At 41.1% G+C, this 1028868-nt stretch overlaps 5 protein-coding genes and 1 non-coding gene across 12 annotated transcripts; 1 reads left to right on the forward strand and 5 right to left on the reverse strand.

Annotated features, from left to right (window-relative positions):
* Nucleotides 1-261: 261 nt before the first annotated feature.
* On the reverse strand, nt 262-102293 carry PTN (pleiotrophin). 2 transcript variants are annotated; one of them, XM_047827250.1, is made up of 5 exons: nt 102169-102293; nt 26267-26382; nt 25208-25381; nt 22546-22707; nt 262-1162 (listed from the first exon to the last, which is right to left on the reverse strand). In XM_047827250.1, the coding sequence occupies exons 2-5, from the start codon at nt 26379-26381 to the stop codon at nt 1110-1112; spliced, it is 504 nt and encodes a 167-aa protein (XP_047683206.1). In that variant the 5' UTR covers nt 26382; nt 102169-102293; the 3' UTR covers nt 262-1109. The 2 variants fall into 2 exon arrangements, with proteins under 2 accessions (XP_047683206.1, XP_047683197.1); XM_047827241.1 differs by having other exon boundaries at nt 293-1165.
* Nucleotides 102294-127048: 24755 nt separating this feature from the next.
* Nucleotides 127049-582556, reverse strand: DGKI (diacylglycerol kinase iota). 3 transcript variants are annotated; one of them, XM_047850207.1, is made up of 35 exons: nt 582129-582556; nt 422356-422464; nt 408880-408975; nt 386046-386120; nt 384374-384430; nt 376472-376537; nt 358479-358550; nt 355184-355300; nt 346106-346180; nt 345475-345573; nt 334957-335039; nt 332701-332761; nt 322250-322363; nt 320716-320853; nt 316641-316719; nt 307848-307903; nt 306856-306918; nt 302049-302122; nt 300286-300397; nt 289070-289269; nt 256235-256346; nt 246273-246285; nt 235212-235244; nt 234284-234363; nt 232011-232055; nt 215989-216058; nt 213875-213885; nt 212827-212954; nt 210652-210774; nt 184310-184335; nt 156484-156521; nt 152910-153030; nt 142693-142729; nt 140626-140725; nt 127049-136772 (listed from the first exon to the last, which is right to left on the reverse strand). In XM_047850207.1, the coding sequence occupies exons 1-35, from the start codon at nt 582554-582556 to the stop codon at nt 136656-136658; spliced, it is 3228 nt and encodes a 1075-aa protein (XP_047706163.1). In that variant the 3' UTR covers nt 127049-136655. The 3 variants fall into 3 exon arrangements, with proteins under 3 accessions (XP_047706163.1, XP_047706162.1, XP_047706164.1); XM_047850206.1 differs by lacking the exons at nt 235212-235244; nt 246273-246285 and adding an exon at nt 283773-283835 and having other exon boundaries at nt 213875-213915; nt 256246-256346; XM_047850208.1 differs by lacking the exons at nt 235212-235244; nt 246273-246285; nt 422356-422464; nt 582129-582556 and having other exon boundaries at nt 213875-213915; nt 256246-256346; nt 408880-408955.
* Nucleotides 582557-611551: 28995 nt separating this feature from the next.
* On the reverse strand, nt 611552-732105 carry CREB3L2 (cAMP responsive element binding protein 3 like 2). 3 transcript variants are annotated; one of them, XM_047826271.1, is made up of 12 exons: nt 731601-732105; nt 659787-660003; nt 644733-644908; nt 643172-643259; nt 638340-638524; nt 635959-636105; nt 634742-634800; nt 633339-633407; nt 621011-621110; nt 620609-620735; nt 618741-618957; nt 611552-617130 (listed from the first exon to the last, which is right to left on the reverse strand). In XM_047826271.1, exons 1-12 carry the CDS (start codon nt 731700-731702, stop codon nt 617055-617057), a joined length of 1563 nt encoding a protein of 520 aa, XP_047682227.1. In that variant the 5' UTR covers nt 731703-732105; the 3' UTR covers nt 611552-617054. The 3 variants fall into 3 exon arrangements, with proteins under 3 accessions (XP_047682227.1, XP_047682234.1, XP_047682243.1); XM_047826278.1 differs by having other exon boundaries at nt 618722-618957; XM_047826287.1 differs by lacking the exon at nt 731601-732105 and adding an exon at nt 719329-719646.
* Nucleotides 732106-733842: 1737 nt separating this feature from the next.
* Nucleotides 733843-829185, forward strand: AKR1D1 (aldo-keto reductase family 1 member D1). Of its 2 annotated transcripts, XM_047826198.1 has the most exons (10): nt 733843-733888; nt 734240-734516; nt 797382-797549; nt 800771-800887; nt 806572-806649; nt 811420-811542; nt 816027-816136; nt 817340-817505; nt 826124-826206; nt 828274-829185. In XM_047826198.1, the coding sequence occupies exons 2-10, from the start codon at nt 734454-734456 to the stop codon at nt 828314-828316; spliced, it is 951 nt and encodes a 316-aa protein (XP_047682154.1). In that variant the 5' UTR covers nt 733843-733888; nt 734240-734453; the 3' UTR covers nt 828317-829185. The 2 variants fall into 2 exon arrangements, with proteins under 2 accessions (XP_047682154.1, XP_047682164.1); XM_047826208.1 differs by lacking the exons at nt 733843-733888; nt 734240-734516 and adding an exon at nt 786363-786528.
* LOC125148280 (probable protein BRICK1) lies at nt 788216-788983 on the reverse strand. Its single transcript, XM_047826219.1, has one exon. The coding sequence runs from the start codon at nt 788829-788831 to the stop codon at nt 788604-788606; it is 228 nt and encodes a 75-aa protein (XP_047682175.1). The 5' UTR covers nt 788832-788983; the 3' UTR covers nt 788216-788603.
* On the reverse strand, nt 810313-810385 carry TRNAM-CAU (transfer RNA methionine (anticodon CAU)). The gene has a single exon. It is a non-coding gene; the product is annotated as a tRNA-Met (tRNA).
* Nucleotides 829186-1028868: the final 199683 nt, after the last annotated feature.

A 1028868-nucleotide genomic window follows, 5' to 3' on the forward strand; every position in this document is an offset into this window, starting at 1 on the left:
CTTAAAGATTGTACTCGGAACCCAGCAGATAAGGGAGTTGTACAAGTAATCCTTGGTGGATATCTTGGTACATACAGCAGATAATAGAGTAGGAATTCTTCGTGTATAGACTCTACTATTTTGCATATGTTACTCTGTTCCTGATTTGGATTGTGTAGCCCATGCATATTGTACGTAAGAGAAGGGTTTTTCTGTTCCATCAAACTCTAGATTATTTTGGGACTTTTATTCAATTCCGCAGTACCAAAAACTGATAAACGCTACAGATCTACATCTATACTACATATACAAAAATCCTCTATAAAATCGTGCCCAAGAGGAATTTAATTAGTTTGTATGATAAATTCTCACTGCTAACAGGTTGACTGGGGGAGTGTGGGGGACAAAGCAAGAGGGTTACAATATCAAATGATTGCACACAAAAGCACTTTTTCCAGAATCACCTTGATTTATTTTCCTAGTCTTTTTTTTCCTCAGAAGGAAAAATAATTTCATTAAGAAAACAAATGTTCCTGCCAAAGCGAATTTCTTTTCATGCATTTCTTTAAAAAAAAAAAAAAAAGTCAACATTAAAGTAGGGCATGCTCTGCCCCCTCCCTCCATTTTGTGGACTAAAGTTTGTTTTAAAAAATCCATTGGCAGAAGATATTTTCCTCAGATAGGATGATTATATTTTGTTGCTGCTTTGTTTAGTATATATTTTTCTCAAATGGGAAAAAAAGTCTAGGTGAAAAATTTATCTAACGAGAAAAGTAGTTTACATGGTCATAACACGTAAATTGCTGCCGAAAGAAAAAAAGGTAAAAAAAAAAAATTTTAAATGTAAAATATCACATAACTTCAAAAAACTTACCTCAGTTTTCTACCATTTATCATGTACTACAAGTCAACTTTCTAAATAGGATTACAGTCCTCTATTATAAGCCCCTAGTGGTACTATGGTATACATTTTACAAAATGCTACTACAAAATTTTTCTTTTCTTTTTGTTTCTGCCTATTGTGTACTTAGCTATAGATAATTTTTGAATACAAAGCCTACATGGGTATAAATGCAATAGGTAACTGCTCCTTTTTGCTGATGTCCTTTTCATGGTCCAAGAAGACGGCATTAGTCCAGCATCTTCTCCTGTTTCTTGCCTTCCTTTTTCTTCTTCTTAGATTCTGCTGTGATTAAAAACAGAGAAAAAAGCATCACGTTAGCAAACAAGGGGGGCACCAAACCCCCATGTAGTTGCAAATGCGCATAAAACTTTGGACTTCCCCCCAAATTTACCTGTTGACTGGAAGCCTTACCAATAACAAACAATTTTCGCATATTGTATACGTTATATGCTATATTCTATATGCTTACATCAAAGCAAGCTACAGAAAAAATGTTATTGATAGAATACACTTACAGTATTCTTTAAAAAATCACCTCTAAATGGACCCTTATTGGTCATGAGTCAACTGTAATTGTCCAGAAATGAAAGGATTGGATGGATAGAGAAGGTACGGTGTGTGAGAGTGCCTAGGAGAACAGGCAAGAGTAATACAGCCTGCCTTCATGTAAACACCTGCAAATACCTGTCATCTTATTAGTTGCCCCCACTTGATACACCAAATACTATCTTAGGGTCCTACTTAGAAAACAGAAACACAGCAGACCTCCCTGGAAGAATGTACCAGGACACTGCTCAGTGGAGAGCTACAAAAGCTCTGCTCGGCCCCTCATTCTCCACATGCCCTTTCCATGGGGCTGTTGATAAGCATTTGGCCTGATAGCTTCCTCTCCTGATTTGGCCTTTGCTTATATATTTGGCAGCTACTCATACATGAAGAACTACACGGAGCTTTGACTCTACAGAGTATCCTAGTTGTGGATGAAGCAAATGGAATGTACGAACCTGGGCCAAACCACGGAAGTAAAACCATGAGGATTGAAATAAAAATACTCCATCCTTTTCCAATCATCTTGCTGTCTCCCTCTTCCTAGGCCTAGGAGGATTCAGTGTAGAATAGGACATGACAGCTTTGGCTCCACAAATGAGAATGATCAGATCACTAGGCTAGCAAGTGAAAGGCTATTGCTAAATGTTTTTAAGATCCTCTCCCTGTTTGGTCCACAGTAGTGGTAGAAACACAGGGGTTAGGTACAGGCTCTGGAATCACACTGCTGGAGTCTAAGTCTTTGGTCCATCACTAAGTGACTCTGAGACTCCCTGAAAGTTAATTCACACGTGTGTGTCTCAGATTCCTCACTTGCGAATGGGCATATGAATTGTACCACTTGACAGGGTCAATATCCAAATTAAATGAGTTAACTAAAATCCCCTGAGAACAGAAGATGGCATAATAGCCTGTGCCCAAATAAGGTTGGTCTATTACCACACTAATGAAACCTGCTAAAAACAAGAGGTAATTTCTCCATATAATTAATCATCCCCAAGACCCATTGGCCGAGGTCATCGAATGTGCTAAACAACAGAGGAATACTGGGACACGCACGATGGCCAACAGGGACTATTCACTGGATCACAAGGCCTGTGTATGAGAGGGGCCTAAGGCTTATAATGAGAGGGGACATAATACCAATCACATATTGTAAAACTTGGAACTTGAACCTTTTCTATTTTTATCCTCACCACTTCTTCTAAGTTCTCAAGTCCATCATATACTAGGTGAGGTAGGGTAAGGTACAAGGTAATTGTCCTAAGCTCCCTTTACTCAAGCTGTAAGGGGTGCCATACACAATTATGTCAGGAGTTGCTAAAATCCCGCTAAATTGCTGCTCACAAATATTCATTTGTCCATGCCTACCCTCAGCTTTCCACCTAAACCGCAGAGACTTTGAACTTTCACTCTGTTTTTGCTTGTCATTATAAATGTCTTCTCCTTTTGACCCATGAAAGGTAAGATGACCAGAACCTCCACGTTCAAGGATATCTATAAAGTCCAAGAAGGTTTTCTGTTTAATGTCCAAACAGATCTCGTCTCAATGTCTAATAATTCCCAGTCTTTGGTCGACATTTTAAACAACAGCTGTCTGTTAGAAAGGTATCCTCAGAGAACAATCTAGGGTGTCAGCTGGGATCCAGGTTTAGTTTCCATTTTCTCAATTTCTCCAAATTCCTTACTGGTGAAGGCCGGCATTTTATATTCATTAACTGACAACTTGCTAAACACAAAGAAATCGACCACTTGCCCATGTAATCTGCACAATGCCAACCAAAGCCACGTTTTTGACGTCATTGGCAAGTCACCATGGCACCACTTTGACACACTGCACACCTTAAGTTCAAGTCCAAGTAGAAAAGGGAGGAGACCGCAGTAAAAAATAAGGGCAAGAAAGACAAATTTCTATCTGCAGAGGGTCAGCTTGGTTTCTCACCTAAAAACGTACTCAAATTTTTGAGAATAAAGAAGAAAGTTGGGTTGGTGATATTGCTTCCGAACAAATGCAGTTCTGGGGTGACTTTTGTGTACATTTTAATGACAGACTAAATGAATGTTGTTACCACTCATCTCTGTGACCTCAAAAGCTTAGGAACAACCTCTCAGGCTTTACCCACTGTACATGAGGGTTTTTCTACAGGATCATGGAATCTACAATCTGGAAGGTACCTGGTCCAACTTTCCTATGTAGTTGATGAAGAAACAAAGGAGTATCAGTCATTCGTCCAGGTCCACAGTGATCCAGCTATAGATCAGATGAGGGGTCCTTCTCCAACTCCTGGACCTCCTCACACAACAGAGCACTGCCTCCAATGATCATCACATGTGTAGCAAATGGAATTGGTTTTATTTTTGTTTGTCTCTGGACCATCATTTGGTCACCTCCCTTGAACAGAGTCTCTACACTTGTGTTTATTTCACTTCCTGGAGCACACCATTCTTTTTCTCCCCTAGTCTTTGGCCTTCAGAGAAACGTTTTCTCTTGATTTCCTCTCTCAGAGCACTCATCACTGATCCTGTAATTGCCCCTAAGCACAAGCTGTGCAAGGGCAGAATCCCAACTCACAGTTACTTCCCTAGCCCCTCGCACAGTGCCTGGCGCATGCAACTCTTCAGTGAAGGGCATAAATCTCTAACCTGGCAACAACACGTGCCTCACTGGCTCACCATGCCCTCATCTTCGTGGTGGCGCTTCCTTGAGTTTTCCTTGCTTATTTTCACCTCAGCCTTTACACATTGCCTTCTCTCTTCCTATTTTTCCTGTCACCTCAACTCGGCTTAACCAACATCTACTCGTTCTCACTTCAAGGAAGCCTTCCCAGAACTCCCAAACTAAGCAGGTTCCATCTACCTGTGGGTTGGATACTTCCATGTGCCTCTCACTGCTATTCCAAAATGAGAATTGAACTATTAATTTTGTATCTAATTATTCGATATGCCTTTCCCCCTTCCCGTGAGGGAGGAGACCAAAGCTGTCTCTTCCATCTGTGTCTTCAGTGCTGAGCATATAATAAGTGCTCCTGAAATACGTGCTGCATCAAAGTGAAGAAATGACCACTTGGATGGGAAACAAAGAGTCAATTAATTAGCCTATACGAAAGGACTGTTTCCCAAGGGAAGGAAGGAGTGTGGATTCAATCAAAATCTTGCCACATTTCAGAACTTCTTTAAAGATATTTTGTGAAGAATAAAATTACAAACATGTATATGTGAAAGTTACCCCAATTTCTCCACCCTTTTTCTTGTCTTTAAAATACAAGACTGATTTAACTCTGCGAGTAAAAGTTAAGTCCCGTTTTAGTAGCCTATCAAGGTGACGGGGAGAGAAATCTGCTGAGAATGAGGGTCGTGAATAGGCCTGGGGCAGGGCTACAGCAGGGTAAAGCGCGCGCTTTGTAACCGAGTCACGTAGCAGCTACTCTCAAAGGTTTGAAGAGCCAATGCGATCAGTGCCCTGATGTCAAACAGTAGGGAACCTTAGTTCACAGTGAAAAGAGCCAGGTCAAGGGAAGGAAGTACATACAGGCCACACATCAAATAAGACCCCAGGCTACATGTCACTCCACCCCACCTGAACTGAGGCTGTGAAGCTGAAGTGGATACAAACAGGAAAGGAGCCATTGTGGAAATGCGAACACAAAGGGCACCTGCCTGAAAAAGTGACTTGTTTTGTTCCCTTGGATGATCCCTACCGGGACACCATTACATTGAAAACCCACAGTGATGCTCTTGGTGTGTTTTAACTTTCTTTCTTGCTCTGGCCAGTTTTTGAGGTGATGGAGGATATTACTCATCGTTCTCTCCTGGTAGGTGTATATTGTGTATAATTTGAAAAGAAACAGGCTATTTTAAGATATATTTAACAGTGTTCAGAAAGTCTGAAGACTTTCTTAAGAAATATCTAGGGGCGCCTGGGTGGCGCAGTCGGTTGGGCACCAACTTCAGCTCAGGTCACGATCTCGCGGTCCGTGAGTTCGAGCCCCGCGTCGGGCTCTGGGCTGATGGCTCAGAGCCTGGAGCCTGCTTCCGATTCTGTGTCTCCCTCTCTCTCTGCCCCTCCCCCGTTCATGCTCTGTCTCTCTCTGTCTCAAAAATAAATAAACGTTTAAAAAAAAAAAAGAAATACTCTAGAAAAGATTCAGGCTCCTCTTATTGCTATGAATCTCAGCACCTGGAGTGCCATCTTGACGGTATTCTATCTAGAAACCTCAAGATCTAGTCGAAAAGATTCTCACAACGCATAGCAAGTACTGACAGCAGAGAAAAGAGGCAGTAGGAACACACAACAATTAATGAGTCATGGTACAATAAATTCTGAACATACACATTTAAAAAATTCTGACAGAAAACAAAATCCTCAAGTAAGGGACACCTGCGTGGCTCCGTCAGTTGAGCATCTGACTCTTGATTTCAGCTCCGGTCATGATCCCAGGGTTTTGGGATTGAGCCCCACACTGGGCTCTGTGCTGTTATGGAGCCTACTTAAGACTCTCACCTTCCCTCACTCTCCCTTTGTCCCTCTCACTCCCTCATGCTCTCTACACACACACCACAAAACAAAACAAAAACAAATCCTCAAGTAATAAGTGGCATCATGGCCATTTGTTTAGTAGGGCAATGAAGAAACAATGAAGTACCATTAAAATCATACTAAGAACCAAGTCCTCAGAGAATTGAGGATACCCTCTTCAGAGGGCCATCATGAATATCATGTGAGATTACAATCGCTAAGATCCTACTTGACCATCACTGTTCAAAAAACATTCATCTGTTACCCTAGCAAATATACACCCTATATACCCTATATCCAGTATATCCCTGACACCATTCTAGATCCTGAGATATAATGGCAAACAAGACAAAATTCTGCTCTCATAGTTTCTCATAGATTTCAAGATTGCTTTATGTGAGTGTCTTTCAAAATTGTAAAGTACTCTATAGGTATACATTTATTTTAAAAGTCATGAGTATGTGGGAGCTATTTTTATGGCTTCAGTGCCTACTTCTCTTCCTCCTAGTTTATTATGACATTGTAGATGCATATGATGTAAAAGAGTATCCAGAGGGAGAATTAATTACCAGGGGAAAAAATAATGTCTATAGAACACCTAGCCTGAAGATCAAAGAGTTTTTTCTTAAAAACTTTTACTTTTTTTTTTTTTTTTTTTAATTTTAGAGAGGGAGCATGTGAGTTCCCACATGCTGGGACCCACAACCCTGGAGTCATAACCTGAGGAAAAATCAAGAATGGCACACTCAAATGACTGAGCCACCCAGTCACCCCACTGTTAAATAGAAAGTAAAGAAACATATATATGTTAACAGAAATTACCCATAGTTTCACGATACAGAAATAGCACTTTTCACAGTGGGTTCTATTTATGTTTTCTTTCAATGAACATATGTATACTTTTAGTAGGAATATATTGACAGTTGATAAAGTACTTTATACTAAGCCTCCTGCTGTTAATTCCCATACCATTGCATGTACTTTGAAACATGACGATGTAGTATTCCTTTATGACATTCCATCCCGTATGTTTCGTGACCTTCCCTTTTTTGTTGGTCAGTTGGCTTGTACTCACTTTTGGTTACAATAATGACGCGGCGCATGTTTTTGGTAGACAAATCATTATATTACAAAGTTTTGCCTTAGTGAAGATTTTTAAAGAGGATCTAATGGACCAAAGGGCAGGGCACTTGTAAAGCTCCAGATATGTACTGACAGATCTCTTTCCTGAAAGGCAGTACTCACTTACATTCTCGTCAGTGACTTATGTTGGACCCCGTCACAGCAAATTTGTTCTCAAAAAGCAAATAATCAAACAGCATGCATCATCTCTTTTCTGCCTATCACAGGCCCTTCTAGGAACAGGATTGCCATGAAGCTAGTATGAGTAAACACTCCCTCCCTTTTTCAATAGTCAGGAAATCTGAGAGGAAAAGCGTTGGGGAGTAGGTCTTAAAAGAAAGAAATCCATGTAAAGGTTTTCAGCGAACTTGAGGGGAGAAGTGATTCAAAGAGGCAGAAGGGTTGAGAATTCTGGAATAAGCTTATCTCATTTTCTTATCAAAATGCTTTGCTCTGATTCCCTTTCTTCAGAGGGTCTGCTGAGCATACAGAACAGATAAAAAGGAATGGAGAGATGAAATGGTTGAGCAGAGCCCGGATTTTAACTACAGTGAGTTAAACTCTGTTTGCTACTGACTTAAATAAAGTAGCTTTGGGCCATTAAGCCAATAGGAGGAATTGTCGGTTGGAATAGAAAAAAAGAGATTTTCACCTTCTAACAGGTAGAATTCATATAGGAGGGAGCTATGGGCAGTCAGAAATGGACACCGCAGGTGCAGAGAGCAGGAGGCCGGCTGGAGGCATGTGAGACAGACCGCAGAAGCTAACCTTTGGAGACTCGCTCAATACATCATGGGAACTGAGGGAGGGGAAAGGATCCTATCACTGTCAAACCGTACAGGCACAATGTAAATAGGTCCACAGGGCTGGATATCACCACCATCCTCTCAATGTCTCATAAACCTATTTAAAGGAACTCGCCTGTGCTTCAAGGATTAGCTGCCCAGTTACCTGAAATCTGTAATCCCTCACATCAACTAGCTGTTGCTCAGAACCAATAATAAGGCTTGTTGAATCGTGACTGTACAACTCGGTGATCCGCCTAGAATCCAGGTCCTACTTGGCTAGGCCTCCTTCATTAAATTCCCCACATTTCAGTTTAAATTGGGGCAGCACAGATTATGTTGACAATATAGGAAAAAAATTTCTATTTAAAAATCAGATCTGTTTAGTCCAAAGTCTGTGCAATAATTTTGTTGTTTCTTCTTTGATTTTTTTTTTTTAATACCACTTTATTTCCTCTTTTGTCGACTCAGGGCACTTACTTCTAGGACCGTGAATGGAATACACACATACAAACAACTGCTCATTGATGCTCCCACATGCTGATCCCTGCTCTTTACCTCACTGTCCACATTCCTTTTCACTCGTCAATTGTTTCATAACAGTACCCTCCCACTCCGTCTCAACCATCTGTCCTCCTACCCATGTGCTTTCTGCCATCAAGCAGATGTGACACTATGTGATCTATAAAAGACAGTATGGCTTCCGTCTACATACCAACCAAACATGTCTGGCCCCTGCGAGGAATCTCTGTCTTGCCCCCGCTTACTGTGAGAGGAGACTCTGCAGTGAACTGCATCTCCTCACAATAGAAAGTTCAACTATGAAAACACCGGTGAGTCATGCAGATTTAATTGAATGCTTAATGGAGGAGATGAGGAAATGATTCCATCAACCATACAGAAGAAGCTTAATAAAAGGCACTAAATGGGTCGATTACTTTCCAAAGCAACTCACCCAGTATGGGTAGAATAAACCCTCTCCTTTCACCCCAAGACTCCTCTCTACAGCCTTTGCAGCCACTTTTCCCTTCTGTCTGTCCATTCTGCTTTCTTTAAATAAGGAAGCAACTGAGATACCCATTGGCTTCCCCAACCCAAGATTGAGGATGCACTTTCTTTATTTGGTAGAGTCATGAGCATGTCAAGGTCACTCTCTGATCTGACCATACTATATGTACGTGATACCAGGTAGAGAATCCTCAACTGCAACCCCTATTTTTAGTTCAACACGTCTACATCACCCTCACGTATTAGCTACATCTACTCGTTTGTGTGCAAGTGTCACAACCGCTAAACACGGGTGGGGATTTTCCCCCTGAGTCACAGGAGAGAAGAGTAGTGAGAGAGGGGATCAGAGCTGCTTCATCTGTAAGGCCTTTAATCCAGGATGTTCTCACTCGTGTATAGTTACAGAAAGAAAACAAAAGCTGTGGGTACGTGTGTGAATTCGGTATTGAGCCGCTAAATTTTGTCCTTTTCACCTTTGGCGAAAAATGTTTTTAAGTGCGGAATAAAACTGAAGCGAGGCAAATATAACTAATGCAAGGGAGACTGCAAAGAAAATATGATTTTGTATAGGTAGCTTTGAGAATGTGTGTTTGTACATGCAAGAGCATATATTTCTTTTTTAAATTTTGTTTTAATGTTTATTTTTGAGACAGAGAGCATGAACGGGGGAGGGTCAGAGAGAGAGGGAGACACAGAATCGGAAGCAGGCTCCAGGCTCTGAGCTGTCAGCACAGAGTCCGACGCGGGGCTCGAACTCACAAACCGCGAGATCGTGACCTGAGCCGAAGTCGGACGCTTAACCGACTGAGCCACCCAGGCACCCCAAGAGCATGCATTTCTGAGGCCTACGTCAGAGACCGGAAAGAAGAACATTTATTCTTGAGATGATATGTAAGTGTTCAAAAGCTTGTTTCTGCGGTAATGAGGGCACAGATAGAAAATGTATCATATGATCAAGTCTTATCAATTGTATTGGTAGCCTAGGCCAGAAATGAAGTATATTATTATAACCAATGATAAGTAGTTCCGACTTAGCACACCATGATTTGCTGATGTTTAACATTACATTACCAGCACTACTGGAAGATCAGATTTTGGTTTCTGTCAAAGGGGGAAAGTTTCAAGTCTGAAACATTTAAAATTTCAGTAGGGAAGGCTCCATCGATCATTTCTTATTTGCTTCCCCATAGATTTTTCTTCTAGGCTCCAACAGCTTCTACATGTCAGGTGTTAAGAATCAGTTGTTAGGGGCCAAATCACGTCCCCCTCAAAATTTCATATTGAATGCCTGACCTTCACACCTCAGAATGTGAACATATTTGGAGAGACAGTCCTTACGGAGGTAATCAGGTTAAAATGAGGGTGGGCCCTAACCGGATATAACTGGTATCCTCGGAAGAAGAGGGAATTTGAACAGACACACGTAGAGAAAAGACTAGGGGAAGACAGGGACAAGACGACCATCTATGAGTTGAAAAAAGAGGCCTGAACAGATCCTTCCCACATGACCTTTGGAAAGAAATCAACCCCACAGAAACCTTGATCTCAGACTTCTGGCTTACAGAACCGTGCAAAGATAAATTTCTGTTGTTGAAGTCACACAGGCTGAGGTACTTTGTTACACGAGTGCCAGGTAACGCATACATCGGTGAATTGGATATCTCGTTTTCATTTTTGTATAGCTGTCAGAACACCCTCCTTAGTCACAGAGGTCAAAACGCATGTGAGTTTTTTTGTGTCCTAAACGAGTCCTCCAGAATTTTTTTTTAATTGTCTTTTTCAACGTTTATTTATTTTTGGGACAGAGAGAGACAGAGCATGAACGGGGGAGGGGCAGAGAGAGAGAGGGAGACACAGAATCGGAAACAGGCTCCAGGCTCTGAGCCATCAGCCCAGAGCCCGACGCGGGGCTCGAATTCACGGGCCGCGAGATCGTGACCTGGCTGAAGTCGGACGCTTAACCGACTGCGCCACCCAGGCGCCCCCAGAATTTTAAATATGTATCATTTAAGTATGTGACTTTGGTAGTATGAAATACAGGATTTTATGCCCATTATTAGTTTTGCACATGCTCCCTGCAGTTACCAGTTCGCCCATCTCCATACGTGTCTTCCAGATTTCTTTGCTGCCTGATTCCTCTCGCCCCCATGTACCCAGTGCTCTGACTCTAGCAGCAGCGAAGGTCAGACCTGAAGAGGTGCCCCCAAACTTCTTTTTAGAAAGAAGCCTGCACAGCAGCTTAACTTAATGCTTTTGTGTGTCTGGGTAAAGATCTGAAAATAGGCGTTTCTATTAATGATAATAATAATCGAAAGCCTTGCACGAGCCAATGAATATGGGAACCTACAGTCAACCGCTCCGGGTCTCGTCCCCCGTGTGCCTGAGAAGTGGGACACTGGGAACATTTTTACCTGCTTTTTGCTCTTTGCATTTCTGATGAGCTCTTGTACAAATACTGTTTACCCCTCTGGGAAAAGCCTTTCCTTTTGCCTTTTCCCTGCCTCCTGTGCTGAGCAACAGCCAGACCGCTTTGATTTCCCTGAGGGTTCCCAGAGGCCTTGCATCCGTGCAAAGCCGGCTGGAGTCACTGAGTGTGGGAAGTGGCCTCACTGATGACCGGACAGCAGTGCCTCAGATCCTTGTGCTGAGACACCAGCGTCACTATGACTCACAGGGACAAGGAGGCAATCCCGAATCCAGCTCGGGGTCCGGCCTGGGAGGCCGCTGGCTAACGGGCTCCACTGGACTGCTAGCTCTAACTCTAGAGGAAGGGAGCCCCTTTGGAGGACCCCCAGCCTGTGAAATGGAGCACGAAGCCCGTTCTTTGCCTAAGCGCACTCACTACACAGAGACAGGCTTGAGCCAAAAACTACCTGACACGACTCAATCACAAATGACCCCAAACATGCTTCTGGTAATGTTGTAGGGTTCCCGTAGAAACACACTCCAAAATTACTAGTTTCGTTGGGAATATCCCAAGAGATGCCAGAGGGAGCACTCGGATGGGAAGCTCTACTGTGACAGAACACGGCCAAAGGACTGAGTTCAAGTTCAAACCTGACCCCTCACGGGCTGGGGGACCTGCTGCAAATTGCCACCTTAGCGCCCCGTTTGTAAAATGCAAGAACTCTCTGGGGCTGCTGCGGGGATTAAGTGAGACACGGCACACCAAGAGCTTAGCGCAAAGCCCGTCGCCTTATAAATACTTAAGTTGCTCAAAAACGCTGATGACGAGAGCCACAAATTAAAACACAAAGCAGAAATTCTCAGTCCAGAAGTTAGAAGGGAGAAATGTAAAAAAAAAGTTTCAGGGGCGTAAAAAAAAAAAAAAAAAAAAGAAGGTCCCTCAACCCAGTAACTAATTTGTGTGAACACTGTTCCATTATTCACCGTTCCTTAATACTAATTATTATATAGCTGTTTTGTGTGTGCACAACTAATGAGGCTCTGTGCGTGGAGTTTACCAAGGGAGATGAAACCAGACCCACAGTGTGAAATACACCCTGCAAATATTTATAGTTCCTAGTTCTCCCACCTGTCCCAGCAATAAAGACGAAAATTCCTTCCATGAGGAAGGAATTCCATCTACATGACTCCTCTTCCAGGTGCGTGAACTGTGCCTCGACAGTGATTTCTCTACACTTGAAGGGAGTGAATAAATGATGTGAGCCAGACCAGGACAATGCAGCATTGATTCATTCCTTCAAATCAGCACTATTCACTGAATTCCTCTCATGGACTAAGAACTATGAGATGTGGCACCTTAAAAGGTGAACGAGATGTGGCTGCTGCCCTCAAGAGGCTCAGCGTCGAGAGAGGCAAAGACTCACTCACTACAGAGGAACGGTGTCTTACCCGAGGAGCCAGTCCTGCAGGTAGGCAACAACATAATGCTTGGGAAGGGAAGTCTAGCAAATGTTCACACTGATCTCTCTTCTAGTCCTTGAATAAAACAAGCTCTTTTTGGCCCCAGGGACTTTGCACTTGCCCTTGTTTTATCTAGAAACTAGCATGGCTAGCTCCTGCTCTATATTCAAGACCAAGTTCAAAAACTTACCTCTCCAAGAACCTTTCCCTGGTTTCTCTACCTCACTTAGTCCCCCGCCAGGCGCCAGCTGCTCTGACACTTGGTTCTTTAGTTTTTAAGACCGTTTACTCCAATATGTAGTCATTATTTTAGTTCTGAATTGTTTTTGTCACTATTGCCTACCCTCCACCACCACTGGAACCTAATAATAGGAGAGGAGGAAACTTGATTAATATCGCCAGCACCTGACATATGGCCTGCTCCATTGCAGGCTCTTCATAGCTCTTATAAATAAATGAATAAGAGGAAATAATGCCAGAGGACCGTATGCTTCTCTCTTTCACAACATCTGTCACTCTCGGCAGTACCTTAGGATTTATCCTTCTGCTTTTCCCACCACACTATGGGTCCACATAGGTCACTAGCTTATCCCTGGTGCTAACTCGAGCGCATAGTACCCACTCAATAAATACTTGCCAAATGAACACGCCAGATTTTACAGAATGAAATGTATGAAGTACAGAAGGAGAGGAGGTTTCAGGTTTCTCAAACCACAGGTGCAGAGAGGTGGATATGTAAGAATGCATGGGCCACTCAGCCGTCCATCTCCAGGGTGTGGAGTGACTTGGGTGCATATTATGGGCAATGTCTGGAGCAGGGATCAGGCAAGAGGGAAGCCAGATGATGCCTGCGCAAGATGTCCTGCAAAAGACCCAGGATCTGAGTCTGTTGCTGATGGAAAGCTATGATAAAAGAGGGATTTTAGGACTGGGTCTGAAATTCATTCCTTCTTAGATAAGGAACCGAGGTACCTGTATGGAGGAGATACAGGCAAAGGGGTTGTTGTGCATAATGCTGGAGGTCTAGAGGCAGGACTGCCTTGTTTTTAAGCCTGGCCCCTCCGCTTATTGGCTGTACAACCTCATGCTAAGCATCTAACGTCTCTGTGCTCAGTTTCCTCATATGTAATATTAGGAATGACGATAGTAACTATTTCACAGAGTTTCTGTGATTATTCAATGATACAAGGTATATGCAATGTACTAACATGTATTCAAAACATATCAGTCTCCCCAAAAATATTAATTATAATTACTACTGCTGTTATCACCATAGTTCTTTTGCCCAGAAAGGTAGTGAGGGAAACACCCACCTCAAGAATTTCATTTGGAAGGAAGGAAACAGTCTTAAAATCACTGCACATTTATTCAGCATTTTTATATCTTCCTGTCATTAATTGAGGTATTCATTGTAGACTCTCATTTACAGAAGACAAAACTGTTCTTCTAATAAGAAAGGGGCAAAATTAGACTTTCTACCTTCAATGACAGTATCATGAATGGGAAATACAGATGTTGACAGACTCTTCCACAGCAGAATAAAGAAGAAATCAAACCTTAAGACCTAACCACATCAGAGTGTTTCCCTCTGATCCAGAAGAACAAAATCCCTGCAAAGTTCCCCAGGCTTCTCTTTCTGGAAAAATGCAAGGGCAGCAACCACGAGCCCTGTCAGGGTCTCAGGAAGAAGGGAGCGGGTCCCAGACTCCCTTTCACCTCTCTTAACATAGCACAGAGTCTCTCAGCCGAGCTAAACTCATCCACAGAGTGTGGGCATGTTCATTGCTAAGGGATGTCGGAGCCCAGGATCCAGAAAGAATTGTTGGGAGTTTCAGTAACAGAAAAATCTATTTAGCATTGGGGGAGCTGAGAACGCTGGGAATATCCCTTTACTGAGCCCCTTTCAATCGTCTGCCAAGTGCTATGCCCTGCACACAGCTGAGTCTTGCGCTTAAACAGTTGCCGTTCTTTTGATCTTTAAAGACAAATTGTCAGACCTCAGAGAGAGCCAGGCAACTGTCCAAAAAAAGAGAAGCGAGATGGCAAAACTTTTAGAAATAGCTAGGAAGGAAAAAAAAGGAACTGGGGTTCTCATGAGCAGGGGAATTTAAGGAGGATCTGGTAACAGCAGAGCATGAACTGGTGGACAGGACAGCAGGAGGACTGACATTGTTCCCTGACCAACCTGTAGCACAGACACCCGCTCATGTGCTCCCACCTCTGCCTGTCCCACAGTACCCTTCTGCCAGGCAAACTTGGAGGCTGACACAAATGTCATCTGGCCTGTCAATATAAAAAAAAAAAAGGGTTCACAATACCCCCATTTTTTTTTGAGAGACAGAGAATCCCAAGCAGGGCTTGGATCCCAACATTGGGCTCAATCCCACGAACCATGAAATCATGACCCAAATCGACAGACGCTTAGCTGAGTCACCCAGGTACCCCACAATATCCTTTATTCACGTGTCTTGTTTAAATAGTAACAGCTAATAATTTCCATTCCAACAGGTCAAGATCCTAGAATGTTCTAAGATAATCACTAGGCCACATCAGCTGCAGCAGTCCCTAGGAAAATCTCAGCTTGTATGAAAGCCTTCTGCACAAGCCCCTACTCAGCCTCAGCTTAGACTCTGCATTCCAGTGATAACCACCAGAAGCCTACTCCACTGGGCGGCACCTGCTCACACAGACAGGTCTGCCCATAGGGCCACAGCTCTCTCACAGGTGGCCGTCTTCTAATTCTACAGTAAGCCCGTTCTCCAAGGGGACTGCTGAGAAACACTGTGGTTTAGAGACAGGTTATTTGCCCTCTGAAGGCTTCTCTGCTCTGATCAGGTAAGCAGCACTGTCAGCACAGACTGGCCATGGTTCCTACTTTTTTATTACTTGTCCACAGCTCAGTCATCCCCGCAGATTTTGTTCAAACTGAAAAGAGTGTAATGACTCGACAAAAAACACCTCCTGGTGGTTCCAACAAGGAGAGACCCAACTCTCTTTACAGTGGGATAACTGTACCAATAGAGGATACTCTTAGCAACTTCTCCAAGAAATGTCATCAATACGAGTAAGGGTTAGGTTCAGTTTGGTCGCGTACTTCAACACATCCCAACGTTCCCGCACACTCCCTGGCCGACTGCTCACTCAATACCAACTCGAGAACCCCTTCAGCTGCTCTTCTCACACTTATAGGCAGAGTTTTGAAAGTTAAAGACCTATTTCCCAGAGTCCCTTGCAGGAGGATTTTATACGTGGCCCAGTTTCCATCAAGCAGGCACGTTTTGAGTCTTAGAGGTAGCGGTCAGCAACCAGAAAAAAAAGGGGCCAAATTTGGGGAGATTGGGTACTTGGGCAAGAAAGGAGCAGACGTAACTAGTTTTGAGGGCACAGGTATGGTGGTGTTTCCAGTGTTCAGTTCTTAGCACGTGTGCTGAACTGTGGGTAATTTTAGCAGCAGGGCTTCTGCGACATCAGTCACGTTTGGCATGATTAGACATTTCTCTTAGTTCTGTTGCCTTCTGCTGTAATATTATTGGATCCAACTCAAATCTTCTGGCCCTTCTGGAAATTCTAGTGAGCTATATAATACCCTTGAATAACCCCCTTCCTGCTTAACTAGCTACAGTAGAGATCTTGCTGCGGCTAAAAACCCTCACAGATACAGGGTTTCTTGAATTAGTAATTGTAATTAATACTCTCAACCTCTCTTCCTAAGAAATTAAAATCTCAAGTGCCCAACACAATTGCTCGCCAATTTATCCCTGGCCGATTCTGACAGCAATTCAGAAGATTCCAGTTATAATCTTTCACTCAGTGACCTCCCCAGAGCAGTCCTGTCCCCATCCCCAAGAAAGCCATATTCTAGTCATGCACTTTTCAATTCTTACGTCTACATAAGAATATCGATATTCTCTCTCCTTCTGGGTATAAAATACAGAAGTGGAGGACTAAAACCTCTCCTCGGATTAAGTGGGGTTCCAACACAAGAGAATCTTTTGATAAGAGTTTCTAACTTCTTATCTAGTATCACTGAAATTGTCCCAAGGCCAGAGTGTGGAGTTTGTATGATACCGACATAGCAAAAGGAAGAACCACTTCTATCCAATAGACTGGAGTGTGGTGAATTCTAAGGCAATTTTTAACCAAACCAAGTGGGATATTTAGTAATTTCCTAGAGTTCAAGGTACCACTTCTCGATGCTAAGGGCCCTCTCTCCCCAGCAAGTCTTGTAAATTTTTGGCCTTATTAGGAATCAAGTCACAACAATACCCTCCAGTTTCCTCAGTTTAATGCCTGGTAATCACAGCCTTACCAATACCTTTATGTTCCATTCTGAAATTTAAAGAACATGTTTTCCACACTGAAAGTCACACAGTTTGCATATCAAGCCACTACCATTTTCCAAAACAGAAGAGGACAGAAATCAAACCAACAAGTTTTATGAAACAAACAGATTTTTTTTAAAAAGCAGACAGGGGCTCCTGGGTGGCTTAGTCAGTTAAGCATCTGACTTTGGCTCAGGTCATGATCTCATGGTTCGTGGGTTCAAGCCCTAGCATCGGGCTCTGTGCCGACAGTTCAGAGCCTGGAGCCCCTCCTCTGCTCGTACTCTGTCTCTGTCCCTCAAAAAATAAATAAATGTTTAAAAAACAATGGGGAAAAAAAAGCAGACAAAAGACCAGAACCCGATGATGTGTTTGATGAGAAAGACAGTGGTGGGAAAAAAGTACTTTCTGGCTATGAGTTCAGTGACTGGGCTACAAAGGAGGAAAATGGAGTCAGAAAAGAAGGAAACATGGAGCTGATTCTATTCCTAAACAACAGAGTGGATTTAGAAGAATCACTGATGTTTTCTGTCCTCACTTATTCTATCAGGGTTACATCAGATAACAGACAAGGTAATGATCCTAGACAGTGGGATTTATCTAACATGACCAAAGTTTTAATGAATGTATAATACCCAGGGGAAGCATGGTGAAGTTGAAAAGGCACTGGGTCTTTGGGGTCAGTCTGACTTTAAATTTGAATCACCACTTAGAAGCTGTGAAACGTGAGGCAAGTGGCTTAACCTCTCTGGGCATGTGCATTCTCAGATCTAAAGTAGGATAAATACAATGCACTGCACAGAACGGCTTTGAAGCTGAATGAGAAGTGCCTATCACAGTGCCTGACTCAAAACGAGTGGGTTCGCTATCTCCCTCTTTCCTGTTCATGTCCTGAGCTAAAATAGCAGGAAGCCCTGATGGGTTATTCTTTCCTCAAGAAAGGAAGGACATAATTTATAATTGTATAACTTTTTAAAATTTTTTTTAAATTTTTTTCAACGTTTTTTATTTATTTTTGGGACAGAGAGAGACAGAGCATGAATGGGGGAGAGGCAGAGAGACAGGGAGACACAGAATCAGAAACAGGCTCCAGGCTCCGAGCCATCAGCCCAGAGCCTGACGCGGGGCTCGAACTCACGGACCGCGAGATCGTGACCTGGCTGAAGTCGGACGCTTAACCGACTGCGCCACCCAGGCGCCCCTATAATTGTATAACTTAATGAAAATATTACGTAAATAACTTCTTTACTGCAGCTTCCACATTTGTAAGTTTAATGTGTGAAACCTTTTTTTTGCTTCTAACATTTATCTGTTATACACATATTTAATCAGCACCTACTATGTCCTACTCCTTGTTCTAGGCAAAAGGGATACAGTAGAGAACAAAACCGGTCAGGTCCCTGTCCTCCTGAAAGTTATACTCTGGTAGATGTGTACCAGAACAGTTATAGAAATAATGTTCTAGAGAGCCCAGTCATTTCTCTGACATCAGCCGTAACAACATTTTTCTAGATATGTCTCCGGAGGCAAGGGACACAAAAGCAAAAATACACTACTGGGACGACATCAAAATGAAAAGCTTTTGCACAGTAAAGGAAACAGTCAACAAGACTAAAAGACAACCCACTGAATGGCAGAAGATATTTGTCAATGACATATCCAATAAAGGGTTAGTATCCAAAAAGGAACTTACACACCTCAACACCCAACAAACAAATAATCCAATTAAAAATGGACAGAACCCATGAACAGACATGTCTCCAAAGAAGACAAAGAAGACATGGTTGGCCTCTCCAAAGAGGCCAACAGACACATGAAAAATGCTCAACACCACTCATCTTCGGGGAAGTGGAAATCAAAACCACAATGAGTCCTCATCACTTCACACCTGTCAGAATGGCTAAAATCAAAAACACAAGAAATAACAAGTGTTGGCGAGGACTTGAAGAAGGAACCCTTTTGCACTCTTGGTGGGAATGCAAACTGGTGCAGCCACTGTGGAAAACAATATGGAGATTCCTCAAAAACTTACAAATACAATTACCCTTTGATCCAGTAATTACACTACTAGGTATTTACCCAGAGTACAAAAACACTGGTTTAAAGGGAAATACGCACCCCTACGTGTATATAGTAGCATTATCTACAATAGCCAAGATATGGAAGCAAACCAATGTCCATCAATTGATGAGTAGATAAAAAAAAAGAAGTGGTGAATATATACAGCAGATTATTTTTCAGCCATAAAAAAAGAATGGAATCTTGCTATTTGCAAGATGGAGCCAGAGAGCATTATGCTAAGCAAAAGAAGTCAGAGAAAAGACAAATGCCATATGATTTCACTTATATGTGGACTTTAAGAAAGAAAACAAGCAAAGAAACAAAAGAGACAAACCAAAAACCACTCTGAAATGTAGGCAACAAACTGGTGGTTACCAGAGAGGAAGGTGGAGGTGGGGGTGGGGGTGGGGTTGGGGGGGGTGTGGGGAAGGTGACACAGGCGATGGGGATTAAGGAGTGCGATTACATTAGCATTGGGTAATGTATGGAAGTGTTGAATCACTATACGGTACACCCGAAACTAACAGAACATGGTATATTAACTGAACTGGAATTAAAATTATAGGAAGAAGAAATCATGCTCTAGAACGTGTATTCTTCCATTTGCGAGTCACCTTTGCACATCAGTGTTGGGCTGTACATAGTACTGTGAAATATATAACTCACTCAGGCTAATCCCATTTTCAACTAATCATATACCTTAATTTTTGATATGTCAACAAATTAAATGTTTACCAACTTGAAATATTTTTACCGCCAGTTTTCAAAGTGAAAGCCTGAGCCAAACTTTTAACCTTCATTGCATATCACTGGATGAGAAAATGTAAAAATGTAAAAGGTCAACTATCCACCAGCCAAAAGAAGTCCTCACCTAGTGAATTACCAAATACCCTGAAGGGTCTTTCTGAATCACGTCCCCGCTTTGTCCAATTTATTCCAAACTTTTCAACATTTTCCATATCTACCCAGCACCCCCCACCACCACCACCTACCACCTAATCCTTCTCTCATTTTTTCTTCCCGTATTTATTAAACTGAAGTTTCTCTCACCCAGAGGAAAAAACAAGAACAGATTGTGTACATGCCTATGTGTGGTCTCTATGAACTTCATATTAGCGCAGTATTTCTAGATTGCGGCTGATAATGAAATCTTTTTAGGAACATCTTAATTTTCAAAGGTAGTGATGCTGATCTGGTTGGTCTGGGTTATGCCTGGGCACTGGGATTTTTATAAGTTCTCTGAGAAAATTCTAATGCTCAGGCCAGATGGAGAACCACTGTGGTATAGCATGGAGACTTCTTTAATTCCTTTTCCTTCCCACTCTCTATTTATGCTGAGTATTTGGGTTCTCTGGCTTTTTTTTTTTTAATGCTTACTTATTTTTGAGAGAGAGAGAGGGAGACAGAACAAACAGGGGAGGGCAGAAAGAGAGAGAGGGAGACAGAGAATCTGAAGCAGGCTCCAGACTCTGAGCCATCAGCACAGAGCCTGACATGGGGCTCCAACTCATGAACTGTGAGATCATGACCTGAGCAGAAGTTGGACACTTAAGCGCCTGAGCCACCTAGGCGCCCCTCTCGGACTGGCTTACAAATAAATTAATTTGAAAACTGTATCTCTGAGTTCTCCTGGTTTTGGAAATGTCTCACTGGATACATATGGCCACCAATTTTCATCAGATCTGTGTAGTTGTCTCCAGACAAGTAACACTTACAAAGCTGACACCCACACTCGGACACTGACTCCAGCCCCACATCATGCCTTTCACCGCGACCAACAGATTCCCATGACCTGGAAAGGGGGCATCCTGAATCCTAGATTCCAGCCACCCCACAGTTGTGGGTAACCATGTCCATGGACAACTCCATCAGAGACCAAAGGCCTATAACATGAGTCCTTTCTGCCTATTCGCAGCTAGCTAGTCAATCCTGACTTCCGGAGGCATTTTTTTCTTCTATTTTCATTTATGAGGGTTTCGTGTTCATTTTTCTGAGTGTCTCCTTGCATTTAATCTGACCAGTGTGTATCTGCAGGTCCATTTAGAGCTCAAATGTGGGCAGAGGCCAAGGAGACAGTTGAGAGTTCCCTGAGACATGCTGTGTTTATTTGTGAAGGCTGCCATGCCTCGTACCACTGAGTGGGTGGCTTCGACAAGAGAAATTTATTTTCTCAGAGTTCTACAGGCCAGAGGTCGGAGATCGACTGTCAGCAGTGTTCATTTATTCCGAGACGTGTCTCTTTGGCTCGTAGATGGCCATCTCTTCCCTGTGTCTTTGTATGGTTTTCCCTCTGTATGTGTCTGTGTCCTAATCTCCTTTCTCTGTATGCCATACTGGACTGGGACCCACTCATACATCTCCATTTAACTTTACCTCTTTAAAGGCCTGGTCTCCTAACACGGTCACATTCTGGGGTACTGAGGGTTAGAACGTGAACATTTTTTTTTTTTTTTTTAATTTTTTTTTCAACGTTTTTTATTTATTTTTGGGACAGAGAGAGACAGAGCATGAACGGGGGAGGGGCAGAGAGAGAGGGAGACACAGAATCGGAAACAGGCTCCAGGCTCCGAGCCATCAGCCCAGAGCCTGACGCGGGGCTCGAACTCACGGACCGCGAGATCGTGACCTGGCTGAAGTCGGACGCTTAACCGACTGCGCCACCCCGGCGCCCCAGAACGTGAACATTTGAATTGATGGGGGAGGGGCATAGCTCAGCCCATAGTGAAATGAGAGTTTAACACCTCCTTGTCCCCCCTCAGCTGGGATTCTATTTCTACGAAACCACGCCTGGGATATTTGTTTTGGTTTACTTTCCCCGGCATGGGAGCAGAGTGTAACTTTCTGGGAGCGAACAGGAAGACGGTTCTACATAATTTAAAAATTCCATGATAAATGTAAGGTGGTAAACATCCAACTAAAAAAAAAAAATAAAGGCTCTGAACGAAGGATAAGAAATATAGGACCTATCAACTTATGCAGCGGAGAAAGGAAAAATGTAAAATAAAGTAGCTGACTTCATGAAAACTCTGTATGTTGCATAATCTAGGAGAGATCTGATTTTAAATTTTCTGCTTCATGATCTTCATAAATGTGTTCATACTTGTCAGGAGGCAGCCCCAGTTTAGGGCTTGGAATATATAGTCACCATATGACAACTGTCTTAATTGGCCCATTCTGCTAAGTTGTTGATTTGTGCTGGGAGCCTGTTCCCATCCCAGCCCCCACTCCCCTTCTGTGCAAAGGACTCCAATTTGAACTCAGCTGCCTGCCGAAAAGCACTGGCGTGACACTCCATATACAGCGTGTTTTCAATCTATGAAGGTAATTCGCCTAAGATCCCCCTTCCGAAAATCGGAGTTTCCACATCTGAGAATCCTGCCGGAGTCCATCAGTGTGTGCGCCTATGACAAGTAGGGCATGATGACAGGGACCTACCTTGAGGTTTGGGCTTAGTCAGCTTGCCACAGGGCTTGGAGATAGTGACTGTCTTCTGGCAGTCGGCATTGTGGAGGGCTCGCTTCAGACTTCCGGTCCTGGTCTTCAAGGCAGTATTCAGGTCACATTCTCCCCAGGCCTGGAACTGGTATTTGCACTCCGCTAAAGGCAGGGTAGGACCAAACAGAAATCTTTGAGCTCCTCTAGGAGTGCCAGAGAAGTAGGCACACTTTTGTTTTTCACTTTCTGCAGTGAGAGGATTGTAGATTCACATGCAGTTGCAAGAAGTAATATAGAAAGATCCCTAGATCCTTCAGCCAATTTCCCTCAATTGTGATGAGCTTACATAACCAGAGCCCGCTGGCGCAACCAGGAAACGAACAGGGATACATTCCACAAAAGTTATTCAGGCCCTGCCAATTTCACGCGCACTTATTTGTGTATATGCATGTGTGCACACATTTAGTTCCCTGCGACTTGGCCACATGTGCAGATATGAGTGAATATCAATACCATTAACATACAAAAGAGCTCCAACACAGGAGTCCTTCGGGTGAATCCTTTCCTAGCCTTAGACTAGGCATCTTCCTCCCTTCTCGATCTCCTTAACCCCTGGCAATCACTCATCCATTCTCCATGGCTATCATTTTGTCATGTTAAGAACGTTACGTAGGGGCGCCTGGGTGGCTCAGTTGGTTGAGCGTCCGACTTGATATTGGCTCAGGTCATGTTCCCAGGGTTGTAGGATCGAGCCTCCTGTCAGACTCTGCACTGAGCATGGAGCCCGCTTAAAATTTCCTCTCTCCCCCTCCTCCCCTCTGCCCTGCCTCTCACTCTAAACAAACAAACAAACAAACACGTTATGTAAATAGAATCATACAGTAGGTAACCTTTTGAGATCGGCTTTTTTCACGCAGCATAATTTCCTGGGTGTCCATCCAAGTTGTGTGTTTCAACAGTGAGTTTCTCTTTATTGCCGGGTAGTATCCCATGGTGGGATGGGAATGTATTATGGTTTCAGCACTCACCCGTTGAAGGAAACCTGGGTTGTTTCCAGGTTTTAGCTGTCATAAATAAAGCTGCTCTTTACTATCCGTGTACAGAGTTTTATAGCAATGGAAGTTTTCATTCTTCTAGGGTAAATGGCCAAAAGTGAAGCCTGCATTGTATGGTAAACAGATGTTTGGTCTTATAACAAGACTACCATCCTTTTTTTTTTTTAATGTGGCTATACCGTTTTACATTTCCATCGGCAAAGTATGAGTGATCTAGTTTCCCAACATCGTCTCTAGCCTTTGGTGTTATTTGTAATTTTAGTTATTCTGATGGATGCGTAGTATACAGTGACATCTCACTGGTTTTCACTTCCTTTTCCCTAACAGGGAAAAGAAGTTCAACACTTTTTTCAGTTGTTTATTTGCCACTTGTATTTTGCCTATGGCAAAATGTTTGCCCCTATCTTTTACCCACCTTCTAATTGGATTCTTAGTTTTGAGAGTTCTTTATAAAGTCTAGGTATACGTTCTTTAAGACATACTTTTAAAAATTTTCCGTAGGGTCTTTAGAGGACCCATGTATATGTAAGACCAAATGTATCTGAATTTCACAGTGGCCTTATAGAAGTTACCACCATTCATAAAAAGTACCCCAAAGGTTATAGAGAAAGAAAAAAAATACAGTGAATATACCCATTGTCCTTCTTCACTGACTTACAGGTCAGAATACATTTTCGCAAAGAGTAAGAACATTTGGGGCATTGTGAACTACCATGGCCAAGAGAGACAGAAAGTCTGGAATGTGGAAGAAACAGGTAATCTGGATGTTCAATAGTGGGTTTAAAAGTTGGAAGTGTTGAGGTGCCTGGGTGGCTCAGTCAGTTGAGCGTCCGACTCTTGATTTTGGCTCAGGTCACGATCTCAGGGTCATGGGATTGAGCCCTGCTTTAGCACCATGCTGAGCTTGGGGCCTGCTTAAGTGTCTCTCTCTCTCTCTGTCCTCTCTCCTCTCTCCCTCCTGCCCCTCTCCCCTGTTCATGATCTCTAAAACAAACAAACAAAAAAAGGTTGGAAGTATTGAAGGACTCCTTCCCAAATAGGCAGATGAGGCCAGCAGGAGCATGGCAATAGTCAATGAGAGAAAAGTCTGTGAAAAGTGACTATAAACAGTCTTGCTGGAATTGAGAAGTCAGTCTATTAATCACTGTGGATGGTGGGGAAAGATGGAAATGGAGAGGAGGCCTGAAAGTCACAGAAAGCGGTCTGGAGAAGGAGGAGAATAAACAAGAGAAGCAGGAAGGAAGGAAAAAGGAATGAGAAATCAAAGAAGAAGCAGAAAGAAGAGAGATTGATGCACCCTTAGGAGGGGTCAAGCGTATATATTTTACGTCCTGACTGGTACAGCAGTGGTTCTTGATCTGGGACTGTTTTGACCCCAAGGGTCATCTGGCAATACCTGAGACATTTTTAGTTGTCACAGGTGATGGAGGTGGGGAGTGCTACTCAAAATAAATAAATAAATAGATAGATAGATAGATAGATAGATAGATAAATAAATAGCAGTCAACCTCAAAAAAAAAAAACCCAAAAAATATCTGAGGGAAAAAATGCAAGCATTATCGCAGAGCACACGATTTAATCAACAGGACAACAGGAGTGGGACTTACCTCCAAATTGCTTTTTCCAGTTGCAGGGGATCTTACATCTCTGGGTCTTCATGGTTTGCTTACACTCAGCTCCAGTCCGGGTGCCCTCTCGGGTGCCCAGCCCACAGTCCCCGCTGGTGGGCACGCACACACTCCACTGCCATTCTCCACAGTCAGATTTCTTCACTTTTTTTTCTGGAAGGAAGGAAGGAAGGAAGGAAGGAAGGAAGGAAGGAAGAACAGTCAACACCTGGAAAACCCTGATTCCTCTAACAAAGCTCATTCCAGGGCGTGAGGTTGTGAGGTCTGTGCTTTCTACCTCCTTCTTCGCTGTCCAGTAAATACTGGCAACTTGATACATCTTAGCCAGATGATTGGCTCAATGAATGATCCAGAGAAGGGACAAGGAAAACTGAAGGAGACAGAACGTTAACTGAACTCTTACCATGTGCTAGGGACTGTACAAGTGATTTGATGACAGCTCCTTTTAGAAGCAAACACTTCTGTAAAGAATGGTCAAAAACAGCGAAACGAAAAAATCAGGAAACATTCTGTTAGAAGTAATGGCTGTCAGATTAGCCATTTGTAAGGCTAGTCAATGACTTGTAAGGCAAGTCAATGTTCCTTTCTCTGTCGTAGAGATGGAATAATGTAAGATGAATGAGGTGGATCACAGACCTAAACAGACTCCCAGCCCTACAGCCTGCTATTTTTGACACTGGAAGTGACATAGAAAAGGTGCTATACTGCTCTGAGCTTCAGTTTCCCCCTTTATTAAGATAACATACAACAAAAATTCCTTGCAGGACTCTCTTTGAGGGAGAGAGGCAACATAAATAAAACACCTACTTGCTGGTCAGTGTTCCGTACAGAGTAGCTACTAATATGATCATTATGTTAATAATCATCATCTATATTTTAGGACTGGTGGAGGGGAGATCGATGGGGGTGGGGGTGTCCCTTAGGTTCTTCTAAATACTTGGGAAGAAGGAAGGGAGGGAGGGAGGACAAAAGCCAGGAAGTTGGATCAGATGGATGTTAATCCATAAACAGTCTTGCCTTCGTAACCCTACTGCTTACCTGGTTTCTCTTTCTTCCCCGCTTCAGCCGTGTCCACGGCTGCCAAAATGAAAATGAATGCCAGGAAGGCAGCTGCAAATTTTCGACGCTGCTGCAGGTACTGTTGGGACTGCATTCTAGGAATAAACACAGACACAGAAGAAGGTGGTGTCAACCTAAGGCAGAGAGAAAGGCTTGTGGAACTCCTTACTGCAGGGCTCCATTTTCCATTTCTAGGATGTTAGATTTTAGGGAGATTTGTATCATTGCTCTTGGGCAAAATTCTATCTTTTCCCTCCGTCAGTCAACGAAGTGTTCTTCTGCAATTAGTCAGGTATCCACTGACAAAAATAACAACACTTCTCCACGTAAGAACTTCACACCCAATCATTTGCTAAGCACGACTCGAGAATTACGGAAGCCAAAGAATTTTCATGGCATGTTTTTGACTAGACTCCAGCAGTTAATCTCGCTGATGGTGACATATGGTAATGCCAATAACTATAGTCTTCTTCATAACTACGCAGGATTCCTAGAAACAACCACGGTGTTGTAGTCCACATGGGTAATTTGAATGGACACAATTAACGGATTATCTATGCCAGTATATGGTTTGCCTTTATCTTTAGATGGGTATGTGTCATAATGAGCAATATCTTATTTTTTAGTTTCCCATGATTATTTCATCATCGCTGTTCCATTATTCATTGGTCTACCAAAGAGTGCAGCACAAGACAGAGGTAGAGCCAGCATACTTTGATTCATTTCAAACACACTTACAAGCTCACATAAAATCGAAAAGTCATCTAAATTCTAGGATTTAATGAAGAGATTACACTGGTTGTAATTTGAAATTCTCCACATTTGGTATGAATCAAAAATCTCAGAATAACATTAGAAAGGCTCCCCTGGAACTTGAAGTCACTTGTGACAGCCAATTGTCAACATGGTCACCCATGGTTATTAGCTCTGAGCATTTTGTTTTTCTAGAAGAGTGATTTTTACATTTCTTTGAGTGTGAACAATAAAACCTACACACACACACACACACACATACACACACAGGATTGAGATCATTCTGTTCTGCAATTTCTCATTCAAAATCATCTGTGAGATGATATCCTTGTCAGTGAATCTGTCTCCCTTTCTGTGATATTGGAATGCTACTCTTTATTAGTATTTCTTTTTCAATCGATGACTTGGGACTCTATCATATGAATGAAGCGTATTTCATTTACCAATTAAAATGAACAGTTTGATCATTTGGTCCTTTCACTGACTCTTAACTCCTAATTAGCTACTCCCCATCCTCATCACTTACTAAAATCTAATCCTAGATGCTTTGTTCATCCTCCTAACGCTAAATTTTTATAACTGTACCTCACTGCTGGTCACTCAGAAACGTTCCTATTGATTCTGAGACTTTTCCTGTGCCTTCCGTTGGGCACAAATGATTTGAAGAGCCAGTCTAGACTTACTGGCTGGCAAGGCTTCCTGGAGTTGACCGCCCTGTGCATCCATGCTGCTATACATTATCATATATTTGAATATCACGTAAAGTTGTTAGGTGCAAAGTGAATCAAAGTGGAGGTCTTCTGTTGTTTTCTCCAAAGGCTGTGCAAGAACCTGCTCACAGTGACTTCGCCACTTTGGACGCAGAGAGATTTCACTGGAGTTTTCTTAGAGGGTAAATTAACTTTTACCTTCAGAACTTTTGATGTATTTCTTTCCAAGTTAGAATTTGCCTTTATGTTCAACGATGATCTACAGATACCTGAAGCATTTAGACTGTGAATTAGAGTCATGCGAAAATTCAGAAATTCCCACTGAGAAAGCACAGTTCACGAGTGAGCTTTCTGGCCACACAATGGGCTGATCATTGTATAGCCTTGTCATACATACAGCGGGAGGAGAGGACAGGAGCCTTAGGAACCCCCTGAAGAACCATGGCCAGCTGGCAGAAATAGAAAGGATGCTTCCTTCCATGACTAACACAGGCAGACAGTTATTAATAGAAAGGTGCTGATACTGGCTAATTGTAACCTTGGCATTCCTAGTTTTACATTGCTAAGTTCTTACTTTTATATTTATTTTCAAAAAGCTTTCTCTTCAGCAGGTTAAATCACTTAATTTCAAGGGCAAAAGTCCCACACAGACCAGAATTTCCTAACTGTAAGATTGTTTTGAGTCACCAGGGGTCTTAGTTGGCTCACCCGTTGTATGGGCTGAGAGGAAGGAAGGAGAGTTAGGAACCGGATGAGAGCTGGAGACTTAAAATGGAAATGTACCTTCTCTGCTTCTGATATTAATGCAGGACAATTCAGAATCTTAAGAAACGGGTAAATGGCGAATCTCAGCTTTCTTAGGTGCACGAAGGAAAAATGCACACAAGTCCATGTGTACAGAAAATGACCTGTGTACAGGAAATGTGATCAGCACTAGGTTTGAGTTGGAAAATATCTTTCTTCTTCTCACTTCCCCTCCTCCTCCTGTTTTGCTTACTATGCTGCCTGAGCCTATATTTTGATAGCTTAGATTTTTCTGGCCGGAGAAAATGAGTAAAGATTAAGAGAGTAAGGGGGTTTAGAAAAGGATTAAAGCGATCCCCAAATTCAAGTGTTCCCAAACAATACCCAATTAGCATGCTGCCGCCTGCTGCTGTAGTCAGTACTTGAGTAATTAGTACATGTATGGCTAACAGTTCCCCTGCTTGTGGTATTTGCACAGCTGATGGTTTATTTGTCCTTAGCATCAAGTAAAGGCAAAAGTTCTCCCTGTATATGTTTAACCCCATCCGCTCTTCAGCAGGGCGCTAGCTGGGCAGAGGCAAGGGCATTGATCACAGCTTTTTTTTTTTTTTTTTTTTCTCTGAGGGAAATAAAACAATGGAAGGTGGCAGCCTGCTAAATCAGCCGTTCTTTTGAATCTTTTCCTTGTTTTCACCTCCTCTTACTGCCATCTTTCGTTGGACTTACCCGGACAGATTTAATTTCATAGGGTTTAACGTTAAAGTGAAAGACTGCCATAGAGGGATGGTGAGGTCTGGAAATTATTGTTGAGTTAATCTCAATCACTAATACATCTAAAGCTCAGAGATGAAAGGAAATGAAAGTTAAAGAAACCAACTCAAAGGAAAGGTGTTAGTTTATTAAATCCTCAGCTCTTCCCTAGAGAAAGAGCTCATGAGAATGAAAAAGAGGGCTCCTCCTCTGTTAGCATTTTAATAGGATCTAGAATTTTAAAAGGCTATCGACGTCTGGTGTAAACACAAGACAAGAATGCTGGAATCTGCCCCTTAGTGACCTGGTTGGAAGGACCAACGTGGGACCTGGAGACAGAAGCTCTGGCTCACACTTCAGCTCCACCACCTAATTTTGGGAATATTCCCGGGCAAATCCCAACCATTGGAACAACATAGCAACTACTTGAGAGGCTTGCCATGAAAACGCAAGATGTAGACATAGAGCTAACCCTACAACATTAAGAAATGGCTTATTAGTTGCTCAGTAAAGTTAATTCACCCCTACACTCTTATTACTTACTACAAGGAAATACTTCTAACTTTTTCAACTGAGGGATATGGACATATAGCATTATATTAGTTTTAGATGTACAACATACTGATTCCCTATTTGTATACATTGCAAAACCGTATTTCTTTTTATTGAGAAATAACAGGTATCACACTTTAAACTATCTAATATTATTCAAAAGCAAAAGACCAAAAAAAAAAAAAAAGAAAGAAACAAAAAAAAGAGACCGATACGATTTGATTAATGTCAACTACAGACTTGTTCAGCATTATCAGGGCACAAATGCATTCTGCCTTTTGACTTCTTAGGTTAAAATACATTCAAAGACATTTATGCCCCGTAAAATTTTTTTTTTTGAAGTTTGTGGAAGTCCAGAGGTTCCATGTTGAGAATTAAGGAACATGTCAATGAAATTTAATGTGTATGAAATGGGGGGGGGGGGGGTGGGAATCTCACTTTGTAACTGTACTTTATATGCCCTTTGTGCAGAGGAATCATTCCAACCCCCTCTTTTTTTTCAAACACCTAGGCCACGGCCCCAACCCACAGGAGCCACACAGTAAACAGTTTGCTGGTGAAAAATATCACCAAAACATGGCATCCAACAGAGGAATTAATATTCATGCTAAACAGATTTCTCAGTCCTCTGTCTAAGCCAGGGGATCTGAGATTTACTGAAGAAATCGGGCTGGAGACAACAGCCAGAATCTAGAGCAGCGTCATACATACGAGAGTAATCAGTGGATGATTTGTAATGCTTCTGCAGCATATATTACGTATCACTAGACCTTTCTAGACATTTTGTGATCTATTTGCCTAAGCTCCTGTGACATGGTAATTTTTTGACCTTTTTATTGTAAAATAAAGCAGAAGATACAGACAACTACACAAAGTATACAACTTAGTGAATAAGATAAATTAATTTTCCACTCACACCCAAAGGCTTTCTACCATATCCCCATCCCCACGACGGCTCCATACCAACGCTTACAGTAATTCCGTCTTTGCACTTCTTGAGGGTTTTATTCAAGCGAGCTTCCTTAGACACGTCTACTTTTAAAAACTGATGTCTTTTAAATTGTTTTCATTATATAGGATTCTCCTCCAGCCCCTTTTTCCTTTTCTTGCTTTTCACTTTTTACAAGAACCAGGCACTTCAACTTTGTCCATAGGTTGTAGTTTGGGTATCTATCAAGCTGGCCGATCTGTCTTGATGTGAGGATTCAGATGGATTCTAAAAGTATACCTCCTTCCTCTCCCCATTAGCACAGTATTTCATTAAACATTTTGGGACACCTACCTTACTCCAGCCATTGTGCTATATTCTCAGTATATAACAATGACCAGCGAGAAGCTTTCGCTCGTTCTCACGAAGCCTGCACTCCAAGAAAGTTTACACTGTCAAATAGCCAATTATAGTTTAATACGTTCTGACAAGAACTACAAAATGTTGAGCGAGGTGCCTGGGTGGCTCACTTAAGCACCTGGCTCTTGATTTTGGCTCAGGTCATCATCTCATCGTCTGTGAGATCAAGCCCCACGTCAGGCTCTGCAGCACCAAGCCTCCTGGGATTCTCTCTCCCTCTCTCTCTGCCATGTGTACGCTCTTTCTCTTTCTCAAAATAAATAAATAAACATTAAAAAAAAAAGAACTACAATACATCACGAAGTATAAGGGAAAGACAACTATTTTGCATTTCTCTTTCTTGGGTATAAACCAAGACAGGGATTCAGTTAAGGCCAAAGACTTAATTTCCCATAAGTTCCCTAAAATCAAACAAAACCACTTACAGTCAGGAATTCTGCTAAGGAGCATTAACTATTAATCGTGGTCCCGATGATCTGAATATAAAATTCAATGTCTATCTTATTTATCAGAAGGGATTTTAATTTAGTTTCAGGGAGATTGGTTAGTTCATATTAGTCAGGAAGATATTCACTTAGATAACAAACACTCATTGTACTATGTGCAAGGACCTGTTTTAAGTACTTTATAAATATTGACTAATGTTAATATTAATATTTGAAATGTCACAAATGGTGTATTAATGTACTCAATTATTCACAAACTGTGTATATAAGAGTTGCATCCTTTGTAGCAGAAAGTGTTCCCTGTGGGGCAGGGCGGGGGGTGGGGGGGTGGGGACAAGGAATCAACATGAACTAGAGTGCTGACCGTGTGGTGCTTACATTTAGTGGGCAGAGTCATAGAATAACAAATAAACAGCTAAGTAAATAAATTCATAAATGAGATAATTTCTGACACAGTCAATTTTATGAACAAAGTGAAAAGGTGATGGGACCAAGAGTAAGTTGAAGAGGCAGGGTGGTTACAGATGGCTTCTTCCGTATGACTGAAAAAGAACCAGAGGAATATTGTATCTCTTATTGATAAATATTTTGCCTCATGGCCCCCTCCATAGCACTTTGACTATCCCTTCTTGTCTTCTGACGTGGAATTGTCTTCTTTTCACCTCCAAGCTTTTATAATTCTTCTGGAATTCAATAATTAGCCATCCACTCCTCCCAGTCGACCTCGTTCTCTCCACTCTGCTACAATCTCTGGATCCGCTTAAGGTCTGACCAACAACCAACAATTTCTCCCTCCTATTGACTTGCTAGTCATCCGCCCAGTCAAACCTGAAATCTTAGCATCTTATAATCTGTATTAATATCTAGTCTCAATTAAAAAATAAAACCAAATCATAGGGGTTTTTTTTAATTTTTAAAAATTTATTTATTTATTCTTGAGAGAGACAGGGCATCAGCAGGGGAGAGGGAGAGAAAGAGAGACAGAATGTGAAGCATGCTCCAGGCTCTGAGCTGTCATCACAGAGCCCCACACGGGGCTTGAACTCACGAACCACGAGACCCTGACCTGAGCTGATGTCGGATGCTTAACCGACTGAGCCAACCAGGTGCCCCCCAAATCATAGCTTTAAGGAATATTGACCTTTCCCAAGAAAAATAATGACCACTGATTATTTAATTTAAATATGATATCCCATAGTGTTCTTTGCTCATGTCTTCTGAGTTGGTAATATAGTAGGAAACCCATTTTGACTCAAACCATGTAGCCCTTTCACCTCTGACTCCTATTAATGTTTACAAGGATGTGTAGCCTTCTTGAAAATGGCTTTCTAGGGGTGCCTGGGTGGCTCAATTGGTTAAGCGTCCGACTTCGGCTCAGGTCATGATCTCATGGTCCGTGAGCTTGAGCCCCGCGTCGGGCTCTGTGCTGACAGCTCAGAGCCTGCTTCGGATTCTGTGTCTTCCTCTCTCTCTGACCCTCCCCCACTCATGCTCTGTCTCTCTCTGTCTCAAAAATAAATAAACATTAAAAAAAAAAAAAAAGAAAATGGCTTTCTACTCAAATTCAAATCTACATACACAGAAACATTCAGGAATGAGAACGGAAAAAAGAAATCAACTGAAGCAAGTATTCAATGGAAATCAGTTTGGATACCCTTTATAATATGATAGTGATGTGAAGGTGTGTTCAATTATCTTGTGGAGCCACATGAGTTCAAAAGGGACTTGGGTTGGTTGTGTTATTCCTTTACTGCTTTCATTTGTTACAATCAAAAGTAGCTGGGAGATCGACTTTTAGAATTTTAAAATGCTCTAGTTTCCTCTTAATTTTTTTTGTATCTGTTCCAACTTGACACAAAGGAACAAGTAAGAGTTTTACAGTAGGTCAGAACTGAGGCTGAATCCCAACTTGGGCTAGGTAATGAAGCAATACATTTAATTTCTCTGGAACTTATTTTCTTTAGCTGCAGACATGGATATAAAATCTGTCCCACCATGTTTGAGATTAGTGATTATGCGTGAAAACTGCCACGTGTCTTTAGCCAGGAACAAGTACTTATAACTCTCTGAACACAGGAACATTGTGTTCCAATCAACTGATCTTTTGCTCATGCTATCCCATTGCAAATGGAAGTTCTTCCCCAAATCTCTCTACCTGGCAAACTCTTATCACCTCCCGAGGTTTAGCATAAGGGATTTCACCTTCAATGAAGACTTCGTTGAGGCAACATCATCTTCTTTATCGTTGGAGTTTCCTGTGCTACGTCCATTCCGTAGACTCTACTCATTTGCACCCCCTGAATATAGCGGCATATTACCGACTCTATAAACTGTAGCATATAAAACTGAAAAAATTACATGTGCCCACTACACCATTATATTTAGTAACCAATCATTTTTAAGGCCTTTGATTTCTCTTCTTTTGTTATCATTACTAGCCACTGACTCTCTCTTATAGTTATTTCTTTCTTAAAAAAGCAAAACAAAGTAAAAACATACATTATAATTGTAACGCACAGAGCCAAGTAGAGAATAAAAAACTGTCCTGAAAGGCAGACACTAAGAAGTCAACAGGGGTTCCTAAGGTTCCTCACTAGCTAGTTGACTGGCTCCCAAACACCAGCCAGGAAGTAAATTCTCATCTTCAGAAAGCTGCCAACAATACAAGCCATGAGCCTTGTGAGGTCCTATTAGAAACCACAATGAGATACCACCTCACACCTGCCAGAATGGCTAAAATTAACAACTTGGGAAACAACAGATATTGGCAAGGATGAGGAGAGAAGGGAACCCTTTTGTACTGTTGGTGGGAATGCAAACTGGTGCAGCCACTGTGGAAAACAGTATGGAGGTTCCTCAAAAAAAGTACAAATAGAACCACCCTATGACCCAGCAACTGAACTACTAGGTATTTACCCAAAGGATATAAAATGCTGACTTGAAGGGTCACATGCACCCCAGTGTCTATAGCAGTGCCTATCAACAATAGCCAAATTATGGAAAGAACCCAAATGTCCGCCGACTGATGAATGGATAAAGAAGATGTGTTGTGTATGTGTGTGTGTGTATATATATATATATATATATATATATATATATATATATGTGTGTGTGTGTGTGTGTGTGTGTGTGTATACATATACAATGGAGTACTACTGGGTGATGAAAAAAGAATGAAATCTTGCCTTTTGCAACATCATGGATGGAACTAGAGGGTATTATGCTAACTGAAATAAGTCAGTCAGAGAAAGATACATGATTTCACTCATATGTGGAATTGGAGAAACACAACAGATGAACTTAGGGGAAGGGAAGGAAAAATAAGGTAAAAACAGAGAGGGAGACAAACCATAAGAAACTCTTAAATACAGAAAACTGAGGGTTGATGGGGGTGGGGAAAGTGGGTGATGGGCATTAAGGAGGGCCCTTGTTGGGATTGAGCCCTGGGTGTTATATGTAAGTGATGAATCACTAAATTCTACGCCTGAAACGAACACTACACTGTATGCTAACTTGAATTTAATTTTTGAAAAAATCATATTGAAGACTGGAAGTGGGAAAGCAGACAGAAATGGAAAATCATCCCCGGGGGGACGTGCTGAGCACTGGGTGTTATCTAGATGCAAGGGTAACTAAAATACATTTTAATTCAGGCATTTTTTTTAAAGAGCTAAAGACCCTTGATTTTGGAGTTCATTATTTTTAATTTAAGTCAGCTTGCTCCGCCTTGCTTACGAAATGCTGAGTATTTAGAGAGGTAGTTTCCTTCTAAGGTTACAAACGGTCAGTTCGACAAATCTGTCACAGTAATTTTATCTTGCCACATTACGCATGTACTTAATCATGGTCATTTTTTCTACCTCCTACATTTGCGAGCTATTTGTTTCTATGGGGAATTTAGTAGTTTCAATTTTATTTTTCCTTACTTATAGGTTCCTTTTCCTTATTTTCACTAACTCTTCCAAAACCATCCTATTGATTTATCCTCGAATGGTTTGATCACGGCCTCAGATTCCTAAAGTCTCACATAAATAGGCATTATGCTTATAATGAAATCTGTTACCAAATCAGCCCTTCATTTTGGCCTTGTTAAGCTGCCTTATTTAAACACTAAGCCTTGAAAAGATTGTGTCCCAAGCACATGCAGGCATAACCTCAGGTATACTCTGTTCACAGCACAGAAATAAATTCAACAGCATCCCACCTTTGATTTTAACTAAGTGCCTATCAGGTTGATAAAGTAGGGCATTCATTTAATTTTGTATAACTCAATGTGTCAAATATAGGGAAACGTCAGGCCCAAATATTTTTATGGCGTGGTGGCACCTACTGGAGACGTGTGATATTTAAGGACATTTTCCTTAGACATCTATTCACCAATTTGTAGAGCACCTGCTAAGGGCCAGGTCTCTGCTGGGGATGGGAAAATGGAAAACGAACATGATACAGGCCTCCCTCTCAAAGAGCTCTAATGGGAGAAAAGAGAGATAAATGAGTGCAAAGATTCTCTGTGGTAAATATTATGGAAAAATTACACACACAGTGTTACCTGAGTGCACATGCCCAAGTGGTAATTTTGCTCGGCAAGTCAGAATGAGTTAGAAGAGTTGGGGCATTTTTGTCTGTTTCTTGAAAAAAAAAAGAAAGTTGAAGCCTCTTAAGAAAGGAGGGAAAGAAGGGAACTTCAGGCAGAAGAAACCACACAAGCAAAATGTGTGAAGATGTGTGTAATACATTCAGCGGCAAAAAGTAATTAGAATGTCGAGTATAGGGTAGAAAGCAACAAAGATGGGCCTCAAAAGGAGGGTGAGAAAATGAGTACATCTTGGGAGCCGGGAGAGAGGAAGACAGAGTCATTCATTCTGGAGAAGAGAAGCAAGGGACGATCAGGGAGAAAAGGAAAGGTTGCTTGTTGTACAAACGTGGCTAAAACTGTAGGTTACCACCAGGGGTCAGACACTGCTCTCAACCGTTCATCCAGATACTCCTGACGTGATTCCTCTTGGCTGTGTTTGTTGCTGTTGTATCAGTTTATAGAAATTTTTAGGGACTTTAGTTCACTGTGGGGTGTTTATTACAAAGGTACTAAGAGTTAAGAACTAAGACTCAAAGACTTCATACACACACACACACACACACACACACACACAGCCCTCTGGTTTTCATCAGAAAAACAAAGTTGGGCTACAGCAGTGATTTTTAGAGCGCTGGTGTTTCCACAGGGAGCCATCAAGGGCTGCTGCAGGGCATGAAGGGGGTCCTGGGCAGGTCTGTCGAAAGCCTCCCGTGTCCCTCACCTTTATCTCTGCTTTGGTTAGAGCAGCTCTGCTTTACCTACTTTCCTTACTGGTTTCTGTGTAAGTTTCATTAGTCAAAAATGAAAAATAATTTAATAGTCACTGGTCTGGCCAATCTCAAGTCTGTACTGGATGGGACATGACAATAATACAAAACTATTTGTTTAAAAAGTGGAACCAGGGGCGCCTGGGGGCTCAGTCGGTTAAGCGTCCGACTTCAGCTCAGGTCACGATCTCGCGGTCCGTGAGTTCCAGCCCTGCGTCGGGCTCTGGGCTGATGGCTCAGAGCCTGGAGCCTGCTTCCGATTCTGTGTCTCCCTCTCTCTCTGCCCCTCCCCCGTTCATGCTCTGTCTCTCTCTGTCTCAAAAATAAAATAAATGTTAAAAAAATTTTTTTTAAAATAAATAAAAATAAATAAATAAAAAGTGGAACTGGACAGATGTCTCAAGGTTGATGGTGTAAATATGAAATATTTGACACGTGGATTTGATTTACTAGTATCTAAAAATATTTTTATGTTTATATTCATTAGGAACATTCAGTCAGTCAAGCATCTGACTCTTGATTTCCTCTCAGGTCGTGATCTCACGACTCATGGGATCGAGCTCTGTGTTGGGCTCTGTACTGACAGTGCTGGGCCTACTTGGGATTCTCTCCCTCCTCTCTCTCTGCCCCTCCCCCTGCTTGCATTCTCCCTCTCTCCCTCTCTCACAACATAAACATTAAAAAAAAATTTTTTTTACAGTTTATTTATTTTTGAGAGGGAGACAGAGCACAGGTGGATGAAGTACAGAGAGAGAGGGAGACCCAGAATCCAAAGCAGGCTCCAGGCTCTGAGCTGTCAGCGCAGAGCCCGACACAGGGCTCAAACTCACAAACCGTGAGATCGTGACCCGAGCCGAAGTCAGATGCTTAACCAACTGAGCCACCCGGAGCCCCATAAACATTTTTAAAAACATGAAATATATTTTTATTATCCAAAATACCTTGCTTATGGTATTAATGGGAATTTACATAATTCCTATATGTAAAAATAGGAATTTTACAACTGTATATTTCAACTATTCCAAACTTTATAAGAAGGTGCCATGATTTTATCCTCTTATCAAAAGTCGAACACATATAGTCTAATAAGTATGATCATAATTACGATGCTAATACAACAGAAAATCACGAGGCATTAAAAAATTTTGTTTTACTACTATGGAAAGAGAAGAGGCTTTGGGCAGCAAGATTTCCTCCACATTGACTCCATCACTTATTATATCTGTGATCTGGACAAAGTAATCCGTCTTTTATTCCCAATGGAAACTTTCATCCTCCCTTTATGGAAACTTATTCCACAGGCTTACAATCTGTTTGGAGATTACAATGAGATAACAGATAAAATATGCCTGGCATCTCAGGTGCTCCATCCCCGGCAGCTCCTGCGGTTCTTGGAGGAAGATAAGGGGGTGGGACAGAGTGTATCTTTGTGAAAGGATATCAAGGACAGGGTGGCAATACGCCCTTTTAAGATGGTTTGGATTTCGATAAGCAAATCTGGAATGCAAAGCATGCCAATGGGAGAAATGGAATTAACCCAAGTCTTAGGTGAGCCATCAAGAGACTTAACTGCAAGTAAACTGTAGTTTGGTAGTAAGAAGAAAGTGTAGAGTAGACGAGCTGCAGTCATAGCGGGCGGAGCTTTGAAACATGATTAGTAGATATTTAGTGACCACTTACTATATGCAAGATGATAGGCTAGGTTATCAGGGAGACGCACATGTGAATTATACTGATCCCAGGAACCCTGTAAGATCACTAACTCATTAGCGACACCAAGGCAACAAAATACACACCATGTTTTGTGTGAGCTATAAAAATGCTGTCACTGAAAGCAAATGTGTTTATGATAAAAGAGGAGTGCCTAATGTTCTCTCCAAAATCTCTTCTGAATAGTTGTAGGGACATTTCTCAATTTGGGGCAGTAAAAATCAAAAGAAAGTCATCTGTATTGACACACTGAGTTCGTTTCTCAAAGCAAGACTCAACAGTATTAACAAGTCATCAATAAATGACCCATGGCGACTATGAACACAAACCCATACTCATTCAGCCTAGCTCAGCAAGCGCCACAGGTCCTCTACCTTAGTCTGAGCAGTGGCTTCATGGGCCCACACAAATGCAGAAATTTATTTCAACTTTCATGTTACTTTATAAATAAAGGAGTATAAAGCCTCTTTAGGTGAAACAAAAAAGCAATATCCGCAAAGCCAAGACCAGTTAATTCCAACCTTTCACAACTCTCCCAGCGAGTAAGAAAAATAAAGAATATTCATTAACTCATGTGGCAGTGTAACCATCGTGTCAAAACCAGACCAGAAAAATGAGAAAGTAAAAGAGAAGGCCCTTCTGATGAACAGAGATGACAAATCCCCTAAATAAAATGCCACCAAAAATCAATCAGGAATTACCATGCTGGGTTTGTTCCCCAAAATGTAAGGCGGGCTTAACAGTCAAAAATCAAGCATCAACCACATGACAAGAAGAAGAAAACAAACAAACAAGTATTAACCTCAGCTTCAAATAAAAAAGTATTTCCCTCAAGATCCCTACCACCTTTTCACACTCTTCTAAACAGGTCAGTACAGCTTTATTAACTACTGAGTTCAGATGGGATCTCTAATAACTGGTGGCTTTATGCGTTCAAATGAAGAGACTCGATTAAAAATGTAATTAACACAACAGCAGGCAGATTTTCACATTCACTAATATACTGCTAAGCAAATGAAGGTTATCGCATATCACTATGTATTTCTGGGAGGTAAACGATAAATATTGTATGGCTGTGTGATGAAGAGAATTCTCAGGGCAGCATTTAGCACCAACTCAAAGAAGCTCGTCTACATTTGCTACATAAGTCAAACACCTAATGAAAGTGCCCACCTGGGAAGTGAGACTTTTGAAGAGCGACCTCAATTTGTTGATCAGTCTGTCACAGACTATCAGAAAAGGAACCAATTATTGGTTTTGATTGCAAAGAAGTGACAGAAAATCTTTACCCAGTAAATCTTCATTGTATCTCAGAGGCTATTCCAGGTTTCTCAACTCAAGAGCCTAGGATTACCAAAGAACCTACAAGCAATAAGATTCTATTCACAGTTCAATGGAATTACTGCAAAAAGCTACTGAACTAATACGTTGAGTTCATTAATGTTGCAGGATACCAGATCAATATACAAATATTAATGATATAACTTTGCAAAATATGTGTCTATCAAAGGATTTTTATCTAGAATACATAAAGAATATTTACAACTCAGTAAGAAAATGCAATAAAAATGTGGGCAAAAGAACCGAACACTTTTCAAAGAAGATCTATAAATGGCAAATAAGCACATGAAAGATGTTTAACATTATCAGGAAACCCTCAATCCTACATACTCACTCAAGTCACTTAAAGACTGACCATAGCAAGTGTTGGCAAAATGCTGTGTAATTTAACTCTTATAGTCTTCTGATGATAACCACTTTGGAAATCATTTTGGCAGTTTCTTAAGAATTTAAACATACACCTGTCATACAAACCAACTACTCTACTAATTAGGCATTTTCCCAAGAGAAATTAAAACTTAGGGCTACACAAAGACTTGTCCACAAATATTCATAGAAACTTACGTTATTTATAATAGCCCAAACAGGAAACAACCCAAATGTCCACCAATGATTGGTATACCCATAGGTTATCCTAGTAAGCATAAATACACAAACAAACAAATAATTGACATATGCAACATGTATGAATTTCAAAATAATTGTGCTGAGTAAAGTAAGTTACTCAAAAAAGTAATTATGTACTGTACAATTCTCCTTTATAGAATTCTAGAAAGTACAATTCAAAAAACAGATTACTTAGATATAGAATTTGGGGACATTGGGAGGATCATGATAGGAAGATTATAAAGAGGCACCAGGAATTTTGGGGAAGTGATGGACATATTATCTTGATTGTGGTGACAGTTTCATAAGTATACACATATCAAAAATCGTCAAATGAAGGGATTAAATTTGTGCAGTTTGTGATATGTCAGTTAAATTCAATAAAGCTTTAAAATAGTACATATCAAAGAATTATGAAGCAGGGCATAATCAAGAGAAACTGCAGTCAACAGAAATAGATTCCAAGATGACACAAATGTTGGGATTAACTGAAAAGAACACTGCAGATTTGATAAATATTGTCTATTCCATGAGAAGATGGAAACACCATAATAAATGAAAAATCTTAGGAGAAAGATGAAAACTGTAAAAAAAAAAAGGATCGAATAGACATTACAGAACTAAAAAAAAATACTTATGGAATGTTTACTGGATGAGTTAATAAAAGATCAGATGTAGCACAAGAGAGATTCACTTAACTTGAAAATAGACCAAAATAAATCATCTGAACTAAAAACTAGAGGAGTAAATTAAAAAACAATGAATACTGCTTCAGTGTCCTGCGAGGCAGTATTAAACAGTCTACACATGGCAGTTAAGGAGTCCCAGAAGTAGAGAAGAGAAATAATGTGGCACCAAAAGTATTTGAAGAAATGATAATTGAAAACTTCTATAGTTTGATTAAAACATCAACCCACAGAACCAAGAAGTTTAGCAAACCCCAAGCCTCATAAAAATAAGATATGCTTGGGGTGCCTGGCTGGCTCAATCGGTTAAGCGTCGGACTTTGGCTCAGGTCATGATCTCGCAGGGGATTTGAGCCACGCATCGGGCTCTGTGCTGACAGCTCAGAGCCTGGAACCTGCTTCAGATTCTTTGTTTCCCTCCCTCTCTGCCCTTCCCCTGCTCATGCTCTGTCTCTGTCTCTCAGCAATAAATAAATGTTAAAAAAATTTTAAAAATAAATAAAATATGCCTCACGTTGGTGCTTCATAGTCAAACCATTGAAAAGAAAATATAAAGAAACAAAACAAAAAAACCTTACAAGCAACTGGGGAGAGAAGTACATTACCTAGACTAGAACAAGGATGGCTTCCCTTGATTTAAAGAAAGGAAGCAAAAGACAGTGGAACAACATCTGACAGAGAAAAAAAATTGCAAACTATAATTCATATATTTGAAAACAGAGGGCAAATAAATACATTCTCAGGAAAAAAGCTGAAAGAATTAGATGCGGGCCAATTTTCTTTATAATGAACTCTAAACGTAGTTGTTCAAATTGAAGGGAACGGTCTATGGCTGTGTATGCATTATTGATGTTCAAATATATGTTACAGATAATTATACCCATATATATTATATACATATAACATTATAAATATTATGTATTGTAAATACATTGTTGTAGGCTTTATAGCACACGTAGAAGTAAAATGTATAACTACAATTAAATAAAAATAAAAGAAAATGCAATTATACGGTTTTAAGGACTTTCACATTTTACATAAAGTGATATAATGTTCATTTATTTATTTAATTTTTAACATTTACTTATTGTTGAGAGACAGAGACAGAGCATGAGTGGGGGAAGGGCAGAGAGAGAGAGAGAGAGAGAGAGAGAGAGACAGAATCCGAAGCAGGCTCCAGGCTCTAAGCTGTCAGCCCAGAGTCTGACCCGGGGCTCAAACTCACGCACTGTCAGATCAGCTGAAGTCAGACACCTAACTGACTGAGCCACCCAGGTGCCCCAATGTTCACTTTAAATACAAAGTTATATGTGAAAGATTACATATTGTGATCAACCCAACCCCATCAGGAAGGGAGAAACAAAGGAGCAAAGAACAGATGGAATAAAAAGGAATAGCAAGACAGTATATTTAAACCCACACAATGAATACTTGCATTAAACACAAAGACACTAAATATATGAACCAAAACCCACAGATAGTTAGACTAGATAAGCAAGCAATACCGAACGGTATGCTGTCCACAGGAGACACATTTTAAATATATATATTTTTAAAAAGGTTGAAAGTAAAAAGATGGGGAAAGATATTCCAACAAATCAGTGATCATAAAAAGGCTGGTGTGTCTATAGTCGTATTAGTCAATACAGACTTTGAGACAGGGACAAGTAACAAAATAAGAGAGATATTTTATAATTATATATATATATATATATATATATATATATATATATATGAAATTTTGTTAGGTATAAGCCCATTTGGTATTATGTCGCGATAATACCAAATGGGCTTATACCTAAAAAAAAATTTCAAAAAACATGAATTGCTCACTGACAAAACTAAAGAAAGAAATAGACCAAGCCAGAATCAGAATCTGAGGTTTTAAAAATCTCTGATTAATTGAAATAAATAGGAAAAACCCCAGTATAAATGAACTTTACTGGATACCAAAACCTGACAAGGACATTCAAGTATACACCAATGTTCCTAATGAATATAAACATAAAAAATATTCTTTAAATACTAGTAAATCAGATCTATACATCAGATATTTATAAGCTGACAAATCCTCATTTATTTATTTATATATAAATCCTTATTTATTTTTTTTAATTTTCTTTTTATTTTTTAAAATTTACATCCAAATTAGCATATACTGAAACAATGATTTCAGGAGTAGATTCCTTAAAGCCCCTTACCCATTTAGCCCATCCCCCTTCCCACAACCCCTCCAGCAACCCTCAAAAGGCAGTTTTAACAACAGAATGCTAATGTATTTCACTGCATTAACAGGGTACCAGAATGATAAAGAAAAATGACAGGATCATTTCGACAGATGCCATGAAAGAACTGAATCAAATCCAACACTGTTTATGTGTAGAAAATTATGATGCACTAAAATCCAAAAACTGCTGTAATCATTTTTTTTTTATGGGCATAAAACAATTACCTAAGTATGTCCAGCGATTTTAAGAAATGCTTCCAGGGGCAACTCATTTTGAGTTTAGTCCCAAATATCAGAGGAGGGGAGAGAAGGAAGAACATTCAGGCACAGGCCTGTCGATTCGAGTAAGTGTGATGTATTTCAGGAATCAACAATTAGTGAAAGACTGCTGGAGTCTTGGTGAGAAAAGATGTGCAAGAGAAGCTGAGGGAAGCAAAGTTTCTTGCTTGTAGGTGAGGGTCCCATGAGGACTGCAGTGACGTTTTACTTTAGGAGGAGACACCAAGCTGTCAAGAATGTGGAGCACAAGGGACCACGATCAGCTGTGAATTTCTGAGGACACCCTGAAAGCAAGCGGTCAGCAGAGTGAATGGAGGACAGGGAGCCAGAGTCAGGGAGGCTGAGAGCGGGCCACCTGACCTATTCCAGGTGACAAGGACCGAAAACTGCGACATGGAAAAAGGCGTGGAAGTGGAGATAAGAAAAAAAACAAAGTTATTTACGAGAGAAAATTCATTGGATTTATCAAATTAATTCAATCTACTTTGAACAGAGAAATCTTGGATATATCTCCCGAATTCTGATCTTCAATCCGGAGACAGGTGCCGACGTAGAGAACAGGGGCTCAGAAACCACTTCGTAAGCAATACATACTGTGACCTGTTCTGAGGACAGTCTTCTAAGCATCCGGCATGCATTCAGTGCGATGTAATTCTCAGCAGATATGATGGCTTTCAGATTACTTTTCAGATCAGTAACTGAACCTTAGAGACGTTAAGTGACTAAGGCTGAGAAAAGGTAGTAAAGATATGTTTGGACATGTTGAGTTTGAGGTGTCAGCGGGACAGCTGAGTTGACATCAGTTGTAGTTATGGATCTGGAAGAGAGCTCTGGTCTGGTGACCAAACGTCAAGCAGCGTCAACATAGGCTATGTGAATGAGTGGGAAGCCCTGAGACTGTCCAAAGAGACCAGACAATAAGAAGACCCAGAGAAAGAACTGAAGAGGTAGGCGAAACGGGAGAATTCTAGGTTTTATTTAAGTGAATTAGGGGTGATGGCAGAGGGGTAAGGGCGAAATGAGTACACAAAGGGAGTCGAATAATGGCAACTGAGCAAAGGGAAAGTTCTAAGAAGTAAAAAATGATGAATGGGGACAAAGTCTACAGATAGGTGCCCACAGGAATTAGCGATAAGAAGTCACTAGTCATCTTACAGAGATACGTTTCAGTGTAACTGTGACTTTATAAAAGTTAAGATAACATTAACATTAGTTTAGAGACTGTTTCTGGCCAGTTGAATGTCCTGTGTGACTTTGCCAAGTTATTATGTTAGAAGAGCCTAATAAATATTCAATGGGACCTAATGAAAGGCTTTGAGAACTGGTACAAATGGAAAAGACTGTCCACGAGTCAAGGGACCAAAATGCCCCATTAGCAAAAGGGGTCGGTGTGACCCAAAAGGATGGCAAAAACAATGACTCTTGATAGAAACAGAATCCAGTGGGACTCTTTCAGGTAATTTTGCTTAGAGACAGGATGCTTTGACTCATGAAAGAAGGAAAGAAACAAGAGACCATCTCATTGCTTTTGCTTGTGATTGAAGGAGGCTTCGGTCTGGAGACTTTGTGTTTTGATAAAGCTCTAAAGATGACATCCGTACCTGTCTCCTGAAACCCTTATCGCACAAAGTGCTACCCTAGGGCCAGGCAGCCTCTGCCTCACCTGGGAGCATGTTAGAAATTCAGATTCTCAAGCCCCATCCCACAACTTCTAAACTAGAATCCACATTTTTTAAATCTTTTTTTTTTTTTAACGTTCATTTTTGAGAGAGAGAGAGAGAGAGAGAAAGAGAGAGTGCACGCACAAGTGGGGGAAGAGCAAAGAGAAAGGGGGACACAGAATCCGAAGAAGACTCCGGACTCTGTGCTGAGAGCCCAACACAGGGCTCAAACCCACAAACCGTGAGATGACGACCTGAACCGAAGTCGGACCTGGCTTCACTGAACCCCCAGGCGCCCCTAGAATCCACATTTTAACAAGTTGAGATCCTCAGGTGAAATCCTACCTACATGGAAGTTTAAGACACACTTATTCCTAAACCCTAATTTATAAATAACAAAATTGAATGTTTACTAATTACTTGATTATTTATAGTCCAGGTTCTTCCAATAAGTTTAAGGTAGGTTTTAAAGAGGTATACATTCCAGAAAGATTAAAAAGTAAGGAAAAAGGCAAAGAGAAAAATCAATGTAGGGAAAGATAACAACCACCATGGAGTAAAGGCTTTGCCCGGTACTAAGAGCTTTATCTAACTTTTATCCTCACAACTTTAGAAGGCAGTCAGTATTATTCCAGTTATACAGGTGAGACAAAAAGTGAGAAAGTTCAGATAACTTGCCCTAAGTCCCTAGATCCCAAAGTCTGAAAAGCAGGGTTGGACCTAGACCAGCTAAAACCAAATAAGACGTGCTCTTAACCACCAAGTTGAGAGTAAAGTTAAAATACAAAACACCTGTTACATATTCTTTATTCCATGTGCTAACGATTTACTCTTTCAGCCCTACACTTTCTAGAAGCTGATGTGAAGAGACTATAAGAACAACATGCATAGAGTCTGTATTTCATTCTCCATCAAAATGTAATTTGTGTGGCAGGAGAGTACACTATTTTTTTTTTAGAGGGGCGACACATCTTTATAAAAATGTGAATTATGCAAAACCTCAACAAGCCAAAATGTATACTCATTTAAGGTCCTATTTCTTAGCTAATATGTATATAAAATATATCCAGAGGAATTTTCAAGATTATAGGAAAATCGTGTACAACGTTTAAATGAATGACTGATAATTCATTATTCTGAACTAGAAAATGAGTGCGTGACAAGTGGTGGAAGAGAAGCAGAAGACAGGGTCAGGAACTAATCCCTCTCATTCAAGGCCATCTTATCCACTAGCCAGAGTCTAGCCCCCTAGGCTTTTTGGAGGTCCTCAAATACGTTTGAGATTTGAAAACAATGTCTCTAAAACAAGAAAAAAGCAAAAACTGATGTTAGTGTTTAATAATGGCTACAATAAAGCATTATGTCAACTTCATAAAGTATAATGTTTAGCAATGAAAAAATCCACTACACTTGGAAACCATCTTCAGATTAAATCTTCTCACTATAGGAATCCTTGGGTATATGTAGTCTGGAAATGAATTACTTTCAGGAAAATAATTTTCTAAATCAAAATTACAAAACATGTTGCCCCTCTCCCCAAAATGTGTGTGTATATGGAAATAAATATACACGTATATTTATTACATATTATGCTTTATCTCCTGTGAATATACATATATCCTGTGAAGGTATTAGAAGTCCCTCCCCTTCATAAAGGTATCAAAATAAATGAGGCTGCCTGATTTCCAGATCTCCTTCTCTCTCCTCTGTCTGTAGTTTAGGGCCTGTACTAAGCTGGGACGGAACGAGAAATATCAAAGAATGTGAAAGCTACCCGTCCTTCCCTCCCACCCCATGAGTGAAGTCCAATCACTTCCTACACAGTTCCCACACTACTAGGAAGTGTCCAAATGGGTACTAAGACACTGCAAGGTAAAGATGGGATGTGTATTTTCTCGGTTTAGCTTGCAAAAGCTGGGTTATTAATGTCTGCTTCCATACCATGAACAAAGCCCTAGGATAATCGAACAATTGCCCAGGAAGCCATTTGGATTGAAGTTAGCCTCTCCTTCAAGAACGGAAGAGCTAAAACTTGCCAGCTTTGATTTGCACGCCTTTCAGCTACTAGTTCCAGCCAATTCAGTTCATACAACTCCAGCTTTCATTTGGGGCTGAGCTCATTGACTAAAAAAATAAAGAAGAACGGAAAAAAAAAAACTACACACAAGAAAAGAAATCAAGGAAAAGCTTAATTGATTATGCAGAGAGTTACTTTGGGAAAGGGGAAAATCTTGTTAGAAGGCTGGCAAACTCACTTCATTAAGGACCTACTGACATCTTCTAAAACCAGAACATTACATCAGGTTAGTTTAAAACATCAAATGACCTTGTAGTTTTTGTAGGGATACCCCAGCCCCATTCATTCTCTCTGGTTCATTGTGTTCATCATACTTTTATCAACGGTAAAAAGTTTGCTACTAAATAATAAGCTGAAAGGAATGTGACTTACTAGAAATTAGCAACACTAGGGGTGCCTGGGTGGCTCAGTTGGTTAAGGGTCCAACTCTTGATTTCAGCTCAGGTCATGATCTCATGGTTCGTGAATTCAGGCTCCACAATGGGCTCTATGCTGACAGTGCAGAGCCTGCTTGGGATTCTGTCTCCTTCTCTCTTTCTGCCTTTCCCCTGCTCATGTTCTCTCATTCTCTCAAAAATAAACACTTAAAAACCCCCAGAAGTTAGAAACACAAAAATCAGAGATTGTGATTCTGCTCGCTCACTTTGTCCTCTAAAAGCCCACTTTCTTTTTTCCACTTGCGTGGTCACTCGACAGCCTTTCAACCACCCTTCTCTCTCACACACACAGTCCCACTCATTTTCCTTGCACCTGATGATTCTCTGTGCACAATGTTGAAATGAATGAGAACAGCAGCATCACATCTCATAGGGGTGTGTGAGAATCCATCGCTTCCTTCCCCTTCGGAGATCCTCTGAAGCGTGCCTGCATGGCTTCCAAACCAAAAAAGGAGGTTGCTTAATTTTATCCTTCCTTTCTTTGGGAGCATCAAATGCCCCACTCATTGAAAGCCCCCTGCTTCCTAGAAATAATTAGCCTAAGGGATAAGACTACCATTGCAATTTATAAAAAAAAAAAAAAAAAAAAAAAAAAAAAAAAAAGAGTAACTAAGAGATCAGAATGGTTCAGTCATGCCAAATAAATCTTATTTAGTTGTGTGAGAAAGTGGCTAATGATAGTGATCTCATAGCCACAGAGTATCTTGGTTTCAGGCAATATTTGACACATATTCTGAGAATACACCTTTAAGTAAGATAATGAAGTTCGAATTGGACAGTACTGTTATAAGATGGATACACTGTTAGGTAACTACCACTCAGGAGAAGTCAACTTGGAGAGGTGCCTACAGTAAGAAATTCACCGAAGCTTGTTCTGTAAAACATTGTATGAATAAGTGAAATAAAAACATCAAAGGGATTCTAGTTAAATGTACAGCCTGCTTCAAATTTGAGCAAATGCGAAATTATGTTGATGACAGAAATCAAGATTATATTCTCAATGGGCCACACTATTGACTCGAAATAAGTTAATTAAACTGTAACAGTGAAAACTGTGACGTACTGCATTGGAATGTATTTAAATCAATAACTTAAGCAATCACAGATAACTTGCTTCACAGTGGTTCACAGGATACCATGAAGGTTTTTACTGAACCACTTTTAATTAAATTGAAAGTAACATATTTAAGTGGTAAATACGGGTGTAAAAATGAAGCTAGCCAGCAAATCAGTACATTCCATTTCTGACAAGCTCCAATTGTTAAAAAGTTTTCCTTATACAGAGCTGGGATCTATTCACTGTCAATTTCATTGCATTTTTCTCGGAGAGGAAGGAGGCTGAATTCCTGGTAACTCAAATACAGACAACAGTATACAACATAAACTCTGATTGTAATGTCTAAATGTGACCATGCCAGCAGGGGATGGCACTCCCATGGATTAGAGATTGTTACCTTGCCGTTGCAAATTTTAACTAGATCTTAAGTAGTTGCTAACTTGGATCACATTGATTTCCTTAAAAACCCTACAATAATATCTTATTTTACTGGCATATAAATCCAGCCGCTTCATTTTTCTAAAATATTACATCCTGTATGTCTTTCTACTCCCATGTTTATTAAAGTACCTAAGTACTTGGTAAATATGTACCTAATGAATGAATGAATAAAATTTAAAAGACTGACCAGCCAAACCTAATGAAACAATAGAAGGTAGTGGATTCCTGTAGGGTATTAATCACTATCTTTTGAATTCTACATGAAATTCTGCAGCCTGGGCTAATGGTTTTCAGGCCTACAGTAAATTAGAAGGAAGAAAAAGAAAGGATATCATCAAGTATATTGGTATCCGCAAAAAAATAAAGGAAAATATGCAACATTTATTTTTTTAAAATTCTTAGGCACCTATGAGTCATTTAAGGTAGAGTCAAATAACCCCCAACAACTCTGTTTTCCCTGATTAGAGCCCCCACAGACATCACAGTACTGCATCTATAAGACAGTTGAGATCATCAAGGTACACTTATGTTTATAAGGCATGAGGCGATCAGCAATATAGGAAAGTATGCACAAAACAGCTTTACAAGACTACACACACAAGGTCGATTGAAGAAACCAGTACGTAAAGGCATAAACCCTCGGCTCGCTAACAATTCTCCCCAGACTCCACCATTTTGGGGTCGCTTGCTTTGTCTGAGATCTCGACAGCTTCGGTTTCATTACACTTCTCAAAAACCTCCCTAGCAACTTCTGGTATTATCTTCCAGCAATTCTTATTTGCACCTCAATTATCATAACAGCTCAGGGTGGTAGAATGAGCACATTACATGCAATTTCTAGACATGCAAGCCAAAGTAACACAAAAGAAAGTAAATCAGGAGAAAATGAGGGCGGTCTACTCCTCAAAGGTAAAGGTTTTAGACTGAATGGATTAATGATGTGGATGTGTACTAAATACCAGGCACCAGGCTGGGTGGTGCAACTGTAGAGATAAGACAACTCTGTTGGGAAAACAAACACATGAATACTTGGAGGGGTAGCTCAGAATGAGTCAAAAAATCAGACGGTCTGAGAGGTTTAAAATACCATATATGGTAATTTTTTTTCTTTAGAGCACTTTTCCTTTTAAAGCTCTCATCAGACTAACCATTAACTACTTTTCAACCCCAAAATGATGTGATTCTATCTTGTTCCATTCCCCAAAATCACTGTGAAATAAACGATGGCAGGCATTGTTAATCTGCAGTTAATAGACTATGAAATTGAAGATTTTATAGATTGCCTAACGTACCTCAAACCACACAGCTAGTTAGTGGTGAAACCAGGTAAGAACTTAACTTGATTTGAATCCTAATTAATTATTCTATTTGTTATGTAATAAGTGTCATTCATGTTTTATGATAGGAAATCATTAGCTGTCCCATTTCATAGATTGAAATCTCACTCTGGCGTTAGGTTTACAATAAAGCATATTGAATAAACAAGCCTTGTTCCCCAAATGGTGGATTATTTGCTGTTTCGCTAGTAAAGTTTCTCTTCCTCCTCTCTTGGCATTACACATGCACAAGTTGTGAACGAATTCACTGTAATCACTGCTTATGGTGCTTCTTTTAAATCACTAAGGCTTCCAGAGTGCTTATAAAAAGTAGCTTATGAATTACCAGGTCCCTTCACTATGTGTACGTAAAGCTTGTCAGCTATTTTGGGAATGCCATAGAGTTCTTTTCTACTTGGGGTCCCTTAGGATGTGATCTAAGTACAAATAAAATGTGTAATTTTTTTTTTTCAGAGAATTTTAGAAAGAGCAGTGACCTTAAATTGATCCTTCAGCTACTAATCCATCAAGGACAATTTATTTAGTGCTGAAATATACAAGACCCTGTGGACATAAAAATAAATATGTGAACGTTAGCCATAAAAAACTTAAACTAAGACTTGAAGGTTTTCATGAAAATTTAAGCATAGCTCCTTTGCTCAATATGACAAGACGTCCCGTAGAATTAAAAGCTTATACTGCATGTGTTTCTTGAAACACGGGGCAGCCAGGGAGATCTATTGGAGGACTTCTTTTCTTTAATACAAATTTTCCAAATTATAAAAACGGGATATTATCATTATTATCAACAGTGGACTCCCCTCTCCCCGGAAGACCAAACAGAGCTGTTGACTAAGCAAAGCTAACTTCACTAAACCGACAAGGGTAAGGAAGAACATATCCTTAACTGTGCCTCAGTGTCTCAGGAAGAGCAGGTCCAGGAGGATATTCGTGGGGCTTTAGGGTCTGGTCTCAAGTGGCTGAAGCTGAATTTTTCAAGGCAGGGAATTGGCCAGGATTGGGGGAGTCTCGGTAAGTGAACAGTTGTTTAATAAGCAAACTGCTTACCCAGGAAAGCAATCTTTTGGTCTAATAGGAGAGCAGTTTGCTCAGATGAGTAAACTGTGTATTTGGATATAGTAGCTTTCAGGAATTTGACAAGGCAACAAGGTTATCACTTGGCTTTACAGCCCTGCGAGTATTCCCTAGGATGACAGGACCTCTACATGGCTTCATTCTATCTTTTTCCCCACTTCCCATCTTTACTGATATGTAAAATATGACCTGTCATTATTGTTTGTACTTTAAAGGCTATTCAACCACATTCCAGGGGCCTCTGATGAAAAGAGCACATGCGTTTATTGTCAAATATATTTTATGTTATTGAAAGCCAATTTTTTTTCCAGTTTTTAATTTAGTGTTGTGTTTACACATTTCTTTGCAAAGAGGTGGAAAGAAACATTTATTTGGGAAAAATAAGATCTTCACATGCACTTTGCAAAGTTTGGGCCTAGTGTTCCTCAAGAAAGCTAAAAATATAAATAATGTATTCATTAAAAATGGCATTATTATGGGATATCACTTTCAGTGAAAGCACTAAAAAGGCAGAATCAGCCCTTCTGCTGATGGTGGATTTAATTTAAAAAGTCCAAGAGAAGAAAATAACCTAAATCTGCATTTTCTTTGTTTTCCTCCCCACTAAAGCAACACTGAGATTATTATTCATTTTGCACTTAAATGCAGGTGCTGTGCTAAAGCCTTTTACACATGCATTCTTATTTCAGATGCAATGCCCTTGCAAAACAGGTAGCATTCACCATCTTATAGGTAGAAAGACAACAGAATCAAAAAGGTTACACATGTTACCTAACACATACAGTTTGTGGGAGAAATAGGATTTGAACTTTGTACATGGTTTTTTTTATGTTTATTTTTGAGAGCGAGCGAGCTAGAGAATGAGCAGGGGAGGGGCAGAGAGAGAGGGAGACAGAACCCCAAGCAGGCTCTGCACTGACAGTGGCTCGAACTCACGAACTGTGAGATCATGACCTGAGCCGAAACCAAGAGGCAGACAGTTAACCGACTGAGCCACCCAGGCGCCCCTGTACATCTGATATCTAAGCGTGTTCTCTTGGGCCTGTTAAGAGGAGGTTAGCATGCCTGTCACCATGACGTTAGAACCTCAGTAATGAACTGTCATCTCCCAGCTTTCTAGAACTTAGACCCACTAATGCCTTTTGCACTGGAGGGTCTCTGTGTTCAGAGAACAAGAGCAGTCCTTTGAATCACTGGAAGAGAAGAACCTTGGATTTGGGGAATGTGCTAGGTAGAATACGAAGATGTCCCCCAGCCCCTGCGATACACAAACCTTCTTCTGATTATTCAAGCAAATAATGTAAGTGGTATTGTAAAGGGATCTCACAGATGCAATTAGGTCCCAAATCAATTGACCTTTAATGTAAGGAGACTACTTGGGTGGGTCTTACCTAATCACACGAGGCCACTAAATTAGGGCCATGCAGTCAGAGACACAGGAAGTTTCACAAAGATTTGACACAAGGGACATTCTCCTGCTGGCTTTGAGGGTCATGTGGCCAGAAAGTAGATGGCTTCTAGGAGCTGACAGCGGCCCCCTGTGGAGGGCCACCAAGAGAAAGGGGGGGCACCGGGGCTCAGTCCTGTAACTGCAAGGAACTGAAGGTAGCTAACGATCTGATTACTTTGGAAGCAGGTTCTTTGCCAAGATCTCCCCAAATAAACCCAGCCCAGCCAACACCTTGATTTCAGCCTCAAGACCCTGACCAGAGAACTCGATCACATCATGCTTGCAGACCATGAGCTAATAAATGGGTGTTGTTTAAAACCACCAAGTTTATAGTAATTTGTCACATGGCAATGGAAAACAGAAACAGAGGACTAAACACTTGTATAAAAAGCTAGAGTGTTGACCTGTGATTAGAACTTGAATGAGCACTTTGGATTAGTTTGAAAATAAGCCTTGCCTGACCTATAAGTGGTGTAATCAATTTTGTACAAACACAATTACAAGAAAACAGCACTGGTGTATAAATAAATTGTAGGTCCATCAAATTCCTCGCATCTAACCGTGTGAACTTATAAATGATAATAAGAGTAGTGATATATTAATAATATGGAAATAATGCTTTGGACTATTCAGTTTGCTTCCACATTCATATATCGTTTGAGGCTTATTATAACTCACTAGAGCAGACAAATAATAATAATTATTATTCCTCCTTATAGCACAAGAAATGAGTATGTAGAAAAGGCAAGTGACTGACTTAAGATCAACCACAGGAATTTGGGGGTGCAATGCTGTGGCCAATAGGTGACAATCGAGGTCTTCTGGTTTCTCTCAAAACCACGTTTTATTCTCAGGACTGACTGAAATATTTTGGCAAAACAAATATTTGGGAGTTACGTTCCTCTATTTCAAGAACTAGGAGAAAACCTGGATAATTTTATATTCGGAATAAGTGCTTTTCTTCCCACATCAAATTTCCTACCCTTCACACGATGCAGGCTATTAAAGAACATTTTTTAAACATTTATTTTTATGTTAGAAAACACTTTGGCTTAAAAAATTTTTTGGACTGTTTTAAAAAAAACACACACACACATTCAAACTGATTTTGTAAAAGTTTGAACTAACCTTCAAAGTGACTAAAAGCAGTACGACAATGGAGCTTTCAGTAGCCAATATGGGATTCATTAGATGTGTCTATAAAATGAACTCCATGTTTCCATTAAAATGAGATCTCTAATTATCCACACAAAAAATGGCATATATTCACAGGAGAAGTTGCTGATTCCTTTTCTACACTATAATCCTATTTTGTAAAAAAACAAAACAAAACAAAACAAAAAAACCAAACACAGGCACATACCCACACACTGATACATACACATACCAAATTTTTGACAGAGGTCATCTCTGGAATGGGGGCATTTTAACTCGTTTCTAAATTTTCTACATTTCTTTATCAGTACTGCATTTTATGGTGTGTTTTTATCATCTAAAAAAAAAAACCTGACTTCCTTTTCATTTTACAACAACGTTTGATTGAAACTCTCTTGTCTAGTTGTATCAAAGTAACAGGGTTATCGTAAACTATCCGAAAATCTATATGAAGGCCAAGAATTAAATAGAGTTTGGCTTACATCTCCAACAGCTCACTTGGTTCCCATGAGGGTAACTGGGCGTGTCCCCTATGCCCCAAGCTCAGCATCTACAGCTGTGTGTGTGGCCACCAGCGTTGACTGAGTAGCAAGAACCGGTCAACACGGCCAAGGGCACCAGGGATCTGGCCAGGAGCCCTGAGCGAGATGATGAGCCCACGGGAACTCATCCTCCAGACTCCATTTCTTCAAGTCTCCAACTGAGCTACGTTGAGGGGACTTTTCTTCCTTCGCTCTCTCCTTCATGGGCTGTGACATGCCAGGCTCCTTAAATGGGGCTTCGATGAGAGTTGCCGAAACCTATAAATTTGTAGCCAAAGGCAGTGGGATAAAAATGACACCAAGTTCTTTCGACACACTTAAAAAAGGAGGTGTAACTTGGCCAGGGTTTCAACCGCCCACTCGCACTGGGACCGTGTCCTCTGGCACCCTCCTCTAATGACCTGACATCATTCACCTCCTGGGTCCCTTGGTGTCAGAAGAACAAAACTACAATTCGACCAAAGCATGAAGATCTGGAGTCTTCAGCCGGCTCCAAAGCGATGAAAATTTACGTGAACCTAATAGGTTTCCATCTACTGCTGCCCCTGGAAAATATGCCACTTAGGGCCGAGGGGGTGAGTTTTGGCATCTAGGTATAGGGTCGTCTTCAAAACGGGAAAAAGAAATCATCAAAATGTGCACTAATACTTTTAAAAGTGGAAAAGGATGAAACCCGAATCCTTTGTCCTCACACGCTACCCAAATTATTTTAATTTTTAATTCTTGCTAATACCTCATTCACCTCTGCGTTTACTTTCACACACCTGCCAATCTCGGGATACTCCCAGTTGTGCTCCGTTCTCAATAGCTAGCAAGCTGTATGACTCTCTCCACGCTTCTCTGTAATATCTGAACTTCTCTTGGTAATGACTGCAGAATTCCCACCAAGTAGATGTGCCACAGTTTGCGATGCTGATCGTTTTTCCCTGGGTTGCCAAATACAAAGATTCTCACCTGGACATCAGGGAGCGAAGCCCGTTCACGCAGCCCTCTCGTCTCAGACCAGCTCTTGCTCACGTCACTCTCAGGGTCACTTTGCTTTCCTGAGCTATTCCCAGTGAACCTAAGCTGGGGCTGTGTGATGGAGCTGGTGACAGTTTAGGCCTAAAACTGCTTAACAGCAAAGTCAGGAGATAAGAGAGAGCAAAACCAGAAGCCATAAAGAGATGGCGTGGAACCCTCCTTCGTGACGCACGGGACCAGAAGTAAGTCATTGATACTGGTCTGTGCTGATAGGGGGCTGGCATTCTCCCACCTCCCAAGCAGTACAACTATTTACTGGGGTGAAAGCACAATGCCAGCCCTCCTAAATACATTTACAAGCCATTCATCATGCAGTTGATAAAGGTTTGGGGCTAGCGTGTCTGACATGCTCGTAATTAAGGGTGCAATTCATCATTCAGGGTGCCAACCGAAGATGGAAGTAATTTCTCTCGGGAAGTGAAGCTCTGAATGATTCTACTTCACCCAGCACTGTGAACATGGCCAAATGATGTTCTGACCTTACTTTCTGAACTGAATGGTTTGATATGGAAACAGACATCACGTTAAGAAAGGGTAGAACAAGGAGTCTTGAGTGTTTTTTCTTTTTTATTAGGTGTGATACTGGTATTGCGCTTACGATCTTTAAAAAAGCGTTTATTTTGGCAATTTCAGATGAAATCATAACATGTTTAGGATTTGCTTTACTTTTTTCAAGCTGATTTATTTTGAGGGAGAGAGAGAGAGAGCACCAGCAGGGGAGGGGCAGAGAGAGAAAAGAGAGGATCCCAAGCTGACTCTGCACTGTCAACATGGAGCCCGATGTGGGGCTCGATCTCACCGACTGCGAGATCGTGACCTGAGCCGAAATCAAGAGTCTGTCACCTAAACGACTGAGGTACACAGACGCCCCTCGGATTTGCTTTAAAATACTTAAGGAAAAGAAAATGTTGGCACACCACCCAAGCAAAAATGTTGACAGTGCATTTCATGTATATCTTGCATATACATCTTGCCTATCTTGCATTTCTTATACTGGGTAGGTATTTTGCTACCCACTCTCGCCCTGGGTTGGGCACCCTTGTGCAGAGCACAATTTTGCATCGTGTCACCTGATGTGGAATAGTCCTGGTCCTGAACACTTGGGGGGTTTTGCCCTTCTTTGTTTTAACTTAGTCTCTGGCTGCTTTGCTTGGCAGCCGAGTGTCTAGTCACAAGCCAAATGAGGATCACTTGCTCCCCACCGGGACATCTCACGCCCCACCGAGAGAGGCTGGCCTGTTCACAAGTTTCTCTGCCATCCACCCTGGCCAGCAGAAAACAGACCAAGTTGGGGTTACTGAAAAGCCTGTTACCTATCGGGTCTTAGCGTAGCCTCTCAATGCTTCTAGTTACGTGCCCCGGTGGTATTGTACATGCGTACATTTTAGAGGAGAGGGGGCAAATTAAAACGTGTGTCATCTTCATGAGCCAAATTATTTGGTTAGTGAAGGTAATAGTAGTTGCTTTGGTTAAGTGAGTGTGGGAGTCTGGTGTGTCTGCTGTTTCCTCTTTTATGAAGGGACTCAGTTTTAAGTTGAAATTCATGCTTCCAGAGAGCCGGCAAAGACAGAGCAGAACTTGCCCCGGGTCCTACACCTGGTAACAGAGTCAGTATTACATCCCAACAACATATACCTACGCGATTGAGCCCCAGAGCCACTAGCCACATGCGGCTGCTGAGCACACAAAGTGTGGGTAGTGTGAATTCAGACTTGGTGCTGTCAGTGTGAAATGACCACGAGAATTTGAAGACTTGGCCTGAAGGAAAAACACAGTGTTCTCATTCATTTCCGCAATGGTTCTTTCACGTAAGGGTCAGGTACTGTAAAAGTCCATTGAATACAGAGCAAGAAATAAGACCAGCCCAGTCGTGGCCTTTATGATGCTCCAAGGCTGATAGAGGACATTGAAGAATTTCTTCCCTTACGGGTTGGCCACTCTCATGAATACTATTGTCTACACTTCTGATGTTCTCAAAGCCAACACCACCGTAGTCCTGCTGCTATGGCACAAGCAGACATGTGTCCCAGGAGTGCATTACCACCAGGCACCCAGGAAAGGTGCCATTTCTCACTGTTCAAAGAAAGAGCCACTCAACCCACGTGAACACTTCAAATGCAACTAGTCTGCGGTTCGATATGCACACACTGGATTTCAAAGACAGTATGAAAAAATGAACATGAAGTATTTCCTTCCTATTTCATATTGATGACGGGATTAAATGACTATTTTGTATATAGTGGAATAAATAAAAGGGATTATGAAAATGAACCTTACCTGTTTTTCACTTTTTAAAATGTGGTTACAAGAAAGATTGAGATAACGTATGTGGCTTACGTAATATTTGGTTTTGTTTGTAGAGAGAGAGCGCTTGAGTATGGGGAGGAGCAGAGGGGCAGAGAGAATCCTAAGCAGGCTCCACACTCAGAGTGGAGCCAGATGCAGGGCACGATCTCACAACGCTGGGATCATGACCCGAGCTGAAATCAAGAGCCAGACACTCAACCCAATGAGCCATCCAGGCGACCCTTATGTAATCTTTGTATTGGCAAGCACTTCTCTATATTGATTTTTTTTTCCACTCCACCAGTGGAAATAACCATCCCAACTGGAGCTTTTGCCCCCCAGAGTAGCTGGGAAACCACTGATAGAGAAACTTATCCCTAACTAGGGTGCTCTAAGCTACCTCAGTTCTCCCTTTTCTGTTTGAGAGTCCCTTGTACCTGGAGTGATTAATGAAGGCAGCATGAGGCAACCAAGATATGATAAATAATCAGTTTATTAGAAAACTGATTCCTCTGGTCTCAGAGCTCTTCCTTACTGTAAAACCAAGAGCAAATCAAGAGATCTTCAAGAATTTCCAGCTCTTTAGGTATAAATATGTTAAAAATCTGTCCTACTTCAGATAGAATCATAGTCAGGGAGATAAATGCATGGAAGCCACCCAATAAACTATAAACCATAATGCCATTATCGTCATTTATAATAATCATAACAAATACTTCCGTAAGCAATCAAGAAAAATTCTTGAGATATAGAAGATTAAAATACTTTACTTTGGGGGAAATTTTCAAAAACAACAAAAATTCAAATACAAGTATTAAAATACTAATACTTCGGTAGTAAGGTTAAATGAGAGAACAGGTGAGTTAAAGAGGTGCGGACTTTGAGTGGAAACACGTCCAAGAGGTGGGGATGATTTGGTTTCAGAGCTCACATCTGTATCCACTGCCCAATTCTAAGCGATTGCTTTGATATTACTTGCATTTCAAATGACAATTCTAATATACTACTGATTAAAACAAAACGAATTCACCATAGTTATACTGTGGTCAACTGCACGAGTATTTGTGCAGTAACAAAGGTGGGCAGTTGGCCTCTGGTTTCACACTGTGTAAGATGAAGCCTGTTGAAACAGAGGCCACTCTGTACAACCTCTGGCTTAGCAATGCCAGGCACCACAACACTTAGTCCATAATTGCACATGAGTGAAACACAGATGTGATGATTTTTCCCGGCATCTGAGCTGTTCCCAACATTCCTGGTCTCCATCAAACCCTCAAAATCAAGGCAGATCCAACCCCTTCAGAAATCCTACTTTGGCTGGGCTTGTTGCAGTCTGGGAAGCTTTAAAAAAAAAAAAAAAAACAAACCCTGAGCTGTTTTATGCCTACCTGCCTGCACAATAGATTCAAAAAGTATTCCAAACCAGATCCAATTTAATTCAGTAACACATTTTCCAGTGTGTATGACAATGAGGCTGATATCATGGGGGAAATGTATGGAACTGAAAGAAACTGACTTTTCCTAAAGAAGCTTCCAAAAGGCATGAACAGATAATGTCGAATACTATTTTTGTAAATATGCCATGTTATAAAACAGCACGTAACCATTTTCTCCAAAGAATCTGGACCACCACCTTCCTCTGGGATGGCCAGCAGGGGGGCATGGATAAGCTTGGGTTTAGTGTGCTTTTGTGGCATGAGAGGGCTTGGGACACCACACACGTGGAGGTGGAAAGGCCACAGAGAGTTTAAGACTTGGTGAGCAAACCTGTCAGAAGGAATGAAGATTTCAGGTCATCGCATAGAGAGGTGAGTTTAATGAATTCATTATTCAAAATGATGCGAGGAGAGTTAAGCAAAACCAAGGGAGATGCTGAAACAGACCGGGATGACCAACAACAAGAAAGGTTTACCACCATCGGGTCTAGACGGAAAGCAGAAGGGATAATTGTCAGAGCCTCAAACGAGCTGCAGGAGGGGACATGCCAAAGTCGATCTGCCTCTGGAAACTCACAAATGAGCAGAGAAGGAGGCAAAGAAAGAAACAGCCTAGACTCATTCTTTCCCCTTTTTATGAGCCCTTGACAGGGCCTCTGTTGGCCAAAGCCAACCAAAGCCAGATGGCAAAGGAATCTGGTTTTCCATGAAGGTCAGCCTCCTATATTTAGAGGAGAATGGAAAAGATTGGAGAGAGGACCTGGAGGGGCAGAGGGAACATGTCCCAGAGAGCTAAATGATGAGTTAGATCAAGAGGACATCATGGGGCTAGAAGCTTCCCTGTGGCGGGCAGGAATGAGAGAAATGTCTGTTTCCTGTCTACCCAATCCCGTCACAAGCTGGCTCCGAATCGGCCTCCTATTGTCCCCAAGAGGTAGCTCATGCTGCAGACAGCAAAGAAACGGTACAGGTAGCTATTCTATGGGCGTTCAAAATGAAATACCCCCATCAAGGATTAAGGAGCCAGGATGAACAAGAAATAAGTCCATGTGCAACTTTAGGAATACAATAAGAATTCATAGATATGAAAACATTATTGCTTCCAATCTTGGGCTTTCTATAATCCTGAGATTTGGGTTAATCCCCATTTTGATTAAATTTTGATTGAACTAATCCTAAACTCTGTATTCATTAGCTGAGTAAATATGCTTTGGATTGTCTTTTTCCTCACATGGCCAGATATTGATCTGCACTGTCGAAAAGCTTATTGAGTATGAGTAGATATTAAACAGAGAAAAGTATCCTAGTCATTTAACCTAGGAGATTCTTTGAGGAGAATTTTTTTTTTCAAATTTTCTGATCCTTCCACGGGTTTTAACCGAACAATGTTGGTAATTAAAGAGTTACAGACCTCTTATTATCATTCATGCTAATAAATAATACATGGCCACTGGGTGGCTGGTCAGTGAGACCCTATGAGACCCAGTAAAAATTGTGTGCATACTCTTGGTGGCTCAGCACACACAGTGTATTAAGAACAGATTGTTTTAATAGAAACCCTGCTTTATTCCCAGCCCTGGTGCCCATAATTATTGTCAAGCAGGACTATTTCCTGCCTTCCTGCCCAAAAGAGCAGGAAGCATCCAACTCTTTCAACCCACTTTGCTCATGGCATCACCTCTCCACAGGGGTTAGGGTTCACTGCCAAGAATTTCAAAAAAAAAGCTAACTCAGTTTTGGTTGCTTATCCAGAACTTAGCCTGTGAGCAAAGAAATGAAGCAAGATCTGTAATATATCCAGGGGTTTAGAGAAATGACACGGCTCCAGGCCTGGTTAATCACACCGAGTGAGTGCCAAGACAGCAGCCCTGCTTTTTTCCAGATTCACCGTGGGAATCAGTTCCAGGTGACGCTTAGCGATCCTCTGACTAATCAGAAACAACTGGGGAACTCGAGAGAGTTCTTACTGAGAAGGAAGGGCAGCCCGTCCGTTGCCCCTTGGGATTTAACAAAAGAGTTGCACTGAGCCTTCCTACCTGCTTCCTCTATGGGTCCATGCTACTCACCAGGGGGCATGCACAGCCAGAATACTACGAGTATTCAGTGCGTCTAGCCCTACGTCCAACCTCTGGTAGCTTCTGAGGTCACGTTACTCGGGCATCCCGGTGCGTGGATGGGACTGCTTCCAGCTCTAGTAGTTAACTTTAACTGTTATTTGTTGTTGTTGTTGTTTCTTTTTGGTTCTGGGCTCAGTACTAAATGCTCTGTGTGCTTTTATCTCATTAGTCCTTACTACAACCCATTGGCCATCACCGTTAACCCTATTTTACCAGCGAGAAAGCGGAGTTTATTTGGCAAGTCATCTGGAAGACTTCTTAAGGAACAGAGCTAGGGCTCCAACGAGGAAGTGCTGTACCATCCAGGGCCAACTGCACCCTCCCAGTCACCTGAGGGCCCTCAGAGGGACACATAACAGCAGGGTGCAGCACAAAGTAAGCATTCTTGAGGAGACCACCAAATATGGAGGTTAACCTTTAACCTTAGACAACCAGCCCTGATTCCTCATCCCTGTTCCTACCCTTGGGAAGGGTCAGACGTCAAGAAACATTACTCTTCTGTTTTTAATTTCTCTGCCTCAGAATCAGCCCTAAATAACCAAACCTCTGACTCTTTTGCCAGAGACCCTGTCCTGGCCCCAGAACCATAGTGGCCTCCAAATGAAAGGTACTCCTTATTTAAAAGGCCAGGAAAGCCTCACATTCTACCAAAATCCTCAAAGTCCCACAAGATCCTAAGTCTTGGATCTTAGGTGGAGGCAGTGTGGGGACCAAAGATCTCCAGTGAGGTGACTGCCCCCCTCCAAGGTAACAGTGTCACTTCTTCTCTAAAACTTGAATCCTCTTGCTACATGGATGGATGGATGGATGGATGGACAGAACAAATGAACATTGATATTACATAAAAGCTCACTGTTTAAATGCTTTTGTATCTTCTACCCCATTTGACTCAGAATTTTGTGATCATGAGAACGGCCTTAGGGCCAAAGACACAGGTAATTGATCCTGGCAGTCTAATTTGAGAAGCACGAAAATGCATGAGCTATTTCAAATGAACTCAACAATGCGTCTCTTCACACATTCATTCGTTGCTAAGTGCTTCACAGATGTCAGCCACTGTGCTGGAGGACAGAGGCACAGAGCAGATCCTAGCATGGTACCTGTGCTCATGGAGATTACAATCTGATTGAGGAAACAAAGAAGCCAACAGAAAGAAAGAGGATATTGGGGCATTATGGCAACCGAAAAGAACAAGGACCGAACTCTTCCTTGGGGGTCAAGGGTGAGTTAGGGCAAGTGTCTCCGAGAGAGTAAAGCCTGGTTTGCCCTGGAAGGAATGAGCAGGCATCAGCACTAGCTAATCCAATGGCAGAGGCAATGAGACCTGACCAACCTACTCGGCACAGTGGGTCTCCTAATAAGGAAGGACCAGGGGAGGTTGGAGAAGAGTATCTCAGTGAGAGCCTGATAGCATGCATTCTCTGTGTCTCAGGTTACCTCCACAGGGCTTTGATTTCCCCCTGAATTCGTCCCCCTTCAACTGCAAGAGGTAACTAAATTGCTAAGCACTACTTGGCCCCGCTGATGGTTCCACTTTCAAAATCCTACTCCGAATACAGTACAAAGTTTGTGTCGTATTCCTTCCACACTATTACGGATCAGCCTTTTTATAATTTAATCCTTCCACCTGCACATTTAACTGACTTCTTACTTGTTCCCCGTTTTTAATGCTGCGCAAACAAGCTCTTCAAGGAGGATTGGACAATGACAAAGGAGTCAGGCCCACATTCTACCCAAATTATTATGGGTATGGTACCGTATTTGCCAGAAACGTGGCTCCTGCAATCAACAGCCTTACACAACTCAAATTTCCTAGACAATAGCCTGAAGATGTACAAGGTGAGCCTTAGAGAGAAATGAACCAAGACAATGTGGGGAGTGGAGCTGAGGTGTGACACTGAAGCATGCCTGTCACTGAAGACTGACACGGGCAAGAGAGCAGGAAGGGGAGAGCCCTCAGTTAGGGTGAGGAGCCACGGGTGGTCTAAAGGCGCTGAAGATGGGGTGATGGGGCAGGGTGTCCACAGGACCCGCACTGTGAATGCCAGCAGGACAGACCCTGCAAGAGAAAGAGAGCGGTGAGTTTCCATAGTGCTGGGGGTAAACCAGCCTGAATAAAAGCTGGATTGGATGTTTAAAAAGGGAGAGGAATAGTGAGCATATTGATAAATAAGTAATGAGTGGAAGGGCCCACAGTTTCTCTGTAGGACGCCAAGAGCAGCTGAGAATTACATACAGAGTCACCAGAATTGTACAGCAAGCCCACCTAGGGGAGAGTGCCACGTGTCACAGAAGTTTAAATTTTTGGATTCCCATGGAAAAGTGCTGATGAGCTCCCTGGCGGATGCAAAATGGGGAGACCTCCAGGAACTCAGAGTAAGACAAATATGCAAACCATCTGTTCTCTGAACTCATCGGAAGTATGTTTGCCCTTGTTTTGTTTCTGTTTTTATTTTTGTTTTTTTGAGACATACAGAGTATGAGCCCGGGAGAAGCAGAGAGAGAGAGAGGGAGACACAAAATCCAGGCTCTGAGCTGTCAGCACAGAGCCCAATGTGGGGCTTAAACTCACCAACAGCAAGATCATGACCTGAGCTGAAGTCGGACGCTCAACTGACCAAGCCACTCAGGTGCCCCGTCCTTGTTTTGTTCTTTAAATTAATGTCCTAATTTAAAAAACTTACATGGCATTTGAAGACCAAGATCCAACAAAGTAGAAGCAACCCCTAAATACTTTACTCTGGATTGTCAAAAATCCAGAGTAAACATCACAATGTTATTAGTAAATAATAATTAATAATGTCCCTTAAGAGTTCTAGTATTTTTTTTATTTTTGCTATTGCTTATCTTTTTTTTAAGTGGAAGATCCTAAAGGCATTCTCTTTAGAAATAAGTATTATAAATTTTTGCCGTGTAAAATACAAATTATTCAGAGATTTAAGTCAATATAAAACAGAAATAAAGCCCAATAAGTTCCTGCATTTATCAATTTATGGTTTGCAAAGAATGCTGTGCATTTTTTATTTGATCTCAACCATTTTGTGAAGCCAGCAGGGCGATTTACAGTATCCCCATCTTCCAGAGGTGAGACCTAATCCTCAAAGAAGCTAAGTATCATGAGGAAGTTGGCAGAGCTAGCTAGAAACACGGCAGAGGCAGCAAACTCCTTCTGCTGGTTCTTAGTTACCCACACGGGTTGAAGGCCGGCCATGTTGCAATGCAGTTTGGGGTAACAGGAAAATCTGGGTTGCTTGTAAAATGAAAACAAACAGTTCTGGCAAACAGGTGAAATTCAGTGGAAAAAAAAAAACTCAGAAGACTAGACTAGATAAAGCAAATTAGAATGAAAAGCAGAAATGGATACAGAGGAGTTCAATCTACCACCGGCCAATGGCGGACACAGCCTGGGGCTACTGGACCATGGCACCCGCTCCCTCTAAGCACTTCCGGGTTCGTTCTGCAGATGGAAATATGATAAGGAATTTCAAGAGGGCTCCAACACTGCTGTTGCTCTTACTGAAATGGAATTGTGCCAAGAGGAATGCAACAGCGGAATTCAGCTTATACTTATTTGGGGCTTATAACATTTTAAGGTGTTGCCATTTGAATGATCTCCTTTTAATGTCTTGGTAGGGAGCTCGAATATATAGCATCGTAATTTCTCAGAAAGTGTATCAGATCAGCTCTGCTCTCCCCTCTGTCAATGTAAACTGTATACAATTAAGTTCCTTCATGAAACAATAGCTATTACTTATATGGCCTCAAAGAACAAGCACCTGGTGTTCATGTTTATTCATTGTATAGTATTTATTGTAATCATATCAATAAGGCACTGTTTCTATGGGCCAGCTGCATGAGACATGGAAATGGCTTTGTTTTATAAGATTCTCTTTGTATTTGTTGTTGTTGTTGTTGTAATGGAATTTGTCATATATGGCTCCGGATTCTACCAAGGGCTTCAGACTTGGGGAGTTTATTTGCAAGACTCATTCGCTCTTCACTTTCCCTGTGCTCCGAGAGCAGTTTACAAAACAAGTCACATGTTGGAATCACAAGTTACAGAGCCCAGGAAGAAGTTTTCCATTTCCCCCAAGGGATTCTGATGACTGGTCACATTTTAAAATGACTGCTCTATGGAGCAGCCTTTTATTTGGGTGTAGATTTCAGTTGAATCACGGTATTTTGAAGATTCCATCTGATTATCATTGTATCATCACAATGAAAACCTTTCCCCAGACAAAACTAAAGCCTCATCGCATGGAAATTTCCCTCAGTAGGACTCTCAACTTGTGCTAGGACCATCTGCTACAGACCAAGTCATGTCCTACCTTATAAAAAGTGTTTACGACGTCTGAAAAATTCTTAAACCCTCTTTATCATTTATTCTTTCCACACACAATTATCGAATGCTGCGGAGGTCTGTGCTATGAGCTTTAAGACAAGCAGAAGGGAGACCAAGCCCTTAAAAAGTCAGTGGGAAAATCACGACTTGATTTTGAGGTTAATCCAATTCCCATCAAAATTAAATGCGGAGTGTTACACAGCACCCGTGAGTGAAAAACCAAGCAAATCTCATTCACTCCACGACTTCTATAAAACGTCTTGGAGTTTAGCCACGAGACATCACTAAGGCACTAAAATGGGTCCACCTAAGCGTGCGCATATACCCAACAGGGCGGACACAAACGGCCTGTTGAGTGGTCTTGCAATGTGTCTAAAAAGTGACAATTTAATATGTAGCATAAAGCCCCGCCTCCCCAAAAGCTTTGACATAGCACGTGAGTTTGCTACCTAATCAAATAGTGTTGAATAAAGTTGCCTATAAGGTAGGAAGACTGTCATCTTCTGTATAGAGACTGCACAAAATATGCCAGGTCCGACCCTTGAGAAGATATGCAGAGTGGCACAAAGCATAAGGCCTCTTGTGGGGAATCACCAAACACTGTCTTCAAAAACACTACAAATAATGTTAACTGACCCCAGGGTCTGCATTCCTCCCCTTCTCTCTGATCTTTCCTTTTTTTTCTCCTCCCTCCCTTTGCTTTGAGCCTTCTGACAGCCAAGGGCTTGCTGTTAGTTTGGGTTACAATATGTTATCCCCAGTGGCAATCAGAAGCTTTAATTCAAAAGGTGACCACTCTTGACCTCTGACCCTGGTGCCTCCCACCCTGCTGCTCCCCTCCGTTTTCTGTCTCCATGGAACTGAACGGCCAAGTGGAAAAATGGGAGCAGGCAAAGTCTATAGCTATTCACAGACTACCCCATTCCCCTGCGCCCCCCCCCCGAAAAAAAAAATAAGAAAGAGAGAGAGAGAGAGAGAGAGAGAGAGAGAGAGATGAATGAAACTCATTCATCAATAAGCAGGAGATGAAGAAGAAAGCCTTACTGGCTGAAAAGCGAGCTAAGAAAACAGAGGGCAAAAAAGGAGGAGTGCCAGGAAAGAGAGACGAGTAAGGAACCAGCGTGCACTGCAAGCTATGAGCTCTCAAAATTAAAAACCCTGCGGATGAATAGCAGCATTGCGCACTTCCCCAAACCGGGTTAGCTGTGAGGGGCCCACTGTTCCCCAATGAGTGTCTGTCCCTTGCATCGCACCTTCTTACAACCAAAGACGCACCCCAGGGAGCGCCAAAAGGAGAAAGTACTGAGTCTCTGGGACGGTCCCACGGTGGCACCATCTGGGAGCTGGGCGATGCAGAAGTAGAACACCTACCCAGAAAGTGGGGAACCGAGGACCGCCCCCCCCGCCACACACACACACAATCCCACGCTTATTCAGAAGAAAAGTTTTTACATGGCAGAAAGCAAGTTACAGCCGATGTATTCTTTTGCTTACACACGTGGTCAACCTTTATTTCAGCCATCCTCCCTGAGCAGTTCTAAGCGCCAAGGTCAAACCACAACATAAGAGACAGACCAAAGCCAGACTGGCCAATGGCCTCACCACCATCAACCAACTTGATAACAGCACAGACATTGGCAAACAAAGAGCATTCCGTCTCAACATAAGAATGTTAGGGGGGCAGGGGGATCGGTATTAAATTCGGGTCATTCTCAAGATAATCTCGGGAGAGTGTGATAATTCCATATTTCTTCTCCACCCAGAAGATGTGTAAACATTTCCTAATGTATTAATCATCTAGGTGACAAGCTGTTTTGTTTTTCTCATGTGAGTGCTACTTCTGAGATTAATAACCCCCCAAACTTCCATTTTATGTGCCTCACATGCAGTATTGGGGCAAGAAGATTTTTCCATTATCCCTCAGTTCATTCCGCCTCCACCCAAGGGACATTAGTCATACCATCATCGCTCGATAGGAACGGTGTTTGCAGGAACTAGTCTCCAACTTCCTCACTGACATATTCCAGCTACTTTCAAATAGAATTCTAAAACTATTTTGCCAGAAAATTTGGCCGTGGTCCTAAATAACTGTTTGCGCTCCCCCCGCCGCCTTTATTTTTATCGCTAGTGACACTTTTCTGTCTACGTTTTCCAGCACCGTCAGATTTTTAAGCATGAGAATATGCATGAAGGAGGTGATGTATGGCAATGGGGAAACAAGAAGGATGAGGCTGGAAGTAAAAGTGGCACATTCACATGAGCTCGAATCAAGTGAAAGCTCCTGTCTTTCAAGTCCACAAACTCAGCACTGTCAAGGGCAAGGACCCTGAGCATCTCCAGAAGTCACAAACTGGGACTGGGAAGAATCCCTCGTTGAAGAAATGACCAGAGACTCTTTGCACTGTCACCGGATGAAGGAGGAGAGAGATTAACCTGCCGCAAATACCGTGGCGGCTACCCCTCCCTGGGCTGTTCCCTTACCTCCTCCCCTTACAATTCTGCAGATTCTCATGAAAAGCACTGAAACGGGGACTAGAATGCAGAGACAAAGTGGATTCAATTCCTTCTGGGCCTCTGCCAGATTCTCATTAGGTCCTGGACATGTGAGCCAATGCTGATTTCCATGGCTGATCTACCCTAAATCTGCCCTTCCTGAAACACTAGCCTTTGTCCTTCCAGTCGCCGTCTCTAAATGGGGATTTGGGTGAGAGCAATACCAAAGGGACCGTCATTATACACCCATTATTATGAAATTGATGGGCTCTAAGTCTTTCTGGCTGAAAGCTCTGACAGGGTGAGATCACATCAGATTGTAGAGTCATGGCTTTCCCTGGTACATCGGGTTACAAATGAGAGCTAGAATTGGGAGGGAGGGTGAGTAGGAGGATAAAGGAAGAGTGTTTTTCCTCAAATTCACCTCGCTTCATGCTGGAGTGAGAGGCCATCCATACTCACGAAAGGCTAATTATATAAATCAGATGCCCTGGCTGAGTTTCCAACCCCCAGGGAGAAGGGAGAACCAGGAATAAATGAGGTCTTCTGCAAAATGAAAGAAACCCTTTGAAAAAATGCCAAAACCAATGGTTATACAGCTTAACTCACAAATTTTTTTAATAGAAAAAGAAAAATCTGGACCAAGAAAAACAAAAATAGCTGAGTTTTCATCTTCCAGCAGATTTGGAAATGTACCCTGCATTTATTTACCTCCTCGCTAGTATTTACCGGTCTTTACTTTGGCATCACTAACTATGACGACTCCTGAGATGGTTCGGATATCTAAATACATCCTCAAAACGAAATCTGGCTTGTTTTAGGAAGGTCACGCTTACGTTAGGATGCCATGATAATAAGCCATTGGTCAGGGAGGAAGGCTAACTATGGCGGGGAAGACACAAGTCCCGGGAAAGAGGGATGTCAACCTTTCATTCTGGCTCTGCAGCTCACTGGCACGCAATCTTGGGCATCACCTCACTTGCCAAGGCCTCAGATTCCACATGCAAAAATAATGGGATTGACGTACATTAGCAATGAGCACCACTTGATCTGTTATGCTCGATTTCCATACAGGCCACAAGGTTGTCAGCGCTCGGATGAACAAATGAAATTCAGTCCAGATATCAAGGGTGTCCATGTCACTTACTTTGAAGATCAGATTTTAAACTGGGGCTTTGGTGGGCTTTGATGTTGACATTTTACCTTCTCTGTGGATAGTCTTGGCCCCCATGCAAGTGCGTTCCTATTCCGTTCCCAACTCACCGACAAAGCGTCCCACTGCATCCACTGAGGTACAGTATCTGAAAGCTACTTAATTACTGACAATTTTAAGTTCCTTTTTAGGGCAGGCCAGGAAAGCTGCCTGGATTCCCAAACCTGGCACCTGGAAGTCACTCAATCACCTACGTTTATGTATGGAAAAGCCACTTAAATGTTTTTAAGAAAACCTCTAATTGGATGGAGGGGTGACTTATTCAAACTGGCTTTTCTTTTCAACAATCCATTCTTCCTAATCTTTATTTCTGACCAACTAATTAAAATTAGTTGCCTGATTAAGAATTCAGACTAAACATATAAGCACAAGCTGTCAAAATCACAGTGATGACGAGATGGAACAGATTATTGAGACCATCTGGTCTACCCCATTTGTTTTTCAGAGATACAAGACTAAGAGAGAGGAGATAAATTTCTTGCTCAAAATCATACAATCATATATATGGCTTGTGGGGGGGCTGAAATCACAACCCTTATTTCAAGGTACCGAAGCCAACTGTTTTTTCTATCGTGTCATATCCTGATTCTATTGTAGGTTTCTCTTATTTGAATATATGTTTTATATATGGTGTATATATACTTAATGTACGTGTGTGTGTGTATATGTATTTAATATGTATTTAAAATATATATTTCATGTGGGTCATCCAGTTTGGTGTTTTCTGTAACATGGTTTCGAATTCTGTGATTACCATTCGCAGTGTGCTTTAACATACACCATCCCACCTGGTAACATCAACATCACTGCCCAACAGAAAGGGCTGCTGAGTGACTGGCCCATGAAGGACAGAGGCAGGGCCGGAATAGACCTGCAACACTGCTCACCCTTCGAAAACACCCCGCACAGCCTTGTACCCCTCCTTATTCCATGGGAACAAGCGGATGCTGCAAGGTTTGCTGTGTTCTTTGGAAGTGAGAAATAGCTTCCTTTGTTCATGGAATCTCTATGTTTTCTGCCCTCTTTCCCTCAAGTTTGAAGATCCCTACTGAGAGACACGCCTACGTCTTAGCAACCCTGCCCCCACACACTGGCTTTTCTTCGAGCCCGTAAAATCTTCATCTAATCCAAGGGGAAGGAGACCTACCTCTCACTGAACCAGGTTACTGCTATGACATTTCTGCCCTGAGCCCCCCATGGCTTCGAAAGCCTCAAGTTGATTGCTACTCAAAAGTCAAAAATTTTGCTCTTATGATCTGCTATAACCGCTTCCTCTTGAGGGTTGCATTGTGGTTTTGTGTAGCTGCTCAAGAGAGGGGAGAAAAGAAAATTGGATTTACAAGTAGAAAAAAAAATCAGTACAGAACTAATTCTTCTATTTCACATTACTTTATAGAAATACAGACATACTTATGTACACTCACATATCCTACCAGTGGTGATTAGATTCTCAAATGAGCTGACCAAAGCCTACTGAAATCTCTAGAGAGATTAGCCATCTGCCTCATTTCTTTTAGCGTAGGTGATGCAAAGCCTCGCCTGAGTTCTTGTGCTCAGAGCCTGGTAAGGCAGCATTTGTTAACGATATCACTTGACAAGGACTCCATTGGGGTAACTGGGTCATGATCACAGTTGATGTCCTAAGATAGGTGAGGACTCAAATCTTTGCAGTCAACAGAAGGGCCAAGGATAAGATACTCGGGACCTAAATTTCATCTCTCCATCTCTCTCTGGCACATTGGCTTCCCACAAGTTTCCTGGGACTCAGACAATATTCTGGGGGCCATAACAATTAGGGGAAAGCAAGAAGGGATTGAATCAGTTGGAAATCCCTGCGTTTACTGGATTACCCTTCATTGTCTGACATTGGTATTTTGCCACCTAATAGGATCTGCTGGAAATTAAGTTACTTCTAGACTTGAGAGGTTGATTCACTCTATCCATGCGAATGGTCATACGAATCTGGGAATGAAAGAGAAAGTAGATGATGGGATACAAAATAGACACTGAAATGCATGCTAAAGTGAAGAATGAGTTGGATACAATTTCTCTTGGGGGAAATGGACAGTTGGGAGGCCTGAGAAAACCAGTTTGTATCACGGATTGGTCAGGTCATACAAAAGCAGACAGACCTGGTTTTAAGACAAGGGTAGCAATTCTGAAGCTCTGAGAAATCTGTAAAACTTACCAGACATTGCCAACAAGGGAGAAGTGTTAGGTCTTCCAATCTGAAGGGTGGTTTATTGATTAAGGTCTCTTTTTGGTGCCAGCAGTTTTCAAAGCCAATTTTTCTTTTTTTTTTAACGTTTATTTATTTTTGAGACAGAGAGAGACAGAGCATGAACAGGGGAGGGGCAGAGAGAAAGGGAGACACAGAGTTTGAAACAGGCTCCAGGCTCTGAGCAGTCAGCACAGAGCCCGATGCGGGGCTCAAACTCGCGGACCCCAAGATCATGACCTGAGCCAAAGTCGGACGCTTAAACTGACTGAGCCACCCAGGCGCCCCGCCAATTTTTCAATTACACTGTTGTGATCATTCTCCAGTGAAAATGAATATAGATGAAGGAATACAGCAATGAAGAAGCCAAATGAACCCGCCCCTTTCTCGCTGGGGAGTCTCTGCCGTGGACACTTCTTAGGAGAGTCTTACCTGAAGATACTTTACTTGCTTTGCTACCAATGACAGGGAGCAGGGTAAATGAGATAAGAAAGGAGGCAGCAGGATGCCTACTAACATGAGAAATGGAAGATGCTGGAAGACGAATGTTGCCTGGTTTGACATTACGTTTGGTTTGTGCTGTGCATTGGTTTCCTCTACCTGATGCTCAGCTGTCATCTCGGCTCCTTCGGGGCCACACTCTATATCAGCTTTCAAATGCAGTTCCAATACCTACCTTTTGAAGGATTTTTTCAATTTAATTTGCTTTAAAAAACAAAACAAACAAAAAAAAAAAACACTCCACCTAATGCAAAATAGAAGCTATTAAAATGAGAGAGATTTTCAACATCTGGTCTCTCTGGGGGTGGTGGGGTGGGGGGAAGTGTACCCCCCCAAAAAAAGTAGGGTTAGGAAAGGGCTAGAAAACTCTACTTATTTTTTTTATAAAATATTTAAATATTGAACTTTAAACAGACTCATACTACAAAACAAAGGCACTGAAGTCCCAAAACAATAAAACTCTCAAAGAAGACAGGCCATAAGCAATTTGACATTGGTCTTAGCAATATTTTTTTGAACTAGTCTTCTGAGACAATGGCAAAAAAAAGTTAAAATGAACAATTGGGATTACATCAAACTAAAAAAGCTTTTGCACAGTGAAGGAAAACATCAATAAAACGAAAAGACAACCTACTGTATATGAGAAGATATTTACAAATAATAGATACAATAAGGGGTTAATAGCCAAAAAAAAAAAATATATCAAGTAGTTACATAACTTAATATAAAAAAGAAAAAAAAAACCACAACCTGATTAATAAATGGGCAGAGAGCTTGAAAAGACATTTTTCAAAAGAAGACATCCAGAACAAGCACATGAAAAGATGCTCAACATCACTCATCATCAAGGAGTTGCAAATCAAAACCACAATGAGATTTCACCTCACCTCCGTCGGCAGGTCTATTATCAGAAAGGTAAGAAATAACAAGTGTTGGCGAAGATACGGCGATAAGGGAACTCTCGTGCACTGTTGGCGGGAATGTGAATCAGTGCAGCCACTGTGGAAAACGGTATGGAGGTTTCTCAAACAACCTCTATCCTCTTGGGGTATAACTCTCCTCAGCACTGGAAGTTCATCTTGCCCAGTGTTACTGGCCTGGGCTATGGGTCGGTTTGTTATTCAGTCTCTTTAATCAGCTGCTGGGGAATGAGCAGGAGCTGGGAAATCCACACTACGAAGGCAGAAGAATGTATCTAGTTTAGAGTCATCGAAGGTTACCTTCCAGCTGTACAACATAGCCAAAATTTTCAGAAGGCTATATAATACCCTGAAAGATAGAAACCCAAGGCGTGCTTCCCAGAAGAGTGTCCATTAACTAAAGCAAAGTTCAGTAGTATCATGGCCCACAATTCTTTTCTACATTTATTGACTTTCTCGGTTCCACATCCATAGACAAGAGTTACCACTGAGGTACCCACTGTTAATGAAAGATAGACATGTATAAAGTTATTTATAGCACAAAGCCAAGTGAGCATAGACTCTACTTCAGGAAACTTAATAGGCTGAGACATCAAGGGCAACTATATATACAAATGGACAATATACTTTATGCCTATTTTTATCTCCTACGCCCATCCTTCTTTGCACTGCTTTGTGATGCTCTGATTCCTTACTTTTTTGTTTTCAATTACCTAGTTACTCACTTTAGGCATAGTGAGCTAATATTTCTATTCATTCTGTTAAAAAAAATGGTATGGTTTATCTCTTGGCTGATCCTAATTGATACAGAAATTGATAGCATGCACGAGATCAGGAATCAGACCCTCATAGATGGCACGTAGGACTGGTTTGGTTGTGCCCTGGGGTTTGAAGACAGTGATGGGCTCCCGGCCAATGGAAAAATAGCACGCTAATAATTACGCAATACAGTGTCCTCACAGCTAATCAAATGAACACCTGTGGCTGACTGTGACCAAGTGCCTACTGGAGACAGTGTCTTGAGACCCCCGATGGCTGCAGTCCTTGACCATTATGTCTCTGATGACAACCTATGAGGACTCCAGTGTGGGCTGGATTCTTCTGACTTTTCTGGAGAGACTACAGAAAGAAGGGATGAGCGCAAGTCTAAATTCTTATCACAAAGCACAGTGACAGTGCTACAAGAGGCTGTGATCTCTTGGAAACTCTGGGCTGCTGTCCCTGAAAATCAAGCACAACATCTAAGCGTGTGTGTGTGCGCGCGCACGCGGGCGCAGAATGGCAATTTATGTTTAAGTTACAACTTTACCAATTCTCTCGTGTTCAAGTCAGGACCTTGTCTGGGGAGTAGCATTTCCCAAAATTTGGAAACGTGACATTTACCTGGGCTCTGCTAAAACTCAGGCTCCCGAACCTCCAAGCTCCTCTTGAGGTTCCCTTGAGCACCCCTCACTGACAGCCAAGTGGCACGACAGAAATGTGGTCTGCAGTGTCCTAGGACACAGGATAGAAGGGTAGGTGCGGAGCTGGGAGACAAGAGTGTTGTATCCAGAACCCGTGTGCAGCTCCACTGTCCAGAGGATGGGAGGGAGCCTCATGCACCACAAAGACCCACGATCTTAAGTGAGCCCATGGTGCACTTCTGTGATCTGAACTAAGCCTCGGTCTCCATTCCTGCATTTGCATACTGGAAAGAAAATACCAGACTAGACGGTAGTTTCACTTTGGTTGCAAGCCACAAAATCATATAGAAAACTCCAGCCTATAAAACACATCAAAACCAGCTGCTCTGGTACCTTGTACCAAAACATGGCAACCTCCCCTTGCTGACTGCGGCTACGCTGAGGCACGTCTCCAGAACCCTGAGGTTCTCCTGAAGCCGATCAACTTCTGAATAAAATCATCTCTTCCCACCCTTCTTGCCCTACAGGTAACTGATTTTGGAGATTTTTCTCTTCATGTCTAAAGTATCTGTTCTTAAAGTGAGGCCCTCGGACCAGCAACATCACAGCACCAGGAGGCTGAGTCAACATGAAAATTCTCACAGCTCTGAACTCAAACCCCCTCGGCGCGATGCTCAGCCTCCCCGCTCCCTTGTTCCGTCCCCTTAGAACAAGGTACTGCCCTCTGCTTTCTGTGCCTGGAATCCCCATCTTGAAAGGCCTGCTCCATAGCAAGGGAACACAAATCGCCTAAGAAAATCCCTCGGGAGCACAAACAGGGAGCGTTGCTGAGAAACTCAGAGTGAGGCATTTTCCACAACTCCGTGCATCTAGTAACACGGTGCATGCAAGAAAACGTCATACAGGCAGGCCACGGCCACCTCACGTTAATGACAGGGCCTCGTGTCTTTCAAACAGGAGGGGGCTCATTTCAAACATGACCCTTGGCAGGTGCCGGAGGAACGAGAGAGCCCCAGGGAGAGCGGAAAGCACTTTCTTTGCTGTAGCAACTGGCCGGCAATTCAGCAGGAACAGTAAGCAGGAGCCTGAAGGCCTCCCGGGGAGCACTGGGTGGACAGCGGGTTCCCAAAGCATCACCTTTCCTAGTTTGTAGGAACTAGGAACCAGCTGCCAGATTTGGTAAACATCATAAATCTCTAAGAACAGGGCTGCACTCACGAGGTGACCCAGGTGTTTGATCGTCCAGGCCGCCGAAATATGCAAGGCCGGCGCGGCCTGTGCCAAATGGGTCACAGCCGCCCCCGTGTGCTGGAGTTTCCCAGGCCCCTGTGTGCAACTGCTCACAATTAACTGCTTTGTCTGTCACCAAGCCCGCCTCCCTGTTGGACATGGGGTTCCTCTCAGGTTGGTGATCGGTGTCTTTCTTTCTCTCTCTCTCTCCCCTTTTCTTCTTTCTTATGTCCCCACATGCATAGCAACCTTAATCAGCAATCACATCAGCCACCTAGAGCTTTGTTGACGCCGTGTAAGGGAATCCATCACTTGGGATGTCAGGCTGGATGAAAGAGCCCCCGGCGGAGTGTGAGGCAAGCAGAGAGCCGGGAAGGCAGACTCGGGCTCCGGCCCCCTCCTCTTGGCCCTCGTCTCTGGACCTGAACAACTTTTGTCCTTCCATTCTCTGGTATCCTCGGTGCAGGGGTCGGAATGGGATGTTTAGGTTTCTCCCCAGGTGGTTATCAAGGGTGAAATTTAAAAACCCAGGATTATAAACATCCAGGCGCCCCTGAAATCACAATTTCTTCTTCATTCTCCCTAAATGAGCGGTGGGTGCGAGGGTGTGGGTAAAGGGTATAAGAGGAATCCCAGAGGTGCCCAACATGGCAACCCCCCTACCCCAAAACTCCTGGCCACAGACACACCGAAGTCCCAACTTTGGGAAATCCTCTAGACTCCAGAACTCACCGACTTCCTTTTCATGCGACCCGGAAACTTCACGAGGTTCCAGTCCCACACCAGCGAATGCCATGATAGGTGATCATGTTTCCTTTCTTTCGGTCTCTGGCTCCACAGAGCCTTCCTGGTGGATTACCTTAATTAAATACGGTGAAATGATTGCACGTAGAGCACTCAGTGTGTGCGTAGTGATGCCCTGTAGGGTAAGTGCTCTAGTGAGATTTTTTCAATCGGCATATCGTTGGCAGTCTTTGCAGGAAGAAGATGTGTCAAATGAGAAAGTGAGCGACAAAGCACATGCAAAGAAGGGTTGACATGGTTAAGTACAGCTGGAGCTTGAGGAATGGATGGTCGGGTTGGCTGGAGGGCTTAAAGAGGATGCTCTGGATAATGCGGACTTGACCCTTTGTTCACAAGAAGTAATCTAGTGGCAGAGAGCCCACTGGAGATGAAGGTCTGCCATGGGCCAAGAATTGCACCATCTCATTGGTCCCATGCTGGCCATGATCGTAGTAACTTCAGGAACTTCAGACACTTCAAAGAATAGGGAAGCCGGGTAGCCTTCTACAGATTCTTCTCTGTAGCCTTTTATCATATATGACTCCACATTAAATATTAATTTTTATATACTTCGGGCTCATCATATATAATTTTAAGACAACAAATGATAGGCTCTATGCTCCATTTAACTTTGCGTTCCTTTCCAGAGACCCAACACGTAGATGTGTGTGCTCTGAATGAATAAGTCAATGGACAAATGGCCACAGGCTTTTCTGGATGGTATGCTGCTCCCCGTCTACCTTTCAGGGGGTTTGCTTCACTCAACGGGGAGGCTGGAAACATAGCGCCGGTTTTGGAATCAGACAACCCGAGTTCAAATCTCGCCTTTGCTGAATACGGGCTGATGACTGAGAAATCGACTTGCCCTGAGACCTCATTTTCCTTATTGATGAAATGGGATAACAACCCCGCATAAGGTACATGAAAAAAGAAGCATGGCACTCGATGCATAGCATCAACCTGCCTCCACCAGCACCCAAGTCTCCTTGCTTGTTCTCTGGCACATTTGTGACCACTGCCATTTGTCTCTCTCTTTTCACATTACTCAACGGAGATCTTTCCGATTCCTCTATTTCTCTACCTCAGCCCTCCCCCCAACCCTCGGCCACTAGTATCTAAGCCACGTACTGTAGGGATATTGGGAGACTGCTGACAACTTGAGTTCTGGAGCAAGGTGCACACACACTTTCCATCACCTCACCTACTAACCCAAGGACCGTGTGCATTTCACTTAGGAGCTCTCAGCCTCAACTTTCTCATCTTTGAAGTGGGATTAATTAGTTCCCACCTTAGAGAACTATTGCGAGGATTAAGGGACGTCATATACATAAAGGATTTATCAGAGTGCCCGGCTCGAAAAATGCTAGCTATTACGATGGGGCTCCTGGGGAGCTCAGTCAGTTGAGCACCTGACTCTGGATTTCTGCTCAGGTCATGATCTCACAGTTCTTGGGATCCAGTGCTGCTTTGGGCTCCGTGCTGACAGCAGGGAGCCTGCATGGGATTCTCTCTCCCTCCCTCTCTCTGCCCCTCTCCCTGCACACTCACTCTCTCTCAAAATAAATATTTTTTAAAGAGAAAAGAAAAACGTTAGATGTTACAAAGGTTAGTTTCCACCACCCCCCCCCCCATTCCATTTCCCTGTAAGCTTAAGCCTCAAAAGAGGGCGTGACTTGAATACCCACAACCTGAGAGCTCTTTCTTGAATCATTTCTTAAACTTGACACTACGGCAAGGCACTCCAAGGGACTGAAAGCAAACATCTCTTTGTCATTTCACCGAGACAGCAACAGCCCTCCTCACACAGCTCACAGTTCTTTTTTTTTTTTTTTTTGGCTGTTCAGCTTCCTCCGTAGTCACTGAAATGGAAAACTCAGGATTTCTCCCCTGTAGGGCTTTGTTGCCATTTTATCAGAATCTGACTGAGATCTCAGACTGTCTCTTGGCATCCACAAAGGGCATTAACCTGCACAGGTGAGGAGAAGGACAAGCCTCCCAGACTCCAGGGCCCAGAGGCTGGGCGCAAGGCCTGTGCTATCTCGCTGAAGAGGGCAGGGCACGGTGCCACTCTCCAGCCTCGCCAGATTCGCCGGGACTCATCGACATTGTGTTTTTCTACAGGTAGGGGAGGACTTCTGCGACCTCAAGAGGTCAAAGGGACTGCCGAGATGGTCTGGGCCATTTTTTTCAGTCTCTATTCAATACTACTGGCTTCCTTGACAGGCCCCCTGGATACACAACATTCCACCAATTAAAAATCCACATGTTGGGGCGCCTGCGTGGCTTAGTCGGTTAAACATCCAACTCTTGGTCAGCTCAGGTCATGATCCCACAGTTTGTGGGTTTGAGCCCCGCCTCAGGCTCTGCGCTGTCAGTATAGAGCCTGCTTGGGACCCCATCTCCCTCTCTCTCCCTGCCCCTCCCCTACTCGCTCTCTCTCAAAATAAATAAGTAAACTCAAAAAAAATCCACAAGTCCGTGTGCCCACAATACTATAAGAGGCAGAAAACAAATCCCTCCCTCTTTCCAGCTCTGAAATTCCCTTGCACGCTACATACATATATGTGTTCAATATGCACTTGCCTACTTGGAAGACGCCAACCTATAGATTCATATTTAAATGACAATGTTTGAGCACCCTCTACTTTATTATTGTTGTTGCTGTTGTTATTCCATGCCATGGAGAAATAAGAGTCTTATTTTTTCTTTTTCTACTCGTCATTCGCTGCCACTGACCCATGCCCCATGGCCCCCTTCCTCACACTCACTCACTTGCCCGAAAGAAAATTACGAGCCACACATTGGTGTGTACAATCTTTCTTGAACGCTCTTCTGTCCCATGAAAACTGTGGACTGTATTTCCTAACTAACCCACCCACTGTAGTCGATTATCAACCGGATCACTTCGGACAGTCTAGGGAATTTCATATTGCTGTTTTCTTCACCGAGTTTAATACCTGTCTCTGCCTTAATAAATACGTATTTATTGACGATTATGAACACACTTATTCCATCCCAAACTTAAAGCTCTAGTAGAGACAGAAAGGGGGGGGGGGAACACCCCTGGAAAATGTTTAAATGGCATAAAGAGCTAATGCACAAATGAGGAGTCCAATAGGACGCTGGACACCAAATAGAGAAGAGTAAACAAACGTTTCTAACACTGTGGATCGTTTTCAAGTTTGCATTATACACTTTGTCTTCTTGATTTTCTGACGTGAGCTTGTCAAGTGAATTTTATTCCTAACAGCAAGAGCCTTCCACAAAATAGCACCCTGGCTTCTCCGTTCCCGCAGCCTATTGCCAACCTGGCCCCTGGGAGACCTCGTTATTCCTCTTTAGAGGTCCTGATGTGGCCATCGGTCCTGCAGAGCAAGCTGGGATTGGGAGACCCCTCTGTGCTTTCCCTTATGGCTTGATGTTTCACAGGCTCAAAGCAAGCTTTGCAGTGCGCGGTAGGTGCTGTGGCTCCATAATGAGTCTTTGGCAATGCACTTTGTGTCCACAGGTGTCCCGTTCAGAGCATCCAAGTGACGGACAGTTCAAGTGACAATCCCACAGCTGGCCGGCGTCCCTTGCCGTCGCCGACCTTGTGTCCGTGCCGTGGCTGGCGCTGAATTATAGGACACGTGCACAGCTCACCCTGCCGAGAAGTGCCCTGCCCACGCTGTCTCCCCATCCAGCTCCAGGGTTCATACCACTTACCCAATCGGCTTCAGGGCAGGCTTTATACCTGCTCACAGCTTGGCTAAGGATCAAAGCCATGTTTGTTTTGTAAAAAGAAAATCCTGTAATCCAAATATGCTTTGAATTTCGGTTTGGTTTCAGAAGTTTTTAACCAAATATTTTTATATAGCTTTTTTATATCGATTTCTCTTGCTTTCTCTCTATAATATGTAAAATACATATATATTCTCAATATATTTTCTCTATATATATATATTCTCTCTATATATATATATATGTATATATATTCTCTCTCTATATATATATATATACATTTATATGGCAATAGTAGCAATATTTCTCCCATCATCAATGTTTTCTCACTGATGCCAAGCTCCTAGATGATAGGTGATAAAAGATATTAAAGATGTGAATTGATAATTTCTCTATCATAATATTATCTTTGCCAGATATTGACTAAAGCTTCAGTGGCTCTTTTTTTTTTATGGACATCAGAATATGATTTCCTCTTCTCGTCCAGACATTATTTATTATTCACTTCTTAGCTGAAGTATGGCCATAGCCTTTGGAATCCAAACATACGATCCTAGATTTAAATGTAGGTAATCAGAAAACTAAAATATTGCTTAACACTTAAGTTATGGAAGAAAAATTATCATACTTTGGAGTTAAGGTTCTATTTACAGATTATTTGTTTTTTTTAATGTTTATTTTTGAAAGAGAGAGAGAAAGAGACAGCGAGAGAGCATGAGCAGGGAAGGGGAGGACAGAGAGAGAGGGAGACACAGGATCCGAAGCAGGCACCAGGCTCTGAGCTGTGAGCACAGAGATCACTGAGGGGCTCAACCCCACCAACTATGAGATCATGACCTGAAGTGGAACGCTTAACCAACTGAGCCACCCAGGTGCCTAATTATCCATTTTTGAAAAATGTCATGTGGGTTGATGCTGGGAGACAAGGAGGCTATAAGGCTACCCCCTTCACTGTCCTTGCATAACACGAGTGACAGATGCAAGGTGACAAATCTGGATGAACGATCAAAGAAGTGATGTGACTGGTCACCAATTATAAAGCAAATATGTTCCTTATGCAGTCATTTGTGGACTGAGTAGCTAGAATGAAATGTGTACCACATACAGTTACTGATGGTTAATATACTAAAATTTAAACCATGTTATTGGGGGATTAGTGTTAACTCACTAACCTGCGGCCCCCAAAATTCATGAGTATTGGAACCATGCAAAGTAAACAGTGCCTATCATGGAAAATCCCATTCCTCTGCCAAGTATTCCTATGACCTCTACATACCTGTATGTATGGGAGAAGCTACTTTAGAAACATGGAAAATCGGGTTTTTACTCTCAGAAGTCATGGATTATAAAAGAGAGATTATACTTTTTCTTAATGTCTTTTCCTGAGAAACAGACAGGAGCTCATTTTCCGTCACAGCCTAGGTCTAGGAAAACCTAATGTTGTGATTATAAAGTTACAGATTTGCATTTTCTGGCCAGGATCAGAAATGCTTCAGCTGGTGGTTCTCAAACTTGAATCATCGATTATAAGCACCTGGAGGGCTTATGAAAACACAGCATGCTGCCCCCGCCCTCAGAGTTTCTGAGTTGGTAGGATTGAGTTGGTACCTGAGAATGCGCCTTTTTAGCAAGCTCCCAGGTGAACCTTTTGCTGAAGAACCCCAATTTTTTAAATAAATCTTTCATTTTTTAAGTTTATTTACTTTTGAGAGAGAGAGAGAGCACGCATACATGTGAGTGTGGGGGAGGAGCAGAGAGAGAGAGAGAGAGAGAGAGAGAGAGAGAGAGAGAGAGAATCCCAAGCAGGCTCTGTGCTGTTAGAGTGGAGCCTTATGTGCGGGGCTCAAGCTCATGAACCATGAGAGCATCACCTGAGCTGAAATCAAGAGTCAGACACTTCACCGACTGAGCCCCCCCAGGCGCCCCTGAGGAACCCCAATTTAAAGAACCACTGACTTAAACACAATCAGAAGGCTCTTCCATGGGGAGCGAGAAAAGGCTCAGGAACCAAAATCTGGCAAGAGCACAGACACTGAGCCCACGTGCTTCCGGGTATCTTTGAGTTGAGCTCCCTTATTCTACAATTAAGGATATGGAAGCCTGCAAAATTCAAGTCGTTTAATTCAAACACACAGTTAGCCAGTCTTAGAGTCTGGTCCAGAACCTAGAATCTATTTTCAATAATTTCTGGAAGAGAGCCAGCATCCTAATAGACTCTGTTCTCAAAAGACATATGGTGAAAAGTATCGCACACGCACGTGCGTTCACACACACACACTTTCTCCAACTTTGCTGATTACGAATTGGCCTGGTTAAAAATTCCCATTCCGAAAAAAAAAAAAAAATTCCCATTCCGAAGCCCTCACCTAAAGGTTCTGACCTCAGAGGTGGAGGATGAGGCTCTATTAGATTGCAACCCCACTCTATTAGATTCGAGTGCAGGTGAACCATCTTTAAAAAGCATTGGATGAGGGGCGCCTGGGTGGCTCAGTCAGTTAAGCGTCCGACTTCAGCTCAGGTCATGATCTCACGGACCGTGAGTTTGAGCCCCGCGTCGGGCTCTGTGCTGACAGCTCAGAGCCTGGAGCCTGCTTCCGGTTCTGTGTCTCCCTCTCTCTCTGCCCCTCCCCCGTTCATGCTCTGTCTCTCTCTGTCTCAAAAATAAATAAACGTTAAAAAAAAAAATTTAAAAAAAAAGCATTGGATGAGCGAGTGTTTTAAGCCACAGAATCTACATACCGCAAAGAAAAGAATACCAAACTTCTTTGAATTACTTTACAAACTACTTCCACGCATATGAAAACTCCCCCAACTCTCCTATGCGGTGGGTGCGGTAACTAACTCCAATTCTTCCTTCGTGGACAAACTTTGGACAAGTCTCCCTTTGCCTCATCTGTGTAAGGGGTAAACATATTCAGCCTGATCTCATACACCTGTTTTGAGGACAAAATGCAACCGGACCTATGAAAGCAATTTGCAAAGGGTAAAATATAACCTAGATGTTAGTTGTTGGCTCCATGATACAGAAGCCTAAGAATGTGATTTTTTTAAGATCAAGTGGGAAAGCTGCAGATCAAAGATTCCTAATTGTATTATAACCGACGCAACCTGACAGAGCTTACCGGTCAGAGGAACCAGAGGAGGCAAAACCTCCATGAAATCACAAGATTTCCCCTCATAAACCCCAGATTACTTGGACCAGAATCTGCAGACTAACCTCTAATCTGGAACACTTTTAAATATAATATATGCCAGGCTAAAAGGCCTTCTTAGAAAATATCTTCTCTAATCTCTATCCCCAGGACATTTCCTGCCTCTTCTGACTCAAATTGGATTGGAACCCAGACAATTGGGACTTCCTGAGCTTTATTTTCCTTTAGCAAAGCTGAAAAAATAGTTTTTAAAGCAGGGGGCAAAAAAAAAAAAAAAAGATCCATTTACCTCCACTCTGCTGAAGAAGATCCCTGGGGTTGGATAAAGAAAATACCAGAAAGGAACGGAGAGTCTCCATATCCCAGCAGGGTGTGTGGAGGAAGAGGTGCCGACTGTGGACAGCAGAGAAGCCATCGCCGTCGTGCATAACATCCTCCCCAGACAGGAGCCCTTTCAACACAGAACCCTTCTCCCTCTGAGGGCCCAGCTCCTGTTTTTCTCCACATATTCTCATCCAAATTCGTGGAGCCCTAACAATCTGGCTTTCATTGTCACTCTGGTGTTGCGTTTCATGAGTAACTACCTTTTTCCACTGGCTGCACGGTAATGACTCTACCCAAGACGGGCACACGATCATTCATATGAGCAAAGGAAAACGAGCAGTTTCAGGGAAGGAGCAGGCATCTCGGTGTGAGTGATTGGTGTGCACCTCAAAGGCAGTCACTCGAATTACAGAAGGCTCTCGGAGGCCAACTGATCTCTTTTAGAAGAGCAGCTTCAAACCTTTCCGTGTGAAGTGCCTAGAGCTGAGTGCAGAGCTTTCTAGAAAAATGACACACCCACGGAAAATTCAAAACAAAAAGCCAAGTAATGAAAAATACTCTCCAGAAAATAAAATTGCTGACGTGGTCTTACCTCATTGTAGGGTATGTTGCAAGATCTCCTGGGATAGAAGGTTACAAGAAGGAGCCTGGTTACCACCGACCCCATGTGACACACCTGGGGCTCATGCTCATCAAACGGCCTCCCTAGACGCTGGGCACGTGCCCGCAAAAGTTCAGAGAGACCTGGGACACGTGGGTGCAGCTCAAGCTTGGTTCTGAGGGTAATCCCGTCTTGCCACAATTTCTGCAGGCTCAGGACATCCGCCTCTTCCCCTAAATCAGCTCTTTCCCTAGATCTCTTTGTTCTGTCCGTGGCACCAGAGTTCTCCCAAACTGGTCAGCTCAACATCCCATTTTCCAATCACCCTTCAAGTGCCCACCTTCTTCCTAACATCTAGACTTCATATGGCCTTTCTTTTCCTTCATAGTGTCTCCAGAAAGGATCCCTCTTAGGTACCTAGTTATACCAAGGCATCAAAAATGAATTCATTCATTCATTCATTCATTCATTCATTCATTCATTCATTCATTCATTCTGTACTGTGCCCAAGCATTGAGGAATGAGATCCACAGTTCAGTAGGGAAGAGACAGGTCACTTAAAGTAACAGTTAAAGATAAGGAAGCCAGGATTCACACCATTGCCTCTACCTAAAATGCCCTTTCTCCCTCATCTTCTTTAGGCTTTAAACACAAGTCAGGAGAAACCAGAAACCAGAGGCTCCCGGAAGCCTGCTTTGAATCCACCCCCAGCTGAATTAGGCGTCTCTCCTCTGGACTTTCAGAAGCGCATACCCAGATCACTGGGCCGACACTGCCCTGACTTACAAGCCTATCCCCCAACCAGAGTGTGGGATGCGAAGCCAGAGAATGGGTCGTATTCATCTCTGTATTCCTAGTACTTACCATAGAGTTCAGCACATCGTGTTCTTTGCATAATTATGAATGAATAAATGAATGAATGAATGAATGAATGAATGAAAACTCTAAGAGAAATCACAAAAGGTGTGGAACAGAAAAAGAAGTATTCATTTCAACGGGGGGAAATAAAGACAATTTTCACAGAGGAGATGGTATTTAAACAAAATGCTCAAGCGTGAATGGGATTGCCAGAATTTGAAAAGATCAAGGGCTTGAGGGGTAGAACACAGAGGACTGCTCTTTAAAACCTGATTTTCTCCACCCCTCGTCTAGGACTTCTGCAAAAATCATCTTTCTTATACTCTACCACTTTTTTCCCCTTCCTTGCCTGGGGAGAACCTTCAGTGATTCCCTACTAACTAACCCAGTAGATTTCAAGCAGGTGGGCCTTCATTCAGCCATCTTGGTATGGTCACCAACACTTCTTTCTGTTCTTACTTTCTGTCCTTACTGCACAAATCAGACCCACGTGCAGTCTGTTCCCCCATATCCTGATTTTGGCATCCCCTTGGCTGTCCCCTTTCTCCACCCCTCACCTAGAGTGCTTCCCCCTGCCCTTTGCCACCTACAAAAGCACCCTGGCTTTGCAAACCCTACTGCCTCAAGCAGCCTCCCTTTGCCTCTCCACCTCAGAACGCCTTCTTCCTCTGGATGACTTGATTGAACCGCTCTTTTCCCAATTCATCGTACGCTATACTGTACGGCTTTCTAATTACAAGTCTGCTTTGTCCCTCTTACGAGGACCCAAAAGAGGTACCTACGAGCTAACATAATGGATGGTGTCCTTCTGAAACACGCACAGGGTCTCAGACGAATATCCTAATGGCTAAAAATTCTCACTGAATTAATCCTCCTCTAAGGATAGAGAGGGGTCTATCATTCGGGCAGATATCTTCTGATTCAGCTACCAGCGAATAGGGCGCTTAGGCTAAAAGGTTTAATTTAATGAGAAGAAATAAAATTCTGTTATCAGTTTGCCTCTGGTACACAAATCCCTACCTCTGCCTATGCTATGAAATAAAACACTTCCCACTTCTTCCAGTGAGAAAATTAGGGTCACAGTTACTGTTTACCTCTTCCGTGCGGCCAAGGTACCAACTTCCTTTTTTCCCTTACTGTGGGACTAGCCCTTTAAGAAGGTGTATCCTTTCCACCCCCCTTTTGCTTTTACCCCGGGACTGGTGACTATGGGGATCCCTCATGCTCTTCAGTCTTCCGGGCTTTGCCGCTCGTCAAACCACATCAATACCAGTCTCCAACCTTAATGGTTAGCGACGTCCAGAGGAATAGGGCTCAACGCCCCGCGTAGACGAGGGACTTCATCACACACAACGGGCTGCGGGGCAGGGAGAATCCACCCGCCAGCTTTCCCAGACTCTGTCCACCTGTGCCCCACTGCCGGACGTCCAAGTTTGATAGTGAACGCTTTCCAATGGGAAACTGTCGCGGGATTTTTTTTTTTTTCCCATCCTCTGGTCCCTATTGTATGTTCAGCTGCACTGGAGCTAGCTGCTAATCCAAGCCAGAGGATCTCGAACACAAACAAACCCGGCATTGTGGCCTCCCCCGGGGCCGGAACGCGGCAGTCGAACAAACAATTTAGTCAGGTGACAGCACGCCGCAGGGACAGACGGAGCATCCCCCAGACACCCTCCTGCCCGCGATCACCCTCTCCCCTTCCGCAGCGCGGGCCAGGGAAGCCACCAAACCAGGCAAAGTGATGCTGGAGAAAACAATGGAGAATGAACCAAAACGCTCTCGTGTGCAAAGAGGTCTAGCCTAATGACAGAATTCTTTGTCCAAGAGAGGGTATGCTCCCGGTTGTAGTGAGGTTGAAATAAATTACACAGGACAGGGGCCCATTTCTGGGCCCCGGCTAGGGGAAAGAGGGAGTATCGCACCAAAACCTCTTCAGATACTCACTGGCCCCTGGTCACAGAACAGACGGAAAGAGGTAGAACGTCACGGTGTTGAAGAGCTTTGTAGTTAGAAACATTTGGACTCCGATATCAGTCCTCCCTTTCGCCAGCTTGTGACCTTTAGCAAGTTACTTAACGACTGTGAGACTCCGGTTCCTCGTTTTGAAACTAAGAAGGAAAATGGTCTTTCTCCCGCAGGGTTGCCGGGAGCCTTGTATCTGGAACCGAATGTAGAGTTCTAGCACCGTGTCCATCACGTAGAAAGCACCCAACAAACGTTAGATATCATTATTCCAGTCGGTGGATCGTGCTCAGAAAGGAAGCACGGGAGGAAATAAGGCACAAAGAGCAAACAAGGTCTGCAGCTTCTAGAAGTAGCTGGTGACAAGGGACAAAGTCTGGCCCTGGAAGTTCCTAGAAATAGCACCTCAGAGGTGCTGGCAGGTCCTGAACTTGACTGATTGCCATGCGCCCCCAGAGCACATCAAGGGAAGCTAGGAATGCCAATGGCCAGCATGAAGCCCGGATACAAGATGTCTTCATATAATAGCAGAAGGCAGGCCGCTGGGTGCCTGAACACTGATAACGGAAATAACCCTGAATATGAAGGATAGAGCAGAAAAGAAAAGCTGGAGATGCTGAACCAAACAATCGCTCATGTCACAATTTTGGGGCAGGGCAGCCAAGTAATATTAAATCTTGCCAGGGTTGGTGGAGGGAGGGTAGCAGGGATGGGGAGAGCAGAAACTAGGTAAACTGTTATCTTAATTCTAGGCAACAAGTGTGAATTGAGTACCTGCTCTGTGCCAGTTGCTATTTTGGCACTGATAAAGAGAAAGAACTAGATACTGCTAGGTAGCAGTAGAGTCCAGAACAAGGAGATTCAGTGACCTAACACATGACCACAGACGCTCAGACTATAACGAGTTCCTTTCAACACAAGGGACCAATGATCCAAAATGATTGAACAACTGAAGCATCTTCACACGCGGACCTACAAAGAGAAATGGCATCAGCTGGATGCTCTCTTGCGGAACAAATCGGAAGATCTGCAGACGTGCCTCAGCAAACGCCAGTCAACATCTGTAGGTCTTATTCTTTCTAGTATGTTCCTCAGATATCCCTCAATTCACATGGCGCTCCTCACTGGGCATTTGGTCATCCTTATGTTAGAAAGAGTCAAACTTACTGGATAAGCCAGTGTCTCACAGTTTCTCCATTTCCACTTGCCGGTAGAGTGTTGTTAGAGGTTGCTTAAAGCCTTCCTGGTTAGTCTGCAACTCGCTGCCACATTGGTCACCTCTTCCCGTTCAGGGCTTCCTGGCCTCTCTGCAAGCCTAAAGGACACCCCAAGCTCACTGCAGCACTAGGAGTCATAATAGACAGAAATATTGAACACTCTCGAGGAACAGTGTGACTTTGCTTACACCACACCAAGAACAGAGGCAGGCGATCCCCTATCACGCTAGATGATGAGCAATGAAATTCATTCTCTTTTGAGAAAAACAGCCTCTAATACTTAGGCTGATCTTCCTCGCCAAAGATACACTGAAATTGCCCTAAGAAGAGCAGTCCCACCTTTGCCCTACTCTGTACTTGTTTTCAAATGCTGTTCACATCCTAATGGACGATAGTAAACCTGGCTACACCTTGATATGGCCTTGGTAATCAGGTAAGGACGGTGTCAATGTAGATGGGAAGAAGCCAGGGGGATGATAATCTGTCCTTCAAAATAAAATTGGACTTTTTTTTTCAACGTTTATTTATTTTTGGGAGACAGAACATGAACGGCGGAGGGGCAGAGAGAGAGGGAGACACAGAATCGGAAGCAGGCTCCAGGCTCCGAGCCATCAGCCCAGAGCCTGACGCGGGGCTCGAACTCACGGACCGCGAGATCGTGACCTGGCTGAAGTCGGACGCCAAAACCGACTGCGCCACCCAGGCGCCCCAAAATTGGACTTTTTAATAGGAAGGGCCAAGCCTGAATTTTTTTCTGATTCAAACAAGATACTTAACATCACACATTCTAGCTGGTGAATGGAAGGCAAGGGAGAAAACTAACCCAGGCAGCTCACTGGCATGTGTACAGCTAAGCCCTGGGCCCGGATCCTGCTGTGCTCCAGCCCCTGGAAGCGAGCTTCTCTGTCTCCTCCTTGATCCCCTTTCGTGATCCCCCCTGAGCGGGGAGGAGAAACGGATGGAAACGTGGGTTAGAGATGTGCAACTTCAGGCAGGCGTTTGGTTCCAGCGACCAAATGGTCTACTTCGCGGTCCTGCACCCAGGATTGTTCAGGTTCTATCTGCGGTAAGAACTCTTCACTGGAAGAGCTGCTACTGTTTTTTTCTTCGAAAGCTTCTCAGAGGAGAACGAGGAGGGGGCAGGGTTGCTCCACAGTCAGAGCTGGACTGACTTCATGGCATTATTATACCAAGAGGCACCTAGAACCCAGGGGACTGGAAAAGCAAACAAATCCAGCCCAGAGAAACCCAACAAACTCCACCAGAGCCAGATGGGACCCTCCCATCTGTGGTTCCTCCACAGTGGAGGAAACTTCAAACGTATCTACAAGAATTTTCTGGGAAGCCTGAAGTTCCTCTCCACAAGTGCAGGACTTCCGACCATCAGGTTTTGGACATTTTCCCTAAAGTTTCTGATCCAGTCCACTACCATTTCTTTTGTCTGTTGGTTCTGCTGCCTTTGAAGTTAACCGCTCTCATGTTAACCTCTTGCAAGAGAACATCCCCGGGGTGAGACGTTAGAAACCCAGAGTTAGACTGCTTTTAGGAAATGTGGATCTATTTTGAGAGAAATTGGTCAGAAATCCACCTCTGCCCACTTACTCCTGCCGAATTGCTTTTGATCTCTTCCTCCAAACCAAATTCATTTATGACAGCCTTGAAGTACATCTTCAAATCCCCAGATATCATATATCAGAGGGCAAGCTCTGTGATCCGGAGCTGTCAGAACTAAAGCCGCTATTTAAAAAAGGCTAAAAAATCATTTCAGACTCAAGTTGCTGGGGAGCCCAATACCAGCAAAGACAATCAAAGCACTTAACTACCGCGCGTCCTCTACAATCAGGAATGCGGTTGTCACACCCAAATTTGATCAGACTCGCTTGAAACTAGAGTCAATTTGTACATCAGTCATTCCCAATGACAACAGGGCAAATAAACAACTCCCCGTTGGGTGCCAGTGCATCAAAGAGCCATAGGCATCAAAAGGTTTACGCCTGCCATGTTGCCCACCTGCGGTGCCTTAGGCCCAGCCTCAGCCCCAGAACAGCCCAGAAGGTCCCCCAGCTTCCTGGGAGCTGCTCAAGGGGTTAGAGTGGACCCGGGTGGGATCAGGCAGCTGTGGTGTCCCTGCGGAGACTTTTGCCCCCGCCCCCTTCCCCAGGATATGGATCTGGAAGGGTCCTCAAGGATAAGACTGGAAGATACTGTTTACTCAGCTTGACCTTTCATTGGCACGCAGTAAGTTCCACAGGATTACTTGTTCCAGGCTAAACGGCACATCCTTTGCTGGAACAAAGATTTTTTTGTTTGCTTCAAGGGATTATGTTTGTTTGTTTTCAATTTTCTACTTCCAACTTTTTTATGAGAGTCTGTAATAGTAATTTACTCAGCTTTTATTATTTTGTTTACATTTCTTTAAATTTAAATTCTAGTTGGTACTAAGCTTTTTTTTTTTTCAGGATTCAAATTTATCCAGGTCAAGACAAATAAATTGAATTTCCATCTTAATGGGCCCATTTAGTAAAAACAAATGCACAGTAATGCGCGGAAAGCTATCCAAGATGCAGCTCAAGGGGCACCTGGGTGGCTCAGTTGGTTGAGCAGCTCTGACTTCCGCTCAGGGCATGATCTCATGGTTCGTGGGTTTGAGCCCCACTGTGGGCTCCGTGCTGACAGCTTGGGAGCCTGAAGCCTGCCTCAGATTCTGTGTTTCCCTCTCTCTTCTCTGCCCCTCCATGCTTGTGTTCTCTCTCAAAAATAAATAAATATTAAAAAAAAATTTAACAAAAAATACGTAACGTGCGTTATGTTGATTTAAAAGCAGGATATACAATTATTCATACAGCTAATTTTAAAGTTACTTCAGTAAAACTGTACATGTATATCAGACTGTTAACAGCATCTATTTTGAGCAAGACTGAGTTAATAATTTTTAAAAATGTGATTGTCTTACACCATGAACACATATTTTTCTAGAATGAGAAAAAATGATGTTTTTTCAGGTAAATATTTCTGTTTTTCTAATAACAAATATAATACTGAAAAACGCTTTTCACTTTTTTCCACAGAATTAATCAACCTTTTCACACATTTGACATGTATTGAGCTGTATTTGAGATTCTGAATATTGCCAAAGGCACCGAATTTAATAGTTGATGTATCTTGTAAATAAGAGGATGGGAAGAAGGCCTTTTGTTTTCAAGTTAAAGGACCTATAACCCTGTTAGCATTGTCTAATAAACTGCCTGCTTTCCCTCCTAGAGCAGCTTCAGGCTTCCTCGGTTACACCCCTTGGACCATAGCTAAAGAAATGTATTGCACACCCAAGGCAACTTTTCTTTTTTTTTGTAGAACGTATTTTTTGAAGGACAGAATGGGTCCTCGCAGACTATTCTCCAAAGCGGCTGGGTATTTCTTTTAAGCCAAAGATCCTACTCTGGCTTACCAGGGACACCCCATAGGACCAGCTGGCAGATGCCCACTGGAGCCCCTCCGATGTTCTGACAATCAGAAACGAAGACCCCTATGTATCAAAACCTGGGGGGTGATTTTCTGCTACTGGGAGCGATCGTCTCAGGGCGAGGTTTACAAAATGTTGTATTATCAGCAAATAAGGGAGGCCAGTACAAAAACACCTTTTCAAAATTTTGTATGGCCTCCCTCCGTATGTTTTTAGCTTGAGTAAAGAGTTTCTGTTGCCTAAGAATGTTAACCGACATATGAACATCCTCAGTGATTAAACCTGGGCTCTGAGGCAAAAGTCTCTGGCTCCTTCTCTGGGCAGCCCAGGTTCTTCTTGGAAGTCACACACACGGCTGGCACCTGCTCAACTTCCATTCCAGCAGGGAAGGGATGGTCAAAGACAATGATACATGTTCGAAACCTAAGGCAGAGAATATTCTAGCACAAAGAAAACAAATTACATTATATCCTTTTCATATTAAGAATGAAGTTTCCTGGGGCGCCTGGGTGGCACAGTCAGTTAAGCGTCCGACTTCAGCCAGGTCACGATCTCGCGGTCCGGGAGTTCGAGCCCCGCATCAGGCTCTGGGCTGCTGGCTCAGAGCCTGGAGCCTGTTTCCCATTCTGTGTCTCCCTCTCTCTCTGCCCCTCCCCCGTTCATGCTCTGTCTCTCTCTGTCCCAAAAATAAATAAAAATGTTGAAAAAAAATTAAAAAAAAAAAAAAAGAATGAAGTTTCCTAAACACTTCTCACTAGCTTTTTCAGGCAAATTAAGAAGGCAACAGTTGGATCAGTTCTCCCTTCTCCAGGGAAAGCACTGGGAATGAGGCCCTAGTATGCACCTGGCAGGGGGCCTCTGAATCCAACAGGCCTTTCCCTCGAGTAATTCAGATGGCGATTGCAAGTTTCTTTCATAAACAACCACACGGTACATATTTGGACATGAAGCATGGGCACGAGCGAAAGGTGTGCACGTAGCAAGAAGGGTTATGGCCAATGACCCTCAACGTTTGTATTAAGCTCTGGATGTCACGATTGGGGAGTTCTGATCCCTCCCAAGTTTGTTGAACTTGACTCTGATGGCTGGCCACTCCAAGTGAGGTCCCCAGCCCAGCGGCACCTCTATGGCTGGGGAGCTCCTGAGAAGGGCGGGCTCTAAGAGTCTCCGAGAAGCCCACCACATCCGAATCTGCATTTGTGCAAGATCTCCAGGTGACTGAAATGCACGTTCAAGCATGAGAAGCACCTGGTACCATGTAAACACGGTGTTGCTAGTCAACTGCAAAGACGGAAGTTTAGGGAAAATAACTGAAAAAGCCAGTATGTCTCCTTTACAACGTTTAGGAACAACTAGAACATTTAGCATAAGAATGCAAAACCATTTTAGGTTAGACTTTCTTAGGATTGTCTTCTTGTCTTTTTTTTTTTTTCTTTTAATAGGACTCCGATTCTCTTTTTTCACACCCTTCGCACATCTCTCCTCCCACTCACTTCATCGGGTCACACTTACCTTCAGGCACTTTAAGCAGTGTCTAGGTGTCCTCAGCAAACGACAATGACAAGCAGCAGAATTGGCGACAGAGAAGTACAGAACTGGCTCCACTGATCTTATCACTAATAGCTCACATTTAGCGTCACGGTTTACAGTGTATAAACGTTGGAACGTCACAATTTACCTGTGTCCCCAACCTGTGAGGTCGGCAAAGCAGGTAATGTCGTCACCGTCATCACTGCGATCTGACAGCTAAAAGAAATCCTGAGGTTCTAGGAGATTCGGTGACATATGCACCATCCTATACCCAACAACAAGCAAAACTGCAGTGAAACGATGTGGGCTTCTGCATCTTAACCTTGACTCCTTCCTCTGAGCTGATGTCTCCTTGGTGGCAGGAGGATTCAAAAAGGACGTGCTGATGGGCATCACCACCAGCGTCAGCAATGGGGTGGCCACACCTGGACTGGGGGCTGTATGCACAGTGTTCTCCTAGACACTACAAGAAAGGTCAAGGTCAACAGTCTGATCTGGAGACCCCAGGCCTTAAGCATGGCCACATGGTCTGCGTGTTGCTTCTCAGAGGAAAGAGGTTTGGTAGCTGCATTTACAGAGAATGATCAGGGAGCGTGGACAGGAGAAACATTTCAAGAAGGAGAGGGTCTCACCCAGGTCCCTGTCTGTATGTTTGAGAACCCTGCTGGGCACGAGAAACAAAAGCAGTGGGGGAGGGCAGGGTCATTGGTACTCCACCACCATAATGAACCCCTTCACCATCCTCATCAAACTCTCCCTAGCCGTCAGACTCTGGGTTCACTCCGTCACACTCATTTTCTAGTTTAATACTCATATCAGTCTTACAAGGTAAGCATTAGTGCTCACGTTAAAAGAAGAGATAAGGCAATTGAAGAAAATCCATCGTATTTGCTGATGATCACATAGCTAGTAATAAGTGTCACTGTGGTTTCTACCTTCATTTTCTAGACCCTAGAGCTCAAATACCGGAGTGCTAGGGCTCACGTTTCTAATGCATCACCTGCATCCAGACAACCTGTCACATGCTCAGGTTCCTGGATTCTACCTCTCAGGTCAGAATCCATGGGGACGGGCCGCAGGCATCTGGTTGCTAAGACATGACTCTAGTTATTCTGATCAACATTAAAGACAGGGAACCACTACCCTAGGTTACTGGGCCCCTTACTGTACCTACATGGGAGTTTGGGTTTGATATCAGAGGGACCTGGGACATAAAACTGATCAGCCAAAGGAAGAAATGGCATTATATTCTAGAGAAGAAAAAAAAAATGCCCAAACTGGGAATTTTAAGACTTTGGTTTTTAATACTTGTATGGCATTTAATGGGGGTCACCTGGACCTCTCAAAGCTTAACTATATCAATTAAAAAAAAACTGCTCAGCCTAAGTAGAATTGTTACAAACATATGCAAAAATAAAAGTATAAAGTTCTGAATAGCAAATGTTTTAAGGCCACGTCAAAGTTCTGATGAAAATAATACTTCAAGTGATCAGTCTTGTAGCTTTGAATTCTATGGTTAAAGAAGAGGTAAGCCGGACATCTCTGTTACAGGGGTAGCTCTGAGTCAGACACCATGCGAGGTTTGGGCATAAAGTGGACGAGGAGAAGTAGGATTAGGAAGACACTCCAGAGAACTAGAAGGCTTATTTGACTTTTAGAATGAAGGAGGTAAAGAAATGAGAGATGGAGAGGCTTCTTGTAGCAGTTTGGGGCTGAGAATGCAGGCGCTCGGCTTTAAATAGGAAATTGCTACCAGGTGATGATTAGAGGGATCGCACATAGAGGACAGATCGTCGAGGTGACCGGAGCAGGAGAGGCACAGAGAATGGTATTCAGAGTCATTTGTTCATTGCCTCACTCCTTTGCCAGACGGTATTGGTCATTTTCAATGGTCCTGTGCTAGATACTGTAGGGTTCTGGAGATGAATGAGAGTCCCAGCCTTCAAGGGTGCATGGTGTGGGTGGGGTGGCGCTGGTGGTAACGGTGAGTAATTATGATAGAGAAAGGAAGAGCTCTTTCAGGGCCAACCCTGCTGCGAAAGGCAAGTCATGGAAGGGGTGATGAAGAGGTGGAAGATAGAGCAGGGGAAAAGCAGAGCTCCACCTAGAGGGCAGATTTGCCTTCGAAACCTTCCCTGGGCGCCTCTGAAGTCCAAACTCAAAATTCCACAGCCCGAGTTAGAGGATTTGCTCTCTTTTCCTCCATGTGTATATTTCCACTGAAGGACCGTCATCTCATGTCTGGTATAAGTTTTCCTAAGGAGAATATCTAGGGTGATGTGTCAAATCTTTAATAGTATTTTTATTCTAAATAACTCAGACTGAATTCTAAGATGTCACTTTCAGTCACTTCCTTTCTTCTCTACTTATTATGTGGCAAATGTGAAATGAAAACACAAAGGAATCGGGAGTTCAATTTCTCTTCCAGGATAAATGACATTAAAGTAACCAAAAGACGACGATGCTTTCGAAATAAATATTATCACCTTCTCCATTTAGCCTTTTGTGAGTTACACTTCCCTCTTAAGAAAATGGGTTTTGTTTTTGTTTTTTAAATCACTTTGTTGCTGGAACTGTCTAGGACAAAAATTTTGTATGTCCATTATCTTACTCTAACTTGCATTGTAGTAATTTGTGGTACATATCTTACTCTAACTTGTGTACTAATTCTAAGGATATTAACACATACACTGAGTAGCCCATAAGCTGTTCGAAGCTTACATAACTATATAACCCTGACATATAATAGGACTGTCAATATCTATGGAAGTCTGTTAGTGTTAAGAATAAAATAACAGTAAGTCCTTTACTTCAATCTCTTTCCCCAAGTAGGGTTGTGTTCAAAGCATCCCCTACAGTGTTCATTTAAAAAAATTTTTTTTTAAACGTGACACCAAAACTCAATAGAGAATGGACAGATTTGAGACTTTTCTCATGAAAACTGGAAGAGAAACCCAAAGGGTCATGATCAATACTGAAGCATTTGGAGGAAGGGGGGGGTGGGTTGGGAGGAACCTGAATATTTCCAAAAGAATGTCCACATTTGGAAGCTGAGGGGCAAAGAAGTAAACACCACAAAACCAAACCTGAGAGGAGTGGCCAAGGAAGTTGGGGAAAAAATTAAGGTAATATGCCAAGGAGGTTCTGTAAAAGAGAATCATAAGGAGGCAGTGCGGGTAAGCAATGTTGCTGCAACGCTAAGGAAAAGCAAGAAATGTAAAAAGCCATTTGTTGGATGAAATGACCTGTGACTTGTAAAGTGTTTTTCTCAGAGATGTGGAGTTGGGGGGTGGTGGGCGGGTGGGGGGGGTGGGGCATAATGGATTTTCACTGTTTGACATCTCTTTTAAGCGAATTTGTAATACAGGATTTCATCAATTACCATGATTTCCATACACAAAGTGTTTGGAATTGTAAAACTGTAAGCCCTAAAGAAGAGCAACTCTGGAGGGACGTCTGGGTGACTCAGCCAGTAGAGCCTCTGGCTTCAGCTCAGGTCACGATCTCAGGTTCGGTTTGTGCGTTCCTGCCCCACATCGGGGTTACCACGGTCAGTCTGCTAATGCAAAACCTGCTTCAGATCCTCTGTCTCCCTCTCTTTCTGCCCCTCCCTGCTCATGCTCTCCCTCTCAAAAAATAAACGTAAAAAAATAAAGAAAAAAAAAAAGAACCTCTGCGTGGTGTTTATTTTACGTTGTCTAGCACGGTATTAGGCATCCACCCTGTATATAAAAACGTTGTTTATTACGGTTAAATTGACTCGCCAGAGGAGCGAGTCAACACTGCATGGTTGAGGCAGGACCCGGGCGGAGGGAGGCGAGGAATCGAGGAATCCTCGCTCCGCAGAAGTGGAGAAGCCGAGAGGAGAATGAAGCCAACACCTCTGCTAGTGAGCAGTGACGAAAGCACACGCGGATCCCAGCCAGGGTCTTAGTCAAAACGGAAAGCGCCCAGAAGTGCCCAGAGAGCACACTGGCCCCGAGAACAATGTTGAGGGAACCAGATCAGAAAACCGTAAACATTTCCTCCAGCGACGCCCAGCTTTTCCATGCATCCCTAGATACGGGCCACCCTTCCGGATCCACAGGTACATGAATGGGTATATGCCACCGCAGACACGGCCGAGGAACTGAGCAAGACATCGTGGGGCTTGTTGCATGGGAAGGAGGACAACAGGATCAATGAAAAGGAGAAAAGGAGAAGTGAGAGCCAGAGGGGGGCGGGAAGGGGAAGGGCTAAAGTTGGAAGCCGTGGAAGCAACAGGTTAGGAATACAGCATTCTGTTTGTCTCCTAAGTAACATTTCGGTTTGTGGTAAACACAGTTCTTAGAATTGAGAGCACAGTGTCAGTTACTAGGACTCACTTTTTTTAAGATTAATATACAATTTTTTTTTTTTTTTTTTTTTTTTTTTTTTTTTTTTTTTACTAAGTATGAAGTTTAGGAATCTAAGAATTCTGCTTTCAGGAAACACATTAGGAGGCTTTTTTTTTTTTTTTTAAAGATGTCACTTTACCTAAACCCACCGTGAAGAAATGGCTAATAAATCCCAGTAGAAGAAATTACATTTTATTTCTCAAAATATCTCAGGCATGAACTCTTCCCTGTATTCCTTGCCTACCCTTAAGAATGGGACTCGTGGGGGGCGCCTGGGGGGCACAGTCGGTTAAGCGTCTGACTTCAGCCAGGTCACGATCTCGCGGTCCGTGAGTTCGAGCCCCGCGTCAGGCTCTGGGCTGATGGCTCGGAGCCTGGAGCCTGTTTCCCATTCTGTGTCTCCCTCTCTCTGCCCCTCCCCCGTTCATGCTCTGTCTCTCTCTGTCCCCAAAAAAATAAACGTTGAAAAAAAAAAAAAAAGAATGGGACTCATGAGGGTGCCTGCGTGGCTCAGTAGGTTAAGCGTCTGACCACTTCAGCTCAGGTCTCATGTTGATGAGTTCAAGCCCCACATTGGACTCTGCTGTTAGCGTGGAGCCCACTTCGGATCCTCTGTCTCCCTCTCTCTGCCCTCCCTCACTCATGCTCTCTCTCTCTCAAAAAAAAAAAAAAAAAGAAAGAAAGAATGGGATCTGTGGTAAATGTGAGCTTCATAATCAAATCCACATGTTACCATAAATATATATAATGCCCTCTGATAATGTTACATTATAGCTACTCTTTTAAACCACAGGAATTTTAACTTTTTTTTTAACCAAATACTAAAACTGAAACAAAAGGCTTGTTATATTTGACATTCTAGAAAGATCGTACGACACTGCAAAAACTATGCCACATACAAGAATGGCATGAGGTGCATGGAAAAATGGCTCGAAGGATGGAAACTTGAATTGGCCATAAACATCAAGAATGAAAAACAACTTTCCAAAGTAAGGCTGTGGTCCAAATTCTGCTCAGGCTAGTTGACTCTGGAGAGAAAAAAGCCGGCAAAGCTCCCAAAGAGACGATCCATATCTGCATATTATTTTACCCCAGGGCAATGGCATGGCCTTGTGCCAAGAGAAGACAAAAATTCTTCTGATGATTATTAGAAGTGTAGTCAAAGGAGAAAATATTCCTTAACTTTTTAGAGAAGCCTCGTTCAGCCTTCCAGCAATGGAACAGCATCATTGGAGAGCCTGGACTCTGCCGAGGCTCCAGAAAAAGCTATGAGCTGTGCTCAGGTGTAGACCAAGCTTGCTCTCTGGGCCCCTTGGGTGCTCTCAATTTGGACATTACCTTCAGGAGAGAAGTCAAGGACATCTCCCCTTACCCCTAGGCCACCGTATTAAAAGCATGAGCGTTTGGAGAACCTGAATTCTGACTTCTGGACCTCAATCAGCCGTTAGTTTACCACACATGCCATGGTGAGCAGGTCAACTAAACTCAGTCTCCTGAGAAAATTTTCAACAGAAAAAAAAAAAAAACCACACGTCAAACAGAACTGGGATCAGAATCCATGTGAGAAGTCACTTAAATGAGAAAGCAAGAGTATCTTCAAAGGAAAAGAAAAACATTTAAACTTAAACTATTCCATTTCTAAGACTGATCTTCGTGATGAGAGCGATCACACTATTTGGGGACCTTATTTCTCTCAGGTTATTTCCAATGATCAAGTTTCATGAAAATTCAAACAAGGCCATTGGCTTTACTAGAGTGAGAAAAAAATGCATTTTAAAAAAAGAAAAGTATGGGGGCACCTGTGGGGGGCGGTTCATTCGGCTGCCCTAGTGCCTCAGACTTCAGCTCAGGTCATGATCTCACGGTTCCTGAGTTCGAGCCCCACAGGGGGCTCACTGCTGTCAGCCTGTCTGCACAGAGCCCACTTCCGATCCTCTGTGACCTCTCTGCCTCTCCCCCACTTGCGTGCTCCAAAAAAAAAAAAAAAAAAAAAAAAGTATCCTGCTGTATGTAAAGACCAAATAAGGTATGTGGAAGTTGTCAATAAATTTGTAAATTTATTACTCCAAATATCATGGAAAGAGGTCTAGGGACCCACAGAACCATGTATTATTATGTGATATAGATGTTATACTCTACATACCATTAAATCATGCTCATTCGCTATAATACCTCATTTAAATGTCAGGTAATACGAGTTATACGGTAACGGGATGTTGACTGGTCATTAACACAGCTCTGGCTTCCTAAATGCAAGGCGCTTGTCTCCACAAGTGACCAGCTGAAACAGAGCACCTTATGGCCCCCTACGGCTTCAGGGGAGGGTGTTCCTCATAGATTTCACTGATGACACGAAAACTGTCCTAAAGGCCGTGCGGAAACAGTAGGGGAAGAAAGCTGGCCTTCCGAAGATGTAAGGTACAGTTAGAGAACTCACAGCGCGGAAGTTGCTTATAGCACAGAATCACGGTGGCTATTAAAATATTTAGTAAGATGTTAAAATAAAAGGGTGGTTTTTAAGATAAAATAAGAAAAAAAATCTCATCCTCTAGTTTCATCCAGAGAGTACGAGCATTGCCGTTCTAAGGTAGCTTATATCACAAAAAGGGGGAAAAAGCGACATCCCCTCTTATTTCCTTTGAACTTCACGGGACTGCAAGTGTTTTTTAAGGCTTTGGGCTTTAAAGTGTATAATTTACTTACAAACATACACAAGGGCGATGGAAAATTCGTGCTTTATTTTCTGTGTTGGGAGACCCTTCTTTTGTTTTCCCTACCCATACCTCGTAATATCTCCACCTATCAATTAGGCTAAGCGGGCTCTGCCGTTGAATCAACTTCACGCTGGCCTGGGATCAAGACGGTGCTTCATGATGTTATTACTTGGAAAGCTTTTCTCCACAGTTGCCGAATCTCCTCCCAGGCCAGTCACGCCAGCACACGCACACCACCTTTCTCAAGCTGCTAAAGCAAAATGCCTACCAGGATGAAGGATGCTAAAAGGGAAACTTTGATAACCAGCCCACTGTCCATTCGCCTGTCTCCCGCCACCTCTCCCCACCCCCTGCCACCGCTATGCTTCCAGCCTATCCCCAAACTTACAAAGCAGCTGTTAGCAGAGAAAGGAGTTAACAGCAAAATGTGTATAGAGGTGTGTGTGTGTGTGTGTGTGTGTGTGTTTCGTTGAGGAGAAAGGTGTGTGTGTGTGTGTGTGTGTGTTCAAGAGAGCAAGTTTTACGTTTTGTATGGTAAGTGGGGAGGGAAGGAGAGGAATCCATTTCTTGCTTTCAAAACGTTAATTAGAAAACATCAACTCGAAAAGTAAGGATCCGGGAAATTTCGTAAAATAAAATACACCCTAGCTTTACAGGAGTGAACCACCAAGTTCAAGTGCCTGTGAACAAGGCAGTTATTATTAAAGTCAGCATTCAACTGAGAGCCGGGTCTAAGGTGTGCCTTTTAAACTTTGGACTTGACCATTTCTAGGGCCGGTCCTGGGCGGGCGGTCAGGACAAGGAGCGTCGCTGCTCGGGGACAGATTCTAAAGGTCCCCCGGGCTGGGAGCAGCAGCCCCGCCCGTACCCACAAGAGCCAGCGGAGAACCCGCAGCTGGCAAGCCCAGGTGCCAGCGGAGAAAGGCCGCCACGGACACACCTCCCAAGGCAGGTTTCAGGAACGCGAAGCCCCGGCACGGTCCCCAGCTGGAAGCGGGCACACTGTCCGGACGCACGCACCCCACGGCCAAAGCCGCTCTCCGCCCACTCACCCACGGCCCCCGGACTCCCAGACCCGGCTCCCCCCGGATGCGCCCCAGCTGGCGTCCTCCGGAGCAAATCCGTTTTGGAGGCAGCCCCCCCCTCCCCCAGCCAAGACGCCGGGCAGCCTCTCCCCGCTCCCCGCGCCGGCGGCGGCCGGCGCCCGCGCAAGCGGGCGATGGTCAAGGCGCGCGGCCCGGGGCTGCCGCGGAGAACCGCGCGGCTCCCCACTTACTTGGAGTTGCGAACGCCGCACGCGCCCGGGCTGCCTTTGTTGAACGGGGCGAGGCTGTGCGCTCGGTCCGGGTGCCGGTGGCCGCTGCCCGCGCGCGGCTGCTGCGTGCGCCCTCCCTCCCGGAAGGTGACGCCCCCGGGGGTCCCGCTTCCCTGTCCCCGCTTCGGCGGGTCCTCCGCTCTGCGGCTCCCTCGGCGGGGTTTGGGACCGGCGGGCGGGGAAGCCGGTCCTGCCTCTGCCTGCGCTGCGCCCTGCCGGGGAGGGAACGGAAGGCAAATGGAGAAGGGGAGGGATGAGCGGAGCGGGCAGGGCGAGGACGCAGGCTGGGCGAGGGAGGGAGCGCGCCTTTCCCTCGCAAGCTGATTGGGAAGCTCATTAAAGGCAGGAGTCTCCGGGGCCGCGCTCTCCCCGGCACGGGTTGGAGCCGGGAGATGAAACGGTGTTTTGTTTTTTAGCAGGTGTTTTGTTTTTGTTTTAGCACGACCTCTCTTTTCCAAACTTTATGCCTGACCTGTGTTTTCGGTGGGTGCACACCCCGTAGCAAGGGTCGCTTCGATGGACAGCTGATAGCATATGAGGATACCATTTTGGCCCCAGGCTTTTTGTTTGTTTTGCTTTTTAATGATATTCGGGATGAAAAAGCCCAATCTTCAAAAGGACACTCTCATTCCTCCCCACGCTCAAAACCCCTCCCCTGCACCCAGCTCCGGTTTCTTCAGCTGTCAGTCCTGTCCCACCTGCGCGTCACAAATGTGAGCAGTCCTTTCTTGCGCTTGTCACAAAGAGTGACAGATGTCTGAAGGTTCCCAATTAAATTTCACTTTCCTTTAGGGGGCTTTTCCTTTTTGGGCTTCCTTGGTGCCTTTAGTGACCTATTTAGTGACATGTCTTTGACACCCAAGAGTTTTGGGGGCTTAAGGTAGCTCAAACTCTGGGCTTTGTAAAACTCAGAGGCTGCGCTGGGTGGCTTTCTAGATTTCCATAAAGTTTCATTGAGAAACGGTGCTAAGGTAATACAGCTGGGGTTGTTTGAATAACACATAGATGGAAATTTTTGGTACAGATGTGACAAAAGTATTGCATTACTAATTCCGAAGTGTAAAACAAATTTCCCCCAACATTTCAAGAAGGAACTTTTGAGATTTTCTGGTACTCATCGGTTCTTGCCTCCTGTTACTTCCTTGAAGCTCATCGTTTGATGGCATCCTCCCCGAATGGTGGCAAAATATACTTCCATCTTCCCCAGTTCCCAGGTTGCATCCCTTCAATCTGATAAATATCTACTAAGCGACTCGTATAACTCTTAATGCGGACATTTGCTTAGAACCATACCAAACCCCTAAATTAGAAGCATTGTTTTGTGGCAAGTAGTTCTTAGAAACTTTGGGCTCTTACGTTGACTGCTACCTGGACAGACGTCCCATGAAGGCGCCGGCTAGGGACAAAGAGGTATCTCTACAAGTAGACCTTTTAATCAGTTTTTTTTTTTTTTTCAAAAGGGGAGGCATCAGAGATTCACATGTAAGCCTCCTGTTTATCCCTGTAACCAAACTCTTCATACACAGGCCATGCACCATCCTAAAGCAAAATAAATTAATAAGGAGCTGTCTTCCCTCCACACACAGATTTCATGTTGCCCCTCTGCCTTTGAGGATTCCCTTTTCCCAGTGATGTAGCAGTGTTGGTTTTAGTGTGGTTTCACCTGCGTGAACCGCGAAGGAATGCCCATTGTTATTTATTAGGTTTATTTTTGCCAAGGCTCTTTTCTGAAAGAGACTTCTCCACATTCGCTGTCACTCCGGCAGGTAGAGTTTCTGGGCCTTTAAACAAGGGGTCATCCCTCTTCCATTTCTTCCTAAACTTCATCTAAACATTTGCAAATGTAACACGTTGCTGCCAGTTACGACAGTGCTTCTCTGCAGGCTTGATACAGTGAACATGACATGCCCATGATTTGGATACAATTACATGAATTGAATCCAAAATGCAACGCTTTATTCAGCTAGGAATATATGAAGATTATTTACATCAGTGGTTCTCAACCAGGAACAGTGTTGCCCTCCAGGTGACATCTGACAATGTCTGGAGACATTTTTGGTTGTCACAGCTTGGGAGAGGGGGTTGCAACAGGTGTCTAGGAGGCAGAGGCCATTACCTTGTGGTGCACAGAACAGCCCCCACGGCAGAGAATTATTTGTCCCACGATGTTAATAACGCCGAGATTAAGAAACCCTAACTAAATTACTAACCATCATATTTTGTTTCATATAATGGAATATTATATGAAGTTCAAGTTCAAGGAGAAGATATTTTCCAAACTTTATGCCTGACCTGTGTTTTAGGTCGGTGCACACCCCATAGCAAGGACCACTTCAATGGACAGCTGATAGCATATGAGGATACCATTTTGGTAACCAAAGTTCAAGGATAAGATATTTTCAAGTGCTCTCTCAAGTGGTCACTCCACATCCAACCTACAGCATCAATTGGGTCTGCTGATTCAAGATTTCAAGTCATTCTATTCATTTCGTCAACATTCTTTGAAGACTCAAGGGTTGTTTTGGGGTTTTTTTCAGTTTTTTTAAAAATGTTTATTTATTTTTGAGAGAGAGACAGAGTACGAGCCGGGGAGGGGCAGAGAGAGAGAGGGAGACACAGAATCTGAAGCAGGCTCCAGGCTCTGAGCTGTCAGCACAGAGCCCGATGCCGGGCTCACACTCACAAACTGTGAGACCATGACCTGAGCTGAAGTTGGATGCTCAACCGACTGAGCCACCCGGGTGCCCCTTGAAGACTCAAGTTTTTGAGTGAACAGAGCTATGAACAAGAACAGATAAACATTCCTACTATGCTTTAGTTTACATTTTTGTTTACATAAACACACTTGGTTAATTAATTACATTTTAAAAAGATGTGAGAAGTGCCGTGGAAAAAAAAATAAGACAATGAAGGAAGATAAAATTGCCAATTTGGAAGAGGAAAGGCTCCCTGGGGTGAAATCTGAGCAAAGACTTAAAAGAACTCAGGGAGTTGGCCAAATAAATATTTGGGATGAGAATCACCAGGCAAAGGCCCTGGGGTCTTTGCCTTTGCCCCGTGCATTAGAGGACCAGGAAGGAGGCCACTGTGGAAGGAACCTGGTGGGTGGAGATAGGCATCCAGGCCAGGCAAGTAATGGGTCAGATCATGCACGACTTGGTCTAACGTAAGAAATTCTACTTTTGCTCTCAGCGAGGTGGGAAGCCATTGAGAGTGACAAAATCTGATTGATTTATGATGGTCTGTGGTGAAAAGACCACAGGTGGGTAAGGAAGAAAGCAGAAACCCCAGAGAGGAGGCTACTGCGGTAATCCACTGTCCGAACTTCTCCATGTCTCTTGTGGGGAATGGCTAATCGCTGACACCCTTTCACACTTCCTCTGCCCCCAGAAGCTCCCCAGTGCGTCTTGGTAAGGCCCGCCCCTCCCTGCTCACTGCTGGTGCCCAGCCCTTCCAGGTGTAGTTACTGAGCCCCTGCACGAATGCTACACGATTAGCCAATGCAAGACCATCGAAAGCCATAGAAATTATAACATATCCTAAGGGTGTTTTGGAAAACGAGGCCACTGATTTTGCGGTGACGAATACAAGAAGTGTGATCAGCACGGAGTGAAAAAAATGTGAAGGGACCTGATGAAAACTTTGTCAGAGTGTCTCTTGGATTTTGCCAGCCTGGCAGGACGTTTAGGCTCTTGATCACCATTCCGGGTGCTGCAAGATCCCTACAAGGCAAAAGCAGAATCCAGCAGGCTCACGCAGCGCGACAGAGGCCCATTAACACACTTCTCTTCCCGTCTCTGAACTATTCCAAAGGTAATTTGTAAAACAACTTTATTTTTTCTTAATCACCGTGACTAGATTCCAGCTTCTCTATTTGATCATTTTTGTAAGGATTATGCTATTTTGTTTTTCAGAAAACTCAGCTAAGAATGGCTTAAATATTTTGGGACTTTGCCTCAAACGAGACAGGTTGGTAAAATCAGGGTTTCAAAGCCTTCAAGGACCAGGTGTTTCCATGTTTTGACTCCGCAGTGGGTTCAATTCGGTTCAATTCGTGAACCAAGGCTTTTCAATAGGGTTTCAAGGAGCTTCAGGCGTATCTGGCTTAAAGCAAAGAAGGCCCAGACCCCAGGGGACCCCAGTCACGTGGCCACACAGCTCACGCCAGCAAAAAGGAGGGGTAGAACAGATTTGGGAAGCAACCCACCATGCCTGTAAATTTTATGAATTCACCCTTGATCAATCAGGCTGTTCTGAATCTAAGTGTTGTGAATGTAAGCCCCTCAATCTCGCCCTTCTCATCAAGAGCTGCTAAAATATCAAGGTTCTAAAGTGACAAAGCTCAGGAGCTGGCCTTGGGCCTCATTCACACTCCCCCAGAAAATCAAGCCTGAAACACCCAAAAGAGTTTGAGCACCCATTACAAGAAAATAAAATCTACCCACCTATCTCCCTCAGGGACATAAATGCAGAAGCCCTTAACCCATATCATCAAATCAATGCCTGTAATGTGTAAAAAAAAATAGAAGACTGTAGGTCAGATTGGATGTTTGTACCTGGAACACAAGTTTGGTTTTTCACGTGAAAATCAAACGACATAATTCACTATATTAACAGAATAATTAGAGGAGCAAAAGGAACACATTTACCTAGATAGGGAAAAGCACTAGAAAGAACTCAACACCCATTCGTGATAAAAATTCTCAGCAACTTAAGAATATAACTGAACATCTTTGTTCTGGTAAGGCACGTCTGCCGAAAACCCCTAGCTAATGTGACACTTTCTCGCGAAAGTGAATGCTTTCCATCAAAGACTCAGAACAAGGCAAAAATTACCATTCCTACCACTTTTATGTGATGTTGTGCTGGAGATATTAGCCAGTAAAATGAGGCCAGAAAAAAAGAAGTAAAAATAATGGAAGGAGGTGTATATATATATATATATATCACATATGTATGATATATATAGAGAGAGACAATTCTCAGTAATTCATAGAAAAGCATCTAGAACTATTAAGTGCCCTTACCTAGATACAAGTTCAAATTATAAAGGTTAATTTTATTTCTATATTCTAGCAATTAATCAGTGGAAAAAATAAATATTAACACATGTATCTCAAAAGCATAAACTACTAGTGAGATAAATTTCACAAAACATGTCCAAGGCTTAGACACTGGAAAACACCAAACATTTCTGATGGAAATTATAGGACACAGAAATAAATGGGAGAGATTCATTGTGTTCATCAATCTGAAACTTAAAAACTGTTAGGATGTAAATTCTCTCCATCTTTATCTACAGATTCGGTGTAAGCCAAACCGAATCCCAACAGATTTTCCAGTTGATGTTGACAGACTGGTAACAACATCTCGATGGCCGTGCCAAGGATCTCAAGTAGGCAAACCATTTAAAAAAAATTTTTTTTTCTTAAGTTTATTTATTTTTGAGACAGAGAGAGACAGAGCATGAACGGGGGAGGGGCAGAGAGAGAGGGAGACACAGAATCGGAAACAGGCTCCAGGCTCTGAGCTGTCAGCCCAGAGCCCCACGCGGGGCTCGAACTCACGGACCGCGAAATCGTGACCTGAACTGAAGTCGGACGCTTAACCGACTGAGCCACCCAGGCGCCCCGGCAAACCATTTTTTAAATAAAGAACAAAGATGGAGGACTCACACTGCTTGATATCGAGTCCCAGAAAAAGGCTAAAATAATCAAGATTATTGTGCAATCCTGGCGTAAAGACAGACTTCTAGATCAATGGAGAACAAAACCGTCAACTTACAAATAGACTCGAACATATTTCACGGGGAAAGGATCATCATTCCAACAAACGGTCCCAAAAGAACTGAATATTCATGTGGAAAAAATAAATGTCTACACTCTAGAGAAAAAAAAAAAACTCAAGATGGATTGTGGACCCAAAGGAAAAGCAAATGCTGTACAATTTTTGGAGAAAATAATAGGAGAACATCTTTGTTAACTTGGGTAGGAAAAGGTTTCTTAGAAAAAATATAAAAAGCACAAAGTGTTATTAAAATGCCGACGACTTTCATAAAAATTAAAAGTCTATTCTTTGAAAGTTACCACTGCGAATAATACTAAGGCAATCCTGAGAATGCAGATATTCTCAAACACATATCTGACAAAGATTGTGATCCAGGATATTAAAGATTTCATGTAACTAAATAATCAGAAGTCAGTGCAATTTTTAAAAATGGTCAAGGGGCACTTGGGTGACTCAGCCAGTTAAGCCTTTGACTTCAGCTCAGATTATGATCTCATGGCTCATGAGTTCAAGCCCTGCATGGGGCTCTGTGCTGACAGCTCAGAGCCTGGAGCCTGCTTCGGATTCTGTGTCTCCCTCTCTCTCTGCCCCTCCCCTGGTCGCACTCTATCTCTCTCTCCCTCAAAGATAAACATTTAAAAAATAAAAATAAATAAATAAAAAATGGTCAAATGATCTCCACAGACACTTCACAAAAAAACAAAAAAATACATAAGTCCCAATCAGCATCTGAAAAAATTCTTCACATCATTTTCCTTGTCAAGGAAATGCAAACTAAAACCCAGTGAGATACCACCGCATACCTACTGAAAGAGCTAAAATTAAAAAGACTGACAATCCTGGTGAGCCTGGGTGGCTCAGTCGGTTAAGTGTCTGACTCTTGATTTCGGCTCAGGTCATGATCTCACCATTCACGAGTTTGAGCCCTGTGTCAGACTCCACACTGGGCATGGAACCTGCTTGAGACTCTCTCTCTCTCTCTCTCTCTCTCTCTCTCTCTCTGTCCTTCCCTCACTCATGCTCTTTCTCTCTCTCTCTCCTTAATAATAATAATAATAATAATAGACTGACAATCCCAAGTATCGGTGGGAGTATAATATAAAACAGTACAACCACTTTGGAAAATAGTTTAGCAGCTGCTCATAACTCAACCTACATCTACCATCTATCCAGGCTTCTCCCTGTTGGGGTATGTACTCAAGTTGAATGCAGATACGTGTCCCACACACTTTTGTGCACCTAAATGTCCACATAGCGTCCTTATCTAGAATAGCCCCAAACTGGAAATCCGTCAACTGATGAATGTGTTGAGAAACTCTGAGAGATCCCATTCACTGAGACATTATTCAGAAATAAAAGAATAAATGTCGAAACCTGCAACAACATAGACTAACTGCAAAGACATTACACTGAGCCAAACAAACAGACACTTGTGAGCACATGCTGGGTGATTCCATTATATGACATTATAGAAAAAGAATCTACATTGACAAAAAAGTTGAGGTTGGAGAGCTGGGTAGAACCACGAGATATTCTACTGACATGGTGATTACACAGAAATATACATTTGTTAAGAATCATCGAACTGTATGCCTTACATGGGTATTTTTTATTGTATATGACTAAAATCATTGGATGTACCTCAATAGAGTTTATTTATAAAAGAAAATAAAGAGATAGCGTGGCATAGTGTTTAACCGCATTGGCTCCAGTCCGATTGCCTGTTTTCAAAGCTTAGCTCTTTCACTTACTGGCTGCGTGACCTTTGGTGAGTTACTTGACCGCTCTGGGCCTCGGTTTACCATTTGTGAAGTGAGGATAATAACAGTGCCCGCCTTACAAGTTTGCTAAGAAACTTTAAGATTTTAACATGTTCAGAACATTACTCGCTAATTAATAAACACCATACAATCATTTGTTACATTAACATTTGTTACATTTGTTACTTTAAAATCACCACACTAAATTCTGGGCCAGACAGTGCATTAAATTAGGAGTCGACGCATATAAAAACAAGCTGTATCTTAAGACTTTCAAAAGTAAACTCCTTTATTTTTTTTTTAATTTTTTATTATTTTTAAAAGTTTTTATTTGCTTAATTTTGAGAGAAAGAGAGAGGGAGGGAGGGAGGGGCAGACAGAGAAGGAGAGAATCCCAAGCAGGCTCCACATAGTGCAGAGCCTGATGCGGGGCTTGATCCCAGGAACCGTGGGATCATGACCAGAGCCAAAATCAAGAGTCGGACGCTTAACCACCTGAGCCACCCAGACGCCCCATTAGCTCCTTTATTTTAAGAAAACCATCTTTCTTTGCCTATTTCCTACGGTAGATGGCTAACTGTTGTTGTTAATAGACATTCAGTGGATAGTTAACAGGAAGGATGTCTGCGGTGTGTGGATGGCCAACCAGCCCACCCCCGGAGATCCCCCTTCAGGGAGGCATTGGCGGCATTGGTGGTGTGGGGTATAAAAAGGCAGTGCCGCACTGAAGGCGTGCCTCCTGTCGCCAAAGAGATGAAGCGTACAGCATGACTGATAAAAACATCAGAGTTTACAGTAAAAGGTGGTTTTCTATGCTCAGAGGGAAAAGGATCCACATCAAAGGTTACGAAAGAACACTTCATAGAAATGGAAGGATTTATACTGGGTTTTGAAGGATGGTTTTGAAAGAGAGTGATGGGTAGCGTCAGAGATGGCAGTGATTCCAGCGGGCGGAGCCCACAAAGTCCAGCAAGAACACGGGGGATAGTTCATGGACACCTTTGGCTGAAGCAAAGGTAGGGGAGCCACCCGAAGCTGGAGTGAGGCTCACGTGTGGCAGATCTGGAATGAGTGTTTGTTGTAGACACAACAGAGACACAGGGGCTTCTAAAACAGACGGACACGGTGACACGGTAATCCTTAGGAAGGCTGATGTATAAAGCATGGAGGCCGCCTAAATGAAGGAAAAATCTACTAAGAACACGTCATCTCGTCAATCTCTCATCCAAGAACCGAGACTTACGGAATCGTGTAAAATTTATCTGAAGGGCATCATCTAAAATTTGGCCTTTGATAATGCACTTCCTTTCTTCTGGTCTCCAATGAATTCTTTCTAGTGTAGCCAGGGAGCTGTGCTCAGTGACCCCTGCATAAAACGTTCCACTTCGTGCCTCATTGGTTCTTGCTATTTTCTGCACCGATAACGTCTTCCCGGCTCTGCATTTACCTATACCCTACCCTTCTGTCACGTTCCTCCTACGCCACGAAGCCTTTCCAGAATTACACAGCCACACTGAGCTGCCCCATCACCACCTCTCTCAGGGGTCATAGTCCCTTTATCAAAATAACAATAACAACAACAACAGCAAAACCAGCTAGTTGTCATTGGTAAGGAATGCGGACGCAAGAGTATGGGGTTGAAAAGTACAGAGTGAGACTCCCTTCATCTGCTGCTGGTTAGTTTCTGACTTTGGATAAATCACTAATGGCTTTTGACCTTGATTTTCTTTAAAATACAATAGGACCAGGAATCTTTAAGATTCCTGCTACTGTGAGTATGGGGTTAGACATTTTATTGTAATTTTAGGAATTTGAAAGCCCTAACTCACTGGAACAAGATCCATCTTTCTTGCATTTAAAAAAAAAAAGTTTATTTATTTTTGAGAGAGAGAAAGGGGAAGGGGGGAGAGGCAGAGAGAGAGAGAGGGAGGCAGAGACTCTGAAGCAGGTTTCAGGCTCTGAGCTGTCTGCACAGACCTGAGGCTCGAACTCACGAACCCGTGAGATGCTTAACTGACTGAGCCATGCATCCTTTCTCCCCCCCCAACTTTCTTTTCATTTCAGCCCTTAAGTATTGCCATCTTCAAGTGCCATGCAACCCTACCCCGCTTCGAATAATGTAAGTTTTATGAAACCTTCCACATATATTTTCTCATTTGATACACATCAGGAACCCTGTAAGAGTGAATGTCATTATTACTACTTTATAGCTGGGAGGGGGGCAGAAGTTTAATAGGCTAATAAGGAGAGAGGAGGGTGACAGCTTTTCACAGAGGCATTTATATGCCCTCTCTCCCCACCCTTCACTCACTCCCTCTGCCACTCAGCCAGTTCCAGAAAATATACATATTTTATATCTGAGATTAATTTCTCACTAATGACAGTTCTGTAATATAATGAAAAGGAGCTTAGCCTATGCACATGTACTCAGTTTAGATCTTCCTGAAGACTTTGATACTTCCTTTCTTATATCAAAAGGTTTTTTTAGGGGGATCAGGCAAAGAGATGTGAGCCTGAGTCATTTTGTTATGATATGTTGGGACTCTGTGGGTTTATTTTAAGATCAGTTGCTGTTTAGCAATTCATAGTCCTAGTTTTATTTTGGAAATGACTTTCAGTTTCCATTGCATATGAATATTTAAGACAAGATTATTATTATTTGAGACCAAAGTTTATTCTTTGGAATTCAGCAGAACATTTTCTGAGAGATTCAAGTATAACGTGGCTCCAGGACCTATTGGTACGGATGGATTCTGCAAAGCATACACTACTGCCTGCACACAGATACATGATCATGCACGCACATGCAAAGAAGGAATCGAAGGAAATCTATACACGCATGTGGGCGTGAACGCAAATATCTAGAAATTGAACGAAACGTGCCCGCAAATTATGTTTACCAAAATTGCTCCTTGAGATGAAATTTCAGAAGTCATTGATTCATTGGAGAGGGAGAAAGCCCAAGAAGCCTTAAGATACTCAATACCTTGTTTGTCCAAGGTTAGCCTGCAGTGTCTTATATCTATAAAGCAATTTTCCTTTCAAGGACATACCAGACCATCCATTTCCTGCTAAATGTGCATAACGAAACAGATGCAGATGTTGCATTGCCGGGTTGGAAATGGAAATTTTCTTCTTACTCCTAGGGGTACCAGAGCTCAGAGTCCACAGCGATTTCTGCTTCTGCCCTCTCCCCCCGCACCCCCGCACGGGCTTGGGTTGTGCATGAAAAGGGAGATTCTGTGACTAATATCAATGAGACAAAGAAATGAAAGCTCTCTAATCCCTGGGCTGGGCGCCAGCCGTCCCACTGTACGGGGCCATTGGCCAGAAATCCCACTGTATGCTGGGCCCCAAGCCAACCAGGATTGGATACAATGAATTTCACAGCCACCTTTTCAGAGCTGACAGCAAATGCCGGGGCACCAACAGCCTTTGATAAGAGCTCCAACTTTCTCTCTAACATTTCTACCCAATAATAATAAAGCTTTTTATTTAGAAAGCGGTGCTCTCTTGAAGATTGCTTAGTGCTTTTGGAGACACCAATGCATTCATCTCAATGCTTATAGTGAGAAGGCGTGGTGTTGGTGGCCAAGACTGGGAAATCAACATTCTCTTCCTGTTTTGAGAGAGAGAGAGAGAGAGAGGAGAAAGGGAGAGAGAGAGAGAGAGAGAGGGAGAGAGAGAGGGAGACATTACTGTATGCAACAGTTCATTCTACTATTGAAATTTCTAGACAAAGCCTCACATGAATATTCTTCCCTAAATTAAACGTGTTGCTGTGTGATTCTTAATGAGTTGTTTACTTAGAATACCTCGTCTCCTCTTAAGATGGGGGGCTTTTGAAAGGCCGAACACATACACAAACCAGTTAATACTGGCACCCTTCATTGAACTTTCTCGCTGTTTGAGATTTAAATATTGATTTCTTTCTCTTTCTCTCCCTGTCTCTTCACCATGGCAGCAGCTGTCAGGAAGTTGGGAACTTCAGGCCAAGAAGGCACCCAGGAGAATATGAGCGCCATTAAAATATTTTTTACCTCTTACTTTATTGTTGTTTCGAAAGCTCTTGAGGAGCTAGCTGGATACCGGGTAACCGAGAAGGCTGTGTCTCCACTGGGGAAACACTGGATTTGATTTCCATTAGGGATTCTGAATTATTTAGTGGGACTCGAGTGCCCCAATCAGCTCCTTTCTGAGTAGTTGGCTCTCAGCATCCATTCACATCCAGCGTGTTCTGAGGCCTTCTCTTGAAACCACAGTGTTCATGGTGTGTAACTTCTTCACTTTCAGTTTCAGAGGTTTGGAAACAACTTACTTTCTAAGAAGTAGGCTCAGTATACGTGAAGAGAGGCCTAGAACATTGCAAATGAAAATAATTGGGAACGACCTCATTTAATCCCAACTTGTTCTCATTTCCGAATCGCGCCATAACGTACTCCAGCATGAAGTCTGCACTCTTTCACACTGTAGATGAATAGTGATTGCTGTAAGAAGTTAATTTCCTAGCACTCCTGTGACCTTGCTGACTAATCGGGTTGTATTTGGATCGGGTCAGTTGGGACTGACACTGGTAGAAATTTCAGTGGAAATCCAGACGAGGAAATAAAAGGTAAAGGGAGAAGCCAATGCATAGATACATACAGACGTGGATCTCCCTTTCAGTTTCTGTACATATGTTGAAGAGTAATCAGAACTGAGCCAATACATCTGACCACTTGTTATAAATTTGCCATTTTTCCCCTCACGTCGCATGCTTCGAAAGAGGGTGTAGCAAACACGTCTGAGAAGATGAGTGTGGGTCAGGTCCATGGATAACCTTGCCACCATCCCTATGGAAGTTAGGCTTCATTTTACTGTCACAGGCATTCCTGGATAGGTGGTCAGCCAGGAGGCACCGCATATTGGATTTCCGTTTTGAAGGCCTCGCACTGGCTGCATTGAGCAGATGGAAGAGAAGGAGTCAACGTAACAGCAGGAATGCTGGTGGGGACGATCCAGCCGGGAAATCATGGCGGTTGCAAAAGAAAAAAGGAAAGATCAAAAATAACCCGTAGGTTCCGAGCTTTGTGGGTGGTGATGCCAAACCTTGAGGCAGGGAACAGGACTGGACAACTAGAAATGAGTCCAGCCTTAGAAATGCTGAGTCTGGAGGCTTATGTGAGGTTTAAGCACAGAATGTGTTATTTAAGCAAGATTTAAAAGAAGTATATACCACGGCACAAGTTGGCAATTTTCAATTCACTTCGCGTGTATTTTCAAAGCATGATCTAAGACTCTGGGCCACTCGCTTTCATTAGTCCCTCTAGAATGCCTAAGTCAATTTGTGCAAGAAGCTCTCAACCTCGTAATAAAAATCTTCCCAAACTAGAGTCTGCCCTTTAAACAGGGTGTTCAGCTGATCTTCTCGGGGCTTCCATGTCCAAAGTGAAAAGAAGAAATTTTGCTAATGACTAATTCTTTCATTTCTCCCCCAGTTGGAAGTAACCATATTTTGGAGCTTCCCTATATCAGAGTGATTGGGAAAAGAGAAGTTGTGTCCTTGTTTAGATAAAAATCCGGTTATCTGCTACTCAAGGGACAGAGTTGGTAGCTCAACTAAGCCTTGTTTTCCACCTCAGTCCCCCTCCCCCAGTACCCTTCTCTTATCCATTTAAACAATTATCCTAATGAATATTTAGTACATTTGTCAGCAGGTTTTGGCTATTGCTTAAGGCCTATAATTTCAATGTCTTACATCCTACTTGCTTTTTATTTTGTTTTGTGTATGTTTGTGAGTCTTCTTTCTTGTTGTATCATTGTTTTGTTCGGCTCTCTGTGTGTATGAGTGAGAGAATCAGAGCCACCCTAACTTCTGTTCCATTCCCTTACCCCAGGTAGTTGACATGGCTTTGGCATTGCTTTCACGTGTGTGGGGCTGGGTATTTGTCTCCAATAACTTTTACATCGCCATCGTGCACCCTGCTCTCCAAACTTCCCTTACATGACACTAATTTTGGTCCCATCCTAGTCAAGGAGAGGGTGGTAAGAACAGTGCAATGGTTGATTTGTGCATAATATCTAAAGGATTGGAATAAGTGACTATTCAGAAAAAACTGGGTGGGGGGCACCTGGGTGGTTCAGTCAAGCATCTGACTCTTGATTTCGGCTCAGGTCATGATCTCATGGTTAGAGCCCTACAATGGGCTCTGCACTGGCAGTGTGGAGCCCGCTTTGGATTCTCTCTCTCTTTCTCTCTCTCTCTGTCCCTCCCTTGATCTCTCTCTCTCTCTCTTTCTCTCTCTCAAAATAAAAAAACACATTTTTTAAAAAGATAAAGATAAAAAAAGAAAAACTTGGCACCAATAGGAATTTTCTCGAAAAGAAAAAATGAGTATATTTGAGAAGTAAATACAGAACAAAGGTTTCCTAAAAAACTGGAAAAGTGCAAAGTGATATCAAGAAGATGACTATACAGTTGAACATTTATTTGGCAAATTAAGGAGTATGTGATGACAGGCCATAATTATCTTCATCTTCCAGGCACTGGGGTAAGCAATTCATAAAGATCACATGTAATTCTCACAAGAACCCCATGAGGTAAATGACTCATTACCCCTATTTTTCAGATGAAATCACACAGCTTGAGGTGGTCAAGTCGAGGTTTGAGCCAGATCGGACCTAGAATGTACTCTGACCTTTTTTGGTCATCATCTTCCCAGACTTTTCATTATATTTTTGCCACATTATATAACATTTTGATATGTGGGAAGTGAATCATTTTGATTATTTACCTTTTGAAACTAAATCGTTAGAGGAAAAACTATGATGGAATTCAGACGAGAAGAAACAGTTCTATCCTAAATTGTGTCCTCCATTTTTAGGAATAGTTAGGAATGCTTTTAGCTTCAAACAACAGAAAACCTGGTTAGCAATATCTCACATAACAAGACTTCCAGAAGTCTGTGGTCGCTGCTGGCATTGGTTCAGCGTCTCCAAGATTTCAGAGCCCATTTGGTGTCTATGTCACGCTGCTGTCCTGCACCTTGCGTCTCACAAGATGGCGACGTCTCAGGAGTGATGCTCAGCGGAGGGTTTCTCCTTGAGTATCTCCTTCCCATGGGGAAAGTATAAATCCTTCCAAAGGCCCCCGAAGACTCCTCCTTGCTATTATGCTATTAGCCATGATAGGGTCAGATGTGACCTTTCCTGGAAGAAAGATTGAGTAAGTTGGAGTTAAGACTTTTTTCAGCTTCCATAATGGGGGGCAGGCAGAGGAGATGGGGGTCGTAGAAGGGCATGGGGTAGCAAACAGACATCTGCTGCAACTATCACATGGCACAGGCAGACGCTCCTCCCTCGGTATGAAGAATAAACTATAGTCATGTGATCTCTCCTCCAAAGACCAAACATGGTTAGTCACCTGCACCTACCTGGGTTTTTGGTGTTTTTTGTTTTTTTGTTTTTTAAAGCTGGATTTCAGCTCCTTTATGTGTACCAGGTTTTAGCAACACTTTAATTTCCTGTTTCAATTACCACAGGGTTAATAAAAGCTGTTGCATGGAAAAATAGTTATTTTGGGCCACCTGGGTGGCTCGGTTGGTTAAATGTCCGACTTTGGCTCAGGTCATGATCTCCCAGTTCTTGAGTTGGAGCTCCGCATTGGGCTCTGTGCTGACAGCTCAGAGCCTGGAGCCAACTTCAGATTCTGTGTGTGTGTGTGTGTGTGTGTCTCTCTCTCTCTCTCTCTGCCCCTCCCCCGCTCACACTCTGTCTCTGTCTGTCTCTCTTTCTCTCTCAAAAACAAGTAAACATTAAAAAAAATTAAAACAAAGAAAAATAGTTATTTTAGTCTTCATTTCCATCAAGTTACTTACTTCTGCCTGTGGTAACAGTCTGTAAGCAGTTCTGTTCTTTTCCTTAAACGTTTCATTTTCTATTTCAGTCTCTTTGGAATTTTTTGTTGATCTCACCATATAAACTCAGAACTCCTTAGCAAGATCTGCTGATAACTAGTTCATGTTTCAAGCACTTTTTCTGTCACAGTGTTTAGAATAAGAAACCAGTTACAGCATAAGATAGACTTTCAGTAAGTGATACCAGTGCCTCATTCAGCCAAATATTTTATCTCTAACAGTGGCACAAAAGGGTGTGTGGGGGAAAATGTTATTAAAGGAAGAATTTATCCTAAAGAAGATTCTTTTTCCTGACCATCCAATCATATATATCGATGCGTTTTCTAGACCCCGATTGTTCCAACTCATAGTTCTTTTCCGCTTTGGGGAGGGTGGAGACTTAAGGGAACAACATGTGACACTGTGGGCTGTGTCCTTCTAGAAGCCTTAATAGGAAGCCCACTTGTCCTTCCATATGAACCACGCTTTCGATATCAGATTTATCATTCATAAAAGCATATTTGGGGCTCCAATTTGCTTTGTCCTGTTTTATTTGTATTTGTTTTTAATGTCTCCGTTGGCTTGGAGCTTGAAGAGTAAGGTGGTATATTATTTACCGACTCCTTGAATGCCGTTGATAAAAAACTTGTGATCGTGATTCCTTTTCTTCCACAAAATACGTATCTGACTTTATACGAGCTACTTAAATACTAAGGCTTGGTTTTTCTCATCTATAAAATGGGATTACTGGGAGGTATTTGCTCCAGAAGGCTGTAACAAGGATTAATAATGAGAAAAAAATGTAATGTGTGCCCAGAGCAGATCATGGAATGTAAAAGACATTCAATAGTCATCTCTTTCTGTCCTTTGCATCAGAAGCTGAATCATGCATATAATACAGTCAATAAATGCAGGGGTGGGGATTCATTATTTCAGGATAATCAGAACCTAGAAAATATATTTTCAGATAGGGGGGTCAACGTTTCATTATAAATGGGGATTTTTTATGTTGAAGAATAGAATGAAACTATTTATATTATTGAACAAATTTAGATTGTAAGTATTAACCCAATGAATAAGTCAAACGTACATTTTGTTTCGGTTTTTCTAATAAATTGTATGGCAATATGTCTTCTTTCAGATTTTAAATCCGAAGCATGATTATATTTACAAGGTAATATGTAAAGCTCTCATCAATTCTCCAAGATTCCCTCTGATTCTTTGCTTTTCAGTTATTCTCATTGCCACAAAAAACACTGTCATTGTTCTCTGTCTTTTAAAAGGTGATTTATCTCTATAATTTATTTTCTCATAGTATGTTGTATTGTAAGCTATTAGAGTATTCAAAAAATCTGTGAGAGACTGCCCAATAAGATCTTGGTTGAACAGTTGAGGATAGATGCTAGCATCTAGAATGCAAGACTCTTTAATTAGAGACTAATTTTGCTAATGGTGTGTCCAAAACCTAATGATTCGACATCACCGCAACTTTTGATCTACCAGACATTTGCAACCATCGAAATCTGAAAGATGAAGACTTGAGTAACTAGGATATTACTGGTCAACTACCTTAAGTTAATTGTAAACTTGATAAAAATACGTCATAGCTTTTTTTAAACTTCAGAGATCTATATTAAGACCCTACAATATGGAATAGCTTTCAGCACCTTATCTAACCTCAAATTTTGTGATTCCTTGACCCCATAGCTAGAGGCTCATCAGACTGGCAAACCTCATACCTGGGATTTGGAAACTCACAAATGATTGGTGTGCCTCATCTTCCCCAAGAACCTAACGTATGTCTTCATTGGAAGCCCAAAACTCCTCCAAGTCATTGAGTGAGTGGGTTTTTTTTTTTTTATAACCAAAGAAGAGAGGAAGGTAGGAAGGGAGAGAGAGAAAGAGAGGAGTGAGGGGGGAGGAAGGAAGGAAGGAAGGAAGGAAAGAAGGAAGGAAGAAAAAAGGAAGGAAGGAAAGAAGGAAGGAAAGGAAGAAAGAAAGAAGGAAGAAAAAAGGAAGGAAGGAGGGAAGGAAAGAAGGAAGAAAAAAGGAAGGAAGGAAGGAAGGGAAGAAAGAAGGAAGAAAAAAGGAAGGAAGGAAGGAAGGAAGGGAGGAGGAAAGGAAGAAAAAAAAGAAAGTAAACAAATGAATTCAAGTTCCCTGAAAGCATGGGACTGCAGCTCCTTAAATGTTCAGCAAGACTTAAAGCAGATTTCTCAAATCAGTGGTCAATGATAGAGACCTGGAAGCTATTTTCAAATTGATAAGTTTCTCATTCCTTCACCTCACCTTTCCTCTAAAAGACCTAATTATCAGCATATACTATGTTCCCTGATATGGATATAGCCATGGATCTCACAGCTTTAGATCAACATTAGAAAAATTACAATAAAGCAAACAAATTAATTCACATTAATTTAGCATTTACTATGTTCCGGTCAGTGGTCCGTGTCCCTGAGAGTGTTGGAAACCACTGGAGTCAACAAAATACAGATACTGGGAGAATCATGAGGCTTGAATTCTATTCCTAGCTTCCCTTTCGTGGACTCCAATATATATTTTTTGAATTTTCAAAGAAGAGATTTTGAAAATACAAGTAGATACTTTGGGAGAGCTCTCCAACTCCATGTTTCTGATTCTATAGCGTTGTATGGGCAGCTTCGATGCACAAATTCAGTTACCGGTTGGACTAAAAAAAAAAAAATCACGTAACTGTCCCCTCTCCTGGCTTCACTAACAGAAGGGAATGGACCACAAATGGTCAAGCCAATCCAGCTATGTCTTTTCAGATACTGGGACGCTGATTCACTTATCCATTGATTTCTTACAAACCACCCAAAACTTAGTGGCTTTAAAAATAAGCCATCATTAACTTGCTCGTGTTTCTGCAGCTTGGACTGGACTTGTCAGGGCAGTTCTGCTCTGCCCCACACTGGGACTAGAACATCCTAGATACCCTCTTCCATCACACATTGGATGGGTACCTGCATGGGGGTGGCTGAAACAGATAGGGGCTGGCTCGACAGCTTTCACTCTCTGCATGCCTCCCCATGTGGCTAACTTGGGATTTGTCACAACGGTGCTGGGTCCCAAGAAGGAGCACCAGGGGGACCAGCCCCACTGTGCAAGTGCCCGTCAAACCGCCACTTGCTTTACACCAGCAAAAAGGGACACTAGCAAAAGGGACAAACGCAAAGTCAGTGTGGAAGCAGACTATACCGGACATTGACATCAGGAGGCAGGGTTCATTGGAGTCACAAAATAACAATCGACCAGACATACCAGTATGGGATCTCTGGTTTAATTTATCCTCGTGAGGACACTAGAAAAGCTTCTGATCCAGGCACCCACAGCCTATGTTTTGTTCCTTGAAAATAAAAATGACAACAGAACCAAGAAATTTCTGAAAGATCCAGTTTTCTTGAGTGGAGCTAATGACTAGCACATTATTCCAGCACAAACCCCATGCACGATATTTGGTATTTGTTGCTCATCCAACCTTTACTCCCTACTTCTTTTCAGACAAGATAAAGAGAATGAAAAATATGAGTTGGGTTTGGGTTAGAGCAAGAAAATTCCATTCCATCGGTATCGCCCTTCTCTTGACAACCTCAATGGCCATTTCACATTTGGTAATTAAGCCTGTACTTTTCACCAGAGGCTACTGCTAACGGAGTTGAGGATGTCACTCCTGATGGCCTCTGGCAGAGGAACGAGGGTGTCGTTGGCAGGCAGACCAGCTGTCATCTCTTCCTGAAAAGAGCCAGCCGCTCACTGAGCCAGTGAAAACTGCGGCCATTGATTTTTCTATACAGATGATTAAAAACAGCTTGGATGCCTGTATTTCATACCCATCATCAGTGACAATGAAAGGCCCTAATTCATGGGACTATATCATGGTCTTCAGGGCAAACCGTAGGTTTGGGCTGAAGACGCATTTTCCTTTCTGTAGAGTACAAAACAAAAACAAAAACAAATCCCCAGAACCCTGAAATCAGAGGAGCCAGACCCAATGTAATCCCAAAGCTGAGGGTAAAAGTTACGGATAGAGGACGTTTAAAGAGAGGCTTCAGGCAGTGGGAGACACAGAAACCACAACTGAATGGTGCGGATCATCGGGAGAACATACAGAATATCTCTACAGCTTATACATTGACAGAGGTTTTCACGTTATGAAAGAATCTTCACAAGTTTGGCCCTATGCCATCTGAGTTTGGAAATGTGGTGATTTTCAGAAGAACGAAGACAGTTTAAAAACAGGCAAATTAGGGGCGCCTGGGTGGCGCAGTCGGTTGAGCGTCCGACTTCAGCCAGGTCACGATCTCGCGGTCCGGGAGTTCGAGCCCCACGTCAGGCTCTGGGCTGATGGCTCAGAGCCTGGAACCTGTTTCTGATTCTGTGTCTCCCTCTCTCTCTGCCCCTCCCCCGTTCATGCTCTGTCTCTCTCTGTCCCAAAAATAAATAAACGTTGAAAAAAAAAAATTAAAAAAAAAAAACAGGCAAATTAAAACAAGAAAACTATCCCTGGACTTAAATAAACTGATAATGCGGGTTATGTGCGCAGGCCCTATGCTAGAAAGGACAGCCCAGCGGTGCCTTCTTAAACCGGCAACGCCCCCAGACTGGCATCATGTGAAGCTAGACTTCGGACAAGCTGACGGATTTTTTTTTTCCATTCTCAGTTCAAGCTTTTGGGTCTATTTATTCCATATATTCTCTCCATTCAAGTTTTCACAAATGGGCCCTACTTAACACTGTCAAAGCGTGTTTTTTAAGGCATTTTTACAAGCCGGAGGGAGAAAAAGGATTGAGGCAGACTCTAGGTCGGGAACTTTAATGTCACCGCGAAGACAGTTAAGTAAACTAAATCATCTGAGGTGAGGACGTACAGGCCCCTTTCTCTCTGCCTGCCCCCTACCCCACAGTGCAGGGAACGTGTGGGAAATGGGATGAGCATGCCGTCAGTGAAATCCTCCCCAGCACAGTTTCATAGATACAACTCTTTGAGCACCGACTATGTGCTAGGCATTGTTCTAAGTGTTTTTCCAGCCAACCTCTCGTTTCCTGTCCACAAAAACTCCATTCGGTTGGTGGGATTGTTTTCTCCATTTCTGATGAGGACGCTGAGGCTGAGAGTGTTCTGTGACCAAGTTCACCCCGCCTGTAATCAGCAACATAGGTGCCAAACCCTGGGCGGTCCACACGGAGTCAGACAATGCCAAGCAGAAAAAGAAACCCCATGACCTAATGAGATTGGTCCGTGAAAGAGAAACATCCTTCCTCGTTATCATTACCATAGCTGCCGTGTAGTTGTAATAATACCTGAGAGTTATTAAGCATCCGTGCTCCATGTAAGTTCTGGTCCTTTCCATCTGTGTCAAACTGAGCTAATTATCTTTACACCTCTGAAGGGAGAGCCTGTAGAGTCGGGCAGCTATCAACCTGTGACTCACTGTACCGATTTCTGAAAATAAGCACACACACAAATTCTCAAGGGCTGGAGCCATAGACATCTTATTACAAAAGGCATTTGTTTTAGATTTTAAAAATGCCAACCAATCATGAATGCTATGGCAAATAGAGTTCAAACAGTATGTTTTGGGGGTAGCTTTAATGAAGTTTTCCAAAGGGAGGACCTTGAATAGAGATCATTTTGAAGCTTTTAAATCTTTACAATGACCTGCTATTAAAAGAACCCTTCAGGGACACCTGGATGGCTCAGTTGGTTAAGTGTCTGACTCTCGGTTTTGGTTCAGGTCATGATCTCATGGTCATGAGATCGAGCCCCACATCAGGCTCTGCACTGACGACACGGAGCCTGCTTTGGGATTCTCTCTCACTCCCTCTCTCTCTGACTCTCCTCTGCTCATGATCTCTTTCAAAATAAATAGATTTTAAAAATTAAAAAAAAAAAAAAATATATATATATATATATATATCCCCTTCAGAGAATCCTACCATTTGAGAGAAGAAAGGGGCCCTCCAGAGACCATCAGCTGTACAGTCTTGTTTTGCAGATGAGGAAAGCTGGGCCTAAGGACAGTAAGAAGCATAGCTTTTCAGGAGCAGATCTGGGGCTGGACTCCAGTGTATTCTCTCCTGCTACAAACATCTCTTTTTTTCACCCCAGTAGCTCCTTCAGGTGGCATCTACAGCATTTGAACATGTTACTGCGATACAAGTTGCACAAAAGGAGCACCAGAGCTTTGGTGAGGTCTCCCCGTCCAGTAAGCTGTGTGATCCTGAGGAATATTTTCAATCTCTTTGACCCTTGGCTTTCTTCTGTGCAAAATAAAGTTATTCAACATGGTTTCTAGTATCATTTTGCTCCCATAACATGTGACTCGATGATTTTAATGTATTGGCGAATTCGTTTCTACTTCTCACAAAGCACATGGGCCTTCTTTTTCCTCAGATTCTCCGGATTTCTAATGACAAATGATGTTGGAATCAGAATCCCAAAGACAAACTCTAAGTAAAGGACAAAACAGCCATTTTCAGGCACACAAGAATTCCAAGAATTTATTTCCCTCGTGCTTAGTTTTCAGAAGTAATTTGTGACCATGCTCCAGAAAATCAAGAAACTAAGAAATATGTGAGTCAAAAGTGATAAGACAAATGCAGCCGTCCAAAGAAGAAAAGCCTAAGGTGATAATGGTACAGACTGCCTGGGAAAAATATTCATCAAAATTAGAACAGGAAGCCAGTGGACTCTGAGAATGCCTTTAGGAGGAAGAATGAAATGGATTCCAGAATGACAAGGGAGCTCGATGATACTAGAGACATACTGAAAAAAATGTGTGTTGTATCTTTCAACAAAAACAAAGACGACCAACACCAAGAGAAAGAAAAACAGCATGAAAAGGTCCAAATACGAAAGAGACCTATCTAAAAAAAAATGGTAAGAAAAGTATTTTGATCTGAATAGAAACATTGTCTTTCATTGTCATTGGAGTCCTTGCCTTGAAAACTTTCAGAAGAAACTTGTAATTGCAGCTTACTATTTGCCTCTGAGGTATGCATTAACATGCTATGCTAATGCATCTCCATGTGCTTAACTTTCAAATCTTAGAATTAAAAAATCAGCAACACAAAGAACTTGTAACATTGGTACAAAATAGAATGTAAAATGTACATCCGTATACTACTACATCAAAATAAAAACTCTGTCACAGTGAAGGAAACAATCAATGAAAATAAAAGACAACCTACTGAACGGTACAAGACACTTGCAAGTAACATATCCAATTAAGGGTTAGTATCCAAAATATATACTAATACAACTCAACACTCAAAAAACCAAATAACCCAATTAAAAATGGGCAGAAGATCTGTGCTGACAGCTCAGAGCCTGGAGCCTGCTTCACATTCTGTGTCTTCTTCTCTCTCTGCCCCTCCCCTGCTTTCTCTCTCTCTCAAAAATAAACATTAAAAAAATGGGCAGAAGACATGAACAGGCATTTCTCCAAAAGAAGATGTATTGATGACCGATAGATACATGAAAAGATTTTCAGTATCACTCACCATCAGGGAAATGCAAATCAAAACTACAATGAGATATGATCACACACCTGTCAGAATGGCTAAAATCAAAAACACAACAAGCCAACAAGTGTTGGTGAGAATGTGGAGAAAAAGGAACCTTCATACACTGTTGGTGGGAATGCAAAGTGGTGCAGCCACTGTGGAAAACAGTATGGAGGTTCCTCAAAAAATTAAAAACAGAACTACCCTATAATCCAGTAATTGCACTTCTGGATATTTATCAAAAGAATACAAAAACACTAATTTGAAAGCATATGTGCACCCCTATGTTTATTGCAGCATTATTTACAATAGACAAGTTACGGAAGCAACCCAAGTGTCCATCAATAGATGAATGGATAAAGAAGAGATAGTGTGTGTGTGTGTGTGTGTGTGTGTGTGTGTGTATTACTCAGCCATAATAAAATGAATGAAATCTTGCCATTTGCAATAAGACGGAATGAGCTAGAGAGTACAACGCTAAGTGAAATAAGTCAAAGACAACTACCATATGATTGCACTTATATGTGGAATTTAAGAAACAAAACAAAGGACAAAAAGAGAGAGGTAAAACAAGAAACAGACTCTTAAGTATAGAGAACAAACTGGTGGTTACCAGAGGGGAGGGGGGACGAAATGAATGACACAGGGCATGGGGATTACGAGTACACTTACCATGATGAGCACCAAGTAATGTGCAGAAGTGTTGAATCACTATATTGTATACCTGAAACTAATATAACACTGTATGTTAACTCGACTGGCATTAAAATGCAAAACTTTAAAAAATCAAATAAAATGTACATCTGTGACATGGAATATAGTTAACAGATGTTGAGAAGTGGGAGAGGGGAGAAGGGATGGGGACGTGTTAAGATTGCCACTGTGCCCAGAGGGGGGAGGAAAAGGGACCAGCGTGGGAAAACAGATCTGTGATGTTTTGTTAAGAAACAAAAGCTGTGGCAGAGTAGACGGTAAGGGCGCGGTGTGGCCAGTGGCAAAGGATGTTATTCCCAGCCGCGTGCGAGCGCTGGTCGTTGTTCCTTCTAAGCACTTTGCACGGCTCTCCAAAGTCTGCGTAGCTTCCTCATGTGGATCCATTGGCAAGGAAGTGTTTTACTGAATACCGAGGTACAGGTCTCTGCAGATCTGTGGGGTTCTCTCTCTGTGCAGTTTCCCGACACTCTTCTCTGTAAGTTCTAGTTGCCTTGGTCTGCCCAAGTCAGGAAATCTGCCAGGCTCTGCCTGAATTACCCTTCCCTGAGCCACTGCCTGGAAACTCCGAAGGCCGTAAACTGGGGTAATCATGCAACTAACTTCCGTCTCTTAGGGATCACGGTCTTTTTTTGCCTGACACCAGGTGTGTTAACAATCACTGTTTTTTATAGGGATGTTCTTTATTCAGGTGGGAGGGTAAATCTGGCCTCCATTAGTCTATCTTGAAAGCAGAAAAATTTTTTTTTAATTTCTGCCTTATCAGGGATCCCTTTTAGTTCCAGCCTAATAGCCAATCTTTGCTTACCTCCTGATATCAAAAATTTAACTTAACCACCATTAAGGACAGTACTCACACCAATTACATCCAACAGCCAGTAACAGAAGAAAAGAAACGAGTTATGTTTCTTAATTTTTATTCTGTACATTTCCACACAATTCACAATACAGAAAAAGTGTCCAAAAAGTAACTGTAACTAGTCAATTTCTTTTTCAGAGATTAGTTCAGTCTCCCAAATTAATTCCGTTGAAAATCTCTGTAGAGCAACACAGTGATCAAGATACTTTATATAAATAGGAAATGCAAGAAAATTAGGGAAAAATACTTTATGACTTTGTTACAAAAAACTCCATTCTTCCCTTCCCCAGCCCACCCTTCCCACCCACCCTCCCTCCCTCCATTTCATATGATCTGGATCCCACTTCACCTGGAAATAAAACTTCATCAACCTACTGCCACAGCTGCTACTTTTTTGGGGGGGATTCCACCTGCCAGCTGGCAGCTTTGCAAAAGCATGGCTCTGGGATGTGATTTCAGAAATCATGAAAGAGCCCTTTATAATGTGACTGCAACTCTTCATACAGATGTAGCCTTTGAGAGTGAATTACCCACAGCCAAGGGTACTCTGGATGCCCAAGAATCTTTTCCCACTCAGAAATCAAATGAAATGAAATATATTCATTCTTAGGGAATGGACATTGTCCTCTATTCCTGAACTCTCTACAGGAATGGTTTTCCCCACTTTCAATCAGCTACGATCCATATAATACTCAGATTCGCGGTTGCCGCGTAACCATTTGTAATAAATAAATAAATAAGAACCCAGCCTAGCTAACCTTTACTGAAACTAACTGGACTATAAATTTCAAAGATGTGCTTCGCAAAATATTCTATTGTGCTAGAATATTTTGTCTGTCAAAGTTCTGAAACTCATTTCCCAGGATGGCAAGAAACCCACACTTCCCAGCCCACAATCAGAATGTGAGCAAACATCGATCTGAATTCTAATTGTGATGAAAATTATGCATGTGGTCAGAACCTCAGTCCAACCAAGAAGGGATGGAGGTCAGTGAATGAAAAATTTTAGTGCTAATAAGACCCAAAAGGTTAGGAACCATTTGGTTTCATTATACAAGGTACAGTAAATATCAAAGCCAGATAGTATCTTAAAAATGACCAATCTCACCAACATATCTCAGAGTTACCCATAAATTTAAAACAAAATATAGAGTAAACCAATTTACAGCTGTCACTGGTTTACTTTTATAAGTAAAGACAATTTGTAAACATCTCCTATCTCTATAATTTTAAGGTTACATGTAAACCCCAAGATAAAAAAAAGTTTGTCTTTAAATTTTTAAGGGTTGAATATATTTAGATTTATGAAAAAACCCTAAATTGTCCTTATTTCTCGCAAATTTTACCATAGACAATCACAAACCTATGGACAGATCTAACCTCCTATGAGCACTTAGAGAAACTCCTTCCAAAAACAACCTAATCCTTAGGAAAGCTCTATTAGAAAGCTCTTTCTAGAACTGTCTCTTCCCCTAAATTCCACACATAATTCTTCTAAGCTGCATAGATTGAAAATTTCATGATATTCCTCGAAGCCACTTTGAACAAGTTCAATTTTTTTCTACATCTTCTGGATTTGCTTTTCATGAGGATCAAAGTTTACTGAGAGTATATATTATTTATTTGTGGGTTGCCATGGCAATTTGTGTGAAGACTAGAGCCTTATTATTGTACTGCTCTTGAGAATCTTTTTCCTTTCCCATTAACTCTCTGCTCTTCCTTTCCCTTCCCAAGCCAGGAGCAAAGACAAGGTGGGGAAGAAGGGGAAGCCGGGACGGGGTGGGGGTGGGGGGCATTTTCTCAGCAAAACTCCAGATAATGGTCTATTTTTAAAGATTATCTCAAGAGTGACTCCCATCCAGCCAACCTGAAATCCAAGAATTCAGGTCTTCTTATTATGGAAGGGGGGATGGGCTATTAAACCTATAGTCCACAAACATTGTAGCAACATTAGTCTAGCAATACAAGGTTAAGTCCTACTTAATGACCATAAGTCATTTAAAAAATGCCTCTATGGCTCTTCACCAGAAAACAGAGATCTGTCATTTGTCCAGGCCCCAGCCACAGCCATACACCCCAAATGACAAATGGGTAGAAAGAAAATGAACACTAGATCCTTTTTTCCTCTTTAATTCCTGAACCTGAGCCTGCTCTGCCTTAGTAGAAACACCTACTCTACTTGGGAGATTTGGGAATTGGCTAGCAATGGACAGTGTGTGTGTGTGTGTGTGTGTGTGTGCGCGCGTGTATGTGTGTACATAAGCAAAGCAAATTGTTTTAGGGTCATGAAATACCTGCTTCTCAATGACCTGGGACATATTTGCAATGACTGACACTGTTAAAAAAAAGCTGTACCTGCCATCTACATGGCAGGAACCGAGAGGCGGTGGGGACTCTAACAGTGCTGCTTGAGTCCAAAATCAAAGAAATCTAAAACTAGAAAATATCACATAAGTCTTTTAGTCTAAGCTCCTCACAATAAAGGAATTGCTTTTTCATGATCACTGATTTGGCTGTTCAATTTTCGCTTAAATAGTGGAAGAAACCCTAGCTGCAGTAAAGTCACTTTGTTTTTTTAGAAAGCCCAGTCCATTTTTCTGGATAGATGTGTAGGAAAAAAGAAATCCTATAAACAATAAAGCTACCTCCTTTTCATGTCTGTTCTGAACTCTTCTGTCCTTGCTTTAATTCACAAATTATTTGCCCTACAGAACTTGAATTACATAGTCCTACTTCACCTGTCTCCTCCAAACATTCCTGTTCCTAATCTTAGTTTGTTCTCTTTCCAGATCAAATAGCTGCCTTCTACGTATACACAGATCTGCCTGTAGAGGTGCTCTGTAAAAGAAGAGATCCAGAATTGGAGAATCTCTCAGGCCTGCTTATTCGTTCTGCTTCAAGTGCAGAACTTCCCACAGGTGTATCAGACCTCTGTGCATGTGACTGTGTGGCAGATATGGCTTCCATACCCATGAGAGCAATGGAGTCTTGAATGGCAAGCCCACTTTCAACACTTTTTGGTACAGCATTCTAAAATATCATCCCAATAGCGACTTCCAAGGAGAGAAAACAGTACTAACATTTTTTAAATGTTGAGAACCATAGACAAGCCAGAAGTCACCCTCAGTATGAGTTTTTTTCATGAAGTCCACCATGGCACCAAACATTTGACCCTTTTTTTTCCCTTGGACATTTACCCAACCTGAGAAGCCTCTGAGAGCAAAAACTCTGACTTTTTAACTTCCTATTCCTCAGTTCTACCCAACTCTTGCTGTGGGATGCCAAGTCAATATCTTTTCAAGGAGGCACCTTCTAAATTGTGGAAATCGGAACGACGTAAAACAGCACTGGAGGCAATGGCAGGACACTGTTTACTTAGCGAACATCTACCGTGAGGGTGTTAGTCTGTCATGTCTAGAGATCTTTGTTTAAAAATTACTGAAATTATAATAAACAGTATAACTGACAGTAAATGGTATAGATTTGAGTTGTATAAACTATTTTCTATTAAAAGACACATGTGTTTCACCAAAGGACTGAGAAATGAGACAGTTTCAGTTGTTCCCACCATTAAGGGACTCCTTTCAGATGCCATTTGGCTCTAAACAGTAAACCTTGGGAAAACATTCAGAATCATCACTTGTTTCCATGGGTGGACCCTCCCTTGCAGCTCTCACGCCTACAGCGAAAACAAGTGGGAGTTTCCATGATTGCCTTGTGTGGATTCCCAATATCTTTTAGGCAAAATTTTCTTTTGCGGTTATAGATTACATTTAGCTGTAAGAATACCAAATCACGCCACTTTTTTGTTTTTCTGTTTTTTACACTGGACAGACAGTAAAACAGATTTCTAAGATGACTTAAGGATGCCTAAGAACATGTATCAAAATCCATGACGCTTCCAGAAGTATTCTGGAGTTAGACATCGTAATATGTTTTCTTTTCACTAGCTCTTAAATTCATGCTTAGTTGGTTTAAAATTTTTTAATGATAACTAAAAGTCATTCTCTCCAAGACCTTCCCTCTCAAAATGGTGTTTTAAAGATTAAAATCAAGACTTTCATAAATTTTAAGACTGAAATCCTGCCATCCACATTAAAAATAAAACTTTTAACAACTCACAGAATCTGATTCCAGCCCCTTCGATAAACGTTCCTAATCACAGCATCATCCCTCCAGGTGGTCAAGTAGTGTTCAAACAGTCCCAGGGTCCAGAAGTGTGTAATTCCACCAGGGTGTCCACTCCACTGTTTGACGGTTTTTACTTGATTTTTGTATTTAGGTCGAAACCCACTGCCAATTTTGCCTATTGCTTCTAGTTTCATTCTTGAGAAATAGCATGAGTTTTAGCTGTCATTTCGGTAGTGTTTCTGTCTCATCTGAAAGTCTTGGTCGCAAATACATTTTTAAGAACACTACCAAGACTCGAAGGAAAAGGAAATGCAAAATATCATCCCCTTCATATTCTCATTTCGTATTTCATAAAACTAAAATCTTGCGGGCTGAAGAGTGACAGGCACAATAAAGGCCTGATGGACACCCCATTGCGTGCTTTCCTGGCACCCTGTGCTTCTTCCATGCCCAACTGATCACATGGGAATCCGTCTTTTCTCCTAGGCCGCCAGCTCCATGGACTCAAGAGGTTGGGCTCTCTCATTGATTCTTAGATCCTTAGCAAGCTGCTTGCATCAGAGTAAGGGATAAATATATTTTTGAAATAAATGATTAAATACCCAAAGGTATGATTGGCTCATGAACTTATGGTTGCCCGCAGGATGCCTGAAGACATATAAAGACTCTGGAATCTGTCTACCATGAGGATATTATTCAATATTCAAATCTCTGCTTTAAAAGACAATGCCTCCACAGCCTAAGAATCATTTTTTTCTGCTTTCTTTTTGAGACCAGGTCACTGCTATGTGTCCTGGGAGAGTGGGTTGTCCAAGGGCACTACTCCTTGCTTAGTTCCTGTATTTAGGTTTCTCACTAAACTGTGGGGAGACGGCCTAAAAATCCACAGGTGGCCAGTAGGGGTTAACACGTATATAATCCAGTCATCTAGGTAACTTCGGGGAGCACATGGTTTACATCACCAGATGTGGAAGAAGCTGCCATGACTGAGGACGCCAAGACAGACGTGTGCTAAACCTCTGTGGCAGATGACTTTTCAGAATAAGGCTTGTTGTAACTCTGTAAGGTAATCAAGGTCAGTGGACATCTATTTGTCCTTCAGGCAAAATGGATACTTGTCCCAGAGGGTCATTTCATTTTGATCCATTTTGAGCCTAATGCCTGGGGAAAATCTGGGCAGCTGTATGACAAAATTACGAAGGTAGTGGCGGAAAGTCCAGGAGGACTACTGCCATGGTCAGAAAAATTGGAGGGACCAGAGGTGGATGATGACCTGGTCGCAGAAAGGGTTGGGGCCAAAGTCAATCTGAGAGGCTCGGCAGAGAAAAAACTACACCAGTCAGCTGAATATGGAATTCAGAGAATGAGAAAGTAGAGAGATTAAGAGAAGGTTCTAGGGAGACCTGGACAGAGACTATTTTACACAAATAAGTGCTAAAGGTTAGTTAGAAAAGTCTTCTCATTTAATAGATGTTCTACTTTTTTTCTTAGCTAAAATGAAGATAATCCATTTAAGTAGAGCAGTTAGTTTTATTTGATGGCTATGAGGAGTCTTTTCAACAATGATCTATTTTATTTTTAAACAGCATAATTGAGTAAAAGATCACACTGTTTTCAGTGATTTCATTAGCTACTCCTACTGGAAGGAAGCCAAGCTCTTCAGACCCCAGCCCATATCCAAGTTACTACACCTTCCTGTCAGTAGCTGGCCCTAATTAAATATCATCAGGAAGTGTATGGAGTGTTATTAGCCCTGCAAACTCAGCCTTGGTAAGGGGAGTGAGCAGGACAGAGAAAGAAACTCTCCATGTGAGATCCAAAAATAGCGCAGACAAGGCTCTGGGCTCACGTAGGTTGCATGCTTCACATAAGGTAACATAAACCATTATAAGACCTCTTGGTCATGGATTTTATGACACACAGCAAATGCCATGTGTAGCTGGAGTGCTGCAGTAAAAGAACTAAGCTTAGCAACGGTAAAAACAACAAAGAATAAATGAGAATTTTCTGTTAGCCTGTCTTTGCCTGTTGGTGTTAACTATACACAGAGATGATTAACATGCTTCTAAAATGTTCTATTATAAGCCTATGCAATAGCGTGTGTATAGTACAGATATACACACACATATACAAATAAATATATTTCTATACGTGGGGGGGGGGGGCTTGCGTACACAGTATTTCTGACAACATACAAGCGACAATGTTTATTGGTGTTAACGCCACTTATCTCTGGGGAGGGGGCTGAGGACACTACACCAGCACAGAGGAACACCTTGACCTTGCCCGTGATTCTCATCTGTGCTATTCGAACTTCTGATAAAAAGCATGTTTGACTTCTACAAATTAGATCTAAATAAAATTAAACAATTTAAATAAAAGAGACCCATAAAAACTTAAAATTGCTGCCCCACATATTTTAAAACATGGAGATTATGAGAAGTCTGGTAAATACATTTCAGAAACACTTTAGGCAAAGAAATGGTTATGAGGTCCAAACAAAAGCTACCTGCTGAGTATCTCTCAATGCAAAAAGATCTGCCTAAGCGCTAGGGCCAGCTCCCATGATGGCCTAGGGAGCCACGGGGTGGGCGAGGTTTCCCATCAGCTGTCGCTAACTTCATGGCTGTGCACTTGCCAGCTAAGATCTCTTTTTCAGAAATTGCATTGGTTTTAAGTTAAAGCCTCCACAAGAGGTAACCAGAACTCTCCAAGTGAAATTCGCAGCCATGGTGTTTATTTCCTTCTTGGCTTCTGTTTTTTATCAAGTCCTTGAATGTGATAAAGCACAGCTTAGCTGGGTTCTATTTCATTAAATGTGTACGACTGGAATCTACAGCCTCAAAAATGACTACCTTCAGGGTTCTATGATGTTGTCTTGTAATAACTCGCCATTTCTCATACCCCTTCCTGTCAGCCTAACCTAAAAATGGAATCCCAGAGCAGAAAGCACCACCACGTGAGGGGCTCTTCTGAGCCAAACACAGAGGAATGAATGCCAGCTAAGGCAGCCTCTCTCCAGTACTGTCTCAGGAGGTTTTGTAGAAATTGCTATTTCTATAAGTATATAGTTTTATGTATTTTAAATTAAATGCATGTGGGTTTAAAGACCAGGGCCAGACCGTTTGCTTCTATACTTTCTGATGGCCCATTAAAGGTGAGAAGATATACTTAGGCTGAGCTGGAAACTGCTGGAACATATGGCCTTTCTAAAGCCCAGGACTGTCACACGCAGAGATCAATTTTTAAAAATGCTACAGGAGGTAGGTTTAATATCAAATCCATTGAATATATAACTGTTCTGCTCATTTTTGATGTTCTTTTCTTGGAAAACCCAAGTCCTGAGGGCATTTGCTTTTTCAAAGAGTTATTTGCCTTGGTTGTATGCTTCCCATCAACAACATAGAGCTTTTTTTTTTGGCTTGGAATTATTTTCAAATGTACCAGAACTCCTACAGTAATCATTAGCTAATCTACTTTCATACCAGGAATATACTTGTGACTTCAGTTGGACCTATTTGAATTGGCCCATAGCCATCTATACCCTCAATTTTCTCTGGCCTGCTTTGAAGCATCACAAAGAAATGTGAGATGGTAGTTGGTGAAAATAGTCCTTCATCCCAGAAATGGCAGCTGGGTAACCGATGGTGTGGTCGACTGTTTGGCTAAATCTAGGGAATGGAAGGCACCATTCAAGGCCAGACTCCAGTCGGTTTTAGAGATTATATTTCTGTCATCACAACATCTCTTTGATGGTGCCACCAACTGAAAAACTCCCAGATGAAGCCCAGTGATGAAAATCTCCTGGAGCATATTTTTTCCAGCTTCTGGAAACAACCTACTGCAGTCCTCCTTCCCTTCACCATAAAACCCAACAGATAATTCCATTACTAAGACTGTTAGATGACAACAGATTACTCATGACCAACCTCTTCTCCCACAGCTGGAAACAACACCAACGATTTGACTTTGGAACGACGTTCCCATCCACTGAGAAGCTACTCCTACTTAATCCAGTATTCATAGCTGTCCTTTCAAAATGTTATGTGACCAGACGAAATTCAGATAAGCAATGCGTCACCACTGGACCTTTTCAGTAAAGGTAGAAAAACCATCATTTATACGTTCACATGCAGAAACACCAGAGAAGCACTTTGCTTGTGTCTAAGAGCAAAATGGAAGAAAGCTCAGAAGACATCGGTTTTAGTCTGAAACAACCCTTAATCACCCGCTTTCATTTCTCACTTACACCCAAGTCGAATAGATAGCTTCACTGAAAGTTAGACTTTTCTCTTGCTATCGTAGTTATCACAGAATCCCCAGTAGAGGGACCTGTGTGGACCAACGGATCTGTGGCAGGATGAGAAGTTGCAATTCCAATTTTAGAGACATATTTCTGGCTAGGCTCCCACAGCAGTTTGTACTAAGAATTTTCCAGCAAGGAAAACAGAGAAGAGAATATATTAGACTACCCCGTACAGGAGAAATGGGGCTGTAGTGCTATCAAGCATAACCTGGGACTGGACAAGTAAAAGGTGAGGCATCCATCAGAAAGATCCAGCCATCCTGGAAATCTGGCAGTGGAACTCATAAAACAAGGCTTTATCCTTGGGACAAGGCTTACTTGGGGGTAATGAAAACCAAAACCTTAGAAGAAAAAGCTAAAATGGCCCCCCCTTCCACCACTGCACCTAAGAGTCTATACTTATTAGCCTCTGTGCAATATTCCAGTGACCGTTTTCTTGCTTAAGTGAGTTATTTTGACTCAACATGTTGCTACTTTTGCATTGGCTGTTTCATTTCAAGTCAATTAGCCTGCTTTCTCTTATCACTCAAGAAAGTCTACACGTAAACGCTGTCACAGTGCTCCGTTTCCTGTTATCGCAGCTCTTGCACATGGTTTTCTGCTCGGGCAACTTCAACTGCACTTAAAAATCCAGTGGTTCTGCAAACCAGCCATGGGCCTTCGTTTAATCCTTCGCTCGTCTCTATTGCGGCAAAAGGCAAAGATGGCTACACGTAGGCAGTACGGAGCTGTGCAAACAGCCCAAGCTGAACCAGTCCTCGGGGCTATCAGCAACAGCCCCACAACCCCGGGCCGGCCCCTGGGTTCCCTCCCATGCCACCTCACCATACCTCAGAGATAAGAGCACACAAGTTGACATTATCCATGTGGCACGTCCCAGCTCCTAGTTAATGATAAGGGGTTGGGTGGGTGGTTGGGTGGGAGGGAGGGAACATGCAAAAAGTCACTAATAGTCTTGGTGTATTTCATCTGGGAAATGGAAGCAGCTTTACAGTTGTGTTTCTGCAGGACATCCAGAGGGTTTTCAAAGACCTTCAGATGGTCTTGTGGTCTTCAAAGACTGAATGTAAAGAGAACAGATCATATTTTTCGAATGGTGAGCAGTTACAGTAGAATTGTGTGGTACAGGGGAGTCATGAATGCACAGGGGGAGGCGGGAGCAGTGCCATGTATACGAACATCCTTTGAATCTTGAAAATAAATTATACAGGTGAACACAGAAGTTCATGCTACTTGCTGGAAGCAATAAGGATCAAATTTCGTGGAACTTGTATTCCACAAATCTCCAGGTATCCTGCCTCTTCCTCGGTGGGCTATCATGTTCTGTTGGACGTCTTGGTAGCCCTTAACAACTGGTGACATGGTATCAGATTGATTCTTGCAGGAGAGAGACAGATTTATGGATTCCATCAGCTTCTTCCAGGGGAGCTGCCCGATCGCCGGGAGGGCATAGGTGATATGCTCGCTCAAGTTCTCTTTGTGATCTACCAGGGTCAAACAGCAGTTTCCAGGTCCTCGTGGCCAATGATCTTATAGTTCTGGCGGCTTTCTAGGTAAGCAGCCAAATCTGGGTCTCCAGCTTGCTGTGCTCTCTCTTGAGGTGTCTTACCCTACAGGTAACAGTGGGAAGGAAGGAGACACAAATACTTGGGATGAGATTTTTTTTTAAATGCAGAAACAGAGGTATTCAAAGATAATGCACTAAAGGACTTTTCCATGCTTATGGTTTTAGTTCACAAGACACTTTCAAATCTATTATCACATTAAAACGTGAGATAGGTAAGTTTAAGAGAAAGAGACTATCACTCAACAGCTGGGTCTTATATCTGAGGAAAGAGAGGTTCAGGGTAACTGGGTCCACAGCAGGAAACAGTGTGGCACAGTGAGCTTTGGAACCCAGATGCTTCAGCAATAGAAATCACTGAACAGAAAAGCAGGAGAGCAGGCATTCAGATTTCTGATTTGGGATTCTTTCTATTATACTAAACTCTGGGAAGCAGCAAGTAGAAAATGATAGCATGGGATGGGCATAAATGATCTAGGGATGCTTCTTTGCTGGTTTTAAAGCCTTCAGTTAAGTTCCCCCTAATTCAAAACGATCTCATCTCTCCAAAAAGTGAGTTAATTTCTGACTATAAAAGTGACGGGTGTGGATTAAAAATAAACTTGGAAAAGTACAAAAGCATAAAGAAGAAAATAAAACTCACCAATAATTTCTATACTACATTAAGATAACCACCTTCTGCAGAGTGACTGTTGTGTCTTTTCCTGGAGCTCTACACATAATTATTTGTATAAAAAGAAAACCACACTCTGTTTATATATTATTCTATCACATGCTTTTTCCCCTAATATATCAAATCTTTTCCATCATTCAGTGATCTTCTACACCATCTTAACGACTGTATCATTTCTTGCAGCCTACTATAATGCCGTGTGTATATTTATACACACACATGATATTTGGGGGATCAGGTCGATGAATAGAATTCAGCAGAAGGCAGGAAGGTCTCCATTCTTTTGAATGTTTATAGATATTACTTAACACTCCTTGAAACTTCTAATTTTTGTTCAATGATGTGGTTTTATCTATTTAAAAAGTGATACTAAGTTCTAGGGAAAAGACAGAGGCATGATCATTGTACTAAAGAAACAGCCCCACATGTATAAATGCACACGAGTATTACAAAAATTACTGAAGGCTTCTCAGCCTCCATCTGAATCACTGCAATGGAGAGTGTCAAATTTAATTAAACCTGCTTCTGGCAGCCTACAAGGGTATGTGGGCAGAGGATAAAAGGAAAGTAGCAGTGGCTCTGGATTCTTTCTAAAATTTCACTTATTTAGCTGGGATTTAATACTTAACCACCAGCTTGAAGTTCCTATAATAATTGTTCCCAACTTGCTTACAGTATTAGTAGACTCTATGGTCTTTACCTCAATATTAATGAGGTATATAGAATTACTAGTTTCTAAATATTCAGAGAGGAGGACTGGGGTGACCCTTGAGTTGATTTTAAAGGAAATGTCCTGTATCAAGAGAAATTCTCAAGATATGCTTCTCTCCAAATTAAAAAAAAAAAAAATTCTAGAATATCCAGTCGTAATTATCATGCTCTGCTTTCACTTAGCATAAAATTACAAAATGGAAAAATGAACAGATCCCCAAAAGGATGACTCAGACTCATACTGCTTCATATGGTAAGGCCTCTAGAACATAATGTTGGGTGAAAATTTGCATTCTACAATAACACGAATAGTATGACTTCACCTACTTAAACAAACGAGAGGGGAAAACAGGCATACCTGCATGTGAAGTGGGATCATTAAAATTTTAATAGTATATAGGTCTACAGTGTGGGACTTCTAGTGATTTTTATCTTTTTATATATTTTTTGCATGGCTAGAGTTTTCCATATAAGAATGTACTCTACTCATCACCATAAAAATAATGAAGCTGTGTTTTGAAAAAAAGGGGCCAGGTCTCCTGCCCAGTCTTTTGTCTACTTCATGTTGTCCTCCCTTTCTTTTTCTATTCGGAGTTGAGTGTAAGCCAGTCTGTTGTGTGGTAAACAGGCAATTTCCACGCTGTACAGTGAGTGGTCCCAACAAGGCCAACCCTACCTGAAATCATGGCCTCCATTGATCCTGCCTACCTGGTGTGTGTTTTTCAATCAGATTATGTAACAAAGACACTTTCAGTGCAAATATCAGCTGGGAAGAATATCACGCTGAGCAAACCATTTGAAATCCCACACCCACTCAGCTAACCAGTCAGGTAACAGACCCGCTAGAAACCAAGATGCAGCTTAACATGTGTAACAGCCTAAGGGAGGAATGGAGGTGGCTGGGGACCTCAGGCAGAGAGCAAGGATCTGGTGGGCTGCTGGGGGAGTGGACCGTCACGCCACACCACTGGCTCAGAACTGGCTCGGGGCAGAAAAAGAGGTCCACACAGGAGAAAAAGTTATTTCATAGTGTTCACTGCAGTTTGGGGAAACCCCAAGAGGCAAACTGCATATAATCAGTGGCTAGTCACTTAAATAAGTCTAACGGGGCTCAAGTCATGTAAGTCATATGTCTGTGTTCCTTGGCTATACTCACCGGCCCCAAACGTAGGCTATTTATTCAATGCCTGCATAATGAAATCCTCATCTGTATGTTAAAATTCTTCTCTGCAACCCTCTACAGTTAAATGGTTTGTCCTTTCTGAGGGTTTCTCTGTGGTGTTTTCTCAGACCTCATCAGGCTCCTCTGTGACACTGATCTTCTGCATTCGGTATCTCCCCGTCTCCTGGGCTGCAGTCCCAGGTCAATGCTACTGAGCTACGCCTCTTCTCTCACTCTAGCTTTCAGCCTTTTTTTTGGTGCTTTCTGTAAATGACCAACTCACGGTGCAGCCTGAAGTCAGTTCTCCCCAGCTGAGTGTCTCCTCCTTACCTCTACCTGTTGATGTTTTTCTGATCAAGGTTGGCAGATATATCCTGCTATCAATTTCTAGCCTCATTGCCCTCTCATTAAGACATTAACACACTTTGAATCCAGATTTATAGGACTTTTGCTGCAGGGAAACTAACCACATTTCAAGCCACCACGCCATAGCTATCACCGTAAGGCAACAAAACATACAAACCATAGGGAAAAAAACCAATTTTGTTACTAGGTTGCCACTCTTCATCCTGTTGGATCCAGTTTGCCGGGGGGGGGGGGGGGGGGGGGAGTGGGGGTGGCGGTGGTATTCTGTCACCAAGTGAGAATGACTGATCTGCTGAAACCACACTGGGCTGGGCGTCAAAAGAGCTGAAACTGGATTTGGGCTCAGCTACTGGTCTAAGGGCATAGAACTCTCTTTTGGTTTCAGTTCTCGCATCAATGAGAGTAATTAGTAATTCCCACCCTAACTTCAGGGGTTAACTTTTAGGGGAAAATATAAGAAAACAAATAGGAAGAAACTTTTAAAAATAAAAATCCAACATACACGTATCAGGTTTAAGATTATAACCCTTTCAAAGTCAGGGCTGACCACTGTGGCCGCTAATCGCTTGGGCACCCATGTATGGGGCCACATAAATCACAGATTTTAAGCTACACTAGATAAAGTAGCTGAAGGGGAAGGGGCTCTCAGTAGCAGGCCAATGTCTTTTACCCCTTCTCGTAGGGTTTGAACCTCACCTCTCCGCAACTTGGCTGCTGGCATTCAGCAGGACAACCCCCAAAGTCCCAAGGCCAGCCCATTCAGGGGTTTATAAAGTCCCATAGGCAAGCACACACCCTTCCCTTTGTGCTTATACGTTTAAACTACAGTTACTCTAAATGAAGCACTTTATTTTTTCCTCCTTTTTCCAAAGCCCCAGGCACTTCCATAAGCACAGAAAGGATGCCTTTGCTATGAGCACAAGTGAAGGCAATGGTGCCGGTGGTCTTGCCCAGTGGGAGGATGTTTGCACTCACTCATCAAGTTACCTTGGAGTCCGTCTTTCTCAGAGATGCTCCCGCATCCACCAGAAGCTGGCACACAGCCCGGTTCCGCTGGCAGGCAGCCTTGTGCAGTGCGGTCTCACCCCTAAATCAAAGATGAAATGGGAAACCACCCATAAAAGGGTTGGGGGCAGGGGTGGGAGTGGGGGTGGAGGCGGCAGGGAGGGGGTGAGGGTGGCCTCCTATCCCTGCTGCTGAAGTTCTGTGCTCCTCGGCCTCCTTCGCTATCTGCAGCTGAGCCCGAGGCTGCTGGGCACATTTGGGGGGGCGGGGGGGGGGGATGGACGTCGGGGTATCTAAAAACGTCTTCAGTTAGTCATCAACTAACCGTAATCTCTGACTCCAATCTCTTTTCTAAAGAGTGTTAACTAGGCTGAGTGATTTTGTTTTCAACCGCTAATGCTTGATTTAGGAAATACTCAACAGCACTATTAAACAGACTGATAAGTACGGATGTGTCTGAGCACTGTGGGATAGTTTTCTCTGTGGACACATCTGGGCAGAACACAGGGGCACTGGATATGGTACACACGGAACAGTGATGGAAAACCACAGGCCCTTCAGGTAGATCACACAGTGCTTGGCAGACCGCCCTGGGGCCCTCAGTGGAGTATCTCTTGGGGACTCAACTTTGAAGGACCAGGTCGACACAAGCTGCCCTACCTACTGATTTCATGTGACTGGCAGGTGGGAGGGTGTGGGCAGCCACAGAGTATATCCGGGAGAGGTGGGGACACGAGCTTTCCCCTGCTGGCAGCAGTCCTGAGGCCAGCCACTCGGTCTAGGAAGAGGGTAAGGCCAAGTAACTATTTCTACCCCCTCTCATGGGCAGTACAGGGAAGAAGATATTTCAATTGAGTCCAAAATGGAAACGATGTTCTATGCCAAAGCTTATCACGAAAAATCAAATGCAGGGCTTAGACAAGACAAATGGGTGACGATCTTGTCAATAGGACGTGGTATGTGGACAAACTCTTTGCAACAACGGACAGTTTCTTCCATGTTTAGTAACTCATAACTATGTAACTATCCCCTTCCTACTCATTTGCTCTATTCATTCCTACTGTTCCTACTCCAGACCTACTTCGCTACTCCCCATCTACCTTTCACTCTTTTGAAATTTCTGTCAAGTTTTACAGTGCTTCCATATGGCTTTCAGAGTTAGACATTTACCCTTTCTTTGTTCCTATTTGGGGAGCAGTAGCTATTTTTGTTGCCTGAAGAACAACAACAAAAAAAGCTGAGGACAAACATCATCAGTTTGGGGACCACCCCAAAGTGGATGATTTTCTCAACCAGGTTGCCCATCTGAACCACAGAACATAACAATGATTGGAATTCCCATATTCTTAATTCTCCAGTGGTTGCATGTAACTTCTTCCATTCTAGACTCAGTGTAGAGGTTTCATTACAAACAAAGGATGCCATAGGGTATTAGGACTTCATTTTCTCACAAATCCCAGTTGAGAAAGAGTAAATAAAAAAAAAGGTAAGTGTATTTATTTAGATTTCTCAGGAGTCCAAGATGTACCAGTGCAGAACTTCCTTGCCTGTAGGAAGCTCTAAATGACGAATAGCAATGACTATGCACGTAATCATTAGGATTCTTGTCATCAATTTTTACTGTGTAATTATTGGTTTAGGAGATTAGCCCTGCACAGTTATATGTACTATTGAAAGTGAACTCTTAGGGCGCCTGGGTGGCTCAGTCGGTTAAGCGTCTGACCTTGGTTCAGGTCATGATCTCACAGTTCGTGAGTTCAAGCCCTGGGTTGGGCTCTGTGCTGAGAGCTTGGAGCCTGGAGCCTGCTTCGGAGTTTGTGTCTCCCTCTCTCTCTGCCCCTCCCCCACTCATGGTCTCCCTCTCTCTCTCTCTCTCTCTCTCTCTCTCAAAAATAAGTAAACATTAAAAAAAAAGAAACTGAACTCTTTATCACTGACATTTCAATGATCTATTGTATGCCCTATAGACTACATTCTTCTCCTAGATAGGTTCTAAAGAACATATCTAAAGAAAATAATCTAGACTATGTAATGGAAGGCAATACTCACGTTTCGCTGTCTGCCATATCCAATAACTCAGAAGGTCCTAAATAAGAGGAAAGTAAGACGTCCATCAAAAAAAAGTTGAAAAAATAACCATTAACAACACAAAAAAATCTGTAATCACAGAGTTATAATGCCTTGGCAAGCTGAATAAGGAAGAGCCATTTGGTGATAGGGATAATAAGACCGCCTCCCTTGCCCCCACCCCCAGAAAAGAAAGGACTTCTCTATTCCCCCTCACCAACCTCCCAACCCCCACCAGCCAACATGTGTGAAATGGGAGCTGCATAGGACTGATACAGTCTCTGCCTGTAAAGCAGCTTTCAGTCAACTTGAAGGAATAAAATTAATTGGAATAGAATAAGTGAGAAATAACTAAGTGGCTACCTTGGGAGAAAGGGGACAGTTCAGTGGGCTTGAAGGGTTGTTTATCATTCTCCAGTGGCAGGTTGTTTGAGATGGGGTTTTATACAGACTTTTAAAACTATAAAATACCATAGATATCATCCAGTCTAACATCTATATTTTAGAAACAGAGTAACATTATAGTTTTCAAAAAATTTTCCTTCCAAGACCTGGAAGAAATGTTATACATGAACACCCAATGATTATAGATACTTCGTTAGGAATTGAGATGTTTGGTGAGTTTCTGCACTGCTGATGTTTTATTTGTTCACCAACTAATTCATTCAATCTGCAAACAATTCTTGGAATGACCACCTTTCCACTCTCTGCACCACTGCTTTCCTCCCCAACCCTCCCTGCTTTCCTCCCCAACCCTCCCTAACTCTAATTGGCCTGCAGGTATCAGCTGAGACACATTTTGCATCAAACCCTGCATGAGCCCACTCCAAATACTGCATTAAGTGGCCTGCCTATGTATGTGCACTCCCACTTTGGACACCAAGCCTATGTTCTGTAATTGGGAGGGTAAGATAATTTGTCATCTAAATTGAGACTATACCACACAGGTGGGGCTATACAATTACCTTATTGATCAAGACATTTAAACCATATCAAAACCACCTGCTGATGTGTCCCTCCACTAGTCTCTGGTAAATCCCCTGACGTAGTGGCCTATGCCTCATCCACCACTATATCCTTCCTTGGTGCCTGGCATTGAACCTAGTACCAAGGAGATGCTTAAATGTTGGGGTGAATTAATGAATAAGTGTGCTTAGACACGCCAAGCACAGTTCTAGGTATTGAGCATTTTAGTCTTCAGAAATACTATCCTGTTCATCTGCTGTCTTTACTGTCAGATATCATTATTATTGAAAACGTGCTTAGGCGATTACTTATTACATAAAAAAGAAGAAAGGGATGAGGTTAGGACTCCCCATCCATGAAAGTCACTGGCCAAGAAGATGGCTGAGATGTTATGGGACCTTCACAATCCTCCTGGTCATCCGAGAGCTACCTCATCACCTTTACCTCCTCTTTCACAGAAACTGGCCATCAAGGCCAGGTGAATCTTCTCTTGCACCATCTGCCCTATTTCTGTCTCCTCTTTGTCCTATTTGACAAACAGGCTTCCTAATAGGTCTCTGTCTGGAGCATAAGAAAAGTGAAAACATTAAGAAAAGTGAAAAGCCTCCTATCATTCAGATTTCCAGATTTCCAATTCAGCATATTGACTGCTTACTCCCAAGTATTTAAACATGAAAGTTCACCGTCTTTCATCTGGAACTGCCCTTATTCAATTTGTTCCCAGGTTCCGTTTTTCACATTAGCTAATCTGGTAACTGCACCATTACCCACCCATTTCTCAGGCCCTCCCGGTTCCCAGAGCTTGTTCCCTCCACTCTCCCGATCTGAAACAGCCTTCCCTTTTCTAGACACATACCTAAGTCTTACCCATTCTGTAAAGCCCAATCTGTGACAAGGTCTTCTGAAAAGACCAGTCTGCACAGAAGGGATCTATCCCTTTCTCTGAAAGCCTGTAGCACTTACTTGGTTCTACCCTTTTGCCATGTATTTGATTTTCAGTCATATGCCTTGTCTCCCTAAACAAATTCTTCTAAATCTCTGCAGTGTAAGAATATTTATTATTTCCCTCTAGCATTATCATATCCCTCTAGCAACTATCCTACATTAAGGATTTAACAAAGACTTGACTCATTTATTTTTGTCCCTCAACAAACTAGGAACATTTTTCTAAGGAAAAATGAACAATAATTCTCATGACAAACAAATAATTCCCACAACAAACACCAGAAGAAGTGCAGAGCAGTATAGCGCCGTGATGGGTCCTAGAGCTGAACCTCCTTGCTCCAAAATTCTGGCTCTACCTACCACTTACTGGACCTCACGCAAGTTCATTTAATCTCTCAGTCATGGCACACTACATGCCTGAAGGTTAGATATTAAGTGTTCTATTCTCTGGCATAATCCAGGAGGTTACACTAAATCAAAATGTGGACCATCAGTAAAGGAAGGAAGTGTACCGGACTCTGCATTTCCTTCCATTTATTTCTGAAGCCACTTGTTGATTCAAATTTGATGTCCTGAGAACCAATATTCCAGACCTCCTCAGTTGCGGGCAGGGCATTCTCTGCAAGGCTAGGAACAAGAAGGCTTACAGGGCCCAATGCCCTCTTCAGCAAACCCTTGGAGCAATTCATGTGGAAAGGAATTCCATGAATACGAGCAACCCAGCCTCACTGGCAGCTCTGTTCCCACCATTACTGCTGAGTGCATGCGGATTTAGGCACCAGAGGCCCCGCCTCCTTTCCCCCTCCATTCTGTGCTCAGGGCTGCACCCATGGGGGGTCCACGGACTCCAGGATCCCTGCCGCCATGTGAGAGTTTGTGGAACCAACTCAATCTGCGCTAAAATGGCAATTGTTTGACACTCTGAAAGGGGGAACAAGGAAGAGAAAGGACCTTGTTCCTCAAGTTTCTGACAAGAATCACCACAAATGCAGCCAATGCAGAACAATCCCAGAGCTGATTATCCAATTTATGAGTCAGGCAAGCCTGTAGCTGCTTATCACTCCCCCCTTCTCTCCTTTTGACCTGCTGCAGCAGACAGGGGTGAGAGGAAGAGGTGCTGATCTTAAAACAGGATACTTTTGCTTAATTAAAATCTGATGAAACTCCAATTACAGGTTTCTGGAATGAAATGGGCTCTGGAATGATGGACTTAATTAACCCAAACCTTCCTCCTCTTTCCACCAGTACAGATAATCACAAAAAGAGCAGAACATTTTGCATGCTGGCAGGTGAATCCCCAATGCAGAGGGAAGGGTGGCAGTGAACTGATGACAGACAGGCGTAGGGAGCTATTTTTAGCAGTACAGGTACCTTTTCTAGCAATGTCTTAACCCGCTTTAAAATAACCGTGTTGGCATAATGCTAGCAAGAAGGGGGGGGGGGGCGGAGGAGGAGCTGAGAAGAGGACTGAGTGCCAGGTACAGCCCAAGAAGAGGCTGGAGTTTCCCTCCCTATGCTGCTTCTAGTGGCCTGCTGGGAGCTGTAGTATTTCAGGCTGTTTACTAGTGCCCTGTGCAGGTTAGCAGCATCAGTATGAGGTCTGCAGAGAGGGGGCATGGCCAGAGAAACAAAAATCATCTGCACAGACTGCAAAAATGCTCTTTAAAGGAAACACTATTTTAGAAATAGCACCAGGATGCCTGGGTGGCTCAGTTGGTTGTGTGTCCAACTTCGGCTCGGGTCATGAACTCATGGTTCATGAGTTCGAGCCCCGTGTTGGGCTCTCTGCTGTCAGCACCGAGCCCACCTGGGATCCCTCTTGTCCCCCTCTCTCTCTGCTCTCCCCCAGTTAGTGCTCTCTCCCGCTCTCTCAGAAATAAAACTAAATATAAAATAATAAATAAATAAATAATAAAAAATAGCATCTATGATTTTTTGGGAAAGTTCATTTGAGTGTCACTAATAAGGGAGAGAACAAGAGAAAGAAAAGAGGATGGAATTCTTTCAGTTTAGATCAATGGTGAATATTTGGACCTAGAACTTATTTTATATTTTAGATCTACACTGTGAACATCACACCATGTCCCTTCGGGAATCTGAAGGAGTACCATTACGTTGTTAGCAGTGAACTCAGTTATTCCCTGAATATAAAACCAAGTCTTGGTTCACTGCTGCCTCCTAGGGTTTGCTACAATGTCCACACTCAACCCCACATTTGACTTGTACCAGAAAACAACTGTTAAAATCTGACTCAAGGGGCATGTGTGCCAATTTCTCCATGAAGTTTTCAGAGGCAGACAATCGCTGTCCCTTCAGAGCCCTGCATTAGCTGTCATTGGAACTCTGCAGGTAATGCTTCCATCAAACTACCCTGCGAGGTGGTTGTGTTTCATTTCCCTCACCGGGGTTTAGAAATATGGAGGGCAGAGAGACCAGATGTTACACGTGAGTCTTGGCAGGTAACCTGACCTCACTCTGCTTCGGTTTTCACCACCCGTCAGGTGGAGAGAAGAGAACTCCCTACATAGGGTTGTTTTAAGAATTAAGTATGTGAATACATACGAAGCATTTAGAGCAATCAAAGTTAGCAGTGACTATTACTCTAACATTTTTTTCTCAAAAGTTCATGGGACAGAATTCATTTTTTAATTGAATGAATGAATGAAAGCCATTTAAAAATCAATGTGGATCCCAGCCAGTATCGTATTTTTTTTCTCAGAGAAAGACCCATAAACGTAACATGGATTCAAAAGACTGTGCTATACGGGAAATGGTCTGAAAAATCAGGGGGGAACAGACGTATTGAGAAGATCTACGCATCAGTATTCCAGCGAAGCCGGGGAATGCGAAAGGAAGCAAAATTTCACAAATCTCCCAACGTGAGAAAGTGAACAGTGAGGTTAAGTAGTCAAGCCTTCTAAACGGCAAGTCTGCTGCCCCGGCTCATTCCATTGGCTCTTCCGTTGGATACCCCCCCCCCCCCCCGCCCCGCGCTCTTGCTGCTACAACCCTATCATCAATATTGTGCTTGTATTATATATGATGTGTCCTTTGTCGCACGCATCCTTTAATTTGCTTCCCACACCAAGGCATCCAAACCCCCCTTGCTATCCCTTCCACCTCTCCGTGGCCTCTCTGTCCGGGACCTCATTTCCCATTAGTCTCCCCCACGCTGCCAGCAGACCATTCCAAATCCTCCTCTGCCCCAGGACAAAAGCTGCACAGATGTGGGGAGAGCTGGCACTGGGAACTCGAACCGCACCGTCATCCTGTCCCAGCGGGACGGTGGTCCTTTCTCTCGGGGACCAGAGGCAGAAAAAGGGGGGGGGGGGTAAAAAGAAAAGAAAAGAAAAGAAAGACTGAAGACAGAAAAGGAGAGAAGACAAAATAAGCCATTGAAATCAAAAAGGAAATGCATGAGTGAGATTTCTATCAGGACGCGCAGTAGGGGGGCAGAGGGGTGGGAGTGGGGGGGATAAAAACAAAGGGGCGAGATGTGCGGGGTGGTAAAAGCCTAAAACAACACAAAAGTCCCTCCGAGGGGTTCAAGGAGGGAGGAAGGAGTGGGGAGAAAATATGGTTGAAAAGAGCTGAAAAGCGGGAGCCACTGGGGGCCCGGGAATGGAGCCCCTCGCGTCCTTCCCTCTCCACCCTGGCCCTGTGGGATTGCTCTCTGTCTTCCTCTTCCATTCTCTCTGCAACCCTCCAAATGCCCAAATTCCAGTTTTTCAGAAAGGAAAACAGCAGGTTGTGTATTTGAGAGAAAAGGTCCCAAAGAAGAAGGAGGACAGAAAACAATTCGAGCCTCCTGTGGCTTTTCAGAACTCACCACACATCTCCTGCCCCTAGCCCCACAGCCCGGTTTCCAGAGAACACTTAGGACAGAAATGTGTTGTTTACTGTGGTGTCTGGGGGAACAGCTAATCTCTCACGACTCCTGCTCAGGACCCCACTGCTCACCACAAATAACCAGCGAAGAGGTGGGCAAAGCAGAGGAGAGAGGGGCTCCCACCTGAGCGAGGATGCAGGACAGAAAACCAGCCACTTGCAAAGTGCCTACCGATTTCTCCAGAGCCCTGTCATTAGCACATCTTTACAGTCAGGTCTTCGAACAGGTTTTAGGATTTATGGCATATGAAGTCACAGGAAAGACTTAAACCAAATTAAAAAAAAAAACAAACAAAAACCTAAAACTTCAAAAGATCTGCAGCATTCAAGAGATGAGGAGGAATGTCCCTCTCCAACTCTGGTGCAGTGTAAAATTTCCACTTTTTTCCCCACTTACATGAATTCATACTGATCAGACCTGTCTACCACAAAACTGATGCTAGCTTATGAACATAATGCCACAGTCTGATACACATCCTGAACCCCAGCCTCACTACATTCTCTTAGAAAAGGCTATTTTCCTTGTCAGACCAAGGGGATTCTAGAGCCATCATCATGTTAAATTAGGAGAGACTATTTCACTGAACAGAGATCACATTAAGGTAATGGGTACAGAGAAGAGAAAGGGTCATGTTTCCCCTGTGCTTGTCCTTGACTTCAAGAACACTGTAATTTACAGAGGTTTCTATAACTTAAAAGAGATGCGTTTTTCAAAATGCACAGGCTAATGAAATTATATCAGCACCTAAAGATACGAAAACAAACAGCAACAATAAAGACAGTTGAGCTGAAGCGCTTAGCTCGTAAGAACCTGCTGGATTAGACTGGCTATGCCAAAAGACTTCGCATGTGTATTCCTGAATAAAGAAAAATAATGAGATCAGGGTTAGGGAGATGGAATTGATGAGGCCTATCAGGTTGGCTAGTACTAATTTCAATAAAAATCAACTGCAATTTAGTTCCTATTATTTGGCTATGGTACTAAAAGGTTAAAAATCACCATCCTTCAAAATTGCAGTGATTCTGGGACTAGAGAGCATAATGAGATTTTATTTCCCAACAGAAAGATGGATTGTGCTTCGTATCTCCAGTCTCACTCTCAGGTATGTACCGGCCAATGAGAGATCCTGGTGAGGCGGGGAGGGTATCAGATGCCTCCCGTGACCTTGGGAATGGCTTGCCCATGAGGCAAGTAGAGATGTTTGGAATCTCAAGGGTTTTTTTCCCTCATTATCATAGTTATTAAACATATTATTAAAATCGAACCAAAAAAAATCCTGGAAAAATAAACACCCCCTCCCCCCAAATTATGTTAATTTTGCTTTGTGTCCTTCCATTTTGACAGAGAGAGCTGTACTGTGTGACTCACGCTTTGCAAGAGGTGCTGGGGGTGGAAGAGACACAAGCTGAGTACTGGGGTGTCAGGCTTTGGTTACAGCACGAAGAGACTAACGAAAGTACCCGCTTGATTTCACACCGGGCAAAGTAGGCGTGCACCAGTCCACAGATGGGGTTAGAAACAGAAAGCCCTTAGAGGCCCTCTTATTTAAGCAGTGGGAAAAGTAGTGCGGGAGTGAAAATCCATGGGTCTAGACCAATATCATCTCATGCCCCTGGGGACATGCAAAGGAGGAGAGGGGTTTTTTGTTTTTGGTATAAGTATGTGCCAAATATTACATGGGTCATGCTTATGCTAAAAAGAGGGGAAACTGTTGTTAAAGAACTTGCAAATTCAAAGAATTATTGTTGCTAGTCAACCTTAGGACTGAGAACCAAAGGAACATATAAAAGCAGAGGCCCGGGGGATTCCGGGTGACACAGTAGTTCAGGACACTGAGAAGGTAGGCTCACCATTTTCAACTGAAGAAGATAGAGTTAGGGAGGTGGTAGGTTAAATCTGGCCACAAATTATTTGCAGCTCCTCTCACAGAGCAGTGGGGGCCATTTCCCCCCTCCATGAGTCAGGGCAGCCCTGTGACCGTTTTAGCGAACAGAATACTACAGAGATGATGCAGAACTTTCCAGCCTGCCCACAGGACGTCTGGACGCTTCCATCTTCCTGGAGCCCTAGGACTGTCCTGCCATGAAGAAGCCTGGGATAAAAGGATAGGTATAGAGAAAGGCTCCAGGTGTCCCGGGCATCCCAGCCATCTCAGCTGAGAGCCCCAAACATGTTGGGGAGTCCCTCTTCAATACAGACTCAGTCACAAGTGTGGTTCCCTGCAGCCTCTTGAGTGAGACCAAGTGAGATACCAACAGGTAACTGATAGAGGTTTCCAGAACCCTGGCGGGGGGGGAGGGGGACGTGGAGATGGAATTCTAGCTCTTCAGGAGAGGTAGAGGAAGACAGAGAGACAGAGACCCTAAATTATGTTAGCATTCAAACAGATGGCCAGTCTCACACCTAACTCCAGAGAGGAGATGTGGGTATTGAACAGCTTAAGATATGTGAGCAAGCATTCAATCCCATTGGGTAAAGGACAAACGAGTAAAAAAGGATTGCGAATGGTCAAGAAGACAGCAACCAGGAGCACCTTCACTTGAGCTAAAGACAAACTGACAGTCTGTATATCTAAAGCACATCTGCATTTTGTGCAATAGAAACCCTGAGCTCTTTTCTATTAAGACAAAAATAATCACAGAAGCTCTGTGCTTCATTGCCTGTGGGGCCGGGTTCTAACATTTGCTTTTGCCTCTCACTAGCTTTGGGAGAAGTCACTACGGGGAAGAGAAAACACCTATGATTTTGAATGTGTGTGCGTGTGTGTGTGTGTGTGTGTGTGTGTGTGTGTGTGCGTGTGAAGGAGGCAAGCAGAGATCATGCCGCCATTGCTTTGTAAGTCTTGCCCAAAGAGAAACGCTTTCATTGCAGGCCGTAGAATGGGCAGGGGGACAGGAGATGAAAAGACGCACACCGCAGACACAGTACTGAGAACACAGCCAACCACCTAGGCTTTCCAAAGTACACTGGCTTGGGACTGTCAGGCCCAGCGTGCAGCTGGCAAGAAATGCTCTAATAACCACCATCCGACTTCAAACACCTTTTCTTTTTCCTAAGCCATTCTTTCCACCATCACTCGGGCCAAGGTTTCAAGGAAACTCTTCATGGTGAGGAGGAACTAAGGACAAAACAAGGTGTGTCAAATGTAACTGGCAATCGATGTGTCACATCCCGACATAGGATATGTTTAGTAGAAGCATCTGAAATATGAGAAGTGTGTGACAAATGGCAGCTGTGTTATCTACCTGTGGCTTTACAATAGGACTTAAACCATCTATATAGAACTGTTTTCAATTTCATTCTGCATATGATTATATTTTTTCGCCGGAAATTGCCTGGAACTAGTGACTGGATTGTGCACGAGCGTGCGTGTGCGTGTGTGTGTGTGTCCACTGGTCTATAACAGGTAGTTCCTGTTAGGCACTCCACAAACATCTGTGGAATGACTGAAAGGAGTAAGACGTGTGTTGAACTGAATAAAAGAGGAGCAAAAAGTAATGTGCAAATGTGCATGTCTACTAATATGCTTACTATTTATGGCCTGAATTTGGATGCCACAGGGTCACTGCCGGGGCTCACAGAAAATCTTCCAAGGTCTCTGTGTACCTATACCTAGCAGAGCTAGAGGCTACTCCACTCCTGCTTCCTCAAAAACACCCAAGCCAGGCAGATTTTTTTCCCCTTTACTCCTGCTCTTTATTCCTAGAGACACTATCACTTCTCGGCCTTTTGGCTAAGATCAAGTGTAGTATTCCTAGAGACACTATAAACATGGGAAGCTGAAAGTAATGGTCAAGATTTGGTGTCCATTCATGTGTTTATGCCTTTAAAGGGCCATTAGGGGAAGATGCTAACGTACATGCTACATGTCGAAATCACCTAACCACAGAAGACACACGAGTACCAGATGTTTTCAAAGAGAATGAAATGTGGCTTAATTTGATAGATGAATGAGATTCAAACCGGAAAAGAGAGCAAGAGAGAGAGAGAGAGAGAGAGAGAGAGAGAGAAGCCAGGAAGCTGGGGGGAAGAAAAACACATGCTTATCATGCTATCACCACAAATTTGGTACCTCATCCCAACCAGTCAACTTAACGCTCTTCACAAGACAATACAGCATATTACATCAGGTGGCATTTGATTTTGTCTTTTATTTTTTACTTAGCTCAAAAATATCCTGCAAAGACCTTGATATGAAAATTATTTCTATGAAATGTTTGATTATGGTGACCGACATGTGTCAGTGGTCTGCAATTCTGTCTGCCTCCAATAAGCAGGGGGAGTGAGCTAAAATTTGGAGAGCATCTCTACCATTCTGAACATAGCCTGGAAGAAAGTCAATTTAGAAAATTCAATTATTGCATGGAGAACTGATCCTTGGTTCACTGTGCCTACTCACCGTGGTCAAGGATATATTTCACAATCTCCCCGTTGCCGGTTTTAGCTGCATGGTGAAGGAGTGAACAGTGGTCTGGTCCCTGAATTAGCAGACTCCCTCCGTTTTTATAGCTTTCTATTAGCTGCAAAAGAGACATAGGAAAAGAAGCTCAGGCAGGGTCCGGAACAAGGAAAACAGTTAACCGGTGATAAAAAGAAGAGTGATGGAGCAAACCACAAACGTTTCTAGCCGCAGAGGACACAGAAAAGTCAAAGGGAGGAAGTAACATTCCCGGTCTGTGTTATCACTCAAATAGATGGCCAGCATCTCACCTGACTCGGGAGAGGGTCTGTGGGCACTGAACAGCCCAAGGAAACTGAAACATGCTGAGTTACTTATTTCTTTTCTGCTTTATGTCTTTTTCTTTTCTGGGCACTGGTCTCTGTCCCAAGGGAGTGAAGGGCAGCGAAGAGAATAAACGTTTTCCTCTGTTGGCTGAGCTCTCTCCTGAGTGAAAGGATAATTAAGGCTGCAGACAGGAATAGCTTGGTGTCCCATAGCTAAGTGCCTTTCCTCGCCCCCAGTTTTTCTTCAACCTCTAATGAACCCAGCTACCAAATCCAGAAGCTCCTTCCCATTTTCCTGCAGGAGGTCACAGCACACGTGCACATAGCAGACACGGGCACACATCTGCACGGCCTCACTTCTTCACCCTGATCTGCCGTCCAGCCTCTCGCCTTCTGTTAACCACCCAACCCATACCCAAGAAGGCTAGAGATGACCCCCAGGGTGAGAACCAAAAGGATTCAGGGAATGTAGTAGTAGACACCTAAAACACCTGTGAGAACAGACTAGAAAAAACCCCACAGATTTTGTAGCCTGAGAATAATGTGGTGAAGTGAGGATATGGTCTAATTTCATGAAATACTGAACATTATAGAAAGTGTAAGTGGGTTTCTGTTCTCCAAACTGCAGTAGAGCAGGACACAGAGTCTTCCTGCAGCTTATAAAGGGTAGTTTTAGGGAAAATAAGAATAAAATAATCCAGAAGGTACCAAGCAAAAGGAATGTAACTATCACCGAGAAAGAATTAGATGGCACATTATATATATATATATATATATATATATATATATATATACACACACACACATATATAAAATCAAACATCTCATGAGGTCAAAGAGTCAACTCATAATTCATGATTTCGGTCAAATCCAACCATGGAACTGCCATGTGCCAGATTCCAGGGAAACAAGTATAAACAGGACTCCATCACTGGCCTCAAGACCTCGCAGTCCATGGGGGAGACCGATGTGCAAAGACAGACACAGGAATGGAGAACAACATGAGGAGGTTATTAACGGGTAAAGAAGAGTCACAGAAGACTTTCCAGAAAATAGATCAAAAAGGAATAGTTGAATGGATGTAAAGAACATACGGGGACTTTTATCTCTAAAGTACAAGGCTACAGGACAGCAAGAGGTAGCTAATGGTTTTCCACAAAGAATCTAAACATGTCCAGTACTGCTCGACGATAGTCTTACAATGATACTCCCTTTCTTTGTAGGCAGAGGCACAAAGGATTCGGGCTCAAGAGAGAAGCACAGGCCCACCCACCCATCAGCTGCCTTGATTGTGCCTTTCTGTAGTGTTTTTGACACTGTGGCCCTTCAGTTAGTCCATGGGTATCTTATGCCGCTGAGTTACACAGCAACCACTCCCAACAGCCTTCACGCCGACTCCTGGGTTCTTCTGTTCTCTGCTATTTGGTGTGCACGTTCTCTCTTACATACACACAGTTTAATAGTTAATGTGTACTGTGCTTTCTGCATGGAATAGAGACATAGAAGAAGATGGGGAAGAAGAAAGAAAAGGGGAAGAAAAATACTTGGGAGGGAAAGAATGTAAAAGAATGAGAAAGAAACACCCTAAGTCATTATATTTCATCTCCCAATAAATAAGGTTAAGTAACTTCTCAGGCACTTAGGAAATGATTATAACAGAGAAGGTAATAAGACAATCCACTGAATACAGTAATTTCCCATATTTCAAATAGTTCTCTATTAAGTATGAAAAAAATGTGGCTATATACCCAGGGACCTGGAAAATATGTTGCCTAGGCTAAAAGCAGAGGAAAAATCAAAAAGGATTTCAAATATAGTAGTTTTGCAAATAATTTGTGGCTTAGAAGCTCTTTAAGAGCAGGAATCACATCTTACTGCCCAAAGCATCTCACATAAGGCTTTGCAGGGAGTATAGGATAATATTGGTTTAATCCACTGCAGGGCAACAGCATCAAACTCCTAGGTTCACCACTTGGAGAGCACTTTTCTCTTGTGGGTGACAATGGCTGGTAACATTATGACCCAGACGGTGGCACAGGCACCACTTCCAGGATTATGTGCCTAAGACGGCAGTTTATCAGGATGCTTGGGACCTCCTGACTGTTTGTTTCCTATTAGTAACCTCTTCATACTGTCGCACAAGGGGTTCTCAGTTTATTCAATAGATGCACTTCAGAAGAAGTTGCACGCAAGGTCAGTGCTTCTCAGCTTTCTTTTAAGGCTCTTGGTTTCTCAATCTGCAATGGCACCCTTCTCCACAGGCTGGCGGGTAGAGCCTCTGTCTCCCGCAGGTGCCAATATTATAGAGCAGATCAAGCCAGTGTGGGTTACAGAGGGATATGCAGGTCGTCCTAAGTCCCAATGCCTGAAAATGACATGAAACTAAATATAACTTTTAGAATACTTATAGACTGTACACACTTTATAACAATATTTGCATCTCCACTATGTTTATTAAAAAGACACAGACTAACACTACTAGCTGGCATTTCAGAGTCGCTTCTATGTAATAAAAACAGTCTTAAGAGCTTTACGTGTATCGTTACGTTCAATTCTCATGACAAAGGATAGAGGCAGCATTATTCAGATGAAGAAACTGAGGCACAGAGAGAATTAAATACAGTCACACATACAATGAATGGCAGAGCCAAGATCTGAACGCGGGCAGTCTGACTCCCGAATCTGTATTCACTCCAGAGGCAGCAGTGACTACTTCCTTCCCTCTGAACTAAGAAAATATACGCAGAAATGAAAATGTTCAAAGGAGATCAGACTAAGCATCTTCTTTTGGTTAATTGCGATCCCTGAAGGACAAAACTCTAATAATGTTAGAAGCTGGAGGCTCTGGGCCGGAGAGTGTATTTCTGGGTATTATCCATATAATGCATTCATTTCAAGACCTGTCTAAAAAGAAACCTTAACACTCCAAATATCAGCTCCTAGATAGCGGAAATTTGGGGCACTGTGAGCATTGCATCCTGGGCACATGCAGTCCATGTTATGAGTGGAGGCAACCAGCGCAGTACCCCTGCACACATCCTTTGCTGTTAGGAAATGTGGAGATGCTATGAAGACTCCTCTGGCCCTCTCTGTCCAGTTCCCCAAAGAACATCCTTCCCCTTTCGAGTTGGCTAGCACCACAGAGGGATGGATGATAGATGACATACGAGAGATCATGAAAATGTGGTGAGAAATGAGGTTAAAGTTGTTAAAGAATCACCAAAAATTTTGGTAGGAAAAATGCTTACCTTCATAAGATCACCAGCTATTACTGCCTGCAAAATTGCTGTGAAAGACAAAAGAGAGATGTCCCATTAGTAGAAGACCCTCTCATCAAAATACCACAAAGGGCTGGATCTATATTTTGCCAAAATAGTCTACATTTGGGGTAGGAATAAGGGAAAGAGAAGCATACCAAGAATCTTGCATCAGGCTAAAGTCTTCTCTTCACCCCTTCCCTGTCCGGACACCCATTCTGTCCAACATTCTAGAGTCTACCTCAACACCCCCTCATGAAATTTGGAGTCCCAGAGATTAGGTTCAGATCTTAGCTCTTTCACAAGCTGTGGAACAATGGGTAGATCATGGAACCCCTCTGAATCCAGTTTCCACATAAACATCAAGTTTAAATCTTACAGAATTACTGAAATGATTAAACCATATGAATGTTCTCAACTCATCTGAGGCAGGCTAGGTGCCTAACCATGATTTTTTTGCTCCCTTCTTTCCAGTTCCTTCTACTGTATCCTCTTGGAGTTCCAAAAATTACTAGTAATTTTGTTATGTAATGAGAAACAACTATCCACTTCTATGGAAATAAAGAAGACTAAAGGTAGTAGAGAGGGGACATGTATACTTGAATTCTGTTCCGAGGAAAATGATCATGTGGTCAGCATCTCATCCACTGGCAACTCAAATGGAAAGAACTCTGAGAGTCATAGGAAACCTAAACTAATTGTAAAAATATGTAGCTTTAGGGGCAAAACTAGAAGTGCATGTACATACAGGTTATGTGGAAGACAAAAGGGGAATGAGAAGAGAAAACTGATTAACAAGGGCAAGAAGATGTGAGCATCTAATGACAGCAATGATTCCCCAAGGGAACATTTGTCTTAGGTTGGAAATGGTCCCTTTAGAAAAATAAATACCTAGATTCTAAAACTACTCAAAAAAAAAAAGATTATTTTAAGGCATGAATGGCATAGAATTTTAGAAGAGAGTAACTTAAATTTTAAATTTCTCAGAGTGGCATTTTATTCTCATTTACTCTCACACAGAGTTAGCCAAAAATGCTGTGTTGTGCATCCAAATGCACAGAGCCCTGGAGCAGCACTGACAAGGCCCTCCAGGTTTTCATACTGAGTACTTACCAGTCCCGAGTGATTGGATGCACCACAGGCAGGTTAAACCCATTCACTGGCCCAGGGCTGAAGGCCCTGCCCTTGACCACAGCAGAAACCACGAAAACCCATGGAAATAAGGAGGGCCACTTGAGCACTCGAGGAGGACACAGACAGAAAGACAGACATAAAAAGGAGGAGAATGGGAAAGAGGAAAGAATGTTTCCCTTTCCATAATGAGCTGCAAGCATCTCCCAAGGGTTCCTAGCACAATGCTCTGTACGGTATTGATGTGCAACGATTAGTTGCAGAACTGACTGAAGGCAGAGAGAGAAAAGGAGCCAGATGGGAGAGAGATAGAAACAGAAAGGAAATTAATGTCAGAAGAATCCAAAGAAAACACATGCCTCACTCTTCTTGCTATAGATGAGGACACTGGAGTTCAGAGTAAAGTGACTGTCTCGGGGCACAGAGCCAGTAGTGGCCCAATCGCGGCCATAATGCAGGTCAGTGTCCAGTCCAGTCCTCTGTCCAGTGCCCTCTGGGAGCTCCCCAGGCAGAGCTCCCCCAGGCTCTGTGACGCCTGGAGAAAAGGAAAGAAAGTAGCCTTTATAGGTTATCAAGCCTTTATAGTGTTGCAAAAGGGCACTGGATTAGAGTCTAATTCTAAACTTAACTTAGGAGACTTGTAAGCTTAACAAGTCAATGATTGTGAACCAATTTTCTTTTTTGTAAAATGAAAGTAATAGCTGCTCATCTGTCTATAGTAAGGATAAAACAAACAAACAAACAAAAAACAAAAGCTTTATAAGTAGATATGTCAACAGAAGGGGTCATTTTCAGTACTTTTGCGACTGTACTTAAGTATCTGAAGACATATGGATAGACACTGCAGAAGGAGCCTAGAAAGGAAGGGCAAAATTGGTATGGGAAGTCGAGGAGACATATCTTGTGAACGCAGCACCTATGACAGGAGAGGCATGGATGAAGGAGTCAGTGGGTGCTGCTTAACCCTACGATGTAAACCCTGTATCAGAGGACAGGGAGGGAGAAGCAGGAGAAAATATTAGCCAATCACAAGTCTGCAAGAACAAATCAGTTCAGATCTTTACACTATAGGATGTTCTCCTGACTGAAGTAGAATCTCCATATTAGGATAGGAATAAGGTTAGGGCAATTGCCTGAGTCGGGGGGCAGTTCATGCAGGGCTTAAAATAACACAGAGCTTCAAAAACAGTTATAGAGCCTATTCTTTTCAAGATTTTATTAAAACATTTCCCAGAAATCCAAAGAAAAAGAAAAGAGAAATAGAGAAAAGAAGAAAAATGAATTCATTAATTTAAAGCACTTGTGTAATAACATTTGGGGCATACAAGCAATAAATCAAGACAATAAAGAAATTCCCCAGGACAAAGTCTATTTAAGGAGAACCAGGAAGGGAAGAAAGGAAAAGGGAAGAAAGGGACGATGGAAAGAAAGAAAAGAGAGAAAAATATTAGAAGCTGGGGGAAAACTTACTGGCTAGCTGTAGAGTTCAAAGATTTCTTGGAGGAGGTGAAGTTTAAGCCAACTCTTCATGGTAAGCAGAATTAATGAGCAAAGAGGATTTGGAAGATCCTGAACAAAGACATGGAAGTTAAGTTGTGATGTCTAAGGGAAGCTGCAAAACGCTGTATATTATCCTCCCTGAGGTGAGGAGTGGTCTCAGATAAGATGCTTCAGAGACCAAAGGATCCCCCCCACCATCACCACAGTGAGCACCTCTTCTGTCAAGATAAGGCACTTGGGGTTTATCCTGCAGGTGATGAGAAACTATTGCAAGGTTCAAAGTAAGCCAGGAAAGCATATAAATGTCAACCATGCCAGTTTGATCGTACCCTTCCCCTCCTGGAAAGAGAGTTATGACCTGCTCTCTGCTCATTTTCTACAGATTGCCCACATTATAGCCTCTTTAAATGCCTACCCCAGACTCATTCAGAAGCACTGCTATGTTTGTTGGTTTCAGCAGCTTCCTGGCTTAAAGTCCCCATGAACAGGTAGAGGATCATGTAAGAGAATCATAACCACAAATAATTTCCAATTGTACTGGAGATGGAAAGCATGGATATTCATTTTTAAGTCAAGCAATACACGCAAGGGTAGCTATTATGCAAACATTATTAGGCTCAAGGCTCACTTCTCTCTCCTGATTAATGTCCTTCCCCATGACCACTACTGTTTAAGATTTCTTCTGCATACAGAGAGCTTGCATCTATTAGTATCCAACTCCAGACTGTACCTTCTGAAAGATCAAGCTTAAAAAAACAAATAATGAGTTGTTATGATTATAGTATTGTTCTTTATTATTTCTCAGTCCCTAAGCTCGCCTTCCTGCCTTTTCCAAAACTCTCCCCAACTGGGGAAATCATGCTCCCAAATGCAAAGAAGGGAAGTCAAATTGCTAGGGGGAGGTAAAGGTTATTGAATGGATGGATAGTAAGTTTTCTGGACAATTAAATCACATAAACTTACACAGACAGGAGCGTAAGGGAGTAGAGAACTGAGAAGTTTGTCGTTTTTAGAGCTTAGAAACTGAATCATTAATTTATGTGAAGTGGTTGCTTTTTCCTTCAGTGCTACCCCTTCCAGTAAACTGCTATCCAATAAACATCATAAGACAGAAAACTGGAACTGACAAGTCAGAATTGCAAGGAAGGAATCCCTGTCTTCCTTCTCAGTCTTGGGTCTCAATTCCCAAGGGTCTGGATATCCTCAGAAATCTGCACATGGAAGGAACAATGCTATCCAGTGGAATCAGGACAGGGAGAAAACAATCCCTGGGGTCACTGGCTGGCCACCTTCCCTGCAGAGCCACACCCTGTTTGAGGTTCTGGGGATACCACTGCACGAGGCAAACTCCACCCCTTGCCAGAAACTGATGTTTTGGCAAGAAGTCCAAATTAGGAAGGCATATACGGGAACTGATTCAGGATGCCTGAATTTAAGCCCTGTGAGCACAATTAACTAGCTGTAAACTTGGGCAAGTTACAGTTTACCAAACTTCAGTTTTCTCATTAGAAAAATGAAATAAAATCAGTTCTTTTTGAGACTCTGCAAATAAGCTCAAGGAACAGAGGATCTGACTGTTATGATCTTCTTTGTAGAACACCATGGAACACTGAATGTTTTTGACCTCATTATACAGAAAAAGAACCGTTTCTCACCTATGAAAGGAGAAGGTAAGATTACAGAAGGCCAATCACAGCTGTAGAGTTTGGCATATGACTACTTCCAAAGGGATAGTTTAAGGTTGTGGTTTTTGCTATGCCAACGAAAATATTTAATAAAAAGCATGCAGGACTTGGCAAAGCCTTGTGCATGTAGTTCTCAATAAATCAAATAACTACATCATATAGTTTCAACTCTGAACACTTATGTCTATTTAAAAACTTTAATCTTTCATGTTATTTCTCAGTTCTTAAATTAATATTCTATTACAAGACAGTTTGTCACCTACTAATGATAGCAGTCACTTAAATCTGTTTTTAAAAAACTGTTGAAGAAAAAAATTAAAAGTACAAACAGCAGATGTTGAACAAAGAGTAGCTTGTCCTTGGGTTGGGAGAGAAACCAGTTGATGCACTGAAAGTATAAACATATATAAGGCTTTGCCAACTTCTGCACACTTTTTACTCCTCAATATTTCATCTGCAATGCAAGTAGCATATCCTAGAACTATTCCTTCAGAAATGGACATAGTCTACATTCCAGGGCTATTTCTGACCCCACCCTAACCCTCTCATTTCACAGATGAGAAAACTGGGGCTTGAGAGGTAACCACACTTTTCCAAGGTCAGACAGATAGCTAGCAATCCAGCTGACAAAGGGACTCTTATTTTTTTTCTTTGTTTCTTTTATATTTTCTTTAACATTATTGTGTATGATCCATGTTAGAATTCCTTCCACCATGCTGTTACCCCTTTAACCTGGAGCAAGGTGGGAAAAAATAGAAACAACCTCCAATAAAAGTTTCATGAATGCGTCACATGGAAAATGAAGTCAATTTATGGCTTTAAGGCCCACCTCTTCTTATGCCGAGGGAGACCCTGAGCGCACCATGGCAGATGTTGCGTTCACCATTCTGTTATTCGGAAGACGATGGGCATCTTCCTACTTCTCCTTTATTCAAAGTGACCTACTGCTTAGCTACCAGAGAGGTTGCACTGTCAGCTGCCCAAGAGTCTATTTCTTTGAGATATATATTTCTGCAGAGCTTTCCCCGTATTTTCCTTATTAGAAGCATTCTGTCCAATTTTTCTACTTTGTAAGCAGTCAGTCATGGTACATGAGTAACAAACTGTGAAGGCTTAGCTCCCCAAAATGGAACTCAGCATAATCATCAAATACAGCAAAGGTAGCTAACACTTATTTAATGGTATGGATAACTACTGGGAATTATAGTAATTTGGCATAAGTGAGAAGCAGCTCATGAGAATGACTCTAATTAGTATTATTTTACATAGTCATACCGAACAAGATGAAGTGAGAGAAAGGAGGAATTAGATGTTGCAAAAGACCTCTGCATTTTAATATAAGCCTAGAGGCGGTTTTGACAATTGATAATCAGCTATGTGCCAAGTCATTTGTTAATAGCTAAAATACAGAGGGTTTTTAATATCCTGGAACAAATCCAAGATTATTCTTAGAATGATACACAAATCTGGGATCAGGTGTTACTGTACATCAAACCATCCCAAAACATAGTGGCTTCAAACAGAACAATTATTTGTTTTGTTCAAAAATCTGCAATTGGGATCGGGGTCAGCCGAAAGTTTGTCTCCTCTCCACCTGACATCAGGTGGGGCAGCTCCATGGAAACCTCAAAGATCTACTTTCAAGACGACTACATAGTACTGATAACTGGGTGCTGGTTTCAGCTGGGAGTTTTAGTTCCTTGTGCATGACATTCTGTGAGCCGTTTGAACTTCCTTCTGAAATGGTGACTGGGTTTCAAAAGCAACCACCCCAAGAAAGCCTAGTGGAAGTCACCTTGTCTTGGAAATCACATGGAGTCACTTCTGCTCCTACAGTCCTAAGTTGGTCCATATTCAAGAAAACACAGACCCCACATCTCAATGAAAAGAATGTCAAAGTCATATTGCAAGAAGAATGTGTGGGATGGGAGATCATGCTGTGGCTGTTTTTGGAAAATCCAGTCTGTCCCATCATACACTTGCACTGTGACATACTTTGAGTAAGAGGGTTGATGTTGACTTTTAGTCAGCATTGGGAAATGGCCATGAACAACAGTTTTCTTACCGGAGTCACCCATGGGAATGTATTTTGCATACAGTGTCATTCAAAAATACAAAAGGTTGACAACTGCTTATCTGAAGGGTCAGCTTTTAGGAGTGGGAGGAAGAAAGGCAAGTAGAAGATGATGCAGACAACAGATGTTTGTTGAGTTGAATTAAGAATTCCATCTAAAGTAGACTTTACCCCGAACTTCTCTTTACTAATCAGATGTAAGAAAAAACACTGTGCCTCCTCCTCTTTCTCCTCCAGCCAAGCAAGCAATCACTCACCAAACTCTAGTCCCATGTCCTTCACACCCGATCTACTATCTTCTCCCCCACTGCCGAGAAATGGAGTGGAGGGATCAGAGCACACACACTTCAGATATCTCCTCATCATTGGGATTCATCCATCAGCAGCATCTGAAGACCAATAAATGCTACAGTGGTCTAACATTCAACCACCACCTGTGCCAACGGCGCTCAGAGGGTGTAACCATAGATGGGAGACATAAATAGGTTTTGTTTCTCTCTAATGACAGAGTTAATCCTCAGATTGAATTAGTCCCTGCTAATCGAATGCATGAATGCATAGGGGTTCTTTCCATCTGCTGCAGCAATCTTTTTGAAGATACCATTGGCATGGAAGGAGTTTCCTGTTTGGAGAAAAAACAAACAGCCCCCTATCCAGTGTTCCCTCCTGGCAGAAAACTTCCACCTTGCTGCCAGAGGACCAGGACGTGCTCCCTTTAGAAGCAGTTCGTTCCATTTCTCTTATTTCTCCCCTGGAATTAGCTACAAACAGTGTGGGGACCAGATGTCTCTCCCAAACACCCCATTTGTTTACCTGTGGTTGCGAAATTGTTCTCTGGTTGTCTCACGTGTGAAAGCCCCATCTCTGCACTTAAGCCACGAGCACAGGGACTGCATTTTAACTTTGCTCCTTTTTATTTTATCTATATTCTGTCTTTCAATAAAAACTATAGCACGAGAAATACATGAAGGCTTAATAAATACTCGGTTGATACTTGTGGTCTAGTGATTGAGCTATCATTCAATCTTCAAACTCTGAATCAAGGAAGACATTGTAAGGAGTGGAGGAAAACCCACTTTATTGGCTCCTGCTACACCTGGCAGTTGGTTTTGGAGTTGAAAATATTTTCATGTCTTTTTAGGCACCTAATCTAATCTAATCTCTTTAGGTATCTAGTGTTTATTAGATGCAGCGAAACAGCATTGTAAGTATCTCAATAAATCATAAATATTCATCTTATGGGTCAAATTAGAGCCCTATACCAAGCAATAATTATTTCCTAGAACATCAGTGGTAAACCTTAGATCAATGTTAAGAGAAATTTCATGGGTGATTTAGCTTTGAGTCCTGGGTTAGAGAAGACAAGTTCATAGGTCTTCCTCAGTCTTCCACAACATCGTAGGTTATGTGCCAACAGTCCCAGGGGAGATGAGAGAGGTTCCTGAAAATATCTTTCGAGAATCTATGCAACTCAAATTTAATGTTTTTTCTAGTGATAATATATTAATATTACCATCTTTGGATGTAGTGGCCAACACTTTAAAAAACAGGGTACCAGCGTGCCTGGGTGGCTCAGTTGCTTAAGCACCCAACTCCTGATTTTGGCTCAGGTCCTGATCTCTCTCAGCCATGAGATGGGGCCTCACGTCAGTCTCTGGGTTGGCAGCACAGGACCTGCTTGGGATTCTCTCTCTCCCTCTCTCTGCTCCTTCCTACTCGTGCTCTCTTTCTCTCTCAAAAATAAATAAGCATTTAGAAAAATATATAGTACCACCTTCTAAAGTCATACCTAACTGCCCTTAAATCTAGAAAAATAGAAATTCCTTTTTAGTATTAATATTACAGAATCCCATCAACCATTTTTGTTCAATAAATATTAAGCTTCCACCAACAGGGAAGGTTTTTCATACATACACAAAGGGTTTTAATCTGGTTACACCTTAGTAAATTCATGAACCTCAAATAATCATAGCATACAATAACACTGTTTCTCCTCCTTAACATTTGAATAAAGTAACAGATATTAAAGTTCTCAGTACATTCGGACTGTTTCAGTATTCTCCAGAAGTATTCCATCTCTAGAATGCCCAGAGAATTTGACTTAGAATGATGAACTTTATTTTTGCTTTTCCAGCATCTGGATGGTAAAGCTATCTTCCTAAGAGACTATGAGAAATGGAAGAACTAATAAATAAGGGCCTTGTTCGCCTCACAGGTGAGTGGAAGGTGCTAAGTAGAAGCAGCATGGCCACTGGACTTGGCTCATAATGACTTTCCCCGAGGACCTCAGAGACAGCCTCAGAACCTTGGCTTCATCCCGCCTCTCAGCGTGGGGCCCCCTTCCTCCTGTGATAGGTCTCCTTGAACTCATCTGATGTACTCTAGCCGTGTCCTTCAGGATCTCTAAAAGGAACTCAGGTTGAAAAGTGGCCTTCATATTTCATTCAGTGATAGCTACAAGCAGATGCGATGTGGCCTGGAAGCAATGGATGGTTACTGGTTTTACCCAAACATCAAGACTGCGTCTGGGAAATGGTGTTTAAGGCCAGGATCCAAGTACAAATGAGTGTGCTCGGGAGCTCATAAAGATGATGGGTTTATGGGTCATCCGGTCATCGGGATGCTCAGTAAGTGCCTTATCAGTGCCTGCCAGGTCACTGGCCACTCTGTATGATGAAGGCCTGTTGAACTAAGAACGGGTGTAGCCAAAACCCTCCTCACCGAAACACAAGTAACCAGGGAGGCGTTAACACAACAAAGGTCACTTTCAGGGACATAGAGCAACAAATGCACACAAAGCAAATGTGTACATTTTTTTTTAAAAGATAGTTTCTAGAGCCTGCTCTCACTTGTAACTGTAAATGCAGACAATCTGTACTTGTAACTAGGTTATAATAAAAGGCTAATTTTGAACCTTCCCCATATTGGCATAGGACAGATACTAATTGAAAACATAGAAAAATTAAGCATTTCATTTCAGAGAAGTGAAACATGAGTTTTAACTTTCACTTCGACATTGTGTTAAGTTGACTAAGGCGGAATCACAGCTTAAAAGCAAGAATTCTAAAGAAAAAGGTTAGTGTCGAAGCTTGCCTGGAAGATACAAAATAGAATAGGTTTCAGTATATGAGCAAATCTTCAAGGATATCCACTCAAGAGCAGATTTTACTGTCCAGTTGCTGTGAAGAGAAATCAAAACAAAACCTTCATTCTTCTTAGGAACTCGCATATTCTTAAGGAATTAAAGAGTATCTATAAAGTAACACATGTGTACTTACATATCCACATGTAGCCCCTGACTGCTAGGGAAAGAGAGTGGTGCATGGAACCATTTCCTAGGGAGGTTGTAAGAAATTGTCCAAAAAGGGAAGATCTGCATTGGCAGAAAATATGGGTGGGGAGTTTTCTGTGGAAAAGACCAGCTGGTGTAGAGGCATGGGGGGACAAGGAGTAGGGGGCTTCACTTGATAAAGTGGGATGTCTGAAACGGGGGTAGGGGGAAAGGAGTCGGGAAGGGAGTGAAAAGGGCATCCCAGGAGAACAGCTTCCAAGATTCAGAGAGTAATGTGAGTCCAAAAACTTTTTTTTTAATGTCACCGAAAATCACTCACCAACTCCATTTTCAGAATACAACATGGGCCAAGACTATCACTCTCTCCCTCAAATATAAAAGGAGCTTAACTAGAAAGATCGCTGGGAAATCAGATGCCCAAGGAACATCTCTGGGTGAGCCAGGATTTCTGGGAATGAGAAGGAGCCCACAGAGTTAGCTGGGGAAGACATGGGGCCCAGTGAGGCACATGGTCAGAGGAACGGAACAAACAGCTACACAAAGAGTATGGTTTCAATGACTTTTTTGTGGTCTTATAAAACACCACCTCTAACTTTTTGGCAACGGCTGAAAAATTGCCTTTACTCGGTAGGGTGCAAGAGGGGATGGAAATGTCATGAGACTGAGCAAAACTGAGTGGATTTTGGCTGATTACAAATCCCCTTTTCAATAAGCACCGGGGGCGTTGCTTTGTCAGGAGAAAAGCTGGAAGCTGCATAATTAAATAGTAATGTATTTTGTTACCTTGCTAAAGAAAGCTACCAGTGTGAAAGCTGCCTGCGGCATTTATGCACTCATAAAGTTGATTTCCTTTCTTTTCAGAAGGCGACTACCTGGTGAGGTGTGGAAATAAAGTGCCTTGTGTCATCACGAGCAGGAATGTTAACAGACTGGCACCCATCTGCAGGAATCCATATGCACGCCCCGTGGAAAGCAGGACATCGGTGTCTCCTAAAGACCCTTCCCAAACCGAAGGTGACATTTTGGGTTTTTTCTCGCGTGATCTCATTGCCCAGTATTCTCGTCTGCCTCAGAGGCCTGAGTCCAGAGAACAGAAGAAGCCTCAGATATCAGCCACCTCAGCCTGCTCTCTGAAGAGACCGAGCCCGAAGGAAATGATCTGCCCAAGCTCCCCACCCAGTAGAGAGTGCAGCCAGGGCCAGGCCTGGTCTCCCCACTCTGAGAAAAGGCTCCTGTCCTTGCCCGATGCTACCACCCACGCTCAAGTGGAGGAGGGATACACTCTTTGCCCATCGGGTTGTAACTTGAAGGACATGTTTAGTGCCAGCAAATCTAGAAAATGACAGGCTTGGATAGTATCTCAAGTCCATGCCACAAGTAGGACATTGCAGGTCTACTTATAGAAAGAGCCGTTCCCATTTTGGTTGTTTGATCACTTCTCTTGCCCTCCCTTGCACGTCTACTCTCCTGCTCTGTCCCTTTCTTGCAAGCAAACTCTGTGCTAGGCATCGAGCTAATATTATCTAATTTAATCCTCAATATACATGTACTAGATAGGTCCTGTCACTGTCAGCACCCCGTTTAAAGATGAAAAACCGAGGTTTAGTGAGGTTAAGTCATTCGCTGGAGGCCACAGGGCTAATACAAAGCAACGCCAGGATGGAAACCTAGCATGGGAAACACTGATATGTAGGACGAGGCACTACACTGCCTCCCTTAGTCATCAGGTGGTAAAACAAGGTCCTCTCTTCCCATCTTCTCCCTGGTCAGCCAGGAATGCAGTTTTAGTGTCTCCAGGCCCTATGCTTCTCTGGCTCTGATGAGGGATGCTACAGAAAGGAAGGTTGCAGCGGTAGGGGAAGGGAGTGGGTAGTAATGAACCACGGAGAGGCCCCATGCGGAGTCATGTTGATGGAAGGACAGCCGCACGGGGATAAGAAAGTCGTACCCTGACATGCAGGGCACCCAAAGTGGACCCAGAAAATGAGGACTGATTCAGAAGTCTGGCAAAATAAGGCAGCATTTAGTTGACTTCATGATCTTGAAAACAAGCCGGACTGATGGCTATGTCCACAACTCTATGCAGGACAGCACAGGCCTAAGGAGCCAGAGTAGACAGCCTGGGCAAACAGAAATTCACGCAGAAAAAAAATGCTTCCAACTGGAACATTCCAGTATGGAACATACCGTAAAATATCCAGGGCTAATCTTCCAGGGACCAACTGAAAAAGTGACAGTGTGTTCTAGTATTTTGCAACCGGTAATCATGGTAAGAGATGCTTAGGCCCAGACCGTCATTAAGGGAAACGAGTCACCAGCACCCATGTCATTATTTGCAGGAGGAAGTCATCAAAAGGAAAAATAAGCTTTAGGTGGAGCTTACTGGGGGACAGGCGTTCATTGGGTATTGGGGTTTGTAGTCAAGTAGACGACAGACAAATGGAGTAACAATGATCTTCAAATAAGGACTATGGTAGCTATCAGTGTACCTGCCTGGCCCCTTGGAGACATGGGTGTTAACATAGCTCAGATCCTACCATTTCATACAGTAAAAAGCATAAATCAACCCAGTAAACTTTAAAAAAGTTAGCACAATTTGATTTTTCATTTCTGCTCTTACAGGTGATGACATAGAGGCCAAATCGGGCACTTTCCATTCCCTTTCACACACTTACCTGTAGGATAAGTGACAGATCTGCAGGAACGGAATCTGTGATGGCTTCATCTGCTGCCAGAGGAGCTGTGACACATGGTGACCTCTTCTGAACCGTCCACTTACCAGCCAACCAGGTTAGCCTTCTCCCTTCCTAACTCTCTCGTTACTTTCTTATTTATTTATTTTGAGAGAGAAAGAGAGAGTGGGTGAGGGGCAGAGAGAGAGAGAGAGACAGAGAGAGAACCCCAAGCAGGCTCTTCCTCTCTGCTGTCAGCACAGAGCCCAATGCGGGGCTTGAACTCACCAACCGTGAGATCATGACCTGAGCCGAAATGAAGAGTCAGGCGTTTAAACGACCCAGACACACAGGCGCCCCTCCTGTTACTTTCTTATTTGGCAATGTTTTAAATGCTTAACATATTCTCTGAGGCCAGAGAACGTCGAGCCAAGTTGTAAGTGAATCTCAGTAAAGAGCACCCTTCCCTCTCAACATACACTCAGCTATAACAGGGCTTCAAAAGATAATTAGATAATGATCCCCAACAAAGCATTCCAAAGAAACCAGAAGGATCAAAGGATGATATGGTTACAATCAATAGTGAGATTTAACAAAGGGGGTGGAGAGAAAAGAGCAGGGTCAGGACACATAGAAAGCGATATAACCTGATTTTGGAAAGCCCAGGGGTTTTTGTTTTGTTTTGTTTGCTTGTTCTGTTTTATTTTGTTTTTTAATCAGCAGCGATGGTCTGTCTTCCTACGAAATGTGAAAGAAGGCTAGCCAAAGAAAAGCATGCTGTCATTTTTATTCCTTTCCTTTCACACAGTCCTTAGGGAGCACCCAGTGAGACCACCATAAAAGGCCATTTTTTCAGCACATTACCAACTGAATTTCTTTGGAAAAGGTCCAGGACTAACCTATCTTCCAGGACTAACAGGAACAATGTTAATGAGGCTACAACGGAATTCAAAGATGTGTATTGAAAGTTTCTGTTTGCCAACACCATATACTGCAGCAAATGTAACAGTGAGACTTGTATAGAGAAAATCAATTCTGTGCCAGGGAACAGCATCGAACGGGGCAACATCTCTATTCACTGGGTTCATAGTCAAATAAGAAGGGCAACACCACCCATGGGGAAAAAATTTGGAATACGCTCAAAAAAACAGTAAGTGAATAGGGAAGGAGAAATTGGAGGCATTTGAGTTGTCAGGAAAATTCATCATTGTTTGTCCTTAGAATCTATGCAGGTGGTTCCAACACGCAAGAATTAATGAGGACCAAGGAGGGACTTGAATGAAAGACAGCGAAGGTGGTCTGCCAGAGAGGTGGTAGGAGGTGATACAGACCATATGGCTGGGTGAATACAAAGGAGATGAACCTGGAGAGGGGCCCACAAGCTGGGGAGTAGAAATAATTCACTAAAGCAACATGAGCTAAACCAGGCTAAGAAAGGGCCTCAAAAGTGAGCACTGAAATGTTTGAATCTAATTAAAAAGCCAATGGGGGATTCCATAGCCAGAAACAGAATATGGGGCAAAAAAGAACACTCTAGCAACTTTGCATTAGCTAGTCCAAAGTCATGCAAAGTGGCATACTGTGATGGCCAACGTTGAAAACCCTTCCCAGTGAGGCAATTAAAGATCTGTGAGGTTTCCATCTGTATGATCAGCCGAGTTTACTCACCACATTTTACTAATTAACAGCTTATAGAAAATTAAAGGAAAAACATCTAACTTTCTTAATCTACTCTACCATTCTGGTCGTCTTATTGTCTACCTGTTGTGGTATTTACTTAAGGAAATAGCTACCTATCGAGAATTCTACCTTTTTTACAAATGGAGGCTACTGACAGGATATTAGATCCCTGTTTCCTTGATGATGAAATATGAGGATAGGAGAAGCGGGATCAACAACACATCTTTGAATTGTTCTGTGTCAAGGGTACTGGTCACTGATACGAAAAAATATACATACCTCATTTTGAATGATGAACTACTGCCCAATAATTAGGAGACCTCCATTCAACCAAAAGAGTCAAGAATTCCTACTACATGAGTTCAACCTTTAGCAATGCTATGGAGGGACAGTATGGAGGAGTGGCTAAGAATGGGGTCTAGATTACCTGAGTGTAAATCCAAATTCTAACCCTTCCTAGCTGTGCATGGGACCTTGGACAAGTCAGCTAAAAGGTTTGTGCCTTAGTTTCCTCACCTGTAAAATGGGAGGGCTAGTAGTATTGCTAGGATTGTTTTGTAGATTCAACATATGTAAAACATCTGTAGTGGTCGGTTCGGTATGTAACAATGTGCTGTGACCGTGAAGAAACTACTTAACTTCAACAGAACACACCATAGGACAATGCCTGGCACCGATTAAGTTTTAATCAACACTGACCTTTTTAAGGTTTTAAGTACATTTAAGAATATATTATTCCAAATAATTCCAAGGAGTAGTTGAAATTATTTTGCTAAAATACAAGGACCCAAACCATTAATCCCTCCATCCTCAGTTTCTCAAACTCAACTATTCCCAAATTTTTCAATTTCAGGAGATAGCAGAAATGTAAAAACACATAGAACCTTCCAGAAGTTTAACTTTTATTTGAATAAAGATGAATAAAGGGTTCTCTTTTTGATAGTAAGAAGAATCATAGACACTAACTTTCCCTAACAAGTTAGGCTAAAATAATGGATTTTTAAAAATCTGTAAATATGGGAAGATGATGGTAATAGTCACAGCCCACTTTTTGAATACTTCTTTCTTGTTGTTTTGGGTTTTTGCCCCCACCCCCCAAGTTTTTATTTAAATTGCAGTTAATTAACATACAGTGTCATATTAGTTTTAGGTGTGGAATTTAGTGATTCATCACTTACATTCAAAGCCCAGCGCTCACCTCAAGTGCCCTCCATTATACATATTTGAACCTCCACAGAGAAAAAGAAAGTGGGTGAAAGAACCAAAACACATGGTCCATACTTAAAACAAGGTAACAAGGTATCCTTATAAACTTCGAGATTACAAACAGCTGGGGAGAAGCCATTGCCAGAGAAGGCCCTGCCTTCTACCACTGTCTGCACTGGGAGAGTGTAGGGAAGCAGTGGACGGCTGGTGTACCCAATGGCAAGAACGCCACCAAGAGCCAACAGGCGGTCCCTGAAAAGCAGAGGGTGACAGCAGGAGAACAGCCTTACGAGATTTTCCCATTCCCTTGGCAAATTAGTGCGAGAGCCCCCCAGTAAAAACTGAAATACCTAGAAGGTTGTAGCTCCTGTTAACTCTTAATGCTAACCACCCAGGACACCCCTTCAAGACAGGACCCAGTCTGAGGATGACTTTTTGAGTAGAACACACACTGAGCTGAGTAGGGCTAACAGGAAGAGGTCTGGATAAAAATAAGGACACTGATCAAAACCAGAAAGTCTGAGAAAGCAAGCTACCACATTTTCGGCAGTGCACAAAACCAACAAAGAGCCCGCTGAAATGAGAATAGCTAACTGAACTTATTTTTCTCTCCAAAATTCAGAAAAAGTGCATTTCATATAAAAATAGCAAAGAAAAAGGTAAAATCTCATATGAAGTTATTTTAGGGAAAAAAAGAACAAAGAACAGAATAACATTCCTGTAGGCAATGAAAGTGTACCACAAAAACCTCCCACAAAAAAAGAGTAGCATACTGTCTCAAATAAGCTTAAAGGCATTAGTAAAGTGACACACAATATTAAGAATGGCATGAGTCAGAACTACAATAATTCAGAAATGAGATGATAACAAAGAACTAGAAATAAAAGAAAATCATTTTCCAATCAAGGCAAACTAAAAGAAACACAAGAACAAATAAATTCAACCAATAAAGCTTTAAGAAAAGTAGAAGATACAAATAAAAAAAAAAGCCATAAGAAATAAGGAAAGGGGTAAAAAGAAAGTGAGAAAAATGGCCAATGTTAAAGACAGGTGAAGATCAAACATGTAAAATGAGTTCCTGAAGAAGAAAACCAAAGCAAGAGAATAGAACAAATATAAACACTTAATTCAAGAACACTGTTCTGGGGATGCCTGGGTGGCTCGGTCAGTCAAGTATCTGGATTGTGGTTTTGGCTCAGGTCATGATCTCACAGTTCATGAGTTCAAGTCCCCCACTGGACTCCATGTTGGCAGTGCAGAGCCTGTCTGGGATTCCATCTCTCTCTCTCTCTCTGCCCCTCCTGACTTGTGCTCACTTGCTCTCTCTCGAAGTAAATAAACTTAAAAAAATAAAATGTTAAAAAAAAGAATACTGTTCTGAAATTTAAAAAATGAATCATGTATCTGAGAACATTAATGTCTCAAAGTGATCTACACCAAGGTGTAATTTCATAAAGGTACAGGACATTAAAGAAAAATATTGACAGTATTAGACAATATTAGACAATAAGAAGAATATCATCATTAGACTTTAACAGCAATGCTTTATGCCAGGAGAAAATGGAAAAATTAAAATATCAAGGAAAGAACATGTCACACAATGAGCTTGTATGAAGCACAACTAATTTTTAAGGATAAAAGACCCAGACAAGCTATTACATGAAACAACTCTAAAAAATACTGTTTTCAGGAGATTTTTCCTAAGGGATCTAGCAGAAAATATGGTTCAGACAATTAACATAACTAGAGAGACTTCAACGTAATGATTCATGCTGGGCATTAATTACTTTCGCAACTAAGTAAAAAATGAATATTAAAGGAGGATATTAAGAGTATGCAGTGGCTGTATGATCTTAATACCATTGTATCATATCAATAAAAATGCAAGGAAATATGTTTTAATTCTTTTCAGTAATCCTAATTGTGTGGGAGTAAAATAAAAGATTAACCATCGAGGTGCTTGGGTGGCTCAGTGGGTTAAGCATCCGACTTCTGCTCAGGTCATGGTCTCACGGTTTGTGGATTCAAGCCCCGCGTCGGCTCTGTGCTGACCACTCAGAGCCTGCAGCCTGCTTTGGATTCTGTGTCTCCCTCTCTCTCTGCCCCTCCCCAGCTTGCGTACTGTGTCTCTCTCAAAAATAAATAAAAATTAAAAAAAAAATTTTAGGATTTTTGGAAATGGATGATTTTTTACAGTGATAAGGAATCAATTCATTCTCTTGATAACCACATAAATAAAAGGACAGACAAACATTCTGTTTTCCTATATGGCACTGTTTCACTGAATAATCAAATACTAGAGGGGATGACATGGCTCTTTATAAAATGATGGAATTGGAAAAACTCCAGTGCTAGAATTAGAACGGCACTATCTTATAACCTTAATTACTAAATCTAGGTATTGGATACCAACAAAACAGTGAAATACAGACATCATTTGCCCCTGAAAAAAAGAATACATGAAAACCAATAGACTCGCCAAAGAGATCACAAATCTTGGAGTTTCATCAAGCCTCCTTACAGTAGTGAGCCCTCAGCAAAATTCAGCCTGTGTGCAAGTCTGTAGTTCAAATGGCCTGTGCATTTCACAAATGAATTCTAAGTAAAAGAAAGGGATAGATGGAGAATGTGTACTTAAAAGAAACATAAAAGACATACTATATATTTTTAAATGGGGCAAGATTAAACTATAGTATCTACAGTGTGCCAGATAAAACAGAGTGATTGATAAGATTTTATAGATATGCAAAAAATACTATAGAAGTCAAGACAGTAGTTATTTTTAGAGGCCTGGAGAGATGCAACGAGGATGGAGACATCTGGAAGGAATGCCATTTTCTGGCCTGTGTGATGCGTATGAGGTTGTTACCATGATAATAATGTGCTAAGCTATACATTGTGTTTTATTTTACAACAAAAATAAAGTACCTTTAAAAACTCATCATACACACACATTCCCTACTAAGAAAGACAGTTAGGAATCTATAAAATCCATTAAACAAAATGAATTCACTGAACCTAGCTGGTGAACAGGTGCCCAAACTACCTGACTTTCTAAAGGTTTCTGCCAAACCCTGAGGATTTTGAGCCACTCTTTGAAGGCTGTGTGAGGCATGGGAGACACAAGATAAAGGCTGGAACCCACCCAAATAGATGCCCCCCCATGTAAATTTGTGCCCCTGAAGAGCTAAATCAGGATAGAATGAATAATAAATAAAGTCTATAAAGGATTTAACAAGAAAACTTGATGCTCTGTGGGCTTAAAAACAAAAACAAAAAAAAACTCTTAAGTGAATTTATTGCCATCAACTGAATACTATGTACTCTGAATTAATGTCTCTGTGTTCCCCACGTATCTTAAAGAAGAAACACAAGCGTGCATGCACACACACATGCACACACACACACACACACACCAGGGGAGAATTTAATTTAAATCAACCAAGTTTTGTAGTTTTCTTTGGTGACTGGTAAGCCTCTCTGCAGGACTTAAAGAATTCTCATGCAAAAAGGTCCAAGGAAATGAGTGGCTTAAAGAATAATCGAAAACACATAAATATAAATTAGTAAAAAATAAGAAAATGACTTTGAAGAAATTATCCAGGATGCACTCCACAAAAACGAGAGGAAGTAACATATAGAAGAGAGTGGGACACATACTGGATGGCGTGAAAAGGTCTACAATACATCCAAACAGATTCCAGAAGGAGATATAAAGAGAAAAAAAAGCATTCAGGTAACGTCTATACTTAAATTTTCTATGTTAGAAAAAAGTAGAATAAATAATAAAAATGAGTCAAATGATCAGAATAAAGGAAATTCTAAAGATAAGCAACCATTGAAACAGAAAACAAATACATAATACAGAGGACCAATGAACTTAAAAAAGTTTCTTGAAAAAAAAAGAGAGAGTTCCAAGGCTTTGTGGGGCATGGGGGGAGAGACACAAAAGAGAGAAGGTGGCACAAACAATATTAAAAATATAAAAAATTTAAAATATTGAAAAAAGGACAGAGGAAACCTCAGATCTCACAGAAAGTACACAGAAAACAAGATATAAAAATTCATGCCCAAAAATGAAAAACATTAATAGATGAATTCCTAAAACACACACACACACACACACACACACACACACACACACACCCAGCTACCAATACTGATTCAAGGAGAAATAGAGAATCTGACTAGCCCTATAAACAAATAATAATAATCTGTGATTAAAATGTTTCCCACCAGGGAAATGCCAACCCCAGAGAGTTTTACTGATGGGATCTTCTAAGATATTCCAGAGATTGGTAAGTCAAATGTTATACTAAGTCTTCCAGAGATTAGAAAACAAGGCAACACTTTATAATTCCCTTTATCACTAGGACTATCACACATGCTCTGTACAGCAGGAAGGAATATGAGAGACCAATCATACAGATAGACATGGATGCAAAAATGCTGAACAGAATATGAGCAAACTGAACCTCAGAATATGTAAAGAAGATAAATATAACTAACCTGAGTTCATCTCATGCAAAACATTGGTTTCTTCTAGGACATGAAGTCCACCATAACACCAAAGAAGAAAAATGATTATCTCAAAAGATGAGGAAAAAAGGATTCAGTAAAATTCTAATACCTGTTGAATTAAACACATTTGGATGAAAGGGAAAATCCTTAAGAGGCTGTCAGCAAACAACCAACACCACCGGTGCTGTTCCTGGCAGGAAAGTTCACACTGGTGACTTGTGGATGGTATCCACTCTGAGATCAGGACAAATCAACAATGCTATCTCTACTTTTGTTCAGTAGTGTAGCGAAGGTTCTAATCAGCACAGAAAGGACCAGCTAAGCATCCGATTTCAGCTCAGGTCGTGATCTCGCGGTCCGTGAGTTCGAGCCCTGCGTCAGGCTCTGTGCTCACTGCTCAGAGCCGGAGGCTGCTTCTGTTTTTGTGTCTCCCTCTCTCTCTGCCCCTCCCCCATTCATGCTCTGTCTCTCCCTGTCTTTCAAAAATGAATAAATGTTAAAAATTTTTTTTTAAAAACACAAAGCATAATCACTGAAAGGATGAAACAAAATTCTCATTACTCCAGATGCCCCTGCAGAATTCCTTCCTCACAAAAGACCCTTCAAGTAAAGTTTGTGAATATAAAACCTTAGCAGGAATCTTGATTCAAGATCAATCAATCTATCTACCTACCTACCTACCTACCTACTTATTTTTAGAAAGAGAGAAGAGAGAGCACACTCAAGCTGGGGAGAGAGGCAGGGGAGGGGGAAGGGGAGAGAGAGAGAGAGAGAGGAAGAAGAAGAGAGGAAGAAGGAGAGAGAGAGGAAGAAGGAGAGAGAGGGAGAGGAAGAAGGAGAGAGAGAATATTAAGCAGACTCCACACTCAGTGTGGGCTCAATCCCATGACCCTGAGATCATGACCTGAGCTGAAATCAAGAGCCAGCTGCTCAACCAACTTAGCCACCCAGGTGTCCCTTGATTCAATATTTTGAAGCAAGAATCTTGAAACAAGACTCTAAGCCAACTTTATTTTACTATGCCAACAATGATCGCTAGAAAATACAATTTTTAAAACATAAAATATAATCTTTTTAAATGTAAAGTACCTAGGAATACATTGAACAACAGATGGCCAAACTCTTCATGAAGAAAATTATGAAATTCTACTGAGAGTCCTTTCAAAAGGACAACTAGTCTTAAAAAAATCCCAATTAAATGTAAAGAGATATGGTTTGAAATGGAAAGGATTGTTGTCATAATACCAATTCCCTTTATATACTGATTTATAGATTCATTTAATTTCCATGAAAATTGCAACACAAAACTTGATAAGGTGATTCTAAAACTTATAGGAAGGAGCAAAGGTCCAAGTACAATTTAGACATTGAAGAAGAACAAATTTTAGAGTATGTGTTCTCCCAGATAGCAAGATTTATACCACAATTAGAGCAATTAGAACAATGTGCATTATACAGGAATAGATATATGGATCAATAAAACAGAACAGAGAATTTAGAAATCTACATACATGGGCACTTTGCAAGTCAGTGACGGAAATAAATGAAAATGACTGGCTATATATACTAAAAAATCAAAATGAAACTGGACATTTACCTCCCATCAAACCACAAAATCATTTCTAAGATAACAGAGACAAATGAAGGTTAACACTTATACAAATGGCAGAAGAGATAATGGAAGAAGGATTGTGCTATGAAAGGAGTTCTTAAAAAACATACCAAAGGTATAAACCAGAGAGAAAATATTAACGATTGATTACATTAAATTAAAGAATATATAAGTCCTCAAAAGAGTTTAGAAAGATAAATCACAAACTGGAATAAATTTGCGACATGCAGAGTCGATAAAAAACCTTTACCTAGAAGTCACAAGGATGTTTATTAACCATTAAGAAAAAGCCCAGTGGGGGGGAAATGGACAAAAGAAATAAAGTGACATTTCACAGAAAAGTAAATACAAACAGCTTATAAATATATGAAAATGCTTAATATGATGTGTAATAATTTAACATAAATTCAAACCCCAAGAACCCTTTGATACTCCAACCAAATTGGCAAAATATTTTTCATTAGTTACTATCAAGTGTTGGCAAGGATGTGAATGAATGAGAACTCTTCTTGACTGTAGCTGGGAGACTAAATTAGAATAATTACTTTGGAAAACAACTTGTCATTATGTGATACCTTAAGTAGGCATATAACCTACCACCTAACTATACTATCCCCAGGTTTAAACCCTAGAAAAATTCTTGCACATGGACACAAGGGGCGTTATGAAAAAGAATGTTCGTAATGAGACTGCTTGCAATAGCAAAAAACAAAAACAAAACTAAAACCCCCCGAGTCTACGTAAACATTCATCAGAATTTGGATATACAAATTGTTATATATTCATACAACAGAATGCTATACAACATGAAAAATTAGTAAAGTGAAAATGGCACTCAATAAGGATGCATTGCAAAAACATTCTGAACAAAAGAAGCAAATCACAGAAGAGTTTACAACAGGATTCAATTTATAACACTTCAAAATAAGTTATCTATCTACACAGACACACATATATCTGGAATACATACACACACACACTCATATGGGGAATATGTGTACATGTAGTAAAGTGATCAGAAGAAACAAGGAAAGTCTTCACAAAAAAGCAGAATAAAGTTATCTGCAGGAAAGGGAAGAGAATGCAAACAGAAAGACAAACAGGAAGGTTCTAAATTGCTACAAATATTTTATTTCTTAGGCTGGGGGCTGGGCAGGCAGTAGCTCCTTTTGGTTATCATTTAAACTGAGCTGATGAATTTTGTTCATTTTTATGAATATTATCTATGTCAGTAAAACTGTACATACACATATGTTTATATTAGGGAAAAAAATGAATCTATGATATTTGAGCCAAGAGACAGCTATTGATATATGAAAGAGCGTTAGGCCACCCCACAATGTGTCTTTTTGCACAACCTGCTGCAAAGAAATACTGCCTCCGAGCCTGATAGAGGATGCATCCTTGGGCACTTACCCTAGTCATTGTGGTTCTTAGAATTCTATTTCCAAATATCCGCCACTCCCTCATCCTTGTCCACTGTGTTACTGCCGCAACAAAAAAAGCTACCATATTCTGTAAGAACCATTGCTGCCAACAGGTCTAGGAGGTAAGACAGTAAGGAGATGCCTGCTTCAGACATTCCAGGGGAATCTAACAGATTGCTGGCACTTCCTCGCTAAATAATCAGTTACACTCACGGTCTGTGGTTCGAGCCCTGCATTGGGCTCCTCAGCTGGCAACGTGGAGCCTGCGTGGGATTCTCTCTCTCTCTCTGCCCTTCCCCCACTCATGCTGTCTCTCTCTCTCTCAAAATAAATACATAAACTTAAAACTTTTAAATAAAAAAGAGTCAGTTACTGTCCTGTATTTTTGTTGTTGTTGTTGTTTGTTTATTTTTGAGAGAGAGACACAGACAGACAGAGAGACGGAGACACAGAATCCGAAGCAGGCTCCAGGCTCCGAGCTGTCAGCCCAGAGCCCGACTCGGGCTTGAACCCACGGACTGTGAGATCATGACCTGAGCCAAAGTCGGACACTCAATCGACTGAGCCACCCAAGCGCCCCCACTGTTCTGTATTTTTAGGTGAACAGACATCAGTTGGAAGATGAGTCTGCCAGTGCACTGGCATAGGCAGTGTCAGGAGAGAGGCATCCTAAGAGGCCCATAAAATAAGCAGGCTAAGAGGACAGAACAGAATCTGAGAGCTCAGGCAAAGCCGCCTGGGCACAGCAGTTGGCTCCTGGAGCAATTTAAACGATGAGGTGAGAGGCACTAAATGCAAAGGGAACTCCGAGGACAGGGCGATCAATCCCTGCCAAGCTTATCTCCCGACAAGGGGGAGGACTCCAGCTTGCAGCTGTAACATTAAAATGTAATGTTTCCACTGGGATTTAGCATGGCAGGTTTCCCTGAAGCTTCGGTTTCACTCAGTTAACTAATTATGAGAGAATGTGACATTGGTATTTACTTTTTCTACAGGGACAAATCATTCCCAGCAGGAGAGACAGGTTGTTATTTTTGTTCTGTTTTGTTTTGTCATTAAAAAGAGATTATTTACACAGTAGTAAATAAACTCTTGTTAAAGGGAGTTTTTCCTTTCCTTCTATAATTCTATCAATTCACCTTAACGCTGACAATCATTTCTTTTGTTTTCCAGAGACGGGGGGGGGGACATAAATAAGCAAGGGCTGGGTGTTAGAACTGGGTTTGAAAATTAACTCTACCACTCACTAGCTGTGTGATCTTAAGCAAGTTAGTTAGGCACTGTGAGTCTGTTTCCTCCACTAAAAAATTGAGAATAACACATCTACTGTGGGATGAAATGAACTCTCATATAGTTGAAGCACTTTAGTACGGTGCCTCTGTACAAAAAGTGCTCAATAAATTTTAGCCTTTATTCTTAATGACTCTGATTCCATATTATATAAATAGAAACAGGTTACATTTTATTTATGCCGTATATGGTCTGCTTTCTATGCGACCCCACATCTAATCATGAACTGTATCTTTACTTTGCCACCACAAGCTACATTGTGTGTAAACCACTTCACTCTTCCTCATCCCGATATAAAAAGGTTTCCAATGTAAATTCAGTATCTAATGATAATGTTGAAGGAAACAGATTTCTGCCCCTCTTCCACCCCCAGGACATCTTTTAACTTCTCTATTTTTTAAGTTTATTTATTTTTGAGAGACAGAGAATTTATTTTTGAGAGAGAGAGAGAGAATTTATTTTTGAGAGAGAGAGAGAGAGAGAGAGAGAGAGAGAGAGATTGAATGGGAGGGACAGAGAGAGAGGGAGAAAGAGAGAATCCCTGATGCAGGGCTCCACTCACAAACTGCGAGATCATGACCCGAGCTGAAACTAAGAGTTGGATGCTTAACGGACTGAGCCACCCAAGCACCTCTCTTTTTACCTTATCAAAGTATGCAGTACTGAGTAAATATCACTAATCAACTCACACCTCCGCACTGACTGCCTGGACAATAATAGCATTGTGTTTGGGGTACTTTTAACAAACTGGAAAGTGATTTCACAGATGATCTCCCACTTGAACTCATAATTCCATGACATAGGCAGGGTAGACCTGAATAGCTCCACCTCACAGACAAGGAAGTAAAAGCTAATAGAGGATAAATGAAGAGCCATGATATTCAAGCTTATTTGCTATGAAAGGTAATCTGTTGGAATTGAGAACGCCGGGGATATTAGACTTCGGAAAATTAGATTTTCTCAAGAACAAAGTCTGTTTTGAAGATATCCAGAGTAACTGATTACTAAAGAGAAAAGAAAGGTCATTGGTAGTAAGCTAACAAAACAGTCAAGAGGCATGGGGTTTTATATGCCAATTTCACTCTCCATTTGCTCAATAAGCCTCAATTTTTCTATCACTAAGTTTGAGAAAGTAAAAATGTCACTTCTTACCATTTTTAAAAGCACACATATTGCAATGTCATCATCGTGTCCAAATGTAAACTGGATGACAGAATATTCAGGAGGTTTAATGTGAACCGCAGAAAAAATGAACACTTAAAAATGCATAAACATGAGAAAACATATTTTAAGTGCTAACAGAAAATCCTGGTGATAAAGAAAAGGACAAGAATATGTTTCCAAGGTTACATGAGCTAGAAGATGATGGAAAATTAATAAGATTACAAAAATCAGCCCTGTAATTTCAAATTACATATTCGCAGAGATTTTTGGAAGTTACAGACTCAAACTAAGAGGCATGGTTTTATAGTAAGTTTTTTGAAGCCATGAGAATAAAAACCCCTCAAATTTGGTTAATATTTCTTTAACTAGTTCTACTAGTACTAGTTAAGTACTTAATACTAGTTAAGAACCATATATGGGGTCTTAAAATGATCAATTCTGAAGTACTATTTATACTGAGCAAGTCTTTCTGGTGGTAATCATTTTTCAAGGACTTCCAAGGTCACCACCAATGCTCACTGATGGCTCATAACTCCTTAATTCCTAGCAAACTACAGAATTGCAATTCAGAAGTCTCTCCACATACCCCTTTTTATGGAATAGGGGATAAGATAAGTTCTAATAGACTGGAAGGTCAAAACAAGCAACGGCCATTTAGAGGGACCCTAGTTCAAAATAAAAACCAGAACTCAAGCTTTGAGTCATTGGAACTTGGAGGCCCAAGGACCTGGAACCATGCAATAAAAAACCTGGTCGTACCAACACCAATGAGCAAAACAGCACACCATAATAGGTCATTATTTGGTGATTGGTTTCCTAATTCTTACTTAACAGGTCTAAACATTATTTGTGCTGTGATCTTCAGAGAATGTGATACATCTTCATTTCAGTACTATGAGAGATCTTATGATATGACAGAATAGGCCTGCCTAAAACTCCCTCTCTTTGTCCTAAGTCATTCATTTAATGAACATCTGTTGAATGTTGGCTATTTGTTGGGATCTATATCAAAGAACTCACAGTCTAGCAGGGGAGACAGGTAAATCAAGCATCAAATCTATGTGTCAGATTCTAGAAGAAATATATTTCTTGCAAATGAGAAGTCAGTCAGAAAGCTCTCGGGGAAAATGAGATGATTAACAAGGTCTCAAATGGTAAGTATAAACTGTGTAACTTGCAAAAAAGTGGAGTAGCTTCCTGTCACAAACAACAGCACCGATAAAAGCAGGGAAACATGAAAACATGGTGAGGTCTAGAAATTACATATGATACTACATGGCGAGAGGATACAGCATGAGTAGCAGAAAGGGGAACACAGGCCAAAAGAAGCAATAAGCAGTAGAGGTAGACAAAGATTTCATCATTTACTATTTCTATTCCATGTGAAGATACAATATTGGAAAGCTGAATACAATGATTTGTCTACTGGTAAGATTTCCTCCCATAAGCAATGGGAGTAGATTTTTGCTGTAGAACGGTCAAGTGTGGTGCTAAGTCTACAGTGAATTGGAGGATGGAAACTGGGACATGGATACCAGTTAATAAGACAATTTTAAAAGTCCAAGTAAGACATGGAGAGGCCCCAAGCTATAGCCATGGGATGGAAAAGAGAATAGAGATAAAAGAATATAAAAACCGGAGTTAATAGCATTTGGTGACCAAACAGAACGAGGGGATGAGGGGGGAAGTTTACAGCGCCTTCATGTGCTTTACTTAGCTGGCTGAGGGGGTAATGGTGCCCTTGGCCAACCTGGGGATGGCAGGAGGAGGAATGCCGGTAGTTCCAGGGTCCTGGTGTATTTCTCTTTTATAAGATTAGTCACATCTCACTTTATATTGCGAGAGGTATGTGTCATTCCTCCACCCCTTTGCCACAAGACTCATAAAGTTCCTTGAGGGGGACAATTCTGTCACATACCACATTGTCCCTGCATATAGCCCCCAACAGCATATTTGTATAACATGATTATATAGCAGAACGGACCCATGGTACACACTCAGTGAACATTTTTGTATGACTGAAGGAAAAAATGAACAACTCTCAAAGTTAAATGTGACAAAACTATACATTTTATCCTTTGAATGGAATAATTGTGTCATAAATGCAAATAACTCACCTTGGCTGGGTAATAATTCAGACCATTACCAATTAGGTTCATTTCAGACTGAGCAAATTCCAACATCCAATCCTGAAGGGACTTTTGGGAATATCTACTACAAACCCTCATTTTAAAAGATATAAATCTGTGATTCAGAGATGTTACACAGCTAGCCCCAAGTCACAAAAAGGATCCAGTGATGGGACAGAAATCAGGCAGATAAATTAAGCTTTGTAATATTCGTCCACCAAAATGGTTATATACAGATTTGAAGACACTATGAGATATCACACTTAGCTAGGATGCATTGAGTTTTTAAAGTGCTTGACATTTCACACACAAAAAATACATGAGGCCAACGTCTTAGAAACATTTTCTCAGATAATTCTTGCCTCTGACAATGAAATGCAAGAACGGCGCTCAACTTTTAATCCTGAATTAGTATAAGTAAAACAGATTCTTACCATGATCTTCTGAAGAGACTGGTGACCTAAAACGAGATAATAAGCATGATAAGTGTTTTGTAAATGACACTCTATAAATGCAATACCGATCAAGAATAAACTCCTAGAAATAATGCCCCCCCCAATTCAGTTAAACAGAAAGTCAATACAGTAGACAGTATAATTAATTTGTTGGTCAAATAGTTTATTCTAATCAATAACTCTCAAAGCTTACCCGGATTGGTTGGGTGATTGGAGTTCATATAATTTCAGTCTACTGCATGGTGTTATAGGACTGCAACACACTTAGTGAAGTCTGCATTTATCACAGACAAACAGAAAAGTCAGAGAAATGTGGTAATGGATGGAATCCTGTGATGTCACCAAATGCCCAAGGCCAGGCTTCCAAAGAAAATGCCAGGGATGGAAATAAGCACCAGATGGAGTGTGAGTAAAAAGAAATCTACTTGGGACGGTAAAAAATGAGACATAAGTGAAGTAAATGGTATGTACCCTTCTCATTATTGGTTTTTGTTTCCATTCTTTGTGGAATTGAATGTTTCAGTGAGCACGCCATAGGCCCTCTGCATGCCAGACTCGTAGTTCTAAACCCGGAAGAACCAGTTTGAGGCAAGAGGGAAACCACTGGGGTCCCATAGAGCTTTTATAAATCAATGACTTTTATGACTTTTCCACACCATTTGAGGAAGGCACCCATGAAGCATCTTATCGAGCCCTTCACAATAAAGATCCTTCTTTCTTCCGCAGCTCACTACTCACTGAGTTGCTCTGAACGGTACAGACACAACCCTGAAGATGAATTCCCCTCGGGCTTAAAAGACAGTCTTGACTCCACCAGCTAGTCCTTTTCATAGGATAAAGTGAGACACACAATTCTGTTTTCACGGAATTTTGAAAGGAAATGCCGGGAAGCGCCCTCTCTTCTAAATGACCAGCCTGCTGGAATCTGTAGCACGGAGGGGACCAAAGGCTAGCACGAGAGTTTGGTAATCTACCCAGTAATATAACTAGTATTTATAAGACATGATGACAAATGTTGGGACAAGAATGATTTGGCGGGTGCACAGAGGTGGAAGGAAGGTTTTAGCTACTTCGGGATGCTTGATAATGCTGTACTTTATCTACTGATTGTTAATATTCCTGTTCATTATGTGAGTGATCAGTAAAGTATAAAGACACAGCAGTCATGGTGAGAAAGCCTTCGATTTCTGTTAGGGGCAACATGGTAAATCATTTCAACCGTACCTGTCTTGTCAAGTAAACTTCTGCATGTAAAAACAATAGAGGGTCCCCAGATTTGGTAAGGGGAAAACCTGACATCGGGGTCATGGACACAGGGAGCACTGAAAGGGAACCTGCTACAGGCTACCTCCCCACCCCCGCCAGCCCCCGCAGAGTTCGCTGCCTGAGAAATGCCACTGGCCTCCCCAGGGGAAGACGATCTATGCTCTCCTTGGAAGTGCCCTATTTTATACCATCCACACACTAGTCTTCCCCACTGAGTTGCGAGCAAAAAGAAAAATAGGACCATGTCTTACTTAGTATAGAATAGGCCCCTGACTGAAATGTGTTGAATTGAATTAATGTCAGCCCCACCACACTGGTGTTTAGACTCAGACACATTCTGGAGCTCCTCAAAAAATCATCATGTCCCCTGCAAACTGTCTGCCAGACGGGTTTGCCAGCTCCTAGGCCAGCCATGAGGGAAGGGCCTATGGAGGAGACAAGCTCCAAGCTCTGGAATGGGGATAATGTGAGCACTCGAAGAGCCAAAAGACACCCAATGCACCCAGCAAAAGAGACCCACAATCTGCCTTAACGATTAGGAAAAACACAGCGGGGAGAGAGTGCTGAATAGAGCTGAATAGAGCTGAATGGGATTGGAAGTTGAGTCTACCGAGAAGCATGTATTTGAAATAAGATAATTTCTTACGATTTCTAGGGCATCAAAAAGAGCCAGCAACAAGGTAACATCTTCAGCCCCGGTGTTTTGTGACGGGAATTAAGCAAAAACACATCTTGGATTGTTTGCAATTAATTTCTCACAGCGCTATAGGAACAAAGAAAAATCCATGCCAACAGATGACTAAATGCCTCAGGTGGAAGGCTTGCAAAGCAGAGCTTTCAATGCCTTTCTGTGAAGGCAAAGCACTAATAGTAAATCTGAAAAATTCCAGATGGCTTCGTTCAAGTCCCAAGGGGATGCATTCTGCGGTACGTCCAGGCAGTGGGGAAGAACTATCAATTTCAGAGTGTTTTCTAAGGATTAGTCATGTTGAGTTTTCTGTGCTGAATGTCTCCCACATGCCTGGATTTGTGGAATTTTAAGACATATGGAGTATTTCAATCCTCACTCAGTATTTCACCTTTCACTCTTAACGAGTCACTAAATTATACTACTGAGACATGCACATCATCCATTATTGCTGGAAATGGGCATAAAAAGTTTTACAGAACTTAGCTCAGGAGAGAGGGAAATTCATGAAATCAGCAATATAAGTAGTTATTTTTAAAACAGAGAGGTTGAGCCCCAGGAACAGATAATCTTCCTCAACCTGACAACTGAGGAATGCGGGAAAGCTCACTGCGTTCCCTCCCGCTGCACCTGCAAGACTTGTGGCTCGGTTGCAGACTGTTCGTTTCTCCTCCAGATACACTTTATCCTGGAGATAGCATCTGCTCATATAATGCAAAGTAGGACTAGCATTCAAATAACTCCAGGATTTCGGGTCTTCCTCACCTCTTTCCTCAGTACTAGTCTTTTATTACGGTCCACAGAGTATCTGCACTTGATTTTGCTTAGTTTTATTTGTTTTGTGAGGTTCTTTTTACATTAAAAAAAAAATTAATGCTTTATTTGTTTTTGAGAGAGAGAGAGAGAGAAGCAGAGTACTAGTGGGGGTAGGACAGAGAGAGAGGGAGACACAGATTTCGAAGTAGGCTCCAGGTTCTGAGCTGTCAGCACAGAGCCTGACACAGGGCTCAAACTCGTGAACCGTGAGATCATGACCTGAGCCGGAGTCGGACGCTTAACAGACTGAGCCACCCAGGCACCCCCCCCTTTTTTTAAACATTAATATTTCATTCAAATTCAGCAAAGTAAAATAATAAAAAACAAGAACTCAAGTCCTGGACTTTAAAATCTCCCTCCTATTTTCAATCTTTCTACTTATAATAACCCAAACCTAAATGGTAATTATTATTTGAGCCCCTATTAGGTACCAGGCCCTGTGCCTTGTGACAGGGATATAAAGATGAACAAGATACCAATTTCAAGGAATTCAACCTAGTGAAGGAGAAAAATATGTAAACACCTGACTACAGTGAAAACAGTACAATCATCAAAACATGTACAAAGTAAAGAGGGAGCATGGGAGAGAGACCCATTCTGTCCCAAAATAGTAAGGTCTTTCAACAAGCAAGGACCATGTAAGCCAGGCTTGGAAGGACAAGCAGAAGCTTGTTAGGTAAGTAAGAAAGGAGAAGAAGCCTAGGGAGAAACACCAGGCACATGAGAAGGAATTCAGACAGGAAATTTCATAATATGCTATCAGACAGGCAAGTAACTCCGTGTTGCTAAAATGTAAAGGAGTAATTGGCTGGGACTAGAGACAGAAAAGGCAGGGGCTGTTACATACAGGGCCTGACGGCCCATTTCAAAGTGTTGGTAATTTAACCTTCTAAGCTAAATGAAGGTTCTGAAGCAGGAAGTCACACATTCCCATTTGTGCTTCTGACCAGGCAGGGTGCACAGGGTAGAACAAAAACGTAAGAATAAAGGCAGAAGACGTTAAAAACTATTATTGCAAACCTTCTGTTCTTCTTTTTGAAATTCATGAAAAATAACAGGGAGAAGGAGAAACAACAGGAAACATTATCTTTGACTAAACTAGAAGATGCCTATAAACCAAAATCATCTATAAAGAAGAGCTACCAAGTACAGTAAAAATTGGACCAAGTTTCAGGGAGACAGGGAAAGAGTATTTTGATCTCAGATCACTTAAATGATATAAGTTATACAATGTACCACAAAAGCTGGCAGAAAGCCCTCCGCTCTGAGCCAGGTGTCTTGCTAGCTAAAAGTAGAATGGAACTCCATAGGGTATTGTTGCTAAAAAAAAAAAAAAAAAAAGAAAAGAAAAGAAAAAAAAGAAGAAGAAGTTGAAAACAGACCCAGAGTCAAGTTTCCAGAAACACACTGACCCACTATCCCTAATTATCTGTTCCAAACTAGTGGTTCCAAAAAGAACTCCTCCAGTACAAATATGAGTAATAAGTAAAAAGGAACCAGCATGATATCCACAAGAAAATACTCCAAGAAGAAATTAGAACAAGGATCTGCTGACAAACAGAACTGAAGGTGGGAGTGCACTAAAAAGATAATGGTGGGGGCACGTGACAGCTGTTAACAGATTTCTATGAAATTCAGAAATGGAAAAAGGGAAGGAGGGAGCAGGGGAAGGAAGGAATAAAGGATGGAATAGGGCCTCCACAAACAGAAACATAGGAAACACAATAATTATGAAACAGTCCTAGTACCACAGCAGAAGAAAAGAGCAAAAGTTGGTCCAGAGCTTTTGAAAACTCTTGAGGAAAAGCTTGAGGGTTCTTTCCACTGTGTCACCACTGCACTGGGAGAGGAATATTAAAAGGAGGTTGAAAGGTGACTAATAACTAAAATACATATTAAGATATAATCTATTCACTTATTCACCCATTCAAGTATCTGCTTTGTGGAAGTGTCTTGCTGTTTTTCACTTTATTTTTCTGTAAATTTTTTCTGGCTTTTTAAAGTTTTTATTTTAATCCCAGTTAGTTAACATATAGTGTTATATTAGTTTCAGGCATACTATATAGTGATTCAACACTTCCATACAATACACCATGCGCATCATAACAAGTGCCCTCCTTAATACCAATCACCTATTTAACCCCCCCACCCACCTCCACGCTGGTAACCATCAATCTGTTCTCTATAGTTAGGAGTCTGTTTCTTGATTTGTCACTTTCCCTCTTTCTCTCTTTTATTTTCTCTTTGCTTATCTTGTGTCTTAACTTCCACATGAGTGAAATCATGTGATATTTGTCTTTCTCTGACTAGCTTATTTTGCTTAGCTGTATTCTCTCTAGCTCCATCCATGTCATTGCAAATGGCAAGATTTCATCCTTTTTTATGATTGAACAATATTCCATTGTATATATACATTACATCTTTATCCACTGATGATGAATTGATGGACACTTGGGCTGCTTCCTAAGTTTGGCTATTATAAATAATGCTGCAGGAAACACAGAGGTGCATATATCCTTTTGAATGAGTGTTTTTGTATTCTTTGGGTAAATATCTGGTAGTGTGATTGCTGAACTGTAGGATAGTTCTATTTTTAACTTTTTGAGGAAACTTCTGTACTGTTTTCCACAGTGGCTGCACCAGTTTGCATTCCTAACAAAAATGCACGAGTGGTCCTTTTTCTCTATGTCCTCACCAACAATTGTTGTTTCTTGTGTTGTTGATTTTAGCCATTCTGACAGGTATGAGGTGATATCTCATCATAGTTATGATTTGCATCATAACTGATGGTAAGTGATGATAAACATCTTTTCATATGTCTGTTGGCCCTTTGTAGGTCTTCACTGGAGAAGTGTCTGCTTTTTATTTTTTGGGTGTTGAGTTGTGTAAGTTCTTTATGTATTTTGTATAACTAACCCTTTATTGGAATGTCATTTGCAAATATCTTCTTCCATTCAGTAGTTTGCTTTTTAGTTTTGTTGAGTGATTCCTTCTCTGTGCAGAAGATTTTCATTTTGATGTAGTCCCAATAGTTTATTTTTGCTTTTGTTTCCCTTGCTCAGGAGAACCATCTAGAAAAATGTTGCTACAGACAATGTCAGAGAAGTAACTGCCTTTGCTCTTTTCTAGGATTTTTATGGTATCAGGTCTCACATTTAGGGCCTTAATTCATTTTGAACTTATTTTTGCATACGGTGTAAGAAAGTGGTCCAGTTTCTTTCTTTTGCATGTTACTGTCCAGTTTTGTGAACATCATTTGTTGAAGAGATTGCCTTTATCTCGCTGAATATTATTTCCCACTTTCTTGAAGATTATTTGACAATATAGTTGTGGGTTTATTTCTAGATTTTCTATTCTGTTTCACTGATCTATGTGTCTATTTTTTGTTTCGCTGCCATACTCTGTTTTGATTACTACAGCTTTGTAATATATCGAAGTATGGAATTGTGATGCCTCCAGCTTTGCCTTTCTTGGTCAAGACTGCTTTGGCCATTCAATGTCTTTTGTGGTTCCATACAAATTTTTGAATTCTTTGTTCTAACTCTGTGAAAAATGCTATTGGTATTTTGATAGGGATTGCATTAAATTTGTAGATTGCTTTGAATAGTATAGACATTTTAACAATATTTATTCTTCCAATCCATGACCATGGAATGTCTTTCCATTTCTTTGCATCATCTTCAGTTTCTTTCATCAGTGTTTTATGGTTTTCGGACTATAGGTCTTTGACCTCTTTGGTTAGGTTTATTCCTAGGTATCTTATTATTTTTGGTGCAACTGTAAATGGGATTGTTTTCATAATTTCTCTTTCTGATGCCTCATTATTGGTGCATAAAAATGCAATAGAATTCTATATGTTGATTTTTGTGTCCTGCAACTTTAATTTGCTTATTGGTTCTAGCAACTTTTTGGTGGAGTCTTTCAAATTTTTTATATATAGCATAATGTCATCTGCAAATAGTGAAAGTTTACTTCTTCCTTGCCAATTTGGATGCCTTTTATTTCTTTTTGCTGTCTGATTGCTAGGACGTCCAGTACTATGTTGAATAAAAGTGGTGAGAATGGATAAATTTGTTTTCTTCCTGACCTTAGGGGAAAAGCTCTTCATTTTTCCCTATGAAGGATGATGCAAGCTGTGGGTTTTTCATACATAGCCTTTGTAATGTTGAGGTATGTTGCCTCTAAACCTACTTTGTTGAGGTCTTCTATCATGAATGGATGTTGTACTTTGTCAAATGTTTTTTTCTGCATCTACTGAAAAGATCACCTGGTTTTTATCCTTTCTCTGATTGATGTGATGTTGGTTGATTTGTGAATGTTGGTTGATTTGTGAATACTGAACCATCCTGTCAACCTAGGAATAAATCCCACTTGATCATGGTAGATGATTTTTTTTAATATATTGTTGGTTTGTATTTGCTAGTATTTTGTTGAGGAGTGTTGCGTTTACATTCATCAGGGATACTGGCCTGTAGTTCTCCTTTTTAGTGTGTCTTTATTTACTTTAAGTATCAGGGTAATGTTGGCCTCATAGAATAACTTTGGAAGTTTTCCTTCCTCTTCTATTTTTTGGAATAGTTTTAGAAGAATGGGTATTAACTCATCTTTAAGTGTTTGGCAGAATTAGCCTATGAAGCCATAGGGCTCTGGACTTGTGTTTGTTGGGAGCTTTTTGATTACTAATTCAATTTCTTTGCTGGCTACTGATCTGGTCAAATTTTCTATTTCTTCCTGCTTCCATTTTGGTAGCTGATATGTTTGTAGTAATTTATCCATTCCTTCTAACTTGTCCAATTTGTTGGCATGTAGTTTTTCATAATATTCTCTTGAAGTGGTTAGTATTTTTGTGGTGTAGGTTGTTTTTTCTCCTCTCTCATTTGTGATTTTATTTATTTGACTCCTTTGTTTTTTTTTTCCTGGTTAAGTCTGCCTAGAGATATATCAATTTTAGTGATTTTTTTTCAAGGAACCAGCTCCTGGTTTTATTAATCTGTTCTATTATTTTGTAGTTTCTATATCATTTAATTCTGCTCTAGTCTTTATTATGTCCTTCCTCCTGCCAGTATTAGGTTTTGTTTATTGTTGTTGTTCTAGCTCCTTTAGGTATAAGGTTGGGTTATTTTGAGATTTTTCTTGCTTCTTGTATTGCTATAAACTTCCCTCTGATGACTGCTTTTCTTGCATCAGAAAGGTTTCGGACCCTAATGTTTTTGTTTTCACTTGTTTCTATGTATTTTTTAATTTCTCCTTTTCTCCTTTCCTGGTTGACCTATTCATTGTTTAGTGGCATGTTATCTGATCCATGTATTTGTGGTCTTTCCAGATTTTTTTTCTTGCAGTTGACTTCTAGTTTCATAGTGTTGTGGTCAGAAAAGATGCATGGTATGACTTTGATCTTCTTGAATTTGTTGAGGCTTATTTTATGGGCTAATATGTGATCCATTCTGAATAATGTCCCATGTACACTTGAAAAGAATGTGCATTCTGTTTTAGGATGGAAAGTTCAGAATAGATCTGTTAAATCCATCTGGGACAGTATGTCCTTCAAAGCCACTGTCTCCTGGGGCACCTGGGTGGCTCAGTTGGTTAAGTGCCTAACTCATGAATTTGGCTTAGGTCATTATCTAATGGTTCATGAGCTCCAGCCCAACATCAGCCTCTGCACTGACAGTGAGGAGCCCGCTTGGGATTCTCTCTCTCTTTCTCCCTCTTTCTCTCTCTCTCTGAAAATGAATAAACAAATAAACTTTTTAAAAAAGTTTCCTTGTTTCCTTGTTTATTTTCTGCTTAAATAATCTGTCCATTGATGTAAGTGGGGTATTAAAGTCTCATACTATTACTGTATTATTATCAATTAGTTCATTTGTGTTTATTAGCTGTTTTATGTATTTGGGTGCATCATTGTTGGGTGCACAAATATTTACACTTGTTATATCTTCTTGTTGATTGTTCTCTCTTATTATTATACAGTGTCCTTTTGTCTCTTGTTGTAGTCATCGTTTTTTTTTTTTAACGTTTTTATTTATTTTTGAGACAGAGAGAGACAGAGCATGAAGGGGGGAGGGGCAGAGAGGGAAGGAGACACAGAATCGGAAGCAGGCTCCAGGCCCTGAGCCATCAGCCCAGAGCCCGATGCGGGGCTCGAACTCATGGACCGTGAGATCGTGACCTGAGCTGAAGTTGGACGCTTAACCAACTGCGCCACCCAGGCGCCCCCTAGTCATTGTTTTAAAGTCTATTTTGTCCAATGTAAGTATTGCTACTCCAGCTTTCTTTTGACCTCCATTAGCATGACAGATTTTCTCCATCTCCTCACTTTCAATCTGCAGGTGTCTTTAGGTTTAAAATGAGTGTCTTGTAAGCAGCATATAGATGGGTCTTGTTTTTTTAATCCATTCTGACACCCTATGTCTTTTGATTGGAACATTTAGTTCATTTACATTCAAAGTAATTATTGACTGCTATGTATTTATTGTCATTTTACTATTTGTTTTGTGGTTGTTTCTGAAGATTTTCTCTTATCCTTTCTTGTCTTTCATGTTTTGCTGACTTTCTTTAGTGATATGCTTAGAATTCTTTCTCTTTATTCTTTGCATATTTATTAGTATGTGGTTACCATTAGGTTGGTACATAATCTCCTCTGCATATGGCTGTTTATATTAAGTTGATGGTAGTGTAAGTTTGAACCCATTCTTTACTCTTCTCCTCCCCATGTTTCAGGTATATGTTGTTATATTTTACATCTTTTATTTTGTGAGTTCCTTGACTGATTTTTTACATAAATATTCATTTTTAGTCCTTCAGTTTCCTAACTTTATCCTGTCACTTTTGGTCTCTCCTTTCCACTCCAAGAATCCCCTTTAATATTTCTTGCAGGGCTGGTTCAGCAGTCATGCACTCCTTTCATTTTTGTTTATCTAGGAAACGCTTTATTTCTCCATCTATTCTGAATGATATAGCCTTGCTGGATACAGTATTCTTGGTTGCAGATTTTTCCCATCCAGCACTTTGACTATATCGTGCCACTCCCTTCTGACTTGGAAAGTTTCTGCTGAAAAATCCCCTGCTAGCCTTATGGGTTTTGCCTTGTAAGTTACTGTCTTCTTTTGTTTTGCTGCTTCAAAAATTTTTTCTTATCACTGTATTTTGCCAATTACAACTTGTCTTGGTGTCTATCTGCTTTTGTTGATTCTGATGCAAGTTCTCTGTGCCTCCTGGATCTGGATATCTGTTTCCTTCCCCAGATTAATGAAAGTTTTCAGCTTTTATTTCTTCAAATATATTTTATACCCCCCCCCTTCTCTCTTGCTCTTCTGGGACTCCTATAATGTGAATGTCATTATGTTTGATGAGAGTCATTGAGTTCCCTAAGACTATTCTTGTTTTGTGTAATTCTTTGCTCTCTCTTTGTTCAACTTGATTGCTTTCCATTAATTTGTCTTCTAGGTCATTAATTCATTCCTCTGCTTCTTCCAGTCTGCTGTTTATTCCATCAAGCATGTTTCTCATTTCATTTATTGAACCTTTATCTCTGCTATGTTACTCTTTATCTCTGTGTTAAGGGTCTCACTCATATCTTCCACTCTTTTCTCAAATCCAGTGAGTATCCTTATGATCAATGCTTTAAATACTCCATCAGGTATGTCACTTATATCTATTTCACCTAGATGCCTGGCTGTGGCTTTGTCCTGTTCTTTCATTTGGGATAAATTTATCTGTCTTCTTATTTGTCTAAGTCTCTGTGCTTGTTTCTCTGTATTAGGAAAGTCAACTATATATCCTGTTCTTGAGGGTAATGGCCTTATAGAGAAGAGGTCCTGTAGTGCCCTGCCATGTAGGGTTCCCTGTGTCCCAGGGCCTGGAGCTTCTAGGAGTATCTCTAATGTGTGCTGTATGTGCTCTGCTGTTTTGTCTTGGTCCTTCATCCTTCAGGCCAGTCATCTGCAGAGGCTCTCTTTGTCTGTTGTGAGCAGTGTTTGGTCCCTGGCCTGAATGTGATGTGTTTTAACTAGGTTTGCTCTGATCTGTTTATGAAATGAGAATTGTCACCACTGCTGCCCAAACTGAGGCTCTATAAAACTCCCATGCTGGGAGAGAGTGTGAGTAGGGGCTTGGGCACTTGGCGGAGGGGTCCCCTTTGGGCTGGCACTGAGGTAAGTGTGACTGGGAGGTGTGGTTCCACCAGCAGGTGGGGCTTGATGTAAGCAAGTTAAGTAGTGAGTGTCAGTCCTGTGCTGGTTCCCGCAGGTGGCCCTGCACTTATGCTGAGGGGAGAGGGAGGGAAATGGGACTGGGCAGTTCTTTTGTTCCCAGAGGTATCTCTCCATGAATGCTGTCCCTCTGGGACATGCTCCAAGATGAGCGAATAACCTCCCCATTGTGTGTCCCAGGTGGTCTTCTGATTGCTGTTTCCACACTATATGTCTGTGGGCTGTTTGCTTTGCCTTTTCTCCAAGAGCAGTGCAATGCTCTCTAGGCTCTATCCCAGCCAAGCCTGCTGACCTTTAAAACTGCAGGCTTTAAGACCAGCATGCTGGTTGCAAGAACTCATAAAATTTGGTTCCCCTTGCTTCTCAAGCCAATTGCTATGGGAATTTGTTTTCCCCATGCACTCCCCCTGTATGTTAATCTGTCTCTTGCCCTTCTGCGTGACTATGGCTCCCTCCTTTCCACAGCAGCCACATGTTTATTTCCCAAACCATGTCTCTGCACTTCCTACCTTCTTTGACGTGGCCTCTTCTCTACCTTTAGTTTTGGAGTTTGTTCTGCCATTCTTGAGGTTAATTTCTGGGGTATTTAGGATGACTGATATCTACCTACTTGTAATCAGGGGACAAGGCAAGCCTAGGGTCCTCCTACTCCATGGCTAACTTCCAAGAATTACATCTACTTTCACTATGAATTTCAATTTGCAGATTTGCTGATAAAAGTTCTCTTCCCAATGTTAACCCTGCTAAGCAGAATATTCATACTTTTCTCTCCTTTTAAATGAAGGCAATACTTCTCAAACTAGGATATACATGGGAACTTGAAAATAAGGGAAGTCCCAGGCAAAACAACACACTACTTTTAGATGGGGGATTATGTAATTTACCTGGTAAAAATTAAAATATTATTTTCTACTGAAACCAGCACTGACATATTATGGATCCTAGAGCAAAGGTCACTTGACTTTGTAAAATAAAACAATAAACTTAAAAAACAAAATCTGTGTTTGTGGCAGTCAGCCTCAGGCACTGTCCCCAAGGCCTCAATGGAGTGAGTTTGTTCTCCTTCAGAATAGGAGTGTTTCCAAGTCTGAAAACCCGAAACTATACACAGCTATAACATTTTGGAATAAATAATTTTATCAGGATAATGTATGTACATATAAAGAACCTGAAGGAATGAAACATCAGGCACACATTGGCTAGTTGCTATTGTACTGAAGAGCACAGCTTGTAGATCCTATTGTCAGCCACCAAGACACTAGGAATCTCAAGAAAATCAAAGATAGTTATTTAGATTTCCTTCCATCAGCAAGTTTCCTTTTACGACCTCTAATCTTTCAAGTAGATCAATTACAAGGCTTAACGACACTGAAAAATGTGCAGTCTTCAACCAGCAATGTAACACATAAGAACCAAAGAGTAATATATTTATCAAGGCAAAAGTCTTTAAGAAGTACTACACTTCTCTTGTGATGTTTCATTGTTTTTAATCATAAATCTGGAACTGAGATGATGAATATCACGACCATTTCAGCCTGTGGGATATGGTATGATGCTTTGCAAGACATCTTAGAAGAACGCATTTTCGGGGCGCCTGGGTGGCACAGTCGGTTAAGCGTCCGACTTCAGCCAGGTCACAATCTCGCGGGCCGTGAGTTCGAGCCCCGCGTCAGGCTCTGGGCTGATGGCTCAGAGCCTGGAGCCTGTTTCCGATTCTGTGTCTCCCTCTCTCTCTGCCCCTCCCCCGTTCATGCTCTGTCTCTCTCTGTCCTAAAAATAAATAAACGTTGAAGAACGCATTTTCTTGGCAACCTTCATGAAATGCTCTAAACCTGCAAGCTCATCCTAATACTATATCTTTTTATTTGAATAATACTATCCTGACTCTATTTTTAAAGCCTCTATGCAGTATTTTGTTTTCTTTTCATCTCATGGCTTTAATTCAATAGCATCCATGGCTTTCCTACTTGGCCCTTCTTAGAATGTCTGTATCATTTCCTTCCTAGGAGGAGGGTAGGAGATCCATAGATTGTCCAGTTTAGATAAAATTTTTCTTAAAGACAGATTAAATGAATACTGGGGACCCATCTGCATGGGTCCATTACTTTTTGGAGAGAATCACTCATAAATAAATGTCAATTTCCCTTCCCAGTATCCCCAATCTATACACCCTCTACTTAGCATTTCTAAACCATCACCTGATAGAGGCTAGGTCAAGGAAAGAGGTTACCACATAGAGATGAAGTTGGAATAAACATACAGGACAGGTATAAGAACTTAGTCTGAATAGACACTAAAGCAGAGATCCATATTCTGAAAATACTGAGCAATAGAATATTTCTATAATTGTGGATGGGGTAGGGAAAATCTGAAATACTCATGCCAACTCATAGACCTGGACAGAAGATCCAGGGCCCCTTTATTTCCTGCTTGCTAACACGGAATGATAATAGAAAGCAAACGAGGTGGTAAGGTGAGCCAGAAGCTATGCGACCTCTACAGTCCACTTGGTGTACTTCAGGAAGGCAGCCCATGTCCACATATTGAAAGCAACTCTCTCTACGAGTATTTTATCAATGTTCCTTTTTCTGTCTGCCTTCTCTCTTTACCCTCCAGCTTTAGACAGGAGGACCACAGCAAAAATACCACTTTCAATAAGCAAAGGTGACCATCCATCCTACTCAGGAAGAGGAAGAGAAAATAGAGGACTCTGGTTTGTAGCTATTTATGTCAATTCTGAATGTTCTTCCCCTCTCCCTTTCATCATTCTACTTTTATTTCTCTTTCCTCCTCACGACAGCGCTGATCCTTCCCAGGGCTTATCTCATCCACCTTTCTCACATTTTGGTAGAATCCCATCTTTCTTTGACACAGCCTCTCATCATGTGCTAATTAATGCTGTTGTTCCTAGTACAGAGCATCAGCAACATTCAGGCTTGGGCAAAGTTCCCTGGGCTGGGTGCTGTTCCCTGACTAAACTATCACTGCTATATGTCGGTTAACAAACTCCCAAGAAGTAGCCCAAATGGAAGCTGGTTTCCCAGCTGGACATCCCTTCCAGACACATTTCAAGAGTCTACACCACTGCTGCAGAAACTCTGTTTTATTTTTCCTTTGTTTTACCTTAAAGTCATGAGGATACACAAATTCAATTTATTTCCTGAAACTGTTGGTAGACAAAGAATTTTCATTTAAGTAAACAAAGGGATGATTTAATGTGATTTGAAAGCATGGCTATAGATTATCATCTCTGGCAACGGCTTTTTTCCCTTGAGCTTCCCTCAAGGATATGCACTGCCTAGAGGACTATTATGTCTAGCCTAGGACATCATTTTGAGATTTTGAGGGAGAAATAGTGAGATCACAGATCTAGGTGACCACTCCATGGCCATTATTCTAGCACCAAAGCATCCCTAACTAGGTAAAACAGAACTGAAATCCCTTGGCACTGAGAATTTCCATCAACCATACAATCCTCTCTCTGTTTGCTTTTCTTTCCTCTAATTATGAATATTGCTATGAAGACAATGAACAAAGCACATACAGTAAAAAAGAGCTACAGAGAACGAGAGCCAGAGAGATGAAAGTTACAGCAACCATACAAAGTGGCATTGAGATGAGAAAGACAAATACATTCTCTATTCAAGTGGTCACAAACCCATTCAGGGAATGCCAAATAGCCTCAAAGGTAACATTCACCACAGAGCGAAGGGCTGAGGAAAGAGCAAACTCCAAGGAAGTAGAGAGAGATGGATAATTGTGTGGAGGTAAAGAAATAAGACCCAGAACTTAAATAATAAAGGCTGTTTGGTAAATTCTCCATTTGATGTAAATTTCCTTAATTCCCTTCAGGCTCCTTATTTCTTATTCTTTGAGACTCTCCTGCTCAACTATATACCTGATGATCCCCACATGAGCAATTCTTAAAATCTCTTCTGATTTTTTTTAAGCTCCTGTATTTAGTTGGCTTTTTTTTTTTTTTTTAATACCACTGTTTCACCACTGGCTTGTACAATTCGATTTCTCTTATCCACCCTCCACAATCAGTTTGCTGAGCAGGAAGCCCCTAAGTACCCTTTGAGCTTGAAATTGTACTGCCACCTCATGTTCATCCCTAAGAACTGCAACAAAATGATGGGAAAGGTGTTTTTGAAATCCACTGGTAAAGATGAGGGTGAATGGGCAAAAGTGGGCAGTGGACAAAGGGAAGAAACAGATGAAAGAGGTAGTGTTGACAAAACCAATACTGACCAAGTTCATTCAACATGAAAACTTAACTACCGCACTTTTACCTAAACTATGAACATGCCTAGGAAGCATGTCAGTGTTTTGAAAACATGAAACTAATTGTGTAATAGACATAGTGCAGCCGTGCAGTTACAAAAGAGGTGATACTTCACGTTAGAAAATAGTTTTTGCAATATAGTTGCCTGCTTAATTCCTAAAAAAGGTGGAGGGGGGGAATAAAGGAATAGAAAAGGCGTGTTACTCTGAACTCAAACCAAGGGAGATACACCTGCAGAGAGCCAATAGGGAGTATCAGCAGGGAGAGACCATTAGCATGCCGCTGGCTCTTAAAGCTTAGTGACTTGGGAAATGCTGACCAACAGGTCCTGTTGAGGCATGATCAACCAGGAGTTTTGTGAATGTGGACTTTTTTTTTTTTTTAAGCATAAATTGAAATGAAGTTCTGGGCTCAGAAGGCAAATCACGTGAGTGCTACATTTAGTGGTAACGCAAGAAACTTACAGAAAAGGCCATCACACATATTACAATACTTAGGATACGCAATATCTACCTTGTGGGGCCATGGTAATTAAGCAAAGGCTTACCCACAACTAATTTTACTTTCATTAAATAAGGACTTCTGGGGGTGTCTGGGTGGTTCAGTTGGTTAAGCATCTAACTCCTGATTTTGGCTCAGGTCATGATCCCACAGTTTGTGAGTTCGAGCCCCATGGTGTTCTCTGCACTGACAGTGCAGAGCCTGCTTGGGATGCTCTCTCTCTCTCTCTCTCTCTCTCTCTCTCTCTCTCAAATCACTAAACTTTAAAAAAATATAAGAACTTCTGAATCCAGCTTTAGAAAATGGAAGAGGAAAAAAAAGAGGTGAGGTTTGGACAGTGCTTTGGCACTTCTCCTGAAGATAACTACAATACATTCCAGAAATTTTCCTATCAACATCTCCCATTTCACCCCCTTCTCAGAAAAGGGGATTCATGTTCAAGACACTGGCATGGGAGACAGAATCTGAAAAGTGTCTGTCTCCTCCCCACGCTTCTGTGTCCAAGGGCAGGACAGTTTCTGAGTAATATATTAGAAACAACACAAAATCATAAATGACCTCTATGAGAAAATGATAAATTAACACAAATATATTACAGTAATAATGAGAACAAGAAGTGAAAGTGGGCTCCCCAGACTCTATCTTGGAAAATAAATAATTCCATGTGTGAATATCAACCACTGCTATAAACTTAACTCCATTTCAGGAAGTGGAGATACAGAACTTACAACATTTTATCCCACTTTTAAGGAGACTCCAAGGGGTTTATGGAGTAAGACTAACATCAAAGAGAGAATTGGAGAAAATTGTGAGGCAATTTTTGTTGTTAGTGTTCTTATGCTTGATGATTAGCACAAGAGCCGGAGAAGTTAGGAAAAGGGAAAATGTGGTCGCCGTCTCCCTGGATTCCAAGCAAGCAGTTTCTCTACCTTGGAGAGATTTTTCTTGTGCTGGTCTCCTCAGGATGGTGGGTTCAGGGGTCCCCAGAGGTTCCCGAGAGAAGTTCCACCCCCTACACCTACCCTCGCATTTCTAAAGGCAATAAAGAAGTCCCTTCCCACCCTGACCCCATGACTGACCCCACCCTGAACCTGACCCTGACCCCACCCTGACCCCACGCCTGCACATACCGAGCAATTACTAGTATCAATATCCCCCCAGCATGAGATTCATGGGCAAATATTTTTGGAAGGATTTCAAATTTATCACCCATACTTTAAACCAGTTTAATCAAATTACTCATCTAAGGCAGAGGCACTGAGAAAAGAAGCGTTTGGGTGGCAGTTTGAGAAAGGTGCAAAAGGATGAACAGGCTATTTTGGAAGTCAGTTGAAACCTTAAAACAGACTCTTGAACACCGAATGCCCGGGACTTAGAGAAGCAGGACCGATGGGAGGAGTAGCGGAAAGGCAGGACTGGAGACTCAGGCAGACGGCCCTGCTCTCCGCAGCACCCCTTCACCTGTGTTCCCTGAGGGCTTCCCCCTCTGTGCGCAGGTGAGGAGGAGGGAATGAGGCGGCAGGGCCTGAGCTAATTCCTCCAGGACCTTCCGAGGATTGGGTGGGGAGGAGGGCCACCTTTGAAGGGTGAGTCCCAGGACCCATGGTCAGGAAAAAGGACTTAGATGCAGAAATATTTCATGTCACAGGGAGGTGTACCAACACCATATTCAGGAAAAACTATGGCCTCTTCTCTCTACTCTGACTGTTCAAATTAGAAACATTCAGCCCAGATCCTGTGAGTCACCCTTACTTATTAAACGAGAATCTGTGGGAAAGAGAAGCTGCGTCCCGTCTTCCCTCCTCTTGCCAAAGCCTGCTACAGACGCCCGAGGACCTAGCTCATGTCCCAAGGAACAAGAGCCCCACAGAGTGGGACCCTCTCGGGAGGACATGACAGAAGACCCAGCTCTGGACTTTGCACTCTTTCAGGAAGGAAGGAAAGATCATTGATCTCTCAGTCCCCAGACACTGCACAATTGCATAACAGTCCAAACATTTTCCCAGCAGGCTCTGGGAGATGATTCTTATCGCTCTTGACGAAACTTTAATCCTGATGCTTAGAAAAACTGGGCCTTCAAGGACAGATGTGCCATCATTTTGTAGGACTAACATCTAACAGCCCCTACACCCTTTTTGCTTTTTGTTTTTATAGCTTGGATCCATTCAACATACCCTAAAACCCTGTACCAAACTGATGAGATTTCAATGGCAAGCCCTAAAAGAAGATCCAGGGACCGGTTCAGACAAGAGAGGACCAACTGTGCAAAAGTGCAAGGCACAGCGAGCCAGCCACCTGCACGTGCTACTCCCAGGGTACACAAGACAGGAACACGAAGCGATCTCCGGTGCACTCAAGGCTCTACTTGTGGCATAGCCCCCGAAAACAAGAAAAATTCCCACTCCTCTAGTGGCTTAACAACCCCTGCCCTCACTTCTGAGCACAGAGGGAGATAGGGTTATTTTCCCAGTTTCAGAATGGCACCTAAGCACTTTGGTCATGAGAGACTCCGTTCCCCTGGCCTAGCTTTCCTTAATGCCCTAAAGCAGAGTGTGTTGTTAGAACGAAAGAGAAAAATCTCCTTTGTTTCATTTTTCAAGAAGACTCTGATAATTTCCTGAGAGGCCCTTTCTACTGTTCCCCGCTTGTTAAAGGAACTCAAGAAAATTGCTTTTCTTCTGCACATATTGCCTCCCTATTCCTGCATGCTCTGGCTTTGTCTTGTCTCTTTGGGTTGGAAATCCTTGGGAAATCCCAGAATTCTCTTCCATTCATGACATTTCAACAGTTGATGGTTTCCCACTTGCCAACTTTCTTCCCCTCCATCCAAAGAATATCCGAAACCTCTTCAAGCACTCAACTTTTCTGGTATAACCCCAAAGATCCAGAGATCAGACATGGGGGACATGCTGGCCTCCCAATGCACAGAGTTCTAGATAGGATCCCTCCTCTCCATCCCCTGCCCCCCATCTCACCTTTGTGCTCATCCACAGTGCCTACAATTCTCTATGTTCACCATCATTGCCTTTCTCACTTGTAGAAAAGTAACCTCTGAGTCAGCGATTCAATACGTCTTTATTATTTTAACGTCGATCCCTTGGGTCAAACATTTGTGTTAAAGCTTGAAATATATAAACCGATTCCACCGCCTACCAAAAATGTTTGACCTTTAATGTATCATTTTCTTACAACTGTTATGTGATTAAAACCGGGTCTGCTGCAGTATTATAAATAGATATCTCTACTTAGGTTTGATAGAGCGCCTTCTCTCTAACGTCCCACATTCATCCATTCATTCCACAAGCCTGCCTCACTGGATGCCTGCTGTCTCCGGCATGGTGCAAAGTGCTGTAGACACAGAGCGAGCAGTACAGTTTGTTCATCCAAGGAACTCACATGCTTTACAAAAGGATCTGATCAACTTCCCCTCATGCACCATGTCCCTCAAGCGTGAGGAGGTAAAGCCACCACTTCTTTAACAAATGACAAGAGAGAGCCACTTCAAGGAGCATTTCTCCATGCTGCTATCACTGGTCGAACTTCAACTCAAAATGGAAGGGTAGAGTTTCTTGGCACCATTTTAAATAGAGTGGTGTTTAATATTAGAGCTTGTTTACCTCAGCAAGTTTTTTTTTTTTCTGTAGAAAAACAACATCGTAATGTCGGTTAAAATAAAGTCTTGACGTAGAAAGGATTCTATTCTGGTTCTGCCACTAAGTGAACTTGAAAATGGAACTCCCTGTCTGACAAAAGATTTAGGGACTCCATATGCATAACTGTTTCAGGAGTAATTCTAGAAAGAACAGAGCAAAACTTCTCATTAAATGTTTTGCACACACTGAGGAACAGAGTACTATGTACGTGGCTAGACTGGGAGGTTAACAACTGGAGGTAAGGCAGGGAGAAAAAGAAGAAAGGAAGATACACGTCAGATAAACCGTAGTTTTTCCAGCTTCAGTGATTAGGCAGGGAGAACAAGATTCAGACCAGCCAAAGGTAAGTGGGATGGGAATCAACAATCTTAGTGAAACAGATGCAAGGGACTGTGCCTCCATCCAGACAGCATTGATTTCATCCTAAGATAGATTCCAGCCAAACCCACATCCCACTAAGAAGATTAATTTTCTCCACCTTATCTGATCGTGATGCTGAAAGAATATTTCCACAACCCAATCACTGCCCAATGGTCTGTCCTCCTGTTGAGAACTTGGAGCTGTGACAATAAGCACAATTATCCTTTTTATTAGAGTCAGGCCATCACCTATTGTTCCCCAGGAAACTGGGTAAAGGAAATAGTTGAGGACCAGAGGGGAATGAAGCTCTTACTCCTATGTTCAGCCAAGAACTTCTGAGTTTCTGGAAGGGGGAGGTTTCAGGGTTATCTTCTTGATATGGTGGTTCAGAATTTCAGACTACATGAAAAAGCCAATTTTTAAAGTATTAATAGGTGTTTTAGATATCCCCAAATAACTTGCCAGTTGTACAAAATTCTTTAAGCACACATTGGGTAGAGTGATGCTAAACTCTCACCGAGTACATTCAGTTATTTGAGGAGCACCTCGGGTTATATAATGATGAAAAGCAGATACTTATCTGCTCATGTACAAAGGTTGAAGAAAATAAGCATGGGGCACTCTAAAAAAAGCGTCTGGCCTTTGAGACTACCATTTTAATTATTTAAATATTCATTCTTTTCCTATAGAAATAAAAAGATGAAATCTGGAGGAAGCGGCAAATTCTATTCCTCTTGTTTCCAGAACACTTCATGCCTATCTCCATACAGCACTTAGCAGAGGGAACCATAATAATCGGTTTGTGTAATACTTCCCCTTTGAATATAAGCTCTTCAAGGCAATAATAATTGTGAATTTAGTTCTACATCTTCAGTGCCTACGTGTGTATGAGTGTGTGTATATATACATATACTGTATATACAGTTTCTATCTACAAGGTGCTCAATATTTATTTGCTCAATAAATGAATGACTAACTAAATGGCCCTGCCTGTTTCTTAGAATCCCAAGTAATCAGACCAGATACATCACAGTTCAATGTTTGATAACATTATCTCTTGTTAGAGACAGAAATATACTGCCCATCATAAAAATCCAGTCGCCCAGCTTAACTGATCAGGTGACAGATACCTGCCTAGACACAGATGACCGGATTGAATGTCTGCCTTGAGATGGTTCACTACACTGTTTCCCCCTTGTCTTAGCCCTGTGGCAAGATATTCTATTTTTGCCTTTATCTTAGTTCTTTCAGATTTAGGATTTGGAGATACTAAGAAAAAGTGCATTTCTTGCAGTCAGTTTGAGGGGTTTCACATAAACCAAAGTAAATAAATGAACTAAAAAAAAGAATATTCTTTTTTTTAGTTCATTTATTTATTTTGAGAGAGAGTGTGTGTGCAAGTGGGCGAGGGGTAGAGAGAGAAAGGGAGAGAACCCAATGTGGGGTTGACCCCACCAATCGTGAGTTCATGACCTGAGCCAAAATCGAGGGTGCTCAACCGACTAAGCCACCCAGTGCCCCGAGAAGAGATTATTCTTATTCAGAAATTAAATTCCTCCCAAGTCCTTTACCTGTTTTACCTTAACCTGTCTGACTCAGGTTAAGTCTGTCCTTCTCAAAAAATAACTTGTTGAGAATATACTAGAGTTTTCATTCAGTGCTTTTTTTTTTTTTCTTTTTTCTTTTCTTTTTTTTTTTTTTTTCTTTTTGAAGTATCATAGATCCTGGAGTCGGGAAAAGTCTTCCTTAGGACTGAGATTTTGTTTGCTAAAATTTCAGTTAAATTCTTTCCTTACAAATCTGCCAAAATGAAAAATAGCCTTGTCACTAGTTGTGGTGGTATAATTAATGATAAGAGCAAAAGTATTTCCAGGATCATGTTATTTTAAGTAGAGCTTTCTTAGACACTGAAAACATTTTTTGAACTTAAAGACAAATTCATTGCAGTTCAAGAAATAATAATGTGGTCAACCACCTCTCACTAATTTATCTCAAAATTGGTTCTTAAAGATTGTTTTTGACTATGTTCATAGGTTTTGAAGACCCTATATGTGTTGTACATACTTGTTTGTAATTATAGTCTCTCCTAAGGGACCTGTGTATAAGTGGACAACACACACACACACACACACACACACACACACACACACACACACACCTTCTTTAAAAATGTATAAGGTGTTTCTTAATGGAATTATAATATAAATGTAACCAGTTCCAGTAATAATAAAAATCTAGTTCATTCTATTTGTCCATTCCATCTCACTCTCCCTGAAGTAGGAGGGAGGTTGATGGATCTTAGAAACCAAAGTTAAAACTACGAGACAACTCTAAGGAGATCCCGGGGGGTGGGTCATTTGGAGGGTGGAGGGGAGAGGGTCACCTTGAGCAGGTGCAGACTGGGTGTCCCTGAGGAAGAATGAGCTGAGAAAACATATAGTTACATTCCTTCCAGTTTCCCATATTTATTATTTTTAAAGTCAGTCTTCTCAGAATTTTGTCTCTTCTCTACCTTTTTAAAGAATCGATATTATAACATTTTAGTCTTGGTTAATCATTTCTTTGTTTCATTCTCCTTGTCATTCATTTTTGTCTTTATTATTATTCTTCCCCCTTGTTTCTTTGTTTTCTATTCTGGGATTCAGTTTATCAAACTGAATGCTTTATTTGTATGAATCATTTTTTCCTTCGATAAGTGAATTTAGAGTCATAAATCACTCTGTGACTAAGGCTTTAGTTGTTTCTGCAAACTCTTGATAGTATTTTCAGTTCTAAGCATTTAAAATTTCCCTTTTGATTTATTTATATAGTGGGTTTTTTAATATTGTGAACACGATGTTAAATTTGGACTTTTCCTAGCTCCGAGCTGACTGGGGCTTCAAAACTGAAAGCAACAGATGTCAGTTGTACCCAAAATATTACAATAATTCCTCAGGACTTTTTTTACATACTTATTTTTAATATTCCTCATGGAAACATCAAGCCAAGCTGAAACTGCATATACACATACACCCTGCCACACAGGACACATGCTGCAGGATATTCACTGCATTGTTTAAATAATAAAATATTAGAAATCACTACCAAAATGGAGAAATAAGTTATGGGATATTCATGATGCAGTATTCTATATTAAATAAAGTTAATCAAAAACCACATGTATCAATATGAACAAAGTTTAAAAATAGGACATTGAATGAAATGGCAAGTGTGAAAAGTGTATGCATTGTAAAATACAGGTAATGAAAAGTGAAAAGATAATACAAACAAAGAAGTCCATAAAACAATATATTCCTTGATGCTACTGTATATTGTTTGTGGGCTGAAAGACCTAATGAAAATAATAACATACAACAACATAACATTTCAGGCTCTTTGGCACATGAGTACCTTTCATATAATTTTTATACTTATTTAGATTGAGGCAAATGTAATATATATTTAATTATTTTTTAAATGTAAGTCTGTCATTTTTTAAAATTGCAATCTTTTTTAAAAGCAATAAAACAGGGGCACCTGGGTGGCTCAGTCGGTTAAGCATCTGACCTTGGCTCAGGTCAGGATCTCACCGCTCACAAATTCGAGCCCCATGTTGAGCTGACAGCTCAGAGTCTGAAACCTGCATCCAATTCTGTGTTTCTGTCTCTCTCTGCCCCTCCCCTGCTTGTGCTCTGTTTCTCTCTCTCTCAAAAAGAAATTAATAAACATTTAAAAAAAATTTTTAAAGAATCTCCTTATATTAAATAAATAAATAAATAAATAAATAAATAAATGCAATAAAATTGCTTTAAAATTCATTCTCAACCATATTTACTTCTGGGTTAATTTGAGCTAAATACATATAATAATATAAATATATATATAATAATACATATAAAGTGAAAACTCTAAAAAGGGAGACTATTTGCCTATGTATATTTGCATATGTAGAGACCAAAATAAACTTTTCTTGGGCCACGGGGCTCTGGGCGCAATGCCTCTGCACCAGCCCTTGGGGAAGATAGTATAGTATGGTCAGAAAAAGCATGAAGTCAGAAGTCTAGCCAACCTGACTTAAACCACAATTTCCATTCAATTTCCACACTCAAAGGCCTGAGCCACCCAGGTGCCCCACCAAGATGAATCTTTTAATCTCCTTAAGCCTCAGTTTACTTATCTGTTAAGCAATGGCAAGATGTAAAAGGCATTAGAAGAACTAAAGACAGGGGTCCCCAGGTGACTCGGACCTTGAGCATCTGACTCCTGATTTGGGCTCAGGTCATGATCTCAGGGTTCGTGAGCTAGAACCCCGCATTGGGCTCTACACTGACAACATAGAGCCTGCTTGGGATTCTCTCTCTACCTCTGTCTGTCCCTCCCCAACACTCTCTCTCTCTGTCTTTCAAAATAAATAACTAAACTTTTAAAAAAAAGAATTGAAGATAATTTAGCTGTGGCACAAAGCAAGAGGAAGACATTCTATCAATACCAACTGTTACTAACATGGTATATAATATCTATGTATTATATAATTGAATTATTCTGTAACTGCAATTATACTTCTTTGCATCAGAGATGATCTATGAAGGAAATAAAGAGATGTTCTTCCTAAGGAATTAATGGACATAAGAATAACAAAAAATTTAAAGAATGAATAGGCAAAATCGGGTCAGGTACAGGATTTACCTTTTTTTAGTGATTTAAAACAACCATTTTTGTTATGCTCCTATATTCTCTGAGTCAGAGATGCACAGGGAACCCAGGAGTGATAACTTGTGTCTGCTCCATGTCTGGAGGTTCAGTTAGACAGACTCAAAGGCTAGGGGTGAGTGTTTGAATATGGCTTTGCTTTCCGGGTGATTCGGCAGAAAAAAAAAATTTACAGTTAGCTGCTCTCGTGCACTGGAGAGCTCAGGCCACATAAACGACCAGAACAAATGGCAGCAGCCAAGTGAAGATCAATAAAAAAATTAAGAGAAATCTCTGAAAGGATACTATAACCCGAATAACGAATAAGAGTTGACTTTTGTACAGGGCTTTAAGAACTTGGCTATTATATAAAGTGGTACGTTTATTTTTGATTTGGGAAGAACATTTACTACCTTAGGAACAATCACTTCACATATCGAGATACATAGTTTAATATATTCCATACAGAAAAATCAGGGTATAGGAAACCAGAGTGAGAGTGAGTATATACTCTACTTTTTTGGAAACAGCCTGTATATAAGAACAACTACGATATTCATCTGGTTTGTCGAGGCATAGTTTCTATTTCTGTGGTTAAATAACCTCTAATTTTCAAATAAATCTGCCTGCAGCTACATGGCCACGTTTTTCGCCATCAATGGATAGCTGACTCATTGTGGTTCGCAAGCCTCAATTCCATATAAAAAAGAAATGGAAAAATATGATGAGTTGTAAGCAATTAAAATGCGATCAAAACCTAACTATATGGTTTGATTAAAAAGGAAAATCAGTAATGATTCATGTTTTCCTTTCTGCTCTTCACACAACAAAAGAGGTAGTACAGAGAAGCAATGAAAACGGAGTCGCCTTTTTCCCCTGGGATGTCTGAGTAGAACCTTCACCAGTGAAGTAATTAGTTCCAGATTTCTCACTTTTTTCCCCCTGTGTCATACCAAAATGGTTGCGGTCTTCCCTCAGAAACAATCCCTCTTCACTGAACCCTAGGCTTCTAAGAATCTTACTCTCTTTACTTGGTAAAAATGTTTGTAAGACTACATGGTAACACGGCCATTCTCCCTATTCAATTAGGATCTTGGATAGGATTGGAAACCGGCCTAATCATGAATTGCAGCAAATTCGCATAACCCGTGAGGTGGGATGACTGTCCTGAGGCGTGAAAGACTGTGTCCATTAATCTCTTCCTGCAAGGAGGTAAGACAGGGAGAAAAGGCTCCCCAGACATAAATGTGCCAACACTGTCGCAAAACTCCAACAGTCACCCTCCTTTCTGGCCGTGATGAGACCCCAGAAGAAAGCACACCTACCACTCTCATCTATGAACAAATGCTGCATCGTTTGCCCAGAGACTCTGAAACCACAACCTTGAGCAGCTCCACGCTGGCCAACACAACCACCTGGCTATGCTACACAGAGCACACCTCCAGAGGCTCAGGACTGGAGACAAACGAATGGCGTCATCACAGCAAGTGGAACCGTTTACACAAATGAAGAACGTATACACCACTTCCAATCTGCTCATGATCTCTCTCATGCATGTCTTCGTGATGTGCAAACACAGGAACACCTAGTACACCCCGGACTGCAGTAAAGCAAACACTGGTGAGGTTCAGAGTACTTATAGACACACGTGCCAGGTCTCAGTGTGGCTCAGGAGCTACAGAAACGGGAAGCGAAGCTCCATCGGGAGCTTGGGGGTGGGACAAGTCAGCAAAGTGACTAAAGGTGGGAGCACAGGTTGGCACAGGGGACAGGAGAAGCACCAAGGAAAAGAGAACCATTGCCACTGTTGAGACAGCCAGTAATCCCTCCCAGCCATCACAGGGGCGCGCAGGGAAAGAAAGGAGAGCCCTTACTGTAGCACGCGGGAGTGGCTGAGGTCCCTCAAATCTGAGTCTTCATAATGCGGAGTTATCATTCCCAGCCCGCTGTCGCTCAGCATGCGTTTCCGAAGGGCAGGGTTCCACCAGTCTGCCACTCTGGGGGGAAGAAGGGCACCAGGCATTTAGGCACTCAAACTCAAACTCAGCCACAGGATTCGCTCTGCTCTTCCTCAAGAGGATTCTCCTCTCAACAGGAGATGGGAGAGGCCTCTTGATTGGGTATTTACTAGTTACTTCTTCACATCTATTATTTCATTTTCTCAACCGTCTTAAACTATTCTGTATGTTTCTGCCCTCTTTACAAACGAGAAAATTGCATTTCAAGAATAAGGAATTTTAAATGTGACGTCAAGGAAGAAAAAATAGAGCCTGATGTAGAAATGCAAATTAGGAAAGAACAAAGCCCACCCTGTTTCATTGGTTTCCTGTCCTAGTTCATTTCCGGAGGGGCAACACTGATTCAACTTCTGGTGGATTTTCAGGCTCCTTTGTTTTTGGAGGTAAGGCTAACAGAGAGGCCCAGCCGAGGACTAAGCCCTTTCTTTCGGCCGTTATCTGACATTGAGAGAATGACTGAGAAGGCCAAGACCGGGGTGGGCATGGCAGAATTGGTTCCCTCTACCAGACTGAAGACTGTGGCCTAGATCACGACGGGTGGATGAGAGGACACGTAGACTGTAGTGCCCACTGCTACTGCACAAGGACCCAGCATCTCCTCACTCGCTTTCCCCACAGCTGACAGGCTGGATTTACAGTACAGGCACTGTGGAGATGGGCGTCTCTAGCCCCTTGGGGGACACCCAGGGACGTGTATCTGATACCACTGGCTCTGGCTTCCTAACACGGCTGTACACCTGCCCTCTCCTGCCACTTCTGTCTTCTCTTGACTTGATACATCCCACTGGTATCAGCTGCCCCTGGCAGAGTGGACGATACTCAGAAATAACAGCAACGGTCAAATGAATTAGTGCAGGGGAGTAACTTGCCTGCTTATTAAGCATCTTGTGTGTGTGTGTGTGCGCGCGTGTGTGTGTGTGTGTGTACACAACATGCAAATGCTATTTGAGTGCATGTGTGTGTGCTTTCCAGGGAAATTCTTATTTTAACTATTTGGCCTCCATGTACCAGCACGTTGTTGAAGTTCATTCTTTGCAAGGGCAGAGATTTTTCAAATTTTTACTTCTGCTCTGTTGTTTCCTATGTGCTTACACTAGTACTGGCACATAAAGAGCTCTATAAATAAATATTTTGGAATTGCTGAAGTACGCTAGAAATATTAACAATATCTTGGTGGTTCCATGTATGCACGTTAGCAATAAAACCTGTGACCGAATCTCAATTTTGCCATTTATTTTCTGTGCAATACTGGCAAAGTTACAAAAACCCTCTAAGCCTCAATTTTGTTATCTAAGGGTTTAGGATAATAATAGTACCAGATCTTCAGGGCACTGTGGCATGATGGTGATGATGACGATTATTTCAATATCATATTTAATGAGCGTCTACCAAGTTTCAAGAACCATCCTCAATACTTCACATGTATCAACTTATTTAATTTTCAAACAATTCTATGAGCAGGTTTTATTTCCATTTTACAGATCAGGAAATAAGCACAGAGTCCTTCTGATGATTAGGTCACTATAAAGTGGTGGTAGGGATTTAAGAAAGGCATTGAGGACAGCATGTGGCTCATAGTAAGTGCCTCATGTATCATAGCTATTGTTATACAATCGATAGGCCTCAGGCTGCCTGGATATAGCCCAAAAAAGGGGGGAGGAGGAAGAGGCGGAGGAGCAAAATAACCGTCAAACCACCTGCGCCCGTTTTCATTTGGATCATACAAGCATTATAGATGTACGCACACAAATGCAAATACTAGTATTTCATAGTTTGGTAAAAAGTGTGCGTGTGGTGAATAAAGAAGGCTCAAACGTGGTGCAAATTGTGGTGGGCAAGGGTAGTTCTACACAGCTATGCATAATACAGACCAGCCATGGAACACTCTAATGAAACCCAACAAGAAAACCTCTATTTTAAAATAGTTTGAGGTCATTAGACATGTCAAGTGCAAAGCCAAGTCAGACACGGATGCCACCCTGTGGCCAGCCTCCCCTCACCACCACATCGCCAAAGAAGCAGCACACTCACCCTGAGGCTTGCTCCACCACCAGGTCAGGCATTCCGGGAGGTGTCCCTGCCTGCTGTGACAATACCATATCGGGGTCCAGAATAAAAATCTCATCTTGGGAAATCTCCATCACAAAGTGCAAATGTTCCTTAGGCAAGAAAAAAGAAGTCTGTCAGATGATGGACAGGACACTCAAACCTGACATCTGAAAAGTAACAGAACAAAGCATTCTTGGTCTTGAGGATATAATGGAAGTCTATGACATATCAAACGACCACACTGTGTTTTCAGAGGTCCAATCAGCGGACATCCGTCCCTGAAGCAACACTGTAGCAAGAGGCTGGTGAGGGGAAGAGCTGAATCCCTCTTGGTTTGGGGTTCCTACTTGACCAGGATCCTGTCAGGTACCACCAAGGATGGTCTTGCCTCTTCTTCCCAAATATCATCAAAGAAGCAACACCCCACATGCAGCTTGGTCCAGCATGAGTTGTGCAATAAGCTGAACCTGGATCCCCAGGACCTGGCCAGAGCCAAGTGGCATGATTAACAACTGATTGTATCACTGGATTCCATACCGTATTTTCTTCTTCTTCTTCTATTTTTTCAGGAGAATTTGGACAGTGGGAACACTTATTATCATTGGGCACAAGCATTTTTTTGTCTCATTATGGAACTCTGGGAATTGATGAGCTCCAAGTAGGTAGCATGAACATACACTTGAGGTGTCAAGCTTGCTAACTAAAATAAATTTAAAATGCCATAAAATTGGGCTAGGAAGTAGTAAAAGTAGCTGTGTGAGAGAAAATTTGGAGTGCAGGCTGGTGATAGTATCTACAAGCCTAGTTATTTACTGTACTCATTCGCAAGGTCAAGCAACATCATCTTGAGTCCACAAATCACAAAAAGTGTGAAGACAAATAAAAGGCTCATAGCTCAGTCCATGAGTACCATTCCAGGATTTGTAAATGTTTTAGTGTTTACATTATAAAAAATTCTAAGATTAGCCACCAATAAAGTATATTTATGTGGGAGTTTTTCGCTTTCACAGATAGGCTCAAGAAAGCTTACCTGAGATCTGTCTATTCGGTAAAAGCGATCAGCAGAAGTTGCTAGAAAAAAAAAAAACGTACACAGCATTCAGAGTCCTGTGACCTGGCATCAGATGTACAACCTTCTCTGCCATTACGCCACTCAAAAGCTTTATATTCCAACCATGCCGGACCACCAGCCAGTTCCTAAATCTATTTAGAAAAACAGGATTTCCATGTCTCTGCTACTGCTATGCCCTTCCCCCGTTCCGTATCCTCCCCTCTTCCCCCACCGCTAATCTTACTTGTCTCTTAAGGACCAACTTCTGTGCTGCCTCCTCTGTGAAACATTCCTCAATCCCATCCTCCCTACCCCAGACAGAATTCTTTGTTCCTGCCTTTATGCATATTTACATTGTGTTTATACTTCTTACAGAAACTATCTATCTTCACAAATAACTATGAGATATCTGCCTCTTTAAAGGTCTGTGTTTCATTGACTTTTTTATGTCTCCAGACATTAGCACAAGACCTTAAACAGAGCTGAGAGTTGGTACGTATTTATTAAGTAAATGAAGTTAGGGGGGAAAAATGTTCAGTAGCCAGACTTTCCAAGGAAGCGGTTCTCATTTTGAAAAAAATCTTGAAGGTGCTGAGCCAGGGACCACATCTGGTATTAAAGGATTCATTTCACTTCAAGACCGAGTCCCCTAAGCCATGTCTAAAGAAAGCCAAAACAGTAAAAATAATTATTTAACCACTTCTAAAAGAGACTGGGCTGCATCTGTGGTTTGAGGGAAAAACTTGCAAACTTCGGGTTTCTAGAAACTATTCTGATTATTCTTAATACTCCGAAGAATTATGTTCCTCCTCACCGAAATCTATCTAACAGATTCTATATATTATAAATAGATTTTCTACAAAGTACATAGTACTCAAGGGAATAACTCAAAATGCAAATAACCATTCAAAAATCATAAATATTTAATGAGTAGCTTCCCTCCAAAGGAAATGAGCTAAGAAACAAGATAATCATGGTTGCTGCCCCTTAAAAGCAACAGGGGAGTAAAATCTATCTGAGAAAGACTTGCTTTACTTTGTTCTTTGTAACCATGAATGCGATCACTTTTTAAAGGATTTTTATCTATGGAATTTAACTAATATCTGGGTTAACACTACCACCCACACTTGTAATTTCATCTAAGAATGTATACGGAATAGACTGGATATAGAACAATTCACAGACATTTTCAAAATTTTCTCAAATATAAGTTGTTTGTAGATTCAGGAAAAACAAATGATTGTGCTTCTCATCACAAGGGAATAAAGGAGCTGGAGGAGAAGTAGTAGAAATTATCTTCAGAGGCAGCTGACAAGCTATTAATGAAAACCTATGTCATGCTTCACACGGGTTATATCACTCACACACCCTGTCACACTCCTGTCCACATTTATATCCTCTCTGATGCATATACAGATCAACTAAAGAAATGTCTACAGTGAAAAACACATGTCCACACAGACAAGAGAGATACTGGGTAGTAGATACGCTGTAAGCAGGAAGTGTACGGTTATACGGGTAACTGGATAGAAAAGCAGGGTTAAGCAGCATCTAGGGAGTAAGTGATGCTTGCGATGTAAAGTGGACCCATTAACTGATTGGAAAATAACGAAAATATTATGCATTCAATAGGTCATGCTCAGAGGCACAGATCTGAATGCAACAGAGAGTTTCTACATTTTTGTAAAAATGTATACATCTTACTGAAATGATGGCTAATGAAAATATATGGAAGTTCCACCATAAGCAAACAACAGAGGAATTAGTACCTATGTACTAGATCCATCTACTGGTCTGAATTTAAGATAAGCATTCAACATGTTTTTGGAAAAAGGCGGGGGAGGGGGGCGCACTGAGAGGGAAATTTGGTGCTGTGAAGTTCAGCCCAAGCTCACCAATTTTCTTTGAGAAAAATGACTTCAGGAAAGTGTGTGGCAACACATCGTTTGGGATGCAAATGCCAACCCTGTAGGGCCACGTGAAGGGTTTCTGAATAATCCCTTGGAAAACTAGGGCCCATCCACTCCATCTATCAACGCATTGTCCTGCTGCTTCCACCATCCCACCACTCCATGAAATATAGAAACACTCACCATCTAGAAAGCACCACCGCGGGGAAAGTCTCTGGGCTGAGAGCGCCCTGGGAAAGGAGGTTTCGTGGTCCTGGAAAGAGACACATATATCCTCCTGACTCCATATGAATAACCTGAGGGATTTAACCACTGTATCATATCAACTACTTGTAGGAGTGAGCATCCTGTCCTAAACCAAATACTGGTGAGAGACCAAATCATATTTTTACTAGAAAGAGAGGCTCTGCTTTGAAATAAATTACTTCAATAGAACCTTTAAAACAACTCTCACATTAAACATCCAGGAAGGGGCACCTGGGTGGCTCAGTCGGTTAAGCATCCGACTTCAGCTCAGGTCATGATCTCACGGTTCGTGGGTTCGAGCCCCGCGTCAGGCTCTGTGCTAGCAGCTCGGAGCCTGGAGCCTGCTTTGGATTCTGTGTGTGTCTCTCTCTCTGCCTCTCCCCCACTCGTGTTCTGTCTCTGTCTCTCAAAAATAAACATCAAAACCATTTTAAAAACCATGCAAGAAGTTTTCAACTGTTCTGTTAAGCATCCGTAAGTGATATAACTGGGGACATTTACCTCCTTTAGGGAATTTCCTTCCCTTTGTGAAACTGAGGAACTAGCGGCAGCTGGCTGCCATTTACACTTGGGTTACGCGTGTAACAAAATGGGAAAGAATTGAGCCTCATCTCCTGGTGAGAATGGACTTATAGCATCTAAGAAACACAAGAGGCCATCCATATGCAGTATTGAATCTCCTTGTAACTAGAGTAGCATCTATAACACAGGACAATTTGTCTGCATGAAAGCAGAGAAAATCAATGCATATGTTGAGGCCATTATTACCTCAGCCTTATCCCACTGAACCTGCAGAGTAGTGGACAAGGAGGAAAAAAGTTTTACCAGGCTGGCTGATGACAATATCATCTGTCCAACACTGACTTAGCCAACGACATACTCATCCACCTTGGCATTCTCTAGCTTTCTCGCTTTCTCAGATGCCTGGTCCTCCCTCCCTCTCACGTGTGATCTCAAGGCCATCTGAGAACCATATTCTTCCCTCTAGGCTTAGACAAAAAGATTTTTTTCCTGTTCGAAGCTAACCACTTCATCTACTCTCCAGATTACCTTCTTCTTTCCTTTCGAACTTAGTTCTGTATTCTTAATGAAACCCTCTCCGCTACCTAGAAATTCACTAACTTTTCTGCTTTCAATGGTTCCCCCCAAAACAAATTCCCTTAAATGATCCTGTTATAGCTTTTGAAAATTAATCTTTCCTTCCTTGCCCTGCCAAACTCCTGACTCATGCTTTTAGTAACTCCTGCCTCCAGCTACCTCTTAACCATTTTGGCCCAATCTCTAGAAGGCTAGCTTCTGATGAGACATTCTTTGAAAGCTGCCCTTCCAAGAGATCACCAGGGCTAGCATCCTGCCTGATTTAATACTACTGTCAGTTCCCAAGCTTCTGAATATCTCTGAAGCTTTTATTTCTTACAAGGAATTAAGGCCACATCACAGAGGAACAGACTAGGGAACTGGCAGATTGAAAGCAGAAGGGATTATCTCTTTATGATTCCAAACTTTCAAACACTAAAAATCTCCCCTAAGAGAAACTCTTGTCAATGATAATTTAAAAATAAAAAGCACATTCTAGTTTACAATACATGATTTGGAGCATTCTATCCCTGGCTCATCATGAAATTGAAATCACTGACAGAAATAGGACAAATGAGGAGGGAGGCTAGATCTCTGTGGAGAAGGCATTGGGAGTTTGACCCACATTAGGATTTGAGATGTTCCAATATAGGGAGCATCCCTGGGGTGCAGATGATCTGGGTGTGGATGATCTGGTGTGCACTGAGCAGGGCAGGAGAAGGAAATGGGGATAATGTAAGAGGGACAATAAGAGAACCAATCGGAGGTTGCATTGATTTCCTTGGGGTTTTGACCAACAGTCCCTGAGGCCTCACTTGATCCTCAGGCAAAGCCTGTGCTTGGATCAGCGGTTCTCCAAGTGTGAACTGTGGAACAGCAGCAGCCACTGGAAACCTGTTAGAAATACAAATTCCCTGGCACCACCTAGAGTTACAGAAACTCTGGGAGTGGAAGCCAGCAATCTTTCAGGTGAAACTGATACACACTAAAGGTTTAAAAGCACAGGATTAACCAGAGGGATCCATTTTATTATTAGAAACCTTGGGTATATGGAATTTTTAATATGAATGGATTCTGCAAATTAAATTAATAACTTGATAAAGAAAACACTGGTCTCAGGTGTAATACCAAAATTTATATGTATGTATATAGAATTGATACAGCTATGGATACAGCTATAAATATATATGGATATGGATATATATACGGAGCTGTGGATACAGAGATATTGATCTCTTTTCTGAACTGGCTTTGCTGATTGCCCCAAATGAAATCTTGACACGTGCTCAGTACCTATTTGTGCGACAATTGTGTGTATCATTTTGAGAATTACATTTTGACACATGTGATATATTGCTTGACAGAAACTTAAAGTTCTTAATATATTTTTATAGAACATGTAAGGTTACCAACATGTCAGTTTGGTGTGACATGTAATGAGCCAAGAAATTTAAATGTGGCTTGAAATATTTAGTGACAACTATGAAAGCTACTAGGCAAAGATATTAAACAGAAGCATGGCTGTTTTCGCTAGAGATAAACATGGCTTAGACACCAAGGACAGTTTCTGAAACTGGATGTCAAATGTGCTTGCTATAGGGAGAGCAACACACACACACACACACACACACACACACACACACACATAATCCCATTTCCCTCGGGAAAAATGTACTCTGAAAGAACACAGAAATGCTGGATTTATCATGTTAAAAACCCAAAGATGGATAGTGTTATTGCTGGAGTATTCCAATTGGAGAATATTGTATATTATTTAGTCTAGGTTAATAAAATGCAGACTGATATATTGCCTCAGCCACGTGACCAGCTTCCCACATGCAGGTGAAGCAATATGGGTATAGCTGTGCACCTTTTTAGGTAGGAATGTCTGTGTGTTGGGAGTTTTATACAGGTGCTTGACTATTTATTTTATGTATTTTCTGTTCATTTCTTTTCTCTATGCCTTGATTCACAAGCATTTGCTACAACTCAAATCCCTTAAGGAAGTGTCATTTAAAGAGAATGTTACCAGTTTGCCCTGTGAAAACACATTGGCTGCCAGAGGACAGAGATCTTTCAAATATTTTAAATAGGTTCAAGTGGCTCTTCAAGTAAATTCAACAATCCTTAACTCCCTGAAATTTTATGCTAAATTCAGTGTGTCTGTGTGTATGTGCATTTTTCACTGCTTTCTACAGATTATCAAAGTGACCTGGAATCCCAAAATCTCACGGAAAAAAATGTCATTGAACAATAATGGGATACTTTCCTGGTCACCTGCATATTAAACAGCAGCCTTTCTTAGAAGGTGGTTAGAGGAGTGCAGGAAAGCCCTGACTTCTCTGACATAGCTCCCCTGAACTAGGTTTGCATCCTCTCCCTCCTTTTATAAAGCTCTTTCAACCTTGTTCGAAAAAAAAAAATCGTGAGCTCTTAAAGAGACGATTATTAATATAATGAGGTCCTATGTTAAAAGGCATTTGAATTCCAAAGTAAAAATGCAATTACTATCTACCTCATTCTGGGAAGGATTTATCATGCAATGCAATTAAACTCTTATTTCAAAATTTAACATGTCAAAAAGATACATAAAAGCCATCAAGTCTCAACAAAAATTTCCCCCTGGATCTAATGTAGTCCACATGTATAGATACATACAGATGAAAGGTCTCACTTGCATCACAACCCTAAAAGTTGGAAATTACTTGAAATCAGTGTTAAAATGATGTTTCGATGTGGCAGATTGAACAAAATTAAAGCACACCCACCAAATATACCAATAATCTATAAAATAAGGAACAAAGAAATCCAGCCACTCAGCATAACTGAGCACTAGGACATCTAAAAGACCGGAGGGAAAACAGCAGGTAAAGAGCAGGCTAGGGACAGGAAATCTGGTGGTGGCTGAGGTTGTTGTATTCCACTCAAGTTGAAAAACTGAGCAAAAAGCTACTTTTAGTGAGAAGTCTGCTTTGGGAAACTGATCTTGTGTGTACGTATGTGTTCTGATACGAGTTTGTTTATTTGTGGACACTGAAATTTAATTTATGTTCATTTGTATGAATCATAAAATATTCTTTCGGGTTTTTCCAGGCATTTAAATGTCTAAAAGCCATTCTTAATTCACAGGCTACAAAAGAAAAACAGGCAGCAGCCTGGATTTGGTACTTGAGGGGTAGTTTTTCAGACCTGGGGTTTCCATCATTACAAGACTGTTTGTTGTGTGATTACATTACATTTAGATTCAATGGAAATTGTCTTCCCCAACAGGTCCATTTTTATCTGACCTTGTGAATTATGTCAATTATGTCAAAATTTTGTAAGTGGAACTCAGGAGGGAGAGGTACCTTGAGTAAGGAAACTCCTTATATTGAATCTCATCCTAGAGATTCTTAAGATTCTTAGATCTCTAGACTACTCTAGAGATTGAGTAGTCTCAATCCCTAGACTACTAGGGATTTTTCACTAGCCACCCTTGAGTAATAAAATCCTAAAGACAGCAGTAAAGATAATCACACTATAAATTCTTAATATCGAAAAGTTAAGTCAACAGGCATAGTGGTGGGGTGGAAAACTCATTTTTGTAGGATGACATCATCAGACTAAGAAATGAGACAACGAAAGTGTTTCTGCCCTTGAGGTGTTTAGGAAAGGTAGATGTAAGATTGAGAAGCAATTAATAGTATAATCAATGGCCCAGGATCCAGCCTCAAATAGCAAGCCCAGAGGCAGTGGAATTCTGGTGGCCAAGAGCACCAGTCTGTGCACATGACAATCCCGGACTTTACTGCCTACTAACTATGAGATTTCCTATCTATTTATTCTGTACCTTGGATACCTCACTTGTAAAATGGCTACCCGAGTATATACTGTAAAGAGTTCTTCTAAGAAACAGATGAAAGGATATGTAAAATGCTTAACCCACTGGCCGGCACATGTTGATAGGCTGATATTATTATGCTACAGAAGTAATATTGGGGCAGCTGGGACTTTTTTTTTTTTTTAACCTAAACACCATTCTGACCTTTAATCACCTTTGGGACTCATGGAACACAAACCACATCTCAGACCAGATCATTCAGATGACGCTACACCAGCACAAAATTGTTTTATCCATAAATGTATTTGTGCTCGGAATGTGGACTTTCAAGAACAGAAATCGAACAGATTTGTATGAGAAGACACGCAAAAAAGAATGACATCAAACGGGGGCTGAAATCATGCTATTTTGGTTTGCTGCTTGCAGGGCTTTTATTCATCAGCGACCCAGCACCTCTTTTCACAGTATTAGAAGCTATAAATTGTCTTAAATACACAGTATCGTCTTTAACCCTGAATGCCTTCTGTCACCAACAGCAATATTTTTCAGAACACTTCTCTTTACCGCCCTTTCCCCATTCAATAGTAACTGTGTCTGATATTCACTTAGTTTCACCAAAATTGTTATCTTTTCATTCACTGATTTGGACTGTCAGGGGTCACGCGGCTCTATATTACTCTTATCCCTTTGATCACTCTTATCCCTATTTGATTTTTTCAGTTTTTATTTATTAAAGCTAATGAAGTGCAAGGTATGTGATGTGAGGGCCACAAAGATGAACAAAGCATGGATTGTGTCTCCCGAGGGTGTCCACTGCCCTGAGAAGCAGCCTGGATGCCCCAAGTCACCTTCTCATTTCAATTTTTGGAGTAGCTGTATGTCTGCATTGGCAGATTCCAACACCTTTTTTTTCAAGACACGGCTATTTTAATTGTGATTTTATTTCCTAGATACTGTCAAAAGCCACTGATTTTGGGAAGCGGATTTTGAGTTGGCTGCCCAAAGAACTGGAGCCTGGTAATAAAGATCGCAGGGGATATTAACAGGGAAAGCAAATGGAAGACTCAGCTCACATTTGAGAAGGCCCTTTCCTTTCGGGTCTGAAATGTGGGGCTAACAGTCTCTGGCCCTAGGTAACCATACGCTGATATACAGCTAAGACGTGCTGAGAGGCACAGTCCCGAATCATACGGGCCACTCACACGGGGCCATGATGTCAAACAGAGCAGAATGGTGTTGGCTCTTGCTGTCCTTCAATCCTTCCTGCTACTTGAAGCCCTCCACCTCCTGCCCCTGCCCTGACTCATCGCCCATCGTCTGCCACTAAAGGGTATGAAACAATAATCTCAACCGTCAACTACTCAGTGAGTAACCATTTGGTGACTGGTAAACCTTCCTTCCTTTCCTCCTTTTTACAATATGTTCTTTTTTCACTTCGGAGAGTTTTACATCAACATAACTCTACTTCTGTATTCCTTGGTGGCTCTGTACTGAATAAAACCTAGACCACCAGTCTTTTAATGTTGTTGTATCTACTTAATAGTCTATATTTGGCAACATTTCCCCTTAGAAGTATATATGTATGGGAGAGATTATATCAAATTCACAGAACCATCCTCTTGGTGTTAGGGTTACCTGGCCACTTCCACAGAGTTCATTTAGGAATATTAGGCTACTGTCTCATTCGGTAGGTTGATTTTAAGCCATGTTCTTGGGGCACGTCCCGTGTGTCATTAAGAAGGTTGTATGATCTAGCCCCTGTCCACTTCTCCTAGCATCTAGCCCCACTACTCTTTTTTTTTTAATTTTTTTTAATGTTTATTTATGTTTGAGAGAGAGAGACAGAACGTGAGCGGGGGAGGGCAGAGAGAGAGGGAGACACAGAATCCGAAGCAGGCTCCAGGCTCTGGGCTGTCAGCACAGAGCCCGACACGGGGCTCAAGCTCATGAACCGTGAGATCATGATCTGAGACGAAGTCAGAGGCTTACCCAACTTAGCCACCCAGACGCCCCTATCCCCACTACTCTTCCTGAACTTCCTCTCCATTACCTAAAAGTGAGCTGTAAATGAGCGGTAGCTCTGAGAATTTAAGTAAACTCTCAGAATTACCCAGCTATTTAGTGGTGCAATTCAAACACAGGCCTCTTGTACTTCAAAGCTCATGGTCTTATATACTTAGTTTTATGGCTTTTAGAGGAATTACTGGGGGTTTTGAGGGGTGGGTGGAATTTATGCAGGTCAAGTTTGAGAGAAGTTGTTTTTTGACTCGGCTCAAGCAAAAACATGAAGAAATTTGAAATGATCAAATGGTTCCTTTGACTATGGCACTGAAGGATTTTTCATAGTTTCAGCCTTCATTAACTGTCAAACTAATCTGTATTTCTTATCAGAGTTCACTGCCTGGTAACTCAGAATTTTTCCTCTCTCAAATTCTCTGGTCACATTGCTTGGGCACTTTCCATCCCCACGTTTCCATGTGCTTAAGAATCCCACCTAAATATGGCAATCAATGAGTACAGTGAACCACAATCCAGAGAGGAGAAACTGAAACAAAATTCATGTAAGTAACATTATGATTACATAGTGTAAGAGAAGTTTGCTGTAAGAGTTACCTGGTTGCAATTCTCAACTCCATAGGAATGCCCAATATTAACAGGTTGTTTAGCATGTGACATGATTATCACTTCTGTTACAACTTTATTTTCAAATCTGCACAACTATGCTTACGGCAATTTTGTTTAGAAAAACAATGGCAAAAACTGTATATAACCTAAATTTCTATCCAGAGAGACAGTGTTAATACATACCATGGAATAGAGTAGTAGTTTTAAAAACTGAGTTAGAGCTTCATTTATTAGCAAAGCATAATCTCCACGGTATATTACTGTTAAAAATAAGTACAAAGAAGGCAAGTCCATTTTTATCAAAAAGAGAAAAACCAAATATGTATCCAGGTATGCCTGTGTTTGTATAAACTTGCAGAAAGGTACCAAAAGGTGCACACTAGAAAGGTGTGGTCCTAAGCTCTACTTTGAGTGGAGATTTAAAAACCAAAGAGAAGTCTAGAATTATACATAATCGGAAAATTAAGATAAGCCAAGATCATAAAATCTGTCAGACTTCACTACTCAAGTAGCTAATGGAAGTCAAAGAGGAATACCTTGAGGACATTAGTATCAAAGACCAATGCCTATGTGGATGGATTAAAATTGGAGCAGGAATAAAGAGATGATTATTGACAAATAATTCACAGTAACTTAAAGCCAGGGTCCATAAACTTCTTCCTACGCTGACATTCTTCACTACTGACGGACCACATTCGTGACTAGGTGACCACGATTCAGATAATTCCTACATCTTGTCTATCTACATCCCTTTCTCTCCTACTCAAAAAAAAAAAAAAAAAGAAAGAAAGAAAGAAAGAAAGAAAGAAAGAAAGAAAGAAAGAAGGAGAGAGAATCAAAATACAAGTGATAGTATGGAGGTAATATTGAATTTGAAATAATTTTGTTTGAAATTAACTGGTATCGCTAACACGTTGCGGGGGGTGTACCTCATATCACGTCAACAGCTCACCATATCCTCACACTGGGCCTGGCACACAGGTAGAGCAGGTGGCCCTGGCATTAGGGAATCCTGAATTTAGGGGCGGCAGGAGGGTGGCCAACGGTGCAGTGCAGACTATAAGTCAGACTGGAGCTGAAAAGGGGAAGTGAGAAAAACAAAACAGCCCCTCACAGGAGGGCGAATATTGGCCCCGAGGGCAGACCTGGGCTTCATGGACCCTCTAGGGTGAACACGGCAACATCCACGTCACTAAACAAGAGTGGCCGGGAAGATGTTGGCTTTGTGAATGCTGCGCATGAAAATAAATGTAAAGAGACTCAATTTCTGATAGAAGCAAGAACGAGCTTAAAAACATGCACCTTTCGAAAGCAATCTGGCTGTAGACAGTTAAGAAATGCAATTGTGTGAATGTAGCAACACTGCACGGGAGATTCACATGATGAACCTGACAATGCCACCGATGCTTCTGGTGCTAATTCAGGGCTTCTAGTCTCTTCGGTCCTCTCAAACGACATCATCAAATCTTCGATTCATCAAAGAGATAAGATACTTGCTCATTTTATGTTCTGGTATTTTCTTCATATAAATGGTGTGACGTAGAGGAATATGACTGTCCTTGTCTTGTAACGCAGGCTGCATCGTGTAGCCCTGGACATCCCACGCTCCTCTCTACTTTAAGTGTAATAATCTCCTAAAATTGCATGCTCCTTCAATGAATAATATTAACAGATTCATTTCAAAACAATCCCTGATAATATGAATTTTTTAAATGTATGCTAATGGCAAACCAGTTTCTCATGCTAAAAATACAGCCATGTGCACAAAAGCAAACCTGTTATTTCTCATACATATATATTTTTGAAAGTCAACTGGCATCAATTACATGTAATTGATAAGGAAATTATCTGAACCACTATTTGGCACGCATATGGCAAACTTGCCCTTAATTTATATTCAATTACTCATAGCTGATGCACGCATAATTTAATGAAGGCACAGCAGCCCCGTTACACACTCCAGTAGTTAATTCAATTAAGCAGTATTCACCTAGCATCTAACTATACTTTCCCTGTGAAGGAATGTTTTTTTCCTTTCATACAACTTAGGGAAGATGGAAGAGGCAAAGAGGCAAACCAGAAGTCCCTTTGGGCTGGGAATCCTTGCTTTATTCAATAATGTCCAGTCAATAACCACTTTACTTTTACATTGATCATCTTCTGGCCCAACCCATCTATTCATTTTTTTTTTCTCCATTCATCACCAAGTTGTATAAACATGTCTCTTCATCCTTGGTGAACAGATCCATGAGGGATGGTTACAAACACATGTTTAAACATCTCCATCCAACTATAATCCCAATTAATAGACTTGCTACTATTATTTTTATCTTTCAAAACTCTTTGTCTTCAGGGCGCCTGGGTGGTTCAGTCGGTTATACACCTGACTCTTGATTTAAGTGCAGGTCATGATCTCATGGTTCACGGGTTAGAGCCCCGCTTTGGGCTCTGTGCTGACAGCGCAGAGCATTCTCTCTATTCCTGTCTCTCCACCTCTCCCCTACTCATGCTCTCTCTCTCTCAAAATAAATTTTTTAAAAATTAAAAAATAAGCGACCCTTCCTCCTCAAACCTACTTTACTATAGCTCCTACAGCAGCAGAAATAGAAATGGGATGCCCATTTCCAAAAGTAGCTTTGAAAAATGAAGAAATAATGATGGTAGTAGAAGATGAAAATGAGAGATATTCAAACATTTTTATGAGCCCTTCCGTGTAAGAAAGTCCTCTATCCACAACAACTACTGTGTGCATGTGTCATTAGCAGTATTGCCTTCACTTGCAACAGACCTGGCCCCAGGCAAGTCTTATTTTAATTCTTCATTTGATCCATCGCTGACAGCTTTGATCTAGCTTGAAGGAACAATACTAAGTTCCTAGCTAGCCTCTGTCCTTCTCTAAGACAAGATAAATTAATTCCCAGGATGACTCCTTTAAACTTGTTTTAACCCATCCATTGAAAGACTTCTAAAATCCAGAAAACAAATTAAGGAGAAAGAGGCTTCAGAGAAAGGAGAGAGATGAATAAGGATAGTCAATATGAAGAGAGGAGAAACAGATCAAGTATTTGTGGGCGAAGGCTGTCTGTCTAGGATAGCCTCTGATGGCATATATAGATCTATCTCCCAGAAGATCACGTAGTTATGTAAAGTGGGGGAAAAGGATCAGAGGATGAACAAATTGACACAGACTCAGATGTGACCAAGAGTTTTTTCTTATGGAAGTGACAGACATTTCTAAAGGATGAAAGAACTTTCTAAAAATGTTCCATCTATTTTGAAATATTCCAGCCATTCTGGTGTTAGTTTTAAGGAAATTAATTCTTTTTAAAAATATTTTAGATCCTTTTTTAAAATGTTTATTTCTTCTTGAGACAGAGAGGCGGGGGGGGGGGGGGGAAGAGAGAGATTGAGAGAGAGAGCGAGCAGGGGAGGGGCAGAGAGAGAGGAGTCACAGAATCTGAAGCAGGCTCCAGTCTTGGAGCCATTAGCACGGAGCCCCATTCGGGGCTCAAACTCCAGAATTATGAGATCATGACCTGAGCTGAAGTTGGACATTTAACCCACTGAACCACCCAGGTGCCCCTAAGCAAATTAATTCTTAAGAAGAATCACCTGGACGGATTCCTTTTTTGCAGCTGCTTTTGAATCCTATTGTTTTTTTTTTGTTGTTTTTTTTGTTTTTTTTTTTACAGCTCAAATTGTTAGCTCATAATATTTTGGAAGGCACGCTCCTGTGCGGCAACTACATCAGTACCTCATGGAGCACTACCCAGGGGAAATGGGAAACTAAGTGTCTATAAAAAACCCTAACTCTTCCTGGTTCTATTACCTATGGTTCTCTGTTTATTCTTCTCTGCCATATCCACAGATGCCTCTATTTTCCTGCACTATTTTTTCTCTTCCTGCTCCTTTTTCTTTTCCTCTTCTCATCTAGAACTTACATCTGCCCGTGGTCCCCAGTCATGTCCTGAGAGCCATTAGAATGACTCAGAGCTTCTCGAGGCCCTCACTGTTGACAGTAGGGGGACAGATAATTCCTTGTTGTGTGAACGGGTGTCCTGTGCCTTGTAACGTGTTTAGCAGCATCCCTGGCCTTTACTCAACAGACTCCAGCAGCACCACCTCTCCTAAATGTGACACACAAAAATGTCCAAATGTCCCATAGAAAGGAGCAAAATCTCCCCCTTGTTGAGAATCGCTGGAACAGTTGCGTCCACTTCTGCTCCTTAGCTTAATGACTTGGGGTTAAAATGGGATATGTGAGGACCAGGGCGGCAGCAGAGAAGGAATTATCTCATAGTCAGGTGGCCTCAAGAGGCATTTCTATCAACTAGGTAGGCAGAGTTCAATTTCTCTCTGACTTCTCCTTTATCTGTGAAGCTCAGGAATATCCTGAATCTGCCAGCACCGTGCATTTTGCTTGTCTAACTTATGAGTTACAGGTTACAAGAGATGCCATTAAGATGGAGGGGCTTTGTATTCGGGCCTCAGAGACAGTGCAGGCAGGGATTTTCAGCAGGCTATAAATATCCAGCACATTCTTGGATAACCCATAATGCCTTGTTAGGTTAATACAAGGTGTCATTTTTGAGCCTTCGTGCTTTGTTGGCAATTCGCTCTGAATTTAGTAAAAGAAGAAACCAAAGCAATGACATGCTTAAATGGCTAGGAACTGCCACATGCCTCGCTAATAAGGTGACTTGGGCACTCATACGCCTTTCCAAATGCTGTGCTTTCTCTTGAGTTTTTCCTAGCCTTAGAAAACAGCTAAAATGCCAACTGCCCATTAGTGAGCTGATAGGAATTTCTGAAGTTGTTTTTTTTATTTAACTTACTTGTATTTATTCATTCCATCACAGTTAATTCTCCAAGTTTATTTAGTGCCATCTCATCCACAAAAAAGTCCATTTCAAAGCATTTAAGACATTCTGACAGGTCTCTCTCTCTTACATCACCCCCCACACCCCTATACCAAGACAGACTACAGAGTCTGACATGATCAGTTTCTGCATTAGGAAACAAAGATTTAGGGGCGCTCGGGCAGCTTAGTTGGTTAGGCATCCAACCCTTGGTTTCGGCTCAGGTCATGATCTCACGGTTTCATGAGTTCAAGCCCTGCGTTGGGCTCTGGGCTGGCAGCAGCACGGAGCCTGCTTGGGATTCTGTGTCTCCCTCACTCTCTGCCCCTCTCCCGCTCACAGTGTCCCTGTCTCTTTCAAAATAAACTTAAAAAAAAATCTTAAAAAATATCACCTGCCAGTTTAATCATTTCCTGCCAGTTGGTTTGGTCACTTTCTTCTTAACACTAATAGCACCTCAGGGTGCCTGGGTGGCTCAGTTGGTTAAGCATCATAGCGTGCCTTGATTTTGGCTCTGGTTATGATCTCATGGTCATGGGATTGAGCCCTACAAAAAGCTCTGAGCTGATAGCATGGATCCTGCTTGGGATTCTTGCTCTCTGCCCTTCCCCCACTTGCACCCTCGCTCTCCCGCAAAATAAATAAACATTAAAAAAAAAAAAGCTAACAGCACCTCTATCCCATGGTTTTTGTACACATCCTCAGAGTATTTTAGAATCCAGTCTCCTTCATCCCAGCCTCTCAGCAGCAATGACACAATTCACCGTTTCCTCCTTCTCTAAGACACATTTCACTCGTGGCTTTCATGATACCACCTTCGACCCATTAGTACATGGTGTTATGACTTCAAGCCCTCCTCTTTAAACTCTCCCTGGGTGATGTCCTCCAGCTTCATCATTTAAATACCATCCGTTTCCTAACGATGTGCAAATTTCTATCTCCAGGCCTGAATTTTTCGAGCTTTAAAATGTGTACATCTAATTTCCTACACACCCAAACCTCTTGGATCTAATAGGCATAACAAAATCAGTGTGGCTAAAACAGAACTCTCTAGGGGCGCCTGGGTGGCGCAGTCGGTTAAGCGTCCGACTTCAGCCAGGTCACGATCTCGCGGTCCGTGAGTTCGAGCCCCGCGTCAGGCTCTGGGCTGATGGCTCAGAGCCTGGAGCCTGTTTCCGATTCTGTGTCTCCCTCTCTCTCTGCCCCTCCCCCGTTCATGCTCTGTCTCTCTCTGTCCCAAAAATAAATAAACGTTAAAAAAAAATTAAAAATAAAACAGAACTCTCTATTCACCACCCCTCTCACTCACTCCTCCTCCTCCTGACTGCCCAAGATCCCAAGCAAACAAGTACATTCATCTTCCCCCAACTCCTTCCCTTAACCAGCTCTCCTTTGTTCCACTCAGGAAATTTCCTCACCACCCTCTCCCTACTCTCTGGCCATGTTAATTCAAACAGTCTCTCTCACTTAAGCTGCCTGTTCAGTGAGCATATCTTGGGCTTAGACCCTAGATCTTTTTTCCACTCCTCCCTTAATACCCAAAGGCCCCTGATTTTTATAATTCCGCAAGGAGGGGTGGGGGCACGTAACACTCCAGACACTGAAGTTTGGCCACTGCATTGGCTAGCCTGTATGGTCAGTGCATAAAATCTTCTGAAGTGACATTGATAATACAACAGTTTTGACACCCAAGTTTGACTTGACTGCAAGCAAACAAAAATACAGCAAACTTCTGATATAGTCAATAAATACCACTAATTCTTCTGCATGTTTTTGTTACCAAATAATAAATGAAACAACCACCTCCTGATCTCTGCGCAAACATACAAACGTGGTGTAGAGAAAACACAGTACAAAATATCTACCTGTCACAACTCTCACAGCAAAATAACTATATCAAATAAGCCAGAATAATAAATAGTATTGGTCTCATAAAACTAGTTAGAATAAATATCTGAAATGTCTAAATAAAAACGCAAAGATGCAAAACATCCATGAGAAAAGAGTACAAACTCTTTAAAAACACAAACAGACTCGCAAAATCTTGGGTAATAGGTCAATTTTTAAAGAGCAGAGATCAGTCCTAGCCTCTAAAAGTACTGAACTTTTAAAAATAAAATGAAACTGAAATAGTGGCTTTAGGTAAATATGCAAGTAGCTACCAGGAGGAATGTTGTGCTCTATCTAAAAATAAAGTGGAAATTTGCCCTTTCGTGGTTGATAAAAAGCAGTCTCAGAACTAGAGTTGGTTTTTTTTTTTCCTCAACGTAAACACACCCTAAGTGAATTCCTATCCCTTTTATTGCAGCCAGATGGAAGAAAGGACTCTTGAATAGTGGGGTACTTTGTTTGAAACTTAAACCCACAAACAAACAAGAACACCAAGACTATTTCTGTCATTAAGCATCAGGATAATTAGGCTGCCTGGAACGAGGGCATGATTCACTGGCAGGAGGAGAAGCTACCAACATGTTACAAGGTATAAAGTTTTTAAACATTGTTGTTTACCCAAAAAGATATTCAGGTGCAAATTTCAGGTGCAGCATAAAAGAAACCAAAAACAAATGTGAGGTGCTAAACCAGGATTCACAGATTTAGACATCTTTAAACACCTGTCCCCCCACATGGAGTTATAAAAAGGTCTAGGACAGGGCATTTGGAGGGAGTCTTGGCATGCTCTGACTCCCACACACCCTCCCGCAGGGAAGGGGACTGACCTCTCAGAGAAAAGGACTTTACCGGGACTGCTCAGAGCTTTGAGTTTGCCCCCCGTAGTCTGGGGTATACTGCGCAATGGGATCTGAACCGTGCCTGAGAAATCTAATTTCTAAGAGGATGGCTGGAGAGGCCTGTACAGCAGAGTAGGGGCAGGGAAGTGGGGAGGTAACAGCCCTCCCAGAGACTGTTGGGGCAAAGGATATCTGAGTGTTCTCCTGTGGACTTGATGTGGATCACGAGAGACAGGCAGGCTGGGTTTCTTAGATCCTGTCCAAAAGACCAGGATGCACCAGTCAGACTGCATTTTAGAACATCTGCTTGATGGTTGTGGGAAACAGAGAACTCACTTTCCTGGTTGTGAAGAAGACACATGCAGCCCTGGTTGCTAATGGCAGCCATCTTGGACACGGAAACATCTAGTTCAGAGGTGAAATTGACAGAAAGAAGAGAACAGAGCAGAAAGACCAGCAGAAAAATGGAGCATGAAGCATGGCCAAACCGTACGTTAAATCCACCCTTGATCTGAACTTTTTTGCTGATGTGAACTAATAGACACTTTCCCCGTCAAACTAGTGTGAACTGAGTTTCTAATATTTGTCATTAAAAGCACTTCATTTTATAATCTTTTCTAAATGATATGGGAGAAAGTTCACAATCCAAATTTGTGCTATACTAGGATTGTCCAAAACCAGGAAAATGTAAAAGAATCAGAATGTCCACTTCACTTGATTCTTAGAGTAAACTCTATCCCTAGGGAAGATGTGGCCTCTAATCCAAATGAAGCATTGATTGAAAGATGGACCTTCTTTTTTGGGGGATAAGGGGATAAAAAAAAAGAAGGGGGTTCAATTATGTGTTACCTGGTAATGAACTCTCTGGGAGCCAGAAGAAACTGACTGCAGGTCCTAATGGGAAAATGGGAAAAAAAAAAAATCCATACCTTAAAATGAGTTTTAACAAGTTGTCTCTACCACTCTATCAACTGAACGCCCAATTTAATATTATTAAACTCAGCTAGAAAATATCTAACTCTTCCAAATTCATCAAGGTTAAACAAAGAAGATAATGCCCAAATAACAAAAGCATACCAAGCTGGACTGAGAGAAGAAAGGCCATTTAGCTACTGAAATCTGTAAATTTTAAATGGTTTAGATGTGATAGAATGGTTTAGATGTTTAGTGATAGAATGCCAAGGATCGAGAAGACCAAAAGTAAAAAACAGCCCATTTTAATAAAAAAGAGGTCATATTTAACTTGCACCTGAACTTTTGGCTTATGAAGAAAGTCTCTAAAATCCCTCTAAGTACTTAGGAAGAATTTATTCATCTTAGACCTAATACAAACTGTCACAGTAATTGTGTTTATACTGAGAAGTACTAGGCAAACATGGGTTTTCATAGTCGGCGAAGAGAAAATCGTTGGCCACCTTTGCATTATCACGAAGTGCAAATTAATAGGGTTGAAACTAATGAGGTTTTGCTGGCAGATTCTGAGAGCCTGAATCCCTTTATAAAGTTTTATAACTAAGTTGTCACCGTGGTCATGTCCTGAAGGTTTCCTTGTTAATGAGTGTAGTGATTCTATTTACAGATGTCAGCAATCCTAGGTTCCTTTGTCTCCATACCTGCTTCCCACGGGGCTTTACCAACTTACTCTCTGTGCCCAACTTAGTTTTAAAATTTCTCTTTGAGTTCATTCATTATTTTTTTTAATCCTACTTTTAGTTGAATATTAGTATTATAAGCATGCTAATAAGTTAGTTTTCAACAAAGTCAATCCATCAGTCATGTAGTTTGCTACTGTGAAATCTCAAATTACCTATGAGTTAAAAAAAAAAAGGTTTGGTATCATTTATGATTTGCTTTTTTATTGCAGGTTTTTTGAGTGAGGTTGCACAATAGCATAAAACCATTATTTTGAAAAATGAGACATTTTGTGTCCCAGGAATATTTATTTGGGCCTGAGTCACACTCTACAAAGTCCACAAATTTTAACATGTTAAAGTTATCCTTGGTAAAAACAGCCGAATGAAACCACAAGGGTAAAATTTGTTGACTTTTCTTCTCTCACCCATATCAGTATTCAAAATCTGGTATCTACATCAAAATATATTGTGTTCACAATTCCATTTCTGTCCTTAAAAATGGTGAAGAAAAAAAGTCATAATTTTTCACCTTACTTTATGCCTTCTGCCTGTATTTATTTCTATCAGGAGAAATAGAATCTAATGTTCAAAGCTAAGTGGCTACAATTTGAAGGGATTTTAAGTTCTATATATCTTCTTTATTTGTGATATTTACTTATGTAGAATGTGTTGTCTAGAAGGGAGTTGTTCATCTTGTGGTATCTATCATAATTACCCAGTAGCTTTAAAAATAGCAATGTCTAGACCACATCCAGAAAATAAATGTTTTAATGTGCATCTTTCATCAAAAAAAAAAAAAAACCAAAAAACAATGAAAGAAGTGATTGTTTATGCTTTCGCCATTTGTAGAATAAAGACAGGGAATACTCCCCGTCAAAGTATTGCAAGAACAATCAGTGGCCACTGCAGGGATGGCTTTGGGTCCCTGGCTTTGCTGGTGCGATTCAAATTCATGAGAATGCGATTTATGAGGTCTCCTCCATTGTCTTCCTCTATGGTAAGCCAGATTGAGGGAAAGAATCGAGAATTCCTCTGTGTTCTGACACAAATTTCTCTGAGGTATAGAAGGTTTTTCTTTCCTGTAGAAGTTATATTTTTAAAAAATGTAGCGATCTCTGACAGAAGCCTGTGCTAGATACAAAACATTAAACCACCTAACTCTCTGTTTTCCTTCATTATTCATCAGGGCCCTTTGAAATTCAATATAGCTCAAAAAATACAGATACACAGTGTGGCAAGAAGACAAGAAGTTCCAAGCTATAGTTATGGATCACACTAGAGCAACCTTCTTTCCCATTTCAACCACGGGAGGAGGGAAAATAGCAGTGGGGGCTGGGGAGAGAGACGATCTGGTCGATGCTTAAAAGACAAGGACACCACGTTTCCATTTCCTTCTCAAATGCATCATTTCAGAAGCAAATATATATGGTTGGTAATTGCTTACAGAAATGGAAAACTGAGAGTAAACAATTGGCTAAAGAAACTCACCTCCTGTAGGCGATCTATGTACATACGGCAAGTCTCCAAGTCACAGTCTCCACGCACAACTAGAATACCCAGAGGGATAGCTAAGGGTGAAGGAAAGAGAAAAGTCTAAAATAACATATTTGATTTTTCTAGATTGGCAAAATGTGTTTCTTATGGTTAAAAAAGTATCTCAGAAATGTAAGTAGTGTTTTGGACATTTCATTATCCAAAATTCTCCTTAAACCTTCCTTGTGACCCAGTCTCTTTATTTCTGCAGTCGTCCTTCCCTTCCTTGCATGATCTGTGCTGTCCCTGGCCACCTGGCCAGCCTTCCTTTTGTCTTGGTGGCCCAGGTATGGAGGGTAATGTCATGGAAACGGTGGACTGGCAGGACCAGGAGGGGGCTCACAGCCAGCTAATCATCAATGCCTGCATTTTCAATAGTCAATGTACCACCAGAGAGTAATTTAAAAATCATGATTCTGGACACTTACCCCCTTTCCCTCCTGAATGCATGGGGCTTAGTCTTTCTGTCAGTTTGCAATGGTTCCCTATTCAAGAGACTCCCTCCCGGAGGTGCTGCCACCTGCTGGCCACCACCAGAACTAAATAGGCATAAAATGTTTAAAAAACAAAAACAAAAAAGCTCCTAGAAGGTTTACAGCTTAAAAATCCAACTGATCTTAAAGACGGCCAGTGTAAACATGATAGCAACAGGGCTTCAGGAAACAGGAAAAGCTCTTATGTGCCTTAAACACCCTATATATTTAGGAGGTGGTAAATGTTATACAAGGACTTTGATGGATAGAACTTTCCTCCTCAGATATAACCGTAAGATTCCTGCAGTACTGAAAAACAGCCTCCTTCCCCAAACTTAAAAAAATGTATTGCTTATTTCTAATTTTAAAAGTATGGTGACACTATTAAATCTATAACATAACAAAAAAACACCCTTCAAAATTTTGAATTAACCAACTAGAGACTGGCAAGCACATGATATGCCAGTGGTATTCACTGAAGATTTTCTAAACTCTTTCACTCACTGACTTTTTAAAGCCTCATCATCAATAAAGGTCTGAAAGCGCAAAACAGGAGAGCATTAAAAATTAACAATAGAGAAATAAAATACATTTAAAATGTATGGAAAAATCTTGAGGAACTCGCAAAGCAGTAGAGAAGACATGCAGATACACAAAAAATGATAACTGTAATAGGGTATATAAAAGTATGAGCTTAGTCATTTGAAAACTACAGGACAGAGGGACTAATTCTTGCCTAAGGGCAGTTTTAGGCTCTCCATAAGATATGAAGCCCCGCTGGCTCTTTTAGTTAGAGAAGCGAGGGTAGTCTAGAGATAAAGAAATCACTTGTTTCTCGGTATTACCTCCTAGACTGGCAACCTGGAGGAACAGGGTGTGGTATGAACCTCTCTAGTGGAAACCACGTCCTGCATACGTAAGTCTTGAAAGCATCCATCATCTTGTAGAATTATGTAGGCATATGACTCAGTATGAACTCTCTCATCAGGAATGCTCATTTGCCTTCACAACCATAATGTCTGGTAGAGCCACGTTAGACATTCAGAAAAAGTTTATGAAAAGAGGGAGAAGGGCTTAGAGCGTGTTCGAGCGTGAAAGAGAAAGTATGTCTTTCAGGGCTAAGTCAGCTTTCCAAGGGAGGCAAAGAAACAAAGGTTTGGAGCAGGAGAGGGAGCATGTACTGGACCCGGGGCTTGCCTTTACCTGTTCTTTCAGAAGCTAAGCAAGACAGTCAGTAGGCAAAAGCGTGAGGAGCCCTGTAAAGTGTCCCATGTTTGGAGGAAATAATAATCTGGAGAAATACCTTGTCTCTTTTCTTTGAATATAAACAGAAACATCAGAAAAGTCATTAGTATGGTTATCATGCATCTTTAAATGAAATGGAAGGGAAATTCAGTGAGGAGATTCCTAAAAGTACTGATTAAAGTAATCATCCTCAGCTAACCTACATAGGTTACCTACTGAAGTAAGGAGAGAATAAAGATTTCTATCACTTGAGGAGTGAGGAAGAAAATCTAGAATTTTTGCCTAGAAGTCAGTCAAATGTTGTGAAAATGAAATATAGCCATAACTAACATGATATTATAGCCCATGTTAGAATCTTGTTCAGTGATGTTTACTCTCTGTTTTTAATTTTTTTAATGTTGATCCATTTTTGAGAGGAGAGAGACAGAGTGAGAGCGGGGGAGGTGCAGAGAGAGAGGCAGACACAGAACTCAAAGCGGGCTCCAGGCTCTGAGCTGTCAGCACATAGCCCAACACAGGGCTTGAACTCACCGACTCACGGACTGTGAGATCATGACCGGAGCCAAAGTCGGCTGCCCAACTGACTGAGCCACCCAGGCTCGATGTTTTCTCTTAATTTCAAACGTGCCAACGTAGAGAAATAAAATCTGATCAATATCATCTATTTACTTGAATTAAGAGACACGTTTTATAGAAATGCAGGAATCCTGTTAACATCTCTGATTTCCTTCTATTATCAATGCTTGGAGTTAAACCGGTCACAAATTCAATGCACTTCGAGCAGATATTTCAAACTACAATTAGACAGTAGATATTCCAGACCTAGAATGAAGAAGGCAGAGCTGGGAAAAATTTTTCAAAGATCTGTCATTTGTTTCTACTATAAGTATAAAATCAGCTACTTTGCATTATTCCTCTAGAAGTCAAGTAAGAGAAAGAGTGCTTTTGATTGATGTTAGCTATTAATTGGGCTTAAAAATAAAGGGCATTCTCTGCCACAATTTCATACCATGATTACTGACAATTTGCTGTCAAATTTATCCTATGAAAGGAGCAGTGTGCAGTAGAAAGGGGGTATAGTCATTCCCTCTTGAATTCAAATCTCAGCACCGCTTTAATCTTACGGAATTACTCACATTAGCTCTTTGGTCCTGCAAGTTACTCAATTCCTCCAATCCTTAAAGTGAAGACTATGGTATTTAGGATGGGTTTCTTCTAGGATTTTATGAAGATTAAATGCAACGCTGTATTTAAAAATGAATAACCAAAACATCAATGTTCTTTCTCCTATACTCCCTTTACTATCTTTAGGACAACTTTAGCTAGAAAATAAATACATATAATCATATATCTTTCAGTTTATCAGGATTAGCTGGTAGTTGCATAAGATATATTCCTGTTTTCTTAAAACTAACTTCGACTCTTTCCGTAATGGGAAAAATAACTGTAGTATAAAAATATTGTAATCTGACAGTTCCATCTGGGGCTGGACATGATGGCGGAAGAAATTTAGAGAAAATTATCACCTTCATTTTACAATACTGACAACTAACTACCACTTCAGGGAAGTCTCCTTCATATTAATTGAGAGCAAGGAAGGTGGTTGTCACTTGAGCATTAGAGTCATTATCCCCAATCCTGATGATTCATCTTATTTTGGCCTTAAAGATTTTATTCGACTCCAATAAGCAACAACCAATACTCAGCCTACGTAATGGAACTTGTATTGCAGGGATCAAATGGAATTTATAGGTTTTAAGCAATAAAAACCAAGCTGGTTTTTCAATTCTGACGACAGATTTAATACTTCCTTTTCTCTTGTCCGAAATGCTACTAAATTACAGTAAATGGGTTTTTTAAAGACATAAACCAAGAAAAAAAGAGGAGACACAGTGAGAAGATAGTAACAGATAAAGCAGATGGAAAATTGGTAAATGACCCACAGCCCCTATAGAGTCCAGTCCTAAACCATGGATGGGAATGATGAGAACCAACATGATTTTTACAGTAAAACCCCCAGGAATCTTGCAAACTGTCAGCATCACATGCCTCAAGAACTGAGGGTGGAGGGGGCAGCTAAAATAGATCACTAGATTCCACCAGCCACTCTTAGCAGGTACAATTACTTTATAGACAATGGGGACTTACTGACTATCTGCAGAATACAGATCCCCAGATTTCTTCCCTCACTAGGCTCTCCAAAGCTAGTAGCCAGAACACTGCCTTTTTGGAAAGAGATCTGAAGCCTCCTCTTGGGGAATCCTCAAAGAGTTAAAATAAAATATTGCATCTATGAAATATAAACAGATTGTATTAAAAGAAGATAAAGAATAGGAGGGAGCGCCTGAGAGGCTCCATCGTTTAAGCGTCCGACTTCGGCTCAGGTCATGATCTCACGCTTTGTGAGTTTGAGCCCCGTGTCAGGCTCTGTGCTGACAGCTCGGAGCCTCGAGCTGCTTCGGATTCTGTGTCTTCCTCTCTCCCTGTGCCTCTCCCCCACTCATGCTTTGTCTCTCCCTCAAAAATAAACATTTTTTAAAAACTATTTAAAAATAAGTAATAGGAGGAAGAAAAAAGAGAAGGAACACCATTCAGAAAACAAAAAAAAAATTCTTGAAAATAAAAAATTGATAGAATAAATACAGTTTAATAGAAATAATAGAAGACAAAGTTGAGGAAATTGCCATAAAAGTAGAGCAAAAATACAAGGAGGCATAAAATACAAGAGAAATGCTAAGAAAAATAAGACTCAGCCAAGTGGCTGAACATTCAAATAATAGGAATTTCAAAAACCAGAGAAAAGAGAAAGGAATAATTACCAGAAATAAACCAAATAAAAATTTTTCTTAGACTGAAGAACATTAGCTTCAAACTAAAGTGGCCCGACAGGTGCCCAGCACGATGATAATAAAACAAGAGAAAGACATTGTATTTTAAAATTTAACAATATTGGGGACAAAGAAGTATCTATGACTTTCCAGAGAGGAATAACTAGATGGTATATAAAGGATCAGGGATTAGATGGTCTTAAACTATACAGGCCACTGCATGGTTGGGCAGGCAATGAAACAATGCCTTCAGCGTTCTAGACTTTTACACATGATCCATGCTATCAAACAACTGCAAGGATGAATGAAAGACACATTCTCTTTCAAGGAGCTATTGCAATACTTCCTCTAACAAAAGTTTGAGTTTGCAAAAGATTGAGGAATTCATGTAACATAACACATGGGGAACACAACACAGAAGAGGGAACCAAAGTAAACCTCCTAGGTGGGGCTAGACAAGCCCAGAGTGACAAATCCGTCGGGCCGCCAAACAATATATACTGGAGCACTGTGACTCGCAAGACTGCTATATGGACAGCTATCATCATTGAAATTTTCAGGGGCGCCTGGGTGGCTCAGTCGGTTACGCGTCTGACTTCAGCTCAGGTCATGATCTCGCACTCCATGGGTTCGAGCCCTGCGTTGGGCTCTGTGCTGACGGCTCAGAGCCTGGAGCCTGCTTCGCATTCTGTGTCTCCTTCTCTCTCTCTCTGCCCCTCCCCTGCTCATGCTCTGTCTCAGTCTCTCAAAAATAAATAAACTTAAAAAAAAAATTCATCATCCTTGGAGTTAGTTTTCAATGCAAGGGTAGAGCCCAGGCGAGTCTGAACCAATTTCTTTTATATATATATGTATGTAAACATACATATACACACGTACACACACACACACACACACACACACACACACACAAATACACACACAACAACAACACCGTATCACCCAAGATATACTCTACCTTAACCTGCTTTTGAGAGCAAGAGTTAAGTTATGGTGGAGCAGAAGAATTCAAAGTTCATTCCCTCTAACCATATTTCTGCTTGATATCTAGAATGCACCCTAACACCCTCACCAATGTTTCTCAGAATTCAATCATTACCTTGTCCCCTAAATCCTCTTACAATGGGCTCATGTGCACTCTCACTCTCAGAGAAGCTGAAGACACACAGTGATGCAGAGACTCCTTCCATCTCTCCTAAGAGTCTTCATCTAAAAGTGAAATCATCATCTTTTCCGTACATGGTGAAGTTTAAGTTGGTCAGCCAGTCTATCTCTATCTCTATTTATTACGGTGTAATTCCTGTTAGAACAGAATTGCGGCTGAATGGGGCTGTTAACCTATTCAAAACACAAACAAAACTATCTCCAATGGGATCATTAAAAGAAGGTATGAGACCTTAGAGAAAAGCTTCTCAGAAAACGGACGGATTTGCAAAGATTGAGTTATAAGTCCTAAATATATACATAAAAATATCAGAATTGCAGAGTCTTGAGGTTAAATAAAAAGACAGTCATGTCCTGAAAAGAATAAATCAGTGTCAAAAATTCATAAAATAGGGAAGCATTATGAATAATATGGGAAATCATCAAAAACATAGATAATATTAAAATGCATTTATTTTATGTTAATGCTATTCAGAAATACCCTTTTTAAAACCTGACATTTCCTTAAGCATCAATTTTAGATTTATTGACATAATCTATACAGTTTATGTCCAAAGCTCACTCTCTTTCTATCAACTTATACACAGCTTTAGAAACCAATAGTCTGAAAAAGAATCTGTTCCCTAGAAAATAACACCAGAGAAAAGCTAGGCAAGATTGGGTTTGGCAAAGACGGTTTAGATACAACACCAAAAGCGTGATCCACGAAAGAGAAAAGTGGTATGTTGGAATTCATTTAATTAAAACATCTACTCTGTCAAAGATATTTTTAATAAAATGAAAAGACCAAACAGATTGGGGTGGGGGGAAACCTTTGCAAAACACATATCTGATAAAAGACTGGTATTCAAAATATGCAAAGAATTCTTAAAGCAGTAACAGTCAATTAAAAACTAAGGTAAGATCTGAACAGACATCTTACCAAAGAAGACAAATAAATGGCAAGTAAGCACATGAAAAAGGTGCTCAACATCATATGCCATTAGGGAACTGCAAATTAAAACAATGGGATACTGTTATAGATCTATTAGAATAGCTAAAATTGAAAACAAAAAAAAATCCGACACCACCAAATGCTAGGGAGAATGTGGAGCGACAGGAACTTTCATTCATCACAGATGGGAATGCAACATGGTGCACCCACTTTGGAAGATAGCCTGGCAGTTTCTTACAAAACTAAACAAATCCTTACCAGCTGAAAATTATGTCCCCACAAAAATTTGCACATGAATGTTTACAGCAGCTTTATTCATAATTGCCAAAACTTGTAAGCAACAAACATGCCCTTCAGTTGGTGAATGAATGAACAAACTCATTAGCATACAATGGGATGTCATTCAGCAACAAAGAGAAATGAGTTTTCAAGCCACAAAAGACAATGGAGGAAGCTTAAAGGCAGATCGCTAAGTAAAAGAAGTTCGTCTGAAAAGGTCACACCCTTCATGATTCCAAATATATGGTATTCTGGACAAGGTAAAACTATGGAGAGTTAAAAAAAAATAGTGGTTGCTAAGGGTTACAGATAAGGCATGGTTAATAGGTACAGCCCAGGGGTTACTTAGTGTAGTGAAACTACTCTGAATGATACTGTCCTGGTGAATATGCGTCACACATCTGTGAAAACCCATAAAACTATAGTATAGAGCACAAGCACGAATCCTAATGCGGAGTATGGACTTTAGTTAGTACTAATGCGTTAACACTGGCTCATCGATTCTAACAAGAAATGCACCATACTAAAGCAAGATGTTAATAATAGGAGAGACTGGGGGGCAGGGGTGGAGGGTGTACGGTGAGGGGATATATGGAACCGTGTACTTTCCACTTGATCTTTTTGTAAACGTAAAAGTGTTCTAAAAAATAAAGTCTATTAATTAAAAAAATAGAAACACAAGAGAAAAGAAAAAATAGGCTCTGAGTTTCCTATATATAGATACTTTGCTCATATCAGAGAATCCACTTACATAAAGAAAAACAAATAGGGGCGCCTGGGTGGCGCAGTCGGTTAAGCGTCCGACTTCAGCCAGGTCATGATCTCGCGGTCCGTGAGTTCGAGCCCCGCGTCGGGCTCTGGGCTGATGGCTCAGAGCCTGGAGCCTGTTTCCGATTCTGTGTCTCCCTCTCTCTCTGCCCCTCCCCCCGTTCATGCTCTGTCTCTCTCTGTCCCAAAAATAAATAAACGTTGAAAATAAAAAATTTAAAAAAAAAAGAAAAACAAATAATATCTACTTTCTTGGCCATAGTTTTAACACTATTCAAGAAGCCACAAGATGATGGGAAGAAGGGACTAGAAGTAAAAATCAAGGAGGAAGGCAGGGGACTCTAGAGAAAGGAAGCAAGGCCCTAAGGGAGGATGGGAGGGGATGAGTGGAATCTTCCTGTGGTTCTCATTAGTTTTGAATGTGTCAGGGTTATCAGGGAACTAAAGTTCGAACTTGATGGCTGACAATAATTAAAGAGAATGAGTTGGCAATGTTTCAACTCAATTTTTCTCCCTAGGTGCCACAGGTCTGTTTTTACAACAACTTGCCGTCATTAACTGCCACAGCTCAAATGGAACCAACAGGGGAAATTAATAGGCATATTAGCATTCAAAAGGAAACACAAGATCCTAAGAACTTCATACTTCACCATGGCAGAGCTGGCCTCTGTAAAAGGTTTCATGACACCTGGTTCGTGTGATTAACAGTGATCCTAGAGTTTGGACTCTGTAGCTTGAGCTTAACCTTTCCACAGTTAGTTCCAAGTGTCATCCACAAGATAGAAGTAAACTATGTAGTTTTTACTGCATTATATGTGAGGACAGTATTTTCAAGGTGTGCTTTCTACAAAGTAGCAGTTTCTCTACAAATCTGGGTTTCAAACCACAGATCCAATTCTGCTTCTTATCCCAATTATAAACTACCTGAGAAGGCAACCCAAGGGACATCCAACTCACTTTTTTAAAAATCCTCTTAAATGTTTTGTCGTTCATAATCTCACATAACAACTCCTAGTATTCACTTTCACTTAACTAGGCAATTGTGTAACAGATAGCGTATGAAAATATTTTTCAGGCCTACAAGTCCTCCACTTAATCATTCAGCACGCAAGTTTTAAGGATTTTCTTCTTCCAGAGACAACTGGTGCTAGGAGGTGAGAAGTAACACTAAGACTCAGTACCTGCCCTCAAGGTGTTACAGACCGGGAAAGGAAGAGGGACATTAAATACATCCTCTCCATTATAGACCTTGTGACTTCAATTCTGACCAATGAGAATCTAGTGTGCATAGGACGCAGAGAAGCTGCCCATTTCTTAGGACAGGACGCACTTCACAAAAAGTTACCCCAAATGAAGACAGTAAGGGAGTTTAGCAACAGAGACAAGAATTTCTCAGGCACAGGAAAGTCTCAGTCTTAGACCATCCTTAGATCTAAGAAACCAAGGCATGAAAATGTTTAGGACTTACAAAAATAAGTGGGTAAAGAGTACAAGGAGGTGAGGTCAAGGCCAGAAGCTTGTGGGGGTTTTTTATACTAAGGAGTGGAGCCTTATTCTCAAAAGGATGGGCAGATATTATAGGGTTTCCAACAGATGGTAAAGGTTTCAGATTTACATCAACCTAGAAGGCCTTAATGTGACCCATGGCTTGACTATACTTGACACAGTGCCTGACCTCTCAGTTCTTATTTAGAAGACTTTCTATTGTAAATTATTTCTCTGTCTTTTTAAGATGTCAATCTTCTCCCAGCCTCTCAGACTTTTGCAACCCTAGAATGTCTTTCTCAAAGATCTGGGAGGCATCTTTCTGATGCCTTCAAGGAAGATTGTGTCCTGCTTTTCGAGGCTCCATGGGTGGGTAGGAGCCTAACCAAGTGCTGCTAATCAGCAGCAAGCACAGATGGCCTGATCACACTGACTAGCCTCCTGCTAATATCCTCTGCTACTTTTCTACCCACTCACCCCAGGGCTTAAAAATTCCCCGCCTTTTGTCACAACAGAGTTGACTCTTGGTTCTCTATTGCAATACTCTTGAATAAATCCTTCCTCCCCTGTTTAATTGTTCCAGGGCAATTTTTCTTTGACGTTTTAGAAAAATCATTGGAGGAGATGTGGAAGACAAGGTGAGTGGCAGGAAGGTGAGTTAGGAAGAGCTTTAGCGTTCAAGGAGAAGAGCAATGGTGAAGCCCAGAAGAGAAGACTGTGGGAGAGAGACATGTGGGAGAGAGATTAAAGTCAAGCAATCAACTCTGTGAACAACTGGAGAGTGAAAAGGAAAAGACACAAGGGAGACTCAAGGTTGTTTAGAGTGGCCATGGCAGCTATAACCTCCTTGTAACCTCCCTAATGCCACAGTGGACTGGTGCCTGTTGAGCTCGTGAGAGAGTAGAGGAAACAGATGGTGAGATGAAGGGTCAGGGAGGGCTGGGAGGAGGGACATTAAGAGAGAGAGGGAGAGTTGGGTGGTTGGGTTATGAAAACAACATAAAAGTGTCTTTTGTAATGATGGATGACAAAGACCATTTATAAATGCCTCAAAGGCAGTTGATAACACCTAAACTATCTGAAAGGGGTTTCTGAGTTAGCATGTTGTTACTGACAGAATTCTTAAGAATATTCTCAAGACTAGGGGTGCCTGGGTAGTTCAGTCGGTTAAGCATCAGACTTCAGCTCGGGTCATGATCTCGCGGTTTGTGAGTTCAAGCCCCGCATGGGGCTCTGTGCTGACAGCCCAGAGCCTGGAGCCTGCTTCAGATTCTGTGTCTCCCTCTCTTTCTGCCCCTCCCCCATTCACGCTCTCTTTCTCTGTTTTTCTCTCTCTCAAAAATAAATAAGCACTGGGGCACCTGGGTGGCTCTGTCAGTTAAGCATCTGACTTCGGCTCAGGTCACAATCTCGCGGTCTGTGAGTTCGAGCCCCGCATCAGGCTCTGTGCTGACAGCTCAGAGCCTGGAGCCTGCTTCGGATTCTGTGTCTCCCTCTCTTTCTGCCCCTCCCCCACTCATGCTCTGTCTCTCTCTCTCTCTCAAAACGAAATAAACATGACAAATAAATAAATAAATAAATAAGCATTAAAGTTTTTTTTTAGAAAATATTCTCAAGCCTGGAGAACCAAGAATAGAGGAAGGAAGGAGGAAGAAAGACCACGTCCTAACCCCCAGACATCCATCCAAAGCCCGTACTACAGTCCCTCAGGAAATCAGAATTAGGCAGCAATAGATCCTTTTCTTTTCCTCTTTGTAATCACCAGCATACAGGCATAATCAATGGAAAAGCAGAAGAAAGAGAAATCCAGAAAAAAAAAAAGTTACAACAGTCTTCTGAACAAAAATAGAAGTCAGATGGAGAATGCAACCCAATAATGGCTAATATGTTTAAAATTGCACAAGTTTTCTTTTTCCCTACTTCTGATGAATTTGGCTCTTGTATTACCAGTGAATATCTAGGGGAAAGTATGGGCAAAGGCCCAATACTCTTACTATAATACAAACCAAAGGTCCAGATGAAACGATTTTATGAAATGTCATAATCTTCCAACTTAATATCGAAATTTACCAACAATGATGTCAATTGCTATTTTTGATGGTAAGAACTCCATTTCAATGAAAATTCCTAATATCACACACAATGAAATTCTAGTGAAATTCTGCAACGACAAAATGTATTATAAAATCCCTTGGGAGTTATTCCCAGTGTGAAATGTAATAGCAGCTTTTAATGGTGAGTTCTAGAATATACTTGATGATGCACACTAGAAAACAACATAATTTTTTCCCAGGCACATTGCAAATAAGGTAGTATTTGCAAAATTCCTAGCTACAGAGAAGAACCATCACGGATAACTGATGAGAGCCAGTGCTCTAGTATTTAGGAGCTAACAAATACTTGGTTATGACAGTGGAATCTTGGTTACGTGCCCCGGCCAGCCATATAAATACAGAAGTCAAATGAAACATTAAGTATCCAGAAGCAAAGATTACTAACTGTTCCAAAACTTAAATACTCAAAATTATAGTTAGCGACACAACTTCAAATGTTTTCACATTTTTTTTTTTTTTGCATATCATACTGTCCATTGTACTGTATGGTGATGGGCAAGGTCACCAACAGTTAGATACTGAGGACGCATTCAGTCATGCAGCTGTGAATTTCTGAGTTCATTGGATACATGTGCAGAATTAATGACAGATTTCCTAAAATCTTCTGAAGAGGCCTAAATCTCTTTCTGGAAGCAAAAAGAATAAACTAATTACAAGTAGACAGCCACTAACGGAGAGATGTGAAATAGGGCAGATTTAAGCAAACACATCCTTAGAATCTGACAACCCAGGGGACTCTCTAATTCTATTTATCAGTGACTCCCAAATAGTGCCATGGATCAGTCATTCAGGAAACCCACTATTATTAAAAGAGTGCTTTCCCCAGGATGAACTATGAAAAGCCTACATCTTTTACCTAATGTTAGTAGCACATACAATTGTCGTTCTGAGTCAATCTGCAAAGAGGTTATTTTCACATTAGCACACATTTCTGTCCTTAGGTCTATTCAGTTCAATAGTTTTACCAATAAACTGGAAGAATACAGAGAAGAAATGTCCATCTTGCTGAAGATCAAACTCTGGAGTTAATTCTGACTCCAGTGTTAGGCTAGAAATAGCCTGAAATTTAGATTGCCTTGCATTTCAGTTTCCAATTTTCATCACTCAAATTCCAAGTGGAGAATATTTAGCTTAATAATAGTTCATGTCAAAAAAGAACCGTTAAGAAAAGGTCATCATTAACATTTTGTGGGTTTTTTTTTTTTACCAAATTCTGACACGTCAAAAGAAGGTAACTTATATTCCAATTCCCTGAATTTGGAATGGTAGGGTCAAAAAATACAAAGAAAACTTTGGAGGCTAGTGGTCGTATGAGTCTAATCCCTAGCACCTAGAACAGCGCTTGGTACATGGTAGGTATTCGGTAAATAGTTGTTAATGAAGAAGTGAATGAATGGACTCAAGGATTTCTAGCATGTAGGTGGTTCCTTCCTGGCCTTAGTTTAAAAATCAGGAGCTCAGTTACATAAACGAGATGAGGCTTTCAGAAGTGAAGTGCCCCACCCAGATCCACGATGGGACTGAGGCGCTCGTTCCCTCAGCTGCTGAAGTGTTGGCTGTTGGCTCTACTCATAGCTCAGGCTGAGTTCCTCTCCAGGAAGGAAGCTACCCTACTCAGGGTTGCTTCCTCCCAAGGAAACAATCCTTGTTTCAACTGGGACAATCCTAAATGGCCATCCCAGATGCAAACGTCCCTCTGGCAACTATTACAGTTCAACTTCCTCCTCGGCCTGACGCTACTTTTCTCCCTTTTCACAACTGCTGTTCCCTCTTGGAGAATCCCCAATAAGCCTCATACGTGTAAAACTCAAAAGCCTCGGAGTCTGTTTCTGAGGAAACCCAACCAATAACAAAAACTATGATCCCAAACTCTTTTTTAAAACACATTTCTAGGGGCGCCTGGGTGGCTCAGTTGGTTAAGGGTCTGACTTCGGCTCAGGTCATGATCTCACTGTTCATGAGTTCGAGCCCTGCATCGGGCTCTCTGCTGTCAGCATGGGGCCTGCTTCAGATCCTCTGTCCCCCCTCTGTCTCTGCTCCTCCCCTGCTTGTGCTCTCTCGTCTCTCTCAAAAATAAATAAACTTTAAAAAAAAAAAAAAGACAGTGTACTGGATTAGAAGAGACATGTAAATTCAAATCCTGTCACGGTGTGATGAATCAAAGTGTCCCCATAAAAACACAGGCACACAGCACATAGAGAAGCCCTCTATAAACCATGATGCAGCGAGCAAACACTAGGTGTTATTATTATTAAATATGATGCCATGACTGCAGCGGCTGATCCCGCACCACTCACATGTTAACATGAGGATTAAAAAGCAAAAATTTTATACAAAGCTCTTAGGAGGAAGTCTTTAAAGAGAAGCCAGGGGCGCCTGGGTGGCGCAGTCGGTTAAGCGTCCGACTTCAGCCAGGTCACGATCTCGCGGTCCGTGAGTTCGAGCCCCGCGTCGGGCTCTGGGCTGATGGCTCAGAGCCTGGAGCCTGTTTCCGATTCTGTGTCTCCCTCTCTCTCTGCCCCTCCCCCGTTCATGCTCTGTCTCTCTCTGTCCCCAAAATAAATAAACGTTGAAAAAAAAAAATTAAAAAAAATAAATAAATAAAGAGAAGCCTACCTGCCATCTGAGCTGATACCCTAGAGTTGTCCACCCAGGAAGGTCTAGGGTGCTGTGTAAGCAGTAAGAACTGGTCCACAAACTAGGATGCTGTGTAAGCAGTAAGAACTGGTCATTATTTTGTGCGTGTGCACAGAATAAACTAATGAAAATGAAAAATATTCCTTCGGGCGGAGACTTGAAGCTATACCTGGAGTTGACGGTTCTCATTACCAAATGCTAAGTTTCAACAATGAAAGGAGGATCAAATAAATATCAACACTTTAGGCTTATTTCCTAGCCTGAGACTTAAGGTCATCAGCATCGACCTCACCGCAGTTCTGGAAGCGTCTTTTCTTGTAAACAAAGGAAGGCTTTGGATGATAATCAGAGTTAGATTACAAAGGGATTTATATTAAAAATAAGATTATCAGGGGCGCCTGGGTGGCGCAGTTGGTTAAGCGTCCGACTTCAGCCAGGTCACGATCTCGCGGTCCGTGAGTTCGAGCCCCGCGTCGGGCTCTGGGCTGATGGCTCAGAGCCTGGAGCCTGTTTCCGATTCTGTGTCTCCCTCTCTCTCTGCCCCTCCCCTGTTCATGCTCTGTCTCTCTCTGTCCCAAAAATAAATAAACGTTGAAAAAAAAAATTAAAAAAAAAAAATAAGATTATCATCTTCATGTCTAATATTCTCCTGGCATCTGAATCTCTGGAGTTGGAAAGAAAGAGAATGCACTCATTTTTGTTTGTTTGTTTGTTTGTTTGTTTGTTTAATTCTTTTTAATATTTGCTTATTTTTGAGAGAGAAAGAGACAGACAGAGCCCGAGCAGGGGAGGGCCGGAGAGAGAGGGAGACACAGAATCTGAAGCAGCCTCCAGGCTCTGAGCTGCCAGCCGGGAGTGACCCGGGGCTCAAACCCACAAACTGTGAGATCATGACCTGAGCCGAAGCTAGATACTTAAGGGACTGAGCCACCCAGGTGCCCCTGAGAGTGCACTCATTTTTAAGTCAAGACCCCTAGGAACTGATGAGTCAGACTCCACACATTCTTATGAAAAGCCAGTGAATTAAATCATCTATATCTAAAGTGATGCTCAGCAATCCTGCCTGGTCCATTCATTGTGTTGCTCCTCAAATTGATTATTTTCAACTTTCTCTGCTCTTTCTGAACACTGATACCTTCCTATCCCAACCATTAGCCCGTAGCCTTGCTTCTTATTTCACTGAGAAAATAAAAATCATCAGAACGGGACATCTTCTCCCGAGTACCCAAACCTTCAACTTACCTGCCTGTGTATCGCTCCTCTGCCTTCCTGCTCTGTACTCTGCAGAGCCTGCCTCCAGCTCTCACTGGGCCCTAGGTCCCATCTCCACCCAAACAAAGCCATTCCCCCTGCAGCTGACCTTCTCTCTTCAGTCGAGTTCTCTCTCTCCAGTAAATGCACCCCATCAGCAGAGACAGCTGCACTATCTGACAAGTAGAAAGATGTCCTCCCTGGATACCACATCCCCTTCCAGCCACCAGCCCATTCTCTCCTCCCCTTTATAGCTAAACATCTAACAAGAGCAACCTGTACAGACTTACTTCCCTCACTCCGGTGTGGACACGTACCAACTCTATTCATCTTTTCACCCTTAACCTCTCGCGAGGTGACTAATAACCGCCCTCTGCCCAAATCCAATGATCAGCTCTTAGCATGCAATTCTTCCTCCACCTCTCTGACTCTGGGGCTTTCACAGCATTCTCTCACTGTTGTTTCATAAAGCATTTTTCTTCTCTAGGCTTGCAATCAACAGGCTGTCTGTCTGTTTGTTTGTTTTCTAGCTCACCATGTGCTGCTTCTTGGTCACTGTGGGTCCTCTACATGTCCCCTACCTCTATTTACCAAGTTGCTCAGCCCAAAACCTCAGAATTTGGGGGAGAATTAAATTAAATGATAGGAGTAGAAATGTTAAGACATTTCCTTGCTCACAGTGATAGTGTACTATGAGTTGACTATTATTTTTACTTATTATTACATTTTAAATGAAAAGAGAAATATAAGATACAGACAAAAGATGGAGAAGACCGTAAAGAACATAAGCACTCTCGGTAAATGCCAACCCATGAAAATAGGAAAAGACAAACACAAAGGGATGGACAGTGCCCTTCAGAGAACAGACTGATACCATTTAACTCCTGAGACAGATTTCAAAATGGAACACCTACCCCCACCAAATGGAGGCCTTATCTCTACTGAATAGTCCAGTTATCAACTTGTTAAATGAGGGGGAAATATTCAATTTTAGATGAAGTAATCAACAGAAAGAAAAGTCAGTATTTATAGCAAATTCATGAAGCAAAATGCATACACACAATTTTCTAACGTTCACAATTTTCTAATGTTAGTTTTCTAAACTAACACCTAGTTTAACCACTGCATTTCGCAGATAAAGCACCTAAAGCCTGAAGAGGCTAAATGTATTGTCCAGGGTCATACAACTAATTAGTGCTTAAATTGGCTTTTCTCATTCTCGCTTAAAAATTCCTATCCCTTTCTTTAGTTATTTAAGTGGTGTTTGCTGGGAAAATAGGTACCTAGTACTTCCATAGCCCTACTGCAATTCTCATCACATGAGAAAAAAATTCCAGCGAATCAGGGACTATTTCTGTTTTGGTTTTTTTCCTCCACCATGGTTTGCTTGGAGTAAGCACTCAATAAACGTGTATTGAATAAATGATACTGTAATGTTCAATGTCCCAGTTTCATCTTCTAATGCTTAGCATCTAACATGGTATCTGGCATATATTTGTTGCAAATATATAGCTTTTGGAAGCATGAATGCATCTTGACTGAATGGCTCCACCATTTTGACAAATGTATTACATTCACTTGAGGTCAAATATGGAAACTGGAAAGCATGAAAATTCAAGTGATCCACCTCCCCCAAGTTTGAGGACAGGTTAAACTTGCTGACTTACAAAAAGTAACATAGGGAAAGGGGAAAAAAATTAGCTTTGCAGTGGAGAAACCTAGCAAATACAACCTTAGCCAAATGATCAGGTTACCATCATCATGGATGTCATGTGGATATCATATACCCCTAAGATAATGGGACAAAAAGAGACTTCAGTTCTGCAGTATTTGTTTTTCAAGAACCCACAACTCCAGTCTAGTTATGAGTAAAATAATAGGCAAAGCCAGATTGGAGGTAGTCTATAGGATACCTGGCCAGTATTCCTCAAGACCATTATGGGGAGAAAAAAAAAAAGACTGAGAACTTGAGAAACAGATCAAAGGAGGCTGGGAAGATATGCCATATCTACCCAATCCAAGGTGATATCCTGGACTGGGTCCTAGAATAGAAAGTCTAGAGTTTAGTTAAGAATAATGAAGCAAATATGAGTTTCTTTGACAAAGGTACCATGGTAATATACAATGCTCAACAATAGGGAACATAATAGGGTAAAGGGTATACAGGAACTCCCAGTAGTATCTTCATAACTTGTTTAGAAATCTAAAATTATTCCAAAATAAGTTGTTTTTTTTTAAATCAGTGCTGGATACCAGATGATACACATATGAAACTGTCTTGGGACTTAAAGAAAGAAGTACACAGGGCACCTGAGTGGCTCAGGTGAGCATCCAACTCTTGATTTCAGCTCAGGTCATGATCCCAGGTGGTGGGATTGAGCCCTGCACTGGGCTCTGCACTGAGCATGGAGCCTGATTAAGATTCTCTCTCTCTTCCTCTCTCTCTTTCATTCTCTAAGATAAAAAAAAAATTTTTTTAATGAAGTGTGCAGATATCTGGCCAGATCACCAAATATGGGCAGTGTTTACACATCTCATATGTTTCTACATCCAGCCATCAGAGCACTCTTGTACTGGCAGACACAATAAATGTAAATCAAATGATTAATTGTATTCTCTTGCCATAATCTTTCTGTGATATCTATCGGTGTTGTCAATGCTGTTTTTGAAAGTGAGAAAGTGGGTCGGAAGCACGTGCACATTAAAGTGGGAGCCACGTGTGGAAGAGGTCAGCTGGTCTCCCGACCTGCAGACTGAAGGGCAGCCAGCGGGCCTGGAGCGTGTCCTGAGCAACAGCAACCACAGCAACCATAGCTACCATTTTGGGAAAGCATGGTAGTGTGCCATCCTTTGCACCACAGTTTCACCCGCAAGATTACATTTCACTCTCTCATTCCCGCAGCAATTCTATTCCCGTTTTGGAGATGAGAGTTAGGATCATCAGAGAGATGAACTACGTGGTCAAGGTTGCAACTGCAATTCCAACACAGATATTTCTGACCCTTCCACTAAATTGGTAAACCAAAGACAAGGGAATTTCATAAAAACAATTGTCTAAGCTACGATCCTAATATCATTAATGTAAGCCAGAGAATAATATACTGAGATACTATATATTTATTGTATATACGCATGAACATCCATATAATTTCCATTACATTGAAAAAATGTAAAGGGGTTATGAACACTATACCTGATATACAGCAAATGTTAGTCCTCTCCTACCTTAATAGGCTACACCTATTTTCAATAAATTCCAACCTTGTTTTTGCTTCTGATTTAGGGCCTAGACTTGTATGAATTATCAGGGCAATTCAAAAGGGCAGAGAAGCTAATGCCAGAAGTCAAGTTTAGCCAGTTTACATGAGATAAGAGTTAAATCTCGGCCAGTATCAAGTTATTCTGGATAAAAAAAAAAAAAAAATGTATGTTGCATCAGTGAAACTCCTTTGGAGTTAGAAATATAAAAGATTTTCAAAAACTCATCATCCTTTTCCTAGACTATATGATTACATGCTTTATTAAGGACTCATTTAATAGATTTGATTCAGATCATGGGGGTAAGTGTCAGCTATCTTTATGGATTTCATTAAGAATTTTTTCTAACATGACCACTTTATGTTCTACCTTTTAAGCTGAATAGACTTTCCTCTTGGACATCATAGCCACTATCTTGATGGTTAATAATTCATAAATCCAGTAATGAGATTCTAATTACTTTTACATAAGTCTGAAATTTACCAGCAAGAGCCAAGGAAGGGACTGGCCTAGACTAACCCTCTTTGTGCATTATTTTAGGGGGAATGGCCCCCAGGTGAGTTGGAGCTAAATGGAAGGGGGATGGCAAATCTTTGAAATAATGTAGTCATCTTTCTCTATGCTAAAATAAGCAAGGTAATTAAAAGAGATGCCATCTGTAATGACCAAGGAAACCTGCCTTACGGACGGAAGTGGGGCTTTGTTAGACAACAAACATTGGAGTTGTAATCTAATACAAAAAACAATCCAGACACATGAGCAAGATCTATTAAACAGTGATGGCAAACGGCCACATGCTGCCTGGATGAATCACTCAGTGTTATCATCAAGAAAGAGAACTAATTTTTTAAACCTGGTAATGCAGTACTGCCTTAGTTTTAGGCTTTGTATGTTGACAATAAATAAATGGCCTAAGAGGATTCGCTCCCTTTGGGATGCAGGTCAGAGTACTGTCCTCAAATCCCTTTTATATATGTTTTCTATATATTTTATTTAATTAATGCTTCTGAAATAACAGATCTATTTTGGCATTGTGTATCACATATGGACTTGAACTGGTTTTTGTCTTTATGCTCAGTGTGAGCTCTGCCAGCCTTCCACTGAATCTGTAGTTGGTTACGAGTTGGAATCAGGCAAGAGAGTGAGGGTAAGAATCAAATATTTAACCCCAAAGGACAAACTTCCCTGAGCAACCACATTTTAGATGCATCATAACTACATATTCAATGTGGGATGCCTGAGTTGGCCATCTTTACTTCCAATTAATATATTGTTTCCTTCAAACTCAAATATTTAGAATTAGGTAACTCTCTGAGTCCTTCTTGGAATGTTTTTGTGTCCTTCTGGGACCCAAAGACACCTGAATTTATTGGATTTATACTTATACCAAGTTACCTCCCCAGTTTGAGATAAGAAGTTTCCTCACAGAGAAGTTTTATCACATAAGATATGATGAGTAAAGCACTTGCCAAGAAATGTCATCTTCTTGTAAAAACTCAAATCACAATTACCTCTGGCAATGGTGGACAGATAATGCTACAGAAAAGATAGAACAGATAATTGAAATCCACAGATAAGCCTCAAATCTCATTTCAGCCCCAAATTTCAAATGTTTCCCTACTCCCAACTGACTTTCTTCAGAGTTGATGGCAAACTGAAAAACATTGCTGACTTGAGATCCATTATTATGTTTAATTTTTCAAAAATTATAAGCTATGTGTCTACAAGCATGAAACGAGAAAGAACATAAAACACTCCACTTTGTAATTAGCAGCCTCCAAAAGTCAGTTTAACTTACACTGTGAGCTACACCTCCCAAGGCAAACATACATGCCCATCATGTTACGAGTTACATTAGATTTGTGCTGGTCTGTTATTTATAATCTCATTTATACTGGAAAATATAACCTGCCATTTATAGAAGGCAGAAATGCAAAAGTTCAGGGAATTGCTCCTTCTCCACTTCAAACATTCCTATCATGGAGCATCTGGTGGCTCAGTGGGTCAGTTAAGCGTCCGACTTCAGCGTAGGTCATGATCTCACAGTCTGTGAGGCCGAGCCCTATGTTGGGCTCTCTGCTGTCAGCACAGAGCCTGCTTCAGATCCTCTGTCTCCCTCTCTCTGCCTCTCCCTCCCTTACTCTATCTCAAAAATAAACAAACATTAAAAAAAAAAACTTTCCCATCCAAGGAAATGAAAGTGAGGGACAGAGGTTGGGGGGAAGGCTGAGGAGAAGCTAGAAGGTACTGATGTTTAATGAAAAGAACCAGAAGGGTTAAGGAAGCTAAAGTGGTAGAGAAAGGAGAAATTTCACACAGAATTCTCTGGGAGGCTCAGTGATTGGATGGACTACCAGGAAAATGGATCCTCACTCAATACCACTTCCAGATTGGAACGTCCCTGCACCCACCCCTTAAACTGACCCTAGATTTCAAGATTTCCATCCACTAAACCCCACTCCAGGATCACAGGTTCAGAAATCAGAGCCTGGAAGACATTATCCCAGGAATGTGTCCCTACTCTATTCCTGCCAGTGTTAGCTATTTGTGTCTTCTACAACCCTAGGTAGGTCCGTGCTTAGAGCTAGTATGGGGTGTTAGTTCATAAACCTCTGGTTCTGTATCAAACTCCTTCCTTTCTGTTAGCATCCCCGCCTGTGTCCTTGGACACTGGACCTGATCGTCTCTGAATTTACTGTACTTGACTGCTGCCCTCCCCAGTTAGGGGGGAGCCAAGAACACCACTATCTAACATACCTGTGGTCTTAACATCTTCCGGCCTACGTTACCTGGTTAGCTCATGTATCACAATACAGACAGGGATCTAAAATAGTGACTGGAATATAAAAAGTGCTCAGTAAATACTAAATGATAGACAAGATGAACTAAAATTAGTTATCCATTTAAAGAAGCATATGGAAAATATGAACATTGAGAAACATTCATATGTTGAGTCAGTTTAAGATTTCAGGATTTCACCATCCATCAATCACTTTATCCTGGCATTGGGTATTCTGTGGGCCTTTTACATTATGCAATCACATAATAGCTAGAAGTGTTAGACATGTCTTTATAGATAACGATGTCACATCTGCATAAAGAATGAGGATAATATTTGGTAATATTGGCTCCAGGGAAAGACTCATGCTGTCCCAAGAGTTTTCTACATGTCACGACACCACATGACATTCGCCAGCCTTTTGCTTTCTCGTTTTAGGTAAACTTGAGACTAAAGTGGTTAATACACCAGGAGATCCTAACTTGGCATCTTCCACATAATAATTTTATTCTGCTGCTTTCCTTTCTCCAGTTCCATTTCCTTCAGCCATAAATCACCACTCGGCATTCACGTATTACTACACTTTCCATCATTTCTCTAACCATTGTTTTCAGACACAAGATGAATCTATCCAAACCAAGGAGGATCGAGAAGCTGAAGACAGGCTGATCACACGAAATCAACGAAGCACTTCCAACTTACAAGCTTCCCGAAGTTTCTCTTTGTCATAGTGGAATCCTTCATAGTCTTGTAAACTGATTTTGTTCACCCGGATCCTCAGGCGGTCTGGGACAGATTGGGGACTGCAAAACAAGAACCGAGTAGTCAGACATAAATGAGAGGGTAGAATTGAGAGCCACATGCACCTGGAAGGACTAAAGGCAAAACATCTCTTCATGCTTGGAAGAAAAAGTTCTCATTCACACCAGAAAACAGCCATTATCTGGAGAGTACATCTACAGAAACCTCAAGTTTCTGGAATTTAGGTGAGAACATGGAAATAATCAGAAAAAGCTTCTGGAAGCTCCTCCAATCCTATTTGCTTTTAACGTGTTAAAAAGTCTAGTAAGATCATGTGTTTAGTTCCATGATAAATCAGACACAGCTAATCTGAAATAGTGAGAAGCGGTGTCGACATATAAAAACTGCTGTAGACAGGTATGTCCATACCAGCCTCTTATGACAGTTTGACCCTCAGAAGAAACAAATAAACAAAAACTATAAAAAGCAGACCAAGAATTGAGAAAACACGGGGCTGAGCTCAAAATGGCTCCGACAGTCTAATGGCACCTCTCAGTCAAAGTTTATGACAATAAATGCTGTCGGTGGTGGGGATTCTGAGTGCCGCAAAATGAAGGAAAAAAATGAAAATATGTCTAAGGTACTTTCTTTAGAAAGGGAATGAGGTTGTAATTCATTTTAACAGAATTCGTGACACATGTTAAACGAAAGGGGTAGTGCCAAGCTTTCTGAAGCATCCTGTTCCCCCACAGAATTTCTTTACCTGGATTCCATGGACTAAGTAATATTTTCAGGTTAGTTTAACCACTGGCATTAGTTGAGCGAAACAATGTAATTTTCGCCAGCACTCCTACGGATCAAAACATTTTTTTTCAATGGATTAATAGAGCACAATCCCCACTCATCCTTCACTGTTTCCCTATACTTAGATTTCATTGGTTCAGATAATTTTAGCAAATAAAGGATTGCTTCCCCTGTCTTGTATTATGGGATAAAAGTCACCATTGACCCAAGGAGAAAGAATAGCATTACTCTTCATTTCCGTAAAGAAGGGAAGGAATGGAAAAGGGAAAGAAGGGGAAAAAGAGAAGAAAAAGAGGGAAGGAAGAAGAAAAAGATAGATGGAAGGAGGGAGGAGGGAGTGATTAAATACTGTCTGGATACTGAGACCCCCCACCCCATCTCTCACACACACATGTATGGGATTTCACTGCAACTCTGGAAGAAGGAGGGGGAAATAATTCAATCTCATTCTATTGTCTAATGCTTCATCGTAGGGCAAAGTATAGTAGTAACTCCCTCCAGGTAGATTCCCACTCTAATACCTTAAAACAACATATATATCCAGCTATGGACACATATGTGCATACTCATACATAGTCCTCTTCCTCCCCCCTCCCACACAAAGATATTTAGATAGACGTGCATAAATTCTAAAGAGAGATGGTGGACAAACAAAAATGTCTGAGGCTCACTGGGCTAAAAACTAAGCCAATATGAAATGACAAGATTGATATTTGTGAGGGAAAATTTTGAGAAGACATATCAATACACCGGCCCGTTCAAAGTGTGTCTGTTGGGTGTCCACTTTGTAACGGGCATTGCGCCGGACATGGAATCGGCTTTGATAAATAAAACTGACATAAGCAGTGATGGGAGATATGATTTGAAGGCATATTTGTAAGCTAGAACATACCTTAAATATCATGCATACCATGTCATCTTTAATAGAGAGGAAAGCTGCGGTGCAGAAAGGTAAAGTGATTTTATGGTCACAGAGCTACTAAGTGGCAGAGCTGGGAGCAGAGTCTTGGACTCTTCACTCATAGGTTTCGTGCTTGTTCTATTATACGGGGCCAAGAATCCCATGGGTTTGATGGCAAAAGCACAGAGCCTGAATTAACAAAGTCGAACGATCTCTATGTGGTGTTCAGACTCTTATCAATAAGCAGTGAGTGGAGGGATAGCTCGGTAAACTCTGGTGCACTGAAACAAGAGAACACTGGGCAAACAGTACAAATGAGTGTGCAGATCCGCCTTTGTTTGGAGGGAAGTTCGACTATAACATTGTGAAGTGAAAAAAAAAAGTTAGAGAAAATTATGTCTGGAATAATCTCCTTCATGTAAACTGTGGAACCTCGGCATCTGTGAAGGTACACAAGTGTCTGGAGAAAATGTTCAGTAAGCTATCCCAAGCAGTTACCTCTACACGATGGGATTTAGGGATTATTTCACACTGAGAATCATCCTTTTTAGGAAAATATTTTAAAAGTATGTCAATATGTAAGTAAATGGTAACTCAGAGCCAGAGTAAAAATAAGAGTTACAGCAAAGGGTGTTAGGTATTAGACATAAATAGATAGGAAAGGATAGGAAAGAACTTAAGCAATTGACAGAGTGACCATACAGTGTATCAAATGCTTATCCCCAAATTAAGAGGGGTCCGATCTTTTCATTTTCAAGTTCACCCCAGTGACCTGCAAAGACTGTACTTAGCAAACGTTTCCCCACAAGTACATCAGGTAAGAGGGAAGCTGGAAGCACAGAATGTAGTGGCCCACCATACCCTCCGGGGGGAGGTGGGGGAGGATGCAGGTTGAAAGACGTCTACTTCCATACATTTCAAGATTACAGTAGGCCTAATGACAGTGAAGTCTAGTCTTCTCCAATGGGCTGGAGATGTCAGGACTAAGACCTGGCTCCAGCAGTAGCTGTCGCGTGGACAATGGGGTTGAAGGAATGACTAGAGACCAGTCGCTATACGGCCTTGTCCCAGGGGCTCCCCACTAGCTAACCAGTGTTTACCACCTTTCTCACAGTCCACCAGGACCCGCCCCCTGTCCACAGGCTTCCACCTCCCAGCTTTGTGTCGGCACCCACCCATTCCAGCCACACACTGCTGCCTCCTGAGCCACGGCCTCCACCGACCTTCCTTACTGGTGGCCCACCATGCACGTGCAACATGAACTGTCATTTGAATGGAACTTTCCAGAATCCAAATGAATTCACATATTATCTCACTTCATCTCCAGAGTGATCAGCCAGGCAGAAGAAAACTCACTGCTTATCACTCTCTCCCATCCCACCTTCTTACACACCCCCTCTCTCTTGCGGGCCGCTCCCGTCTGTTCCTGAGGACTTACAATGCATCCCATGTTCCCACCAGCAGCAGCTTGCTTAAACCCACTCTTCTGACTAGGGGACCTGGGGCTTGGCTTGCTATCAAGTGTTGAGGCCCACCAGCAAATTTTAGAGCAACCACGGGGTCCATGATGGAAATCTGCTTGGAGTAATTTTGGATCCTGGCGTGAAGGGTAGGCAGCTCAGCCAAGTCTAAGAGCTCAGACTCTGAGTCAGATTGCCCAGATGGGAGGTAAAGCTCCTCCAATTATTGGTTAATCAGGTAACCTTGTGCTCCAGCTCCCTCGTAGGTAAGAACGGAGATGACGAGAGGATCCACCTCACAGACCTACTACAAGGATTAAATGGGTCAATATGGGTAACGTGCTGAGAAAAAAGTCTGGCACGTTGAAAGTGCTCAGGATACCAGCTATCACCGGCATAATTATTATTCTGAAAACCCTACATAAGGTTCTGCTAATAAACAATAGAATCAGCTGCTGCCGGGTCATGGAAGAAGGTCAGGGCATATGCAGGAGCCTCCCTAGGCACCTGTGCAAGCTACTGGGGAAACTGTCTAGCCTCAATAATGTCATCATTCTCCTGGATCTCCTCCCACAGGTATTTTACAGGCCAACGAGTAACATGAAAACAGACAGCGAGAACAGGGGAAAGAGAAAATACACAGATGTTAAATGAAAGCCAAGTAATTCAATTGTGTCCCTTTATGTCAAAATATATTAATGTCCCATTAATGGCTGAGTGGAGGTGGACGATGACAAAGCTGTTCCTTAGAGTCTGGGGAATAGCAGTGCCATTAGTTTTCTAAACTCCAATTTTTCCAAGAAAGTTAGTGGAGCAGAGAAGAGATAAATGTCCTGGTTAAACTGAATTTGCCTCCACGCCAACATCTACCACAAACTCTTCTTACGCAGAATTCGGCTCTGTATGGGGGGTTCTAAACCAGACTTCCAAGGAGTCACTGAAGGTTCCTAAAAGGGACTCAGCAATATTTGAATTCTCTCCGCAACCCAGACAGTGGCCTCAACCTATCATCTTCTCACCAATTTCCTGTGAAACGTCAACATTGAGTTTTTTGTGCACGTCAGAAGTGCATGGCTCTGAATGTAACTCCCAAAAGGCTCCCTGAGAACTCCCTCAAGAACTACGACGAAAGCAATAAATTCACTCGCTTGGGCTCCAGACCACACCTTCTCATATTCACATTGCACACACCTGTTACACTGAGATGCTGGGGGCTGGGGGGAGTTGGAAGTGCAATCGAGACAACTCCCAGAATGCTCACTGCTATTCAACTTACACCCAGTTCTCATTCCTCTCTCTTCAACCTTCACGCTTTCAGTTTCTTTACTACACGTTTCTTTTAGTCTGATAACAGACTCCCCTCATTCCAATCTTCTCACGTGGATACCACTTACGGACAAAGAGAATGAGTTGGGTGCTTTTATTCCCCAGGGTCACTTCCAGACCCGCAACACCACATAACCAGACCAGACCAGCAACACCACTCATTAGTAACATGGATAATATGGGAATCATATCCTTTAATATTAAGACACTATAGCCAGTGTGCAAAGCAAGATGTAAACTCAGAAATATCTCAGTTCCAATCTGAACTCTGTCAATTAATACATGTTTGACATTGAGAACTGTGAAGTTACCTTGGCCAAACCATTTTCTGATCTGAAAATGGAACTGATAATACAAATACAGTGAACAGTGAATGAGAAAATACATGTAAGGCAGTTAGCACATCCCTAGGAAAGAATAAGTGTTGAATATATTGTTGTTGTATTTTTTAATACCCCGAGGCTTCAACTTTTACAAGCCTTTTTTTTTTTTTTAATTTAATCCTAGATAGGGGTGCCTGGGTAGCTCAGTCGGTTAAGAATCCGACTTTGGCTCAGGTCATGATCTCGTGATTTGTGAGTTTGATCCCCATGTTGGGCTCTGTGCTGACAGCTCAGAGCCTGGAGCCTGCTTCAGATTCTATGTCTCCCTCTCTCTCTGCCCCTCCCCTGCTCATGCTCTGTGTGTCTCTCTCTCAAAAATAAATAAATATTTAAAAAGCTTTTTAATTTAACCCTAGATAATATCATAGCAGAAGCCACAGTCACAGATCTAAGTAGGGGTCAGCAGATACCAAACTTTAGCAGAATGACAGTTTGATAACACAAGGCGGGGACACAAAAATTCAGAGTTACATAGCCATATATAGTCTGTTGGATGAGAATCCAAGTAGGGGCTGTGAATGTTTCAAGATATCTTAAAGATACTAAGAATATGGGGGCACCTGTCTGGCTCAGTCAGAAGAGTGTACCACTCTTGATCTCAGGGTTCTAAGTTCAAGCCCCACACTGTGTAGAAATTACTTAAAAATAAAATCTTTAGAGGTGCGTGGGTGGCTCAGTCAGTTAAGCGTCCAACTACGGCTCAGGTCATGATCTCAGGGCTCGTGACTTGGAGCCCCGTGTCGGGTTCTGTGCTGACAGCTCAAAGCCTGGAGCCTGCTTCGGATTCTGTGTCTCCCTCTCTCTCTGCCACTGCCCCGCTCATGCTCTGTCTCTCTCAAAAATAAACATTAAAAAAAAATTTAATACAATAAAATCTTAAAAAAATTATACTGAGAATATAAATCCTCATTGAGACCCTTAAAGTTATATAATTACTCTACATTTTGTACTTTGTAAATGTCCAATTTTCATTAACATTCTTCAATGGTTCAGTGTAAGACCTGCCCCTTAAAACATTCATTATGGGGTTGCCTGGGTGGTTTAGTCAGGTAAGTGTCTGACTCTTGATTTGGCTCAGGTCATGATCTCATGGTTCAGGAGTCAAGCCCCATGTTGGGCTCTGTGCTGACAGTGTGGAGCCTGTTTGGGACTCTCTCTCTCCCTCTCCCTCTCTGCACCCCCTAACAATACTCCCTGCTCTTGCTCTCTCTCAAAATAAATAAACTTAAAAAAACACTCATTATGTAGACTCACTCATTTTTATGATGAACTGTAATTTAGCCAGGAATTCACTACTCCTATACAGTTAGTTGTCCTTTTTAAGGCAGAAAACATCACATCTTTGTCTGCCTTTCTCCTTCCAAGTCTGATTCAATACTGATACATTGCTTTCATTTCTTTCAAACGTGAGATTCTACCCAATCATAACCTAAGATGTAATAAAGTATATTTCTTTTTTAAAAAAATTTTTTTAATGCTTATTTATTTTTGAGAGAGAGAGAAAGAGAGCAGGGAAGGGGCAGAGGGAGAGGGAGACACAGATTCCAAAGCAGGCTCCAGGCTCTGAGCTGTCAGCCCAGAGCCTGATGTGGGGCTCGAACTCACAAAGAGTGACACCATGATCTGAGCCGAAATCAGACACCCAACCAACTGAGCCACCCAGGTGCCCCAATAAAGTCTATTTCTAACTAATCTTTAATAGGACTCACTTGAACTGGCCTGTGTTTTATGAATGGACTTTGGTGTGAATTCATGGCACAAAAGACTAGTCATCGTTGTTACAACTCCAGTACCTAACAGAGTCTGCCCCATGTTGTTTATAATAAATGTTTAAAACGAATGAATGAAACACAAGAGAGCTGAATTCCCCTGGGACTACACATGGCTTTGCAGCTTAGCACAGTGTGACAAGAGAGCATCTCTGAGCCACCTCATAGAGGTTTTTCTCTTTGTGAGTCCTAAGGCAAACCCTGATCGGGCTGTCCATTTCTGTCCTTTTTCCATCCAACTCTCTGAGATCTGGAGGTAATCCATGCTGGATTACGTTCCTTGGCATCTTATCTCTAGGGGGATCAGCACAAATAGAGAGAAAAGAACATACAAATAGTAGATGTCCCTGCCAAAAAAGTCTGTAAACCATTTCAGGACTGCCTGTTCTTCAATTAAATAACAGTGAATGAGAAACATCTACCGCACCCATTCTCTCATCAGATAACAACTGGGCCTTCTTTAGAAATAATTATACTCAATAGTTTCCTTCAGTGGCTTCCTAGAAATTGCTGCAATTTACCCTGGGACATTCTCAAGCTGCCACTGACAACAGCCTATCCAAAAACACATTCAAGTGGGCCTCTTTGCAGGGAGCAGTAAAATCAAATTGAATCAAGGCTTCTGAACGGAGATTTAAAATGGATTTTGGACACCTGCTGGGTTCAAAGAGAACTCTAATAATTCAGTTGTCTTCTGCCTGGAGTAGAGAACAATGCCTCAGAAATGTGAAAAAAAATTGTAAAGGAGTTTTTGAATTTGGGACCAAGGATAAACCAACATCACATCAGCAGCAATCACGAGCTGCCACTGCCCAACATGTTTTTCTAGAGACAGTACTTGCTTTTCCCCTTCCAAAATAGACAGTACTTGTAAAGGTTGTTAATTCTTTTTCAATAGAAGTTGAATAAGTTCTTGACTTAAGGCATCCCTTTGTGAGGTGGTTAATATGTCAGAGTTACAAATTATTTGAGACACCTCCACACCTCCAACAAGATCATGGGATTAAAGCATTATAGAGTTGGAAGAAAACTTAGAGGTTCACTAATTCACTATCTGCTACTCCCTCTGATTGTTATTATGCTATGATTGCATCTTTATTTTTTTTAAATGTTTATTTATTTTTGAGACAGAGAGAGACAGAGCATGAACAGGGGAGGGTCAGAGAGAGGGGGAGACACAGAATCTGAAGCAGGCTCCAGGCTCTGAGCTGTCAGCACAGAGCCTGACACGGGGCTCGAACTCACGGACCGTGAGATCATGACCTGAGCCAAAGTCGGACGCTTAACCGACTGAGCCACCCAGGCGCCCCTATGATTGCCTCTTTAAATGGCCGCTCTGTCTCTGCTTGACCCTCATCAGGCGTGGAAGGTGCAGGACAGAAGTGCCCTATTCCTTGTTCAGACGACTCTAAGCATTTGTAAATTCTACCTAAAGAATCTCTCTCTCTGTCTCCATAGTTTATGGACTTTTCTTCTACTATTTGGGTCAGAATTGGGTTTTAAGTCGCTGAGATAATCAGCCACAGACACTCCTGGCAAAAGAATGCACACGTGAAGCACCAGAGACAGACACATATCAAAGAAACTGTTTGCTGACTTCATGGCTAACAGATTAAAAAATGGTTATTTTAAGGACCAAATATGAGAGAGCTTTTACGCCACTGGTTGAAACCAAAAATTTTTAAGTTCTCTTGAGCTCTTCAAATGCACATTGAAGTGCACATTTTCATGCTTTCTATTGAGATAAATTGTTATGCTTTTGAAATTATAATACATGAACATGCAGCAGAGTGAAATTAGCATGTGGTTATTCTAGACAGTCTCTTCTGCTGGGCGTCAGGTTCCCGGCATGCAGAGGAGAAGCAAAGACAAAGAACTGGGAGTGGTTTCACTTGGTGGCACTGCAAAGCAGCCCCACAAACATGTCAGCTTCATTACTGCTTTAAAGCAAACGAGGGGCCCCTGGGGTCTCAGGCAGTTAAGCATCCAACTGCGGCTCGGGTCACGAGCTCGCGGTTCGTGTGTTTGAGCCCCGCGCCGGGCTCTGCGCTGACAGAAGAACCAATGAAAGAGCTAAGTCTGCCCCTACTGCAAATGTGGCCATACTAACTTTTCCTTACGCAAGTGAGCTGGAGAGATCTCTTGACTATCCAGGTAAAAAATATGGGGAAAGCCCAAATAAACAGAAAACAATAAAAAGCAAAGAGAATAATAATAACAAGCTTGGGTGATTATACTTTTCATCATGAATTAATGACTTCGAATTAAGGCAAAATGAATCGATTAACAGATATTAAGAAGTCCCCACCTCTGTGTCTCCCTTTCTCTCTGCCCCTCCCCTGCTGATGCTCTCTCTCTCTCAAAAATAAATAAACATTTAGAAAAGGAAAAGAAACAGGCCAATTGCCTCCATCTATATTTCAAATTCTCCTAACCATCCATTTCCTTTTCTGATAGTGAATGTCACAGCTGTTACTGACTCAGTCACGAACTCCGAGACTTTTAGGTGGAACCGCCCCATATATACATGACAACTTCTAGGCACCAGAGTCACAGATTTATTTTTTAAGTCATAGACCCTCCAACTTTCCTCTACAGAAGATCATGCTGTCTTTCCCCCTTCTCCTTTCTCTTTATTCCAGCTCACTAAATCCACTTCTCAGTCCTCACTCCAGTCCTCAGTCCTCAGTCCCCCTTCAGCAGCATTCCACACTCTGGTTAACTCCCTGCTCCTTTTCTCTGGATTTCAGTTCAGAATACTTCTGATTTCCCAACTAAATTTCCATCTGCTCCTTCTTTATCTGCCCTGCAATTCCTTCTCCTCTGAATGGTGTTCAAATATGTAAGCCTCTCTCCACCCTCCAGTAAAACCCCGACAGACCAAGCTTTTAGCACCTTGCTCCTAGACCCATTGCTGCAGACAAAGCACTCGGTGTGAAATGTAAATGCGATCATGACGTGGTGACTTTCCTCCCCCATTAAATCATGAGCTCTCTGAGCACAGGAGGCCCAGCTAGACCTATCTTTGTTGAGCTGCTGCTTCCCATATGGACTTACTAATTTCGAAATGAGAAAAACTATTTTTCATGACAACTAACTACATTCTTCATTCCACCTAATCTCTCTCTCTCTCCCTCTCTCTCTCTTTTTTTTAATGTTTATTTTTGAGACGGAGACAGAGCAAGAGAGCAAGGCAGCCGGGGAGGGGTAGAGAGAAAGAAAGACATGTGCTGACAACAGAGAGCCTGATGTGGGGCTCCATATCACAAACTCATACACTGTGAGATCATGACCTGAGCCGAAGATGGACACTCAACCGACTGAGCCACCCAGGTGCCCCTTTATCCCACCTAATCGTGTGTGCTATGTAATTGCACCATTGGCTAGGATGGGAACCAGTAAACAGAATTTGGTTCAAGGGAAAAATCTATTCCCATTACTAAACCAACAAACAAAAAATAATCTCAATGCTCATGCCACCCTCACAGCTGCGGTTGATTCTCTGGCTTACCTCTGGTTAATAAAAGTGGAGAGAAATTTCTACTTGTAATTAGATACCACCTACCGAGTTAACTCTCCCGAGAGTCTCCTGCCCTAATATTTGCTCAGTTGGCAACTAGAGGACGTTCTTTCAGAAAACTTTATAGGAGTTTCAGACCTGAAGTTCCCACTTATATTCTTATTTATACTCTTTTATGTTTATTTATTTATTTTTTTATTTATTTTTGGGACAGAGAGAGACAGAGCATGAACGGGGGAGGGGCAGAGAGAGAGGGAGACACAGAATCGGAAACAGGCTCCAGGCTCCGAGCCATCAGCCCAGAGCCTGACGCAGGGCTCGAACTCACAGACCGCGAGATCGTGACCTGGCTGAAGTCGGACGCTTAACCGACTGTGCCACCCAGGCGCCCCAATACTCTTTTATGCTTAAAGGAGTTGGGACAAATTATCACAGGGAAAGGTAAAGGAAGCAAATGCTGCAGGAAACACAGAGGGACTGAAATTAGAGGAAGAAGGAACATGCATTTTTGTAGAATTCTGAATATTCAAATTGCTAAATAAAGAAGAGTTAAGAACAGCTGGAAAGGGAACAAGAACTCAAGGCCAGTCTTTCATCACAGTGGGCGAGAATCATTTCCACTCCATGAGAGAAGTCCGTTTAATGGAGGTTTCCTGGCTATTAAAAAGGACTAAAGATTCTATCATAAAATACTAACATGGGCTGCTTTTAGTAGCATAGTCTGAAGTGGCTTGCAGAAGACTTTCGCTGCTGTGATTGTCCAGCAGTCCATTAATTACTATCTCCAATGGAGTAAGGAACCACTGGGCCTGAACCAACGAGATATAACAGGATAATGTTACTCTCAAGCCACCTAAATGGCTTCAGATCTCATGTGCTCAGAAAGGGAGAGATTTTTTTACTTCAGGTTTCAATTTCTATGTATCAAACAAAAGGAAAAATCTTACATTTATTTGTTATTTAACTGCTAAAATGCCTTGGGTTTGCAATCACAAGCTAGGATATCCTGTTCATATTTGCAACTGATAAACTGACTTTCTTGGTTGGAAAGGGGTGTGGAGCAAGGACTGGGATTTGTATAGTTTAAAAAAGTGTTATTTTAGAAGCGCCTAGATGGCTTAGTCGGTTAAGCATCCGACTTCGGCTCAGGTCATGATCTCAAGGTTCGCGGGTTTGAGCCTCGCGTCTGGCTGTGTGCTGACAGCTCAGAGCCTGGAGTCTGCTTCGGATTCTGTATCTCCCTCTCTCTCTGCTTCTCCCCAGCGCTCTCTTTCTCTCTGTCTCTCAAAAATAAAATAAACATTAAAAAAAAGTGTCATTTCACAAAAGAAATGTGTGGCCCTTCACATATATCATGAAGGACTAAATTAGGCTGCAACTACTAACATATTTACTCATCTTCTAGTAACCCTAAGCACTTTGATGAATCAAGTGGTGGTATTTGAGTGAGGGTACCATGAAAACAGTATTTTTATTTAAAAAAACCTAGATTACATGTATATTTAAAAATTTTTAAACACTTATGAACCTACAGGAAAAAAATTAAAATTGGTAATTTTTTAAGAAAAAATAACCGGGGCGCCTGGGTGGCTTAGTCCGTTGAGCATCCGACTTCGGCTCAGGTCATGATCTCACGGTCTGTGAGTTCGAGCCCCACGTCGGGCTTTGTGCTGACAGCTCAGAGCCTGGAGCCTGCTTTGGATTCTGTGTCTCCCTCTCTGTCTGCCCCTCCCCCACTCATGCTCTGTCTGTCTCTCTCTCTCTCTCTCTCTCTCTCTGTCAAAAATAAATAAATATTTTTTTAAAAATTAAAAAAAAAGAAAAAAGAACCAACAAAGCAGAATCCAAAAATGCATAAGGCAATAATGGTGTGAAAATAAACATGGCCATCTTATTAAAATGGAGAAATGTAACCCCACTTTATTTGAGAAAAGACTGAACACATGAATTACCAGCTGTGTTCCTACTGAAAAGCTTGTGTGCAAATTATGTGGAGGTAACTCTGCATCCCCAGGGAACAGGCTCAGTAAGAAAGAGAGTCTGTGTCGGGTTTAGATCAAGAAAATAAAAAAGTTAAGTATTGGCCTAACAATAAATGGCATTACATAAGAAACATTTCCTTAAATGGCTTTAGCTCTCTACAGAAAACAGTTTAAAAAGGACACACATACTTTCTTAAAATGTGGGTATTTAAGAAAATTCACAAAGCTATGTTTCATATTGGTCATTGTTAGTTTACCATGTTATGTTTCAACTCCTTTTTCCCTTTTGGTTCACGATGGCTCGCCAAGGTCTGGAATATTTCAGTAGTGCTCCACGTCCCTCTGGAGAGGGAAAGGACACCACGTCTGTCCTAGTCATCCACTTACAGCTGGGGGAAAGCTGAGTCCCCTGCTCACAGATGTGCTCCTGTCACCTCCTGTTTCCTTGTCAGAGATCCAAGAACAAATCAGAGTCCCCTAAATCCAACTCCCCTTTCCAATTCAGTAAATTGAGCCAATTAGGCAGAAACTGTCATCACCATTCTCTAAACCCTAATCCAATGAACAGAGGAATTTTTTTTTTAATTTTTAAATCATTCATCTTATTGGTGTCAAAATGGACAGAACAAAGACACCTTGCCCAAATAGGACTCATATAGTTCTGTCACTGCAACTGCTAATAATTTTACAAAAATAACTTTGTAAAATTTGATAGTAAACTTGAGAAGAAGAAGTCCCATAAGATAAACTTTTAGTCCGAGACTAATAACAGTGTTTGGATGATGAAGAACAAACACAAAACAATTAGTTAAAATAAAGCTAAAAAGAAAAAAAAAATGACAGAAGTAAAAGAATGGTTTCTGCTGAGAACTTCATGACAGAATATGAAAATAATTTGGGGTGCTTTTGCCTGGGCCCACTGTCCACTCTCTTGTCTCTTTCACTTACCATATTACAGATCAAGCCTCTACCAAAGGCAATATTGTAACATTTCATAAGCCAAGAGCCTCTCATCAGGAAAACATGTTAATTGTTTTACTTTGCCTGAGCAACAAAATATCATCGGGCCAAAAGATTTATGTCCCAATTAGAGAACATAAATCAGCTCTCGTGAGAGCAGGAGAGTCTAAACGATGAAGAAAAAGAAACTAATTACAGTTCTCTCTGTTATAAAGCTGAAAACTTTGGCCTTTTTGTTCCATTTATAATTCTTCTAGCACCACTCCCATTTTAGTCAAATATCTTAGGTACAACTTTGAAACGTGCTGAACTCATTTTTAGAATTTCATTTTCTGACACAAAATGTGATGAGGGCTAGGGATCAACCGAGTGCAGCAGCAACATGGAATTTTTCTTTCTCCCTTTAACAATGTATTCCCTTTCCATTTCCTGTTAGTGTTTCAGGGTGGCATGACAGACCAGGAAAGCCAATCACACTGGTATAATTACATTAAAATTCTCCAAATGAAATGTGCGTTGCAGCTTATTGCTACCTGAGCAAAACAACCCAAAAGAAACACCCTGTTGGCACGCTCAAAACAAACGTCTAGATTTCTTTGTTATTGATATGTTCTTCCCACTCCATGGTGGAATATATATCAGCTGTTATTGTAATACTGGAGTGAAAGGTTTCTCTTTCTTTCTGAAAGCAGTAAATCTATTAAAAACTCTGCAGATTGCAGTTTATCTACTATCTATCTATCTATCTAGATATACATGTATGTATGTCTACAGTAAATATATATACATATATATACATACATATGTATATGTATGTATATATATGTGTGTGTGTGTGTGTGTGTGTATATATATATATATATATATATATATATATATATATATATGTACACCACTTTCCGGAAGTAATTAGGGTTTTTTTCCTACATTTGTAAGTAAATCTTTTCCTCACGAAGACTAGCACAATGACTCCCCTCTCCTTCCATTTGTAGTCTGTATTTCTATAGTCGCTTCTATTCCAATAATGTTTTGGAAATTCATAGACGAACAAAAATTTAAAGGTCATATTGTTTGACCACCTTATTTTACAGAGATTGAATTTGGGCCCAGAGAGGTCAACAACAAATTTGTTGTACCCATATAGCTAATACCAACAATTTGCTATAAATAAAAGAGCAACGTTCTGCAGCCCTTCTTCTACCATTTAATAAAAAAGATTTTAAAGAACTAAACCATCAATACAAGTCAGATACACAAAGTTCAATCTTTATACAGCTGGTGATAGGAAAAGAAAACTAAAACGTAGTCAAATTTATCTAGTATGATGCTCTTATGGGCTGGGTTGGGCACCCCTCCCCCCGACATTCATGCTCTGAAGTCCCAACTCCAATCCCTCAGAATGGGACTGTGTGTGAAGAGAGGGTCTTTAAGAAGGAATTAAGTTAAAAAAAGGTCATGCGGGTGGACCCTAGTCCAATCTGACTGGTGTCCTTATAAAAAGAGATTGGGACAGACACACACAGAGGGAAGACTGTGGAAGACACAGGAAGACAACCTCCAGCTGTAAGTCAAGGGGAGAGGCCTCAGGAGAAACCAAGGCTGCCAACACCTTGATTTCAGACTTCTGGTCTCTAGCCTGTGAGGACATAAATTTCGGCGGTTTAAACCACTCAGTCTGTAGTACTTTATTATGGCCGCCCAAGCAAACTACACGAATGCCTACTAAAGAGAATCACTAGGAGAATGAACAGATTTTATTTTGATCCTACAACTACTGATTATAAAAGGTAACATAAGTGGAAGAATAAGAGGCATCTAATGCATCGCCTTCCAAAATTCCAACCTGGCTTGACGTCCCTATTTAGGATATTCAGACCTTAATTTCTGCTTCTCCTAAAAGTCAAGGTGCATAGAATAATCTAAATATATATAGAGTTGTGTTTCTTGAACTAATGTTACTGCTAAGGTCATTTTTTAATTGTGATTGCTTAAAGTTTATTTCCATTAAACATACAAACGAAGGAATTCATACATTTTCCTCCTCCTTTGTCCTGCCCAATGGGCCTGGGGCACACGCCGCACCCGAACCTTCCTGCAGACTCTCCCCGTGCCCCTGAAGCCTCGTTAGGCCCTGCACCTCAAGCCAACAACACCTGAGTGAAAATTCCCTTAAGTTCTGAAGTGACCTTTTACTTTACGAGAAGTGCTGACTCCTAAATGTAAGGCTGTTTCTACGCCTACGCAGACATGAATAATTCATCTCCGAAAATAAATTTTAAAAGCAACGAGATATAATTTTAAGTGTTGAGGGAGTCCTAAATGTATTATGCCTTACATAACTGTACCAGAGGCTGCTGTCTGTGTTTACCTCTGCTAAGAGAAGAACACAGGTGCCATCCGCCCCCCACAGCTGCGGGCATGACCCTTCCTGAGGAGCCACCTTCCCAGACCAAACGCCATCACTAACACGTCTAAAAGACTCTCTGGGTTCCTTAGCTGTAGTACAACTTATTTTTAACCGGGATTGTCATTCTGACGTTTTTCTTATAACACTTGAACTGCAAACCTGTAACACTAAAGAGTCACACATTTGAAACACTCAAAACTGAATTGTAAGTCATCACTCCTTTCCAAGTTTTCTTTGAAAAAGGAAGAAGTTTGCACAGCATGATTGAATAAAATATATAAATCATATCTACGAAAATAAACACACACACACACACAAGAAAATGATCAGAGGTTATTGCAATCGTAGAGTGTAGGGTCTCAAATGCTGTCTCCAAAGCAGAAAGCCCTGGGTGTTAACTTTATTACTTTCTAGCATACAATCTTAGTTAAGTTTCCGAAAACTTCTGATTCTCGGTCTTGCCAACCATGGAATGGGAATAATGGCAATTGTCATCACAGTTATCGAGATGTTAAAATCGATCACAAGCCAAGGTGCTTATTAGCATAATATCAGACACATGTTATCTTTCTGGCTAAATGAAAAAACACACTTGAGTTCTTGCTGAGAGAAAGGTAAAACCTCCATTAAAGGTACCAAAACAGTAAAGGGCCTGGCCTCCTGATCAGTCTTAGGATAAAGGATGAATGTCCCATGAAGAGTTTTGCCTACTTCAAGTCTCAGATCCCTTTGGGGCAGATTTTCATAGAATCTAGGGTCATGACCTGAATTTTAGCATAACATAACTTCAGAGCTGATAGAAACCCAGGGGAACAACTGCATTTCTTTTTTTAATATTTGAAAAAGCAGAATGCAAAGAGGTTAACACTTGGTCAACGTCATACCACAAAAAGAGAGCTCCCCCTGACACCCCAAAGAGTAGAATGTTACCATGGGGGTGCTACAAAATAAGGAGGAAGACGCTCCACTTAGAGACCTGTGTCTGTTCCTGCTGCCCCTTTTCTTTAAGGCACTAGGCCACTCTGGCCATGTGAGTGGGAATAAAACCTCAGGTGGAGAGGGGCAACTCTTGGGGGAAAGTTGCAGAGTGCGAGGAAGAAAGCCACCACCACCGGTGCTGTAGCCTGGGCTCAAGTCTGACAAGTGACAGGAGGGGAAGCTCAAGCAACACTTCCCTACCTTTCTTTGGAATTCTCAAATTGGTTTATCTGCTTTATGCAACCATCGGAGAGGGTATCATAAAAAGAAAGGAAAACATGACATTTTGACATTATTGAAGGTCAAGAAAATGGGTACTGGAAGGTTAAATCACTCGGAAGATAACCCAGAAAATGTGAGTGGGAGCAAGAGACAAGGACGATGTCAGCAGTTCCCTCTGCTCAGTGGTTCAGAGAGCAAACAGCTTTGCATTCCAGAAAGCCTCAAGCTAACTCTGTTGCTTCCCTTTCTGACTCTGAGATTCGGTAAATGGCATTTTTTCCTGTTCTGTGCATGTAGCAATTCTCTTGTACCCTTTTTAAAATATGAACTTTGGGATGCCTGGGTGGCTCAGTAGGTTAAGCATCTGACTCTTGATTTTACTCAGGTCATTATCTCACGGTAATGAGACTGAACACCCACTGGGTGTGGAAGTTGCTTACGATTCTCTCCCTTTCTCTCTGCCCCTCTCCTGCTCAGGTACACCCACACTTTCTCTCTCTCTCCCTCTCTCTCTCCTCTCTCTCTCTCTCTCTCACACATACACACAAAACAAATAAATAAATTAAAATAAATAAAATAAAATAAATTTTTAAAAAAAACTTTTAAATGTTTATTTATCCTTGAGAGACAGAGAGAGAGAGAGAGAGAGAGAGAGAGAGAAAGAAACAGAGCATTAGCATGGGAGGGGCAGAGAGAGAGGGAGACACAGAATCCGAAGCAGGCTCCAGGTTCTGAACTGTCAGTGCCGAGCCCGACTAGGGGCTCAAACTCATGAACCATGAAATCGTGGCCTGAGCCGAAGCTGGATGCTTAACGGACTGAACCACCCCGGTGCCCCAATTTTTCCTCCCTTTTAGAAGTAATGCATGTTCATCAAAATCAATTCAAAAAATACAGGAAGCCAATAAAATATTATCTATAATCCCGTCACTCAGAGATAATCACCCCAGGATACAGAACAACAAAAGCATCAACAACAAATATATTTATAATTTCTTGAGTGCTTAGGCCCTTTTGGAATCCTCACAATTGGTTTGGGGTCCAGAAACCACGACCTAAAGATTACATTCTATGCAATCAGAATCGGGACAGATTTCTGCCCCAGACATGAAGCATCATTCGGGAGGCTGCAATGGTCCAGGACTACTTTTCATCCTAAGCTTCTCAAGAAGATCTGTGTGTCAGCCACCATCAACTGAATTCATTCTTAGGCAAAGTATGTATGATGGATCTTCTTGGCACCTTAGAGGTACCCTCACAATTTACAGAGGCGTACATGTAAATTTCTACTTTGGCAATGTTTTTGCTACTCCCTGATAGAGTCTAGTATGTAGCAGAGTGAAGTTTATACAAAGAACCAAGGAAAAGAGAAAGGGTCTAAATAAAAACAGGTCACATCTTATTTTCTAATTAAAGGTCCAATATTAAACAAAAAAAATAAACAAACACATTAGATAGTGCATTAGACAAATTCATAAAAGTGTTAAAAATTTTTTTGATGTGACCAGCTGGAAAAATAGAATTGCAGCATTTTTAGAAAAGCACTTCAAAAAATCATCTAGTTTGCTTTGCTGGCCAGCATGCAAATGTTAAACCACCTATGACCAGTTTGTGTTCTCATCAGTCATGAAGATTGAAGATTCTTGGCTCTATCCTATAATAAAATTCTTAAACTCAACCCAAAAGAGAACCAAAAAAAAAAAAAAGGCATATCAAAACTATTTCTCTTTCTCTTAGTAAAACTCCCTCTCTCCTTGGAACAAAAATCAATTTACTTTCATCCTTTACCATGAAGACTTCATTTACTGAAACCAATCTTAGAATGCTGAATCATATTCAGCTTGTAGTCAAACATGACAATTCATGCTTTTTCCATGGGTCTGTGTCCAACTCTGCCTTCCCAAAGGTAACCAGCAAAGCCACACAACTTAGCAGTGGGAAGTATCTTGTTTATGTTTAAATTGTAACTGTTGTGCAAGATGGCATATGACACTTAACATATGTTGATTGTAGTTCAAAATACAGTGATTTCTCTGCAGATTTGTTTTGCTGAGTTTAGCTATGGTACTAAACTGCAGTGGGAGAAAAAGGGATACAGTATCACAGCTCTCTGCAGTAGAGAACATCTGGTTCTGGGTGAAGTGAATATGCACACACGATTCTTTCTCCAACCTCCGCCCCCTCCCACTCCAATGAATACAGCTATAAAATCTGGCCAGAATTCATAAAGCAGCTATTTGAGGATCTGAAAAGTAAATGATAGCAGCAGACTAAAACCTGAACTTAAAATACTATCAAATGGTGGTAAGCTCTTCCTTCTTTTTCCCTGCAATCAACCCTAGTGTGGACTCCCAGGCAGCAGAAAGCTTGACATGAACACCAAATTGAGGTAGAGCAAGCCCCAGGAGAGCCCTTGAGTTCTGGCTTAAGGAAAAGGGACTCTGAATGCACAGAGAAACTCAGGGACATTTACCCTTCACCATTTTCCTACACACCAGCATTCACACTGGCAGTGGCATTGACAAAAGCCTTCAGGTGCTTAAAATTGTAATGGAAGAGAGCTGTCCTCTCTGATAAAAGGAGCAATGATCCCAAGAGCATGGGATAAACCATTTGCTTGTATTCCCTCTCTTTCTGCCATATCATTGCTTGGTCCTGCATGTTAACACAGTTGCAGGAGGTATGCAATAGAGCAAGGTAGCTAAAACTTTAGCTTTCTGGCTGAAAGACCAAAATGAGGAGCTCCAGAGAAGAGGAAAGTACCAGGATGACAAAGGAGAAGGAGGGCTCAGGAAAACAGCTCCATAAAGATGTTCATGAACTCTCAGGTTCATCTCTAGGCTGCCAATGGGTGAATCTGGCCGTCAGCATCTATACCAAAGACTTCAGGAATTAAACTACAAAACAGATCCTATAACCAAGGTCCCATAGTGGCAACTTGGTGGTACATACACCCCAGACAGATATAAACAGCACTGCAACGGCTTCGAAAACAGAATTAACATTGTAGCCACAACTCTCAGAAGATGAGTCAGACCTTGTAGCCTGAACTCAACTGGGTCAATTGATTACTTAAATAATTAAGCTTCTTCTTTAAAGAATTGGGGGGGGGGGGGGAAGAGAGCAAAATGGACCCAAAGTAAACAGAAAAAGAAAATAATATAGGGACATAAATCAATGAAAATGCAAATAGAAAAACAAGGGTGAAAAATCAACAAAAACAAAAGCTGATTTTTTTAAATGTTTTATCTTTGAGAGAAAGAGCACGCGCACGAGTCGGGGAGGGACAGAAAGAGGGACGTAGGGTTGGAAGCTAGCTCTGCGCTGACAGCAGTAAGCCTGGTATGGGGCTCAAATTCACAAGATATGAGATCATGACCTGCACCAAAGTCAGATGCTCAACCGACTGAGCCACACAGGTGCCCCAAAAGCTGTAATCATCAGGACAGCATGGTATTGGCACAAAAACAGACACATAGAACAATGGAATAGAATAGGGACTCCAGAAGTGGACCCACAAAAGTATGGCCAACTAATCTTTCACAAAGTAGGAAAGAGCATCCAGTGGAAAAAAGACGGTCTGTTTAACTAATGGTGCTGGGAGAACTGGACAGCAACATGCAGAAGAATGAAACTAGACCACTTTCTTACACCATTCACAAAAATAAACTCAAAATGGATAAAGGACCTGAATGTGAGACAGGAAGCCATCAAAACCCTAGAGGAGAAAGCAGGAAAAGACCTCTCTGACCTCAGCCGTAGCAATCTCTTACTTGACACATCCCCAAAGGCAAGGGAATTAAAAGCAAAAATGAACTACTGGGACCTTATGAAGATAAAAAGCTTCTGCACTGCCAAGGAAACAATCAATAAAACTAAAAGGCAACCAATGGAATGGGAAAAGATATTTGCAAATGACATATTGGACAAAGGGCTAGTATCCAAAATCTATAAAGAACTCACCAAACTCCACACCCAAAAAACAAATAATCCATGAAGAAATGGGCAGAAGACATGAATAGACACTTCTCTAAAGAAGACATCCAGATGGCCAACAGGCACTTGAAAAGATGCTCAACGTAACTCCTCATCAGGGAAATACAAATCAAAACCACACTGAAATATCACCCCACGCCAGTCTAAGTGGCTAAAATGAACAAATCAGGAGGCTATAGATGCTGGAGAGGATGTGGAGAAATGGGAACCCGCTTGCACTGTTGGTGGGAATGCAAACTGGTGCAGTAATGCTGGAAAAGAGTGTGGAGGTTCCTCAAAAAATTAAAAATAGATCTACCTATGACCCAGCAATAGCACTGCTAGGAATTTACTGAAGGGATACAGGAGTGCTGATGCATAGGGGCACTTGTACCCCAATGTTATAGCAGCACTTTCAACAATAGCCAGATTATGGAAAGAGCCTAAATGTCCATCAACTGATGAATGGATAAAGAAACTGCCATTTATATACAAAATGGAATACTACTTGGCAATGAGAAAGAATAAAATATGGCCTTTTGTAGCAACATGGATGGAACTGGAGAGTGTTATGCTAAGTGAAATAAGTCATACAGAGAAAGACAGATACCATATGTTTTCACTCTTATGTGGATCCTGAGAAACTTAACAGAAGACCATGGGGGAGGGGAAGGGAAAAAAAAGTTAGAGAGGGAGGGAGCCAAACTATAAGAGACTCTTAAAAACTGAGAATAAACTGAGGGTGGTTGGGGAGGTGGGAGGGAGGGGAAAGTGGGTGATGGGCATTGAGGAGGGCACCTATTGGGATGAGCACTGGGTGTCGTATGGAAACCAATTTGACAATAAATTTCATATTTTTAAAAAAATGGATCCTTTACTAAGAATGTCAAGGGGAAAAGATACAAATTACTAATTCCACGAATAAAAGGGAACTATCAATGCAGATCCCAAAGACATTAAAAGCATAAATACTACCGATAATTCTATATATCTTAACACCTGGAATGAAATGGGTAACTCCTGAAAAACTTCAATAAACTAAAAAAAAAAAACAAACAAAACAAACAAACAAAAAAATCCACTAAAACTCACCTACAATGAAATAGATAACCCAAGTACTTTTATAAGTCCTAGAGTAATTGAACTTACCATTAAAAAGGGTAAAAAGAAATCATGAGGACTAGATGGTTTCTTAGAAAATTCTAACATACATGTAGAGGATAAATAATTCCATTTCTCTCTAATCTTTCCCAGATGTCCTAATAAATATACTTTAACAAATAAATCTACAACAAAGAATCATACTTTATGGTGAAAAAAAGGAATGATTTCCCCTCATATAAGAAGCAAAGCAAGGACATCGACTCTAACTATTCATATTCAGTATCATACTAGCAATAATAGCTAGTGCTATTTATTTATTATTATATTTTTATTTATTTATTATATTATTATATTTATTGTAAATAAATAAATAAATGGCATATGGATTGGGATAAAACCACTCCTATTCACAGATGACAAGAATGACTATGCAGAAAAACCCAAGGGTGCAATCTAATTCCTTATAATAAAAAGTGATTTTAGTAAGGCCACAGGATACAAGGACAATACATGAAAATCCAACCTAGTTTCACATACTAGCAATCGTAATTGAAAACTAACACATATCTAACACAGGCACATATGCAACAAAATATATACAAGATCTGTATGTTGAAAACTATAAAACAATGATGCACAAAATAAAGAAATGGAGAGACATACAGTATTCATGGATTGGAAGTCTCATCCTGGTAAAGATGTCTATATCCCCAAATTGATCTATAGATTCAACACAATAGGTAAGTTTATTCTAAAATTTATATGGAAAGGTAAAGAAACTTGAATAGCCAAGACAACTTTTAAAATAAAAAATAAAGTGAAAAAATAGCACAACTTGATTTTAAGATTTAACATAAAGATACAATAATCAAAAGAACATGGCATTGACAAAGGCACAAAAATATAAGTCAATGGAACAGAACAGAGAGTACAGAAATCGATATCTATCCATCCATATATATCCATACCCCCCATATATACATCCAATTGATTTTTGATAAAGATGTAAAGGAAATTCAATGAAAAAAAAATAGTCTTTTCAACAGATGATGCTGGACCCACTGAATATTTATATGTAAAAACAAAATAAAACACTAACCTAAACCTCACATCTTACACAAAAATTAACTCAAATCATAGAACTGAATGCAAAACATAAAACTACAAAACTTCTAGAAGAAAGCAAAGGAGAAAATGTTTATGACCTAGGATTGAACCAAGAGTTCTTGAACATAATACCAAAAATACAGACATATGAAGAGAACTTTGAGAATTTGGACTCTGTAAAAAGAATGAAAAGACAAGACATGTGCCAAGAGAAAACATTTGCAAAGTACATCTGTAACAAAGGACTTGGATCCAGAATATGTGGCAAAATCTCAAAAGTCAAAGGAAAAAAACAACTGGGCCCAATTTAAAAACAGGCAAAGCACTTGAGCAGATGTGTCATCAAAGAGTATAAGATAGATGGCAAATAATGAAAAGACACTCGTGACTAAATGATTAAAATTTTAAAGTGCTGGCCATACCAAATGCTGGCAGGGATGGAGACAAACTGGAACTCTCTCTCTCATACACTGCTGGTAGAAATGCAAGATCTGTACTCTAGAAAATAATTTGCCAGTTTCTTATGAAGTTAAACATACACTTACCATATGACCCAGGAATTCCCTTCCTAGGTGTTTAACCTAGAGAAATGAAAATTTATATTTACACGAAACTTGTTCATCAATGATTAGAGCAGCTTTATTCACAATTGCCTAAAACTGAAAATGACTCAGATGTCCTTCAACAAGTAGATGGGTAAATAAATGGAAACATCCATACAACAGAATACTGCTCAGCAATAAAAAGGAACACACGATTAATATATGCAAAAATGTTGATAAATCTCAAAGATGTTATGTCGAAATAAGCCAATTGCAAAGGGTTACATACTGTATGATCCCATTTATGTGGTAATCTCAAAAATACAAAACAATAGTGATTAGTGGTTGCCAGAGGTTGAGATGGGAGATGCGAGGATTAGACAGATTTCTTGGGTGGTGGAATGGTTCTGTATCCTGATTAGGGTGTTGGCTATATGAATCTATATCTGTCTTAAAACTCCCAACTGTATACCAAAAAAGTCTATTTCAGTGTACATTGATTTTAAACACTAAAAAATAAAAACAAATGTAATCAATACTCAGGTATTCACATGGAAATACAACCAGAATCTGTACCTGAATACTTGTCACGTGGCATTGTAATTGTACTGTAAGCAACAAACTAGGTCTATCCCTGGCATGTCCATTTCTCTAGGACAGAAACCCTAGCTTTATAATCTCTGTATCTCCAGTATAAAGAGAACTCCTGGTATTGAAAGAAAGCACTCAATATTTTTTGAAAGATGAAAAGTTGACTAAATCAGGCATAAATGGTTTACATTATTTCATTTCGGTAGAGAAGAACAAGTATAAAATGGAATTTAATAAGAAGTCACTAAAGGATTAAAGCGTTAGAAAGACATTTTACAATTACACACCTTTGTGTTATTTTTGGCATTAACTGAACAGAAGCTAGTAGTTGGAACATTTAGCATGAATATTCATGATTTCAGTGTGCATATGTGCCCTTCAGTGAGGACTTTACTATGAAGTCAATTACAAAGAATTTTTTCAATTGAGGTATTGCCCTAATAATTCATTAAGCTACATGCACAATATGTGCAGTGAAGTATTCTATTTGCTTTGGTTTTTTTTTTTTTTTTTAATTTTTTTTTTAACATTTATTTATTTTTGAGACAGAGAGAGACACAGCATGAATGGGGGAGGGGCAGAGAGAGAGGGAAACACAGAATCAGAAGGAGGCACCAGGCTCCGAGCCATCAGCCCAGAGCCCGACGCGGGGCTCGAACTCGCGGACTGCGAGATCGTGACCTGAGCTGAAGTCGGATGGCCAACCGACTGAGCCACCCAGGTGCCCCTGCTTTGGTTTTTAAAAAATGTTTAATGTTTGTTTTTGAAAGAGAGAGATAGAGCACAAGCAGGGGAGGGGCAGAGAGAGAGGGAGACACAGAATTGGAAGCAGGCTCCAGGCTCAGAGCTGTCAGTATAGAGCCCAACACGGGCCCGAACCCATAGACCATGAGATCATGACCTGAGCCGAAGTCGGACGCCCAACTAACTGAGTCACCCAGGTGCCCCAGTATGTCTTAATTCTTAATAATCCATGCATTACACTGTCACCACCATGACTTTATTCCAACCAAAGAGAAGAGAAGAGAAGAGAAGAGAAGAGAAGAGAAGAGAAGAGAAAAAAGAAAAGAAAAGAAAAGAAAAGAGAAAAGAAAAGAAAAGAAAAGAAAAGAAAAGAAAAGAAAAGAAAAAGAAAAACAAAGTTATTAGAAAGCTAGAGAGAAAGAAAGATCATGCAAGTTGCTTTAGGAAACCAACATTTCCTACAGGAACAGTAGAAAGAGAGGCTTCTCCCCAGAAGGGATCATCTACAGAAGAGTTTTTCTCTGCAATAAATGGCTGACCAAGAGTCAAAAAAAAAAAAAAAAAAAAGACAAGCTGAGAGTTCAAGATACTGGGATCCTGACTTTCATGAGGACCAAAGAAACATTAATGTGATTATTAAACACTGCTGAAAATACATAAGAATGGGTCAAAACTGTTAACCACTGCCATAATATATAAAGGCACAATACTTATTGTTGTTCTTGGTTTTTTCTCCCAAGCTCCTTGACAGTGTTTTTTTACATGTCCTTTAAAATGTTCTATTTTAATAAATTTTTATTACAGAAATATTTCAGAGACACATAAATCTAACATCTATAATACATAATATTTGATATATCATATATAGATATAAAATATTTTAGAGCCATGTTCAAGTTTTAAAGTGGCCACACATAGGCACTCTGCCTGATATACCCAATCAAAACAGGACAGTTTACCTTACTGTGGTAGTGTATGCACCTACAATAAGAAAAAAAGAGCCCCATTTAAATTATATAACTAAAACTTAAAACACAACCCAAACTTAAACTGTAATAGAAATGTGACTAATTCTACACGCACCTCTATTGTCGACATTCTTGATTCTTTGAACACTATCAACAGAGTCACTGAAAATAACCACTGAACCCCATTCCTTAGACTCCAATTTACTGAAGAAGCCTTTTGTAGAATGTAGGCTATACCCCAGAATAAGCTCCAAATTGAAAATTAGAAGTTATTTTCCTCTTTCTCTGACCACTCAATTTTATCTTCCATGAAGGCAATGTTCTACTGTGCCCACCATTAGATTCCAAGCACAAAACAGTGGACAGAGAGCAAATATAAAGTAATGCTTTTGAAAAAAATGTATTGTAATAAGTGAATAAATAAATGTGTATCTATAAGATTAGGACTGAAGGTAAAATTACATGATTGAACTTTAGGAATCACTTTGGCATATCCCTAGACGTTAGATATTGTACAGTTCAACGTAGACATAAATTCTTTCATTCATTCTGCCAACTGACAACTCTGGTTTCAGAATACTTTGTATTAATATCTGTGATCAGGGCTGGGGACACGAAAATTCAAAAAGGATATGGCCAATGATCTCAAGTAGCCTAAGCCTAGTGTGCAACATATGCACACACATATAGAGCCAACATAATTAATACCAGCCTGTTACACCTTGAGAGCGGTAATGAGTATATCAACAGTGAGGTCCAATGAGAAGGTAACTAATGCAACAAGAAGCCACAGAGAATTCTTTGAAGAACGAATGATTCGACTAGGGCTTAAGAAATACGTAGGATCCTCATAGAGGAAAGGCGGCAAATTATAAATTGTCAGAGGTTTGATCTTTGAAGCCAGACCATCTGAGTTTGCAACCCAGTCTACCACTTGTTAGCTGTGTGACCTTAAGCAAGTTACTTAACCTCTTTGTGCATCAGCTTCCTCACTACAATACCACAGGTGGCAGAGGGCTGTGGGGGGGGGGGGTGGTAATTAGTTAAGTAGTTAATGTAAAGCGCCTGTAACAGTACCTGAACCTTAACAGAAGCTACGTATGTGTATGGTAAATGAAAAGAAAGGGCAACAACATAAAAAAGAAGTCCCGAAGTGCTAAAAACAATTTTTGTCCCCAGAAAAAAATAAAAGCATAGAATACGTTAAGTATGAATTACTAACTATGGATAAAGTGTGTTTCGCTAACTCAGTGACAGTTTGGGGCCGTTGATCTTTTACTTCAACCATGGATCCTCAACCCAAATAAGGCCCAGATGCCTGCATGAACTCAAAACTCCACACAAAATTTTAGGGGTCCATTCACAAATTAAGGTCGGCAGGCACACCTTCAACATCATCTTCAACATCATCCCTGAGCTATAGATAACAGAATGATCTGCTGCTCTCACAGACTTTCCATCAAAAATCATGCTTAGGATGGAACTTTCTACAACCTCATGCAATTTTGGCCCTAACTTATCTCATCAAAAATTTAAACCTGAACCCTTAGAGGACTGAGACAAATAGAACACAAAGAACTAGACAGCTCCGTCTCAAATCACAAAGGGGTAATGAAGACAATTAGGGTTGGCGGGTCCTTGTCTGAGTAGCAGACCTGTGAGGGAAAAGGAGGCAGGTCGTCTAACCCTGAGGAGGTGATGAGGGTGCTCGACAAGGTGTAGAAACAGACCGGCTTTGTACTCACGTGGTGAAGGAGCCAGGGGGAGCAGATACTCTCCGCAGGTCGGCAGCTGGCACCTGATGGATACTAGAGGCAGCAGGGAATGAGCAGCGAAGACAGTCAGCACAACAGCGTGGACAGACAGGGAACAAGCCAGGAGAGAGAAAGAGAGACACACAAAATTTAAACAAAAATTAAATGAGCGCGTCACCAAACAGTGAGTGAAAAGAAAAGGAAAATCCAGCCAGCCACGGACATAATCCAAAAAGCCGGTGATAGCAATGAAGCCAACAGGACACAGGGCAAGGGCTGGCTCTACGGCAAGCCACAGACTGGAGCGAAGGGCAGGGCGCGGGCAGATGCAACCGAAGCATGGACACTGGGCGGGGCTGCGGGCAGGAGGCATCGTGGTCCTCTCTCGCTCTAGGTCATTTGAGATATCCAACGAGAGGATGCGCGCGTGTGCACAAGTACACACACACACACTCACACACACACTCACTAGAGAGGGGGGTAGGCTGGCATAGTAAACTCATCTTTGAGGAGAGTCAAGGTAAATTTAATCCTTTACCATAGTCCTCATGATTCCAAAGTCTGTAGGAAACCTGTGTCAAAGTACAACCATCTTGCAAAGAGTGGCTTGACAAAAACTTTAACGACTCTGAAGGTAACACCAAGAAAGCCTAGATTCATCACGGTGATGCCAAAATTTCACTCTACTCTTGGTAGAAGAGTGAAACCATAGACGTCCCCCTTTTCTCTCTTCTTTTATAAAAGAGAGAACCTTTGGTTGCTGTTGGAAAAGATGAAATGTAAATTTGAAGAAACTCAATAAAAAATGTGTTGTCACCTTTACATAGTCATTCTCTCTACTCTCTTAGACAATTTGAAGAGCTTCAAAGGACCTGCAGCAGACATAGCTCCCTGATCCCTGTTTTCTGCTGGGTACGCAAATTCTCATATGAAGTCCCATGAATCAACTCCTTGTTTTCCTCAAAGGACTATCGGTTACAACCAACAATACTTTTGAGCAGCCAGGATGATGGAATCCAATCAACTGCACTGCCCAATTCAAAGTTCACCAACTAGAAATCTTGCCCCTGAATAACATGATTGCTTTTCACAGTGTAGTCTTAATTACCATTGAGCTCAGGATTATAGCCAACTTAACATCTCCTTACACACCTGAGAAATTTTAAATTTCTAATCTTTTTCACAGGTGCCTTTCAAACAGCATAATCAAATTTATCTGGCCACCATGTTACTAGTACGTGAATATGAACCTAGATAAATCTCCTCTATTACTTTTTTTGGGAAAGATACATATTGCAGTTCTCACTTTATAAAATGAGATAGGTTTCTGTACCAGTGGGGTGGGGGGGTTGACTGAACACAATGGAGCTAGCCCTTCAGTTTCTATGTAGTAATAGCAACTTGGATTATAGACCAAGAAATATTTTTTGGGGGGAATAATTTTCTTTTTTGCCTAAGTGAAGATCTAATGGCATCATGAGGGCCTACTTTAACCATTTCTCATGGGAATCTGCCCCTCATCCATGCAAACCAGATCTTAAAATTCGTATGTATCATCCATTTATTAACATCAAATGTTATCAAGACATTATCTCTATTAGTTTTAGATTCATGGGTTTTAGATTTATGTTATTTTAGAAACAATCCTGGACAAATGTTAGTAGATACAGTATTAACAGAACTGATCCATGTGCCAGCCATTATTTAACACATAAACATGTCTCAGACATACTGGTAGGCCCTGAGGACCCAAAGAGGAAAACTCTAAGCAGGGTAAAGAGATAAGTCAACCAAGGACTACACTGTTATTGGTAAATGGTGTGATAAATGTAACATAGAACAGGAGTATCTAATGGCTAGAAGTAGATAGAAAAGGATTCTTAGGGAAAGTTATACTTCAGTGGAGTCTTGAACTTGAGCAAGAGTCAACAGACAAAAAGGCAGAAAGGAAGGTACTGCAAGAAAGGCATCAGAACTGCAAAAGTATGATGATGCACGAGGCAGGCCACTGCTCCGGAAGAGCAAGGATCTCTGGAGCACAGGAAGAGAACGATGAAGACAATGATCACAAGGGCATGCAACGTTAAGGAATATAAGCTTAACATTTCTAGAAAGATCCTTCCAATCAGTCTTTTGGAAAAAGTAGTGTGGGAAGGGCAGGGACACTGGAGACAAGGAATTATGAGCATAGTTTAGTGATGCTGTGAAGAGGTAGCTTATACAGCCTTTGAACAAAAGCCATATTATACTAGCAGAGGAGGTAGGTGGTTAAAGACATGGGAAATAAATAGAAGGTAGACCTCTAAGGCCACATGGGGTGTGTAACAGTGCAGGTGATTGTGACGACTCCAGGGGCTCATTGGCTGATGAGCAGAGAAAGAAAATTACAAGCGCGTTTTTAGCCTGCAGTCTGAGGTTGCTAGCGGATATCCAGGTAAAGATGTCGGCTAAGATATCTGGGTGCGAGTGTTAGCTTCTACAGGAATGCCTGGATAGAAGACATGGATGTGAGATCTATTCACGTATAAGTCATAGATGAAATCTGGGGTACAGATGTGATCTCCCACAGAAAGGCAAACCGGTGAGGAACACCATTGCTCAAGTGGAAAAGGGAGCCAGTTGTTTAGGGAACCACAATGCCTCCTTCTCAAATATTTAGTTAACTCCCTAGCCCATCACACACGGAGGTTTCTAAACAAATTCTCTACATATTTTTAACCAGTTTTCTTTCTTCTGAAAACCAGTTTTCTTTCTTCTGAAAGAAGACGGGCGAATGGAACAGAAGAAACAGATAATCCTAGTAAACAATGAGAAAAGGAGAAAGAAAGAAAGAAAGAAAGAAAGAAAGAAAGAAAGAAAGAAAGGGAGGGAGAGAGAGAGAAGAAGGGAGGGACGGAGGGAGTGGGGGAGGAAATAAATATCTCTCTGCCTTGGCTGCAAAAGTGAACTTGGCACAACCATGGCTGAAACACAAAAAACCTGGAGGACTCAGAAGGTTGGAGAAAACTTGTAGAAAGGTCTTATTGTCCAGACAACCCTCACACTGGAAACTCTACTTGGAAATCCAGCAGGAAAGGTCAGATTTGAAAACAAGGGTTTCTAGTAAAACAGGCACAAGAAATCTAATTGCAGAGGGTAAGCAATAGCAGTAAGGGAGAGCACTCGAGGCCTTAGTGAACAAGTGTGACATGATAACTAGCTGTTTTCCTTTGAAAATGTGCTATCTGGATCGATTTTCTAAAAAATATAGTGTTCTGATAGTTATTCATCCTAAGTAGTAACAAATACCTTTGTTAAGTTTTACAAGTATCCTTTTTGGAACTGAAAAGCAGGCGATTGCCATTTCACATAGATATTTCCAGAGGCCTGAGGCTGCTTACATGGACACACCACTGCCCCCTGGTGGGAAGTCATTATTTTTGAGTTGAGGTTGTTTCTTGAACACCCTCACAGCTAAATCGATGCCGTCACATCATCTGCCATATAAACTCTAAGTACAAAAAGAAAACAACTATTCATATTCGTTTTTGTATGTGAAGAAGGCCCAAATGAATTCTTAACAATACAGTGGCTGAGCAAATACAAATTCTTTCTCAGCTCAAGGGCAAGAACTATTTGAAACTAGCACCTGGAGACAATTTCACATCTGGTAAGGTTATTAAATATAGCATGGCCAGGCATGAGAATGGGAGGCCTTTGCCTGTAGATATTAAGCACTTTTAGTTTTATTATAGTTCTTAACTATATACAAGTGACCCAAAACGACCTGAGCTGCCATACTATCTCCGAAATGGCTTTTCATTTAGTTTTCCAAAGCTTTCTCCCAGACCAATGGTTCATGGATGGACTCTAACGTTTCCAGAGAGAGTACGGTCAACCACATATCATTGCTGACACCATACCTTTTTAACATACATACTTGCCGGTTGTATATTCAACCTAATTGAAGGTAAAGGCAGGGAGAAAACAAAGCCATCGGGAATGAGCGAGGGGTTTCACCAGCTGCAAAATGTAAATGAAATAAGGAATCCAACTGAACAAGTTGTCTGGATAATGATCTGAGCAAAGTGCTGAGTGACTCTGATGTTCAGAGTGACTCTGGGAAGGGAGGAAGCAGAGGAGAGAGGAGCTCTCATTCCAGCCTCAGACTTCAAAGCAGATGCCAAAAATGCAAACACTTTAAGAGACCTGTCTAACGCTATTCCTCAACATATGCCATCTGAGGAAGAGAGGTGAAGTCAGGTTCTGGCAGTGAGCTACGGCACCTGTGTTATTGGCTTATTCTAGGCATTTCTGAAGACTATCATCGTGATTCCATAAATACGTGGCAAAGCATACCCTTGCTTCACAGGCACTGCAAGAAGCCAGCCATTCAATACAAATAGGTAACCATGCATCACAGGCCACAAACAGGAGTCGCACCTTGGAGGGTCCCTCACTATGACAGAGTGATGACCCAAGGCTGAGTCTGAAAACAGCCTTACCTTGAGTTAGATTAGACATATGGGCATTAAATATAGAAGATACTCAAAAAGGGGCCCCAAGTCCCCATTCTTCTCCACCCCAGACAGACATCTCCATCAAAAACTTAAAGGGTGCTATAAAATGAATATACTCAAAATATCTAGTTATTACCACCTTATCTCAAATCAGCTCATCAACACACCTAAGGAAAGAAAGGGTCCAAGAGGGATACATTTTATTTAGGTGTTGAATAGTGAATTAGGTTATATTTAGACAATAGGATGCCACTCAGAACAGCGAAATTGAGTTGAAGCACCAGAGGACTCAGGACCCCAAAATGGGGGCATCAGGAAAGTGATAAGTCACTAACAGGCAGAAGGGAATATAACGTGGAGAGAGGTGAGCTCCAAAAATCCAGCTCTGCCAACCTCCCCACTATCGGGGAACCCAACACTCTCCAAGTGACCTGGGTAAAGAGAAGGCCAACACCATGCCTTCTTAAAGCAAAATGGAACATGTTTAGGTTGATGCATTTTATGACCCTAGAATCACTCTTTAATGATTTTCTGCTGTTCCCAATAAATATACAGCAAAGTGATCAATGAAGAAGAGTGATCTATCTAGTATTCAATACAGCAATTGGTTCTACAAGAAGAGTGTGGTCACTGTGCAATAAACATGAAGAAAAATATGTGAGAGAGACCAGGGAACTGCTGTTTCTTGGACTTTGTTCCTTTCTCAACACAGTAAGACCCCTAGACCATGCACACGCCTGGCGTTCTATGATCTTTGTGTTCACAAAGGTAGGCAAGGGGCAAACTCACTCATTGAGTAAAGGCATGGATGTTCTCCTCTTGCTCTTCTGCACCATGTTGGCTTGATTCCTCAAGGAGATCCGAATCATAGCTGGGGCCAACCTACAGGGCTCCCCATCCACTTGCATGGGGATGGGTTTGTAAGTGAGCAGCACGACCTCCCGACACTGGTGTAGCCTTTCCCCATGGCCCCCAACTTGCAGGGCAGCCTGTAAATTCAAGAGTCAAAAGGAAGCTAGAAGTCAGTTCTTAAGAGTCAGGAAAGCTAGAAACCCTAAGTCCTCTATATATAACCAAAAGGCCTTTGACAAACATGTTGAAAATTGCTAGCCAGGAGCAGAATGGGAAACCTTGGATAAATCACCTTAACAAAAATAAACTAAAATTTCTAGACTTTTGATGAGCTTGACCACAAATTTTCATCAATAGCCAAATTTTGGTATTAATTTAGTCATGTTACTTTAACACAAAAGTTGTTCTTTGTGTTATCTAGTCAGTCCCACTGAATAACCAATATAAGGAGAAAAAAGAAAATAAAACAGATAAAGCACAGTTTAAGACAGCTTTTATACTATGTGTAAAAATAAGTGTATATTATAATATATATTATTTAAATATAAATACATAATACAGTTACATAACATATATATGTATGCATAACAGGTATACACAAACGTGCCATAAGATGTAACTATGTATTATATATTAAATATATTCATACTTAAATATGCAGCCCACCCTTGGTTAATTTGCAAACGTGGGCAGGCTTTTTCTTTTTACCTAAAACCTCCTTAAGCTACCTCCAGTCTGTATAAGATCTATAGAATGCAAAATAATATTAACTACTTGATTAAAAGCATTGTGAAAAGTATAACAGTTTTGAGGATCAAAATCAAACACAGAGTTCAGTTCACCATTGTGGCCACAGAATGGAAAGTCAATCCAACATTAAAAGCCTGTTGTTGAGAAGAACAACAAATCAATAGAGCTTTCCCTCATTAGTTAAAATGTATGTGCGTATTATATATTTTATGTCATTATATTATTTTTATGCTATATATTTTTATGTTATATATATTAGTGTGTGTATGTGTGTGTATGTATGTGTGTGTGTGTATACACACACATACATACACACACATACATACATATATATATATATATATCTCCTTTACCCTTTTAGGGATGAATGAAAATAATACATGTTTGGTTGGAAAAGAATCCACAAAGTATACAATCTGAATACACATTGTGTATCTCCATCCAGATCAAGCTTTAGATAATTTACAAGTTCATATGTGCTCTTTCTCAGTCTTTTTATACCCTTCCCACCAACTAGTTAGTAACCAATACCCTGACTTCTATTACCATAGATTCAATTTGTTTGAAATTGAACTTCATACGAACCATACTAGATGACTCTTCTGTCTCTGGCATCTTTTTCTCATCATTATTTTTGAGTAATATATAGCAGAATGTATTTATTTACTCTTTTGCTGATAAACATTTGGTTGTTTCCAGTTTGTAGCTATTGTTGACGTAAACTTTCCTGTATGAATCTCTTGGTAGATACATACTCTCTTGGCTACATACAATGAGAAGAATTGCTATGCCACTAAGTTTAGATGTACAGTTAACTTTGGCAGATACTGCTAAATAATTTTTCACTAAGGTTATATTATGCCTTTTGAGTTATCAATTTGTTTATAATAAATAGAAAAAAGGATTTTAATACTAACTTGCTCAAAATCTAAAAGATTAAAACATACAATCAACTTGTTTCCATGTGTCTCTTTTCTGTGAATGAGGGATAAACTTTGAACTGAGACTTGTGATGTCAACTTCCCCTTATTTGGTTGCCAGATATTCATATTTATCTGATGCTTTGAATTTCTTTTTTTCCATTTGCATTAATTTGAACAATAGAAACCTGATTGTCTATAAATGCAAAGAGAAAAGCACAAAGGGACAAAAAGTAAAAACTGAGAACTTCTTATTGATCACCTTTAATGTTATAAGCATTCCATTGTGTACTTTGCATACAATTTTGTCAAACTGATTGAGAAAACTAGAAAAGCAGAGCAGAATGCAGTGAGAATTTAGTATAATTAGTGGCCTATCACCCACTCCTTTGTTATTCCGTTGAAAGTTTTTCTTGGCTGTACTCAAATGCTCCACTTAAGTCAATGGATCAGAGTCACTATCTCATCTCCAGAACTTTTCCAATATATTCCCCTTGACTTCAAGTACTTGCAGTTGAGAATGTATCTCTTCATCCACTGTTCTGGAAACACCATTTTCTTCTTCTCTCTACCTTCCCCCCTCCCCCACCTTGACTAGACCTAATGACAGACAAAAATGCAGGACCTTCCAGGTGAGAACTTAGTCCTCTGAGTTTCACAGAATTGAAAACCGTTTTAAATACTTCCCAACCCCTTGGTATGTAGAAGGCATACACAGTACTGTAGAGCACTTTTAAGTCATCTTCTCAGCCTCAAAAATAGAACAGCAGCAATACCACAAACATGTAAATAGCTGTCAACGGCAGTCCCGCTGATATTTCAGAATCAATCCAAGATCACTGCACAGGCACAAGGGGAATTACAGTAAAGAGCTTTTTGGGATAAAAACAGTTCTATTCCTGTTAGCACAGCCACATTATTTTTGGAAGAAGTTAGAATAAAGGTAATATTTTAAATACTTATTAGAAATAGTTATATTTCAGGGTGCCTGGGCGGCTCAGTCGGTTAAGTGTCTGTCTGACTCTTAGTTTTGGCTCAGGTCACGATCTCACGATTTTGGGGGTTCGAGCTCCACATCAGGCTCTGGGCTGGCAGTGTGGAGCCTGCTTGGGATTCTCTCTCTCTCCCTCTCTCTCTCTGCCCCTCCCCCATTCATGCTGTCTCTGTCTCTCTCAAAATAAATAAATAAACTTAAAAATTAAAGAAAATGAAACAGTGGGTTTTTTTCATCACTCAGAATGGTCTAGGCTTAACCACAAATACCCCCATAATTTGCTGGAGATAATTATTTACTAGTAATAATATGGTGGTTTATTAATGACAGACATTCAATTATTTGTTCAATCCAGCATATATTACTCCTGTGAAAACGTCCAATACTGCCTTTCTGATAGAATAGGACTTGACAGGAAAACAAAGAAAGCCCCTGAACTAAGTGCACCCACTTATCTCCATTTATCGCCCTGTGGCCCAGACCATAACTTTCCTTCATGCCACAGGTGTATGGCTTGAGACTTTTGGTCTCTCCACACTATCCCCATAATACTTGCCTCCATCTTCCCCCAAAAGCCTCATCTTCTTTCTTACTACTCAAGCCTTATTCTACTTGCTGTCCGATGAAAATCATGGACAATTCTGGGTTGACAGGGGCAGAGAAGAAAACATAAAATACTTAGGAACAACTTTAGTAAAGCATATGCAAGAACCTGAAAACTTCACTGAAACTAGGAAACTGTAAAACTTTGCTAAGAGAAACTAAACAACAGCTAAATAAATGGAGAAAGATAGGTCTGTAGACTGGAACACTCAATACTGTTGTTAATATGTCAATTCTCCCTAATTTATAGATTCAAAGCAGTCCCAATTAAAATCACAACAGATGTTGGCAAGGATGCGGAGAAAGAGGATCTCTTTTGCATTGTTGGTGGGAATGCAAGCTGGTGCAGCCACTCTGGAAAACAGTATGGAGGTTCCTCAAAAAACTAAAAATAGAACCCCTACAACCCAGCAATTGCACTACTAGGCATTTATCCACGGGATACAGGCGTGCTGTTTCGAAGGGACACATGCACCCCATGTTTATAGCAGCACTATCAACAATAGCCAAAGTATGGAAAGAGCCCAAACATCCATCGATGGATGGATGGATAAAGATGTGGTGTGTATATATACAATGGAGTATTATTCGGCAATCAAAAAAAAAGATGAAATCTTGCCATTTGCAACTACGTGGATGGAACTGGAGGGTATTATGCTAAGTGAAATTAGTCCATCAGAGAAAGACAAAAATCCTATGACTTCACTCACATGAGGACTTTAAGAGACAAAACAGATGAACATAAGGGAAGGGAAACAAAAATAATACAAAAACAGGGAGGGGGACAAAACAGAAGAGACTCATAAATATGGAGAACAAACTGAGGGTTACTGGGAGGGTTGTGGGAGGGGGGGTGGGGTAAATGGGTAAGAGGCACTAAGGAATCTACTCCTGAAATCATTGTTGCATTATATGCTAACTAATTTAAATGTAAATTTTTAAAAATTAAAATTAAAATAAATCAATAAATACGTATCCAAAAATTAAAAAAAAAATAAAATTCTATCAGGTTTTTTTTTTGCAAACACAGTCAAACTAATTCTAAAATTTATTTACAAATACAAAAGACAGAATAACCAAAACATTCTTAGAAGTGCAAAGTGAAATGTTTCATATTACAAGTATGAAGGCTTACTCTAAACCCATAATAATCAAAACAGTGTGGTACTACCGTAAGTGTAAAGAAATAAGTCAATGGGACAGGATAGAGTCCAGGAATAGAACCACATACAACCGAGGGGTGAAGGCAACCAAGGTAATTCTATAGACAAGTCTAATCAACAAAGAACGCTGGGGAAAAAAAGGATTTCTAAAAACTAAATCTTGAATCACTTACACAATCCACATAAATTAATTTGAGTTGAAATACATACTTATACATAAAAGGTAAAACTATAAATCTTCAAAAAGAAAACATAGGAGAATATCTTATCTTGGAATAAGCAAGGTTTCTTAAAAAAGGGCACAAAAAGCCCTAATGTGATATATGCCTGCCTTATAAAACTGGAATTCAGAAGAACTTCTTCATCAAAACAAACTTAAGGAAATAAAAATAGATGGAAAATCTTTTGCACTAAATATATCTGTCAAGCAACCTGTACTCAGAATATATAAATAACACCTGCAATTCAACAAGAAAAGACAAAGAGCCCACTAAAATATGCAAAAAACCACACTTTGAAAAACCATGCAAGGTAACAATAAAGTTGAACAACAATGTGTCCTTACTCTCATTTTTTTGCTGTTTAGGAGGACTTAATGGACTATACAAAACATACATGATTTCTTTGTTTCTCTCTAGGGATGTAATTTTATTCTCATTTCTTCTTCTGTTTCCTCAAGTGCAATATTCTAATAGCTTTTCGTTTCTGTTAACACATTTCCAGCACCTGTGGGATATTACTTCTTACCAGGTACTCTCCCACATTGCTATTGGGCAAGTAAACAATACAACATTTCTAGAAAGCAGTTTTATAACCATTATTAGAGGTTTTAAAATATTTATGTCATTGACTCAATGATTTTCTTTTGCAGGGATATGTCATAAGACAACATTCTGAAATATGAACACAGGTCTATGAGTAATTATGTTAATTACAGGATTATTTATACCACCAAACATCCAGAAACTTAAACATTTCATAAAGGGATCTTTCCATAAAGGAATAATTATTATATAAATTGAGGTATTTATGTATGAAAGAGTAGTCAGCCATTTGTATTATGGGTTTTACTTATAATAACATGATTTCCTATATATTTAAAAACAGAAATAAGGCAATTGGAAGAAAATGCATCAAAATGTAAATAGTTACAGATCATGTAATTATGACTAATATTTTTATTTTCAGTTCTTATGTATATTATCAAAATAAGCAAACATTTGACATTTTTTCATAAAAAGTAAAGATTATACTATCTAGTATGCGTAAAACTTCAGCCCTGGAAATTTCTCCATGTAATTTTTCTCATCGAGTAACTTTTTGCATTTCTAATTCATAAATATAAAAGACATCACATATTCCAATTTCAATTAACAAAAAGAAAGCTGGCTATACTTTATTTAAAGCTGAGAAGACTGAAATCTTTGGATTTCACACTGCATAGCAAATTAGGCTACCAGCTCCTCAATCTGAATAATGAATGCTTTGAACTATCTTAAAGAGTTTTAGATTACTTAGAAACAGACTCAAGATGAAAAGACCTTCAAAACCACAAAGGCAAAAAAAAATTGGGGTGGAAATAAATACAACTTACAATGCCTGGTTATGGTCTGTGGAGAACCCAAAAGGTGATCAGGTTACCAAGCACCCAATGAAGAATCATAATTCGTAAGAATGCATTTCAACCAGGAGAGTGAATTGAAGACTTAAGCCATGAAATTTGCAATTGGAAGATAAAGAGTCTAAAAGAAACGACATCTATTCCCATCTAGTAATTCTATTTGAATCTCTCATCTATTCAAGTGCCACTCTGAATATTTTAAAATACACAAAAATACACACATATACCCAAATAACCACACTCTTCTGTTTATGCGATCATCTTACACACATGTAATTTTCAAATAATTTATGTTCTTAGAAACATAATCAGCATAATAGTTTCAAGAAATGTGAAACTAGAGTCCTGAAAATTAGATTCTCTCTTCTTGAACAATGGTGTACTGTTATATGAGCAGTCAGGTGAGATGTGTTTGAAAATAGACACATATGCCCATATTCTTTAGAGAGCATAGGGTGTTCAAAACTGTACGGTATAAACTACATTTAACTCTGCTTTTTTTCAAGTAGAAATTTTTTTTAATCTTGGGAGCAATCTAAAGTCACTAGAATCTGAGCTCCAAACACACATTTGATGCTAGCCTAGTATCCATTTTTACATGACTCGTATCGTATGAAGAGAAAGAATGGACATAATTTTAGCATTCCATTTGCTCTTCACCAACTCTCATCAACTATTATTTTTCTCCTTTTCCTACCAATGATGGTATGGAAGAGAAAGAAATCTGATAGACTCCTCTCTAACAACCTGGAGGGATCCTCTGAGCTCTAATCATGTATTTCAAATTGCCTCTATCTCCTTAAATGTCTTACAGGGGTTTCAAACTTATATAAAACACAAGTGAGCACTTCGTAATATACAGAACTGTTAAATCACTATACTGTAAACCTGAAACTAATTTAACACTGTACGTTAAGTAGAATGGAATTCAAATATAATTTCAAAATATAGTAAAAAAAAAAAAAACACAATTCATTTTGTGGTAATATTATCTTTCTTCTATTTTCCCTACATCTCTAATGTAGTCACTGTTTACCTAATGGCCTATGCTACCCAGCCGGGATTCACGCATACTCCTTTTTCACCCTTCACAGTAAGTCAAGGTGTCTGAATAACTCTTGAAGTTGCCAATCCCCCTCCGTCCCCATCTTCATTACCACTTTCTTACAGCAGGCTTCTAGGCTTCCTCATTTCTTCACCTGGACTTAGGTACCAACATCCTGCTTTGTCTATCTGCCTCCAGCAGTAGAGATTCTGGTCCCCTTCCACACAGACATCCAGGTATTCTTTCTAAACCGCAAATCTGATTCTGTCTCATTCCATCTCTCTCAACCTCCCCCATTTAACAGGTCCAAAAACGAAACAAAACCCTTCTGTCCTATCTTTCTCCACATCAGTGTCTTTCTTCACCATATGTGTCGTCACTGAGCCACCAGGGAGCTCTAGAATACCAAGATGAGCTCTTAGGCTCATCTTGCATGGAACGGACGCTTACAATCTCATCCACAGATGCTCTTGCCTCCTCTGTGCAATTTTTGCTGATTTCCCCATTTTATAAACACTCTTCTGCTTTCAATTCTTCTTCTTCTCTTTACACGTGCCTTTCTCCTAGAATTTATTATGCCAGATGGCAATTGCTTCTGTTTTTCATGTTCCCCCCACAACACTGAACTGTGGGTACCCTGAGGACAGGGTTTGTCTCTTGGCCCATTTCAGAATCATTTCACATAGCAGAGTGAATTCAATAAGCACTTGTGGGTTCAATAAATTTTCAATAAATACTTATGACTGACATTAAATGCATGAAAGCAGGGAGATTTTTTAATAACAAATATTACTAGAATTTATAAAATTCCTATTAATTAGAGGCATCAGTGTTGCCTGTATTTCCCATATGCTGCGTGGCCATTCAGGATCCAGCATCACAAGTTACCTAGTGTTACTTCCACTGTACCTGATTTGCCAAGTATTTGTAAGCTCACCCAGATTCCAGGGGATGGTGCATAGACCCAAACTCGTAACGGGGTAAGTGTCCAAAAACTCAGAATCCATTTAAAACCAGCCACCATCAGAAGATGCTAGTAAGTTACTTATTTTGAAAGTGTATAAATAAAGAAAAGGAATCAGTTATCCTGCTTTTCCTACACAAACTATATAACGAAATAACCAAGTATTAGGTGAAATTACTCCTTATAGAAATATTCCAGTTAATGAATGAAGAAGGGTAGAATTAGAATATCACTACTCTGCCAACCTCCAATGATTGCTAGATCCAGACAATGACCCTCAAGGACTATTAACCAAAATAGAGGGAAAAGCAGATATTACCTATCATCTTTTGGAAGAAGAAAACACTAACCACAAAGTAGATTTGTTGGGCGGGGGGGATGAAAGTGGTACATCTACATCCAACTGTCAACTTAAAGGAAACAGCAAGACAGAAGAACATGTTAATTGAGACCTAAGAGATGTTATTAGCACAATTCAGACTCAAGGAAACTTCGCAAGACAAAAGACTATTTTTTTCAATAAATAAGTGAATAAGACAAAGAGATGGACAGAAACCCATAGATACTTAAGGGTCCTATCAATCAATCCCAACAAGTAAATTTAACTTGGATCCTGGCTCAAACGTACAGAGCATAAGAAAACAAAGGATATTTGCAAGGCAACTGGAGATTTAAGCACTCAGTAAACAGTGATAGTCAGATGCTACTGTCTTATTTTTTTCAGATGTAAGGTGTGCAGTCATGCTCATAAAACAAAGTCTTATCTTTTAAAAGCACCTTCAGAAGTATTTGCAAATAACTGATATAACATCTGAGATATGCCTCACATTAGTACAAAGCAGGTGGGGACAGATAGAAGACTGCCTATCAGTTGAACATTATAGAAGCTGGGTGATGGGTTCAATATATGATTTTGAGGACTAGGATCCCTCATACCTGCAAGTGTATATGAATTTAGCTTTCTACAGAATTCCAAATCCCACTCTTCTCCTGGCAAAATTCATCCACTCTGCCACATTTGCTCATGCCAACCCCGGGTATCAGGCTGTCTGCCGTGTGGCAGACACACACCAGAGTGACGGATATCCGCCACTCGCCACTCCTGGCTGGCACCCCACCTTTTCCTGCCCTTCTTGCCTTGTGAGCCTGACCCACTTATACTGTATCAGTGGCTGCCTTGTCCTCTAGCTTCTGGTTAGACTTCTCCAGAGGAAGGCACCAGCAGAAGATCCAGAGGGCCAAGAAGAGTAAGGTCACTGCATCTAGGGCTCCAGCTCTCTGCCTGCCAGGTTGGCACTGGCTGACTGCTTCTGCCTAGTAAACACTATCAGGTGGTCCTTCGGGTACAGCTGACTGCTTCCTTACCTTTGCACCTTCAGGTCAGGAATCCACACCATCCAATGCTCCTTCTCACAAATCAAGTTCACTGTTTGTAGAGTCCCTCCATAAACTCTCCTCTAATTACCCAGTCTCAGCCGGCTATCTCTCTCCTGTCCAGGCACGATACAATTGTAAACAAAAATAACTGAAATAAGACTATAAGAATGATCTGGCATAGATATGGACTGAGAAGTTATAGAAGATGGACAGTTAAAGAACATTTTAGAGAGAAATGGCATATGCAACGGCCGGTGGTACAAAAGCAACAAGAGGTGTTCAAAGCTAAGCTTGACTGGAGAGGCTAATTGAGCTACAAAGCAAAGAGGGCAGTGGGAAAGGCTGGAGAATTAGAGAGAAACTCCATCTTGCAGGCCTACATTTAGACTTTGATTCTGAGAGTGATGGGGAAATATCCACTATTCTTCCTGCCCTCCTAAGCCTATGTGAAGAATCGTCTTCTCTTACACATTCCCCGACAGCCTTCTGCCGCCACATAGTCATGACTAGGAAGCTCTGGCACGTTGGTTAACATTCAATAAATGTTCACTGAATCCACAAATAAATGAATGAGTGAAACACACGTGGCCAGGTTTAAGGTTTTTTTGGTCACCTCCAAGAATTCTACCTTGCATACATGCTCCTTGAATTGATTCCCATGTTTACTCTTGCCTGAATCTCTTTGCCTGTAATTAGCATAAAGACCTTTGGAGAGAAAGAGCTGTGTATGAGCTAAAACCCTGAAAACTAGATCCATCCAGACCAATCTTCCACACTTAACAATCATTTCATCCCAGAGATGGCAGATTTAATGAGCAATATCACCATCTCAGGTGATGGGCATTCTTGCCACAACCACTAGAGGCTATTCTGTTAGATCTCAGCAACCCGAAGTGATTGAGGAAAAGTCACTAGGAATCCACAAGATGAGATACAAAGAGAGCTGTTTTGGCTTGTTTAGAACAAGAGATACAACCTTCTTACCGGCAGGCCTCAGGCATAACACAAACCAAGTGCTAACCATGGGCCGCAAGAAGCTTTAAATTTTTTAATTCACTTTATAAACTGATAGTGCAGCCTGATTTACACCACGTAAGGTGATACGTGTAATTTTTAACTGGTTTCCTCCTCATTCAATAATAGGGTAAAGTACAGAGCGAAAACCTGCTGGAAACTGCCCTTACACCACAATTCACAATTTGATGTGTGTAAACAAAATTAAAATGCAAAGGTAATGTCAATACTGTAGCAAATGAATATTCATTAATGTCACAAGAATGATGTCTTTCTTTATTCAGGTATTTTGTGATGATAAAGATGAATGGAAATAATTGCCTTCCTTTCTACCTTAACACTCTAGTCCTTAGTGAAACAAAAAGGTATCCAATGGCAAGGTTTCTGCATGAATGCTGGAATATGTCTGTGGCATAATGCTTTTTCATTTCCATAAGCTGTGTATTTCATTCCGGTAGAAAATTCACCAGGATAATTAGCAAATAATATTTATTATTGAAGTCCTTACAATTGTGCACAATTTCCTTAGTGACATAAAGAACTGTTCTTTTGTTCTTGTTTTCCCCAAGCAATTCTGTATTGCATAAAGTTTATAAACTGGTAAAGCAGGAGAGAAAATTGAAGACTGAAAACCAAAAATCTATGAATGAATAAACTCTGTGACTGAAATGTATTTCATTTCAATAACATCGTATTGCTCACCAAAGAGGCCATAGTGAATCCAATTACTTCAATATAACCATCATCATGACGCTGAGGTTCAAAATCATGGTGATCTCCTGGGTTCCCCCAGGGCATTGTGCCAGCACAATATCTGCAAGAGGAGATTAAAGAAAGAATTACATTTATTCCATTCCCCTCATGACTGATATTAGGTATTACCTCACAGTGAGATCCAATGTGTATCTCACCTAAGAATAGTTTTCTGTTCTTGGTGCATACCTTCCAGTAGAAAAGAAAATGGATTTATCATTTCCAAATATCAATATGTGAAAATGGACCACAGGTGTGGTGTCCTGTGTGTCCAACTTTCTCCTCACCCATTATTTATTAACATTTCTCACTCAGTGATCCATTATGTCTCTTCTATGATATGCCATGAGTTCCAGAATTGGGTCTTGGAGGGAGACACTGCATGCCAGTAGAAAAGGGAAGGGAAACCATGGTGGGTAAGCATTGGTTATTATGTGTAGAACTAAGATAATAAATAACCACTGGGAAGGTAAGCAGAGAAAGGTAACTGAAGAAGAGTGAGAAAGATATGCGGAAAAAGTAAAAGATTAAGAAAAAGAAGGAGAAATAAAGGGAATTAGAAAAGTAGAGGAAGAGGAATGGAGAGAAAGCAAGAAGAAAAAAAAGAGAAAAAATTAAAGAAAGCTAATAAACAATGTTTCCTGAGAATCTTGGTCTTTTACTTAATTTTTAAATTTATTTTAGAGGAAAAGAGCGTGAGCTGGGGGGAGGATCAGAAGGAGAGAGAGAGAGACTTTCAAGCAGGCTCTGTGTTCAGCATGGACCCCAACATAGGGCTTGATCCCACAACTCTTGGATAATGACCTGAGCTGAAATCAACAGTCGGATGCTCAACCAACTGAGCCACTCAGGTACCCCATCTAGGTCTTTTACTTAAATAACAAAGATGAAAATCCTTCTGGAAAAGGATTGTAGGTAACTATACTGAGCATTGCCAAAAAGAATCAGGAGATTATAGTATATTTTCCTAGCTATGGATTTACATACAACTCTCATTTCAGTTAAATTCAGTCTAAATACAACTCATCTGCAGATTTTGTGTCTTGAGTTGTGTGGTTTGTGAATAACAAAGGGCCATAGATCCATCCCTTCCAAAATCTTGGCTTGGGAACCTAGACTCTAATTTTGTACCTCTGAGATAATGTGCTTATTTTGAGTCTAGTTAATCTTAAATATCCCTTTCTCCTGAGATATATAATAGCACCAAAGAGAGTTGACATCCTGGCTAGAAAATGCTACTCTAATTGATCCTATTTTTTTCAAGGCAATCATCTAGCAACAATTTTGAATGTGTTCCATACTAAAATCAGGCTGGATGGTTTCCTAACAGCTTTTGGGAAACTGAGAACAGGGATTTATTCAAGCCTATTATTCTTGGGAGAGAGAGGGAATCAGTAATTGAGAATTACATTAAAATGTTCCAGTAAATAGGGGTGCCTGGGTTTCTTAATGACGGATGTGTATCCCATGCATGCCACATCACATTAAAAACAAACAAACAAGCAAACAAACAAAAAAAAAAAACCACCCACCACAGAGAACACTAAACAAACCAACTAGAACAAAATTATCAGACCTAGAAACCCCTAATAAGCCACTAAGATGACTTACTTTCATTGTTTGTACCTGGAAATTTTCTATAATGAAAACCAATAACCTCAAGTCAAACAGAGCTCACATAAAACCAAAGAAAAAGTATGAACAGAGCTTACCTGGGTATATTTAAAAATACTATACACTGGAACTTCAGTTCCTGAATCTTTGGAGTGAGATCTGTTCCATCACACTGCAACAATCAGAGCAGAAAAGGGGGTTTGAAGTGGTCACAATTCTAAAAACTTTATCAAAAGATAACTAGGTTGACACAATGGGATATATCATGTGGTGTTCCCCTTGCCCCCACTGCTGCTTAAGTGAATGTTCAGTACCATGACTGAAAATGTACTCTGATTTTAACTTTAGCAGACCCAGGGTTCAAAGCATGGTTTTGTTTTAATGTAAAAACAAAGCTGCTATTTGACCAAAACAATTTTTTTCCTGGCCTCACAAACAAAAGAACTGCCATCACTCTCAACCTTGGATTATTAGGTATTTTGAATTGGAGTATCAACATTAAAATATTTATGGACCCTTAAGGAAATAAAAAAGGAAGCCTCAACTTCAGGCAGTAGTGATCTCCACCATAGTTATCTGACCCAAACAATGGGGATGAATCTAATCATTTATTCTATTTGCTGTCTGAGCTCAATTTTTATTTTGAAAATGTTAAACACTAACTTTTTGAAAACTCCTTAAGAGGAATATATACTGCAAGCTTTTAAAAACTATTATAAATGAGTGGTATCTCCATTAGGGATTTGCTCTTATACATTTAATGTCTTATAGACTTGACTGGTCTCCTGACATAACTTGCTTTCCTGGATCTGGACTCAACCCTGGGTGTCTCAAGGGCCTCAGGCTGGCCTGGCCTCAATACCTCTGTGCAGAGTTTCCCTCACCAGTTAGAACTTGCCTTGAGTATCCTCTGACTAATCAAAGAAAAGGCTTTCATGCCCCTTCCCATTTCCCACAGGTGACAAAAGTCAAAAGAAGAAAACTCTAGTCACGACTACGGACTTCTCAATGTCAAAGGTGTACTTTTGTACTTGCTCTCTCCATACCCTCATCACAGAATTCCCCATCATCTTTTCCCTTGGAGTGCAGAGTAATGTATTCCCAAGCTCCCTGCAAATTTTTACAGATTTCTTTAAGAAGAGTTTTCAATCTAAGAACAATGATTCTACTACCATTATTGTCTCATTCTTTTCCCGGCTGATCTTAACACAGCCCAATTTTCATGAGCATGCTCCAAAAATTGATTCCAGGAAACATTTAGCCCTAAATAAACTACATTTTAAAATGTTACTTAGGAAGAAATCAAATTCTAGGTATTGATTGAAGGTGTTTTTACAATACTCTCAGGTAGTTAGAAAATCTGAAGTCTCCTAATTTAAGGACTTGAAATGAGTTGACAGATGACTATACCAAGGAAGATATTTTACATTATCAAAATTGAGTGTTGTAAGTAACTAAAATTTTAAAAACTAGGATGTGATGGGGCACCTGGGTGGCTCAGTGGGTTCAGCATCTGACTTCAGCTCAGGTTATGCTCTCTCAGTCCGTGAGTTTGAGGCCTACATCAGGCTCCATGCTGACAGCTCAGAGCCTGGAGCCTGCTTCGGATTCTGTGTCTCCCTCTCTCTCTACCCCTCCCCCACTGGCACTCTGTCTCTCTCTCTCTTTCTCTCTCTCTAAGACAAATATACATTTGAAAATTTAAAAAAATAGGACATGATACATTAATTTCATACAAAGTAGTATTATTTGCCTTACAGAAAGAAACTATAAAATTATTGTATTTAGAACAGAAATCTTTTCTAATTTTCTACTTTTTCTTCCTGGAAAACATATCAGCGACTCTGGGAATTCATCAAATTACATAAAGATGGGTACCTTACAATGTATCATGCTTTATCAAGTTTTCTTATATATTACTACCTTTAAATTTTGTGTCTTTTTAGAACAGCAGCTTTCAACTTTCTCCTACTTCAAACACACAAAGGAAAATATCCGCATATAAAATAGTTCCTGTACAAAAGTTCACGTATTGATAAATCATAAGGAGAACAGAGAATGCTGTATGTAGGATTTTGTTATTGTCTATGCTTTTTTTAAATTTTTTTTAACGTTTATTTTTGAGACAGAGAGAGACAGAGCATGAACAGGGGAGGGTCAGAGAGAGGGAGACACAGAATCTGAAACAGGCTCCAGGCTCTGAGCTGTCAGCACAGAGCCCGACGCGGGGCTTGAACTCACGGACCACGAGATCATGACCTGAGTCTAAGTCAGCCGCTTAACCGACTGAGCCACCCAGGCACCCCTGTCCTATGCTTTTTTTGATATAGTATTCATACAAACACTTTACATTTGTGGGAGAGATTAACAATGACTTCATCCTGTGGCAAAAATGAAATGGTCTGTTGGTATCTACATATCGGATCACTAGCTAATCTTCTATCCTTTTCATTTCTCACTCAAGAAAACATAGAGTGATGTCCTTATAGAAATATCCTGGGTCCCTGTGTAATACATCACACTGGTCAGTAATTGTTGTTTCAAAGACCTGTTTTAAACAAGGAAAGCAAACTCTTCTGAAAGATTACATGATTCCTCCAAGGTCATATACCTCATAAAGGTAGACCTAGGACTGAATCCCAAACATTTAGACCTTGTTTCTAATATTTTTTCTCCTCCATACAAAAAAGATAGGGTTACACAAACAAATCCACCTGGAATTTTTCCTGTACTGGCTGATATCAAATCTTCCCTAGTTACTTGGCCGCCATTTTCACTTCTCTGTAAGCTTCCTTTAATTCCTGCTATATAAGCCACCTGGGAGTGAGACATTCATCAACAAGGGGGCTGTTAGATGTGGGAAACAAACTGTCTAGTGGCTAGGGAGTATATAGAGTTTAATTTCACTGCAGCTGACTTCAACAGTCAACGTCATTCAATATGGACACTGCCCCTGGGCATGTGCCACCGCCATTCCTCTCGGTGTGAAAAATACTGAAAAAACAGGGCAAGTTTATTTTTGGCTGGGTTGCCAGGAGCTGAAGAAACAGGGGAAGTTTGACGGGAGGTTGCTTAAATTTTAAGCTATTTAAATTTTATAGCCATAATTTTATCAATAAAAAGCTTCATAGCTCAGTGGACCATTGTCTTTCTTGCCTCTAGCTTTAAGAAGGCAGAACCTCCATTTTCAAGAGTCTTTATGACTAAGAGATGCTTGTTTTCATTGCTATTGCAAGAGAACTGAATTACCTGAATGTGATGCCAAGGGTCGTGGACAGCAGTGGTAATAGCCTCTGTCTCTTCTTTCAACTGACTTGTCCAATTTGTTGGCATATAATTTTTCATAATATTCTCTTAAAATCCTTTGTATTTCTGTGGTGTTGGTTGTTATTCCTCCTCCTTCATCTCTGATTTTGTTTATTTGAGTTCTCTTTTTGTCTTGAGTCTCACTAAAAGTGTCTCGATTTTGTTTATCTTTTCAAATAACCAGCTCATTTTATTGATCTTTTTTCTATTGCCTTTTTAGTCTCTATTTCATTTATTTCTGCTCCAATCTTTGTTATTTCCTTCATTCTATTGGCTCTGGGCTCTGTTGTTCTTCTTCTAGCTCCTTTAGATGTCAAGTTAGGTTGCCTGAAATTTTTCTTGTTTTTTGAGATAGGTCTGTATTGGTATAAACTTCCCTCTTAGAACTGTTTTTGCTGCATGGTGATTACAAATTTTAATTTATATCCCTCTCCTGATCCTCTCCATACTCATATATATTTTTCTCTATTCTAATGTATTTCTGTTATTTTGTCCCCTCTCATCACATATCCCATTCTTTATCTATGCTATGATAAATTCATGCATTGCTATATCCCACTTCTTTCTCATTTCTTTCTCTTTAGACAATTCTATACAACAAAGTCACCTGTGCTCCTTTTTTAACTTGGTTACTATAAGGAAACATTTTACGTCTTTCTTAATAACTAATAATATGATATTTTAAAATCTAGCTCCTAGGGAAAAGGTAACTTTCCTTCTCTCATGCCTCCAAGGAGTATGTGTCTAAAACCTGAGATAGAAACAGCACCAAAAACAAACTAACCAACCATTTAGGGGTGAAGAACCTTGGCCAGGCTACAGGCTACAGAGGGAATCATTACAAAATAATTAAATACGTTTTTCTAAAATGGAGACTCCTCAAATAGCCCTGGAATAAAGCTATTTGTTTGGCGAGCATCTATTTCTACATCAAGACTCAGCTCGACATCACTACTTTGATGAAGTTTCCCTGAACCCACCATGGTCGGTTTCCATTTCCTTCTTTGTGCCACCACCATAATGCATACATTGTCAGCAACATTAATTAAATAGTATTATGCAATGACTTGCATGCCCATTTCTGCAACTGAACTGTTGAGTTTCTTCAGGAGTGAAACTAGCTGTCCATCCATCCACGAGACTAAGACATTTCCCAACACAGAGCTAAATTCTCAGAAATGTTGGTTGAATGAACTATATGAAATCATCTCTGAAATTAATGTGGCCCATTGATTAATCTAAGTATATAACCTGGTATTTGGGGTACATTTTTTGCCGCATATTTATATTCAAATGAAATGAAGGAAAAAATATGATAAAAAGAGGGGAAGGCAAACCATAAGAGACTCTTAAATACAGAGAACAAACTGAGGGTTGATGGGGCGGGGAGAGGAGAGAGGGAAAAACAGATGAAGGGCACTGAGGAGGGCACTTGTTGGGATGAGCACTGGGTGTTATATGTAAGTGATGAATCACTGGGTTCTACTCCTGAAACCAACACTACACTGTATGTTAACTAACTTGAATTTAAATAAATACATGATAAAAAACAACAACAAAAAAAACCAAATGAAACGAGTCAATACATTCAGTACTTACAACAACTTTAACATGTTTGGAAAGATCTCTAGAGCTTCTCTGTAGGAAATCAGAAAAAGCTGCCTACAACCACAAGGAGAAAAAGGGGGAAAAATAAACTTAATCACATGGTTATGCCAAATCCTTGCTTATGTATTATAGATAGTTCCTATTGCTTCTGAATTATTCAAAAATATAAAACGAGGTTTTTTTTTCTGAATCCAAAACAAAATGCAGTGGCTGTCAAGATGAAAACTTTCTTTGTTTTCAAACTACGACCTATAATACAATTTAAGAACACAGTAGAAAAGTAAGAGTAGATAATTCCAAGGGTCAATTTGAAGATGTATTTTGACAACCTTTCTTGACCTCTTACTTGACTATAGGGTGCTGAAATCATCTTTAACTTGCCATTAAGAATGTCTGGCTTCACCCTCTCCCCTTTCATTTCAATTCTCTCTATGCAGTGGTGTAAATTAACTACATTTTCTTTAAAATCAGTGTTTTGGAGGACTTTCCGCCTCCCCTCTGGCTAGCCATTCATCCCCAGGGATGTTCCTGAGAAGAAGGAAACAAGACCCAATTTACTCATATATAAGCTTCCATGAGGAGCTACACCTTCCGTCAATTTCTCATCCAAACATCGATGCATACGTACTGCTGTGCACACCACATTCCGACCCAGGCTTTTCCACGCATCTTTCAGGCTGCCTAACTCCCCCATTCTCTAAATTGGCTTTGATGTTTTTCACATCACTCCTTGAATGTCATCTCCTCAGTCAACATGAAGCTTTAAGGCTTTAAAGTTCAAAGATGATGAACACCAGCTCTCTTTCTACCAACTTAATAAGTATATTTAGTTTTAAGCCAAGACATTAAACCTTAAGCATAACATAGAATCCTTGTAAACATCCGAGACGTGTAATTATTTTTAATATAGTTAGTATCCTTATTACCAATAGTGAATTAGTATTAAATAACATGTAATAATTTTAAGTGTAATGTATACTTACCCCTGCATAGAACATTTTATTTCGAAAACGACTGTTGAATTTCTCTGGATTTGCTTCTGTCAAAGGAGACAGGTAGTTTTGTTATAGAGACCTCATTAAAGGTAATGGCCTCCATTAGCACTCTTCCTCCCCCTCCCTCCCCACCCCACAGATCCATCAGACTCAAGAGCCTTATCATCTTTTCCTCAGTTATACGCCAGTTGGTAAAGTTGTCCAGTGCTACAAAAGTATAGCCCCCAAATGGCAGCATCAGCATCAATTGGAAGCTTGTTAGAAATGCAAGTTATTAGACTCTGCCCCAGACCTACTGAATTATAATGCTTAGGGGATGGTGTCTAGGAATCATGATTTAACAAGTTCTCTAGTTGATTTGCATGTACATTAAAAGTTCAGACACTCTGGGGTGCCTGGGTGGCTCAGTCTGCTAAGCGCCCCACTCGATTTCAGTTCAGGTCATAACCTCACAGTTGGTGGGGTCAAGCCCCACGTCAGGCTCTGTGCTGACAGTGCTGAGCCTGCTTGGGCTTCTCTCTCTCCTTTTCTCTCTGCTCCTCCCATGCTGGTACGCTCACTCGCTCTCGCTCTCTATCCCAAAATAAATATTTATTTATTCAGAATAGAGGGTTGGCAGGGACAAAGGACAGGGGTGATAGGACAAAGGGAGGGTGTTGAGGGGTGATTATTTGCTTTGACTTCTATAGGGCATGTCTTCTATCAACTATTCATGCAGCTTCCAAATGTAATTAAATATGCAAAATTTGGATAAAAATTGTAATAGATAATTTGCTTTTACATTTTTCTAAAACTCCAAACTACCATCTGTGTTCTTGTTGGCAACAGGCTTTGAAAAATTATCTGATTTACTGGAGATATATAAATATACATATATGCAGGTGAACGGCTAACTGGACTCAGGACATAGAAGGCTGAAAAGTGTTTTAATTTTGATTTTGATCCTGTTTATCATATAAATTGAAGACTACAAAAAGGCTAAACAAGATTCTGCATCAGAGAACGCTGACATGAATTCAAGGGATTATAAAATCCCTAAGTGAAGTATTATTTCCTTACATTCTTTCTAGTAGAATTCTGAGACATTCCAAAGGGACCTACTGTCAATGTTTTTCATTCTGCTATTTTATCCCATATGCTCATTAATGTCTTCTTAGGGCAAGGTCTCTCTTCAAATTGTTTCTCATCAGGCAGCTGGATGACTAGCTTAAAACGGTTCAAGTCCTGGACCTATGTTTGAACAGCAAATCTCAACAAGTGTCTAGATGAAGAAAATAGCAAAGAGCTCGCTCACTAAGATTGGGCAGAATACGAGCTACACGATTTCAGGAAATAATCCAAGACAAGGGATTACTAGGTTATTCTCATGATTATTAGACTATATTATTAGCACATGACAGGGAAACGGGGTGAAAGCTTGCAAACTTTAAAAAGGCAGTATTTTGTACATCGGCTCTTAAGAGTTTTGGTATATTTAGGTTTCTGTATCTCACATCTTTCCTTAAATATTCACTCTGTTCTATTGAATTAAGTACTCTAAACCCTGGAAACAAAATAAAACAAGTTAAAGGCTAACTTGCAGGTTATCCTAAGCGAAAAAAAGATCAAAGTAGTACTAAAATGCTCTATCTCCCTGGTCCCCATTTGTGGACCCAGAATTCACCATTTTTTACAGTCTGGGCCTTTAGGATAAATTTGGCTGCTGAGTAACACTGGTTTTTTGTTTGTTTGTTTGTTTGTTTGTTTGCTTGCTTGCTTGCTTTTACCTTTCTTAACCCAGATTTGGCTGGGTGTCCTTTTCAATTCCGTTAACTCTTTCTTGCTTTTACGGAATCAGAGGCAAAATTAGAATTTTTGTTGCTATGCAATTTATCATGGGTACATAGTCCCTAATTTGAAAAAGAATGAAAGAAATAAAGTCAGATCTGGCTATCAAGCAAGTTATAATAAAGAACTGAAAACAGCACACACATTTCTGGCAGAGTTTTTTGAGGGCACCAACATCCACAGCTATTAAGTAAATTATATATCAACTATTAACATTTACTTTTTAAAAACATTAATTTATGGTTTGGAAAGATTCACATTCTTAAGAGGTTTCCTATGAGCCTAAGTTTTTTTTCTCTTTAAAAAAAAATAGTTTCATCTCAAGAGAAAGAGAATGCTCTGTAAGACCCAAACAGACTAGAAGAAAATGAAAAAATAAACGGAGTGTTTGGTGATTCCATTGACACAGCTGATGAAAAGAGTCACTTCAGATGTAATTTGCCTAGATTAAATTCAATTAATATGCAAAACTAAACAAGATCAAGACACTAGCATTTAAAGAGGTGTCAGAGGGATAACAGTAGGGAAGTCACACATGTGCTTTAGCCTAGAGAACAGAAAAGGTGGAGGTAAATTCTGTTATCTCTCCTCATAGTATAATGGTATCACACTGTGAGCTCCCTGATTGAACCTGCCCTGACAGTTAAACCCTGTTTCCATTTTAATATCTCCCCTATTCCAAATAGCCTCAGAAACAACAGCTGCCTGGAGCTGAGACAGATGTCAGCTAGCTTTAGAGCTTTGTTACTCCTTGCAGAAGCCAGGCCATTCGAAAGCAAGGGGTAGCTTGCAAAAAACAGTACTTAATCATTCCTTAGTGGCTCTTAAAGGGTTGAGTGGCTGAATATGTCTATGTGTATGTGTAAGAAATGACAGGTCTTTGAGGAGGACCAAGGAACATAGACCCCAGCTGTATCAAGAAAAGGGGACATACAGAATTGGGACAGGGCCAGGAAGAAAGTTTAAGCATTCTTGATCCTTAAGGGAGTTGTATCTGCTAATTGGTATGAGGTCAACCATGAAAGGCCATTCTCAAGAAATGCCAATAATCCTCAAAGTATACCAAGACTCCAAGAGTGGAAGTATCCGTGGCTTACTGCTGAAGTTCTTTGCCCATCTTCCTCTTCCACAAGAATAGGGTGTAACCAAGTGAGATCTAAATACTCACTGTGTATGTCTAGGCCATTAACCTATTTATAACCTGTCTGGACACCAACATTAATTGTATTAGTTTTCTATTCCTGAAAACTTGGCAGCTTAAAATATCATTTATTTTCTTATTCTCTGGGCCAAAATCTGGACGGGGCTCTCCTGAGCCCTCTACTTTGGGTCTTACAAGACCAAAATCAAGGCGTCAGTCTGCAGAACTCTTCTCTGGAGGCTCTAAAAAGGATTCACTTCAGACCTTATTCAGTAGTTGGCTAAATCTATTTCCTTATGGTTGAAGGAATGAAGTTCTTCTTCTATGCTGTTGTTGGCTAGGGTTCATTCCCAACTTCTAGAGCCCTCCTGCAGACCTTGGCTTGGGATCCCCTCCACCATCAAAGCCAGCAGTGGCACATCAAGTCCTCACACTTCAGATCTATCCAACTCTGCCACATCCCTCTAACTTCCTGTTCAACTTTCCACTTACCCTTTTAAGGGCTCATGGTATTATGTTGGGCCCACTCTGATAATCCAGAATTATCTTCCCATCTTAAGGTTAGCTAATTATTAACCTCAGTAACATTAAAAAAGTCTTTTTGCCATGTAAAATAACCTAACCAACAAGCATGACACCAAATGGCAAAGGTCATAGAGCCAAAATTCTACCTACCATCGCCCACCATCTGGCCCCCATGATTCACATCCTTCCCATATGAAAAACATTCATTCCCTCCAAGGTCCCCAAAGGTCTCATCCCCATTAGGGAATTAACTCAAAATCTAAAAATCTCACCTAAATCTTATTAGCTCAAACTTCTCAAATCTCAACATCTAAATCACCTAAATGATTTGGCTTTAGATATAAGCCAGTTGTAATGATAATAAGGCTCTGGGTATAATCAATTCCATTGATTTAATATATTAATCCTATCTTTATGTACAACACAGTAATATCTGTGCCACCAGAACAGGATCCTAAACCCTACTTTTGTCTGTAATTGGTCCGGCATATTAAGGAAGATATTCATAAATATGAGTTCAACTCTATGTTTATGAAAATCAATAAGCAATTTGAACTCCACAGAACTCACAGTTTCCATATTCTCTGTATTAGATATGTACCTAATCTTAAGACTTCAGCTAAGTATACATAAATGATTCCAAAATCTATGCCCACAATAACAACACCACCTTCAATTCAAATCGTATGCATCCAAAAAGATCTTTTCTTCCAATGTCATCTCCCATTAAGGACAAATATTTTACCGACATTATTCATTTTTTAACATCATTGAAAAAAATCTTTCATTATGTATTAATTGGACATCCTAACCCATCTTTACCACAAGCTCATTTGTCCCTATGCTGTCTGAAATGCCCTCACCAACTTTAGCTCTTTTCTACATATATCACATTCTTCCTTTATCTCTCAGCTCCCTCCTACCCTTTCTGGAAATTTTACCCCAATATCTTTTTTTCTGGCAAACTCCTATATTATTTGCTGCCTATACAACTAATCTTGTCCTTACTATATCCTCCTTTCTACTGTTGCCTTTTATATTATATATGGGGCCTATCTCCCAATTGCACTTTCCATTATTGTAACACTTATTGAGATAGCCATAGACTTGGCACAGGGAATGTAAGAAGATACGGTCTTTTGCCCTCATGAGTTTAGAGTGGAGGAGATGGGTTTGAAAATCAAAGTAAAACAGCATATTTTATATGCCATACACAGATCAGATGAAGTCAGAGTCCCACGTAAAGGGAATGATCAAAAAAGTGTTCCAGAGGCAGGTACACTTGATTCTTGAACGAAGAGTGAGTGCCATACAGAGATTCAAAATGGAAAATAATTTTACAGAGAACCTTGGACAGCGAGAGTTTCTCCAGAGCAAATCGTGCTTGAGTCTCAGTACCTACACATGAGACTGGTAGTATGTCCTTTGCAGTGATGATGAAATTTAGCAAGCCACTGAAATATCTTTTCGAGGAAATCTGTTCATTTATGAAACATTCATAATCCTTGGAAACATGCTGATCTGCATGTTTCTGTATATTCAGTGAAAATATTAAATCTTAAGTCAAATTTAAATACTGCCTCCTCTAGAGTCATAACTGTATTTTCCTGACACTGAAGGAAGGTTCAACTCTGCTGAATAGGTAATTTCAGTGAGGCAGTAAAATTTAAGCATCACATCTCAGGTTAAAAGTTTGAGGTGCTGAATATCCTTCATGTCCAAAAAAAAAAAAATGACAATCTAATTCATCTACCTGGCAAAGTGAGACCTAACTATGCCACCTGATAACCATAATCATTGTTAACATGGCTATACATTAATAGATGGGAATATTTTCAATGTACTTCCTCAAGCACTGTCATAATGCAGTAATTATTAAACTTCTGGGCAAGATTCCAACTGACAATTAAATGACCAAGTCTATTACATCTCCAAATCTTGTTCCAAATGACTGCACTTGCTGATATGCAAGCAACAGTTCAACCGTGCATGGTGTAGCCACTTTAATAAGAAGCCATCTCTATCTTCCAATAAAATGAACTAAACCTACCTTCTGATCAAATATAGAAACCCAAATTACTCAAATGTTTGCATTCTTTATGTACAAAGTCAGTCAAAATGTTAAGACTATCTTTATTCCCTACTTTACTACCAGTAATTCTAAAAGCACTTACACAGTAATGTCACTAAGAAACTATCTCAAATGTCTTTAATTATCCCCTCTATTTGATGGGCTATTTCACATTTATGCCAAAAACTGTTTCAGCAATGACAATTTTAAAGACTCTGCCTTAGTGAGATCTGTATTTATGACCCATTTCATATAGATAGATTAGTATGATTCCCAAATACATACACACACATCTGGAGAAAAAGAAGTAAAATAATCCTTTCACTGTCCGTGTGTGTGTGTGTGTGTGTGTGTGTGTGTGTGTTCACTAATACCTAATAGGTTATTCTATCCCAGCTCATTCTTTATAATGGCTCTCATGAGGCTTTGAGTCACCCTCCAACTATCTCATGGCAAATGATACAAGTTTTGTCATGACCCCTCAAACTGTGAGTGTCTGCCTTTGACAACAGTATGAAATCTCAACTCTTAAGTGTTCTTGGCTTGAGAACAGCCAAGAGAATAACCAATGAAATAAGAAAGTCTGCACCTATTGAAAATGTGGCCAGACTATCTTTTCCTTCTGCAAGTGAACTTAGATCTCTTGACTATCCAGGTAAAAAATATGGGGAAAATCCAAACAAACAGAAAACAGTAAAAAGTGAGAAGAAGGAAAAGAAGAAGAGGAAGAAGAAGAGGAAGAGGAAGAAGAAGAACAACAACAACAACGAGGAGGAAGAAAGAAGAAGAAGAAGAAGAAGAAGAAGAAGAAGAAGAAGAAGAAGAAGAAGAAGAAGGAGGAAAGAAGAAAAGAAGAAGAAAAGAAGAAGGAGGAGGAGGAGGAGGAGGAAGAAAGAAGAGAAGAAGAAGCACAACAACAACCACCACCACCACCACCACCACGGGTAATTATACTTTTCATCATGAATTAATGACTTTGAATTAATGCAAAATGAATAGATAAACAGATATTAAGAAGTCCACACCTCTGGTCTAGGTCTATCAACCAGCAAATCTGGTTCCTGCATTTTGTGAATACTTATTTCCCTATCATCTTCACAAATATTGCAGCCCTTTGTCTCAGTCAACATCAGTTCTCCCCATCAGCCCTTCAGGGGTTGGTTTTCAAGGGCTTGATCTTCCATGCAGAGCAGATGACTGCGGTTCCATTTCATGCTGCATGAAAGCACTATGCTAAGCCTCAACAATTAACTATTTGAAGACCAATGCTTGGCATCTTGTAACCAATTGTTTTGTAATCACACACATACTAAACGATGTACATATACATATACCACAGTTTGCGTATTCCTCTCTCGAATGAAATAGTCCCATAACTTCAAGAAAAAAAAAAAGAATCACTTTCCTTTAAGAATTCTAAGCCTGGTGTTTCCACCTTGACGTTTCTTTCTGCTTTTTTCACTCTGAGACGCAGAAGTTTCATCATAGTACAAGGAAGTGTATCATTAGAAGATTGTCAGATTAATTAGACAAAATATTTGGCTCCCTAAAATGAGCTCATTGTTTGCCACTTACTCATTTAGGCCTCTTTTCATGCCAGGATGTCTATTTTGGAAGATTCACGCATTGGTGATAATTATAAGTATTATTAAGAAACTTAAGGATTTTATTAGGAAGCCCAGATCCAGACTCTCCTGAAGAGGGGAAAAAAATGGGTTAAGAAATGAGGAAAGTAATTTCCATTTACTTCCCCAAATTAAGTCTCCTTAAATACAGAGAGACCAACAGACTATAAATGTGGTCTCTAACGTAGGACTCTGCATATCTGAATAGTTGTCTATGGCAGGGTGGTGGGAGGGTGGTGGTGTTCCTGATCTGGGTATTTGATATTTGTGGTTCTGTAATCAACCAACTTTTCAGAGAGAAAAGTCAAACTATGGCTCTCTCTGATCAGTATTGCTTTTATTTCACACAGCATTTGACCTTCCAAGCCTCATGAAAGCAGGAAGGCAAAGCCTACCAAAATTCCTGAATTCAATTTGAGACTTACAAGTTTGGACTTCGCTTAGATTTTGCATTGTAACACCCTTAATCCCACAACTTCACTCTTGGCCTTTAGTGCCTAAGAGTGTTATCATAATTTTCTCTGTGTTAATACTAGAATCTGAACATTTGAATTCTAGCCTTAAGGTCTCTGTATTTCAAATTCTAGGAGTTAAAACCACTTCTGCTCTTGAAGAATCTGGAGAAAAAGAAGTAAAATAATCCTCTCGTTTATGCCTTTTATCTCACAATACACTTATACTAACCTGTAGCGGGGCACTATTTTGGTTATATATTAACATATTCACAAGGGACTAGGTACAGACATAGATCCAGGCAAAGACACAGATGTACATATTATATTACTAAGAAGAGATTTTAAGAGAGAGATGAAGAGACACTGAGTGAGCATGAGCACAGAAGATTGGAGATTCAAAACATAAGCTCAAATCCTAAACTTTCCCAGCTCTGAATGGCATGAGAAATCTTTTTACGAAGTGTTTAACTCCTTGACATTATTTCATCTTATCTCTTTCAAAAGTGGTTTTGTTCCCGAATTGTGACCCCATCTCTTTTAGCCCTTGAAACTACTACTGGGTCTCATTCACTCCTCTTTCTCATCCGATGGGTATTCCCCGCACCTCTGCAACCAATCAAATCACCACCATACCATTTCTTTCAACCCAAACCACCTATCGGTTTCCCCTATTGTTCTAAAATGCCTTTTGTCTCTCTAACACACACAGAGAGGACTTGAATGTTTTTGCTACCAGATTTCAATGGCCCTGGTTTATATGAAGTGTTGGACTTTAACAACTGGTGTTTCCGGAAGCTGTGAAGATCCTAATGACTCTAGTGAAAGAATCTTCATCACTTCCTAGTAGTTCACTAACTTCAAAGTTTCTAGTCAAACTTTAAAATTAGTAGTCCAAGACCTGGAACGTACACCTAGTACTGTCCTTTACCATCTTTGAGACTCTAAATAAGTGGGTCTCAGGGACCTATTTGAAAGAAGCTCCTATCTCGCTAGCTCCCAAGGTTGCCATGAAAGTTAAAATGAAGCAACACTGAAGCCCACTGTCAACACTTAGGTGATATGCAAACAGAAGGGAACATGCAAAACACCTGCTGGAAACTTCCTCCCTGGGAGATGGAAATGGGACGTTGTCCTCACCTCTGGATTCATGGAACTCCAGTGTGACGTGGGCATCAAATCCAAGGCTGAAGTAATTATTGAAAACATTCAGAGGAAGCTGCAATGATGAACAAAGTAGAGGTGAAGTGGTGTGTAACCAGACAGAGTCAAGGAAAGCCTGATGCCAGGCACCTGTCTCTGGAGCAATCCCTGGGAGAGAGAGAAGCCGTAACCCGAGGGACAAGGTTTTGTGTAGAAAGAACACAGATTTTTGAATTCATTAGCGAAAGCTCAATTCAAATAACACTCCCAAGGATGTTAAATAGGATAGGAAACAAGTGACACAAATACAAATTATTAAATGAGAACTGGTCTTGCAGATATTAGTAAGAGAGCCAAATTCAGCTCAGGGAAACACATGTACAATAGTTACAAAGAATCGGGGCGCCTGGGTGACTCAGTTGATTAAGCATCCGACTTCAGCTCAGGTCATGATCTCACAGTTTGTGAGTTCGAGCCCCGCATCAGGCTCTGTGCTGACAGCTCGGAGCCTGGAGCCTGCTTCAGATTCTGTGTGTGTCTCTCTCTCTGCCCTTCCCTTGCTCATGCTCTGTCTCTGTCTCTCTCTCAAAAATAAACAAACAGTAAAAAAAAATTTTTTTTAAGTTACAAAGAATGATTCACTAAGTGGGGTGCCTGGGTGGCTCAGTTGGTTAGGCGTCCAACTTGGGCTCAGGTCATGATCTCATGGTCTGTGAGTTCGAGCCCTGCATTGAGCTCTGTGCTGACAGCTCAGAGCCTGGAGCCTGCTTCACATTCTGTGTCTCCCTCTCTCTCTCTGCTCCTCCCCTGCTCACTCTCTATCTCAAAAATAAATAAACATTAAAAAAATATTTAACACTAAAAAAATTTTTTTTAAAGAATTAATTCACTAAACAAACTTAGAGAGTCGATTCAATTGCAAGGATCATGTGCAAGCTACTTAATCAGAAGATATACTTTTTTGAGAATTTATGTTCACCATACTAATATTGCAACTTAAAATAAATAACATTTAATATGCTTACCCTTTGGTTTTTTTTAATCTATTTTTGACATAGGTCATAAGCAATTATGCAGTGATAAACATTCAGCTATCCTTGATCTATAGGGAAAGAAATATACATGTGTATACATATTTGTCAGTATCATCCAGATTTCTATTCAGTCTATCAGACCTTGGATCTTTAATATGATCACGAAACATGCAGATACACATGCAGGGACATACACAAGCCTTCCTAGAGTCCTCTGGGTCCCTGGCTGTTAGCAATGCCAGCTCCGTAAAGGAGAGGACAATACAAACTAAAATCCTTCATCAAAAGTGCAAAATTCATTTGCTTTTAAGGCTTCAATGTTAGAACAATCAGAAAAGCATGTGGAAAGTGCTAGAAAGGAAATTGTAGTTCTTCCACTTTTCCTTCGGCAGCTCAGAGTGGAAAGTAAATGTTAAATTAAATAGAGAGGCAATTTTATCTCAGCTTGGATAATGTTTCCAGATAATTATCAGGTTTAGACTCCAGACAGAAATATACTTGTCTTCTGTTAGAAATAAGTGTTTAACCCTCAAGATCCCAAAAGTAAGTTTATTGCACTGTTTTGTACAACCCTTGATCAGCAAGATTTTGTTTGACTAGAATGTGGACCTTGTCCCATTAAGAGATAAATGAAATGAGAGGGAGAGGAACAGAAAGAGGTATTAATACAGAAAAAAAACAAAAACAAACAGATTGCCTTGGCCTCCAATGGAAGAAAAGAATGAAGGCTCCCCACCCCCAACCCCAATGGGAGGTCCCGAGTTAGAGCTTGTAACAATTCAGAGGTCAAATCAGCCCCCTTAGAAATGGCTACAACTGACTCGAGAACAGGGGAGAAAATAAACACAGAGCAGTGCCAAAACCATGTCTTATTCTCCTGGCTTCATATTTGAGAATGTCCAGTTCCTGCACTTAATCAGAATACCAAGCCTCTGTAATGAGAGCAAGGGTTGGTGATCTTGCCAAAAGCACAGATAGGTTCATCTCTACGATTTATGTTTTCTTGGCTACAATTCTAACCCATGTCTTAGTATTCACTGATAACTCAGGAGAACATTTGGTTACCATCCCCTAAATAATACCCCAGTTTAGTCTTTTATTAAATTCTTGTTCCTATTTTTCAGGAAAAATTGCCTCAATTTTCTACACATCTCAAAAATCCAATTTTTCAAAGCCCTTTAATTATCTGGATTAATGTTTCCTGGCTGCACCAAGGAGTCTTTCCATTTCTTAAGCTGTCAGGAAGAGATGCAAATAGAGATTTCTCTTGAGGGCCTAAGCATTCTAAGATTGGTGGAGAAAGGACCTTAAATTTCCATACAATTATTTTCACTTTGGCTATTTTCTACCCAATTTCTATAGGTCGGATACATTAAAAAGTATCATATCCCAAGATGATACCTGCAGTTTAAGCAACATTGTGACATTATGAATAAAAATCAACTAGGCAGTCATGGTATCTACTAGAAACCTTATAATTTCTGGATCATGGTTTAGGGGAAAAAACATGAAGAGAAGATAAAACGTATTTTCACTTATATAAGCCAAATAAGAAACTTGAGTGTTTATCACAATTGGTTAGGATCATGGTGTCGATAAATAAGTAGATTTTGGTTGGGTTCAAAAGGATAGCTGGTTCAATTTATTTTAAAGCAGCAATGCCCATGACAATAAATGTGAGAGAAAGAAAGAAAGAAAGAAAGAAAGAAAGAAAGAAAGAAAGAAAGAAAGAAAGAAAGAAAGAAAGAAAAGAAGAGAAAATAAAAAAGAAAAGAAAAGAAATACCCAAGACAATCTTGACCTCAATCAATGGCATAATCCAATAAAGCAGAGATGTCATTTAAAGTACAGATTCCGAGAGCCACCTGGGTGGCTCAGTCGGTTAAGCGTCTGACTTCAGCTCAGGTCATCATCTTCCAATCCAGGAGTTTGAGCCCCCATGTCGGGCTCTGTGCTGACACTCAGAGCCTGGACCCTACTTTGGATTCTGTGCCCCTTCCCCGCTCATACTCTCTCTCTATCTCTCAAAAATAAGTAAACATTAAAAAAAAAATTAGGGGCACCTGGGTGGCTGAGTCAGTTAAGCTTCCGACCTGGGCTCAGGTCATGATCTCATGGTTCATGAGTGTGAGCCCCACTGTCAGCACAGAGCCTGGAGCCTGCTATGGATTCTGTGTCTCCCTCTCTCCTGACCCTCCCTTGCTCTCTCTCTCTCTCTCTCAAAAATAAACATTAAAAAATTTAATAAGAAAATTTTTTTTAAAAATTTAAAGTACAGATTCTGATCCTTCAACCTGCATTTACTTCAGCAGAATCGATGGAGACTGGGCCCCATAATCTGCATGTTTCACGGACACATGTGGAGTTTCTTATGCATGAAAAACTTTGTAAACACTCTCATAGAAGAAAAGTGGAAAGTAATATGCAAGGAGAGGTTACTTGGCAACCTGTCAAATTTATATGACATTGAGGTGGGAACTTCGAACCAAATTTACCACCAAAACTCTGCACTAACATGTGTACAATTGTGTCTCTTCATTTGTCTTGGGTGGAAATGAAAGCTTCATCACTGAAGGAAAAATATGAAATCAAAACATTTATTTAGGCATCTTCAAGTCCCAACCAAGTGATGAAACTGGCTCAGTTAATACTTCCTAAACGTAAGAGATATTTAGTATCAGACAAGACATCTCAGAAGGTTATCTTTCTATCAAAAAACCATATGCCTAATGCTTCAGAATATCCATATTTTTTCACCATCCCATAGGTTCTGAGATGCAGTGCTTGAGAGATCAGAAAATGAATATATGTATTTCTGGTGTGGAAGACAAGGAGTAGAAGATCTCAGTCTTTAGAAGTCAATGAGGCAGAATCATTGAGTAGTGTTAGACTCCTAGCCCCAGTGGCCATAAACTCAAACATTATCCTGTTATCTCATAGGAAGGAATCAGCATATGATTCTCCAGCCAGGAGTGTATTTCCTGTCACTCAGGCACATGCTCCAGGGTTCCTCTCTGCTGAAGAAAGAGCTCTCTCACCTTACACACACCATCTTCAAGTTCTTCTGGAGGCAAGTCTGGGTTTCTTTCCACGTGGAGATTCCAGCGATCCAGCTGTACAATTGTCCCATCTTCGACTTGGCAAAGGATCTTCGAAACAGGTTCATCAGTGTAGCCCTAAGGAATCAAAAAATATACCCACTGCCATCTGGAGTAGCAAACAGTACAGCCAAAGGTATTTCATGCAAGCAAGAGCCCTTCTGTTGTAGCTCTGTTTATTTTGCGATTAGCAAGGCTGGGAAAGTAAACTGTTTTCCTTGAAGTACTTAGAATCTAAGACAAAAGTCACAGGTAACGTGCATAGAGATACTGCTCTAACTGGTTTGAGCTGAGTAATTTTTGCCAGCACCAAGAACCAGTAGTCACCGGTAGGCATTTGAGGGCCATGCTGGATGGCTGCTTCCATCAGAGTGACAAGAGGACTCCCCAGGTCTCCTACTAGAGGAATTTGAGAGACACATAGGACAAGTATGTGTGGAAAAGGAGGAAAGGAATCCAGGTGGCATATGAGAGACAACTTTTTCAATTAACATTCCACTTCCCCTCCCTAACCTTGCAGTGGGACACCGTTCTTTCCATGGCTGAAGGCAAGTCTGTCTGAGGCACAGCCCTATTATGCAACCACTTACTACTTGAGCATGTATTTACTGGCAGCATGATTATTAAGGACAGTCAAGTCTCTGATTTGGATCGAGGAGTCAACAGTGATAAATATATTTACATGAAGCAACTAATTTATTATCATTTATACTATGCTCACTGTAGGAGGTCAATTCACCCAATGCCAAATTCATATCTGCTAATATCTGAAGAGAATTATCACCTAATGGAGGTGAATTCACCCAAAGGTCAATTTCATATCTGCTAATATCTGAAGAGAATTTTCATGGAGCCCAGTCCAATCTCTCATATGAGCAGATAAAAAGATGGTGGGGCTGCATATGTTAGCATATTGTGCCTCCTTACTATCTTAACACTGTAAAAATGTTAATAAAAAAGCTGGTGAGTGACAGGTAAACTTCTTCCACTAAGCTTAACTAAAGTTGGCTGTATGGTGGGAAGGACAGTTGGCTATCTGTTTCACAAAGCCATGATGACACCAAGCAGAAAAACAACTTAAACAAAGGACTGTAACTCTCTTAAACGAAGGACTGTAATCTGAACCAGATTTGCTCTTCTGGCCAAGACTGAGGGTCAGGATCAATTCAGGTCCGTGTGCTTGTTTTACATAAAGACTTGAGGCCAACCCACCCACCACCTTTCAATGGATACCTCAAGAAGCCCCAGGCCTGTGTCCTAATCCCCATTTTTTATACCATACTTTCTTCTCTAGATGATTCTAAATTTGAACTGAAGAAGGTCCTGGATGAAACCCTGAAGCAGGGGCACCCTAATTCTCCATTCTAACTTATTCTTTGGACAACAGTAGCATATTCCCCTTCCGTTAGAACATCTGTGGATTCAGGGACCCTCCTGCTTGATGGCTTGGGTGGTCCCTGAGAACAGTTCTTACCCCTCCCCAGTTGAGAGTTCGAGCCAGGTCGTTCCCAGTTCCCAGTGGAAGGACCCCGACAGGAGGCTGAGGGCTCAGCTGCAGTTCATCCAGAATAGAAAGGATCCAGCCCACCTACAGACATTTCGGGGGCCAGAAGAGATATGAGAAAGATAGGTAAGTTACAAAGACAACCTGAGAGAAGGCAGCTTTAAAAAGCAAATGATATAGTTTGATTTTTCTTTAAAATATGTACGATTTAATCTGGTAGTCAAGAAACAGACCACTTATCTCAAACAGTTTCAAAATGGTGAAGTCCCTAAAGGGAGAAGGACCATTTTGTTTATGCTGTCATATAAGCAAAACTGGACCCACTCATCTGTATGTTTAACTTGAGATCTACCTTCAAATTTAGAACAGTTTAAAATCTGGGGAGGTTTACAATATAGGCATTGGAGACAATACAAGACTTACAATCAGACTGAATTTCAATTTTGGTCACACTCGCTACATAATCTTGATTAAATTATTTAACCTCACTGAGATTTATTTACCTGATTTTCAAAATGGATATAATGCCTACCTCACAAGACTGTTTACAGATTAAACTAAAATGCATATAAAGCCCTTAATATGGTCTATGTAAGCACTAATTAAATGGTCACCCTCCATAACACCATCTTAGAAATTAGTAGCATTTTCCTAACGATCCCCATATTCTCTGTAATGAAACATTATGAAAACATAATTATGCATGGTCCTAGTACTTATTATAAGTTCAGGCAGAAAATAGATACTTATATACTATAATCATATTCCCATTTAATCTTTTTCTAAGATAAATAATACTTTAGGTTTGGTCTTGCAACTATTTAGAATAATTACCCAAAACCTGGAAATGGCAAAAAGAAACTTGCATATCCTCACAAAGTCCTACTAAGGTGGCATTTTACAGGCCTAAGAACTTTATAACTGTAGGCTAACTGGAATATTTCTGTCCTGTGGATACACAAAGGTCGAGAATAGAAGATTATGTTAAAGGTTATGGTTTTATTCCCCCATACGGCCATAAACTGATTTTATCTCACATTTAGAAAAATTGTTTTGGAATAAACTACATAATCCTTTCCCTCTACTTCTCCAATAAGTCAACTCTACCATCTTGCTGGATGCAAAAAGCTAAATAAATTTGAACTAAGCTCTTCGTCAAAGAGCTAAATAAATTTGACATGCATTCATTCTACATTTGTATGAGTCCTATTTTATTGTTTTTAATAGTACTTTAACAGCATATGTAGTGCACACTACATATAAAACACAGAACTAAGTAACTGAAATAAGATGAATGAGCTGGAACAAGCTAAGCAACTGAAATAAGATGAATGAGCTGGATGCCTGCTCCCAAGGAGCTTACAAGGAACAAGGAGAGAGACAATCACTGCTTTCCATGTGCTGATTTCTGAGCAAAGTTCTCTTATTATTAAACTTCAAAATGACTCTGTAAGGTAGGTAGAAGTCTCATCTCCATGTAATAGATAAGGAGGCCAAAACTTGGTAATATCATACCCTTACTATGGTAATATCATACCATTTATGTAGTACAGATCGCATTCAAAATTAGGTATGCTAAACCCCAAGACTGACCTCTTAGCCACTCTGGGACAGAGAGCCTTTCAGTAAAGACCCAAACCCCGTTCCGGATAGGGCCTGACCATGCTGAAGACAGAGGCATATACTTTTGGAATCTCTGGAATGCTGGAGAAACTTTAGAAATTGCTGAAACCAATTCAGTTAATTTGCAGATTTATTAACTGAGGTGCAAAGAGGTCAAGCAATTTGCTCAAGACTAGATAATTAGGAGTGTCAATGTCATGATCTTATCAGGTCTCTTGACTCCATCTAAAATCCTTTCGCTACCACAGTATTCCTTCCAGGATGTAAAACTTGACCGTCTATCAAGAAGCCTGAAATTGTGTTTACCTTCTAGAAAGGCATACCCCCGTGTTCACCCAATATGATGAACTAAAAATCCAGATCTAAAGAAGTGTCCAAAAATCCCTCCACTCCCTGGGCAATTCCCTCCCAGACAACTTCTTAGATTCTGACCTAACACTTTCTTAGTTGTCTTACACACAGTACAAACAAAGCTTGCTATTGAAGTGTGAGGGGAAAAAGAGTCAGATGCTAAAATAGATCTGATGACTATGCTAGATACCGTTCTTGCTCAGCTACCTGTGCACAAACTACACACAGTAGAAGCAGATCCCTCTAGTAAACTACAAGACATGAAAACTCAGAAATCCCAACAATCAGGGGTCACTGATTGCAGATGCAAATAGCCCTGAGAACTAGAGACTCAGAAATGCAATGGAACTCTAGAAATTCAAACTCAACATCCCATATAAAGGAGGCAATCTCTTTACAACTTTTCTAAGAGATGATCACTGTGTCTCCCCTTATGAACTGTACTCACAAATCTGTCTACTTTCTTTCAGGTAGATTTAAATTGGAAATTCGTTTCTTATGCATAGTTGAAACAGGTCTCTCTTTTCTTGGTAAGGATAATGTCATGTGTTCACATTTCCGATACCCAATGCACTCCAGACACAACGATAGGAAAAATAAATCCTCAGGGACCAGAAGCAAAACAAACACAAAATGGCAAGCAGATGAAGCCTGGAGTTTGGCTTCTGTCTGATAACAGGGAGTAGAAGTTCACCCCTCCTGACAGGGGGCCATGTATGAATAAGGGTCCCTCTTGGCCAGCGGGAGAGAGGCTGGAAAAGAATGTGAGAACCCCTGCCTGAGGCCACAGCCCAAAGACAGGGGAGACCCCTTGCGGCTGGAGGGAGAAAGCTGCCAGCAGTGGGCTCACCTTCCCCCTGGCTTGCTGATGTACCTCAAACATCCAACACCTCCTCAGGATGGGTGTCTTAGTCACCTAAGGAAAACCCAGTCGAGTCTCAGAGTGCTGGAGACCATGCAAAGGACTAGGAAGAGATAGTGATAGGATGCAGAGAAAGAAAAGGGAAAGACCAAACACAACAAAATAACTTCCTCTGAAGAGGACCCTGCAAAGAAAAATTCTAAATCGCAGGAAGAACACTAATACCAAGATGGACGGGAAGAGGAAGGATCAGTCCACAGTGTGTGAAATACAAATACTTTTCAAATAACCGAAATGAGTGTCCTGTAATTTCCATGAATTGATGGGGTATCTTCTTAAAGAATTTTTTTAATGTTTATTTATTTTGAGAGAGAGAAAGAGAGAGAGAGAAACCCCAAGCAAGCCCAGCACTGCCAGCCCAGAGCCTGACACAGGACTTGATCTCATGAACCATGAGTTGGACACTGAACTGACTGAGCTACCCAGGTGCCCCTGATGGGGTATCTTCTAATAATTCTTTAATCGGTACAACAGCCTTCATTCAAATCTTCTTAAGCTGTTCCTGTTTTCTCAAAAAAAGTTGCCAAGAATCCACACCATACTGTGATATAGTTCCTCAGAATGGCAGGAGCCCTCAGGTCCCCTGGATTTCTCACCATCTCCTTTTCTCTCACACTTGCCCTAACAGAAGAAGAAAATGTATAACTGATTTGAATTAAAGGATCTCCCCCTTTCTTATTCAATGATTTAAGAACTGCATAAATGTAAGAGTGCCTCGGTGGCTCAGTTGATTAAGCGTCTGACTTTGGCTCAGGTCATGATCTCACAGTTCATGAGTTCGAGCCCCACATCAGGCTTGCTGCTGTCAGCACAGAGGCTGTTTCAGATCCTCTGCCCTGTCTCTCTCTGCCCTTCCCTGGCTCGCGTGCTCTCTCTCTCTCTCTCTCTCAAAATTAAATAAACATGATTTAAAAAGAGGGATGGGCAGCTACTTATCTCCCTTGATCAAGAATTGCATATGGGGCGCCTGGGTGGCACAGTCGGTTAAGCATATGACTTCAGCCAGGTCACGATCTCGCGGTCCGTGAGTTCGAGCCCCATGTCGGGCTCTGGGCTGATGGCTCAGAGCCTGGAGCCTGTTTCCGATTCTGTGTCTCCCTCTCTCTCTGCCCCTCCCCTGTTCATGCTCTGTCTCTCTCTGTCCCAAAAATAAATAAACGTTAAAAAAAAAAATTAAAAAAAAAAAAAAGAATTGCATAAATACATTCTACTTTCTTTTTCCAATACCCAAATATTTTCTTCTGAATACAACCAGGTAGGTTTAGTAACCCATTATTACCTAACCTTAGGGTCATCAAATGTCACCTGCCTTTAATAACCAAGATGTGTCATGAAGTTCTCTTAAGTGCCACCAGTAGGCTAGTAGTTCTTTTAGCAGAGGAGGGTCTGGATCTTTTCTCATAGTCCTCAATAGCGTTTCTCATCCAAGAGCTACATTACTCAACAGCAGCTTCCCCAAAAGGCAACAGAACGTAGGGTGTAGGGAGACAGAGCTCAGTGAACCCCGCTCCATCATACATGGGCTGGGTGAGTTTAAGCAAGTGACTCCGTCACTCCAAGTTCTCTCATCTGTCTCTCAAGCCTGTTAGGGGTATGTTACCAGTTAAACACCATGTAGACATTTCTTAGCTTGGCAAATAGGAGATGCTTAATTAACATTAGCTGCTGTGATCAGGCTTTATTTTTCTTCCTCTTCACTTCCTCTATGAAGGTCCAGTTTCCTAGAAGCAAAATGCCCTCTTCCTTTTTCTCCGCTTAACGCTGAACCTCAAGTTCACAAATCAATCCCACCTTTGACTGCCATCAGTCACAAAGTCTTTCACACACTATCAAACACAGAAAAGCCAAGCTGTACTGAAGCAGAGAGGTGCTACAAAAGAGGAAGGAAGGAAGAGAGAGAGAGAGAGTAAACAAATATACTTACAATAGCAGGAGACAGAAAAGACCTTGAGTAATAATCTGTATCTGTCCTTATAAAAGCAGAACTATACAAAGGATCTTCAGGCCCAAAGCTGTTCCTGGGGCCTCTCACTTACCAGCAACCTGTTCCTTCTGGAAGTCCAGGCTTCAGGTTCTTAGCAGGGATTATGTTTGCTAGGCTATCACATTTCCCCCAAATCATCTCCACCAGCTCATCCAGCACTCCTTCAGTTATATTTAATTAATTGCAAAACAGCACTTGGCATATTTTCCACCACAGCTGAAGAAAACTATCCAGATTGGGTGAAATAATTTCTGAGTTCGCAAGGTTCTTTCCTGCCTTTGTGTTAGGAGGAGCAGGGCTGAGGGATCTGAAACAGCACGGTCCTGGGCTCTGTCCCTGAGCAGCCCCACAGTACTGTCCCCACAGCTGGCCAATGCTGCCACCCCTGTCCACGCTATGCTTTAGCTGTCACTGCATGTGTCCCCAGTGCACTGCGAGCAATATTTTCACTCTGCAAGGTACTAACATCAGAGGCAGCTGAGGGGTGGCAAGAACAGCGAATTGACATTTTTTTCGAACAGACCCAATACACGTAGTTCCTCATATGCTGGCAAAAAGCAAAGGATGTGCATGTTGAGAAATCAAAAGAAGTAGAACATTTCTGAACTGAAAGATCATCAAGACGGCATTTAACGACTGGGTGTCCCTTTCTAGTATGTACATTAGGATTCTTCTGATATTTTCATTTATATTTGTACTTAATAGTTTTTAGGTCATCATGTGTTAAAAAGAACTGTTTAAGGGGCACCTGGGTGACACAGTTGGTTGACCGTCTGACTTTGATCTCAGCTCAGGTCATGATCTCATAGTTCATGGGTTTGAGCCCCTTCTCGGGCTCTGCTCTTGATGGTACAGAGTCTGCTTGGGATTCTGTCTCTCCTTCTCTGTGTCCCTCTCCCACTTGTGTGCACACACATGCTCTCTCGCTCTCTTTTTCTCTCAAAAAAATGAACTAACATACATTTTTTAAATAAAAATATATGAAAATCACTGTTTAAAATCAGCCCTAAAGAAATCAAGACAGAAGGTGAGAGAAATGGGTGGGGGAGGGATATAGCTAGGCTAGCACTTCGGGAGAAAAGGGGTTTGGGATGGTTGTGCTTGGCACTATCACTTAAAGGGAAACAGTACTTTCTTCCCTGCTGTGGCTGCACAAAGTCCAGCAAGGAGGTGCCTTCTGTTTAGGGTGTATCCTCATCTACGGAAGCCAACTGATCAAGAAATAGCAAGAAGGAGCTGGCTACAGAGTTTAACTCCAGGCCTCCGGAAAGAGGGCAACTCAGTTAAAGGTGGACCTGCTGTTCCAGCCCCGTTATCGAGGTCAGGGGCCAGATAGGTAGGGACCACGCTGCACCGTAAGGAGCCATAAGGAGGGGAGGGCACGAGCGCCTCTAGGCTCTTGGTCCACATGCCCTTCACTATTCGAGCAAAACAACAGCTATGGGGAGCTGGACAGGTAGAGATGTGCCCAAAGAAGGGAAAAAATACAAATTTACTGCATAACCCAAGAGCAGCTGGTTTACAAACATGAGGGTCTGAGATCATTCTTGAGTTAGGGGAGTTTTCCTAGGGCCTTGAGAAGATGTGACAACCGTGTGACAGCCTTAGGATCATGCTAACCAGTTACAAAGAGATGACACCTGTACCGTCCCCTGCAGCATCCACTGGCCACATGCGGCGACTGGGCACAAGAATGTGCCTAATACAAACCGGAGGGGCTCTGAGTCAAAACAGATGCTGGATTTTGGAGACAGCACAAATAGAATATAAAATAATCTCATGAGTGATTCTTCTATGACTGCATGTTGAAGTGATAATATTTTGGAGATACTAGCTTAAATAAAATGTAGTATAAAATTAATTTCACCTGCTTCTGACTTTAAGTACCTTCTAGAAAACTTAAAAATGTGGCTTGCATTGTAGTTCTCTTGAACAGCCATGGTCTATACTATTGTAATGCTACAGCTATGAAGACCCTTGGGATGCAAATGTATCCCCTTGCAGATTTAGAAGGTCTCAAAGGAGGGTAAAGAACCTGCTGAAAGTGACGGAAATACAGGCACCCAACAGGGTCTTCTGCCTTCAAGTGGAATGCAGGAAGATGGGCTATTGAAAAGGGCAAGGAGGTAGAGCAACACAAAACGAGTACTGAAGCCTAAGAACTTGTTTCCAAACTGGGGCGCCTGGGTGGCTCAGCTGGTTGAGTGTCCGACTTTGGCTCAGGTCATGATCTCGGGGTTCATGAGTTCGAGCCCTGCATTGGGCTCTGTGCTGACAGCTCAGAGCCTGGAGCCTGCTTCAGATTCTGTGTCTCCCTCTCTGCCCCTCCCCTGTTCGTGCTCTGTCTCTCAAAACTAAATAAACGTTAAAAAAAGTTTTAATAAAAAAAGAAAATTGTTTCCAAATTAATGCAAGACATCTATATGTTAAACAATATTTTGTGCACAAACTGATGGAGTTAAGGGTTAATACATCCCCCTCCTAATCAGTCAAAAGAAATTCCATTCCTGATTCTCCCTGGAACCTTGTCACTGCACTGACAGAATTCTGACGGCTTATGGTGATAGATATGCTCACTGAGTAAAGGCTGAGTGCCTTAAGTCAAATGTATACCTGACAATCTCAGGAACCATTCTTCACTTGCCTAAAGCCAGCAATCTTTCTTCATAAATCTATCAGGAGGCCTTGTCTTTATATATAAACTCTGCCCCCACTCAAAATTTAAAGTTTCATATTCTAAACTAATAAAATTAAAAGTATCAATCACTGACCTAGAAAAAATATTTCAAATTCCATGCATCTTTCACAAAACATCCATTTTGGCCAAGTAAAGCAAACTAAAACTTGGGTCTTGCATAAGGTACAAGATACACAAAGTTTTGATCCTGAGTGGTTAAAGTACAGAGGTTACTATTGAGAAAATAATTAACACAAAAGCATGCACCAATTCTAAGGTAAATCGGCTACTTTCCCTTTGGGCATTAAAGTAATTTACCAGCTCTAAGGTAACTCTACTACTTTCCTTGGGGCGTGCCTGTTGCAAGGGACCGAGGGTAAACATCTAGTGCATTTGTGAGTGATGTGGAAGGATGCGAAAAACGAAGTCAGGAACATAGATGTGGTCCCTAGGAGGAAAACCTACCTGGAACATAAAAGTAGTATCTAGCCTTGTGAAGTACCTATTAATTATGGCGTATTTAAAGAAAGGACGCTAGGAAAGACAGGCTAAGTAGGAGAACCAGACAGTCTTCATGTCAAAAGGTGTTATTAATGGCACAAGGGCGTATTCACAGATATTCAACACTGTAATCGGGCCTGGTCTTCAGGATTCATTAGCAATCTCCCAAGTCTCATTTGCTCATCATTCTGGTTTTGTCCCAGATAAGCTTCTTGAAAACCACTAGTTACACCCTAGTCTCCAAAATCAATGATAATTCTGCAGTCTCTCCTCCAGGATATAACCACTGCCTCCTTCTTTGAAACTCCTTTGTGTGTTTTTTTTTTATTTGGTTTTTTCTTGACAGAATAAACTACGGGTGGTCTTTTCTATGGCTATTTTTTCCATTTTCCTTTTGAACTTTGGCCCGGACTCCCTAACTGCAGTTCTTTCACAAATGTCCGGACTTGGCTCTCTTGTCCTTGTCCTTTAGGCTTGAAAACCCCAGGTTTCCAAATACTTCTCTAGTTGCAGGGAATGCCTCAAACCATACAACCTAGAATGTCCTTCCTACACAAACCCGCTGAGTAGAGCAAAAGGACAAGAAAGGAGAAGCGAGAGCAAGCTGCCATGAGGCTCGGTGATGATGGGAGAAGTTTGGAAGGCGTGGTGCTCAATCAATGGTGAAGCTCAAGATGTAGAGATGGAATAGGAAGGGGATGTGGATTTGAGGTCATGGACACGTAGGTTAAGAAAGGATAAGAACTATGAATTCAGGATAGCAACTGGTCTGCTGGTGTCACTGAGATTTAGAGAGGGAGAAAAGACGGGCGCAAATACTGAAGTCATATAGGAAGACAAGGAGATTCTAAAACAAGAAGAGCACTATAGTAAAGGGTCACAGTAAGTTTATACCTTAATTAAGATAACTATCTGGGGACAGCTGAGCTAGGAATGTGTGTGCATGTACGTTAAACATAATATATATTTATCGTATCTATAAAAGACACACTGAGCTAAGAAGAACACGATGTGTGTGTAAGTGATATGTAATAAATTAAATAAATGTATATATGTATATAAATACACACTATATATGTATCTAATGTATATTATATCAGACACATCAATTAATGTGTATTATCATATATATGATGTGATATATATATATATATATATATGCATATATATATGCATATATGTATACACATATATGTTATCTCCTCAGAGGATTTGTTTGGATATAATTCTACTAAAAAAGGTTGGGAAATTTTCACAGCAGCCCATCCCTAAGTATATTTCCCTAGAACACTACAAATGCTTGAAATTTAATTAGTATTGTGGCAGAAAAAAATTATCTGGTCAAATAATTTTGGACAACGCTGGGTTAAACAAAGTGAAATAGGTTTGGCTTCTCAGCTATAAGACCTTACATTGAATTTTATAAGCTAATAATGTGTATTGTGAATCTTAACAAACAGTAAACACTGTTTTCTCAACTGCAAAATGTTTTCTTCTCCATGGAGTAACTTAAGGGACCAGTGGAAACACTGTTCTATTTTTTTCCCCAGTTGCATTTACTGGTGCATAATATGTATCCAATGCTACATTAAGTGCTCACTTGCTATGAGAAAGAGAAGATTTTGTTGCTACCTTTGAGAATAAAACATTCTAATTAGGGAGATTAGAGAAAAGTCAAAGAGAGTTCATAATAAAATCCTAGATCCTGGGAGAGCAGCCTCCAAATACAGAAGAAAAAGACACTGGACAGCAGCATCTAAATGTCATGGTTCTCAATTCTTTGCCTTTGCTAAATATACCAACGTAAGTAGACGGCAAATGGAGAGACAGATGATGCAAAGAGAGGAAAATGTGACAATATTAAACTTCAGCCCAATTCCATCTTTTCTTCAAAAATGAATACAAAGGATACCAATCAATGATCTTTAAGGCAAACCAATGTCAGCATTTTAAGTTCTATTTCCACTTGTAAAAGAATGAAGACAATAATTTTGTCCATATACTTCTCTTTAATTGCGACCAATTAAGAACAAATTAAATAAGGGTTTTTTTTTTTAAAGAATTTAGTAATCTATAACCTTCATTCTAATAATACGACCACATCCTTACCTTGTGGAATAGGAAACAATATAGTCAAACTGAGGGAGTAAAACATAATTTAGTAAGACCAAGTATGAATCCATGAGAACAATAATCAAGTCTCTTATAACCCTTTATGGGCTATGCTTCACATGACAGAGACCTATGTTTTAGGGGACTGGAAAGAGGTGAGGTGGGAATAAATAAGGAGAATTGTCATAGGGAAAACAAAAGAAAGATGGAAGAAATAAAGGAGACAACTGGATTCTATTTCAAGGACCTACCGTTCCATCCCCGCCACAGGCCAGAATTCGTAGATTTGGTACCTTCCTATACAACTCAAGCCTGTAGAGGAGATAGAAGACAAATTAAACATGAGCACATCACTGGCCATCGCAGAGAGAAAACCCAGGGCACAAGAGGGCTCTGGGATATCCACTGGAGAAAATGTATAATCAATGTAATGTCGTCAAAACTAGTTACCAAGTCATCACGAGGGAAGAGACCCCAACAACTGCATCAGAGGTTGGCAGCAAAAGTCAATTTTTAAATGGCTGACATTGGAATGGGATTTCAGGATGTCCCAGGGTTTCATTTCCCATAATTCCTATTAATGCATCAACTCACATCATTTCCCTAGTTAGTTTCGACTTCCTTTTCTTTTCCCATCATACCCTTCCCTCCTTTCTCAAAGGAAATCATCATGAATCAATAGTCAACGCTGATTGTATGTCTCCTCCTCATAGTTTATAAGCTTTTCCTGGATTTTTTTTTTTTTGAAACAAAAAGTAGAAACCTTCTTGAAACCTTCTACTTTCTATGCTTAATCCCAATGAACCTTTTCAGAGAGACAGGGTGCTGGGAGGATACCTACTAGTAACACGACCACACCTACAATCCCAGCTCTCTCTCTTCAGAGAGAGAACCAAATTTATACTCCTCGGGCCAAAGAGGGAAGACTTACTGACTTCTCTTTATTTAAAATTTGTCTGCTTAAAGTTAGATCATTTTTCATGTTGGCTCTTGAGAAAATACAATTAGACCCCCGCCCCACCCCCTGGCTAAAACATTTGCTTAAGCAAAGCGATTAAACCCTCTGTTCTAGAAGACATCACCTTGTAAATCTTTGTTTTGTTTTGTTTTGTTTTTTCTGAAAATATCTCCTATCTGGTCACATTCTTCATGATGATCTATGAAATCTCTACCTAAAGTGTAACCAAAGTGGTAAGATTTTACGATTTTGCCCTTCTGACGGGGCAGACGCCAAGGTAACAGATATGCCTGAGTCCATCCAAATACAGAAAAAAATACAGAAGTTTTATAGCGAACTCTAGTGGCAAAGAAGTTCACAGATTAAAAGAATGACAGGAGAAATTAATTTTTGTATGTAATATTCTCCTGAATGCTTCAAATATACAACTTTTCCATTTTACACAGGAATATTATTTCTCTAGAAATTATCTGAGTTGATGTTTCTTTGCCTCTGATATTGCTACTTATTCAAAAATAATTAGTATCCCTCAAGTTCTAATGTTTCCCAGATGACATCCAAACTATCTTAATACATGGGTTTTTTTTCATTTTTTTTTAATGTTTATTTGAGAGAGAGAGAGAGAGAGAGCACACACGCGCGCGCGCGCACACACACACACACACACACACACACACACACACACACACAAGTGGGGGAGGGGCAGAGAGGGAGACAGAATCTGAAGCAGGCTCCAGGCTCTGAGCTGTCAGCACAGAGCCCATCATGGGCCTTGAACTCATGAACCGTGAGATCACGACCTGAGCTGAAGTCGGGACGCTTAACTGACTAAGCCACCCAGGAACCCCAATACATGGGTTTTGAAAAGGGAATCAGACAGTAGCAGAAACAGCCCTGCTCTTTCCCATCATTTACCCCATCACCATCACCAAAGGGAAGATACAGGATACCTGTTACCTATGGCTAAATTTTATTTTTGATGTTTCTAACAAAAATAGAATGAAATTTCTGAGAAGTTTGGAAAACGGATTGAGCGGGAATTACGATGTCTTCCCACTCTGGTGTGAAATCAATAGGCATAATCAAGTAATCTGTCTCAAATAGACACTGATGCACATGCACAACCTGTAATTTACATACACGAACATACTCATAAACAAATATGGCCACTCTCCAAAGATATACTTACATTCTTACTAACATACATCGCTAAAGTTGTAGGTGCATACATAGAAAAAGGACAAATCTTTTCTCAATGCGGACGTGTAAATAATCTCCAGGTGCATGTACATAAGCAGCAAACACACTAGAAGTATGCCCTGAGTTGACAACAAAGTAGCTGGTTTTGAAGGGAATTAGCACAATGAAGAGTAGGAGGAGAAACGTCAGATGAAGTTTTAAGGGAGGGGAATACAGGTGAGAAAATAAATGAGGGATGGTCAGAAAATATTTCACAAGGCAATCTAATAATGAAGCTTGACTCCACAGCAGAAGTCCTTCTCGCTTGCCCAAAGCAGTATGGATCATGGGGGATTATTTCCAGACTTACGCATCTTTTGGCCCTTCCTGAGATAGATCAAAGACCTGTCGTGGATTCAGGTACCACATGAACATCTGCAGGACTTTGGTTCCCTGTAAGAAAAAAAAGAAAAAAAAAAAGACAATAGGCAGAAACTTCCAAATATGAGCTGATCATTTAAAAAATAAAGATATAAAAATAAGTAAATAAATAAATAAAAATGGGGGCACCTAGGTGGCTCAGTTGGTTAAGAGTCCGACTTTGGCTCAAGTCATGATCTCACAGTTTGTGAGTTCGATCTCCGCATCGGGCTCTGTGCTAACAGCTCAGGGCCTGGAGCCTGCGTTGGATTCTGTGTCTCCCTCTCTTTCTGCCCTCCTCCACTCATGCTCTGTCTCTCTCCCTCTCAAAAATAAGTAAACATTAAAAAGAATATTTTTAGTAAATTAAAAAAAAATAAAAATAAGTCCTCTTATCTAAAATCATAAACAGTATAAAATAGTAGTTAAAATCAGGGGCTTTAGGGGCGCCTGGGTGGCTCAGTCAGTTGAGTGCCGACTTTGGCTCAGGTCATGGTCTCACAGCTTGTGAGTTCGAGCCCTGCATCAGGCTCTGTGCTGACAGCTCGGAGCCTGGAGCCTGCTTCAGATTCTGTGCCTCCCTCTCTCTCTGCCCCAACCAACTTGCATTCTGTCTCTGTCTCTCTCAAAAATAAATAAACATTAAAAAAAAAAAAATCAGGGGCTTTGGCCATCAATATGTAGGTTGAATGTCCAAGTGAGGTTTTTATCCAACCTGTGTTACTCTGGCCAAGTTCCTCAATTTCATTAAGCTTAGCTGCCTTCTTTTTATGAGGGTTTTTTTTTTTTTAAGTTTTTCATTTTGAGAGTGAGAGAGAGCACACATATGCACAGGAGAGGGACAGAGGGAGAGGGAGAGAGAGAATCCCCAGCAGGCTCGGCCCTCTCGGCATGGACCCTGACCTTTGGCTGTGTCTCACACCCATGAGATCATGACCCGAGCCGAAATCAAGAACTGGACACTTAGCCGACTGAGCCGCCCGGCCACCCCAGCTTCCTTCTCTTTAATGTGGAGACAAGAATGCCTAGTTCACAGACTTGTTGCAAGGATTAAATGCAGTAACATTTGAGGGGCACATCGATTAAGTGTGTAATGAATGGTATCTACTGGTGTTACCATCACTCAACATAAAAATCCATGTAGGGAAATTATTTGTCAGTCCATGTAATTTAAGATTAATTTTTACTTCATTGCACAGCTTACTTTTATCTTTGCATAATGTGAATATAGTCGGTGTGTGCAAAGTATGATTTTATTGAAATGATTTTTCTAAACTGAAGCAAATGAACAGAGGCTCCTATTATTTAGGAGATAGATATATATATTTAACTTCCTTACTTAGTTATATCTTACTTTGATGTGTTCCCATTTCTGTGTCCCTACCTAAGTCCAACAGTTCTCACATGAACATTTTTGACTGATTTAAATAGTTTATAATTGACATTTATAGAACAGATCACCATGGAAAAGATAAGGCAGTTCCAGAGACCTTTTTTTTTTAAGAGAGAGAGAGCACACACGGGAGAGGGCAGAGGGAGGGGGAGGGTAGGAGGGAGGAAGAGAGGAAGGGAGAGAGAGAAAGAGAGAGTGCACATGGGAGAGGGGCAGAGGGAGGGGGAGGGTAGGAGGGAGGGAGAGAGGAAGGAAGGAAGGAAGGAAGGAAGGAAGGAAGGAAGGAAGGAAGAGAGAGAGAGAGAGAGAGAGAGAGAGAGAAAGAATCCCAAGCAGGCTCCATGCTCAGTGTGGAGCCAGATGGGGGCTCTATCCCAGGATCCTGGAATCATGACCTGAGCTGAAATCCAGAGTCTGATACTCAACTTACTGAGCGACCCAGGTGCCCCTAAGGAGATCATTTCTTAACAGTGCATTGAGCAAAGAAAAAAATGAAAGTTTTTTATTAAGCAGCATCAAAAGAGCTTGGAAACCTAGTAGGGTGCCTCATTTTAGGTCATTATCAGCCAGAGCAAATAACATTTCATCATTTGGGCAGTGCTTCTTGCCTATAATTACAGTTCCTTTATTAGATATCAAGATTGCTCTTCCTTGAAATATTCCCAAGTTTGTACACCTACTATGCTGTATTTGAGAGTCATTCTAGTTTAGCAGAAATAATATGGTATTTGCATCTGTAATAACTTGGATGTTCTCATTAGGTGAGCATAAGCATTTAAAATCCTGCAGAAATCCAGCATATTAAATAGAGGGGCAACAGCTCCTTTCCTGGGGGATAATGAGACTTAAATGAATCAGTTAATAGTTATGGATCTAACACAGTATGTGGCACAAAATAGCCTTCATAAAGGTTAGTCCCTTTCTTTGTTGCTCCTTGTTAATCTATTCATTAAATTGCACTTGAGGGTGTGAGGGCTAAAGTATAGCTTATAATTATCACATTGTTATGCCAGTTGTTACAGAGGCCAATGCAGGTCTTTTGTTCCACATTTCATCCAAACCTGTAATTTAAAAGTTCTGCTTTATCATGTGCTTGCTATAAATTTAGGAATCACATTCTATCCTTAATTGTCACAACTGATCCTTCACTTTCACCAAAGGACACATTTTGCTTCCCATAAAATTCAGAAACTGATTGAGATACAAAATACTAACTAAACACTGGATTGTTCTCTCTCTTCCCATGCTGGGCCTTGCTAGCACGTCAGCTGGGGATTATCTTGAGCAACCTTTTATGTTTAATAGGTAACACCAGAGTCATTTTAATAACCAATTTATAAAAAATTTCCACTGACTTGCTAGAAAATTAATTTTTCAGTTTTAAATTCCTAGAGTGATAGGACCGGTTAATGTTAATTACTCTTTTCCACTTCTGGCTAATGTTGCTTCTATTATGCATACAATACCAGGTAATTAACACCCTCCACAAATAAAACAAGAGGCACTGAGATGTGGTTTGTCTCCGACTAGACTTCTCTGAAAGGTTTGAGTGACCACACAGTCTTGTTTTTGCTCATTGTCAGTCTGTTCATGGGGACACCTACTTATCTACATTTATCCTTTTGAGGAAGGGGAATCGAGGCTGGCGAGTTTTGCACTGAACACCTGTAGGAGGCGCCATAGATAGCACAGCCTATCACAAGACCGTGCTCTGGTGCTGGGTAGCGATGATGTGCATAACCGTACACGGCGACCCTTTCAGAGTTTACATTCAGGTGTGATACAATTACTTCTTTTAAAAGTAGTCTTTCTAAAATACATTCCTTAGCAAAAACGGTAAGGGTCTGAAAAGGGCTGCATTGTTTTAAATCAGTCATGGCGGGCGGAGACAGAAAAGGTCTAACACATCTAAGTCCCTTCTGTTCACTCAGCGGTTACCTCTGGGATGAGCTACTTTCGGGCTTAGGTAATTTATTCAATAGAACTGAATGGTTTGACAAACGCTAATTCACCAGGAAAGGGGTAATTTCTCTCTCACTGACAGGATTAAACCTACCAATCATTGACACAACTGCCATTCACTAAGGAGTCCCAAACAGGCTCCCAGTCGTGAGACCCAACATGACAAATGCAAAAGCTGCAACGTTTGTTTCTTTTTTGGTAGCCTATTCTGCCAGTTTGTTCTTCGGCCCTTCCCCCCCACTCTCCCCATACACCTGCCTTTCCTCCTAGCTTTCACTCCTGCTATAGCATGGAAAGGGCAAGCCACTAAGTTAAACCCCAGGACTACAAAGATAAACACAAAACTGCCCTAAAGTTCATCAAAATCTGGGAGGAAAGAAAGACACAACGTGTGCGAACGGTGAACACAGAGTCCTCTATTACGTCACATTAACGTCATACAATTAGTGAGCGGGAAAGGAGGTAGAGGATTCATGGGCTACAACTTTTAGGCTTGGGCCCTTGTAAGCCTCAGATACTGGTTACTCAGGGGTTTTGGTTTGTTTCTTTTGTTTTATTCTTGAAAAAAGCTGCAACTTTCTGCAAGAGTATCATACATCTCTCTAAATGAAAAAAATAGCTTGAACGTCAATTGCAACCCACTGTGGGAGGTCCTCAGACACACGGTTGTAGGCATACCTCCTCATTGACTACAGAGCCTGCTAAGATATTGGGAGACTGGGTATCTCCAATGGAATGATGAGTCTGTTCTTTCTGGCTCCAGGCATTGGGGAACAGGCTGGGACAGGAGAAAACAACGTCCCAGAAAATAGGCAGACTGTTCTAGAGGGAAATAAACAGGTTTCATCTACTCACCTACTAGGTGCCAGGTACAGTCTTAGGTGAGAAGAGAGAGAGAAATGGACAAAACAGAGATCTTGCCCTCCAGAGGAAGTTCTATGTGTTATTCATAAAAGAAAATATGATAATGACTTAGTGGTATGGAGGGCCCATTCAGAATGAATCAGCTCAAATAGAAGCACCAAAATTGCCCTATAGCCCGCAACAGTCTGGTAGCTTACTAAGTAAGCATGCCTTGGTTTACGTCACAGAGGTAGTATCTAGATCACAGCAAAAGCTGCCCAGAAAGTCCTGAGGACAATAAAAGCTAGCGGAAAAGAGAGATTCAGACATCGTTATTTCAAACTGGCTTCCAACAATCCCAAAAGAATACCTGGTTTATTTAAATATATTAGGCTCCTCCTCTGTGCACACGTGTATGCTCAGGAGGCTCAGAAGGAGACAGATGCAAAAGAAATCAGTCCACTGAAGACGGCGAATGCTACGGGAGAGATGCCTACTGAGAAGTAGGAGCGGCCAGAGCAGATACTCTTAAGACCAAATTTGGGGATTAGATGAAGGCATCTATATATGATATCTGAACTGTTTCTTGCAAGACGAGTTAACCATTTCTCTGTATGTGGGGAAGAGAACAGTGAAGGCACATGACACACAAAACACAAGACATGCCATGGGGACACTCCATTCTGTTCAGTCTCTGCACCATGAGGCAGGAGTGCTGGGAGATGAAACTGCCCAAGTGAGTTTGTACATTAAGTTGCTAAGGGGCTTGGGCTTTATTTTATAGGCAAGAAGAGTCACAGAAATGTTTTAGTCCGGGAAACCACTCACACCTTGACTAAGAACGTAGACATCCAGGGGGGCCCTACCCATAGCAAAGGAGGTGGGGCCTTGGGGAAGCATAGCCCTCATGAATGGGATTAGCCCCCTGATAAAAGAGACCCCAAAGAGGTCCCTCATCACTTCTGCCACATGAAGACACAGCAAGAGGACACAGCGAGAGGATGGCCCTCCCAACCAGGAAGTGGAACTCACCAGCCACAGTATCTGCTGATGCCTTAATCATAGACTTCCCAGCCCCGAGAAACGTTTAAGAAAGGAATTCCTGTTATTTAAGCCACCTAGTCTATGGGATTCAGTTATAGCAGCCTGGGTAGACCAAGACAGCTACCCCCACACTCCCACCAGTACTGTAACTTAGAAAAGGGACTTCCCACAGATTTACTGTTTAGTTGTTTTAATTCCATCTGTTGAGGCTGGCTTGACAAGAAGAACATCTACTGCCTACCCTTCTGCCCACCTCCCAGCCTATTCTAAGCATTAGGAGCCTAAATTTTATCTAAACATCATGGTTCTTGATTTATCCCCAGGTTGAACATCACAGAAAATAATTAAGGTTGTTTGGCCAAGTATTTAGAAAGTTTGGGGACTCAAACATTTGAGGTTATTGACTTTTTGTCTCCTTCTCCCACCATGGTTGACTTGAGCCTGACCTGGGGGTGGGGATGACCCTGGACTGAGGCGGCCTATCCTGAGATGATGGTGTGTGCTCAGCATGAGCCTGTCCACCAACTGGATACCCCTTTCCTCTTGTCACCTACTGATAAGGTCCCTGGGAATCCAAATCAGGTATTCAACTCATGCCACCCCTCAACCTGGGATTTCACACTCAACAGTGTGAGAAGCTAGGGTCCGGATGCCCTTGACCATCACAGGATTGACTAGGTGGAATCACTCTAGTGGTCAGAATACCTGTTTAACCCTGAACCTGTAACCTAAGTCAATGGAAATGAAGTCCTGAGATGGAGCCTGCAGGAGACACTGTGTGAAATGACATCAGGAGAGGTCAGAAATGTCTTAAGACTCAGAAAAAAGATGTTACTGAGTCAGGGACACCCAAGACAAACACTAACTTCTAAAGTTACAGCAGAGGTGAGTATAAGGGAGGGCCTATGGCTTGAGTCCTCAAGTTTCCACACAGAGGAGGGGACTTGCCGGGGTAAACTTTATCTCCCAGGTATTACGTCTGCTCCACAGGACACACTCAAACATAATGCCGGGGTCCCTGATTCCAGTTCCTGTTTCCCCGAACGATTCAGATCCGACCCACGATAGTGCTGCCGATCTCAAAAACTTTCAAAACACCCAGAATCATCTCTACCCTTAAGTGTTGGAAAAACAATTATTATAAAATATCTGTTTAAAACAAATTATTGTTTCAAAAGGGCATGGAAGCAGTATCAAATGTGTTCATCTCAATATATTCCTGCAAAGTGTTGGGCGAATTTCTGTACACACAAAAAATACGGAAATTGTAAAAGCTGTAGGTATCTTTCTTGCCAGAAGATGGCGATACAGTCTAGTTATTTACTTAAGACAAACTAAATTTTGCTGCCCAAGCAAATTTAAATAAAGGTTTGAAGCCTAAGCTTCCGAGATGGAGTGCTTTATATCTACAAAATGATAAGCAAAATAAATCAGTTATTAAAAGGCAAAAAACAAAACAAAACAAAACAGGATTTAACAACAACAATGAACTATTTCTCCATTGGTTGCAGTAACCCCGGCTAATCAGAGTGTGGTCTCTGAGTAGCAGCAACACCCGCCTGAGGGCCTCTTAGAAAAGCAGAATCTTAGGGCCACCTGCCTGGGGTCCACAGGCCCTGTTTTCACTGCCACCCTCAGTTCTCTTTTGACCCTTTAGTCTCAACTAAGGTGGTGGGTGGGGGAGGGCAAAATGATGGAGGAAACAAGATTCAAGGGAGCCTAGAAATGAGAAACTGCTTTATTATTCACCTGCTGACTCCCCGTTACATGGCTGAATCTACCCTCATCTGCGATGTGAAGGCACAGGACAGCCACAGCATAGGAAGAGGCTAGCCCTAACGGGGGAGGTGGGTCATCTCCGACCGTGGCCCTTCCCTACTCACTACAACTGAGGATTCAGCTGTGCCTTCCTAAGACTGAAGACGGAGATCAGTTTGAATGATTCCGATTGCCCGTAGGGATTTGGATTTCTTTAACGCTTTCTCAACATGTCACACTGCACTTAGAAACAATGCTCTTTACAGTGATTAGGCTTAGTACGGAATTCTACTTTATGGAGAAAGTATGTAGAAATGTCAAGTTATTCAACATTCATTCTGATTTGGTTAGCCATACTTCTGAAAATCCTAGATTGTCTAGAAGTAACCTCATAAGCCAAAAAGCACAAAATGAGAGCAAATCACTTCAGTCTTTTGTCTCTAATTAAACTGGGCATTTTTTATTTGAATATGTCGCTGTCCCTTGTAGCTCCTCAAACACGTCATAACTTTTTTTCCAAAATAATTCTTCCCCTTCCTGAATACTCATCAGTAACAAAGTCACTGTCCTGATAATCTTCTGTAGAATGCTGGTTGCTTGTTATACAATTATTTGTTCACTTCTATATGTCACATACTAGAAACCAGAGGTTGGAAGGTACAGCCCTGGGCAGTAGAGAGCCTGTATCTTAACAGAACACTTATGTTTCAATTCACAAAATACAAGTTTGTTCTGAGGGTTAAGGGAGCACGGTGGACAGGGTGATTAATTTTGAGAAATGGTTCAGAAAAGTGCTACCAACCCTTAAAGGATGAACAGGAATTTGCCACCAAGAGAGAAGGCAAGGGGCATGACTCCAGCTTTCTCTCTCTGCATAACTAAGTAGTCCATCTTTAATTCAGCTACTTCAGTGGCACCATTTCCTTACCACTCCCAAGTCACCGTTTGCCTCTGAAATTCCAGAGCACTCTCAGTTTGATGCACTCAATTTAGAACTCATGATATTGTTAATGTTGCTTGAATTATTTTTCCCATTTGCCCTCTTGGTGTCATTAACAAGATGTCCTTAGAAAATTTACTTAAGCTTTCTTGAGCTGTTTTCTATTTAGTGAAATAGGTAGCAACATCAGATCATCTCTGAACTCCGTGGCATTACCAATTTATGCAGAGATTCCAAGAGGAATGGGCTCTATCTTTACTGAACTGTCTGCTCCTGAAAGGCAGGATCACCTGCAAATTTCTAAATGCCCTAGGAAAAAGACTTATGGTGTAAGGAGTACATCTTCTAGAATGAATCCCATGGAAAAATATATTGGAAATTAGCATGTGGTGTTCAAGTGGCCCAAATCACAGAGTCCATTACATTAGCTTTGCTCTATTCCATGGTCCCCCAACAAACCCCCAACCCTCATGAGGCTATGGGGAGACCAGACCTAGGGACTGACTACACTTCAGGGCAAAATGAACCTCACTCCTGAAAATCTCCTCCAGTGATGAGATCCAGTCTTAGGATCATTACCGTATGAAGATTATCACTCACCAACTTAAAAAAGCAGGATGTTGAAATTAGGTATCTGCTTATAACCCATTGCCCTGTTGTCCACAATGATCAAAGATTTTTAACAGAAAAATTTATCAAGAATTTTAAAGGAAAGAAAGAAAGGGAGAAAAAATATTGTTTTTATATCACAAGCTCTCATAAGAGAAGCTTTATTATAATTAATCCATTCTGGAAAATGCCCAATATCCCTAGTTGTAAGAACATCATTCTGGACTGTTGGGTCAACCCTAATTATATGATTCCCCTCCTTATGTGGGGTAATCAAACAGTTTCAAATCTTTACTTTTTAAGTGTGAAACCTCAAGGGTTCTCACCTCAAAATGTAAAATGTGCACTTAGTGGACAGAGAAAATATTTTACCATCCAATCTCACATGAAAATAGAAAAAAATCAAAGCCAGTGAAGAGTCTTGATAAGAAGCATCAGAGGAGGAAGAGAAGTATATGAGGAGACAAAAGCCTAGATTCCAGAACAAATTCTGTCCTCTAAAGATCTGTGTAACTTCAGGTATGTCATTACACATAAGTGTTCTTAGGCTACTTATTTATCCTCGAATGAGGTTGTTATTAATTATGCTACAAGATTTGGGCAGAGACCAAATGAAACCTTTAGAAGGTGATATTTTTTTTTAATTTTTTTTTAATTTTTTTTTCAACGTTTATTTATTTTTGGGACAGAGAGAGACAGAGCATGAACAGGGGAGAGGCAGAGAGAGAGGGAGACACAGAATCGGAAACAGGCTCCAGGCTCTGAGCCATCAGCCCAGAGCCTGACGTGGGGCTCGAACTCACGGACCGCGAGATCATGACCTGGCTGAAGTCGGACGCTTAACCGACTGTGCCACCCAGGCGTCCCTTGAAGGTGATATTTTTGATAGTATTGGTGGCATTTGTTGTTAATGATCATTGGGAATGATGAGTGATTCACTGTTCTCACTCTCCTCTGAGGGGAGGGACAAAAGTGGTCAGGTCTAACCTACAACGAGAAGCAATAAAGAGAAGTTCGTTAAGAGTTTCCTACCTATAAGAGTTAAGAAATTCTGAAACATATTAAATAAGAGATTTGGGGATGACCTTTTTTGAGAATCTGTAAGGGAGATGTGAGCAGTTAGGCTTCTGATGCATCTCTGGTATGGTGGAAGCTGAGGGATAAATCATAGAACCTCTAGGTTTTGCCTAACCCGGAAACATGGATGGCTGTCCCCTACTGCAGCAACAGTCACCATGTCCCTGAGAAACTGGTTGTCTTCCATTGCTTGTCCTAGGTGGTGCTGTTTTAAATTGGTGTTGAGAACTATTTTCTTTTTTTTTTAATATGAAGTTTATCGTCAAATGGGTTTCCATATAACACCCAATGCTCATCCCAACAGGTGCCCTCCTCAATCCCCTCACCCACCCTCCTCTCCCTCCCACTCCCCATCAACCCTCAGTTTATTCTCAGTTTTTAAGAGTCTTATGGTTTGGCTCCCTGCCTCTCTAACTTTATTTCCCCCCTTCCCCTCCCCCATGGTCTTCTGTGAAGTTTCTCAGGATCCACATAGGAGTGAAAACATCTGGAATCTGTCCTTCTCTGTATGACTTATTTCACTTAGCATCACACTCTCCAGTTCCATCCATGTTGCTACAAAAGGCCATATTTCATTCTTTCCCATTGCCATGTAGTATTCCATTGTGTATCTAAACCACAATTTCTTCATCCATTCATCAGTTGATGGACATTTAAACACTTTGGGATGCAGCAAAAGCAGTCCTGAGAGGAAAATACACTGCAATCCAGGCCTATCTCAAGACACAAGAAAAATCCCAAATACAAAATCTAATGCACACCTAAAGGAAACAGAAGCAGAAATTATGGAGAACTATTTTCAAGAGAACTATTTTCAAGTTAAACTCATGAAAACGACTCACCTGGTTGCCTCCGCTCTTGGGGTTCACAAACACAAGCAAGGGCTTCATGAGTGGAGAAGAGATAGGTTTTATCACAAAAGGTCGACCTTTGTTTTCCTGCTGAAGGAAGAAAGCACTATTGAGACATCCATCCATGACTCAGACAAGTGGCCTGGAAGCAATGGAAGGGAGTAATTACCAGAACCCCCACCGGCCCTAACCCTTGCTCCTCCAAAATAAAAAAGCTACATCTTGTTTTACACGGCTTACTCTAAAAAAGACAGTCCATATAAAGCTTAGAAAAAGGATCTCAAGCTATAATTTTCCCTTGGGAAGTAAGCATGCTTCTGATTTGACTCTGTACACTCTGAGCATTCTAGAAATGTTAGCTCTTCATCTTTATCTTCATCATCTTTGGGATGACACTTCCATGGACAAGTGCAAATGCTCTGATTCTGAAGCAGCAGGAGGTTATAGAGAGGGAGACATCTTAAAGAAACAGAGAGGATTCCAATGTGGTCACAGGGTAGAGAAGGAGGGAAGAAGGGTAGAAAACTTATCAGAAAAATAAGCTTGGGCCAGATCACATCGGACAGGGATGGCTACAGTAAGGAGGATGTAGTTCACCGGGACATAGTCCTGAAATACTTACTTCAGTTCCTCTTTTACTGGCTTTTCTTTTAAAGCTTGTTCTCTTCTTCTTCCGATTTGAAGCCTTCAGCGAGTTCTGTAGGGAAAGAAGGAAACACCTGAGCCCAGAGGCAGACAGCCCAGGAGCTTCCCATGCAGAACCATGTAGGAGGTGAGGGCAGCACATGCTGTTCCACGCATGCTTCTCATGCTTTGACACTTCCAAGCCACTGTTCATGGGTAAGCCACAGACAGAAACCAGTCGAGTGCTTCAGAGTGAGCGACTGACTCCCCACCACACGGAGAGGCAGGGAGTTAGAACCCTGGAGGCTCTCATGGACTCACATAACAACACATGTTATACCTGCCAACCCTCCCAGTAAAAATGGAAGAATCCCAAATTCTCTGAGGGGCTCCAGTCTCCCGCCCAACCAGGTCCGTCTCCCGCCCAACCAAGTTCAAGTTCATCTCCTGGTATGGAGATCACCTATGTGGAAATGTAAAAAAGGAGGCCATTTTTCATGTTTTTCTATTTTCTTTTTTTTTTTTTTCTGTTTACTTTTTTTGGCAATGACCTTTCTAGTAATAGTCATACAGTGATTCAACCCTAAGGGAACATTATGATTCAACTATCCTATCAGCACTGATGGCTAAGTTTTAAAATGCAGAGATAAGACTCACCTTAAGTTACTTCTATTACTAGAGTGACATCAGTGCTCTCTTTCTCTAAAGACCTATTGGTTTAAAATGTCTTCTCTCTCCTGGTAGCCTTGATTTGTCCTTCTCATAGAAGTGCCTCCAACTTGTTGAAATACAGTGACCCCCAAATTTACTTTCCCTGTTTTTCTCTTTCTTGGAATTATACGGACCACAACTTTCTGATTACTTCAACTAACTCTTAATATATGATACAGACGCTTCGCGAAGAACCTCTCTTAGGGGACAGTCACAACTCACTGGTTTAATTAGTGGAGAGTCAGTAATTAATTAGATTGCCATCTTCACAAAGGCAAGATGTTACTATCACATCATAGATGTTTAACAAATGTTGAAAGCCTGAAACACAGAATTCTTAACTTAAAAGTTTATATGAGCATACACACATGCATTGCTTGAGCAGTTAAAGATTCTCAAACAGCTTCAAGAAACTTAGAGACCTACTCTTACTTTGCGGGGTATTTCTTTTCTTAGAGCATTCAAAATAAACCTCACTCTAGAGTACACATATTAACACATTTGAATTAGCAAGAATGAAGCTATTTAACTTTTATTTTACTTTCATATGGACCATAAAAAAAAACAAAAATAAAAACACGCTGCTCTGTAGCTGGAGCTCGTCGAGGATGAAGGAAATTTTCTTGAAGCACCATTTGTCCCAAAGTTTTCTTCCCCCATCAGATTAAAAGAGTTTTCAGGCTCTGAGTCTCACCAGAGGAGAGAGATCCAGAAGTTCATGGGTGCTTTAGACCAAAGGTCATTTCTCACCACTCACTGTAGACTATACTTCTCCTGCAAAAAGAGCTCCAAGTTTCTGAATTCCTCTTTAAATGGGTCTGCTATCACATTCCACTTTGGAAAAACTTTCGCATTATTAAAGTCTTTCCCATATTTTAACTACTTTGTTTAAAAAGGGAAGAAAAACCATCTGGAAAAAACCATCTGGTAATTTTAAACACTTAATTGGCCAAATGTCCCAAGAAGAATCCGAGAGACTGTTAGGATGTCAATTAATGATACTGCGTGGTTCTCAACCAATCACACACGTTGGCCTCATCCAGGGTTCTTTTAAAAATGCTGACACGTGGACCTCCAAATACTCTTTTGTTTGGGGTGAAGCCCAGGCAAACATACTTTTCAAAAGCTCCCCAGGCAACTCTAGTGCATAGCCAGAGCGGAGAACCTCTGAAGTCAAAGGGAAAAGTGAGGAGACATACATACTGCACTAAAGCACAATACCAATGGGATGAGGAGCATGAGCTGTGGAATCTGACCTGCTGGATGTTAGTTCTGGGTCTTCCGGTTACGAGATCTAGGACCTTGGCCAAGGAAGTCAAGCTTTTGAAATGACAGTCTCTTAATTTTTAAAATGAAGGTGATAATACCTACCTCATGGGACAGTTGTGAAGTTTAAAGGAAAAAAGGTATGTGAAGCAGTTAGCTTGGTGTCGGCCCATGATAAGCACCTCCATCAATGTGGCCTCATTCACAGCTGTATATCTCCAGCACTGAGCCCAAATGCCTGGCACCTCGAATCATTGTTGAAATGAATCAGTATTTTAATTCCCAGCACTTACTGAGTCTTTCCTGATATTGGAAAGGATCCCCTGGAAGTGAATGCTTGCCTCCTAGCTTCTTTGTTGTTTTAGTTCATTTATTGCCCAGAGCAAGGTAGGGAGCCAAGTGCTTTCAGGAACACACTACAGGCCTTGGTTCCTGGCCTGAGTTCCTGGCCTTGGTTCCTGAGTCAGTATCTAAACTCTAAGAGAGAAGTCTAATGGTTCAGGCTAAGATTGTTTCCCAAACTTGCCTCATCACAGAAATCACAGTTCTCCAGGTGATTCTGCTGATCAAGCATGTTTGGGAAACAGAGTTAGCAAAACACATCAAAAGAAGACTTGATGTCTGAAAACAGAGCAGGCAAGGAACTCAACTCTAATAGGGAACAGACATACACAATGGCCTTTTTAACACAGATGCAGCAAATACAAATGCTTCTGGGCCTCATGGAGCCAAATGCATGTGAGGTCCTCTTCATCTCACAGAACAAAAAGGGAGCCAAGATGAAGCACAGTGATTGACTTACAGTACCTGGATGCTTCTATGTGAGCTCTGAGTTAAGCTTACAGCCCTATGGATAGTCAAATAGCAAAAGATAAGCAGTATGGAATTTCACAGCACACCTTGAAATTCTTGAGGCTTCCTTCTGTTCATGTGTATATATGTATCTTGGTCCCAACATAGAACTTCTTTTAGAAAGTATCATCATAACAGATGGATGTGAAAGCAGATTTGGGTTGTGTTTCAGCCATGACAAGATAAGTCACCTCGTCTTGCTAATCTAAGACATTGCTCATCCTGCCTGGGTCAGTCTTGTTGTGAGAGTTAAAATAGCAGGCTTTTCAAGAACATAAAAATTATGCCAAGAAGTTATATTTTCGAATTGTTGGTGCTGTTATTCAAGAAACCAGCAGTGCATGTACTGCATTCAAAAACAAAGCATCCCCGGCATCAAGGGCAGCTAACTCAGTGATACAAAGGCTTCATTTAGCAAGTTCAATACCATCCAAATGGTGAAATGCTGTACCCTCATGTGGATTTTTGCATTCTTCAGATTGTAACTGCATCTACCACTGTATGTTATGTGCCCACTCTTTTGTTCAAGTCCTAAGAATAAAGGCTTTTTTTTTAAATAACCAGGTATTGAGGCAGTATTATTTCGCTACAGAAATAATCCTACCAACAAAGTCTCTGTCATAGTTAGGACTCCTTCTTGGGCTGTTGAAAAATGCCTGTGGGTCAATCACTCAACTGTGAATAAAACTTAACTACCTGTTATTACTCTTCAGGGATTTTCCCAGGTTATGAGATCACAAAGGACTGGTTGTAACAAGAGATCTAAACAGAAGACATCTCACACTTCATCATCCCAAATGAAGCCTTCTCTCATTGTACACCAGACAAAACTCTGATGGATTACAGGAGAGGCATGGACTTGGGTCTATTAGAGAGCACTCTTATTCTGCCCTGTTCTAGCTGTAACACTGGGACAGGAGTTGTCCTGAGGACAGGCAAGCAGAGAAATAAAGAAAACGAATTCCAAAAGATAAGGACAGGGTCTCAGCCGTTTCTCAGACATGTTTGGTTAAATTACAGCAAGTGTTGGCTAACCTTTAGAACTGACCAAAGGAAATGGCCTGAGAAATTTTGACAGATACAGTTGGTCATAGCTGTTACATATCCTGGGTCTCAGTCTCCAGCATTTCAGCATTATCCAATAAGGAACAGGGACATGAAGAAACATGAAGAAAGCCCATATAGGCTAGGAAGGAGTTGACTGCAGCATTTTTTGTAAGTAGGCCATTAGAAACAGTACAAATACCCATCAGTGGGGAGTTGGTTAAATAAACTGTAATATATTCACGGTATGAAATACATACAGCAGTTTAAAAAGTTAAATCTAGATGTATTAATATAGACTTTTGCTCAAGATCATTCTTAATGAGGAAAGGCCAGTTTTAAAGTATTATATACGGAATAATGCCATTTATTAAAAACACATACCTCTGGTCTCCTATAACTTGACCCCACCAAAAATTCATGTAACCCAGGTCTTTCTCCATCAGCTCCAAGTGCTTGCACTAGTAGTTCAACATCTTTAATTTGTTTATCTGATCAAAATATTATCCTCTAACACTTCCTGTCGAGAGGAAAAGCCCTGACATCTGTAACATGAACTATAACATTGACTTCATTAAATGCATGAACAGATTTGTGCTTGGTTCTTAAAGTTTGGTTTTCTTTTAATTTTTTACTGTCATCTAAAATCTATCATCTTTTATTTTCTAGGTCCCTCCAAAGAATTTGGTGATGAAACCCAGCAAACCATCCAGACCAGCCCTCACTCCCCTTACCATCAAGGCTCCACACAGCTGGTCACAGAGTGACGATCTACTCAGAAGCAGCCATCTTTTAACAGATCAGGAAAATACATGGTTTAAATCCACCTCTTTGCAGCCTGCTTTTCCTGACCTTAATACACTCAAAATTGGTTTCTTCCTCTCTAGAGTCATTTGTTTAGACACAAACATCACAAATAAAGCTGGCTTTATTTGGGGATCCACCTTAACTGTTGTTCTCAGATGTTCTATAAACCTGTACTGTCCTTCCTCATCCCTCTTCCCAGTGAGGTCCCTCACGTCCTTCAAAACCAAGCACAAACAACATTTTCTGTTTAACCTACAATGATCCCCAGAACCCAAATTGCTCAAGTCTGCTTCATGTTTCCGCCTCATTCCTACATCTCGGGTCACACTTCCACTCCCTGTGTGGCCTCTCACAGACCATGGCTAGTTCCACCAACCTGTGAGATCTCTTCTTGCCACCACTGTGCGGATCCCTCCTAAAAGATGCACACCAATGACAAAGGCAAACCTTCCCGTTATGTGAGACCACTCTTTTCATTAAGGATTTACACGTGGCTGAATTCCTCTTCCAGAATCCACAAATTCTCTGCCTAATGATTTAGTTCACTCTTCTGTGTCCACTCTTCGTGGACATCAGGTGAATATCTGATTCATCTCTGGGCCTCCCACTGCACATAGTGGCATCCGTGAATGTACTTAAATATCTACTTCGTTCAGTTCAGAGTATCTTCTTGTTTTTAAGCAGTATCTTCCAATATAGAAATATACAGAAAAAAATATACATGAATTCTACAAGTAGGAAAAACATTTTGTCTGCTGTCCTCCATCTAATTTCCAAATTCTTTTTTAAATTGTTTCTCAAAGTCCCCAACGAAGTCTTTAAACTGCCTGCTTCCACACCATCGCTAACAGCTTGCCACCCACACTCCTCAAACTATAGTTTCATGGTCATCAATGATCTAGTCCCAAACACAAAGACTTTTCTCAATCCATGATTTTTTAACGTCTTCAGAATTTCACATTGATGACTGCCCTCTTTTTCTTTCTGTTTTTAATAACGAAACTCTGTGTTCTCTCCCTGTTTTGTAGGATTCTCTTCCTCCTTTCACTTTCTTGTTGTAGATGCTCACCCAGTCTGCTTCAGTTCTCCAGTTCAGTAAATGAATAGCTCTTGACTCTCTCCCATGGGATAAGAATCATGCTAGTGAACACACAATCCCACTACAGTATATAATACAACAGTTACAGTGGCATTTCAAGGGCCACTCGAGAGCACAGACAACAGGGTACCAGACAACAGGCTGTGGCCCCTATGCTGCCTCTCTCCCCATGAGAATCATTTTCCCATTTCCTCTCATTGTAATACGGACGGGTCAGGGAACAATAACTTCTGTCCTGATCCCCGTGTGACTGTTCAAGGTTCACCTCTGTTGATGTAGAACTTTATTTGATATCCTATACTCAACAAGGAAAATAACAAGAGTTAACATTTATTGAGACTTACAGTGAGCTAGGTGCTGTTCTACGTGCTTTATTTTTTTTTACTTTTTAGCTCATTAGACCTCATGAAAACCCTATGAATTCGGTACTAGTATTATTTACATTTTGAAGATGAAAAGTTGAGGAGTTTTAATTCTTTGAGATTGTGTAAGTTATTAAATACCAGAGCAAGCATATGAATCTAGGCGATCTGACTCATAAGCTAGAGCTCTTAAGCACTACTGTATTGCCCCCCAAGCTCATCATACACCGGATTTCAAAGAGAATTTAGTTAATTGATTACTTCTTTTTTGAGGTCCATAGGACGAGGGATACCAAAATTTTTAAAGATAGGTGACTTAGCAAGGATTGTTATAGTAAGACTGTGAGGCAGCAAATGAGCTTGGTTTCCAGTCTCAGAATTCCTGGGTTCAAATATTACCTCAAACTAGTTAATAACTTTACGGCCCTGGATAATTTATTTGCCTTCAATTCCTCACTTCTCAGCTACAATATGGGATTAGGATACCTGCCTCATAGGGTTCCATGATGGTGAAACGAGATACTGAAAGTAAAGTACTTGAAATAGTTCCTGATACATATAAAAGCATTCATAAGTGTTAGCTATCCTTGTTCTCATTATTACACTGTTCTGAATCATAAAAGGACAATAAAAACATGTGTGATGAAAACAGACTGCGAACCGTATCTACCATCCTCCATTAAAAGTAACCAAGATTCCTTAGAGAAATGGCTGCTTGCAGGTATGAACAGGAAATGCTTAAGATGATCCTGGAACATGGTGTGATTCGTGAAACAAAGGAAGGTATCAAAAACATCATGGCTTATGAAAAATGGAGATAAAAGCCATCTGGAAGGGGTTCTAACTGGTAAATGATAAAACAATATGAATATAAAAAAAATGATGCCAATGGACTGAAACATGATATGTTATATATGTATATATATATACACATATATATATACATATATAACATGAGGTAAGTTAATAATTCATAAAGATACTCTCCACAAACCACCACCACCACCACTGTTAGCCAACTAATAAAGTTGGTAAGGTACCAAGCAATTATTCTGAAAATTTACAAATAAAGCATTTGTCATGTATTAGCTTTTGTCATGATTAGCTTACAAATCAAGCATTTGTCATGTATTAGCTTTATTTTTTAGTTCCCTTATTACCAGCAGAAAAATAAAGAAGAGTACAAATTAGAAAAACCAACTCTTGGTAACCTCTAATAAAATAATAGTAAGTTAGGTAATCATCCTTAACGGATCAAACAGATGAAAGGCTCATGGACAACTTTTTAATAGATGGCTTAAAAGGATAGCTCCAGAACTCATTGATGAGTCTTAGAGCTAAGAGTGAACAATCTCATATTCTGTTCCTTTGAAAGCAACACTACAGAAATACACCACCCCGATGTAGTGCAAACTAGTCTCACAGCCTCACGAGTATAATTTTGGATACAGCACCCTTGCTGGTATCATTCTCCTGCCTGCTCTTTCCTCTCTTCTCCATCGATCTAAATCCCACCCATCTTTAAAGAGGTAGAATAAAACCCACCTCCTTCATGAGGCTCTCGCCCTGATCTTTCCTTAAGAGAACTACATAGTTCTTCAGAGCAAGGATCACCACATATTACATCACAATGCCTAGTAGCTTTCCCGAAACCATCAAGGTTTTCAGTGAAAACATATTGGTTGAACTGAAAATTTAATATAAAGTTCTTGGAGACACTACTGAATTTCAGGGGTTGGGGAACCAAAGGGTAGTAAAGAAGTAAAAAGGTTAGATTTTTTAAGTTAACACTAAATTGAACATCGGTACACTTGAATTTCAAACACAGTGCTATACTTGCTATCACCTTGGGCACCTCCTTTAACAGCTCTTAGCATTTGGCTCTAAAATGTAAGATGAGAAAGCTAAGGCTCCCATTGTTTAATGTACAGATCTTGCACTTGCCTCTGGAAAAGATTTCCCAAGGGCTTTCACGGATTGTAACATGGAAAGATTATTACTAAGTGTTACTCATCAACAGAAGCTGAACTTAAATAAAAACACACAAAGCAAAAGTGTCCATGATCCACCAGTTTTTAAAATAAAACTGAGTCAATGAGAATAAAATGCATGATGATTCTGAAGACCATATAAAGTAGGACTGCCACAGGTTATGAAGATATTACACTCAGTAGGACATCCTAAAGTAGCTGCATCCCCAGGGGAGGTACCACCTTTCCCCCATCACATTAAAAGTCTGCCATCCCATACCTTGGAGCTAATGGTCTAAGATGTCTAGTACAAAGGTAGAAATTTTGCTGTCAAAGATTATGACCTTGTTGAGAAACCACTAAGGTTTCCCAGAATATTGCAGAGACACTCTAGGACAGAATGTACAACAAGAATTGAATACAGAATGAGATTAGGTATTAAGAGGATAAATTCTACTTTGCCTTAAGAAAAGAGTGTTGCTCTCTGAGCAGGCCTTGTGTATTTAGGAAGGTCATGACCCACAGTCTGCCGGTCAGGTTGGAAGTGGTGGTAATCTCAACCAAACACGGAAGCCTGCACAGTTTGCCCTCACATTCACTCCCTGGGGATGCCCAGGCTGGAAGAGAAGAGAGTTGTGTAAGAAATTAGCTGCACCCACCACTTGTATTTAATGAATTCAGGAGAACACCCAAAGAGAATATCATTAGCACATGAATGGGAAGGAAACATTCCTGCTGTGGAACTTTGATTTCTTTGGGAAAGGGAGGCTGGTTCCATGAGAGAGCCCAACTGCAGTAAAGTGATGGGCTAATGGAATGTACCCGGGAAGCTGAGCATGGGGCTGTGGGGATGAGTGAGCAGAGATTTTTAGGAACCCCCAAAAAAATTCAGGGCAAGAAAAGCAAGAAGCAGCAGTTCCTTCTTCTCTGCACAGGCTCAGCAGCACCAGGGTCCCAGAAGTTACCTGAGGTTTCTTCACCTTAATGATCCAGGTGGGCGGGACAATGACAGCAGCATGAGCCCCCAGGGAGCAGGGTTCTTCAATGTGATGCAGCATGAAGCAGGTCACCTTATTGTGAAACTGAGGAGAAAAATAGGCCAGTAAACAAATCCAGGAATCATACATGGGCACAAGGAGTAAGTACATGTGCACGTGCGCACTCGCCCACAGGCACAGACACTGAGGACACACGCTCCTTATCACTACCCAAACAGCCCTGGAAGTGAGCAGATTTTGAATTCGTTCCACTTTACAAACAGATAAAGAAATCAATCTTGTAGGTCAAGGCCAGCTAAAACTTTATAAGCTTTTAATAGGATATTTACATAACGAGGTCTCGAATGCTTCTATTAATCCTAGCCCTGCATATAATTTTGTTGCACTTGACTTGTGCTGGTCACAGACTAGACGGGAAACAGTATTGAGGAGGAAATGAAGGCAAGCAGAAGAGTAGTTCCTCTCTTTTTGCTAATCATAGATGTAAATCCACCTGGGGTAGTCCCTCCAGTTTAGGACACCCAGGAAAGAAGCAAGAGGTCTCTTCTAGAGAGTTCTTAACTCAAGGGGAAACAAAGAGATTGCCTCTGCTGGGTTTGTTTGGGGCTGCCGAAAAATAAAACGAACCTATTACACTTGGCAAATCTAAAATGCTGCCTGTTTTTGATAGGAAGGAAGTAAATGTAGACTGATGATCGTAGCAATACTTCAGGATTAGTGGTTAAACTCTGTACCAACAGACTAAGTGACCATAGGCCAATCACATTTTCAATCCTCTTTTGTGTGTAAAGTGATAGTGATGTGTGATAATAATATTTTCCTAATAAACAAAATCCACATGCTACCATAATTATGGGCCTTAAAGTTTTAATCAGGGATTTTTTAAAAACCTTAACATCAGTTTCTACCGCATTATACTTAATGGAACCGTAATTTGTCATCATAACTGGAACAATTTTAAGAATAGGAGGGAGCACTAATAATAATTACGTTGCAACAAAAGACATAAATTAGGTCGGTCTCTGGAAAACTGGCAAATATGGCCACCCCAATCCTGTCATAGAATCTGCCTTCATTTCTGCCTATCGTCAAGGTCTGATGTGGTCCAGTAGAAAATTACTAATTAAGTATAAATACAAAATAAATTATTAATTTCCCCTACCATCAGTTATTTGTGATCTCCAAACTATGATGCACTAGAGAAATATTATTTGAATACCTTCTTTAAAAACTGATTTTCTTTCAGCAATTCAGATAAACCCATAAATGCCCATTTTCATTGCATTTCTAAAATGGCCAGGATCTCCGAGACAGCCTGTTTCAACTCCTAATTTGTACTTGTGTCGTCTCCAATCTAGACAGAGAGCTACGTCCAAAAGTGCATAACTTTTACAAGGTGAGTCAGAGCCTAAACCCGAAAGCCCAGCTCTCAAATCCAGTTTGTTTGTTTGTTTGTTTTTTCCTGCTGCCAGAAGTGCCTACAGAGGGCACTTATTTGACATTAGATATCCTAGAAGGAATTACCTGTAGGGCTAAAATGTATCACCAATGTAATTTGTCTTAAATTTTTATATTTCTAATTCTTGCAAAATCACCTACAATGGGATTCAATTGGACTATGAATTAATGTAAAGACAACACGTGCTCCAGGTGAAGTGGGATTGAGTTCCTAAATTAATGGACTCTGGATAAACCATCTCACCACAGCCTGGAAGTTCCAGCATCGGAACAGATGCAGCCTATAGGAGCCCACGCTGCCAATACTCTCCCACAGGTGGCGTCTCAACAGATCAGGGAAATCAGCAGCACATATACTGTTAGGGACACCTGAAACCTGAATCAGCTTCTTTGTCTCTAGGTGGAGATAGTGCCTTGACGGAATAGGATAGTTTCATTCAAGAACTAGAATGACCTTATATTTGTGAGCAGATTCTTGAACAAAGATTATTTGTGTAAAAATTAACTGAAAGGAGATGGAAATGCCTAGAAAATGTGGCAGGATAGGGACACAGCAAGCACTGAGCTTTCCAGACTAGTGCAACCCTATCTACTGACAATAGGTTCTCCTGATACGTGGGGGCCTAGGGAAATTATGCTACAGAGACTGGGTCAAACTTTATAAAATTCCCAAAGTTCAAAAGCAGCTGACCTACAAACATGTCACTTTTATGTGTTTCACCTAAATTCATCTGCTCTGGCCCTGTGGGCTAGGTTGGCTCGTTAAATCTCATGTGTGTAGGGGGCCAGTCTTCCTGCAAACCCTTAGGTGAAATACTGCAGCCCTGTCTTTTCAGGTTGTCTGTGCAATGAACAGACTCTGTCCCAATTACACAGTCATTCAACAAAGTAGGTGAACTGAGAGATTAGAGCAGGGGTCTGGAAACTTTTTCTATAAAAGGCCCGGATAGTAAATAGTTGAGCTTTATGGGGCCATACTGTCTCTGTGGCAACTATCAACTTTGCTATTGTAGCATGAAAGTAGCCATGGACAATACATCAATGGATGGGCATGGCTGTGTTCCACTAAAATGTTATTTATAAGAACAGGCAGCAGTCAGATTTAGCCTATGGGCCACAGCTGGCCAATCCACAAGTTAGCATTGTCTGGTTAAAAAAAGAACAGGTATGTAGGCAAATAAGAAAATGAACCCTCTGGTTGAAAAGGGGTATTTTAAAAAAATGTCAAAAGGATAGACAAAAGAGGAAAACAGGGAAAACATCACTGGATCCTAACGAACATATATAAATGTAAGGAACAGCTATACAAAGAGCTATAACAATATCCAAGCCTAAAGAAGGGTACAAGACCACTCCTTACCCCAGTACAGCCCCATAAAAAAGGCACCCACATCAAAAACAGAAGAACCAAGATGGCTTGATTCCGGTGTTAGAAGGATTATCCAATGGTGCAACTTCCAACCATAGAGGAGTTGTCAACAATCTAGTGCAATGGAAGAAATACATGCTAGGGGGTGAGAAGTCCTCGAGTCTAGACCCAGGGTAGGAACAGGGGAGGATTTCCCAGGCTCTGATCCTAGGCTTCAGTGTGTATAAATTAAAGGGTTACTTGAATCTCTAGTTTCTCCCATTTCATAGAGGCATTAGTCCTATGGTTTAATCTAATCCTTCAAGGATCCTATGTGAGAGAAATAATACATAAATTAGGATGACCTTCCGTTTACAGACAGCAACTCAAGTAATGACATAGGTTCATTTTGATAAAACAAGAGCCCACTTTGTTTCATTTCGTTCCCAAACTTACCGCCTGTTTGCACCAGGAACAGCTGATAGCCACAATCTCTTTACTGTGGAAGGAGAACTTTTGCTGGAAGCCCTGGGAGGTTAGGACAAGAGATAGAGAATTTAAAACCACTTCAATCACGGCACGCATTTGCCCTCCTGAAGTCCAATGAAGTGAGGAAGACCAGATGTGTCCCCACCACTCAAGGTGACTGGGACTGCCAATGCCACATTCAGCACTTACGTCCCACCCTCTGCCATGTAAGAGTTTCCTACCCCTGAATCATCTGGAGTGTGAGATGAGGCACCAATATTTGCTGTGCCACTAAGTATTCAAGCCAGCCACAAAGAGAGTTGTTTCTTTCCCCCCCCCGAATGAATGTGGTTTGGATAGGGTTTTATTACAAGCAAAAGAAAAGCCACTATTGGGCCACATAGTTCTTTTCAGGCATCCATCTCAGAGCTGCTGTGCAACCTTAACATCTGAGAATGCACAGAGAGAGAAATTAAGAATCAAAGTTAGGACCTAGAAGCAGGGGTGTGGAAGAGTCCGAGGGTGTAGGAGGATTTTCAAACACTTTCACCATCCCCCTTGGGGCTCCAAACAAGCAGCTTTCAATGTTTATTCTTCACCAGCAAGCAGGAAAGAGATTAATGGAATGGCAAACACAATCCTTTTAAATGAACAAACAATTACTTTTCAATCAAGAATGGAAGAGGCGCTTTTTGGCTGTTGCTATCCTTAAAGAATTATCAGAGAGAAGTAAGTACGCAGTAATGCTCAAAGAATTTCGTTTAGCCTTCCCAAAGCTCTTCCATTTCTATCTTCCTGTGACATCTATACTCAAATAAAGTAATGCAAAGCAATGACAAAAAAAAAATTGTAAAAGGGATTTTGTAAAGTGATCAAAAGAAAACACAAAGATGTGATAGGCAGGGAAGCTATTAAGACATTGGCTGAAAAGTCTTGCTTTAATGTGTACAGATAATCTTAAGAAAAAAATCAATTTACACATTATTAAAAGAATTCTCAATGGCATTTTGTGCAGTCCCCAGAATTCCTACCAATCTGTAGCATTTTAAATACCATGGAGCATTTTCTCCATTTTGAGCCTCTCCCTCTTCTTGGGCTCCTAAAACACATTCACGTTCTCCACCTGTTTCTCCGGTCCCCTGCACACGATATAGGACCAGGACCGCTTTCAGTCCTCTGTACTCTGTGATTCCTCCTTTAATCCCTTTCTTTTGCCCCAAACTCAAATCTCACTTCCAGAAACATGACTTAACATCAGACTCTCCTGGATTTTGAAAAATCTCTCCTTCAATATCCCTTTCTCAGCAACTTAAGTGATAACAATCATTCCAAGTGCAGAGAAGTGAACACAGCGGGGGGGGGGGGGGGGGGGGGGACCACTCTCCTTCCATAGCTGCTTGCAAGCCTGGCCCTTGGCTGGCATCTAGAAACTTGGACTTCCAGAGGGGTTCCCCATTCCCCCAACAGTTAAGAGTGGCTCACTGCACCTAAAATGTTGGTACAAATGATCTGGTTTATGCTAAACACCTGCTTTCCTTTTGAGACTCTGGGATGTGGATATGTGCCACGCAGAAGGTGCTTATGTAACCAGCCCCCAGTAAAAACTCTGTGCACTGTGCCTCTAATGAGACTGGAGGACAACATTTCACAAGTGTGGTCACAACTCATATGGGAGGAATTAAGCACACCCTGTGTGACTCTGTTAGGAGAGGACTTTCAGAAGCTTGCACCCAGTTTCCTCCAGGTTTTGCCCCATGTGCCTTTTCTTTTGCTGATTTTGCTTTGGATCCTTTCATTGTGATAAATCAGAGCTGTAATACACACTGAGTCCTAGGAGTAATCCTAATGAATCTTCGACACAGGTGGTCTTACGGACCATAACACACTCACCTCTCCCCAAATAATGCCTCTTTCTGTCAATGATACTATCATTTTCCCCCAGGAAATGACACACTGTAAAACACATGTGGACTGAATTATGAGGACAGGTGTGGTGTTCAGTGCTGTGTGGCCACCAACAACCCACACAGCCCCCAGCACGGAGACTTAGAACGGCCAGACAGAAACAGCTTACAGAGAGGACACCGAGTCCGGGGGCCAAAGGGATTCAGTGGGATAGAATTCCATTCAATAGGAGTCAATGTGATATATGATGGCACCAAATCTGAAGGAATGAATTCACATGGGAGGTGTCTGCCAAGTTCCTCATCATCTCTCAAGGCACTCTTGATGGACTGGGCCAAAGAGAGATGAATAAAACTTCTCTTTAGAGCCAGTGAAACAACCTGTGACTGCGGGAGGAAGGAAGCTAGCAGCCAAGAGCAAGGCTACTGATGCTGGTGCAGTGCCTGTGCAGGAGCTCCTGAAGCCAGTCTTGGCCATGCAGCTAGGCCCTTCTATCCTGCACCCCGTGTCCAGCAGCCATCAGGCTCCACAGATTGGTCACTCCACATCTGGATGTCTGCTCCATTTTCTAATTTGTTTCTCCTGGGATGGTCTGTTTTCCCCTATATTCTTCACCCTATCCTGGGCATGGCCTCCAGGGAAAATACTGCTTCTTACATATCAGTGGCTGTCTCAAAATACTCAAATAGCGACTTCTTTCCTCAAAATTATAGGATCAACTATTCACACTGGCATCTAGAGCCACCCATAATCTTCCCAATTTTTCGACACCAATCTCCCATGCCTATTATAAATTCCTGTGTTTAGTAGGATGGATTTCGTTATATTTTCAACATGCTTTGTTCATTTCCATGTTTTTGCCCATTTTTTTCTCTGTTCTCTTCAAGCCACCATCTAGAATGCCTACCAATATTTCACATACAGCATCTGAACTTTACTTGCACTACAAAATTCCAAATCTTCTAAGATCACCTGAATTCACTGTGATGGCTCCTCCTGGATTATAAGCCTTTCCACCTGGCCCTCACCTGGCATTGATGAAGTGCCCTAAGTTGCTGGTTATTTTATATGCACATGAATTATCTCTCCAATAGAATTACGAGCTCTTTGAGAGAAGCGCTTATAATATTTCTTGACAGATCTCTACAATCCAGCATAGTTCTTTGAAAATCATAGGCAGGGTATATTTTCTAATGGAAGAAGAAAGTCACTGCTACCACATCATGATCCAATTATGAATTTTATGCTATCCAGGCCTTAAAAACCTAACCCAAACCACCTGAAAATATGCCCCTTACATAATCTTCCTCAACTCCTATAGGCATGGGAAGCATACTGGGATTCTAATTTTCATTTCTTAAATCTGTGACATCGACATGTTGCATGGCTGAAAACCAGTATGGTAGAATTGGTGACATAAGAGCAGTAGCCCCAACTAGAAGTCGGACTGTTCTGTGCCAAATGTATAAGTGGACAGAGTCTTAAACACTATTACCCAGCCACCATTCTATCAATTCATACAACAGATGATGGTATATCAAATAGAAGCTTATGGAGAGTCGGCAAAGCTAAGAATAGTTCTTGGCTCTTCTAATTATTGGCCTGGTGATCTCAGGCAAATCACTTAACACTTCCAGTTTCTCCCTTCACCTGAAAATGAGAAACTTCTCCTATACCACAAAATAGTTTTATTTATCAAATAAGGCAATTTACCTGAAAGATCTTTATAACACAGTAAGTATAAATGAAAGAATATTTTTATTGCGAAGATCCATCAACAGGAACCTCTCCCACCACCTTGCTGATGAAGTCCCCCAGTAACTAAAAGGACTAGTAATACTCTATTTGATGGTACAGAGCACGCGTATTAGCCCAGCCCTCTACTGCATATTGGCCTTCTGGCTTCAGAGAGAAACAGACACAATCCACTGTAGTCCCAACAGCCAGGACGATACCAGAAACAAACAACTAGGGCTCTGGGCACTCTGCTCATATAGAATTGTAGCGGGGCCCTTGGAAACGAGGTCTGTTCTTTGTTTTGAATGCTAGTCTGACACAGTCACAGCAGCTTCGGCTTCAGGGTTATTGTCTAACATGGAGACATAAATAGAACCACATCAGAGCCTTCATGCACCAAGTTCCCACAGACCACCTGTGATGGGGAGGTTTTGGCCGGGATCTCAGCACAGCAAAAAGAGCCAGATTCCTAATTACCCATTTTAAAATGCTGGCCCAAATCTAATATTATGGTACTGACAGATGCCCCTACTGAATTTCAACTGACTAGGATTTTTAAGGACTATTTTGTTCATCACTACCACAAAGGAAAATGGGGATGGGAGGGCCAGATGCTTTAGATCTAACGGGCTTCAGAATTATAAATGCCATGAACCTCTTTTTGGTTGATTTTTTTAATGCAATTAAACCTTTGGAATACAATTTAAACAACATTTATTCTGAGCAGCTAAAACTTTGCTATCTCTTTTTCTTCTGCAATCTAGGGGATATACCCAATGGCAGTCAGTTCCACAGCCTTGGCTTAAACCAGGGGAAAAAAGGGGCTTTATTTGAAATGAACTGAAATTATTTTACTGTTTATGTATTTAACCGAGGGTAAGGGAAACTCCCGACCACCATCTGAGTCCCTGTTTGACTTCATTTGATCCAACAGAATTGTTGATACTTCCCTTGGCTCCAAACTTTTAAACAACAAAAACAAACCAAACCTCCCTGTATCGCTCCCATGTCCAAGATTCACAAAGTATTCCAAAAGGCAAACCCAAGGGAATGATAAGAGTAAGTCAATATTTATCTCAAAACAGAACTTGAAGCATTTTTGCTCAAGTACTTTCTAGAATTTTTGAAAAATAGATATACTTTTACACTTTCTAGATTTAACATCTAAAACGTTCGGAAGTTAGATGCAAGTTCATTATTTCTAGAAAAATAAAATAAAATAAAACTGTTGTAAAGTTGTAAGTTGTAAACTTATCCAATGAGATATGAATACCATGGCGATTTAATACAATAAAAAAGGGAACATTTCCAATCAGGGCAGTACCTCGCTGAAGATCTCAAACTGGTGGTGTGGGTTCAGTGCAACTGCTTTTAACCAGCTTAGGCTCACAAACAACTGTGACAGTTGAGCACCACCAGCTGAAGCTGATAAATAACTAAGACCTTTGAGTGACTCCAGAGTAGACCCACACCAACCTAACTGAAAACATCTTTTTAGCCACTAAAAAAATGGTACTTCTTTGACCTTAGACTGACTCCAGCACGGACCCACAGCAACCTAATCTGACCGATCTAAAAACTTCTTTCTGACTAATAAAAAATGACACTTATTTTAACTATCTACAGACTCACAGAGTAATACTGCCCTCTCCAGAGTGCAACCTTTAATTTTTTTTTAAATATAATTTATTGTCAAGGTGGCTAACATATAGTGTATACAGTGTGCTCTTGGTTTCGGGGGTAGATTTCTGTGATTCATCACTTACATACAACAACCTTTAATTTTCAATTAACAAAACCACCATAAACCAATCCCTTTCCTAGTGCACAGATGTTGTTGACATTTTCCCCCTCAAGGAACTATTCATTCCAGTCTTTCACTGATGTGTGTACCCTTGCCTGACAATGTGAATCAGCAGATGTTAGGCTACTTCTACAATGTGCCTTTTTCCTTGCTCTTCTCAGTGAGAATTTGGTATTGATATATGCACCCTTATGGTTAGTGCAGCTTTATAATAGCCAAGATATGGAAGTAACCTAGGTGTCCATCAATGGATGAATGGATAGAGAACACGTGTGCACGTGCACTATGGAATATTACTCAGCCATAAAAAAGAATGAGAAGTTGCCATTGAGGTAACATGGATAGACTACAGGGTATTATGCTAAGCAAACTACGTCAAACAGAGAATTTCACTGACATGAGGAATCTAAAAAACAAAACAAATGATCAAATGAAAAACAGAAACAGACCCGTCAACAGAGAAGTGGTGGTTGCAAAAGGACAGAGGTGTGGGTGGATGTGCAAAATAGGTCAAGGGGAGTGAAGGTACAGGCTTCTAGTTAGGAAATAAGTCAGTCACAGGAATAAAAGGTACAGCATAGGGAATATAGGCAATGGTTTGTAATAGTGTTGTATGGTAACAGATGGTAGCCACACTTGTGATGAGCACAGCAGATAGACTTGTCCAATCACTATGTTATACGTGAAACTAATATAACCCTGTGTCAACTGTACTCTAATAAGAAAACAAAAAATATAGAATAAAGGGCAACGCTAATATTCTAGCTTATGCAACAACAGTTTATTTACTCATAGAAAATCTAATCTACCTGAACTTCCTAAATCTCCCATGCCGATTTTACTAGTCTTAAGCTAAAATTTTTATGAATATTCAATATTTTCATAATGTAAACCCATGTGGTCATCTAAATTGAATTATAATAAGTGAAGTCTTTATAAATGGAGTTAAAGCAAGCGATGTCTTTATAACTTCTGACAGTGCTGCAAATTAAGAATCTACAGTGACTTTATTATAATTATCTTTGAAGAATCTTAAATTCTTGTCTATCGGGCTTATTATAACAGCATTATTTAAAGGTTCTGAAAATTTATCAATGACCTTATTGTCCATAATATGCTCTCACTCCAGGGTAATCGCTGACTTATACACAGATTAACACTGTATTATTTTTCAATAAAACATTCTGTGTCCTTCCATTCTACTATTGCTAGAATTACAACACATGAATCAGAGTCAGTCTCATTATTCTCATAGTTTCAGCTTTTTCCATCAATTTAACTGAAGGCCCCTGCTATAAACTACAAATCTGGGGTGCCTGGGTGGTTCAGTCGACTAAGCATTTGACTCTTGATTTCACCTCAGGTCATGATCTCTCAGTCATGAGATCAAACCCTGTGTTGGGCTCTGCACTGAGTGCCAAGCTTGCTTGGGTTCTCTCTACCACCCCTCTCTGTCCCTCTGCTGCTCATGCACATGTGTGCTCTCTTTCTCTCTCTCTCTCTCAAATTAAATAAATAAACATTAAAACAAATAAACTACAGATCATAAATTAAATATCCTGTGCAGGAGGGAAGCAAAATTTGGGGCAGTCTTCTTAGCAAAGTTAACAGTTACTATGAACTTGTCAGACTGTCCAAAGAGCTTAAGACTTGATTTCCAGAACTTAATCATTCCAGAGACAGATGACTTTATGGAAGCAGACCGTTTACCTCAGAATACTGTAATTAAGGAATAATTAGAATAATTCTACAAGAATGGGAATTGATTTACATGGTAACTATTTTTAACTGTGATATTTATAGTTCATATTTTTATGACTATCCTGATTCTAGGACAAAAATACTTTATACAAGTACTCAGTGTTATACTCAGTATGTCCAAAACTGCATATAAAATGTTAACCATTGTTTTTATGTTAGTCCTAGAATACGAGGCAAGTTCCTTACATGAAAGTACTTTCCTAATGATACAAGCAGCTAATCATGGTAATGATCATCCATGAAAATTAATTTCATCTGATTGTCCCATAATTGATACACTTACCAATAAAATTATAACACTGATAGTATTCACCACACAGGTTGTTTTATTTGAAAACAACTTTTCCTAAAGATGGGACTGATGTTACTACACTTACCAATACAAATCACTGCAGCTTTTCAGAGAAGCCATATAATCTACAATCCTGCTGACAGTATGACATTCCAGGAAATAAGTGGTTATACTTTTACCCTTAACTAAAAGAGGAAAATGGTCTTCTGCCGGCAGAACTAACTACGCTTTGTTTTTGTGTAAACTTGGGCTATTTTGCTATAATGGCTCTCAGACAGTTGAGAAAGAGACTTATAAAAGTTGCCAAAATTACTCAAATTGTGCCCTCCCCCACCCCGGTTTCATGAATGTATGTCAAAGTACTATTACCATATGCTGTATGCTTAGAGAAAGAAAGGATTCTGCTGTCTAGAAAGAGTCTTGACTTCATTTTAAGGGTTTAACAGTCAATTGATGGATTTTCCAGCTATGCCTCATATATCAACTATTTCTGTAAGATTTTGATTGTTTTTTCTTCTATTACAGCAATTCTGGCATTTCTACTCCACTTAACATGGACTGATATTGTTTTTGTTGTTGTTGTGGTTAAGTTTTCAAACACCATAGAGTGTTACATTACTCTTCCTGGTAGTACTACAAATGGCCTAATTATTTTTCACACCAGCATGCCCAGCCAGGGAGGTATATAGGCACAACGGAAGAACAGATTTCATCTCAAAAGGTCTAGCTGCAGGACCTCACCAGTATGTACCAGCTGGAATGGGAACATGTGTATGGGACTGCATTCTGAAGGTTCAGAATAAAAGGGGCAGGACTTCAAGCTGGATAAAGGAGTCTCTCAATGTGGGAGTGTTCCTCTACAATAGAGCATTTAACACATTATCAGGAACCTCAGAAGATCATGCTACTAACACTTGACAGCATTCTGAAAACTTGAATAAAGAAAGATTCGTGTTAAGTGAAATGGAAATGCCAGAATCACTGTGACAGAGGAAGTGATGAAAATCTCACAGAAGTAGGCACAATAGAGTTGCTATATTAGGTACAGCTAGAAAATCCATTAGTTGACTCTGTTCTGCGAGAGGATGCAAAGGATACTCCTCTCAAAAAAGCAATGAAAAACTGGCAAGAAGGACACCATCATTGGTGAGCAGCTCTTCTCTGGAGGTTATGTCTAAGGGTAGGAAATGGCTAACAGAATGAGTACTCTGACAGCAACTAGAATTATGGAATCTCAAGATGATAGAGACCATGTGGCAGCACTTAACCACTGAAGCAATGGGGGTACAATTACTCCAACACTGAAGTTGCAGCCAAGGGGCTTGACCTACAGAGAGCTATCAAATGGTTAATATAGCATGACCTCTCTAGAGGCAAGATGGATTATCAGATAAAATGGGTATGACTCAACCAATATAATCCAAAGAAATCAAGAATGGAGGATCAAGAGATGGGAGGACAAATGCTCCCATAATGAGTCATAATCTTTTGCCTCATTTCTGGACTCACACCAGTTTTCAAAGGGAAAACTCACTGATTAGAGAGAGCAAGTCCGCAGGAGAAAAATCCTGCAACATCCTAGCAATGGTCTATGGCAACATTTCCCCAGCTTCTAACTAAAAGGATCTATAGACATTTATTTGGGAAGATGTACACTGGGCAGAACTGTCCAAATATTCTAAAGACTACTGGACTAGAGTCCAAGTTGGTATGTGTACCCAACGACCTGGGTATGAAGCAACATCTTGGTGCCCTGTTAGAGTATGGATGTACAAGGCCAATTAAAAAAAAAAATGAAGTCCTGGACCAAGACTGGCTCACAGAGAGTCTACTGGTCCACAAAGCCACCAGAGTTAATTTCCCTGGTCCCTAATTGTGTAATTGGAGTGAACATATCTTGTATATTTGGAGGAACTCCATTTATTGGCTTCCTAGTCTGCTGTGTAAGAGCTAGCACAGAGAGGAAACCCACATGAAACCCCACACCATCCTCTCAGTCATATCTAAGTCAAAACCAATGCCACATTCTCAAAAGTAATAGGTATTAGGTGATATTAAATGATTAATTTTTAAGTTATAATAATGGTATCATATTTACATTTTTTAAAGTTATTATCTCTTTACATGCCACCCTGAAAGACTACAAGAAGCAGTGGTGGTGTTCCCCAAAATATCTCCATTTAGTTCACGCGTGGAGCTCCTACAAAACCAGACATTACATTGGACAATAATGCTGGACTACCAGAAATTCAACCCGGTGTATCTAAATGGAGCGACTGTACCAAATTGGGCATCTTCTGGCCTTGAGTGTATGACATGCAGTCACTAATGTGACAAATGAATTCTTTTCCATCCCTTCTGGAAAGGGAATCAAAAATTGTTTACATTCACTTGATAGAGTTAACAGGGCTTTTAACCCTCTGAATCCTATCCAAATGTAGTACAAAGGGACCTGAACCATTTGAACATTCTGAAGAACACCACTTGATTCACTGTATCGATCACATTATGTCAAAATTAATGAGCAAGAAATGGCAAGTACACCAGAGGGTGCTTAATAAGACAGTAGGTGGGGCTCCTGGGTGACTTAGTCGGTTAAGCATCCGACTTCAGCTCAGGTCATGATCTCATGGTTCATGAGGTTGAGCCCCATGTCAGGTTCTCTGTGCTGACATCTTGGAGCCTGGAACCTGCTTTCGATTCTGTGTCTCCCTCTCTGCGTTTCTGCCCTTCCCCTGCTCACACTGTGTGTGTGTGTGTGTGTGTGTGTGTCTCAAAAATAAATAAACATTAAATTTTTTAAAATAAGACAGAAGGTGGGGAGATAAGCACTATGAGAAATCAGAGATCCCACAAATCAGTGAAGCATCTAGGGTTAGTGGTTAAGAGCATGCTAGAATATCCTATCCAATTTAAAGGAAAGACGATTGCATTTCACAAGTTTGACTACTAGCAGTGAACCACAGCACTCAGTAGGCCTCTGGGTTCTGGAGGCAGCATACTCTACACTGAGGAATACTGTCCTGATCCATTTACTGGATGACATTAAATGCTTCTAGCTTAGAATGGAGCCTAGAGCAGAAAACAACTCTGGACTAGGTGCAGTCTGCAAAGAAAGTAGGCCCTGTCAGTTGGGCCATACAACCAAGAAGACCCCATGCTACTAGAGATATTAGGCAGGAGAGGAGATGCCCTCTGGAGTTTATGGCAAACACCAACAGGAGAATCGCAACACAGATTGGATTATGAAACAAGGTTGTGCAGAAGAGAACCATATATCTCTCAAAAAACCACTCTTCTACTCCTATGCTGTGCTGGAAGAATGCCTGACTACAAATCACCAGGAGGTCGTGACCCGGGCCCTGTCGGATCACTAAGCCATAAGGTTGGGTGGACCCAGCTGCCATCCATCATCACATTTAACTGGGACCATCTGGGATCCAGCATGAGCGGTTTGAAAGAGCACAAGTACAACATATGGGTGGGTAACTCAGACTCTCTACATCATCTCTTATACATCATACCAGGCCTCTTTTTTTTTAAGTTTATTTATTTTGAGAGAGAGAGAGAGTGAGTGAGAAGGGGAGGGGCAGGGAGACAGGGAGACAGAGGATCTCAAGCAGACCCCGGGCTGCCAGCGCAGTGCCCAAAGGAGGTCTCGAACTCATGAACCATGAGATCATGACCTAAGCCAAAACCAAGAGTACGACGCTCAACCGAGCCATCCGGGCACCCCCTTACCCCCCCCATCCCTCTCCCACCCCCACCGCCAAGCCTCTCATCTGACTCACACCTATGGAAATGAGGAAGTCCCTAATGATCATCTGAAAGAGAAAGGAAAAAGCTGAAATTGGTTTGCAGATGGGTCAACTTGGCATATGAGTCCAGGGCAAACATGTACTAGTGCTTCCCTAAAGCCTACTCAGCCCACTCCAGAATGGCCCAGAGAAATGTAAATAGGAAGAAATCCTCCCAATCAACATTACTTCAGGTAGAGCATCTGGTGACCCACTTTGTGTGAAAAGATAGGTAGCCTGATATATGAAACATAATGACTTACAGGCAATGGTGAATGGCTTGGCTAGTTGATCAAAGACTTGGAAGTAAACAGGGAGGTGTGGGGAAGAGGCATATGGATGCACATATGAAAGTAAGTATAAGGAGTGAGGATCCCTATATTACATATTAATGCCCACCAGAGAGCACTCAGTTTGTAAGAACTAAAAACTCAGACATAGTAACTCAGACTGCACACTGTCATGAGCCATCCATGGACTTCTGTCCATGTACCACCATGATACCAGTGATGAATGTTGTTTGGATCCAACATTAAAGGATTCTAAAACTGAGCTGGCTACTGCCCCTGCTGAATGTCTAACCTTCCAGCAAAAGATTCCAAGGCTGAGCATCCAATGTGGCACCATCCCTCAAAGGAGATGGGCTTCAGTCAGCCCAGAAGAAGGGAAAGGTAAGCCCATACCCAGAACATATGTTGATTCTAGTCAAGATAAGTTGCTGCCCCTTCCACAGTGGAAAGGATTCAGTGGGATCAATTTGCCATCAAGCAGCTGTTGACTGGGCTTCGGCTGACACCACCATATAAAGGCTTACAGAGTGTGTGACCCACCAACACTGGATCCTGCATAACATTGTGTCAGACTGGAGAAACTATTTTCCAACAGTGGAGGTGCAGGAGTGTGCATACAGCCATGAAATACACTGGTGCCATCACATCCCACAGCATCCAGAAGCTGCAGGCCTAAAAGAGAGATGGAACGGCTTTTGAAGGTGTTAACAGACACTAGCTTTCAGAGGACACCCTATGAGCACCACCCTCCAGTCTCATTGTACTCACTAAATCCAGGATCATTTCGTGGTGTTTTCGTTTCCAGGGTAAAATATATGGATGCAGAACCCAAGGAGTAAGACTAGGAGCAGCCATGCCTACCATCATCCCATTGGCCTGCTTGGGGAGTTTATGTTTCCCATCCCCAGAACTCTGGGCTCTGAGGGTCTGAATCCCATGTGGGGAACATCCCCACCACAGGACATAATAGGAGGCCCTTAAACCTTAAACTACCACTGCAGCTACTGACGTTGAGATCTTTGTGTCAAGAGAGTAGCAGGCACAGGAAGGAGTCACAATTTTGGCAGGAGTAATTGATCCTGATCGTTAAGTGGAGGTACAGTTGTCATTTAACAATACAGGCAAGAAGAATATATCTGGCGCCCAGATTACCCACTGGGGCATCCTTTCTGCAGTTCAACTCCTCTCTCTGCACAATCCTAGGGCCTTCACAGTGAAGGCATTTCTGAAGAAAGAACAACAGGGACCAGACTGACCAAGCACTGCATTAGCTACGACTACCAGGACACTGACCATGCCAAAGACTAGGGAACAGTGGCAGTAGCAAAGTGGCCCTACAGATGAGACACTGAGTGACTTAACCACTGGGGCCTGCAGTGCACTACTTCTGAGCCCTCACCCCCATGTCCCCCTTTTTTTTTTTAAACTACTTTACTGAGGTATGATTGACATACAAAAAGCTGTACATATTTAATGTGTACAACTTGATGAGTTTGGAGATTAAGTATACACTTTATGAAACCATCACCACAATCTCTGCCATAAACATATCCATCACCTTCAAAAGTTTCCTCCTGCCCTCATTAGTAGGTATTATTTTGTGATAAGAACCTTAACATAATTTCTAACCCTTTAGCAAAATTTTAAGTCTACAATACTGTGCTATTCCCGACGGGGACTCTGTGGTACAGATCTCAAGGATTCATTTCGTCCTGCATAACTAAAACTTTGTTCCTTTTGACTAATACTTCCCCATTTCCCTTCCTGGATGAATCTGGAGGACATTAATGCTCAGTGAAATAAGCCAGACACAGAAAGACAAATACTATATGATACCACTTATATGAGAAACTAAAAACAGTCAAACACATAGAAGAAGAGAGAAGAATGCTGACTGCCCTTGTGTCTTTTCTTGATACTCAGCCAAGGACAAAAAGAAAAGCCAGGCTTCCAGCAGCTCTATTGTCAGGGGCTCCATGGAGAGGCTTGATTTCTTTGCCCTGGTTGTATTACCCACTCTACACCTCTTCATTGATCCTCCTGACGCTAAGGGCAGAAGATTCCACTGTTATAGCAAACACAAACTGCCTAACCAGTGCATATATCCTTACTCTTGAACTTCCTTCCATTCCTTGTTCCTAACCTTGCAGGGTCTCTTGATAGCTGACTCCAGGGCACACACATTTTCAGATGAGTGGAGAATGGTGCTTTAAGGTGGTAAAGGAACATCTCCCATAATCCCAAGTCAGTTTTCTCCATTATTTTGATTTTATCTCCATTATTTTTCTCTAATCCCTTTCACTATTCATATCTCAACCATACCCCCATGGGATGCTTTTAAACATTTTCTCCTTTTTGCAATAAAAAAAAATTATATTAAATATACTTCCTTTAGTTGTATATGTCTCAAATATCGTACCATAAGTTCATTTTAAATTCATTTTTAACAATATTCATTAAAGAGTAGTTTTTGGGGCACCTGGGTGGCTCAGTCAGTTGGGCGTCTGACGTCAGCTCAGGTCATGATCTCACAGTCCGTGAGTTCGAGCCCCGCGTCGGGCTCTGTGCTGACAGCTCAGAGCCTGGAGGCTGCTTCGGATTCTGTGTCTCCCTCTCTCTCTGCCCCTCCCTTGCTCATGCTCTGTCTTTCTCTGTCTCAAAAATAAATGAAAACATTAAAAAAGAAAGCAGTTTTGACATTTTCCCATTTAATTAATGTTATGCTCTTTAATTTACTTAAATTATAGATAATAGTATATATGATTTACAGACAAATAATCTGTAATGATGTGGCATGTTGGTTAGCAAACTGGAAGGTATCAAAAACGCAGACCAAAATTTAAGTAGATATCATTGTATTAACAACTGCTTTCAATATTTGATGTTTGAAAGTTGAGATTTCCGAGTTTCAAAAAGTTAGCTCATTTATTTTTATAACTTTTATATGTTTCTAAATGAAGAAACAAAAGATAAGGTCTCAAATTATGATTTACAAGCAGATTTTCACAATTACCACACTGCTCAGTCTGGATGCTTGGTTCCTTCAAAAATGAAAGGTCCAATTAGCCAAAATCATGAGTATATTTTTTTCTTTGCCTGTCAATTTTTTTCAAGTACTAAGCAAACTTTGATTGAATAAAATGTATAGATGCGGTAAAGGTCAGTAAGAGATAGGTTTGCAGAGTAAGTATGCATCTTTCCTTTCATCATTGAATGAATATAGTTTTACATTAAACAGTATGTGCTAGATTAATCCCACTGCCTCTCCAGACCCAATATCTTTCTTTATCCCATGTCTCATTGTAAAGAGTTCATTTTTATGGATTGCTTCAACAGTTTCTACTGGTTTCTATTGGATTTGGCCATTGGAGATATATTGAAGGTGAGTGGAGTTGGGGTATTTATTCCCCCCAGCTGGTAGGTCACCTGAGCTGGCTAAGTCTTGTGACTAAAGGTTACAGCTCGTGTGAACGGGTTCTCTCCATCTCCTCACCTCTTCAGACGTGACTTGACCATGGCTCCCTGCTGAGTTCTTCACTATTCCTTGTGGTTTCTCTATACTCTGCTCACACTTTTTAAATATTCTCTCTGTTAAATACTCGTCAAATTACATGATTTAAGGTTCAGTGTGCCATCTCTTTTCTGACTGAACCCTAACTCTTATGTAATACGAGACTATGAATGAAAACAATGTGAAATGATATAATGTTCATAAACATGGCGGCCAGTCAGCAAATGTTAAAGCACGGAGCAACTGAACCATGAGCTCTCTCATCTGATATCCATTAAGTGCCACACACGCTCAGCCAAACACATATTCAAGGCTCAAGAGAAAGGCAGCCCAAATATTTACTTTATTCTGATTTTTTAAACTAGAAACTAAAACCACAAACACTCTTTAACTATAAACACTCCCTAACAACCCCAAACTTTTACAAACTACCAGATGAAACAAAAAGTTTTGCTAATTGAAGTGATTCTCTTAAACCCCATCCCAATGGATAAATTATAAATAATGTATAAGGGACATGTGTGTGTTGGGGATGTGTGTGTTGGTTTAGAATCCCTGGATATGTAAGACTGTACATCCCTACTGATGAAAATTAGGCATAGCACCAGAGTTTGAAATTGATTTCTAGTCACCTAATCTGTAAATGGAAATACAGCCACTAACTTTCCTCTAAACCTGACTACAAGCCAGTATCCAAAGGATTATGTACTGTCCAGCAAGAGACACACAGGTCGAAGACCATCCCGTCCCATCCCATCAGTGCTTGAGTCTCTGAGAATTCGTGAGTAGCTGGATTATACACAGGGACTGGATATAGTAGTTCATTATTATGGGAACATTATGTGAAGAGTTGGGATCACTGACTTCTCAGCTAATAGCTATCATGTGCAGAGAGCTTCGAGCACTCCAAGACTGCCGCCTGAGAACGGAAGCGGAGAAGGACACATGGCCACAGCAATTCAGGGTACGGGGAGTCCAGTCTTCCCCATTTGGTTGATCATGCCAACAGAACATAAGACCAGAAAATGGAGCATAATGTGACACTAGGGAATACCTGTCACAAAATATAACGTTTATTGATTTTCTTTTAATGTATTCTTCCAACTCTACTATGGCCTGAAAGTTATTGGGATAGTACCAGCTACTAGAATGTCCAGTGAAGATATGCTTGCAAGGCAAAAAGCTTGATCGTCCAGATCCTTCCTACCTTTCACATCTCTAACTCAAAGTTGGCTGTGCCTGTCTACCAGTTTGTTGCACCTCTCTCTCTCTCTCTCTCTCTCCCTCCCTCCCTCATGGGAAAGTTGCAGATAGTCTACAATCCACTAAGCAAGAGAAAGTCCACAAGCCCCAAGACACCATCAGAAAGCGTAGGGTAGATGGAGCCAATGAAGGAAGGTCACGAAAGAACAGAGGACTAACCTGCTTCTTCCCAACCACTTAAAATGGCTAAGAATAAGAATCGTTTTACTTCCTCCTCCTCCTCTTCCTTTCACCTCCTTCCCTTTTCAACCTATTTCATCTCGCCTCTTTACAGGCTAGAAAGGAACCAGCTACAAGTCACTGTGAACTGAGGAGATAATCCAATTACAATGGAAGGCCATACCCTGGAAGCAAAGGTATGTAGCCTTCCAAAGAAAAACTCGGTAACTGAGGCTACAGGATGATATTCTCTTTCAGCACCAGGCAAAACAGCAAAATTAATCTTTTTCCAGGCCTCGCTCACCGTCAATATCCCTACCTCAGATAGCCAATATTTCCTTGTATCTCTCTATGGTGAAAAGTGGTCACATGCTGGTCAGTTCATCCCAGCATGTGATCCAAAAAAGTCATATGAATAAATAAACAAATTAGGAATTAATTGATGAGTAAAATATTCCCCCCAATTATCTTACTTTACCAAAGCAGAACTTCCCTTTACTGAGTTCAGCTTACTATTGATTAATCTGTGGGGCGCCTGGGTGGCTCAGTCTGTTAAGTGTCCGACTTTTGATTTTGGCTCAGGTTATGATCTCATGATTCTTGAGTTCCAGCCCCGTGATGGGCTCTCTGCTGACAGTGTGGAGCTTTCTTGGGATTCTCTCTCTCTCCCTCTTCCCCTCCCCACCACTCACATTCTCACTCCGTCTCAAAACAAATAGAGAAACATCTAAAAAAAATCTTTGTAGTGTGATTCACCACCAGTTTAACCTTCCCAGAGGGTCCTTTTATTCCTAAAGTAGATCTCTGTACAATGAAAAGAGCCATAACCCAAATCTGCTGGGGTCACTAACATGTGGCATCGAGGGAGTTTCACAGCATGTGGTCTTAGGACCCACCCCCACCTTCCTTTTCCCAGCGGCCCTGCACCCCAAGAGGCCTTTCACAGGTCACACCAAGAGACAGAGTAGATATAAATAGCCACAGATGAGGAAGCCATCTCTTTCCAGGAACCGGAATACATTTCTTGCCTCTGTGTCGTCCTTCCTGTGTTGAGTTCTGTTCAACACAATAATGTGTCAACAAAAATAGTGCTGCTCAACAACCCACTGATTTTCTGCTGCTGAGCAAGGAGTGTGATGGGCCAGCAGTCCTCAGAAGGGGGTTGTCACAAAATAGGAAGTGTTATTTTTTTTTTTTTAGCCATCGACAAGGAAATTCACTGTAAAAGTGTATCCATCTGTCGTAAAAAGTGCTACTACCGGTATTAAGACCCCTGACTCTTGCAGTGAGTTCCACAACGACTAAAACCCCTCCTAAGGAAAGGGACCTGGAGATATAAAGCCTTTCAGAAATGAAGACATGTACTGAGCACTGGATTCGTGTGACAGGATGTATCTACCTGGGGCGTTTGTAAAGGCCTGGGGAGACTCCTACGGTGGCCATGGGGTGCCGGGCCCCTTACCTTACCACACTGCTTACATTTTCCCTCCTGCCGACGCCTGTGCACCCAGTGATGACGCACAAAGTTCTGTGGGAAAACAAAAGTAAAAGAGTACGTTTAAATTTGCAAAGCCCATTATTAGTTTTTTAAATGTTTAAGCATAAAGATTTCCTTAAACTATAACCTAAGCCCATATTAGCACAATACCAAACACGTGTATGTATGACTTGTTTGACAATAAATATGAATCCACTTGGAAAACCCGAAGCTACCCCCATGCCCAGGGATCTTCCGTATTTGTAGAAATCATGAATCGTGTCCTCCCTCCATGTCTTCCTCGTGGCCACATTGTGAAGCTCTTCCTCCGCTTTCTTCCTAGTAAAATGCTGTGCAGATGTGGGAGGTGACTGAAATGCCATCAGAGAAGTGAAAGGTGAAGGGAAGATGAAACCCCATCTATTTTTAAAAACAAATATGTACTGAATGCTTTATATATGCCAGGCAGGCACTGTATTAAACATCCACGCTAGGAAGAACTTTAAGAAATTAAATTCTCAGAAAAAAAAAAAAAAACAAACAAACAGATCTCCTCATTCAGGACACAGAGGATGAGAATCTTTCACTCGCAAAAGTGAAGGCAAAGAAAAGATGAAGGAGAAAGAGGACGAAGACAGCAAGAGATGTGGGCCCATTGTGACGTTTTTGCAATGACATTGTGTTTCAACTGTCCTTGGGTTCTCTAAACAAGATCAGCTTTCAAGGTCTATTCTTATCTTGGGCCCTAGGAAACAATGAGAGCCCTTTTCCTCCCAAATAGACAGTCACTCCTCGTGCAGGGAGTCAAGGAGACCCATTACCACTGCTGTTAGGATATATCATAGGAGAGAAAGTTGTCTTCAGGCCCAGTGGTATCGATAAACTTACATACAATTCATCCCTCTTATACCAATACACCTAAAATACTTCTTTTTTCCTCCTGTCCTTTTCTGAGAAAACACCCTTGAGCCTGTATTAACATGTCCATCATCAGGCCACAACCCATATTTTCCCTTTGAAAGGCCCTCTAATATATATCCAGTCATTCAGCAAATACTTAACTAGATGTCTACTATCTGGCAGGCACTCTTTTAAGTATACAGGTATACAGGAAATAGATCCGTGTTAGGAAAAACAAATGTTATATCAACACATGAAATCCAGAGTGACAAAACTACCTCTGACAAACATGAGCATTATCAGTTCTAAGACGCCACCTCTGTTTCTCTTCATAATGTCAAATCAATTCAAGCTAAAGCTTAAACAAAGAGCCTGGAGGAATAATGGTGTTTTGAATGTAATAAGATATAAAGAAGCATAACGGTCCCACTAATTAGTCTAATTTTTGTCTTGCTTTCCCCACTGAGGCAATTTAATTAACAAAAGGACACAATTCTCATATTGTTCTCAGAAAGAAGCTAGTAATAATATTCTTGAGTACTAACTGTGTGCCTGGCACTTTTAAGATACTTTAAATGTAATAATTATTTTAATTTTCATGAAAATTTCTATCAGTAGAGATGCCAGTCAGTATGTACCAGAAGAATCCCATTTGTTGTGAAAATACTGAAATATTCCTATATTTGTTGATAAATTAGTTTAGTTCCCCCACCATCCTCCTGGCTCCTCCCCGAATGCCATAGCACCTCACCCTACCCCCTCAACACTGGAAGCCATTTCTACCCCCTCTTACTATTAATCAACTAGAATGTTCGTTTTTGACATAAAAGGTCTCCAGGATCCTCCTCCAATGAGCGCTCTTTTGAAAACAAATCACGTTGCCTGAGCAAACCCAGAATCCTGGGCTGTGCTCAACTGGTGGTGGTTGCCTGTATGAACTTCAATATCATACAAACGATGCTGGGTCCCATGGCTGGCTGTGGCTTCCAGGAGAGCGGCAGCAAGTCAGAAATCGCCCAGTTATCAGTGCCCAAAGTACCCACTGGGGCTGAAGTTGCTGGACCCTGCTGGCCCTCCAGCCCACTGCCTAAGAATAGGGCTGGGGAGGACTGGGCCAGTTGCCAACTACACCCTATCTCAATTCACAACACCATAGAGCACATTATCGGAGGTTTTTACCTGAATTATCACGATCACCCTCCTTTCACAAATTACAAAGCTAAGGGATTGAGCAGATACTTCAGATGTAAGGGTGAGAACAAGGATTCCAACCCAGGCAGGCTGGCAAAGGAGCCTATGCTCTTAACCACCAGGTTGCTGTGCCTTTCCTCCGCTCCGAAAGCTCAGGATCAAGCTCCTTCAGTAAATGATTTCAATGACAGTAGTCGAAACACTGAATATACAAAAACATCAGTACTATAAGAGAGAAAAATTTACTGTAATTGCTGTTAGTTTAGCAAAAGCTGTGGGAAAATGAACAATATCATTGATGGTAGAGAAATTTTCCACTTACGGAGATTATACATCACCTAATGACTATCAATTTAAGGAGGGAAATGTTGGAAGAATTTGATGCAATTGCCTATGAAATCATGGCTGACTCATGGGGTTATTTAGCTAGTGACAGCTCTAATCAAAAGATTAAACCAACAATTTCCAGGAATCAACAATTATTTAGAAATTATAAGACTGACTTAATGAATCATTTATGGTCGCAACATGTGTCATTTGGTACACAGATTTATAATACCATGTAGTTTAACCTACTTAGGGAATAGAAAGGAACATTTTTAAATTGTTTATTTAAATATTAACATATGACTCAGAAAGTTGTGAAATATTTTTAATATCATTTTTCTAGAAAATAGGCTGCAAATTAAGACACAGATAAAGTAACTTAAACAAAAGCACTACTTTAGAAGAAACTGAATAACTGTCTCCCATCCATAGCTCTGATTTGAGAGGTCAAGCATCCTTTTATTAACAGGTCTTCACAGGCCTAAAAGAAACTTCTTGTGCTGCTGCTTTAATATAGTTTGAACAAACATCCAAAAACACGTGTTGAGTGGAATGGAATTGTCAACCTAATTTTTGATGATTAAATCATGTAGTTGCCACTTGGGAGGGTTATCAATCACGATATCAATCAGAGGAGGAAGAAAAAACAGTTTCTACAGAATCACTTCTCTTTTCTAACCTTCACTACCAAGCACCTTCATTTTTCACACTATTTCCTTTGGGCTATTTTTCACATCTCCTAAATTATGGAACTGCAATTAGACTCAGGACCCTTCTACTACAAATACGAGTGTGGACATACTGCTGTTAATATAGCAAAGTAAGGCTTCTAACACCATGACATCTTTGTATTATTTGTCGATAATCTCTGAATTATTCATATACTGTCTTCCAAGTACTGGGTAAAGGAAAGGACTATTACTTATGGGTATTCAAAATCTGTGATACATCACTTCAGGGTTTATAATTCAGTATCATTAGCAGATACATAACACAATTGCTCACTTCTTTTTCCAACGACAAGTTTAATTCCTAACATTATTCACAGACTGCTTGAAAGAATCTTAGAAATTATAATCTAATCCAGATAGCTTATATCTTAGAAAACTGAGCTCCAGAAAGATTCATCTTAGAGGTGTTCAACCAACATTCATTAAAAAACTTCCATAGGTCAGACATTCCACAAAGCATAAGGTACTGTGGTTAACAATCCCTGCCCTAGATCCCTGAACTAGAGATACCCAGAGTGGAAAGAAGCAGAAATATCATTTGAACCCAAGCCAAACTATTTCTAAAGTGACTGTTCTTTCATTTACATTCAGTAAACTACCTAAGGTCCCTTAATTAAGAATTTCAAATGAGTCATGCCCACCATAAGTTTCATCTTCAAACTGTCCTCTTACAACAAGAGTTCTTAGGCATTTGGGGAGAAATTAACTCATTTATAAATGCTTTTAGTCAACAGACAGTCAACAAATCACACCCTTTGTGTCCTGGTACAATGAGTTTGGGACGAATTCCCTGAGTTACCTCCCAAGGCGTACACTTCGGGGGTGGGGGGGGGGGGGGCGGTGACAAACAAGCAAATGAGTAATATCCATAAACAATTATGACATGCAAAGTACTCTGAGGGGGCAAACAAGGTACTTTGATAAAGAACAATGTGCAATCTATTTAGAGGAGATCATTAAGGAAGACCTCAGAGGGGATGATATTGGAGCTGAGGCCTGACTCTAAGAAACGGTTAGCCATAAAGAGACCTCTAGTACAACAGTGAAATACATAAATAACTGTGGGGAATACCTTGGTCCATGCCTCAAGAACTAAAAGAAAGTTCACATGGCAGCTGGATGGGTTTGAAGAGGTGTGCTTGAGCAAGACTACACAGGCCTTTTCATAAAGAATTGGGCTTTATTCTAACTGCTGTGAAAACCAGTGGAACAATTACAGGATCTGATTTCCATTTTAAAAATCACTCTCTCAAATTCAGATGGATTGAAGGGGAAAATCAAGGAATCATGAAGAGGCTAATGTAGTAGTCAAGAGAGATCATGGTGTCCTAGTCTAGGGTGCTAAAAACAGAAACGAAGATAAGTAGATGGTTTGAAATCTGTTTTATAAATAAAATTGATAGGGCTGGCAAAAGAATTAGATGTGTGGAATATATGAGAGAAGGAATCAATGATCCCCCAGTCTTTTTGACCGAGGAGCTGGATCAATAGCCATCTCATTTTCTGAGGTGTAAAAAAAAATTGAAAAAAAAACTTTTTATGGTGATGTTAATAAATAGTTTGGTTTTAATGTGTTATATTTGATGTGACTGTGATACATTCAACGGACATTCCAAACAGAACTCCAAGAAGTGTGGACTGGAACTGCTACATTAGGAGTTGTCAGCTCAGACATCATTTTCAAAGCCATGAAATTGGAAGAGTTCTCTCAACAAGAGTGGGCTGAGAGAATACATGACCAAATACCAAGCCCAGAGAAATACACAGAAATCAGGGGGATTGAATAATGAAAGAGAGTGGGGAGGACTATCCAATGAAATAAGAAGAAATTAGGAAAGAGGTCAAGGCAGGAGAGAATTTTGAGAAGGGGATTTGAAAATATTTGAAATATATTTGAACGTGAATAATTTGAATATATCTGAAAGATTAAATAAGAAGAGAATGGAAAAATATCTAATGGATTTGGTACGTAAGAGATGTTGAAAAAAGCAATTTCAGTGAATAGATAGAGTGGAAACCAGATCAGAACAGGTTAAAATGACTAGGAGGTGATATAATCAAAACAATTATATAGACAACACTTTCTGGAAGTCTAGCAGTGAATGCAAAAATGAGAATCGAACAGCAGCTAAGACACAGTTGGTGGTTAAGGAATATTTTCATTCATTTATTTTAAGATGGGAGATGTCAGAGCATGTTCGCGGTGATGGAAATAATCTAGAGGAGGGGTGAAAGAGGTAAAAATTTAGGAATGAAAAATATATCAAGCCCTTGCTACAAAGACAAAAGGTGTTCAAAGCACTTATGGAGGAGGGTCTGGCTTCACAGAAGAGAAATGATACCACTATTAAAAACTAAAACAATATATAACCCCTTGCAGTAGAAAATGGTGCACAACAATTACCACTATCTATTTAGAGAAAGAGAGAAATTAAAGGACAGGGAAGCTAAGACTGGACATATGGATCCCCTGATTGGAAATTCACTAAGTTCTTGTTAAAAACACAAAACTATTCCATCTACTGTCCTAAAGGAATCTTCTCCTTCATTAGAGTACTTACTGAGTTATCTTCTGGCCAATGCTATAGTGCACTTGGGTGGCATTAAGGGTACCCACAAGCCTATCATTTTTCTCGCACTCTCCTCACCTTATGTATGACCCATACCCTTCCTATTGCTGATACAATGGCCAAACACAGTGGGAGAGGACAAGGGACAGGGACAATTATTCTTCCTCTCTCCACAACCTCCACTCCCAACGTACTCCGTTTCATGTTTTCTCCTAATCTTCCTGTATTAGTAACAACGAGATGTCTTTTTTTCACACTGTCTTTTTCATTATTTGTCAATAAGATGTCAGGGACTCTCTCCATACTCACAGTCTGTACTCACACGGTTTCTTTTCCTTTTCTACACATTCATCTATTCTCACAATTTTACTTACTGCATGCTGACGATTCACAAATGTCTTACCTCTAACCCAATCTCCTTCTTAAGCTCCAAACACACATACCCACTCAGCTGTCTACTGGGCATCTCCAGCTGGGGCCTCAAGGACACCACACACTTGAAAATCCTACAACTAAACTCATCAACTCCCCAACCCATTCTCAGGTCAACTCATTTTCCAACATTTCATCGGTTTTCTAGGACAGAAGGCTGGTTTACTCTGGACTCCTCTTTGTGTCCTTAATCCAACCAATTATTACATCCTGTCAACTTTATTTCCTTCAAGTTCCTATCCACTAATTTTCTTCACCCTCAGGATTACTCATAGTTCAGATCACCACCAGAACAGCTCCTTAAATTCTCTCCATGACTTCAATATGGCTGCTCTTGAACTATATGGTATTCCTTCCACACTGCCGCCAAAATAATATAGTCTGCTTAAAACAGTTTAATGTCCCGCCCTCCCGCAAATTACCATGATGATAAAACACTCAACTTGTAATGTGGCTTACGAGGACCTTCATGGCCTACCTCCTGCTTATCTCTTGAATTTCACATCTTACTTGTTATGCTTTCTCACTTTTGTGCTTGTGAGCATGTGCTCTTTCTGTCTAGGAGGCTGTCACTCGCCTCCTACTTACCCTCCCTCTAACCACACCTTCACTTAAGATAACTCCTCTGGGTCTCAGTTTACTTGCTACCTCTTCCAGGAAGCCCTTCCTCTGGTGTCTTAACCTCTCTCACCCGTTCATCAGTGCACAGAGCTAGTTTGAGGAGTACACCAGCTGGGAAGGTTTCCAAGAGGACAAACCTATATTTAGAACTGAAAATAATCTCACCAGGAAGGTAAGTGAAATGGAGGAAGTATATTTTACAAAAATGGCATTTCCTCCACTTTCTCTTATTGAAAGCACCATATACAGTGGTAACACCTGGAAAGCTCAACTCTGTTCCAGGGAGGATGGGCTCACTGCAGCCTTTTGTTTTGCCAATTGGAGAGTGCAGTTTGGGGCCAGGAGATAAACTATCCAGGATAACACAGGAGGGCTGAGAACCTCTACTAACTGTCTTACCTTCTCTAACTTTTCAACATGTACTCAGTCTCTTCGAAGAAGAACTGAACAGACAAATTAGGTCTAAACGCAGCTCTTCTCCTATCCTCCCCTCTGCTTATGACTAACAGGGCAATTGCTCTTCCTTATGATTTCCCATTTACCTCTTTGTCTTCACTACTGGGCCGTGAAGTCAAGGACTGAGCACTGAATGTAGTCCTTCCGTGGATCTCTCTACCTATCTACCTGCCCACTTACTCACTTATCAGATGAAAACATTGCAATTCAGAAAGATTAGGTGAGATACTTCAAATCATACAGCATCAAGACTGGTATGGAAACCAGTTTGGCTTCAGTGTTCATGGGAATACTCAGTAACTATGCTGCCCCCCTGAATAGCTTCTACCCATTCAAAACTGAAAAAAAATGAAATGAAAATGGACCACAGCACAATAAAATGCCATGTATTTCTTACCTCTTCAGTTCTACCACTGCCTCCTACCTACTCATTAAAACCTTCATCCCCAGTGCATTTCATGAAAATACTAAAGGGCAATGTACGTGTGCTGAGGAGACTGGGAGATTTTACTGGTGGTATTTACGGATGTGTTAATAAGAAACCGATGTGGAATGGACAGAGCTAGACTTTGGTTCTGAATCCAGGCGAATATCTGTTAATCCAGTGAATCAATGGGAAACAAAAGGTGGTATATGAAGTCGAGTTCTGAAACACTCACTTCTCTTGGCGATCTTGAGCCCCCTTCTCGAAACGTTGGTTTACATCTGAAATTAATCTGTCATTAAAAAGAAAAGTGCATTATATTAGGGATAAGCATCAGACTAGACTGACTTACTTGAACAAATAAACAATGATACACATAGTGAGACTACAAAACAAAAGCCCCACAGTTTAACACTTGAAATCATCACCCCAGATAATCTATAGGGGTCCCAAGTGATCCTATATCTCCAGTCCACGTCTCTTCATTCTCATTGATGAAAGCAACAGATCTTTAAACAATAGTGCTCTTACACTGTAAACTTGAGGAAAAGAGATAAAGAGTAAGAAAAAAACATACAAGGCAGCTGAAATCACACAGCTATGCTGCAGATTTTAAAAGTAGGGCAACATAGGGGCGCCTGGGTGGCTCAGTCGGTTAGGCGGCCGACTTCGGCTCAGGTCATGATCTCATGGTCTGTGAGTTCAAGCCCCGCATCAGGCTCTGTACTGACAGCTCAGAGCCTGGAGCCTGTTTTGGATTCTGTGTCTCCCTCTCTCTGACCCGCCCCCATTCATGCTCTGTCTCAAAAATAAATAAACGTTAAAAAAAAAAAATTAAAAAAAAAAAGTAGGGCAACATAAACTTGAGAAATTTTTAATATGATGATGATGATTTCACATGCACAAATTTTTCTTTAAGTCTGCAGTCCTGCCTTTCTTTTAGGTGGGCAGGCCTCCGGGAAACATGGACATCTTCTTTAGCTACTTGATAAAGTGAAGGGAATACAGAAATGAAGGAGGAGATAAGTAAATGGGGTTGGGACAGCAACAAACAAACAAACAACAACAACAACAAAAAAAAACCCCAACCAAACTATACATAGACAAAGAGAGAGAAAAAAAATGTTAGTACTCATCCCCACAAAATACCAGTTGGCAACAACTGGTAATATGTTTGTGAAATAATGCATGTCTCAGGGGATTACAATATTTCAACACATTGACACATGGCAGCTCAAGAACATAGCTAACACAGAGACCCACACATGGCAATAAAGGAGAGGCACGAAAGAGGACAGCGTTTGGCTCATGACTGGAGCCTTCCCGTTCCCACAAACGACCGCTCAATGGACTCTATAGAATCTACTTCTTCTGGAGGCAAGACACCATGGGGATGTCACCTCCGGCCCACCCACACATTCATGCTGTGCAAGCAGAACACCACCCCAAGAAAGGAAGGAGAGCTGGCTTCTGGCCTGGTTGTCTTCCTTGCAGCCACTTTAGGAAAAAGAAACTCACAAACATCAGGCAAATCTAAATGATCATTTTAAAGAGCTTATGGATTTTTTTTCTTAAAAAAAAAATCTAGTGGAATAAATATCCAATGGGTGAGTAACGATGTCTGTCATTGTAAAGAAAATTAGTGTGTGCTAGTCTTTTCTCTCTAACCTTACCATTCCTCCTCCCAAGAGGCAACGTAGAATGATACCAAGTTTTCCTTTGGGAAGTAATCGAGCAAATTAACCTTAAGCACTGCTTTTCTGTTACTAATCCAGTAATAATGTTGGTCTTCCAGTTTTTTTAAAGGGCACTCTCTTGAAAAAGGTGGAAATAAGAAAGGACACCTGGTCTTTGAAGTCCAAATACTTGCAGTGTAGCCAACACTACAGCAGGTGGCGGTGTCTCACCTTTTCTAGCTGTTCAATGCAGGCGGTGTGGACGACGATTTTACAGACCGCACACTTCCTCCTGAGGGCCGATTTCTACAACATTCAATTCAAAATACAAGAAGAAATATTAACAGTCTGTTCTGAAGAGTTCCCTGGTAGTAAAGAGAGTATACATAAACAAAGCAAACGTAAGCAAATTTAAAACGTCATCTTAAGCATTCGATAATAGGGCAAACTTCAACACTCCTTGACCTACCTACTACCTCCGTATCTCCATGACTCAAGGCATCCTAGATTTCCTCTCCAGAATATAATAAATATAATAGCTGCTATATAGAACTAGTAGAGCATATAATATGAACCAGGCTCTTTATTCTGTCATTTCTAAGTTTTATAACCTAACAACCGCAGGCATTAGTATCCTCTGGGTTTTGTTTTTGTTTTTTTTACATTTTTACTCTGGTAGTTAAGCAGCAGGACCAACATCCAGAATGAGGTCTAAGTTCAAAACAGGCACTCTTTCCTGACTGCCAAGAGTTGACATTTCAAGAGGCCAACAGCTTCAGGCTTCTATCCCAGCCACAAATCTACACTAAGCTACTTGGGTCTTCACCCACATCTTGGGGAAACTAAGAGGAGAACCTAACTCTCACGCCTGACAATAGCAATAAGTAGTAACAATACCAGCAGCGGCAGCTAACATGAATGTAGTACTCGTTAGGAGTCAGGCACTCTTAGAAGCACTTTACAAATTGTAACTCATTCAATCTCCACAACCCTACGAAATAGGTAGCATTTTTACCCCCATTTTACAGATGACAAAGCTGGGGCGCAGTAAGTGATGTGCCCAAGGTCTCGTAATTAGGACACAGCACCGCCGGGGAGTCTAGCTCTGAGCTCACAAGACTGTGAGCATCACACAGTTTGGCTTCTCTGACGGGCACTGCCAGTTTCAACGAACAATAAATATACTTTCTGAGGTGTATCTTTTCTCTAACAATACAAAACGAGCAGCAGGGTCAAAGAGGAACAGGTGGAATCTTAACACTGCCAGCTCCACGGAAATCCTAGCTGGGAATGCTCAGGCCTCCCTGCAAAAGCACAGGCTAGAAGGTAGGTCTGCAGGAATAACTGTGGGCTTTGAGCACTGAAAGCAGCTTATTATAACAAAGCTAATCTGTAAAATAGTGAATCAAAGCATTCGAGTGTGAAAGGCCTTGCCTTTCTTGGGAAAGGTGCTAGTGTAGATTGTTGGCAAACTGCCCTCTTCTGATGTGTGGCTTCCCTTGCTGAGATAATCACTTTTGAGCCAAAACTTGAAGTATTACGATTGCCAAAGAAGACTAGAAGGGACTGGAAGCCCCCCCCCCCCCCCCCCCCCCGGAAGGGACAGTTATCGGGAACGCAACTAGAGCCTCCTGCCTTCTGGATGCTTCCACTCGCTCCACGCGGGGTATGCACGCTGCTGTCTGACTCCCACAAAGCGCCTAGAACCGTGCGGGACTGGGGCAACCCAACCTGCGGTCTCCCCCTGCCGGCGAGGGGTTAGGGACCCTGCCTGCAGACGGCTCTCCTGTGCCTGGGGAGAGAACACGTTCGGGAACATGAAGTAAGTTGGACAATCCACTGAATTTTCAAAGAGCAAAAGATAAGGGAGATCCAGGCATCTAGTTACACTACTGGAAAGTGTCTCCGCTCTACTACTAAAAAGAGAGGAGGGAGAGGGGGGAGGGGGGAGGGGGTGTGGGAGGGGGGTGAGGAAGGAACAGTAGTGGAAGCAGCAGCAGCACTCAAGGCAACAATAAGAAAATTCTAGTTTGCAAATTTTCACAAGCAGATTTCCCACAAGCAAATTTGTGCTGCTCTCCTGTTTCCTTCAGATCTCCTGGTACAGATCACTGATGCAGCAACACCTGCATAAAGTGTATGCGGCACCTGAGTCCTGCCGCTCCTCAGTATTGCAGTGATGCTAAGGAAACTGGAGTGAATTCCAGTCTACACACTATCCACCAACCCCGTGGGAGATCACGCTGCAGACAAACACAGCAATTCCACTCATGGTAGGTGATCACTGATGGGTATGATTTAAGGATGCCTGAAAAGCCTCCTTCCTTACCAATAACCCCTGCTCCGAACTGGCTTTGCGCCCGTAGGGCTCCAGGGACTCTAAGAGGCTCCTCAGAGGTCACTGAGGATTGGAGCAAGAGCACCAAGCAGGCGGAGGGACCCGTGCATACTCTGTGAAACCAGAATACCTCTTCCTTTCCTTGTTTTCCATATCAGGATTCTAAATCATAATCTCTTTTGAAAAAGGGATATGGGCTAATAGTAAGAGTTTGACAACCACAAGGTTAAGACATGTCCTCTCTCAGCTTTCTGGGATAACATGTAAATATACCAACATCATTCATATGAACAATTCAGTATGGCATGTTCTCCAGATGATAACGTATGAAGTCAAGTGCTTCAGTTATAAAACCAACTTTATTTCAATGATATTGAGTTTTAAAAGACCATCAGAAAATACATACTCTCATGCCTTTAGAGCCAGAATATACAGACCATAATCTGAATTTTTCTTCATAAACACTACAACACGATGCATTTTTTAAAATTACTTATTTTTTTAATTTATATTCAAGTTAGTTAGCATATATATAGTGCAATAATAATGTTCTCTGTGTTTTGAGCCTCTTATGTTTTGTCCCCCTCCTTGTTTTTATAGCATTTTTGCTTCCCTTCCCTTATGTTCATCTGTTTTGTATCTTAAATTCCACATGAGTGAAGTCATATGATATTTGTCTTTCTCTAATTTCGCTTAGCGTAACACCCTCTAGTTCCATCCATGTTTTTGCAAACGGCAAGATTTTGTTCTTTTTGATTGCCGAGTAATACTCCACTGTATATATAAACCATATCGTCTTTATCCATCCATCTGTCAATGGACATTTGGGCTCTTTCCATACTTTGGCTATTGTTGATAGTGCTGCTATAAACATGGGGGTGCATGTGTCCCTTCGAAACAGCACACTTGTATCCCTTGGATAAACGCCTAGTAGTGCAACTGCTGGGTCGTAGGGTAGTTCTATTTTTAGATTTTTGAGGAACCTCCATACTGTTTTCCAGAGTGGCTGCACCAGCTTGCATTACCACCAACAGTGCAAAAGAGATCCTCTCTCTCTGCATCCTCACCAACATCTGTTGTTCCTTGAATCAACATGATGCATTTTACTACAAAAAAACGGTTATTTTTCTAACAAACTAGAGATCCCTTCAGTGTCATTGTGCTTATCTTTTGTTGTCCTTAATTTCTTAAATGACAGTTTCTAAATAATTTATAATCTGAGGAATCAGGTAATTAAGGTTTATAATCATATGCAAAATTAAGTAAATTCTGGGTGAAGGCCTAAGGTCTTTTCCCATAGTAATAAAATATACATGGATTTTAGTCCCTCAACTAATAAAAATTGTTTCAGTGAATCAGATTTTAACTGCTGACTTCTTGGTTTATGTGTTTCAATGGGTCAAAGTTATTCAAAGTAGGTGGATAATAAGCTTCTGGGCAGAAATTGCTCAGAAAAGAAATAATTTTTGTGCTTGGTTATGTTAGTTTTTATTTGAGGATGTAAACTAAATACAAAGTCAAAATGTCAGAATCTAGACTGTAAGTATTTACTTTTCCTTTAAAAAAAAAAAGCCCAAAATCTCTTAATCAGTTATTTAAACTAATGTTTCATTCACTATGAAAAGTGTTAAGTAAAAAAAAAAAAAAAAAAGTCATTAAGGGGCACCTGGGGGGCTTGGCTGGCTGAGTGTCTGACTCTTAATTTCCAGTCAGGCCATGATGTCACAGATGGTGGGATCGAGCCCCCTGTCAGGCTCTGTGCTGCCACGGTGGAGCCTGCTTGGGATTCTCTCTCTCTCCCTCTGTCTTTTCCCCTGCCTCACTCTTGCACATGCATGCACGCTCTCTCCCTCTCTCTCTTTCTGGTCTCAAAATAAATAAACTTTTAAAAAGTCATTAAGTCATTACACACATGTTTGCAAATTGAAATTTAAAAATTTTAAAACTTCACTGTCTTCAATGAATTTAAAGGCCAATGCTTTAAATATCACGTAAAGTTGGGGCGCCTGGGTGGCGCAGTCGGTTAAGCGTCCAACTTCAGCCAGGTCACGATCTCGCGGTCCGTGAGTTCGAGCCCCGCGTCAGGCTCTGGGCTGATGGCTCAGAGCCTGGAGCCTGTTTCCGATTCTGTGTCTCCCTCTCTCTCTGCCCCTCCCCTGTTCATGCTCTGTCTCTCTCTGTCCCAAAAAATAAATAAACGTTGAAAAAAAAAAAATAAATATCACGTAAAGTTACTTCAATGTTAGCATCCAAAGGAAATCCATTAGGTTGTAAATTGTGTGTGTGTGTGTATGTACACGCACATAACATCTATGAAAATTAAGACAATAGAGGATATAATACAGATGGTATCTTATCACATCATGACCAACATCTATTTAAATAACACTAACACAAAGATAGGCTGTACTTCCCGACAGTGGACACAATCCAACTAGCAGACTAATAGCGACTGTAAAACAACACTCTAAGTTCTGACTTGGCCCTCCATGTTTCCCCATGCTGCAAGCACTCTGGCATTCAAAGCAGTGACAGCCCTTTCCCCAACTTCAGCTCCTATCAAGCACAGAAGTAACGTTATCTCAGCCTGAGACCACGGGAGCTGGGCCTGGGACAGAAGGATCCGAGGCAAGCAGTGGTGGAGTTCAAGATCTAACACCATCCCACCCACCTACCACCTTTGGTCCTAAGTCCCTGATTCATATGCACCACCAAGAAAGCTATAGTTTCTTCCTCTGAGCCAGAGATGTGATTTTCTCTAGGTAGCAATGAATATCTGGTGATAGTGAACGAGGTTTGATAGAAAGAAAAGAGAGAAGAGGGAGGGAAGAGGGAGGAGCGAAGGGGAGGGAAGGGAAAGGAGACCCAGCTGTACAGGCCTCTGGTTTGTAAAAGGCTGGGGCTTCTTAGTGCCCAAGGCAATTGAATTATTACCCCTAACAGTCTGAACTTTGACCCCAAGAAGCAGGTACAAGGCCAGCTGTGCCCCTTCCCAACAAGACATACACCAAACCTGTTTGTCCCTGAAGATGGACCAAATTTACCTGCCGGCTGACCTTATCTCTCCTGCTGTGTTCTTAAGGATACACCCCCTGCTGTCACCCCCACGCAAATCCACAGGTGCGGACCAGATCAGGAGCAGAGAAGTGGGAGGAAATACCCAAGAGTCCTCAAAGCTGGCATGGCAACCCTGTCTTGGTCTCCCTGTTTCAGGAGAGCTTAGAGACCAGAACCGCTGCACGCCAAAGTTCGGGCTCGGAGCACCTCTCTCCAGACAGGGTTCCCAGACAGACCCAACGCAAGGAATCACTGCTCTCTGGAGCTCCACCTCTAACAATGAGGCCACAGTGATAAAAGGATGAATGGACAGGGAAGGGTTCCTCCAGGCAGAGACCCAATCATGCTGGGAGCAGGGAAAGGGGCAGAGAAGGCACTCTGGGGAAAGGACCCGGATGGGGCACAGAGCCAGAAAAAGATGGGGGGGCTGGGGCTGGGGGAATGGGCTTAGCCTCAGGCTCTGGCCAGCTCTCTTCTTCTCCGTGATTACTTAGCTCCTTTGCTTATCCCAGATCCCAAGAATCATGCCAAAAGGAATAAGATACGTGGAAGGGCTGGAGATCAGGAAAAGGGGAAAGAGTAAGTAAGGCAAGAAGAATTGTATCCTTCCTTCTTGCTCCCTTTCAGCCACAGAGCTCAGTCTATGCGGCACTTTGGTGGGAGGGGGAAACAGGAGAGGCAACAGGGCTGGGGTAAGGCCATTTCCTCTCCAGGGGTGGGAGAACGGAGTGCTCAGGAGAGAGGAGGGAAGGGGCTCCTCAGCTTCTGGAGTGTCAGGAATTCGGTGTCCTTTCAGTGGGGAATGCCTCTACGGGCACAGGAACAAGAACACTGTCGCTGTATAATCCAAGGTAAATGAAAACAAGATTCTTTGATTTATTTAAAAACCTAATTAGAAGAAATGACAAGCATACTTGGCAGGTTCTGCTTCTCTGGAGAGCCTGGGATGCAATCTGTAAATTGGTATTAGGAAAAATGAAGAATGACATTATCTGGAAGTTCCATTAATACGATTTCAGAGCCAAGCACAGCCTCCATGGTCACTCACGCTGGCTCCTCTTTTCCTCCAACAGAACACAGGACATTTTGGACAAATCAGGAGGGTGGCTCAGCTGAAGTCCCAGTGCACCCCTGTTGTGGTTCCTCATTACATCAAGTAAGTCTAGGACGACAAGATTTCAAAAATCCCGGGCCAAGGAGCAAAAATGCCGGACATCTCGAGGAGCTTGTGGCTCAAAGGTACTCCCAAAGCTGCCGCATAGGATCTACCGCAAAGAGACCTCGCTTTGTGTTAAAGGGGCCAGCCCTCAGCATGAGGACTGTTGGCCCATGTTGGAAGGTCAAGACCTTCATTTGCCAAGGTCCTGTGTGTCTGTGCCCTGTGTCCTCTGGGCAGACAAGGTCTCGGTGAGGGCTGAATCCCTCTGAGATAGCTGCTTTTCACCATTGACACCCTAGATTCTAAATGCCAGATGTACCCCAGAATATCTGAAAGAGAAGGTGCAGGAACAACAGGAGGCTGGGTCGAGGACTCATGTAAATGGGTGCACAAAAATACTCGTGCTACGCTCAAGTACACCTAAACCTGCATATGCTTGCCCTCTGGAGTCACGATGGTCTGAGATGCCCTACATAAATGAGTTTTCCGTGCGGCTGAAACAATGCTAACCCCTGACTTTTCTAAAGGATATTTATGAACGTGTTTGGTCAATAAACAATTTTAACCATGCCTACGAAGGTAAGACAATGCTACATGCAGTACAGGAAGTAAAGAGGGAGGAGCTTCTATCTTTCCTAGGAAAAGCTGGCAAGCCACTTGAGGAGCTAGGAAGGACTCGGAAAAAAGAAAACCAAAAAAAACCAGTCATTAACGGAGAAGGCCACACATAGCTAAATGCTAAATGAGCAGCTCAGACAGTGAAAGTCATCACTTAGTGGAGGATAAGCTCTCAGAGGCTGAGTCAGTAAAAAGGACCTGACAGAAAAGCAAATTCTTGAATTGGGCCTTAAAAGATAAACGTTTCAGGGGCGCCTGGGTGGCGCAGTCGGTTGGGCGTCCGACTTCAGCCAGGTCACGATCTCGCGGTCCGAGTTCGAGCCCCGCGTCGGGCTCTGGGCTGATGGCTCAGAGCCTGGAGCCTGTTTCCGATTCTGTGTCTCCCTCTCTCTCTGCCCCTCCCCCGTTCATGCTTGGTCTCTCTCTGTCCCAAAAATAAATAAACATTGAAAAAAAAAAAAATAATAAAAAAAAAAAAAAGATAAACGTTTCAAAAATCAAGGGCACCCCAAAAGAGAGCAAGCCAAAATCTCATTATGTAGTGCACACTGACGTCTCCCAAAGGAACGGAGACTGGCTTGGGCACGTCTGTTGGGGTACAGAGTCACTGGGCTCACAAGTGTCTACTGGCATGAGTTCTTGGGTGCCAGGTCGGAAGCTGGAGTGTGGAGGCTTCTGTGTGTGCCCAGGTGGAGGTCAGGTGAGTAGGGCATGCACAGAGGTGAGCAGTGGGGCCGCTGGCTGTGTGAACAGGCCAGAGGAGCTGTGTCACAAGGGACTGTCAGAAAAATGGCAAAGAACTATTCCCCAGAGGCCCTGGTTAAACACTGTAGGAGCCCAGCAGACATTCCAGAAGGAAGGGAGGGAGGAAAGAGGAAGGATTTGCAGTGAAGGGAGTTCTCCCTTTCAAGCCCCTGCCCCAGCCCCAGTCTGGAGAACTGGTGGCCTTGGGATTACGAGACAAAATGTCCACCAGGACGCAGGCATTCTCACAGCAGGCAACCCCAAAAGAAAAAATGAGCTACCTTACAGGTGTTTGAGGAACAGGAGGCCTCTGCACAGAGAGGGAAAACAGCACAGAGGCTTCGTGGTGATTACAGCTGCACTACTTTTTGGGTCGCAAATGAGACGCCTTCTGGGAGCCTTGGGGACCCTGGATGGGAAGGTTACCGTGCAGAAGACTGAGGTCTTAGTGGGTAGAGAACAGAAAGTCTGTGTTACTGCTGCTCACGTTACTCTACCTGTATCTACAGGCTAGTTAAACTGGAATCTGTACTTGGGTAATGGTTGTGGGGGTGGGGAGGAAACATGCCAGACAAAATTGGGGCCAGCAAGTAGGCCAGTCTTCCCAAATAGAAGTCCCGGTTAGGTGATGCAGATCAGGCTAGAAGGGTGAGCCAGGAAAAGACTGCTGAAGTTCTTAAATCTAGGCTGAGAAACACAAATTTTAATCTAATGGGCAATGGAATACGGACAGAGTTGTTGAGACTAAAGTGGCCAAAAATCATCATTTAATCTGGTCGCATTAGGTAGCACTACCCGAAAGCAGAAGGAAGGCAAAAGGAAATGAGAGAAGTAATTTATTAACAGGGTCAATCAGTAAATGTCAAGCACCTAGTAGGTGCCAAGCACTGGGAATACAGCAGTGAACAAAATACTAACAAAAATTGTTTTAACCTCATGGAGATTACTGAGTCCTAGTAGAGACAGACAATAAAATGATACATAAATATATATATATGAAATACGATATATATGATACATAAATATATATATATGTATATATATATCATTCATATATATATATATATATATATATATATATATATATATTATGTTGATGGAAATAAGTGCTAAAGAGAAAAATTAAAGAGAGAATAAGGAATAGGAGAGATACCAAGAGTAGAGGGAATTTGGCCAGGAAAGGTCTCAACAACCAGATACATTCTGCGAAATGCCAGAAGGAAGTGTACGGGTTTGTCATACAGATATCTGGGGAGGAAAGCATTCTGGGCAAAGGGGTCAACAGCAAGTGCAAAGCCCAGAGGCATGAGGGCCCTGGGATGTTTAAAAAGTGACAAAGGGGCCAGTGTGGTTGGAGAAAACTAGGTAGAGATGAAGCCAGACAATACCAGAAGGCCAGATCATACGGGATCTTGCAAATCATGGTTAAGACACACGCTTTCTCTGAAAGAGAATAAGTAATCAGAGTCTGCAGCGATAACTCACGTATTAGGCAATTAGAGCCTGAATGAGAGTGACACCAGTAATACGGAAGGCTGAGGCACACGAGTGATCAAGTGATAAAGGAGACCCCTCTCCGGTCACACGCAGACTTCCATTAAGCTTAACACGCATGTCTTCTACGTGGGCCTTAGGCGTCCGAATAGCGTAATTGACAGCCCAGGATGGCTTCACACCCACATGTTGGCCAGCCTGCTGCTTGTGAGTACCGGCTGACTACACATCCTACAATCTCATACTCTGTTACAGTGGAGATGCCTCTAACGTCCTGCAATAAAACTCAATATGCTTTTCAAACAGCATATTTTGTTGTGTTCTAAAGAACACGTTTATGTGAAGCAATGTGTACGTGAAGTGTTCATGTTTCTAGAGACACCGTCCCCCGAGGAAGCTTGGATATGCCTGTAAATCTAGAGGGTAAACAGTAGCCACCTGAGCTAAGGCACAGACGTGTTGATTCCACAGCTTCTCTGGAGACACATAAAGGAGAAAAGTGCCTTCTCAGGACTGTTTCTACATAAATAAAGGTTCTCTATTTCCTCAACAGTTGGTGTCCATTTTTCATTTGAAGAGAAAGCAAGCCCAAATCTTAGAGCAGAAAACTAAAGGAAGGGGACAGACTTTGCAAGCCTGAAGAGGAGAACAGAAACATCTTACAAAAACCTCTCTTCCTCCTGTGAAACAGGCAATCGGGGCTCACCGGAGAAACCATTTGGTAAAAACCAAATTGCCAGAACTCGTGTTAATTCAAAGCTCAAGTTGATGGTTGGTTATACAGAGTGGTACCTCATCATTTTTTGAACATTATCTTAAGACTGGTAAAAACTGTGGTCAGAATGGCACAAGATTCATTTTAAATGTGGGAGTAGAGGGGAAGATACTTGGCTGAATCTCAGTAGTTCACACTTACAATAAAATCTGTACCAAGTTCTTCTACGAGTGGCTTACGTTCGTGATTTCAAGGCATTGTTCTCTAATGAAAAAAAAAGTGATAGGTACTGATTGGTTGCAATAGAAAGCTACATGAAAATCTTAGGTGGAGTCTACATGTTGGAACTCAATTGAGTTTAACTGGTGCACACCACTACTATCTTTTATAAGTCTGTGTAAAATTCAGGTGTAGTTATTGAGAGTTGACACAAATATATGTCGCAGCTGTCACTTATGGAAACCATAATGTGTGGTCTGAGAAATGTGCACAAGTCTGATGGAAAGATGCCAATACTGCGCAGCTCTGGGAGACCACTGGACTGTGGGATACTGAGTGTGTGCATCCGGTGACGGGCACGAGACGGCTACGCTGCTTAGGCATTCTTTCTGCCACCTCTTTCATGATCCCGATGCATTAAAAAGGGATTTCAGAGGTTCCTGGGTGGCTCAGTCCGTTGAGCACCAACTCTTGATTTTGGATCAGGTCATGATCTCACAGTTGGTGGGATTGAGCCCTGCATTGGGCTCTGCGCTGTCAGCATGAAGCCTGATTGGGATTCATTCTCTCTCTTCTCTCTCTCCCTCTCCCTCTCTCTACCCCTCCCTTGTGTACATGCTCACCCTCTCTCTAAATAAACATTAAAAAAACAAAAGGATTTCAGCCTAATGAACTGGAAGAACTCTTTGAAAATCCTAATTCTGTTTCTTACTCTTGGTTGTTATTTTACTTTCTCTGTGCTTTGTTGCCCTCAGCTCTTGTTTTTCCTTCTTTTTTTCCCCTTCTGCCTGCTTGTCTTCTCTCTTGTATCTTTCTGTCCCATTCATTTTCTCTATGCTTCTCAGCTTAGATGCAAGAAGGTCCTGCTTATATGACCGCGGCCAGTCAATGGCTTTAACTTTATTGGGTGCTATCTTCCTATCTTTGGTTCTTTCCAGACGATTTTGTGACCTGTTGAATTTTTATACTCTTTTCAAGGGATCTCAGGTCAAAGTTTCCATGTATCTCATAGATTACCTGAAGTGTTAACTATATGTGCAAAAAAATGTACATAAATAGGATTATAAGTACACAGACACTAATAAGTATTCATGCAACTAGAGGCCTACATAGCCAAAGAGATGTACATTTATGAATTTCAAGCAGACAGATATAAAAATGGACTGGATATACTACGAAAGTCATAATGAAGACAAATTAACAGGAAACGGTGTACCTATGTTATCTTAATGGCTCTAATGCTAAGGTAGTATATCAAGTGTGTAGAGAACTGAGGCTCACTATAAACTAGAAAACACCAAGGCTTGCCTTTCGGTCCTTGCTGGTGTGATGGCACCATATACACTCCCTAACCCGCAGCATGCATCCTAACATGTCCTCATTATCAGTTTACTTTGTAGAAATCAAGGAATTTGTTATTTATAGTTCACAGCTTGAGGTTTCTAAAAAATAATTTAGATACATTTGCTTTAATATGGAATACTCTACTCACTTAAGAAGCCGTATCAAGCTGTGGTAAATGAGCCGTTCTTTCGTTGCCATTTCCTACATCCCAAGCTCTTGGTGACATAATTAAGAGAAAGTCTTCCCAAGTCCAGCCAAGAAGACCACCGTTTCAGTCATGGTACACTCAGAGCTAGCTACATCCCCAGTTTGCAGTATGATTTCCACTCACATACACACACCCACCCATACCATTTTTCAGTGAGGACATCACTACCGCAGACAGTATTTACCAGTATGGCTGCTAGTAGGATATCCATATTATGTATACTGTAAATACAGCTCATTTCAGCCATACAACCCAGGTACTTCACCCATTTTACAGCCAAGGAGCTGAGATCCTAGGAGATTGAGCAACTCACCCAAGATAAATTAGCTAGGAGTGAAACCCAAGTCTTTCTGACTCAAAGCTATCTCTTTCTATTACAACTTACTACTTCCCCCTCACTTTCCTTACTAGTGAAAAGTTAGGGGGACAAGACTGATGAAAATAGACATAATTGACATGATTGCTTCAGGTGATCCATTCTCGGAAGAGCCCATAGCGACGGACTACAGACAATTCCATGACCCCCTGTGCCAAGAATGGTAAACAGCAGTCTCTATCCTCCATGAGAATCAAATAAGATGGGCCACAATAGGCATGACACTGGCTAGGCCAGGGCTTAAAACCCCACAAGAGCCTACTAGCAGTGAATGTTGAGCCTCCCTGTGAAGAGCCTGAAAAGTAAGGCACGAATTCAAACATCCTGGATGCTAAGTATAATGATACTTAAATACATGGCAGAGTTTGATCTGGTGACAGGTGTCCATGTGTGTATGTGTGTCTCTCTCAACAATCACATCCCTGAACTCATTCATTCATTCACTCATTCCATGAAAAATGGCAGGATAACTCCTCACTGCATTCACTGTGCTGAATGCTGAGGATCTAGGACAGTACAACACAGGCACAGTCCCTGAACTAAATGGAACTTATGTTCTAGTGGTGGAGACACAGGTAAGCAGGCGAGCAATTTTTTTTTAATAATAGAAAGTGATGTGTGCTATAGAAGATCAAGAGAATGGAGAAGGGCCACAGAGTTGAGGGACAGCCTGTGAACTGGGCTAGTTGTTTCACTCTGTGAGACCCATCCTCTCTTTTATTCACTGAGCGAGGGGTGCTGGTTATAAGGTGCTCCAAGGTCTGTACTCTGGCATTGCCTTTTGGGGATCAGTTTCTGACAATCCATTGCAGTCACTTCTCCCTGAAGGAGAAACATCCATTGCAGGGGCTGCTTTTTGGTATGTGTTTGTGACTTGCCAAGCTGTTAATTGCTGTCTATACATTATCTCATTTAAGTTTCACAGCAACAGTAAGATGCAGGAATTGCCCACACTTTGAAGATGCAAAACTGAACCTACAAGAAGTTAAAACGATGATCAACATCACACAATTAGAAAATCCCAGAGCCTGGATTCAAAGCCAAGCCACCTTTTGATTCCAAAGCCCACACGCCTCCTCAAATGAAGGCATCAAAGCAGGTTTTTCCATTTCCTCATGTTCTTAGGGCATTACCCTCTAAAATCTCTATCTGCCTCATGTGTGAGGGAGGAACCAGAAACAACATTAAAATTCTAACAAACAGAGACAATGTCCACGTAGGGGTCAGCAGTAGTTCTGGGTAACTGCTAATGCAAATAATGCTTCAGCCAAGACTGGGGCCTTGGAGCAGCGAGAATGTTGGTTAAATTCTATTGTTCTAGATCTCTACACTAGGGAACACTGGAAAAAGGGAAAACATTTCTATATACCTGGGCATTGCCTAGGTGAGATGTAAACCCTATATTCAATCAGATGCAAATTATTTTCATTAAGTAACAGGACTGTGCCAATATTTAGTAACAACAAAACCTCTCCACACAAACATATACCCACATACAAACATAGCCTCAATCTAAAATTATTGCAGAAGAGAAGACAATTATCTCAGAGGCTCAAACTCTAAGAATAAAATACACGTGTGCGCGCGCGCGCGCGCGCACACACACACACACACACACACACACAGCTTGGCTCAATGAAAGTTTAGTATAAAGGCAACATAATTGCACAAAGACAAAGAAAAGGTATGAAACTCTGGGTGGTGATTAAGCCTCTCTGACATTCCTTTACCTTTAGGTGGGAGGAAACTGCCTCTTCCTGTTATTGACTTGACAAGGCCTAGGAAAATGACATTATGTGAGCATTTCTCAAACAGTTTTCGACTGAATACTGAGATCCCATAAGACGCCAATAGATGTTCTGTGGGACTAATAGTAGATTCAACAAGCATCCCTTCCCCGAGGAAAAAACTAGGAAATCCTGCATACCTTATGTCTTTCTTACAGCTTCATTACACATATTTGTACATTAAAGGTGTTCAGTGTTTTCTAAACTTATTTGGTCATAACACCGCTTTAATGAACAATACCCCATATTGTTAGTGGTCTCCAGAACACGACTTTTTTTTAAAGTAGACTGTGCAAAAAGCCAACGATACTGTTGATCCAAGGTCACCTAGGAGTACAGAATCCTCAAGATCCCTGGGCTCCGTGACCCATCGCCAGCTCTGCGGCACAAAGTGGGCAGGATCGGTATTAAATTCCCCACAAGTGTATGGACAGCACTCTGCACCAAATAAGGACACTCACAACGACAACAATAGCTGTAAAGTAGCAATGGCTAACATTTACCGAGGCCCTGCCACACGTGAGACACAGTTCTAAGTGTGCCCTTGGATGATCTCAAGCAAATGCCCAACCGTCTGGCCAGACACATACGGAGCACCATCACTTGCACCCACGGGAACACCCCAGCCCCTTCCTCCACTCACATCCGCTGACGAGGGGGTCAGGAGCAGAGAATCTGTCTACGCCAATTTCCGTTCATGGCTCTGTTCTCCCTGAGTCATCTTGGTTCGTTAGCTCCTCAATATCCTAACAGTGGGAGAGACCTCTGGCAGAGCACAGCTTTGGCAGCTCCCTGGAGATGGCGTCTTCAAGGCTGGCACCCAAACAACAGCAAGCTGGCTTAGCCTCTGGGGCTTTACTGCCACACTCATCGTTCCCTCTGACAGCCCACACCCCACTCAGCCAAGTGGCCATCTGGGGTGCGGCCCATCAATCTGCCATGCTGGACAACTGGCATGCGAGGGATCAGCAAGCAGCCAGTCCTGATGCAATCTGAGGCTTGAGTCCAATGTGGGTGCTCTGTGGTACACACCTGCCAGACCCGCACGCACCGATGGGCACAAAGTCCCCAGCAACATGTGCGGGGCACTGACTTGCCTGTCCGCCCACAGCACAGAGATACACACGAAGCAGCACCCGCACAGGCTGCCGTCCAGGGCATCCATACCCCAGAGATGAAACAAACAACGTGTGACCAGGTTCTGCATCTTGTTTTTTCTTTTAAACAACAGAAAGCTAAAAGTTTTCTTCAAATAGGGCAGAGAGAGCTACTGCCCTTGTACTCTTACAAGTCTCTCCCAAGGATCCAGCGATGATGTGGCCAGCCTCCTTATGAGCAGAGGCTGTGATAGAGCAATGAGGCTTCTGACCCACCAGTAAAAAGATACAGCCTACAAGATGCTTTCCAGAACGGGTTACTTCAATTTGCCGCACTCACTTGGTCCCACCCATGACCTAGTAGACGATGGATATCACACACAGCAGTAAAATGATGGGTAAAAGTTTAAGTGTCAGCAGTGGGGTTAGCAGAAGAATCCCAAACATAAGGTCTTGTTGAAAGTAAAGTCCAACCAAAGTACTAATTAGCTCATTCAGCTTAATGACACTGAAATGGAAGTTAGGAACAGGATAAAAGAAGAAAGGACGTTAATGCTTGTCAACTAATTTAATCCTTCTACCAATTCCGAGAGGCAGACACAATCATCACTACTTTACGGAAGGACCTGAGGCTCAGAGAAGCCAGGCAGAGCCAGGATTTTTATCCAGATCTCTTGGCCTCTGGATCTGCATGGTTTCTCACTCTCCAGACTGCCCACCCCCATATGGCATGGCCTCCCTCATGCAATTCATTCATTTACTCAATAAAACTAGATTTGTTAAGCTTCAAGCGGTATTGGAAGACATCACAGAAGTAAGAGGTCAGGTGGGGTTGGCCAGATTTGCCAAACCTTACCCGCAAGGAAAAGATGAAAGCAAAACACATGAACAAAACAATAACAAAAGGAAAACAGTATCCACCAGCCTACCCACACAAACAAGGTGACATAAGCATGTTTAGAAATAGAAAAGATATCTGGTAACAGCACTCTGAAGTCTGACGGTTCCTTTTTTCTCTCACCCAACCTACACATTCTCACTCACCTAACCATCTAGCTACTCCTTTCCTCACACTTCTCAGCTGCGGGTGCCTCCCTGCCTGTCTGCTCACTTATACAGAAAGCCACAAATGTCTCAACGAAATCCTCAATCAAGGCATTTTCAAAGATACCTCTGGGTGTTTGTGCATCTGTGAGCCTCGTGGAGGTAGCCATGTGGCCAAGATGAGATCACTGACCTAACAGGACGCGACTGCACTGGTCTCACAGGGCTGCCCTAACAAAGTACCACAAAGTGGGTAGCTTAAAACAACAGAAATGTATTTGCTCACGGTTCTGGGGACTCGACGTCTGATATCAAGGTATCCACAGGGTTGATACTGTTCCCAGGGCTCTGAGGGAGAATCTGTCCCGTGCCTCTCTCCCAGCTTCTGATGACGGCCTGTGGTCCTTGGCGGTCCCTGGGTTACAGCTCCATCGCTCCAGTCTCTGCGTCCTTCCCTGTGTCTTCCTCTTCCTAGAAGTCCACTTGACATATTCGAGTAAGGCCCACCCCCACTCCAATGTGACCTCATCTTAACTGATCATATCTGAAACAACCCTATTTCCCAATAATGTCATATCCTGAGGGACTGGGGTTTAGGGCCTCAGCATCTTTCTGGGGTACACAATTCAACCCATAACAGCCACTATGCTCCAGGCCCTGGGACCAGTCCGCTTGGTTGGGTCCTGACACTCTTTGTGAAGTAGAACGGTGTCCTCTGTACCTATGTGTGACAGCAGAGTCCATCTGTAGAGTTCTGGGTCTTTTTATTTATTTTTTTAACATATTCATACCTGGTGCCACTCAACAGAGACCCTGATGTGGCAGATCCGGGCTGGGACCAACCACTCTAAAAAATAAAATGGAAAAGTAAAGTGTTCTAAGTTCACCATGCTCATCCAGAAATAAGAATCACTGAGTCTGATCTTAATAACAATACTTTAAATGAGGAAATGGGTGCAATTTGTCCAAACTTCACTCAGTACACAAACGGCAGGCTTTCAAATCCAGGTCAGTCTCCCAAAACCCACTTCCTTCCCACTTTCCAGGTGGCCTACCTCTGTCTACACGTCTCAAGGCAGGTTGCAGACAATGGCCATGGTTGTTGTGTGCATCAATACAGCGACATAGACAAGTGTCATTTCAGCATAAAGATACGTGGGCACTGGTATGTGCCCGACTGATTATTAATGGAGGCAAGAATTTCTTTAGGAGCAAACATGTGGCTCAACATCTTTGCATATACTATCAAGAAAGGCTGAGAAGGGTTTCCACAGAGTGCACCTACCAAACTGATACTGTCACTTACAATTCAACGTCATTCTCAACAATGTCTGCACTTTGTGGCACAGGGCACTCAGCCCATGAACACTTACAGAATAAATGAAGTAATCTCCACCCCAATAAACAGCACCAAATGAGAGTGGTCCTAGTTGGAATTTTATTTCAGTTTTCCTCCCCATAATCATGTTGGGAAATGGTGACCCTTCTGCTCCAATGTCATTACTGGTGCATCCCATTCTCCTCTCTAGACCAGAAAAAGAAACAGGTACTAATTTGGGGACTGTCTCTGATTTAGGAACAACTTTAATCCCATTACATTTCTGCTCACAGACATTCTACCGTATTAAATGTTGCCACCAGAGAAATGCAGAAGAGGAAGGATTTTAAAGGTCATCTGGTTCAGCCCCAAGACTTTGGAGCAAACTCTCCTACAAATATCTTCGTGTCCTGTGATGTCACAGCCTTGCTTTCAATCCCCTTCAATACAGGCCCCAAGTATCAGTCCACATGGCAACAGGAAGTCCTGGATGTGCAGGTTCGCCTTGGTTTTCAATAGATTTTTGTAACATCCCTCTAAGTTAGGGTGACTGTCTCAGTGTCCCCGATGCAGCTCTGGTTTGTGCTTAATGTCACAGCACTATACCTACCAGCAGCCTCTCCCTCTGAAAACTGTCTTGCTTGAGATGATATATTATATGGCCATGCTTCGTAAGCACACAGGCATTTATAACATGCACTCTGAGTTTCCGTTCAGAGCACATGGACACACACAGCCCCCATCTGTCCTTATTTCCATTCTTACCTAACACATGCCCTTTGGTGTGTTCATGCGTGCCTGGTGCCTCCTCCCTCGTTCAAAGCTTGCTCCTGACTCTGAGTTTGCTAATGTTCCTCTCCCTTGCTGAAATGTTCTCCTGCCCCACTCCCTTTATGTAAATCTTAGCCATCTTTCAAACTGTGCTCAAGCCCCACTGCCATGAAGCCGCCTCTGTCTACCTCAACCCACACTGATTTCTCCCTTCTCTTAACTTATACCCATGACATTTGCTTTGCTAAAATAAGGTAAGAAGTGAAAGGCATATCTTTGGTGACGGATTCACTCCTCCTCCAAATGCCTTGCCTGCCCATTGTTTAGAAGCCTGCAGGTAGTACCTGGTAATGTTAATTTGGTCCTTATCTCAACAGGTTGGCTATCTTCAAAGGTGCTTCATTAAAAGAAAGGAGGATATAATGCATAATCCATTTGCACATGCTTTTTTCTTACAAAACTGTTGTTCAATTCTAAGAAAGCTGCAAAAAGAACATTTAAACTGGAGGCTCTCCTGGAGATTAACTTGCCTGACCTGTTACCCAAAGCAGGTGTGCATCCTCCCCCATCCCCCCCCCCCCCCCCACAGCATCCTTGAAAGATGGCCATCCAACTTGTTGGCAAACGCATCTTTTATGCCCATCTCTCCAGATACCTTGATCTCTTGCTGGACAGCTCTAGTTGTTAAGGTTCTTCCTTATAATAGAGCCTTTCTCAAAGTTAAGTCTGTGGACCATCTGTACCATAGTTATTTGAGGTGCATGCTAAAATCACAGATTCCCAAGTCCAGCTTTGGCATATTGAATCAGCATTTGGAGCAAGGAGAGAAATAGTAATCTACACTGTTAACAGGCTTTCCAGGTGATGTTTATTATACATGTAAGATTTGATGCTAGAGGCAGTGGATTCTATACCTAGAACTTAATTCTACCTTCCTAACTATGGAGAGCAAGACCCTTCCTTTTCTTCAAGGCAGTTCTTTAAACACTGGAAGATGTCAGTTCTCTCTACTTCCCCTTGTTAATATTCTTTTTCAACCCAGGTTACTTCACTCTTCCTCCTACTACCCTGAATCAAGTTGAGCACACTTCTCCCCGTTCTCTCCTGCTTGCCAATGTTCCCACCCCACCCAAATGTGATGCATAAATTAGAGACAGCTAGATTTGTAATGCTTTACTACATACTGACAATTGACCGTTGGACAATGTGGATGTTAGGGGACATTGACCCTCTGTGCAGTTGAAAATTCAGATATAAGTGTTGACTCCCCCAAATTAACCGGAAATTGACTACTCCCAAAATTGACCGGAAGCCTTACTGATAACATAAACAGTTAATTAACACATATTTTGTATTCTCTATTATATACTGTATGCTTATAATACAGTAAGCTATAGAAAATATTAAGAAAGTCATAAAACAAAATACATTTATAGTAGTTCTTACCAGAAAAATTCCACATATAAGTGGACCTATACAGTTCAAACCCATGTTGTTCAAGGGTCAACCGTGCATGCATCAATTTACCCTCCTACCAGGTGGCAACGAGAATACCACTTAGGCTTAACTAACCAGCAGGTGGTATCATTTTGTAAATCTTTGCTATTTCAAATAGGCACATGATGCTGACTCCTCGTAGTTGTTTTATTTTGGGTGCCTTTAAAAAATTTGTTTTTAATGTTTTTATTTATTTTTGACATAGAGAGAGAGAGACAGAACACGAGTGGGGGAGGGGCAGAGAGAGAGGGAGACAGACTCCAAAGCAGGCTCCAGGCTCTAACCTGTCAGCACAGAGCCCGATGCGAGGCTAGAACTCATAAACCACTAGATCATGACCTGAGCTGCAGTCTGACGCTTCACCGACTGAGCCACCCAGGCGCGTCCCGGGTGCCTTTTTAAAATATTTTTCAGATCTATATTGGCCAATGGTGGTTCTTTCATGAATGGTCTGCTTCCACCTTTTCTATGTTGGTTTGTTTTTCCCTTTTAATTCATTGTGCCAGTTGCTGTGGCAAGTAAATTCTTTCAATGCATTATCTCATCTAATGCTCCCAACATTTGCCCCACTTCATGGGTGAACACACTGAGCCTTTGGGAGCCTATAATGAGCCAACAGGTCTTCTGCTTCCTCGCTGATTCATTCCTTCTTTCACCGACCTTTCTTTGGAGGAGAGCTCTTCATCTTCCAGACACTTTGTGAAGTGAGTTAATAGAGCCAAGTATTGGGGATAAAATTAGCAGAAAGATTCAGAAGGGCACCGGGGGTTGTCACAACTCTGTTGCATCCTACTTATAAATTTCCCTTATTCTTTGTTGTTTTTCCCTGTCTAGAGGTAATAGTGACCCAGGTATAATCAGTCAGTAAATAGTGATGCCATTTGCTGATACAAGGTTTAAAAAGAGTGGATGTATCTGTATATATATTTGCCAAGAGAGGTAGTATGTGACTGACAGTAAAAGACTACCAGAAAAGGATCAAAGGGAGTAATCTGGAAATAATGCAGAACTCTGTAACAAATTACAGTCCATCAGATGACAGCAGTATCAGCAGAAATAGTTCAAAAGCATGTATGCAAGTAAAATTGGCTTTCATTTTTTCCATTTCATATTATCTGATATTCCACGACCAGTGTTTATGCAATTAACTAAGATCCTAATGTTAATTCATTATTTATAGCATTTTAGTCCAAACAGCTGAGCATTTCTTGGTCTTTGGTTAATTTAATCAAATTTTATGCAATTATACTTTAATTAAAAATACATATGCATAAAGTGGAAATCCTGATATTTAGATCAAATGAATCTACAAGATTAAGAGAAATGCAAACAGCTAAGTACAGACCTGGGTTGGAAGCATAATTTAAAATAATTTCATCCTATTCTCTTTTTCGAAGAAGGTAGCCAGCACCCAAGAGACAGGAGTTCTCAATATCAGTGAGTGGTAACAGTGAGATTCAAACCGAGACCTTGTACAGCTGGGCCTTTCACTGATCTTTACTCCTAACTTCACTCAAGTACACCCTGGTCTTCTAAACTCTCATGAAGTTTTCCCAACAAAACCTATAAACCAGTCGTCAAAACAGCTAACGCAATTTTTAAAGTTTTGTTCCATGAGCTTTGCAATTCTGGCAGCCGGATAAAAGTCCCTGAGGGCTATATTCTTCCGTAAGCTTTAGTGGAAATTCAATTTCTTTCTTATTAGTTATTAATAGAAAAATATTCACTTGTAATTCCAAAGTCCTGCATTCTACCCCAAACCTTTCTTTCACATAATAAACAAATATAATGAAAAAGGAAAAAAATGCATTATGTCTTTACAAGGCTCATTTCCCCAAGTAAGAAAGAACACTTCTTTCTTCTTTACTATTCTATGTTTCCCATTACTCTTTTCAAACCAACAATTTTCAATTACACAAAAATTTTAAGTTCACTTTCTCAACAATAAAATTTTAGTTCCTTACGACTCAACGCCTGGCAACTGTGTTCTTTTCACAGAACATAAAGACAATTTTGACATTTAAACTGGTGGTTCTAAATAGCCATACAAAGCAAATTTTAAAAATCAAGAGAGAGGTGCCTGGGTGGCTCTGTTGGTTCAACGTCTGACTCTTGGTTTTGGCTCAGGCCACGATCTCATGGTTCATGGGTTCGAGCCTGCTTTGGATTCTCTCCCCCTCTCTCTCTCTGCCCTGCCCCGCTCACAAACACACACTCTCTCTCAAAATAAATAAAATAAACATTAAAATAAATAAAAAGCAAGGGATATTCCAATGTGCTTATTAATTGTCTAGTTTCTAGAATTTTATCCTCCACAACTTGATCTGAATTGCAGGCACACCCCAGAGATATCGTGGGTTCGGTTCCAGACCACTGCAACAAAGTGAGTATCACAATAAAGCGAGTCAAATGAATTTTTTTGCTTCAAGTGCATATAAAAGTTACCATTTATACTATACCGCAGTCTAGTAAGTGTGCAATACCATTATGTCTAAAAAAGTGCATACCTCAATTAAAAATTACTTCATTGCTATAAATGCTTACCATTATGTCCACTTTAGCCAGTCATGTTCACTGATCACAGATGACCATAACAAATATAACAATGAAGCAGTCAGAAATATTGTGAGAATTACCACAAAGTAAGCAAATGTTGTTGGAAAAATGGCGCCCGGGTAGGGTTGCCACAGACCTTTAATTTGTATATAAAAAAAAAAAAAAAAAAAAAAAACCACAGGGTCTGTGACATAAAGCAAAGCATCAGAAAACAAGGCATGCCTGTATTTGCTAGCCCATGCCAGCACCAGACAGGTGTTTCACCACCCCCATTCTCACGCACCAGCAATCCCCTCCACCATATGCGCTCTTCTACAAGACCAACTTGTCTGACCGACTGGTCTCTCCCACAGACGCACCTCCCCCACACTCAGACCTCCCCCCACACAGACAGCCCCTCCGGAAGCAAACACTCATGCACATTTACCCTTTCCCTTCCCTCCAACACACAAATAAAAACCGACGCTGGGAATCATCATAAAGTGGCACATTATACCAAAGTTCAACCTGCATAGCCAAGCCCTCAAGCCATTAAAACCAACCCCCTTGAAAGCCATGTTAACTGTCAACTGTCTCACAAGGGACAGGCCCTTTCAAACCTCTCCTTGTAAATTCAGGCACGGTGGCCTCCTTGGAAATTCGGGCCTCCTCAGGCTGTCAGACTCAACTTGGAAGCCTTCCCCAGGGAAGGGCAGAACCCAGAGATCTGAGGAGCACACTCACTGCAAATCTGACTTGGCAGTTCTCCTCTCCCAGGTAACACAGGTCTCCTGAGACGTTGGTCTCCAGCCACAGGTGCTCTCCATTCACGGCATTCTCCTGGAAGGGAAAGACCCACCTGGTTTAAGTTTTCTTTTCAGGTATGAAAGAGGGAGATCTCAAATTTAGATTCTGGAGGCAAGAAAGTAAGTGAACCCGCACAGTTTAAACACCTCTCATTTTACCCCTGAAAATACTGTTGGCATAGATCCTACCAAAGTTCTAGAAACAGAATAAGGTGTTTGGGAAAACTTTGTCTGAGCCATAACCAAAATGGACATTAGGTCTATAAATGCTTTATCCAGAGATGTGGTAATCTGTGAAACATATATTAAACAAATGAGGAAAAAAATCCCTCAGATTGTTCACTGTAAGGCCATATTTATCTAGGCCCAACACTGTAGATTCCATGACAATTGAGACTAAAATCCTATTAAAAGTTGCCTTTACTTAGCAAATTAGCTAAGAAGAAGGATAGTGGTATTAAAGCACTTTAAAGACTGAAGACATATTTACATTTATATCAGTAATGGGTAAATTATATTCTAAGACAGCGGCTTCTTAAAACTTAATTCAAGTCACTATGTACTCAAAGCATAATAAATTCCTACTAATTCACACTTGTCCTGCTTCAGTAGGGCCTTCACCCATAGAATTCTAGATTTCTCTAACTGAATGATTTCCCTGCTTCCAAAAAGAGCCATGTACTTCTGATGGCAAACAGACATGCTGTGCCGGGCGACACCAGCGCAACAATCTGATGTTCAGGAACGCACAATGTTTCGTTGGGGTCGGGGGAGGAGTGGAATATTGCTTAAACAGGATGATGAATAGGATTCCATATTCCTTCTTCTGACACACTACCTTGGAAACATAATGGATTTATGTATTAATTGTGTATTTTGTTCATTGGCTTGAAAAAGACCCTGAGCTCGTAAGGAAAGCACTGTATTGGGTTAACCATAAAGAGATGACGTCTACTGATCTTACAGGAAAATTGCTCTTGTTTTTATCTGTTTCATCAGCGGGGCATGTAATCGGCTTCCGTGGGAGATGCTACAGACTGAATTGTGATTCCCCTCAAATTCATATGTTGAAGCCCTACTCCACGGTGTGATGGTATTTGAAGATGAGGCCTTTGGGAGGTAATTGGGTCACGGGGACAGAGCCCTCATGATTGGGATTAGAGTGCCCTTATAAGAAGAGACATGAGAGGGATCTTTCTCTCTCTTCACACATACACTGGGGAAAGGTCATGTGGAACACAGCAAGAAGGCAGCCGTCTACAAGCCAGGAAGTGGGTTCTTATCAGGCACTAAATCTACCAGTGCCTCGATCCTGGACTTCCCAGCCTCCAGAACTGTGAGAAATAAATTCCTGTTGTTTAAGCCACCCAGGCTATGGTGTTTTGTTAAATGACTTTAATAAGGAGCTTTATAGACAAACCAAGCAATTTAGAACTCTATCTTATATGTGAGTCATCTTTATAGTAACCGACTCCAGAAATGTCCACATGACAGCCCTCTGAATCCCAAAGCTGAACGCAAAGTAGCAGAAATGTACACCAAGGAGAAAAAAAAATAACAAAGTGTCATCTATTTCTTAAATGTATTTCTTCAGATTCCAATACTTTTCCTTTCAGATCCTTTAGGCTCAAATGATTTTCAGGTAAGAATAACCAATGGTTATAGGTGCTTCACAATCCAGGAAAGGTGACACCAACTCTCAGAACACTCAAGGAAAGTGAGGGGCAGGAAAAATTCACAAGTTATACAGATATCGAGGGATCACGAACAATGGAGAAGGAAACTCTCGGGGCGGGGGGGGGGGGGGGGGGGGGCAGGGGTGCCCTGCATATCTCAGAGTGCCTCAAAACCATTCTAAAAAAGAAAGCAATGTTAATGAGAATCATCACCCTCCATGTCAAAGGGTGACTAATGATCTTTTCACCAAAACTTTTTCTTCTCTATTAGTCATTTTTTCCTGTAGAAAGTCATGTTCATCATTTTTTATGGAAGTCAATGGGAAAATGGGATTCCCCTCATAGTCAATCTTGTAGAAAAACAACAGAAGGAAGAAAAGAACAGCTATAGGTTTAGACCCTAAAAATTTTCAGATAGGAATGGATGAGGACAGTATATATACATTTATCTTATACATACATATATACATGAATACATACATATATATATATATATTCATATATACATGCAAACTAAACATGTAATTATAGCATGAAATGTTAGGGAAACCAAAAATGCTAAAATCCTGCCAAAAGTTTTAGAAAGTGACGAATAATATGTTACAGCGGATCATATGGTCAAAAGTCATTGATAACAAACACCAAAAACTAGGCTGGCCAGAAATTAATTTCTGGTAGGTCAACAACAGCAGGCAGGAACAGTCAAGACCCAGGGACTCAGATTTGCAAGCACCCCACTAACTCACTGGGCTGCCAGGTAGGCTTCCTCTGGGCTAGGGGCTATTTGCCCCCTGAATACATACCCAGCAAGCGCTCAGAGCCTTGCTGATCAACCTTGACTCAGAGTCAGGCACAGCAGGGCTGCTAGGATTAGCTCACCTCACTCTGCAGTGGAGATGTGATTAGAAAGACTGTCCTTTGTAAGGGAAGAGGGAAAAAAAAGACTAGAGGCTTCCTGCCACAGTGGTTCTGACCTGCTGGTTCTCAAGTTTAACTGCTCATTAAAATCACCTGGTGAGTTTTTAAGACTACCTGGGTACCACCCCCAGAGAGTCTATTTTAACTAACATGAAGTGAATGAAACCTGGACATCATGAGTTTTCAACGTTCTGAAGTGACTCATGTGCATAGAGTCTGAGGCCCCGTAATCCAGTGGACCCTATCCTACCCCATCAACTTATCAAATAATAGATTCTAGAACGTGTCTATGACTGATCTATCAGACTTGATACTTTTCTACCCTTGTACAGTCACCAGAGAAAAAAGGTAAGAGAAGAAGGGAGATGAGGCATAAGGTAGCCCAGAGAGATTTTAAGCAAATAGACATGAAACTATGGATACATAGTGAGAAGGCTCAAGGTCAACAAGATAGATCCTGGGGATAAGGGGAAAGTCATCAACACATAAGCCTTTAAAGAAGCAACAGAATAAATTAAAATTTCATACACTTATCTAATAATCTCACTTTAGGAATGTACCCTAAGGAAATAATCTTAACGGCAAGGAAAAACTATTTACATTAAGAAGTTTATTTCTACCTTGCAATAATCAAAAATTGGAAATATGACAAATGCCCACTGGAGAAGAATGTTTAGTAGAATAATACATGATATGGAATATTATAAAGTCATCAAGAAGTACAATTATGAAGACTGGCCACATGGAAAACTATATGATGTAAAGTCAAATAAAAATAAAATTCAAAACTACCTGTATATTATGATCACAACTCTATATACAAGTAAGAGCTGAAAAAATTATAATATATCCGTAGTTTGATTTCTGGACCCACACATTGCTTTTCGTTATTTCTACTTGTTCTTTTCCTTTACTGGCAAAGTTCAAAAAAGAGTTTTATTTGCTGCCTCTACTTCCTTTCTACTCATTACTTCTTGAACCCAATTCCATCAGGCTTTCTTTCTTCTCATTCCACTGTAACTACTTTTGTCAAGATCATCAGTGACTTCACATGGCTAAATCCAGTGGCTGATTCTCAGTCTTTATCTTAATCAACAGCTTTTGACACAGATGATCATTCCCTTCCTTTAGGGACACTTGCTTCCTGGAAACCCTATATACTCCTTTCGTGTTTTTGTTGTACCTCAATGGCCACTCCATCAGTCTTCATCCTTGGACCTTTCCCAAATTCCCAAACTCTAAATATTAAGAGTGTTCCACAGCTCGTTCTCAGATCTTTACTCTTCTCCATACACCCAGTCCCAAGGTTATTGCATTTAGTTCTCATGGTTTTAGATTCCATCAATTAATTGTTATCCCCCAAATTATTCATACACTACAAACCCCTTCTTTGAACTTCAGATCTATAAAAAAAAAACCTGCCCTCTCAATATCTCCACTTAAAACCAATAAGCATCTCAAAATTTTAGTCTCAAACTCAGTTTGTGATATACTCCTTAAATCTGTTCTTACTCTAATCTTCTCCCTAAATTTTCAGCAAATGGTATTTCCATTCCTACAGCTGCAAATATTTGCTAAAAACATTGGAGTCATTCTAGATCTCTCTTTCTCATTCCTATCCATCAGCTAATGTTACTGACTCCAGTTTCAAAGGGGGTATGAAACTCAGTTACTTACCATTTCCACTTTACCACCTGATCCTCCATAATCTCTGGCTTCGAATGTCCCAATAGCCCATCATCAAAGGCCATTCACTGTATATGATGTTTATTATATCTGAATTGTTTATTCCTCTCCATTCTGATTCTGTGTGGTTCATTTCTATTCACTTTCTGGTCACCAGATCAAGTGTTACTTCCTCCAAGAAGCCATCAGTGACCCCAAAGTCTAAGTCAAGTTATTTTGTTAGTTTCTCTCATAAAACCATATTCCCTTTCCCTCTGTTGGCAACTATCCATTAATTGGCATAATTATTTGATTAATGTTTCCTCATTTACTAGATTCTAAGCTCTATGTGAACATTGACTGTCCAGCACTTGACTAAGAGTCTGGAAAATAGATGACAAATAAATTTTAGGAATTGGAAAGATTAAGGATCAATGAATAAATGAATGAATGCACATTTTTGTTACATGCAATTCCAAAAGGTAGAAAGGGATAATTATATTTATCTGTCCATTAGTCTGGAATAATAAACTGTGATAAGTCTACATGGATGCTTAATAGAAACATGACAGTCTTGTAAAATCACAAACAGAAGAGAAGCCTTTAAAAAAAAGTCACATGAAACAATGATGAAGCGTACCTTTTGCTACACTACATTTTTCCCGTGTGTCATCCTTTTCTTGCACATCTATCTTGTCTGATGCTTAATAAAGTACATAATAAAGAAGTAAACTTACCCAAAGGGAAGTCTGGACTTGGCCCTCAACTCTAGGAAGGTCATCTCTCTAAGTGCTTGGAATGTCCTGCCTGATAAGAGTATCCGTTTACCTTGGGGCCTTGGGACATGCCAGATGGTCTAAGAGAACAATGACTTATGGTGGGTCGGAGAGCCGTGTATCAGCTCAACCTCCAGAGAAGCTTGAGATTAAGGTCAACCATGTAGGAATCGGCCATGTCTACATGACCCCCTGTTAATACTCTGGACGCTAAGGTTCAGATCCATTGGCAATATGCTATATGTATTGTCACTTATAGTTGCTAGGAGGGATTAGCACTGTCCACAAACACACTTGAAAGCCCCACCTGTGAAACACTCCTGGGTGCTGCACCTCTTCTGTACCTCTTCTGTACGTAGGACCTCTCTAACTCTCCTTAACCTCAGTTTACTCACCATTAAAATTATAATAATAATTGTACTTCACTCACAAGATCATAGTGATATTTAAATGTGAAAATGCATAAATTTCAATGCCTTGCACACAGTAAGAAGTTAATAGGTGTTCAGTACAGTTTGTATTATTATTGTTGTGATTACTTTTATGAAACTGAATAAAGGAAACCTCATTTAAAATGGAATCAGGAGGCCTGATGGTCACACTCTACCACTTGCATTAATTGCAGACCCCCAAAAGGAAGAGACTTACCTTGCATTCTCAACAGGAAGAAGCCTACATTACTACTCCAGCGGGAGGAAAGAATTTCTTCTTGCCCAGCAACAAGCTCAGCCAATATGAAAATACCACAACTCAGCTAACAAGAAGTCATCATCTCCCTGAACCCTCACTTTCCTCCAATGGACTTCCATTCAAAGCAGCCCCTCCCAACTTCCTCCTTTCCTCTATAAAGTTGGGGCGCCTGGGTGGCGTAGTCGGTTAAGCGTCCGACTTCAGCCAGGTCACGATCTCGCGGTCCGTGAGTTCGAGCCCCGCGTCGGGCTCTGGGCTGATGGCTCAGAGCCTGGAGCCTGTTTCCGATTCTGTGTCTCCCTCTCTCTCTGCCCCTCCCCCGTTCATGCTCTGTCTCTCTCTGTCCCAAAAATAAATAAACGTTGAAAAAAAAATTTTTTTTTTTAAAAAATAAAATAAATAAATAAATAAATAAAGTAATGTTCCTTTCCTTTGATCTCCAGACTCACCTATGGTTAGCCATAGTTTACATGTCCCAAGTTGCAATTCTTCTGCCAGTCTCAAATAAACCCACTTTGCTGGTAAAATAACTGGCAGTTTCAAGGTGGACACTTTCTAGTTTTCCTTCCCTTCTAACCCACAGATGTTAGCATTATCCAAGTTTCTCTCCTTGGTCTTTGTAGACAAGACTGCTAGCCATTCATCAAAATTATTATTTTCTTCTTCCTGGACATACAGCTAGACCATATAACCCAGCCTCCTGTGTACTTAGATGTGGCCATGTGACCAAGATCTAACCAATGGAACATAAGCATAAGTGACATGTACTGTTTTCAGACTTGGCCAATTGAAACCTCCCACATGCACTCCTCCATTCTCTTTTCCCGTACTGGATACTTGAGAAGTGAACCTTTGGGATGATTTCAGAAGCCATCTGGTGAAGATGTAAGAGCAACTATCTGGGGCATTGAATAACTGTGGAACAGGACCCAACTCCCACTCAACCTACCCGGAAGAGTCCTGGTCTGTTATGTGAGGGGGAAATATACTTCTATAGAGCAATTATAGGTCTGTTTTATTTACTGCAGCCTAGTCTACCTCAACTAATACAGGCCTCATATTTTTGTCTGGATTTCCTTTCATTATCTACCTGTACCCCCCGCCCCCCAGCTACTTATCATGTACTGAAGAGCATGTCTAATCTGAGTCCTAGGTTTCTTCTGCTCTGAACTCGTAATTCTGACATTCTCCCTGATATTTTACACTGCTGCAAAATTAATTCCTCTAGAACATAACTATGATTACGCCTCTCTCTCTTGCTCAGGAGGCTTAAATATGCCCTGTTATTTATAAAATGAAATCCGAATTTAATCTCACATACTAGACCTTCCATTGATGACCCCAATCTACCCTTAACCTTCCTTGTATTCATCTTTGTACAATTTCTTTATTCTTCTTTCTTCTCTAAATATAGCTGTATCTTCCTTCTTTTGTGCCATGTTTTTTGTTTAGTCCATTCTCCTCACCCAGGAGCCTCTTTCCTTCTCCTCTACACAACCACCTTGAAATACCATCTCAAACAATATACAACTAGAGAATCCATCTATGCCAGACAGAAAAAAATAGATAGCTCTCGACCATTTCTAAATGAACATAATATTTCTTCTGTATTTGTGAGTGCTGAGACAAATTTCATGATATACATACATACAGATTGATCTGTATATAAAGACAGATCTAGCTACCTAAGAGTAGAGATTCATCTAGGTAGATACAGAAATAGATTTATACATACATATATGATTCCTTGGTCTCAAGTTCTACTGAAGTCCTAGTAATGGTTATAGGTAAAAAGATAAAAATGTATGTATTGATATGGAGGAGTTTACAGACTATGAATAATACAGATAGAGTATACTGACACTAGAAGAAAATAATCTACACAAAAGGAAAGCATTTGCTTATAAAAATATTTTGAAATAATAAGAAAGTTATAAATACATACCTCATGTAAATGTCCTTACAAATTCAGAAAGGAAAAGAAATCTGGACTATCTCTCCCTAAAAATCTCCAAGATAATAATAGGTAGAAGTTGTCTAAGATGGTTTAGATCCGTGCTGCCCAATAAGCATATGGCTATTGAAAACTTGAAATGTGGTTAACACTAACTGAGATGTGCTGTCAGTGTAAAATTCACAGCAGACTTTACTCACTGTGAAAAAAAAAAGAATGCAAACCATCTCGCTGATAATTTTTGTACTGATTACATATTGAGATGGTAATATTTTTGATTTATTTGCTTAAACAAAATATGGTACTAACATTTTTGATTTTTAAAAAATTTAAAAAAATTTCTTTAAATGTGGCTACTAGAAAATTTAGAATTACTTTATGGCTCACATATGTTTCTTTTGGGCAGTGTTAGTTTAGATCAGCACTTACTTAGAGGCAGAAATTTAGACTTGGATGTTTCTCAGTGTCCTGTGAGATTACAGGATTCTATGATATCCCCCAGGAGCCCACGTGACTGAATTTAAAATTCTCACAATTTGGGGAAATAAAGGACTAGTGCAGGTGCATGAAATCACAGCATGAAGCTATATCTGTCCCACTACTCACAGGGCTGACCAGGGGCAAGACCTCCACTGATTTATAGGAAAAATTTATAGGTCGTTAGCTCCTCATGACCTCTCAGCCATCTGACACCTTGATTAACCTGACTTAACAGTGTTTGAAATGGGGCTAGGAGTGGGAAAAACACTGAGGTGAGAGTCCCTCTCAGGGACAACACCCAAACCTGAAGGTACAAGAGCTGAAGCCTGACGGCACAGGACTGTTAGGACGTGCCACCTGAAATAAGACTGAAATGAGAACACACGCACGCACACATACTCACCTGGCTCCTCCTGGCTCTTCATTCAAGGTTTCTAAAGATAAGATGACCTAGTTTCATAACCCAGTTTAAACCAATCTCGCACAAAGACTCTGTTTCCCTAATCTTGTCCCCGAACCAAATGGTGAGGTGGTGTATAACTATGTTATGTTTCTACCTGCCTAGGAGAAAGCACTTCTTTTCTTAGCATCATCAACTAGAGGAAAGAAAATGTGGTCTGGATTTAGAACCTGGCTTTGTTTGTGTTGAAGCTATTTTCCATAGCCCTCAGAACTGGAGGAAATTTTCAAAAGAGGGAGGAAAAAAAAAAAAAATGAACTGAAATTAAAATCGATGTGAAAACCAACATGCCCTTTAAGAAAGATCTGGGTGGCTTTTCCACCATTGCTTTGAAAGTTGTTTTAGGCAGTGTAATAGGCAAAAACAAATTATACAACAGCAGAGACAGAGTAAGGCCTATCTCCTATGCTCCCTGCTATAACACTGAAAACAAGGAAGAAATCTCTTAAATCCAAATTAAGTCTCCATTGTGGAAAAGGCATGTGACATTTAAGAGAAGACACACATTATCTATGCAACAGACACACTTCTAAAGGGGCTAATTCACTCTAAACCGGAAACTTGGATTCCAGCCATGGAGATAAGATTTTTTTTTTTTTTTTTTTTTTTGCCTTTTTGAACATTACTCCCTTTCTGGCAATTTAGCTTATTTTCCCCCAAAAGTGGCTTCGCTAACACACATGGCATGGTGTCCATGGGAGCAGCCCCCGCAGGTTGTCACCGAGAAGGTGAAAGAGGGTAAGTTGGGAGGAATGAGATCAGACCACTGCTGTGCTTTAAGACTTAACACAATACACCGTACTAGGAAGGAAATTTTTAAAGATCCAAATAGCATAAATCTATTTGTTTTTCAAGCAGGCTATGGACTCTTGCCTACCAAGCCTTTCAGGAACTGGAGATTATCTGAGTGCCAGTCAACTCCCGGTGAAATATCCCCTTCTCAGTGACTGAACGGAAAAGCTACAATCAATTTGTCCCCTAGCATCAGTAGCCAGACAGCGGGTAGGCCCACAAGGCCGTCCTCTCCACTGTGAAGAAGAAAATCTAAGCAGAAAACATTGCCCCTCCCTTCAAGGAGCCTGAAATCAAACTGAGGACCTAGAATTTTAAAAGCGACTAAATACCACCAATTCGGTTCTAAGATTTATAAGACAATGCACCGCATGTAGAGATATTGTGAGGAAACAAAGCAAAAAGTGAATAAAATAAACAGAATTAGTTCAGCTGAAAAGATGAGCATGACCTGGCAGAGAGCCAGAGGAAATCTCGACAGGAAACAGCAATTTCCACGTGTCTACTGTTGTCAACCGGAGGCTGGGGCGCCATTCTGAAGACGCGACTCCTCCCCGCACATCAACGTTCAGGCTTCTATCCCAGACATGCATGGAGGGGCAGGCTCGTGCTCAGGCGGCAGGAGTGAATGTTGATGAAGGGTCACCGAGAAAATGAGATCATGTGAGACAGGGAATCCTAGACGTCATAATAACTATTTGAGCAAATCACAGCAAGAGAGAAGTTTTAGGACCTTGAGGAACAGCTGAAAATAAGAGAGAGATAGCATGTATCACTGAGCAGGGAAATGAGAACATGAATACTTGACAGAAACTATTAAGTTTGTGCACCTAACACGTAAAACTGACTCCTGCAACAGTATACACCTGGCCGAAGTGCACAGGTGCCTATGGTCTGGGCTCACCAAGCCAGTGCCCTCCTGCGTCTCAGGCACCCCGACAAGCAGGCTGCTCTTCAAAGCCCTTTGCACAAAAATCTTTAGGAAAGATCTGTGCCTCTTTGAAAGACTTTGGCACATATATCAGAGTCAAAACAAGGGCCCCTTTGGGATTCTGTAACAGGTAGGAAACATGGGGACTAAACTTCTAATTCCAGCTTTAATTCACCCTGATTTGTCTTGCGTCTTCTGATGCTCCATGAACAACTTCTGTATCTGTTTTCTGACTGGTGACACGCAGAGAGGGGAGTTGACCTAAGTCAGGGGGTCATGGTCCTACAGGACTTTGAGATGACCCTGGTCCCCCTAAACCTGCCTCCTCATTTGGGAGACTCGTACAAGACTCCAAGCCAAAAGCAGAGTTCAGTGAATAGTAAGAGTGAATAAGTGAAAACTGATCCTTTCAATGACTTTAGTCCAGAAAAGTGAGCTGGTAGAGGGAACAGACAGTCATGCCGCTTTTCCACAGAGAGCCAGGCAGGGCTTGGGACGAGGGAATGGCAGGACTGGTCAAGCCAGTGGCCCGGGCTTCCACTTTCAGCAGAACAAAGAAAATCCTGGCTCAGCAACTTGAACAGAACGGCAAACTACGGTGACCTAAATGAAACTGGTGAAAAGCATATTTGTTAGGAAAAGCCAAAAACTGTGAAGCAAGGGCAAGTCTTAGCACAAAAAAAAAATAAAGGTGTCTAAAATGTTTTTAACAACCTGCTTCTTCCTCCCTTCTGAGAAAAATGTTCTTCATGATCATAACAAGGAGTTGTAGTGTTGGTCACTGTTTGGCTTCTGTTCACTAATAGCAATAACAGCCCACAGTTCATTAATTTTTTTTCAGAGTCAACATCTTTCCAGCTCCTTACATGTCAGATCTTCAAATATGCCCTCAGATGAAGTGTCTAAAGAGGAGGATTTCAGTGCTCTCTCCGTTGTTAAACATCCCCAAAGTGTTTCCTGCCATGCCATGATTTCACCAGGGCGCCATGACAGGGCGCCCACAATCAAAGGGGACAGAGGAAGAAAGAATTTAGTTCCTACTCGCTCTTCCCCCGCTGTGTAGTGCAGCCTCCCACCACTAGCCCAAAATACCATTTTGATGAAATATTAGAGTGCATACATCTCTACAGGAATCAGAAAATAATACCTTCTTGCCAAGCTTCGGCTCAAGCGGGACACTTCTTTTTAAAAGCCTTTTCTGGTAACTATTTCCACCATCAAATAGGGATGGAGCATCCTTCCTGGCACTCCCTGATGCTGGGCTCCTCTATTCTAGGTATTTTTGCTGTTGCTTTCTTCTCTGCTGACTGCATCCTAAGCTTCTGGAAGGCAGAAACCCCATTTTCCTCACCTCAGAATCCCCAGGAAGCAACAGAGGCCCTGGCACAAAGCAGGGGCTCAACTCGGTGATGAATTAATGAATTCATTGATTATTTTTTTTTCTGATTAAATAAATCTGCAGGCTGCACAGTTTACAAAGAACTTGCACACTTACTTCCACATCTGATCCTAATAACACCAGGAAGTCCCCCTTGGGGAGGGGCCACAATTGTCCCCATCTGTAGATGAGGATGCTGAGGGCGAAAGAGATCAGTGACTTCAGTGATGTCACACGAGGGGCAAAAGGATTTAATGACTTTTGCCATCTAAATGATTTAAACTCTCCCTCATTAGAATCTTGCCCCGCATAGGGTCCTGCTACTTTAGGTCAGAAGACTGTCTGGGTATCATGAATGTGAAACTAACTGACTTGGGTCCCTGATTCATAACATTCTCATCATTAGTCCAGGAAATGTTGTTCTTTGATCTTCTTCACCTGCTTGTTTACACATTTAATTCTTTTTAATTATGTAAACACTGGTACCAATAAATTCTATACTCTCTCCTGGTTTAAGAGTTTATTAAGTAATTTTCCTAGAATAAAGGGAAATTCCAGGAAAGGAGCATTCTTCCTGAGTGCCCATTCAGCACGCACAGGTGATACTGGAGCATTCTCAGGGCTGTATCAAGGAAGAAGCTGCATCTCAATCAAGCCCAGTCTTCTGCCTAGTACTTCATGAATGCAGGCAGCCTACATTGGCATGTGTCCAGAATGTCAAATAAGAATGTCAGTAAGTGTGTTCTTGGGAGAGACAAAGAATTGTTTTAATATAAAAGGACATTAAATCATGACATATGGGCTAAAAATAAAAAATTAAATGAATGAAAAACAACTCTTCTCCTTTCCCCCATCCCACCATGCACTTTCATATGGGAGAACGTGAATTATCCCCATTGTTCAACTCAACTGAAAAATGCTAAACAAAAATCACCATCAAGACCAGACTGGAAGAATTTCAGGGCAGCCTTCCTCCACCTTCACGCTGTTCCCTATACTCATTCCTTCAGGAAGAGACAAAGCCTTTCAGGCCACAGTTATAGATGTTTTCACCAAGAACTTGAGTCACTGAACACCCTCAATAAATGTATTCTAACTAGCTTAAGAATTTCAGAATGCAATCTTCAGCTCAAGGTAATAGTTTCTGTGGATGCATTTTTGGTTAAAATTGGCTACTACACCCAAACCACTTTTACAAGACCAATCTACCTTTGTGTTAGGGGAAGAAGTATATCAGACAGGAGGGCATGAAGTGCCTAAAACATAAAGTGAAGTCATCTTTTGTCAGGGGGGAAAAAAAAAGCACCAAAAAAGAAAAGAAGGTAGCTTGATCTGAGGAAATCAAGCTTAGATTCCAGGATGTTGCTAAGGGGACGCTCTATTCATCATCAACTTGGCAAGAACCAATAAAGCATGTGCACAGAGGTACTTTTCATCGCACAGCTGCAAACCCAGGCAGTAACGCTTCAAATGATTCATGAAGTTTTTATTTTAGTCTGAAACACATCTGATTTCATATAAAGGAACTATGTTGCCGGGAGTTTGAGAATGGAGCTCTGGGCTAGGTATCTGAAGATTGATCAGTGAGCGATACTGAAAATTATCAAGTCTTGCTTTGTAGCCACAGGGATCCTAAGAATGAGAAAGACACACATGCAATTGAATTATGTTTAGATGAAAAAGCCAACACCTACACTCCAGTCCAGAGTCGCTCTGGGCTCCTTCGCTGGACCATTTGCCACAGGAAGGCTGAGGGGATGTGCAGGAGCCAGGTGCTGCAGGCCTGCCCGGGAGATTGCTTTCCTGCAGCCAGAAGAAAAAACACAAAGAAAAACCAACATCAGAAGGTAAACAGAGCTAAAAATTTCCCCTGGAGTAAAAACAACGCCTGAGTTAGTCTTCTGCATGCAAAAGCCTTTGCAAATGTATTGGAGTCTATGTCTCTAAAGTGTATGGTGTATGGTGAAGATACTGGGTGGCAAGTCTCAAAAGACAGGGAGATTGAGGGGACCATTTGGGGGGCAATGTTGCTTCAGGACCAGAAATGGAATTTCTAGATGCCCCTATTCAGGGTAGAGGGCAGAATGCAGGTCTCTCCGTTTACAGAAAAAGACCTAGGGCTTGGATGGTCACAATACTTGGACAATTTTAAAGCTGCCAGAGACTAACGGCAACAAAAGCAGATTCAGGGAGTCTTCTACTGAAATTCCTCCATTTCCCAACAAAGTGCTCTCCAAGTTGGTCACGGCTCCAAATTCAGCCTTGCTCCTCTTAAGAACATCCTCCCTCATCCTTGCAGAGGACTTCTGCAGATAGCTTGAGATTCCAAATGGGAAAAGATTGATTTGTATCTGGCAAGAAATGGCACACGCTGAAAGACCAGTATCTCACCAAGGCCCATGGAACAATAAAATCAAAATATGTTGCTTAGATTAGGTTTGTTGAATGGAACATAACAAAGTGCAGGTCAGAAAGGAGGGAATAAATCAGGAGAGGTTGAGAAAGTCAGCCCTGACCTTGGTCTTCAAAGATAAGAAATAAGAGGAGTTGTTTTAGCTTTAGGGTGAAGGGAAGGGAGGGTAGATGAGAGCCTGGTGGAGAGAATGCAAACAGCAAGAGAAAGGAAGAAAGTGGCAAGATCTTGTGGTATCATCATTAACAGTATAGGTTAAGTTTCTGAACAGCTCCATGAAAAATGCCAGACAAGGGTCTCAAGCTGAAATATAAGTGCTGATTCACAAATCAACTAAGTGGCTTCCTGGAAAGGAGAGTTTTCCCTTTACTGGAGTGTCTACATGTGCTTTAAGAATTACCTGAACTAGAATCAGGTGGGTCTTGTGACCCTGCAGCTGAGCCTTGAATAGGTCTACGGGTGAGGCCCGGGAATCTGCACTCACACATGCTGCCCATGTGCTTCCTTCTGTGAGCTCAAGTTTTCAAATTGCTCTATTGGAGTGTGGAAGGGCTTTAATCTAAAGAGGGTATGAAATGAATTTCCCTCAGGCAAGTGAAACTTAGAACTTAAGAGACTGATTCGCTGAAGACTGGAAACCTATCCTTCAACCAATGAACAAACACCAAGATTGTCTCCCCATCCTCAAGCCAATGAACTTGCTGCTCGGACTCAGGCTAGACTCCCTGCTCTTTGCACTCCTGGCCATAAAAATAGCCTACTCCAAACTGGTAAAGGACTCACCCGTAGCCTGCTACAGTTTTCATATCCTGAGTTGCAACTTCTCTCCTATTCCCAAATAAACTCAATTTCTGGTAATTCAAGCTTGCCTTGGTTTACCTCTTTATTTAGGTTGACAAGAGCAAGTACATTTGTGTAGGTGGGGGAGCACTAACTTACCCAGGCCCATTGAGGGGGAAGCCCTAAAGAAAAGCATCAGCAACTTCATTACGCACTTTACCCCCATTAGCTCTCAGCATCCTATCTCACAGGACGTGAACACTGTAGTAAGAATCTGCCATCTTGGACACTGGACCTGCAGACACATGGGGTCCCCAGGGAGCCCCGGATCCTCAGACTCCTTTACCCATCTCTCTATACAGAGGAACAAGGCTACAGATGGGGAGATGGGGAAAAGGAAGGCAGTGATGGCCCAATGTACAGTGAATCCCATAATGACGGAGCCAGTGGAGGGAAGGGAACTTGCCTGGGAAGGGGAGAGGAATAAGAGCAAAATGTAAAAGCTCTGTTGGAATCTAGAAGCAGATGATATCTCTTTTCTGTTCACTGATCTCTGCAAACTCCACCCAGAAATGGAATTTGTAGTTGACCAAGATAAGCAGTAGCCTCAAAACCCAACGAAAGGCTTGGTAGAATCAACAAAAGAATCTAAGATCTTGCAGACACTGATAAATGGCCAAGTATGTCTAAGAGCTCAGCAAGTGCCTAGCCCTTTTTCCCCCTCTCTTATATTCCCACACAGGAAGTCTTAGAAATAACGTAAAGGGTTTCAGTAGTCGGAAGTCATCACATGAAGCTTGCCTATAGCCTACTTTCAGAAGCTCCGCCTGGATAGCACACAATGTAGTTGCTTTATGGAACCCCCCAAAGAGTCATTACAAGTATGTAGACGTTTAATGAAACCCTCTGATGACACAATATTCCCTTTCCTCCCTTTCATCAAGGCAAATAATTAACATCAATTTTGGCCTCTTCACTGACACCAACTTTTTTGAGTTCCCAGAGCTAATTCCAAAGATGGCACATAGGTTGGGGGTAGGGAGCGGGAGTGGCTGGGGTTCCCCCAACATCAAGCGATTCTCGGACACCAGCAGGGTGCCCAAGAATTCAACACAATTCTGACACTATCTACCCAGAGCTAGCATCAGATTCCACAGGTTCAGAGTTCAGGCCTACAGGACTGCACCCATCCCCCACTTCAGATGCCAGTCTCAAGCCCCAGGCTGTGAGGCTTCTGGCCAACCAGCTACAGATTGGAGGGTCCAATGATGTCCTCCTTAGGTTTGATTAATTTGTTAAAGTAGCTCACAGAACTGATGCGAATGCTTAAGTTACCTGTTTATTAAAGGATATGATAAAGGATAGGTATCAACATTCAGATGAAGAGATACAGAGGGTGAAGTATGGGGGAGGGGTGCAGAGCCTCAGTGTCCTCTCCAGGGGCCTCTCTCACACCTCCACACACATGCTCACCAAGCCGAAAGCTCTCTGAACCCCATCCTTTTGGGTTTTGATGGAGGCTTCCTTATATAGGCATGATTCATTAAAACATTGGCCAGTGGCAACTGATTCAACCTTTGGCCCCTCTTGCCTCCCCAGAGGACTGAAATTTCCAACCCTCTCATCACAAGATTGGTCCTCCTGGCAAACAGCCCCCCACCCTTGAGTGGGGTACAAAGTCACCTTCGTTAACATAACAAAAAATACCTTTTTCACCCTTATCACAGGTTCCAGGAGTTGTGAGCAGAGATCCATGGATGAAGACCAAATTCATATGAGAAATATATATCTAGTCATTCAGATGGCTAGATATATATTTGTCATAAATCACAATATCTCAGCCCTTCACCCCAAAGTATTTTCCATTCCACCAAGCAATAGGAGAAGAACACTCAAGATTCTTATACTGTGCTCCTTCATGGCCCATGCATTTTTCTCCACCTGGGTTCAAGGAACTTCTGCAACATTTTTCTTTAGGACTTTTCTCTGGCTTTGAGGGAGCTGGTATGTGATCCTAAGTCACAGCTTTCGTCCCAAGAAAATGACATCTCTGCGGAGTCAGAAATTACAAGTTCCACCTTGGATTCTGAAAGGGCAGGCCTACGCCAGCCGACTCCATCTTGTTCTGTGTCCTTCACCTTGACCACACCTCCTCCCCTTGAGTAAACCCTCCCTCACCTGCCTAACAGGACTCGGACCCTTCCCCAGGACCCTTCCCCAGCCAATCGGCTGAGGCCATAGCCATTACCTCACCAACTGCCCCCAGGCCCCAATAAAACCTTTGTCCTTTTGAAACTCGCTCTCTTTCCCTGGTATCTCACCGCTGCGTCCATGCAGGTAGGGGATTGAGCTCGAGCTAGCTCGAATAAAGGCTCTTTGCTTTTGCATCGGACTCGGCTCCCTAGTGGTCTTTGGGGATCACGAATTCTGGGCATAACATTTGGGGGCTCGGCCCAGGATCCCCAAGACCTCCAAGGGACCCCCGACCCGGAGAGCCTGACTGGCCACGGTTAGTGTCTGTTTGTTCTGTCTTTTCTGTGTGAGCTCATTTCTGGAATTCTGGTAGTGCCCGACGTGGTCTAAGTGGACGCACTGGAGGACCACGGGCCGGGAGTTTCGGAAGACGTTCCGATTCTCCCTTCTGGAGGGGCGTGGAATCCCCTCATCTGTTTCGGAGGGACGTGGAATCCCCTCAAAGGTCTGAGATGAGGCGGGTCGCTCCCACTGGTCGGCGTGAGGCCGTCGTCTTTGGAGGGACGTGGAATCCCCTCATCGGTTTTGGAGGGACATGGAATCCCCTCAAAAGCTAGCTTTCCGTTTTGCTTCCATGGAGTTGGAAGACTTTCTAGGGGCCCTCTGTTTGTCTGTTTTTGTGTTTCTCTGTTTTGCTCTGTGGACTTACTGGACGGACGTTATGGGACAGACTCAGACTACTCCTCTAAGTATTATGATTGATCACTTTAAGGATGTGAGGGGAAGAGCTAACAACCTCAGTGTGGAAGTCCGAAAGGGTCGGTTGAAGTTTTTTTGTTCTAGCGAGTGGCCAACTTTCAATGTCGGATGGCCACCAGAGGGGACCTTTGACCTCCCTACCATCCACCGAGTCAGGAGTATCATCTCTCAGCCTAAGACGGGCCATCTTGATCAGCTCCCTTACATTATCACTTGGCAGGACCTTGTAGAAGACCCACCCTCTTGGCTTAAGCCCTTCCTAACCCTGATCCCTCCGGAGCCAAAACCCATTCTTGCTTTGCAGGAGACAGAGAAGAGGAAACGTCTCACCCAGCCTTCAGCACCCCTCTACCCTGTCCTACAGGGGGGTACTGAAGAAAAATTAATTTTTCCTCCCCCGTATAACCCCTCTAGGATGCTGGAAGAACACCATCCTCCCCCTCCGGGGGAGGCAGACGCTGTTCCGAGAGCGGGAGGCGGAAACACTCCAGGGGGAAGCCCGCCCTTTACCAGACAAAGGGCTCAGAGGGAGCAATCCGCCTCCGCCGCTGACTCTACTATTCTGCCCCTGCGAGCCACCGGACCCCCAGACGCGGAGGGGAATCAGCCCCATCACTATTGGCCTTTCGCCACTAGTGACCTCTACAATTGTAAAGCTCAGAATCCTAAGTTTTCCGAGAAACCGGTAGGGCTTATTGATTTATTAGCCTCTGTTCTTTTTACCCATCAGCCCACGTGGGATGATTGCCAGCAGCTTTTGCAGGTCCTGTTCACGACTGAAGAAAGAGAAAGAATCCTCAATGGGGCCCGAAAACTAGTTCCGGGCGCAGACGGGAATCCCACCACCAACCAGGCTCAGATAGATGCCTCCTTCCCCTTAACTCGGCCCCAGTGGGATTTCAACACGGCAGAAGGTAAGGAGAGGCTCCGGGTCTACCGCCAGACTCTAATGGGGGGTCTCCGAATGGCTGCTAGAAAGCCAACCAATTTGGCCAAGGTAGGAAATGTACAACAGGGAAAAGATGAATCTCCGGCTGCCTTTTTAGAAAGGATCATGGAGGCATTCCGTACCTATACCCCCATGGATCCAGAGGCTCCGGAAAGCAAGGCAGCTGTTATCATGGCCTTTGTAAACCAATCGGCCGTAGACATTAGGAGAAAACTACAGAAAATAGATAGACTAGGAGAAAAAAGTCTGCAGGACTTACTGGTGGTAGCCGAAAAGGTATATAATAACCGGGAGCCTCCTGAGGACAAGCAGGCTCGCGCCATGGCGGCTGCCAGCAGTAAGCAGACTCGAGACCTGGCCAGAATACTGCTAGCTACCATTGCTGACTTCCCCGAGGAACGAGACTGCCGTCTCCGGCAGCTGGCAGACGACGCAAGAAAAGGTAAAAGCACCACCAAGGGGGGGAAGCAGAGGCTGCAGAAGGATCAGTGCGCATACTGCAAGGAGATAGGGCATTGAGCCCGAGATTGTCCGAAAAGGGCCGGCGGGAAGGGAAGCAAGACTGATCGAGTAAAAGTCCTAGAGCTGGATGAACTAAGTGGTTAGGGGAGTCAGGGTTCGGACCCTCTCCCCGAACCCAGGGTAACTCTTAAAGTGGAGGGGACCCCTACTGACTTCCTTGTCGACACCGGAGCACAACATTCGGTCCTCCGCACCCCACAAGGAAAACTAGCCAACAAGAAGTCCTGGGTACAAGGGGCAACTGGTATGAGCCAGTATTCATGGACTACCCGAAGAACAGTAGATTTGGGAACGGGCCGGGTATCCCACTCCTTTATGGTAATACCAGAATGCCCCTACCCGCTGTTAGGACAGGACTTACTGACCAAGATTGGAGCTCAGATAACTTTCAGACAAGGGGGGCCTCAGATCACCGATGGCAAGGGCCACCCCATCCAGGTCCTGACCATGAAACTGGAGGATGAATACCTCCTCCACCAGGAGGCGCTCCCGAGAGAGGATAATATAGACAGATGGCTACAAGAATTCCCCTCGGTTTGGGCAGAGACAGGGGGGATGGGACTAGCCGCTCATAGGACCCCAGTCCTGGTAGAGCTCAAGCCAGGAGAGAGTCCGGTAAGGATCAAACAATACCCCATGTCTCAGGAGGCCTGGAAGGGGATCCAGCCACACATCCGGAGACTACGAAGCCTAGGGGTACTAGTTCCTTGCCAGTCTGCCTGGAACACCCCCTTACTGCCGGTCAAAAAGCCTCACACAAATGACTACCGACCGGTACAAGACCTCCGGGAAGTAAATAAGAGGGTCGTGGACATACACCCAACTGTTCCCAACCCATATACTCTCTTGAGCTCCTTAGCACCCTCCAGGGTCTGGTATACTGTACTAGATTTAAAGGACGCCTTTTTCAGTCTGCCGCTGGCACCCCAGAGCCAACCCTTGTTCGCCTTCGAGTGGCATGATCCGGAGGAGGGCTACAGTGGACAACTCACCTGGACACGGCTACCTCAGGGATTCAAAAATTCACCCACCATCTTCGACGAGGCACTACACGAGGACCTGGGTGAGTACAGAAGGGAGCACCCTGGCCTCACCCTTCTACAGTATGTAGATGACATCCTGATTGCTGCCGACACTGCCAAAGACTGTGAGCGAGGGACCCAGGACCTGCTGGCTACCCTGGGGGCCTTAGGGTACCGCGCATCCACGAAGAAGGCTCAGATATGCAGGGAGAGGGTAAGTTACCTGGGATATATCCTGGAGGGCAGACAGTGGCGGTTATCAGAAGCCAGAAAAGAAACTGTCCTAAAGATCCCTACTCCCACCTCCCAAAGAGAAGTGAGGGAATTCCTAGGATCAGCCGGCTACTGCCGCCTCTGGGTTCCAGGTTTTGCTGAGATCACCAGGCCCCTATATGAAGCTACCAAAGAGGGGAAAACATTTAAATGGGCTGAAAAAGAAGAAACTGCCTTTAATCAGTTAAAAAGGGCCCTCCTAAGTGCCCCAGCCCTGGGCATACCGGACATTACGAAGCCCTTCCACCTCTTTGTAGACGAGCATAAGGGAATAGCAAAAGGAGTTCTAACTCAAGCCTTAGGCCCCTGGAACCGTCCAGTGGCTTACCTGTCTAAGAAACTAGACCCAGTGGCTGCCGGCTGGCCGCCATGCCTAAGAATTATTGCAGCGACAGCACTCCTAGTCAAGGATGCAGACAAACTCACCCTAGGACAGGAGATCTGGATCATGACCCCACACGCCATTGAAGGGGTCCTGAAACAGCCTCCAGATAGATGGATGAGCAATACACGTATGACTCATTACCAGAGCCTCCTACTCAACCCTCCACGAGTGCGGTTCCACCCCAGTGCAGCCCTCAATCCCGCAACCCTGCTGCCCGACCCTGACCTAGGTGCTCCATTACATGACTGTGCGGGAATCCTGGAACAAGTACATGGATTCCGGACGGACCTGACCGACCGGCCCCTCCCCGATGCTGAGGCTACTTGGTTCACTGATGGCAGCAGCTTTGTGCGAGGCGGACACAGGTATGCGGGTGCAGCGGTGGTCACCGAAACCGACACCGTATGGGCGGAGGCTCTACCCTCCGGAACGTCAGCCCAGCGAGCAGAGCTCATAGCCCTCACCAAGGCGCTGATGCTGGGAGCTGGAAAACGGCTCAACATCTACACAGACAGCCGTTATGCATTTGCCACAGCTCATATTCATGGGGCAATTTATCAGGAGAGGGGGTTACTGACGGCAGAAGGACGGACTATAAAAAATAAGCAGGAGATACTTGACCTGTTTATGGCCTTATGGCTTCCTGCCAAGCTAGCCATTATCCACTGCCAAGGGCACCAAAAAGCTGATAACCCAGTAGCTAGAGGTAATCAAAAGGCTGACCGGGCAGCCAAGGCAGTAGCCCTTACTCCAGTCCCCACCATGACCATACAACTACCAGACCCGGGAGACCCAGTTTTACCAGACCAGCCCAAGTACTCCCAGGAGGAATTACAGCGGATCAAGAAACTCCCCATGGCCCAGGAGATAAAGGGATGGTGGTATACACCTAACAAGGAGCTCGTGTTGCCAGACCAGCTCGGAGTCTCAATATTAGAGCACATGCATCGGTCTACTCACATGGGGGCCCGAAAATTAAAAGACTTAATCCGACATGCCGGAATTAAGATTCACCAACAGGACACCAAAATAGAGCAAGTTGTATCTGCCTGCAAGACCTGCCAACTCACCAACGCGAGGGCCACATCAAATAAAAAAGGAACCAGGCTCAGAGGCACCAGACCGGGAGCCCAATGGGAAGTCGACTTCACTGAAGTCAAACCAGGAAAGTATGGTTTTAAATATCTTTTAGTATTTACAGACACCTTCTCTGGCTGGGTGGAAGCATACCCAACCAAGCATGAAACGGCTCAGACGGTAGCTAAGAAGCTACTAGAAGACATCTTACCCAGGTATAGTTTTCCTGCCCTGGTAGGATCAGACAATGGATCAGCTTTTATCTCGCAGGTAACACAGGCAGTAGCCAAGGCGGTGGGGGCAAACTGGAAATTACATTGTGCTTATAGGCCCCAGAGCTCAGGACAGGTAGAAAGAATGAATAGAACCCTAAAAGAGACCCTTACCAAATTAACCATGGAGACTGGCGGGGACTGGGTGACTCTCCTACCGTACGCCCTTTACCGGGTTAGAAACACTCCTTACACTCTGGGTTTTACTCCCTACGAGATCATGTTTGGCAGGCCACCCCCTGTTATTCCCAGCCTTCGAGCTGAACTTATTGCTGAGTTTAAAGATCAAGAACTTTTTCTTTCCTTGAGCGGGCTCCAGAGGGCGCACGAGGACATTTGGCCGCGCCTCCGTGCCATCTACGAGGCTGGCCCGATCCCGACACCTCATCAGTACAGGCCGGGAGACTGGGTCTACGTCAAGAGGCACCACCGAGAGACTCTCGAGCCGCGCTGGAAGGGACCCTACATCGTGGTGTTGACAACCCCCACCGCTCTCAAGGTAGACGGCATCGCGACCTGGGTCCATCACACTCACGCCCAGCCAGCGGACCCCTCCTCGATCCGGAAGGACTTCGTCACACGATGGGCCATCAGTCGGGACCAACACAACCCGCTCAAGCTCAAGCTACAGCGCATTCAACCTACCTAATATTGGTAACTCTGTTAACTCTGCTTGTCATTGCTCATGCTGCCGGGAGTCCCCACGCCCCCCAAAACATCACCTGGCAGATCATAGACACCAGCTCGGGGACAATACTTAATCAGACGTCCCAGAGCCACCCCAGGGACACTTGGTTCCCAGAACTTTGTGTAAACCTCCAGACTCTGTTCTCCTTGTCACCATAAATGCAGCCGGTCCCATGATTGGGTCCGTAAGCTACATGACAAGGGGGGAATGAAAGGGCAGGCCTACGCCAGCCGACTCCATCTTGTTCTGTGTCCTTCACCTTGACCACACCTCCTCCCCTTGAGTAAACCCTCCCTCACCTGCCTAACAGGACTCGGACCCTTCCCCAGGACCCTTCCCCAGCCAATCGGCTGAGGCCATAGCCATTACCTCACCAACTGCCCCCAGGCTCCAATAAAACCTTTGTCCTTTTGAAACTCGCTCTCTTTCCCTGGTATCTCACCGCTGCGTCGGTGCAGGTAGGGGATTGAGCTCGAGCTAGCTCAAATAAAGGCTCTTTGCTTTTGCATCGGACTCGGCTCCCTAGTGGTCTTTGGGGATCACGAATTCTGGGCATAACAGATTCCTTAACACATAACCTAAATTTAAGTGTTCTAACAAAAAATAACAAACGGTGCCGATGCTCAAGGCCTTGGAAGAGCTGAAGAATTCCTAAATCTTGGGTAAATGAGAAAAATACAAGTCCTTCATCTTTTCACGAACAGTCCCAGAGCTGGGATCAGAATAAAAAAGAAGAAAGGGAACAAAATTCTCCTCGCACAGTAGAAACCACAGGACAAATGAGTCTAACTCACCAGAAGTTGCAGACTGACTGACCACCAAAACCTACGTTCCTAATTAGAACAGACAGGAGGGCAAACTGCTGAAGTAACTAAATCAGGGTGCAAGGGAGGCGCGCGTCTCTTGAAGAGCAACGTGGCAGTAAGAAGACATCCAAACCTTCAACCCGACTAAGCCCTGCAGTGAAATCACAGCCAAAGTGACACTCTTCCCCAGCCTGTGAAGAGAAACGATTAAATAAGGGCTTTTGCTGGTTATCTATTCCTCACTGTGGATGCAAATTTAAGGTTGGTTTTCCGTAACGTTAATAGAGGAAAACTGTGTAACTACGACACAAATAAACACTTAGTAGAAGGAAAATAAGTAGGAAACATCAAAGTGGCTCCAAGTTCCTAACTGTAAATGGGCCTTACAAGAGGATATCACATAAGAAGAACAGGGAAAATATCTGTAGGTGCCAAACCAGAGTAGGAAGTAACTTCTGATTGTAGCTTTCTCCATATTTCTCAACAACCACGTGAGAAAATCCTTTTCTCTAATAGCTCATGTAGGTATACACATTTTGTTCCAAAACACAAAAACAATTTCATCATTTATCAGACCTCAAATACAATTAGTGTAAGTTATTTTTCTGTGTGGGTTCGTCCTGGTTGTAGAAAATGACATTTCAGAGGGGTAGCATTTGGGGTGTGTTGAAATGGCAGCGGTTCTATGTTACAATATGCTTCATTTTTTTGCTACAATTTTTGTAGCAAATATGCTACAATTTTTTATGATTAAAAAAATCAATGGGGTTTCAACGTATTCTTTGCTTCTGCCCAGAATCCTCCCAAGCCTACAGTCAGTGAAACAGTGAAATGCCAGCAATCCTTCCTATTAATTTTGCAACAACACTTTGTTGGGATGGCAAAAGAATCTTTGAAAAGGAGAACTGCAATATTAACTGTGAAATAGATACGAAAAGAAAATACTCTATAATGCAGTTTCAGGCGCACAAAGTCACAGTTAATGTCAATTACCTGCCGTGAAAGACCTCTAACATATTTAAAGTATAAAAGCCATCATACATTTTAAATAGCATTCTATTATTTCCTTTACTTCATTCAATAAGACTACAAACTCCTAAAGGACAGGGCTCAATTCATCTACTAATCTTATTACATTCTAGCCCAGGGGTAGACCCAGCATATATTCAATAAATGCTTTCTGAGTTAATGAATGAACTTGACCAAAAAGCTAAGCAAAACAGCTTGCTGATTAGATCAGGGATTGAGAAATCTGATTAGGAAGATTTGAATTATATCCCAGGCTGTGCGTTTCAGTGATCTACTTTCTGGAGAGGGCCAGAAATCCTTCAAAGCTGCTCTTGAAAGAAAAAGGCAGAAGAGGTAGAACTCAGGGTTAAGAAGCCTAAGAGACCTCAAAAAGGCTTTGTGATCAACGTAAAATAAAACCCGAATGGTATAACATTTGTAAAGGGCATAGGAGAGTGCTAATATTTTTGTCATGTATTCATTGAAAGAAACATGCAGCACAGGCTCTTCATGAAGAGAATTTTTAAAAATTTACGGGAAAACATGTAGGTGGGTATTCAGCCGGGACAGCCTCTAATTATCCATTTTGCAATTTTGTCTCAACTGGCTCTGGTTCCACTCTGATTCCAAGTTTATATGGCTCCCATATTCAATCCATCCCCATCTTGCCCACTCCCTTTCTGGGAGATTCTATGAATAGAATAGCATGAGGCCCCCTTCCTGCTGAGCAAAGAAGCACCAGAGAATTAGGAGGTTCCCGTAGCCAGGAAGTCTCCTGAGATAAGCAATTGACACATTAGAAACTGGTGAAGTCATCTCTTCGTTTTAGAAAAGGCAGCAGCTGTCTAAAAAGGTACTCTGTACCTTGGTTTAATTCCCCCAAATGCCTCAAGAGGGATCTTAATCATTGTGTATGTGTTGGTGTGCTTTTTTCCATATGCTATTTTGGCACTAACTTTGTTTATATTCAAAGCAGCCCACAGTGCTTCTTGGTTGATTTACACAAGCTGCCTGCAATGTTAAGGATAGTCCACATGATAAAAAGAAAATTGTCCCAAGCCCCACACAAACTCCAAGTATCCCACCAGAGATTTACTTAGGGGAGCAAACCTTTTGTAATTATTTGAGCCTAAATCCCAATCCATGTTACATATGAACTCAAAGTAGTTTTTGACAATTTTAATGTGCATTGAAGTTTTCAAGAACGTAATTACTATTGAAACAGAGGTTCTTTTTCGTTTCCTAAGGGTTCTAAGTCATTTTAAAAAATTGCTTCTGGTATTGAATCTTCAATACAGCATGCCTGTATCACTTTATGTTTATAGCAGTTATTTTCAGGGTGATTCTCCAAGAGTGGTGTTCAACCTTTGCCTGTGGTGGAGCTTGACATCACTCTATTTAAAAGCCTTCCAGGTAGTTCTAATGAGTATCCTGGGCTGAGAAACACTGTTCTACATAAATGTGCAAGCATGTGAGTACTTCATTATGTCTGCAAATGTGACTAAGCCCTGGCATTTACACATTGAAATATATTCATTCATCCAACAACGTATTTACTGAATGTCTGTTTTATAACCAAGCACTATTCTAAATGTGTAAGATGCATGAATGAATAAAACAGACATAAATCGCTGCCTTTGTGAAGCTTATATTCTAGCAGGAAATACATTTTGCCAGGTACAGAATCATTTTACATATCTTACGTACTCCTCACAACACTGAGGGAGGTAGTTTTATTATGCCCTATTTTATAATTAAAATAAAAATGATAGTACAGAATGGTTAAGCTGTATGTCCCAAATCACACAGATAGAAAGAAGTCCCAGTGGAATTTGAATCCAGGCGTCTAGGGGTGCCTGGGTGGCTCAGTCGGTTGAGCAACTTGGCTCAGGTGGTGATTTCATGGTTTGTGGGTTCAAGCCCCGCACTGGGCTCACTGCTGACAGTGAAGAGCCTGCTTTGGATCCTCTGTACCCACCACCCCCCCCCCCGCCTCTGTCCCTCCCCTGCTCGCATGCACTCTCTCTCCCTCTCTCTCAAAAATAAATAAACATTAAAAAAATTATGGATCCAGGCATCTAAATCCACATTGTACATACTTAACTACAACACAGCTCATACTTTTACAAAATTTTGATAGCACACACTACATAGCAAAAGAGACTTACAAGACAGCTAGGCTCTTACTATGTCAAATCTCCAATTGCCTCACTTATAAATGTCCCATCTCCACAAGAACATAAGCTTCTCCTAGAAAGAGGCCGGTCTGGGAGGATTCAAGTGTACAGATTAAGAACACACTTTACCTTACCAATCACCAGCTATGTAGTCAAATTGCTTGAACTGTCTTAGCCTTGGCATCCTTTTATGTACAATAAAAACAGTATTACCCAACTCAGGGAGTAGCTGAGATAGTTTTAAAAAGCAGTATGCAGGATGCTTGGCACATAGCAGAAAGAAAAGGAAACATAAGATAAAAACAGAGAGGGAGGAAACCGTTAGAGACTCTTAAATACAGAGAACAAACTAAGGGTTGCTGGAGGGGAGGTTGGGGGGTGGGGGGGATGGGCTAAACGGGGGATGGGCATTAAGGAGGGCACCTGTTGGGATGAGCACTGGGTGTTATATATAAGTGATGAATCACTACATTCTACTCCTGAAATCAACACTACACTGTATGTTAGCTAACTTGAATTTAAAAAAAAAAGCAATGTGCAGGATGCTTGGCACATAGTAAGCACAAAAAATAGTCACTGCTATTATTATTCTCACACATACTGGCAGCCCCACAGCATCTAGCCAAAGCTAGGTAGATAGTAAATCTCTGAATAAATATGTGCTTTTTACTTGATTCCTCTCAAATATTCCAAGTTCCCCGGACACTTCTGTTCATTCAATAAACATTTAACAAGCTTCCATTATGTGTCAGGCAGTTCGAAGGGGTTATTTAAACAGAAGGTTCTTCTTCTAGTCATGGTAAATAATTCCACGTTTGCCAAAGGAATCGTTCTTCCCCCACAACTTGCCTACCTGCCCAGTGCAAAATTAAAAAGCACCACACTCTCCCCTAAGACGAATTTACCAACATATTTTTTAAATGCCATTAAAATTATTTATTTAATTATCTTCATGTAAATGAATGCAATGCCAAAAAAGGCATTTTTGTGTGTGATTGAATCTGTAAAGCACACTGGTTGCTAAATGCCTCTGAGAACCTGGGAACTCCTCTATTAAACAGGATTTATTTCCCAAGCCTAATTCATCGTAACTACATTCCTAAGGCAATGCCAGCATGGACTTGTCATGAGATGTGGCAATAAACCTCATTTTTTTTTTTTTAATAAACCTCATTTTCAAACAGGGAGAGAGATTTCTCAACTGGGATTCATCAGCAGTTAATGGCATTCTTCTGAAGGTATCAGTTGAGGGAAAAAAGTAAACCTGTGCATGGAAAAAAAGTAATCGTACTGTTATGGGGTGAACCATGACCTTATTTGCAGACCTCAAGTTAAAATGAGGCCATTAGGGCGGGTCCTAATCCAATAGGACTGATGCCTTTATAAAAAGGGGAAATGTGGACACAGACACTCACACGGTGAGAAAACCATGTAAAGATGATGACAGAGACCAGGGTGATGTGTCTACAAGCCAAGGAAGACCAAGGTTGCCAGCCAACCAGCAGCAGCTCAGGGAGAGTGGTCCCAAACAGATTCTTCATCACAGACCCCAGAACGAACCAACGCTGCCAGGACCTTCATCTCAGACTTGTAGTCTCCAAACTGTGTGACAATATATTTCTGGGGTATTTTTAAAGTTTATTTTTTTATTTATTTTGAGAGAGAGAGAGAGAGAGAGAAAGAGAGAGAAAGCGCATGCTTGATCAGGGGAGAAGTAGAGAGAGAAAGGGAGAGACAGAGAATCCTGAGCAGGCTCCACACTGTTAAGTGCAAAGCCTGACACAGGGCTCGAACCCACGAACCTTGAGATCATGACCTGAGCCGAAACCAAGAGTCAGATGCTCAACCAACTGAGACACCCAGATGCCCCTAAATTTCTGTTGTTTAAGCCTCTTAATGTGTTACTTCATTATAGCAAATACACATACTTCAAATACACATACTGGCAAATACACATACTTCAAAACTAGACCCAAAGTTTGGATATAGTATGATAGGGTTTGGCTAACTTCAAAATGTTGAGTTCCCTTTTCCAATTGTCCCCATGGAACTTTAGGTACCTTCCTATCATAGTGCTACCCTTCAGAAACTAACAATAAACAGATACACATTCCTATGAAAAACCACTGTTAAGGACAACATTCTCCTATAAATACTAAGCATCTGATGAATTTTTTAAAATTTTTTTAATGTCTGTTTATTTTTGAAGGAGACAGATACAGAGCATGAGCAGGGGAGAGGCAGAGAGAGAGAGGGAGACACAGAATCCAAAGCAGGCTCCAGGCTCTGAGGTGTCTGCACAGAGCTCTACGTGGGGCTCGAACTTAAAAAGTGATATCATGAGCTGAAGTTGGACGCTTAACCAACTGAGCCACCCAGGCACCCCCTGACAAAGTTTTATTTAACTCATTAAGGAGGTAGCCAGCAATGAAGATAAATGCAAAATCAAAAGTGTGTCTAAGAAATTGCAGCTTATGAGTCAGAAAAGAAATACCTAAAAAGACTGTTAAATAAAACAAACGAGCAAAGAGGAAAAAGGGTGGGGGGGGGGGGGCAAACCAAGAAACAGACTCTTAACTATAGAGAACTGATGGTTACCAGAAAGTAGCTGGGTAGGGGTAATGGGTTAAATGGTTACCAGAAAGGAGGTGGGTAGGGGGTACAGGGGGATTTAGGAAGGCACCTGTTGTGATGAGCACAGGATGATGTATGGAAGTGTTGAACCACTATATTGTACACCTTGTGTATCTCTATATATGTCTGGAATATTCTAGAAAGTCTCCTAAGATAAATTATCTTACTCTCCAGACAATAATAATAATAATAATTTGTTCCTACCTCCTTCAATTTCCACAATTTTAACTCTTTTCTCTTAGGTTGGAAAAGATTCTCAGCCAGGAGTGTTCAGGGTTACTGGAAAGTATGTGGGGAGAGTTTGTGAGGGAAGCAGAACCAGCAAAGTGAGAAGTTGAACCATGATACAATTGCCACAGAGGCTGCAGGTGATGGAACATGAGGTTCTGGAGCTGGAATGGCCTCTCAGAGTTGTTCTAATTTCAGGCAGAGATGAGATCTTACAAGTCCACACCCACCAGTCTTTGGATGGGCAGCCCCTTGGGAGACAGTAGCCACCGGTAAGAGATTCTCTTTACATAGGGGCCATGCCTGAGAAGGGGTACAGCTGTAGACCATTGGCAGCCAATGCTCCTAGAAGCTGGAAAGATGAGCACTTTGGTCCCGAGAAGACATGAGGGCAGCAAAACACAGCCTCCATTACACGCTTCTAATACTCATGACACACTTACGAAACGGGTAATTTTATCATGCCCATTTTGCTAATGGAAAAACCGACATTACACAGTTTGAATAACTTATATAAGCCGTACAGCTAATAAGTAATAAGGCCAAGACTGGAGCCCAGATGTCTGGCTCCAAAGACCATCACTCTGCATTCTCTCTGAAAGGGAGAGAGAGAGAAGAGAAGGATCCAGACACAGCACAAGGCCTGAGTGTGCAGTGGACTGAAACGGCCAGTGAGATGTCCTGGTGTCAGCGTGGCTGAAGGACATCTTAAGAATACTGTCTGATGTGCAATTGGAAGTTGTTATACGCTGTGATGGAAATGCTTTCTTTGTCTCCTCCTCCATATTTCCCACCTGCACCTAAATCTTCAGGGAAGTCTACTCCTTGCCTTAAAGGCAGTGGAGTTTTATGAATGTGGAAATCGAAGCGGCTGAATTTTACATCTAGGTCAATGAATACAAAATAGACATTGCCTACTGGAATAGAAAGATAATCCGAAATTGAACAAATTTAGAAAAAGCATGAGCCTGAGAACAGAAATAACCTTAAGAACATAAGCCCTCTGGGAATTCACAGAAATTTTAGGCAAAAGGATTTGGATTTCCATAGGGTTCTTCCCAGTAAAACTAGCGACAGGAAAAGTTTAATGTTAGAGCCTCACTCTCCATTTCCGTCTAGCACACCATTCCCCAGCTCCTTCGATTTCCATAGCCCTGGCACGTGCGCTGCCTCAACCACAACCCTGCTTGACTGGTGGTATTACTGAACAGATCACCCAGCACAGTTTTGTCAACTGAAGGCAGTTTAGGATATGTTCCTCATAAGGGTATCTGCATTCTCAAAAGGGACTCATAAAAATGCAAAAACTTGCATGACCCAAAGGAATAGAGTCAAATGACATTCAAAGTAGTTAAAATAATTTTCCTAAGGCACAATCCAAAATATCGTAAACACAGAGGAGGTATGTGTGGGTTGTCAGGGTCACAAGCAGAGACCTAACTACTTACCCTGAGGTCAGCCTGAGACATAATGGTTAGGTTTACAGAGAGACCCAAAAACATACCTAGATGTTAAGAAGACATTGCTAACTTGTATCAGTGGGGGAAGGGTCTTGGCAGGGAAAAAAAATTCACCTCAGGTTGTTCCAGTGAAGAGACTTTAATAAAGCAAGTAGTTAAAGGTAGGATTAAGGAGCAAACCACTATCTAATCTCAAAACCTACAATAAAGCTAAAGAAACCGAGAGCCTGTGGTACAGGACAAAAGGGATATCAAGGCACCGTGAAACCAGAGAATAGGCAAATGGTGGTCTTGGTGCAGTAAACCAGAATTAGTATAAAACTAATCCAAATCTTAGCCTTCTCTTTGGCAGACAAAAGAAGCTGAGGCACATCAATCCGTTCTGATATTTCTTAGTTTTCAAATCTTTTTAGTCACATTTGCAACTCTACTAAATCCTCTCTGAGATCTACTTGGCTCTCAGCTGTATCTCTGAGTGCTAAGGTAGAGAGGGAAGGCTGTATCTGAGGGTGGCAGAGTCAGGAATAGAAATTCGATCTCTTCACCCATCCCAGTTTGTTTTTTTTTGTTTTGTTTTTTTTTCAACGTTTATTTATTTTTGGGACAGAGAGAGACAGAGCATGAACGGGGGAGGGGCAGAGAGAGAGGGAGACACAGAATCGGAAACAGGCTCCAGGCTCTGAGCCATCAGCCCAGAGCCTGACGCGGGGCTCGAACTCCCGGACCGCGAGATCGTAACCTGGCTGAAGTCGGACGCTTAACCGACTGCGCCACCCAGGCGCCCCCCCCAGTTTGTTTCTATTATCATTCTATGGCTTTTGTCCATCGTATCCAGTATGGCCTACAGGTGTACATGTTCTTTCCATTTCTCATCACTACCCAGATATTCATGTCTCATTTGTGTCCTGTAGAACTATGGTAGGAAGGAAGGAAGGAACGAACGAACAAACGAACGAACGAAGGAACGAAGGAAGTGGGGTGGGGGGAAGGAAGGAGGGAGGAAGGAGGAAGGAAGGAAGGAAGGAAGGAAGTAAGGAACAAATGAAGGAATGAAGGAAGGAACAAACGAAGGAAGGAAGTGTGGGGGGAGGAAGGAGGAAGGAAGGAAGGAAGGAAGGAAGGAAGGAAGGAAGGAAGGAAGTGTGGGGGGGGAGGGAGGAAGGAGGAAGGAAGGAACGAACAAACGAATGAACAAACGAACGAATGAAGAAATGAAGGAAGGAACGAACGAAGGAAGGAAGTGTGGGGCGGGAGGAAGGAGGAAGGAAGGAAGGAAGGAAGGGAAAGGAAGAAAGAAAAGAAATAATGATAAAAACATGAACAAGCCAAAGAGAGAAAAAAAAATCCTCAATGTGATAAAGGTATGTATGAAAAATCTACACATAATATCATACATGATAGTTACAGACCAAACACTTTCTCCCTGAGACTGAAACAGACTAAGGATGTCTGCTTGCACCACTTCTGTTCAGCATTGCACTGGAGGTCACAGCCAGTGTAGTAAGACAGGGGGAGAAAAAGCAGAGAAAATAGAGCATACAGACTCGGAATAAAAAAACAAAACTGTCTTCATTTTCAGATGATATTACCATGTAAAATCCTAGTAATCTACAAAAATCTACTAGAATTAATATGTGACTTTACAGTCACAGTACATGGAAGCTCTTTAAAAAGTTCAACTGTATTCCTATAATAAGCAACTACAAACTGAAAAATAAAAATTTCAAAATATCACTAACAATGGCATTTAAGAACATGAAGTATGAAGGGCTAAATTTAGTAAAACAGGTATAAGACCTTACACTAAAAGCTAGAAAACATTGCTGAGAAAAAGTAACGAAGTTGTAAATGAATAAAAGTATTGTATTTGTGTATTTAAGGACCTGATATTGTTAAGATGTCAAATTTTCACATAGATACAACACAATCCCTATCACAACCCAGTTGATTTTAAAATTTTACAGAAATGAAAATGACACAAAATAGTCAAGTAATGTTGAAAAAAAAAGTTGGAGAACTTTCATTGCCCAATTTCAAGACTCACTATAAAGACAAACAGATCCAGTATATGATTATTGAAGAAAAAATTGACAGGTCAATAGAAAAAAAAAGAAGGATTCCAGAAACAGATCCACACATATACAGCTTTCAAAGAGATGCTGAAACAAATCACTGGAGAAAAGAATATTCTTTTAACAAATGATGCTGGGAAAACTGGTTATTCATATTGGGGGGAAAAATTAATCTTGACCCCTAACTCACACTGTATACGAATAATGCTTCAGGAGGCATCACAGATACAAACCTAAAATCTACAACTATAAATCTTTAGAAGAAAACAGAAGAAAATAACTTCATGCACTGGAGTAGACAATGTTTTTAGGTAGGATGCAGGAAGTTCTAACCATAAAAGAAGAAACTGATAAACTGAACTTCATAAAAAATAAAAAACCCACTTATCAAAAGACATATCAAAAGATACCACCACGACTCACTCTGCCACTCCCATTCCCGCACCAGGAATTCTGAAAAGATGTTCCTTCGTAAAAGCAGTAAGAACACTAGCGAAAATCGTCAAAATTGCTTTTTTCAGAACTCTGGAAATGACCATTTGAGTGGAAGAGGTTGGCAGCAGCTGGGTCTCAGCCTTCTAATGCATCAGGTTTTGTTGTTGTTGCGTTTGCCTCCAACTCACGCAAAATTGTGATGATACTAACAAGGCTAGATTCCCCTCTTCTCCGAACCAAAGTCTCCGCTAAAAATCAAGTCAAATCAAAGTCTCTACCTGGGCCTTAAAGCATGGGTGGGATCAATCTTCCAAAATGTGCGGTAACTCGGAACTTGAGAGAACCCAGCTCGTGCTTCGTTTGTGCCTGGGAGTATCCCACCAAGACATCTTTTCACCATTTCTTTCCTTCTACTAGATCGCCAGGTGGCCAAGTCCACAAGCTGAGCATATGCCCTAATGGGAGCTGAAATGTCTATGGTACCTTCTAGCAGCCACCCCTAAGTTGTGGGATTCTTCTCTTTGAGCCTTCTGCCTTTACCCTTAGGGGAAGCAACAGAGTGTGGGAAGCAAACAAACTTTCCTCACCAACACCCTATTCCAGATGGAGTGACATCTTGTCTTCCACCCTCCATTTATAATACACTTGATTTACAAGGGTGGAGGTGAAGGCTTCACAGAATAATTTTCTGGTCATAGGTGTGTGGCCATAGCTACTGGCAGCTCTCTAAACTTAGAATGTGGGAAACTTAATACGTTTGTCCTCTTGAGCTTTGGAACTTGGCTGTAATTCCAAGATAATGGGAAAAACTCTAATCAATAAGGGTTTTTAAGGATTGAGGAGGCAGTGTATTTAGCAAACATAAAATGAGTTTCAGAATCAGACTTCCAGGCATTCAGTATTTTTATTCAATGCCTACTACATTTTAGGCTCTAAACTAATTGCTGGTTGTGCAGAAGTAAATAAAGTACACATTATCCCTCTTCTCGTTGGGCTTATGATCCTGACGAAGAAAACGGACAATAGATAAATAAGCAAACATACGACGTATGGCCGATAGCTGTAACTACTGTGAAGGGTACAACACGAAGAAGTGGCAGACAATGGGAATTACGGTGAATAGGACCGGTGACCCCGAGCAGGCAACAGCAACAGGGTATAAAGTGACCTGGATTTGGGGCACCCGGGTGGCTCAGTTGGTTGAGCCTCCGACTTCAGCTCAGGTCATGATCTCACCGTTCATGAGTTCAAGACCCGTGTCAGGCTCTGTGCTGACAGCTCGGAGCCTGGAGCCTGCTTCGGATTCTGTCTCTCTCTCTCTCTCTCTCTCTCTCTCTCTCTCTGCCCCATCCCCACTCATGCTCTGTCTCTCTCTGTCTTAAAAATAAATAAAACATTAAAAAAAATATTTAAGTAACCTGGACTGGACGCTTCACTCTCTCACTTAATAAAGACATCGTGATCTCCCTATTACCTAATGTCTCGGTTTCCTCATCTGTGAAACAGGAAGAATAATTTTTACCACACAGGGCTGTTGTGAAGATTCAGTTAAGTAAGAATATGAAAGGCATCTTTCTCCTATTACTTTCCTGGAACACAGTAAAGGTTTTTAAAAGGCAACTGCTACCGCTAAATACAGGATTCACTAAATGCGAATCCTGGACAAAAACAAAACAAAACAACCAGATTCAACATTTATTAGCATCGTAACTCTGCGGAAGCCATGTAACAGCTCTGAGCTTTCTTTTCCTCTACTGTAAAAGAAAAGACAGCAGCTTACAGAGCATAAGACTATAAACTACCTAATAAAATAAAACTGTTTATTTGTAAAGCTCCATGGGGTCTACAATAAAAAAAAAAATCTGTCTTGAATACTGGCACTATGCGGTGGAAGAAAATGAAGACTTCCCTTGGATCTTTAACTACAAGGTAGCCTTTACCTGAGTTGGATCCTGAGTTGTCCAAAAGACTTCAATCCAAATATTTCGTATAAAATGGCTATGGTTCAGTAACTTTCCCTGAGTGCTTAAGAAGCAAATACAAATCCTCCTTCGAGAGACCAATCTGCAAACCAGGTCTTAGAGAATTCCAAATAAGTACCAAGAACATAGGAAATCTTCGTCAAAAATCTCAAACACAGGAAAATAAAAAGGACTCGATGAGTACAAGCCAGCAAAAACTACAGATTCTAGAATATTAAAACTGTCATAAATAGAGTATAAAATAATTATGTTTGATGGCTTTAAAGGAATAAATGATGGAGTTAAAATTGAAGAACAAGAGACTGCAAGTAACTGTTGTTTAAGGAATAAAAATAACTTTTAATAAACAAAACAATAAAATTAAAAGAAAAGTATAAATGAGTAGACGGCATATAGAAGAAACAGAAAAGAAAAATGAGTAAACTACAATGCAGATCTAAAGAAATGACCCAAGGGGGCACCTGGGTGGCTTGCTCAGCCAGTTAAGCATCCCACTTTGGCTCAAGTCATTATCTCCCCATTCATGAATTCAAGTCCCACATGGGGTCACTGCTGTCAGGCAGGGAGCCTGCTTTGGATCCTCTGGCTCCCTCTCTCTCTGCCTCTCCCCTACTCACGCACATGCTCTCTCTCTCTCTCTCTCTCAAAAATAAATAAGTATTTGAAGAAGAAGAAGAAGAAGAAGAAGAAGAAGAAGAAGAAGAAGAAGAAGGTGGTGAAGAAATGACCGGAATGCATAATAAAAATAGAAAATATGAAAGGAAAGGAAAGTTAGGAAACATAGGGAACAGTGAGAAACTAAATCTAACACATGTCTGTTAGAGTTTCAGAAAGAGAAAAGGAAGAACTGAGTAGAGGCAATATTTGAAGACATATTAGGAAGCCATTAAAAGCACCCCAATAAAAGGAGAGCTCTGTTCATGTGCTGGAAGACAATATTGTAAAGATGTTAGTTCTCCATTGAATGATCTATGGATTCATAAAATTCCAATCAAAATTCCTATAGGCTTTTGGAAGAACTTAACAGGTTAACTGTATGACGTACATAGAAGAACGAAGAACAAAAGTAGCCAAGACTCCTGGAGAACCAAAAGAAGCAAGTAGGGCTTGCAATAACAGATATCAAGACTTGTTACAAAGTGCTAACAATTAATACACTGTGGTATTGAGACAGTAATAGACAAACTGACAGATGGGGGGGTATAAAAAAAAGGAAACAACCAAAAAATATATGAAAACTTGACTTATGACAGAACTGGCACTGAAGAATAGTGAGGAAAGATATATTTTTCAATAAATGGTCCCAGAAAAATAGATTATCCTTATAGAAAAAAATGAAACTGAGCCTACCTCAAATGATACATAAAAACTGATCCAAGGGAGATGAAATACGGTAAAGTGAAATTAAAACCTATGTAACTTTTAGAAGAGAATACAAGAAAGTGTCTTTTTTTATAAAAATGGAAGCATTTAATTAATAAACACACACAAAATGCAGATATCCTAAAAGGAAGGAGTTATAAATTCAATTAAGTTAAGTAATTCTGTTTATCAAAACATTTTGAAGAAAGTAAAAAGACAAGGCACAAAATAGAAAAAGTTATTTTCAACAATTATAACTGACAAAGAATTAGTAGAAATCAATAAGCAAAAGAAAAAGAATCCCCCTCCCAAAAAATGGACCAAAGATTTTAGCAATGGGGAAACCCACATAGAAAAAGGGGGGGGGGGGACATGATCAAATTCATTAGTAGTCAGAGAAATGGAAATTTGCCTCCTCGCCACCCCATTTCTCTCTCTACTACAAAACCGACAGCGTGGCAAAAATTAAAAAGTGTGACAATATTAGCTCTTGGAATGATGGGGAACTTACATACTGTTCGAAGGAGTACAACAGGGCACAATCACTTTAGAAAACAAACTGGTGTTACATGGGAGCGCGAAAGGTGCACAAAGCAAAAGAATTACCAGTCACGCTCCAAGTTACAGATAGTATCTCTGGCACACATGGATGTCAAAAGCATCATATCTGCACTGCTTATCATAGAAAAATATGGAAACTGCCCAAATGTCCAATGAAAGCAGAATGGATAAATACATTATAGTCGTGCAATAAAATGATACTCTGTAGCAATGAAAACAAATGAACTTCAGGTGAAACTCCAGAACAGTGGCGATTGAGAAACACCAATTACAGAATACCTTAGTTGTATTTCGTGTACGTGACATTTAAAAAATGCAAACAGAGCTACAGTATGTTTTCTTTTGTATATGTGTGTATGTGTGTATTTAGTTCTATACAATTTTATCACACGCATAGGTCCACACACTCAGCAACAGATATAGAACAGTTCAATCACCATGAAGATGCCTTCATGTTGTCCTGTTATAAACACATTCACCTCCCTTCATCCTACTCCAGGCTTAACCCCTGATGACCACTAATCTGCTCTCCATCTCTAAAATTTCATTGTTGCAAGAATGTTATATAAATGGAGCCATACAGTATGCAATCTTTTGGTAATGGCTTTACTCATTTGACAGAATTCCTTTGAGATCCATCCAAGTTACTGCATATCAACAATTTGATCCCTGGTACTGTTTTGTAGCATCCCATGGGACAGATGTCTCTCAGTTTATTTAACCATTCACCTTCTGATGGACATTTGGGTAATTTCTGGTTGGGGATTATTACAAATAAAGCTGCTATTAACATTTCTGTACAGGCTTTTGTGTGAACATAAATTCATTTCCCTGGGATAAATGTTCGAGAATGAAATTACTAAACTGTATGGTAATTGCATGTTTACTTTTATAAAAAACTGGCAAACTGTTTTTCAGGATGGCTGAGACATTATACATTACTGCCAGCAATGTGTGAGAGATCCAGTTTCTCGGCATCAGTGCCAGAATTTGGTGTTACTGCTAATGTTTTATTTTAACTGTTCTAATAGGTGTGTAGTGATTGTGATACTGTGGTTTTAACTTGCATTTCCCGAATGTCTAACGATATTGAACATCTTTCCATTTTCATATTTGCCACCTATATGCCCTCTTCAGTAAAATACATGTCCGTGTCTTTTCTCTGTCTTCCAACTGGATTCTTTGTTTTCTTATTGTTGAACTTCAAACACTCTTTATATATTCAGGATACAAATTCTTTATCATTGATTTATTGTATATTTTAATGTCAAAAACACACCGTCTTGATGACTGCAACTTTAGAATTCCTGAAATCAAATAATGTTAGTCCTCCAAATTTGTTAATCTTTTGCTGAGTTATTTTGACTACTGTATATATTTTAGTGTTCTACAGAAATTCTAGAATCAGCTTGTCAACTTAAACACACACACACACACACACACACACACACACACACTAGCCTGCTAGGATTTTGATTGGGATTGTATTGAATCTATGTTAAATCTGTATTTCTGAAGTATGGTATCTTTTTTTTTTAATTTTGTATATGTTTATTTATTTTTGAGAGAGAGAGTGAGAGCAGGACAGGGACAGAGAGAGAGGGAGACACAGATCCAAAGCAGTCTTCAGGCTCTGAGCTGTCAGCACAGAGCTTGATGTGGCACTCGAACTCACAAACTATGAGATCATGACCTGAGCCAAAAACAGATGGCTAACTGACTGAGCCACCCAGACACCCCTGAAGTATGGTATCTTAACAATATTGAGTCTCCTGACCCATGTACAAGGTATATATATATATATATATATATATATATATATACACACTTCCGTTTATTTAGATCTTCTTTAACTTATACCAGTATCTCATAGTTTTCAGTATGTAGCTCTTCCACATTTTTGTCAGATTTATTTCTAAGTACTTTATATTTTTCATGCTACTGTAAATGTTACTGACCTTTTATATATCAACTTGTAGTTGTTCATTGCTAGCATACAGAAATACAATTGATGTTCATACATTGCTTTGTATACTGCAACCGTGATCAACTCACTTATTAGTTCTAGTAGCCTATTTGGAGATTCCACAAGATTTTCCACAAGGATAATTATATCATCTGTGAATAACTATGGTTGCTTTCTTGCTTTCATTTTGGTTAGTTCTTGCTTTTCAATCTGGACATCTTTTATTTCTATTTCTTGGCTGACTGCAAGAAATTCTTGAGAGGTGGCATGACATAGAGGTTAAGAGAACACATTCCACAGGGTTGGAATTCTGGTTACCACACTTACTAACTATATGACTGGACAGTTATTTAACCTCTATATACTTCCATTTCCTCATCTGTAAAATGGGGATACTGGTCTACCTACCTATCAGGATTGTTACAGGGTTAAGTAAGAATAGGGCACTTAGGAGTGTCTGGAACACACAAAACACTATATATCAAGGTTTTACACTGCCATCATCATGTAAGTTATAAATATGTGGTGAAAAAAATAATGAAAAACAAGGGAATAAGGAAAAATTTCAGGCCAATTAGAGGAGGCTAAGAGATGGACTAACGAAGATACCTATGTGGACTTCAGAGGTCATGGTAGCACCCTGTGTTATTAAAATGGATAATGAATATTCAAATATTTATTGGTTATTATTCCCCATAACTTACATTTTATACATATTTTGTTATATTTTATGTCCTCTCTCTTCAATAAGAAGCATTTTTAAACAATTTTTTGATGTTTATTTTTGAGAGAGAGACAGAGCATGAGCAGGGGAAGAGCAAAGAGAGAGGGAGACACAGAATAGGAAGCAGGCTGCAGGCTCCAGGCTCCGAGCTGTCAGCACAGAGCCCGATGCAGGGCTCGAACTCAAGAACCATGAGATCATGACCTGAGCTGAAGGTGGACGCTTAATCAGGCACCCCAATAAAAAAGCATTTTTAAGCCTTATAAAATTAGAAGCAGAAAAGGGACAGGAGAGTCCTTATACAGTGAGGTGACTACTGTCCACTCGAAGTTGCCACCCTAGAAAATATGCACAAAATTCCCCTCAATAACACATAGTATTTTCCAGAGATTCTCATATCTTGTTCACAAGTTTAGAGATTCCTCTTTTTTTGGAAATGTCTTCTAAACCTGCAGCCGTTCTTCTGAACATTCTCACTGGTGACAGTCCTTATCCTTTGAGAATAGATTTTATTTTCTTCAAACACCAACAAGCTACTTGAAATCAAATGTGATGGATGAGATGGGAGATTTAGTTCTATAATAGATAAGTGAGGTAACAATGTGCTTCATAAAACAGCTTCTCAAAGTAATTCCAAAGAATAATAGACTTTTGGGGCAAACCAAGTAATCTAATCCAACTTTCCTCCCAACTCAGAAACTAGTTGTACCAAGAATCCTGACAAATGATCACCAAGCTTCAGTTTGGAATTTCCAAGTAGCACAAACTACAACAAAATACCCTAGGACACCAGTGGTAATGAGCGTGAATATTTACCAATTAATCTAATTGCCACATTTTCTAAATGTATAATCTTTTGTTATATTTTGTGGGTTACTGTTGGTCCATTATTCCAGTTTATAGGTATCTAAATCTGATTTCCATCATCTTGTGCACTGACTCTAGTTCCCAGAGGAAAAAAAGTGCAAGGCAATAAGTTGATAAGCATGCCTGTATGATTCACTGAAGTCATCAATGAAAGAAGCAACCAGGACATGACCAAGTAAAGAAGTCCTCCTCAAACAGAAACCTGCTTCCAGCTTGGAATTAATTAATAATATTCATGGGGATGGTTTCCATCTTGTCCATAGGGAAATCAGGAAGAACTATCAGATGCACTGCTAAAATCTAGATATAATTTATCTATGGAATTTCCCAAAGCTATCACTATAGTAACCTTGTCCAATAAATGAAATGAGGCCAACCTCATATATTTCTTTTAGGGAACTCATGCCTAGTTCATTGTGATTTTTCCTTTCTAAGTCTACATAAAACATTCATATAAGGACTCTTAGAGGAATTTTGTAGAGGTTGCTGTTAATCTTATTAAGTTATAAATTCACCTCCCCAATTTTGACAATAAGAGTATTTTCCTATCACCAGTCTTCCAGAAACTCTACCATTTTCAGTATTTCTCAGACATTATTGGTCCATGGTCCTATGATCAAATTTTCAAGATCTCCATCTATCTGTGTATAATTTACTTGAATGTGGAAAGCTTACCTCTTCAAAAAAATAGATTATTTTGAAATACATTCTTTTTGATCTTGGATTTTTCATATTATCAATATTTATTCCTCTCTTCCAGTTTTAAGATAATTCTCCCTAAAGGAATTATCTGAAGCAATACTGGACAAAAGTTCATGTCCATTATAGATATAAAATACTAATAATATTACTTTCCTTAGAATTTAGGATTCTTTCTGGTGTAGCCACTCTGGAAAACAGTGTGGAGGTTCCTCAAAAAATTCCAAATAGACCTACCTTATGAACCAGCAATAGCACTGCTAGGAATTTACCCAAGGGATATAGGAGTACTGATGCACAGGAGCACTTGTACCCCAATGTTTATAACAGCACTCTCAACAATAGCCAAATTATGGAAAGAGCCTAAATGTCCATCAACTGATGAATGGATAAAGAAATGGTGGTTTATATACACAATGGAGTACTACATGGCAATGAGAAAGAATGAAATATGGCCCTTTGTAGCAACATGGATGGAACTGGAGAGTGTGATGCTAAGCGAAATAAGCCATACAGAGAAAGACAGATACCATACGGTTTCACTCTTATGTGGATCCTGTAGAAACTTAACAGAAACCCATGGGGGAGGGGAAGGAAAAAAAAAAAGATGTTAGAGTGGAAGAGAGCCAAAGCATAAGAGACTCTTAAAAACCGAGAACAAACTGAGGGTTGATGGGGGGTGGGATGGAGGGGAGGGTGGGTGATGGGTATTGAGGAGGGCACCTTTTGGGATGAGCACTGGGTGTTGTATGGAATCCAATTTGACAATAAACTTCATATATTGAAAAAAATAAATGAAAAAAATAAATTTAAAAAATTAAAAAAAAAGAATTTAGGATTCTTTCAAGGGTACTGAGTGTTAAAAATATCCAACACAAATGTCAATACTACCCAAAGCAATCTACACACTCAAAGCAATCCCAATCAAAATTGCACCAGCATTCTTCTCGAAGCTAGAACAAACAATCCTAAAATTTGTGTGGAACCACAAAAGGTTCCAAATAGTCAAAGTAATATTGAAGAAGAAGACCAAAGCGGTAGGCATCACAATCCCAGACTTTAGCCTCTACTACAAAGCTGTAATCATCAAGACAGCATGGTATTGGCACAAAAACAGACACACATACCAATGGAATAGAATAGAGATCCCAAAACTGGACCCACAAAAGTATGGCCAACTAATCTTTCACAAAGCAGGAAAGAAAATCCAAAGGAAAAAAGTCTCTTTAACAAATGGTGCTGGGAGAACTGGACAGCAACATGCAGAGGAATGAAACTAGATCACTTTCTTACACCATTCACAAAAATAAACTCAAAATGGATAAAGGACCTGAATGTGAGACAGGAAACCATCAAAACCCTAGAGGAGAAAGCAGGAAAAAACCTCTCTGACCTCAGCTGCAGCAATTTCTTACTTGACACATCTCCAAAGGCAAGGGAATTAAAAGCCAAAATGAACTATTGGGACCTCATGAAGAGAAAAAGTTTCTGCACTGCAAAGGAAACAATCCACAAAACTAAAAGGCAACCGATGGAATGGGAAAAGATATTTGCAAATGACATATCGGACAAATTCCCAATGTTATAGTATTTGAAGGTGGGGACTTTGAGAGGTTTAGATAAGGTCCAACGATGGCATTAATGTCCTTACAAAAAATGAATCAAGGAGCACCCTGACCTTGGACTTCCCAACCTCCAGAACAATGAGGAATAAATTCCTGTAATTTAAGCCACCCAGTCTCTGGTATTTTTTTATGCAGCATGAGCTAAGACACACCCTACCCATAGCAGTAAGATATCTTGTGGAAATGAACTGCTATATGTAAAATTACTTCCCTGCTGAAAAACAAAGTAACTCTGACATTAAACCTACATTCTCAACCCAGACTTTGAGTTTCCCTGCCGACTGCATCCCTGCATCCATTCATGCAAGGGTCTACCTCGCTAATTCACATATTTAGTTCTTCCATCAGCTGAAGTGAATCGCTCGTTTCCACACCTTCACAAATACTAATTTTGCCACCTGAAATGGCCTTATCCTTACCTTCTTGCTGTTCATATTGTTATCTTCCATTTCTCCTTCCTACAGAAAACAAAAATTAAAATAACCACCATAAAAACTACTAAGAATAAGCCTCTGTGGTTTCCTATAATAAAATCACCCCTGTCTGGTTACTGCTATGCTCCTTTCCATATCTTCTTTCTTGGTAGAAAGGAGGACATTTAAAACTAAATTTTAGGGGTGCCTGGGTGACTCAGCTGGTTAAGCATCCGACTTTGGCTCAGGTCATGACCTCACAGTTTGTGGGTTCAAGCCCCGTGTCGGGATCTACGCTGACAACTCAGCGCCTGGGGCCTGGATTCTGTGTCTCCCTCTCTCTCTCTGTCCCTCCCCTGCTCGTGCTCTCTCTCCCTCCCTCAAAAATAAATAAACATTTTAAAAATTATTTAATAAAAATAAATAAATAAAAACCAAATTTTAGATCAGTGGTTTGGTTTTAAAGATTCTAATTTAAATGGTGTGGGTAGGACCTGATATTTGAAAAACCTCCCTGTGGGGATCTAATATGCAGCCAGGGATAAAAGTCACTGTGGGATCAATGCTCCTCAGTCCAGCTGTGCACAGAGTCTCTAGTCAAGCTTCGGAAACATGCTCTTAATTAGGGGTCATCCATAGACCTACCAGATTAGAAGTTCTGAGGCCTAGGCATTTGTATTATTAAACAGTTCTTACCAGGCCTAAATTGAGAACCCTAGTCCCAAACAGTATGCTAGTCTCATGATGAAGGGTGGAAGGCTATGAGGCCCACTCACCTCTTCCCTCTCATTCTGAAAGTCCAGAAATAATGCCCTTTTAACATCTTCCAAAACATGTGGGTATTACATGGTGCCCTATTGGGTCATTATTTTTTTTTTTTTAATTTTCAATGTTTATTTATTTTTGAGACAGAGCAGGAGCAGGGAAGGGACAGAGAGGGAGGGAAACACAATCTGAAGCAGGCTCCAGACTCTGAGCTGTCAGCACAGAGCCTGACATGGGGCTCAAACCCACAAACCGTGAGATCGTGACCCGATCCAAAGTCAGAGGCTCAACTGACCAAGCCACCCAGGTGCCCCCCGCCAATCAAGTCATTATAAAGGCCCAGTGAGGGGTGCCTGAGTGGCTCAACTGCTTAAGAGTCCGACTTCAGCTCAGGTCATGATCTTACAGATAGTGGGTTTGAGCCCAGTGTCAGGCTCTGTGCTAACGGCTCAGAGCTTGGAGACTGCTTCAGATTCGGTGTCTCCCTCTCTCTCTGCACCTCCCCCGCTCACACTCTCTTTTCCTCTCTCTCAAAAAAAAAAAAATAATAAACATTAAAAAAAATTTTTAAGGCCCAACTTCATTTAAAGTGGCACTGTGACAGGGGCGCCTGGGTGGCGCAGTCGGTTAAGCGTCCGACTTCAGCCAGGTCACGATCTCGCGGTCCATGAGTTCGAGCCCCGCGTCAGGCTCTGGGCTGATGGCTCGGAGCCTGGAGCCTGTTTCCGATTCTGTGTCTCCCTCTCTCTCTGCCCCTCCCCGTTCATGCTCTGTCTCTCTCTGTCCCCAAAATAAATAAACGTTGTAAAGTGGCACTGTGACATATGCTCAACATAATAAGCAAGTGTGGGCGCATGCAAAAGCGCCCTGTTTTGTGCAAAAGAAAAAGAGGAGTAGGGGCACCTGGGCAGCTCAGTCAGTTAAGCATCCAACTCTTGATTTTGATCTGGGCTCAGGTCATGACCTCACATTTCATGAGTCTGAACCCAGAGTTGGGCTCTGCACTGACAGCATGGAGCCTGCTTGGGGATTCTCTGTCTCTCTCTCTCTCTGTCTCTCTCTCTCTCTCTGTCTCTCTCTCTCTGTCTCTCTCTCTCTGTCTCTCTCTGTGTCTCTCTGTGTCTCTCTTTCTCTCTCTCTCTCTCAAAATAAATAAACTTAAAAAAAATAATACAAAAAGAAGAAGAGTAGGCAGAGCAGCTAGGAAAAACATGCATTACCCAGAAACACTCCATACTCTCTGAAGACGAACCGCATAACTATGACACAATCCCTAAGCTGTTACATCAGTGGTATGGCTAGTCTTCAAGGACCACAGAAGAGGGAGTGAAATCTGCCGGGAAAGGAAGTAGGAAAGGTTCAGGGATGAGATGGCATTTGAGCTCAGCCTGAGAAGAATTTCACCAGATGAAGAATCAGGTTCAAACTTTGGTATGAAGTGGCGAAAGCATAGCAAAGGCCCAGAGCTGTGACCACGAATGTCTTGGGCTGGTACAAAGAGTCACTGTGGGGACTCGTAGGGAACATGAAGGAAAGAAACAGAGCATAAAGCTGCATTACATGGCTGAGGGCAAGAGAGTGAAGCCTTGAATGGCCTACTAGGGAGGTCACAGACAATGGGAATCACCAAATAAGAGAACCCATTCTCACTCTGGTCCGCCAAATCTTTCTTATTAATAGAACTTCAATGGAACCGAAATAGGATGTTCAATGTTATAGCTTCCTGGGGATCACGGAACATTCTTACAACTGTCTTAGTATAAATTTGCAACATCTTCAGACAACGTGAACATTCATGAAAAGGTTCGTTGTCAGAATAAAAGCTGCAAGAAAGGACTTTAAATGACTGTAAAATTTCCTAAGTGAAGCTCGCACACTGTTCAAGCTCATGATCGATTCCCACAGGTATCCCCAACTGCTCTCACATTCCGATGCTATAATAGCCTGCCACTCACTTCTGCTTTACACCAGTAACCCAAAGACAGCTGGATCCAGAACAGGTTAACTCAAATGTAAAGCACAAGACGCTAGTGGAGGCAAACTCAGCAGGGAGGTAATTAAAAATGAAATCACTACTCTCTTAATGGTCTTTAAAAGCAAATGATAATGTAGACTCTTGAATACATACAGCATGTGTTGGAAAACTGAAGGGGACACTGAGAGTGAACATTTGATCACTGACCGAGAAAGGTTCTCTCCTCCAGTCCCAAACTTCATCCCTGCCCCCCACAAAAAGGCTCTGCACAAACTCCCAAAGGTCGAGTGGATGCCTCCCTAATCTTTCCCTCCTCAACTTTGAACATGCTTCAGCACCATTATTGACCTACTCCTTTGCCTCTCCTTCTGAAAAAGCAAAGCAGAAAAAAACAAAAACAAAAACAAACAACCAGCTCTATCTCCCAGCTTAAGCAAAATTTTCCACTAATGTTTTTATTCCATTTCTGCCTGCCTCTTGCAAAAATTATGTCAACACCCTTTACTCACTGCTAACTTGAGTCTCTCCTTCAAGACCAGCTCTTATCTCTTCTTGTGGAACTCGTGCTATCCCACTTAGACTATAAGATCAATTCACTTTTTCTAACCTTTCTTATTAGATTATAGAATCCTTGGGGACAGGGTCTTGTCTCATTCGGGGAAATGAAGTGAGAAGCAAATACTAGGTGGCCAACATTTGTGAATGCGATTGGAAGTACAGGAAGAAACTCGCCTTGTACACAGAGAAATTCCAACAGGGATGCCTTCTTCGATGTGGTGGTTTAGACTCTGTGGGGTGTGGAGGCCCTACTACTAAATCATGGCCAGAAATGGCTCAGACATGCGTTTTGGGCTCTCAAGAAGAAGGAGGAAAAGAAACATTGTATTTTTTTTCTTTCTGTAACTTAGAAGAAGAAACCAGAACCCTATTTAAAATGAGTACTTGGGGGCGCCTGGGTGGCGCAGTCGGTTAAGCGTCCGACTTCAGCCAGGTCACGATCTCGCGGTCTGTGAGTTCGAGCCCCGCATCAGGCTCTGGGCTGATGGCTCAGAGCCTGGAGCCTGTTTCCGATTCTGTGTCTCCCTCTCTCTCTGCCCCTCCCCCGTTCATGCTCTGTCTCTCTGTCCCCAAAATAAATAAACGTTGAAAATAAATAAATAAATAAATAAATAAATAAATAAATAAATAAATAAAATGAGTACTTGGCATTTTGGTTGCAGGGATGAGTTCTCAGGAAAATGAAAAATGAAATAAAATCAAAGAGTAGACAAGCACATTTTAGGTGACATCAGCATTTTAGAAGATGCCATGGAGCCTCTGCAAGGCTTAAAGTTGCTCATTTATTATCAAGCATGGGTCCACTCAGTAACAGCTGCGTTGTGTGTGTGTGTGTGTGTGTGTGTGTGTGTGTGTGTGTGTACATGGTCATACAGAAATATTCTTTATTTCCTTGTTTTTATTTTTTACATAGATATTTGGAAGTGTTAAATTAGGTTTCCATGAAAATTAGGGAGAAGAGAAATATCATGTGGGGTGGCAATGAGGCAGGAAGGAGGAAAGGAGGAAATTCTGACAAGGGAATAAGACAAGCAGGGTTCACACCCCCCTTCGCACTTCATGAAGCCTTCTCACACAAAGCCTGCTGCCCAACAGCCATTCCTGGCTGAAAAACATCTCAGCATCAAACTGTTTCCATATGTACCACTTCCAATGGCTTTAAACTTCCCCTTAACATCCTTGTTGTAAATGATGCAACCCGCCAGTGGACTGTGAGCTCAACGCCCTTCCACCAGGACAGAGGTGCTCCTCAGAGGCTGCCTTCTGAGAATGTGCTCGGAGAGCAGCCCCATATAGAATGAGGAGTGAGGACTTAGTCATGTGCTGCCACCCACTCGTGGCACCTCAAGTGAATGAAAACGAGGGGCGCCTGGGTGGCTCAGTGAGTTGACTGGCTCAGGTCATGATCTCGTGGTTCACGAGTTTGAGCCCCGTGTCAGGCTCTATGCTGACGACTCAGAGCCTGGATGCTGCTTCAGATTCTGTGTGTGTGTGTGTCTCTCTCTGCCCCTTTCCTGCTCGCACTCAGTGTCTCCCTCTCTCAAAATAAATAAACTTAAAAAAAAAAGAAAGAAAAGAAAACTCTCTGTACTTGTAGAAAATGTGAGACAGGGATAGCTCTTGATAAGATACAAATAAACTAAAAACAAAACAAAAAACCAAGAGCCAGCTGGACTGGCGATGGCTCCTAGCCTTGTAAGGATAATGATGATGAGCAGTTGAACATCTACCTTCTATTCAACACTAGGAAATGGTATCATTCTTGTTAGAGCAGCTTTCTGGATGAGTTATGATGATGCCCAGGGAGGTTACATAACTTAGCAAGTTAAAAAAGGATGGAGTGGGGATTTGAACCCCAAAGACAGCCCCTTGGAGAAGACAGGCCACCCTGCCAGCAGTTGCTAAGAAAGGAACCAAGGCCAGTGAGGAAGAGGCACAGTAACGATGCCAGTAAAAATGGGAGGGCACTCTCTCTGACTCAGGACAGTCTGAGGGACCTGAGAGCTTCCTCTGTAAAACACACAAGGCTCCAACCAACACGTCTCTAGTCATCAAGTCAAAGCCTCAGGAAAACAGGAGACTTGCTGAGGCCAGACTTCCCCACCGCCCCTGGAAATCCTCTGAAAACCCAGAGTGTCCAGGGAGGATGGTGGAAAACATGGGAAAAATCACAGTTTCAGGAGGCTCATAATTCCTCCAAGTGAGAACAGTGGTCTTTAGGACTTTGGTAGTGGTCTCCCCAGCCCTAAGCAATGAAGAAGCAAAGAAGCTTCTAGCAGAGGCACCAGTGACTCTAAGGGCACAGAGCTGGTGATGTAAAAATTTTCCTGTTGGAGGGACTTATAACAAGTGTGATCACAATATAAAGGGCCAGATTTTTCACTGGGATGGATTTCTTGTGTATAAAATACACAAGGGACATGGTCTTTTGTCAATTTTTTTTTTTTTTTTTTGGTCAGCAGAGAGTTCTTGGTTTCAGCGCATAATATTTTAACATCTTAGATGACTAGATTAGCTGTATCCAGTTGCTACTCTATACCTACCTTTACTAAATGCCACTGAAATTTAAACAGGACCTAAAACCTGAATCCACACCAAATGTACCCTAAAAGGCACCTGACTGTTGTTTGCAGCCCAGCTAGGATCCTTGGCACGCAAACACTTTCTGTAAAAAGGGGTGTGCTGCCAGATCCCTTGATGGACTTAGAGCTGCAAGGGGTGCAGTGGGGACACTGTCCCTTCAGGGAGCTCCTCCCACAGCAAAGTGTCACAGCAGCCTCCTCAGCCGAGGACCAGTTACAACCGTCTCAACTCTGCCAGGATTATCTCTTAAAACCAGATGATTTTCTTGGTGAGCCCTGCTGCATCTGGTCAATAGATCACAGAGTTTAAGAGTTAATATGTCTCCATTTCCCCCTGAACATGAATCCATCACTTTCTGAGCTGAGTTCACCCAGGTTTTCCAGTGGAGCTCACTCCTCCGGGGACCCCAAAATGGAATGTGCCATAGAAAAAAGGTGGGCAAATGAGACCTCGACAGGATTCATCTGAGGCTGGTTGGGAAGGCATCACCCCTTAGCACCAAGGTCCCCAAACTATTTCTATCAGAATCCCCAAGGGAGCTTGTTAATCCAAAATTCCCAGTTCCTTAGGGGAATTCTGGCCCAGTGGCTTTTGGGTGGGGGATGTCCACAAACTGACATTTCCAATAAATGCCTCAGGAGGTTCTGGTGCCAGCTATCCACAAACCACATCTAAAAAACACACTGCCCTAGTGGGGGAAAGGAGGCGGCCAAAAGAAAGAATGAACACTTACTGAATGCCTACTAAATGGGACCACTTATATATACTGATAGATAGATACACATCCGCTCACTCAGTCCTCAGACCTCTCTGACTTAGACAGGATTATTAACCCCATTATACTCATACAGAAACTGAGGTTCACGTTAGTTTTGGAACATGCCCAAGTTCACACATCTGATTAGGTACAAATAGCATTTTGAACCAGGTTTGTCCATGTAATCCCCAAAGTTGAGCACTTTCCCCCACACAGCATGGGTTCCAGAAGAGCAAACTCCACAGAGAGGTTGAAGAGAGACCCAAAAGGAAGCACTGGAGTTTAAATTTGGGGGTAACTTGGATGCCTGGGTGGCTCAGTCAGCTGGGCATCTGACTTCAGCTCAGACCATGATCTCACAGTTCATGGGTTTGAGCCCCACGACGGTTCAAGCCCCGCGTTGGGCTCTTGGCTGTCAGCACAGAGTCCACTTCGGATCCTCTGTGCCCCACCCCCTCGTTCTGCCCCTCCCCAGCTCTCCCTCTCTCTCTCAAAAATAAACAAACATTTTTTAAAAATTGGGGAGTAACTTAAATATCCTATACCCTTCGAGATTGTTGCATTTTATATTTTTGAGTTCCTTAAATGTCCAAGTGTCTGTTTGTTTGGTCTTCACAGGAAATAGACCCTGGCCCATCGTTTTCTCTTTTTTTTCACTCAGGTACACCAAGTTCCCCACCACCTTTTATCTCATGCCACCCACCATCACTGTTCTCATTGATTATGACAACAAGTACCAAGAGAAAGACCAACCAAGAGATCTCAAGAGAGAAGAATCGCTAGTGAGAAGCTGAAGACAGGAATTTAGAAGTTTGTGCATTCTATACGGACTCATTGTCAGGACACAAGGAAAGACCCTAAGCTTCATTCCTGCTTCTCTCTGCATTTAAAATGGCATAAACCACCATTCTTCAGAGACAATTATGCTGATAACTCTGACAAGGCCATCACAATGTTAGGACTTTTGTCTCTGAAAGGATGATTAGAGAGAAATGATACTCAGACAAGTATATTTATTTTTATTATATACATATATTTTTCTCAATTGAGTTTGAGGAGAAAAAATACTTTCTAATGGGAATTTGCCTTTAACTGGTCATTCCTTTTCCTCAAAACTAATTTTAAGGTTCTCTGACATCTACATAATGACAATAGGGAATTTTATTACTGCCACCGTAAAGTTTTGCAATTCCAAGTTCACCCAGAACCCAGGTAAGTTGTGAAAAAAGTCACCAACCTGGTCCTAAAGCATTTTTGTGGATACACAGATAAGGAGGGCTGGTGAACTCTGAACCTTCTCAAAAGGCCACAATTACTTACAGGATAAGAATATAAAGAAATCCAGAATGGCAGACATGGTCTAGTACTCTGGGCCTGCTCACAGTACTCTTCTCACTTACGATGCACACTCATCTTGCAGAAGACTCTCACATGCCTTGGTGAACACGGCAAAGCCTCAAAGCTCTGATAGCAGCTGTGTACCTAGTGCAGGACGCTGAGCTCTGCACACCTCCCAAGGAACTACTGTTATCTTAGGCCTGAAAGTACAATCTCAAATTCATCAATCTTAAGAATCCTCACACTTAAAAGAACCTCAAGTCCCTACAGTAATTCGCAAAGTGGGCTTTCTGGTGAAATTATTAGACACTTAAAGTTTCTGTGATGGTATTTCTAACTCCAGCTCTTTTCTTCCCAATCTTAATCCTGTGTGTGCACCTGAATCCTTAAAGTCAATTACTTACATTCACATGCTATAACAAATGTTTTATATTTATAATTTTTGTTACAATTTATTATATACTTCAAAATTTCAAATGCTGCCCTTCCCCCCACACTATTTCAAATCCCGTATTTATTACAACCATATTTAATTTTGCTTTGAAATTTATAATTAAGGTTTAAATTTTAATTGTGTCAGAGGTTTTTAAATAGAAAAGTGGTTATCAACTAGTAATAATGTTTGCTTTATTCCCATTTGCTTAATTATTTGTCAGTACATTATCATAAAGTCTCTATTATTTGTTTTTAAATTTCATTATTTTAATAGTTAATACCTATAGATTTTGAAAAGTGCAAAGGGGCACCTGGGTGGCTCAGTCGGTTGAGCGTCTGACACTTGATTTTAGCTCAGGTCATGATCTCGCAGTTTGTGAGATAAAGTCCCATGTCAGGTTCCACACTGAAAGCACAGAATCTGCTTGGGATTCTCTCTCTCCTCTCTCTCTCTCTCTCTCTCTGCCCCTCCCCTGCTCACACTTTCTCTCTTCTCTCTAAAAATCAATAAAAATTTTTAAACAATTTAAAAAGCACAAAGAAGTTAATTTCCTTCCTACTATTATCCTCCAATCCCTTTAGAGTTTTATATAAAACTTTACATTAAAAGATTTTATGTATCTTTCCAGAACTACATTACACATTTATAGGTATACACCTGAGTATGTACAGATTTTTATAATATAAATCAGAGCAAACTAGTCATTGTTCTGAACCTTTTTTTTTTACTTAATGATATTATCTTGCAGGTCATTATTCATCAATACATAAAGAGTTGCATCCTTTCTTTTTAACTGCTGCATCATATATCATTGTTTGGATGTAACTTAGCAATTAATTCGCCACTTGCCCCAATTCAGGGAGCCCTCCACATTGTCTCCTCTGTGAATGGCAGTCCTTGGAGTCACGCAATTGTGTCTAATTCTATTACAAACAGTCCTACAATGAATATCCTTGTAAATACAGCCTGTGTACATGTACCAATAACTAGTCCATCTGTAGAATAAAGCCCTAGAAGCAAAGTGATTAACTGGTCCCTCTAAATGACACTACCTACCTACCTCTTTCTCACCCTATCACTGAGCCTGTTGGTTCAACCTCAAATCTACAGTACCTCTCCATGGTCTCCACCATCACACTAGACCAGGTATTGATGATCCCTTCTAGAACAATTGCAAGACCTTTCTAACTGGTCTCTATGCCTTCCACCTGCCTGCCATCCATCCTATCCTCCACAGAGCCACCAGCGTGACTATTTAAAAGGGTAAATCTGTATACCTAACATTTCTGCTTAAAATCACTTAATGTTTCTCTTTGCCAAAGGTAAGTCTGAACTCCTTCCACAGCCTAGTGGGTCTCCACAATCTGGTCCCTGCTTAATAACAAAGCTCATCTCTTAGCCTCTTGCATGTCTCTGTTATGTACTTAATGGAACTGGTCATGATCTGGCCCTTGGTACATACTATTCCATTTGCCCGAACACTAACTCCTACCTAACTGCAACCCTCCTTCTAGCAAGATACTCTTCTATTCTGTCCTCTGCTTAGACATACAGCACCACAGTGAAGACTTCAGTCTCTAGAACTAGACAGCCTGGGTCTGCCTCTATCAGTTACTAGCCATAGATCTTGAAATAAATCAGTCTACTTCTCTGTGCTTTATTTTCTCCATCTGTAAAATGGGACTGATGATAAACTGGTTAGGGCACATAAGACACTAAGCACAGCAGATGGCTCACAATAAGCACTCAGTACGTGATAGATTAAGAATGCTATTATCTACCCTCCTTAAAGAGGTCTTCACGGGCCCTTTAGACAAGGTTGCATTCCTTTGCAATACTAACCCTCCCACAATGAATGGATCTAAAGAGCAGACGAAGATGTTCTGGTAAGTAATTTACCAACGTGACTTCATCCACTCACTTAATCATTTGTTCACTTACTCAACGCATATTTATATGTGCAAACTTTGCTCCAGGCACCATGCTAGACACCTGCAAGCACTGGGAAGGCTTATCTTTCCCAGGGGCTGCCAAAATAGGCAGTCACACACATCAAATCCTATCTCCCTGGTTATCGATTTTGCTGTTCAGACAGCTAATATTTATAAAGCTAACACTTATGCTTCATGTGCAGGCAGTCTTTTGAATATGACACATGAAACAGGAAAGCCTGACCAAGCCCCAGGCTCAGAGAGCTTACCACCGGCTGGAGGGTCAGACAACAGAAACACACTTGGAATGTAGACTTAAATCCTAACGGCAGCAGTAGCAAACAAGGATGAGAGCGGAGTAAGAAAGGCTGTTCTAGATAAGATGTGAGCAAAGTTCTCTCAGAGAAGGAGAGCAGAGCCTTAGATGAAGTGACAGAGAGCCAGAAGAACACCAGACAGACATAACTCAGGGGGGCAAAGGACTTCAGATTTCTGTCCTGTTCGAGTAAGTCAGTGAAGCTAGACCTCAGTGAGTGAGGAAGAGCCACGGGAAGACACTGAGGCAGCGTCTGGGACCAGAACACATAGGGCTTCCTAGGCCATGAAAAGGACTTTGGATTTTCGAAGTATGGAAAGAAACCATTAAAGATTTTTGAGCCAGGGAGTGGTACGTACAGAATTATGTTTTAAAGAACCACATTTGCTGGTTCGTAGAAAATAAATCTGAGTGTCTGTGGGAGGGAACAGGTGTCGTCAGAGAAAGCGCGTAGGAGGCTACCGCAATAGTCCAGACAATGATGACTTGGATTAGAATGGTAACAGCATCAGTTGCAAGAAGAAGTTGATTCAAGATATATCTTGAAAGCAGAACTGTCTGCTAATGGACTGAAGGTGGATTATGAGTTAAAACACCAAACCAAACAAACGAACAAAAAGAAGTCAAGGATGACCCAAGGTTTCAGGACAAAGGGCAGGACATTTACTGAGATAGGAACACTGAGGGAAGACCAAGGGCTGGGAGACACGGAAACCAAGAATCTGGCTTTGTACAAATGAAGTCTAAGAGGCCTGTAAAACACATAAACAAAGATGTCCAGTAGGTAGTCTGCAGTTCAGGAGGCAGATAAGGACTGGAAACAAACATCCCGTTGTCCTCAGCACATAAAGGTGAAGTCACTGGGCCAGGTGAGGTCCCAGGGGGGAGCATCTGAGGACAGAGAGGAACAGAAGTGCTCATGCCACTCCTGGGGCTCTGAACAATTATAAGTTGGAAAGGCAAGACTGCCCCAGCAAAAGAGGCTAAAAGCAGCAGCCGGTGATGGAGGAGGAAAATCAGAGTGGAAAAAAAGTGATTAGTATTCACAAAGGTAAGAAGCAGGTGAGAGGTGAGAAGGTATGGAAAGGTTTCCTGGAAAACCTCACCATGGGTATTCATCACACTCCCTCCCATAGTCCATGGTTTCTCTCCGGTGCATACCCCATACTTCTTCCCTTTCTCCATTTTTGCTGCGCTAAATATGTATGTATGTGTGTGTGTGTGTGTGTGTGTGTGTGTGTGTGTGCGCACAAACATGCACACACCAAAGCCAAGAATAGAGCTGATCAAAAAACTCAACCTAGAGAAGAAATGATAAATCAGTGGAATTGTTGCTCTTGGAGTTTGTTTTTTGTTTGTTTGTTTGTTTCTGTGTAAGAAGTCTATAGCTCAAGGGGCGACTGAGGGCTCAGTCAGTTGATCATTGGACTTTGGCTCAGGTCACGATCTCAGGGTTGGTGGATTCCAGCCCCACACCAGGCTCCTACTGACAGCGCGGACCCTGCTTTGGATTCTGTGTCTCCCTCTCTCTCTCGCTCTCTGCCCCTCCCCCACACATGCATTCTTACCGCTCTCTCAAAAATGAATAAACATTAAAAAAACTTTTTTAAAAAAAGAAGTCTATAGCTCAAGATATTTAAAATATATGCTTCTGGGCAGAGATACAAGCAGGACCACCTTGGCAAATGGTTGAAATAACCATAGTTTCCCTACACCAATAAATCTTCCCCCAATTCATTACATTTTTCTGGCCTATAACATCCTCACTTTGGTTTTTCCTATTATATCACTATGTCCCTGAGGTGACCCGGTGACATCACAGGATACCATTCAAGTCTTGAGGCTTGCTGAGAAACTTCCTCTCAGCTAGAAAAAGAGACTCTAACAGACGTATTTCTATTTCAAATAACTTAAAAATGGTTGTGTCATTAAAAAAATAACTTTTGTTACATTTTCCTCATTATAAAACATAAATAGATTTAATTAACCTTAGCAAAACAAAACTGGTGGTAAAGCAATCTGTTTAATTGCTCTTCCTCTGCTTTTGTTTCCTGACTTCTGATAACAGCGTCTATTTCCCATTCAAGCATGAATTTCTATGTAAATCAAACCAAAAGAGAACAAAATGGTAAACTTTTACATTTCTCTTTGAGCCTAACTCTCTTACTCTCTTCAAGTCCACTTGACCTATTTTTATTGGAACTGACCTGAGGTATTTCTTTCTTTTCTTTTTTTTTGGGGGGGGGGGGGAGGAGGGTATTATCAACTATATCATCTCTTATTTTTATAGCTGTCACATAGTACCTAAAATCAGTTACTAAATAGAATACTCAAATCCTCACTGAATGTCAGCTGTTGTAACTTGCCATATTGGGGGTCACATAGATTTTTAAGCTCCAACTCAGTTTCCACTGTGTGCTGTGTCTCACTCTGAAGATCCTATATCGATCATGCCCCAACTTTTGGTCCTTCCCTGTCTCAGTTAGTGATCGTTTCACCTGCTCAATTGCTAGGAATCCTCCTGGAGGACTCTAGCACGTTCAACCTCCACAACCAATCATCACTAAATCCAGGCAGTTCTACCTCTACAACAGGTCTTGAAGCTCTCCATTCCCTACACCTCCTCTTTCCACCCCCCACCAATCCATGCCATCGTCACCTAGATTACTGGGAAAACTTCCTAACTGGTCTCTCCTCTTCTATACTTTCTTCTTCCAGTCTGAGTACAGTCTCAAAATATTTTTCTCATGGACACCATTCTGAGAAATAACATCAAGTAAGCTAATAACGTGGTTACCAAAAACAACTCTGCCAGACCAAAATCATTCATCAAAATATAATGATACTACATTACAATGTTAATTGCTAAAAAGATCTGAGAATTCCACAAATCTGAGAAAAATGCAGATTTTAATTTAATAATTCACACATGATATGGTCATGAGCTTTGTCCTTCCAACTATGAGTTCTTCAATGGGGGGGGCGGGGGGTGGAGATTCACATATCAGGCAAAATCAACAACCCTTACTTCTTAAAGAAGTCACCTAAGAGTGAGGTGATTTCTAAAACTTTATCCCTTTAAAAAATATCTTTTAAGGTTCAATAATTGTTGCTATATTCCTATTGACCTCTACCATTGACCAGACACATTTATGAAAGATGATGATGGTATATCACTTCCTCTGTTTTAATTTCCTCAAAAACCTCTTATCTTAAGCATACTGGTAAAGCTTTTGTGACTTCCCCTGGGAGTCCATTCCTCATTCCTAAATGATCTTGCTACTTTGTTATTACAGGTCTGATATAAACTCTGATGAAATAGTTTTTATATATTTCTATTTTATGTGTCAAAGCATCTATTTACGCATATTCCTAGTTAAAGGTACCACTGTTTTCAAGATCTGCAAAAGAAAACAAAACATTATCTCATGAAGAGATGTTTAGCTCCCAAAGCTCCTTCCTAATGCCACTTCCATGGAAACAGGACTTTTATCCTTGCCAGAGATGACATTAATAATCAGGTGTCTAAAGTCATATAAAAGAAAGAAAAGGGGACAAAAATTACTAGCTACTCTTTCCTACATGAGCCTCATCTAGGAGAAGAGCAGACTTCAACTAGTTGGTATTTCATCTTATTTTCATTTCTAATTACATCATGTGAAAAGGACAAAAAGGTTGTCATCCAGAAAAGATTTTGTTCCAAACTGCCCGGTTAGGTAACACCCATAAGGTCCAGGCTTAACCCCACTGCTCCTCTACAAAGCTCTCTATACCCACCCAGAATCAAGCACAGAGGGCATTCTGATCAAATGCAAAAAAAAAGAAAAAGAAAAGAAAAGAAAGAAAAAAAAGAAAGGGGGGGATATTTGGGCAAAAAATTACTTCCCTCTCTCCTTCTCTGAAGGGCTCTATTTATATAATGACAAATGAGCAGATAAAGAAAGTAAGGAAGGGGCACCTGGGTGGCTCAGTCAGTTGAATGTTCGACTTTGGCTCAGATCACGATCTCACTGTGGGTTTGAGCCCCGCGTCAGGCTCTGTGCTGACAGCTCAGAGCCTGGAGCCTGCTTGGGATTCTCTGTCTCCCTCTCTCTCTGCCCCTCCCCCGCTCATGCTCTGTCTCTCTCTGTCTCAAAAATAAAAAATAAACATTAAAAAAAAAAGAAAGTAGGGAAATAAATAACTCAAAGCAGAATGTTTACAAGTGTGTGAACTTTTCCAAATGTATGTATGTATGTATTCAAACTCTCAAATAACTATATTTTTAAAAATTTCCCCCCCAAATGTTCCATGTCACGTCAACAGCCTTGAGCCTCAAGAGTGAGATAATCTGAAAACCATGAGGAAAAATGCATATAATTTTTTATAGCAAAAACTTAAAACATTTTGTGTGTGATAAGAACTGGGTATCTAAGAATAATCTTGTTATGATTATACCCTTCTCTACCCACCTCCTTCAAGATCTGCAAGACGAATAATCTGTCAGAATTAAGGACAAAGAAAGAGGAACCAGCTTGGGGTTATCACCACAGAATAATCCAAAATCATGTGAAAAAAATTATGTGCAAAAAGAAATTTACAAAAGCTTGAAGCTATTCTCTATAAGAAACAATGAAAAAAAAATTTTGACTGCAAACTAAATGCCCAATGAAAAATGGCAAATGTTAATCTTTAACACAATTTTCTGCAGAATGCCTGGTCAATAAACATTCTATTAATTTGGTATTTTCTTCTAAATGGTAATTTTGGGGGCGCCTGGGTGGCGCAGTCGGTTAAGCGTCCGACTTCAGCCAGGTCACGATCTCGCGGTCCGTGAGTTCGAGCCCCGCGTCGGGCTCTGGGTTGATGGCTCAGAGCCTGGAGCCTGTTTCCGATTCTGTGTCTCCCTCTCTCTCTGCCCCTCCCCCGTTCATGCTCTGTCTCTCTCTGTCCCAAAAATAAATAAACGTTGAAAAAAAAAATTTTAAATGGTAATTTTGGAGGGAACTCCAAAAGAAAAATTATGGCAAGTCACAATGTAGTCCAAAACACTGGCAATGTTTCCTTCAGATATACACCCAGGAGTAGACGGTCTTCCATCATGGCAATTTACATTCCCCCCAACAGTGTATAAGGGTTCCCTTCATCACTATCTTGAAGAGATATCTCCAACCCCACGTTGACTGCAGCATTACTCATAGTAGCCAAGACATGGAAATAACCTAAGTGTCCCCTGACAGATGCATGCGTAAAGAAAATGTGGTGTGTGTGTGTGTGTGTGTGTGTGTGTTTATTTATTTACAGTGGAATATTATTCAGCCACAAACAAGGAAATCCTGCCATATGTGACTACATGGATGAGCCTGGAGAGCATAATTCAAGTGAAATAAGCCAGAGAAAGACAAATACTATATATAGTATCACTTAATATGTGGGATCAAGAAAAAAAAGTCAGTTTCATAAAAACAGAGAATAGAATACTGGGTGCCAAAGACAAGAGGAAGGGGAAAATGGACAGATACAGGTCAAAGGGTACAAATTTTCAGTTGTAAGAAGAATGATTTTTCAGGATCTAATGTACAGCATGGTGACTGTAGTTAATACAGTATTGTATACTTGAAAGTTGCTGAGAGTATATCTCACATTTTCAATACACCCACGAGTTAAGTGTGTGAGGTGATGGGTATGTTAATTATCTTGATCTTGGCCATATTTCTACAATGTGTATGTATACCAATGCATCACACTGTACATATTAAAAAACATATAATTGTATTTGTCAATTTTCCTCAATAAAGGTGGGAGAAGAAAACAAAAAAGTAACAGTGGTGACACCAGAGTTTGTTCCCACCTGGGGAGTTGCAGCTCAGAGTCCTGTTGGCTGATATCACCAGAGTCTCACCCCCACAGGCTCAGGAACCAGACTTTGTCAGCACATTAAAGAATTCTTTTCCCATGGGTGAGACTGAGGGATAAATCCAGAATGCCAGTTTATTAATTTCTATTGAGGAAAGATCCACACAGGGCCTTGAATTGTCAGTCTGTTAGGGAAGCAATATCTCACCCCCTAGCACCATAGCATTCTCTTCCTACTTAGAAAACTAGGAAAAAAGAGGGTAGAAATAGATGAAGGCCAGTTAGATGCAGTTACTGGGAGGGTTGACATCAGGCTCACACAGCCCAGCCTCTCTGACCCAAAGCACCCACAGAGTCTCTGCCAGTGTATCTCGTTCCCAAAGACATGCTCTTGTTGTCTAATCAGTGTTCAGACAGGCGCCACCAGCTCTGTCCCAGTGGCTTCTGTATGTTCCCTTGGCCAATCTGCCTCATTGCTCATCAAACATTCTTCCATTAAACATACTAATAGTTTTAATCAATTAAAGTCAAGTCTGGCTGACAGGGGAGCCATTCTGAATCTTTAAGTTAACTTTCTCTATTTCTCTATTACTCTATTTCTACAGCTACTCTACTTCTCCATTACTACAGCTTTTGAAATCCAATTTCCATGGGTAATCTCATATCCTTTATTTTGAAGGTCTTGGGAGCTAGGCTACATGTCAGTAGCTCTCAAGGACTAATGATTTCATTACCCCAGCTAGTTAACTTTGTCCAAATTAATTCTGGCCCAGAAAAGATAAGTATGTTTTAAAAGATGGCTATTTACACGAAATTAAAATCACTGAGGAAAAAAGTAAGATGACCGATCAAGGGTTGTCAACTTACTTATTTTGCTAAATAACAGCATTTAAAAGAACAAAAATAGCATTGGAGCGCTTGGGTGGCTCAGTCTGCTAAGTGTCCGACTCTTGGTTTTGGCTCAGGTCATGATCTCATGGTTCATGGGATGGAGCCCTATGTAGGGCTCTGTGCTAGCAGCATGGAGCCTGCTTGAGATTTTCTCTCTCCCTCCGTCTCTCTGCCCCTTCCCTGATTGTGCTCCGTCTCTCTCTCAAAATAAATAAATAAACATGAAAAAAATTAAAAGATAAGTAAAAGAACAAAAACATCATCTACTAATATTAACTGAAAATATTTTAACCCGAACAAGAGAAAAGACAATCTAAGAATCTGGTGGTGCCCCTAGTTTTCTTCCTTTTCTTTGCACCACAAGCACCTCTTGCTGTTCCAGTATGATCTGGGGTGGATGCAGGCTGGCAGACCAGCATTTGGGAAACCATTCTAGTGGCTCTGCCACTCAGTCTCCTCCCAGACCACAGGGCAGGATGTTGCCCAGATAGAAGGGCACCTGCCTTGTGCTCTCAAGTCTCCTAACAGAGAGATTCCAAGGATCGTCCTAGATTTAAGAAACAAATGAGATAATCTACAAAAACTAAACTAATTGAACTCTTTGGGGAAGAAATTTACAAAATTAATATAGGCTATTTCAATAAAATGCTTACTTCCTTTCAGTGCTGAGCTTCTGGGAGGAACGGTCCCTTTCATGCCTCCTTCCATTTGAATCTGGCCTCTGCCCTCACATGCCACTGAAATGGCTCTCAACATGGTTATTACCCTTCTAATGGCTAAATCCAATGAATACATTTCAGTTCTTATAGTATTAAGGTCTATGCTGAAGATTTCCTATTCCTTGAAGTTTTCTTGGCTTCCAGGGCACACTCCTTCACCTCCCTTAACGGTTTCATACTCACTGCTTAAACCAGGGATGGAAAAGAGTACTCATCTTCCTTCCTGGCACTGATCAAATGCACTGGGTTCTAAGAACACCCTGCTGAGAGATTTCTAAAGGACAGAGTGTTATGACTGATGAGCAGTGTTTCTCATGAGCATGAAAAAAGGCATGGAGCAAAATGCACGCCAAATTTTTTTTTTAACCTCATTTTAAGTATTGATATCCTTCAGAGCCTCACCCTCCATTTCTTTCTCATCTCAGAACCATGTCATTTCTGCTTATGGTTTAAATTTTTTTTAATGTTTATATTTGTTTTTGAGACAGAGAGAGACAGAACATGAGCAGGAGAGGGGCAGAGAGGGAGGGAGACACAGGGTGGGAAGCAGGCTCCAGGCTCTGAGCTGTCAGCACAGAGCCCAACACGGGGCCCGAACTCACAAACTGTGAGATCGTGACTGGAGCCAAAGTGAGACGCTCAACCGACTGAGTCACCCAGGCGCCCCTCTGCCTATGGTTTAAATAACCTCACATACTGACTCCCAAACCTCTATTTCTAAATTAGAAGTCTCCCCAAGTTAAACTATCTATTGGCCTGCACAGCTAACAGACACCCCAATTTCAGCATGTCTACAACTGCCACCATCTTTCTTCAGAACATCCAGAGTTTTACATTGTGATTAATGGCACCACAGTTCACTTCGGACGAAGCCCCCAAATTGGAAGTCATTCCGGAATCCTTCTCTCTCTCTCCTCATTCCAAATAGTCTCCAGGTCTTGTCAACATTACAGTCAAGCCCTCTTCCTCTTCCTCTCTATATTACCTTAGTTCGATTCCTCAATTTGTGGTGGGTCTCTGATTTCCAATCCACCCTTCACAAAATGTCAATGTAACTCCTGTGCTTTAAAACACTTGAGGGTCTCTCCCACATTTTAAAAACATTTTTCTTTACAACTTTACTGAGGTACATTTGACTCACAATAAACATCACATATTGGAAGTATACAATTGATGAGTGTTAACATACATCTACATGCATGAAACTATCGCCACCATCGAGATAACGAACATATTCACAACCCTCAAAATTTCCCTTGCATCTCCTTGTAATCCCTCCTATGCAACCTGTACGTGCTCTAAAATCAGACCGCCTGGGTTAACGTCCTCATTCCAAACCTTCGAAGCTGCTTTGGCAATTCACTTAAGTTCTCTATGTCTCAGCTTCTTTAAAATAAGAAGGGGGTAATAATGTTGTCTATGTCACACAAGTTTGGGGAGGATAAGATAAAGTTTCAGAAAGCTTAGAGAAGCCTCCAATGGCTTCCTGTTTCATTAGATTAAAAACCAGAGCCCTTAAAATGACCACAAGCAAGGCACTGCAGGATCTAGCCCTCCTTTCCTACTGGTTCACCTCATCACAGCTCCTCATATTTGTCAGCAATTCCCCACCGTAGGGTCTTAATGCCTGTTCTTCCCTCTGTTCAAAACATGCTTCCCCAACCCTGTCTGGCTTGTTCCCATACTAATATTCTATCTTTGTTCAAAATGCCAGGCTTTTCCTCAGCATCCTACATGAGATTATTACCCCTTCCCCAGCCCTGTTCTGTTCACTCTGCTTCATCTGGTTTTCAAAGTGCTTACCACTCTCCAATTTCCTATACATTTGCCTATGCATTTATTGTCAATCTTCATGAGAACAAGAACCCTATTTATTGTTTCTTCAGCACTAGGCACAGACTAGGTACTAAAAATATTTGTTGAATTAGCAGTGCCTGGCACAGGAAACAGACCTAAGAAATGTCAGACGTTATCAGTAATGTGATGGTCATCATCGTTATCCTCAGATGTGCCCCAGCACAGCCATACCAACTAAACCCCCAACTCTAAAATAAACTGTGGGCCAGTTGCTTTCCTCCCAAATTCAGGCCAACATCTGTATTCGGATGTCAATGCCATTATCTCAACTTACATTTTCTCCTCAAGTCCTTGATCTTGCCTAACCTTGATTTCTGGAACTAGTTGTTCCCATGATGTTTCCTTTCTCAGCTTCCTAAGTCTGGCCACTGAACAGACCACAGATCTTCTACGTGGAGTCTGGCCCATCTGACCCTCCAGAATCTGCTGAAATTAACCCCAGGGTCGCTGGTCCCCCAATAAAAACCCAGACCATATCTCTATTATAAACCCTGGTTGATCAGGCCTTCCCTACAACTAACTGCTCATGCTCTAGTCGGACCATGTAACTCTAAATGAACCGTGCATGTTTACCAAACAGTCTTTAATATTTCATGTCTTAGTAAAAGTTTCCATTTGTTGACAACAATACTTTAAAAACCTACTCACAGTTCTTAAAAACCTGTAGTTCTGCCATTTGTCATTCCATCGCATTTGGCACCTGCTAAGCTAATGCTAGTTATGTAAATACTAGTTTGTAGGCCAAAGAGTGATCTAGTCTCACAATAGTATTTATAACTGCTTTTCAATGGACACTTGTAAATGTACATTTTTATGCCTTTCATACCGTGGAGTCTTACAGCTCTTCTACGCAAGACATTTTAAATTGAGTTTGGTCATGTTGCAGTCTGTGTGGTAGAGACCAGGAACATAATCCTGACTCATTTTAAACCTTGCCTGATTTGCAACGCCTGAATACTTTGCATACAATGAATGTATTTGTTATGGTAAAATATTTTAATTCAGAGGCTCTCACAAATATCACCTACTAGAAGAATGATCAATAGGTTATTCACTTCTATCAATGGCTTTCACTATGACAACTGCCCTACCACCTGTGGTCCTAAAGGCCCTAAACCAATGGCCTCTGTCCACAGTGCAGTGGCGCTTAGACTTAAAAGAAGTTCCTGGGATCTGACAGACACCCTCTGAATGATGCAGACTGTGTGACTCATCTGAAGTCACTATACTATTTGCTTCAAACCTCCCCATGTACCACATCTCTAGCTATTCGGAAAGCTTGGACATTGTACAAGAGGGTGGACGTGAGAGGTTGCTTTAGTATCCTTCCACGCTTTCTCTGACCCACCTTTAAATTATTGTTCATTTATGATTTAGTAGATGAATCTCCAAGTGGCCTCCCAACCCTTCACTGATTCTCTCCATCTCACACACACACACACACACACACACACACACACACTCTGCCACTACTCCCCCCAGGCTGAAAACATTCTCAAATCTCACTCAACCTTTGTAAAGAAGGCTCCTGCAGCTTGTATCCCCCAGCTTCTCAATCCCTCCTCACCCACTACAATCTAGCCTCTACTCTGAGCACCCACTGAGCCTGTTCTCATCAAGGTCCCCAGTGGTCTCAGTGTTGGTAAATCCAATAGGCATCCTTGGTGCTTATCTAAGTACATTTACAACTCTGAAATTTTTTTGTGCCAAAATATACATAAAATGTACCATTTAACCGTTTTTAAGTGTATAATTCTGTGGTATTAAGTACATTCACATTGTTTGTGAAACCATCACCACTGTCCATCTCCAGAACTTCTCATTTTCCCCAAATGAAACTCTCTTACCCATTCAACATTAATTCCGCATTCCTCCTTAGCCTCAGCCCTGGGCGATGCTCATTCTATTTTCTGTCTCTGTGAATTTGATTACTCCAGGTACCTCAGGTAACAAGAATCACCTAATACCTGTCCTTTTTGTGAGTGGCTTATTTTCACTTAGCATAGCATCTTCAAGGTTCATCTATAACAGGTGTCAGAATTTTCTTCCTTTCTAAGACTGAATAAAATTCCATTGTATGTAGGTACTACATTTTTTTATCCATTCATCCATCAGTGGATACCTGGGTTGCTTCCACCTTTTGGCTAGGATATTGTATCTGTGGAAAACTTTATCCTTTGTTCCAGAACTATTGTTAACTATACATCAGGTACTCTACTAAGCACTAAGATATATCAGTGTACAAAAAGAACTCTGCTTTCGTGGAGCTTGCATTCTAGGTGGGAGGAAAAAGACAAAAATCAAATAATTAAGCATTAACATGATAGAAGATAATAAGTGAGGTGAGCTATTGAGAGTGAAAAAGAAGGGTTACAATTTTAACTTGATTAGTCAGGAGAGACATCATTGGAAGGGTGTCCTCTGGGCAATGATCTGAAGAAGGTACGGTGGTCACCACTTTGACAGCTTCAAATCCACCTATAACATAATTATTACCCCTCCCCCCCCAGTCTACATGTCCAGTACTAATGTTGCTGCAAATGTCCACTTGAATAGGCAACAGTTCACTTATGAAACAGAACTCATTAGCCCCCTAAAATCTACTTTTTCAATTGTATTCCTGATCTTGTTAATGCCTTGCCTTGTACTCAGACAGGTGTGATAGGCAGCCCCTTAGATGGTCCCCAGGGATTCCTATCTCCTGGCATTCAGGCCTTTGTGTGATTTCCTCTGTTTATGTGTGAGCTGGACTTATGGACTTCCTTGTAAGAGAATACAGCCGCAGTGACAAGATATCATTTCCAAGATGGCGATTATAGTTTCTGACTTGGGCACTCTTTCTCACATCTCTCAATTGCTTCCACTGTTGGGGAATCAGCTGTCACATTATGATGCAGCCCCATGGGAAGGCCCCTAAGACAAGAAACCAACCATGGTCTGCCATTAGCCACATGAGTGATATGGAAGCAGATTCTCCAGATCCAGCTAAGTTTTGAGATGACTTTAGCCCAGTCAACGGGCTGACTACAACCTCATGGGAAACACTGAGACAGAGATCCCCAGCTAAGCCATTCCTGGATCCCTAACCCACAAATAGATTTTTTTTTTCAGCCACGAAGTTTTGGAGTAGTTTTTTTAACTTAGACCCTTTGAATATTATGTTATGAGATTTTGGTTCTTACTTGAATCCTGTGGAACATAATCAGGTTTAATGGGCAATCAACCTGATTAGATTCTTACCCAAGCTTGTGTCTTCTGTGTAATATGATTCAATGTTAGTTCAATTAGTTCAGTTCTCAAAACGTGTGCAGCACACTAGTTAGACCTGTCTCAAGTGTGTGCCACCCAATGGCTGCTCTGACATTTGAATGGTGCTCTGTCGGTGAATTCAGTTCTCAAAGACTTTGACGTGCTGACTAGGGTCAGACACCTTCATTCATAGCTTGGGGGTGAGCCTGAGAGTTTATAAACAACTTTGTGGTGCCATTTTTTTTAAAACTTCTCCCTTTTCATTGTTTCCTTACTATTTTCTGGCTATACGGGATTTCCTTTTTCAGTGAACTGGCCAGAAAGCTGAGAGTTTAATTATTCTACTCTGCCATGCATGGAGTTACTTCTTATGAAGCAATAGATAACTCATCCATAAGGGGAGATGTTGCAACTATTCTCTAGGTTTTTAGAATTCCAGACTTCTACATCCCAAGAACTTTAAAATGCTTGGCACAAAGGAGAATGGTCAATAAATATATGGTAATTACTCTCTCTCCTTACACATCGCAATCAATCATCAAGGCCTGTCAATTAGTCCTTCTACATAATCTGAAATCTTCTGCATCCCCATGACCACTACTTGGGTGGGCCCTTTCTCATCTATCTCTTAACTAAGTCTCTCTGCCTCTACTCTAGCTACTGCTCCTGAAATGCATCTTTTACGCTACCATTAGAGTTATCAACATGAAAAACATATCTGTCCCACTGACAACCCTTCAGGGTGTCCAATTGCCTAAAATAAACTTCAGTCTCATTGGCATTGCATTTTAGGGCTCCATATCAGAACTTTTACCATGTGTTCAAACCTATCTGCCATCCTCTACCACGTGTTTTGTGCTTTAGTGATATTAATCTATTTTGATTTTGTTTTACAAACCATCAGTTCGTTCCTCTTTTTCTTTGTTCACACTGTGCTCTTACCTGAAAGCTCTTTCCACCTTTTTCTACCTTGTTTAATCTTAATCATTCTTCAAGACCAGATCAGAAGTCATCCTTCCAGAAAGCTCTGTCTGAGTCCTCCAGATTTAGTCAGGGGGCCCTTTCTGAGCTCTCCTGGGACCCTGATATACCTGTGTGCCAGCACTTTCTGCTACACACTTATAGTATCTATGAGGTAGAGGGGCTCTTCCTTTAACTTTTTCTTTAAAAGAAATTATATTTTCTTGGTGGCACAAAGCCGCCTCTTAGGTATTAAAATGTCAATTGAACAGCAAGCCGTTTTCGTGGGATTAAGAAGTGCCAGTATGTAAAACCGGTCCCTATGAAGAAAGTGGACCAAATTATGTATGAAGCCCAAAGGAATTCTGGGAAGGAAGGAAGCAAAAACCCTAACTCCCGGTCCTCCAAATGTGACATTAAAGACACCAGTCGGAACAGACACTATGGGTCCTTCCAAGCCCAACAACAGGAAGGGCAACAACTCCTGAAAAATGAAGCGACTGGGAGCCCAGGATAGTGACCCATACTGAACACCAATGGCTGCAGAACACCACGTCAGCGATGCTGGACGCTCTCCTGGCCCCTGCCTCTGGCACAGCGATCACAGCATAGAACAATGGCTAGAAACAAAGAATGACCGTGTCTGACCACACTACACAGGGCTCTGCACTCAGATCATATGTGCTGTGTGTGGGGCCAGTCAACTCTGGGGAACACGGTGTTAACTTGTTTAATCCTGCCACACACACACACACACACACACACACACACACACACACGCACTCCTCCCGCTTCTCCTTCCCTGCTTGGCTTATTCTAACTTCTCCCAAGATAAGCCAAGGGAAAATTCAGAGAAGACATCATTAATTTGGCTTCACTCTCTTAATAAATGTCCAAACAGATTTTGCAGCCTGACCAATATAAATGCCGAGAACATTAATAAACCATTTCCAATATTAAAACAGAATATACCCAGCATGCAATCTCTGTTAAGCTAGGTTTCTGTAAGAGGCTAGGTTTCTATCTTAAGGCTTAGGCAAGGGTTTTGGAGACAAATGAATCCGAATTTCAGATCTGGCCCAACCTCTTACTAGCTGTTTGACAGTGGGAAAATTATTTAGTTCTTCTGCAGTTTATTTTTGAAAAGGTAAAATAGGATTAACAGTCATTCTTACCTCATCAGGTTGCTCTGAAGAATAAAGGAGAAAATACACCCAAGAGCTTGGCAGTCAATAAATTTAACTTTTAAAATAGCGGAAACAGAAAACACTTAAAACCTTTTCATATGAGAAGGTCAAACAATAAACCCACAAATAGCATACTACTTGTCCTAAGCAAAACAAACATCTAGGACAAATACTGGAAGCAAAGGGAACTTGAGATTGACCACATAGGATCTTCTGCAGGTTATAAAAATAGCTTATTTTAGGAGTGCCTGGGTGGCTCAGTTGATTAACCATCCGACTCTCCATTTCAGCTCAGGTCATGATCTCCTGGTTCGTGGGATCGAGCCCAGCGTTGGGCTCTGCCCTGACAGCGTGGAGGCTGTTTGGGATTGTCTCTCTCTCTCTCTCTCTCTCTCTCTCTCTCTCTCTCTCTCTGCCCCCTCCCCCGTTCGTGCACTCGCTCTCTCACTCTCTCTCAAAATAAATAAACTTTTTAAAAAAATAGCTTAATTTAATCAGAAGTCCCTAGCTTCCAAGGGGCCTGAATGAATATGAGGAGGAAATAGATTTTGTCAATCAAGACCTTGTGTCAGGCCCTTGACATTAGATACAGAGCTGTGATTAAATTAATCAGAGGTCACATGGATCACGGGAAGCGATAAGCACCCTGTCTGGTTTTTTTTAATACCTGCCCTCACCTCGTCAATAATAGTGCTTTTAAATGATCTTTATTTGTTATCTCTTGTAAGTCAGGGTGAACCAGAAGTTGGAGCGATCTGTGAACCAACTCCAAATACTAGAGGCCCAAAAGACTTGGACAGGAAGCTCCATGCTGAGCAGGAGCAGAACTGGATGGCAAGAAATGTGACAGTGTTTTTTAAAAAATGTAAATCCCCAAATACTTAGCTTCTTACGCTGGTCATGTATATACTCACTAAGTGGTGTTAGATTTATTTGAAAACATTTAGATGGCTTTATTTAAGAAAAAAAAACACAATGCATGCAAATTTTCAAAGCAGAGACATTGGAAGAAAACTATTCACATTAGAAAAGATTCTTGATTGACAGGAAATATTCATGGAAGGATTCCTCAGAATATAAAGAAACACTATTTGAAGAAACCGAATCTGCATTCTATCTGTTATTTAAAGCTGTATCTGTATCAGTGCACTTAAGGAATTAACAAAAATAACTAAAACCTTAGTATCATAAAATATAAAAACAAGAAAAACCCTTGAGGATCATACAGGTTAATCAATCCTTCATTTAAAAAATATGAACGATGGGGCGCCTGGGTGGCTCAGTCGGTTGGGTGTCCGACTTCGGCTCAGGTCACGATCTCGCGGTCCGTGAGTTCGAGCCCCGCGTCGGGCTCTGGGCTGACAGATCAGAGCCTGGAGCCTGCTTCCGATTCTGTGTCTCCCTCTCTCTCTGCCCGTCCCCCGTTCATGCTCTGTCTCTCTCTGTCTCAAAAATAAATAAATGTTAAAAAAAAATTAAAAAAAAAAAATGAAGGTATGTTTGGGGCGCCTGGGTGGCTCAGTCAGTTAAGTGTCCCACTCTCGATTTCGGCTCAGGTCACGATCTCACGGTTCCTGAGTCTGAGCCCCACGTCAGGCTCTGTGCTGACAACACGAAGCCTGCTTGGCATTCCCTGTCTCCCCCTCTCTCTCACTCCCCCTGTCTCCCCTGCTCACTCTCTCAAAATAAATACATTTTAAAAATTTTAAAATAAATACATTTAAAAATTTTTTAAATTTAAAAACTAAAGTTATGTTTAAACAGGTGAAGTGAAATCACTGATGATCTTGGGACTGCGACCCAGAATCCCTGATTTGGTCCTTTCTCCAGCACTTATCAGCTCAAAACACATCTCCTATTTCCCTGCATATTATTTGGATACCATATTTTGAAATACCTCTTAACAATAGCTGTCAATTTTTAAGAAGCTAAGAACCAGAGCTCCAGCTCCCTATAGATTACTGTCTTTATGTGAGGGCAGATCAATCTGGAGTTAAATGAAGTGTGACAGAATAGATACACCAACCTCGGAAAAGGCCCAGCCACATGGGAGCTAATTTCACACATAACATTGTTGGCAATCTGAGGCTTCACTGCACTAGAGCTACGAAGAAATGAGACCATTAATTTATTCAGCCAAATGTTTATCTATGTGCCCCACACTCTGCAAGTAACAGAGGGCCTAAGACAGAAACAGTCCCTTCCAGTTCCATCAACAGTAGCAGCCGACACTTCTGTCAGGGACTTCCACATTCCGGCCATGAGGCTAACAATCACAGGACGGCCTCATTTAATACACCCAGTATACAGCCCTATGAAATATGTCCTATGAGGATTACCATTTTGTAGGTGCAGAATGAAGCACAGAGAGATTAAGGGACTTAACTGGTGTCACACAGCTGCTAAGTGACAGAAGTGGCTTTGAAACCACCTCGAAGTCTAAACCCTTAGGCACTGCGCTGTTCTGCCTTTCCAGGCTACTGTGGGAAACACACACTAAATGCATACCTACAAATAATTGTTGACGTTAAAAGAGTAACGAGTTATACAGAAGGGAACTTTGGGCTACTCGAAGGCAGTTTACAAGAAGGGTCTAGTCACTCTAATGCGGGGCTATTTTCACCCCCAAAGAATGATTCACTACTGGGAAATGTTATAGTGACATCTGTCTCCCAATATAAAATGTCCTATTAGTAAAATGTATTTGTAGTAATGTGGGTGGAGGGGAGGTATATTGATAAGGTTTCATCATGAACCACTGACACCAACCTGACTGTCCATTCAGATTCTGGCCCCCAGAGAAAATTCTCTGGTGTTGATAGAAGCTTGGAAAATAGTTTTTCAAACTTACCAGCCCTGTCTTGCATGAATGCTCTTTTTTAATACACTGAAAAGGTGAAGGTTTTTTCCTTTCCTTTTCACATCCAATTCACTAGATATTCATTGTGAAGTTTGCCAGACTTTCATTAAGTCTCTTTTCTTTGCTACAATTTGAAAATGTCGATCATCAGTCAAACCAGCACATTCAGGTCTGGTTTCATCCTCATTATTCATGCCTATAACTGCAAAGAAAGAAAGATTCACCCCTTGTGTCCCGGGTCTGATTGATTTATACCAACTGAGGGCAATTAGTAGACATATGGACACCCACATCTACCTAATGGAAAGCTTACTCCCTCAGCCAGTATTGTTTTCCATCCAAATCTGTTTTAAATGAACTGGGAAAACGATGCAGAACCACTTGAGACAGTATGTGCAGTTAGTGCATCTCAAATCAGGGATCAGGAGCTGAGATCTGTCCCATTGCTCAGCCATCTAAGCCACATGTCCTGCCCGGCTCTGTGTCCACCTGAAAGAAGGGCATCTTTTCCTTTGCACAAAGACACCTCAGCTTGCCAAGCCACGTGCCCCGAAGGGCCGTGTTCTCCCATGGTGCATTTTTGTAAATTCACACCAGGTATTTTATAGACTAGCTGGGACCTCAGCATTGTTCAACTCTGTAAAAGTCACATCTCCCTGGGTCTCATTTTCCTCATTTCTAAAATGAAAAGATGAACAAAATAAGTTCTAAGCCCCCTTCCATGTTTAAAACTCTAACTCAAAAAAGCTTAGTCTTCCCTGGATTTTCAGAGCTGCAGTGTGATTTAAGAGAAAAAAATAATAAAACAGCAGGAATTAGAGATCACAGAGGCTTCCTGTGGGACCTCGTGCAGGACTTCTCTGGGGACTGATCTCTGGATCTCCTGCTAATTTCCCAAGGAGCTGCCTTCAGCTCTCATCCCTCTTGCCGACAGAACAGACAGAGTCAGAATGGCCAACGAGAGGTGGCTATGAAGGTTCTGGGCACATGTAAAATGTGCGATGTTTTCACAGGAATATGTGTATTAGGTCCTCCCGGTGGCTTTTATCCTCCAGACTGTCCGGAGAAAGTTAGTTTGGGTGATATGCCTCCCAAGTCCCTTCTTTCCTGTTTTTCCTATTTGCCCATAGAATATATGCGAGTGGGCATCTGCTTTCCAGTCTGTGTTTGCGACTTGCAGCATGGAACCGACAGTCCAGAGAAGGCAATGCTGCGGTCTCTCTCCGGTTACTGAGAACTAACTACTCTAATTTTGAATTCTTCCTCCTGGTGTGGCCCAGCAGCTCCACTCAAACACAACTTTCAAGGTTGGGCAAGGGAAAAAGAAGCATCTCACTGCACAGACAACATCCACTAAGCACTTGCTGTGGAATAAAAGTCAAAGAGCAAACCCATACGGCATCGCACAGCAAGTTAAATCTGGCGATCTCCTCTACTTAAAGCCCCATGAGACAATTTAGAAATGAAGGACTCTGAGAAATTGAAGCACAAATTCTGTTTACGCAGACCTGAGAGACACGCCGTAGAAATCTACATTCTTGAGAAACAAATTTATTTGGTTTATTAATTCTGGATGAAAGACCAGCTTCCTCTATCTCCTGCTTCTGCTTTTATTCCCATTATTCTTGGGGGGGAAGGGAGACCGAATCAGTATTGCTTGGCATGAATGCGAGATGTCTGACGTGAGGAATCTGCACAGGGAGGATGCCTGAGGTCAGGCTGCATAAGAAACTCCCCGGGGGCATCAGCCTGGCTGCCCTGTGTCTCCACTTCAGCCCCCAGCAAAGCGGTTCAGCAGCGGCAGGTGTAGAGGGAACGTCCATCAAGTTGTCTCCTGGGATTCACCGCAAACACTCCTCCCTGCCTCAAAACTAAAGAATCAGAGAATGTCTCACCGTAAGAAATGGAAACTAGCAATTACCTTGACCGGCCCAGTCCTTCTCCACCTACACAACAATCAGCCCCAGGCGCGGTTGCTCAGTGTGTTCAGAAGTTGTGCAAATATTCAGCCCAAGGAAACATCTCTGGAAAGCTTCTGTGACTTGCTGGTATTGCCATGCTCAGCTGATGACTGTAATTTTAAATAACCATCCAACATACACTAAATCCACGTAGAATGAGGCTTCTCTCCTGCAAAAGCTGCCTGGACTACCCTGCCACACTGTTTGTCAGGCAGCTATGACACTGGAAGCAGAATGGGCTTCCGGAGTCGCCTGGAGGGCTCAGTTAAGCATCTGACTCTTGTTTTTGGCTCAGGTCACAATCTCACGCTTCACGCAATCAAGCCCCACATGGAGCTCTGCACTGACAGGACAGAGCCTGTCTCCATCTTTCTCTGCCCCTCCACAGTCTGCATGCTCTCTCTCTCTCTCTCTCTCTCTCTCAAATTAAATAAACATATAAAAAAATAAAGAGAATGGGCTTTAGAAGTGGCTCTGAGTCCAAATTCCAGTCTATCACATTCTGCATCATTGGGTGAATTAGTTAACCTCTCTGAGCCTCAATTTCCTCATCTATAAAAAGGGCTAATAAATCCCCACTTGCAGGGTTATTTTGAGATAGAAAAATACACATCAGCAGACCAGTGAAGAGTTGTCCCAGAGTAGCAGGACATCACCACTGCAGCCTGCTGCACGCCATTCGACAATCTTGCCACCTCCCTGATCAGAAATGCCAAAAAGGATGGGGTGCCTGGGTGCCTCAGTCAGCTGAGGATTCGACTTCGGCTCTGGTCATGACCTCACGGTTTGTGAGTTCGAGCCCCGCATTGGGCTCTGTGCTGACAGCTCAGAGCCTAGAGCCTGCTTGGGATTCTGTGTCTCCTTCTCTCACTGCTCCTCCCCCACTCACGCTCTGTCTCTCTCTCTCTCTCTCTCTCTCTCTCTCTCTCTCTCAAAATAAATAATAAAAACAAGTTAGAAAATTAAAAAACAAAACAAAAACCAAAAAGGAGAAAACCAATTCTGCACATCAGAGGTGGTGTGCACATTAAAGGTCTTGGTACGCTATCTTCTTGGTTCTAATTAGTAAAAGATAGTAAGTGTGTGAAAGTCAGCCCACCACAGGCACTCTCTCCTGCACATAAATATCAGGGGTATTATTCATGCCAACAGCTTTACAGATGCCTCTTCACACAAACCTGACATTTGCAATAGTTAGAGAAAATGCAGATGGACAAGTGAAATGCTGAAGCTTGAAAAGAGGGTATGTAAAAAACATTACCCAACTTAAAGAAGAAAGTTAATCCCACAAGATTCCTTCTGGCTTATCCCAGCTTCTGATTCTTAATACGTCACATCCCTCTGTACACGGACTCCTTCTTGTTAGGATCGTGGTGAGGTCGTGGTTTCCGCAAAAAGGTTTCATCCGCAAGCACGATGCGGTCAATGCTCCAAGAGGCATCTGTGCCTGCCTGATAAGACCAAACAAACCACAGGTGCAGAATCTGCATGGCACCTGCTTACCACACATGCCCACCTGTACCCAAATATCCATTTGAATCACTGAGAACGACAGGCCCTTATGGGCTCAGGGGTTGAATCCAGTTACTCTAACTCTCTTGACAAATGTGGAAGCTCATTCCAATTTCATGAATCTGAAACATTGGATGACTTGGGAAAATACAGTCAACAGTTAACGCAAATAAAACCTCTTTATTCCAGCCATGCTGAAAAACACAGGGCTGCCATCTAACAACAAAGCCCTATGTTTGTTAGTGCTTTTACACCTACTAATGCAATACATAAGCATTATCTTGATTCTCAGAAAAAGATTCCTGTCGAGAATTTAGATTTGCCTTAGGGATAGCTGGGGAAAGTTACCAAGGAACAACAGTTCTTAGTGGCCCAACTCATTATCTCACCAAGCCCGTACTAATTGAAAAAGCAGGTATATGTTCTTTAATAATGATCTCCCACAAACAGTTCCTGGCTTGAGTCGGATTTATAGCATAGCCCCTTCCAAGGAGGCAGAGACAAACTCTCTCATATTGTTCTTATATGCCAAAGGCAGTTCTCTGGCTCAGAGATTGTTCCCAGACTGATGACTGCCATTTCTCTTGTTACCCCCACACCCCTCACCCACCTACTGCCATTCCAATTCTGTCAGCTCTGGCAGTGGTGGGTGAGCTATCACCTCCAAAAGGGGTAAAAAGCAGAAAGAAATAGGACTTTAAAATCCTTCTTAGTTAGGGTCTCCTTGCACTAGAAGCAGCAGCAGAAAACCTGAGAGTCGCTCTGGGCAGAAACAGAGCTTCAATTAGACAAGTGCTGGCAAACCCAAGTGCTGGAACCCAGCACGGTGGCCAGATGTGCACGAGAACATCTATGGGAGCTCTGCATTGCCTCCACCCTGCCCCACAGACACACAGGACCTTCGCACACAGAGCCGGGTGCAGAGGCAGGCTGACCCACGTGACAAGACTGAGAGGCAAACCACAAACATAATGCTCATGGAATGAAGACCCCGGGATATAAATAGCTTATGTTTTACTCAATATTACCACAAGAAAGGGGATTAAGTTACTAAGAAAAAAACTGGAGTTGAGAAGAAAAAATTAAGTGTATGTGTGAGCAAAAAGGGCCCGACCCCAGAAGTAACCACTAGCAAGACTAAAATTCTATATATAACAGAGTTGACTAAATAAAGTGATGCAGGGAAAGACAAAGAAAGAAAAATGTAAATCTGTTTTATTATAATGATAATACCTAATGTAAGGGAGTTCTGGTACAAACGAGACTAAAATTGACATGAAGCTTGTAAAAACATCCATTTTGGGGGTTCTCCCTTAGGAAGTGAAGAATGTTGTTTTGTTTTCTTTTTTTTAATCTTTTGGGCAGCATGCATCTTTGTTACAGAAAGGATTGCTTTGGTGAGCCCTTCATAGACACAGATGGAAGGCAACACGTACCTTCCCATTCTTCTTGGGAAAGCCTGAATCCAAAGAAGAAATCCAGGGTGAAAACTCACTCTAACCTATTAGGCATCTATTTAATAATGGTAAATTGGTTGCATTAACAGAACTGTGTCTGCAGACACAGAACTGGTTTTGTTTTTTGTTTTTGTTTTTCCCAAGTTTGGTTTAGAGCTGACCAATCCCTGAAATTCTGGTTTGTTCTTGAGATACCATGCTTGTATTGTCCAGGTATCTGCTTTCGGGAGATGAAGCAGAAGTCAGGATATCAGGACAGGAGATAAGGCCCCACCTTCCCTCGTCTGGCCCCTGGAGGAAAAGCCACGGCAAGATAATACAGACGTAACCAAGAACAACATGGATAGGCTGTTGGATTCCAGAGTGACATGATTTGAGTGCAAATAACCCAGATTTGGATTCATGCACTGTGAATTATTGCATTATATTCTCAGGGATATGGGGGCCAAGCCACACTGTGAGATCAACCCTGACGGGAAATGAGTTTCTCACTGGCAGCCATCCTGGGAAGAATACGGTTTTTTGTTATTGTTGTTAGTTTGGTTTTGTTTTAATGCCTCGAAATAGGGCAGGGAAGTCTGTTAATTTGGTCCTCTCCCAGGCCACTAAGGGTCTGACTCTCAGGCATGAAGAGGCTTAAACTAGTGAGAAGAGGTGGAGGCGAGCCCCGAATTAGCATAACACGAGACTCTGAAGTTAGGATTAGGTCAGAATCTCCGTGAGTCCAAAGACGTCCGGTAACGAGGATGAGCTACTCTCTGGGTCTTGCTTGTTTTACCCTCAAGGCTTCAGTATGGCCCTATAAACCGGGCCTCATCACATGAAAAGATGCTCAATGTCACTCCTCATCAGGGAAATACAAATCAAAACCACACTGAGATACCACCTCACGCCAGTCAGAGTGGCTAAGATGAACAAATCAGGAGTCTATAGATGCTGGAGAGGATGTGGAGAAATGGGAACCCTGTTGCACTGCTGGTGGGAATGCAAACTGGTGCAGCTGCTCTGGAAAACAGTGTGCAGGTTCCTCAAACAATTAAAAATAGACCTACCCTATGACCCATCTGTAGCACTGCTAGGAATTTCCCCAAGGGATACAGGAGTGCTGACGCATAGCGGCACTCGTACCCTAATGTTTATAGCAGCACTTTCAACAATAGCCAGACTATGGAAAGAGCCTAAATGTCCACCAACTGATGAATGGATAAAGAAATTGTGGTTTATATACACGACAGAATACTACTTGGCAATGAGAAAGAATGAAATATGGCCTTTTGTAGCAACATGGATGGAACTGAAGAGTGTTATGCTAAGTGAAATAAGTCCTACAGAGAAAGACAGATAGATACCATATGTTTTCACTGTTATGCGGATCCTGACAAACTTAACAGAAGACCATGGGGGAGGGGAAGGGGAAAAAAAAAGTTAGAGAGGGAGGGAGCCAAACCATAAGAGACTCTTAAAAACTGAGAATAAACTGAGGGTTGATGGGGGGTGGGAGGAAGGGGAAAGTGGATGATGGGCATTGAGGAGGGCACCTGTTGGGATGAGCACTGGGCGTTGTATGGGAACCAATTTGACAATAAATTTCATATTTTAAAAAATAAATACATAAATAAACTGAGCCTCGTGGTGACTGTCCTAAAGGGAGCCAGGGAGAACATGAGAAGAAGACTCAGTGGCAGTCACTAGTGCAGGACAGACAGGCAGGCACAGTCCTCTCAATGGTAGCAGAGTTAGCCAAAGGGTAAGAGGAGGCACGAGGACAGGGAAATCTAAAAGACCTCTTAGAAAATACCCGGGAGTAGGACCCCGAGAATTCCTCAAATCACTGAAAGGTATTTTGAGGAGGGTTAATTTCTAGCAATTTGGCTAGTGAGGTTCCTTGTCATAGTAATTTAAGATTAAAAACCAAAGCATTAATCTTCTTTTTCTTTTTTTTTTAATTTTTTTAACGTTTTATTTATTTTTGAGACAGAGAGAGACAGAGCATGAACGGGGGAGGGGCAGAGAGAGGGGGAGACACAGAATGGAAGCAGGCTCCAGGCTCTGAGCCATCAGCCCAGAGCCCAACGCGGGGCTCAAACTCACGGACCTCGAGATTGTGACCTGAGCTCAACCGACTGAGCCACCCAGGCGCCCCTTAATCTTCTTTTTCAATCACAGGCTGGTGAAGGTTTGGATTATACCAACATTTGTTGAAGGTACAGCTATTAGGTTCTGTTGCAAAACCTACTAGCGCTCGCCCATGCCTGGGTCTCCTTTTCTTCCTCGGCATCTGAAAACTTTACTTCCGGTTCATGTACTTGAGTGCGGCTCTATGCCTAGATCTATACAATGACATGTGAGCAGAGATGATACCGAATGTGTAACTTTGATGTTGAGACAGCTCAGAGCTGGGTGCCACACCAGGCCCTCTCCTCCTTTGCTGCAGAGACATTAAAGGTCACATGCAGAGATGGGATGGCAGCAACACAAGAAGAAAGTAACCTGGATCCGGAGCCATTCGAAAGAGGAGAGCGTTCCACCCCAGCCTCCCTCTCCTCACCACCTGCCCAGACCTGACTCAGACTTGTGTAAGCGAAAAATACTCTCATTGTCCTGAACCAATTCGATTCCAGGGGTTATTTTTTTTAATGGCAACATACTCTAGCTAGCCTATCTAATAAATGCAAACCCATGTTACAGACAGGGAAATAAGGTTTATAAAGTGCAAGACACTTGCCCAAGGTCACATAATCTCGTCCTCTGGAAGAGAAAAATTTCAGATCTAGGTTTTTCTGACTTCAGAATCTGAGCTCTTAACTTTGCCTATACATCACCAGCTCACCATCATCGTGGAACAGTAACTAGCTGCACCTAAGTAAGGATTCTACAAACACAGTTGCATAGATGGTGAAGTAAAGCCCAAAAGAAAAGCATCAACTTCAGATTTCTTAATCACCAAGAGTTGAAATATAAACAAAACATTCTTAAATCATTCCATATGTAATGCTATTTTCATTGTATTTTCTTCGGATCCCTCAAAGACCTCCTGAATATAAACACACCCATGGTTGGAATGAAAAAAGGGAGATACAAAACTGAAATACACAGTATGATTCAAAGATGTAAATGTAATCATTATTATATAATCTTCATACATATGTATATAGAAAAAAAGACTTGAAGGAAATACACAAAACAGTCATTTATTCATTCCACAAATATTTACTGCATGTCTGCTGTTTGCCAAGCACTTCTTGGCACAGAAACAGAGCATAATAAGACAGGCAATATCTCCTCCTCACGTCCTCTTACGTTCCAGTATTATTTCTTGGGAAGGGGCAAGGCATGGGAAATTTTCTTTTCCTCTGTATGCTTTTCTGTGGTTTCAATTTTCTCAAAGGAATATACTCTTTACACACTATCAGAAATTAATTTAAAACCCACCATTCTCCACCTAATCCCATCATACAAATCATGATCCCGTCCTTTAAAAACCTTTAGAAAAATAGTAATCAGAATTGATATAAGGCATCTTAAAGACACCTGGTAAAGGAAGAAATTACGTCTGGGATCATTAGCCTTTTATGATTTACAAGTTACCAGTTTCTTCCAACAAAATTGCCAAGGAGATAATGATAAAAATTGAATTGGATGACAAGATAATTTAGTAGCATGCCTTGTAGACAATAATAGCAACCAGTCATTATACTTTCTGAACTAAATATTGACATGCAGGTTATGACGACAGGATTATTTATGGAGACAACAGAATATGCTATTTGAAATTGGCATGCATGGTTGCTAATCCAGAATGATCATCGAGTATTTATGAATTTAATCATCTTTTCCAGCTCTAGCCATTCTATTACCAACAAACTAGTAAAACAAGATTCTTAACTTCACCTAAGATAAACTCAAACAGCTCCTCTGTCTTCTCTTTCCTCTTCTCAAACCATAAAATGTGCACTGCTTGGGTTTCCTCCATTTGCAAAATGTGCAAGAGCAGAACACTAAAATAAGGTGAGGACCACGGAGCTCCCTGCCCTACTACACGCTTGCCCTCAGCTGTTACACCCTCCACTGTTTCCATAGACGCTGTTAATTTTTCCCAGGCAGAGTCCCCACTCAAATCACTGGTGAACCCCAACTCCCAGGTGTCAGAGGGCAATCACTTCCCACTTTGCTATCTACGTGGTGCCCGTCTTATCCAGGAAGTAAAGAATTCTCATTCTTCTCTCTTTCACTTCATTTAGGTCACCTTTAAAAACCCCAGTCAATTTTATAGGATTAACTGAATATAATAATCAATCAGCTGTAGGCAAAGGAAGTAAGAGAGCAGGAAGTAAGAGAGTGAGTGACTGAAAAGGAGAAATTGTTGAGCTGAAAAGGATGGATGTTTGAGCTAAAAAGGATGTTTATAAACTCCAAACTCATCATTTTGCATATGAGAAATGAGTCCCTGAACTTAACCAAAATTCAACCCTGATTTGTCATCCATAAATATGAGATCTATGAGAACAGGGATTTGACCTTCTTTGCCATTACGTCCCTGCCTAGAATTGTGTCCGATAAACATTGTTTTGTTTCTAATTTTTTTAATGTTTTTTTTTTCTTTTGAGAGAGACAGAGAGACAGAGCACGAGTGAGGAAGGGGCAGAGAGAGAGGGAGACACAGAATCTGACCGTCAGCACAGAGGCCGACATGGGGCTTGAACTCACAAACCACGAAGTCATGACCTGAGCCGAAGTCAGCCGCTCAACCGACTGAGCCACCCAGGAGGCCCCGATAAACACTGTTAAATGAGTGAATTAGTACACAGTGAATAAATACCGTCACAGAAGTGGAAACAGCTTGATAAAAGTCCTGATCACAGACAGCCAGGGATGGAGCTGTTCCCCGAGGTGAGCTGACCCTTGGGTGGGACCCTGGATCCAGAGCCAAACACGTTTAGCAGGGTTGGGTTGGTGCTGGAAAACTCGAGACAGCACAGCATCACAGAAGCCAGCACAAGGGCACACAACTGACATCAGGGCCTCTAGCAAGAGATGAAAGGAGAACCTAACAGGAGAACCCAAGGTCAAGCAGAATGAGTAGAACCAGGAAAGAAGGCAGGGAGGAGACATTCCTAGAGGAACAGGGTGAAGATATTATAGAGACAGACACTCAGCAACAGGGAAAGGACATGAGGAGTAAAGAGATGCACAGACTTATGGAGATGGCAAAAAGATGATGCTGTGCTCAGACCCAGGCCTTCCTACTTCAGGTTCAGCACATCAACTTGTCCACATTCCAAGTTGTATCCGCATGAAAAACGTTCTCCCATCGTGAAGCACCCTTGAATGTGAGACCCATAAAGGGAACATCCTTGTCTGTTTAGACCACTGTTGTATCCCAAGTGCCTAAAACAGAGCCTGGAATCAAGTAGGTGCTTAATAAATACTTGTCAAATAAACACACAATGAACACTAGTTGGCAGTTAATAGAAGATCAAGCCCTCCCCTGTTACTACCTGTGGGTCATTTTCTCACCTACCCACTCCTATCCTCCTCCTCCATAATAAACCCTGATGTGGGTGTCCAATCAGCAGCAGTATAAAACAGATGGTGCCCCAGTAGAGCAGAACACCCAACCCAGCCTGGAAAGGTCTGCCCAACAAGCAGTCCCACAGGGCAGCTGGGAGCAGGTAGAGTCCTAAGGGGCTTTGTCAAGACTTTACTCCCCCATCTGTGGTTTGGGGATTCAGGAGGATCAAGGAAAGAACAAGCATGTTAAAGAAGGTGTTTAAGGCCATAAAGACTTCATGCAGATAATTCTGAGATGTTCTCCACATCCACAGAGAATCTGGCTTAAAAACTGGAAAGAAAACTACAGTGACATTTAATAAAGACCTAGATGTCAGAAATCCTAGGCTCCGGAGACAATTTTGTACAACTAACTAGATCTCTTAGCCTCAGTTTCTTTAGCTGTAAAAGGAGTGGTGTATCAGTAGATGATCTCTACATATCACTTCTAGGTCCAGGCAAACTTTGGTTTTAATCATATTTTTGTTTCTATCTACTCCCTAAAATGAGGCATCTCTGAGTCTATTATAACTGTGAATCTCATATCAAATAACTAAGATTCTTCCTATCCTTTCTTTGGAAAACCAAGGCTCCCCGTACTAGAGAAGCAAAGGTCTACTTCAGCAAACAGCTGGAGGCTACAGATGAAGATCTCCTTTGTTGTTACAAGAAGCAATCATCACTATCATTTCCAAACTTCCCTTCCAAAGTTTCTACCTACTTACTAGACTGGGTTATAAAAGCCATTTACCTCCTTTGAATCCCATTATGATGTGTCTTTTTCTACAGCCACTAGTAAAGCCTGTCAGACACTCTAGTTATGTTAGCAGATCTCTCCTATTGAACAGTTAACTCTGAGAATAGGACTGTATTCTGTTCACTTGAGTATCTCTCCTAGCCCCTGACAGGCTACTTGCACTTGGTCAGTCCTACAAATATCTGTTGAGTAGTTTTTCATATATTTTTATCATATGTGTTCCTATACATGTTTCAGGCATATCTTTCCTCCTATTTTGATTGGTTTAAAATCTCCTTGGGGCGCCTGGGTGGCGCAGTCGGTTAAGCGTCCGACTTCAGCCAGGTCACGATCTCGCGGTCCGGGAGTTCGAGCCCCGCATCAGGCTCTGGGCTGATGGCTCAGAGCCTGGAGCCTGTTTCCGATTCTGTGTCTCCCTCTCTCTCTGCCCCTCCCCCGTTCATGCTCTGTCTCTCTCTGTCCCAAAAAAAATAAATAAACGTTGAAAAAAAAAATTTTAAATCTCCTTGAGTGCAGCTAGTATTCATTCTTCCATTAAAGACACCCCATTTAATATCACTGTAGATCTCTTGAAAGTATGCAAAAGAGGAAATCAAACTAGAGCATGGGTCAAATATGAAATATTTTAGGCTTTGGGGCCATAGAGTCTCTGTCACAACTACTTAACTCTGCAGTTGTAACACAAAAACAACCACAGATAGTATATTTACATATATATGAGTCTGCCCGTGTTTCAATAAAACTTTATTTATAAAAACAGGCAATGGGCCAGAATGACTGTGGGCCACAGTTTTCCAACTCCTAAGTTAAATCTTGGAACAGAAAAGCAAGTGTAAGAACAACTTATTACCATTTTGCCAATCTCAACAAGAAAGATTCGATCTGATATGGACTCTTAATGAGCAGGTTAAGAAAAGAGACAATAACAAAACAACAACAAAAAAAACCAAAGAGCAACATCTCTCAGTTTATTGATTATATCTAGGCACTAGCCAATCATTCATCTGTATTTTACTACAAGTATCTACGATTGACCATGGATTTAAATACATCGCTCTACACAATTTATCAACATGTGGCAAAATCATAAGGCCTGCCACAATAACCTTCACACTAAAAATCTGGCTATTTCCAAAACCTATCCCCAGAAGAAACCTCCCCTAGCCAGAAATCTTCAAATAGATTTCCCCCTGGATAGTAAAAGCTGGAGGAAACAACGAAGAAAAGTTGGGTGAATAATAACAATGCAAAACTGTGGGTGGTGAACTCCCACCACTCGAGAAAAACTTGATCAACAATTTAAAAAAAAAGAAAGAAAGAAAAACTCAGATTACACAATCGCACACAAGTATAAATAGGGGGTTCTGGTTCACAAACTTCCATCTGTGAAGAGGAAACAGGAAGATCTAATATTTGTCAACTAAATTTTTTGCTATTACCTGCAACAAAGAACGAAAAGGAAGAAGTTCCTCTTCACTTACCGGCCATCCGAGGCCTGTGACACTGGTGTTGTGCACCTGTCTTGGTTCCGGCAGCTTCTACAAAAAACATCCATCCATCCTGGACTCATCCTTCCAAGACAGTCAAGAGCACCCCCAGTCTCCTGGGTGCGTTGCTTGTGCACACGTGTGCACAGGCACACACACACACACACACACACACACACACACACACACACACAGAATATCTGCCTGGAAGCTTAGTACTCTGTGCTCAGAGTGATTGTCTCAACTCCTCCCCATCAGGTCCCTAAATAATAAACCAAGTTCAATTTGAGTGGTCTAACTCCCAAGAGGAGGAGAAAGAAAAAGATGGGGCAGCTCTGCCAGAAGATAACAAAGGCTGCAAACTGATCCCCGGGAAGCTGCAGTCGGTTTAAATGGCACCAGGACTCTCGCAGCCCCAGACACTCTCTGGTGCTAGACACCAGCCTGGAAAGTGGATTCGCTGGACAGATGGTAACAGAGCCGGAGCCGGGATCCCTGGGAGAGGCTGCCAGTGACCGTCACAGTGCCCACCACATAGAGTTAGGAACCTCGCAAGGATTCCAGGGCCCTTCAAGACCCAGCCGCTGTGTCCCCCAGAAATCTGCGAGCACACGCGAAGGAGACGGTTTAATCCCTCAAGGTCAAAGGAACTGGTAGGGAGGCGGGAAGAAGAAAATCACGAAACTTTAGAGAAGGATGGGCTGTAAAACCGGAGCCACTTTATACCTGAAGTCGAGGCTGACAGAATGGTTCTGCAAACTTGCTTCCCATTCTCTTGGACTCCAACTCAGTCTTTCTCTCATTCAGATTCAAAGTCCAAGGTGGGCAGAGGGCAGGGACTAAAAGGCTGATAGTGAGGGGTTACAGAAAAGAAGCCCCCCTCCCTGCATGTCGGGGAGCAACTCAATTCCTGGAGCTAAAGCAATGACGTCAGCATCATCAGAACAGCTCTGGTGGCATATTACACGTGCTCCTACAGCACAGCAGCCCAAATGAATGGCAGGTGAGTCAGTAGACGACACCAAGACAGCCAGTCCCACTGAAATGGGGCAATCAATGTTTCTGTTGCAATATTTTTTTAATTTTTTTTAATGTTTATTTATTTTTGAGACAGAGAGAGACAGAGCATGAACGGGGGAGGGTGAGAGAGAGAGGCAGACACAGAATCCAAAGCAGGCTCCAGGCTCTGAGCCCTCAGCACAGAGCCCGACGCGGGGCTCGAACTCACGGACCGCGAGATGGTGACCTGAGTTGAAGTCGGACACTTAACCGACTGAGACACCCAGGCGCCCCTGTTGCAATATTTTTTTAAAATGTTTATTTATATTTGAGAGACAGAGACAGAGACAGAGCACGAGCAGGGGAGGAGCAGAGAGAGACAGAGACACAATCCGAAGCAGGCTCCAAGCTCCAAGCCGACAGCACAGAGCCCCACACAGGGTTCGAACTCACAAACAGAACCGTGAGATCATGACCTGAGCCGAAGTCGGACGCTTAACCAACTGAGCCACCCAGGGGCCCCTCTGTTAACAATATTTTTTTTTTTAAAAAAAGGAGGAAGAAGAGGAAGAGAAATTGTTTCCAAAAACGTAATCTAAATTGTCAGCGAGGAGAAACAAAACAAGAGCAGCGAGAACAAAAACAAACAAAAAGACAAAACCGAGTCTAGAATCCGAGAGGTCAAAGGGAGGGTGTAGGAGGGAGGTGGGGAGCCACCGTGGGCCAGTCTTGGCAGCTCAGAGAGCAGCCTCTGGGCAACTCCTGCCTCGGTTCCTGGTTCCCGGCTGCTGCCTCTCACCAGAAATGCTCCAGGGGAAGGGAGGCTGTCCAGCCCCTGCGTGACCCACTCCAACCCCCACCGCCCAGCTTCCTAGCTGGGGCCTCTCCACCCCTCTGGGGACTGGAGTGTAACAAAACGACCTCTGGAAGGAGATCACCATGTCTTCGCCTCCCGCTCCTTGTAGTTTTCAAATGGGCTTTTCAAATGTAAGCAGACACAGGTAAGAAGGGCAGAGTAAGAGTCAGCTGGGCTATCAGCTCAGGATTTCCGTCCCCCACCCCAGCTGTCTGGAACCATTCACTGGCTTAGATACGGCAAGGAATATCCATTTTGCCCTTTTCATCTGGAGCTGTCCCTGTGTGACCCCCGCCCCCTCTATCTCTCACCTCAGGGCACCTGCCTCAAATAACTTCCCTGGTGTTGTCATTCACCTCATGGATAATTGATGGCATGTCAAGCTGATGCTAAGAAAAGAACAAGGTGGTTAGACGTGTGCCTACTATAAATAGACCCACGACATGACCAGCATTTGCCAACTTTTGAGCAAAGAATGGCAGAAGCAGAACCAGGAGCTCCCCCTGGGTCCTTGGGAGAGCCCGCTTCACTCTGGCAACCGCAGCCCTGCCGAGTTGCTTTGGTTAGCAGCAGAGGGCTGGGAAGACGATGCTTCTCCCCATTTGGGAGCAAAATTAAAAATACCACACGTGCGGGAACTTGTAGGCTTGTTTGACAGATGCAGCAGAGAAGCTCAAACAACACATGTTTTAAAACGTTTGCCTTCTTCCTCCCATATTCTCTTTTTTCTCTTTTGTGTGTGTGTGTTTAGGAATTTTATTTCTATACTTTGCTCTCAAGGGCATATATACGTTCATACAAGTAAACAAATACATAATCGGGGGGCTCCTGGGTGGCTCATCGGTTAAGCGTCCGACTTCAGCTCAGGTCCTGATCTCACGGTTTGTGAGTTCAAGCCCCGCGTCGAGCTCTGTGCTGACAGCTCGGAGCCTGGAGCCTGCTTTGGATTCTGTGTCTCCCCCTCTCTCTGCCCCTCCCCCACTCGTGCTCTCTTTCTCTCTCTCAAAAATAAGTAAAACATTTTAAAAACTTTAAAAAAAATACATAATCGGTACCCGGGGAGACTATGAATGAGGTACATGTTAGACGCTGCAGATAAAAGAGGAAAAATAAAGCCTCCAGCCTCATGAAGCATTCATCGAGAATCTCTGTGTTGCAAGTAGCAAAAACCCATTCAAAATTGAAATATAAATGGAACAAATTATAAGGATGCAAGGCCTTTCTCAACACCTCCTACGACAAGCTCATCACCAAACAGGGAGCCAGCCCAGGGCTCTGAAGGTGTCACCTTCCCAACCAAGCCTTTTTTTTTTTTTTTTCTCAGATGGCCTCAAGATGGTGGCCTTTAATTTGAGAGAGAGAAACAAAGGGAAAGCAACAGAGAACAGAGGCAAATGAACAAAACTTTCAGGCTTAAAAATTACTTCTATGTCAACACTGAGATCTTCGGCTTGGCTACTCCCACATGGAACAAACTGGAAACAAATTGATCTGAAGCCTTTTAATTCTCCGAGGGCACTGAGTTGCCAAATAAACAAGTCTAGTCTGGAAAATCCCACCCCCTAAAGTAAACCCAGCTTCCCCAAAGCTCCACCCACAAGGAGGAGGCAGTGAAAGTTGTGCATGCCTTGAGAAGGTGACCCTCTCCTGTGCTCACTTCAGGTCTGTCTGGGAGAATAGTGGGGAAGTAAGAAAGTGGACAGAAATTGTAGAAAGTTGACCAGTTCCAGTCTCTGTAAGGATCCCCACATGTCAGGATCACTGATACTGACTACATAAACTCTAAGTGTTGGGGTCTACAAACAAAGCAGCCAAGTGGAATACGCTGAAATTTGAAGGAAAAGGCTTGGGTCCACATGGCTCCGTTCCTGAAGGGTGACTGAGAACGCCCCTGAACTCCTCCTAGCAAAAGAGATCAGTCATGCAAGGGTCTTAGGAGAGGTATACTTCAAGCCAGACATTTAACAAACACATCAGTTAAACCAAATAAAAAGTTCTTCCTTAAACCAGCCATCAACCATAAGTGAGAGGGAGGAATCAGAGCTGAAAACACAACAGAAACATTAGTGTACCTATATCACCAATACACCTGTTTCCTGCAGAGGCCTTAATAACCAAGCAGATAGGCGATCTCTGCCCTGTTTCCAAGCAGAGCATCTCATCAATAATCCAGACAGGAGATAATATGCCAAGACCTGCTGTGTCCTCCCAGCCAAGCATGACCTCAGGGGCCCCTGGTTATCATGGCCCCAGTTCACACCTAGGAAATGATGGAAATATACCCTTGGCTGCACAGCCCTTTCTGATTCATTTGTAAGCTACACTAATAATCCCATGATGCAAACACAGGGGGAAAAAAATCATTCGGGAACCGTCAGAAAGGTTATTTTTGCAAGACATAAGGGAATGATTATAATGATTTATTAAAATCTTACAATGTGAGAAAGTAAGATCGGCAAACAAAATCCAATTAAGGAATTCACCAAATAAAAAGGAATTGAACTCCTCCAGCCTGAGGTTGACAAAGAAGCCATTCAGTAAAGAGCTTTATATGCTAAACTTAGCTGGGTAAACCTAGTTATTTTCCATGCAGTGCTGTTCTTAAAAGAGCTATTTAACTTCATCCATCTCTAGGATCTAAAAGACTAAGTATTTAGACTTGTGGAGGTTTTTTTTAATTTAAATTCCAATTTTAAAATGAACTTGCCTCAGAGACTATATTGGGTAGATTTAAGAGTTGACTTGTACAGTGTTCATAACGCTCAACATCTTCCCTTCCCCCTTCCCCTCTCTTTCCTTCCCTAAGACCTGCGACCCCCTTCAGTTTTCAGCTTCTTTCTCCCCAGTAGATCTACTTGCCTTCCATCTTTCTCAACCATGTGGGTGCCATATATTTTGAATATATTTCTGCATATATAATGTTTTCTTAATATTTCCCTTTTGTATTTGTTTTCTCCTCTAAATCGTATCAATAAACATTCTCTAGGAGCCCCTTTTAACACAAAGGAAAGCTGTCCTTTCACACTTCAAACTCTGCTTTCCTGGGTACCTACACTCTATCCTGCTGCCTTTAGAACTGGATTCACTCCTTCATAGGAGGTCCTCAGACTCCCCTTCCCCTCCGTCCTCCTCCTCCTCCGCTTGAGGGAAACTTCTCACCAAAGCCACCAGTTCTGCCTCAAGGGCCAGATTCTATTGACTTCTCTCTCAGTCCCATCTGCAGCTACCAACACTGGGAACCAAATCCTCCTCCTGACCACAATATCCTCCTCTGACTTACAGGCATGATGCATTCCTGATTTTCCTAACCCTTCTCCTTCCCAGGCTTCTCTTTTTCCTTCCTCAGCTGTGGTGCCCAGCCCTCCTGTCTCCTCTGCATCATTTCCTATCCTCATGCTCTGGCTACTCCCCTATGCCAAGGAGGCCCCCCATTTCATTGCTGAGACCTCCCTCCTGGCCAGCTACCTGTGACCAGCTCATATTCAAGCTGTCTAGAACTACACTCATCCTCTGTCCCTCCACACCTGTGCCTCCCCCCACCCACCCCGCACCCCGGCCCCGTACTCCCTATGAGAACAAATAGTTCAAGCCAGGACAGCAGCTTAATGGGTGTAACCCTCCACTCTTCTTCATTTCTTACATCCAGGCACCAAACCCAGCCAGTCCTCCCTCCCCTCTGCTGCTGCCACACTAACGGGATGTTGTCTCTTCCCATCCCACCTGTCTCTCTGCTTCCAGTGAGGCTATACATGCTGCTCCCACCTTAACATGAATTAGTGGCTCCATATCAATTACAAGGTAAATGGGAGCCCTTTGATATGCCCTTACCCTTTCCCTTTCTACCTTCCATATATCTTAAAATTATTTATAGTCCCCCCAAAATGCATAAAGTCATTCCATCCCTTCCTGTCTGTTCCTTTTCCAGGGGGAGGAATGCATCCCCATTCTCCTTCATACGGGTAACTTTTTAAAATGTTATTTCAATTGTCACCCGCTCCATGAAGCCTTCTGTTACGGAATGAACGTTTGTGTCCCCTCCCCCCATTTCATATGTTGGAATCCTAACCCCCAGTGTGTCTGTATTTGGAGGTGGGGCCCTTAAGGAAGTAATTATGGTTAAATGAGGTCGTAAGGGTAGGGCCACAATCCCAAAGGATTAGTGCCCTTATAAGAAGAGACACTAGGGAGTCCCCTCTCCCTCTCTCCCTCCCTCCAACACACATGCTTTGAGAAAGGGCCATGTGAGGACATAGCAGGAAGGTGGCTGTCTGCAAGCCAGGAAGAGAGCTCTTATCAGAAACCAAACACGGCTGGAATCTTAATCTTGGGTTTTCCAACCTCCAGAACTGTGAGAAAACAAATGTCTGCTGTTTAATCCACCCAGTGTGTAGTATTTTGTTACGGTATCCAGAGCGGTCTAATATGCCTCCCTTAATCCCTCTCTTGCTCACCCCACAGAGCTGATCATGCTTTTTCATAGCTTGTACAACTACCCATCTATTATAGCATCCACCATCCTGTGATAAAACTACATGCTTGTGGCTCCTTCTCACCAACTAACCATAAACTCCTGGGAGCGGAAACAGTGTCACCTGCATCGTCATGCTTTCTCTTGGTCTAGCTCAGGATCCACCCTTAGAAAATGTCCAACAAATGCTTGTGGGGTGAATTAATGACCTGGTAAATGAAATGAGCAAAACTGAATTTCTTGTTGGCCTCTGGATTTACACGCAGGTGTTCATGAGCACAGATATGTGTGTTGGTTTGTGCGTGCATGAGTGTCTATACAATGAGATTTATTTGCAAGTGGGGACAGTGGAGTAAATCAATGCACTTTTGACTCTATTATAGAACCATTTCTCCATTCCCTCCCAAAATCCTCCTGAATTTTTCTAATGTAGTTCCCACCCAAAGGGGATCACCTCGTATCATTTCCTAACAGTGCCGTCCTTTATCCTCCCTCAACTGGGAGCACATAGCCAGTTACCTCCCACTGCATGTGGCCCTGCTTCCCTTGACCGGTACTGACAACATGAGGCCAGACTGAAGTCACTTGTTCTGGAAGTCCCTCAGAAGCACTGAAATCTCAATGTGGAGCCTGTTCCCCAGGGGGCTGGGAACTCTTTGGATCACCTCTGAACAGATCTACACACATTTACAAGTTACAATGGAGCCAAGAAGAACAAGATGGCTCTATCTACCTGACAGAAGTTGGTTTCTCAAAAAAAAAAAAATTTTTTTTTTTTAAATGGGGAGGGCCAGGGGAAGCTTTAGGCTTATAGCAAAACTGGAGAATTGTGCACACTCTTTTCAGCTCTGAGAAAGATCTTTGCACCCTGGGGAAATCAGTCCTCTGTTTTCTCTTCTCACAGCTATTTATGACAGCTTGGAACAAAGAGCTCAAGTCCTGTGTCTCTTGTTTTAATTTCCCTTTGGGCAAAAGAACCTTCTTTTTCCAATGGCTTGGGCTATACATGCTCATTTGGAGGGAAAGAGATTGGGAACTGGATACGAATCCACTTTATCACCTCCTTCCCTGTCAAAATTGCAAGATGTCAGAAATGACATCGGTGACACCTACATCCACGTCCCTAACATGGTTCTAAGAGCCCCTGGGTGAGGCATGGGCTCCAATCCCCCGGCGGTCACTCTGTACCTCAGAACATGGCCCATTCCATGGTGGGTCCAGCTTTCATCTCTGTAGGGGAAGACTTGGTTGGAAAGGAAGGAAGGGAGTGGACTCAAGGCCATGTTTGCAAATCGCTTTAAAGGTGCCTAAGAGAAACTCTGCCATGTATATCCTCAACAGTGCTACTGGTACTACTTGGGGCTGAGATCTCACTGAGGTGCGATGAGGAGATACTCAGGCTAAAAGCATCATTTGGGGGGATCATGGCCATTTCATACATTTCCCATTCAAGCGCTTTGAGCTTACTCAGAAAGGAACTGCATTCACGTATTTTAAAGCATCTACACTCTATATTGATAGAGATTCTCCAGCAGCTTTAGAAGTGGTTGGCAACAAAGCAGGGATAAAAGACTTCCACGAAGTTCTTAGATAATTACAGGCCTGGGCTGTATGAAGAGCCTGCATTAACATGAACTCACAGGACTGAATGAGGCACAGACTAGATGGCACAGCATAGGGAACGGTCAACGGTATGGTAATGGTGATGTATGGGACTGATGCTAGCTACCCCTGTGAGCACAGTATAATGTATAACCTGGTCAAATCACGAAGTTGCGCCCCTGAAACTAAGGAAGCATTCTACGTAAAAAATATGAACTCACAAACCTCCACACATGTGGATGTGTGTGCACACGCACTCACACACACATGGACTTTGAGTGGCCTCAGCAAAGAGTCTTGAGAGGCTTATACCTCACTTGTTTAGAAGTGGAAAATGTGATATCCTGAGAAGCTAAAAACAAAAGGCATTTTGGTCTGTGCCACCTTTGCTACCACAGCGTAAGACATGAAACAGGACTGGATAGTGCACCTGTGCCTGGAAGACACAGGGGTAGACTGAGGCACCAAATAGCGACCACCCCAAATCCTCTTCTGTACCTTCCATCAGGAACCCTGCTTAGTCCATGTGGGTTACAGTCCTCTTTCTTTGAGTCATCTGGACCCATCGCACCTGCTGATCTTTCCCGATGGACTTCCTTTCCTCCCTACCAGCCACTGTTGGTGACTACGGTGATTTCTGTAACTGCCAAGGGCCCTGAGGGAAGAAATGGCATTTTCCAAAACTCTAGGTTTATACCCAGCCAACAACTTCCACCTCCCCTCCACCTCCCTCCTTCTTCCCCAATTCCTGAGTGCCTTAGCCAGAAGGCTGTTGTCATGGTTACTCTAATCTTTATCTGCTTTGCTTGTTAAACAAGCTGCATTCACTCCAACCCACCTCCCGGTTACCCCCACCTCCTTGTCCTTCATTGCTTCCCTCCTTCCCTGTCCTCATGTCCTTCCTTTCCTGGGGAATAAAAAGAAAATGCAGTCATCAACTACTCCCTTGCCACCCACCACCCCCCCCCCCAGTCTGCCAGATCTTATCAGGAGAGTTTTCTATTACCTTCCTAAGTGGAAAAGTGCCACTCACGTCAGAAACAACCAGTGATTGGAAAGGAAGGTTCTACACAAGTTCTAGAAAGAGAGGGGAAAAAAGAAAAAGGAGCAAGAAGGGGTCAGTCCGGTGAGAGCTATTTCAGTTGGCAAAAAGAGGCTGACATCTAGAAGACTTACATGCTTAGCCTACTGAGGTCCGATCATGCCGCTCTACCCAGTGGGCTCCCCTCGGAGCAAGACCTTGTATCCTATTCTACAGAAACCATCTCTTCACATTGTCCCATTACATCCCTCCTTCCTCCAGCCTACAGGGCTGACATTCCCTCCTGTGGTCCAGGGCAATGCCCTTTCTGGATGCTCTGGATTCTGTTACCTCCTGCTTCCCTCGGGACTTCTTTTTCCATTCCAGGTTTACTGAGAAACATTAAAAATTGTACATATTTAAGATGTGCAACTCAATGTATAGACATGTGCATACAATGTGAAATAATCACCACAATCAAGCTAATTGACATAGTGATTTCACATAGTTACTCTTGTCTTTCCTTCTTCCTTCCTTCCTTTTTTTCCTTTTTCTTTCCTCTTGTTTTTTGTTTGTTCATTTGTGTGGTAAGGACACTTGGGGATCTAATCCAACCAAAATGTCTCAGCCTCCTGAATCATAAACCAATTTCCTTCTACTTATTCTTCCCCTGCAGCATGTAAACACCATTTCCCATCTTAAAACACAATCCGCTGTGACCCCATTACCCTCTCAGTAAAGCCCTCTCATCTTCCTTTCCCCGTATTTACTCCCTTGTTTTGCATCAACTCACGCCAGTGCCATGGCAGAGCCCAGGTTATGATGAACTTCACTGTCGTTAAATTCAGTGGACACTTTTTAGCCTCCTAGCTGCTGTACTCCCCAATAAGTGGTTGTGGTGGTTAACAGATCGGCCCCTGGAGCCCTTTTACTTATGTTCAAATCTTGGCCCTAGTGTTTATCAGCTGGGTGATTTTTTTTTTTAATGTTTATTTATTTTTGAGACCGAGAGAGACAGAGCATGAACGGGGGAGGGGCAGAGAGAGAGGGAGACACAGAACTGGAAGCAGGCTCCAGGCTCTGAGCCATCAGCCCAGAGCCCGACGCGGGGCTCGAACTCACGGACCGTGGGATCGCGAGATCGTGACCTGAGCTGAAGTCGGACGCTTAACCGACTGAGCCACCCAGGCGCCCCTCCAGCTGGGTGATTTTAGCCAAGGTATGTAACCATTCTATTGCTTCAGTTTCTTCCTGTACCACTGAGATAATAACAGTACCTACCTCAGTGGGTTATTGTGATGATTATGTGAGGCAACATGTGTAAAACGATCAGGAAAGTGTGCACTCGCAAGAAGCACTAAAAAAACCATCAGTGGCATTCTATAATCCAACAGCAAAAAAGTGAAGAAACTGTAACACATCTTTCTGTTCTGGATCCCTGCCAGTGACAACCTTTGTTTTTCTTTTTGTTTTTGATTTTTTTTATTATTTTTTTAAATGTTTATTTATTTTTGAGAGAGAGAGACAGAGCACGAGCCGGGGAAGTGCAGAGATAGAGAGGGAGACACAGAATCCAAAGCAGGCTGCAGGCCCTGAGCACAGAGCCCAACGCGGGGCTCGAACCCCAACCGTGAGATCAGGACCCGAGCCTAAGTCGGACACTCAACAGACTGGGCCCCCCGGCGCCCCTACCATTGATGACCTTTGTAAACTGGTTTTGCATGGTGTCTCATACCCAGTCCCTACTGCTCCTCGTCACTATACCATCATTCATGCTGTTCCCTGAATGTGGAACACACTCATACCCACATTGATTCCACAGCCAACAACTCCTCATTCTTCAAAATTGCTGTGATAACCACCTTCTCCAGGACTTGCTTGGTTGAGGAGCTCCCCCAGGCTTCGTGGGGTTCGTTGAATCTCTGGTCCTCCAGCATCCTGGGTCTACCTCCACCAAAGCACCTTTCTAGGATACTGTCTGTGTCTGGTTCTCCCTTCTGTTAACTATGTATTTCTTTCTTTTCTTTGAGAGAGAGAAAGGGAGGGAGAGAGAGACTCTTAAGCAGGCTTCATGCTCAGGGTGGAGCCCAGTGCAGGACTTGATCCCACGACCCTGAGATCATGACTTAAGCCAAAAATCAAGAAACGGTTGCTCAACTGACTTAGCCATCCAGGCTCAGCCAGCCACAGCCCCTATGGCTGCGTATTTCTTAACCCTAGATTCTGGTCCAATTCATAGCAACCAGCAAACTTAATATTGATGAGTAAATGACAAATGATCTCATAGGATTTAGCTCCATCGTCACAATTGTTCATATCTGTTTGAAACCTAATCAGCTCATCAAAAGTATTCACTGCAAATTCAGATCACCTAAAACTTTGGTATCATGTTCTCTTTATCCTCATTTAAGTTATGATTATAAAGTTTCAAATGGGGGACCCAACGCACAGAATCCACCTGAGAAAACTCTGTGCATCAGTGAGGCACTGAATGTAAGGACCCTGGAGAAGTCATTCAAATGGGGATGATGTATCTGACTGTCCTTTTATACAGTTCATACTTACCAATCTTGTCCAGGAAGTTTTGGGTATGAAATGACCTGACACAGCCAGTGTCAAATGCCTTGCTGAACCCCACCTATAGCATATCTATTGTATTTAACTCTATTTAGGCTTTGCAACTTTAAATTTCTTAAAAAGGAGTCATGCAACCTGGATAAGAAGTACTCTGTGAGCCAGTATTTGCATTTGGGTTTACTTCTTTCCCATCCAAGGACTTACAAATTGTTTCATACCCTGTTCAAGAATGCTTTGTGGAAATGATGCCAGACTCTCTCATCTGAGTCCTCCCGTTTTTGAAAACTAAGAAACATCTATCTCAGTTTTCCAGTTCCTGTTCCATTTATTATCCACGGTTCTCCAAAGATTCTAAATAGTAATTCAATAGATTCCCTACATTATCTAGAATGTAATTCATCCAGGCCAACAGGCTTGAATCATGTAGCTCATCCGGGGAGAATCTGAGAAAAAGGACTAGGACCAGTTTTCTTCTATGGTTACTTCATAGAGTTGGGCAAATCAATCATCCATTGATTTTCCCAAGCAGAGTGGTATAACCACATGCACACACACACACACACACACACACACACACACACAGAAAGGAGTGGAGTCAGAAAGACCAAAAATAAGAATCAAAGCTTCATTACCTTGTGGCCTTACATCTTACACCGTGGGCAAGACAATTAACCCCCATGAGTCTCAATCTCTTCATTTTCAAAATAAGGAGAACAATAACGCTATCTTTGGGGATAGCTTTAAGACATCAGTACAAAGGCTCCTAGAAACGGCGCCTGCTACCGAAATTGCCACCAGGCCTTCCTTCAAGCCATAGGAGTAATTTGGGGCACATAATTCCTGATGCGAAAGGGTCTAGAATAATGTCAGGAGTCAAATGACAGGAAGAATTAAACGCATCAAGCACAGCGTGGCAGACTTCCCCGAAAGAACTGCTGGGAACGACCTACCCGTAGATCTTAACTTTCTTAACACGTTTGATGTGAGGTTCACAATGAACGCCTGAGTAAGGCAAACCCCCTTGCATACTGGAAGGCTCTGTAGAAAATAAAGAGAAAAAAAAGACCAACACAGACTACCTAGAATGGAGCTAAGCAATGGCAGAAGGAGACCGTGAGGCTCAGACCCCACTAAGAGCTCTCGGATACAGCCACAAGCCAAGAGTTTAAAGAGCAGGTGAACGGTGCGTAGTTCCTGGCAGGCAAATCCTGCTGTACTGAGCTCTTCCCTCCTCGGGGGCCATCACATCAGCTGTGCGTTCCTGAAACACAGATCCATCCACATCTGAAGGCATCCTAAGGAGGGACTGTGACGGAAATGTTCAAAGCTTTCTGAACTTTTAATTCCTGCTTCAGTTTTCAGAAGTATTTTTCAGATACAAAAATAGCTGAAATGTATATTAGCTGTTGCTCGGGTGCCCAGGGCTTCAGCGACCTTGCTTCTTAATGAGCCAAGTCAGGCTGGATCCGCTAAAGTGTGAGATACAGGAAGGAATACGAGTCCTTACAGAAGTCAGCTCGCCAGCCATTACTTGGGTGGACCGTGAGTTCTTAAGCCTTTCTACATGCCTGTGGTCACTGAGGTATATTCAAGTTTCGAGGAAAAAAAATACCACTTTTTTTTTCCCTAGCCTTCTGAAATAGAAACTGTATTATAATTAGTCTGGGAATTTTGATTTGCCTTTCACGGGGAATTGTTCTTTTCTTCAGCAAATTTGACCTTTTTCTCTAATTTCCCTTCACACTCCTTTCTAGGCTTTGAGATAAAATCCTTCTATTTGAAAAACTAGAAGGTGTAGAATTCTTAGGTCCAGTGTCACCCATCCTCAAGGGCAGAGCTCTTCCTTCTCAAGAAAAGTCCCTTTCGCACGTGCAAATGAAAGGCAAGAGAAGATCACATAGGATCTCTTGGACTGAGGGAACCCCGCCTTTTACCAGGTCCGCTGTCCGGTTCATGGACACGGTAATGACTTCAGTGCTCGATGGGAGAGAAGTCGTGAGAAGGCCAGTGTTCCTCACTGACCTGCTTGGATGTTTACGTTCCTATCAAGGCGGCGCAGAGGTCCAGGTCCCTGCCTCTGTAAGAGGAACTGTTCTGTGTATGAGATCTGCCAGCACCACAGGCCGTGCCTGCCTGCTCCTGGTCCCCGGGGAGCCCTCCCCACCCTTCATGGAGCACTCTTCACTGTCAGGTAACAACGATAAAAGCATGCCGTCCTACCTCTAACCAGTAAGGACACAGTAGCCGGGGCCTAAGAACCACTGTGCTGAGTAAGTGACAGGGTGGTGTCCAACTGCTTTGGCATTTGCTCAGTGTTTGCACCTCATCATAATATTTATTTTAAGCCTGTAAAGGTGCCAAGTGATGGCTCCTGGGCTGACTGATCAAATCCTGTCACAGATCTAGCAAATATTTAGTAAATATGTTTTGCTGCTCATCCCAGATGGGAATGGTGTCAGTCTAGAACAGATGATGCTTCCCGATGTGACCCACCCCTACTTTGACTCTGTGAGTCCAGGGGGGCACCCTGGGAATTAGTGTTTTTAAGAAGCTCCCTGCAGCACGCTAGAATGATTGTTCAAGGTGATCAGACTCTGACACTTGAGCTCCATAATTCAGAATGGACTGTCTGCCCTCCTTTTGCCAAATATACACGTTTAGAAAAGTTGGGGGCGGGGAACGCGGGCAGGATGGTTTCAGTCTAAAGTGCTTCGTGCACCCCCAACTGAGCATCCCTTGTAGCAGTAGTTAAAAAGGATCTTGAGTTCATTTCGTTCATCCCCACCTAAAGCAGAAGTGCTGAACCAAAACACACGTCCTTCTGCTCCGTTTAAATGCCTCCAAAGGCAGGTCATTTACATCCCAAAAGACAGTCTTCCCCTCCCAATAGTGCACATTACCGTTTCACCTGGGGTGCCTTTGACCATTGCCAGTAGCATTTTATATCTGATGTATTCAAAACTTAGGAAGCCGCCCCCCCCCCCTTTACTCTCAATGTCCTGGTTTGGAAGATAATAGACAAGATGACCTTATAATTTACTTACAGCACAAGATAAACTTTAAATCCCTTGTCCTGAGATACAACAGTGTCCCCACCTCCTACCTCTCCAGTCTCATTCAGGCATTCCTGCCATGCACCCCCTATTCCTACTACACAGAAATGCTCTCCCTTCCCCCTTTCACACACAAGGCAACTGAGGCACAGGCAGCAACTTGCCTGAAGTTTTACAGCTAACAAGAAGTAGGCAATTTTCTTATCCATCCACATATACCCAGTTCCATCAATGGTTTCTCCTGAGACGCTGATTCCAGACCCTCAGGCTCTTTGCTAATTGCTCTTCTCTGGCAAATTCTTACTTGCTCTGTCTAATCAAAGGTACCAGTAAACACAAGTCTCCGGGTGCCGTCTAACCATTGAAGGAGGTGTTTCTTCCTGAGATCGATACATTATGGTTCCATTAATGCAGCTTTTTAGTTGCCTCATCAGATTTAGCAGCTTATATTGAGCCTTCAGTCAAACAAAACCTAAATGTCTTTTTCTCTACCAGAACTACTGCCAGTAGATTTTTTTTTCTCCCATCAGTACCATTGATTTTTTTTACCTTCCAAATCAGATTTTACATTTATCTCTTTGAAATGTCATCTTGTTATTTTTAACCCAGCATTCCAGCATATCCAGATCATTTTGAAACATATTTTCGTTATTGATTACATTGGCCATTCTTTCCAGCTCTGTTACAAGTTCGATCAACACGCCTCTAGTGTCTTCTTCCAACCTGCTGGTAAAGTTACTGCTCAGCATAAGCCCAAGAAGGAGAAATCTCAAAATGAGTTTACTGGTGACATTCCTCATCTTATCTGTGCCAAGCAATGTTCCTACAGAAAGCACTTCCTTGTCAAAGGTTAGAGCCATCTCTCCCCAGTTTTCTGCAATGAAATGTGAACAGGGGAATCTTCCTAGAAATGATGGAGCTGAATCGCACCATTGAATAATTCACTTATTTTCCAAAAAGGCCCTGAAGTCCCAAAGCAGACCAGCCCTCCAACTGGCTAAGAGAGAAAAATTCATTATCGGAGTTTCATCCCCAAGACCTTATCCATGTTCCCAAAAGAAGTTACATTTCTACCTTTTCTACCTTAAGCTGATAGCTGACATTTATACCTCAGTATGATACTGAAATGTTTTCAGAGCATGTCCTTGAAAGGAAAAGGCCAAGAGAATCCTGTTGCACAAGTTTCCCTGAATGTTGGATCTGGTTCCTGAAACCTGATGCTCAGTCCCCTTCATTTACAGATGAAGATCTTTAGGGAAAATTGCTAAGGGATCCTACAGGATTTACAGACCTGAGAAAAAAGGAAGAAAGGTATACATTAGGAAAACTCAACCAGGAAGGAAGAAAAGCAGACCCACCCTATTGTCCTGAAACAATTACTGTGGGGGTCTCCAGCCTAATACAAAAACGAAACAAATTTCCCGAACAGTGTAAGGAAAGTGATTAATTTTTTTTTTAATTTTTTTTAATGTTTTATTTATTTTTGAGACAGAGAGAGACAGAGCATGAGTGGGGGAGGGGTAGAGAGAGAGGGAGACACAGAATCGGAAGCAGGCTCCAGGCTCTGAGCCTGGGCATCCATCGTGCTTGTGTGCGTAAGCTTGGTTGTTAATATCAATGAGATAATATAAAGGACTAGGGAGCTAATCAGAAATACAATTATCAATGTATGGTCGTGGAAATGTAAGAGTTCCTCTATAATGGGAGATGTAGCGTCTTGAAAACCTAGCTGGAAGGGGTATGCCATAGAAGTATATAGGATTCAAGCCTATAATTTAACTTCGACAAAGTTATGTAATTGTTTTACTAATACTTCTTAATTGAGAAAGACATAATGGTTATGGCATTGGCTTGAAACCAGTTAAAGAGGGTTCGATTCCTTCCTTTCTTATTTTAATAATACGTAAGTTGGCTCTTCAAATGTGTGGTATGGAGGGGGACATCCGTGTAATCACTCAAGATTAGTTGTGGTTAATTCTACTATGGCCACTTCTCGTTTGGATGCGAAAGCTTCTCCTACTATGAAGACTATTAATATAACTGCCGTTAATGAGATGAAAGAGCCTATTGAGGAAATTGTATTTCAAGTTGTATATGCATCTGGGTAGTCAGAGTAACGTCGTGGCATTCCAGATAGGCCTAGGAAGTGCTGAGGGAAGAACGTTATGTTAACACCCACAAATATAATTGTGAAATGAATTTTTGCCCAAGTATTGTCGAGAGTATATCCTGAGAATAGGGGGAACCAATGGACGAAGCCTCCTATAATAGCGAATACTGCTCCTGTTGACAAGACATAGTGGAAGTGGGCTACTACGTAATATGTATCGTGAAGAACGATATCTAATGAGGAGTTTGGCCATCAGCCCAGAGCCTGACGCGGGGCTCAAACTCACCAACCATGAGATCATGACCTGAGCCGAAGTCGGACGCTCAACCGACTGAGCCACCCAGGCGCCCCGGAAAGTGATTAAATTTAAAAAGCTCCACAAGGACAAAGAGAAAAGGAAAGGTGGAAACAGGAAGAAAGACATGTCAACAGTCTTCCAGACGATGGAAATCGAATAAACAAGGCACAACTTACCTATTACAACAAAGAAAGCTAAAACTCTCCAAGAGCCAAGTCAGAAAGGCAAGCCAGTCAATACTGCAGGTCCTTGAAGGGCCACATAATTAGAAGTAGCACCATGAACCCCTGCAAGGTGCAAAGAATCCTCCTGACCCCCTCGTGCTCCCCACTCAGCAGGTGACCAGGCCTTCCCCATCAGTGCAGGAGAGGAGGGATTTTCTTTCTATAGAAACTGAAAAGGCAGCCCTTAGGAACCAGAGACTCAAATGGGTAGGGCTTATATGATGGTGAGGGTGGGGTGCACTGGTAAGTATGAGCCTGAAAAGGGAGAAGTGAGTGAAAGTCAACACCCAACTTGGTTCCCACAACACCTGTGCCAGAATGTGTTCCCAGGAACAGGTCTGGAAGATTCTATTCTGGCTGGTCTGACCTGCCCATGGGAAAAGCTTCCAGATGACAACTGAGGATTCTCCAACTGAACAGACGTGGATTCTAGTTCACTTGGCAGTGAGGCCAATGGGCTGATAAGCCCAGGCCACCCTCAGAGTACATCCCTTCAGCTCCTTAAAGCCTCACTCGTCTATACGAACTGATGGCCACAGATCTCCTGACACTGAAGGAAAACCACTAGTACAGAGGACAGGACCAAAATACAAAGTCAGGAAGAAGGACAAGAAAAATAAAGGAACATGCCAAAAAGAAACACCTCTTGGGATTTAAAAATATCACGGGATGAAAAGTCAACAGACGAGTTAAAAGACAAAGTTTAGGCAATCTCCCAGAATATAGGCCAAAAGATATTGATGATGCAAAGATTGAAATATCGAGGATTAATTCAGGACACACAACTTCCAGCTACTAGGAGTCCAAAAAGAAAAATAAAACAAAACAAAATAAATGAAGCAATAGTGAAAAAAACATGAAATGATAATAAATTAAATGAATTTTTTTAAAAAGTATACATATTGCTCCTCTATGAGTCATATTTAAATTTTTTTTTCAACGTTTATTTATTTTTGGGACAGAGAGAGACAGAGCATGAACGGGGGAGGGGCAGAGAGAGAGGGAGACACAGAATCGGAAGCAGGCTCCAGGCTCTGAGCCATCAGCCCAGAGCCCGACGCGGGGCTCGAACTCACGGACCGCGAGATCGTGACCTGGCTGAAGTCGGACGCTTAACCGACTGCGCCACCCAGGCGCCCCTCTATGAGTCATATTTATAAAAACTTAGTAATTTAAGGAGTACAGCAGTTAAAAACAGATTTTAGAGCCAGATTTACTTTGCTTTGAAGTCTGCCTCCACCAACTACTACCTGTAGGACTTCAAAAGAGTTATTTAATCTATGTCTCAATGTCCACATTTGCAAAATGAAAAAAAAAAAAATAGACCTAGTTGATACTGTTGTTATAACAGTAAGTTCATATGTATCTAAAGCACCTAGGAAGTGACCAATTAATGTTAGCTAGGATTTCAAATGTTATAAAATGTCACAGTGCAAATAATACAATCACTAATTTAACCCAACACTTTGATGCATATATATGAGGAAGACAGAGAAAGAGGAAGGACATCAGATGACGCACAAGGCTGTCAGTCTGAAACCTTATCATTCCGAGGAAGAAGAGACTATACACCGTCTACAATGGCAGATGAGGTCACAGTAACACGCACAGTATCCAAAAATGTAGAGATAAATGGATACCAGAGCGAACAGCCAGAAGAACTGAAAGTTGCTGCCGCGGGAGAGCAAGACTCAATAGTGGGGAGGGGGTAAGCCGCACTGATACCAACAGTTTATTTTCATAACCATTTAAGAACACACACATATTTAAGTAACCTTATCACACTGAGCTGACACCCAGAAGGATGACAATAGGTGACTTTAAAGAAGCAGCTTCTCCAAAGCTAAGCACTGACTCACAGCAAAAAAAAATATCTTTCCAGCTGCTTCAAACAAAAAGTAAGCAAAGGGAGTGTTTCCAGGGGAAAGGGAGGGCCTGGACTTGGTGTGCAGCCCCCTGGGAAAATCACGCGGTCCTTAGTGTACCAATGTGCCTTGATTCTTCCCTCCCTTCTCAGGACCCACTCTTGTATTCCTGCCTTCCACCTCCCAAACCAAACCTTCCCTGGGTGCCTCCTTCACACTGAGGGACAAAAAATTGCTGCAGCTTGATTGAATGGCTGCTAAATTGTGCTCTCAAGACTTTTGAGTTTTCTATTAAATGATCCATATGGTGGTTTCATCAGAGAAACTAACTCTTGCAGAAAAAAGTCTTTCTTTTATAAGATAAAATGTGGCTACTCTGTACTCGGAGAAGCACATTGTAATAGTTGAGGTGCCAGCTAACGAAAATACAAGTTAATATAAGAGATTTCTGAAGAAGTCAGGAGGGCAAGAAAGACAATTTTGTCTTCTAAAAAAAAATGGAAAATGGGTCAGGAAATTCTGAGAAAAGACAGCATTTATGCAGAGGGATTATTCATTCTGATTATGGGGCCCAACAACACGATAATAATTCCATTTTCTGCTTCTGCCACTTTCAAGAAGAAAGAGAAATCTAGAGCAAGTACAGAGAAGCCAGAGCACATTAAACATGGTTAGACTAACTCTGGCTGAGGGAGACTCCAGCCACGGCAGCTGAAGGCAAAGTTCAGTAAAAAAAGATTTTGGCCCCAAATGTACCTGAAATTTTGGAACGAAGATTATCGCAACCAAAAAAAATGGGTTCAAGATGAACTGTGTGACCAGTTATTCTAATTAGGGAAGATAAATCCAGTACTATTAACTGCCTAGTAATAATTAAATATTAGTTTTTAAAAGTAATAAATTTTACCCAAGTAGATTTTAATTATGTCAGGAGTTTTTATTTAAAAAAAAAAAGTGTTAATGTTTATTTCTGAGAGACAGTCAGAGCATGAGCAGGGGAGGGGCAGAGAGAGAGGGAGACACAGAATCTGAAGCAGGCTCCAGGCTCTGAGCTGTCAGTCCAGAGTGCAATGCGGGGCTTGAAACCCCGAACCATGAGATCATGACCCGACCTGAAATCAAGAGTTGAATGCTTAACCAAGCAAGCCACCCAGGTGCCCCTATATACGTATTGTGAGTGGGGGGGGGGGGGTGTATTACTCATTTTTGAGAGAGAGAGAGACAGAACGTGAGCAGGGAAGGGGAAGAGAGACAGGGAGACACAGAATCCGAAGTAGGCTCTAGGTTCTGAGCTGTCAGCACAGAGTCCAACATGGGGCTTGAACCCACAAACTGTGAGATCATGACCTGAGCCGAAGTCAGACCCTTAACCGACTGAGCCACCCAGGTGCCACAGTATGTTAGGAGTTTTTAAAGTTTATTTATTTAAAGACTTGGTATCATATAATCTTAGGGCTGATAAAATACCGATAGTTACCTACTGCACTTGTGATGTTAAGGCGACCCTTGAATGAAATAAGTAAAGGTTAAATCCACATGATCATTAACTTCCATTTTGGTACAATTCTGCTCTCTATTCCCCATCTGAGTTTACGTTTTATCTTTGAAATTAAAAAAAGTCAATTCATTTATTTTTGCACAAATCAAACTCTTCCTTAAATCTCTAACAAAGCCTTTACCTACCAGTGAGTGGAAACAAGAGTCCTACTACATCAGACACATTGCAGATATTTTTAGTTTTGTGGAAATCACAAACCGATAAAACTAAGTCGGCCAAAAAGCATTTTTATACAAAATTAAGTAAATTTCTCTTGAACAAGACAGAGGGATAGACACCACAAAACATAAATCTTTATCTGAATGACACTTTAATGATAGATTCCAAAATGCCTTGGTACACTCTGATGATATGCAGAGTGATGTTGCTTTGCTCTTTGTTCATCAACTCCTGAACACTCTGATAGATTGAATTAAATGTGTCTAACAGACCCTGGATGAACTTGGAAGCTTTGTCGGGAAAACCAGAAGTACTTAGCACCCGAAACAGCTGCTCAGCTTGCCTCCAACTCAAGCTGGAAACACTTTCTAATAATAAGATGCCCTTGTTCCTAGGTGCTCCAGAATCATTGAAAAGTGGTGGAAACCTCTGGGTGTGGACACAGGAATTGGCAGCTGTGTGCTTCAGGAAATAAAGTGTCCTGGTACTTACACAGTCTCATTCTGAATTGTGACATAGGGCTGCTCTACACTATTGTGCACTTGCACCCAGAAAGAAAGTAGCAAAATAAACTTGTGATGGGTTTTATGCCTCTCTCTTTGCAGTGTGCCGCCTCATTGTAGAATCTTCCATGTTGGGGAAGTGAAGATAAGATCTCATCTATTTTTTTCCACTAAAACCAAAATGGTGATCATTAGATCACTGTCGAGATACACTCATCGTAAAGACAGAATTTTTTTTAAGTATGAATAAAACATCTGGGGAGGAAGATACTTTTATGGTTACCCCTCTCTAAGTCAGAATCGTATCTATTTAAATATGCCTCTGGCCTGTTCTGTCTCTCCAACTAGAATGTGAATTCACAAGCAAGAGGTATTCCTTATTCATCCTTAGGTTCAGAAGACCAGCACAATGTCTGGCACAAGGTACTCAATAGATTTCACTTTAAATGAATTGAGCCTACTTAAGGGAGGTATCCAAAAAAAAAAAGGTAATACATACAAGTGTGCGGAATGGTTTATCATGAACAGCCTAAGTCCCCAGACCTATTCCCTGTCCTAGTCCCCAGAGGCAACCATTCCTTTTTTTTTTTTTAATGTTTTTATTTATTGACAGAGAGACACAGCATGAGTGGAGGAGGGGCAGAGAGAGAGGGAGACACAGAATGGGAAGCAGGCTCCAGGCTCTGAGCTGTCAGCACAGAGCCCAACGCAGGGCTGAAACTCATGAACCACGAGATCATGACCGGAGCCAAAGTCGGACACTCAACCAACTGAGCCACCCAGGCGCCCCTGGAGACAACCAGTCTTAACTGAGAAAGTTTTTCTTTAAGGTTTCATTATATTTATTGATAACACAAAAGAAAAAGAAGAAGGAGAAGGAGGAGGAGGGGGGGAGGGGGAGGAGGGGGAAGGAGGAGGAGGAGGAGGGGGGAGGAGGAGGAGGAGGAGGGGGGAGGAGGAGGAGGGGGGAGGAGGAGGAGGAGGAGGAGGAGGAGGAGGAGGAGGAGAAGAAGGGGAAGAAGAGGAAGAAACGGATGCCAGTTTCAAATTATTCATGTCTCTACTTAAACAGGCCCAAAATATTTGGAAACACTGCTGGCAGTTGTTCCAAGTTGTTGTATTCATGTATTCAACAAACATATATTGTTCACATCAGAAGTGGTGGCATTTCTGTTTTCATACTTTTATTAGTAAAGACCAGCTTTTGCCCCCTCAGGATGCAGAAGGCATAAGTCACTGCAACCCTAGAATTAGTGGGGACAGAGCACATCAGAACTAGACAATGGGGGTGGAGAGAAAGGGTGAGTCAGTATCATAATGGGATAAAGTGCTTGGAGTTAATGGTGCAGGACGAGAACTGCCAGATGCACAGGTCTTCTCCCCTTTTTACTTTCTCCCAGCAGGTGCCATTCTGTACAAGATGGAACCCACAGGGCAGTCGTACTGTACCCCGTTTCATATCTGCAAACTGTCAACCATAGCAGCTCCACATTCCAGGGAACGGTTCTCTTATTTTGAACCAGTAAAATAATCTGCAAAATCTCCTGGAATTATTTATAATGGGGTTTCTCCAATATTAGCAAAAACAAGTAGGAACATGAAATGATGCCACATTTATAGCACATAATGGTAGGAAACACTCTGCAAAGACATGACAATTTGGGGAAATCCTCACTGATCAGAGTGAATAAATATGATTAACTTGCAGAGAAGACGCTATTAGGCTCTATGCCAGACAAACAGATTACCGTTTTACAGAGTCAGCCTGATAAGGTGACCAGACCCCAGGAAATGCTGGAGCCCTGCAACGGTGACCCAGAGGGACACCCCTATAATGGTGCCTCCATAGATTCAATGAGGCACACAGGAACTGAGGAACTAGATATTGATCAGAGAGCTGGGCTGAATGGGTGGCTATTTGTTGAGAGAAGACAAGAGACCAGTTCAGAAAGATTCTGTTAGCAGAATCCAGATTTCAATACTACAAGAAAATCACCTTCTACCTACACTGGAGAAGAAACGCAAGGCTCAAAAAAGACAAACAAATTATGACAACCAAGGAACAAGAAAACATAGTGGAACTGAGGCTTACTATAACCCTCACCCCAATACTAGCCTATAGACATTATTTCCATTTTGTAGATGAGGAAACTAAGGCTTACAGGGCTACAGAAGTTAATAGTGACTCAAATCCAAGACTGTTTGGCACTAAATCCATGTTCTTTCTGTCATGGCAAGGCAGACGTCTGGAAGGTGAGAAAAATCATATACCTAAGTGCATAGACATCCTATATGGTAATACCTCTGAGGTTTATAAACAAATAAGCAAGTCTGTCTCCATGAAACTTTACCAAACAACTTTCAGTCCCTTAAACTTACTTTCTTAACTGAGTGCCTAATAAATACCTCCCGAGTGACTAATTTGGGCCAATGTTTTAAAATTCTGCTAGATTCTGGCTAGAGGATCTTTGACATTCAAGTGCAATTTTAGTTCTAAAAAAAAAAGTGAACTTTGTTTTACAGAGCATTTAATAAGAAGAACATGTACGATTAAGCCTTCTGGGGGGTCTGTGCCCTCGGCTGGAGCCTCCACGTGTCATCTAATGGGAGAGGTGGTAACACACACTCAACTACCCCTTAAAGACAAACTAATGAGGAATGACCCAGAACCTGACACAGCACACTGTGCTGGCTAACATTGGAGGGGAAAGTAACCACCAATTCAAACAAGATAAATTCCACTTTTCACAAAAACAAAACAGTGAAGCAGACAGCATTTAATGGAGGCCCTCCATGTGGGCTGTATTTAAACTCTCCCACAGACTTAATATGGAATCAGAAAGAATTGATGGTCATAATTTGGGTAACATGAAAAGCACATTGAAAGCGTTTCACTGTTTCAAAAGGAGGGATTAATTTGCCAAACTGCTTTCTTAAAAATCAAGCTTTCAAACAGGTCAGTCAAAAGGGACATTTTTCTCAGAAAGTTACTTGTTGGTGAAAACAGAGTGAAACTAGGAACTTCAATGCAATTTCCACATCACCAAATCTTCAACTCTGAAGGGTTTTTTTTTTCCTCTCCTGTAAATAAAATTAGAACGTTCCCATTTGTGTGCATGAATATAATAAAGTCGCAGCCACTATTCTGCTGCGTGTTCATGCATCCACAGCAGATATAGCTACCATTGCCCTTCCCCCCCTCCCTCCCCCACACAATAAAAACACAAAATCCAACTCAACCTTCCCCCCATCCAGGGGTGTTTTTCTTTCCAGCGGTCCCACATGTCCGAGTTGCTGGTAGTCATCGAGTACTCACAGATCACTTTTACCAAAGGCCATGGCCTCCGAAATAAAAACCACCTGATTTGTGAGGAAACCTGGGCTGCCAGGTAGGATAGCAGCTGCACCTGCCTGATTCCCTCCTCTTCTCTCCCTGACCCCTTTGTGCTGAAATCCTATATGAAAAGGAAGTGGGATGGGCTTAATAAGAGCATGAGAAGGACAAGCAGGAGTCAAGATTTCTGTGATGTCATGGAGCGTTATTAGTGGCTGCTAACCATTTCTGAAAAGACATCAAAATTCGCCATCAGAGTCTATAAGCTATGCTCAAGTCTTTCCATTCAGCAGTTTTTCCAGGCAGGTCTCTGCATACAGCTTTTTTTTTTTTTCTTTTTCTTTAACACACTAAGCTGACTCAGACACACAGCAGCTCTCTGACTCACTTCTCTCTCTCTCTTTTTTTAACTCCTTGACTCCTGAAAATGTATGCTTCGCTGAGGATTAGTTCTTCTCACATATGGGAGGAAAACCAGTTGAAAAATCAAGGAGAGCAGTTTGTGATCTTTAATGCTGAGAGAAAAAAAAAAGAGTATCCTTGGAAGGACAATGACAAACAACAACAATACTCAAGAAATTTTCCCAAAGTTTAACAGACTCTCATTCCCAGCAGGTAAATACTGACACTTGTGTGCACCTGCAGTCTTTCTTCTTCTCCCTTACCTTCTGCACAGGTTGCTTTGCCATTTCTATTTCTGCTCCTGATTTGGGGTCTGTGGATGCACAAATGCTTGTGTACACACACACACACACACACACACAATTTAATACATGTAGAATATACACAAGGTTTATATAAAGATTATACACACTGGTACAACCATACCAGTTGCCCATTTGTTTAAATACTTCATGTCAATTTAGAAACAGAAATCCTATGCTTATTGAGTTTACAAATCACTCAGTGACACAGTCCAGTGGTGGCCACGGAGGCAGGTGACTGGGCCAGGTCCTGGAGACCAGCACTAGTGAGACAGAGGGGCAGGCAGTGCCCAGGATGGCACTTCACTGGGGCTAAGACAGCAGCTGCACAAGTCCCTGTATTCAGGCGCATGTCCAGCCACCTTCTGGCTCTAAGAAAACTCTAGGCTCAGGGACCTGATGCTTATCAATGCAATAAGCACATTGCAGGATAGATTCATGTGCTTCCCTGTTTCAAATCATGGTTCACGGAGCATTGGCACTTAGCTACAGACAGCTGCACCATACCTGCTACAAATCAAGAAATGCCATTATGGAAATTACCATTATGATTTCATGAATGATTTGCCCTCTAACTTACAACTCTTGGCAGCCATATACAGTTTATATGTAGTTAGTTGACTTAGAGAATAGAAGAGAACATGTTTTTAAGTGCTGAATTAAATATATTTATTATACTACCATACCAGTGGGCAAGTATTTTCATTATTATCTTCCTATACGTAAGTATGTGTGCATTCACAGATGCTGAGGAAAAGAACATGGAAAGACACACAATTGCAAAAGGTAATGCAGTTATCCCTGGGGGTGGGGGAAGAGATATATTTGGGGCAGGAGAAACTTTCCATTTTTACTCTTTATTATCTACTCTATATGAATAATAAATTTGTTGTTTATGTAATCATAAGCTTTTTTTAAAAGAGCATACACCCCCGTACACACTTAGAAACAGGCAATCAACAACTTATGATCAGTGCAGGTGAACTTAATGGAGGAAGTGGGGCATCTGCGTTGTAAAACTCGATGAAACAAGGGTCACCTGAAGGTCCAGGTGTACTGTGGGAAGGCTTGAGGGAAAAGTGGAATGAACATAGAAAGGTAATTTTCACAGATTAATCTTAGGAGAGAAGAAGGGGAAAATGCCAAAGAAAAGGGGGAATAATGAGATCATATCTAATTGCAAGGAAAGGCCTTTGAAAAACTGGGAGAAATTCTCAAGTTAGTTGTTGCACAAGATGGTGATATGGAAGGATAAAAAATTTTTAAGTGGAAAAGTCACTGCCCACCAAAAATGACTTATACAAAAGCAGTATTTTTTATTTTAACTATTTTAGAGAGAAAGAGGGCTCCTGCACAGTGAGAGAGAGAGACAGGGAGAGAGAGAGAGAGAGAGAGAGAGAGAGAGAGAGAGAGAGAGAGAGAGAGAGAGAGAGAGAGAGAGAGAGAGAGAGAGAGAGAGAGAGAATATCTCAAACAGGCTCCACACTCAGCACAGATCCTGACATGGGGCTCCATCTCACAACCCTGGGTCATGACCTGAGACGAAATCAAGAGCCTGATACTCAACTGACTGAGCCACCCAGATGTCTCATGAAAGCAGTATTTTAAATTGGGATTCCACCAAGAAAGAACCCATTTGAAAGTAAGTAATGCCGGGGCACCTGGGTGGCTCAGTCGGTTGAGTATCCAACTTCAGCCCAGGTCACGATCTTGCAGTTCACAAGTTCAAGTCCCACATTGCGTTCTGTGCTGACAGCCTGGAGCCTGCTTCGGATTTTGTGTCTCCCTCTCTCTCTGCACTGCCCCCACTCATACTCTGCCTCTATCTCTTTCAAAAATAAATAAAAACATTAAAAAAATTAAAAGTAAGTAATGCCTATATGATTATGTAGCAGTACAAAAAGAAAGAGAAAAGGAAAGAATAAAGATTGAAAAGGCAAGTTAATGTGCTCCTGTGTCCCACAAGACTGTCAGCTATGGTTAAGCTTCTATCAGTGTTCCCCTGTATCACATGGCTGGCCATGTAGATTAAAGCTTAAAGAGCCACTTTATTTCTGAAATCATTATCAATCTTTTTCTTTCTGTCCACAATAATTTAAATCATATTTCAACAGGCAAAATATTTTGCATCATTGGCTCTTTATTTTGTCACTGCTTTCTATTCATAGATGTCCTTTATTCTCTTTAAATATATATATTTATAAATACATAGTTATATAATAGTGATATATCATTATGTTATATACCCTGTATCTATATAATATATTATTGTATATATTATTATTGTATATAATACTGTATATATTATTTATATTTATTGTTTTTGTAATTAAAGCTAAAAAAAGAGTACAAACCCACATACACACTTACAAATGTGTAATCAACTGTATGTATTTTTTTGTTTATTTATTTATTTTTGAGAGAATGAGAGAGAGAGAGAGAGAGAGAGAGAGAGTGCAAACAGGCGAGAAGCAGAGAGAGAGGGACAGAAGACCAAAGCAGGCTTAGTGCTGACAGCAGAGAGCCCAACATGGGGCTCGAAGTCATGAACCATGAGATTATGACCTGAGCTGAAGTAAGATGCTTAACTGACTGAGCCACCCAGTGTATGTATTTTTATATATTTTTTCCTCTGGATGTATACACACACACACACACACACACACACACACACACACAGGATAATTGAGGTACAGTAAAACCTTGGATTCCAAGTAACTTGTTCTGTGAGTGTTCCACAAGATGAGCAAACATTTCTAGTAAGTTTTAACTTGATAAACGAGCAATGTCTTGCAATAGGAGTAGTACGTGATGCCGAATGTCACGTGATCACAACTGAGCCAATGGTTTTTCTTTGTCTGACTATCTGTTTCTCTCTCTCACTACAGGATTATGGGTGATTATCTCCCATGCTCAGGTGCTCAGTCTCAGGCCGTGGTGTTTGGCAGAAATAAATGATTTCTCAGAACACTGGAAAGTGCCCACAACTGGCACTAGTGAATTTTTTGTCACTTCCAAGCACCCATGGATATTCCGTCACTTTTCCATATAAGAATAAGCTTCGGAATGCTTTGCTTCATTCTGGGTCAGGCTGCCTGCAGATGTAGACCCTTTGCTTTGCTGTCCTATTGCCAGTCACATTAAATACAGTCTATGAGTGTACTCAATATACCGTACTTAATAATACTGTACGGTACTCAACATCCATGCGAGTGTATACCATGGCCCCAATGCAGAAGAAGATTCCATTGAGCCAAGAGATAGCAGTGATTCCGTTAGTGATGGTAAAAGCCGCCCTCCACAGTAACCCCCTCTCTCGTCTCCCTCATACCAGCCATGAAAGTTTTCGAAGGTAAGTGCAAGTTAATTTGTTTATTTTTCTTTATACTTTGTATTGTAATAATTTTTATATGAATATTTTTGGGCTGTGGAACAAATCATCTGAGTTTCCATTATTTCTTATGGGGAAATTCACTTTGATATACAAGTGCTTTGGATTACATGCATGTTTCTGGAACAACTGGTTTCTCACAAACCAAAGTTTTACTGTATTTTTGTCATTCTAACTTTATCTTCTTAGTATCTTATTGACATTTAAATATCCAGACCCATGAGCAAAAGGACAGAGGGGAAATATTTGGAGATGGTCAGTTACCTACAATTTATATGCAACCATAATTTAATTATTAAGTCGATCCATTCTCCTGTCTTTCCTTCACATGAATGCTAGGCGATGGATAATCAAGTGTGAGTAAAACCCTATTCTCAAAGACCTCAGAGCCTTGACGGTTGGGGTAACAAGTGATTAAACAATTAAATACAAGTTGACAAGCTTTGTGACACTAAAATATAACAAGAACAATGGGAATGTAAGAAAGCATGAGTAACCCAGTTTGAAGAAGCTTTTCTTAAAGGTTGATGCTTTGAGCTGACTTTTAAAGGATCTTAGGAGTTAGTCAGGTTATGAAGAAGGTAGAGGCATTTCAGTCCAGGACCATAACATGTACAAAGGAGGGGAGATTTTTAAGGGTAGGATGATGTGTCTAAGGAATGCCAAATGGCTCAATAAAGTCACAAAGCACATGGAATAAACATGGATGAATCTAGAAAAAGAAGATAGGAGGGGTGCCTGGGTGGCTCAGCAGGTTAAGCACCAAACTCTTGATTTCCTCTTAGGTCACAACCTCATGGTTCGTGAGATGGGAGTCCCTGGTCAGCACAGAACCTGCTTGGGATTCTCTCTATTCCACCCTCTTTGCCTCTCCCCTGCTGTGCTCTATCTCTCAAAATAAACAAATAAACTTAAAAAAAAAAAAAAGATGGGAAAACAATGAGGAACAGTGAAAGTAATGAGGAGCCATTGATGGGCTTTAAGTCAGGGAATGGTTTGCTCAGGTTTATATCTTTGAAAGATCACTCTGGGGACCACGGACAAGTGGATTCGTGGAGGTAAAAAAGGAGGCCAGGAAACTACTGTAGCGCAGTTGAAGGGGGTCGTCCCCTGCACACAGCACACAGCACCTCGGGCAAATAGCTGTTCCACAGACAACAATGACAAAATTTGGACTATTAAAAAAATATTACCTAAAAGCACTGAAAAGTGACCAAGGTCAGGCAAAAACTGGAGCAAAGATAACTATTAAATGGCAAACTGCAATGGATAAAGGTGCAAATTTGCAAATTCTTGCTTGAGGGCACTCCCAATTCACACAAAGATGGGGCTGCAGAAAACCACAACTTCCTTACTTGACTGAGATGTCAGATGATTTCAGGGAAGGCAGAACTGTCAGAAAGTTAGGAGGAAATGTTGGAAGGGAGGAAGTCAAAGGGAGTGAGCCCAAAAGTCTGCAAATAAAATTCCCCCAAATCCCTGGCTAACCAATAAACTATGCATGCAAATTAACCTATGGAATCAATGCAACACCAATCATAATCCCAGCAGCGTATGAACTGTTTTTTTTCTTCTTCGCTAGCAGTGCCTTTTAAAATAAAAATTGACATGCTAATTCTAAAATCTAATTTATAATGTAGATACAAAATGGGGCACCTGGTGGCTCAGTTGGTTAAGGCTTGACTCTTGGTTTTGGCTTAGGTCATATTCTCATGGTTCCTGAGTTCAAGCCCCACATAGGGGGATTGAGAGATCCCCCACATAGGGATTCTCTCTTCCTCTGTCTCTGTTCCGCCCTAGCTCGCTCTCTCTCTCTCTCTCTCTCTCTCTCTTAAAATAAAAAAATAGACTTAAAAGATATAGATGTAAGGAATCTAGAACAGTAAGGCAGTCTTGAAGAAAGAACAAAGATAGGAAACTTTGAAACCAAAGCAAATTATGCTGGAACAGCTAAATATCCTTTGTGGAAAAAAGAATGAGACTCTACTGCTACCCCATACTATGCACAAAAATTAATTCAAGGTGGATCACAGATCTAAATATTAAAGTTTATATATAAAATCTCTAGAAGAAAACAGAGGAGAATATCTTCATGACCTGAAGATAAGGTAAAGTTTTCTCAGATAAAATATGGAAAACAAAAACAAGAAAAAAAAAAAATATATATATATATATATATAAAGCAATACCATAAAAGAAAAATTTAAATTATCTGCTTATTAAAAATAATGTTAGGGGCACCTGGGTGGCTCAGTCAGTTAAATGTCAGACTCTTGATTTCAGTTTAGGTCATGATCTCACTGTCCTTGGGTTTAAACCCCATGTTGGGCTCCAGGCTGACAGCATGGAGCCTGCTTGGTATTCTCTCTCTCTCCCTCTCTCTCTGCTCCTCCCCCATGCACATACATCTCTCTCTCTCTCTCTCTCTCTCTCTCTCTCTCTCTCTCGATAAATAAATAAAATTAAAAGAAAATTAACATTAGGAAAATGAATGAATAGGTATATATATCAGACTGGGAGAAAATATTCACCAAATATATATCTGATAAGGGATTTATATAGAGAATTTTTTTAAAGATCCTAAAACTCACTAATAAAAAAAACTTTTACACAACTTAAAATAGGCAAAAAAATGCTTCAGAAAAGAAATTGTGTATGTGAATGTTCAATGAGAAATAATGCTTTATATCATTTATATTACCAGCAAAATGCAAAATAAAGCCCCAATGAGATGTTATTAACACCCACCAAAATGGCCAGGTTTAAAGACTGACAACAAATATTGGTGAGGATGTGGAAAATCTAGAACTCTCATACCTTGCTAGTGGGAAGCTAAATGGTACCTTTGGAAAAGATCTAGCCATTTTTTAAATAATATCAACATTATTCCTACCCTTTGACTTCCAAATTCCACTGTTAGGTATTTATCCAAAAGAAATGAAAACATATCCCCACAAAAAGACTTCAAGAATGTTCAGGGACACAATATACACAAATTGTTAAGTTTATTTATTTTGAGAGACAGGGAGAGAGAGAATGCAGATGATGCAGGTGGGGGAGGGGCCGTAGAGGGAAAGAAAGAATCCCAAGCAGGCTCCGTGCTGTCAGCACAGAGCCTGATGCAGGGCTCAATCTCACAAACCCTGAGATCATGCATGACCTGAGTGATAATCAAGAGTCAGACACTTACCTAACTGAGCCACCTAGGTGTCACAATATACAAAAATTTAAAAATGTCCATCAATAGAAGATCCACAAGCAAATTGCAATTTATTCATATAATGGAATAGTATTCAGCATTAATAAAGAATGAACTACCAATACAGGCAGCAACATAGATGAATCTTGCATACACTATGCTGAGTGAAAGATGTTGAAAACAAAAGAATATATCCTGTATTCCACTTGTATGAAATTCTAGAACAGGCAAAACTAAACTAAGATTAATATATATATATAGATATACATACATATATATATGTATACATACATATATATATATACATATATATATGTATGTGTGTGTATATAGATATAGATATAGATATAGATATAGATATAGATATAGATATAGATATGTCAGAGCATTTCCCTCTGAAGGGCCAAGCACCTGGGTGGCTCAGTCAGCTAAGCATCCAACTCTTGACTTCGGCTCAGGTCATGACCTCCTAGTCATCAGATGGAGCCCCACAACAAGCTCTGCACTGAGTGTAGAGTCTGCTTAAGATTATCCCTCTCTTCTCTCTGCCCCTCCCCTTCTCACGCTCTCTCTCTCTCTCTCTCTCTCTAAAAACAAACAAACAAAAAACTTATAAAATCATCATCACCATCATCAAGCAGTAGTGGAAAATGGGTTGAGGTATTATGTTGATAACTATCAAAACTGGGTGATGGTTATCTGTAGGTTTATTATACTATTTTGTGTACTTTGTACATATTTGAAATTTTCCAGTATAAATTCTTTTAAAAATTTAACTGCAGCAATTCAAGTGAGAGATGATGAAGGCCTGAATGAAGAAAGTAGCAGTAAAGTGAGACAAGATGAAATGAGTCTAACCGCTACCCAGGTGACTGGTGGCTGAAACTAAACCCATGTGAGAGGTAAAAGAAAAGGGGAAATTCATAGATTTCAAGTCATCCAAAATAGAACTGTATTTTCATATCACCATAATGGTTCTCTATATTTAAAAACATGATTTTGAAAAGTGTCAATAGATTTCACTAGATTGCTAAAGGGGGCACCCATGGTGGATAAGAGCTTAAGAACTTATAGATCATTCCCAGGTTTCTGATTTGAGCAGTTAAGTGAGTTTTCTAGGGGCTATTTGTTAAGACTAAAGAGAAATTTCATGAAGATGAACGGGTACTCAGGATAAAGAGTGAGGTTCATAGTAATGATGTGAGTTAAGTCTGTAACATTTTGATCAGAGAAGCCCAGTAAGCTGTCAGATAAATGGGTCTGCATCTCAGGAAGACGTCTGGGCTGCAAAGAGATTGGGACCCATTAGCAGAGAGGAGGAGATCAATCTTGTAAATTGCATTCCTATTAGATGCACAGCTTATCATCTAAGGACGCCCTATCTACACGGAAGGTATGCACACAAGCCCCACAATGATGACCCGGTTCCAAACTTGTCATCCACTAAATCCACCACGGAAGCAGTCAATCCTACGTCTGTGTAACAAAACTGTCTCCACAAGATTGGAAAGTTTAAAGGAAACACGGAGAGAGCAGTTATATATATGCAACAAGATGTTTCAATGAATATTCTCTCTGAGAGGCATCAAGAAATAATAGATAATAGATCCTAAAAGAGGATGCTTGTGTGTCCCATGGAGCAAGGTGTGGGCTCTGTGCTAGAGAAGTCATATCAAGATTGGCTTAGACACTACCTAAAACACCATAGCAGTTTGGCTAGTAGCACTACCAGGATCCTAAGGGTTGAGAAAACTGTAGCCAGGAGAGCAATGCACTGCCCTTGTCTCAGGGAACTGCAAATAGGAGATTGTCGGCAATAACAAAGGGAAGACTGTAAAAACTCTGCAGAAGAACTCCAAAGAGAAAAAAATCAACTTACGTATCTGCAAGATTCAGACAGCACTGACTGTACGGGGACAATCCATCACTAGCCAAGTAGAAACTTAACCGTCGCCTCCCTCCTCCTCTCTGCCAGTACAGCTTCAGCTAGAGAGGGGTCTGCAACTGACACTAGCAAATAGACAAAGGTGAAAAGGCATCGTGGAGAAAGCAAGAAGCTGACCACGTTTCTCTGTTTAAAGAAGGAATGGAAGGAGAAAGCTAGCCTGTTTTATGGTTATATCTCATGTGTTGAGCTTAGAAGTCCCAAGTGAATCTTGAAGAATTGTGAATCTAATGACTCTTCTTCTTTTGGTCACATCAGTCCTTCAGAATCTTTTTTTCAAATGATTAATCTTTTACTCAAAGTACAACACCGAGTTAGGCACTATGAGGATACAATAATGAACAGCTCCTGTTCTAGCTGCTTCCGTCCCACCCACAAGCCTCTGACAGCACCCTGACAGGTCTCTGGCTCCCACTCACATTTCCTTCATTCTTGGACCCGTATTTCCAACTGCTTACTAGACCGTCCAATTTGGTGGGGCTCATCTGAAGCTCACCATATCCCAAGAGGAAACCAGCGATCTTTTCAAATCTCCATGTTTTCTATCCAACCCAATATGTTCCGTTCCCTTCATTATCTACTATCCCACCCACCACTAACAAAAAAAATCTTTTTAAACCAGAACATTCAATTTGCTACTCTATCTGTACTTTTCAGTGGCTCCCAATCTCCAAAATCCAACGTTCCAGACGTAACATCTCTTGATGGGTCTAACCCCCACCTCCAGATTATTCCAATACCATTTGTCTGCATGTTTTTAAACATCTACACACTGCCAAGGGCTCCCTCACCACCATACTCCCATTCTTGCTGGTCCAGAGTTGCTTGGAATGCCCTACCCATCCCCAGGGCCCTAACTGGAAAATGTCCATTTGTCTTTGAATCAGCCCAAATGTTACCTCCCTTGCAAAATCTTTCCTCTGATCTCCAGGCTGGAGAGTTAAGTGGATTACATACTTCTGTGTTAGCACTGATCAAATTTTATTTTAATCACCTCAGTGCATAATGGTTCGCCCTTCCTCGTGCTGCCCAACAAAACAAAACAATGTTCCTTGACCAAACCCCCCTTTTTTTTTATATGCCAGCATGAGGCTTGGTTTGGAATATGTCCTCATAAATATTTATTTAACTGAATTAAAGCGAAGTGAATTAATGACTTCAAGGAATTTGTAATTTAAAAGAAGAAATGAGAAGAGATTCTGTCTTATTCATTTCTATCCCAGAGTATGCCTCAGTATAAAGAGTGGTGAATAAATGAAGGCATAAATGAATAAAAGATCAGATAGAAGGCAGGGTATCCTTACAAATGGAGCAGATAAAGACTACAGAAATTTAATGGAGACAGACAGGACACCCTTTTTTTCCTGTTCATTTCTCATTCCAGTACCCTACACAGCAAAGCTTAAAATAAATGAATGCAAAAGAGTTGGAAGTGGGAGCGGTTTTCTTAAAAAATATATAAAATAAAAATAAAAAGACTACCACCCACTATCCATGCTGCCTTCCCACCAGAATGACTATAGTTTTAGCATCCATAATAGGATTGTTGCAGTTTTGAGAACGTTGTCATAGTAACCAACCAGCCCTTCCCCTAATATAAGATAAAATTTAGCAAAAGAAATAAATAACAGACTCCCATAGAAACATTATCAGACCTTTCCATATAAGTAACCTGGGTAATTAAATGTTTCAAAACAGAATATTTAGAGAGCTGTGAAAAAAAAAGAAAAAAAGATTCTACAAAGTTTATTTTTAAACAAAGGGGGGAAAATCACAAAACATCAGCTGGAATACTTGGCTTCCTACATGGTTTCAAGGAGTCACAGTTTCCAAACTTGTCTGGACAAGAACCACAGAACAGAGCAGCACAACTCCGTATTTTGTTGTACAAGTAACATTTCTACTGGGGACTCTCGATCCTTAGTACGAGGGCATAGCCAAGAGAACTCTCCCTTTTGGATTCCCCCAAACAAACAGGGGCACCTTCAAAACATTATCAGTAGCAGACTCTCATCATACTGTGGCCTAGGTAACATCCAGGCTCCCTTTTCCCTTCAAGAATTCTCTAGATGACTTGTTAATCAATAGCAGGGGTCACAGATTTCTTCTTTAAAGGCAAGTAATATGTATTTTAGAATTTGCTGGTCATATAGTCTCTGTCACAACTTTAAACTCAGTTGTTGAAGCATAAAAGCAACTGTAGACAATACACAAATGAATAAGCACAGTGTGTTCCAATAAAACTTTATTTGCAAAAACAGCCAGCCAAATCAGGCCCAAGGGTGACAGTTTGCTGACTCATTATTCACACATATTCCTTGTAAACTCACAGTTTCTGTGTGTCTGGGAAACACCGTCCCACCATCATTAGCCCAGCAGGAAAGCCAGGCCCACACAGTGTGCCACACTCAAAGGGAGGAACAAGGGACTGTCGTATTGATGATCCTAACACGGACTCTGGAAATGACTGCAATAAGCTACAGAGAGAAACTGTGAACTTCCCTCCCAGAAAAATTTCAAAAGCCAAATCGAAAGCCATCTGTCAGAGAAGGGTAGGTACAATACTCCCTACAACCAACTGGATGCTGTTCTACTTTAAATGGATAAGAAGCCCGACCAGATGGCATGGGGCCCAGTGATGCATCTCTATTCAATAACGCAAATTATTATCAGTGTGAAGCCTGGAGAAATTTCAACCAATTTGCCAATCTGGATGCTTTTCTCAAGTTCCTTTAAGTTCTAGAAAGACACTTGGATACAGCTGGTAAAAACAGAAAGTACAGGACTCAGGAGACGGATGGTAACGATTCCGGGTCCTCCTTCAAGTAGTTGTGCTACCTGCCAAATCCTTGCATGACTGACTGTCTTATCATCTGTAGAATGGGTATATCAATGCCTGTTGCTGGACTCACTGAGGATTAAATGAGATAACCTATGGAGAACATGTGCTACAGAATAAGGGTTCAACTGTGTCACTTGCGTTCCCTTCAAGAGAGCAGACAAACTTTCGGCTCTTGGCTTAATTTAATTTGTTGTCTTAGAGAGACAGCACTTGGGTCCATGTTGCCACAGTCCAAAGAACACTTTTTTTTTCCTCCTGGCAAACTGCTGTAGAAGGAGCTATAAGCAATGTTTAAACAACTCATTAGCACAGAAATCAGTCCAAGTGAGCAACGGCATGGGACAAGCATCTCACCTCAGAACTCACAGAGCCCCTCCCTTCTTGCTGTCCCTCTCTGTAGTTATGGGCATCTGTCTACTTCTGAGTGCGTATTTTCCTCTGCTTTTTTCCTTCTTCTGATCCATTCTATTTCTTCCCTTATGTTTCCTGCCTCACCTTTCTCAATTGGACATGATACAAAGTATATCTATTTAATGATTTCACATTTCCTTTCAAATAACCTAAATTAGGTTGCTCTTTCTTAAGTGCACCTAATTAATCTTTTTTGGTGAGTCGGTTTCCCTGATATAGATGCTCTACCCATGTTCAAAAATCTCCATAGCAAATCTCTTCAAAAAGCTCACCATTGTTAAGCATTAAAGAAAAGGCTTGTTTAATGGCAAAAGGCAAGCCAACTTTAAATGGATCCAAAGAGATCAGAAGAGCTGGACTTCAGGTTTCTGTAGACTTCCGGTGAAACTAAGTCCCTTCAAAGTTGTAAGATCCTGTAAGATTCCTCACGTATGAAAATCAGCCATCACCACATGTGGAAACCTCTTTTTTATCACAGAGATTCTCTGGTGAGGCATAAAAAGAACTTTTAGCTTCTTGGAAAAGGTTGCTAGATAACTCTATTTTAATTCCACGCTCCAACTTGCCATCATACAGTGATAGGGGTGGGAAAAGTTCCTGACTTTTGCTCAGGAAAATATTTTATTTTAGTGGCGGGTGAAAAAATATATGCAAAAATGAGCCACTCAGTCCTTTCCCTTTTCTTCAATTATCCTGTCAAGTAATCATGAAACTTCTAGAGATTCAGGCTCATGCACAAATGTGCAGTTCAACGTATTCCAGCCCCATGATATAGAGGAATTTAGTCACAAGTCATTAAGTTGGTTGTACCAAACATTTTACTGATCATTCAGAGAGGACAAACTATTTAAAAGGGCTGGATTACATATGGCAAAGAAACGAGGATATCTTTCGCATTGATAGCAATGCTGTCAGGGGTGAGCCACAGGTCTAGAAAACATTGGTTTACCAATTAGCACAAATATTTACTGAGCACCTACTGTCACACACAGACAGACAGGGAAAGCTGGCTTCCAGGAGTTATGGGTATTATGACAGGAACCATTAGGATGGGAGTAGACAAACAGAGAAAGAGAAAGAGACAAAGTTGGTTTGGAGAGCAGAAGATGAGAGGTAAATAACCACCTTCCCCCAAACCTACACTGGGGTATAATATTTTATAATAGATATCAACAGTAAAATGTGTCTTTATTTGGAATCAATATATTTAGTTCCTATGTTAACAGATATTTTTATTTCCCATTCATCAAATATTTATTATGCATCTATTACGAATAAGCACTGAGCTGGGTGCTGATTTTGAGGAACAGACGTGCTACTTAACAGCACCAGGTGGTCCCTTCTTTCAGGAAACAATAGGTAAGACCTAAAATTTACATTGAATGCTTACCCTGTGCCAGGCTTTTACCCAGGCAACTTACAAGAATTAGCTCATTCAATTCTTACCATTTCCTTATAAGAATGGTGAAGAAAAGTGGTTGTGACTCGTACTGCATCAGGTAGTTTCTCTCTTTTCTCCTTTCTTCTTTCTCTTTAATATAAGACCCAAACTGCTTGATAAGATTTGTCTCTTTTATAAAACCAGGAACTTCCAGTAGCAACTATCCTCTGCCCTGCAGACCTTGGTCTACATCCACCTGCCTTCTTCCCTAGTTTCTGAAAACAGTCCTCTAGCTGATCCGTCTGACTCCATTCTCTTCCCATTCCAATCCAGCTAGCATTGTGCTGCATTTTAATCACTGCCAAACATCATTTTTTCACATTGCATCCCCCGCCTAAGATCTTACAACACACAAAAAGTCGAAATGTGCCACTACTGTCTACCATTCTTCTCCAATTTTCTTTCTCCTAAATGGGTGATTCCCATTGTACATTCTCACTCAAATCTATGCATATCTAGAAGAGCCAAGAAGATTTTAGAAGGCTTTATTTTCTGCAGTTTGAATAGAGGTTTTTTTTTAATTTTTAATCATTTTTCTAATAAGCCCCAAATAAGCCTCCTTCCATTTCCACATGCCTTATTGAAAATTATCCAACAAACATAAATACAAACTCCTACCAAGCTTTCAAGGTCCCCATCACCTGGTCATATCCTAAGCAAGTTGTATCAGTTCCCATAATTCTTACATAAATCCTCACCTCTGGTGATGCCAATCTTCCCACTGTTTAGTTCATAAAGAATTCATAGAGTGCCTACTCTGTGCCAGTCACTGAGGACGTATATATGAACAAGACATAATCTACGCCCTCCAAAATGTTGCAATTTGAAGATCTACTACCTATGACAGGTAATTCCCACCTCTGTAGGCTAGCCCATGTTCTGTCATCCCCTTGATATGCACTCACCTCCTCCCCTTCCTTTCCTCAAAGTCCAACTTAAATAACGCTTTCTGGACCACTCCAGCTCACACACATTCTGCTTCTCTGAGATCTTGAAGTTCAACTCTTTATCTTCACTATAAAAAACTACAAGGACAAGACTGTGTGAAGACTGGTATTCTCTGAAGTTTTAGGAAAGCAGATGACATACATCAGGGATTGAGGTTGATAAAAATCACATGAAATAGATGGTGATTGGCTCCCCAATTACAGGAATCTTCCCAGGACAACCACAGAAAGATGTAAATATGCTATAGGCATGTATTCTCAAACTTAAGTAGGTACACAAATTGCCTCGTTAAAATGCAGATTCTGATTCAGCAAGACCAGAGTGGGATTTGAGATTCTCCATTTCCAACAAGCTCTCGGGTGCTGATGATGCTGTGGTTGCTGAGCTACACATCAAGTAGCCAATCAACAGCAGGCACATCTCAAGGGTCCCCAGTCAACAGCTCACGATCAGCCCGTCAGTTCCAAATCCTCACTGCCACAATTCTGTTCTGCTGCCTTATTAGGGTTCCCAGCTGAGACTTCCACTCAGACTTTCTCAGCAGCAGCAAGTGCCCCTCCTCCTCTTTTGTGATCTCAAGGCTTAAGGGAAATAGCTCATCATGGTGGCTCTTGTACACAGAAAGATGAGGTACAACATTCCCCTGGAGACATAAATATCAATCTCCCCAGAGTGGAAACAAGAACCAGACTTAATCATCCAGCTGTACCCTGCTAGTACACCCATTTCCATTTTTCTGGCTCTGTACTCACCAAACAACTTTCGGGTCTGAAATCTATGTCTCAAAAGCAGCCCTGATATCAAGGTCACTCCGGAAGAAAAACACTTCCAGGATGGTGCTCCATCAAAACAATGAGAGCAGTGGCAAAACAGTCAAAATAAACATTTTCAGAATTCTATGAGTTAACCAAAGGATGGAAAGAAAAATGGCTGTTTCTATAGAAGAACAGCAAGCCCTGTGGCATTTAAACTTGCTCTTTTCCCATCTCCCTCTCCCCAGCATTACTGTAGCCTTGAAAACCAGCAGCTTTACAAACATGGTAGCTGTGAAAAACAGTGTTCTACCACCCGTTTGAGAGAGGAGAACAGGTCTGAAGCTCCCCCAAAAGCCCCATCTTCAGAGAATTATCACCATTGTCTGGCAGCTCCCTGGAAAGTCCCACCCATAGGATTTATCTTAATTAAAAAAAAAAAAAAAAACTTAAAATAAATATCCAGGATATGAGATGTCCATAGAGGGATTTGTAAAGTTCTGACATATTCCTGGGAATCTAGAAAGCCATATGTGTGTGCAGGGATGTGCATATTCTCGGGAAAGACCTGAGAAGGCTTTAATCTCTCACCTATGGCTGGCCACGAAGTAGGTGAAGGCTAAGGCAGAGTTGTAAACTGCCAGAAAATTGAAGGCATACCCCAATTCACACATATATATCTGTAGCAAAAGGGTGGGAACTTATTAGTTAAAGGAATTTAAGGAAATATATGTCCACTCATTAGCTGACCTCTAAGCTAATTAAACAGATGCTTTAGATGGTGCATAGAACAGCAAATATCGACTTTAAAAATTAATAAAGTCATTAAATCAAACAAATAGCCCTGATAACAATAACTGCTACTACTACATGCAGCGACAAAACAAACCGAGTATGGGGGCACAGAGATAATCTGACTCCTAGAGATGCCCCATTAAATTATTTTAAAAGCCCAATTTCATTAACCAAAAAACAAAAAACAAACATAAAAAAAGACACATATAATGAAATAGGAGAGTGTGGCCCATAAATAGGAAAAAAATCAAGAGAAACTACTGAAAAGCTCAGACGTTGGGAGTTACTACAGCAACTTATAAATGAACTATTAGAAGTATGTTCCAAGAACTAAAGGAAATCTTGCCTAAAGAATTAAAGGAAAATATTAGAATGATAATTCACCAAACAGACAATATTAACAAAGAGAAATTATGAAAGAGTCAAACAGATATTTTAGAGTTCAAAAATACAATCACAGAAGTGAAAAGCTCACTGGAGAGGACCAACAGCCCAACTGAGTGGGGAAAAGAAAGAATTAACAAACTTAAAGACAGGTCAGTTGAGGAACAAAAAGAGAACATAATAAAAACAAACAGAGCCTCAGAGACTGGGACATGAACATCATACCAGCATATGCAAAATGGGAGTCCCAAAAGGAAAGGAGGGAGAAGGGCATAGAGGGTAGTTGAAGAAAATCATAGCTGAAAATGTCCCAAATTATGGAAACATTAATGTACACATTCAAGAAATTCAGTGAACTCCAAGTAGGATAAACTCAGAGACCCACATCTAGAGATTCACAAACTGCAAAAGCAAAAAAAAAAAAAAAAAAAAAAAAAAAAAAAAAAAACCCCACCAGAATCTTGAAAGCAGCAAAAGAAAACTGACCCATCACATGGCAAGCAGTCTTGAATGACATGAACAGTGACTTCTCATCAAAAATGAAGAGGCCAAAAGCCAATGGGATGACACGTTATTAAAAGAGCTCTCAACAAGAATACCACATTCAGTAAAACCATCCTGCAATTTGAAGGAGAAACAAAGACATTCCCAGATAACTGCACACTGAGAGAACCCATCACAAGCAGACCTGCCCTAGAAACACTAAAGAGGGTCCTTCTGGCTGAAATAACAGGATGTTACACAGTAACTTGAATACACATGAAGAAATAAAGATCACCAGTGAAAGTAACCACATAGGTAAACACAAAAGATAGTACTAATGTATTTTTACTCATAACTCCCTTTCTATCAGATTTAAATGGGAACTGCATCAATTAATAATTCCAAGACAGTGTTAGTGTGGCTATAATGTATAGGAGGTGATTTGTATGATGATAACAGCACAAAAGAGAAGGCGGGAGCTGAGCTGCTACATATGAACAAAGTCTTTGTGTACTATTGAAATTGAATTTGTATTAATCTGAACTAGATTTCATAAGAAAAGATTTTAACTGTAATCCCCCGAGCAACCACTAAGAAAATAAGTAAAAAATATATCATTAAAATGGGAGGTAATTAAAATGGTACACTAAGAAATATATATTTAAATATATATTCAATAAAAAGAAGGCAGTAATGAAGAAATACAATAGCAAAAAATATATAAAGAAGGGTCTCAAATCAATAATTTATCTTCCCACCTTAATAAACTAGGGGGAAAATAAACCTAAACCCAAAGCAAGCAGAGGGAAAGAATAAAGTTTAGAGCAGAAATAAATGCAATAGGGACTAGTCAAATAATAGAGAAAATCCGCAAAATCAAATGATTTTTTTGAAAAGATTAATAAAACTGAAAATTCCTGAGCTAGACTGACCAAGAGAAAAGAAGGAAATTATAGAAAGCAGGAATAAAAGAAAGACATTACTACTAACCTCACATAAATATAGGAAATACTATAAACAACCCTATGCTAATTATAAAACCTAGATGAAATGGAAAAATTCCTAGAGAGAAACAAACTACTGAAAAAGACTGAAGAAAAAAGCAGAAAATCTAAATAGACCTATAACAAGTAAAGAGATTGAATTAGTAATTTAAAAACTTCTCACATACAGAAAAAAAAAATCCCTAGCCCCAGATGGCTTCATTGGTGAAATCTACCAAACATTTAAAGAAGAATTAATACCAGTCTTTCAAAAATCTTGCAAAAACTAGAAGACTAAGAAGCCCTTTCCAGCTTACTCTATTTGGCCAGTATTACCCTGTGTACTAGTCAGGGTTCTCCAGAGAAACAGAGCCAGTAGGAGATATACAGATATATACATCGAAATATATAGATATATAGATTGTCAAGGATGTAGAGGAATAGAACCCTCATTCATCACTAGTGAGATTATAAAACGGTGCAGCACTTTAGAAAGCAGTTTGGCAGTTCTTCAAATGAGATCCAGCAATATCACTCCTAGGTTTAAACCCAAGAGAAATGAAATCCTAAGTCCACACAAAAACTTTTACGTTAATGTTCATAGCAGTACATTATAGCCAAACAAAATGCAGAATATCCATGCAATGGAGTATTAGCTGACAATTAAAAGGAAGGAAGTCTCATACGTGCTACAACATGGAGGAACCTTGAAACCATCATGCTAAGTGAAAGAAAGAAAGCTACAAAATATCATAGATTGCATGATTCCATTTATTCCAAATGTCCAGAATAGGCAAATACATAGACAGAAAGTAGATTAAGGTTGCCAAAAGCTGCAGGAAATAGGGATATGGAGAGAGACTACTAATGAGTACAGAGTTTCTTTGGGGGATGATTAAAATGTTCCAAAAACAGATAGTGTGGATGATTGCCCAACTCTGTGAATATACAGTACTAAAAATCTACCGAAGTGTATACTTGAAAAGGGTAAATTTTATGGTATGTAAATTGTATTTCAATAAAGCTGCTATTAAAAAAAAAACAGCCAAATTCCTCAGAAGAACAGATTGAGATCAGTTATTCTGCCTCTAATTTATTCCTTTAAAAGTAATCACTTTGACATCATGGTTCATTAGTTTTGGGCTAGACTGGTTAGGAAGTTGATCACCTATTTTCCTAAGGAAAAGGGATCAAAATACATTTTGAAACCTCCAAGAATTAAAGTCAGAACATGAAGGCCAATGTGAAATGGTAAAGCAATCAGCCTCATCCATCTCAGTCAAGGGATGCTTGAATAAAAGAAGGACCAAAAGAGAAATTAGTTACAATACCTCCCATACAACATAAGTCCTGCCTACTCTCCCGTCAGATGCATCAAGTTTGACTCTTTAACTAGATTTTAAACTCACTGTGATTATGAACCATGTGCTTTAATTTTTTGAAATCTCCTTCTGTACTGATCAGTTCCTTACTGATTTTGGGTATTCAATGACATCAGAAATCACCGATCTCAACCGTTCAACATGCTTGTCTCCAGATGACTGCTGGGAATAAAGCAGGAAGAAAGTACCAGAGACAGCAGGAACACAGGGCATGGTTGTTTTAGATAAATAATTCCAGGACTTTTATAAGAGGGATGAGAAATCTCAGGTACCCAGGAGATAGGAGGGTGCCAGCTTCTCCATTAGAGAATGTGGCAGGATAGGGTGTGAGTTGTTGCTCAACAGAACTGACAAATATTTACTACCTCCTTAGAACAAGTTAGTGATACACTATCCAGATGGCTTCTCACTGGTTTCAGGAAAGGAATAAAACAGTTTGGTGCTCATTATTAATAAGTATAAATCTAGACCCGGACAAGAATGGAAGAGCAGAGATTCTTTTCAAACTTTCTGGCTTAAATCTTATTGATATTCAAGTCTTATTTTGGAATTGTACATTCTTTGATATCTCGCACTATCTTTAAATATTCTGCCCCCATCCAATGCTCATGATGCCTAATCAACTGTCAGTTGATCCTCAATAATTATACACCATCAGATTCTAAAGCAAGAATTTTGTGTAACTTGGAGCAAAGAATTGCTGCCTCACCTTAGATAATATTCAGTTTCAAGGGTTTCATCCTAAAATGCAAAGCTTAGTGGCAGCTAAGTGCTGATGCCCTTTCTGTAGTGCAAGGGTCAGTACTCTTTACAATTCTTCATTTTGCAGTGTTTCACTCTACTCCATCTAATGAAATCTTGTACTCCTCCTATCACTCGTACCCACTGATTTGTCATTTTTACCTCAGGGGCCTGGGAAACTTTTGATGAGGCATGACTCGTAGATGAGCGAGAGAAGAAAAGGAAGTACCAGCTGGTGCTTAAAAGGCTGGAAGGTCAAATGACCCCCTAACTTTCAAGTCAACATCCAACTTCCTTCTCTATGCTCTCGTACTGTGCCCCTCGCATGGAGGCGTCTTCTTCTTAACCTGCAAAGATATTCTTGATGTTGTTTTGAGTATACAAGAAAGGAGGCAAAAATAAATAAACAAAAGAAGAAAAGGAAAGGAAGAAAAAGAACAATGGTAAATGGATGGAAGAATAGCTAGAGAATGAAGGAAACTATCACCTCTCTCCAGGCCCACCTGGGCTCGCCTCTTTCCTACTCCCTGGAGCTAGAAATGGGATCAGCTTTTCTGAATCTCATGATTTAGGGGGGAAAATCAAGATTGGAAGAAGCAAGGGGGACTGGACATCAAAAAAGTAACAACAATGTCTTTTACATCATTCTAGCTCTAAAGTATGTGGCAAAAGCAGGGGCGCCTGGGTGGCTCAGTCAGTTGAGCGGCCGACTTCGGCTCAGGTCATGATCTCGCGCTCCGTGAGTTCGAGCCCCGCGTCGGGCTCTGTGCTGACAGCTCAGAGCCTGGAGCCTGTTTCAGATTCTGTGTCTCCCTCTCTCTGATCCTCCCCCATTCATGCTCTGTCTCTCTCTGTCTCAAAAACAAATAAACGTTAAAAAAATAAATAAAAAAAATTTTTTTTAAATAAAAAAAATAAAGTATATGGCAAAAGCAAAGAGCAATAACAACAAAAACATGAGCCCATTTGTCCTAGGAGCAGAAAGCTTTGACCCTCCAGTTCCCAACCATTCAATTTTGAAAAAGTCAAACTGTAGGTTTCAGCTCTCAGTTTCACCAACCACAAAATGGATAATTACTATGACTGACTACATAGTGAGCAACACTATCACCCTTTCAGCCACCTACTGCACAATGTGATTTGAGTCCTCACAGCGAGTTCTATGAACCGAACGAAGACCACTCTCCTTGATGATGTAGATTATTCCTAATCCTGAATGGTAAAGAATGAAGTGTGTTTACAGGCCCAACCGTGCACACACGGGGGGTGAGGGCAGGAGGAAGAGCATTAGTAAATGTTCTGGAAGAAACAAATACGGGTTTGTGGCTGCGAAATATGCTATCTGGAAAAACTGCAGGCCTCAGCTCTCTCTGTATAGGAAAAGCTTTAACTTTCAGATGTGCCCCTTGTCACTGCAAAATGTGGGAAACTTTATGCAAAATGTGTTTTTGGAAAGAACTCTATTCTAGTTCTAAATTTACTACATCTCTCTCTTTTGTTACTAACTTTAATCCTCTGTTGCAGTTGTTTTCGCACTTGAAATCATAATAATACTCTATTTGTGATACCATAATTGTTGCTACGTAACCACATGTGCTGTCATCAGTAGGGTTCCGGCTTTAGGGGGTTATGAGATTTTCCCGCTGAGTTGTATAAGATCCTGCCTCATGAGGAGATATTCTCCCTCACCAGATGAGTGAAGGTGCTTTATGGAGACATGCTGGTTTTCCATTGTAAATTACAGAGGGTCCTTCTTCTCCTGGCTTCCTCTCTCCTCCAACTCCTCCCCTTGCCGCAAAGCAAGTTATGCACCAGTCAGAGAAAGTCTGACGCATGGCTGTTCTGCCTGCATATTTTACTCTGGCCCTTATTTAATTGGGTTTCATTTAACTAATACCTACAGATATTCATTAACACAACTTGTGAAACCCTTTTGCCAGATGCTACAAAGAATAAAAAGAGATGAGAAAAACCCTCAAGAAACTTATAGTTTAGGAGGTTAAGCACAATGAATACTAAAAGCAATTAACACAAAGCAAAGCAAATAAGGGTCACTAGGTGAGTATCAACGCTTCAAACAGGAGTCCAAAGGAAAGGCACGTCAGGTCACTTGCAGTAAGGAAATAACAGCCAAGTCATCTTGGAGACAGAAGTGGGTTAAAATGTGTCTATGTTTGGAGAGAAAAGATGGAAGGGTCTTAGCCAAAGGAGGAACAGAGGCAAGACAACAAATTTCAAATTATGGTGAGAAGATGAGATTTTTGTAATAGTCAGATAAGGTATTCATACAAGGAAGTACCAAGACTGGAGCTCTATTTTATGATTCTAATATCAGTGAGTATATTAAATAGATCCTCAGAGGAATCCTCCTTACTAACTTCGAATTTTCTCAAGAGTTATGTATACTATTTATATCACCATTGGGTGTCTGAGTGGCTCAGTCACTTAAGCATCTGACTCTTGATTTCAGCCCAGGTCACAACCTCATGGTTGGTGGGTTCGAGCCCCACGTCAGAGTCTGCACTGACAGAAAAGACCCTGCTTAGGATTCTCTCTCTCCCTCTCTCTTCCCCTTGCTCACTCACAAGGGTGCATACTCGCTCTCTCTCTCTCTCTCTCTCTCTCTCTCTCTCTCTCTTTCTCCCTGTCTCTCCAAATAAATAAATATTTTTAAAAAGTTTATTTGTACGTTATGTTATTTCTTTTTGATGTCATTTTTTTATGTGGTCTACTAGTTAAGATAATCCACCTTTCACATTTAGGTGTCTTTGTCTAATAGAGTTGACACCGAGTGTCATTTTGATGACTCTTAACATTTTTCCCTGAGCAAAGTGATTTCCCCAACTTACCACCTATGAATTACTTACAAACGCCGTTTCACCTACAGGATCTCCTATTAAAATACAAAAAAATTCTGCAGGTGTAACATACCAAGTCCATATCAAATATCTTGGGAGAACTCAGTAAGCATTAAATTCATATTGGAGGGGCACCTGGGTGGCTCAGTTGGTTGAGCGTCTGACTTTAGCTCAGGTCATGATCTCGTGGTTCATGAGTTCGAGCCCCACATCAGGCTCTGTCCTAACAGCTCAGAACCTGAAGCCTGCTTCCGATTCTGTGTCTCCCTCTCTCCCTGCCCCTCCCCGCTCACATTCTGTGTCTCTCTCTCTCAAAAAATAAATAAACATTTTTAAAATTTTAACAAATAAATAAATAAATAGATAAATAAATTCATATTGGAGAAGAGCAAGAGTTGAGGTGTAGAGACAGCTGAATCCAGACCTCAGTTCTAACACTCATTCGCTGGATGATCTTAGCCGTGTAAGGTAAATGGTCTCAGCACGTGCTTTTCATCGCCTAAAAAATAAGCTAATAAGTATGTGCACTTTGCACAATTATCTACTGTGAGGCTTGACTGCAATATCCCTTTTGTGGGAGTGCCTAACAAAACAGCAAGCGCTCAATAAATTCTCTGTGAAGCACTCAACGGTAAATATTTGGTTCTTTTTCTCTTCACATCTCCAGTTCCCATCAAAATGGCTGGCACACAGTAGGTGCCTAGTGCCTAATTTTGATCTTGTTGTCAAAAAAAGGAAGCAAGGAGGCACTGGTGCTGTACTTGCACTCTACCTGCCTCCCTATGGGATATGGGAGCTTTACCAGTTATTTACCTTCTCTGAGCATCAGTTTTCTCTTCAAAAATGAAGAAAGTTACCACTTTAAAGTACTGTAAGGAGATCCTATAAGGAAAGTATCTGGTATGTTCTAGGCATATAAATAAAAGCAAGCTTTATCTGCTTTAATAAGATTTAATAAGACTTCATATTGGTTCTTTGCCCTTTTTCCTCTCTGGAAGAGAAGTCCCTTTCTCAGTCTATCATCCACGAGTCTCTTTGGCCCCCTACACATTCATTTAACATAAATAAAAACACATCTGCTGTTACAAATTATCTGTAAGAACACAGGCTCGGAAAAAAATCACAAGATTGAAACTTTTTTGGTGTTTCTGTGCTGGGTGTGAGCAGTGGTGCGGGCTAGGAGAAGACACAGAGGGACTCCTGAGCTAAGAGCCTGAGTGGACACCAGGAAGGAGAAAAAATGGGGTGTATTTTTCTTTTCATAAAGAATCCTACATTAAAAAAATTGTTCACGACATAGCTTTGCCTATCCACCAAAAGAAATGGAAAATGATATTTATCCTTTGAGAGCAGAGTAAAATTTCTATTTAGCCTAATCTTACTTTGTAGGCTTATGGAGTTGAATAGATATTCTTTCTAAATCTTCATCCACGTCTCCTTTTCTATGTTGAACTTAAATTACTCATTTTCTAAGTCTGTGCTTTCAGCTGTGTTTCCACCAACTCATTCTTAAAGGGAGCAGGTTAAGAAAAACCCCAGAAGCAGCTGGGCTGTATATTACCTACTTGTTTATACATCCCTGTCATTAAAAACTACAGGTTGACACACATGGATGACTCCACCATTGTACTAATGTGTATTCAGCGCTATTTTGCCAAGATGATTTAAAAAGATAATTTCACTCTGTATGCCTTTTCTTTCATTTTATTTATGTTTTTTAACACAATAGGTTCTGGTTTGTGTACATCTCCAGTAAATCCGTTTCTTTGTCTCTCAGCTGTGCTTGGGGGAAGCTAACGCTGACTCACGTCTGGTCTGACATCTCTATTGAGCATGACAGCATTTTCCTTACCTGCCTGACAATCCCCAGTGCCGTTCCTGGTGAGGGAGTGAATGGAGAGAAAACGCCTACCATCCCCTCTGGCGTCCGGGGCAGTGGGGAGAACAGGTCTCTGGCCAGAGAGGAGCCACCAGGAGTCATCATGAATTGTTGAGGCAATCTGCTGGCTTGAGAACTTCCTGGACAAGGATCCAAAGAGAAGCAGCCGCGCTTGCTTTCCCAAGCAGACGTGACACAACGATTTGTAACAATACAGTATTGTCCCCACTAGAAACAATGGAAAAAAACCAGGTTCTTCAAGGCCAAACAAGGGCAGTGCGTAAGTATGCAATCAGGCAGACAAATACAAAACCTGCCATAAGCTTTCCTGAGCCCCAAAACCGAGATGATTCACATCTATTCTTGCTCTCATCTCCAGCATTTCCCCCTGGAGGGCTCCCCTTCATCTCATTAATTCCACTTGCTCCCAGATGGGCATAATCTCTTAGAATTTTATAATTGGAAGTACCTTCGAGATCACAAAGGTTCACGGTCTCATTTTAAAGATAAGGAAACTGAGGCTAAGGAAGGTGAAGGAAATTGTTTGAGTCCAGACAGGTCAGTCAAGGCTAAGCCAACGTCAGCGCTGTGGCCCTGAGTTGGGGTGAACTAAACAAAGCATGAGAAGATAATTTCTGTGATGCTAAGTGATCATACAGGCAGGGCTTGAGCTGAGTAAGCATCAGGGGACAGGGTATTTCATTCCCTCTTCTTGGCCTCTACTGTGAGTCACTTGCGAGCAAGAGTAACTGCCCAGCCTCCCTTTTCTACCTGTCCTGCCCATTCTTCTTTAGCATTCTGACTTACCACATGAGGGTCCCCTACCTGAAAGACAGGTGAAGGGATGTCTTTAGAAGACAGAGCAAACGGTAACAATGAATATAGCAATAGTAGGGGCTCTTACTGAAGGTGAATATGTGCCAAATGACATGCAACTTGCATTTCATTTTTTAGAAGAGCTCTCTGAATCAGATTTGTTATTCCTATTTTACAAATGAAGCAAGTGAGTCTGAGAGAGGCTAAGCAACCAGCCCAAAGCAATGGAGACAGGTTTTGATGCGAGGTCTAGCTGATTTCAAAGTCAGGGCCCCACGAGACTGGGAAGAACCAGGGGCTAACACTTTGCATCTGCTAACACTCTGCTCAGGACCGAGATCACTAACACAGCCAAGCTTCTCTTCTGCTCTCTTCCTCACCAAGCATAACATCGTCCAAGCCAGTAACCCAACTGAGACCAAGAAGTGGAATGTGAATTGTATAAAATCCCTAAATTTCCACTCCCACACACCAATCATCACTACCAGCCTGACGGACAGAAGGCACCGGGAAAGGGGAAGGAATTGGACCGTGCAGGTACTTGCTTCCCCTATCCCAGGAGCCCTAGGAAAAGCTCACACAGTACAAGGCACAAATGTAAAAACTGTGCCAAACCCCTAAGTCCAGAGTCACTGGAGCAACAGGCTATGTGTTAGGTGATTTGTTCTCTTTCACGAAGGGATGCATTTCGCTTTTGATTCCCACGCCTGTCTGCGGAGACTCAAAATACTGTGCATCACACAGCACTGAATGTACATCCGTTTCCAAATACTGGTTTTCAAATACTGAAACTTCTTTTTAATATGAATTGTTTCAAAAACCTTCACTCAAGAGCTGTTTTCTTTTAGATCTGGATGCCTAAGAAACTACATGATGATGAAAAGCTACTAGGAACCAGTAACACTTCCAAGTGAATTTTGCATTTTGTCATAATAGCATCTAGGTACACTTGGAACAAAGAAATATTAGGTTTATGCCTGAACTACATAGTCTGGGCAGTTTTCAGACTGCACTGGAAGTGCAGATGGATTTACAGACACCCTATAATCTCCAGCACCTCGCGGGAGAACCCTAAATGAGCCGCCAATAAAGTCAAATTCCTGAGCATCCTGTAGGTCATTGCTTCTCAAACTTTCATGTGCTCAGGAGTCTTCTGGGGATGCTTTTAAAATGTGGCTTCTAATTGGGCAGGTCAGGGGAGGGGGGCTGGGGGGCGGGCCTGAAACTCTGTACTTCTAGCAGGCTCCCAGAGAATGCCGATGCCGCCCTGCACGGACACCCTTCAGTAGCAGCCCCTGAACCACACCTACCCAGTGCAGCCCAGCCTTTCACCTGCCTACCTGCCAGCTCTACCGTATTCCCCCTACTCATCAAGCCCTACCCCCCTCTTGCCACCATTTTTCCTAAGGGGCGAGTGTGGGGATGTGCGTGTGAATGTAGCTCCCAAAAGGGTGAATCTTGTCTCTGAGACCTCGCTGATTCTCCTTTCATTCTCAGCGCACTCATAGCCCAGGTGTGTTACACAATTAACCTCTCTGCCTAGGATTGCCTCGCGGCTATTTTGCATGTGTTTGTGTGGGTGTTGGTGGTGTTTAGTTGTATCTCTTTGAAAGCAGAGATAATGTAGAATATACTCTCCACAGCAACCAATATTGCTAAATCAATTCTTGGGAGTTGATATATTATCTGGATGAGAAAAATACGCATCCCGGTATGGGTATTAAGGTGCAGACAATTCAGCATATGAATGAGAGAATTACATACATACTGACTGCTAAACATTTATTTCTCAAAATTATAGGTGCCATTTATTGATCACTTACTAAGAGTCAGGCACTGGGCTGCCTTGTGTGCTGTCTCATTTAATTGTCACAGGGGCCTAGCAGGGGAACCTCCAAAGCTCACACTTCAACAGAGTGCTGCCTCTCATTAAGTACCTATCAGGTACCAAAACTCAGTTAAAATCTGTAGAAGATCACAGAACGAGACATTATTCTGCTCTCTAGGCAGCTGCAGGCACAAATAATGAGGTTGCACTTTGGCAAGTATAATAATGCAGGTCAATGCACAGTGCCACGAGAGGAGAGAGACAGCCATCCGATAACACTGGGAAAGGCCAAGAACTGACATTCAAACTAAATGTTTAAAAACAAAAACAAAAACAAAAACCATGGGCCCAAGCAGAGAAAGGAAGAAGAGCATAAAAGGAAATGATAATGCATGTGCAGAGCAAGGGGGTATGACAGAGCATGGTAAGGTTGAGGAGGCCCCCGAAGCTTGGAACCCACACTGCACGTGACAGCATGGTGGGAGAGCAGCGTGGGGGCAGTGGTTCTCTCTGGGGAGGTGGGGGTTGCTAGGTATGGAACCTTTCTCAAACTGCACATCCCCACCCCAGAAATGTGTGTCCCTTCCACATCACCCATAAGTTCATCAGAATCTCCTCAAGAAGACAGCTGGGGAATGGAGAGTTTAACAAGCTCCCTTAGTGTTTTCCAATATGGCCACCATGAGTGACAGTCCCCACTGAAAAAGTACGATGTGCTGAGAACTGTGGGCTTTATCCCCTAGGCAGTGAAGACCAGAGGGCTTTAGAAATGGGGAAATGACAGAAGTGGATCTATTTTTAGAAGATGCAGAGTATGGATTAGAATGTAGAAAACGTGGACACATGAGGCTGCCGAAATAGCAATAATACAGATAATAATAGCTTGTACTTACTGGTGTCCCAGGCACTGTTCTGATTTAATAGTGCAATCAACAGATTCGAGAGCCTGATCTGAAGTGATGTCAGGAGAAATGGAGAGAAGGAATTGCTTCAAGAGAGATCTATAATTGGGCAAGATATGTGCTTAATGTTAAAAAGATTGGTATTTTGTCCCCAGGTACCAGATTGAAGCCTTGGGCTGTCCTAACCCCTGTTCCTCTTCCTCTCAGTATGTCTGACAGACATCTCAGGTGTGTCCTAATGGGAAGAAGTTTAGAGACATGACTCTCTAGGGTCAGCATCGAAACTACACAGATTTGAACATTTAAAAAGGTGAAAATTCTCCCAGAGCCGGCCACAGTTTAGGTGCTGTGTCCTTGGCCAAAAATGATGCCAGAGTAAGGAATTTTCCTGCTTGCATGAGCAAGACTCCCATACATTTCCTGGGTTTAGGAACCCAGGAAGAACTTAGAGCTCTTAGAAACTGGAGCTTAGAAACTGGAGATGCCCTGTGCTGCTCTCTCAAGAGAGGCCACTGCAGCTACTGATAAGCCAGAGCAGGGCTCCTGTTATTGGGGGAGCCCTGAAAATGGAAAATAGTATGATTTAGGGTTGAATTGGTAACAGAATAATTGGTGACAGTAAGTTCAGAAAAGGCAAAGACTTCTATAATGCTAATGGCAAGTTCTCTTCAAATTAACAGATTTTTGTACAAATTCATTCACGATTCATTTATTGAGTGGCTGCTATGTGCCAGGCAAAATATTAGGAGCTGGGACACAGAGATACAGGAAAAAAAATTTTTAAGAAAAAGAAAACAGTTATACTATGAAGCAAGTTTGATTGCCCCTAAAGCATTTATTATCAAGGTGTTACATTTTCTCAGACCACTAGACAGATTTTATGGTAAAAGTAAAACAGAGAAAACAAATTTGATCAAGGTTATATCTTGACTGCCCCCAACAGTGCAAGCCCTTGACTATGGATCACTGCATTAACAGAGAGGAGTAGGATATCCTGCAGGCACATAACCAATATCTCATTTGTTCAAATAACCACAGTCAGGGTGGCCTCTCTATAAAGGGCTGGCTGGGGCTCTCTGGGACCAAGGCAAAAATCGAGAATGTTGTCTGTAACTAAGACAGAAGGAAAAGAGATCCTTGGATAGGCTCATGTTGGCAAATAAACATTCCATCCCCGGTAGGAGTACATTATGACTGAATGATGTACAATCACAACATATTGTCCAGAACTACTGACATGGCCCCACCCAAATATAAAAAAGCCAGGAAGTACAACCTACAATGCTCCCAGAGTGAAGAGAGACAGAATATTTAGCAAACAGCACCAACGACTACCACAGAGATGTGGGAGAGTTGGCCCTGTTTTAACTAACCACGATCCCAAAGATCAAGCTCACGCATCAGACTTGATCAGTCTAACATGTTCATTGTCAAGAAACTAAAATTGTTGCTGCATTTCTGCTTCTGAAGTAATGGTGTGCTATCCACAGATGAAATGATAAAGAAGGGGGATAGATATGTAAAAACACATGAAATTGAGCCTGAAGTGATTAAACAGAAACACCCCTGAGTTACTCCTTCCCTACTGATATCAGGAGGCTCTTTAACGGTATTACCTTGGAAGCGTTATGGGTTTCATAAATGGCAAAATCCATTCTAAGCCCCATTCTGACCAAGAACTGACAAAAAGGATTTAATACACCCCCTCCCATCACCATCACCCAAAATCACAGCCCACAAAACCAGCTTCCCCCCAAAATAATTTCCTGACCAACCTCAGAAGGAAATGATCATAAAATATTCTGTTAGAAACACTAAGTGCCAGCGTTTTTGCAAAGCCTATCAGACAGAACTGAAATCTGTCAGGTAAATTCCTTGACATTGACAAAGTCTGAGACTGAGTATAATGGCTGTGTCACAGCCTCCCAGATCAGTCAGACTGTGCAGGACAACTGTAACATGTGCACCCAGTTTGGACCAAAATCATTCCCCAGGTCATACTGTTTAATGGCCATTGAGCTCTGATTTCACTGTGGAGACAAATGCCAACTAATCTCAGGATGAGCGGCCCTGCCTTCATCATACACATTAAACCTGTATATAAAACAAAATCTTCATGATTTCTGATTGCCCTGGCAAAACCAGGTAGGGGGCAACTCTCAAAGTACCCACCTATTCTTGCTTTGTTACGTATATTGCTCTGTTCTACATCTCTCACAACCTACACAGTAATCGTCTTCTTCAGTATACAGCTGAAAACTCTGAACTTCAGGGAAGTTGAGCACCTTCCTCAAGATCCAATAGCTCCTAAGCTGTAGATCCCAGAAAGAACCACTTCTCTTCCCTTTCCCCCAGGCTTCTGCTTTGAAGGACAACGAGTCCACTGATACAAAAGAGATAGTTTATAATAATGGTTAATAATGGTTAATAATAATGGTTTATAATAATGCCAAAAGGCTTTGGGCAGAATTGACCTGGGTATGAACCCAGCCCCAAGCCTACACAAATTTGAGGATTTGAGTTGCAGCTTCCTCAACGGTAAAGTGGAGAGAAGCTTCCCACCATGTGGTTTTTATGAAGAATAAGTAAGATTATATATAATGTGTAGGATGGGTCCCAGAACATCATAAGAGTTCCATAAATGTTGGCTGTCATCAACATCATTATCATGTAGGTTCCGTGTAGTATAAAGGGGAGAGGCATTTAACTGTGGCAAAAGTTATGCCAAACCCCTTAAGCAGTTTTACATATATTTTCTGGGAGTCAATAAACAGTAAAGTTTCAGGGCAAAATGACTTAATGAAGAAATCCTGCTCTTCTAAAATTTGGTATCTTGATGTCTGAAAGATACTATACCAAGCCATTGGCATGTACTAATTCATTTAATCCTCACTCACAGTAACCTTCTGTAGCAGATTCTGTTAACATCCCCATTTTGGAGATAAAGAAGTTGAGGCCAAGAGCACTTAGATAATTTGTCCAACTCCATACACCTACAAAGTGGTAGAGTCAAGATCTACTTTCAGAAAGCCTGCATTCTACCTACTCTGCCAGACTGCCTCTATGCAATATTGATTAGGTGTATAATAATATTGGAGGCAATAATAATACAGGTTGTGAAATGCTGTGTAAAACAAAAGACTGCAGTTTATTTTTTATTTTTTTTTTTTATTTTTTTTTTCAACGTTTATTTATTTTTGGGACAGAGAGAGACAGAGCATGAACGGGGGAGGGGCAGAGAGAGGGAGACACAGAATCGGAAACAGGCTCCAGCCTTCGAGCCATCAGCCCAGAGCCTGACGCAGGGCTCGAACTCACGGACTGTGAGATCGTGACCTGGCTGAAGTCGGACGCTTAACCGACTGCGCCACCCAGGCGCCCCATGACTGCAGTTTCTTAAGCTGTTATTGCATGATGAAGTGAGGCATAACTTGTGAGAACAGTAGAAATGATCAAGAATTCTACACAGCAGAGCCCCAAACAATGACACTGTGAGGTATGGCAGGGACATAACTTGACACACACTCAAAAGGAAGGGAGCCTCCCTTTTTAAGCCAGGTAAATAGACCACTGACAATGGTAAGAGGCGGGATCCATCCACACAAGAACAGACTTCGGGGAACCAGCTACAGTGCCTGTGATGGAGGCAGTGGCACAGCTTTATCAGCATGGCAAAGCAGAGAGAAGAGATCGCTCTCAGGGGCGTCACCTGACAATACAGAACAACTGCATATGGGCCCACATTAGCGAAGAGGCCGAAAACCAATTCCTGACTTGGACTTTGATTTCTTATTTGGCTTTGGCAAACTTAAAGTCTTCTTTGCATGCGTTAGAGTCACTGAGTAAGGATGACTCCAAGGCTAACATTTCCAGGGCAGATGCAGGTCAGGAAGAAAGGATGAGAAGTAACCATGCTCATCACTGTGGGTCACATCACATGGGAATATGCGGGCTCTGAGCACTAACACTCTGGGAACCACGCTCTTGGGTGTTGAGTGTGCTGGTGCTGGCTTCACTGTATTAGAGACATCAAAGACATCTACCATTTAAGGAACCAAAACTGACCTCTACGCTCCACTTTGTCCTCCACGATGAGGACAGCTCCCAAGGACCTACAATCTTTGTCACACTATCCAGTGCCAGACCACTTTGCAAAGATGGCAGAAAGTCCTTGGCTATAAATTTCAAATGTTAAAACAGTTCTTACCCTGAGACAGATGGAAAATGCATTTTTGGCAATATTCTAACCCACTCAAATGTAGTGATTTTTCTCCAAATTGAATCTCAGAATTTCAAGCTGCATTTAATGCTGGCAATATACAACTTCCTGGTTCAAGATATTTAATAACTCTAATAGTTATTGAGTGAGATATGGACAAATGAGACTAATATATGGATATAATTTCCCTTGAAATAATCTCAGAAATGAAAGCCCAAGGGAAAATACGTTTATAATGAGGCAAAATTGATTTTTGCTAAATACAAAAATAGTGCAGGATACATTATTAAACCCCAAAGGGCAGCTTTGCTGCCTCTTTTGATCAATGGCTTGTTTTTTCAATTCTCTGCTTTCAAAGGCTCTCCGTAGTGGGATGGAAGGGTGGGTATGGAGGTACATGAAGGTTGGAGGAGAGGAATGAGGAGAAGCCACCAGTGAAGCATGATGACCCCCACTCACAAAAGCCTTCATGAGGCCTTTTCTAATATCAGGGCTTTCAGTTTAAGAGTTAAGAAAAACTTCTCAGCACCAGAATGGAACACTGCAAGATTGTGCGTACAAAGTGGGGAAATGGGTTAAAATTCCATCATCAACTTCATCGCTCTTAGAAGGGGGGACTCTCTTGCACTTGTTAACATTCGACAGCTTCTAGCTTCTCAGACCACAGGGATTTCAGCTGTTCCAAGCAACCTGGCACACAGTTGAGGCTCGAAACTAGACTAAGAAGTGCCCCAGACTAAGTGTTATTAACTGGTGCAAGCCTCCCCAGAGAAGACGTATGGAAAGAAATCTGAGCCTACAAACATTTCAGAGGCAGAACAAACTATATAGGTGTATCATTTATATTTAAAAACAAATGGTACGCTGCTCTTAGGTCAAATAAGCATATAAACTAAAACAAAACAATTCCTTGGGCAGCAGTTTCTCCAAGTACTGGATTACTTAAGACTTCTCCAAGTTTGGACAGTGGAAGATAAGCTTCTCCTTTGCTAGTCTGAATCCCACTGCAAACATGGAAATACCAATAATTACCCAAGAGACCTGTTCTCTTTTTGCCTCCCAGTAATAAACAGCACTAAGTAACACTGGCTTTTGGTTCATGAAGGTAGAAATATTTGTTTTATCATTACTTTTCTTGAGTATTTACAGAAGCTGCATTCTTTCCCCTAAATCTTTAAAAAGCCATTGCCTCTTTTGCCCTGGAACAAGTGAAGAAAAGACAATGGTGTACGCACCTGAAAGCTAGCTAGGAGACTGTGAAAGCCTTCTGCATATGAGAAACCAGCACACCTGATCCCTTCTAGAGGACCATTATTTTTGGGGGTTGCTGGTCCAGCTTCTGCCAAAGTCTATAGTACTGATCTAAACTACAGCACCAATCTAGCTAATTTCAGATACTAGCTAACTGGTTTGCTCAACTGGGGGTTGATTTCATTGTGAAATTGAGAGAAAAAAAAAAACACGTAATTGGTCCATAAATTTATTCTTCTGATGTGGGTTAAAAACAAATTCTCTAAAATGATGCATTCATTCTCTCATTAAACATTTTCTAATTCATGTATTTATTGAAAGCCTACTACTGCCCATGAGCCACTCAAGTTCATACTAGGGACATCGATAACAATGAGGATCTAAGCCTAAAGAAGCTTATAGGCAGCATGCATGAAACTCATGACACTAGCTATCGTCTAAAGTTTCTATAACATCACTTATCCTACCGTAAATTTAAAAAAAGATGGTAGAACAAAGTGAGGAAAAATTAATTCTATAACAGAGAGGAGAGACTCCAGACTGATGTGACTCTTAACGCTCTTTCTGTTTTCTGTGTGGGCTCCTTACAGGCTCTTTTATGTTGACGTGACTTCAGGTGCTCCCCATGTCCTTTTTCTACTCATCCTATAGACTATTCCCTAGACAATCATGTTCATTCTCGTGATTTCAGCTCCCACTGCAAATCTACACATCCAGACTAGACTGTTCTCTTGAATGTCAGATTCCTTTGCACGTTAGATTTTCTCATCCTGTTGGTACACAGGTACCTTGCGTGCAATAAGACTGACATTTTGTTCATTCGTTTCCCCATCCACTGTAGTTCATCATCCTCTACTCTTTATCTGAAGTGTTAGCTCCACTAACCAACCAAATGTGAAACATGGAAGTCACCTTTGATTCTTCCTTCATTCCCAATAAGTCTCACTCACTTGGTCCGTAAGTGCTCTTTGTTTTAAATTCTGAAGACTTCCTCCATACCCTCCATTTTCTAGCTCCGTCCTTGCCCCATTTCCCCTCAGCTACACTGGCACAAGATTCTCTATTGACCCATCCTCTGCAGTCATTTGAGTAATCTAACTGAGACATGAATCTGAAAGATGCACTCCTTTATCTAAACCTCGCTCTACCAGCCTTTTGCTATGTACAGCCACCTATACCAGCTGTAAAAAAGCAACATATCCTCCATTTTTCGTACTCACTGCTCCTCGCATCAGCCTCCAGGGCCCAGGACTTCTCATGAAGGGCTTTCCCTCTGCATAATTTTCTCACAAGAATTTCCCAGTCTTTACCTCCCAACTCTATTCTTCCAAACTTTCTGTCTGACAAACTCAGTTTGACTTAAGTCCTTGCATCCAGACATAGCTATACCTATAACTCAGACTGGAAGTCTCCCATGCTGCCTTCCACTGCTACACATTGGTTCCAGCCAGTCCCATAACGGCTCCAGTTTCTGGGGACACAACTTAGACATGAGGAAAAACCATGATGCAGAATAAACATCAAGACCCTTTCTGGGTTCAGGCCTAGCACGGTGGTCCCAGCTCACCACTATCACCTACATCTACATGTTGCCCCAGTTGAACTATTCTCCACTGGATGTAGAGGAGATTGCAGCTTTCAACAACGGAGCCCCAAGCTCTTCATATTCCAGTACCAGCAGCCCCCACTGATACAAGTACAGCCACCTCCCTCTTTTGCCCCTCCTCATAACCTAATAGTGCCCTCCAGTGTCACGAGGTCTAACTGCATGCGAAGAAGGTAGAAACTCAAAACCCAATATGCCCTGCCCAATTAACCCCAATAGCTAGAGGTAAAATGTATTAAAGACTCAGAAATCCCCCCCTCTTTTTCTCCATAAAATGTATTTACATCAGAATTCACTGAGCTCCCACTTGCAGTCCCACCATTGGCAAAAGAAAAGAAGGAGGAAGAGGAGGAACAGGAGGAGGAGGAGCAGGAGAAGCAGGAGGAGAAGAAGAAGAAGAGGAAGAAGAAGAAGGAGGAGGAGGAGGAGGAAGAGGAGGAGGAGGAGGAGAAGTAGAAGGAGAAGAAGAAGAAGAAGAAGAAGAAGAAGAAGAAGAAGGGGGAGGAGGAGGAGAAGGTGAAGGAGAACTGGAGGAGGAGGAGGAGGAAGAAGAGGAGAAGGAGTTGGGGAGGAGAAGGAGGGGGAGGGGGAGGAGACAAGGCTGTCATCTTCCTTGTTTCCAGGTAGTGGACAGCAGTAACCAACTGCCATCCTAGCAGGGCCACACTAGGCCAGCAGTGTCATCTGTGGAGATCAGATTCACGGCCTCCCGCAAAACACAGGCTGGGGTGCTCACACAGGAACTAGAATGAAATGACCCAGCTGTGTGTCCTTAGTTCTGAGAACTCCAGAGCCACCAGGACAGGAAGTGTGTAGATGCAAGCAGGGAGCGACCTCACAGTGATGAGAAGCATCCTCTGCTACCTAGCCACAGAGACCCTCCCAGAGGTTGCCTCTGAGCCAAGCTGGCATCCTAGTTATCTCTGTAGCTCATTCCTGACAGTGAAATGATCTGTAGAAACTTCTGATGGGCCTATGTCAGAAGTATTGCTTAGCATTATGCCACTACTTAAGACACATTTTTTCCCAAGCCCAGGATTGTCATGGATGCCAGGGCTCATGGTATCGGCCCTCCTAACCAAGGTATTCCTTTAAATAAGAGCCCTCTAGTGAATAGCTTTGACCTATCTGGGTCAGCAGACGCCCTCACTAGGGTAGCAAACTCCATCCTTGGAAAGGAACCAATCTTTTCATTATTAAATCTCCTATGTTCACCAACCACTCAACCCTCGAATTTCTATCTTACCTGGCATCTCTGTTTTGGGGCACATTATTTGAAACTCCTCAGATCCAATTCACAAGCCCCTACCCACCCCCTACAGCATACTCAGACTAATAACCATAAAGAGCTTGGGCCAATACACAACGATCACATGAGGTGTTATTCCTCCCTAGCACTGCTACGTCAGTATCTCAGTTTTCTCATATGTGGAATGGGAATAATTATAATGCCTACTCCTGAGGTTTGTTTTGGGAAATAAATGAGTTAATATACATAGAATGCTTAGAATAGTGCCTGGTGTGTATATATAGTAAAAATAAATGTTAACCACTGTTATTATTCCAGCACCACAGAATCTGCATCTAAATTGCTGCACGTCTCCACTCAGAACCCGCAGATACCAAACCTTTCCATGCATTTGCTTATGTGCCCCACACTATTCTAGGTTTGGGGGATATAGCAGCAAAGAAATTAAAGAGCTCACGATGTTTATATTTTAGTGGGAGGGAGAGGCAGATAATGAAAATAAATAAACATGTCATATAATATCAGACAGCATCAAAAGGTACCAAGAGAAGAAAATAGGGATGACAGACAGTGACAGAGAGGAAGAGGCAAACTTTCCTATGACAGGTGGGGTGACTAGGCAGACCCCAAAAAAGTAGCCTGGAGCTAAGACTCAAAAACTCAAGAAGATTCTGAGCTCAGAGCTAACACTCGAAGGAGAAGTCTTTGAGCTAAGACTTGAATGATAAAAGCCAGACATGAAAAGGTCAAGAGCAGGGGTGCTCAACCTTAGCACTACTGACATTTTTTGTGAGGGACTGTCTTATGCATTGTAGGATGTTTATCAGTGCCCCTAACCTCTAACCACAGATACTAGTAGCATCCCCAGGATTGTGGCAAAATCACACTCATTGAATAACAATTGCGATCATCTGGTCTCATTTATTGACCCAAGCCATTACTTTATATTCCTGGATTATCAACTCACTTGTAATTTTCTATACAATCATATCATTTCTAAGCCACGTTTTCACTTATGTTGACCATTTGACCTCTGTGGAAGACCCTTCCCACCCTTTTCAATTGAATCGTTCTTCCTCATCCTTTAATACTTAAAGTATCCCACGTACATATCTCTATCACTATAATATATATGTTATAACTGTTGGTCGACTTGTTTATTTCCCTCTACTAATCAGTGAGATTCTCCTGGTCTGGAAATGGATCTTATTCATTTATGTTTGATGCCTAAAACACACCGGGTTCTTGACACATCCTTGGTGCTTAATAAATGTTTGTTGAATAAATGAACTGCTGTGCCCTCAAGGATACTACAATCACTTAGAGGCCAACAAGATAGATGCAGATATAACCCTCAAATAATAAAAAAAATAAAACGTGGCATAAGAGAAATAACAACAAAGTGTTATTAGAGTTCAGATTCAAGAAAAGTTACTTTCCACTGAGTATTTACTCATTTGCACAGAACAAAGTAAATACTGTATGCTGTTAAATTGTGACTCCTTCAATCCCCCAACATACTCCTATAGTCACAGACCATGTGATCAATAAAGGCCTCACTGACCAGATGTGAGGATGTTTGTGGTTCATACGATCACTCCCACTGCACAGCTAACCTGCAGATATCAGCAAAGTATTTCAACGCTAAGAACCCTAAGAATATGGGGACCCGAGCTGTGTGTCTGAATTACGCCAGGGCCAAAAATTATCTTCTGATGCCCAGTCTCTTTACGATATAACATCTACTAAGTTTTATCCCTGTATGTGTGTCCCACACCTCTGGAGCCAGAGCAGGGCAGACACCAGACAGTGTGTATGCTGGTAGGAAGCCATCAGTTGTCCACAGCCAGTGTCCATGCCCACATTTTGCTGGTTGCTCCATATTTTGAACATCCTTCTTGGTTATACCCATATTTGGCTGTCAGATCATCAGTGACACTGTCTCGGAGCAGGAGGACCAAACCACACAGAAACGATTTATCCCTTTATTTACAAAGATGAGCTAACTGGAGAGTAATTTGAGAAAATGGACAGGCTAGTGACCAAAAAAATCTTCAGGCAAAATTGCAGAAAATACACCCAACTCAAAAGCAAACAGGCAACTTGGAGAGTGGGAACTGCTCTGGAATTAGGCCAAAGTATTTGTCATGTGGTTTCAGAAAATAATAATCCCCTGGGGTTTAAAGTTCAACAAGCATAAACTAACACTTAGGAGTCCAGGAATGTGTCATCAGCCACACAAGTACATTCCTAAAATGGCCCAGCTGGAACGCTAAGCTAAAGCTTCATGTGTCTGTATGGTTCACTAAGTTAGTTTCTGCAGTGCTGTTTTGCACATATTCCCATCTCCTTGCCCTAACTCCCAATGGATTCCTACTCTAAATATGAACCAAAACTCAAGAGAAATTCATCACAGGTGTCTTACACAAAATTCATGCACAGATAGCTTTTATATCTATGCTTACTGATAACTAGAAATACAATTGGAAATAATGCTAAACTTTTAAATAACTTGCTTTCCTCAAATGCCCTAAGCCACAGCAAAGTTATTATCAAATGCAACTATTCCAAAACAAAAAGCAAAACAAACAACAAAAAACCCTTCCAACTTTACTGAAGTGCCGTTTCACAAGTGGCCATCCTGAGGCACAGACAGGTCAAGGGCTTTAGCCAGAATCAAAGTCATGATCAATAAAGTAACACTTGGATATTTAAACTCTAGCTTAACTCAAAACCTGGAGCTCCACACCCCACTTGATGTTACCTCTTAATATAGCTATTGAGTCCAGCCCACATTTAAACACCTACTCACAGACGTTACACCAGATAACACTCTTCAACGAAGCCGTGTTCCCAGACCCACATCTTTGTACCCACACAGAGAATCCAAGGATTTCAGACTACAAGGGATCTTGATCTAGCCCTGCCTTCTCATTTAGTAAGTTATCTCAGTTCTCTGCATTCTCTGCAACCCACCACAGTGCCCTAACACCAATAAGGTGAGGTCCAAACTCCTTTAGCAAGCAGCACCCTCCATAATCTGACCCTATCTATTTCCAGACCCACCGTCTGCCAGGCACTTTGTACCCACACTCCAGAATCAACAAATAACCTGAATTTCCTAGAATATACCATGCTTTTTCAAACCACCATGACTATGCTCTGACTTCTCTAGAGCACACTTTCATTCCTTGTCCCTGTACAGAATGGAGCTTTAACAATCTGTTTGAACATCCCCACTGCTCTAGAGCATTCTCAGACCCTTTCAGAAAGCATTATCGCCCCTTCCTCCATCATTTGTGACACTCTTTACATGCCTCTAACATAGTGCATCTCTCATCATGTGTAAATCTATGTTATTTGTATATCTGTCTTCTGCCACTAGAAGGTGAGTTCCTTGAAGATAGGGCCTTATTTCATTCCTTTCTGTCATTTGTGTGTGTAGACTGACACCCAGTGAGTTCTTTATAAAGTCAGAAGAAATGAGATAAAGAGAAATAGAAGAAAAGGCAGCGAATGCTAAAATCAGAGAATTTAAGAGATTTGCTCAAGATCATCCAAATAGACACGTGGATTGCACATCCAGGGACTCTAATCAGTCACACTCTGTCATATAGCCCAGGAGGCACAAAGTCACTTTGCCATCTATACAACATCCCACATCCCACATCCACCCATCTCCCTCCATTTCCGCTCTACCAGGACACCGTTTCTGGTGCTGAGCATAGTTTCTACCCACAGCTCTGCCATAGCTCTGGTGGGAACACTTGCACGTGAAAATGGCTGTCAGAAGGCTGAACCTTCTAGGGCCTTAGAAGAGCAGCTGAAGAGGTCACTCAGGTGAGCAGTTTAGTGAATAAGAGTCTTCCATGCAAGATTGGTGGACAAAAGCTCAAGAACAACAGATACACTCCCTTCTCCCATCAGTTGCTCCCAGAACTGCTATTCCACTACCAAACCCCAACCTCCTAACCTTCCAGCATACCAGCCCCAAGGACAGTCTCTGGGACTGTGGGTCTTGCTGGCTGTCTCTCCATTGTCTGGGAAAGCCCCATGACTGAGCACGGCCTCTCCTACTTGCAAGAAAAGCCGGCCAAGAAAGCCAGCCAAGAGATTAGCCAGCTGGCAGCCGCTCCAGGGGTGTGGCTGTGTGAGCCCAGACCAATCTCCCAGCACTGTGTAAGGGCTTCCCGTTGCCAGGAATCAGTCTTTCCAGCCCACAGCCAGCCTCCTCTGCAAGTGTCGTAGCAATCCACCCCTCCCATGGGGCCTAGCCCAGAGAGAGCAGCCCCTCCCCAGCTACTGCCAATTTGCACCTCATTAGTAACAGCCTCTCCCCAGTGACAGTCCCTCAGAAATTCCAGACTGAGCACCTCCTTGGTGCTAAATGAAAGCTGGGTGTTTGGGGAGAATGGCATCTGAGCTGCTAGAATGACAAGTCTGAGGGCTTCCTAGAAAACTAGGAGAGCACAGGCTACCAACAGGAGACAGAGAATGTTGTGTCTGACAGTGACCTATGGTTAGAGGTTAGGAGGTTCTAGAAATCAAAGGGATATTATGAAACTCAAGTCGATGGCTCAAGGTGAATGGTGAGCTGAATGAATGCAGATGGACTGTGGCAAAATGCCTGAGGAATGTGACAGGAGGTGTCTCCTTTACTTGGATGCTTGAAAAATGATGTAAAACGACCCATCCCTTCCCCCATCACAGAGAGGTAGCATGAAATGCCTACTGAAACTTTTAGATGAACCAAAAACATTACTGTCTGCTCAAAAATTCTAAAGGAACATACTGATTTGTCAAATTTCCTATCGTCCTTATTGAGGAAGAACGGAGTGAACAACTTCCAGTTAGCCATGGTGAGGTGGACACATACCTCTATCCCAACTCCCTCTGGAAACTCCTGCTAAAATGAAAGTAAAGGAAATAAGAGACATAATTTCACAAGAACGGAAAAGGGATGACAACAAGATTTTTGGAAGATGGACAGGGAACTGAGTAGAGGTGACTGAGTGCAGGCAGGGCAGAGGCAAGAGAAGCAAATGGGAGGTGGGTTCCCCTGCAGGGCTCCAGGAAAGTTCTGGATGGGAGGTGCCAGATACACCTGAACATGAGGGTGGGAGAAGGCCTGAAGCAGGCTTTACAAAGACCATTCAGATCCCCACCCTGAGAGGCCTGGTGGCTACTCCTGCAGCACAAGGCCAGGAAGCTGGAGATTTAGTTCCTAAAGAGACTAAACCGGAGAGAACCAGGAACACCAATCATAACTGGGTTTGAGTCTGAGCCCTTCCACCTAGGGCAGAAAGATCAACCAAAAATCTACGCGCCGAATAGTGAAAGTTCCGGTCACAGAGAAACAACGGGTATCAACCTCTTAAAACGAAAGTAGACCATTCTCCTCAGAGAACTGTACAGAAAATATTAATGTTTACGGTTTTCCTAGTAAAACCAACCATGTCCCTCATCAATCACTCCGTAATGAAGATTAGTGGCCTCACAAGTCACATGCATGTACACATGGAGCTTCCATTCAGCCTTTTGGAGCCTCTCTCTTAAATATGAATGGATCATCAGATACTTGAATAGAAACTCCAACATGAAAAGAAGGTACTGACAAAAAAACAAAACAAAAAAACATTTTTTTTGAAAAAAAGAAAACAGTTAATATAGGCCAAACAAAACATCCAAAAATTATCATTAATATCCTTAGAGAAATAAAAGAAGATATTAAGGCCATAGAAAAAAATAGATTACTATAAAAAAAGAACTCTAGAAATTGAGAAAGAACTCTTAGAAATTAAAAGTAGGATCACAAAAAATTAAAAAATCAATAAAAGGATTGAAAATAAATGAGGAAATTCCCCAGAGGGCAGATAAAAGGAAAAGAGAACTTTTAATAGGAAAGAAAATTAGAAGAATATTCCACTAGATACAAGTAACTATATAATATAAATTCCAGAGAAAACCAACAGATAAAATGGAGGATCCCTAGACAATAAAACCAGAAAATTGCCTAGAACTAAAAGTTTTCAGATTGAAGAGATCTAAAAAGTTCCCACACCATGAATATATGCAGCCATGCTAAGGCACATATTCTCTTTAACCAGAAGGAGAAAAAAAATTAAATCCACAGAGAATGAGAAAATAAAGGCTATTGAGAACCAAATGGATTTGGATTTCTTGACTGCAACTTTTGGAAGCAGAGCAGCAACCCAGAAACACCCTCGTCACTCTGAGGTAAAAGTATTTCCGGTCTAGAACTCCATACCCTGAAAAACTCTTGATCAAGAGTGAGGTCAGGAAAAAAAAAAAAAAGATATTCTGGGACATGAAAGGACTCAAAATATCTACCTCCTATGCACCCAGTCCAAGGAAGCCACCTCTTGGGAAACTTTTTCCACTTGCTCATCTAAAAATATGATGGGGAAAAAAATAAATAAAAGATAAAAAAATAAAGAAAAATATGATGGGGGAAAAAAAACCCAACCAAGAATGTGGTGGGTACTGTTGCTCTTGAAATTTTCATATATTCCACCAAATGAGGCATAAATCAAAGACGAAATCTAGGAAAACTAGAAAATGAGGAAGAAAGAGAGCTGTGGTCCCGACCAGCCCAGAAAGGGGGAGATGTGAGGGACCTGGGAGGGTCATCTACTCAAAAACAAGGAAAATGATACATTTCTGGATATGTTTAAAAGCCACAGAAGTTGTATGGTTCTTTTAAGAAGTTTGGGGAAGGGGTGCCTGAGTGGCTGAGTCCATTAAGTGTTTGACTCTTCATTTGGGCTCAGGTCATGATCTAACAATTTGTGGCATCGAGCCCCATGTCTACCACTGTGCTGGCTGTGCAGAGCCTGCTTGGGATTGTCTCTCTCCCCTTCTCTCAGTCCTTCCTCCACTCGTGCTCTCTCTCAAAATAAATAAACTTTAAAAACAAAAACAAAAACAAATTATAAAAAAAATAGATGTTTGTGGAAGAATTAGGAACAAGTCCACATAAATTTTTTTTTTTTTAATGCGACCAATAATACAAGGAAGGAAATGTCTTCAGTAGCCCACTGGGTGGCCCAGACATACATAAGATTTACGAAGTCGGTAACAGAAGCATATATGAACGATTCAAATAAAATTGTAATCTGAGCATACTGGAGAGATGAAAGAAGGGATACATGCAGGTGGGACAAAAAAGAATGATATCCTCACCTTCTCAGAGGAAACAGTTGAGAGAGTTTACAAAACATGTTATTTATAAATAGAAATGTCGAATCTAGAAGAAACAGCTAACAAGTCATACCAGCTGTGGGGAAATGGGAATATGGGAGAAACACAGAGAAGAGGATCATGGTTTTGCTCTAAGCCTGTGCTAGCTGTGAACTGTGCATTAAGCTGTACTTATGTACCACTTGATTTAAATAAATATTATGTTCAAAAACTAAAGCAAAAAGTTGGCTAATCCTCACTACCTGCGTTAGCACCTCTCCAAAATGACGTGCACCATTGGCAAACCTATGCTCCGGAGCTGTCGTGAAGAAACGTAATTACCCTGGGAAGTTCACAAGGTCTTCCCATGTGTCCATGGCAGATGGCACACACATGATTTACACAGTGGTAGGGCAGCAGTGTCTTGCATCTCAATAGGGTTTATAATTTACCAAGTGCCTACATCGTTCAATGCGGCCTCGACAACCGTGCTGTGCAGCAAGTATCACCAGCCTCATTTTTCAAACGAGGACACTGGACTTCAGAGAGAGTGAGACCTCTCCGAGGGTTAACAAGTGACACGCAAACAATCCAACTCCATTTGTGAGCGTGCACACGTGTGCGTGTGCGCACACACACGGTAACAGGGGTAAACAACGTCACGTTAACAGACTTATTTTCTAATTTTATTTATGCCTCTGTTGATCTAAGAAAGTGAGGAATAAACATTTTTGAAAGAAGGCTATCAGGAAAAGAATTGAGGGTCATCTATATTTTTTTCATTTAAAACGAAAGTGGCTTCACTAAGTAACATGGAAAGGAATACGAAGTTTTGCGTCTTGGAGTTTACTGTTATCAGACTGAATTACGACACTGCTTGGTAGTGGTGGTCTCCACACCATTAATAACTGGGTCTGTTGAAAGGTGGACAAAGAGAGTTTTCTAATCTTAATTCTGAAATTCGTTTGCAGGTTGCATCCTCACGTCAGACAGGTCACGTGTGCCTGTGGGCCCAAGACTGCTCATCACTCCGGGGGGCCCTCAACGAAGCCCCTATTCCTTCTTGCATATTAAAGAAGTTGCTCAAAGTTGATCTCAAAGGTGATCTCTCTTCTACCCAATTTTCTCTATTTTCCATTTATATGGGAAAAATGGTTTTCCAAAATGTAGAGTGTGAGCCAGCTCTCAAGCCTTGCAATGCAATGTACATAATGCACAGAATAAGCTGGGCATTGTCCTGATCCTTCAGGAGCAGGCGTGAAAGCCAGGGGACAGAATTGGTCACACTGACTTTCCACCACATTGCTGCACTCCATTTACTGAAGATTAGGTCTGAAAAGAGTGTGCAGTTCGCAGCTGAAAGCAAATCTTTCCGAGCTGCAAAATTATCTGTATTTCTATTAACTGGTCTAGCCAATCCCTATTCATGTAATAGCGTTAGACAGTAACACAGCCCTCTGACAGTGAACAACGTTTAAGCTGCTCGACTACTATTTTCTAATACATTCAGAACACACATTACTCTATTAATTTGTTCAGTGACTTCTAGGTATTGGGATCTGGAAAAAACTTTCCACTTCATTAACAAAAGTTCAATGATGTGATTTGGGGAGTTTCTCTAAACAGATTAGAAAAAGTTCCCAGCTCTAAGACAATCTAAATTCCCCAATTTTCTCTATAGTTACCAGGTTAGAACTTAGGATAAGGTTGTCTAGCTACATTATTAATTAATGACATCAAATCTAACCATTTATTATACTATTTTATGTAAAAATTAGTTTCATGTTTAGGTTCTGAGGCTACCTCACATTCTCCTTACTCAACCTTTCCCAGATTCTTATGGATTTGAGATTCACCCTCCTTCCTCGTGTCCTCCTTCCTCCTTCCTATTGTCCCAGACGCATGAGAGGAACATGGCTCTCAGCCACCATGGCCACTGCAGAGAGAACAGGGATCTCCCTTCCCTCTTCATGTCCTGAGGGAGGGAGGGAGGGAGGGAGGGAAGCTCTTGTCCCCTCTGGAATGTTTCATGGCAGGGCAGGGTAGAGGTGTCACTTTTGCAGCAATGGCTTCTGTAGTAATAACACTGTCTCCAGAAAGATGAATTAGTAATGGATCCAGCAAGAACAAAGACTTTCTCACATTTGGGTACAGACCACCACCTCTCTTCTCCCAAAACCTCCCATGGCTCTCTGTTAACTACAAAATTCAAATTCCTCCAATGGCATTCAAGGCTTTCTATAAAGAGTATTAAGTTACCTCTCTTGCCTGACTTTTCACTACATATCTCCATGCTCAAAGCAAAATTATCCCACAATTCACATGGCTGCCCCAGTACATTATTCATTTCCATCCACCAAGTCCTTTCTCAGACAATCCCTCTGCCTGGATTGTCCATACCTGCTCTCCTTGTGTCCTGTCTCCTCTTGTTGGAATATTACCAAACCATCAAAGCCAACATCTCAAGAAAACCTCCAAGCAGAACTAACTTCTCTCCCCCTCTTTGGTTTTTCTACAACTCAGAAATAGTCATGTGCATTACTTTATGTCTGTTGTTTACCTTTGTTCAAGATCTGACATCTAAGAGGTATAGAGAAGATACATAACTCCTAGTAAAGACCCTTCATATGTGAATTTCTAGGTAGTTTAAAGCTAGAAACCTGTTTAAAGCTTCCACTCCAAAAAACTCAAATGTTTGATTTCAGGGGCTGTTGAAAAAAGAGAAGAAGCAAATGCACTGTGTTCCAAAATTGTTTCTAGTTTGCCATTTGGAACTTAGGGTATGTTTCCTCCACTGTATCAGTGATATGAATAAATACACTTATCTCCACCTGGCCATCCCCTCTTCTTTCTTGAAAGCATATTTAACCATTATCTACTCTTAAAGGTCTTTTTCCACTCTTCCATCTGATGTAGGGACCCTTCCTCTGGGGCCCCCAACCATCCCTCCACCTTTGAACTTATCACTCTGTACTGTTACGGGTCAATTCCGTCCCTCTCCCTCACTAGACCATACATTCTTCATAGCAGAACTTCTTACTTCTCTTATTTGTAGCACTTAGCATAACGTTTGGCACACAGTAAGCACTCAACACGTGTTGTTGTTGTTGTTGTTTCTCCAATAAGTTATGATCAATCTGAAACGATTTTAAGGTAGAAATCATATTATTCAACTTTGGATTCCTCAACAAGGGCGTGAAATAGTGATTTGCACATACGGCACGTGAGTATTCCACAACTATTCCTATGAAACTGGTAAGTTTTTATCCAGGGAACTGCTCATGTTATAAAACATAGGTGAGAAAAACCCAATGATTCTCCCCTTGATGCTTTTTTTTTTTAGTACTTTTTTCTTGATTTTCAATATCAAGACTTCAAAGAAAGCACTTGATGCGTGGGAGAGCCTCAGAGACCAGGGAGATTCATGTATTTCATTTCTCATGTTCTAAAGCTTCTCTCCTTTTCAATTTCTCATCATCCTCACAAATTATCTCACTCCCTTCAGCTGAGGAGGCACATTACTCAGGTTATTTTTAGAACACCCTTGTGTGCAATATTGGCAGTTCAAAGCACCAGAGAATCCACACAAACACAAGGATTCTCCTGGGGCTTTTGCTTTGTCCTTGAAGCCCTTTTCATAGACTCCTATGGTCTTTCCTATAAGAACCAGGTGAGCCACATTAAAGGTTCAAGTCCATGCATTTTTACTTCCATGCCTCCCTGGTGAATTTACACTAAATATTTATTGAACATGATGGGAACTAATATAAGAATAAAACAGGGAGCACAATAAGCAATTTCTGCCACATAGAACCTAAAGCTGCACATCCGTATTCCAAGTTCATACCCTGCATCCTGGACCATGCCTTTGCCAAATTTCAGGAATCTCCTCATGGAGAAGCAGTGACACTCTTCCCCCACCCTTCACTCTACTTCCAAATAACAACTACTACAAACTAAGTATTTTTGATGGCAAAACAGCCAGTCTACACCAAAGCTATAGAACTTGTTCCTTCCTGCACAGAGCCCCGTACGTCTGGCAATTTAGAGGAAGATGAAGATTACAAAGAAGACAAATTTCCTGTCCTTACCCTTATGGAAATCAGTCACCACTGTAGTGAGGAGGAACACACAAGCAAAATGAAGGAGAACACCAACAATGATTTGCCCCTGTCTTCAATGCTCTCTTCTTCCTACTTATACCTCTAAGGGGTAACTTTTTAATCAGAGAACTAGACTTCTTAATTCAAGAACTATATCTTTCAAGGTTGTCATTTAAGGATGGCTGGTTAGAAGTTTCTAGAGGTTTGATAATGACTCGACACTAATCTCTCAAAGAAGCACTGTTCAACAGACCTGTCTTCAGTGATACAAATGGTTTGTATCTGTGCTGCTCAATATGGTGGCTACCAGTCACCGTGACTATGAAGCACTTAACGTGTGGCTAGTGTGACTGAGGAACTGGATTTGAATTTAATGTATTTATTACTTTTGATAGGCACACGTGGCTCCCATCTACTGTACTGGGCAGCCCTCGTATCTGAAACAGTAGAATGCTATCCTCTGGACAAAATAAGTAATCTTCCTGGCCACCAAATATAGGTTTAGCCAAAGTACAGATGGATTTCTTTATAAGCTCTGTGTCAACTCACTAAAAGAAAGTTCACCAAAACCTCTCAAACAGCTTAAGCCAGTTTTAGAAGGGTTGACCACAGGCATTTCTCCACCAGCAGCAGGGTCAAGGGGAGGGCAATGAAGGCATAAGTCTGAAAAATAGAGATAACAGTAAATAGTTCTTAAGAGAGAGCTTGACATTTCTTATTTAGGAAAGAACAGAGAAAGGGAGGGAGGAAAGGAGGGAGAGAGAAAAGGAAAAGGAATCTTGAATATTCTAGAGGTGCTTGGTGTCTGAAATAAATATGAAACGTGACAAATAAACATGTAGCCAAACTGAAATCACAAACCTTAAGTGAAATGGCTGCAATCTAAGTAAGACACTGGAAATGTCATCAGTAACTTGTCAAATCGCCAGTCTAGAAATCTGGCTCTTGGAATGAGTTTTACAGCAATTGGCCTGAACCCTTGCTAATCCATATACTCATGGCAGCCGATGACCACAGCAAAGGAACTAAGTCCTGAGAGCCGTATATATATATATATATATATATATATATATATATATATATATATACACACACATACATATATATGTATATATGTACATATATACACACATATATATGTATATATGTACATATATATTGATATGTGTGTGTGTATATATATATATATATATGTATGCATATGTATATATACACACACATGTACCCTGCACTAGAACACCCAGAGGGGGTGGGAGAATGAACCCCATCCTAAGTGCCACCCACCACATGCTAGATCCTGGCTCCTGGGCTGACAGAGCTCAGGAGTAAGGGAAGATTTTTGTTAACTTGTCCACCTAGACTTAGAACCTGTTTCTAATTCAAACAAAGACTCCACATGTGCTAATGGTAGACCAGGGCCATGTTTTTAGTTTACTGCTGAACTCTTACGAAGAAAGCCATGCATAAACCAGTACACTGTCAACTTAGGGACAGACAGAACAATGGCTTTGCAATCATCTTTAGATAAGGGATAACTGAAGAATAAAAGTGGAAATGGTTTAGTTCAAGGAAAAGAGGCCCAAAGAGAAATGTGATACCGGACTTCAAATATTTGAAGACTATCATATGGAAACAAAGGGGAGGGTTAATCTGAATATCCCCCAGAAGTGCAAATGTAAATGCCAGTAGGTAAAAAATAAAGGAGTTGGGTTAAGCCTCAACATGGAGGCAGCACAGGATTGTGAGGAAAATGTAAGCCTTGGGCGACTTAGAACTGAGTCTGAATTCTGACTCAACTAATACCTCTTTGAGTTTAAGCAAATTGTTTCCCTCTGGAAGATTTAGTGTCCTCGTTTGTAAAATAGAAATAACTAATTTAGACAGTTGTTGTGATAATTAAATAGGAGAACAACAAAACAGGAGGCACAAAGTACCTAAGTCATGCTAGATATTCATTAAATGGTAATACCTAATTTTCTCTATAACAAAAACTTTCCAACAATCAGACCTAACCAATGGTATAACACTGTCCCTAATGCAGCCAAGAACTCCTAACATGGAAGACCTTCACCAGCCTCTGCTGGTGGACCATTTGGCAATGATATGTATCAATTAGGTTGGAGTTTTTTTGTTTTGTTTTGTTTCATTGTTTTTCTGTGTTTGGTATTGGGGTTTTTTTGGTGGGGTTTTTGTGTGTTTGGGGTTTTTTTCTGTTTGTTTTATATTGTTTTTTTGTTTTTGGTGGTTTTTTTTTGTTTTACTTAAACAACAAGGAAGTTCACTGGGAAGATGTTGGATAGTTCACAATTTAATGGAAAGGCTGGGGATCCATGTTGGGAACAGACAGCAGTGAGGGCAGGAGGAACTGTCCTACGAGGGCGCTGCTAATGGATACGAGCAAACTGGCACACACCGTGATAGCCTTGAAGAGGTCAGACCCAAAGAGTCTGAATGTACTGGCTCAGGTCATATGCCCTAGGGTAGTCTCAGTGCAGTAAGAGGAAGCCACCTGTGACACCTTCCAAAGAACTCATTGGCCTCCATGGCACAGAGCCAGGTATCTGGATGTGCAGTCTCACAAGATCGCACACAACAGGGGAGAAGTGATTCCCAATACGGAAACAGGGTATATCTACAGATTTATACTGGGATATAGCACACAGCAATGGTTAAGTGCACTGGCCAAGGAGTTCTCCTGACATTCAAATCCTGGCTCCACTGCTTGCTAGCTGTGACGTACTGAGACGGTACTTCGTTACCCTGTGCCTCGGTTTCCTCTTCTATAAAACTGTAAATAGTAAGAGTACCTACCTCATAAAGTTGTTGTAAAAATTAACTGGAATAAAGTATGCTAATCGCTAAGCACAGTTCCTGGCACATAATAATAAGACCTCAATAAATGTTATTGCTGCTATTAGTAATATTACTATTACTAACGCTGAAGGTACACCATTGAGCACCTCTCAGAAGTGCTTTTCCTAAAAGACACTTAGGCTCTTATTCCTCTGTGGTTTCATGCCAGGAGGGAAGTCAGCAGCTCCAGACCTCTCCTTCCCAGGTCTCTTGACTTGATTTCCCCATGTAGATAATGGTTTCCTAGAACACCACAACTGCTCCACCAAAGCCGTTTTGAGTAATTGTAAAAAGTGCACAATGAAATAGATGAGAAGCACTAATTGCTGGAGAGATACTAAGAACAACTATACTAATGAACCCACACCACAGTGGGAATAACTGTTCGCCATTTGTGGATTCATCCATGTATTATTTCTTCTGAACATTACTTTTAGTTCCTGGAAGAAGTACTTTGCCATAAATGGGAGGTCAATTTACTGGAAGTTAAAGACCAGCTTCCAAGCATCCCATCTGCTCCCGGAAAGAGGTATTTTCTCTCAAATGGCTTGGGGAGGGGGCGGGGGAGGGGGGTTGGTGGTGGTGCAGCACACTCCTAGAAAACAACAAAGTTTGCTCCTGTAACAATCCCCACGAAGCAGTTCGCTAAAGAAAATCTATTTGTCTACATACCCCTAAGTTTCACAATAGCCAGTACCAGCTAGAACAGAGATGACAGAAATGCCTTGAGAAGCAGGGCCATGGACTTCCACACACAGATCACGCAGCCTCCAAAATTCATGATAGTGCAATCAGAAAAATGTCACCTGGCAGCTCTGTAATCTGACAATCTCCTCTTTTACACACACACCTACAGAAGAATTATACACACACGCGTCCTACACACACGTCATCCTCCATGCTCACCCCGTTTTTGCTGATCAAACTGAACTCCTAAACTTCTGCCAGGCTTGCACAGGATTTGCTTTTATCTTCATTTTTAAGAGCCTTCAGTTGCCAGCCATATCTCAATACAATTAAATTTTGCCCGCAATCCAGTTCCTTGCTGCAACCAAATTATATTCTATGTCATATTACTTCAAAATCTTAGAATTCTAGGGGCACCTGGGTGTCTTAGTCGGTTAAGTGTGCCACCCTTGATTTCGGCTCAGGTCATGAGCTCAGGGGAAACTGAGCCCTGCGTCGGGCTCACTGACTGCTTGGGATACTCTCTCTCAACCTCCCTCGATGCACCTTCCCTGCTCGTGCTCGCTCTCACTCTCTAAATAAATAAATAAATAAATAAATATCTTAAAAATTTTAATAAGAAAAAAACCTTTAGAATTCTAAATTATCCAGAGTATTCCATCGAGATGTTCTCAGTTAATGTCAAACGTGGCCTCAAAAACATACCTGTTTGGCAGTCGTATTTTCTGGAGACGCTTCCAAATCCTTAAAACTGCAGGCAGCCCATGCTTGCTGCACAATCTTAGTCACAGACCATGGGAGTTTGGTTATTAGGTGATCAGCTATATTGAATTTTCTCCACATATTCAACAAATGTGTTGAGGTGCCCACTGCTCCCCCTAAAATCACTGAGCCACAGGAGCATATGCTATATGGAGACGTGAAATGCAGTTGCTGTAAAAATGAAATGCTATTCTTGGAATACCTATGTCATTACTTGAACTGAATCTCCTTTACAATGAAATGGCTGCTGCTTAGCAACTAATGCAAAGGAAGAGCCTGAATGTTTTTCTTTTTTTTCTCCCCAACAGAAGGTGTATTAAACATATACCATGCTGCTGGTGGTTCCATGTTTTTTGAATATACAGAAAGAGTCATGAGGATGACAATGAGGTCATCCTCCAAATCAATGCCATATGGGTTTGGTAGGCCAGCCAGTAACTGATTCCAACTCTGTCCATTGTGATTAACAACTGAGATAAAGTCAAGTAAATAAAATTAATGAAAGGGAAACGCTGCTATCTACCCTTCCATACGGCAGGGCATGGAAGCAGTGTAATGAAGTGAAAAGAACATGGGACTTCAAATCCAAAAACTAGCCTAAGCCGGGCAACGCCCCTTACCGGCTTGTGGCTTTGGGAAAGTCACCTAGTGGTCACGCCTGTTTCCGGAAACGTACAATGGCTCTAAAAAACAATACCTGCTCTACCTGTTGCCTAAGACTGTTTTGAGAGTAAAATTAGATCAAGCAGGTGAAAGCAGTTTATAAATGGCAAAGCCCTAAAAGCGCCACACACGTTTTTATTAGAAGTACTTAAATTTAGTTGGTATTAACAGTGTAAGAAATCTCCAGAAATCTGTCTTTAAAAAAAAAAAAATCCCTTAGATTTTGTTATAATTCCACACTGGCTCATAGAAAGCTTCTGTTTTAATCTTTAAATAGCTTTGTCGTTTATTTTTGAACTAGAGATTTATTTTGCTAAGAAATTCTGAAGGTTTTCTTCAAATAGGAAAAAATGACTCAGGTTTTTTAAATCATCCTTTGGAACTTTCTAGGTGACTATAACAGCACACATGCATATACTTATGAATTCTGAAGGGTGTTGCTATGAAAAAACTTACACTGAAAGTACTTACAGCCTGAATAGGCCCTCCAGTTAAAGGTGAAGACTCCACTCTCCTAAGGATACTCAAAAAAATCAGATGGTGCTTTTACTGTGCCACTTCAACCACACAAAATACACATACATCGGTGCAAACTTCTTCACCGGACCCCACGCCATTGTACCATTAACCACCAGCCCCTCAAGTTCCACTCTGCTTACAACATATGACAAGGTCTTGTACTGGAGATAGAAATTGAAGGAGGGGACACGTATTGAGCTATAATCCCTGCAGAGCATTCCCTGGCCCCAGGAAACTGGATTTTTTCCTCCACCCCATGCCATGGAGAAAAATCATATAGTTTCAGAAAGGAGAGCTCGGTCTTTGCCTGCCTACAATGGCCAGTAGCAGACAGCTATTCACAGAGCCAAGCCCATGCTTGGACAGGGAAGGAATTCTTGGTCTCTCGGCCAATCAACCTCTGTCTATGTCCTGTGTTAGGACTGGCTGGGCCCCCCAAAACGATGGGCCCACGGGTCTCTCCTCTCAGAGGATGTTGGTCTAATAAACCACTAGATAGTGCAAATATGGCTATCTGTACATAGGAAGTGGGAATGGGTGAAAGAACCAGAGTAAAAAGCTGCACTGGGGAAGCAGTTGGCAAATATGGAACTGGATCTGAACTCTGCCATAAGCCTTAGGACCTCACGCAAGTTGCTTAAACTCTAAGCCTCAATATTCTTATCTGTAAAATGGAAATCATAATAGCCCCTACTTAATTGAGGGTTAAGTGAAAATGCTATAAATAAAATGTTTCACGGCTCAGAGGAAACGTTTACTAAAATCAGTACCTCACACTGATTAATATTCACAAGTAGAGAGTTAAGTAAATTAACACTTGCGGCCCAGATCTGAACCAAGGAGAGCATTTTTCTTCTCTTAGCTGCACTGCACGAAAACTTGGGAAGTACATGGGCTGTCTTTGCTGCCTCAGGGAATGGTATGTCAGAGGCCACTGGGAAGGACAAGAACAGCGGTGGCTGCTGTTTTTTGGCCACTGTGAGAAAAGGCAGGGTAGGCCGGGAAGGCTCAGCAGCCCCATGGGTGTTCACTCTGCCAGAGAAGATCATGCTCGGAGGCTTCTGGAGTTCAAGGTTTCTCTACTTCCTGTCTCACTTTAGATGCTGAGGACAGTGCTTCAATGGGAGAGAGACAAAAATATGCCATGGCTTAGTCTTTGCATGGAGAGGAGGCCAATTTAAAAGGAAGAAACCGTTTTAAATCAGGCTCTTTTCTCAAAAAACCCCTACAGGGAATGCTCTCTGTCTCAGAGAGAGATTGCCTCAAACCCAGTTACAGACATAAGGACAGTGATGAGAACACAATCCTTTCGGTTTGAAGAATGCTCCAGAAGTTTGTCTCAAAGTGATACACGGAACCCTTTCCAACTGCATCCACATACGCTTATATAAAACCCCTTTCACCTTTAAACAAACTGCTTTCAAGTGTTTTTAAAACAAAAATGTATTCTTCCAAAGGATTTTTTACATCTTTCTGACACACGAAGGCAAGACACATTTTAAAAATGTATTCTGGAGTTTTCAAGAAGTCTATTTTCTGGCTATTTCCTGAAAATCTACATGATACACAAAAGCGACCAAACTGCCTCTCCTTTATCTTTTATAGGGGAAAAAAATGAATTTACTTCCTCAGTACTTATTTCACAGTCCTGAGCCAGTTTTATTTGTTCAACAAATATTTAATAATCACCTACAATTTTAAAAAGTAAATTCTGTTGTTTGTCCTGGTTGAGAAAACTGACAGAACATCCCAGAAGGCTGAGCCTTCAATTTCTGAAATAATCCAGGACAGGTAGCATCTGGGAAGCTTTTTCTCTGATTGCCAGGACGCGGCAGCTGGCCATTGTCTGGACACACAAAGCAGACGGCATCGAGCCGGGCCAGAGGAGAAATAACCTCTGTCCTGGAGTCCCTGGTGGCAACTCTATTTCTAGCACCTCTGTCTTTATCTACTTATCTATTCCCGACACTCTGAGCTCTGAGACCCTGTTACCCAATCCTCCGCGTCTGGCTTCCTGCTCCCGGATGACCAGTTTGGGGGTGTGGGCCGCTGCACGCTGATTCCTCTGCACGCTGGCCATGCCCATCTTCTCCGACCTCGGCTTCCTGCCTCCTCCGATTTCCAGAGCACTCAGAGGCAGCTCGATCCTCTCCATACCCTCTAGCGAGAGTCAACTGATTTTTAACAAGTTGTGAAAGGAAAAGTACAGATCCCATACCTCAGTGAATGCCAAAACCTGTACCTTTATTTTCCCAAGTACACAGCTATCTGACTTTCCTATTATCTGAATAATTTTATCACTGGCCACAGACATCTGACTAATGTTCATCACATTGAAGATTAATAAACAGATCTCCCTAACAGGACTTAAGGATGGGTGATACCACCGGAATAAACACGGCACTTAACTTTGTGACAGGGAGCATGACGCGTGTCAGCCTTCAAACCGTCCTACAAGGAGGGTCCCACCGTCGCTACCATTTTATACAAGGGGAAATTAAGGCACAGAGCGATGAAGCAACGTGCCCAAGGTCACACAGCAGGCAGAGATAGAGGGAGAACTGAAGCCGGTGGCAGGGCTCTAGAGTCAGGGCTCTTAACCATCATTCCACCTGTCTGTCACGACATCGAAGAGTAAGAATAATGAGATTTGGTTGCAGTTTCTTTCTTACTGTTTTAAGTTTTGGTTGTTTCCCACCCCCACCCCCACCCCCGCCCCAACCGCAATCCAGCAAGTCAGACCATCATGTTATAGCTTAAATCAGAATTGGCTCTTATCAGAGCATTATTTATGAATCTGAAAATCTAACGGCAAATCTCCACTTAAGCAAAATGGCTAGAGGTTAAGGACTACACAAGTCCCTGTCAGAAGGCTGTTGCCTTTAAAAAACAGTATCAGCTCCGTTTCAGAGACTCACAAAACCTCAGGGCTGCAAGGGAAGAACATTAAAATTCATCTGCGAAGACCCTTCTTCCCACCTCTATCCAACCACAGCCCCCTCCGTCAGCCAGCCAGCGCACACACACCTGATGATCTGATTTTCTCTAAAAGAACACCGCAGCGTTCCCGCCACCTCTATTTGAACACTACACTCACCAGCCACCCTTCAAGTGCTATAAATATGGGTGCATAAAAAGTAGCTGGCCATTTTTTGCAGAATTTGTCATTAAGCGAGTTGAAAACAAAGCAAAAGCTTAGAGTTACAAGAGACAAAGGAATTCTTCCTATAATAACTTTTCCGCCAAAGTCAGTCGGGTGAACTGGAAGGAGAGAGCGAAGGACTGCAGACCAGAGGCCACCGAGGGAGCAAAAACCTCCGGCTGGCTGGACAGCGGTCAGGCCAGATTCCAGGACGGCGGGGCAGCCATCTTTGTGCCTTTCTAAGTTCTAATCACAGGAAAAAAAGTCAACAGAAAATTCCCCGAGGAGGAAATCAATGATGCCCCCTTGGAAAGGGATGAGACAGACAGAAAGAGAGCCAGAGAGCTAATTAGTGCTACTCAGAAGGCAAATTAAGGCTTTTTCTTTGACAAGCTGCAAATAGCTGGTTAAGTAAGAGCTCTGCCACCCCTCTCCAGCCCCGAACAGCTGGCCGAACGGCTGGTGCAGGTAGTCATACAGGAAGCTGTAAACGGAAACACAGTTCTGGGCTGTTGGACAAAGTGTAAATGAGAAAAAAGGCAAAGCTTTCTTTCAGGAGAAACGAAAATCACAACCCGAGATGGACAGGGAATGGTAAGAGCAGTAGTTTATTTAAAGAAGGCAATTAGATTCGTTCATCCAATAAATATTTATGCAACACCTACTGAGTAATGAGAACAGGATTCAGGGATTCAAATGGTAAGGTGCAATCTCTGGCTTCTAAGGGGCTAACAACTCTATAATAATAATTAGAAAAGTTAACTTGGTGCAAGGCGCTGTGCTGCGCCCTGGGCATAAGGTAACTCACTCAAATCTCATGAGAAGTTTCTAAGGTACGTGTTATGATTCCCCCCATTTCAGAGATGAGTATGCTGAGCCTGCAAGGGATTACACAACACGCCCAAGGTCAGCCGGAAGGTGCCAGGTTTAAATCCCGGTCAAGCTCCCACACCAGAAAATTACAACTGAGTCCTAACACGGCTTTTTGCAAGTGCCATGTGAGGACATGGGAAGACCGACCACCCACCACAGAAAGTGGACACCTCTGAGCAATCCTAAGAGGAGTCTGCCTGGTGAACAGGCCAGAGAGGAATTATGGGAGCAGCATGTTCAAGCAGACCTAACTTGCCATTTTAATTTCTTTTTTTTTTTTTATTTTTTAAAATGTTTTATTTATTTTTGACACAGAGAGAGACAGGGCAAGTTCAAGGGACGGGCAGAGAGAAAGAGTGACACAGAATCCGAAGCAGGCTCCAGGCTCTGAGCTGTCAGCACAGAGCCTGACGCGGGGCTCGAACTCGCGAACCGCGAGATCATTTCCTGAGCCAAGTCGAAGGCGTAACCCACTGAGCCACCCAGGTACCCCACCATTTTAATTTCTTTCATCTTTTCCTGCACTGCATTGGTTTGTTAGGCCCTGCAGCAGGCATAACATTCCTACCAGTTCAAACAATTCCAACAGTGCAAATGGTTCCAGCCAGTTCAAACAATTTGAAATTAGTCCACGTTTATAGTTATGTCATGCAAATTAAATTTCAAAGAAAAAAAAAAGAAACCTTTCAGCTTAGACTTTGTTTCGCTCCTTACCTTCTTCCCTCAGTTACCCACCGTTAATTTGGAGTAACTGCTGTCCTAAAGCAAAAATTACAAGGTCTCAGAAAAAATAATTTGGACAGGTGTTAACCCACATAAACCCAAGTAAGAAAACAAACATCACAACAATATCTAGGCAGTGGTCCTTCTAGATGCTTCCAGTTTCACAGAATGAGTGCCTCTCAGCCCACTTTAAGAACAATTCGGGGTTGCCTAAAGGGTGTGCATATCCCAGAGCCCAGCCCAGAAGGACGTGGAAGGTGCAATAAGCCCGGGGCCTCACTAGGAGTCCTCATTTTCTCTTATTAGACAGTAAAATGTTTCAAAGAGCTAACTCTACTCTAATTTGATTTGACCCCGTGAGGCAATGCTGTGGTTGTCGCGGCGAAAATGAACACCAGCAAAACTCCTTTCAACTTCTCCACCCCCTGATGCCACAGGGTCCGATGCCATCACGCTCCCAGGTAAAAACCAAGGCTCTCAAAGGTCAACTCGAACAGGTGAAGTACTATGGACAATAGTTCAAGTGCAATCTTGCCCAGTTTGTGTCTGGATTGAGGAAGTCTACCTTTAGCTAAGTCCGAAGTGATTACTGAGGAAGGAAACATTAAATCAGAACCAAAGTTTTCCTCTGACCCTAAAGGCTCGAAATAGTGAACAAATGTATAAAGCACAGACAAAAACATAAAAGAACTAAAACTGATTTACAAAGGAGGATATTGGCACACTGGTTTTCGGAAGAAGAAAACTCCCCGCTCCCAGGATTGATTCTCTCGCAAGGAGAAAAAAATGCCCATGCTGTCCTGTCTGGCTTTCTTACACTCCACTTGTCTTTCTTAGAATCACATAATCTTTCTTTGCAGGACAAAACACAAAGGGAAATACTACCACGTTCTTATCACCAACCTGTAAATAAGAAAAGATTTTTTACCTGGCTGTCTAACCTAAGTATTTTAATACTCCCTGCTGCTATGCCTGTCTCGTACCAAAATCTCCCTTTGAGGGTCTGGTACTACTATTCTGGTGTATAAGCAGAGAAGCTGAACCACGTCACCAACATTTTATAAGTACCATTAATCGCCCAGGCCTTCTTATAAGTGAAATCACACCTCATCGTTTTTTCGGGGGTGCTCAAAGAGGTACACGGGCCAGTTCTTCACTGGATCTAGGTTCACCTACACAACATCTGTGTCATTTTATCCAAAAGCATCTAAAACTCTAACACGGGTATCCACAATGATGGCAGGTGCCATGTAGGTGGTTTTGTTCTATGAAGCGAAACCGATATAAGCTTTGGTGATCATGGATTGATACTCATTTTTCTTTCTGAAATAGTAGAGAAAATCCTTAAAATCATACAGTCAAAGGAATATGGTCCAAAGTGTACAAGAGATAATATATCATGACCTGTATTACATGTTACAGAGGAGGCGAAAGAACAGCTCACACTGCACACACACGGACACACACACTTACATACACGTGGAGAGACTTCCGACCTGAAATGAATATTTGGAGAAGCAGAAAGTGGTCTAAGGAGAGAGTCCTTTAGAGTTGGATCTGGGTTTCAATTCTGCCTCCTACCCGAGCTCTATACCTCACGTTCATTTTCTATAAAATAGACATAACCATAATCATACCATAGGGCGGTCACGAAGAGTAAATAGGATGGAATATACAACAATACTTACTGCAGTGCCTGGTACATAGAAGGCAATAACCATCAGCTACTTTCTCCTTCCCCTCCCCTGTGCATTTCTGAAAGACTTTTTTTTTTTACTAACTTAAAAGGGAATTCTTACAGCAGTAAAAAAAAAAAAAAAAAAAAAAAAAAAAAAAAAAAAACAGTTCCTACACATTATATAGTCATTGGCACATATGTATCTGTTGCAGCACCATAATTTGCAAAGAAAAAGGAAGTAGTAATTTGAAGAGAAAAGTACCAGCTCACTTGCATTGCCTTGTAAAACCTTCAGCTTTACAGTCTACAGAGACTATTTGCTCTAGGGGAGCAGAATCTGAAATAAAGGAAAAATTCTCATGGGAAAAATGGTTCCCAAAAACAGCCAAGAAAGAAAAGATAATGAGGGGAAATCTAGGGGTATATAAAGGAGTTTATTTTACTTAACAAAGTAAAAGTCAAGCAAAATGAATAATCTGCCTCCAGAAATGGTTATTTAAAGGCTTTTTGTAAAGGGCTCCAGTTCCTAAAAAGACAGGAGTCACTGCATATGCCCACCCACTCCTCATTTATTTTTAAAATCTAGCTTATATGTTCCTTAGCAACAGAAGGAGCAGATGAGACCCCCCTACACACACGCACACGCACACCCTCTCCCAAAGCCCCCTTCTTCTTTCCTGTCAAGTGTCATTCTGCAAATACCCATGTTCTTCAAAAGATATTTTTTACTTACCTGCAAATCTCCTCTTTCCCACCTCAAATGACTCCCCCCACCCTTACACAAGCAGCCATATTTCATTCACCAACCGAATTCTTTCACTCAGACTCCATCCTGTGAGGTATTCCCAACCTCTCTCCATGAACTCCAACCAGTCACTGTCCTCGAGTGCCCCCAGAAGTGGGGTGGGGTGGTCCCCACTGAAGGGCGAATGCCCAACTCCAGCCAGAGGTGTACTTCCTTACAGACCATTTATTGACCCACCGGCAAAAGGTCAGGCCCAGCTATGTCTGAATCTGGCAGGAATGGCTCCCACGGTGAATGGTCCACCATTCACCATGACTCTAAAAAACTAATAATGGGAATCAAAATGGAGACACTCTCCAGGTTATCCAAGATAAACATGTCCCAGATGAAATCAACTATCTTTTCACTGTCTTTCCTCTGACTTTGGGACTGCCTGGTCTTGTTTGGCTGGGCACCGTTTATGAGCTCAAAGATCAATTGTTCAGCCTTTGGGAAAAAATAGGGCAACGGTCCTCACATATTAGTGTGCTTAAGCACTGCCCGGGGAGCCTGTTAAAAATCCCCACCCACAGACTGTTTGATTTTCTAAGGCTGGGGTAGCAGGCATTTTGAACCAGCCACCTGAGGTGATGCTGATGGAGGTGATTCCCTGAATTGGAGATTATACAGCTTTACTGAAAAGGGAATGTTCACAAAGTAGGACCCACCTCTATGGTACGTAAGGCAAACGCAGGATTATTATTTCTTTATGGAAAAATGTTGTGTTCATGTCTCTGTTTGTGTGTGCACACACTTACACATGCATGTGTGAGCTTGCAACCGGGAAAGCCATGGCCCACACAGCACCCGTGGCCAGGAGAGAAGCTCAGAGAATGACCCCTGCCAAGAGGCAAGCTGAAATGATTTCCCTTGCAAACTCTGCCTCTGGAGCCCTACCTAGTGAGGAGTCTGATGAATACCAGTAACACAGGCCAGTTTCTCAGCTCAGGAGCCCAGACCCACAATGTGCCGAATGTAATGAGCCCCCTCCAACTCACAGTTCCTAAATTAGGCTGAATGTAGTCCCTGTTCCCCTAAGGGCCAGGCAGGCCATCATTACGAGGAAGTGGAGCTGCCTGTGTCCCAGCATACCTCCCTAGAGCTACCCCACTCTCCACCACTTGTCTATTTTTGGAAACCAAAAAATATAAAGAGAAAGATTCATTTGATCCTCATCTATGCGAGTAACTAAAAGAGCAAGTCAAGTGGGAAACTCCCTCGACGCACAGAGGACAAAATGCACGCAAGGAATGCGGGAACCACAACCTGACCAGGAAGACCGTCTCAGAGTCATCAGAAGCCAACGCTTAGACACACAGCACATGCCCTAGTGACTGGGGCCTCCGGTCCAGGCAATGCCTATGGGGATCCCAATGATTCACACGCATGCCCCCATAAATACAACACACACCCTCACAAACCCACACACCTCTGTCATCTGCCTTTGCTTACATAACAGCACATGGTGTGACAGGCTTAATACTTCATAGGGGTTTCTGGAAAGGACCGCTAGTTCAAAGGACAGGGTCACACTACTGTTTTTACTGACCCTTTTTCGAGAAATACTCCAACCCCTAGCAAGTGCAAATTGTCGTCATTCTGTGCTGGATTTATCACCTGAACTTTCAAACTAACAGAGCAGTAAGGGTAGTCTCTGAAACTCTCTGAATCTCTGGACATTTTTATTCTTGCCCTGGGGGTGGGGGGCTGGGGGTGGAGCAGAGAACCTAATGAATCCTCAGTTCTCGTCTGAGACAATTGGGGCTGATCTTTTATTATAATTTGGCGGCCATTTAGCCTACACTGTCCTTGTCTCACAAATGCATCCACCCTCAGGGGCAAGCATGGTGCCATTCTCTCACTCTTCCATGGCTGGCCAGCGGGCTCCCCACCTCCTCCTGCTGGGCACACCCAGGAGAGAGGGAGAGAGCACAGGTACGGGTCACCCCCTAACCCGATGAGTATCTACAGACTTCAATCCACACCGTCCCTTCCTTCACGGGAGGTCTCCCTGCAGGTCCGACTTCCACAAGGATCTCCCCTCAGGACAGCGCTGTTCTTTCCTGCCTGGACGGTGATCTCAACTACCAAGTTAGTGCCAAAGGTTCATCCAAGGAAATCTGGAAGGTAGGGGGGAGTGGTTACAGATGACACCGCCTCAGGGACAACTTCGAGGACTTCTCTTAAGAAAACTAGGCATCTCTGTCTGCGTCTGCACCCCCCCCCCCCCCGCATCCCGCGCACACACGCATTTTTGTTGTTGTTCTGATCTCAGAGACCCAGTCTTCGGTCCTGTTCCAGAGGGAAGCCGGGCGCACCCAGCTTCCCTCCAGCCCAGAATGATGGGATGAGAAGAGAATACGTCTCCCCACAAGGGGGAGAGAGAAAGAGAAACACAGAGAGAGAGATAGAGAGGAGAGAGAGAGAAACAGAGAGCGAGCCAGCGAGCCAGGTGCCCCCAACTCCGCGGAAGCGCCCGAGTGAGGGACGAGAGCGGGTCTCAGCCCCGCGGCGGCACCTGTCTCCCGGTCGCCCGGGCGCCCGCGCCTACCTGTAAGAGACCTGCTTCCGGAAAGTTAAGTTCCTGAGCTTCTCCTCCAGCGCCTCGTCCTTCTCCTTCGCGCCGGCGGCCGCGGGCTCCTCCAGGGCAGCGGCCCCCGCCGCCGCCGCCGCCGCCGCCGCCGCCGCCGCCGCTGCCCCCGCGCCCCGCGGGTCCGCGCCGCCCTCCGCGCCCAGGCAGCAACTCCCGGCGCCGCTTCCGCCGCCGCCGCTGCCGCCCGTCGCCCCCTTCTCCTCTCCCGCCGAGGAGCTGGGGTTCATGGCGACCTCTCCGGCGGCCGCGGAGGGAGCCGAGGCGGCGGCGCTGCAGAGGCCGGGCCGGCTGACGGCGCGGGCGGCGGCCGCCACCGCAGGAGAGCGAGCAGGTCCGCGCGCCGCTGGCAGGGGCAGCAAATGGCAGCCCCTTCCCGCAGCATCCATCCGCCGCTGCACCGCACCGGGGCATTGTGGGAAACTCCGTGCCTCCACTCCCCCTCCCCGACCAATCAGAGGCCACCTCCCTCCGCCCCCCTCTGCCTCCCCGCCGCCAACCCGCGCCCTCCGTCCTCTGCCCCCCCCCGCCCCCAACCCTGGCCTTTTCCTAAATCGGGGGCACGGGCCAGCGCTGAACCCGAACTCTGCCCTGAGCCGTCGGGGGCTGCCGGAGAGGAGCACGGAGGGAGGGGGCCAGGAAGCCGCCGGGCGCTGGACGCGAACCCCGGCGTCGGGAGAGGAGAGCCCCGGAGGGAAACTCGGAGGAGAGCGTGCCGCGCCCCGGTGAATACACGAGAAGGCGGGGACCCGGACGCGCGAGGTGCCCTGCCCGGGTGGGCGGCCCTGGAGCGGTAGCGCCCACCTGGGTCCCCGGGAGTGCCCTGATGCCCGGTGCCCGGTGCCTGGGGCGGCGTTCTCTCCGTCCCCGCTCCCCGCTTGGGCTGAGCTCGAGCCAGGCAGACGGCGCCCCACGCTGGAAACCTCAGGGGGGTGTAGGAGCGAGTTCAGGGCGAACCGGGGGAGCAGTCGTGCGCGGTGTAAAGTAAGCGGTGAGGGGGGAGGCCAAGTTGAAGCTACAGGCGAAGCGCCTCCCTCCCTTCCCCGGATAAGGGCTGGGACCCCTTCATCCCCGAGTCGCCCAGCCAGGCCAGCGTCTCCTTTACACGCAGCCATCTCTTCCTCAACGGCTGTGAATTCGATTGACTGGGATCGGAGGGCCGCCAGGGAAACGGCAAGACTGAGAGAACCCAGGAGGCAAGTGAGGATGGGCGCAAAGGGTGCTTGCGCCCGGTCGAGCCCGGAGAGGAGGAGCTCGCCCAAGGAGGGGTTTCGAGCCACGTCAGACCCCACTGCTAAAAAGCACGCCACGCTTGCAGTCTCTATAGATTTAGTCATCCACCTCGCCCCGAGTTTTTGTTTCTAAGCCTACTACCCAAAACTCTATGGCGTTTGAATGATGCGCTACAAAGTGTCTAAGACAGGTTGTTTTCCAAATTAAGGGTTTCCACCCCGGAAGTCGCGGCTGTTAACAAATAGGAAAAAGATCCATACTTAAGGCTAAGTGTAGTCGCCAAAATACACACCTACACGTACCTGTGGTAAAAGAATTGCAGGTGGGTGCTGGGGGACCCCAGGTTGCTTGATTTCTTTCCCTTTGTTTTCTCATAACTACAATGAAGAGATTGAACAAGAGACCTCAAGTCTCTCCGAAATCCCACATTGTGTAATTCTCTCTATATGCACATTATAGTAAGCCAAAGGTCAGGACATGTCGGGAGTGGAATGAGGAAAGGTAATGATAAAAATGATAAAAAACAGCTAGTGGTTATTAAGCCTTCATTTTTATATGACAAGTGTGGTGCTAAGCACTCCAGTGCCTATATCTACATTGTCACAGCCCCCCTCATGTGTTAGTAACTCCCCCCCCCCCCCCACACACACACACACACCTTGCTCATGCAACTAGAACTTGGCAGAGACAGGAATCCTACCCAGGCTGTCTGGTTACTCTTCACCCCTGTGCAGTCTGCCTCATCTTCAGAGGGGCCTGGGAGAATTACGTTCTTCAATAGCAAGATCAAATGAGATATATGAATATATAGTGTATCATTAAAACCACATGATCTTAAAACCATCATCTTACCTGAATTATTGGACGGCCTCCTAACTGCCCACCAGAACTTCTCCAATCAACTCTCTAGCTCAGCTCCTGAGATGTTTCCGATATGTTATCCTCTATATGAGAATCTTGCAATTATGCCACAGTGTCATTAAGGCAAAGTTCAAACAACCCCGGAACTGATTTTCAAGGCCACGTTAGTGGGTGGGGTGCCAGCCCTGACCACCTCCCCTTCTTACTATGTTGATAATGCCACTCTGAACTGGACTATGTATAAGTCTCAGATACTCCCTGCTCCCATCTTTGCACGCATGGGTCTGCTGCCTCCTTTTCCACATCCCTCCCTCTGATAGATGGCATTGATGAGGGATTAGGAAGACAAACACTTTCTCAAATTGTTGGTGTAGTTTGATACAGTGTCTCTGATGCGAAATTTGCCAATATCTATCAGTAAACGAAATGCACAACCTAATTAACCTAGCAAGTACACTTCTAGGAATTTGTCCTCCGATATTCGTGTAGCTGCACACCAAAAATTGAAGACTGAAACAACCTAAGTGTTTGTTAATTTAGGACTAATTACCTAAATTATTATTCATCCAGACAATGGAATTCTCTGCAGCCATTGAGAGGAATAAGGCAAATTGATATATATTGATACATAACAATCTCAAAAATGTTAGCTCAAAAAAGAGAAACACGGTTCAGAGTACTTAGGATACTATCCTTTACAGAAACAAGAGAATAGCTACAGGTAAAGTATTTCAGGGAAGATATATAAGAAAACAGTGACACTCACACTAGGGTGGCCCTAGTTGTAGAATCTTGAGTTTTACTCAATTAAATCGATACATGCCAACAGGAGACAGAAGGTCTCCACGGCTAACAGGAAAGCCAGCTGGGCCAATAAGCTGTGTATTTGCATTTTTAAAGAGTGTATCAACAAAGAGGGGCTGCTAAACAAAGGAAAGTAGGGTTAAGAAAATGGACATTGAATACGCACCCAACTTTAATAGAGAGAAAGAGAGAAACCTTATTCCTAAGAGGTACAAATAATTCCAGCACAAAACAAATGAATTCTTGTTGTAGGTGGTTTTCTAAGAATTTACTTGAAAGATCAATATTCTTTCAGACAATTTATTTTCCTTTTTGGTTTCAATGGTCACTAAGCAACCTTGAAATTATTCATTCAACTTCTTGGTTACCTTGACTCTAAAAAGTGGAATCCTTAGAAATGGATCAAAAGCATTCCAGTCACAGGAAAGGAAATTGACATTCAGGCTTAAAAATTCATCTTGTGTTTTGAGCAACAAAGTACATAAACAAGAAAATGAGCTTCTTCCAGCATGTTGCAACATGTGCTCCTCATGACAGACCTCACCTAGACAATCTCTCCATCCCTGGATCTAAAGCTACTTGTTTCACCTTTCTGTTATCAACCACTGTTCATTCTAAAACAGGTATCATCTCTGTCTTAAATACCAAACTTGAGTCTCCAAATGCCAGCCTGTTCAAAAAGTCTTCAAGCGTGGAATTTTAAAGAAAGAACAAATTTTTTTTAGACTTTAGAAAAGACTGCAAGACCAGTATAAAGAAAACGTTATAGCTAACATTTTTTTAAATGTTGGTAGCGATGGAGAATTTTCAGGAAATAACACAGAATCGTGTATTTTGAAAAAGCCGGTAACACACATAAACCCACAGACACACACATTTAGGATCTCAGTTATGTGTAGACCAACCAAAAGATAATAGAGCTTTTGAAAACACTGTCACTAAAGGAAAAAAGCTAAGTTGGGCTGATGTGTATAGGCTTATTCCTGCTTTCCCATCTTTATCCTTGCTATTTGCGTTGCCTGCAATGCTCTACCTCGGAGGTTTCCCAAACCTTCTCAGGTCATATAACCCTTAGCATCGCAGTAAGTAATTTTCCTGGAAACTAAGCCAAAAAAAGAAGCTAACATTTTTGTTTCTTAGGGAGTTAGGTGCTAACAATTTATTAAGCAGTTGTGTCTCTTTAGCAGTTGTTTAAAAAAAAAAAACAGTACACATACATTGAAAAGGAATAATGATATTTGTATCTCATTCTTAAATAGCCACAAGTACTCATCAGTGGGATGCAATGGGCATGGCACAACTCAAACCTTGGAACCCTATCAGATACCAGCACTCTCATTTCCTGTACCTGGGAGTGCTTTTTATCAGAGCAAGCACTGAAAACCCAGCTCCGCCAAGATAATGATGTCATGGAAAGAAAGGGACGTGGATCCACTGTTGAAGCTGTCAGCTACCTTGAGCTAGTAGTTTGCATGGCATCTGACAGCCGTTGAGTATCACTGTGTTTCCCTTGAAAATTTACAATATCCTGCAATGCCTCTGTAAATTCACTGCAGAAACCTGAGCACCTCCGTGCAGAGTTTGGAACAGTGGCTTTGCCCTCAAGTGTTTCCATGGTGTTTGTGTTCGTGTGGGTCCCCTACAAAGAGATCCTGATGTAAATCTCACAAGCCAAGGCGTTAGGGGGAATTATAATCCCAGCACTCTGTGAAGGGAAAAGAGAAGACGGCAGAAAAAGAGGGAAATAAATCCAAGAGGGTGAGTTATGAGACGGCTGCATCCTCACAAATAAATGCACCTGGTTGCTTGGTCACCAGAACTTCTTCCAGGCAGGCTTTACATCATCGTTGCAGCTGGGAACACTCTGTCTGCAGGAGAAAGAGGCATTTCTCTGCCACTTCCTTCTTGGGTCCTGTCTCTCACGGGTTGAAGTTTGTCCCTCAAGGAATTAACTCACCCTCACTTGCAGGTTGTGATACTGGCTCATTATGGCAACTGTTTGGGAACACAGAACCCACCCCACAGCATGACTCCTCATCTCTTCCTGGAAGTGATGGGAGGAACCTCTAAGGATAGAGACTGGTTGGACCTGAACACCAAGCTGCTGGTGAGTCTCCTGCTGTCTCAGTGGAGGCTGGGCCAGAGCTCGTCCCTCCTTGGGGGAAGCTGAGAAAGCTGGCAGGGGTAGGATAGGAGGCAATGTCCATGTCAGTGGAAGGGACTGTTAGGCAAAAAAATGAACAAAAGGGTGGGGGGACAGGCGGGGCCACGTCATTCTGGAGAGGTCCTAGAAACTGGGCCCCATACACTCTGCTTCTCATCATGAAGGTCTTACTTTACATGTCACCTTTTCAGAGGAGTATCTCTGACACTCCCTAAAATGCTTTTCTCGGTCATAGCTGACATACGACTTTGTTTTCTTTTTATTTGTTTTGTTTTCCTCATAGCACGCCCCATTGTCTAAGTCGTGTCATCTGTTTACTCTTGTCTTTCTCCTCTTATTAGAACATAAGCTCTATGTAACTTAATGTGTTCCACAAAACGGTGCTAGGCACATAATACATGTTTACTGAATGAATAAATAAATGTTATCCAACATTCATCTGCTTAGAAGGACAATCTGAGAACGAGCCAGGAGGGTTCTGGAATTGTAAATTTACCAGCCAGGAAGGGAAGAGGGGATCTACATGAGGAATGTGTGTTAAAGCCCAGATTCTCACACTCACAGCAATGCCATACAAAATATGGAGCTGTAGTCGAAGCCTGATGAATCAGAATGGAGAGGATCTTTCAGGTTCTACAGACAAGAATTGGTAGCAATGTTCTAGTACATCAGTCTCTGGGCTACGATTAAATAAAAATAGAGCTATCAGGGCCCCCCCGGGTGACTCAGTCAGTTAAGCATCCGACTTTGGCTCAGATCATAATCTTGTGGTTTGCGAGTTTGAGCCCCGCACTGGGCTCTGTTCCGACAGCTCAGAGCCTGGAGCCTGCTTCAGGTTCGGTCTCGCTCTGTCTCTGCCCCTCCTCTAGTCATGCTCTCTCTCTCTCTCTCTCTCTCCCTCAAAAATAAATAAACATTAAAAAAAAAAAAAAAACTAGAGCTATTAGGAGCACCTGGGTGGCTCAGTCAGTTGTGTCCAACTTCTACTCAGGTCATGATCTCGCAGTCTATCGCCTGGAGCCCCACAATGGGCTCTGTGTTGACAGCTCAGAGCTTGGAGCCTGCTTCAGATTCTGTGTCTCCCTCTCTCTCCGCCTCTCCCCAGCTTACGCTCTGTCTCTCTCTGTCTCTCAAAAATAAATAAAATGTAAAGAAAATTTTTTTTAAAAAGTAGAGCTCTTATCACTCCAGGATGCAAGGAGTCTTTAGAACATTCAATGCGGCCTTCTATCCTTGGTGCTCCCACAGCATCCCTTCAGGTGATACATTTTAACCTTGAACAGTTGAGGTTATGAAGCAGTCAACACAGTCATTTTCAACAGGTTATTTCATAAAAGTCTTCCCATCTTTTACAAATGTTTATTTATTTTTGAGAGAAAGAGAGAGCGAGAGAGCATGTGTGCACAAGTGGGGGAGGGGCAGACAGAAGGAGACACAGAATCCGAAGCAGGCTCTGAGCTGTTAGCACAGAGCCCGATACGGGGCTCGAACTCATGAAAGTGAGATTAAAACCTGGGCTGAAGTCGGTCGCTTAACTAACTGAGCCACCCAGGCGCCCCAAAATTCTTCCCATTTTTAAATTGTCATTCCTTATTCTAATTGTTGGTACACTCCCCCCTCCCCAAATAATATAATTTATGATGTTCCTGTTCTCGAGCACCTTGTTTGGAAGCCGAATTGAAGGAATTAACATTTATTCCCATTCAAGTTCCTCTTGCTGTGATCTGACCACCACTCACCATCCAAAATTCTTTGGAATCTGAAGTCCGTCTTACATTCACAATCCCTCCTGGTTCCTTATCAGGAACAGATCTGACCTGCAGTATACTGTGAATTCACCTATAAATATCCCAAAAAGTGTAAGGTTGGGAACGCATGGTGTATCCCCAGTAACCCCACTCTAGGCTGGTAGTCATTTGTTTTACAGGTAGTTACTCATTGTCTACATGGGATATACACCATCCCAGGCAATTAGCGATTCACCAAGGAAAACCTAAAGACTCTTCTCTCTTGGTGCTAAACATTCTAGTGCTCCAATCAATAACTTTTGTGAATAGTTATTGAAATCCAAATTAAAACATCAAGTTGGACTTTTACAGAATCCATATTTCCCTAAGTCCAGTTGAGGGACTATGTCCAATACTATTTCTATGGCATTTCCCCAGAATATCAGACAAGAAACCATAGTAAAGACAATGAGGGTAATCCAAAATGACATTTGAATTAACCTAGTCTAATTTCCAGGGATCATATCTTTACTTTTCTTTTTTTGTTTTTTAACGTTTTTTATTTTATTTTTTTTTTGAGACACAGAGAGACAGAGCATGAACAGGGGAGGGTCAGAGAGAGAGGGAGACACAGAATCTGAAACAGGCTCCAGGCTCTGAGCTGTCAGCACAGAGCCCGACGTGGGGCTCGAACTCACAGACTGTGAGATCATGACCTGAGCCGAAGTCAGACGCTCAACCAACTGAGCCACCCAGGCGCCCCATAGCTTTACTTTTCAACATATTACACGCACTTCTTGAGCCTCTTCTATGTGAAAACTATGCTAATACTAAGGGTTCGAAGATGGATTCAGTAAATGCTCTGAACAAGGTTACCAGTTAATTGTAATAAATGAAACACATTTCTTTTCTTTTTCACTGAAAGTAATAAAAGTAATATGGCAGAAACCATGATCTTTTTACGGAAAACCATTCACATCCCCTTTCTCCCTCATCTTCCTAGACTACAAAGATACAAAAGATAAAATACTCTCTTTCCCAAACTGCCCTGCAGTGAAGTGCGACTATGTGACCTGGTTCAGAACAATGAGATCAAAGCCAAAATAACCAGATGGGGCTTCTGGGAAGGTGTTTTATTAGTACAGAAAGATAATATGCCCCTTTAGTCCTTTACCCTTCTTCTTCCTTCAATTCAATGCCTAGAGGTGTAATAGCCATCTTGCAACCATGAAGACAAAAAACCATTTACTAAGGATGGAAAAGTTAGATGCAATGGTCTTTGGTCCTCAATGACTTCCTTGAGCAGTTGCCAGCCTAGGACAGCTCGCCTACTACTAGACTTTTCATTACAAGAAAAAATTAAAATCCAATCTATTTAAGTCACTGTTGACTGAATTCATGTTTTCATTTGCTTGTAGCCAAATGCATTCATAACTTTTAGTTGGCACAAATGAATCTGGAAAAAAGAAATAATGTATTGATTGAAATATTATAATAACCTAAATCAAATTTGGTAGTTGGGCTAAATCCCCCCAAAACCATACTTTTCCAAATAATTTCCAAAATTAACTGTAAAGTTAAAATACAATCTTTAAGCAAATAATGCCATTTCTGGAAATGGATCCTAAGCAGAAATCCCTAGTAAGCAGATCCTGAGTAGAGGAAAATATTTGTTGTAGAATTGTTTATATTGATGAGTAAGTGATCTAAGAAATCAACAATAGGAAAATAATTAAGTAAATTTTCCAATGTCCATTGAAGGAATGTTATGCAGACCGCTAAAATAATAATTATGAGTCAATATAGAACCAATACAAGCTGCTGATGATGTGCTGAATGAAAACAGTAGGACATAAAGTTGAATGACATCATAGTGGAAAGTAGATAAAGTATGAGTATATAAGACAGAAAAGGAATGCACAATTAGAAAAATAGTTTTCTTTCAGATGACTTTTAACTGTTTTCAAAATTATTTATATGGTTATATTATAAGACATTTAAATTTTTTTAATGTTTATTTTTTTTTGAGAGACAGAGCATGAGCGGGGGAGGGGCAGAGAGAGAGAGAGAGAGAGAGATTGAGAAACACAGAATCCAAAGCAGGCTCCAGGCTCTGAGCTGTCAGCACAGAGCCCCATGCAGGACTCAAACCTACAAACCATGAGATCATGACCTGAGCCAAAGTTGGATGCTTAACCGACTGAGCCACCCAGGTGCCCCCAATGATAAGACATTTTAAAGATAAATATTATTTTCTTAAGTACCATTTCTTTCAAAAATACTTTTTCTATCTCTACCAAAGATAGAGGTATCATAAACTGTTGGTTTGGAGTTGCTGGAAATATAAACGAAGCTATATACTTCATTTAAATAAATAAACATAAAAGATTTTAATTCAGTGCAGTTGTGAATATTTGTAATATCAGGAAAGCTCGTTAGGATTAGACTGGTTCCTTCTCTCAAGAATGAACATGAAATGTGGAATCGAATGAGTTAAAGAATTTGATTTGGGTTTATGTCTTCTTTGCATGTCATGGACAATAAAATTATGTTAATGATTAGATTGGCTTTTGTACCAATAAAGCATGCAATGATACAATGTCTGGGTTGGGAAGGATTTGAGAGATTATCTGTTCCCACCTTGCATCTCACAAGTGAAGAAACTAACACCTAGAAACATTGAATGATTCACTGAAGGTCATGTACATGGTTAGTGAAGGAGTACAGTTCAAGCCTTCTTTAACATTATTCATCCCCCAGAACAAACAATTCTTCATTAAATAAGCTTTTATTAAATAGCTACTCTGTGCTACCATGTACTGGACAATGTTAGGCACTGTATTAAAGTTAAGGAATGTACTATTCTTCCAGAATCAGAGTCTTACGGGGTAAGCAATAATATAAGCAATCAATATAAGACATATTGACCTAAGTGCTTATGTTCTACTAGATTCCAAGTACCTTAGAACATGACCTCGGAAGATTTAATAATTTGTATCTGAGGAGTCTCAGGGAAGAAGTGGCTTTTGCCTTGTTTCTGAAGGTTTGAGTGGAATTTCACCATCCAAAACAACACATTGCAAAAGCACAGAAAAATGAAGGAACTATGCTCTAGAACACCAAATAGTTTGCTATGGCAAAGACTTGGAGTGAAGGAGCAAGGGAGAAGTAGAGGTAAAGGAGGCAAGTTACAGACTTTAAGAAGTCCTTCTATTCTATTCTGAGTATTTTGAACTTTGTGAAATAGGCAAATAAAAATCACGGGTTGTTTCTAGGCATGGAAGGTGGTATGATTAAATATAAGTTTCAGAAAGCTATCAAAGCGTGGAGGACAAAGCTGAACAGGAAGAAGCAGAAAAACAAATTAGGAGGTTATTGAAATAATCCACGCAAGCAATACCAAGGTCTTGAACTAAGGCAGTGGCTAGGGAGAGGAATACATATTGCTGAAATATTTGAGAGACATTACCGAGATAGAACCAAAGGTATTTAATGGATTAATTATAGAGAATGAGGGAAATGGTAGAATCAAGGCTGAATCCAACAATTAGTTCCAGAAATTCTAGGCAGACTCTAATAACACAAAGAACCTAGTAAATTTAACATAGTCTCAACTATATATCATTCTCAAAACTTCCATATCTAGCATACCAAGTGCCTGATTAATCAAACATGAATTATGCAAGGGACAGTTCAAATAAAAAAATAATGGTCATGTTTAACAAGACACAATCACAAAGAAATAGAAAATCTGAGCAGACCTATCTACCAATGAAGTTACATTGGTAATCACAATACCCTCAACAAAGAAAAAGCCCAGGACCAAATGGCTTCACTGGTAAATTCTACTAAACATTTATAGAAGAATACCAAACCTCCTCAAACTCTTCCAAAAAGCTGAAGAGGAGGAAATACTTGCAAACTTATCCTACAAGGCCAGAATTATCCTGAGCCCCAAACCAGACAAGACACAAGATCCCAGACAAGAAAACTACAGAGCAATACTCCTGATGAATATTGATGCAAAATTCTCAACAAAACACTAGCAAAGAGAATTCAACACATTGAAAGAATTATACTCCATGACCAAATGGGATTTATTCCCAGAATGCAAGAATGGTACAACATATGAAAATCAATCAATGTAACACATCATAATAACAGAATAAAGAAATTTTAAAAACACATAACCAAATGGTTATTGATTTGATGTAGAAAAGTCATTTGATAAAATCCAACACTTTTTCATGGTAAGAAAAAAAAACATTTAACAAACTAGAGGTAGAAGGAAACTACCTCAATGTGGTAAAAGTCACATGTAAAAACCCCATGGCCAACATTACACTTATTGGTCAAAGTCTGAAAGTTTTTCCTTTAAGATCAGGACAAGACAAAGATGGCCACGTCCTAACCAGAGCAATAAGCAAGAAAAAGAAATAAAAGGTGTCCAAATTGAAAAAGAAGAAGTAAAGTTATCTCTGTTCACAGACAACATTATCTTCTGTGTAGAAAATCCTGGATTACACACACACACACACACACACACACACGTACACACACACACTCAGAATAAAGGAATTCAGCAAAATTTTATGATACAAAATCAGCATGCAAAAATCAGTTGTTTCCATACACTAACAATCAACAATCAGAAAAAAAGAAAACGATTCCATTAATAATAGCCTCAGAAAGCATAAAATACTACTTAGCAATAAACTTAACCAAGGAGGGGAAAGACCTGTATACTGAAAACTACAAAATGTTGCTGAAAGAAATTACAGAAGACACAAATAAATGGAAAGATAGATCTAGTGCTCATGAATTAAAAGACTTAGTATTATTAAGATATCAATACTACCCAAAGCAATCTACAGATTTCATGAAATCCCTATCAAAATCCAAAGGCATTTTTTTTTTTTTGCTGAAATAGAAAAGCCCATCGTAAAACGTTTTAGATTCCCAAAGGACCCTGAATAGCCAAAATAATCTTGAAAGAGAAGAACAAAGTTGGAGGTCTCACGCTTCCTGATTTCAAAACTTATTATAGAGCTACAGTAACCAAAACTGTGAAATACTGGTGTCGAGGCAGACACAGAGACAACAGAATAGAAAAAAAGAGCTCAGAAATAAACTTATATATATGGTCAAATGACTTTCAGCAAGGGTGCTAATATCATTTGATGGAGAAAGGATAGTCTTTTAAATAAGTGGTATTGGGAAAATAGGACATCCATATGCAAAAAAGAATGAATTTGGACCTGTACTCCCGTAGTCAGCTTAAGTTGCTAGAACAAAATATCATAGAGGGGATGACATAACAGACATTTATTTCTCATAGTACTGGAAGCTGGGAAATCCAAGATCAAGGTGCTGGCAATTCAGTTCTTGATGAGCTTCTGGCTTGCAGACAGCCTCCTTCTATCTGTATTCTCACATGGTGAAGAGAAGCAGCTGTGGTGTCTTTGCTTCTTAGAAGGAGGACACGAATCCAATCACGAGGGCTCTATCCTCATGACCTCATGTAAACCCAATTTCCTTTCAAAAGTCTCACCTCCTAACACCATCCCATTGGTGGTTAGGGCTTCAGTGTATGAACTCGGGGAGAACACATTCAATTTGTAATATTCACTTTACACCTGACACAGAAATGAACTCCAATGGATCAAATATTGAAACACAAGGCAAAAAAAAAACTATTAAATTCTTAGACGAAAACAGAGAGAGAAAGCTTCATGACGTTGGATTTTCTAGACATGATTTTCTAGACACGACACCAAACTAGAAGCGACAAGGGCAAAAAAATGACAGACTGATATGTAAATAGCCAACAAGCATATGAAAATCCACTCAACGTTCCTAATCCTTAGGGAAATATAAATCAAGACCACAATGAGATATTACCTCACACCCATTAGGATGGCTACTATCAAAAAAGCCAAACAAAGCAAAACAAAATGCCAGGAAATAATAAGAACTGGTGAGAATGTGGACGAATTGGAACACAGGTCCACTGTTGCTGGGAGAAAAAAATGGTGCAGACACGGTGGAAAATAGTGTGGCGGTTCCTCAAAAAATTAAAAATAAAATCATCACATGACCCAGCGATTCCACTTCTGGTATATATCTGGAAGAACTGAAGGCAAGACCTGCAAACCCACGTTCATAGCGGAGACAACATTCACAAGCGCTAACAGGTAGAAGCACCTACATGTCCACTGATGGATGAATAGGTAAACAAAATGTGGTCCGTCCATACAATGGAATAGTATCCAGCCTTAAAAGGGAAGGGCATTCGGACACATGCCACAACACAGATGAACCTTCAGGACATGCTGCGAAGCAAAATAAGCCCGTTACAAAATGACGAGTAGTGTACAGTTTGACTTACACGACATACCCTAGTGTACTCAAATTCACAGAAACAGAAAGTAGACTGGCAAGTGCCAGAGGCTGCGTGTGGCAAGAAATGAAAAGCTGTTGTTTAATGGGGGACAAAGTATCTGTTTTGCAAGATGAAAGAGTTCTAGAGGTTGCTTGCACAGCAGCGTGAATATACTTACCACTCTGGAGCTGTACGCTTAGAAAGATTAAGCCCAGGGGCACCAGGGTGGCTCAGTCGGTTGAGTGTCCGACTTCGGCTCAGGTCATGGCCTCGTGGGTTCGAGCCCCGCATTGGGCTCTGAGCTAATGGCTTGGAGCCTGACACCTGCTTCAGATTCTGTGTCTCCCTCTCGCTCTGCCCCTCCCTTGCTTGTGTTCTCTGTCTCTCTCAAAAATAAATAAATAAACATTAAAAAAAAAAAAAAAAACTGGCCCAGGGGCACCTGGCTGGCTCAGTTGGCTGAGCGCATCTGACTTTGGCTCAGGTCATGATCTCACAGCTCAGCTTGAGCCCGCGTCGGGCTCTTTGCTGATAACTCAGAGCTTAGAGCCTGCTTCATATTCTGTCTCCATCTCTCTCTGCCTCTCCTCTGCTCGCACACTCTTTCTCAAATATAAACATCATTAAAAAAATCATTTGAAAATATTGGCCCAAAGGAGCTGCTTCTGAAAGAAAAAGAAAGAAAGAAAGAAGAAAGAAAGAAAGAAAGATTAAGCTGGTGAATGTTATATTATACATTTTTACCACAATAAAAATTAAAAACAAACTTGTGGAAAGCCTCTGAAACAAAGGTTAAAAAAAGCTGTGTTTTTTTTGGGGGGGGGATAAAAAATGAATTCATGCTGAGGCCACAAATTCTTGAAGTTTGTCGGACTTTAAGTCTCCGACCATGAGTGAGAAGAATAAATCCTAAGAAGACGGGTCCAAACGAACAGAAGTCAGGTGGGGGCAATGGCAGGGCAAGGCGAGGCAGGAACCGACTTCCTGACGGAGCCCTCTAAACTACCGACCGCGCCCAGCCCTGCGCCAGATTTCGGTAGGTTGGAGCCTTTGCTCTTTGCTCTTCATTAATCAAAGGTAATGCAGGATCGCGGGGTGGAATTACTAGAGTTTTCCATTTTCTGCCACTCTGAGATGATACTGATTGGAGTGGGAAAAGTCCCCTGAGAACAAATGCTCCAGCTCTTAGGATCAGAACTTACTCGCAGCACGAACGGAGTGTTCAGAGGATGGCTTTCGTCATTGTTATTCACAGTCCCTCTTGGGTGCGGCGTGCAATTAGCAAAACCCAGGCAGTCCGACCCACCGGTCGGTCGGTCGGGGCGGCACACGAGAACATTAGCATCTCCCCGTTTGCTGCAAGTGAGTCAGGTCGCTAATTGAATTGCACTAATTTAACCTTCTTAGTCCACCATTGCTTCTGCTGTCCAAGGGACTTGAAGCCACTTCCTACTACATTTATTTGAACTTTTTATTCGACTGATAGTTTCGACGACTGTTTCTCAAGCGTCACTCATATCCTGAACTCTCAGAGGAAAAAAAGATTCTTACAGACATCTACAGGTTCATTTACCTTCCTTCAATTATCATCTTAATTGTTTTTACAAAACAATGCCTCGAGTCCTTACATTAGTTACATAACAATAAACCCCAAATCCGTTACTCAATAAACAAATATAATACAAAAGCGCACAACCCAAGTATTCAAAAATCACAGTATCAATATATGATGGATAACGTTGTTTTCCTCAAAGCGAATCACCACCTTCAACAAAAATATGGCCCTGTTTGCTCCAGAGCAAGTTCTTTTGAGATGGGTGCTTTGAGCATATTCAGCTCTCGGGTCTTATTTCTATATTGCAATTACTGTGAAACTTTTGCTCATACAGCCTGTCCTGAGGCCATTTGGCCTTACTTAGCACCAAGGCATCATTTACATAATAATTCCAACTCTGTTCTTTGCTCCTTGGCCCACAGTTGCAAAATAGTGCTACTAAGTGATCAGTGTAATGGGGCTTTTGATTTCACAGGTCTTTTAGTATCGAGAGGATAGTCTAGGTCTTGCAGAGTTGGCATATACTATATTAATTTTTTAGATAACCACATAAATCAAAGCAAAATTTTTAGTTTGGAAGAGAAATAACAGAAGCTCTAGGTCCTTGGAATCAGTTGAAGAACATCACTCTACACGACCCCTCCCTCAGCATCTACTTAATACCCAAGAAAGCATTTGTTTCCTATCTATCTCTGTCTGCCTGTCAGTCCCTTGAGGGCAGTAAGTCCTTTGGTTCTGTGACTTCTCCCTACACCCATAAAACTACACCCACTGACACCAATTATAATTGACCAATTGTTTCCTTGCTTCAGAGGCTGCTGAACTGATGCAGGTTTCCTGAGTATCTACTGCTCTGGAATCTGTACCAGTTGATCACTGGGTTAAAGAAGATATTCTTACCACTTTGCCCAGGAAATGGGTTCGATTCTGTTTGACTCACCACAGGTACTGGTCCATTTACCACTTGTGTTCAGACCAGGAAACCTGAGCACTCACACTTCCTGACTTTCATTCAACTAAAATCCTTAGCTAGAAAGTGGGAACCAGATTTAAAATAGGCGCCTGGGTGGCTTGGTCGGTTAAGCATGTCCAACTCCACCTCAGGTCATGATGTCGCTGTGTGTCAGTTTGAGCCCCGCATCGGGCTCGGTGCTGACAGCTCAGAGCCTGGAGCCTGCTTCAGAGTCTGTGTCTCCCTCTCTCTCTGTTCCCAGCTCGAGCGCTCGCACGTTCTCTCTCTCTCTCCCTCTCAAAAATAAATAAACATTAAAAAAAATTTAAAAAGAGAAAGTAGGGTGTGTGCCCTCTTTAAAAAAAAGTAAGTTAAATTAAATAGGGTAAGTCCGGAAAAACCTACAACCATACCTTTCATAGTCAAAGCGCCAGCTCAGGACTTTGTCATGGAAATGATGCTGGATGAGAAAGCCACGCCCTGTCTGTTCTACCTTTATCACCAAGTAGTTGTGTGGCCTCGGGCAAGTCACCAAACTTCTGTTTATAATTAGTTCTCTTATTTATAAAATGAAAGAGTTGAAATAGAAATTCTCTAAGATTCTTTCCCACCTCAAGAATCCAAGACCTGTGAATGAAGTAGAAACTGGAGAGCTGAGGTAGATTGCCATCTTGTCATACATTTTGTCGTCCTAGAGCAGCCTGAATGACACCCTTACTACTCAATCATTGTTTTTCTCTCACATCTCTCCCCCCACCCCATTTCTCCCTCTCTCTTATTCCTCCCTTAGTTGTTATCATCGGGGAAGAATGGGAAATGGCACCAAGAACACTACAGAAACTTCTTAAAGACACCAGTGTGTTCCCTTTCTCTGAGGAGCAGATATGGATCCTTTCAATGTTTTTTTTGTCTCATAAAGTAATTTCATGAGCATGTTTGCCAATCTGAACATTGAACTATTTCCAAAAGATCACTTCATCAAAGCTAATGGATGACTAAAGTCCAAGAGTTCCCTGATGGGTTTCCTGCTCCATTACTCAATAAACATTAAATAACAATAACAGAAATGATACTATTAAAACCACTCTGGATAAGTTCTTTGAGACGGAAGAAAATAGAAAGGAAGAGGGAAAGACGCATTATGCTGAAAGTTGTAACTCAAGCAAAAAGGATGTGTTTGTTCCTCACAACCCGGGAGGTGCCAAATGGACTTGGGTCATTTGCTTTGAATCTGTGAATGCTGACTTTTTTAGAGTGTTACTCCAACAGTTGATGAGGTGGGAGCTTCTGCCTTTCTGTAGAGACATATAATCACATTGAACACGGTAGCTCCACTGGGCTGGTTAAATTGTCCTCCCTCTTTAGAAGAAGATATGGAGACATTAAAAGAGTTCAGTGCAAGTAATAAAGACCACCAAAAAAACAGAAATAGGGAAATGAATAAGAAATGCTTTTCGAGTTTGAAAAGGATAAAGATATTGGCCAACGATTACTATTTTGTGGGAATGTCCATGGGAGTGTCAAGGGACAAAGCAAAAGACAATAAACAGTTTGTATGTCTCTAATGAATTTTTAAATTCAGAATTTCTTTTGATTCCAGAAACTCTAATTTGTTCTTTAAGCAACTATCCTGAAGAGCTCTCATTACATTTTTATTAACATCGTCTTCGGTTCTTCCATAGAAAGTACTTAATCTGATTATTCAGGCTGAACTTCCTTTTTCAAATATCCGTGTCTCTTAAATGGCTAGTAATGTTTCTTTGCCTACCTGTGCCAGCCAGCCTATAGTAATCCTCAACAACAGTGCAATCAAGCTGTTGGGCCGCTCAAATAGAAGTGGATAGTCAAGAAGTGAAAGGTAATGAGGATATCATTTCTCTCTCCAGTGGGCTTGCAGCAAAAAGGCTGGTCAAGAAGGGAACACTAAATGCCTCTCTGATGCTGGAAGTTCTTGCCAGAGAAAGCAGGCAAAGGCAGCTTTCTTCCCAGCCAGGAAACTTCTTCAGCCTCTGCTCCAAGATGGTCCAGTTGGTTGCCCAAGGTACCTCAGAAGATTGCAGGCCTCCTTTGCAGCTTTCTGGTTTAGAGATAATCCCATTGGGTATAGCCATCTGGACTGTCCCTCAGGTTCCTGATTTCAGGAATCATCCTGTATGGACTGTCCACCAAGCTCCAATGTTTGGCCACAGTTACTTTAGTGGTTGAGTTGCCCGTGCAAAAAGCAGAAAGGTCAGGGAGTCTGAAATCTACACTCAAGTTATCATATCCCTCAAATCTTCCAGGGCATTAATTTAATATAAAGCTTGAGAAAATGCTGGGGAAATATTACAATGGTTTTGAGGAATTCTTTGAACCTCTGGTTCACTTACTGGTTTCTCTCATTCTCTGCTCCACCCACAATTTCACATGCCTCTTTTCATTTCCTGGTGCTTGACTTGTGCCACTTACCCGTCCATTCAACTACTCATTTTTTTTTCCCATGAAAACAACAAAAACAGAGGTGCCTGGGTGGCTCAGTCAGTTGAGCGTCTGACTTTGGCTCAGGTCATGATCTCATGGTTTGTGAGTTTAAGCCCCGCATCAGGCTCTGTGCAGACAGCTCAGAGCCTAGAGCCTGCTTCTGATTCTGTGTCTCCCCCCTCTCTCTGCCCCTGCCATGCTCATGCTCTGTCTTTCTCTGTCTCTCAACAATAAATAAATGTCAAAAAAAATTAAAAAAACAAAAACCAACAAAAAAATTCTTTCCTCTTCCCTGCCTGCACATTCTTTTGTACATGGATAGCCATTAAGCTAGACAAGAATGTTTAGATGTTTTAAAGTATGAGTGTCTCAATGGAAGCATGTAATAAATACTGATCACTGAACTTCACCCCAGATCAAATTATTCTCATTCTATTGGAATGGAACCCAGTCATTGGCATTTTGAGAAAAACTTCCCAAGTAATTCTTATGGATAGGCAGGTTTGAGAAACATTGATCTGGAAGCTTGTTGCTTTCTCCTGGGTGCAACAATCTGGGCACTTGACATGATGTGAATGTTAGTATCTAATAAAGTAGCATGGTTTTCCAACGCCCTTGCAGCAGAACCAATGGTGGTTATAGCAGTTTCCAGACAGGAGAGATTTCTGGGATGGATAGAGTCATTAAAGAAATTTTGTGGCATACGTGATAATTTGTAGAAGGTTTAAAATTATAGGTACAGTTCTATACAATGAGGAATCTCTATCTAGAAATCTTACATACACAATAATAGTTATAGCTAACATATTTAATGAATACTGTGTAATAATTACTAACATATTACTTGTATTAACTCACTCTATATTCACAATAACCTGAAAGGTAGGTAATATTTTAAATCTCATTTTCAGTTGCCACAAAGGAACTGAAGCGGAGAGCTTGAGATTTTCCCAGGATAATAAAGATAGTGCACTGCAGAGTTAGTGCTTTGAACTCTGCATGTCTGGCTCCAGGATCTATGCCTTAAGTAACTGTAAGATAGTAGGTATTTCTCTTGGGCAGAATCCCATTATAGAACCAATTAATTCATGTATGATTCCTTAAACCAGGCTAAACATTTCCTCTTTTTCACCTCTGTTTATGGGTTCTAATTTAACCCTTTGAGAACAAATCTGTCATATAATGAAGAACTCATATATTTAGGATTATAGGATGTTATGGCTAGAACGGCCTCATTTTTCAACCAGTGTTTTTCTTGCATTTTAAAGATGGCAAAACTGAGGACTAAAATATTTGACAGATTTCCAAGGCTACACAGCTAATTACCTTCATTCTTGGCAATAAAGTGGACTAGCTGTCCAAAGACATTTCCCTTGGTATGGGCCACCTATAATCCTGGATAAAATATAGAAAACATTTACAAAATAAATGTCTGATTCACTCATTAAGCTGATCCCTTGTTAACTAGTAGTGGATGATTAATGGACTATGGAGTTGGAAGATAGAAGATAAAGCCTAAACAGGGTGATAAGTTGGACTGAAGACCCACACATAGCCAAGATCCCAATGTATTGCATCCACAGTGGAAGATCTAGGGAAAAAACCAACATCACAGAGGAAGTTGGTAGGGTTGAGTGCAATGTGGATCCTTGGTGAGCAACAAAATACAATAAAGTAAGTGGAAGGCAAGAAAGAGGAAGAAAAGGAGAGGAGGAGGAGGTGAAGGAAAAGCAACAGTAGTGGCAGTGGAGGAGAGAAGAAGAAGAAGAAGAAGAAGAAGAAGAAAAGGAGGAGGGGAAGAGGAAGAGGAAAAAGGTGGCAGGAGAGGAAAAGATGAAATAAGAAAAAAGTATCCAAAGAAGGAGGAGGAGGAGGAAGAGGAGGAAGAGAAGGAGAAGGAGGAGGAGGAGAAGAGGAGGAAGAAGGAGATGAAGGTGATAGGAGAGGAAAAGGTGAAATAAAAAAAGTATTCTCAGGAAATTTCTGATTATATTTGTGTTAATTTGGGGTGAGAATTCATACTAAACATATGAACACAGGTAATTATATGAATACAGACTGAGAGATCTAAGTATTAATGCCAGGTAGGTAGAATCATGGCATCTGTGAAACAAAAGCAGATTTTCTTTAGAGGGACACAGTTTAAACCTAAGCCTCAAACAATGTCCATTGATGAAGTTTCAAAAAAGATGAGTTCACGATCAAATCGCAAAAGCCATAAAGAGGCAAAGTACCACGAGAAAGAGACCACAAAAAACAAACAGCAGAATCATCCTGCAAAAAATTCAGATCTGAGAAATATAAAAACAGAATATAAAATAATTATGTTTAATATGTTTAAAAATAAAAGAAGATATTGAACATGTGATATAAGAGCAAATGACAATCAAAACAACTAATCATTTTCCAAAACAAAAACAAAAATAAAACAAATGGAGTTTCAGGAAAAAGTAATAATTAAAAATAGAAATGCAACAGCCAGATTAAACATGTGGTAGACTCACAAATGTGCCATCAAGATTCCCCTTCAAGGAAGGACTTACCCAACTGCAAAAAATGAGGTCATCAGACAGCCTCCAGTGGTCAGCTTCTTCAGAGTTTGTCTCAGGTGCTAACAGCTGCTTTTCCCAAGGTCACTGGAGCAGCCTGTATCCAGTGACTGAGTGATGAGGTATACAAAGACCCTGGCAGTTTTAACCCACTACAGGACGACTATGATGGGACAGAGCTCCCTCACGGATTAGCCAAGGCTTTGTTAGGACTCCTTTGCTGTTTGCCTTATTCCTCCATCTAGTTCTGCTTTGTTCTCTCATTTCATAGGTTTTGATCTCTAATAAACAGCCTATACCCCAAATTCAGTTACAGTATCTGTTTCAAGAGACCTCAACCTATGACACAGAAGATGAGACACTATAATAAGGAGACCTATTAACTTGAAAAATAGATCTGAAATGACAGTCCATAGAAAGACAAATATGAGAGTTAAGAGACATTGCAGAAAAAACAAGATCTGGAATAAGAAGAGTTAGAGAACATATTTGTGAATGACTTACTAGATAAAGGGGTAGTATCCAAAATCTATAAAGAACTTATCAAACTCAACACCCAAGAAACAAATAATCCAGTGAAGAAATGGACAAAAGACATGAATAGACAGTTTTCAAAAGAAGACATCCAGATGGCCAACAGACACATGAAAAAATGCTCAACATCATTCATCACCAGGGAAATACAAATCAAAACCACAATGAGATACCACTTCATGCCAGAATAGCTAAAATTGGGGTGCCTGGGTGGCTCAGTGGGTTAAGCATCCAACCTCAGGTCATGATCTAGCGGTTCATGAGTTTGAGCCCTGCATCAGGCTCTGTGCTGACAGCTCAGAGCCTGGAGCCTGCTTCAGATTCTGTGTCTCCATCTCTCTCTGCACCTTCCCCACTCACATTCTGTCTCTCAAAAATGAATAACTGTTAAAACATTTTTTCAAAAATAAAAGAATAGCTAAGATTAACAACTCAGGAAACAATAGATGTTGGCAAGAATGGGGAGAAAGGGAAACACTTTTGCACTGCTGGTGGGAATGCAAAGTGGTGTAGCCACTCTGGAGAACAGTATGGATGTTCCTCTAAAAATTACAAATAGAGCTACCCAACGACCTGGCAATTGCACTAGTAGGTATTTACCCAAAAGATACACAAATGCTGATTCAAAGGGGTACATACACCCAATGTTTATAACAGCACTATCACAAATAGCAAAATTATGGAAAGAGCCCAAATGTCCATCAAGTGATGAGTGGATAAAGAAGATGTGGTATACACACACACACACACACACACACACACACACACACACTGGAATACTACTTGGCAATCAAAAAGAATGAAATCTTGCCATTTGCCTCAACATGGATGGAACTAAGTGAAATAAGCCATCCAGAGAAAGACAAATATATGATTTCACTAATATGTGGAATTTAAGAAACAAAACAGATGAACATAGGGGAAAGGAAGGAAAAATAAAATGAGATAAAAAAACAGAGAGGGAAGTATGTTGTACCTGGGTGGCTCAGTCAGTTAAGCATCCGACTTCGACTCAGGTCATGATATCGCAGTTTGTGAGTTTGAACCCTGCATAGGGTTCTGAGCTGTCAGATCCTCTGTCTCCCTTTCTCTCTGCCCATCCCCCCTCCCCAAAATAAATAAACAAACAAACAAACAAAAAAACAGAGAGGGAGGCAAACCATAAGAGACTCTTAAGTACAGAGAACAAATTGAGGGTTGTTGTGGGGGCAGGGAGGGTTGCCTACATGGGTGATGGCCATTAAGGGGAGCACTTGTTGGGATGAGCATTGGGTGATATATGTAAATGATGAATCACTGAATTCTACTCCTGAAACCAATACTACACTAGATGTTAACTAATTTAAATTAAAAAAAAAAAGAATAGTCAGAATTCCTTTAGGAGTTAATAGAGGCAAAGGGGAAGAGGAAATACTTGAAAAGATAATGGCAGAGAATTTCTGAAAGTGATGAAATACACCAATCCTCAGATTAAGGGAACACAATGAATCTCAAGTACGATCCGTAAATACATCAAGTTTATTATTAGACAAAGAAAAGATCATAAATCAGCCAGAAGAAAAAGCTAGATTGCCTTCAGATAATCAAGAACTAAAAAAACTGATTTCTTGGAGCGCCTGGGTGGCTCCGTCGGTTAAGGGTCTGACTTTGGCTCAGGTCATGATCTCACAGCTCGTGAGTTCGAGCCCCACGTTGGGTTCTGTGCTGACAGCTCAGAGCCTGGAGCCTGCTTCAGATTCTGTGTCTCCCTCTCTCTCTGCCCTCCCCCACTTGCACTCTGTCTCTGTCTCTCTCAAAAATAAATAAAACGTTAAAAAAAAAACCCTGATTTCTCAGTACCAAAATTGGAACCCTAAAGATGGTGGAATCAAGATATTGAGAGAGGATAACTGACAATCTAAAATTATCAAAACAAGTGGTAATTATGTGACATGACAGAGGTGTTAGCCATTATGAAAATCATAATATATAAACATATCAAAATAATATATTGTACACCTTAAACTTACACAGTGCTGTATGTCAATTATATCTCAGTAAAAAATAAAATTGTATACCCAGCAAAACTATCTTTTAAGGATTAGGAAGAATAAAAGATAATTACAGACAAATTAAAGACAAGACCCTCACATACCCCTTTTCCTGGGAAACATTTAGCAGGTATTTTAAAAATTCTTCTGTAGCCTCCTGATCTATAGCACCTGCCTCTCCTGCAAGCTTAACATTTCCACACCTTATTGCTTTTTGAAATGTGTGAGCGAACCAGCACTAGCTGAAAAGGGTTTAACATTATCCTGACTATAGTTAATGTGACCATAAATTTCTTTGACTTTCAACTTCATAACAATGCTGCCCACTATGCTTTTTTTTTTAAATGAACCCTCATCTCATAAATCCAGAAACTTAGCTGCTTTTCCATCTTCTCAATAGCATCATCATTCATTACAGAGGTTACTTTAGCACTTTTCAGAGTAGCCTCACATCCAGATCAGGATTTCCTCTTCCTTTTCTGGATATACTGTATTGTTGATTTATCATCATTGAACTTATGGCCAACAGTACTACAACTCATCCCTGAGTGAAGCTTATCTGATACATACTCTCTCCATACGGCACATCACTGCTTTTTGAGTTAGGAACGCTAGACAGAACTTCAGCACAAGCTTGTGGGGGCATTTAAACAGCAAGATCACCAACAAAAACACAAAAGTTGTTGACAATATGAGAGTTGAAACAAAAAGGCAGAATATCACCTTGTTTGACCTTCACTGGGAACAGGTACATCGGGCAACTCAGATTTTTTTTTTTTTTTTTTTTTTGCTGTCCTTTGTAAGTCCATGAATTACCATTAAAGTGCTGTGAGCATTGATTTTGGGATTACAGATAAATTTTGACAAGTAGGCGAATTCACAAACAAGCTATCTGTGAATAATGAAGATCGACTTTACAACTAAAATATTGCACAGAAATTGCATGAAAACAGAAGAGCTACTCAGAATTAAGGCATGCCAAGGTCTGTAGGTTGTTCAAGAGAAAAGTAAACATACTGACTAATTTCAAATGTTTAAGTCAAGTGTGCAGGAAAAGAATTAAAATAGCGCGCTTGAAAAAAATACAACGTATTCTACTTTAAACAATAGCAACCACAACATGCCATTTTTATACCCATCAGACTGGCGAAAATTAAAATTGAAAAAAAAAAAAAAAAGTCAAGCATTGATATTAGTACCGGGAAGCAGGAACACATATATTGTGGATGCAAGAATGAACAGATACATGGGGCGCCTGGGTGGCTCAGTCGGTTGAGCGTCCGACTTCAGCTCAGGTCATGATCTCCCAGTTGGTGGGTTCGAGCCCCATGGCGGGCTCTGTGCTGACAGCTCAGAGCCTGGAGCCTGCTTCGGATTCTGTGTCTCCTTCTCTCTCTGCCCCTCCCCCACTCATGCACTGTCTCACTCTGTCTCTCAAGCATAAATAAATGTATGGGGCGCCTGGGTGGCTCAGTCGGTTGGGCGGCCGACTTCGGCTCAGGTCACGATCTCGCGGTCCGTGAGTTCGAGCCCCGCGTCGGGCTCTGGGCTGATGGCTCAGAGCCTGGAGCCTGCTTCCAATTCTGTGTCTCCCTCTCTCTCTGCCCCTCCCCTGTTCATGCTCTGTCTCTCTCTGTCTCAAAAATAAATAAAACGTTAAAAAAAAAACTTTAAAAAGAATAAATAAATGTAAAAAAAAAAAGAATACACGGATATAACAATTCTGATAAAAATTTGTCAGTACCTAAGAAGGTTTATGAAACGTGCTTTTAAAACGTATAGCCAGAACTGCCTGAAATACTACACATGTGAATCGACTAGGGTAGAGTGGACTCTTGCTTCCTTTGACCGGAAGCGGGTTCTAACTGCACTCACTTCCTGACAGTCACATCCTACTGTACAACAGCAACTTTTAGATATATTGCAAAGCCAGTGCTTCCTGAACCTATTCTCGGAAAGGTAAGGTTTGGGCCCTAAAAATAGGTATTCCATCACCAAGTGATCTGCTATCTGCTGCCACCCACTTTACCTCTTAGTTCTGCCTGCAAAGCTGCTGCAATCAGGTATCCAAGAAAGGAAAAGGGAATAAAGCTTACAAGGATGTGTGAAATGCCATGCAGTCCTGGTCCGCTCTTTGCCATATGAACTTCTCCCCCCCACTTAAGGCAGGATCTGTTCAGCTTCGAATATATTTTTGATCCCAGCATGAAAACTGTTTCAAAATTTGTGCCAAAAGTTCTAGCTCTTAATTATTAATGACATTTATTCTTGTAGACACGCAGAGCTATTTTGCCTCTGTTTGTGGAAAAACTCAGGCACTTGTAGAGCACTGAAAACAGCAATGAGAGACCACGAAAGGCTTAGCCATGGCAGAGGGAGACGGAGTTGGGGCAGGGGAGAGGACGACTCACTCATTGTTAATCCTTGGTGCTAGCCCTTTACTACATCAATCAGGCAATGGTGGGGTGACAGCAAGTGCTGAGTCATCTAGAAAATTCTTGGAGGTTCTTTGAGATGATCCAAATAAAACACAGCTTAAGCCACCAGAGACAGAAGAAAGCAGAAGCGAACCATGGGGCCAAAACAGGATTCACTAAACTATGTACCGAATAATTTGACTCTCCCTGGTGCTGTTCCCCATGCTGATCCCAGGGTCCCTACACACAGTTACAATCAGGACTGAAACGTTCCCCTCTTGAGAGGCTTGAATGGCGCCAGATACTCATATGCTACCCTTTGGGAACCGTAACAAAAAAAAGCCTAACTTGTCACCTTATCTCCTTACAGAGAATTCTTTAAAAGTGAGGTTATTATTCATGCTTTTTTTTTTGAGAATTTAAAACGTTTTTATCGTGACCCTCAGAAAGATATAACTTTTCTGATCAGAACAATATTCACATGTATACACACACAACGGAAATTAAAGTTAGATGAAAGAGTGTTAACCTCCAATGGATGCTGATATTTTCTACTTTACTCTGTGCAATTCCATTCCATCTCATTCCATTCTAACATATCTCATTCTGTTCTATTCCATTCCGTTTCTTTTTTAAATTGTTGGTTGGTCAAAACACACTAAATTGATTTCCCAACCCCTCGACCCTCAGTTTGAAGAACACTAGGCTAAAGGGAAACGAATATCCCCTACCCCTAACTCTCAAATTTAGAATAATTCATCATTGTACAATGATGGCCAGTGGCCAATCAGACCTTTGAGGGAGGTTGATAGCATGACAGAGAGACCAAATGGAAAGAAAACAGGGAGAGAAATGCACGTGTGTGTGTGTTGGAGGTGGTAAAATTCTTACAGCCGTAAGAATAACTAATGGTAAATTTCTAAAATGGATATACCAAGTATTAACAGCATAAACCCATTATTTGGAACTATAGAGGTAAATATAAAAAAAATTGAAATTGGTTACTTTCAAGAAGTAGGACTGGTGGATAGAAAAGACAGAAAAATGGACTGCTACTTTTCCAGAAGAGCTTTTTAGTACCTTAAGTTTTTTAGCTACGTACAATATAACCGCAATATTTTTAAATTTCATTGTATTGCAGGAAAATTTTGCCATTGGCTCCAATAGCATTCTATCTACTTCTTTCTTACCCCTGTTATGCCATAATGCGGTCCCTATCTGACTTTCCCTATAGCGCCCAACCTAGTTCAACTTATACCCCCAGTCAAGTACTGGCCCTGGGGTGGGGCATTCTATGGAATTATGTGTGTAATATTGCACATACCATTTCAACTGTATTTTCTTTGCTGCCTTTATTTACAATTTAAACCATCTCAAACCATGATAACAAGCTGTATCAACCGTGGAAAGCATTTAAATGACAACTCAGTCGAGAAAGGAAGCGTCTTGGGGATTGAGGGCACCTTTTCTGTCCTCGTGGTCTCCAAGCATGTAGGTGGTTGTGTATTTACATTTTTTCCTGGGGAAGGGTTTTTCTTTGAGCCAGCCCAAGCACACAAACCTTTCGGGCACGCATCAGGAAACCCAGCTTACCAGCGACTTTAGCAGGAATACTGGGGAGGACATTACTCATGAACACTCTGGCAGCCCCAGTCCCCAAATACTTTTCACTTAAGAGACATGAAACATTTTGAAACAGACTCTGGGAGAACAGCACAACAGCCTTTCTGGCAGCTTTCACGGTATTCCTCAATGGTTATTTTTGTTCCTCCGTCTAAAAACAACAGCATAGAGGGAGGAGGAGAACACCCGGCTCCGCAGGGGGCAGGACTCTTCTTTAAAGTTGCCAGAAGCTGCAGCAGCAGCTGGGCACTCCGGAAGACAACGTCAACTTGTGCCACCTGCCCAAGCTCATCAAATAATGAGGGGGTCAAGGGTAACCAGCCTCTCAAATGGGGATTTGGATTATTTTGTAAAAAAAATCAGATGAGCCGTCTTCCTCCCCCTCCCCCTTTCTCTGTAAAGCCAGGAGCCTTTGGGGAATAGATATACACATTTTTATATCTATAGATCTAGATCTATATATAGATCTATATATACCTATATATAGATCTAGGATCTATAGATCTAGATCTATATATAGATCTATATCTATATATCTATATATAGATCTTTATCTAGATATAGATAGATCTAGATAGATATAGATATATAGATCTATAGATCTATATATAGATATAGATATCTAGATATAGATATAGATATCTAGATATAGATATCTAGATATAGATATCTATAGATAGATCTATATATAGATCTAGATCTATAGATCTATAGATACAATAAATGTATCTGAGCTAAGTCTTAGTTCTGAGAGTTCTAGGGAAAAGAATATGGAGGTGCACCTTGAAAGCGATCCCACTGGAGGGGTCATGGATGACTTAGCTAGAGTGTCACCTGCCCAGATGAGACATGGCTAATGGGACTGGGACTGGAACAGAAATCAGGACGGATGCTTTGTGATTCTGCTCTGCACTCGCTGTGTAACTTAATGTAGGGCCATTCACGTCTCCACAGCCCCCATTTCCTCAACTGAACAACAGGACAATACTGACTTCTCCACCTTCCTCATGGATGATCTCCAAGTACATTAGATGGCACGTGAAAGAGCTTTAGGTATAGCACAAGTGCTTACATAAAGGGGATCCCTAAAAAGTTTTTGATACAATTTTTGAGATGGACGAAGGTTTATCTCTCAGACTAAGAAGAAGAGGCCCCAGAATGCACATTTGTTCATGCAGTGCAAGGGGCAATCAGCATCTAGCCTCTACCACTCACAGCCGGCTGCCTCCCTACTCAAGCCTCTCAATTCCTGTAACTCAGGGCAAAACTGACTGCCCTCCCACCTCCTGCAGCATCTGGTCCTTTATTCCCTTTCTTGTTAGTTACTAAAAAGCTTTCACAGGGAAAGGCCCCTTGTGTAGGATCAGAAGAGAAGGTCAAGGTGCTCTGAGGGGAAAGGCAACAGGAGACTAATACACCCTGGAGACCAAAGCAGGGATGGGCATGCTGCTTAAAAAAAAAAAAAAAAAAAAGTGTTTTTCAGGCCCAGTCCATGGCCTTCATCTCTTAACATCCTGGGTATTCTTTGAGGCCAAATGAAGCCTCACTCTCTCTGGGTGGAGAAAATTAAATTTGAATGCTGGAATTGCAATGGAACGATCATTATTCTGCTTGAGTGCATTGACCTTTATCAACCATTTCATCAGTTTCTGGAGCACGACACTGTGTGAGGCGTCCTCTGCAACTGTCCATCTGAAGGAGAAGCCATCTCTCCTGGCTCAAGCCCAGACCATCATTCTCCAGCATCCCGAGATGGCGAAGGCAGAATCCACTCCAAAGAACTCTGAAATCTCATTAGCGAATAGTTGTAGGAGACAACGAAAATCGCAGTCAGGCGGCAAAAATCCCTAGGGAATGCAGTTTTTCTTCCTGTGACTGATTGAAAAAACAATTACATTTCTCAATATTCCTCCAACGGAGGCTTGGATTTCAGTACTAGATCACATGCAAACTGCCGGTTTGAGGCTCTTCTGTCAGTTCAACTAGATAATCAGAAAAGGGTGGTTAGGCGCACACATCCGAAGTCATGCTCATCAGAAAAGCAAAATGCTTTTAAGACAAGATTACCAGGATTTTAAAGACTAGACAACGTGTTACTATTTAAGAAAAAATATTTTTATTCGCAAGAAATGGAAATACAAAAGCATAACAATTTCAATTCACTTTTTTTTTTCCCAAACTAACTACAAGTATCCTACAAAGCGTTTTTATTTGTGGTATTCACTTAGCTATGATGAAGAATAAAAAGCCATAAAAAAACCCAGCACAATATGACAGATAATAGAGTCACAATATATTTAGACTTAAACACTGCTGGTCTATAGAACTATTACAAAAGAGAGGTGAAGTCCAGCCTATCAGCATAGACATTGAAGCTCATGGTTGATTATAGTCTAGGGTCTGCTCAGCGTTGTTTTGGTGGGGTCCCTCATGATTTGTCAAGGAGTGCTGGTGTTTTCCACAGACTCAGAAAACGTTTTATCGGCAAGGGAGAGGTTCTAGGAGTGTAGGCCCTGGGTCCATGGTGCAAAAAGTTCATGTTCTCACCTAGCTGGTGAGCAAAGGACAGGGGCGGAGGAATGGAGCTAACACCCCCGCGGATTTTCTTTCCCAGGATGCAGAGCCTGCTAGCTGGAATTCACAGAAGACTGGATGAACAAGACAGCAGACACACATCTGGTGGATGTCTCCAGCGTGAGCCAAAGAGCAGAACATTGCACAGTGGGTCCGGTGCAGGGAGCGGACACTGTGGTTCCTGCCCAGAGAACCTCCAATGTTCACAGAAAGGAGCCTGCCCCACCGAATCCACGGACCGTACTTCCCATATCACTTAGCTGTTCATCTCTCTCATAGTTACTGGTTGCCCCGTTTTCTCCATCTAGATTATTAAAGCCAAAATTTATTGAGCACAGTACTCAGCCAGTACTTAAAAAGTGCTCAAGAAACACTATTTCCCCTTGTTCTCAAAACGAAGACAAAAACAAAGCATTCCTGAATTATGTGGCCCCAAATGACAAAATAAAACAATACCTAGATTTTTCCTGTGCTAAGTGTGGGCTCTTTGGCCGCAGAGAGATGGAGCGTTCATCCTCCAATGGGCCAGGTTCCTTGACCCTGAGAAAATGTTCTACTGTGAGCATTTATAAGAAGTTTAATCCAGGCTGGCCGTTTTTTGATGTGATTGCAGCTCTACAAAATGGGATTTTCCTGACAGATAAAACCCCATTTCTTTTCTCCGGATGTGCGCAGCCGATCATGGCGCACCTCTAGGAAACCATTTTTGAGCCTCTGGAAAAAGGTTTCCCCCCACACTCCCTTCACTCTAACACGATAAGGCTATCCGTAAGGTCTCCCAGGGACAAAGGAGTCCTCAGTCATCCTGGAGCATATACATAAGGCACATTTAAGGCACAAACCAGTGTTTGAGACCAGGCCGGAACCTGTGTGTGTGTCAGAAAGAGGGAGGGAGGGAGAGACCCGGTGCTTTTGTCTTTCGAGTAGCTACTGATTGAGTAAAGTGCCTTGGCGCCCTTCCTCCCTAACATTCCTCAGCTCCAGACAGCACTTGGCCTCAGTTAAGACTCCAAAGTCCTGGGAGTGACTGACTGATCAACTGAATGGGAAACCCGAACCGGTCTCTGGCTCCTTCACAGCCTCCCACTCTCTCCGGTGACTGTCCTCCTGGAGGCGCTCCTGCCATCGCATGTCTCCTAGTTGTCTCAGCTGCAAAGCAGTCCAATGAAACGGCTCCCACTAGAGCACTACCTGCTAAAGGCTTCTCGGTCCTACCAGCACCACCCCAAGCGGGAAGAACCGGCGTCTTTAATAAAGGGATTGCAAAGACCGGATTCAAGGGAACCAAAGGAACGACTCATGCAGACAAGGGGGTGGCTCACAGCCTTCTCCTCCGTCTCCAGTCTCCTCATGTCACCAAGGCCGGTGGCCCCTTTCCTCAGCAAAGAGAGGGATGGCTCCATTTGTGCACTGCGTTCACGGACACACCCCATTTGATGATGTGTTTGTGCAAGAGAGCTGGCCCCAAGAGGCCTCGGACTCTCTCCCTGTGGTTTTGCCTGGTCTGGGGACATGGAAGAAAGGAGCCCTGAAGTGCCGAAAAATTTTCACAGAACGCACGCGACCAAAATCCTGGACACGGCCTCAACGTCCGCATAAAGATGAATCAATTTGACACGCCTGCTCTACGGGCATGTGAGGGTCACCGCCCTCTTTTGGCATTCAGGCTGAGCTGAGAGATTTGGGAAGAAAAACACCACGGTAATTACAGGCGCTTTATAAGTAAGTTGAGCCAAAAGCTGCTTTCACAATCGACGAATGAGCTCTCCAAGTCAAAATCATCTCCATTAGCCAAAAAAGGTTATCTAATTTTGCCTACACCAGTGTCAAAGTTCACCCCCACCCCCCACGCAAAAGGAACAGCCTAGTTCAGCTATCAGATTTTTGACATAATACTCTCTTTTATGTGGCCGAGGCTCCAGGGTCCTGACACTTCACGGGAATTCTTTCTTAAACTGGCACTGAGGCCTTTCATTTCCAGCATCCATTTCTGAGCACAAAGTCAAGAGCTGTGTGGAAAGGGCCAAGTGGGGGGGGGGGGTGCGTTACTCAGGTCTCACCCAGTGAAAAACTGCTTGTTCTCTACATGTTTGCAAGACATCTCCTTCACCAGGGTAATCAAAGAAAGGGAAGAGGAAACCCTGCTTACACGATGAAGAGTAGAATTAATGTATTTATGAGTAACATATTTATTATTTATGGTTTATGATTACGCCAACAGTGTCACAGTGTTCAAAACTGAAGTTTGGAAGCCAACGTCTGCCACTGCTTGACATTGGCAGGCTAACCAGGTATTACTGCCTGGACTAGCGGACCGCTGCATCCGGGAAAACAAATCCACTGAGGTCTGGGCTTAACCCTGGGACAGAAAACGAGCACACATCTGTGAATTCTTGGGTATCCTTCGGCCCTTCTGTGTCCTCTCCACGCCCTGGGATCCTCCCCAAGGGACGACTATTTCGTTCCCTTTACTTGCCCACATCGGGAGCGAAGGGCAGAGGCTTTTCTCAAAACAGCAGGAGGACGTGGAACCCCCTTACTATGGCCATTTGAGCTCCCAAGCTGATGTCTCAGGTCTCTAGATACAGACTCAGTTCTAGAAGAACAGCATCCCAGAGAGAACACCCTGCTGTTTGGAGGTCTGGAGAAGGGGGACAAGCAAAGGCAGGTAGGGGCCAAAATAAAATCCTCAAGGTACTAAGGGAGGGACTGGAAGTCTACCGGCCCTTCCCGGCTCCCGCCTCATTCAGAACAGGGTTTTCTACCCCCGCTACCCCTGGAGCCTTCAAAACCCGATCTGGTTCCATGGCGGCAGGTGAGTATGCTGACCCATTCTCACACTTCTGCCCTCAAATGCAAAACCCCTCCCTTCTCATCGGCCAAATACTATTGGAGTTAATTCCTTTTGACCTCCTCAGGCCCCCACGGGCTACATGTGCCTGATAATTACACGCGGCGTTTTAAAGGAAGGGATGAACCACAGCAGCCCGTGGCCCTACCCGACACCAGCCAGGCCCAGGAAAATCTAGAGCAGAAGGGAAGGAGGGAAGGGAGAGGAGAGAAGCAGGGGCAGGGGCATGTTGGCAGCCCCTCTTCCCGCACAACTCTGACGGCCTCTGCTCTCTCTGGCCAACGTGAGGGGCCGTGAGACTGCAGACAGCAGCCCTGATCCGGCTTCCACGCACAGCTGAAGAGACACAGTTGGCATCTCCCAGTCTGGAACTCTCTCCACCACAGCACAGAGACAGGAATCACTCCCGGGGAGCTCCAGATGTACCTCGGCAGACCAAGCAGGGATCTGCTCATGAGGTATGATGGCAAACGCTAATGACACCAAATCCTGCATCTGACACGGAACGAAAGGCCCAGGTGTGGGCTTAATCCCTCGTAAGTGCAGGTTCCAGTGACAGTGTCGACAAAAGAGAGAGAGAGACCGGAGGTAAAGCTAAAGGCCTTGCAGCTGCTACTAAAAATAAAATACAAAAGGTAAGCACATTCCTTATACGAAATCTTTCACAAGCTAGGGGAAAACACTTAAGGGGAATCTTCTACATTATACAATAAAAAGGCAATTTCCATTTCTTATCTGTATGAAAGAGGAAAGAAAATTTTAAACTACAAAAGTTACTTTTAATCATTAAAAAAAAAAATAAAAATAAAAGTAGGTTGGGGGATTAGGTGGTATCTCTTTGGGTGAGCTGCAAAGTAGCCAAACCTGACTATAAAAGGTAAGACTGTGGATACTAAGGTCACGTACTCCAGCCCCAGGCCTCAGGCCCACCCTCTGTGTTGGGGCAGAAGGGAGGGTACAGCAGAAGTGTCAGGGCAGGTGGGGTGGAGGGGGCTGGGCGCAGGTGCGGAGAGGCAAGCCAGCAAGGTTGTCCGCGACGCCTGATGTCGGGGACGGGGATTCCCTTCTGCCACAGGAACAGGGCAGGAAAAGCACGTGGCCACAGAGCCACAGACCCGAGCAAAGTGTTGCTCCGTCTTTCCCTGTGACTTCATTCCGTGGGACGACCCAAGCTTCCGGGGATTTCCCAAGTACAACGATAGGCCTCGGGTTGAAGAAGGAGGAGGACGAGGAGGAAGGGGAGGATGGGAGAGGAGGAGGAAGGGGAGGGGGTTGACGTAGAAGAAGAAGATGAAAACAAACAGAAGCCACCATCTGGGGGATTGGGATCCCAGAGCTTCGGGTACCCTCCGAGCTCCACGGGCCAACAGGAGACTTTGGCCGTTTGGAGGGAGGCGTCGGATCTCTTCAGTGTGGTTGCCAGCGGGAAGCCTCAGTGAGCTAATAAATACTATTTACAAACGGGGAGGAGAAGCCGGGGAGGCAGACCTATGGGTATGTGGGGAAGTCCTACAAGCAACAAGACGGGGCAGGTTTGCCTGGAGTAGAGGAGCCTGATTCCTTCAGGCATTGCACTTGCGGCCTGAGAAGGGGGGTGGGGTGGGGGTGGGACATCCTCGCTCCGGCGCCGGGGAGGACGATCTGCCAGGGCTCGGTCGGGGCAGAGTGGCAGGGGTGCTCACTGAAGGCCCCGGCACCTCCGAGGCTCTCGGGGGTGGACGCTCCGGCAGCAGAGGCTGAGGAAGGCAGGACATCAGTCAGTGCTTTGCCAGATCCCAACAGGCATCCTGGTATTTCTGTGGCTAGAGTGTGCGGTCTCAAAAGAACAAGCGTCATCTCTTCTTCACGCCCCACAGTGAGAAAGAGGCAGTCTCTTTTTGGCACTCTTGGTGGAAACGAGTCTGCTCGTCCCAGCCCCGGACCTAAAATAATTTCCTATGGCAGCAAGCAAGAGGGAGGGAGGGATGCCGGGCTCCGTTCTTCAAGGGGGAGGGAGAGGGAGGTGCTCTCTCACCGCGGGTGGAAATCCCAAGCTGTCCTCCCATCCAAAGCCACGACCGCTCGCCCGTGTCTTCATCCAGATCAAAAGCAAAAAGGAAAAGCTCCTGACAAGGGGGGTTGGGAGACGTAAAAGGAGAGCGAAGAGAAAGAGGGAGGTGGAGACGGCCTCTTCAGAAGGTGGCGTTCACTCTTCTGTCGAGTTCTACAACTTTTAGTGTCTCGTTCCCCTCCAGTTTGGTGCTGACCCTGTGAAGATACCGAAAGGAGAAAAGAGTCTGAGCCACCAACGGACAACTATGATTCTCATGCTTGGGAGGATCATACAATCATTCCATGACTGACTTTGTGGGCTGGCCCAAGCGTGTTCTTACTCTTTTCCCACCTAATGACAATCCTCTGTTCCCAAACTTTCCAGCTACCAGCCCTTGTTCTCATTCTTGTTCCCATTCTTACCTTTATCACCGCCTAACAGGAGATGTCCCAACCCAGAGGATAAACACGGTGGTGTGATGCTGATTTGTCATAAATTGCTTTAAGGTCATGTATTTATTGGGTGGTGTCCCCTATGCTAGATTCCAGAAAGAAGAGAATTAAAGGATAAAGTCTGACTCCTGGCCTAGAATGCTAATAGTTCAGATAAATTCAAGAGAAAAAGCTACCCTGAAATAACACTCAACACATAACAGAAAATAAATGCTATTAAAGTGTAGAAAGTCTCTAGGCATTCAGAGGAGGGCTACGGGGGCTTTGGTATCAGGGAGAGATCCCAGAAGAAGTGAGGTTTCGGTGGGTCCCTGAACAGTTGAGCCAAGAGGGGAGAAGACTTGTGTCATGCATATGCACAAGATCAAGCAGCTGAGCCCTCTACAGCTCCCAGTGGCTCCTCCACAAATTTCTCTAGAATGGAAATAATAATAATGCCTCGCCTCTTAAAGTATTTAAAAGGATTTATATCTCACATTTGCATAGTACTTAAAATAGTAAGTGCTAGTAAATGTTAAATATGCATGTACAATGTAAACACATGAAAATACACATAATTATGAACCTTGTCCCACTGCTTTAGGGGGAGAAAAAGCCGAGGAATTTGAAATAGAATCTTCAAGTGGGAGCATTAGCATTGGAAGAGCACACTTTCTGGGAAGCACAGGGGTCAGGGCAACAAGGTCACCACTCACACCAAGCAGGCCCAGGAGTGTGCACGCAGACCCTCTTTCCTGCACCGTCTGGCATTTTCAGGAGCCCACCCCAGCATAACAACATCTGGCCATCCTGTATGCCTTTGTGTTTCCAAAAAGGCTGTTCTCCATCACTATCGAAAAGAAACAACTCACGGAGAATTGGAGCCCCATACGTTATTTTCAATATGGAATCAGGTATATGCTCAGTGCCTCTCAAACGATGTCCCTCGATATATAATTATAATTCATACATTTTTTTACTTACAAATCATAAAACTATACATTGACACACAGCCTGACATATGTGTGTCTCTAGCTGGAAGGTAGGGGAGGTGTCCTAAGGCTGCATTCGTGTGGCAAGCACGCTGCTAAGGGCGGGCTATATGTGTGTTTATGAGGCTTTGAGGGGAGGCAGAAGGAAGTCACCTCTGGGAGCCACCACTGCTGGTTCCCCAGTGACAGAGCAGACACAGGGGCGGCTCATCCTAGGCCGCATCCCCAGTCTCTGCGAAGGGCAGCTATTGACAAGTAGTAAACTCTCCAGAGTCCCGGGTCCTGGAAATAGGTCCCGAAGGAGCCCAGGGGCTGCGCCACGTCTACGCAATGTCTACACCCCACATTCCAGGTTGCTGACTCACAACCCATCATCCGTGCACCTGCGTGTGCTTGACTCACAAGTGCTGCTGTAACTCCAATAGCACGGATTTCTCCAGGCTGCTCTCATTTGAGAGAATGAAATGGGGAAGATCCACTTCAGGCCTGGGATCCAACCCTGATGCCCTGAGCAGGGAGGAGCCTCTGTCCCAAGGCCCAAGTTCCCCAGCTGAGGCTGGGCCGGACGGCTCCTCCAGGGGAGAATGTTCCTCATAGATGAGCAGGTTCCTGGATCTCACTGAGGACAGAGCAAAGGAACAGGTGTTAGGGAAAGACTGCAGGGTTTACCACATCCCCTCACTCACTGCCCAGGGCTGGGAGCAGATTACAATTTGTGGGTTCTTGTTGCCCAGAACTGAGGGTGCCAGCTGGAGCTGGCTTTCCACAAAGGCTTCGGGGTTTCAGAGTTTTGCGCATTGAAAAATTATACCAATTATACAGTGCTGGAAGAACAAAAGGAAAGCAAATAAACACGAAGCAAACTTCCACCCCCACTGCTTTGAAAATAAAACTCCCCTCCTTGCCCACCCATAACCATCTGGGGGAAACAATTCATGAAGAATGGGAGTCAAATACTTGGGGATGTCCAGAGCAGCTAAAATAAGAAACATTTCCAGTGAGTCGGTCTTGCATGGAGAGAAGGTACCAGGGCAGAAAACTGCGTTTTCATTTAGAAACCCGAGAGGAGGCACAAAGCCAGAGTCATAAATCAAATCATGGAGACCGTTTCTTTGTTTTATAGGACGGCTGCCTTGCTAGAGGGCTCTGTAGCAATTCTCTGCCGCACAGAAACTCTGCTCCCATTGGCTTCCATTTAAATTTACAGATACATTCCCTTAGGGAAAAAAGAACTTCCCAGGAGATCACTGAAATTATCTGGTTGAAATGCCAGTGTTTCTGTCATACACCTGGCGGAGATACAACTACCTGGTTGACGACCAGAGCCCTTTCGAATCGCAGAACTGTGCCTCCCCCAAATCCAGCACCTCCAATTCCATCCACATCTGCTCTAATTAGTGTATGTGCATGTGTATTGGTGTATATATCATGATCCCCAGAGACCGCTGTTATTTCCTACGTACTTAAAAGGGATCAGGGATCTGGGTGAGGTTACCACACACTTCTCTAACACCCAGGTCTCTAAATTCTCTCAGTCTTGGCCATGATGTTTTGTAAGACAGACTGATTCATTTCTGGGATTCTTACTATGGTAACATACATTTCCCCTGAATGGAAGGAGAAACACAGGAGTTCCTTTAAAATGTCATGGAGGGGCGCCTGGGTGGCGCAGTCGGTTAAGCATCCGACTTCAGCCAGGTCACGATCTCGCGGTCCGTGAGTTCGAGCCCCGCGTCGGGCTCTGGGCTGATGGCTCGGAGCCTGGAGCCTGTTTCCGATTCTGTGTCTCCCTCTCTCTCTGCCCCTCCCCCGTTCATGCTCTGTCTCTCTCTGTCCCAAAAATAAATAAACGTTGAAAAAAAAAATGCTTTAAAATGTCATGGAAAGCTTACTGCTCCCCCCAGTCTATTCCCCACCCCCCCCCCACCAAATCCACATCCCACCCCCTTCTCAGAGCGCGAAAAGGAGACCTCAAGAATTTGCCAGGGAACGTGGTCTATAGCAAAAGAGTTTGCAAACTGTGCTCTATCGGGCTCTAGAGAATCCCCAGCGGTGCCTCAGCCCAGTGGGTGAGGGACACGAGGCGAGACCCAGAGGCCCGGGCACCATACCCCCATGTCTCTCTTCCCTCCCTTCAATGGAGAAGCTACACTTTTGCCACTTTTTAAAAGTTAGGCTTTCCCATAAGACTCCCTTCAGAAAGGCGAACTTTCACAAAACCCCAGAGACATGAAACAAGATCCTTCACGAGTTGCTGAGTGCTGTCTTACCGACAGAGGCTGTATAGGGCTCCTGCATGGAGTGCTGGCTGGGCAGAGCCATCTTGGTGGCAGACGGATAGGGTCCGTAGCCCTGAAAGAAGCTCCCAAATGCAACAGCAAAGCAGAGCACAACCACCTGCAGGGGGAGAGGACGCAGGGCCTGTCAGCTCCAAGGTCCACAGGGCAAACCCTGAGCCCTGCACCACCTGGGAAGTCTGGGGAGACGGACTCCCCTGCATCAGGCCACCAGAACGCACCATCAGGTCACCCGCCGTCACATCGCGGCAAAGCAACTGCGTCTGAGCGAGCCGCGTGGTTCCTCCCACCGCACCTGGACTGGGCAAGCTGGGGGGACACTGGAGACGGGGGTGGGCTGGGGCACCTAGGGCGCCATCTCTTTGGGAAGCTCACCATGAGGCACGTGCCGGTCTGCGTGCCCGCCAACTTGCAGGTGCGCGAAACCTTGCCCATCACCAACGTCTGAAGCTTCTGTAGTTGCTGCAGGAGAGTTCTGCAAATGCAACAAATCAAAGCCATGAGGGGAGTCTGGGACAGAAGGGGGTGCTTTCAGGTGACCTCTGCCCCCATGCTCTGGGGAAGCTGCTGAAGCCTCGTGCCCGAATGTGCACCCAGCACCGAGGCAAAGTTTCATTCGGAGGAAGATGCGGACACCAGTGCCTTCCAGAACCAGTGCTGTAGAGCTTCCCAGAGCCGGGGAGGAGCCCGCTTGAACAGCCCATCCGGGTCTTGTGCTGCTCTGAGTCAGAGGTGAATTGCCCCAAGTTACCCCTGACATGCCAGGCCTTGTCTGTCAGCCACTGACAAAAAAATGAGCCAAAAGAACATTTTGCGGGGCGGGTGCTGGTGATACAAGGACAATTCACTTACCCACGAGAGAAGAAACAGTGAGGAAGACGTAAGGAAGGAGAAAAGGCAAAGAGAAGAGGAAAATGCCCAACGGAGAACAACTGAAGGAGTGGCCGGGGGTGGTGGCCGTCATGGGAAATGGCAGCGGTATCAGCGAGCAGCGGTCACTTAGCAAATTTGAGGAGAAAGAGGGGAAAACCAGGAATGGCAGGGAGGCAACGGCCAGAGGCACCTCAAGCCGTGGTTCTTGAAGGCTCATGGCACCTCTAGAGTCAGAAACGAAGCCAAAATATGACGGAGCAAAGAGGCCTGCTCAACTGGACCCACGCTCAGAGCCAGGGATCTCGGAAACCATCCTCCCATACAGACTCTGATCCTTCTGCAGGAGGAGACAGGCGGCAGGAGCAAAAAAAGAGTTCTCTCCCTAAAATTGGACAAGTGTGCACACCCTTAAAAGGGAAGGGTTTGGGATGAGAATACTGTATTCTGGTCTGTGTGACATCAGGTCACAGAAAGAGCAGATGGTGAAATTCTTCATGAATTTTGAACAGTGTGAGCCACAGAAAAGGATCTCACAGCACTGCCTCCTGAATCAGAGCCCCTGGGATGAGTGTGTGCGAGCAGCAGAGACCTTGAAGCCCCTCCTGGCCGCGCCCCCTTCCCCAAGCCCAATGCACGTGACCAAGTGCGAAGATTGTACAAGCAGATGCTTTTTCTTGAGTCTTAGAAATTTTCAAAAAAAACCAATTCAGGCCATGATGTCACATCAGAGGGCCAGACAAGTTCACTGGGAAACATCAGCAAATCTCTCGTTTGCAGAATTCTGGGCTCTCCCAGAGAACTTGCTTCTCACCACGGTCTGTCTGTCTCCTGAATAGCTTTCAAGTACTCGAAGGACAAGCCGGGGTTCCAGAGTTTGCAACATTTACCCTGACAAGTGCCAAGGAAACGGGTTCTCCTGGGGTTTAAGCCAAGCAGGGACAGGTTGGCCATGGGATGATACGGCCTTCAGCAGCTAGATGGCTACGAATGGGGGCAGATTTGGGGTGCCTGGGTGGCTCAGCTGGTTAAGTGTCCAGCTTTGGCTCAGGTCATGATCTCTCGGCTCGTGGGTTCGAGCCCCGCGTGAAGCTCTGTGCTGACACCTCAGAGCCTGGAGCCTGCTTTGGATTCTGTGTCTCCCTCTCTCTCTGCCCCTCCCCTGCTCAGGCTCTGTCTCTCTGTCTCTCAAAAACAAATAAACATTAAAAAATTTTAAAAAATAATAAAAGTGTTCTGTATGTTACTCAAAGCTTATAAACACTGATAGTATGGTTATTTTAAATCCTACTTAAAGAGAGACTGTCATTTGTGACAATATGGATGATGAACCTGGAGAACATTACACTAAGTGAAATAAACCAGAGAAAGAAAAATTCCACGTGGTATGACTTATACTTGGAAGCTTAAAAGAGAAAAAAACATTTTTTTTTAAAGTTGAACTTAGAAACAGTAGAAAACTAGTTGCCAACAGCTGGAGGTTGGGGGAATTGGGGAGAGGCTGGTAAAAGGATACAAACTTTCAGCTCTAAGATGAAGAAGGTCTGAGAATCTAACCTATAACATGATGACTATTGTCTATAACACTGTATTGGCTCATTGAAATTCGTTAAGAGAGTTGAACTTAAATGCACTCAATAAAAAATTAAAAACAAAAAAAAGGTAAATATGTGAGGTGATGGATGTGTTAATTAACTCGATGTGAGGAATATTCCACAATGTGTGCGTGTATCTACTCATCATGTACACTTTAACTATCTAACGGTTTTGCCAATTATACCTCAACGAAGCTGAGAAAGAAAGGGGAAAAAAAAATAAGAATTTACAACTAAATGATCATATGATGCAGAAAGTTTTTTTCCTTGTCAAATTTGTTCTCTTATCCCCGCACTCCCTAAGAGCACTCCATTCTTTTATTGTTATTATTTTCATTTTTAAACTTATTTATTTTGAGAGAGAGAGGGGTTGGGGAGGGGCAGAGATAGAGGGAGACAGAGAATCCCAAGCAGGTTCCACGCTGTCAGCGCAGAGCCCCATGCAGGGCTTGAACTCACAAACTACGAGACTGTGACCTGAACCGAACTCAAGTGTCAGATGCTTAACCGATTGAGCCACCCCGGTGCCCAGAGCACTCTACTCTTACCCACTAGCAAAGCTGCTGTTCCCAAGCTGGGCGCTAAGTGGACTGCTATGCACCCACTTGCTGGGTGAGCATTCATTCTCGCAGAGCTGACAGGTGGCTGGTGGGGGTTTACATTTTATTGGCCACCATCTGTGCTGCTGGCCCCAAAGCCCTCACTGGGCTCTCCGTGCTGGATTTTGGGATTCCTGGGGCAGGATATATAGGTGAGCCCACAAACAAGACCTGTATTTGCCCAGACAGCACAAACCCTTTCCTCTCATATTCTGGCCTCTTCCTGGGGTCCCGGATTAATGTTTCTGTTGCCTACTAAACTATGGAAAGGGGTCTCCTGGCTTCCTGGCTCGCTGCCCAAGAGCCACGTCTTAAAGTGGTGGCTGCCGCTCCGTGGGGGAGGAGGAGGGGGTACTTCAACTCCCATGGGGCCCGTCTGCTGCCTGAGCTGGCAGCCGAAGGGGCTCACGTTCAGCTGTGCTCTGTGCCTTTGTCCATCCGGGCTTTAGACAGCAGCACTCTAGATGTCCCCAGACCCATTTCCCAAGTGTTGAGGTGATTTTAAAGTGAAACCATTTCCATCTCTTCCCAACCATCCCTATTCACCCACAACCATCCCACACTCTTTGCCCAGTCCTGCTCTTTGCTGCTCATTTCCTGCTCTTTGCCCATTTCCTGCTCTTTGCCCAGTCCTTGGAGCACGAAACACCAAGAAAACCAATGCAGCAAATGACTCGGAATCATTCCTCTCTTCAAATTTCTGGTTGAGATCGCTAGCCCTGGTACCATTTCCCTGGGATGAAGAGTCTCCCAGGAGGCTCTGTTGTGCCTCCTAAAAACAGAGCTCTAACAGATCAGACATACCTAAACACCAATGGTAGAATGTCTTAGCCTCAAGCTAAGGGGCCCCCAGCTACAGGGGCAAAGTGCTACAAGTTTGGAAGAAGGGTCATTTAAGTCTGGCTGGGTGAGCAGGCAAGGCTTCAGGCTTTCCAGGTGTATATGGCATTTTCCTTGGCACTCAGCAGCAGATCGTCTCCAAACTCATGATAATTATATTCTGAGTCCATTGCAAATGAAAATAGTTGTTTGATGGTCCCTGATTTCTAACAGTTTATAACCTAACTCTTTCAGAGGAACAAACATGTAGTTTTGACATAGATTCTTTTTCCTTAGCTTGAAATTTTGGTGGCAAGCAACAGTGATTGATAATGTGCTCTTTGCTGCTGCTTCTCCTATGTGGATCAGTGGAGGTGAACTGAACCAAATGGTAGAAATGATCACACTCGGAAGCCCATCCATCAGCAACTCCGAGTGATTTCACCCAAGGAAAGAGATTTAGCTAGCCCATCCATCCCCAAATCTAAACAGATTTCATGATCCAGTCAAGTCTGGGGAATTCATTTATATTTGACAGAAATACTCATTTTTGTTGTCATAAGGAAAGGAAATTAACAGTGACTGAGCACCCACTGATTGAGTTCTAGGAACTCCACATCCGGAGATACAAAATAACTGTCTGAAAGACATGTAACTTGTTAAGCTGAAGACCTAATATGTAAACTAAAACCTGGTGCTGTAGTTCAGGTACCTTCCAATGCACTGCAACATGGGTACCCTGGTTTATTACCTAACAAAATCTGTAACCAAAATACTTCTTGGTTAAGGAGATTTTTCTCACGCCCAGTGACATTAACCTCATATCAACAACAGCCCAATGAAGAGATAATGTCCACCATCCACTGTTAGATAAGAAAAGGTTACTATCAACCGGGGCCAAGCCACAGATGGAAGAGCCACAGGAAAAATCAGTCCGATGGCAATGAGATACATACTAACGAAGTTTCGTGATATGGCTACCAAAGAAAGGGCAAATCAACATTTCCTGGCACATCTCCACCAGATAGACCAAAGATAAAGTGCCAAGTGATAGATAAGAGGATGAAGGGTGATTCTTGCCCTACATCAGGTGTCTGGAAGTCATGTCTGGGCTTTGTTTAGGAAAACGGAAACTGCAAGACATGTCCCTCTGTGAGACGCCGAAAGAGCTGATGAGACGGCTTTAGGATTGCTCAGCTGGTATGTCTGCGCTCACACAGGGGATTGGCTGAGTTTAGATCTTGGTGCCACTGCTGCATACCTTTAACCAAGTTATTCCAGTCCTGGGTTTAGGCGGCTAATCAAAGTCAATTCCTTTGATGTAATCAGCTACCAAAATGACGAGAGAACCCCCACCTCCTGGAACACTCTGGATTTCTTGAAGCAAATACACCTTTACAGAGTGCTTGCTGTCCCTTTCCGCTGATGACAGATGAAGCCTGCCCTCTTTACAGGGAAGCGTGGTGTCTCCAAACTGAAATATTAGTCTGAGATGATGTGGGATTTTCCCTCATGCCATGGGGACAGATGCCACAGCCCATAGGACGGGGAGCGTGGATGACAGCTGTTAGCCTGCTTCGGCTGAAGAAAAGGCAGCCAGCAGATGAAACGGAAGAATTATTTTAAAGCTGAAGCTCTAAAAACCTAACCACAGGACAGACCCAACAGTGCATTCAAAGCTCAGCATAAACTTTTCCTTTATTACTGTATTTTAAATCATCAGTGACCGGGGCTAATTATGGCTTAATGAATTCTCAGGCTTTGGGGAGCAAGGTCTCAATTTAGAGAACAGAGTACCCTTAGCAAACATTTATCTGGGCCAAGAGATTTTTCACAACTTGTTAAATTGGGAGTGTCCAACTCTTGATTGAAAATGTGGATTCTGTCCTGTGGTGAGACGTAAAAAGAAACTGAGTGCCTGTCCTCATACAGTTCTTTGCAAGAGAGCAGTCGAAGGCAGCTGCCAGCCTTGCCCAAAATAAAGTATCACCCTGTATCTTGGGAGGCATATCAAGGGAAACTGGGCAAAACATTAAAAAATGGCCAGGAGTGCAAGACGTGATCTTATAATAAGGGAAATACATCAATGGCCTCATGTGTTTTCTTTGTATTTCATTTAATTTTGTATTCTACAGTTTCCTTTATTTTTGAGCGACAGGGCAAGAAGGAGAGAGAGAACGGTCACACAGTTACTGCACGTTACGCTCTGAACATTCAGGGACCTAGTTTCTCACTGGCGTGAGAAGCCAGCACCCAGGAAAAAGAATCAGCTGGCGGTTCCCAAAACCTTCCTGGGCCAGAAGCTCCAAACCAGGACCTCTCGAGAGCAGACATACTTTCCATCATATCTCATAACACATCTTACTGAGGAACGGAACCAATTGGGCTATGGTGTGTGTGTGTGTGTGTGCACATACGTGTGTGCATATACACCACTCTCTGGATAAGCCTATAGAGATACAAGAAGTTTTTTCACATCCTTATAGAACTAACAGCGTAGTATTTTCCCAGTCCCAAATCATGAGCCATGAGTGGGTTGTGAAAACACTTGGGTTGCCACTGCCGCGTTTTTTAAGGAAACAATCAAACAGAACACATGGTATTAGAGGACATCACACAGAGTAAATACGCATTCCTTTGTGAAGCATTCCTATTAGTTATGCATACGACGTATTATGTTCCTGTGGCGGGTCTGGGTCGCTACCTACAACGCACAATGGTCACGATTAAAAAGCAAGTCTAAGGGCAGTGATATATCCACACGTATATAATTCACACACATCTATACTCAGCCATACATAATTATCTTGTGTGTGTGCACAGACGCAAAATAATTATATATGCGGGGATATCAGAGGACTTCATGATGTCCTTCTGAACAAAAGTCTCACCTGAATCCCTCCCTGTCTCACCCCCACCCCAGTCTTTGAGAGCTAATGTCTCTAAATTTCAGAGGATTAGGAGGAAGATGTCCAAAAGCTAAAACATTTACCTCAAAGTCCTGGAGTGAAGGTGGGAAGGTGGTGTATACAAGGAGACTCATGAAGCACCTCCAAGACTTTCACATACTGAAGTGTAACATGTATAAACCAATGACAGTCACAGGGTGCTAAAAACCTAAACTTTGAATACCTAGGTCTTTATGATCTCTTACTTAGGCTTTGAGAGTTGTTCATGGGGCTACGGCTTAAATAGGGGGAGGGGGACAAGGATGAATTTCTCCTTCCTCTTTCTGTGCAACTGCTGTATCACAAAGCGTTTGTTTTGCAGGGATCAGAGGACATTTCTGGAATATTCTATTACCTACTTGCCCAGGAACAAGAACAAGAGAGCTCTAGAATGTTTTCTGGGGCTGCGGAATGGCTAATTTTACCACAAAATTGTACTAAAATGCCCTTCCAGTCTCTCTGGGGAACTCTGTCTAGTACCCAATGATCTGCTGAAGTTTGAAAGATTTTCACCAGAAAAGAAGGCTTATATTCTTCACAGCCAGAAGTTACAGACAACGGAGAAATGACGGGGAATTACAGCAAGATCAAGATCTGCAGAGGGTAAGTGGTGCCATTCACCAGTACTCCACTGGCCTGTGTAGGGGAGTGGGCGGGATCTGCAGTTACGGTCCGTGGACAGAGAAAAGGCGAACCAGGGGAAGAGGGTAACAGCGTGTGGTGCAAACAGGTACGGCTGTGTGGGCTAAGTAAACACATGAGGAGAGGCAGAACACCAGGAAAGCCCAGTGTACTTAGCGGGAAAGACCTCTACCAGGAACTGTAGATAGTTCAAAGAATGAGAGGGGCACCTGGGTGGCTCAGTCAGTTAAGCATCTGACTTTGGCTTAGGTCATGATCTCCCGGTTCATGGCTTCGAGCCCCGTGTCTGGCTCTGTGCTGACAGCTCAGAGCCTGGAGCCTGTTTCAGGTTCGGGGTCCCCCTCTCTCTCTGCTCCTCCCTTGCTCACTCTCTCTCTCTCTCTCTCTCTCAAAAATAAATGACCATTAAAAAAAAAAAAAAGAACAAGCCAAAGTGGAGTTGGATGGAGACGATGATAGCTAAGAGGACCTCACAGACCATGGAGGATTTCAGGCAGACATCGGCCAAGGTTCAAACTCCTTACACACTCCATCAGCTGCGGGGGTGGCCTGGTCTACCCTTCAGAGAACAGACTTGGGGTAGAGACCCACACAGGCCCTGGAGATGGACCAAGACCCTTGGGCAGGGAATTCCAGAATCCTAGGTACCAGGGCAGGGTCTCAAGGGGCAGGGTGAGAGCTCCACGTGGAAGCATCATCCTGGCCCTGCTGACTACTCTTCCAACGGAGAGACGTGTGGCTAGAGGTGAGCCAGAGTGGACTCCTCAAAACCACAGGTCCAAAGCAAGGCCCTCTTCTTTAGGTTGAAGGTAGGCCTGCACTAGGAAAGGCAGTGGTCCTGGAAAGGGGTGCAGCACAAGAAAAATCAAGGTGGGGACTAATTTAAAAATTAAATGGCTGAGGTCTAGTCTGCCCGCCCCCCCCCCCCCCACTTCTACCTCTAGACGTTTGAATGACCTGAACCTCACTGGGCTTCAGTCTCCCTTTCTGTAAAATGATGTGACTACGAGTCACATTAGACGGTCTCTGCTAATGTGCAGTTCGACTCTAAGTTCCCACGGCCCCACACATGAGGGCGGAGGAGAGGGCCGGTGGCTCACAGCCCTCCAGAGGCAACAGAGCCAAATACAGAATTGAGAGGAGCAAACTGAACCACCAACACCTAAAACTGCCGGGCTGGGCGGTATGCGTGTGTCACTGGCGCGGGATTTCTCTGAAATGGGACCCGGGCAGGGCCATCCAGAGAGCCTGTGGCTTAGAAGGGTGGATTGTGAGCACAGGACAGCCAGCACGATCCCCCGGCAGTCCCCCACACGGGCTTCATCCGCGCTCTGCAAGTGAAAATGTATTTCCTGACTGAGCACAGGAAGACGGGCCCCTTGGGAAACCGTCTCTCTCTCTCTCTCTCTCTCTCTCTCTCTCTCTCATCTCACACGTTTCCTGATGGCATGCAATTAGTGGATCACCTCAGCAGAGCGGGTGTGAAGGTGCTTTCACACTGCTTGGCTCTGCTCTGAGAGCCTCCCAGGTAAGGCTGCAGAAGCCTTAAGAGCACGTCTTCATTTTCTCTCCTGTCTTCATGCTCTTCCGGTTTCTCGCGCTCCGATAAAAGGGTCTCTACATCGAGAAACCAACAATATGCTAGGTGGCTGCGGCTGAGTCCAGTATAAGGGGAAAGATTCAGGACTGACTCCTGATCTGGGCACTCATTTTTATCTAGAGAGGTGGAAAAGTCCCTTGTGGGGTATAACACAGAAGTGGTAAAGTGTAAAGATAATCTTCCTTTAAGCTGGTCAAGGAGGAAACAGCCCGTCACTTTTCCCGCCATGTCCTGCCGTATGAGACAATGGCGCCCCAGGTCTCCCGCCCGACTCTAGTGACCCAGGATCCTGTTCACGGAGAGCCGTTTCCCTCCGGCCAGCACCCTCCAAAGGATAATAATGCAAGAAGCATGGCCAGGAACACAAACACAGGTGTGTGTTCATTAGGCCCAGCCCTGTACTTAGTTCAAACACTGGGTCACTTAGGCAGTGTTACAGGAGCAAAGGGACCAAAAGTCTCCCCTTATCATGTCCCCAAAACACCAACGCCTTATGACTGGTGTAAGGCAGGAGATTGGCAGGGTTTACCTTATAGTCCGTGTGATTGGTGCAGTGTCCTCTGAGCAAGGTCAGGCCCTTGGCAGGGAACAGAAAGAGAAGGGGGAAGAAGCTGGAGGGAACGCGGACCCACCTTCCCTGTCTCAACCAGGGCAACATTACCTTTATTTCTTGACCTCTCAGGCTAAAACCCGTAAGATAATCTGTGGGAAGGGGCACCTGGGTGGCCCAGTCGGTTAAGCCTCTGACTTGGGCTCAGGTCGTGATCTCATGGTTCGTGAGTTCCAGCCCTGCACTGGGTTCTGTGCTGACAGCTCAGGGCCTGGAGCCTGCTTCAGATTCTGTGTCTCCCTCTCTCTGGGCCCCTTCACCGCTTGCGCTCTGTCTCTCTCAAAAATAAATTAATGTTTAAAAAAATTCTTTAGAAAGATGATCTGTGGGAAGACTATATATTAGTCAAGTGTCAGCCATGACCACCATAAAAGAAGGGTTGTCCACCAGGAGAAGTAAGTTTTGAAGAGGGAGAACACACATAGGGCAGTCGAGGGACGGAGAAGGGCACCAATATCATGAGGTAGGTTGCTTTTTTTTCAGTGAAGATCCCAATAAATAACTGGAAAAAATTTCCACACAGTTAGTAAAGAAGAGGAAAATCATCACGGACTCTCATCACTGAAGAACATGAGATATGTTGACCGTAAGCTCAAATATGCCATATGATCCCATAACCCATATTCTATAATAATACCAGATTACAATCGCCATTATTTAAAAAGATAAAAACAATTGAAAACACAGATTGTTGTTACACAGAATCAGATGTGCCCTATGTCAATGTTCCTCACGTGATGGCTCCTTATCAAAATCTGACAGAAATAAGGATTCTGTAGAAATATATTTCCTGATATGAAAATGTGTCCAGTGTATTCTGTTAAATGGGAAAAGTTTCTTAACAAGATAGGATGCATATAGGTATAAATACATAAATATAGACTATCACAAAATATAAACATATCTCTGGGTGAAATGATTGCAATTTTCTGCTTTTTTAACTGTAGTTTCTGATTTTTTCTACATTGGGAATATATCACCTGTGGGTGTGGTTTTTTTAAGTTTAAAAAATATGATACAGCAGGGTCAGCCTGGAGAGGGGAGGGGAGGCATTTCCCAGGAAAGGGGGGCAATGGAGCCCTTCTCAGAAGCACCCTGCTCCCCAGCACAGCCCAGAGTGCACCTTTGCTGCCCCCTTGTGGTTGTGAGAAGACCTGGCACACGGAGCCCCTAGACCAGAAGGCACCTGGACAGAACTCCAAGGTGATCTTGGATCAGTTCCTCTTTCCCTTCTCACCAGTTCATGGCGTGGATTTGTCCCACTCATGAACACGGGGCTTCTGCAGCAGCAAGTGCCAGGGCGGGCATGGGAACATTATCTGTTCAGGATGCTAACAAGATAGATACGGACTCTGGTGGGGGTCCAGGACCCAGAGATCTGCTGTGGCAGGGGTGAAAGTGGAGATAAGGAGGGGTGGAGCCTCAGGAGACTAATGGCCAAAGGCAACCATGAAACCAGAATCCTAAAGTGGCACTGAAAACCGTCTCCTTTGCCTCAAGGGAATCAAGACAATAGCACACGGAGCTGGTGACATTTACTTACTTCTGCCATCTGTCTACAGAGCATTTGAGGTGACCGCCCTTGATCTGCTATTTGAGCACACGTTCCCAGACTTGGAGAGGGCAGCCCAGTGGGGTTACAATGTCCAATGTTCCCAATGACGGTGGTTTTAACTTCTGAGCAAATAAGCCTGCTGTTCACGCGTCAAACCATGAAGATGGGAGCCATATTTAATGTTATCATCCAATGACGTGCTAATAGATATTACATGATCCCTTAACAACCGCAAAATCGTTATCAGGCATTTATACTCAGCCTTAAAATGATTAAGTAATATTTTTCTCACCTAAAAGTCTACTTTTCTCTGCTTGGATTGTTCGTAACAACCATAGGATCCCCTCACTAACGAACACTTTAATTTTTAAAGCCTGAATAGGCACTGTGCACACACACAAACATGCATTCTGGATTAAACTCCCCAACCCTGACCCTAGCCCTCAACCCCTTTCTCTTGCATATGCTTCTCCCATATTGAGGCTCCAGAACCAGACGTACTGCAGTTAAATACAGCTCTCCCGTTTACTGTGTGACCTTAGACAAGTGACCTAACCATTCTGAGTCTCAGTGATCTCCTCTATGTAGTAGGGATATTAATAGGACCACCTCACAGGGCTGTTGGAAGGTAAAATGAGTTAATATCTGTGATGCACTGAAAAGAATACCTGGCAAGAGAGCGCTAGAAGAACCCGTTAACTCATTCTGTCTGTTACTTTTTTAAATGGCTTTGAGGGGCACCTGGGTGGCTCAGTTGTTTGAGCCTCCAACTCGATTTTGGCTCAGGTCACGATCTCACAGTTCATGAGATGGAGCCCCAGGTCAGGCTCTGCGCTCTGTGCTGAGCCTGCTTGGGATTCTCTCTCTCCCTCTCTTTCTGCCCCTCCCCAGTGCATGCGTGTGCTCTCTCTCTCTCAAAATAAATTAGAAAACTTAAAAAAACAAAGCCACTCACTTAAAAAAAAATAAGAATAAAATAAAATGGGTTTGAAATGTAGTGAATGAATGAATTTTTATAAGCGGTAATTTAAAACACAAACTTGGTCTTCTCTCTTCTTTTCACTAATAAACACCATTTGTTACTAAGACCGAGTGACGACGAAGCGGCCGGTCCCTCTCTGGCCACCTCTAACGTTTAGCGTCATTTTTAGAAGAATCAAACTTATCCAACTTTATTCTCCTCCAAGCCTCCTCCTTACGCCCCTCATCAGAACCCCTGTCAGAACTGACATCTCCATCAATCCCGTATATGTTAGGAAAAGTAAAGAACGCACATGCGTGTGTATGTGAGTGTGTAAGTGCACGTGTGTGGCAGGAACAGGTGGGCGGAGTATGGCCGTCCCAGACACCTGGGCACGACTGTACCTTCAATGGGATCTCCTCCACTTCCTTCCTGCTCTGCCCCTCTTTCCGCCCCCCCTGCCATTAGGCCATTTGAATAGCTCCTTACTTCAGCGACACTCACCTGTTGGTGTTCTCCAGAACCTCCACCTTCTTCCGAAGCTCCAAGTTCTCAGTGGAGCAAGATTCCACCCTACAGAGGAAAGAGAAAGAAGACAACTAGCTGTATCACTAGAGCAAATGCGAGGCCAGGAGCCAGGGTGGAGGCAGGTGGGGCTCAGAGAAGGAGGTGTGGGAATCAGCTACTCGAGGGAGGTGAGGGAGGGAGTCTGGCCAGCCTGTGTTGGGAAGAAGGATAAGAAGACAAAAGAGAAAAGAGACACACACACACAGAGAAACCAGTGCCTCAGTAATGGAAACCAAACAGGATGGTACAAAATGTAAACTCCTTCTGGTGTGTTCCAGCCTTGGCTGCTCTCACCTCATCCCGATTACCCTTGACACCTGTTACACGTCTCCCTCATCCTACAAGGGCTGGATGCTGCTGGCTGTACCCTCGGCCGGGAGGACTGACGGGAAGCCAAGGCGTTCGGGACAGGGTGAGGGGAGAGGATGAAAACCCAGTGCCCCAATACAAGGAATCCAGGCGCAGGAGCATAGGCATCCCCCAAAGAGGCAATAAAGACCATCTTGACCCTGGATGCCTACAGAAAATACTGGACCAGAATGGGAACTACTTAATGCCAAACTACCAATACTTAAACCAGGACGTAGAAACACTAACTTTCGGTAGGAACTTCAAGAACCAGCCAAGGATCCACTCCTTTCCCCAGACACACGGGAAGATTCCTTTCTGGATCAGTGGCCTCATTTCCATCTTAAAATGATACCTGTTGGTCAGCTGGAGAACTGTTTTAAGGCTAATACAAAGTTGTGTTTCAAGCCTATATCTAAGCCTAATACAAAGTTGCCATTTTCCTAAGAGCCCTCCTGATATTTGGAGCCATTCGGAAGAACAAAAGACGCCTTCAGGTGTTTTTGTGAGAAGTCACTAGCCCGTAGCATGAATTACAGTGGACGGAAAATAAAGAACGCCAGCCCGACCTACTGCACTGCCTGTGTGTTTCCCTAAGGTGTGAGGGAAGTGGCCAAAAGAACTGATTAATTAGCACTGCCCCTTCCTGCTGAAACAGTGCTTCTCCTCCGTGGAGAGTTCGAGAAATGTGAGCGTATGTTAATATTTACACTTGTTGGCAAGGAAGCCTTCAAGGACTTAAGGAACTTTGGTTAGAACGGTGTAATACAAATGCCTACTAAGACTGAGGGTACTTTTTACTTCCAGCCAAACTTAAAAAGCTTGCCCTCTAAAAACCACTAGGTGGCAGGCAAACCATAGCTGATGAACGAGTGGGTTTTAATGGTGGCCAGAACAAACTTCGCTTCTCATGAAAAACCCGATGCTTTGCACACTCCCGGCTCCCCATGTATGTCACCCAATAAACACACCCAGTTTCGCAGGAGGCTTACTTTTTCTCCAAGCTGTCCATGTATTCTTTCTTCTTTCTCCTACTTTCCTGGGCAGAAATCTGAGATATAAGGGGAGAAGAAAGGATTCACCTCCTGCTATATCGATAAATCAATTATGTGTAAATGGAAGAGAGAGATCCGTTAGTGCAGACATCACCAGAGTCCTGCTCACTGTTGTAGCCACTCTTCATCTATTTAACCTACTGGCTCATCTGTGAATCACCTCTTCTGACCACCCTGGTTTCAACCAGCCCGTGTTCTCCCCAAACTAGGTCTCGAGTGGGAAGCATGGCGGGCCTGAACAGAACACGTGGGTCACAGACCATCTGTAGGGTCTTGGATAAATGATTTCAACACCGTGAGCCTCAGCTGGCTCGGCTATAACACAGAAACTAAGAGGGTTGGGTTTGCTCATACATAACCCCCTACTGGTTTTGCACATGGACCAAGAGTCATAACCAAACTTTCTTTCTTCCTTTCTTTGCCTCCTCCCTCCTGCCCTGCTTGTGCCCTAGTCATGCCCCTGGGCGTCACCAGCCCCGATTTGCACTATAGGGCACAGAGGAATAGGAGACTGCAGAAGAGTGTACTGCAGAATTTTTTTAATCAAAAACCCAGTAAAGAAAGAAAATAAACAAATACCCATAATGTATTTATGTTTAATATAAATTATATACATGCCTAGGAGACCAAAATACTGTGCACATCATAAAACAGAAACTTGAAAGGCTGAGATAAAAAAAAAAAAAATTAATGAGAGTTCTAGTATCTTCCTCTCACCCCTGAATGGATCACCCAGGGCACCCAGAAGTCCACACACCCAATTTCGGATCCACTGACCCAGAGGATGGGTGGAGGGGCTGGAAGAACACAGGGGTGAGTGGTGGCTGTGTTCCCGCTCCCCACCCAGAGGAAAGGCAAGCCGAGTCTTGTCCCCCTCCATGGGACGGGCCCTCAGTGGCCACTGGGAAGAGGGGAGTAGGGGCATGCAGGCTCACTTCTGGTCACAGTCTCTGCTCATAGAAGCACTTAGATTTGGGGCGCCTGGGTGGCTTAGTCGCTTAATCTTCCCACTCTTGATTTTGGCTCACGCCGTGATCTCGTGGTGTGTGGTTTGAGGGAGCGATTCTCTCTTCCTCTCTCTCTGCCTCCCCCCCCGCCCTCAAATAAATAAATACACTTAAAAAAGAAGCAGCACTTAGATTTGAAGGGCTCACCTTGTTCTTGATTTTCCTCCGGATTTTCTTCAGAGCCTTCTCCTCTGATTTTGTTAGAGGCAATTTGGTGGGGATGGGATAGCCCTCGGCGATCAGGGTCCTCTTCTCCTCTTCTGTCAGGACGAGTGGGCCTGATCCTTGAAGTTTCTGTGAAGTTCAAGGGGGGGCGGGCAGAAGAGGGTCAAAGCACAACAGCTGAGCACGCTGAAGAAACACGCAAACGTCTGAGAGAAAAAGATGTCCGGGTGCTTCGGGGGAGAGTCGAGCATTTGCAGTGGGGGCAAAGATGCTGAATGCACTGTCGTGTGACCTGGTGCAACCCAAGGATTACCACTCAAAGGAGACCACCCATCCGTTCCCAGAAAGTACCCCACTGGCGAAGACGTCAGAAGGAAAATTACAGGGTTCGTTTCTCGCATCTCGCAAGATTTCGTGGCCTTGCGGTGATGGCGGATACACCTGGAGCTCTGTCTGTGAAAGAGTGTTGTTGTTCTCCTGAAAATGCAGTCTTGCAAGATGCTCTCTTTGCGCCGGGGGTCGCTTCCTGTCCCCCGCTGACAGCTAAGGGGCCAGAAACGCACCCGCAGCCACATCCCGCGGAAGTCTCTGGCTTCAGTGGAGCCCCAGATCGTCCACCATCAGTGAAGATGAGGACTGTCGCTCATCTCACTTAGCCCCTAAGAGGATGATGTGTTTCTGACTGGTCAAACAAGCTGAATGCCGACTGCGTGTGAGCCCCACGTTCCTTGTCATGGAACACTCAACACAAACTGGGTCTCTCAAGCAGGAGCTTGTGCTCGAGACTGAGACTGAATTGATCCAAGAAAGGGTGAGGGCTGTGATAGCAGCTCAAGGTGCACGCAAAACCCGGGGAGAGAGACGCTTCTATGAGTGTGTGTGATGGGGAAAGCCTCCGGGTACGACAAGAGACTTGAATCGTGCCTTCTGAAAGGAAGGGGATGATTTACACAGAGAGGGGAGGGCATTCCAAGCAAAAGGCAGTATTTTGAAAAGTGATTGAAGATGCTATTCTGGAATGGATCAGAAGTTCTTGAAGCAGCAAAGGGTCAAGGCACCTAGTACAGAGTAGACATATTAGGGCTTGATACCAAGGGCTAACACAAGAAACACAACAGGCTCTGGGGGTGTGACCCCAGGAGGATTTCCTCCAAAAATGTGCAGACTGGATTGATTGGACGAGGGCAAACAGGTATACAGGATGAAAACCATTCTAGTTCCAAAGGGGTGAGGAGTTGACTTAGAGCTGGTAAAGACAGAGTGGGGAAAGTTAATTCCCCTGTCCTTGGTAATGGTGAGAGAAACGAATGTGGCCACAGATCCAGAACTTTCTGGGACACAATGAATTTAAATTTTCAAAATTATGTTAATTGACAGATGGTTCTTACAGACTTTCGAATATCTCATCCCATTCAAATTTGCTCTGTGATATAAATTCAATGCGATATAAATTCCATAAGGTTGATTGTAAGTTTATAATTTTTCAGATTTCATAGACATCAGTGCGCTCTTCAGAATAGTAAAAAGCTAATACCTAGCCCTATTTTTATTGGGGAAAAGGTGCCCTTATATACTTTAGGGATGAATGATGAGTCACGCTTTCTAACCTGAGTCTCTGGAGTAAGAACTGTGCCACACAGGGGCGCCTGGTGTGTGTGCCACATAGTGGCTCAGTCTGTTGAGCCTCCGACTCTTGATTTTGGCTCAGGTCGTGATCTCACAGTTCATGGGTTCAAGCCCTGAGTCGGGCTCCATGCCAAGCATGGAGTGCTTGGGATTCTCTCTCCCCCACCTCTCTCTCTCTACCTCCCTCCCACCCTCTCTCTTTCTGCCCCTCCCCAGCTCATGCACACACTCTCTCTCTCAAAACGAAAAAATAAACATTAAAAAAAGAGAGAGACTTGTACCGCACACAAAAAGCGTTAAGCTCTGTTTTTGAGCTTTAGACGTCAACACGTTTGATCTCCAACAAACTTTTAAGTTCATCAAACATGGTTTATTTGAAAAATATGTTCTCTCGCAGGCCGCAGGATCATCTAAAGTGATGGTAAATATCTGCGACATGATTTGGAGGAGGAAGGCAACACCACGTTTTTCTCCCCTGTGCTTGTAGCTGCGTAAACTAAGCACATGAGCAGTAACCATACGCACAGGGAGAGGAAGAGAATTTGTGTTAGCGTGGCCAGGTGACAGGCAGGTCTTCAGAAAGGGCTGTACGATGGTTATCGCCCTGTTTTAGCGAATTAAACCAACAACTTCCTTCCAAGAACAAAAATCAAGCGGCCTTCAAGGACACCCCCTCCCAGTGAAGCTCCAAGTGACCGGGGGGAAGCGTTCGCGTCCAGAGATGCCAGAGTACTCACGTGAGGCGCTGTGAGGAGAGGAGAGCTGGACAGGGCGGAGGGGGCCCGGGCCGCGGCTCTGGCGGGGCTGTGGGTCTGGGGCAGGCCGAAGGGGTGCAGGCGGGGGTTGGGGCTCAGGCTGCCCTCCGAGTCACTGCTGTGGCTGCTGGGGGGCGTGGGAGGTAAGTGCAGGTGTTCCACGGAGGCTGAAGAAAAGAAAGCAGTTGCATCCATCAGACAGCAAAGAAGCAGGACCTGGGGGTGGTTCCACGTCTGTACATCCATTCAGCCCGACTCGGGGCAGCTGGGCCGAAGGCTGAGGATTCTACAGGTGCTGATGTGGAAAGATCTCCAACATATACTGCTAGGGGGGAGGGGGGAAATCAAGCAGCCCTCCTTTTGTGTGAAAAAGGAGAGAAGGGGAATACATCATATTTGCTTGTCTCTGCATCGAGAAACTGGAAAACATATAAGAAACTAATAAAATTATGACCTCGGCGGGGGGGGGGGGGGGGCAGCGGGAAATTAGGGTAGACAGTGAGAGCGCTGGCATAACTTGTCACTGTATTACTTCCTATCATGTATATAGCTTGACGTGTATAGCTTGACGTGTAAACCACGTTAATGTATCAGGCACTTAAAAAAGAATCTTTAAAAAAAAAATTAGCAAAACTTGGGGCCCCGGAGGGTTTCCAGTGGCTGCTTTGATTGATAAAAGCTCATGTTTCTGAAGGAATGTGCCAGGCAGGGCCAGCCATTCTTCCTTCAGAGAAGTTGAAATCCATCCGCCGACAGACAGATAGGTGGGCGCTGGAAAATAAACGTGTGGTGGGGATCTTTCTGCCCCACAGTCCCCTCGCATCTGAAAGTCCACCCCTCGCCTCTCCTCAGGGAGTCACAGACACATTGGCTGCGGGAGCCTGGGAGCCTTGGTCGGTGTTATCATGCACACACCTGCAGGGCAGCAGCGAGGGGCTCCCGAGGGAACAATCCACTCTGAGTTCAACCTTTTTGACAAAGGAACTCTCCTTTTTCCGACCCGTGGACATTGTCACTATGCTGAAATCCCTTGAGAGCCAGCCACTGTTATCGAGCCGAGGGGCATAACCCTGGGTAAGCCTTTCACCCCGTGCCCCTCCAGGGCCCCCAGGACAACAGAGCCCTTAGCACCTCGGCTGGGCCAGAGAACAGCTTGGGGCCGCGGAAAGGCCTTAGCCTCTTCTCTCCCATAACTAGAGACTGCCGAGGTGCTATCAGTGGGAAGGGCCTTCTGAGGCACAACTGACATAAGAAAATCGATCCCACCTACAGCTGCCTTTGGAGGTGACAAGCAAGGACCAGGAGGCTCTCTCTCTGAAAACACCTGAATATCCCAGGTAACAGGGAGTGTCCCTCTCGGCCACCCCTCCTGCCACCCTCCCTGCTCCTCGCGTCATGCATTTCTTTCTTCTCTGTCTTATTCTCTATTTTTAAAATTTATTTTTAATTATTTATTTATCTTTTGGTAAATGTTTATTTATTTTTGAGAGAAAGAGCAGGGGTGCGAGCAGGGGAGGAGCAGAGAGAGACGGAGAGAAAGAGAGAGAGACAGAGTCCTACGCAGGATGCACACCATCAGCACTGAGCCCGTTGGGGAACTCGAACCCATGAACTGGGAGATCATGACCTGAGCCGAAGTTGGACGCTTAGCCAACTGAGCCACCCAGGCACCCCTCTCTCTAACTATGACCTTGTTTTTCTCTTTTTCTAATGTACCACCTTTCACTAGCTGCTTCCCTTTTCCTCTGCCAAAGTCTTGCCAAAGAGCTCCATGGGTTTTTAATGTCTATGGGTATTCTTAAAGCTAAAGAATATTCTTTTTTAAATTTTTTTCAATGTTTATTTATTTTTGAGAGAGACAAAGACAGAGCGTGAGCAGGGGTGGGGCAGAGAGAAGGGGCGGGGGGAGACACAGAATTGAAAGCAGCTCCCTATGTGGGGTTTGAATTCACTGACCGCAAGATCATGACCTGAGCCAAAGTTGGATGTTTAACTGACTGAGCCACCCACGTGCCCCAAGCTAAAGAATGTTCTAAAGTAATCCATATATCTCTAATGCCAACACCCCTGCCAACAGTTCCAGGTGTCTGAAATATGTGCCCACCTAGGAAGGAGTCCTGAGAGAGTTAACCAACGTGTCGGATGACTTAAACAAGGAGGCCATTAGACTGAGATGGCTTTAACGCTGTGGCCTAGGTGAGCAAACCTAAAGTCTGTGCTTGTAGATGCATCAAGGTTACCAAATTGAAACCTAAGGACAAGCAATTCACAAACAGCCAACCAGACTTCAGACTACAGCCAATCAATAATTTCTTTGCTTTGCTTCTGCAAATTATAAAAGTCTCTCCCTGAGCTCCCATTGGTGGAACTCTCCTAACCACTTCTGGTTGGGCACTGCCGATTTGAATACGTTTTTGTCCAAATAAACTCCTAAAATTTTTTTAATATGCCTCAGTTTATCTTTTAGCAATGTTAAAAAAAAATCCCCAAACCCAGGAGCAAAACCCATTAGGGGTTCCCACTGTCTGCCACCCTGTGCTGTTACATTCTGGAGAACTAGCCAAGTTCTCGTCCTTTTCACTTAAGCACAGTCCAAATTATTCTAATCCTTTTCTCCTTTCCAAGCAGAAGGTACCCCACACAAAAGGGAAACGGCATGACATGGAAAGTGAAGGAAACGTGAATCCCCTCTTTCTTACTTATTAAGAGCCACTGACCTGGCTATCAGGGCCCTGATATCAGATTTCTAAATATCATTTGAAATGCCGGTCTCAGATTACTTGCAAGGTCTGGGGACAGCAAGCTACTTTGCCTCGAAACTCCACTGCATACAAGGATATCGAATTTCCCTCTCTCTGTTTAATCTAGGATAATGAGGAAGGACTGCCTGCCACTTACTTTACTCTTGAAACCTTTCTCCTCCAGTGATCTCAGATTCTGAAGTCACTCCAGGATTCATTGTTCTAGTGAGGACACTTTCTGAAGCATACTGCAACATAAACTAAAAGAGCAAGATGCATTTGCTAGCTTTCGTGAGAATGAAAAGAATTACTTTAGAACAGGATATAAAGCTGAAAGGTGCTAATGGAAACACCCAGTGGAAAGAAACATTGTCTCTCTAGGGATTCTAGTCGATATTACGAATTTTAAGAATGCAATCATTTCTTACTGACAATAAAGGCAAATGCCAACCCTGATTAAACTGTCACAGATAAAACCCTGAGTTAGTCTCCAGTGCAATGAAATGCTGGTGCCTTTATGAGAAATGTTCACATGTAACACCCACACGTTAAGTACACACTGTAACACGGAGGCCCTTTCTATGGCAAATGCAGATAAGAATTTCTTATTTGTGGATCACACTAATGATCTGTCCTTCTAACTATGTGCCGAAGATATAAATAAGAAGGAAAATGACAGCAGGTCCAAAGGCACAGATGGAAGAAACGCGGGACCCATGCAGGAGTAGCTCAATAAAAAAGGCAAGAAAGCTTCCTTCTACTCTATGACACTTGTGGGTCAGTGTTTGGAATTCCTCACTATGGGCTTCAGATGAGAACAAGACGGAGAAGTCCGAAAGAAACCGACACAGAGAAAGAAAAACTGAAAAGTATGACAACTTCAAGTCTGACCTTATTCTGTTCCAAATGGATGGCAAGACGCCCAGTGAGATGCAGGAACTAATTTAGAAATAGGGAAGAGGCTCTTTGAAACTATTGTCACTTAAAGTCAACATTTATTTTTTATTAAAAAAATGTTTTTAATTGTATTTATTTTGAGAGATAGAGCGAGCAGGGTAGGGGCAGAGAGAAGGGGAAGAGAGAATCCCAAGCAGGCTCCATGCTGCCAGCGCAGAGCCTGATGCAGGGCTTGAACCCATGAACCAATCATGACCTGAGCCGAAATCAAGAGTAGGACGTTTAACCTACTGAGCCACTCAGGTGCCCCTAAAGTCAACATTTGAAAACACTGAATGATCAGACAAACTGTGAATTCACTTTACAAAGGGTTTAAACTCGAGTTGTTGTAAACAGGCAAGGTGCCTTTGCAGATATTTGTTTATTTGCCTCTACTGATCACCGAGGCAGCACAGAGAATTGGGTTTGATTCACACACTCACACGGAAAAGGGCAGCAATTGCGTTGGTCATCAGCACCCCAAGTTCATAGCTGACTATAAAGGTTTTGAAAAAATACCCCCGCGAGGAGTGAAACTAAATGAAAAGATTCAGCATAAAAGATTCAAGCATATATACACAGGTAAAAGGTTCAAATACAAACATATATGGGAAATTAAATTGTAGCTTTGCAAGTTTGTATTTAGAATCAATGTTTTATATATATGTATATAAATATATGCATATATATACACATATATAAATATATGTAAATATATTTGTAAATATATGTAAATATATATAAATATAAATATGTAAATATATATACATATATATATTTAATGTTTATTTATTTCTGAGGCAGAAAGAGACAGAGCATGAGTGGGGGAGGGGCAGAGAGAGAGGGAGACACAGAATCTGAAGCAGGCTCCAGGCTCTGAGCTGTCAGCACAGAGCCCGACGCGGGGCTTGAACTCACAAACTGTGAGATCATGACCTGAGCCGAAGTCGGTCGTTCAACCGACTAAGCCATCCAGGTGCCCCGAGAATCAGGGTTTTAAAGCACAGAGCTGTTTCGGAAACCAAGCTATGCCTGCGGTACAAATTAATCCCAGCACTTTCTCCCACATTCCCTTTCTCTTTCGACTGTGCTCTGACGTCTAGTAGCCCCGAAGGGAGGCAGGGAGGGTAGACAGACCTTCTTTAGGAGAGAAGTTGAGGAACTGATCCACTTCATGAGGCTCCAGCTTAATCTTAGGAATAATGGTCTGGCAGGAGGAATCAACCTGAAGGGAGAATTTCAAACAGTTTTTAAGAACCGGCAACAACCTCGTAGGATCACCAGGGAAGCTAGCTATTTGTCATCTGTGTGTCGCCCTCCAGGCAGCCCTGCTTCTCGGAGCTGGCAGCAACCTGGCTGAGCGCAGGCTCCTTCTTTGACAGGGAGGAGGCTTTGTTCTTAACCTTTCTCTCACTGCCAAATCTGGCACTACAGCTCACGGAACACTCAGAATTCCAAAATTAAAAAACCAGGGCGAATTCATCAATGCTTCCTTCTATTGTTTTTATGGTAACATAAAGGCATTTTATCATGCAACAGTCTGGAGAATTTGTAAAGGGCCACAGGCCTCCACCAGTTTGTCCTATGGCAGGAAGTGCATGAACCAAGCTGCATCCATTCCCCTCCAGGCTTCCTCATGGTTGACGACATCTAACCATGAAACAGTACGGAAAAGAGAAAAGGTCTCTGGCCCATGAGTGGAGCAGGGCCATGACCCTGACCTTTTTAGTTACATACTAAAACATCAACTGAACCAACATCTCGAGGAGCAGGGAGACTTGGACTTGCTCTAGAAGCCCAGTGCAATGAACAGATCCAGGCAGCGAGTAAGAAAGGAATTCTAGAGGGCATTGTAGAGGTGTCCTGTTCACAGTCCCTCATCTTTTCCACGATAGGTTGTCAAGAACACTAAGAACAAATATGGCGCCTCTACTCTTCTGTGTGACCTCTTCCTGAACAGGTACAGGTAGATATTACACCTTGCTCAGAGGACATCTGACTTAAAGAACATCAGTGGAGTCACTGTTTATAACCCTTGGCTTTGAACTTTAGGAAAGGTAGGGCTGGCTTCCAACATCTGGAAGAAGATGTGTGAGTATGATTCTGGTCTATTACTAGATACCAGAAATATCTGGAGAGAAGGTAGAACAAACTAAATTCTACTTTTCCATGCCTATTCCTGTAGGCATGGAATTGAACCAGGAAGAAATTCCCAATTTTTTATGTTTTCCGTGGGTAATACGATAAACATTGGTAGGTTGGAGATCCCTGAACTGGGTCAGGGCAACTCCGCATTGCACTAGGAAAGTAAAATGTTACACAGGAACCAACATTCCAGTTAGCCACCACATGCAAGCATGCATCATCATTTAACCCCTCTCTTTCCACTGGCTTAAAACTGAAGGGTTTTTTTTTTTTTAAACTATAGATATCCATCTATTTTTTTTTAAATTTTGTAACAGCAATCATCGGAAAAATGAAATCAGACTCGCTACCACTTTTTCTGAACAATGTCTTCAAAGGAAGTGGTATAACAAACGCTGACCCCAATAGGTATTGATATATACATACGTACATATGCAATTATATATCCTTAAGCATATACAGCCACTAGCTCTAAAAAGGTTAAATGCCTTATTGGAGAATGAGCGTCCGTATCTTTTGATCCAGTGTGTGTATAAAAGAAAATTGAGTATACCCCAGTATTCGGTTCCAGGAGGGGTTCCTCCTTTTCAAAAGGGGTGGAGATGGCCGTGATGGTCAGAGTGACAGAGGGAACAAGTCCCGGGGGCGGCTCCTCTGTAATCGGCTCTGTCTTGATGGTTGTGGATGGAAAGTCTGTAGACAGATACCATTTCTCACTTTCCACTTCATCTATGGGAAAAAGATAAGCACACGTATGAATTCGTCCAGGGTATCATACATAAGTAAAACAAACGACTACTGAGCTTGCTCCTCAAAACACAGTTCCAACAATAAAGGGCAGAATAGGAGGAAATAAAGTGAGGATGTGAGAGGGGAGAGAAATGGATAAAGAAATGAATGGCAAAGTAAGAATCTATACCTGCATTCGCTTGAGTGTAAGTTTGCCGAAATAAACGACAAGGATACACGGAAAAGAAAGACACCCACCTTCCTGGTCAGGGCAGCAAGGAGACTGGATGGATGGGGAACAAGACGGGAGGAAGAATCTCCACGTGTGATGTTTTACACTATTTGTTTTCTCAAACTAAGTGAATGTGTCATCTATTCAAAAATATAGAAGTACATTTAAAATTAAACGAATGGTTTGAAACCAGAGTCTCAGGAGAGACGACTGGGGACCACGGATAGGTGGGCTCTATTCTACTCTGAATGGACAGTGATTTTTCCTTTCTTTTCTTCTCATTCCCTGTTTTTGTCCTTCTGTTTCCCTATGACCCCACTCATACCTTAAGCCCGACCTAGAATTCCAGAACTTTACTTAGCCCTCTGCAAAACTTCAGGGTTTATAATAAACATCTGCCTTTGCTGAAATGGATCAAATATCTAGAGAAAAGGGCTGGATCTTGGCTTGCTACTGGCTTTCATGGTTATCACAGGCCTGGGGATTGCAACAAAGCATTAAGAACAGACAGAAGCACCTTGTCCCTTAATGCCCATTCTTCTAGACACTTAACGTCCACCTATTTCTTACCAAATTACTTCAGCACTACTAACTGAGCACAGTCATGGAAAAGGAGGGAATAGTTAGGAAGAGAAAAGACAAGGAGATTGCAAACAGGTTCAGAACAAGAAAAAACAAGTCAGAGATTCCCAAAGTCAGCATTTCTTAGCTGATACAGTTTTTATTAAAATGAGGCTAAAATGAAGCAAAGATACATTCCTTGCTTTATGAAAAGGTTTAAACACACACACACACACACACACACACACACACACACACACCCACCCCACATGCTGAGTGAACCATTACTATACCAAAGAGCAAAGTCGTTCCCATTAGGACTCAAGTTTTCTTAAGAGAAGGTACGCGAAAATCATTCAGAACTGGTAGAGGCGGGGAAAGAGCAGGCATAGAAGCAAAAACTAAAGGTTGTAATTATTAAAACTGTATTTCATAAGCAACTTCCTTGAAACTCAAGAAAAAGTTAGATTCACATTTACAAAGGAAAATGATCTCCCCCTCCGCAATCCAATTTATAATTGACTTCATTGACTAGCTCAGCCCTGATTTATTTCCTGAGGCAAAGGAAAGATGGGCAAGACTTCTGTTGGTTGAACACATTTTGCTTTTGGAACTAGTTCCATAAAGCTGTTGAGTGCGATGGTGTGATGGGAGAATTTCCATCATTCACAGGGTACGCACCACATCCTGGCTGAAGGGGGAGGGGCAGGAAACAAAGGGCCTTTTGATGGCGGCCAGAGGAGAGAGACCACACTGTACTTGACACAGAATTCTGCTGGCCAGATGGGCGCCCGGCTCAATTTAGAGAAGCAACTGGATGAAGAGGCAAAAGAAGATTCTAATGCCTCTCCCAAAATGAGCTTAAGAACTAGAAACTTCTGTCACCAGCAAGGAAGACACACTCAGGACAGATTTGGGGAAGAGTTGGAGAGACAGAGTGCACAGATCACACTTTCTCTATTCAGGAATGGCATATGGCTGCCTTTGCTTTGTGAAGTCAACACTTACAGCCTGTCCACACTAAGCAGTATTTATCCCTGGCAGAGAGGCTGGAAGAGACATAGTAAGATAAAATACAGCCTCAGTGTATGTTAAAATTAACAGTAAGGAGACATTCCTGAGAAAAGGTCACACAGGGAATTGTAATATAAGACCAGACCCACCCCCATGCACTTACGACCACTATGTGATGAAGCGTAATTCACAAGGCAAAAAAAGAAAAGGCAAAAATAAAAACAAAACTATAAGACAAACTGAAGACAGGTAACACAATCGGTTCTTCCAGTGTAACTAAGCCGTCCTCAAAGCACATGCATTCATAACATAGGTCAGGGTAGTTGATATTCTTTTTAAAATATTTTTATTTTATATTATTTTTGAGAGAGAGTGAGAGAGAGTGTGAGCAGGGGAGAGAGGCAGAGGGAGAAAGAGAATCTTAAGCAGGGTCCATACTCAGTGCAGAGTCTGATGCGGGGCTCAATCTCATGATCCTGGGATCATGACCTGAGCTGAAATCAAGAGTTGGACGCTCAACCGAATGAGTCATCCAGGCAACCCAAGAGAGTTGATATATTTTTTTAAATGTTTGTTTATTTTGAGAGAGAGAGAGTGTGCACAAGTAGGGGAAGGCAGAGCGAGAGGGAAAGAGAGAATCCCAAGAAGGCTCTGCACAGAGCCCAACGTGGGGCTAGAATTCATGAAACGCGAGATCATGACCTGAGATGAAATCAAGAGCGGACAGTCAGCCGCCTGAGCCACCAAGGCACCCCAGTTGATGTTGATATTTTTAACGCTCAGTGTCCTACACCCCTTTTTAAAAATTTTATCTATCTATCTATCTATCTATCTATCTATCTATCTATCTATCTAAAATCATTGCTGTGTCAGGAAGAGAGACTGCAGGATGAACAATGATACTTGAACTAGGAAGCAAAACCTCCTCTCTCAAAGACACTCTTTCAAGTGAGAAGCCCAAGGAAGCTGCCTCTCTTCCCGTGAGCTTTGTTGAGGACCAAACACTGGCGTTGCCTTCATGCTTCCACTTTAATAAAGAAATTTATTATTCTTTTTTTCCCAAAAAGTATTTATTTTTTAATTTTACTTTTTAAAATTTACATCCAAATTAGTTAGCATATAGTGCAACAAAGATTTCAGGAGTAGATTCCTTAGTGCCTCTGACCCATTTAGCCCATGTGTGTGTGTGTGTGTGTGTGTGTGTGTGTGTGTGTGTGTATATATATATATATATACACGTGTATATATATATATATATGTGTGTGTGTGTGTGTGTGTGTGTATACACATACACACACAATGGAATATTACTCGGCAATCAAAAAGAATGAAATCTTGCCATTTGCAACCACATGGATGGAACTGGAGGGTATTATGCTAAGTGAAAGTAGTCAGAGAAAGACAAAAATCTTATGACTTCACTCATGAGGACTTTAAGAGACAAAACAGATGAACGTAAGGGAAGGGAAGGGAAGGGAAACAAAAACAATATAAAACCAGGGAGGGGAACAAAAAGAAGAGACTCATAAATATGGAGAACAAACTGAGTGTTACTGGAGGGGGTATATACACATATACATATACATATATATACACATATATATACACATCATATATATACATATACATCATATATATATGCACACACCATATATATGTGTGTGTGTGTGTGTGTGTATATATACACACATATATATGTGTATATATATGTATATATATATATGTATATATATATACACACACACACCACATCTTCTTTATCCATTCATCCATCGATGAACATTTGGTCTCTTTCCGTACTTTGGCTATTGTTGATAGTGCTGCTATAAACATGGGAGTGAATGTGTCCCTTCGAAACAGCACACCTGTATCCCATGGATAAATGCCTTGTAGTGCAATTGCTGGGTCCTAGGGTAGTTCTATTTTTAGTTTTTTGAGGAACCTCCACACTGTTTTCCAGAGTGGCTGCACCAGCTTGCATTCCCACCAACAATGCAAAAGAGATCCTCTCTCCGCATCCTCACCGACATCTGTCATTGCCTGAGTTGTTAATGTTAGCCATTCTGACAGGTGTGAGGTGGTATCTCTCATTGTGGTTTTGATTTGTATTTCCCTGATGATGAGTGATGTTGAGCATTTTTTCATGTGTCGGTTGGCCATCTGGATGTCTTTGGAGAAATGTCTATTCATGTCTTTTGCCTATTTCTTCACTGGATTGTTTTTTGAGTTTTATTTGTTAAGTTTGATAAGTTCTTTATAGACTTTGGATACTAGCCCTTTATCTGATATGTTGTCTGCAAATATCTTCTCCCGTTCTGTTGGTTACCTTTTAGTTTTGCTGATTGTTTCCTTCACTGTGCAGAAGCTTTTTATTTTGATGAGGTTCCAATAGTTCATTTTTGCTTTTGTTTCCCTTGCCTCTGGAGATGTGTTGAGTAAGAAGTTGCTGCGGCCAAGATCAAAGAGGTTTTTGCCTGCTCTCTCCTCTAGGATTTTGATGTCTTCCTGTCTTACATTGAGGTCTTTCATCCATTTTGAGTTTATTTTTGTGTGTGGTGTAAGAAAGTGGTCCAGGTTCATTCTTCTGCATGTCGCTGTCCAGTTTTCCCAGCACCACTTGCTGAAGAGACTGTCTTTATTTCATCGGATATTCTTTCTTGCTTTGTCAAAGATTAGTTGGCCATATGTTTGTGGGTCCATTTCTGGGTTCTCTGTTCTGTTCCATTGATCTGAGTGTCTGTTCTTGTGCCAGTACCATACTGTCTTGATGATTACAGCTTTGTAGTATAGCTTGAAGTCCGGGATTGTGATACCTCCTGCTTTGGTTTTCTTTTTCAAGATTCCAATAGCTTTGGCTATTTGGGGTCTTTTGTGGTTCCATACAAATTTTAGGATTATTTGTTCTAGCTTTGTGAAGAATGCTGGTGTTATTTTGATAGGGATTGCATTGAATATGTAGGTTGCTTTGGGTAGTATTGACAAGAAGTTTATTATTCTAACTTACGGATGGTTTTTGAGCTGGAAAGAAGTTTAAGGCCATCAAGCTCAGATACATCATTTTATAATGAGGAAACTGACACACAGGTCTAGATCACACAGCAAATCAGTGGCAGAACCCGGTCTCTGCACTCCCGACCTGGAGTCTTTCCATTAAAGAAACAACTAAAAATGTAAATAAAGTCCTGTGCACAGATCTGATTATTGTAGCATTATTTATAATCACAGAACACTGAAAATAACCAAAACAGTAAAGAACAAGGGCAAGGTGGACGAATTATGATGCAACTATACGTGGAACATTTATGTGGCCAGTAATATTACACATATAAACTTTTTAATGACAAGGCAAAGAAAGACTTATTATAGAATATTTTTAAAAATCTGTATATACATTTATATAGTATTAATGAAGAAAGTGACAGAAAAAAAAAAGACTGAAAGGAAATGTGTCAAGATAGTAAAATTCTCTCTGGAGAATAATTCAGAACATGAATGGATGTTTTAGTTCTTTAGATTATATACTATTTCTAAATTTTCTGTACTGGAATATCCTGTGCCTGGATAATCATGCATTGACATGGCCTGTTTCTACATGTTCAACTTTATGCCTTGCGATGATAACTATTAGATAGAAGCCCAAGTGGCTCAAGGGGCCTATTCAGAGTCTCTTGACTCAACAAGAGTCAAAGAGTACTTTCATATATGCTATAAATTGCATAATTGGCTTCAACTCTTCACTCACCCCTCCACTGCCATGTAATTTTGCAGTACCTTCCCACTGTGGACTAATCCCCACCTTGGACTGGCCATATGACTTGCTTTGGCCAAAGGGATGTTAGCTTCCTAATGTGAGTACAGTCTTGAAATGCACTTGCACAACTGTATTTACACACTGGTACTACTGCCATCTTAATGAAAAGGATGTGCCAGAACGATCTACTGACCCCAGAAGAAGGGGGGCAGACATGTGAAACAGAGTTTGCCCCCCCAAATGAGACTGACCAAGATCAGCCAACACTCAGCCTTAAATATGTGAGTGAATCTGGCTGAAACTAGCAAAATCACTCAACTGTCCCCCACCCAAAGTACCCAGCCTCCAGCCAAGGCATAGACATATGAGCTATAATAAGTGACTGTTGTTAAAGCTAATGGTTCTTGTTATGCAGCAGTATAGCTGGCTGATACGATATAGCTGAATGTATATGTAAGAAATTAAATCCACTATATCAGAACCTATTGCAACAAAATAGTTGCCATAATAATTCCTCTTGCCATAATAATTCCTCTAAACCATCACTTGTGACCATATCAATACGTTTGTAGATTGACTGATTAGATCTACCGGTTACATCATAAAATAAATGGCTTCATATGAATAAAGTCAGCCAGTAAGAAGTTTGGTGAGAATAGCAGTCCAGTGGTAGTTGACATCAGAGAAAAGAGTTTTCATCCTAAACTACCAAGTTTGGGCTTATACTCTGTTCCTCATCGGAAATAAATATCAAATCAGAGAAAACAAAATGACAAATGTAACCTATGAGGTAGAAGGTTAATAAAGGATAGAGTGAAAGGGCGTGAATAGAACATGTATTACAATTTTCCACATTACCTTATTTTTATGGTTTTATTTTCGGGTCAAAAAGATCAGTAGAGCCACCATGGCTTAGAACTGGAATTATCCTTAGATGTTTGAGTTATTGGCTAAACTACAAAAACAAAAGTCAGTACACTTGACACCCTTTAATTTCTAAAACCTGAAGCTCAGATATTGAGGGAAAATTTTTTTTTTCCTAAATGGTGTTTACATGCCTTTTAAGTTTCATTTCACAAGGAAAAATCACCCAATAAGGTCAGTAGTGCATACTGTGGGGAATAAGACCAATAGCCCCCATATCATCTGATTTTATTTAAATGGCTTCCTGTCAAAGGTCAAACTCAACTGGCATGATTCCTCAGCATCACCACTTAGCTATCAGCCAGAAAATAAAAATAAGCCACTGTCTGCTGGTGGTGAGCAAGTCCTTCCCATCCAAGGACAAAACGGAACTGCCATGGGAAATGGGGCCAGACTCTATGAGTACCCACAGCAGGGTGCACGGAGGGGCCAGAAAAGACACTACATCAGAGCCAACACAGAGGCAACACTACAATGTACATCCTCAATCACTTCCATATATACTGCAGAAATTACAGTAGTGATTAGATGTTGATTCCTTGGGAAGGGGGAGAAAAAAGATATACACATATGTATATATAATACGTATGCATATATATTCTTTTTTAAAAATTTTTTTTTCAACGTTTATTTATTTTTGAGACAGAGAGAGACAGAGCATGAACAGGGGAGGGATAGAGAGAGAGGGAGACACAGAATCCAAAGCAGGCTCCAGGCTCTGAGCTGTCAGCACAGAGCCCGACATGGGGCTCGAACTCACGGAGCCGTGAGATCATGATCTGAGCCGAAGTCGGACGCTTAACCGACCAAGCCACCCAGGCACCCCGCATATATATTCTTAAAAAGAGAAATCACGTGGGGCAAATCCCACTTATATGATACATGCATAAATATATCCATTTGCTATTGATATGACATGACTAACGTTGAAAAGGAAATTTTTGTAAATTAAAGTACACCTCATCTAAATCTTTCGGCATTTGATAACTGTGCTTGCTCTTCAAAATTTTTCAAAGGAGCTGGCAAATCTAGACTGGTTTTTGATGTAAAAATCTCTTAAAGGAGAAAATGCTAAGGCTGGGTTCTGGAGGCTGGGAGAAAGGCAAGAATTGAGTCAAGTGTGTCAGAATCATGTTAATGGTTGTTTATTTTTGAGAAAGACCCAGAGCGTGAGTGGGAGAGGGGCAGAGAGAGAGAGAGAGAGATAGAGAGAGAGAGGGAGACACAGAATTGGAAGCAGGCTCCAGGCTCTAAGCTGTCAGCACAGAGCCCGACACGGGGCTGGAACTCATGACGGTGAGATCATGACTTGAGCTGAAGTCGGACGCTTAACCGACTGAGCCACCAAGGTGCCTTCAGAATCACGTTAAACTATATAGCCTGCCACATGTTTGAATGAAAGTTGGTGGCCTGTCTGCCCACGGTCCCCTCTGTGATAGCCTTAACCCTGAAATAACCGTCAGTCATGAGTGACATGGTGAGGTGTTGAAAAGAGTAAAAATAGCAAACACTTAACTGTGGGTGTTTACTGTATGCTACGTATTGTTGTAAGAGCTTTACATATGTTAATCCGAAGAGTAACCAGGTAAGGCATGCACTACTTACTACTACCCACATTTTATAGACAAGGAAGCTAAGGGATCAAATAACTCACCTAAAGTTACCTAGCAGGTGTGCATCAGACCTGGGATTCACAGGCTGTTCTCCTTGCAACTCTAGGATATTGCTTTACAACAGATCAGTGATTAAATGGGTCTCTAGCCAAAAGTGATTATTATTCCCTTAACGTGTTTTGAGCCCATAATTAGCTACTGCAAAAGGTGCAACACTGGTTCTTGCTATATTCTCACCTGGGTTTATATAAAATTTGAATCCAGTGTTCCTGAGGTAAAGATTCCCAGTTTAAGACCAACGAACAATAGCCAAAACGTGCCAGGCACTGTTCTAAATGTTTTCATGTATTAGAAGGACCTCTGTGGGGTGCCTGGACGCCTTAGTTGGTCGAGGGTTGGACTTCGGCTCAGGTCATGATCTCACAGTTCGCAAGTTTGAGCCCCGTGTCGGGCTCTGTGCCAACACCTTGGAGCCTGGAGCCTGCTTTGGATTCTGTGTCTCCTTCTCTCTGCCTCTCCCCTGCTCATGCTCTCTCTCTGTCTCTGTCTCTGTCTCTGTCTCTTCTCTCTCTGTCTCTCAAAAATAGTAAATAAATGTCAAAAAAAAATTTAAAGGTTGCGGGGGGCATCATTATCCTCCTTGCCTGTTAGACAAAGAAAGTAAAGGCAATACCCAAAAAGGTGACGAATAGCCAAAGGACATATACCATGAGCTCAGGCATCAGACTCAGAGAGAGCAGCCCCACCACCTCTGAGTCTCCAGCCCACCCACATCAGAGGACCCAGTTACTCTCTGTGGGGAGATGAGCGACAAGTCTTCCTTTTCTACCCTTGAATCTACACCCTCTATGATGGTGGCTCTGACTGACCGACGCTCTTGTTTGTAGCTCAAAGTAAATGTGATAAAGATACAGCTGTTCGTGGTCTTTCTGTGACTTTCAGGTCTCACCTCCTCGGAGCATTTCAACAAGATATCTGCAACACTGCCGACTGGAAACCCAAGTCACCTATGACTCCTCTCTCCCCACTACTCCACCTACTGGACCGTGTGTCAATCCTGCTCTGGGCTTCATCTAATTATTTCAAAATCCATGATTTCTTTGCCACGCATGTTATATGCCTTTCCTTCTCCCCCTGCATTAATGATCCATGTCTAGGCCCGCTGTCCGTGCTCTGGCATCATCAGCCATGAGACATTAGTTTCATCTTCAAGCCTTCCCCCAAACACCACCCCACTTTCCTAAATATCTGTTTCTCCCCAAACCCCGAGTCTTGGCTTCCACCAGGCTTCCCATTTACCGGCAGCACTGCTCATCTTTAGCTCACAGACTATTGTTTTCATTCCCACCTGTGAAAACAGCGCCGTAAATTTAGGGTATCCGTACTAAGCCGGCTTACCTAGCCATCCTTCGCCTCTGCTAGCACTAAAAGCCCAGCTGGCTTAATCGGAAGGAAGATAATTATTATTTATGTTCCTAGTCCCACCCCCTGTAGAACCTGGAATGGCCACAGTTGCAATCCCTTATTCCACCCAAAATAAAGTTACCTTGGCTTGTGCGTGGTGTAAATATTGTATTAGATCACTCCTATACTAGTGTATTTTATGCTGAATCTGTTGATATTTTACGTAGGTTCTAATTTTGTTCCTCTATCGTCTGGAAGGGTAGTGCCCTTGTCTAGCTCGCCCTGAACAGCTTTACTCCGGCTCTACTAAGCTTCTTCTTCAGGAAGAAGACTGAAATTAAAGAACAAAGCAAATGAATACATAGCTTCCCGAGTTAATTACAAAGGAACATGACTAAAATAGAATAACTTGTGAAGATACCTTCCATGTGGTGAGGTACAGGACTTGGTCATTCAGATATAAGCTTTTTTCCCTCAATCCCCGTATAGAAATATCCACAGACATTTTACTTGGATGTTTCTGCTTATCTTTTTATAACCTTCTCTCTCTCTCTCTCTCTCTCTCTCTCTCTCTCTCTCTCTGTTTTTGTAGAACAGAAAACCCTGCCTGGCATCTGGTTAACAGCCTTAATCATGGGGAGAAATGAATGAGCTGGGGGCAGAATATCTTTCTGGTGGTTTTGAAGGCCGAGCCCACACTCTGACGTCTGGATCCTGTGGTTGCTGAGGCCACATGAGTTTTTTAGCTGTAGTGTTTCAGAGAAAGAAGTCTACAGTCATATTCAGTCCTGAAGATAGATGACTCCTATGTAATCTTAGACCAGTGTTTCTCAACCTCTCTTTGCGGGGGACGGGGCGGGGGGGGGAATGGGGAGGGGGAGGAGGGGTGCTGCGAGGGTGGCAGTCACAGACTCTTGAGGATCTAAAAAAAAGTTATAGATGTTCTCAGCAGAAAAAAAATGACAAATGTGGACAGCCCAAAATGTTGTATATCATTTTAGGGGTCTACAGTCCATCCAGGTCCATGAAAAGTTAAGAGGATAAGAGCACCTAATATGCCCTATGTCACTGGTCTGGGGTTTAAGGAGGGAGGGTAGGGGAGAAGAAACAGCAGGGAGAGAACAAGGAAGGACAAAGGAAAAGAAAGAAGTGGGAGAGAGAGGAAGAGAGGATAAAGACAGAGGAAAAGACAGAGAAAAATCCTAATAAAGTAGGAGACGGTCTACTCCAATTGTTCATCATCTTCTTTTAGGCTTAGCAGCAACTACAGAGGAATTCCACTTAATCTAAGTAAAATTGGACAAGGAGATCTGAATCACTGGCTTTCCCAGATATAATGAAACAACTGGCTATCCATCACTAGAAACAAGGACTCCTACTTTTGCTTAAGCTGTTTTCCCAAAGCGAGAGAAAAAGAATATTAAATTTAATGTGAACAGCAATTTTTAAATGCCGCCTTCTTACACACTTCCTAAAGAACTACCACCTTTTTCCAACAGGAAGGGGCTCTGTCGGGCAGAACACGTGCTACAAGGAGGATCCTTGGGGCTGATCCTCCCTCAAGGTGGATGCAAACAGGATCTCAAATGAACAAAATAATTCTGTTCCCAAACATCTGTCTGTCTACACCAAACTCAGAAAAATATTGGATGCTAAGATGTAGACAAAGCTTTCCGGGGAAAGTGCCCCATCTACTCATGTATGCTAACTTTGATTTCACACCGCCCAAATGGTTACCCTCCTTGTTCATTACCCCCTACTTGTACAAGTGCTTTTGCTGGCATAGGAAGGTGGTTCTAACTCAGAGAAATCCCGATCTTTGAACATGAGCAGTGGATCAGAAACCCTTTGCAAGCTGTATCTGACCCACTACACCTGTTCTCAGCAAATTACTAGCAAAGCCTATAGCAGCACAGGATCTATACATAGAAGAAGGCACGAGGTGAGGGAACTGAATGGAGTGTGCTTTGGTCTAATGATAAGAAAGCCTTCCCAGAAGAGATTCACTGCTTCTTTTTCCCTAACACTCGAACTATTAGCATCGATGGCACCCCTGAGTTCCCCTGGGTTGCATTTATATTGATTGCAATTAAAATACAAAGAAAGTGTTTCATCATGGAAGAGAAAGAGCTGGCATCTTTGGAAACGTACTTATTTGCAACCATTTCACTAGAGATCTTGTTTTAGAAGAATCAATGTTCCAGCCCTCGGGCCTCTGTCTGCTTCCCTCCAGCCACTGTTCCAACTCCACCCAATGCTTCAAGGCCCAAATAAACTCTGTCTCATTCATGGTACATTTCCTATGATCTTCTCTGGGTGTGCCTTCTCTGCTCTGAACTTCTACAGCTTAATTTCCTCTTGGGACATTTCCATTCTGCCTGGTCAAGTATTGGGGTACATGGCATTTTCACTAGAGTCTGAGCTACTTGTAGGCGGGATCTAAGTTTCACTACTGCGTATTGCAATTATCGAGGACAGTGTCTGACCCACAGCGGGTGTTCCGCAAACATACGTGGAATTGAAGGGGCAAATGGGTCCACCTAGATTATTTAGGCCTTCTCTAATCTGCATGTTCTAGAACAGCAAGGCTGCAGAACGGCTGACCACTCCACAATTATATAATCATCTAAATATAATACAAGGTGGCCCTATTGTTATCACTCCAGCCACACAGCCTCTGCCCTCTGCACTTGATGTTTCCTCTCTGCCTAGAAGCATCTTCCTCAGACATCTAGTTCTTTTCCTCATCTGCTGACCTTTACTCAAACATTACCTTCAAAGATGGTCCTTCTTGGTCTATCCTGTTTAGGATTTCAATTCTTCATCCCCCGTTATGGTGGGAATGCTTGTGTCCCCCCAAATTCTCATGTTGAAATCCTAATGCCCAGTGTGATGTTATCAGGAGAGGGGCCTTTGGGAAGTGCTTATGTCATATGAGGGTGGAGTCCTCATGAATGGAAACAGGGCCTTTATTAATAAGAGACCCGTCAGCACTCCCTCATCCCTTCCGTCATGTAAGCATACAACAGGAAGTCTGCAACTGGAGAGGGCTCTCATCCACCCATGCTGGCACCCTAATCTGGGACTTCCAGGCTCTAGAACCATAAGAAAGTATTTTTTGTTGTTTACAAGCCATGTAATATTTTTGTTACAGCAGCCTGAATAGACTAAGATGCCCACCCACGTCCTTCAGCAAGTCCCTATCCATTTTTCTGATTTCTTTTTCTGTATATCACTGATCACCATCGAATAAGCCATATATTTTACTTTTTTCTTTTTCTTATTTTCCGTCACCCCTACCTCCTAGAATGTAAACTCCATGAAGGCAGAGACCTTTGTAATTGTGTTCACTTTTTACCCTCAGTGCTTAGAACAGCGCCTCGCAGGTTAAGTACAAGGTAGGTACTCAATAAATCGCTATGAAGTGAATTTTAAGAGTGAATCATAAAGCATTTATAAAATATCTACTCCTACTTGGCACTGTGTTTGCCCCTGTACAAGACAGCTGCGAAAGGCCAAGAAACACCACCTGATCAAATGCATGCAGCCCAGTGTATGTGCATAGTCAGAGAGCAAGCAGTGTAGGGGACAGCAGAGCAGGTGTCTTCCCTGATGCCGTCACCGGAGGTTAGGAATGTGCTTCAGTCTTTTCTATACCTTCTCCCTTAACCACTTACTGTACAATTAACTCAGTGAAATAACTGTTTATCAGATACCATCAAAGTGCCAAGCACAGTGCTAGGTACCAGGAACACATAATCATACTTGCTCACAAACCAGCTCAAAACAGAGAAGAGAATAGAAAAATAAATAACGGCTGGAATATAAGGACACATGTAATAGTCTCTAGACAAACGGCAAAACCAAAACAAATAAACACACAGAAGCAGTGCTGTGAAAACATAATGGGTGACAGCTTTCAGATGGGAGAGTCTGGCACCAGATGACACTGAGTTGCGTCTTGATGGGTAGGTGGGAATTTGACTGGTGGGGCTGACAAAGGTAATGGGAACCCAGAATAAAGAAAACAGTGTAAGAAAAGTCGTGGAGTGGAAAAGTCAGTGCCAGAGGTACACAGACAGGGAGAGACGGGACAAGGTGGGGAAAGGAGGTAGGATCAGCCCACAAAGGCTTTGAAAGCTATGCTGTGAGGTCAGCTTCATTCTATAGAACAATGGAGGACTATCTGAGATTTTGCAATAGGGAATGAATATGAACAAAAGTGAATATTGATGGCTAGAAACCCAATATCACATTTCATTGTAGGTCACAGCTTGGGAAGTTAAGAAATCCTCCCCCAAACTTTCCTGATCACCTAAAGCCCTGCCATCCTCTTACAGTTCCTGGTTTGAAATAAGAATGATTGCAACAGCGGCTGAGAACAATATCCTTAGTATTAGCAGCTAAGAACGATATCCTGGGCTAGGCACTGGCATATATTCTGATGTTTAATCTTTACAAGACATGAAATAGACGCTGCTTTTATCCTACTTTTACACATGAGGAAGTTAAGTAGTTGGCCCACAAGTAGTCACTGAAATAGAACTTAAACTGAGGTCTGACTGCAGAGGACATAACCTTAACCACCACCCTTAGCATATATTCTCCATTTTTATAGTCAGTTGTATACATATCTAATGTTCCCCAAGTGGTAGGTTCTATGAGAACAATGTGCTCATTTTTTATTTCTATTTCCTCCAATGTCTAGCATGTGAACTCAAGAACTGCCAGGTGAATCAATAGCTACAATTTAAGGCACTGATAATATGTAATAAAGGAATTCAGATCTGGAAGAAAGTCACTTTACAGACACATAGTCAAACAGCTTAACACTCTAAAGCCAAGAAAACTAGATCTTCAACAAATACCATACTGTTGGCATTGATGATGGGCATGAAAGGGTCACCAGGAATGCTAGGTGACCTAGGAATGCTCGCCAAGATCTCATATACATGTAGTCAAGGGAACATGCTGAATATGGGTTAAGAGGAGGCCCAAGAAGCTTGTGTGGAGAAGAGTAGCCATAAAAATTCTTTCTCAGAAAAAAATGACATGATCCCTTAAGCCATTGGAGTTACCGGAATTACCAACCAAACAGGCCAACCTTGATTTGCAAAAGGATGTTCTGCTGCCCAATCCCCGGGGTCAAAGAAAGCAACTACTGGCATTCGTTATAGCAAGTTCCCAGAGCACACGGCTGGGGGTGGGGAAAGCATCCCGTGACTCTGCATTTCCCCACAGCCCAAGCCCCGGGCTTTCTGTGGAGTAGGTATGCAGCTAACGTGAGTGCTGACAATAGTGTAACGCACACTCCACACCCCCGAGGAGCTCCGAGTCAAAGGTCCCATGGTCCCAGTATCTCCCCTGCCCTGAGTTTACCGTCATTGAAGCTGTCACCGGTGGCAACGTGGGTGAACGGTGACTGGGCCCGAGGCTCCTCACACAGGGAGTAGCTGTGCTCAGCCTGGATGAGAGGCGCCGGGGATGTTGGGGACGGTTCCACCTCCATCGACACACTCTTCTCGGAGAGGAAAGGGTCATTAAGGAGCTGACCCAAGACGTTCTGGGAAAACTCATCCAGAAGTTCTGAGAAGTGCTACGAGACACAAAGGAGGAAGAACTCAGTTTCTCTGAACCGCGATCTCACAGGTACACAACATCCTAAGGCAAATCTATCATTTGCTGCTTCAAATGAAGCCATTTATATACAGTGTCCAGTTATCTCTTGCTGTGTAGCAAACTAGCCCAAAGTTCAGTGGCTTAACATAAGTACACTTTATTATTTCTCACTATTCCATGGGTTGGCTGGGCAGACAAGCTGGTTTCATCTGAGTCCACTGTGCTGGAAGGTTGGCTGGGAGTGACGCGGGGCCAGGCCAGTCGAATGGCCGGACCCTTTCCTCAGTGACTGTGTCAGGCCGAGATCCCTCCCATGAGGGCAGAGGTGTCCTAACGCGGAGAAAACCAAACCTGAATGGCCTCAGCAGTCACACATCATCACTCCCTCCACATTCTTTTGGTCAAGGCAAGTGGTGAGGCCAGCTCAGACACATGGGATGGAAAAACAGACTCCACCTCTCGACAAGAGGAATGGCAAAATCACAACAGAAACAAGTGTGGGCGAAGGACAGCACCACTCACTGGGGGTTAACAGCGTAACTACCTACCTCATTTTTCATGGAAAATATTTTAAAATACACTATATCCTCTATTTCTATAGCATGGGGGTGCTATTTATAGCAAGGTGCCAAGTTCAAAGACATCAGAGGCAGCTTCCTTCTGCTCTCTCCAACCACCCGGACTCTGTGTTCCTCTCCAGTTTTTCCTTAACCTCTTCTCATCCTCCATGTTCAACACCACTGACTCCCTAACCCACAGCATGCCGTGAAGATGATACAGGAATGGTCTATACACATACTCACAGGGACTCCTACGTCCCTGGTTCCACGGTCCCCACTCTAACGGAGCTGCAGCCCCAGCCACTCTCCCTCATTGATAGGGGATATTCCAGGGTTTTTTTCAATCTTGGCACTATTGACATTTTGGACTGGATAATTCTTTATTATGGGGGTGGGGATTTTCTGTGCATTACTGGGTGTTTAGCAGCATCCCTAGCCTCTACCCAATGAATGGTAGTAGTGCCCCCCTAGTTTCAAAAACTGGAAAGGTCTTCAGACACTGTCAAATGTCCCTGTCAGGAGTGGGGAGAACCATCCTTGGTTTAGAACTACCATTACAGACTACATTAAAAATAATGATAACAAAATTAGGGGTGCCTGGGTGGCTCAGTCAGTTAAGTGTCTGACTGTTGATTTTGGCTCAGGTCATGATCTCACAGTTGTGGGATCGAGTCCTGCATCGGAATCCGCCGAGCTGACAGCACGGAGCCTACTTGGGCTTCTCTCTCTTCCTCTCTCCCTGCCTCTCTCTCTCTCTCTCTCTCTCTCTCTCTCTCTCAAAATAAACCAAATAGACTTGGGACACCTGGGTGGCTCAGTCATTGAGCATCAGACTTCGGCTCAGGTCATGATCTCACAGTTTATGGGTTAGAGCCCTACACTGGGCTTTGCGCTGACAGCACAGAGCCTGCTTCAGATTCTGTCTCCCTCTCTTTCTGCCCCTCCCCTGCTCACGTGTGGGCATGCTCACTCTCTCTCTCTCTCTCTCTCTCTCTCTCTCTCTCTCTCTGAAAAATAAACGTTAAAAAAGAAAATCTCTAAAATAAACTTCAAAAATAATAACAAAATTAAGTTAAATTTCAAAGTTCATCACAGCACCTGCTGCTAGAGCCACTTCTCCCTTCTTCACATTCCCTGAGCCACTTACTGATTAAATTTTAGGGACGCTTCTGGTATAGAAAGGAAGTTACAAAAGCAGACACAACAATAGGAGAACTGACTGCAAATGGTGATGCTTAGGGTAGGCAATGAAAACTCTTGGGATCCCCATGGATACTAAATTCTACCACTGAATTGTCAATAAAGGTGTTCTGAAATGAATGCAGCTTGGGGACAGGAAGGCAGGAGGTTAGAGCTCTAAGATTATGGAGCTTGTAGGACAGAACATCTCCTTTAATAAAGGTGAGAAAGAGACAACAGGGAAGAGGCCCTTGTAGGCTAGGTCCTCAAAGTAGAGTTAGGTTGGTGGATTTCACCAACATCACCAACAGGAGAACTGGCTGCATCTCATCAGGACTTTGGGCACAGGCAGATCGGCATCAGTCATCTATAAGAATAAGAGAAGTGCTTAGGGGAGAGCTCTCCGCACACAAACACATTTAGAACCGAGTAGTCCTTAGAAGCATCTAGGCAAGAATTCCCAAAGGCCGACTGCCTGCATCCCAATTACTAGGAGAGCTTTGTTTTTGTCATTTTGTAATGAAATATTTTAAACACTCGGAAAAATTATAGAAAATAGTACCATGAATGATTATGTATTCATTCTTTTGGGAAAAAAATCTTAACTTTTCCATGTTTGCTGCTACAACCTGTTTTTCTTAACTTTTTTTTTTTGACTCTTTCTTTTTAAACAAATATACATGAAGGGACTTACTGAAGCCCCAACCATTTCTCTTCATCCCTCCTAAAGTTACTGCTACCCTGAACTTGTTTATCATCCCTATTCAGGTCTTTACATTCTTACTACATATATATGCTTCGATTATGTACATATGAACCTTTTAAACTTTAAATAAATAGTGCCATACCTCACACGTCTTTCTGCAACTTTATGGTCTCCAAAAATATTTTTCAGATTTATTAATATTTATACAGGTAGCGCTGCTGCATTTACCTGCACCTCTGGGTTGTGCATCCCATTGCATTTATCTATTTCTTCTTGAGAAGAAGATATGTAAAGATTTTATTTATTTATTTTGAGAGAGAGCACATGTGCCCAAGCAGGGTGGGGGGAGGAGCAGGAGGACAGGGAAAGAGAACTTTTTTTTTTTCCTGTGAGGACTAAATATTTTATTCCTGACAATAGGTTCTATACACTTTTGTATTGCATTTTGCTTTTCAGTATCTGTATATAAGCTGTTCTTGAATTACGTATTATATAAACTTGCTTTCCTTCATGGTATTTTTTTAAATTTATTGATTTATTTCACATAATTTACTTATTTAAATTAAAGTTAGTATTTGTTTCAGGAGTAGAAGCCAGTGATTTATCACTTACATACAACACCCAGTGCTCATTCTAACAAGCGTCCTCCTTAACCCCCATCACCCATGTAGCCCATCCCCCCCACCCGACACCATTCCAGCAATCCTGTTTGTTCTCTGTATTTAAGAGTCTCTTATGGTCTGTCTCCCTCTCTGTTTTTATCTTATTTTTCCTTCCTTTCCCCTATGTTCATCTGTTTTGTTTCTTAGCAAATGGCAAGATTTCATTCATTTTGACCGCTGAGTAATAATTCACTGTATATTTATATATACACCACATCTTCTTTATCGTAAGTCAATGGACATTTCTTAATCCCTATCACCTATTTCACCAATTGCCCCCGCCCACCTCCCATCTGTAACCATCAGTTTGTTCTCTATAGTTAAGAGTCTTTTTCTTGGTTTGCCTCTCTTTCTCTCTCTTTTGCTTTTTGCTCATTTGTTTTGTTAAATTCCATATATGAGTGAAATCATATGGTACTTTTGTTTTTCTCTGACTTATTTCGCTTAAGCATAATACTCCATCCATGTTGTTACAAATGGCAAGATTTAATTCTTTTTTATGGCTGAGTAATATTCCAATATATATATATTTTAAATATATATATTTATATATAATAAATATATAATATATAATATAAATATATATTTATTATATATATAAATATAAATATATATATTTAAAAATATATTTATATATATATTTAAAAATATATATATATAAATATAAATATATATATAGATATAAAAAAGCCCCATCTCCAGAGGGGCTGCACCAGTTTCCATTCCCACCAACAGTGCAAAAGAGATCCTCTTTCTCCACATTCTTGCCAACATCTGTTGTTTCCCGAGTTGTTAATTTTAGCTATTCTGACAGGTGTGAGGTGGTAAGTATTGTGGTTTCTTTAGTATTTCTCTGATGATGAGTGATGTTGAGCATCTTTTCATGTGTCGGTTAACCATCTGGATGTCTTCTTTAAAAAAATGTCTATTCATGTCTTCTGCTCATTTCTTCACTGGATTATTTGTTTTTTGGGTGTTGAGTCTGGTAAGTTCTTTATAGATTTTGGATAATAACCCTTGATTAGATATGTCATTTGCAAATACGTCTCCCATTCCATAGGATGCCTTTTAGTTTTGCTGATTGTTTCATTTGCTGTGCAGAAGCTTTTTATCTTGATGAGCTCACAATAGTTCATTTTTGCTTTTATTTCCCTTGCCTTCGGAGATGTGTCAGGTAAGAAATTGCTGTGGCCGAGATCAAAGAGATTGTTGCCTGTTTTCTCCTCTAGGATTTTGATGGCTTCTTGTCTTCATTTAGTCTTTCATCTGTTTTGAGTTTATTTTTGTGTATGGTGTAAGAAAGTGGCCCAGTTTCATTCTTCTGCATGTTGCTGTCCAGTTCTCCCAGTACCATTTGCTAAAGAGACTGTCTTTTTTCCATTGGATACTCTTTCCTTTATCCAAGATTAATTGACCATACGTTTGTAGGTCCATTTCTGGGTTCTCTATTCTGTTCCACTGATCTAAGTGTCTGTTTTTGTGTCAGTACCATACTGTCTTGATGATTACAGCTTTGTAATACAGCTTGAAGTCCTGAATTGTGATGTCTCTAGCTTTGGTTTTCTTTTTCAACATTACTTTGGCTATTTAGGGTCTTTTCTGGTTCCATACAAATTATAGAATTGTTTGCTCTAGCTCTGTGAGGGACACAGAGAATCTGAAGCAGGTTCCACACCCAGCATGGAGCCTACACGGGGTTCAATCTCATGACCCTGAGATCATGACCTGAGTCAAAATCAAGAGTTGGATGCTTAACCAACTGAGACACCTAGGTGCTCCTAAATATTTTATTATTATATGCGAGACTGTAATAAACATTCTTCAACATGACAGGAAATTAAAAAAAATACAAATCCTGTGACCCACCTTTAGAGATTTTGAGTTGTTCAAAAGCATCCATATTAAATCCACCACCACTGCCTGTGCTTCTAATGCTTTAGTTTTTCAACTCCTGAAGGTCGACCTCATCCGCACTCACCTCCCCAACCCCCCTCCCACAAGCTCCACTTTACAATTAGTTCCCTAGAAGCTTACAATGTCCCTAGAGGTTGAGATATGCCCAAGTTAGAGGAAGATTCATGGATTTTGCAGCTACCATGTGTTAAACCTTAAATAGATAGTGGGGATACAAAATAGTAAATAAGAAAATACCAAAGGCCTGGGCCTTTCCTGACCACGCTTTGCATACGAGGAGCACAACACCTGCAAAACTAAGATTAGGACCCAGGTTTCCAGACTATAAGATAACCTGAAGTCAGGGTCTGCCTCCCTGAGCAGGTCTCCAAGGACCAATTTCCTGGTTGCCTGCTGGTGAATATTCTTCACATATCTGACAGAGGTCCTTTCAAGACCAAAATTAAGGTAACAAAAAGAGAAATAAATAACACAAACTTAAACGGCAAACACAAGAGCTGGAGTCACAGTCCCTGCGTTTCCGAGCCACGTTTCTGTCCCCTGAGCGGCAATGTCTACTCTGGCCAGCTGTGCTGACCCTGCTGACCTTCTGTAATCCTGCTGTACCCTGAGGCAAGGCTCTTTTTGATTGCACGGCTTTCCCAGGGAAGCTGCCAGGTTAGGCTGCTCGGCTGCCACCGTTTTCTTTCTCCTGAGCAGCACTAATGAATGTTTTCATGAACATCCCCCAGATAACCAATAATAAACCTTCTCTAACTCTGCCCACCATCCCCCAACTCCCTCTACTTCGGGCTTCATAGTAATTATCACGTTGCCAAACAACGTAGCTCTAAATGACAGGCAGTCCCGAAGAACTCGCAGTTGTTCCCAAATGCGTTATGATCACCTCCTCTCTGGAAAAAGAACCCCCTCAGAAGGAGGGACGGACTGTACCTAAGCTCCACCCACACCTAGGAACTGGGCAAGGCGGTGAGCACTGAGTAAGTCCCAGGGTGGACACTTGTGATGGAGAAAGATATCGTCCCGACTGGTCTCAACCAGATGCTGTGAGTCAGCCCAGCAAATCAGCTCCAGCTGTGGGCAGCTGTGGGCTCAGGCATTCAGCAGACAGGCTGACATCCCAGTGCCAGTGCCAGAAAGAGGCCAGAATTGGCCCACCATTAATGGCAGCCAGTAAGAGAGGATCTCAGAGACCAAAAACCAAAGAGGCAAAGTGACCCTCCTCAAAGAGGGAGCCTTCTTGGATCTTGCTAATACTTTAGCAAAGGACTATGCATGTGAATCCAAGAGTTTTAAAATTTTGAGTTGAATTTTTTTCAAAGACAAGGCATAATAGCATTTCACTGTTCTAATAGTCCAGTCAAGCTTTCTGGGGTTACAAGTCACTTTCATAGCATTCCAATCAATCAATGCTCACAAGACCTCAGTCATCTGCTTGAGCTAGACCTTGAACTAAGGTACTTTAAAAAAAAAAAAAGTTAATTTCTTCATTTTGAGACAGTGTCTGTACATGAGTGGAGGAGGGGCAGAGGGAGAGGAAGAGAAAATCCCAAGCAGGCTCTGTACTCAGCACAGAGCGCGACGTAGGGCTTGATCTCATGACCATGAGATCATGACCTGGGTCAAATTCAAGAGTTTGCCGCTTAACTGATGGAGCCACGAAAGGGCTCTTATTTCAAACTGATGGAACTTTCCCCATAGTGTTTCTCCCAGGAAAGAGGTGTTTGAGGTTCAGATCCAACTGCATGGACAAGTTCTATCAAGTATGAAACCATGACCCTGCCGACGATCACTGATGGTGCGGCTGACAGGACCAGCAGGTGCCAGGTCATCTGGTGGTGAAGCCCTTCACATATTAGACTTTCAGAAAGTGAGCAAGGTGTTGTCCTATAAGGCAGACATGTGCTCTTTCACAAATGAGAAAATGGGGACTCAGGGCAGTTAGGTACCTTGCCCAGGGTTGGGGTTGCGGGTTCTGAAGCGCGTGCACTTTCGACTATAGAACGCTGCCGCATTTAAGTCTGCCTCCAAAGCTAACATGTAGTGGGGGCTGGACCTGAAAAAACATTGACATAGATTTCACCAACAGCCCATCCACTCCTCCACCACAAACACAGTCTTCCGCATTCAGTGTGGAAACATGCCACGGGGTTGTTAGATGGGGTGGCTCCCGGCATCACTTCTGTGGGACACTAGCAGTAACGATGATGAAGGCATGTACTTGCCCTTAGGGCACGGCCCTGCCAGAGGGTTCCCGGTCCCATCACAGAATCTCTGACTTGGAAGAAACCTCCTTGAAAGGGTTGAACCCCTGCCTCAGGACAGGAACGTTCCTCACCCACTTCAGTGAAGACCCTTGGCAGCTTACTTTAAGAACCTGGGTCAAGGTTTCGTCTCCTCATTATCTAAGACCCGGCACTGAATGTCCTCCAGCCTGGCCCCAGCCATCCCGTAGTCGTGTCTGCCTTCATTCTGACCCGTGATGCCTTCATTCCAACCCTCATCGTTTCCTTATGGCATTGGGCAATATGGCTTTAGAGCCAGCTCTGGATTTGAATTCTGGCTCCCAGACATATGGGCCTGAGCAAGATGACTTCAGTTCTCTAAATTTCAGTTTGCAACCCCTGTAAAGTAAGTATAACAACAGTACCAGCTTCCGGTCATGAGGATTGAGTTAAATAATGCATGTGATACACCCAACACTTCCCTGGCATAGCAGTCAATTTTTTAAAAAGCTCTTTAGGAAAAAAAAATTATCAAAATTAAAACAATAAAATGTTGGCATTTTGTACTTGCCACTGGCTTCCCACAGTGCTCTTTCTAGAATATCTTTTCATCTTCCTATGCATTAGGAAACTACCTTTTAAAAAAGAACATATCTGTTTCTTCTACAGTCATGCTAGACAGACATAGCTTCAATAGACTTTTTTGCTTCTCTGACCAACTTCAGCCTTTTGGAATAAGTATCTCTTAAGTTGACACATTTTTACTCTTCTTTGATGTTTCTCTCATTGCCAAGTGACTTAAATCCTTTACCTTTCAGGCCTTATAAACTTCATAACCAAGATGGAAACATTTTTACCCAGCCCCCCTGAGCCTAGTACAGACCACAGGTCATATGCACTCAACAACTGTCTCTTGTCTCAATTTATTGTCATTCTACAATATCCCAGCCAAACAGTAAACAAATCCCAATGAAGATCTAGGCCTCCCTATAATTATAAATAATTGCTATCAAAATTTTTAAAACATTATCCACGTTTACAAATCAGATAAATTAAGAGAAATTCTTAACCTTACATAAATTACTTACTTTATAAAAAAAAAAATCACCACATTGCTGAAGCACCGACATTGTATTTGTAGATCATTGGCCAGTTGTCAAGGGGACATGCAAGGAAAGAGTGGTTTACAATCTGGGCTGCCTCCCGCTGCTAACAACCGCCCCAAGAACTGAGGTCATGGGGGTGAGGAAAAGGGAGTAGGAGAATAATGGATTCATAATTCTTTTCAAGTTCATTTTTTATTTATTTTGAGAGAGAGAGAGAGATAGCAAACAGGGGAGGGACAGAAAGAGAGGGAGGCAGAATCCTAAGCAGGTTTCATGCTGCCCGTGCAGAGCCTGACGTGGGGCTTCAACTCATGAGCTGCGAGATCATGACCTGAACTGAAATCAACTGAGCCACCCAGGGGCTCCAGGACTCCTAATTCTTGAGCTTGAATAACTGGTCACATAAAGCTACTGAGCTGACTTCCTTGTATAGCTCACCACTAGGTTTTCTCTCTTTGAACAGATATAGTGAGTGTTTACTCTGAGCAACGCGCTGTATTGGCCGAGATGTACAGAAAGATGAGTCAGGGTCATCTCATAGAGAGATGACGGTCCTGAGGGACAATAGGAGTTACCTGAAGTGGATGTCCTGTGCCCTTACCGACCGATGTGCTCAGAGAGCATGTTCAAAGCAGTTTTGCCCTCCAGAGGTGGGGCCGACAGGCATCTCCTGTGCTCAGACTAACTGAGGAATGCCAGCCCCAGCCTTGGACTTCTCTGGCTGGCATACCATCTCTTCTAGATTCAGTTTCCTTGTTTCATTCTGTGTGTGTGTGTGTGTGTGTGTGTGTGTGTGCCTGTGTGTGTGTGTGTGTGTGTGTGTGTGTGTGTGTGTGTGTGCTGGATTTTGGACTGAATCAGTAGTTTCCCACCTTTTCTGATCGTTGGACTCTTTCGGGAATCTAATGAAAGCTTCCTACAGAAACATGCCCACAAGCACAGACTCCTGGTGGCTCCCTACCTCCTTGAGCCTGTCCAAGAACAGGAGAGGAGGATTCCATGGATTTCCAGTTAAAAACCACCAGCAGAGATAATACTACAACACACAAATAGTTACAGGTCATTGCTATTAACCTATTCAGCTCTAATACCCTATAATTTTCTAAAATGCTGCAGGCAATACAAAAGGCAAAAGCTTTTCAACTTAAGAAAAGGCCCTCTTTCTGCTTCTTGGGTCTGCCCCTGTTACCCTGCCGTTACCCTGCCTAGGGCAGTGAAGCTGGGGAGGTATAGGAGGTAACCATGGGATAGCAGCACCCGGCAGCTCCCTGCCAAGAGGCAGGGGCCCAAGGCCTGCCCTGGGCTCCAGTATATGCAGCTAACAAAGATGCTATTCTCCAAGCCTACTGCCTGGAATGGGGCTGCCTTTGCTGCCCGCATCTGGCTGAAGGCTGGCTCTCAGGCAGGGAAAGGAGGGTTTTTAGTGAAAAAATTGTAGCTAGAAGCCTTGCCCAGAGCACAGAATGCTTCAAAGACTTGGAGCCCCACATGTATGGGACGCGGTAGGGGAAGGCTGACAACTCCCAAAACCTCAAAGAAATGCAAAGAAATAATTTTGAGGGCATGCCTCAAATTTACCTTAGAAACCAAGGTTTCCCTCTAGCAAAACACATAGTTGGCCAGTATAGTTGGCCAGTATTGGACAGGGAGAGAGGGAGGGAGGAGGGAGGTGGGGGAGAGGAGGGAGGGGAAGGAAGAGGTGTCCTCCCCTCTCCACTCTCCCAGGGGCCATCTTCAAGGAGGCTGCTCCTTAGACCTGAGTGGATCTTGCCCTGCAAATGTGCCCTGGGCACAAACCACCCAGAAAATGGCCTAGCAGGAGAGGAAAAGACTATTCTGTCAAAAATCACAAGGAAAAATAAAATGGCTCATAAGTCAAACCCTAATACAGTGCAATTTCAAGGTCTCTCAATTTTTTCCAGTACCAATTTTAGGTACGATAAAGAAATCTGGAGTTGAGCTTTAGAATTCCCCATTAAACAAGCAGTTTGGGGGGATGGGGGTTGGTGGGGAGAGGGTTGTATTTTTGGTAGATGCTTTACTGAAATTTTACAAGCAGTAGCAGAAATTGTTTCTCAAGAGCCCTATTCCTGCAAACAATCATTGGTTTGTAGTATCCGGAAGTGCCTTTCTCTGTGAAAAAATAAAAGCATGTGAAATAGGGTTAGTCAAATTGTAAAGGCTTTGGGGATGCTTGTATAAAGGAAGCCTATTATAAATTCATTGGTAGGGTTTATTCTATTTTTTCTAAAAAGAGTCACCCCTAATTTATTTATTATGTAAACATGAATTTTTATGTGATATTTGTTTCCAGGGAGATGCACCAAATACTAATCCCTTTTAAACTGCATGATTTTTCACCATTAAAGCAAGTAATGGTGCATTTTCTCCAAATGCAATCCAATCTTGAATGGTCTACAGCGGGGCTTCTTGCTTAACATTGGAGGTGAAAAAATTCATTATTTCATTTTATGCAAACAAATCAATTAATGAGATAAAGGGAGAAACACCCTGTGGGTGGCTCCTGCTGGCACAGAGGAGCTCAGAGACTCAGAGTTAAATGACACAAAGAAATCCAATCTGCCTACTTCTTGGTTCATTCATATATATAGTAGCAAATGCCCCAAAATGTATTTCTTAGAACATCCAGATACTACAAACCCAAACTAGCCTTAGCCTGGAGGAAGGCCTCTCTTCTATGGCTTAACAGGATCGGACAAGTTCCTACAGGAATAAAACTAAGAAAACATAATAATAATAAAAATAAGCCATGTTGAACACTTAGTGCTTTACGCATGACAAAACACTTCCACATCGTTATTGTATCTGATCTGGACAAGATCAAGAATAATGTAGAAGGTTGGCCTGGGGACTATGGAGGAAAGGGTGGGATTCCTGGTTTCCAGTTCCATTCCCGTTTACTTTCAGCGTCTCATGCTGCATCCCTGTCACCAATACAGAGAACTCAGCAACAAGATTCCTAATTCTCAGATGCTTTTTGAATTGTGATTTGAGTTTGAGATTAGGATATCTCCTCATGTTGTGAGAGGAAATTCTTAGGGTCCTTCTAGAGCAGTCAGAGCTATCCCAGAAATTACATATAATCCATATCACATGGAGTAGTCCTCTTTGATTAAGAAACTCAAACCATCCCCTGAAGTCCTTCTCTTGTATCTTCCTTCCGCTACGACAGGTGAATCTTCCCCACAAATAAAAGCTCTTCAAAATCACAGTCAAGCCAACCATCCCAGGTGGAGGCAGTCCAGCACTTGCCATTCTGTTCTCTCCATCAGCACTGGAGCCACAGAGTCCATGGGTGGTCTTGACTTGCCCAGTCCCACAGTCCAGATTCTGCCTCCATATCGCCAGTGGGAGCACTAGAGACCCAGCAAGGCTTTCTTTTTTTTTTTAATGTTTTTATTTATTTTTGAGACGGAGACAGAGCATGAGCAGGGGAGGGGCAGAGAGAGAGGGAGACACAGAATCCAAAGCAGGCTCCAGGCTGTGAGCAGTCAGCACAGAGCCTGACGTGGGGCTTGAACTCACAGAGTGTGAGATCATGACCTGAGTTGAAGTCGAACGCTTAACCGACTGAGCCACCCAGGCGCCCCATAGACCCAGCAGGGCTTTCTGCCAGATGTATACCACATGCCAAAGCCAACAGGTGTGCTTTTAACCGGCCCATACTTAAAATCCCCAACATAATTCAATCCGAGTCTAAATTCCCCACAGAGGCAAAGTAGATGTAAATTTCTTATTCACCATCTCCCAAACTGCCTGAAGAGTTTCCTCCTAATTGGTGTTTTATAACCCTTCTGATACCCCTCCTTCTGTGTTTACTTTTAATTTGTAGTTTTTACCCTTTTATGCTCTTATGATATAAGCCAGCTGGGAGGCTTGTTTTGGCCAGTCTCTTCTGACTGTGCCTCCCGCCTCCTCTACACATAAAACCTCCTTCTCTTCTCAGGTGCTTTCCACTCTAAACAGAAAACGACTTTATCTCTCTGCCCCATCACACACCTTCCAGTCTTTACCAGGAAACCCCCAGGGCATTCTCTCGGGGCCTCTAACTTCAAAGAAGGCATAAGCTAGGATATTCATTGTTTGTATTTTTTTTTATTTTTTAATGTTTATTTATTTTTCAGAGAAAGAGAGAGAGAGAGAGTGTGTGTGTGTGTGTGTGTGTGTGTGTGTGTGTGTAAGCAGGAGAGGGGCAGAGAGAGAGGGAGACACAGAATCTGAAGCAGGCTCCAGGCTCCGTGCTGTCAGCACAGAGCCCGACGCAGGGCTCGAACCCATGAACCACGAGATCATGACCTGAGCTGAAGTCGGATACTTAACCGACTGAGCCACCCAGGCGCCCCTTTTGTTTGTATTCTCTTGAGTCCTGCCCTAAAACAACTAAACTCTGGTATTTTTGCCATTCTAGAAAAGCTTCTGACTGTGGTAACAGGCTCCAGATCATAGACTGATGAAGCCTGAAGAAATACTGGAAGTCATCTGGGCCTACCTGGTCATTTTAATTTGAGAAAACTGAGATTTGGGACAATATATGAAATCTTTACACCGTTGATTCTGTGACCAGAGAGATGGAGACTGTCATAGGATCACCAAACGAATGACTGAAGAGTCCCACAGACTTCCTTCATGGAATTCTTTGAAGAGGACCTATGTTTCACAATGGGACAATTCTATCTCAAGAGCCAACGTCAAGGATGTCAGGTGTGAAAAATTAAAGGAGCCATAAAGGTTTCAGGGAAAAAAAAAATTGGCATACTCCCTTGAGCCCTATTTATTTATGAGCCAGATATGCCGTCAGATTACCAAGATCATCTCATCTCTAAAGTGCTATGCTAGGGAAAAGAGAAAGGGCTTCAAGAGTACAAGGTACTATCTGCCTTGTTGTCCAAATGCACAGGGAGTGACTCACTGCCAGCTGGTACCCCTTCACCCCCAGATAAGAGCAACAAGAATTCCATAGGTTGCCAAACTGAGAGATCCAGGCAGGTTCTGGCTTAAAGCCACTTAGACTTTTGCTCTGTCAGATCTCACATGTATGTTTCACCTCCCTGGCATGCTGGCCTGCTGAAATGTACCGGAGGCTCCTAACCCTCTGAAGGAGTGTTCCATCCACTGGCGTCATGAGTCCGAACACGTATGTTCTAGATCAGCTCTGTAATTTTTAGCAGTAACCTTGAGCAAATCACTCATGCTTTCTACCCCATCTGAAACTAGGAAAACTGCAATCTGCCTTTCACACTTGTCAGAAGATAAAATGAATTCATAGAGAGCCTGATCTGGATATAATATCGTAAATAAAAACTGGGCGAGAACCATTAATGGGCTATGAACATGAAAGTCACCCACATAGATAGTTATTTCTTTCCTCCTCTTGACCTGCCAGTTAACAAGTGCAAATACTGGGAGCATGGCACCTGCTGGATGTCTGCCCTTCCATGACCCTTCCTCTTTATGAAACTCAACCAGCTGAGGTCATGAACCCCCTTCTATCTCCGAATGCTGTTAAATCCAGGAGCTTGACAGCTTGGTCAGGACAGAAATCTTGGCCCAGTGAGGAGTGAAGAACCACCAGTTACCTCTCTGCTAACTGGTGAGACCGGAGAGAGATTGGAAAGGCAAACTCCATTATTTTAAATGAAGAAGCTAAAGCTAAGAGATGCTCAGGTACACACTCCAAAGAAGCAAAACATGACGTTTATTCACTTAGAGCAGTTTCTGTCATTAATAAGGGCTCAATAAATGCTAGCTGTTTTATTGTTATCGTTGCTACAAACTTTGCTGAAAGGGGGACAAATTATTAAGCATTTCTCTGATCTATCAGCCTATTAACACGATAAAAGATTGTGAGGCTCACGGATTCCTGGTGATCTCATACTAGATTCTAGTTTGTTCATTTGCTTACCAAGAGGCTCAGTGTTTAGTTCGTCAATTCCTAATTGATAAATCTTCCTCTTCCCCTTTTGTTTGTTTTTCAACGTTTTTTTTTTTTGTTTTTTGTTTTTTTTTGTTTTTTTATTTTTGGGACAGAGAGAGACCAAGCATGAACGGGGGAGGGGCAGAGAGAGAGGGAGACACAGAATCGGAAACAGGCTCCAGGCTCCGACCCATCAGCCCAGAGCCTGACGCGGGGCTCGAACTCACGGACTGCGAGATCGTGACCTGGCTGAAGTCGGACGCTTAACCGACTGCACCACCCAGGCGCCCCCCTCTTCCCCTTTTGAAAACCAGGCCCATATCTCCAATCTAAAACCCTGATATTCCTCCATAGGTCATCACTCTGATTACATCCATGTTTCTTCGAGCCTTTTCATTTTATCCAGCAATTATAATTTTCATGGAAACTCCTCACTCAAACTTTTGTAAGAGAACTGGTCACAGCCAAACTGGATTATCTAGGGCTCACCTGGTGGCACACCTGACAAAAAAGACCCAGAAAACCCAAAATAAGCCAGTGAGAAGAAAGAGATCATCCCCAGTGGGCAACTGAGAATCCATGACAGAGCTAGCAGAAAGTGAGAAGACTAGGGCAACTTGGTTGTGAAAAATTGTCCTGGAGAGGCTCAAAGATACCTGGCCTGATTGTAAACAGCAGCCAGCCAAAGATTCCCCAAGATGGATATTTACAGGTTTTCAAGTCTTCTTCTAGAAGTAGAGTCCAGGTGCTTCAAAAGGCATCCGTCTAGTGCTTTGGCCACCAGACTGATATTCCCTCTCATATAACCCTGCCCCTTCTTTTCATTTGACCTTGGGAGACTTGGAGAATGTCTAATGAAGGTGAAAAAAAGACAGCTAGCATTCTCTTTCTAAGAAAGACCGTGAATGGAATGTAGCGATCTTGGAGTTGTTAGGAGAGTAAGCAAACTAAAGATATTTTGCAGTCCCTCTGGGAAACGACGTGCAAACCTCACATGTAAAAGCTTAAACAGCTTAATTGAGCATTTTTCTCCCAAGAGAGAATGTAGAGCAATGCTTCTCCAGTGTTTTTCATTGTTCAACAGCAGTGGATACTTGCTTACTGAGTCACAAGTAGGGAACATTTGCTCTCTGGTCATTAGCGGTGCTTTTTCGCTACGCACTGTAGCCAATGGTCTCAGAAATGACAACAGGTTTGAATGCAATAGTGATGCAATGCTTTAATGAGGGTGGGGAATGTTTTGGAAAGAAAGTCAGCAAAGTTTCATTAATAAATGAAATAAGAAGTCAAAAGGGCAGCTGCTGGTGTAGTAGGAGGAATGCTCTATTTGGAATTAAATAGGTCTTTTTTTTTTTAATGTTTTATTTATTTTTGAGACAGAGAGAGACAGAGCACGAACGGGGGAGGGTCAGAGAGAGAGAGGGAGACACAGAATCTGAAGCAGGCTCCAGGCTCTGAGCTGTCAGCACAGAGCCTGACACGGGGCTCAAACTCACGGACTGCGAGATCATGACCTGAGCCGAAGTCGGATGCTTAACCGACTGAGCCACCCAGGTGCCCCTGGAATTAAATAGGTCTTGATGTAGATGTAGCTCTCTCACAATCCAGCTCCGTGACTTCAGGCAAGTCATTTAACCTCTCTGGGTCTCTTTTCTTAGAATACAAAATAAAAGAGTAGAACCAGCTGGTCTCCCGGGCCCCCTGCAGCTCTAACATTCTGAGAACAGCTATGATGTAGGCGGCCTCCATTTCTCCTCACCAAGGGGAATAAAATAGCCTGAAAACAAATCTTAAGCCTGAGTCACTGTTCTTCCCTCTGGCCTTTCCTTCCCTCTGGCCTTTCCTGAGGCTCTTTTGGCAAAGAATTCGTACCCCTAAGGATGACTGAGCTAACAGCTGGACGGCACTTGGCTAATTTCTGCCTTTCAACAGCTGGCCCAGGACGCAAACAACCAGACAGGATTCTACCAGAAAAAATGACTCAACTTTTGCAGGCCAAGTATATGGAGAGAAATACCCAACCTAAAAAGTGTTGTACTGTTCTCTCCTGGCCCCTAGACCAATATCCTTGCAGCCTAGCTGTACTGAACCACTATGGGAAATGAGGAAGAAAGAAAGGAATAGACAATTTCTAGGAAGCCCCAGAAAAATCCATGGCCAGAGTATCATGTTTTCTGCTCTACTCCTTAGAAGAAACCAAACATTCTGAAGTGGTGAGAAGTTCTCCACCAGACCATGTTGGTATTCCAGGTAAAAAGATTCTTCAGAGATTGAAATTGTCCTGCATATTACAGGGCCCCTGGATGCTAAATACTAGTAGGTTCTCACTCCCCAACATGAGGACAACCAAAAACCTACCATGTATTTCTAAAAACCAAAGAAGGGAACTTCTGATGTAGACCCAGCTGGATGACAAAGATTGTTTATGTTACCTCCGGTTCTTCCGTGGGTCTGTTTTCATGATTCATGGGAAATGCAGCCCTATGTCAAAACGTTCCCTTGATGGCTGTCTGGGTCATTGGATTGTTCTCCCTCCATGGCCTCACTACCCACTAATATCTGAGGGCCCCTTTCCCCATGAATCCTAACACTCTCAACATTTGCAAAGCTCAGTTTTTCTAATAGGCTAAATCTCTAACCTTTGAAGTCTGATCCTTTCCTCACCTTTGTTTAAACAGATTTTTTGCCACCAGCAGCCCGTTTATAAGGGAAAGGGAAAGGGAAAGAAAAACAGCCACTCACAAAGCTGCACACAGAGTCTGTGTGTGGAACGAAGGTGCCACTGGGGCACCTCACGGACTCGTGATGTCTGCAACGTGCAGTAAAATTAGTAAATCGTGCCAGGGCTAATACGCCAGTCTCAACAAAGTGGTTTGTTTATGACGGCTTCTCGCTCACAAAAGAGGTATTTAAAAACTTTACAAGTAACCTTGGGGATGGACTAGGGGAAAAGTAAACATAAAGCACAAGTTTTGCCTTTGCAAGCAGCAGGCGCTGTATCAATGACAGGACAGCACCTAACACACACAGATAAGTGAAGCAAACACTGGGAAACACAGCAGGATTGCGACCACTAAGAAGGAATTACTGGGGCACCTGGGTGGCTCAGTTAAGTGTCTGACTTCTGCTCAGGTCATGATCTGAGTTCATGAGTTCGTGAGTTTGAGCCCCATGTGGGGCTCTGTGCTGACAGCTCAGAGCCTGGAGCCTGCTTCGGATTCTGTGCCTCCTTCTCTCTCTGCCCCTCCCCTGCTCGTACTCTGTCTGTCTGTCTGTCTGTCTCTCTCTCTCTTTCTCTCTCTCAAAAGTAAAAATAAAACATTAAAACAAAATTTTTTTTTAAATACTAAGAAAGATTTATTGATCAAAGGTGGATAACCCTAACTTGGTATTTATCATCCATCCAAAATGTAAAACAGTCCACATGAGGTTATTTCAATATACTAAGGTAAGCAGGGATATAAGTAAGTAGATATTTAAAATGTTATTGTAAAAATAAATAAATAAATAAATAAATAAATAAATAAATAAATAAAATGCTATTGTAGAAAGCTGTTTGTGAATACATTAAAATGAGGAAAATACATATCAAAAAGAAAACACATTACCAAAACTGAATTCCCTTTACTTTTCAATTATGGAGAATTATCTACAAATGCTATAATGTATGGAGAGAGATCTGACAAAATGTTGACAAATTTCTGCTTGGTAACAGATGTGTAACTAGTCACATAGTATAACAGATGTGTTTTTTAATTCCTATTTATATTTTCTATGCTGAAAATCTATGAGTTTATTTTATTTTTTATTTTTTTATTTGAGAAAGAGAGAGCACGCACGAGGGGGGTGAGGGGGCAGAAGGAGAGAGAGAGAGAGAATCCCAAGCAGGCTCCAGGCTCAGTGCAAGAGCCTCACATGGAGCTCAATCCCACGACCCTGGTATCATGACCTGAGGTGAAACCAAGAGTCAGATGTTCAACCAACTGAGCCACCCAGGTGCCCCCAAACCCAAGGGTTTATCATGGGGAGAAAGCATTTGTTTTTCAAAAACAGACTCCATTTAATTGAATTAAGTGAGACCTAGATTAAATAGCCCTCAGGGAACAAAGAACAGTGAGGAGAGCTGACTAGAGGACAGCACTTTCTGCCCAGAAGGCAGATTTTCTATATTTCATTCCTGATATATATATAAAAAAATAACCCATTGGGAGACCCGGGCTTAACAGGCTCTGTAGGACAACAATACCCCAACTCACAGCATTGGGTGTTTTCCCCACTGGCACTTTATTTATTTAATTTTTTGAATGTTTATTTTTGAAGGAGAGAGTGAGAGACAAAGCGCTAGTGGGAAGAGGGGCAGAGAGAGAGGGAGGCACAGAATCTGAAGCAGGCTCCAGGCCCTGAGCTGTCAGCACAGAGCCCAACGCGGGGCTGGAACTTACGAGATCACAACCGGAGCTGAAATGGGACGCTTAACCAACCGAGCCACCCAGGTACCCCTCCCGCCGGCACTTTAAATGTTAAATGCACAGAAATCTCTTCAATTTTGTCCTCCACGGTGAGGGCAATCAGGCCCCACAACTGGGCCTTTCTCCAACAAGCACAGCTACCTGCAAGTGAACGTGAGGGGTTTGTTTTCAAAAACAGCTTCAACGGGGTAGTCTGTGTGCAACTGAAATGCAAACGCTGGAAATGAGTTCCTTTTTTCACCACCAGGGTGGGCCCTGGAACATCTCCCAACCACGGCCCCAACAACAACACCATTATAAATCAGAATTTCCACCCTGAGCCACTGTAATTAAGCTCTTATCCTTAGATTGTATTTAGTGGTAGTTTCTGTTCTCTCATGAATTAGGGCCACCAGCCAAAAATACCCAAAGACCTTCGATCCTTGCTCTCCAACCCCATTCCCCCTTCCCAAATTATGGTCTGCTACATGGAGAGAACAGACTAACAATGGCCACTCACTCTCTCTCACCCACCGTGGGTGGCTGAATTCTAAGACGATCCCAAGATTCCTACTCCCTGGTGTATGCACCCTGTAAGAACACCTTCCCTTGAGTGTGGCCTGTATGACCTGGGAATATGATGGCACTCCTATGAGAGCCAGGCTACGTCATGATGAAAAGCAATTTTGCAGATATAACTAAGGTCCCAATTCAACTGATTTTAAGTTCATCAAAAGAGAGATTATCCTGAATGGGTCTGGCCTAATCAGGGAAGCCCTTTCAAAGAAGTTCTAGAAGTCAGAATAAGATTCTCCTGCTGGTCTTGGGAGAAGCAGGCAGTCAAGAGGCCTACAGATGCAAGAAACTGAATTTTGGCAACAACCACATAAGCCCGAAAAAAGATCCCATGCTTAGAGGAAACTGCAGCCCCAATTCACACTTGGCTATAGGTTGGTAAGACCCTGAGGGGACGCAGCTAAATTGGGCCCAGACTCCCAACTTAAGGGAACCATATGCAAAATACATGTTGGTGTAAGCCAGTAAGTTGGCAGTAATTTGTTACGTAGCAAAAGAAAACTACTACACCCGCTGATTGGCCTTGTGTCTGTCCAGTCCGTCACCCATGCTCTTCTTGTACACATTTTTGAAGATGATTGTGTGCAGGAAAAGTGAATCCTATGGACAAATGTGGGGCCTGGAGACTCTGTGAGCCTTCTAGTCAGCCTCAAACTGGAGTGTGGCCTTGCCCCTTACTTGTCCAAACTGTTCCACTCCTAGCTCTTGAACCTGATGCTTTGCCTCCTTTTGGGAAGTCAGGCCAAGATGGCGGCTATGACTTCATACCTAACCTGTCAGACCACAGATCTAGGTTTGGATAAGTCTCTTTTTCCTGGCCAAGACGAAGCTGACTTTTTTCTTTTAGAGAAACTTTTACAAGAAAACCATGAGGAAGAAAGAGAAGGGATTTTTGAAATAAAAGAAGTAGACACATTTACTTAGGACTTATTTCTTGCTCTAAGTTAACTGAAGGCTAGTCACAGCCTGGGCTGGCTGTTGTAGCTTCTGGAATATTCATCTCCACATCTGCTTCCCTCCCTGGCCCTGTCTTAGCAGGAGGTTTACAACTGTGCCAGTTCCCTCTGGCCCGACTTGCACTTAAGTTGGCACCTTAACCAGCCCTGGGGCCCTTCCACTCTGCAGCACCCCTCCCAGGTCGTCCCCTTCTGGTTTCTGGCTCCATGGATGAACCAGGTACCTCCCCATATGACTTCAACAATTCCTCTCCTAAGCCTCATACTGGGGATCTCACAAGATAACACTTCTGGGTCAATCATCATCTTTAGGTCTTTTTGTTCCTATGTCTTACCCTTTTCTCTGACCTCTTCAGCTTTAACTCAGCTACGATATATTAAGAGTTCATTGTATCAGGCAACTGTGCTGAATTCTGGAGATATAGAAATAATGTCATGCAGCTCAAGGCCCACTAGGACTGCCTAAAACATGCTCAGTAGTCCACGACTGAGCCTGGTACTATATTATGCCAAAACTTGATTCACGGTTAATCTATTTTTCTTGGCTAATGCCTAAGCTTCATCTTGTTAGTAGCCAGAAAAGCAGCACAGTCGTGACCAAACCTTACCTGCAGCTTGTCTCATGTAAATATACACTATAAAATTAGAAAAAAACAAATGTAATAGGATTTCAGGGTCTACAAGTGCTACTTGTAGATGCCCATGGCCAATAACAGAAGAAAACAGAATACCAAATTGCCTTGGGTCAACATGAATCAGTAGAGGTAAATATTACCTCTAAGAGGGTTCTCTTGACTATTCAAATGTGCGCTGGGCTCAACACAAGAATTCCTTAGTTTGAATTTTCCTATTGAATCCACAGGCATCAATATTAGCATATTATTGAAAAATAACTTCATGAAAATAAGCCAACCATTTACCATCAATGTATTTGTCTTAGAGTGCCAGCTCCTAGAAGGTGTATCAAATGTATTTTGTCTTTGTTTTGTGACCTGCACAACAGGATGAGGAAATGGCCATTCACATGACTTCTAGTGATGATAATGAAAAACAGCATGATCCCTGGAAATTGTCCGTGTCAGCTTTGTTACTCTGTCCCCGGATTGCACATGGCCGTGTATGAGTCATCAGAAATGTAGTGGGACATTCACAGAAGAATGGGAAAATTCCTAAACACATTATACATGAAGGCACCCCTCTATGTAGTTGAGAAATGAGTCAATAGCTCACATCAGGGTCCAAAGATCACTGGTTTCAGGGTAATCTCAAAGGCTAAGCCAGCAAAAACAAATGTTTTCTCTCAGGGAGATACCTGCTATCAAAGTTCAGAAAGAAAGAGCCACTTGGACCTGGAGTTTCACATTCAGATTGCTAACCCAATCAGCCCCACCATTGTGAGCTTTACGGTGACCTTATGAGAGTACTCGAGCAGTTGGGGTTCCTCTTCTGCTAATGTCATACAGAAGTTAAAACAATAATGCCAGAAACATACATCTGTACTGTATCAGTGTAAACTAGATCTCAAAACATTTTCTTAAGGACCCACATATTCTCACGTAAGTATAAAATTATCAGAACAAAGGGAATCTTTTTATACGTTCCCCGCCCCCCCCCCCCCCCCCAGCCCTAGTAAAGTTGACTCAAAGGTTCGCTGCTTGAGAACGCTTTATCTAGTTTGGAGATCTTATTGTGCAAGTCACTTCTGTATATCTCACTCTTCCCATCAATGGAATGGGTGCCTGTGTTGCACTAACCTCTTCCCACACCATTTATTTGGTCTGGGTGTGTGATATTAGCAAGCCCCTTCCATCACTTCATTCAAAAGCCAACACATACATCAAGCTTGTCAATATCCCCGTCAAGATTAGGGCAAAAAACTTAAGGTAGACTTCATTAATGTTTACTCTGAAACACTTATATTTCTTATAGTAGGAGAAAGTAATGTGTTACAGAAGGTTAAAAGTAAATGATGTGAGCTCAGACATTTACTGATGCAGAAGCCAACGTACGCTGTTTATTTAATAATGGTGCTGTTGAAGGTGGTAATCTCCAGGCAGAGATGCCAGGAAGCAAAGGTCACTGTCAAGATTACTTACTGATCTTCTCTCAGGATCTATTTCCTTGTCAACATAATTCTCATCATCAGAGGAATAATGAGGAAACTGGCTAAATGTATTATTTCATTAAAGCTTCACAACAAATATATGAGTTAAGTGGTATCATTATCCTCATTTTACCAATGAAAAAATGCAAGCTCAGAGGGGTTCTGCAACTTGGCCAGAGTTGCACAGCTGAGGAAGGGGGCAGAGCCAGGAAATCGAAATCAGTTCCTCTGACTGTGAAAACCATATTCTTTCCATCACGCCCCTTGATTCCCCTATGGTGAAAACGTGGGTGGATGTTGTCACGCATTTGGGAGCCGTATGACAGGCACTGTGTTTTCCACTGGGGAGATCTACTCTCACCAAGAAAGAAGTGGTCACAGAAAAGACCAAGACTCACTCTCTGGACCTCTGCTAAGGGCGAAACACTGATAGTCATTTCAAAAGATAGGTAAGGCCAGGTATGCTTACCATCAACTCACATTTGCCTTTTTTGGGAAAATGAAGGTAACAATTCCATCTCCCTCACTGGGTCATTGTAAAGATCAAATTACATAGGTCACGTCAAAGAACTTTGCAAATGGCGACAGCCCTCATAAATGAAAGGTAGAATGATTTCCCTTATCCCCTACTGAGGCTTGGAGGGCTGTTTCCCACCCCAAGCTTCTGAGCTTACTCCCTAGTAGTGTTTTTTCCAGGATTTGGTTTGTTTGGGGTGACGGGTGAGGAAGGATTATAAAGGCTTCACAAACACCAAAGCAGTGTGTTGGGACCTTCCACAGTGAGTCATTTATGGCTCAGTTATTCATGGCACAGCCAATCAGCACAATAGCTTACACAGTCAATCCTCATTCTAGGCAGGTTCCCTATTTGTTGACTCGCCTACTTGCCAAAATTTATTTGTAACCCCAAATCCATACTTGTGGTGCTTTCAGTCATTCCCAGATACACTCAGAGTAGCAACATTTTGAGTATCCTCAGTGCACAATCTCAGCAGGGCTTCAAGCTCTGCCTTCTTGTTCCAGATCTCATACTGTAAGCAAGTGTCCTTTACGTGGTCTATTTAGTGGCACATTTTTCACATTTTTGTGCTCTGGGTGAGTGATGTTGCTGTTTAAAATGGCACCCAAGGGCAGGGCTGAGTGCTGGCTAGTGTTTCTAAGCGCAAGAAAGCCGTGAAGTGCCTTATGAAAAAAATGTGTGTTAGGTAAGCTTCGCTCAGGGATGAATTACAGGGCTGCCAGCATGAGTTCAATGCTAATGAATTTTAAAAATATATTAAATAAGGTGTCTTTATACAGAAACACACAAAAAACAAGGTTATGTATTAATAGAGTAATGAAAATATTGTGACCAGAGGCTCATAGGAACCTAATCCTATATTTCCCCTAGGAGCAGTGATTTAGCACTTGTTGATTCAGTGTTCACAGCAACTTTATAGGACATAACTACCCCCCAAACGAGAAGGATATAAGTACAGAATATAAATTTGAGGAAATATGGGAAAATGTGTGCTATGCATTTAAAGAGCTATATATTAACTATCTAAAACCACATATTCTATCAAAATCATGAAAAAGACTGGGAGGGAATATACAAAGTAGATAATAGTGCCTCCAGGTTAGCAGAATTACAGATTTGTTTTTATTTCTCCAACTTCACTAATGCTATCTCCATAGATTAAAAATTAAAATTTAGGGGCACCTGGGTGGCTCAGTCAGTTAAGCATCAGACTTTGGCTCAGGTCATGATCTCACGATTTGTGAATTCAAGCCCCACATTGGGCTCTGTGCTGACAGTGCAGAGCCTGGAGCCTCCTTCACATTCTGTCTTCTTCTCTCTCTCTGCCCCTCCCTCACTTGCACTCTGTCTCTCCTCTCTCAAAAATAAATAAACGCTAAAAATTTTTTTAATTAAAAAAAAAATGAAAGTTTAAATGCAAAATGATTCCCACCATTAATATCAGTGAGAAAAGTACAAAAGTCCTTCCTGTCAATTCTATGACTAATCCAACATTGGGCAACACTTGCAAACATAATTAAAACCATCTGGAGAACTAGTGATGTTAATCTGATTCACTCTTCTGAGAAACTTGAAAATGATCTTCCTAATACAGATAGGACTTACCATCCAACAACGTTGAAGGTTCTCTTCATGTTTTGATTTCTATCCCTACCGTATACTCAGCCTCCTGCCCTACTTCCCCATTGCTGATATGACATTGTTCCAAGGCCCTCAGAGTCTCAGTCCTTCACCTCAAATGTCAGTCCATAAAGGCAGGGCCTGTGCCTCCAACCCCATAGTCCCCCTATTTTATCATCTTCATGGTATTTCCCATTATCTTCGATTATCTTATTTATCTGTTCCAGCTTTTATTGCCCGACCCCTGCCCCCTCCCTAGAATATATCATCTGTGTGGCTCATTGTTCACAGCCACCTCACCCCACCCCACCCCCACCACACCTAGAAGGGCCAAGTGGCAGATAGGAGGAGCTCAATAAATATTTGCTAACTTACTGACTCTTGGGTTTTCTTGATTCCTTTTTCTCCTTTGACCCCAAACCAGCAGTCATCATTTACCTATCTATCTTATTCCAGGAGCTTGGGAATATGTCAATTACTTAATAAGTCTTTTCAGTAGACATTCCTCTGTGTCCCTTGACCCCATCCCAACTAATTTCCTGAGACACAGCAGAGTCCAGGGTTAGAGATTTAGTTCTCACTCACTGCAGTCAATTTAAAGTGGGATTAGCCCTTCATGGTGTTCTGGTAAAAACGTGCTTATCACTTAGCTGATTCATTGCTACCCAACACAACACATTCCTTCTTCATAACTAAATTACTGCAAAGCCTTCTGACTTCTCTATACACACGCCAGTCTGGCTGAGGTTGAGGGACTGATGGAAGAATAATAGTGTCTCAGACTTGCTGTTGGTTTATGTTAATGTTCTTCTAACAGGGCCAAGGATCCCCAACACGTGACCCTCCTGAAAGGGAGGGGTGAGTGGGGGTGTGGAGGAGAGAAGATTGGGGTTGGTGGTGAGCACCTTGAAATGTGACTATGGAGGGGCGCCTGGGTGGCGCAGTCGGTTAAGTGTCCGACTTCAGCCAGGTCACGATCTCGCGGTCCGTGAGTTCGAGCCCGCATCAGGCTCTGGGCTGATGGCTCAGAGCCTGGAGCCTGTTTCCGATTCTGTGTCTCCTCTCTCTCTGCCCCTCCCCCGTTCATGCTCTGTCTCTCTCTGTCCCAAAAATAAATAAAAACGTTCAAAAAAAAATTAAAAAAAAAAAAAAAAGAAATGTGACTATGGAAAAATCATTTTGTCTGTTGAAAAATTCTTTTTTCACTTATACGTGTTTCAAGGCTGTGAAGGGGTATACATACTAAGCTATTTGTAACATCATGTCTTAATCAGAAAGCAGCTGTAATATAGAAAAAATGCTTTACCTAATCCTGTTTTCATGTTGGTTTCTAGGCAACTGCCTGACGCTCAGGATGATCCTGGATTTTCACGCAGCCCAGTAACATCACACAGGCATGTAACTTCACCAGGAGGGAAAAAGAAGGAGGGGTTTGTGAGCAGCAGCAAACATGGAAGGATAAATGGAACTTTCCTGATGAATCACAGGAAGAAAAAATCCAGTCACTCTTAATGGAAAGAAGATCAAAATCTCAAGAGGCCCCCTGCACGGGCTTCTGTCTGGGATTCTGAAGTTCCAGGAGCATAATCAGAATTCTGCCCTTTGATCTTGGGATACAGGTTTGCATGGGTTCTGCTCACACACGAAGGATGGCTAAAATGACAACCCAAACTGGGAAACGGTCTGTAGCCTTGAACAACTTCTGAGGACAAAGGTAGAGGATTTCAGTGTTTACTTAATTTGCTTGAATTGTATATCATTTTCCTGAAGAAAAAAAAAAAGAAAAAAGACTAGCAAGCTAATCCCAGGGACCCCATCCACCACTCACAACTGCACCTGCTCTCCAGGTGGGGACAACCAGTAGCACCCAGGAGAAGTAGGAGTGGAATGGGGAGGGGTCACCTCAGAGGTGCCTGTATGCTCCCCGTGCGTGGGGCCTGCAGTGGCCCCAGGCTTCAATTTTCAAAAACATTCAGCCAAAGGAAAAGCAATGCAAAGAAATCATCAGGACACTGCAGGGTGGTGTCACCTGCTATGCAGACAGTCAGTCATCCTTAAGTCTGAACTACTTAAGGAGCACTTCTATTTAAAAAACAGGTTGATCTGTGTTGCCCAATTCCCTAGGTCGGTCACGTGTAAAGTTCATCTGGAATGCTGCGCTAAGTGTTAGGGCTGCTCGCTGTTTTGTGCAGCAGTGAGAGGAAGCAAAACAGAGAGAGACCGGCAGGGGGGCCGGAGGGAGAGCGACCAACTGCCCCAGTCTGCCCCATACTTCCCTGATTTTAGCGCTGCAAATCCTCAATCTTGGAAAACTCTTCAGTCCCAGGCAAACCCGGACCATTGCTCAACCTTCAGAGGGGTAGAAAGAAAACTGCAGACATTGCCTAAGCACAGGCATACTTAGTCATTCAACACCCTGAGTCACAAAGAACCCAGACTCAGGAAACCCTGCTCTGCGTGTCCCTGCTCTAACACTGCAGTGAGCCACCGTCTGCAGGAGATTCTCCACCCTGATCCTCACATGGAGAGCCTGGGTTCTTCTTGGATACCAAATAAACTCGACAGTAACAGCATTCCTCTGACAGCCACTGACAGAGACCCCAGTCCCCCACCTCTTCACCCTACATTCAGAGGTAAATAAAGGAAGGCCATGGTAAACCAGTTACTTTCTTGACCTGTAATTCTTTTTTTTTTTTTTTTACATTTATTTATTTTTGACAGACAGAGAGAGACAGAGCACAAGTGGGGGAGGGACAGAGAGAGAAGGAGACACAGAATCCAAAGCAGGATGCAGGCTCCCAGCTGACAGCACAGAGCCCGACGCGGGGCTCGAACTCACAAACCGTGAGATCATGACCTTAGCCGAAGTCGGAGGCTCAACCGACTGAGCCACCCAGGCGCCCCTTGACCTGTAATCCTTACCAGGTGAGACTTTCGTAAGTGGTTAGTACATACACAACCACTCCATCATTAGAAACCCTTGCTCGCTTTCCCTTTTCGTTGAGGAGGAAGCCATCAAACAGGAAAAGCAGGGTTCCAGGGGCGCCTGGGTGACTCAGTCGGTTGAGCGTCTGACTTCGGCTCAGGTCATGATCTCGCAGTTCACGAGTTTGAGCCCTGTGTCGGGCTCTGTGCTGACAGTTCGGAGCCTGGAGCCTGCTTCAGATTCTGTGTCTCTCTCTCTCTCTGCCCCTCCCCTGCTCATGTTCCATCTCTCTCTCTCTCTCAAAAATAAATAAAAACATTAAATAAATAAATAAATAAATAAATAAATAAATAAATAAAATGAAAAAGGAGGTGTTCTAGACATTTCCTTTAGGAAGCAAGCAGCAAGATCCTTATGTATACAAGCAAGTCACATGCTAGTTTGCTAAGAGCCACAGGATAAGTGTGACAGTGGCAATTTTAGGATTCCTTCTTCCGGACTATCACCTCAAGCCAATATGAACATCAGGGTCCAAAATTCTTACAGAACCTAAAAATAAGTGAGAGCACCTGGGTACTTTCTCTTATAATTTGTGATTAAAATTTTGTTCTAATTAGGAAATCATTTGAAAAAAAAAAAGAGAGAAATCCAGAAAATAATGTAGGAGACACCCCTGAAACCCAGACTTTTAAAATGTAAATGTGCGATGTCAGACTCCGATTTTCAGAAAACGAACTGGGGACGCCTGGGTGGGTCGACTGAGCATCCAACTCTTTTTTCCTTTTTAAGAAAAAGAGTTATTTATTTTGAGAAAGAGAGAGAGAGAGCACAAACAAGGGAGGGGCAGAGAGAGAGGGAGAGAGAGAATCTGAAGCAGGCTCCACACTGTCAGCACAGAGCCTGATGTGGGGTTCGAACTCACCAACAGTGAGGTCATGACCTGAGCCAAAGGCAAGAGTTGGACCCTTAATCGACTGAGACACCCAGGTGCCCCAGCGCACCCAAACCTTGATTTCAGCTTAGGTCATGATTCCAGGGTTGTGGGATCAAACCCTGCATCAGGCTCTATGCTGAGCATAGAGCCTGCTTAAGATTCTCTCTCTCTCCCTCTCTCTCTCGCTCTCTCTCTCTCTCTCTCTCTCCCTCTCACCCACTTGTGTGCGCTCTCTCTCTCTAGAAGAAAAAAAAGAACTGAAATGTTACAGACAAAACTCAAAGAGACACATACCACAAGGAAATGACAATTGAAGCTCAGACAGATGGAAGCCATTTCTCAAAGCCCCACAGGGAGCTTCTAGGAGACTGCTCGAGTCTTCGTCTTTCTTCTTCCAAGTAAAATTTATCTTCTCTCATTGGGTACCTTTCAGTCTGCTGAAAATCATTCTTAATCCGATGCTTCAAAAACACACTAACTAAAGCACTTGATTCCAGGACTCAGATTTTGCTGTCACCAAGTGCTGGTAGATGCCACATGTTTGGAGAACAGTCAATTCTCCCCAGGAATGTAAAACTCAAGTCAGGAAAAAAAAATTTTTTTTTAATTAAAAAAACCTAAAAAGGCCTTAAAATCATTTAGAAACAGTTGCTTCCTCCTTGGAAGTAAGTGGAAACGAAATAAAAAAGCAGTAATTGTGTGGCGTGAAGAAGATATAACGAGAAGCACACAATTTTGATATAATTGAACACTTTCGATTGTAAAACATCAAATCAACACTAGGTTCCCTCGTATTCGCAAAAGCTCTCCAGCCTGTCTCAGCCCCTTTCCGACTGTCATTTCACTCCGTGCTTGCCATCTTTGGGGCCTGACAATCCATTAGCACGCCATGCTGAGTAGTTTTCAAGAAGCCAGAGCCCAGAAATGCCATACTGAAACAGGACCAAACAACAATGACAGTTATTTTAATTTGTGTTTCACCGTCCAGGTTCTAAATGTTATGATCGGTACATACAGCACAATGCTTCTCCTGACTGTTCAAGCAGGTGAAACATGACCCGGGGCTAGATGAACCTAGTCACCCTTTTCTAGGAAAAGGGATCTGCCACTTGCAGGAAAAGTGGCAAAATTCAATTAACCAAGCTGTTGAAGAGCTGCTTTTAGAGAAGAACCGGTTTCATTTTGTAAAATAGAGGCCTTTCTAAAACCAGCTGTGTGTGAATTTCATCCAATTTCCCCCTGATGTGCATTAAAATGCTCAGAATGTTTGTCTTCCCTTTCTCCCTGCCTGTGCACTCACAGGGCCCCTGCTCTGATCCAGCCAAACACAAGGACATGGATTTCCCCAAACATGCAAGGACCGTTACTCCTCCCTGCCTTTGCACACCAGGTGCGGCAGCCAGAATTCCACCTCCCCCGCCCCCTTCCCGACACATAACCCAGCCTCTTCCTACTCACCCAGGGAGTCAGGTCGCTGTGCACCCAATGTGCACCCAGAGCCCTTATGTGTGCTCCTTCTACTGAATTTATCACTTATTCTGTGCATTTTTTTTACACCTATCTCCTGCTCTTCAAGGAAGTTACCCCAGGATCTGACCCAGTGCCTCATCATGGCAGAAGCCAAATAAATGTTTGATAAATTGATGAAAGCCACAGCCCTTTGCTTTTTCTGCCCTTCTGCACCACATCCTGACTGTCACTCTACAGTCAACCACTCTACAGTCACCCTTCCCACCAAAATTTCAGTTCAGCCCTGACTACCTCCTGCCAGGCAGGTAAACAACCAGGCCATTCCCTCAACTAATCAAGAAGCCTTAAACTCAAGAGAAGACAGTTCATTTTTCTTTATTTTTAGAAAGTGAAGAATATGCTGATCACCTAAAGAATTCCTAATCCCTCCGTTCAGTTTACCTGCTTCCTGAGTTCTCCTGAACATGCCTGGAGAAAGACGGCTGGGTATAAAAGAAGAATGGCAAATGCAATGACCTTTACCCCTTTCCCTTGTCAAGGTAATAACTGATTCACAAGTAAAAACATTTCAGATGAGCTCTTACTAATGTTTGCTCTAATATAGGGTAGAATAATGATCATCATACAGCATCTCCTCGTGGAAGGTGAAAGCATCATGTCTGGCATGCTCTGCAGTAGGCCTGACCCACTGACATCTTAAGGAGCTATAAACCGAACCAATCATTTCCCAGTTTTCTCCTAAGTACAGGTCATCACTGTGCCAAACTTCCAAGGTCACTGAGAAGCAGGCAGCTCCTGGGCCCTTCTTTCTTCCTTGATTGTGCAATTCCCTGGAGTCAGTGGCAATATAGTTGAGTTTAGAATTTATAGACCAGAAGACAATTCAGAAAATTTACATTACCCAAGGCATACAGGCCAAGGCTACGACTAACAGACTTTATAGTCTAAAACAAGTTAGAAGAACATTCATATTTAAAAAAAAAAAAGATCCCATTAAGTTTCGGATTTAGAGACAAACCACTAAGATCTCTGGGGTCTGTGGAAGATGATTAGAATTTCTACTCCCTCAAAATAATCAGAAAATAAATCTTTAGCTACTTAAAACAAACTTAGCCACTTGAGATCCTCTGATGGATTAAAAAGAGTTCAAAACAACTTTATTTAAGGAACTACCTTATCTGCCTAGCCTTTGCTACAATGCAATGTTTAAATGCTCCAAGAGATCCAGCCAATTAAGTGGGGAGGCTCTTGCTCCTTTTCACATGTCAGACCTTCTGCAACAGAGGACAATGAAGAAACTGCTCTTGAGCCACGGCCCCTTGAGCAGCGTCCAGCCAGGTCATCCAGCTGACCTGTCCCTACTCTGCCTGCCCACTGCCTAGATCTGGGTGAGGGGATCTGGTCAGGGAGAAAATCCAAGGAAGGGCCTATGGGGCCAGGGTCAATCTCAGGTGCCAGCACTTTACAAACCTGAGCTCTGGCCGAAATAGAAGGGAAGTGATAACGTAAGCATCTCTTTTCAGTCTTGAAAATATCAAATGACAAAAACAAAACAAAAAAAGGATGCAAATTAAAGCAGAAGAGAAAGAATCTGTTGACTCCAAGGAACCAGAACTGTCAATGAGGATCATAGAGCATAGAGTCCTCATCTGGGAGGGTTGCAAAAATGTTTTCCATATTGTGCGGTTCCTCTCATTAAGAGGTGGTCTCTGTTTCTCTGCTCATTGATTCTGGAATGGTCTTTTTAAAAAAATGTTTTATTTATTTTTGAGAGAGAGAGAGTGGGATGGGGGGAGGGACGGGGTGGGGAAAAGAGGAGCTGAAACAGGCTTTGCACTGACAGCAGCGAGCCCAATGCAGGGCTTGGATGCACAAACCACGAGATCATGACCTGAACCAAAGTCGGACGTGCAACAGACTGAGCCACCCAGGTGCCCCTGTAATGACGTTTTGAGTCGTTTTGGCCAATAGATTGTGGTGGAAGTGACACTGTCCAAGTTCTGAAGCTGGGCACAACTTGCCCTAAGAGTGTCTGACCCTCCCAATCTACCTCATGTAAATGGACTGCCATGTGAATACACCAGGGCTGGCCTATTGGAGGATGAGAGAACCAAGACCCCATACCCCCACCATTCCCTTCCTCTTTCGCTCTAGCTGATCTCCAGCCACCCTCAGAAGCAGCTAGCTGACCAGCAACAGACCACAGATTCATGAGTGAGCCCAGCTGAGATCATCAGAGGAACAACCCACATGAGCCAAGTCTAAATTGTTGGTCCACAGAACCCTGAGCTAAATAAATGGGTGTATGCTTGAAGTCACTAATATGTAATTCAGCGAAAACTCATACACCATTCCCAAAAACTTTCTGAAAGAGATACTCATGTGTTCTAATGGCATTCAACTCCTTGAAGATGGGAAACCAGACCAATGATTTCCCAAATATCCCACAAATGAGATGAGTGACATCATGGTGTAAAATCAAAGCTCTCAAGACCAAATAAAACTATCCTAGGTAAATTTCATCCTTTACCACTCCACGAGGGAAGTGAGAACCGTATTTAGAAAATTTAAAGTAACTTTATTACTGGGCTTACCAATGCAGCAGAAAATGGGATGATAAAATACCTCCGTAACTCACTTCCATTCCCTTGCCCTTCTCAAAAGTCAACCCGTCCGTGTTCCAGGTCCTAATTTTCATAATTCCCATTACTTTGAATCCCCATTGTAGTCCTCTAACAAAACAACAAAACAGCAGTAACTTCTGCTTATACGTGAATGGTCACAACCACCCCATTAGGAGAGTATGGTTAGACCCATTTTATACAGCAGTAAACCAAGGCTCAGAGAAGTTAAGTAACTTGCCACGGTCACAGGGTGTGACTGGGCTGGAGCTAGGATTTAAGCTACCAGCTGTGTGATTTCACAGCTTATGAATTTTCCATTATGTAACACAACCTCTACGAAATAGTAAGTGCTGAGCTCATAACGTAGACATCTCATGACAATGCAGGCTTAAAACAGAGTGACTATAAATAAATGCAAAAATAAAAATATTTATATATAGACACACACACACACACACACACACACACACACACACACATAGGGGGAGAGAGAGAAAAAGGTGTAGCTGTGACATGCAATACTGCCAAACTTTATGGACTTTGACCAAAGCCTTTCTGCGACTTACAGAGAGATAGAAAGCAGCAAAAATATAAGATCATTAGAATTAGCTTATTATCTAATTACCTAATAAAAGACATCACTGGACCAATTATCTCTGAACCCAAAGCATACACCTGTGAAGACATCAGGAAGGGGAACCATCTGAAATTCACAGGAACACAACCGGCTAACTGTGCATATTTGTGAGCAGTTTTGCCATAACACAACCACTACTAAAGTCAAACATGGGTTTTATTTAAACTAACAAAGAAATATAATCTTATTCATCAATTATTTTGAACTTAAAAGTAAACTATTATTTGACTTTTATTTAAAGGAGAAAAGTAGCCTTAAAAAGTAAACCTGTTTCTGTAAGAAACTTACATTTTCTTTTTTATTTTTAATGTTTATTCATTTTTGAGAGAAAGAGAAAGAGCGTGAGCAGGAGAGGGGCAGCGAGAGAGGGAGTCACAGAATCTGAAGCAGACTCCAGGCTCTGAGATGCTTAACGATTTGAGCCACCCAGGCACCCCGAAACTTACATTTTCAAATGTAATCTTTATGCTCTTCATGAAATTCATTTCCTTCTTCCAAATTATTTATAAACCACAACAGAGAGAAGGGAATTTAAAATTTTCAACTGCCCTTAATTGTCTTGATTGAAATTAATCTGTCCAGTGTCCCTGAGATCTGGCCAGCATACACTTATGGGGGGAAGTACGTTAAGTCCGGTGAATCCAAACTGGGGAAAGAACGCCACCATTTTTTGGTCAAAGCAAAGCGGAGTCGGATTCTGTCTGATTGGGTCAGTTGTCACTCCCTACATCCAAGGGTCCTAGACCTGGGGGTCTCTCGGCCTTTTCCGACTTTGCCCTCTCTGGAAGAGGTCCTTCCTTTCCACCTTTGTGGTACCAGGACATTCAGATACTTCTGTGAACCCGGCTGCTAGGCCTCAACTGTGGCTGTGGTGTTTCAGTCACTCCTTCCCTCCCCATTTCTACATCAGGGGTCTAGACTTTTTCTCCAGTAAGTTGGTCCCTGGAGAAGGAAAGCTTTTTCTTATCTTGCCCAGGGGCACACCTCAGAGATTTTGGATTGTCACCTTGATTGCTATCTCTACCTGATGTCCCTGGAAATTCTCAGGCTTGTCCTTCACCATTTCCTGAAAGATCCCCCATGGCTGACCCGTCAGCACAATGTCCAGATCTCTGTTGCTTGATCTTAGGATGACACCCTCCTGAGGCCCCCAAGGCCAGCTGCCCATCCCCCGAGGCCAGACTCCCTTACTTTTCTGGGCACATTCCTATGGACTCCAACTGACCCCCCGCCCCCCACCGTGTCTCCATGAACCTGTCTCCAGCCCTCCATTTCTCCTTCCCATTAACCCCACTCACCACCACCTCCCCCTTCTGCTTCCCCATGTGCCATCCCGCTGAAAGTCAGGGCCAAAGTCAGGAGACTCTTGTTCTCCAGGGGGAAGCTGCAGAATGTTCGCATTGAAAGGGGCATTGGAGGCTTTTAAATGCAAAACCTGGCTCAATGCAGGGACACTGCCCGTCCAGCACTTCTGAAGATAAAGACCTTACCGCAGCACACAGCACTGCTAGGCAGCTTAAGAGCTAGGCTGCCATACGCGGAACTAAAAGCTGCCTCCTCTGGAACTTGGATGGTTATGGTCTGGACTTTGGAACTTATTTGAAGACTGTCATAAAGGACTCTTGAGTATTGAGTCTCCGATCGTGTCACTCACTTGGATGAACAGCAGGTTCCGGGCTCTCCTTTGTCTGCTTTCCAGCCTGCATCTTCTTCCAGTATCAATTCCCCCCTGCTTCCCCTTGCTCACTCTGCTCCTGGCACCCCTGGCCTCCTCAAGGCTGCCCCAGACCCAACACACACCTTGGGGAACCACTTTCCCCACTTTCCCTGGGTTGAGGGCTCCTTCACCCTCACTGCCTTCAGTCTCAAATGCTGCAAATATCAGAGGGGCCTTCCCTGACCACTCCAGGTAAATGAGCCACCCCACCTGTTTTCTTCCCCATAACACTATCACCTCCTGAGAAATTCCAGATGTGTTTGCCTCCTACCTCCCTCACTAGCACGGCAGCCCCCTGAGGGCCGGGCCCTTGTCTGCTTGATTCCCTGCAGCATTCCCTCCCCCCCAACCCAGAATGCAATACCTGACACAAAGTGCTCCTGACACAGAGTAAGTGCTCCGTGAATCTTCATTCAATAATGGATTCCCACCCCTTCCATACTCACCACTGCCATCACACATGCTGGCCTGCATGTCCCACTCGCGGGGTGATTTTGGACTTGGATTCTGACAGCTTTGAGTCCCTTGGATCTTGAGCCCTCCATCTCCCCTTCCTTCCTTCCTTTCCTCCTATCTGTCCCTTGTTTTCCTCCCCTTCCTGGTCCAGAACCTTCTACCGCAACAAAAGCCTGGATAAGCACATGGCCTATGTCATCTTCTGATTTGCTGATAAGAACGGTGAACAGATAAACTACGACTCCTCTCTCCTTTGATTTTAAGCCAGAATCTACATTCTGTTGACTGCCTCTTAGCAAACCATGCTGTGGCCAGGCCAGTGCTGCTCTCTTCCTATTCACAAAGGAGCTGTGTCATAATCAGCCATAGGTGTTTCCCAGAAATTAATGTCAAGCTTTTCACTTTTCAAAAATCTATACTTTTCAAAAATCTACACTTCTCTCTAGTTTTCTTGTGACACATGCTTCATTTTGGTAATCTTTCTACTGGTTTCTAACAGTCCACGAGACGTTTATACTTGTTCTCCAATTAACACGAATCCTTCTATCTTCTGGATACATTGTTTCATTGTTCATATATTTTCATAGGTTGGATTTAAATATTCTTCTAACTTCATCAGCTATATGTATAGTAGACTCCTTGGTCATAGAGCTCACCTAATTTTTTCCCTGGATCCTTTGGAATCCTCCTCTCTAAATTTCTGACCCAGGGGTCCTTATGTGCAGGTGTTACTAGGTTTGTTTTTATAACCTTAAAATAGAAATGGCCATTCCCCTCTTAGTTCTGGTGGGTAGTTTTTTTGTTTGTTTGTTTGTTTGTTTTATTTTGTTCTTTTAGCCTATTCTGCTCTGTAGAAGAAAGAAAGAAAAAATAAATATGAACAAAGGATGGCAGCACCTAAGTTAAGAATTTCTCACAATCTGCTTTCAGCTGAAACAAATCCCTAGAAAGTGTAAATGTCCCCTGATTCCCTTTAAGTTTACCATGTTAAAGAAACCCTCACTTAATCTCCCGGCCAGTCTGTATACCCAGACTCCCAAGGCACTCGTCACAACCAAGTCCATCCTGTATTTTGACAGGGGCACGTTTTTCTCAGGTGTTTTTTCTTCCCATGCACTTGGAGCAGACATGGGAGCACCTGAGGCTATGGACTCAACAAATACAAGAATTCTAAGACATCCAGAAAAACCAGATCATTCGAGTAGAGGGGGAGGAGGGGGACAGCTGAGATATGCAAGCCAGTCAGACTCTGAATTGTCTGCATAAACTGACTGCTTCCAAATTCTTCTTCTTCTTTTTTTTTTATAATGTTTATTATTGAGAGGGAGGGAGAGAGAGACAGAGCACGAGCAGGGGAGGGGCGGATAGAGGGGGAGACACAGAACCTGAAGCAGGCTCTAGGCTCTGAGCTGTCAGTACAGAGTCCAACGCAGGGGTCGAACTCAAGAACCACAAGATCATGACCTGACAGCCGAAGTCAGATGCTTAACTGACTGAGCCACCCAGGTGCCCTGACTGCTTCCAGAGTTTTCCAATGCTATGCTTTCTTTCAGATTATAGAGATTCAGAAACCAGTAGTGAGTAAACTCCAGTTCTGCTACAGAGATTATCCAACAGGGGAAAAGAGATAGGTGAGCTGACTGCCTATGCAAAGACACTGGAAATGCAACCGTCTCCAAAACCAGAGTCAGGTCAGGGGACGCTGCTGCGGACGGTGCCCCCCAATAGGTCCGACCATTGCTGACTCCCCCAAGCACACCCTCTGCAGATAACTCGCCATTTCCTTATAAATAGAAGTTTCTCGTTCTCCTCCTCCTCTCTCAACACACATCATACACACAGAGTACACAGATACATTTACATTCATGATAGGTGAACAAAAGCCATAAAAGACAGAGAAACGTTGAATTCTGCTAGTATAAGCATTTGGGTTTTTTCCTGTAGAATAATTAAATGAAATCAACGACAGAAGCTACTTGATTCTGAGGTTTTAGAGTACACCCATGAAATATTAGAATATTATTCATATTAAAATATTAAGTGAGGCATGCCTGGGTGGCTCAGTCAGTTAAGCATCTGACTCTGGCTCAGGTCATGATCTCACGGTTCACGAGTTCAAGCCCCGAGTTGGGCTCTGTGCTGATGGCTCAGAGCCTGGAGTCTGCTTCGGATTCTGTGTCTCCTTCTCTCTCTGCCCCTCCCCTGCTCACTCACTCACTCACTGTCTCTCTCAAAAATAAATAAACATTAAAAAAATTTGTTTTTAATATTAAGAGAGCCCACGAGTGATTAGGCCAATCTGACTGGTTCTTTCAGAATTATTTCCTCAGGCCACTTTACAAAGAATCATGCTCTCAGAGAGCACTGACTAAACTATCTTTAGAGAAGGAACACGGCCTGTGCCAGGAGCAAGGAGCCCAGAACAGGAAGCCCAGGATCCCATCCGAAGGATGCACCTGCCTGCAGCGTTTTGGCCCAGGTCACAAGCCCTCTTCTGTGGTAAAGTGAAGGAACCAGAATGACCTCTCAAGTCTCACCCCACCTCACCCTGTCTGATTCTACATCTGAAGAGGAACAAAATAAAGTGCTGTTATCTATGCCAAAAGCAGCAACTGGGAGATAGGTCCACCGAATCTAGCCGTCTAGCCCAGGGCAGGAATTCTGCACTTAGTTCCTTCGGGTCACTGTAACAAAATACTGCAGGCTGGCCGGCTTAGAAACAACAGAAATTTATTTCTCGCATTCCAGAGGCTAAGAAGTCCAAGATCAGGGAGCCAGCAGATTCAGTGCCTGGTGAGAGCCCCCTTCCTCAGAGACTGCAACTCCTCACCGTGTCCTTATGAGGCAGAAGGGGCTAGGGCTCTCTCTGGGGTCTCTTACAGGTGCTAAATCATATTCACCTCCCAAAGGCCCCACCTCCAAACACCATTACGTTGGGGGTTAGGATTGTCACATGCGAATTTTGGGCAGACGTAAACATTCAGTCCACTGCAAGCATGTATCAGAATCACCTGGTGGGTCGATTAAGACCCAGATGCCAGGGGCTCACCCCTGGAGTTTCTAATTCAGGAGGTCTGTGGTGGGGCCCAGAAATATGCATTTCTAACCAGTTGTCAGATGTTGTTGCTGTCCGTGGAGCAGATGTGGAGAACTGCTCTCCAGGGAAGGGACGTGACATTCACTGATGGGATCGGGGACTTTGGGAGCTCGGGGGTGGGAAGGGTGCCAGCCAACCAAGGCAAAGAAGCCAAAGACACAGACCACAGAAAGGGATAGCCATGAAATTCTTCCAGAAAGTGAAAAATAGGGCAAACTGCATCTTCTTAAGTTATATCCTAATGCATATTACCTAAAACTTGGAAAATACATGTTACTTTCATTGTAGATCTTGTTTAAATACTTTTTAAAAAACACAGAAAACCATGTCCTATTAAGCTTAGCTTGTGATGTAATGCTCTTCCAGAAAATAGGTAAAAACAAAAGCAAATTTAGTCAACAAAGAACCGGAAATAATATTGACCTGTCAGCACAGAGCCTGACATGGGGCTCGAACTCCCGAACCGTGAGATCACGACCCTAGCTGAAGTCGGACACTTAACCCACAGAGCCACCCAGGTGCCCTGAGAATGTCTCACATCTAACTGCAAAAAGTGCAATGTGGCGATTTCACAAAGAGCCAACAATAACGCATTTTGCCTCAGTTTCATGCCTCTAGAGTGAAAAATAATAAAAATTAGGAAATTTAAAAAAAACCCAATTGGACACAAAAGGGAAGAACCTGTGTACTATGAGAGTCAATTAGAGTTTCCCTGCAAAAGGTTTTTATTAACAAGCTACAAGAACTGTGGTCCTGGATCAGTTTCCTGCTTCCAGATTCTACATGTGAGTAGCACTCTCCTTGAAGCAACGTCCCTCCCAACATACAGACTCTAAGTGTCTGGGAATGGGGGCATGCAAAGAGGGTGCTATGGACTGAATACCTGAATCCCCCTAAAATTCATATGTTGAAGCCCTAACTCACAGTGGGATGGTATTTGGAGGTGGGGCCTTTGGGAAGCAATTGGGTTAAGATGAGGTTGAGAGGGTGTAGTTCCCCTGATGGGATTAGTGCCCTGATAAGGAGACCAGAGAGCTGCTCACTGGTACTTGCTTGTAAGCAGGCTCTCTCTCCCTCTCGATCTCTCTTTCCCTCCCTCTCTTCCTCTCTCCTCTTTGATCTTTCTCTCTCTCTGCCTCTTTCTTTCCCTTTCTCCCCCGCCATCCCCCGCCCTTTCTGTCTTCTCCTCCCTTTCCCTCTCCCTCCCTCTCTCTCTCTCTTTGTCTGCCCTCCCCTCCTCCCAGCCCAAAGGAGAGAAATGAGTTTCTGTTGTTCAAGCCATCCAATCTATGTCTTTTGTTATGGCAAATCAGCTAAGTCAGAAGGCAATGAATGTAGGTCATCCCAGCAATTTGGGGCTCTGAACTCATAATCAAGGAAGCTTCATATACCTAGTGACAATTTATCTAACTTCAGGCCAAGGGCCAGGAAAAGAGTCTCTTCAATATAATAATGCCATCACGCCCACAGCAAATCTCAGACAGAATAGACGCCAGACTTGGTTTGGGTCCCGGTTCTCCTCCCAGAGTGGCTGCACTTCCTGCCCCTGGCTTCTCCCTAATGCTAGTCTCAAACAGGTGCTGTCCCACAGGTGCTGCCCCGTAAGGCTCAGCACCAAGTCACCCCGCTATTCGCTTGAACCTGATGGGGCAGTTTGGCTCCGGCATTCGGATTCTCTCCCAGATCCCCAATGCCATGGCTTCCAACCAGAGTTTGGCTTCTGATCACCATTCCCTGCCTGCCAGTTCCCAGCAACAGGAGACCTGCCTGAACTCCTTTCCAAAGGATCTTCATCCACTGACAGATCAGCCTCACGCTGGCCACCTGCACGAACTTACAGCCACCGCCTACCTGCAATTCCCTTCACTGCAGACCTCCACCCATGCCACTGCCACCCATGTGCCACACTGCCTCCACTGCCACCCATGTGGCAACACCATGTAAACACCTAACAGCTACTGTGCTCTCTCTCTCTGCCTCTCAAAAATAAATAAATGTAAAAATAAATAAATAAATACATACATACATAAATAAATAAAGTTAAATAATTCAACTATACTCAAATATAAACAAACCAACAAACACAAAAGTTAAATAATCTTACCAAAATCATACAGCCAGTCAGTATCTTAACCTGCGTGCTTGGCTTCAAAGTCATAGTCTTCCTATTATGCCCTAGTGCCATTTTCACTCTATCCTGGTGCACCCTGTCCCTTCCCTAGGTTCCAGGGCTGATACCTTCCTGGACTGGAGCCGGCCACTCTTACATCCATCCATCCTCTTAGCCTCATGCAGTGCCACCCAGGCCTCCGGCAACAGGGTCCACAGCTAGGTCAGCACCCCGCCCCCATACACCTCCTTAACCCCATCGCCTGATCGCTGTCTCAACCTGTTAATTGAATCCAGTTTGGCAGCTCCCCCCTGCCACACCACCAATTTCCAGGCTGAAGCACAGAATCATTACACTGCGTAAGAACGAGTCTTGTACGGGGAGGAGGAGGAGAGGAGGGAGAAAGGAGAGGAAGGGAAAAAAGAAAATGAGGAAGGAAAAAGAGAAAGGAAGGAGAAGAAAGAACTTAAGAAACAGAGTTGAAGCGAGGGAAGGAAGGAGGAAGAATGAAGACGTGGTGCCCAGTAGGACAACACGTGTCAAGTAAGGACGTGCGTGTGTGTGGCTGCTTCGTCAGGAGGGACAGAAACTCTGGAACTGTAGCACAAGCCCTGGGCTTCCGAGTTGGGCCAAAGCAAACTGTTCCTAGTATGAGAATTACAAATCGTAAAAGCCATGTTTGCCCTTTCATCAGACACTGGATAAGGAAAGAATCCAGCCATAAAAGGCATTTGGGGCACAACCAGGGCAATTTGAGCATGGGTATATTAGAAAAGAGCAGGGCACTGACTTTCAATTGTTTTTTGAGTCCCTATGAAGTTGTTCAGGAGTATGTCTTTGTTCTTCAAAGATACCTGCTAAAGTACTTAGGATGAAATGTGCTAACGGCTCAACTAACTGTTAAAGGGTGAGCAACCCAACACAACACACACAAAGACAGAAACACAAGCTAATATAGTAAAATGTTCACAACTGGTGAATTTAGTTGAAGGATGTAGGTCTCCCTTGTACTATTTATTTTTACAACTTTTCTCAGGCCTGAAGTTTTTCAAAATAAAAAAGTGTAGGGAGGGGCACCTGGGTGGCTCAGTTGGTTAAGGTTAAGCATCCGGCTCGTGAGACGGAGCCCCGAAGCGGGCTCTGCACCGACAGCCCAGAGCCTGCTTGGGATTCTCTCCCTCCCTCTCTCTCTGCTCCTCCCCTGCTTGCTCTCTCTGTCTCTCTCTCAAGATAAATAAACTTAAAAAGTAAAATAAAAGGGGCGCCTGGGTGGCTCAGTCAGTTAAGGATCAGGCTTTGGCTCAGGTCACGATCTCACGGTTCGGGAGTTCGAGCCCCGCGTCGGGCTCTGTGCTGACAGCTCTGAGCCTGGAGCCTGCGTCGGACTCTGTGTCTCCCTCTCTCTCTCCCCCTCCTCTGCTTGCACTCTGTCTCTCTCTCTCAAAAATAAATAAACATTAAGAAAAAAAATTTAGAAAAAAAATAGATAAATAAATAAATAAAGAGTAGGGGGAAAAATACAAATTAGCCCCAACCTAAGAAACCAAACTTCCATAAGCCTCAGGACATTTCCATTTACCCGACAAGTTCCTCCCACTGATGCCGAAGGTACTACTGTATGGGGATTACGGGCGCATCCAGCCCTGGATTCAGGCTACCCTTGCAGAGACACTATCACCGATGAGCAAAACAAGTTCCTAAACCTCTTCCAACCTCAGTTTCCTCCCCTGTAAAAGGGGCCCGAAATCATACCCAACCCAAGGGGTTGATTATGAGAGGTAAAGGAGATAGTTCACAAAAGTTACTATTACGTTATGCATACGAGAAGGGACAAAGTGACACTACCCCCACTTAAACTGCTGAAAAAGAATCCCGGAGGATAGGCCGACTATTTTATCTTAGAATTTTTTTTCTCTCTCCCTCCTATGCAAAACACAGAGAAGCAATTTCAGAAACAGGGCATGTGCCAAAACACACAGATGTTGGAATGGGTCCATATGTCACATCTGTAATGGGAGAACGGGGTGACGCCCCCCTACCACACAAAGCTTCCTACAAACGCTGTTTTTAACTTTACGTTCAGGGTAAAGTACTTGCAGTGAAGAAACAGCAGTTGTGGGAAAGAAAACCGAGCCTCCTTCTGCAAACAGGGCAGTTCACGGAGCAGGGGCAGGGGGCTAGGTGGGAAACCCGAAGTCAAAACAGATCCCTTCTTTTGGCAGGAAATGCTCAGGCAGCTCAGGCCAAGGACCTGGAGGGCTGGCTTCTCCCCTCCCCACAATAACGGCCCTGATGCCGAGTGCGGCCCAGACACAGCACATTCCTTGGGGCTGGAGAGTGGGCGTGGGGCCAGCAGCCGTTAAACACCACTTTTGTATCCTCCAGCAAGAATGTCTGGAACCAACAGCATGTGCCTTGTTCTAAGAACAGATTTCTCCTCTAGCTATTTCTCCAACTTACAGAAGAACTGTTATACGGAGCACATCCACCTATACACAGCACTTACTTTCAAACTGTGTGCCTCAGTGTGAAACACTTGGGAATAGCCATATTTTGTAAAAGCCTAGAATGTGACATGCTTCCAACATCATCAGTAGGAATGTAATCCCTCAATTCAGTTAGCAGGAATATTTGAAACACACACAGATTTCAAAGAAAACAATGAAGTCTACACAGAGCCTACAGTTGCCCGTGTATTTCCAGAATTTGAGCTCTATATTTAAAAAAAAAAAAAAAGAGTGGTAGAAGACTTAGAAGTTGTTACACAGGGCGAGGCCGCTCCCTCTGGGGCAATGCTGTGACACGTGAGTGCACACAGAACTCAAGGCCTGACGCCTTGCAGTCAGAATACCCTGGGTCCCCTTTCCCGTTACAAACCATCGTATCCTAGGTTCTTCCGACCTTAATCACGGACTTCTCTGCACAGTCACAAAAAGCACTGGGATGTTTATAATGCGTATTCTGGCTCTTCTCCCCTGTCTGAGATTATTAATTAAAAATTACGCAAACAGATTTAAAAGAGGGGGGAAAAAAGAGGGGGAAACACCAAAATTGTAACACTTGAATATTAGTTGAGAAATACAAAACATACAATGAATACTACACAGCCATTAAAAAGTGATAGGGGGGCACTGGGTGGCTCAGTCAGTTAAGCAACGGACTCTTGCTTTCGGCTTAGGTCACAATCTCGCAGTTCGTGAGTTTGAGCCCTGCATCGGGCTCTGTGCTGACGGTGACGAGCCGGCTTGGGATTCTCTCTCTCTCTGCCCCTCCCCTGCTCGTGCTCTCTCACTCTCTCTCTCAAAATAAGTAAATAAATTAAAAAAAAAAAAAAAGAAGTGATAGACAACGAATAAAGGGAACAAACTGGTGGTTGCCAGAAGGGAGGTGGGTAGGCGGATAGGTAAAATAGGTGAAGGGAATTAAGAGTACAGTCACCATGATGAGCACTGAGTAACGTAAAGAATCGCTGAATCACTGTCTTGTACACCTGAAACTAATGTAACACTGCATGTTAATTAGACTGGAATGAAAAAAAAGTAATAGGTAAGTATTAACATAAGAGAAACGTCTATCACTGGATGTAAGAGAGTATGACATAAAAGTTAAATGAAAAATATTAATTATATATAATATATATTATTAAATATTATTAAAATATTAATTCTATATAATATATATAATATAATTATATATAAATATATATATAAAAGAAATATTGACAGAAGAATGTCTGAATGCTAATGCAACAGAAATTTACACCAGTTTTAGGGAGATATAATCAGTTTCTGAGAGATGTCTTTTTTATTTTTCAGTTTCTGTAATGGGGTAATATCCTTTTTGTAATAAACAATAATAAGTTCTTCTTTATATACATATTTTTCTTCATTTTATTAATTTTTTGTTTTAATTATTTTTTAGATGTAATTTATTGTCAAATTGGTTTCCATACAACACCCAGTGCTCATCCCAACAGGTGCCCTCCTCCCTGCCCATCACCCACTTTTCCCTCTCCCTCACCCCCATTATAAATACATATATATACACACACATATATTTGTTTATTTATTTTTGAGAGAAAGAAAGAATGGGTGAGGGGAAGACAGAGAGAGAAAGGGAGAGAGAGAATCCCAAGCAGGCTCTACGTGGTCAGTGCAGAACCCAACGCAGGGCTTGATCTCATGAACTGCGAGATCATGACCTGAGCCAAAATCGAGAGTCAGACGCTTAACCGACTGAGCCACCCAGGCGCCACTAACGGTTACTCTTGATTTTAAAAAAAGTAAAAGAATGAATCTATAATAAGGGCAGATTTCTGATTATGAATTCAGTATTTATCTAAGGGAATTAAACACCAAGGTATGCTCTGTAACATTTAATACATTCAATAAATACATTGTACGTCAACCAACACAGGAAGTATTTCCACACTAGCAAATTCCCATATGGATACCCTCGCAACAAAGTTCTCCTGTTACCTTTGGTAGAGTTCCCAGTTGCCAACACAGGGATAGAGGCTTTTGGGCCCTTACAAGAATTATCTATATATGAGGAAACGTGTGCTCTTGTGGGCATGTGTATGCATACACACACACACCTTCCAGAAAATTGAAGAAATAGCCTCATATGAAAGACTAACATGATTTGAAATTCCTCAGCTAATGATGGACTTAGTCAGAGACAGCCCTACTCCCATTTTTGCCTTGTGTAGAAGACTTGGGTCCTCAGGGCCAGCGACACTGGGTGTTCTCTGAATTGCACAAGCTCACAGTGCGTGTGTGCTCAAAGTTGATAAGCTTTTACGAAATCAGCTTAGTACCACAGCAAGGAACACAAAACACAGTTTTCTAGACAGTGACCCACAGGTGCCCATTCTCTTTGGACACACTGGGGATGCACGTGGCCCCTGAAAGCCAGAAGAACACATTGCTAGGGCAAGTTAGTCTACTGTGTTCCTCGGACGGAGTAAGCAGCCAAAGGTAACAGGAGGTGCCGTATAGCCAGGAAAGCAGAAGCATGGGACCATCTGGCACCAGATACATTATTATGTCCAGAGACTCAGTATGTTAAATCTGGGACATCGTAAGGGACAGGTTACGTTTCCTAACGCCACGTAGGCAAAAAGTGAGAAAGGCAAGAGGGGTCTCAGTCAGCCGGGGCTTCATAATTCAATCTCAAACCCTTCCCTTAGAAACTCACTTTCATTGTCAGGGTGCCTGGGTGGCTCAGTCGGTTAGGCATCCAACTTGGGCTCAGGTCATGATCTCCTGGTTTGTGGGTTCCAGCCCCGTGTCGGGCTCTGTGCTGACAGCTCAGAGCCTGGAGCCTGCTGCACATTCTGTGTCTCCCTCTCTCTCTGCCCCTCCCCTGCTCATGCTCTGTCTCTCTCTGTCTCTTAATAATAAATAAATGTTTTTTTTTTTAATTTTTTTTCAACGTTTATTTATTTTTGGGACAGAGAGATACAGAGCATGAACGGGCGAGGGGCAGAGAGAGAGGGAGACACAGAATCGGAAACAGGCTCCAGGCTCTGAGCCATCGGCCCAGAGCCCAATGCGGGGCTCGAACTCACGGACCGCGAGATCGTGACCTGGCTGAAGTCGGACGCTTAACCGAACCGACTGCGCCACCCAGGCGCCCCAAATAAATGTTTTAAAAATTAAGAAAATAAAGAAATTCACTTTCATTGTTTAATTTTCCATACAGAGCCTCTGATTAATGACTCTCCCATCCATATTCACAGTTACATTCTCCAGTAGTTAATTATGCAGGTTTTCACAAGATTACTAGTGAACTGAAAGCATTTTATGAGTTGCCAGTGTATGTTCTGAAGAGCATTTCCAGACCAATGATTGCACATCACTGACTCTGCTGGGGCCAAGCAGGAATTGGTGGGGAATGAGAAATGATAGCAGAAGGAACTGATGTGAAGCAGAAATATCCATATTATAATATCATAAATAAAAGCAAAGAAATAATAGAAATAGAAATAATTGGAAAGAAAAGTAAAATGTCAAGCATCTGCTTCTTAAAAAAAAAACAATCCCCTTGTGTAAAAGAAAAAAAAAGCAAATAAAAAGACCTGTCCTCTCTACTCCATTGGGTTCATCCACTGAACAAATATTTCTGTGTGCTCAGTACTGGGATACAATGGTGATAAGACACGAACAGATCCTTGCTCTACTGGAACTTACACTAATGGGTGAGAAGATGTCCATCAGTCAAAATAATGAACAGAGAATATAAAATGTTATAATGCCTCTGGAAAAAAGGCAGCCAGATCTCCAAGAGCAGCGAGAGTTGAGTCATAAGGCTCAAGCTCAATCTAGCAGATAAGCAGCAGTTAGGTGGGCAAAGGGGAGAGGATAAGAGTACTCCAGTCAGAGGGAAAAGTATGTGTAAAGGCCCTGTGGCAGAAAGAAATATATTTTAAAAACTTACAAAAGGGAATGGATTTTTAGGGCTGGAGCACAGATGGCCAGGGCAAAGCTATATAGACAACAAGCCACAGAGGGAGATCTGGGCCTTATTAGGATTTCTTTTTTAATCATAACAGCAATATAAAGCCATTTATAAGTTTAAGGAATGACAGTGACCTAGTCAGATTTGTGTTTCAAAACATTTCTCCTAAATTTGGAGATCATGGGAAGAAGACAAAATAGATGTGGGGAGAGTGGTTCATAGGTTACTACAATAGTCCTGGTAACAGATGGGGGTAGCTTTGCCCTAATGAGGCAGCCAAGGAGACGGGAAGAAGGGAATGGAGTCAAGACACTTAGGAGGAAACATCCGTAGGAGACTCAGTGACAGACTGAATATGAGGGTTTAGGGAGAGGATGTCAGGGGGCTCATAGGTATCTGGCCTGCCCAAGTGGATGAGTGACTACACCCTTCACCAAGATAAGGCATAGGTTTTAGGTAGAGCCTGGGGGAGAGAAGGAGCACAGATTCAGTGTTGAAGAATGGCCCAATGGACAGACAAGCTAGCAACTGGATAATCAGGTCTTAGAGAGAGATCCAGGCTAACGACAGAAGTTACAGGCCTATCATAATGTAGATGGTAATTGAAACAACAGCAGAAGTTGCTCAAGGAAAGGTTACAGAGGGAGAGGAGACGACATTTGGGCATCACGCCCTGAGATTCTCAAACCCTTTTACAAGATTGTCTGACTCAAAGGAGATAAGGCATATGAATGTATTTTATAAACCTTAAAGCATTAGAAAAAGTAGATACTATAAAAGCTGAAAGGACTTGGAGACTAATATTTCTCTGTATTTTATAGGTGTGGAAACTGAAAGAGAAGTTACAGATCAAGCTCAACAACGCCATTAGTTGTGTAGACAGATTGGGAAGGAGTTTAATCCATATGAAAGCTTCAAAAAGTCCCGGAGAACAGACTGTCTGAGTTCTCTGTGAGCCCCAGAGGCTCTGGGAAAGGAGGCTGAGAGTGACTCATAATCGGCAGGGTATTTCTTTTCGGCAACCCACAAATGAGTCCCATACTTTGGCCTCTGCAACACGCTGGCTGCAGCTCCCAAGGGGCTGGCGGACACACTGTAACCTCACATCTGCAGGACTCATGCCCCATCTCCCTCCCTTAAAGGGTCTTTGTTGTTTGCTCCCCAGCCCCACAGGCAGGACAGAAGGGCCTTTGCTTTGGTACTCCTTAGAAGCAGCACGAAGTTTGGGGAGCAGGAAAGTGAGAAAGAGACTTCATTCTGCACATTTCTGGGAGGACCGGGACCCATGACTCAGTGGGAAGTAAAACACAGGCACCACACAGCACACTCTCCTTGAGGCACTGTTCCTCTCCGTTGCCTCAACGCCCAATTGTAAACTAGCAGGAAAGAGAGGGGCAATCAGGCCTTGCACAAAACAGCTTTTATTTTTCTCTTAGGAAAACAGTTCTGAGCCATATCCATTTGCTAGAATTAAAAGTGATTTCATCCCCAAAACAGTGACCTTAGAATCACTCTGTCCAGCTGCACAAATCAAATGCAATTCAGTTCAGGCCATTGAGAAAGACACAGAGTGGGAGGCTGGACCAGATGACCCTCAATGCTTCTCAGCTCCAAGATCCTGCTCCTACATTGAAGAACCAGATGTTCCTATAAAAGAAGTAGCATCTTTCAAAAACACCTATTTTTTTTTTCCTCTGCTAATATGTGAATTAATGGCACTCAGAATTTCAATTAATCAAGTTTGGGTTCAACATGGATATTTTATCAGCCAGGAGTTTGCTCTCACCTATTTTCTCTCTGGGGCTTTCTTAGGGTCCCTTTCCTAAATATACAATGGCCATCAGGCACCAGGCCTGTGCTCACACCTGCTGACCCAACACTCTTTTCCACAGAACAGATGCAGTCTCTCTCCACCCATCTCAAACATCAGGCCTTAGGTGGCATCGGCCCCAAATTAATCATCTGGAGAAGTGTGGGAGGTTTTTCTTTTTTTTCTTCAACATTCTAATTTGAAAAATGTCAATCAGAGCAGAGTTGAAAGAATTCTGTAATGAACACTACATGCATACCACCTAGATTCTACCATTAACGTTTTATTGTTCTTGCCTTACCACAAATCTGTGCACCAATCTATTCATTCATCACCCCATTTAATTTGTGTTATAAATTGCAGACCTCAGTGTAAATACAAATCTGACCTGGGGACTATTTAAAAAACTCCTATGCCCTACCTTCAAAAAAATCTGATTCTGTCTTGAGTGGGGCTCAGGCATCTATATTTTTAAAAAAATCTCCCCAGGTAATTCCAATATGTAGGTAATGGGATAGGCAAGAATGCGTCACTTCCCTTGAGCCCTGACCAGTAGGAGTGGGACACGCCAGAGGGTGGAGACAAAAGAATTCTACAAGCTATGCAGCTTGCAGTACTCAGCTTTCCTATATGCACACACCAACACACACAACAAACACAAAGGGCAAAAGATGCGGAGGTGGGGGTTGGAAAGATTTGCCTTTATTCCCTTAGAACCAAGGTAGCAGTGGGTGGTGGTGGTGGTGGTGGTGGTGGTGGGGTGTGCTGGGAGAATTTGGGTGTAAAGACACCCCCTGAGCTGGCTTACACCCTGGTGCATCACCCCTGCCCAGCTGCCTCCCTCCATCCTTGCCAATTTCCTTCTCCTCCTTACACTGCCTCCTATCTACAGCAGAAGGCTATAGAGTTGCAGGGCTTCTCAAAATCTAGCAAAAAGAAAATTAGCAATAAACTCTGCCTAGGTTTCTCAGTGCAGAAATCCAGAAGGAGAATGCCTTAGTGGTAGCAGCTATTGAAACGGCAACATCCTCTGTTCTGCTTGAAGACCCAGAACATACATATGCGGTAGTTATGCAACAATGCAACAATTTCAAGATAAAACTATGAAGACAGGGGCACCTGAGCGACTCGGTCCGTTAAGTGACTGACTCTTGATTTTGGCTCAGGTCACAATCTTGGGGTTCCTGAGTTTGAGCCCCCATCAGGCTGTGCACTGACAGTTCAGAGCCTTCTTGGGACTCTCTCCCTCTCTTGCTCTCTCAAAATCAATAAATAAACTTAAAAACAAACCTCTTGGGGACACATAATACTTACAGGGGTTCAGAAAAAGGAATGACAGGGGCGCCTGGGTGGCGTAGTCAGTTGGGCGTCCGACTTCAGCCAGGTCATGATCTCGCGGTCTGAGTTCGAGCCCCGCATCGGGCTCTGGGCTGATGGCTCAGAGCCTGGAGCCTGTTTCGGATTCTGTGTCTCCCTCTCTCTCTGCCCCTCCCCCGTTCATGCTCTGTCTCTCTCTGTCCCAAAAATAGATAAACGTTGAAAAAAAAAAAATTAAAAAAAAAAAAGAAAAAGGAATGACAAATAGTGGTTATGAGAAGAATCTTGGTATAACCCACAAGGCGTCTAATCAAATAACTAGCAGCAATTTCAGAAAAGCCTGGATATTAATTTCATGTTGAAGACAACAAACAGATAGACAGAAAATCAATCATATGCAGCAACACCAATAAACCTTGTTGTTTAAGAAATGTAGAAGCAGTATCCCGCAGTGCCTTTTAATTTGCACTTAATACTTTAGAATCAGGGAGCACTCTTAACATTTTCTAAATTGATTCCACATAAAAAAAAAATCATTTAATCCTCATACCAACCCCGTGAGATCAATGGGTATTATCATTCCACTTTACAAATGAAGCAAATGAGGCCAAGATAAATAAAATTAAGTCAGAGACTACTGAGCTCCATGAACCCAGAATGTAATTACCTGACTTCTAGCCACATTTTTGTAATCCAAAAACACTTTACAGAAAAACTACAATCAAGGTCAGATAGAACAAGCTCTCTTAAAACAGACTGAGCAATGGAAAAGATGAGCTTGAAAAGTAGTCAAGACAAAGCAAATAAAATGTCCTGATGCCATTTCTGGTTCTCATTCCAGCAGCATTTCAGATGGGTGCAGAAACAGCACCCTTTTTATGAAACGTAGATAAACCAGAACCCCAGAGAGCCGTGCCTGGGTCTGGACAATCTCAGCATAGTTGATGTGGGTTGAAGCCTTTGTTGGATTTCTATGGACCCGGGGAGAGTCCATGATCTATCTCTGAATGGCCTATAAAGACATCTACTTTGAGAGCATCAATTTGCTAGATGGAATGCTGCTTGATTCACAAATCACATAATAAAGCCAATTAGATCTTAAAAACTAAAAGACACCTACTTTGTGTTTTTTGCTTTCATTTATTGGCAGGACATGGGGGAACAATTTTTAAAAAACAAGAGATTCACACAAAAATCTATATTCCTGGCTTCTTTTAAAGCCAGGTACCTTGCAACTCTGGGTCCAATTTCCTATGTGGCAACAGCCTGTTGGGGTTCAGTGACTGCTGCCTCCTGTGAATAGGTCCTGAGGTCTCCCAGATCTCTCCAGTTCCTCTTGCTCCCTAAGGCCCCCCTACTCTGACCAGCTTCACTCCCTGACAGCTTCACTGCCTACCCACCTGGCCCCTGAGCTCAACTCAACATGAAAGCTGATGGTCCAGGAAAGAGCTAATGGTCAGCCCTGATGCTATATGAAGGTTAGTAAGTCAGGTCACATTGTTTTCGAATGGCAGGGAATAGGCAAAGTATATAGTAGGACATTGGTCAGGCCTTGACACTGGGGAGCAGGAAGCCGAATGACCCAATCCACTGCTATTCCCACTAAATGATGAGGAATGACAGGAGATGAGGCTGTTCGAGGAGGGCAGCAGAGGTGATAACACCTGAGGCAGGGGCTGGGTCCCCACGAGTCTGTGCTTCCCCAAATCGTGGTGCATTGTGATGCTGGGCGCAGAGTACTGCTCGAGAAAGATGTGTGGAAATGGAGACTTGGATGACAATTTCAGAGACATGTGCATTCATTTGACCAATTGCCTGTGAGGGCCTAGAAAGAGCAGAAAAATAAGGGGAAAGGTGCTGGTAGGAGGTTACTGAGAACTCAGAAGTCATATGCCAAAACTGAAGAGTCACGAGTAGTAACTGATGCTACTCTGGGAAGAAGGAAAGTCAAAATAGTTGTGTCTTAAGTGCGACAACTGAGGAACTGGCAGCGTCTGCCTGGAATGCCCTATTGAGAAGGGCTAGGGTCAAGTGTGAGCTCAGAAAGGAGAAGAGGAGGGCCCAAAAGCAGATGTCTGCTGCAGGTGAGGAGGGGGCGAGGGCACCAGAGGTGCTGTGCACCCATCATCTCTGATCCAGTCATCCCAGCTCTAGCATGCTTTCTTTATTATAGGGAAACTTCAGCTTTTAGTTTTACTCTCCTACTTCTACCCCAGGGTTAGGACAGGGCAAACTCTGCCAGGGTAGACTAGGCAAAGTGCCATGAGCTCAAGCCATCAGGCCAAGATATCCCAAAGCATGGGTTGCAGCCCGTCCCACTGGACCTTAATTTCAGAACAGGATTGCTGCCCTGTAGGGCTGACCCCCAAGGGCTTCACGGGGGGCCAAGTCAGTTTCTTGGGCTCTATCTAGCTTGACCTGGCATCAGCGCTTGGTGCACTGTGGCAGGGTTGGGGTCCATCAGCCTGACAGGAAGGGCAGCAGGACACCTTGCCAGGGGTTCTCAAATATTAATGCACATGGGAATCAGCTGAGGAGCTGATTATCATCCAGAAAGTCTGGAGTAGGAGCTGAGACTGTGATCAGGGACAAACTCCCCCACGGGTCTCATACTATCAGTCCATGGACACACTTGGAGTAGCGAAGCTTCAAGCCAGCAATTCTCAATCCTTATTTCGTTTTGGAATCACTAGGGAAGCTATTAAAATTTCCTGCTGCCCAAGCCTCATCCAAGAACCAACTGGATCAGAATCTCTTGGGCTGGGACCCACACATCAATATTTTTTAGGCAGTCAGGTAATTATCACACGTAGCCAAGATCCAAAACCATTGCTCTAGGCCATGGGATGGTCACAGCTGGAGCTTCACAGTTCCAAGGTGTTCATCCGGCCTGAAGCAACTAGGGGTTGGGATCAGCCACAGAGGTGATCAGAGGCCTAGTTAAGGTCTTGATCTGGTGGCCACACCCCTAGGCCTGGACAAACACAACTGGGGAAAGGGTGGGAATGTTTGCCGGTGCCCAGGGCTTCCCCCATGCATCACAGACACCTGTAAATAGCAAACCTAGATCCAGATTCCCAACCAGTGGACCAGGCTCCTAAAATACATAACTGGCTCATGAATGTTTGCTCCAGAACTGGTAGAGCTACAGGCTAGAAGTCCCCAGTATTACAAGTGTGGGGGAGGGAGACAAGAAAGGCAAAACAGGGAAGAAGTTTTCCACTGCTTACCAAAACAATTCCTCATTGCTATGTAAGAGTGACTAACTCTTCCTGTAAGCTACTCCTGCTCTTTATACATTGGCCCAGCTACTCCACACGTGAACCCTTCTGAATCCCTAGCCGATCCATACATTTGGAAAGTCAATTCTGCAGTTTCCAAGCCCTCCCCCCCCCCTGCAAAGACCCTTAATGATGCATAGCATTATTGTGACCACCTCCAGAATGCCATCATCGGCTGAGGCCCACAAGTCCTTGCAACGAGGTAGAAGAATCTAAGAACAGATTCCAAACTCTGAGCTCAGGTCCTCACGCTGTCAGGACTGAGCAAAGCTCTAAAAACTGTGGCAGAGTCAGAGCACAGTCAAGAGAAGAAGGGAAGGGACTAGGTGAGAAGAAGAAAGGAGGAGAGCAAAGGACACAAGAATGGAAAAAGAGGGACAGGAAGGAGACAAGAAGAGGAGGCCTGGGTGGGAAATGGGGAAATGGAACCCAGGAAAAGGTCTCCACTCTTTCAGGGACTGTGCCCAGGTCAGCAGGGAGCCAGCCCTAGGCTAAGCCCAGATTCTAGGAAGGTCTGCGCTTTTAAAATGTCTTATGTTTACCACATTTCAAAAGTGATTTCAATGGCTTAAAGGAAACATATAATATTAGGTCAAATAAAATTCAAAATGGATGGAGAGAAGAAGTCGTGATGAAGTCGAGAGAAGAAGTCGAGGACCAGGAAGCAGAGGAGAAAAACTTAAGGGCAAGCTGGCTTCAGCACTGGGTGTTATGAACAAGTACATGAGCCAGAGCCCTCCATTTATGGTCAGAAAAGACAGCTTCAACTTTTGTCTGCTTTGAGTCAGTATCTTGAGAGTACTACGAAATGTCTTTAATAAGTAAGATTTGGCTTTTGGCATATGATGTAAACTGCTCGTTTTGTAATGAATCCTCCAAAAGCCCCAAAAAAGTTGAGGGGGTGGACTTTGTTTCCAAGAAGACAAAAAGGTTAGGTTTCAGAGACAAAGTGCTGATTGCAGGTGAAGCTCCCCTTAGTGCTTGGGGAGGTAAGGTCACCTGTCAGCGGTCAGGGTCTGATTAGCGTACAGCAGCAGCAAGAGGGAGCAGGGCTTCCCCGGAACATTCTGGGGGATGGACAGCAGCACGGCAGCGGTTCTGGGCCATGCCTACAAGATGCTGGCGGTGGGCACCACTGTGCACAGACCTGATCCCTCCCAGCCTCCACTTTAGAAGTATAATCTCCAGGAAACTAGCTCATCACATTTTCAGGGTCAAAAACAACTTTAGAAAATGTGATAAAAAATGCACACTTGCACTGCACCTCCATATCCTGGAGACCATTCCAGGAGGTTCCCAGACCCACTGGAGTCATGGACCCAGCTTAACAACTGCACTCCACGCGGGTTCACCCCTCACAGGCTTCTTCCAGCAGGAAGCACAATGGCCTGTTCACTACCAGTTGTCATTTGGGAGCCTCATGAAATTCCAGTGAACCTCCAGTGCTATGGACTGAATGCATCACCCCAAAATCCCTATGCTGATGTCCTAACCCCCAATGTGATGATATTTGGAGGCAGGGCCTTTGGGGGGTCATTCAGGCTAGATGAGGTCATAAGTGTGGGATCCCCATGATGGGATTAATGCTCTTTGAGGGAGGGACGCCAGAGCTCTGTCTCCAGCATGTGAGGACACAATGTAAAGAAAGCCAGGAAGAGGGCCCTCACGGGGCAGAATTTGCTGATCCCTTGATCTTGGACTTCCCAGCCTCCAAACTGAAACAAAGAAACAAACGTCCATTGTTTGAGCCATACAGTCTACAGTATTTTGTGATGGCAGCCCAAGCCAAGACACCTAGCACTCTCCATGCCAAACACTGTCCACCTGTTCCACCTTGGGGCATAAGAGCCTGAGACGCCGGTCCCCTCATTTTTGCCTCTTCGGCCAAATGGCCCTGAGGTAAGGGTGGAGAACGCCCTCCAGAGCACTACCAGGCACACGGGTCCAGCACTAAGGAGACTGGCTGGGCCCCCAAAGAAGTGGGCCTCTTCACAGCCCCCTCACATTCCGGGCACAGGAGAAGTAAGGGCAGAAATGAAATGTCAGGGCTACCAGGCAGTCCTCAGACATGGGGGGAGGGAAGAAGAGAATTGGAATGGAAAGCTCAAAGGGAAAGCCGGTGCAGGGCTAGTGGTCTCTTAGACACGTTCCAATAAATCTGGCTAACTTCACACACTCCCTCTGCAAGGAATCCATAAACAGCATCACCTCCAGGCTGTGCTTCTAGAGAACACACACCAGGCTTCAGGCTTGCATTATTAAATGGCTCCAGCCAGGCAAAGCTGCTCACTCTGAAACCACTGTTTTGATACATCATTGCTCTCCACCAAATAATAGACCTTTACAAATCCCTGTTCAGAGCCAATTCCTCCAAGCTGCCTTTCTGGCCTGGCTGCTCGGTCTGCCATGGATTTCCTTCGCTGTTCGCCCGTGTCTCTGCTCTGTCTCACACATGTGATTGTTCTGGCGGCCTTGCTAGGCTTTGCTCCTCACGGCAGGGCTGAGGTTTCTATTTTTTTGTGATCATTCCAGGAGGCCAAATTCCAGGTTCTGTCCTCCGAGGCACCCAGTAATTTCTGCTGGCCAGCTGCTTTTCCTGAGAAAGCATAATCAGACCTTTTGATTCCCATATGCAAACCGCCTGTGTCCCTGCCGCTCTCTTCCCTGGTGAAAGGGACTTCACAGCCCATTCACATTCTGGGCACAGTTTATGCATCGGGGGTCAGCAGCTCAGACCAGGAGCGCCGAAAAGCACAACTGGGGTTTCTGGCATACTGAGCAGAAGTAGAAGTAAATAAAGCAGTTCCCTCATCTGTGTCGTGAAGGGGTTGCGCTCAGCCACATCGAGGGTCCCTAGGAGATCTAGGATCCTACAAGTTTGGGGCAGAAGTTATTTTGTAATGAGGCAGACGCTGCTGCTTGGCCACTCAATACCCATCCTGCCCTCCCTCCTCACCATCAGACACGCCAATCTCGTTCGGAGTAGCCAGGGATCCGGCTAAACCACTCACCTTCCTGGACCCTCTCTAGCAGTGAGGGATGGCCAGTGAAACCTAACAGGGATTCCACTGGTACTCCAGAGCAGATCTTGGCTTTTTCTAATATAGGTACTACCCCCTTCTGCTCTGCCCTCTCACTTTCTTCCCGTCAGGGAGGCTGATGTTACGCTGGAGGTGACACGGTCATCTTGCAGTCACGAGGCAATGCCCGTGAGGGCAAAGGTCTACCCGCGAAAGATGGCAGGCTGAATAGGAGAGACCATCCCGCTACCCGCTGGCACTGTTCAGCCATGACACCAGCCCTGGAGAGCCTAGCTCAGGACCTCTTGCTTCGTAAAGCTAAGTAGACCATCACATGGTTAAATTCGTGTATTCTGAAGCCAAGTGACATACATGGTTCCAATCCTGAAACTTCTGTTCTTGGTTTTTTTTTTTCTTTCCTAGAAGCCAATTTGGCACAGGTAATAGTTTCTCAAAGGGCAATGAGGAAAAATAAAATCTATCTACCAGGATATTTTTCTTTTGGTTGGCAAACACCAAAGAACAAACTTGTCATGAAACTTGTCTGCATTTCACGAAAAACCAGTGAAGGGCTAACCAGTCTCCCCATCTGCCAGCTGCTTCGCTGTAATGCGGCTCCTTGGAGAAGAACCATCAGGTGACTCTTTCAAGTTTGTTAACTTCTAGAGCTAAGGATTTTCTCTCATTGGCATTTAGCCCCATGACCAGCAATTTGTTGTTGTTGTTGTTGTTGTTGTTGTTGTTGAAAATAAAAATGTATGACTTCCAGAGAGGGTGGAGGTTCCAGAGAGGGCACAGGTTTCTAGCGGCTCTCTCCCAAAGCCCTACTGATATTGCCAAAATAATAACAAGGCATTATGGGAGTGGGTCCATTCACATGGCACAATCTCTGGGGAACTTCTGTTGGATAGGAGGCTGGCAGGTCCAGATCAAAGGAAGGCAGAGAAGACCCACTTAGAACCTGCTTCCCAAGAAGGTAGACTCAGGGAAGGTTCTCTCGCTCAACTCTCCTTACATCAACTACTTTGGAAGGTCAAAGGCTGAATGCAGTCAGGCCATGGGTCAGAAAGACAGCCTGTGGCTTCAATGCCAGTTGCTACAGCTTATCAACAGCATTCAAAGTCGCTCTGCTGGGAAGGCCCAGGGGACAAGCAGAGCCCTCCAGACTTCTCCCTGATGCCACAGCAGGGCCCCATGGGGCTGCTCCATGCCATGTTTACTGTTCTCGTCCACTCTCACACTAATGGATTCCTCAGTATGTCACAGTCAGCCCCAGAAACGTTTTTCGTATTAGAAAAGCAATGTAAATGATCTCAATGTTGTCATAGACAGTTGTTTCACGGGGTGGCAGGGACAGGGAATGGGCCAGCTCTCTCTTGCCTTCCTTCCTGTGACTTGAAGAATGTTAACACCTGCTACGAACCCACTCCTCAAAACCTCCAAAGAAGTTCAGTTCTGCAGAAGCAGGTGCCTGAAAAACTGAAGTGTGAATTTAGTCATGCAAATCAAGGCCAGGAGTTAAGCCTAAAAATAGTCAGGTAGCAACTAAAAAAACAAAACAACAAAAAACCAAAACAACAACAACAAAAAACTCTAAGGTTTCCTTCCCCCTAAATGTCTGGCCACAACATTAGGGTGAAGGTGGTCTTATTACTTCCAGTTATAAGATAAATTAAGTTCTGGGGATGTAACGTACAACATAAGGACCATAGTTAACAACATTGTATGATATATTTAAAAGTTGCTAAGAGAGCAGAGCTTAAAAGTTCTCATCACAGGGAAAAGAATTCGTAACTAGGTGAGGTGATAGGTGTGAATTAAACTTATCGTGGTGATCACTTTGCAACATATACACGTATCAAATCATTATGCTGTACACTTTAAACTTATACAAGACAGTGTTATATGTTAATTGTATCTCAACAGACCTGGAGTAAATAAATAAATAAATAAATAAATAAAACAATTAGGTCACATCCAGGAGGCTTTATTCTGTCTACTAATTTTTTTTCCCTGAAGTTTCGAATTCAGCAATGGGTTTCTTCCTATGCATCCCTGAAATTACTGGAGTAAAAAAAAAAAAAAACCAAAAAACTGGAGCACGGGACCCTATTATCTCCTAAGCAGGACCCACACACCACCCACAGAGACGCTTTGGTCACATCATGGCACTCATCCTCTTTCGCGGCCTTGTGAAACAGCCTCAGAAGGGTACCCAGGGTAGGGAACACTAGCACCACACTGTGAGCCCCAATCAGCGCGTATTTTTTTTTTTTTTTAACATTTGCTTACTGTTGAGAGACAGAGAGAGCAGAGGAGGGGCAGAGAGAGAGGGAGACGCAGAATCTGAAGCAGGCTCCAGGCTCTGAGCTGTCAGCACAGAGCCCGACGCGGGGCTCGAACTCACGAACCGTGAGATCATGACCGGAGCCGAAGTCGGATGCTTAACCGACCAAGCCATCCAGGTGTCCCCAGTCAGCAAGTATTTTATTGACTACCTATGTTGTGCTCAGCACAACGAGTGGGCTGAAGGAGTGCCTCAAGCAGAGGCTGGAGCTGACAGAGGCCCTGGGCCGTGATCGGCCTCACCCATTGCTCTGGTGCACCCGGCAGAGAACATCATGGTCTACGAGTGCCATGCCAACAAGGCTTGGAAGCACTGAACACATAATTGCTTGTTGGTGAAAAGGTTTATGAAGTCTGTGCTGACTCCATATCTCTGCTTTTTCTACTGCCCCCCTGCCGAGTTGTTGAGCCATCAGCGGACAATGGGATGTTCAGAGTCCCACACCAGACCCAGGAAGGGCAGGAATAAGAAAGCTGCACGTACTGACCCAGCCACCCCACCTCTTAGCTGGGCCAGGCTGAATTTCAGTTGCCTCCTATCAGTGTGCATTTAAATCAAAAGGAAACGCTGGGTTTCGACCTACCTCATGTTCCTACTATGTAAACACAGCTGAAACACCAAATGGCTTTCTGGCTGCTATTTTTCTGCTCGTCTTTCTCATCACACACGAAAACGTCCACGGTGACAAGGGCTGGGGGTGGTGGGCACCTTCAGTCAGAACATGATGTCCTGGGGCCCAAGCGGTGGGGGGCAGCTTTGTCGGCACCTGGGCTGGGTCCTGGCCTCCTCCGCCTCCTCAGCCCAGGGCGCCAGGCCTTCCAGCTGCTTCCAAATGTGGGTCATGGGCTGCAGAGAGCCCTGGAAAGAAAACTTGCAAATCCAGAGCAGAACCAGAAAAACAACTCCTGGCAGGGCCTCAGAGCCGAATACCATCTCGGGGTAGGAAGTTAAAAGTCATAGCTACAGAGATGGGATTAGGGTGCTTTGGTCATGAAAAAACATGGTATTTCCCCCCCTCGATCCCAACTCCTTTCCAAAGGAAAGGAGTGCCTATGCCACTTGTAAATGGAAGGTTGGGGAAGGGGACATACCATATCTTAACCGAAATTCTGCTGAAATCTCTACGGCTGCTCCTAAATTGAAGTTTTTATTAAAACAAAACAAAAAACTGCCCCTCCCCCCCCACCGGACACACACACCTATTTAAGGCTCTTGTGAGCTATTTAGCTTCTTGGACTAAAAAGAAAGCCTCTCTGTGACTAATTAAAAAAAAAAGTTAAAATCAAAAGCTGCCTCAGGTAACCCCAGCTGATGAATCTTGACTCCCCATTCCAAACTTCGCAGCAGCAGGATGCGGACACCGTGGTAGAGGTTGTGCACGGTGCCGGGAGGGTAGGGGGTGCGCGGGAATTCGTCATACATGCTGCTCAATTTTACTGTGAACCTAAAACTATTTTTAAAAATTAAGTCTATTTTGTTTCAAGTGTATTTCTTTATTTTGAGAGAGAGAGCGAGAGAGAGCGTACCCATTCGTAGGGGAGGGGCAAAGAGAGAGGGAGACAGAATATCCCAAGCAGGTGCCGCACAGGCAGCGTAGAGCCCCATTCGGGGCTTGAACTCTTGAACCTTTGAGATCGTGACCTGAGCAGAAATCAAGAGTTGGACGCTTAACTGACTGAGCCACCCAGGCCCCTTAAGTCTACTGTTTTTACGTTTGTAACGTAGGTTCTTCACAGGACATTCTGTTACTGAAAGAATGGGATAAGAAGCCAGCAAACAAGATGACTAGGAAACAACCTAGGCAGCCAAGAGACCACTCAACCCACAGTGCAGCTGAAACTCGGGGTGGTTCCTAAGCTTCCTCACAGGTGTCTGCTCTTCTCAGGGCTGAGAAGGGCCACCTGCTTCCTCCCTGGGGGAAGTGGAATTCTCCCTCCTCCCCATCCCCTCCTCTTCTCGCCCTCCTGTGGGCCCTCAGTCCTGGCTGCCCAGCTCCTCCTCCCGTGCCTGTTGCTCGTCTCCCAGGAGGCCGAGGGCCACACAAGCACAGCAGAGAACAAAGGTAGAAGTCAGCCGCAGCACGCAGGGGACACGCAGGGGACACGCAGGGGGCAGGGAGGTGGCTGCAGGGTGTCCCACAAGAGTCCCCTGTGTAGGTCCCGAAACCCAGGAACTGCTTGTAGCTGCACATTTTCTTTGAAGCTGCATCATTTATTTTACCGTTCCTTCCACTGGCAAACCCTCAGGCTCATGTTCTTATAGCAAAGCCATTTGTCCTCGCCTACTATCATATCATACAAATTGGGGCCAATTAGGTTCTCTGCCTGTTGAATAGGGTTGATGTTATCTGTAATCAAACCCATCTTTGGCAATCAGTGGGGTCTACACTATACTTCCTTCGTGGGAAGAGTCAGAAGAAATAAAGCAAAGCCTCACATCTTACAGGCATTTGGTAAATCCCAACACTCTTACACAGGTATTAAGAGTCCAGAGACCAGCCTTCTGCATGCTCCAAGGCCATAAATGACACATGCACAAAGGGACACACGCACAAACTCCTGGTTGCCAGCCAGAAGGACATCCAGGGACAGATGGACTCAGCCTGGAGAAAAGAATGAAGAAAGTACCTTCATAAAAGTGCCTGGGCACTGTGGCAGTCTCCAAGGCCAATTTTAAGGATTGTTTTAGGCTTCTGTAAAAACAAAGGAAAGAAAGAGGCAGTGTTGTATATATTACCCATCGTGCATATTTACTCCTAGGTGCTGTCCGTCTGTCTTCCACTCCTGCCTGGAAACCAGGCCTCCACCCGCTAAGCACAATGCCACATAGCAGGGCCACGGGCTCAGACCACAGGGAGGCCGCCATGGCCCTGAGACACAGGCACTGCGCTCAGCTGCCATGCACACAGTCCTTGGAGCCAGCTGCAGTGCACGCTCAGTCTTTATTTATCTTAACCACTCTGTAGCAATTCTCTCTTCTCTTGGATCCTGTGATGGGATTTTCCTGGATTTTCTCCACATTTTCCTATCGGCTCTTTCTGAGTTCCATCTGCAGATTCCTCTTCGTTGGCCAACCGTTCTAGGGCCCCCAGGGCTCCATCCTTAGCTTTTCTCTTACTCGTCACTCTCACTTGACCTCCCTGGACCAGCTTCTGTGGGCTATTGGCCTCAGTGATCCCCACTAGACTTGCAACATCCAAGACTACGCCTTCAGTCCAGACTTTTCTCCAGAACTCTAAATCCAAGTTCCCAAAGGCCTTTTCCGAATGTTCCATGGACACATTAGAATCAATGTTTGAAAGGGAACTCATTATTTTCCCCACTGAACGCGTTCCTCCTCTAAATATCCCCTTTCCAGGTCACTGGAAGCCCTGCCAACTCAGTCTGCCACTTCAGAAAACAGGAGGTCTTCCATATCCCCCTCACGGTCCCTCACGGTCCCCATGTCTCCCGGTCTGGCTCCCAGCCCTTGCTTGCGTTCATGTGTTCATCCCGGTCGGGTCCAAGGCCCTCACGGTGTCTTGTTCGACCTCACAGCTGAAATAGGCAGCCACAGATCATCTCACCACCATTAATTCTACCCTCCAATCCATCCTTCGTAACCACTAGGGTTTCCTTTCGACAACATACTTCTGCTCCTGTCCCTCTCTTGTTAAAAGCCCTAACAGCCTCCCACCTTCCTGCCCACAAAAGAAAGGCCAAATGGTTAAGCAGGCATGTAGACCTTTTATGATCTTGTCATATACCCCAACACTCTCCGCAGAGCACCTACTCTCAAAGTACATAAAACTACTTGGGATTCCTAGAGTCAACCATGACATTTTGCACATTCCTACTCTATACTTGCTGTTCCCACTGCCTAAAGAACTCCTGTTTTATACGTCAGGACCCACTGTAAATCTCACCTGCTCTGTGAGGTGTTCCCAAACTCTTTGTGTTCTCTGTGCTCCAGAAACACTTTGAATACAGCTCTAACGCAAAATGTACACCAGATATTTAATGACTTGTTTATACATCTTCCTTCCCACTCTACTGGGAGGGCCACAAGGTCACAAATGTCATATCCTCCTGCCTAGAACACGCACAGGTTTAGAAAAGCAGTTCATTAAGTTCCTCAAATTGAAGGAAGGACCGACTGTGAGAGATGTTTCCCCAGGATGCATGGACAGGAAGCCATGGGAAGGAAGGAGTTAATATTTGAACCTTTACAATGTTATGATTGGTAACCTTGGATTTAAATTTCTGCTTAACACAATTGGCCAGTGAGAAAGCATTTTCATCACAAATCCTTATTTCCTCCAAGTTTTCTAAAAACATCACCCTATCAGTTTGAATCCTGCAGGCTCTTTCTCAGCCAAAAGGAATTTCCCTTTAAACAAAAACTATTCAGACATTTCCAAGATATGAAATGTTAAAAACCAGGATTTTCCACTCAGACAACTAGGAAACTGTTTATGGATTTTTTTTCCTCCCAGACTCCTCTTATTTGCCAAGAAGTCTGAAGAGGATTTTTTTTTCTGATGTTAAAAAAATGTTTCCTACCTCTGTGCCTCTCTGTTTTTCCATTCTTTATTTTGTCTGGGATTTACTGAAGCAAGGTTTTAAGTCAGAAAACAGAGGCTACAAAATGCAGCATGACATCTGCCAATTAGCTGCCCCAATTATACAAGGAATCAACTAAATCCACTTACTGGTGTTTTAAATCATTTTTTAAAGCTGAGAGCCTTGCAAGGGTAGGAGCATGATATCCAGCATAGAACTACGGGGTTTAAAAAAACTCTCTGGGACCACGCGATACAAATGCAGCATTTTACAACTGGATAAACTGAGACCCAGAATGTCAAGTAAACTTGTTTCAAAATGAATTCACACAACAAGATGCCTTATGCGCCAAGGAACAACTCTCTTCCAAGAGACACTGTCGATACTTCTAACAAGAAGCAGGCATAGAAATTTGGGTGGCTCAGAGTACCCCATCTCAACTCTTTAAAAAAGATAAGGGGCGCCTGGGTGGCGCAGTCGGTTAAGCGTCCGACTTCAGCCAGGTCACGATCTCGCAGTCCGTGAGTTCGAGCCCCGCGTCGGGCTCTGGGCTGATGGCTCAGAGCCTGGAGCCTGTTTCCGATTCTGTGTCTCCCTCTCTCTCTGCCCCTCCCCTGTTCATGCTCTGTCTCTCTCTGTCCCAAAAATAAATAAACATTGAAAAAAAAAAAAAAACTAAAAAAGATAAATAAATAAATAAATAAATAAATAACACCTCAAAGCTTTTCAGTAATGTCAGCACAATCTATATAAATAAATTACTCCACAATACAGCAGTTCAAAGACAGTTCAACATGAGGCAATTGTAACTGAGATTGACAGCAGTTATACACAACAGAGGAATACATGATACATGATTCTAAGAGGTCATGTCTGATTTTTGCACTGACCTTCCACACAGTCCTAGAAAAAATCAGACATACCACCCCAGAACACCACAAAGTGTTTCCCAATCTGAAGAATAAGCACGAGCCCAGCCAAAACACAGCCTCCATGTGATGGGTGACACTGACTCTAGAAACAACTGTGTCCCAGTAATGACCTGTGAGCTTCTCATGCATCTATACGCAGGAGAGCTGAGTCAGTAAAGATTCCCTGAGATAAATGGGATGCAGTGCTAAGGGGGTTCAAAGTGTCCCCAACTCTTAGAGTAATGCATCATGAAGATTCAAGGACTACCGAGCCATAGCTCTTCCGCAGCCAATGAGGGCCCAGAAGAATCTTGGGTTATACCAAAGAGCTCCCACTTTCCATCAAGGGACAAGTAATAGATATGAAAATCTGAGAACCAGCTGTATTGAAGGTGACAGAGGAGCCTAGGAGAGCATACAGAAAGAAGGTACCAACTGCTCACATTTAACAGGTAGTAAGGAAGCCAGGGAAGAAGGAAAAGCTAAGCCCACCAGACCGTCACGGAAGCCGAAAGCAAGAATGAGTTAGGAGATGACCTTGTGGTCAATGCTGCCAAGTTACTTCCATGAGGCCTAGGAGGTAAGGACAGAGAACAGACTGGATTTAGCAGCTAGGCAGAAGTTGGACGATCTTCTAGCAACAGTAGAAACCAGAACAGACAGGGTGCGGAAGTAAGCAGAAAGTAAGGAAACGGAGACTGTAGCTATTGCCCACTTGTTTGAGAAAACCTGGCAGTAAACAAGGGAGACAAAAATGAGCACGAAGGAGCAACAGCAGAGATGTATGTTTACAGCAGACGGTAGAAGGACAGGAAATGAAGATGTGTGAGAGAGAATAATTACAGGCCCCCGTGCTTCCCGAATGATGTCAGACTCCTGAGGTGAGGACCTCTCTTCCCCAGATTAGGGGAGAGAGTGGAAAAGCCTATCTATCAGGGCCAGGCAGTGACATGGGAAGAAACCGTGACCCAAAGAGGTGAGGTAACTTGTGGAAGGTCACTAGAGAACCAGTGGCCCTTGACAACAAATCTGCCTGGCTCAAAAGCCCACCCTTTCCACAATGCTGCCTGCAATGCCACTCTAGTGGAAACTGGGACTGTTAGACAGCCATCCACACTCCCACCTTGTTCTCTAAACTATGCAAGAAAAGTTATTGACGCCAAATGACCCATGTTGCTTTCCACTAAATTTTCAGATTTGCAGAAGCATTTACACGAATTCAGAGTTTTAAAAATATATTAACAAAAGAGGTCAAGGCCACCGAGCTTATCATTTCTCTAAGACTGCTTCACTCCACTTAATTATGTATCTCTGAGCATCCTGCACTTGGCTAAGCATCATGGGACGACAGCAGAGCCAAAGTCATGTCCCCTGTCCTCAAGGAGCTTGTGTTTCAGCTGAGCAAATCTCTTCAGTGCTCAAGGCCTCAGATTCTCTGTAGACAATACAGGCCATTGCCTCCTATGCGCCTCACAGATGACCTATGTGGTTCGATTCAGGGAAAATCGAGGTCACTTAGAATTTTATTTGGAAGAGACGAAGAGCATGTGATGAGCAGGGAGGAAGAGGAATAGGTTCAAGGGTGACCCAAAGATCATGGGTCTCATCATTTTCTTTCAATCTTGACTCTGCAGGGGCAGGGAACATGAACACTCCCTTCATTCATAAAAGCACTCACTTGGACAATTCAGACATCCTACAACGGTAGGCCCAAAACCCTACTAAGGGCCCAACCAAGGCCTAGGGCCATTTGCCCCAAGTCAGTCAGCAGACAGGTCTGAGCCATGCCAGACTGAGGCAGGCAGTTCAAGATGCCAACAGGCACACATGGGCTTGTCAATATTTGAATAGCTATAAACAACTGAGAATACAGCTTCTTTGAACACTGACATTCGGCTTTGCACCTGCTGATCAGAGGTTGTGTGGCCCTTGAACGAAACAAGTCATTCTTGTCTTGCATGATAAGCATGATCATGGACTTAGTTACCTCCAATCCTGATATTTGACCCTGATGCAGACAGTTCAGATAATATAGTTAATTCTAGTTAGTGAGTTGGGACACAGCGGCACACTCTCCCAGATATCCTTTGTGTGTATTTTGGAGAGGCTATTCCTGTCTCTGTGGTCTTCCTTCATTGGGTGCTATTAGCACAGCTAAATAACATCCTTAGAGCTTTGCAAGCGGCACAGTACTTGGTTTGATATTTTATTCCCAAGGCTAATTATTGTAGATTTTAAAACATGTTCCATTTGCTAGCCCACCTCTGTGAGGAAAACAGCCATTGGTCAAACAAACCCACTAAAGAAAGGACTGCCAACTCAGACTATTTTCCTAAGGATCACTACAATGGTCATGCTGATTGAGCCTCCAATCGCTCCTCAGTCCCCAAATGACTGATCTGAGCCAATCATGTAAATCCCTTTCCAGCCATTGGTTTCACGATGGTCAAGTGACCCAATCCTTGCCAACGAAGCTCAAAGTAAAATCAGCTGATAGGCTTCTGAAAAAAAGTTTCTTCCATCCTAAAAAGGGACACAGGAAGATACAATCTCTCTTTTTCCTTTGGACATTTGTCATTTTGAATTGAACACCCGAAACGCATATGGGAATGGGTTGCTTCCTGGTTGCATCCAACCTGAAGGTGAAATCTGCACATAGATGGATGGCACTTAGGACCACAATGATACCAAGGAGTCGCCAAATGAGCCAAACAAGAGCCATACTTCTAGGACTCTTACAACATGACATAATAATTTACTTATTGTATAAGCAATCTGAATCAGTTTTCAGTTAGTTACAGCTGCAAACTTTATAATTATTAATCAATTAGTAATCTACATACAATATCTTGTATCTCTTGTAAGAGCAAATTCACATCAGACCTCCCTGCTTCCATAGAATACTATTACTCAGGGGTCTTTCAAAAAAGAGGCCAAGTACATGGGGTGGCTCAGTGGGTTGAGCGTCCGACTTCGGCTCAGGTCATCGACTCGCGGTTTGTGGGTTTGAGCCCCACGTCGGGCTCTGTGCCGACAGTTTGGAGCCTGGAGCCTGCTTCGGATTCTGTGTCTCCCTCTCTCTCTGCCCCTCCCCTGCTCATGCTCTGTCTCTCTCTGTCTCTCAAAAATAAATAAGTGTTAAAAAAAAAAATTAAAGAAAGAGGGCAAGTACAAAACTCAGCCTCACCGTCTCATCCTTCAGGGCTGTGCCTGAATTCCCCATCCCCAACCTGTGTTATCACTATGCGAACAATTTCAGAGACAATAATATAATGGGTCAAAGAAATTTCACCAAGCCAATGAAAATCCATTAAATTGTAGATTAATTAGCAACACATGTACCTGGTTGCCCTATGAATAAGGGCCATATATATGGAACAGTGGAAGAATAGTGAAAGTTCCCTCTATTCCCCAAATATTCCTCCTGTACAACCTGGATATTGCTTTAAGTTCTCCATTTACAGATTCACCCTTTTGAGCTGAAGTAATTGTAAACACCCATTTAGGGGGTCATATGTTATGCCTTACTAATATTTAAATTTTTAGTATAAGTTCATCAAATCTTTCATGAGAGCAAAATTTAAGAGGAGGGGTTAGAAAGAGAACACCATTACAGTGAGTCCTTGGGGTCTAAGAAGGGAGGAAAACCTGAAAACAAAGGTAAAGAATGGTGAAGTGAGGGCCTTGAAGACAAAGTATGTTTGCTTTGCAATTCTACGTGAACTCACTGCTTATCATTCAGTTTGTGGAGATCAGGTGATAAGTAATGGATGATATTCTCAAGCCACAGGGACCCAGGTTCCCCCTCAGGACCTGGCCACAGGCCAACAATAGGAGTTATCTCCAAGGTGGAACATCAGCCCAAAAGCTCCAATATCCCATTGGAGCCACATCAGTTGCTGGGCCAGCTAGGAGGAAGGGGAAACCACCAGCCTGTGAGATCAGCCAACTCCATCCTGGCACTCAGGGATAGAAGAGGAAGCCAGATGGCCTTCACATCCGGACACCAGGCAGGTTGAACATTCCCTTAACTCTCTACCTCCCACTGTCTGGAATCAGTCGTTTCATTTTAAGAACCAATGAGATATAAAATTTTAGTGCATAACCACTAAAGAACCTTACAAAGTACTGGATTTACATGAATTGCATTGAAAACAAGCAGAACATCTGTCATTATCTTTGCCAAGACTTCGTAGTTCCCATCGTATAATTTTTTACAAAGATTAAAATCATTGCAAAAATTGAAAAAAAAATCCCTATTTTCCAGATTGTTAAACCGAGATATAAGAAAGTTACCAAGATCATAAAATTTATCACACCCAAACCCACTATTAATCCTCCACCCTGAGAGTCCCTTTCCACCAAGCATTCCTGCCTCCTCTCTTCACCCAAGGCCTCCACTGACTTGAGAGGTGTTGAGCTTTAATGGAACACCAGATCCCCTCTGCCCCTATGGAGACTCAGGATAAAATTACCTCTAGTCCAGTTTTACATGGTGCCTATAAGCTTTAGTTCTTCATTTTCTAAATACACTCAGGAGGTAAAAATTAGAACAGTACAAAAGGGATAGTATGTAAGTAACCCCCTCTCCCCTGCTCCCTCCCTTGACCTCCAGTCCCCAGGTCCCCTTGCCAGAAACAATAATCTATTTCTTGAGCATCCTTCTGAATATAAACTGTATATATATAATATAAAGTTTACAGCCTGTTTTGCTCTTTGAATTACAACATCCCACAGTGAATTTCCAGAAATGTAATTTGCACAGAATCTTAGAGGAACACAACATACGTATTAGAAATGCCCAACACCCAGGCAGGTTTTGGGGGAGAGGAACAAGGTTTCTCACAATGATTTCAAACCATAAGAGACATACTTCTCGTTTTTTAGATCCACCATCTTTTCTGAGCCCACGTTTAGCCTGTACACACTCTTGAAGAAACAACGTTCATAAAAGCACTAATGACTGGCCCAAAATAATATTTTGTCATCTGTAAGGGAACTATTTTTTACACTTCAAGAGGAAGCCCAAAGCTGTAACAACTCAGGATTGAATGAGCAAGTCCATATTCGTTCTATCCGTGCACTTCATTATTTTGTAGACTTTGAACCTGTCCCCCTCCAAGCCTTTGTCCTTCTGAACCAAGAAGTCTTCTTTACAATAACCAAATGAGAAAAACATTGCTCCCTGATGGCTCACAGAAGGCGCCAGAGACGTTAACCACTCCAGCCTCAAGCAATGTGAACCTTCTATGTTTTTAAAATTGGGTAGGTGACAGGTTTGCTAAAACAGGGCATTAGCAATCATGCGTGTGGGAACTAAATCCCTATTTAGACCTGGAGGTCAGGCCATTCCACATTTTGGACGAACAGTAATAATAACCAGTTCTGCAACTGGATACCCAACAGAGTTCAAGAAACAGATGGGAAACTTATCTATTTTCAAATCTCTGCCAAACTCCCCTTAGTTTAGAAGGAATATAATCCAGTCATCTGTGCTACTAAATCCAATACCTCTTTCAACACTAATTCATACACACAGTGGCAAGGACTTGTAGCAATGATGAGTGGCATTTTGTATGAGTGAGCTGCCCAGAAGAGACATACATCCCTAAGTGTTAGAGCTAAAAGTCGTTAAAAAAATAAATAAAACTAGAAAAATCAATAATAAAATAAAATAAAATTGGAAGAAAAATAATCACACATCACTGCTTCATCACCGTGACATAGAAAAGCTGAGCCCTTAATACCAAAAGGAATGTTAAGGTCTCTACCCCTGAAACTGTGCACAAAGATCTTAATTAGAGCTGGTCCAAACTGTCCCGTCTGGAGTTCATGTCAAGTCACAGGTAGCATTTCAAATCCTGGCCTGTGATCTCACAAATGCAAGTCACGGGCTGAAAGGGAACGCATACGCCTGGACATAATTCATCCCACCAGCTGAAAGACAACCCCAAAACTGTGGCATTACAGCCGCTGGATGAGACATGCTCACAGTATGTGTTAGAACAAAAGGCAAGAACTGCCTCTCTGCAAATGGCTAACACCTGGAGCACCCAATTATCAGAAGATACTCGAAGGCCAATGTGCTGTAAGTTCTGCACTGACAACAGGAAGCACATCTGGGCCACCGAGCCAAATGCAACCCACGTGGTCTCCTGGGGGGGGGGGGGTGGAAAGGCTCAGTGAGCAAAACCCAGATCACGCTACACATCTGGCTTTTGCCCCAGCATGAACTGCCTCTCCTTCTCAGCCCCGCACTCTGCATTTTTTTCAACAAGCCATTCTCTGCCACCGCCCCACCACAAACGCTTTGGTGGGAATCACAGGGAGGCCCTCATCCCTTTTCCCAAAATAACGTCAGCCAGAGGCAAAGGCCAAGGAGGTGGAGCCTGAGGCCATTTTGCAAAAGTTTCAAATATCCTGGCACCGACCCCCTTAAAAGAATCATGAAGGGGAGACAGCCAAGCTTCTCATTTTCTCATTAGTGTTGTCTCTCTGCCTCTCTCTCTCTCTCTCTCATTACAAACTTCTGCATTTAAAAAACACACAAAAAAAAAAACCCAAAGGGATCTCACATAAAATCATATTAACATTGCTGGCTGTGGGAAAACAAATTTCATTTTGCAAATTTAAGAACCAAAGATTTGAAATGGAAACTTTCAGAGCATGTGCAGTGTTCTGTGACATTTCGATCCCCAAAAGGGGTCCTGGAGGCATAAGGCTGAACAAAGAACTGGTGAGCTGTCCCACCTTCTCCAAAGCTTTTTTGCAATACGCAGCTGCCTCAGATTTTCCAGACTCTGCTGATCTTTCCTCTGAAGAGAGAGGAAGCAGACTTCTTGGCTGTACAGTTCAAGAAACCAAATAAAGTAGTCTCCCTCCTAAAGTCAAAGGGGCCTTTCCAACACACACACACACACACACACACACACACACACACACACGTACTTACAGGAATATAACCAAGAAAGTAAAGAAAGAGAGAATATGACAGCGAAAGAAAGAAAATGCCTCTTTGTTTAGTTTTTTTAAAAACCTTCCCACAAAATTAATAGCAAACTAAACAGTGGCATATTATTCTCCAGTACCTCCCCCTTCTGCTTTACAGTTCTTCCAGCGAGAGCAAATGACATTACAGATGTGAAAAAGGCTCGGGGGGGGGGGGGTACAAATTGCTAAAGAAATACAAACTGTCATTACTATTATTAAAACTTTAAAAGGGCCAGCTGCCCGCGTCTATCTGTTCAGACAGAAAAACCACACCTCTCCCTAGATCTCTTCACTCTGGGCATACCTGCCTCTTCCCAGATACTTCCTTCCCAGGTTCCTGTCCCCAGCTGTTCCTTTGATGACCACACCTCCCCCTTGCAAGGCGCCCCTTCCCCACCCCGCCGAGTCCTCACCGTGTGGTACATGAGAGCCTCGGTTTCCCCAGGCTCTGACAGCTCGCTCAGCTTGCGGTCCCACTGCAGGACGCTCTGCTCCCCGCTCTCCAGCACCTCCATGCTGGTCCGAGGGACGCTGGGCCGAGGATGCTGAGGGCAGGAGGGGAGCGGGCGGGCCGCCGCAGAGGGTGAGGTCCGGCTCCGCAGGGGGTGTGTGCGTGTGTGCGCCCGGGCGCGTGTGGCTTATGCACTTGGAACGGAAAACGTTCTCTGCCTGAGAGAGAACTGCCAAGGGTTCCCGTCCGATGTCCTCGGAAATCTGAGAATCGTCGGGGAGAGACAGGCTGCCCAGGTATCTGGCTGAAGGCTGAAGGGGTTAAAGCTGGGCGCGCATCCAAAATAAAGGCAGGAGATCAGCTCTCATCCTAAGAAAATCCCTTCGCAATAAGCCCACTTTCCACTACTGCTCCAGACACAAACTTTGAGACTCCCCAGAGCTTCTCAGTTGGGCTCCAGGATCCAGCTCTGACTCCACCTCCACCTAGGGCAGTGACCAGTCGGATACTCACTTCGTCCGCTCTATCCAATCAGAAGTCTGACTTTCCGCCCTGTCCCGCCTCTAAGGCTGGGCAGCGGGAAGTCTCTGCCCAGACTTTGGAATGTGGGCGGGGAGCGCCTTTGACGTCACCGGGGAACTCCTTCTGCCAGGGCGCAACCAGCCACAGCTCTCTAAGGCAGCGGGCCAATGGAGTGCTTGAATCCGGGAGTGATGGACTGGCATTGTAGCCAATGACAAATGGGGGCCTAGGAGGAACAGCCAATCAAATAGCGACAAGAATACATTTTACAAAAGAGGGAGGGCGAACTCAGTACCTTCGCTTAGAATACCGAGAAGGTAGCGCGCGCTCCTGGGAAGAGAGAGCTGCTGTGTGGGCCGATTTAAATATTGTCTTAAATATTTCATATGCTGTCTTAAATATCTATATACGGTCTTAAATATTTTCTTAATATAGATTAGGTCATTTGAGTCTGGATTGTTTAAAAAATGAGTTACATATTATACACAAACATAAATATTCCCTCATTGTGCACCAGTTTGTATTAGCAAAGTTCTAGCAAATTGTCATCGCCTATTCACATTTTCCGCCCCCTTTCTGCTATGCTCTTCTCCTGACATGTTGTTTTTAGGGGCTTCACTTATTTTTTGCTTTCAATTCACCCTGCAGACTATTGATAAGAGCCAGTGGCTTGCTTCTCCAGGTCCTGAAGATCAAGGAGCTAAAGACCTGGAATTCATAGAACCTTTTATCTCTGTGGAAGAGTCAGGCAAACAAAACAAAATGAACATATAAAAAAAAAAAATAAAGCCATAATATAATTTCAGAAAGTAGTAACTGCTATGAAGAAAAATAAAAGCAAGGTAAGAGAATGGGGCAGTTCAATGCTATTTTAGATAGCCGTCAGGGTTCTTTCTGGGAAAGTGACATTTGAGCACAGACCTGAAGGAAAGGAGGTTTGAGGAGGAGCTGGTGTTTTGCTGACAGAGAAGCCAGTTTCTGCAGCAAGATTTTCCTCAGTGAGTGATGAGAGAGGAGGCCTGAGAGATGGGCAGGGACCAGATCACCAACCTGCCTAGATTAGGGAAGAGAGAGCCTATTCTAGTATTTTCTCCCAACACTGTGATTTTTCTTCCTCTTTTTAGACTCCTCCTTTTAAGGAAACAAAGTCATTGAAAATATAGTTTGTTCATTTTGTTTTTGGTATTTTTAATTGGTTTTCTCATTTTAAATATGAAGAGGTCTGCCAAGTGTCTCTAGAAGTTTCTCACAATGGCACATTCAGGTATTATTAGGGAGTACTTCCTCCTCTCCTTTGCAAGCATTTCTTGGTGAGTGGGGTCAGTCAAAGGTCTTGGAACTCTGTGTTGTCTTTAAGCAGCAGATTGTCATGTAAACTATTCCATTTGTCCGGTCCTATCTCCCGGGACTTTTGAGAATATTTTAATACTTGAATAGAAATTCTAGTTTATGGGCATACACCTTCTTTGTGTAATAGTTTTCTTGTTTTTCTCTTCGTCCTTGATTCATTAAAAAAAAAGTTTTTTAATGTTTATTTATGTTTGAGAGACAGAGAGAGACAGAGTGTGAGCAGGTGAGGGGCAGAGAGAGGGAGACACAGAATCTGAAGCAGGCTCCAGGCTCCAAGCTCCAAGCTGTCAGCACAGAGTCTAACGCGGGGCTCGAATTCACGAACTGTGAGATCATGACCTGAGTGAAGTCGGACGCTTAACCAACTGAGCCACCCAGGTGCCCCAATTCTTATTTTAAAATCTGCTACCTCCTGCCCCACATCCTCTTGGCATACCACTCAACATGAGTAAGAAGGAAACATGTACATCCTCCTTAATGGTGGAATACAAATATTTATCTGTCAAATATTGCTGCTTGTGACAGAGTCAGCCTCTGGTTATGCCCCATGTAGTAGGCAGCTTCTTGGCTCCGATTATTCTGCTTCTTGGTATTTATATCCTTGTGTAATTCCCTGCCCTTGAGTGTGGGCTGGACTTCCTTGAAACAAATAGAATATGGCAAAAGTAATGGCTTCCAAGAAAGATCCTGACTGCCCACTTGCTTTGTACTCTCTTCCTCTCTTGCTAGCTTGCTCCAAGGAAAGCCAGCTGCCATGCTGAGAGCTGCCCAGTGGAGAAGCCCACATGGCAAGGAACCGAGGGAGGCGTCCAGCCGGTAGCCAGCAAGGAACTGAATCGCTGAGTCCCATAACCCTTGAGCAACCACATCCTGCTAATAACCATGCGAGTGACTTTGGGAGCAGTTCCTCCCCCAGGTTGAACCCAGAGACGACTACAGCATTATGAGAGACTCTGAACCAGAGGACTGGGCTAAGCTGCAGATTCCAGACCCACGGACACGAGAGGTAATACATGTATGTTGTTTTTAAGTCACTATGTTTTTCTTCATGAAATAAGTAATATAATAATTGGTACCCTAAAGGTTTGATGAAATTTACCTGTACTCCAAAAATAATGTCACAATCCCTAATGGTGATTTTTTCCCAGCCCTCCTTGTTTCATGTTTCCTCATATTTCTTGTTCTGGACTTGGGTTTTGTGTCTGTCTCTTTCCCTCTCATTCTTAGGATTTAGCAATTGAGTTGACTTCCCCCTTCTCCCCCCAGTTTCTCTGGCATCCTTAAAAAGTAGCAGCAGTTACTCCTGTGTCTTTTTCTTTTTCTTTTCTTTCTTTGTTTTTTTTGGGGGGGGATAGAATTGACATAAAACATTACATTAATTCATTAGTTTCAGGTACACAACATAATGACTCGGTATTTGCATATATTACAAAAAGATCATCACAATGTGTAGTTATAGTCAACATGATGCACATTATATTCTCTGGACTTCTTTATTTTATAACCAGGGAATTTATACCTTTTGACCCACTTCACCCATTATGCTCCACCCCCCATCTCCAATCTGTTCTCTGTATCTGTACATTCAGTTTTTTGTTTTTGTTTTTGTTTTTATATCTCACATATAAGTGAGATCATACAGGATTTGTCTTTCTTCCTGACTTACTTCACTTAACGCCCTCAAAGTCCATCCATGTTGCTGGAAATGGCAAGATTTCCTTCTTTTTTTTTTTTTTTTAAATATTTTTTCAACGTTTATTTATTTTTGGGACAGAGAGAGACAGAGCATGAACGGGGGAGGGGCAGAGAGAGAGGGAGACACAGAATCGGAAACAGGCTCCAGGCTCCGAGCCATCAGCCCAGAGCCTGACGCTGGGCTCAAACTCACGGACCGCGAGATTGTGACCTGGCTGAAGTCGGACGCTTAACCGACTGCGCCACCCAGGCGCCCCAAGATTTCCTTCTTTTTAATGGATGAATAATATTCCATTGTGTATTTATACCACATTTTCTAAATCCATTCATTCACTGATGGACACTTAGGTTGCTTTTGTGTCTTGCTATTGTCCATAATGCTGGAATGATCATGGGGCTGCAGATATCTTTTCTAGTTCGTGGTTTTATTTCCTTCAGATGAATACCCAGAAGTGGAATTGCTGGGCCATATGATAGGTATATTTTTAATTTTTTGAGGAACCTCCCTACTGTTTTCCACAGTGGCTGCACCAATTTACATTCCCACCAACACTACACAGGGGTTCCCTTTTCTGCACAGCCTCACCAACACTTACTGTTTCTTGTCTTTTTTCTAATAGCCATTCTAACATGTGTGAGGTGATATCTTATAGTGGTTTTTATTTGCCCTTCTTCATTTTCCCTGAGGATTAGTGGTGTCGAACACATTTTTATGTAACTGCTGACCATCTGTATGTCTTTGGAAAGATCTCTATTCAGATCCTCTGCCCATTTTTTAGTTGGATTATTTGTTGTTATGCTGTTGAGTTATATGAGTTCTTGATATATTTTGGATATTAACCCCATATCAGATATATGATTTGGAAATATTTAATGCCATTTGGTAGGTTGCCTTTTCATTCTGAGGATGGTTTCCTTTGCTGCACAGAAGCTTTTTGGTGTGATATAGCGTCACTTAGTTATTATTTTTGCCTTCATTGCCTTTGCTTTTGGTGTCAAATCTAAAAAATTATTGCCGATACCAATGTCAAGGAGCTTACCACCTTTGTTTTCTTCTAGGATTTTTCAGGTTTCAGGTCTTACATTCAAGTTTTTATTCCCTTTTGAGTTCATTCTTGGGTATGGTTTAAGATAGTGGTTTTGTTTTGGGGCGCCTGGGTGGTTCAGTCGGTTAAGCGTCCAACTTCGGCTCAGGTCATGACCGTTCATGAGTTTGAGCCCCGTGTTGGCCTTGGTGCTGACAGCTCAGAGCCTGGAGCCTGCTTTGGATTCTGTGTCTCCCTCTCTCTCTGCCCCTCCCTCTCTCTCTCTCTCTCGCTCGCAAAAATAAGCGTTAAAAAAAATTGTGGTTTTGTTTCATTCTTTTGCATGTGGCTGCCCAGTTTTCATATCATCATTTATCCAAGAGACTGTCATTTCCCTTTGTATATTCTTAGTTCCTTTGTTATAAATTAATTGACTATATATGCATGGATTTCTTTCTGGGATCTCTATCTCGTTGCATTGATCTATCTGTCTGTTTATATGCCAATACCCATGCTCTTTTGATTACTATAGCTTTGTAAGACAGTTTGAAATTGGGAAGCATGATGCCTCCAGGTTGTTCTGCTTTCTCAAAATTGCTTTGTCTGTACTGGGATTGTTTGTTCTGTTTCTGTGAAAAGTGTCATTAGAATTTTGACAGGGATTACACTGAATCTGTACACTACTTTGGATAATGTGGACATTTTAACAATATCACGAAACAAGAAATATCTTTCCATTTATTTGTATTTTCATTAATTTCTTTCATCAGTGTCTTATAGTTTTCAGTTACAGGTCTTTCACCTCCTTGGTTAAATTTATTCCTAGGTAGTTAATCCCATTTGATGCAATTGCAAATGGAATTGTTTTTTAAATTTCTCTTTCTGATAGTTCATTATTAGTGTATAAAAATGCAACAGATTTTTGTATGTGGATTTTGTATCCTGCAACTATATTGAATTTTTTTATTAGTTCTAACAGTTTTTTGGTGGAGTCTTTAGGGTCTTCTATATATGATATTGTGTCACCTACAAATGGTGACAGTTTTACTTCTTCCTTTCTTATCTGGATGCCTTTTATTTCTTTTTCTTGCCTAATTGTTCTGGCTAGGACTTCCAGTACTATTTGGATAAAAGTGGTAAGAATGGACTTCCTTGTCTTGTTCCTGACCACAGAGGAAAAGATTTCAGCTTTTCCCCATTGAGTATGATGTTGGCTGTGGGTTTGTCATATACAGACTTTATTATGTTGAGATATGTTCCCTTTATACCTACTTTGTGGAGGGTTTTTATTAAATGGATGTTGAATTTTAGCAAATGCTCTTTCTGCATCTACTGAGATGATCATAAGATTTTTATCCTTCATTCTGTTAATGTGACATATCACATTAATTTGTGGATATTGAACCATCCTTGCATCCCTGGAATAAATTCCACCTGATTATGGTGTATCATCCTTTTAATGTATTGTTGGATTTGGCTTGCTAATATTTTGTGGAAGAGTTTTGCATATACATTTATTAGGGATGTAGACCTATAATTTTTTTTCTCTTTCTTTTTTTCTTTCTTTCTTTCTTTCTTTCTTTCTTTTTCTTTCTTTCTTTTGTTGTTGTTGTTGTTGTTGTTGTTGTTGTTGTGTCCTTATCTGGTTTTGGAATCAAGGTAATGCTGGCTTCATAAAATGAATTTGTAAGTATTCCCTCCTCTTCTATTCTTTTGGAAAAGCCTGGGAAGGGTTGGTATTAATTTTTCTTTAAATGTTTGGTAGAATTCAGCAATGAAGCCATCTGGTCCTGGACTTTTGTTTGTTGGGAGGTTTTTGATTACTGATTCAATTGCTTTACTAGTAATTTGTTCACATTTTCTCTTTCTTCATGTCTTGGTAGGTTGTATGTTTCTATGAACTTATCCATTTCTTCTAGATTTTCCAATTTGTTGGCATATAACTGTTCATAGCAGTCTCTTATGATCCTTTGTATTCCTGTGATATCAGTTGTAACATTTCCTCTTTAATCTCTGATTGTATTTATTTGAGTTTTCTCTCTTTTTCTTGGTGAGTCTAGGTAAAGGCTTGTCACGTGTTTTTTTTTTTATTTTGAAGTTTATTTATTTATTTTGAGAGAGGTGGGGAGGGAGGCAGAGAGAGAGAGAGAATCCCAAGCAGACTCCATGCTGTCAGCATGGATCCTGATGTGCGGCTCGAACTCACAAACTGTGAGATCATGACCTTAGCCAAAGTCAAGAGTCAGATGCTTAACCAACTGAGCCACCCAGGTATTCCAGTTTTTTTTTTTCTTTAAAAATATAGCTCTTAGATTTGTTGATTTTTTTCTATTGTTTTTTAAAAAAATTTTATGTTTATTTATATTAGAGAGAGAGAGAAAGCGAGTGTGGGCAGGGAAGTGGCAGACAGACATAGACAGAATCTGAGGCAGACTCCAGGCTATGAGCTGTCAGCACAGAGCCTGATGTGAGGCTCGAACTCACGAGCAGTGAGTTCATGACCTGAGCTGAAGTCAGATGCTTACCCAACTGAGCCACCCAGGCACCCCTTTTATTGTTTTTTAATCTCCATTTCATTTATTTCCACTGTGATCTTTGTTATTTCCTTTCTTCTACTAACTTTGGCTTCCTTTATTCTTTTTCTTATTCCTTGAGGTATAAAGTTAGGTTGTTTAGTTGAGATTTTCTTATTTCTGAATGTAGCCATTTACTGCTCTTCTACCCATTTTGATGTAGGTTTTTTTCTCATTTGCCTAATGTATAGGAATCACTCAGCTAGGTGGGAATGCAAACTGATGCAGCCACTCTGGAAAACAGTATGGAGTTCCTCAAAAAATTAAAAATAGAGCTGTCCTATGGCCAAGCAATTACACTACTAGGTATTTATCCAAAGGATACAAAAATGCTGATCTGAAGGGCATATGCACCGCAGTGTTTAGAGCAGCATTATCTACAATAGCCAACATATGGAAAGAGTCCAAATGTCCATCAACTGATGAATAGATAAAAAAGATGTGGTATATATACACATGGAATATTACTCGACAATCAAAAAGGATGAAATTTTGCCATTTTCAACAATGTGGATGGAACTAGAGTGTATTATGCTAAGTGAGGTAAGTCAGCCAGAGAAAGCTATTTATCTTTCTGAAAATGAAATCATATGATTTCACCCATACATGAAATCATATGATTTCACCCATACATGGAATTTAAGAAACAAAGCAGATGAATGTGGGGGCGGGGGGGGGGAAGGAAAAATAAAATAAAAATAGAGAGGAAAACAAACCATAAGAGACTCTTAAATATAGAGAAAAAACTAAGGGTTTCTGGGGGGGGGGCGGAATTAGGTGGGGGGATGATCTAAATGGGTGATGGGCATTGAGGGCACTTGTTGGGATGAGTACTGGCTGTTATATGTAAGTGATGAATCACTAAATTCTACTCCTGAAACCATTATCACACTATATATTAACTAACTTGGATTTAAATAAAATGAAAACAATAAAAAAAGAAAAGGAAGATTAAAATACAGTTAATTAAATTTAAAAAAGGAGTCACTCACTAGTTTGGGGTTTGTTTCAGAAGAAATTATTCTATATGTAAATTCAGTGGGTCTGTGAGAGGACATGAGTTCAGGATTGCCCTACGTTGCCATCTTGAATCAGAACCTCCTGTCTGTGATAGATAAATGGCACCTGAATAACTGGAAGTCATATTTTCCCAAAGCCAAAATCAAGTACAGGGCACCTGGGTGGCTTAGTCAGTTAAGCATCCAACTGTTGATTTCAGCTCAGGTCACCATTGGGTATCAAGCCCCACGATGGGCTCTGTGCTGACAGCATGGAGCCTGCTTGGGATTCTCTCTCCCTCTTTCTCTCTCTGCCCCTCCCCTGCTCATGCATGCTCTTGCTGTCTCTCGCTCTTTCTCAAAACAAATAAGTAAACATTAAAAAATCAAGTACATAAGCCAACACGATATCTTCCTGCTTTTTGTGGTATTATTTGCTATATTTCTATTTGCTGGTCTATTTACAAATTTGCACTACATGTTTTCTATACCTTCATCCTAATTATTAAGACTAATTATATCCAGAATTGGGCACTTGACAGATTTCCACATCATGAAAATAAAACCCTCCTTTCAAGATGGCATAGCCCAATGTTTCCACATGCTTTCAATCTGAGTATTCAATAAATATTAACCTATTGATTTTTCTCTTTTCATGTCCTATAATTTCTTCAGTTTATCCATAAGAATTTGCCAAGTACCTGTTGAATTCCAGACATAATGTGTCCATATTTTCCAGGTATAAAACTTTCTCAAAAAAAAGATGTGGAATCTTGCCACTCACACTTTTCCTAGACTAATGGTTAGGGGATTAAAAGGCCATATTCAGTCAAGTACGAAGATGTAGAATCCAATGGCATAGTCAGATGTGTTCCAGTCTGTCATTTCTCAAGCTTTCCTGAAGTTGGAAATTACCTTTGACCTCAAGCCTTAGCCAGTAGATGAATATCACAGCACCTAAGGAAATTGAAGTTGGTGATAGAAAGATATGATTATCTTGGGTTCTCTGTCCTAAACTATGATCTTTCCTCTATTTCCCATGAATTGGAGAAAGAGTTCAGTGGCAAGCCTGTTGCCTTTCTTGCTGAGAGAAAAAAATCTGCCTAAGCCCACATGAAAAAGCTGTGCAGAATAATGAGCAAAAACATCTCTAGAGTCATACCCTGACACTGGTACCTAACACAAGCTTTGAAAACTTGGTCTTCCCAAGCGAAATTGTGTATAAGAGAACAAGTGTGAGACTGGACAGCAGCTGGCTTACAAAGGTTTCCCCCATCAACAATGAAAACCATGTGAAGGGGAGGGACAGGCAAGAAAGGATTCCATCACAAAAAGATGCCTAATTCTTTTAGTCTCCCAGTGTTGCCACAACAAAGTATCACAAACCAGGTGGCTTAAAGCAACATAAATTAATTGTCTCATAGTTCTAGAAACCAAAGGTCTAAAATCAAGGTGCTAGTAGGGCCATCCTTCTTTGGGCAGTCTAGACAGAATCCTTCCTTGCCTCCTCTTAGCTCCAGGTGGTGGATGTCCAACCTTGATAGTCCTTGGCTTGCAGCTGTATCTTTCTGATCCTTGTCTCCATCATCACATGGCACCCTCCAGTCATGTGTCTGTGTCTTCATGTGGAATTCTCCTACATGTGTGTGTCTCTCTCTCCTCGTCTTTTAAGAACACTAATCATATTGAATTAAATGCCCACACTACTGTAGTATGACCTTACCTTAATTAATTAGATCTGCAATGATATTTCCAAATTGGGTCTCATTATAAAGTACTGGTGGTTAGGAAGGACTTTAACATATATTTTGGGTGAACATAATTCAACCCATAACACAAATATCAAGCCACCATCAATCAACATTACCCTTTGAGTTCCTAGTGCAAGCACATCCCTTTGTTGATTAATGTCCCTAAAATATGTCTTTGATTCTTTGGTAAAACCACCATAACCTTAAAAAAAAAAAAAAAAGAAACAAAGCAGACTTTATTACACTTAGAATTTAGCTTCCCTGTCAGTATTATTCAAAGTGTATGCCATGCCCTTCTACTCCTCTTCTATCTTCTCTTTGTACATGTCCATTCAAGAGCTCCCAACAAACACCATGTTCTCCAGGTACAGTCCTCTTGCCTTCTGTATTGAATGATTTGTGATGACACGATCAGATTTGCATTTCTTGGGAATTTATCATTCCTCTTGAGCAGTTGTCCCTTTTATTATAACCAATCATGTGATCCCACCTATCTTGTCTCATCATTGTTTTAATAGATTCTGAAGACTCACCTACTTTGTTCTATTACACTCGGCTTTCTACCGTTCTTTGAGAGTTTTCTTTCTATTTTAACATGTTCTATCCTTTGATTCTAGTTTGGAATGGAATCCAACCTTTAATATTACTTGACATTCCTTCTTTTAATTCTTCTTGTTCTGTCTTCAGTATAACAAAGAAAATTCCCAGCTCTGAGAAATTTTTCAATTATCATTACTTAACCAGAAATGATGTCTTTATATTTCACATTCATTTTTCTTTCTTGCATGTAGAGCAGAGAGGAGAGCAAGTGCCTGGGAGAATCTACAGTCTCTCCCTGGGAGATTGAGGGTTACAAGGTAGGCTTGGGAGTCCTGTTAGTTCTGAGGGACTCTAAAATAAACGGTAATGAGAACTCTGAGCACTAAGATAAAGAATCCAATGAAAGGAGGAGGTGAAGATTACTGCTTCTGACCTCTGAGAAGTGTGCCCTGGGTAGACAGTAAGCTGGAAAGGACTGGAAATCACAAGGCCCTTGACTACAGATTTGACTGCTTGCCGATAGAGAACAGCCCCTGAAGTGGGTCATAGATGGGGCCACTCTACCTGAAGCCAAGGAAACATGTCTCTGTCTCTCAGTTTCTGAGACAGGGCACTATGAAAGCCTAGAGAGCAGGATACCCTTTGAAAATCTAATAGAAAATCTCTAACCTCTTCCCATCTTGGCAAGATCAGGGATGGCAGGAGCCACAGTGAACAAGAGGAGTTGCACAGGTATGAGCTGCTGTAATCACACATCACTGGCCCTGCTCTACCATTGCTGTCCCCAGAAATCTTGATTCCCCACCCTTCCAGTGCCACAAGGCAGCATCACAATCACATTTTTTTAAATATATGAAATTTATTGTCAAATTGGTTTCCATACAACACCCAGCGCTCATCCCAAAAGGTGCCCTCCTCAATACCCATCACCCACCCTCCCCTCCCTCCCACCCCCCATCAACCCTCAGTTTGTTCTCAGTTTTTAACAGTCTCTTATGCTTTGGCTCTCTCCCACTCTAACCTCTTTTTTTTTTTTCCTCCCCCTCCCCCATGGGTTTCTGTTAAGTTTCTCAGGATCCACATAAGAGTGAACACATATGGTATCTGTCCTTCTCTGTATGGCTTATTTCACTTAGCATCACACTCTCCAGTTCCATCCACATTGCTACAAAAGGCCATATTTCATTCTTTCTCATTGCCACGTAGTATTCCATTGTGTATATAAACCACAATTTCTTTATCCATTCATCAGTTGGTGGACATTTAGGCTCTTTCCATAATTTGGCTATTGTTGAGAGTGCTGCTATAAACATTGGGGTACAAGTGCCCCTATGCATCAGTACTCCTGTATCCCTTGGATAAATTCCTAGCAGTGCTATTGCTGGGTCATAGGGTAGGTCTATTTTTAATTTTCTGAGGAACCTCCACACTGCTTTCCAGAGCGGCTGCACCAATTTGCATTCCCACCAACAGTGCAAGAGGGTTCCCGTTTCTCCACATCCTCGCCAGCATCTATAGTCTCCTGATTTTTTCATTTTGGCCACTCTGACTGGCGTGAGGTGATATCTGAGTGTGGTTTTGATTTGTATTTCCCTGATAAGGAGCGACGTTGAACATCTTTTCATGTGCCTGTTGGCCATCCGGATGTCTTCTTTAGAGAAGTGTCTACCCATGTTTTCTGCCCATTTCTTCACTGGGTTGTTTTTCGGGTGTGGAGTTTGGTGAGTTCTTTATAGATTTTGGATACTAGCCCTTTGTCCGATATGTCATTTGCAAATATCTTTTCCCATTCCGTTGGTTGCCTTTTAGTTTTGTTGGTTGTTTCCTTTGCTGTGCAGAAGCTTTTTATCTTCATAAGGTCCCAGTAATTCACTTTTGCTTTTAATTCCCTTGCCTTTGGGGATGTGTCGAGTAAGAGATTGCTACGACTGAGGTCAGAGAGGTCTTTTCCTGCTTTCTCCTCTAGGGTTTTGATGGTTTCCTGTCTCACATTCAGGTCCTTTATCCATTTTGAGTTTATTTTTGTGAATGGTGTAAGAAAGTGGTCTAGTTTCAACCTTCTGCATGTTGCTGTCCAGTTCTCCCAGCACCATTTGTTAAAGAGACTGTCTTTTTTCCATTGGATGTTCTTTCCTGCTGTGTCAAAGATGAGTTGGCCATACATTTGTGGGTCTAGTTCTGGGGTTTCTATTCTATTCCATTGGTCTATGTGTCTGTTTTTGTGCCAATACCATGCTGTCTTGATGATGACAGCTTTGTAGTAGAGGCTGAAGTCTGGGATTGTGATGCCTCCTGCTTTGGTCTTCTTCTTCAAAATTACTTTGGCTATTCGGGGCCTTTTGTGGTTCCATATGAATTTTAGGATTGCTTGTTCTAGTTTCGAGAAGATGCTGGTGCAATTTTGATTGGGATTGCATTGAATGTGTAGATAGCTTTGGGTAGTATTGACATTTTGACAATATTTATTCTTCCAATCCATGAGCAGGGAATGTCTTTCCATTTCTTTAAATCTTCTTCAATTACCTTCATAAGTTTTCTATAGTTTTCAGCATACAGATCTTTTACATCTTTGGTTAGGTTTATTCCTAGGTATTTTATGCTTCTTGGTGCAATTGACAATCACATTCTGAAGCCATACTCTCACTGCTTTGCCACTGAGCCTGAGCCTGCCAATACACTACAGCTCCTTTTCGAATGTTAGAGGATATTTTCTCAGTCAACTGGCTGTTTGAAAATAAAATTTTATTAAACTCCTACCTTATGACTTCTATGGAAATAAATTTCTGATGGACTAAGGACACAAGTATAAAATAAAATTAAACTGTCCAGAGGAAACAGCGATAAAATACTTTTATAATTTTAGCATGAGCAAGTTCTTGGCATAATATAAAAGGCAGAAAATTTTCAGGAAAAACTAGATTTATTTAAACATAGAATACATACAGAAAATGTAACTTAAGTAAATGGAATTAAAATATTATCCATACTGTTGTTAACCTGAATCCTTTAGAGTGAAGCTCTTTTTGAACTGTTTTCCTGGTATTCCCATCCCATCCCAAGTAAACAGTGCTAACACTGGTACGTACCCTTCCAGACTTTTCTTTATGTCTATATAATTCTATACAAATACACATATAGGGGTGCTCGGTCATTGTTGTATTATGCACACTTCCCTGCATTTTGCTTTTCTCACTTAATAATAGACTTGAACCCCCCCCCCCCCACCAAGTCCTCCAATATAGATCTAGTACAGTCTTGTTAATGACTGACTGAAAAGGGACCATTAAAAGATAAAATGAGTCATATTATGCATTTTAAGAGTTTATTTAAACAAAATGTGATTAAATCAGGCAGCATCCAATCTGGCAAATAGAAAAGGAACTCCAAGAAGCTGTACAAAATAAAAGACTTTCATAGGCAGAAGGGAGCAGGAGCAAAGAAGTTGCATGTGGCAAAAAAGCAGGTTAGTTATGCAAGGTTACTATCCTTTGGGAGATGGCAGAGGTCTATCCCAGATGAATGACCTAACTAGTGCTTATCAGGTGATTCCTGATTGACTGGTTTAAGATTCCATTTCTGGGAGTGCTGAAAGTGTAATCAAGTTGACTTTTGGTTTGGTGATGTGGAGCTTAGCATAAACAACTCCATTTTGTCCTGTTTTTAACAAACTGAAGCATTTTGTATTCCCCAACTCACAAGCATTTACTCTGTTTCCAAATTTTACTGCTAGAAACATCAATTACATGACATGGGATAATATACTTTTCTGTTTTGTAAGGTCCTATAAGTGACCTTCTCCCAGTACGGAAGATTGGGCTCAAGTTGTTGAATTTGACAGCCTAAGAGCACCAGGTGCCCAAGGACTGGAGATGGGGATCCAGGAGTGGAACTTAGGAGGGAGTAGGGAGTTGAAGTGGCACGAAGGACCAGGGAAGGGACACAGACTTCAAGTATGTACTTTGCCATGCCACAGTTTTGCCGGTGACCAATGCAGGGTCCTCACCCTAGGATACTGTTCATACTGTGTCACAAGTGAGGTTGTAGATTACTTAAAGGAGGGTGGAAGACAACCTGAAACTAAAGATCTGAACTAGAAAGAACAGGAACTTAAATTTCAGCCAGAATCTTGGTCACTTCTACAACACTGCCACCTTGTGGCTGTAGAACATTGCAGCTGGCAAACCTGAAGTGATGGGTTGGAAAAGCTGAGAAGTCATTATATAGAACCAATTCTCATGTTCCATCTTAATTTGTACCTCCCTGGTCAAGGTATAAACATTTCCATCAACCCGAAGAGTGTCCTTATGCTACTTCCAATGGGTACTTCCCCTTCATCATTTTTCCAACCTCCATGAGATTTGCTGTTCCTAGAGATCATATAAATGGAATCCTACAGTACATCCCCTTTTGTGCGTGGTTCACAGTGTCTATGAGTTTCAACCATGCTGTTGCCTGTAGTCAATTACTAGTAATGGTGTTCTCTAAATTTTACATAAACACTGAATTAGTAAATACTGGGTCATTGTTTCTAGGGGAAATATAGGGGTAGGTTCCTGTGAGTTTCAGTCATAACGATTTCATCACCTCATCAACACATATAAACAAACATACCAATATATATAAACATATATCAACTGATTAATACATGTAAACAAGCAAAATCAAAGCAAATCCTGTTTTATGTGTATTTCTGTTTAAAGATGCCTTATTTAATATATACTGTTGATTCATTAGCGTGGAACTCACTGCCAAGAGCACTGCATGAGCTACAATCCCTGAAAGAAGCTTATCCAACACATGTATTTTCTCTGTAAGGCACATCACAGCCTTCTTGCACTTAGAAATGCTTAGTACTACAGCACTACACTTGGGCCATTTCGAACAGTGAAATCACCATCAAAAATTTGAAAAAACACAGAATAGACCACAACAATAAGGCATGTTTACAGTATGAGGGCTGAAATAGAAAGACGGAACATGGCATTATTCATCCTCACTGGAAACATGCATGCCAGGCAATTCAGAGTTTTCACCACTCTATGTGTGTTCATGAATGACCATGAATGTCATATTGATTTTAGGCTTTCACATACATTTTAGCAAATAGGAAAACTCTCAGTGACAGAATCCACAGATAGTGGTGATGAATCGTATCTATACTCTGTTCTTTTTTATTGCTGAGTAATAGTCCATCGTATGTATATGACACTCTTTGTTTATCCATTCACCTATAGATGGAATTTGGCGTTGTTTCCTATTTAGGGCTACTATGAAGTAGGGTTCTTTTTTTTTTTTTCAACGTTTATTTATTTTTTTGGGACAGAGAGAGACAGAGCATGAACGGGGGAGGGGCAGAGAGAGAGGGAGACACAGAATCGGAAACAGGCTCCAGGCTCCGAGCCATCAGCCCAGAGCCTGACGCAGGGCTCGAACTCACGGACCGCGAGATCGTGACCTGGCTGAAGTCGGACGCTTAACCGACTGCGCCACCCAGGGGCCCCTGAAGTAGGGTTCTATAAACGTTCTTGTACAAGCTATTTTGTGAAGATGTATGCATATTTCTCTCCAAGAGAAATATGCATGTTCAGCTTTTTTAGAAACTTTCAAACAGTTTTGCAAAGTGATTTACCATTTTATACTCTTATCAGCAAAATGAGAGTTTTACTTGTTCTACAGATTTACTTATACCTGCCACTGACAATCTTTTTAATTGCATTTGTTCTGGAGGGTGTGCACTGGTGGCTTTCATTTCTGTTTCCCCAGTGATTAATGATGCTGCACACCATTTTATACGTTTATTGACCATCTGTATATATTTCTTTATGAAATCTCTTTTCAAGTTATTTTGTCCATTTTTAATTGGGATGCTTATCTTTCTTATACTTAATATATAGGAGTTCTTCTTATATTCTGTATATAAGTCCTTTGTCAAATATATGCATTGTAACAAGTAATGTGACCGTTTTCTCCCAGTGTGTGTTTTCCCTTTCCATTTACTTAATGGTGACTTGTGGTGAGTGAAAGTTTTAAATTTCAATTAAGTTTATTTTGTAAATTTTTTATTTAGGGTTATTGCTTTTTGTGTCCTAAGAAATCTTTGCTTACTCCTAGGTAATGAAATCATTCTCCTATTTTTCCTAAAAGCTTTATAATTCTACCTTCCACATTTAGGTCTATAAGTCATCTGAAAATAGATTTTTGATATGATGTGAGTTAGAGATCAAGGTTGATTTTTTTTTTCATACAGACATCCAATTTCTCAAGTACTGAAAGACTCTCCTTCTTGAATAGAAACCTGCATCATTAATTTGAAATCTTTCTTCTTTTTAATAAATGTATTAAAGCTATACATTTCCCTCTTAATATTGCTTTAGCTGCACCTTATATATTTTGGTATGTTTTGTATTCATTGTTGAGCTAAAATACCTTCTAACATCCATTGTAAACTTTCTTGACCCTTGGGTTACTTAGAAAGTGTTTCTTCATTTCCAAACATGCTGGAATTTTCTGGGTATCTTGTAGTTATTGATTTTTAGTTTAAAGGAATCCAATTGCCATATAGTAGGTTGATGTCCCATAGCTCACTGGTGTTCTTTTATTTTTAAAATTCCTTTTTTACCCCTGTGTTTCATGTTCAATAGTTTCTACGTTTATTGCTTCAAGTTGACTTTTTCTTATGAAATTTTGAATCCACTGTTAATTTCATCCAGTGAATTCTTCATCTGAGACATTGTAGTTTTCATCTCTGAAATCTTATTTGAGTCTTGTGTATATTCCATGCCTCTATTAATGTAACATTGTATAAAAATTAAATTTTAAAACTTTAAAATAGTCAAGGCATTGGGTAAATTAACCTAAATTATTGCCATGATCTCATTGATCTAGAGATTTGGTTTAACTTGTGTAATAAAATGTTATACTTTTTAAGAAGATACATCTTTTCCTGCTTTCTTTTTTCTCCTCACTCACTAACATCATCTTCTCTTGTCTTTCAAGTATCCTTATTAATAATCTGCTGTGTAAATTTCTTTATTCAAATTCATGCTCACTTATCCAAATACAATATAAACACATGCATACCTCCCCCCCCACACACACATACTCATATATGCACACATGTATATATGGGGTCTTTTTTTCTCTGAAAAGATGGGATTGTATTATGCAACTTCTCCCTTACTATCCTTGCTTAACAATGCCATGGAGAAATCCCTCCAGGTCATTTGGTAAGGTTTCCATTTATCTACCTTAATGACTGAATAATATTCCATGTAGTAAAATGCATCCAACTATTCCACTATTTAGGAACATTCTCTTATTTCTAGTTTTTATTTTGTGGTGTTTTGTTATTATTACTGCTATTTATCATATGTAACAATTATTATACATAGCATACATTATGTGCTATGTATATAACATATGCATTATGTGATATATATGTGTATATATATACTTGTACATATATATTTGTATAGCTTATCTGTGGACTATGTCCCCAGAAGAGGAGAGGAGCATTTTCCAGTGAATATCTGCAGTTTTCATTTTTGTAGATCTTATCAGCTTGCTTTCCAAAATAGAACATCTGTTTTTATTTGTACCATCACTGCTTGGACTTCTGCTTCTGGCCAAGATGGAGTAACAGAGACTATTTAACCTCCTTCCTGAAACAAACTAACAATCCAGACAAAATATATGGACACAGTTTTTAAGACACTGGATGTTAGACAAGGAAAGACAGTGATTCCTGAGAGAAATAATGTGAAATGCTATATTTCTCTTTTGAATAAAAAATTTATTTATATATTAGAGTTATGTAAATTTTATGAATTGTTAACATGAATTTAAAAATCATTTTTTTACACAGAAGTTTCTTTTTCAACTGCCACAAACCAGTGTAACTGCATTGCCATCTAAGAAAATTAACAATAATTCCTAAATATCCAATTAATATTCAACTGTTTGCAGCTGTCCCTATCTTTTGTAGTTTTTTTTGAAGCTGACTTCTTTTTTTATTTTCAAATTTTTATTTAAATTCTAGTTAACATATAATGTAATATTGTTTTTAGGAGTTGAATTTAGTGATTCATCACTCACATATAACACCCAGTGCTGATCCTAACAAGTACCCTCCTTAATGCCCATCACCCATTTAACCTATCCCCCCACCCACCTCCCTCCATCAACCCTCAGTTTGTTCTCTATCATGAAGAGTTTTTTTTATGGTGGGGAGGGTGGCTTAATCCATTAAGCATCCAACACCTGATCCTGGCTCAGGTCATGATCTCATGGTTCATGAGTTTGAGCCCTGCATCAGCTCTGCACATGGAGAGCTGCTTGGGATTCTGTCTCTCCCTTTCTCTGTTCTTCCTTCTCTCTCTCTCTTAAAAGGAATAAATAAAACTTTTTTTAAAAAAAGGCTCTTATGGTTTGCTTCCTTCCCTCTTTTTTTTCCCATCCCATATGGTCATCTGTTTTGTTTCCTAAATTCCATATGTGAGTAAAATCATATGATATTTGCCTTTTTATAATTTACTTCGCTTAGCATAATACACACTAGCTCTATCCACATCATTGCAAATGGCAAGGTTTCATTCTTTTTGATGGCTGGGTAATATTCCTTTGTGTGTGTGTGTGTGTGTGTGTGTGTGTGTGTGTATACACACCACATATTCTTTATCCATTCATCAGTTGGTGGAAATTTGGGCTCTTTCCATAGTTTGGCTATTGTTGATAATGTTGCTGTAAACACTGGGGTGCATGTACCCCTTCAAATCTGTATTTTTGTATCTTTTGGATAAACACCTAGTAGTGCAATTGCTAGATCACAGGGCAGTTCTATTTTTAACTTTTTGAGGAACCTCTGTCATGTTTTCCATAGTGGCTGCACCAGTTTGCAATCTCACCAACAGTGCAAAAGGGTTCACATTTCTCTGCATCCTTGCCAACCTCTGTTGTTAACTGAGTTGTTAATTTTAGCCACTCTGACAGGTGTGAGGTGGTATCTCATTGTGGTTTTGATTTGCATTTCCCTGATGATGAGTGACATTGAGCATCTTTTCATGTGCCTGTTGGCCATCTGGATGTCTTCTTTAGAGAAGTGTCTATTCATGTCTTCTGCCCATTTCTTCACTGGATTATTTGTTTTTTGGGAGTTAGGTAAATTCTTTATAAATTTTGCATACTAACCCTTTTATCAGATATGTCATTTGAAAATATCTTCTCCCATCCCATAGGCTGCCTTTCAGTTTTGATGATTGTTTCCTTTGCTGTGAAGAAGCTTTTAATCTTGAAGTCCCAATAGTTCATTTTCCCTTTTGCTTCCCTTGCCTCTGCAGACATGTCAAGTAAGAAGTTGCTCTGGCTAACTCTGGAAAACAGTATGGAGGCTCCTCAAAAAATTAAAAATAGAACTACCCTATGGCCCAACAATTGCACTATTAGGTATACATCCAGGGGATACAGGTATGCTGTTTCGAAGGGGCACATGCACCCCCATGTTTATAGCAGCACTATCAACAATAGCCAAAGTGTGGAAAGAGCCCAAATGTCCATCGATAGATGAATGGATATGGTGGTATATAAATACAATGGAATATTACTCAGGGATCACAAAGAATAAAATCTTGCCATTTGCAACTACGTGGATGGAACTGGAGGGTATTATGCTAAGCGAAATTAGTCAGAGAAAGACAAATATCACATGACTTCACTCATATGGGGAATTTAAGATACAAAACAGATGGACATAAGGGAAGGGAAGCAAAAAAGAATACAAAAACAGGGAGGGGGACAAAATGTAAGAGACTCTTGAATACAGAGAATAAACTGAGGATTGCTATAGCGGTTGCGGGTGGGAGAATGGGCTAAATGGGCAAGGGACAGAAGGGCACTTGTTGGGATGAGCACTAGTTGTTATATGTGGGGGATGAGTCACCAGATTGTACTCCTGAAATCATTATTGCACTATATGCTCACTAACTTGGATGTAAATTAAAAAATAAATAGAAGGGAAAAAAAAGGAAGTTGTTTCGACTGAGGTCAAAGAGGTTGCTGCTTATGTTCTCCTCTAGGATTTTAATGGTTTCCTGTCTCACACTGATATCTTAAATCCATTTTAAATTTATTTTTGTGTATAGTGTAAGAAATGGTCCTGTTTCATTCTTTTACATGTTGCTGCCCAGTTTTCCCAATACCATTTGTTAAAGAAACGGTCATTTTTCCATTGGATATTCTTTCCTGCTTTGTCAAACATTAGTTGACCATAGAATTGTGGATTCATTTCTGGGTTTTCTATTCTGTTCCATTGATCTATATGTCTGTTTTTGTGCCAGTATCATACCGTCCTGATTACCTCAGCTTTGTAATATAACTTGAAGCCTGGAATTGTGATGTCTCCAGCTTTTATTTTATTTTTCAAGATTGCTTTGGCTATTTTGGGCCTTTTGTGCTTCGATATAAAGCAGGTCTTAGGTCTGTGAAATATGCTGGTGGTATTTTGATTTTTTTTAATTTTTTTAAACATTTTTATTTATTTTTGACAGAGAGAGACAGAGTGTGAGTGGGGGAGGGGCAGAGAGAGAGGGAGACACAGAATGCAAACCAGGCTGTAGGCTCCATGCTGTCAGCACAGAGCCTGACATGGGGCTCGAACTCACGAACCGCGAGATCATGACTTGAGCTGAAGTCAGATGCCTAACAACTGAGCCACCCAGGCGCCCCATGCTAGTGGTATTTTGATAGGAATTGCATTGAATGTGTGGATTGTTTTGAGAAGTATAGACATTTTAACAATATTCCTTCTTTGAATCCAGGTGCATGGAATTTTTTTTCCATTTCTATGTGTTATCTTTAATTTCTCTCATTGTTTTACAGTTTTCAAAATATAGATGTTTTACCTCTTTGGTTGGGTTAATTCTGAGGTATCTTATGGATTTTGGTGCAATTATAAATGGGATTGATTCCTTGATTTCTCTGTGTGCTGCTTCATTATTGGTGTATAGACCCATCTATTTGCTGTCTGCAAGAGACTCATTTTAGACCTGAGGACACCTTCAGATTGAAAGTGAGGGGATGGAGAACTATCAATCATGCTACTGGAAGTCAAAAGACAGCTGGAGTAGCCATACTTGTATCAGACAAACTAGACTTTAAATTAAAGGCTGTAACAAGAGATAAAGAAGGTCATTATATAATAATTACAGGGTCTATCCATCAGGAAGAGCTAACGATTATAAATGTCTATGCGCCGAATACAGGAGCCCCCAAATATATAAAACAATTACTAACAAACATAAGCAACCTTATTGATAAGAATGTGGTAATAGCAGGGGACTTTAATACCCTACTTACAACAATGAAGAGATCATGTAGACACAGGATCAATAAAGAAACAAGGGCCCTGAATGATACATTGCATCAAATGGACTTGACATATATATTTAGAACTCTGCATCCCAAAGCAACAGAATATACTTTCTTCTCAAGTGCACGTGGAACATTCTCCAAGATAGATCACATACTGACTGGGTCACAAAACAGCCCTTCATAATTATAAAAGAAATGAGATCATATCATGCACACTTTCAGACCACAATGCTATGAAACTTGAAATCAACCACAGGAAAAAGTCTGGAAAACCTCGAAAAGCATGGAGGTTAAAGAACACCCTACTAAAGAATGAATGGGTCAACCAGGCAATTAGAGAAGAAATTTTAAAAAATGTAGAAACAAATGAAAATGAAAATACAACAATCCAAATGCTTTGGGATGCAGCGAAGGCAGTCCTGAGAGGAAAATATATTGCAATCCAGGCCTATCTCAAGAAACAAGAAAAATCCCAAATACAAAATCTAACAGCACACCTAAAGGAAATAGAAGCAGAACAGCAAAGACACCCCAAACCCAGCAGAAGAAGTGAAATACTAAAGATCAGAGAAGAAATGAACAATATAGAATTTAAAAAACTGTAGAGCAGATCAATGAAACCAAGGGTTGGTTTTTTGAAAAAATTAACATAATAAACCTCTAGCCAGGCTTCTCAAAAAGAAAAGGGAGATGACCCAAATAGATAAAATCATGAATGAAAATGGAATTATTACAACCAATTCCTCAGCATAAAAGCAGTTATCAGGGAATACTATGAAAAATTATATGCCAACAAACTGGACAACCTGGAAGAAATGGACAAATTCCTAAGCACCCACACACTTCCAAAACTCAAACAGGAAGAAATAGAAAACTTGAACAGACTCATAACCAGGGAAGAAATTGAATCACTTATCAAAAACCTCCCAACAATTAAGAGTCCAGGACCAGATGGCTTCCCTGGGGAATTCTACCAGACATTTAAAGCAGAGATAATACCCATCCTTCTCAAGCTGTTCCAAAAAATAGAAGGGGAAGGAAAACTTCCAGACTCATTCTATGACGCTAGCATTACTTTGATTCCTAAACCAGACAGAGACCCAGCAAAAAAAGAGAACTACAGGCCAATATCCCTGATGAATATAGATGCAAAACTTCTCAACAAGATATTAGCAAATCATATTCAACAGCATATAAAAAGAATTATTCCCCATGATCAAGTGGGATTCATTCCTGGTCTGCAGAGCTGGTTCAACATTTGCAAATCAATCAATGTGATACATCACATTAATAAAATAAAAGAACCATATGATCCTATCAGTTGATGCAGAAAAAGCATTTGACAAAATTCAGCATCCTTTCTTAATAAAAACCCTCGAGAAAGTTGGGATAGAAGGAAATACTTAAACATCATAAAAGCCATTTATGAAAAGGCCACAGCTAATATCATCCTCAATGGGGAAAAACTGAGAGCTTTTTCCCTGAGATCAGGAACACGACAGGGATGTCCACTCTCACCGCTATTGTTTAACATAGTGTTGGAAGTTCAAGCATCAGCAATCAGGCAACAAAAGGAAATCAAAAGCATCAAAATTAGCAAAGATGAAGTCAAGCTTTCCCTTTTTACAGATGACATGATATTATACATGGAAAACCCGATAGACTCCACCAAAAGTCTGCTAGAACTGATACATGAATTCAGCAAAGTCGCAGGATACAAAATTAATGTACAGAAATCAGTTGCATTTTTATATACCAATAATAAAGCAAAAGAAAGAGAAATAAGGAAACTGATCCCATTCACAATTGCACCAAGAAGCATAAAATACCTAGGAATAAACCTAACCAAAGGTGTAAAAGATCTGTATGTTGAAAACTATAGAAAGCTTATGAAGGAAATTGAAGAAGATACAAAGAAATGGAAAAACATTCTGTGCTCACGGATTGGAAGAATAAATATTGTTAAAATGTCAATACTACCCAAAGCAATCTACACATTCAATGCAATCCCAATCAAAATTGCACCAGCATTCTTCTCGAAGCTAGAACAAGCAGTCCTAAAATTTGTATGGAACCACCAAAGACCCCGAATAGCCAAAGTAATATTGAAGAAGAAGACCAAAGCAGGAGGCATCACAATCCCAGACTTTAGCCTCTACTACAAAACTGTAATCATCAAGACAGCATGGTATTGGCACAAAAACAGACACAGAGAACAATGTAATAGAATAGAGACTCCAGAAGTGGACCCACAAAAGTATGCCCCACTAATCTTTGACACAGCAGGAAAGAATATCCAATGGAAAAAAGACAGTCTCTTTAACAAATGGTTCTGGGAGAACTGGACAGCAACATGCAGAGGAATTAAACTAGACCACTTTCTTACACCATTCACAAAAATAAACTCAAAATGGATAAAGGACCTGAATGTAAGACAGGAAACCATCAAGACACTAGAGGAGAAAGCAGGAAAAAACCTCTCTGACCTCAGTTGCAGCAATTTCTTACCTGACACATCTCCAAAGGCAAGGGAATTAAAAGCAAAATGAACTATTGGGACCTCCTGAAGATAAAAAGCTTCTGCACTGCAAAGGAAACAATCAACAAAACTAAAAGGCAACCGATGGAATGGGAAAAGATATTTGCAAATGACATATCATACAAAGGGCTAGTATCCAAAATCTATAAAGAACTCACCAAACTCCACACCTGAAAAACAATCCATGAAGAAATGGGCAGAAGACATGAATAGACACTTCTCTAAAGAAGACATCCAGATGGCCAACAGGCACATGAAAAGATGCTCAACGTCGCTCCTCATCAGGGAAATACAAATCAAAACCACACTCAGATATCACCTCACGCCAGTCAGAGTGGCTAAAATGAACAAATCAGGAGACTGTAGGATGTGGAGAAATGGGAACCCTCTTGCACTGTTGGTGGGAATGCAAATTGGTGCAGCCGCTCTGGAAAGCAGTGTGGAGGTTCCTCAAAAAATTAAAAATAGATCTACCCGATGACCCAGCAATAGCACTGCTAGGAATTTACCCAAGGGATACAGGAGTGCTGATGCATAGGGGCACTTGTACCCCAATGTTGATAGCAGCACTTTCAACAATAGCCAAATTATGGAAAGAGCCTATGTGTTCATCAACTGATGAATGGATAAAGAAACTGTGGTTTATATATGCAATGGAATACTACTTGGCAATGAGAAAGAATAAAATATGGCCTTTTGTAGCAATGTGGTTGGAACTGGAGAGTGTTATGCTAAGTGAAATAAGTCAGGCAGAGAAAGACAGATACCATATGTTTTCACTCTTATGTGGATCCTGAGAAACTTAACACAAGACCATGGGGGAGGGAAAGGGGAAAAAAAAAGTTAGAGAGGGAGGGATCCAAACCATAAGAGACTCTTAAAAACTGAGACTCTTATAAACTGAGGGTTGATGGGGAGTGGGAGGGAGGGGAGGCTGTGTGATGGGCATTGAGGAGGGCACCTGTTGGGAGGAGCACTGGGTGTTGTATGGAAACCAATCTGACAGTAAATTTCATATTAAAAAAAAAGAAATGTAACAGTTTCTGTACATTGATTTTGTATCCTTCGACTTTACTGAATTTGTGTATCAGTTCTAGCAATTTTTGGGCGGAGTCTTTTGTTTTTCTATATAGAGTATCATGTCATCTGCAGATAGTCAAAATTTGACTTCTTCCTTGCTGATTTGTATGCCTTTTATTTCTTTTGTTGTCTGATTGCTGAGGCTAGCACTTCCAGTACTATGTTAAATAACAATGGTGAGAGTGGAAATCCCTGACTTGTTCCTGACCTTAGAGGAAAAGCTCTCAATTTTTGCCCACTGAGGATATTAGCTGTGAGGTTTTCGTATGTGGCCTTTATGATGTTAAGGTATGTTCCTGGTAACCCTACTTTGTTGAGGATTTTTAATCATGAATGGGTATTATACTTGGTCAAATGTTTTTTTCTGTATTATTGGGAAGATCATATGGTTCTTATCCTTTTTTTTTATTAATGTGGTGTATCACATTGATTGATTTGCTAACATTGATCCCCCTTGCAGCCCCAAATAAAATCACTTGATCATGGTGAATGATTCTTTTAATGTAGTGTTGGATTCAATGTGTTAGTTTTTTGCTGAGAACTTTTGCATTCATGTTCATCAGGGATATTGGCCTGCAGTTTTCTTTTTGAATGGAGTCGTTATCTGGTTTTAGAATAAGTGTAATTCTGGCCTCATAGAATAAGTTTGGAAGTTTTCCTTCCATTTCTGTTTTTTAAAATGATTTGAGAAAAAGAAGTATTAAACTCTAAGTGTTTGGTAGAATTCCCCTGTGAGGCCATCTGGCCCTGGTCTTTTGTTTGATGGGAGAATTTATATTACTGATTCAATTGCTTTGCTGGTTATCAGTCTGTTCAAGTTTTTTCTTCCTGTTTCAGTTTTGGTAGTTTATATGTTTCTAGGAATTTATCCATTTCTTCCTGGCTGTCTGCTTTGTTAGCGTATAGTTTTTCATAATATTCTCTTACAATTGTTTGTACTTCTCTAGTGTTGGTTATTTTTCCTCTCTCATTTGTGATTTTATTTATTTGGGTTCTCTCTCATTTCTTTTTGTTAAATTTGGCTAGGTAGTTAATCAACTTTATTAATTTTTTCAAAGAACCTGTTCCTGGTTTCAGTGATCTGCTCTACTGGTTTTTCACTTGTTTCTATATTGTTTATTTCTGCTCTAATCTTTATTATTTCCCTTCTGCTGGCTTTAGGCTTCATTTGTATTTCTTTTTCTAGCTCCTTTAGGTGTAAGATTAGGTTGTTTATTTGAGACTTTTCTTGCTTCTTGAGGTAAGCCTGTATCTATATACTTCCCTCTTATGGCCACTTTTGCTGCATCCCAAAGGTTTTGAGCTGCGGTGTTTTTATTTTCATTTCTTTTCATGTACTTTTTAAATGTTTTCTTTGATTTCCTGGTTGACCTATTCATTCTTTAGTAGCATGGTCTTTAACCTCCATGTATTTGTGGTCTTTCTGAATTTATTCTTATGGTTGACTTCCAGTTTCATAGCATTGTGGTCAGAAAAGATGCATGATATACTCTGAATCTTTCTGAACTTGTTGAGGCCTGATTGTAATCTAGTATATGATTTATTCTGGAGAATCTTCCATGTGCATTTGAAAAGCATGTATATTCTGATGCTTGAGGATGAATGTTCTTAATATATCTGTTAAATCCATCTGGCCCAGTGTGTCATTCAAAGCCATTGTTTCCTTTTTGATTTTCTGCTTAGACGATCTGCCCGTTGATGTAAGTGGGGTGTTAAAATCCCATACTAATATTGTATTATTATCAATGAGTTTCTTTATATTTGTTATTAATTGATTTATATATTTGGGTACTTCCAAGTTGGAGGCATAAATATTTATAATTGTTAGTTTTTTTGTTTTTTTGTTATTTATTTATTTATTGAGAGAGGGGAGAGAGAGAGAGAGAAAGCCTGGGAAGGGCAGAGAGAAAGAGAGAGGGAGAAAGAAATCCCAATGCAGGGCTCCAACTCACGAACTGTGAGATCATGAACTGAGTCCAAACCAAGAGTCAGATGCTTAACTAAGTCACCTACATGCCCCTAAAAGTGTTAGATCTTCTTGATGGGCAGACCCCTTAAGTATGATGTGATGCCCTTCTTCATCTCTTGTTACAGTCTTTGGTTTAAAATTTAGTTTGTCTATGATAAGTATGGTTCATCGGCTTTCTTTTGACATTCATTAGCATGATAGATGGTTCTCCATCCCCTAACTTTCAATCTGCAGGTGTCTTTAAGTCTAAAATGAGTCTCTTGTAGGCAGCATATAGATGGATCTTTGTTGTTTCATCCATTCTCATACCCTATGTCTTTTGATTGGAGCAGTTAGTCCATTTACATTCAGAGTGACCATTGATAGATATGAATTTAGTGCCATTGTGTTACCTGTAGAGTTGGTGTTTTTTGGTGATGTTCTGTCCCTTTCTAGTCTTTGTTGCTTTTGGTCTTTTTTCTGCACTCAAAGAGTCCCCTTTAATATTTCTGCAGGGCTGGTTTAGTGGTCATAAACTCCTTTAGTTTTTGTTTGTCTGGGAAACCCTTTATCTCTCCTTCTATTCTGAATGACAGGCTTGCTGGATAAAGTATTCTTGGCTACATATTTTTCCCATTCAGCATATTGAATATATCCTGCCCTTCCCTCTGGCTTGCCAAGTTTCTGTATACAGATCTGCTGTGAACCTGATTTGTCTTCTCTTGTAACTTAAGGATTTTTGTTCTTCTATTGCTTTCAGGATTCTTTCCTTATCTTTGTATTTTGGGATTTGACTATAATATGGCTTGGTGATGGCTGGCATTTGTTCAATTTAATGGGGGTTATCTGTGCTTCCTGGACTTCAATGTCTGTTTTCTTCCTCAGATTAGGGAAGTTTTCAGCTATAATTTGCTCAGATAAACTTGCCTCTTTTTGTCTCTCTTCTGGGACTCCTATGTTATAAATATTTTTATGCTTGGAGTTGCTTAGTTCCCTAAGTCTAAATTCACGATATAATACTTTTCTTTCCCTCTTCTTTTCAGCTTCATTATTTTCCATAATTCTGTCTTTTATATCACAGATTCATTCCTCTACCTTGTCCATCCTCATTGTCATTGCATCCAGTTGGTTTTGCATCTTGGTTATAGAATTTTTTATTTCAGACTGACTAGTTTTTAGTTCTTTTATCTCTATAGTAAGGGATTCTTTAGCATCTTCCATGCTTTTCTCAAGCCTAGCTAGTATCCTTATGATTGTTATTTTTCTGGTTCAGGCATCTTATTTACATCTGTGTTAATTAACTCCCTGGCTGTTACTTCTTCCTGTTCTTTCTTTTGGGGTGAATTACTCTGTCTTATAATTTTGTCTAAGTCACTGTTTTTTTGTATGATTGTTAGAAAAGCCTATTATATTCCTGCTCCTGGAAGTAATGGCTATATAAGAAGAGATCCTATACTCTTTGGGCCTAGTGCTTCAGGAGGTGTTTCAGAGTGTGCATTCTGCTTTGTGTTTTGGCTGCTCCTCTCCCGGGTCAGTCCTCTGCAGAGTTTCTCCTTGCCTGCCTGCAGTTGGGGTGGGGGGTTGGGGCAGTGTTGGGACATTGTGCACTGTGTGGCAAGGTTTAATCAGGTGTGTTTTGATCTTCTTGTTAAAAGAAGCTAGATCCTATTTCCTCTGGAGCTGAAGCTTTCCAGCACTCTATGATCATTAGACTTGTCCATGAGGGGTTTGTGATGGTCTTCTGGGGGAAGGGCCTGCTGCACTGATTCTTAGGTGGACTTGCCCTAGTGGAGATGCAGGGCAGAGGGGGGTGGTGCTTGGTGTAAGTACCTCCAGCCTCCACTAAGGGGCACTTTGTTTCTCACTGAAGTCAGTCAGTGCTGATGAGCAGAGGTGTCACCCCACTCTCTCCTCCCAAGAGCAGAGGGAGTGTGCACCCACCACTCTTCAGGAAGCCCTCACAGAAGAGCAAACAACCTCCCCTCTTGTGTCCCCAGCTTCTGTCAGATCCCTGCCTTCACCCTGAGTCTGAGCCATTTGCCTGCCAGGTGGCATAGCACTCCTGTGTTTTATCTCAGGCACATGACTGGGTTTCAAAACTCCAAATTTCAGGGACATGTGAGGCACAGACCCACACTGGTCCTCTGGGGAAGGGTCTCAGCACTCTATGGCCAGTTCCAGTTTTTCCCAGAAAAGCAGCCCTATAACCACGTAGCAGTTCAGAGTTTATGGCAAAAAGCTGACACCAAGGTTTGCAGCCCTCAGCAAGTGTCTCTGTTTCTCTGTTAGTGAACAGGGCAGCACGTTGGCTTCTGCCGGCTCTTTTGTCTCCAGATAGGCCATGCTACCACTCCCAAATGCACTCCAAGAAGGGGAACTATTTCTCCCCGTGTGACCCAATGGATCTTCAGACCACGCTGCCCATTCCAGGCCTCCACCCTCCTTCTCCACAGGAACACAGCTAAGCCTGCCAGGCACAACCCTGACAATAGCACAGACTTCTAAAACTTCAGACTTTGAGCTCCACTGCTTACAAAAACTTGTGATAGCCAGCCCCTTTCCTTTTCCCAGCCAATGGTTTTGGGAGAGAGTTTTTCTTGTGTAATCCTCTGCACGCTGCTTTCACTCTATCTCTGTCTTTCTAACTCCTCTCTCCATGATCAGGGATCCCTCCCCACAATTCTTTTCTCCTCCAGATCAACTCTCTGAAACTCCTACCTTCCACAGTGTGGCCATTCTTATACCTCTCAGTCCTGAGATCAATTTCTTGGGTGTTTGGAATGATTGGATATTTGTATAGCTATGTTCAACGGATGAGGCAAGCTTAAGGCCCCCTACTGCTCTGCGATCTTACGTCCTCTTTCTTTTCTTTTTAAAGTTAGGATCCAGGGGCGCCTGGGTGGCGCAGTCGGTTGAGCGTCCGACTTCAGCCAGGTCACGATCTCGCGGTCCGTGAGTTCGAGCCCCGCGTCGGGCTCTGGGCTGATGGCTCGGAGCCTGGAGCCTGCTTCCGATTCTGTGCCTCCCTCTCTCTCTGCCCCTCCCCCATTCATGCTCTGTCTCTCTCTGTCCCAAAAATAAAAATAAAAACGTTAAAAAAAAATTAAAAAAAAAAGTTAGGATCCAATCAAGATTGACACATTATATTTATTAGTGATTTATTACTGATTTTTTTTTTAGTCTCTTTTAACCCAGAATGTTTTTCCTATCTTTTCTTCTTTCATGGCATTGGCTTTATGAAGAGACAAGACCAGTCACCTTAAAGAATCACTCATATTTGAGATTTATATGCTTGTTTTTCATGGTAATTTAAAATTATGTACATTGGAAAGTGAGTCCTGAGGCTTGTTAGATCCAAGTTAAAAATTCTGGACAAAAGTGCCCAAAAGAGTGATAATGAGTTACAATCGTATCATTAAGCAAATAATGACAAGTGGTGGTATTCTTAGTATATGCCAAATTTTATTATTTCATTAAGATGGTAGTTGCTAGCTCACACTGATATAAAGATATATTTTTATCTCTGGGGTAATATTTTGCCACAGTGCAAATTATCTTGTTGCCCAATATACTTGGAAGTAGAGGTTTCACAACCACTGTGATATTCACCTAAATTAATTATTTAATGGAAGTTGCAAAATGCTGATATTGTAATTCTTACATGACATGCCTACATTCTTCAGTAAATAAGGGTCATCTCTCACCAAGTGGAGATGAACTGTTCCTTCCCAAAAGCAGAAGGAAAGTTTAATTATTTTTCTTTAACTGCCAATTTCTATTATATCTTGTATAACAATTGTCTGCAATGGTCCTCTGTGACTTTCTTCCTGCTTTTTTTTTTTTAAGTAACTTTGGATTCATTAAGTTGTATTTATTTAAAGTTTACATAACCACCAATATTTTTGATAATAAAATTGTCCCAAATTTTACCAGTGGCAGCTCCTGCAAACTGACTTCTGTCCTTTTGATGTCATCCTTTTGGTGCTTCCTTCTCTTTGGCATATCCAGAAATGACCTTGTCCTTTCCCAGCCCCAGTCCATATTCAACCATATTTCTGAAGAGCCCTAATTCCCTAGAGTGGGGAAAAGTATGTAGATACCCATATCTGAGCTCTAGCTGTCTCACTGCTAGAATGTCATTGCTTTGAGATCCTTTCAGTATGCAGAATATATGCAAATATTTTTAACTTGAATTTATATTGGTATATCCAACTCAGATTTAATATGATCATTTATTCATCACTCTCCAACACTGAAAATCTTGCTTTACCTTAAAATAAACATAAAATATTTTCAAAATTATAACCAATATTACTACTAAAAATAAAACCATTGACAGAGGAGTAAGGTTTATCTGCAGTTCCCTCACTTTCAATATCATTCTTTTTTTTTATCCTTAATCTATGTCTCACTAAAAATGTACAGAGTCCTAGGGGCACCTGGGTGACTCAGTCACTTAAGCAGCTGGCTCTTGATTTTGGCTCAGGTCATGATCTCATGGTTGTGGGATCAAGCCCCACTGAGTATGGAAACTGCTTAGGATTCTCTCTCTCCCTCTCTCTCTCTGCTGCTCTCCCCAAAAATAGATAAATAAACTTTAAAAAATCTTTTAAAGGGGCGCCTGGGTGGCGCAGTCGGTTAAGCGTCCGACTTCAGCCAGGTCACGATCTCGCAGTCCGTGAGTTCGAGCCCCGCGTCAGGCTCTGGGCTGATGGCTCAGAACCTGGAGCCCGTTTCAGATTCTGTGTCTCCCTCTCTCTCTGCTCCTCCCCCGTTCATGCTCTGTCTCTCTCTGTCCCAAAAATAAATAAACGTTGAAAAAAAAAATTAAAAAAAAAAAAAAATCTTTTAAAAATATGTACAGAGTTCTGTGTTCAAAGGTCACTTGGAATAATTCTTTTTTCTCTGAGATTATGTTATCAAATAGACATAGAGTTAGGTTCATTTGTTTCCTTTTTTTTTTTTATTTTAAGGCTTCCATTATTCCTTTTATGATTTAGTTTTTTTTTTAACATGAAAAATACATACTTTTAAGGTGGAAATTATGTAAAAAATATATATACTCCAATTTGCTTCTACTCCAAAGCCTTTCACCAGGACTCCAAACTATCACCATCTCCACCAGAGGGAATTATTTTTACTCATTTCTAGTTTTTCATTCTAGACTTTCTCTTTCAAAAATCTTTCCTCAGTTTGCATCTTATAATCAATTAAATATAGCATATCTGTGCCAAGTAATATACATTTTAGTTCTGATGGCTTCTGAACTTCACAGAAAAGGTATGCTACTATCTGTTGTTTTCTAGAACTCTTTTGTCACTCAGTATTCTATTATGAGATTTGTGCATGTTGTTCTGTGTAGCTATTGTTCTCTCATTTTCACTGAAGTATACTGTTCCATTGTGTGAACATACCACAAATCATTTATCCTCCTACCAATACATTTGGTCATTCATGGGGTTTTTTCCTATTATGTATATACTCTCACAAATATTCTTATTCATGTTACCTGATTCATGTTACCTCATGTAACCTAGTTCATGAGGAAGACTTTTTCACCTATTCAAGATGAACTTTACAGAATGCTCCACATAGTAAAAATGGTAGAAACTTCTGGTTTCCAGTCCAGGATGTAAGAAGCCTAGAAGTCATCATTCCCATCCACACAAGAAAAAACTGAACACATTGAAAATCAATCTTTTCTTAGATCCATCAGAGAACTGAGGTAATAGGCAAACCCAAAACTGAGGACACAGGCAGATATAGACAACCACAAATTATTAGAGTAAAAACTTTATACAGGAGCCAGTCCTGGGGTAGGGAAACTTGAACTGTAAGTAATAAATTGCTATAGGCTCACTGTGGACAATTTTGAGAATGAAAAACTTAGAGCAGGAGAAGTCTTAGGAGAGACCCCACGTGTTTGTGAGCCCAACGTCCGGGAACTCAACCAAGTTCTCACAGTGAAGATCAGCAAAAAATCTTCCCGTGCTTCTCGCAGAGAGAGGGGGAAATTATCGTGGTCATCTTATTAAGCCTTGGCTTCAAAAGAAGTCATTGTGAGGGGCGCCTGGGTGGCGCAGTCGGTTAAGCGTCCGACTTCAGCCAGGTCACGATCTCGCGGTCCGTGAGTTCGAGCCCCGCGTCGGGCTCTTGGCTGATGGCTCAGAGCCTGGAGCCTGTTTCCGATACTGTGTCTCCCTCTCTCTCTGCCCCTCCCCCGTTCATGCTCTGTCTCTCTCTGTCCCAAAAATAAATAAACGTTGAAAAAAAAAATTAAAAAAAAAAAGAAGTCATTGTGCCAGAGCGTAACTGACCTTGGGGAAGGGAAATACAACTCTAGCCCTATCTAGCCTTCTTATTCTACCTAAAGGTGGGGGGGGGGGGGGAGATTGAGAAGTACTTGTAAAGGTCACAGCCCAGGGGCACAGGCTTACTAAGACCAAGACCTAATCATAGGACTAAAGACCACTTCCCCTCCCCTGTACCTTACCACATCAATAGTGTTCTGTATAATAATTGGATTACAACAGAAAGAACCACAAGTCTCAGACTTTATTTAAGAAGAAATATCTAGGAAACCCAAAAAAACAGCAAGCAAGACAAAAATCAGACACCAGGGAAATTTTATCATCTGACATCTACAGGTACAACCAACAGCAAATATACTGTAACCCCTCATCAGATAAACCTAAAATCTCACTATAAAAGCCTATTTATTCCATTCACTTAGCCCAGTATATCACGTCCAACTTTCAGCAAATAATTACATAGGCATGCTGAAGACAAAAAACATACTTTAAAGGGACAAAGCAAGCATCAGAACCCGACTCAGATATGGCAGAGATATGGAATCATCAAACCAGGAATTTAAAACAACTATGGTTAATTAACCATAGTTAATGCTAAGCATTCTAAAAATGCAAATATGAAGAACAGATCAATAATGTAAGCAGAGAGATAGTGTTGAGAGTTTAACTAAGCTACTCCATGATGTTGCTGCCTCGCCATCTATTTTGTATGGTCAGATGGCCTACAGGGGTGTTGAACTGATACTAGCCACTACTGCAAGCACATGCCCTAGATAAGAAGCCTCACAGTCACAAGTAAATGTAAGCTCCTGATATGACCTCCCAACCACTCTGGTAATGAGCATTCTTTCCGCTTCCCAGGACCTGCCCTGTGTGCCTCTTAGATAAGGCCCCTGTGAAGCTTGCCAAAACCTCACTTTTGGGGGGCTTGAACTGACGAATCTAGTCTTAGCCTAGGAATCACAAAGCACTTCACCCATTGACTTTAATAAAGGCATATGCCCCAGGTCCTGCACTGCTCTGCCTGTAGCCTGCTTTGACTTCCCTGTGTAGCCCCTCAAGGCATGCTATGTTCCTCCTATAGGAACTGTGAGTAATTTCACTTTCCCTTGCATTCTTCTGTTGAACTATGGCTCACCATTTAACACCTGGAGGCTCTATTTAACACATGTTAATTTAGCCAAGTCACAACATACGGAAACCCTAAAAAGGAATCAAAGGAAATGTTGGAACTCAAAAACACTGTAACAGAATGAAGAATGCCTTTCATGGGGTCATCAACAGATTGGACACAGGCAAAGAAAAAAATCAGTAAGCATGATGAAATGTCACTCAAAACTTCCCAAACTAAAATGTAAAGTGAAAGAAAGAACAGAATATCCAGAACTATGGGACAATTACAAGAAGTAGAACACATGTGGGAAGAAAATACCAGATGGAGAAGAGATAAGAAACAGAAGTACTCGAAGCAACAATGACTGAGAATTTCCCAAAGTTAATGACAGACAACAAATCACAGATCTAGGAAGCTCAGAGAAAAGTACTATATTTAGGAATATCATATTTAAACTGCAGAATATCAAAGACAAATAGAAAGTCTTAAAAGAAGTCACAGGGCATGGGAAAGAGGGAAAATTTACCTATAGAGAGGCAAGGATAACAATTACCCTGGACTTCTCTTCAAGAATCATATAAGCAAGAAAAGAGTGGAGTGAGATGTTAAAGCATTGAAAGAAAAAACCACCAACCTAGAATTATGTACCTTGAGAAACTGTCTTTCAAAAATAAAGAAAAATTAAAGACTTTCTCAGACAAACAAAAATTGATCGGATTTGTTACCAGTAGACCTACTTCAAAAGAAAAGTTAAAACAAATTCTTAAAGCATAACATATAAAGATGTTGAATCACTATGATGTACACCTAAAACTAATGTAACACTGTGTGAACTATACTCAGATAACAAAAATTTTTAAATAAGAAAATAAAATAAAATAATTCTCCAGAAAAAAATGATATAGGTCAGAAATTCAGATCTACATAAGGTAAGAAAGAAAAGTTGAGAAGGAATAAATGAAGGTGAAAGAAGATATTTTTCTTATTCTTCTTGATCACTGTTCAAAATAATAACAGCAACAATGTATTTGGTGATTAGGGCTTATAGACAAGTGAACTGAATGGCAGCAATATTATAAGATTGAAAGGGTGGAATTGGAAATACTTTGTTATAAGATATTTTCACTGCTCCTAAAGTGGTATAGTGTTATTTGACAGAGGACTTGAATTAGTGATTAATTTATACTGCAAAATGAGAGGTAACCAATAAAAAAGTTTTTAAAAAGGAAAATTTTGACAGGTTAATAAAAGAGAGAAAATGAAATTATATAAAATGTTCTATGAAAACCATAATAGGCAGGAAAAGTAAATGAAGATTTAAAAAAGAACCAACAGGGGCGCCTGGGTGGCGCAGTCGGTTAAGCGTCCGACTTCAGCCAGGTCACGATCTCGTGGTCCGTGAGTTCGAGCCCCGCGTCAGGCTCTGGGCTGATGGCTCGGAGCCTGGAGCATGTTTCCGATTCTGTGTCTCCCTCTCTCTCTGCCCCTCCCCCGTTCATGCTCTGTCTCTCTCTGTCCCAAAAATAAATAAAAAATGTTGAAAAAAAAATAAAAAAGAACCAACAAAGAACAAGAACAACAAACAGAAAATAGTAACAAATATGGCAGATATTAATCGAACTATAGTGGTTTAAATACACAAGTGGAATTTAATAAATAAATAAATACATAAATGAATAAATAAAAGATACTCTAACAGTAGATAGATACACACACACAAGACACAACTATACGTTATGTACAAGAGCCACTTTATAAGTGGCTATATAAATACAGATTAAAGACAGATTAAAAAATATATATATATTTTAAAGACAGATTAAAATAAAGGAATAGAGGTACATAGCAGCTGATATAAATTAAAAGAAAGCGAGAATAGTTATATTGATTTCAGACAAAGCAAACTTCAGAGCAAAGGGAGGCATTTTATAATGGTAGAAAGGCTGATTCTCCAAGAAAATTTAATTCCTTATGTATGTGTACCCGCCAACAGTTAGACTAATGTTTTTTAAAAAAAAGCCACAAAATACATGATGCGCAACTGATAGAACTTCAAGGAGAAATAGATGAATCCACTATTATATTTGGAGAATTCAACACCCCTCTGTCAAAAATGAGAAGGAGGCAGACCATCAGTAAGGAAATAACTGAACTGACAGAACCATCAGCCACCTGGATCTAATTAACATCTATAGAATATGTCATCCAAAAACAGAAAAATGCACATACTTTTCAAGCTTATATGGAACATTCACCATGAGAGATCACATCTGGGCCACAAAACACACCTTAATAATAATTTTTTCCCTTTATTTTGAGGGGCGGGGGGAGTGCACAAGCAGGGAAGGGGCAGAGAAAGAGAGAGAGAGAATTCTAAGCAGGCTCTGCACTGTCAGTGCAGAGCCAGGCATGGGGCTTGATCTCCTGAATTGTGTGATTATGATCTGAGCCGAAATCAAGGGTTGGATGCTTAACCGACTGAGCCACCCAGGCACCCCGCACACCTTAACGATCTTAAATACATAAAAATTACACAAAGTATGCTCTCAGACTACAATGGAATTAGAAACTAGAAAAAAAACTAGAAACTAATAATAGAAAGGTAATTGAAAACCTCTCAGATACTTGGAGATTAAACACTACACTTGAAATAACACATGGATCAAAGAAATCTCAAAAGAAATTTTTAGATATCTTGAAATAAATGAAAATGAAAATACAGCTTATCAAAATTTGTGGGATATAGTAAGAGCAGTGCTTTGAGGGAAATTTAGAGCACTGAACACATATGTTAGAAAAGAAGGAAGATCTAAAATCAAAATCTAAGCTTCTACATGAGGAAACTAGAGAATAAAGAGCAAATTAAATTGAAAATAAATAGACCAAAAGATATAATAAAAATGACAGCAGAAGTCAATGAAATTGAAAATAGGAAATCAGTAGAGAAAATCAATGAAACCAAATGCTGATTCTTAAAAAAAAAAAAAAAATCAATGAAAGTGATAACCCCCTAGCCAGGTTTACTCAGACAAAAAAGAGAGAAGAGACAAATTGCCAAATTAAAGAGAGACCATCATTACTGATGCCATGGGATTAGATGCCCTAGACCCAGATGATTTCAGTGGCAAATTCTACCAAATATTTAATGAAGAAATTGTACCAATTCTCTACAATCTCTTATAGAAAGCAGAAGCAGAGTGAATACTTCCTAACACATTCAATGAGGTCAGCATTACCTTAACTCCCAAACCAAAGACATTCCAAGAAAGGACAACTACAGATCAATATATGTCACAAATTTTAATGCAAAAATCCTAAATGAAATATTAGCAGTTTGAATCCAATAATGTGTAAAAAACTATACACCATGACCATGTGAGCTTTATTCCAGGTATACAAGACTTGTTCAATATTCAAAGATTAATTAATGTAATCTATCACATAAACAGGCTAAAGAGGTAAATGTATAATAGATTCAGTAAAGACATTTACAACACCCATTCATGGTAAAAACCCTCAGCAAGCTAGGAGTAGAAGAAATCCCTCAACTTGATTAAAAAAAAAAAAGTCTACACAAACCTATAGCTAACAAATATTTAATGGTGAGAAACTAGATGCTTTCCTAATTAAATCTGGAACAAGGCAAGGAGGTCTTCTCTTATCAGTCCTATTCAACATCTTACTGGAAGTCCTAACTAATATAACAAGGCAAGAAAAGGTAATAAAATATATACATATTGTGAAGGAAGAAATAAACTTTCTTTGTTTGCAAATGACATAAATGTCTATGTAGAAAATCTCAAAGAATGAAATAAAAATCTCCTGGAACTAATAACCAATTATGGCAAGGTTGTAGGCTAGAAAATTAATACACGGACATCAAGTGCTTTCTTATATACCAGCAGTGAATACTTGGAATTTAATTTTTAAAATATGGTGATGTTTTCATTAGCATGTAAAAAATAAAATACATAAATTTGGATATGTGCAAAAATAATAAATAATATGTACAAGATCTATACGAGGAAAATTACAAAACTGATGAATGAAATAAAAGACCTAAATAAATGAAGAGTATTCCATTTACACAGATAGGAAGACTCAGTATTGTTAAGGTGTCCATTCTTACCAACTTGACCTATAGATTCAACATAATTCTAGTCAAAATCCCAGCAAGTTAGTTTGTGGATATGAACAAACTAATTCTAAAATTTATATGAAAAGACAAAAGAATCAGCATAGCCAACACAATATTGAAGAATAACAAAGAAGAAAGATCTGGAATAGCCAACAAATATTGAAAGAGAAGAACAGAGTTAGAGGACTGATACTATCTGATTTCAAAAGTTACTCTAAAGCTGTAGTAATCATGACAGTGAGGTACTGACAAAAGAATAAACAAATAGATCAATGGAATTATTGATCTACTCTGACCTTTGACAAAGGAACGCGAAATCAACAAAGAATTTCTTTTTGGCGTGCTTGGGTGGCTCAGTCGGTTAAGTGTCTGACTTTGGCTCAGGCCATGAACTCGTGGTTAGTGAGCTTGAGCCCCGCATCAGGCTCTATGCTGACAGCTTGGAGCCTGGAGCCTGCTTCCATATTCTGTCTCCCTCTCTCTCTCTCTGCATCTCCCCCACTCACAGTCTGTCCCTCTCTGTCTCTCAAAACGGAATAAATGTTAAAAATTAAAAAAGAAAAAGCAAAGGATACTTTTGCCAACAGATTGTTCTGGAACAACTAGAAAGCTATGTATGAAGGTAGGTAGGTAGGTAGGTGAGTGCGTGGGTGGGTAGGTAGGTATGAAGAAAGAAAGAAAGAAAGAAAGAGATAACCTTTCTTATACTGCTCACAAAAATGAACTCAAAATGGATTATGGACCTAAATGTAACTGCAAAACTATAAAATTTCTAGGCTATAGCATAGGAGAAAACCTAGGTGGCTCTGAGTTTGGCAATGAGTTTCTTCATACAACACCAGAAGTATGACCCACGAATGAAAACATGCATTAAGGGGCCTTCATGAAAATTTAAAAACTTCTGCTGTAAGAAAGACATGGTTAAGAGAAAGAAAAGATAAGCCACAGACTGGGAGAAAATATTTGCACCATGCATATCTTATAAAGAATTGGTATCCAATCCAAAATAATACAAAGAACTCAAATGTGCCAATAAAAAAAACAAACAACCCGATTTAAAACTGGGGGAAATCAGGACACCTGGGTGGCTCAGTTGGTTAAACTTCTGACTTCAGTTCAGGTCTTGATCTCATGGTTTGTGAGTTCCGGCCCCACATCTGGCTCTGTGCTGACAGCTCAAAGCCTAGAGCCTGCTTCAGATTCTGTATCTCCCTCCATCTCTGCACCTCCCCTGCTCATGCTCTCTCTCTCAAAAATAAACTTTAAAAATTTTTAAAGAAAAAGAAAAAGAAAACTGGGCAAAATATCTGAACAGACACCTCACCAAAGAAGGTTCACCGATGGCACATAAACATATAAAAAGGTGCCCAACATCATATGTCATTAGGGAATTTCAAATTAAAATAACAATGAGATACCATCACATATGTCAGAATGACTAAAATACAAAACACTTCACACTAAATGCTGACAAGGCTTATAGCCACACAAAAACCTGCACATGAATGTTTATAATACCTTTATTCTTAGTTACTATTAGAAGCAACCAAGATGCCCTTCAATTAGGGAATGGATAGGGGTACCTGGCTGGCTCAGTCGGTTAAACGTCTGACTTCGGCTCAGGTCATGATCTCACAGTTCGTGAGTTGGAGCCCCATGACAGGCTCTGTGCTGACAGCTCAGAGCCTGGAGCCTGCTTCAGATTCTGTGTCTCCCTCTCTCTCTGCCGCTTCCCAGCTCATGCTCTCTCTTTCTAAAAAATAAAACATTAAAAAAATTTTTTTTAAATGGAATGGATAAACAAACTGGTATATCCATACAGTGGCAAATTATCCAATGATAAAAAGAAATGAGCCATCAGGCCACAAACACATACGCATATTGTTAACTGTTGTAGACTCTGAGTCTGAAGTTCTCTCTTGTCCAGCAAGAGAGAGGGGCTCAGGATTGAAAATGTGAGAGAGGCTAATGTCCAGGAGGAGATAAGAGCCCAGAGTTAGGGTCCTTGTTCCGTTTTTATTAGGATTAGAAGGCTTAAAAACATGGTGATGGACATGCACAAAGAGACAATGAAATCATAAACATTAACTCATGGGCGTGAGGCAAAGGGGGTTTTGAAGATATGCTGTGTTAGGGGTTTGGGTCAATACAAAACAAAACCTGGCGCCCTGGGCAGAAGGTTGTTTACAGCAGACGTGAGGCCCCTCCCCTGTTTACCTAAAGTGGTCTAGGGGACAAGAAAGACAGAGCATGCTACCTCAGGGTCAACAAGGCACCTTTCTTTTGCTACTTAGCTCCTCTCTGGGCAACTTTGCCCCAGAGCAGTCTATAGCCCTGTTTACCTGGTCCTTCCTTCCTGTGAAAGCAGCATTCTGCTATTGTACTAAGGTAGGGGGCGTTTCCGCCCTGAATACCTAATCTTGTTTACCTCCTATACCTTTGTCCTATCCTCCCACTTTACCTGTACTGAGGCCTTTGTCCTGCCTTATCTAATTTTACCTAAACTCATTCCCCACAGCTAGCAAAGTCAATTGGAAAAGCCTACGTTCTGTGTGATTCCAACAATATAGAATTTTGGAAATGGAAACCTAGATTCCAACAATATAGAATTTTGGAAATGGAAAACCTATAGCAACAGTAAAAAAAGTCAATAAAAGATAAGTGGTTACTAGGAGTTCACACAGAGAGTGAAAGGGGGAATGAATATAGTTGGAGCACAGAGGATTTTTAGGGCAATGGAACTAATCTGTTGGATACTGCAATGGTGAACATATGTCATCATGCATTGGTCAAAATCCATAGAATATACAACTCAGAGTGAACCCTAATGTAAACTATGACTTTAGTTAATAATAATGTATTAATATTGGCTCAATTGTAACAAATTGCATTGGGAAAACTGAGGCTTAAGTAGGTACATGGGAGATCTGTACTTTATGCTCATTTTTCTGTGAACATAAAACTGCTCTAAAAATCGTCTGTTAATTGAAAAAGTTGTAGCCACTTAACCTGCACATTTCTAAGTGTTTATAAAATTTTACTAATTCACATTACAATTCTTGTCTGATCTTATAAACTACCTATATATTTTAAAAATCAAAGGCAGAGTTAATTCTTAACAAACTCAACACCCAAAAAATAAATAATCCAGTGAAGAAATGGGCAGAAGACTTGAATAGACACTTTTCCAAAGAAGACATCCAGATGGCAAACAGAAACATGAAAAGATGCTCAACATCGCTCATCATCAGGGAAATACAAATCAAAACCACAATGAGATACTACCTCACACCAGTCAGAGTGGCTAAAATTAACAGCTCAGGAAAAAACAGATGTTGGTAAGGATGTGGAGAAAAGGGAACCTCTTGCACTGTTGGTAGGAATGCAAACTGGTGCAGCCACTCTGGAAAACAGTGTGGAGGTTCCTCAAAAAATTAAAAATAGAACCATGTTATGATCCAGCAATTGCACTATTAGGAATTTATCCAAAAGATACAAAAATGCTGATTCAAAGGGACATATGCACCCCAATGTTTATAGCAGCACTATTAACAATAGCCAAATTATGAAAAGAGCCCAAATGTCCATTAACTGATAAATGGATTAAGAAGATGTGGTATATGTATATGTATATGTATATGTATATGTATATGTATATACATACGCACACACAATGGAATACCACTCAGCGATGAAAAAGAATGAAAATCTTGCCATTTGCAACAACATGGATGGAACATGGATGCTAATTGAAATAAGTTAGAGAAAGACAGATATCATAAGACTTCACTTGTATGTGGAATTTGAGAAACTTAACAGATGAATTAGAGGAAGGGAAGGAAAAATAAGATAAAAACAGAGAGGGAGGCAAACCATAAGAGACTCTTAAGTACAGAGAACAAACTGTGAGTTGATGAGGGGTGTGAGGTAAATGGGTGATGGACACTAAGAAGGGCACTTGTTGGGACGAGCACTGGGTGTTACATGAAGTGATGAATCACTGGGTTCTACTCCTGAAGCTAAGACTACACTGTATATTAACCAACTTGAGAATGAAAAAACAAAATCTATGGATAATTAATTAATCTATGGGTAAACTGTGTGGTACTGATGAAACAATAGATCAGTATAACAGAATATATAGCCCATAAATATACCTGCATATACATGGTCAGCTGATCTTTGACAAAGGAACAAAGGCAAATCAATAGCCAAAGGAAAATCTTTTCAACAAATGATACAAATGGACACCACATGCATATGAAATTACAAGAGACAGTGAATAGCCAAAACAATCTAGGAAAAGAAAAAATTAGGAAGACTCATACTTCCAGATATCAAAACTGACCATGAAATGGACATTTGGCACAGATTTGCCTTCCTTGCTCATATCACTTCTTCCGTAAGGTAAAGATTTGCAGAATACTTTGTCTATTGCAATTATTTACCAAGCAACAATATCTCTTGCTACAAAGATCACATTTATTGGCAGGGAAAGTATGGCAACAGGCTCACGTCCACACAAGTCATAGTCTAAGTACCAGCCAGAAGTAGCTGGCTTAATAAAACCGAGGAATAGACTATCAGACACTCAGCTCTAGGGCCAGCAAGATAGTCCTTGCAAAGAGGTTCTTTCGGATTCTTTTATAGTGTTTTGCAAATATGAATAATTTATACAGTGAATACTTATACACACATAATTTTATGCTTTTGCCAATGTATTTATGGATAGATTCCTAGAGTAGGGATTTCTGGATCAATGAATTAGCGCATATTTGATTTTACTAGATAGTGCCAATTTTCCCTCCATAAGGGTGTACCATCTTGTATTCCCATCATCAAACCATGAAAGTCCCTGCTTTCCCATAGCCTCTCCAATAAGGTAAAATTTTTTACAGTCTGATGTATGTTTCATTTTAATTCATTTCTCTTATTATGAGAGAGGTCAAACAACTTTTAACATGTTTAAGGGCCATTTTAACTTAATGTGAATATTCAAGTAAAAAAATTTTTTTTAATGTTTATTTATTTTTGACAGACAGAGCATGAGCAGGGGAGGGGGAGAGAGAGAGGGAGACACAGAATCCAAAGCAGGCTCCAGGCTCCGAGCTGTCCACACAGAGCCCCATGCGGGGCTCAAACCCATGAACCGTGAGATCATGACCTGAGCCGAAGTCGGATGCTTAACTGACTGAGCCACCCAGGTGCCCCTCAACTTTTTAAGTAACTAATTGTGTGGCTACTCTTCTCCAGTTTTTAAAAACTGTTCATTAATTAGGAAGATTGATCTGATTTAATGTCCTAAATGTGTGTGTATGTGTACACCTATTTTTATTATTATTATCTTTGGATTTTGAACACAGGAGAGTTTTCTTCCATATTTTTCAGTTCAGTTTTCTTAAACCTTTTAAGACTAGTTCCCCTCATTACTCTTCTTGGCTATTCTTACTTCGATATTTTTCTGTATGGTTTTTATAATCAATTCGTCCAGAGATAGAAAAAAAACATACATTTTTGTTATGAGTATTTAAACATATAAAATACCTTAGGGTAGAAAGTTGTAGATTTCATTTATTTTAGCTCATTTGGTAACATTGGTTTGCAGTTTTCAAATATTGAGTGATCACATTTTTTTTCTAGTGTGATTTTTGTATATGTTAATATTATGCCTTTCATTTTCGTCTTGTTTTCTTTTGACATCTCTACATGGGGTTTGATTGATATCCTTTTCTGTTGCGCATATTTAAGTAGGATGTGTTTTCTCGTATTTTTGGTCTGAGAAGGATTCTTGGTATTTATGTAGAGGGTGGGATTAAGCCAGAATAGTTTTCCTAACTTCTCTGCTAGGGGGTGCCTCTGTTGTTACCATCAAGAATCCAAAAGTATGATCTCTACATGAAACCATTTCTCTAGTTCTGAGATCTGCTTTCTCTTGGTCCATCCCACCAGGAGCTAAACATTTTTCTCCCTTATTCTCAGTATTTTACTCTACTGCCTGAAGCCTTTTCCTCAAAATGTGTTTTTGTCTTTATTCAGGTGATTTTTTCCTGGATATTTCTGGAGTCCTCTAAGACTTATACTGCCTCAAGACATGCTAATTGTCCTGCAGCCCTTAGGGAGTACTTATAGGCTTTTTCTATTTACCCACACATTGGATCCTCTGTTTCTCAGTTTCAGTGATTATTTTCAGATTTGCTTTCTGAGGCTTCCACTCAGATGTAGGTGTTCTCTTTGATGACTCAAGATTTTTGGAGGACTTTCTGTGTTCTGAGGACACTCTCTGGACAGCAGAACTTCTCCATCTGTTCCACGCACAACTTTTACATAAACTAAATCTGAGTTACACATGATCCTATTTTGGGGAGGCATAAAGCCCCACCTACTGGTGTTCTAGGGTTTGTGGAGGTTCCTTTGTCACCATTTTATTGAAGTTATCTGTTGTCTTTTTTCTCTTTCCCCTACTTGCTCTCTGTCTCTAGTCTGAGGACATTTGGAGAGATTCAAACACTACATTGCCATCATCATCTTCTCTTTCTAAAAATCTCTCATAAAATCTCTGGCAAAAAGGTGTGAACCAAGAAAGAATGCACTAAAAACTTAAGCAGACAGGCATTTATTTGGGCAATTAGAATTGCAATTCAGGAAACACAGATGCAGGTTGAAACCTAAATTTTGTTCTGAAAAAAACAAAGAGAGGGCAGGTTTATACAAGTGAAAGTTTACAAGAGTAGTTCTCAGTCAGGTCCGTTATGCAAAATGAGAATTAAAACTGGGTCAACTGGGATTGGTTGAATTAATATGCAAATAGATTGAAATTTGTCAAATTGTGTTGGCTCCTTTCAAGGTGAAGAATAGGAATAATTCAGGTGTCATGGTGAGGAAGGAGTTAATTCCAGATTGAGGGCTTGTGGTTGGCAAACAGTTCATGGTTCCTTTGATAAAGCCATGCATTACTTCTTCCTCACTTATGTGCTCCTGACCCTATTTTAAAAGAGACTCTCTTAGCGAGACTTGCTTGTTCCATTTTGAAATCTCTTTTTACATTTTCTCCCTTTGATCAAGGTCTTTCTTAATAAGAAAGCATCAATGGTCAGTCCTTTGGTGTTGGCCCCATTGTGTTGCCAGAATGGTTAGTACCTCCTCTGGGTCTATAATGTACCTCAGAGTAGGAAGTCTCTTATCCTCATATATCTTTAAGTCTGGACCACATTTGAGTGGCAAGGAAACATTCTAGGGAAAGGGACTTTAGGCTACATCAATTGAAGTGTCATTTTCTGTTGTCAAAATGTAGGGCTGATGAGTGCTTTTCAGTCTCTGAACAATCTTTGACATTTTGAATTGCAGCACAACATGGGGAAATATATATTACAAACAGTTTAAATATAACAATAAAGATACACGTTAGGATAATGACTAATACTATGACTTAGAAACCCAAACACAAAAGAGCTCCAAGCCCCAAAGGAAGTCAACTAAAAGTATCATAAAATATAAAGTTAAACCATCCTGGGAAAAAATTTGAATGTCCCTGTAGGGTCCTGGACAATGTAAGTAGCTAAGTGGTTTCTAATTCCACATGTTGTGAAGTATTTATCCGTGTACTGTAAAAGGTGTTAGTTGTTGTAGAGACATCTCCTTGCTTGGCTAAAGGATAATCAGGGGCTATCTGATTACCCAGAACAAGTTTGGCCAGAGAGTCTAAGGATCTTTTTCAGACTATTATTGCCTTAGCAGCAGATTCTTCCATAATTTCAAGACATAAAGAGATGTTGTTGATTATAGCCTTAATTATATTTATCCCTAACCAGGGATGTAGGGACTTGCCAAAGGAGTGAATCCTAAATCATGAACACCTCCTGTTAGGTCCTTTCTAGCTCAACAGTGTAGATTCAGGGAGGGGAGCTGACTAATGAGATCTCTTATTTTGCTTTTGAAAAGTTAGGGGCACAATTAGATTTTTCTCCCAACCTGAAATAATAGGTTTTTCTAAATTCTAAAAGTCAGCATCTATTAGTAATGACCTGGGAGAGAAGGTGAGGGTGTTATCTTTATAGGCCAATGCCAGAGTAAAGGAAAGAAAAAGAAGGAGAAAGGCTTTCATGTTTAAAGCATGAAGCCTTGTTCCATCATCTTGGGCAGAAGCAGTCTACCTCGATGTCCTCTCCTTTTCTTTCCTGTTAGATTTGGAGGTCTCCAGCACCTGTACAGGACCAAGTGTGAGATGGAGACTTTTTCAGTCATGAGGCATGTACCCCAGGCTCAATACCTTTTAGTTTTGCAGCAGTGTCAGTGGTCAGGAGCACTTGATAAAGTCCCTTCCATAGGGGCTCTAGGGCTGTCTTCCCCTGATGACATTTCTGAAATACCCAGCCACCAGGCTCTAGACTGTAACCGACTTTGAATTGTGATCTGGAAAGGCTTTTGTTTTACATGTTGATCACAGGCTTGAGCATAAGACATTAGAGACTTAACAGTAGCTGGTCATACTAGCACAAGACAACAAGGGATCAGCAGAAGGTTGTATACTGATAGAATTCCAAGAGGTTTGCAAGCTTTTGTTACGGTTCGTATGATTTGCCTAGTGAAGGGGGAGCCTTGATCACTGGAGATCATGGAAGGTGAATCCCAAATGGAAACACATTCTCTAACACGTTTTTTTTTGTTGTTGTTGTTGTTTTGTTTTTTTTGCCTCCATGAGAACATCAACCTTGCAGCAGGGGAAAGCTTCAATCCATCCAGAAAACATACAAACAACAAGAACATCTTGATAACACACACTAAGTGGCAGTTGTAGTCCAGCTGTAAGGTGTTCAAAGGGTCCAGAGGGAGGAGATCTAAGGCTTCTGGGAACAAAAACAGCTTTTCCAGAATTGTGGAATGTAGGATTCCAAGATTAGGACCTGTCTGACAGGTCAGACATTGCTGGTAGACTGTTCTTGCAATATTAAAAAAGTCTCCCCATCAATGTCTGTTTATAACCTGAGTCATTTGAAATGCACTGTTGTGGGTGAAGGAATGCAAAAACTAAAAAATGGGGTTTGTCAGGGAGCCAGGAAGACCCAAGCAGCTATCTTGGGTTTCCCACAGCCCCCACTGTTCTTTAATTTACAGCCATTGTTTAATCATCTTAATTTCTTATTCAAGAGCAGACTGTTGCCATGTTACAAGGACATCTGGATAGCAAAAGTCTGGCAATGAGGGGCTATTTTTGCAGAAGCAGAATGTGGACTTCATCCACATGTGCCACAGTCTTGCAAATACAATATAAAGAAGCTTAGTATTACTTAATTTGACAATGCTTCCCATGTAATTTACACAGCAAATAAGCCTAATGACTTTAACAAGTCCTCTGCAATATTCCAGGTAAAAAAGACTTCATTTAGAATTCAATTTTGGGAATTTTGTCAAAAATATAAAGAGTTCTGGACCATTTGGTTAAAATAGGATCACAAAAATTTACAAAAGAATAATTATCTATTTAACCAAAGTAACAAAAAGGTTTCAAGAACAAATGTAGATTGTACCTGCAAAAACCTTAGCTCTCCTTGAATAAAAATTTAGTTTTTCTGAGTAGCCAAAATGTGATAAAGACAAAAACAGAATCTTTCTTTCTCAGACAGATTACACTAACAGTAAAGAAACTTTGTTTATAATTTGTTATTAAGAACAGACCTGTTATCTAAGAAAATTTTGGTTTAATAGAAGAAAAACCAAACAAATTCCATCAGTGTACTTTTTACATTAAAGCTCATTTATCATTAAATTTATTTTAATCTTAGCTTGATTATACCTAAAATTATTTTCCTAGGATTCCTTTTTCTGCAAACCTTCTACAACTCTCTTTTTTTTAGCATTACAATTTTGTCCTATGTTTTTCCTCTATAAACAACCAGCCTCACTTAGGACAATATTTTTTTCTTTTCCCTCCACAAAAAAAAAGTGTTATCTGCATTTCTCAGACCTTCCCTTACTGGAAACATAACCTAATTTCCTGGCATACAGAGATGTTCCCCTTATTATTTCTAGTAGCTTTAATTACATATATTAATTAGACTCCTTAATCCTTAGAAACCTTATTTCTAGTGAAAAGTAAGAAACAGTAGGAAACTGCCTGTTATACCATTATTCTTTAGATTTGCAAGTTTGTGAATATATTTTATAGTTTCTAGAAGCATTGCCTTTTTCAATTTTCCAGTGTAGCACTAACACATCCAAATATCTTTTCTCTGTAATACAAAGTCAATAGTAGACAAACCTATTTGTAATACTTAATGTTGTAGTATTTTGTCCTGTTTAGAAAATTATCCAGGTATTTATTGAAATTCAATTATTTAGCTTAGCAAAGCTCTGAGGTTTTAAGTTACAAAAAAGATTTGGAAGACTATTTAAAAATTTATCTAAATGACCAGTAGTAAGGACTTACCTGTAAACAAATGAAGTTAGTTTTATAAGCTTTCTGCAGCAAGAAGACTGCAGTCTGTGGGGAGGCATGGGATGCCTTGTTAAGAGGGAGAGAGAGGGGTGCCTGGGTGGCTCAGTCCTTTAAGCTGACTTCGGCTCAGTTCCAGCCCTGCGTCGAGCTCTGTGCTGACAGCTTAGAGCCTGGAGCCTGCTTCAGATTCTGTGTCTCCCTCTCTCTCTGCCCCTCCCCTGCTTGCACTCTCTCTCTCAAAAATAAATAAACATTAAAAAAGAAAAAATTTGGGGGTGCCTGGTTGGTTCAGTCGGTTGAGTGTCCAACTCTTGATTTTGGCTCAGTCATGATCTCAGGGCTTTGTAGGTTCGAGCCCTGCATCAGGCTCTGTGGTGGCAGCAGGGAGCCTGCTTGGGATTCTCTCTCTCCCTCTCTCTGACCCTCCCCCACTTGCGCTGTCTCTGTCTCTCTCAAAATAAATAAAGTTAAAAAAAAAAAGAAAAGAAATTTTAAAAGAGGGAGAAAGAAAAGGGCTTGTAATAGAAATCGGGGTTACGTTAGGTGATTTGGGAGAAGGTTTGAGGATGTAGGTATTTGTGTGTATGTGTACCTTCATATAGCAGGAGAAATACTGTGATTGGGGTATTGTAATAATTTTTAACTAGGAGGCAGAAGGAACAGAGCATGGTTAGAGTTGCCATTAGAGAAAAAGTAGCAGTCACTTATGTTAGCTCTAATAAGAAGCTATGTTGTGAAAATTAAATGGGACAATACATAAAAGTGCACAGTAGGGGCGCCTGGGTGGCGCAGTCGGTTAAGCGTCCGACTTCAGCCAGGTCACGATCTCACGGTCCGTGAGTTCGAGCCCCGCGTCGGGCTCTGGGCTGATGGATCAGAGCCTGGAGCCTGTTTCCGATTCTGTGTCTCCCTCTCTCTCTGCCCCTCCCCCCTTCATGCTCTGTCTCTCTCTGTCCCAAAAATAAATAAACGTTGAAAAAAAAAATTAAAAAAAAAAAGTGCACAGTAAATACTCAAAACTAATCTCATTATTGTCATAATTAAAATTATTTGTGAATTTATATCAGCAAAGAGAGTAATAATTCATACGCAAGCCTTTTATTGAATAAAAATAAGAATTGTTTTATGTCAGGTCAATTTATTTTGAAAGTATCAATATATAAAGACTAACTTCAGAAATTTCTCACAGAAAAAAGCAATCTAAAATTTAAATTCACCTCAATTTAGTCAATATGTGTAAAAAACTTAAAATTATTTTAAGAAATATGTGAGGGTTCTAGTTCCGGGTAGGATGCCTCTCCCAGTGAATACCACTATAAAACATGAAATATATGTATAAGAAAGTTATTTCAGGAGTCTGAAAAAGAAACAGTAGCAGATGGAGAAAGAAGAGCAGAACTCATGTACTATTGGGGTCTCTCAGTACCTCTCCCTCCCCCCCGCCCCCACCACCGCTGCCCCACCAATCAGAAAGTGGACAGCAGGGTGCAGACAGAGAGAACTATGGTACATCCAGACAATGTACTATAATTCACCACTTTAAAAAAAAAAAAAAAAAAAAAAAAAAAAAGAGCTACCAAGCCATGGAAAGGCATAGAGCAACATTATGTGCATTTTACTAAGTGAAAGAAGCCAATTTGAAAATCTGTATGAGTCTACCTATATGATATTCTGAAAAAAGACAAAACTTTGGAGACAGTAGAAAGATGAGTGGTTGCCAGGGATTAGGAGGGAGAGAGGGATAAATAAGCAGAACACAGGAACTTTAGGGCCAACTATTCTGGACGATACTAGTGTGGTAGATACATGGCATTATAACATCTTCCAAAATCCATAGAAAATACCATGTGAACAGTGATCTTAATGCAGACTATGGACTTTGGTGGATAGTAATAGGTCAAACAGGTACATCAATTGTAACAAATGTACCACTCTGGTGGGGGGATGTAGATAGTGGGGGAAGTCAGGGCATGTGTGAGGGCAGGGGATGGGAACTCTCTGTACACACTGCTCAACTTTGCTATGACCTAAAACTTCCCTAAAAATAAAGTCTAAGAAAAAAAGAACAAAGGACTTACTGTATGCACTCAGTAGCAGAATGGAGGAAAGAAGACAGAGGAAAAAGTTGAATATAAGTCAATAGAAATAATCCAATCACAAAACAAATAAAATTTTTTTTAAAAAATGAAAAGAGGTGGGGCAGCTGGGTGGCTCAGTTAGTTGAGCATCTAACTTCAACTCAGGTCATGGTCTCATGATTTGTGAGCTCAAGCCCCGCATTGGGCTCTCTGCTGTCACCACAGATTCGGATCTTCTAGACCCCTTGCTCCATTTGCCTTCTCTCTCTCAAAAATAAATACACTTTTTTTTTTTTAAATGAAAAGAGGAAAGTAGCAGAGTAGGGGATTCCAGGTCTCTGTGCTTTTATAAAAACAACGAATCAGCTGGCAAAAACAGTCTCATTTTTTGCAGAAGTCTGGAGTCCAGTCAAGAACTTGAAACAACCAGGGGAAAGCTTAGTGAAGAAAGCAGCTGCTGCTTTTGCAGTAAGAGAGAGGACTGTGTGGTTTAAATGGCCTGCCCACCATCCTCCCACATCTGATCCATGGCAGCCATGAGGACTGTGCCCACACTCCTGGTGCAAGATGCTGGTGCCACAGAGTGCAATGGAGCTGTTATTCTCAAAGAATCATCACTGTGGTCCCAGACTGTCCGGTGGCTCCCTGAAGGAACACACAAAGGCTTGCCTTTATTTTGCCTAACTCAAAGCATTCCTAGGGCAAAGATGGCTGCTCAAGTTTTTGCTGCATGCATTTAAGCACAGAAGTTTTGGCTGTGGAAGCCTAGGTTTAGTTGGGACAACCAATAGACTGAAAATCCTGGCAAAGAAGAAGTTGGGAAAGGAGATATGTGAGGGTAGGGAGTTGCAGGGCTGGTTAATCAAGAAGGCCACACAAACTGTCAGGGCTGAGCGTATGGTCAAAGAGGCCTGACAAGACCCTCAGTTTTCACCTCTGACTGGCCTTCAGGCTCTGTGCGAGCTGGAAACAAAGGCTATGGCAGCATCATAAGAAGCATGGGTAAGCATTGAAGTCATGCCCCAAAGGAGCCAACCTACAAAGACAGAATTTTTTGGTTTTTTGCTCCGAGCAGTGAAGAAAACTCTGTCAAAACACCAAGTGACCATGACTGCTAAATTAGTTGAACACACCTTTCACATAACAAATGGTAGGGACTCAATCGTTCAGAGAAGTTAGTAAATAAGCAAACATTAACAACTCATAAGCAAGCAGCACCAACGAACCAGAGGAGGGGGAAATATCTGATTTCCAGAACTGTCACATTGTGACACTCAACACTCCCAGTTTTCAACAAAAAAATTACAGAACATGCAAAGAACAAGAAAATATGGCTTGCTCACAGGGGAAAAAAAAGGAATTGTGAGTGTCCATGAGGACACAGAGCATTGGACTTACTAGACAAAGACATTAACTCGATTCTCTTAGATATGCTTAAAGAGTGAAAGAAAATCATGGGGAAAGAACCAAAGGATCCAGGAGAACAACATTTCACCATGTAGAGAACATCAGTAAAGAAATAGAAATCGTAAAAATGAACCAAACAAATTCTAGAGATTAAAAACACAATAATTGAAATGAAAAATAACTCAAGGGTTTCAACTATAGATTTGAGCAGGCAGAAGAGTCAGGGTACCTGAAGATAGACCCATTGAGATCATCTAGTTTAAGAAGAAAAAAGAGAAAAGAATGACAAAAATAAATAAACCAAGCTCAAGACACCTATGAGATACCATCAAGTATACCAACATATACACAACAGGAGGCCCCGAAGGAGAGGAGAGGAAGAAACTAAAAGGATGTTTGAAAAACTAATGCCCCCAAACATCCCAAATTCGATGAAAATCATGAATTTAAATATCCAAAGTGTTCACTGGGCTAAAGACCAAAAAAGTCAGTAATAATAAATATAGAGCAATATATGCAAACCAACGTCTTAGCACCCAAAGGTGTACAATAAGTATTTGTTGGATCAATTTACCAATGATACTGAAGACCAATATTGCCCGTGTTCCATGCTGCCCCAACCTACTTGAAATTCCCTGGCTGATCATGTGTATGTAAGCAAGAAAGGAAGTCCGGGAGAGAGGGCAAATGAGTTATAGGCAAACTTGAGCACACTTTTACCAGCCTGAACACAGTTAGTTATCTTCGAAACCCCCAAGGCTCACATTTTATACACAGCACAATCCTTTGGAGGAAGACTATAATAAACATTTGTTAGTTGCTTCCCTAACTGCTATTTCTTTCCTTTTTCTTAACAATCTCCAGATTCTGCCCAGGTGAGATTAACTCCAACTCCACATTCAGAAATTACTTCTGGGGCACCTGGGTGGCTCAGTAGGTTAAGCGTCCCACTCTTGATTTCAGCTCAGGTCATGATGCCACAGTTCATGGGATCAGGCTCTGCACTGACAGCATGGAGCCTGCTTGGGATTCTCTCTCTCCCTTTCTCTCTACCCCTCCTCTCTCTCTCTCTCTCTCTCTCAAAAGAAATAAATAAATTTTTAAAAAAAGAAAGAAATGGCTTCTAATTATCTGAGGATGATCAATCTTTTATGTCCTTTGACCATCATGATTAGTTTAGTGATAGATCCATGAAGCAAGAAAGGTAGTGGAGACCAAAAAGACCTTTTCTAGGTTACTGTGTGAGTGATGGCATAAGTAAAAATCTCTCTTTTGTTGAGTCTGTCTCTGGAACCACGTCACTCCAAGGACGGGTCACCATCTTTTAATAAGGAGAGACTGAGAGAATGAAGAGACAGAGAGATAGACTGGTTAAAAGACCAGTTGTTCCTCTGGCCCACTGTTTCCCAAACTTAACTAGGTTATACAATCTTAAAACCCTTCCAAGTCCTGCTGCATCAGAATTTCCAGGCAAGTCCTGGGAAACTGCTATAGTCTCATCTGAAGCTAGCCCTAATGTTGAAGCTTTCAGAAATATAAACCAATAAATGTCTTTTATAGTTTAGGAGAATTTGAGACAGGCCTGTCACTTGCCCACAAAACCATCCTAACTGGCAGAAGCCAACCAGACTTGTTTCTTTTTGGCTTTTCCCTCTTTTCTTTGTAGAGAAGTAAGCATTAGCTCTCAATGGGTTATGTTATTTACATGCCTCTGATAAAGTTCAAAGGACAATCTCCAGATTTTCAAAACAACCTGGGGAAAAAAAAAAACAGGTTGAGAAATAGATCTGCTAATCTCTCTTCCCTCCCACTGCTCCTCCCTCTGACTCTCCTTTCTTTCATTAAATAGGCCCTAAAATATCCTTACAAAAAGATTTTCCCAGTAGTGTCCAGAATTACTCTGAAAAACGTGAAACCCAGACTCTCTCCAGGATGAACCTCAGTGCTGCAAATCACCGTATACCCCTAAGTGATGGAAACAGCATTCCTATCATCGGTCTTGGCACCTACTCAGAACCTAAACTGGTAAATCTCTTTTTTATTTTTATTGTTTTGAAACTTCCCTGGAGCATAATCTTTCATTTGTTTTGAATGGAGCTCATTGATTTCCTTTTTATAATAATGAAAGTCACCTCCAAGGAGTACTACTTGGTGTCCTGAGTAATGACCCGGAGGTTAAAATTATATCAGTTTATAATTTAAAATTATCTTGAATTAGAAAATGGGACTTTTCTGCTTCTTTGGCTGAAATTTAGCTAAATTTCGACTAGTAGACTGGACTGAGGCACGTGATATTTCTGAGTTTATTACTTATGGGGTTTTTAAAACTTGTATTTGAGGATTTCTAGTTCAGTCTAACAAGCATTTAGTGAAAACCTGCCATGTATGAAGCACTAGGCTATAGAAGTTTCAACTATGAAGAGAACAGTGTCTGTGCTGTCTAGGAATTAAAAATCAAATAGAGGAGGCTGACTCTCTAATAGTTAATTATAGAATAATGACGATAAGAGTAAATTCTACCCCAGAACTATAAACAGTATCTCTCTGAAAACACATAAAAATAGTTAAATTTGACCTTCAAGATTGAGTAGGCTTCCATTAAAACACAGTTCCTACTTATGAGAAAAATATTTCTGCTTTCTTCATTGCAATTCAAATTTAATGCTGATTACCAGAATGAACCAGTGGTACTTGTAGCAATGCCACTGGATTTGTGTGACCACGTATGAATAACCTCTGTAAAGCTAACTGTGAGTTAAGAGGAAGAGAGACAGAGCTGAGGCAGCACATTTTAGGCAAAAGAGGAAGTATAGAGGCACAAAGATATATGATGTGTCCGGCAGAGGCCAAGCCCGTAGTGGCTGGCACATGGAATTAACGGTGGAGACAACGGCATCTGGCTCTGGAAATGCAGGTTGAGACTAGATTATAAAGGACCTTGCATACCATGCCAAGGAGTTGAAACTTCACTGTATAAAAGGAGGAATTATGTGAAGTTTAGAAACAGAGGAAAAGCATCACAAGATCAGTGCTTTTGGAAGATAACTCTGGGGGCAGCATGGGGAATGGAAGGCAGAGAAAGAAAAATAAACTACACGTACCAAGAGGAGTTAATACTTGTATCCGCTGCAATTGCCCAGTTCCACTGATTTGGGTAATGTAAAGGAAAATCACTGTTGAAACAATTATAACAGTCTTAGTCATTGGCCCCTTCCTCTTCTCACTTTGCCCATTGTCTATATATGACCTCGTTCATAATCTTGGCTCCAATCACATATATGCAGAGACTCCTGAAATTTTATTTCCTGGTTTTTGTTTTTTGTTTTGTTTTTTGTTTTGTTTTGTTCTTTGTTATACATATACCTATATAGCCTGGACTTGCTACATCAGAACCCCTTGGGATTTTTTTTTTAAGTTGAGGAGTTTATTAGGGAAATAGGAGAGGCTAAAACACCCCAAGTGGCAGAAAGAAAATTCTGAAAATGTCCCTTCAAGCCAAGTGGGGGCCTAGCCTTGACCTCCCCAAAAGGACAAGAAACTGGTGGGTTACCAACAACATTCTCTTGTGGCCACCTTGCCTGGGCATAAGTGTCTCAGACAGGACTGCCTCCCACCCCCCCCCCCCAAAGGTGGAAAGGAGACAAAGACTGTTTATAGAACCAATGCAGAAGCAATGAGAGCTGTAAAGAAAGTGTGTGTGTGTGTGTGTGTGTGTGTGTGAGAGAGAGAGAGAGAGAGAGAGAGAGAGAGAGAGAGAGAGAGGGAGAGGGAGAAAAGGAGGTGGGGAGGACCTTAACAAAGAGTCCCAGGCGTCTGGCTCTGCACGCCTCAAATACATTGACAAACAGTTCTACAAAATGTTACTTAAAAGGTAAAATGCCTAATGTTGTTTCCGAGAGTTTCCCTGGACTTCTTCCCACATGCCACATCACACACTGATGTACATGGCAGAGCCCAAAGGCCACGCTTTTGAAAAAAGAAAAACAAGAATAAGCCCTGTTGCTCTTTAAGGAGAGAGGAAGGAGCTGAGGCTGCTGGGGCCTTTCCCACGTAGGCCTGTGTTCTGTAAAGCAACTTCCCAGCAGTAGCATGGCACAGTTCTAGGTGAGGGTCTCACCTTTTGTCACCTGTGCTTCAATGTACTCTATTCTCCGTTCGAGGGCTGTCAATTTCTCGTTTAGTGTTGAAAGTCTTGAATGACAAGGCATATCGAAAGAGTTGAGAAAGTCCGCCATTTTCTTGATGCTGCTGGTGATGACCTCAATGTACTTCCGGTTCACCCAGTCCTGGTGAATCTCCCACTGCACCGGATCCTCTTGACCGGCCATGGCTGGCGCCTAAGGAAGAGCCGAATTTTTTTTTTTTTTTTTTTTTTTTAAGAAATGCTAATCCTTAGTCCTCACCTCTGACCTACCGAATCTGGTTCTTTAAGGGTAGAGGCTGAATATTTGCATTTAACAAGCTCCTTGGATAATTGTATTGTACAGTTAAGTATGTACTCCATCTTTCATAAACACCTCTAACTCAATATAACAAAACTACACTATCCATCTCTACCTTCCCCTCCAAATACTTCCACTCCTAGAAAATAACACTACTACTCCGAGCCCACCCAAGCCAGAAATCTGAGTACATTCCTTCATTCTGCCCTCTATCGTTGTTTCTCCCTTTGTCCACATTTCTTCCAAATGATTGCTGTTGAATTTATTTCAGAAATATTTGTTCACTTGATACCTTCCTCTTGGTCTCCTTTGTCACTGCTTAGTTTGGGTCCTTCATTTGTTAGGCTATTCTTCCAATTTTGTCCCCTCCAACTATTCAAACTGGGGCTGTCAGGATCTTCTTCAGACCCAAATATGATCACATCACTCCTCTGCTTAATTATTTCAATGGCTCCCTATCCATTATAGGGTAGAATCCACATTCCTTACCTTGCACACTGAGCTTTTACGGTTCAGTCAAGACCCATCTGTCCAGCAGAATCTACCACCGTCTTCCACCTCTCTCCCTCTCTGTGCAACACATAACTACCTGAATTCCCGGAACAACTCTCCCATCTCTGTGCCTGTGAACATGCTGTCCTCTATCTGGAATACCCTTTCTTCTGGTTTGTTCAGCTAGCTGGCTAAACCTCTACTGAACCTTCAAGACTCAGGTCAAGGACGCTGCCCCTCAGAACCCCATCTCCCAGCCACCACAACTTAGCCCTCTTGCGTGTCCACATAGCCCCTTTTACTTGACTCTATTGTAGCCCTTATCACACTATATTGTAATCACGGTTTCTCTGCAATCTTCCCCACAAGATTGTGAAATTCGTTATGAAAGAGAGAATGTCTTGTTCAGCTCTGTATTTCCAGAATATTATCTAGTATGTAATGGGTATTTGGCTGATGCTTTCAAATTAATGAGTGTGTTTGTAAAAGGGGACGTCTACGTTTGTGAGCATCAGAGGGTATGGTGATATAAATGAATACAATAATAACAGTTAATGCTTTCTGATCACTTAACACGTGAACTATCTTAAGTGCCTTACAACACATGTGTTTTCTAATTTAATATTCAAAACTTTACAAAAGATACACCATTTAACCCCATTTACAGATGATAAAACTGAGGTATATATAGAGAAAAAATTGCCCCAAACTTACAATGCTAGGGAACAGAGCTTGGATTTTAACCAATATACTTTGGGTCCAGATCCTATGTTCTAATCCCTATACTATATTGCCTCTTAAGAACATATCTTATATCAATGAAACTGCATATTCCTAACTATGACTTTCTTTTTAGAAAACAGTTTATTTATTTATTTTGAGAGAGAGAGAGAGAGAGAGCACAAGAAGGAGAGGGGCAGAGAGAGAGGGAGGGAGAGAGAGAGAATCCCAAGCAGGCTCCATGCTGTCAGCCCAGAGCCCAGTGCAGGGTTCAATCTCACAAACCATGAGATAATAACCTGAGCCAAAATCAAGAGTGAGATGTTTAACTGACTTAGCCACCCAGACACCCCTCTATGACTTGCTTTGTCTCTTTCTATTTATGAAAGTATTTAGGAATCCTGAAAGTATACAGGATGTGTGTGAGTATGTATGTGTGTGTATACAGGATGGATCTCTTTCTCTCTCTCTCTCTCTCTCTCTCTCTCTCTCTCTCTCTCTTTCTCTCTCTCTCTCTCTCCTGAAACTTAGTGGAGCTGAGAGTGCTGTGCCTACAATAAGTACAATTAAGTACCCACTATGTGTCTAGTAATATTAACTGCTATAAGTTATGGACATTCAAAAGCACTTGTGTGTCATTTCCCCAAAAAGAGTTATATTTCACTTCAGAAAATAAGACATGCACTGATTAGACAACACGACTTAAGAAGGATACTAAGAAATGAAGACCGTGCATGCAGCAACTACAGTTGTGATCAGAAATATTACCAGTTGTAAAGTAATAGATGGAGTTTTGTGGCAGATCTCACGAAATCAGAAACTCTAATGTGAAGAAAAATACACCACATTTGTGTGGAAGGTTTGTTGGGGCTGCAGGAGGAGAGGAGGAATGGGAAGAATGGAGTATCTCAGATAAAGCAGAGTCATGGCTTCCTGTTCCAAGCTATGTGACTGATAATTCCCTGATCATCTTCCCAGCACTGGTGAGGCAGAGGTTGGAACGACCTGTGCCCAAGTCAGCCACCCTGAAATAAAAGTTCCCAATTACATTTACCTCCAGAATCAGTCTTAGTCCTAAAGGCAAAGTTGGATGCCAAAATCTAGTCTTCTCTACTTGGCATGCGTGAGATTCTTTTCAAACCCTTTATTCTATAAGAAGTAGAAGGCGAATGGCAGGCTGAGGTAACTCTTTAGCTGAAATTCATATGTGTTCTGTGTATGTGGTCAAGTCAGTCAGCATCTTTTCTTCCCTAGAATCCTGTTCACTCTTAACACAGAAGTTAGGGCAGGAGGGTGCCAGGGAAAGATGTAGGCATGTCTTCAGGGGTAGATGGGTGGGAGCAGACATGGAAAGCTAAAGTAAGGACTGCTAACACTGTCTCCCCTGACCTCTGCCCTGTATAGATTCCACTAGAATATGTAGAGATAGGAACTGGGAAAGCAACTTGAAGGGACAATACTATGAAGCTGTGTGAGGGGCCCCAGCCCAGCTTCTCCTGACTTAGAGAGATTTTTTTTCTCCTAAGGTGCCCAAATTCTTGTAAAGGTGTCCCATGCCTGTGGATTCAGGGAATTTGAGATAGAACCAACATTTAGTAGCACCAGGCGCTCTGTGCATGACCCCACCTGATGATCACTAATGAAGACTAAAACGTGCAAATAAATTATCCACGTGACTTTTCCTTTTGAAAGCGTCCCAGTACGCTTTCATACATGGATGAAATAGTCTATAACAGCCTCTCAACAGATTTCCCTACAGCTCCATCTGGGAAGGTCTCATAGTGAGAGTTTGCATCTTAAACTCTTTTTTTTCAGTTTTGATAGAAATTAATTCTGTTTTTATGAACATCAGCCCATGGAATAACCAATATTTATCCAAATATTCAAGTAAAACTCAACAATGTTACCAGATGTGCAAATGACACAAATCCAGGATGAATGGTAAATATTTTGGAAAATACACAATAACTCAGTTCAATGAATATTTATTGTGTGACTTCCATATGCAAGGCATTTTCCTAGGTGACACAGGGATTGAAACAATGGTCTAGCAACAAGAGGTCTGTAAATGGAGTGACTGAGGACAGAAAAAAAACCCCACCTATAACTAAAATGTAAGGAAAAGATGAAGTGCTTTAAGAGAGAGAATACTTGTTCAAAGATAAAGTAGCGATGAGCAAATCTAGTTATGAGGTAGATCAAGAATCATCAAGTTATGGGGAAGGAGTGGTCTAGGAAGTAGATTGGGGGTCTCAGTGATCCAGTATTCCTTCCTGGGTGGCCCTGGTTGAGATTTCTATAGTTTCAAGAAGTTTTCACAGTCTGGAGAGTGAGCCAAAGGCTTTGCATCTGGGAGATGTAAAGGAGAGGTAAAGTCCAAGCCCTTGTTGAGGACCAAGGAGCAGACTGAAACATCAAGTCCATTCTGCCTTGAGCTGGAAGAGCATGATGCCAGTGTAGATAATTTCCAAGGTATTTATATCATTTGCATTCCCTCCAGCAATGTATGAGGGTACCCCTGCTTGACATTCTCACCAATATTTGGTGTCTTTTTAATATATGTAGTTCTAATAAGTGTGGAATAATCTCTCATTGTGGTTTAATTTCTATTTCCTTTACTCTAGATGAAATTGGCCATTTTTTCATATTTTTATGAAACATTTTGATATCTTTTGCAAAGTGGCTGTGCCTTCTATGTGTTTTTATTTATTGGATTTGTCTTCTCTAATTGATACTGGATTTGTAAAATATCTGGATATAAGTCCTTTGTCGGTTACATCTATATGAAAATATCGCTTCCCATTTGCTTTTAATGGTGTCTTGATGAGCAGAGTTTCTCGATTTTAATGTGGTCACATTTATCACTCTTCATGTATCATTAGTACTCTCTGTAGCTTAAGAAATCCTTCTGTACCCTAATGTCTTAGGCTGGGCACCCTGGAGAACAGCCTCTGAGAAGGAGATGTGCATGCAGGGGGCTTAGTGGGGAGTGGTCTCAGGAATCAGACCTGTATGGGGAGTGAGAGAAGCAGGTCTGTGCAAGGGGGGAGAGTCACACTGTGATCCAGTCACAACTGGGATTAGTCCCACAGGGAGCTATGGAATGTGCTACAAAGTTGTGCTAAGTTGAGGTGAGAGAGCCAGGCTGTTATACCCTGTATTATCCATAGTGGGAATCAGAGGTGAATAACTGGCAGCCAACACTGCTGGCAGCGGAGCAAATGAGTTCTTTTGTCCTGTGGTACACCATAACAGCCACTACAGTCTACCCCCGGTGCCAGCGGAACCTACTGGCTTTGTAGGCTAAGTTCACCCCTAAGCTCTTCTAGACTTGTGTTTGGTCTCTCTCCTGGAAAAGTTTTAAAAGAGGTAGGTTGGCAGGATGAAACAGCTCCTGCCACTAAAGCAGACTTCAAGTTGCAACTTCTCTCCTTCCTGGACTACCCATTCTAGATGTTTTGCATCCTTAACTAACATATCTTCTGGTCTTGGTGGCTGATGAGATATTATAACCCAGATTCTCACCTCTGAGTTGTCTGAGTCCCTGGTCAACTTAGATCATTGCCACTGGTCTTATCGATTAACTATCAAATTTGGGAAGGGATATGTTACTGGATGGCCTAGCTGCCTGACATTTTCCTCCCTGGCTCATCGTGTAACAGCGACGGAGCCCTACCTCCTCCTGTGATAAGGTCACTTACCCCTGCCAGTATGGCATTTTTCTTAAATGCTGAATCTTGAAATAAGGAGGCTGGGTTGCCCTGGGAACTAGGATCCACTGAGCCTAAAATTCAGAGATGAGAAGTACACATTGTCTAAGTAAGTCAAAGGAAACAATGCTAAGCTGTATCACTCCTACTGTGTTTTCAGAATCATGTATTCTACTTATTGGGGACACAACATCATATTATGGATGTTGACCTAGGGTATATGTTACATCTTGGTGGATGACTCCGCATCCTTACAGGACTCTCCTTTCTTAAGTGGAAGAATGGTGCTATTGGCCACTTTAGGAAATAGAATTCTTTATTTCACTGTTATCATCCTTAATTGTGGAGTCAAAATTTTACATTTTAGATTTCTCCTATCATATCATTTATTTGAGTCTCCAAATATGGTATTCTATTCGACCTGAGTTTTCCCTAAAGTGAATTTTCCTAAGGAATCTGTCAGAATGTACATACAGTTCTCTTATGCTACACTTAAGAATTATAAACAAGCATTTTTCTCACATCCACATTTCCAACTAGTTTCTCCATATTGACTAGAATTGAGTCTAAAATAGTAATTCACCTCATTGCTGCTTCTGCCACCTGAGGGACAATATTTTTAGCAAGCAAAGATTGTACCAGATTGTGAGTTTGGCTTTCAGCTTTCTCCAGCAAAACTGAGGATGACAGAAAGGATTACTCAAGACTTCACAAGTCAAGAGAGGTGAGAGGGAGGCTAAGGGAACTCTCTCCAAGCTGTTCTCAAGCTCCTGTATTTATGAAGCATACATTCAGGGAAACGTTGTGCAATACATCAGTGGGCCAGTAAGAACATATAGAAAGCATAGGGAAAGCATGCAGAAAAACAAGGCATTCCCAAGACTACAAAAGAGCAGATGCAGAAAGCAGAGTGGAGAACAAGATAAGATATTCCATAGATAACATGGTCTAAGGAATTTATGAGCACGGTCAGGACCCAACCTCTAGATATACATTAACTGAATATCGACCAGCCCACTGTTTTCAGCAAGGTCAGAAAGCAGAGTTCTGCTTTGTACTGTGTTCCCTATAATCTCCTAACTCAGGATATAGCTATTTGATTTCCCACACCAGATATTCAGCTTTTAGAAAAGGCACTTTAATGGTAGCTGGAAAACTGAAGACTCTCACTACTATAATTTGCTTCTGTACTGTGTCTTTATGAAATAAAGCATCATTTGTATATACTTCAGGCTAACGGTCAGTACCACACTCCTAACTGAGTCCTCGTCATTCTCATTTTCTTTATCCTAAATGTTCCTCCTGTTCAACCCCTGTTGATCTTTGAAAACATAAGTTTATACTTTAATATGTATTGTTTGGGGTTTTTTTCCCCCTTGTAGCAAATCTATTTGGGTTCTACTCTTACACTTATCAGTTCCAGCCACAAAATCTCAGTGCTATTTCTGAGATTATATTTACCATCTCATATTAAACTTTATTCTTTCATACTATGCATATACCTGATAATGGAAGTATTTTTTATTTTTTCCCTTAAATTTCTGGATTCTAGCCCAGGATTCTCCTCTTCCAGTGTACTTTTTCTTGTCACGCTTGCTGTCATCCATAACATCTCATTTTGCGCAGTGTTTTGTGGGTGGGTTTTTCTTGCCTCAATTTATATTCAAGCCTTATTAATCATGTTGCCAATTAATTAGCCAAAGAGGTATTTCTCATATTCCTGGAATGTGTGTCTCTTTTCCCAGCTATTTGATATTTGTGACTATGAATCTAATTTTCTAATACCATCTGTGTAGCCAATTTGTTCATTTATTGTGTCCTCTTATCCTCTCAGTAGTGATGGCTTTCAACTGACGTAGGGAAAGAAAATACAATTTATACTTCCAGTGCTTTTTATTTCCAGTGCAGGACTATAAAGTCACTAGAAATACAAGATATTTCTTGTGTCACTCATTCTTAATAAATCGAATTCTGTGGGCCAGAATTCACAGGTCTGTTGAGATTTGTCAAGCATTTGGTTAGAACACTGACGATATAGAAGCAAGGACAAGTAGTTCTCAACATTTGTGAAGATTGGAATGATCGCCATTTGAATATGAGGTCAATACAAATCTACAAATATGATTAAACCTCTCCTCCACACATAACCTAAAAAATGATTTGAAAATTGTATTCAATGAGACTAGATGATTGTCTTGATGGAAATATCCATCAAGGATTCCATTTCTCCTAAGAAAAAATTGAACTAAGATGAGACACACTCACGTATATTTAAAATGTCACCATAACTTGGGGCATCTGGGTGGCTCAGTCAGTTAAGCTCCAACTTTGGCTCAGGTCATGATCTCGCAGTTCATGAGTTCAAGCCCCGTGTCAGGCTCTGTGCTGACAGCTCCAGAGCCTGGAGCCTGTTTTGGATTCTGTGTCTCCCTCTCTGCCCCTCTCCTGCTCTGCTCACTCATGTACCTGTGTGCATGCACTCTTTCTCTCTCAAAAATAAATAAAACATAGAAAAAATTAAAATGCCACCATAACTAAAGAACAGTGATTTATGTGCAATCTGAAAGATGGATGACTTATACTTCCAGTGTCAGGAGTTTGTCAGGTCTTCTGGTTTGTCAATGTTCAGGAGAGAGGATATTCTTATTCTTATGCTTCATGCAGGTTAATAAAATGAACAAAGGTTTGGCTACCAAATTTGATAAAAATATATCCTTTTTTTATAGCACGCCCCCAAACTGTCTTTTTCCCAGCCTTCTTGAGGAATAATTGACATACAATAAACTCTACGTATTTAAAGTATATAATTTGATGAGTTTGACTCATGCATACACCCATGAAGCCATGACTACAATCAAGATGGTGAATATATCCATCACCACAAAAGTTTCCTTGTGTTCTTTTGTAATCCCTCCCTGCCACCCTTGCCTGCCCCTGCTATTCCCCACCCCAGATAATCACCAATCTGTACCTGAACTATACATTAGTCTTCATGTGCTGGCATTTTATATAAATGCAATCATAATGTATTTATTTTTTGTCTGGCTTATTTCACTTAGTATAATTGTTTTGATATTTACCCATGTTGCTGTATCAGTACTTCATTTCTTTTTATTATTGAGAGATATTCCATTCTGTTGATATATTCTCAGTTTGTTTACCCAAAACTTCGATTTGTAATTGAGCCTTCTTTAATGAACTTGTGGCCTCTTATAACACAGCTATCATGAAATCTCTTGTCACTGGTAAAACTGCTCAATTACATTTCTGAGGGCACAAAGCTAGGGGAGACTTGGGATTAAGGGAGTACCCCAATGAGGGTGGGAAGGAAGCTCCCTGTGAGGTCAGTTTCCTCAGCCTCCAGACACCATCTTCCAATAACAACAGCATTTAATTGGGAATTTTGTCATTTTTGTTGTAAAATAATGTCCATGTGTACCGTGTCCTGATCAAGAATGATTAAAGAAAAGATGCATTGCTCTTTTTCCCCACTCCAACCTCCTTGTCATTTCAGACTCCTAAGGGAACCTGTGAGAAGTCAGTGAAGATTGCCATTGACACAGGGTACCGGCACATTGACGGGGCCTACATCTATCAGAATGAGCATGAAGTAGGGGAGGCCATCAGGGAGAAGATAGCAGAAGGAAAGGTGCGGAGGGAGGATATTTTCTACTGTGGAAAGGTGAGATCTTCTCTTCACCCTCCAACTCCTTCTATTAATAGTTGGTCTGGTGTCACTTTTCCCTGTTAAAGAGTGTTGGGCTCAACAAGAGGAGTGAGTTCTCCACTCCCAAATTGCTCACTCTTGCCGGGAAGTTCGGGACTGACTAATTAGCCCCCTGAAGGTTAGGCAAAGCTCCTTCTTCATACATGGGCATGATTTAAGACAATATGGGAAGAGCCAAATCTACAGAGCAGAAAAACTGGGGAGTGGAGGGAAGGGGGGAGGTGGTTCATATTAAATAATCATTTGCCAAACCTTTCTTTAAAAGGACAGCCTTCTTTTGCTTTTGTGTATGCCTATTTGTCCGTAGATCACTAATTTGTTTATTGAGCAAGAATTCATGTACCATCAAGTTATAAATAGGTTAAATAAATGCTTTTAGTGTATTTACAAAGTTGCATAACCATCTATACTACCTAATTCCAGAATATTTTCATCACTCCAAAAGAATCCCATGTAGTAGTCCCCCATTTTCTCCTCTCCTTCCAGTCCCTGGCAACCAGTGATCTACTTTCTGTCTTTATAGTTTTCCTATTCGGGACATTTCATATAAATTGAATCACATGCTATGCGGCCTTTTGTGTCTAGCTTCTTTCACTGAGTGTAACATTTTCTAGGTTTGTTCATAGCATGTATGAGAATTTCATTTCTATCACTTCTCAGGCTTTTGGCTAAGATCGTGAGAATTTCATTTCTTTTTTATGGCCAAATAATACTCTATTGTGTGGATATATGACATTTTGTTTATGTCACCACTACCTTTCGAGCCTTTGCAATTTCCAATATTAGAAATCACTATCCACCGAAGGGCAATCCAAAAGATAAAGCATCGTGATTAAAATGAAAGCCAGTGGAAATATAGGATGTATATTTTCAGGCAGCTTTGCAGGAATAAAGCTGTACAACTTTGGAGATTGTGTAATACAATTCTCCTGAGTGTTCTATATGAGAACAAGATGATGTTTCTGATTTCAGCCATTCCCCAGCTCCCCACTCAGGCTCCTTGCCAAGCTCTCTGGGAGTTTTGGTTCCCCAAATCCCCTGCCACTTATGGATTATGAGTCCAAGGAGCTACATATAGCCACTGTCCCAAAATATCAGCCTGAAGCTTTTCACTTTATTATAGCTTTACAACTTTTACTCCTTAAGATTTTACTATTACACAGTATCTCATTGGAGTAAACATCAAACCTTAACCTGGTGCTCCCAAAATATTTTGGGGGAAGGATAATCTTGAACTCATATCCTGAGAACTTGGGCCAAAGCAACCTGCCCAAAGGCAGAAATATTTTTGAAGATTTGTGTCTTATCCTAAATTTGTTTTTAGACTTTTGCATTTCCCCCCATAATATTTTCTTGTTTGTTTCATTTTGTTTCAGTGTAAAAATGAGGTTACAAGTTACCACCAAGAAAAATAAACCAAAAAACTTTTCTTCTTAGCCGTCTATTTCATAAAGTTGCTGTGAGTTAACATTTACAAAGCGCTTAAACAGTACCTGGCACAGAGCTAGGACTATGTGTGTTTATTGAATAAAAATAAATTAAAATGTATAAAACAGAATATTCAGTTAGATGGGATGGAAGCAATAACAGAGTAATGACAAAAACACATTTTCCCACTATTCTTTCCATATTGTTTTCTCTTCTTTATGCACTTAAGGCAAGAAAAAAATTATTGTCCAAAGTAGAGAAAAATCAAATGTTACCAATTTTGCTTGCCCTTACTTGTGACAATAAGGGTATAGAAATTAAAAAAAAAATTCCCCAAACACTTTGAACAAATTTGATGCTCCAAGAAGTATTAATTTATCCCAAGGCTCTGAGGACCCCTCAGCACCCTATGTTTTATAGACCTCAAGGGTACACATGCTCCAGTTTGATAACCTAAGTCTTAATCTTTCATTACCTAATAGTTTAGAGATTGAGTAATTTCATTTTCTTTCTTTTTTTATTTCTTTTGTTAAGTTTATTTAATTTTTCCCCAGCTTTATTGAGATATAATTGACATATAACATTTTGTAAACTTAAGGTGCATATTGATTTGATACACTTATGTATTGCAAAGTCATTATCACTGTAGTGTTAGCTAATACCTCTGTCATATCACTTAATTGCCATGTCTTTTCTGTGGTGAGAACATTGAAGATCTATACTCTTAGCAACTTTCAAGTATATAATATAGTAGTATGAACTACAATCGCTATGCTTTACATTAGATCCCCAGATTTTATTCATCTTTTATCTGGAAGTTGGTACTGTTTGATCAACTTCTCTCCCTTTTCATCTGCAGCTGGCTGTCTAATTATTGATGTTTATTAGGGGACGAGGCAGGGTCTCCAATACTACCATTTTGGTGATCTTATCAGTGTAGCCAGATAGCCAGTAATTTCTTAGTAGGAATTGGCAGAATTTCCCTGGGGTCTAAGTACAACCAAATGAGAACAAAGGAGCAGAAAAAGGAAATCTAAACAGTTGCAATAATTTAAAGTTTTGGGGTACCTGGGTGGCTCAGTCTGGTAAGCATGTGACTCTTGATTTTGGCTCAGATTCTGATCTCACCGTTCATGAGATCCAGCCCCAAGTCGGACCAGGCTGCACTGACAGTGTGGAACCTGCCTGGGATTCTCTCTCCCTCCTCTCTCTCTGCCCCTCCCCCCTCCCATGCAAGCTATCTCTCTAAATTAATTAATTATTAATAAAAGTTTCACCAGCGTCCACACCGTCTGTCACAATGTGAAAGATCCAGTGAAGTCACTCTTGCAATCATATCTCTTGCTCAGCTAAAGCACACCTTTTATGAGAGTGTCATGAAAATAAAGCACTTAGCCCAAACAGCTAGTCAGATACATGTTCCGTTTCTACACATTGAGGAAAAGTGACAGTGCTGAGGGTCAATTCAGAAGTTAGCAGGGAGCAGGGCAAGACTTTGTCACCAAACTATGTCCTCTGTGGTTCAGATGGATCTTCAAGTCTCTGGTACTCAATCTGGATAGAGTATACTCCAGGCGTCAAGAGTTATATGAACTCCTCCTCTACCCAGATGACACCTCAGCATAAACGTATTTTTATAAAATGAAATAAGTAAATAACGTATAGCAGTGCTTTGGATAAAGGGCTGCGTTACTGTAAAAAAAAAAAAGTGTGGATGTTAGCTAACTATCACCTTTTTATTCTTTCAGCTGTGGGCTACAAGGCATGACCCCGAGATGGTCCGTCCAACCCTGGAGAAGACGCTTAACATCCTCCAGCTAGATTATGTGGATCTTTACATCATTGAAATACCCATGGCTTTAAAGGTGAGTTCAGATGCCTAAAGATTAGTTCTCTGCCCTTTGGCAGCAATGAGCCAGCAGCTGTTCACACGAAGCCTCTTCTTTACTCAGCACCACAGAGTGTCAAGGTGTTTTGTTACTGCACGTCAGACAGTACTGACCAACCCAAACAAATGCTCACAAAGATTTTGTGTAACAGACTCAGGCCTGAATCCCGAGTCTCTTGATTCATAGCCTAATGCACTTGCTATTATATCTTGTCTTCACAGCTATAGTTAAAACTCTCTCCATCAAACCGACCTGTGGTCCCCTCACTGTACTCCACCTGTAGTCAGCTGGCATTCAGACACACCCTTCTTACTGTTCACACAGTCATGAAAATGGCCCTGCATAACATAATGCAAAATAATATCTGTAGCTGAAAACTTACCCTCCACCCCCTCCACAAAAAAATAACCTAAAGAATAGTCAGGTTTTTGGAGCCAGAGCCAAGGTCGGAGTATCTATCTGGTATCTATTCCTTTATTTCAAATTCACTCCTTCTTTGAACGTTCTCCACCTATGGACTTGTTCATGTAACCAACAACAACACACTGTATACGCACTGCTAAAGAGCAGTCACTGCTTTAAAATTTCATTGAGGGCAGGGGAGCCTGAAAAACAAAATTGGCCATTTGTCCCCAAGGTAAATCAGATCCTGTTGTTCATCAGGAAGAACAAAGACTCTGCTATTACAGTGGCCAGAATTCCTTTATGCAGCCAACCTGGAAACACTCTGTTCTGTTTCCTATTCTGTTCTCGGGAAACACTTTGCTTGTTGGTTCTCCTCTGTGGTCACATCCAAGATGGACTTTGGAGAGGATTACCCTTTTGCATCATGCTTCATATTGATGCAGGTTTGGAGGCTTCACAATGGCCTTGGTAATCACAGGCTTTTATTGGTCAGGTTGAGAGTTCACAGACAAGACAATATCCCTTAAAAGGTTGATAGGCTTTCAGTAAATTCACATTCAGTCCAGCATGAATGAACAATTAAAACTAGAAATCTTTTAGGATCACATTTCTTATTATCTAATTTGTGGTCTATGGTTTCTGTCTCTTGGTAAAGAACTTCCTGATTTTACTCATCAGCCCCATCTTCAGCTTACTGACCTCCATCTGGTTTGGAAAAATATAAAATAGGCAGGCACAGGGGCGCCTGGGTGGCTCAGTCAGTTAAATGTCCGACTTTGGCTCAGGTCATGATCTCACCGTTTGTGGGTTCGAGCCCCGCGTCAGGCTCTGTGCTGACAGCTCAGAGCCTGGGACCTACTTCAGATTCTGTGTCTCATTCTCTCTCTGCCCCTCCTTTGCTTGTGCTCTGTCTCTCTCTGTCTCGAAAATAAATAAATATTAAAATAGGCAGGCACAGCTAATGTGTTCCTTTCACCCAATCTGCATCTCATTGGATGGTGCACCTTTGTCCAGTAGGGCATCTGTGATCTTGCCTTCAGAGGGACACTGAGAACCAGAATTCTTCCAAAGTCCAATATTACTTACCTCTAGGATTCTTACCTTCTTGCCTTGGTTGGCACTAACTTTTCTGTCTCTAGAAGGCTCAGATCTCAACTTCTGTCATCTCAGGTGACATCCAGAAGCAGAAAGTACTAATTTTAGCAAAATATCATCTTACCTCTCATCTTACAAGCCCAGTAGCAACAAACACATCTTTCTTCAAGAACTACCTGAAGCTTGCAAAAATGGCTAATAAATTCTAATACCCAGTGTTTTTCTACTAAGTCCCCTAAAGCTCCAGCCTTAGTAGGCCCATTTGTCTGAAACTCAAGCACAACAAGGCAACAATTTAACAGATTCCATGCTATTGCAGAGCAAGGATTTCCAATTCTTGGCTGAAGGTGGGAGACTTCTCAGTGTCCACAATTCCATATTGACCTAGCCAATTTCACATTTATGGCCCATTACTTGCCATACCGCAACATCTTTGTATTAGTCAGAGCTCCTGTTATAAATGGCAGAAATCCAACTCAAATTGGTGTTAGCTAAAAAGGGAGCTAAAAATTCCAAGGGATACCTAGTTCAGGCACAGCTGGTTCCAGAAGTTCAAACTATGTATATGGCTCTATCTCTATGTTTTAGTTGGCTTCACTCTCAAAAATCCCTCTCTATGTGATGATAGAATAACCATTGACATACCAAGCCTACATCGCCAACACAACTGGAGAATTCAGAGAAAGAGAAACCACACATTAAACCTCATGGAGAAATACTGAGTGGCCTTGCTTGGGCCATTTACCCATTACTGACTAATCTTTGATCTAAGGGCCAAATGAGTGACTGATTGACATCTATGGTTAAGAATGAGAGCTGAGTCAGCCCACCCAAACAATATGGAATGAACTCCTCCGGAGAAGATAGCATAGGTATGGGGAAATAACAGATTTCTACTGAACTCATTAATTAGAGGTCACTTAGCATAGTGGTAAGGAGCATGGGCTGCCGAGTTTGAATCTCAGCTGTGTGACATACAAGGCAGATGACTTGGTCAAGTTATTACCTGATCTCTTTCCACATCGCCTATTCATGGTATAGTGGAAATGTCTGTATGGACTTTGGAGTCACACAGAAGAGGGATTGACTCTCAGCTTTATTACTTACTAGTAGTAGTCACTTTGATCTTTATCTTTTTCTTTCTTTCTTTCTTTCTTTCTTTCTTTCTTTCTTTCTTATTTCTTTCTAAACTTCAATTTCATTATCAGTAAAATGGTGACAATAGTAACTCCACAAGTGTTGTAAGGAGTCATTAAAATTATATGTGTGAAATTACTGGCACAATGTCTGACATTTTCTTGATAATAAATGAAAGATAATATTCTGAAATGTTCGTGTGGAAAAGAAACTTAGTTATAAGATATCCCAATAACCTCATTTCACAGAAAAGAAAGTCGAGGCCCCAAACACGGAACTAACTAACTCAGGTTTAAAGCCCATTAGAGAGAAAAAAAAGATAATGATAAAGAAAATAAAGGCCATTAGAACAGGGAGCAGATGGTCAGTCCCCTGATGCCAACTTCATACTTGTTCCCCTATGTGACACTGCCCCTGGCTTGTCCTCGCAAACCTAACAATCCCAACACCCTGTGGACTACAGTGATTTTTTTTAAATTTCAGCCTCTTGGAAGTTATAACCTCAGCCCTCATCCTCACACAACTAACTTTACTCTTGTTCAAATGGCAGACTTCTAAGCTAAGTCTTAAATATTTGGAAAGAGCCTGTATCTAAAAGTGAGAAAATGAAATTTACTTCTCTCTGGCTGACCAACGATTTATAAAATCTTTTTGGCAAAGTAAATAGAGAATTTATATTCCTATTCTTAGATGGGATCAAGGCTCAAAGATACAGAGAGAAGGTAAAACTTTTTAACAGTTAGAAATGACACAGTATAATGACATTACCTCCTAAATGAAACTATAATTGAGAAACCAATCTTTTTTTTTTTGAGAAATCAATCTTTGAAACCAAAATATCACATGATTTTTCAATCTCATCATTTTTTAACAAGAAATCTTTCTTGCTAAAATATTTTAGCACGATGTTATTTTTTTAAATGTCAAATTAACAACAACACAATACAAAAACTCATAAGATGTTTTAAAAAGATGAATGAAGTTACTGCTGAATTGGAACGAGAGTCAATAGCACAGGTTTTTAGAGGGTCGAATTATTTTTCCAGTAATGCCTTACAGTAAGGAGGAGTAGAGGACAAAGACAAAGGGTTTATCTGGATGAATGAATTAGTAAGGTAGACACAGTAGAAGCTTCAGGGAGGCATCATAGAAATATTTAGCATGGGTGCAGGCTTGATAAGGGCTTAATTAAAACCTGGGGAAGTAAATATTATTTAACAGAGTTCGTAATGGAGGCATAAAGCCATTTCAGAACAGAAGTAAAATTAGGAAATGCAAAAGGCTCTAAGAAATAGAGAGAGAGAGAGAAAAAAAAAGAAATAGAGAGACTGAAATGAAAATGTGGGTCATCAGTGTTGAAAAGGTCAAAGAGCTTAGAAATCAGAGATAGAAAGGGTCATTAACATGAGTGATTATGGGGCATCAAGGAGAAAGGAGCCCTTTTCCTATTCTCAGTGAGATAGGAGGAACTGAGAAGACATGGTCTTCACTACAGAGGACAAATGGAGAAAATGTTATTGCCAGGGGGAGGTTTCATTCAGGTGAACTAACAGAAGGAAAAATTTTTTAAATATTTAAGAATATAATGGATTTTGTCCAATTGCTTGGTTTTCAACAAAAGAATTCCTATTAGCAAGGTCTACAGACTTCCATGCTGTCATCCAAATCCAAAAGACACCTTGTCCCCATATTATTTGATCACTTTCAACACAGGTGACTACTACCTTTTTCTTTAAACATTTTCAGCTCATGGCTCTATATTATCCTCTTAAGATGCTTTGATAGCTTCTTCTCTGCCAACCTCCAAATGTCATTATGCCCAGTACTCTATCCTTAATATTGTTTTACTGAGCCACATTTTCTTTAAAGGTGATCAGTCTCGTGGATTAAATACCACTTTATATACTGAGGACTCCCAAATTAGTCTGCAGCCAACTTCTCTCGTTTAATTGCCTCCTCAAATACCCACTCAAATCTAATTGACATTTCAAACACAAAATATCCACAACAAAACCCTTGATTGCTAGCCTAACCTCAGGATATGATCACCACCAGCCAGCCAAGGAGTCTAGAAATCATCTTTTATTTCTCTCAATCCCACTTCCAAGCCCACAACAGATGTGTCCCATTTTTAGAAGTCGTGAAAAAGAAGAAATCTGAAAAACAATGGTCTTTGTTGGGAAGGGATCACCCCAAAACTGGGTTTGATACTGAGATAATTTGTGAGGTAGAAAACAGATGCTAAACTCCTGGAGGTCCCAGAAAGGGAAAGAAGAGAACCACTGGTCAGGTTATTCAGAACTGAGAAGTAACATGCTGAGTTTTCCCTTACTCTTAGGAGGCATTCCATCCATTAGCTACACTTTTCTTAGATAGAGAATTTCCTCTCACCCTTAATGATGACCTTTGGCTTCTTATCGGAGTAAGAAATTTGGTGTTCTCAACTTTGGCAAGGGTTAGGGTTAGGTCAAAACAGTAAGCCTGAAAGTCCTAATTCTCAGCTTCTTCTACTCCTTATTTATGAGTAATTTTGTTATTAAGAGAGATTTTCATGGGGTGCCTGGGTGGCTCAGTTGGTTAAGTGTCCAACTTCAGCTCAGGTCATGATCTCAGAGTTCATGGGTTTGAGCCCTGTATCTGGCTCTCTGCTATCAGCATAGAGCCTGTTTCAGATCCTCTGTCCCCTTCTCTCTCTGCCCCTCCCCCATTCATGCACATGCACCTGCTCTCTCTTTCTCTCAAAAATAAAAACATCTAAAAAAAAAAAAAAGACAGGCAAAAATTCATGGTTTAAGAACAATAATAATCTGTCAATAAATAAAGGAAAAATGAATACCAGGGCGAGATAATGAGACTAATGGGTCATATTTATAATATATAAGTATAAAAATAATTAGAATTGAATTTCTTTCCCAGGGCCAGGGTATTCCTGGAATTCCTCAAATTCCATGGAATTCCTCAAATTCCATAATTTTAATTCCCAGATATAAGTAAAATAAGTTATGCTTGTTCTTTTTCTGTAGCCTGGAGATGATTTCTATCCTAAAGATGAGAATGGCAAATGGTTATATCACAAGTCAAATCTGTGTGCCACTTGGGAGGTAAGTCCAAATGGGCCTCTTATCTCAAAATACTACATTTTTAAACTGTGATCTGACTATTCCTGTTCAGTTTATGGAGATATACAGCCTTTGCTTCCAATGGAAAGTAAAAGAACAGGCATTTTGGGGGCCCCTGGGTGGCTCAGTTGGTTAAGTGTCTGACTTTAGCTCAGGTCATGATCTTACAGTTCGTGAGTTTGAGCCCAACATCGGGCGTGGTGCCTGGAGCCTGCTTCAGATTCTGTGTGTCTCTCTCTTTCTCTGTCTCTGCCCCTCCCCCACTCATTCTCTGTCTCTCAAACATAAAAACATTGAAAAAAAATTAAAAACCAGGCATTTTAACCATAAGCAAAGATATGTGCACTGAAAAATTCTTGATTTTGTTTTGATGGAAAAGAAGAATGCCATAGAAGGAAGAGAGAAGTGTAGAAGGAAAAAGAAAGTAAAGGAAATAAGTTCTAATGTGACCATAAATGAAAATGTACAGGTGAGATAAATTCACAAGTTTTTTAAGTTTCTCAAATTGAATTTATAAAAATCAGTAATATGATGTTTAAAAGAAACAAAGTTAAAATGATACATGAAAAACTGAAAAATAATTCTGGTTCCATTTCTCAGCAAGCTGTTGGCTCCTTCCACAAGATCATGAGAGTAGGAAAACTAGGGGAAAGTAATTAGAAAATCGGTATGGATTCTTGGGGGGGGGGGGGGCGGGGAAATGCCGATATTTTGAACTGGTATGTTTATGAGGTAATATGGCAGCTTTTACCTAGAGTAGAAGGCAGCCCAACAAACACTAGTAGGATTACATAGCAGAGGACCTTAGAGTTCTTTTTGTTCTCTCTTCTCTCCTGCTATAGCCTTGGGACAAATATTGTCTGCTCCATATGTGCAGAAACTTAAGATTCATGTTCAGGTGTCTTCAGGAATCAAATCAGAGTAGTCCTGAAATCCTGAACTTGTGAGAAGCTGAGAAAAACATAAGTTACTATCTGACCCCTGGTAGTTGTCTCCCTGGCTCTCCCATTCCAAACCCCAAAGGCTGAGAAATTACACTCTAACCAGTATCTCTTTCTAATAGATTTCCCCCCATAGGTAAGAGCTGAAGATCTGAATTGTGGAGTTGTTCTGAGGAGTGAGGAAGCATTGATTGGGTTTTCTGGTGTCTGGGGCTCTCCACCCAAGAGACCATATACTCCTTCCTGGCCTTACTGTCGATGACTAGTTTTAGAGCCTGGTATTCCCCTCCAAGGGACTGCCTAATAGCGTAGCCAGTATTCCCAGGAAAAAAATGTGTTCACAGCCCCAAATTACAAGGCATTTATTCCACAAAAAAGCAACAGATCTCAATTAGAAATCCCAACATACACAGAGAAAAGGACCAAGAACTTTAAATTAGCCAAATTATATATATATATATATATGTGTGTGTGTGTGTGTGTGTGTGTGTGTGTGTGTGTATTCATTCAAGGAGATAGGAAAAGATGTTAGCAATATGAAACAAGAACAAGAATACATTTAAAAAAACCAAGCAAATATAATAATTAGAAAAATCAAAAAATAATGCAATTGATAGGATGAAAATAGAATGGGTATAGACAGAGAAAAAAACATGATCAGATTGAATTATCAGAATAAGGAAATCCCCAACATGAAGAAGAAAAGGACAAGAAAAATTTTTAAATATGAAAGAAAAGATAAGAGGTATAAAGGATACAATTTGAATTTCCACACAATAGGAGTCTCAGAAAAATAAAGAAAGAAGAAAAAAAAAGAGGTAATATTTGAAGAAATAAAAAGAGATAAAGGGCATGGATTACCGAAGAGAAAAAGAGAAGATACATTACAGTGAAATTTCAGAATATCAAATATTAAGAGAAAATGTTCAAATCTCCAGACTATAGCAAACAAGCCAATAAAGAAAAGAAAATTGGAACAAAAAAATAAATTGAGGCGAAGACAGGGAAAGAAGAGGGAAAATGAATGGATGGGAAAAAGTAGAAAGCAAAGAGCAAGATGGGAGATTTAAACTCAGTTGTATTAATAATCACAATGTATGTAAATAGTCCAAACCACTCAGTTACAAGGTAGAGGTTGTCAGAATGGATAAAAAGCAAAACTCCAGTACATATTATATATAAGAAACCCATTTTATTTATCTTTTGAGACAGAAAGAGAGGGGGCAGTGAGGGAGAGAGGCAGAGGAAGAGAGAGATCATCCTAAGCAGGCACCAGGCTGAGCACAGAATCCAAAGGGGTGCTGGATCCCATGACTATGAGATCATGACCTGAGTCGAAATCAAGAGTCAGATACCTAACTGACTGAGTCACCCAGGCACCCCTAAGAAACCCATTTTAAATGAAAAGACACAAATAGGTTGGAAATAAAAGGTTAAGAAAAAAAACGAAAAGGGTAGAAAAAGACATACTCAGCTGATGGTAATCAAAAGAAAGCTAGAGTAGTTATTTTATTTAAAAAAATTTTTTTTTAACGTTTATTTATTTTTGAGACAGAGAGAGACAGAGCATGAACAGGGGAGGGTCAGAGAGAGAGGGAGACACAGAATCTGAAACAGGCTCCAGGCTCTGAGCTGTCAGCACAGAGCCCGACGCGGGGCTCGAACTCACGGACCGTGAGATCATGACCTGAGCCGAAGTCGGACGCTCAACCGACCGAGCCACCCAGGCGCCCCTAGAGTAGTTATTTTAATATCAACAAAGATTACAGAGCAAAAATTATTACCAGGGATAAAGAAGTTTGTTTAATAGGGCGCGTGGGTGGCTCAGTTGGTTAAGCGCCTGACTTCAGCTCACAAAGAAGGTCATGATCTCACGGTTGGTTCGTGGGTTTGAGCCCTGCGTTGGGCTCTGTGCTAACAGCTCAGAACCTGAAACTTGCTTCAGATTCTGTGTCTCTATCTCTCTCTGCCCCTCCCCCACTCCCTCTGTGTCTCTCTCTCTCTGTCAAAAATAAATAAACATTTAAAAAATTTTGTTTAATAATAATGAAAGGATCAATCCTAAACATCTATGCACCTAATAACAGAACTCCAAAATACATGAATTAAGAGAACTGAAAAGAGAAAGAGAATAATCTACAATTACAGTCAACGATTTCAAAACCTCTCTCTCAATAATTGAGATAGTAAGTACACAGAAAATCTATAGATTAGAGGAGATTTAAATATTATCAACCAGCTTAACCTAATTGACAATTATAAAGTACTTCACCATAATATAACAAAATGCTATTTTTCAAGTGCACATGGAACATTTAGCAAAATAGTCCAGTGTCTGAGACATAAAACACATCTCAATACATTTAATAATATTCTTTATGCAAAGTAGGCTGTCTGATAAAATCGGAATTAAATTTGAAGTCAATAACAAAAATATATCTTAAAACTCATCAAATATTTTGAAACTAAGAAGCATACATGTAAATAATCTGTAGGACGAAAAATAAAATCTTTATCAATATATGTATGTTAGCAATGTTCAGGTGGAAATTAAGTTTTTAAAAATTTAATTATGAAGTATTTAATAATTAAGTGAATATAAAAATATTAAGTATTTAGAGATAAATTTAACAAAATCAGTGCAAGGCTTACATAGTAAAAACTACAATGCATTACTGAGCAGCTTTTTTATAAGTCATCTCTATACCCAACGTGAGGCTTGAACTCACAACCTCAAGATCATGAGTCACATGCTCTACCAACTGAGACAGCCAGGCCCACTACTGAGAGAAATGTTTAATATTTTAAATAAGTTGAGAGATATATCATGTTCTTTGATAGAAGGACTGACCATAAGGATGCCTGAGTGGCACAGTTGGCTGAGCATCTGACTTCGGCTCAGGTCATGATCTCACAGTTAGTGAGTTCAAGCCCTGCATCAGGCTCTCTGCTCTCTCTGCTGTCAGCACAGAGCCGGCTTTGGATCCTCTATTCCCCTTTTCTCTGTGGCCCTCCCCGACTCATGCTCTCTCTCAAAAATAAACATTTTTTAAAAAGATAAAAAAAAGATTGACTATATTAAGATGTTAATTTTCCCCAAACTGGTCGATAGAGTCAATGCAATCCCAGTCAAAATCCCAAAAGAAATGGAAAAGCTGATTCCAAAATTTATAGGAAATGGCAAATAGCATAATGATAAAAGATTCACTTACCAAGAAGATATACCAGTTTTAAACACATATGTACCATTTAAATTATCTTCAAAATATATAAAGCAAAGGTTGATAAACTATAAGAAGACATTGATAAATTCTTCTAATACGGTGGGAGATTTCTAACATATTCCTTTAAGTTATTGAGAAGCCAGGAAAAACTAGACCTAATTTTATATAAGATGTGTGTATGTGTCTGTGTGTGTGTCTATATACACATATACGTATGAGACAGAGACACACACAGAGCAAGAGGAGAAAAAGATATATATATAATAATAGGAGAATATACATTTTCACACACACCAGACATTTATAAAAATGGATCAGGTCCCAAGCCACAAAGCAAACCTCAACAGCTTTCAAGAAATAAGATCATTCTTAATGCACTGGTATACCTTGTGAAAATGCAAGGGGGAAGATATGGTGTACAATATTTCCCAAACAATTCCTGTCTGTCTGTCCCGCTTTTTTTTTTCTTCACACACGCCTATTACCATACCCAGGGACTTTCATTCTTAAAGAATTCATAGTCACCCTCATAGACATCTCCTTTGTTTTGAGGCTTTTTTGTTGACCCATTGGCCTTTATTCAACAGGCTTTGGAAGCTTGCAAAGATGCTGGCTTGGTGAAATCCCTTGGAGTATCCAATTTTAACCGCAGGCAGCTGGAACTCATCTTGAACAAACCAGGACTCAAACATAAGCCAGTCAGCAACCAGGTATAGTTTGACAGGATTGGTGGGAGGTGAGGAATTGGGGTGTGTGTGAGGGGTAGAGGGAGATTCCAATGTTTACTTAACAGCAAGAACCCTGATCTAGGAGTCAGAAATCTTGTGATCACTCTACATATATCTCATCAGAGGACCCTGAGCAAATCTTTTGACTTCTCTCACTATGTGTCTCTTACGAAAAGATTTTAAAGTTCAAATCCAGGCAAAGGTAACCCAAACGATTTTTGGAAGAAAAATAATGAGGGTGAGCTAGATCTGCCAGATATTAATATATACAGAGTATTTAAAATAATGTAAGATTTGTACAGAACCAACATACAAATGAGTAGAAAATAAGAAATAAACAAGCCCCAAGTGTAATAAAAACATAATGTAAAAACAACAACAACAACAACAACAACAAAAACGTAATGCAAACTAATGGCTAAGGGATGAATTTGTCAATAAATAGTGTGGGGGGAAGGGCTAGTTCTGTAGAAACAAATCTAGATCTTTGCCTCATGTCATACTCCTAGCATCTCTTTGATCAGCTGTTAAAGAAGAAAGAGGAAGTCATTCGTGAATACTACAAAACATTTTTAGTTTTCTGGAGTTATATATAGAAAATGTAGCCATGAGAAAATTATAAAAGAAACTGACGCATTGAACAGTATAAAATGTTAAACTCTAAAAATATTAGGAAAAAAAGAGCAAACAAAAATGGATAATTCCATTTTTGAATGTAATAGAAAGGGGGAATCATATCCCTAATTCCTACCCCTCACCAGCACATCTTCCTGCACCCTCAAAAACAGTATTTTGTTATAAAGCGTGAAATGGGGAGCCTGGGTGGCTCAGGCGGTTGAGTGTCTGACTTCGGCTCAGGTCATGATCTCACCGTTTGTGAGTTCGAGCCCCACATGGGCTTGCAGCTTTGGATTCTCTCTCAAAAATAAAACACTTAAAAAACAATGAAAAAGAAAAGAGGCACTAGGAACAGTAGGAACCTCTGTTATTTAAAAAATTAGATAACTAAAAGGCTGAAATGACACACACATTTCTTCTTACAAATATATAAAGAAAGATGGCGATTTTTGACCTCAGAATGAAAAATGAGGAATTTGACAGTGTGTCTCCTTATGACAAAGAGCATGTTGGAAGATCATAGCTGATTCATGTGTTTCATGGTGTCTGAAGGCAGAGTATATCAACCCTATAGAGATAGCACAGATCAAAGTGCAGGTCTACTGGCCGGCCAGCCATTACCCTGTGCATTGAGTAGGACCACCTCTACTCCAGAGACACAAAAAAGAGCAGCTTTCAGTTCAAGATCACGATGAGCATACTGTGGGCCTCATACAGAGCGGACACATTTTATCTATGAGGGATACATACCTGGAGACCTTGCATAAGTCAAAATTCACATATTTAAAAATTAACTTTCCCATTAGAATAAATTTAAAGCATAATTTGCAGATTTGTCTATTTTTCCGTGGACTTTATGAACAAAGTCACGTAGAATATGACCTTGCTCTCTACTAATTCTCAGAATCTGAGCATTCCAAACTTCCCTAGTACTGTCCAAGATGTCTGTGTTGACACAAAGACATGTGTCTCCCAGGCTCCATCCCTGGCTTAGTACCTCCGAAAGTCTTCCTCGTGGGCAATTTGTCATGCAGTGTTTTCCCAGCCTAATTCAAAGGAGACCTTTGAATTAGACCTTAGCTCAGGTCTTTTAATTTTTATACACCCAATTCTAACAAATGAAGGAAGGGGAGGGGGAGAAAGGAAAGATCTCCAAATTCTTCATTTTTTTCCTAACCCTACTCACTATGCCTAAGTCACAGACATCTGACTTAGGAAGCAATAAATATTTTTTGAGTGATTTAATTAATGAAAGGAAAATTCAGCATAGTTTTTTTACAGAAAGGCAGAGAATGAGGTTAACATCTTCCTTCACAGCTTCTGTCCAGCTTAACTTCACCTTGTGAGATTTTGCTATCTCAAGTCCCACGCTACCAAATAGTGTTGAAAAAAAAGCCCCAGACATGTCAAGACACTGAGAAGTGACATCAGTTTTACATAGTCAACAAGAAAAAGTAAAGACCGCATCTCCAGTGGCCCGTCCACAAAGGGCCATAACCAGTCCCTGGCAAAGAAGGAAGCAAGTGTGCTTAGCCATCCTTCTCCTTAGAAATGACGAAGTTCCAGGGCAACACTGGCATCAAGGCCCTGTGACATCAGACACCGTCACTGCCCTTCACCTTAAACTCGGCCTCCGGTGCCAGCAGACCCAACAAGGATCATCTGCTGGCCTCAAATGACCCCACCAAGCTGCAGTGCTGATGGAGCCCTTCTGTAAAGTCTGCAGGACCAGTAATTCTTTCTAAGATTCTGGCTTGGTCCTGTCTGTCTGTAGAGGTACCATTTCCATTCATTCAACAGCCATTGAGCACTGGCCTTATGCCACGCACTTTGCTAGGTTCCAGGCATGCATAAGTGACCAAAGACAGATACAGCCCTTCCTCTCGGGGCACTAGCTGTCTAGTGTGGAACAGACATCAAACAATCACAAAAGTTATTGATAGTTAGAAACTGAGATAAGTGCTCTGAAAAAAAAAAGGAATATGGTTCTCTGTGTTCGTATGCACATGGATCTTAATAGCTTATCCACTCCCACCCCCACATTTCCCTCACTGGGTGTCCCATTAGTGATACGCCCCAGGATTTTTACCTAAGAACTGTCTATGCAGGGGTGCTTGGGTGGCTCAATCAGTTAAGCATCCGACTTCAGCTCAAGTCATGATCTCGCGGTTCGTGTGTTGGAGCCCCATGTCGGGCTCTGTGCTGACAGCTTAGAGCCTGGAGCCTGCTTCGGATTCCCTCTCTCTGCCCCTCACCGACTTGCACTCTCTCTCTGTCTCTGTCTCTCTGTCTCTCTCTCTCAAAAATAAACATTGAAAATTTTTAAAAAAAGAACTGCTTATGCAAACATTTATATTAAATTAGGTTATGTGATGTTATTTGAGTGTATATATTAACTCTCAAGTTTTTGTTGAGTAGATGTTTCTCGAATGTTACTTAGTGCAACTCTGTATCATCCCAAATTGCCATTCACAGATTCAGTTCAGTCATAGACTCAATATGCACATACCTATTTGTTCTGTTTCTAACTCTAATTGCCTTATTATGTATATCTTTTGCCACAAACCATATGAAATCCTTTTGCAAAGAGTAGGTTATAAAAGCATTCAATGTATATATAAACATACACACACATATTTACATACACGTATACACACACCTGCTTCTACATTAATAGGCCAGAGACAGGCCACAGCACTCCAATCTGATTAGAAAGGAGTCCTTGTGGGGAGACCGAACTGCTGTGTTTGGAGTGAGCCGGTAGGCATGAAATGAAGGAATTCATACTTAGTTTCTAAGCAGTGAGTGACATGACGAAGTACATATTTTGGGGAGACTGGTCTACCAATAACAGATGCAACTGGAGATGAAAAAGCAGCGAGTGATGTTGGAAGGAAACACTAAGAAGTGTGATTCCTGCCTTATTTTAGTTTCTGTGTTACTTTTTAGAATTGTTTAAGAAATGTTCCAAAGGAGAGAAAACCCACAAGTGTTTCTTAGGGTCAGGGAACAAGATTATGTCAGGGAGAAAAAAAAAAAGGATATCAAATGAGAATGGGAATAAGACCCACCACTAAGAGGCCCAGTTTTATCTTTGCAAATTCATAGGTAGCGAGCGGGTCCTTGGGCCTTCTAGAACTCAAACCAGACAGTGAAAATAATAATTAAATACTACAACTATTTTAATTCAGCCTTGGTTGATTTTAATTTAGAAAGGAAAGAAAAGCACAGGCCCAAAATTACCAGAGGGGTTAAAAGAAACTTTGCGAAGGACTTTGTGACACAAACATTTTTAGTGCGGGACTCTTGCCAATGAGACACTGAAGATAGATGTAGGCCTGCACTGGGCGGTGTAAAGACCTCTCGGCCGAGAAGACAAAATACATCTTTAAATTTCATTTTATGCATGCTCTACCTCTCGTGAAAATGTTCTTAGATGCTCGATAGCTACAGAGAAAAGGCTTCAGCAACATGTCGCTGCTCCCTATCGAGACTCTAATCTGAACCTTGAGACTGTATTGTTGTCCTAGAAAATTGTATTTGCTGGAATGGTCACTATAAATAATTAAGTCTGTTCCGTTAAAGATTTACACTATGATAGCTACATGAAATTGAATTTGCTCCCCGTTTATTTTAGAATTAATCCACAGGTGGTGACCCCACTAACCAAGTTGTAAGTAATCTCACCATAACGTGAACTTCCTTGTTAAGAACAATATTCAGCATTTGCCTCATTATCCATGATGCTTTTAGATGGGTTTTATTGAAGAACTTTTAAAAAACTGTGTAAAACTGCATTCACTACAAGGCTTTGATTTTGTGCTCTGCCCTCCAATGCAACCATGTAGGTTGAGTGCCATCCGTATTTTACCCAGCCCAAACTCTTGAAATTTTGCCAACAACATGACATTGTCATTATCGCATATAGCCCCTTGGGGACCTCAAGGAATCCAAGCTGGTAAGTAAGACTCTATGTCTGCTCAGGAGTGTTTCTTTTGGTGTAGAATGTGAGACTAATGTGAGTTACTTGAATGACATGACTATTTGGCTCTGTGATTTTAAGAAAGTAACTTAACCCTCTCTGAGCCATGCTCTGTGTATACAAATTGGAGCTAATAAAACCTCCCTCACAAAGGTGGGTTAAGAATTGATTATACTGTATGTGTAAAATTGCCTAGCAGTGCCTGAAACATAGGAAATGCTCCATAAATGTTAGTTTAGGTATTATTTGACAAAGATTCTCCATGACCAGATCCTGAAATTTTTTATTTTTTTCTTTTTTCTTTTTTTAAAATGTTTATTTTTGACACAGAGAGAGAACACGGTGCCAGGGCACACAAGCAGAGGAGGGGCCAAATCTGAAGCAGGCTCCAGGCTCCCAGCTCTCAGCCCAGAGCCTGATGCAGGGCTCGAACCCACAAACCATAAGATCATGACCTGAGCCAAAGTCAGACGCTTACCAGACTGAGCCACCCAGGCGCCGCAGAGAATTGTTTGAGCTCTGTGTTCAGTGGCAGCACTTGTGCTGTGTGTGATGTGTTCAACACACTTAAGTAGAAATTTTTCTACTCGAAGATGACTCCGAGAGTTGTGCCTCTGTTTGCTCCAACAGAGCCTTCCCCTGTGTACCTACTTCTAACCCAGTTATCTCCGTAAGACTCACCCAAGAAGCACTATTTACCCTCTGAAAGACACAGCTCTATAAATTTACCTCTTTATCTTTTCCTGATAAAAGCAACCCTTTGGGGTGCCTGGGTGGCTCAGTGGTTAAGTCTCCAACTCTTGACTTTGGCTCAGGTCATGATCTCACAGTTTGTGAGCTTGTGCTCTGCCTCAGGCTCTACACTGGTGGTATGGAGCCTGCTTGCTATTTCTCTCTCTCTCTCTCTCTCTCTCTCTCTCTCTGTCTCTCTCCCTCTCTCTCTCTCTCTGCCCCTCGCCCTGCTCACACTCTCTCTCCCAAAATAAATTTTAAAAATTAAAAAAAAAAAAGAGCAACTCTTCACTGAGTGCTCTGCACTCCAAGAAATTGGTTACAGGTGACCCGAAGTGTCCCGGTAGGTGAACAGGTGGATAGGGAGACGGAGGAGGAGGGCGATGGACTAACCATCCGTTGTCATGACTCGAGCTAAATATGATGCACGTTTTGATTTTTTTCAAGGGTGAATGTATCATCCCCACCTTTGTTAAAGGATGAACTTCTAAATTCATTGGGGAAAAAATACAAGAAGACAGCAGCTCAAGTTGTTTTGCGTTTCAACATCCAGAGAGGAGTGGTTGTTATTCCTAAAAGCTTTAACCCTGAAAGGATCAAAGAAAACTTTCAAGTAAGAGAACTGCTTCAGTACATGTAAAACCTAGAAGGCATTTTTGTTTTGGAGTCTGGGGTTTTTTTGTTTTGCTTTGTTTTAGAGAACTTTCTGTTAATTTAATTAATTGTAATGCCTTCACATTTTCTTTTATACCTGCTCCCCAATCCACACTCTCTAGGTCTGAATTTAACTGTAGCTGAGTTTGAGAGAGTCCCTAGTACTTTGAGGGTTTCCATGCTGCTTGTACATTACCTAGCTCCCTTACTCTTCTGTTTCCTTACCTATTGACTCTTACCTACTCACTTCTCCACCAGCACAGGAGCAATAGAAGGTATAGAACTTGAAATTCCTAATAGTAAACTTTCCACCTTCTTAATGGCTCTGGGAGAAGTGAGGAACAAACTTGGAAATCATTGAAGAAGATCATTAGACTTCATGAATGTCACTTGCCTTTATTTCCTCTGTAAATACTCCATGATCAGCACGGTAACTTACAGGCGAGAAAAGAGGCCACTAGACAAATGAGTGATTAGATTACCTTGCCTACTACTTAAGACTAAACTGCTAGGTAAATACAGCCATAGAAAAGTACCATGCAAAAGTAATTACTCATTAGTTAATAACTTAAGAAAGTGAGCTGCTTTTGTCTTGTTCATAATTAAAGAGGAAAATGAGATTGTATTTATCCCCTCAGATAGGAAAATAATCAGAATATTGAATATGTGGGAAAACATATTGCATATACTTGCATATACTCCTGTTAGAAACATTAACTGGCTTAAGATTTGGAGAAGCAGGATGTCACTTATCCATAGCCATCAAAATTCAAACCCACATATCCATTTGACCCAACAATCTCGATCCTATATTTACACATACATGCATAGAAACATGGATGTTTACTATTGCATGATTTATCATTTTTAAAACCTGGAAACAATCTCCAGTAGAATCTTATAAAACAAATTATAATATATTTGTATGATGAAATATTATATCGCCATTTTTAAATAATAGAGTGGAAATATAAATACTTCCATGGGAAGATATTCATGATATTAGACAATTTATCTTCAGAGATCTTTTGCTACCCCATGACAGAATGCAACTCAAACTCACCAAAGAAAGAGAGACATGATTTATTGGGTCACAGAACTGTAAATTCCATGGATACATCAGACATGACTGGGCACAGGTATGCAAATGATTTATAAAAGGACTGAGTTCTCTCTGTTCCTCTGTACTCCTCCCACCCCTTACCTTCTCTGTCTCCACGTGGCAGCACAAACAGTCCCTGACATCTCCTGGCTAATCTATTACTCATATTCAGTGAACATGATCATAGGTAAAGGCTTCTGTGAGGGTCTCTATCCCTGATTGTCCCTTTGTGGGCCATGAGCCTCTGCCATATTAATCACTGTATCCAGTGAATAAGACACTTTGATTGCCCCCTTGGACTACATCCTGTACTGGAAATGGGTTCATGTGACAAACAGCCCTACGAGATGACAGAAGAGAAGTTCATAAGAGGAGAAAGGGGATTCTGTTACTAGCAAAAAGGGCAAAGAATGATAAACAGTTATACTACTCACAGTATTGTAGCACTTACCAAAGTACTTCTTACTAAAAGAGGTTGACACTGTTTTCAGCCATCTTAAAACAATAGGGTATCTGCATGGCTAATGTATTGGTTCATCAAAAATTAAAACAAGTTTTAATGCACCTGAAACAAATGTTTTCATGGATTCAAAATTTTACTGTTCAGAGATTGAGAGTAGTTACTAGTAGTCTGTGAAATGGAAGGTTAAAACCTTTGGAGTTTATATCATTTTGTGAATTACAATTTTGTACTGGAAGAACTGTCATTCTCCTTAAAATTTTTATTGCAACTAATTCTGCTATATCCCATATATTTCCATAGCCCAGATAATAAGGGATTGGAGTTCAGAGGTTCACATACCACAAGAAAACATGAAAGAGATACAAATTTACAAAGAAAATGACAGCTGAATTCACAGCCAATTTCCACTCTACAGGGTTTAGACTTGCCCTACCACCACAAATTTTGCTGGGTGTTAAAACCAATATTTGACAAAATAGAAAATTATTCCCTTCTAAACTGAAAATTATGAAAGTAATTTTAGTTATTTTACATTCAATAAAATTTACATTATAATTGCATATGTGTACTAAATGTTAGAAGAAACTGAGGTAAAATAAGCCTTAAAAAATATTGTATAAGATAGGAAATATCCACAAAACATAAAGGGTAAAGGGAAACTTAAATATATTTACAATAAAAGAAGAAAAAGTCATAGAAATAAAAAATTGTGTAATAAAAATTAAGTTAAACCATAAACTTAAAAACTCTATAAAATTAAGGGTGACGATGAAGAAAATAAAAAAGCAGGATATTTTTAACATTGAAACAATCAAATTATACCACCCACTATCCAGCCTGTTACCATCATCCACTGATCCCCATTCCTTGAAGGTTTTATCTCTTGATTCACTTTCCTTCTCTCCAACACTCCTCGCATCACAATTCTTCATGAATTCAACATACATAGGGATGGTCCTTCCAATCACCCTGCCTTATAGTTCTTTAATCTCCTCTCCCACGATGATCTTGCCCCATATATTTCAGCAACCAATTCCCACTGTTACTCCCTGGAAACTGCAGTTACACTAACACCTAAAAGCTCCTCCATACCCCCCCAAACATCCCCCTCTCTCTCCTGCATTATCTCTCTACTGCATAACTCCCATCAATATACAAACATGCTGTGACCTCAATCTTAAAAGGTAAAATCCAATCTAGACTCACTTTCCCCTCCACATATTATCCTTTTCTTTCTTCCTGTTTACAGCAAACCCCTTAAAAGAGAATTCTATTATCACAGCCTCCAAGTCCCTTTCCCCCAGTCTCCCTTAAACCCATTGAAACCAAGCTTTCACCTGACCATTCCATTGAAACAGCTTGTCAAAGTCACCAGTGACCTCCTCATTGCCAGATCCAACAATCATTTTTCTGTCCTTGTCCTAGTAGATCTTTCAACATTTATACTTACAATTAATACTTTCTTCTTCTTGAAACCTATACCATCAGAGAAGCAGATGGAGATGGTAGGAATATCAGGCACTCAGTTTTATAATATGAGATCCTGAAAAAGTGAAAAACAGGATAATTTGTGCCATGAAAAAAAAATGCAAAAATCAATCCACATAAACTAAAGAAAAACATTGCGTAGAAATAATGGAGGGAGGAGGAATTTGGAAGTTTACCTTAAAATTAAAACTGAAAATTATGAAAGTAATTTTAGTTATTTTATATTCAACAAAATTTACATTACAACTGCATATGTGTACTAAATGTTAGAACAAACTGAGTGAATCAGGATCGATTTTTTAAAATATGCTTGACAAAATTACATGATAACAGAATGTGGCATTCTTGACATTCTTCACAAAGGTTTTTGCTAAGTGATCATAAAGAGAATAATTCTGGTAAAATTTCACAGAGCTTCATATGAAGGAGATTATTAATCCTTTGGCTTTTTCTTTCAGATCATTCTTTTGATATATCTCCCAAAGTAGTTTTTAACTGCATTAAATTCCTATTTGAAAAAGACTTTGCCTGTAGTTAGAGCAAACCTCCAAGATCGCTGTCAATGACTTCATGAAATCCTGCGTCTTTGGCAAGATTTGTGACTTCGCTTTACGTTACATATTCACTGGAGTCAGAAAATGACTCACCAACACTTAAAAAGTGGGCCTAATGTTAAGCAAAAAGGAAGTTTGAGTAAGGATTTATTTTGTAAGTGATTGGCCCAGTCATGACCGTTTCTATGTTATGCAAAGTTGTGATTCCTTACACAATCTCATAAACTCAATACGTGGATGATAAATAATCAAAGAAAAGCATTCCCTGAAAAGAGCACTGGGAAGTAATCCATCGGGGAAATGATTAGGTAAATCAGGTTATATCTATAACGAATGCAGTAGTTACAATCTATGTACAAAGTCAATCTATGTATTTTGACAGAATAGATAACCAAGACATATGAATGAAAGAAAGTTGCATTAGTCTGCAAAAAGATATGATACAATTGCATTTTGCTCTTAGTGTGTTGAATGTTTGGAAGAAATGTCTGGGATGAAGAATAGGACTGGGGTGGTAGGTAAGAAGGAGACCTTCCACTTATTTCATACATGACCATATGCTTCTTTGGTGTTTTAATTTTTACAAAAAAGCATATATTTATGTATTATATAATTAAAACTTATAAATGTAAATTACTAAAATAAAAGTTAAGGGATAGCGAGATAAAACAATAAGTAGAAGATAATTATAATCAAAACAAATGTTAAAAATGTAAATAAGCTAAAGTTAAATATTGAAATGTAAATGAAGAACAATTATAAAACCAGAGCATAAAGTGTGCAAGCTAAAATAAAACAATGAAAATGTAATATATTTAAAAGATAGAAGATGACATTTAAAAATGATGAGAGAAATGATTGAGTCTAAAACAAAGCAAATTAAAATTTCTTAAATGTTTACTCATTTTTGAGAGAGAGGGAGAGAGAGAGAGAGAGAGACAGAGCATGAGCAGAGGAGGGGCAGAGAGAGAGAAAGGGAGACAATGAATCCGAAGCAGGTTCCAGGTTCTGAGCTGTCGGCATAGAGCTGGACGCTGGGCTCGAACCCACCAACCGTGAGATCATGACCTGAGCCGAAGTCTGACGCTCAACTGACTGAGCCACCCAGGCACCCCAAAACAAATCAAATTAAAAGTTCAGGTGAGCAACCCGGAGGGGGAAGAGATGCGCCCAGCACCCTGGAGTTTATCGGACGGACTCTAGGCCTGAGGTACAGAAACCCATCCATGAAGAGGAACACTTCCTGAAGGAAAATGAGATTATTTTGCAGCTGTCAGCAAGTGCTGTGGGGAGACTTACTCCTAAAACTCTGAAGCATGGTCTTTAAGAATGGCAGCGTGGGCTAACTAATTCGGATGTAAATTTTAAAAAATAAAAAAGAAAATTAAAAAAAAAAAAAGAATGGCAGCATGGGGGCGCCTGGGGGGCTCAGTTGGTCAAGTGTCTGACTCTTGGTTGATCTCATGGTCTGTGAGTTAGAGCCTTAAGTCAGGCCCTGTGCTGACAGTGAGGAGCCTGCTTAGATTTCTGTCTCCCTCGCTCTCGGCCCCTCCCCCGCTTATGCCCACGTATGCTCTCTCTCCAAAAAATAAATAAACTTATTTTTTTTTAATTAAAAGTTAAAAAGTACATAAGCAAATTTAGAGACTAGGGAATATTTTTAAAAACACAGCACAGAGGCCATAGTCCAGAATAGGAAGTTCAGCATAATATCCAGAAACAATAAAAAATTCTTCACTCATGGAATTTTAAGAGTCCTAACACATCCTAAACACGTGTTGTTGCAGAGCATTTGGAATGTCCCTCACGGTGGCTCCATCAGGGGTATTTCTAAGACAAAGAATAGAATCCCATGTTGGGTGTGGCCCCCCAGCACCAGCCCAACTTCTTCCTCATTTGCAGACAGTCATAAATTTCTGTTTGACGTAAAGTTTCCTGGGGTGCCTGGGGGGCTCAGTTGGTTAAGTGTTCCACTCTTGATTTCGGCTCAGTTCATGATCTCACAGTTCATGAGATTGAGTCCCTTACTGGGCTCTGTGCTGACGTCACAGAGACTGCTTGGGATTTTCTCTCTCTGCCCTCCCCTGCTCTCAAAAAAAAAAAAAAAAAGAAAGAAAAAGAAAAAAAAGCCTTTAAAAAAATCTTTTATGTGTTTGTCACTAAATAACAGAGTTTCAACAGAAGTGAAGAACTGAAACACCTGACAGAACTGAAAGAAACAAATTAACAATCTTTGTATTGGTTTTTAAATTTACCTTCTAGTTAGTTAACATACAGTGTAATATTGGTTTCAGAAGTAGGATTTAGGGATTCCTCATTTACATATAACACCCAGTGTGTATCCCAAGTGCCCTCCTTAATCCCCATCACTCATCTAGTCCATCCCCCCCACACCTCCGTCGATCAACCCTCAGTTTGTTCTCTATAGTTAAGAGTCTGTTTCCTGATTTTCTTCCCCCCAGCCCGCAGGTTCATCTGTTTTGCTATTTTCTTTCTTAAACTTCACATGTGAGTGACATCATATGGTATATGTCTTTCTCTGACTTATTTCACTTACCATAATACCCTATAGCTCCATCCATGTCATTGCAAATGGCAAGATTTCATTCTTTTTGATGGCTGAGTAATATTCCATTATACATATCTCACATTTTCTTTTTTCATTCATCAGTTGACAGACGTTTAGGCTCTTTCCATAATTTGGCTGTTGTTTTTGTTTTTTTAGTTTTTTTTTGTTTTTTGGAGGTTTTTTTGGCTGTTTATTAATAACACTGCTATAAACATCAAGGTGCGTGTGCCCCTTTAAATCAGTATGTTTTTATCCTTTGTATAAATACCTAGTAGTGCAATTTCTGGGTCATAAGATAGTTCTATTTTTAACTTTTTGAGGAACCTCCATACTGTTTTCCGGAATGGCTGTACCAGTTTGCACTCACCCCCCCCCCCCCAGTGCAAGAGGGTTCCCCTTTCTTCTCATTCTCACCAACATCTGTTGTTTCCCATGTTGTTAATTTTAGTCATTCTGACAGGTGTGAGGAAATAGCTCATTGTGGTTTTGATTTGCATTTCCCTGGTGATGAGTGATGTTGAGCATCTTTTCATGTACCCGTTAGCCATCTCTATGTCTTCTTTGGAAAAAAAATGTCAGATCGTGTCTTCTGCCCATTTTTTAAGTGGATGACTAGTTTTTTGGGGGTGTTGAGTTTGATAAGTTCTTTACTGATTGTGGATACTAACCGTTGATCAGATAGGTTGTTTGCAAATATCTTCTCCCATTCTGTCAGTTGCCTTTTAGTTTTGTTGATTGTTTCCTTTGCTGTGCAGAAGCTTTTTATTTTGATGAGGCCCCTATAGTTTACTTTTGCTTTTGTTTCCCTTGCCTCTAGAGACGTGTCTAGTAAGAAGTTAGTACAGCCAATGTCAATGGGTTTACACCTGTGTTCTCCTTCAGGATTTTGATGGTTTCCTGTCTCACATGTAGGTCTTTCATCCATTCTGAATTTACTTTTGTGTGCGATGTCAAGTGGTCCAGTTTTCCCAATACCATTTGTTGAAAAGACTGTCTTTTTTCTATTGGATATTATTTTCTGTTTTGTCAGATTAGTTGCCCTATAGTGTGGGTCCTTTCTGGGTTTTCTGTTCCATTGACCTATATGTCTGTTTTTATGACAGTACTATAGTGTCTTAATCACTACAGCTTTGTAATCTAGCTTTTTTTTTTTTAAGTTTTTTATTTTGAGAGAGAGAGAGAGAGAGAGCGGGAAGGTCAGAGAGAGAGAAGATCCCAAGCAGGCTCCACGCTGTCAGCTCAGAGCCTGACCCAGGGCTTGAACCCACGAACTGCGAGATCATGATCTGAGCTGAAACCAAGAGTCAGAAGCTTAACTGGCTGAGTCACCCAGGCGCCCCTGTAATGTAGCTCTTAAAGTCTGGAATTGTGATGCCTCCAGCTCCGCTTTTCTTTTTCAAAATTGCTTTGTCTATTTCAGGGTCTTTTGTGGTTCCATACAAATTTTAGGAATGTTTGTTCTAGTTCTATGAAAAATGCTGATGGTATTTTGATGGGAATTGCATTGAATGTGTAGATTGCTTTGGGTGATATAGGGATTTTAACAATATTTATTCTTTTAATCCATTGGCATGGAATGTTTTTCCATTTCTTTGTGTCTTCATCCATTTCTTTCATTAGTGTTTTATAGTGTTCAGAGTACAGATCTTTTACCTCTTTGGGTAGGTTTCTTCCTAGGTATCTTATGGTTTGGGGCGCACTTACAAATGGGATTGATTCCTTGATTTCTTTTTGTGCTTTGTTGTTGGTATTTAGAGATGCAACAGATTTCTGCACATTGATTTTGAATCCTGTGACTTTACTAAATTCACATATCGATGCTAGCAGTTTTGGGGAAGAATTTTTTGGTTTTCTATATAGAGTATCATGTCATCTGTAAAGAGTCAAAGTTTGACTCTTTCCCTGCTAATTTGGATGATTTCTGTTTCCTTTCATTGTCTTATTGCTGAGGCTAGGACTCCCAGTACTATGTCAAATAACAGTGGTGAGAGTGGACACCCTTGTCTGACTATAGGGGAAAAGCTCTCAATTTTTCCCCTTTGAGGATGATATTAGCTGTGGTTTTATATGGCTTTTATGATGTTGAGCTATGTTCCCTCTAAGCCTACTTTGTTGAGGGTTTTTATCATGAATGGATGTTGTACTTTGTCAAATGCTTTTTCTGCGTCTATTGAGAGGATCATGTGATTCATACCCTTTCTTTTATTAATGTGGTGTATCACATTGATTGATTTGCAACCACCCTTGCAGCCCAGGAATAAATCCCACTTGATCATGGTGAATAATTCTTTTAAAGATGTTCATAAATTTTTGAAGAGCTCCCATGGCTGGCCCCACTCCCTGATCCCAGACTTGACCCATTTTCTATCTTCAAAAATATCTTTTATTTCTGTTATTTCAGATCTTTGACTTTTCTCTCACTGAAGAAGAAATGAAGGCCATCGAGGCCTTGAACAAAAATGTCCGCTTCGTGGAGATGCTCATGTGAGTTCAGGGGGACCACCCATCAAGTACTGCCCAGTGATTTTAGATTGTTCTGGGTCTATAGAAATCACAAGGGTAAAGGCCAGTGGGCAGCATGTTCTGAATATTAAACAGGTCTGGGTAAATTACATTCGCTCTAGGAACTTCCTACAAATCTATAGTTTTACTTATAAGATTTCTGGCATTTATGACATCCCATGACTTAGGTTAAGGCATAGCAGGCTAAATATCTTGAAGAGAATTAAGTCATCAAGTGTATATATGTTAATACAACAGCAACACAAATATTCAAACCTATTTATTTTTTCCTAACTATCAAGTGATACATAACGTAGAGCAAACTTATTGACAAAAAAGAAAGAGAATAGTATAGTAGAAAGAATACCATGTAAGAAACTAAAAACCTAGAGTTTTAGTTAAATGGCTGCCTATGAGATTTGGAGCTTCTAAGTCCACCTATTAGCTGATTCCCACAAGCAAAATCCTTACACTCCTTTGAAATGTTGCTAAATTCAGCTAGTCAACTGAAGTAGCCCTTTATTTTCTAAATAGTATAGGGCCTTTAAAATAACAAAACAATATAGTTCATACATATATAGTATATGTATTTACATATATATATACACATATATATACACACATATGTTTATATATACACATTTCTTTCCTTTATTCATTAGTATTCCTCACTAGTAATCTGTAATCTAAGTGAGCATTTAGAAAATGCTCATTAAGATAGTTCATATAGTTTGAACACTTATCTTATTGGTCCTACTATTTTTTGTGAGTCAGAAAGTACACTAACTATGCTAATATCACATTTTTTAATCAATATCTGAATTAATACAACAACCTCCTAATGTGAATTTTCCAGGGTAAAACATTATTCAACATCAAAAGGTACCAACTAGCCTTGGGAATAAAATAGTAAACATAAACATAGACCTAACAAATACTTATGGGTTAATTAATAGCTGTTGAAGATAAACTATTTGTATTGAATAAATATCATTAAATTAAGAAAAGACAGTAAGAGATAGTCAATCCATTGTAATGATTTTTTTTTATAGTTGGTGACATTATTTAGTTTGACATTTGACATATTTAATATCTAATTCCAGCTACACTGGGAAAATAACTCATCAGGAAATAACTAGAAAAATCAGCAAAGAGAAACAAACGTTAGGTTTCACTGATCATAAAAATGTACAATTTAGGGATGCTAGGCCATGATTCTTCTGTTTTTCATCCAGTTGGTCTTTGATTTGACATTGACATTAATATTTTAATTTAAAGCTCACAGTACTTGGGGCACCTAGGTGGCTTAGTCGGTTAAGTATCTGACTTTTGACTTCAGCTCAGGTCTTGTTCTCACAGTCATGATTTCGAGCCCCATGTTGGGATCCATGCTATGCATGAAGCCTACTTAAAAAAAGGTAAAATAAAAAAATGAAGCTCATAATACTTGCAGAGAAACAGAGAATTGAATCTTAGACATGGTCATGGCAGGCACATACACATGCCAGTCTTTTTTTTACTGACTGTTCCGTCATTGTTATTTAAGAGATACATTCATTATCATAGAAATTTACTTCACTGATCACTTTACTAGATCTCAGACTTTTGATTCTCAGGAGGTCTAGTGAGAAGGGCAGGTAAAACCTCTGAGAAGAGAGTGACGCTGATGGGTAATAGAATTTTGAGGAGAAATGTTTATGTAGATCACTGGAATAGAAGGCCTGTGTCAAAACAGCAGAAGGGAGGAAGGAGTTGAGAAGGGGCACAAGAACCCATGGGCACGCGCGCGCGCGCGCACACACACACACACACACACACACACACACACGCACACACGCACACACACACACACACACACACACCCAACCCAGAATGCTATCCTGGGCTTCAGTAAAAGACGATGGCTCAAGGGAAAATAAGAGACTGGGTGAGAACAGAGAAGGAATGAATTGAGAGAGGGAGGTGTCTGTGAAACTGTCAAGGGATGCTAGTAACACACAGCTGTGCAACGTTTACAGTGAACATTTCTTTGGGGAATTGTTTTGACAGGTGGTGTGATCATCCCGAATACCCATTTCATGAGGAATACTGACTTCAGAGTGCCCTTGAATGGATTTTTCCCTCCCATGCACGCCAGAACCTTAGATGTAGAAATGAAAAGGTTTTACTATCCTTAAGTGGTGTGTTGATTTTAACACTCTATCAAGTTTTGTGCAGGATAAATAACTTTGGCTTAGGTATGTAAAGAAAAAGATGTTTAAATATGTTGAGATAATTGTTTGGAAACCATAAGCTAATATTTTATTAGATCAAGGTCTTCTGGGTTCCTGACAGAAAGACATTAGGCTTTAGGAGAGATTTCAGAGGTAATATATGATGATAAGAAACCCATGAATCTGATTACTGCCATTAAGTCTGAACTCCTTACTTTAGCAGTTAACAGGACAACAAAGAGGGTGGAGAGCTGGCACAAGCCAGTGCTGGCAATGACCTTGATGATTTGGAACACTGACTGTAATCTAGACACTGCCAAGATAAGATCCACACATGCATTATTAACAAGGAAGTGATTTGCTACACCTTGTATAAAGAGAAGGGGCTAAGTGTAGAAAAGTCTTAAAATAGAGCTAATTAAACAGCACAGTGGTCACCGAAGACACAATGATTTAGTTGTTTGTTTCCACCCAATGGGGGTTAGTTTAGCTTTTACCCAGTTTGAGGGATTGATAATTGCTTGTTCTCTCTTGCATGCTTTCAAGGGCTTGTGTGTGAACATAACTAGTGATCCATACTTACACTGCCTATTACTCTTGCTCTACTCATCCTATAAACATCATTATGTGAAGTGGCTTGAGACAACCAACATACACAAATAAAATCCTGAATCATAAAATAATCCGAAGATGATTATTTTAAAAGAAGACATTCAAAAAGGACACTTTAGGAGTGCCTGGATGGCTCAATCAGTGCAGTGTGTGACTCTTGATCTCAGGGTTGTGAGTTCAAGTCCCACATTGGGTGTAGAGATTACTTAAAAATAAAACCTTTAAATGAAATGAAATGAAATGAAATGAAATGAAATTAAAGTTTAAAAGGGGCTTTATAAAATTTTTGTACTTAGGGGTGACTGGGTGGCTCAGTCAGTTAAGCATCTGATTCTGGATCTCAGTTTGGGTCATGATCTCACAGTTCATGGGTTCGAGCCCCACATCGGCCTCTGCGCTTACAGCATGGAGCCTGATTGGAATTCTCCCTCCCTTTCTCTGCCCCTACCCCACTCGTGCTCTCTTTCTCTCTCAAAATAAATAAACTATAAAAAATTATTATACTTAGTACTTTGAAAGTGTTATTGGAATAACTGAATTTCAAGAAACTAGCAAGTTCAAAAGTACACTATTAATTATACTATATGTAAATTTTTAATATTTGAGTGAGAAGATTATTGGAATTCTGCAATAGAGATGTACTGATTTTCAATTCAACTAGAGCAATGTCTTTCTTTTCATTCATATTAAGTCACTCTCACAAGCCAAGAGAGTGCTTCAAAAATTATGTCTTTCAAGACCAATTGCTTACAGATAATCTTCAGTGACCTGAAAACATACATTTCTGAGAAATTATCAAGAAAATTTGATCTATACTCACTGTTTCCACTGATTCTAATATAATGCTGTCTTCTGGAAAGTATTTTGTTTACAAGAAATTATAAAATGTGATGATTTATTGTACCTCATGAATCTCCATTTTGTTCCTAAAGGCAGGGAAGGGGAAAAATTATCTGAATTCAATTCAGTTAAAAAAAAACACAAAAAACCTTTGATTAAGTTCTTACTGGACATTTAGCACTGGGAAGAAGGAAGAAATAGGGGTATCAGTGCAAGAACAGAAACTTAAGCCCTGTTGCCTGATATCAAACTTCTTCAAAATATTTTGGGAGGCTGGTGTGGAGGAGGGACCGTACCTAACAAACCATTTTTAAAATAAAGGCATTGAGAAAGAGTCCTGCAATTTTTCAGGAGGAAAAAATATGTCTTCAGATTAGAAGAGTGGAACCCTATCTTAGTTATAACAGAGATGGGGGGAAAGAGTTGGAGACTTAAAACAGGAAGGTCAGGAAAGAGTGACAGTCTGATATGAGTTTCTGCATATGTCACCTCTTCCTATGCTCTCATCCCTCTCAAGCTTCCCATCTATTTTGGGATGAATTTCATCCCCACTACTCCCCTCAAAATTCAAACCTTAAAGTCATAGTCCCTAGCACCTCAGAATGTGACCTTATTTGGAAATAGTGTCATTGCGTATGTAATTTGTTACAATATGGTCATAATAGAGTAGGGTGGCCCCTAATCCAGTATGACTGGTGCCTTATAAAAAAGGAAAATTTGGACACAGACAACATACAGGGAAAACACTATGTACAGATCAAGGCAGAGATCAGGGTGATGCTTTTACAAGTAAAAGAACCCTAAACCTTTCCAGCAAACCACCTGAAGGTAGCAGAGAGGTGTGTAACAGATTCTCCCTCACAGTCCTTAGAAGGAACTAACCCTGGTGACACCTTGATCTCAGGCTTCTGGCCTCCAGAACTGTGAGATGATATATTTCTGTTGTTTAAGCCACTTGGTTTGTGGCACTTCGTTATAGCAGCCCTAGCAAACAAATACACCATTCCTCAGTCAAGAGGGAGGTTAAAGAACATGAATAGGTCAACCAGAAAATCAAGTTATTAAAAAAAAATACATGGAAACAAATGAAAATGCAAACACAACAATCCTAAACCCCTAGGATGCAGCAAAAACTCTACTAAGAGGGAATTATATAGCAATACAGGCCTACCTCAAGAGGCAAGAAAAATCTCAAAAAAACGATCTAAACTTATACCTAAAAGAGATAGAAAAAGAACAACAAATGAAGCCTAAAGTCAGTAGAAGAGGCAAATAATAAAGATTAGAGCAGAAATAAGTGATAGAACCAGCAGCAACAACGAAACAGTAGAACTGATCAATGAAACTAAAAGCTGGTTCCTTGAAAAAATTAACAAAATCGATAAACCTCTTACTAGTAAGACTTATCAAAAAGAGAAAGGACCTAAATAAATAAAATTGCAAATGAGAGAGGAGAAATAACCACCAAACCCACAGAAATACAAACAATTAAAAGAGAATATTATGAAAAGCTATTTGACAACAAATTGGATAACCTGGAAGAAATGGATAAATTCCTAGAAACATACAAACTACCAAAATTGAAACAGGAAGAAACAGAAAACATGAACAGATCAATAACCAGCAAAGAAATTGAATCAGTAATCACAAATTGCCCAATACACAGAAGTCCGGGGCCAGATGGTTTCACAGAGGAATTCTACCAAACATTGAAAGAAGAGTTAATACCTCTTCTTCTCAAATATTTCCAAATATAGAAATGGATGTAATACTTCCAAACTCATTCTATGAAGCCAGTATTACCCTGATTCCAAAACCAGACAAAGACTCCACTAATAAAGAGAACTGCAGACCATTATCCCTGATGCAATTGGATATAAAAATTCTCAACAAGATCTGGTAAATTGAATACAACAGTAAACTAAAAGAATCACTCACCATGATCAAGTGGGATTTATTTCTGGGCTATAAGGGTGGTTCAATATTTGCAAATCAATCAATGTGGTACACCACATTAATAAAACAACCATATGTTCCTCTCAATAGATGCAGAAAAAGCATTTGACAAAGTATAGCATCCATTCTTGATAAAAACTCTCAACAAAGTAGGGTTAGAGGGAACATACCTCAACATCATGAAGGCCATATATGAAAAATCCACAGCTAACATCATCCTCAATGGGGAAAAATTGAGAACTTTTCCTCTATGGTCAGGAATAAGACAGGGATGTCCACTATTTTTTTTTTTTACATTTATTTATTTTTGGGAGAGAGAGCATGAGCAGGGGAGGGGCAGAGAGAGAAGGAGACAAGAATCAGAAGCAGGCTCCCAGTTCCCAGCTGTCAGTACAGAGCCTGATGCGGGGCTCGAACTCATGAACTGTGAGATCATGACCTGAACCAAAGTCGGGCACTTAACCAACTGAGCCACCCAGGCACCCCGATGTCAACTCTTACCATTGTTATTTAACATAGTACTGGAAGGCCTAGCCTCAGCAGTCAGCAAAAGGAAATAAAAGGCATCCAAATCAGCAAGGAAGAAGTCAAATTTTCACTATTTGCAGATGACATGATGCACTATATAGAAAACCAAAAGACTCCACCAAAAAATTGCTAGAACTGATACACAAATTAAGTAAAGTTGCAGGACACAAAATCAACACAGATATCTGTTGCATTTCTATACACCAATAGTGAAGCAGCACAAAGGGAAATCAAGGAATCGATCCCATTTAGAATTTCACCAAAAACTATGATACCTAGGAATAAACCTAACCAAAGAGGTAAAAGATCTATATTCTAAAAACTGTAAAACACTGATAAAAGAAATTGAGGAAGACACAAAGAAATGGAAAAACGTTCCATGCTAATGGAGTAGAAGAACAAATATTGTTGAAATGCCTATATCACCCAAAGCAATCTACACATTCAATGCAATCCCTATCAAAATACCATTAGCATTTTTCGTAGAGCTAGAACAAACATTCCTAAAATTTGTATGGAACTACAAAAGATACTGAATAGCCAAAGCAGTTTTGAAAAAGCAAAGCAAAGCTGGAGGCATCACGATTCCAGACTTCAAGAGCTATATTACAAAGCTGTAGTGATCAAGGCAGTATAGTACCGGCACAAAAACAGATATATAGATCAATGGAACAGAATAGAAAACCCAGAAAAGGATCCACACTGCATGGTCAACTAATCTATCAAAACAGGAAAGAATCTCCAGTGGAAAAAAGACAGTCTCTTCAACAAATGGTGTTGGAAAACCTGGACAGCAACATACAGAAGAATCAAACTGGACCACTTTCTTACACCATACATAAAAGTAAATTCAAAATGAATGAAAGACCTGCACTTGAAACAGGAAACCATCAAGGTTTAAGGTTAAAGGCAGTAACCCCTTTGATATAGGCCACAGCAACCTCTTACTAGACGTGTCTCTGGAGGCAAGGGAAACAAAAGCAAGAATGAACTATTGACACCTCATCAAAATAAAAAGCTTATGCACAGCAAAGGAAACATCCAAAAAAACTAAAAGGCAACCAACAAAATGGGAGAAGATATTTGCAAATGACATATATGCCAAAAGGTTAGTATCCAAAATCTATAAGTAACTTATCAAACTCAACACCCAAAAAATAAATAATCCAGTTAGGAAGTGGGCAGAAGAGGGGAACCTGGGTGGATCAGTCAGTTAAGCATCCTACTTTAGCTCGGGTCATGATCTCGCAGTTCATGGGTTCAAGCCCCGCATCGGGCTTTGTGCTGGCAGCTCAGAGCCTGGAGCCCGCTTCAGATTCTGTGTCTCCCTCTCTCTCTAACCCTCCCCTGCTTGTGCTCTGTCTCTCTGTCTCTCTCTCAATAATAAATAATAAACATAAAAAAAAAAAGAAATGAGCAGAAGACATGATTTGAAATTTTTCCAAAGAAGACATACAGATGGCTAACAGAAACATGAAAAGATGCTCAATATCACTTATCATCAGGGAAATACCAATCAAAAATACAGTGAGATATACATGAAATAAGTAAGCCTGAGGAAGACAAATACCATATGATTTCATTCATATGTGGAATTTAAAAAATAAAAGAGCAAAGGGAAAAAAGAGAGAGAGAGAGAGAGAGAGACAAACCAAGAAACAGACTCTTAACTGTAGAGAACAGACTGATGGTTACCAGAGGGGAGGTAGGTGAGGGGATGAGTGAAAAAGATGATGAGGATTAAGGAATGCACTTGTGATGAGCACTGGTTGATATATAAAATTGTTCAATCACTATACTGTACACATGAAACTAAGATAACACTGCACATTAACCAACTGGAATTAAAACAAAACTTTAAAAATTAAAGTAAAAAAAAATTATTTGTTCAAGTGTTGGCGGTAATTTACCTGAGAATTTCATCTCTGTCTATAGGAAGCCTGCACATTTTCCACTTCATCTAGGATCAACTTTGCAAATTCATCTTCTCAAAATTTAGCAGTGTTATATAATTTAGCAAACATAAATGTATTTGTTCATTTAGTCAATAAACGTTTTTGTGTGCCACTCTACTGAGCTCTATCCTAGGTACTGGAGGTGCATCAGTAAACAAAACAAAAGTCCCTGGACTCTCAGCCCTTAGGACCTTGGCCTCTTCCAATCCCATTACTTCTCTGAAATCCATGCTCACTTTCCCCTTACCATTCTTATTTTGTATGTCTATGTTTTTGTTTTTTACTATTAACTAATTAGTGGTTTATCAAGTTATTTTTGCTTTCTTCTGGATTTCACTAAGAGCAAATTTCCCAAAGGAAAAGAAAGTTCATTGATTAGTTCTGCTGTGTTTCTGTTTTCTAATTCATTAATACCTTGTTTTCTATTACTGATCTCTTGTCTTTTTTTCTTATCTTGTCCATAGACTTCTACTTCCTAGGTCGAATATCTATTTCATTGGTTTTTGTTTATTTTTTAAAGTTATCTTGGTTAGTAATATGAGCTTTATATATAATGAATTTTACTCTGAGCACTGCTTTAGTTAAGATTTGGTAAATCAACTTTGTTATTTTTTTAGCCTTCTGAAGTTTGGTTTTGCTTTCCTCTTTGATTTATCGCTGTTTACACGAGTTTCTGTCTTATTTTAATTTCTAGTGTTAGAGCTTTCCCCCCCCTAGCTTTTATATTCCACTTTTAACCATGGTGAGCTCAGACATCATCAATCAACGTTTTAAATATTTCATGGGATTGTGACAAGACACATTCTATTTTAAAGTATTGAGTTGGATATAAAGGACATCCAATCCTGTGTTACACATTTTTAGCATCTAGTATTAGAAAAGCTATTTTGAGTAGTAGTTCTTTCTTTTAATACCACGGTTCATAACTGGAGACAGTTTCCTCCCACCTTCCCCTAGGGAACATCTGGCAATGTGTGGAGACATTTTTCGTTGTCACAATTAGTAGGAAGTAAGGGGAGGTGGTAACTATTTAGTAGGTGGAGCCTAAGGACACTGACAGTACCCACCACAAAGAGTCACTTAGGCTAAAATGTCAGCAGTGCCAAAGTTGAGGAACCCTGCTAACACAAGAGTCTTTCTTGCTAAATAGTAACATGTGCTTATTCCTAATGCTGAAATTTCAGCTTGTTGTGTGTAAATTAAAAGTGTAAATCCACTTAGGCTCATTTTTTATAGTGCTTAAAGTAAACAAACCATGCTTTATAATTCATCTAAGTCTTTTCTTTTGCATTGTACCTTTTCTCGGACCGTTAAACTGATAACGGGCTCCATGCCTTTACTGTTCGAGTTTAAAGCATACAGGCAAATGAGTGGCAATGAAAGTGAGTTAATGCAGGAAACAGAAACTATAAATTATTTCCATAGGGTGAGTCAAGAGAAATTTGCTGTGATATATAACAGACTGCTATTAAAAAAAATAGAAGTAATCTGAAAGATTAGATTAAGCCAGTAATCTCATTTCCTTCCTGCCCCAAATTTCTTGAAATAACTAAGCATAGAGCCAGTTAAACAGACCAAATCCATAGCATCTCTAGAATAAAGACAGGGTACCATCAGTGAATGAAAAACCCTTAAGGATTGAAAACAGAAGTAATTGGACTGACAAAGAACTAAGAGTAGAAAACATCCAAAGTACTTACATGGAGCAGCTGCAGTAAAAATAACAATTTCAGATATGCTTCAAACCTAGAATCAATTGGAAAAAAATAGAAGTTCCCATGACCTCACATTCCCTAAGAGCTGTTCCCTCCATACACATGGTTCTGAGGGGCTTCCAACAGCTATGTTTGTTCTTCAGGCAGAAACCCACTTCTTTCTAATCAAAGTGAATGCCATTCCAGAAGAGGCCAGGTTGTAACACAATATTGAGACTGGAGACAGAAACAGATCACAGCCTGGGGTAACTTCAAAGAACCACACAATAGACAGGATTTTTAAAAAGAAAAGCACAGAGCCGATTCTGGCATTTACTCCAGGATAAAGCTATGGAGTATTGCAAGAGAGGACAAGTGACAATAGACAGAGGGAACAGGAAGACATATTCAAGATTACAGGGGTCCCACGGCTGTATAAGGGCCAGTGTATTATGACTGAAGGACACCAGAATTTGTGCCCCAAATATGCCATTTTGGCTAAGCGTTATTTTGAGCTAAAGCAATTGAGAAGAAACAGACCCAAGGAAAATTCTCTGCTCTCTTTCATTTGCCTAAAAGGGGCACATAAATGTACAAAGGTGTCCTCCCTCTCTACCAAGGAAGACAAAAGTTAATTGCTGAAGACAACTTTGGACCCTTGTCAGCCTGGAGATGACAACAGAGGATTCCATGTAATACCTGACTAACCAGCTCTTACCTTTCATTCGCCTCCCATACATTTGCCATTCCACAGTTTGCTGCTCCCAGAGACTCAAGATTCTTTTCCTTTGCCTTGTCTCTTCTCCAAAAATGTATTGTTCCTTTGCAAAGAAGTAATGTAAGCCCAAATTCTAACCCAGCCTTTGTGTTACTCATCTCTATTATGCAGATACACCTGAACAAACTTTTGCTCATTTTTCTCTCCTTAATCTGTCTTTTGTCAGTCCAACTTACATGCCCCAGCCAGAGAATCTAAGCTGTGTAGAGGAAGAGATTTTTCTTCCCATACATGACCATGTCATGCACAAACTCATACTATCCTCCTAACATCTCCCTGGGAGAGGCAAAGAAGTCGAATATGGGGACAGTCACCATTGAAACCATAAACCACATCTCTTCTTGCCAACTCCGCTGGCCATCTGGGCAAGGAGCCTCTGAAAGGAAATGTAAACACCAGGACCCACTCTTAGAAGGCTAGGAAACAAGAACAGCCCACAGATTATACCAGACAACTGCAAGGAAAGCAGCAACAGGGCTTTGCCTACACTGGCCTCGGGTGACTGAGAGTCCGGGAGGAAGAACCAAATCACCAGGGGCTCCAAAGCACTAGGGGCACCAAATGCACAGCCAACATCCGTAATTCCAGGAGCATTCTTCAGAGCTGTTGTGGCCTGAGAAGGACTGCCCTTATCACCGGTGTCACAGCTGCACTTAACTATTAGCATCATCGATTTCCACCTCTTATTTCCAGGCTATTTGAGCAGGAAAACTGCATTCCAACCTGATGGTAGATCCCTTTGGAATGCTCTATATATCCCTCAGACTAAGTCCCTGAAGGCTGATTTTTTACTGTGTGATGTCAAAGAGCAGCCCTGTGCGGATACCTAATGATCTTGCGTGGATCCACATAGGCCACATAGACCAAGCTTGAACCACAGGTGATCCGAGTCTTGGCCAAACATCCGGGATCCTCCCCAAACATGAGCACACATGAGGTTTGTGAGGAACTGTTATAAAGCCACTTCTCACTCACTTCTCTATCTACCAAGGAGGCTGCAAAAAGGCAGGTTCTCATCTCCTCCCAGATTCTGATGAGGCCCGAGGCTCTCTGTCTCCTCTTGTCAAGGTACAGCTGTGGGCTAAATGGTGGCTCAGCAGATGCATAGCAGTGGCTCTGCAGCCATAGGAAGGGCTGTCATCCGTGCTGCAATTATCTGGACCCTTTGGTTTTGGTGTCGTCCTACAGGAGACACTAAAGAGATTGTCATTACTTTAAGGGACACAGAGAGTGAAAAACGGAAAGATTACGCTGCTATATTCACAAGAAACTCATAAAATTACTTAGATTTCAAAAATAATTTTTCCCCGAGGGTCCTGCTGATATATAATCATATGTCTTTGTTTCTTTAATGGATCAATATTCTTATAACTACCACCATCTGTTTTCATTTTGCTACTTTATCACCATTGCGACTCTAACGTGCACAAGAGTTGATAAAATCTCCCGTTTTATCCATTTCATTTTTTTTCAAGCAAACATATATCTTACCTACCTCTAAGAAAAATAAATCCAATTATAAGATGTATTAAAATTTAATGGAGCAAGTTCTTATTATAATTACCCAATAGAAACAATATTAACATATCAAATATTAATATAGCTGTCGAGAGAAACTCAAAGATTTCCAGGGATTTTTTTTTCTTTTTTATGCTTTAAGTGAACGGAGTCTAAGAAACAAATGTTTTCATAAAGTGGTAGCAGAAAAATGTTTTTCAAAAAGTTTAACTGTGAGTTTCACAGCTAACTAGTTGGTGACTTGGAAACATGTCAAAAGCAAAAATTATTTTTAAACAACTTAATTTTAATATTAATAGGGATATTAAATATTAATTTAACAGGGAAAAGTTTCCTATAATAATCAAGATAATTCCTTGGATAAATTAGACTGGTTTAATACTTTTGGCTCAGAAATACTTATCTTTTCTCTGATTTTACCAGTATAAAATTATTGAGCATATTTTCTTGGATTTATTTTCTAATTAAAAAAAAGCCAATGAATTTGGGTTTTCTAAATTTCATCTACTGATTTTAACGGTCAAACAAGCTAATTCATATAAGATTATACAATATTGAAATTATTTGTCAAACTAAATTAAATTACAATAGGTAGTTCTTTACAAGAGGCATCCTTACAATGCTATAAATTATCCAGACTTAATATGTCAGCATAAATTGTAATATTCAAATCCTTACTTGTAACACTTTAATATTAAATTAATTATTGAATTATCTTTGAATACCCAGAAAATTTCTGGGTAAATGTTAAAAACAAGACAACAGGCCCAAAGTGGAGTCCCTGATGCCAAGCCTCACCTCACTGACCCAAGACTTAATTACAGTTCCAGTTCTCTCAGAAATGAAATCTTAAACCTGTCAATCAGGAATCACGTGATTAGCCCTAGTTAGGTAATCTGCCCCATAGAGCCCTGCCTTGCCTTAAAGGAAAGTAACCTTTCTACAATCAATCCCCCTTTTTTTTTTTTTTTTTTTTGCCTCAGACAACTTCCCAGTTCCCATTTTCTTCTGCCTATAAAAGTTTTTTATCTTGTGCAGCTACTTGGCTCTTCTTTCATCAGCTAGGTTGGATGCTGCCTGATTCATGACTAGTTGAATAAAGCCAATAAAACCTTTACAATGTACCCAGTTGAACTTTTTAAAATTTAAGATAAAGTTCAACACATTGGTCACTAAACATCATTTGAATTTGCCCTTCTCTCTTTACAAAAACTATAGAATGGTCATCAATTAGCAGATTAAAGGATGAAATGCCTTTAAGTGATAATGATGTCTATTTTGGCCAAGTTAAATTTGATAGGATGACAGATAATTAGTACTCATGGAAAGAGATAACTAGATGCTTTTTAATCTTCTCTGCTGGAAGGATACAAAAGTTGGTTGTTAAAGATGAAGATCTCAAAAGCCCTCTCTTGGAAACCAGATCCAAAATAGGTCTTTTCCTTTCATAACAGATACTACAGCAACCCTCAATCTCTGACAATTTCTAACGATGCTAAACCTCTTTCACTATTCATAAACACTTCCCTTCAGATACAGTTATCTGATACCCAAGCATGCCACATTACCAGAGGTTTAAGAATTAACATCTATACTTAATAACATATATTGTGCCTTCAAAGTTACAGTGAAGTTGTGATGCTATGAAAATAAAGGATTTTCCCAACTTCTCTGTGAAGTCCAACAAAATTATTGAAGAGAATCCACAATCCCTAAAAAAACTCATTATTAATCTTAAAACTAGTGAATAAAATGTTTTGACTCTTACTAGTTTGTACCAAACAGGGATTAAAACCTCATAATCAATAGAAAGACAATTATTTAATCTAGATTCTGGAAAGGAAGAAAAACCTTATTCAATTACTGACAGAATCTTGCCTTGTTCATAATTTTTATAACCCCCTGAAAAACTGAAGCTGGAAGCAAGAACTGAAACCTATCTAAAGAACCATTTGAACATTCACAAATAAATTTTGTTTTATTTTTTCAAGTTTTGATATACATTTTAATCATCATTTATAAATAAATATTCTGGTTGAATTGAAGTTGTCTCCTGCCAAATGAATTACAGGCTGATACAAAAACTTAATGGATTTTGTTTTCCTGCCCAGAAATACCTTCAATAATCAATAATAATGAAAACTTATTTATAGCTAAAGTTTTTACAAATGTATGCAAAGCACTCATGTTAGACTGAAAAGTCTACATCGTCCCCAAAGCTCTAAGAGGAAAAAGTCACCTTAGATATCTTGATGTGAGTATTATTATCTTTCTTATTTTTGTAGTTAATCATACACAGCAGGTGCCAGCCACATATCCAAAAGGGACACCAACATACACCTCTATAGACTAACCAGTACAGAAGAACTACAGCTTGGATGAACCTTGAGGACATTATGCAAAGTAAAATAAGCTGGTCACAAAAGACAAATACTATATGGTCCCACTTATAGAAGGTTCCCAGAGTAGTCAAATTCACAGAAACAGAAAGCAGAATGGTGGCTGCCAGGGGCTGGAGAGGAGCTGGGGACTGGGGAGTTCATGCTTAATGGGTATGGAGTTCAGTATGGAAAGATGAAGAAGTTTTGGAGATGGATAGTGGCCATGGTTGCACAACAATGAGACTTTACTTAATGCCACTGAATGGCACATAGAAAAATGGTTAAAATGATGAATTTCATGTTATGTATACCACAGAAAGGAGAAGGAAAGTGAAGAACTTAAGACTATACAACCTGGCCATACAAACTAGCTAGAGACATGACTAGTTAAGATTCTCTCTCTCTCTCTCTCTCTCTCTCTCTCTCTCTCTGCCCCTGCCCCTCTCCCCTGCTCATGTCCTCTCTCTTAAAAAAATTTAAAAAGTAATAATATATATAATAAAATGTTATACAGTCAAGACTATCAGTATTTTCCTTTCGATATTCTGACTTTTTTATCCTATCCTGAGATTATGAAATTACCTCTATTTTTTAATCATTTCTAGTTGGATCTTTTGTTTTTACATTTAGATCTTCATTTCATCAATTTTTGTATTTGCTATGTAATTTTGTATTTTTGTATTTGCTATGTAATACAATTATTATTTTTTTAAATGGGAATCCAGTTGTCTCAATGTCATTTATCCAAGGAGCCATCCATTCCTCCCTGATTTTATTTTATTATTTTTTAATGTTTATTTATTTTTGAGAGAGAGAGAGACAGTGCTGGCAGGTGAGGAACAGAGAGAGAGAGAGAGAGAGAGAGAGAGAGAATCTGAAGCAGGCTCCAGGCTCTAAGCTGTCAGCACAGAACCAGATGTGGGGCTCGAACTCATGACCTGTGAGATCATGACCTGAGCCGAAGTCAGACGCTTAACCAACTGAGTCACCCAGGTGTCCCCCTTCCTCCCAGATTTTAAATGCCTCATTTATCATATATTTAACTTCCATATGTACATGAGTCTGTTTCTGGGTTCCTCTGTATTCCTCTGACCTATTTGTTTATTCCTACAGCAAATCTACTAATTACTGTTGCCTCACAATATACTTTAGTATGTTAGGTCCCCCCTCACTATTATTCTTTTTCAACAATTTCTTGGTCATTATTCTGTTTGGGATTGCATGAAATATATATATTATTTATAGAGGACAAACAGCAGTTTTATTATATGAAATTTTTCCATCAAGAAACATGGTATATCTCTGTGATCACCTCTTGTGATCACCTCTTCATGAAACTGTGTAGTTTTTCTCAGATATGTGTCTCACCTTTCTTGCTTAATTTATTCTTGAGTAATTTATGGATTTGTTGCGACTGTAAATTTTTTCTTAATTTCCATTTCTAACCAGGATATTATTATAAAGAAAAGTCGTTGATTTTTGACTGCTTTATATCTAGACATCATTCTAAATTATCTTTTTATACATAACAGTATTTTTAAATCTTTGAATATCTTGAATTTTCAATTATCGGAAGATGATAGGTAATTGCTTTTCTTTCAGAGTGAGCAGAAAAAAAGAATTCAGAGTCAAACTATTTCTAAATTGTACACAAGTGAGCAGAACGCACAAAATTGTTTAAAAACTGGAAATTTTTAAAGCATTTATTTTACCAATAAAGTAAATGTTGTATCCAGAAGGAAATATAAACAAATATAAACATAATGATATAAGGTATTCAGGGAAAAAAATATTTATCTATATGTAAAATTAAGCAACTTCTATGAGTCAGGCACAAAAGAGAAGGTTGGTTTAATGTAGAAAAGCAATGGTAATTTTAAATTATTTTCAGTAAGATAAAAAATTCATACCAGTAAACAACATTATATCAATTATAAACAATCCTCCCTTTGCATGTGGAACTTTAGAAAACAGACCATGAAAGCTGAAACTGCATAGCAATCCTAATAACCAACAAAAAAATTACAACAGACTGTGATGTTTGTAATTTTTGTCAAGACACTGAAAATTATCTTACTCTTGATTATAAATGTACAATGAAGGTAAAAAAACTAATATTTGCTTACTACACTATAATTTAAGATTTTAGAAACTTTTAGAATTAAAGTGTTTCATTTCTTTGTGAAAAACTTATCAAGAGTAGTTTGAACAGGTCTTACCTAACTTACTAACCAACAGTTTTCACACCTAACTTATACAAAGCAAACATCTTTTCTATACTTTGTAAAATTGTCATATTCCTTTTCTAGTTTGTATCAGATCCCAACATTCTATTCTTTGTGGTTTCAACGTCATGAGGTATCTCTCAGAGTTCCTTCAATGGGAATATATTTGCTAATGCCACTTCTGGGATATCTTCAGCCTTTTCCTTACAACCACTTTCCAGATTTATGTCAATAAATTGGCCTTCACTAAGAACCTCCAGCTGAATGTCTAGAAGCTCTCGTATGGTGACGGTGGCAACATTCCCATGGTCGGTGGTCTCTTCTATATCTCCATTTATGTATGATTCAAACTTTATGTTATCACTCTTTGCTTGGTTGTTTGCTTATTTTCTACACTCATCTTTGTTGGCCAGCTCCCTATTTTAATTTTCCAATTTTGTAAAATGTTGCATGGGTTTATCACTGGGAAGCAAGGAGGCAATACGACGACGTGCTTTTCTGGCTGTGTGTGATGGGAAAACACACGCACAATGACCCATCACTGACTGACTGATAATGATCAGTTACTGATTATGATGCTCATCTGTTATCTGTATAGTTCTTTGTGGGCTGAAGAACTAGCAATGAAGTTTGTATTTTATGCAACCATTCACAGTATATTGTGGTAACTGAAATTTGGGCCATGTTGTTAGGGGTGCTGGTGCTAGCTCAACTGTGGTTAATGAAATTTGTTCATTTCAGAGCCATGTAAGGCAAAAACTGTCAGTTTATCTATATTATTCATGTTTTGCTCTCAAAATACATTCCCAGAGGTGTTAAACAGACTCAGAAAAGTTCAAATGCATGGAGACTCAGTAAATATCCGCTAAGAAATCTTATGGTAGTTTCTTTGAAATTAACAAGCTGATTTTAAAATTCATATGGAAATGCAAAGGACAAAGAACAGCAAAAATAATCTTGGAAAAGAAGAACAAAGTTAGAGGGCTTATAATTCCTGATTACAAAACTTACTGCAAAGCTACAATAATCAAGACGAGTGTAGTACTGGCATAAAGATAGGCAAGCAAATCAATGGGATAGAATTGGGAATTGAGAAAGAAACCTACATATCAATGGCCAATTGATTTTCTACAAGATGTCAAGACAATTCAATGCTGGAAAATGTGTTTTCAATACAGTGCTAAGACAATTGAATATTCACATGCAGAAGAATGAATCTGGACCCCTACCTCACACCATCCACAAAAATTAATTCAAATTGGATCAAAGACCTAAATGTAAGAACAAAGTCTATTAAACACATAGTAAAAAAACACAGGCATAAATCTTCATTACCTTGTATTAAGAGGTTGGCTTGTATTGTGGGGACTGGCTGTACAGGTCCAAAATCCACAGGACAGGCCATGAGGAAAGGCAGTGGTTTTTTATATATGAAACCTAAAGCACAAGCAATAAAAGATCAATAAGTTGAACGTCATCAGAATTAAAAACTATTGTGCTTCAAATGACACCATCAAGAAAGTGAAAAGATAACCCACAGAATGGGAGGAAAACTTTGCAAATCATATCTGATAAGGGGCTTATATTTAGAATATGGAAAGAACTATCACAGCTCAGTAATAAAAAAGACAAATATTCCAATTTGTAATGGGTAAATTATCTGAATAAACATTTCTCCAAAAAAGATATACAAATTGCCAGTAAGTTCATGAAAAGATTCTCTACATCAATAGTCATCAGGGAAATGCAAATCAAAACCATGGCATATCCCTTTATAACCACTAAAAGGGCTATCCTCCAAAAGATCAAAAATAACAAGGGTTGATGAGGGTGTGGAGAAATTAGAACCCTCATACACTGCTAGTGATAATTAAAATATTGTAGAAGGGAGAAGTTAAGATGGGGGAGAAGTAAGGGGACCCTGGGCTTTCCTTATCCCTCAAACATGGCTGTATTGATGTCAGATTACTTGGAACACCCAGGAAATTGATCTGCAAAGTAGCAGAAGGACTTCCACGGTTGGAGGGAGATAGCTTGGCGGGTACAAGGTGTGTGGAAGTAAACTGAGAGAGGGGAAAAATATGTGGTGCTATGGAGGGGAGGGAACCCTTTCTGTGGGAGGACAAAAGGGAGAGAAAGAGAGAGAGTTTTGAAAGTGCAGCATCGAGTTAGCACAAGAGAAAAACCTCTCTGGACCACGGATTGCATTGTGAGAAGTACTGAGTGTCCCAGTTCTTTTTTGCCAGCAGCTTTTAGAGCTCAAACTCTGGAGGTTTTGGAAGTGGATAATTTCTCCAGAGCAGAGTTGTGGCACATGCTCCTGTCGGGGAGGGAGCCAGCCACGGAATGCATAGCATGGTATAAAGATCTCCAGGGTGCACTGGGAGAAAACAGTCCCCTTCCTGGAACACTTTTGGAAGAGGGCTTATTGCCTCCCCAAAGACAAAAGACTCTGTAAGTGCCAATGAAAGGCCTTGCATCAGCAGGGTGAAGAGGCTGTACTCCAGAGGAGAAGAGTGGATCCATGTCGTGCCAAGTCCTGTAAGAGTTTAGGCTTTGAGTACCAGCTGCGCACCAAAGAAAAAATGCAGGAGAGTTGTGGCACAAGGTGAGCTGACTGCCTTCACTATTCTGTAAGGGCTGCCCGAACAACGGGGTTGAGATTCATTGTCTGGGGACAAGAGATTGGGGCGGTGCCATTTCCCCCCCAACACCAACATTGTGGGACTTCGGAGAACAACACAGTGGCCCCCCGTGGAGGCAAGACCCTCTTACACCAAACCCTGCCCCTCTGTGCCAGACAACTGCTTATTTACCGGGGCAGGACTGACTCTGAGCCAATGCAGCTGGCCTCTCCTCCAGATCAGCACAGCCAGCAACCCCATGTACCAACAAACAGCTGTTTTTTTCTCTTTTTCTTCCTTCTTCTTTTTTCTTTCTTTTTGTTAATGCTTATTTATTTTGAGAAAGATAGAGCACAAGCAGGGGAAGGGCAGAGAGAGAAAATCCCAGGCAGTTGTGTGCACTGACAGTGCAGGGCTTGAACTCACAAACTGTGAGATCATAACCTGAGCCAAAACCAAGAGTTGGATGCTTAACCAACTCAGCCACCTAGAGCCCTCTCTTTTCTTCTTTTTGAATCAGGCTCATAGTTTCTTTTTTGTTCTCTTTTGTTTCTTTTCTCTCAAACTCTCTCTCTCTCTCTTTTTTTAATCAGGATTTTTTATTCTTTTTTCTTTTCTTTCCTCTTTTTTTTTTTCTTTTTCTTCTTTTCTTCTTCTTTGGAATCAGAGCATGTGTGTGGTATGTGTGTGTGTGTGTTTGTGTGTATACATATACATATACATATACATATACATATACATACATATATTATTCTCTGGTTGTTTTGTTCTCTTTCCTTTTCCTTTTTTGGGATCAGTTTCCTCCCCTGCCCCCGCTTTTTCCCCCCAGGGTTACTTCGACAAACAAATCCAAGCACACCTGGTTAAAGGTCCAAACACTCCATCACTGCAAGCAGGGAGGAACTCTGCAGAGAACTGACCAGTGGGAAAGAGCAGCTAAAATGCAACAGCAGAGTGAACACAGTATACACCAAAAACACTTCCTGAAGTGCCAGACACTGGACCATGCATGACCCCATTTTAATATAGCAGTAGTCTCAGGTGTAGGAAACGTAATAAGCTTTTAAAACACGCAAAAGACATAAATTTAGCCAAAATGACAAGATGAAGGAATTCTCCCCAAAAGAAAGGTCAAGGGGAAATCACAGGCAGGGCCTTCTCAAAACAGATATAAGCAATATATCTGAACAAAAATTTAGAATAACAGTCATAAGACTAATAGCCGGGCTTGAAAAAAGCATAGAAGACACAAGAGAAACCCTTGCTGCAAAGATCAAAGACCTAAGAACCAGTCAGGATGAATTTTAAAATGCTATAACTGAGATGCAAAACAAACTGGATAGTGACTATGAGGATTAAAGAAGCAGAGGAGAGAATAGGTGAAATAGAAGGTAAAATTATGGAAAATAATGAAGCGGAAAAAAAGAGGGAAAGGAAATTACTAGATCATAAGGGGAAACTTAGAGAAGTGACTGAGTCCATAAAATGAAATAATATCCATATCATAGGAGTCCTAGAAGAAGAGCTGGAAAAGGGGCAGAAGGGTTATTTGAACAAATTATAGCTAAGAATTTCCCTAATCTGGGGAAGGAAAAAGGCATACAAGTCCAAGAGGCACAGAGAACTCCCTTCAAAAATCAACAAAAAACAGGCCAACACCACAATATGTCATACTGTAACTTGCAAAATATAAAGAGAGAATTCTGAAAGCAGCTAGGGACAAAAGGTCCATAACCTACAAGGGTAGACACATAAGGTTAGTGCCTGACCTGTCCACTGAAACTTAGCAGGCCAGAAGGGGGCGGCAGGAAATATTCAAAGTGCTGAATAAGAAAAAAATGCAGTCAAGAATCCTTTATCCAGCAAGGCTGTCATTCAGAATAGAAGGAGAGATAAAGGCTTTTCCAGACAAACAAAAACTAAAGGAGTTCATGACCACTAAACCATCTCTGCAAGAGATTTTAAGGGGACTCTGAATGGAGGGGAAAGAAAAAAAAAAAAAAAAAAAGAAGACCAAAGCAACAAAGACTACCAAGGACCAGATAAAATCACCAGAAACACCAAATCTACAGGTAACACAATGGCTCTAAATTCTTATCTTTCAATAATCACTTTGAATATAAATGGACTAAGTACTCCAATCAAAAGACACAGGATTTCAGAATGGATTAAAAAAAAAAATAGATCCATCTATATGCTGCCTCCAAGAGACTCATTTTAGACCTAGAGTCACCTGCAGATTGAAAGTGAGGGTATGAAGAACCATCTATCATGCCAATGGAGGTCAAAAGAAAGCTGGAGTAGTCATTTTTATATCAGACAAATTAGATTTTAAAACAAAGACTGTAACAAGAGATGAGTAAGGACATTATATCATAATTAAGGGGTCTATCCACCAAGATCTAATAATTATAAATATTTATGCCTCCAACTTGGAACACCCAAATATATAAACCAACTAATCACAAACATAAAGAAACTCTTTAATAATAATAACATAATAGAAGACTTTAATACCTCACTTGTAGCAATGGACAGATCATCTAAGCAGAAAATCAACAAGGAAACAACGGCTTTGAATGACACACTGGACCAGATGAACTTAATAGATATATTCAGAACATTTCACCCTCAAGCAGTACAATACACATTCTGCTAAAATGCACATGGAACATTCTCCAAAATAGATCACATACTGAGTCACAAATCAGCCCTCAACAGGTACAAAAATATTGAGATCATACCATGCATATTTTCAGATCACAACACTATGAAACTTGCATTCAGTCACAAGAAAAAATTTGGAAAACCCTCAAGAATAACTAAAGAATGAATGGGTTAACCAGGAAATTAAGGTAGAAATAAAAAACTACATGGAAGCAAATGAAAATGAAAACACAACAGTCCAAAGTCTCTGGGATGCTACAAAGGCAGTCTTGAGAGGTCTTGCAATTCAGGCCTATCTCAAGAAGCCAGAAAGGTCCCAACTACACAACCTAAACTTACAACGAAAGGAACTAGAAAAGGAGCAGTAAATAAAGCCTAAAGCCAGGAGAAGAAGGGAAATAATAAAGATTAGAGCAGAAATAAATGATACAGAAACAAACAAACAAAAACACCAGTAGAACAGATCAATGAAACTAACAGCTGGTTTTTTTGAAAGAACAAACAAAATCGATAAACCCCAAGTCAGACTTATCGAAAAGAGAAAGGACCCAAATAGATAAAATCACAAAAGAAAGAGGAGAGATCACAACCAACACCACAGAAATACAAACAATTATAAGAATATTATGAAAAATTATATGCCAACAAACTGGGCGATCTGGAAGAAATGGACAAATTCCTAGAAACCCACACACTACCAAAAACTGAAACAGGAAGAAATAGAAAATTTGAACAAGCCCATATCCAGCAAATAAATTCAATAAGTTATCAAAATCTCCCAACAAAAAAAGAGTCCTGGGCCAGATGGCTTCCCAGGGGAATACTACCAAACATTTTTTTTTTTTTTTAATTTTTTTTTTTCAACGTTTATTTATTTTTGGGACAGAGAGAGACAGAGCATGAACGGGGGAGGGGCAGAGAGAGGGAGACACAGAATCGGAAACAGGCTCCAGGCTCTGAGCCATCAGCCCAGAGCCTGACGCGGGGCTCGAACTCACGGACCGCGAGATCGTGACCTGGCTGAAGTTGGACGCTTAACCGACTGCGCCACCCAGGCGCCCCACTACCAAACATTTAAATAAGAGTTAATACCTATTCTCCTCAAACTGTTCCAAAAACTAGAAATGGAAGGAAAACTTCTAAACTCATTCTATAAAGCCAGAATTACCTTGATTCCCAAACTAGACAAAGACCCCACTAAAAAGGAGAATTACAGGCCAATATCCCTGATTAACTTTGATGCAAAAATTCTCATTAAGATACTAGCAAATCAAATTCAACAGTATATTAAAAAAATTATTCACCATGATCAAGTGGGATTCATTCCTGGGCTGTAGGGCTGGTTCAATATTCACAAATCAATCAACATGATACATAACATTAATAAAAGAAAGGATAAGAACAATATGATTCTCTCAATCAATGCAGGAAAAGCATTTGACAAAGCATTTGCAGAATGCTTGTTAAAACCCTCAAGAGGGGCGCCTGGGTGGCACAGTCGGTTAAGCGTCCGACTTCAGCCAGGTCACGATCTCGTGGTCCCTGAGTTCGAGCCCCGCGTCGGGCTCTGGGCTGATGGCTCAGAGCCTGGAACCTGTTTCCGATTCTGTGTCTCCCTCTCTCTCTGCCTCTCACCCGTTCATGCTCTGTCTCTCTCTGTCCCAAAAATAAATAAATGTTGAAAAAAAAATTAAAAAAAAAAACCCTCAAGAAAGTAGGAATAGAAGGAACATCCTTCAACATCACGAAGGCCATATATGAAAGACCCACAGCTAACATCATCCTCAATGGGGAAAAACTGAGAGCTTTCCCGCTAAGGTGAGGAACATGATAGTGATGTCCACTCTCACCACGGTTGTTCAACACAGTACTGGAAGTCTTAGCCTCAGCAATCAGACAATAAAAAGAAATAAAACGTACATGAATTGGTAAAGAAGAACTTCCACTCTTTGCAGATGACGTGATACTCTACATGGAAAACCCAAAAGATACCACAAAAAAACTGCTAGAACTGATACATGAATCCAGCAAACTTGCAGGATATAAAATCAACTTATAGAAATCGGTTGCATTTCTGTACACTGATAATGAAGCAGAAGAAAGAGAAATCAAGGAAGTGATCCCATTTATAATTGCACCAAAAACTATAAGATACCTAGGAATAAACCTAGCCAAAGAGGTAAAAGATATGTACACTGGGAGCGCCTGAGTGGGTCAGTCAGCTAAGCTGCCAACTTCGCCTCAGGTCATGATCTCACAATTTTCAAGTTCAAGCCCCACATTGGGCTCTGTGCTGACAGCTCAGAACCTGGAGCCTGCTTCAGATTCTATGTCTCCTTCTCTCTCTGCCCCTCCCCTGCTCGTGCTCTGTCTCTCTCTGTCTCAAAAATAAATATACTAAAAAAAATTTTTTTAAAGATCTGTACACTGAAAACTATAGAAAACGCACACAATAAATTGAAGAAGACAGAAAGAAATGGAAAGACATTCCATGCTCAAATGTATATACTACCCAAAGCAATCTACACATGCAATGCAATCCCTATGAAAACAACACCAGCATTCTTCACAGAGCCAGAAAAAACAATCATAAAATTTTTATGGAACCAGAAAAGGCCCCAAATAGCCAAGGTAATATGGAAAAAGAAAACCAAGCTGGAGGCATCACAATCCCAGACTTTAGCCTCTACTATAAAGCTGTAATCATCAAGACAGTATAGTACTGACACAAAAACAGACACTTAGACTAATGGAACAGAATAGAGAACCCAGAAGTAGACCTACAAATGTATGGCCAACTAATCTTTGACAAAGCTGGAAAGAGTATCCAATGGAAAAAAAGACAATCTCTTCAGAAAATGGTGCTGGGAAAACTAGACAGCGACATGCAGAAGAATGAAACTGGAACACTTTCTTACACCATCAACATCATTCATCATCAGAAAAATACAAATCAAAACCACAATGACATATCACCTCACACCTGTCAAAATGGTTAACAACTAAGGAAACAACAGATGTTAGTGAGGATGTGGAAAAAGGGGAACCCTTTTGCACTGTTGGTGGGAATGCAAACTGGTGCAGCCACTCCAGAAAACAGTATGGAGTTACCTCAAAAAATTAAAAATAGAACTACCCTACAATTGAGCAGCTGTACAACTAGGCATTTATCCAATGGATACAAAAATGCTGATTTGAAGGGGTACCTGCATTCCAATATTTAAGGCGGCTCTATTAACTATAGCCAAATATGGAAAGAGCCCAAATGTCCATCGACAGATGAATGGATAAAGATAAGGTATAAATATACAATGGAGTATTACTCAGCAATCAAAAAGAATGAAATCTTGACATTTGCAACAATGTGGATAGAACTAGAGGGTATTATGCTAAGTGAAATGTCAGTCAGAGAAAGACAAATATAATATGACTTTGCTCATATGTAGAATTTAAGGTACAAAACAGATGAACATAAGGGAAGGGAAGAGAAAGAATATAAAAACAGGGAGGGGGACAAAACATAAGAGACTCTTAAATACCAAGAACAAATTGAGGGTCGCTGGAGGGGCTGGGGGGGGATGGGCTAAATGGGCAAGAGGCATTAAGGAAGACACTTGTTGAGATGAGCACTGGGTGTTATACATAGGGGATGAATCACTGGAATCTACTCATGTAATCATTTTGTACTATATGCTAATCAACTTGGATATAAATTAAAAATCAATTAATCAATAAAATCTACTAAGACTTCTAAAAAAATAAACAAAAATGTCAAACATAGACTTACTATATGACCCAGAATTCTCTTCCTAGTTGTATACACAAGAGAAATGAAAACATGTGTCCACAGAAAAACTCATGGAAACCATTATAATAGCCAAAAAGTGGAGTAAAATCTGTATAAGTCAGAATTCCACCAGAGAAACAACCAGTACATATAAATGTATGTTTATGAAGAGATTTGTGGCAAGCAATTGGCTTACTCAGTGATGGGGCTGGCTGGGAAAATACAAAACCATTGGGGAGACTGTAAGGAAGGACAGGCTAGGAACTAAGGCTGCCATACCAGGCAGAATTTTTCTTCCATAGAGAAACCTCACACAATTGACCATTACACAACCTAAGTATCCATCAGCTGATGACTGAATAACAAATGCAGTCTATCCACACAATGGAATATTATACAACCATAAAAAGAAGGAAGTATTGATTCATGTTAGAACATGGACATGGGAAACTGTGTGAATAATCTAGGCACTAAAGACCATTTATTATATAATTTCATTTATAGGAAATGTACCAAATAGACAAATCCATAAGAACAGAAAATAGGTTAGTGGTTGCCTACGGTTGGGAGATTTGGGAGGAAAAAGGGAGTGACTACTAATGGCCTTTCTTGTGGGGATGATTACAATGACTGGTGCTACTATCTGGACCAGAATAGAAGCCAAATTCCCTGAAGTTCCCTCAACTGGTTTGTCTACTGAGACTGAATTAATTCTCCTCAAGAAAGTTTCTGACTATGGCCCTGACATGATCAATTCTAGTGATTTTTCAGACTTGTCCTTAGAGACATTCCATTTTGGAGAAAAATTGTATTTGGAAAACCAATTTTTAAGAGAAATAAAAGCTATTTTCAACTGACATAATGGAGTTTACCAATTCAAATTTATAATATTTACTTATTATAAAGTCAATTAATTAAAACAGTGAGGCAGTTTAGATGAACACCAAAATTTTAAAAGATACTAAATGTTATAGCAATCCCTAGATCAAATTTCTTTTGTTTTTAATTACAGAGTATTAATAATCTTGATATAATACAGGATAGAAGTTATTTTTTCTTATGTTTTAACCATCTTATTTATTAATAATTCCTTCCCTGGCAAAGGTAAAAATGACAGCAAAATAACATATAATTTTGAATGCTCAAATTGTTCATGTGAAATCAGTAATCACTTAAATACTCTCAAAATTGTTACGAAAGGTAACCTGAAATATTTATTTCAAAGTTGAATCACTAGCAAAATCTAAATCTATTTGGTGTCTTTATCACAAATACAAAAATCAAACATGAAGTGCCCAAAACTTACACTAAGAGCTGAATATATTATCATTGTATAGTACACTGTATTATTTTCTTACTGTTGCATAACAGCAACCTAATGGCTGTGAATATCCTCAAGGAATCCCAAGACAAGTGCCCAGAATCTCTATCTTCCACTGTGGAATATAAAAATTACATATTTTTATGTAATAATTAATGTATTATAATTTATATACCAAAATATAGTATATAAAATAATGAGTATATAAAATTACATGTCCCATATAAATAAAATTTGGACACAATTCAACATTAAAATAAAGTCAAACAGCTATTCTTTGCCATACAGCACATTTAGAAGGAGATAAGGGTATTCAAGATTCTGGATCCTCAAGAATTGGTATGATCTAATATTTGGCAATCATTGTACCCAACATTTTGAGTTTGTCGCTATTGCAATAGTATATGACCTAGCAGATTTGGGTAGCAAATTTGCTCTGAAAAGAGGACAAAGATTGATCTTTGAGAATAAATGAACAGATAGCAGTGTTTCTATGAGACAGTGATGTTTTTTTAAGGGTGTGTGTGTGTTTTCCCCAACCGAACCCCTGCCTTAAATGTTAATTCTGTGGCCCTCTAATCTTCTGTCAATGGGTAAAATAACACAAACACCAGGCCAGTACTGTTTCTCTCAAGAACTATGGCCCTCATAGCTCCATCTCCAATCTAGGACACTACAGACCTGCTTTTTCAGGCTGAGAACACCAGGTGGCATATGGTGGCTGAATCAGAGCCTTGGTAACCATGGCAACCAGCCACCATTCCAGCTCTGCAGCTGCCATCTTTTATCCAAAGCAGTGTTTTGTGCACACTGGGGGTTTTGCTTTGAAATGGTTGTACTGTGTGCTTTTCATTCTTTATACAGTCAGGGTTTCTACTTCCAGGATGGGAATTCCTGTCAGAGATAGATAAAATACCTCGGGTCAGTTGCATTAATTTTATTTTCTGTGCATTACTTATTTCCTCTACATAAAACAGTCTATGCAAGTGATGTTTGAGAAGACCACGCCTTCCACAGCAGGCTTTCTTTAGGGAGGCTAGACTTCATTGAAAGGAAATGCATAATGGAGTGAGTGTCTCCTCTCCGGACCAAGGTTAAGAACAAATGTAAACGCCCAGTTCAATGCTTGAAATGGTTGTAGGTACAATGACCCTCAGAGCTGCCTGTACCTAAGGGATATCTGTTATAACTATCACTGATCTGTAGGCAGAAGATGTCTGTTTGCCAACCTACTGGAAGCATACATTTGACATAAATAGTATCTTTTCAGAAAATGTGTTAACTGTCTACCATGTAATAATAAACCAAATATTTATAAATTGGAAACTATCCCTTTCCTTTTCTGTCAGTTAAAAGCAATGAGATTTTCTAAGTTAATTGTCAGGCATTGCCTCTGGTGGTTGGCAATATATCACTAGCTGAGCTGCCAAAAGCCGTTCTCTTTCCCAATGGGAAGAGAGTTGAAATGGGTAATGTTATCCAAGTATCTTCCCTAAATTCCAAAAAGGTTCTGTACAGAATAGAGACTCACTTATGGACACATCTATTTCAGCATGGTGTTCTTTCTGGCTGTTAGGTAGAGGGGCCGTATCTCAAATGTGCATTATCTGGATGAAAGATCCTTCTCATAGAATTAAGGTTCAGTTAAAAATGTGTTATGTTATGTCACATGAAAAATGAATTTGCATTGTATACGTAATGTAATAATATTCATGAAGGATAAAGGAGAGGGATCTCTGCTTAGAAAATGACTTATAAGAAATACAGTAAATATTAACAGTTGTGAGATTTTGAATGGATTTTTTCTCTTTTTTCCACATTTATGCATTTTCTACCTTTTAATCAGGAGAGTTTACTTTAATCAGGAGAATTTATTACTATATCATAAACATAAAAACATTAAAATATTATACTTTAGAATACAGTCTAATTTCATTAAAGCAATCTCACTGTTTTTATTTAACTTGCTACATGAACATAACATGTCAAATGTAAAGCTTTTAACATTTTGAAAAAACTCATTTCAACTTCCCAAACGAGATTTTAATTCATTCTCATTAGACAAATTGTACCATGTTTGCTGTAATAGAAAAAAAATTTTTTCAAAATCTATAAATAAAAATATACAAATACTCTTAAAAGGATTCTTACCTGAGATCTCTCTGAATTAAAGTATTATTTGCAGTATCAGAAGAAAGGAGCTATTATATTTGATTATATGTGAAACTCAGTTTCCTGTTATTTTATGAAAATATCTATTGACAAGAGGGATGATATCTGTATTTATTGAGAAAGCTGCTTATCATTTGAAAAAATTAGTCATGGAGTTTTCACACATTTACTGGTTTCATGCTATAGCATGTTTTTTCACCTTCTGCTTAAAAGGAAGAAAAAGAAGAACGGTTTTGATGAATCTGAACCATGAGAGACAGGCAGTACTGGAACATGAGACACTGGGACACCATGCAGACTAAAATTTGGCCCCACTTTAAATGTATGTCCAGCATTTACCTAAAGGAGGTTGTGTGTGTCACTGACTGGCAGAAGGATGGAGGAGTGTCCCTGATGAAAGAGTTCAGGGGCGCTGAGTGGCTCAATTGGTTAAGCATCGACTTCAGTTCAGGTCATGATCTCGCGGTTCAGGAGTTCAAGCCCAGCGTTGGGCTCTGTGCTGACAGCTCAGAGCCTGGAGCTTGCTTCAGATTCTGTGTCTTCCTCTCTCTCTGCCCCTCCCCTGCTTGCACTCTGTCTTTCTCTCAAAAATAAACATACATTAAAAAAATAAAGAAAAAAAGAAGGTGTTCGACTTAGTCTCCTCCAGGGCAATGCTGTTGCAGTAGCTGCAACTTCTATATGTCACACAGCACAGTGGAATTCTGCTGGGCTGTTATGTTCTAGAAGCATACTTAATAATATGGAAATATATTCAAATTATGCCATTAAGTGAGGAAAAATTGATATTGAAATAGATGGCAGATAGACACGCCCTCCAAGTGATTAAGAACCATCATCTCTGTCATCATTTAATTAGTGCAATTACAAGTAATTAATTATTTTTCAATATTTTTTACACATTGCAACTATTTTCTGCCAGATTGATGCTTTTTAACATTTTCCCTGATATCTTTTGTCATACCTCAGTGTTTTGCTTTTATCTAATTAAGTCTCTCAATCTTGCGGGGTTTTTTTCTTTTTCATTCTAGGTTTTGTATCACCTTTTAGAAGGCGTCCCTGCCCCCAAGATTATTAAGATACTACCAGTCTCTTGTATGATTTTTTTAAATTGTTGATGTCTGTTTCTTCAACACATGGAGAATGTATTTGTATACATTTGTATACACTGAGAGGTAGACTTAATTTTGCAATAAGGGTAAAGCTATTATTACTGTTGAAGGGGTTCAGAAGATGCCACCTCAAAATATGCCACTTTGGCAAGTGGATTATTTTTGAGCTAAAGACAATCAAAATTCAGCATGACTCAGAAAAAGCTCTTACCTCCCTGTTAATTACCCCAAATATATACATTTTTCCCAGTTGTGGGGGTAATCTACATTAATAAAGGAAACTTCCATTTGAAAGAGAACTTGCACCAGAAAAAGAGCTTCTGCCAGAAATACTTTTTTTCACCTGAGAGACTGGTGACAGGGTAACCTTTGTTTACCAGACATTCCCTTCTTTCACCTTCCTATGAACTTCCAGCCCCAAACTCTTATCCCTTTCCTTAGGTAAGGATTGTATAAAAGTATCAACCTTCTGGTCACTTTTGAAGTCTCATATCTTTGTGTGGCTCTTATGCATACATATGTACTTAGGTTTTTTTTCTCCTGTTACTCTGTTTTATGTCAATTCTTATGCCAGCCACTGAACCCCTCCCCTTGACGGTCATTATAATTATTATTTTATTAGATCTTCTCTGGATTTTGTTCTTTATCTCCTAATTCTACCAGATTCCAAGAATCTGATTCATATATTTAAACTCTAGTTGGTGCTATGAATGAATAATCTGAGAATGAAGAAATTATCTTTAAAACAAATGCAAATGTAATAGATATTCACCTGGTTACTTGCACGCATTTGTGGCCAACCACCATGAGCTATATAACAAAGGAGCTGCAGTGCTGTTTCACCTCTGTAACCCTAAATTGGGTTGTATTGACTGTCAGTAATTGTAAAGAATCTAAGATCTTATCCTACTTACAAGCTGAGAAGTTATAACTTTTACCTTTTCCTGGATGCTGATAGAAAATATGAGACTCTAGGTCACAATAAAAGGAATTTATTATTCACAGCATAGCAAGTGCCAAAGCCAGTTTGGTCATGTACAGTGATTAGTTGCTTTTTGATAGACACACATGGCTTCTAATAATTACAGGCAGGTGACAAATACAGAGTCCTCACTTCCAGACAGTATGTTATAATGAAAGCAATCTCAGATCTCATTCTGACACATGAATAAATATTTAATAATCAGGACCACAAACAGTCCTATAACCACTTCAGTGAGCCTGATGAAGTCTTAACTTTCTGGCCTTAAAACGCTCCAACTGCACTCTACAGGCATTAGAGGCAGGAAGTACAATGTTCCAGCTTTGGGGCAGGCCTGAGTTAATTCTCAAGTCAGAGCCAAAAGTCCTCCCATTATAGCCTTGAACACTTTATAGCGTCTCAAGCAGGGAGAGACAATCCAAGGTATATAAACTGTTAGTCTGGCTTAATTAATTTTTTTTTAACCTCTTTCATACAAGGGCAAGATTATCCATAAAACATTTTTTTCCCAATCCACATAAATTGAAACTCATTTCACCATTGAGAAATCCTTTCTAACTTCATTATGCTAATTAACAAAGTCCCTGAGATATAAGATGAAAATGGCAGAAGCCTTAACAAACCCTCTGAAATGTGGCTTTTGAAAATTTCAAACACCTGCCACCCAGAATGTGTTTTCTCAGTTAGGGATCTTCAGATGTTAAGCAATCATTCCTAAGAAAAGAATAAAACTAACTACGACACAACATATTAGTGTTGGGGAGGAAAAATTTTCCTCCTACCTTTCAAGGTTCTTCTGGCTGTTTTAAAAATTAAATTGACCTGAGACAGATTCACAGGAAAAAAAAAATCAAACAAAATCTTATGGGTAATCCACTTACACATGAAAGATTCAAAAGGCAGGCAAAATAAAGTTTATGAAAAGGTGTAGGGGTCTGGGGATACAAAGGGGAGGACGATCCGTTCATAGGAAGGAGACGAGATGTTTAGAAACAACAATTACCCTGTTACACAGATAAGTTTCTTAGGTAAAAAAGAACACCTGGTAATAGCTCTCTTACTAGTAGAGGCCCTGCTTTCCAATGTACATTTAGGCATATAAGGGAGAGGTAAAGAGCTTTTCCTGAAATCTGCTGGGTTTTTATTGTTTTTGTTTCAAAATAACCTTTCACAAAGTGGCATATTTTGGGAAGACCTGTCCCGAACTCCTTCACCCCTTTAAAGTAAATGTAAAGATGATCTAATCACACATGCTCATTTTTCTCCTGGCGACTTTTCAGGGATATTGTTTTCTATTTCTCAATCTGACTTAAAGGAACAGAAGTATCTCAGTCATTACAGAAAATGAGCCTCACCACCTGCCTTTAGGAAGGACATCTTTTTAAGTCCTGGGCATCACTACAGAGCTCTTTTGTCTTATAAACAACACCCTCCTCTCAATATAGACCAAGACTCTCAAGAGGAGGTGGGACGTGGGGGACAGATCCTCTCCGAATCCTCTCCGAATCCTCTCCAAGTTTCGTTAGTCAGAAATCCTAAAGAAAAGATCTCTCCACCCTGTTAATCCTCCCAGGAGGGAAAACTGCTGTCATTTTCCCAAACCCCACTTTCGTAGACTGCGTTCCCATGAGATTCCTCTCTGCATTCTATATTTTACCATCCCCTTGACCTTAGTCATTAACAAAAGCCTTTGCAGTACTAGCATCACATTGCCCTCAGCCCAGGTTTAGAAACTCCTTAGCTCCCTTGCCTCAGGGCAGGTCTGCCTATTGCACCTCACAAAAGAAAGAAAGAGTCGAAAAAGAATGTCTAGCCCTAAGCTTCCTTTTGCATCTGTATGCTTGCTGGCCTCTGAATCCCCGAAGCAATGAAAGGTAAATAAGCCTCTGGTCTATTCTTCCTTTGTTCTCTGATCTGGGACTTCACTCCCAAGGAGATTTTCTTCTCAGATTAGACTTGAAGAGGTCTTTTTTTCTTTGCTTAGATGATTTGAACTGATAATTTGCATCTACAAAGGGAACTAAGAAATACTGAAAGGGTACTACTCCTATAGAAGACACAGTGGAGGGGCTCCTTATAATAATCTCACCTCTACTTTTAGAGAGAGGAGAGCTCCCAAGTGAATGGAAACCTAAAAGCAAAAATTTCAGTGCCAAGCTTTTTTCTAATATTGCCTCCGGATGACTCTCTGGTCAAACAAGCCTTAAGCCACCAGCACTTCCTCTCCCCCCGAAAAAGAATCCAGATAATTTCAACAAAAATCAATAAAAGCATAGGATGAAAAACAAATTAATGTAGCATTAGAAACAGAAATAACACAGTATTACAAGCAATAGAAGAGCAAGATAACAAAGACTCATGTGAAAATCTCATGCAACTCTATCTCCAATAGAGTTCCTTCATAAAGCATAATATTTCTTAATAAAATATATGCAGTTTATTCTCAGTTAAGGTAAAGCAAAACATTGCTTGCCTTTAGTAAACTGTAACAGACTTTCATAAGAGAAATAATACAACAAAACATACAGCAGCTGGAATAAAATAGATAAAATAAAGAGAAGATAAAGGTAAAAGAAAAGCAGGCAGTAACCAAAGAAATCAGAACAAACAGAGCAGAAGCAAAATCAAAGTAATAACACACACACACACACACACACACACACACACAATTCTATCAAAAGCAAACAGATAATGGATTGGAGAGATCACCATGTTATGGGGGAGGGGTTGTGAACAGAGAGCAATGCTCACACATACCTGGGGAATAGTTTTAAATTTCAAACAAAGGCAGCAGGGACTCAGCCTGCAGCTTTCTATTGAAGAATTTATGAGGTTCCTTAGCCCCTCTTCTAGCACCTAATAACAGAGACACCTTTACCTGAAAACTCTCCTGCTTCCCTCAGACACAACCATCAGATATATTATAAAAGGAGAGCTTTAGGCTTCAGGAAACACCAGATAATGACAGAGGTCTGCAGAAATCACAAAGTATTAGCCTCAATTCTCTTAGACTGATAATAATGATAGATATGTTATATTTAATAAGAAGCTTGATAAAATCTGAAATGCTGAGTTGGCAGTACAGTCTAAATGACAAAGAGTTGGCTAATATATTTACTTTCTGGTGATAATCAAGGAGAAGGAGAAGGAGGGGGGAGGGGGAGGAAGAGGGGGAGAAGGGAAGGAGGAGAAGAAGAAGAATGAGGGGGAGGGGGAAAAAGGGGAGGGGGAGACAAAAATTCCTTCCCTGACAACTCTAGTGAGGCTTCTCTGAACCCTCTGTGCAACTATACCTCCTGACTTTAGACTTATTTGTCTGTTTTTGAATTGCCTAATTCTAGCAAGAATCCTATAAAGTCAGTTCAAGCAGAATCCCCCACTCTTGATCTGTAATCACTCTCTGAATCTGATCAAATTCTTCATTCCCTGTCAACCCCCATGTGACTATCTTATCACCCTAGCCTGCCTTCAATAAGAATCCTGTTAGGTTAGTTTAGGGGTGAATTATCCTGTTAGTAATTTTCAATCTACAGACCCCCCTCATCCCATCCTTTTTCTTGTCTATAAAACCCCATTTTTCCTGGTTGTATCCAGAGCTGAGCCAAACTCTCTTCCTACTGCAAAACCCCATGATAGTACCTATCAAGATAGTCCTGAATAAAATCTACCTCACTGTAACAAGTGCTACATGAAGTTAACAAGGAGGCCATTAGACTGAAGTAATTTCGTCACCAGTTAGACCCCAAGACTTGAACTTTACTATCAACCTGCTTCTGCCCACTGACCTTTGTCCCACATTTTTCCTTAAACTCGTCCCTCCAGCTTATCTCTTAATTCAGGCAAAACTCTCAACAGTCTTATCATCCTGTGATGAAAACCCAAACTACCCCTCAAGCAATGAGGATTGCCCTGATGAAAAGCTCTGGCAGCCCAGACCACTTTGAGTTCAAATTCCAGCTCAGGCCTATGCAAATGGACCAGGGAGTGACCCATAGTTACCTTTACCTCATTGTAATACTAAAATCCCTGCCCAAAGAGGAGCACAAGCTTCATTACCATAACATACCCTGTACTATAGGCATGTTTCCTTAAGATGCACGCACCACCTTATGCCCACCTCTACATACAATGACAAGGCTCCCCTTGTCTAATATTCATCCTAACCCTAAAGAAAAGGAACACATTTACCCTCGTTCAAGGAGTCATGGCTTTGGAAGTTATTCCCCGTTATCTCCTTATTTGCTGCAAATAAAGTTTTTGTGTGTGACAATTCCACCTAGAGTAGTTTCTATCTATAACTTGCCAAGGAGTGAACTCACATTAGTTCAGTTACAGCTGTTATGGCTTCGTAGCTTACATAAGTGTCAGAAGGCAAAAGAGGGTCAGTAATTTATCTTCCAGACTGAGAAAACTCTTTAAGACTGATAGAGGAAGCAAGCCACTCCATACCACTTACAACCAAGTTTTATTCAGGGTAACTTACTGACTGGGAGATTGGGAAGACAGACAATCCACAGTTGCACAGCTATTTTCCAGCATGCTTCCTACCCAGTCCAGACTTCAAGCCACCGCTTTTATAGGAGGAGCTTGTGGTGAGGTCACAGGTAGTTATCTAAAGTGACACTACCTGTGTGCCAGTTATCTTTACTAGTTACCTAAAGTGGGGCCTTCTGTGTACCAACCAACTCTACTAGTTATCTAAAGTGGAGCCTTTGGGGTTTCCTGGGTGGCTCAGTGGATTAATTGCCCGACGCTGGATTTCGGCTCTGGTCATGATCTCACAGTTTATGAGTTCGAGCCCTGCATTGGGCTCCGTGCTCATGGCATGGAGTCTGATTGGGATTCTCTCTCTCTGTGCCTCTCCCATGTTTGCTCTCTTTCTCTCTCTGAAAATAAATACATAAACTTAAAAATAAATAAAGTGAAGCCTTCAGCACACAGTTCTAGGGAAGATCAGAACAAGCCTTCGCACATTCTGGTCAGGACATACATTAACCTCCATGGGGCCTGCAACTTGTAGCTCCTAGGGAAGTCATTGCACAGGCATGAAGAAGACAGAGGGCCAAAGATACAGTGTATGTTATCCACACTCCAACAATAAGCAAACCAAAACCTAGGCCTAAAATGCCTGAAGGTTAAGAAATCAAAACTTAAGGACAACCAGTCACAAACTGCCAACTAGCATTTTCCAAATAAAATAAACACTTAAGCTATAGTCAGTGAGATTATGTCTTTGCTTTGCTTCCAACTCTTCCCTATGTAAAGCTTTTCCCCAGCTCCTCTTGTTGGAATACTCCTGACAACTAATGGTTTTCGGATTGCCTGAACCTGATTGATTTTTGTCCAGATAAACTGTAAAAAATTCAGTATGCCTCAGTTTATCTTTCAACACATGTACCATGAATCATTTTTTTCCTTTGACACTAGATAAGGGAAAAACATTTCCAACTGAATATGTAAATTGAATACATGTTTGCCTCTGATCATCCAGAAACTTCATTGAAAGTAATAGTAAAGTAGTATGAGTCATAAACTCAAAAGGGCAAGGAGAATAGGAAAGGAGATGGGGTGCTAACCAAACTTTGGGAAATGGAATGAAGATCAAAGATTGCTAATTGGCTTACCAACCAAAGAGCACCAAAATCAAAGTGCCAGAAAGGAATGCACGTGGGTATATGGAAATGGAGAGGAAGCTAATAAGCAAGCTGAATCACAATGCTGAGGCCCAGAAAGTCCCAGGGATTTGTGGCACAAGATCCACCCCCCTCCCTGCCACTTTTAGGTGTGTCTAAAAACAGGAGGATTAGTTGAAAGTCTGTATTAAAAGTAGTTCGGGGAAAACAATGTTTTTTAATTAATAAACAAATAAAAGTAGTTGGGGAAAAGCAAGAGAGCCCGAAGTGAAGTAGGAGCCTACATAGCAAGCTACTATGTGTGGAGTTTGCCTCGGTTGCAAGCTGCAATGCAACCATGGCTCAGAGCCACCTGGGAGACACCTACTATCTGGCAGAGACCCACCTGGAGATGGAAAGAGCCCTAAACTCCTACTTTGAGCTACTTGTGAACAGTAGAGTCTTGGAAAACCACCTGTAGATGCTCTCTGGGCCCAAGCCCTGCAAATGGTGACCTCAAAAGGAAATTGATAGGAAGATTTTAGGTCTAAAAAAAAAAAAAACAAAAACAAAGATATAAGCCTGTCTGGTTTCCATTCCAATATGTAAAGAGCTTGAAGTCATCACTCCCATCCTCAGAACAAGACAAAGATTGTACAAAATCAGTAATTCTTGTGAGAACCATCACAAAATAGAGGTCACAGGGCAAATTCCAACTCTAAAAATGGTGAGACAGATGGGTCACAAATTACATAGAACAGAAGCCACTGGAGATGAAGACTGTAAGAACACTTAAAATGTTATTGACTTTTGAACAAGGACTAGCATGAGAGTTACGAAGTCCTTGGGGCCCAGTCCTAGGATGACCCCTGATACTTTTATGAGTTTATTTCTGAGTCCCATCAGGTTCTCATGATGAAAATCATAGAAAAACCTCCCAGCCTGCACACAGAGAGTTATGTTCTCCATAAAAAAGCCTGCCCTCAGAGCAAGTACTTGACCAGAGCCTAATCTGACTTAGGGAGAGGGCAGTTAGATAAAACATCCCCCTCTAGCATTCCTGTCTCACATGAAAGGAGGCGAAAGGAAAAAAAAAAAAAACAACAAAAGTCTGAAGGTTAGAATCCAAGGACACAGTCCCATTTTTAAAAACCTGAGATTTGGCGTGCCTGGATGGCTCAGTTGGTTGAGCGTCTAACTCTTGATTTTGGCTCAAGCCATGATCCCAGGGTTGTGAGATCAAGCCCCACAATGGGCTCCATGCTGAGCATGGAACCTGCTTAAGATCCTCTTTCTCTCCCCACTGCACATCTCCCCCACTTGCATTCATTCTTTCTTTATAAAATTAAAAAAAAAAACCCTGAGATTCAATTCTAAGATTATAGAGTGCTTCTCTTCTACAATACTTTACCACCATCTCAACACAATTCCAGTATAACAATAGTGAATTACAAATGACAGAGCTACAAAAAGCAGCCTCTACTTAAGAAGGAGTTTCTAGGGAAGCCCGAACACAAGGTAGACAGAAACAAGGACACTAGAGAAAATTGAAGTCCCTGACACCTACAGTGACAGCAGGCATTAAACACATCCTAACTCCTAGCCAGATAAATATAAAACCTCACACTAAAAACCCATTTATCTCAGTTCTTATTACCCAGTACTTCATGTCCAGTATTCAACAAAAAATTACAAGGCATGCTAAAGGCAAGAAAATACACAGTATAATGAGACAAAGCAAGAAATGGAACCAGACTTAGATATGGTAGATATTTTGTAATAACTAGGCAGAAATTTAAAATAATTATGACTTGTATGTTGTAATGGAAAAAATGAACTACATACAAGAAGGACAATGTAACCTCTAAAATGGAACCTCTAAAAAAAAAAAAATCAAAAAGTCATGTTAGAATTTTTTTTTTTAACTGTAAGAGAAATGAAGATTGCTTTTGATGAACTCACTGGTTGGACACAGCCAAGCCAAGGAAAGTAAACTTGAAGAGGTCAACACAAATTTACAAAACTAAAAATGCAAAGAGAAAAACATGGGGGGAAAAAATAGAACAGAAAATCCAAGACATGAAGAACAATTACAAAAGGTGAACCATATGCAAAATGGAAATACCAGAAGAAGAAAGAAAAGAGTAGAAGAAATATTTGAAGTAATAATGTCTGAATTTTTTTTTAAATGACAATTACCAAACCACAGATCCAGAAATTTCAGTGAACACAAAACAGGATAAATACCCAAAATCTACACTGAGGCATATCATTTAAACAATAGAAAACAAGACAAAGAAAAAAAAATCTTACCTATAAGGAAACAAGGATTAGAAGTAGATCAACTTCTCCCCAGAAATCATGCAGGTGAGAAGAGAGTAGAATGAAATATTTAAGGGGCACCCAGGTGGCTTAGTTGGTTAAGTGTCTGACTTCAGCTCAGGTCATGATCTCACAGTTCGTGAGTTCAAGCCCCACATTGGGCTCTGCACTGGTGGTGAGGAGCCTGCTTGGTATTCTTCCTCTCCCTCTCTCTCTCTGCCCCTTCCGCACTTGCACTCTCTCTCTCTCTCTCTCTCTCTCAAAATAAATAAATAAAATTTAAAAAAGAAATATTTAAAGTGTTGAAAGAACAACAACAGCAACAAAAACAGCCTACAGTTCCATGTCCAGCAAAATTATCTCTCAAAAGTGAAGAAGAAATACTTTTCTCAGACAAACAAAAACAGATAATTTGTTGGCTGTAGACCTGCCTTTCAAAAAATGTTGAAAGGAGTTCTTCACAGGAAAGGAGTATTATTTCTGTCATAAACTCAGATTTTCATAAAGAAAGGAAGAACAGTAGAGAAGGAATACATGAAGAGAAAACAAAACCTTCTTTTTCTTACTCTTAATGATCTGATGGATCACTAAGCAACAGGGACACCTGGGTGGTTCAGTTGGTTAAGCGTCTGACTTGGGCTCAGGTCATGATCTCACAGTTTATGAGTTCAAGCCCCACATCAGGCTCCACACTGCACAGAGCATGTTTGGGATTCTCTATGCTGTCCCTCTCTCTCTCTCTCTGCACCTTCCCCTCTCGAGCTCTCTCTCAAAAGAAATAAATAAACTTTAAAAAATAAATAAATAATAACCACTTTTTAAAAATAAATAAATAAAACAATAACAGCAACAATGTATTAGGTGATAATAGTGTACGGAAAAGTGAAAAGAATAACATCAATGTTATAAGAGAGAGGAGGCAGAAAGTGGTACATATATCACTTATGAAGTGGTATAGAGTTACCTGAAAGTGGACTTAGATTATTTGTAAATGTATAGTGTTAAACTCCAGGGCAACCGCCCAAAATGTTTTGAAAAGTATAATTGATTTACTAAGAAAGGAGAGAAAATGGAATCATAAAATGATCGATTAAAACCAGAGAAGACAGAAAAAGAGAGGAAGACAAAAAGAAACAAAGAGAAAGTACAATGACTACAAAACAGTTATAAATATGGTAGATATTAATCCAACTATTTCAATAACAACTTAAAAAAAATTTTTTAACGTTTATTTTTGAGACAGAGAGAGACAGAGCATGAACGGGGGAGGGTCAGAGAGAGAGGGAGACACAGAATCTGAAACAGGTTCCAGGCTCTGAGCCGTCAGCACAGAGCCCGACGCGGGGCTCAAATTCATGGACCTCGAGAACATGACCTGAGCCGAAGTCAGACGCTTAACCCAGGCGTCCCTTCAATAACTACTTTAAATGTGAATAGTCTAGGGGCGCCTGGGTGGCGCAGTTCGTTAAGCGTCCGACTTCAGCCAGGTCACGATCTCGCGGTCCGTGAGTTCGAGCCCCGCGTCAGGCTCTGGGCTGATGGCTCAGAGCCTGGAGCCTGTTTCTGATTCTGTGTCTCCCTCTCTCTCTGCCCCTCCCCCATTCATGCTCTGTCTCTCTCTGTCCCAAGAATAAATAAACGTTGAAAAAAAAATTAAAAAATATATATAGAGAGAGAGACAAAGAGATTAAAAGGAAATGAAAAGATACACCTTGCTAACACCAATCAAAATAAAGCTGGAATAGTTATATTCATTTCAGATAAAGCAGATTTTAGAATAAGAGAAATCATCAGGGATAAGGAAAGGCATTACCTACTGACAAAGGGGTCAGTTCCCCAAGAAGAGATGGCAATCCTTTATGTGTATGTATCTAACAATAAAGCATCAAAATATGGGAGTCAAAACCTGATAGAGCTACAATGAGAAATAGACACATCCACTATCATAGTTGAAGACTTCACACCTTTATCAGGAATCGACAGAAAATCAATGAGAATGTGGTTGGAGTGAATGGCACCATCAATCAACTGGACCTAATTGACATTTATAGACTCCATCCAACAACAGCAGATGACACATTTTTCTCAAGCTCACATGGAATATTCACCAATAATGACTGAATTCTGGGCCATAAAACACACTTCAACAAATTTAAAATAGAAATCACTCAAAGTATGCTCTCAGATCACAATGAAATTAAACTAGAAATCAATAATGAAAAGTAGCTGCGGGGCGCCTGGGTGGCGCAGTCGGTTAAGCGTCTGACTTCAGCCAGGTCACGATCTCGCGGTCCGGGAGTTCGAGCCCCGCGTCGGGCTCTGGGCTGATGGCTCGGAGCCTGGAGCCTGTTTCCGATTCTGTGTCTCCCTCTCTCTGTGCCCCTCCCCCGTTCATGCTCTGTCTCTCTCTGTCCCAAAAATAAATAAACGTTGAAAAAAAAAAAAAAAAAGTAGCTGCAAATTCCCAAAATATTTAGACATTAAACAGCACACCCCTAAATAACAAATAGGTCAAAGAGGAAGTCTCAAGAAAAGCTTTAAATATTTTGAATAGATGAAAGTGAAAAAGCATTTGGGTCTCTACATGTCCCCAACCCCGCAACATACACACAAAGGTAGGACGTCATCCCTCCTCTGCCCTGGCAGAAGATAGGAAATTTACTCTCTGGAGATGTTGCTTTGAAATCTGCGCTCAGGACAACAAGCATAGCCAAGGGTAGTAGAGAGTAAGGGAAACTAATATTCTTCCTTTTTTTTTTTTTTTACATTTATTTATTTATTTTTGAGAGACAGAGACAAAGCACAAGCGGGGGATGGGCAGAGAAAGAAGGAGACACAGAATCCAAAGCAGGCTCCAGGCTCCGAGCTGTCAGCACAGAGCCCCACGTGGGGCTTGGGCTCACAAACCGTGAGATCACGAACCGAGCCGGTGGGACACTCAACCGACTGAGCCACCCAGGCGCCCCAGGAAACTAATATTCTACACATCACTTTTCTGCTCTACTTCCCAAGCACCTAATAGTGACTAGAAATATGGCCCTGTAGCAACAGAATAATGGTCCCCCAAGGACGCCTACTTCCTAATCCACAGAACCTGTGCATGTGTTGTGTTACATGATAAGGGAAAACTAATAGGGTATTAATAAACCTGGATTATTTGGGTGGGACCAATGTAATCAGAAGGGTCCTAATAAGTGAATGAGACATCTATGTGTCTTTGAAGATGGTAGAGGACCACAGCCAAGGAATGGGGGGGGGGGGGGGGGGGGGGGGAGAGACAACCTTTAGAAGAAGCTAGAAAAAGCCAGAAAACAGATTCTTCCCTAGAGCCTCCAGAAAGGAACACAGCCTTGCTGACTCCTTGATTTTAGCCCAGTCAGACCCTTGTCAGACTTCTGACCTCCAGAACTGTAAGACGTAAATATATATTGTTTTAAGACAGACATTTGAGGTAATTGGTTAGAGCAGTAATAGAAACACAGTTCCCTTTTCAGAAAGTGTAGACTTTGAAATGGCCAGTGCAGGTCCCCGGTCCTTCTTCCCCCTTTAGCACATGCTCCACCTGATTTAACATATACGTTTCCAAGTTGTATATACAAAGCATCAGTTACACACACAAAAAGCTGTTTTTTATTCACACACACACAAATCTCTTTCTTGTATGCTCACAATTTCATAGCAGACGCTGACATTTTCAAGCAGGCTATGCCCCCAGATATGCACATATTCCAAATTTTCTTACCAAAAGCAACCTAGCCAGGCCAGGTACATCCTGGCAAAAAGCATTCTAGAAACGATCACTCTTTCTGCTTGTCGATACCATCTCATAAGCTTGTTCACAAGAAGATCTGACATGGTCATTTTTTTCCCCCTCTCCTCTGGCATTCCTAAGGAAGGTTGGATAAGTAACAGACCAGCTGCTAACCCTTTTCGGTCCCAGATGGTATAAAAAGAAACATTCAGAAAATCTTGGAAATCAAAAATATGATAGTGGAGGGGCACCTGGTTGGCTCAGTCAGTTAAGTGTACGACTTCAGCTCAGGTCATGATGCCACGGTTTGTGGGTTTCAGCCCCACGTCAGGCTCTGTGATGACAGCTCAGAGCCTGGAACCTGCTTTGGATTCTGTGTCTCCCTCTCTCTCTGCCCCTCCCCTGACTGTTCTCTCTCTCTCAAAAATAAATAAACCCATTTTTCCAAAACCCTTTAGAAAATATATATATTTAAATATATATTATATAAATATATATAGAATATATATGTATATTGAATATATATATATATGATAGTGGAAATAATATTTCAACAGAAAGATTGAAATGTAATGCCAAGGAAATCTCCCCTAAGATAGAGCAAAAGATAGAGACGAAAAACAGAACAAACAAAAAATATTCAATGATCAACCTAGCAGGTAAGTCAAATAATAAGAATTCCAGAGAAAGGAAACCAAGTTTTAACATGAGGAAGTGATATGTTACGTTAACATATGTGATATGTTAAATAACAGCAAGTTTTCTTCCAACTAAGGAGAGTAAGTTTCTAGCTTGAAAGGGACCTCCTAGAAACCTGCACAATGAATTGGGGGGAGGGATTTGAAAAAATCACACAAAGGATCATTGTCGTGACATTTCAGAATACCAAGGATAAAAGGAAGATCCTAAAGCTTCCAGAGAAGGGGAAAAAAATCTCAAATACAAAAGATTAGTAATCACGATGGCACTAGACTTGAATAGGAACACTGAAAGCCAGAAAATAATGAAGCAACGACTTCAGAAATTCTTAGGAGAAATGATCTGCAACCCACTGGCACCAAAAACTATTAAGTATAAAGGTAGTATAAACACTATTAAGTATAAAGGTATTATAAAAACAGCAACTCAGGTTGCCTGAGTGGCTCAATCGGTTGGACAGCCAGACGACTTTGGGTCTCAGCTCAGGTCTTGATCTCAGGGTCATGAATTCAAGTCCCACATTGGGCTCCATGCTGGGCATGATGCCTACTTAAAAATAATAATAATAGTAAAAAGGTAATAATAATAATAGGGGCACCTGGGTGGCTCAGTTGGTTGAGCATCTGAATCTTGATTTCAGCTCAGGTCATGATCTCACAGTTGGTGAGTTCGAGCCCCACATTAGTCCTTACACTGACAGCATGGAGCCTGCTTGGGATTCTCTGTTTCCTTCTCCACCTCTCTCCCCCTTACTCTCTATCTCTCTCTCAAAAAAAAAAAAACAAATAAACTTTAAAAGAATAATAATAGTAAATTAAAATTAAAAATAAACTATTTTTACATGCCAAATCTTGAAGTGACTAGAAAAATCCATCTAAACAGTGAATACTACAGAAAATAAGACTTAGGGCTTCATAAACAGAGAATCCAGCCCAGAAGAGAGACGATGAAAATTATGAAAGTGAGGAGGAGGAGATCTAAAATAAATATGAGGATGAGCACTGGGTGTTGTATGGAAACCAATTGGACAATAAATTTCATATATTAAAAAAAAATTAAAAAAAAATAAAATAAAATAAATATGAGACAAGCTAGAAAATAAGTCATGCAGAATGGAAAAGAGGGAGGAAAATGGCAGATTCAGGAGAAACACCTGCCAGGTCTCCAACTGGATGTACAGACAAATGGATGAATGGGTGGGTGGATGGATGGATGGATGGATGGTTGGAGACAGACCAAGGCCAAGAGAAAGAGAAAGGCTGATAAGCTAACTGATATTTATCAAGTTTCATTTTAAAGGATAAGCTCTGCATTTGTATTGTATTTTTATGAATTATAATAGATAGCACATTCATATGATTCCAAAAAAAAGCACATGAATTCATCCACCTGTCCACCCCTTCACAAACATAACTATTTTTTAAAAAATTTTTTTATTATGTTTATTTATTTTGTGAGAGAGATGGACAGAATGCAAGCGGGAGAGGGTCAGAGAGGGAGACAGAATCCGAAGCAGGCTCCAGGCTCTGAGCTATCAGCGCAGAGCCTGATGCAGGGCTCGAATCCAGGAATGTGAGATCATGACCTGAGCTGAAGTTGGCAACTTAACACACTGAGCCACCCAGATGCCCCCATAACTATTTTTATTAGTTTCTCACATGTCCTTTCAATATTCCTTTATATAATGAATAATTTTATATATTTCTCACTATCTATATCTCCAGGATATATTCTTATGAGTAGGAGTTTCAGGTCAGAGAAAAATGCACTTGTGATGTTGATAGACATTGCCAAATTGCCCTGCATAGAGATTTTAGCATTTTGAATCACACCAAGAATATCTGAAAGTGCTTGTTTCCCCACAGCTTTGCCAACAGCATCCATTGTAACTTTTAGATTTTTGATGATCTGAGAAGTGAAAATGGTATATGCAGCATTAATTTGCCTTTAACTATTTTTGTATTTATATTTCTTTTCTGTGAAATCACTTCCCATGTCCTTTGGCCCTTTTTTGATCTAGTTACTTTTTTCTCATTGACTTTTATGTGTGTGACTATATGAGAGAAGATCTATTCTTTTTTTTTTTTTAAAATGTTTCTTTTTGAGAGAGAGAGAGAGAGAGAGATAGAGCAGGGGAGGTGCAGAGAGAGAGGGGGCAGAGGATCTGAAACAGACCCCAAAATGACAGCAGCAAGCCCAATGTGGGGGGATCCAGCTCATGAACCATGAGATCATGACCTGAGCTGAAGTTGGACACTCAACCGACTGAGCCACCCAGGTGCCCCAAGAGAGGATCCATTCTTCTGACAAAGAGTTTGGAAACTAAACAATATTATTTGGGATAAAGAAGACATTTGGGGTACAAAGGTGTAAGGGTTCCAAGGGCTCTTCCACAATAGGAGGTCAGTAAATAACACCTAAAAATCCTAAGTCAAGAAATAGCATTATTCCCTGTTATTTTAAAATGTGGAAAAAATACTAAACAACAATCTAATGAGTTGAAAATGCCTTCCTCTAAAGAATGAAAATTAGGGATAGAGCAGAAATAAAACTGAGAATGACAATGTTTCATTAAAAGATTTAAAAATTGAATGATAAAAAAGTACTTTTTAAAGGTTCATATTTGCATGCTCTTATTTCCTCAGATACAAAATTGGCTTCCTATGTTTACTGATAGTTATTGAAAAGGAAGATTTTCTTGCTATCAGAAAATCCCAGATCCCTGATGTAGGTGGTTTGGACGATATAAGTCAGTAAAGAAGTGTATTTAGGGCAGGGAAAGGGGGTGGGAGAAATGGGTGTTGGTAGTCACAGGGTATAAATTTCCAGTTATAGATGAAGAAGTTCTGGAAATCTAACATACAGTGTGGTAACTATAGTTATGAATACTTGTGGTGTTTTTTTTTTTTAACAATACTGTTTTGTATGCTTGAAAGTTGCTAAGAGAACAGATCTTTAAAGTTCTCGGGGCGCCTGGGTGGCTCAGTCGGTTAAGCGGCCGACTTCGGCTCAGGTCATGATCTCGCGGTCTATGAGTTTGAGCCCCGCGTCGGGCTCTGTGCTGACAGCTCAGAGCCTGGAGCCTGTTTCAGATTCTGTGTCTCCCTCTCTCTGACCCTCCCCTGTTCATGCTCTGTCTCTCCCTGTCTTAAAAATAAATAAAACGTTAAATAAATAAATAAATAAATAAATAAAGTTCTCAACACACACACAAAATGATAACTATGTGAGGTGATGATGTGTTAACCTTACTATGGTAATCATTGTGCAATATATACATATATCAAATCATTACGTTGTACACCTTAGACTTATACAAGGTCATATGCAATTTTATCTCAATAAAGCTAGAAAAAAGGAAAGAAACATATGTAACAGATCCAAATATAAACATGGTACAAAGCTTCATTCCTCCACAGTTCTGAATCACCTAATTCAACCCCTTCCATGGCTTTTTTTCATTCTACTCTAACTCTCTGTACTAGTCCCCTAGGTGCTATAACTAAGTGTAACAAACCGGGTAGCTTAAAACAATAGACATGTATTATCTCACAGACAAGGAGGCTATTAACTAAATCAAGGTGTTAGCCAGGCTCTAAAGAAGGATCTTTCTTTGCCTCTTACTAGTTTCTGGTACTTGCCCACACTCCTTGGCTTGTAATGCCAATCTCTGTCTTCATCAGTACATGGCATTCTCTCCATGTGTATCTATGTCTAAATTTTCCTCTCATTATAAGGACACCAGTCACTGAACTGGGCCCACCCTAATTCAGTATGACCTCATTTTAGAGTGTTTACACCGGCAGGCTCTATTTCCAAATAAGATGACATTCAAAGGTACCAGGTTTAGGAGTTGAACATATCTTTTAGGGGGATATGATTCTGTCCACAATACCTTCCCAGCTAATCATGCTGTTTATTCTAAAGTTTCTTTCTCTTTTCTTGCAGACTTCCCCACAGAAGTCCCTGCTTCTCTGAAGCCAAACTAAGCTTTTCTTAGTAATATAACTGTTTCAGGAAATACCTCTTCTGGATATGCCTGAAACCATCTGTCCCAGAAATTGTCCACTCCATTGGGCTTAGTTCCTCCAAGTGAGAACCCCACTTAGTACTTAGTAATTGCCTATTGGGTTTGATGTGCAAATGACACAAAGATCCCAGCATAAACATAGAAGAAATAATAGTGTAACTGAAAGAGTACTGGGTGTGAAATCAGAAAACCTGACTTCCAATTCAAATACAGATACTTAAAAAACAGGACCAACCCAGGGCTTCTAAATTTTAGAATAATGTTCTTCCCATCATTTCATGGCTAGATAGTCTTAGATTGCAACTAAATGCAGCAACGCGATTGAACTGGAAACGTCTGAGGGAAAGGAAGAGGAGGAAGAAGAAGGAAAAGGAAGAGGTGGAAGAGAAAGAGGAAACAGCAAAATACAGTGCCCAAAATACCTGCTTTAATGATTGTTAAATACACAGAGAAAAATCCCAAAGGCAGACTGTTTCTGAGAGCTTCCCTGAAGACGAATGGAAAGACCTTGGCTGGAACCAGCACGTGCATCATGCTATTTTGGTTAGTGGGTGAGTCATACATGCTGGAGAGTGAATTTCTCAGCCTTTCAAAATTTAAATGGGAGTAAATAGTACAAGGCATTCATTTGAGCATGGAGTGTTCGCGCCTAGTGTTCACAAAAGGAATCCATTGTATGATGATTAGGTCATGCTTCATCCACCTTAGAAATGTTTTCAGAGCTACAGAATATTTATTTCTCAGAGACACCACCAAGGTTCATGAGGGTCTGGTCAGCATAGTTACAAAACCCAAAAAGGCTAAGGCAAATCCACCCCCCCCCCCACCTTTTTAGGTCTCCTGTTACTGTTACTTCATCCGCACTTGGGTAATGACGCCCACCTTTCCATTCTAAACATAGAAGTGAAGGGTAATTAATAGAGACTAATTGTACCAAAAGAAAACCTTGCTTTTTAAAAATCTTGCTTCAGAATAATTTAATTGTGCTTCATATGTGTTTTGAACAAAAATTTTAGACCAGACTTTAAGGATAAATTGCCATTTTTTCTCAACCTATCATAATTACATAAATAAACACATAAATTTCAACTTCAAAACTACATCTAAGATGATTCATGAAAATGGATTGTACTTCTGGACCGAACCACGGCATATGGGAATACCACACATCTTTGATGCCAAAATTTTCAGGGATTTGGCTCCTAAAAATTGGCAAATCCAGGTCAAAATCAGAAAATCAGCAAATCAGATGCACAGAATTTGACCCAGTAGCTATGCAGTCACAGATTGGATTTGTAACTAACACACAAAAGTTATTTATTTCTTCTTAGATTTATTGCTTTGAAGGGGCCTCAGGTGAAAGATTTTGGATGCAACAGGGCAGCAATCAGGCATCTGTTAGGGATTAACTGAATAAGATGAATTGGGTATTCTTTCCATTCAAATATCAAACCACAAAAATTGACATCTTTCTTGAAACAGCTAACAAAACAACCTTAAGGAAAATTTAGGTTTAATACCATCAATTCACATTTTAATTGTTTTTATACAAGAATTTTTTTAGACAGTATGTTTAATTAACACCACATTGACCTAAAGAGAAATGTACGCAGGGTCCCTTTCTTTTACAGTAATCTTTCCCTCCTTTAAATGTTTATTTATTTATCTATTTTTGAGAGAGAGAGAGAGAGAGAGAATATGAGTAGGGGAGGGGCAGAGACACACAGACAGACAAAGAATCTGAAGCAGGCTCTAAGCTGTCCGCACAGAGACTGACACGGGGGTCCATCTCATGAACCGTGAGATCATGACCTGAGTGGAAGTTGGACACTTAATCAACGGAGCCATCCAGGCGCCCCAATCTTTCCCTCCTTTAAAGGCAGATTCCTTGGGGCGCCTGGGTGGCGCAGTCGGTTAAGCGTCCGACTTTAGCCAGGTCACGATCTCGCGGTCCGTGAGTTCGAGCCCCGCGTCGGGCTCTGGGCTGATGGCTCAGAGCCTGGAGCCTGTTTCCGATTCTGTGTCTCCCTCTCTCTCTGCCCCTCCCCCATTCATGCTCTGTCTCTCTCTGTCCCAAAAATGAATAAACGTTGAAAAAAAAATTTTAAAAAAAAAAAAAAGGCAGATTCCTTGGCATATAGCCGCTAAATACCAAGAGAAATTAATAACATTGTCCTTGGTTTTATAGTGATCAATAAAAAAATATTTAAATTTTCCAATCAAACTGGGTTGTCAAAGATTGTTGCTGGCATTGTTTTGATAAACAGTGATTACATAATAACTCATCGGAATATAAAGGGGAATGTTAAGTGAGATACCGCTAATGGACAAAGCAGGGCATTGGGGGTATTTTGGTTTTAGTGTCAGGTGTTTTCCTACACATCTCCATATGGTAAAACCATATCATTGGGCATTTAGTTAAAACGAAAAGGGAAAAGGGGGGAGGACACACTATGCCTGTGTCCACACACCAGTTTCTCTCTGTACATTAAACGAATGGGGAGTAGGATGTTGCAAGACTAAAGAAAATGTGTCGGGAGTAGTCAGGATGCCATAGGCAGATATGCATGTAATCTGAGGAAGCCCAGTCTGGAGTTACAAGGCACTGTCTCCAGCACACCTCTTGTGGGACAAAGCTTCTTAATAGGCAGTGTTTTCAACGGGACAAGTGAGTCCTTTATATGGGTTGTTCCCATCAATCTGTCTCGGTGACAACCTGTGTCATTCTCAATACCTGTTAACTAGTTAATGCTTCTGCTCGAAATCCTTGTGTGTGTGTGTGTGTGTGTGTGTGTGTTTTGAGGAGAGGTGGGGGGAGGTTTCTATGCCACCTAGCAATTCTTTGACACCAACTAGGTGTCCTATAATTCAACTCGATTCCGACACTACATACCTGGAGTTGGCTTCAGACCCCACAGGTTAAGGACTCTGCCCTACGAGCCCCCACCCTCCACTTCAGATGCCAATTGCAAGTCCAGGCTGTCACCTGTGCTTCTGACAGACTGGCTATCGATCAGAGGTTCGTTCCAATGTCCTGCTCTTTTGGGGTCGATTAATGTGCCAGAGTGGCTCCCGGAACTCAGGAAAGCAGTTTACTTACTAGATTATCGGTTTATTATAAAAGGATATAAATCAGGAACAGCCAGATGAAAGAGATGCATAGCACACGATATGCAGAAAGGGGACAGAGCTTCCACGCCCTCAGAGTGCACCAAACTCCCCTAATTCCATGTGTTCACCAAACCGGAAGTTCTCTGAACCCCATGCTTTCGGGTTTTTGTGGAGGCTTCCTTACATAAGCTTGATTGATTAAGTTACCGTCCATTGGTAACCAAACGTAATCTCTAGCCCCTCTCCCCTCCCCAGAAGTCAGGTGATTGGGTTGAAAGAGCCAACCCTCTGATCACGTGGTTGGTTCCCCTGGCAACCAGCCCCCAGCCCTGGGTGACCTGGGAGCTTTCCCAGAGATGCCTCATTAACATAACAAAGACACCTTTATAGAGCTCATCTAGAAAATCCTAGGGTTTGGGGCGTTTTCTGGCAGAAATGGGGACAAAGATCAAATATATATTTCTTACTCTAAATCCCAGTATCACACTAGCTTACTGCATGTTACATGCCTCTTAATTTTGGATGGTACCTCACAACTGCCCTGTCCTCTATTGGTCCACAAACTGGCCCTGCACACAGAGCACAGTGAGAGACCTAAGAGGCAGAGCACCCCAAGGGAACCCACTTGTCAGGCTTGTCTTGGGCACCGCAAGAGTAGAGCTCCATACCCACTCGATAAGACCATAAAGTTTACACAGAGGCCTTAATGGGGCTCAGTCACAGGGTCAGACCAGGCCTCAGGAATATCTTGCTCTCTTACCGCGACTTAAGTCCTTGAAAATGGCTTCCACACTCCAAGGACAGGGGACAGGGAAGAGCCTCTGATTCCCTGGGTCCAGCTCGCAGGTCACCCGGTGGTCATGTCCTCTCAATGACCTCCTGCGACCGCTTGTCACTTTCAAATTAATACGACCACTACTCTTCTCCTTTGTGGGGCTTTTCCTGGTTGAGCGCCCCTCAACCACTTCACAAAAGGGGAACGAGGACCACACCCGAGGAACACACAAGCTGCATCCCTGGTAAGCATTTTAAAATTCTAACAAACACAGTGAATTGTTAAAATATGTTTACAATAAAGTTTAAGGGGACAAAAATTGCTATTAATTACCTTGCTTTCAACCATAGGATGTTTAGGTTGGAAAGGAGCTTGGTGATGAGGAAACAGGTGCAGAGAGATGTGGTGACAAGTCCCAGGTCACCCTGAGTGGGCTATAGAACTAAGTAGGCACCCAGGTTTCTCATCTGCTTTCCCATTGGTCCCCAACACTCTGCCCTCCCCATCAACTGCCCTGGATCTTAATCCTCCTCCTGTGCCTTCATGGCTTTAAAGAAAGAAAATTTAACCTTTCTTCTACTTACTTCTTTTTAAGTGTATTTATTTTTGAGAGAGAGAATGTGCATGCAAGTGGGGGAGGGGAAGAGAGAGGGGGAGAGAGAGAATCCCAAGCAGGCTCCATGCTGTCAACGCAGAGCCCGATGTGGGGCTCAAACCCACGAGCCATGAGATCATGACTTGAGCCAAAGTCGAACACTTAAGTGACTGAGCCACCCAGGCACCCCTCTTCTACTTATTTAAATCAGTGTTAAAAGCCCACCGAAATCATGCCTAGGGCTTTACATTTAACTAGTAGAGTAAAAAGATAAGAGAAAAAAAAAAAAGGATGACCCAAGTCCATGCCTGGACATATATTCCCTGAGAAAATTGTGCTCACCTGTACCAGGATACCTAAGGAACTTTTTGCATCTTTTGTCAGGAGTCACACATAACCAATGCATCGATGGTCCCTGCTTCCGAGAGGAGACCAAAGGGCATGCCCAGTCCCAAATCCAGGCTGCAGTCCCACAGGTGGATCCAACAGCCTATAGTGGCTACCAGCCTGGTGTGGGACACGTCAACCAGCTAGTTTCAGCTCTTGGTTTAATAGCAGCCCTTATTACATTCGTGATTTTTGACTTGGGCAAGATCCCATACAGTAAGTAGAGGGGAGCTCCAAAGGGCTACAGAAAGGAAAAAGATTTTAAAGACAGAACAAGGAAGCCATAAACAAATGAACAAACAAAAGGCATTATTTTGCGCCAGGTCTTTGCTTCGGGGACAGAAGGGTCTTACCCAGTGGATTGCCTCATCTTGCTTTGGGGGATAGAGAGAGCCTGAGTTACAGATTACTTTATTGGTGTTGACCAGAAAATTCCTGACTGACCAGTTAAAACTACATTTCTGAGGGAGGTTGAAACTGTAATTGGGTTAGGTATTAAGCCCTAGTTTGGTGACATGGCCTAGCATAAGGGACTTCATTTTGGGTCTGTGGTTTTCCTCCTGACAAGGGAGACATGTTAATCTGGTAGCATATCTGTGGGGGCTGGCCGTGTTGCAGGAATGCCCCAGAAACCATTTCTGACCTCTCAGTTCGGAATCTGGAAAATGTGGTAAATCATGCTCTACTGGCCAGTAATTATAAATGGTCTGTTTGTATTAACTTTCTGAAAAGAGGTCTTTTGTTTTTCCAATCTTTAAAGTGGCCTTGAGATAGAAAATGCCAATATGAGTGAAATCCTTTGCAGGTATTTGTCTAACCGTTCATTCCACATTCAGTCTCGGTGATTCTCATGAAAATTATTGTATTGTTGACCCCATTTGACAGAGAGAGAAACAAAGCCTTGGGGAGATTAAGTGATCTACCAATTGCCACTTGTCCCTTAAGTGGAACATCCAGAAAGAGAACCAAAGTCTTTTACTTATAGTCCTGGGTGTCTTTGCTTTTTCCCTTCAGTTGTTGCTTAATCTATGTTTCAGTGTGGCCAGGATGCAGGGGTGCCTGAGCACGTGGCTCTTGGGGTCCCAAACAGACCAGGTTTGGCCCCTCAGTGCCAACAAAATCCAAAGGCAGAGAGACAAGCAGTTTTGAAACAAGAAAGGATTTTATTTCCTAGAGGCCAACACAGGGAAGACAGCAGACTAGTGTCTCAACGACTGTCTCCAAAGTGCTGAAAATACTTCCAGGTTTGTGTAAGGAGAATGTGGGGCAAAGGTTAGCGGGTATGTGCAGGTGGGCAGTACAGGTCAGGTCAGTCATTATCTTGGGGTCAGTCATGTGGGGTCTTGTAGGCTCTGGGCTATCCTTATCACATGAGAGGATCGATTCGGTTCCCATCACGGATGCTTTGCCCAAAGGGTCTTTTGTGAGTTGAGACATGAGCTGGAAAGAACTTAATTAGTTAGAAAGTACAGACTGAGGTCAAAATAAAGGTAGTTAAGGTGACAACTGTGTCTTCTTTCAGTATTTTGGACTTCAGAGTGTGTAACATGGAATTTTATTAGACATATGGATGATAATTTTTTATTAAAAAAATTTTTAATGTTTATTTTTGAGAGAGAGAGAAAGAGCACGAGTGAGAATGGGGCAGAGAGAGCTCTGAGGGCTCCAGGCTCTGAGCGGTCAGCACAGGGCCCGACGTGGAGCTCGAACCCATGAACTGCGAGATCATGACCTGAGCTGAAGTCAGAAACCTAACTGACTGAGCCACCCAGGCATCCCCTGGATTACAATTCTTTAAAAAGAGTCTTCTCAATGCTATTTACTGAATAATCTTGTGATGCTGTCTTAATCTTAAATTTGCCTCTGTCTGAAGTTTATTCATTTTCATTAATATATGGTCCTTCAATGTATACAAATATACCTCAGTTTCTGTATTCTATTTAGGATGGATATTTATGTTGTTTTCAGTTTGGAATAATTCCCTTTGTAGTTCTGATGTTAGGGTACACTTTCCTTGTGACTCCCTCATGCTCAATCTGAAATATCTGAGTGTGGATATTTCACATTAGTTTTTGCCAGGAATAGTGTCCGCCCCTTAGAAACAGAACTTATTGAATGGCCTGGTTTCCCAACCCAGGCTCCCACTTTCAGCAGCTGCCCGAGAACACAGGCCATGCTGGGAGGAAGTGTGTCACTTGTGAAAAGTTGTAACCCAGGGGACCTTGAATCCAGAGTGTAATTCCCAAGTGTGAGGAAGAGAAAGCCCATCTGAGACATTTTTGCATGAGGAGATGGGAGGCCTCTGGCTGTTGTCAGTGGAAATCCCGGCCATAAACCACGCCAAGCTGCTCTGAAGAGAGGTTACAGGTTTTCCAGTCACATTAATCTTTAACCTCTGTCCCCAACACTTCCCAATAAGCTTTCGTGTCATAGCCATGCATACTCAAAGACCACACATCAACCTCCCAGCCTAGTCTATCCCTAAACCCAGTTGCCTCACCAAAGAGCTCTCTGGAAAATCTACTGTCCCAGGGCTACTGGAAAATTAATTTAAAGGACCAGTTTGACCTTGAGGAAAACTACATGGACTTGGTGATTGAAAAATTGCATTAGACCCACTGGTTGAAAAACAATACCTTGAAAGTGATGGCTTAAATTTGCCATGGCAGAAATAGAATATTCAGGTGAAATGATTATAATTGATTATCAAAGGACATTTCTTTGATCTTTGATTATTTGCTGTGTGTAATGCAGGCCTGAAAAAAAAATTTTAAGGCTAAAATTGTTTGAATTGATTGTTACAGTTTTAATATATTTTACCAACTAATATATTGATTGGGAAATATCATCAAATTCAAAATACAAATCCATACTTGTGCTAGGGCATTGGCTAAAGTTGACAATTCATATTGTAGTTCATATCATCAGCTATTTGCTTATTATACTAGAAAGGCATTGTTGAGTTTCTAACTTAGATCTTGTTTCAAAAAAGAAAAGACAAGATGTTAACATTAGGGAAAGGCCCCAAATAGAGTTACTTGTGCCAAGACCCACATCACCTAACCTAACTGTAGTTTCAGCCTCTCCCAGGAATATAATCTTAACCAGTCTGGAATTTCCTGGTCAGCACTATTGAGGTAACCCATATGATAGATCCCTACTGTCCCCTAAAGGAAGGTGACCTTGCCTGAAACAATCCATTCTTTGCTGGTAACTTTCTTGTCCTGCCTTCTCTTGTCTATAAGTCTTCCATTTTCTACAGCTCCTGGGAACTTCTTTCTATCTGCTAAATGGAATGCTGCTCAATTTGTAAATCATTGAATAAAACCAATACGGTTTTTAAATTTACTCAGTTGAATTTTGTTTTCTCAACAGTGTCTAAGTTCTTTCATTATGATATAAATCATTGTATAATAACTAATACTCATTTGCCACTAAAAATTCACAAAGCAGTATTTCATACACATAAATTAGAAGTCTCTAAATCATTATCCAGTGTATATTTTATAGAAAGTGTCTGTTACGGAAATTCATCAGTATAAAAATAATTGCTATTAAAATTTAGAGTGTATAATAAGGATATTATTTTAAATTTATTTTTATTTTTAAGTAAATGGCATTTATACTATTTAAATGGTATAAAACTTTTCTATATACACTTCACCACCTTTCCCTAATATTAAATCTTACATAACCATCATAAATGATCAAAAACAGAAAACTAACATTGATATAGTACTATTAACTAATCAAAGACCTTATTCAAATGTTACCAATCATCTTACTAATGTGTTTTCCTGATCCAGAAAAAAAAGATCAAAACCAGGGTCCACATTGCATTTGGTTGTCATGACTCCTGAGTCTCTTTCAATACAGAATAGTTTTGTTTTGCTTTGTTTTGTTGTGTTCCCCCCCCCACCCCCATGACTTTGACAATTTTGAAGATCACGAGCCATTTACTTGGTGGAATGTCCCATAATTTGGGGTTGTGTTGTAATAAAAAAATACATTTGGCCTTTGTCCCTAGTCCCTGCCACTGAGCTCCTAAAACCCTTGGATTTCTTGAGTAGTAGCAATGTCTTTGTTATGTTAATGTGGTTACTCAACCCGGAATTGGTCATGTTATCAAAGGAAAGAACAAAAACAAAAATAAAACCAAAATCTAAAACTAACCATGTGATTAGAGGGTTAGAACTTTCAGCCCCTGTGGAGAGGACAGGGTCTGGGGATTGAGTTTTATCACCAATAGCCAATGATTTAATTACTCATGCCTACATAATGAAGCCTTGGCAAAAATCTTTTGAATAACAAGGTTCTGGGAGCTTCTGGGTTGGTGAACCCATCAATGTGCCAGGACACTGGCACTAGAGAGGGCATGGAAGCTCCGCATTCCTCCTACCTCATCCACCCAATACGTGCCCCATATATCTCTCCCACTTGGTTCTTCTTGAGTTGTATCTTTTACATAAAACTGTAATTGTTAAGTACAGCACTTTCCTGAGCTCCATGAGCCATTCTAGAGAATGATCAAATTTGGGGGAAGGTTGTGGGAAACCCCAAATCTGTGGTTGACCAGACAAGTTCGTTTGGGGACACCCATGAATTGCAGCTGGTATCTGAAGTGGGGACAGTCTCTTGGGACTGAGCCCCTTCACCTATGGAACTATGCTAACTGCAGGCAGTTAGTGTCATGATTGAATTGAATTGTAAGACACACAGCTGATGTCACAAAATTGGTCTTCGGAAATGACATGCAAGGTTACCTGACATCTCCTCATGATAAATTTAGGTTATGATTTTTTGTAAGATTACCAGAGAAGTGATGTGGAGCCCTTCTCAGTATATCATGTCAAGAGGCACATGATGCCGATGTCTCATTACTGGGATGTTAACATCCATCACTCAGTTGAGGTAGTCTTCCAGGTTTCTCTACTATAAGGTCATATTTTCCCCAAATGTATTATTCTTTAATGTTTCACATTCTAAGATAAAATATTAAACTACTCATAACTTCTTCCCAGATGTCAAAAATATTTTCTTAATCACCAAGAATAAGAAAATAGAAATACATTAGAGAAAATGAAAGAAATTTATTTGTGCAATTGAACAAATTTTTGGAGAAATTAGATGAGATGCAGAAGGAAAGAAGGAAAAGAGCCAGAGTTAATATTGACAGAAGAATGTAGGATTGAAATGTCACTGATTGGGCAGGATATGAATTCTATCTCTGTGACAATCATAAGAAATGAATTTCCACTTAGACTAGAAGAGGAAAAAACCCAAAGGCCCCATTAAACTTAATGTATTTTGTATGAATGCAAGTACACATCCATATAACTTCAATATTCAGAGGACTAGTTGATAATTATCCACCTCACGTTATAGATAACAAGTTTTGAGGAATATTACACACAAATTCTTCCAAATGACAAAAAAAAGTGCTAAAACTTTTTACTTCAAAAGACTTTGTATTTTGTCTTTGTGACAAGAAAAGAATCAACTGGAGATTGACAATAGTACAAAGATCGGCAGCACTTATCACATGCTTTTAGTAAACATGAAGAAAATTAAATGCATAACAATAGTGTTAAGCATTTAAAATTGACCTCTGATTCTGAAATATAGCTATATTATTAATAGTACAAAACAAACTATTGGAAACTAAGATCAAATATCATGTGCCATTGTTAAACACAATAGAGTTGATTCTTTTTTTTTTTTATGGTGAAAACTTATATTTTGATTTAGCCAACTGGATTCAGTTTGAATCCAGTATGAATTCAGTTTGAATTGCAGATGCTCAATTTTGTTGGCAAAACCCAGAGCATCGTTGTCAGGAGCCAGTGGAACATATACCTTCTTCTCTCCATTGGGCCTGATCAGGGTGTTGACCTTGACCACATCAATGCCATAGATTGTCTTCACAACCTATTTGATCTGGTGCTTGTTGGTCTTGATGTCCACAATAGACACAAGTGTATTGTTGTTTTCTATTTTTTTTTAATTTTTTTTAATGTTTATTTTATTTTTGACAGAGAGAGACAGAGCATGAGCAGGGGAGGGGCAGAGAGAGAGGGGGACACAGAATCTGAAGCAGGCTCCAGGCTCTGAGCTGTCAGCACAGAGCCCGATGCGGGGCTCGAACTCATGGACCGCAAGATCATGACCTGAGCCGGAGTCGGACACTCAACCGACTGAGCCACCCAGGCGCCCCTGTTGTTTTCTATTTTATTCACGGCTGACTCAGGAGTCGGGGGTCAGGGGGCGGGGTGGAACTTGATAGTGCTTGATGATGGCATACTGGTCAACCTTGCTTCTCCTGGAGGTGCTCTTTGAGGATATTTGGGCTGCGTTCAAAGATGCAGTGTCTTGGGTAGTTGGAAGGTAGGTGACTTGAGGATCTTTTTTTTTCATGTGTGACTGGATGCCTTTCAGCACCACTTTCTTGGCCTTCAAAGCTTTTGCTTTAGGTTGGGCTTTGGGAGGGGCAAGAGCTTTGGGTCCATTTTCATGACAGGGAGAGGATTCATCTTTTGTGCAGCAATGCTAGTATTCAGATCATCCAAGAACTTTATCAGCATAATAATGGAATTTTCGTCATCTGGTACGAACCATAACAAATAATAACATTGAAGGTAGAACATTTTCTTAGAATACAAGCCTCAGCAGCACACGCATGTTATTTGGTTAGGTAAGAAGTGCTAAATATTTCTCACCTATTTAAAATTTTTTGTAATGTTTATTTATTTTTGAAAGAGAGAGCGACAGAGCATGAGCAGGGGAGGAGCCGAGAGAGAGGGAGACACAGAATCTGAAGCAGGCTCCAGGCTCTGAGCTGTCAGCATAGAGCCTGATGTGGGACTTGATCCCACAAGTGTGAGATCATCTTCTGAGCTGAAAACAGACACTTGAGCCAAAGTCAGACACTTAACTGATTGAGCCACCCAGGTACCCCTTTCTCTAAAGGTACCCCTTTAGATACAATTTCTAATATAATCTATGTAGAAGAGATAGTAATTATTACCAGATCTTCAAATTCCAGAAAGGCAAACATGTCTGTAGGTGAATATTTTGTGGGCATTTGTTCAGTAATGACGTGAGTAGAAAAGACTATATGTACTCTTACTCATGTTGATTGCTGACTACCTACAAAAACTTCCAGAATAACCTGTTGGTCAAGCAAAGTCAAGTGTGTTAGGCTTAAGGCAGCAAGGGAGAGCACCATCTTAACAGAGTCTTAGTGTCTCAGTAGAGGAAAGCTTTAGGGTCTGGGCTCAGGTAACGTAAGGCAAGTCCTTCAAGGCAGGGAATAGGTGAAGATTGGCCAAAGTTTGTGATGTAGTACTTCAGGATTGGTGGACACAGTGGGTCTTAAAACAAGTCTGGATAAGCAAACTCTTGTGCTGATAAGCAAGGTGTTTGTGCAGGTGAGTGCTGATAAGCAAGGTGTTTGTGCAGGTGAGCACGCAGTTTTTTTGATAAGACTAGCTGTTTGCCACAATAAAGCAACTGTTTGCCTTGATAAATCAGTTTGCAGAATTTCCTGAAGCACATGATAAAGTTAGTTATTTATTGGGTTGCAATCTTATTTTCCTGAGAGAGAATTTCTTGGAGAAAAACAGTTAAGTTATGTTGACATAGATAATATCAATTCTCAGCACAAGGTATACAAAAACTACAATCTGGTTTTTTTTAATTTTATTTTTTAAATGTACATCCAAATTAGTTAGCCTATAGTGCAACAATGATTTCAGGAGTAGGTTCCTTAATGCCCCTTACCCATTTAGCCCATCCCTCCTCCCACACCCTCTCCAGTAACCCTCTGTTTGTTCTCCATATTTATGAGTCTCTTATGCCTTGTCCCCCTCCCTGTTTTTATATTATTTTTGTTTCCCTTCCCTTATGTTCATCTGTTTTGTCTCTTAAAGTCCTCATATGAGTGAAGTCATATATTTGTCTTTCTCTGACTAATTTCACTTAGCATAATGCCCTCCAGTTCCATCCACGTAGTTGCAAATGGCAAGATTTCATTCTTTTTGATTGCCGAGTAATACTCCCATGTGTATATATATATATATATATATATACACCGCATCTTCTTTATCCATTCATCCATTGATGAACATTTGGGCTCTTTCCATACTTTGGCTATTGTGGATAGTGCTGCTATAAACATGGGGGTGCATGTGTCCCTTCAAAACAGCATACCTGTATCACTTGGATAAATACCTAGTAGTGCAATTGCTGGGTCGTAAGGTAGTTCTATTTTTAGTTTTTTGGGGAACCTCCATATTGTTTTCCAGAGTGGCTGCACCAGTTTGCATTCCCACCAACAGTGCAAAAGAGATCCTCTTTCTCCACATCCTCAGGCAATCTGTTGTTGCCTGAGTTGTTAATGTTAGCCATTCTGACAGGTGTAACAAAAACTACAATCTAGATAAAATAATTCAAATGACTAGGGGATATGACAATGCCACAAGTACACATGGGAAACATAAGGGATTGCAGCAGCAAATCCTAAAAATAAAAATTTATAAAACATACTATATTCCTTGTTTTGTTTAAACCTGATAGAAAATGCGCAAAACCTTTTTTGTCATCTGTGTTGAACTTTATTGAAAATAATTTTAGGAAAGAGAAATTTGAAGCCATTTTTGAAAAAATGAGAAGAAAGTCAAGCTGAAGCTATCATGACACTAGAATCTCACTTCAAGGAAAAAAGCCATGCTCTGTTAGAAATCCTTGTGACATTAATTGTTACATATTTCTGCAACACAAGTAGATGTTGGTCTTGAAAATAACCAGTTTTACACTTATTTGCTCAGTACCAATGTGGCATAATAGCCTGGGTAAAAATTGATGTTAAATGCAAAATGACACAAGAAAAAAAAAATCACTATACACAATATACTTGAAAACATCAAAGGAATTATACATTTTTTGAAGTCAGAGCAATCGCGTTTATGAAAAATATATTGATACTTGGGGTGCCTGGGTGGCGCAGTCGGTTAAGCGTCCGACTTCAGCCAGGTCACAATCTCGCGGTCCGTGAGTTCGAGCCCCGCGTCGGGCTCTGGGCTGATGGCTCAGAGCCTGGAGCCTGTTTCCGATTCTGTGTCTCCCTCTCTCTCTGCCCCTCCCCCGTTCATGCTCTTCTCTCTCTGTCCCAAAAATAAATAAACGTTGAAAAAAAAATTAAAAAAAAAAAAAAGAAAAATATATTGATACTGAACAAATGGCAGAATCTCTTGACGTTGACGGCAAGTCTCCCAGTAGAGGCAGTACCCAAAAAGGAATAGAAAGTGTTGACTCAACTTAGAATCCCATCTACCATCCAAAACTCAATTCTAGGGGCTTCTGGGTGGCTCAGTCGGTTAAGCGACCAACTTCAGCTCAGGTCATGGTCTCATGGTTTGTGAGTTCGAGCCCCACATCGGGCTCTGTGCTGACAGCTCAGAGCCTGGAGCCTGCTTCTGATTCTTGTGTGTCTCTCTCTGCCACTTCCCCACTCATGCTCTGTCTCTCTCTGTCTCAGAAATAAACATTCAAAAAATTTAAAACAAAACAAAAAAACCAAAATTCGATTCTAAATTCAATTTTCTTTTTTTTAAAACCAGCTATAACACTATCGTCTTGAAAGGAAAGTCTTAAAATGCTGAAAGAATATAGTGGCCTCTCAGTGTTACAGATGGCATGGGTAACTCAAAAAAATTGCAACGAGTGGGAGCTATTGACTAATAGGTGATATTGCCTGGCGGAAAAGTACGGGAAATGATAGTGATGGGGATTCCATGCGTAGGGAACTAAAATCCTAAGGTGATTTCTAAAATCTCCACTTTAGAATACTCCAATTGAAGTATCACAACGTATTTGCAACAATGATTTACGTGACACATTTCCAATAATGTTCTGTAGCTCCCAGGATAAATTTCACCTTGTAGTAGCAATTGCCAATGGGCAATTTTATCGCTTTGTGAAAATAAAATTTATTAAAGGTATACAATGTCATGAGAAAAACTGTTCATTTCTTTAGAAAACAAGACTCTAAAGCCAATAGGCAGTGAAACTGTCATAAAGAATTTTATCTCTGTGAAAGTAAGACATAAAACTATTTTATCCTACTCATTTCTTAAGTATTCTAGTGAGTTATTTTTATGATTAAAAATGTGTACTTCCTTTATTGTGTGTTCAATAATTTAATTTGTAAAATTTATGTAGAATGACCTCAGGCTTACTGTTAATTTTATTATTAAAACATAAATAATATACTATCTTTCAAAAATTGTACTTGAGGAAAAGAAAACTAACTGTATTCAAGGAAGGGACACTTTTTTCCTAATTCACACAAAGGCTGCATATGGGTACCAAAACACACTCTCAAAATGTTAAAAACATAATTTTTGTATAAATAGATAATAAGTCCATATCAAGGATATTAAACCTATTAATAAAGGAACTAGCAGGATGATAAAAACAGTTCAATGGAGAATTTAAGAAACTGGGGTTTTTACAATAAATGTGGAGAAGTCATGCTGAAATAAAATTGCTCATTTATTTTTTTTTTTAATTTTTTTTTTCAATGTTTATTTATTTTTGGGACAGAGAGACAGAGCATGAACGGGGGAGGGGCAGAAAGAGAGGGAGACACAGAATCCGAAACAGGCTCCAGGCTCTGAGCTGTCAGCACAGAGCCCGACGTGGGGCTCGAACTCACGGACCGCGAGATCGTGACCTGGCCGAAGTCGGACGCTTAACCGACTGCGCCACCCAGGCGCCCCTAAAATTGCTCATTTAGACAAAGGTATACAGTGGTTAAAATCCTACAGGGTAACAAAACCATAACCTTCGGGTTTATCCTTCCTACTAAACAACCAAAAAAAATCTTGGTCCCAAATCAGCATTCAGAAGTATAAAATCTCTGGGTGATAATGAATTGTATGAACAAGCTTAAGTTCCCAGAGTCAGATGATCCTTAGGTGGGCTTGTTTGAAAATGTTCTTAGCATGACATTAATTACCTTTTGACTTATTTCCAAGTTTGGGATAATTTTTCTTTTTTTTTAATATTTCTTATTTTTTTTAATGGTTTTAATGTTTATTTATTTGAGAGAGAGAGAGAGAGAGAGACAGAGACAGAGCATGAGTTGGGGAGGGGCAGAGAGAGAGGGAGACACAGAATCCGAAACAGGATCCAGGCGCTGAGCTGGCAGCACAGAGCCTGATGGGCTCGAACTCACAAGCTGTGAGATCATGACAGCCAAAGTCTGCCACCCAACCCACTGAGCCACCTAGGCGCCCTGGGATAATTTTCTTAACATGGACTAGTGACAGCCCTGTATATTCACACTGAAGCAGGATTCAGCCCTTGTTGTATCAAAAAACAAAGCAAACAAACAAACCAAAACCAAAAAACCAAATTCTAACCCGCAAATCACAAAGGAGGAAAGAAGACTTCGCTGATGATTTTGTGGTGAGACGGAGGAGAGGGTTACAACACACCTCCACAGCAAATCATCTTTTTTGAGATCCTGGTAAATCCGCACACCCTGTGCTCCCGTCTAGCTTTCTCACTGGCCCTCCACACGTATGTTCCCCATCTTTCTTTTTCCTAGTGCAAAGAAATACAGCCTCCTACCATGTTGCAGCCTCACACCCAGCAGCCTCTAAGTTAAAAAAAAAAAAAGGTATTTCATCCTGATAGGGTTCAAGACATGCCACCCCAAATATGGCACCTTGTCATATTGGATATCTTACACTGAAGGAGTCTGAGAAAGCAGCAGAAGCAAGAAGGTCAATGTGACCTCCCCCTCTCCCCCCCTTTTCCCTGGAACAGGTCATAAATCTCCTATGTGAAAGGTCCCCTGCCAGTACCAGAAGGGAGGGAGACATTTTTATCACTAGAGATGGAATTGGGGGCTGAGAAATCTGATAAATAAACCTTGTTAAACTAACCCTTATCTTCCTAGTTACTTCTTCACCATTGACCACCCCTAGCCCAAACCTCTCTGTCTTGTCAGTTCTTCATAGATTCATTATTTCTTTGAGAGGTTTAAAGCTCCCTACTCTGGTCACTGCTTTGGGTCTTTATTCTCTTGTGAAGGCTCCCATGTACATGTAAAAATTCAATGAAACGTATATGTGTTTCTCCTGTTAATCTGTTTTAGGTCAGTTTAATTTTCAGATCTAGCCAGGGACCCTAAAAGGATTGAAGAAAACTGTTTCCTCCCCTACAAAACATTAAGATCCAAAGTAAGTAATGACTTTTAAATATTTTTGTCCTTTTGTCACCATTGGTCAAAACTGACTCATCTTGCCTCAAAATTAAATTAAATGAAATTAAAATTAAAATAAAGAATAATAGGGACACCTGGGTGGCTCAGTCAGTTGAGCATCCGACTCTTAATTTCGGCTCAGGTCATGATCTCATGGTTTTTGGGTTCAAGCCCCACGCTGCCAGTGCAGAGCCTGCTTGGGATTCTCTCTCTGCCTCTCTCTCTGCCCCTCCCCCACTTGTGCTCTCTTTGTCTCTGTCAAAATAAACTTAAAAAAAATAAAAAAGTAAAATAAATAATAATAATTAAAAAAAAATAAAGATAAGATAAACGGGCTTGTTTGTTTCCAGTCATTATTTCTTGAACACTGACTCTGTTATTCCGTGCTTTCACATCTCCTATCTCACTCAGTGCTAGAAGATAGGTCGATATTACTGTAACCATTTAACAGATGAAATAAATGGGCCTCAAGGAAGCTGACATGTTATAGGTAATAATAAACAGCAAGGCTTAGATCGCGTTCCAGGTCCTCAAATTCCAAGCCAGAGCTGATTACTTTATTGCTCAGTTCAGCCCTGCTCATCTGCCCATGTAAATCCATGAATCGGTGCTCCTTCTCAAGTGCTACTTAGAATCTGTTAACTATTTCTTCTGCTGCAGGATTCTTAACTTCAGCACTACTGACTTTTTCCGCCCCCCAGGAGGCTGTCCTGTGCACTGAAGGATGTTCAGCAGCGTCTCTGGCTTCTACTCACTAGATGCCAGGAGTCCTCGCTCCCAGCCCTCCCTACCCCCAGTCATGACTAAATCGTCCCCAGCTGAGAATCACGGTTTCGCCCTTTGCTAAATTCCTTTGCAGTTTTCATCCCTTTGTCCACCTTTCAGTCTGGGAGAACGCACAGAGTCTCAGACCCAGAGTGCTGATGTGGAAAACCTCCCTGCCTGTGCACTCTATTGGGTCCCTCTGGACTTCCTGTAGGCCCCGTGCCTGCAGTAACTGACATCCTCCCTGTGAGCCTTTTTCTGTTCTTGGAGGGTGTCCAAATCCTACTTACATCGGCTTGATTCTATGTGCTATAGCTCATCCAATCAACTTGATGCAGTGGCTATTCAAGACCAGGGGTTAAAATCGAATTGGCTGCCCAAGAATGATTTACTGCAGGCTCCTAGAAATGTCTCCCACAACTGGATTAACTATTTTGATTAATTTGACCTGTCAGTTTGTTGGGAAGGAAGGGAATAGCCACTTAATTAATTTATTCACTTCATTTATTCAGCTTAATAATTTATTCACATTCATTCATTTATTTATTTAATATTTAGATTAAGGTAACTTGCTTTGAACTAAATTTAACGGTTGAAATGATCAGATCAGGTGTCTTTTTTGACTCAAAGTGGATGCTGCTTCTATCTCAATACAAATTATTTCATATTCTTTATTCCCCAGAGAACACAGCTCAGTTAATAAATAGTCACAATTTTCAGAGGCTGTTTCTAACCAGTCTCTTTTCTTTTTGTTGTAGAGAGAATAAGATACATTTTTTTCCTTAAATTTCAAAAACTATTTTAAAACATAAATGTTTGAGAAGCACTTGTGCTTGTATGGCGATGCCTTTCAAGCAGGAGAGGGTGTCATTCACTAGTATGTACATAGAACTCAGTACAATAAATGTGTGTCATTTTACGTCCATAGTGGATTTCCTGTGTGATGGAGGGAAGAACAGGAGAAGACAGACCAGAGGGTTCACATCACACTAGATTTCTTAGGAAGCTCGTAAAAAGGATTTACTGTATTTTGATTAATCCATCCTTCATCCACCTTGAGTGTCTCCATGGCAACCAGATATTTGTTTCCCAAAGATGGGCTTTTAGACTGTGGAAGGTTCATTCAGCTCTGTACAAAACCCCCTGTATTCCTGAAAACCACATCTTTGAAATTCAGCCTGCATAGACAACCACTCCCAAACTCTTGTCTGTGTTAGTAATCCTAATGCCATTATCATCTTATCAATGACAGGACATGATCAATTTTTTGAAGCATTTTCTCAGAACCCACAGAAGCATGTTTCACCTCTATTCCTCAAAAACATCAAGTGTTTTAAGCTGAGCTTGAAGGAGGCTAATTGAGTGGTCATTATGAGGGGTTTTTTTCCTTTAATTGGTTAGAATATTTCAGAGCACCCACCAGTTGGACAATCCTGTAAATAAAAATCATCTTTCATTAAAAATTAATGAGGGCCTGGCTGGCTCAGTCAGAAGAGCGTGTGACTCTTGATCTTGAGGTTGTGAGTTCAAACCCCATGTTGGGTCAGAGATTACTTAAATAAATAAATAAATAAATAAATAGATATTTTTTTAATTAAAAAATTATTTAAGAAAATTAATGATCCCAAGGTGCCTGGCTGGTTCATAGAGCATATGACTCTTGATCTCAGGGACAGTGAGTTCAAGCCCCATGTTGGGTGTTGAGCTTACTCAAAATAAAATATTTTTTAAAAGAATTGATCATTTTCTCCAAACACAGTTATAGAACAGTATCTAACTGAAGGTGTAATAACATGCATAGAACATACATTTTATAATGAGGTCGCACATTAGTTAAGAACCAAACTGAAAAGAGGACATGGAAACCCAAACTCCCAGCACACAGCTCTGAACACCCCACAGTGGGGGCTGCCTTTCTTTGCTCACAGGGGATCCTGAGAAGTGCCCTGGTTACATGAAAAGTATAAATCTTCCACTCCATGGGAATAGGAACCCCCTCTGTCCCGCCTTCTCCCACCTCTCTATTTTTCAATATGGAAAGATTCATCAATGGATGGATGGATGGATGAATGGCTAGATGGATGGATGGGTAAAAAGCTGTGTATTAAAAATCCAAAAAAAAGTGTTATCTGGGGAAAATTTCACTTTATGTATCTTGTATCCTTTTTTTAAAAATTTTTTTCTTACAAATTTTTATTTAAATTCTACTTAGTTACCATACAGAGTAATATTGGTTTCACAAGTAGAATTTAGTGACCCAGTGCCAAACACAAGTGCCTTCTTTAACCACATCACCCATCTAGCCCATTCCCCACCCACCTCCCTCCAATATACCTGTATTCTTTTCTTTTTCATGACCATGAGTTACTTTTATAATCCACAAAGCAATAAATCATTTCCAATTTAAAAAAAAAGGAAAAACTCGAAAAAAAAATGTGTTCTTCAGTGTTTGAAGTATACTCCAAAGTATATCTGTTTCTGATGTCAAACAAATAAACAAAAAGCACTTGATCGTTTATGCCATCGGGATGCAGTTCCTACGGTTTGTGCAATTTCTCTCATTCTTCTATTTTTTAAGAATCACCAAATGGTTTGTAATGTCTTTATTAATGATTAAGGTAATAAAATCCAGTTCTTTGACCTATATTATAAAGACTAATGATTTAAACTTTTTTTGGGGGGGAGGGCACACAAGTAATATTGAATTAGTCTGAGACACAGTTTAGGAATCATAACTTGAATTATTGGAATTCATTCGGGAAACCCAGCCTCACTTAAAATCGCTGCTGTCTGCAGTGTAATAAATGTGATCGATGGCCTTCTGCAGTGATGTGGTCTGACTGCTCCTCCATTGCTGGGAGAGGCCTCTTTGTGTGTGTGCATGTGCATATTTCTTGAACATTCTGCAACTGTTTCCAACAGGAGCTACTTTTGAACCTCCTGTTCACAGTTATTTAAGAATAGTCTGTTATTTCCCAATAACCATGGATCAATTTAGATTGCTTGTAGGAAAGCGAATCTCATTGAAGATCGATGACCTTGTAAAAGAGTAAAAATACACACAGACAGAAACTCATCCATTCTATCTCACTGAGTTCTTTGTCATTTGGAGCTAGAAAGAAAAACTGGTTTCTGCTGGTTACCAGGACTCTCACGTGATCATCAAATTGGGCAAATTAAAACCAGAAGATATTAATTAGTCCCAATGTTGTTTTTTAGGGACTAAATGTTGAAATAAACTTCCAAACAAAGTAAAAGCGGACTTTAGTCAATGCCTCCGTGCTCACCCAAACAATTCTTCAGCATTTCTGATCCCCCCCCTCCTGGCTTTCTTTTCCCCTTCCATTGTACTTATCACTTCAATTCCTAATTTGAGGAGCAAATTACTTGACATACCTCTTGCAACATACCTGTGTATAGGGATAAGGCAGAGAACTTATATGCTACCTTGTGAGATATTTAACTCGTGAAGCAAATCCCTTCTCTCATTTCAGTAAACTTATGAATATAAATATTGGCGAATAAAAAATGAACTACACAGGAGACTTGTCAATCTTTTAAATACGATGATAAAACCTTAACTCATGGACTTTTTAATTTGGTAAGAATCTTAGCGACTGGTTTGTATATGGCGAAACTGGTAGGTTGGGTCCGACAATACTGCAATGCAAGTTAGTAACAAATCAGACCCTCCCTGAAATTTTTCCATCCCACTCTTCTGCTTTTCCTCAGCTAGGGGGTGAGGGGGGAGAAGGACATGTCCATGACATTCATTTAACCCCAAAATCTGTGTGGTGCATACCCTGATGGGAGAGATAAGGAAACTGAGGCTCTGAGAAGTTATGTAATTTGTCCAAGGTCACACAGCTACTAAAAGAAGTGGGGGGTGCCTGCATGGCTCACTCAGTTAGGCATCCAAGTCTTCATTTCAGCTCAGGTCATGAGCTCACAGTTCATGAGTTCAAGCCTGGCATCGGCTCTGAGCTGACAGTGTGGAGCCTGCTTGGGATTCTCTCTCTCCTGTCTCTCTGCCGCTCCCCAACCCCTCTCAAAATAAATAAATAAACTTAAATTTTTAAAAAGTGGAATGTGAACCTCAAATTGTAACCTGAATGAATTCTATGAAGAGCTTCTGTTCTTACCCAAATCCAAGTTCAGGCAATTGGTGAAAGATGCTGAAGAAAAGAGAACATTTTCCTGAACATTGGGGGAGATCCATTGAGGAAAAGTCACATCACAAATCACATTGATAAAATTCCTTAGATATTTCTGTTATTCTCCCCCAGTTTCTTTACCCCAGGAGGTATCTGTTTTCTTTCCTATGATGTTACAAGGGTAAAAAAAAATTATAACTGCTTAATCAATATAGAAGGCAAGGTTTACCTGGAAAGATTGCCTATCACCAAGACTGCATACGTAGAAAGGCTGCAACAATTTTTCTTAAAAAAAAAAAATAGGGAGAGGGGAAAAGCATAGCCAAGTTAAAGGCAAAAACCTAAGGTGCCAAAAAGAGAGTGAACTTGAAGTCTAAGAGCACGAGGACGCTGAACCAAAATGGCTCACAGAGTTCTTGGAGCCAGTAGAACTTTAAATGCTGGGCCTAGAGGGAGAACACCTGCTCAGGAAGGACAGCATAGCCCACATCCTGTGCACAGAGAGCTGGACCAGGGCTGCGTGCAGGAAGCTAGATCGGGAGGGCTGCTCCAACTCTGACAGGAAGATTTAGAAACATTATCCAATAAAGTTGAGAGAAGAATATAAAGGAGAATATCATTGCAACCTGAGCTGGGGAGCAATTTCCTAAACAGTTCAGAAATACAAACCATAGAGCCAACTATTGATGAACACAATTATATCAAGACCAAGGATTTCTATTCAATGAGGGACACCAGCAGTGAAATCATAGAGGAGAATACGTGTATGTATTTGTATTGTCTATGGCAAAAAAGGGTGAAGCAGGTTTTTTCCTCTCCTTTTATTATGGGAAAAGAGGGTGGGGGCAGAAATAAGGCAGATGTCTAGGCCTAATCTCCTTGTGAAAATACTAATGAATACCTCCTAGAAAAAGAGTTAAAGGTATTTCTTAACAGAGAAAGCCTTATCTTTGGAATGCTTTTAACAGGATGAATCTGGTTGGTTGGATTGCTTATGGTAAACAAACCAGGAATCTATGGATTTATGGGCATAACCCAGGGGAAAATATCATGGAATGGATATGCCCATCCAAGTATAAATTGGAGATGTTTCACGATCTAGATGGCAAAATATTGATTTGTCCCATTCCTAATGAATTTAATGTGATCACATGGTCAAGATGGTCTCTGTCTCTCCACTAAGAAGTTACTATTTTCCTTTGTAATTAATATGTACTTATAGAGAGATTCTTTGAGATTATGTCAATGTCCTGTTTGTCATCAAACTCACCCATTCACTTTAGTTTTAATGATTTTTCCCTAAAATAATTCTGTGGTGGCTGCCAAAGGACCATTTTCTAGTCAACTACATTTATTAGTCGACATTCCAATGTGAAGATGACCTTGCCCTTCTCTCTTATTTATTTACTTGATTATTTATTTATATCAGCATGGACTCGTGGATTCTTTATTCCTTAAGTTATGATGTACTGTTATCATTACTTACTTTGCTATACAACTTATCGCAGATTTGGCCAATGGGTGTTACTTGTTTTTTGTTTTTATAGTAGGTGAAATTACATAAAAGTTGACAATAAAGAGAAAAATAATGATGTTCTTAGCAATGATGAAGTTCTGGGGTGATGATGGGGTGGTCCAAAGCCAACAGCCAAGAAATAATTCTTGAAGATATCTTTGGTGCAAAAAAGATGACTTAATTGAAGCATGGGGACATGACCCAGGGGCAGGAAGCTGCATGGGGTCATGACGGGTAACTCATTATATACCCTCAGGTTGGTAGGGAGTCTGGGATAGAGTAAGTCTCTAAGGAATTTTGGAAGCAAGTTTTCTAGAACCTTGAAGGGCTAGCTGTTGCTAGAGAAATACCATTTATTACCATTTAATACAACCTCAGTCATGAGACCCTTCAGATGTATATCATGGGGCCATAAGCTTGGAGTGTGATTGCCAGCATGTATCTTAGGACAGTTGAGATAAAGGAAGTAGACTATAGGATTCTCAAGGTTGGGATAATGTTAGGCTAAGATTCTCTTTTGCTTGTAGCAAGGTGTCATCAGCCTGGCAGCTGAGCTCCTGGAGGGGGGTCACTCTGCCAGTTTCAAGGATTTGTCAATGGGAATTTAGGGCAGTAAGAGAATTTAATTTTTCATTTGCCTTAGTTTCCCACATTATCATGGCAAGCCGTTAAACCCCTTTCCTTTGGTCTTGGGTAGCCAGGAGTGTCCAAGGAATATCACACATATTCCACCAGGGGGGTGGGAGGCGGTGTACCAGCCTGTATTTTGCCCTCAGCTTGCCCCACACTCCCTTATCAGCAATATATTTTCAAAATGTATAAAGCAAAACCTAACTAGGAACTCAAACAATGGAAAGCTATTGGGGTTCCTTTTTTTTTTAAACATGTATTTATTGTTGAGAGAGAGAGAGATAGACAGAGAGAGAGACAGAGCATGAGTGGGGGAAGAGCAAAGAGAGAGGAAGACACAGAATCCCAAGCAGGGTCCAGGCTCTGAGCCGTCAGCACAGAGCCTGATGTGGGGCTCGAACCCAGGAGCTGAGCTGTGAGATCATGACCTGAAGCGAAGTCAGATGCTCAACCAACTGACCCACCCAGATGCCCCATTTTTTTTTGTTGTTTTTTTTTTTTGTAATTCTCTGAATCTGATGGATGAAGCACACCAAGAGGACTGTTATTAAGGGTTTGGATGTGAATGACAAAGCTAAGAAGATTCAATCTAATACATATAAAATACTGCACCTGAACAATAGAAAATGCACATTATTTTTGAGAATCATAAAACACTTTTTAAACTTTTTATTTGGAAATAATTTTAAATATATAGGAAGTTAAATATGAAAAAATAGAAATATTTCAAAGAACATGTACATAGCCTTTACTCAGATTCACCTACTATTTACATTTTATCCATTTCTTTGATCATTTTCTGTGTATAGGTGTGTGTAAATTTTTTCCTAAATCATTTGAAGGTAATTACACACATTGTGGTCATTAACCCTTAAATACCTCAATATGTATTGTCTAAACATAGGAATATTCTACATATTACTACCATACAGTTACTAACTTTATAAATTCTTAAATAATACTCTAATCAACTGTCTATATTCAAATTTTGTCAGTTGGCCTAATAATATCCTTTATAACATTTTTCCCCTAAGAGTATCCAGTTTAAGGGTAGTTATTGCACTTAGTTATTATTTTTAGCCTATAATGAAATACTTCTAAAAATTGACCGAATTCATTCATAGTGTGGTAGAATTCAACCACAAGGGAAAAAAAAAAAAGATAATTTCATACATATTTTTAGACAAAAAAAAACAAACATACATAATGATTTGAAAAGAAAATCAGGGGCACCTGGGTGTCTCGGTCAGTTAAGCATCTGATTCCGACTCAGGTCATGATCTTGCGGCTCCCGAGTTCAAGCCCCACATGGGACTCTGTGCTGACAGCTCAGAGCCTGAAGCCTACTTTGGATTCTGTGCCTCCCTCTCTCTGTGTCCCTCCCCTGCTTGTGCTCTGTCTCTCTCTCAAAAATGAATAAACATTAAATAAATAAATAAATAAATAAATAACATCAAATTCTATACTATATTCAATCTACATTATTTGCAGATTCCATAGTTATGAATCCACCTACTTGTCAAAATCTATTTGTAATCCCAAAATCAGTACTCAAAGTGCTTTCATGATCATTCACAGAAATGCGCAGAGTTGCAAAAAATTTGAGTTGTATGTCTCACAGGTTCTCAGGTGAAGTTAAGCATGGCAATATTCTGCCTTCTGCTTTAGCTCTTTTGCAGTAAACCAATATACTTTTTGTCATCGTAGTGTCACTTTTTTTCATATTTCTGTAATTTTTGTTGGTGATTTTGATGCTTCAAATGATCCCCAAGCCTAGTGCTGAAGTACTATCTAGCTCTGTTGGCACAAAAGATTGTGATGTGCCATACAAGAAAAATTGATATGCTAGATAATCTTTATTTGGCCATGTATTCAGCACTAATGAATCAATAATATATATTAAATAAGGTGTCTTTAGACAAAAATACATATAAAACAAGATTATATATTGATGGGTTGACTAAAATGTGTCCAGAGTCCTGCAGGAACCTAACTGTAGTTCCTCTAGGAATGATTCAATATTCACTTATTCAGTGTCTATACCAACTATATAGGCCATAACTACCATGAATAATGAGAACTGACTGTATGTATAATATAAATATGGTGTGTGTATGTATAAAACAATGTATCAGATTCGGGTAAAGTATCATCAATGCAAGGATAGTCAACATAAAACTATCAATATAATTTACTATGTTAGATTTAAAAATGAAGAAGTCAATATAATCTTTTCAATAGTTTGAGATGAAAGCACTCAGTAAAACTCAACATTCATTCACGATAAAAGCTCAGCAAAGTAGGAATAGAAGGCAGTATCAATGGTTTTGTAAATCATATACAAGAATAAGAGTCTGAAATAATCCTGGAAACTAAAATGTGGGCTACTATAGAGTCATATTAATAAGCATAGTATGATATAGGGACCAATAAATATATAAAATATATAAAAGACCAATCATATATGAGGCCTTTATATGCTAAAGAGATATCAATACAAATAACAAGAAAAATAGTGGACGTGTCAACAAACGATCCTGCGTCAACTGGATTACCAAATGGGAAACATTAAAATATTTTCCTTTCATATCAGCGGGAGAATAAAAACTCCAAAAGAATTATGGCCTTAATTGTAAAAGTAATTAATAATTGCGGAAGAAAACATAGGAGAATATGTTTATATCTTTGGAGTAATAAAGAATTTCTTAACAACAAAATACAGTTTTAAAAAACAGAGAGGGCACCTGGGTGGCTCAGCCAGTTAAGCGTCCAACTTCAGCTCAGGTCATGATCTAGTGGTTTGTAAGTTTGAGCCCCGTGTCCAACTCTGTTCTGACAGCTCAGAGCCTGGAGCCTGCCTGAGATTCTGTGCCTCCCTCCCTCTCTGCTTGTGCTCAGTCTCTCTCTCTCTCTCTCTCTCTCTCTCTGTCTCTCAAAAATAAAATAAACATTAAAAAAAATGGGGGTGCTTGGTTAAGTGTCTGATGTCAGTTCAGGTCACGATCTCAGTTTGTGAGTTCGAGCCCTGCGTCGGGCTCTATGCTGACAGCTCAGAGACTGGAGCCTGTTTCAGATTCTGTGTCTCCCTCTCTCTCTGTCTCTCTCTTGCTTGCGTGCTCTCTTTCTCTCAAAAGTAAATAAATAAACATTTAAAAATTTAAAAGCAAAACAAAACAAAAAACCAAAGATCATAAGGAACCAGGGTGGCTCAGTTGGTTAAGCATCCAAATCTTGATTTTGACTCAGGTCATGATCTCAAGGTTCCTGAGTTCAAGTGCTGTGTCAGGTGCTGACAGTGTGGAGCCTGCTTGGGATTCTCTCCCTTTGTCACGTTTTGCCCTGTCTCCCACTCTCTCTCTCAATCAATCAATCAATCAATATATAAACTAAAAAACAGAGATAGATCATAAAGAAAAAAATGTATAAATTTTGGTACATCAAGATTGAAACTTCCAAACAAAATTAATGTCATAAGCCCTGTTTTAAGATAAGCCATAAAGCATTAGTTTCAAAATATAATAAGAATAAATCAATGAAAACAAAAAAGACACCATCACATTATAAGTTCTGTACTTTTTTTAAGACAAACATATAGAACGATCTTCAACCTTGTTGGTAATCCAGGATGTGCAAAATGAAACATACAGAGATATTTTTTATCTATCAGATTGACAAAAATTAAACAGTCTTATAATAATAAATGTTTACAAGGATGGGAAGAACAGGAAACTTACAAAGTGCTAGGACCTGTTTTTGAAATTACTGTAGTAATAATTTTTAAATTGATATTAGGATGCCCGATGACCTAGGAATTTTACTTTTGTACTATCTCTAGCACATGCATACTAGGAGACTTAAATATGCTCTATTATTCGTAACAAGGAAAACAATTTTCAAGCAACTTATTTTCTATAAGTTGGAAGATGGATATATAAATTGTGCATATTTATAGAGTAGACTACTATACTGATTACCATTTCAATGAAACAATCTATGTGCTATCAGTAGATTTCAAAAGATAATGCTGAGCAAGAGATGCAGGTTGCAGAATCATATACATAGTATGATACAATTATATAATTTTTAAAATATTTATTTATTTTTGAGAGACCACAAGTGGGGGAGTGGCAGAGAGAGGGGACAGCAGATCCGAAGCAGGGTCTGTGCTGACAAGCTGACAGCAGTGAGCCCAGTGTGGGGCCAGAACCATGGGATCATCACCTGAGCTGAAGTCAGAAGCTCGGCCAACTGGGCCACCCAGGTTTCCCAACAATTATATAATTTTTAAATCATAAACTATATATCTACAGAAAGTGTAAAAACACGGATTGACTCTACATCAGATTTGTGATGAGGAAATGTGGGGGAAAATAAAGTAGAATTCAACTATCTCTGTAAAAACCCATTTCTTTCATTAAAATTTTTGGAGACAAATGACAAAAGGTTGGCATTGGTTAATTCTGAGTAATGGATACAAAGATAGGGACCAATAGGAACCATACAGAGCTATGGTTCTCTGTAGTTGTGAGAAATAATCCCACTGCCCCAATCAAAAGAGGGACATGCAGACTCAGAGCACAGTGAAGTGAGGCTCTAATCAACGTTCTTGCAAGAGCCTGTGCCTCATGGACTGACACACGGGGCAGTTACAGCAGGCAATTTATCTCCTAGCATTAAGTCCCCCCCCCCCCCCCCCCCCCGATTCCTCATTGGCTGAGCACTACAGACGTTACAGCCTTACCTGGAAGTCTCCTATGCTCATGTAAGGCAACAAGTAGTCTGAATGGAACAAATGTACATTCTTTGAGGTGATGTAGAGACTTCAGTTTCTTGGTACATACTCATTGTAAAGCCTGTGAAAAATAAGCCCACGAAATGGAGAGGGGAAGAAGAACCAGGAAGTGAAGTGTCTAAGGGTTTAGGACTCCACTCTGTGTGTGTGTGGGGGGGTGGGGGAGGTGGGGGGTGGGGGGTGGGGCGGTTATAAATATTACCAATAGGTTGTAAACCTATTGTTAAATAGACAGCACAGCTTTTATTTGGTATTTCTGAAAATGAATCATCTCCCTTACTTCTCACAGTACTTATATCCATTTTTAAAAAAATTAATAAAAGAATGAAAACCAAAGCCATAAGTGTTTAGTTGAAGTTAGACCAAATTAACATGTATCATCATCAAACTCCAAGTAAAGTCCTTAACAGTATCCAGGTGCAGTCAGTTAAGCGTCCGACTCAGGTCGCTCGGGCTCAGGTCATGATCTCACAGCTGGTGAGTTCGAGCCCCGTGTCAGGCTCTGTGCTGACAGCTCAGGGCCTGGAGCCTGCTTCGGATTCTGTGTCTCCCTTTCTCCCTACCACTCCCCCACTTGTGCTCTGTCTCTGTCTCTCTGTCTCAAAAATAAATAAATATTTAAGAAAAAAATGTCCTTAACAGTATCCAGAAGTATCCCTCATTCCTGTTCATTCGAGGCTATAAAAAGCTCTTGCCAGCACACCTGGGTGGCTCAGTCCATTGAGCACTCTTGATTTCAGATCAGGTCAAGACCTCATGGTTATGTTGTGAAACCCTGCATCAGGCTCTGCACTGCGCATGGAGCCTGATTGGTTCTCTCTGTCTACCTCTCTCTCTGACCCTCCCCCATTCACATTCATGTTCTCTCTCTCAAAATAAATAAACTTAAAAAAAAAAATCTCTTGCCTTGTGCAGCTCTTGTGGCTCCTTTCTATCTGCTAGATTAGACGCAGTCCAATTCATGAAACGCTGAATAAAAACCTACTGTATCAGTACATTGTCTGTGGGAAAGTTTCTTTTAATACTTAATAACTTCATACTTTTAATGGCCTATCCACATGATAAACCGTAAAGCAGTACTCGAAAACAGCTCAGTGAAGTTGTTAGTAATATGAAACATGCTAATGATTCATAATATGCCGTGAAATAAAGCAAAAATAAAAAGTGAATATTTAGTGAGTTCTAATGTAGTAAAAGTACAAGTGTAAAGACAAGAAATTGGAAAGAAATATAATTCAACCAAGGGTTATGTATCTTGTCTCTGGGTGTTGTGATTCTAAAACAGATTTTTTTTTTCCCTTGGGATTTCTGTTTTCCCATTTTTTTCCCAGTATCTTAGCATTTGCAAACATGTTATCTGTATTAAAAATGGTTTTTCATAAAAGCTTTCAAAATAAGGATATTTTTAAGTTTGTTTTCTGTTTTCTTTCACGGCTAATGTTGAAATACCATTTTGTCCTTACTGCTACATGTAAATTTAAGAATTTAGACCAAGTCGTATATAATATTTTGGATCAGTCTTCACCTGTGATTTGGAAAATGTAAAGCTTTCAAAATAGAAATCCTTTCCAGAAAGAATGGCAGAATATCAGCCATTGCAAATATCGGTCTAAGCTTGGGACCTTGAACCTGTTTACTGGTTCAAGGTAGGGAGAGCCAGAGCCCAACAGTAATCCTACCATTCACTTGCTATGAGTAATGACCATCTGCTGGGGACTGGGGAGGACCCAGCTCAGTCAATTAGACTGCCTTGGTTTGCATGATAAAAGAAGGTCACAGAAAGTCAATACAATTGAGAGCAACTCCCCAGGTGGCAGAAAAGATCTGCCAGCAACTGGCAGAAATGGCTTGCATTTTAGGACTGCAGCTCTGTAAGGAATTCTCTCTTCAGAGACTGCACTTCTCCAAAAGGATGCTACTTACAAAATAAAAGTGAAATTCAAAAACAACATCTTTTTAGCTGGGCTTAGGTTTTTTTGTTTTTTGTTTTTTGTTGTCCCTTCCGTTATTGCGTGGGGGATAAGAGGGAAAGAAATATAGAAGATGGTTTTTTCTTTGTGGATCTCAGGTGCAAAGTTTATCATATTCTTCAGTTCATAATTCTGCTGTTACCATAGATCCATGAGTAGCCTTCTTCCATTTAATTGTGAAAATATTTTCTCCTTTTGGCCCACACTCAACTCCCTTAGCCCTTCTCCTCCTTCCTAGTCTAATGTGTTGGGTATATGCTCTTAATTACAAGTGTTTCATGAATGAATCGTGAACCAAGACCTCCACTTTCTCACATGTTATTCTCCTATAACAATTTTCTGAGAATTTTTATAAATGAAGGATATTCTGCTGCTTGGAAAGGTAAACTATTTATCTAAAAGTGTGTCTGAATAACAGCATTACTAAGACCCTGGGAAGGAAGTCAGGGTGGGAAAGCTCTGCTTACTCTAAGAAACAGCTGGCTTTTTGTAGAGCCTGCCAACAGCATGGTCAGTCAGGCAAGAGCAAACGCAAGCATATCATTCATTCATTCAACAAATATTTATTGAGTGGTCTCTTTGTCTAACTGAGACAGGGCCTTCAAAGCCAATCACAAATCATAGTCACAGTTTTTGGTCTGCCACTTAGTAGCTGGGTGCATTGGTGCAGATCAACCTAGATTTTCTATATTTTAAATCTCTTCATTGTAAAGAGAGAAAGATAAACCCCACCCTGCCTCCTTTGTAAGATCGTTTTCAGGAGAAAATAGATGCATATCAAAGAGTACCAGAGTATGCCACCCCAAAATATGCTTCTTTGTCATAAGGATTATTTTGAGCTAAATATTTTGAGGAAAAAAAAAAGCAGACACTGGAGAAGCTCTGAAAACAGAGAAGTTACCTTTTGTAGGGGGAGTTTATATTTGTAAAGGAAATCTCCATTTATAAAGGGAATCTCCATTTGTAAAGGTGTCTTTCTCTGGGTACCAGGAAGAAAGGTATTAGCAGAAATAAGTTTTTCACCTTTGAGACTTAGCTACCTGACAGGGCATACTTCCTTTACCATACATTTTCTTCTCTCACCTTCCTGTGAATTGCCTCCCCCCCCACCTACAAGCCCCAAACTTATATCCCTTTTCTTAGTTCAGGATGGTATGTATATAAGTCTCCATCACCTGGCCACCTTTGGTGGTGGCTTATCTTTGTGGAGCTCCAGTGTGTATGTATATGATTAAAATTGAGTTTTTGGGATGCCTGGGTGGCTCAGTTGGCTGAGCACCCAACTCTTGATTTTGGCCGGGGTCATGATCTCACAGTTTCTTGAGTTTGAGCCCCACCACATCAGGCTCTGTGCTGACAGAGGGAAGACTGCTTGAGATTCTCCCTTTCTCTCTGCCTCGTCCCCCACTCACACTTTTCTCTGTCTCCCTCAGAATAAATAAGTAAACTTAATAAAAATTTTTCACTGGTTTTTTGTCCTGTTTAATCTGTCATGTTTAATGTCAGTTTAATTCTTAGAGTAATCACAGAACTGAAAGAGGACTTTCACTGCCATCATTTCGACCCCAGATTTTTTTTTAATTTTTTTTAACGTTTATTTATTTTTGAGATAGAGAGAGACAGAGCATGAACGGGGGAGGGTCAGAGAGAGGGAGACACAGAATCTGAAACAGGCTCCAGGCTCTGAGCTGTCAGCACAGAGCCCGACGCGGAGCTCGAACTCAGGGACCGTGAGATCATGACCTGAGCTGAAGTCGGACGCCCAACTGACTGAGCCACCCAGGCGCCCCTCGACCCCAGACTTTCTAGTTGTGTTCTTCTTTCCAGCTCTTCTCTTGGACTAGGCAGAAGACCCTGAGGGCAGAGCACCCCTCCCCCAACCACAGGAACTGAAACTACCCCCTCAAGCCTAAGGATTTCCCTGAGCCGGCAAGACCCTGCCCATGATCGGCTCAAAGACCATGATCTATTTGACTTTCACTGCCCACCTGCATCAACACACTCACCTTTGCTATATTTTTTCTTATATAAGCCTTGAAGTATTTTCAGTACTTTGGAAATAGTCTTTGAAACACTAGTCTGTTGTCTTCTTATTGTTGGCCTCCCTGAAATAAATTCCTTGATTCGCCACCCCTCATTTCTCTGCCTTTGGATTTTGACAGTGGCAGTGGTGAACCTGGTCTGTTTGGGATCTCCAGAGGCAGGTGCTTGTTCACCCCTGTGCCCTAGCTACAGAACCTGAAAGGGTAGATGGAAATATTGTTCCTCCCCAACTTCATAGGAAATCACACTGAAAATGTAAAACATTATAAAGCCAAATGAAGGGTAGCAGAATATGTCATCCCAAAATATGCCTCTTAGGCATATGGATTTTTTGAACTGATTATTTTTGAGAAAAGGCAGACAGAGGAGAATCAAAAAATAGTAAAATTTACCCTTTTGTAAGGAAAATTTATAAAGGAAATCTCTCCTTGTACATGTCTCTCTGTACCAAGAAGAGAAGGATGATTCTAAATCACAAGAGAATCTTGTCAATGGAGGAGGCACCCACTTAAATCTGCACAACAAACCTTAGTCTTTTTTCACTGTGCTTTCCTGGAAATTTCTCATAACTAGATTGCCCTCCCCCCCAACATATTCCTTTTGTCTTCAGCTGAAGATGGTATTTAAGGAGGTGGCTTGGCCAATTGTGGGAACTCTTAATCAGTTTTCCTAGCTATTTCCCATGTATATGTGAAGTAGAGTAAAACCTTGGATTGTGATTAATTTGTTCTGTGAGTGTTCTGCAAGACGAAGAAATATTTCTAATAAATTTTAACTTAGGGGCGCCTGGGTGGCGCAGTCGGTTGGGCGTCCGACTTCAGCCAGGTCACGATCTCGCGGTCCGTGAGTTCGAGCCCCACGTCAGGCTCTGGGCTGATGGCTCGGAGCCTGGAGCCTGTTTCCGATTCTGTGTCTCCCTCTCTCTCTGCCCCTCCCCCGTTCATGCTCTGTCTCTCTCTGTCCCAAAAATAAATAAACATTGAAAAAAAAAATTAAAAAAAAAATTTTAACTTAATAAGCAAGCAATGGTCTTGAAATGCGAGTAGTACCTGATGCCGAACATCACATGATCACAAAGGAAAGAATGGTTCTCTCTTTCTTTCTCTTTCTTTCTCTCTCTCTCTCTCCCTCTCTCACTCTCTCTCTCTGCAGGATTGTGGGTGATCATCTCCTATGCTCAGATGCTTGGTCTTAGGCCACGGTGTTTGGCAGAAATCAGTGATTTTTCAGAACATTGGAAGGTGTCCAGAACTGGCACTCGTGTATTTTTTGTCACTTCAAAGCACCTATGGACAGTCCTTTGCTTTTCCATACAAGAGAAAGCTTAAAATGCTTTGTTTGCTTCATTGTAGGTCAGGCTGCCTACAGATAGAGACCTCTTCTTCTGCTGCCTTATTGCCAGTTACATTAAATACAGTATATGACAAGAGTTTATTAATACTATACTGTAGTCAACATTGATGCGAGCATATACAATGAAGTAAAATAAAGCAAAAGGTTTGTAGAAAAGGTTGAAAAGAAAGGTGGTAAGAAGAAGGAGATGATTACAGTGGAAGTTAAGAAGGAAATTATCGAGAAGTATGAATGAGGTACACAAGTAGTGGAAATTGCAAGATTTTATAAGAAGTCTACATCTGCCTATCATCTGCAGTCTCGTCTGCAGAAGAGGAGAGGAAAAGGCAGAGGGATCCCTCACTTCAAATGAGATTAGGGAGATGTGTGAAATGTGGGAAACAGTGCAAAATTTTGTACAAAGCACCACCTGAATAAGACTGTAGCAATGCGAGCTATGAATCTGTTTAATGAAAATGCAATGACACATTTCTGCAAAATCCTCAAAAGGAGGCAAAAACAAGGGTCATTGGACAGGTTCCTTGCTAAAGTTGCAGGAAAAGAAAAAGATTCCATCGAGGCAATAGGTAGCAGTGATTCTGTTAGTGATAGTGAACATCCTCCTTCATAGTAACCGTTCTCTCTCTTGTTTCCCTCACACTGGCCACGAAGGTTTTCAAAGGCAAGTGCAGGTTAATTTGTTTATTTTTCTTTATGTTTTGTATTTTCCTTATGATTTTGTATTATATTACAGTGTTGTAATCATTTTTACATTAATATTTGTGGGTTGTGGAATAAATCATCTGAGTTTCCATTTTTTCTTATGGGAAAATACACTTTGATACACAAGTGCTTTGGATTATAAGCATGTTTCTGGGATGAATTATGCTTGCAAACCAAGGTTTTACTGTATATATGTTACTAAATGTGTTTGTTTTTCTCCTGCTAATCCATCCTTTAGTACAGGATGGGAAGATCTCAGTCAAAAATAATGAAGAGTACAGGAGAAATTATTTTTCCTCTCCTACACAACTATCACTACTTTTATTTTGTTGGTATTGCCAAAAGAGATAAAGAGTTAAGGCAGAGGCCAATGCCAGCCAGCTAAGAAGAAAGAGCAGGAAGGATCTTAGTCATTTCTGTGCCAGCCAGCTGTGGCCATGCTTAAGAAAGCTGATAATAAAACACTTAGAAGGAACTGAAGAACCTGAAGAGATGGTCACAATCTTGGCTTTGGCCACTGATAGAAAAATTATGACTGAACATGAAATGCAACTAGAGGGCAATGAACAGCAGACAATCCAAAATTTTCTCTCAGCCCCAACTTCAAAATATTCTATTCCTAGATTTGGGGAAAAGAAACAGGATACCTAATGAATAATGACACCTGTTCCATCAGCCTATGGTTAAGAACCCTTATTACTCTGGTTAGTGTCAGCAAACATCCACAGGAGCAGGGAAAAATTGTGAAGTGGGAATGGGGGATAGATTAAGGCACCTGAAGAAAGAATATAGCATAAATGTGCGAAAATGTTACATTTTCTCCAAAGGAAGGAGGAGAAAAAATGAGTAGGGTTTATAAGCATTTATTCCTTGTTATGAAAGATATTCAAGCAAAAATAAGAATAGAAAACATTGTTTCTCTGATTTATTTCTAAACAGGTAGCAGACGAAACATTTCCCCCCATATTAAAAAAAAAAAAAAAGGAAGAGTAAAAATGAAAATAAAAAGGCTCATTGCAACCTTGAAAACATTATGTTGATTGAAATAAGCCAGACAGCAAAGGACATACAATATTTATTGTATGATTTCACTTATGTGAAATTGCTAGAACAGGGAAATTCACAAAGATAGAAAGTAGATTAGAGGTTACCAGGGGCTGAAGGGAAGGAGAGTGGGGAGTTCTTGCTTAATGGATGCAGAGTTTCTGTTTGCGCTGATGAAAAAGTTTTGGAAATAGATGGTGGCGGTGGTTGCACAACATTGAGAATGTAATTAATGCCACTAAATTGTACACTTAAAATGGTTACAGGGGGTATGTTATATATATTTTACCACAATAAAAAAAAATTGGGAGGATAGCCTTGTTGAACTAATTTATCTTGAAATGGATAGTAGACAAAATAACAGATCATAAGAGTGTTTAGAATCCCAGAATTACAACTACAGGTGATATCTTTAAAGGGTATTGGTATCAAGCTGACACAGCCCATGAAACTGTCATTCACTCTTGGGGCTCCTGGGTGGCTCAGTTGGTTAAGCATCCAACTTCAGCTCAGGTCATGATCTCACGGTTCATGGATTTGAGCCCCGCATCAGGCTCTGTGCTGACAGCTCAGAGCTTGGAGTCTACTACAGATTCTGTGTCTCCCTCTCTCTCTGCCCCTCCTCTGCTTGCTCTCTCTCTCTCTCCCAAAAATAAATAAATGTAAAAAAAATTTTTTTTGAAAAAAGAAAAAAAAGAACCGTCATTCTCTAGTTTAGAGACATTTCTGTCTAAAAGACCAGCAGGACACTCTGAAAACCTTGAGGAGGAGAGCCTTGACTTACAGATCTTTAATCTTGATAATAACAGGATACAATCTGCCATCCAGTTGACACTTAAATGTCTGTTGAAAGGGTTATCTAGAAAAAAAAAGCTCTCTCATAAATTGATTCAAAAATAATGATTGTGCCTCTTATGTACCTCGCTGTGGACTAGGTGCTGGGATTCCAAGGCAAGCAAGACTCTCTGCCTACCCTCCTAGTTCTCAGTCCACAGGGAAGGCTGGGTATTAGAAGCACTGAGGCAGGTGCAGAGTGTGTGAGTAACTATGGGGAAGTCTTAGCTGGGTGGGGGTAATGGGGCACTGGGTGTCTTGCAAGAGAACAGAATGGAGAAGTAATGAGGGGCAAGAGCTCAGTGCAGAGGGTGTGAACTTTATCCAAAGAGAAATGAAAAGGTATTAAAGGGCTTCAATTCAAGGAGTAAAGCAAGTAGATTTATACTCTGGGAACCTTCTCTGTATGTACCAAAATACCAGCAAAATGTATCAAAAATGTGACCCAGGAGATTTCACTCAACTTTTACTTGAAAAAATTTTGCCTATTCTGTTTGAATTTGTCACAATATGTACATGGCATTTTTGCAAGCAGAACAATCAGGCTAATTTACTTCATTAAGAAGAAATAGAAGGAAGAGAAAGGAGAAGAGGTGGCGGAGGAAGAGGAAGAAAGCACGGAAAGACCGCTGGTGCAGCGTGAGGTGATTCAGGAAGTCTTTTGAAACCTCTATCAGACTGTGTTATTTTTAAGCCTAAGAGGAAGTCTGAGTAAGAGGAAGTTTGGGGTGGAGGAAGTGGGAAATTGGTAAATTCTGGTTTGAGCGCATTGAGTTTGAAATGTTCGACAACACTCTTTGAGGAAATTGAACAATCCCATGGAGGGGTTCAGAATGAGCTACACCAAAATGTGCCACTTTGGCATGTGGATGACTTTGAGTTGAAGTCAATCAAGGCCCAAGAGAACCAGAAAGAGCTTCACCTCCCCCTTAACTGCTTAAAAGAATTTAGATAAACAGCCTGGTCCAGGAAGAGAGCTATTACCAGAGATAACTACAAAGAATATGGGGCTGGTGTGGAAAGCTGGGGGGAAGCTCAGCAGGCCTGGAGACCAAACTCTTGTCTGTGTCCCATTGTCTGTACATGGCATGGCAAGCATTTGTTTATCAAACATTTGTTCTTCCCATCTTCCTGTGAGCTGTCTTCCTCCCCTTTGGAGCCACAGACTCCTACCCCTTTCTCCTTAGCTCAGAATGGCTGGTCGGTAAGCCTCAATTGCCTAACTGCCTATGGATCTTATCTTCTTAGGCAGCTCCCATACGTACATAATTAAATTTGTTTTTCTCCTATCAATCTGTCTTATGTCAACTTAATGTATACATCAGCCAAAAGAACCAGAACCTGAAAGAATAGAGAAAAAAAATTTCCTCCTCAACACCTACCGACAAACAGCTCTCTATACTGTTAAAGAACATAATTCTACTGACAAAATTTTAAAGATTGTATTGGCTTTATTCAGCATTCATGAGTTGAATAGCTTTCAACCTAGCAAATAGAAAGGGGCTCTGGAGGGGCGCCTGGGTGGTGCAGTCGGTTAAGTGTCTGACTTCAGCCAGGTCACGATCTTGCGGTCCGTGGGTTCGAGCCCCGCGTCGGGCTCTGGGCTGATGGCTCAGAGCCTGGAGCCTGTTTCCAATTCTGTGTCTCCCTTTCTCTCTGCTCCTGCCCCATTCATGCTCTGTCTCTCTCTGTCCCAAAAATAAATAAATGTTGAAAAAAAAATTAAAAAAAAAAAAGAAAGGGGCTCTGGAGAGCTAAACACAGAGAGAGATTTTTACAGATCAAAGTGAACAGGAACAAGGAAATTGCACTGGGAGTTCGCTGATTGACTAAAGCAGAGTTACTCCCCTCATATGAAGCAAAGGGAAGGCTTGGAGCCTGGTCAGGTAACTTGTGTGGAGCAGACACACGCTGATTGGTTGATCTGGGCCTTCCATTTCCGGGAAAGCCAGCATAGAAACTTAGTTAAGTTTTGGTTTGCTGACATGGGGCTTAGCATGAGTGACTCCACCTGGACCCAATCTTTTTACTTTAACAGTATCAAGATACAAGAGACAGAAAAGCAATTTATTACTGAGTAAGCATGATCAGAATTCTGCACATAGAAGGTAACATGAAAGTGAGTATAATTTTCATGACTATAGTCTAGTTTGAAAATTACATATTTTATATAGCACAGAAGAAGAAAGAACAATGAAAAAGTCTCTTACCTCCTTAGGAGATAAATGGATGTACCTGTGATTGTCTCCTTTTCCCTCCTGAGAGTTTTCTGAATCAATTTTGGAGGTAGGTTTTCACAGCTCCAAGTATCACAAGGCTCTGATCTTGCATTATAAATCCCAAAGATAAGGGCCTCTCATGAAGCTTATTATGTTTTCAAGGAGACACTCCAAAGAGAGGAGAGTGGGGTGGAAGCTGCATCCCTCCAGAAAAAAAAAAAAAAAGAAAGAAAAAAGAATTAACCCTTACAATGAATACAAGTGGAAATGCTCCATAAGGTGTTGGATATGTAGGACCAGAACACTGGAAATAAAGTTGGGGCTCATCCTGATCTGATGCTATTCAAATGTTAGAAACATACCAGTAGAATTTCCCCCTCTGCACTTCTATTTTTAACATGATTTAAGAGTCACCAGAAAATATCTTTCGTTATGTTCCCTCCTGTGTGAGTTTTCAAGACTGCACTTATAATTGTTCCATTGTTTTTAAGTATGCAAAATATTTGCTTTGCTTTTTTGTTTTCTTTAATAGAATCATTCAGAATCGTTCTCCAGGATGGAAGGGAAACCTCTCTTCTTCTCTTGGATGGATTATACAAATTGCTAGAATCTTCCCTGCCCTTCGTTTCCCTTCCCTGCCCTTATGGAAAAGGAAGTTTATTTTTCATGCTAAAGATTTAGTCTCTTCCTGAGAGCTATTAAGAAGGAAAAAATGTGCAAGGAACTTTTATCTTGAGAACAAAGAATGAGTGGGCAGCCCCCTACAGGGCTCACAGGTGATGAGGGGGATAGAGAGAAGTGGATGAAGAAGAAGGGAAAAGAGAGTTAGTGGAGTGATCATGGAGCATGCCAAGAGAAATATCACTACAAGGATACATGTTACCAGCTTCACCCAGAAGTAGCGTTGAGTCTTCCATTGGGGAAGAAACTTCTTGCTGTCAACATCTATACCTCCAGAACTAGTCACCAGCTGGAGCATCCCTACTAGGACAGAAAAGCTTTGCCTTGCTGTCTCTTGTACTCTTGGAGACTTTTTAGGGTTCCCATAAGCCCAATAGAAGTCTGGCCAGTGGAATGTTGAGGGGGTGTTCCTACATGCAGAATAGGCAGTAGGGGATACAGATGGACTCAACTAACTCCTTGAGATCTGTGGTAAACTGAATAATGCACCCTCCCCCCAAATATTTCCACATACTAATCCCCAGAACCTGTGAACATTATCTTACATCAAAAAAAGGACTTAGCAGATGTGATTGAGTTCAAGATGTTGAGTTAGGAAGATTATCCTGAATTATCAGTGTAGGTCCAACGTAATCACAGTTATCCTTCTAGGAAGGAAGCAGGAGAGTCAGAGTCAGAGAGAAAGTGACATGATGGTAGAATATAGCTTGCAGTGGAGAGGAAAGGGCCACAAGTCAAAGAATATAGGTAGTCACTAGAAGCTGGCAAAGGCAAGGAAAGAGATTCTCCCTTTAGAGGCTCCAACAGCTCCGCCAACACCTTGACTTTAGGTTGGTGAAACTGATTTTGAACCTCTGACTTCCAGAATGTAAGAAAATAAGTTCTGTTGTTTTAAGCCACTAAGTTAGTGGTAATTTGTTACAGCGGCAACAAGGAAACTAATACAAGATCCTTCTTCCCTCTTTAAGACTGTAGTTAGGAAATTTCTTTTACAGTTTACTCATTATTTATTTACAATTTACATTGAAAGCTTCTTCATATTACATTGAAAGCTTCATAAAGCTTCATATTGAAAGCTTCTTCAAAATATAATGCTCAAGATGTGATAAACACATAACAGAAACTTTGGAGGGTGATGAATACATTCATTATCTTTTTTTTAAGTTTATTTATTTTAGAGAGAGAGAGAGAGAGAGCATAGATGGGGTAGGGGCAGAGAGAGAGGGGGAGAGAGAATCCCAAGTGGACTCCATGCTGTCAATGTACAGCCCAATGCAGGGCTCCATTCCACCAACCATGAGATGATGACCTGAGCCAAAGTCAATAGTGAGATGCTTTACTGACTAAGCCACCCAGGTGCCCCTACATTCATTATCTTGATTCTGGTGATGGTTTCATGGGTATACATATGGTCAAATCTTTCCAGATTATACAACTTAAACATATGGGGGTTTGTGTATGTTAATTAATCCCCAATAAAGCTATTAGATACACAAAGTTAATGTATATGGAGAAATGCACAAAAATGAAAGAGGAAGACATAAATTCAATGGTAACAAAGTAAATATTTTCCTTGGAGAAATAAAAAAAATGACCACAATTCCACATTGTCCAGCAAAGCAATAATGTAATGTTTTATAGGACCTGAGAAAAGATCTTGTAGATAAAGCTGTATTATACTTCATTACTAAACTACTTGAAGAAGAATTACTGATCACAAGCAAAATGAAAAAAATGCAAGCATCAAAACTTGCCAAATCGCAGTATTTTGAAGATTACTGAATTCAGGACCATAGTTTAAAAAAATGTTACATCACCACTGTCACACACATACAAAAAAATATTTTTAAAAAGTGGTGGGGGGACTGGGTGACTCAGTCAGTTAAGCATCTGACTCTTGATTTTGGCTCAGGTCATGATCTCACATGTTCATGGTTTTGAGCCCCACGTCAGCATGGAGCCTGCTTGGGATTCTCTCACCTTCTCTCTCTGCACCTCTCTCCATGCTCTCACTCTCACTCTCTCTCAAAACAAATAAATAAGTAACATAGAAAAACAAAATGTTGGGGCGCCTGGGTGGCGCAGTCGGTTAAGCGTCCGACTTCAGCCAGGTCACGATCTCGCGGTCCATGAGTTCGAGCCCCGCGTCGGGCTCTGGGCTGATGGCTCAGAGCCTGGAGCCTGCTTCCGATTCTGTGTCTCCCTCTCTCTCTGCCCCTCCCCCGTTCATGCTCTGTCTCTCTCTGTCTCAAAAATAAATAAACGTTAAAAAAAAAAAGTTAAAAAAAAAAAAAGAAAAACAAAATGTTACATCACCATCACCTGTGGAAAAACACAAACATTGATGTCTCTGAGCTGGAAAGTGTATTAGAAGAGTTAGCCTGTGACTAGAAAGAGGATCTGGAAACTTCTTAACTCATTGCTTTCACTTATAGTTCCCTTTTGTGATATATAATAAAAAGCTATGCGTAAAGAAATCTAAGATAGCTCTTGGAAGAAATATTAATAAACATTTATGTATTAGAAAAAGATGTTATAAACACACTTTTATATAAATAATAAACCCATATCAATGTTTTAATCAATTCATTAATGAGGAAACCAGCTGGGTAACAATGCAGGTTCTGGGAGAATATGAGAAAGTGGATTAGTAAGTGAAAGAAGGAATTCTAAACATAAAATTGTCAAATTGGAAACAAAATTGATTAACGAACTACAAGGCAATGAACCCAAACCTGTAGGGTAATCTTTTCTCTGAACACAAAGAATAATATTTCACCTCATCAGTTTTCTATAAATTAACCTATAATTTGATAGAATTATAAAAAGAGTTTCCAAGTCAACCTGAATTATATTCTAAGAGCCTGAGGACCCTTCAGTTGGTTTGTCATAAATTAAAATACCATGCAAACAGCTCTCTGCCCAATTTCCAAGTTTTACATATTCCTGAACATTGGGGAGGCATTGCAACCATACAAGTCACATGTTAACAAAATATTATCTTCAAACCATTGGCTTCTTGGAAGCTGTTGATAGAGGCTTATGTGGTAAGCCTCTGGTAAGAAGGAACTTTGTTTTCTGGCTAGAGAATGGTTATTTATTTTCCTTTTTTGACTAGTTTATTTCACCTAGCATAATGTCTTCAAAGTTTATACATGCTATAGCACATGTCAGAATTTCCCTTCTTTTCTTTTATGTTTATTTTTTTATTTTGAGAGAGTGTGTGTGTGCATGAGCAGGGGAGGGGCAGGGAGAGAGGGAGAGAGAGAATCCCAAGCAGGCTCTGCACTGTCAGCATAGAGCCCATCAGAGAGGTTTGATCTCACAAACCATGAGATCATGACCTGAGTCAAAATCAAGAGTTGGACACTTAACTGATTGAGCCACCCAGGCACCACCCTTTGCCCCCCCCCTTTTTTCTGGATTTCCCTTCTTTTTAAGGCTGAATACTATTTTTGTTATATGTGTATAGCACATTTTGTTTACCCATTCATATGCCAAAGGTTACTTGGTTGCTTCCACTTTCTGGGTATTATGAATAAGGCTGCTATTAACATGGATGTATAAATATTTAAGTTTTTACTTTCAAATCTTTTGGGTATATGGATTTCTGGATCAAATAATGGTACTTTATTATTTTTTTTCCAATATATGAAATTTATTGTCATATTGGTTTCCATACAACACCCAGTACTCATCCCAAAAGGTGCCCTCCTCAATACCCATCACCCACCTTCCCCTCCCTCCCACCCCCATCAACCCTCAGTTTGTTCTCAGTTTTTAAGAATCTCTTATGCTTTGGCTCTCTCCTACTCTAACCTCTTTTTTTTTTTTCCTTCCCCTCCTCCATGGGTTTCTATTAAGTTTCTCAGGATCCACATAAGAGTGAACACATATGGTATCTGTCCTTCTCTGTATGGCTTATTTCACTTAGCATCACACTCTCCAGTTCCATCCACGTTGCTACAAAGGGCCATATTTCATTCTTTGTCATTGCCACGTAGTACTCCATTGTGTATATAAACCACAATTTCTTTACCCATTCATCCGTTGATGGACATTTAGGCTCTTTCTATAATTTGACTATTGTTGAGAGTGCTGCTATACACATTGGGGTACAAGTGCCCCTATGCATCAGTACTCCTGTATCCCTTGGGTAAATTCCTAGCAGTGCTATTGCTGGGTCATAGGGTAGGTCTATTTTTAATTTTCTGAGGAACCTCCACACTGCTTTCCAGAGTGGCTGCACCAGTTTGCATTCCCACGAACAGTGCAAGAGGGTTCCCGTTTCTCCACATCCTCTCCAGCATCTATAGTCTCCTGATTTGTTCATTTTGGCCACTCTGACTGGCGTGAGGTGATATCTGAGTGTGGTTTTGATTTGTATTTCCCTGATGAGGAGCGACGTTGAGCATCTTTTCATGTGCCTGTTGGCCATCCGGATGTCTTCTTGAGAGAAGTGTCTATTCATGTTTTCTGCCCATTTCTTCACTGGGTTATTTGTTTTTTGGGTGTGGAGTTTGGTGAGCTCTTTATAGATTTTGGATACTAGCCCTTTGTCTGATATGTCATTTGCAAATATCTTTTCCCATTCCGTTGGTTGCCTTTTAGTTTTGTTGGTTGTTTCCTTTGCTGTGCAGAAGCTTTTTATCTTCATGAGGTCCCAGTAGTTCATTTTTGCTTTTAATTCCCTTGCCTTTGGGGATGTGTCGAGTAGGAGATTGCTACGGCTGAGGTCAGAGAGGTCTTTTCCTGCTTTCTCCTCTAGGGTTTTGATGGTTTCCTGTCTCACATTCAGGTCCTTTATCCATTTTGAGTTTATTTTTGTGAATGGTGTGAGAAAATGGTCTAGTTTCAACCTTCTGCATGTTGCTGTCCAGTTCTCCCAGCACCATTTGTTAAAGAGACTGTCTTTTTTCCATTGGATGTTCTTTCCTGCTTTGTCAAAGATTAGTTGGCCATACGTTTGTGGGTCTAGTTCTGGGGTTTCTATTCTATTCCAAAATAATGGTACTTTAAAGATAAAATTTTACTAAGGAAGAAGGAAGTCCATTGGAGGTTTTTGAGCAAAGTGATGACTTGGCCTGGATGTGTTTTAAAAGGGTCCTTCCGGATTTGTGTGCCAGTTGGACTCTGAAGACCAAAAGGGAAGCTGCAAGACCTATCCAAGAATTCCTTGAAGGAAAATGGTAGCTTACACAGAATGGGAGCCCAAGAAACATGAGAAGTGTTGAATCTTGACTCACCTCTGAGGTGGAGCCAAATATATTTGCTAATGTATTTCCTGTAGTTACACAAATGTAAGGCAAATATCCCTGCTTTCTTCTTTGGTTAGTGATGTTAAGTGTTTAATAATGTAAAAGCCTATTTCCTTGGAGTGCACATGTTTCTGAGGCTTGCAGAAAAGAGGATCAAGATTCCAAAGGAAATATACACACATGCACAAGCTAGGAGCTAAGGAATCATCTAGCCTACAGGTGACAACCTACAATAGGCTTAGCCAACTGAATTCTTAACTTCCTACTTTGCTGCTAACTCTTGGCCTTGGGATGGTCCTCCCTTTAATTATTTATTTTTTAAAACTAGTTCTCAGGGCTCATAAGGCCTTCTTGTCCTGAATGCCCCATGTTGCACATCCGGGCAATCATCATATAATAGAGAGGTCCCAATCCAGACAAAAGGAGTTCCATATTCTCTTTTTATTTACTGGTGCTGAACTTTAGAAGACTGTAGCCTCATCCTATATGAAGCCTAGAAACACTGTAATTGCATAACTTAGTAGCAAATATTATACCATTACCATGAGCATGACCATGTCGTTTATACGTTAGATAAAGTTACTGTGATACCTGGGGGAGATTCCACACATATTCAGGAGGCAAATGTCAAAGTGCTACTACTTCTAGTCTTAGAAAATGACCTAACACAAGTTGCAATTATTCCCATAGTTTTTCCAGTTATAAGTCCATTTTCATAAGTATGCTCACTTTAGGGTATTAAAAAGTCCAGTATGGTCTAAATTACATGTTCAATCATATGTCCTATTCAAAGCCTCTCTCCTCTTTGGATTTTAGCTCTGTCTAACACTATCTGTCTCTTCAATGATTCTCATCTCCTGGTATTCACACACATGTGCAATCCCCTACCACATAAAATACAGCTGACTTTTATAAGGATATTGTATAAATGATGACATATGACTTTCAAGGCTGGGTTGTAGAAGGTATTTTGGCTTCTGACATGCTCTCTCTTGATTTTCTTGCTCTGGGGATGCCAGCATGCATGAGTTCTTTAAGAGGCTCTGCTCAGACCCTGACATGGGCAACATGCCGTCTGCCTATACTCTTATAATGTCACTCCCCCTCAGGAATTGCCCATAGTGGTGGGACTCACAGGGTCCCTTCACCTTAGCAGGCATCCCTCTGGGACAGGCTACTTATAAGATCATCAATAATCCAGTTAGCATTCTTTGATGTCCATTTAACCTAAGGGAAACAAAGGTAAACTTGCAGTGCAAGATGGTAGATATGTAGGCAGCTCCCCATTGCCTTCTGTTCTCTAGTAGAGAAAGAAGAAGCAGTTTCTAGGTTCATGGATGCTCCCAGATTCCAGGGCACACATACCAAGCTCTCCTAGGAACTTCCTTGCAAATCTGTACACTAGGCCTCACTAAGATGGGTCCAGGAGTTTTTGCAGCTCATTAGTCATCCAGCAGAGGAGGGAAATGTCCTTTTCCTGTTCTTGTAGAGACCCCTAATGTTTCCAAATAATCCTGCTGAAGCCCTTTTCTGTTGGTCTGAAGAGGAGTGAGTAATCCTTCCTTCTTCTGGCTTGATATGTAGAAAAAAATCCTCAGAGAATGTCTCTGTTGAAAGCTTGCATGACAGAACTTAGAGCTATAGTCTGGTTTGTCTTCAGAAGAAGGTTTGTACTCCTACAATAATGCCTACAACTTATTACTCTTGGTCACTGGTTGTTAGGGAATTCAAATGTAAGTGGAGCTGAGGAGAACACGCATTGAACCTGGCATGTTTCAGGCAATTCGTACATATCACTCTTACTATTTTGAGTGAGGACCCAGACTGTGTATTGGGCTCCTTTTACAAAAAGAATTAAGTCAATTTCAAAATGTAATAAAAATATAATGAAATATAAAAATAAAATTTTGTCTTTTAATCATGCTACCTTTATGTGACAATGAGATTCTTCATGTTCTTGTTTTTTCCTTGTTTGTCCTTTCCAAATTTGGAAAAGTACCCTTAGGGAAGGGAATGCATATGATTTTAAGTCAAACAAATCAGGATTCAAAATCTATTCTCCTACTTGCTTATTAAATTAAACTCAGTTCTCTGAGCCTCTTATTTGTTTTTTAGAGACAATAATGTTTATTTTGAAAGATTTTTGGAAGGATAAAAGATGAGGTAAGGTGCTTAGAATAGCATCTAGTAAAGAAACACTCAAGAAATTGCAGCTAGTACAAATTATTGTCATTTTGAATGTATATATAGTTGAATTATAATGTAGGTTAATTTTGAGCTCTATTTTTTTAATTTACCTAAACTTGTTTCAAAAGTGTTTTCCAGGCATTTCATGACAGTCATGTTTCTAATAACTAAACTATTCCAACATATTAATATTTTGTAATTTATATGCATTTCTCTATTCCTTAAAATTAGGGTATTTATAGTTTAACACTCTTTCATTCTTGGCAGTTTCAAATTATGTGCTATCAACATCTTCATACATATAGCTCTATTTCTTATTTTAAATCACTCCTCTGAGACAAAACTCCAGTTGTGGAATTACCAAAGTGGGTCAGAGTGCATGAGTATTTTTATGGCTCTTTATATGTAATCCCTACTGGAATATAGGGCATGGTTGAAATTATTTGTCATTCCCGGGAGACCCTTCTGTTGGCCAGGCATTCGCTGGCTTACTTGTACATTTAGCAGGAATAACTGTCAAGGACAGAAAGCACCACCATGCCATAACAGATTCAGCCTGTGTCTGAGGACAGGTTGGCCTTAGAGTGTGATTGGAGGCATCAGATGTTATCACTGTGAGTAGACTCCTTCAGAGGAAGATCTGAATTGAATAAATGCAGGTACAGTGTCTTCTTGGTGACAGTTCTAGAGTGTGCCATGAATTTCTCCAGTATACCTAGTGTTATACCCCTGTATAACAGTGAGGGAGAGATAAGATATGGGATTGGAGATGCAAGCAGGAACCAGATAGTGCAAGGCTCCCAGGCTTCAAGGCTCGATTTTATTCTGCATATGCTAGGGACTAAATTGTGTCCCCCTCCAACTTCATATGTCAAAACTCTAATTGTCAATGTGACTGTATTTGGAGCTAGAGTCATTAGAGGTAAGTAAGGGTAAATGAGGTCTAAGGGTGGGGCCCTAATCCAATAGAACTGATGGTCTTCTAAGAACAGAAAGAGATCTCTCCCTCTTCCTCTCCACTCTACAGAGGAAAGACCATGTGAAGACTTCACAAGAAAGCAGCTATCTGCAAGCCAGGGAGAGGGCTTTGACCAGGAACTGAATCAACTAGCACCTTGATCTGGGAATTCTAGCCTCCAGAATGGTGAGAAATAAAATTTCTGCTGAAAATACATTTCAGCCACCCAGTCTATGGTACTTTGTTATGGCAACCCAAGCTGACTCATAGTATGTTATAGTAAGTGATCAAAAACTGCAAGCAGGAAAATAATGGGATCTGATCTGCACCTAGAAAGTTGCTAACCACTGAAGCAAAGTGACTGATGAAGTCAGAAAAGTGAGGGGGTTCTAAATTTATGTAAGACCTTCTGAGAGCACTGTAAGGAGGATTTTGAGCAGAGAAATAATGGGGCTTAACTCAATGGCTGAAAAAAAAAAATTACTCTTGTTAGGGGGCCAGACAAGAGGAATAGCAGTCAAGCAAGAAATGGTATGGTCTGGACCAGAGAAGTAGCCGATTTGGCACACGTATCCCATCTTCAGGGCTCAAACCCATCACTAGCCTTTTCTGCTGAGTGGCAATTCCCACAGCTGTACAAAATGAATAGCGAGGTCCCATAGTATACTTTCAATGCTTCATTCACCACTGTATACCCACTGCCTACTGCCTAATGTATACAAAGCATTCCATCAATATTTATTGAGTGAATAAACTAAGGAAAAGTAAAGGGAGCTACATAAATAGCTAGAAAATCACCACTGAGGAAAAGGCTCTGTGTCTAACTGGTTATCTGACTCTGATATTTATATATATTTGCTTGGCAACATCCTTACTGTTGACTTTAGATTCTGATCATATGCTCCAAGCTTCTCCTTCTAACCAGTATGCCCTAGTGGCTAGTGTTTTGTCACTGACACCTTGATTTCTAACATGATGCCCAGACTCTGTACCTGTATTCTGTGGTCTCCTCCAGTTCTTTCAGTCCCATCTGGCCAACAGAATTAAAGCAGGTCCCTGAATAGGCCATGATCCTTCTTACATCATTGATTTCTCACAAGCTCTCCCTTTGCCTGAGACAACTTCTTCCCTACTAAGTCTTCTTACTCAACCCACACTGATCCTTTAGCTCCATTTATCTCCTACAGGAAGGCTTTCTTAATCTCCCTGGAAACATTAGTCACTTCTTCCTGTGTCCCCATGGCATCTTGCTCATGGGGTAATTTTCACATGCCCATTTATCGATTTACACCTTTCCCTATGGCTCAAGAATTCCCATGAGCAAAGTACTATCATTTACTTGTCTCTATATCCCAGAGCTTAGCATGGCACCTGGAACCCAGAGGATACCAAAGAAAAGATTATTGGAATGAATGAGTGAATTTTAACTACTGATGCAGACCATTATGTAAACTAAGCATCTCACAAACTGGAATCTGTTTAAAGTGAAAATGGGTTGCAATCACAAAGACCAGCCAAAACCTTTTTTAAAGAAGTGGGAATAGGACCGTTCTGAGCTCTGTTTAGCCAGATGGCGGCATCAACCCTATCTATATATGCTGAAATACTAGCTAGAGGGCTTACAGAACAAGAAACACTGAGCAGCAATGGATATCCAAGAAGCCTAGAAGCCCATTTGGGTAAACTGATTGATGGCCTTCACTTATCCTTTTCCCTAGAAACGTAGAGAATGATAATAATGTCTGGCTTCTCAGTTGTCCCCTGGGAAGTGTCCTCAATATTTTCCACATCAGAAATCATTTTCTTTTTAAAAGAAGCCTATCTCTTACCTGTGAAGGTAGAGAACTATTTTTGCCTTTTCTAAAAAAAAAAAAAGAAAGAAAGAAAAAAAGAAAAAAAAGTGATGCATAACCCAAAGATGTAAAAGGGCACAAGATATAAATGTATAAAGTATAAAGAATAGTTAGAAAGCAAAGTCCTAGGCAACTAACAACTCAGGTTAAGAAAGACAACATTGCCAGCACCCCCACCTCATCTTCCATGGGCCCTTTCCTATTCACATCACCCTTTCAACAACCCTCTCAGAGGTGATCTCTATCATGACTTATGGCAGCCATTTTCTTATCTTTATTTATAATTTCACCACGTATATACCTGCTTTGTTTCCTATTACTACTGTTCAAACTTGGGAGCTTGAAACAATACAAATTTATTATTTTAGAGTTCTGTAAGTTATAAGTTCAACACCAGTCTTGCCAGGCTAAAATCAAGGTGTCAGCAGGGTTGTGTTTCTTTCTGGAGTTTCTAAGGGAGAATTCATTTCCTTGTGTTTTGTTTTTTTTTTTTCCAGCTTCTAGAAGCTACCCAAATTCCTTGGCTGTGGCTCCCTTTCTCCATCTTCAAAATAAGTAATGTAGTGTCTCTCCGACCCTTCTTCCATGTCACATCTTCTCTCACTCTTAATTCTTGCTGTAAAGGACACTTGTGATTACACTGAGTCCACCAGAATAATTCAGGGTCATTTCATCCGTTTCAAGGTCTATAATCTTAATAACTTCTGCATAGTCCCTTTTCCATATAAAGTAACATATTCACAGATCCTGAGATTAGATTGTGAACACCTTTGGGGGAAGGGGACATCATTATGCCTACCACAGTAACCATCCCAACATCCATAGTTTAGTGTTAACTGATTTTGTACTTTACTTAAATGGAAACAGTCTCTTTGTATTCAATAGTGTCTTGCTTCTTTTGCTCAGCATTATGTTTATAAGATTCACCCACATTTCCTGTGGCTGTAATTCACTCTCATTGTATGAGTATACAATGAATAAGCATTTGGGTTGTTTCCAGTTTACAGGCCATTATGTTCTTTACCGTTATGAACATTGTTATTTATGTATACTAGTACACATGTGCACACACTTCTCCAGGGTATATATGGAAGAGTGAAATTGCTGAGTCAATGGATATGTGCACCTTAAACTTGACTAGGTAATGCAAATCGGTTTTCCAAAGTGGTTATTTGAAATTACATTCCCATCAATAGTGTATGAAGGTTCTAATTGGTCCACTTTCTCAGTCAACATATTATTGCCAGATTTTCTGTTTGCAATCTAGTGTATATACAACAATATCTCTCTGTGGTTTTAACTTGTGTTTTTCTAATAATGAGATGACATCTTTTCATGTGTTCATTGATCATTTGCATTTCTTTTTTGTAAAGGAATTGTCCAAATATGAACCCATTTTTAATCAACTTGTTTTTTCCTTGTTAATTCATAGGAGGCCATTTATACCTTCAAGGTACAGTTCTTTTGCCAGTTATAAGTCTTCAAATATTTTATCTAATTCTCTGTCTTTTTTTTTCTTTTTACTGTCTTTATAGTGTTTTTGATTATCAGAAGGTCTTCATTTTAATGTAGCTTAATTTATCAATTTTAACATTAATGGTTAGTGTTTCCTGTTTAAGAAAACTTTCCCAATGCTGAGATCATGAAGATTTGCTTTTACATTACCTTCTAAAAGCTTTCCAGTTTTGCTTGTCAAATTTGGGTCGATAATCCTCCTACAATTAAATTTTGGTATGGTGCCATGTAGGGATTCAATTTTATTTCATTTTTTTTGTGGATATACAATTGTTTCAGTACTATTTATTTAACAGACCAATTCTGCAGTGCCAAGTTTCTCATAAATCAAGTGTTTATATATGCAGGAATCTGCTTCTGGGTTTGTTTATTTATTTTTTTTTTTTATGTTTATTTTTGAAGAAGAGGAAGACCGGGACAGAGTGCGAGTGGGGGAGGGGCAGAGAGAGAGGGAGACACAGAATCCTAAGCAGGCTCCAGGCTCTGAGTTATCAGCACAGAGCCCGATGTGGGGATCGGGCCCACGAACTGTGAGATCATGACCTGAGCCGAAGTCGGATGCTTAACCAACTGAGCCACCCAGGCACTCTTGCTTCTGGGTTTTCAATTCTATCTCATTCTTCAAGTTCTCTACCATTGCAGTAACACCACCTTATCACAATGACCATAATTTTTTTTTTTAATTTTTTTTTTCAACGTTTATTTATTTTTGCGACAGAGAGAGACAGAGCATGAACGGGGGAGGGGCAGAGAGAGAGGGAGACACAGAATCGGAAACAGGCTCCAGGCTCTGAGCCATCAGCCCAGAGCCCGACGCGGGGCTCGAACTCTCGGACCGCGAGATCGTGACCTGGCTGAAGTCGGACGCTTAACCGACTGCGCCACCCAGGCGCCCCACAATGACCATAATTTTTTAATAAGTAATGATATCTGATGACAGAATAAGACTTCCAATTTTAGTTCTTCTTCAAAATAACCTTAGCTGTTCATATCCCTTCCATGTTTATACTGTCAATATATACACTCATTACATTGAATTTATAGATCAGTTTGGGAAAAATTGAACTTTTTGCAATATTAAGTATTTTACAAACTATAGGAATGATCCCTGAAAGTATAGTCTTGCATTATTAAGTATTTTAAATCATGAATATGATACATAACTTCATTCAAATAGGTTTCTTTAATGTCCTTCAATCCTTCAAAAAAATTTTATAATCATACCCATGGAGTTCTTGCACATCTTTTGTTAGATTATTTTCCCAGGCTCATCATATATTGTGATGCTTTTATATTACAAGGTATCCTTTTTCAAAATTTGTTTTCTGATTTTTCTTATTACACAGAAATATACTTAATTTTTAGATATTGATTTTGTATTCAGCAATATTGATAAATTCTATTAATAGTCCTAACATTTTCTTTGTAGATTTAAAAACTTCCATATATACAATTAGATGGTCTCCAAGGAGTAATATTCTTTTTTTTTTTTTAACGTTTATTTATTTTTGAGACAGAGAGAGACAGAGCATGAATGAGGGAGGGTCAGAGAGAGAGGGAGACACAGAATCCGAAACAGGCTCCAGGGTCTGAGCGGTCAGCACAGAGCCGGACGTGGGGCTCAAACTCATGGACCGCGAGATCATGACCTGAGCTGAAGTCAGACGCTTAACCAACTGAGCCACCCAGGCGCCCCTCCAAGGAATAATATTCTATCTTAATCTCTTATCCCTATGCCTCTTACTTCTTTGTCTTGCCCATTTTGCTGACTAGAACTGTCAGTATTTAATAAAACTACTGAGTGTATGCCTCTTTGTTTTGTCTTGACTTCGATGGGAAATTTTTCAGTATTTTTTAAATATGGCTGTTCTAGGTTCTTTAATAGAGTTTTTTTCAGGATAAGTAAATTATAGTTTCATAATTATTTGTATACTGAAGGAATGTTACATTTTAGCAAATCTGTCTGTATTGATAAGATAAGATTGTGATTTTTCTCTTTGAATTTATTAGCAGGTGAATTACATCAGTTGATTTTCTAACATTAAAACAACACTGGGGCATCTGGGTGGCTCAGTCAGTTGAGCGGTTGAGTGTCCATCTCATGGTTAGTGAATTCGGGCCCCTCATTGGGCTTTGTGTGGACAGCTCAGAGCCTGGAGCCTGCTTCGGATTCTGTGTCTCCCTCTCTCTCTGCCCCTCTCCTACTCGCACTGTTTCTCTCTGCATCTCAAAAATAAAGAAACGTGGGGCGCCTGGGTGGCGCAGACGGTTAAGCGTCCGACTTCAGCCAGGTCACGATCTCGCGGTCTGTGAGTTCGAGCCCCGCGTCAGGCTCTGGGCTGATGGCTCAGAGCCTGGAGCCTGTTTCTGATTCTGTGTCTCCCTCTCTCTCTGCCCCTCCCCCGTTCATGCTCTGTCTCTCTCTGTCCCAAAAATAAATAAACGTTGAAAAAAATATATTAAAAAAAAGAAAGAAAGAAAGAAACGTAATAAAAAAGTTTTTTTAACAACACTACATTCTTGGGATTATACCTAACATATAATTTATATATTGCTGGATTTGATCTAATGTTTAAAATACTTCCATATATGTTCAAAATAAGAATTGTGTTTCTGGTTCCAGAACAAGATGGTAGAGATTCACTTTTGCTCTTCTTTAAATATATCTAATTACCTAGAAATTATACAATGATAAAAACACTGAAAACTTTGTAGAAGGTAAACCAGATAAGGAGTGATGAAGGAGCAGAGCATGGGACAGGCTGAGGGCAAAATACAAGCTAACACACACACACCCCACACCCCACACCCCACCCCACACCCAGGTAGGGTGTATGTGACATTCCTCAGACACTCCTGGCTGTCTGGGGACAAAGGAAACAAATGGTTAAACTGAAGTCAGCGGCTTAACCAACTGAGCCACCCAGGCACCTGGGAACTCCCTACAGTCTTACTGTTAATGTTTTGCTAGAGGGAAAAACAATCTTAGCTTGACAATAGCTAGGCCTTCAGTAAGTCTTTAGCATGTGAAAGTCTCTTTGGAAACTCCCTCTTGATTTTATCTCCCCAGACTCCATAAAACTGTCACCCCCCACACTTGCAGCGCAACTCTTCCTGCCCATGGGTTCTGTCCCTGCTTTAATAAATCACCTTTTTTTGCACCAAAGACATCTTCAAGAATTCTTCCTTGGCCATCAGCTCTGAACCCCATGAACCCCACCATCACCCTAAAACCTCATCAAGGAGGACCTCAGGACTTGAGGAATGACAACACAGTAAATTCACTGTGTTGTTGTTTTAATCTCATATATACCCAGACTAAGTATCAGACCTAAAACCCAGGAGCACCAATGGGTGTTGTCCCAAAAGAGCTCCAAAGGACCAGGAAAGGCAAAGCCCAACAGAGACCTAGTGGAGAGCCCCATCCCCTACTCAGGCATCTAGATACTGGTGGGTCGTCCACTCATCCCAGACCAATAGTAACAAAGTCCCAACCATGCCAGCCCCTGCTCTACAATCGGGCACCAGCAGATGGTCCAATCTGTTAACAGCAGCAGCAATCACACTCCTCCACAATCTGAGCACCACAAAGTCAGATTGGCCTGTAGCAGCAAATATACCAAAGCCCCAGGCCGTTCCAGCCCCCTGTCCACAACTAGGGCACAGGCAGGCAGACCTATACGCTCAGAGCAGCAGCAGAGAAGTCCAGACATGCTGACTCTTTGGCATATGAGTTATGCTGAGCTAAAGGCCATTAGAAACCAGCAAACACGAGAAAAGCCTAAAACAAGGCACAAATTGTGAGATCATGACCTGAGCCAAAGTCAGATGTTTAACCAACTGAGCCACCCAGGCACCCCTGGCCAGTCTAATTTAAGAGGCCCCAACTGGGGATGCCTTGCTGGCTAAGTCCGTAGAGCATGCGACTCTTGATCTTGGAGTTGCAAATTCAAGCCCCATGTTGGGTGTACAGATTACTTAAAAATAAAACCCTTAAAAAGGTGAGGGAGCACAGCTGGAAGACCTAAGATAGGTAGGAGAAAGATTTTTGTTCCTCTCCTACAGCTCTCTCTACCTACTGCAGGCAGCTCTGGCCGTGGCTTCATTTCTTCTGGGTCTCCAAACATGGCTGCTACAGTTTCTACTTCTATAGGAAGACCCCCGTCCATAGAGTATAGTATAGAAAAGTATACACCAGACATGTGTATAAAATAGCAGGACACATTTTATTCAAGCTACTGCAGTAGGAGAGAGAGACTTCAGTAAAAAACTGAGCTCAACTCCAAATACAGCAAAGATAGCTGGACATTTAGAGCCAACAAGCAGAGTGAAGGGGTCAGTGAATGGAAAAGTACTAAAAGGAACTTGATTAGAATCAAGAGTAGGGGGAATTCTTGTTCAACTGGACTAACAGGATTTTTGGTAAAGTCAGACCAAGGACTTAGATATCAAGGGTGAGGCATGAGGAATTTGATCAGATATCAAGGGTGGAGGGGAGTCTTACTGAACTGACCTGATAGGATTCCTGATAAAACTGGACTCAGCTGGCCAGACACAGGAAGAGGACTGAAGTTCATAACTGGACTCCAAAAACGTCACCTTTGTTCCTCCAGCTTTGGAGGGGTAGTTGCTTTATGTTGCTGCTGATCTCTGAGTTGCCAGAGTTTGATGAGTTTTTTAACTCCTCTATCACCTGCATAGTCAATTTACTGCATTAAATTACTTCTATTTTGTTGTTATATTTGTTAATGAAGTGTAACATACATACCCGGAAAAGTACAAAATCCTAAGCCTGATGAACTTTCAAGTGAACACACTCCCGTTTAATTATCAAGAATCAAACATGAGCGACACCCCAGGAGTCCTTGATTTGTCTTTTTGCAGTTACCACTCTGTCAAGATTATCCCTTTAATCTTATTTTATATTTCATATAAATAGAAAAATACAGTTTGTACTTTTTTATGTGAGACTTCCTTGGCTCAAACTTATCCCTATAAGATTTGTCATTGTCGTGTCTACTTGTAAGTTGTTCATTCTAGTTGCTGTATAGTTTGGTGTTGAAGAGAATATGCCATATAACCGTTCTATGGGTCATGAATGTTTGAGTAGTTTCCAGGTCTGGTCTTGAATCGTGCTGCTATAAACATCCTTATAGGTTTCATCTGGGGAGCAGACCATGCATTTCTCTTGGGTATATGTATCCAAGAGTGCAAATGCTAAATCACAGAGGTGCTTCTGTGCACATTAGTATATGCTGCAGGTTTTGCCAAAGTGGCTGTGCCAGTTTACATTCCCACCAACAATGATGAGAGTTCTAATCACTCTCCAGCCTCACCAATTTTAGGTATTGCCTAAAATAGGCATTGCCTTGTTCATTTTAACCATTCTTGTGAGTATGTAGTTGCATTGCATAATGATTTAAATTTGCATTTCTCTCATAAGTAATGAAGTTGACCACCTATTTATATTCTCACTTTAAACATTTATCTTGTCCTTTTAGTTTTGAGTATACATCATAATTGCTTTTTCTTGTTCAATTAGTGTACTAAAATGAGAAATAATGACTTTACTGCTAGTTTTTTTTTCTTTTTTCTTTCCTATCTCTTCTCTACTTCCAATACTAGTCAATGTTATCTTTTTAGCATATCTGCTATTTAAAATGCTTATAATTTTATTATTTGATTTGTCAGTCTTAAATTATATGCCCTGATTTCTAACTTTTTTTTAATGTTATTTATTTTGAAAGAGAGAGAGAGACAGAGAGTGAGTGGGGGAGGGTCAGAGAGAGAGACACACACACACAATCCGAAGCAGGCTTCAGGCTCTGAGCTGTCAGCACAGAGTCCAACACGGGGCTTGAACCCATGAACCACGAGATCATGACCTGAGCCAAAGTCGGACGTTTAGCCAACTAGCCACCAAGGTGTCCCAATATATGCACTGACTCCTAGTGAACGTATATAAGGTAATTACTGAACTTTACCTCAGAATTTATTCTACCCCATTCCCTTCCCCACCTATTTTTTTATAACTGTATTTTCAGGGTGTATACTATTTACATTCTTATCTATAATTCTACCCTTCATATTTCTTTTAGCTTCAGTTCTAGAGTTGAATATATTCAATGTTCCTTGCAAGTTCATTTTTTACATTTTCCTCAATCACATGTTGGATGGTTAAAATTTATCCTCTGTAAGTTTCCCTAAGAAAATTCGACAGCCATAGTATTTCTTGAAGTATTGCATGTTAAACCATCTTCTTTTAGGTTTGAAAAACAATATGATTGGATATAAAATCTTTGGTTTACATGCTTTCCTGCCATGTTGCCTTGAAGATGCCACCCTAACAACTTACTGTGTCGATTATTGATAACCCAATTCACCATTCCACTGTCACCTCAGAGACCATTGCTTCATATAAATATGGTGGCTATTGACTCTCACTTGTTCTATTCCCTAATGAACCTGGTTCCAGGAAGCCTTCTACCAACAGGACTATTGCCCCCAGCTGTTTCACTCATTACTAAAGAAGTTTGCAGTATTTGTACTTCTGAGCAGGCCTCTCAGCATCAAGACAGTGTTATTGCTGGAACATTCTAAGGTCTGCCCCCACTGGGCTGTTTTGAAATTCATTCCACTTCTTCATTTTCTTTCCTGAGGCTACTGCCAAACTCAATTGATTTTGAAAGCTTTACTTGTATTTTGGAGTATGCAGATTTTTTATGTCTCAGAGTTTCACTAAAAATGGAATTTGCAGGGTTGGTTCTATTCTCCCATTGCTTTTGTATTATTTTTAGTATTAAAAGGGTGAGTATGTGACTTAAATAGCCATGTTCATACCCAAAGCCCAGAAATAGAGATTTTGAAGGAAGCCAAAGGTCAGGTTTCAAAATAAAGGAGTGAGAAAAAGATAATCTTAATGTTCATCATCCTAACAACATGTTAGGGAAACTGTGTTCTATAAAAAGATGAGACTAATATCTTTAATAAAAAGTCAGTATGAGTTTTCTGGTGTCTTTGAAGGTAGCTTTTTGTGAAAAGATTATTCCAGGAGTCAATTTGGCTTTTAGTTCAGTATTTTTTTTATTACATTTGCAAATTCAAAACTTACCTCTTTCATAGACTTAAGTTTTTAAACCTTATTATACTATTTATAAATCCACAAATTTCAACAATTAAGGATTTTTAAGTACTTAGTTAATATTGTAATCATTTAAGCTGTTTTCATACATTCAATATATTCCATTTCCATTTAAAGTGTTTTAAGCATCTAATAAAAACAAGCTTTCAAAGCATGCCTATAATCTATAAATTCAATATTGTAAATTTTTATATATTTGAAATGTGAATCTTTAAGTTATATTAAATATACTAAGAAATTGCTCATTTAACACAGTTTCTTTATTCTTTCTTTTATTTTCTTCAAGTTTTTATTTAAGTTCCATTTAGTTAACATCCAATGTAATACTAGTTTCAGGTGTAGAATTTAGTGCTTCATCACTTACATACAACATTCAGTGCTCATCACAACAAGTGCCCTCCTTAATTCCTATCAGCTATTTCACCCATCCCCCCACCCACCTCCCCTCCAGCAATCATGTTTGTTCTCTATAGTTAACAGAGAACAAACTATATAGTTAAACTATAAGTTATGGTTTTTAACTCTTAACTATAGAGTTTTCTGGTTTGTCTCTCTCTCTTTTTTTTTCATTTACACATTTTAAAGTGTAATCCCAAGGCTAGTATACCAAATTACTCTCTAAAATGCCAAATAAATTATTAAAATGCTGCATATGTACAGATAGTTTCTAAAAACAAAAATATTGATAGTACTGGTTTAATTTACTTTACCTCTGTATTTAATTCTAAATATAAATGGGCAACTCTGTACACACTAATGAGATATACCATTGGTATTATCATCATGCCTGGCTGAGATTGTATATCAACCAGATATTTAATTGGAACAGGAGATGCAAAGCTGCAAATATTGGGCAAATTTGCCCACATTCTAGATTGCATTTTGAATTCCTTCCTACAGTCTCTAAATCAACAGAAACTTTTTTTAATTTAATTTTTATTTTTTTTAGAGAGAGAGAGAGAGACTGCATACAAACATGTCAGGGTAAAGGGCAGAGGGGGAAAGAGAGAATCTTAAGCAGACTCCATGCTGAGTATGGAGCCTGACACGGAAATCAATCCCATGACCCTGGGATCATGACCTAAGCCAAAATCAAGAGTCAGACACCCAACCAACTGAGCTACCCAGGCACCCCATCTAAGTCAACAGACACTTAGACATATGTCATTTGGATGGGGTAATCTACAGCCCTGGCCCCAAGATTCACTTACTTACATTACCTAATCACAAGGTCAGATTTGTCTGTAGCTTCCATCAACATTGCTAATGTAAACTTGCTTGGATTCAACTAACCTAGTCTAATATTTTATTCCATTCTGAATGATTTTCCATGTCATTTCTATCTGATAAGAGAACATTTTTAGGTATTTAAAAGACATTGGAATGATGATGCAAATTTCTTATGTCTGTGCATGACTTTGTTTTCACAAATCTAATGATATTCTAGTGACACGAATTAAAAATGACTATAAGGCTATGCTTAGCAGTCAGAATTGTATAAGGAAGAAGAAAATAGACAAGTTAAAAGCCAAATTTGAGGTAGAAATTGTTGCTGTCTATGCTATTATTCCTATGAGTCCTGGGAAATTACAAGGCAGAGACAAGTTATTATTGACCATTTTTACAGATATACTTAATTTTACTGCCTTTGTGTTTCCTTCATTTCTTACTCTTACTTATTGTAATCTTTCCATTCCACTCAAAGTGTCATCTTTAGCATTTCTTGTAGGGCTGGTTTAGTTGTGATGAATTCCTTTAAATTTTGTTTGGGGAAATTCTTTATCTCTCCTTCTATTTTAAATGACAGCCTTGCTGGATAGAGTATTCTTGGCTGCAGATCTTTCCCTTTCAGCACTTATATCATACCACTCCCTTCAGGCCTGCAAAGTTTCTACTGAAAAATTTGCTGGTAGCCTTATGAGGTTTCCTTTGTATGTAACCGTTTTCTTTCTACTTGCTGCTTTTAACATTCTCTTTATCATTGCTTTTTTGTCATTTTAATGACTATGTATCTTGATGTGGACCTCCTTGGGCTCACTCCCTGTAATGTGAATGTTATCACGCTTGGTGGTGTTGCTGAGTTCCCTAAGTCTGTTCTCATTTATTATTATTATGTTTTCCTCTTCTGTTCATCTTGATCTTTTTCATTACTTTCTCCTCCAGGTCATTGATTGTTCTGCTTATTCTAGTCTGCTATTTATTCCCTCTAGTTTATTTTTAATTGCAGTGATTGAGTTCTTCATCTCTGATTGACTCTTTATGTCTTCTATCTTTGTTTAGGGTCTCACTGATGTCCTCTACTCACTTCTCAAATCCAGTGAGCATCTCTATGACCATCACTTTAAGTTCTCTACCAGGCATATTACTTATCTCCATTTTGTTTAGCTCTCTCACTGTGATTTTTGTCCTATTCTGTCATCTGAGACATATTCCTCTGTCTCCTCATTTTGTCTAACTCTCTGTGTCTGTTTCTATGTGTTAGGAAAGTCAGCTACATATTGCACTCTTAAAAGTAGTGTCCTTATGAAGAAGAGGTCCTGTAGTGCCTAACGTCCTCTGTTCATCAGTGCCTGGCACTTCAAGGGTGCCTCCTATGTGTGTTGCATGCACCCTACTGCTGCAGCTAAGCCATTTTTGCCTTCAGTCTATTCATCTGTGATGGCTGTCTTTGCCTGTTGTGGACAGTTTGGTTCCTGTGTTGTTAGTGGGCCAGTTTGGAGCTACCTTGGTCTTGAGGTGGGCTAGACCAGGCATTTTCCAGAGTTGCAGTAACACCAAACTGCATCGCACCTTCCCTGTGTTGTCCCCTGAAAATGTTTCATTGGTGGCTGGTGCCTACAGTCAGATGAGATGTCTGCCCTCAGCCCACTGCTGGGGCCACAGTCAAACTGGTGTGTGTGGATATCTTCTATGTTCCCGGGGCAAGAATGACTTTGGAGTGGTGCTAGACCCTGTTGGGGCTTCTTGCACCCTGCCAGGCTTGTCACACCACTTTGGATGGGATCCAGCCAAGGATGTGTTAGAGGAGCTGTGTACACAGGAGAACATGGGGTGAGGTGTATGGTGACAGCAAGGTCTGGGCCAGTCTGCTGCAAGATGGGGCCTGCAGCCACCCAACACTCCTGACAAGGATGCGTGTTGTAGGGGATGGATCCACAGAAGAGTATGGGGACAGAATTCATGGTGTTTGCAAGGTTTACATAGTCTGCTGTGGGAGGAGACCTGGAGTTGAGGCTTAGCTGGAGGAGATGCATCTAAAGGAGAATGTGTGAGTGGCACATACTGTTAGCAAGTTAGGGAGCAAATATTGCCTACTGGCACTGTCCTAGCTCCCATAGTTGTCCCCTATGTAGGCTGGAGGGTGGGAAGGGAAATGATGCCCACCAGCATCTTTGTTCATGGAGAAGTCTTCCAGTGATCTCTTCCCCTCCAGCACTTGCTGAGATTAGCAAACAAATCTCCCTCCAGCATACTCCAGGTATTTTTCAAACTGCTGCTTCTATACTGTATCTCAGCAGGACTGTTTATTATGTTGTCTCTTTAATGCAGGGATTCAGTTTCCTATCACCCTCTGGTTCCCAAAACTGAGACCACTGAGTTTTAAATTTCCAAGTGTTACATCCCACCAATTGTAACAACTCACAAAATTACACCCTTCTGGTTTTCAAAGTCAGTGTATTTCTTTCCCCTCTCTGTGCCCCCAACATCCTTTCCTCCCATGGACACCCCTGCATGTCCATTTAGTTCCCAACTTCATCTCCACCCTTCCTACCCTCTTCAATATGGCTTCATCTCTACATTTAGCTGTGGAGTCTGTTCTACCAGTCTTCAGGTCATTTTCTGGGGTATTTATACTGATGTAGGTGTTATCTAGGTGTATACATGGGATGAGATGACCTTAAGATTCTCCTATTCTGTCATCTTCCCTGGAAGTCTATCATTGATCATTTTTTTGAGACCAACAATATGATATGAGAACAGAAAGGTAGGATTTTTATTTCCCAAGCTACAGTAAAACAGGTGTGTAGTAATATAAAAGATATAAGAAAGCTTCCATCTTTTTAAAAGAAAATGAAAACCTTCCAAATAGGGTAGTGAAAGTTGATCCTAAATGTGGTTTGGTGTAATTATGCTATGAACGTCTACTCAGCCTCTGAGATTTACCCTCTCCTTAGCAATCTTTCATTAGTTTGAGCCGCCAATATCAAGCAGCTGTAGTTCTAACACTGATCCATTTGGAATACACGGCACTGGCCTTAATAGCTTACAACAAACTAAAGGTAATGCAAGATTTTTTTTTACATTTATTTATTTTTGAGAGGGAGAGAAAAAACAACACATGAGCAAGGGAGTGGAGGGGCAGAGAGATAGGGAGACACAGAATCCTAAGCAGGCTCCAGGCTCTGAGCTGTCAGCACAGAGCCCGGGGCGAGGCTCCAACCCACAGACCATGAGATCATGACCTGAACTGAACTCAAACAGTTCACTGAGCCACCCAGGCACCCCAAGGTAATGGAAGATTTTATATAAAACTAAAGGCCAAGGTTTAACCAAGCAATTATACAATGGATTCATGTGAAATGTAGATTATACCTAATTGCTGTGATTTCCAGGACTTGCCCCATCTCTAGCTTGTGGACGTCACTCCTTTGGATAATTGCTCAGTGAATCCTACCCAAGCAGAAGAGAAAGGATTGCCCACAAAGTGTTCTATCTTATATGCCACTTTAGGATAATTACCAGCTAAATAACACAATAGTCCCAATATTTAATCCAGTATATAATGGTGAGGCTGGGAGATTGCATATCTGCTGCTTCCCACAACCTGGTTTCTAGAGAGAAAAAACAAAGAACAGGGAATGCCCTCCTCCCCACAAAAAATAAAAGAATGAGGATATTTTTCCTACAGTAAAAAGTGTCAGGATAGTAAGATTTCTCTCAATATATTGTACTTATTATCACTGTGGGGGAAAATACAGACCTTTAAGCAGATAAATGGAGCCTACAATACACTTGTAGTTATTTCTTTAGTAAGAGACTTAAGCCATGTAAGCCTCCATTTCTCACTGATGAAATGAGAGTAAGATACATATTTCATAGTGTTGTCATGAAAATCAAATGAAATGACAAAAAGTCTAGAGGGGTCTTTCACATAAGTACTCAGCATGGGGTGGTCAATTTTATGTCAACTTGGAGGGTACTTTTGGATGAGATTAACATTTAAATCAATGAACTTTGAGGAGGTATCTTATTCTCCATAATGTGGATGGACCTCATCCAATCAGTTGAAGGCCTAAATAAAACAAATAAGGCCAGCCTTTCCAAGGAAGAGGGAATTCTTCAGCAGAATTCCTTCAGACCAGAACTGTACCGTCAGCTCTTTTCAACCTCTGGGCTGCTGGCCCACACTGCAGTTGGACTTGCCAGCCTCCATAATCATGTGAGCCAATTCCTTATAATAAATCTCTCTCTCATGTATACACATTTTATTGTTTCTATTTCTCTGGAGAACCTTAACACACAACAGGTATGTTTCATTTTCTTTCCTCCAGTATTAGAAAAAAAATTCTCCTGTGGAACCCAAATTTATATTATGAAGGGTTAGAAAAATGAATGTGATAGTGATGAGAGAGGACTTATAAGCAGGTGTGTCCAGTGGTAATGCTTAGAATAAAGCAATCATTCTGCCAAGCACTGCAAACTATCCTAGTTCTTTGAGCAAAAGAGTGACCACACACCCAATCTCACAGATGCAAATGTTGGCAGAGTCCAGGGAGAAAGGAATCCACTCTGTCTGCAAAGTCTTCACTGTCTCTTTCTGCCTCATACAGTCATTTGCCTAGACCCTGGGCTCTCTTCTGGGGATTAGTGAGCTCTTGGGGAGAGATATGGGTAGGCCAGGCTGTCCCAGTGGTTGCAGATGGCCGAAGGTTATTTGTTCCATAGCTGATGTTATACTATAGATTGTAGCTCATCTCTGGATAAACCTGGCTTTCTTGCTTTAGCAGTTCATCCAGTGAACAGCCTTGGCACATGCACAATATGGCTTTGTGTACTTTCCTGACATGTCCTTCTTAAGTGTCAGACAATGTAACATGAGCTAAGTGTGCAGTTTTCTTCCACAGCCTCTATAAGTAACCTCTTCACAACCTCCATTGTTGCCCATTGGCTTGCACTGAAAAACAATTCTGTTAGGGATAGAGATGAAAAAAACTCTGTCCTTGCCCTCAAGAAGCTCCTGTTTAGTGCAATGGATGAGAACAGAGCTAGAAAGCGAATTCCACAAGTTATGTGCTATATAACAGAGGTATCATCAAAATACTATGAGAAAACAGAAGAAGTTGTGATTAATTGCACACAGGTAGAAGATGATTATTATCAAGATATTATTGTGAAAGAGATTATACTTGAATAGGATTTGAAAGATTGTCAGGATTTCTACAGGAAAAGAGGGGAGAAGGCTTTCCAGGAAAATACTATTGTATGAGCAAATGCACAGGCTCCATGAGAAGGCAAAGACATTTGAGGGTATGTTTCCTAAATCTGTAAGATTCAATTTTTTATTTACCAAACCAGAAAAACTGCACATATCTGTCCCATTCACCTTCATCACTTCCCTTTTATTAGATATAGGGATAATAAAAGATTAATTGCAAGAAAACTATGTAAGCATCTTCAGATTTAGTAATTAGAAAGAGAGGCAATGATAGGTCTAAATTTCAGGGGAAAGTTTTCATGCTCAGGTCAGATTCTGAAATAGGTTTGTCTCCTTCACATCTTACACAATCATGTATCAAATTACCTAAAGGCTGAGAGAATCTCAGGATAGACAGAAAGGGATCTGATGCCTGAAAAGCAGGAGGGTTGGGCATATTAAGTCTGGTGCCAATCCCCAATTTTGAATACGTATTCTTTCATGAGGTCCAGAATTCGCGGAAGCAGTACCTCGGATGTTGGGTAGAGTCTGAAAAAGAAGGTTGGCATGTGAATGGCCTTGGAGTCTTCCCAGGGAGTTGACTTTCTCCTGCAGGCACAGAAGGGTCATCAAAGGCTTTAAAACAGAAAAGTGGTCAAATTGGTATTTTAGGAAAATATCTGTGGAAACAGAGCTGTAAGATGAAATGGTAGCCACGGGCAGGAAGGACAATTCACCCTACTTTTCTCTTTGGGTCTTTGCAACTTTATTTTTTAATGCATTGCCTTTATGGTAAGTATTTCATCTTGTCCATTCTGAAAGATATTTAAGCATAGCAGAATGAGAATAGAACACAAATGAAGAGAATTAAGTTCTAGAATCTCTCTGCTATCACGATGGAAAGAACACAATCCGTTTCCACAACTAAGAATGTGAATGTCTACTGAAAACCTGTTAGAAACACACTTATATTCTGGCAAAAGTATTCAGATATTAACAGATTTAATTTTATGCTGTACAACTTCATTCAACAGGGAGTTCCTGTTACTGGAAACAAATAGTAAAAAGAGATCCAAGAATGTCATGAAATGACCTGTTCTTAACCATTTTATTAGTGAGGTAAAGTAGGGTAGAGCAAGAATCTGCAATGTTATATAATTATTATCTACCATCTAAAGAGTGCTTAGTATTCATCAGGTACAGTGCTAGGCACTTTACATGCTAAGTATTCATTTGACCCTCCAAACAAACAAGTGATGTATGTGTGATTGGCTACACACTATGGCTGAAACTAATGTGTGTGGTTAGCTACACACTATGGCTGAAACTACACACTATGGATGAAACTAAAATTCAAAAAGGTCATATCACTCACCCGCATTCACAGAGCTATTTAGTGGTGGACGTGGTATTTAAATAGACATCTATCTGTCTCTCACAGTACCTGTTCTTAGCTCCAATACAGTATAATTTCTTGGTTTCATCCTAAATGTATGATTTTGAGGCTAAATTTCATGACTTATTGAGAAAGATTCGTATGATATTTTAAAGATATTTCTACAATTTAATGAGGCCAATAATTTGGAGAGGAATGGATAAGTTTCCATCTTAAAAATGACATGAAAAATTATAGTGGCAAGGTATGAATCAGGTATTTCAAATTAGAAAAAGTTTAACTGAAATGTTGCCAAAATTAATATTATCGTGAAAAATATATGTGTTACAGTGAATGTAACAATAAACAATGTAGAAAATAAACATTGTAAATAGGATACATGCATTCTGGAAATTGACAGGGCTTTGGGTCTGTGAAGAGACCACCTAGATGAAACTATCTGTTTTGTTTGTTTGTTTGTTTGTTTGTTTTTTCTATCAGGTATATTTACACACACACACACACATACACACACAAATACTGAAAGGAGGTGATAGCTCATACAAACTACTTTCCAGAATTATGAGGGAGCCACAAGTGTGTGTGGCTTTCTGCCTTACAAATGGTGATTCACACACATCATAAAGGAGAAACATCAACCTAAAGCAGGCAGACATTTGGTAGTCCCAACAGACATTGGCAGTTACCTTCCTACAGAACTCGTCTTTAGAGGAGACAAATATATTGTTGAGCATTTAGTAAACTCCTACAGAATTGGCCTCCAAATCCTCAGTTTCCCTGGGTACTACTTCCTAAAACTGCTATCTACCTGAGAAAGCACCCACAGGCAAGGTCAGTCTGCTTTCCTTTTCACCATCTGCCTTCTCCAACTTTGCAAAAAGAAAGGCTTACCTGAATCTCATACTGGTGTAATATGCTGTGGCTTAGAAACCTATGGAACACCTAGCAAAAGCACAATTTGTAATACTGGTGTAGGTATAGCCTCCTTAAATAAAGGCATGATGGGGGCACCTGGCTGGCTCATTTGGTTAGGCGTCCGGCTTTGGCTCAGGTCATGTTCTTGTGGTTCCTGAATTCGAGCCCCACATCCACGGTCAGCATAGAGCCCACTTTGGATCCTCTATCCTACTCTCTCTCTGCTTCTTCCCCACCCTCATGTGCATGCACGCTTTCTCTCAAAAATAAATAAATGTTAAAAAATAAACAAATAATGGCATGATGAATCCATGGTAGGGCTTCGAATCTTTTCTGGTTTTATAGATATATCTGGTAAGGCAGAAAAATGGTGTTAGAAATGGGTTTTTTTTTGACCCATGTCGGGATGCTTTTGAAGACACCAGAACATGCCACCTGAAAATACACCTCCTTGACTTAAGAATTATTTTGAGCTAGGGCGCCTGGGTGGCTCAGTAGGTTAAACGGCCGACTTTGACTCAGGTCATGATCTTGTGGTCCGTGAGTTTGAGCCCTGCGTCAGGCTCTGTGCTGACAGCTCAGAGCCTGGAGCCTGTTTCAGATTCTCTGTCTCCCTCTCCCCCGTTCATGCTGTCTCTCTCTGTCTTAAAAATAAATAAACGTTAGAAAAAAAACTAAAAAAAAAAGAATTATTTTGAGCTAAAGGCAATTAAGAAGTAGTAAATGTAAGAAAAGCACTCTGGGAGGAAGATGGCGTCGTAGGAGGACGCTGGGCTCACCGAGTCCTGCTGATCACTGAGATTCCACCCACATCTGCCTAAATAACCCAGAAAACTGCCAGAAGACTAGCAGAATGGATTCTCTGAAGCCAAATGTAGACGAGAGGTCCATGGAAGAGGGTCGGAGGGCTCCGAGGCTGTGCGCGCTACAAGGACCGGCAGGAGGGAGCTGGGGTGGAGGGGCAGCCCGCCCGCAAAGCAGAGCCCCCGAGTCTGGCGGGCAAAAGCAGAGGGGCCGGATGGAGTGTGTTCAGACAGCAAATGGGACTTAACATCTGGAAGGTTATAAGCTAACAGCTCTGCTCGGAAAGCAGGAGGGCTGGAGGACAACGGGAGGGAGAGTTGCTGAGCCCCAGACGACAGAGCTCAGCTTGGCAGGGAACAAAGGCGCTCACCAGCAACATCTCCCTCGCCCATCCCTCAGCCAAAATCCCAAAGGGAACCAGTTTCTGTCAGGGAACTTGCTTGCACTGCGCAAACACCCAAGGCTGTGCTTCTGTGGATCCATCCCTCCAGCAGTGGGTCTGACTCACTCCCGGTGCTGCAGGGCCCCTCCCCAAATTGGGTCACCAAAGGAAAAGCGAACTGAGCCTGCCCCTCCCGCCCCCCCCCCCCCCCGTGCACCTTGCCGATCCACCCCAGCTAATACGCCAGATCCCCAGCACCACAAGCCTGGCTGTGTGCAAGTAGCCCAGATGGCCCACACCACCCCACAGTGAATCCTGCCCCTAGGAGAGGGGAAGAGAAAGCACACAGCAGTCTGACTGTGGCCTCAGCGGTGGGCTAGGGGCAGACATCAGGTCTGACTGTGGCCCCGCCCACCAATGCAAGTTATTCAAGACAGCACAGGGGAAGTGCCCCGCAGTCCTGCACCACTCCAGGGACTATCCAAAATGACCAAACAGAAGAATTCCCCTCAAAAGAATCTCCAGGAAATAGCAACAGCTAACGAACTGATCAAAAACGATTTAAACAATATAACAGAAAGTGAATTTAGAATAATAGTCATAAAATTAATCACTGGGCTTGAAAACAGTCTAGAGGACAGCAGAGAATCTATTGCTACAGAGATCAAGGTACTAAGGAACAGCCAGGAGGAGCTAAAAATGCTATAAATGAGCTGCAAAATAAAATGGAGATGACCACAGCTCGGATTGAAGAGGCAGAGGAGAGAATAGGTGAACTGGAAGATAAAATTATGGAAAAAGAAGAAGCTGAGAAAAAGAGAGACAAAAAAATCCAGGAGTATGAGGGGAAAATTAGAGAACTAAGTGATGCACTAAAGAGAAATAATATATGCATAATTGGTATTCCAGAGGAGGAAAAGAGAGGGAAAGGTGCTGAAGGTGTACTTGAAGAAATCATAGCTGAGAACTTCCCTGATCTGGGGAAGGAAAAAGGCATTGAAATCCAAGAGGCACAGAGAACTCCCTTCAGACGTAACTTGAATTGATCTTCTGTATGACATATCATAGTGAAACTGGCAAAATACAAGGATAAAGAGAAAATTCTGAAAGCCGCTAAGGATAAACGTACTCTAACATATAAAGGGAGACGGGTAAGACTCGTGATGGATCTCTCTACTGAAACTTGGCAGGTCAGAAAGGAATGGCAGGAAATCTTCAATGTGATGAACAGAAAAAAATCCTCTATCCAGCTGAGAATCCTCTATCCAGCAAATCTGTCATTTATAATAGAAGAAGAGATAAAGGTCTTCCCAAACAAACAAAAACTCAAGGAATTCATCACCACTAAACCAGCCCTACAAGAGATCCTAAGGGGGATCCTGTGAGACAAAGTACCAGAGACATCGCTACAAGCATGAAACCTACAGACATCACAATGGCTCTAAACTCATATCTTTCTATAATAACACTGAACGTAAATGAACTAAATGCGCCAACCAAAAGACATAGGATATCAGAATGGATAAAAAAAAAAAAAACAAGACCCATCTATTTGCTGTCTACAAGAGACATTTTAGACCTGAGGACACCTTCAGATTGAAAGTGAGGGGATGGAGAACTATTTATCATGCTATTGGAAGTCAAAAGAGAGCTGGAGTAGCCATACTTATATCAGACAAACTAGACTTTAAATTAAAGGCTGTAACAAGAGATGAAGAAGGGCATTATATAATAATTACAGGGTCTATCCATCAGGAAGAGCTAACAATTATAAATGTCTATGTGTCAAATACGGGAGCCCCCAAATATATAAAACAATTACTCACAAACATAAGCAATCTTATTGATAAGAATGGGGTAATTGCAGGGGACTTTAACACCCCACTTACAGAAATGGATAGATCATCTAGACACATGGTCAATAAAGAAACAAGGGCCCTGAATGATACATTGGATCAGATGAACTTGACAGATATATTTAGAACTCTGCATCCCAAAGCAACAGAATATACTTTCTTCTCGAGTGCACATGGAACATTCTCCAAGATAGATCACATACTGTGTCACAAAACAGCCCTTCATAAGTATACAAGAATTGAGATCATACCATGCATACTTTCAGACCACAATGCCATGAAGCTTGAAATCAACCACAGGAAAAATTCTGGAAAACCTCCAAAGGCATGGAGGTTAAAGAACACCCTACTAAAGAATGAACGGGTCGACCAGGCAATTAGGGAAGAAATTTAAAAATATATGGAATCAAACGAAAATGAAAATACAACAATCCAGACGCTTTGGGAGGCAGCGAAGGCAGTCCTGAGAGGAAAATACATTGCAATCCAGGCCTATCTCAAGAAACAAGAAAAATCCCAAATACAGAATCTAACAGCACACCTAAAGGAAATAGAAGCAGAACAGCAAAGACAGCCTAAATCCAGCAGAAGAAAAGAAATAATAGATATCAGAGCAGAAATAAACAATATAGAATCTAAAAAAACTAGCATAGATCAATGAAACCAAGAGTTGGTTTTTTGAAAAAATAAACAAAATGATAAACCTCTAGCCAGGCTTCTCAAAAAGAAAAGGGAGATGACCCAAATAGATCAAATCATGAATGAAAATGGAATTAATACAACCAATCCCTCAGAGATACAAGCAATTATCAGGGTATACTATGAAAAACTATATGCCAACAAACTGGACAACCTGGAAGAAATGGACAAATTCCTAAGCACCCACACTCTTCTAAAACTCAATCAAGAGGAAATAGAAAGCTTGAACAGACCCATAACTAGTGAAGAAATTGAATCAGTTATCAAAAATCTCCCAACAAATAAGAGTCCAGGACCAGATGGCTTCCCAGGGGAGTTCTACCAGACGTTTAAAGCAGAGATAATACCTATCCTTCTCAAGATATTCCAAGAAATAGAAAGGGAAGGGAAACTTCCAGACTCATTCTATGAAGCCAGTGTTACTTTGATTCCTAAACCAGACAGAGACCCAGTAAAAAAAGAGAACTACAGGCCAATATCCCTGATGAATATGGATGCAAAAATTCTCAATAAGATACTAGCAAATCGAATTCAACAGCATATAAAAAGAATTATTCACCATGATCAAGTGGGATTCATTCCTGGGATGCCGGGCTGGTTCAACATTTGCAAATCAATCAACGTGATACATCACATTAATAAAAGAAAAGATAAGAACCATATGATCCTGTCAATTGATGCAGAAAAAGCATTTGACAAAATTCAGCATTCTTTCTTAATAAAAACCCTCGAGAAAGTCGGGATAGAAGGAACATACTCAAACATCATAAAAGCCATTTATGAAAAGCCCACAGCTAACATCATCCTCAATGGGGGAAAACTGAGAGCTTTTTCCCTGAGATCAGGAACACGACAGGGATGTCCACTTTCACTGCTGTTGTTTAACATAGTGTTGGAAGTTCTAGCATCAGCAATCAGACAACAAAAGGAAATCAAAGGCATCAAAATTGGCAAAGATGAAGTCAAGCTTTCACTTTTTGCAGATGACATGATATTATACACGGAAAATCCGATAGACTCCACCAAACGTCTGCTAGATCTGATACATGAATTCAGCAAAGTTGCAGGATACAAAATCAATGTACAGAAATCAGTTGCATTCTTATACACTAATAATGAAGCAACGGAAAGACAAATACAGAAACTGATCCCATTCACAATTGCACCAAGAAGCATGAAATACCTAGGAATAAATCTAACCGAAGATGTAAAAGATCTGTATGCTGAAAACTATAGAAAGCTTATGAAGGAAATTGAAGAAGATATAATGAAATGGAAAAACATTCCATGCTCATGGGTTGGAAGAATAAATATTGTCAAAATGTCAATACTACCCAAAGCTATCTACACATTCAATGCAATTCCAAGCAAAATTGCACCAGCATTCTTCTCGAAACTAGAACAAGCAATCCTAAAATGTATATGGAACCACAAAAGGCCCCAAATAGCCAAAGTAATTTTGAAGAAGAAGACCAAAGCAAGAGGCATCACAATCCCAGACATCAGCCTCTACTACAAAGCTGTAATCATCAAGACAGCATGGTATTGGCACAAAAACAGACACATAGACCAATGGAATAGAATAGAAACCCCAGAACTAGATCCACAAACGTATGGCCAACTAATCTTTGACAAAACAGGAAAGAACATCCAATGGAAAAAAGACAGTCTCTTTAACAAATGGTGCTGGGAGAACTGGACAGCAACATGCAGAAGGTTGAAACTAGACCACTTTCTCACACCATTCACAAAAATAAACTCAAAGTGGATAAAGGACCTGAATGTGAGACAGGAAACCATCAAAACCCTAGAGGAGAAAGCAGGAAAAGACCTCTCTGACCTCAGCCGTAGCAATCTCTTACTTGACACATCCCCAAAGGCTAGGGAATGAAAAACAAAAATGAACTACTGGGACCTCATGAAGATAAAAACTTCTGCACAGTAAAGGAAACAACCAACAAAACTAAAAGGCAACTGATGGAATGGGAAAAGATATTTGCAAATGACATATCGGACAAAGGGCTAGTATCCAAAATCTATAAAGAGCTCACCAAACTCCACACCCGAAAAACAAATAATCCAGTGAAGAAATGGGCAGAAAACATAAATAGACACTTCTCCAAAGAAGACATCCCTATGGCCAACAGGCACATGAAAAGATGCTCAGCGTCGCTCCTCATCAGGGAAATACAAATCAAAACCACACTCAGATATCACCTCACACCAGTCAGAGTGGCCAAAATGAACAAATCAGGAGACTATAGATGTTAGAGAGGATGTAGAGAAACAGGAACCCTCTTGCACTGTTCGTGGGAATGCAAACTGGTGCAGCCACTCTGGAAAACAGTGTGGAGGTTTCTCAGAAAATTAAAAATAGACCTACCCTATGACCCAGCAATAGCACTGCTAGGAATTTACCCAAGGGATACAGGAGTACTGATGCATAGGGGCCCTTGTACCCCAATGTTGATAGCAGCACTCTCAACAATAGCCAAATTATGGAAAGAGCCTAAATGTCCATCAACTGATGAATGGGTAAAGAAATAATGGTTTATATACACAATAGAGTACTACGTGGCAATGAGAAAGAATGAAATATGGCCTTTTGTAGCAACGTGGATGGAACTGGAGAGTGTGATGCTAAGTGAAATAAGCCATACAGAGAAGGACAGATACCATATGTGTTCACTCTTATGTGGATCCTGAGAAACTTAACAGAAACCCATGGGGGAGGGGAAGGAAAAGAAAAAAAAAGAGGTTAGAGTGGGAGAGAGCCAAAGCATAAGAGACTCTGTCTCTCTCTGTCTCAAAAATAAATAAACATTAAAAAAATTCTTTTTAAATTAAAAATTTTAAAAAACTGAGAACAAACTGAGGGCTGATGGGGGGTGGGAGGGAGGGGAGGGTGGGTGATTGGTATTGAGGAGGGCATCTGTTGGGATGATCACTGGGTGTTGTATGGAAACCAATTTGACAATAAATTTCACATATTAAAAAAAAAAGAAAATGACTCTGCCTTCCCTCATTTAAATAAAAGCAGGATATACATTTACAAATGTATGGCCCCATCCCCCATCCCCATCTAGCAGGAAAGAAAAAAGTTAATCCCAGGAGACAACTTTAGACCCTTATCAATCTAGAAGTGGCCCCAGAGGAATCTACCTAAGAAACTTTACTAACAAGCTTTAATCGACTCTTAGTCTCCCATATATTTGCCTTCACAGTTTGTCCTCAGAGACTCAAGGCCCTTTTCTTTTGTTCTTGTCACTTCTGTAGACATTGATTGTTCCTTTGCTAAGAAGCAATATAAACTGAAGTTATAACCAAACAGGGACTCCCATGTTTTACATATGTGACACACTTGTTTATAAACTTCTGTGTGTTTTTCTCTTTGTCAGTCCAATGTACAGGGCACCAGCTGGAGGACCCACGATGGGTAGAGGAAGAGATTTTTCCTTCCCCTGTACTTTGACATCAGATATATTGCAAAACAGAATGCTAGGAATAACTTCGATATTTGTTTAATGACCTTGCCTTTTCCTTCCTCCAACTATGATTTTGTCAAATGTGTCATTTCCCAGAGAGAGGACGCTGAGAACAAAGACAATGCAGTAAGAAATAGTGAAGGCAATGGTGTATTGTTTAATACGGGCATCTACTCACGATAGGATTCTGTGCACTATCTATCATATATTAAGAAGTTATTGTTAGTTTGTAGGCGTGACAGTGTTATTGTGATTATGCAGGAAATGTTCTATTTTTAGAGACATCTAATGAAATACACGGAGGAGAAATAATTTGATGTCTCTATTTTACCATAAAATACTTCAAAAAGTTAAGCAAATGTGGCCAAAAATTAATAATTATTAAATCCGTGATGGGTATATGAATGTTTATTATAGATAGTAATATAATTTTCAAGTGTGCAGCAGTAGATTCATTTTGTAGAAGGAAACCATTTTAGACAACCAAAAAATTATTTAATTTGACCTGGATTTATTAACAGCCTATGAGGAAAAATCTTTAAATGCACATTTTTCAGTATTATAGGCTTATTTTTACCATAGTTTCCCTTCCTTTTAACTCAGCAAAGCTAAGCATCTCTAAGTTAGTAACATGAGATAGGTAGTCACTGGTAACTCTCAAGAAGGTGTTTTTGATAAGCTTTCTAGTAATGGAATAAATGCCTTCAATAAGTAGATCAATCTTTTTGCAAGTCAGATGATTTCCAATTATTCGCTAACAAAATTGGAGATTTAATTGACTTGCCAGCTGATACCTTATCAAAAATAATTTTCAGCAAAGATAACTATATGATTTTTCAAAAACAACTCAGAAAGCATCCAAAGAGTTGATTGGCATTGCTATAACAAAACTCCTTCCATTTCATCTACATATGTATGTAATCACATTTTCTCAGTGTTTATTTCCAGAAAGATGAAAAATAGGAATAGGGTGCATGCCGAACCTTCTCTCATTCTAGCAATAAGTAGCAATTGATAAATGAAGTAATTGGGGAAGAAGCACCATCCATCATATTAAGAGATGCCTTCCCATTAATATTTTATTTTTTATACTTCATTATTATTCATCAAAATGTAAAATATTTGTGTTGTTTTAATTGTGAATTTACGGTTGTTGAAATAACCCAATCAAGAAGAAATTTTTTTAGATGTTTATTTATTTGTTTTGAGAGAGAGTGTGTATGCACATGAGCAGGGGAGGGGCAGAAAGAGAGGGAGAGAGAGAGAGAATCCCAAACAGGCTTTGCCCTGTCAGCACAGAGTCCGAAGCAGCGCTCAATCTGACAAACCATGAGATCTTGACCTGAACCGAAATCGAGAGTCAGAGAAGCTCAATGGACTGAGCCACCCACGCACCCCAAGGAGAAATTTTTTTAACATTCAGAGCCAAATTGTCCAAAGTTTTTTGGGGAAAAAAAAGACTATGTATATGTAATAAGTATCAATAAAAGGCTTTAAAGAGAAAATATATTACATTACTCTAAATTCCATGGATATTGTTGTTTCTATTCAGGCATAGAATGACAATAAGAGTCCATGGAGGAAAAAAGGAATGATTTAACGTATTTCATTGTTAAAGAAATGTTTGGTTCTGTATTTTTTAAATGAATGATATAGTACATCAAATTGCAAAAGGTGTTTATATTTTCTTGGATATTCAATTAAATTTTTTTTCATGTTTATTTATATTTGAGAGAGTGTGTGTGTGTGTGCGCGCGCGCGCGCGAGTGTGCACGAGTGGGGGAGGGGCAGAGACAGATGGAGACAGAATCTGAAGCAGCCTCCTGGCTCTGAGCTGTCATCACAGACCCAGATGCAGGGCTCAACCTCACGAGTCGTGAGATTATGACCTGAGCCGAAGTCGGACACTCAACTGACTGAGCCACCCAGGCTCTTGCCCCGGATATGCAATTTTTTTAAAGGTAACGTAAATGTTCTAGCTCAAAATACCAGTATATAAAGCATGTAGGATTTTTTTTTTTTTTTTTTTTTTGTGCCAAAGGAGAGCCAAGCGTTCTGCTGTCAGCTGTTGACTAAGGTACAGTGAAGTGAAGAGAAAAAGCACTGCAATCCACACCCAGTTGGACACCCTGCCCTGTGTGCTTTCCCCTGAGTTCCTCCCAATGCCAATGGGAGAGGAAAAAGTACTGAAACATGGAAGGAGAAAAAGGGAAAGAAGATCATGCTGCCTCCACTCTCTACATACCTCAAACCAAAGCCAGGCTGAAGAAGATACTGTTTTAAATGATGATAAGATGATATGAAAGTTTCTACTGGCACTAGAATTAATTTAATAACTGAAATTGAAAGGAAAGTTATAGGGCCTTTCATGGTATTACTAAGGGACAGGGGAAATAAAAGGTCTCAACATAGTATAGGGAGGATTTTGACTCCAAGAGATTCATCCTATTCAATAAATTGGTTCCTGGGGGGTGGGAGGGAGGAGAGGGTGGGTGATGGGTATTGAGGAGGGCACCTTTTGGGATGAGCACTGGGTGTTGTATGGAAACCAATATGTCAATAAATTTCATATATAAAAATAAATAAATAAATAAATAAATAAATAGGTTCCTTAAATGTTACATAAACAGAAAATATCAGAGAATACAATGAGACATTAATAGTGATCATCTCTGTATGATAATCATTTTCTTCACTGAGCATTTTTGCATTTTTTATTTTGTTAACAAACATACTACTTTTCTAATGAGAGAAAAAAAGTATATATTTTCATTCCTAAAAACCTCTAATCTGGGGGTGCCTGGATGGCTCAGTTAGTTAAGTGTCTGATTCTTGATTTCAGCTCAGGTCATGATCTTGAGGTTTGTGAGACTGAGCCCCCTGTTGAGCCCCACATTAGGCTCTACACTGACAGTACAGAGCCTACTTGGAATTCTCTCTCACTCTCTGCCCCTCCCCTTGCTTGCATGCACTTTCTCTCTCTCTCAAAATAAACAAATAAACATAAAAAAAAGAACCTCTTATCTTATTTTTAATATCTAGACATGGGTCTAGGGCAAATATTTTTTCACATTTATAAAAGTATTACATGTAAGTAATTTAAAAATTCGAATGTTACTAAAAGGTTTATATATAACTCAGCATTTCCTTGTTCCCCTCTGTTTTCCTCCCTTCATCCCATTCCATAGAACAAGCTTTCAACTCAATTGACTGTTTCTTCTGATATTTATGTCCATATTTCTAAACAAAAGACATATCACCTCTTGTGTTATCCATTTAAAGCAATATCCATGACCTTATATTTTAATAAAGATTTAAATCACTCCCAACTTCCCTTTCCTCCTCCACCTCCTTCCTTTATAATTTTTTTTTTTAGAGGGAGAGGGTGCAAGTGAGTGAGGGGCAGAGAGAGAGAGGGAGAGACAGAGAAGTGGGGCTCACCTGAAGTGGGGCTCGACCTCACCGGAAGCGGGTCTCCAGCTCACCCAATGTGAGGCCAGGCTCAACGGAAGCAGAAGTGGGGCATGAACTCACCAGATGCAGGACTCAAACTCACCAACCGTGAGATCATGACCTGAGCCGAAGTCAGATGCTTAACCAACTGACTGACCCACCCAAGGGCCCTCCCTTTATAGTTTTTATCCCCATTTTCATTTTTTCCCTCTTATGACTGTGACTATATGTATACTGCTCCCTGGTGAGTCAGAGGTATATTAAAAGTTTATTTTCTGTCTTCTACAATTTTCGATTTCATCTGGAATTAATTTGCTAATTTTCTTTGTCTAAATCTTCTTAAAATTTCCTATAGTTCTGTAAAATACGTTCAGTACATTTTTTATGTGGTTAACCAGCCCCCCCCCCTTTTTTTTAAAGCCCAGAGCTAGAGCTCAAATCTAGATTGGCATTGTTTACGTGTGCATCATAGCTAAAATCTTAAGACTTCCCCTTGCCTCTTCTGCCCTGACTCTTGCATCTTGGTTTTTCCTTGGTGTTTAATTTTTTTTTTCAACGTTTATTTATTTCTGGGACAGAGAGAGACAGAGCATGAACGGGGGAGGGGCAGAGAGAGAGGGAGACACAGAATCGGAAACAGGCTCCAGGCTCTGAGCCATCAGCCCAGAGCCTGACGCGGGGCTCGAACTCCCGGACCTCGAGATCCTGGCCTGGCTGAAGTCGGACGCTCAACCGACTGCGCCACCCAGGCGCCCCTTTCCTTGGTGTTTAAAGAGCATCTTTCAGTACTTTCTTAGAAAAGTTGACATAGGAGATACTTTTTTTTCTATTTTGATAGAAAATTTTGATATTCTGATAGTTTCTAGTAAAATTCTAGATTGAAAATTATTTTCCTTCAGAATTTTGTAGCTATTCTATTTTCCTTAAGCTTTCAATGGTGGTGCTGAAAAGTCTGATGACATTCTAATTCCCATTTCTTTGTAAGTGATTTTTTTTTTCTCTTTAGAGTTTCTGTTCCTTGTTCTCATTATTTAGGTTGATTTTCTAGTTGAACAATTTTGAATATAACAGGATGTGTGCTGCTCATACCTTCTCAAATTTCTCTTGGTCTTCCGTCCAGGGACTCATGCCAGAGGTCAGGGGACAGCTGTTTCCCCTAAAATCTTTAAACAGCAATGAGAGTACAGGGAACCTGCTTATTACCCTGGTAACATCAGATGGCATAAGTGGAGGCAAGCGAATGTTCTCCCTGTTCCAGTCATCTTTTGCTGTGTAACTGCTATAGATTGAATGTTTGTGTCTCCCCCAAAATTTACGTGTTGAAATTCTAACCCTCAGGGTGATGGTATCAGGAAGTTAAGCCTTTGAGAGGTACTTGTCATGAGATTTAGTTCCCTCATGCATGGGAATAACGCCTTTATAAAAGACAGAGGAAGCTCCCTTTCCCGCTTCCACCATGTGTGGTTACATTGAAAAGATGCTGTGTATGAGCCAGGAAGTGGGCTCTCACCAGACACTAAATCTGCTCACGCTATGATCTTGGACTTCCCAGTTTCCAGAATTGCGAGGAAGAAATTTCCATTGTTCATAATCCACCCATCCACCCACCCATTTTATGGCATTTTGTTTGAGCAGACTGAATGGACCAAGATAGAAATAAACTGCCCAAAACTTACTGGCATACAGCAACAATCATTTTTATCATGCTCGTGATGTTGTAGATCGGGAATCGAACAGAGCAAGTGGGAATAGCCTGCCTCTGCTCCACAGTAACTGAGTCAATAGGGGACTCAAATGGCCAGGGAGAGTTGGGATGGGGTCACATGTCTGGGGCTTCTATTTTGACTCAGTTGATTCCTCAGTTCCTCTTCATGTTATGTCTGCTGGAGATGACTGACCAGGATGGCTTCTTCATTCATGTCTAGTGACTGGGCTGGTATGGATGGGACAATAGGGGCATAGCAATATCTCTTTCCATGAACCTCTTCATATGACTGGCTTGGGCTATCACAAAGCATGGTAGTTACAGTTAGGATGGACTTCTGCAGTAGTGGGCTTACCTCAGAGTAATCATTTCAAGATGTCCACTGGGGAATTGCAAAACTTCTTATGTACACTCAGAAATCCCAGAATGTCCTTCCTGCCATGTTTATTGGTCCAGCAACTCACTACCAGAGCTGACCCAGATTCAAGGGTAGGAGAATTAGACTCTAGCACTCATTGGGAAGAGAAACAAAGAAATGTGAGACCATCTTTAACTGACAACACTCCTATTCCGTACTGTAAACATATTGGAGTGTAGAACATAACTTTTATGTGAACAATGAGCCAGAAGAGTCTAAGTTTTGAATTAAGAAACACCAACAGGGAATATCACCACAGCAGCTAGAAAGCAAGGAAAGAGGATACCAAATGGAGGGTACCATATTAGAACTCAGAGAATCTGTCTCTGAGGACATATTGCAGGAAATGGCACCTTGGATGACTGCATTCACAGTACACACTAGGCACCCCCTGGAGATTTCCTGAACAGTTGTAGAGAATTTGAAATAGTTCTTAGTATTCTGCAAATAAGGAAGGACTCAGAGGAACAATATCCTTTTATTATCAACAGGACTTCATTTCACACACACACACACACACACACACACACACACACAGAAGTGGCCAAAGGAGACAACTATTAGAACAATAAGACTTCTGCAGTGACTGTGTAGCTTTACTATAGAATGATGTTCACATCATGAACCATTCAGTCATTCTATGAGAAATACATCATCTAAAATTGATGGGTCCCATACTTGGCAATCAATGTATATTAAATATGCTAAGGAAATTAAAAATTGATGTTTGTTTTGACATCATTCATATACTGGAGGAGGAATATGCCAACAGCTCTTGCTGATACAATAAGTAGTTCAGAATATAGTCACTGAAGTCATGAATCTAAATGTCGTAAGAGAATAAACAAAAAGAAAGATCTGGAAGACAATTAATATCCAAAGACTGCAAAAAGTACACAAGGCCAAGAAGAATGAATTCATTACCTGAACCACTAGAAAATAAATCTTTAAGTCTCTCCTTAAATGGATAGAAATTGTTCTTATTTTTTTAATTTACTTTTTATCTTATCTTAAGAGAGCTACCTATTGCCTGCTACCCTAGCCCCTCCTCATCTTCTCCCTTGAAGAAAGCCTCTTTGGATGAACTAAAGTCTCCCATGACTGGCCCATCTTCCTCCCTCAATTTCATCCCCAAAGAACATGTTAGAAGCTGCTGTTATGCTGCAGACTATCTAACTCTGATGAACCAACCCCATTCAATCATGGTATCACCCAAGTAGCATATGGCAATGAACTACATAATGCATACAGTTACACTTTTCCAGATTAGAATTCCTTTTCTGGTATGTGACAGGATGGGATTCTAAATGAAAAGATCTCACCCTCATGAGCCATGAGGATATCTGCTTTAAGGGACCTAGGTTTCTAGAATATCAATTCATTTATTTCCAAATCTTTAGTTCTTTCATTTTTCCAACTTCATGGAGAAAAAATATTTTTAGAAGAAAACAAGAATCAGATATGTTTTTCTCTTTTAGTTCAGGGGAAATTTTATTTTCCCATGCTTCATCAATAAGACCTGGTTCCTTTACATCTTTATTTGGTTTGTTAGTAAAGGATATGGTAATACCCCATTAAATAAATACTTCTTGTCAAGCAGTACACTGATTAAGATATTCTTTTCTTCATTTGTAGGTGTTCCAAACTCTGATGACTAATATTTCTAAAGATGTCAATCCTCAGATAAGTAATGACATTATTAAGTCTCTATTCTCAATCATTGCAGAAGGAATACTGTGTGTCTAAGGGCCATTCTTTTATGGAAGTAAATGCTAAATTGTATTCTGAAAAATATTGTCAAGTGTGACTTGAAAAATAAAGATTTCCATGGTCAGATAAGTCCGGGAGACACTGAGTTAAGCAGAGTTAAATAGGTATAGTTATACCAAGACATCTCAAAATTTAATGTGGAATATTAAAGAAGACTCATGAATCTTCAAATGGGGAGTGTTCTATATGGACTTTCCAAGACTTACTGACTTTTACCAAAAGCAACAAAAAAAGATTGTATATTTAGTTTTGACCTGAATATGTTTTAAGAAATGCTAATTTAGAAATAGCTGACTACATCAAAATGGAAAACTTCCTAGGCAAATATATCCATAACATAACCCACCAGAACCTACTAATGTTGTGAATGATGACTTCAGAACAAGTCATAATGGAAATTTTTATGTTTTCTAGTTAAAGATCAGTGTTGCTTGATGGTTACCCCTTTATTACTCTCATAATTTAAACGAATATCTGAGGTCTTCACAGAAAGTGACCACTTCAACTTCAACCCTACTCGAAGTTTAATTTTAGCCACCAAACAGACAGAAATGGCAGAAGGGGCTCTGTAAATTTATGATAGTCTTTCAGTCTCCTAAAGAACTTCTGATGTTTTGTTTCAAGTAGTTCTAATAAGTGTTTCCCATAATTCCTACCGACAGGGAATGGACAAATTACTCCTGACTATTTCACATTAAGACAAAACCTTCTAGCTCTTAATTTTATTTTCTTTTTAATTTTTTTTAATGTTTATTTATTTTTGAGAGACAGTAAGAGACAGAGCACAAGTGGGGGAGGGGCAGAGAGAGAATGAGACACAGAATCCAAAGCAGGCTCCAGGCTCTGAGCTGTCAGTACAGAGCCTGATGCAGGGCTTGAACCCACAAACCGCGAGATCATGACCTGAGCCGAGGCCAGACACCCAACCGACTGAGCCACCCAAGTGCCCCTCTAAGCTCTTAATTTTAAAAAGAAATACCCAGAAGCAAATGAAAGAAGGAGGGAAAGGAAGAAGAGAAAGGCAAGGAGGATAAAAGGAAGAAGAGGAGAGGGAGGAAAGTAGTGTGTGAGATTGTTTACAAAATGGCAATGTTGGCAAAATGTTTTGCAAATCAGCCACGATAAGTTCTCAGATCCCTGTTTTCACTCTTCTTTGCAATACGACTTTGGGGGTCTTCCCATTGAGAGGTAGAGGCTATATTTCCATCCTTGAATCTAGGCTTGGCCATGTTGGTGGTTGGTCAATGGGCCATTACCAATAGGATGCAAGCAGAGATTTGGAAAGCACATGTGCTTTGGGGCTTGTCCTCCCTTGCAACTTTTCAGAATCCCGAGTCTACAGGGTGGACTCAGACTAGACTTTTGGAAAAGACAGTCCATGTGGAGCAGACAGGAGCCAAATTTCTTGATTTACTTTTAATTACACTTTATTGAGTCCTTGCTATAATAGATGAAGATTAACCCCCATCCAACCCATCCTTCCCATCAAACTTAAAGAGATCAGAGGAATGTAAAACTGAGACTTCAAAGATGGGACATGAGCGTTCAACATTCAACGTAGAAGAAGCAAAGATGTGGGAGGCCCTAAAGTGGGAAAGAGCTGGTGCACAGTGAGCAGGGTGGCAAAGGGTATAAGATGGAATGGAAGAGGTAGACATAGACATGCAAGACTGTTTGAACATGCAAGACACAGAACCTTGCAAGTTCCTGTAACCCTGTAAGAACTGGATTTTATTTGGGGTGTCTTTTTCTTTTTTTTTTTTTTTTATTATTTTTTTATTTAAAAAAAAATTTTTTTTTCAATGTTTATTTATTTCTGGGACAGAGAGAGACAGAGCATGAACGGGGGAGGGGCGGAGAGAGAGGGAGACACAGAATCAGAAACAGGCTCCAGGCTCCGAGCCATCAGCCCAGAGCCTGACACGGGGCTCGAACTCATGGACCGTGAGATCGTGACCTGGCTGAAGTCGGACGCTTAACCGACTGCGCCACCCAGGCGCCCCTGGGGTGTCTTTTTCTCTATCAAACTCACAAGTCTTTTGTTTTTTTAACTAATATGCAATAGTGTTGACACATGGGGAACCCAATGGGAGAAATCAAAGATTGTAAGCTTTTTAGACGGCCATTTGGCTATACAAATCAAATTTACATTTAAATTTTTGCGTGTGCTTTGACCCAGAAATTCTACATTATTTTAGGAAAGCCTTATGGCTGTGCAAAACCTTTATTTAAAAAAATATTTATTTATTTTTGAGAGAGAGAGAGAAAGAGAGTGAGTGGGGGAGGGACAGAGAGAGATGGAGACAGAATCTGAAGCAGGCTCCAGGCTCTGAGCTGTCAGCACAGAGCCTAGCGTGAGGCTCGAACTCACGAACCGTGAAATCATGACCTGAGCCAAAGTTGGACGTTTAACCAAGTGAGCTACCCAGGCGTCCCTGTGTAAAAACTTTTTTAAAAAATATGTTCCTCTCATTATTTTTGCTAAAAGGGAGAAACTGGACATTACCAAAACGTCTGATAGTAAGTTGATTAATGACATAATCAACTCTCATAATGGATTACTATTGAGCCATTAAAAATTATAGAAGTCTACATATATGGACTTGAAAAACATGGAAAAGTGCAGGTTACAAAGTAGTATTTTTGACATAATCCCATTTATATCTAAAAAGAACATTGCAGAGAAATAAATGATTGAAAAAAATATAGACCCCAAAGTCAATAGTGGTTATATTTGTAGATGGAGTTGAGTATTGTAGTAGAAAATTATTTGGGGAAAAGTTCTTTAATCTCTGAAGGCCTCAAATCTTGTATCCTCAGGATTCTACTGCATCTCTGGGTAAGAAGTAACTGTACAAAGACTGTTTATAAATTTGTGCTATTGGGTGTTAAAATCAATGAAGAAAACTGCGTCAGTCAAAATACGGAGATTACATACAGTATAAATTTAGCTCTGTCACAGACGACACTAAAATGATTTGGAAAAAAATATGCTTGCCAAAAATTTAAACCTGAGTCTAGAAGTAAGTACTGGAAGAGAAAACTAACTGCAGTGCCAAGTTTAAAAAATAAAAGGAGTCCGGGGAACAGCACAAACAGAAGGAGATGGGCAAAGACAGGATTTCCATCCTATGTGAGGATCCAACAGCTGTGTCCTGTAGCCTCGGCGTCTGTCCATCACATCAGACGTAAAGCAAACCCAGTTAAGAAGGGGGAAAAAAATTCAAGTATCTCAACATTCTGCTTCCTACAAAGTAGAGCTGCTTCACAAACCACGTTTTCCTCATTTTCCATGCTAACACCCTTCCAGGTAGGCTCAGACTACTTAGGAGTCCCTGAAAGTCATCCAGACTTGGACTTGTGATTTATCTCCGTGGGGGGAAATATCTTCATCTCCCTTTGTTGATATTCTCTGGATAATTAAAGGCAGGAGAAGGTGCGGATTTTTAAAATCTTAAAAACAAAACAAAACAAAACCCCTCACCTTTGCACATTATTGTCTTTCCCTAAATAGCCTTACAGAGGGGGGAAAATGCTTTCTGTTATCAAGCAATTGTTGTGATTCTTAATTAAGGTTTTTTGAAGTTCAAACTCAGTCCCACTGATTTTATTTGTTTCTTTTTAACTTATCTCTATTTTCTTAACTTTCTTCAGTGAGCATGTAATTACTTTCAAGGACAGGAAAATTAATGTTATTAGTTTTTGTATCTCACTACCAATTTTTATTGCTTTATTTTTAAAATGGAAACAAAATTCAGGAGGCTGGAGTCCCTGGGTTTGAATGGAGAACTAATAATAAAGGTGCTCTGGCCATTGCCCACAGTATGAATTGGATAAAAAAAAAGTCTCAGACTCAAAGATTTCTAGCAGTGTTTATAAAGCCTATTTCTCCTAGCTTTATAGGCCCTGGAGAAATGCCTACCATTTTGTAAACTCTCACGAAAAAGGGAGAGAATCTGAAGTTCCCATAGAAAATGTAGGGGCAAAGAAGCATTTCTATTTGTAGATAGAAAAGACTAGCATATTAAATCAGAATGCTTGAAAAGTAGATAATTGTGGCAAATTGCATTTCCCAAAAATGGTCACAGCATTATCTCCCATTCCTCAGACTCATCTACAATGTGACCTTGACACTCTTCCCATTATGAAATGGGTCTGCTTTTCCTCCCCCTAAGTCTGGGCAGACGTGTGACTCACTTGGAACATTTGTAACATTATATTTAGAATTTGATGGAAGGGATGCCACTTGACTTTCAAGGCTAGATCAGAAAAGGCATTGTGGCCTCTGCCCTGGTCCCTGGAATACTTGTCCTTGAAGCCTGCAGCTGCCATGTAAAGAGTCCAACTGTCTTGGGGCCAAGACCAGCCCCAGGGAGAGATCACAGACTCAGACCCCCAAGACAACCGGAAGTGAGAGGGTTGCCTGGCCAGTCTCCAGCTGCTCTAGCCCTCTGCTTGTCCCAACTCCAGCCGTTGTCTGACGGGAACCTCATGAGGGACCCCAATCCAGACCTGCCCAGGGAGCCTTCCTGTATTCCTCACCCTCAAAAACCACGTACACACCAAAGGAAAAGTCCTGAAGGATGTCAAGGGGTGTGATTAGGACATCTCACTCTGCTAACTGGCCCTACCCTTTTTGATGATTACATTTCAAGAAATAAAACAAAATAATTTCCCCCAAGTCCTTGAGAAAGAAATTGCTGCATTGTAGAAGGTACATATACATCACAAAGAGACAGAGAAAAAATTTATAATAGTGAGTTTTCTAAGGCAAATGTTCTATGGAGAGGAAAAACAGGTTCCTATCACCAGGGTTTGGCTAGGAAAAACAGTGCATTCTTTTGGCAGCCTTGAGCTTTTCCAGGCTGGAACTTAAGGGGGGGTGGGGGTGGGGGTGGGGGTAGGCTGTGTGGTCCCAAGGACAAAGCTTTAGTCTGATGGAAGCCATGCAGAGCTTGGTCAAGTCTGTTAGTGTGGATTCTGAAAGATGAAGAAAAGAAGGCAAACTACCGACAGACTCAGAACTGAAAGAACCACAAGGCCATGAGTTCCCTGGGTTTTCTGATTGTCTTCCATACATCTCAAACTGAGCACAGGGAAGAAACTACAATCTGGAATTGCCAACAGGCATTGACCAAAAAGAACCCCCAAGAACACCATGCTTCTGATGCAGGCAGGCCAGGTCCAAGGACCTGGAGGGGATCCCATGGGATGAGTTGAGAGGGTCATTGGCTTCATGAAAGATGGAAATCAAATGTGAGCCAGCAGAAGGTGAATGCAGAGTTTTATTGATGATATGTATAGATACACTAAGAGATACAAATGGAGCATCTGGGAAACTCTGCAGGGATAGGAGACCCCTTGCTTGGGGTCTGGGATTTTTATTCGTGATTCTGGTCTGGTGCACGTGTCCTCCCAGTCATCCAAGAACTGGTGATACAAGGATGAGTGCTCCATAACTCACTTGTGCCCTGGAGCCAGTGGTCTCGGCATCCAGGTATTTGGAGTCATTGGTCTTGAAAAACATTCACGGGACCTCACCTGGTCACTCCTTAGATGTTATCTCTTACGCCAGAAGACTCCAAATAAAACGTTAACTCCTTGACCTTTACAAGGGGGACCTACAGTAAGGCAGGGGTACAGGTCCTAGTAAGAACATAGATAGGAATAAGGGCAAAGAACTAGACAGCTTTTTGTCATGAGGTCCCTCAGTCTACCTGTGTCACTCCCTGTGGCCCAAGCATCTGAGAAGGGGCAGCCTGGCAGACACCTGGCAGGGATCTTGCCCATCGTTCAAGACCACCTGGCAGCAGCTGGCTGTCAGGGAGACGGCAAAGCAGTCCAGCACCTCCCTGCTCCCCCACTTTGGGCAGAAGACACCCCGAGTGTGGTATTTCACAGCCCCTGTACCCCTGAAGGAAGCTGCAATATGTCACTGTACAATATACATTTTTGACATAAAAATTATTTGGAACTGAAGGCTCTAAAAAAGCAGCAAAGGCAGTGAAGGCTCCCCTTCTTCTGCCTAAAGGAGATTTAATTCTTTCACTGAAGACAGACTCCTGTCAGCCCAGAGATGAGCCAGAAGAATCTGCAAACAAACCTTACTCCACTACTTTCCTCCCATAGGTTTACCTTTCCACAGCTTGTCACCCTTGGAACACTACAGTTGCTCCCCTTTCTCTACAAATGTATGCTTTCAAATGTATGTATGCTACAAATGTATCCCTTCTCTACAAATGTATGCTTTGTTGAAGATGCTACAGAAGCTGAAATTCTAAACTGCCATTTTAACTCACTTTTGGTTTAGGTTTTTCCCACCTTGATGTGCAATACATGTGTTAATACGCCATTTTTCTCTGGTTAATCTTTTTTTTTTAGTGTTTATTTATTTATTTTGAGAGAGACAGAGAGTGCAGGGCAGAGAGGGGCAGAGAGAGAGAGGAAGAGAGAGAATCCCAAGCAGGCTCCGCACTGTCAGCATGGAGCCCGACGCAGGGCTCCATCCTACAAACCATGAAATCATGACCTGAGCTGAAACCAAGAGCTGGACACTTCACCCACTGAGCCACCCCACCACCCTGCCACCCCGATCTGTCTTCTGGTTGAAGAGTCCCAGTAAAAACTAAGACGGGTAGGGGTACTTTTGCCTCCCCTCTACCCCTGGAGCATGAGGTAAATGAGGTAGGCTCTTCCTTGCCCTTGGCACCAATAGAGATCAGGTGGGAAACCTACCAAGAGCCAGCAGCCCAGAGAGCAGAAGTAGGAAAACACTCTCCCTTCTATGGGCCCCCAGCATCCTCCACCTCCAGGCTAGAAGCACTGGCATGCCCAGGGAGGCACCTCTCACCCCCGTACAAGGCACCAGCAGGGCCTGAGGCAGATCCTGCCAGCACCAGACAGCCCAGGGACTGTTCTCCCTCTGGGGGCCAGCTGGTGTCTCTCCTGCCCACCTAGAAGCACCAGGACCAGAGAAGGGTATTCGGCCCCAGCAGGAGGTACCAGTGGGTACAACAGGAGCCCCAGCAGCCTCAGGTGAACTAAGCAGACTAGAATAGCATTGTAAGAGCTCTAGAAATTAAATTATCATTGGAACCACAGCCCACAAAAGTAAGCCAAGACCTGCATCTTAATTGCCTGCTAAAATATAAGATTTAAAAAGGCTTCAGAGCCTCCTAACAATACCCCAAATGCCTGGGATGCAACAGAAAGCATTCATCATACCAAGAACCAGGAAAATCACAAATTGGATGAGAAAAGACGATCAACTGCCAATACTGAGATGAATCAAATATTGGAATTATCTGACAGAGATTTTAAAGCAGCCATAATAAAAAATGTGCCTAGAGGCAATTACAAATTTTCACGGCCAAAAAAAAAAACACAACAAAAAACAAAAGACACACACACACACACACACACAATAGAAAATATCAACAAAGGAATAGGTTTTAAAAAATGGAAATTATAAAAATAAATAAATAAGGAAATTATAAACGTAAAAAATGCAATGACTGACATGAAAACCCAGTGAGTGGGCTCAGTAGTAGAGGGGAAATGACAGAAGACAGACTCAGAAGACCAGCTCATAGAATTTACTTACTGAGCAACAGGAAAAAAAAAGAAAAAAGAAAAAAGACCAGGAGGGGGGGATTAACAGAGCCCGAGGGACTTGTGGGCCAGTAACAAAAGATCTACCTGATGGATCCCCAGAAAAAGAGAGATAATGAGGGACTGAAAAAATAGCCAAAGAAATAGCAGTCAAAAACTTCCCAAGTTTGGCAAAAGACATAAGCCTAAAGCTGAAAGAAGCTGGGCAAATCCCAGGTGAAAGAAATAGGCACAAGACAGTAACTTCTGAAAACTGAGGTCAAAGGTGCTGTGGCTAACGCAGTATCATACAGGCACAGAAATGTATAGTTGTGTTATGGCAACACAGTGAAAATCCAGAAACAGCCTCCTTTGTATGATAACTGAGTATATAAATGAGTAGATACATATCCATGCATATGTAAATACTCATGTATATGATAATTGGGTGATAAATGGTGACACCTCAAATAAATGGAGAAAAGATAAATTATTCGATCTACAGTTGGGGACAATGTCTTTCTATTGGAGTAACAAAGTTTGATCTCTCTCTCTCACCTCATAACACTATAATCAAAAGTTAATTCTGGTCAGATTAAAATGTGAAACAAAAAAACATACCCGATAAAACTATAACATGAAAAAAAAGTCAGGCAAACGTCTAGTATAATTTGGATGAAGAGCTTTTTAAACTTGAAACAGGTAAAAAAAAAAACACTCAAAAGAATTTTGTTTCATTCTCCATCTGATAGAAAATGAGTTGCAAGAATAGAGCATTTCTTGAAATTGTATTTCAGCTCTGTGAACTTCTTAACTTTTCCTCGGATAATTTAAAGAGAACTGATCAGCTATATCAGGCAACAAGAGTCTTCATACTGAAGTCTTGGTGAAAGAGGACTTCAGCTGCCTACATGTGGACCTCAGACTTTCTAGCTGGGTTCTTCTTTCTAGCTTGCCTCTTAACTCAGGCAAAAGACCCTGTGGGCGAAACATCCTGCGATGGTAACTGGAACTACTCTCTTAAGCAACAAGGACAGCCCTAAGTGTGCAAGACCCCGCACGTCAGACCCCAAGACAATAATCGACTTGATCTTCACTGCCCACCTGCACACACTCACCAACTTTTGCCCCACATTTTCCTTATATACACTTGGAAGTATTTCTGGCATTTTGGAGACAGTCTTTGAGATGCTAGTCCGCTGTCTTCCAGATGATGGCTCACTGAGATGAATTCCTGTCTTGTGTCACCACTGCTAGTCTTCTGCCTTTGGATTTTGTCAGCAGTGAGTAGCCAAACCTGGCTTGTTTGGGAACCCCGGAGGCAGATGTTCTTGCACCCCTGCACCCGGCCTCCAACGGGGTTTCAGCCACATCTCTCCCTTAGTCTGCTTGGGCTGTTATAGTGGAAATGTCATACAATGGCTTTAACATTTACTTCTTACAGTTGAGGAGCCTGGGAAAGCAGTCATGGCACTGGCAGATTTGGTGTCTGCTGAGAGTCCCCTGTAGATGACTGTCTTCTTATTGTGTCTTCACCGGACAAAAGGAACAATATTGCTCTCTGTGGTCTCTTTTATAAAGGCACTAATCTCATTCACGGGAGTGCACCCTCATGACCTAATCACCTAACCAACATCTCCTAATACCATCCCATTGAGGATTCGATCTCTTTTGTAGTCTGACTTTTAAACCTCTACCAAGGCTTAATGCTTCTGTTTACTTTAGAGCTCTAGTTCATTTTGTACTTCACTAAAAGGAAGCTAATGCTTATAATTATAGCCAAGTTGAATCTGTTGGTCAAATATTCTGGGCTCAGCTCCACATATTTTTGTTATATCATGGTACTGCTTCTCTTTGGAGCCCTGTGGCAAAATTCAAACATTTTGTCTTGCATGTAAATCTTTTTTTTTTAAACAAAAATCATAAAAACAGGAAAGGCAAAAGTATAAAGGGAGAAGGGTAGTGTAGTGCAATAATAGGATAGTCTTCCATAATTTATTCAGATAGCAAAATTTAGTATTAACAATTTCAAAGGACTATAGGGACAGAAAAAGTGATCAAAATGACCATATTGCAACAATATTCATTTACCATATTGTTAATACTAATAAATATCATAATATATTTTTCACAATAAAATGACAAAAATGCTACAGTCACAAGCTATTCTTTCACTTTCCCACCTTTCACACACTAATTTTACAGACGAGCTAAGAGATATATACCCACTGCCTCCATTTTATTTAACTTTCTTTCTTTCTGTCTGCAGCGTGACTTTATTTGGCATTTAGAGTCTCACATGACATCATTACCAAAATTGATTCCAGATGGAATAGAAAGTAATGTATAGGATGTTTTATAAAGAACAGCAATTTAAAAGATTTGGTCCCAATGCATGAATAAACAAGCAGATCAATAGAACAAAATATAAGCTATAGAAATAGATCTAAATGTATGTGGGAATTTAGTATAGGATAAAGGCAACATATCAAATAGTAGGGTAAAATTGATTTGTAATAAATGGTGTTGAGATGCTGAGAAGCCATCTGGAAAAAAAATTAACTTGGCTCCTTATCTCATTCTTTTAGCCAAAATAAGCTTTACATGAATCAAAACTTTAAATGTAAAAATGAAATCTTAAAAGTAGTAGGAAAAAAATTAATTAATCTTGATATATATCTACACAAGATACAAATCCCAGACACTATAAAGGAAAAGACTGATTAAATTTGACTATATAAACACTTATATTTTCAGTACGGCCAAAGTAACACAAAAGAACTTTAATGACAAACCAGGAAGCAATAATTATGACATTATTTGGCGAAGTACTGATTTTCTTAATATAGAGAGGGTTCTTAATAAACAACTGCTTCAACCAGCAAACCAGGTTTTGAAAATTTAACCATTTATGTTCTTACATACATATACAAAGACATATTTATAAAACTGTTCCCTGTAGCCTTATATGTAACATAGACTGAAGCATAGTCGTTCATTCTGAGATGTTCAGTGGAAAACTGTGCATCTATTTTTAAAAATGGACTACAAGTGTACATACATACCTAATCTAGAAATGTCCTAAGTATATCATTAAGTAAAAGAAACAAGGGCAGAAGACAGTTTGTAATAAGCTAGCATTGCTTAAAAGGTATGTGTCCATATGTGCATAGAAAATTCTAAAAGAGTACTTGGGACCCATTGATGTGTCTGGAGATCTGGGTTGGGAAGGAACCTTACTTTTCATTCTATGCTCTTTGGTATTATTTGACATTTTTCTTGCATGACATATATGCATGTATTTCTTTTCAAATAAAAAATACTTACATACGAAATTAAATAAATAAATAGTCACCAAATTTCCGGAAGGGAAGAACTCTAAGAGTAAAGGCAACAAACAACAATCGGGAGGAAAAAGATTGACCAATTTGACAACAGAAAATTAAAATCATCTATATTTTAAAATATAAAAATTACGTTGCAAACAAAGAAAACTGCATACAAGAAATTTGACAAAGGTTTATATCTTAACTATACTATTAGCTCAAATCAACATGACAAACACTAAGAACCCAACAGGTAAACGCTCAAAAGACATAAACAATTCCCAAAAGCACCCTTACATTTTCCTTCATAGTATTTAGCACAATTTTAATTATATATTATTGTGCCACTATTTGTTTAGTGTCTGTCTTACAGACCTATCAGGTCTGTGAAGGCAGAGTAAGTCTGTTTTGTTCACTATGGTGACCTCACAGCTGACATACTGCTTGACACATTGTAGGAACACAATTAATGTTGACGTATTAATCACATCCTCTTCACCCAGTTGGTGAGGGAGAGATTCCTGCCCCCAGGGTCATGAAGATGGCTGAAGACATAACTCCTGCCCTTGGATAGGTGAAATTGACAGCAGTTTCCTAATGTCATGTAATCACAGCGTGGAGAAGGAAGACACACCAGGGACCAAATGGGGCTTGTACATGGGAACAGTGAACAACCAGATGCTGAGGAAGGCGGGATTTGTGGTATCAAGAGGGTGACATGCCTCCCTCGTGGGAGGATGTGATTGGCTTCTCTGAATAATTCCACTCACTGGCAGGAAACTAAAGCCCACTACTCGGGGATATGCAGGAATTATACCCAGTCCCTCTGATAAGGAGCGTTGTTCAGCTAGACGACCTTAACCTTGAGAGCAAAATGGACTGGAGGAACTTGCACTTTGTCCGTGAAAAGCCCTCCTGATTTTACTAGATTTCAAGGCAGCACATGATGCTGGACCCTAATTTTAGGTCCACATTAGATAGATGGAATACTTAAAACTTGAAATGTGTTCAAACTTTTCCCTCTCAAATAAGCAAAGATTTCCCCATATAATAATATTTAACGCTAGCCCTGATAAAAGAATTTCATCATACTCATGCATGCTAGTGAAACTTTGCACTTACGAAAGCAGTTTGGTCCGTTGACTCCTTAAAAAAACTGTCAGAAAACCCTACTGGATCGAGGGGAAATAATTTTATTAGACTTACTGCAATGAGGCAGAACATGACCTTGCCAAAATCTCAACAGTGTCTCAGAATTCTATTTCTAGGGTTTTAGTGCCTGACTTGGGTGATGTTTAATGTAGGTCTTACAAGATGGGGAACTGTTGAGGACTGGGCATAGTTTATTGCATAACTTTGGACTGGTGAGTACAGTGAGGCAAGGGAGCCTTGATTTGCATATTTCAATCTTAAGAAACACTTATTTGTTGATTCATAAGGTATGTCCTGGAGCAAGCGGCTAAGTTGTTCTTATTTGTCTTCAGCATTAGTTAGCAAAGAGACGAGTGTATTCCTTATCCTAGAACCGTTTAGCTTGGGGACAGAAAGGGTATTGAGTCCCAGAACTGTTTAACTTGGGGCATGGAAAGTATGTTTTCTCCCAGTACTGTTTTCCAAAGGGATAGGGAAACACTTGGATTTGAATCTTCACATCAAATATTCCTGATTTGATAGGCTTTTAGGGTAGAGCTTACTTAGTCTCAGCCCAGGTTTTATCTACTCTACTTCGTATTATGGTAATGTGAGATCATGTGCCTTCTCTTGGGATTCTATACCAACAATGTAATCCAAGAATTAAAAAAAAATTTAAATGACTAGTGCACGGTGCGCTTTCCATTATTTTTGGCCAGCCACAAGGATGATATTCAAAATTTAGTACCAAATAGAGCATGGGCACTGAACAAGCAGAATGTGAATAGGTTGTCATAAAACCAGTTTGAGTATATTAGGAAAATATCAACCCAGCTATCCCACATCCAGACACTTAATCCAAAAATAGACGGGAAAGATGATTTAACCACCCCCACACCACTACAGAATTCTAGTGAACTTAACACAGCCATCATTGATATTTATCTACACTTCCATTGAGTGTTTGTAGGCTCTGCTTGATGTCAACAATGTCCTCACTCAGGACACAGGCCAATAGAGCAGCCATTACATGGAATACCAATCCCTGTGCAAAAATGAAAAGAAAGCTCTTAAGGTTCTTGTATTAGCAATTACATGTCACTTCTGCTCACAATTCATTTGTCAGTACTAATTACTTGACCCCACACAATCACAAGGGGCCAGAAAATACAATTATACTCCATGCCTGGAAGGGAGGAAACAACATGGAGCAAATAGCACTAGTGACTACCATTGTATACTAAGTACTTAATTCTCTCTTCCTCTAGCACATTGACCACATCCCCAAATTAACAACCCAAAGTCTCATCTAATTATATTATCAAGCTCAAATCATGATAGACCCTGTATCTATAATGATATCTGGCTTCTCTACATCATATCCAGATGTAGCTTCTCTTCATCTAAAGAAATGGTGAATTAGTCAGCTATTAATGTAATAATGATGTGTAACAAATCACTCCTACGCTCAGTGGCTTAAAGCAACAAACATTTCTGTTTTCACTCAAGTTTCACTCGGTTCTGTTCCAGGTGTCTCCACATTTTCTTGGTCCAAGAGACAAGCTCATTCTGTGAGTTTATAGGAGCAGAGGAGCACAAGCCAAATGCACATTTTAAGCCTTTACATGTATTACATACATTTACATTCCATTGGCCAAAGCAAGTCACATGTTCACACGTTCACAAGTCACAAAGCAAGGCCTTGTGCAAAGTCATTGGGACAGGAAAATATACACTCCCACAAGGGAAAGGTGGAGAAGAACAATTATTTGATGAATAATAATCTAATTCATCATAATTGTGAGTTAAAAGTATAAAATGCCTCTCACTTATAAACACAATATACAATGGTGAACAGGTACAGGATACACACAAAATATTCCCATTTAAAAAGGGAATGAGCAGGAGATACACTAAGCACACTGGTCCATTTTAGAATCAAGTATCTCCATGAGAAGGTTCTATAGTCTATGGTTTACTGTGACCCTTGGTTCTACCCTTTAGAATTTCCTTCCTTTTCTATTTTGCTCCTCAGCTATATTTGAAAAGATCATTGGAGAATATGACTTCCTTGGAGACTAAGTTGCTTTCTTAACCTGTTTCCTGCTGATAGAAGGTTGGAGGCTAAGTACAATTTTATAACTTGATCAATCTTATCTTTTAGTCTAAGATGGTGGTTCTTTTGGCACCTACTCTAGTCAATTTCTTAGCTATTTGGTTCCAATTAAATGAAAAGAAAACCCTGAATAATCCCATCCCATACTTCTAGCTGTACTTTTTGGGGTTTTCTATATTTTTCGGCTTTCTTGTCCCATGATTTTGCTGGGCTTAAGTGAGCATTCTTAAGTTTATCAAGCTCCACTGGGAGAACCACACTCTTAATATCCCTACCCTTACTCCCTGCCCCCACCCCCACCCCCCATACACACCAACTACCATTCCAGGCCATTTGTCTAACTAAAAGGATTTACTTGACTTTAACTTAATCCACTAAAAGGTTTTAGGAAGGGATATGATGTGATGTCACACTGTTGATTTAATCCTTGCCAAGAGGACAAATTTTTATTGGCATTGGTCACACAAAGTTTCTCTGAATTTTATATTGCGGATTGGGGCTTCCAATCCTGCAAATACCCAAATTTCTGGACTTTCCATTCCCTTTCACTATGGCAGGAATAGCTGACGATCACAAAGGGTATCACTGTCATTAATCCAACAAAGGTAGTCAGAGTATGCAGTGTCTTAAATATGTAATTTGACTATTTACCTGTCTTTCCTTCGAAGGGAGCAGGGGTGTGGGGGCAGGAGATGTAATGAAAGTTGTCTTCACTATTAGACTTTTTAAATTAAAAAATAAAAACAAGCCCTTACGAAAGAGGGTTGTGGAACAAGTACAGGTAACTTCTGTTTGTGGCTTAATATTAGGTTAAAAAGTATTCTTTTGAAAAATCCTTGTGACTCTCATCTACCTCCCTGAATTCTGAATGTTTTCTGCACTATCTTATAAAATGAGTCAATTACTTTCATGTTTAGGAAAAGGGAGTAAAATCAGTCTGTTCTTTGCCCAGTTATTCCTTCTCAACAGAGTTCAAGGAAGGCATATCCAGTTGGAAAAGAATCAGTATTTAATGCCAAGGTGGCAATGAATGGAGTAGAAGAGTCATAGTCATTATTCTCCTAGAATAGAAAGCCTATAGGAAATAAAAGAGATCAGATAAGTAAGACTAGTTACCAAAGATTACCATCACTGCCTTCCTTTGTTAGTGTAGAAATGCCTTTCTATTCCCTCCTGCTGGGATTCTGACAGCTTATTTCTAGTCACTGCACTTGCCTTCAATGTCTACTTACTTCAATTTCTCCTAATATCATTAGGGCAATTTGTGCCTCAAATGTCACTTTCATTACATGAAGCTACCATTGTAATCTTTAGATCTTTAAAGGCCCTATGCATTTACCACCATGTTTCTTTCTCTTTTTTTTAATTTTAGAGAGAGAGCATGATTGGGGGAGGGGTAGAGAAAGAGAAAGAGAGAAAGAGAGAAAATCTTAAGCAGGGTCCACGCTTAGCACAGAGCCCAACGTGGGGCTCAATCCCACAATGCTGGGATCATGACCTGAGCCACATTCAAGAGTTGGACACTTAACAGACTGAGCCACTCAGGCACCCCACATCATGTTATAAATTTGAATTTTGCCACTTAATTAAGGCTACGATGAGGAAAAATATTCACAATCTTTTCTAAAAATGCAAAGTACAATATAAAAGTGATTCTTAGTTACACTGTTCCTACAGAAGAAATTCTTGAACAAGTTATTTATATTTCTAAATTTCATTTTTAAAAAAAAATCTGTAACATGTAGATCAAAATGTTTTTCCCTGGGAATTAAAAACATGGAAAACCTTTAGCAGAGTGCCACAAATACAGTAATTGTTCAACAAAAGTTTGCTATTTAGAATTTATTAAAAAACTTAAAGATTAATTCTCAATTAGAGGCACCTGGGAGGCTCAGTCAGTTAAGCCCCGACTTCAGCTCAGGTCCTGAACTACAGCTTGTGGGTTCAAGCCCCATGTCAGGCTCTGTGCTGACAGCTCACAGCTTGGAGCCTGGAACCTGCTTCAGATTCTGTCTCTGTCTCTCTGCCCCACCCCCCACCCCCCACTCATGCTCTGTCTCTCTCTCTCTCTCAAATATAAAATAAACATAAAATTTTTGTTTAAAGATTAATTACCAACTAATATCTGTATAAGTATAAAATAAAATCTCTTAAGTACCAATAATTACTTTCTTAACAAACTTAAACTGCTTAATCTAATGACAGTCTAGGCCCAAGGAAAAAAACTTCTTTGACCCCCATTCTTGGTTCCCATGAGTGAGATCTGTCTGCAGCTGGGAGTTAAAAGTTCTTCTTGAACTGCACATTCCAATAGTTTAACAGGAGTCTTATAAGTGATTGTGCCTCACTTCAGGTGGCCCTTTCCAAACAACATTCAGCCCATATTCTTGCTGCTTGCACTTACACACTTTTATTTTTTTATTTTTTTATTTTTCTGTTTTAATTTTATTTTTTATTTTTTATTTTTTAATTCACATCCAGAGAACTACAGGCCAATATCCCTGATGAATATGGATGCAAAAATTCTCAATAAGATACTAGCAAATCGAATTCAACATCATATAAAAAGAATTATTCACCATGATCGAGTGGGATTCATTCCTGGGATGCCGGGCTGGTTCAACATTCGCAAATCAATCAATGTGATACATCACATTAATAAAAGAAAAGATAAGAACCATATGATCCTGTCAATCAATGCAGAAAAGGCCTTTGACAAAATTCAGCAAACTTTCTTAATAAAAACCCTCGAGAAAGTTGGGATAGAAGGAACATACTTAAACATCATAAAAGCCATTTATGAAAAGCCCACAGCTAACATCATCCTCAATGGGGAAAAACTGAGAGCTTTTTCCCTGAGATCAGGAACACGACAGGGATGTCCACTCTCACCACTGTTGTTTAACATAGTGTTGGAAGTTCTAGCATCAGCAATCAGACAACAAAAGGAAATCAAAGGCATCAAAATTGGCAAAGATGAAGTTAAGCTTTCCCTTTTTGCAGATGACATGATATTATACATGGAAAATCCGATAGACTCCACCATAAGTCTGCTAGAACTGATACATGAATTCAGCAAAGTTGCAGGATACAAAATCAATGTACAGAAATCAGTTGCATTCTTATACACTAATAATGAAGCAACAGAAAGACAAATAAAGAAACTGATCCCCTTCACAATTGCACCAAGAAGCATAAAATACCTAGGAATAAATGTAACCAAAGATGTAAAAGATCTGTATGCTGAAAACTATAGAAAGCTTATGAAGGAAATTGAAGACATAAAGAAATGGAAAAACATTCTGTGCTCATGGGTTGGAAGAATAAATATTGTCAAAATGTCAATACTACCCAAAGCTATCTACACATTCAATGCAATTCCAAGCAAAATTGCACCAGCATTCTTCTCGAAACTAGAACAAGCAATCCTAAAATGCATATGGAACCACAAAAGGCCCCGAATAGCCAAAGTAATTTTGAAGAAGAAGACCAAAGCAGGAGGCATCACAATCCCAGACTTTAGCCTCTACTACAAAGCTGTAATCATCAAGACAGCATGGTATTGGCACAAAAACAGACACATAGACCAATGGAATAGAATAGAAACCCCAGAACTAGATCCACAAACGTATGGCCAACTAATCTTTGACAAAGCAGGAAAGAACATCCAATGGAAAATAGACAGTCTCTTTAACAAATAGTGCTGGGAGAACTGGATAGCAACATGCAGAAGATTGAAACTAGACCACTTTCTCACACCATTCACAAAAATAAACTCAAAATGGATAAAGGACCTGAATGTGAGACAGGAAACCATCAAAACCCTAGAGGAGAAAGCAGGAAAAGACCTCTCTGACCTCAGCCATAGCAATTTCTTACTTGACACATCCCCAAAGGCAAGGGAATTAAAAGCAAAAATGAACTACTGGGACCTCATGAAGATAAAAAGCTTCTGCACAGCAAAGGAAACAACCAACAAAACTAAAAGGCAACTGATGGAATGGGAAAAGATATTTGCAAATGACATATCGGACAAAGGGCTAGTATCCAAAATCTATAAAGAGCTCACCAAACTCCACACCCGAAAAACAAATAATCCAGTGAAGAAATGGGCAGAAAACATGAATAGACACTTCTCTAAAGAAGACATCCAGATGGCCAACAGACACATGAAAAGATGCTCAGCGTCGCTCCTCATCAGGGAAATACAAATCAAAACCACACTCAGATATCACCTCACGCCAGTCAGAGTGGCCAAAATGAACAAATCAGGAGACTATAGATGCTGGAGAGGATGTGGAGAAACGGGAACCCTCTTGCACTGTTGGTGGGAATGCAAATTGGTGCAGCCACTCTGGAAAACAGTGTGGAGGTTTCTCAGAAAATTAAAAATAGACCTACCCTATGACCCAGCAATAGCACTGCTAGGAATTTACCCAAGGGATACAGGAGTACTGATGCATAGGGGCACTTGTACCCCAATGTGTATAGCAGCACTCTCAACAATAGCCAAATTATGGAAAGAGCCTAAATGTCCATCAACGGATGAATGGATAAAGAAATAGTGGTTTATATACACAATGGAGTACTACGTGGCAATGAGAAAGAATGAAATATGGCCCTTTGTAGCAACATGGATGGAACTGGAGAGTGTGATGCTACGTGAAATAAGCCATACAGAGAAAGACAGATACCATACGTGTTCACTCTTATGTGGATCCTGAGAAACTTAACAGAAACCCATGGGGGAGGGGAAGGAAGAAAAAAGAGGTTAGAGTGGAAAAGAGCCAAAGCATAAGAGATTCTTAAAAACTGAGAACAGGGGCGGCTGGGTGGCTCAGTCGGTTAAGCGTCTGACTTCGGCTCAGGTCACGATCTCGTGGTCTGTGAGTTCGAGCCCCGCGTGGGGCTCTGTGCTGACTACTCAGAGCCTGGAGCCTGTTTCAGATTCTGTGCCTCCCTCTCTCTCTGACCCTCCCCCGTTCATGCTCTGTCTCTCTCTGTCTCAAAAATAAATAAACATTAAAAAAATTCTTTTTAAATTAAAAATTAAAAAAAACTGAGAACAAACTGAGGGTTGATGGGGGGTGGGAGGGAGGGGAGGGTGGGTGATTGGTATTGAGGAGGGCACCTGTTGGGATGAGCACTGGGTGTTGTATGGAAACCAATTTGACAATAAACTTTATATTGGAAAAAAATTTACATCCAAATTAGTTAGCATATAGTGCAACAATGATTTCAGGAGTAGATTCCTTAATGCCCCTTATCCATTTAGCACATCCCCCCTCCCACAACTCCTCCAGTAACCTTCAGTTTGTTCTCCATATTTATGAGTCTCTTCTGTTTTGTCCCACTCCCTGTTTTTATTTTATTTTGTTTCCCTTCTCTTATGTTCATCTGTTTTGTCTCTTAAATTCCTCATATGAGTGAATTCATATGATTTTTGTCTTTCTCTGACTGATTAATTTCACTTAGCATAATACCCTCCAGTTCCATCCACGTAGTTGCAAATGACAAGATTTCATTCTTTTTGATTGCCGAGTAATACTCCATTGTATATATATATACCACATCTTCTTTATCCATTCATGGCCATTTGGACTCTTCCCATACTTTGGCTATTGTTGATAGTGCTGCTATAAACACGGGGGTGCATGTGCCCCCTAGAAACACCTGTATTCCATGAATAAATGCATAGTAGTGCAATTGCTGGGTCGTAGGGTAGTTCTATTTTTATATTTTTGAGGAACCTCCATACTGTTTTCCAGAGTGGCTGCACCAGCTTGCATTCCCACCAACAATGTAAATGAGATCCTCTTTCTCCTCATCCTTGCCAACATCTGTTGTTGCCTGAGTTGTTAATGTTAGCCCTTCTGACAGGTGTAGCACTTACACGCTTTTAGAGCTACATGGCCCTCTGGTTCCAAATTATACTCTTAAATAGCCATTTAAAAATTGTTCTTTCTTAGAGCCAAGCAAATGGAGAGTATATTCCAAAAGAAGAGATCATAGTCGTACTAAGCTCAGGTCTACAATGTATGACTCTCCTCTTTCAATCCTGAGAAGGTTGTCCTAGCAACCAGTTTTACTAACTTGTTCTGTTTTTCTCTCTTAAAGCCTTTGAAGATAATTTCTTCTCCCATCAGCCTTTGAAGTTATTCTGAATAGAAAACTAAAGATTATCTATTAACTGCCCCTTGCAGATTTCTGAACTCCCCAGAAAACCCTGGGGCTCCTTTCCAAGCCACAGTCACAGCACATGGCTTCATGTAATTACAGCCCAATCTTTAACATGACTAACAAAACAACCAGAATTTCTTGAACACTTCCTATATTCTGGGCATTATGCTAGGCTCTACTATGAGTGAAATGCAGTCTCTGACATCTGTGGTTTTAATCTAGTATTGTCTAATCCTCTAAACCTGCCCTATCCAATACAATAACCATGGCCAGATATGGTGATCAAGCATTTGAAATGTGGCAGGCCCAAAGTGAGGTGTACCATAGTGTAAAATACACACTGGACCCTGAGGACTTTGCACCAAAAAAAATGTAAAATATCTGATAATAATTTTTATATTGATTGTATGTTGAAATGGTAATTTTTTTAATATAATGGGTTAAATTATACGTATCATCAGAGTTCATTTTACCAAGTTCTTTTCACTTTTTTTTAAGTGAATACTAGAAAATTTTAAATTACATATAGCTCATAACACATTTCTGTTGGATAGTGCTATTCTAAACATATACATCAAACTTATCTGAAAAACTTGCTAAAATGTAGATTCCAGGTCTAATCCCATATCTATAGAATAAGAATGTCTGGGCAGCAGAGACCAGGAAAAAGAAATTTGAACAAGGGTTCTGGCTGATTCTTATGCACACATAAGCTTAAGAATCACTGGTCTCTTGACTAGTAAACTGGAGCCATGAGTTGTTCTTATTTCAAATAAAATTATGTCTTATTGTTTAGACAAATGATAAGGAAGGCTCACTGATATTTAAAAGATGTTCTCTCCAGTGAGTCCAAAGTGGTTTCTGGCACAATCCCAATAAAGAAGAGGAACAAAAACAAAACACTCACTCTTTAGCTGGGTTACCCACTGCATAATCACTCTCACATACATTATCTGATGTTACTATGTGAGGGGCAGTCACTTCGACAAGAGAAAAAGAGAATGTAGGCTTGGTCTTAGACTGTATTAACCACATGCTTTTCCAAGTTGATGGGTCAAATTGAAAATGGAACTTGAGGAGCGCCTGGGTGGTGCAGTCGGTTAAGCGTCCGACTTCAGCCAGGTCACGATCTCGCGGTCCGTGAGTTTGAGCCCTGCGTCAGGCTCTGGGCTGATGGCTCGGAGCCTGGAGCCTGTTTCCGATTCTGTGTCTCCCTCTCTCTCTGCCCCTCCCCCGTTCATGCTCTGTCTCTCTCTGTCCCAAAATAATAAATAAAAAACGTTGGAAAAAAAAAAAATGGAACTTGAATATATAACTCCAAATTTCTCATTTTGAACTTTTTGTGTCTATGCACCCATAAAAAACATCAACATTTCTTCCAACTGAGGCTCCACTGTGTCCCAGGAAGCATGTGAAATGCCAGCTATGTCTGAGATTGAGAGCAGGTTGTCTTTCAGTGTCTGCTCTCATCTTCTTTTCTTCAGATTTTCACCTGGTCAAATAACCAACTAGAACATGAAAAAGAACTGTGCATTTTTCTTGTTTCCCCTTCCCACCCACCCCCAACCTCCCCAACTAGATGTTGGCAATGTGGCTAAGTTTTAGCTACTGGGATTTAAGCAGAAGTATTGCATGGCAACTCACAAAAGCTTTCCTTAAAATATAATTAGCAGTTCTGCTTTGTCCATTCTTCCTCTCTTCTTCTATCCTGCTGCCCAGAATACGAATGGATTGACAGCCTCCATTTCCTTGACCATGAGTTTAAAGCCACCATTTAGATACAGTGGAGCAGAAAGATGGAAGTAACTTGGATTCCAGAAGGTTTTGTGTAGAGCCACTGTACCAGCATTAGACTGCCTTCCTTTGGATAATGATATATATATAAACTTGGTACAGCTACTATGGAAAACAGTATGGAAGCTCCTCAAAAATTAAAAATGTAATACTATATAATCCAACAATTCTACTACTTGGTATTTACTCAAATAAAATGAAAACACCAGTTGAAATATGTGCACCTCTGTTTATTGCAGTGTTATTTATAATAGCCAAGATTTGGTAGCAACATAAATGTCCATTGATAGACAAATTGATCAAGATGTAGTGATATACATTCTGGCCAAGGACCAAACACTACAGGCAAGGAATGCTTCTGCAGATGACTGGCCTGAGGGATAGAGCAGCTAAAACACAACAGCAGACTGCACACAGCACACATCAGAGACACTCCCTGATGTGCCAGACCCTGGACACTTTTATGACCTCTGCTTCATAAAGCCATTACTATCAGGAGCAGAAAACATAACAGGATTTTCTAACACACAGAGACATATACAAAATGCCAGGATGGAGGAATTCATCCCAAACGAAAGAACAAGATAAGGTCATGGCCAGAGATGTAAGTGAAAAATGTCTGATGGAGATTTTAAAGCAATAATCTAAGGATACTCACTGGGTTTGAGAAAAGAAGGAAAGACTTCAGGGAGGCCCATACTATAGAGATAAAAGAGTTAAAGAGACAGTCAAAATGAAAAATACAATTACTAAAATTGGAAACAGACTTGATGCAATGGATGCAAGACTGGAAGAAGCAGAGAAATGAATAAGTGATATAGAGGACAAAATAATTGTGAATAATGAAGTCGAACAAAAGAGAGAAAAAAAGAATTATGGAACATGAAGATAGACTAGGAAACTCGGTGACTCCACCAAATGCAATAACATTCATATTATAGGAGTCCTAGAAGAAGAGAGAGAAAAGGGGGAAAAAATTTATTTGAAGAAATAATAACTGAAAACTTCGCTGATCTGGGGAAGGGAACAGACATCTACATCCAGGAGGCACAGAGAACACCAATCAAAATCAACCACAGCAAGCCAATACCAAGACATATTGTAATTAAATTTGTAAAATGTAGTGATAAAGAAAAAAATCTTAAAAGCAGCAAGACAAAAGAAGTCCCTAATCTATAAGGGAAGACCCATAATCTAGCTGGAGATTTCTCAACAGCAAAGAAATTGAATCAGTAATCAAAAATCTCCCAACAAACAAAAGTCCAGGGCCAAATGGCTTCACAGGGGAATTCTACAAAATATTTAAAGAAGAGTTAATACCTCTTCTTCTCAAACGATTCCAAAAAACAGAAATGGAAGGAAAACTTCCAAATTCATTCTATGAGGCCAGCATTACTCTGATTGCAAAACCAGACAAAGACTCCACTAAAACACACACACACACACACACACACACACACACACACACAAGCACAACTGCAGGCCAGCATCCCTAATGAACATGGATGCAAAAATTCTCAATAAAAGGGGTGCCTGGGTGGCGCAGTCGGTTAAGCGTCCGACTTCAGCCAGGTCACGATCTCGCGGTCTGTGAGTTCGAGCCCCGCGTCGGGCTCTGGGCTGATGGCTCAGAGCCTGGAACCTGTTTCCGATTCTGTGTCTCCCTCTCTCTCTGCCCCTCCCCCGTTCATGCTCTGTCTCTCTCTGTCCCAAAAATAAATAACCGTTGAAAAAAAATTTAAAAAAAAATTCTCAATAAAATACTAGCAAATCAAATCCAATAGTACATTAAAAGAATTATTTGCCATGATCAAGTGGGATTTATTCCTGGGCTGCAAGTGTGGTTCAATATTTGCAAATCAATCAACATGATATATCACATTAATAAAAGAAAGGATAAAAACCATATGACCCTTTCAGTAGATGCAGAAAAAGCATTTGTCAGAATTTAACATCCATTCATGAAAAAAACACTCAAAAAGTAGGAATAGAGGGAACATACCTCAATATAATAAAGGCCATGAGAAAAGCCTGCAACTAATAGCAGCCTCAATGTGGAAAAACTAGCCTTTACCCTTGATTTGTATTTTTTTCCTTTTCCTTTTTTTCTTTTTTTTTTTTTGTTTTTTTGTTTTTTTTTTAGAGAAAGAGAGCATGCACACAAGCTGGGGAAAGGCAGAGAGAGAGGGAGAGAGAATCCCAAGTAGGCTCCAGAGTCAGTGTGGAGTCCAATGCGGGACCCAATCCCACGAACCGTGAGATCATGACCTGAGCCAAACTAAGTGTCGGTGGCTTCACTGACTCAGCCAACCAGGCGCTTCTACCCTTGTGATTTCTATGAACCTCGGACAATCCAAACCACTGAGCAGTACTTGATAGATGGTCCCACTGAACTCACATGAGCATTTTCACAAAGTGGACATTTTTATTTAAGGCCTCAATGTCCTTCATTTCTTTTTCAGTGAGAGAAAAGTCAAAGAACTTAAATAATAGAAATAAAAGACATTTTTGAAGATAGAAAATGGGTCAAGCCTGGGATCAGGAGTTGGGCCAGTAGCAGGAACACTTCAAAAATTTATGAACATCGTTAAAAGAATTATTCATCACGATCAGGTGGGATTTATTCCAGGGCTGCAAGGGTGGTTCAATATTTGCAAATCAATCAACGTGATACACCATATTAATAAAAGAAAGGATAAGAATCATATGATCCTCTCAGTAGATGCAGAAAAGCATTTGACAAAGTACAACACACTTTTTTTTTTATCTGGGATTTTTTATTTTAATTTATTTGTACCCCTGAAACCAATATCACACCATATGTTAACTAACTGGAATTTAAAGATGGTAGTTATTTATTTATTTATTATGAAATTTATTGTCAAATTGGTTTCCATACAACACCCAGTGCTCATCCCAACAGGTGCTCTCCTCTATACCCATCACCATTCTTAATAAAAACCCTCTCAGTGCAGCAGGGATAGTGGGAACACACCTCAACATCATAAAGTCCATATATGAAAAACCCACAGCAAGTATGATCCTTAATGGGGAAAAATTGAGAGCTTTTCCTCTATGGACAGGAACACGACAGGGATGTCCACTTCACTGCTATTATTTAACATAGGATTGGAAGTCCTAGCTTCAGCGATCATAACAATAAAAAGAAATAAAAGGCATCCAAATCAGCAAGGAAAAAGTCAAATTCACTATTTGCAGATGACATGATATTATATAGAAAATCCAAAAGGCTCCACCAAAAAATTGCTAGAACTGATACACAAATTCAGTGAAGTGGCAGGATATAAAATTAATGTACAGAAATCTGTTGCATTTCTATGTACCAATAATGAAGCAGCACAAAGAGAAATCAAGGAATTAACCACACTTACAATTGCACCAAAAACTATAACATACCTAGGAATAACCCTAACCAAAGAGGTAAAAGATTTGTCCTCTGAAATCTTTAAAATACTGATGAAAGAAACCGAAGAGGTAAAAAATTTGTCCTCTGAAAACTTTAAAATACTGATTAAAGAAACAAAGAAATAGAATAACATTCCATGTTCATGGACTGGAAAAACAAATATTGTTAAAATGTCTATATTATCCAAAGCAATCTACCCATTTAATGCAATTCCTGTCAAAATATCACCAGAATTTTTCACAGAGCTAGAACAAACAATCTTTAAATTTGTATGGAAGCACAAAAGACCCCCAAATAGTCAAAGTAACCTTGAAAAAGAAAAGCAAAGATGAAGACAGTATGGTATTGAGGCCCTGGGCAGCTCAATCGGTTAAGCATCAGATTCTTGATTTCAACTTGGGTCATGATCTCATGGTTCATGGGGGCAAGCCTCATTTGGGGCTCCACAATGGCAGTATGGAGACTGCTTGGGATTCTCTCTCTCTCTCCCTGTCTCTCTGCCCCTCCTCTCTCTCTCTCTCTCTCTCTCTCTCTCTCTGTCAAAATAAATAAGTAAACAAAACTTTTAAAAAAAGACAGTATGGTACTGGTACAAAAATAGACACATGCTTCAATAGAACATAACAGATATCCCAGAAATGGACCCACAACTATATAATCAATTTATCTACGACAAAGCAGTAAAGACTTTACAACAGAAAAAAAGATAGTCTCTTCAATAAAAGGTTTTGGGAAAACTGGGCAGCTACATGCAAAAGAATGAAACTGGACCATTTTCTTATACGATACACAAAAATAAATTCAAAATGGATGAAAGACCTACATGTGAGGCTAGAAACCATCAAAATCCTAGAGGAGTACACTGATAGCTACCTCTTTGACATTGACCATAGCAACATCTTACTAGATATAACCCCAGAGGCAAGGGAAACAAAAGCAAAAATAAACTACTGGGACTTCATCAAAATAAAAACCTTCTGCACAGCAAAGGAAACAATCAGCAAAACTAAAAGGTGACCTATGGAACAGGAGAAGATATTTACAAATGATGTATCTGATACAGAGTTAGTATCTAATATATAAAGAACTTATAAAACTCATCACCTTTTATTTTTTTAATTTTTTGATGTTTATTTATATTTTAGAGAGAGAGACAGAGGGCAAGTGGCAGAGGGACAGAGAGAGAGGGAGACAGAATTTGAAGCAGACTCCAGTCTCGGAGCTGTCAGCACAGAGCCCAACACGGAGCTTGAACTCACAAACCATGAGATCATGACCTGAGCCAAAGTCAGATGCTTAACCGACTGAGCCATCCAGGTGCCCCTAAAACTCATCACCTTAAATACAAATAATCCAGTTTAAAAATGGACAGAAGAGGGGTGCCTGGGTGCCTCAGTTGGTTGAGCATCTGACTCTTGATCTCAGCTCAGGTCTGGATCTCAGGGTTGTGAGTTTGAGCCCCACGTTGGGCTCCACACTGGGCATGGAGCCTACTTTAACAAAATGGACACACCACAAACAGACATTTTTCCAAAGAAGACATACAGATGCCCACACACACATGAAAAGACGCTCAACATCACCATCATCAGGGAAATACAAATCAAAGATATATCACTTTACACCAGTCAGAATGACTAAAATTAACAACACAGTAAATAACAGGTGTTGGTGAGGATGTAGAGAAAGGAGAACTCTGTTACACTGTTGGTGAGAATGCAAACTGGTGCAGCCACTCTAGAAAACAGCATGGAGGTTCCTCACAAAGTTAAAAATAGAACCACCCTACTCCCCAGCAATTGCATTACTAGGTATTTACCCAAAGGATACAAAAATCCTAATTCAAATACATGCACCTGGATATTTATAGTAGCGTTATCTGCAATAGCCAAATTATGGAAAGAGCCCAAATGTCCATCCACTGATGAATGGATAAAGAAGATGTGGCATACATACAATAGAATATTACTCAGCCATCAAAAAGAATGAAATCTTGCCATTGCAATGACATGAATGGAGCTAGAGTATTATGCTAAGCAAAATAAGTCAGAGAATGACCAATACCACATGAGTTCACTCATATGTGGAATTTAAGAAACAAAGCAAATGATCATAGAGGAAAAAAGAGAGAGACAAACCAAGAAACAGATTCTTGACTATAGAGAACAAAACAAAATGATGATTACCAGAGGGGAGGTGGGTGGAGGGATGGGTGAAATAAGTAATGAGGATTAAGGAGGGCATTTGTTGTGGTGAGAACCAGGTGTTACATATAAATGTTGAATCGCTAAATTGTACACCTGAAAATATTACACTGTATGTTAACTAACTGGAATTTAAACACACACACACATACACAAAGATGTGATACACACACACACACACACACACACACACACACACACTGGAATATTACATAGCCATGAAAAAGTATGAGGTCTTCCATTTGTGACAACATGGATGGACCTAGAGAGTATCATGCTCAGGGAAACAAGTCAGACTGAGAGAGCCAAATACCATATGATTTCATACGTGGAATCTAAAAAACAAATGAAAAAAACAATCAGAAGCAAAATCAGGCCACTACATACAGAGAACAAATGGATGGTTGCCAGACGGAAGAAGGGTGATGGGATGGGCAGAACTGGTGAAGGGAAGAGGGAGATACAAGTTTCCAGTATTGGAATGAACACATCATGGAAATAAAAGATACAGCATATGGAATACAGTCAATGATGTCACAATGGCATTGTATGGTGACAGATGGTGGCTCCACTGTGGTGAGCAAAGCATCATGTCAAATCACAATGTTGTATCCCTGAAACTTATGTAATCTTGTGTGTCAACTGTACTCAAAAAAAGAAAAAGAAAGAAAAATGTAACCTTAATTTTAAGTCAGTGTTGTTTTGGGATTTTTCTGTTACCTGGAGTTTACCTGTTACATGAATCCTAATTAAAAAATATCTCAATTTAAAACTGCAATACCATAACTTCTTCAGACCAATTCCTGGATTTCAGTTTATACATGTGATTACATTTTTATTGTATCTCGTCTATGGATATCTCCAACTCCTGTTCTGGGATATGTTTTCCAGTTTTATAGTTAATCAGAGAGAAGTTTCTCAGCTTTTCTTGTTACTATTGTATCAAGCCCTCCCACTTTATTTTTCTAAACCAAACATTAAAGCTTCTCACTATATGCCATCTGTGAATTCTCCTTAGATTTCTTGCAACTATGTGCTTTCATAGTTTTGTAGCTATGTTATTAGATGCAAAAAAAAGTGTTCACAAAGGTTATGTGGGGCTTTTTGTGAGTTATAAACTTTATTTGATACGAATATAACAACCCCACTGTTCCTTATGTCACTTTGTTTTTTTTGTTGTTTTTTTTTTTTTACTTCTTATAGAGTTAGCTGCCAGTGCTCACCTACTCTTCCCCATTCTACACCTGCTTCAGGAAGCTGAGCAATACCGAGCAGCCAGTGGGGAAACTGCCAGTAAATCAGTACATAGAACAAGTGGTCAGAGCATTTATTGCCGTGGGCCCCTCCCCACAAGGTCACTAAAAACCTGATCAGAGCTCAAGATCCTATCAGGTGTCCTCTCCACTCCACTCTCCCTGACTATCTTTAGGTCCTAGTAACCACTCCCTCCCTTCACCAGGGTTAGGTCTCAATGGACTCCCAGGGTGTTGTGGTTTCTCTCTACTTTGTCCTCACATTTGAGGAGTCCATTTATAAATCCTTCTCAAATTATCCTAATTTGACTGTGACATCTGTTTCCTCCTGGGACTCTGAGTGACAGAATTAATTGGTGCTGGGAGTGACCCCACAAAACATAACCTCAAAATAGAATTCCAGATGACATTCACTTGTGTATTTAAGGATAACTTTCTTGCTGTGGTGTTGGGGACAGGGCCAGGACTAGGATGGAGCACCAGGAACATAAAACTTAAGGAGACGTTCACTTTTAGGACCAGGCTGATTGTGACTCACCCTAAATGTCTCCTGTGCTTCCCCCCTAGTCCCACCCCTATCATGGAAAAGAGTGGGGGGTGGCAGGCATAAAACCCAAGTAATTCATTGCATGCTATGGTATCAAAATGACTCAAATTATCATCAGTGGAAGCTTGGGGTTAATTGAACAAGAAAGACATTAGACTGAGGTGGTTCTAATGCCATACCGGTCTTCATAAGCAAATCAAAATCTAAATACCTTAACGCTGTGAAATCAAAACACTAAGGCCAGCCAATCACAAACAGTCAAGTAGGCTTTAAGCCATGACCAATCAAACAATTTCCTTTCTTTACTTCCACATTTTCTCTATCTGAGTCTTTCCTCTGCTGCCTGTGGATGGAGAGCTATTAACTACCTCTGCTTTGGAATTGCTGGCTTCTAATCAATTTTTGTTTAAATACATTGTTTAAAAATCTTAATATGTTCAGGTTTATCTTGTAACAAGATGATTCCAGGTGAAGGGGAAGGTATTGGGAAATCTAGTGGCTTGGGTACTTGAGTCATTATGATGACAATAATGATCATAAAGATAGTGGAGTCTCTTGGCATCTTTGTTCTTTTAATGTTTTTATTTGTTTTTATGGCAGAGAGAGCATGATGGGGGAAGAGGCAGAGAGAGAGAGGAGGACAGAGGATCCAAAGCAGACTCAGTGCTGACACAGCTAGTCACTTGCCATCTTTTGATGCCAGAAAATAGAGAAATGAAAAGCTATGTATCGGCAACAAAGAACACATATAGAGAACTAAAACGCCTCCAAGACAGCTTTGAGGAGTTCTTCTTCTCCTTCAGAAGTCACTCCCAAAGGACCAAGGCCAGGATCTAACTATAATAATTACACCTCTGGGGGCGCCTGGGTGGCTCAGTCGGTTAAGCATCCGACTTTGGCTCAGGTCATGATCTTGCAGTCCATGAGTTCGAGCCCGCGTCAGGCTCTGTGCTGACAGCTCAGAGCCTGGGGCCTGTTTCAGATTCTGTGTTTCCCTCTCTCTCTGACCCTCCCCCGTTCAAGCTATCTCTCCCTGTCTCAAAAATAAATAAACGTTAAAAAAAATTAAAAAAAAATTATACCTTTGGATCTTTCCACTCATCAAGGGCATTGATGGGGAATGAGGTAGATCCTGAGTTAAGAAATTGGGGCATTTGGGCATATATGGATGAGGCTGGAAATTTTTTTAATACTATAATTCTAATCTCTTTTAACTTTTTAAAAATTTTATTTTAGAGAGAGAGAGCACGCGCAAGCAGGGGGAAAAGGCAGAGGGAGAGAGAGAGAACCTCAAGCAAAGATCAAGCACTGATGGGGCTTGATCCCACAACCCTGGGATCATGACCTGAGCTGAAATCAAGAGTTGGATGCTCAAGTGACTAAGCCACCCAGGTGCCTCCTAATCTTTTATCAGGGGAGACAACTCTTCCCCACTGTTGAAGGAAAAAGCCCACTTCAATGAACCAACTACAGAAAATACTCTATCAATTATCTATAATAAAAGTAATACACATACGCTTATCACTCCCATTTTCTTGGCTAGTATGCTTTGAAATTTTTTTCCAGTTCATTATAATAAGATACCATTACCATACAGTGTAGCATTTTTTCATTGATTCAACAAATGTTACTGGGCATTTACTATGTTTTTAGGCTACAACAGTAGACGAAACCTATGAGAATCCCTGCCTCATCCATTTTACATTTCTTTCAAAATCATAAGACTTTCTGTTTCATAGTTATTTAGACCAGTTCTATAGATAAGTGCCTTAATTACACACAGCCCCTCATTTCCTATAACTGTTTCCTCATTCATGTGCTGTCGTTTTTCTTTTTGATTCTTCACCCAATTTTGGGGTTATGTCATTTAGTTGGTTTGTATTGAATAGTAGCAAGATAAGCCACTCCAAAATGTGCTTCTTTGGCATAAGGATTATTTTGAGCTGAATATTTTGAGAAAATGCAGGCACAGAGGAACTCTGAAAAGAGAGTAGAAGTTATTCTTTTGTAAAGGAGACATACATTTATAAATGAAATCTCCATTTGTAAGTGTTTGCCACTCTCCTAGGAGGAGGAAGTCTACTCTAAATCACAAAAGAATGTTGTGAATAGGGAAGGAACTACTTAAATCCCCACAGCCAACCTTCCTCATAACTTCCTAGAACTGTCCTCCAGCCTTCCCCAACACCTTTCTTTTGTTTTTATTTGGAGATTGTATTTAAGGTAGTGTCTTGGGGCCCTCTTGGGGAGTTATTCAGTTTTTTTGGGTATCAATCATGTAAAGTATGTATGTTATTAAACTTCTATTCACTTTTTTTGTTGTTAATCTATCTTTTATTACAGGAGTTCTCTGCCAAGAACTCATAATTATTTTAAATTATTTATATAATAAATATAAACAAACATATATATAATTATATATACATATATATATAATTTAATTTTATTTCCCTACAACATGTTTGGGCTTATGTTGCTTGTTTCTTTAGGAAAGGTTCTAGAGGACCTTTCCAGAGGACTTCCACATAAGAGTATGTCTTCCTATTGCTTTTACAATAAATAATTACTGAGCAGAAAGGAAATACTTTTCTGAAATTTTTTATGTTTTCAAATGTTACTTGAAAAATCTCAGTCCAGTCTGATGGATTTTCTTATAAGGTGACTTCTTCTGCTTGGTTACATGTAGAATTTTTTTCCTCTTTTGAGTAATTTCATTGGGAAGATAGAAAAAAACAGTAAGTCCAACTTTGTTCTTCCTCAAGATTGCTTGGGCTATTCAGGGTCTTTTGTGGTGCTATAAAAATTTTTAGGATTGTTTGTTCTAGTTCTGTGAAAAATACTATTGGTATTTTTAATAGGGATTGCATTGAGTCTTTAAATTGCTTTGAGTAGCATGGACATTTTAAGATTATTAATTCTTTCAATCCATGAGCATGGTATATCTTTCCATTTGTTTTTGTTGTCTTTAATCTCTTCAATCAATGTCTTATAGTTTTCAGAGTAGAGGTCTTTTTCCTCCTCAGTTAAGTTTATTTCTAGGTATCTTACTCTTGTTAATGCAACTGCAAATGGGATTGTTTTCTTAATTTCTCTTTCTGCTACTTTGTTATTAGTGTAAAAAGATGAAGAAAAAATTTCCCAAAGCTGTCCGGGCCAGATCTATTCTATAAATCTTCTAGGAAGAAATTAGATTTAACTAAGTCTAATAAACCTGATGGAATTAAAAATATCTTCTGAGAAACTAAATATTCATCCAATAAGTTGACTATCAATTATTATTCAGATGATCTTTATCTAAACATTCTTTTTTTCTCTTATCTAATCTAAGGATGATGATGATGGCTGTTTAACCATTTTCTTTTCTTATAGGACTCACTACTAAGAGTAAATCTTTGATATATTTAGGTCACTTCTTTTAAGGCAAATGTAAATAAAAGTTTAAGAGCTACATATAACTGAAATATTAGAAAAAAATAGCAAAAGCAAACCTAAAGCAGGTCAAAAGGATCAAAAATAAAAAGAATAAAATTAAGAATAAAAAAATTAAGGTAACAATAAGGTTGATAAATCCAAAAGCTTATAATTTGGAGAAAAAAGGAAAAATATTAAACCTAATTTCTCCAGAATTCTTTAGTTAAAATAGAACTCATTCAGAAAGGATTACATAGGAAGAGACTCATGTGCTCTTTTACAAAAAAATTCCAATGCTAGAAATCTATCCTTAAAAAAAAAAAAAATGAGAGGTGTCAAAAAGATTAATGCGCAAGAATATGCATTTCAATAGTATTTATAAAACATAGGGAAAAATTGGAAGCAACTGAAATGTTCCACAGGAGTGGAATTCATTTTTTCATCAATAAATATTTCTTTAGTATTTATTGTGTATTAGGAAATGCTGTGTAGGGAACTAATCAAGTAAATGCATTATGATAAATGATTGAACCTATTATGCAATCACTGAAATTGATTTAGTAATTTATCAATATGTATTAAAAACAAATAAATTTCTTCACCCAACGATACTATTTTGAGAAATATACCTCAAAGAAATAATTAGAAATAAATGTGAAACAAAGGTTTATATAAAAAGATCTTTACTTATTGTAGCAAAAATGTATACTTTCTACTTATTGTTGTAAAAATGTGTCTATGATAAGGGACTGTAACACACTTCCATATACAAAAATAGAAGATTTTTTAATGGCGTATAATTCATTTTGTGTTAGTTTTTTATATGGTATGAGAAAGAAGTTCAAGTTCATTCTAGTGTGTGTGAATGTCCAGTTGTCCCAGCACCATTTATTGAAAAATCTATGTTTTCTAAATGGATTATTTTAATACCCTTTTTGAAAATTAACTGATCATCAATTTACAAATTCATTTCTGGAGTCTCAGTTCCGATCCATTTATCAACGTGTCTATCCTTATGTCAGTACCACACTGTCTTGATTGTTAGCCTAAATATAAAAGCTAAAAGTATAAAACTGTTAAGAAAACCTAGGGATAAATTTTTGTGATCTTAGATTTGAGCCTTTATGACACCAAAATTTCCAGCAGCAACAACAACAAAATAGGTAATTTTTTTTTTAAAAAACTAAATGTAAAAATATTTGCGGGGCGCTTGGGTGGCTCAGTCAGTTAAGCGACCGACTTCAGCTCAGGTCATGATCTCACAGTTCATGAGTTCGAGCCCGGCATCGGGCTCTGTGCTGACAGCTTAGAGCTTGGAGCCTGCTTCAAATTCTATGTTTCCCTCTCTCTCTGCTCCTCCCCTGCTCATGCTCTGTCTCTCCTTCAAAAATAAATAAAAACATTAAAAAAAAAAATAAATAAATAAATAAAAATATTTGTGTTACAATGGACACATCAAGAAAGGGAAAAGATAACTCACAGAATGGGAAAATATATTTGTAAATCATATATGAGATAAGACCTTGTATCCAGAATATATAAGAAAACTTTCATGACTCAATAATAAAAAAGACAATCTAATTAAAGATAGGCAAAATATCTTAGAGACATTTTTTTCCAAAGGACATATACAAATGGTCAATAAGCACCTAAAAAGATGCTCAGCATCATTACCTATCAGGGAAGTGCAAATCAAACCATACATATCCACTAGGATGGCTATAACAAAAATGAGAGATAGTAATGTTTTGACAAGGATGTGGGGAAATTGCATCCTTCATACATTGGTGTAAATGTAAAAGGGCCCAATTCCTTTGGACAACCATATGGCAGGTCCTCAAAATGTTAAACACAGAGTTACCACATGACCCAGCAATTTCACTCTTAGGTATCTACAAGATAAATGAAAATATACGTCCACACAAAAACTTATCCACAAGTATTCATATCAGCATGATTCTTAATAGCCAAAAAAAATGGAAACCACCCAAATTCATATTAGTTGATGAAAGGATAAGGAAAATATGGTACATCCATACAATGGAATATCATTCATCAATAAGAAGAAAAGAAGTACAGCTACAATATGGACGAACTTTGAAAACATCATGCTAAGTAAAAAAAGTCCATCCTAAGAGACCATGTAATGTATAATTCCATTTATATGAAAGGTCCAGAATAGACAAGCCCAGAGAGACAAAAAGTGGATTCGTAACTGCATAGGTCTGGTAGGATTGGGAGCAAACGGCTGATGGCTGTTCCAACATACCATGTTTCTTTTTTGCTTCGTAAAACTGCTCTATACCTATAGACTGTGGCGATGGCTCCACAACTCTATAAATGCACTAAAAACCACTGAATTGGTATATTTTACTGGGTCAATTGTATAGTGTGTGAATTATATCTGAATAAAGCTGTTTAAAATATAAACGAGACATTTCTAACAAAGAGTGGAAGAAATTGCCAATCTCCTCTTAGCAATTATTTAAAACAGGGACTTGGCAATTAATGAATTTTATGCATTTTTTTTTTTGTCATGAAGAAGCACAGAACTGGACCGAGCTTTAGTAGCCTTCTCCATTCCATGTTCCAATACTTACTAATTTGACTTGACTTAAAAGGAGTGGTTTTTGTTTTGTTTTGTTTTGTTTTTTGCTGTCCCAGCTACATGTTCTTTAATACACTTTTAAAAATGGTCATAATGTAGCGTGGGAGGGGTGCCTAGGTGGTTCTGTCAGTTAAGCATCTGACTTCGGCTCTAGTCATGATCTGGCAGTTCATGGATTCAATCCCCATGTCAGGTTCTGTGCTGACAGCTCCGAGCCTGGAGCCTGCTTCAGATTCTGCGTCTCCCTCTCTCTGCCCCTCCCCTGTTTGTGCTCTTTCTCTCTCTCTCTCTCTCAAAAATAAATAAAAAAAGAAAGTAATGTGGGGGAAATGTTCATAGTGATGGTATCTTCTGGATGATGCAGTTGTTCTTTCTAAATTTTCCTGATTTTCCATTTCAAGCAGCATGTATTATTTCGTAATCAGTAAAAACATTTAAGTTATTTCACAATTTCGTAATAGTAGAGATAGAAGAATTCGTCATGGCTTCCCAAGGAAGTTTTCTGTATCTAGGAAGCCCAGAGAGCAATCTGTCCTCTCCATATTCCTATCACAATATTAAACGTAGCCATTAGCATGGGCTGTCTTGATCTGAAGGAGTCACCTCAAAATAAAAGCTGCTTTGCCCTGAGGATTATTTTGAATTGAGGGCAAGTGAGAATCAACAGGTACAGGAAGAGTTCTCTACCCTCCCCTTATCTGCCTGAAAGCAGTACATAAATTTCTCTTTGAGAGAGGGAAGGTTGGCCCCAACCTTCACCTAGAAGACTCTTAGTATTGAAGACAGGAAGTAAATATCATGATGGGTTTGCATCAACAGACCTTACTAAATAGTCCTTATATTCCATTAGTTCCACCATTCATTTACTAGTCCTTTTCCTACCACTTCTCATCCCTTGAAGCCCAAGACCTCTTTCTTTTGTCAAACGGGTATATGAGTTGCTGAGTCTGACCACTTCTTTGAGTTTCATTTCTTTCCTGTGAACTCCTGTGCATGTAAATATTAATAAAAATTGTGGACCTTTACACCTATTAATCTGTCTTTTGTTAACTTAAATTGCAGGGTTCCAAAAATAAGAGGGTAGAAGAAAAGTTTTTCCTTTCAATAAGGAAATTGAATATTTTGTTTTTTTTTTCCAATTTGTTTACATATAGTTTTATTTGCATAAAAATGTTTTAAGAATGAAAATTTCATCCACACTGGTTTTTAATGACTTTTATTTGTCTAGGATTCTATAAAATTCATTACGTTTTTATGTGTGCATTTTCTCCTTCAACTAGATTCCAAGATTGAGGGAAAGACTATGTCACAAAATAATATGGATGCTCTAACTTCCCTAAAAGAGTCCTTTACACAGTGTAGGCAATCAATAAGCAATTTTTAGACCCTTCTATAAAACATTTTTTAGTAACAAAAAGCATGTATTGAAAGTTGCTTTACATAAATATCGTTACCAACTATTTTGTTCTAGATATTTATAGCTCCTTTCACTCTATGCTATATCACTGCTTATAAATCACCATTTGGTTTTTATACCTTAATTTTAAATTGCCTTTGAATTTTTGATTTTTTATAAAAGTCATCCTATATTCTAAAAAAAAAGACACACAAATTGCAAATGTGTTTTCATTTATGGTATGTCTTTCTTGTATCTTATCTTTCCATATCTCATTTACCCAAGCTTGGATTTGAGTAGATTTTTCTGATTTCTTTAGCAGCATTTTACAACTATTAAAACTGAAAGCAAACTTTCTTTTTAAAGTTAAACAATGATCTTATGGAATGTATTTAATAGTAATCAAATATCCTTAAGAAAACATTCCTCATAATTAAAATGTGCTGTTCTAACTCTTAACTGTCCTTGGGCAAACCCACCACATATGAAAAAGATTATCTTCCATTCTGCCTTCCCACTGATCATTTGGTGAGATGAGGGTCCATGAGAGGTAATTCTACCCTCAATCACTTGGCTGAGTAGAAAGGCCAACTCTTTTATATATATATATATATATATATATATATATATATATATATATATATATATAATGGAATGTTTTTGATCATCTCTTTCTCACTTCTCTTCTTACTTTCCCTTGTCACCCCACTCCACCAGTCGATCTCCATCTATCCCTTCTTTCAAACTATCACCAGATCAAGAGTCAATCATAGTACTTGTCTGTGTGAATGTTTTTAATGGACTCTCAGGGCCTGGATAAAGACCACTGTGAAAACTGAAAGAAGGTATGTGGTGAAGAAGAAGATATGAACTAGCAGCTGGCTTGTCAAGATGCTATTTGCCTTGCTGCAGTCATCACTTCCATAGTGGGTCTTCATTTGAATTAATTTTGCCAGTTGCCCAAAGTTCAAGGCTCACTAAAGTGACACAGAAATGTGAACAACAGTACCAGTGTATTTAACTACAATGAGAAATTTAACTAGCAAAAGGACTGGCTATTCTGACCAGCTCAAGGCTGAATTCTTAGAGAGAAATGTGTGAGGAAACTATCATAAGTGAAATTACGTCACTTAGAATCAGGGCAAGAAGTGGTATGTTTTTCGTACCTGTTGGCATTAGGCTTGATGTTTCAGTAACAGACTCCTAATGTACATTGAATTCTTATATTGCCTAATGGATCACTAAATAGCCATTCTTCAAACAGACTCATCCCTTCTTTATATATGCCATTATTATTGATAGGAGAAGAGACATGTTCTTACTTTACTTGCTTCCGCACTGGGAAACATTTTATCTCTAAGACACCTCTGGCACACATCTGATACCTTACATCTGACCTCATTTCATCATTGTACATTCCAAATTTCAGATTCATTTGGTTTTGTTCAGGCTATAGTGATATGATAGCAAAAAGATTGTATATAACCAGTACCAGTTACATAATCTTTGGGCTCACTGCAAAATGAAAATATGAAGACCCTTGTTTACAACTTATTAAGAATTTTCAGACAGTGACAACAGGGCATCATACCAAGTGTAGGGCTCTTCTGAACTCAGGGTCCTGAGCCACTACTAAGGTCACACAATAATGAGGTCATCCTATATATAACAGTCCTCCAGTGTAAGAGGAATCCAGCCTGAATCCCACAGCCTGAATCCAGCAGCTCTCTATTTCTGCAAGTGAAGTTGTGTTAGAATATAGCCACGCCCACTGGTATTGTTTATGACTGCTTCTGCTCTACAATAGCAGAATTCTATTCTCACTACAGAGATCATATGGCTCACAAAGACTAAAATATTTACTATCTGGCCCTTTAAGAAAAAGTTTGCCAACTCCCACTCTAGTGTCCGATGATAAGCCCTTGTTTCATACTTGCTATTCAAAATGAGCACTCAACAATCTACAGTTTGCTCCACTCTCCTCCTATGAAACCATGGAGGACTCATGTAGAGCCTTTAGCTATAAATCAGAAGGATCCGCAAACTGAAATACCAAGAATTTCTATGGCACTGTACAACAGTGACACCCATTAATTCTCCATGAGGGAGCCTGAAAAGCTACCTGACCCCTTCTTACCCAGCTTTCTTGGGTACCTAGGATTTCTCAACATAGTTACCATAAGACCACATGCCACTGTCAATTTCCAGTTAGAAAACTGGCACTTGCCTAGAGTCTCGCGGTTCCATTCCATGAGGGATTGGACTTAAGGACTGTTCTTCTTTGGCTTGCAATGAAAACTCTGAAATCCTCTGGCTTCATATCTGGCATTTCCATCCCACACCTCAATTCCCTTGGATCAGATGCCCACATAATCTTAATACTTAGGCTTGAGTTCCTGTCAAGAACTTTAAAGGATCTGAGATTCTACCCTACATGATATCTAGCTAGCCTGCCACAGTTTCATGGATGCTGGTATAAGATATGAGACCCCTGGATAGGAAATGAAGGACAGCTTACTACTTACGGCTAGTGCAGTAGCCACAATAATAGCATTTTTGTACGATTTCCCCATGTTCCAATTCCCATAGAGTGACACAAGGGTCAGTTTACACCTGTGCATGCAGTAGGTTCTTTTATAGGAAAAATGCCTTGAGACTAGGAAACAAGAACTTTTTTTTTTTTCACAATGCACTATAAGATTGTAAGCACATGTGTCCTTTGCTCTAGTAGCAAACATTATTTTTACTACACTAGACAACAAGCGAACTTGTCCTTTGCTCTGAAGGGGACACTATCTCTATCTTCCAAGGTAGATTGCTAAATAAACATCACTGAAAACACAGTTCAGAACAAAAGGCAATCAGTGACCTCGTTGCAGGTTGTACAGAAATGCAGAAACTCTTGGAGAATTGTCTCTCAACATCCCCTATCTGGACTTGATCTTTTATGGTGATTCCTCCCATTCATCCCCATTGCTATAAATGAGTCCCCCTTTTCCTGTGAGTGAATTGGATTTTTGCTAACGACTTCCTCCAGCTTTGATTCCTTCTCTTCTAGTTCACAGCTTTAGAGCTGGCATTTCAAAGAAATATACCCTACCTACCCTATCGCCCCAACACCAACACAGAACTAAATGCTCTCTCCTGTATTGTAGCTTTTTAAGAAGAATTTCGTCGGTTGTTGTCTGTATATAGCCACACAACCTAAGTACCATAATATGTTTAAAGCATTTAGCCACTCCTCCCATCCATCGTGTTCTTCTCAATTTCCTGAAAGTAGGGGTTTGGGGTGTGTGTGTGTGTGTGTGTGTGTTATGGCACAAAAACACCTATGATATTAAAGTCAAGTACCAGAATATTCCAGCCATCATTCCAAAATGTCAGGATGGTTGTTGGAATCATGCTTAGCATGTTCTGTGTAAGTGGTCTACAGTGCCCATGAGAGGCGAAACGAGAGTGAATAAAAGGGAACAGGAAGAAGAGTCAGGAACTAACTACAAACAAAAACACCATCCGGAGGAAACAGGATAAGCCTGTCCAGACACTGGAAATTACAATGAGGAAGGAAAAGCAATTAACCAGAACAGATGGGCGGAAACGGAGCAACTAACAGAGGTGGAGCCATGTTTATTTGAGAAAGTGTGTCCTGAGATTTGGAGTGCTGAATAGAATCTGTGCTCATTCTCCATAGCCCCTGGATCTATGATGATACCATATGTAGATACTTAACAGGCATGCATGAGCTCCTGTAAACAATCAAGGTGTTTCTTAAGCCTGTCATTCTCTGTCACTTGTTACTTCCTGCCTTTTCTTGTTGTTGTTATACGTATGCTTTGTTTTAATGGATACTAACTTGATTTATTCATTTCCCACTTGCCAAAATATTCAAAATATTTGAATTCCCAGAGAGTTGTACAAGTTTATGGAGATGATTGTAAAGGATATTGAAACCAGGTCTGTCCTAGAAAATATGGGACAGATGGTTGTGGGGCATTAAAAAAAGAGAACTGGTAAGCCGACAATGCAGTATCTTATTGTCTGCTGTATTTTTTAGAAGCTTGCCAAGCGAGGCATATGTTATTGTTTCATCTCTTTTGATATAATGAAATTCCTTCAAACACATACAATTAAAAAATAATCCACTCTTGAGTAAATTGCATGTACGTGAATAAAAATGCAATCCCTTTTAGATGAGTTTTGTGTTTCCCAGCTGTCCATAAGATTATTATGTCTAATAAATTATACACTCTGTACTCTGCATTCCTTCAGAGCTACAAATGAAAAGAGTTAGCCATTTTTTAAAATTTCTTACTGAAATAAAGCCCTCACTAATTATTCATCAGCTATAAAAACTTTATAACTGCTCAATATTTCGAGGCTTTTGGGTGCATAAAATAACTCTTAATTTTAATAGTTTAGTCATCTAATTGCTTCAACAAAGAGCAACCCTTTCTTCCATACTCTAAGTTAAATATCAAATGCAGTATTTTTTTTATTTTTTTAAAAAGAAAGAGTGTGAGCCAGGGAGAGGGGCAGAGGAAGAGTGAGAGAATCTCAAGCAGGCTCCACAGTCATTGAGGAGCCCAATGTGGGGCTTGATCCCATGATCCTGGGGATAGGGAGTTGGTTCTAAATTTATTCTATTAAGAGTGCCTGGACATCTTTTTGTGTACCTTTTGTCACCTGACCAGCGGACATCTCTTTTTCAGTCAGTTCTTTCTTATTTGACAATTTTTTATTTGACATTTGTGTATATTGCAAAGTGATCACCACAATAAGTTTAGTTAACAACCACCACCATAGATAGCTACAAATTTTTTTTCTTATAATGACAACTTTTAAGATCTACTCTGTTAACATCTTTCAAATATGCAATACAACATTATTAACTATAGTCACCGTATAGCACATTACAGACCCATGACTTATTTTTTTAACTTTTGACCCTCTTCACCCATTTCACCCACCCTTTACCCCCCACCCCCCACCTCTGGCAGCCACAAATCTGTTCTCCATACCTATGACCTCAGTTTTGTTTTCCAGTTTGTTTGTTTAGATTCTACATACAAATAAGATCATATGGTATTTGTCTTTCTCTGTCTGATTAACTCACTTAGGATAATGCCCTCAAAGTTCCTCCATGTTGTCACAAGTGGCAAGATTTCTTTCTTCTTTTATGGTTGAATAATATCCCATTTTGTATATGTGTGTGTGGGGGGGGGGGTGTATTACATTTAGTTATTCTAGGGTTTCATTCTGTATTACTACTTCAGATGAATATTTTTAAATCCTTCAATCATTCTCAAAACAAAAGGTATGCTTTTCTTTGTGGTAAGTCTATTTTTCAAGTCAAAATGTGGGAAGCTGAAGCTCCAAATCAAACATAACTTAAAACTTAAATTTTACCTTGTTATATGGTCAAAAACCCTTGATGGTTTTTCAGAGTCTTCATAGAGGTTGGAGGAAAAAAAACTTCAAAGTGAATGAATTTTATTATTTATCATTATAATGTCTTTAACTTAGGGTGTTTCTAGAATGTTCATGGACCTGAAATACTTAGAAATGCCCATCTGGTGGAGTCTTTCATGTTTTCCATGTAGAGTATCACATCATCTGTGAAAAGTGAAAGTTTGACTTCTTCTCTGCCAATTTGGATGCCTTTTACCTCATTTTGTTGTCTGATTGCTGAGGCTAGGACTTCCAACCTTATGTTAAACAACAGTGGTGAGAGTGAACATCCCTGTTGTGTTCCTGATCTCAGGGGGAAAGCTCTCAGTTTTCCCATTGAGGAGATATTAGCTGGGCCTTTCATATATGGCTTTTATGAGGTTAAGGTATGTTCCTTCTAGCCTGACTTTCTTGAGGGTTTTTATTAAGAACGGATGCTGTATTTTGTCAAATGTTTTTTCTGCATCTATGGACAGGATCATATGGTTCTCATGCTTTCTTTTATTAATGTGATGTATCACGTTGATTGATTTGTGAATATTGAACCAGCCCTGCAGCCCAGGAATGGATTCCACTTGATCATGGTGAATAATTCTTTTAATATACTGTTGAATTCAATTTGCTAGTATCTTGTTGAGAATTTTTATTCATGTTCATCAGGGATATTGGCCTGTAATTCTCCTTTTTAGTGGGGTCTTTGTCTAGTTTGGGAATCAAGGTAATGCTGCTTCATAGAATGAGTCTGGAAGCTTTCCTTCTGTTTCTATTTTTTGGAACAGCTTGAGAAGAATAGGTATTAACTCTGCTTTAAATGTCTGGTAGAGTCCCTCTGGGAAGCCATCTGGCCCAGGACTCTTATTTGTTGGGAGATTTTTGGTAACCAATTCAATTTCTTCACTGGTTATGGGTCTGTTCAAAATTTCTATTTCTTCCCTTTTGAGTTTTGGTAGTGTGTGGGTATCCAGGAATTTGTTCATTTCTTCCATATTGTCCAGTTTGTTGGTATATAATTTTTCATAGTATTCTCTAATAATTGTATTTCTGTGGTGTTGGTTGTGATCTCTCCTCTTTCATTCATGATTTTATCTATTTGGATTCTCTCTCCTTTCCAAGGGTTTATCAATTTTGTTTATTCTTTCAAAAAGCTAGCTCTTAGGGGCGCCTGGGTGGCTCAGTGGGTTGGGCGGCCGACTTCGGCTCAGGTCACGATCTCACGGTTCGTGGGTTCGAGCCCCATGTCGGGCTCTGGGCTGACGGCTCGGAGCCTGGAGCCTGTTTCCGATTCTGTGTCTCCCTCTCTCTCTGCCCCTCCCCCGTTCATGCTCTGTCTCTCTCTGTCTCAAAAATAAATAAACATTAAAAAAAAAAAAAAAAAAAAAAAAAAAAAAAAAAAGCTAGCTCTTAGATTCATTGATCTGTTCTACTGGTTTTGTTTGTTTGTTTGTTTTTGGATTCTATATTGTTTATTTCTGCTCTAATCTTTATTATTTCTCTTCTTCTGCTGGCTTTGGGGTTTCTTTGCTGCTCTGCTTCTAGTTCCTTTAGGTGTGAGGTTAGATTCTGTATTTGGGATTTTTCTTGAGCACTAGGTGTTGTATGTAAGTGATGAATCATGGGAATCTACTCCTGAAGCCAAGAGCATACTGTATACACTGTATGTTAGCTAATTTGACAACAAATTATATTTAAATCCAAAAGAAAGAAAGAAAGAAAGAAAGAAAGAAAGAAAGAAAGAAAGAAAAAGAAACGTCCATCTGGCTATGTTTTATCATATTTTCCTCTTTTCATTATTCTTGTTAAATTAAGTGCCTTGGATACCTTACTGTGGTTTTGTTGTTGTTGTTTTCAGGATCCTAAATCTTTTTGTGTAATCTTTTGCAAATGAAACTTCTTCTTTATGTAGAAGGAATTCTAATGGAGGAAAGTCTCTGCTCTTCCGTATTGGCAGCTTTGTTGCCCCTTTCAATGTGAGGCCTTTTCTCTAAGGGTTCTGCTATACATACCTTCAGATACTATCATGTGCTCCTATAGCCAGTATAGAGTGCAACTGGGTCTATCTTCCATCACTGGTTTTTGTTTTTGTTTTTGTTTTGTTATGAGGAAATTTTAAACTCTTTTCCATAGAGGGTGCACCCACTGACATTCCTACCAACATTGTACAAGGATTCCCTTTTCTCCACATTCGCAAAAACACCTGTTATCTTTTTTATTTTTGATAAGTCATCCCAAGATGAGATAGGTGATATCTATCTCATTGTGGTTTTGATTTGCATTTCCCTGATAATTAGAGATGTTGAGAATGTTTGGCTATCTGTATGTCTTCTTCAGAGGAATATCTATTCAATTCCTTTGTCCACTTAAAAAATTATTTTGTTTTGTTTTGCTATATTTTGGATATTAATCCTTTACCAGATATATGGTTTGCACATATTTTCTCCTGTTCTGTAAGTTTCTTTTTCTTTGTGTAGTTTCCTTGGCTATGCAGAATCTTTTTTTTTTTTTTTTTTATGTCATTCTACTTAATTTGTTTTTGCTTTTGTTGCCTGTGCTATTGGTGGCATATCCAGAAATCGTGGTCACAGTTGTCAAGAAGTGTTTTATCTGTGTTTTCTCTTAGGAGTTTTATGTTTAAGTCTTTAATCCATTTTGAGTTGATTTTTTCTGTAAGTTGTAAGATAAGGAAGGGTCCAGTTCTCTTCCATTAGCTTTTTATCTAATGAAAACTAAAACTCTTGTCATAATGGCCCTAAAGTAAGCTGTGGAATTTTATATTGATATTATTTTTAAATGATCTTTCTCTCCAAAGCCATTTACTATTGATAAGATTTTCTTTAAGCTAGTTAAAATTTTGTATCAGTTGGTTCTCATTAAATATTTACACATTTTCCCTCCTTTTCTCTTTCCAAATATTCATTTATCACAGGCTTTCAAATGCTAAGATCACATGTTATTTTCTCTTTTTAAAATCACTCAATTTTCTTTTTAAAGGTCATATCTAAATTCATAGAGTCTTTGATTAACTTTGAGTTAATTTTGGTAAACTGTCCAAAAAATCATGGTAAAACACACATAAGATTTACCACTTCATTCATTTTTAAGTATACAATTCAGGGACAATAAGTACATTCACAATGTTGTGAAACCATCACTGATTATCTTTAAAAAAAATAATAGTGATAACATTTATTGAACTCCTTCCATATATACTTATTTCATTCATTTTTCAAAACCCCAATGAGCTTATCTCATCTACCCAAGGTCATGTGACTGGAAAGTGGTGGAATTTGGTTGCAGCCCACATCTTTCTGACTAGTTCAAAACCCTATTTTTTTTTAATTTGTATGTGTATAAGTTTAAAATCTGTATTAATGTAATGCAGACACACAGTTGAAAAATCAAATAGGAACCAAAATGATAAAAATAATGGAGGAAATATATGGAATAATTTGTTGACAGCCTTAAAGTAAGAAAGATGTTCTTCTTAACTAAGATACAAAAATCTAAGGACAAAAAGGTGATATAATGATAAATTGGACTACACTGAAATTTTTAAATTTCTGGACAATAAAAAATAATACCATAAACAAAGTTAAAGAAATTGATAGACTGATAGAAAATATTTGCACTGTATATAACCAACAAAAGTTTATAAGCTAGAATATATAAATTCATATATGTATATATATATAAATATGTTCACATGAATATATATATTCCTTTATATCAAAAGGAAAAAGACAAACAATTTAATAGAAAATAAGCAAATGGTATGAACAAACAATTCATAGGAGACAAAATACAAATAGTCAATAAACATATAAGAAGATAAACCACAGTGGTAATCAGGGAAATAAATGTTGAAACATTACAAAGTTGACCATATGGGGGCACCTGGATGGCTCAGTTGGTTAAGGGTCTGACTTCGGCTCTGGTCATGATCTCGTGGTTTGTGAGTTTGAGCCCCATGTCTGGCTCTGTACTGACAGCTCACAGCCTGGAGCCTGGGCTTCAGATTCTATGTCTCCCTCTCTGCCCCTTCCCCACTCACGCCCTGTCTCTCTCCCTCAAAAACAAATAAACATTTTAAAAAATTTTAAAAAGAAAAAGAACAAAGTTGACCATATGGCCATATCAGGTTTGGTGAAGTTATAGGAAAATGGATGTTCTCCCACATTGCTAGTAAAAACTAAACTGGTAAAACAACTTTGAGGGTAATTTGAAAATCCATCTACCTTAAGACCCAGTAGTTCCACTTCTATGTATCCATGCTAGAGAAGGGTTAACACACATATGCAGGAAAGCCCATAAAAAGGCAACATTGTTGGGGCGCCTGGGTGGTGCAGTCGGTTAAGCGTCGGACTTCAGCCAGGTCACGATCTCGCGGTCCGTGAGTTCGAGTCCCGCGTCAGGCTCTGGGCTGACGGCTCAGAGCCTGGAGCCTGTTTCTGATTCTGTGTCTCCATCTCTTGCTGCCCCTCCCCCGTTCATGCTCTGTCTCTTTGTGCCCCCAAAAAATAAATAAACGTTGAAAAAAAAATTAAAAAAAAAAGGCAACATTGCATCATTTTAATTTTTTTTTAATTTTTTAAAAATTTATTTTTGAGAGAGAGACAGAGCGTGAGCAGGGGAGGGGCAGAGAGAGACAGAAACACAGAATATGAAGCAGGCTCCCGGCTCTGAGCTGTCAGCCTGACGGGGCTCAAATTTCCGAACCGCAAGATCATGACCTGAGCCGAAGTCCGCCGCTTAACCAACTGAGCCCCCCAGGCGCCCCTACATTGCATCACTTTTACAATGAAGCATTAGAAGCAAGTAACTTGTCCACCAGATGAAGAATGACTAAATAAATCATAGCTAGATTATGCAATATTACTCAGCTTTTAAAAAGGAGGTGGTTTTGAACCAGAAAAGACCCCAAATAGCCAATGTAATGTTGAGAAAGAAAAGCGAAGTGCGAAATATAACAATTTCGAACTTCAAGCTGTATTACAAAGCTGTAATCATCATGACAATATGGTACTGGCACAGAAACAGACACGCAGAACCAAAGAACAGAATAGAGAACCCTGAAATGGACCCACATGTGTATGGCAAACTAACCTGCAAAAAAGCAGGAAAAAATATCCAATGGAAAAAAGACAGTCTCTGCAACAAATGGTATTAGGAAAACTGGGCAGCAATATACAGAAGAGTGAAACTGGGTGACTTTCTTATGCCACGCACAAAACCAAATTCAAAATGGATGAAAGACCTAAATGTGAGACAGGAAACCATCAAAATCCTAGAGATGAACACAGGCAGCAACCTCTTTGACCTTGGCTGGAGCAACTCCTTTTTTTTTTTTTTTTTTTTTTTCCTTTTTTTAAATGTTTATTTATTTTTGAGAGAGAGACACAGAATCTGAATTAAGCTCCAGGCTCTGAGCTGTCAGCACAGAGCCTGACACGGGGTTTGAACCCACGGGCTGGGAAATCATGATCTGAGCTGAAGTCAGACACTCACCCAAGTGAGCCACCCAAGCACCCCTAGAGCAACTTCTTACTAGACACATCTCCAGAGGCAAGGGAAACAAAAGCAAAACTGAACTATTGGGACTTCATCAAGATAAAAAGCTTCCGCACAACCAAGGAAACAATCAACACAACTAAAAAGACAGCCTACGGAATGGGAGGAGATATTTATAAATAACACATCAGATAAAGGCCTAGTACCCCAAATACAGAAAGAACTTATCAAAGTCAACACCCAAAAAATAAATAATCCAGTTAGGAAATGGGCAGAAGACATGTACAGACATTTCTCCAAAGAAGACATACAAATGGCTAACAGACATAGGGAAAAAAGCTGGATATCACTTATCATCAGGGAAATAGAAATCAAAACCACAATGAGATACCACCTCATACCTGTCAGAATGGCTAAAATTAACAACTCAAACAACAACAGATGTTTGGTGAGGATACAGAGAAAGGGGAACCCTCTTACACTGTTGGTGGGAATGCAAACTGCTGCAGCTACTCTGGAAAACAGTATTAAGTTACCTCACAAAATTAAACATAGAACCACCCTACAACCCAGCAATTTCACTACTAGTTATTTATCCAAAGAATACAAAAATACTGATTCAAAGTGGCACATGCACCCCAGTGTTTATAGCAACACTACGAACAATAACCAAATTATGGAAAGAGTCCAAATGTCCATAGACTGATGAATGGATAAAGATGATGTGGTATATACATACAATGGAATATTACTCAGCAATCAAAAAGAATGACTCTTGCCATTTGCAATGATGTGGATGGAACTAGAGTGTATTATGCTGAGCGAAATAAGTCAGTTGGAGAAAGACAAATATCATGTGACTTCACTCATGTGGAATTTAAGAAACAAAACAGATGAACATAGGGGAAGGGAAAGATAAATAAAATAAGATAAAAACAGAGAGGGAGGAAAACCATGAGAGACTCTTAACTATAGAGAACAAACTGAGGGTTGCTGCAGGGGAGGTGGGCAGGGGGTGGGGGGGCGATGGACTAAATGGGTGATGGGCATTAAGGAGGGAACTTGTTGGGAGGAGCACTGGGTGTTTTATGTAAGTGATGAATCACTAAATTCTACTCCTGAAAACAATACTACACTATATCCTATATGTTAACTTACTTGAAATTAACTTAAATCGTGGAAGAAAATAATAATTTAATAAATAACTAGATAGATAAATAGATAAATAGTAGGTAGTTTTATATATACTAAGTGACATTCATCCCAGTTTACCCAGGATAGTCTCAGTTTATACTTGTTCTCCTTCATACTCAAAAATACCCCCATTGGATAGATCTCCAACCTATTTTTGGACGGGGGGTGGGGGGAAGGGGTGCGGGGCGCGTAAAAAAGCAGGAAACCTAAAGACACACAGAGTGGTGTATCAGTTTCACAACAAACTGGCTTAAAATAGCAGAAAGGTATTGTCTCATGGTTCTGTGGGCTAAAAGTTCAAAATCAGAGTCAGCAGAGCCATGCTCCTTTTGAAAACTATAAGGGGATCCTTTCTCTTCCTAGAGGAATACTCTCCCCAGCTTTTGGTGGCCCAGGTGTTCTTTTGCCTATGGCAGCATGACTCCTACCCTCTGTCTTCATGTGACATCCTCTCTGACTCTTCACATCACTTCCCCTCTGTATGTATCTGTCTCCATGTCCAAATTTCCCTTTTTATTAGGGACACCAGTCGTATCGGATTAAGATACACCCTGACGACTGTGATTACCTACCTGTAAAGATCCTATTTCCAAATAAGGTCACATTCTGAGGTACTGGGAGCTAGGAGTTGAATTTATCTTTTTTTTTTTAAATTAAATAATTTATTTTGAGGGTGGGAGGGGCAGAGGAGGAGAGAGAGAATCCCAAGCAGGCTTTAGCACTGTCATTATGGAGCCCCACAGTGGGCTCGAACTCGCAAACCAGGAGATCATGACCTGAGCAGAAATCAAGGGTCAGATGCTCAGCTGACTGAGACACCCAGGCACCCCTAGGAGTTCAACTTATCTTTTTGGGGGGATGCAATCAATCCATAAAATACGTATGAATATATACATATCATATATGGAATCAGGTATACAAAGAACAATACCATACACTTTCACGAGTTCATATGTAAATACATAAACACAGAAGAAAATATTTAGAAAAGTACACACCAAACTGCTAAAATAGTTACTGTAGCTGGTGGTGGGCATTCATAGCAGATTTTAGCCTTCAGCCTTATCTGAAATGCTCACATTTTTTCAAGAAAATGGACTACTGGGGTAATTTTTAAAAAGCTGGGGGTTTGGGTTTGTTTTTTTTTTTAAAGTAAGCCTTAAAACCCACGTGGGACTTGAACTCACAACCCTGAGATCAAGAGTCACATGCTCTATGAACTGAGTCAGCCAGGTGCCCCTAGTACAGAAAAGCTTTTGGTTTTTGTTTTGGGGTTTTTTTTAAATATAATTTACTGTCAAGTTGACTAACATACAGTGTATACAGTGTGCTCTTGGTTTTGGGGGGTAGATTCCTGTGATTCATTGCATGCATACAACACCCAGTGCTCATCCCAACAAGTGCCCTCCTCAATGCCCACCATTTTCCCCTCGCCCCCACCCCTCCATCAACCCTTCGTCAGAAAAGTTTTAATGAGAAACACTTGAACCTTGCCCCACCCTTCTCTACCTTTTAGTTTCATTTCCAGAGGGAACCACATTTTAACTGTTAGTTCTTTCTCTTACTACCTACCTTTCTTGATTTAAATAACATGCTTAAGGAGATATAATAATTTCTAGCTCGTAGCCTTATTGAGAGTAAGTGAATTATTATGTGTCAACTTAGGACTAAGCTTGGCAGATGAATACTTAATACAGGGTGGCTATTAGTATTTCCATTATACCATTGTTTTGTCATTGATCAATTTTAGACATTACTTATTGACTTCAGCAGTGATAAATGAGGATTTAGGGCTCTTAGAACACCCCTCTCCTCTCTCTCCTTGTCTCAATTGCTTAATCTTTTCAACTGCTGATTAACTCTGTTTGAAGGTCTTCCAAGTTGTTTTAATTCTCCCATTGCTTCAGCTTCAAACTCGCCAGTGTCTAAATGTCAGAATTACTGTGCTAAAATTTGGAAGAGAATCTGGTTGCTTTGATTGTGCAGAAGTGGTTTTCAATTTCTCGCTGAAGCTCACTCTTTCTTGGCCTTTTCTTTTGTACATCGAACGAGTCTATTACTGTGCTTCTGTTTCCCTTCAGTTTCTAGAGATCTAGTTTCAGAGTGCTGACCTACATGATACTAGCAACAATAAATATTTGTTACATAGGAAATAGAGTCAAAAATACTGTAATAACTTTGTATGGTGCTGTGTGGTAACCAGGCTTCTTGTGGGGATCATTTGAAAATGTATAAAGCTATCCAATTACTATGATGCACACCTGAAACTAATAAGATATCATATGTCAGACTTCAATAGAAAATAAATATTCGTTGGTGGACTAAAAGTTCTTTTATTGTTATTTCTACAATAATGACATATCTTAGTCTTAACAAGTTAGAATAGAGTTCATGGAGAAAATCTACTCACAATCCACTTATCATCTCATTCTCCTATTTGCTACTTAATGAATTTGGTGCTGCTAATTTAAATGATGTGTCGACTTCCCCTTGAGTTATAATGTTTCTTCTCCTTCTCCTTCTTCTTCTTCTAGAGAAAGAGCGCAAGCAGGGAAGATGGGTAGAGGGACAGAGAGGGAGAGAGAGAATCTTAAGCAGGCTCCAGGCACAGCACAGAGCCCGACAGGGGGCTTGATTCTACAACCCTGGGATTATGACCCAAGCTGAAATCAAGAGTCAGGACTCAACTGACTGACTGTAGGGCACCAAGATGGCTCAGTCAGTTAAGCATCTGACTTTGGCTTAGGTCATGGTCTTAGGGTTGGTGAGTTTGAGCCTGGCACTGGGGCTCTGTGCTGACAGCTCAGTGCCTGGAGCCTGCTTTGGATTCTGTGTCTCCCTCTCTCTCTGCCCCTCCCCTGCTTACACTCTGTCTCCATCTCTCTGTCTCTGTTTCTGTCTCTCTCTTTCTCTCTCTCAAAAAACAAATAAAACATTAAAAAACAAAACAAAAACACCTCAACTGACTGAGCCGCACAGGTGCTCCTGGGTTGTAACTTACATATGACTTTACTTAAAATTACCCTAATCCTGACAAAATTACCCTGCTTCCATGTTAACCCTCTGGGGCAAGGGTAGACCAAAGCCTTTTCTGGTTAGCCTCAGATAGAGTTGAAACAGATTGAAATTTTCTAAATGTCTTACACAAAGGAAATAAACATAGAGTTCAAGAAAGATCAGAGGTCTGGCAGACAGAGAAGAAATGTCATATTTTGCAAACCACAGTTTTTTATATTCATTTTACCTCCTGTCTGAAAGATTTATTTTCCCCTAAATGAATAGCACTGAGTGGCCTTAGAACAGCCTCTCCTGCACGAAGTGATCTCGCCCACACTAAAGCTCTAGTAATGTGATATTACAATATGCGATACCACAACAACCATATACCAGAATGCCCCACAATGAGTAAGAGGAAGATTGTTCTTTCACTGGGCGTAACTCAAGTCAGATGCACAGCATCAAGGTAAGAAAAAGAGAGTCTAACATAGGACAGTTCAGAGACTCTGGTTTCTGAGGACTGAAATCATGGACACCTCCCTCTGCCTTATACAGAAGGGAGGGTAGGGGGAAGCAGTTGATACAGAAGGAACACCACTCACCTAAGTATTACATTACCTGGATTCTACTAGGCATTCTTCCAATTATTCAAGTAGAATTCTTTCTCCCTGGGGAAGTCAACTTTTCTGAATCTCAGTTTCCTTATCTAAAAAATGGGCAAGCTAATACTTTACCTATCTCTCAGGGTTGTTCAAATGATTGCCAAGGCAACAATTCATTGCCGGCATGGTCAAAGTTAGTTTCTATCTTGTTCAAGGGAATTTGAAGAAAGGTAGTTCATAGATTTCTTTCATAGACACTTCTTTGAGCAAGAATAGGTAGCTAGATAACATTTTTAGTCGAAGTGGAAGGAAAATGTCTAGGCACAAGTTATGCTTCTCATGTGCAAGTTATTCTCCACAAAACTGTATGGGAAAATTTAATATTTAGAAAGACTCTCTATTTTAAAACACTTCATTGTGCAGAAAAAGAGAGTTTGTGTAATTACCTGGTACCTGTCACCTTGATTCAAAGGGTATCGACGCATAACCCAGCTCATTTATATACACTCCTGTATACTCCCCTTCCCAAACTGTATTGATTTTTATTTATTTATTTTCTATCTATCAAACTGGATTATTTTAAAGTGAATTCCAGGGGCACCTGGGTGGCTCAGTCAGTTAAATGCCAACTCGATTTCAGCTCAGGTCATGAACTCAGGGTTCACAGGGTTGAGCCCTATATCAGGCTCTTCACTGACAGCACGGAGCCTGCTTGGGATTCTCTGCCTCTCTCTCCTTTTGCCCCTCCCCCATGCATGCTCTCTCTCCCTCTCTCTCAAAATAAAGAAATAAACATTTAACAAAAAATAAAGTGAATTCCAGATTTCACCAGTGGATATGCAGGAGATCAGAATATGCCACCCACAATATGCCACTTTTGGCATAATGATTATTTTGAGCTGAAGGCAATGGAGTAAAAGCAGACACAGGATGAGCTTTCTGCCACCCCCTATCTTCCCGAAAACACCATAAATCTCGTTTTCCCTCTTTCATACCAGGAAGAGAATAACAATCTTAGGACTCGAGAGGAGAGGGCACCAAGAAAGAGTCTACGCAAACAAACCTTGCTAACTAGCCCCTATTTATCACTAGTTCCCTCATACACCTGCCCTGCTACAATTTTCTACCTCTTGAAGCTCCAAGTCTCTTTGCTTTGCCTTGTCACTTCTCTTTTAACCTATTCTCTTTTACCAGAATCGTATAAATGCCTCCATTTCCTCTGGGGTTTTCTCTTCTCTGTGAAGCCCTCTCACTCAAAAGTGCAAAATTTTAAACATCAAATACATTCATGTGCCTTTTTTTCTGTTTATCTGTCTATTGTCAGTTTATTTTGCAGATCCAACTGAAGAACCTAAGGAAATAGAGGGAAATTTTCTTCTCCTACAGAAACTTGAGTTTGTATTTCTAAGATCTCCTCTCTCCCCCCCCCCGACTTTAACATCACTAAGAAACATTTACAATACTTCGTTAATATCATTGAATAATATAATACCCACCCAGTGTTCAAACTTCCTCTATCATCTCATAAACTTTTGGTTTTTATAATTGTTTTGTTCTGTAGGATACAAACAAGGCCTTCCCATTGCTCACGGTTGATAAATTTCTTAGGTCTCGTTAAACCTATAGTCTCCCTGTCTCTTTCTCTGTCATTTTGTTGCTGGTGTTGAAGAACCCAGGTTATTTGTGTTTGTATAGAATTTCCCATTTTCTGAATTTTGCCAGTCACATCTCCTTTTCCCCTCCACCCCACAATGTTCTTCAATTCTCTGAATTTCCCATAAAGTGGTAGTTAGATATAGGGGCTTGATCGTACTCATATAAGAATTTTTTTTACAAAAATAGTTTAGGGGCGCCTTGGTGGCTCAGTCAGTTAAGCGTCCAACTTCAGCCCAGGTCATGATCTCATGGTTTGTGAGCTTGAGCCCCGTGTTGGGCTCTGTGATGACAGCTCAGAGCCTGAAGCCTGTTTCAGACTCTGTATCTCCCTCTCTCTCTCTGCCCCTCCCCTGTTTGCACTCTCTCTCTTAAAAATAAATAAACATTAAAAGTTTTTTTAATACTTTACTGGTGGTAATATATACTCTCTATTACATCTGGAGGAGTATAATATACCTAATGCTCTCTTTCTGTGATGTCAAGATTGATCTTTGGTTTCTGGTGCTGTTGGTCTGACCCCTTCATTTTGAGCTTCCCACCAACTTTTCACCTAATGATTTTCACAGCCATTGATGGTCATTTCCTAGATGTGCTATTCCATTAAGGGATGTGTAGTGATGTTGTAATTTTATTAATTCTTCTATATTTATAATTTAGAATTCCTCTATAAGGAAGAATTTCCCTATAAGATTTCCCTGAGGTACAGTTCTTATGGAGAGGTAGGAAAACTTTTGTTAGTGGGCAAATGAGTTGCTTCTCTGGCATCTTCCAAAGATGATCAATGTGGTTTAGTGTTGACTATTTATGAGTGCTTGAATTTTCACCCATGATGAGAATTCGTTGTGGTTATTACTCTTCTTTTTATTTATTTATTTATATTAAAAAAATTTTTTTTAAACATTTATTCATCTTTGAGAGACAGAGAAAGACAGAGAGTAAGTGGGGGAGGAGCAGAGAGAGAGGGAGACACAGAATCTGAAGCAGGCTCCAGGCTCTGAGCTGTCAGCACAGAGCCCAATGCAGGGCTCGAATCCACAAACCGTAAGATCATGACCTGAGCCAAAGTCGGACGCTCAACTGACTGAGCCACCCAGGTGCCCCGTATTACTCTTCTTTTTAATGTTCAAATTATCAGTTTGGTCAATGTGAGCCTCTTCCAGTTGGTTTTTGTATCCTTGTGATGTGACCACAGTATTTCATAGTTTCTTTGCTTTTCGGTTAGGACAAGAGGTTCTAGGATCATTTTATACATTTCCTGCTCCAAATCTGAGATCAGTCATCTCTGTGAGGACTCCTGGCTTAACCTAATCAAAGTGTATCAGAAAATTTCTTAAAACATTTTCTCAGAAATGCTAGATACTTCCCAGAAGGTGGTTTAATTTTTACATACAACCAAATTCTACTTTAAATCACTTTTTCTCAAATTTAAGACAATTTTATTTCTCTCAAATAATAAGATGTTTCATAAATTATTTAAAGAGCTATATAAAATATAAACTTATAATTGTGCATGGTTCCAATGTTTGAAAGAAGATGTAATTTAGAGAGTAAGAAGAGAGAAGCAGGATAGAGATTGTTAATGAAATTGGGAGATTACTGAATCCATTAGTTTACCCAACGCCAGTACTAATGCTTTGACCTCATCCCCTGTTATTTCCTATTTATTTTTACTTATTTATTTGTAAATGTTTTATTTATTTATTTTGAGAGAGAGAGCACGCTTGCTTGTGAGCAGGGGAGGGGCAGAGGGAGAGACAGAATCCCAAGTAAGTTCCACACTGCCAGCACAGAACCCATATCAGGTCTTGATCCCATGAACCATGAGATCATGACCTGAGCCGAAATCAAGAGTTGGATGCTTAACCAACTGAGCCACTGAGACACACCTGTTTTTATTTATTCTACTAAACTTTCATTTTTAGAGCAGTCTTAAGTTCACAGCAAAATTGGGTGGGAGGTACAGAGATTTCCCATGTGCCCCCTACTTTCACATATGCATAGGTTCCCCTACTATCAACATTCCCTACCAGAGTGGTACATTTGTACAACTGATGAACCTACAATGACATAGCATTATCACCCAAAGCCCACAGTTTACATTAGGGGGTGCTCTTGATTGTATTGAATTTTTATTTATGAAAATCTGTTGCTTGATTTTTTAAAATTTTATTTATTTAAGTAATCTCTACACCCCATGTGGGGCCTGACTCATGACCCTGAGATCAAGAGTCACATGCTCTTCCAACTGAGCCAGCCAGGCACCCTGTGGTCCAATGTAAAAAAAAAAAGGGGGGGTGGGGGTGCCTGGGTGGCTTAGTTGGTTATGCGTCCAACTTTGGCCTGGGTCATGATCTCGTAGTTTCTGAGTTCAAGACCCACATGGGGCTCTTTGCTGTCAATGCAGAGCCCGCTTCAGATCTCTGTCCCCCTCTCTCTCTGCCCCTCCCTGCTTGCATGCACTCTCTCTCTCATTCTGTCTCTCAAAAAATAAAAAATAAACTTAAAAAAAAATTTTAGTATCTAAAATTTTGGAAAAGCAGAAAAACGCCTAGAAGAAAATAAAAATCACCTGTACTTTCACCCAGGAAAAGACCACTGAAATATAGACCTCTGGTGTATAGACTTCCAGGTCTTTCCTTCCTTCTTTCCTCCTTCCTCTTTTTCTTTCTGTCTTTTAAAACTGAGTTTTTCACCTATTGACAAAAGAATCTTTAAAGACTACACAGCATTTCATTACAGGATTATAATACAATTTATTTAAGCAAACTTAGTACTGGTTTATGGGTTATTTCTACTTTTTTGGCTATCATAAGTACTGCTATGATTTTTATTTTTATCTTTATTTTTTAATGTTTATTTATTTAAAATTTTTTTTTAACATTTATTTATTTTTGAGACAGAGAGAGACAGAGCATGAACAGGGGAGGGGCTGAGAGAGAGGGAGACACAGAATCCGAAACAGGCTTGAGGCTCCGAGCTGTCAGCACAGAGCCTGACGCGGGGCTCGAACCCACAGGCCGCGAGATCATGACCTGAGCCGAAGTCGGCCGCTCAACCGACTGAGCCACCCAGGCGCCCCAAATGTTTATTTATTTTTGAGAGAGACAGAGCATGGAGGCAGGGAGCAGGGTGAGGGTGGGGCAGAAAGAGACTGAGACTCAGAATCTGAAGCAAGCTCCAGGCTCTGAGCTGTCGGCAGAGAACAACATGGGGCTCAAGCTCATGAAGTGCAAGATCATGAGCTGAGTTGAAGTGGGACACTTAGCCAACTGAGCCACCCAGGCACCCCACTACTGCTATGATTTTTAAAAACTGCACATATACTATTATTTGAAATTATGCATACTTTTCCATAAAATAAAGCCTTAAGAGTAGAATTTGGGGATCAAATATATAAATGCAATTAAGAATTTTGCTATATATTTCAACTTGAACTGATTTATATTCCCACTAATGCACTCATACTATTATAGTATATGCTTTTATTAAAAAAAATGGCAGATAGCACCTTTTGGTCATTTGGTCTAGAAAAGCTAAATGGAGGGGTGCCTGGGTGGCTCAGTTGGTTAAGGGTCCAACTCTTAACTTTGGCTCAGGTCATGATCTCATGGTTTGTGAGTTCGAACCCCACATTGGGCTCTGTGCTGACAGTGTGGAGCCAGCTTCAGATTCTCTCTCTCCCTCTCTCTCTGCCCCTCCCTTGCTTGTGCTCTCTCTCTTTCTCTCTCAAAATAAATAATTCTTTAAAAAAACAAAAAAGAAAAGAAAAGCTAAATGGATATACCATTTCATTTCCAAGCAATCGGTGCTCACCAGGTGAGGGTCAAACTGGATTCATTCATTGTACAATTTAGGAAAAAAGTTCACTTGAAGCTCTAAAAAGTACTGAAATCAACTATTCCAATAGAAAGCAACATTTCAAATTGAATATTTTATTACCGAATCTCATCTGGAGTGATTCAATTTAAATATTTATGAGCGATGAATAATGAATTGAGTATAATAAATAGTTATTTCTCTTAAAGATTGATATTTAACGTGAAAGAAGGAAAATATCATCAGGGGACAAAGTGTGATTGGATATCAGGATTTCAACATGAATTTTTTTTTCCTATGCAACAAACAGTAGGAAATCATGGTTTTGAGAGAAATTTTTCTCTTTTTTCTATAAGGTAGGAGTGGTATTGGGAGGAAGTCTGAAATAACAGAAAAGTTTTTAAACAGGTTTCCAAGATAAAAAGTTACTCCAGGTGTAGGAGCATTCAACTCTTAACTCTCGAGCACCTACCATGTTCAAGGTCCTTTGCTAGACAAGTAGGTGTGGTAAGATGATTAAGCTGAGCTTCTGACCCTCACAATCTAATGAGGAGATAATTCATCATAATACAAAATAAGTGACATTGGAGTTCTGAAAAGGAGAATGAATTCTCCTTGAAAGGCAAGTATGAAAGGGGGCAGATCTCACAACTTTCTAGGGCATCCAGTGATAAAGTCTGTAAAAGGCAACACTTTACTATGACTGTAACATTAAAAACAGTTCAGAGACGTTATGCTATGAGATTACTTTTCAGGCTTGTGAGGGGATTAGGAATACATATAATCCTAAAGCTATGAACTGATGTTATCTTTTTTAAAATTCAAGTGAATATCTAGAAAAAATTTCAGACTTGGTATAAGTCTAAAGGCTTTTCCTCGTTGTCTTCCAGCTTCCTGTGTGGCTGCTGAGGAGTTCGATTCCATCTGACTCTTAGTCCTTTATATATGACCCATTCTGTCTTCTCTTTAAAAGATTTTAGGATGTCTAGTTCCCTTGTTTTCTAAGTAGTCTCCTTCTCTCTTGTTCCCTTTTAAGCGTGGGCATGCACATTTCCTTCCATTCCTAGTGGTGATAGCCAAGACTTGACTGGAACATTTAACAAGACTTTCCTAAATGCTTAAAGATTTCAGAACGGGATTTCAACACATCAGGCTACATTTTTTGTATTTATCATCTTGGCCCATAGTGTCCATACACCTTTTCACCACAGTAGCCATAATGTCACTTTTCCAACAACCCATTTTTCTAGTATGGCATATTTTCACACAAACACATTAGGCAAATATCTATAAGCAGCAGTATTTTGACATTATCGTCTCAAACAAAGACCCACTCACCAATTCACTTGACACAACAATTTCTAGTTAAAGAGTATCACGTGGAACAGATCTGAATTGTGTACTGTGTAAGATCTGTGTATGTTTTTCATGTGCATTAAGTGAGAGGGATTCTTCAGTCTGTTTTGAAGTGCTTTTCTGTTTGGTCTTCATTTTGTCCTAAAGGGTTGTTTTGTGTTATAACTTTATCTTTAAGAGCATCTCGAGTACAAAGCAGTATGAGCCTCCAAAGTGTTCAAATTTATTGGTGGAAATGAAATGGTACAGAAAGATGAACAAAAGAATGAGAAACCTAACCACTGAAAAAAAGGTGGGTGTGATAAGCAGAATAAAAAGGGAGAAAGAATCAAATGCTTTGAATATTTTTAAAGGAGAGCTCACCGCATTGGGTATAGAATTTTTGCAAATTATGAGAAGATGAAGAAAAATTCTGAATCAGTCATATATTCTGAGAAACTGATTGTGACCACAAAAGAAGCTGTTTCTAGCTGTTGTCTCAAGAAACAGAAAATTATTATCAAGTGCGCCTCACTCTGATCTTGAATATCTGGCAGAAAGTCCTTAGATTCCCTCGCTTCCTCTGCCTCAACCTAACGCCAGGTTTTTAATTCATCAATTGGCAAGTACACTAAACCTTCATTACATTATGCTTGACATACAAATCATGTTCTTTTTTTCCAAATTGTTTATTACCTACGCAAATTTGTTTGTAGTATTTAGTTGTACATGTTTCTGCAAAAATTATATAGGATCTTGGGCTGAGACTTAAGACATAATTTTTTTTCCATTAAAATTAATGAAAACTAGGGGGTCCTGGGTGGCTCCGTTGGTTGAGCATCCGACTCCTGATTTCATCTCAGGGTCGTGGGGTCAAGCCCCACATCTGGCTATGTGCTGAGCGTGGAGCCTGCTTGGGATCCTCCTCTCTCTCTGCCCCTACCCCCTACTCACACGTGCTCTCTCTTTCTCTCTCTCTAAAATAAAAATAAATAAATAAATAAATAAATAAATAAATAACTTAAAAATTTTTTAATGTAATGAAAAATATTTTTTTTAAATGTATTTTTAATTAGCAACAGTGTTTAAGGGAATGAATTAAAGTTGTTAAACAAGAGGAGAGTTGTATTTGGTGTTTCTCAAACTTATACACCAGGTCCCAACTAGCGTCTTATACTAGGAGTCACAAAGCCCGGACACAAGCCAGACTGCAGGGTCAGCTTACTGCTACATAAGAGGAGTTCCCTTCAGCTAGAATCACCAAATATTTATTGTGCACACTAGAAACTTCCAGCAGTGAAAGGGGAGCTATTAACACTTACATCAGGAAAATTGCAGTACAGTGAGATTGTCCCAGGCAAAGGAGGGATGTGTGGCCAGTGTACTTTGAGTCCCTCTCTTTTGCTTGGAATCAGTAACGTGCCAGTAGATGTTTAACAACTGGCTCTTTAGGGGTAGGGAAGGCCATTTCGATGTTTGCTTCTATCTGGTAGATTTCCATAGTGTAAATACTCCCACCAGGGCCAATTTTAAGCTTCTAAACAGTCTAACAACCAACTTGCAAGATTCTCAAAAACTTGGCAATCAGTTTTTGCCAGCTGAGAACCAGCACAACACAACAATCCAGCTCTCGTAACCGACGCCTGGAGTGTGGACATTAAATTATTTTCAGTTCAGGGGAGAATTCAGCTTCCCTTTATCTACATTCCTATTTCAAATGTTCTGATTTCTTCTCCCTGGATAGATTTCTTCCCAGCAGACTAGAAATCATATTACATTCAAAGGAATCCCCATCCTCAGCCACAGATGTGGTCTTGCTTTTTTATCCCTCTAAACATACTTTTTTTAATCTACTCAAGAAATATTTCATGTGTTTTCAGTATGCTAGGTATATAAGAATACAGTAACTCAATATCAGTGGTGTTATTGGAGTCCAGGATTCCATCTTGAATAAAACCATGTGCTATCAACAGTCCAGTCTATATCAAAATAGCCCCAAGATCAGCATAGTGCCCTGATCAATTTTCCTACAGCTTGAAGGGATGACCAGGCTTGCATATTATTTCAGCAGTCTTTAGGGTCTTTTTGATTTCCTGTGGGTAACTAATAGCACGCATAGTATAACTACAGATATGGCCCAAGAATATGCAGAAGTAATTACATAGGACAATTGGAATCCAGGAAGCAAATATTTCTAAATGAGAATCTAAAGGAAACATGGTATTCAGATACACAATTCTTTGCAGTATGAAGACAAATGTCATAGAATTATGAAGAGCACTTTAGCTCCTAGACCACAGCTGCATTCCAAAAAGCTCTTTACTTTGCATTTGCACAACTAAAAGAAAATTATGAAGGTTTCCCTGGAACTCAGGGATGGTTTGCCTCAATGTATATCAAGTCTCTCCTAGTAGGCAGATGTGTTTATATATTTTATTTTATTATTATTATTTTTTTTAATGTTTAGTTACTTTTGACAGAGAGAGAGTGTGTGTGAGTGAGGGAAGGGCAGAGAGAGGAGACACAGAATCCAAAGCAGGCTTCAGGCTCTGAGCTGGCAGCACAGAGCCCTATGCAGGACTCGAACTCACAGACCACGAGAGCATGACCTGAGCTGAAATCAGATGCTTAACAGACTGAGTCACCCAGGCACCCTTGTTTATATATTTTAGATGATGATTGTTTTCAGCTTTCAGTGTCTACTCCTGCTGGATCCCAGCCTTAATATAGTTTACCTTCCTATATATCAAAATCAAATTTTTCTCTCTCCTTAATGGTATCCCAGAAACTTGGGCTGTATTCTTGGTGCTAGACTGTAAAGAGAAATGAAAATAAACACTGTCCCTGGGAAGTTCACATTTCTGTTGGGGAGAGAGATACAATTATATATACCATTAACTATAATAAAAATAAGGGAAAAATAGGGTACAAACCAAAGACAGAATTAATGCTTGTGACATAGACTAAGAACATAAGGATCATAAAGCACTTTTCTACTAGCCATTAGCATCTATGTGCTATCTGCTTTGACTGCTTTCCCGTGTGCACACATACACTCTTACACACTCTGAATTTTGCATCAGACCCATGTATTTCCTATTCAAAATACAAAATTTCATTAAAAAAAATCACAATTACATTTTTTATAGAACTTGATAACCTGATTATAAAATGTATATGGATAGTGATGCAGTATTTCCCTGATTGCTTGAAGTTTACATTATACACCTTGACTAGAATATATATGATTATATAAAAAAACGTATTTATATTCCTATTAAATTTCTTCTGAGAAGCAAAACTAAATATATCGTGGAAGGTAATAAAGATACTTTGTTTTCTTGTGGGAAAAAATATATATGGAGTAGTAAACATACAAGAACAGTCTAAACAATTTGCAAAGCAAATCAAAGAAAAGGTGGACTTACTCTCTTAAATAGCAATACATATTATAGAGATATAAGTTAAGCATCCATTCATGAGATTGAGCCCCACAGCTGACAGTACAGAGGCCACTTGGGATTTTCTCTCTGTCCCTCCCTCTCTCTCTCAAAAATAAACATTTTTTAAAAACTATTCAGGAATAGACAAATCAATCAATGAAATAGTATCTGAAATAGTAAATATACATTTAATGAATGTTGTGGGTACCACACGTCCTCCATATGGAAATAAGAATAGATTTGGTTCTCTTTTCCCTTCTCTTTCTAAATAGCAAACGTTCATGTCACAGAGCTGTTGCTATATTACGTGGTTGTTGAAAAGAATGAAATACATTTATGTGTAAAAATATGAAATGATCTTCAGACTATAAAGTAAAAAGAGCAAGTTACAGAAACAGTACATATAGCACAATCTTATTTACATGTGTTTGTATGTGTGTGGGTGTGTGTGACAAACCTGAAGCTCCCAATACATACATATGTATGAATACACACATACAGAAAAAAGGGTCTGGAAGTATATACAACAAACTACTACCATGGGGACTGTGAGGACGAGTGTCAAAGTGGAGTAGGGTATATGTGGAAGTATATTAGTCTTTTTTTGTTGTTTATTTATTTTCAAGGAGAGAGAGAGAGTGGGGTACAGGCAGAGAGAGGGAGAAAGAATCCCAAGCAGGCTCCATGCTGCCAGCGCAGAGCCCTATGAGGGGCTTTAACCCACAAACTGTGAAATCATGACCTGAGATGCAGTGAAGAGTCAGACGCTTAACCAACTGAGCCACCCAGGCACCCTGGAAGTATATCAATCTTTTTTCCAAACTTCCATAGTAACTTATTTCAAAAAGAAATAATACTGTGAAAAAGTCATGTGGGAAGGGCTGTATAAATTATAAATCAGGAAGTATGTAATTATTTAATAAATGAATCTGTTCAGCTAGCTTTTTTTTTTAATTTTTATTTAAAAAAAATTTTTTTTTCAACGTTTATTTATTTTTGGGGCAGAGAGAGACAGAGCATGAACGGGGGAGGGGCAGAGAGAGAGGGAGACACAGAATCGGAAACAGCTCCAGGCTCTGAGCCATCAGCCCAGAGCCCGACGCGGGGCTCGAACTCACGGAGTGCCAGATCGTGACCTGGCTGAAGTCGGACGCTTAACCGACTGCGCCACCCAGGCGCCCCATCAGCTAGCTTTTATGAAGTCTTCCACTTGCTAGTAATGGGTTGGCTCTGTGGTTTTTGAATGTGGTATGAGAGCTCCCGAAAGTTTCTTATGCCCTTTCATGGGAACTAGGAGATCAAAATTATTCAAAAAAACAATACTAATATATTATTTTCCTTTTTTGCTCTCATCAGTTTACAGTGGATTTGCCAGAGGAGGAGGAGAGTCAGGTGGTTAATGGAATCAAAGAGAACGGAGGTAGCAAGAATTTTCACTGTGTAGTTTTATATTTTTATTTTTAAACCATATAATGCATGGAAAGATGCTCAACATCGCTCATCATCAGGGAAATACAAATCAAAACCATGATGAGATACCACCCCACACCTGTCAGAATGGCTAAAATTAACAACACAAGAAACAACAGGTGTTGGTGAGGAGGCAGAGAAAGGGGAACCCTCTTGCACTGCTGGTGGGAATGCAAACTGGTGCAGCTACTTTGGAAAACAGTATGGAGGTTCCTCAAAAAGTTAAAAATAGATCTACCCTACAATCCAGCAATTGCACTACTAGGTGTTTACTCAAAGGATACAAAAATACTGATTCGAAGGTGCACATACACCCCAATGTTTATAGCGGCATTATCAACAATAGCCAAACCACGGAGAGAGCCCAAATGTCCATCAACAAATGTCCACAACAAAGAAGATGTGGCGTGTGTGTGTGTGTGTACACACACACACACGCACACACACACACACACACACACATATATACACATATGTATATGTCTATAGATACATATACCTATGTGTATATATGCATCAACTGTGTGTATATATGTATATTATGTATATATACACATGTATATATGTATGTATATACATGTGTACATATACACATATATATGTACACACACACACACACACACACACACACACAATGGAATGTTACTCAGCTATCAAAAAGAATGAATCTTGCCATTTGCAATGATGTGGATGGAACCAGAGGGTATTATGCTAAGCAAAATAAGTTAGAGAAAGACAAATACCATATGATTTTACTCATATGTGGAATTTAAGAAACAAAAGAGATGGACATATGGAAGGGGAAAAAATAGGGAAACAAACCATAAAAGACTCTTAAAGATAGAGAACAAACTGAGGGTAGATGGAGGGAGGTGGGTGGGGGGATGGGCTAGATAAGTGATGGGTATTAAGAAGGCACTTGTTATGATGAGCACTGTGTGTTGTATGTAAGTGATGAATCACTGAATTCTATTCCTGAATCCAAAATTGCACTGTATGTTAACTAACTAGAATTTAAATAAAAATTGGAAAAGAAAGAAAAACATACAAATATGTTTCCTATTAAAATGTATTTCTTTTTTTAAAGGAAATTTAATTTCTTATTAAAATATTTTTGTAATAAGTAATATGTATGAGGTACAAAATTCAAAAGTTGTAAAACATTATACAGTAAAAGGAAAATCATTATACAGTAAAAAGGAAATCTTTACTCTTATTTATAATTTTTGGTTTTCCTCCTAAGAGGAAACTAAAACCATCTTCTTCTTATTCCTCCTCACACATATCCACTGCATAGATAAGTGTGCATGCACACGAGTGTGAGTGCATATGGACACACACACGCACACACAGAACATGCAAACATGCACACACATACATTTCTTACCAAATCCCCAACAATCTCCTCTTCCTTATAATGGAAGTTCATTCTATTCTGGATAAATATGTGCTCACATAAAAGACAATATTTCCAAGGTGCCTTGAGATTTGACTGGCTATTCGACACAGTTCTGGCCAACGAGAGGGAAGTAAAAGGGATAGGGTTTCTGGGAATATTCTTTGAAAGAGTGCAGAATGTACAGTTCCACTTCCCTCTGCCTGAAATATCAGTAAGATGTAGGAAAGGGAACAACCATCTGCAATAAGTAGGTGGTAAGCCACACAGTGAAAATTAAAATGTATTTCTTAGGGGGCGCCTGGGTGGCTCAGTTGGTTAAGTGTACAACTTTCGATCTCAGCTCAGGTTATGACCTCATGGTTTCTTTGGATGGAGCCCCACATGGGGCTCTGTGCTGACAATGAGGAGCCTTCTTGGGATTCTCTCTCTCCTTCTCTCCACCCTTCCCCAACTCGTTCTTTCTCTCTTTCTCTCAAAATAAACAAGTAAACTTTAAAAAACAGAAAAGAAAATATATTTCTTAGAAGGTAATATGAGTGAATACTTGTATAATCTCTTGATGAAAGGCATTTCTGAATATGCTACAAAACTGAAAGCCAGAAAACAAAAAAATGATAAATTTGACTACATAAAAAGTTAACAGTTTTGCCTAGCAGAAAAAGAACTGTGTAAGATTAAAAGACCAATGGCACATAGGAAAAAATCTTTTGCAAGATACGGTGTGTAAAAAACAACAATCCCTTTCACATGAATAAGAAAAAAGATGAGGTGTGCCTGGGTGGCTCAGTCGGTTAAGAATCTGACTTCAGCTCAGGTCATTATCTCCAGGTCAGTGAGTTCAAGCCCCACGTCGGGCTCTGTGTTGACAGCTCAGGGCCTTGAGCCTACTTTCGATTCTGTCTCCCTCTCTCTGCCCCTCCCCAGCTCACACTCTGTTCTCTCTGTCTCTCAAAAATGAATAAACATTAAAAATTTTTTCAAAAAAAACAAAGATGAGTACCCAATGGAAAAAGAGGCCAAGGCCGTGATCAGATAATCACAAATGAAAAAAGATACAAATGTCCCTAAATATACGAAGATATGTTCTGTCCCAGCATTAATCAAAGAAATGAAAATAAAATCAATACTGAGTTACCTTCTTTAAATATTCAGATTAGCAAAGATTAAGTAGAATAATGGCAAAGAGGTAGGGAAATTCATATTTACATACAACATTGGTAGGAGTGTAATTAAATTCTTTCTGAAGTGTAGTGTGGCAATAAATATAAAAATATTAATTGTGCAACCCTTGTTCTAAGAATTTCACTTCTAGAAATTCAATGTAAGGTCACAGAGATAAGTGAAATGCTGAAAGTAATTGTACATGAGATTACTAATTTCTGCCCCATCCAATGTTCCCTTATCCCTTTACTAACAGAACGTCCACTTCTGCTGAGTTTTAGGATTCATGACTACGCCACTGAAAAGGACAGTTCGCAGCTTACCCTGAAGCTAGGTGTGGCCCTGTGACAACATAATGTGAGCGGAAGTTAATGCCCAACGTTTGTGTTACTTGATGTAAATTGCCAATTCCTCTCTCCTCTCAAGTGAAAACATAGTGCTTATGGCCCCATCTGGCCTTGTCACCAAAGACAACATTTTAAGGGATGACAGAATGACAAGCTAGAAGGCACTGTTGCCTTGTATGATTGCGAAACAGAGCTGTGGATCCACACTGGGATGTGTTATGTAAAAGAAAAATGAAGTTGATATGGTTTGAGCCACTGGAATTCTCAAACCAGCTTAGCCCATAACTTGATTAATACGGGTTTAAATGTCTGTCAATATATTTTTTAAGCATAAATTTTGTTATAATGGAATCATAAGCAATCATTAAAAGTGATTTCATAAATCTATAGGTATCTACATGTATTGTTGGGCGTTTTAGTCTTCTTGAGTTGCTGTAACAAAATGCCGCAGACTGGAGGGTTTAAACAGCAGAAACTTACTTCCCATATTTCAAAAGGTAGGAAGTCCAAGGTCAAGGCTGTAGCCAATTTAGTTTCTGGTGAAAGCTCTCTTCCTGGCTTACAGATGGCCATCTTTCTACATCTTCACATGGCCTTTCCCTGGTGCATGTGCTTTAGGAGAGAGAAGAGTGAGGGGGTTTGAGGGCTAGGGGGAGAACGAGTGTATTCTCATCTCTTTCCCTACTCCTATAATGACACCAATCCTATCAGACTAGGTCTCTACTCTTATGACCTCATTTAATCTTAATTAACTCCTAAAGACCCTATCCTCAAATACAGTTACATATAGGATTGGGGTTTCAACATGTGAATTTGAAGGAGGACACAATTCAGTTCCCAGCATTAATTTTAAAAAAGTACTAAAATTGTGCTATTGTGATTCTAGCTATGTCAAATCATATATGTGTGGGTGTTTACATATAGAACATGTTTACACAGATTCTGAAAACATGCTCCCCAGTAGCAATAAACTCTGTACATGGAGTTCAGGGAGGCTCTGTCAGGCGTCTTTGGGCTAAATTAAGAACAAGTTACAGAACAGAAGAGCAGGCATAGCTAAAAGTAGTGCTTGATATATATCACCATCATGAAAACAAACAGAAGCTATGTAACAAATGAATATTTGTTTCATGTAGCATAAATGTTGGGGGGGGGGGGAACCCCGAAAGAATGACACTTGTCAAAAGCACAAATGTGTACAAGGAATTCTAGTATCAAGTGAAATATCTCTTGGAAAGTAGAAACGGCTTCTGCTCTGGCTGTGTTTTATGTTGAGTTGGGACTGGATAAATTTTTACAAGTCTCAAAATAAACCATGTCACCATTTTCAGAGTCCTTCCAAAGTTCCACTTTGGTTCATCTACTCGTTTCTCACTTACCTCCTTCATCACAGAGTGTCATGAAACTCCTCCTTCTCCTTCTAGCTCCTAGCTACTCCACCTTTTCTTCTCCTGTTATGTTATCTGCAAGCGTTATTCCTTTTTCCTTTTCTTCCATTTGTGTGCTTTCACTTGTTCCCTTATTATCTTCACTGTTCTCATCCTCTTTTTTTTCTTCTTCTTCTTAGTCTCCTGATGGACTTACTCTTGATCCTCAGGTTTTCCATTGCTTCTGCTTTCTCTCCTCTGTACCTCCTCTCATAATAAAGCCCAATAAAAGTGCTTCCACAGCACTGAGGGGCTTCTCTCTGCCTTTGGATATTCCCAGAACAGTCTGCACAGGTATTGCTCCCAATACTTAAGTTGACTTGGCTCCAACCGTCCATAAAAATCATTGTGCATAAAGCCTCATGAGTCAATATTCAGTTTACAACTCTCTTCATTATTCCTGTCCTTCAGACAAGACAATAAATATGCCCCTTCTCCCGTCACTCTCCAGCCCTTTCGTGACTTCTTTCCCTCCACACTTCATCTTCTAAAAACAATGTTTACCTAGAAGAAAAGAATGACTGTATAGGGGAGGTGATGAGGGAAAAGGGAAATCACTGCAATGATCTCTCCTGGACTTTTCTCTTCAGCAAATGGCTCACAAGAAGCAAAAAAGATAGATAGGTAGATAGATAGATAGATAGATAGATAGATAGGAGATAGATAATTGGGGAAATGAGCTGTAATTGAAGCAAATACTTAGAATGAAGCAAAGGATTAAAGGAACAAAGCAGGAGGAAGCAAGCTTTAGATTTTTTGCTTCCTTGCAGTTTGTGCGGTATTAAAGGAATACGGAAGAGATGCTCCTTAGCCTCAAGGAATTACAAGTAGAATTACTAGTAGGAAAAATGGCATGCCTTTTGTATTGGCTATCCCCAAGACCACCCTCAGTTTCAATGATTTTCCAGAAGGATTCATAAGATTCAGAAAAAGCTTCTATATCCCAGTTACAATTCATTATGGCAAAAGGATACAGATTAAAATCAGTAAAGGAAAAAGGCACGTAGGCAAAACCCAGGAGAAACCAGGAGAGAGCTTCCAGTTCTTGGCCAGTGGAGTCCCACCAACAGCTTATTCCTCTAGCAACAATGAGTAACAACATGTGCAAAGTGTTGCCAGTGGGGGAAATTCACCCAAGCCTCCCCAGGATCCAATTAGGGGTCAGTCACAGAGCAAGGAGTAAGTCCTCAGGTAACTGACCTTAGCTACACAGTCTCCTGCCTTCCAGAGGACAGACTGACACTGTGGCACAGAGCCTCAGGTATACAAAAAACTGTGTGAGCCATAAGTCATAGAGTAAACTATCTGGGTGTGAGGCCAAAGCCTCAGGCATATAGCAATCCTCTTATCAGGTAGGGCAAAGATTCAGAGGTCATCTCCCAATAGCGAGTTAAAGACCGATGCTTTGTCTGGACCGTGCAGGGTTTGAATAACCCATGTTCACTGAGTTAATCCTTTACCGTACCCCAAGTAGTATATACACTTTTTTTTTTTTTAAATAACTTAACTTTTCATCTTCCTGAGGGCAGACAACTTAATCTAGTTATATTCTCAGTTATTTTAGGTTCTGTTTCCATTTTGGTTTTGGTCATCATTTGGGGTTTTAAAACCATCAATACAATATTCACTCTCCTTTCTATCTAGGGCCAGTTTGAAGATCCAAGGATAGGGCCATGGCATATGTGAGAGAGATACTGGGTCCCGGGACATCGCTTCATGATGGAGTACACAGAATGTACCTTGCTTCCATCGGTTCTTGACTGTGGGCATATCTGAGGAAGCCACTGAGATAACAAGACAGTCTTTGGCCCCTGCACACTGCATTCTCCTTGCTCTAACAATGAGGTTGAAAGTTACCCAAATCTCTCAGCTACTTCTGAAGGTATGAATTTTTTCCTTATCTTTTCTCTAAAGATATAGAAGATTGCATTAAAGGGGTTATCTCACACGTTCCTTGCGTAGACATGTATTATAATTTCTAAGAGCTCTAAACAAAAATGGTTTCGTTACACTTTCCTGGAAGATCTAGAATTTCTACCCATTACTACCACGTGAGAGGTGGCCCTGAGAAATACTCACTAGCATCGGATGCTCTTGCTGTCCTTGCAGACTGCCTTCTATTCCAGCGTAGACAAATATTACCCCCTCTCTCAGAGGGATGTAGAGGTGATGTTGGTACAGTTAGACAATGGCAAGCCATCCAATTAGGGTGAAGCATAGAATGGATGTGGGAAGGCAGTAGGATCAGGCAGGGAGATCAGATGGGGATGAAAATCTGGAGAGCCTTGGATGAATTCGGGAGTCGTAGACATTATAGAATAAGAGAGGGAGATACATGAGAGCTATAATTAAGGATGAATCAGCTATCATAGTATGAATCTCTGTGAACTGTTTTTGCAACACACTTGAGACGACAGTATCTAGATAAGAAAATCGCATGATCAAAAAAACCCTAAAACAATAAATTTGCTTTCTGGAATTTAATAAAACCAGAAGCCATATATATTTGAACAAAGTAAAACATATGATTGTTTTAAGTATATGAGACTAGGAAGCCTAAGAATATGGAAGATAATTATCTGTAGAACTGATTATCCATGATGATTTGAGAAACTAAACTAGTGGATTGTTATCAAATTGCATGGAATTCTCCAAAAACAAGCCTCCAGGATATACTGCTTTTTCTTTCCTTCACTACCATCATCCAAGGGAATAAAAGGCGCTTGTCTTTAGTCTGCTTGAGTCCCGTTTACCATCTCTATAATGAATTATTAGCATATGAAGTCATTAATCTATAATTTGCTTTACTAGTTTATGAAGATCTTCAGGGTGCAGCTACCAAAAAATGGAGTACAGAATGAGTACGGGGGAAAGAGTGACGAACTCCACATGGAGTCATTTAGGGGGACACTAGGTAAGCCTGAACTTTGAGGGAAAAGCATTCTACAACAAAGGGAACAGAATGTGCAAAGCAGGAGGTATGAAAATTGCTAGAGCATAAAGTATGAGAGCGCAGGGAGCTTTAATCACAATCACCAGATGCTTTTAAAATTGAATATGGGGATGAGCCCAAGAACCAGCTTTTAAGTACGCTTGCCAGGTGATTCTGATGCAAACTAAGGTTTAAGAAACTACCACTATACAAAACAAATAGTGAGCTCTTGAAAGCCATTAAGGAGGAGCACTTCACTCTTGGAGGCCTATCGTGATTGGATTCACGATCTGTTTGGAAAAGAGGCTGGTAGGAGGGGAATAACTTGGGAAAGGTAAGGGAGGGCCAGGACGCCTAGAGCCTGCCCTCTCTCGCTGCCATTTGTTCTTCCAGGATCATTTCGGTTTAAAAAAAATTTTTTTTTAACGTTTATTTATTTTGAGACAGAGAAAGACAGAGCGTGAATAGGGGAGGCGCAGAATCTGAAACAGGTTCCAGGCTCTGGGCTGTCAGCACAGAGCCCGACGCGGGGCACGAACCCACGGACCGCGAGATCATGACCTGAGCCCAAGTTGGACGCGTAACCGACTCAGCCACCCAGGCGCCCCAGGATCATTTCAGTTTTAACAAGGCCTTTTCTGACCCCATCCCACTTTCCTCAAAGGTCCAACACTACTCCATTTACACTTCCATACAATCTTTTCACATGTGTGTGCAGAAATTTTGTTTTCCTCACTCCATTTCTATACTTCCAGTTCCTTAAAAGCTTGGTCATTTTTTTATTATGTCCCACGCCCAACATGGGGCTTTGAACTCACAACCCTGAGATCAAGAGCCGTATGCTCTATGCATTGAGCCAGCCAGGTGCCCGGAAGCTTCGCTATATTTTGACGGAACACGTGTGTACCTTCTGACCTAAGCCTGTGTTTTGGGGGTCAGAATGAAAAAAATATTGAAGGCGTTATTTGGACGTCAGTACGGAGATTTATTTTTATTTTTTGAGTTGGTGCCAACCGTATACAATGAAGACATTTTCAGACCATCTTTATATATTAAGTCCTTGAAGAACCATTTTTATTCATTCAAAAAGCAAATCAC

Source organism: Prionailurus viverrinus, chromosome A2 (assembly GCF_022837055.1).
Source record: "Prionailurus viverrinus isolate Anna chromosome A2, UM_Priviv_1.0, whole genome shotgun sequence".
NCBI lineage: Eukaryota > Metazoa > Chordata > Mammalia > Carnivora > Felidae > Prionailurus > Prionailurus viverrinus.

What these genes read in the sequence shown, in the direction of transcription:
- PTN (XM_047827241.1), bottom strand. Translation starts at nt 26,381, where the DNA reads ATGCAGTCCCAACAGTACCTGCAGCAGCGTCGAAAATTTGCAGCTGCC. An exon ending in CTGGAAAAAGCAATTTGGAG is followed by an intron (nt 22,708 to 25,207) that starts GTAAGTCCCACT and finishes CCCTGCCTTTAG; the next exon opens with CGGAGTGCAAATACCAGTTC. An exon ending in GACTAAGCCCAAACCTCAAG is followed by an intron (nt 1,166 to 22,545) that starts GTAGGTCCCTGT and finishes TTTTAATCACAG; the next exon opens with CAGAATCTAAGAAGAAGAAA.
- DGKI (XM_047850206.1), bottom strand. Translation starts at nt 582,556, where the DNA reads ATGGATGCTGCGGGAAGGGGCTGCCATTTGCTGCCCCTGCCAGCGGCG. An exon ending in AATGTAAGCAGTGTGGTAAG is followed by an intron (nt 358,551 to 376,471) that starts GTAAGGGGCCCG and finishes CTAACCTCCCAG; the next exon opens with GGCTTCCAGCAAAAGTTCTC. An exon ending in TGAGAAAGACGGACTCCAAG is followed by an intron (nt 136,773 to 140,625) that starts GTAACTTGATGA and finishes TGTTACCTGTAG; the next exon opens with GGTAAGACACCTCAAGAGAG.
- CREB3L2 (XM_047826271.1), bottom strand. Translation starts at nt 731,702, where the DNA reads ATGGAGGTGCTGGAGAGCGGGGAGCAGAGCGTCCTGCAGTGGGACCGC. An exon ending in GGAGGAAAATCAAGAACAAG is followed by an intron (nt 634,801 to 635,958) that starts GTGAGCCCTTCA and finishes CTTATATCTCAG; the next exon opens with ATTTCTGCCCAGGAAAGTAG. An exon ending in GCCCTATACAGCCTCTGTCG is followed by an intron (nt 618,958 to 620,608) that starts GTAAGACAGCAC and finishes CTCTGTCCTCAG; the next exon opens with TGAGATCCAGGAACCTGCTC.
- AKR1D1 (XM_047826208.1), top strand. Translation starts at nt 786,436, where the DNA reads ATGAACCTCAGTGCTGCAAATCACCGTATACCCCTAAGTGATGGAAAC. An exon ending in ACCTCAAGGAATCCAAGCTG is followed by an intron (nt 816,137 to 817,339) that starts GTAAGTAAGACT and finishes ATTTTTTTCAAG; the next exon opens with GGTGAATGTATCATCCCCAC. An exon ending in GGATCAAAGAAAACTTTCAA is followed by an intron (nt 817,506 to 826,123) that starts GTAAGAGAACTG and finishes CTGTTATTTCAG; the next exon opens with ATCTTTGACTTTTCTCTCAC.
- LOC125148280 (XM_047826219.1), bottom strand. Translation starts at nt 788,831, where the DNA reads ATGGCCGGTCAAGAGGATCCGGTGCAGTGGGAGATTCACCAGGACTGG.